The 1153433-nt window shown below is 41.2% G+C and overlaps 5 protein-coding genes and 2 long non-coding RNA genes across 8 annotated transcripts in view; 5 read left to right on the forward strand and 2 right to left on the reverse strand.

Moving 5' to 3' along the window:
* Window positions 1-34179, forward strand: part of apool (apolipoprotein O-like) — a 65394-nt gene extending 31215 nt beyond the window's left edge. The window contains exons 10-13 of the mRNA XM_034181854.1: window positions 12140-12335; window positions 25290-25497; window positions 25578-25784; window positions 34011-34179. Coding sequence (XP_034037745.1) covers window positions 12140-12335; window positions 25290-25497; window positions 25578-25784; window positions 34011-34096 — 697 coding nt within the window. The 3' untranslated portion in view covers window positions 34097-34179. The remainder of the gene's footprint in view (window positions 1-12139; window positions 12336-25289; window positions 25498-25577; window positions 25785-34010) is intronic.
* A 10227-nt stretch (window positions 34180-44406) lies between these two features.
* LOC117520407 lies at window positions 44407-63228 on the forward strand. The gene is made up of 3 exons (XR_004563638.1): window positions 44407-44418; window positions 44503-44506; window positions 62775-63228. It is a non-coding gene; the product is annotated as an uncharacterized LOC117520407 (long non-coding RNA).
* A 3791-nt stretch (window positions 63229-67019) lies between these two features.
* On the forward strand, window positions 67020-69297 carry LOC117520113 (type-2 angiotensin II receptor-like). Of its 2 annotated transcripts, none has more exons than XM_034181413.1 (2): window positions 67020-67620; window positions 67880-69297. In XM_034181413.1, exon 2 carries the CDS (start codon window positions 67932-67934, stop codon window positions 69156-69158), a length of 1227 nt encoding a protein of 408 aa, XP_034037304.1. In that variant the 5' UTR covers window positions 67020-67620; window positions 67880-67931; the 3' UTR covers window positions 69159-69297. The 2 variants fall into 2 exon arrangements, with proteins under 2 accessions (XP_034037304.1, XP_034037303.1); XM_034181412.1 differs by having other exon boundaries at window positions 67021-67624.
* Window positions 69298-72163: 2866 nt separating this feature from the next.
* LOC117520114 (SH2 domain-containing protein 1A-like) lies at window positions 72164-96002 on the forward strand. Its single transcript, XM_034181414.1, has 3 exons — window positions 72164-72742; window positions 73016-73079; window positions 95116-96002. Exons 1-3 carry the CDS (start codon window positions 72606-72608, stop codon window positions 95374-95376), a joined length of 462 nt encoding a protein of 153 aa, XP_034037305.1. The 5' UTR covers window positions 72164-72605; the 3' UTR covers window positions 95377-96002.
* A 696-nt stretch (window positions 96003-96698) lies between these two features.
* tenm1 (teneurin transmembrane protein 1) lies at window positions 96699-825410 on the reverse strand. Its single transcript, XM_034181415.1, is given in 42 exon segments — window positions 96699-98199; window positions 107364-107496; window positions 108210-108920; window positions 114332-114633; window positions 114740-114951; window positions 122180-122322; window positions 133985-134229; window positions 135170-135463; window positions 138946-139190; window positions 145095-145267; window positions 146011-146324; window positions 187160-187356; window positions 199360-199447; window positions 205887-206081; window positions 208684-208767; window positions 212895-213049; window positions 277721-277953; window positions 295428-295448; window positions 302954-303206; window positions 317018-317161; window positions 368844-369129; window positions 379929-380190; window positions 380632-380751; window positions 383737-383971; window positions 395602-395748; window positions 395870-395899; window positions 396014-396199; window positions 399970-400170; window positions 414768-414840; window positions 414842-414892; window positions 414894-414947; window positions 414949-414965; window positions 421841-421909; window positions 421912-421941; window positions 439971-440178; window positions 447910-448112; window positions 479211-479384; window positions 560429-560667; window positions 597761-598004; window positions 719575-719904; window positions 726720-726985; window positions 825304-825410. Coding segments are annotated over 41 exon segments (8274 nt in total). The 5' UTR covers window positions 726937-726985; window positions 825304-825410; the 3' UTR covers window positions 96699-97443.
* Window positions 766657-769470, forward strand: LOC117520112. Its single transcript, XM_034181411.1, has one exon. The coding sequence runs from the start codon at window positions 766657-766659 to the stop codon at window positions 769468-769470; it is 2814 nt and encodes a 937-aa protein (XP_034037302.1).
* Window positions 825411-1035224: 209814 nt separating the features above from the next.
* On the reverse strand, window positions 1035225-1050407 carry LOC117520321. The gene is made up of 3 exons (XR_004563603.1): window positions 1050379-1050407; window positions 1039778-1039780; window positions 1035225-1035391 (listed from the first exon to the last, which is right to left on the reverse strand). It is a non-coding gene; the product is annotated as an uncharacterized LOC117520321 (long non-coding RNA).
* Window positions 1050408-1153433: the final 103026 nt, after the last annotated feature.

Consider the following 1153433-nt stretch of genomic DNA (forward strand, 5'->3'; position numbering starts at 1 on the left):
TATTCTGCAAGCTTTAGCTGTCGTTTTTGAACTGCTCTAACAGTCTTTTCAGTCTTCATGAATTTCATGTAGTTTAATTGTTCTGAGTTAATGCATAATTTGGTTTACAATTAAAAGGAAAATCATTCCAGGTCCTACTTCCACGTCATATTCTGTTATTTCAACACGATCATTGACGGTTCAAATGAAAGGTTGAATCTAGGATCATTTAAATATGCACTAATTTTGAGATTTGTTCTTCCAGGAGATGTTGAAAATGTATCAGTAGATGAAAATTTAATTTGATTTCTGGGGCCCCACAAAGCCCTAGACCCCGGCTCTTGGGGAGCTGCACCCCCGAGACCCCCTGTGAATTTTCCTCGGATTTTACAATTTTCATTTCACAGCCCTGTTCTTAGATTTACACTGGGTTCTGTTTTATTGCAGACAGTATGACCCCAAGATATTTCATGTTTTGTCGACTAAACTTTATTTCATGTGTTAATATACATCCATTCTTGCATTTCAGTGCTGCAACACATTCTAAAAAAAAGTTGGGACAGGAACAATGTAGTTAGTAATGATATATTTCAAAGGTGGACATGATTTGGTACAAAAGTAGTATGTAAAAAAAGGTTGAGTCTTTCAGGAGCAAAGATGACATGATGACATTTTTCCAACGACCTCAATGCATTTTCATCAATACAGCAGAAAAACCCCATTGTGCACATGATACAAAGGCATAGGTGTAGAGGAGGAGGGTACAAATATTGGAGCGGCCTGCCTGCAGTCCTGACTTGTCCCAGGAGAGATGTGTTGATGAGGTGACGACGCTGACGGGACTTTGAAGTCTATAGTTTGTGGTTCTGTGGGGATTCAGTGCCAAGTTATGTTGGAACACCCTCTCTTTGTCTGTCTGTCTGGTCTTTTGGTATAAAAAAAAGAGAATCTGCATTTATAAAGTGCTTTTCCATCTACATCAGAAGCTGCAAGCGCTTTACAGTAAATGCCTCACATTCATACACTGTCATTTTGTTTGGTGAAATATCTTGCGATAGAGGAGTCACAGTTTCAGTCAGTACTACTAGAACCAAAGTGTAACTTGTAATACGTTTGTGCTTTTGGATGAGCTTGTGTTTCAGTTCCTGTTGTTTCCCTCCAGACGGTGTTGTGAAGCCTGACCCCACTTTGATGGACCTTTGGCCAGTCCACTGCTGAAGATGAAGACTTGTACAGCACTCATAGCTGAGCTCCCAGCAGGCCACAGGAGAACTGTCATTCCCACGCTGGCGTCGTTCACACGATGGATACACAGCGGCGTGAAAAGCTGCCCCGCCTGCCAAAACATTTAGGAAGTTTTTCCACCCTCAACTTGTCCTTTTCTCATTTCTTCTGCCCACACTACCCATTTAGATTTGCTGAGAACACTCTAATTACTTTTCCACTGTCGAGACGATGCAGCGGATTCAGTACTCAGAACTGAGTGACTTTCTGTAGGACACAAAGATACGCCACACCTGCTTTACAAGTCGCTTGCTCCCAGATGGCCAACGGTCTGTTTTTTGTTGGTTTGTGATGCAGTTCCACGGGTCTGCGTGTGTAGTGCTTTTATTTATTGGAATTCAGCTCATGGTGCTGGGAAGCGGAAAGTAGCTGCACATGTGCTGCTGCTAATGAGTACAATGGTGGACGAGTGCCATTCCATCAAACTGTACTCAGTGTTTGGGACAAAATAAAGGTTCTATTTTTCATCAAGCCCTGTTTGTGTTCCTCTTGTCCTAATCATTTGTCACCAGTCGGTCCTCAGTGCGCACATCACTAGTGTCACTCTACCTGCAGATATAATACTCTGACAACTCCAGTTCCTGGACACTAGTTGCACCAATCCTGCACTTTATTAGTAACTAGTATGGACAACGTATTTCATAGTGAAATAAAAGCAAAATCTGTCTCTGATGTGTTCCAGATGTTCTGATTAGACTTGAAGAAATGCATGTACAGTACAAGCATAATAGAAGTCATGAGAATGTTTCCTGTCAGGTTTGAGCTGGAACATCAGGAATGTTACGTAACTTTGTGAAAGCTTTTGGTGCCACATGGTTTTGGTTATTTCTCTCATGTGTGTTACAGAGGGATCAGAATTTGTGTTTAACATGTGGTTTGTTTAGGGCCCCACAGAGGACCTGCAGCTCCACAGACCTTATAAAATCTGCATGTGGGGGAACCAGAGCACATGACCCCTGGGAGTGTGGAGAGAGAGTGTGTATGTGTGTGTGTGTTATATCATAGCCTACATGGACTGATCCATTTTTGTTTGTAATTCATTCATTTCAACTTATAACAGTATGAAGTGCCATAAAACTAAAGCAGGCTTTACATGGTGAAAACTGACACAATGTTAGTCTTTGAAACTTAGTTGAAACTAAAAAACATGCTTGATATTAGTGGAGCAGCTTAACTACAATTTCCATAACAGTTGTGCATTTTGTAATAAAAGCAATCAAATTTGGCACAACTATTCTAAATTAACTGTTTATTTTCAGATATGGAACCATCCTGGAGCTGATCTCTAATGAGCTACAGGGGTCAAAGAATTACACAGAGATCAAAATTTTTAAAATGCTCCAATCATGTTGAAAGCAATACCCACATTATTTGTCTGATCATAATGATTCCAAAAAGGTATAGTTTGGACTATCTATGACTGAATGTTCTGGAGTTATGAGGTAAAAACAGCAAAAATGATGACAAATGTCAGTTTCAGTTTTGTACAGGGGGTCAAACTTAAGTTGCTCTAATTTTGGATAAAAAAAAAAAAAAAGATGCAAATTATTGGTGAGCTAATAGCATTTTAAAAAGGAGTAGTTTTGCACCATCTGTCATGCTTAGTTATGTTACAGAGTAACATATGGTCACGTCATAGAATCCAATGGTAGTAAACTTGTTTGACCTTTACTTTGGAGACCAAGCATTCCAAACACAGTCAAAACTATTCCATTTTTAATCCTTTTATTTCAACCAATAATCTGATTCATAATATGTAATAATTTATAAATAATAATTATAATTTGCTTTAAGTCTCAATGTCAACACTGTACCTACTGACTTACAACCCCTGGCAATAATTATGGAATCACCGGCCTCGGAGGATGTTCATTCAGTTGTTTAATTTTATAGAAAAAACCACAGACATGACAGAAAAGCTAAAGTAATTTCAAATGGCAACTTCCTGGCTTTAAGAAACACTATAAGAAATCAGGAAAAAAAAATTGTGGCAGTCAGTAACGGTTACTTTTTTAGACCAAGCAGAGGGAAAAAATATGGACTCACTCAATTCTGAGGAATAAATTATGGAATCACCCTGTAAATTTTCATCCCCAAAAACTAACACCTGCATAAAATCAGATCTGCTCATTAGTCTGCATCTAAAAGGAGTGATCACACCTTGGAGAGCCATTCCACCAAGTGGACTGACATGAATCATGGCTCCAACACGAGAGATGTCAAGTGAAACAAAGGAGAGGATTATCAAACTCTTAAAAGGGTAATCATCACGCAATTGTTGCAAAAGATGTTGGTTGTTCACAGTCGTGTCGAAACTCTGGATCAATACAAACAACATGGGAAGGTTGTTAAAGGCAAACATACTGGTAGACCAAGGAAGACCATCAAAGCGTCCAAGACAGAAAACTTAAAGCAATATTTCTCAAAATTGAAAATGCACAACAAAACAATGAGGAACGAATGGGAGGAAACTGGAGTCAACGTCTGTGACCGAACTGTAGAAACCGCCTAAAGGAAATGGGATATTTACATACAGAAAAGCTAAATCGAAGCCATCATTAACACCTAACAGAAAAAAAAACAAGTTTACAATGGGCTAAGGAAAAGCAATCGTGGACTGTGGATGACTGGATGAAAGTCATAGTCAGTGATGAATCTAAAATCTGCATTGGGCAAGGTGATGATGCTGGAACTTTTGTTTGGTGCTGTTCCAATGAGATTTATAAAGATGGACCTGCCTGAAGAGAACATGTAAATTTCCACAGTCATTGATGATATGGGGCTGCAAAGTCAGGTAAGGCACTGGGGAGATGGCTGTCCATTACATCATCAATAAATGCACAAGTTTATGTTGAGTTTATAAGTTTATATTTATTATGATATTTTGGACACTTTTCTTATCCCATCAATTGAAAGGATGTTTGGGGATGATGAAATCATTTTTCAAGATGATAATGCATCTTGCCATAGAGCAAAAACTGTGAAAACATTCTTGCAAAAAGACACATAGCGTCAATGTCATGGCCTGCAAATAGTCCAGATCTTAATTCAATTGAAAAAACTTTGGTGGATGTTGAAGAAATTGGTCCATGACAAGGCTCCAACCTGCAAAGCTGATCTGGCAACAGCAATCAGAGAAAGTTGGAGCCAGATTGATGAAGAGTCTGTTGTCACTCATTAAGTCCATGCCTCAGAGACTGCAAGCTGTTATAAAACCAGAGGTGGTGCAACAAATACTAGTGATGTGTTGGAGCGTTCTTTTGTTTTTCATAATTCCATAATTTTTTCCTCAGAATTGAGTGATTCCATATTTTTTCTCTCTGCTTGGTCTAAAAAAGTAACCGTACTGACTGCACAATTTTTTTCCTGATTTCTTATAGTGTTTCTTAAAGCCAGAAAGTTGCCATTTGAAATGACTAGTTTTGTGTCATGTCTGTGATCTGCTTTTTTTTCTACAAAATTAAATGAATGACATCTCCGAGGCCGGTGATCCATAATTTTGCCAGGGGTTGTATTTATCCAATAGTCACTTAAGCCAGCACCTTGAGAATTAAAGACCCCTGCTGGCAGATAAGGTTCAACCAGGTCTGTACGATGTGGGGTGTATATCCCATTAGATAGTGCATGGCTTGTACAAGTCTGCATCACCCTGGATTTTATGAATGCACCACCACAAAAGTTACGTTTCCTTTCATAATTCATTATTTCAACCTCAGTTTCTGATGTCGTCTGACTTATCTGGTCTTGTAGCATGATCTTGCTCACTCATCCCAGTCCAGTGCAACCAGGTGTGCACATAACTGGTGCGCAGGTGCTAGTATGTTCTAAAAATAAATGATGTGCAGCAGAAAACACAGATGGATGTGCTTTTCTTCCAAAATCATCATCACTTTTTATCCTGAGAAGTGCTTCGCTCTGTGTTTTCTGCTGTGCGGCATCTATTTTTGTCAAGCTGCATTTGAATCACCATTAGCTATGTGCATGCCTGCATATAACTAAATATGTATTCCTTCATTGTTGTTATTATAGGGCAAACGCACTCTCGTTTGAACCCTGCATGATAATGCAGGATTTGACCACTTATGGGGACGCTGTTCCCGTTGCGCAATATATACACAGCATAACTTCACACAGAAAAAATTGGTGTACTGTATTGTTTTCATTTGCAACACTGAAGCAGTCGCAAAAAGTGCTGGGTTTTTTTGTTCCCATTGGACAAGAGAGGACGACGCAGAGGTTGTGTCAGTAATGTTAGCCTACACAGCTAACCAAAGTTGCTATGTGCTCTCACCTGCAAAACTGCCTTGATTGCGTTTGAGCTCTGGGTCATAAACAAACACATGTCCACTTTCCACTGCATCGTCACTTTTTCTTTGCATTTTAACTTTGTTTACATATAATTTGCCCAAAAACACAGAGAAGGTGCCGTGTTCTCATTGAAGGCAGGTGCAAAAGGGGTCAAATACCAACGCTATGATGTAATTTCTCTACTTCCAGGGGATCAACCATGGCCTGTTTCAATGGGTTTTTGGGCAATTACACACAAAGTGAAAATGCAAAGAAAAAGTGACGCAGTGGGAAAGCGGACATGTTGCGGTTTGTTTATGACCCTGAGCACAAAAGTCAAGAGGCGAGAGAATGACCTACTCTGGTTAGCTGTGTAGGCTAACACTTACCAGACACGACCGCTCCAATCTGCTTCATCCTCTCTTCTCCATGGGAACTGAAAGCAAAAAACACTTCTTGTGGCTGCTTCGGTGACTGCAGTCACAAAAAAACAGTATAGAGGGTTTTCATGTGACGTATTGGTCACGTCGCGCTGTGATACGCTAAGTGCATTTGGCGAACAATTGCAGATAGCTTCGATGTCGGTGTGAAGGAAGCCTCACGGACCGTGGCACTGAGAGAGATCCGCCCGCTACCAGAAATCCACTGCTCCCAGAATTTTATTTTATTTGATTCGTGCGATAAAATTATATAAGAATACATAAAATACCGCAGAGGATAACACAAGAATGCTTCCAATACGGAGCTTATTTGCATTGTGGTCCTCGAGCACCGAGCTGCTGATCCACAAGCTGCCCTTCTAGCGCCTGGTGAGAGAAATCGCTCAGGACTTCAAGACGACCTCCGTTTTCAGAGCTCCGCCGTGATGCTCTGCAGGAGGCCAGCGAGGCTGACCTGGTCGGCAGCTTCCTAGTTCACAAATACGCAGTGTGACACTGTCGGCCAGTTGTCTTACATCACACTAAATTATCTGCTACAAGATACGGATCCACGAACCAACTGCTACACATCTATCATGATAAAAAGCTTTATCTCGAGGATTTAAAGCATCGTAATAACCGGACATTCTCTCCATTTTTCTATCATGCACCAGCCTCCTTGTAATCCAGAATGGAGACGGCACCTGTCCTGCAGCAAATCGGTCACGTGATTGAAAACCCTCTATACCATTTTCCGTGTAAACGTATGCTGTGTATTTATTGCACAATGGAGCGGAGGTCCCATAAGTGGTTAATCTTGCGATATCATGCAGGATTCAAATAAGACTACGGTGCTCTATTATCACATTGGGTTGGGTATATTAGCATGAACATGAATGAATAATTTCCTTCTCAAACTATTCCATTCAGGGACCAGAACCTGTTGTAATCTGAATAATACAAGATGACAGTCCAACATTCAAAAACTGACAGAGAACAGCACCATCCTAAGGTGATGGCCTAATTATCAGGATAATTGTGATTTAAAACAGAAAACCCAGTATTGAATGTGTGAATTAACATGTACTTGAAATCTACTTCAAAATGCATATTTGTATCTTTACTATATATTCTGTTGGCTACCCCAAAATTCACCATCCCCACCAAAAAATAAAAAATAAACAAATCCCTGGAGCCGCCCATGTCAGCAAGTTGTTTTTAAGGTCTTAAAAATTGCACTGAAGCATGTATCCCCCAGAGAAAAGAAGGTTGGATTTTCAAAGGTCATTTCTTCCAAATGCATGTCAGTAACACGGTGATGTAATGTGTGTTATATTTATTTAATCTGAGCTGAAACATCAAAACTGCTGCACGACTGATATGTCTCTTGGTGAGAAAATATGCTTTCTGTGGCATCAGAGTTTCAGTTTGTCCCACTAAACATGTTTTTTTTTCCATCTAGTGGCCTAATATTATAAAATGTACTTAAAAAAAAAATGCATTCACCACACACACATCCAAGTACAGCCTCCAGGGTCCTGTCCAAGCAGGAGCCTCCACAAAAACATCCTGTACAGCGCGGCTCTTATTATGAGAACCAGTATCTGTCGTACACTGCACAGCGCTGTCAGATTTTTCTAGGTCAGCCTAGAGGAAGCAAAGCTCGTGACCCTGACCTTTTACATTGACCCTAGTGAGACTGATTTTTCCACAGAAGACTGTATGAGGGTAAATCCGGGTGGTGCATGTCTTCCCAGGGTCCAGTGAGCGAGAAAGACCCCACTGACAAATAAACAACTCACATTTATCAGCAAACACACAAACACAATAATTATACAAGCACTTCCACAGTGAGTGTAAATCATCTGCATGTTTTCTGGTGCGCATCTTCCTCTCATGATTGCGTCAAGGTCAGTGTCAGCATCCAGGACACTGTGTACAGCTTCCTCCTTTTTATTCTCAAAGATAAAATCAAGATAAAATCAGATGTTGTCTGTCAATGACAACACATCTTTTGCAGATCACTAATAAATTACCTGCATCTTATAACTTTGTGCTTTGTTTTCATCATATTCATTTATTTCTCTAATATGTAAAAACATTAGGTACTCCTGAACTGCAGTAACCATTGAGCCTATCAGTTGAGCTCACATGGTACACTACATTTGTTGATGTCATTTGATGTACATCCTTAAAATGCGAACCCATCTCTGTCACAGTTTTACAACAAAACAGAGCAACCAGAGATTTCTGACGTCCGCCAATCCTGATCTGGATTACCTCCAAAATTCAGTGGAGTCTTCTATGCCCTAATATCTATCTGTGGTGCAAATTTGGTGAGAATCCTTGAAATAGTTTTGACATAATCCTTCAAAGCTTTTATAAAGAAAAATCTGATCCAGAATCTGGATCTAGATCCAGATCACCTCCAAAATTCAGTGGAGTCTTCCATGCCCTGATATCTATCCCTAGTGCAAATTTGGTGAGAATCCTTGAATAGTTTTGATGTAATCCTTAACAACCTTTAAGTGAAACTTGATCCCAAATCCAGATCACCTCCAAATTCAGTGGAGTCTTCCATGCCCTAATATCTATCCGTGTGTGGAAATTTGGCGAGGATCCTTGAAGTAGTTTGATGTAATCCTTAAAACCTTTAAAGTGAAACTTGATCCCAAATCTGGATCACCTCCAAAATTCAGTGGAGTCTTCCATGCCCTAATATCTATCTGTGGTGCAAATATGGTGAGAATCCATGAAGTAGTTTTGACATAATCCTTCAAGCCTTTATAAAGAAAATCTTGATCCAGAATCTGGATCCAGATCACCTACAAAATTCAGTGGAGTCTTCCATGCCCTAATTTCTATCCTGGTGCAAATTTGGTGGAATCCTTGAAGTAGTTTGATGTAATCCTTACAACCTTTAAAGTGAAACTTGATTCCAAACCCTGATCACCTCCAAAATTCAGTGAAGTCTTCCATGCCCTAATATCATCCCTGGTGCAATTTGGTGGGAATCCTTGAAGTAGTTTTGATGTAATCCTTAAAAACCTTTAAAGTGAAACTTGATCCCAAACCCTGATCACCTCCAAAATTCAGTGAAGTCTTCCATGCCCTAATATCTATCCCTGGTGCAAATTTGGTGAGAATCCTTGAAGTAGTTTTGATGTAATCCTTCAAAGCTTATATAAGAGACATCTTGATCCAGAATCTGGATCCATATCAAAATCACCTCCATAATTCAGTGGAGTCTTCCATGCCCTAATATCTATCCGTGGTGTGGAAATTTGTGAGAATCCTTGAGTAGTTTTGATGTAATCTTAAAAACCTTTAAAGTGAAACTTGATCCCAAATCTGGATCACCTCCAAAATTCAGTGAAGTCTTCCATGCCCTAAATCTATCTGTGGTACAACTTTGGTGAGAATCTGTCAAATAGTTTTTGATGTAATCCTTCAAAGCCTATATAAAGAGAAATCTTGATCCAGAATCTGGATCCGGATCAAGATCCCCTCCAAAATTCAGTGGAGTCTCCATGCCTTAATATCTATCCATGTGTGGAAATTTGGTGAGAATCCTTGAAGCAGTTTTGATGTAATCCTTAAAACATTTAAAGTGAAACTTGATCCCAAATCTGGATCACCTCCAAAATTCAGTGGAGTCTTCTATGCCCTAATGTCTACCCTGGTGCAAATTTGCTGAGAATCTGTGAAGTACACTAGTGTTCAGAATAATAGTAGTGCTATGTGACTAAACATTAATCCAGGTTTTGAGTATATTTCTTATTGTTACATGGGAAACAAGGTACCAGTAGATTCAGTAGATTCTCACAAATCCCAACAAGACCAAGCATTCATGATATGCACACTTTTAAGGTTATGAAATTTGGCTATTAGTAAAAAAAAAAAAAAAAAGTAGAAAAGGGGGTCACAATAATAGTAGTGTGGTATTCAGTCAGTGAGTTCGTCAATTTTGTGGAACAAATGTGTGAATCAGGTGCCCCCTATTTAAGGATGAAGCCAGCACCTGTTGACATGCTTTTCTCTTTGAAAGCCTGAGAAAAATGGGACGTTCAAGACATTGTTCAGAAGACCAGCGTAGTTTGATTAAAAGTTGATTGGAGAGGGGAAAACATATACACAGGTGCAAAAATTATAGGCTGTTCATCTACAATGAGATCCAATGCTTTAAAATGGACAAAAAAAAAAAAAAAAACAGACACGTGGAAGAAAATGGAAAACAACTATCAAAATGGATAGAAGAAACCAGAATGGCAAAGGCTCACCCATTGATCAGCTCCAGGATGATCAAAGACAGTCTGGAGTTACCTGTAAGTGCTGTGACAGAAGACGCCTGTGTGTAGCTAATTTATTTCAAGAATCCCCCGCAAGTCCCTCTGTTAAATAAAAGACTGCAGAAGAGGTTACAGTTTGCCAAAGAACACATCAACTGGCCTAAAGAGAAATGAGGAATATTTTGTGGACTGATGAGAGTAAAATTATTCTTTTTGGGTCCAAGGGCCGCAGACAGTTTGTGAGACGACCCCCAAACTCTGAATTCAGCCACAGTTTACAGTGAAGACATTGAAGCATGGTGGTGCAACATCATGATATGGGCATGTTTCTCCTACTATGGTGTTGGGCCTATATATCGCATACCAGGTATCATGGATCAGTCTGGATATGCCAAAATACTTGAAGAGGTCATGTTGCCCCCCAAGCACACTAGTAAACGAGCAAAATCTTGGTTCCAAACCAACAAAATTAATGCCTCGCAAATGTAAATCATGAAAAACTGTGGTTATACAACTAAACACTAGTTTAATGATTCACAGGATTGCTCAAAAAGCAGTTTGAACATAATAGTTTTGAGTTTGTAGCGTCAACAGCAGATGCTACTATTATTGTGAAGACCCTTTTCTATTTTTTTACTAATAGCCCAATTTCATAGCCTTAAGAGTGTGCATATCATGAATGCTTGGTCTTGTTGGATTTGTGAGAATCTACTGAATCTATTGGTACCTTGTTTCCCATGTAACAATAAAATATATATCAAAACCTGGATTAATCTTTTTAGTCACATAGCACTACTATTATTCTGAACACTACTGTAGTTTTGACGTAATTCTTAAAAGCCTTTAAAGTGAAATTGATCCAAAATCCAAATCTGGATCACCTCCAAAATTTTATGGAGTTTCCATGGCCTAATTTGTATCTGGGGTGAGAATTTAGTGGGAATCCGTGAAGTTTTGACTTCCTGCTAATTAATCCTTCAGAGCCTATATACAATGAATTTATCCAGAATCTGGATCCGGATCACCTCCAAATTTAATGGAGTTTTTCATGGCCTAATATCTATTTGTCGTGAAACATTTTGTCAAATTTGTGCAGTAGTTTTGACGTAATCTTGCTCAAAGTCAGACAGACAAATAAATAAGTAAATGTCAATGATTTTATTACATCCTTGGCGGATGTAAATTATGTTCTGATTGTACATAAAGTATAAAAGTATTCACTTGAGTGATGCTTTTCTGGTATTTTGTGACATATGCAGCAATGATTGCTGGGAAATATGTTGGTGTTTATCTAGAGTTAAGTCTCTATTTGATCATGTGACAGGAATGTGTCTAACTCCTGTGTTTGGGGAGGTCTCACAGACCTGGGGCGAGTCCAGTCTCCAAAGTGGTTGTGCTTTGTTAAGAATAACAAAGTGTTGTATGGACTCGAATCACAATCTGGCATCAGTATTTTCTCAAGACAGTTTGGAAAAAACAAAACACAACCAACATTACTGTCAGTGACAAGGACATTGTTGACATCACACACCATTTTCAAGATGAACTTTTAATGACGACTTGTGGTTGAAGAAGACTTAACACCAGAGCCGATTTGGTGCTGAAAAACCAAAGGTTGTGGGAGCTACTATAGTTTCAAGAATTACACTTTCAGCCATAATCTGTTCGTCAAAGGGTAAGTGATAATAATCCTGCTTCCGCTGCCACTGTTTTTGTGCATGTCAGCATTTTTTGTTGGGAGGCCAGTCATCTGTAAATTTACCAGCTCAGCAATTCGTATGCACATTTACCATAATTCTACATAATTACTGTTTTATCAAATAAACCAGAACTTGCTAAAATGCCAATGTACCATTCATTTGTTTTCTCAACCCGCTTTAGTCCTATTAAGGGCCACGAGGGAACTGGAGCCTACTTTGGTGGTCATTGGGCAAAAGGCGGAGTGCACCCTGCACAGGCTCAGTCTCTGCCAGGGCCAAGACAACTGACAAACTCATTTATGCCCATTCAGTGTTTTGGCATTTCCCATAATGCCCCTGGCGGCCACCTGCTCTTTCCAGAATGCTCCGCCGTGCCAGTAGAGGTCCGCTGTCTCACAGTGCACTGTAAACAATGGCAAAGCGAGGATGTGGATGGCGTTAATTTGGCAAGTTCATGGGTGATTATGATGATTATTGCTCTCCCAAGTTCATAGGAAGAGGTGTAGCACCTGTGATGGACTTCTGCTGTGCCCCGTGTTGTCTTATTGTCCATACTTCATGAGATGTTTACACTGTGAGTGCTGACACCAAACTCTGCTGAAACCGACCTCTCGCGTGAGTCACGAACTGTCAGACGGCGCGAGATTCACAACTGCGAAACACTGAATGGACAATTTCAGAGTTTCCAAGTCAACAAATCTGATCACCCATAGGGAAAATATGGACACATGCGGATCTGATAATAAAGTGACGTGTTTTCAGTCCATGCGAAAAACACGAGGCCTGATATCACCGTACAGACTGAGCGAGTGAGGTTAATAATTTGTTTATTATATGGCTATTATACATTTGAACATGCAAACTTACAGTATCGCCCGAATATGAAAGCTGCTTATGGCTCGTAGTCTGACCTGTTTGCTTCACCTCCATGAAGAACTTGCTAACAGATGGTCCAGTCGTTAGCTGGTAAACTTTCAATCTGTGTGGGTTTTTTTTATGCTGTTGAGATATTTATGGAGTACATTCATGTCCAACTTGCTTTTTCAAATTGCATTTTAGCTTGCTCGTTTGTAAAGAAAATATCTTTGCGGACCGATTGTCATGGAAAATGGTCTGATATGGGAAATATCAGACCAGTAATCAGCCAATCAGAGTGAACGCAGCATCGCAGCAATATAATAATATTATTTATTTGAGTTTGTACATAAAGGCACAAGACATGTACCTGTAACAGGCTGAATGAATTTTATTTTGCACTTATGTCCATAAATGCACAAATCCTTCTTCACTTTTGTTTGCATCAGTTTTCCACCCTCTATCAATTACACAATTAGTGTAAGTAAAGCAAAAGTGTGTCCATCCCAATGCGCAAAGATTTGGCTTGTCCACACGATTTAGCACTCATTACCTGGGATCTTAGTAAATCAGGCCCTTGTTCTTGCTGGGGTGGACAAACTCACACACCCACCCACGTATCTACATTTTAACTGTACAAGTCCTTTACTGCTTTTTGCAGATGATGGGGTCCTGTTGGCATCATCGACCGGTGACCTCCAACACTCACTGGATCAGTTCACAGCTGAGTGTGAAGCGGCTGGGATGAGGATCAGCATCTCTAAATCTGAGGCCATGGTTCTCAGCAGGAAACCAATGGATTGATTACTCCGGGTAGGGAATACGGCCTTGCCCCAAGTGAAGAGTTCAAGTATCTCGGAGTCTTGTTCATGAGTGAGGGGACGATGGAGCGAGAGATTGGCCGGAGAATTGGCGCAGCGGGGGTATTGCATTCGCTCTGCCATACTGTTGTGATGAAAAGGGAGCTGACCCAAAAGGCAAAGCTCTCGATCTACTGGTCAGTCTTCGTTCCTACTCTCACCTATGGTCATGAGTGTTGGGTCATGCCCGAAAGAACTAGGTCACGGGTACAAGTGGCTGAAATGGGCTTCCTCAGGAGGGTGGCTGGTGTCTCCCTTAGAGATAGGGCGAGAAGTTCGTCATCCGTGGGGAGCTTGGAGTAGAGTCACTGCTCCTTCACGTGGAAAGGAGGCAGCTGAGGTGGTTCGGGCATCTGGTAAGGATGCCTCCTGGACGCCTCCCAAGGGAGTGTTCCAGGCACGTCCATCTGGGAGGAGACCCCGGGGAAGACCCAGGACTAGTTGGAGAGATTATATCTCCAAACTGGCCTGGAAATGCCTTGGGATCCCCCAGTCAGAGGGGGTCAATGTGGCATGGGAAAGGGAAGTCCGGGGGTCCCCTGCTGGAGCTGTTGCCCCTGTGACCCGAACCCGGAAAGCGGTTGAAGATGAGATGAGATGAGATATGATGAGAAGTCCTTTACTGTTAAGCCAGTATTTCACCAAGCGGCAAATGCTGACGAATGTTACAAATTTTGGGTTTCGTCACGGTGCGTAAAAGGCTCCAAAACAGTTTGCAAACTGTTTTTTTTTTTTTGTTTTGTTTTGTTGCAAAGAATTTATTTTTCCGCAAACAGTTGCAAACATTTGCAGAACAGTTTTAAGCATTTGCAAACGTTGTAATAGTGTCGCTAAAGTTCTTTTTTGGTTTGCCAAGTAATGAACACTAGCGCCTGTTTAAGAACCTTCTTTTCTTCTTCTTTACCATCTTCTCTCCAGCAACCAGACAAACAATTCTTCCTCAAGGGCAGCAGCACATTGGGCACGTTTTGAGAAAAGAGCAGCAGTGTAATGATTTGTGTGTTTGAGTACGGCAGACATGGATCCTATGAGTACTTAACACTGCATATAATTTAAACTCACTTTTTAAAATCGTTATATTAAAAACCTGTTAGCAATCAAGTCTAAGTGCTCTGAGAGTAATCCATTTTTACACACATTGCTTAAAAGGAAACCCATCAATAGGAAACCTGTACTTGAGCTCTAAATGAACTCATACTGAATTTTTCACAGCTTAAAATTGCAGTTTCTGTTGCTGGTGATATTATATTTCTGTATGGATTATTAACCCACTGCTGGTACTTGCAGTATAAACTTGCATTAAATATTCAATGTTCAACTCTGTTGTTCATTGATGAATAATACTTTTAAAATGCTACAGCTATACAATTTAATGGTTAGCTACAACAAAATGTACAGCTATCAATCATAGCTGCTACAGTTAACAATTCCACCTTAGCTAGCTTACCACAGACTCACAATGTTGTGTCAGTATGTTGTGTTGTCATTGTGTTATGTTGCCTAATTTTGATTTTATTCTGTTGTTTGCGCTAGGGGAGGTGTGTGGATCGGGAGGTCTGGGCGGCTTTGCTTGAGCTGCTGCCCCCGCGACCCGATTCCAGATAAAGCGGAAGAAAATCAATCAATCAGTTTTATTTATATAGCGCCAAATCACAACATACAGTTGCCCCAAGGCGCTTTATATTGTAGGCAAGGCCATACAATAATTACGTAAAAACCCCAACGGTCAAAACAACCCCCTGTGAGCAAGCACTTGGCTACAGTGGGAAGGAAAAACTCCCTTTTAACAGGAAGAACCTCCAGCAGAACCAGGCTCAGGGAGGGGCAGTCTTCTGCTGGGACTGGTTGGGGCTGAGGGAGAGAACCAGGAAAAAGACATGCTGTGGAGGGGAGCAGAGATCAATCACTAATGATTAAATGCAGAGCGGTGCATACAGAGCAAAAAGAAAACACTCAGTGCATCATGGGAACCCCCCAGCAGTCTAAGTCGATAGCAGCATAACTAAGGGATGGTTCAGGTCACCTGATCCAGCCCTAACTATAAGCTTTAGTAAAAAGGAAAGTTTTAAGCCTAATCTTAAAAGTAGAGAGGGTGTCTGTCTCCCTGATCTGAATTGGGAGCTGGTTCCACAGAGAGGAGCCTGAAAGCTGAAGGCTCTGCCTCCCATTCTACTCTTACAAACCCAGGAACTACAAGTAAGCATGCAGTCTGAGAGTGAAGCGCTCTATTGGGTGATATGGTACTATGAGGTCCCTAAGATAAGATTGGACCTGATTATTCAAAACCTTATAAGTAAGAAGAAGAATTTTAAATTCTATTCTAGAATTAACAGGAAGCCAATGAAGAGGGCCAATATGGGTGAGATATGCTCTCTCCTTCTAGTCCCCGTCAGTACTCTAGCTGCAGCATTTTGAATTAACTGAAGGCTTTTCAGGGAACTTTTAGGACAACCTGATAATAATGAATTACAATAGTCCAGCCTAGAGGAAATAAATGCATGAATTAGTTTTTCAGCATCACTCTGAGACAAGACCTTTCTAATTTTAGAGATATTGCGTAAATGCAAAAAAGCAGTCCTACATATTTGTTTAATATGCTCTTTGAATGACATATCCTGATCAAAAATGACTCCAAGATTTCTCACAGTATTACTAGAGGTCAGGGTAATGCCATCCAGAGTAAGGATCTGGTTAGACACCATGTTTCTAAGATTTGTGGAGCCAAGTATAATAACTTCAGTTTTATCTGAGTTTAAAAGCAGGAAATTAGAGGTCATCCATGTCTTTATGTCTGTAAGACAATCCTGCAGTTTAGCTAATTGGTGTGTGTCCTCTGGCTTCATGGATAGATAAAGCTGGGTATCATCTGCGTAACAATGAAAATTTAAGCAATGCCGTCTAATAATACTGCCTAAGGGAAGCATGTATAAAGTGAATAAAATTGGTCCTAGCACAGAACCTTGTGGAACTCCATAATTAACCTTAGTCTGTGAAGAAGATTCCCCATTTACATGAACAAATTGTAATCTATTAGATAAATATGATTCAACCACTGAAGCGCAGTGCCTTTAATACCTATGGCATGCTCTAATCTCTGTAATAAAATTTTAGGGTCAACAGTATCAAAGCAGCACTGAGGTCTAACAGAACAAGCACAGAGATGAGTCCACTGTCTGAGGCCATAAGAAGATCATTTGTAACCTTCACTAATGCTGTTTCTGTACTATGATGAATTCTAAAACCTGACTGAAACTCTTCAAATAGACCATTCCTCTGCAGATGATCAGTTAGCTGTTTTACAACTACCCTTTCAAGAATTTTGAGAGAAAAGGAAGGTTGGAGATTGGCCTATAATTAGCTAAGATAGCTGGGTCAAGTGATGGCTTTTTAAGTAATGGTTTAATTACTGCCTCCTTAAAACATGTGGTAAATAGCCAACTAATAAAGATAGATTGATCATATTTAAGATCGAAGCATTAAATAATGGTAGGCTTCCTTGAGCAGCCTGGTAGGAATGGGGTCTAATAGACATGTTGATGGTTTGGATGAAGTAACTAATGAAAATAACTCAGACAGAACAATCTGAGAGAAAGAGTCTAACCAAATACCAGCATCACTGAAAGCAGCCAAAGATAACAATACGTCTTTGGGATGGTTATGAGTCATTTTTTCTCTAATAGTTAAAATTTTATTAGCAAAGAAAGTCATGAAGTCATTACTAGTTAAAGTTAAAGGAATACTCGGCTCAATAGAGCTCTGACTCTTTGTCAGCCTGGCTACAGTGCTGAAAAGAAACCTGGGGTTGTTCTTATTTTCTTCAATTAGTGATGAGTAGTAGATGTCCTAGCTTTACGGAGGGCTTTTTTAGAGCAACAGACTCTTTTTCCAGGCTAAGTGAAGATCTTCTAAATTAGTGAGACGCCATTTCCTCTCCAACTTACGGGTTATCTGCTTTAAGCTGCGAGTTTGTGAGTTATACCACAGAGTCAGGCACTTCTGATTTAAAGCTCTCTTTTTCAGAGGAGCTACAGCATCCAAAGTTGTCTTCAATGAGGATGTAAAACTATTGACGAGATACTCTATCTCACTTACAAAGTTTAGGTAGCTACTCTGCACTGTGTTGGTATATGGCATTAGAGAACATAAAGAAGGAATCATATCCTTAAACCTAGTTACAGCGCTTTCTGAAAGACTCCTAGTGTAATGAAACTTATTCCCCACTGCTGGGTAGTCCATCAGAGTAAATGTAAATGTTATTAAGAAATCAGACAGAAGGGAGTTTTCAGGGAATACTGTTAAGTCTTCAATTTCCATACCATAAGTCAGAACAAGATCTAAGATATGATTAAAGTGGTGGGTGGACTCATTTACATTTTGAGCAAAGCCAATTGAGTCTAATAATAGATTAAATGCAGTGTTGAGGCTGTCATTCTCAGCATCTGTGTGGATGTTAAAATCGCCCACTATAATTATCTTATCTGAGCTAAGCACTAAGTCAGACAAAAGGTCTGAAAATTCACAGAGAAACTCACAGTAACGACCAGGTGGACGATAGATAATAACAAATAAAACTGGTTTTGGGACTTCCAATTTGGATGGACAAGACTAAGTCAAGCTTTCAAATGAATTAAAGCTCTGTCTGGGTTTTTGATTAATTAATAAGCTGGAATGGAAGACTGCTACTAATCCTCCGCCTCAGCCCGTGCTACGAGCATTCTGGCAGTTAGTGTGACTCGGGGGTGTTGACTCATTTAAACTAACATATTCATCCTGTTGTAACCAGGTTTCTGTAAGGCAGAATAAATCATATGTTGATCAATTATTATATCATTTACTAACACGGACTTAGAAGAGAGAGACCTAATGTTTAATAGACCACATTTAACTGTTTTAGTCTGTGGTGCAGTTGAAGGTGCTATATTTTTTTTTCTTTTTGAATTTTTATGCTTAAATAGATTTTTGCTGGTTATTGGTGGTCTGGGAGCAGGCCCCGTCTCTCCGGGGTGGGGTAATGAGGGGATGGCAGGGGGAGAAAGCTGCAGAGAGGTGTATAAGACTACAACTCTGCTTCCTGGTCCCAACCCTGGATAGTCACGGTTTGGAGGATTTAAGAAAATTGGCCAGATTTCTAGAAATGAGAGCTGCTCCATCCAAAGTGGGATGGATGCCGTCTCTCCTAACAAGACCAGGTTTTCCCCAGAAGCTTTGCCAATTATCTATGAAGCCCACCTCATTTTTTGGACACCACTCAGACAGCCAGCAATTCAAGGAGAACATGCGGCTAAACATGTCACTCCCGGTCCGATTGGGGAGGGGCCCAGAGAAACTACTGAGTCTGACATTGTTTTTGCAAAGTTACACACCGAAAATGGATGGATGGATGGATGGATAGCTTACCACAGACTCACATTGTTGTGTCAATATGTTGTGTTGTCATTGTTTTATGTTGCCTAATTTTGATTTTATTCTGTTGTTTGCGCTACAAGCTATTCTACATGATTTTGAGAATTTTTTTAAGCAATTGGTGTGAACAAGGGCTCATATTTCAAGACTCTTGTGATATTACCAATGAAAAAAATTGATCAAAGCTAACTTTAAAGACTGGCAAACAAAACTGATGAATAATACTTTTAAAATGCTACAGCTATACAATTTAATGTTTAGCTATACAACAAAATGTACAGCTATCAATCATAGCTGCTACAGCTAACAATTCCGCCTTAGCTATCTTACCACAATCTCAATCCCATCGTCACGTCTTCCAAAGAGGAGCAGAGACTGGGGACCCAGAGTCGGACTCATCCATTACCCAGGCAGAAGTCACGGAGGTGGTTAGAAAGCTCCTTGGTGGCAAAGCTCCTGGGGTGGATGAAATCCGTCCTGAGTACCTTAAGTCTCTGGATGTTGTGGGACTGTCTTGGCTGACACGCCTCTGCAACATCGTGTGGCGATCGGGGACAGTGCGTCTGGATTGGCAGACCGGGGTGGTGGTCCCTCTGTTTAAGAAGGGGGACCGGAGGGTGTGTTCCAACTATAGGGGGATTACACTCCTCAGCCTCCCCGTAAGGTCTATTCCAGAGTACTGGAGAGGAGAATTCGACTGATGGTCGAACCTCGGATTCAGGAGGAGCAGTGTGGTTTTCGTCCTGGTCGCAGCACACTGGACCAGCTCTACACGCTCCATCGGGTGCTCGAGGGTTCATGGGAGTTCGCCCAACCAGTCCACATGTGTTTTGTGGATCTGGAGAAGGCGTTCGACCGTGTCCCTCAGGGCACCCTGTGGGGAGTGCTCCAGGAGTACGGGGTCTGGGGTCCTTTGTTAAGGGCTAACAGGTCCCTGTACGACCGCAGCAGGAGCTTGGTTCACATTGCCGGTAGTAAGTCAAACCTGTTTCCAGTGCACGTTGGCCTCCGCCAGGGCTGCCCTTTGTCACCAGTTCTGTTCATTATTTTTATGGACAGAATTTCTAGGTGCAGCCAGGGTGTAGAGGGGGTCTGGTTTGGGAACCACAGAATCTCGTCTCTGCTGTTTGTGGACGATGTGGTTCTGTTGGCTTCGTCAAATCAAGACCTTCAGCGTGCACTGGGGCGGTTTGCAGCCGAGTTTGAGGTGTCCGGGATGAAAATCAGCACCTCCAAATCCAAGGCCATGGTTCTCGACTGGAAAAAGGTGCTTTGCCCTCTTCAGGTCAGTGGAGTGTCCTTGCCTCAAGTGGAGGAGTTTAAGTATCTCGGGGTCTTGTTCACGAGTGAGGGACGGATGGAGCGTGAGATCGATAGATGGATCGGTGCAGCGTCTGCAGTGATGCGGTCGCTGTATCGGACCGTCGTGGTGAAGAGAGAGCTGAGTAGGGGGGCAAAGCTCTCGATTTACCGATTGATCTACATTCTGATCCTCACCTATGGTCATGAGATTTGGCTCATGACCGAAAGAACGAGATCGTGGGTACAAGCGGCCGAGATGGGTTTCCTCTGCAGGGTGGCTGGGCGCTCCCTTAGAGATAGGGTGAGGAGCTCGGTCACTCGGAGGAACTCGGAGTCGAGTCGCTGCTCCTCCACGTCGAAAGGAGTCAATTGAGGTGGCTCGGGCATCTTTTCCGGATGCCCCCTGGACGCCTCGCTGGAGAGGTGTTCCAGGCACGTCCCATTGGGAGGAGGCCCCGGGGAAGACCCAGGACACGCTGGAAGGATTACATCTCTCGGCTGGCTTGGGAATGCCTTGGGGTTCCCCCGGAGGAGCTGGGGGAGGTGTGTGTGGATCGGGAGGTCTGGGCGGCTTTGCTTGAGCTGCTGCCCCCGCGACCCGATTCCAGATAAAGCGGAAGAAAATGGATGGATGGATGGATGGATAGCTTACCACAGACTCACATTGTTGTGTCAATATGTTGTGTTGTAATTGTGTTATGTTGCCTCATTTTGATTTTATTCTGTTGTTTGCTCTACAAGCTATTCTACATTATTTTGAGAATTTTTTTTAAGTAATTGGTGTGAACAAGGGCTCATATTTCAAGAATCTTGTGATATTACCAATGAAAAAAATTGATCAAAGCTAACTTTAAAGACTGGCAAACAAAATTGATGAATAATACTTTTAAAATGTTACAGCTACAATTTAATGTTTAGCTATACAACAAAATGTACAGCTATCAATCATAGCTGCTACAGCTAACAATTCCGCCTTAGTTAGCTTACCACAGACTCACAATGTTGTGTCAATATGTTGTGTTGTAATTGTTATGTTGCCTAATTTTGATTTTATTCTGTTGTTTGCTCTACAAGATATTCTACATTATTTTGAGAAATTGTTTTAAGTAGCTGGTGTGAATAAGGGCTCATATTTCAAGAATCTTGTGATATTACCAATGGAAAAAAAAATTGATCAAAGCTAACTTTAAAGACTGGCAAACAGATGAATAAATCTGTATATTAGCAAAAATAAACCAATCTCACAATATTTCTTCACACATTATTATAGCATTAGTGAATTTGATGATGTTATATTGTTGCCATTTTGAGTCCATCACAGATTTTTGCTGAAGCTGAAGATTTTTAGCCAAGTATGAGTATGTGTCATAAGTAGTTTTGCAATATAAGATGTTATCAATCAATCAATCAATTTTTTTATATAGCGCCAAATCACAACAAACAGTTGCCCCAAGGCGCTTTATATTGTAAGGCAAGGCCATACAATAATTATGTAAAACCCCAACGGTCAAAACGACCCCCTGTGAGCAAGCACTTGGCTACAGTGGGAAGGAAAAACTCCCTTTTAACAGGAAGAAACCTCCAGCAGAACCAGGCTCAGGGAGGGGCAGTCTTCTGCTGGGACTGGTTGGGGCTGAGGGAGAGAACCAGGAAAAAGACATGCTGTGGAGGGAGCAGAGATCGATCACTAATGATTAAATGCAGAGTGGTGCATACAGAGCAAAAAGAGAAAGAAACAGTGCATCATGGGAACCCCCCAGCAGTCTACGTCTATAGCAGCATAACTAAGGGATGGTTCAGGGTCACCTGATCCAGCCCTAACTATAAGCTTTAGCAAAAAGGAAAGTTTTAAGCCTAATCTTAAAAGTAGAGAGGTGTCTGTCTCCCTGATCTGAATTGGGAGCTGGTTCCACAGGAGAGGAGCCTGAAAGCTGAAGGCTCTGCCTCCCATTCTACTCTTACAAACCCTAGGAACTACAAGTAAGCCTGCAGTCTGAGAGCGAAGCGCTCTATTGGGGTGATATGGTACTACGAGGTCCCTAAGATAAGATGGGACCTGATTATTCAAAACCTTATAAGTAAGAAGAAGAATTTTAAATTCTATTCTACAATTAACAGGAAGCCAATGGAGAGGCCAATATGGGTGAGATATGCTCTCTCCTTCTAGTCCCCGTCAGTACTCTAGCTGCAGCATTTTGAATTAACTGAAGGCTTTTTAGGGAACTTTTAGGACAACCTGATAATAATGAATTACAATAGTCCAGCCTAGAGGAAATAAATGCATGAATTAGTTTTTCAGCATCACTCTGAGACAAGACCTTTCTGATTTTAGAGATATTGCGTAAATGCAAAAAAGCAGTCCTACATATTTGTTTAATATGCGCTTTGAATGACATATCCTGATCAAAAATGACTCCAAGATTTCTCACAGTATTACTAGAGGTCAGGGTAATGCCATCCAGAGTAAGGATCTGGTTAGACACCATGTTTCTAAGATTTGTGGGGCCAAGTACAATACTTCAGTTTTATCTGAGTTTAAAAGCAGGAAATTAGAGGTCATCCATGTCTTTATGTCTGTAAGACAATCCTGCAGTTTAGCTAATTGGGTGTGTCCTCTGGCTTCATGGATAGATAAAGCTGGGTATCATCTGCGTAACAATGAAAATTTAAGCAATACCGTCTATTAATACTGCCTAAGGGAAGCATGTATAAAGTGAATAAACTATCATATACCTATAAATGATATGCCAATATGATTGGATAAAACACTACAGAATAAATAGCAATACACCCTTTTTGCGGATGGGTAATATTTTTCATACCACCCGAGTAATCAGCCAATCCGGACAGCGGAGCGGCGCCACGACAAAGAGACGCGGTCAGAGGAACTGTGAAATATTGGTGAGTCACTATTAATAATTTTTTACCTGTCCAACCTCGTAGGTTGATCGTTAAAATTTAATTCGTTAGTTCTTAAAGCCATCATAATTATTTATAGGAAAACCTTCTATTTTTTTCTACTAAGGTTTGAACTTTGAGTGTTTACACAGGAGAGAAAAGTGAGAAAATATTAATGCCTGTTTGAGAAAAGTGTATAAAGTGTGTAGTGAGGGGTTTTACAGCCTTAAACATCTATAATAATTGTAAAAAATAACGCTGACTACTTCGCCGATTTCGCCTATCGCGGGTTATTTTTAGAACGTAACTCCCGCGATAACCGAGGGACCACTGTATATGATAAAATTGTTATCAAGTTGTTCACCAATGAATATGGCTTTTTACACCCTTCAGAATCATTTATATCATTTATTTTTTCAGCTTTATTTATTTATCATTTATCATTTATAGGTATATGATAAAATCGTTATCAAGTTCGGCCTCAGGGTGTATGGTTTTCTTCAGGTTGTATAAAGCCATATTCATTGGTGAACAACTTGATAACTGATAATTAATTTGTGGTCCAGTGCCGGACACCATGTCTTTGTCCAAATCTGTTTTCTGTACAAAGACTTGGACAAAGTGTTGGGGATCATATAGACGAAGGGCACATGACACTTCAGTATCTCAACACCGTACTGCTCTCATTTTGTAATGCAATTATGGAAATGACGGTAACAAACACACACACACACACACACATATATATATATATATATATATATATATATATATATATATATATATATATATTTCCCTGTGGTTACTATTTATTGTGCAGTTGTTTCTTAAATGTTTGTGTGTTTCTTCACCATGTACTGTAATCTTTTCTCTGTAATTTTCAAAAGAATTTGACTGGGAGATGTCTGAGCATTTCTGAGGCTCATTAAAAACATTTCTGATAGTCCAGAAAAAAACTGAGTGAAAACATTGTTTGGGAGGTTACTATGCCCTCGAAGTTATGTTGTAACTCGCCTTATCTGCTGCCTGCACGGTCACTGCCTGACATCAAAATCCCTTTTTTCTGGACTAACAAACACAACCTTTTGCTCCGTCTTTTAGTCTCTGTCTTCTGTCCACTCAAGGAGACCATCGCACTGTTGATTTTGTAGTGTTTTAAAGCAATCTATTCTGTACTCTTTCAATGTGCATGCAAAAAAAAAAACAAAAAAAAAAAACGTGTGAAATCAGCATGCAGATCCATCTTGAATCTGCTGTGGTGACCTTCAGTGATAAAAGGGAGAAGTTGAAGGAATTTTCTTTTTAAGGCATTTTGTTTTTCAGCCTTTTGAAATGGGGAATTGATCTGAAGCATACGTTACCTCTGCCAACCTCCGCACCTGTTTGTCTGTCTGTTTGTTTGTGAACAGCCTGGAACCCACAATTTTTCATATATTGTTATGAAACTTTTACAGAGGATTTATATTGATAGGGAAGAACTGATTAAATTTTCAAGGGAGTTTTTCCTTCCCACTGTCGCCAAGTGCTTGCTCATAGGGGGTCGTTTTGACCGTTGGGGTTTTTCTGTAATTATTGTATGGCTTTTGCCTTACAGTATAAAGCGCCTTGGGGCAACTGTTTGTTGTGATTTGGTGCTATATAAATAAAACTGATTTGATTTGATATTGTACTGCCGGTTGTAGGCATGGGTATTGTACTTTTCAGAGTGCCCCTTCTAGTTTTCACATTGAAGCTTATGTTGTTATTACACTCTTATCAGCTACTCTTGAGAGTCTGCTAGCTGTATGCATTAATTTAAACAAATCAGACTGTGTGTTCCTCTCCCCTGTCAGTGGATTAAAATTTACAGAGCTCAAATATTTAAGAAAATTGGATAGTCAGTGCTTCATTCTGTGTAGAGATTATATGTGTTTGGACAAGTACTTTCAAGGTTAATTAATTTCATGCAGCCTAATTGCAGATTTTCTAAACACATAAATATCTATTTTTATTTATTTATTTTCTTATTGTTAGTCAGCAGTGCCAGTAGAGGTTTCAGTAGCTGAAGCGGCTCATTCCAGCACATTGGAAGACACACCCATCTTCCCTGAGACAGAAGTGGCACCAGCTGGGGTTCTTCCCATCTCTGATGAACTCGTCCCCTCTGTTCTTTCAGATGAGGCGTCATCTGCAACACTGACAGAGGAATCATTTGACCATCCGCTTACACAAACCACCGCAGGTATTTGTCTTTTTGTTTCACACACAGTTGTACACAAACTTCCACCTGCATGTTGCTGACTGTTGTGTCCAATCACGTGGTGAATTCTGTTGAAGCAGAGACAGATGCCCTTCATCCCCCTGAGCCATCGCCTGTCTCACCTGCAAAAGAGGAACTGTCAGCCTCAGCACAAGACTCGCAGGACGTTTCCTCTAACAGCAGGCCATCTGAGCCCACATCCAGTTTACAACCAAACACTTTACAGTGTGATGAGTCACCTGCTCCAAAACCCTCAATCCAACCAGCAGGTATCACAAATCTTCAACAAAAAACAGCATTATATCTGCTTCAGTAAAGCATGTCTGTGACTAGTCAGCTGCACCGTCCTTCCTTTAATGACAGTCTCAGCTCCAAATGTTGCCTTCTAAAACATGTGAAGCACTTAGTTTTTCACTGTATACCTCACAGTCCATATCTACCTCTTACACAGACTTTACATTCACTAAAAGACACTTTACTGAAGATTGTCTGAAGTTTGGTGAAATGAAAAATGTATCGAAAACAATCTACTTTCCAGTTACAAATTAATACCAGTTCTGAGATTATGATGTGTAGTGGAAAAGAAATAAAAAAAAACATTTTACTGTGTTAATCGTGATCGTTACTGAGTTTTTAAAATGCTTATCACAAAGCGTTCTTTTTTTTACGACATCATGCAAGTTTTATAAGTCCGCAGACACTGATCTTGTTGTGTGGGCCGCCCGAAGAGGTACTGCTGGCCAGCACCAGAGGGCGCTCTGCCTGTAGACGGGCTTCAGGCACCAGAGGGCGCAGTTTGCCGCCAGGACCCTGACAGCTGTCCATCATCTCATCTAGCCATCCATAAAAGCCTGGAGAAGACACCACACCCCTGCCGAGAAATCATCTGACGTTCTCAGGTAAACTCTCAGCCGTCTTTGTTCTGTTTCAGCTAAGCTTGTTGTTGCAACGTATTTTGCTACTAAGCTCGAGAAGCTGTACTTTGCATTCTGAGTTTGCAGACATTTCAGTACACTTGCAGCTGGTCAGGAGGAGTTGGCGTTTCCGCTCCTCAGCTGTTAAGTGAGAGTAGGATCTGCACGACTGTGACATTGTGAGAAGTGGGAGTTGGTGTTTTTCTCCCTTCATTATCAGAACTCTGCTGACTGTTTGCTGGGTGTGTGCACACACCCACCCTTGACTGTTTCTGCTCCCTGCCAGCAGTACCCATCTGACAGCTGGAGACGGTGGCCACCTGGTGACTCGGGACTTGGCGGCTCCGGTGTGTTCCAGATCCGTTGGCGGTGGAAATCGTGTGGGTCCCGACTCTTATCTGGACAGGCGTCTCCTATCCTCGAGCCTGCCCACACGACACCAACTGTACAAATGACTGTAGTATTGAATTGTATCTGTATTCGTTGTGCACATTTCACAACATTAAAAGTGTTACTCTTTATTTCCATTGACCGTTCATTTACGCCCCCTGTTGTGGGTCCGTGTCATTACACTTTCACACAACAGGATTTCTCGGCCAACTGTCATGGATCCTGAGGGGCGTCAACCATCGAGTGAACCACCAATGGAAACGCAGGAGGCACAGGGACCAGCAGGCGTACTAGGTGAGCTGCAGCAAATTCTAACCGCCTTCACTGCTCGGTTGGACTTGGTAACCGAGCAGAACGTAATCCTCAATCGGAGGATGGAGGCTCTCACCGCTCAGGTGGAAGCGCACGCACAGGGCGCTGCTGCGGCACCTCCTCCTGCTGCCCGAGTGCCAGATACAGATATTCCAGTGGCCGTTCAACGAACCCCCCGGTCCCCTGAAGCCTACATAAGTCCTCCTGAGCCGTATGGAGGCTGTGTGGAGACGTGCGCTGATTTTTTAATGGAGTGTTCGCTTGTCTTTTCACAGCGTCCGGTCATGTACGCGTCTGACGCTAGCAAGGTGGCTTATGTGGTGAATCTGCTTCGAGGAGACAGCGCCTGGGCTACGGCGCTTTGGGAGCAGAACTCACGGCTTCTTACTACCTACACTGGGTTTGTGCGGGAGTTCAAACAAGTGTTTGATCATCCTAATAGAGGCGAGACCACTTCAAACGTGCTGCTGTCGATGAGACAGGGGCATCGGAGCGCAGCCGAATATGCAGTCGACTTCCGCATCGCGGCAGCGAGGTCCGGCTGGAATAACGTTGCGCTCCACCGCCTTCGTAAGCACTGTCTCCAGTCCTGAAATAGCATTTGCTGGCGAAGGATGAGCCGCGGGATTTAGACGGGCTTATAGATCTCGTTATACGACTTGACAACCGATTAGAAGAACATCGCCGGGAGCGAGGTGAGGGGCGTGGCCGGGCACGAGCCGTCCCTCTTCCTTCCCGTTCCGACCGGATGTCGTCGTCCTCCCGCTCCACTGCTAGACCCCACCGCGAGGTGACAGCTCCCCCTGCTGACGAAGCTATGGACACGAGCAGGGCCAAAGTGAAATATGAAGACAGACAAAGGAGGCTGGCCCGTGGGGAGTGTTTTTTCTGTGGCTCGAGTGAGCACATACAGAGAAACTGCCCCAAACGGTCAAACTACAACGCCCGCCCTTAGAGACTGGGCTAAGGGTGGGCCATAACACCCACGAGGGAAAATCCCGCAAATCGGCACGAATCCCAGTTACAATCCTTAGTGGGGATTTAACCCTTCACGCCCCAGCACTGGTGGACACGGGGTCAGAGGGGAATCTGCTGGATAGCAGATGGGCAAAGGAGTTGGGCTCCCTCTAGTGGCCTTACCGTCACCATTGTCGGTGCGGGCACTAGATGGCACCCTACTTCCACTAATCAGACACAGCCAGTGACAATGGTTGTGTCTGGAAATCACAGGAGGAGATTGTGTTTTATGTAACACCTTCTACCTCCCGAGTGATTCTGGGTTTTCCATGGGTGTTAAAACACAATCCCCGGATTGATGGCCGTCTGGGGTTGTGACGCAGTGGAGCGAAACCTGCCACCGGGAGTGTTTAGGATCCTCGGTTCCACCCGGTGTGACAGCTAAAGAGGAGGTTTTAGTCCCCCCCAATCTGGCGGCGGTGCCAGCTGAGTACCATGATCTTGCTGACGTCTTCAGCAAAGATCTGGCGCTCACGTTGCCCCCACACCGTCCGTACGATTGTGCCATTGATTGATACTGGGCACTGAGTACCCATCCAGCAGGCTGTACAACCTCTCACGTCCGGAACGCGAATCAATGGAGACCTACATCCGGGACTCGTTAGCTGCCGGGTTGATCCGGAACTCCACCTCCCCGATGGGTGCTGGTTTCTTTTTTGTGGGCAAGAAGGACGGCGGACTCCGTCCATGCATTGATTACAGAGGGCTGAACGAGATCACTGTTCCAACCGATACCCGTTGCCCCTTCTGGATTCAGTATTCACGCCCCTGCATGGAGCCCAAATATTTACAAAGTTGGATCTTAGAAATGCGTATCACCTGGTTCGGATCCGGAAGGGAGACGAGTGGAAGACGGCGTTTAACACCCCGTTAGGTCATTTTGAGTACCTGGTCATGCCGTTCGGTCTCACCAATGCGCCCACGACGTTCCAAGCCTTGGTTAATGACGTCTTGCAGGACTTCCTGCATCGGTTTGTCTTCATATATCTAGACGATATACTCATCTTCTCCCCGGATCCTGAGACCCATGTCAAGCATGTACGTCAGGTCCTGCAGCGGTTGTTGGAGAACCGGCTGTTTGTGAAGGGCGAGAAGTGTGAGTTCCACCGCACTTCTTTGTCCTTCCTGGGGTTTATAATCTCCTCCAACTCCGTCGCCCCTGATCCGGCCAAGGTTTGCGGCGGGTGAGAGATTGGCCCCAACCAACAAGCCGTAGGAAGCTGGCAACAGTTCCTCGGTTTTGCAAACTTCTATCGGAGGTTCATTAAGGGCTACAGTCAGGTTGTTAGCCCCCTGACAGCCCTGACCTCCACTAAAGTCCCCTTCACCTGGTCGGATCAGTGCGAAGCCGCGTTCAAGGAGTTGAAACAGCGGTTTTCGACTGCACCAGTTCTGGTGCAGCCTAACCCCTAATCGCCAGTTTATTGTCGAAGTGGATGCCTCTGACTCAGGGATAGGAGCCGTGCTCTCCCAGAGTGGGAGTCCGATAAGGTACTCCATCCTTGTGCCTATTTTTCCCGCAGGTTGACCCCGGCTGAAAGGAACTATGACGTCGGCAATCGGGAACTTCTGGCGGGTGAAAGAGGCTCTTGAGGAGTGGAGACACCTTCTGGAGGGAGCCTCGGTTCCCTTCATGGTTTTCACGGACCATCGGAACCTGGAATACATCCGGACCGCCAAGTGTCTGAACTCCAGGAAAGTCCATTGGTCACTGTTCTTTGGTCGCTTTGACTTCCAGATCACGTATCGCCCTGGGACTAAAACCAACGGTCCGATGCACTGTCCTGGGTGCATGAAGAGGAAGTCAGGCCAGAGCTGTCGGATCCACCGGACACCATCATCCCCGAGTCCACTGTCGTCGCAACCCTCACCTGGGACGTGGAGAAGACCGTCCGGGAGGCCCTGACACGACACCCGGACCCCGAAGATGGACCTAAAGACCGGCTGTACGTCCCACCAGAGGCCAGGGCTGCGGTCTTGGACTTCTGTCACCAGTTTCGAAGCTCTCCTATCACCCAGGGGTGCGTAGAACCGTGGCAGTGGTCCGGCAGCGCTTCTGGTGGGCATCGATGGAGACCGATGTCCGGGAGTATGTCCAGGCCTGCACCACCTGTGCCAGGGGCAAGGCTGACATAAGAAGGCCCAAGGACTCCTCCAGCCGCTGCCGGTGCCTCGTCGCCCCTGGTCCCACATAGGCCTGGACTTCGTCACGGGTCTCCCTGCGTCCCAGGGTATGACGACCATCCTGATGATAGTGGACCGGTTCTCCAACGCGGCCCACTCGTGGCCCTCCCGGAAGCTCCCGACGGCCCAGGAGACTGCAGACCTCCTGGTCCACCATGTCGTGCATCTGCATGGTATCCCCACGAACGTAGTCTTGGATCGTGGTCCCCAGTTTTTTCCTCGCAAGTCTGGAGAGTTCTGTAGGGAATGGGGCCACGTGAGCCTCTTGTCCGGGTACCACCCTCAAACCAATGGACAGGCAGAGCGGACGAACAAGATCTGGAGCAAACTCTGCGGTGTGTCACCTCCACACACCACTGGAGTCAACACCTGGCCTGGATCGAGTACACCCACAACAGTCAGGTCTCGTCTGCCACCGGCCTCTCCCCCTTTGAGGCGTGTTTGGGGTACCAGCCCCCATTGTTTCCAGCCGTGGGGGGAGAGGTTGAGGTCCCCTCGGTCCAGGCCCACCTCAGGAGATACCGTCGGGTATGGCGCACTGTCTGCTCTGCCCTTCTGACTGCCCGGACGAGGGCTAAGGACCATGCAGACCGCCGGCGTTCCCCGGCCCCTGCATACCAGCCTGGGCAGGAGGTTTGGCTGTCAACTAAGGACATCCCTCTGCAGGTGGACTCCCATAAACTAAAGGACAGATACATCAGACCTTTTTCTATCATCAGAGTCCTCAGTCCAGCCGCAATGAAGCTGCGGTTGCTAGCTTCACTGCGGATCATCCAGTCTTTCACGTGTCCCGGATCAACTGTATCACACCTCCACCCTCTGCACTCCCGGACCAGCGCCTCCTCCTTCCCGGATCATCGATGGTGAGGCCTGCGTGGACGTCCGCAGGCTTCTGGACGTCCGTCGACGGGGCCGGGGTTCCAGTATCTGTGGACTGGGAGGGGTACAGACCCGAAGAACGCTCCTGGGTGAAACGGAGCTTCATTCTGGACCCGGCCCTCCTGACCGACTTCTACGCCAGACACCCCGACAAGCCTGGTCGGGCGCCTCCTGGCGCCCGTTGAGGGGGGGGTCCTGTTGTGTGGGCCCGCCCGAAGAGGAGGTACTGTGGCCAACACCAGAGGGTGCTCTGCCTGTAGACAGGCTTCAGGCACCAGAGGGCGCAGTTCGCCACCAGGAACCCTGACAGCTGTCCATCATCTCATCTAGCCATCCATAAAAGCCTGGAGAAGAACACCACACCCTGCCCGAGAAATCATCTGACGTTCTCAGGTAAACTCTCAGCCGTCTTTGTTCTGTTTCAGCTAAGCTTGTTGTTGCAACGTATTTTGCTAAGCTCGAGAAGCTGTACTTGGCATTCTGAGTTTGCAGACATTTCAGTACACTTGCAGCTGGTCAGGAGGAGTTGGCGTTTTCCGCTCCTCAGCTGTTAAGTGAGAGTAGGATCTGCAACGACTGTGACATTGTGAGACGTGGGAGGTGGTGTTTTTCCTCCCTTCATTATCAGAACTCTGCTGACTGTTTGCTGGGTGTGTGCACACACCACCCTTGACTGTTTCTGCTCCCTGCCAGCAGTGCCCGATCTGAACAGCTGGAGACGGTGGCCACCTGCTGACTCGTGACTTGGCGGCTCCGGTGTGTTCTCGATCCGTTGGCGGTGGAAATCATGTGGGTCCCGACTCTTATCTGGACAGGCATCTCCTATCCTCGAGCTTGCCCACACGACACACCAACTGTACAAATTGACTGTAGTATTGAACTGTATCTGTATTTGTTGTGCACTTTCACAACATTAAAAGTGTTACTCTTTATTTCCATTGACCGTTCATTTATGCCCCCTGTTGTGGGTCTGTGTCATTACACTTTCACACAATAGATCTGTGTGTTACAGATACATATCAGTTTCCTCGGATCGCAGAGATTCGCGGAGGAAAAATGCCACTCAAGCCTGGCTGTTACGACAGTTGTCGTAAAGCGGGACTGGTTGGTTGCTGCGGTGTACACTGTGCGGGCTCCTGTGCGAAGCTTAGCTAACGTAGCATGTGGACATGGCACACTTTTCGAACTTTCAAGTTTTTAAAAGAAGAATTTGCAGCATGTCTGTGTCACGGAGCGACGTCGCACAGAGCGAAGATGGCGAGAAAGACGGTTGTTGAAAAAGTGTGATAAGGACAAGAATCCGTGGAATTGTTGCTGGCTTCATGAACACACCTGAAAGATAAATGGGAAAAGCGAACTGGTAAGAATTTTTTTCTCTCTCTGGAAAATAAACATTGTGCTGTTCAAACAGGATTTCAGAAAGATTATGTGCCTTTTTTTCTTTTATTAATCTAGACTTTCATTGAAAAAAAAGATTGTGGCTTTGAATAAATTTAGGCTACATGAATTTACACAACAATGTAAATTAGTTTTATTAATGTAGACTTTTTTCATGGGAAAAAGACATTGTGGCTTTGAGTGGATTTACAGGAATTTATACAAGAATGTGTGGCTTTTTACTATAAGGTATGTTATTGATAGTTTACCCTGATCTTTAAAATATTCTGCAAGCTTTAGCTGTCGTTTTTGAACTGCTCTAACAGTCTTTTCAGTCTTTCATGAATTTCATGTAGTTTAATTGTTCTGAGTTAATGCATAATTTGGTTTACAATTAAAAGGAAAATCATTCCAGGTCCTACTTCCACGTCTATTCTGTTATTTCAACACGATCATTGACGGTTTCAAATGAAAGGTTGAATCTAGGATCATTTAAATATGCACTAATTTTGAGATTTGTTCTTCCAGGAGATGTTGAAAATGTATCAGTAGATGAAAATTTAATTTGATTTCTGGGGCCCCACAAAGCCCTAGACCCCGGCTCTTGGGGAGCTGCACCCCCGAGACCCCCTGTGAATTTTCCTCGGATTTTACAATTTTCATTTCACAGCCCTGTTCTTAGATTTACACTGGGTTCTGTTTTATTGCAGACAGTATGACCCCAAGATATTTCATGTTTTGTCGACTAAACTTTATTTCATGTGTTAATATACATCCATTCTTGCATTTCAGTGCTGCAACACATTCTAAAAAAAAGTTGGGACAGGAACAATGTAGTTAGTAATGATATTATTTCAAAAGGTGACATGATTTGGTACAAAAGTAGTATGTAAAAAAAGGTTGAGTCTTTCAGGAGCAAAGATGACATGATGACATTTTTCCAACGACCTCAATGCATTTTCATCAATACAGCAGAAAACCACATTGTGCACATGATACAAAGGCATAGGTGTAGAGGAGGAGGGTACAAATATTGGAGCGGCCTGCCTGCAGTCCTGACTTGTCCCCAGGAGAGATGTGTTGATGAGGTGACGACGCTGACGGGACTTTGAAGTCTATAGTTTGTGGTTCTGTGGGGATTCAGTGCCAAGTTATGTTGGAACACCCTCTCTTTGTCTGTCTGTCTGGTCTTTTGTATAAAAAAAGAGAATCTGCATTTATAAAGTGCTTTTCCATCTACATCAGAAGCTGCAAGCGCTTTACAGTAATGCCTCACATTCATACACTGTCATTTTGTTTGGTGAAATATCTTGCGATAGAGGAGTCACAGTTTCAGTCAGTACTACTAGAACCAAAGTGTAACTTGTAATACGTTTGTGCTTTTGGATGAGCTTGTGTTTCAGTTCTGTTGTTTCCCTCCAGACGGTGTTGTGAAGCCTGACCCCACTTTGATGGACTTTGGCCAGTCCACTGCTGAAGATGAAGACTTGTACAGCACTCATAGCTGAGCTCCCAGCAGGCCACAGGAGAACTGTCATTCCCACGCTGGCGTCGTTCACACGATGGATACACAGCGGCGTGAAAAGCTGCCCCGCCTGCCAAAACATTTAGGAAGTTTTTCCACCCTCAACTTGTCCTTTTCTCATTTCTTCTGCCCACACTACCCATTTAGATTTGCTGAGAACACTTCTAATTACTTTTCCACTGTCGAGACGATGCAGCGGATTCAGTACTCAGAACTGAGTGACTTTCTGTAGGACACAAAGATACGCCCACACCTGCTTTACAAGTCGCTTTGCTCCCAGATGGCCACGGTCTGTTTTTTTGTTGGTTTGTGATGCAGTTCCACGGGTCTGCGTGTGTAGTGCTTTTATTTATTGGAATTCAGCTCATGGTGCTGGGAAGCGGAAAGTAGCTGCACATGTGCTGCTGCTAATGAGTACAATGTGGACGAGTGCCATTCCATCAAAACTGTACTCAGTGTTTGGGACAAAATAAAGTTCTATTTTTCATCAAGCCCTGTTTGTGTTCCTCTTGTCCTAATCATTTGTCACCAGTCGGTCTCAGTGCGCACATCACTAGTGTCACGTCTACCTGCAGATATAATACTCTGACAACTCCAGTTCCTGGACACTTAGTTGCACCAATCTGCACTTTATTAGTAACTAGTATGACAACGTATTTCATAGTGAAATAAAAAGCAAAATCTGTCTCTGATGTGTTCCAGATGTTCTGATTAGACTTGAAGAAATGCATGTACAGTACAAGCATAAATAGAAGTCATGAGAATGTTTCCTGTCAGGTTTGAGCTGGAACATCAGGAATGTTACGTAACTTTGTGAAAGCTTTTGGTGCCACATGGTTTTGGTTATTTCTCTTCATGTGTGTTACAGAGGGATCAGAATTTGTGTTTAACATGTGGTTTGTTTAGGGCCCCACAGAGGACCTGCAGCTCCACAGACCTTATAAAATCTGCATGTGGGGGAACCAGAGCACATGACCCCTGGGAGTGTGTGAGAGAGAGTGTGTATGTGTGTGTGTGTTATATCATAGCCTACATGTGACTGATCCATTTTTGTTTGTAATTCATTCATTTCAACTTATAACAGTATGAAGTGCCATAAAACTAAAGCAGGCTTTACATGGTGAAACTGACACAATGTTAGTTCTTTGAAACTTAGTTGAAACTAAAAAACATGCTTGATATTAGTGGAGCAGCTTAACTACAATTTCCATAACAGTTGTGCATTTTGTAATAAAAGCATCAAATTTGGCACACATATTCTAAATTAACTGTTTATTTTCAGATATGGAACCATCCTGGAGCTGATCTCTAATGAGCTACAGGGGTCAAAGAATTACACAGAGATCAAAATTTTAAAATGCTCCAATCATGTTGAAAGCAATACCACATTATTTGTCTGATCATAATGATTCCAAAAAGGTATAGTTTGGACTATCTATGACTGAATGTTCTGGAGTTATGAGGTAAAAACAGCAAAAATGATGACAAATGTCAGTTTCAGTTTGTACAGGGGTCAAAACTTAAGTTGCTCTAATTTTGGTAAAAAAAAAAAAAAAGATGCAAATTATTGGTTGAGCTAATAGCATTTTAAAAAGGAGTAGTTTGCACCATCTGTCATGCTTAGTTATGTTACAGAGTAACATATGTCACGTCATAGAATCCAATGGTAGTCAAACTTGTTTGACCTTTACTTTGGAGACCAAGCATTCAAACACAGTCAAAACTATTCCATTTTTAATCCTTTTATTTCAACCAATAATCTGATTCATAATATGTAATAATTTATAAATAATAATTATAATTTGCTTTAAGTCTCAATGTCAACACTGTACCTACTGACTTACAACCCCTGGCAATAATTATGGAATCACCGGCCTCGGAGGATGTTCATTCAGTTGTTTAATTTTATAGAAAAAACCACAGACATGACAGAAAACTAAAGTAATTTCAAATGGCAACTTCCTGGCTTTAAGAAACACTATAAGAAATCAGGAAAAAAAATTGTGGCAGTCAGTAACGGTTACTTTTTTAGACCAAGCAGAGGGAAAAAAATATGGACTCACTCAATTCTGAGGAATAAATTATGGAATCACCCTGTAAATTTTCATCCCCAAAACTAACACCTGCATCAAATCAGATCTGCTCATTAGTCTGCATCTAAAAAGGAGTGATCACACCTTGGAGAGCCATTCCACCAAGTGGACTGACATGAATCATGGCTCCAACACGAGAGATGTCAAGTGAAACAAAGGAGAGGATTATCAAACTCTTAAAAGGGTAAATCATCACGCAATGTTGCAAAAGATGTTGGTTGTTCACAGTCGTGTCTAAACTCTGGATCAAATACAAACAACATGGGAAGGTTGTTAAAGGCAAACATACTGGTAGACCAAGGAAGACCATCAAAGCGTCAAGACAGAAAACTTAAAGCAATATGTCTCAAAATTGAAAATGCACAACAAAACAAATGAGGAACGAATGGGAGGAAACTGGAGTCAACGTCTGTGACCGAACTGTAAGAAACCGCCTAAAGGAAATGGGATTTACATACAGAAAAGCTAAACGAAAGCCATCATTAACACCTAAACAGAAAAAAAACAAGGTTACAATGGGCTAAGGAAAAGCAATCGTGGACTGTGGATGACTGGATGAAAGTCATATTCAGTGATGAATCTAAAATCTGCATTGGGCAAGGTGATGATGCTGGAACTTTTGTTTGGTGCTGTTCCAATGAGATTTATAAAGATGACTGCCTGAAGAGAACATGTAAATTTCCACAGTCATTGATGATATGGGGCTGCAAGTCAGGTAAAGGCACTGGGGAGATGGCTGTCATTACATCATCAATAAATGCACAAGTTTATGTTGAGTTTATAAGTTTATATTTATTATGATATTTTGGACACTTTTCTTATCCCATCAATTGAAAGGATGTTTGGGGATGATGAAATCATTTTTCAAGATGATAATGCATCTTGCCATAGAGCAAAAACTGTGAAAACATTCCTTGCAAAAAGACACATAGCGTCAATGTCATGGCCTGCAAATAGTCCAGATCTTAATTCAATTGAAAAACTTTGGTGGATGTTGAAGAAAATGGTCCATGACAAGGCTCCAACCTGCAAAGCTGATCTGGCAACAGCAATCAGAGAAAGTTGGAGCCAGATTGATGAAGAGTACTGTTTGTCACTCATTAAGTCCATGCCTCAGAGACTGCAAGCTGTTATAAAAGCCAGAGGTGGTGCAACAAAATACTAGTGATGTGTTGGAGCGTTCTTTTGTTTTTCATAATTCCATAATTTTTTCCTCAGAATTGAGTGATTCCATATTTTTTTCTCTCTGCTTGGTCTAAAAAAGTAACCGTTACTGACTGCCACAATTTTTTTTCCTGATTTCTTATAGTGTTTCTTAAAGCCAGAAAGTTGCCATTTGAAATGACTAGTTTTGTGTCATGTCTGTGATCTGCTTTTTTTCTACAAAATTAAATGAATGAACATCCTCCGAGGCCGGTGATTCCATAATTTTTGCCAGGGGTTGTATTTATCCAATAGTCACTTAAGCCAGCACCTTGAGAATTAAAGACCCCTGCTGGCAGATAAGGTTCAACCAGGTCTGTACGATGTGGGGTGTATATCCCATTAGATAGGGCATGGCTTGACAAGTCTGCATCACCCTGGATTTTATGAAGCACCACCACAAAAGTTACGTTTTCCTTTCATAATTCATTATTTTCAACCTCAGTTTCTGATGTCGTCTGACTTATCTGGTCTTGTAGCATGATCTTGCTCAGCTCATCCCAGTCCAGTGCAACCAGGTGTGCACATAACTGGTGCGCAGGTGCTAGTATGTTCTAAAAATAAATGATGTGCAGCAGAAAACACAGATGGATGTGCTTTTCTTCCAAAATCATCATCACTTTTATCCTGAGAAGTGCTTCGCTCTGTGTTTTCTGCTGTGCGGCATCTATTTTGTCAAGCTGCATTTGAATCACCATTAGCTATGTGCATGCCTGCATATAACTAAATATGTATTCCTTCATTGTTGTTATTATAGGGCAACGCACTCTCGTTTGAACCCTGCATGATAATGCAGGATTTGACCACTTATGGGGACAGCTGTTCCCGTTGCGCAATATATACACAGCATAACTTCACACAGAAAAATGGTGTACTGTATTGTTTTCATTTGCAATCACTGAAAGCAGTCGCAAAAAGTGCTGGGTTTTTTTGGTTCCCATTGGACAAGAGAGGACGACGCAGAGGTTGTGTCAGTAATTGTTAGCCTACACAGCTAACCAAAGTTGCTATGTGCTCTCACCTGCAAAACTGCCTTGATGCGTTTGAGCTCTGGGTCATAAACAACACATGTCCACTTTCCACTGCATCGTCACTTTTTCTTTGCATTTTAACTTTGTTTACATATAATTTGCCCAAAAACACAGAGAAGGTGCCGTGTTTCTCATTTGAAGGCAGGTGCAAAAGGGGTCAAATACAACGCATATGATGTAATTTCTCTACTTCCAGGGGATCAACCATGGCCTTTTCAATGGGTTTTTGGGCAAATTACACACAAAGTGAAAATGCAAAGAAAAAGTGACGCAGTGGGAAAGCGGACATGTTGCGGTTTGTTTATGACCCTGAGCACAAAAGTCAAGAGGCGAGAGAATGACCTACTCTGGTTAGCTGTGTAGGCTAACACTTACCGACACGACCGCTCCCATCTGCTTCATCCTCTCTTCTCCAATGGGAACTGAAAGCAAAAACACTTCTTGTGACTGCTTCGGTGACTGCAGTCACAAACAAAACAGTATAGAGGGTTTTCATGTGACGTATTGGTCACGTCGCCGCTGTGATACGCTACGTGCATTTGGCGAACAATTGCAGAAGCTTCGATGTCGGTGTGAAGAAGCCTCACGGCACCGTGGCACTGAGAGAGATCCGCCGCTACCAGAAATCCACTGCTCCCAGAATTTTATTTTATTTGATTCGGCGATAAAATTATATAAGAATACATAAAATACCGCAGAGGATAACACAAGAATGCTTCCAATACGGATGCTTATTTGCATTGTGGTCCTCGAGCACCGAGCTGCTGATCCACAAGCTGCCCTTCTAGCGCCTGGTGAGAGAAATCGCTCAGGACTTCAAGACGACCTCCGTTTTCAGAGCTCCGCCGTGATGCTCTGCAGGAGGCCAGCGAGGCTGACCTGGTCGGCAGCTTCCTAGTTCACAATATCGCAGTGTGACACTGTCGGCCAGTTCGTTACATCAACACTAAATTATCTGCTACAAGATACGGATCCACTGAACCAACTGCTACACATCTATCATGATAAAAAGCTTTATCTCGAGGATTTAAAGCATCGTAATAACCGGACATTCTCTCCATTTTTCTATCATGCACCAGCCTCCTTGTAATCCAGAATGGAGACGGCACCTGTCCTGCAGCAAATCGGTCACGTGATTGAAAACCCTCTATACCATTTTTCCGTGTAAACGTATGCTGTGTATTTATTGCACAATGGAGCGGAGGTCCCCATAAGTGGTTAAATCTTGCGATATCATGCAGGATTCAAATAAGACTACGGTGCTCTATTATCACATTGGGTTGGGTATATTAGCATGAACATGAATGAATAATTTCCTTCTCAAACTATTCCATTCAGGGACCAGAACCTGTTGTAATCTGAATAATACAAGATGACAGTCCAACATTCAAAAACTGACAGAGAACAGCACCATCCTAAGGTGATGGCCTAATTATCAGGATAATTGTGATTTAAAACAGAAAACCCAGTATTGAATGTGTGAATTAACATGTACTTGAAATCTACTTCAAAATGCATATTTGTATCTTTACTATATATTCTGTTGGCTACCACCAAATAATTCACTCATCCCACCAAAAAATAAAAAATAAAACAAATACCCTGGAGCCGCCCATGTCAGCAAGTTGTTTTTAAGGTCTTAAAAAATTGCACTGAAGCATGTATCCCCCAGAGAAAAGAAGGTTGGATTTTCAAAGGTCATTTCTTCCAAAGTGCATGTCAGTAACACGGTGATGTAATGTGTGTTATATTTATTTAATCTGAGCTGAAACATCAAAACTGCTGCAACGACTGATATGTTCTCTTGGTGAGAAAATATGCTTTCTGTGGCATCAGAGTTTCAGTTTGTCCTCACTAAACATGTTTTTTTTTTCCATCTAGTGGCCTAATATTATAAAATGTACTTAAAAAAAAAAATGCATTCACCACACACACATCCAAGTACAGCCTCCAGGGTCCTGTCCAAGCAGGAGCCTCCACAAAAACATCCTGTACAGCGGCGGCTCTTATTATGAGAACCAGTATCTGTCGTACACTGCACAGCGCTGTCAGATTTTTCTAGGTCAGCCTAGAGGAAGCAAAGCTCGTGACCCTGACCTTTTACATTTGACCCTAGTGAGACTGATTTTTCCACAGAAGACTGTATGAGGGTAAATCCGGGTGGTGCATGTCTTCCCAGGGTCCAGTGAGCGAGAAAGACCCCACTGACAAATAAACAACTCACATTTATCAGCAAAACACACAAACACAATAATTATACAAGCACTTCCACAGTGAGTGTAAATCATCTGCATGTTTTCTGGTGCGCATCTTCCTCTCATGATTGCGTCAAGGTCAGTGTCAGCATCCAGGACACTGTGTACAGCTTCCTCCTTTTTATTCTCAAAGATAAAATCAAGATAAAATCAGATGTTGTCTGTCAATGACAACACATCTTTTGCAGATCACTAATAAATTACCTGCATCTTATAACTTTGTGCTTTGTTTTCATCATATTCATTTATTTCTCTAATAATGTAAAAACATTAGGTACTCCTGAACTGCAGTAACCATTGAGCTCTATCAGTTGAGCTCACATGGTACACTACATTTGTTGATGTCATTTGATGTACATCCTTAAAAATGCGAACCCATCTCTGTCACAGTTTTACAACAAAACAAGAGCAACCAGAGATTTCTGACGTCCGCCAATCCTGATCTGGATTACCTCCAAAATTCAGTGGAGTCTTCTATGCCCTAATATCTATCTGTGGTGCAAATTTGGTGAGAATCCTTGAAATAGTTTTGACATAATCCTTCAAAGCTTTTATAAAGAAAAATCTTGATCCAGAATCTGGATCTAGATCCAGATCACCTCCAAAATTCAGTGGAGTCTTCCATGCCCTGATATCTATCCCTAGTGCAAATTTGGTGAGAATCCTTGAAGTAGTTTTGATGTAATCCTTAACAACCTTTAAGTGAAACTTGATCCCAAATCCAGATCACCTCCAAAATTCAGTGGAGTCTTCCATGCCCTAATATCTATCCGTGGTGTGGAAATTTGGCGAGGATCCTTGAAGTAGTTTTGATGTAATCCTTAAAAACCTTTAAAGTGAAACTTGATCCCAAATCTGGATCACCTCCAAAATTCAGTGGAGTCTTCCATGCCCTAATATCTATCTGTGGTGCAAATATGGTGAGAATCCATGAAGTAGTTTTGACATAATCCTTCAAAGCCTTTATAAAGAAAAATCTTGATCCAGAATCTGGATCCAGATCACCTACAAAATTCAGTGGAGTCTTCCATGCCCTAATTTCTATCCGTGGTGCAAATTTGGTGAGAATCCTTGAAGTAGTTTTGATGTAATCCTTAACAACCTTTAAAGTGAAACTTGATTCCAAACCCTGATCACCTCCAAAATTCAGTGAAGTCTTCCATGCCCTAATATCTATCCCTGGTGCAAATTTGGTGGGAATCCTTGAAGTAGTTTTGATGTAATCCTTAAAAACCTTTAAAGTGAAACTTGATCCCAAACCCTGATCACCTCCAAAATTCAGTGAAGTCTTCCATGCCCTAATATCTATCCCTGGTGCAAATTTGGTGAGAATCCTTGAAGTAGTTTTGATGTAATCCTTCAAAGCTTATATAAAGAGACATCTTGATCCAGAATCTGGATCCATATCAAAATCACCTCCATAATTCAGTGGAGTCTTCCATGCCCTAATATCTATCCGTGGTGTGGAAATTTGGTGAGAATCCTTGAAGTAGTTTTGATGTAATCTTAAAAACCTTTAAAGTGAAACTTGATCCCAAATCTGGATCACCTCCAAAATTCAGTGAAGTCTTCCATGCCCTAATATCTATCTGTGGTACAACTTTGGTGAGAATCTGTCAAATAGTTTTGATGTAATCCTTCAAAGCCTATATAAAGAGAAATCTTGATCCAGAATCTGGATCCGGATCAAGATCCCCTCCAAAATTCAGTGGAGTCTTCCATGCCTTAATATCTATCCATGGTGTGGAAATTTGGTGAGAATCCTTGAAGCAGTTTTGATGTAATCCTTAAAAACATTTAAAGTGAAACTTGATCCCAAATCTGGATCACCTCCAAAATTCAGTGGAGTCTTCTATGCCCTAATGTCTACCCGTGGTGCAAATTTGCTGAGAATCTGTGAAGTACACTAGTGTTCAGAATAATAGTAGTGCTATGTGACTAAAACATTAATCCAGGTTTTGAGTATATTTCTTATTGTTACATGGGAAACAAGGTACCAGTAGATTCAGTAGATTCTCACAAATCCAACAAGACCAAGCATTCATGATATGCACACTTTTAAGGTTATGAAATTTGGCTATTAGTAAAAAAAAAAAAAAAAAAAAAGTAGAAAAGGGGGTGGTCACAATAATAGTAGTGTGGTATTCAGTCAGTGAGTTCGTCAATTTTGTGGAACAAATGTGTGAATCAGGTGCCCCCTATTTAAGGATGAAGCCAGCACCTGTTGAACATGCTTTTCTCTTTGAAAGCCTGAGAAAAATGGGACGTTCAAGACATTGTTCAGAAGACCAGCGTAGTTTGATTAAAAAGTTGATTGGAGAGGGGAAAACATATACACAGGTGCAAAAAATTATAGGCTGTTCATCTACAATGAGATCCAATGCTTTAAAATGGACAAAAAAAAAAAAAAAAAAAACAGACACGTGGAAGAAAATGGAAAACAACTATCAAAATGGATAGAAGAAAACCAGAATGGCAAAGGCTCACCCATTGATCAGCTCCAGGATGATCAAAGACAGTCTGGAGTTACCTGTAAGTGCTGTGACAGAAGACGCCTGTGTGTAGCTAATTTATTTGCAAGAATCCCCCGCAAAGTCCCTCTGTTAAATAAAAGACGTGCAGAAGAGGTTACAGTTTGCCAAAGAACACATCAACTGGCCTAAAGAGAAATGGAGGAATATTTTGTGGACTGATGAGAGTAAAATTATTCTTTTTGGGTCCAAGGGCCGCAGACAGTTTGTGAGACGACCCCCAAACTCTGAATTCAAGCCACAGTTTACAGTGAAGACATTGAAGCATGGTGGTGCAAGCATCATGATATGGGCATGTTTCTCCTACTATGGTGTTGGGCCTATATATCGCATACCAGGTATCATGGATCAGTCTGGATATGCCAAAATACTTGAAGAGGTCATGTTGCCCCCAAGCACACTAGTAAACGAGCAAAATCTTGGTTCCAAACCAACAAAATTAATGCCTCGCAAATGTGAAATCATGAAAAACTGTGGTTATACAACTAAACACTAGTTTAATGATTCACAGGATTGCTCAAAAAGCAGTTTGAACATAATAGTTTTGAGTTTGTAGCGTCAACAGCAGATGCTACTATTATTGTGAAGACCCTTTTCTATTTTTTTTACTAATAGCCCAATTTCATAGCCTTAAGAGTGTGCATATCATGAATGCTTGGTCTTGTTGGATTTGTGAGAATCTACTGAATCTATTGGTACCTTGTTTCCCATGTAACAATAAGAAATATACTCAAAACCTGGATTAATCTTTTTAGTCACATAGCACTACTATTATTCTGAACACTACTGTAGTTTTGACGTAATTCTTAAAAGCCTTTAAAGTGAAACTTGATCCAAAATCCAAATCTGGATCACCTCCAAAATTTTATGGAGTTTTCCATGGCCTAATTTGTATCTGTGGTGAGAATTTAGTGGGAATCCGTGAAGTTTTGACTTCCTGCTAATTAATCCTTCAGAGCCTATATACAATGAAATTTGATCCAGAATCTGGATCCGGATCACCTCCAAAATTTAATGGAGTTTTTCATGGCCTAATATCTATTTGTCGTGAAACATTTTGTCAAAATTTGTGCAGTAGTTTTGACGTAATCTTGCTCAAAGTCAGACAGACAAATAAATAAGTAAATGTCAATGATTTTATTACATCCTTGGCGGATGTAAATTATGTTCTGATTGTACATAAAGTATAAAAGTATTCACTTGAGTGATGCTTTTCTGGTATTTTGTGACATATGCAGCAATGATTGCTGGGAAATATGTTGGTGTTTATCTAGAGTTAAGTCTCTATTTGATCATGTGACAGGAATTGTGTCTAACTCCTGTGTTTGGGGAGGTCTCACAGACCTGGGGCGAGTCCAGTCTCCAAAGTGGTTGTGCTTTGTTAAGAATAACAAAGTGTTGTATGGACTCGAATCACAATCTGGCATCAGTATTTTCTCAAGACAGTTTGGAAAAAACAAAACACAACCAACATTACTGTCAGTGACAAGGACATTGTTGACATCACACACCATTTTCAAGATGAACTTTTAATGACGACTTGTGGTTGAAGAAGACTTAACACCAGAGCTCGATTTGGTGCTGAAAAACCAAAGGTTGTGGGAGCTACTATAGTTTCAAGAATTACACTTTCAGCCATAATCTGTTCGTCAAAGGGTAAGTGATAATAAATCCTGCTTCCGCTGCCACTGTTTTTGTGCATGTCAGCATTTTTTGTTGGGAGGGCCAGTCAGTCTGTAAATTTACCAGCTCAGCAATTCGTATGCACATTTACCATAATTCTACATAATTACTGTTTTATCAAATAAACCAGAACTTGCTAAAGATGCCAATGTACCATTCATTTGTTTTCTCAACCCGCTTTAGTCCTATTAAGGGCCACGAGGGAACTGGAGCCTACTTTGGTGGTCATTGGGCAAAAGGCGGAGTGCACCCTGCACAGGCTCAGTCTCTGCCAGGGCCAAGACAACTGACAAACTCATTTATGCCCATTCAGTGTTTTGGCATTTCCCATAATGCCCCTGGCGGCCACCTGCTCTTTCCAGAATGCTCCGCCGTGCCAGTAGAGGTCCGCTGTCTCACAGTGCACTGTAAACAATGGCAAAGCGAGGATGTGGATGGCGTTAATTTGGCAAGTTCATGGGTGATTATGATGATTATATGCTCTCCCAAGTTCATAGGAAGAGGTGTAGCACCTGTGATGGACTTCTGCTGTGCCCCGATGTTGTCTTATTGTCCATACTTCATGAGATGTTTACACTGTGAGTGCTGACACCAGAACTCTGCTGAAACCGACCTCTCGCGTGAGTCACGAACTGTCAGACGGCGCGAGATTCACAACTGCGAAACACTGAATGGACAATTTCAGAGTTTCCAAGTCAACAAATCTGATCACCCATAGGGAAAATATGGACACATGCGGATCTGATAATAAAGGATGACGTGTTGTCAGTCCATGCGAAAAACACGGAGGCCTGATATCACCGTACAGACTGAGCGAGTGAGGTTAATAATTTGTTTATTATATGGCTATTATACATTTGAACATGCAAACTTACAGTATCGCCCGAATATGAAAGCTGCTTATGGCTCGTAGTCTGACCTGTTTGCTTCACCTCCATGAAGAACTTGCTAACAGATGGTCCAGTCGTTAGCTGGTAAACTTTCAATCTGTGTGGGTTTTTTTTTATGCTGTTGAGATATTTATGGAGTACATTCATGTCCAACTTGCTTTTTCAAATTGCATTTTTAGCTTGCTCGTTTGTAAAGAAAATATCTTTGCGGACCGATTGTCATGGAAAATGGTCTGATATGGGAAAATATCAGACCAGTAATCAGCCAATCAGAGTGAACGCAGCATCGCAGCAATATAATAATATTATTTATTTGAGTTTGTACATAAAGAGGCACAAGACATGTACCTGTAACAGGCTGAATGAATTTTATTTTGCACTTATGTCCATAAATGCACAAAATCCTTCTTCACTTTTGTTTGCATCAGTTTTCCACCCTCTATCAATTACACAATTAGTGTAAGTAAAGCAAAAGTGTGTCCATCCCAATGCGCAAAGATTTGGCTTGTCCACACGATTTAGCACTCATTACCTGGGATCTTAGTAAATCAGGCCCTTGTTCTTGCTGGGGTGGACAAACTCACACACCCACCCACGTATCTACATTTTAACTGTACAAGTCCTTTACTGCTTTTTGCAGATGATGGGGTCCTGTTGGCATCATCGACCGGTGACCTCCAACACTCACTGGATCAGTTCACAGCTGAGTGTGAAGCGGCTGGGATGAGGATCAGCATCTCTAAATCTGAGGCCATGGTTCTCAGCAGGAAACCAATGGATTGATTACTCCGGGTAGGGAATACGGCCTTGCCCCAAGTGAAGGAGTTCAAGTATCTCGGAGTCTTGTTCATGAGTGAGGGGACGATGGAGCGAGAGATTGGCCGGAGAATTGGCGCAGCGGGGGGTATTGCATTCGCTCTGCCATACTGTTGTGATGAAAAGGGAGCTGACCCAAAAGGCAAAGCTCTCGATCTACTGGTCAGTCTTCGTTCCTACTCTCACCTATGGTCATGAGTGTTGGGTCATGCCCGAAAGAACTAGGTCACGGGTACAAGTGGCTGAAATGGGCTTCCTCAGGAGGGTGGCTGGTGTCTCCCTTAGAGATAGGGCGAGAAGTTCGTCATCCGTGGGGAGCTTGGAGTAGAGTCACTGCTCCTTCACGTGGAAAGGAGGCAGCTGAGGTGGTTCGGGCATCTGGTAAGGATGCCTCCTGGACGCCTCCCAAGGGAGGTGTTCCAGGCACGTCCATCTGGGAGGAGACCCCGGGGAAGACCCAGGACTAGTTGGAGAGATTATATCTCCAAACTGGCCTGGAAATGCCTTGGGATCCCCCAGTCAGAGGGGGTCAATGTGGCATGGGAAAGGGAAGTCCGGGGTCCCCTGCTGGAGCTGTTGCCCCTGTGACCCGAACCCGGAAAAGCGGTTGAAGATGAGATGAGATGAGATGAGATGAGAAGTCCTTTACTGTTAAGCCAGTATTTCACCAAGCGGCAAATGCTGACGAATGTTACAAATTTTGGGTTTCGTCACGGTGCGTAAAAGGCTCCAAAACAGTTTGCAAACTGTTTTTTTTTTTTGTTTTGTTTTGTTGCAAAGAATTTATTTTTCCGCAAACAGTTGCAAACATTTGCAGAACAGTTTTAAGCATTTGCAAACGTTGTAATAGTGTCGCTAAAGTTCTTTTTTGGTTTGCCAAGTAATGAACACTAGCGCCTGTTTAAGAACCTTCTTTTTCTTCTTCTTTACCATCTTCTCTCCAGCAACCAGACAAAACAATTCTTCCTCAAGGGCAGCAGCACATTGGGCACGTTTTGAGAAAAGAGCAGCAGTGTAATGATTTGTGTGTTTGAGTACGGCAGACATGGATCCTATGAGTACTTAACACTGCATATAATTTAAACTCACTTTTTAAAATCGTTATATTAAAAACCTGTTAGCAATCAAGTCTAAGTGCTCTGAGAGTAATCCATTTTTACACACATTGCTTAAAAGGAAACCCATCAATAGGAAACCTGTACTTGAGCTCTAAATGAACTCATACTGAATTTTTCACAGCTTAAAATTGCAGTTTCTGTTGCTGGTGATATTATATTTCTGTATGGATTATTAACCCACTGCTGGTACTTGCAGTATAAACTTGCATTAAATATTCAATGTTCAACTCTGTTGTTCATTGATGAATAATACTTTTAAAATGCTACAGCTATACAATTTAATGGTTAGCTACAACAAAATGTACAGCTATCAATCATAGCTGCTACAGTTAACAATTCCACCTTAGCTAGCTTACCACAGACTCACAATGTTGTGTCAGTATGTTGTGTTGTCATTGTGTTATGTTGCCTAATTTTGATTTTATTCTGTTGTTTGCGCTAGGGGAGGTGTGTGTGGATCGGGAGGTCTGGGCGGCTTTGCTTGAGCTGCTGCCCCCGCGACCCGATTCCAGATAAAGCGGAAGAAAATCAATCAATCAGTTTTATTTATATAGCGCCAAATCACAACATACAGTTGCCCCAAGGCGCTTTATATTGTAAGGCAAGGCCATACAATAATTACGTAAAAACCCCAACGGTCAAAACAACCCCCTGTGAGCAAGCACTTGGCGACAGTGGGAAGGAAAAACTCCCTTTTAACAGGAAGAAACCTCCAGCAGAACCAGGCTCAGGGAGGGGCAGTCTTCTGCTGGGACTGGTTGGGGCTGAGGGAGAGAACCAGGAAAAAGACATGCTGTGGAGGGGAGCAGAGATCAATCACTAATGATTAAATGCAGAGCGGTGCATACAGAGCAAAAAGAGAAACACTCAGTGCATCATGGGAACCCCCCAGCAGTCTAAGTCGATAGCAGCATAACTAAGGGATGGTTCAGGGTCACCTGATCCAGCCCTAACTATAAGCTTTAGTAAAAAGGAAAGTTTTAAGCCTAATCTTAAAAGTAGAGAGGGTGTCTGTCTCCCTGATCTGAATTGGGAGCTGGTTCCACAGGAGAGGAGCCTGAAAGCTGAAGGCTCTGCCTCCCATTCTACTCTTACAAACCCCAGGAACTACAAGTAAGCATGCAGTCTGAGAGTGAAGCGCTCTATTGGGGTGATATGGTACTATGAGGTCCCTAAGATAAGATTGGACCTGATTATTCAAAACCTTATAAGTAAGAAGAAGAATTTTAAATTCTATTCTAGAATTAACAGGAAGCCAATGAAGAGAGGCCAATATGGGTGAGATATGCTCTCTCCTTCTAGTCCCCGTCAGTACTCTAGCTGCAGCATTTTGAATTAACTGAAGGCTTTTCAGGGAACTTTTAGGACAACCTGATAATAATGAATTACAATAGTCCAGCCTAGAGGAAATAAATGCATGAATTAGTTTTTCAGCATCACTCTGAGACAAGACCTTTCTAATTTTAGAGATATTGCGTAAATGCAAAAAAGCAGTCCTACATATTTGTTTAATATGCTCTTTGAATGACATATCCTGATCAAAAATGACTCCAAGATTTCTCACAGTATTACTAGAGGTCAGGGTAATGCCATCCAGAGTAAGGATCTGGTTAGACACCATGTTTCTAAGATTTGTGGAGCCAAGTATAATAACTTCAGTTTTATCTGAGTTTAAAAGCAGGAAATTAGAGGTCATCCATGTCTTTATGTCTGTAAGACAATCCTGCAGTTTAGCTAATTGGTGTGTGTCCTCTGGCTTCATGGATAGATAAAGCTGGGTATCATCTGCGTAACAATGAAAATTTAAGCAATGCCGTCTAATAATACTGCCTAAGGGAAGCATGTATAAAGTGAATAAAATTGGTCCTAGCACAGAACCTTGTGGAACTCCATAATTAACCTTAGTCTGTGAAGAAGATTCCCCATTTACATGAACAAATTGTAATCTATTAGATAAATATGATTCAAACCACTGAAGCGCAGTGCCTTTAATACCTATGGCATGCTCTAATCTCTGTAATAAAATTTTAGGGTCAACAGTATCAAAGGCAGCACTGAGGTCTAACAGAACAAGCACAGAGATGAGTCCACTGTCTGAGGCCATAAGAAGATCATTTGTAACCTTCACTAATGCTGTTTCTGTACTATGATGAATTCTAAAACCTGACTGAAACTCTTCAAATAGACCATTCCTCTGCAGATGATCAGTTAGCTGTTTTACAACTACCCTTTCAAGAATTTTTGAGAGAAAAGGAAGGTTGGAGATTGGCCTATAATTAGCTAAGATAGCTGGGTCAAGTGATGGCTTTTTAAGTAATGGTTTAATTACTGCCTCCTTAAAAGCATGTGGTAAATAGCCAACTAATAAAGATAGATTGATCATATTTAAGATCGAAGCATTAAATAATGGTAGGGCTTCCTTGAGCAGCCTGGTAGGAATGGGGTCTAATAGACATGTTGATGGTTTGGATGAAGTAACTAATGAAAATAACTCAGACAGAACAATCTGAGAGAAAGAGTCTAACCAAATACCAGCATCACTGAAAGCAGCCAAAGATAACAATACGTCTTTGGGATGGTTATGAGTCATTTTTTCTCTAATAGTTAAAATTTTATTAGCAAAGAAAGTCATGAAGTCATTACTAGTTAAAGTTAAAGGAATACTCGGCTCAATAGAGCTCTGACTCTTTGTCAGCCTGGCTACAGTGCTGAAAAGAAACCTGGGGTTGTTCTTATTTTCTTCAATTAGTGATGAGTAGTAAGATGTCCTAGCTTTACGGAGGGCTTTTTTATAGAGCAACAGACTCTTTTTCCAGGCTAAGTGAAGATCTTCTAAATTAGTGAGACGCCATTTCCTCTCCAACTTACGGGTTATCTGCTTTAAGCTGCGAGTTTGTGAGTTATACCACAGAGTCAGGCACTTCTGATTTAAAGCTCTCTTTTTCAGAGGAGCTACAGCATCCAAAGTTGTCTTCAATGAGGATGTAAAACTATTGACGAGATACTCTATCTCACTTACAAAGTTTAGGTAGCTACTCTGCACTGTGTTGGTATATGGCATTAGAGAACATAAAGAAGGAATCATATCCTTAAACCTAGTTACAGCGCTTTCTGAAAGACTCCTAGTGTAATGAAACTTATTCCCCACTGCTGGGTAGTCCATCAGAGTAAATGTAAATGTTATTAAGAAATGATCAGACAGAAGGGAGTTTTCAGGGAATACTGTTAAGTCTTCAATTTCCATACCATAAGTCAGAACAAGATCTAAGATATGATTAAAGTGGTGGGTGGACTCATTTACATTTTGAGCAAAGCCAATTGAGTCTAATAATAGATTAAATGCAGTGTTGAGGCTGTCATTCTCAGCATCTGTGTGGATGTTAAAATCGCCCACTATAATTATCTTATCTGAGCTAAGCACTAAGTCAGACAAAAGGTCTGAAAATTCACAGAGAAACTCACAGTAACGACCAGGTGGACGATAGATAATAACAAATAAAACTGGTTTTTGGGACTTCCAATTTGGATGGACAAGACTAAGAGTCAAGCTTTCAAATGAATTAAAGCTCTGTCTGGGTTTTTGATTAATTAATAAGCTGGAATGGAAGACTGCTACTAATCCTCCGCCTCAGCCCGTGCTACGAGCATTCTGGCAGTTAGTGTGACTCGGGGGTGTTGACTCATTTAAACTAACATATTCATCCTGTTGTAACCAGGTTTCTGTAAGGCAGAATAAATCAATATGTTGATCAATTATTATATCATTTACTAACACGGACTTAGAAGAGAGAGACCTAATGTTTAATAGACCACATTTAACTGTTTTAGTCTGTGGTGCAGTTGAAGGTGCTATATTTTTTTTTCTTTTTGAATTTTTATGCTTAAATAGATTTTTGCTGGTTATTGGTGGTCTGGGAGCAGGCACCGTCTCTACGGGGATGGGGTAATGAGGGGATGGCAGGGGGAGAGAAGCTGCAGAGAGGTGTATAAGACTACAACTCTGCTTCCTGGTCCCAACCCTGGATAGTCACGGTTTGGAGGATTTAAGAAAATTGGCCAGATTTCTAGAAATGAGAGCTGCTCCATCCAAAGTGGGATGGATGCCGTCTCTCCTAACAAGACCAGGTTTTCCCCAGAAGCTTTGCCAATTATCTATGAAGCCCACCTCATTTTTTGGACACCACTCAGACAGCCAGCAATTCAAGGAGAACATGCGGCTAAACATGTCACTCCCGGTCCGATTGGGGAGGGGCCCAGAGAAAACTACTGAGTCTGACATTGTTTTTGCAAAGTTACACACCGAAAATGGATGGATGGATGGATGGATAGCTTACCACAGACTCACATTGTTGTGTCAATATGTTGTGTTGTCATTGTTTTATGTTGCCTAATTTTGATTTTATTCTGTTGTTTGCGCTACAAGCTATTCTACATGATTTTGAGAATTTTTTTAAGCAATTGGTGTGAACAAGGGCTCATATTTCAAGACTCTTGTGATATTACCAATGAAAAAAAATTGATCAAAGCTAACTTTAAAGACTGGCAAACAAAACTGATGAATAATACTTTTAAAATGCTACAGCTATACAATTTAATGTTTAGCTATACAACAAAATGTACAGCTATCAATCATAGCTGCTACAGCTAACAATTCCGCCTTAGCTAGCTTACCACAATCTCAATCCCATCGTCACATCTTCCGAAGAGGAGGCAGAGACTGGGGACCCAGAGTCGGACTCATCCATTACCCAGGCAGAAGTCACGGAGGTGGTTAGAAAGCTCCTTGGTGGCAAAGCTCCTGGGGTGGATGAAATCCGTCCTGAGTACCTTAAGTCTCTGGATGTTGTGGGACTGTCTTGGCTGACACGCCTCTGCAACATCGTGTGGCGATCGGGGACAGTGCGTCTGGATTGGCAGACCGGGGTGGTGGTCCCTCTGTTTAAGAAGGGGGACCGGAGGGTGTGTTCCAACTATAGGGGGATTACACTCCTCAGCCTCCCCGGTAAGGTCTATTCCAGAGTACTGGAGAGGAGAATTCGACTGATGGTCGAACCTCGGATTCAGGAGGAGCAGTGTGGTTTTCGTCCTGGTCGCAGCACACTGGACCAGCTCTACACGCTCCATCGGGTGCTCGAGGGTTCATGGGAGTTCGCCCAACCAGTCCACATGTGTTTTGTGGATCTGGAGAAGGCGTTCGACCGTGTCCCTCAGGGCACCCTGTGGGGAGTGCTCCAGGAGTACGGGGTCTGGGGTCCTTTGTTAAGGGCTAACAGGTCCCTGTACGACCGCAGCAGGAGCTTGGTTCACATTGCCGGTAGTAAGTCAAACCTGTTTCCAGTGCACGTTGGCCTCCGCCAGGGCTGCCCTTTGTCACCAGTTCTGTTCATTATTTTTATGGACAGAATTTCTAGGTGCAGCCAGGGTGTAGAGGGGGTCTGGTTTGGGAACCACAGAATCTCGTCTCTGCTGTTTGTGGACGATGTGGTTCTGTTGGCTTCGTCAAATCAAGACCTTCAGCGTGCACTGGGGCGGTTTGCAGCCGAGTTTGAGGTGTCCGGGATGAAAATCAGCACCTCCAAATCCAAGGCCATGGTTCTCGACTGGAAAAAGGTGCTTTGCCCTCTTCAGGTCAGTGGAGTGTCCTTGCCTCAAGTGGAGGAGTTTAAGTATCTCGGGGTCTTGTTCACGAGTGAGGGACGGATGGAGCGTGAGATCGATAGATGGATCGGTGCAGCGTCTGCAGTGATGCGGTCGCTGTATCGGACCGTCGTGGTGAAGAGAGAGCTGAGTAGGGGGGCAAAGCTCTCGATTTACCGATTGATCTACATTCTGATCCTCACCTATGGTCATGAGATTTGGCTCATGACCGAAAGAACGAGATCGTGGGTACAAGCGGCCGAGATGGGTTTCCTCTGCAGGGTGGCTGGGCGCTCCCTTAGAGATAGGGTGAGGAGCTCGGTCACTCGGGAGGAACTCGGAGTCGAGTCGCTGCTCCTCCACGTCGAAAGGAGTCAATTGAGGTGGCTCGGGCATCTTTTCCGGATGCCCCCTGGACGCCTCGCTGGAGAGGTGTTCCAGGCACGTCCCATTGGGAGGAGGCCCCGGGGAAGACCCAGGACACGCTGGAAGGATTACATCTCTCGGCTGGCTTGGGAATGCCTTGGGGTTCCCCCGGAGGAGCTGGGGGAGGTGTGTGTGGATCGGGAGGTCTGGGCGGCTTTGCTTGAGCTGCTGCCCCCGCGACCCGATTCCAGATAAAGCGGAAGAAAATGGATGGATGGATGGATGGATAGCTTACCACAGACTCACATTGTTGTGTCAATATGTTGTGTTGTAATTGTGTTATGTTGCCTCATTTTGATTTTATTCTGTTGTTTGCTCTACAAGCTATTCTACATTATTTTGAGAATTTTTTTTAAGTAATTGGTGTGAACAAGGGCTCATATTTCAAGAATCTTGTGATATTACCAATGAAAAAAATTGATCAAAGCTAACTTTAAAGACTGGCAAACAAATTGATGAATAATACTTTTAAAATGTTACAGCTACAATTTAATGTTTAGCTATACAACAAAATGTACAGCTATCAATCATAGCTGCTACAGCTAACAATTCCGCCTTAGTTAGCTTACCACAGACTCACAATGTTGTGTCAATATGTTGTGTTGTAATTGTTATGTTGCCTAATTTTGATTTTATTCTGTTGTTTGCTCTACAAGATATTCTACATTATTTTGAGAAATTGTTTTAAGTAGCTGGTGTGAATAAGGGCTCATATTTCAAGAATCTTGTGATATTACCAATGGAAAAAAAAATTGATCAAAGCTAACTTTAAAGACTGGCAAACAGATGATATAAATCTGTATATTAGCAAAAATAAACCAATCTCACAATATTTCTTCACACATTATTATAGCATTAGTGAATTTGATGATGTTATATTGTTGCCATTTTGAGTCCATCACAGATTTTTGCTGAAGCTGAAGATTTTTAGCCAAGTATGAGTATGTGTCATAAGTAGTTTTGCAATATAAGATGTTATCAATCAATCAATCAATTTTTTTATATAGCGCCAAATCACAACAAACAGTTGCCCCAAGGCGCTTTATATTGTAAGGCAAGGCCATACAATAATTATGTAAAACCCCAACGGTCAAAACGACCCCCTGTGAGCAAGCACTTGGCTACAGTGGGAAGGAAAAACTCCCTTTTAACAGGAAGAAACCTCCAGCAGAACCAGGCTCAGGGAGGGGCAGTCTTCTGCTGGGACTGGTTGGGGCTGAGGGAGAGAACCAGGAAAAAGACATGCTGTGGAGGGGAGCAGAGATCGATCACTAATGATTAAATGCAGAGTGGTGCATACAGAGCAAAAAGAGAAAGAAACAGTGCATCATGGGAACCCCCCAGCAGTCTACGTCTATAGCAGCATAACTAAGGGATGGTTCAGGGTCACCTGATCCAGCCCTAACTATAAGCTTTAGCAAAAAGGAAAGTTTTAAGCCTAATCTTAAAAGTAGAGAGGGTGTCTGTCTCCCTGATCTGAATTGGGAGCTGGTTCCACAGGAGAGGAGCCTGAAAGCTGAAGGCTCTGCCTCCCATTCTACTCTTACAAACCCTAGGAACTACAAGTAAGCCTGCAGTCTGAGAGCGAAGCGCTCTATTGGGGTGATATGGTACTACGAGGTCCCTAAGATAAGATGGGACCTGATTATTCAAAACCTTATAAGTAAGAAGAAGAATTTTAAATTCTATTCTACAATTAACAGGAAGCCAATGAAGAGAGGCCAATATGGGTGAGATATGCTCTCTCCTTCTAGTCCCCGTCAGTACTCTAGCTGCAGCATTTTGAATTAACTGAAGGCTTTTTAGGGAACTTTTAGGACAACCTGATAATAATGAATTACAATAGTCCAGCCTAGAGGAAATAAATGCATGAATTAGTTTTTCAGCATCACTCTGAGACAAGACCTTTCTGATTTTAGAGATATTGCGTAAATGCAAAAAAGCAGTCCTACATATTTGTTTAATATGCGCTTTGAATGACATATCCTGATCAAAAATGACTCCAAGATTTCTCACAGTATTACTAGAGGTCAGGGTAATGCCATCCAGAGTAAGGATCTGGTTAGACACCATGTTTCTAAGATTTGTGGGGCCAAGTACAATAACTTCAGTTTTATCTGAGTTTAAAAGCAGGAAATTAGAGGTCATCCATGTCTTTATGTCTGTAAGACAATCCTGCAGTTTAGCTAATTGGTGTGTGTCCTCTGGCTTCATGGATAGATAAAGCTGGGTATCATCTGCGTAACAATGAAAATTTAAGCAATACCGTCTATTAATACTGCCTAAGGGAAGCATGTATAAAGTGAATAAACTATCATATACCTATAAATGATATGCCAATATGATTGGATAAAACACTACAGAATAAATAGCAATACACCCTTTTTGCGGATGGGTAATATTTTTCATACCACCCGAGTAATCAGCCAATCCGGACAGCGGAGCGGCGCCACGACAAAGAGACGCGGTCAGAGGAACTGTGAAATATTGGTGAGTCACTATTAATAATTTTTTACCTGTCCAACCTCGTAGGTTGATCGTTAAAATTTAATTCGTTAGTTCTTAAAGCCATCATAATTATTTATAGGAAAACCTTCTAATTTTTTTCTACTAAGGTTTGAACTTTGAGTGTTTACACAGGAGAGAAAAGTGAGAAAATATTAATGCCTGTTTGAGAAAAGTGTATAAAGTGTGTAGTGAGGGGTTTTACAGCCTTAAAACATCTATAATAATTGTAAAAAATAACGCTGACTACTTCGCCGATTTCGCCTATCGCGGGTTATTTTTAGAACGTAACTCCCGCGATAACCGAGGGACCACTGTATATGATAAAATTGTTATCAAGTTGTTCACCAATGAATATGGCTTTTTACACCCTTCAGAATCATTTATATCATTTATTTTTTCAGCTTTATTTATTTATCATTTATCATTTATAGGTATATGATAAAATCGTTATCAAGTTCGGCCTCAGGGTGTATGGTTTTCTTCAGGTTGTATAAAGCCATATTCATTGGTGAACAACTTGATAACTGATAATATTAATTTGTGGTCCAGTGCCGGACACCATGTCTTTGTCCAAATCTGTTTTCTGTACAAAGACTTGGACAAAGTGTTGGGGATCATATAGACGAAGGGCACATGACACTTCAGTATCTCAACACCGTACTGCTCTCATTTTGTAATGCAATTATGGAAATGACGGTAACAAACACACACACACACACACACATATATATATATATATATATATATATATATATATATATATATATATATATATATTTCCCTGTGGTTACTATTTATTGTGCAGTTGTTTCTTAAATGTTTGTGTGTTTCTTCACCATGTACTGTAATCTTTTCTCTGTAATTTTCAAAAGAATTTGACTGGGAGATGTCTGAGCATTTCTGAGGCTCATTAAAAACATTTCTGATAGTCCAGAAAAAAACTGAGTGAAAACATTGTTTGGGAGGTTACTATGCCCTCGAAGTTATGTTGTAACTCGCCTTATCTGCTGCCTGCACGGTCACTGCCTGACATCAAAATCCCTTTTTTCTGGACTAACAAACACAACCTTTTGCTCCATCTTTTAGTCTCTGTCTTCTGTCCACTCAAGGAGACCATCGCACTGTTGATTTTGTAGTGTTTTAAAGCAATCTATTCTGTACTCGTTCAATGTGCATGCAAAAAAAAAAACAAAAAAAAAAAACGTGTGAAATCAGCATGCAGATCCATCTTGAATCTGCTGTGGTGACCTTCAGTGATAAAAGGGAGAAGTTGAAGGAATTTTCTTTTTAAGGCATTTTGTTTTTCAGCCTTTTGAAATGGGGAATTGATCTGAAGCATACGTTACCTCTGCCAACCTCCGCACCTGTTTGTCTGTCTGTTTGTTTGTGAACAGCCTGGAACCCACAATTTTTCATATATTGTTATGAAACTTTTACAGAGGATTTATATATTGATAGGGAAGAACTGATTAAATTTTCAAGGTCATAGGTCAAAGCTCAAAGTCAGGGAAAATATTGGAATAATTCCTATCCTTTAACACTGAATGAATTTTCAAAAATTCATAACTGTCAAAAAAGATCAAATTTCTTTCATATGTGAGAGAGTTATGTAGGATGGTATCCTTTATCAAACTGACAAAGTATGATCTGGATCTCATCTGGATTACAGATTTTGTGGCCATTTAAATTTAACTTTGAAAACCCCATTTAATAAATATTTTACATTATATCTTAATTAAACAAGCCCCAGTCACTCTCATATTTGAAGGTGAGGTACAGACTGGCACTCACTATCGCCTGACAAAGTTTGAGCCCAATCTGATTCAGATTGTGGATTTTGTGTACATTTGAATTTAATATTGAAAAGCCCATTTAATGCAATATGTAATGCAATATGTATATGTCGCAGACATGAACGCGCAAAGCTCTTCAGCATCTCACCATGTCATTTAGGTCCTTTAGACTTTTTTTTTTTTTTTTTTTTTTAGTAAATGCTTCAGGGGAGCATTAGCATGGCTAAAACCTTTCAGTTTGGGGGGGCTCTGTCTCCCCAGACCTCCCGCCTTTTAAAGCATTTTACTTTTTTGCCTTTCAGCTTGTGGGGGAGTTCCACCCCACAGACCCCCCCTAAATTACAGCCTTTTTAACCCCCTGCCACTTTAAGCATTTTTTAAATGTAGATGTAAATTAATATTCAAACTTTTCAGCTAGCTGACAGTAGGGCTGTACAATATGGTCAAATTATCGTATCTCAATATTGTCATATCAATATCAATGATCTTCAAACTCAAACTGAAAGCAAATCTCTAAAACTTGATAAATACCTGTAAATAATAATCCGTTTTATTGCCAGGTTTCTTCAGACAAGTCAGGGGATGGAAACATGAACATTTCCAAGTCACTGACTATGTCTTGGATTTTATTTACATCAATTATGAAGAAATACAAAAGTTTCTTTCACCAAAACATCAAATTTTGGCTTGCATCTCAGATGTACTTTCTGGCAAATTGTAGCTGAACTATCAGGTCTTCTTTTCAAGAAAATCCTCCTCTTCATCAGGAAGCTGGATTTTATATTTGTAATTAATTTATATCAAGTTGTAGAGATTTGCTTTCAGTTTGAGTTTAAGGAAGATAACTTTAGACTGATTTATCTAAAGTTGTGTCACTGGTGTGTCACTCAGACAGAAAAATTAAGAGGTTATTTAAAAATAAGTCCTTCAGAGAACAAAATTAATTAAGAGGTTACACGGGTTTTATACAGACCAGAGAAGTATATTACCTGTATTTCTATCAGCCTGAGCATCAGCTTATATCTCATGAATCACCAGCTGCCTTGCTCATTTAAAAATCACTAGAAAAACATGTTTATACAAGGCAACCTGAACTAAAAGAGAAATGCTGCTTTTAACAACCTGGATCTCATTTCTGGCATAAAATACGGTTGTTTACTCACAATATAACTTTGGTGTTATTTGGAGTCCGTGGTTCAAACAACGTGTTCAGTTCAAATCTGGAGCAAACATTTTTCTTCTTCTACTAAGGTGGATTAGAACTTTTTTGTGGTACACAGCACCAACTACTGTACTGGAGGGGCCTTGCAGTCAATATGTGTCACTGATTTCAAAAGGCAGCTCTTTTTGTTTTTTCTTTTTTGCATGTTGCATGTCATGTCTGTCATCTGTGTCCAATTAGATTTCAGGGGACTCCAATGCAACCCTGGCCTCTGCTCTAGCTCCACCCATGCCAGGAAGTGTTCAACATTTAGCATTTCCTGTTTCACTGTGGACTCAAAATTTGGCACTTCCTGTTTCAGTATGAACTTGCCATTGTATACCGGGCACATTCCATGAGCTCTCGTCTGTCAACCCAGGAAGTGTTGATGTAGGAAGTGTTCACATTTGACATTTCCTGTTTCACTGTGGACTCAAAATTTGGCACTTCCTGCTTGGGACTCAGTGTACCATGATAGAGCTTCGCACCGCTGCACGTCGCCTCACTCGTACTATATTTTACATTATATCTCAATGAAATGTGCTCCAATAACTCTCATATATTCACAAGATTTCTCAATTCTGGATATGCCAGGACACCTCAAGGTAAACTTGATCATTCAGTCACATCTAGATCATCCCTGGGGGCTTTGGAACTTGTGTTAATATTACTTTTAGTTGGTGATATTGAAATAAATCCTGGACTGGTTCTGAGCACAGACCGGGTTGGACTACAGCTAGCAGGCCCAACCCCTGAGCTAACCAGGCTACAATTACAGCTACCCTGGTTTCTATCTCAGCTGCCTGGGTTACAGCTTCAGCTAATTAGGCCTCCACCATCTGGGCTACAGTTAGCCAGGCCTCCACCACCTGGGCTACAGCTAACCGACCCACCACCATCTGGGCTACAAATAACCGGGCTAAACGGATTACAGCTAACCGGGCCTCTACTACCTGGGCTACAGCTAACCAGGCCTCTACCACCTGGGATACAGCTAACCGGGCCTTCACCACCCGGGATACAGCTAACCGGGCCTTCACCACCCGGGCTACAGCTAACCGGGCCTCCACCACCTGGGCTACAGCAAACCGGGCATCTACCATCTGGGATACAGCTAACTGGGCCTCTACCACCTGGGCTACAGCTAACCGGTCCTCCACCACCTGGGTTACAGCTAATCGGGCCTCTACCACCTGGGCTACAGCAAACCGGGCCTCTACTACCTGAGCTACAGCAAACCGGGCCTCTACCACCTGGGCTACAGCTAATCGGGCCTCCACCATCTGAGCTACAGCTATTCAGTCCTCCACCACCTGGGCTACAGCAAACCGGGCCTCTACCATCTGGGCTACAGCTAACTGGGCCTCTACCATCTGGGATACAGCTAACCGGTCCTCCACCACCTGGGTTACAGCTAATCGGGCCTCTACCACCTGGGCTACAGCAAACCAGGCCTCTACTACCTGAGCTACAGCAAACCGGGCCTCTACCACCTGGGCTACAGCTAACCGGGCCTCTACTACCTGAGCTACAGCAAACCGGGCCTCTACCACCTGGACTACAGCTAACCGGGCCTCTACTACCTGAGCTACAGCAAACCGGGCCTCTACCACCTGGACTACAGCTAACCGGGCCTCTACTACCTGAGCTACAGCTAATTAGGCCTCCACCATCTGGGCTACAGTTAGCCAGGCCTCCAACACCTGGGCTACAGCTAACCGACCCACCACCATCTGGGCTACAACTAACCGGGCTAAACGGATTACAGCTAACCGGGCCTCTACTACCTGGGCTACAGCTAACCAGGCCTCTACCACCTGGGATACAGCTAACCGGGCCTTCACCACCCGGGCTACAGCTAACTGGGCCTTCACCACCTGGGCTACAGCAAACCGGGCATCTACCATCTGGGATACAGCTAACCGGGCCTCTACCACCTGGGATACAGCTAACCGGTCCTCCACCACCTGGGCTACAGCTAATCGGGCCTCTACCATCTGGGCTACAGCTAATTGGGCCTCTACCATCTGGGATACAGCTAACCGGTCCTCCACGAGCTGGGTTACAGCTAATCGGGCCTCTACCACCTGGGCTACAGCAAACCAGGCCTCTACTACCTGAGCTACAGCAAACCGGGCCTCTACCACCTGGGCTACAGCTAATCGGGCCTCCACCATCTGAGCTACAGCTATTCAGTCCTCCACCACCTGGGCTACAGCAAACCGGGCCTCTACCATCTGGGCTACAGCTAACTGGGCCTCTACCATCTGGGATACAGCTAACCGGTCCTCCACCACCTGGGTTACAGCTAACCGGGCCTCTACTACCTGAGCTACAGCTAACCGGGCCTTTACCATCTGGGATACAGCTAACCGGGCCTTCACCACCTGGGCTACAGCTAACCGGGCCTTTACCATCTGGGATACAGCTAACCGGGCCTTCACCACCTGGGCTACAGCTAACCGGGCCTTCACCTTCCGGGCTACAGCTAACCAGGCCTCCACCACCACAAAAAAAGGAGAGAAATCCTCTTTTCAAAAAACATTGGACATCTAAGATTTTCCATACACTTAATCAGGCAAAAACAGTCTTGGATCCGCGAGCTAAACCAAAAGGCTTGTTAGGTGGACACTTGAATATATGGAGTATGAGTATATGGAGAATATATGGAGCTCTGCAACTCCAACACTGACTTTCTGGGACTTTCTGAAACCTGGTTATCACACAACTCTCCAGATTCAGTGGTAACTATGCCAGAGTATAATGTTTATAGGAATGACAGGGCACATGGGAGGGGTGGAGGTGTTGTTCTCTATGTTAAAAGCACACTAAAATGTAGACGGATAAACTTGCCAGAAGAAATCCAGCTCGAATATGTTGGTGTAAAAATTTCACTCTCACCTGCAATGTCTTTCATTGTAATTTGCTTGTATCGTAAACCATCTGCTAAATTGGATTTTTATAACAACTTAAAACTTCTTCTTAATCATTGTGATTTAAATAAAGCAATTATAATTATTGGAGATTTTAATGTAAACTGGAATGATAAGAAAGCTGAAAGAACCTGAAACAAGTTGTTGAACATTTTAATTTTAAACAGTTAATAGAACAACCTACTCGAATAACTTCACACTCCAAAACTTTGATAGAGTTGCTTTTTGTAAATAAACCTGGAAGAATTATCAAAACATTTAATTACGTGACTGGGTTGTCTGACCATAATGCCATCTTCTTCTCAAGAAAACTTACAAAAAAAAAAACGTTTTGATGATTCATATAGGCCAAATGCAAACGTCTTACCTAAAACAATAATTCCCAAAAAATTACTACCAAATCTTGTGGCAGCTCTGCAAAGTTGTGATTGGAACGAAATCACTCAAAGTAAAGATGTTGAAAATAGCAGCTGCCTATTTCACAAAAAAATTAAGGAAGTAATGTTACATTTTACCAAAAGGGGAAGCCACAACAAAAGAAAGAGAAATTTATTACCATGGATAAATGATGAATGTAAGAAATGGATGAGAGACAGAGATGAGCAACTAAAAAAATATATCAAATCCTGTCTCATCACAGACAGGAATAAATTTACCTCACTAAGAAATAAGGTTACTTAAATTATGCTAAAGGTTAAAGCAACTTTTTTCATGAATATCATTTCTGAAGCAAATGGAAATTCCAAAAAGATCTGGCAAAAAATAAATAAATTAACGGGGAAGGATAAAAAAGCAAAACAAGAAATTGAGCTAAAAATGAACAATATTGCTGTGACTGGTCCAGATCTATTGACAAATGAATTTAATAATTATTTCCTCAATTCTGTGAGGGAAATAAGTGAATTATTTCCATCTCCTGATCTCAAACCAAGGTCCATTGATCTCACACAGCCTGTTTTTAATTTATGTGAAATAACAGGGCTGGAAGTGTCCAAAATTATTGGTTCACTAAAAAATTCGAAAGCTAAAGACATTCATGGACGAGACACTCATCTCCTAAAATTATGCAAAGAGTCCCTTATTGCACCAATAACACACATGGTTAATTTATCACTTAAACAGAGAGTTGTCCCATCGTCCTGGAAACTGGCCACAGTCACCCCAATCTTTAAATCTAGTGACAGTTCCAATATATCCAATTATCAACCAATCTGTATACTTCCAGCCATTTCCAAGGTTGTCGAGAGATGGGTAGCAAATATTATAAATGAACATTTAAATTATAGTCCCTTTAATCTACATGCTATGCAATTTGGGTTCAGAGCAAACCACTCCACTGAATCAGCAAACAGCTTCTTTATAGAAAAGGTAAAAAGTAAATTGGATATATATCCTTGTGTTGGTGCAGTGTTCCTTGACCTTAAAAAGGCTTTCGACACTGTTAACCATGAAATTCTTCTAACAAAATTAACAGACTTCAATTTTTCGCCAGGGGCAATTCAGTGGCTTAAATCATATTTATCCTCAAGAAAACAATGTACAAATTGACAGTGTAAAATCATTGGTCCTGGATGTCTCTGTTGGTGTGCCGCAAGGATCAATACTTGGTCCTCTGTTATTCTCCCTGTACATAAATCATCTTCCCAAAATATGTAATAACTTGAATTTCCAAATGTATGCAGATGATACTGTAAAGGAGCGTTAAAGAGGCAGCTTCTATTCTGACCTCAGCCATGGAGCAAGTAAATGACTGGCTTTTTAAATCATGTTTGCTTCTCAATTCCAAAAACAAACAAACAAACAAACAAAAAAAACAGTCTGTTTGATGTTCTCAAAGCAATCAAAAGAAATAAAAAGTTCCAGAGTATTCTTGAGAGGAGAAGAATTACAACTTGTCACAGAATTCAAGTACCTTGGCGTGATACTTGATTCCGCTTTGTCCTTCAAAAATCATATTAAAAAACTTGCCAATACTGTCAAATTTAACCTTAAAAATTTTAAACAAATCAGGTCTTTTCTAACACTTGGTGCTGCCAGAATGTTTCTCCATTCAATGATTTTATCTCATATTGAATATTGCATCACAAGTTGGTCTCTCAACACAGTTACCAATTTGAAATTAACTGAATCACTGTACAAAAAATCTCTTAAAGTTTTTGACTGAAAACCTAATTCTTTTCATGTATGTAATATTTTAAACAAGTACAATCTTTTCAATTTTGAAAATTTTATAAATTTTAAGTATGTATGCTTCATTTATAGAGCGCTACATGGACTAGCCCCACCTCCAGTGTCTACCTTGTTTAAACCTAAGATTTCAAGTGGCCTGAGAACCATGGCCTCCTCCAGAGGAGACTGTGAGGTCCCCACAGGAGAACAACTTTTGGACAGAACACTGTCTCTTTGAGGGCCACTAACATCTGGAACAGTCTTCCTCTGCACATACGGGAGAGCCCTACATTGATCAGGTTTAGAGCTCAGCTCAAACTATGGCTGAAAACAAAACAGTCACGTGACCACTAGACTTTTAACATTCCCTTGTGTTGCTTATTTTGTATATTATATTTTCATTCTTATGTATTTGCCTGCCTAGGGACTACGGATGAAAACTAGCTTTGTAGCTATAATCCGGCATATTTACATTTGTTTTTATACTGATGTTCAATAATGTGCATTGTCCCTATTCAAATAAATAAATAAATAAAATAAATATTTGAAAGTGAGGTGCAGACTGGCACACACTACCACCTGGCAGAGTTTGATCCAGATCTGATCTGGATTATGGATTTTGTGGACATTTGAATTTGATATAGAAAAGCCCTTTTGGTGTACATTTTGCAATATATCTCAGTGAAAAGTGCCTCAATCACTGTCATTTTTCTGTTATGGATTCACCAACACCACCAAAATTGGACAGAGGTTCCAATTTTATGCCTGTTTGTCTGTCTTCCAGTTATCAGTTGGAAACCAAGTGCCAAAAAGCAATGAAAATTGTGGATAGCGAAGATAACCAATGCTCTGTGAAAACAATCTGTAAAACATTTCAAAATGTCAAAAAGCTCAACCCCCCCCCCCCCCCCAACAACACCATAACAAACTTTGATTCAAGTGCATAAACTAAATACATACTAGTCCAGACATTTGATCAAATCTAATTTAGCTTATAAAAAGCCACATCTAACAGGATTATGGCCTTGTATTTTTTCTCCAAGGTAAAATATTTGTAGAACCGGAAACTAGTGTTGGGGAGGTTTGCACTCTGCAAGTGAGGTGCTCTACTTCCATTTAGTTTCAGACATTTTCAAGCATTAAATCATTCTCTGAATCAATGGTTTAATTTAGCTAGTAATTTCGTCAGTAAATAATTATGTAACCAATTGTTCTGTTTAGTGTTTCATCCAATTTGAAGCAATAAAACATTTTCTTAAGCAATTATTTCACTTAGTTTCAAACATTTTCAAACAATAAATCATCCTCTGAAGCAACTGTTTAGCTAGTAATTCAGTCGGTAAATCATTGTCAACCATTTGTTTCATTTAGTGTTTCAACCATTTTGAAGCAAGGCTGCTTTTTAATAAGCAATTATTTAATTTTCAAACAATAAATTATTCTCTGAAGCAAATGTTTCACATAGTGTTTCAAGTATTTTGAAACACTGAATCATTTTTTGAAGCCTATGCTTCATCTTGTTTTATGGAAAAAATTTAACCATTTTCATAGTAATTGTTTCACTTACAGTTTAAAGTGTTTCAGGAGGAGACTCAATATCTGAATGGAATAATTATAGTTGCTTGTTCAATCATTCTGAAACAGTCAATCTTTGTCTAAACCAGTTGGTTAATAGTGAGCTGTTTTATGAAGCAATCGGTTCATTTCATTTAAAGTTTATTTCTGTCATCAGTATGTGTATTTTGGGACACAACATTCACCCCAAACTACCTAAAGACAGAGAAAGAGTGCTGATGTTGAATTTCCTGGTCAAAGTAACACTGCACAGAGTTTTTCCATGTCACTGAAAAAAAAGAAAAAACAAACAAAAAAAGTGAAGCATCTGGGCAGATGAGTGAATTGATCACCTGCTGGTCAAAGAGTGACTTCAGGTGAAGACAAGTGAAAGTGACACAGTGTGATTACTCTGAATGTGACAGAGATAAACTCATACGTGTTGAACTTTTTACAGTTTTTTTCCCCCTCCACGTCGGAGAGGCAGAGTTCTGTTTTTTTGGGGTTTTTTTTCTGGCATCTTGTATTTTTTTGGTAATGTACTATGACACTGGCAAGCTTCTCTTCTTGGGTTATTTCTGGCTTCAGTGATTGTGAGAACGACCGTGCACTCCTCAGTTAGCACCCCGCATTACGAAGCCTGCTTCAGCGACACGTTCCACAGACTCGAGCCTTCAGCATGCGTTGTGTTTGTGTCGTGTTCATCCGTCAGCTTTCCCACACCTCTTAGGAACCGTCACGTCCTGACAGACGCTCGATGGAGCATCAGCACACAATGCACACACACACACACACACACACACACACACACACACACACACACACACACACACACACACACACACACACACACACACACACCCATGATCAAAGGAGCTGTGATGTAATCGTCGCACGCGCCCCTTCATTAAGTTTCACCAGAGGCTTTAATGAAAAAAACCACTGGAGGGAATCTCCGCTCTCTTCCTTTTTTCCCTTCTCTCTCGTTCTCCTGTCATCTTCACATTCACTCCTTGCAGAATCTGCTTGTGCTCCTTTTTATTCACCCCCATCCCCCACCCGCTCTACTTCCGGTAAAACCGAATAAATATTTCCCATGGCTTATCTGACCGCTGGCAGAAAGAATATGACACTAATTAGTGCTCAGCCTGCACGGCTGGGGGGTCAGAAGGCCCCGGCGGGGACAGTTAAAGGCTTGAAGTCTGACACCTCAAACACACCGCTGTCTGGCTCATTATGGTCAGGTAGGACATGTGCTGGCGTGCAGTCACACTGACTCTGCAGCACACCATTTGATTTCCATCTATATTTAAAAAAGAGACAGAATAAGAAACTGGGAAGCAGTCCAGCCTCCCTCCCTCCATCTACTTCTCTCTTTTTATTTATTTATTTTTTGCAGGCTGAGTGGTGTCTGTGTACAGTCCGGCCCTACTGCAGTGATGACGGTGTGACGTGCAACTGCCCTGTTGTGCAATCACCCTGAGACTCTCGGGGGGCCTATAAGACCTCGAACCACATCTGGATTCTCAGTGATTCTGCTCTGTGTTTGTGGCATGAAACGCTCCTCAGCCGTTCTCCTGCAGGGGTGGAGGAGCAGCTATCAGGACATGGGCTTTGACCAAAAGCAGCACTGAAAGCAGCTCATTGGACTGGACGCCAGATTATCGTAGGTACGAGCATGTCAAATGAAAAAAACTAATCGTGTCCGACTCTTTGTTTTAGTAATTGTTGATTCTGTGAAGCTAAATTCCAGTTGTTACTGTTCATGACAGTAACAGTGTTTTTCTTTTTTGCCATCTGACATGTGAATGTTGTTTCAGTTAATACTGTTGATGTTTCGGAGGATTACCACGTCTAATAGAAAACTTTTCCTTCATCCATAAGAGACAACTTGGTTTTGATTTCTGTTTTTCTTTCTTTCCCAGCTCAAAGGAGGAATTTCAGTTTGTGTGAGGCAACAGTGAATCCACTTTCATAATGCCGACCCCGAACGATCTCGTCAGCTTTTCCTCAACATACTTCCCTACAGAGGTTCCTGGCTATCTCAATACCTCCCTCTTGGCTCCCAACTGTACAGACTGGCCTACGTTACCCATGACCACCCTCATTCCCTCTGTTTTCAGCATCATCAGCGCGTTTGGCACTGTGGCCAACGCCCTGGCTGTGTGCGTGCTGTCCCACGGCGGTGCTTCCAGGAGAACTGTGGCCAACACTTTCATGCTCAACTTGTGTGTGTCAGACCTTCTCTTCCTGTTGTCCCTCCCACTGTGGGCGGCCTACTATGCCCAGAGCTACAACTGGACCTTCGGTCGGCTGGCCTGCAAAATCTGCGGTGCCCTCCTCAGCCTTAATCTCTACGCATCGATTTTCTTCATTACATGTATGAGCATGGATCGCTACCTGGCCATCGTGCATCCGCTGCGCTCGCAAAGTGCTCGATACCCAAGACGCGCCTGGTTTGCGTGCATCCTGGTGTGGGTTCTGGCATGTGTGAGCACAGCGCCCACACTGGCGGTGAGGGATACGCACCATGTGAAGGAGCTGAATGTGAAGGCCTGTGTGCTCCTCTACCCTCATCACCAGTGGTTTCTGGCTCTGGCCTGGATGAAGATTATTCTGGCCTTCCTACTGCCGCTAATTGTTATCAGTTCATGCTACTGCGCGATTGGGAGACATTTACTGGGAGGAATGAGGGGTATACGACAGCCCTCAAACTCGCTCTCTCAGGAGCGCTGCAATAAATCACAGAGGACTCCCACCCCTTATTTGAACCCCACCTCCAGTGGGGGCCAACCCCTAGATGGCAGGGGGCTGGAGAGGGTGCTGTGGACCGTAGCAGCTGTGGTGCTGGCCTTCTTCATCTGCTGGTTCCCTTTCCACTGCGTGACCCTGTTGCGTGTGCTAAGGGGTGAAGGCTGGGTGGGCGGCTGCTGGGTGGACTGGACCATCAACACCCTCACCCCTCTCACCCTCTGTTTGGGCTTCTCCAACTCAGCCATAAACCCTGTCCTCTACTGTTTCTTAGGGAGGCACTTCCGTGGCCATCTCGGCGGCCTTTGTAAGCATCTATGTGCGTGTCTGGAGTCCCGCAGGGAGGAAAACAGTCAGAAGAGGGGCTCCTTCAGCACCAGGCTGAGTTCCTTCTCCCGCAAACTCAGCGACTTGAAAGACCTGGCGATCGTGGAGCCCTCGGGTCTTACCTAATAGGAGGTGATCTCTTCTCCTGGATGGTGTCAACATCAAATAACTGAGCACGAGATGCAGAAAATAACCAGAGAACTTCTTTTCCTGCTACATGGTGGGCAAAATATTACTTATATGCTCATGTAACTGACTTTTTGTGTGTGTGTGTGTGTGTGTGTATATATATTCTGTCAAGTCAAAACATTTCTGCAATGTCTATTTGCCTGAAGACATACCATTTCTTTATTTCATTAAAGATACCCTGAAAAATTGGAGGTTGTTCACCTAATTTGAACTAATTTTCATTTCCTCATCATTTTTACCTTCCTTTTCTTAATTTTCTAATTAAGCAGCCATACACAGCTCTGGGCTCTAGTAACATTGGGATGTTGACTACGAAAGTAAAGCAGCACCACATAGGCGGCTCTAGCATAGGGCATGATGGGGTTCACCCCCCTGCTCCACCACCACCACCACCACCACATTTTTTTTATATCACCAGCAGAATATCTTCCTCTCAGCCTCAGTTTCTCCCATTCCATGACTCATCAGGTCTTGCAGTGCCCCCAGTTTGCACATACAATTTTTGTACTGCACTGGGATCATCTAAGCAACTTCACACCACTCATATAAATCCACGTCTTCCTTTTTTTCATTATCCCACTTACTTTGGTAAGTTAACATCATTAAAAAGGATAATTTCCATGTCAAATGATTCCAATCAGGAACCAGAACCTGGTGATATTTGAGTAACAGAATGATGACGACAGTCCAACATTCAAACGGAGAGAGGAAGAGTAGCACCACCTAAAGGATCAGGGCCTCTGTCCTGATCTGATCCTGTTTGCTGTGTCGTTCTTTCAAATTGTTATTATGAAAACTATGGAGCTAAATCAAGGCCAAAAGTTTTGTAATCTGAAAATAAAAAAAGATTGAAAAAATAAATTTTGAAACTGAAAATTAAAGTTTTGTAATCTGAAAATAAAAAAATTGAAAAAATACATTTTGAAACTGAAAATTCAACGTTTGTTCTTGAATTTTATAATCATTTAAAAAGTATTATCAAAATAAAAATAAATGTAAGATATATATTTTTCAGTTTAAATACATTTTTGATTCAGCTCTGTAATTTTTTTGATCAAATAATTTATTTTCATTCATATTTCTTTTTTTCACCTTCAGATCTTTTTTTTTACTTTCAGATCTGATTATTAGATTTGATTATCTATCAAAGTACCCACGTTTCCTGAAAGCAACATCATGTGAGGACTGATTGCTCTCCTGTCACTCACAATTCCATGCCCCGCTCAATTGAAGCCATGCCCTCCCATGCCACAATGGGGCTTGAAGTTTGAAACTTAAAAAATAAGATCTGAAAGTGACAAAAAGATCTGAAGGTGAAAAAATAAATATGAATGAAAATAAATTATTTGATCAAAAAGAAAAAAATAGAATTACAGAGCTGAATCAAAAATTTATTTAAACTGAAAAATACCTCGTATATATCTTACACTTATTTTTATTTTTTTAATAATACTTTTAAATTATTATAAAATTCAAGAACAAACATTGAATTTTCAGTTTCAAAATTTATTTTTTCAATCTTTTTTATTTTCAGATTACAAAACTTTTGGCCTTGATTTAGCTCCACAGAAAACATTCCACAAATTTATGTTTGAGTCCCGTTACAAGCATAATTATTATTAGTTTCTATTTTTCATTCTAACAGTTGTGTATTATACGTCTGAGGTAACAACATATACACACACCAGAGGCACTTCTGTTGCCTCACTATCAATTAATCACCCCCCCCCCCGTGCCCCTCAGATGTAGCTGTGGAGCCGCCGCTGCCAGCAGACTGAGCACTGTGTTGTTTTTGTGTGTCTGAACATTCCGTCTCCCACCTGCCTCACACGGATTCCGTACATAACGCAATCACAATCTCATGTTTATGTACCGATGATGCATTCCAGTCCAATACCTTTGTGAGTAATCCACTAATCAATCATGTATCTGTGCCTGCTATTCATGTACATTATAGATCCATGAGAATGCGTATTTAGCCCTGCCTCTCTGCCAGTCAAGTACCTCTCATATTTTAGCTCCACCCTACTGTAGCTTTACTATACGGGATGATGAGGACTTGTTGTTAAAATAGAAATGGGTTCAGTTGCCAACAATTGCAGCATTATTGCAATGCCTTTATGAACATTTTGCCTTGTGAACCAATGCAACTTGAACATTTTGTTCCAGTTATTGCAACAGCTCCACATGCAGCTGTTCATCTATCCATCACTGCACCGAGCTTAAGAGAAGAAAAACTTCCCCTTCTTAGTTGCAGCAAACCTTTTCACATTTTTTTTCTTTTTCCTGCAAGTTGTGCCACTGGATGGTGCTGCAGCGCTGCACGTGAGCACCTGATTTATCACTGGCTGCTTGTGGCAAACAAAACCCCAACATCCCAATGCTCATGATCTTTCCAAGCTGGGTCGGGGTGGGTGGGGGTTGTGTGTCTTTGACAGACTGATGACTCATGCAGGTTACACTTATGAACGTATAAAAACAGAAATATCTCCACAAATCTAGCTTTCATAAGCATAGTCGGCTGGGATATGAAGCGAAAGCGTGCAGGCCGGCACCATGTGGGCCACACGTGGGCCACACGTGGTCATCTGCCAAGATGGGCAGCACATCTGCACGGGAAGCACGGAAACACACCCAAAAGCTAAAATAATAAATATCTCAGCCTGACAGATGAGCTTACTGTAAAGCGCCAGATGCCGTGCTGTCAGCTGAGCGTGCCACTTCTCAAAACAAGCCAAGATTTTAATAACCACGTCTTTAAATTGACACAACAGAACTTTTGGATAGGAAAGACTGCAGGAGGAATTTCTGCTGCAGATCTGCATTCATTAAATGATTTTTCTTAATTTTTTTGCTCTTGCTTCCCTGATGTGCATTTAGCAGCAGATACAGTACGTCAGTGACGGGTGCGTGTGACAAATATTTTGAAGATTGAATAGTGGATGGAGTTACAGAAGTGCTGCTGATGGAAAGAGTTCAGACACCAACGTGCAGCCTCCGGATGACTGGGCTGGAAATATCTTCAGTCCCTGCAAACGCAAAACACGCTGTGGATATAATCAGATTTTTTTGAAGTAATTTCCTGTTGAAACAAAAATACAATAATTTCCTGAGAGAGATATGAACCTGCCTTCCCCTGTTTATTTGTGAGCGTGTGTGAAGAAGGAGTTAACGCAAGCAGCTATCAGTCAGAAGGAGGAAGCAGAAAAAGCACAAAGCTCTTCAGCTCCTGACAGATATTATGAAACAGCGAGTGCCAACATCAGGCAGGTGTTCCCGGTGACAGCGCAGACGAAAGGCTCGCCTGCAGGAAGAAGGTGGAAGGTGAGAAAGCACGCCGGCACCTGGGAGCAGATCTGGGAGAGGGGCCTCAGGATCAGTGTGATGGAAAACCTGGCAGTCTACCATGGACCCATTGGCAAGGAGGAGGGAGAGAGGCGGCTGGGCCAGGACAGTCGGGACGGCTGCTACCTCATCCGCAACAGTGACTCGTTTCCCGGCGTGTACTGTCTGTGTGTGCTGTGAGTACCAACCGCCGTCCGGATCCGGCCTCCGCTGGGATCTCAGGGCCCGCTATGCTTTAACTAAATTAATATTATTGATCTTGAAAAATGTAAACGATGTGCAGCCACCACGACGAATTCAGTGATTAACTGAGGCCAAAAAACAAAAAAATCCATCTTACTGTGCGGCGTTATTAACAGGATCGCTGATGTTGACACAAGAAGCAAAATGCTGTGTTTCATTCAGCTCCAGGGTGAAGTCAGGGTCAAAGGTGCTCTCTGTGTTTGCAGGTGCAATGGATTAGTTTACACGTACAGACTACACAGGGACAGCGGTGGCTCTTGGGCAGCAGAGGTAAGACACCTTTTTTGGCCTTTTCTTCTACACAAACACTTTCATGTACGAGGATCGAGCTCCAAAAGTGTCACAGCAGATCCAAATCACTTCACGTACAGTAGTTTGATGCTTCTTCGTTGCTAAAATCAGGAGAAATGCTGTCAAGTCCAAAAGTATTGTGACATCAAAACCATTTTTGTCAATTTTTTTTTCCCATTTGTATCCACAATTCCTTCATTTTCAACAAGTCATTGGACAAACGAAATGTGAGGATGAGTTTGAATAGAAATCAGATTAGATTAGATTAGACAGAACTTTATTGATCCCTTGGGAAGACTTCCTCAGGGAAACTGAGGTTCCAGCAGCATTGTATAGCAGCACACAGGGTAAGACGCACACAGAGTATCAAAAGCGAAAAAAGAAAAACTGTTTGCAAATTTAAATATAAATACACAATATAAATAACAGATATAGTGATCAATACTGGTTACTGGCTACTACTGTTCCTCTCATTCTCATTCCCGACCTCTGTCTTCCTGTTACTCCTCCTCCCCCTGAGTGATAGAGGTGAGCGGATAATAATAATAATTTATAATAATAATTATTAATTTATATAGCGCCAAATCACGACTAATCGCCTCAAGGTGCTTCACAAACATCATTTAAAAGCAGAATAAAATGAAATAAGATTAAAACACAATAAAAAAAATAACCATAAAAAGGTAAAAGAAGTAAAAGAAATACAAGAAATAAAAAGACACAATCATATAAAATACTAATGATAAAACAGGGAGAAAAAAATGTGTCTTCAGCCTGGCTTTAAAAGTCTCCACAGAGTCCGACTGTTGTATCTGCGCAGGCGATCATTCCACAGAGCTGGGGCGCGGATCGATCCTAATATTGATAATATCGATACCAACGCTGGTACTGATATTGAACGATCCTCGTGTAAAAATATCAATACTCAAGCTTTTTTCTCTCCCGCACGCACTGACTGCTGCACACTCAGATTCATCAAAGTCTACTCTCTGTCTGTAAGATCAGCGCTGCGCTGTGTCACACAACATGGAGCAGCGCTTCCTTGTATTGTGGTTTGTCAGCCCTCTACCTCAGGAGATTTTGCTTTAAGTTGTGCTGAGTGATATTTTTTTAAACAAAAATATTGTGGTAATAAAGTATTTAGTTGTCATGTACAATGTTTGGCGAAAACATTGTACGTTGGATCCTTTGGATCTATGAAATTTAAATATGAAAAAGTATCGGTATCGGTATCGATATCGGCGATACTGGGTCTGTATTTACTTGGTATCGGATCAATACCAAAATTCACGGTATTGCCCACCTCTACTGACTGAGGAGTTGTACGTATAGTCTTTGGACAAGTGGGGGGGGATACAAGTTTGTAAATAAGTCTTGGGCTTCGTTTACAGAAATTTTTAATGAATAGAAACAGTTTGCTACTACATGATTAATCTGTCTGGGACAGACATTTCTCAAACATTGAGTGACCGTGTAAAAAGAAGATTGGTGAGGGAGCCACCAATACACCCATCACAACTCTGCAGAAGTTGTAGACTACTGTGACTCTGCACGATTTATAGAACTTCTCTGTTCCACAGAACCAAGATTTAATCTGATTATAGCTGCATACCAAGTTTAATGATTGACGTAAATGAAGCCCAAGACATATTTAGTGACTCTGAAATATTCATGTTTCCATCCCCTGACATATAGAAAGAAAACTGTCTGCAATGATGACATATTAAAAATAAAGCTTATCTTTATTTTGTCCAATTACTTATGAATTCTGAAAATGGAAGCACTGTGTGTAAAAATGGTTGTAATTCTTTAATTGTTCATGCAATATTTTTGTTAAATCCCCAAGCAAATACGATACCATTTCAATGCCATTGCAGTGATGCACATAGATAAAATTACACAAAAGGGAGGAAAAAACCTCTTAACAACTAAGAAATGTAATAAAAATGCTGTGAGTTGGATCCAAACTCAGATCCAGCTGATCCCGAGGGCAAAACCTCAGGGAGGATCTTTGGTGAAATATTTGAATCAATCTCAGACATCTAAGTGAAGACAGCAGTCCAACGTAGAGTCATTTTTCAGTGGTAAATGGTAAATTTGTGCCACCTGTGAACTCGAGGAAGACTAAGCCGACATTTTGCATAAACTTTTTAAGTGAGTCCTTTCATGAAGAACAAAAGCCAATATCTTGAAGGTGACCCAGTTGAGGTGTACTGCTTGTGGCTGAGGGGTTAGAGCTCAAACCAAGTATTGTGAGCTGTGGTTTGCACAGTAAGCTGTGCTGCACATCTCATCCTGTTTTTATTTCTGTCTAGTAAAGGCACAAATCTAACTTAAAAATCATTTTAGAAAAATAAAACTGTCTGTCCCTTACCAAAAAGTAGTATATGCAAGTATGTTTCAAGTATACGAGGTCTATTAGATAAGAAACTGACACTTTAATTTTTTTTTTTAACTATATGGATTTGAATGACGTGCGAACTGAGGTTCCAGCAGCATTGTATAGCAGCACACAGGGTAAGACGCACACAGAGTATCAAAAGCGAAAAAAGAAAAACTGTTTGCAAATTTAAATATAAATACACAATATAAATAACAGATATAGTGATCAATACTGGTTACTGGCTACTACTGTTCCTCTCATTCTCATTCCCGACCTCTGTCTTCCTGTTACTCCTCCTCCCCCTGAGTGATAGAGGTGAGCGGATAATAATAATAATTTATAATAATAATTATTAATTTATATAGCGCCAAATCACGACTAATCGCCTCAAGGTGCTTCACAAACATCATTTAAAAGCAGAATAAAATGAAATAAGATTAAAACACAATAAAAAAAATAACCATAAAAAGGTAAAAGAAGTAAAAGAAATAAAAGAAATAAAAAGACACAATCATATAAAATACTAATGATAAAACAGGGAGAAAAAAATGTGTCTTCAGCCTGGCTTTAAAAGTCTCCACAGAGTCCGACTGTTGTATCTGCGCAGGCGATCATTCCACAGAGCTGGGGCGCGGATCGATCCTAATATTGATAATATCGATACCAACGCTGGTACTGATATTGAACGATCCTCGTGTAAAAATATCAATACTCAAGCTTTTTTCTCTCCCGCACGCACTGACTGCTGCACACTCAGATTCATCAAAGTCTACTCTCTGTCTGTAAGATCAGCGCTGCGCTGTGTCACACAACATGGAGCAGCGCTTCCTTGTATTGTGGTTTGTCAGCCCTCTATCTCAGGAGATTTTGCTTTAAGTTGTGCTGAGTGATATTTTTTTAAACAAAAATATTGTGGTAATAAAGTATTTAGTTGTCATGTACAATGTTTGGCGAAAACATTGTACGTTGGATCCTTTGGATCTATGAAATTTAAATATGAAAAAGTATCGGTATCGGTATCGATATCGGCGATACTGGGTCTGTATTTACTTGGTATCGGATCAATACCAAAATTCACGGTATTGCCCACCTCTACTGACTGAGGAGTTGTACGTATAGTCTTTGGACAAGTGGGGGGGGATACAAGTTTGTAAATAAGTCTTGGGCTTCGTTTACAGAAATTTTTAATGAATAGAAACAGTTTGCTACTACATGATTAATCTGTCTGGGACAGACATTTCTCAAACATTGAGTGACCGTGTAAAAAGAAGATTGGTGAGGGAGCCACCAATACACCCATCACAACTCTGCAGAAGTTGTAGACTACTGTGACTCTGCACAATTTATAGAACTTCTCTGTTCCACAGAACCAAGATTTAATCTGATTATAGCTGCATACCAAGTTTAATGATTGACGTAAATGAAGCCCAAGACATATTTAGTGACTCTGAAATATTCATGTTTCCATCCCCTGACATATAGAAAGAAAACTGTCTGCAATGATGACATATTAAAAATAAAGCTTATCTTTATTTTGTCCAATTACTTATGAATTCTGAAAATGGAAGCACTGTGTGTAAAAATGGTTGTAATTCTTTAATTGTTCATGCAATATTTTTGTTAAATCCCCAAGCAAATACGATACCATTTCAATGCCATTGCAGTGATGCACATAGATAAAATTACACAAAAGGGAGGAAAAAACCTCTTAACAACTAAGAAATGTAATAAAAATGCTGTGAGTTGGATCCAAACTCAGATCCAGCTGATCCCGAGGGCAAAACCTCAGGGAGGATCTTTGGTGAAATATTTGAATCAATCTCAGACATCTAAGTGAAGACAGCAGTCCAACGTAGTCATTTTTCAGTGGTAAATGGTAAATTTGTGCCACCTGTGAACTCGAGGAAGACTAAGCCGACATTTTGCATAAACTTTTTAAGTGAGTCCTTTCATGAAGAACAAAAGCCAATATCTTGAAGGTGACCCAGTTGAGGTGTACTGCTTGTGGCTGAGGGGTTGGAGCTCAAACCAAGTATTGTGAGCTGTGGTTTGCACAGTAAGCTGTGCTGCACATCTCATCCTGTTTTTATTTCTGTCTAGTAAAGGCACAAATCTAACTTAAAAATCATTTCAGAAAAATAAAACTGTCTGTCCCTTACCAAAAAGTAGTATATGCAAGTATGTTTCAAGTATACGAGGTCTATTAGATAAGAAACTGACACTTTAATTTTTTTTTTTAACTATATGGATTTGAATGACGTGCGATTACACCAATCATGGTGCAATCCTCGTGCGCATGCGTGAGTTTTTTCACGCGTGTCGGTGACATCATTTCCCTGTGGGCAGGCCTTGAGTGAGATGTGGTCCCGCCCTCTCGGCTGAATTCCTTTGTTTCACATGCTGCTCGAGACGGCGCGCGTTGCTTTATAAAATTTTTCTGTACCTGTGAGGAATATCCGAGTGGACACTATTCGAGAAATTAAGATGGTTTTCAGTGAAAAGTTTAACAGCTGATGAGAGATTATGGGGTGTTTCTGTCGGTGTAAGGACTTCCCACGGAGCGGGACGTCGCGCAGCGCTTCCAGGCGCCGTCGTCGGCCTGTTTCGACCTGAAAACATCCTAATTTAAGGCTTAATTCACCCAGGACGTCGTGAGAGAACAGAAAAGATTCAGAAGAGGCCGGCATGAGGACTTTAGGCGGACATTCCACTGTTTAAGGACATTTTTTAATGAAAGACGTGTGCGCAAATTCGCCAAGTCGTCACGGAAATGATCTGTGTGCGCTGCGACAGGAAAAACTCCTCCGTGTTGAAAACCATTTGTAAAATTCAGGCGGCTTTTGATGGCTTTCAACAAGTGAGTAACTGAGAAATTGTTTAACAGCTTGGGCATGTTCCAACTTGCCCGTTAAGGTTTCCAACTGAGGTGTATTTCCTGTTGCGACCCCCCGCGGTCGGGTCCGGCCTGACATGTGACTCTGCCCGCATGTTCTTTCATTACAAAATGTCTGTTAACAATGGAATGTCCGAATAAACTCCTCATGCCGACTTCTTCTGAAAGTTCTCTGTTCTCTGACAACTTACTGGGTCAACAGAGCCTGAAATGTGAAAGTTTTCAACTTGAAACAGCGAGACACTGCCGCTTCGAAGCACAGATCGCCGTCAGGCTTTGTGGGCCGTCCTTACGGCGACACTATCAGACCAAAATCTCTCATCAGCCGTTAAAATTTTTACCAAAAACCAGCTGAATTTATCGAATGGTGTCCACTCAGTTGTGCCTTACAGTTTTGAAAAAATTTTGATCAAACAAAGCAGCAGTCTCTGAGCCATTCCTAAACAATGAAAAAATCGACGAGAGGGTGGGCAACTCCTCACTCAAAGACTGCCCACAGGCGAATGACGTAACCAACAGGCGTGAAAAAACTCTCACATGCCCACGAGGGTTCAAGCATGTCTGATGTATTGCTTTACAATTCAAACTTTTAACATCAAATTGAAAGTAAAATCATCATGACGTCACTGTGAGCTTTTCCACGGTGCTTTAATTGATTTGTATCAGCACGTGTTTCATGGTGATAAGTCAGCCACATGGGGTGTGCAGCCAGTACATTCTGAGTGCCGGTCCCAAGCTCGGATAAATGAGGAGGGTTGCGTCAGGAAGGGCATCCGGCATAAAACAAGCCAACCCAACTATGCAGACTCAGAATCGAATTCCCATACCGGATCGGACACGGCCCGGGTTAACAACGTCCGCCACCGGTGCTATTGCCCAACAGGGTGCCGGTGGAAATTGGGCTACTGCTGGGCGACGACGACGAAGAAGAGGAGGAAAACGTTGCCACGAACAGCGGGAGAAGAAGAAAACTAGAAGGGTGGAAATGAGAGTGGGTACTTTGAATGTTGGTAGTATGACTGGTAAAGGGAGAGAGCTGGCTGATATGATGGAGAGGAGAAAGGTAGACATATTGTGTGTGCAAGAGACCAAGTGGAAGGGAAGTAAGAGCAGGAGCATCGGCGGTTGGTACAAGTTGTTGTACCATGGTGAGGACAGGAAGAGAAATGGTGTTGGGGTCATTTTAAAGGAAGAGTATGTTAAAAGTGTGTTGGAGGTTAAGTGAGTGTCTGACAGGGTGATGAGTGTGAAGTTGGAAATTGAAGGGGTGATGATGAATATCATCAGTGCATATGCCCCACAGGTAGGTTGTGAGATGAAGCAGAAAGAAGATTTCTGGAGTGTGTTAGATGAGGTGGTGGAGAGTGTGCCCAAGCATGAAAGAGTGGTGATAGGAGCAGACTTCAATGGGCATGTTGGTGAAGGGAACAGAGGTGATGAGGAAGTAATGGGTAGATATGGTATCAAAGATAGGAATGGGGAAGGACAGATGGTAGTTGATTTTGCAAAAAGGATGGAAATGGCTGTGGTGAATACCTACTTTAAGAAAAGGGAGGAGCACAGGGTAACATATAAGAGTGGAGGAAGGTGCACACAGGTGGACTACATTCTTTATAGGAGATGCAAGCTAAAAGAAATCACAGACTGTAAGGTGGTAGCAGGAGAGAGTGTCACTAGACAGCACAGGATGGTTGTTTGTAGGATGACTTTAGAGGTAAAGAAGAAGAAGAGAGTGAGAGCTCAACAAAGGATCAGATGGTGGAAGCTGAAGGAGGAAGACTGTTGTGTGAAATTTAGCGAGCAGGTGAGAGAAGCACTAGTTGGAGGGGAAGCAATTTTGGACAACTGGAAGAGTACTGCAGATGTGGTGAGGGAGACAGCTAGGGCAGTACTGGGTATGACATCTGGACAGTGGAAGGAAGACAAGGAGACTTGGTGGTGGAATGAAGAGGTCCAGGAAAGCATAAGGAGAAAGAGGTTGGCGAAAAAGTTTTGGGATAGTCGGAGAGATGAAGAAAGTAGACAGGAGTACAAGGAGATGCGGCGTAAGGCGAGAAGAGAAGTGGCAAAAGCAAAGGAAAAGGCATATTGCGAGCTGTACAAGAAGTTGAATAGTAAGGAAGGAGAAAAGGACTTGTACCGATTGGCCAGACAAAGGGACAGAGCTGGAAAGGATGTGCAGCAGGTTAGGGTGGTAAAAGATGCACATGGTAATGTGCTGACAAGTGAGGAGTGTGTGCTGAGAAGGTGGAGGGAATATTTCGAAGAGTTGATGAATAAAGAAAATGAGCGAGAGAAAAGGCTGGATGATGTGGTGAGAGTAAATCAGGAAGTAAAAGAGATTAGCAAGGAAGAAGTGAGGGCTGCTATGAAGAGGATGAAGGCATTCCAATGGAGGCATGGAAATGTCTAGGAGAGATGGCCGTAGAGTTTCTAACCAGATTGTTTAATAAAATCTTGGAAAGTGAGAGGATGCCTGAGGAGTGGAGACGAAGTGTGCTGGTTCCTATTTTCAAGAACAAGGGTGATGTGCAGAGCTACAGTAACTACAGAGGCATAAAGCTGATCAGTCACAGCATGAAGTTATGGGAAAGAGTAGTAGAAGCTAGGCTTAGAAAACAGGTGAAGATCTGTGAGCAGCAATATGGTTTCATGCCGAGAAAGAGCACTACAGATGCAATGTTTGCTCTGAGAATACTGTTGGAAAAGTACAGAGAAGGACAGAAAGAGTTACATTGTGTGTTTGTGGACCTAGAAAAAGCTTATGATAGGGTGCCAAGAGAAGAGTTGTGGCATTGTATGAGGAAGTCTGGAGTGGCAGAGAAGTATGTTAGGGTAGTGCAGGACATGTACAAGAATAGTGTGAAAGCGGTGAGATGCACAGTCGGAATGACAGACTCATTCAAGGTGGAGGTGGGATTACACCAAGGATCAGCTCTGAGTCCTTTCTTGTTTGCAGTGGTGATGGACAGGTTGACAGATGAGATCAGACAGGCGTCCCCATGGACTATGATGTTTGCAGATGACATTGTGATCTGTAGTGAGAGTAGAGAGCAAGTTGAGTCTAGTCTGGAGAAGTGGAGATATGCTTTGGAGAGAAGGGGAATGAAAGTCAGTAGAAGCAAGACTGAGTACATGTGTGTGAATGAGAGGGAGCCCAGTGGAATAGTGCAGTTACAAGGAGTAGAAGTGGTGAAAGTAGATGAGTTTAAATATTTGGGGTCAACTGTTCAAAGTAATGGAGAGTGTGGTAGAGAGGTGAAGAAGAGAGTGCAGGCAGGGTGGATTGGCTGGAGAAAGGTGGCAGGAGTGATTTGTGACCGAAGAATATCAGCAAGGGTGAAGGGGAAAGTTTACAAAACAGTAGTGAGACCAGCTATGTTGTATGGTTTAGAGACAGTGGCACTAACAAAAAGACAGGAGGCAGAGCTGGAGGTGGCAGAGCTGAAGATGTTGAGATTCTCTTTGGGAGTGACAAGAATGGACATGATTAGGAATGAACATATCAGAGGGACAGCTCAGGTGGGACGGTTTGGAGACAAAGTCAGAGAGGCAAGATTGAGATTTGCAGAGGAGGGACCCAGGGTATATAGGGAGAAGGATGCTGAGGATGGAGCCACCAGGCAGGAGGAGAAGAGGGAGACCAAAGAGGAGATTCATGGATGTGCTGAGAGAGGACATGCAGGTGGTTGGTGTGACAGAGGAAGATACAGAGGACAGGATGAGATGGAAACGATTGATCTGCTGTGGCGACCCCTAACGGGAACAGCCAAAAGACAAAGAAGAAGAAGACAACGTGTTTCATGGTGATGATCCTGTACCACTATTTAGCATGCTAACATCTCTGTCAGATGTAAATCACCTCAGAGGTGTTATCTGGTTACAAAATGGTGTTTCAAGATTTAGAAGTGCTTATTTCTCTCTAATGTTTACAAAATCACATAGAAAAGAGCCAAAGAAATGATATTGAATTATTTAGTTTGACTAGCCAACCAACGTACATCACGCTGCTGTCAACATTGCCTTCAGAAATCCTGGGGCAGAATATTATCTTTAACTATCCTGGTTCACCTAATACTTTTAAAATAAAATAGTAAATAAAAATCTAAATTTAAAAAAAAGAAGAAAAAAAATCCTGGGGCTGGAGACCTGAAGGGAGGAATGTTGGGTGCTACTGCTAAAATGGGTAACAGCTACATTGTGTACTGATATAACATTATAAAAACACTTTTCTAGAGTGGACAATTGTAGTGCTTGAAAAATGACATTATTATACCCACCTTTCATTATTGGCCTGCCTTTGATGAATCAATATAGAGGATGAGCATCCATGTAATGGCAACCTCCAGGGAACACCCTAGTAAATGATAGTAATAATCATTATTGATCAACTTGTCTCAAAATACTCATAAATGACCAGTGTTGGCACAATTACTTTGAAAAAGTAATCCAATTACTGATTAATCCTTGAAAAACTTACTTATAACTTTACTGATTACTCAATTTTAAAAGTACCTAAGTTAGATTACTAGTTACAGTGGGGCCAAAAATTATTTAGTCAGCCCCTGATTGTGCAAGTTCTCCTACTTAGGAAGATGAGAGAGGTCTGTAATTTTCATCATAGGTACACTTCAACTATGAGAGACAAAATGAAAAAGAAAAAAAAAAATCCAGGAAATCACATTGTAGAATTTTTAAATAATTTATTTGTAAATTATGGTGGAAAACAAGTATTTGGTCACCCACATCAAGCAGGATTTCTGGCTCTCACAGACCTGTAACGTCTTCTTTAAGAAGCTCTTCTGTCCTCCATCTGTCACCTGTATTAATGGCATCTGTTGGAACTCATCTGTATAAAAGACACCTGTCCACAGCCTCAAACAGTCAGACTCCAAACGCAACCATGGCCAAGACCAAAGAGCTGTCGAAGGACACCAAGAAGAAAGTTGTGGACCTGCACCAGGCTGGGAAGAGTGAATCTACAATAGTCAAGCAGGTTGTGTGAATAAATCAACTGTGGGAGCAATTGTAAGAAAATGGAAGACATACAAGATCATTGATAATCTCCCTCAATCTGGGGCTCCATGCAAGATCTCATCCCGTGGAGTCAAAATGATCATGAGAATGGTGAACAAAAATCCCAGAACTACATGGAGGGACCTGATGAATAACCTACAGAGAGCTGGGACCAAAGTAATAAAGGCTACACACGATGCAGAGAGGGACTCAAATCCTGCAGTGCCAGGCGTGTCCCCCTGCTTAAGCCAGTACATGTCCAGGCCCATCTGAAGTTTGCCAGAGAGCATATGGATGATCCAGAAGAGGATTGGGAGAATATCATGTGGTCAGATGAAATCAAAACAGAACTTTTTAGTAAAAACTCAACTAGTCGTGTTTGGAGGAAGAAGAATGCTGAGTTGCATTCTTCTTCTTCCAAACACGACTAGAGTTGCATTCCAAGAACACCATATCTACTGTGAAGCATGGGGGTGGAAACATCAAGCTTTGGGGTTGTTTTTCTTCAAAGGGGACAGGACTACTGATCCGTGTTAAGGGAAGAATGAATGGGGCCATGTATCATGAGATTTAAACCAAAACGTCCTTCCATCACTGAGGGCATTGAAAATGCAATTTGGCTGGGTCTTCCAGCATGACAGTGATCCCAAACACACCACTCAGGCAACAAAGGAGTGGCTCCATAAAAAGCATTTCAAGGTCCTGGAGTGGCCAAGCCAGTCTCCAGACCTCAACCCCATAGAAAATTTGTTGAGGGAGTTGAAAGTCCATGTTGCCCAGCAACAGCCCCAAAACATCTGAGATCTGCATGGAGGAATGGGCCAAAATACCAGCTACAGTGTGTGCAAACCTGGTGAAGACTTACAGGAAACATTTGACCTCTGTCACTGCCAACAAAGATTATGTTACAAAGTATTGAGCTGAACTTTTGATATTGACCAAATACTTATTTTTTCACCATAATTTACAAATAAATTCTTTAAAAATTCTACAATGTGATTTCTAGGATGTTTTTTTTTTCCATTTTGTCTCTCATAGTTGAAGTGTACCTATGATGAACATTACAGACCTCTCTCATCTTTCTAAGTAGGAGAACTTGCACAATCATGGACTGACTAAATACTTTTTTTACCCCAAACCTGAAACCTAGAGAAATATCTTGAGAAAAACATCAAACTCAAGATGACATCACAGAATTAAACCTGATAAGGAAATAAGCTTCCAGCAAGAATCAAACCCACCTGGCTTAATTTAGAATCAAGAACATTCGCTATGTTCATGCATCACCATGCATGAACATAGCGAATGTTCATACATCCATCCCCTGACTCATCTGAAGAAGACTGGATGTAAAAGTGAGGGTTTATATACATTATACTAAAGGGTGCACTTCCTTAGGCACACCATCATTTTGATTTTTATTTCTTTTAATTCATAATGAAGATGTTACCTTTCACTGTGATTTTAAAAGGCATTGTTTTAGAAATTTTTATTTAAACAGCCTGAATTTTTTTTGTTTTTTGATGTCCGAAAAAATTTCAAACATGTAAAAGCTGAAGATGTTGGCAAACCTTCAAGCAGCATTGTAGATACAAGCAGATACTAAAGGATTATTAACCAAGCATGAGGTCTGTACGGGAAAATATCATACCAAGGTCATGATGGTACGGCCCGAGTGCAGATCTGTACAAAAAAGGCAGAGGTCTGATATTCCCTTAAAGATCGAGCAATCGAGGTTAATAATTTGTTTATTATATGGTTGTGTTTTCATCTTGTTGGTCTTCATTTTGCATGTCCACTTTGAGTTCATTTGCTGTTAATTCACTGCAATAAATGGTCCTTTTCTTTGCACATAATTTATTTTTTATTCTCTTTATGTTGTGTTTTATTTTGTGCCATGCAAATTGTAAACAAAAGTTGCAAATCTGATGACCAATTGTCATAGTAACTGATATTAGTATCAGACCAGAAATCAGCAAATCAGAGAGCGCGTACCATCGTAGCCATATAATAATCAATATTATTGACTTAGACTGGGATTGCGGCAACAACAACAACAACAAAAACTTGATTGGGACATGGCTACAGCAAACCTGTTTTGCTGTACTGTACATGTCCGGGCTTGTTGCAGGGAATACTCTCATCATCACATGAATGTTGGAAATTAGGAGCAGGTGTGGTTTAAGTTACATGTATCTTGGAATTAGTTTGTTAGTCTATTTCTTTCATTTCCAAACCCTAGGACACTGCTTGTCTTAAACAGACGGATGGACACAACGAAGAATTGGAGGCCACAAGTAAAACAATTCTACAATACAAATTATAGTCAAAAGATGATACGATATTTTCTGCCTGTAATTCAGGTCATACTGTCAAATAAACCTAAATGATGGCATACGCTTGCAAATAAATGACACAATCACGCAGCTACGAGCTGGCGTTTTGTCCTGCACATGTACTGTACATGCACAGATGGTGCATGTTCATTCTGAAGGTTATTTCAGTTAAAAACAACAACAAAAAAGCTTCACCACACTCTTTATGTAATCGCAAGCAATGTTTTTGTGCCTCTACACCGTCGGGAAATGAGAGCAAAAAGCACACCCTGAGATAACATCTGCAGAATTTAAGACGAGCACACTGCAGCATCAACGTGCACACTCCAAAGATGGGAAATGTAAAATTACATTTGACAGCATTTCTGATGGGACATGTAATTGAGCGCTGAGGCTTGAGACGTATAGAGATGTTTGAAGGCTATATGTCTCCTCCTGACAACACCGCGAGATGCTGTTGTAAGTACATTTCACCCTCGCTTGCGCTTCCTGACAGCATCAATCCAGCAGACAGAAAGAAGGACGGGAATTACACGAATTTCATGACACGCTCAATAACTGTTTACATTATTCATGTGCAAAATAAATCACTTTAATGAAACATTCGGAGGAGGCGAGGTAACACTTGTGGCCGCAGAATGAAACACCCAGAGTGCTTTGCTGTGGGAAGCGCCCCCTACAATTTGATTAAATGGCTCTGAAAATGCATTCAGAGCCTTTATTTGAAAAATAAGATTTTCACCATTTCTTACAGATAGCATGGAAAATAATGTGTTTTTTAGAGGACACCAGCTACCCTAACTCCTTACTTGACAAAATGATAATACTGTTACACGTTCACTGTGTTTGAGATATTAGATAATAAACTCGCAGCAATGTGTCAAAGTGGAAAACAGATGTGTTATTAATCAGATCCACAGAAATGATGCAAAGCTCTCTGAGAAATTCTTTCAGGGAAAGGGAGGGCGTAAGTCGATTTCTTTAAATGAGCAATGACTGCTGGGAAACAGACACAAAAACGCTTTTCTGTGGAACATGATGAATTCAAAACACCATATTGTGATTAATTGAAACCACAGGTCTTTTCTAAAAATGATGCTTTTACTCAGTCACATGGGACACTTTAAGCTTCTCAGATGTCACAGAAATCCTAAAATAAATGTTTCTTGTTGATTAATCAAATGTAAAAAAAAAAAAAAAAAAAAAGCCCAGGGGAGTGAATTGTTATTATGTCCAACCTGATTTTTCTTAATTTAGCTTTCAACCCCCACTGTGAGTTTACATCTGTTGTGTGTCTTATCACCACAGTTACATATTAAATAATCTTTTCTTTCTTCTGCCTTTAATGCAGTGGTGGGCACATTTCAGCTGATCAGCTAACAACAGGAAATAATAAAAGCTAGCTTCTTTGTTAGTGATATACAGTAGTGTTCAGAATAATAGTAGTGCTATGTGACTAAAAAGATTAATCCAGGTTTTGAGTATATTTCTTATTGTTACATGGGAAACAAGGTACCAGTAGATTCAGTAGATTCTCACAAATCCAACAAGACCAAGCATTCATGATATGCACACTCTTAAGGCTATGAAATTGGGCTATTAGTAAAAAAAAAAAAGTAGAAAAGGGGGTGTTCACAATAATAGTAGTGTGGCATTCAGTCAGTGAGTTCATCAATTTTGTGGAACAAACAGGTGTGAATCAGGTGTCCCCTATTTAAGGATGAAGCCAGCACCTGTTGAACATGCTTTTGTCTTTGAAAGCCTGAGGAAAATGGGATGTTCAACACATTGTTCAGAAGAACAGCGTAGTTTGATTAAAAAGTTGATTGGAGAGGGGAAAACATATACACAGGTGCAAAAAATTATAGGCTCTTCATCTACAATGATCTCCAATGCTTTAAAATGGACAAAAAAACCAGAGACGTGTGGAAGAAAACGGAAAACAACCATCAAAATGGATAGAAGAATAACCAGAATGGCAAAGGCTCACCCATTGATCAGCTCCAGGATGATCAAAGATAGTCTGGAGTTACCTGTAAGTGCTGTGACAGTTAGAAGACGCCTGTGTGAAGCTAATTTATTTACAAGAATCCCCCGCAAAGTCCCTCTGTTAAATAAAAGACGTGCAGAAGAGGTTACAATTTGCCAAAGAACACATCAACTGGCCTAAAGAGAAATGGAGGAATATTTTGTGGACTGATGAGAGTAAAATTGTTCTTTTTGGGTCCAAGGGCCGCAGACAGTTTGTGAGACGACCCCAAACTCTGAATTCAAGCCACAGTTCACAGTGAAGACAGTGAAGCATGGTGGTGCAAGAATCATGATATGGGCATGTTTCTCCTACTATGGTGTTGGGCCTATATATTGCATACCAGGTATCATGGATCAGTTTGGATATGTCAAAATACTTGAAGAGGTCATGTTGCCTTATGCTGAAGAGGACATGCCCTTGAAATGGGTGTTTCAACAAGACAATGACCCCAAGCACACTAGTAAACCAGCAAAATCTTGGTTCCAAACCAACAAAATGAATGCCTCACAGATGTGAAGAAATCATGAAAAACTGTGGTTATGTAATGGAGGCCAGCAGGTGTCGCTGTGCAGATGTAGTTAGTAAACCTCACTCCCAACAGCTCAAAAGGATTCTCTGGTCACAAGGCCAGAGCCCTGGGTTTTAGCCTTCTGGTTAGAGAGTCCGACTCCCATGATGGAGCTCATGAGTTCGCGTCCCGAGGGAAGCGAATGGGTGGAGTTATAACAACACAATGCAGAGTGCAACCGCTACAGTTATACAACTAAATACTAGTTTAGTGATTCACAGGATTGCTAAAAAAGCAGTTTGAACATAATAGTTTTGAGTTTGTAACATCAACAGCAGATGCTACTATTATTGTGAACACCCCCTTTTCTACTTTTTTTTTACTAATAGCCCAATTTCATAGCCTTAAGAGTGTGCATATCATGAATGCTTGGTCTTGTTGGATTTGTGAGAATCTACTGAATCTACTGGTACCTTGTTTCCCATGTAACAATAAGAAATATACTCAAAACCTGGATTCATCTTTTTAGTCACATAGCACTACTATTATTCTGAACACTACTGTAGCTTCTCAGCTAAGTTTGAAAACCATTACATACCAGTTAGCTTCCACTAAATTTAGTTCTGCTAGCGTTTAAGTGCGTTATCATTGTTTTAAATAAAGTTTAACATTAAAAATGTTTGTAAATCCTAAAATCATACAGTTGTTGCTGTTGGAGCTTATACACTAATCCAGTAAGCAAAATCAACACATCATCTCCAGGAGATGACGGAGTTGGAGGTCAAACCAGAATAAATGCATTAATTAAACTATTAAAATATACTGTGAATAAACTGTATGTTGAATGGAAACTACCATCTATATTATGATAACCAAGAGGCCTTTGTATGTGCACGTATATGTGTATGGCTTTGATCACGGCAAAACTGGGGAGAGCTAACATTTGCCGTTTGGTATGTTTATGTATTTTGGGTCATGTATGAATGCTGCGAAAATGGAAAATTGATAGGACAAATACTTTTTGAGAAATTAGTGATTTTAGCTAACCAGTAAACAATGGACATTGTGCTGAAGTGCACCATGCGAGTTCAGGGTTTTGGGGGTTTAAATATTGTTATTATACAGTGGGGTAAAAAGTATTTAGTCAGTCCCTGATTGTGCAAGTTCTCCTACTAGAAAGATGAGAGAGGTCTGTAATTTTCATCATAGGTACATTTCAACTGAGAGACAAAATGAGAAAAAAAAAAGTTTTAGTTTAGTTTTAATTTAGTTTTATTAAGTTTTAGAGATTTGCTTTCAGTTTGAGTTTGAGGAAGACAATTTTAGAAATTTTAATTCTTTATTTTTTGTATTTCTTGTATTTAAAATGGAATAAACAAATTAAAATGTGTGAAATTCCAAGTGTTCCAGTACTTTTGGAGGGCACAGTATCCTAACCTTATGATGAGTGTGGTATTATTACTGTTTTGTTTAAGAATGTTTAATTTTCACTGTTGCTGCACTTTGTGTGAAATCATAGTCATATCATATATCATATTGATATGAAAATTCAGTAAGGTATATCTTCTATTATACATTACAAATCTAAGGTGGAACTCGACTAGTGTTTACTAAGGTACACCTAAATATCATATCTTCAAAAAGAGAGAGAAAGTAGAGCCACTTCGGTGCCTGGTCTTGAGAACCAGGGATGTTAGGTGGAAAAGCTTTTTATCCCATGGAAACTCTCCCTACTCACCTAAGTGACTCAAGAATCTGGACAGCATGTAGAAAAGTGACATTTACATGACAATTTATATAACAATAAAGAGATACGATAATTTGGCCATATTGTACAGTGCTGCTAGTCAACTAGCTGAAAACTTTGAATATTAATTTACATCTGTATTAAAAAAAATGCTGAAAGTTGCAGGGGGTTAAGAGGGCTGTAATTGGGGGGTTCAGCTAAAAAGCAAAACAAGAAAAATACTTAAAAAGGTGGGGATATGGGGGTGCAGAGCCCAACAAGAAGATGAAAGGCAAAATAAGGAAAATGCTTAAAAAGGCGGGGGGTCTGTGGGGGCAAAGCCCCCCAGAAGCTAAAGGGTTTTATTCATGCTCATGCTCCCAAGAACCATTTTACTGAAAAAGTCTGAAGGACCTAAAGGACAGTTAGATGGTGAGGAGCTTTTCCAAGTATGTGAGAGGCAAATAAAGAAAAATGCTTAAAAAGATGGTAATGCTTAAAAAGGTGCTAATGCCCCCCCTGAAGCATTTACTCAAAATAAAGTCTGAGGAACCTAAATGACATGGTGAAATGCTGATGAGCTTCACTCATTCATGTCTGCGACATATGCATATTAATAATAATAGTGTGTAAATGATAACAAGAACCTAAACAATTTATACATTAAGACAGTAAATTAACATTCAAAAATTACATAATTAACAGGAAATAAAAGGGTTGAGTTCTTCTTTAAAAAAAACTGTTGAGGTCGGGGGCGGAGTTAGCCTATTTTTAGGGGTCCTCAAGCACACCTAAATATATTTTAAGCACCCCTAAAAATATATATATATATCAGGGTTCTAGCTAGCGCAAACTTGTGTTACGGCTCGTTACGCTATAATTTTGGACCGTTATGATTTTCAATACAGCGTCTGCAATCAACTGTTTCTGCAGCGCGACTCCACTTTGAAGCGTGAATCGAAGCAATGCTTCGATTCAGTGGCTCGTGGCTCTTTGATTCGCTGCTCTTCAGAAGTGGTAAGTCAGTTTCTTAACCCCTCTGAAAGCCATTAAAATATCATGAGTCACTTTTGTGTGGATTAAAGTCACTAACAGGGATGCTTGTCTTGCAGTTGAGAAACGAGAATCATCCTCCGTTCTGTTGTCACAGCTTTAAATGATGTGCGGCTCTCTACCAAGACAGAGTCCGCTAAGTCTAAAATCGCCTCTGGTCGAGGTCTAAGGTTCTAAAAACATTCTGGAATCACACAACATTCCAACTCATTATAGAAACAAACTGGCTCCCTGTTAATTCCAGAATAGAATTTAAAATTCTTCTTCTTACTTATAATGTTTTGAATAATCAGGTCCCATCTTATCTTAGGGACCTCATAGTACCATATCACCCCAATAGAGTGCAGGCTTACTTGTAGTTCCTAGGGTTTGTAAGAGTAGAATGGGAGGCAGAGCCTTCAGCTTTCAGGCTCCTCTCCTGTGGAACCAGCTCCCAATTCAGATCAGGGAGACAGACACCCTCTCTACTTTTAAGATTAGGCTTAAAACTTTCTTTTTTGAAAAAGCTTATAGTTAGGGCTGGATCAGGTGACCCTGAACCATCCCTTAGTTATGCTGCTATAGACTTAGACTGCTGGGGGGTTCCCATGATGCACTGAGTGTTTCTTTCTCTTTTTGCTCTGTATGCACCACTCTGCATTTAATCATTAGTGATTGATCTCTGCTCTCTTCCACAGCATGTCTTTTTCCTGATTCTCTCCCCTCAGCCCCAACCAGTCCCAGCAGAAGACTGCCCCTCCCTAAGTCTGGTTCTGCTGGAGGTTTCTTCCTGTTAAAAGGGAGTTTTTCCTTCCCACTGTCGCCAAGTGCTTGCTCATATGGGGTTGTCTGACCGTTGGGCTTTTTCCTTAATTATTGTATGGCTTTTGCCTTACAATATAAAGCGTCTTGGGGCGACTGTTTGCTGTGATTTGGCACTACATAAATAAAATTGATTTGATTTGATTTGATAATTTATTACTACTCTTGAAAAATGTCACCTACATATTTTATAAACACTACCCAATCTGCCAACCCATGGATCCCCATGGGCAACACGCTAGTTTCATTTGTCCATTAAATTTTTTATGTAAGTCTTGATCATCATCTAATCTTGCAACTCATTCTCACACCCAGCTCATCGCATTTTGACATAAAATCCTTGTCGTGACTGAATGTCAATATGTGACAAGTTGGGGACCCCCTTCAAGCCATTTAGTGATGCACGGGGATAAGCTAACTCTAACCTTAACCATAACCCATACGTAGATTAGTGCTCCCTATTGTGTCAATGTTTGATGTGGGAGGAAAATAAATAGTTTTGTATGTTATCAGAGAGAAATTTTGTTATTGTATGTTAACATGCTACCCCACACCTCACTAAATAACATCACATGTTGATGCTAAGTGTACTGACCAAGTAAAAATATGTGACAAGTTGGGAGAAGGAATGTGGGGGATATTGCAGGGCTGTGAAATGAAAATAGCAAAATCCAAGGAAAATTTGCAGGAGGTCTGGGGGGCATAGGCCCCTAGGAGCCGGGGTCTTGGGCCCCGTGGGGCCACAGAAACCAAATTCATTTTTTATCTAATGAGGTTTTCAGCATCTCCTGGAAGAAAAAATCTCAAAAGAACTGCATATTTAAATGATCCTATATTCAACCTTTCATTTAAACTGTCAATGATAATGTTGAAATAACAGAATATAACATGAAAGTAGAACCTGGAATGATTTTCCTTTTAACTGTAAACCAAATTATGCATTAACTCAGAACAATTAAACTACATGAAATAAATGAAGACTGAAAAGACTGTTAAAACATTTCAAAAACCACAGCTAAAGCTTGTTGAATATTTTGAAAATCATGGTAAAATATCAATACATACCTTAAGGTAAAAAAAAAGCCACATATTCTTGTGTAAATTCCTGTTAATCCACTCAAAACCACAGTGTCTTTTTCCCATGAAAATGTCTACATTCATAAAAACTCATGTATGTACATAAGTATTCACACCCTTTGCTCAATACTTTGTTGATGCAGTCTATTCAAGTCTACTTGAATATGATGCCACACAGTTGGAGCACCTGTCTTATGCAGTTTTGTCCATTCCTCTTTGCAGCATCTCTCAACTCCATCAGGTTGGATGGGGAGCATCGGTGCACAGCCATTGTCAGATCTTTCTAGAGATGTTCAATCAGATTCAGGTCTGGGCTCTGGCTAGACCATTCAAGGACATTCACAGAGTTGTCCTGAAGGCACTCCTTTGAAATCTTGGCTGTGTGCTTAGGGTCATTGTCCTGCTGAAAGATGAACAATCACACCAGTCTGAGGTCAAGAGCACTCTGGAGCAGGTTTTCATCCAGGATGTCTCTGTACATTGCTGCAGTCATCTTTCCCTCAATCCTGACTAGTCTCCCAGTTCCTGCTGCGGAAAAACATCCCCATAGAATGAGGCTGCCACCACCATGCTTCACTGTAGGGATGGTGCCTAGTTTTCTCCAAATATGATGCTTGGCATTCACACCAAAGAGTTCAAACTTTGTCTCATCAGACCAGAGAATTTTGTTTCTCAGGGTCTGAGAGTCCTTCAGGTGCCTTTAAGGCAAATTCCAGGTGGGCTGCCATGTGCTCAGTTTAGCTGGGCGTCCAGCTCTAGGAAAAGTCCTGGTGGATCTGAACTTCTTCCATTTACAGATGATGGAGGGCACTGTGCTCACTGAGACCTTCAAAGCACTTCTGTACCCTTTCTCAGATTTGTGCCTCAAGACAATCCTGTCTTGGATGTCTACGGACAATTCCTTTGACTTCATGCTTGGTTTGTACTCTGACATGCACTGTCAACTATGGGACCTTATATGTAGAGTGAGGTGCGCCTTTCCAAATCATGTCCAATCAACTGAATTAATCCCAGGTGAACTCCAATTAAATTGTAGAAACATCTCAAGAATGATCAGTGGAAGCAGGAGGCACCTGTGATTTCTTAGTTTTTTATTGTAAATAAATTTGCTAAAATCTCCAAAAAACCTTTTCCCATTGTCATTATGGGGTATTGTGTGTAGAATTTTCAGGAATAAAAAAAGAATTTCATCCATTTGGGAATAATGCTGTAACATAACAAAATGTGGGAAAACCGCAGCAATGTGAGTACTTTCTGGATGCACTGTAACACATGTTTATGTCTGTTTATTCTGGATTTTAGAGCCCTCCCTTTTACGGCATAATTTGTCGCCCCTTCGTGCACCCCCTCCTGGCACAAATGGTCGCATATGCAGGCCTCTGAAATCTACTCCAGCACATGTCCAGGGGTGACAAAATGTGCCGTCAACATCAACACATATTGTCGCCCCCAGTCAGAATACTGAAAATACATCGCTGTGGAACTTTGTAATCCGATATCAGGCTAACTTGATTTTCAGATAGTGTGTACAGTTTAACACTTCAGAAAATTTATTAATGTTATTAGTTGCATTTTTGATGTAAAATTTCATGACAGGTTGGGTGGGGTAGAGTGGGGGAATATTTTGTGTTAGGTTTAATTACATCATGGCAACACAATTCTTATTCGTCACTGGGTTTTACTTTCCTGACAAAGGGTGACAGTTCGTGTCGTGAATGCTTGCATAAATTGTCACCCCAGAAATTGTAGGGGCAGGAGTGACATTTTATGCCGAGGGGTGACAACTTTGTACAATTTGGAACGGGTGCATGAATTGTCGCCAGCGACAATTTATGTTTGTATCATAAATGTCAGTAGTGATCAGTGGATTCAGCTAGCGGTTTATGAGTTTGGCGTTATCACAGCAAACTTTTCAGCTACCAGATTAGCAGTAACTGAATTTAACTTTTTGGTTAGTTGTGCCCACCAATGCATAAAAGAAAACTCGCCCTGAAATATATTAGATTCCCACTTCTGCTGTTTACACAGTGCATCATTCATGTTCCTCTCTGCCGTCTGTATCTTTATGAAGTGAACTTGTGACAGATGATTTTAAACGCCGCCCCGTGTTGTCCTCTTCATTTCCTCCACGGGGCTGTGATGCAGAGATGATGGAGGTGCTTGAATTTTGCTCTCTCTCTGTTTTTCCAGACCATTCCCGGTGTGCAAAAGCGATATTTCCGACAAATGAAGAACTTGATAGCAGCTTTCCAGAAGCCTGGACAAGGAATCGCCATGCCTCTGCTCTACCCTGTCACCGCACAGAGACGTGCACAAACGCATATGGAAGTGCAGATGCCCAGTAACAGCCTGTCACAGACACACAGCAGCCTGAACCCTTTGCCCCAGCTGCACACCCCTCAGGCACGTCGATACGGGAACAGAAACGAGGCGCCGCAAGCATTTGATTAGGGATGAACTGGATCAGAACAAACTGTTCCTGCCTTTCCATTCTAAATGTTTTTTTTTTTTAATTTTCCTCCCTCAGCTGCCTTTTGTTACATTTTCCAGAACCACATCCTTTATTCTTCTTTAATTGTGAGTGACCCGTAAATGTGAAATAAAACAGGCTGAAACATTAACATCCATTACTGCTTACGTAAGCTGACAGTAAACACTGCGCTCCCATTTTTTCTTTAACAAAATTCACCTACGCAAGCGGCAAAAAGAAATAAATGATACGCGTTGAGATAAACTTTTTAAATGAGGTCGCAGCCGTGCACGCCATTCTCCATCTGACATATAATGTGGAACAAAAAATTCAATTTGACATAGTGAAGTGCTGATTTCCATGGTGAGAATGCTGACAGAGAGAGAGAGAGAAATCTGTCATTCATCTGATTGACATTACTGACTGCACATAAAAATAGTGAGAGGAAAAAGCGAGAGAGCATCTATTCAGCCTAGACAATTCTTCAGTGCGGCGGTCTCCTAGCAACCGGCCTCTCCATCTTTTCACCACAGAGATGAGGTTGGACAGTATCTAGCGGAGCATATGGTTTAGGAGGGATGGCGCGTCACAGACATTCTGCAGAGTGCTAGTCGGGAACCTATATCACCTGCTCGCAGTACGAACATATGCATTGTGTGTCTCTGTCATCCACAGCCCAGCAGAGAAACACAAACAATTAATGGTGGGCAGATGGCAGCGTGACGGTGGGAGGGAGGCGAGTGGGGGGGTGAGGCAGACGGATGAGGGAGTGGATTAGTGGTAGCAAGATTAAAAAAACTAACTTCTTAACTTTCTTTTTAACTTTTTTTGGGGGGTGGGGGAGAGCATTGGAAGTGGATCACAGTCCGCAGTCTGATTGGCGTTTCCTAATGAGTGGAGACAAGCTGTAGAGAACGGCACAGCCAACTCCAGGTCGTGGCCCTTCTGCACTCACCACCCACTCGCTGAGCCTCAGCTGTCGTGTTTCTTTTTCGCTTCCTCCTTTTTCCTTCCTGTGCCTTCCACCCCCCCCACCTCTCCGAACCCTTCCTCTTCTGACAGACGCAGGTTTGGCGTTGCGGTGCATATCTCGGTTTGAGCCGTAATGATGGGTGATAATGACAGCGTGCTTTTGAAACTTACAAACTCCCTGCAACAAGAACAAAGAGCGGAACAACATGTGCTGTGGGAAGAAGCTGCCTTCGCCGCCGCCGCCGTGACAGAGACGGAAACGCGGGAAGAGAAAACAAGCGCTGCGCAGACACAATTAACAACAATGCTAAAGAAATCCCAGCATGCAGTCTGTTAATTCACACATAACTTTAATCAGCATTGTAACCCAATAAAGTCAGACTTTTCAGCGAGAATATTTACTATAGCCATGTATAATCTTTGCAAAAAATGTAACTTGTTTCTCTATTGATTAACAGTACTGACACTTACTTATGAACAACAGAATTTCCAGTTGAGCACATTTTTCAGTGTGAAAGCACTGGCTATGTACATTCTTGATTTCAGTGTACACACGCATACAAACTACTTGGAGCACACCAGAGGCGGAAAACCGAGATTTCCTTCTCTAAAGGGGAGAGTCAGAGTCGACAAGGCCTCTCTTACACAATATGTAAACGATAGTATATCCGAGGTAAACCATGTATCAACTCAAATGGCAACCAGAGAGCTCTTGATTTGTCGTGACGGGGATTGTTCAGTGGAACTTCCACAGTTCAGCGATGAACGGTGTTGAAACAGCGAATGACAGTCAGTCGGTGAGTCGGGTGTCGGTCTGGATACAAAAAGCAAAGCCACAGCCAAACCACACTGCTTGTGCCACACTGTTAGAAACTGGAAAAAACTGGACGAGAATAATAAAATACCATCATTTTGTCACAATTAAAGGCATTTGGAATTTTTTTTTCCGCTCAATTTCTCTTCTTGTTCTTCATTGTCGTCTTCTTTTTCATACAGTGTAGAAACAGTAGAAGAAATCCGAGTAGAGTAGAAACAGGCAGTCTTTGGTGGGGTGGGGGGCCACTCCTGTGTCGCTGTTACCTGCCCCCCACCTCGCTCAGTGTCATAAAGTGGATGTTGGAGGAGCAGTCGGACAGCTCCGCCTGCTGCTCTATAGGCAGGGAGTAGTAGCCGTCGTAACCCTGAACACGTCCTCCGGACAACAGCTGCTGCTTCTCCGCCTCGCTCCACGCCCTGCTCCCACCATCTCCTTCCTCCACCCTCTTCTTCTCCTTCTCCCAAGCACCATCCACCGCTCTCTTCCGTGCCTCCTCTCTTACCCTCGCTCGCTCCTCCTCCTCGCTCCCACCGTAGCGCACACACAGACACAGTGCCCCCTGCTGGAGGGTGATGTCTGCAAATCGTCGAGTCCTGCCATTAACATTGGCGCTCATCTGAGACACGCTCACGTTGACCCCGCCCTCAAGGACGCGCCCCCCGACTCCCAACCCCAAAGTGAGGTCTTCCTCGATTGGCCGGGACTGGAGGAAGTGGTGGGTGTCGCACCCTTGCACGGTGAAGCTAAGACCACTCAGGTGGACGGCGCTGTTTAAAATGGCTGCCAGGCGTCGGCTATCCTCACTGGCCACACCGATGACTTCAGCACTGACGCAGCCATGGGAGATGGCAAATCGAATGCTGGGACCAAGGAGAGATGGTCGGGAGCCAAAGGGAGGAGGCCGCGCTGCTCTGTGGCAAGTCGAGCCTACGGGCTGTGACACCAGAGGTAACCTATCCAGAGAGATGAAACTCCTCAGCTGGCGGCGCAGCTCACACTGGATTCCCAAAACCACCTACAAAAAGCAAAACTGAGATTAATCATAGATGTTTGATGGACTGGCTTTAAGTGATTAAGATTTGCATGTTTTTTTGTCTGTCTAATACCGAACATTGAGTGAGGCAACAGGGCACCATCATTTTGAATGGTCACATGATGTGATCTAAAATAGCGTGGGGGAAGAACTGATTTGGTCACTACCGGTTTGTTTCCACATCAGATCAGTCACCACCGTGACAAAACGTGGCTGTATTTGTGTTCTACCATAGAGATAGATTGTGTATTTAGGAGTGGTATTGACTCTTGAATTCCAGTTTTAAGTAATTATTTTTTTAATTTAGTTCTATTTTTGTTGTTGGGGCCTTAGTGTGGTCTTCAACTATTCAGAGAGCTTAGATAATATTGCCCGGGGAGCAATATAAAACCAAATTAGCAGTAGCAGGACTGAATCACGTCCATACCAACTCAAAGCCGGACGATGGAAAAATGATCCTACACAATGGCCAGATGTTCAGTATCCTGATATTTATTCCTACCTCATAGACACACCAGGTATTTGTGAAAGCAGTTTGTATTTTGTATCATTTATACCCAGGCATTTTCCCCCTGGCATTAAAAAAAGTGGCTAAAATGTAAAAGACAAAAAAACCTCCCATGTAATTAAACTGTCCACTACTTAAACAATCCACTCAGCTCGATTATTGTCATGTCACCTAAGCACACTGCTAAGACCTTACAGACGGAGTGCCCGGATGTGCGACCGCGTCAACAGACCAAAAACGCATCTTGGATTTCAAAGTAAGTTGTGCATAGTGCCGATAATTGGCCACTTAGCACGCCATTCAGATTTCTGTCGGCATGTTGTCTGTGACCACATCAAAGTTGATCGAGAATCTGTGATTATCTTTAAATCTGAGGCAGAATATTCACGTAAGAGTGAAAATAACATACAAAGTTAGGCATATGTTATTCTAGGCCATATTTCCTGCCAATTTATTTCTCTGAATGTAATTGCGATCTCCACTGTCCCCACCCATTTCAATCAATATTTTGTTGAAATTCACATCAACCTACGTCGATGTTCGGTCCAGTGCTTTGCCTTAATTATATTAGTTAACTTAGCAGAACTGCTCAAATAATAAGAATAATCATGTTTTTTTTAGTGCATGTACAATATCACATGAACCTAAATAATATTAAAGATAACCGTTTGCTGGTCTGGCTTGAATGCATTCACTTTTGGAGTAGATCAGTGAAAAAGAAACCAACCCAGAAAACAACTCAAAAGTTTTTAAAAGTGATTCAGTCTGTTTTTTGTTTTTTGTTTTTGGTAAAATGATAAAAATGACACAGAACTGCATTTCACATAGTGGGACAGATGCAGGTGGTGCAGGAAGTGGACGCTTCTCCGGTATGACAGAGTGTGATTGGTTTGTATCACAGGGTATGTGCATGAACTGCCTTTAAAAAAAAAAAAAAGTTTTATTTTTGGCTCTGCAGCCACTGAGCTATGGAAGAGGTTGCACAGACTGCATCTAGCAAACTATTCAAAGCAGGTTGCCATTTAGTTTTATCTGTACTAAAGATTTCTGGGGAGAATCCTGCAATGGTTTGCTGCTTGATGGATGTCAGTAGCTTCAGGTCATCTCTCCAGGCCTATCAGCTGTGGGAATACCTTAGAAAATGTGTTGTTCGAGTTATATTTATGTCAACATTGACCTTTTTCTGGCCTGCTCCAACAACAACAACAACAACAACAACCACAAAAAAACAGAAAAGAAAGAAAGCAGGAGGCATACATACAATGCAGCAGATAACAGAATATATGCAGAGGAATCCTTCAAATCCAGTTACAAGCACCAAAGTTTGACTGTGTATACATTTTGGTACATATTTTAGAAAAATAACATTGGCCATTTGAATTTTCAATAGGGGGCAAGTAGGGGTCAATTGAAGAACTGCATAGGGGTCCAAAAAAATGTTCCAATCATATTGAAAGCAATACCACATTATTTGCCTGATCATAAAGATTCCAAAAAGGTATAGTTTGTACTATCTGTGACTGAATGTTCTGGAGTTATCGGGTAAAAACAGCAAAAATGGTGACAAAGGTCAGTTTCAGTTTGTACAGGGGTTAAAAGTTAAAGTTGCTCCATTTATGGTAAAACATGATGCAAATTATTGGTTGAGTTTGTAGGATTTTAAAAAGGAATAGTTTGCATCATGTGTCATGTTTAGTTATCATGTTACGGGGTAACATTGTGTGGGCCGCTGAAGAGGAGGTACTGCTGGCCCACCACCACCAGATGGCGCCCCGCTTGGAGTGCGGGCTCCAAGCACGAGAGGGCGTCAGACCTACTGGGAGTGACAGCTGTCACACATCATCAACACCAGCTGTCACTCATCAACCTCATCCTCCATAAAAGCCGGACTGCCATTCCACCTCCCTGCCGAGAAATCAGCTACCGTTCCAGGTAACCTTCTCTGCGGTGATTATTGTAACTAAGCATTGTTCTGTGTGCAGCCGTATACCTGTGGACTAAGTCTGAAGGCTGGATTGGCGGACAGTGAGAGGACGACGGTCTTCGTCTCTCACTCCATCCAGGAAGGAGACCAACAGGAGCTGCACGGGTGAGGAATTAAGCTGTACATGATTGCTGGGTGTGTATACACACACCCACCATTAACTGTTTCTGTTTTCTGCCAGCAGTACCGGGTCTGACTGCTGAAGACAGTGGCCACCTGGGGCACAGGGCTTGGCGGCTCCGGTGTTCTTCAGATCCGTTGGTGGTGGGGGCTGTGTGGGATCCGGCTCTTCTCTCGCCAGACATCTTCTATCTTCGAGCCTGCCCACACATCACCTTGTGTATAATTGACAATCCGCATTATTGTTATTGTCTGTATTTCGTTGTGCGATTCAATCAATCAATCAATCAATTTTTTTTATATAGCGCCAAATCACAACAAACAGTTGCCCCAAGGCGCTTTATATTGTAAGGCAAGGCCATACAATAATTATGTAAAACCCCAACGGTCAAAACGACCCCCTGTGAGCAAGCACTTGGCTACAGTGGGAAGGAAAAACTCCCTTTTAACAGGAAGAAACCTCCAGCAGAACCAAGCTCAGGGAGGGGCAGTCTTCTGCTGGGACTGGTTGGGGCTGAGGGAGAGAACCAGGAAAAAGACATGCTGTGGAGGGGAGCAGAGATCGATCACTAATGATTAAATGCAGAGTGGTGCATACAGAGCAAAAAGAGAAAGAAACAGTGCATCATGGGAACCCCCCAGCAGTCTACGTCTATAGCAGCATAACTAAGGGATGGTTCAGGGTCACCTGATCCAGCCCTAACTATAAGCTTTAGCAAAAAGGAAAGTTTTAAGCCTAATCTTAAAAGTAGAGAGGGTGTCTGTCTCCCTGATCTGAATTGGGAGCTGGTTCCACAGGAGAGGAGCCTGAAAGCTGAAGGCTCTGCCTCCCATTCTACTCTTACAAACCCTAGGAACTACAAGTAAGCCTGCAGTCTGAGAGCGAAGCGCTCTATTGGGGTGATATGGTACTACGAGGTCCCTAAGATAAGATGGGACCTGATTATTCAAAACCTTATAAGTAAGAAGAAGAATTTTAAATTCTATTCTACAATTAACAGGAAGCCAATGAAGAGAGGCCAATATGGGTGAGATATGCTCTCTCCTTCTAGTCCCCGTCAGTACTCTAGCTGCAGCATTTTGAATTAACTGAAGGCTTTTTTAGGGAACTTTTAGGACAACCTGATAATAATGAATTACAATAGTCCAGCCTAGAGGAAATAAATGCATGAATTAGTTTTTCAGCATCACTCTGAGACAAGACCTTTCTGATTTTAGAGATATTGCGTAAATGCAAAAAAGCAGTCCTACATATTTGTTTAATATGCGCTTTGAATGACATATCCTGATCAAAAAAGACTCCAAGATTTCTCACAGTATTACTAGAGGTCAGGGTAATGCCATCCAGAGTAAGGATCTGGTTAGACACCATGTTTCTAAGATTTGTGGGGCCAAGTACAATAACTTCAGTTTTATCTGAGTTTAAAAGCAGGAAATTAGAGGTCATCCATGTCTTTATGTCTGTAAGACAATCCTGCAGTTTAGCTAATTGGTGTGTGTCCTCTGGCTTCATGGATAGATAAAGCTGGGTATCATCTGTGTAACAATGAAAATTTAAGCAATACCGTCTAATAATACTGCCTAAGGGAAGCATGTATAAAGTGAATAAAATTGGTCCTAGCACAGAACCTTGTGGAACTCCATAATTAACTTTAGTCTGTGAAGAAGATTCCCCATTTACATGTACAAATTGTAATCTATTAGACAAATATGATTCAAACCACCGCAGCGCAGTGCCTTTAATACCTATGGCATGCTCTAATCTCTGTAATAAAATTTTATGGTCAACAGTATCAAAAGCAGCACTGAGGTCTAACAGAACAAGCACAGAGATGAGTCCACTGTCCGAGGCCATAAGAAGATCATTTGTAACCTTCACTAATGCTGTTTCTGTACTATGATGAATTCTAAAACCTGACTGAAACTCTTCAAATAGACCATTCATCTGCAGATGATCAGTTAGCTGTTTTACAACTACCCTTTCAAGAATTTTTGAGAGAAAAGGAAGGTTGGAGATTGGCCTATAATTAGCTAAGATAGCTGGGTCAAGTGATGGCTTTTTAAGTAATGGTTTAATTACTGCCACCTTAAAAGCCTGTGGTACATAGCCAACTAACAAAGATAGATTGATCATATTTAAGATCGAAGCATTAAATAATGGTAGGGCTTCCTTGAGCAGCCTGGTAGGAATGGGGTCTAATAAACATGTTGATGGTTTGGATGAAGTAACTAATGAAAATAACTCAGACAGAACAATCGGAGAGAAAGAGTCTAACCAAATACCGGCATCACTGAAAGCAGCCAAAGATAACGATATGTCTTTGGGATGGTTATGAGTAATTTTTTCTCTAATAGTTAAAATTTTGTTAGCAAAGAAAGATTCACAACATTAAATTGTTACTTTTGGCTTATCCATTGTCCGTTCATTAACGCCCCCTGTTGTGGGTCCGTGTCACGACACCTTCCCAACATAACATATGTCACATGTCACTGAATCCAATGGACGTTGACATTGTTTGACCTTTACTTTGGAGATCAAACATTCAACACAGTCCGAACTATTCCATTTGTTAATCCTATTAGTTCAACCACTAATTTGCACCACGTTTCACCAAAACTGGAGCAACTTTAACTTTTGACCCCTGTACAAACTTAAACTGACCTTTGTCACCATTCTTGCTGTTTTTACCCCATAACTCCAGAACATTCAGTCACAGATAGTCCAAACTATACCTTTTGGAATCACTGTCATCAGATACATAATGTGGTATCACTTTCATTATGATTGGAACATTTTTTAATTTTGACCCTGTGCATTTCTTCAATTGACCCCTACTTGGCCCCCTATTGAAAATTCAAATGGCTAAAGTTATTTTTATACAATATGTACCAAAAGGTAGACAGTCAAATTTTGGTGCTTGTAACTGGATTTGAACGATTCTTACAGTTATCTGCTGAACTAATACTTATACTAATACTTAAAATACACAAAAACTAATACACCAAAAAACTGTACATATCCCATGTATTCATTAGCCCAGAAATTCATGTAATTATTGTCATTCCAACCCAAACCCCAATGTACATTTCTAAATGTTATATGTGAAATGTGTATTGAGCATGTACTGGGAAATTTTTTGGACTATGCACAAAATAATGTGCTTTATGTACTTTTCACTGGATATTGTAGGTTTGAATACATTCATTTGTGCATTTCTCAGTGAGCATACAAAATTCTGTGCACTTTCTTAGTGGGGAGAAATCATTCGTATCATGTAGATTTTACAGAACTGGTTAAGAAAATATTTTTGCTTTCTTCCATCACACACAGGCGGCACAGTGGATTAGTGGTTAGCACTGCTGCCTGTGAGAAGGTTCCAGATTCGCCTCCCACCTGGTCCTTTATGTGTGGAGTTTGCATGTCCTCCCTGTGTTTGTGTGGTTTCTCTCCAGATGCTCTGGTTTCCTCGCACTTCCAAAGACATGCAGGTTAGGTTGAACTCTGAAATGGACAGTCTGTCTATATGTGGCCCTGCAGTAGACTGCTGGCCTGCCCAGGTTGTAGCCCACCTCTGTCTAAATCCCTGTGACCCTTAAGTGGAATAAGCAGATTCAGAAAATGGATGACTGAATGGACATCATGCCCCTGTGTGAGGTGTGAGTGACATTATCACATAATCTGCCCTATACTCGTAAAACAGCCCTCATGAGATACAAGAAAAAAAAAAATAGGGCTGATAAATCAATTTCCTAACAATTTTACTGCCCCGGAAACTGTCAATAAAATCAGGGCGATACAAAAAAAGACATTGAAAATACCAGGTTTTGTATCTCCCCGCTTTTCATCCAATCAGGAGCCACCATTTCTCAGCCCCATCAATGACACACCCCCATTTTGTGTTACCCTGGTTGCAAGTGCAGGATCCTGATACAGGATCCAGATCATTTCATTCAACCAAGATGTCTGATCAACTAGAGTCTCATACTGAAGTTGTGAGACGTCAAGAACTTCGTGAAGAGGACACTCATGACTTTATAGAGAGACACAAGAACACCACTAGGAAAATGAAGAGTGATGTGAACTTGCTCACTGAATGGCTGAGTGGAACCAAGAAGGAGAAGAGAGGGCTCCTTGTTCTTTCTCCGGTGGAACTTGACAAATGGAGTTGATGATAATTATATGTTCTTGTTCGTTATTTTTGTTGTAATATGTGATAATGTAATAAATATCTTACTACATGTCGTCCTTCGGACTTGGGCTCATACAGATATGAGGGGCATGATACAGGATGTGATACATAAACAGACATGTCATAAGGTACACATACGCGACACGTCAACATGGTATCAAAAAAACAGTTGGACCACTTTGTCTTTTCAAATGACAAGAAACAGCTCCTAAAGCAACAGGTTATTTATTAAAGACCATCCATCCATTTTCTATACATTCTTCCTTGAATTAAGGGTAATAGGGGTTTGGAGCTGATCCCAGCAGTCATAGGGCGTGAGGCGGGGCACACCCTGGACAGGAACCCCAGTCTGTCGCAGGGCTGATTAAAGACCAGAAAAAGTTTTCTGATTTTAAATCATATTCATTGAATTAAAAAAAGAAACTCTATTAAATGATTTAATTCAGTAGTCTTATTATTCCTGTTGCAGTCTGCCTGATGCTACACTGGAAGTCCAGTTCTTTAGACGAGTGGTTCCCAACCATTTTTCTTTAGAGTTGCTACTTGTACTGAAGAAAGGCTGAGGAACATCTCCATTGCTCACCACAGCCTTTATGCAGTCCCTCCAACAAAAATAATAAAGTCATTCTTTCCATCTTATTATGGAGATTTTATTATTGAGGGGGTTGACATGTTTTTTCTCCTTTTTCTGTGTTTCATCCAACTCAACAAAATATAAACGCAACACTTTTGGTTTTGCTCCCATTTTGTATGAGATGAACTCAAAGATCTAAAACTTTTTCCACATACACAATATCACCATTTCTCTCAAATATTGTTCACAAACCAGTCTAAATCTGTGATAGTGAGCACTTCTCCTTTGCTGAGATAATTCATCCCACCTCACAGGTGTGCCATATCAAGATGCTGATTAGACACCATGATTAGTGCACAGGTGTGCCTTAGACTGCCCACAATAAAAGGCCACTCTGAAAGGTGCAGTTTTATCACACAGCACAATGCCACAGATGTCGCAAGATTTGAGGGAGCGTGCAGTTGGCATGCTGACAGCAGGATGTCAACAGAGCTGTTGCTCGTGTATTGAATGTTCATGTCTCTACCATAAGCCGTCTCCAAAGTCGTTTCAGAGAATTTGGCAGTACATCCAACCAACCTCACAACCACAGACCACGTGTAACCACACCAGCCCAGGACCTCCACATCCAGCATGTTCACCTCCAAGATTGTCTGAGACCAGCCACTCGGACAGCTGCTGAAACAATCGGTTTGCATAACCAAAGAATATCTGCACAAACTGTCAGAAACCGTCTCAGGGAAGCTCATCTGCATGCTCGTCGTCCTCATCGGGGTCTCGACCTGACTCCAGTTCGTCAAATGCTCACATTTGCTGGCGTTTGGCACACTGGAGAGGTGTTCTCTTCACGGATGATGCGAAGGAGATGTGTTGCACTACATGAGGCAAATGGTGGTCACACCAGATACTGACTGGTATCCCCCCAATAAAACAAAACTGCACCTTTCAGAGTGGCCTTTTATTGTGGGCAGTCTAAGGCACACCTGTGCACTAATCATGGTGTCTAATCAGCATCTTGGTATGGCACACCTGTGAGGTGGGATGGATTATCTCAGCAAAGGAGAAGTGCTCACTATCACAGATTTCAACTGGTTCGTGAACAATATTTGAGGGAAATGGTGATATTGTGTATGTGGAAAAAGTTTTAGATCTTTGAGTTCATCTCATACAAAATGGGAGCAAAACCAAAAGTGTTGCGTTTATATTTTTGTTGAGTATAGTATTAACTGTAAAGTAAGCATGACTTATGTTTTTATTTAATAGGTGTGACAGGATTTTCTATATATTAGCAATATGATTATCAAATATTTATGTCTTTACTTTGATTGTTAATGCCTTTACTTTGATGTACTCTCTTTGATCTTGTCTTTGATTTTGTTCTCTAATTTCATATATACATATATGCATGTGTGAGAGTTCATGTACCATTATTCTTGTCAGATGTCAGAGTTGAAATCTGTAAAAGAGCAACTCAGTTAGCACAAAAGAATGATCACGCAAGAGACTGAATTTCATTTCCTGAAATTCAGTCTCTTGCGTGATCATTCTTTTGTGCTAACTGAGTTGCTCTTTTACAGATTTCAACCCTGACAGGTGAATTTTTAATTTTGAGAACCACACCGCAGACAAACCCCCGGTACAGGGCTTTGGACTAAACTTAAAAAAACAAATCTGAATACTGGATTTTTGATGCTAATTCTATTTCTCATGACCATATGGTGCGCTGGTGGTGTGCTGGTTTGTGGACGTGCGCGTGAGAACAGGGCTCACTTTGCTGGAGTCCCAAGTCCTGTGTCTTGGTCGGGTCTTCATCAGTTTCGTATGTTTTGTTCCATACTGGCACCTCAGGTTCGGAAAGCCAGGGACACGTTATGAAGCTGGAAGCCCGAACAGCTGCAGCCAACTACGATGTCTGTGCCAAACACATAAAACCCAATCAGGTCCAGACACACAGCAACGGAAAAGAACGTGCACACAGACGCAAAGGCAGAACTTAAGAATATGATGTGTATCCTGTGAAGTAAACAAAAAGTCATAAGGTCAGTGTAATAACATCTCTAGGAAATCACAACATATGAGGATAATAAGTAGCAGAGATGGTTCGGTGTCTGTTTGCCCAACAAAAAAACAAAAAGAAAAAAAAAGAAAATGAACAAAAAAACAACCCTTCTGCAACAAACGTGACGGGCCAAATAAATGTTCCATTAACTGAAGGACACCCACATACATCCTCCGACTTTTTCTGTTCCATCTCCTTCCTGTGGTTTTCTTTCGTTCTTTCTTTTTCGTCTCATGGGGAAACAGAATGTTCTTGACAGAATGCAGGAGCAAATATAACATTTTGTTCAAAAAAGAGAAAAATAACATGATGATCAGAGAGGCGGCTGCCTTTTGTATTTCCAGAACACTCTGACTCTCACATCTTTGACACATAGCTCACCTGTGGTTAGCTTTGTGACCCTCACACGCTTTCGTTATGGCAGATGTTTACTATGTAGGCGTGTGTGTGGGGGCGTAGGTGCCACTGTGTGAAATATCTGCCTGCAGCTGCTGTGTGATGGCGGTAACGCAGCGACTTGCATGTGTGCGACTGAATGCTAAAAGTGAATGTGAAGCTCACCAGTGGTAAACTGTGTCACTTCCTCCACTTTGCCAACAGGGCAGTTGTTCTTGAAGGCATACAAGTTGAACGGCTTTGGCTCCTTACTGAGCTCCCCCCACAGCTCGTGATTGGGCGAAGTCCATCTGCCGGCTAGTGTGTCATAGTCTCGCCTGCCCAAATGCACCAATCGTGTGAAAGGATCATACAAGCCTCCATGGAAGCCGATGATGAGCTGAAAGTCGGGGTTGGTGTCCTGGTACACTTCTCCATAGGGGGTGTAGAGGATTTCTTTGACCAGCCGGCCTTTGTTAGAGAAAACTGCCCTTGGACTCCCGACGCTGTCACAGGCTACGTAATACTCCTCACCACTGCTCAGTTCCATGGCGATGAGATGGCCCTGCAGGTCGTAGTACAGGGAGGTGATCAGGTTGCTGCTGTGGTTGTATAGGTGGCTGACCCTAGTAGGGTGTGACAGGTCAGCGTAAAAGAACTGCAACTGGTCGCCCTGACTGCTCTTGGTGGCCACGCGGCGGCCCAATCCATCATAGCGGTACCACACAGTGCGCTCAGAGACTCGGTTGAAGACGCGGGTCAGCAAGCCATTGGAGTTGTAGTCAAACAGGTCGTTTGCTCGCTGGCGGAGGAAGCCATCATCGTCAACGCTGTACTGTAACTCACCGAGCCGTGTGATGCGGTCTCTCTGGTCATAACGCAGAGGAGTCAATCTGGAGTTAACACACACACACACACACACACACACAACCAACACAGGTTTCAAAAATAAGCCCTAAAATTAATTTGTGAAACTCAAGGTGAAAATAAGCTTGCTATGAAAGCATAATTACAGACACGTTAGACACAGGGTGTCATTTTTACTATGATCGACCACCATCCAAAGTGTAAAAAACAGGATGAAAAGGCCTTAACCTGCCTCCTAACAGGCTGGCTTATAAAGTGCAGACCTGGCAAACCCACCCTGAAAACAAAAAGAAGCTGCGCATCCGTCGTAACCGCAACACTGTTTGCTTCGGCTTCAAATTTTTACCTCAATGGGAGCATGATCGAACAGGTTCAAGCCGCAGTCACTATGAACACCCTTTTTATAGATGTTGAACATTGATTGACGCTGTTTAAGACTACGAATACAAGGAGTTACCATGTACTATCAATGATTTTGGGTACTGGGAAGAAATTTTTAAACAGTTCAAAAACTGGTACCTGATTTCAAATCTTGTGCCGATGATGACCGTAGCTACTATACATGCCAAAGTTGTTCAAGACGGATAAGGATGGGTCAGGAAGTACTCAACAAAAATATAAACGCAACACTTTTGGTTTTTGATCCATTTTGTATGAGATGAACTCAAAGATCTAAACTTTTCCACATACACAATATCACCAGTTTCTCCTCAAATATGTTCACAAACCAGACTAAATCTGTGATAGTGAGCACTTCTCCTTTGCTGAGATAATCCATCCCACCTCACAGGTGTGCCATATCAAGATGCTGATTAGACACCATGATTAGTGCACAGGTGTGCCTTAGACTGCCCACAATAAAAGGCCACTCTGAAAGAGCAGTTTTATCACACAGCACAATGCCACAGATCTGTCGCAAGATTTGAGGGAGCGGCAAGTGCAATGCTGCACAGCAGGAATGTCAACCAGAGCTGTTTGTCGTGTATTGAATGTTCATTTCTCTACCATAAGCCGTCTCCAAAGGCGTTCAGAGAATTTGCAGTACATCCAACACAGCCTCACAACCGCAAGATCCCGTTGTAACCACACAGCCCAGGACCTCCACATCCAGCTAGTTCACCTCCAAGATGTCTGAGACTAGCCACTAGGACAGCTGCTGAAACACCGGTTTGCATAACCAAGAATTTCTGCACAAACTGTCAGAAACACCGTCTCAAGGAAGCTCATCTGCATGCTCGTCGTCTCATCGGAAGTCTCGACCTTATCCAGTTCGTTGTTGCAACTTCGCCAACCATTGAAGAGGAGTGGATCAACATTCCACAGGCCACAATTGACAACCTGATCAACTCTATGCGAAGGAGATGTGTTGCACTGCATGAGGCAAATGGTGGTCACACCAGATACTGACTGGTATCCCCCCAATAAACAAAACTGCACCCTTTCAGAGTGGCCTTTTATTGTGGACAGTCTAAGGCACACCTGTGCACTAATCAGTGTGTCTAATCAGCAGCTTGATATGGCACACCTGTGAGGTGGGATGGATTATCTCAGCAAAGGAGAAGTGCTCACTATCACAGATTTAGACTGGTTTGTGAACAATATTTGAGGGAAATGGTGATATTGTGTATGTGGAAAAAGTTTTAGATCTTTGAGTTCATCTCATACAAAATGGGAGCAAAACCAAAAGTGTTGCGTTTATATTTTTGTTGAGTATATAATGCTTCAAACATGCCCGATTTGTTATTTGGACTAAATGGAAAGGGGTGATGCTCTGTTGAATAGCCCTGTAACACGAAAACTTAGAATAACAATGCTACAATGCAATAGTTTCATAATTTAATGTTTACACAAAATGGTAAACATCATCTGCATATATACGAGGTCTGTCCAAAAAGTATTGCACCGTTTTAATTTTTTGCAAAAACCATATGGATTGAATCACGTGTGATTGCATCAGCCAAGCTTGAACCTTCATGCGCATGCGTGAGTTTTTTGCACGCCTGACGGTTGCATCATTCGTCTGTGAGCAGGCTTTGTGGAGCAGTGGTCCACCCCTCTCGTCAGATTTTTATTGCGAAATAAATGTTTGAATGATTTGGAGCTTTGCTGCATCAAATTTTTCAGAAACTGTGAGAGACCTCCAGCTGGACACCATTCAGAAAATTTAGATGGCTTTCAGCGACAATTTTATGCAGATTACACAGATTAAGGAGTGCTCCAGCCAGTTTAAAGACCGCCCCACAGTGTCTGAGAGCGCGGCACGCTCGAGCGCCGATCGACAAGCTCAAACCCTGCTCAACAACCAGATCATTTCAACGTGCAAGGCTTGTTGATTCCGGGACGTTGTCTAACTTTCACAAAAAAGGCAGAAGGCGTGGACATCAGCACTTTTCGGCACATTCTACTGTTACAGGATTTTTTTTCATGGAAAGAGAAGCGGAGGATTGCACCACCATGCCGCTCATGGCGCGGGACAAAACCACCTCCGTGTTGGTCTCACAGGACGGCTTTCAGGTGGCTTTCAGACGGCTTCCGGTTGCTTTTCAGTCGTGTGAGCATTCGAGAAATTGTGCAAGACAACATGTCCTGTGAGGCTTCATCACGGCGGTGCTTTGCGCCATGCAGCTCTGCCGCGACGCGTGGAGTTCCTCCGCTCCTCTTTCCATGAACCAAAAAAACTCCGTGTAACAATGGAATGTGCCGTTCATTTCTAAACTGGATGCTGTCTTGATTCAGTATGTCGTCTGACTAGCACAGGAATTGCAGAAGACGTGGACATCAGCACTTTTTCGGCACATTGAGACAGACGTGCGAAAGCTTTTGATGTCACAAGGAGATATGGTAAAAAATGAGGTAAAAAAAATTCATAATGTGAAACAAATAAAAAGAGGATAAAAAATTTAAGGGCAAATTCAGATTATCATTAAAATCTGCACAATGTTCTTCATTGAATCTCTTCACATTATTTCATTGTAATTCATAAACTCCTTTATTACATTAAGTATTCAAACAAACACACATGAGCCTATCTCTACACAAATCTATCAGCTGGCAGAGGTACAAATAAGCTAATTTCTGTGACTGCTTGTGAAACGTCTCAGTCATTGTGGCAGGTGATATACTAGTATCACAAGCAAGTGGACTTCATGTTAGTCTCCAGTAACTTCAAGATATAATTTCTGCTGGCGTTGCAATGCCAAGAGATACCTTCCACGATGGAGACATCGGAGTTGGCATAACGTATAGGACAAATGGCAAGCTATTCAACTTGTAGAGGCTGCAGGTGAAAACCAAAGTCAAGGAGCATACCATCTATGACTTCCTCTTTCCATCAGGTTTTGCTTTTAATGTCTGCACTCAGTGTGGACTTGTTCTCCCTCAGTCTTACACTAAGTACAATGAACACTGAGGTTATGCACCAACCATCCCCTGGAGCCCCATACATAGAGCCATCCATCATCATCAAAGGCCAGAAGCTTGCAGAGAACTTCATCCATCTGGGTATCACCACCATTGATGAGGAAGTCTCATACAGCATAGCCATGGACAGCTCAGCTTTTGGCAGATGAATGCAGAGGGACCATCTTGCAGACAAAGCACAAGGTGTACCGTGCAGTTGTTTTCCCATCACTACTGTATGCGACATGGACAGTGTTTAAAGGAGCTGAACTCCTTCCACATGAGGTGGCTTCAAAATGTGATGCATGTGCCTGACACAGAAGTGCTATGGTCAGCAGAGATGGAGATCATCCATGCTATGCTTACACAGTCACGTGTGCCTTATGTCCGTATGTATAGCGAGCTAACTGAAAGCAAACAGTCATGAGGAAGTCAACGCAAATGATATAAGGACTCCCCAAAAGCCACCCTAAAGTGCGGCAGCATTTGTGTTGAATCCTGGGAAGACAGCACAAACCGCTCTTCCAGGTGTTCAGCACTGACCAGCGGGGTTTCAGCCTTGGAAATAAGGTAAGTAATGGAGGCAGAGGACAAGCGCCAACCACAGATAAGCAGAGCATCCACCACTCTTCAACCCAGCTCTCAACCAGCATTCTCTTGACCACAGCGTGAGGATTGGTCTAATCAGCCACATTCGCATGCACAACCCAAATAAGTGATTTAGGGATTTCTGGTCGTCTTTGCTGCAAAAGATGAGCATCATCACGGAATGATCTGAACAATACATTTTTGAACCATGTGTGTTCTTGGTGTCCTTGTTTTTTTTAGTCTTGAAATTGGAGATAATTTCAATGAGCCTCTTCTCAGTAATCCAGTTGTCCCCCTCTATTAAGGCCACCTGCACTGCAGACTAAAAGTGGCCACATCAGAGGGGTGGCTGTTGTTGAGGTGGAGACAAAACCCAGCATATGTACAGTACTTTATAACATATTGCTGCAAGCATGAAGTTTGAGAAAAACATCACAGATTTTTTGACTAGTCAAAGACAAACCATTTCTTCATCACAGCACAAGAACTGTATCCTTTAAAATCACAAGAATGATGTAAAATCAAAACAAGATCAGTCCACAAAACTTCTCTGGCAACATCTAATGCCTTGGAAATGTCATGCATTACCATCACGACATGATGTGAGAGTTTCTCCCTGTCGTGCATCTTCAGCGTTTGTATGAATGTTGTTGATCTGCATTGTACCACCACCGAGATCAACTGCTAACTTTCGGGAACCTTCTCCTCTCTCTATTCAAAATGAATGACTTTCACCTTTTCCTGTAATGTTAAAGCTTTCTTTTCGAGATGCGGAGGTTTAGCCAACAGCAGTCATTTTTCTTGTTCTTAGTTTACTGGAGTAATCTCGCAAGTTGTGTTGGTGGGAGAGTTTTGACACGACTTCTGTTGGAAAACCCGGTTGGGGATTACCACAGAATGGCCACTGTTGAGGGGATTTCATCCTTTTGAGTGGGCTGCTGACTGCGTTTAAGGGGTGGCCTCCTTTGAGAGGTGAAATCAATAAAAAGATAGTTGTTGTAGTAGAAATGTTGGGCCATATATGGAGGGGTGGCCTCGTCATGTGAGAGGGTCACTAATTGACGGGGACCACTGTACTGCATACTGTATTCTGGAACATCAAACCGAGCCTGTGCAAACCTGCTCATTTACTATAAAAAAGAAAACAAAAACCACAAATGTTTAATCTAAAAAGACCCTTGCGGCTGTTGTTAATGTGTTTAGTGTAAAGTTAGCACTCAGTGTAAACTTCCATCTACAGGTGGCTGATTCTCAGCTCACAAGATAAAATGACAAAGACCGGGTTGTGTGTGTAGAGAACACTGTACCTTGTGACAAAATCAAATGCACCCATTGCAGTAGAAATTAATTATTAGACATAATACCAAAAGCATGATTTTTTTTTCAATTCAACACCTGGTGTCTTAGATGATGTTCTGTTTCATGAGCTTTGCTTAAAAGTGGCACTAACCTTGCACTGGTGCCATGGCTGAGCAGGTTAATGTTCCCGTTGAGATCATAGCTGTAGCGCCACTGCGGTCGTTCATTAACTAAGGTACTTTGCAGCTGGCTGTCAGCGTCATATTCATACGTGTAACGGGTCACATTGCTGTCAACGCCCACCCTGATGTCACAAGTGGTTGTACGCCCGGCTGCGTCATACTGGATAGTCATCCAGTAGGCGATGGATTTCAGGATCTCATATTGGACTTCCACCACCTGGCCATATGAATTAAACACCTTGGTGTGCTTCATCAGGTGAGTGGTGATCACCTAGACAACCACAGAAAAAATGGTTTGCCAATTACAGACACTCTCTAAAAAGGTCATGCAAGATGAAATATCATAGATGACAATTCAGAACAAGTGTTCTGCCAACCTGGTTGAGATCGTAGAAGATTACGCTGAACTTGCCAAACTGCTCCACTCGTCCTGATACATCAACGTAGCGGTAGAGATCAATGGGCAGAGGGGTCTCGTTGATGACCGCCTGCATGCTAGTCACTCTGAAATTGTTGTAGCTATAGTCAAACCTGGCATTGACTAATCCCTCCTCACTAAAGCGGAAGATCTGCCGACTTGTCAGGGGGCCTATGCAGAGCAATCATTGAGAGAGAGAGACAGAAAAAATTGCACATATGAATCTCACAGTTGGCCATCGTGATATCCATATAAGCCTGCCTAATCATTCAATCATAGGACTAATTCAACATCATTAATGTGGACACATGTGGGGCGCAATTCATTCAATCTTAACTATCCCCACAATGCTATGGCATTTCCAGTGGTGACCTTTAATATGGAGAGATAATGAAATCTAAAGACAATAGCCATGATGGGCCATGTGCTCCTTAATGTCAGAACATCAACTTTAACAACACCATTCATCAGCTCTGCTGCTCGCTATGACTGCTCACCCACCATTTGAAAAAAAAAAGCCTCCTAATGAAATACCATTACACTGCAATTCGAGATTACTCTGATTGCACTTAAAATGACGAAGTGTCTCACTTTGCAGACTGCAGAGAGCCGAGTCAGCATTTCACATGATATTTTTATTTTTGGTGGAATGTTGATTCTAAATGAGTTCTAATGGGAAAATGGCAGAAGCAGTGAGAGTGAGGTGGAGGCTTTTCTGCAGCCCCGGGGAACTCGCAATCTGTTCGTCTCGCTTCTCTTGCTGTCACTTTCCCAAGCTGTCATCTTTCTTCTGCTTTCCTATTCCTCCTCGTCTTCGTCTACCGCTCTATCCCTGTCTCTCTCTTTTCTTTTGTCCCAACTCTTCCTCATCTCCTCTCAAGGGACAATTACCGCTATCGCTGCTCTCGCCAAGGCTCTGTTTGTTCTGCTGGAATGAGATCAGTTAAAGGAAGGTGAGAGTCTATTCAAAGTGAGTGCAAAGCCATAAAAACACACAGACACACACACGTTGGCACATATAAACTGTATATATGTACACACACAGCTGTGCTTCACAGATTGCTGACACCTGGTCATTGGTGCGCCAGTCACAGAGCCGCGTGAAGTGAACCACAAGCTGAGACGAGAACACGCTGATCGACCGATCAAATTAACAACGGCTGTATCTCAAACTATCTGCTGCCACAGCTAAAACTGCCTGTTGATGGCCACGCACTTAGCAATTTGTCATTTTAACAAATTTTCATGTCGGAAATGGAAAAACTAGGGCTTTAATTGATAGCTCCAGGTCAGATTGTGTGATTTCCTGGCCTACACTGAAAAAGAATTGAAACCATGAGCACAGATTGGAGCCCACATGTATGAGGGTTGGTTGGAAAGTTCATAATGATGGCACCCTTGTGGGTGTGAAAGCATGTGTGGGCTCCTTTTTCAACATTTTCTAACAAGTGTGTGGCCTCTATGAGGTGCCCACATGTCTTCCGACAGCTCTACTTTGTTGGGATCCCTACTGGGATCCAAAACTTTCATCTTAATGGACAAAATTTCTTCCATTATTTGATCACAGCCAAATGTTTTTTATTCTGTGTTTGAAACAGATGGAAGTCAGATGGTGCCAAATCAGGAGAGTATGGTGGGTGGTTAACCAGTTCTGTAGATGACACACTTACTCACAGAATCCATGGCCATGACAGCACTTGTGAGCTACAGAAATTTCTTGATGAAACAAAATGCTCTTCATCAACTTTCCTGGATGGGTGGTCTTGATAGTCTCCCGCAGCTGCCTCTGGAAGCTACCATATTGTCAGTCCGCAAACCAAATGTCCTTTACATCCCTGAAAATTGAGGCTGTCAAGTTTCAGTGGACAAAACAACCCAGGACTTCTTGAGAGGTGGTGAGAATTTATTGCCCTTGCAATGAATTGGCTCACATTGATCGACCGAGCAATCATCCTGGGCAAAAAAAAGGTTAACGTGGCTTTGCTTCAAAACATTCCAAGATCTGTCTTGACATCATACTGTAAGTCAGGTATCAGAAGACATGACTAGAGTGCCTTTATTAGAGAGAGCGGCGACATGACCATCTTGGGGCACAAATAGCATTGGCTGTTAATGTGTTCAGCTACAGTGGGATAAAAAAGTATTTAGTCAGCCCTTGATTGTGCAAGTTCTCCTACTTAGAAAGATGAGAGAGGTCTGTAATTTTCAACATAGGTACACTTCAATTATGAGAGACAAAATGAGAAAAAAAAAATGCAGAAAATCACATTGTAGGATTTTTTAAAGAATTGATTTCTAAATTACGGTGGAAAATAAGTATTTGGTCACCCACAAACAAGCAAGATTTCTGGCTCTCACAGACCTGTAACAACTTCTTTAAGAAGCTCTTCTGTCCTCCACCTGTTAGCTGTATTAATGGCACCTGCTGGAACTTGTTATCTGTATAAAAGACACCTGTCCACAGCCTCAAACAGTCAGACTCCAAACTCAACCATGGCTAAGACCAAAGAGCTGTTGAAGGACACCAAGAAGAAAACTGCAGATGTGCACCAGGCTGGGAAGAGTGAGTCTACAATAATCAAGCAGGCTGGTGTGAATAAATCAACTATGGGAGCAATTGTAAGAAAATGGAAGACAAACAAGACCATTGATAATCCTCCTTGATCTGGGGCTCCACGCAAGATGTCATCCTGTGGGGTCAAAATGATCATGAGAATGGTGAAAATATCCCAGAACTACACGGAGGGACCTGATGAATGACCTGCAGACAGCTGGGACCAAAGTAACAAAGGCTACACACTACGCAGAGAGGGACTCAAATCCTGCAGTGCCAGGTGTGTCCCCCTGCTTAAGCCAGTACTTGTCCAGGCCTGTCTGAAGTTTGCCAGAGAGCATATGGATGATCCAGAAGAGGATTGTGAGAATATCATGTGGTCAGATGAAACCAAAATAGAACATTTTGTTAAAAACTCAACTTGTTGTGTTTGGAGGAAGAAGAATGCTGAGTTGCATTCCAAGAACACCATTGTGAAGCATGGGGGTGGAAACATCATGCTTTGGGGCTGTTTTTCTGCAAAAGGGACAGGATGACTGATCCGTGTTAAGAGAAGGATGAACATGGCCATGTATCATGAGATTTTAAGCCAAAACCTCCTTCCATCAGTGAGAGCATTGAAGATGCAATGTGGCTGGGTCTTCTAGCATGACAATGATCCCAAACACACTGCTTAGGCAACAAAGGAGTGGCTCTGTAAAAAGGATTTCAAGGTCCTGGAGTGGCCTAGCCAGTCTACAGACCTCAACCCCATAGAAAATTTGTTGAGGGAGTTGAAAGGCTGTGTTGCCCAGCGACAGCCCCAAAACATCACTGCTCTAGAGGACAACTGCATGGAGGAATGGGCCAAAATACCTGCTACATACCTATACCTATGTTGAAAATTACAGACCTCTCTCATCTTTCTAAGTAGGAGAACTTGCACAATCACGGACTGACTAAATACTTTTTACCCCCCTTGTATTTTATTTATTAATTCACTGACAATGTTGGGTTGTCACAGCAAGGGCTTCAAGATGTACAGATTCCCTTCAGATCCGAAGGGAAGAAAAATTTGGGAAAATAAAGTCAGCCTTTTGGGATGGACGTGACTTCATCATGAAAGCTTTGCGAGGTAGGTAAATTTATTGTTCAGTCCCATGTACAGTAAAAGTCAACTAAACTGTCGTCGTATAAACCAGATATTCACAGTCACCGGACAAAAAATATCCCAAAGTTTTTGTATTGTTTTCCATGTAATAAACACTGTATACAACGGATTTTGTGCAGTGGATTTTTCGCTCACATCAGTTAAAATGTCCCGTCCGATTGCAAAAAGGTACAAATTAAAGTTCAGCTCTGACACTTGCCAATTTGTGGAAACTGGGAGAGGAATCATTTCTGTGATTAAAAGTCCCACCATTTACTTTTTTCAAATGGTGCTCAGACTTGGACCTGCAGTCTGATGTGCACCTGTTAAATCAAACACAAATGGCCATCATATTATATAGCGCACACACTGATAAATGGATCAGAAAAGTTCACATCAAAGTTACAGCACAAAGTCGGTAAAAGAGGAAAATGTGCAGCTTATCTTTGATTTGGAGGTGATGATTGTAGAAAGAAAAGCTTGTTGAGGGTCAAATTAGTCCAGAATAAAGCATAATCCAGCGACAGAAAACTTTAAAACTGTCACGCACGTCATTGCATGGCACGGAATTAAAGAGCAGCAGCTGCATAAATCAGGCTTTAAATTAATGAAATAAATCATCGTAAATTTTAAACTTATGTAAATTTGATATCTTAACTATATTTTATATTTACTTTAATAGCACCTGTACCTGGATGTGTTGCTGTATGTGGTTAAATGATTTTAAAAAATGTTGCAAACATAAAAGGTCCATTCAGTAGTTCAGCGCAGTTAGACCCAAAATGGCGCCATGTTCTGAGTTGACGCCACTCTTCAATCAAGGCACTCTAGACATGACATTCCAACCCAGTCTCACAGTAGTTTGTACATTAATCTATAAGTTTGTGATGGGGGTATAAAAATGGGGCATTTTTCGAAATGGGGGCACAAATTCATTTGGTGATGGGGCAAAAAATGTGGAGTGAAGGGGGGGGTCTGGGGGAGTCATGGCTAACATTTGGGGAGGGTACACACTTATGCTATGTTTATGGTTAGAGTTAGGAGCACGAAAAGATTATAAACAGCAAAATAAAAAAAAGTGTCACGAAAAGCGGGCGCTTTTTGTGACCATGAAAAAAATGTGAGACCGGGCTGGACAACCACTAAGCAGAGTCTTTTGATATTTCAAGTTCTATGTGAAAAGTATTGTCAACTATCTCATGGGAGATTCTTGCATCTTTGTGACTGACAGAAAGATTGCATTTCTATAGCACTTTTCCATCTAGGAGATGCTCAAAGTGCTTTACAATAATGTCTCACAATTACTTCACCATCCAAGGCTGATACCCATTTTTACAGCTGGGTGGCATGAGACAATGCGGATTAAGTGTCTTGTTCCAGGACACGGACAGGTAGCATGAGCAGGATTTGAACTCTACGTCTCTAGGTCTGCATATTGGCAGATCAGCTCCTTATCCACTGAGCTACCTGCTCAACAATCTTTTGCCAAATGTCCATCACCATGTGGTGAACAGAATCAGTGGCCATCTAGGCCTTCTGTCATCTTCAAAGCTAACAGTGTAGACCATATCAGAATAAAATTCTCTTGTTCTGCAGGTATGTAATGATACCGCAATCCCACCATCAACATTCAGCATCTTTCACAAAACATCAAATATGACTGTGCATGGGGCCGGGGAAGTGATGATCAAAAGAGTTTAACCCTCTGGGGTCCGAGGGCATTTTTTGGACAGTTCACTCGCCTGGCATAAATGTTTTATTATTGCTGTTAACAGCTCTCCCTGCATCCCAAAATCAAGTTTTATGTCTCTTTTTTCAGGACAACCTGTACTTTCAAAAAATATATGCTATAGTTGTTATAGCAAATATAGTTTGAGGCAGAGCCTTCAGCTTTCAGGCTCCTCTCCTGTGGAACCAGCTCCCAATTCAGATCAGGGAGACAGATACCCTCTCTACTTTTAAGATTAGGCTTAAAACTTTCCTTTTCGCTAAGGCTTATAGTTAGGGCTGGATCGGGTGACCCTGGACCATCCCTTGGTTATGTTGCTTTAGACGTAGACTGTGGGGGGGGTTCCCATGATGCGCTGTTTCTTTCTCTTTTTGCTCCGTATGCATCACTCTGCATTTAATCATTAGTGATCGATCTCTTTTTCCTGGTTCTTTCCCTCAGCCCCAACCAGTCTCAGCAGAAGACTGCCCCTCCCTGAGCCTGGTTCTGCTGGAGGTTTCTTCCTGTTAAAAGGGAGTTTTTCCTTCCCACTGTGGCCAAGTGCTTGCTCATAGGGGGTCGTTTTGACCGTTGGGGTTTTTCATAATTATTGTATGGCCTTGCCTTGCAATGTGGAGCGCCTTGGGGCAACTGTTTGTTGTGATTTGGCGCTATATAAGAAAAAAGTTGATTGATTGATTGATTGTGTTTTATAAGTGTAATAAAGGGTCACAATCAGAAATAAGAAAGGAAAAAGTAAAGCGGAAAATAATTTTCCACACACATTTATTCAAAACACACAGCAAACTATAATAAACTAGTAACACATCACTCCTAAAAACAATCTTTGGTATGTCACGTGAGGTGAATCTGCCATACAATTGAATTTTGGAAAACCATGTGACGGTGAGCCAATTCCGAAAAGACACTCACATTGCTCACGTCATCACACAGCTTCTATGAGGAGTACAAAGATGGTGGACAGTGGCTCGAACGTCCGCGGAGTTAACTTTTCAGCAAAAAATGTATGTTTCTATCTCATATCATTAAAAAGTTATTTAGAATTTAGTAAAGCTTGATCTCATCCATCGTATACGACGGCGTCGGCCCCAGAGGGTTAATATACAATTAATGAATAATGTTTATGAGTGCAATGGTAAGAACATCTGCGTGAGTTGAAAGATGGAACATTCCATTCAATGAGGCTCCACCACTGTGCAAATGGAAAGCATTCATTATTTGTTTTTATGACACCTAAATAGAAATATGTCATTTGTGATAGTTTACTGGCAATAGGAACTTGCATCAGTTGTTTTGTGAAAGCACTTTTTTAGGAAATAATGGAGTCACTCAGTAGAATGAAATGCATTGGACAAAAATGCACGATAAATAGATCCAAAATATAAGGTAATCTGATGCTGGTCATACAGTGGGAAAAGTAATGACGTGATATACAATGCACCAATCAAATGAAAAGGATAGATTTTAGGTGTCATATATAAATAATTATATGCTAAGATTAACATCTCTGGAATCACGACGTCATAATCAACCTAGTCACTTTTCAGTTGACAATTGTAAATGTCTTATATACACGCAAGGCTCTTTACTTACTTTCTCACATTCATACTTTGACTTGTCTACTTTGATCAGGCAGCCTGGGTGGGAAGGTGTTGACGCTGATACAGGGTTTCGGAGCTCCAGGTGGTGGTCTCATATTTATAAATGTGGTAGACCACAGTGTCTTCATTCCATACTTGCTCAAACAGTTTCACACTTCTAACGGTGTCTGCCTCAGTCTCAGATGAAATAACACTACTGCTGATTCAAAACCAGACCAAGAAATCAGGCTCAACATACTGCATGATTGTGCAGTCCTGTCACACTACACATGCTCTTAAGGAGATTTCATGCTCCAATATAGCCTTTATAATAACCCATTTAAAAAGAGTCAGTGCACAAAGTGAACACTTTACATGTGTGACTGTTACCTCTCTTGCTTAGGTACCTGTCTGCCTGTATCGTATGGAGTTTATGAAGCCGTTATGGGTGAGATGAATGGTCTTGACTGTGCCAGAGGCCTCGTCGTAAGTGAAGGTCACCAGTGTGGAGTCATAAACCACCTCAGAGAGCCTTGCTGTTGGTGTGTACCTTGAAATAAAACAGCAAAATGACACAACACAATTCACAGGTGAGAAGATCATTAACTACGTAACTTAGGTCAGAAGTGCATGCTTAAATTGCTTAAATGTACACTGTAAAACCTTAGTTACAGTTACACACATACACACACACACACACACACACACACACGCGCTCATCTTCAACCGCTTAGTCCAATTAAGGGTTGAGGGGGGCTGGAGCCTATCCTAGCAGTCATAGAGCGCGAGGCGGGGTACACCCTGGACAGGACGCCAGGCTGTCACAGGGCCACATAATGACAAACAAGCACATTCACACCTGCACACACACCTACGGACAATTTAAAGTTTCCAGAGTAGGTGATACAATATGTAGTTTTTTTTTTTTTACTATTTAAGACTAAAATTAAACAACAGTTTGAAATGTATCCTTTCTTGGTGTGCAGTTACTGAAGAGATAAATATTTATCTATTGAACTACGTGCCACTAAACACCAGAAACGTCCGGGCAAGTCCCAACATTGGAGAAGAAGGAGGAAGTGACATCAGCACGAGAACCATTTACTTAACAGTCTCATTAATTTATAGATTTTTACAGGCTACTGACAGCCCCGTTTCCACAGAGTGGTTCGGGTCGGTGCTGCACAGTGTTTTCGGTGTTAGAACAGTTAATTCTCGCCAGCAGAATCCTTTTAATTGGCAGGTGGAACACTTATATTGAGGAACGTGCGTGGACGGTGTCGCGCGGCATCTCCACTCCACACGGAGGCAAACTGAGTATTTTCACATTATTTTATTTTATTTTATTGTTTTGTGGATCATGGGATAATTTCATCCAGTGCAGACTGAGACATTATGAGCAGATGACTTGCGGAGCAAAGAGGCCTGCGGTGGAGGAAGAGGATCCGTTCATAGCAGAGACTCAACACATCAGCCGCAATTAACAGATTACACCTGTACCGGCGCTGTAACCTGGCACAAAACCGCCGGTGAACACTTTAAAACCAACAACAACTACAAAAAAAACCCCAAAACGCATTATTTTCTTTTTGTCTGAGTCCAGTATATATACAGGGTAAACATACGTTTACATACACCTTGTCCCAAAATTTTCAATCTTGATTTTTTACAGCTTACACTCTATTAAATGATATGTGTTCAGTCAGTTTACATGTTAACTTTATTTCCATATAAAGATACTTAAGAATAATATTTACAAGATGGATTTTTTTCAGTTTTTATTCACACCAGATTTTCAGTGAGTCAAAGGTTTTTGTACATCAAGATGAATGCCTCTTTAAGCATCATGGAGAAGTCCAGATTATGGGAGAAAATTATGGAATTACTTTTAAAAGCTTGTGAATGAATACAGTAACTGGCATAATTATGGGTTAATTTAGGGAGGGGCGTTATTTCCAAAAAATTGGAAATCTATAAATGTTTGCATGGAATATGGAAATATACACAGAATAAACCATAGCAGGATAAATTTTGGGTCATTTGATTCCAAAAACCCATATGGACAGAGCCAGTGATGATATCAGGTTCAAAAATCTCCAAAAATATCGACGAAAATGTCATATCTTGAGAACCGCTGCACCTAGAGACTTGAAATTTGGCTACAAATGTTGCTTGACCCCAAGTTTATATTCAACTTCTATAGTAACATTAAGCCTATCTGGTGTTTTTAAGAGTAATTGACAAGAAACCTAATTTCAGTACATATCAATCAATCAATCAATCAATTTTTTTATATAGCGCCAAATCACAACAAACAGTTGCCCCAAGGCGCTTTATATTGTAAGGCAAGGCCATACAATAATTATGTAAAACCCCAACGGTCAAACGACCCCCTGTGAGCAAGCACTTGGCTACAGTGGGAAGGAAAAACTCCCTTTTAACAGGAAGAAACCTCCAGCAGAACCAGGCTCAGGGAGGGGCAGTCTTCTGTTACAATTGATCGTAACATATGTTACGATCAATTGTAATAAACAAAATCTATGTAGTTTTATTTCAAGAACATCAGTTGAGTATAATCATCACATGTAAAGAATGACATGGCCACAATGAACTAATTATAAGCAACAGAGTGGTTTTCTATGCACATACACTAACAGCACATATACGACACATGCCTTACTTGAAATTTTCAAACGCTCCGTTCATATGGGTTTTTGGAACCAAATGACCCAAAATTTAACCTGCTATGGTTTATTCTGTGTATATTTCCATATTCCATGCAAACATTTATAGATTTCCAAAATTTTTGAAATAACACCCCTCCCTAGTTAATTGTGACACCTTTGTATTTATCAGCCTACCTGTGGAGCTGCACTCAAATCTCATTGCAATGCAAATTACAATAACAATAAAGGCGATTCTGATTCTGAAACAGTGCCTTTGAGAGAACAAATCCTGTCTGATTGATGAGATCCGTAGGACCAGTGCTTATCAGATCAGGGAGACAGACACCCTCTCTACTTTTAAGATTAGGCTTAAAACTTTCCTTTTGCTAAAGCTTATAGTTAGGGCTGGATCAGGTGACCCTGAACCATCCCTTAGTTATGTTGCTATAGACGTAGACTGCTGGGGGGTTCCCATGATGCACTGTTTCTTTCTCTTTTTGCTCTGTATGCACCACTCTGCATTTAATCATTAGTGATCGATCTCTGCTCCCCTCCACAGCATGTCTTTTTCCTGGTTCTCTCCCTCAGCCCCAACCAGTCCCAGCAGAAGACTGCCCCTCCCTGAGCCTGGTTCTGCTGGAGGTTTCTTCCTGTTAAAAGGGAGTTTTTCCTTCCCACTATAGCCAAGTGCTTGCTCACAGGGGGTCGTTTTGACCGTTGGGGTTTTACATAATTATTGTATGGCCTTGCCTTACAATATAAAGCGCCTTGGGGCAACTGTTTGTTGTGATTTGGCGCTATATAAAAAAATTGATTGATTGATTGATTATCTCATCTTGGGCTTTTGTATAAAGGTGGGAGTCTACATCTCTCTCTGGATGGAACATTAGTCCATTACAGGTTACACCCTAGTTGAGGTCGGTGCCCATTTACACCTGAGTGGACTTGGACAATGAAGTGTCTTATCCAAGGACACAGACAGACACGTAGGTAGCTTGAAATGGAAACATGTGGACCTAAACCTCAGTAGTTCAACTCCTGTCTCACAGAGCCATCTGCTCTGGTTATAAGAACACTTGTAAAAAATAAAGAATTAAAACAAGGCATCCAGAGGAAAAATTCAGAATCTCCAAAACACTAGTCTATAAATTTTAAGAAGTTGTCTGCTTCAGAAATATAATCAGATATTTACGATGGATTTTGGCATGCTGAATTCAAATATGACAATAAAAATGACTGGTTGGCTACTGTTTCTAAGATATTTAAGTTTTTACATTTTAAGTCAACATAATTATATTGTGTTGACAGTAGAGTTTTCATGATAAATCGTATACGTAAGTCTTTTCATGTTTCTCTGACTGTTCATATAATAATATTTCACCTGTTTTTTGGTAACACTTTAAAAATCATCAAAAGGTAACCCTTAGTAGCATAGTCGTAAGATATCTTAAAACTAGAGACAATCAACCATTTCAAACATCATTTTCATTCTCAGTGGCCCAAAATGAGTAAAGTTTGACATTTATTTCAGAAGCATTTTGACTGTAGACCAGTAATCCTCTTCTGCACCATCTGTAAAGGATCCATGGCACAACTAGAGACTGTTCAGTCTAATATACAAATATACTTGAGACTGCACAGACTTGATATCATTGAGGAAAGAGCACCAAAATTCAAGCACAAATTAACAATCTTTTAGGTCCACCAGAGCCTCAGGATCACAAGTGAGGAACTAACAAAGGAGTTAGAGGCATCAGCTAGAAATGTGACATGGTCCACCTTAAAGACAGCATCATCACCATAACCTGGACGGCTGTGGGCCAAGGAGGAAGCCATTAAATCAAAATGGATTTAACGAAAAAAGACTCGACCTCTGTCCTGATGATCAGTGGTAAGGGTTGGTTTAGAATAGAATGGGGTGGGAGTGGTTACAATGAAATTACGTAGTTGGTGTGTGTGTGTGTGTGTGTGTGAGACAGAGACAGACAGCGCGCGAGAGAGAGAAAGAATGGTCATTTTGTTGTTGGATAAACCTCGTTACACCACAGAAACACTGTCTGCTGTGCATCATCCCAGCAATGACGGCCTCATTAAACTAGAAGACACACAGCATACGTCTGCCAAGGCCACATATTGCTTAAAATGTCTTCTGGATCCTGCATCTAAATATGTTTGTGATTAACTTCAAAATAAAACCCATCATTTTCGAGAACATTATCCATCTGCTCCACAAATTCCATCTATATCCTCTCACAACCTTTTGAGTTAATGTTGGTATGTGTCAAACATTCTTCTAGATCTCAGTTCCAGAATATATTTTGGATCACCTCCAAAATGGAATCACTTATTTCCCAGAACATTATCTATTGGCTCATCAAATTTCATTAAAATCCATTCATTTTGCATTTCCTGCTAACAGACAAACAGAAAAATGCCAACAGAGCTAATTACAATTTGCAGTTGGAGTTCAGAAATACTCGTGATTATCGTGCGTCATCGTGCATCATCATATTACCATATGAATATAAACATCTGGTGTGGGAAGAGATATCACCAAAGATAGAAAATAAGAGTTACGAGAATCACTCAGAAAGTTTTCCTCGACCATATGCTCTCTGTCATTCTGTCTGTCTGTCTGACTGACTTGTTCAGGTTACATATTCAATTATGAAAGTGATAACATTAAAATGCAGCCATGTTGTTGCACTTCACTCAGGTGCAGGGTTGGCATGCTGGGTCTGTGGTGGGTCTGTGGTGTGATGAGTTTGAGCCACCTTCCAAAGGGATACAAAGTGGTTACATGATGGAATATATATATATATCAGAATCAGAATCGCCTTTATTGTCATTGTAATTTGCATTACAACGAGATTTGAGTGCAACTCAAAAAAGGTGCTTTACATGGTGCGACTAATTTTTGGCCAAATAAAGGATAGTGAAATTTAACAGTAAATTATTCAGAGTATATGTACAACTAATATAAACATAAGGTAAAATAAAACAATATAAAATGAAATGTGGACCAAGTAAAATGTAAAACGAGAAATTATATGCAACTGTGGATATATATATATATATATATATATATATATATATATATATATATATATATATATATATATATATATATATATATATATATAAACAAACAAACAAACAAACTACATACCATTTCCAAGTTCATTTCTTCTAAATTTTTGGATTTGATCTTACAGAATTATAGCATTTTGTTTTGTTTTTTTTCCTCCCTTACACAAATGTATGACTTTATTATCTTGGAGAATATCTGAGTTTTGTTTTTTCGTGAAAAAAAACAAACAAAACTATTCAATTATTTTTCAATTCAGTTTAAAAATGCAAAGCTTTGAAATGTTGTGTTTGAAAGTTTTTAGGCCAAGACATATGTAAATGTAAACTGTACCATAAGATTCTACTTCACAAAAAAGTAAATAAATAAATAACAAAATAATGATAATAAATAAAATGATTAAACTAAATAATCAATCACATAAATAAATGAAGAAATTTACAGCTTTCACTCAGCCCTTATAAGACTGAGAGTGTGGTGGAGCAGGTTGTTCACAAACCAGAAGGTCACTGGATCAATACCTGATTGGCTCAATTGAAACTGCGATAATTTTAAAATTATTAGAACATTATGCTGTTATGCTGACTGAAGTTGATTTAATCATGCTTACTTAGTTACTTACTTGCAAAATACATTTTGATGATAGTAGAGTTATTTGACTGAACAACACTTGAACACTTTGATCAATGAGCTCAAAGTGTAACTCATCAGGTTTCACAGTGTATCTTTGAACTTTGGAAGGTAAACATGAATCAGACTGAGATCAGGCTGACAAAGAGTCAGAGCTCTATTGAGATGAGTATTCCATTAACTTTAACTAGTAATGACTTCATGACTTTCTTTGCTAACAAAATTTTAACTATTAGAGAAAAAATTACTCATAACCATCCCAAAGACGTATCGTTATCTTTGGCTGCTTTCAGTGATGCCGGTATTTGGTTAGACTCTTTCTCTCCGATTGTTCTGTCTGAGTTATTTTCATTAGTTACTTCCTCCAAACCATCAACATGTTTATTAGACCCCATTCCTACCAGGCTGCCCAAGGAAGCCCTACCATTAATTAATGCTTCGATCTTAAATATGATCAATCTATCTTTATTAGTTGGCTATGTACCACAGGCTTTTAAGGTGGCAGTAATTAAACCATTACTTAAAAAGCCATCACTTGACCCAGCTATCTTAGCTAATTATAGGCCAATCTCCAACCTTCCTTTTCTCTCAAAACTTCTTGAAAGGGTAGTTGTAAAACAGCTAACTGATCATCTGTAGAGGAATGGTCTATTTGAAGACTTTCAGTCAGGTTTTAGAATTCATCATAGTACAGAAACAGCATTAGTGAAGGTTACAAATGATCTTCTTATGGCCTCAGACAGTGGACTCATCTCTGTGCTTGTTCTGTTAGACCTCAGTGCTGCTTTTGATACTGTTGACCATAAAATTTTATTACAGAGATTAGAGCATGCCATAGGTATTAAAGGCACTGCGCTGCGGTGGTTTGAATCATATTTGTCTAATAGATTACAATTTGTTCATGTAAATGGGGAATCTTCTTCACAGACTAAAGTTAATTATGGAGTTCCACAAGGTTCTGTGCTAGGACCAATTTTATTCACTTTATACATGCTTCCCTTAGGCAGTATTATTAGACGGTATTGCTTAAATTTTCATTGTTACGCAGATGATACCCAGCTTTGTCTATCCATGAAGCCAGAGGACACACACCAATTAGCTAAACTGCAGGATTGTCTTACAGACATAAAGACATGGATGACCTCTAATTTCCTGCTTTTAAACTCAGATAAAACTGAAGTTATTGTACTTGGCCCCACAAATCTTATAAACATGGTGTCTAACCAGATCCTTACTCTGGATGGCATTACCCTGACCTCTAGTAATACTGTGAGAAATCTTGGAGTCATTTTTGATCAGGATATGTCATTCAAAGCGCATATTAAACAAATATGTAGGACTGCTTTTTTGCATTTACGCAATATCTCTAAAATCAGAAAGGTCTTGTCTCAGAGTGATGCTGAAAAACTAATTCATGCATTTGTTTCCTCTAGGCTGGACTATTGTAATTCATTATTATCAGGTTGTCCTAAAAGTTCCCTAAAAAGCCTTCAGTTAATTCAAAATGCTGCAGCTAGAGTACTGACGGGGACTAGAAGGAGAGAGCATATCTCACCCATATTGGCCTCTCTTCATTGGCTTCCTGTTAATTCTAGAATAGAATTTAAAATTCTTCTTCTTACTTATAAGGTTTTGAATAATCAGGTCCCATCTTATCTTAGGGACCTCGTAGTACCATATCACCCCAATAGAGCGCTTCGCTCTCAGACTGCAGGCTTACTTGTAGTTCCTAGGGTTTGTAAGAGTAGAATGGGAGGCAGAGCCTTCAGCTTTCAGGCTCCTCTCCTGTGGAACCAGCTCCCAATTCAGATCAGGGAGACAGACACCCTCTCTACTTTTAAGATTAGGCTTAAAACTTTCCTTTTTGCTAAAGCTTATAGTTAGGGCTGGATCAGGTGACCCTGAACCATCCCTTAGTTATGCTGCTATAGACGTAGGCTGCTGGGGGGTTCCCATGATGCATTGTTTCTTTCTCTTTTTGCTCTGTATGCACCACTCTGCATTTAATCATTAGTGATCGATCTCTGCTCCCCTCCACAGCATGTCTTTTTCCTGGTTCTCTCCCTCAGCCCCAACCAGTCCAGCAGAAGACTGCCCCTCCCTGAGCCTGGTTCTGCTGGAGGTTTCTTCCTGTTAAAAGGGAGTTTTTCCTTCCCACTGTAGCCAAGTGCTTGCTCACAGGGGGTCGTTTTGACCGTTGGGGTTTTACATAATTATTGTATGGCCTTGCCTTACAATATAAAGCGCCTTGGGGCAACTGTTTGTTGTGATTTGGCGCTATATAACAAAATTGATTGATTGATTGATTGATTGATTGATCTTTTCAGCAATAAAGTATCAGAATATCATGCTGTCTGGAGCAGCACTTATAAAACTTTTCAAATCAGAAAATAAGACAATTTTTCACAATATCTGAGCCAGTAAATTAAAAAGTGTTAAATAGCAGAACACAGCCCAAATCTTTCATCAAAATCAAACCATGTGATCACACATATTTTGACCTTTAATCAGTCTCTCAGTCAGTCTAATCAGAGTGTTTTTTGAGGACAGCTGGGTGTTTAATGTTCGTACTGCGAGTGTTGGAGTTGACTTTTCAGGATGAACAACTTCATCAAGCAATCATGTTTTGTTTATACAGTTGTGGATGTAGGTTTGCACACACTTTGGCTAAAAACTTTCAAACTAGATTTTTCTGACTGCAAACATTCCATTTATTTTAAACCCTCAGGGGTTCAGAAACATAAAAAGACATTGATATGGAGTCTTCGACAAGTCCAGGGAATAGATGGAATTATTTGTAAAAAAGCTTCTGAATGACTATTTGACATAATTCATCATTTTAATTGGCATAACTGGGAGACCTTTGGCTGTATGTAAATAAGATCAATTTAAAGAATTCAGGATTCTGGAGCAACTGTATAATCTATTATACAGCCATATAAGAAGCTTGGAACCACATAGACCTTTGTTGAAAAACCTCAGGATCATAAAAAAATAAAATAAATAATAATAATGAAGGGGCTGAAGACATCAGATAAAAACGTGGTATCATTCTTTCCTATCATTCTATTGGTATCATTCTATCAAACTTTCCTTTTTGCTAAAGCTTATAGTTAGGGCTGGATCAGGTGACCCTGAACCATCTCTTAGTTATGCTGCTATAGACGTAGACTGCTGGGTGGTTCCCATGATGCATTGTTTCTTTCTCTTTTTGCTCTGTATGCACCACTCTGCATTTAATCATTAGTGATTGATCTCTGCTCCCCTCCACAGCATGTCTTTTTCCTGGTTCTCTCCCTCAGCCCCAACCAGTCCCAGCAGAAGACTGCCCCTCCCTGAGCCTGGTTCTGCTGGAGGTTTCTTCCTGTTAAAAGGGAGTTTTTCCTTCCCACTGTAGCCAAGTGCTTGCTCACAGGGGGTCGTTTTGACCGTTGGGGTTTTACATAATTATTGTATGGCCTTGCCTTACAATATAAAGCGCCTTGGGGCAACTGTTTGTTGTGATTTGGCGCTATATAAAAAATTGATTGATTGATTGATTGATTGATTCTCTTTTAAGAGTGCACTCCAGCACTGACCGAAAGGCTATATACAAAAGGCCAGAAGAAGCCACTAATCTACAACTGACATTAAACCAAGGGTTGGCCTTTGTTTTGGTGATCAACTGCAAATATTTGTATATTTTATATATTTTTTATTTATTGTCTTGAATTAAGAGTAACAGGTTTAGTCTGGCTTTTTAGCAGAAGGGGATCTCTTATAAAAGCTGCCAAAGTCATATTTCTACGGGATGCCTCCAACTCCTTCATCAGTTCCTTCGTTCAGATCCTGACATTCTGCTGGACCTTTATAACAAAGCTATGTTAATTTAGTCCATGGGCCAAGCAGGTTTTCGGTACCACTTAAGGGGAAAAAAAATGACACTTAGAATCCAGCCTCAGTGTATCATGGCCTACACAAAAATGTATGATAGCCATCCCAGGGTGGTAGCTGTAGCCAGGTAGGGGTCAATGAAGAATTACACAGAGGTCAAACTTTAAAAATGCTCCAATCATGTTGAAAACGATATCACATTACTTGTCTGATCATAACAATTGCAAAAAGGTATAGTTGGATTATCTATGATGGAATGTTCTGGAGTTATGGGGTAAAAACTGCAAAAATAGTGAGGTCAGTTTCAGTTTGTACAGGGTTCAAATATTAAAGTTGCTCCAATTTCAGTAAAGAAATTATGCAAATTATTGTTTGGGTTAATAGGGTTCTAAAAAGGAATAGTTTGCACCATCTGTCATGCTTAGTTATCATGTTACAGGGTAACATATGTCACATGTCATAGAATTCAATGGATGTTGACCTTGTTTGACCTTTACTTTGGAGACAAAGCATTCAACACAATCAAAACTATTCCATTTATTGATCCTTTTATTTCAACCAATAATTTGCATAATTTTTTGCTGAAATTGGAGCAACTTTAACTTTTGACCCCTGTACAAACTGAAATTGACCTTTGACACTATTTTTGCTGTTTTTATCCCATTCCGTCATAGACAGCCCAAACTAACCCTTTTTGGAATTGTTATGATCAGACAAATAATGTGATAGAGTTTTCAACATGATTGGAGGATTTTTAAAGTTTGACCTCTGTGTAATTCTTCATTGACCCCTACCTGGCTACAGCTACCACCCTGGGATGGCTATCATACATTTTTGTGTAGGCCATGATACACTGAGGCTGGATTCTAAGTGTTGTTTTTTTCCCCTTAAGTGCTACCAATTTGGTCAAAATTCATGACTGGCTCATGGACTAATTCCCAAAGGTGTGTGGTCACACACTTCTGATATTTCTACACTTGCTTCAACAAGAGCAATCCGAGATTACTGACGTCCGCCAAGGATTGACGAGGACTCAAAATAACAGATATATGATTCACATTGTGACCCGGACATTACCTGGATCAGGATTCCACAACACAACGCAATAATTGCATACTGATCCAGAATGATCCGACTGATAAAGATGTTGCAATATGTGTAATTCACAAGCTGAAACAAAATAGTGTCTTCCTGATCTCTGTTTTACATCGTGATGTTGTATCCGTGAAGTAGTTTTGATGTAATCCTGAAAAGTCTACAAAGTGAAATCCAAATCCTGATCCAAATCCAGATCTGGATCCAGATCACCTCCAAAATTTAATGGAGTCTTCCAAGGCTGAACACCAATGTGTGGTGAAAATCTGTGAAGTAGTTTTGATGTAATCCTCAAAATCTGACAAAGTGGAGCGTACAAATCGAAATCCTGATCCAGATTTTGGATCTGGATCACCTCCAAAATTCAGAGGAGTCCTCCATGCCTTAATATCTATCTGTGGTGCAAATTTGGTGAGAATCTGTGAACTAGTTTGGATGGAATCCAAAAAAGTGTCTATAAAGTGAAATCTTGATCGAGAATTTGGATCCGGATCTTCTCCAAAATTCGGGGGGGGGGGGGGGGGGGGGGGTAGAGATAAAGTGAAATCTTGATCCTGCTAACAGACAGACAAATAAACACAATGAGTATTTTATTACATCCTTGGTGGATGTAATAAATCTTTTCAAGATGGCTCCTGAAGTGGAGCCTGACTTTTACAGATCCAAAACTGTGTTCCTGAAGCTTTATCTTAATTCGATTTCATTTCTGACTGCAAAACGCAAAATTGTGCAATTGGGGAAAGTCCAAAGTCTGTGTAAATCTGTGTCTACAACTGTATCCACCTTGTGTGAAGCCTGGATGCACAACAATTCTGCCATGCCTATCGGTTTCCCCCAGAATTGCTGGAATTGTGTCCCACCTGTAAATCACAGTGCGCCCTGTTCCCAAATACTGAGTCCTCAGGAGTCGCCCGTCCAGGGTGTAGTCCTGGAGGAAGGAGGCCTGACTGTCAGGGGGCGTGTGCATGTTCCTGTAGTAACCAACAGACAGGAGCGACTGCAGGACATGTTTCACCATACTGGGCATCGTCACGGCAACCAAGCGATCTGTTTGGTCGTAATCAAACACATAACGGCGCTGGCTGTGCAGAAGCAGCATGATGGACTGAAAGAACACACACACACACAACAAAATTACAACACTGTGGGATTCATACTCTCTTGTATTTTGTATGTAATTGCATATTTGTATGGCGAAAACAACATGCCAAAAAGGCCTGCTAATTTCTAATTTTACTTCTGCATGCATTCGGTATTATTTATTTTTTACTTCAGGACAGTTTATTCTTTCAACTGGTGAAAGACAAGTCGGTCTGGGTTTTTTATTCGACAGAAATAAATGAGGTTAAAAAAGTGAATTAGTCCTTAAGACAATGATGTGGATAAATACTGTTCTATTTAGCTGTAAGGTGTTATATTAATGTTTTAATAAATCATGTGGCATAAGTCATTTCTCAGCAGTTCATTTGCACTCTAATTTTGCATTCGACCAAAAACTCGCACAAAATATATTTCTGGCTTAATATGATTTGATTAAATATTTCAATTAATTCGAAGAATGAAAATGATAGCTTTTGGTACCATTTTTTGGGGGGTGGGGAATACACTTAAAGGGAAACACTGGGTTTTGACAGTTTATTAGACACCATATATTTACATTCATTCCAACTCTTTTGCAGATTGTGTCACTGTGTTTTTCATTGCAACTGTAGGAAACAGAGACAAGCACTTGTTTGTGTTAATTTCACAATTTTGTGAAAATCAAGTGAATCTCGTTATCTTCTTTGATTAAAATCATATTTGGAGATAATATTTGCTTCATACAAAATAATAATTAGAATTATAATTACAAAATGACTAGAGAGCATTGTATGTTTATTATTTGTTAAGTAAAGCCCCTTTTATGTCTCCTCTTAGTGTCTGATGTGGTTTCAACTCAGTTCAATAACCTTCAGGCAGACAAAGGAAGAGCTTCTGCCGACAGCACAGAAGAGTGAAGTCATCAAACAAACTGTCTCTCACGTCGCCTCCAGCACGCGTCTCACCCTGTCTGTGTATGTGTAGCTCCAGATCTTTCCATTGACCCACGCTCGAGATACCACCCGCTCGCTCTCGTACTCCAGCCGCTCAGACCACTCCCCTCGGTGGATGGCTGACAGCAGACCTCCACCTGAATAGCTGATGTTCACCTCAGTGTATTTGCTGCTAGGTGACCAGACCACGGGGCGGCCCAGTGAGTCATACTGGATGTGCAGGGTGAACTTTCTGTGGTCATCGTAGATCTTTCCGACTCTGGTGCTCTGATCAAACTCTATGGAGAGCAAGTTCCTGTTGTGTGCCTGAAAACAATCAAGTAAAATATAAATGTTAGCTGAAGCGAGAACACAGCAAGAACAAAGCAGCTTTTAGCTGTGATTCCAATAAACAATAAGAAGAGTATCTCATCAAACGCCTTGTCTTCATTTTTTAAACAAATAAATAAATACTTTAAACTTTCATGGGCCTTTTTTGTGTCCTGACAAAAGGTTCATATTTTCTGTTATACAAGGTCTATTAGAAAAGTATCCGACCTTATTATTTTTTTCAAAAACCATATGGATTTGAATCACGTGTGATTACATCAGACATGCTTGAACCCTCGTGGGCATGCGAGAGTTTTTTCACGCCTGTCGGTTACGTCATTCGCCTATGGGCAGTCTTTGAGTGAGGAGTCGCCCACCCTCTCGTCGATTTTTTCATTGTTTAGGAATGGCTCAGAGACTGCTGTTTTGTTTGATCAAAATTTTTTCAAAACTGTAAGGCACAACTGAGTGGACACCATTCGATAAATTCAGCTGGTTTTCGGTAAAAATTTTAACGGCTGATGAGAGATTTTGGTCTGGTAGTGTCGCCGTAAGGACGGCCCATGGCGCCTGACGGCGATCCGCGCTTCGAGGCGGCAGCGTCTCGCCGTTTCAAGTTGAAAACTTCCACATTTCAGGCTCTGTTGATCCAGGAAGTCGTCAGAGAACAGAGAACTTTCAGAAGAAGTCGGCATGAGGAGTTTATTCGGACATTCCATTGTTAACGGACATTTTGTAATGAAAGAACGTGCGGGCAGAGTCGCATGTCGGGCCGGACCCGACCGCAGGGGGTCGCGACAGGAAAAACACCTTCGTTGGAAACCTTAACGGGCAAGTTGGATCATGCCCAAGCTGTTAAACAATTTCTCAGTTACTCACTTGTTGAAAGCCATCAAAAGCCGCCTGAATTTTACAAATGGTTTTCAACACGGAGGTGTTTTTCCTGTCGCGCCGCACACAGATTTGCCGAGTTGTCACGGAAACGACTCGGCGAATTTGCGCGCACGTCTTTCATTAAAAAATGTCCTTAAACAGTGGAATGTCCGCATAAAGTCCTCATGCCGGCCTCTTCTGAATCTTCTCTGTTCTCTCACGACGTCCTGGGTGAATTAAGCCTTAAATTAGGATGTTTTCAGCTCGAAACAGGCCAGCGACGGCGCCTGGAAGCGCTGCGCGACGTCCCGCTCCATGGGAAGTCCTTACAGTGACAGAAACACCCCATAATCTCTCATCAGCCGTTAAACTTTTCACCGAAAACCAGCTGAATTTCTCGAATAGTGTCCACTCAGATATTCCTCACAGGTCCGGAAAAAATTTTGATAAAGCAACTCGCGCCGTCTCGAGCAGCGTGTGAAACAAAGGAATTCAGCCGAGAGGGCTGGACCACATCTCACTCAAGGCCTGCCCGCAGGGAAATGGCGTCACCGACACGCGTGAAAAAACTCACGCATGCGCACGAGGGTTCAAGCATGACTGGTGTAATCGCACATCATTCAAATCCATATAGTTAAAAAAAAAGTATCGGTTTCTTATCTAATAGACCTCGTATGTTGTGTGAAAACGAGTTGTAGTGACATTCCCCATTATTTAATATAAAATTAATAGGAGGTGGAAAATATATATACTATATATATATATATATGTGTGTGTGTGTGTGTGTGTGTGTGTGTGTGTGCGTGTGTGTGTGCGTGTATGTGTGTGTAGAGAGAGAGAGAGAGGGAGGAAAAATAAGTATTTTTGGTAGATATATTTCTGAATGTGCTATTGACATGAAATTTTTACAGGATGATGGTAATAACCGAATGTTGGTAATATCCCAAGTAATTCATAGACACAAAGGGATCAAACCATAGATGTACATAAATTTTGTTATGTGTAATAATGTGAAATGCCATATAGAGAAAGTATTGAAAACCTAAAGAAAGGGAGGTGCAAAAAGACATGAAAAGCCAAGACACCGGCTGAAATCTATCAGTAATTAAAAAGTAGTCCTGCCCCATATCAGTGCAAATTGATATTAGCTGGTTCTGTCTGAAATGATGGCCTATATAAGGAGTCTCATTCCCAAGGTGTCACACACCAAACATCTCATGGGTATAAGCAAAGAGCTCTCTAATGATATTTGCAACTTTATTGTTAAAATATTGATAGCATTGGTTACAGAAGGATTTCTAAACTTAATAATCTGGAAGTAGAAAGAACATATCTATGCACCTATCTTTGCATATCTATGTCTATGCATATCTATGTACCTATCGGTGCATAGATAAGTGCTTGTGCACTTGCAATTTAAAGATCAGGGCCACTGGCCGTGTCTATGACAAAGGCGTTGGTTGTGAACTCGTTCTGTGTGTTTATACTATGGTTCATGGTCAACGCACTTTGCAGTGATGCCTCACATTCATTCATTCACACGCACACTCACACAGTGACATCAGGGTGCTGCCATGCAAGGCTCTCGACTGCATACCGAGAACAACCTGGAGATTAGTGAAAATTTTCCAACTAGATGGGGATTTGAAATTAGGATTCTCTGCATTCAGAAAACTGACGCATTGGATGAACTCAATTCAATTATGAGCAGGACTTCCATCTAATATATATATGCAACCTCAACTCAAATAAAGCACATCCATGTAAGATAACTTAATTTAATTTATTAGATGGAAATCCAACCCAATGAGCCAGTTTTTTGAGTGAAGCCCACCACTTGGATATCACCTCCCTAGTGGTAAATAGGTCCTCTATGTTACTGTTATTGTGCATTTCACACCAAACTTTCTCACCACCTTTCACGAAGAGTTGTTCATTAATTTTTGAAGAACTCTGAAAACAAACCACCCCAAAAAAATACACAAAAAACATGACCTCCGTGGCAGATGTGGAAATCAATTAAAACATGTCCACGGACATGCAGACAATAATATATATGACGCCATGTTTCAGATCAGCTGACAATTCATTGGTTTTGATAAATTAATTATGATATTTAGTGGAAACCAGGCCTGTACAATAATCACAAATTCCTTGAGGTTGCCAATTAATTAGCGCACATCAGATAATATGTTCTTTGTTTCTGCGTCGTAGTTTCTCACCCATGGAAAAAGTGAGGAGGTGTTGCAGTTAGTATGTATTTTGTGGAAAGTACAACTAACAGGCTCCGAGTCATTTGACCTATTATCTCAACCCGAGTGACGCCAATCACCTTAAATATCAAACGATCAGCACTTCCACTGATCTGCAGTTTCACGCTTTGAAGGTTAAAAACACAAACGCAAAATCCGTTCAGCTGTTTTGTACACAGTGGCATTTATGATGGCATGCTGAAAGGTCAAGTTGTGCAACTTTTCGTGTAATGCACTGTGTGCACAGCAAAGCTGTGCTTAAGTGTCTAAATCTGGTCGGCTCTTGTGTTACTGATTTCCACAACGTGTTGAGTGTTTGAAGTGGTTTCCAGCCGTGCTGCACGGCAGATTTACCCTGAGCCGTCGCTCGTACGTGCTGTAGTTTGTCTTGCTTTGCTCTTTTCTTTGCCGCCACTCGATCAGGCTGGGGGCGTGGTCTCCCGGCAAGCTGATGTTGCAACGACTGGCCGTGGGGCTGACTCCTCCCCCGACGGCTCCTGGGACGAGGAGCTCGGTGCTGAGCGACAGCTCCATGCCGCTGGCCAGTGTGACGACGAACGACCCGTCTGTGCTCACTCTGTAGGAACTTTGAGCGTGATCTGGGGCATCGACACAAACACACACACACACACACACACACACACACACACACACACACACACACACACACACACACACACACACACACACACACACACACACACACACACACACACACACACACACACCAAGTAACAAAACAAACATGCAAAAACTTTCACAAGTATGTGACCATACGTACAGACGAGGATGTAACAGCGCGTTGGCAGAAAAGTGTGGAAACATCTCTTACCACTTCAGAAAGAAAGGAACCTTGAGAAACTTGAATGTGATAGAATAACTAGCTGCGGATGTGTGTTTTGTTTAAATTAACTGCTATTTTGCTGTGTGTCTGTTTTTTAAAATTCTCCAACAGCACGCATGGTGGCATTTTATCTTTATAAAACTGTAATCTGTTGAGAAACAGAAAAAGAAGTTGAGACAAATGAGCAGCAAACTTTGAGGGTTTTTGGGGTGGGGGTGCTCAGCGTGCAAAGAAGGTTGTTCACACATTTGCAAAAGTTTCTCAGAAACTGTGCTTTCATTTTTGGAAAGCTCTCAGTCAGACAATCACCTATAACAGCTGCAGTCAAGCAGCTATAGTTTCTTAGATATGAGTAAAATTTCAGCAAATTTGAGTAGACTTTAATACGAGCATGTGTATTATTGCCTTGTGTTGTCTGTCATGTCTTGAAAAAGACAAAATTAACGGCCAAGTTGCCAAAATAATCATAAAATAAAATATTTGGATCATAAAATTTTACACTGCCAATAAACAGGATTCCCCGAGCCGCTATAAAAGCCCATTCAGTACATGAAGTAAAGGCGGGTGCACGGGGTCATTATGGCTCTTCCCTGGCCGCTCTGTCACTGCGTGCAAGTGTGTTTGTGTGTGTTAGGACAGTTTTTCTCTTCCTGCAGTCCTGTCACTGTGACAAGTGCGAGCAAGCAATTAGAGGGATGACACGAGGAGAAAATACTCCCACGAGCAGCTTCTCTGCTCCACTCTAATTTTCTTCTTTTCATCTCTGGCCACTTTTCCATGATCCCCTCGCTGCCGTTTGAACAGTTCACAAAACCACTCCCATCTGTCCAAAATGAGTCCTTGTTAAAGGGGTCATAGTGTATCTATCTTTCATTGTTATCTATGCACGGGGTTCATGCTAATCATTTCCCAAAGCCCCTATGAGTGTGCATTACAAAAACAAATCTCTCACTGAAGGCAAAATACAGATCGGAAGCAGCTTGTTTTACACATCTGTGACATATGTAACAGAAGAAGATAACTGGGCTCTGTGAGGTGCACCCAGTAATTTGGTCTAGTTCCACATGCCTGGTTATTGTTCCACATGCTCATAGGTTGTGCAGGAGAGTGACGGGCAGATATATGTTCTTATAAGGGAGAGAGGCGTGGCCAACTGTGCCTTCCTAGCTTTCCCCCTTAGATATGCACAAGTACATTTATGTAACAGAGCCATCACTCTACCACTTCCTTGAGTAAGCCTGGCTTGTTTGTCTGCTTGTTTTTTCGTTAGTCATTCTTTTCGCAGTCCTTGTTGGCATCTCCGTTGTTGTTGCAAACACTGTTTTTGTTGATATGGTTCACTGTCATAGTTATTGTCACTATCACTGTTCAACATCTGTTTTCAGGAAACGGTTCATCGGAGATCTAATCAAAAGTTATTTTGTGCATAATCCTATAAATATCTGGCAACATGATCGATCAACAGGTGCACCTGTGCAGTCTACAGTGCAGAACCTAGGGTTAGAGTTCAGGTTGAGGTTAGAGTAAAATTAGGGATAGAATAACAATAACAACAAGATAATTATCTATATTCTTTCACTCATTTTCTATACCTACTTATTCTAGTTTAGGGTCATAGGGGCTGGATCCTATCCCAATGGTCAATGGGTGAGAGTTTTACTATACCCTGGGTAGGCATCCAGGGTATATTCATCGCAGGGTGAAATATGTAGTTTGTTAGGTTTTTCCACAACAACTTGCAGCACATGGTTCACATGACCACAGCCTGTCAGCTGACGATTGCATGAATTACACGCAAATTATTCTGTATTGCAATTTGTATTTTAACTGCAAACAATGAATGAGAACAGCCTGTGCTGTTTAACAGCGCTGTCACCTCTTTTAATCCATAGGAACTGGGCAGGAAAAGCAAATCACTGCTACAACATTAAAAATTGTATCTATTCTTTATGGTAAGAGCCAGCTGTGATGCTTAGTAGAGTGATATAAACAGACAAGAGGTTTAACACAACAACATCAACAACAATTTTTTTTAACCTTATGGAACTAAACTGACTTGAATTGCAGACCTCAAATTTTGTGTACGTAACAACGGATTTCTGAGTATGTACGACGTCTATTAGAAAAGAAACCGATCGTTTTAGTTTTTAAAAAAACTATATGGATTTGATTCATATGTTTTTACGTCAGCCAAGCTTGAACCTTCGTGCGCATGCGTGAGTTTTTCCACGCCTGTCGGTGACATCATTCGCCTGTGAGCACGCCTTGTGGGAGGAGTGGTCCAGCCCCCTCGTCTGAATTCCTTTGTCTGAGAAGTTGCTGAGAGACTGGCGCTGTGCTTCATCAACATTTTTTCTAAAACTGTGAGGCACATCCGAGTGGACACCATTTGACAAATTAAGCTGGTTTTTGGTGAAAATTTTAACGGCTGATGAGAGATTTTGGATTGTTTCTATCGCTGTAAGGACTTCCCACGGAGCGGGACGTCGCGCAGCGCTCCGAGGCGACGTCGTCATCCTGTTTCAAGCTGAAAACCTCCAAATTTAAGCCTCTGTTGACCCAGGACGTCGTGAGAGAACAGAGAACTTTCAGAAGAGGTCGGAATCAGCAGTTTATCCGGACATTCCAGGATATTAAGTCTAAATAACTACAGTGTGAAGTGTGGATGTCGGCATGCTGTCCTTGTGTGGAAATAAATTAAAAAACATATTACTTCAGCTGACCGCTGCACCAGCACACCGCAATACTGGTAAATATGGTGCCATGCAGGAAATCACCCCACGGGATGCCCCCGCATTTGTCAGTTATTACAACACTTTTTTTCATCGTAATTAAAGACTTTTTCTTTGTCTACATCAGTCTAATTTCTCTGTGTTTTAAATATGTTTATTTCCTTGTTGATTTTAGGCATTTTACGCTCATGTTGTAAGACAGTGATGGTAGCGCAGTGGTAAATTTCTGTCTGTTAATCAGAGCTTTTGTAAATTGCAGGTTTGAATCTCGCAGGAGGCATGTATTTTTTATTTTTTGTTTCACCTATAGCAATGCGTGATGTGGTTCCACACATTCCAGCTGTTTGTTTCTTTTTTCTTTTTCTCCACATCAGAGGCATGATGTGGTTCGACACATACAAGCTGGTTTTTAATTTTTCCACAGCAGCTGCATGATTTCAATTTATTTTCATTTATATAGTGCCAAATCACAACAGAGTTGCCTCAAAGCGCTTCACACAGGTAAGGTCTAACCTTACCTGTGCGATGTGTTGCAATACGTTCTAGCTGCTCGCACTGTGTTTATGTACGTGCACGAGCATGCACGAAACCGTCGCTGGTGTGTCGTGCATGAATGTGAGAATGTGCGTCCCTCACGACAGCAGTTGGAATGTTTTGTGGTTTCCCATTTCGTGTTTGGTTTGCAGATTTTCTTCCAGTTTCTACATCTTTTGTGTTATGTGTGCAGGGGCCCTAAGGTTTGCTTTTAAAATAATAGTTGAATTTGATATGATAGGATATGATGATTGAATAAGCAGTGTGCAGCTATGGATTGTTGCTATTTTATGGCTGAATAGGAGGTCTGTGATAAAGGTCTGTGCAGCGGCACAGGAAAAACACCTCTGTGTTGATAACCATTTGTAAAAACCAGGCAGCTTTTGATGGCTTTCAGTTGAGTGAGTATCTGAGAAATTGTTTAACAGCTGGACATGTTCCAACTTGTCCTTAAGGCTTCCAACGGAGGTGTTTTTCCTGTGGCGGCGTGGGGCGCTGGCTGCGTCCCGACGCACGGACCCGTCCGCACTTTCTTTCATTACAAAATCTCCTTTAACAGTGGAATGTCCGGAAAAACTGCTGATCCCGACCTCTTCTGAAAGTTCTCTGTTCTCTCACGACGTCCTGGGTCAACAGAGGCTTAAATTTGGAAGCTTTCAGCTCGTAACAGGCAGACAGCGGAGGCTCAGGGCACGTCGTGATGTCCCGCTCCGTGGGCAGTCCTTAAAGCGACAGCAACAGTCCATAATCTCTCATCAGCCGTTAAAATTTTCACAGAAAACCAGCTGAATTTCTCGAATGGTGTCCACTTCGATGTACCTCACAGTTTTTGAAAAAATTTTGATCAAGCAAAGCGTCAGTCTCTCAGGAAGTTCTCAGACAAAGAGATTCCGATGGGAGGGGTGGACCACTCCTCACTCAAAGCCAGCCCACAGGCGAATGACGTAACTGACAGGCGTGAAAAAACTCTCGCATGCCCATGAGGGTTCAAGCTTGTCTGATGTAATCGCATGTGATTCAAATCCATATAGTTTTTGAAAAAAATAAAAAGGTCTGATACTTTTCTAACAGACCTCGTATGTTTGAGTATCCAAGATTGGTGAGATGTGAATGTTAACAGTAGATACTGTACGTGTCAAAGGTAAATTTCCTTCTGGACAACAAAATTTATCTTATAATAAAAATAAGTTGTATATTTTTGTATATTTTTTAATTTTTATTTATTTTATTTTTTTGTGCATTTCCTTGTCGGAATCATAATGTCATATTGGTTCTTTGTGTAATTGTGAAAAGGGAGAAGCATCTTTTCTTCTTCCTCTTCTGTTGTCGGTCCTCATGATTTATACACTGAACAGATTTTTAATTGAATACAATGAAAGAATGAATGAATGATATTTATTATGAATAAAGGAAAAAAATCCACACAAAAAATATGTCAAGTAAGAAACAATGTTTGAAAAGGAGTAGGAAGAAGTAAACACTTAAACTCCTACCTCCTTCTCACTATTCATATGTTTCAATTCAGTTCAATTTATTTTATTTTTATAACTCCAAATCTAACCTTACCAACCCCTAAAGCAAGCACACAGGCAACAGTGGTAAGGAAAAACTCCCTCTGATGATATTGAGGAAGAAACCTCAAGCAGACCAGACTCAGAGGGGTGACCCACTGCTTAGGTCATTCTAAAGGTTACAAGGTTTTTACAAATTGTACAAGAGTTTCTTTACAAACAGAAGAAATATCATCAAATACATAATAATTCCTAATAAATGAAATAAATTTAATCAAGAAGACAAAATATAAAAGCACTGTCTGCACCTGTCGTGGCCAGCTTGTTCTCAAAAGTGTAGATCTGAAATCTGCGTATTTGAGATACGGTTTGTTGTGGAAATGCCACACGGCTGAGAAAATATTACAGTCCAACGACAATCAAATGAGAGCAACCGGACTGATAAAACAGTCAGATCAGATTATTTATTAAAACAGTTCAATCAGTTTAATTTTCGTCAGTGCTGTTAAATTTTATTGCTAAATTTCCGTGAGCATAAAAAAGAAAAATATACCCAATACAAATCTTTTGAAAAGAGACAAAGAAAAATGCAGGTCAGAGTGGGTGACCTGAGCAGAATAACAGCGACGTTATTGCAGTTTGTTGTTCATAAATGTTTAAACATGACTATAACTGAGCCGTCTGCTCTCTTTAGAAGGCTGAGCACAGTATGGTGTCTGGTTAAGACCCCTATAGATGAGTCATAAACGGCTTGCAGGCAGAACAGAGGAATATTTGTGGTAAACGAGATGGCGAGTTGATGCACAGAGAAGCAGTGACAGTGGTTTCTGTTTGTCATCCAGCAACTGTTGTGGCATCATATTCGTACCCATGATGCGTTACCTTGTCTAAAAGTGTAGATGGTGTCACTGGCAGACAGGTTGGTGCTGGTCACAAAGTTCTCTCTGTTGGACGCCTCAACCTCCACTCGAGACCAGCGCTCTAGGTTGCCGTGGAAACCACTTACCTCCCCAGTGGGGAGTGTGATGTTGGTCATGCGGCCCTCGCTGTTGTACCTTTAGAGTACAGGCGGAGACGATGATGCGTGAGTGCAAGCTCACACGTGCAGCCGACTGTCATGCTCATATATCAGCAGGTGGCCACAGCCACACACACACACACACACACACACACACACACACACACACACACACACACACACACACACACACACACACACACACACACACACACACACACACACATGCATGGGCTCTGGCACACACAGACACACACATGCATGGGCTCTGGCACACACACACACACACATGCATGGGCTCTGGCACACACACACACACACACACACACATGCATGCACTTGCACACACACTATCATTCCACTTTCTTCTCATACAACAACCAGTGGCACATAGCAAGTGTCAACAGTGATTTATAGGCATAATTATCCAGCTGCGGAATTTGAGACAGACTGTTCTGGCAGTGATGAATAATTCAGACAGATGTGTTTATGTGTGAGTACTACATGTGACACTAAACACACTTGTGATCATATAACTACAGAAATGTCCTTTGGCTGATCAGTCTTTTCTGCAAGGACTAAATAAAAGTTTCTCTCCTTTTCAACAGTGATGATGAAGACAGCAGTCACCACCAGATGGCGCTGCTATTTCATACTGCCAAGCTAAACTCTGTGTTACATGAGCAGAAGCTCTCCTGCATCCCTGTGACCTAGCATGGAAAAAATAAAAGATGCAGCAATGAGCAAAGAAACAGACACAAACGCACACAAATAACTTACTCATAGACAGTTGTCCAACTGTTCTCATCAGTTTTGGTTGCTAGGAGACCTGTGTTGCCATGGTAAGTGACGTGGGCGATGTCATGGCCTTGGGCTGACACTTTCCGCAGTGTACCGCTGTTGCTAAGAGACAGCCAGTACACCTGCCCGCCAGGTAGTGCCAGCCACAGGGGCACTCCGTGAGCGTCTCTCCTCACCTGGACCCCGTGGCCGTCTCGACCCATCACCCCTGAGAGTTGGCCGTCTGTGCCGTAAGAGAAGTTGTAGAGGAAGTGTCCTGTGATCAGGTGCTTGGTGTACAAGTGCGAGCCATTCTGTCACAGAACAGAAGATGGAAACAGTGCAATCATGCAGATATTATTCATTCCTGTATACATGATCAGTTGCTGCAAGCATTAATTATATCTTGATAATGTTATGTAATGTTCACCACTCTGTTGGTCTGAAATACTGTTTTAGTTCCTCCAATAGTTCGCTTTTTATCCTGAAATTTCACTTTAAAACAAGAAAGTGGAGAGTTGTGTATTTTTCAGACTATGATGCACCTTTTGCTTTAACTTGTCTGGCTGGTCCTATGACTGATATTTCAATACAAAATATTATCATCCATGGCCACAAGATGGCGGAACTTAAATTGTAGCAACTCAGCTAAATTGTTTTGAATGAGGAGGAGGAGGAGGGACTCAGTCTGCGAAAACAAACCCCTACTTCGACTTGATTTGTTTGCAGCTGCAACTGAGAAGGATGGCAAGGCTAAGGTAAGGACAACTGTATAATCTGCCATTTTAAAAAGTTTAATTTATATTTAGTAAGGTAAACTTGCAAACGTTTAACTTTAGCTTGCATCTGAGCACTTCCAGTGACATTTTTGTCTCTTCAGTGGGTACGAGGCGTTTTACTCCAAGTTATTGTTGTCTCATATAACATCATGAATTAGTCTGTTGGCTGCTGCTTGCAAATATGGTGTTTACATTACAAATAAATAACATAAATTAAAGTCATTTTTGTCTGAAGTTAAAAGATGACCCCAAAAATATCTAAATTGTAAACAGGCACAGTTCTCCTTTATCAATGGTGCACTTGCATTTCCATGCACAGGTAATTGCCAAGGAGATGAATATAAATGTTTTTTACTGCCACGCCTTCTTGTTGCATGAAGCAGTAGCACCATGTTTCAAAGATAAATATCCCTTATAGACTGATGCAACTTATGTATGTTTTTTCCTTTTCGTGATGCCTTTTTGATGACTTAGTGGTTAGTACTGTTGCATCACAGCAGTTTGCATGTTCTCCGTTTGTGACTCTAAAATTGACTGGAGGTGTCAGTGAGAGTGTGAATGTTTGTCTATATGTGTCGGCCCTGTGATAGATGATAGACTGGCAGGCTGATCAGGGTGCAGCCCACCCCTCGCCCAGTGACCACTGACACAGCCTAAAGTAGAATAAGCAGGTTCAGATAATTGATCAAATCAAATCAAATCAATTTTATTTATATAGCGCCAAATCACAACAAACAGTTGCCAGAAGGCGCTTTATATTGTAAGGCAAGGCCATACAATAATTACGGAAAAACCCCAACGGTCAAAACGACCCCCTATGAGCAAGCACTTGGCAACAGTGGGAAGGAAAAACTCCCTTTTAACAGGAAGAAACCTCCAGCAGAACCAGGCTCAGGGAGGGGCAGTCTTCTGCTGGGACTGGTTGGGGCTGAGGGAGGGAATCAGGAAAAAGACATGCTGTGGAGGGGAGCAGAGATCAATCACTAATGATTAAATGCAGAGTGGTGCATACAGAGCAAAAAGAGAAAGAAACACACAGTGCATCATGGGAACCACCCGGCAGTCTAAGTCTATAGCAGCATAACCAAGGGATGGTTCAGGGTCACCTGATCCAGCCCTAACTATAAGCTTTAGCAAAAAGGAAAGTTTTAAGCCTAATCTTAAAAGTAGAGAGGGTGTCTGTCTCCCTGATCTGAACTGGGAGCTGGTTCCACAGGAGAGGAGCCTGAAAGCTGAAGGCTCTGCCTCCCATTCTACTCTTAAAAACCCTAGGAACTACAGGTAAGCCTGCAGTCTGAGAGCGAAGCGCTCTATTGGGGTGATATGGTACTATGAGGTCCCTAAGATAAGATGGGACCTGATTATTCAAAACCTTATAAGTAAGAAGAAGAATTTTAAATTCTATTCTAGAATTAACAGGAAGCCAATGAAGAGAGGCCAATATGGGTGAGATATGCTCTCTCCTTCTAGTCCCTGTCAGTACACTAGCTGCAGCATTTTGAATTAACTGAAGGCTTTTCAGGGAACTTTTAGGACAACCTGATAATAATGAATTACAATAGTCCAGCCTAGAGGAAATAAATGCATGAATTAGTTTTTCAGCATCACTCTGAGACAAGACCTTTCTAATTTTAGAGATATTGCGCAAATGCAAAAAAGCAGTGCTACATATTTGTTTAATATACGCATTGCATGACATATCCTGATCAAAAATGACTCCAAGATTTCTCACAGTATTACTAGAGGTCAGGGTAATGCCATCCAGAGTAGGGATCTGATTAGACACCATGTTTCTAAGATTTGTGGGGCCAAGTACAATAACTTCAGTTTTATCTGAGTTTAAGAGCAGGAAATTAGAGGTCATCCATGTCTTTATGTCTGTAAGACAATCCTGCAGTTTAGCTAATTGGTGTGTGTCCTCTGGCTTCATGGATAGATAAAGCTGGGTATCATCTGCGTAACAATGAAAATTTAAGCAATGCTGTCTAATAATACTGCCTAAGGGAAGCATGTATAAAGTGAATAAAATTTGTCCTAGCACAGAACCTTGTGGAACTCCATAATTAACCTTACTCTGTGAAGAAGATTCCCCATTTACATGAACAAATTGTAATCTATTAGATAAATATACTATTAGATAAATATGATTCAAACCACTGCAGCGCAGTGCCTTTAATACCTATAGCATGCTCTAATCTCTGTAATGAAATTTTATGGTCAACAGTATCAAAAGCAGCACTAAGGTCTAACAGAACAAGTACAGAGATGAGTCCACTGTCTGAGGCCATAAGAAGATCATTTGTAACCTTCACTAATGCTGTTTCTGTACTATGATGAATTCTAAACCCTGACTGAAACTCTTCAAATAGACCATTCCTCTGCAGATGATCAGTTAGCTGTTTTACAACTACCCTTTCAAGAATTTTTGAGATAAAAGGAAGGTTGGAGATTGGCCTATAATTAGCTAAGATAGCTGGGTCAAGTGATGGCTTTTTAAGTAATGGTTTAATTACTGCCACCTTAAAAGCCTGTGGTACATAGCCAACTAATAAAGATAGATTGATCATATTTAAGACCGAAGCATTAATTAATGGTAGGGCTTCCTTGAGCAGCCTGGTAAGAATGGGGTCTAATAGACATCTTGATGGTTTGGATGAAGTAACTAATGGAAGTAACTCAGACAGAACAATCGGAGAGAAAGAGTCTAACCAAATACCGGCATCACTGAAAGCAGCCAAAGAGAACGATATGTCTTTGGGATGGTTATGAGTCATTTTTTCTCTAATAGTTAAAATTTTATTAGCAAAGAAAGTCATGAAGTCATTACTAGTTAAAGTTAAAGGAATACTCGGCTCAATAGAGCTCTGACTCTTTGTCAGCCTGGCTACAGTGCTGAAAAGAAACCTGGGGTTGTTCTTATTTTCTTCAATTAGTGATGAGTAGTAAGATGTCCTAGCTTTACGGAGGGCTTTTTTTTTTATAGAGTAACAGACTCTTTTTCCAGGCTAAGTGAAGATCTTCTAAATTAGTGAGACGCCATTTCCTCTCCAATTTACGGGTTATCTGCTTTAATCTGCGAGTTTGTGAGTTATCCCACGGAGTCAGGCACTTCTGATTTAAGGTTCTCTTTTTCAGAGGAGCTACAGCATCCAAAGTTGTCCTCAAAGAGGATATAAAACTATTGATGAGATAATCTATCTCACTCACAGAGGTTAGGTAGCTACTCTGCCCTGTGTTGGTATATGGCATTGGAGAACATAAAGAAGGAATCATATGGTTAAACCTAGTTACAGTGCATTCTGAAAGACTTCTACTGTAATGAAACTTATTCCCCACTGCTGGGTAGTCCATCAGAGTAAATGTAAATGTTATTAAGAAATTATCAGACAGAAGGGAGTTTTCAGGGAATACTGTTAAGTCTTCAATTTCCATACCATAAGTCAGAACAAGATCTAAGGTATGATTAAAGTGGTGGGTGGACTCATTTACATTTTGAGCAAAGTCAATTGAGTCTAACAAGAGATTCAATGCAGTGTTGAGGCTGTCATTCTCAGCATCTGTGTGGATGTTAAAATCGCCCACTATAATGATCTTATCTGAGCTAAGCACTAAGTCAGACAAAAGGTCCGAAAATTCACAGAGAAACTCACAGTAACGACCAGGTGGACGATAGACAATAACAAATAAAACTGGTTTTTGGGACTTCCAATTTGGATGGACAAGACTAAGAGTCAAGCTTTCAAATGAATTAAAGCTCTGTCTGGGTTTTTGATTAATTAATAAGCTGGAGTGGAAGATTGCTGCTAATCCTCCGCCTCGGCCCGTGCTACGAGCGTTCTGACAGTTAGTGTGACTCAAGGGTGTTGACTCATTTAAACTAACATATTCATCCTGCTGTAACCAGGTTTCTGTAAGGCAGAATAAATCAATATGTTGATCAATTATTATATCATTTACTAACAGGGACTTAGAAGAGAGAGATCTAATGTTTAATAGACCACATTTAACTGTTTTAGTCTGTGGTGCAGTTGAAGGTGCTATATTATTTTTTTCTTTTTGAATTTTTATGCTTAAATAGATTTTTGCTGGTTATTGGTGGTCTGGGAGCAGGCACCGTCTCTACGGGTATGGGGTAATGAGGGAATGGCAGGGGGAGAGAAGCTGCAGAGAGGTGTGTAAGACTACAACTCTGCTAATCAACTCTGCTGCAAACTTGACTATCTAGAGGAAGTAAAATTCGTAACAAGGTTTCCGTAGGTGAACCTGCGGAAGGATCATTGATGTGGATGCATCACCCATCCAGTAATTGATGGATGGGTGATGCATTTTTTGACAACTGTGAGTAATTTCAATTCAATTTCAATTTATTTTCATTTATATAGTGCCAAATCGCAACAAAGTTGCCTCAGGGTGCTTCACACAAGTAAGGTCTAACCTTACCAACCCCCAGAGTAAGCACGGAGGTGACAGTGGTAAGGAAAAACTCCCTCTGATGCATTGAGGAAGAAACCTCAAGCAGACCAGACTCAAAGGGGTGACCCTCTGCTTGCACCAGCTTTTGCTGGTGCACAGGACAGGAGGGTTGCAGAAACAGACACCACACCCATCTCTGGATGGAGCCACAACTCAAACAGAGAGAAAAAAAAAACAGAATCAGACATCAGAAAGACAACAAATACAGTACAATTTGTCAGCATTAAGCAACATTGAAAACAGAAGAAATGCTAAGGTGATCGCCGGCCACTAACCTTAAGCTTCACTAAAAGACCCAGAATTTAGATAAAGTTCAGGCTGCGGCCTCAACTTTATAATACTAATAAAATTAATTTCAGTTTCAATTCAATTTATTATATCTCACCCATATTGGCCTCTCTTCATTGGCTTCCTGTTAATTCTAGAATAGAACTTAAAATTCTTCTTCTTACTTATAAGGTTTTGAATAATCAGGTCCCATCTTATCTTAGGGACCTCGTAGTACCCAATAGAGCGCTAGGCTCTCAGACTGCAGGCTTACTTGTAGTTCCTAGGGTTTGTAAGAGTAGAATGGGAGGCAGAGCCTTCAGCTTTCAGGCTCCTCTCCTGTGGAACCAGCTCCCAATTCAGATCAGGGAGACAGACACCCTCTCTACTTTTAAGATTAGGCTTAAAACTTTCCTTTTTGCTAAAGCTTATAGTTAGGGCTGGATCAGGTGACCCTGAACCATCCCTTAGTTATGCTGCTATAGACGTAGACTGCTGGGGGGTTCCCATGATGCACTGTTTCTTTCTCTTTTTGCTCTGTATGCACCACTCTGCATTTAATCATTAGTGATTGATCTCTGCTCCCCTCCACAGCATGTCTTTTTCCTGGTTCTCTCCCTCAGCCCCAACCAGTCCCAGCAGAAGACTGCCCCTCCCTGAGCCTGGTTCTGCTGGAGGTTTCTTCCTGTTAAAAGGGAGTTTTTCCTTCCCACTGTAGCCAAGTGCTTGCTCACAGGGGGTCGTTTTGACCATTGGGGTTTTACATAATTATTGTATGGCCTTGCCTTACAATATAAAGCGCCTTGGGGCAACTGTTTGTTGTGATTTGGCGCTATATAAAAAAATTGATTGATTGATTGATTGAATTTATTCAATTTATAACACACCAATTCATGACAGCATCCTGTCAAGGCGCGTCACACAAAACAGTTCTAAAAACAATGTAAAATAAAATTAAAAGGTCAAGAAGCACAATTAAAAGTTCAGAAAAGCATGATAAAAAGTAAAAACTAGCACAATGTTCTAACCATAGGACTGAATAAAAAGATATGTCTTTAGTATGTTCTTAAAAGTCTGAATTTAAAAGAGTAAAAAGCATAGTACCATACTATATCAGTATGTTAGCCATATGAAAGGGAAAATAAGTGCTTCTTAAGTCTGGACTTGAAAGTCTTGACAGAATCTGTCTGTTTTATTGATGCAGGGAGATCATTCCACAGAACAGGGGCACGATAAGAGAAAGCTCTGTGACCTGCGGACTTTTTATTCACCCTAGGGACACAAAGTGGTCCTGCACTCTGAGAAAGTACGGGCTGGTATGTACACTCTTAACCCAGATTTTGTTTTAACTTAAATTTCTGAGTTATCATTAATTATTCTTTCGTGTTTTGTAAAAAAGCATTCTCATTACTAAACTAAATTAGTTGATTGCACTATTCAACTGAAATTTTCGGTGCAATGATCATGTTAAGCAGAGTTAACTTTTTGTCTTAAGTTTCTGTAAGGGAGGGCAGGGGTCCATTTTAAATTCTACCTAGCAACCATGTCAAGTGTGAAGACTCCAGTCATCCTGCTGCTTCTGCTCATGGCTTGCTGTGCTCAAATTCAAAACCTGTGGATTTTGAGAGCAACACATAACTTTCTGCTCAAAAGACAATTCATTGAAAATAGCTTAGTGTTTAAGTGCTGCTGCTTCTTTTTTTTCTCTCCACTATACGCAGTGTACACTTGGCTGTGGGTTTTGAAAGAAACACTGACTTAAAGAAAATGGAATTTAGGCTTCAAGTTAGTTATTTGTTGATAACTTTCTGGAAATTAGTTTCGCCCAAAGAGTGGTCCAGTGAGAACACGTTAGCTAAACTGAAGTTACTTTTTGGCAATATAACTCATCATTTGGTGTGCTATTACTAAATCAAACACATTTCAACTGTTGCTTTTTTTTAACATGCACTTAACTTTTTTGTTTAGGTTTAGTTAATGTATTAAATACTTTTTAAACAAAATTGTAGAACTTAAAATCTGTTCATTTATATTATGTGTCACTTTGTTGCCTTTTTTTAGTAAACATTTGTCACATTTTTTACAGTACAGTTTTAATGCATTTTTTCCTGTTTTTACTTTTCCTTCGTAATATTTTTTTAAATAAAAGTCTTTGGAACATTTAAATGTATTGTAGCAATTGCCGGGCCGGTTGCTAAGACTGTGAACTGTTATGCTGCAGTGCATCATGGGAGTACAGGGTTTTGAGAGTTTTAAGTGTTGTTAATGTGTTTCATGTTAGTTTAACAGTGTGGTTAGTGTTACTGATTTATTGTGTTCAATAGTTCAGTTGAGTTAGTCAAGTTTAGTTAAGTGTCTGTTGCCACCATAAGTGAAAAGTGTATTGCGTTTGATGCTTTCCACCATTTTCTGTGTTGTTGGGGTTGCAAATAAAACGGCACCTCCTTGCGGCAGAGTGCAGAAAAGCTCAGAGCGTCTTGTTCTTCCACACCACTCGCCACAGTATTCTTTAATTCCTTTCCTTCCATACACATTTGTTGAAACAATGCATTATAATCTCAAAATAAAGATGGAGTAGTTAATTAAATTACAAGAGAAGACATTACTTATATTAAGAAATTGTTTTAACTATTGATTAATAATGTTTATTATGTTATTTGTTATATGTTTACGTATGTTTAACTTAAAATAGTTATTTATACACCAATGAGAAACCATTTATGTGAACTAATGATTTTGAGTAGCAACTACTACTGTGATTTGTTAATACAACTTAACCTGATTAGTTTTAGCTTGTGTAAAAACTAAAGCGGTTTAAGGCAACGGGTTTCCACGCAATTTTCTAGTAAACTCAACTAATTCAGGTTAAGAGTGTAGGGTTTAATTAGATCAGCTAAGTAGGGAGGTGTCAGACTGTGAACAATTTCATAGGCTAGTAGCAGAACTTTAAAATCTGATTTCACAGGGACAGGAAGCCAGTGAAGAGATGCCAAAATGGGTGTAATGTGGCCAAACTTTCTGCTTCGTGTCAAAAGTCTGGCAGCAGCATTTTGAACCAGTTGGAGACCCCTAATGCTGGACTGCGGTAAACCAGAAAACAGAACATTGCAGTAGTCCAATGCAGAAGAAACAAACGTGTGAATCAGAGTCTCAGCATCAACCATAGACAGGATGGGATGCAGTTTAACTATATTTCGCAGGTGGAAGAAAGCAGTCCTCGTAATATCTCTTATGTGGAGGCCAAAGTTCCTCACTTTGTCAGTCTGATATATGACACACGAGCCTAGGCTAAGTGTTAACTGGTCAAATTGATGCAGAATAATACTCTGGTGTGACATGAGGTCTGGAAAATAAGTTATTGTATCCGTTGAGTTGTTAAAAGGCTTTTTTAAAAATAAAACATGCGTAGGAAGTGCTGACTTTTAATCAAAATGCTTAATTCACTAACACATATTCAAGAACTGGTAAATAGTAATTAGTGCCTGAGAAAGAAGATTCGTCTTTCCAAGAGAAGCTCAGCATAGCAAAGTGTTGAGAGTAGTGTGAATACAGTCAAGTCCTCGAGTGCAATCCCAAATCACAAAATGTTGGGACCGTATGGAAATTAAAAAAAAAAAGAAAAATTATTTTTACATTTACTTTGACTTCTATTTCATTATTGTATGAGACCAAGATATTTCATATTCATGTGGTCAACTTCAATTCATTAATATACAAGGGGCGACTGAGACGTTTTGAGCCTGACCCAGACAAAGTAGGGCATGGTTCTCCATCTTTTGCATTCTGAGAAACCAACATTTCTCAACATTTTACCCAGTGAATCAAAACTTCTCACATTTGCGAAAAATGTTGGTATCTCAGAATGCAAAAGATACTTTTTCTGGGTCAGGCATAGAGCTTCTTAGTTGCCCCTCATACATCATTGCTGCATTTAAGGCTTGTCACACATGACAAAAAATTTGGGACAATAAAGCATTTACCACTTTGTAATGCTGGCATTCCTTCTCACAGCGCTTAAAAGGTGGCATTGAGGATGTCAAGCAATGAAGTTTGTCAGGTGTTATTTTGTCCCATTCTTCTTTTCATCTTGCATTTTTCATTTCACAAATCTGCACACAGTCTCTATTGGGGACAGGTCAGGACTGCAGGCAGGCCAGTCCAGTACACGTACCTTTACATCCACAGCCATGCCTTTGTCATGTCTTCAGGATATGGTTTTGTATTGTCTTGCTGAAAAATACATGGATGTCCCTGGAAAATTTGTCATCATGAAGCCACTATATGTCACTCCAAAATCTCAATGTACTTTTTTAATGCTGCCAACACAGAAGTGTACGCAAATTACCTTTGTTAAAGGGCAGTGACACAAACCCAATTTCATGGCAGACCCTGGGCTTTTGGACTTGTTGGTAACAGTCTGAATGGTCTTTTTCATCTTTTGTCTGGACCACACAGCATCCAGTTCTTCCAACAAAATAAGAAATAAAAACACCAGGAATAGTGATTTCCCCCCATGTGATGGTCCAGCCCAAATGTGGTTGAGCCCAGAGAAGTCAATGCCGCTTCTGTACTCAACTTATTTTTTGCACAGGAAAGTTTTAAGTGGCATTTGTGAATGTAACTCAGTATTTTAGTGCTTGACAAAGGCTTTCCAAAATTATCACGCGCCCGTGTGGTTATATCAGCTGTTGATGAATGACAGTTCATCATGATGCAGTGCTGTCTGGGGGAGATCATGAGTGTACAGTTTACCTTTTACACACTGGAATTCCTCCAGAATCCTTGAATCATTTAATGATATTATGCACAGCAGAGGGAGAAAAATGCAAATGCATTCCCATCTTTGAGGAGCATTGTTTTTTAACTTTTCAAGACTTTTTTCATGCATTTGTTGACAAAATGGAGATTATTTGCCTATCTTTTCTTCTCAAAAACTCAAAAGCCTTTCAAGGCACTGCTTTTGTACCAAATACTGATTACAATCACCTGTTGACATCAGCTGTTTGAAAGATCATCATTATTTAATTTTTAAGTTTATTATTATTATTATTATTATTATTATTATTTAAAAGTTCAACATTATCAGTAGGCCTAAAATGCACCCATCCCAACTTTTTTGAAGGTACTGCAGGCCTGAAATGCTGGAGTGGATTTAGATTAACAAATGAAATTAAGTTGACCACACAAAGAATTAAATATTTGGTTTCATACAGTCTGCAATGAAATAAAGTCTAAGTAAATTTAAAAATCCCTGTGTATTTCACTTTCACTTAAAGAGGTTTAGATTTAATTCCTGTGACAAGTCCAGAAATGTAGGTTCATCCCACAGCTCCAGTTCTGCTAAGGGCCCTGTCCCACTGGGGAGAGGATTAATTGCGCATGAATCGAGTACACAAATTACGGCTGTTCGTTGTCGTCCGCAACAAAAATGGCCAAAAATGACAAATGTCCCAGTATGAATTACGGATATATTAATAATGTATAGCGAACATATGATGAACATTCACGGTTATATAACGCATGTAGTGAGGAAACTGATCTGACACATTGAGATTATCACGGCAGTATTACGGGTGTATTATGAATGCATCACGCACGTGTTGCGCGTGCACCGCATCTGCATTGTGGTCATAAAAGAAGCGCACTCAGGTCGTCAGCATCACTATTCACACCAACAATACAGTCCAGCATTTGCTGGACTTGGACAAGTTGATCACAGAGTTAATGTTCATTTTGTCATGTGAGGGTTAACTGTTCATGAGTTTGGGAAGCGGGAGGGGGGAAGCCGCTCAGGGTGTGAGACGGTGTTTTTTTTTTTTTTTGAGAGTGTCACAGAAAACAGACTTCAGCGTGAGTTGTGGCTAAACAGCAACTCTTCCTTTTGTTGGTGTTAAATAAAAGTCCTGGATTGCAGCAGCTACGTCTTTGTGGATCTACACAGCTGGACCGGCACTGACTGGCAGGTATGTCGCTTTCTGCCACATATAGTACTTTGGGTTTACGTGACGTGTTTGTTATGCATTCACAGATAGTCAGCAAATCAGCTGCAAAGCAGATGTAATAAAAACGCTTTATTCGTGGCCAATCTGTATGCATTCACTACAACATATTTTTGTTTGTGATGTGGACATGATGGGCACGATATATATCTGTTTTACACACTGTTCCAGTCTGCTGTCAAGCCGCAAATCCCTGTCAGTTCCGGATATCAGCGGTTAAAGGCAGATATACAGCGCATAGAGTGAGTATGTATTGTGTATGAATTGAGTATGTATGGAGTATGTAAGGTGGATGTTATCCGCATCCAGATTTTTGAGCAGCTCAAAAATCTTGGCTGCGGACATGCGTGCCTCTGTGGATGATCACGGACGTGTTTGGATGACGGCAGACTCATACAGGCATATTACATGGATATTGCGGATGTTTGGCGAATATGGGCCAATTTTGTGCGCAATCCATACGCAAATCCTCCTAAACGCCAGTGGGACAGGGCCCTAAACAAAAGTGGCCCACTAGGCAACTCGCATTCCATGAGCCGCCTAGTGGCATTAAGTAAATAAAGATGAAAATGAGATATAAACCTCCAATTCATGATTTTTTTTTTTTTTTTTTTACAATAAATGTGTTACACTTTCTGAAAAAAAAAATGAGAGAACCTAACTCAGCATTACAGTGTTTGTTTGAGCAACTGGTTTGAAATCAAAGTGACATGTCAGATTTGGACAAATTAAAAAGGCTGTTCAAATTAACTTACAATATTAGGTAATGGCTAGGGTTAGGGGAAGGGGTAAGATTAGAAATAGTAAAATTTAAAAAGTGCATTGCAGAAATATGACTCATTTTGTGATGGAAGCATGGAGACATGGTTGAACAAACCAGAAGGCTGAACGTCATTCCTGCATGTTGAAGTGTCCTTGAGTAAATAACACTAAACCTGATAAAAATGCACAGGTTCATGCAAGAAACAGGCTAAAAGAATTTCTAACAGGATCAAAAATTATTTGCACTCAACTTATATTTCAAGTTCATTCACCTTGAAATTGTACTTTGATCTGAGTCACAAATTTCATTCATTTTTTGATGCATATCTGTCTGGATAATGGTACCAGTAAACTAACAGCTCATCCAAGACTACCTTATCCTCAGCCAAGCCAGTTGAAAAATATAATTCCCCTTGTGTGTCAAGATCTTCCCCCAAGGCCTGGATATACCTGGAAGATCTCCCTAGAGAGAATCCAATCCAATCCACTTTATTTATATAGCACATTTAACAACAAAAATGTTCCAAAGTGCTGCACATACAATAGAATCACGATAGACAAAACCCCAGTAGCCAAAAATTAAAAATATGAAAATTAACAATAGAATAGAATAAGCACCAAGCACAATAGAAGAACAATAGAAGAGCACCAAGCATCTTCATCAGATGTCCGAATCACTTCAACTGGCTTCTTTCGATCCAAAGGAGCAGCAGCACTACTCCCAGTCCTTCCTGGGCATTTGAACTTCTGACTTTGTCCCTTAGATTAAGCCAGATACCCCACAGAGGAACCTCATTTCTACAGCTTCTAACTACGACCTTATTATTTCGGTCATTACCCACAGTTCATCATCATAGGTGCGAATAGTAGTGTAAATGGACTGGAAAGTCGAGAACCTCTCCTTATGGCTCAGCTCTTTCTTCGCCACGATGGTCCCGTACAGTGTCTGCAGGGCCTCAGACATGGCATGTATCCTTCTGTCGATCTCAAGCCCCATCTTACCTCATCTTGTAAACAACATCCTGAGATACAATAATTCCTCCATTTGAGGCAATAAATCTTGACACAGAGGTGACAATCCACCCTTTCCAACAGAGGATCATACAGAAAAAGGAACTGCTATCTCAATGAGAAAAATGTAACAATTGTTACTGATGTAACAATTTGCATAGATTTTTTAAAAGTAATTTTAACTTAGTTATTTCAACTTTCAACTGAGTTAATGCCACAAAACATCTCGAGTTATGTTGAAATAGCGCAGTTCAAAAGTTCATCACTCATCCATCTCATTCATTCACACATGGATACAGATCTGGTTTATTTTAAGCCAACATTTAAGTTTGGATGAGGAGCAGGGGTGGTGGCCAAGTGGTTAATGTGCTTGGTTTCAGTTCAGAAGGTTCTGGGTTCAAATCCCACCCCTGCCACATTTCTCCATGTAATGTGGAGTTGTGTCAGGAAGGGCATCCAGCATAAAACTTTTTCAACATGCAGATCCACTTTGGATTTGCTGTGGCGACCCCGAGTGCAAACAAGGGAGCAGCCGAAGGGACTTACTTTATTTAAGTTTGGATGAGAACAATTTAAAGTCGCTGATGGACTTAATTTCTGTGGGCAATGAGTTCCAGAGTTTACAGGCTTTATAAGAAAAGGCCGACTGTCCAAATGATGTTCTACACTTGGGGATTGTGCAGTTGTGGTTTAAGCTGCCTCATGTTATCCTACTGCTGCTTGGTCTCTGCACAACTGTATTGAGTGATTCTGGAACCAAATTATGGTAACATTTGAAAAATAATTTAAGAAAGCACAAATTACTGAAACTATCAAAACTTAATAATAATAATAATAATAATAATAATAATAATAATAATAACTTAATGTCTGATCATTTTAAAACAATTTCGGTTTCTTTGTATTGTTTTCGATATCTTCTTTATGTGTCCATCAAATTTTAGTTATGAATTAAGAACTAAACCTAAATATTTAATTTCATTTACCCATTGCATTTTGTCATTTTGCAAAAGTATTTGAAAATTCTGTTCTAAATTTTGTGATTTAATGGAAGAGCACATGGCAACTATTTTAGTGAGAACCAATTCATTTTTGAAAAGCGACAGACTAACCTTAGCCATGAATGCAAATAAAACTCTGCTCTGGTGTCTGTGCGGGAGCATAAAAGACAACATCGTCTGCATAAAGTTGACACCGGACACCACAACAAATCAAAGGCAGATCATTTATAAAGAGACCAAACAGCGGTGATCCCAGTATGGAGCCCTGGGGTATGCCCATTGAGATGTTTATGAGAGATGACTTTTCCTAGGCCACTTTCACACACTGTTCCCGATCCTGAAGAAATGAGACAAACCACCACACTGCCTCAGGGGAGATGTTAAATAAGGGCATTTTGGCTAAAAGGAGCCTCAATTGTGTTAAAACTCAAAAGAGTTTTTTTTTTCCAGAAATTTCAAAAAAAAAAAAATAATAATAATAATAATAACCTTTTTTCATGTTGCGATTTTGAGGTGTTGTGAGTAGAATTTTGAGGGGGAAAAAAAAACAATTTTCTTCATTCTGCACTGTTCAAGTCCACCCAAGTATGAACAGGTCCCAGGCTGGGGATGTAACTTGCAATAGACTGGTGTTTTTTTTCCAGGGGGAGTCATAGACTCTAATTCACTTCTTGCTATGGTATCCCAGGAATAGCACCTTCACCCATGTGACTGAGGGACTGTGTAGGACTTAATTCTTCTTCTGTTGTAATATCTTCAAGTGAGTGAATAAAGTCAAAACATGTGCAATTGCTTGCCTTACATACTTTACTTCATGTAGACACCCAATCAGTCAACAACATGTTTGAATGACAGGACTCATTTTGTACCTGGCTGAAGAGATAGAGCTCCTGATCCAGTGGGGAGCTGATCTCCATTAGTCCTGCTGGGCTGGGCTGAGGCTTATTGGGACAGACAGCTCTGATCCGGATGTTTCCAAGATCAGCAATGTACAGGGTTCCATTGGGGGCCACAGCCAAAGAGGAGGGAGCCTTAAGGCGAGCGTCACGGGCATAGCCTCCATCACCTGAAGTGAAATCAGTTGACAAAATTACAGCGTTGTAGTCAGCAGTTGCAGAGATGCAGAGAAATCCAAATGACTGTTTAAGGGAATTTAACATGTGCAGAATGCCCATGGTGCCGCTTTAGTGGTTATCATTTTGGTTCAGGTCTCAGAGAAGTCGGGATACTGTAGCTTATCAGGCATGGTTGGTGACTGAATGCATTCATGTGTCTGTGGTAGCACAGCTGGACAACAACTGGGTGAAGGCCTTTAGATGCTGTCAGCAGTGGGCCCAAGGCCCCTGATTGGCCTGTGCAGGCAGCAGGGTGGCAGTTTATCGCTTGACAGCATGTGCATTATGTACACGTGCATATTGCAATGTGTGTGTGTGTACATGTCTGTTTCTATTTGTGGGTGCGCGCTCACGTGTGCACGTTCAAAGACGCTGTGAGTGTTTATGATGGAGGGATGGAAACGGAAAGCCTCTGAAGAGAGTAATCATCTGTTAACAGCAAGACATGATTGAAAATATGCAAAGTGCATCCCACGAAATAGGAATGGTTACAGCCCATTGGCTTGTGGCATGGGAGAGACACTTCCATCCATTTGGAATGGAAAAGAGGCCAATTTTATGGAGCAGAATTAAATGATAAAATCACATCCTCTGACACTTACAATAAAAGAATGGCTTAACTGTCAAAGGAACATCTGCTTATTTGTTTGGTCCTTTCCCTCTTCTTTTTCTTCCATTTCAGGTGTCCTTCCATGATACAAAAACCAGTTACAACATCCAGTGAGTACAAGAGAGCCTTTTCTCTCACCAGCTGTAAACTGAATGGATTACAAATGTTTCATATGTGCTTATTCCCACTCAAACTTAGGGCCCGGTCCCACTGGGGAGAGGATAATTGTGCATGAATTGAGTACACAAAGTACGGCGTTCGTTGTCGTCCACAACAAAAATGGACAAAAATGACAAATGTCCCAGTATGAATTACGGATATATTAATAATGTATAGTGAATATATGATGAACAATCACGGTAATATAATGCATGTAGTGAGGAAACTGATCCGACGCATTGTGATTATCACGGCAGTATTACGGGTGTATTATGAATGCATCGCGCACATGTTGCGCATGCACGGCATCTGCATTGCGGTCATAAAAGAAGCGCACTCGGGTCGTCAGCATCACTATTCACACCAACAATACAGGCTCTGGAGCAACTGCTGGACTTGGACAAGTTGATTGGAGTAAACAAGCAGTAAACAGGGTGAGTGGTGACATCAGCGGATCGCATCAGCGTGCAGCTCGTCTGAACGATTATAACAAGACATTAAATTTGTTGTAAACATAGATAAATAAATACTGTAACAGCTGCAGACAAGAAGGAAAAAACACGCAACTGTTTTATCAAGCCTTGACAATGTAAAAAAGTCAAATAATTACCTTTTTAGACGGCTCAAAATGCTTTCTGCAGCTTGTTAGCCGTTCGCTCACTCGTGTACATGCGCGCAAATGGCCCAGCTGCAGCTTCCTCTGTGATTCAGGAGGTGATTAGAGCCATTTTCAACAGCCAGTTTGCAGAATAAAATGATTAATCCGCCACAAAATAATTATTTTATATAGGCAGCATCCAGCGCAGAGCGTGTGGCAGCCGGTAGAACAAAGACTGGCGTCCAGCTGTGAACACAGTGCATCTGATTTGCGTCCGCCGCAAATCAGATGCAAAGCAGACGTAATAAAAACACTTTATTCGTGGCTAATCTGTATGCAGTTGCTACAACTTCTTTTCGTTCGTGATGTGGACATGATGGGCATGCAAAGTATTCGTTTACACACTGTCCCAGTCCGCTGCCAAACCGCAAATCACTATCAGTTGCGGATATCAGTAGATGACGGCGAATATATAGCGCATAGATTGAGTATGTATTGAATATGTATGGAGTATGTAAGGCGGATGTCATCTGCAGCCAAAATTTTGTGCAGCTCAAAAATCCTGGTAACGGAAAAACATGCCTCTGCGGATAACTGCGGACGTGTGCGGGTGTCGGCTGACTCATACAAGCATGTTTCACGCATACTGCGGATGTTAAGCGAATATGAGCCAATTTTGTGCGCAATCCATACACAAATCCTCCTAAACACCAGTGGGACCGGGCCCTTAGATGGAGGATTTACGTTTTTATAATGTTTATATTTTGTACAGATAAGGAGAAGTGTTTGCATGAATACAAACACACCCACCACTCATACAAACACATATTTTGCCTTTTACATGGGTCACTCCGTTATTATTATTTGAATGCAAATGATACCCTCATGGCACTGTGTTTGTTTCACTGCAAAAGCAATGCCAGTGAGCTAACATCTACAGTTTACTGGTGGTGTTTTCTGCTTTAATTTCAGTAGAAAGGTTAACAGCATTTACTCAAGCGGGAATATCAAGACTTCTGACAAACTGCACAGTCTCATTTGAGACCAGGCGCTAAAGGGGTAAAATATCACGCATGTGACGTAATATCTGTACTTCCGGGGACAGAAACACAGCACTTTCTCTGAGTTTTTGGGCAAATTACATGCAAACAAAGTTAAAATGCAAAGAAAAAGTGACGATGTGGTGGGAAAGTGGACGTGTGTTGCAGTTTGTTTATAACGTGTCGAAGCAGTTGTGCAGGGGAGAGAACGTAGCTACTCTGGTTAGCTGTGTAAGCTAACACTTACTGACACGACCTCTCACATTTGCCTCATCTTCCCTTCTCTGCTGGGAACCGAAAAAAACCCACTTTTCTTTACTGCTTTGGTGATTGCAGCCAAAAACCAAAACAGTGCACCATTTTCCCGTGTGAAGTTATGTTGTGTATATACTGCGCAACCGGAGTGGCTGTCCTCATAAGTGGTCAAATCCCACATCATCGTGCAGGGTTCAAACGAGACTGCACTGCCCTATTAAACTGAAATATGTTTTAAAACATGGTTTTGTTCTATGTTTGAAATAACCCAAATTAGGAATCTAACATAATATGATCAGATATATTCTCAAATGTAAGTACTTTTCAATCTTATACACACTCAAAAGTTTTCAGATAACTTCAATACCATAGATTTGGCAGAGTAAAATTAACTCTGCAGTGAATACTTATGGCCCCACTTCAAATAGTACTAAATTAACACCATCATAGGTTTAAACCAACTCTATCATAGCAGAAATTAACCAGGCAGTGGATATTCAAATTGACTGACACTATATTGATCCTGTCTCTTAATTAACTCATCAGTGTTAGGAAATAGTGTAGGGGAAAAGCAAATTTTCACATAGGAAGCTGATGTTAGTTTATCTGGGGACCTGGGAGCTGTGGGCATTACTCATTTCGAAACACGAGACTTGCTTCTTCATATGAGATAACGTACTCTACAGCATTTGACAAAGTTGATTAATGACTGAGAAAGCTGAAGAGTGAGAAAAAGTGAGCCAGAGAGAGGAAGAGGATGATGGGGAGACAGTGAGTGAGTGCTGTGTAGCAACTCTTGCATTATTGAAGTGGCTCCATGTGTTGTTTAAGACTCGCACTATCATCCAAATCTTTGGCTACTGCCACACCTCTTTACTTTCTTTGCTTTTTTGTTCATGATCCATCCACAAACTTGTGCACTCTGTCCTTTAGCGCATTCATGATCAGCACCCACATGATCCCTTAAGTCAATAAAGCACATGCAGACAAGACAAGATATTTGGGGTCTATTTGGCTGTGTTTTCCTATCGGTGTCGCAGACTGAACAGTCCCCCTAAAAATCAGTACACTCTGCCTTCATTGCACGCATGCGTCATTAGCTGCGGTTCACTGCTGATCACCTCAATTTTGCTTCGAACTGCACTTCAGTGATCATCTGTCTCAGTGATATACACTCAACAAAAATATAAATGCAACACTTTTGGTTTTGCTCCCATTTTGTATGAGATGAACTCAAAGATCTAAAACTTTTTCCACATACACAATATCACCATTTCCCTCAAATATTGTTCACAAACCAGTCTAAATCTGTGATAGTGAGCACTTCTCCTTTGCTGAGATAATCCATCCCACCTCACAGGTGTGCCATATCAAGATGCTGATTAGACACCATGATTAGTGCACAGGTGTGCCTTAGACTGTACACAATAAAAGGCCACTCTGAAAGGTGCAGTTTTGTTTTATTGGGGGGGATACCAGTCAGTATCTGGTGTGACCACCATTTGCCTCATGCAGTGCAACATGTTGGTCCACTCCTCTTCAATGGCTGTGCGAAGTTGCTGGATATTGGCAGGAACTGGTACACGCTGTCGTATACGCCGGTCCAGAGCATCCCAAACATGCTCAATGGGTGACATGTCCAGTGAGTATGCCGGCCATGCAAGAACCGGGACATTTTCAGCTTCCAAGAATTTTTGTACAGATCCTTGCAACATGGGGCCATGCATTATCCTGCTGCAACATGAGGTGATGTTCTTGGATGTATGGCACAACAATGGACCTCAGGATCTCGTCACGGTATCTCTGTGCATTCAAAATTCCATCAATAAATGCACTTGTGTTCTTCGTCCATAACAGACGCCTGCCCATACAATAACCCCACCGCCACCATGGGCCACTCGATCCACAACATTGACATCAGAAAACCGCTCACCCACACGACGCCACACACGCTGTCTGCCATCTGCCCTGAACAGTGTGAACCGGGATTCATCCGTGAAGAGAACACCTCTCCAATGTGCCAAACGCCAGCGAATGTGAGCATTTGCCCACTCAAGTCGGTTACGACGACGAACTGGAGTCAGGTCGAGACCCCGATGAGGACGACGAGCATGCAGATGAGCTTCCCTGAGACGGTTTCTGACAGTTTGTGCAGAAATTCTTTGGTTATGCAAACCGATTGTTTCAGCAGCTGTCCGAGTGGCTGGTCTCAGACGATCTTGGAGGTGAACATGCTGGATGTGGAGGTCCTGGGCTGGTATGGTTACACATGATCTGCGGTTGTGAGGCTGGTTGGATGTACTGCCAAATTCTCTGAAACGCCTTTGGAGATGGCTTATGGTAGAGAAATTAACATTCAATACACGAGTAACAGCTCTGGTTGACATTCCTGCTGTCAGCATGCCAATTGCACGCTCCCTCAAATCTTGCGACATCTGTGGCATTATGCTGTGTGATAAAACTGCACCTTTCAGAGTGGCCTTTTATTGTGGGCAGTCTAAGGCACACCTGTGCACTAATCATGGTGTCTAATCAGCATCTTGATATGGCACACCTGTGAGGTGAGATGGATTATCTCAGCAAAGGAGAAGTGCTCACTACTTCACTACTGTACTTAAGTACGTTTTGGGAGACTTTGTACTTTACTTGAGTTTTTTAAATTCAGTTTAAATTCATTTTTAAATTCAGCTTACTTTCACTTTTACTTCACTACATTTCCAACCGTAATTGCATAATTCTACTCTGATACATTTTCTATGTGCCATATGCCATTACTCATTACAAAAAAAAAAACACACACACACACACGAAAAAAGTCGTGTTTTCACCCAGAGACAATTAGTGACTGCTCCAGACAGCAATTAGTGACTTTAACTCAGCCACATGGGGTGTGCAGCCAGTACATTCTGAGTGCCGGTCCCAAGCCCGGATAAATGAGGAGGGTTGCGTCAGGAAGGGCATCCGGCGTAAATCAAGCCAACCCAACTATGCAGACTCAGAATCGAATTCCCATACCGGATCGGTCACGGCCCGGGTTAACAACGTCCACCACCTGTGCTATTGCCCAACAGGGTCCCGATGGAAATTGGGCTACTGCTGGGCGAAGACGACGAAGAAGAGGAGGAAAACGCTGCCATGAACAGCGGGAGAAGAAGAAAACTAGAAGGGTGGAAATGAGAGTGGGGTATTTGAATGTTGGTAGTATGACTGGTAAAGGGAGAGAGCTGGCTGATATGATGGAGAGGAGAAAGGTAGACATATTGTGTGTGCAAGAGACCAAGTGGAAGGGAAGTAAGAGCAGGAGCATCGGCGGTGGGTACAAGTTGTTGTACCATGGTGAGGACAGGAAGAGAAATGGTGTTGGGGTCATTTTAAAGGAAGAGTATGTTAAAAGTGTGTTGGAGGTTAAGCGAGTGTCTGACAGGGTGATGAGTGTGAAGTTGGAAATTGAAGGGGTGATGATGAATATCATCAGTGCATATGCCCCACAGGTAGGTTGTGAGATGAAGGAGAAAGAAGATTTCTGGAGTGTGTTAGATGAGGTGGTGGAGAGTGTGCCCAAACATGATAGAGTGGTGATAGGAGCAGACTTCAATGGGCATGTTGGTGAAGGGAACAGAGGTGATGAGGAAGTAATGGGTAGATATGGTATCAAGGATAGGAATGGGGAAGGACAGATGGTAGTTGATTTTGCAAAAAGGATGGAAATGGCTGTGGTGAATACCTACTTTAAGAAAAGGGAGGAGCACAGGGTAACATATAAGAGTGGAGGAAGGTGCACACAGGTGGACTACATTCTTTATAGGAGATGCAAGCTAAAAGAAATCACAGACTGTAAGGTGGTAGCAGGAGAGAGTGTCACTAGACAGCATAGGATGGTTGTTTGTAGGATGACTTTAGAGGTAAAGAAGAAGAAGAGAGTGAGAGCTCAACAAAGGATCAGATGGTGGAAGCTGAAGGAGGAAGATTGTTGTGTGAAATTTAGCGAGCAGGTGAGAGAAGCACTAGTTGGGGGGGAAGCAGTTTTGGACAACTGGAAAAGTACTGAAGATGTGGTGAGGGTAGGGCAGTACTGGGTATGACATCTGGACAGTGGAAGGAAGACAAGGAGACTTGGTGGTGGAATGAAGAGGTCCAGGAAAGCATAAGGAGAAAGAGGTTGGCAAAAAAGTTTTGGGATAGTCGGAGAGATGAAGAAAGTAGACAGGAGTACAAGGAGATGCGGCGTAAGGCGAGAAGAGAAGTGGCAAAAGCAAAGGAAAAGGCATATTGCAAGCTGTACAAGAAGATGAATAGTAAGGAAGGAGAAAAGGACTTGTACCGATTGGCCGGACAAAGGGACAGAGCTGGAAAGGATGTGCAGCAGGTTAGGGTGGTAAAAGATGCACATGGTAATGTGCTGACAAGTGAGGAGTGTGTGCTGAGAAGGTGGAGGGAATATTTTGAAGAGTTGATGAATAAAGAAAATGAGTGAGAGAAAAGGCTGGATGATGTGGTGAGAGTAAATCAGGAAGTAAAAGAGATTAGCAAGGAAGAAGTGAGGGCTGCTATGAAGAGGATGAAGAGTGGAAAGGCAGTTGATCCAGATGACATTCCAATGGAGGCATGGAAATGTCTAGGAGAGATGGCAGTAGAGTTTCTAACCAGATTGTTTAATAAAATCTTGGAAAGTGAGAGGATGCCTGAGGAGTGGAGACAAAGTGTGCTGGTTCCTATTTTCAAGAACAAGGGTGATGTGCAGAGCTGCAGTAACTACAGAGGCATAAAGCTGATCAGCCACAGCATGAAGTTATGGGAAAGAGTAGTAGAAGCTAGGCTTAGAAAACAGGTGAAGATCTGTGAGCAGCAATTTGGTTTCATGCCAAGAAAGAGCACTACAGATGCAATGTTTGCTCTGTGAATACTGTTGGAAAAGTACAGAGAAGGACAGAAAGAGTTACATTGTGTGTTTGTGGACTTAGAAAAAGCTTATGATAGGGTGCCAAGAGAAGAGTTGTGGCATTGTATGAGGAAGTCTGGAGTGGCAGAGAAGTATGTTAGCGTAGTGCAGGACATGTACAAGAATAGTGTGACAGCGGTGAGATGCGCAGTCGGAATGACAGACTCATTCAAGGTGGAGGTGGGATTACACCAAGGATCAGCTCTGAGTCCTTTCTTGTTTGCCGTGGTGATGGACAGGTTGACAGATGAGATCAGACAGGAGTCCCCATGGACTATGATGACATTGTGATCTGTAGTGAGAGTAGAGAGCAAGTTGAGTCTAGTCTGGAGAAGTGGAGATATGCTTTGGAGAGAAGGGGAATGAAAGTCAGTAGAAGCAAAACTGAGTACATGTGTGTGAATGAGAGGGAGCCCAGTGGAATAGTGCAGTTACAAGGAGTAGAAGTGGTGAAAGTAGATGAGTTTAAATATTTGGGGTCAACTGTTCAAAGTAATGGAGAGTGTGGTAGAGAGGTGAAGAAGAGAGTGCAGGCAGGGTGGAGTGGGTGGAGAAAGGTGGCAGGAGTGATTTGTGACCGAAGAATATCAGCAAGAGTGAAGGGGAAAGTTTACAAAACAGTAGTGAGACCAGCTATGTTGTATGGTTTAGAGACAGTGGCACTAACAAAAAGACAGGAGGCAGAGCTGGAGGTGGCAGAGCTGAAGATGTTGAGATTCTCTTTGGGAGTGACAAGAATGGACAAGATTAGGAATGAACATATCAGAGGGACAGCTCAGGTGGGACAGTTTGGAGACAAAGTCAGAGAGGCAAGATTGAGATGGTTTGGACATGTGCAGAGGAGGGACCCAGAGTATATAGGGAGAAGCATGCTGAGGATGGAGCCACCAGGCAGGAGGAGAAGAGGGAGACCAAAGAGGAGGTTCATGGATGTGCTGAGACAGGACATGCAGGTGGTTGGTGTGACAGAGGAAGATACAGAGGACAGGGTGAGATGGAAACGATTGATCTGCTGTGGTGACCCCTAACGGGAACAGCCGAAAGACAAAGAAGAAGAAGAAGAAGACAATTAGTGACTGCAACGAAGTCAGGCCGATTTGTCATGACCAGTGATGCCGGTAACGCGTTACTTAGTAACGCGTTACTTAGTAACGCGTTACTCTAATCTGACCACTTTTTTTTAGTAACGAGTAATCTAACGCATTAATCTTTCCAATCAGTAATCAGATTAAGTTACTTCTCCATGTCACTGTGCGTTACTATTATTTTTCATTGTGGGTCGATAGCAGCATTAAACTTGGTCTATGGGCAGGAGGTCGGGGTTCGACTGAACTGCCCACTTTCAGTGAGCTGTGAGCTTATCATCCGCGGTTTTTTGCAGCTGCTCGACTCATCGTCACCTCTTAAAGCGCGGTGATCAGCACAGCTGCACTGAGCTTTACAAAGACATTTTTATACTTTTTTTCCTCCTTTATTTAGAGCTGAGCTGAGCTGCTCCGTATCTGCACGTTAAAACAGCTGATCCTCCGCGAACGCGTCAACACTACACTATTTCCACTCAATGCACCTAAACTCTCTTTCTGAGGACCACATGATGTGAAAAACAACAATAAAACTTTCTTACCTGTAAATCTGGTCACGTTTTCTGCATAAATAAAGTGTTATCCATTCTTGTGCTCAACCCAAGCAGGGGCGAATCCAGATGGAATGGGGCGTGGGGGAGGGATTGGCCCCCCTCACAACACCCCTAGATTAACGGTCCAGTTTTGAAGCCTTTTTTTACTACACTACTAATACTACTTAAAATAATATTAATTTCGACAAGTAAAATATTTAGAGAGAATTTAAATGTTAGAAAAATGCTAGAATGAATTTAATAGTTACATTTATAAACAATGTAGGTTCGAAATTGCAAGTTTTACTGTTACAGTGCTGTCAACAGTTAAATATGAGGTCAAGAAAGAGGTCTTTATTTTACTTTTTATAAAACAAGTATTTATTTTCATTGAAGTCAAGAAAGGGTGACTATAAAGTAACTTTTGGCAAAACAGGTATCATTGTCATGTTGAGGTGGCAGAGGGTTGTTGTCGGCAGCTGGGAAAAGTAACTAAAAAAGTAACTAGTAATCTAACTTAGTTACTTTTACAATTGAGTAATCAGTAAAGTAACTAAGTTACTTTTTCAAGGAGTAATCAGTAATCAGTAATTGGATTACTTTTCAAAGTAACTGGCAACACTGGTCATGAGGCATGTCTGATAGGCTTTTTTGCAGTTGCGCACTTGGGGGATATTTTTGTCAGGAAAATGATCATTTCTCTGCATTGATTACAGACCTACAGTGGGTCTGTAATCAACTTTTCTGCAGTGCGGCTTTGCTTTGAACCTTGAACCAACTGAAACAGTGATTCACAGATCGAAGCAGTGATTCACAGATCGAAGCAGTGCTTCAATCTACGATTTGTGGATTCATTGTTAATTTCGCTTTATCCTAATTTTTTTCCCACTAAAACCCTGAAGAGCATACGAGGGTAGGCTGAAAAGTTCTAAGGCTCCTCATGAAGGAGTAATGCATTAACTGCATTATAGTGAGCCTTAGAACTTTTCAGCCTACCCTTGTATGTCTGTGAGTAATATTTAATATTTTATGTTAAACCGACCTGTTATGGTCTTCTGAAACAGTTGATAGATGTTTTATAACTTAAAAATGGGACCGATGCTAATGCGTTAGCATGTCTATGGCGTTTTCAGTGTTAAAGTTAGCATTAAGCTGTTCGCATCAGCACGTTTGTGTTGATTTGTTTTCTGTATAATGGCTCAGCGTTCGTTGTCATAAAAGAGTCAAATTGTAATTTTTAAAATGTATTTTTATTCATATATTAATAATAGCAACAACAATAATAGTCTACATAATAGGCAATAATAGTTAATAATAATAAGCTAATAATGTTACAATACAATTTTAGAGAAAGAGACAAAAAGAACATAATGAAACAAAACACAACAGAAAAGATAAAACCATGTAACAATGAAAATAAATAAATATATAGAAATAAATAACTGTTTCCTGTGAACACTAGTGAGTAGCCTACTCTCGTTTAGGTTTTGAAACCTTGTTTCTGAAGTGTTTTTGTGTGATGTGCACAATTTTCAGTATTTTGACTAATACTACCAGTCATTTACAAGCCTAGATAAACTTTTATAAAAAAAAAGTCCGTTTTTGATTATTAACATTTACTTGTACTTTTACTTTCAACACTTGAGTACATTTAGTTGTACATTACTTGTCATACTTAAATACAATAAATACTAGATACTTTAAGACTTTTACTTGAGTAGCATTTCAATTAGTGACTTGAACTTCTACCAAAGTCATTTTTTAATGGGTATCTGTACTTTTACTTAAGTGTGAATTTCCGGTACTTTATACAACACTGGGAAGAAGCGATCAGAGCGCCGCGGCTACACGAGCTGCTAGCTGATGTGTTCACTGCGCATTGGCCATTTCAAAGCGTCACCAAGTATCGCCTCGTTTCTGCTTAAAACTCACTTTAGAATAATTTAAGAGGTTTTACCTTGTCATCTGATGGTTAATAATCCCATTAATGCATTTGATTGCTTTGGGTGAAGAGACTCTGTCTCAGAGATATAAAATGCGCAGTGGAGGCAGGGCGGACCAATTGTTTTCAGGGGCAGACTGTTAGTTTCTGTGACACTGGGTCTCAGGTCATCAGGCCCATGCGAAACCCTGAAAACCTCTTGTTCAAACCCAACTTGAGACTTTTGTGAGTGGAATTCCACAATGCCCCACAACAATTATGCGTTTAAATCTGAACACTGCTAACATACTCTCTCAAGTGTTAAAAATACACTTTCTTGTCATATAGTAACACTTTCTGTGTTAGGAAGTTAACCCGGTTAAAAATTTTATTTTAGTAACATCAAAAGTGTTACTTCAACTCAGAATCAGTGTGAATATATAGTAAGTTCCTTCAGCTTCTTCCTTTTTTCTCTCTGGGTCACTACAGCAGAGTTGAGATCTGCATTGTAATTTGGCACAAGTTTTACACCAGATGCCCTCCCTGACACAACTTCATATTGCATAGAGAATGAGCAGGGGTGGTCTGAAACAGTGAACTCAAAACAAGCACACTAACCCTTGGCTACTACGCCTAGATTCAGTGTGAGTTATATAAATTCAGAAATGGTGTTTGTATTAAAATAATGTGGCTTATTTTTTATTTTTTTAACACTGGGGACTTTATCATTTAAAAGCATGATCTAATACTGTTTTGGTATTCAGTACTCACTCTCATGGATACTTGTGTTTTGGTTGGGTGGACTGATAACTCACCAGAGAAGCAGTCACAGTTGGGGTCTATCTTACAGTCACAGTCCGTAGGGGCTCAGAGATTATGGATATCTCCCATTGGTCGACACCTGTGGAGCATTGAAAAACGAACATGTCACACACAACTACAAAGGCACTCTAAAGTGGCAACAACAGTGTTTGAGGTACCTAAAAATGTACTACAACACTTGCACACAGATTTGACAAAGGATCTCCTACACAACTATTTTCAGGAGTCAAAGATGAAGAGAAACTATACATTGAAAAATATGAAATTCAGTAAGGTATATCTTATATATTATATTCCAATTCTAAGGTGGAACTATGCTAGTATATAAAGGTATATCTAATATCTAAAAAAGAAGAGTAAAATAGGAGAGTAGAAAAGATTACGTAGAGCTACGTAAGTGTCTGGTCTTGAGAACCCGGATGGCTTTTTTATCCCATGGGAACTCTCCCTACCCACCCAAGCGGCTCAAGAAAAAGGTATATATAATATAATAAATAATAAGACCTAAGAAGGATACGACATCACAGGAGAAGATTGTAGTATAGGTAATTGTAGTATAGGTAATTTAGTATGTAGACTAGTAGTAAAATTAAATATAGTTAGTAGGCTATGCTATAAATCTGGTATTATATATATGACATTGAATTCTGGCAGTCTTTACTTGTATACATGTAGACTGTCTAATGATTCATGTTGCCTCCCATATTGGCGAGAGGTAGGGGTCATCCTGGTATTTTGGACATGAACACGGCTCTTGCAAATAGCAGCTGTGAATTATGCTGATTTCATGGTGTGTTTTCAATGCCAACACATTTACTCTTACATGCTGTACAATTTTGGAGATTCCTCATGGCCACAGTTTCTGGCACTGATAACTCCGCTTTGCACAAGCTTCACAAAGAACTGGAAGATGTACTCTTCACCTTTCTAATGAGAACTCCCACAGCAAATGCAGGAATATTTAGTTTGTACCAAAAGCAGGTAAAGATGTGACAGCAGTAACAAGTGGTTACTTAGGGAGACACTGATAAGGAGTATCACTTGGATTGTGAAGATATGTCAGTTATGACAGTGTGGCCATGTGGCACACTTATCCATCACCGAGATATCTCAGTGTTGAGGACTCAAGCCACTGCAGAAGTCCAAGGGGATACACGTTTTACCTGACTGCAGCAAATAAATTGTTGCTTCTGAGAGGTGGAACTCCCCATCTCTCACAATCACTGTTAGATCATAACCTAGTTGCCAGATTGTAGTAGGTTCTGCCCTGCTCTCTAGTGTTCCAAGTTGCTATGTTTTTCATCCTACATCACATACAGTAGTGTTCAGAATAATAGTAGTGCTATGTGACTAAAAAGATGAATCCAGGTTTTGAGTATATTTGTTATTGTTACATGGGAAACAAGGTACCAGTAGATTCTCACAAATCCAACAAGACCAAGCATTCATGTTATGCACACTCTTAAGGCTATGAAATTGGGCTATTAGTAAAAAAAGTAGAAAAGGGGGTGTTCACAATAATAGTAGCATCTGCTGTTGACGCTACAAACTCAAAACTATTATATTCAAACTGCTTTTTTAGCAATCCTGTGAATCATTAAACTAGTATTTAGTTGTATAACCACAGTTTTTCATGATTTCTTCACATTTGTGAGGCATTCATTTTGTTGGTTTGGAACCAAGATTTTGCTCGTTTAGTGTGTTTGGGGTCATTGTCTTGTTGAAACACCCATTTCAAGGGCATGTCCTCTTCAGCATAAGGCAACATGACCTCTTCAAGTATTTTGACATATCCAAACTGATCCATGATACCTGGTATGATTATAGGCCCAACACCATAGTAGGAGAAACATGCCCATATCATGATGCTTGCACCACCATGCTTCACTGTCTTCACTGTGAACTGTGGCTTGAATTCAGAGTTTGGGGTCGTCTCACAAACTGTGGCCCTTGGACCCAAAAAGAACAATTTTACTCTCATCAGTCCACAAAATATTCCTCCATTTCTCTTTAGGCCAGTTGATGTGTTCTTTGACAAATTGTAACCTCTTCTGCACATGTCTTTTATTTAACAGAGGGACTTTGCGGGGGATTCTTGTAAATAAATTAGCTTCACACAGGCGTCTTCTAACTGTCACAGCACTTACAGGTAACTCCAGACTGTCTTTGATCATCCTGGAGCTGATCAATGGCTGAGCCTTTGCCATTCTGGTTATTCTTCTATCCATTTTGATGGTTGTTTTCTGTTTTCTTCCACGCGTCTCTGTTTTTTTTTTTTTGTCCATTTTAAAGCATTGGATCTCATTGTAGATGAACAGCCTATAATTTTTTGCATCTGCATATAAGTTTTCCCCTCTCCAATCAACTTTTTAATCAAACTACACTGTTCTTCTGAACAATGTCTTGAACGTTCCATTTTCCTCAGGCTTTCAAGGAGAAAAGCATGTTCAACAGGTGCTGGCTTCATCCTTAAATAGGGGACACCTGATTCACACCTGTTTGTTCCACAAAATTGATGAACTCACTGACTGAATGCTACACTACTATTATTGTGAACACCCCTTTTCTACTTTTTTTTACTAATAGCCCAATTTCATAGCCTTAAGAGTGTGCATATCATGAATGCTTGGTCTTGTTGGATTTGTGAGAATCTACTGAATCTACCAGTACCTTGTTTCCCATGTAACAAGAAGAAATATACTCAAAACCTGGATTAATCTTTTTAGTCACATAGCACTACTATTATTCTGAACACTACTGTAATACTACTTTCCTGCCATTCTGGACTCCTGCCTATCATCTTCCATTTGGACTCAGTGGTATGAGAATCTCTGGTTACTGAACTCTGACCATCGTTTGGATAACTTTGCTGCTCCCCCCCCAGATAGACTGGAGATGTTTTTAGACTGATTGCCGTGTGCCTAATCACATCCTGTATTTCATCATTTTTAGTTAATTTAGTTATTTTTTTCCTGCTTTTTGTTGTTGTTCTCCGCATCGGGCTCCTTGCCTAGATTTATTACAGCAAGGACTATATAGTGACATTCCACCTTTGTCTTGTTGTTTTTCCAGTCTGCCAGCTGGCTGTTTTATGGACATGACCTGCTTTTTATATGATTGTGCAGGCCATCACAGCTCATATTGATGTTGCTTTTTGGGAATGATGTTTGATTAGCAAAATCTAGTTGCATATACTGTGCTAGACTGACGAGATGTTGCTATTTTCCATTCAGAATGCTTTGTTTCAAAGTAAATACTCACTGAGACCACATTGCTGTAGCTGTTGTGAAATGACATTTCATGCGTCCCCTCACAAATTGAACTTACTTATTCCTGCATCAGATTATACCCATATCAACCTGTCAGGCTTCTGAATATGTTGATTATGTGTTAGAGGCAAGTGCTCTTTGCTGACGGTATCCTCCATAAATGACACTGCCGTCATACTATGTAGCAGGATGATATTTAGTCCTTCGTGTGATCCCCAATGAGAAACAAAAAAAAACACACAGATCTAGCAATCCTAAATAACAATAAATAACTCATATGACATTGATGTTTCCATCCAACATGGCTGCCCACTCTCTATCACAGATGCATTAGAGGCAGTTTATTTTCTATCAGCACTTGAACTCAGCACAGTGCTGCTGACCACAGAGGGACTATTGATTCAGCCGGGCAGTATTTTTGTTCTGCTGGTGCCCATGCTGTGAGGTCATGACAGCATGCTGCTATCTAATGAAAGAGGCAGAGATACTTTTTCTAAACATATGTAAATGGGAATATGACTTTACAGATGCATTCCCTTTCAGTTACTTTTCAAAGATGAAGAAGTAGATACTGAACAATTTCTTGCTGTACAGCATGAGACTGGGATTTGTGACCACAGTGAGAGATGTGGCACCAAAATGTGACACAGCATCACTGCCACACGTCCAAAGGAATGGACAGAGTCAATTGCAACCTTAATGCTTTTTACTGGTTGTCATTGTTACAAGAGATTAAAAATAATGAAATGCTAAAATACCCTCAGCCGTATGAGCATTGTGTTCTTTATAATTTGCAGTTGTTTAATTAATTATTAAGATCCTATTGCCTTACGTACAATTTGCACATGTTCAAGAAAGCCCCTCTATCAATCAACAATCAATCAATCAATCATCAATCAATCAATCAATCAATCAATCAATCAATCAATCAATCAATCTAATCAATCAATCAATCAAAACATTTACAGCTTAATATTTGTAGATCACCCTCTGTGCATTTTCAGGTATTGAGACAAATTTGACACCATTGTAAGTTTGCTTTGAGTTAGTGGAAGTTAGCGTGCATGCTAATGTCTGCAAAAATGTCTTGTACACTGTAAAAAAGGAACTGCTGTCTCAACGAGAAACATTTATGCAACAATTTGCATAGATTTTTTTAAAGTTATTGCAACTTAGTTGCTTCAACTTTCATCTGAGTTAATGCCACACGACTTCTCTAGGTATCTTTAGTTACGTTGAAATAACTTAAAAAAATTATGCAAATTGTTACATTAAATGACTCCCGAGGTGTTATCAGGTTACAAAAACAGCGTTTTCAGTTTTAGAAGTGTTTATTTCTTGCTAGCTTTACATAATATATGACAACAAGGTTATATTTACACACATTGAAGCTAACTACTAGCCTGTGATGTCACCATGATAGCATCCACAAAATGTCTTGTTAATAAGTTCAGAGGTGTTATTAGGTTCCAAAAAGAGCGTTTTTCAGTTTTAGAAGTGTTTATTTCTTGCTAGCTTTTAAATATATGAGAAAAATGTATAAACACACAAAACAAAGTAATTTTGGAGAGACCAGCCAAAGACATTATGGTGCAGCTCTACTCTTATTGGCTGTCACACCCGGCACTCAAAAACAAACCTGAACAGATTGAAACAGAATGTGACATTTTATCCTTTTAAAATAGGTCAAGGTTACCCATCTTTGAACCTGTCTAAAGGACCGGTCCCACTGGGGAGAGGATTAATTGCGCATGAATTGAGTATAAAAATTACGGGTGTTCGTTGTCCTCCGCAACAAAATTGGCCAAAAATGACAAATGTCCCAGTATGAATTACGGGATATTAATAATGTATAGCGAATATAACGAACAATCATGGTTATATAATGCATGTAGTGAGGAAACAGATCGGGTGCATTATGATTATCACGGCTGTATTACAGATGTATTGTAGATGCATCGCGCACATGTTGCGCATGCATGGCATCTGCATTGCGGTCATAAAAGAAGCACATTCGGGCCTTTCAGCATCACTCTTCACAACACCACAGCCTCTGGAGCAATTGCTGGACTCGGACAAGTTGACTGGTGTGTAATGATCATAGAGTTGATGTTCATATTCTCATGCAATGGTTAACTTTTTATGAGTTCGGGGAGCGGGAGGGGGACGCCGCTCGGGGTTGTGATACTGTGTTTTTTTTTTTTTTAAAGAGCGAAAAGAGAGAGTTCAGCGTGAGTTGCAGCTGTAGCAGCAACTCTTCTTTTTGTTGGTGTTAAATAAAACTCCTGAAAGTGAACCGAGGTCCACGGCTGACTTCTCTGCAGCTGGGGATTTACAGTATGTTGTTGGATGGCAGCAGCTATTACGTCTTGGGGATCAATACCAACACCTGTACGTCTCCACAGCCGGACTGGCACTGACTGGCAGGTATGTCAAGTTCTGCCACATATAGTACTTTGGGTTTACGTGACGTGTTTGTTATGCATTCGCAGATTGTCCGCAAATCAGATACAAAGCAGACATAATACAAACGCTTTATCAGTGGCCAATCTGTATGCATTCGCTACAACTTATTTTAGTTTATGATGTGGGCATGATAGGCACGCTATATATCCTTTTGACACACTGTCCCAGTCTGCTGCCAAGCTGCAAATCCCCGTCAGTTGCGGACATCAGCGGATAACGGCGGATATACAGCCCATAGCTTCAGTATGTATTGATTATGTATTGAGTATGTAAGGAGGATGTCATCCGCAACCAAAATTTTGTGCAGCTCAAAAATCTCGGCACGGAAAAACGTGCCTCTGCGGATAATTGCGGACATGTGTGGATGTCGGCCGACTCATACAAGCATGTTTCACGGATATTGCAGATGTTTAGCAAATGTGAGCCAATTTTGTGCGTAATCCATACGCAACTCTTCCTAAACGCCAGTGGGACCGGCCATAAGGTCTGTGTACCAAGTATGTTCCCTGTGAATTTGAAGAACCTGGCAGTAATAGGACTGGACTTATGCTGAGCACAGACAAATGGACAGTTGGACAGATGGACGGACGTACTAAAAGCCTTCGCAATACCCAATGGCCATATTTGATGGCCTTGAATAAAAATGAGTGCTTTAGGATCACCCAATGATAACAATATGATCACTGACAGGCCTACAAAGCCCAGTCACCAAATTACAAGATTCAAACAAAGTTGAAAATATCTTTGAACAACAGTTAGTGAAACTGAGACCTGTTGGATGCGGTTGATGCGGCGCTCATCAGTTTCGGCAATGTACAGTGTACCAAGGTAAGACACAGCGATGGCTTTGGCAGCCTCCAGGGTGGCACGAATTGCAGCCCGGCTCACCAAGTGGTGGTCAATGCCTGGAACCTGGCAGTGGATGTCAGAGCGTCTTGTTCTTCCACACCACTCGCCACAGTATTCTTTAATTCCTTCCCTTCCATACACATTTGTTGAAACAATGCATTATAATCTCAAAATAAAGATGGAGTAGTTAATTAAATTACAAAGAAGACATTACTTATATTAAGAAATTGTTTTAACTATTGATTAATAATGTTTATTATGTTATTTGTTATATGTTTACGTATGTTTAACTTAAAATAGTTATTTTATACACCAATGAGAAACCATTTATGTGAACTAATGATTTTGAGTAGCAACTACTACTGTGATTTGTTAATACAACTTAACCTGATTAGTTTTAGCTTGTGTAAAAACTAAAGCGGTTTAAGGCAACGGGTTTCCACGCAATTTTCTAGTAAACTCAACTAATTCAGGTTAAGAGTGTAGGGTTTAATTAGATCAGCTAAGTAGGAGGTGTCAGACTGTGAACAATTTCATAGGCTAGTAGCAGAACTTTAAAATCTGATTTCACAGGGACAGGAAGCCAGTGAAGAGATGCCAAAATGGGTGTAATGTGGCCAAACTTTCTGCTTCGTGTCAAAAGTCTGGCAGCAGCATTTTGAACCAGTTGGAGACCCCTAATGCTGGACTGCGGTAAACCAGAAAACAGAACATTGCAGTAGTCCAATGCAAGAAACAAACGTGTGAATCAGAGTCTCAGCATCAACCATAGACAGGATGGTGCAGTTTAACTATATTTCGCAGGTGGAAGAAAGCAGTCCTCGTAATATCTCTTATGTGGAGGCCAAAGTTCCTCACTTTGTCAGTCTGATATATGACACACGAGCCTAGGCTAAGTGTTAACTGGTCAAATTGATGCAGAATAATACTCTGGTGTGACATGAGGTCTGGAAAATAAGTTATTGTATCCGTTGAGTTGTTAAAAGGCTTTTTTAAAAATAAAACATGCGTAGGAAGTGCTGACTTTTAATCAAATGCTTAATTCACTAACACATATTCAAGAACTGGTAAATAGTAATTAGTGCCTGAGAAAGAAGATTCGTCTTTCCAAGAGAAGCTCAGCATAGCAAAGTGTTGAGAGTGTGAATACAGTCAAGTCCTCGAGTGCAATCCCAAATCACAAAATGTTGGGACCGTATGGAAATTAAAAAAAAAGAAAAATTATTTTTACATTTACTTTGACTTCTATTTCATTATTGTATGAGACCAAGATATTTCATATTCATGTGGTCAACTTCAATTCATTAATATACAAGGGGCGACTGAGACGTTTTGAGCCTGACCCAGACAAAGTAGGGCATGGTTCTCCATCTTTTGCATTCTGAGAAACCAACATTTCTCAACATTTTACCCAGTGAATCAAAACTTCTCACATTTGCGAAAATGTTGGTATCTCAGAATGCAAAAGATACTTTTTCTGGGTCAGGCATAGAGCTTCTTAGTTGCCCCTCATACATCATTGCTGCATTTAAGGCTTGTCACACATGACAAAAAATTTGGGACAATAAAGCATTTACCACTTTGTAATGCTGGCATTCCTTCTCACAGCGCTTAAAAGGTGGCATTGAGGATGTCAAGCAATGAAGTTTGTCAGGTGTTATTTGTCCCATTCTTCTTTCATCTTGCATTTTTCATTTCACAAATCTGCACACAGTCTCTATTGGGGACAGGTCAGGACTGCAGGCAGGCCAGTCCAGTACACGTACCTTTACATCCACAGCCATGCCTTTGTCATGTCTTCAGGATATGGTTTTGTATTGTCTTGCTGAAAAATACATGGATGTCCCTGGAAAATTTGTCATCATGAAGCCACTATATGTCACTCCAAAATCTCAATGTACTTTTTAATGCTGCCAACACAGAAGTGTACGCAAATTACCTTTGTTAAAGGGCAGTGACACAAACCCAATTTCATGGCAGACCCTGGGCTTTTGGACTTGTTGGTAACAGTCTGAATGGTCTTTTTCATCTTTTGTCTGGACCACACAGCATCCAGTTCTTCCAACAAAATAAGAATAAAAACACCAGGAATAGTGATTTCCCCCCATGTGATGGTCCAGCCCAAATGTGGTTGAGCCCAGAGAAGTCAATGCCGCTTCTGTACTCAACTTATTTTTTGCACAGGAAAGTTTTAAGTGGCATTTGTGAATGTAACTCAGTATTTTAGTGCTTGACAAAGGCTTTCCAAAATTATCACGCGCCCGTGTGGTTATATCAGCTGTTGATGAATGACAGTTCATCATGATGCAGTGCTGTCTGGGGGAGATCATGAGTGTACAGTTTACCTTTTACACACTGGAATTCCTCCAGAATCCTTGAATCATTTAATGATATTATGCACAGCAGAGGGAGAAAAATGCAAATGCATTCCCATCTTTGAGGAGCATTGTTTTTTAACTTTTCAAGACTTTTTTCATGCATTTGTTGACAAAATGGAGATTATTTGCCTATCTTTTCTTCTCAAAAACTCAAAAGCCTTTCAAGGCACTGCTTTTGTACCAAATACTGATTACAATCACCTGTTGACATCAGCTGTTTGAAAGATCATCATTATTTAATTTTTAAGTTTATTATATTATATTATTATTATTATTTAAAAGTTCAACATTATCAGTAGGCCTAAAATGCACCCATCCCAACTTTTTTGAAGGTACTGCAGGCCTGAAATGCTGGAGTGGATTTAGATTAACAAATGAAATTAAGTTGACCACACAAAGAATTAAATATTTGGTTTATACAGTCTGCAATGAAATAAAGTCTAAGTAAATTTAAAAATCCCTGTGTATTTCACTTTCACTTAAAGAGGTTTAGATTTAATTCCTGTGACAAGTCCAGAAATGTAGGTTCATCCCACGCTCCATTCTGCTAAGGGCCCTGTCCCACTGGGGAGAGGATTAATTGCGCATGAATCGAGTACACAAATTACGGCTGTTCGTTGTCGTCCGCAACAAAAATGGCCAAAAATGACAATGTCCCAGTATGAATTACGGATATATTAATAATGTATAGCGAACATATGATGAACATTCACGGTTATATAACGCATGTAGTGAGGAAACTGATCTGACACATTGAGATTATCACGGCAGTATTACGGGTGTATTATGAATGCATCACGCACGTGTTGCGCGTGCACCGCATCTGCATTGTGGTCATAAAAGAAGCGCACTCAGGTCGTCAGCATCACTATTCACACCAACAATACAGTCCAGCATTTGCTGGACTTGGACAAGTTGATCACAGAGTTAATGTTCATTTTGTCATGTGAGGGTTAACTGTTCATGAGTTTGGGAAGCGGGAGGGGGGAAGCCGCTCAGGGTGTGAGACGGTGTTTTTTTTTTTTTTTGAGAGTGTCACAGAAAACAGACTTCAGCGTGAGTTGTGGCTAAACAGCAACTCTTCCTTTTGTTGTGTTAAATAAAAGTCCTGGATTGCAGCAGCTACGTCTTTGTGGATCTACACAGCTGGACCGGCACTGACTGGCAGGTATGTCGCTTTCTGCCACATATAGTACTTTGGGTTTACGTGACGTGTTTGTTATGCATTCACAGATAGTCAGCAAATCAGCTGCAAAGCAGATGTAATAAAAACGCTTTATTCGTGGCCAATCTGTATGCATTCACTACAACATATTTTTGTTTGTGATGTGGACATGATGGGCACGATATATATCTGTTTTACACACTGTTCCAGTCTGCTGTCAAGCCGCAAATCCCTGTCAGTTCCGGATATCAGCGGTTAAAGGCAGATATACAGCGCATAGAGTGAGTATGTATTGTGTATGAATTGAGTATGTATGGAGTATGTAAGGTGGATGTTATCCGCATCCAGATTTTTGAGCAGCTCAAAATCTTGGCTGCGGACATGCGTGCCTCTGTGGATGATCACGGACGTGTTTGGATGACGGCAGACTCATACAGGCATATTACATGGATATTGCGGATGTTTGGCGAATATGGGCCAATTTTGTGCGCAATCCATACGCAAATCCTCCTAAACGCCAGTGGGACAGGGCCCTAAACAAAAGTGGCCCACTAGGCAACTCGCATTCCATGAGCCGCCTAGTGGCATTAAGTAATAAAGATGAAAATGAGATATAAACCTCCAATTCATGATTTTTTTTTTTTTTTTTTTACAATAAATGTGTTACACTTTCTGAAAAAAAAAATGAGAGAACCTAACTCAGCATTACAGTGTTTGTTTGAGCAACTGGTTTGAAATCAAAGTGACATGTCAGATTTGGACAAATTAAAAAGGCTGTTCAAATTAACTTACAATATTAGGTAATGGCTAGGGTTAGGGGAAGGGGTAAGATTAGAAATAGTAAAATTTAAAAAGTGCATTGCAGAAATATGACTCATTTTGTGATGGAAGCATGGAGACATGGTTGAACAAACCAGAAGGCTGAACGTCATTCCTGCATGTTGAAGTGTCCTTGAGTAAATAACACTAAACCTGATAAAAATGCACAGGTTCATGCAAGAAACAGGCTAAAAATTTCTAACAGGATCAAAAATTATTTGCACTCAACTTATATTTCAAGTTCATTCACCTTGAAATTGTACTTTGATCTGAGTCACAAATTTCATTCATTTTTTGATGCATATCTGTCTGGATAATGGTACCAGTAAACTAACAGCTCATCCAAGACTACCTTATCCTCAGCCAAGCCAGTTGAAATAATTCCCCTTGTGTGTCAAGATCTTCCCCCAAGGCCTGGATATACCTGGAAGATCTCCTAGAGAGAATCCAATCCAATCCACTTTATTTATATAGCACATTTAACAACAAAAATGTTCCAAAGTGCTGCACATACAATAGAATCACGATAGACAAAACCCCAGTAGCCAAAAATTAAAATATGAAAATTAACAATAGAATAGAATAAGCACCAAGCACAATAGAAGAACAATAGAAGAGCACCAAGCATCTTCATCAGATGTCCGAATCACTTCAACTGGCTTCTTTCGATCCAAAGGAGCAGCAGCACTACTCCCAGTCCTTCCTGGGCATTTGAACTTCTGACTTTGTCCCTTAGATTAAGCCAGATACCCCACAGAGGAACCTCATTTCTACAGCTTCTAACTACGACCTTATTATTTCGGTCATTACCCACAGTTCATCATCATAGGTGCGAATAGTAGTGTAAATGGACTGGAAAGTCGAGAACCTCTCCTTATGGCTCAGCTCTTTCTTCGCCACGATGGTCCCGTACAGTGTCTGCAGGGCCTCAGACATGGCATGTATCCTTCTGTCGATCTCAAGCCCCATCTTACCTCATCTTGTAAACAATCCTGAGATACAATAATTCCTCCATTGAGGCAATAAATCTTGACACAGAGGTGACAATCCACCCTTTCCAACAGAGGATCATACAGAAAAAGGAACTGCTATCTCAATGAGAAAAATGTAACAATTGTTACTGATGTAACAATTTGCATAGATTTTTAAAAGTAATTTTAACTTAGTTATTTCAACTTTCAACTGAGTTAATGCCACAAAACATCTCGAGTTATGTTGAAATAGCGCAGTTCAAAAGTTCATCACTCATCCATCTCATTCATTCACACATGGATACAGATCTGGTTTATTTTAAGCCAACATTTAAGTTTGGATGAGGAGCAGGGGTGGTGGCCAAGTGGTTAATGTGCTTGGTTTCAGTTCAGAAGGTTCTGGGTTCAAATCCCACCCCTGCCACATTTCTCCATGTAATGTGGAGTTGTGTCAGGAAGGGCATCCAGCATAAAACTTTTTCAACATGCAGATCCACTTTGGATTTGCTGTGGCGACCCCGAGTGCAAACAAGGGAGCAGCCGAAGGGACTTACTTTATTTAAGTTTGGATGAGAACAATTTAAAGTCGCTGATGGACTTAATTTCTGTGGGCAATGAGTTCCAGAGTTTACAGGCTTTATAAGAAAAGGCCGACTGTCCAAATGATGTTCTACACTTGGGGATTGTGCAGTTGTGGTTTAAGCTGCCTCATGTTATCCTACTGCTGCTTGGTCTCTGCACAACTGTATTGAGTGATTCTGGAACCAAATTATGGTAACATTTGAAAAATATTTAAGAAAGCACAAATTACTGAAACTATCAAAACTTAATAATAATAATAATAATAATAATAATATAATAATAATAACTTAATGTCTGATCATTTTAAAACAATTTCGGTTTCTTTGTATTGTTTTCGATATCTTCTTTATGTGTCCATCAAATTTTAGTTATGAATTAAGAACTAAACCTAAATATTAATTTCATTTACCCATTGCATTTTGTCATTTTGCAAAAGTATTTGAAAATTCTGTTCTAAATTTTGTGATTTAATGGAAGAGCACATGGCAACTATTTTAGTGAGAACCAATTCATTTTTGAAAAGCGACAGACTAACCTTAGCCATGAATGCAAATAAAACTCTGCTCTGGTGTCTGTGCGGGAGCATAAAAGACAACATCGTCTGCATAAAGTTGACACCGGACACCACAAAAATCAAAGGCAGATCATTTATAAAGAGACCAAACAGCGGTGATCCCAGTATGGAGCCCTGGGGTATGCCCATTGAGATGTTATGAGAGATGACTTTTCCTAGGCCACTTTCACACTGTTCCCGATCCTGAAGAAATGAGACAAACCACCACACTGCCCTGGGAGATGTTAAATAAGGGCATTTTGGCTAAAAGGAGCCTCAATTGTGTTAAAACTCAAAAGAGTTTTTTTTTTCCAGAAATTTCAAAAAAAAAAAATAATATAATAATAATAACCTTTTTTCATGTTGCGATTTTGAGGTGTTGTGAGTAGAATTTTGAGGGGGAAAAAAAACAATTTTCTTCATTCTGCACTGTTCAAGTCCACCCAAGTATGAACAGGTCCCAGGCTGGGGATGTAACTTGCAATAGACTGGTTGTTTTTTTCCAGGGGGAGTCATAGACTCTAATTCACTTCTTGCTATGGTATCCCAGGAATAGCACCTTCACCCATGTGACTGAGGGACTGTGTAGGACTTAATTCTTCTTCTGTTGTAATATCTTCAAGTGAGTGAATAAAGTCAAAACATGTGCAATTGCTTGCCTTACATACTTTACTTCATGTAGACACCCAATCAGTCAACAACATGTTTGAATGACAGGACTCATTTTGTACCTGGCTGAAGAGATAGAGCTCCTGATCCAGTGGGGAGCTGATCTCCATTAGTCCTGCTGGGCTGGGCTGAGGCTTATTGGGACAGACAGCTCTGATCCGGATGTTTCCAAGATCAGCAATGTACAGGGTTCCATTGGGGGCCACAGCCAAAGAGGAGGGAGCCTTAAGGCGAGCGTCACGGGCATAGCCTCCATCACCTGAAGTGAAATCAGTTGACAAAATTACAGCGTTGTAGTCAGCAGTTGCAGAGATGCAGAGAAATCCAAATGACTGTTTAAGGGAATTTAACATGTGCAGAATGCCCATGGTGCCGCTTTAGTGGTTATCATTTGGTTCAGGTCTCAGAGAAGTCGGGATACTGTAGCTTATCAGGCATGGTTGGTGACTGAATGCATTCATGTGTCTGTGGTAGCACAGCTGGACAACAACTGGGTGAAGGCCTTTAGATGCTGTCAGCAGTGGGCCCAAGGCCCCTGATTGGCCTGTGCAGGCAGCAGGGTGGCAGTTTATCGCTTGACAGCATGTGCATTATGTACACGTGCATATTGCAATGTGTGTGTGTGTACATGTCTGTTTCTATTTGTGGGTGCGCGCTCACGTGTGCACGTTCAAAGACGCTGTGAGTGTTTATGATGGAGGGATGGAAACGGAAAGCCTCTGAAGAGAGTAATCATCTGTTAACAGCAAGACATGATTGAAAATATGCAAAGTGCATCCCACGAAATAGGAATGGTTACAGCCCATTGGCTTGTGGCATGGGAGAGACACTTCCATCCATTTGGAATGGAAAAGAGGCCAATTTTATGGAGCAGAATTAAATGATAAAATCACATCCTCTGACACTTACAATAAAAGAATGGCTTAACTGTCAAAGGAACATCTGCTTATTTGTTTGGTCCTTTCCCTCTTCTTTTTCTTCCATTTCAGGTGTCCTTCCATGATACAAAAACCAGTTACAACATCCAGTGAGTACAAGAGAGCCTTTTCTCTCACCAGCTGTAAACTGAATGGATTACAAATGTTTCATATGTGCTTATTCCCACTCAAACTTAGGGCCCGGTCCACTGGGGAGAGGATAATTGTGCATGAATTGAGTACACAAAGTACGGCGTTCGTTGTCGTCCACAACAAAATGGACAAAAATGACAAATGTCCCAGTATGAATTACGGATATAAATAATGTATAGTGAATATATGATGAACAATCACGGTAATATAATGCATGTAGTGAGGAAACTGATCCGACGCATTGTGATTATCACGGCAGTATTACGGGTGTATTATGAATGCATCGCGCACATGTTGCGCATGCACGGCATCTGCATTGCGGTCATAAAAGAAGCGCACTCGGGTCGTCAGCATCACTATTCACACCAACAATACAGGCTCTGGAGCAACTGCTGGACTTGGACAAGTTGATTGGAGTAAACAAGCAGTAAACAGGGTGAGTGGTGACATCAGCGGATCGCATCAGCGTGCAGCTCGTCTGAACGATTATAACAAGACATTAAATTTGTTGTAAACATAGATAAATAAATACTGTAACAGCTGCAGACAAGAAGGAAAAAACACGCAACTGTTTTATCAAGCCTTGACAATGTAAAAAAGTCAAATAATTACCTTTTTAGACGGCTCAAAATGCTTTCTGCAGCTTGTTAGCCGTTCGCTCACTCGTGTACATGCGCGCAAATGGCCCAGCTGCAGCTTCCTCTGTGATTCAGGAGGTGATTAGAGCCATTTTCAACAGCCAGTTTGCAGAATAAAATGATTAATCCGCCACAAAATAATTATTTTATATAGGCAGCATCCAGCGCAGAGCGTGTGGCAGCCGGTAGAACAAAGACTGGCGTCCAGCTGTGAACACAGTGCATCTGATTTGCGTCCGCCGCAAATCAGATGCAAAGCAGACGTAATAAAAACACTTTATTCGTGGCTAATCTGTATGCAGTTGCTACAACTTCTTTTCGTTCGTGATGTGGACATGATGGGCATGCAAAGTATTCGTTTTACACACTGTCCCAGTCCGCTGCCAAACCGCAAATCACTATCAGTTGCGGATATCAGTAGATGACGGCGAATATATAGCGCATAGATTGAGTATGTATTGAATATGTATGGAGTATGTAAGGCGGATGTCATCTGCAGCCAAAATTTTGTGCAGCTCAAAAATCCTGGTAACGGAAAAACATGCCTCTGCGGATAACTGCGGACGTGTGCGGGTGTCGGCTGACTCATACAAGCATGTTTCACGCATACTGCGGATGTTAAGCGAATATGAGCCAATTTTGTGCGCAATCCATACACAAATCCTCCTAAACACCAGTGGGACCGGGCCCTTAGATGGAGGATTTACGTTTTTATAATGTTTATATTTTGTACAGATAAGGAGAAGTGTTTGCATGAATACAACACACCCACCACTCATACAAACACATATTTTGCCTTTTACATGGGTCACTCCGTTATTATTATTTGAATGCAAATGATACCCTCATGGCACTGTGTTTGTTTCACTGCAAAAGCAATGCCAGTGAGCTAACATCTACAGTTTACTGGTGGTGTTTTCTGCTTTAATTTCAGTAGAAAGGTTAACAGCATTTACTCAAGCGGGAATATCAAGCCTTCTGACAAACTGCACAGTCTCATTTGAGACCGGCGCTAAAGGGGTAAAATATCACGCATGTGACGTAATATCTGTACTTCCGGGGACAGAAACACAGCACTTTCTCTGAGTTTTTGGGCAAATTACATGCAAACAAAGTTAAAATGCAAAGAAAAAGTGACGATGTGGGTGGAAAGTGGACGTGTGTTGCAGTGTTTATAACGTGTCGAAGCAGTTGTGCAGGGGAGAGAACGTAGCTACTCGGTTAGCTGTGTAAGCTAACACTTACTGACACGACCTCTCACATTTGCCTCATCTTCCCTTCTCTGCTGGGAACCGAAAAAAACCCCCATTTCTTTACTGCTTTGGTGATTGCAGCCAAAAACCAAAACAGTGCACCATTTTCCCGTGTGAAGTTATGTTGTGTATATACTGCGCAACCGGAGTGGCTGTCCTCATAAGTGGTCAAATCCCACATCATCGTGCAGGGTTCAAACGAGACTGCACTGCCCTATTAAACTGAAATATGTTTTAAAACATGGTTTTGTTCTATGTTTGAAATAACCCAAATTAGGAATCTAACATAATATGATCAGATATATTCTCAAATGTAAGTACTTTTCAATCTTATACACACTCAAAAGTTTTCAGATAACTTCAATACCATAGATTTGGCAGAGTAAAATTAACTCTGCAGTGAATACTTATGGCCCCACTTCAAATAGTACTAATTAACACCATCATAGGTTTAAACCAACTCTCATAGCAGAATTAACCAGGCAGTGGATATTCAAATTGACTGACACTATATTGATCCTGTCTCTTAATTAACTCATCAGTGTTAGGAAATAGTGTAGGGGAAAAGCAAATTTTCACATAGGAAGCTGATGTTAGTTTATCTGGGGACCTGGGAGCTGTGGGCATTACTCATTTCGAAACACGAGACTTGCTTCTTCATATGAGATAACGTACTCTACAGCATTTGACAAAGTTGATTAATGACTGAGAAAGCTGAAGAGTGAGAAAAAGTGACCAGAGAGAGGAAGAGGATGATGGGGAGACAGTGAGTGAGTGCTGTGTAGGCAACTCTTGCATTATTGAAGGTGGCTCCATGTGTTGTTTAAGACTCGCACTATCATCCAAATCTTTGGCTACTGCCACACACTCTTTACTTTCTTTGCTTTTTTGTTCATGATCCATCCACAAACTTGTGCACTCTGTCCTTTAGCGCATTCATGATCAGCACCCACATGATCCCTTAAGTCAATAAAGCACATGCAGACAAGACAAGATATTTTGGGTCTATTTGGCTGTGTTGTTCCTATCGGTGTCGCAGACTGAACAGTCCCCCTAAAATCAGTACACTCTGCCTTCATTGCACGCATGCGTCATTAGCTGCGGTTCACTGCTGATCACCTCAATTTTGCTTCGAACTGCACTTCAGTGATCATCTGTCTCAGTGATATACACTCAACAAAAATATAATGCAACACTTTTGGTTTTGCTCCCATTTTGTATGAGATGAACTCAAAGATCTAAAACTTTTTCCACATACACAATACACCATTTCCCTCAAATATTGTTCACAAACCAGTCTAAATCTGTGATAGTGAGCACTTCTCCTTTGCTGAGATAATCCATCCCACCTCACAGGTGTGCCATATCAAGATGCTGATTAGACACCATGATTAGTGCACAGGTGTGCCTTAGACTGTACACAATAAAAGGCCACTCTGAAAGGTGCAGTTTTGTTTTATTGGGGGGATAACCAGTCAGTATCTGGTGTGACCACCATTTGCCTCATGCAGTGCAACATGTTGGTCCACTCTCTTCAATGGCTGTGCGAAGTTGCTGGATATTGGCAGGAACTGGTACACGCTGTCGTATACGCCGGTCCAGAGCATCCCAAACATGCTCAATGGGTGACATGTCCAGTGAGTATGCCGGCCATGCAAGAACCGGACATTTTCAGCTTCCAAGAATTTTTGTACAGATCCTTGCACATGGGGCCATGCATTATCCTGCTGCAACATGAGGTGATGTTCTTGGATGTATGGCACAACAATGGACCTCAGGATCTCGTCACGGTATCTCTGTGCATTCAAAATTCCATCAATAAAATGCACTTGTGTTCTTCGTCCATAACAGACGCCTGCCCATACAATAACCCCACCGCCACCATGGGCCACTCGATCCACAACATTGACATCAGAAAACCGCTCACCCACACGACGCCACACACGCTGTCTGCCATCTGCCCTGAACAGTGTGAACCGGGATTCATCCGTGAAGAGAACACCTCTCCAATGTGCCAAACGCCAGCGAATGTGAGCATTTGCCCACTCAAGTCGGTTTACGACGACGAACTGGAGTCAGGTCGAGACCCCGATGAGGACGACGAGCATGCAGATGAGCTTCCCTGAGACGGTTTCTGACAGTTTGTGCAGAAATTCTTTGGTTATGCAAACCGATTGTTTCAGCAGCTGTCCGAGTGGCTGGTCTCAGACGATCTTGGAGGTGAACATGCTGGATGTGGAGGTCCTGGGCTGGTATGGTTACACATGATCTGCGGTTGTGAGGCTGGTTGGATGTACTGCCAAATTCTCTGAAACGCCTTTGGAGATGGCTTATGGTAGAGAAATTAACATTCAATACACGAGTAACAGCTCTGGTTGACATCCTGCTGTCAGCATGCCAATTGCACGCTCCCTCAATCTTGCGACATCTGTGGCATTATGCTGTGTGATAAAACTGCACCTTTCAGAGTGGCCTTTTATTGTGGGCAGTCTAAGGCACACCTGTGCACTAATCATGGTGTCTAATCAGCATCTTGATATGGCACACCTGTGAGGTGAGATGGATTATCTCAGCAAGGAGAAGTGCTCACTACTTCACTACTGTACTTAAGTACGTTTTGGGAGACTTTGTACTTTACTTGAGTTTTTTAAATTCAGTTTAAATTCATTTTTAAATTCAGCTTACTTTCACTTTTACTTCACTACATTTCCACCGTAATTGCATAATTCTACTCTGATACATTTTCTATGTGCCATATGCCATTACTCATTACAAAAAAAAAAACACACACACACACACGAAAAAAAGTCGTGTTTTCACCCAGAGACAATTAGTGACTGCTCCAGACAGCAATTAGTGACTTTAACTCAGCCACATGGGGTGTGCAAGCCAGTACATTCTGAGTGCCGGTCCCAAGCCCGGATAAATAGGAGGGTTGCGTCGGAAGGGCATCCGGCGTAAATCAAGCCAACCCAACTATGCAGACTCAGAATCGAATTCCCATACCGGATCGGTCACGGCCCGGGTTAACAACGTCCACCACCTGTGCTATTTGCCAACAGGGTCCCGATGGAAATTGGGCTACTGCTGGGCGAAGACGACGAAGAAGAGGAGGAAAACGCTGCCATGAACAGCGGGAGAAGAAGAAAACTAGAAGGGTGGAAATGAGAGTGGGGTATTTGAATGTTGGTAGTATGACTGGTAAAGGGAGAGAGCTGGCTGATGATGGAGAGGAGAAAGGTAGACATATTGTGTGTGCAAGAGACCAAGTGGAAGGGAAGTAAGAGCCGGAGCATCGGCGGTGGGTACAAGTTGTTGTACCATGGTGAGGACAGGAAGAGAAATGGTGTTGGGGTCATTTTAAAGGAAGAGTATGTTAAAAGTGTGTTGGAGGTTAAGCGAGTGTCTGACAGGGTGATGAGTGTGAAGTTGGAAATTGAAGGGGGTGATGATGAATATCATCAGTGCATATGCCCCACAGGTAGGTTGTGAGATTGAAGGAGAAAGAAGATTTCTGGAGTGTGTTAGATGAGGTGGTGGAGAGTGTGCCCAAACATGATAGATGTGGTGATAGGAGCAGACTTCAATGGGCATGTTGGTGAAGGGAACAGAGGTGATGAGGAAGTAATGGGTAGATATGGTATCAAGGATAGGAATGGGGAAGGACAGATGGTAGTTGATTTTGCAAAAAGGATGGAAATGGCTGTGGTGAATACCTACTTTAAGAAAAGGGAGGAGCACAGGGTAACATATACGAGTGGAGGAAGGTGCACACAGGTGGACTACATTCTTTATAGGAGATGCAAGCTAAAAGAAATCACAGACTGTAAGGTGGTAGCAGGAGAGAGTGTCACTAGACAGCATAGGATGGTGTTTGTAGGATGACTTTAGAGGTAAAGAAGAGAAGAGAGTGAGAGCTCAACAAAGGATCAGATGGTGGAAGCTGAAGGAGGAAGATTGTTGTGTGAAATTTAGCGAGCAGGTGAGAGAAGCACTAGTTGGGGGGGAAGCAGTTTTGGACAACTGGAAAGTACTGAAGATGTGGTGAGGGTAGGGCAGTACTGGGTATGACATCTGGACAGTGGAAGGAAGACAAGGAGACTTGGTGGTGGAATGAAGAGGTCCAGGAAAGCATAAGGAGAAAGAGGTTGGCAAAAAAGTTTTGGGATAGTCGGAGAGATGAAGAAAGTAGACAGGAGTACAAGGAGATGCGGCGTAAGGCGAGAAGAGAAGTGGCAAAAGCAAAGGAAAAGGCATATTGCAAGCTGTACAAGAAGATGAATAGTAAGGAAGGAGGAAAAGGACTTGTACCGATTGGCCGGACAAAGGGGACAGAGCTGGAAAGGATGTGCAGCAGGTTAGGGTGGTAAAAGATGCACATGGTAATGTGCTGACAAGTGAGGAGTGTGTGCTGAGAAGGTGGAGGGAATATTTTGAAGAGTTGATGAATAAAGAAAATGAGTGAGAGAAAAGGCTGGATGATGTGGTGAGAGTAAATCAGGAAGTAAAAGAGATTAGCAAGGAAGAAGTGAGGGCTGCTATGAAGAGGATGAAGAGTGGAAAGGCAGTTGATCCAGATGACATTCCAATGGAGGCATGGAAATGTCTAGGAGAGATGGCAGTAGAGTTTCTAACCAGATTGTTTAATAAAATCTTGGAAAGTGAGAGGATGCCTGAGGAGTGGAGACAAAGTGTGCTGGTTCCTATTTTCAAGAACAAGGGTGATGTGCAGAGCTGCAGTAACTACAGAGGCATAAAGCTGATCAGCCACAGCATGAAGTTATGGGAAAGAGTAGTAGAAGCTAGGCTTAGAAAACAGGTGAAGATCTGTGAGCAGCAATTTGGTTTCATGCCAAGAAAGAGCACTACAGATGCAATGTTTGCTCTGTGAATACTGTTGGAAAAGTACAGAGAAGGACAGAAAGAGTTACATTGTGTGTTTGTGGACTTAGAAAAAGCTTATGATAGGGTGCCAAGAGAAGAGTTGTGGCATTGTATGAGGAAGTCTGGAGTGGCAGAGAAGTATGTTAGCGTAGTGCAGGACATGTACAAGAATAGTGTGACAGCGGTGAGATGCGCAGTCGGAATGACAGACTCATTCAAGGTGGAGGTGGGATTACACCAAGGATCAGCTCTGAGTCCTTTCTTGTTTGCCGTGGTGATGGACAGGTTGACAGATGAGATCAGACAGGAGTCCCCATGGACTATGATGACATTGTGATCTGTAGTGAGAGTAGAGAGCAAGTTGAGTCTAGTCTGGAGAAGTGGAGATATGCTTTGGAGAGAAGGGGAATGAAAGTCAGTAGAAGCAAAACTGAGTACATGTGTGTGAATGAGAGGGAGCCCAGTGGAATAGTGCAGTTACAAGGAGTAGAAGTGGTGAAAGTAGATGAGTTTAAATATTTGGGGTCAACTGTTCAAAGTAATGGAGAGTGTGGTAGAGAGGTGAAGAAGAGAGTGCAGGCAGGGTGGAGTGGGTGGAGAAAGGTGGCAGGAGTGATTTGTGACCGAAGAATATCAGCAAGAGTGAAGGGGAAAGTTTACAAAACAGTAGTGAGACCAGCTATGTTGTATGGTTTAGAGACAGTGGCACTAACAAAAAGACAGGAGGCAGAGCTGGAGGTGGCAGAGCTGAAGATGTTGAGATTCTCTTGGGAGTGACAAGAATGGACAAGATTAGGAATGAACATATCAGAGGGACAGCTCAGGTGGGACAGTTTGGAGACAAAGTCAGAGAGGCAAGATTGAGATGGTTTGGACATGTGCAGAGGAGGGACCCAGAGTATATAGGGAGAAGCATGCTGAGGATGGAGCCACCAGGCAGGAGGAGAAGAGGGAGACCAAAGAGGAGGTTCATGGATGTGCTGAGACAGGACATGCAGGTGGTTGGTGTGACAGAGGAAGATACAGAGGACAGGGTGAGATGGAAACGATTGATCTGCTGTGGTGACCCCTAACGGGAACAGCCGAAAGACAAAGAAGAAGAAGAAGAAGACAATTAGTGACTGCAACGAAGTCAGGCCGATTTGTCATGACCAGTGATGCCGGTAACGCGTTACTTAGTAACGCGTTACTTAGTAACGCGTTACTCTAATCTGACCACTTTTTTTTAGTAACGAGTAATCTAACGCATTAATCTTTCCAAATCAGTAATCAGATTAAAGTTACTTCTCCATGTCACTGTGCGTTACTATTATTTTTCATTGTGGGTCGATAGCAGCATTAAACTTGGTCTATGGGCAGGAGGTCGGGGTTCGACTGAACTGCCCACTTTCAGTGAGCTGTGAGCTTATCATCCGCGGTTTTTTGCAGCTGCTCGACTCATCGTCACCTCTTAAAGCGCGGTGATCAGCACAGCTGCACTGAGCTTACAAAGACATTTTTATACTTTTTTTCCTCCTTTATTTAGAGCTGAGCTGAGCTGCTCCGTATCTGCACGTTAAAACAGCTGATCCTCCGCGACGCGTCAACAACTAACACTATTTTCCACTCAAATGCACCTAAACTCTCTTTCTGAGGACCACATGATGTGAAAACACAATAAAACTTTCTTACCTGTAAATCTGGTCACGTTTTCTGCATAAATAAATGTTATCCATTCTTTGTGCTCAAACGCCAAAGCAGGGGCGAATCCAGATGGAATGGGGGCGTGGGGGAGGGATGTGCCCCCCTCACAACACCCCTAGATTAACGGTCCAGTTTTGAAGCCTTTTTTTACTACAACTACTAATACTACTTAAAATAATATTAATTTCGACAAGTAAAATATTTAGAGAGAATTTAAATGTTAGAAAAATGCTAGAATGAATTTAATAGTTACATTTATAAACAATGTAGGTTCGAAATTGCAAGTTTTACTGTTACAGTGCTGTCAACAGTTAAATATGAGGTCAAGAAAGAGGTCTTTATTTTACTTTTTATAAACAAGTATTTATTTTCATTGAAGTCAAGAAAGGGTGACTATAAAGTAACTTTTGGCAAAACAGGTATCATTGTCATGTTGAGGTGGCAGAGGGTTGTTGTCGGCAGCTGGGAAAAGTAACTAAAAAAGTAACTAGTAATCTAACTTAGTTACTTTTACAATTGAGTAATCAGTAAAGTAACTAAGTTACTTTTTCAAGGAGTAATCAGTAATCAGTAATTGGATTACTTTTCAAAGTAACTGGCAACACTGGTCATGAGGCATGTCTGATAGGCTTTTTTGCAGTTGCGCACTTGGGGGATATTTTTGTCAGGAAAATGATCATTTCTCTGCATTGATTACAGACCTACAGTGGGTCTGTAATCAACTTTTCTGCAGTGCGGCTTTGCTTTGAACCTTGAACCAACTGAAACAGTGATTCACAGATCGAAGCAGTGATTCACAGATCGAAGCAGTGCTTCAATCTACGATTTGTGGATTCATTGTTTAATTTCGCTTTATCCTAATTTTTTTTCCCACTAAAACCCTGAAGAGCATACGAGGGTAGGCTGAAAAGTTCTAAGGCTCCTCATGAAGGAGTAATGCATTAACTGCATTATAGTGAGCCTTAGAACTTTTCAGCCTACCCTTGTATGTCTGTGAGTAATATTTAATATTTTTATGTTAAACCGACCTGTTATGGTCTTCTGAAACAGTTGATAGATGTATTTTATAACTTAAAAATGGGACCGATGCTAATGCGTTAGCATGTCTATGGCGTTTTCAGTGTTAAAGTTAGCATTAAGCTGTTCGCATCAGCACGTTTGTGTTGATTTGTTTTCTGTATAATGGCTCAGCGTTCGTTGTCATAAAAGAGTCAAATTGTAATTTTTAAAATGTATTTTTATTCATATATTAATAATAGCAACAACAATAATAGTCTACATAATAGGCAATAATAGTTAATAATAATAAGCTAATAATGTTACAATACAATTTTAGAGAAAGAGACAAAAAGAACATAATGAAACAAAACACAACAGAAAAGATAAAACCATGTAACAATGAAAATAAATAAATATATATAGAAATAAATAACTGTTTCCTGTGAACACCTAGTGAGTAGCCTACTCTCGTTTAGGTTTTGAAACCTTGTTTCTGAAGTGTTTTTGTGTGATGTGCACAATTTTCAGTATTTTGACTAATACTACCAGTCATTTACAAGCCTAGATAAACTTTTATAAAAAAAAAGTCCGTTTTTGATTATTAACATTTACTTGTACTTTTACTTTCAACACTTGAGTACATTTAGTTGTACATTACTTGTCATACTTAAATACAATAAATACTAGATACTTTAAGACTTTTACTTGAGTAGCATTTCAATTAGTGACTTGAACTTCTACCAAAGTCATTTTTTAATGGGTATCTGTACTTTTACTTAAGTGTGAATTTCCGGTACTTTATACAACACTGGGAAGAAGCGATCAGAGCGCCGCGGCTACACGAGCTGCTAGCTGATGTGTTCACTGCGCGTTGGCCATTTCAAAGCGTCACCAAGTATCGCCTCGTTTCTGCTTAAAACTCACTTTAGAATAATTTAAGAGGTTTTACCTTGTCATCTGATGGTTAATAATCCCATTAATGCATTTGATTGCTTTGGGTGAAGAGACTCTGTCTCAGAGATATAAAATGCGCAGTGGAGGCAGGGCGGACCAATTGTTTTCAGGGGCAGACTGTTAGTTTCTGTGACACTGGGTCTCAGGTCATCAGGCCCATGCGAAACCCTGAAAACCTCTTGTTCAAACCCAACTTGAGACTTTTGTGAGTGGAATTCCACAATGCCCCACAACAATTATGCGTTTAAATCTGAACACTGCTAACATACTCTCTCAAGTGTTAAAAATACACTTTCTTGTCATATAGTAACACTTTCTGTGTTAGGAAGTTAACCCGGTTAAAAATTTTATATTTTAGTAACATCAAAAGTGTTACTTCAACTCAGAATCAGTGTGAATTATATAGTAAGTTCCTTCAGCTTCTTCCTTTTTTCTCTCTGGGTCACTACAGCAGAGTTGAGATGGATCTGCATTGTAATTTGGCACAAGTTTTACACCAGATGCCCTCCCTGACACAACTTCATATTGCATAGAGAATGAGCAGGGGTGGTCTGAAACAGTGAACTCAAAACAAGCACACTAACCCTTGGCTACTACGCCTAGATTCAGTGTGAGTTATATAAATTCAGAAATGGTGTTTGTATTAAAATAATGTGGCTTATTTTTTTATTTTTTTAACACTGGGGACTTTATCATTTAAAAGCATGATCTAATACTGTTTTGGTATTCAGTACTACTCTCATGGATACTTGTGTTTTGGTTGGGTGGACTGATAACTCACCAGAGAAGCAGTCACAGTTGGGGTCTATCTTACAGTCACAGTCCGTAGGGGCTCCAGAGATTATGGATATCTCCCCATTGGTCGACACCTGTGGAGCATTGAAAAACGAACATGTCACACACAACTACAAAGCACTCTAAAGTGGCAACAACAGTGTTTGAGGTACCTAAAAATGTACTACAACACTTGCACACAGATTTGACAAAGGATCTCCTACACAACTATTTTCAGGAAGTCAAAGATGAAGAGAAACTATACATTGAAAAATATGAAATTCAGTAAGGTATATCTTATATATTATATTCCAATTCTAAGGTGGAACTATGCTAGTATATAAAGGTATATCTAAATATCTAAAAAAGAAGAGTAAAATAGGAGAGTAGAAAAGAGTACAGTAGAGCTACGTAAGTGTCTGGTCTTGAGAACCACGGATGGCTTTTTTATCCCATGGGAACTCTCCCTACCCACCCAAGCGGCTCAAGAAAAAGGTATATATAATATAATAAATAATAAGACATAAGAAGGATAAGACATCACAGGAGAAGATTGTAGTATAGGTAATTGTAGTATAGGTAATTTAGTATGTAGACTAGTAGTAAAATTAAATATAGTTAGTAGGCTATGCTATAAATCTGGTATTATATATATGACATTGAATTCTGGCAGTCTTTACTTGTATACATGTAGACTGTCTAATGATTCATGTTGCCTCCCATATTGGCGAGAGGTAGGGGTCATCCTGGTATTTTGGACATGAACACCGGCTCTTGCAAATAGCAGCTGTGAATTATGCTGATTTCATGGTGTGTTTTCAATGCCAACACATTTACTCTTACATGCTGTACAATTTTGGAGATTCCTCATGGCCACAGTTTCTGGCACTGATAACTCCGCTTTGCACAAGCTTCACAAAGAACTGGAAGATGTACTCTTCACCTTTCTAATGAGAACTCCCACAGCAAATGCAGGAATATTTAGTTTTGTACCAAAAGCAGGTAAAGATGTGACAGCAGTAACAAGTGGTTACTTAGGGAGACACTGATAAGGAGTATCACTTGGATTGTGAAGATATGTCAGTTATGACAGTGTGGCCATGTGGCACACTTATCCATCACCGAGATATCTCAGTGTTGAGGACTCAAGCCACTGCAGAAGTCCAAGGGGATACACGTTTTACCTGACTGCAGCAAATAAATTGTTGCTTCTGAGAGGTGGAACTCCCCATCTCTCACAATCACTGTTAGATCATAACCTAGTTGCCAGATTGTAGTAGGTTCTGCCCTGCTCTCTAGTGTTCCAAGTTGCTATGTTTTTCATCCTACATCACATACAGTAGTGTTCAGAATAATAGTAGTGCTATGTGACTAAAAAGATGAATCCAGGTTTTGAGTATATTTGTTATTGTTACATGGGAAACAAGGTACCAGTAGATTCTCACAAATCCAACAAGACCAAGCATTCATGTTATGCACACTCTTAAGGCTATGAAATTGGGCTATTAGTAAAAAAAAGTAGAAAAGGGGGTGTTCACAATAATAGTAGCATCTGCTGTTGACGCTACAAACTCAAAACTATTATATTCAAACTGCTTTTTTAGCAATCCTGTGAATCATTAAACTAGCATTTAGTTGTATAACCACAGTTTTTCATGATTTCTTCACATTTGTGAGGCATTCATTTTGTTGGTTTGGAACCAAGATTTTGCTCGTTTAGTGTGTTTGGGGTCATTGTCTTGTTGAAACACCCATTTCAAGGGCATGTCCTCTTCAGCATAAGGCAACATGACCTCTTCAAGTATTTTGACATATCCAAACTGATCCATGATACCTGGTATGTGATATATAGGCCCAACACCATAGTAGGAGAAACATGCCCATATCATGATGCTTGCACCACCATGCTTCACTGTCTTCACTGTGAACTGTGGCTTGAATTCAGAGTTTGGGGTCGTCTCACAAACTGTGGCCCTTGGACCCAAAAAGAACAATTTTACTCTCATCAGTCCACAAAATATTCCTCCATTTCTCTTTAGGCCAGTTGATGTGTTCTTTGACAAATTGTAACCTCTTCTGCACATGTCTTTTATTTAACAGAGGGACTTTGCGGGGGATTCTTGTAAATAAATTAGCTTCACACAGGCGTCTTCTAACTGTCACAGCACTTACAGGTAACTCCAGACTGTCTTTGATCATCCTGGAGCTGATCAATGGCTGAGCCTTTGCCATTCTGGTTATTCTTCTATCCATTTTGATGGTTGTTTTCTGTTTTCTTCCACGCGTCTCTGTTTTTTTTTTTTTTTGTCCATTTTAAAGCATTGGATCTCATTGTAGATGAACAGCCTATAATTTTTTGCATCTGCATATAAGTTTTCCCCTCTCCAATCAACTTTTTAATCAAACTACACTGTTCTTCTGAACAATGTCTTGAACGTTCCATTTTCCTCAGGCTTTCAAGGAGAAAAGCATGTTCAACAGGTGCTGGCTTCATCCTTAAATAGGGGACACCTGATTCACACCTGTTTGTTCCACAAAATTGATGAACTCACTGACTGAATGCTACACTACTATTATTGTGAACACCCCTTTTCTACTTTTTTTTACTAATAGCCCAATTTCATAGCCTTAAGAGTGTGCATATTATGAATGCTTGGTCTTGTTGGATTTGTGAGAATCTACTGAATCTACCGGTACCTTGTTTCCCATGTAACAAGAAGAAATATACTCAAAACCTGGATTAATCTTTTTAGTCACATAGCACTACTATTATTCTGAACACTACTGTAATACTACTTTCCTGCCATTCTGGACTCCTGCCTATCATCTTCCATTTGGACTCAGTGGTATGAGAATCTCTGGTTACTGAACTCTGACCATCGTTTGGATAACTTTGCTGCTCCCCCCCCAGATAGACTGGAGATGTTTTTAGACTGATTGCCGTGTGCCTAATCACATCCTGTATTTCATCATTTTTAGTTAATTTAGTTATTTTTTTCCTGCTTTTTGTTGTTGTTCTCCGCATCGGGCTCCTTGCCTAGATTTATTACAGCAAGGACTATATAGTGACATTCCACCTTTGTCTTGTTGTTTTTCCAGTCTGCCAGCTGGCTGTTTTTATGGACATGACCTGCTTTTTATATGATTGTGCAGGCCATCACAGCTCATATTGATGTTGCTTTTTGGGAATGATTGTTTGATTAGCAAAATCTAGTTGCATATACTGTGCTAGACTGACGAGAGATGTTGCTATTTTCCATTCAGAATGCTTTGTTTCAAAGTAAATACTCACTGAGACCACATTGCTGTAGCTGTTGTGAAATGACATTTCATGCGTCCCCTCACAAATTGAACTTACTTATTCCTGCATCAGATTATACCCATATCAACCTGTCAGGCTTCTGAATATGTTGATTATGTGTTAGAGGCAAGTGCTCTTTGCTGACGGTATCCTCCATAAATGACACTGCCGTCATACTATGTAGCAGGATGATATTTAGTCCTTCGTGTGATCCCCAATGAGAAACAAAAAAAAACACACAGATCTAGCAATCCTAAACATATAACAATAAATAACTCATATGACATTGATGTTTCCATCCAACATGGCTGCCCACTCTCTATCACAGATGCATTAGAGGCAGTTTATTTTCTATCAGCACTTGAACTCAGCACAGTGCTGCTGACCACAGAGGGACTATTGATTCAGCCGGGCAGTATTTTTGTTCTGCTGGTGCCCATGCTGTGAGGTCATGACAGCATGCTGCTATCTAATGAAAGAGGCAGAGATACTTTTTCTAAACATATGTAAATGGGAATATGACTTTACAGATGCATTCCCTTTCAGTTACTTTTCAAAGATGAAGAAGTAGATACTGAACAATTTCTTGCTGTACAGCATGAGACTGGGATTTGTGACCACAGTGAGAGATGTGGCACCAAAATGTGACACAGCATCACTGCCACACGTCCAAAGGAATGGACAGAGTCAATTGCAACCTTAATGCTTTTTACTGGTTGTCATTGTTACAAGAGATTAAAAAATAATGAAATGCTAAAATACCCTCAGCCGTATGAGCATTGTGTTCTTTATAATTTGCAGTTGTTTAATTAATTATTAAGATCCTATTGCCTTACGTACAATTTGCACATGTTCAAGAAAGCCCCTCTATCAATCAATCAATCAATCAATCAATCAATCAATCAATCAATCAATCAATCAATCAATCAATCAATCAGAAACATTTACAGCTTAATATTTGTAGATCACCCTCTGTGCATTTTCAGGTATTGAGACAAATTTGACACCATTGTAAGTTTGCTTTGAGTTAGTGGAAGTTAGCGTGCATGCTAATGTCTGCAAAAATGTCTTGTACACTGTAAAAAAGGAACTGCTGTCTCAACGAGAAACATTTATGCAACAATTTGCATAGATTTTTTTAAAGTTATTGCAACTTAGTTGCTTCAACTTTCATCTGAGTTAATGCCACACGACTTCTCTAGGTATCTTTAGTTACGTTGAAATAACTTAAAAAAATTATGCAAATTGTTACATTAAATGACTCCCGAGGTGTTATCAGGTTACAAAAACAGCGTTTTCAGTTTTAGAAGTGTTTATTTCTTGCTAGCTTTTACATAATATATGACAACAAGGTTATATTTACACACATTGAAGCTAACTACTAGCCTGTGATGTCACCATGATAGCATCCACAAAATGTCTTGTTAATAAGTTCAGAGGTGTTATTAGGTTCCAAAAAGAGCGTTTTTCAGTTTTAGAAGTGTTTATTTCTTGCTAGCTTTTACATAATATATGAGAAAAATGTATATAAACACACAAAACAAAGTAATTTTGGAGAGACCAGCCAAAGACATTATGGTGCAGCTCTACTCTTATTGGCTGTCACACCCGGCACTCAAAAACAAACCTGAACAGATTGAAACAGAATGTGACATTTTATCCTTTTAAAATAGGTCAAGGTTACCCATCTTTGAACCTGTCTAAAGGACCGGTCCCACTGGGGAGAGGATTAATTGCGCATGAATTGAGTATAAAAATTACGGGTGTTCGTTGTCCTCCGCAACAAAATTGGCCAAAAATGACAAATGTCCCAGTATGAATTACGGATATATTAATAATGTATAGCGAATATATAACGAACAATCATGGTTATATAATGCATGTAGTGAGGAAACAGATCGGGTGCATTATGATTATCACGGCTGTATTACAGATGTATTGTAGATGCATCGCGCACATGTTGCGCATGCATGGCATCTGCATTGCGGTCATAAAAGAAGCACATTCGGGCCTTTCAGCATCACTCTTCACACCAACACCACAGCCTCTGGAGCAATTGCTGGACTCGGACAAGTTGACTGGTGTTGTAATGATCATAGAGTTGATGTTCATATTCTCATGCAATGGTTAACTTTTTATGAGTTCGGGGAGCGGGAGGGGGACGCCGCTCGGGGTTGTGATACTGTGTTTTTTTTTTTTTAAAGAGCGAAAAGAGAGAGTTCAGCGTGAGTTGCAGCTGTAGCAGCAACTCTTCTTTTTGTTGGTGTTAAATAAAACTCCTGAAAGTGAACCGAGGTCCACGGCTGACTTCTCTGCAGCTGGGGATTTACAGTATGTTGTTGGATGGCAGCAGCTATTACGTCTTTGGGGATCAATACCAACACCTGTACGTCTCCACAGCCGGACTGGCACTGACTGGCAGGTATGTCAAGTTCTGCCACATATAGTACTTTGGGTTTACGTGACGTGTTTGTTATGCATTCGCAGATTGTCCGCAAATCAGATACAAAGCAGACATAATACAAACGCTTTATCAGTGGCCAATCTGTATGCATTCGCTACAACTTATTTTAGTTTATGATGTGGGCATGATAGGCACGCTATATATCCTTTTGACACACTGTCCCAGTCTGCTGCCAAGCTGCAAATCCCCGTCAGTTGCGGACATCAGCGGATAACGGCGGATATACAGCCCATAGCTTCAGTATGTATTGATTATGTATTGAGTATGTAAGGAGGATGTCATCCGCAACCAAAATTTTGTGCAGCTCAAAAATCTCGGCACGGAAAAAACGTGCCTCTGCGGATAATTGCGGACATGTGTGGATGTCGGCCGACTCATACAAGCATGTTTCACGGATATTGCAGATGTTTAGCAAATGTGAGCCAATTTTGTGCGTAATCCATACGCAACTCTTCCTAAACGCCAGTGGGACCGGCCATAAGGTCTGTGTACCAAGTATGTTCCCTGTGAATTTGAAGAACCTGGCAGTAATAGGACTGGACTTATGCTGAGCACAGACAAATGGACAGTTAGACAGATGGACGGACGTACTAAAAGCCTTCGCAATACCCAATGGCCATATTTGATGGCCTTGAATAAAAATGAGTGCTTTAGGATCACCCAATGATAACAATATGATCACTGACAGGCCTACAAAGCCCAGTCACCAAATTACAAGATTCAAACAAAGTTGAAAATATCTTTGAACAACAGTTAGTGAAACTGAGACCTGTTGGATGCGGTTGATGCGGCGCTCATCAGTTTCGGCAATGTACAGTGTACCAAGGTAAGACACAGCGATGGCTTTGGCAGCCTCCAGGGTGGCACGAATTGCAGCCCGGCTCACCAAGTGGTGGTCAATGCCTGGAACCTGGCAGTGGATGGGACGTCCTGCCACGATACGCACCTGAAGACTTTCTGATACCTGTGTGGATATGAAGCAACAAAGTGAAACTTGCAGAAATAAATTGTTAAAGGTGTGAAAAATATATATATTTTTTTCTGTTTTTGGATGTTGCACTAGCACCACATTTTAGTATTTAAAAAGGTTCGCTTTTTGGCCACTCATCCCTAACTTTCCTTCCTCCCCCTCCCAACCCCGGCACTGAGCAGACAGCAGGGCATTTGGAGCTTTTTACCAGGTGGAATACAGTTAATCAAGAAACTGTTCACATTGCTTCACTATTCCCACATTTTATGTTACAACCCTCCTCCAAAATGGAGCAAGTTTATTTTTCTCTCAAAATAAGTTTTTTTTTTTTTTGCAAAGCTATTAAAAATAAAACCTAATAAGTCCCTCGTACATAAGTATTCACACCCTTTGCTCAGTACTTTGTTGATGCACCTTTGGCAGCAATTACAGCCTCAAGTCTTCTAGAATATGATGCCACAAGCTTGGTGCACCTATCTTTGGACAGTTTTGTCCATTCCTCTTTGCAGCACCTCTTAAGTTCCATCAGGTTGGATGGGGGCGTCGGTGCACAGCCATTTTCAGATCTCTTCAGAGATGTTCAATCAGATTCAGGTCTGGGCTCTGGCTGGGCCACTCAAGGACATTAACACAATTATCCTAAAGTCACTCCTTTGATATCTTGGCTGTGTGTTTAGGGTCGTTGTCCTGCTGAAAGATGAACTGTTGCCCCAGTCTGAGGTCAAGAGCGCTCTGGAACAGGTTTTCATCCAGGATGTCTCTGTACATTGTTGCAATCATTTCTGTGTAGGCTCTCAGTTGTCCAGGTGGTTTTCATAGTAGAGAAGCTTGAATCTTCGACTGGACTGGGTTGCTTGACGCGAGGACGTTTCGCTCCAAATCGCAGACGCTTCCTCAGCTAAAATTCTTGCTCTGGTGGTCTGACTTCTGTCTTGACTCTTGTAGAGAAGAATAATAAAGAAGTCACAAAAGCTGGAGTTTTAAACCTAACCAGACCCCTCCTACCGAGAGGCAGACTGCTATAGGCTGGTGACTAAACAATAGCTCTAATTAGCACCTATTGTGCTCTAGTTAGCACCCTCCTAATGACAGGGCAGCTGTCCCTCTCCTGATGGCTCCCTTGACGACTCTGCTGATGACGTGAATGACTCATTACCATGAACAAAAGACTGAAACTGCTTTGACCTGAGTACCCCATTGTAAACAGGGGATAAAGCGTGTCTCAGACCCCCTCCCTGGTTAAGGCTGGGTTTCAAACATTTCACAAAGAATGCCTCCTTGGCCCCTCTCTCAAACCATTTCTTCTCTCTGGCTAATATTTTAACTTCCTTGTCCTCAAATGTGTGGTTAGTGTCTTTAAGGTGGAGATGAACTGCAGATTGAGATCCACTGGCACCCTCTCTACGGTGCTGGTATAGCCTTTTGTGTAAAGGTTGCTTAGTCTCACCTATGTAGTGTTCGTTACAGTTTTCCTGACATCTGATAGAATACACTACATTGCTCTGTTTGTAACTAGGGATCCTGTCCTTAGCGTGAACTAATTTCTATCTCAAGGTGTTAACCGGTTTAAAGTAAACTGGGATTTTGTGCTGTCTGAAGATCCTCTGTAGTTTTTCCCCTACTCCTGCTAAATAAGGGAGAGACACTCCTCTTCTTCTTGTCTCCGTCTCCTGTCTATCTGGTCTCTTTGTTCTCTGGGATTTCTGCACTTTGTCCAGGGACCATCGTGGGTACCCACATACTGTGAGGGCTTTCCGGACAAGTTGTTGTTCTTTAGCCCTTCCCTCTGCAGTTGTGGGCACCTGTAGGGCTCTGTGTTGAAGCGTCCTGATCACCCCGAGCTTGTGTTCTGTGTTATGAGAAATTATAGGCGTTCGGCTGATAATGAGTACTTTGAAAAGGGCTTATATCAGCCGATAATATCGGCCGGCTGATATATCAGTCGGGCTCTACTTTTAAGTCACACTGTGCAAAAACATCCCAGTGTTCCAGTGCATTAGACTTCAGGTTTATAAAAACAGGTTATATTGCTGGATAAGAGCCCAATGCATTCCACAAACATAACAAGGAGATGACAAAAATCAGTGAATCATGAATTAACAAATGCAATTTTCTTCAAACCAGTGCTAAGATTGTCTAAGATTTTTGCACAGCACAATGAGAGGTATTAATGAAAGGGGCTAAGCCGCTGACTGAAACACAGCATGCTTTATCTTTGTTTATGTAACCTTGTAGCCTCCTAATGATGCATTAAGCTTTTTTTAAAGACGCACAGCAGCGCAAGCAATTTGTGATTTATGGTCGACAGTGTTTTGGAACATGACCGCAATAATAGTGACACTTGTGGCTGTAACTGCTTCTGCACAACCTGTTATTTTCTAACAAGGAAACTGTTCTCCTTTCTGTTAAGTTACCACACTCACTTCATCTAAATGGTCCTAAAATGACAGCACTGCAATTTACATGAAATATTTGATGACTCTAGTGCACAAAGCATCAAAGACTCCCAAAAAGTACGGCACAGAAATCAGGATAAAATGTACCTACTGATGGCTTACATGCACCTCACATGTCAGGACTGTTTCTGTTTCGCTACCTGGAGGACGATGTTGTTGTCGAGGATGTAGAGGGAGTTGTCCAGTGGGTTGATGGCCAGATCTGTTGGCCACTCCAGACGCACCTGTGGAGAATACAAACACACAGCAACGAGTAAGTGCACATTTTCTTTTAGAATTAGAAGTGAGTAAGAACACAAGGAAGACTGAGTGGTGATCACCCACAGGACTCAGATTCAGGTGACGTCTCCCTAATAACATAGCATTAGGCCTCCAGACCCTCCCTGTCTATGCATAGGAGCAGACAGGGGGCAGGGACACTTCCCGGTGTTTACTCAGGACTCACACCAGCGCTGTTCCAAATGTCAGCCGATAACGGTGATCACTGCCTTCTCAAGTAGCACGCCCGCCCTGCGAAAGCCGCAAGGGGTCGAACACGGACAAACCTCCACCGGCGTACAGCCACCCACACGACTGTCTCACGCATACACACACACACACACAAAAAAAAGCCCTCAAACTGTGAGCCGACGTGTCTGCTGCTGAGACGAGGCAATGCGGCCGAGGGATCGGCGAGGTGATTGATGACACCGAGGATGGATTGGTAAATAAATGGATCATGTTAAATTGCCACTGACATTTCCAATTATAGGCTCTGTCAAATCAGTGAGAAGAGGGTTCAGTGCGAAATCCCATTTTTAAAAGGTGGAGAGATTCATCACGTAGGACTCACACTGCCCTCAGCTAAAGAGGACACGCTTCAAGTCTCTCCTGCGCGCGATATGCAGCGAAAGGAGGAGAGATCACTTCTGGAAGTTAAGTGGCGCTGCACGCAGAGTCGACTCTGCCGAAGAAAACAAAGCAAACTCCCCGCCAGGATGCCTGTCCAACCAGAGCTACAGACATTTCCATCGATACTGCAGCCACACTGAGGTCACGGCAGATTATAAGAACAAACGGAGGATAAAGAGGACTGGATGATCAGAAAGGCTGCAGAGGCTGATGACAAATAAACAAGAGAATTTTGTGGTAACGCGGGTCTCTTAAAAGAAACATCAGAAAGCATCTGTGAAGTCACCTGGGCTGTTTTATACACACACACATACACGCACACACCTATGTGTGGGCAGAGAGCCATCTATAGAGCCAGCGGTTCATCTATAATTCATCTTCTCTTCTAATAGGCCTGATATAAGTCAGCAGTATGATCTGAAGGCTGACTGATCAAATCTGTGCAGAAACTCTTTGGTCTGTGCGCTCTGACTCTCACATGCACACACAGCACCTTCAAGTGCAGCTTCTGCATAAAATGTCAACATAGACTAACTGTTAGACAACAATGACAATAAATGCGCTGTCATTAAAATAGAGCTGAAACAACTAATCGAGTTAATCGATTAAAATGGATTATTAAAATAGTTGTCAACTAATTTAGTCATCGATTTGTTGCTAAATAACTTTGTTTTACCGCAAATGTTTCGTTTCTTCCATATAATCAACCGAGCTTTGCTTTGAATCTTGAACCAATGAACCAGTGGAGTGCTTCGAGCTGCTGCTTCATTGGTTTCATTTTTTTTTATTTCGTTTTATCTTAATTTTTCCCCATTAAAACCCTAAAGAGCATATGTCTGTGAGGAATATTTACCTTTTTTTATGTTAAACTGACCTGTTATGGTCTTCTGAAACAGTTGATAGATGTATTTTATGCTAACGGCGATGCTAATGCGTTAGCATGTCTATGGCATTTTCAGTGTTAAAGTTAGCATTAAGCTGCTGGCATTTCAGCATGTTTGTACATTTGTTTTCTGTATAATAATTAATGGCTCAGTGTTTGTTATATTGTTTGTAATATTTTTAATGTATTTTTATTTATATATTAATAATAATAGCAACAATAATAATGGTAATAATAACTAATAATGCTACAATACAATTTTAGAGAAAGAGACATGAGTCAAATGTGTCATTGTGAAATAACCACATAGTTTACAAGTTATACAGAGAATGTTGAACATATAATGAGTCAGGCTACAGTTTTTGATTTAGGTTTTATGGTTAACTGGTTATTCTAATTGCTCATTTGCAGCAACAAAAATACTTCTTTTTTTCACCATATATTTTATAACATTTATATGTTTCAATGTTGTTTTATGGCAACTCAGCACTTTGATAAAGCAATGTCATTTGAAATAATTATTTTTGTTCTTTATTATAAACTGTTTTATTCTTTATTATTTTATATTTCAACAGCCAAGGGACATTTGATGATTTGTTGATTTTCAAGTATTTTAAGATTTCAAATAATGTTCTGTTGTTAAATAAAGTGATGGAAGGAGAGAAAAATTGTTTCCCTGGCACATTTTAAAAAAATTCCCCGCTAATCCGATTAATCGTGTAGAAACCCCATCAGATTCATTGATGATCCAAATAATTTTGTTGCAACCCTACATTAAAATATAAATAACATGGATGTAAATGATAAAAAATATAAATATTACCAAAATATATAAAAACACCACCAAGGATCAGCATCTTCATCGAAATATAATCAACTGTCCTATGACCCCAGACCTACCTGGTCACCAAATTTATTTATCTGTTCATGCAAACCACCAAACAAACAAATGCCCAAGCAAGGCCAAAAATGCCACCTCCTTGGCAGAGGGAATTAATCAACAATGCACAAAAGCAGCAGCACGCTGTCTTCCATCCGGTGTACAGAAGCACACGGCACACAAGTATCATTACTAGTTTCCCCCGACACATTTGTCATTTTTCAAATCCAGTGGTCATGTTCCTTAATAGCAAGTCTATGTACATTCATCTGCACACCCAAAGGCATGATGGTGTCATAAATTACATGTATTTGGACACAGCGCACAACTATCATGAGGAAGCACAATTAATCAATGCAACCCTGCTCTACCAATGAGCAGAAAGAATTTTCAGCTTTTTTATACAATGCAATATTTAGATGTACCTTACATAGGGGATTGCTGAAGCATGTGCACTCTGTTTGTGCACACAGGTCGGTACATTGGCAATCACCTTGTAGCTAAGGCTCAAATAGAGTGATAAATTGCAAATTGAATAAATAAATAACATTGACACTAATAAAAACCCTTTGCTTAAAATGTATAAAAATCTTAAGGTGTAGCCACCCTGTGACATATTGAGTAATCTAGTAGTAACGGATTGAAATTTGTCCCGTGGCATAAATATCCTTATCCAGTGGATTTGGAGAGAAGCTGCAGAGAGGTGTGTAAGACTAATTATATATATATATATATATATATATATATATATATATATATATATATATATATATATATATATATATATATATATATATATATATATATATAAATTTTAAGAAATTACCAAAAATATCATTAAAGGTTTTCTTCATGTGTGTCATCATGGGGTATTGTGTGTAGGATTTTGCACAAAAAAGAAGAATTTCATCCATTTTCAAATATAGCTGCAACATTAAAAAAGACTGGCACTGTATTTTGTGCACAGAAGTGTTTCCTAATCAGAAAACCTCCTCCTTCTGAATTTTTCATCATCATAACAATGCACCAGTATTTGGTGTACCTGTTTCTTAAAAACAATGACAAGCGATGCTCTGATTTATTTAATGTTATATCTGTCTATTTTAATTACTAAATATAGCCCTTTGTGCACTGTGCTTTACTTTGTGTTTCGATTACACATTTTGTAAATAACAAGATAGAGTTGGAGAGGCAACCAAAGACTGTGCACTATAGATCATCAAGCTAGAGCCTACATTCTTATAACAAGGCCCTCAGCTTTTGTGTGTTTGACAGCAGTTTATTCAGTAAGGTTTCACCTTTTGCAAAACTAGTTGAAATGACTAGTTTAATCAAGAGGCAGAACCTGCTAGTTATTGGTGCTGACTGAGACCCAAGTGTGGATTCTCGTCAGTTACTGCTTCCAGGAATGTTATGTGATTCGTGATGTTTGTATGTATTTTTGCTGCACACGTCAAACACACACCAACAGATATGATTGGGATTTGATGGAGAGGTAAGCATTCGGATCAAGGAAGAGCTGATCAGATTTTTGTGCAGATCTGCATAAGGAAATGAGTCTTGTGCAGTGACATATTCCCTTGCTGATGGGTGAGTGGTGTTCTTGTCTCTCTCTTCAGTGCTCATAGAGAGTGCGGGCTGTTTTTGGGCACTCTACCTTTCTGCCATTCACTTCCTCTCCTGCATTATCTCCTTACCTGGCTGATGTCCATGCGTGCGTCACAGCTCAGCGGCTGCGTCGACATGAGACCGTTGGAGCCAATCACAGTGGAAAGCACACCCCTCTCATTAATCTTCTGAATGGTGGTGCCATCCACAAAATAGACAACACCTCTTTTATCCACTGCAATACCTGGATGGGAGAGAGGGAGAGGGAGAATGAGCTTTGGAGATGACAGAGCGCGAGGGAGTGGGGGGTGCGGAGGGAACACAAAGGAGAAAACATGAATGAGAAAAGCAGAAAGAGAGAGAGAGAGAGAGAGAGAGAGAGAGAGAGAGAGAGAGAGAGAGAGAGAGAGAGAGAGAGGACTGAGTAAGAGAGTGAAGTAAAGCGGTGAGAGGAGAGGACTTCGCAGAGCCATCCAACCCGGTTAGACATTCAGCTCAGCAAGCGGCTGTCTTATCAAAGGCACTGCACCACAGAAATGTAATTATAGTTCCATTCCAGAGCCCACTAAAGGGATTAGAACAATGCAAGTGGAGGAAGAAGTTATTTGTCACATTAGGTGTGAGCAGGGTGCCGCATTGAACTTTTGACATTTGACGCTTCAAAATGTGATTTATAAAAGTGCATCCACGAGCATGCACGGCTGCACACGTGTGTGTGTGTCCCTCAGTGACAACGTGTGCATGCGTATGTTTGCTTGCATTTGTGAATATTTGGAACGTCACGTGTTGTCTCCCAAAGGCCATGTGTTTGAGCTGCATTTGCAGTGAAAACACTGCAGTGGAGAGCAGAGAGCGACAGAAAGGTAAGTCCAAGTATTAAAGATCAGGTCAGACTATGAATCATCTGTTATGGATGAGGCGCGACCTTCATCCCTCTCTCATCTCCATGCAGAGAGGTGACACTGCGCTTATTACAGTCCTCCTTTGACTCAACTTTGCCGCCATAACACTCCGCCTCCACCCTCACCTCTCATAACGCATGCCTCCAATTCTCCCTGATTGCTTTCACTTAGCAGCTGCGACAATAAGCCATATTTCAGTATTCTCACCTGCCACCCCTGATGCATGTGGCTGACTGCTGTGCAATATAAAAATGCATGCCGCTGATGGTTTAGCATCAAGTCACATCAGGTTTATGTATATACCCCTTTATCACAAGCAAACCTCAATGGGCTCAATAGGGATAAAACCTACTTATGTCCAACTAAGCAACAATCAATCACAGAACAAAGCAATACAGTTTGCAAGAGAAGGAAGCAAACTGGGCTGTGATACGATGATATACACTTTGAGACAATAGAGGTTTGTCAATCATTGATTTTCCTACACAGTGCACAGTGAGGTCATTGTCCTTCTTTTGCTGAAGGGAAACAAAGCAGCCTGCAGCAGTTTGCTGATTTGCCTTCATTTCCACAACCAAGCTGTCTGCCTCTTATGTATGTTACATGGCAATTACAAGCTATTACACTCACTTCAACTCTGTGTCATAGACTGAGAAGCATTTCAGCTCCGACTCTTCTGTCTGCCTGCTAGCTTTAACGTTTATGCTGCTGTACGTCTACGTGAATATGTCTGTGCATACAAAGAGTATGGCGCAAAAAGTGAGTCACCATGCAAGAGGCAGACTAATGAGGGAAGCTCCCAAAACACCCATGACAACTCTGGATGAGTAACAGGCTTCTGTGTCTGGAGAAACTGTGCATGGTCTGTTCTATCACCAGTTTAACAGCTTCACTGTGGAGTGGAACAGAAAAGGATTTTCAGACAAGAAAACAAGTCACATCTAGGCCTGAAATTTAACATTTTCTTCTTAAGGGAATCATTTTTATGTGATCTTGGACCAGTGGTTTGGGGTGCAGGTCTCACAACCTGAAGCATCAGGACTCTGAAGACCTAGATCTTCATCTTCTACGTAAGGGATTGATATTGCCATCTCTACCCCGTGGTCTCTCGAGTCTATTCCCAGATTATTCTTGACCACATAGACCGAATTACCAAAGAATTTAAAGTAAGAACTGAGATAAACGAGACAGACACAACATAAACGTGCAAACACTGCAGAGAAACACCCAGACTAGGATCCAACATGTAACCTTCGTGTTTGCAAATGTAAAGTTATGCTACCTGTGAAAAAATGATATTTTTCTCTTCTATCTAATAGCGTACTTCTTCTTTTGTGTTTTTAATTTCTCTCCTTGTCTGTTAGTGAGTTTGCCTTCATTTCCTTTGATGATACTGAAGGCACTTGTGATATTTCCCCTTTTTAACAGGCATTAATTATTGCCATTAAAAAGTTAAAAGATGAAGAAAAAAACACACCAAATGCTGATTACTTATTAATATTCAGGGTTTTGCACAGTCCTTTTGGGATGCAACTGGCACATATAATACTGCACAGAGAATATTTGCAGTACAATAATACTGTACCTTTGAAAAAGTAAGTTACAATCTCCTCTGGAAGTACAGCAAGCAATGATAGAGAGCTGAATATATTTGACTTTAAATAAGTACAAACTCTAAATGGTGATTATTTTGGAACACCACTATAACTAAAGCTGTTTACAGCATAGTAATCTAAATACTCAACATTCATTAAGAGCACAATGTCATCCAAAAAAATATGGAACATTTTAGAAAAAAAAAAAAAAAAACTTGATGCTCAGTGGCATTTTTGGAATTGACAATATGTTTACCCTGAAAGTAAAATTAGCAGCACAAAGTGTCCTTCACAGGTCAGGTTTGAGAGCATGATGTGTTGGTAGGTCCTGATTGGCAACCATCCAGGCAGACAATCAGTTTATTCCCACCCCTTGAGAGTAGCATCTATCGACTGCAACCAGCTGATAAGTGGGCGAACCCTTGATATTCCAGTGTTGGACCGTAAGATGGATTATGCACAGAGAAGAATGCCGTACTGCCACAATGCTGAAGCTGATGTTTCCTATCAGTGCAAGTGGTATCCCTCATATGTGTTTAATGCAAAGTCAAAGGACACCTATTACATTCGACATGTAATGATTGCCTTAAGCCAATGGTTACTGTGAAGGCTCTCAGTTGTCCAGGTGGTTTCCATAGTAGAGAAACTTGAATCTTCGACTGGACTGGGTTGCTTGACGCGAGGATGTTTCGCTTCTAATCGCAGAAGCTTCCTCACCTAAAATTCTTGCTCTGGTAATCTGATTTCTGTCTGGACTCTTGTAGAGAAGAAATGGTTAGTCCCAAGTGTCACAGCCATTCATTAAAGGCCCTGTCTTCTACCCGGGTACAGTAGTAGTGCACCGGCATAAAGTGGAAGCAGATAATGATTGTTTACAATGCTGTCAAGCATGGCTGGGACACCCATTATCCCTTGGTCAATTAGCTACAAGAAACAGAGGCAAAACAATCCTCTATCCTCATGCCCTATGACTGATGAGATAGGCTCCAGGCCCCTGTGACCCTTAATTTAAGTAAGCAGGTATGGAAAATGGATGGATGAATATTCTCTTGACTACTATGGTTGCCAAGTAACCATAAAAGATTTTTAATTTCAATTTATTTTCATTTATATAGCGCCAAATCACAACAGAGTTGCCTCAAGGTGGTTCACACAAAAAATAAATAGATAAAGAGAATAGATTAAAGCATTAAATTATTGGTTGCCCAGTAACCATAAAGAATAAAAGTGAAAGTTATTTTTGTCTAAGATTTCTAACAATATTGATTAAAGCTGAATTCTATAATAGATCTATAGATCTGCTCAGTAACCATAAAGAATTAAAGTGAAAGTTCATTTTTGTCTAAGATTAAAGCACATAAGTGACATAAAATCATTAATGTACAGAAGTGACATCAAATCATAAAAGCGCAGAAGTGACATCAAATCATTAAGTGACTTCAAATCATTTTATATACAATCAGGATGATTGTGTATAAAAGGAGCATCCTCAAAAGGCTCAGCTGTTCACAAGCAAAGATGGAGCACGGATCACCACTTTGTGAACAACTGCATGAAAAAATAGTCCAACAGTTTAAGAACAATGTTTCTCAATGTTCAATTGCAAGGAATTTAGGGATTCCATCATCTACAGTCCATAATGTAATCAGAAAATTCAGAGAATCTGGAGAACTTTCTACATGTAAGCAGTAAGGCTGAAAACCAACACTGAATGCCCGTGACCTTTGATCTGTCAGGCGCACTGCATTAAAAACTGACATCATTGTGTAAAGCACAAAATAGCACAAAATAAGCACAAAATATGACCACGGAGACCCCGGACTGTTGAACAACTGAAGTTGTACATCAAGAAAGAATTCCACCTACAAAGCTTCAACAATTAGTGTCCTCAGTTCCCAAACACTTATTGAGTGTTGTTAGAAGGAAAGGTGATGTAACACAGTGGTAAACATACCAGTGTCCCAACTTTTTTGAAACGTGTTGCAGGCATCCATTTCAAAATGAGCAAATATTTGCACAAAAACAATAAAGTTTATCAGTTTGAACATTAAATATCTTGCCTTTGTGGTGTATTCAATTGAATATAGGTTGAAGAGGATTTGCAAATCATTGTATTCTGTTTTTATTTACATTTTACACGATGTCCCAACCTCACTGGAATTGGGGTTGTACCATAGATAGTCAAGAAAGGACCTGAGACTGGAAATACCAAGACTCTAAACACATGGACCCTTGTTTTCCTGTAAAGAAATCACCTTCACCAAACAGCCCTAGGTACTTCATGACTCCATAGGCTCTTTCCAGGTATCTCTCAATCTCAAATGCCAAGCTCTCAAAGGTTTGAATGTCAGGGCTGGATAAGTGACAAGTCTGTATAGAATTGACATTTTCACCATAAACAGAAAGACCCTGAGCCTCCTCCTCCTCCTCCTCCTCCTCCTCCTCCTCCTCCTCCTCCTCCCCTTCAGTCACAGCATTCTATACTCCCTTGGTTTTTGCTGTTCTGTCAGTGTTCCTCCCTTCAAACTCTCTCATAATGGATCATGTGTAGATGCACCTTTGCTCAATTTCCAGGCCTTGGATAAAATCAGTCCTGCTCTTTTCCCCAGGCAGCGCAGAGGTCTCATCCTCCTTGACATACAATAGCTATCCTCCCTTACATGTGCACACACACACACACACACACACACACACACACACACACACACACACACACACGTTTATATATATATATATATATATATATATATATATATATATATATATATATATATATATGCATAAAAACACAGTTTGCTGCCTCTGCAACCAGATTCACAAGTGTCCTCAAACTGAGCAACCCTGGCCTGACCCCATGAGTCATAAATCGAGCAGGTAGAGAGGAGGTGGTGATAGGAGGTGGGCAGGGGAGGTGCCAGGGTCAGTGTATTTCCTCCGAAGGCCAGAAGGTGAACTGCGGAGCTCTCCCTCCTGGACCCTTCATCATTCCCCTGACACAGACAGATTACAGCACCCACACTCCCGCACCCTCCCTTCCACCTTTCCTATCCTCTTCCTGCAGCATCCTCCCTTGCTCCCTCCTCTCTCCATTGCTCCTCTTGTTTTTTTATTTTTTCTTTGCTGTTGTGGTTTTTCTGCTCGCTGACATCTGTCTCACAGGTGCTAATCAAATCCATGACTGTTGACCCACAATAATGTTTGGCCATTTTCCCCACCGTTCTCTACATTATTCTCTTTCTTTCTCTTGGCCTTGCCAGTTCTCTTACTGTCACCCGATGTTACTCAGGAGGGACACTTCGACCCACAGCACAGTCTGAGTATGCTCAGATTTGAAATTCAGCACCCTATCTACAGTGTGGCATCCTCAGATTCATCCTTTCTTACTTTCCTTTCACTTTTCCATTCCTTCCGCCTCCAACTACCCTGAACATGTCCCTGATCTTAACGCTCATAAATCCTGAACAAGGACATGATGAGGCAGCGAGGACTCTCTCCCTCTCTCTCTCTCCAATACAGATTTCTGTTCTCTTTCTCTCTCTCAGAATATTATTCTCCCCCCTCCACCCCCAACCTTTCATCCCATTTTGTTCCAGACTCCCATCCTGGATTTCTTCTATTGCATGACTTGTGTACAGACAAATTAAACTGAAGGACAAACTCAATTCAAAACTAATTCAGTTAAAGTGTGAATAAAAAAATAACGTATATAATAAAAACTGAAAGGAAAAAAAACAGCATAACATAGTGTTACCCAAACTGTAAAAGTATTTTTGTTTAAACCAAAAAAATTTGCTTCCTGGGCTATTTTAAAATGTTTAGCTGACTATACATAAAAAGATATGTTGCGGTAACCTTAACAAACTGAAAAAAAGAAACAACTTAAAAAGTTGGTTCAATTGGTAACACCTGAATGAATTAAGTTGTATGAACTCAAGTTAGTAAGTTAGATCGAATCTAACTTACAAACTTAAGTTCAAACAAACGTAAGTTCAAACAAACGTTAGTTCAAACAAACTTAAGTTCAAACAAATGTAAGTTCATACAAATGTAAGTTCAAACAAACTTAAGTTCAAACAAATCTAAGTTCAATCAAATGTAAGTTCATACAAATGTAAGTTCAAACAAACTTAAGTTCAAACAAATTTAAGTTCAAACAACTTAGTTCAACTATTCTTTTTTTCAGTGCAGCTATTTAACCAACACGGTATCATGTCTTTTTGCATCATCGTCACCACAAATGATGGATCTGTAAATTCATGCTGAGTGTTATGTATCCCATGAAAAATGCTCCACAGCAATAAATAAATAAATAAACAACACCAACAGCAATCAACAAGCCCACAGTATGAAAAATAAAAGTTGCAAAGGTGACTCAAAATTAGACGTCTTCCACCTTGGATTCTAAGCATGCTTTGTTGGCTCTACAGCAAGCCTACTAGTCTGATTCGATTAGCAAAAACAAGCATAATTCAGCGCTACTGTGGGTAGACTTAAAACCCCAATTCCAGTGAAGTTGGGACGTTGTGTAAAATGTAGATAAAAACAAAATACAATGATTTGCAAATCCTCTTCAACCCATATTCAACTGAATACACCACAAAGACAAGATATTTAACATTCAAACTGATAGACTTTTTGTTTTGTGCAAATATTTGCTCATTTTGAAATGGACAACACATTTAAAAAAAGTTGGGACAGTGGCAACAAAAGACTGGAAACGGTGATGAATGCTCAAAGAACACCTAACTGGGAACAGGTGAGTGTCATGATTGGGTATAAAAGGAGCATCCCCAAAAGGCTCAGCCATTCACAAGCAAAGATGGGGCAAGGATCACCACTTTGTGAACAACTGCGTGAAAAAAAGTCCAGCAGTTTAAGAACAATGTTTCTCAATGTTCAATTGCAAGGAATTTAGGAATTCCATCATCTACAGTCCATAATATAATCAGAAGATTCAGAGAATCTGGAGAGCTTTCTACACCTAAGTGGCAAGGCCAAAAACCAACACTGAATGCCAGTGACCTTTGATCCCTCAGGCGGCACTGCATTAAAAACCGACATCATTGTGTAAAGGATCTTACCGCATGGGCTCAGGAACACTTCACAAAACCATTGTCAGTTAACACAGTTCGTCACTACATCTACAAGTGCAAGTTAAAACTCTACCATGCAAAGTGAAAGCCATTCATCAACAACATCCAGAAACACCGCCACCTTCTCTGGGCCCGAGCAACCTAGTCTCATGGCAAGTCGTGATTCAGCAGCACGAAATATACATTAATCTATTGGTTTGTGATATTGTGACGAAAAGCGCCTCATTTTCTTCACGGCAGCACGAATTCATTCTAATTCATTCCGTGATGGCTGCATGAAATTAAAAGTGAAGTGGGTGGTGGTGGTTATAGTTAGGGTGGGGGAGGAGTAGGATTAGGTTATGGTTAAGGTTAGGGTCAGGGGTAGGAGTAGGGTTACGAATAGTGAGTTAAAAAAAACCCGTCATGAAAATTTGACTCATTTCGTCATGGGAGCACGAAAAAAAAAACATGAAACTGGGCTGTCCCAAGCTCATTTGAAATGGACAGATGCAAAGTGGAAAGGTGTGCTGTGGTCTGAAGAGTCCACATTTGAAATTGTTTTTGGAAATCATGGACGTTGTGTCCTCTAGACAAAAGAGGAAAAAGACCATCCAGATTGATACCAGCGCTAAGTTCAAAAGCCAGCATCTGTGATGGTATGGGGGTGTGTTAGTGCCCATGGCATGGACAACTTACACATCTGTGATGGCACCATCAATGCTGAAAGGTACATCCAGGTTTTGAAGCAACACATGCTGCCATCCAAGCAACGTATTTTAAAAGAGTGCAGTCCCAACTACACTGTTTAAGGACCTGTGGGGTACACTTGGGCCCAACTTGGGCCCACTATGTTGACATTTATTAACCTGTCACTAAGTTTGGGTTTGATTCTGAGAAGCTTTGAATCTGCAGTGATTAAAAAAACCTAAACTACATCCAGATTCACTGAAAAACTACAGATCAAAATCAAATCTACCCTTTTGCATGAAAATTCTTGAAAAAGCAACTTATGGGATATCTAGCTGAAAATAGCCTCTTTCAGTCACTGCATTTCGTGTATAGAAAGCACCACTCCATGGAGACAGCACTTACTAAAGTGGTGAATGATGTTCTGCTTGCAGTGGACTGGGATACCACCAGATTGCTGCTATTGTTAGACCGCAGTGCTGAGTTTGAAACCCACTCAATCATTGTATATTTTTTGCATATGCTTGAAAAAATTTTTGGGATTCATGACAATGTTCTTGCATGGGTGACAGTCACTCTCAGTGTGTCTTGTATAATGTTACTTCAGATCTTGTTCCAGTAGAATATAGGGTACCGCAGAGGTCTGTATTAGGCCCTCAGCCATTCTCTCTGTATATAGCACCTCTTAGTCAGATATTGGGGCATTTTGGAATTACGTTTCACTGCTATGCCAACAATACTCTGTTGTACAGGCCAATAACTGCAAATACTAGGACTTTACAAGACTGCCTGGCTTTCAGCATAAAACTGAACGTGTAGCAACTTCTAACTTTAAACTCTGGCAAGACCGAAATGATGGTCATTGGTCCTGCAAGTCACAGGCATAATATTGACCAGCTAACATTCACCTTGGACTCCTGTATCATTCATCACAGTCATTAAGTGAAAAATCTTGGGGTGTCCTTTGATCCCACATTGTCTTTCGAGCTACACATTAGACAAGTAACTAAGAATGCTTTCTTTCACCTCCGTAATATTGCAACAATTCAACCTGTTCTGTCTGTGGCTGATACAGAGACACTGATTTATGCCATTATTACCTTCATGGACTAGCGCTGACCTATATGGCTGCTGTAATTAAACCTTGCATACCGGCCTGTGCTCTGCATTCTCAGGAGGCAGCATTACTGTGTAAAAAGAAGACAGCAGGCCACAGTGTTTTCTCTTAACGTGCACCTGTTCAATGAAACAATCTGCCTACTGAGAAAAAAACTCTGGAGACATTCAAATCCAGATTAAAGATACATCTGTTTTCTTTTCTATATGAATAAGATATTAGTGTGGAACTGAATTAATATTAATGGAGCAGGACTCAGCCTTATCATATCTAAATTCAGGGCTTGTTAGTGAAGCAAAGGGCTAACTGTCAACAACCACATTGGCATCCTGTCTGAGATTCTATGGTTTTACTGCTGAGAAGTACTCGTCTGAGAGTTGTTAGTTCTGGCTGACTGATTCTGTTCTCTCTTTCTCTGTTTGAGGTGTGACTGTTGGGACACCTTTTGTGAATGGTTGCATGAATAGAAGCTCCTGAGGAAGATTTTTAGATGTCAACTACTGAAGGACTATAACATGACTATAACCTAAGGACAATAACTTACCTGTTCTTGTTTTGCATGTCTGAAAATTCTTTGTCGTACTTTGTTTATTTTATTTTGCTATTGTTAATATGTTGTAAGCAGTTGGTCACCCCTCAATCTGGTCTGCTTGAGGTTTGTTCATTAAGTAGTAGCACCATAGTAGGAGAAACATGCCCATATCATGATGCTTGCACCACCATGCTTCACTGTCTTCACTGTGAACTGTGGCTTGAATTCAGAGTTTGGGGGTCATCTCACAAACTGTCTGCTGCTCCTGGACCCCAAAAGAACAATTTTACTCTCATCAGTCCACAAAAAATTCCTCCATTTCTCTTTTGGCCAGTTGATGTGTTCTTTGGCAAATTGTAACCTCTTCTGCACATGTCTTTTATTTAACAGAGGGACTTTGTGGGGATTGTTGCAAATAAAGTAGTAGTTTCACACAGGTGTCTTCTAACTGTCACAGCACTTACAGGTTACTCCAGACTGTCTTTGATCATTCTGGAGCTGATCAATGGGTGAGCCTTTGCCATTCTGGTTATTCTTCTATCCATTTTGATGGTTGTTTTCCATTTTCTTCCACACGTCTCTGTTTTTTTGTCCATTTTAAAGCATTGGAGATCATTGTAGATGAACAACCTATAATTTTTGGCACCTGTGTATAGGTTTTCCCCTCTCCAATCAACTTTTTCATCAAACTACGCTGTTCTTCTGAACAATGTCTTGAACGTCCCATTTTCCTCAGGCTTTTAAAGAGAAACGGATGTTCAACAGGTGCTGGCTTCATCCTTAAATAGGGGACACCTGATTCACACCTGTTTGTTCAACAAAATTGATGAACTCACTGACTGAATGCCACACTACTATTATTGTGAACACCCCCTTTTCTACTTTTTTTTACTAATAGCCCAATTTCATAGCCTTAAGAGTGTGCATATCATGAATGCTTGGTCTTGTTGGATTTGTGAGAATCTACTGAATCTACTGGTACCTTGTTTCCCATGTAACAATAAGAAATATACTCAAAACCTGGATTAATCTTTTTAGTCACATAGCACTACTATTATTCTGAACACTACTGTATGTGTGTGACATTTTTGTTGTGCAGTGTTTTGAGAATATGATGGATGGAAAAAGTACATTAGAAACACGGTCCATTTACCGTTTTAGACCCCACAGAAATGACCCCTCTCTCTATCTCAGTAACCACTGAGGCTGTAGAGCAGAGTTTGGGTTTTATCCCCCCCACCCCCACCCGTCAGGCTCACCAAGTTTCTATTACCAAAATAAATAAATAAAATCCCAGAAGGTGACAGGAAATTCTTGTTTTGACCTTTCACCCAAATAAAATGTCCCCCTCATTGCATTCGAATAAGAGTTCAGCAATTCAGTATATTGATTTTTTTGTTCTTTTTTCTTCCATGCAGAGGAGGGACTCTCCAGAGAATTTAGCAGCCACAGTTGAATACCTATCTTTCATCTTATGGTAACATAATGCAGGAGAGAAATCGTTTCGTGTGTTGACAATAATTTAAGACCAGAATCAAACCTATGCAAACAGGCCGGTTTGCAGGTTGACTCGCCACGTCAGCCGTCCACATTTGAGAGAATTTTTGTCCTTCATTCGTCCCTTCCTTTGTGCTTTCTTCCACCCTGACACTCGCATTGCGATCTGCCTGCATTATGTTCACACAAGCAGCTGCTAAATAGCTGACAATCTATCATCATGAATACGCAGAACTGAGCTGACTTCATCCATCCTCACATAAACACAGCAATGAAAAATGATCACTATTATTGTTTGGCGTTGGGAAAAGGGGGTTTAAGCAAATTTATGTGTTACTTAAGAATATTTTGCGGTGTTTATGGAAAAGGCTAAAGATTACTTCTCATTCTCCTTGTCAGGGGCTGGATTTTCTGTCGAAGTGAGTGAAGCTGTTCGCTACGGTGAGACAATTTACAGCCCCTCTGTATGTCCGATGGATACTCACAGGACATCAAAAGATTTAGCGTTTCTCCCTGGATGGACCTGGCACTCTGATACCATGTATAAAAGCTGGCAGACAGGCCAGTGGGGAAATAATTGAGATAAATCTCAACACCTTAAGGGAGACGGACATTTGGCTAAAGTTGGGACTGGGTTTTTATCATCAAAGGAAAGTGGATTAGTCGGAGTTGCATTGACCTTGGATAGGCAGAGGGAGGAGAGATGAGAGGAGTCAAGGAGAGGATGATACAGCGAAGTCTTTTTTTTTCACGATTATCTCAGATTTTGGCGCAAAGTGCAGCTAAAGAGGAAAAGCCAGAAAAGCATCAAACGAGATTGGAAAGGAGCGAATGAGAGGTGGTGATGAGACAAAGAGACATGATGAGGAATTGCTTCAATTAAGCACTACATGCCAGTCAGTCTTAATCAAAGAATGTCTTTGTTCTCCGTCCTTGTCAAAAAATATCAGTCACAACAGCCCGCTGTGGCGTTGCAAGACAATACAACCTGATTAACGCCTCGGAGTAGAGAGGGGCGTTTGAGAGCATCGCTGTTGATTACAGCCACTCTGCAGAGAAGCAGGGATTGAAGTGGACAGTCAGCGAGAGGTGAGCGAAGATGGAAGGTGAGAAATAAAACCAGGCGAGAATCGCGTGAGCTTTCCTACTGAGCAGCAAAAGTAGAAAGCCCTGCTGGAACAGCAGCATCAGGATGTGGTGTGTTTGTGTGTTCGTGCATGCAAGTGTGTGATGCACACTGAGCGCTTTTTGCCAGCAACTGAGCCACAAGAGTGCAGGAAGTCATTCTTCAGAATGTTCTGTATGTTTTCCTTCTATGTTCTCTTTTAAACCAACAGTAAAATCAGAAAAACAAACAGAACAAAAAATGTATAGGCGAAAGCACTGGGAATTGTAAAGACATATGAAAAAAAAAAACAAGGAGTACTTCGGGCACAATGAAAAACAACTTTTGGTCAGTAAGTTCACAATATTTGATTATTCAAAAAGCCACTCTGCACTGAATGTGGTTGTTGAGTTTATGGCATGAGAGAGGTTTTATTTTCAATATGCACTGTAACTAATGTCTGCAGTTTGTGGTATTTTCCATAGTGGGGGATCGAATCCTCGTTGCTTCTGTTTGTGTGAGGCACACACACCCTGTGGATGACAGTGAATCTGCATCTGGGTCTGTAGGTGGTCCCCAGCCTGCAGGAGTCTGACACAACTGGTGGTGTGAATAGCACTCCAGCCACGATAAAAACATCCACCCAGCTTGAAACCAGATGAGCGTGGAGGCTGGTGTGGTGCCAAAGTGTCGCCCCGTAGAGATGCAGCAGCACATACCACAGTGGATGGTCCTTGAACCGGATCTGACCTGTGCTGGTGGTGATTTGGTTGCTATATCAGAAAATAGCCCAGACAATCACATCCCAGCCCAAATTTGAACAGAGCAGTCAGAAGGTTGGTGGGTGAAGTTCAGGGACTGGTTCATTTCTATCTTTTTCAGTGATTTGGCAGGAGAAGCTGAGCATTCACACATTTTTTAATTGTTTGGTGAAAAATGAAAAAAAAGAACAAAAAGAACAATTATTATGCCCTGAAAGCAGCCAATCTGCTCTGTGTCAGCCTGATCCCATCAGGTCTCAGAAGCTAAGAAGTGCGGGACCTGGTTAGTACTTGGATGGGAGACCTCTTTGGAACACCAGCGGATGTGTGTGTTTCTCCAGGTAAAACTGGAGTTGCGTCAGGAAGGGCATCCGGCGTAAAACTTGTGCCAGCTACCAATGCGGATCTGGCTGTATCCATTGTGGCAACCTCAAACACGAAATGGGAGCATGCGAATGGACAGCATTATGCCCTGAAGGCAGCATTTGAGAAGCTGAGTGAGGAGTCAAAGGCCCCATTCAGACTGGGGTTGGCAATCCAACTCAAACTGGATTCAATCAGGATTGCTTTCTAGCCGGATAGTGTTCAGACCTGTTTTTCAAATCCAGCTTATCCTACACAAGCATCCAAACAATGATGTGTCTGGAGGTGAGAGTGTGGGGGGTGGGTGTGGATCAGGACATGGGAGCGCAGGAGTGTGTGACCAACCCAATCTCACGGATTGTCGCAGGGCGAAATAAACAATCTATTGGTTTGTCATATTGTCATGAAAAGTGTAAACGTTTCGTCATGGGAGCACAAATTTATTCTAATTCCTTCCGTGATGGGTGTACGTAATTAAAAGTGCATCATGGGGGGGGGGGGGTTATGATTAGGGTTGGTGGAAGAAGCAGGGTTAGGTTATGGTTAAGGTTAACCCTCTGGGGTCCGAGGGCATTTTTTGGATAGTTCACTCGCCTGGCATAAATGTTTTTCCCTGCATCCCACAATCAAGTTTTATGTCTCTTTTTTTGCAGGACAACTTGTGCTTTCAGAATATATATGTTTTTGTTGTTTTATATAAGTGTAATAAAGGTTTACAATCAAAAATAGGCAAGGAAAAAATAAAGCAAAAAAAAATTTTCCACACACATTTATTCAAATCACACAGCAAACTATAATAACTGTTTTGACACTTTATAAATGTAATTTGAGGTCTTGTGTGAAAGACTGCACAACAAAAAGGTTCAAACAATAAACACAAATGCACATTTTGAACAATATATATAAAGTGGTCTATGCATTTTGTTGTTCATTGATATGGTAAACAGTGCTTTACGCAGAGAAAGCAACAGAGTTATCCAGTAACATTCACATGCAAACTAGTGGAGCAATCCTGATAGTTACACACTCTTTGTTTGAGCATGTGAGATTGTCATCAGAGGCTCTCTGTCTGCTCCTGCTTTCACTGATCACTGTGCGTAATGGCGCAGGGCACACTGAGTATGTACTAATAGTATGTACTCATTGGAGCACCCAGGGGGCTATTCAAACGGGCCAACTAGTAACATATCACTCCTGAAAACGATCTTTGGCTTTTCACATGAGGTAAATCTGGCCTACGATTGCATTTTTGGAAAACCATGTGACGGTGAACCAATTCCGATTGGACACTCACATTGCGCACGTCATTACACAGCTTCTATGAGGAGTACAAATATGGCCGATGGCTGGCTCGAAAGTCCACAGAGTTAACTTTTCAACAACAAAAAAAAAAAATGCAAGTTTCTATCTCATATCATTCAAATGTTATTTATAATTTAGTAAAGCTTGGTCTTAGCTGTTGTATATGACGGCATCTGCCCCAGAGGGTTAAGGTTGGGGGTAGGAGTAGGGTTAGTAATAGTGAGTTAAAAAAAAAAAAAACGTGACTGAGCTGCGGACCACATAAGAAGGTGCCACAGAGAAACAAGGTTGTTTGCTGTCCTCACCATTGCTGCCACACTGAACGATGAGGGCCAAAGTGTCTGGGTTTGGGCTTTAAATGGCTTTGTAGGCTCTGAATCTGTGAGAGGTTAAAAGTGCTGAATTTGCAGAAAGATTAATTTATCTCTGCAGTGATGTTCATATTTCTGGGTCCTCAGGCTTTGAGGTGAAGTAACGCCTGGGAAGAGTTTATGGAGTCATGGTTTTCCTGGACAGAGGTGTTTGACAATGACAATATCTTTGCAGGAAAACAAGGATCCAAATCTTCATGGTCAAGGGTGTTTCCTGTCTAACTGTATGGTTGTTATGTACAGTTGTGTTCAGAATAATAGCAGTGTGTTTAAATAAGAGTCATCAGGTGATGACATATTCCCCCAGTCCCCACAAACCAGTAAATCAGTAATACAAAGTGTTGGGGGATCACCCAAGTACACACTTATGCAAAATATGAATGAAATTGGTCAACTGGTTCTTGAGATATCACGCTAACAAACAAAAATGGACACATGGATGGAAAGACGGACATGCTGATTTTTATACCACCTATATTTTATACCGGAGGATAAAAAGTGAGTAAAGCTCAAAATCCTTAAAATAGCTTTTATATCCATACACTCAAATGCTTTGGGAACTCTGCACCTTCTCCTCCATATCAAACCAGGAAGAAAAACCAGCCTGTGAGTGGAACCTGTAAATTGTATATGTTTTCTAATCATTATTTCTGAACAAAATATGCATATGTGGATGTCCCCAGAAAACACAGCTTCCCCTGCACAAAATTTTCTGAAATTAAAAATATCTGAGAGGACATCATTATTTTCCGAAGGCAACTTCTGGGGGATTTAAAAATTTTAACATCCTTTTCTGTATTTCTGTATGTATGACTGAATGCTTGGTGTCTCCATCAGCTGTTGTTTGGTCATGCATGTGGAGCCTATTTTGAGCCATGAATCAACAGATAACCACACCGAATCTGATGGTCATGATTCTGAAGAGGCCTTCTCACAAGATTCATGGAGCAGGTATTTAAAACTTCATTTCTTATTACTGGTTCGTGGTAACATTTTACCATTTGTTTACCATACAAATAGAATCACTGGTATTGTTTTGTAGACTCCAGCAGTTTTCATAGTGTGTTCCTTTTGAATTATGAGATGTCTGTAAAGACTTTTTACCTTTTGGCCACTGTGTGAAAGAAACTTTTCAAATGTTTGATGGCTGCTGTTTTTCTACTGTTACTGTGGTTTTATAGAGCTACTGTTGTATTGCTCCATCAATTCAATAACAGAACTGCCAAGACTGATGTGCTCCATATTGCACTGTGCTGTGATGGTCAGAAACAGTTTCAAGAGTGGAAGCAAAAAGAACACAAAGAGGAGAAATAAATGCTGGTGCACAAACACGTAAACAAAACAATAGTAATTCTGGCATGGTTTTACACATGGAAATAGAGACCTGGAAGCGGCATGCCACACGGCGGCCATTACTAAGGGTGGACAGAGCACCTTGAGCCAGTTAAGGCACCTGTTAAACAGAAGCGAAACGAGAGGAAAAAAGGCAGCCAGTGCTTCACCATCAACTGCACCAACTACAAAAATAAATTCTCCAATACTAAAATGAACTGTACAAGAGCCTTAATGTAATTATGTAAAACAAATGTCTATTTTAAAGTCGTTATGTCGCAATTTAATATCGATATACTGAGACTATAACTCAACGCCATAAGTTCTTTTCATTAAGCTGCGTTCACATGCATACAGATACGGAAACAAAAATGTTTAAATATATTTATGTCTATATACTTGTAGTTGTTGTTTAATATGATATGTACATGGTGGTCACAGGTGGCATTTAAATTTGAACAGTGTGGTTGGAGGGGATGGAGGAGGTACTTTTTACCCTGACTGAGGGTAAAAAGTCATAAATTCTGAATGGCTTTAAATCTACTTGGAATAAAATGTTAGTAAAAATCACATATATGTTGTTGTCATTAAAAGACTAGCAATAATATTACAGTGTAAAGGTAAATGAGCACAATGGCAAGACATACTTCAGATTTATATATTTTAATACATAAGGATTGTTTATCCAGGCATGTATGGGTTCGTTAGAGCTTTTAATCAGCATGAATACAACTTACAACGCTTCATTTATAAAAATCCATCGCAAATTATGATGACAGGAAAAAAACACAGTAAATTCCCCAAACACAGTAAAATCCCCAAATTTCCACACTTTACATAAAACATTTTTTTTTCTACCCAGTGCATGTATGGGTTCATTAGAAAGAGCAGTTAAAGGGCTTTAAAACAAGCATACTTTTATTAAAATCTGTTAATAAATAGCGACAATAGACCAAAAAAGCAGCACAGTGTTGTGTGTTGGGGGGGGGGGGGGGGGGTTGGCTGGACAAGGTTGGGTTGTTTTGTGTTTATTTTCCTTCCCAGGTGATTTGGGGCTGTTCTCTGAGGAAAATGTGCTGCAGAAGAGTCTCTCTCCTCTGTTACGATGATTGGCTGCACCTGTTGCATTCTCGTGCGGCTCTCTATCAGGACAATCCATGACACCAGTGATGTTCACATGCAGATCTGAGGACTTCCAGCTGGTACCAATGTAGTGATGAAGAACTACATTTAAACCAGCAGTGAGTTGGATAAGATTGCCGGAGAATACGACCTTATGACGACCGTGTGGGGACGCTGAGGGCCATTTCAGAGTCTGACATCGCGCCTGTGAAGGAGGACGAGGGTGAGAGGCAAACGTTGTCAGCACACGACAGAGAGTACAGTCTGGGAAAGTCACCTGGGGGGAGGGGTGTTGGCGGAACTCCTGAGTCCTGAACGTTCGGACTCCGACTGTTGAGACGCTGAGAGAGCGCGCCGCCTTTTCACCTCACCAGAACTTGAATTATTTAGTATTTCATGTATAGCACAAAGGGAGAAAAATAAATGTGTTTTCTTTTTGGAACTGCTTCTGATTATTTCATGCTGGGTTCAGTCAGATACTGGACCGCTCCTCACTCCGCGTCTTATCCATAACAGAATTCTCTGGCCAAACCAATATGGACCCAGCGGCAGAAGCAGTTCCATTTCAGGAGAAAGTCCAGAAGCACCTGGAGATGATTTGGGAGCAATAAATCATCACTGCTAGAATCCTTTGATGAATTTTCCCATGAACTTCGTTTGGTTTTTGATCATCCGATGAAAACAAATATCATGGTTCAACGATTGCTGAACCTCCGACAGGGGCGACGAAGCGCAGCTGATTATTCTGTGGATTTTCGAGTCTTTTCCGCTCAGTCTGGTTGGAATGCTGCTGCTTTGAGGGGGGTGTTTGTAGACGGGTTGAATGACTCCCTGAAAGATGAGCTAGCCGTCCGTGATGAACCGAAGGATTTAGATGAGTTAATATCCTTGGTTATTTGTCTAGACGATCGGATTAGGGAGCGTGGACGAGAGAGAGGGCGAGTGTCCGAGCGGGGTGTTTTGTCTCGGGGTTTTCCCCGACCTAAGTCCGGACCACCTCTTCTTCGTTCCTCTGAGACTCCTCCGACGGGACCTCTAGCTCCTCTAGTGGACGAGCCAATGCAACTTGGAAGGGTCAGAACAGCCATATTGCCCCAGTCAAACAAGCGTCAGGAGACAGCATCATAACATGGCTCCAGGTGTTTTATGGACATTTTTGTGGGATATAAATGGGAGTTTTTGTAAACCAGGTTTTGTGTATAGCACTTGAGGTAGTTCTGGTGGGGTGAACAGGCTGGCTGGTCGGAGTTCGTTTGGACTCAGGTAAGCGTGTGTTTTTTTTAATATTGTTTATAGTTATTTAATTTTTGTTGGCGGAATGGGTCGTTTTATTTTGTTGGTTTTTATTTCCCTGTCCCCTAACCCCAGCCTCACTCACTTCTGGCCGTTCGTCTTTGGTGTTGTGGGGTGGTGCAGGTTGGTTGCTGGGCTTTCCCATGAGGACCTCTGCACCTGGGGGGGGGGGGGGGGGGGGGGGGCAGGGCTCTTTTCTTAGATTTAGTTGTTTCCCGGTTCCTCTCCAGCCTCAGCGTGCCTCTGACCATTCGCCATTGGCATTGCTGAGGTGTCGGGCAGTGGGGATATACTCCAGTCGGAGCGGTGGGGCCGATCATTGCCGTACGCCTTTTCCGCTGCCCACCCCTCCCGGTAGGCTGGAGTATAGTTGGGGGGTCAACACCGGCTGTCTTGCCGATTTTCCCCTGCCCTTGGGGGTGGAGCTGGGCTGCGTTTTTCCTATTGGCTTCTCTGGCTTAGTAGTCCTGTGCCGATTGCCACGACGTGTTTCCTGACAGACCTGGAGGGTCTTTCGGGGTGCTGGGGAGGTCAATGGAGCTTTCTGTAGTTTTTGTTTGCTCCTGGGGTGGTTTTTGGAAATCCCTGGGGGTTTGGGGTTTTTGTTTCCTCCTGTTTCCCCCCGGGGTATGATGGGACGGTCCTCTGGGGGGGAGGTTGACTGTTGGGCTGGGGTGGGGTTCCTGGGTTGTGGGGGTGTCTCCTGGGTTTTGATGGGACGGTCCTCTGGGGGACGTTAAGGCTCCCGTGTATGCCTGGAGATTCCTGGATGGCTCCTGCCGTGGTCTTTGCTCCTGGGGTTGACGATGAGGTCCCCTGGGGGAAGTCGGGCTCCACATGTTAGGGGAGGGCGTTGTTTGTTTTTTCTCTGACCTGTGTTCTAATGTGTTGGGGGGTTTTGTTGGGGTTTTTGGGTTTGTGTGTTTTTTTGTTCCTCCCCAGGGTTTGATGGGACGGTTCTCTGGGGGGGTGTTGGGTTGGGTATTGTGTTTTTCTTTTGTCTTTACCCCGGTGTGCTTCCCTGGGGTATGTTTGTGGTACTCTCTGGGGGGGATGCTGGGGGCCTTTTTTTTGTGTTTTGTTTTTGTGTTTAGGGTTGTTTCGGGATGTTTTTTTTTTTGTTTTGTTTTGATGCCGGCCAGCCTTTCTATCGCATCTCCTCGCTCTGCTGCCTGCTGTGATCTCTGCCCTCCTCCTGCTTTGGCCTTTGATGGGTGGGGTTGTTTTTGGGTCTGGTCTGTGCGGTCCTCGGGAGGCTTCCCGTTGACGGGGGGGTACTGTTGTGTGTTGGGGGGGGTTTGGCTGGACAAGGTTGGGTTGTTTTGTGTTTATTTTCCTTCCCAGGTGATTTGGGGCTGTTCTATGAGGAAAATGTGCTGCAGAAGAGTCTCTCTCCTCTGTTACGATGATTGGCTGCACCTGATGCATTGTCGTGCGGCTCTCTATCAGGACAATCCACGACACCAGTGATGTTCACGTGCAGATCTGAGGACTTCCAGCTGGTACCAATGTAGTGATGAAGAACTACATTTAAACCAGCAGTGAGTTGGATAAGATTGCCGGAGAATACGACCTTGTGACGACCGTGTGGGGACGCTGAGGGCTGTTTCAGAGTCTGACATCGCGCCTGTGAAGGAGGACGAGGGTGAGAGGCAAACGTTGTCAGCACACGACAGAGAGTACAGTCTGGGAAAGTCACCTGGGGGGGGTGTTGGCGGAACTCCTGAGTCCTGAACGTTCGGACTCCGACTGTTGAGACGCTGAGAGAGCGCGCCGCCTTTTCACCTCACCAGAACTTGAATTATTTAGTATTTCATGTATAGCACAAAGGGAGAAAAATAAATGTGTTTTCTTTTTGGAACTGCTTCTGATTATTTCATGCTGGGTTCAGTCAGATACTGGACCGCTCCTCACTCCGCGTCTTATCCATAACAGAATTCTCCGGCCAAACCAATATGGACCCAGCGGCAGAAGCAGTTCCATTTCAGGAGAAAGTCCAGAAGCACATGGAGATGATTTGGGAGCAATAAATCATCACTGCTAGAATCCTTTGATGAATTTTCCCGTGAACTTCGTTTGGTTTTTGATCATCCGATGAAAACAAATATCGTGGTTCAACGATTGCTTATTGATGATGTAATGACAGCCATCTCCCCAGTGCCTTTACCTGACATGCAGCCCCATATCATCAATGACTGTGAAAATTTACATGTTCTCTTCAGGCAGTCATCTTTATAAATCCCATTGGAACGGCACCAAACAAAAGTCACCATCACCTTGCCCAATGCAGATTCGAGATTCATCACTGAATATGACTTTCATCCAGTCATCCACAGCCCACAATTGCTTTTCCTTAGCCCATTGTAACCTTGTTTTTTTCTGTTTAGGTGTTAATGATGGCTTTCGTTTAGCTTTTCTGTATGTAAATCCCATTTCCTTTAGGTGGTTTCTTACAGTTCGGTCACAGACGTTGACTCCAGTTTCCTCCCATTCGTTCCTCATTTGTTTTGTTGTGCATTTTCGATTTTTGAGACATATTGCTTTAAGTTTTCTGTCTTGACGCTTTGATGTCTTCCTTGGTCTACCAGTATGTTTGCCTTTAACAACCTTCCCATGCTGTTTGTATTTGGTCCAGAGTTTAGACACAGCTGACTGTGAACAACCGACATCTTTTGCAACATTGCATGATAATTTACCCTCTTTTAAGAGTTTGATAATCCTCTCCTTTGTTTCAATTGATATCTCTCGTGTTGGAGCCATGATTCATGTCAGTCCACTTGGTACAACAGCTCTCCAAGGTGTGATCACTCCTTTTTAGTTGCAGACTAACGAGCAGATCTGATTTGATGCAGGTGTTAGTTTTGGGGATGAAAATTTACAGGGTGATTCCATAATTTATTCCTCAGAATTGAGTGAGTCCATATTTTTTCCCTCTGCTTGGTCTAAAAAAGTAACCGTTACTGACTGCCACAATTATTTTTCCTGATTTCTTATTGTGTTTCTTAAAGCCAGAAAGTTGCCATTTGAAATGACTTTAGTTTTGTGTCATGTCTGTGATCTGCTTTGAATGAACATCCTCCGAGGCCGGTGATTCCATAATTTTTGCCAGGGGTTGTACTTGTTTTATAAAAAGTAAAATAAAGACCTCTTTCTTGACCTCATATTTAACTGTTGACAGCACTGTAACAGTAAAACTTGCAATTTCTAACCTACATTGTTTATAAATGTAACTATTAAATTCTTTCTAACATTTTTCTAACATTTAAATTCTCTCTAAACATTTTACTTTTATTTTTACTTACTATTATTATTATTTTAAGTAGTATTAGTAGTTGTAGTAAAAAAACGCCTTCAAAATTGGACCTTTAATCTAGGGGTGTTGTGGGGGGGGAGCACATCCCTGCCCCACGCCTCCATTCCATCTGGATTCGCCCCTGCTTTGGCGTTTGAGCACAAAGAATGGATAACATTTATTTATGCAGGAAACATGACCAGATTTACAGGTAAGAAAGTTTTATTGCATTTTCACATCATGTGGTCCTCAGAATTAGAGTTTAGGTGCATTTGAGTGGAAAATAGTGTTAGTTGTTGACGCGTTGCGGAGGATCAGCTGTTTTTAGCGCGCAGATATGGAGCGGCTCGGAGAAAAAAAAAGCATAAAAATGTCTTTGTAAAGCTCAGTGCAGGTGTGGTGTTGTCACCGCGCTTTAAGAGGTGAGGACGAGTTGTAGCTGCTGCAAAAAACCAAGGATGAAAAGCTCGCAGCCCGCTTAAAGTGGGTAGTTCAGTCAAACCCTGACCTCCTGCCCACGGACCAAGTTTAATGCTGCTATCGACCCACAATGCAAAAATAATAGTAACGCACAGTGACTTGGAGAAGTAACTTTAATCTGATTACTGATTTGGAAAGATTAACGCGTTAGATTACCCGTTACTAAAAAAGTGGTCAGATTAGTAGTAGTAGTAGTAATGCGTTACTAAGTTACCGGCATCACTGTATATATATTTACATTAATTATTAAGATCCTATTGTCTTATTTACAACTTCTATATGTTCAATCAAGCCCCTCAATTTTGTCATGTCATAATTTCACAAGGGCCACAATGGAAATAAGCATTTATGCTTTATTGTGTTATCCATGTATCATTGATATATTCACTTCTGTATGTTTATACTGATACTGCAGAATACATTCACCATCAGTTTGTGGCTTTTTACAACAGTGTTGTCCAGTTTGTGGCTTTTTCCCCTATGGGCACATTTTTTGTGCCATTTCCGGATTGTGATTTTTTTGTGCCATTTCCGGATTGTTTTGTGCCACTTCTGGTTTGTGCCTTCGTGTACCATAGGAGCGAGTTTCGTGCTGCTGCACGGCGCTTCACTCGTATTATTCTACCACACTGGTGAGTGCCCTGTTGGTGGAGTGGGTGTGCAGGATGGATGTGTAGAGCACACTGTTATAGCCATCCTGTAGGTACACTGTGATGGCAAGCAGATGGCGAGCTTGTGGCTGTAGCCACAGGTGGATGCTGGGATGGAGATGGAGGACATAAATATCGAAACCAGCAGTGCATCAGTGCAACCAGAAAAAGCTTTTAGCCAGTAATAGAGATCAAATTATGCATTCTAGATATCACATTATATGTCACAGTCATTGTAATATGTATAATGTTACATGTATAATGTTACATTTTTCATTTTTCTGAAGGAAGCAGCACAATGCAAGCGTAGAACTTCCATTCACACCTGTAAGTACTGATGCACCCACACAACATGACGTGCACAGTAGGTGACTTGGGCATAACACAAACACATTGCTTGACAAGGAAGCCCTTCAATCTGCCATTCGATAGCTCCAGACTCACTGTTTGCTAATGATATGGTCTGACATATTGTTGCAGCATCTAAATGTGCTGGCTGTATCCGATTATGGCTTATGGCACTTCTGCAGAAAGTAACCATGTGTGACTGACAAGTAAATATAGACAGATGGTCAGTTTCACCTGCACAACTTGGCCCTGTGCAAAGCTCAAACCAGAAATAAAGTCAACTATTTCAGCGAGGAAAAGCCTGGAGAATTCCACTAACTGCTTTGGTCCAACTGCAACTGAACTGCGTGCTGCTCCGCACACTGGCTGTATGGCTTACTGTTGTCTTTCATCATGTCTCCTTCAGAATACACAGTGCCGTTTGTGAACGTCGGCTTCTGAGCACAAGCCAGTGTGTGCATCACGATCAGAGATACCTTATTAAACACTGAGCTGTGACGTGCACGTCAATGATCTGAGTGCACAAATGACACAAGGCTTTTCATTTTCCCCAGTTGAACACTTAACATCAATCGATACACTGTAGAACCACAAAAGAGGATGGGCATCTATTTATGGTTGATCTTTGGTTAGCAGAAATAATTCATGTGCCAAGTAATTAATTATTCATTAATACCCCACAGAACCAACACTGGCTTAGTAATTAAGTATGAATCAGAAACTGTGGCTCATCTAATTATCAACCCTTATACATTTGTTCACATATTAACCTATATTCATTAATTATTGATGTAGCCACCGTTTTTAAGAAATTGGTTGTTCTCACCTATACAAGGACAGTGAGATGAGGAAAAACAAACTTTTCAGAAGAATAGGAGGACATTTTGAAATAGTTGTATGCTAATTTCTGTCTGACTGTACGACTTGGCAGTAATAGCCTTGTTTGATAGCAGGGAGAGATCCGAAGCCATCACAGAGGAAGCAGACAAACTCATTTAAAAAAGCAATTGAAATGCTTTGGGCTAGAAAGCTCCATGAAAGTCTGAGGGGTTTGAATTGGTGCAGAGCGTCTGCAGATTATGTCGCACTGTTTAGAACATCAAACAAACACAAGGAGGCCCATCAACAGAGGCTCTTCGCCAAACATGCTGTCAGAAGGCTGTGCAATGGCATCGACAGGAAATAAGATCAGATGGTAACAAATAAATGTTTTCATGGCTTCAATAGTGGAAAAGTGGCACAAAACTCAATGGAGTGCAAAGATGTACGTGCAGCTCATTCTTTGCAACGTGTGACGCATCTCGCTCTGAGCCAGAGGCATCTCCAACACAATCTTTGTAGTTATTTGGCTTTGACGGGAATTGCAGAGTTTCTGAAATAGCTGTGTGACAGGTCATGTCTTGTAAGCATGTGCTGGTGCCGCCTGTCACTGTAACCACCACGCTACGGAACCCTTGGGTCCTGGATGGCAACTCAGGCGGACAACTGGTGCACCTCCATCACTTGAAAGTACACTGTGATAAATTTTCATTTTAATTTATAGCACCCATCAGTGGAAAGTACACCCTACTGGCACCTAGAGTTGCCAGTAGGGTGTACTTTCCAGTGATGGACTATTCTACAGTGTGTATACTGTAACATACAATAGTTTATTACTGTAAAAAGATTATGGTACTGTCCCACTGTTATACAACAGTTACCAGTTGTGGTTACCAGACTAATTCTGTGAAAAAGAAAAAGAAAACAAAAAACAATTTCACAAGATTTAATTGCTTTTTTCCACATTTTTCTTGAGGTTTGGGGTCCATGTGTTGTTGTTGCCAGTAAGGTACTGAAAATCAAAATGGAAATTTGTTACAGTGTTTCCATCTACATATCTACTGCAGTCAGGTAAAAAGTGGGTGTTGCTTTTAGTCAGGTGATCAAATGATGAAATAAGGGCTATTTCAGCTTTTCACTTGGTAGTCAAAGTGCACAATGGCCAATGGTCTCAAAAACAAAATAATGATTTTGAAAAAGGCTTCTTTTCTTGAAAAAATTGTAATAATCATTTTTTTTTCCTCCTCTGAAATGTAATGGATGCCTATCAACCTACTGGAAATAAGCCCAGAATGATCTGGTAGGAGTATAAATTATATCTAATTGATCAATAGAAAGAAATGAGTAAAGCTTTGGTCAAATTGATGGTGAAAAAATTTCCTTTTCAAATTTGTTGTTAGGAAAAACCACATTTTTATTATGACAATCCTGTGTGGGTGAATCTGACACATAAATAACCACATGGCTTATAGCTTTTCACGGAATAATGATATATCCATACAGTGATGTAGCCAATGAGAAATTTAAGGAACTACTCCCCCATATCCTCCCCTAGAAAAACAGATTACTTGTGGTGGAACATGGCTGCTAAAAGGAATGGCAAGTAAAGAATACAGGTGTCTTTTTTGGTGTTTATTTCATATGACTTGTTAAACTGGGAGCATTTGTACAGTTAACTGGATGAGTACTACACTATTTCAATCTATTCTCATTTATATAGTGCCAAATCACAACAAGGTTGCCTCAAGGTGCTTCACACAAGTAAGGTCTAACCTTACCAACCCCCAGAGCAACAGTGGTAAGGAAAAACTCCCACTGAGGAAAAAACCTCAAGCAGACCAGACTCAAAGGGGTGACCCTCTGCTTGGGCCATGCTACAGACACAAATTACAAAAGAATTCATAAAATGAACATATAAGAAATGTTGCCGGTGCACAGGACAGTTTATGGAACAGATACCACACCCGTGTTTCGATGGAGCTGCACCTCAAACAGAGAGAGAGAGAGAGAAAAAACGGATTAAGCATCAGAAAGACAAATACAGTGTAATTTTCCAGCATTAAGCAACAAGAAAAACAGAAGAAATACTAAGGTGATCGCCAGCCACTAGCCCGAAGCTTCACTAAAAGACCCAGAATTTAGATATATTGGAGGCCGTGGCCCGCTCCATTTTAAGTCTGGACTTGGAAGTCTCTACAGAATCTGACTGTTTTATTGATGCAGGGAGATCATTCCACAGAACAGGTGCACAATAAGAGAAAGCTCTGTGACCCGCAGACTTTTTAATTACCGTAGGGACACAAAGTAGTCCTGCACCTTGAGAATGCAAAACCCATACTACCGTTGTACTACCATTCCTTTCTGAGTGACCCAGGGATCCAGTACACAACTTAAGATGCTGACAACAGGTCCTAAAAGATCATTAGATATCATCCATCCATTTTCTTCCACTTTATCCGGAATCGGGTCGCGGGGGCAGCAGCTCAAGCAAAGCCGCCCAGACCTCCCGATCCACACACACCTCCCCCAGCTCCTCCGGGGGAACCCCAAGGCGTTCCCAAGCCAGCCGAGAGATGTAATCCTTCCAGCGTGTCCTGGGTCTTCCCCGGGGCCTCCTCCCAATGGGACATGCCCGGAACACCTCTCCAGCGAGGCATCCAGGGGGCATCCAGAAAAGATGCCCGAGGCACCTCAACTGACTCCTTTCGACGTGGAGGAGCAGTGGCTCGACTCCAAGCTCCTCCCGAGTGACCAAGCTCCTCACCCTATCTCTAAGGGAACGCCCAGCCACCCTGCGGAGGAAACTCATCTCATGACCAGTGAAAGATCAAGGACCGAGACGTCGCCCAGTATGGCGGAGCCGGGGTCCCACCCTGGAGCCAGGCCTGGGGTTGGGGCTCGCGCGCGAGTGCCTGGTGGTCGGGCCTTAGCCCATGGGGCCCGGCCGGGCTCAGCCCGAAGGAGCAACGTGGGCCCGCCCTCCTGTGGGTTCACCGCCTGCAGAGGAGGCCATGGGGGTCGGGTGCAGAGAGGATTGGGTGGTGATCAAGGGCGGGTGGCCCGGCGGCCCAGTCCATGCTCACAGCCCCTGGCTATTGGGACGTGGAATGTCACCTCGTTGGGGGGCAAGGAGCCTGAGCTTGTGCGGGAGGTTGAGAGATACCGACTAGAGATAGTTGGGCTCACCTCCATGCACAGCATGGGCTCTGGTACCCAACTCATTAGATATCAGCTTAAGATATTTCAAAGGGTTTTAGGTGTACACGTTTGTTTTGGGGTATACAACGGCACTCTCTTCTGTGATTGGCCACCTGACTACTTGGCCGTATGCTGGAGTCCTCAGCCCTGAGGTACGTTCATGTCGGATCACCACGGTCAAAAATGTTGTTGACATTCCCTTCATCAGTAGGGTAAAACTAACCTGTCTCATGATGGTCTAACCCCAGCTCACATTCCCTATTAGTGGGTGAACAATCCAACGCTTGATGAATTCTGCTTCACAATGATAGGAAGAGTCGACATTGAAGGATCAAAAAGTGACGTCGCTGTGAAAGCTTCCACAAGCCAGTTATCCTTGTGGTAACTTTTCTGACACCTCCTGCTTAAAACCCAAAACGTCAGAAGGATCATGCAAGTGGTGCAATGCAAGTGGTTCTCCTCATCTGACTTTCCCCAAGAAACCAATTATATGACACAAAGTCATTGCAAAGGTCTAATGGATCTTCCAAAGAGACCTCGTACCAATGACATCCGGCATCCACAATCAGACAGTAGAACAGGCCGCACTTCTCCTTCTCCTGCAATGGTATTGGCATCGCCAAACACCTCTGTCCATCACCCTCATGACTCCATAAGCAGCTCATGTTGCGTGACAGCTTGAGCAAAATGGCTGGATGGAGGTGGGGTCGCTGGACTTTATGCTTCTTCGCTTGTCCTCTACGAGAGCCGCAGGTGATAATGGCAGACAGGTGCAAACATTTACTGCCTCTATTTTCCCGTCTTGGTAACAACAGCAGAAAACATCTCCCCCTCTGCTGACATAGACGCACCTTTAATTGCACCACAAAGCCAAACTCTGTTGGTTACCATCACCCTTCGCATTCATTTTCTGTCAGGGCATTTCAGGAATAAAGGTAGAAACAACCTGCATGGGCACAAGTACGCTATTCCTCCCCTCTTCATCCCCCGTGTTCCCCAACTCTGAATAAGACCGTGACTCTGTGCTGGGCATTTACCTAGAGTAAATACAATTTATTCCTCCTCAGTGACGAGGCTCCAGTCCTCCTGTCAGCTTGCCAGGCTCCCAGTGGAGGCTGACAGGCTTGCTGCCAGCAGCAGCTAGCTTGACCAGTTAAAGGGACACACGTCACATTTCCCATGATCACGCTGACGTTGTCAACCTGGCATACCTTTAACAAGGCACCTATAACAAACTCTCTGTCCCTTCACTGAGAGAAGCAGAGTTGGACCACGGCCTAGAGGCTGTCAATCAAAAGCAAGCATGCACAGACATGGTGACTCACACAAACGTAGCACATTTAATGCACAGGCTCAGCCTTTGGCCTTGAGCCTGCATCTCTTATTGACTCGGGGTTTCATTACACACACAGTGAGCTTCAGTAATCTCTCTGCAGCTATCCTACACACTCTGACTACAAACAAGGTAGCTGTCAGTCTGCATAGTGTTCTAGCTAATACATCACTTGAATAGAAGGCAGTTTACACTTACAGCCTTGTTTTAAGTCTGCATAAATTTGCCTTTACTGTATTTTCTTTGGTCCTTGGCAATGGCAGTGTAGACAGTGTCTTGCCAGAATATCTATTCGTCCCGGCCTGACCTCTTGTGATGAGGACACAGACAAAAGCACCTCTTTCAGATGCATATGTCTGTGGCAGACCGAAGAAATGACTGCTAGGTTACTGTAAAAATTGGAACATTGAGTTCTGTCTCTGTAATGCAGGAACACATTCTGATGTCAAAGCAATGCCAGAGATAAAAGTGCTTCTTTATTGTTTTCACCTTCACCACAGGCAAAAGGAAATGTTCTTTATTTTCACACACGGCTGAAAAATTACAGGTGTGCAGTGTCTTTCTAATCTTTAGCCTAATAATGATCCAAAATTCTCAGGAGAGATGAAAAAGAACAAGATGGAAAAGATACATAAATTTGTACAAAATAAGGTGTACTTTAGTACAGAAAGGAATTGAAACTCCCAAATGACACTAATGTATGGGTTGAAAATTGAAAATGTGGCCTCAATTTGAGGATATCAGCATTGAAATTCCACAGAGAACAAAAGTGAAAGGGTACCAGATTATTAAAAAAACATGATAAACACAATAAAAATCCATATATTAACTGCAACAATTAAATCAGAGAACATACACAGCCCCATTTTAGTGGCGGTGCAAAGATCAGTGCAAGCAGCTCTGCTCCTATTTGTTGTTCTTGGCATTAGCATTTGCTTTTTGTGTATGATTTTTCATGCTGGCACAGAACAGAAGGCACAATTGTGGCAGAAGAACTGTGAATATGTGAGACTTTCATCCAAATGACTAAACGCAAAGCAAGTTGCTGTTTTTTTCAAGGACACTGGGTCTTAAAGAACATCTTGTACAGTCACTCACCTCATCGAGCAATAATTCCATTAATCAGATACAAAGTAAAAGGTGAAAATGTGCAATAATTACAGAATGTTTCTGAAAAATACAATAATTTTAATCAAAACAGATCAGTTGACAGTGTCTTCAGTCATGCACTAATCTGTGAAGTGTTATGGCTGATTCATAGAATAGCTCCTTGTGCCACCTGGCGATATCTGTTTTGTGACTGAAAAATTTGGAAGACCAGAGCAGGTTGTTGGTGGATAAGTGGCTGGCCTGCCAAAATGGAGACCTGGGTTTGAATCTTGCTTGTGTTGACTGATTGTGTCCTTGGGCATATCACTTAATCTGTATTGTGATAGTCCACTCAGTGGTTAAAAAAAATGACTGGCCTTGGCTGGAAATAACCTGTGATGGAAGTGAAGCCGTGGACTCTCATCCACTTCATGCCATGGAAACTTGTCCCGGGCCTCATGGCTTAAAAGGACTTAAATACTTTAAACTTTAACCCTCTGGGGTCCGAGGGCATTTATTAGACAGTTCACTCACCTCGCATAAATGTTTTATTATTGCTGTTAACAGCTCTCCCTGCATCTCACAATCAAGTTTTATGTCTCTTTTTTTCAGGACAACATGTGCTTTTAGAATATATATGTTTTTGTTGTGTTTTATAAGTGTAATAAAGGTTTACAATCAAAAATATGCAAGGAAAAAATAAAGCGAAAAATAATTTTCCACACACATTTATTCAAAACACACAGCAAACTATAATAAACAACTGTTATGGCACTTTATAAAGGTAATTTGAGGTCTTGTGTGAAAGTCTGTACAACAAAAAGGTTCAAACAATAAACACATATGCACATTTTGAACAATATATACAAAATGGTCTATGCGTTTTGTTGTCCACTGATATGGTAAACAGTGCTTTACACAGAGAAAGCAACAGAGTTATCCAGTAACATTCACATGCAAACTAGTGGAGCAATCCTGATAGTTACACACTCTTTGTTTGAGCATGTGAGATTGTCATCAGAGGCTCTCTGTCTGCTCCTGCTTTCAATGATCGCTGTGCATAATGGTGCAGGGCACACTGAGTATGTACTAATAGTATGTACTCATTGGAGCACCCAGGGGGCTATTCAAACGGGCCAACTAGTAACACATCACTCCTGAAAACAATCTTTGGCTTTTCACGTGAGGTAAATCTAGCCTACGATTGGATTTTGGAAAACCATGTGACGGTGAACCAATTCCGATTGAACACTCACATTGCGCACATCATCACACAGCTTCTGTGAGGAGTACAAAGATGGCCAATGGCTGGCTTGAAAGTCCGCAGAGTTAACCTTTCAGGGAAAAAAAAGTAAGTTTCTATCTCATATCATTCAAAAGTTATTTCTAATTTAGTAAAGCTTGGTCTTAGCCATCGTATACAACGACGTCGGCCCCAGAGAGTTAAAGGAGGGGTAACAGGAAGACAGAGGACGGGAAGGAGAGGAACAGCAGTAGCCATAAACCAGTAGCAAACAGTATTTCTGGCATTTATATTTGTGTATTTATATTTGCAAATTGTTTTTTACTATCACTTTTGATACTCTGTGTGTTTCTTGCCCTGTGTGCTGCTATACAATGCTGCTGGAACCTCAATTTCCCTGAGGGAGTCTTCCCAAGGAATTAATAAAGTTCAATCTAATCTAATGTAGCCTAATCTAATCTTAACCTTTTTAGAAAATTGGAAAGATTACAGTCAAATATTTGCTCATATGACCATCCATTTAAGGTATTTTCTCAGCCAAAAGGGTGATGATTTCATTTCCATTTGTATGTTGTCAGTTAGTTAATTTATAGTTATAGTACAGTTAATTAACAGGTGGAGAGGTAGGCCTTGGGTCAATTACATTTTTTGATTTTCTGATTACATTTTGTTCCAAAATCAATTGATGGACTTCACCTTTGAACATTTGTATTTGAGCTTTCATTTCTGATTACCCTTATCTGATAATTTTGATCTTTGATTCTGATCAAGGGGAAGAGCCCATCTTTGATCCTTAATGTTTGATACTGACTCATCTGAACCCCATCTTTCATTCTTGATCACTGACCATTGATCCTGATCACTCATCTTTGATCCTGACAGCATTAATCATGAATACAGGATCAAAGTAAAATGGTAATCAGGATCTATTGTATGTTCACCAATAAGGATCACAGATGAGGGAGTGTATCTTGGTCCTCATTGCTTTGATCCTGATTACTGATTCAAAGCAAGAAAGACAGATAGACAGCAATGATAAATACATGGCCTCCTTTTCAAATCTCAAAGATTAGCAATCGGAATAAAAGATGACTGATCAGGATCAAGGGATAATTGTTTTTTTCTAAACCAGAGTAAAATAAATTGAAGGATTTGAATCTGTGCGTCTCCACTGTTTAACACACATTTAATAAAAGGAGGACAGAAAGAGATGATAAACTGAACTGAGGATGACAAAGCAAGAATAAACAATGAATGGTTTGAGTCTGAATTAATTGAAAGTGAGCCAAAACACATCATTTCTTTTGGAAGTTGTAGCTAATGAGCTGACTTGTGAGCTGGCAGAGAATAAATAATATGGAAATGTCAATGAAGAGTTGAATGAACAAATCATTTAGAAGATGTTTTGCATCACTAGGGTCAGTTCATTATGCACACAGGCCACTTTCATAGTGTGTAAATAATACCAGGCTTCACAAATAACTGCACACAGTTAGTATAAAAAAACCCAACATGTTGAACACGCTCCATAATGTAATCCTGTGCATACCACCCAATTTTTCCACATAAAAACATATTATTACTCCAGAAGTTATAACAAATGTTAATATTATTTTACCGTTTTTTTATTGTAGCTTTAGAGTTACTAATATCAATCAATCAATCAATCAATCAATTTTTTATATAGCGCCAAATCACAACAACCAGTTGCCCCAAGGCGCTTTATATTGTAAGGCAAGGCCATACAATAATTATGTAAAACCCCAACGGTCAAAACGACCCCCTGTGAGCAAGCACTTGGCTACAGTGGGAAGGAAAAACTCCCTTTTAACAGGAAGAAACCTCCAGCAGAACCAGGCTCAGGGAGGGGCAGTCTTCTGCTGGGACTGGTTGGGACAAAGACATGCTGTGGGGGGGAGCAGAGATCGATCACTAATGATTAAATGCAGAGTGGTGCATACAGAGCAAAAAGAGAAAGAAACAGTGCATCATGGGAACCCCCCAGCAGTCTACGTCTATAGCAGCATAACTAAGGGATGGTTCAGGGTCACCTGATCCAGCCCTAACTATAAGCTTTAGCAAAAAGGAAAGTTTTAAGCCTAATCTTAAAAGTAGAGAGGGTGTCTGTCTCCCTGATCTGAATTGGGAGCTGGTTCCACAGGAGAGGAGCCTGAAAGCTGAAGGCTCTGCCTCCCATTCTACTCTTACAAACCCTAGGAACTACAAGTAAGCCTGCAGTCTGAGAGCGAAGCGCTCTATTGGGGTGATATGGTACTACGAGGTCCCTAAGATAAGATGGGACCTGCGGTATTGTATCACTTCCTGTTCCGGAGCACAGCGGTGTTTTTCTGTATCTGTTAGCTGTTTAATCTGCGCAGTTAGATTGATCTAGTTATCTAGATTACGATTTGTTTCCCAGTGTAATCTTTACGTGCCTTAACTAAAGCACTCCTTCTGCTGAATCACCTCTAAATTATTTACACATTATTCACTTTGCGTGTTTTTAGGAATCCGCTAGCTTAGCGTAGCTACTAGCTCTTAGCCGATTTAGCATGGCGGCTTCTCCTGTCTCTCCCGCACTTTTCTGCTCTGGGTGTGAAATGTTTAGTTATTCCTTGGCCTCCTTTAGCAGTAACGGTACTTGTAATAAGTGTAGCTTATTCATAGCTTTGGAGGCCAGGCTGGGCGACTTGGAGACTCGGCTCTGCACCGTGGAAAATTCTACAGCTAGCCAGGCCCCTGTAGTCGGTGCAGACCAAGGTAGCTTAGCCGCCGTTAGTTACCCCCTGGCAGCCGGGAAAGCAGGCCAACTGGGTGACTGTGAGGAGGAAGCGCAGCCCTAAACAGAAGCCACGTGTACACCGCCAACCCGTTCACATTTCTAACCGTTTTTCCCCACTCGACGACACACCCGCCGAGGATCAAACTCTGGTTATTGCCGACTCTGTTTTGAGAAATGTGAAGTTAGCGACACCAGCAACCATAGTCAATTGTCTTCCAGGGGCCAGAGCAGGCGACATTGAAGGAAATTTGAAACTGCTGGCTAAGGCTAAGCGTAAATTTGGTAAGATTGTAATTCACGTCGGCAGTAATGACACCCGGTTACGCCAATCGGAGGTCACTAAAATTAACATTAAATCGGTGTGTAACTTTGCAAAAACAATGTCGGACTATGTAGTTTTCTCTGGGCCCCTCCCCAATCGGACCGGGAGTGACATGTTTAGCCGCATGTTCTCCTTGAATTGCTGGCTGTCTGAGTGGTGTCCAAAAAATGAGGTGGGCTTCATAGATAATTGGCAAAGCTTCTGGGGAAAACCTGGTCTTGTTAGGAGAGACGGCATCCATCCCACTTTGGATGGAGCAGCTCTCATTTCTAGAAATCTGGCCAATTTTCTTAAATCCTCCAAACCGTGACTATCCAGGGTTGGGACCAGGAAGCAGAGTTGTAGTCTTACACACCTCTCTGTAGCTTCTCTCCCCTGCCATCCCCTCATTACCCCATCCCCGTAGAGACGGTGTCTGCTCCCAGACCACCAATAACCAGCAAAAATCTACTTAAGCATAAAAATTAAAAAAGAAAAAATAATATAGCACCTTCAACTGCACCACAGACTAAAACAGTTAAATGTGGTCTATTAAACATTAGGTCTCTCTCTTCTAAGCCCCTGTTGGTAAATGATATAATAATTGATCAACATATTGATTTATTCTGCCTTACAGAAACCTGGTTACAGCAGGATGAATATGTTAGTTTAAATGAGTCAACACCCCCGAGTCACACTAACTGTCAGAATGCTCGTAGCACGGGCCGGGGCGGAGGATTGGCAGCAATCTTCCATTCCAGCTTATTAATTAATCAAAAACCCAGACAAAGCTTTAATTCATTTGAAAGCTTGACTCTTAGTCTTGTCCATCCAAATTGGAAGTCCCAAAAACCAGTTTTATTTGTTATTGTCTATCGTCCACCTGGTCGTTACTGTGAGTTTCTCTGTGAATTTTCAGACCTTTTGTGTGACTTAGTGCTTAGCTCAGATAAGATAATTATAGTGGGCGATTTTAACATCCACACAGATGCTGAGAATGACAGCCTCAACACTGCATTTAATCTATTATTAGACTCTATTGGCTTTGCTCAAAAAGTAAATGAGTCCACCCACCACTTTAATCATATCTTAGATCTTGTTCTGACTTATGGTATGGAAATAGAAGACTTAACAGTATTCCCTGAAAACTCCCTTCTGTTTGATCATTTCTTAATAACATTTACATTTACTCTGATGGACTACCCAGCAGTGGGGAATAAGTTTCATTACACTAGAAGTCTTTCAGAAAGCGCTATAACTAGGTTTAAGGATATGATTCCTTCTTTATGTTCTCTAATGCCATATACCAACACAGTGCAGAGTAGCTACCTAAACTCTGTAAGTGAGATAGAGTATCTCGTCAATAGTTTTACATCCTCATTGAAGACAACTTTGGATGCTGTAGCTCCTCTGAAAAAGAGAGCTTTAAATCAGAAGTGCCTGACTCCGTGGTATAACTCACAAACTCGTAGCTTAAAGCAGATAACCCGTAAGTTGGAGAGGAAATGGCGTCTCACTAATTTAGAAGATCTTCACTTAGCCTGGAAAAAGAGTTTGTTGCTCTATAAAAAAGCCCTCCATAAAACTAGGACATCTTTCTACTCATCACTAATTGAAGAAAATAAGAACAACCCCAGGTTTCTTTTCAGCACTGTAGCCAGGCTGACAAAGAGTCAGAGCTCTATTGAGCTGAGTATTCCATTAACTTTAACTGGTAATGACTTCATGACTTTCTTTGCTAACAAAATTTTAACTATTAGACAAAAAATTACTCATAACCATCCCAAAGACGTATCGTTATCTTTGGCTGCTTTCAGTGATGCCGGTATTTGGTTAGACTCTTTCTCTCCGATTGTTCTGTCTGAGTTATTTTCATTAGTTACTTCCTCCAAACCATCAACATGTCTATTAGACCCGATTCCTACCAGGCTGCTCAAGGAAGCCCTACCATTAATTAATGCTTCGATCTTAAATATGATCAATCTATCTTTGTTAGTTGGCTATGTACCACAGGCTTTTAAGGTGGCAGTAATTAAACCATTACTTAAAAAGCCATCACTTGACCCAGCTATCTTAGCTAATTATACGCCAATCTCCAACCTTCCTTTTCTCTCAAAAATTCTTGAAAGGGTAGTTGTAAAACAGCTAACTGATCATCTGCAGAGGAATGGTCTATTTGAAGAGTTTCAGTCAGGTTTTAGAATTCATCATAGTACAGAAACAGCATTAGTGAAGGTTACAAATGATTTTCTTATGGCCTCGGACAGTGGACTCATCTCTGTGCTTGTTCTGTTAGACCTCAGTGCTGCTTTTGATACTGTTGACCATAAAATTTTATTACAGAGATTAGAGCATGCCATAGGTATTAAAGGCACTGTGCTGCGGTGGTTTGAATCATATTTGTCTAATAGATTACAATTTGTTCATGTAAATGGGGAATCTTCTTCACAGACTAAAGTTAATTATGGAGTTCCACAAGGTTCTGTGCTAGGACCAATTTTATTCACTTTATACATGCTTCCCTTAGGCAGTATTATTAGACGGTATTGCTTAAATTTTCATTGTTACGCAGATGATACCCAGTTTTATCTATCCATGAAGCCAGAGGACACACACCAATTAGCTAAACTGTAGGATTGTCTTACAGACATAAAGACATGGATGACCTCTAATTTCCTGCTTTTAAACTCAGATAAAACTGAAGTTATTGTACTTGGCCCCACAAATCTTAGAAACATGGTGTCTAACCAGATCCTTACTCTGGATGGCATTACCCTGACCTCTAGTAATACGGTGAGAAAAACTAATATGTAATACTGATTGTATATATATATATATATATATATATATATATATATATATATATATATATATATATATATACACGAGGTCTGTTAGAAAAGTATCGGACCTTCTTATTTTTTTCAAAAACCATATGGATTTGAATCACGTGTGATTGCATCAGCCAAGCTTGAACCTTCGTGCGCATGCGTGAGTTTTTTCACGCCTGTCGGTTGCGTCATTCGCCTGTGAGCAGGCTTTGTGTGAGCACTGGTCCACCCTCTCGTCGTTTTTTTTTATTGCAAATAAATGTCTGAACGATTTGGAGCTTTGCTGCATCAAGTTTTTCCAGAAACTGTGAGGGACCTCCAGGTGGACACCATTCGGAAAACTAATATGGCTTTCAGGGATGATTTTATGGGGATTATTATGGGGGATTATACAGATTAAGGAGTGATCCAGACGGTTTAAAGACCACCCACAGCTGATGAGAGCGCGCTGCGCACCGAGTGCCGATCGACAGGCTCAAACCCCGCTGAAACAACCAGATGATTTTCAACGTGAAGGCTTTGTTGATCCGGGACATCGTCTGACTTTCACAAAAAGGCAGAAGGGATGGACCTCAGCACTTTTTCGGCACATTCCACTGTTACAGGAGTTTTTTCATGGAAAGAAAAGCGGACGGATGCGCCACCGTGCCGTTCATGGCGCGGCACAAAACCACCTCCGTGTTGGTCTCACAGTACAGCTTTGAGATGGCTTTCAGATGGCTGTCGGTGGGTTTTCAGTCATGTGATTATCCGAAAAATTGATGCGCCTGGACATGCCAGAACATGTCCTGTGAGGCTTCATCACAGCGTTGCTTTGCATCATGCGGCTCCACCGCGACGCACAGGCGCCCAGCTCTCCACAATTTCTCTTATACTCACTCGACTGGTAAGCCACTGAAAGCCGAGATAGGCATGTCCCAACTTGTCCTCTGACACTCCAAAACGGAGGTGTTCTTTGTCTCGCTCCATCAGCGAATCCGTCGTGATGCGCGAAGCCTCCGTGCGGCTTTCCATGACAAAATCTCTTGTTAAAAGTGAAATCTGCCGGAAAATGGCTGATGTCCAGCTCTTGTGATAACCAGAGAAATTGCACACGATGGTCCCAGATCCATACAGCCATCCGTTTAGAAATGAAATAGTCGTTTCAGCCTGTCGATCGCGGCTCAGAGTGCGGCGCGCCGTGTGCCACTGTGGGCCATCCTTAAAGCGGTAGTAACACTCCTTAATCTCTGTGAAGCCCATAAAATTTTCACCGAAAGCCAAATGAATTTTCCAAATGGTTTCCAGCTGCCTGTCTCTAACAGTTTCTGAAAATTCTGATGGAACAAAGCCCAAATCATTCCGCCATTTCCTCGCAATGAAAAAAAAAGAGGGGTGGACCAGTGCTCACTCAAAGCCTGCGCACAGGTGAATCACGCAACCAACAGGCGTGAAAAAACTCACGCATGCGCACGAAGGTTCAAGCTTGGCTGACGTAAAAACATATGAATCAAATCCATATATTTTTTGCATAAAATAAAAAGGTCGGATAGTTTTCTCACAGACCTTGTATATATATATATATAAACAAGTCCTATAGCATCCCTGAGGCCCAACAGACTATGACTCTCCCCTTGGATGGGATGTCAGTCCACTTCAGGTTTATTTCCCAGACATGGTCAGTACTCATTTTCCACTGGGTCCACTGGGACAATGCAGAGGATGCATGTTGTCCGAGGACACAGACAGGCAGCCTGAAGCAAACACCTGGAATCAAATCTTGTTCTATACATCGGTAGTTCAACTCCAAACCATAGAACCACCTAGTCTGCAAAGATGTAACCAATCATTTTAAAGCCAACCATCTGTATTTGACAGCTGCAGATCTGTCATGCAGTGCATTCCTGTCATGGCACTCTGCACCATCCAGGCACCATCTTGTTCCATGTCATCCTTGATGATCATCTCTCCATTTGGTATTTTCAGTTAGTAGGTATTCAGATACATTACACAAATGACTGTGAGGATAATGTTTATTCTCTAGAAGCTGGATTTGTATTCCATTTCATAAATCCTACTTGTGCAAACAGCCGGTGAATCTTTAGTGCACAAATTTTAGGGCCCCTTCACACAAGCACGCATGAAGCAGGAATCGTATGCAAAACGTGTAAAATCATAGCTGCTTCCAACGCCTTGTACACCTGTTGCTGCAACTATTTGTGCACACCAGCAGCTGACAGACAGAGTGTGCGCTGTGAGAGCCCATCGAACCCTCTGGTGGTAGGTGTCAGCCAAATTCCAGGTGACACACATGAACATCTAACACCGCTCATTTGACACTTAGACAATGTGTGGCCATTTGTGCTATCATCACGAAAACAGTCAGCAGATGATCACGACTGTGGAGCTGAAAAAGCCACACGCATGTGGTGTATGTGTCTTGCATGTGTGTCGCGCCCTCCCCCCGGCTCTCCCCAACACATCTGGCGTTCCGGGGGGGGGAACGCATGACAGACAGACAGATGGACGGACGCAAAGCCTTCGCAATACCCGATGGCCATATTTGATGGCCTTGGGTAAAAACTGGCCATGAGGGTGCACATACTATTTGCAAAACCTGTCTTGGTTATGTGTCAAAATACAAAAGGGCACAACAGTTTCTTGTAGTAGTTTTAAAATTCGTAATGTCAGACATGATCACATCGTACAGCACGGACTGTTTGGCTGTGACAAGGCTGGCAGCAAATATGCAAACAGAATGTGGGCTGTAACTCCACAATTCTCTTTTTCCAATTATGCAGAAATTGCTCACTGGATGGACAAGTCTTCATTGTACCTGTGTGCATTGTGCTTTCCCTGATGCTCCTTTTTTGGCCCTCCAGATTTGCCGTTGGCAGCTATATTCTTAGCATTAGCATTAACTTTCAGGCAAAACTTCTTATCGCTGCTCACTCATGCAGGTCTGCTACACAAATGACTGCAATCTTCTCATTGTTATTGACGTGGCAGCGAGAAAACAAGCTGTGGTAGAAATGGCAGGACCCAATGGTGCCTCTCAGTTTCCATTATCATTGAATATGCTGCTGTTTGCCTTGCTGCGTGATTAATTCATATGTGTATCATTAATGCAGGAATGTCCAGGGGCAAAGACAAAAGCTCGGTCAATGTGAAATGAAACACAGAAGTAGCCTTTTAAAAAATGCACACACCCACACACCAACCAAATCTTGGAGCTAAAAAACACAGTGCAACTTATCAGGGTGCCCTTGTTTTGCGAAGCGGCGCTCTGTTTAAACCAACAGCAACAATGATAGTTGACCCTCAGTGCAGGATAGGTAGCCACAGGGCCAGTTTAATATGCAGATGAGGTAAGGGATGGCTGCACGCTGCAGGATTTAGATGCAAACAGTTCCCTCTCTTTCTTTTTCACACATACACACAGTGGTCTGCTTTGCTTTGTTTTCGCTCATGTTTTATCCACTCTCCTCCTCTCCCTTCCATTCTCAAGTTTTCTCAAGTAATTTTGCGTTATTTTTTTACTTTCTGTTGCACCCACTCTCTTGCCCCAAATCTACCCTCCCTGTATTTCCTCTATTAATTTAATCCACTCCCTCTCACTTTCCCCAATTTGTGAGGTGCAAACAATCTGCACTAAATGCTCAGGGAGCCAGCACAAGAACAACAGAATAGTCATTCCCAAGTAATAATAAGACTGAGCAGCTGGAGTGGAAGCTAACACAGCCCTGTGAGATTGTATAACATCACTGCGTTATGCAGATGATACTGTACATCATGTGAAATAAGGTCATAGACTTCCCATGATCCATGGCTGCCGTGGCTGTCGCCGAGCCAAACTCATAGTTATTGTGCTCACAAATGAAAATGGGGACTCACTTATTTTAACATATTTGTTTGTATTTACATACTTTAATTGGCTGCTCTTGAACTGTCAGGAGATCTCACTAGCAGATGTGGTTGCAGAGCAGAGACGAGCCATTTAGCCGGTACGGCTGAGTATTGCTAAATATTGCAAGCCTGGAGAGTAGTGTTTGTCACTGACATTTACATTTGTGCACTTTTTTGCGTTTCCCAAGAGTCGGTGTTCCTGTCGTAGTGGTGGGCTGTGCATCTGACTCGTCTGACAGCCTCTTCCAGGAGTGGTGGGTTGAGCCACATTTAATAATCATAGCACAATAGTACATGATGTTTTCTCCATAGAAATGGCAAGTTCCAGTGCTTTCATTTTTGCATTAGTGATGAAAAACATGGCTGTTGAATTCTCCTCCACATATACAGTATACAGGTATTTTAGGAAATGTAGCATTTTCTCTCTCTCTCTCTCTCTCTATATATATATATATATATATATATATATATTTGGCCTTTGCCAAAGCAAACTTTTTCAAACTCCTTCAAGATTTTCAATGACATGGAAAGAAACAACATTTTGTATTTTTTCTTCACGCTTCTGACTGGCCAACATGGTTATATGATCAGCGTTATATCGCCACCTGTTGCTTTGGCATGCTCTTGACAATGCTTTACAATGGATTTTGTGTTTTTATGGAGACAGAGATTTTTTTTTTTTTTTTAAACAGTGGTTGTGTGAGTGAAATTCATTCATTTATTTTTTGTTAAACAAAAACTGAAAAATCCCCATTTTTCCAAAATACCAGTGTACGTAGAGATTTAGCCTCAGCATCCAAAACTTTCCAAAGAGCCTCTTAAATTATGGAGGGGTGTTATCTCAAAAAATTTGGAAATCTATAAATGTTTGCATGGCATATGGAAATATACATGGAATAAACCATAGCAGGATAGATTTATAAATAAACTTATAAATTTATAAATCTTCTTCTTTGTCTTTCGGCTGTTCCCGTTAGGGGTCGCCACAGCAGATCAATCGTTTCCATCTCACCCTTTCCTCTGTATCTTCCTCTGTCACACCAACCACCTGCATGTCCTCTCTCAGCACATCCATGAACCTCCTCTTTGGTCTCCCTCTTCTCCTCCTGCCTGGCGGTTCCATCCTCAGCATCCTTCTTCCTATATACACTGGGTCCCTCCTCTGCACATGTCCAAACCATCTCAATCTCACCTCTCTGACTTTGTCTCCAAACTGTCCCACCTGAGCTGTCCCTCTGATATGTTCATTCCTAATCTTGTCCATTCTTGTCACTCCCAAAGAGAATCTCAACATCTTCAGCTCTGCCACCTCTAGCTCTGCCTCCTGTCTTTTTGTTAGTGCCACTGTCTCTAAACCATACAACATAGCTGGTCTCACTACTGTTTTGTAAACTTTCCCCTTCACTCTTGCTGATATTCTTCAGTCACAAATCACTCCTGCCACCTTTCTCCACCCACTCCACCCTGCCTGCACTCTCTTCTTCACCTCTCTACCACACTATCCATTACTTTGAACAGTTGACCCCAAATATTTAAACTCATCTACTTTCACCACTTCTACTCCTTGTAACTGCACTATTCCACTGGGCTCCCTCTCATTCACACACATAGTCCATGGGGACTCCTGTCTGATCTCAACCGTCAACCTGTCCATCACCACTGCACACAAGAAAGGACTCAGAGCTGATCCTTGGTGTAATCCCACCTCCACCTTGAATGAGTCTGTCATTCCGACTGCGCATCTCACCGCTGTCACACTATTCTTGTACATGTCCTGCACTATCCTAACATACTTCTCTGCCACTCCAGACTTCCTCATACAATGCCACAACTCTTCTCTTGGCACCCTATCATAAGCTTTTTCTAAGTCCACAAACACACAATGTAACTCTTTCTGTCCTTCTCTGTACTTTTCCAACAGTATTCTCAGAGCAAACATTGCATCTGTAGTGCTCTTTCTTGGCATGAAACCATATTGCTGCTCACAGATCTTCACCTGTTTTCTAAGCCTAGCTTCTACTACTCTTTCCCATAACTTCATGCTGTGGCTGATCAGCTTTATGCCTCTGTAGTTACTGCAGCTCTGCATATCACCCTTGTTCTTGAAAATAGGAACCAGCACACTTCGTCTCCACTCCTCAGGCATGCTCTCACTTTCCAAGATTTTATTAAACAATCTGGTTGGAAACTCTACTGCCATCTCTCCTAGACATTTCCATGCCTCCACTGGAATGTCATCTGGACCGACTGCCTTTCCACTCTTCATAGCAGCCCTCACTTCTTCCTTGCTAATCTCTTTTACTTCCTGATTTACTCTCACCACATCATCCAGCCTTTTCTCTCGCTCATTTTCTTTATTCATCAACTCTGCAAAATATTCCCTCCACCTTCTCAGCACACACTCCTCACTTGTCAGCACATTACCATGTGCATCTTTTACCACCCTAACCTGCTGCACATCCTTTCCAGCTCTGTCCCTTTGTCTGGCCAATCGGTACAAGTCCTTTTCTCCTTCCTTACTATTCAACTTCTTGTACAGCTCGCAATATGCCTTTTCCTTTGCTTTTGCCACTTCTCTTTTCACCTTACGCCACTTCTCCTTGTACTCCTGTCTACTTTCTTCATCTCTCCGACTATCCCAAAACTTTTTCGCCAACCTCTTTCTCCTTATGCTTTCCTGGACCTCTTCATTCCACCACCAAGTCTCCTTGTCTTCCTTCCACTGTCCAGATGTCATACCCAGTACTGTCCTAGCTGTCTCCCTCACCACATCTACAGTACTTTTCCAGTTGTCCACAATTGCTTCCCCTCCAACCAGTGCTTCTCTCACCTGCTCGCTAAATTTCACACAACAGTCTTGCTCCTTCAGCTTCCACCATCTGATCCTTTGTTGAGCTGCTACCACCTTACAGTCTGTGATTTCTTTTAGCTTGCATCTCCTATAAAGAATGTAGTCCACCTGTGTGCACCTTCCTCCACTCTTATATGTTACCCTGTGCTCCTCCCTTTTCTTAAAGTAGGTATTCACCACAGCCATTTCCATCCTTTTTGCAAAATCAACTACCATCTGTCCTTCCCCATTCCTATCCTTGATACCATAGCTATCCATTACTTCCTCATCACCTCTGTTCCCTTCACCAACATGCCCATTGAAGTCTGCTCCTATCACCACTCTTTCATGCTTGGGCACACTCTCCACCACCTCATCTAACACACTCCAGAAATCTTCTTTCTCCTTCATCTCACAACCAACCTGTGGGGCATATGCACTGATGATATTCATCATCACCCCTTCAATTTCCAACTTCACACTCATCACCCTGTCAGACACTTGCTTAACCTCCAACACACTTTTACCATACTCTTCCTTTAAAATGACCCCCAACACCATTTCTCTTCCTGTCCTCACCATGGTACAACAACTTGTACCCACCGCCGATGCTCCTGCTCTTACTTCCCTTCCACTTGGTCTCTTGCACACACAATATGTCTACCTTTCTCCTCTCCATCATATCAGCCAGCTCTCTCCCTTTACCAGTCATACTACTAACATTCAAAGTCCCCACTCTCATTTCCACCCTTCTAGTTTTCTTCTTCTCCCGCTGTTCGTGGCAACGTTTTCCTCCTCTTCTTCGTCATCTTTGCCCAGCAGTAGCCCAATTTCTACCGGCACCCTGTTGGGCAATAGCACCCATGGCGGACGTTGTTAACCCGGGCCGCGACCGATCCGGTATGGGAATTCGATTTAAATTTATGATTTCAGGTTCAAAAATCGGCAAAAATATCGTCGAAAATGTCATATCTTGAGAACTGCTGCACCTAGCGACTTGAAATTTGGCTCCAAATGTTGCTTGACCCCAAGTTTATATTCAACTTCTATAGTAACAATAAGCCTATCTGGTGTTTTTTAAGAGTAACTGACAAAAAAAAAAAAAAAAAAACTAATTTCAGTACATATGTTACAATCATTTGTAACAAACAAAATCTATGTACATAGTTTTTATTTCAGGAACATCAGTTGAGTATAATCATCACATGTAAAGAATGACATGGCCACAGTGAACTAATTATAAGCAACAGAGTGGTTTTCTACATCAACAGCACATATATGACACACGCGTTACTTGAAATTTTCAAATGCTCCGTCCATGTGGGTTTTTGGAACGAAATGACCCAAAATTTATCCTGCTATGGTTTATTCCGTGTATATTTCAATATTCCATGCAAACATTTATAGATTTACAAATTTTTTGAAATAACACCCCTCCCTACTTAAATCTGTTTCTGGGTGCCAGAATATTGAAGCCATAATTCTTACTATTCTGTTTCTTCTTTCTGTATACTTGCCTCCTTCGTGACATGAAGATTCTTATGAAGTGTTGGTCATTTTGGTGCATATATACAGTACAGACACACACACACACACACACACACACACACACACACACACACACACACACACACACACACACACCACACACACACACACACACACACACACACACACACACATATATATATCCTTTAATATTCCCATGAGGGGGAAATGTATGATGTTACAGCAGCACAGGGACAGTCACAGAACGACCTTGTAAGTATGCAAAATAAGGTAAAGGAAAAATAATACCAAAATACAGAAGTCAGGTTCTGTGCGGAATAACATTATATACAGTAGAATAGAGTACGCTATATATACACAGAAAATAATGTTTTGTAATATTGCACAAGTGTTCAAGTGATGATGTAAATGACTGTACAAGTATTATTTCACAGAATGTGTATTACTGTTGCAAATGGCTGAAAAAATGTTACTAGAACAATATTAATGATTTGAGTGATTTGATTGGTTTACTGAGAACAGTGCTGGTTGTGGAGTCTGACAGCAGCAGGAAGGAAGGACCTGTGGTATCACTCCTTCGCTCACTTTGAGTGGAGCAGCCTGTCACTGAAGGAGCTTTCCAGTGGAGTCAGGGTGTCACTCGTGAGGTGGGAGGCGTTCTCCAGCAGGGAAGACAGCTTAGCCATCATCCTCCTCTCTCCCACGTCCTGCACTGAGTCCAGGGGACTTCACAGGAAAGAGCTGACCTTCCTAATCACTTTGCCAAGTTTCCTCCTCTTGTGAGTCTGCTGCTCCACCAGACCACATGCCATTATATATATATATATAGTTTTGGTCCAATAATTTTTAGAACGCTAACATTTTTGCAGATGTAGCTTTTTGTAGTAGATGCACAGTTCTATCCTCTACAAACAGAGAAGAGCTGGTTCTAAATGAATCTGCTCTATCCTGAAGGCAAAGGAGAACTGATCATAGAAAAGAAAAAACTAATTTCTTTTGACCCCATACTAATACGCTGGCAATAGCATCCAAGTCATCCAGAGGCATAGAGTTTTAACTTAACCAAACTAATTTTGGACAAGTTATTTAAATTAACGTCACATCTGAACTTTTATAAAGTGAAAATATCAGATATATGTTTTAGTTTTAAAGTATTGGACTAATTTTAAAGGTTTTAGTGTGGACATGGTGTGTGCACAGTGCATTCTAGGTAAAAGTTCACGACAGTAGAAATGCATTTGAGATGCTCTGATCAGGCTCCATACGGACAACAGCATTAAACTCTTTGTATATTGTGCCTAAAACTCTCATGAATATATTCTCTGGGTTTATAGACACTGTTATTGTGTTTGTTTTATGTAAAAATGCCAGAAGAAGCCCAGGTTGCTCCTTCAAAAGCCGAAGTCTGTTAAATTGCGATTCAGGCCGTGTGATATAACCGGTATCAAAATGCATAGAACACTGTCATCTACTGGCGACCAGTTATATCACAGTGTTTTCTACAGCAATATTTTAAAATTATCTGTAGGTTTCTAAAACCTGAGATAAAAAAATCATAGATCTGACAGGTTTAGTTGTACAGTTTGTGGTGTCAGCCACACAGAAAAAAACAACACACACAAACAGATTTCACACATGAACATTCCCAGGTCAAACACCTCACTTTCTGATTGGCTGCATGTCACATTTAGCTCCTCATGTACTTCTTAACACACCACACATGGCCGGAATATTTGATAAGATTATAGTTAGCATCATCACGATTGTCGGGGCCTCCTTAAGATTGTCGGAAGGGGAAGATCAGGTCCGATATCAGCCTAATTATCTTGCTGTGTGAACCAGGTTTGATGTTATGATGCCTCACGGAGCGACTGATTGATCTGTTATAACACCGCACCAAGCCGCTAGCCGATTGGATGTTATGTCGCCTCACGGAGTGACTGATTGATCTGTTATAACATGCACTGTCGCTAACTGATCAGATGTTATGATGCCTCACAGAGCGACTGACTGATGAGTTATGACACCGCAACAAACATGTTTTCACTATTATTTGATTTCTTTGTGCAACTGACATCACTATTCAAGCATTCAAACGGTGATTCCTATCGCCACACAACTCCAGCAACCACACACGAGAAAGTTTTTTGCCAGTTCTTGTTATTGAAAGAAACCTTGTCTCCCTAACCGGATAGAGTTGTGATGTCATCACGTGTGCGCTTAGGCGCTGTCTAGCGGGATCTTGAAAATTTCTTTCTTTTTTATACAATGAGAAAATGACATATTTTACAAAAGCACATTTATTTGTAAACACCAACACGTTACATTGATTCACCTGTGTTGGTTTTTACACAGAATGAATGAATCAGCCAATCAGTATGAGCGGAGGCTCAGTTTACCCATAATCCCTTTGGTGTGTTAATGTTCAAATCTTCAGAATTAGTGCATTATTTTAAAATTAATAGATATGTGTTATATATCACTTTGTACATTTTAAGAGTTTACATTAATGTAGTTATTCTATCCGGAATAACTTTATTTATTAAGCAAAACGCTTTCCTACGGCAGGGGGCAGAGTTCACAATGATCTCCGTTGGTTCTATTGGAAGCTTTCGCGGTGTTTAAACTCAAAATCAGCTTCTTTGCTGAGAGCATTGGGAGGCAAAATTGAAAGTTATCAGTTATTTATAGCTTCCGATAAATTTTTAGACAGTTTATCGTTTTATCGTTAAAAAAGATAACTTTTCAGTTCGCTGATTACCAGTTATCGAAGCTAACTTTTTGGTTACCTGTGCCCAGCTCTTAAACACTTAAACGGTGTAGTTTCTGGACAGTGGTTGCTTGAATGCATTCACATTAGTTACTTCAACAACATCCAGAGTGAGCTATTCTATTCACTGAGGTTTTGTCGGTTATGTTGCCAGATTATATGTAGGCAACCTCATATCCAACCATGCAACCATGTTTGACTTGACTAGTGATCTATTCCCTGTCATAACTGAACTTTGTATCTTACTTCATATGTACAGTTTAATCCACTGAAACGGTGCAAAAAACAAAACAAAACAATATGGTTGCAGTTCTGTATTGATGGCATTGTTAATGGTACAAAAATATACACATGACCATTTGCTAAGGCTCATGGGTAATTTGACATCAGTTACATTCAGTCAGTGTAGTTTGCGATGCGGCATGTTCAGGAAATGTGAAATGCATTGATTAGAGCTAAACAGTAAGGAGTGTTTGAGGGTACCTCTACTCATATAAGACTAAAGGCACCTTGACACGAATTTGATTCCCGCACTGTCACACTAACTGGCCTACCAGTGAATAAACATGCCGTAAACTGTTGGAAACTGTGCGTGAAGTGTGTTTGGCTGCGTGCCAGTTTGCAAAGAAAATTTTGAAATGTTTAAAACTAATTTCGTGAACTATTCATGAACATTGGGCAACCTATTTGAAAACACTGCGTGTCACTGTGTGTCAATGTGTGCAGGGCATCAGAACAATTATGATGAGATGTTATATCTATAATAAACATAATTTAACAGATACATGATCTAACTCATGAGAAGGAAGGAAAAAGCAACTGTTATACCAATCCACTACAATATATATTATAAATAAGCACGTACTTCTGAGACAATATTCCAAATGCGCTCTCCGCCGCACAACGTGCACAAGACAACCTGCAGCTGGAGATAATTTCTCAGTGATTCTGGGAGCAATAAGAGAATGGTTTCATCAGCCAAGTTCTGAAAACAAATGTGTCATCGGCTATGAAATGATTATTTATATAACGTGGCATCAAGTAGGACAAGCGTGGTGTCAAGAGCGGGGCAAAGCGAGACGCATTGGCACAATAAATTGCGCGGCAGTGTGGGGATCAAATTTGTGCAGGTGTCAAAGGGCCTTAAGAGAGTGGAAGGCAGTTTGCTGAGTTCATGTTTGGAGTGCACTGTGGGCTCAGCTGCAGATGAAATGCAGATGAAACAAACTGCAACGGTTTCTATGCACAGATATGCATTCGCTTAAGCTACTTATAAGTCAACCAGCAGCCAGCACAGATACTGTGCATTAAGCGTGGCTCTCCTGGCCTAAGGTTGGTGGCTGACCAGCGATTGCTTCGCGAGGCGCATTTACCCCTGGCTGTGTCTTTTTAACTCCCTGTCTGTTCAAAATGCTAATAACCATGACCGCTTTAAACCCCACCGCTTCATGTGGTGCCCCGGCCGCGCTATCTCAGCTCCGAAGGCATGGCTCGCGGCAGCGGGGCTGAGTGAGATGGGGACAAATGTGTCACGTCCATCTGTGTTGGGGAAAGAGAGACATGGAGGAAGGGAGATGGAACAGAAGAGGAGCGAAAAGAAGAGAAAGACAAGTGAGAGCAAGTGGGAGCAAAGCGGTGGCAGCGTGTCGGTTTCTGATAAGAGCATTAGTCTGCCCCCTGTGGGTCACAATAAGAGACAGACACTGCGCACTAACATGTACACGCGCATACATGTAGATGCCTCACTGTGGGTGACAGATTTCCTGTCTGGTATGAGTAAACATGTAACTGATAGGACCTGTGTGGAGCAAACTGGAACAGCTGACATCACAGGAGTCAGTTCCAAATTCACCTGCATGACACACGCGCACGTGTACAGCAATTATTCATAAAATGAGACAGTTTCACTGCACGGTGTTAACACCGTGCATGCCAAGGCTGTTTGGGCTTGCAGGACAAATGGCTCTTTCATGCCAGACATGGAATGTATCTGAAATAGAGGAAGGTCTCATTTACAGAGCTAAATGACTGCAGAAGTGCACGTTGAGCCAATTCTAAACAAAGCCCCCGATGTCATATTCATAAGTCAATTAATTTCCTTTTTTATTTATTTTATTTTTTTGAAGGACACAAGATAATCCTCGCAGCTTGTACAATATAGAGATCGGGCGAGGGTGTCGTGCTTAAAAATGTGGCGACATTGTTAGATAAATTGCAATTATGGATTAGTCTTCAGCAACTGTTTACTGTGTTGTAGCACCATTACGAGTCACGGCACAGCAGGATTACTGCAGTTCTGTCAACAATAGGGCACAGGGATGATACAGATGGATGGATGGGCGGAAAAGAGAAATAGTGAGGGTGAAAAAAAAAGAAGGAAGGCGCTAATTTGGAGTGAAGAGTTTACGAGAGGACAGAGGAAAAAGATCAATGGCGGAGAGAATTAGAGAGCTGCAACATCAAAAGCGAAATGGATAGATATGTCTCTGTGAAGTCTACCACTCATTACCATTGGTTTGGGCGTGGGGGCAGAGGGGGTGGTGGGCTGTGGCAGATGGATGACAGGGAACCCGGGGGGCTCCAGGCACAAATCTCCAGTGCCATTATAAAGGCTGGTTAGAGCCGCGGCACAATGGTCACAGAAGAGTCTGTGAAGTGCAGTGAGTCAAACAGTGGAAAATGTCCCAGTCTGGGGACAGAATATTCAATAACTTCATAAAGGCATTGATACACCATGTTCTGAAGTATAACGCACACATAGCGTATAAAAGCCAGGGCCATCATCGTGTCAAAGTCTACAAAGAATTTTAAATTTAAAAAAATCTTTTCATCATTCTGTTTTTTTGTTCACTCCCTGTCTCTGTCAAAATTTCTGAAGTTACAGGTTAACGTGGGGAAAAAAGTGCCGCTATCAAATTTAAAGCCCTTTTAATTTAGTGTCATGTAGATTTCAGAATTCTCTCTGGCAGAATGTATGACTGTGGGCGGAGTCTGAGTGACACACCTGTGGACATACATACCTGTAGTGTGATATGGGGACAAAAAGGAGTTCAAGTGTGTAAGTGTGCCTGGTGAAATTAACCAAATATTTCAGATCAGTACTGCTCGACCGTTTTTGTATTCTGTATCCACACAGCGTGCCAAGCCAACCTGAAGTACACTGCCAGTCAAAGGATCGGACGCACTTTCCCATTCAGTTTAATGAGAAAATGCATGATGTCACTGCAATACGTGAAGCAAAATTATGTTGGTGAAATCCTTTTCCATAACAACACAGACACACGGCACAATACCACAGATTTTCTGCAGATGAGCATGTCTGCAGAAAAGTGGACAAGCACTAACAAAAAAATTACTCAATTTCAGGATGAACCACAGATACAGTCTGCTCTGAAAGTTCTGGGTCCTTCTGTATGTTGTTTAACAGCAAATAAAACACCAAACAAAAGCTGACATGCATAGTCCAAGAGTTGAGAGACAGGTTAGCCCAGGGGTGGACAATCATGTGCCATGAAGGGCCAAGACAGTGCAGGTTTCCCTTTCTACTAATCACCTCAGTAGGTGATTTCCTTGATGTTCAGTGGAGAAGCTCATCAGCAAATTCACCTACTGAGGTGATTGGTTGCAAGGAAAACCTGCACTGTCTTGGCCCTCATTGCCCACCCCTGGGTTAGCCTGTGCCAATACTTGTGATAACTTCATATTTTGATCTCAAACCCAAATGCCTTCAAAGTATACTGAAAACAAACAAACTGGCCTTTTTATTCTGATATTATTGGAAAGAACTATGCGTTCATGGTCTGCAAAAAGGTGCAAGCCACCCAAAATTAGCTACGTTAAAGGGTGATGGACTGAAATAATGACTGCACATGCATCTAGCAGGTGTTTGAGAGGGAAACCCAAAAACAAAGACAAAAGTGGATAAATGAACTGCATTTCTGTTGAGCTTTTCCATCAAGTGCAGATGTTCAAATCGCGTTACAGTGATGCTTCACATTCACCCACCAATGCAAAGGCCCCCAAGTGGAATACGGAGATTAAGAAACTTGGTCAAGCGAACCTTTGTGAGTGTTTGATGGGCAAACTGAACTGAGAATCCTTTTGATTACGAGCACAACTCTCACCTCCAGGCCTCCACCTCCCACTGCCAACTTAAAACTGCCAATTTACTGGGAGCCCTGATTTATACAAATTCACCAGTTTTCTATTTATATAATAGATGTCTCAGTGCCTTTATTTTTCCAAGTAAGCCAAGTCAAGGCAATTCGAAGATGACTCAAGTGAATCGTTAAAGCCCATTTTCATTTATTTTTATGACAGTAATAAAAAATATAGCCTAGCACATAAATGTCACAAAAACAATATAAACAAACCTGTTATGCAATGTTTGCTGCAAACCTCGTGTCTGTTGTCATGTTGTTAGTTGTGTACAGTATCAAGCTCAATAATGCTGCATTTAGCAGAGCAATCCATGACTGGAAAGGTGGAAAAAAAGAAAACTTATTCTACTCTATGTGACCTGCAGTAAACATCATCTGCAATTTTAGGTATGATTAAAGTCTGAAACTATGGACCATGTCAGAGCATATGTGGCTGCTGGTAATGGCAGAAAAGCATTAACTCTGCAGATCTCCCAGCAAAGTTCATTACTATGGAGACCAACATTCCCAGGTGACCCTGATCATTAATGTAGACAACAAAATGAACTCCACTCCAAAATAAGCAGTTGTCATAGCAACATAACATTTTATCTTCATTAGAGTGTGTACCCTATTACTGTATACTTACTTGTGTATGCCTACTTATGCAATGAGAAAATAAACAGTACAAAAGAAAATAAGACAGAGAAAATGTTCATATGTATACACATATATAGTACACATTACTAGTACTGGGTTGGACCTCTGGTTCTCTTCAGAACTGCCTGAACTGCCATAATTTCCATGACAAATATATTCAGCAAGGTCAAGAAAACTTCCCTCAGAGAATGTGTTCCACATTGACATTACATTATCTTGCAGTAGCCACATCATTACATCACCACCACCTCACAGGTCTGGGTGTGGCATGACGCAGGTCGTAATAGGACACACTATGCAGACTCACAGGCAGAGGTAAGGAGGTAAAAGGCTTTATCAAAAATAACAATCAATGGTACGGAACACAGAGAGCAGTCAGCGGGGCAGTCAGAGCTGTACAGAGAGTCGAGAGGCAGGCTCGTAGTTGAACAAACAAGCATGCATCGGGTACATGGCATGGCGGAGATCGAGGAAACAAGCAAGGTCAAAAAACGAGGCAAAAAATGGACAGAAAACAAGGATGCGAGGATGTGAAACAAGTTCAACAAACTGGCAGGGGACAGAGAGAAAGTGAGGGCTTAAATACCAGGAGAGTAATCAGGTGTGATGTGAAGCAGGTGTGATGAACATTCTAGAAGGGGTGTGACCAGACAAGACAGGGAAGACAGGTGGGTGTGACAGATGAAACAACTGAGTGCAAGTGACCCCACCCACAACCAGAGACAAAAGGAACTGAATACCACAGAAAATAAAAAGGTATAACTAAGACAGAACTCACCACGTGGCTAAAGTATAAGGGAAAAAAATGATTAATGACTACAGTGAAAGGTTGAGTCCAAACACAATGAAAAAATTAAAAGCAAAGACTAAACTAGAACTCACAGGTGGCAAAAATGGAATTAACAGATAATACAACATATGAAAAACAAACATAAGTGATGAAGTGGTAAAAAGGCAAATAATTCGAAAATAAATGATGATAAGCAAACAAAACCAGAGGTTATAGAATAGTGCAATAAATATCAAACAGAACTTAATCTGATAAGAAACACTAGAAGATAAATAATAACCAAAACCTGTGACTAAAACATAAAACAATAAATGTGACAAACAGAACAAAACTACGACTAAAGCAACTAAAGGGACCAAGAGTGAAAGCAAAACATTAAACAGTAAAGTAAAACTATAAATGTGGCAAGCAAATGATACACAGAGAGTAAATGAAGAAAAATTAGAACCGAAGCATGACCATGAAAACTTTACGTGACATGACAAAACACAGAAGGCTCAGAGCATGGAAGAGGAACAGGGTCCAGAACAATACCAACGGGCCCTAAAGGGCCAGATTATGACACCACCAGCCTCAATTGCTGATACAAAGCAGGATGGATTGATGATTTGTATTGTTTTTGCCCATTGCAGACCCTACCAAATGTTGCAGGACAAATCACGACTCATCAGACGAAGCTAAATCTTTTCAATATTTCAATGCCTAGTTTTGGTGTGTCCATTGTCACCTCAGGTCCTATTCTTAGCCAACAAGAATGCAAGCTGGTATGGTCTTCAAGGTTTGATGTGTTGGGTGCTCAGAGAAGGTCTTATATGTAACTCAGTTGTAATACATGGCAACTGTATGTATGAGTGCCTTTCCATCAATGCCAAACATTTGTTGACAACATTTGTGAACAAACTGGAGATTCTCAGCCCATCTGTGCTACTCAATGACTAAGCCTTTTGTGGATATTGCTTTTGCTCCAAATCATGATTACCATCACCTGCTGGCATCTCCAGTTTGAAATAACATCATTATTTAATTGTTTTTTATGCCATTACTCATCCTACACTGCCCCTGTTCCAACTTTTTTTTAATGTATTGCAGAGTGGAAGTATATTGACAAATGAAATGAAGTTGACCATACAAAACAAGAAATACAGTACGAGGGGTCACTGAAAAATTTTGAGCCCAACCAACAAGAAACCAAAACTGAATCAATGTAATGTTTTATTTTCCAACTTAATCCCCATGTAAGTCCACACACTTTTTCCCCAGTGTTTCCATTGTCATAGAAGGTCCTGTCCTGGAGCTCAAGGAAGTCATCCACTGCAGGTGACTTTGTTTCTTATCCTTCGTTATCAGTATTGTAAAGAGTTGTAGCAAGATGCCTTATCATATTTAGAAACAGATGGAAGTTCAAAGGAGTAAAATCAGGGGATGAGGTGGGTGCAGAACAAATTCAAAGCCACATTCATAAATGGCAGCCATTGCGATGACAGGTGTGTGGACTGAAGCATTGTCTTGGTGAAACAGAACACCTTGTCAGAGCATTCCTACAGCTGTTGCAAAAGGGAAGCATAAGAGGCCCCACTGATGGTCTGTCCCTTCTGGAGATAGTCCACCATTATGATGCCCTCAGCATCCCAGGCGACAGAGACCATGACCTTTCCAGCAGATGAGAAAACTTTGGCTTTCTTTGGTGGGGCAGAACTCACATGTTTCCATTGCCTCGGCGATTGCTTGGACTCTGGTTCAAAGTGATGGACCCAGGGCATGTTCATGGTCACGAACTATCACTTGAAGTTATCCGGATCTGCTGCATAAAACCAAAGATTCTTCCTGGACATCTGGAACCTTGTGCATTTCTGACCTGCGTGAGAAGCCTTGGGACCCATTTTACTGAAGGTTTTGTCATTCCCAGTTCTTCCATCATAATTGCATGAACTCTCTCGTGGGAAATGCCTACAATACTGGCTATGTGACGCTCACTTACTCTTCTGTCAGCAAGGTCCGTATCATGGACATTCTGGATCATATCAGTCAAGGTCACAGTTCTGCACCTTCCTGATCTTGTTCCATTTTTTATGCTTGTTCTGCCCCTCTTGAATTCGGCTGATCAGTGTTTAATTCTAGGATAAGATGGTGTATCCTCCCCTAATGTCATTACCATGTCCTCATGGATCTCCTGCGGAGACATTCCCTTTTTTGTGAGATACTGACACGCTGCCTACCAGCTTTGTCCATTTTGCCAATCTGACACCACCCCTACTCGCTTCACTGAAATATTGTGTATGCAACACTGCACCCAGTGAGTCAAAATTTCACACATTTTAAGAGAAATAAATGCTGGTTTCTCAGAATGCAAAAAAATGGACAACCACACTACTTTTTCTAGGTCAGGCTCAAAACCTTTCAGTTACCCCTCATATCTTGGGTTCATACTGTCTGCAGAAATAAAAGCAAATGTAAGAAAGCCAGAGCCAAAAATCAAAAATGACAAAGTGCATACAGTTTGTATAACATAGTACATCGACTACATGTGGACACGAGAGTCGATACTTCCTGTGAGGTAGAAATAAACCAGAGCAGTGGCACGTTACTGGCTTCCCTTTATGTGGATCTATACAAAATTCAATGATAAATATTTCATGTATAGCATAAGCTCATGGGTGATGGATGGAACTTCAGTCTTTGAATTTTTGAGTAATCCTGCCAACAGTCCAAATAAAGCGACACAAATCCAAATAATCCTAATGTTTCAGTTTTATGCATTTTGAATTCACTACAGCTGTTCAATTAAGACAAATCCTTTTATTTTCTGACCTGTCTGCAAAGCTGTCTTTTTCATGTGACTTTCAAGATGTGTGTAATTGTAGAACAACTATACTTTGCACATAAAACAACCTATATAGTGTAATGCAGAACTGATTGACTTATTCAAATTTGATGGGACCCAGTTATTTAATCAATACGACACAAGAAAGTAAATTAATGAATGCAGAAGTGAGACATATAATGTGAAGGCTGTATGTCTCATTTGTAAGGAGAAATATAAAAATATAAATAATACAGTCTTAGAATTTCAGTAAAAACACTGGATACTTTTTTCCCCTTTTTTCCCAATTTACAGGACAGTGTCTCCAGTGTAATTTAGGTGGTCGCACTGAATCTTACAGAAGGTGAGTATGATCATTCCTCACACTCACACACATCTATTCCAGCAGTCATAGAATGTGAGGCAGGGTGCACCCTGGACAGGACGCCAGTCTGTCACAGGTCCACATGTAGACAAACAAACACATTCACACCCGCACACATGCCTATGGACAATTTACAGTTTTTCCCACTGCTAAAACACATTTCTTGAAAACTCCACCCATTTCTCAAAACCTTAAACATAAATCAAAAAATTCAAACTACATTCACAAAACCCCAGACTCTTCTATCAAAATCAAACTATCACCTCAAAATTAGTCATCCTGTGATCAAAAACCAAACACAGCAAGCAAAAATAAATTCACCAAAGTGCATCCGTTAGGGCCCCTTCACACAGTGCAAATACATACAGCTCAGGGTGACTCACAACGGTGGTCGTATCTCCTCCTCTCTCCTCTATCTCTGCTCCAACTTCAAAGTCCCTACTTCACCAGGCTGTGAATTCTTCAAACTATATTGGATTAACCATGGAATTGATCAGCTGGTCTCTCAACGCTATTGACACCATTTTTTTCCACAAGAAGATCACGGCCGGGGGACCCTGCATGCCCAGATGGAACTTACCCTGCGGGCTATGTTCTTGACACCTGGGAGACGTGGCGTGTCGCATGCTTTGCGCCATTCTCTGTGGAGGACATCCAGGATTTATTCATATTTGGTTTCATAGTAGGAGGGCTGGTACTTATTGGCTTATGTGCTGCCCTGACCTATTGGCAAATTGGCAAGATGGCTGCCGCTTGTCCGTCATGATTAATGAGTTGGGCAAGGCAATGCATTCTCAGACTGCGTTAACCCTTGAACTCAGACGCAAGCTGGATAACATCTCGGAGCAAATGTACACCTTGCAGGAGAAGGTGAAGATTTCAGAGGCCGGGGAATTTTCAGAATTTGGGATCTGGTTTGTTCATGTGAAGCTGAAAAGGTGTGTTTCACTGCTCAACCACAAACACGGCAGGCTTATCAGTCTTTGAAGGACAAAATGCCCATTGTTTTCCTCCAGAAGAATCTCTACGGACTTGGGGAATATTGGCTGCCTCCTGATCTCTCTAATTCCAGTACAAGGACAGTAACTGACTCACACATGGACAAAGACTGAAGCATGCTCCACTTCCCCCACCTCCTTTCCTGCCCCCATCGCACATCCCATCCCGGCTACCGTTCAAGCCACTCCTTCTCCCCTCTGGGGGTGCGCGGTTTTAGCTGCGGCAGGTCCCCGCTCGCCACCCCCAAAGCTGATGGTGGCACGACTCACATTTGCTGCAGCCTTCACCCACTTTGCCTCAATTCGAATGACAGACTGCTTCAAGTTTAGAGCACATAAACAATGTCAAGTGTATATGTGTTGTCTTTAATTTTGATGTGTGCCATTATTACGGTAAACAAGTAATAATTCTGGATTAATTGCTGTACTTTGAGGTAATTGGAGTGTAAATGTAAACTCACTGTTGTTGCATTTGTAATGACAATGATAATAAATCTCATTTCATTCCATTCCATTCCATGAGTGCACCACGAAACATCGCGCCGACGGGCAGGCGTGCATGATGCCGGTGCAATGGTTCGTGCATGCTTGCACTGTGTCTTTCAACCGCTGGTGTGCGCAAATAATTGCAGCAACAGGTGTACAAGGCAGCTACGATTTTACACGTTTTGCACACGATTCCTGCTTCATGCACACATTATGTGCAAATCAACCAAGTTTCCACTATGTGTGAAGGGGCCCTTAGGCACTACATTAAAAAAAAAAACTTAGGACACAACAACCAGGGCGTGTCAGTATCTGGAAATGTTGAGTGGAAATGTATTTAGCAAAAAATGATCATAGTCAATGCAATGTCTAGATTCAGTAATGTCAAAACAAAAAATAATAAAATGAAACAAAAAGCACATCAAGTACATCACTCCACAAAGTCACCGAGATTCATTCTCCAACATCATGTCTTTGTGCGTGGTCTGGCCAGAGGACTTCATCCACATTACAGGCAATATTTTCCCTTGCCAGGCAAAGGGGTAAAAACCTCTCTGGTGTGCCGAATCCAGCAATGACAAGACTCCAGTCATATCATCACAGGTTCCACTGCCTCCAATAAAGTTGCCCTGATTTAGGGCTGTCAGTCACAGACCTTCCACTGCCACGCAGAGAAAAACTCCTCTTCTGGATTCAGAAAGGGGCTGTAGAGAGTTTTCAAAACTGAGTGACTGTGCAGGAAAACCACCAAGACACCCGGACAACCCAGAAGAAGTTATGTGGCTGTGACTGGAGAAATTGTTTGTCATCCTCGTTCCCTTCCTCTTCCCCACCTCTCACAAGAACTCTTCCTCCTCTGTCTCTCTGGATGTTTCTGTCCAAGGTAGATGGACACACGTGTGCCACCTGTGTCCTCTTTTATCCTGCCCAATTTGTCTGATCACATCATTAGAAACAAGTTGTTGTATGTAAAAGCTGACAGCTGTGTTGGAGTCGTGTTCACATTCATACATGTCAACCCCTTTGAGGGTCCACCTGTATAACCAAGTGATAAAATCCATAAAATCAACACAAAATCCTTATAACCTCCTAAATCGCACCAAAATCAGTTTTATTACAGTACACACAACCGCATAGCGGTATCACATAACTGGGGTTTTGTACATATATTAATAACTAACACCAGGGGTCTCCATGGGCTCTTTTATGGTGGAAGTCCTCCACAGTTAAATCCTCTTGCTCTACAGTAAAATTGCTTGCTGTCAATAAAATCAATGTCTACAAGTACATTGTAGGTATTTTGTACAAACTCAATATATTTCCTGTGAATATAGTGTCACACAGCTGTTCTATTTTTACAGAAACAAGAACCACAGAGTAACAGATCACTGCTCCTAACAATCTTTGGCCCTACCATCTGAGACTGCTCTGCCCTACGATTGGATATTGGAAAACCATGTGATGGTGAACCAATTCCGACTGGACGCTCACATTGCGCACGTCATCACACAGCTTCTATGAGGAGTACAAAGATGGTGGATGGCTTGCCGAAAGTCCACAGTAAAAAAATAAATTTACAACAGAAAACCCTGAATATTCGTAAGACTTTATTTGTACGTCCGCATACAAATAAAGACTAGGTGAACACTGCTAAGGTTTTGCCAAAAGGGTTGCGTGATTCAAGAAAGGAATTCAGGCTACTATGAATGTGGTTCAGGAAATGGAGTTTAGTGTTTTAGCATTTCAGAAGAACTGCAAAGTTTCCAATTCACCTAACCTGCATGTCTTTAGATGTGGGAGGACGCTGGAGATGATCATTCCTGAAAATGTTAATTCTTGAGAATTAGACATGATGTGCTCCTGGGGGGTTGTCTGCACTTACAGTCAGTGTCTCAGCTCACAAAAGCTACTGCAATGGAAAAAAGAAAATACAAAATAAAAAAATGTCTTCACCTCTGCTGTGAGTAACGATGCTTTACTGCTGACAAAAGTCAACACCAGTAAGACTTGTACAAGCCAGCAGCAGGGCTAACGAAAAGAAATAATCTAGAATAACAACAACCAGGAAACTCAGAACACACGTCTTGAAATTCTAAAGCACATTGTTGCAATCCATGAGAAAGAATATAACAACATACAATTCAAACTGACACTGCAGGATCGTTGTTTGCAGCATATCAAGCCATTTGTACTATTCTAAATATTTATTCATTTCACATCACAAAATAATTTTTGTAGCAATTTATTCATCAAGCAAAACAACACTTGAAGCTGATTCAACTGAGAAGTGTATCTGTGTGATTCCGTGTTGACATGAATTTGGTTTGTTTCTTAACCATAATTGAATAATAATTTTACTGATAAATATTTCCATCAGGAAAAATATGCCTCATATTAGTTCTTACTTCTTTTAGAACTTCATCAAAAAAAAAAAAAAAAAAAACACACCATATGCCACTGGCACCAAAAAACATCATTGATGTTTTTTTTGTTGTTTTTTTTTGTCTACTTACAAGTCCAAAAGGGACTTGTCTTGGTTCACTCACAACAGACCTTTTTTCTTCTCAGTCTCACATTATCCTTTCATCTTGAGGATGTTAAAACATGGTGCTTTTCCAGCAGTTTTTTCTTTCAGATCCAAGATAAGCAGATCAGCAACATTGAAGCAAGCACTAATGACTGTCTGTTTGAAATAGTTACTTTAGGAGACTGAATTTTTTTTACAGTGGTTTGGAAAACTTTGTGGTTCCTTAGGGAATTAGGAAACTTTTCATAATATTGACAATCAATAATTAAATGAATTGATCAATCAGTTATAAAGAAATGATTTTTTATTCATTTTTTAAATATACATCTTTTAGGGCTCCTCGAATTGCACATGAAGTGCGCATGAAGCAGGAATCATATGCAATAAGTGTAAAATCATAGCTGCCTCTAACACCTTGTACACCTGTTGCTACAACTATTTGCACACACCAGTGGCTGAAAGACAGAGTGTGTGCTGTGAAAGCCCATCGAACACTCTTGTGGCAGGTGTCGGCCAAATTCCAGGTGACATGCACGAGCACCTTAACACCGCTTGTTTTGGACTTAGAAAATGTGTGGCCATTTGCACTATTAGCATGACAACAGTCAGCAGACAATCACTATCGAGCTGGATGCGAAATTTGTCTAAGTGCCCCACGAGTGTGGCTTTGCAAACAGACACAGTGACACATTGATGTGCGCTGAACTGACAAGGGATGTGGCCGCCCACAGGAGCTGCTGTGGACATCTGTGGTCCATCATGGCTGGGGAACACGTACTGTGTTAGGATGTACATGAACTAACAACTGTCCACTCTGACGCGTGTGTCTGCTTGCTCTCATCACATGGACATACATAAAAACATATAGCGCTGTTGCAATGGGCTGCAGCAAGCACGCATACACCACACACATTGACAGGCTACCCCAGGTGATCCAGACTGTGAGATCATAACATGCAGCGGGCGATCTGAATGTCACGTCACTCACATGAGCTCTGTTACACATGACACAGAGTCTGTTCTGTGGCGCGCCGTCCACCCAGACATTAGTGTCGAGCAGGACATGCCGCCAGCACATGTGGACATGATAAGAGCACCCTGCTTCTCATTCATGTCATTTCATGACTACATCTGTGACCATGAGTCATCTACAGAGGAACCGACGGATCATACATGTTTTGTCCACTTGATTAGAGGGATTCAATAAAATGCAGTGTTTTTATATGGTGTGTGGTTATATCTATTTATTTTTTAAATAGATCCATGTCCTTGATATCAGGCATTCTCCTGCACCTTTCACAGGACAGTGAAGGTAGCTCAGTGGTAAGGTTTCTGACTGGCAATCACAGCTTTTGGAAAGTGCAAGTTCGAATCCCATGGGTGGCATGATTTTTTTTTTTTTTTAATTTCTCGGCAGTTGCACAATGTGGTTACACATCGTGCAGCTGCTCGCACTGTGTTCCCGCATGCACAAAACTGTTGCAGCATGTATTTTTTATTTTTATTTATTATTCTTCACAGCAGCTGCATGATGTGCAACAAGTCAGACTTTGTTGTACAATATTAAAGTACTGTGTATTTATGCAAGTCTTATTTTTTTTTTTAGTTTTTCCTGTTTTACTTACCTCAAATTTTCACTTTCAGTTAAAGGACACATTTTTAAAAATTTGTATAAAGACTCTGGGCAGCACGGTGGCTTAGTGGTTAGCATTGTTGCCTCACAGTGAGAAGGTCATGGGTTCAATTCAAGCCTGTGGCCTTTCTGTGTGGAGTTTGTATGTTCTCCCCGTGTTTGTGTGGGTTTCCTCTGGGTGCTCCAGTTTCCTCCCACAGCCAAAGACATGCGGGTTAGGTGGAATCTTTATTTTGTCCGTAGGTGTGCGAGTGGGTGTGAATGTGTTTGTTTGTCTGTTTTTGGCCCTGTGACAGACTGTCATCCTGTCCTGGGTGTACCCTGCCTCACGCTCTATGACTGCTGGGAATGGCTAAAGCCCCCCACGACCCTTAATTGGACTAAGTGGTTGAAGATGAGTATGAGTGTATAAAGGCTCTCTTTTTTTGCAATAAATATATGCAATTGGTCTGCTCTGTGTAAGCCTGATCCCGTTGGATCTCAGAAGCTAAGCAGAGTGGGATCTGGTTAGTACTTGGATGGGAGACCTCTTTGGAACACCAGCGGCTGTGTGTGTTTCTCCAGGTAAAACTGGAGTTGTGCCAGGAAGGGCATCCAGCGTAAAACCTGTGCCAATTACCAATGTGGATCTGGCTGTATCCGCTGTGGCGACCCCAACAAAACCGGGAGCAGCCGAATGAGCAACAACAACCCATAGGTATCTACACCACTGTACGCAATGATGCATTGAATAAAAATGATATATTAAATAAATGTGATTACAATACATAGAATTATATAAAAAAGCTACTGTTACTTCTCACAGTATTTATGATCATGATTTATTGATTGATTGATTTATTTGTAGGCATTAGCATTTACTGCCTAATTTGTCATGACCAGAGCTTCAAAAAGGACACTAGTAAGTGAACAAACCATGAAGCAGATCAGCTGTTTTTGGAAATTCATATTCAGAAAATTAGAAGATCACTGGAATGGATGACAGAATAAATACTATAGGGCTAGATAGCTTTGAAAGAAATCGACAGAATAATCTATATATTTATCGTAACATAACTAAAAAATAAAGGTCAGCAAATGTAGATGATTAAAGAAAAATATGTGTTGCCTGGTTAAAGCTTAGATTTTACAAATGCTGTCAACAAGGTCAGGACGTAGGCATGAACAGCATGAATTCATCAAGGTATCGTAGCTGATGTCACCAATAAGAAGGATGTGACGGTGGATTTTCTCAACACACAGTAGGGTTCTTGAACCAATTAATTGTTTGAATGTCAAAGCATATCTAAATATTCATGAGTTTGCATTCAAAGTGCTATTTTCCAACATTTATGTGAGGAGAATAACTTCAAACAGATGTCTCTTTTTCATCAAAATAGGGGAAAAATACTGTAACTCAAGAAATGACATCCAGGAATTAATAATACACATAATTCATAATGTGAGGAGTCAGTCTGATAAGCAAGAAAATGACTGGACTTAATTTTTCAGCAGGTTTCTGATAGCAGAAACATAAAGAAAAACAATAAGATGCAGGAGGAAATTATTCATATTGGTGAATGCTCTATAACCAGCTTGGATTGATGGATACTTTTACAAATCTATGAGGAAATTTGTCAAATGTGTGCACACAATGTCATGGGGAAAAACTCACATAATGAATCCACACAGTTTAAAGCTTTTCACACAGACACTTTGTGCAGAGTGATGCTCAAAACACATATGGCCTCACAGATTAGATCCAGAAATAAGGATATGGCTTTGTGTGAAATCAAAAAGCATTTTCACAAGAAAACATTCATAATGGATCGGAACATGCTGCGCTTTGATGAATAAGAAATTAGAAATGAAACAAATTTTCAGTGCATGCAATTTTTGGTCACTTCTTAAAAGCAAATGCACTGGTGATGAGCTTCAAAGTACTTCTCAATACATGCTGTACCTAACATACTGATCTGTGGGAGCTAATCTTACATCTCTGAAGATTAGCCTGAAGCGATGATAAAAATAATTCATGATGTTATTGGCACTGTTGCATGTGTGACTAATTGACTGAGACTGTGAGTTCTCTGTGTTTTCCTACCTCTGGGGTTATTGAGTGCAGCCTCTGTGGCCTTCCTGCCCTCTCCACAGTGGTTCTGGTCAAAAGGCAGGCACTGCTCCCCCGTCCCAGCCACAACCTCAAGGTTGCGTGAAGGATCTTTTGGCTGACCGAGATTTCTCACTCGGTACACTCTGCGGCTGCTGGTGTCAGACACATAAAGTACTTCCCCCATTGGGTCCATGGCCAAGTAGTACTTATGGGCAGGGCTCGTGCTGGTAAAAAACATGAACAAAGTAAATGTAGTCAAAAGATGGAAGAGTTTTCAATAATTAGGTTTAGATTTTTTTTCTCTTTCTCACAAATACCAGTTACAAAAGAATGAGTAGAATGCATAGCCAACTTTATTGCTTAGCAAAAGCAACTGTTAAAATGAGAAATACCAGAACAAATGCCCATCAGTTTAAGTGAAGGTAAATATTGAAGAAAAAAAAAAATTCCGTTAAGCAATCTAATGTAAGTGAAAGTGATGCCAAGAGCAACGTTCCACAGCAAAAAGTAAAATTACAATGCAAAGAGCAAAGTTACAGTGCAAAGTGTAAGGATACAGAGTAGAGAGAAAAGTTACAGAATAAAGAGGAAATATAAACAGTAAAGAGTACACTGTTTGTTATGTGGGCCGCTGAAGAGGAGGTACTGCTGGCCCACCACCACCAGAGGGCGCCCTGCTTGGAGTGCGGGCTCCAAGCACGAGAGGGCGCCAGACCCAGAAGAAGTGACAGCTGTCATTCATCCTCTGCACCAGCTGTCACTCGTTCATCATCATCATCATCACCACCATAAAAGCCGGACTGCAACTCCACCTCCTCGCCGAGAAATCGCAACTACTGAAGAGGTAATTTCTCTGCTGACTGACACTTTGTGTGTAATAACCTGAACTTCTGTTGCAGCCGTTTTCCTGGAGCGTTGCCTTGTCTGGGGAATTGGCGTTTGGTGTGACAGCGATGGCTTCGCCTCACAGCCCAACCCAGATAAGTGGTTAACCAGGAGCTGCATGAGTGTGTGATTGGAGGTGGAGGTGCTCCCTCCTAACTGTGTATGGACTGTGGATTACTGAGTGTGCGGACTCACACTCATTCATCTTATCTCTGCTTTCTGCCAGCAGTACCAGGGTCGACAGCCGAAGAAAGAGGCCACCTGGGGACTCGGGACTTGGCGGCTCCGGTGTTCTTCAGACCGTTGGTGGTGGAAGCCGTATGGGACGCGGCTTCTCTCTCGTCGGGGGTCTTCTATCTTCGAGCCTGCCCACACGTCACCTGGTGTCAATTGACTGTGCAGATTTCTGTGAATTTAGTTGTGTATTATCACAACATTAAATTGTTGTGAAAGTGTAGGAACACAGACCCACAACAGGGGGCGCAAATGAACGGACAATGGAGGAAGTCAAATAACAACACTTTACTGTTGTGAATAAGCACAACAAACACAACAGATTACAATAATAGACAAAGAAGTCAATTCACAAAATGTGTCACGTGGGCAGGCTCGAAGATAAGAGACGTCTGTCCAAAGCAGAACCGGAACCACACGATTTCCTCCGCCACCGAACCCCGGGAATACTGGAGCCGCCAAGTCCCGAACTCCCAGGTGGCCACTGCCTCCGCGTGTCGGATCTGGTACTGCTGGCGAGGAACAAAAACAGTTAAATGTGGGTGCGTTTGCACCCAGCAACACGTATGGCGGGAAAACCACCTCCACCTCTCGTCGGAAGAAATGTCTGCTATTCAACGCACAAAAGTAACAAAGTGTTAATGTCAAAAAGACAACACAGTCGGCTGAGTACTGTACCTCCTAGGTAGAGCGATATCTCGGCAAAGAGGTGGCGATGTCGTCTTGCTGATATACCACTGCTGATCAGATGATTGGTGACAGCTGTCGTAGGTGATAAGTGACAGCTGTCACCCCGGCTGCTCCTGTGAGGCGGCAGCGCCCTCTGGTGCCTGGAGCCCGCACTCCAGGCAGGGCGCCCTCTGGTGGTGGTGGGCCAGCAGTACCTCCTACTTTTTGGCTTATTCATTGTCCGTTCATTTGCGCCCCCTGTTGTGGGTCCGTGCTACGACACCTTCCCAACAGGATTTCTCGGCCATCGTCATGGATTCTGAGGGGCGTCAACCCGAGCTTGAACGGCCAATGGAAGAGCCAGGAGCGCAGGCGTCAGCGGGAGGCGTGTTGAGTGAGCTGCAGCAAATCTTAACCGCCTTCACAGCTCTGCTGGATTTAGTGGCCGAGCAGAATGTTCTCCTTAACCGGAGGGTGGAGGCTCTCACCGCCAGGGTGGAAGCGCGCGATCAGGGCGCTGCTGCAGCCACTCCTCTGGCTGGTCCTGGGCCTGTAACAGACGTTCCACTGGTCGTTCAACGACCCCCCCCCACCATCCCCTGAAGCATACATAAGCCCTCCGGAACCGTACGGAGGCTGTGTTGAGACGTGCGCAGATTTCCTCATGCAGTGTTCGCTCGTCTTTTCACAGCGTCCTGTCATGTACAAGTCAGACGCCAGCCGGGTGGCTTATGTTATTAGTCTGCTTCGAGGAGAGGCACGCGCCTGGGCTACGGCGCTTTGGGAGCAGAATTCACGGCTCCTAACGTCTTATGCTGAGTTTATACGGGAGTTCAAACAAGTTTTGACCATCCCAACAGAGGCGAGACCGCTTCGAGCGTGCTGCTGTCAATGAGACAGGGGCGCCGCAGCGCAGCCGAGTATGCAGTCGACTTCCGCGCCGCCTTCGTAAATGGACTGTCTCTGGTCCTGAAGGAGCACCTGCTGGCTAAGGAGGAACCGCGGGATTTTGACGGGCTTGTCGATTTGGTTATACGCTTAGACAACCGTTTGAATGAGCATTGTCGGGAGCAGGCCGGGGGGCGTGACCGGGCACGAGCCGTCCCTCCCCCTTCCGGTTCCGAAAGGGTGACGTCGTCCCCACGCTTCACTGCCAGAGAGCTCCGTGTGGCTATACACATGCACACCACATGTGTGCTACGATCCTTTGTGGGGATTTAACCCTTCACACCCCAGCACTGGTAGACACGGGGTCGGAAGGGAATCTGCTGGATAGCAGATGGGCAAAGGAAGTAGGGCTCCCCCTGGTGGCTCTGCCGGCACCATTGCAGGTGCGAGCACTAGATGGCACCCTGCTTCCATTAATCACACATCAGACACAGCCAGTGACCTTGGTTGTGTCTGGAAATCACAGGGAGGAGATAGTGTTCCATGTAACACCTTCTACCTCCCGAGTGATTTTGGGATTTCCATGGATGGTGAAGCACAATCCCCGGATAGATTGGCCGTCCGGGGTTGTGACGCAGTGGAGCGAAACCTGCCACCGGGAGTGTTTAGGATCCTCGGTTCCTCCCGGCACGACGGCTAATGAGGAGGTTAAAGTCCCCCCCAATCTATCGGCGGTGCCAAAGGAGTACCACGATCTTGCTGACGTTTTCAGCAAAGATCTGGCGCTCACTCTTCCCCCGCACCGACCGTATGATTGTGCCATCGATTTGGTCCCGGGCGCTGAGTACCCGTCCAGTAGGTTGTACAACCTCTCACGTCCGGAAGGCGAATCAATGGAGACCTACATCCGGGACTCTTTAGCTGCGGGGCTGATCGAGAACTCCACCTCCCCGATGGGTGCTGGTTTCTTTTTTGTGGGCAAAAAGGACGGCGAACTCCGTCCATGCATTGATTACAGAGGGCTGAACGAGATCACGGTTCGCAACCGATACCCGTTACCTCTGTTGGATTCAGTGTTCACGCCCCTGCATGGAGCCCAAATTTTCACTAAATTGGATCTTAGAAATGCGTATCACCTGGTTCGGATCCGGAAGGGAGACGAATGGAAGACGGCATTTAACACCCCATTAGGTCACTTTGAGTACCTGGTCATGCCGTTCGGCCTCACTAATGCCCCCGCGACGTTCCAAGCTTTGGTAAATGACGTCTTGCGGAACTTCCTGCATCGGTTCGTCTTCGTATATCTGGACGATATACTCATCTTTTCCCCGGACCCTGAGACCTATGTCCGGCATGTACATCAGGTCCTACAGCGGTTGTTGGAGAACTGGCTGTTTGTGAAGGGCGAGAAGTGCCACCGCACTTCTTTGTCCTTCCTGGGGTTCATCATCTCCTCCAACTCCGTCGCCCCTGATCCGGCCAAGGTTGCGGCGGTGAGAGATTGGCCCCAACCAACAAGCCGCAGGAAATTGCAGCAGTTCCTCGGCTTTGCAAATTTCTACAGGAGGTTCATTAAAGGTTACAGTCAGGTAGTTAGCCCCCTGACTGCCCTGACCTCCACCAAGGTCCCCTTCGCCTGGTCGGATCGGTGCGAAGCCGCGTTCCAGGAGTTGAAACGGCAGTTCTCGACTGCACCAGTTCTTGTGCAGCCTGATCCTGATCGCCAGTACATAGTGGAAGTGGACGCCTCTGACTCAGGGATAGGAGCCGTGCTGTCCCAGAGCGTGGAGGCTGATAAGGTTTTCCATCCTTGTGCCTATTTTTCCCACAGGTTGACCCCAGCTGAACGGAACTATGACGTCGGCAATCGGGAGCTCCTCGTGGTGAAGGAGGCTCTTGAAGAGTGGAGACACCTGCTGGAGGGGGCATTGTTGCCTTTCACGGTTTTCACGGACCATCGGAACCTGGAGTACATCCGGACCGCCAAGCGGCTGAACCCCAGGCAAGCCCGCTGGTCTCTGTTCTTCGGGCGCTTTGACTTCCGGATCACGTACCGCCCCGGGACCAAGAACCAAAAATCAGATGCATTGTCCCGGGTGCACGGAGAAGAAGCCAAAGCGGGGCTGTCGAACCCCACCGAGACCATCATCCCCGAGTCCACTGTCGTGGCCTCCCTCACCTGGGACGTGGAGAAGACCGTCCGGGAGGCCCTGGCAAGGAGCCCGGACCCGGGGACCGGCCCCAAGAACAGACTGTACGTCCCACCAGAGGCAAGAGCTGCCGTATTGGACTTCTGTCACGGGTCCAAGCTGTCCTGTCATCCCGGAGTGCGTAGGACCGTGGCAGTAGTCCAGCAGCGCTTCTGGTGGGCGTCCCTGGAAACCGACATCCGGGACTACGTCCAGGCCTGTACCATCTGCGCCAGGGGCAAGGCAGACCATCAGAGGACTTCGGGACTCCTCCAACCCCTGCCGGTGCCTCATCGCCCCTGGTCTCACATCGGCCTGGACTTCATCACGGGCCTCCCGCCGTCCCAGGGCAACACCGTAATTCTCACGATAGTGGACCGGTTCTCCAAGGCGGCCCACTTCGTGGCCCTCCCGAAGCTCCCGACGGCCCAGGAGACGGCAGACCTCCTGGTCCACCACGTCATGCGGCTGCATGGGATACCATCGGACATTGTTTCAGATCGTGGTCCCCAGTTCTCTTCGCAGGTGTGGAAGAGTTTCTGTAAGGAGCTGGGGGCCACCGTGAGTCTCTCGTCCGGGTACCACCCCCGGACAAACGGCCAGGCAAAGCGGGCTAACCAGGAGCTGGAGCAGGCCCTTCGCTGCGTCACCTCCGCGCACCCGGCGGCCTGGAGTCACCATCTGGCCTGGATCGAGTATGCCCATAACAGCCAAGTTTCGTCTGCTATCGGCCTCTCCCCTTTTGAGGCATGTTTGGGGTACCAGCCCCCATTGTTCCCGCTGGTGGAGGGAGAGGTCGGTGTGCCCTCGGTCCAGGCCCACCTCAGGAGGTGCCGCCGGGTGTGGCGGACCACCCGCTCTGCCCTGTTAAAGGCCCGGACGAGGGCCAAGGCCCATGCGGACCGCCGGCGTTCCCCGGCCCCCACATACCAGCCCGGGCAGGAGGTGTGGCTCTCGACCAAGGACATCCCTCTGTGTGTCGACTCCCCGAAACTGAAAGACAGGTTCATTGGTCCATTCCGTGTTCTCAAGATCATCAACCCAGCAGTACCTCCTCTTCAGCGGCCCACATAACAGGACCCCCCCCCCTCAATAATAATAATAAAAGGGGATGCAATACAGAACCCTGGGGTTAAATAACCCTGGATAAATAAAAAATAAATACCACTCCTGTGATTCGAACCTGCAATTTATAAAAGCTCTGATTACCAGACGGGAACTTTACCACTGCACTACAATCATTGTCTTATAACAGCAGCATAAAATGCCTAATATCAACAAGGAGATAAACAGATTTTTTTTTTAAAAGAGAAAAAAAGCACCGTAATAACTGACAAAGTTTGTTACAATGTATTTTTGGTGATACGTGACTGTGCGTATTTGTGGCGCTGTTAGCTCGTCATAGTCCTGCAATGTGCATGTTCTGCTGGACATGCATGTTGGGCCAGACACGCGTGACATTCAGATCACCAGCTGTGTGATCTGACGGGCCATTTCACATGGAGCAGCCTGCTGAGGTGCGCTGTGTGTGGCCGCTGCACCCCAGCTGTGTGCGCTCAGACGTGGCTGTCTGGACCCCATGTAATCATGTCTGTAAATACATATCAGCATGTCATGTGTGCTCTCTCCCTGCATGCCGTATGTGTGTGGAGGGAGGGGTGGGGGGGCGCACCACATGTGCACATGTGCGATACACATGCACACCACATGTGTGTTGCTTTTTGCGACGCCACACCCGTGGGGGTACTTAGACAAAATTCACATCCAGCTCAAAAGTGATCATCTGCTCACTATTTTCATGCTAACAGCTGTTTTTCAGCCGCTGGTGTGCATGAATGGTTGTAGCAATAGCTGTACGAGGTGTCTGAGGCGGCTCTGATTTTGCACGAGTGGCATTTAACTCCTCCTTCATGCATCATTCTGCTGCAATCACGTTATGTGTGAAGGGGCCCTAAATTATAGCTACCATAGGTCACTCTATACAGCCTCTAAAGGAATACACCATTCCAACATGCTGTCAATTAATATGAAAGGGATATATTTTATGTAGCAGCATACCCTTGAATCATCCACAAATCTAATAAATATAGTATGCTTATGTACATACTAATGATAAAACCTTCTCACCCTACCTTCTGAACTTTATTAAAGTGAGTCAAAGCTTGCAAACATACTTTCCAGACTTGATATGCGGTCATGATGCATCCTGACTTCCAAGTTCTGAGTTGGAAATGCAGTACATGACAGAGACATGCTCTTGGAACACAAAAAGTCAAGCAGTTGCTTTTGAGCAGGACAATCAATGTCAGCTGGGGATGGTCAAAGGTTTTTCTGTTATTTTAACTCCAAAATACACTCTCTAAGTCTCTGCATCTGCACACAGCAGCAATGCAAGTGGGAGTGTATTTGGTCTAGGACTGCCACGACTAGTCAACGAGTCACAACTACGTTGACTATTGAAACCGTCAACAACTAATTTAGCAGTCGACGAGTCATTTGCTTTGATACTTGAACCAGTGAAGCAGTGCTTCGATGGATCTTTGCTTTGCTCCTCTTCAGAAGTGGCAACTCCACTTCCTATCCCCTCTCAAAGCCATTAAAATATGTCAATCGTGAGTCACTTTTGTGCAAATTAAAGTGATTAACTGAGACTCCTGTCTTGTTGAGAGAAAGAAACAAGAAATGTCCTCCGTTCCGTTGCTCCAAATGCTGTGCCGCTGAGTCAAGTTAGAAAGATAGAGTCCGCTCGGAATTAATAACGTCAAAGCAAATCGCCATTTAAATCAAATGACACCTCTTTCCAAACGTTCACTGAAAAAAATTATACTTTGGATCAACTTAAAAAAAATGATGTACAGTGGGGCAAAAAAGTATTTAGTCAGTCCCTGATTGTGCAAGTTCTCCTACTTAGAAAGATGAGAGAGGTCTGTAATTTTCAACATAGGTACACTTCAACTATGAGAGACAAAATGAGAAAAAAAAAATCCAGGAAATCACATTGTAGGATTTTTAAAGAATTTATTTGTAAATTATGGCATAAATTATCATCTTTCTAAGTAGGAGAACTTGCACAATCAGGGGCTGACTAAATACTCTTTTACCCCACTGTGATTTGTTACAGCTAATTTTGTTTTCATTTTTCACAATGTATATTTATGATTTGGTAAAGTGATTCCAGCAAATTTAAACTGATAACCACAATTTTCCATTAGAGCAATGTAAATAAGTACTTTGAATGAAGTGCACTGATGTTTCACTTTTTTCAGTGTTGTAATACAAGCAATAAACTGCAATCGATCAAAATGTATTTTTTTCCTCCCAAAATGAGACGTCCTGGCTGACGTGCAGCAAACCTGCAGACTACAGCAGCCAGCTGAGCTTAGAGGTATGGAGTGACATCCATGCCTTTAATGTCTGAAAGGAAATGCTTTTGACAAAAACTACAGATTTTTTTCTACCTATGTCCAGAGATCAAGGGTCCAGTGACCAATTTCATATTTATTTACTTTAAGACTTAATAAAATGTTGTTGGCATAAAAAACCTGTAAAGCCTACTTGTAGCACACAGAAAATTCACATGATCCGCATGATCCGACTAGTCGACTAATCCCAAAAATAATCGTTGACTAGTCGACTATTAAAATAGTCGTTTGTGGCAGCTCTAATTTGGTCGGATGGCTCCTTCCATCTATGTGTGAACAAAATAACTCAAAGCATATAGAAGGACGCATTGATTTGATAGCGAGAGAGAGAGAGAGAGAGAGAGAGAGAGAGAGAGAGAGAGAGAGAGAGAGAGAGAGAGAGAAAGAGGAATCAGTTCAAAGTCAAGTTAAAATCTTATGTAAGGGTATTCTGAGGAAGCTGTGAAAAGATACACATCTGGTTACTATTAAACAATAATGTGAAATCATATATCAAATTTCGTAAATTGGTAAGCTAACCTTTGACACTGGTTGAACATGAAAGGTCAAACTCATTTTGAATGGCTGTTTGGAGGAACCAGTTGTGAACAACAACAAAAATTATTCTTATTCTTCTTATTATTATTACTTGTATTAAGAAGGTCTGGGGTGGTGGCCAAGTGGTTAAAGCGCTTGGTTTCAGTGCAGAAGGTCCCGGGTTCAAATCCCACTCCTGCCACATTTCTCCATGTAATGTGGAGTTGCGTCAGGAAGGGCATCCGGTGTAAAACCTGTGCCAATTCAACATGCAGATCCACCTTGGATTTGCTGTGGCAACCCCAAGTGCAAACAAGGGAGCAGCTGAAGGGACTTTTTTTTTTATTAAGAAGGTCTGGGTTGGGTTTCCTCTCTTCCACTCCGGTTTCCTCCCACCACCAAAAACATACACATTGGGGTGTGCTGCTTTCTCTGTCCTTGACCACAGCAGATTCTCTACATCTGGAGTTGGTCCTTGGGTGCAGGACTGTGCCCACTACTCCTCATGATTGGATTGTAGCTCACTCTAATTATGATGGGTTAAATGCAGAGGACACACCATCCAACTCAGCTTCACGTTGAATGGCACATTCCAATTTTCGATGGTACGTTCCAACTTTCAGCAAATTAAAATATTCTTTCCATTGCACAAATTAAAAACATTCATTGTGTGTTTTATATGACACCTTCATAGATCCACGCCATTTGATATTTTACTTAAAATCAGAAAGGTGTTTCTTCTACAAGAAAGTGAAAGAAAGAAAGTGAAAAACTCAGTCCACCCTTCAGGGGACTCACAGGCACACCCCTGAGTTCAGTGAGTGTAAAATCAAACAGCTGCTTTCCTCAATCCACCAAAAAGCTGTGACAAGAACTTGTCTAATTCTTTATCTGACAGCGCTTCAACAGCTGCTGAAGATATCCCATTGAACACTGTGGCGACTTGATTGAGCTTCCTCGTATCAATGAAGTATTGTTACAAAAAGCTAATGGACGCATTCAAAAGAGTGAAACATATGGCACAAATAATACACGGCCAAGAGAACCAAAATCTAAGACATATGACGTCATAAATACAGTGGGACAAAAATAGATGCCTCATGACATACAACCCACCAATCAAATGAAAAGGATCAATTTAGATGGCACATAAAGCAACATTAAAAATGCATAAAATACAAATCTACAATACTGAGGCATAGTTACTAATATGAAATTTTAGATCATCTTTCTCAAAGTTACATGACCTTATCTATATCTATATCTATATCTATATCTATCTATATATATATATATATATATATATATATATATATATATATATATATATATATATATATATATATATATATATATATCAAGGTCATAGCTGTTTAACTCAAACAGTTTGAAGCCAATATGGATTAAACACGGCATTAAGATATAAGTGGGTCAGCTTTGGACAGAACTGGTGGGATGTTAAGTCCATAAAGAACCACATTACTGCATCACAGAATCTTAAAAAATGTGGTGTTGAACATGTAGGTTTAACTATACTTTATACACTAATTACCATTTTTGTTTATCGTGTTAGCTTGCTGGGTACGGTTGGCTTATTCACGGCTAATTTAGCTCTTCTACTATAACTAGCTTATTTTATTTACAATTTTATTTTACATGGTGTAGGTTTTTAATGATTTATCAGTTTATGTGTTCTTTTAAAGATATCAACATATAGTACCTAAGTTCTTAGGTTTCCATTTGATAACATAATGATTATATTTGTTATTTTCCTATAGTGTGCTAGTAGGCTCCACAGCCTGTCTAGTGGATTTTTATTTTGTTTTAGCACTGTTGTCGTGCGTTACCTGTGCTGCTCCACAGCCTGTCTAGTGGATTTTTATTTTTATTTTATTTTTTAGCACTGTTGTTGTGCGTTACCTGTGCTGCTCCACAGCCTGTCCAGTGGATTTTTATTTTTATTTTATTTTTTAGCACTGTTGTTGTGCGTTACCTGTGCTGCTCCACAGCCTGTCTAGTGGATTTTTATTTTATTTTAGCACTGTTGTCGTGCGTTACCTGTGCTGCTCCACAGCCTGTCTAGTTGATTTTTATTTTATTTTAGCACTGTTGTTGTGCGTTACCTGTGCTGCTCCACAGCCTGTCTAGTGGATTTTTATTTTATTTTAGCACTGTTGTCGTGCGTTACCTGTGCTGCTCCACAGCCTGTCTAGTGGATTTTTATTTTGTTTTAGCACTGTTGTCGTGCGTTGCCTGTGCTGCTCCACAGCCTGTCCAGTGGATTTTTATTTTTATTTTATTTTTTAGCACTGTTGTTGTGCGTTACCTGTGCTGCTCCACAGCCTGTCTAGTGTCGGATTCCCTGTTTGGGAATCCGCTAGCTTAGCATAGCTACTAGCTCTTAGCCGTTTTAGCATGGCGGCTTCTCCTGTCTCTCCTGCACTTTTCTGCTCTGGGTGTGAAATGTTTAGTTATTCCTCGGCCTCTTTTAGCAGTAACGGTACTTGTAATAAGTGCAGCTTATTCGTAGCTTTGGAGGCCAGGCTGGGCGAATTGGAGGCTCGGCTCCGCACCGTGGAAAATTCTACAGCTAACCAGGCCCCTGTAGTCGGTGCGGACCAAGGTAGCTTAGCCGCCGTTAGTTCCCCCCTGGCAGACCCCGTGCAGTCGGGAAGGCAGGCTGACTGGGTGACTGTGAGGAGGAAGCGTAGCCCTAAACAGAAGCCCCGTGTACACCGTCATCCCGTTCACATCTCTAACCGTTTTTCCCCACTCGACGATACACTCGCCGAGGATCAAACTCTGGTTATTGGCGACTCTGTTTTGAGAAATGTGAAGTTAGCGACACCAGCAACCATTGTCAATTGTCTTCCGGGGGCCAGAGCAGGCGACATCGAAGGACATTTGAAATTGCTGGCTAAGGCTAAGCGTAAATTTGGTAAAATTGTAATTCACGTCGGCAGTAATGACACTCGGTTACGCCAATCGGAGGTCACTAAAATTAACATTGAATCGGTGTGTAACTTTGCAAAAACAATGTCGGACTCTGTTGTTTTCTCTGGGCCCCTCCCCAATCAGACCGGGAGTGACATGTTTAGCCGCATGTTCTCCTTGAATTGCTGGCTGTCTGAGTGGTGTCCAAAAAATGAGGTGGGCTTCATTGATAATTGGCAAAGCTTCTGGGGAAAACCTGGTCTTGTTAGGAGAGACGGCATCCATCCCACTTTAGAGGGAGCAGCTCTCATTTCTAGAAATCTGGCCAATTTTTTGGGATCCTCCAAACTGTGACTGTCTAGCGTTGGGACCAGGAGGCAGAGCTGTGGTCTTATACACCTCTCTGCAGCTTCTCTCCCCCTGCCATCCCCTCGTTGCCCCATCCCCATAGAGACGGTGCCTGCTCCCAGACCACCAATAACTAGCAAAAATCTATTTAAGCATAAAAATTCAAAAAGAAAAAATAATATAGCACCTTCAATTGCACCACAGACTAAAACAGTTAAATGTGGTCTATTAAACATTAGGTCTCTTTCTTCTAAGTCCCTGTTGGTAAATGATATAATAATTGATCAACGTATTGATTTATTCTGCCTAACAGAAACTTGGTTACAGCAGGATGAATATGTTAGTTTAAATGAGTCAACACCCCCGAGTCACACTAACTGTCAGAATGCTCGTAGCACGGGCCGGGGCGGAGGATTAGCAGCAATCTTCCATTCCAGCTTATTAATTAATCAAAAACCTAGACAGAGCTTTAATTCATTTGAAAGCTTGTATCTTAGTCTTGTCCATCCAAATTGGAAGTCCCAAAAACCAGTTTTATTTGTTATTATCTATCGTCCACCTGGTCGTTACTGTGAGTTTCTCTGTGAATTTTCAGACCTTTTGTCTGACTTAGTGCTTAGCTCAGATAAGATAATTATAGTGGGCGACTTTAACATCCACACAGATGCTGAGAATGACAGCCTCAACACTGCATTTAATCTATTATTAGACTCTATCGGCTTTGCTCAAAAAGTAAATGAGTCCACCCACCACTTTAATCATATTTTAGATCTTGTTCTGACTTATGGTATGGAAATAGAAGACTTAACAGTATTCCCTGAAAACTCCCTTTTGTCTGATCATTTTTTAATAACATTTACATTTACCCTGATGGACTACCCTGCAGTGGGGAATAAGTTTCATTACACTAGAAGTCTTTCAGAAAGCGCTGTAACTAGGTTTAAGGATATGATTCCTTCTTTATGTTCTCTAATGTCATATACCAACACAGAGCAGAGTAGCTACCTAAACTCTGTAAGGGAGTTAGAGTATCTTGTCAATAGTTTTACATCCTCATTGAAGACAACTTTGGATGCTGTAGCTCCTCTGAAAAAGAGAGCTTTAAATCAGAAGTGTCTGACTCCGTGGTATAACTCACAAACTCGTAGCTTAAAGCAGATAACCCGTAAGTTGGAGAGGAAATGGCGTCTCACTAATTTAGAAGATCTTCACTTAGCCTGGAAAAAGAGTTTGTTGCTCTATAAGAAAGCCCTTCGTGAAGCTAGGACATCTTTCTACTCATCACTAATTGAAGAAAATAAGAACAACCCCAGGTTTCTTTTCAGCACTGTAGCCAGGCTGACAAAGAGTCAGAGCTCTATTGAGCTGAGTATTCCATTAACTTTAACTAGTAATGACTTCATGACTTTCTTTGCTAACAAAATTTTGACTATTAGAGAAAAAATTACTCATAACCATCCCAAAGATGTATCGTTATCTTTGGCTGCTTTCAGTGATGCCGGTATTTGGTTAGACTCTTTCTCTCCGATTGTTCTGTCTGAGTTATTTTCATTAGTTACTTCATCCAAACCATCAACATGCTTATTAGACCCCATTCCTGCCAGGCTGCTCAAGGAAGTCCTACCATTATTTAATGCTTCAATCTTAAATATGATCAATCTATCTTTGTTAGTTGGTTATGTACCACAGGCCTTTAAGGTGGCAGTAATTAAACCATTACTTAAAAAGCCATCACTTGACCCAGCTATCTTAGCTAATTATAGGCCAATCTCCAACCTTCCTTTTCTCTCAAAGATTCTTGAGAGGGTAGTTGTAAAACAGCTAACTGATCACCTGCAGAGGAATGGTCTATTTGAAGAGTTTCAGTCAGGTTTTAGAATTCATCATAGTACAGAAACAGCATTAGTGAAGGTTACAAATGATCTTCTTATGGCTTCGGACAGTGGACTTATCTCTGTGCTTGTTCTGTTGGACCTCAGTGCTGCTTTTGATACTGTTGACCATAAAATTTTATTACAGAGATTAGAGCATGTCATAGGTATTAAAGGCATTGCGCTGCGGTGGTTTGAATCATATTTGTCTAATAGATTACAGTTTGTTCATGTAAATGGGGAATCTTCTTCACAGACTAAAGTTAATTATGGAGTTCCACAAGGTTCTGTGCTAGGACCAATTTTATTCACTTTATACATGCTTCCCTTGGGCAGTATTATTAGACGGTATTGCTTAAATTTTCATTGTTACGCAGATGATACCCAGCTTTATCTATCCATGAAGCCAGAGGATACTCACCAATTAGCTAAACTGCAGGATTGTCTTACAGACATAAAGACATGGATGACCTCTAATTTCCTGCTTTTAAACTCAGATAAAACTGAAGTTATTGTACTTGGCCCCACAAATCTTAGAAGCATGGTGTCTAACCAGATCGTTACTCTGGATGGCATTTCCCTGATCTCTGGTAATACTGTGAGAAATCTTGGAGTTATTTTTGATCAGGATATGTCATTCAAAGCGCATATTAAACAAATATGTAGGACTGCCTTTTTGCATTTACGCAATATCTCTAAAATCAGAAAGGTCTTGTCTCAGAGTGATGCTGAAAAACTAATTCATGCATTTGTTTCCTCTAGGCTGGACTATTGTAATTCATTATTATCAGGTTGTCCTAAAAGTTCCCTAAAAAGCCTTCAGTTGGTTCAGAATGCTGCAGCTAGAGTACTGACGGGGACTAGCAGGAGAGAGCATATCTCACCCGTGTTGGCCTCCCTTCATTGGCTTCCTGTTAATGCTAGAATAGAATTTAAAATTCTTCTTCTTACTTATAAGGTTTTGAATAATCAGGTCCCATCTTATCTTAGGGACCTCATAGTACCATATTACCCCATTAGAGCGCTTCGCTCTCAGACTGCGGGCTTACTTGTAGTTCCTAGGGTTTGTAAGAGTAGAATGGGAGGCAGAGCCTTCAGCTTTCAGGCTCCTCTCCTGTGGAACCAGCTCCCAATTCAGATCAGGGAGACAGATACCCTCTCTACTTTTAAGATTAGGCTTAAAACTTTCCTTTTCGCTAAGGCTTATAGTTAGGGCTGGATCGGGTGACCCTGGACCATCCCTTGGTTATGTTGCTTTAGACGTAGACTGTGTTTCATAATTATTGTATGGCCTTGCCTTGCAATGTGGAGCGCCTTGGGGCAACTGTTTGTTGTGATTTGGCGCTATACAAGAAAAAAGTTGATTGAGTTGATTGATAGTAGAGTTACGTACTTTAGATAGATACCAATACACTCCTATGTTCTGTTTCTATAATAAAATACCAGATTTATAGCTTAGCCTACTAACTATATTTAATTTTACTAATAGTCTATATACTAAATTACCTATACTGCAATCTTCTGCTGTGATGTCTTATCTTTCTTATGTCTTATTATTTATTATACTATATATACTTTTTTCTTGAGCCACTTGGGTGGGTAGGGAGAGTTCCCATGGGATAAAAAAGCTTTTCAACCTACCATCCCTGGTTCTCAAGACCAGGCACCTAAGTGGCTCTACTCTACTCTTTTCTACTCTCCTATTTTACTCTTCCCTTTTAGATATTTAGATATACCTTTATATACTAGCATAGTTCCACCTTAGAATTGTAATATAATATATAAGATATACCTTACTGAATTTTCATGTACTCTAAACCCAAATGCACAAAACCATTCTACTTACTTAAATTTTTCAAGACTGCGTAACTTAAAATATTTTAGTAAGTAGAATGTTTTCTTTTAATACTTTGAGTTTACGCTGCTTAATCTATTGAATTATTTTGTGCATTCGGGTTGACAGTGTAAAATGTAGGTATTGTGCTCTTTGAGTGTCTCCTCTTGTTAGTCTCATTCTTTCTATGCAAGGAAAAATTGCACAATGACACCCTAAAAAACCACCAAAACACAACAGCCTTTTCACTATAACGGCACATTTGTGCCAATTTACAAGCCTAAAAAATTCATATAATTTTTGTTTGCTCTGAAAGGTTTATTTACGGCGTGAAACTGTTCGAAAATGAACTGTCCACGGGAAACAAACCAGAACAAATAACACTGCAACGTATGCGAGGATGCTGTCAGTCATCTAGTCCATTAAGTGCATAACTGTTTACAGAGGGAGTTTACTGTGCACTGAACGGCACATGCATAATTTAAACACGATCCTAAGAGAGCTATTCTTCGAGAGCGAGTGTGCCACCGCTCCTCGCAACTTATTGTACGACGCTACCTCCACCGGCGCAGCCTGCTGCATATAACTGATTATAAATCAACTCACCTGCCTTTTTTTTTTTAGAAATTAGATACTCACAGCTCAGAAGGTATTTTCCAGTGGACGAAAAATGAGCAACAACAATACCCACAACAGAAACACCATCCACTCCAGCCTCCCTGCTGTGCTCCTCACATAACAAAACAATGATCAGAGATGATAGACATCGTGATCTAGCTGTTCCTGGCTGTCTCTCTAAATCGACTGTCTGGGCCCTCAGATGGTTTCATGGAGGACTTTCTCGTCTCTTTGCTTTACTCCTCTCTGAAACTCTTGAAGAGAAAGAATAGACAATGATTTTACAGTGAGTACATCCCATATTGTCTACCCTGGGAGAGTACCTTGTTTTGAAGCCTGTTGGCTGATAGGGCACTTTGCTCGGAAGACTACGGAGTGAAAAGCTTTGAAAGGTGAATGTGGATGAATAATTAATGTATTTGACTTGGGAGAACAATAGTATAGAATAAAAGAGAAACGCTAACATGCCGCTAACAGTAAAACGCTGCTGTGGAGAAAAAGGTGGAAGCAGGAAATAAAGGAGAATGCTCTGGGGCGAGGACAGAGCATCGCTTCAGAGGCAGCTTCGTGCATCACAGGCACATTCTTGTTTCCACACTTGTGCATAACATTGTGTATATATGTATGAACTCGCTCGTAGTACAACCACCAACATGCAGCCTGGGTATCCTTTTTAGTTGTTGTTGTTGTTTTTGCATGGTGGGAAGTAGAAATGTGGCATCTTGAAAGATCCTCACTTTCCGAATTGGATTAACCCCCTCTCTCCCTTTCCGTCTCTCACAAACACCCGCAAGCACACAATGTGCTTGATGCAACTCCTGATAGGGACACACACACACACACACACACACACACAGCTCGTACATGGACACACCACCTATAACATCTGTCTAATCTCCTGTCGAACACGGTGAGCTCGGGGCCAGGGATGACGCCAAGGCCAGACTGGGCCCCGGGCTTTTAACGCAGCTCGGCAATAGATGGATCTGCAGTACACACCGAACAAACAAATCCTTAAAAACACATAATCTGTGACACTTTGGCTGCTTACCCATTTAAAAATTCACTGCTACCTACTGAAAAAGAAAAAAAAATCAGGATTTGATATGGCTGCAGGCAGCGTGTGGTAGGTTTGACAGGGGGGTGGGGGGGTCAATCAAATTTGCAGTAAACAAAACAAATTAAGGTGCTGTGAAAAGCATTTTTATCATGCCACCACTTTTCTTTTGACACTTTGCTTGGTGTGTTTTTTGCAGATATATGAAAGAGGTGTTAATTGTGTGTTCTCACCTGTGTCTGGTGTCCCGGTTCCTGATAACATGCCACGAAGTAGCGTTTAAAGAGGAGAAGAGAAAACAGAAACAATCATTGAAGATGCCAACATGAGCTGCGTGCGTTTTCATAGGCTACAATACATCAATTTTCCACTCATAAAGCTGGATTACGGTTGATTTAGACTGCTGTATTGTTTCCCATTAAATATTAACCTAAACAGGAACCTCTTTAGCTTTTCTTCCCAGAGGGTAGATGAGTATCAAATGAAGGCTCGCTGAAACCTCGATCTGAACCAGAAATATTAGTCAGAGAAACAATAATAACGGAGAATGAGAGAGTAAAGTTACATAAGGAGAACGTTTTACATATTTTGTATATATATATATATATCTTCGTTCAGCTCTTCTTACATCCTAAAGAGGCAGATTAGAGTGAGTGATGTTTGAGCGGTGCACACACTGGATTTTTTGTGAAGACAAACTTCTGTCGAGATCATACAGATTGCATATTAACCAGACTAACCCACATCAGCCAAGATCATTTTCTTTTAATTGTGCTGAAGTCAATCCAAAGATTAAAATCCCTGCTGCCACACGTTTACTGTTGTTGTGCAAATGAAATGGTCTGAGGAAATCAATTAAGTTTAGAAAACTCAAACAAACAATTAACTAATTCCACTTGATGTATCCAAAATTAAAGGTTTGAAGTAAATAGACTGCATATATATATATAGCACTTTTCCATCTGCATCAGACGCTCAAAGTGCTTTACACATCAATGCCTCACATTCACCCTGATGTCAGGCTGCTGCCATACAAGGCGCCCGCTACACACCAGGAGCAACTAGGGGATTAAGGACCTTGCTAAAGGGCCCTTAGTGGTTTTCCAGTCAGGTTGGGATTTGAACCAAGGATGCTCTCTTTTTAAGTTTTTTTTAAACTGGCATTTTAGTGTCAGTTTATTTTAATTCAATTCAATTCAATTCAATTTTATTTATATAGCGCCAAATCACAACAAACAGTTGCCCCAAGGCGCTTTATATTGTAAGGCAAGGCCATACAATAATTACGTAAAAACCCCAAAGGTCAAAACGACCCCCTGTGAGCAAGCACTTGGCGACAGTGGGAAGGAAAAACTCCCTTTTAACAGGAAGAAACCTCCAGCAGAACCAGGCTCAGGGAGGGGCAGTCTTCTGCTGGGACTGGTTGGGGCTGAGGGAGAGAACCAGGAAAAAGACATGCTGTGGAGGGGAGCAGAGATCAATCACTAATGATTAAATGCAGAGTGGTGCATACAGAGCAAAAAGAGAAAGAAACACTCAGTGCATTATGGGAACCCCCCAGCAGTCTAAGTCTATAGCAGCATAACTAAGGGATGGTTCAGGGTCACCTGATCCAGCCCTAACTATAAGTTTTAGCAAAAAGGAAAGTTTTAAGCCTAATTTTAAAAGTAGAGAGGGTGTCTGTCTCCCTGATCTGAATTGGGAGCTGGTTCCACAGGAGAGGAGCCTGAAAGCTGAAGGCTCTGCCTCCCATTCTACTCTTACAAACCCTAGGAACTACAAGTAAGCCTGCAGTCTGAGAGCGAAGCGCTCTATTGGGGTGATATGGTACTATGAGGTCCCTAAGATAAGAAGGGACCTGATTATTCAAAACCTTATAAGTAAGAAGAAGAATTTTAAATTCTATTCTAGAATTAACAGGAAGCCAATGAAGAGAGGCCAATATGGGTGAGATATGCTCTCTCCTTCTAGTCCCCGTCAGTACTCTAGCTGCAGCATTTTGAATTAACTGAAGGCTTTTCAGGGAACTTTTAGGACAACCTGATAATAATGAATTACAATAGTCCAGCCTAGAGGAAATAAATGCATGAATTAGTTTTTCAGCATCACTCTGAGACAAGACCTTTCTAATTTTAGAGATATTGCGTAAATGCAAAAAAGCAGTCTTACATATTTGTTTAATATGCGCTTTGAATGACATATCCTGATCAAAAATGACTCCAAGATTTCTCACAGTATTACTAGAGGTCAGGGTAATGCCATCCAGAGTAAGGATCTGGTTAGACACCATGTTTCTAAGATTTGTGGGGCCAAGTACAATAACTTCAGTTTTATCTGAGTTTAAAAGCAGGAAATTAGAGGTCATCCATGTCTTTATGTCTGTAAGACAATCCTGCAGTTTAGCTAATTGGTGTGTGTCCTCTGGCTTCATGGATAGATAAAGCTGGGTATCATCTGCGTAACAATGAAAATTTATTTTATTGTTCTATATTTCTATGTGTTGTTTTTATTGTCTATTTATATCGTGTGAAGCACTTTGTGACCTTGGTCTGTGAAAAGTGCTATATAAATAAAGCTTACTTACTTTCTTACTCTTGTCTCAAGCCCACCGCTTAACCACTAGACCATCACCTCCCCTGAAGTATTCATAATATTTCTGCAACTCACTTGAAATGTAGTAATAATAATAATAATAATAATAATAATAATAATAATAATAATAATAATAATAATAATAATAATAATAATAATAACAAGATAGCCCTTATTGTCATTGTATACATATACATACATACAATGAAATTTTCCCTCTGCATTTAACCCATCCTAATTACAGTTAGACACAATCCAACCACTCGGAGCAGAGGGCAGCCACAGTCCGGCACCTCGGGGACCAACTTTAGATGTAGAGATGCTGCCTTGGTCAGGGGCAGAGAAAGCAGCAGGACCTAAATATGTATGTTTCATGCAATCAAAAATGAAGAAACAAACAAAAACATTTGTGTATTATCCACACAGGATCTTATTTTTTTACCTAATGTGCTCATCTCATGAAGACATCAGCTAGGCTCTTGTCTAATGAAGAGCCCGCTCCCATGTCATGAACACATCAGCTGGCATGGCATGTCCAGCACACAGTGATCTGCTGGTGACCGCGTTGCAAATGTAATGTGTTTTAATTATTACAATGTGGGGAAATCCTGCATTTACACGTGCCTCATGGTGGTGTCCAGCATTGCAGTGCGCTGACGCGGCGGTCAGCTGACAGGCACTGCATGTCCACAGCAAAGCGTATGAGCAAAGTGATCACATATGAATGAGTTCATGCCTTTACCCTTATGTGTTTTATTTCATTTCCACTCTTTCTGTCTGTCATGTAAACTACAATTAACATGGTGGAAGTGACATCAGCCTGCCCGGCCGGCTCATTAGTTTCACACAGTGCGCGCTCAGACGCTGGCCGGTCCTCATGTGATCGTGTCTGTACGTAATTATCAGCATGTCCTGAGGGCATGTGCACCCACCCACACATGTGCATTGCATGTTCACCAGCTGAGTTGCAGTGCACAGCGGTCAGCTGTTCCAGCAGCGCACTGCGCTGGACAGTGACCGGGCTCCGGGACCCTCAGCCACAGCTGACAATGTTGGATTCATGGTGTGCGTGTGTGTATGTGTGTTTTGGGGGAGGGGGGACACACACTCCACAAGCCACTAGTGTTGCACTCAGACAATTTTCACAGACAACTTGAATACGGTCATTTGCACTCCAACCTCATGCCAATAATGTGAATAGCCCCGCCTTTTATAAGAGGCCAGGAAGATGTGTTGGATGTTCATGTGTGGCACCTGGAATTTGGCCAGCACCTGCCGAGAGAGAGTCAAAAGGACACTCGCTGCCTTTTGGCCGCTGGTGTGCGCGAAAGGTTGTGGCAACAGCTGTACGAGGTGTTTGAGGTGGCTCCAATTTTTCACGAGTGGCATGTGATTCCTCCTTTGTGCACAATTGGCTTCAGTCGTGTTACAGTGCTGTGAAAAAGTGTTTGCCCCCTTGACCCTTTACATGTTAGATTTTTATTAGGACATCAAAAAACAAAACAAAAATTCAGGCCTTGTATATTAGAATTTCCAAAATCCTGCTCTTTAAACTCACGGGGAAAGTAAATCTCTACAGTTTGATATAAATTAATTAAAAATCTAAAAGCCAAAATGATGGTGTGAGTAAGTAAGTGCCCCCCTTTAGTATAGCACATGTAAACCATCAGTTTAATATACAGTTTTCTTCGCAGAAAATCCTAACCAAGATTTAATTGTTTATTGTATATTTAACAATGAAAAAAACATTGAGATTATTTATCTCTTTTTCAAGGGTAACTTGGCCAAGATAGATAATAAAATACCTTTAACCAGTGACAGATACCAAGAGATTCATTCATTATGGTACTTAAAAGGGTCTGCTGAAAAGGTTCCGCTTCCAATACTATTATTTTAATAACAAGTAAGATATTGAAGTGAAACTAACACAAGAACAGTTTTTGCCTGCAGTTCCAGGCTTACAAGAATCACAGTTGATGTAACACATGCTCAGTAGTTGGTAAAATACCCTTGGCCGCACAAGCATGCAATCAATCAAAGAGTGCGTAGAATGTGACCTTTTGACCCCTTAGAATAAGCCAAAGTTAGCCATTTATGAACTTGTCCAAGGTTTGTGTCCCAAGAATGCTCTCTTTGAATTTGAAGACCCTGGCAGTAATAGAACTGGAGTTATGTTGAGTGTGTAGAAAGAGTGTGACCTTTTGACCCCTTAGAATAGGTCAAGGTTGCCCATGTTTGAACTTGTCCAAGGTCTGTGTCCCAAGAATGCTCCTTGTGAATTTGGTGACCCTGGCAGTAATAGGACTGGACTTATCTTGATCACAGATGGACGGACAGAGTCTTCACAATAACCAATGGCCATATTTGGCCTCGGGTCACATTCATCGACAAATGTGTTGTCTATGGCAACCCATGTGTGGATGCAACCCAGTCTCATGATATTTTGTGATGGCATCACGAAAAGTATCGAATCTATGGTTTGTGATACCATCATGAAAAGTGCCTTATTTTTGTGACAGGAGCACTACTTCATTTCGTTAAGGGAGTATGCAATGCGGGGTGACATGGCGGGCGGGGTGGGGGTGGGGGGGTCTGGGGGAGTTATGGTTAGAGTTAGGGGGAAGAGGTAGGGTTAGAAGTAGTAAAATAAAAAAAACAGCGTCATGAAAATGTGACTCATGTCATGACGGGGGCACAAAAAAAAGCATGACAGTCAGGAGGTGGTGAAGGAGTTTGAAGGGCAAAAATCCAGTCACGGTGAGTCTACATGGCGAGAACTGCAAATACACCCCATAATGTCCACCGAAGCATATCATCAAGTGTGGGTGTGATGGCACAGTCCTCACGGAATTTTTAGAACACAGTAACACTGTCAACTGATATGTGGACTGTTTGCAAAAAGCTGTGGAAAATGTAATTCTTCAGCATGGCAATGCTCGTCCACATACAAGTCAAGAAATAAAGGATACATTGGAGCCAAATCTTACCACACCCGTCATACAGTCCAGATCTCATCCCCCAGACTCTTCATTTTCCTTGAGCTGAACACTAATGATGCAGAGGTGCAAACAGCAGTGCATTGCTGGTGCAGAGAGAAGACACTTGAGTTCTTCACTGATGGGATTAAAAAAACTCCTCCGGGGTTGGAGTAAGTGTGTGGCAAGGGAAGGTGACTACATGGAAAGGTAATGACACTGCCTGATAGAGGACATTCCAAGCTTTAAGCAGATATGTGATTCATGTATTGATCTTGCTTGTGATTGAAATAATCACGTAGGAGGCAGAATTTTTCAGCTGACCTTCGTATAAGAACATTAAAATCAGGCAGAGAGACCAGGGGCCTCATGTACCAAGCTTGCGTATGCACAAAAATGTGGTGTAAGGCCATCTCCATGCAAATATTCAGGTGTATCAAAAGTGAAATGACCGTGGAAATGTGTAGTGCACCACGCCAAGTTCATGGCTGGTGTACACACGTTTCTACAGCTATCGTGCCACCTCCGACACACATAGAGGTGACGCAGGGAGTCATTAATAGTGTGAAAAGAAGACGTCATCAGAGTGATGTGCACATCAGAGACACACTTAGGAACAATTAACGCAACCACGTGTTTGCAATTCTATGGGTGGATATAAAAGCATGTGCAAAGTGATGTGTAAAATGGCACTAAAATGGCTGCATTAGTGATGGTAGAGGACCTTGCAAATGGTGCAATCTGACATGAGCGAGCATTCAGGGAACACGAGGAATTACTTGCAAATGACAATAATTGGCTCATAAGCCAATTTTGTTTACCAAGGCCACTGTTGCTGGAGTTGTGCACAGAACTGCGGTGGCACTAGAATGCATACAGCAAGGAGCCAGGGGTTGTCTGTGCCCACGCAGGTGCTGACCATGCTGGGTTTCCAGGCAACAGGGGCATTCCAGTGGGAGCTGGCGGATCAGTCAGGAGTGTGCCAGTCAACCTTGAGCCGAGCCATTCCAGCTGTGTGGAATGCAATCATCCGATTGTCATTCAGGTACATCACATTACAACATTAAAGCGCAATTTGCAGAGAGAGCCGGTTTCCCTAATGTAATAGGAGCTATTGACTGCACACATATTGCTATAAAGGTGCCATCACATGACAAATTTGTTTTGTTACTAGGAAACAATTTCTTTCCATCAGTGTTCAAATCATGTGATGCATTGGGTTGGGTTGGGAACAAGCTAGAGGCTGGCACAGTGCACGATGGGTGGTTGCTTAGTGAGTAAATAATTTATTTGTTTAACTGTTCTGAATGAGAACCAGCTCGGGCACAATTGGGCATGTGTGCATTCAAATATGTATTTTGTTATTATTATTGATGGGTTTTTTCTTGATAGTGAAACATGAGGTCCAGAGCATCTTAACAGGCCCTCGACTGTCTCCCTGTGTTCAGTATTTGTCAATGAACGCATTTGTAAAGTTTTGAATGTCATACACTGTCTCTGAGCCCACAGCATTTATGACCTCATACACACTCCCACTAACTTTTTTCCGTTTCATATTTATCCCATTTGACAGGCTAGCAAATATACTATCCCTGCTTGTCTCCACTTCTTTACATTCATCTGTAGCTCACACTTGATATAATTTCTTTTCTGTGTTCATGTTGACTGATCTGATGGAGTGGGGAATCCCAGCTCCCAGGGCCTAGTTAAATGAATTTGCATATTTAAATAGGGTGTGGAAAGGGAGGAGTTTGGTACGTCTGCATGTGTGCTCAATTCCACGTTGATTGGGATGTACAAACAGAACGTGCTTGAATCCTTGCATATGCACACTTTGATACATCTAGATATTTCTGTATGTACAACAGTTTCTGGGTTTTAGCGTACACCATGTTTCAGTAGAAAATCCATGCAAATCTTTGTACATGAGTCCCCAGATCTCCTAATTTCAAGTCTTTTTGACTTCCAAGTGAAGTTCTGTCCATACACTTGAAAGAGACAATAAGACCAAATCTTGATGTGATAAGTGCAGTCAGAACTCTGACCAATCAGTGTGCAAATATATGATGGAAATAACCCAGAATGGTTTTATAACAGCTCCCAGTGCCTGAGAGTATGAACGGTACAAAGGGCTTTACAATTCCTAACTGATCAGCTCTGTCCTACCAACACAAGAATATAACCAGTCTCACTTGAGCTCCAGGATGGTTCTGGTGTATCCATCAGGATGAACTCTGCGGACAAAGTTGAAGTCCCCCACGTAGAGGGAAGCATCAGGGCCGCTGGCTAGTGCCACAGGGGCAAACAGCATCATGTCTCGTGCGGCACCGCTGCAGCTTGGGCCGCAGGGGACACTCCGGTAGAAACCGTTCCCCATCACAGTGGTGATAACTGAGGGCTGCTGGGAAAGGAAGACATTCTCCCCGTTTCCCTTGTGAAGAATACCTGAAGGCAGACAAACACAAAGAAATACCATGTTAAAGCGTTACTGTTCCTATTTGTCTCAAATATAAAGTTAGCCAGTCAACAACTTCAGCAAATGTTTTCAGAAAAAAAACAACCACACACAAAAAGTCTCTTTTATTCACTGTGACATTATTATTATTATCTCAAATAAGAAAACGTATTTCTATACAGTGAACTGCAGAGCATGCCACTCTATTCTATCCTATACTATCTGTGCATCTAAGAATGAGGGCAAGTGTAGCGGCTGACCTACAAGACACAAACTCTTATTTGTCAAACTCAGCACACCATAGAAAAAGAAACGAATAAACATCAATCAAGCCTGCTGTGTGTATGTGACACTAATGAACTGCATGGGCATGGTGTTCAATTAATGTCAAAAGACAAAGCGCACATTTAGATGAAATCAGCACGCATGGGAGGTGTAAAATGTGTATCTGCTGGAAAAGAGACAAACCCTGTGAGGGCACTGTCTTCTCAAATAACAGTTGTTTTTCTGCTGGTGTCTAGTTTGGTTCATCAGGACAAAGCAAGAATGACTGTTAAAAGTAAACCATCCAGTGAGCAAAGATATGAGCCACAGGTTTTATAAGCCTTGTGCACAAAATGCCACAAGTCACATGTTGTCTTTCACCCAAGAATTTTGACAAAACTGCAATGTTTCCAAATCAACACACTAATTAGCATATCCATATATGCCATTATATCTATGTCAATGTAATGGTGGGCAGACGGCACACCTCAACAACATTAAAAGATGGGCCGACACCAGACATGGTTTTAACCTCCGTGTTAAAACATCTACATCCTAGAGCTGAAACCATTAGTTTGCATGCAATGATGGACAAACCCAACACAAGTTACATCAGAGTCTTATCAAATTGTTTTTATGTTTGCTGCAGTAATCTATCCATATTACCCTGAATGGCATATGTATTACTTGTTCTTATGAATTCTATAGATAAACACATAAATGTCATCTACAGAACCATGCTAATGTCATTCTACTTTTTGAGCAATTCGACTGTAATTAATGGAGGACTCAGTAATCATTTTTCTATTTCTTTTGAAAGTATTAAATTTAAAGTGCAATATTCTTTCATGGTGCATTTTTAGTTTTTAAGTGCTAAGATCATTTTAAGTGCAATACTCACTGTAATACAACTCAGCAAAACCTTTTCCCTCATATTTTCAGCAATAATATAGGTTTATATAAATATATATATAATATATATATATAGCGCAAAGCAACGCCGTGATGAAGCCTCACAGGACATGTTCTGGCATGTCCAGGCTCATCCACAATTTCTCAGTTAGTCACACGACTGAAAACCCACCGACAGCCGTCTGAAAGCCATCTCAAAGCCGTCCTGTGAGACCAACACGGAGGTGGTTTTGTGCTGCGCCATGAACGGCACGGTGGCGCATCTGTCCGCTTTTCTTTCCATGAGAAAAACTCCTGTAACAGTGGAATGTGCCGAAAAAGTGCTGATGTCCACGTCTCATGCCATTTTTGTGTAAGTCAGATGACGTCCCGGATCAACAAAGCCTTCACGTTGGAAATGATCTGGTTGATTCAGCCTGTCGATCGGCGCTCGGAGCGCAGCGCGCTCTCAGCAGCTGTGGGCGGTCTTTAAACCGGCTGGAGCACTCCTTAATCTGTGTAATCCCCATAAAATCGTCCCTGAAAGCCAACAGAATTTTCCGAATGGTGTCGACCTGGAGGTCTCTCCCAGTTTCTGGAAAAAATTTATGCAGCAAAGCTCCAAATCGTTCAGACATTTATTAGCTATAAAAATCAGACGAGAGGGGTGGACCACTGCTCACACAAAGCCTGCTCACAGGCGAATGACGCAACCAACAGGCGTGAAAAAACTCACGCATGAGCACGAAGGTTCAAGCTTGGCTGATGCAATCACACATGATTCAAATCCATATGGTTTTGGAAAAAAATAAAAAGGTCCGATACTTTTCTAACAGACCTCGTATACGAGGTCTGTTAGGTAATAAACCGACCCTTTTATTTATTTTTTTAACTATATGGATTTGAATGACGTGCGATTACACCAATCATGCTTGAACCCTCGTGCGCATGCGTGAATTTTTTCACGCGTGTTGGTGATGTCATTTCCCTGTGGGCAGGCGTTGAGTGAGATGTGGTCCCACCCTCTCGGCTGAATTCCTTTGTTTCACACGCTGCTCGAGACGGCGCAAGTTGCTTTATCAAAATTTTTTCTGGACCTGTGAGGAATATCCGAGTGGACACTATTCGACAAATTAAGCTGGTTTTCGGTGAAAAGTTTAATGGCTGATGCGAGATTATGGGGTGTTTCTGTCACTGTAAGGACTTCCCACGGAGCAGGACATCGTGCGGCGCTTCCAGGCGCCGTCGTCGGCCTGTTTCGACCTGAAAACATCCTAATTTAAGGCTTAATTCACCCAGGATGTCGTGAGAGAACAGAGAAGATTCAGAAGAGGCTGGCATGAGGACTTTATGCGGACATTCACAAATATTTTTCCACATTGAAAGACATATGCATAACTATCAGAGGAAGACAGGAAGTGAGCTCAGCAACAAGTTACTACAATAAGAAAATGTTTATTTTGTAATGAAAGAACCAATAAATGAATAAATTAATAACCCAAACATTATTAAGTGGTTTCAATAAAATTGTTTCAATTCCATAATAATAATAATAATAATAATAATAATAATAATAATAATAATAATAATAATAATTCTGGTTTATTTTATTTCTTTGAACTGATTCAAAGCCATGATTCACAAAAATGGGACAGTGGCAGACAGCCAATAGTGTGACATAATTATGTCTAAAGTTATGTGTAATTATGTCTAATAATTATGTCTAACATATGTGAGGATAAAATGTCAAACAAGTCCATGGTCATAAGCAAAAACAGAATGGTGCCTTCAATTGGTGTGGTGCCTGATTTCACAGAGGTGTATCCTCTTTCAGTTTTTATTGACATAGTAACATTACTAAGTTTGCCCATTGTGCTATGCAAAACTATTGATTGGATTTGTTTGTCCATATGACAGGATCCCTTGAAGGGAATATTGATTTTAACTATGACTCCCCCACACCACCTACTGGATATAGTTAATGTTTAAATCATCAGTTTGGCAACAGAATTTCAACATACTCATTCCGGTCCAGTGTACTTGTAGGTGCCCCGCTATGCACAAAGATGTTTTTACAACAGCTATATCTCGTTTACACCACTACACAGGATGTAAATTTGAAACACAATGTGTGAACTTTTTTCATTGTTCTTGACAGCAATGATGGATTAACAAAATAAGGTGAGTTACCCATATACACAACCCCAGTTCCAATGAAGTTGGGACGTTGTGTAAAATGTAAATAAAACCAGAATACAATGATTTGTAAATCCTCTTCAACCTATATTTAATTGAATACACCACAAAGACAAGATATTTAATGTTCAAATTGTTAAACTTTGTTTTTGTGCAAATATTTGCTCATTTTGAAATGGATGCTTGCAACACATTTCAAAAAAGCTGGGACAGTGGTATGTTTACCACTGTGTTACATCACCTTTCCGTCTGACAACACTCAATAATCAATCAATCAATCAATTTTTTTATATAGCGCCAAATCACAACAAACAGTTGCCCCAAGGCGCTTTATATTGTAAGGCAAGGCCATACAATAATTATGTAAAACCCCAACGGTCAAAACGACCCCCTGTGAGCAAGCACTTGGCTACAGTGGGAAGGAAAAACTCCCTTTTAACAGGAAGAAACCTCCAGCAGAACCAGGCTCAGGGAGGGGCAGTCTTCTGCTGGGACTGGTTGGGGCTGAGGGAGAGAACCAGGAAAAAGACATGCTGTGGAGGGGAGCAGAGATCGATCACTAATGATTAAATGCAGAGTGGTGCATACAGAGCAAAAAGAGAAAGAAACAGTGCATCATGGGAACCCCCCAGCAGTCTACGTCTATAGCAGCATAACTAAGGGATGGTTCAGGGTCACCTGATCCAGCCCTAACTATAAGCTTTAGCAAAAAGGAAAGTTTTAAGCCTAATCTTAAAAGTAGAGAGGGTGTCTGTCTCCCTGATCTGAATTGGGAGCTGGTTCCACAGGAGAGGAGCCTGAAAGCTGAAGGCTCTGCCTCCCATTCTACTCTTACAAACCCTAGGAACTACAAGTAAGCCTGCAGTCTGAGAGCGAAGCGCTCTATTGGGGTGATATGGTACTACGAGGTCCCTAAGATAAGATGGGACCTGATTATTCAAAACCTTATAAGTAAGAAGAAGAATTTTAAATTCTATTCTAGAATTAACAGGAAGCCAATGAAGAGAGGCCAATATGGGTGAGATATGCTCTCTCCTTCTAGTCCCCGTCAGTACTCTAGCTGCAGCATTTTGAATTAACTGAAGGCTTTTTAGGGAACTTTTAGGACAACCTGATAATAATGAATTACAATAGTCCAGCCTAGAGGAAATAAATGCATGAATTAGTTTTTCAGCATCACTCTGAGACAAGACCTTTCTGATTTTAGAGATATTGCGTAAATGCAAAAAAGCAGTCCTACATATTTGTTTAATATGCGCTTTGAATGACATATCCTGATCAAAAATGACTCCAAGATTTCTCACAGTATTACTAGAGGTCAGGGTAATGCCATCCAGAGTAAGGATCTGGTTAGACACCATGTTTCTAAGATTTGTGGGGCCAAGTACAATAACTTCAGTTTTATCTGAGTTTAAAAGCAGGAAATTAGAGGTCATCCATGTCTTTATGTCTGTAAGACAATCCTGCAGTTTAGCTAATTGGTGTGTGTCCTCTGGCTTCATGGATAGATAAAGCTGGGTATCATCTGCGTAACAATGAAAATTTAAGCAATACCGTCTAATAATACTGCCTAAGGGAAGCATGTATAAAGTGAATAAAATTGGTCCTAGCACAGAACCTTGTGGAACTCCATAATTAACTTTAGTCTGTGAAGAAGATTCCCCATTTACATGAACAAATTGTAATCTATTAGACAAATATGATTCAAACCACCGCAGCGCAGTGCCTTTAATACCTATGGCATGCTCTAATCTCTGTAATAAAATTTTATGGTCAACAGTATCAAAAGCAGCACTGAGGTCTAACAGAACAAGCACAGAGATGAGTCCACTGTCCGAGGCCATAAGAAGATCATTTGTAACCTTCACTAATGCTGTTTCTGTACTATGATGAATTCTAAAACCTGACTGAAACTCTTCAAATAGACCATTCCTCTGCAGATGATCAGTTAGCTGTTTTACAACTACCCTTTCAAGAATTTTTGAGAGAAAAGGAAGGTTGGAGATTGGCCTATAATTAGCTAAGATAGCTGGGTCAAGTGATGGCTTTTTAAGTAATGGTTTAATTACTGCCACCTTAAAAGCTTGTGGTACATAGCCAACTAACAAAGATAGATTGATCATATTTAAGATCGAAGCATTAAGTAATGGTAGGGCTTCCTTGAGCAGCCTGGTAGGAATGGGGTCTAATAAACATGTTGATGGTTTGGATGAAGTAACTAATGAGAATAACTCAGACAGAACAATCGGAGAGAAAGAGTCTAACCAAATACCGGCATCACTGAAAGCAGCCAAAGATAACGATACGTCTTTGGGATGGTTATGAGTAATTTTTTCTCTAATAGTTAAAATTTTGTTAGCAAAGAAAGTCATGAAGTCATTACTAGTTAAAGTTAATGGAATACTCAGCTCAATAGAGCTCTGACTCTTTGTCAGCCTGGCTACAGTGCTGAAAAGAAACCTGGGGTTGTTCTTATTTTCTTCAATTAGTGATGAGTAGAAAGATGTCCTAGCTTTACGGAGGGCTTTTTTATAGAGCAACAGACTCTTTTTCCAGGCTAAATGAAGATCTTCTAAATTAGTGAGACGCCATTTCCTCTCCAACTTACGGGTTATCTGCTTTAAGCTACGAGTTTGTGAGTTATACCACGGAGTCAGACACTTCTGATTTAAAGCTCTCTTTTTCAGAGGAGCTACAGCATCCAAAGTTGTCTTCAATGAGGATGTAAAACTATTGACGAGATACTCTATCTCCCTTACAGAGTTTAGGTAGCTACTCTGCACTGTGTTGGTATATGGCATTAGAGAACATAAAGAAGGAATCATATCCTTAAACCTAGTTACAGCGCTTTCTGAAAGACTTCTAGTGTAATGAAACTTATTCCCCACTGCTGGGTAGTCCATCAGAGTAAATGTAAATGTTATTAAGAAATGATCAGACAGAAGGGAGTTTTCAGGGAATACTGTTAAGTCTTCTATTTCCATACCATAAGTCAGAACAAGATCTAAGATATGATTAAAGTGGTGGGTGGACTCATTTACTTTTTGAGCAAAGCCAATAGAGTCTAATAATAGATTAAATGCAGTGTTGAGGCTGTCATTCTCAGCATCTGTGTGGATGTTAAAATCGCCCACTATAATTATCTTATCTGAGCTAAGCACTAAGTCAGACAAAAGGTCTGAAAATTCACAGAGAAACTCACAGTAACGACCAGGTGGACGATAGATAATAACAAATAAAACTGGTTTTTGGGACTTCCAATTTGGATGGACATGACTAAGAGACAAGCTTTCAAATGAATTAAAGCTCTGTCTGGGTTTTGGATTAATTAATAAGCTGGAATGGAAGATTGCTGCTAATCCTCCACCCCGGCCCGTGCTACGAGCATTCTGACAGTTAGTGTGACTCGGGGGTGTTGACTCATTTAAACTAACATATTCATCCTGCTGTAACCAGGTTTCTGTTAGGCAGAATAAATCAATATGTTGATCAATTATTATATCATTTACCAACACGGACTTAGAAGAGAGAGACCTAATGTTTAATAGACCACATTTAACTGTTTTAGTCTGTGGTGCAGTTGAAGGTGCTATATTATTTTTTCTTTTTGAATTTTTATGCTTAAATAGATTTTTGCTGGTTATTGGTAGTCTGGGAGCAGGCACCGTCTCTACGGGGATGGGGTAATGAGGGGATGGCAGGAGGAGAGAAGCTGCAGAGCGGTGTGTAAGACTACAACTCTGCTTCCTGGTCCCAACCCTGGATAGTCATGGTTTGGAGGATTTAAGAAAATTGGCCAGATTTCTAGAAATGAGAGCTGCTCCATCCAAAGTGGGATGGATGCCATCTCTCCTAACAAGACCAGGTTTTCCCCAGAAGCTTTGCCAATTATCTATGAAGCCCATCTCATTTTTTGGACACCACTCAGACAGCCAGCAATTCAAGGAGAACATGCGGCTAAACATGTCACTCCCGGTCCGATTGGGGAGGGGTCCAGAGAAAGCATTTTGGGAACATGAGGACATTAATTGTTGAAGCTTTGTAGGTGAAATTCCCATTCTTGCTTGATGTATGACTTCAGTTCAACAATGCGCCACAATTTCAATGGGCAACAGGTCTGGACTGCAGGCAGGCCAGTCTAGTACCCGTACTCTTTTACTATGAAGCCACGCTGTTGTAACACGTGCAGAATGTGGCTTGGCATTGTCTTGCTGAAATAAGCAGGGACATCCCTGAAAAAGACGTTGCTTGGATGGCAGCATGTGTTGCTCCAAAACCTGGATGTACCTTTCAGCATCGATGGTGTCATCACAGATGTGTAAGTTGCCCATGCCATGGGCACTAACACACCCCCATACCATCACAGATGCGGGCTTTTGAACTATGCACTGGTAACAATCTGGATGGTCTTTTTCCTCTTTTGTCCGGAGGACATGATGTCCATGATTTCCAAAAACAATTTGAAATGTGGACTCATCAGACCACAGCACACTTTTCCACTTTATGTCTGTCCATTTCAAATGAGCTCGGGCCCAGAGAAGGCGCTGGTGTTTCTGGATGTTGTTGATGTTTGGCTTTCACTTTGCATGGTAGAGTTTTAACTTGCACTTGTAGATGTAGCGACGGACTGTGTTAACTGACAATGGTTTTCTGAAGTGTCCCTGAGCCTACGCGGTAAGATCCTTTACACAATGATCAATCAATCAATCAATCAATTTTTTTTTTATATAGCGCCAAATCACAACAAACAGTTGCCCCAAGGCGCTTTATATTGTAAGGCAAGGCCATACAATAATTATGTAAAACCCCAACGGTCAAAACGACCCCCTGTGAGCAAGCACTTGGCTACAGTAGGAAGGAAAAACTCCCTTTTAACAGGAAGAAACCTCCAGCAGAACCAGGCTCAGGGAGGGGCATTCTTCTGCTGGGACTGGTTGGGGCTGAGGGAGAGAACCAGGAAAAAGACATGCTGTGGAGGGGAGCAGAGATCGATCACTAATGATTAAATGCAGAGTGGTGCATACAGAGCAAAAAGAGAAAGAAACAGTGCATCATGGGAACCCCCCAGCAGTCTACATCTATAGCAGCATAAGGGATGGTTCAGGGTCAGCTGATCCAGCCCTAACTATAAGCTTTAGCAAAAAGGAAAGTTTTAAGCCTAATCTTAAAAGTAGAGAGGGTGTCTGTCTCCCTGATCTGAATTGGGAGCTGGTTCCACAGGAGAGGAGCCTGAAAGCTGAAGGCTCTGCCTCCCATTCTACTCTTACAAACCCTAGGAACTACAAGTAAGCCTGCAGTCTGAGAGCGAAGCGCTCTATTGGGGTGATATGGTACTACGAGGTCCCTAAGATAAGATGGGACCTGATTATTCAAAACCTTATAAGTAAGAAGAAGAATTTTAAATTCTATTCTAGAATTAACAGGAAGCCAATGAAGAGAGGCCAATATGGGTGAGATATGCTCTCTCCTTCTAGTCCCCGTTAGTACTCTAGCTGCAGCATTTTGAATTAACTGAAGGCTTTTTAGGGAACTTTTAGGACAACCTGATAATAATGAATTACAATAGTCCAGCCTAGAGGAAATAAATGCATGAATTAGTTTTTCAGCATCACTCTGAGACAAGACCTTTCTAATTTTAGAGATATTGCGTAAATGCAAAAAAGCAGTCCTACATATTTGTTTAATATGCGCTTTGAATGACATATCCTGATCAAAAATGACTCCAAGATTTCTCACAGTATTACTAGAGGTCAGGGTAATGCCATCCAGAGTAAGGATCTGGTTAGACACCATGTTTCTAAGATTTGTGGGGCCAAGTACAATAACTTCAGTTTTATCTGAGTTTAAAAGCAGGAAATTAGAGGTCATCCATGTCTTGATGTCTGTAAGACAATCCTGCAGTTTAGCTAATTGGTGTGTGTCCTCTGGCTTCATGGATAGATAAAGCTGGGTATCATCTGCGTAACAATGAAAATTTAAGCAATACCGTCTAATAATACTGCCTAAGGGAAGCATGTATAAGGTGAATAAAATTGGTCCTAGCACAGAACCTTGTGGAACTCCATAATTAACTTTAGTCTGTGAAGAAGATTCCCCATTTACATGAACAAATTGTAATCTATTAGACAAATATGATTCAAATGATGCAGGTTTTTAATCCAGTGCCACCTGAGGGATCAAAGATCACGGGCATTCAATGTTGGTTTTCAGCCTTGCTGCTTACATGTAGAAGCAAGTAGTTGCTGCACCACTCTGCATTTAATCATTAGTGATCGATCTCTGCTCCCCTCCACAGCATGTCTTTTTCCTGGTTCTCTCCCTCAGCCCCAACCAGTCCCAGCAGAAGACTGCCCCTCCCTGAGCCTGGTTCTGCTGGAGGTTTCTTCCTGTTAAAAGGGAGTTTTTCCTTCCCACTGTAGCCAAGTGCTTGCTCACAGGGGGTCGTTTTGACCGTTGGGGTTTTACATAATTATTGTATGGCCTTGCCTTACAATATAAAGCGCCTTGGGGCAACTGTTTGTTGTGATTTGGCGCTATATAAAAAAATTGATTGATTGAATTGATTGATTGATTGTTGTATGGCTTTTGCCTTACAATATAAAGCGCCTTGGGGCAACTGTTTGTTGTAATTTGGCGCTATATAAATAAAATTGATTTGATTTGCTTTCGAAATTTCTCCAGATTCTCTGAATTTTCTGATTATATTATGGACTGTAGATGACGGAATCCCTAAATTCCTTGCAACTGAACATTGAGAAACACTGTTCTTAAACTGTTGGACTATTTTTTCATGCAGCTGTTCACAAAGTGGTGATCCTCGCCCCATCTTTGCTTGTAAATGATTGAGCCTTTTGGGGATGCTCCTTTTATTCCCAAAATGAGTGTCCTCAGTTTCCAAACACTTATTGAGTGTTAGAAGGACAGGTGATGTAACACAGTGGTAAACATACCACTGTCCCAGCTTTTTTGAAATGTGTTGCAGGCATCCATTTCAAAATGAGCAAATATTTGCACAAAAACAATAATGTTTATCAGTTTTAACATTAAATATCTTGTCTTTGTGGTGTATTAAATTGAATATAAGTTGAAGATGATTTGCAAATCATTGTATTCTGTTTTTATTTACATTTTACACAATGTGCCAACTTCACTGGAATTGGGGTTGCACACTGAACAAAATTATTAATGCAACACTTTTGTTTTTGCTCCCATTTTTCATGAGCTGAACTCAAAGATCTAAAACATGTTCTATATACACAAAAGACCTATTGCTGACTGGTTTTCTGACCCAGACAGGCCCCCGCCCCACCAATAAAGTAAAACTGAACATTTCAGAGTGGCCTTTCATTGTGGCCAGCCTAAGACACACCTGTGCAATAATCATGCTGTCTGTGAGGTGGGGGATGGATTATCTAGGCAAAGGAGAAGTACGCATTAACACAGATTTAGAGAGATTTGTGAACAATATTTGAGAGAAATAAGTCTTTTGTGAATATAGAAAATGTTTTGGATCTTTGAGTTCAACTCATGAAAAATGAGAGCAAATGCAAAATTGTTGCTTTTATATTTTTGTTCAGTGTATTTAATGCACCACTTGTCTGTCTGATCATAAAATTCCAATGTCGTTTGCGCCCATAGTGGTTGGAGGCTCACTGTTATGCACAAAGGAATTTACGCTGGTTTTAGGGTGTTGTGATGGCATTATTATGGTGTCTTCAAGGTCCTACATGAGCACTCATTTCTGAGTTCTGTTACTTGTACAGTGTATCCAGAAAGTATTCACAGTGCTTCACCTTTTCCACATTTTGATATGTTACAGGCTTATTCCAAAATGGAGTAAATAATTTTTTTCCCCTCAAAATTCTACTCACAACACCCCATAATTACAACATGAAAAAACTATTTTCTTTCTTCTTTTTTTTTGCACATTTATTAAAATTAAAAACAGTAAGAAATTACACTCAACAAAAATATAAACGCAACACTTTTGGTTTTGCTCCCATTTTGTATGAGATGAACTCAAAGATCTAAAACTTTTTCCACATACACAATATCACCATTTCCCTCAAATATTGTTCACAAACCAGTCTAAATCTGTGATAGTGAGCACTTCTCCTTTGCTGAGATAATCCATCCCACCTCACAAGTGTGACATATCAAGATGCTGATTAGACACCATGAGTAGTGCACTTGTGTGCCTTAGACTGCCCACAATAAAAGGCCACTCTGAAAGGTGCAGTTTTATCACACAGCACAATGCCACAGATGTCGCAAGATTTGAGGGAGCGTGCAATTGGCATGCTGACAGCAGGAATGTCAACCAGAGCTGTTGCTCGTGTATTGAATGTTCATTTCTCTACCATAAGCCGTCTCCAAAGGCGTTTCAGAGAATTTGGCAGTACATCCAACCAGCCTCACAACCGTTGACCACGTGTAACCACACCAGCCCAGGACCTCCACATCCAGCATGTTCACCTCCAAGATCATCTGAGATCAGCCACTCGGACAGCTGCTGAAACAATCGGTTTGCATAACCAAAGAATTTCTGCACAAACTGTCAGAAACCGTCTCAGGGAAGCTCATCTGCATGCTCATCGTCCTCATCGGGGTCTCGACTTGACTCCAGTTCGTCGTCGTAACCAACTTGAGTGGGCAAATGCTCACATTTGCTGGCATTTGGCACGTTGGAGAGGTGTTCTCTTCACGGATGATGCGAAGGAGATGAGTTGCACTGCATGAGGCAAATGGTGGTCACACCAGATACTGACTGGTATCCCCCCCAATAAAACAAAACTGCACCTTTCAGAGTGGCCTTTTATTGTGGGCAGTCTAAGGCACACCTGTGCACTAATCATGGTGTCTAATCAGCATCTTGATATGGCACACCTGTGAGGTGGGATGGATTATCTCAGCAAAGGAGAAGTGCTCACTATCACAGATTTAGACTGGTTTGTGAACAATATTTGAGGGAAATGGTGATATTGTGTATGTGGAAAAAGTTTTAGATCTTTGAGTTCATCTCATACAAAATGGGAGCAAAACCAAAAGTGTTGCGTTTATATTTTTGTTGAGTATATATGTACATAAGTATTCTCAATACTTTGCTGATGCACCTTTTGAATTGGATTCAGGTCTGGGCTCTGGCTGGGCCACTCAAGGACACGCACCGAGTTGTCCTGAAGCCACTCCTTTGGTATCTTGGCTGTGGGCTAAGGGTTATTGTCCTGCTGAAATATGAACCAATGCCCCATGCTGAGGTCAATCCTGACTAGTCTCCCAGTTCCTGCTACTGAAAAACATTCTCACAGCATGATGCTGCGATCACCATGCTTCACTGGAGAGATGGTGCCTGGTTTCATGCAAACATGATGCCTGGCATTCACACCAAAGAGTTCAATCTTTGTCTCATCAGACCAGAGAATTTTGTTTCTCATGGTCTGGTCCTTCTGGTGCCTTTTGAAAAACTCCAGGCGGGCTGCCATGTGTCTTTTACTATGGTGTGGCTTCTGTCTGGCCATTCTACAATACAGGCCTGATTGGTGGATTGCTGTGCTTCTGGAAGGTTCTCCTCTCTCCACAGAGGAATGCTGGAGCTCTGACAGAGCAACCATTGTGTTCTTTGTCACCTTTCCAAGGCCCTTCTCCCCCAATTGCTCAGTTTAGATGGGCAGGTAGCTCTAGGAAGAGTCCTGGTGGATCTGAACTTCTTCCATTTAAAGATGATTGAGGCCACTGTGCTCATTGGGACCTTCAGCACAGTAGAAATCTTTCTGTACCCTTCCCCAGATTTGTGGGGAAGGGTACAGACAATTCCTTTGACTTCATGCTTGGTTTGTGCGCTGACTGTCAACTGTGGGACCTTATATGTAGACAGGTGTGTGTCTTTCCAAATCATGTTCAATCAACTGAATTTACCCCAAGTGGACTCCAAGCTATAGAAACATCTCAAGGATGATCAGTGGAAACAGGATGCACCTGAGCTCAATTTTGAGCTTCATGGCAAAGGCTGTGAATACTTATGTGCATGTGATTTCTTAGTTTTTTGTTTTTTTTTTAACAAATTTGCCAAAAAAAACCAAACAAACAACAACAACAACAAAAAACCTTTTCTTACATTTCCACTATGTGCTACATTGTGTACATTTTTGTGGAGTAATGTATGTTGCAGCCTTATTTGTGGAATAAGGCTGCAACATAAAGAAATATGGAAAACGTACAGTGCTGTCAATACTTTCTGGATGCACTGTATCTACACTGTGTTCCGTTTCACGCACACCCTAGGGCCTCTAAACTTTCCCAAGGACCTCGACCTTTCAACAGGTCTGGCTACATCGAAAAACAAAAGGGCAAATGTAACTGTAAAACTGAGGGAGGAGATATGGAACAAGCCAACATCCATTGGCATATATAGTATATCTACATATATGCATGATCTTGTATTTGTACGCACCACTCCGTATGTTGAGGGCATGATGTTTGTCCACAGACCATCCTCCCAGGTTGGATGGCACCAGTTCAAAGCCGTGCATCAGAGCGGTTCTCCTCTCCCACTGGATAACACCGGGACACGGCTCATATTCGTAGCCCACCGATACTGAAACACATACACATAACCGGGTTCGACGTTAATTAGAAAGTCAGAGCTGTAACCCTGCTGTGTCTAACGCACAAACAGTAGTATACAGACAGGAGCATACACACAAACATGGCACACATTGTGAGTCTCTCTTAAAACTATATTGTGTTGAGCAGTACGACAGATGAAAGCCCTGTAGGGAGACCTCATCAGTGAGTGCATCTGAGAGACATCAGTGAGAAGTGGAGGCATAATCAGGAGGAGCCCGTCTTCATGGAAGAGCCTAGAATTAGCTGCTTGACCTCTTACTTGTAATGATACACTGAGCGGCATCTCTCAACAACTAACAGCTATCAGTAGAGTTTCTGTTTTTTGTGTTTTGTTTTGTTTTTACTTGGCAGGTGACAAATCTGTAGCTCTTGGAACTCTACAAACACCACGCACGAGATTCAAACATGATCCCAGTCATGATGCAGACTTCATGAGCAACATGCTCTGATTCCAAGGAGTCATGGAAGGGTACTTTTTTCCAATAGTGATAGAAAAGGGTTGTGACAAAGCACCATAGTTTTATGAAGTGGAAACGAAAATGTGAGCGCAATAGAATTAATCCACATGCTCGCTGAGAGGCCTGTGGTAGTGTGTATATATATATTTAAAAATGTCAAACATAACAAACCATTTTTATAACTTAGAATGCAAATCTAAATTGTAAATTTCAAAAACATATGTATAAATGTAGCAAACAGTTTTATACAACTCTTTACATTAAAATGTAGGAAATGCTTCAGGCATTTTTTTGTACAACTATTTACAAAACAATAAGATGCCACACAAATTAATTGTGCCACTCAAAAAACAATTCATGTTCAACACAAAACAGAGTGGACACAAGTCTGACCCATAGGGGGCATGTCATTCCTCCTGTTGTCCACCTGGAGGCAGTGTTGGCACTTTAGTCTTTGATTTTGACTAGAGGATTACATTTTTCGGGAATTCCCGTGGGTCACATGATTCCTGCGGGATTCCCGCGGGATGGGAGTCAAAATTTTATCAATCCCGTGATTGGGATGGGAGGGGAATAAAAATGAACGGGAGCGGGCAGGAGCGGGAATGCCAAAAATAGATGCTGATTTTCATCTATTCAAAACAACCAAAACGCGTTCACACCGGGTGCGATCAGATGCTACAAATTCGCGGGGGTCGCGTGGCGACAGACGCACCTCCTTTGCCCGGTGTGTCGCTCTGCTTTTGCTGTGAAAATTCACCCCAGTGCGTCATCGAATAGGAGGAGCTTCCATTCCACTTGCCGGCTCCGGTTGTCAGTCAAGTTAACATGACGGACCTTGATCACACGGAGCGAGTTGTTGTGGAAAGCTCCCAATACAGAGAGTATCATTATTTGCTGCAGGAGCTGTGTCTGGATGACGGCTGCTTTCACCGGTCCTTCCACCTCTGCAGGACCCAGTTTGAGGGCCTCCTGTCCCGTTCACGTGCGCACATGTAAACAATTAAAAAAAAGAAACTCTGCTGCCTGCTGTGGTACTGCAGCTGGCTCTTCCCCCCAAAACTCTGTCATAATCGTGTTTAGAAACCAGTCACCATTTGTTTTATTATACATCTGTGTAGTTAATTAATAAAATATTCTCCACAGACGATTCGCTCGCGCGCGCACGTAAAAGCAAAAATAAAAACTCCGCTGCTTGCTGCTCCTCGCCCTTTCCCAAAAAACTCTGTCATATTGTGTTTAGAAACCAGTCACCATTTGTTTTATTATACATCTGTGTAGTTAATTAATAAAATATTCTCCACAGACGATTCGCTCGCGTGCGCACGTAAAAGCAAAAACAAAAACTCCGCTGCTTGCTGCTCTTGCTCTTTCCCAAAAAACTCTGTCATAATTGTGTTTAGAAACCAGTCACCATTTGTTTTATTATACATCTGAGTAGTTAATTAATAAAATATTCTCCACAGACGATTCGCTCGCACGCAAAAAAATAATAATAAAAAAAACTCAGCTGCTTGCTGATCCTCGCTCTTTCCCAAAAAACTCTGTCATAATTGTGTTTAGAAACCAGTCACCATTTGTTTTATTATACATCTGTGTAGTTAATAAGTAAAATAATCTCCATGGATGATTCACTTGCGCACGCACGTAAAATAAAAATAAAAAGAAACTCCGCACCCGCTGCTGGTGCTGCTGCTCACTCCACAAACTCTGTCATAATTGTGAAATAAAGGACAAAAGAGACATAAGTCCTGCTCACAGGCTGCTACCAGATACAGGACATGTTCACATCTTCAGTCAAACTCCAGACATCTCCACGTCACTACATATTCAGTCCCTGATTGATAATCACGGCGCGAGACATACGGGAGTGGGATGGGAGTGGGACTGATTGTGAGTGGGAGCGGGATGGGATTGGGAGTCATCTTTACAGGAGTGGGACGGGATGGGATTTATTTTCTGGGAGCGGGATGGGACGGGAGTGAAAATCCACTCCCATGTCATGCTCTAATTTTGACCAGAATCTCCTCAGCAAACAACCCATGTGGGTTGGTGATTTTGATTGGTTTAGGTTGCGCATTTTTCCACTAATAATAAAGGGGAAGTGTTGTCCCCCACCCCCCCGCAACTGCACCAAGGGAGAGCCGACAAGAATTGAAAGTCCCATTTGCTGCGCTTTTCTGAAGAAATGTGCAACAAACAGCAAATGACCATAAGATTCAAGATAAAGCATTGCATTTAAACAATTCATCATATTTCAAGTTATACTAGGACTATAAACATAATTTAAAAACTATTACATAATTTGAAATCTGCACTTTCATTACACATTCAACCCTAGACTCAGACTGTGGCGGATTGGATGTTACATCCACTTAATTTAGTCATGTGACTATGACACAGAGACACGTCAAGATGACTGCAGAGGGTTAAAATATAAAACACCAAATACTTACAAAACAACAAAGTTAATTTCAAATAAATTCAACCAGCAACACGGTGGATTAGCGGTTAGCACTGTTGCCTCACAGCAAGAAGGTCATGGGATCAATTCCCACTTGCGGCCTATCTGTGTGAAGTTTGCGTGTTCTCCCTGTGTCTGTGTTGGTTCTCCCTATGTGCTCCGGCTTCCTCCCACATCCAAAGACATGCAGGTTAGGTGACCTGGAAACTTTAACATTGTCCATTGGTGTCTGCAGGTATGAATATGTTTGTATGTCTATATGTGGGCCAGAGTGTCACGCTCTATGACTTCTGGTAGAGACTCTAGCCCAGGGGTGGGCAATCATGTGCCATGAAGGGCCGAGACACTGCAGATTTTCCTTACAACCAATCACCTCAGCAGGTGATTTCATTAATGATCACTTGTCTCAGCAGGTGATTTCATTGACGATCAGGTGTTTATGTTCAGGGGAGAAGCTCATCAGCAATCCACCTGCTGAGGTGATTGGTTGCAAGGAAAACCTGCTGTTGTGTGGGCCGCCAGAAGAGGAGGTACTGCTGGCCCACCACCAGAGGGCGCCCTGCCTGAAGTGCGGGCTTCAGGCACGAGAGGGCGCTGCCGCCACGGACACAGCCGGGAGTGACAGCTGTTACTCATTACTTCCTGACAGCTGTCACTCATTCTTCATCATCTCACTCCATAAAACCCAGACGTCATCTCCACCTCATCGCCGAGATATCATACTTCATTGGAGGTAATATCCTCAGCCATTTGTGTTTTCTATATCTGTATATTGTGAGTGTTTGCAGGAGTACCGGTCCCTCTTTCTGTGGAGGCTGAGTGAGTGCAGGACGGCACTCTTTTCCCCTGAGGAATCACTGCGGTACTCTGCAACATATTGAGTGAGAGGTGGAGGTGGCATTCCCACCGTTGTTGTTACTGGGTGTACACACACCCACACTTGACTGTCTTTATTCTCGCCAGCAGTACCAGATCCGACAGTCGGGGACGGTGATCACCTGGGAATTCGGGACTTGGCAGCTCCAGTATTCACCAGGTTCTGTGGCAGCGGAAATCGTGTGGTTCCGGCTCTTCTCAGGACAGACGTCTTTTATCCTCGAGCCTGCCCACACGTCACCTTTGTGATTTGACTGTAATTATATTCTGAGATTGTCTGTATATTCGTTGTGCACATTTCACAACATTAAATTGTTACTTTTTGGCTCATCTATTGGCCGTTCATTTGTGCCCCCTGTTGTGGGTCCGTGTCACTACACTTTCACAACAGGATATCTCGGCCAGCATCATGGACTCCGAGGGGTGTCACCCGGCTGTTGAACGACCAATGGGAGAGCAGGGAGCGCAGGCGTCTGCAGGAGGCGTGATTGGTGAGCTACAGCACATTCTCACCACCTTTACGGCTCGGTTGGATCAAATGACCGAGCAAAACATCCTCCTGAACCGCTTCAACAATGCTGCTGTCAATGTGACAGGGGCGCCGATGTGCAGCCGAATTTGCAGTCGACTTCCGCATCGCGGCTGCGAGGTCCGGCTGGAATGACGTTGCGCTCCGCGCCACCTTCATAAACGGACTGTCGTTAGTCCTGAAGGAGCATTTGGTTGCTAAGGAGGAACCACGGGATTTAGACGGGCTTATCGATCTCGTTATATGGTTAGACAATCGGTTGGAGGAATGCCGTTGGGAGCGAGGCGAAGGGCGTGGCCTGATACACGCCGCCCCTCTCCCTTCCGGTTTCGAAAAGGGGCCGCCCTCCCCACGCTCCACAGCCGCAGCGCTCTGTGGGGCAACAGCTCCCCCTGCTGACGTTGTTAGGGAAACGCACAGGGCCAAAATGAGCAGGCTGATCCGCGGGGAGTGTTTTCTCTGCAGCTCAAAAGAGCACACACAGAAAAACTGCCCCAAACGGCCACAACAACAACTGCCCTCAGAGACTGGGCTAAGGGGGGGTCAAAACATTCACGTGAGACACACACAGATTGCCACACGACTCCCAGTTACAATCCTGAGCGGGGATTTAACCCTTCAAGCCCCAGCACTGGTGGACACGGGGTCAGAAGGGAATTTGCTAGACAGCAGATGGGCAGGGGAGGTAGGGCTTCCTTCGCCATTGCAGGTTCGGGCACTAGATGGCACCCTCCTCCCTTTAATCACACACAAGACACAACCAGTAACTCTGGTGGTGTCTGGAAACCATCGGGAGGAGATTGAGTTTTTTGTAACTCCTTCTACCTCCCGCGTGATTTTGGGCTTCCCATGGATGTTGAAGCACAATCCCCGGATTGATTGGCCGTCTGGGGTGGTGGTTCAGTGGAGCGAAACCTGCCATCGGGTGTGTTTAGGATCCTCAGTTCCTCCCGGTTTACAGGCTAAGGAGGAGGTCAAAGTCCCTCCCAATCTGACGGCAGTGCCGGTTGAGTACCACGATCTTGCTGACGTCTTCAGCAAGGATCTGGCCCTCACCCTTCCCCCGCACCGTCCGTACGATTGTGCCATTGATTTGATTCCAGGCGCTGAGTTCCCGTCCAGCAGGCTGTACAACCTCTCACGACCTGAGCGTGAATCAATGGAGACCTACATCCGGGACTCATTAGCTGCTGGGCTGATCCGGAACTCCACCTCCCCGATGGGGGCAGGTTTCTTTTTTGTGGGCAAGAAAGATGGCGGACTCCGTCCATGCATTGATTACAGGGGGCTGAATGAGATTACGGTTCGCAATCGATACCCGTTGCCATTGTTGGATTCCGTGTTCACCCCCCTGCATGGAGCCAAAATCTTTACTAAGCTGGATCTTAGAAATGCGTATCACCTGGTTCGGATCCGGAAGGGAGACGAATGGAAGACGGCATTTAACACCCCGTTAGGTCACTTTGAGTACCTGGTCATGCCGTTCGGCCTCACCAACGCCCCCGCGACGTTCCAAGCCTTGGTTAACGACGTCTTGCGGGACTTCCTGCACCAATTCGTCTTCGTATATCTGGACGATATTCTCATCTTTTCTCCGGATCCTGAGACCCATGTCCAGCATGTAAGTCATGTCCTGCAGCGGTTGTTAGAGAACTGACTGTTTGTGAAGGGCGAGAAGTGCGAGTTTCACCGCACGTCTTTGTCCTTCCTGGGGTTTATCATCTCCTCTAACTCCGTCGCCCCTGATCCGGCCAAGGTTGCGGCGGTGAGAGATTGGCCCCAACCAACAAGCCGTAGGAAGCTGCAACAGTTCCTCGGCTTCGCTAATTTCTATAGGAGGTTCATTAAGGGCTACAGTCAGGTCGTTAGCCCCCTGACAGCCCTGACCTCTCCAAAAGTCCCCTTCACCTGGTCGGATCGGTGCGAAGCCACGTTCAAGGAGTTGAAACGACGGTTCTCTACTGCGCCAGTTTTGGTGCAGCCCGACCCTAGCCGCCAGTTCGTTGTTGAAGTGGACGCCTCTGACTCAGGGATAGGAGCTGTGCTGTCCCAGAGCGGACAGACCGATAAGGTTCTTCACCCGTGTGCCTACTTTTCACGCAGGTTGACCCCGGCTGAACGGAACTATGACGTCGGCAATCGAGAACTCCTTGTGGTGAAAGAGGCTCTTGAGGAGTGGAGACACCTGTTGGAGGGAGCGTCTGTGCCGTTCACGGTTTTCACTGACCATCGGAACCTGGAGTATATCAGGACCGCCAAGCGGCTGAACCCCAGGCAAGCCCGCTGGTCACTGTTCTTCGGGCATTTTGACTTCCAGATCACCTATCGCCCCGGGACCAAGAACCAGAGGTTGGATGCCTTGTCCCGGGTACACGAAGAGGAGGTCAAAACTGCACTGTCGGATCCACCGGAGCCTATCCTGCCGGAGTCCACTATCGTGGCCACCCTCACCTGGGACGTGGAGAAGATCATCCGGGAGGCCCTGGCACGGAGCCCGGACCCAGGAACAGGTCCGAAGAACCGTTTATACGTCCCACCAGAGGCCAGAGCTGCAGTCTTGGACTTCTGTCACGGCTCCTGTCATCCAGGGGTGCGAAGGACTGTGGCAGTTGTCCGGCAGCGCTTCTGGTGGGCGTCTATGGAGGCCGACGTCCGGGAGTATATCCAGGCCTGCACCACCTGTGCCAGGGGCAAGGCAGACCATAAAAGGTCCCAAGGACTTCTCCAGCCGTTGCCGGTGCCTCATCGCCCCTGGTCCCACATCGGCCTGGATTTTGTCACGGGCCTCCCGCCGTCCCAGGGCAACACCACCATCTTCACGATAGTGGACCGATTCTCCAAGGCGGCCCACTTCGTGGCCCTCCTGAAGCTCCCAACAGCCCAGGAGACAGCAGACCTCCTGGTCCACCACGTTGTCCGTCTGCATGGGATACCCACCGACATCGTCTCTGACCGTGGTCCCCAGTTCTCCTCACACGTCTGGAGGAGCTTCTGCAGGGAACTGGGGGCCACTGTGAGCCTCTCGTCCGGGTACCATCCACAGACGAACGGACAGGCAGAGCGGGCCAACCAGGAACTGGAACAGACCCTCTGCTGCGTAACATCCGCGCACCCGACGGCCTGGAGTAACCATCTGGCCTGGATCGAGTATGCGCATAACAGCCAGGTGTCTTCTGCCACCGGCCTCTCCCCATTTGAGGTGTGTTTGGCGTACCAGCTCCCATTATTTCCGGTGGTGGAGGGAGAGGTCGGTGTGCCCTCGGTCCGGGCCCATCTTCGGAGGTGCCGTCGGGTGTGGCGCACCGCCCGTTCTGCCTTGTTGAAAGGCCGGACGAGGGCCAAGACCCATGCAGACCGCCGGCGGTCCCCGGCCCCTGCATACCAGCCCGGGCAGGAGGTGTGGTTGTCAACGAAGGACATCCCCCTGCAAGTACAGTCTCCTAAATTGATGGACAGGTTCATCGGCCCCTTTCGTATCCTCAAAGTCCTCAGCCCTGCTGCAGTGAAGCTCCAGCTCCCAGCTTCACTGCGGATCCACCCGGTCTTCCATCTTTCCAGGATCAAACCTCACCACACCTCACCCTCTGTGCTCCCAGTCCGGCGCCGCCTCCTGCCCGGATCATTGACGGGGAGCCGGCTTGGACAGTGCGCCGGCTCCTGGACGTCCGTCGAATGGGCCAGGGGTTCCAATATCTGGTGGACTGGGAAGGGTATGGACCCGAAGAACGCTCCTGGGTGAAGAGGAGCTTCATCCTGGATCCGGCCCTCCTGGCCGACTTCTACCGCCGACACCCTGATAAACCTGGTCGGGCGCCAGGAGGCGCCCGTTGAGGGGGGGGTCCTGTTGTGTGGGCCGCCAGAAGAGGAGGTACTGCTGGCCCACCACCAGAGGGCGCCCTGCCTGAAGTGCGGGCTTCAGGCACGAGAGGGCGCTGCCGCCACGGACACAGCCGGGAGTGACAGCTGTTACTCATTACTTCCTGACAGCTGTCACTCATTCTTCATCATCTCACTCCATAAAACCCAGACGTCATCTCCACCTCATGGCCGAGATATCATACTTCATTGGAGGTAATATCCTCAGCCATTTGTGTTTTCTATATCTGTATATTGTGAGTGTTTGCAGGAGTACCGGTCCCTCTTTCTGTGGAGGCTGAGTGAGTGCAGGACGGCACTCTTTTCCCCTGAGGAATCACTGCGGTACTCTGCAACATATTGAGTGAGAGGTGGAGGTGGCATTCCCACCGTTGTTGTTACTGGGTGTACACACACCCACACTTGACTGTCTTTATTCTCGCCAGCAGTACCAGATTCGACAGTCGGGGACGGTGATCACCTGGGAATTCGGGACTTGGCGGCTCCAGTATTCACCAGGTTCTGTGGCGGCGGAAATCGTGTGGTTCTGGCTCTTCTCAGGACAGACGTCTTCTATCCTCGAGCCTGCCCACACGTCACCTTGTGATTTGACTGTAATTATATTCTGAGATTGTCTGTATATTCGTTGTGCACATTTCACAACATTAAATTGTTACTTTTTGGCTCATCTATTGGCCGTTCATTTGCGCCCCCTGTTGTGGGTCCGTGTCACTACACTTTCACAACACCTGCAGTGTGTCGGCCCTCGCTGCCCACCCCTGCTCTAGCCCCTCTGTGACCCTTGATTGGAGTAAGTGGGTATAGAAAATCGACGGATGGATAATTTAAACCAAACTATTGTCAGCAATACAAATAAAATGCTTTAAGGATATTGAACATTCGTAGACTTTCTAATATTCATATGAATATGAATATTTAACAAACTCTACAGCACACAGACATTTTTTCCCTTTGGAACACAAAGTAAGCCTGCATCCTGAGACCACACAGCACAAGACAGTACATAACGCTCCAAACATTTTCTTTGATAAGAGGGTTCACAAACATTTAGAGCCTTATAGCTCAATAATAAACCTTTAAAATCTGCTCTCACATTCACAGGAAGCCAGTGAAGGAAGGCTAGAACAAGTGTGATGTGAGTAAATTTTGTTGTGCTGTCAAAGGTTTAGCATCCATATTTTGATTCAAGTTAAGATATGTCATACAAGGGAAACCAGAAAATAATACATTGACATAGCCAGGACACAGTCTGGAGGACGCAAAATGTGAATCAGTGTTTCAGCATTTGTCGTAGACTGAAAGGTTCTACTCATTACAGTGTTACACAAATGAAAATGGGCACTCTGAGCCACCAACCTAATACTATTCAGGTCAACGGACAATGTTGGGTTAAAACTCTTGGCAAGACCTTTATCCTTTTCAATACATTGACTCACACTGTCATCCAGTAAATACAAAGTAAGTACATCTAAATTGAGCTGCTGTCCAATAGCACCAATAACAAACATCTGAGTTTTCTTTGCAATGGCAAAGAGACATTGCAAATATAAGCTGGCATATGCATCTGCAGGACATCATCATAATAGTGAAAGTTAAGCACATGGCTCCAAATAATCTGACCAAGATAATCATAACAGTGGACCTACAGCAGAACCTTGAGGTACCATGTACTACATTGTTGAAAGTTTGGAATTCATGCTGTTGTAATGAACATACAACAATCAACCCGACAAAATATTACTTGATCAGAAATGGCAAAAATAATTTTCAGTTCTCTCCATCAAAATGTGGTGATCCATGCCCGTATATAGAGGGGGTTCAGGGGGTTCAATCGAACCCCCCCGCCCGAGAATTCTGCTGATTTTTTTCTGATCTGGATATCAACGTTATGTATTTTCTTTTCATTGATAATAAGCAACAAGCACTAACTATTACACAGCTATTATCACACACCCTTAAGATTCAATTTCCTCTGCCAGAGTAATCCCTTAAGTGATGAAAGGGGAAACTGCTAGATAAACTTTTCCCATGGGGGTTGAGAATTTTTGCTCCCTGGTCCCTATCCTCCTCTGATATCAAACAGATTAGTAGGCTTGTAAATACCCATGTAGACACACAATTACACTTGTCTGGTTTGTAAAAACATGTTTGTATGTATAAGCTGAGAAATAAAGGGAGCTTCTCCTTCCTGTTGCAAATACTGTAAAGGTGCAAATATTCGCGTGGGATTTATTATGCGAATTTCGCGAGTTAAACAAGGTCGCCAAATTAAATATAGCTATTTTAATACATAATGTACATATACGTACATATTCATAATGTAAACGCGAATATTAATACCGCTAAATACGAGGTCTGTTAGGAAACTATCCAACTTTTTTTTTTTTGCAAAAACTATACGGATTATGAATCATGTGTGCTTGCATCAGCCAAGCTTGAACCTTCGTGTGCATGCATGACGGTGCGTCATTCGCAACCGACAGGCAGGTATAAAGTTTGCATTAATGTTATCTTGGTTTTTCCTGGGTGGTTCTTATGGCAACTGATCCAATCCCAAGCAAGGACTATTTGTATATAAAAATGTATTTCCTAAAATGATACATTTTGGGTTTCAAATGAAATTTATGCAGCTTTTTACCCCTTGAAATCCTCAAAAAGCTTCTGCTTCGGGGGGCTTCGCCCCCCTGAGCCCCCCCCTCCAAGGAAGTACTCCAAGGAAGGCTTGGGTATTTTGATTTTATATCATCTATATTGTTGGTGATAAAATTCACAAAATAATTAGATGAAAATTTTCAACTGTTTACAGACTGATGTCAGTACATTTTACCACAGCATCAAACACACATCTATGATTATGCCAATAATTATTATCATTGTTAATTTAGAATAGCAAGAATGAAGCAGGTCTTTCTTGAAAATGAGACTCTGTGCCTCAATGAGACTACCTGTATGAATAATGGATAAATAAAAATAAGATATTGTGGTAGCAGACAGAGAATGTTTATATGCAGCCAAGGAGTTACGCCATCCATGATAAGATGCCTACAGCCTTTGATGAAGCCACACATGCTCTAATCTGCTAAATTTACATTGAAGAACTCAAGAATTATCAGTAAGACAGGGCATTTGCTTTCACAGGCAATGCCATCTAATCTTCACGGGTGTTACTGAGTACAATGGACTATGCAGTATTGAATTAAAATTATCAGTAATTATATCCAACCCCAGCACAAAGTGACCCAAGAACCTCTGGTAATCTGGCATTAAATTCTGTTAAGGTTGTAGGTTCAAGAAATCGTGGTAATGAGACTAAATTTTCATCATTACTTGAACAGGAAGGTGATATTCTGAATTAAAAAGGGGGGATCAGAAAGAACAGATAGCAAAGAAAACACTGTAAAAGTGAAAAAATCTATACCACAGGCCAAAATCAAGTTGAGAGAGTTTCCATGACTGAGCCCAATCTGCTTTAAAGATGCCTTTTTTGTCTCTATTGCAATAGATTTTCAGTGATAATTCAGCAAAAGTAATCCTTTCCTCTTGTTTGCCTAAGCATCTGCTGCAGTGAGGCCACAGCAACTCTCTGAAAAATTGAGAAATTCTCAATTTAAGATCCATGTCACACAAAGCAATAATGTGCAGGAATCATGGAGAATCAGCGGGAATGGGGAAAAAAAACAAACAAACCTCGAGGTGCAGTTGGGATGAACAGACAGCCATGTAGGACTGCCAGACGACCATGTGGAATGAGGGCAGATCCAGTCTGGAATGAGTCATACTCATCCGCACAACCGCAGCCCAAACATTGCCGGACAACAATAGGGAGACACAGACTGCTGTCAGACTGCACCAGAAACATAAATAAAGTGCCCAGACTGGCGGATGGATGAGCCCGAGTGCTGTCACTCACTCACTCACTCACTCACTCACTCACTCACTCACTCACTCACTCACTCACTCACTCACTCACTCACTCACTCACTCACTCACTCACTCACTCACTCACCCACCGATTCTCTCTTCCACTCTCTCCCATGCGTGCACTGAACTCTGAGCAGGACATAGCGGCGGCAGAATGGACATGCGTCTTCCACATATGACAGACTGTCAGCACCGTGGTCACGGACACAGCAAGGCACGGTGATGTGTTGAGCACACTGAGTGCACAGGACAGCTGTGCCTGGGGTAACTGGTTGGATCACCAGCATGCTCCTAAACAGTGCCTGAAATGGTATATTTTCATGTCATGATGGATGTGGCTTTTTTGAGGTGGTGGCCTCAGCAAATGGCGCAGCTGGGGAGAGAAGGGCTTCCCTGGCCATTGTCCATCCTGCACTGTGAAATACATCTCAGGCTGCACAGGAGGTGAGTTTGCATGTATATTTATGGTGTCATGGGCTGGCAAAACAGTTCCATCGTCATTCCTCTGATGAAGTTAGATGGTAAATATGTCATAATCTGTGTATTATGAGGGTGACATCCTGATCAGCGGTGTTGTGGGCGTTGCGCTGAGCCTCTGACACACACAATAACGCATGGACTGGAACACATTTCTAAATATTTTCCCAATAATTACATTATGGAAAGACTAATGACTCAAGAGATTACAGCCAATGTATTGGCTGTAATAATGAATGAATGAATGAATGAAAACTGTTTATTTCGAACATTTGATACAACAACAATTACAAGATAGATCAGTAAAGACAACAACAAAAAAGTTCCTACTGTGTACCCAACATGTCCGAAAAGGGGTAGGGTGAAGCATCAGCTTATTTATCCCTACCCCTTCTTCCCCACAACCAGTAATACCCTTTGCCACATATACACATAGATTCCTACACACCTAAACCGATATCAATATATATATATATACATATATATACACATACACATACATATATACATACACACATCAACATACATACACATATACATACACATATATACACATATACATATATACACATATATATACACAAACATAAATATACACCTACACATACCTACTTACATACAAAATACTATATATTTACAAGCCGAAGCAAAAAACAAAAACACCCTAACCCTCATTACCCTTCCTCCTCCCTTATCAGGTATTGATAACATTTTTATTATTTACAAAAATTGCAGGCAGTTTTGGTTTGGCAGTACCTATTGCACAGGTGACCTTTGAGTAACATAGCTGAAAATATTTTAATGCTTCATGTAATTTATTCACAGTGTATCATTGCATCAACCACTGCTCTGCATCAATTTTGCCCACAGAAAATGTGACTGTAAAGTTTGTTTAATTTCCTGACTGGAGCTCCAGACGCCACCATGTTTACCTGATAAAGCAGGTCACATACTCTCAGATTCAAATACCACTTTTACCTCTACGCACCAAAGCTGAAATTCAATATCACAGTACAAACAACATTTTTTTTCCTAGGGTTTGGAAAAGCCTAGGCATGTACCATGTAACACAATAACTCAAACCCAATAAATGCTATCATAAGTCACCAAATTAAACTGACTTGATGTTTGTTAGATATGAAATGCCAACTCAATGGAAAAAATGTATTTTGTTCAGCTTATGTAATTATATGAGTACAACATACCTGCCTGTCTCCAGCTGCAGGGAATAATCTTATCATCACATCTATGATAGAAATTACAGTAGGAGCAGGTGTTAGTGAGGTTACATGTAGCTTGAAATCTGTAAACCCTCAGCCTTGTGGTCACCAAGGCAAACATTTTGAGTAATAAATATCGTGTTGCATAACCACATAAATTTAAACAGTCACAGTGCACATTCTGATTAGTGTATCTTGTCTGCTCTTCTCCCATCATCTATCACAGCGTAATTTTATTTTATTTTACATTTACATACATACATAATACTCAACACTCAATTCGACCTTCTGTAGCTATATAGTTCATTGGCTTATGATCATTATCTTTTCAAATTGTTGTTCTTCAATTTGCAGTAGCTTCACAAAGCAGATTTTGAATATATAAACACATACATACTTGATAATAAAGCTGAGTCTGATTCTAAATATTAATACACATACGAGGTCTGTCAATAAAGTATAGGTCCTTTTTATTTTTTTCAAAAACTATATGGATTTCATTCATATGTTTTTATTTCAGACATGCTTGAACACTCGTGCGCATGCGTGAGTTTTTCCACGCCTGTCGGTGACGTCATTTGCCTGTGAGCACTCCTTGTGGGAGGAGTCGTCCAGCCCCTCGTTGGAATTCCTTTGTCTGAGAAGTTGCTGAGAGACTGGCGCTTTGTTTGATCAAAATTTTTTCTAAACCTGTGAGACACATCGAAGTGGACACGGTTCGAAAAATTAAGCTTGTTTTCGGTGAAAATTTTAACGGCTGATGAGAGATTTTGAGGTGATACTGTCGCTTTAAGGACTTCCCACGGTGCGAGACGTCGCGCAGCACTCTCAGGCGCCGTCGTCAGCCTGTTTCAAGCTGAAAACCTCCACATTTCAGGCTCTATTGATCCAGGACGTCGTGAGAGAACAGAGAAGTTTCAGAAGAAGTCAGTTTCAGCATTTTATCCGGATATTCCACTGTTAAAGGAGATTTTTTTAATGAAAGACGTGCGGGCGGATTGCAGCGTCGGCTCGCAGCTGCTGCGACGCTCCGCCACAGGAAAAACACCTCCGTTGGAAGCCTTAAGGACAAGTTGGAACATGTCCAGCTGTTAAACAATTTCTCATATACTCACTCCACTGAAAGCCATCAAAAGCCGCCTGGATTTTACAAATGGTTATCAACACGGAGGTGTTTTTCCTGTGCCGCCGCACCGTACATACACATCAGTCTGTCAAATACAGTTGTATGTAAAAGTTTGGGCACCCCTGATGATTTCCATGATTTTCCTTTATAAATCATTGGTTGTCTGGATCAGCAATTTAAGTTAAATATATCATAGCAGACAAACACAGTGATATTTGAGAAGTGAAATGAAGTTTATAGTATTTACAGAAAGTGTGAAATAATTCTTTAAACAAAATTAGGCAGGTGCATAAATTTGGGCACCCTTGTCATTTCATTGATTTGAATACATTTAGCACAAATTATTGGAACACAAAATTGGTTTGGTAAGCTCATTGACCCTTGACCTCTTTACACAAGTGAATCCAATCATGAGAAAGGGTATTTAAGGTGCCCATTTGCAAATGTTTCTCCTCTTTGCATCTCTTCTAATGAGTGGCAACATGGAAGCCTCTAAACAACTCTCAAATGACCTGAAAACAAAGATTGTTCAACATAATGGTTTAGGGGAAGGATACAAAAAGCTATCTCAGAGATTTCAGCTGTCAGTTTCCACTGTGAGGAAATTTTCACAGAACATTGGTTATCTTTGCTATGCATAATTTTTCATCACTTTTTGGTACTTGGTTTCTAAATGATAATTGGAAAATAGACAAACAGGCATAAAACTGGAACCTCCATTCAATTTTGGTGGTGTAGGTAAATCCATAACAGAAAAATGGGCGTGATTGAGGCACTATTTATTGAGATATAAAGCAAAATATACACCAAATGTTAAATTCAAATGTCCACAAAATGTTCATTTCAAATTTCCACAAAATCCACAATTCGGATCAGATCTGGATCGAACTTTATCAGGTGATAGTGAGTGCCAGTCTGCACCTCACTTTCAAATATGAGAGTAATTGGGGCATGTAAAGGAGTTTTCAATGTTAAATTTGAATGGCCAAAAAAATCAGTAATCTGGATCAGATCTGGCTCAAACTTCATCAGTCAATAAAGGATACCATCCTACATAACGCTCAAATATGAAAGAATTTTGATCTTTTTGGACAGAGTTATGAATTTTTGAAAATATGTTCAATGTTAAAGACAGGGATTTTTCCAATTTTCCAAGGTTTTCCTGACTTTGCCCTTGAATCAGTTCTTGCCTATGAGGATATTAATCTTCAGTAAAAATTTAATAATGACATATTAAAAATTGTGGGATCAGAACAGAAAAACAACCTCCTCCATATTGGTTGGCAGAGGAAATAAGAACTCAGTAAATCCTCTCTTTGACTAACCAACTCCTTTGAAAGACATACTGCACTTTTGAAGATGCTTTAGATACTGTATCATGCACATTTTGGTATGCAATGCAAGATCTTTATCCTATTATTACAGTATCAGCAGTGACAGTTAGTACGCTTATAAATGACATAACACTCCTCAAATAAAGTCTGATATAAGAGAAGATAAAGGTAAGGTGATGACAGTTTGACAAGAAAAGCATCCAGTGAAAAAGGCACCCACATTTGTGACCTGATGGGCAGCTGAAGTTAAACTGTCAAGTCAGACTAAAGATCCAGAGATACAGTGGAATACACAAGTGAAAACACTGAGAAATATCTCTTAAACACAACGAGAAACTTACGAGGTGCATCTGAAGATACCTAAATCTACCAATCAATGGGCATGATCAATAGAGTGATTGGAGACGAAAAATAATGGGTAAATAGAGAGAGCGGGAGACAAACAAGCTATATAATGTTGTAGTAAACTTGAGGTTGAGGTACTTTTTTAAACATCAGTCAAAGGATTCTGTTTTTGTTTGTTTGATTGCTTGGATTTAAATGTATGCAACTCTAAAAGGTTTATGATTCTAAAAGACAAGCTATAATATTAGGTGGCCCATACCAGCTATTACAAAAGAGATATTGGCATTTTCCACAAAAGAAAAAAAAGAAAAGAAAAGAAAAGAAAAACATCCCATTGACAGTGGTGATTCATCCTTTAAAAAAAAAAAAAAATGATTTTGGTTTCGAAGAAACATGCTGTTTCTTTTTTCTCTGGTTCAAACAGAAAGAATCTGCTGCCCATCACATAGATTTAGGAATTAACCTCACCACAAAGTTACATTATTTCCATAGAACCTCACATGACCACGGACAGGGAGACAGACATAATCCCCAATGATACAAGAGCGTCTGTGATGAATGGATCTGACCACACAACCTTAAGGGCCCCTTGACACATAGCACGAATAAGTAGGAATCAGGGTAGATCACGGCGAAATAGCCCGAGTAAGCGAACCCCGAAAACATCGAGCTGACATCAGGAGGGACACACAGTCGAGCAGGCGTGAACGATCCTGATGCGACAGTTTTGTACACATGCACAAACACAGTGTGAGCAGCTGGAGCGTGTGGAAACACATTGTGCTGCTGATGTGGAGAAAAAAAACAGCTGGAACATGTGGAACCACATCATGCTGCTGATGAGGAGGAAAAAGAAACAGCTGGAACATGTGGAACCACATCACGCTGCTGATGAGGAGGAACAAAAAAACAGCTGGAATGTGTGGAACCACATCATGCTGCTGATGTGGAGAAAAAAAAACAGCTGGAATGTGTGGAACCACATCATGCTGCTGATGAGGAGGGAAAAAAAACAGCTGGAACGTGTGGAACCACATCACGCTGCTGATGAGGAGGAACAAAAAACAGCTAGAACGTGTGGAACCACATAGTGCTGCTGATGAGGAGGAAAAAAAAAAAAACAGCTGGAACGTGTGGAACCACATAGTGCTGCTGATGAGGAGGAAAAAAAAACAGCTGGAACATGTGGAACCACATAGTGCTGCTGATGAGGAGGAAAAAAAAACAGCTGGAACGTGTGGAACCACATCACGCTGCTGATGAGGAGGGAAAAAAAACAGCTGGAACGTGTGGAACCACATCACGCTGCTGATGAGGAGGAAAAAAAAACAGCTGGAACGTGTGGAACCACATCACGCTGCTGATGAGGAGGAAAAAAAAACAGCTGGAACGTGTGGAACCACATCATGCTGCTGATGAAGAGGAAAAAAAACAGCTGGAACGTGTGGAACCACATCATGCTGCTGATGAGGAGGAAAAAAAAAAACAGCTGGAACGTGTGGAACCACATAGTGCTGCTGATGAGGAGGAAAAAAAAACAGCTGGAACGTGTGGAACCACATCACGCTGCTGATGAGGAGGAAAAAAAACAGCTGGAATGTGTGGAACCACATCACGCTGCTGATGTGGAGGAAAAAAAACAGCTGGAAAGTGTGGAACCACATCATGCTGCTGATGAGGAGGAAAAAAAAACAGCTGGAACGTGTGGAACCACATCGTGCTGCTGATGTGGAGAAAAAAAAAACAGCTGGAATGTGTGGACCACATCATGCTGCTGATGAGGAGGAAAAAAAACAGCTGGAACGTGTGGAACCACATTGTGCTGCTGATGAGGAGGAAAAAAAACAACAGCTGGAATGTGTGGAACCACATTGTGCTGCTGATGAGGAGGAAAAAAAAAACAACTGGAACGTGTGGAACCACATCACGCTGCTGATGAGGAGGAAAAAAAACAGCTGGAACGTGTGGAACCACATCACGATGCTGATGTGGAGGAAAAAGAAACAGCTGGAACGTGTGGAACCACATCATGCTGCCGATGAGGAGGAAAAAATAACAGCTGGAACGTGTGGAACCACATCATGCTGCTGATGTGGAGAAAAAAAAACAGCTGGAATGTGTGGAACCACATCATGCTGCTGATGTGGAGAAAAAAAAAACAGCTGGAATGTGTGGAACCACATCACGCTGCTGATGAGGAGGAAAAAAACAGCTGGAACGTGTGGAACCACATCATGCTGCTGATGTGGAGAAAAAAAAACAGCTGGAACGTGTGGAACCACATCATGCTGCTGATGTGGAGAAAAAAAAAACAGCTGGAATGTGTGGAACCACATCACACTGCTGATGAGGAGGAAAAAAACAGCTGGAACGTGTGGAACCACATCATGCTGCTGATGTGGAGAAAAAAAAACAGCTGGAACGTGTGGAACCACATCACGCTGCTGATGAGCAGGAAAAAAAACAGCTGGAACGTGTGGAACCACATCACACTGCTGATGAGCAGGAAAAAAAAACAGCTGGAATGTGTGGAACCACATCACACTGCTGATGAGGAGGAAAAAAACAGCTGGAACGTGTGGAACCACATCATGCTGCTGATGAGCAGGAAAAAAAACAGCTGGAACGTGTGGAACCACATCACGCTGCTGATGAGCAGGAAAAAAAACAGCTGGAATGTGTGGAACCACATCACACTGCTGATGAGGAGGAAAAAAACAGCTGGAACGTGTGGAACCACATCACGCTGCTGATGAGCAGGAAAAAAAAACAGCTGGAACGTGTGGAACCACATCACGCTGCTGATGAGCAGGAAAAAAAACAGCTGGAATGTGTGGAACCACATCACACTGCTGATGAGGAGGAAAAAAAACAGCTGGAACGTGTGGAACCACATCATGCTGCTGATGTGGAGAAAAAAAAACAGCTGGAACGTGTGGAACCACATCACGCTGCTGATGTGGAGAAAAAAAAACAGCTGGAACGTGTGGAACCACATCATGCTGCTGATGTGGAGAAAAAAAAACAGCTGGAATGTGTGGAACCACATCATGCTGCTGATGAGGAGGGAAAAAAAACAGGTGGAACGTGTGGAACCACATCGTGCTGCTGATGTGGAGAAAAAAAACAGCTGGAATGTGTGGAACCACATCATGCTGCAGATGAGGAGGAAAAAAAAAACAGCTGGAACGTGTGGAACCACATCGTGCTGCTGATGTGGAGAAAAAAAAAACAGCTGGAACGTGTGGAACCACATCACGCTGCTGATGAGGAGGAAAAAAAACAGCTGGAATGTGTGGAACCACATCATGCTGCTGATGAGGAGGGAAAAAAAACAGCTGGGACGTGTGGAACCACATCGTGCTGCTGATGTGGAGAAAAAAAAACAGCTGGAATGTGTGGAACCACATCACGCTGCTGTTGTGGAGAAAAAAAAACAGCTGGAACGTGTTGAACCACATTGTGCTGCTGATGAGGAGGAAAAAAAAAACAGCTGGAACGTGTGGAACCACATAGTGCTGCTGATGAGGAGAAAAAAAAACAGCTGGAATGTATGGAACTACATCACGCTGCTGATGAGGAGGAAAAAAAAAAACAGCTGGAACGTGTGGAACCACATCGTGCTGCTGATGAGGAGAAAAAAAAACAGCTGGAATGTATGGAACCACATCACGCTGCTGATGAGGAGGAACAAAAAAAAAAAAACAGCTGGAACGTGTGGAACCACATCGCGCTGCTGATATGGAGAAAAAAAAAACCTAGATAGAGCGTGTGGAACCCCATCACGCTGCTGATGTGGAGAAAAAAAAACAGCTGGAACATGTGGAACCACATAGTGCTGCTGATGAGGAGAAAAAAAAAACAGCTGGAATGTATGGAACCACATCACGCTGCTGATGAGGAGGAAAAAAAAAACAGCTGGAACGTGTGGAACCACATCGTGCTGCTGATGAGGAGAAAAAAAAACAGCTGGAATGTATGGAACCACATCACGCTGCTGATGAGGAGGAACAAAAAAAAAAAAAACAGCTGGAACGTGTGGAACCACATCGCGCTGCTGATATGGAGAAAAAAAAACCTAGATAGAGCGTGTGGAACCCCATCACGCTGCTGATGAGGAGGAAAAAAAAACAGCTGGAACGTGTGGAACCACATAGTGCTGCTGATGAGGAGGAAAAAAAAACAGCTGGAACGTGTGGAACCACATAGTGCTGCTGATGAGGAGGAAAAAAAAAACAGCTGGAACGTGTGGAACCACATAGTGCTGCTGATGAGGAGGAAAAAAAAAAACAGCTGGAACGTGTGGAACCACATCATGCTGCTGATGAGGAGGAAAAAAAAACAGCTGGAACGTGTGTAACCACATCACGCTGCTGATGAGGAGGAAAAAAAAACAGCTGGAACGTGTGGAACCACATCATGCTGCTGATGAGGAGGAAAAAAAAACAGCTGGAACGTGTGGAACCACATCATGCTGCTGATGAGGAGGAAAAAAAAACAGCTGGAACGTGTGGAACCATATCACGCTGCTTATGTGGAGAAAAAAAACAGCTGGAATGTATGGAACCACATCACGCTGCTGATGAGGAGGAACAAAAAAAAAACAGCTGGAACGTGTGGAACCACATCGCACTGCTGATATGGAGAAAAAAAAAAACCTAGATAGAGCGTGTGGATCCCCATCACGCTGCTGATGTGGAGAAAAAAAAAACAGCTGGAACATGTGGAACCACATCGCACTGCTGATGTGAAGAAAAAAGAAAACAGCTGGAACATGTGGAACCACATCACGCTGCTGATGTGGAGATTCAAAATGAAAACCTACCCCATATAAAACACCACAATTTCCAATATTTAATCTCTCTTATTAAGCGGACAATGCAAGCATGATCCCTCTGTGCCTCTGTACATGGCCCATGGTCACAGACGTACAGTCATGAAATGACATGAATGAAGCAGTGCACTCTCATTATGTCTTATTATGTCCTGCGGGTATATAAATAATTACTATAATCACCGAACACTGATAGATTAGATATTGTATAATTAGTGAAAATCACTGGGTTGATATAAATAATCAATAAATGGGGACCCAATACAGAACCCTGCAGTTAAATAACCCTGGTTAAATAAAAATATATATGCCACTCGTGGGATTTGAACCTCCAATTTATTAAAGTGCTGATTAACAGATGGAAACTTTACCACTGCGCTACAATCACTGTCTTATAACAGGACCATAAAATGCCTAATATCGACAAGGAGATAAACGTATCTTTAAAAAAAAAAAATTAGACAATGTACAGAAGTGGAAGTGTTCATTGTCTTTAATTTATAAAAGTGGCATAATAACTGACAAAATGGCATTTTTATGGCGTCTCTTTGGTGATACGTGACTGAAAATGGCGTATTTGTCGCACTGATGACTTGCGCTGCTCACAGGACACGCCTGTCTGGCCAAACACAGGGCTGAGCCGTCATTTGCAGCTGTCAGGTAGTGTCTGGCCGCGAACAGCTGATAGGCGGCTTGCCATGCCACGTGGGCTCAGACGTGGCCAGCCGGTCCCCATCTGTACATACATATCCACATGTCATGCAAGTGTGCCCCAAATCCATTTGGGGAGCATGTCCAAGCACCCATTACAATTTAAGTGGCAGGAAATACCAATACAAAACAGGAGTTGGGTGAAAAGGGTTTGGATATACTACATTCATTTGGTATGGCCATGTTGTACTCTGAACATAATATTAACCAACTGGGGTAGCACCTGTCCATAACATTAAAGCGGAGTACATTACATTGCATTTTCTATCACGAATATTGTTGTATTTTGTAATCTCACGTCAAAGATGCTGTGGCTAAATTTGCACATCCATGAGGAGCAATTGCTTTGAACGTATTTGCATTTAACATATTCTCATGATGTTTTTCACATGACATGATCACAAAAGTTAAGCACAAAATTTTGTGCATGTTCCTATGAATTTCCACACACATGTAAAATGCACATTTCAATGTGTTTCTGTCAGAGCCCAGACAAAAATAAGAATTAAGGTGATTCAAGATTAAAATTATGAATCATTTTCCATACTATGAAAACGTGTGGAACCACATTGTGCTGCTGATGAGGAGGAAAAAAAACAGCTGGAACGTGTGGAACCACATTGTGCTGCTGATGAGGAGGAAAAAAAACAGCTGGAACGTGTGGAACCACATCACGCTGCTGATGAGGAGGAAAAAAAACAGCTGAAACGTGTGGAACCACACTGTGCTGCTGATGTGGAGAAAAAAAAACCCAGCTGGAACGTGTGGAACCACATTGTGCTGCTGATGTGGAGAAAAAAAACCCAGCTGGAACGTGTGGAACCACATCACGCTGCTGATGAGGAGGAACAAAAAAAACAGCTGGAACGTGTGGAACCATATCACGCTGCTGATGTGGAGAAAAAAAAAACTGCTGGAATGTGTGGAACCACATCGCACTGCTGATGTGGAGAAAAAAACCCTAGATAGAGCGTGTGGAACCACATCGAGCTGCTGATGTGGAGAAAAAAAAACAGCTGGAACATGTGGAACCACAACACGCTGCTGATGAGGAGGAAAAAAAAAACAGCTGGAACGTGTGGAACCACACTGTGCTGCTGATGTGGAGGAAAAAAAACAGCTGGAACGTGTGGAACCACATTGTGCTGCTGATGAGGAGGAAAAAAAAACAGCTGGAACGTGTGGAACCACATCATGCTGCTGATGAGGAGGAAAAAAACCCAGCTGGAACGTGTGGAACCACACTGTGCTGCTGATGTGGAGAAAAAAAAAAAAACAGCTGTAACGTGTGGAACCACATTGTGCTGCTGATGTGGAGAAAAAAAACAAACAGCTGGAACGTGTGGAACCACATCACGCTGCTGATGAGGAGGAAAAAAAACAGCTGGAACGTGTGGAACCACATCGCACTGCTGATGTGGAGAAAAAAAACCTAGATAGAGCGTGTGGAACCACATCATGCTGCTGATGAGGAGGAAAAAAACAGCTGGAACGTGTGGAACCATATCACGCTGCTGATGAGGAGGAAAAAAACAGCTGGAAGGTGTGGAACCATATCACGCTGCTGATGTAGAGAAAAAAAAAAACAGCTGGAACGTGTGGAACCACATCATGCTGCTGATGAGGAGAAAAAAAAACAGCTGGAACGTGTGGAACCATATCACGCTGCTGATGTGGAGAAAAAAACCAGCTGGAACGTGTGGAACCACATCGCACTGCTGATGTGGAGAAAAAATAACCTAGATAGAGAGTGTGGAACCACATCATGCTGCTGATGTGGAGAAAAAAAAAACAGCTGGAATGTGTGGAACCACATCGTGCTGCTGATGTGAAGAAAAAAAAAACAGCTGGAACATGTGGAACCACATCACGCTGCTGATGTGGAGAAAAAAAAACAGCTGGAATGTGTGGAACCACATCGCACTGCTGATGTGGAGAAAAAAAAAACCTAGATAGAGCGTGTGGAACCACATCGCGCTGCTGATGTGGAGAAAAAAAAAACAGCTGGAACATGTGGAACCACATCGCACTGCTGATATGGAGAAAAAAAAACCTAGATAGAGCGTGTCGAACCACATCGCACTGCTGATGTGAAGAAAAAAAAAACAGCTGGAACATGTGGAACCACATCATGCTGCTGATGTGAAGAAAAAAAAAAAACCCAGATAGAGCATGTGGAACCACATCGCGCTGCTGATGTGGAGATTTAAAATGAAAACCAACACCATATAAAACACCACAATTTCCAATATTTAATCTCTCTTATTAAGCGGACAATGCAAGCATGATGTGGTGATGATGATCGCACTGCTGATGTGAAGAAAAAAAAAACAGCTGGAACATGTGGAACCACATCGCATTGCTGATGTGGAGAAAAAAAAAACCTAGATAGAGCGTGTGGAACCACATCGCGCTGCTGATGTGGAGAAAAAAAAAACCCCTAGATAGAGCGTGTGGAACCACATCACACTGCTGATGTGGAGAAAAAAAAAACAACTGGAACATGTGGAACCACATCGCACTGCTGATGTGGAGAAAAAAAAAACCTAGATAGAGCATGTGGAACCACATCGCGCTGCTGATGAGGAGGAAAAAAAAAAACAGCTGGAACATGTGGAACCATATCACGCTGCTGATGTGGAGAAAAAAAAATCAGCTGGAACGTGTGGAACCACATCACGCTGCTGATGTGGAGAAAAAAAAAACAGCTGGAATGTGTGAAACCACATCGCACTGCTCATGTGGAGAAAAAAAACCTAGATAGAGCGTGTGGAACCACATCGCGCTGCTGATGTGGAGAAAAAAAAACAGCTGGAACATGTGGAACCACATTACGCTGCTGATGTGGAGATTCAAAATGAAAACCTACACCATATAAAACACCACAATTTCCAATATTTAATCTCTCTTATTAAGCGGACAATGCAAGCATAATCCCTCTGTGCCTCTGTACATGGCCCATGGTCACAGACGTACAGTCATGAAATGACATGAATGAAGCAGTGCACTCTCATTATGTCTTATTATGTCCAGCGGGTATATAAATAATTACTATAATCACCGGACACTGATAGATTAGATATTGTATAATTAGTGAAAATCACTGGGTTGATATAAATAATCAATCAATCACGTATTTGCATTTAACATATTCTCATGATGTTTTTCACATGACATGATCACAAACGTTAAGCACAAAATTTTGTGCATGTTCCTATGAATTTCCACACACATGTAAAATGCACATTTCAATGTGTTTCTGTCAGAGCACAGACAAAAATAAGAATTAAGGCGATTCAAGATTAAAATTATGAATCATTTTCCATACTATGAAAATCTCAGGCACATTTGTTTGTACCTGTACATATGTCAATAATGTTGTGGGCTTCCTTTGTCTGCATCCCTTTCCTGTTTGTTTTTAACCTTGTGTGTAGTTTGTTAGTTTTCCCCCACATGGCACACTCTGAGCTGAGGAACACCTGGCTGCTTATCATTGACACACACCTGACATTCATGAGCGGTTCATCAGCAGCGGGTTACTTAAACCCAGGCTTTCAGCTCATTCACTGCCAGATTCTTGCATTGCATCCTGATTGTGAAGCTTCCATGACTTTTACCTCGTCTTTCCTGCTGCTTCCATGCGCTCTGACATCTGTCTGCAGCTCGTTCCAAGGTAACCTGGCCAACTCTAATTTCCGTATTAGAGCTCGTTGATGTTTTTGGTGTTTCCAGACACTCCCCTGTGCAGCTTCCTTGTCGCACACATTCCTGGCTCCCACGCCACATTCTGCATGATGTCACTTTGGAACTCTTCGGCTCTCAGCTACAGAGCGCGTAGTTCTGCCACGCTTCAGTTAAGTTCCTTCATGTTCTGTGAGACCTGTGAGATCCCGTTCTCACCCTGCCCCTGTTTGTGACTGTGCATGACTAAGAACTGTTTCCAAGAACTGGCTCCTTGAACTATTCCAAGAACTAATGCCAAGAACTATTTCCAAGAACTGTTTTCTCAGAACTGTATGAACTCTGATATTGAGTCGTTTCTAAAGTCTAAAGTCAAGTCCTGCTTAATTGGAACTACGCCACAAGACATGGAGCACCTGACCTTTGACCTCTGAAGAGATTCATGAACTGTGAACAATTCCTAAACAATACACCTTATTTCCTAGACTGTGAACCTTATTTCCAGAACTGTGAACATTCCTGTTTTAAGCCTTCAGTGAACTGTCTGTTGCTAAAGGCTTCAGTGTTACGAGTGCAATCACTCACCTCCTCTCTCCTCCGTTCTCCTAGTTCCTGTTCTCGGCTCTGTGCGTCCCACCTGAGCCTGGCTCCAGCAGCATATACTCCAGGATTTCATTTCCTGTACAAGACTGGCTCGGGAACCTGCAGCTTCCTAATTTCCAACTCTACAAGCGGGCTGACTCTCCACTCTGCAGGCACCCCCAGTGCAGCATTATTATTTATCCAGTTATTGTAAATAAATATCTTTTCGTTCACAGCCAGTTCTGTTCCTTGCTTCCAGCATTTGATTTCATCGTCTGTACCAGTCCGGTCCCGTCCAGACCTCTAACCACAACAATAAATCTGTAAATATTGCACTAGTTGTTTGTCTTATGTCCAGTTGAAGACAGATGTTTAATAAATCATGTCCAGAACATGGATTAATATTGATCATAACATGATCAACTGCCCCTTTTTGAGGTACTTTATTAAATTAAATATTGTTCTAACTTATATCTGCTACTTTGGGTACACCCTGGACAGGATGCCACTTATTGCAGGGCCACTTATAGACAGACAAACACATACACACACACCTACGATCAATGTAGAATTACCAATACATCCAACCTGCATGTCTTTGGAAGTGCAAGGAAGTCAGAGCACCCGGATGGAACCCACGCAGAACATAGGGAGAACATGCAAACTCCACACTAAAAGAATCAGGTAGGACACAATCCCATGATGTTCTTACAGTGAGGCAACAGTGCTAAACACTAACCCACAGTGCCGCACCATTCCATAAACAGAGACTGCAAAATAATAAATTCAGGTTCAATCACAAATTGAATCCAAAACCTAGAGTAGCTTCCAGTGATGTTTTTAACTGATTTGCTTGTCTCGAACAGTGATGTTCTGTGGAAAAAACACTGCCAAAGTCTCTAACATCCACACCTTTTTTCTGAAGACAGTGGGCCAACACATCACCTTGATGAGACTCGGCTCCGCACCGTGGAAAATTCTACAGCTAGCCAGGCCCCTGTAGTCGGTGCGGACCAAGGTAGCTTACCCGCCGTTAGTTACCCCCTGGCAGATCCCGAGCAGCCGGGAAAGCAGGCTGACTGGGTGACTGTGAGGAGGAAGCGTAGCCCTAAACAGAAGCCCCGTGTACACCGCCAACCCGTTCACATCTCTAACCATTTTTCCCCACTCGACGACACACCCGCCGAGGATCAAACTCTGGTTATTGGCGACTCTGTTTTGCGAAATGTGAAGTTAGCAACACCAGCAACCATAGTCAATTGTCTTCCGGGGGCCAGAGCAGGCGACATTGAAGGAAATTTGAAACTGCTGGCTAAGACTAAGCGTAAATTTGGTAAGATTGTAATTCACGTTGGCAGTAATGACACCCGGTTACGCCAATCGGAGGTCACTAAAATTAACATTAAATCGGTGTGTAACTTTGCAAAAACAATGTCGGACTCTGTAGTTTTCTCTGGGCCCCTCCCCAATCAGACCGGGAGTGACATGTTTAGCGGCATGTTCTCCTTGAATTGCTGGCTGTCTGAGTGGTGTCCAAAAAATGAGGTGGGCTTCATAGATAATTGGCAAAGCTTCTGGGGAAAACCTGGTCTTGTTAGGAGAGACGGCATCCATCCCACTTTGGATGGAGCAGCTCTCATTTCTAGAAATCTGGCCAATTTTCTTAAATCCTCCAAACCGTGACTATCCAGGGTTGGGACCAGGAAGCAGAGTTGTAGTCTTACACACCTCTCTGCAGCTTCTCTCCCCCTGCCATCCCCTCATTACCCCATCCCCGTAGAGACGGTGCCTGCTCCCAGACTACCAATAACCAGCAAAAATCTATTTAAGCATAAAAATTCAAAAAGAAAAAATAATATAGCACCTTCAACTGCACCACAGAGTAAACAGTTAAATGTGGTCTATTAAACATTAGGTCTCTCTCTTCTAAGTCCCTGTTGGTAAATGATATAATAATTGATCAACATATTGATTTATTCTGCCTTACAGAAACCTGGTTACAGCAGGATGAATATGTTAGTTTAAATGAGTCAACACCCCCCGAGTCACACTAACTGTCAGAATGCTCGTAGCACGGGCCGGGGTGGAGGATTAGCAGCAATCTTCCATTCCAGCTTATTAATTAATCAAAAACCCAGACAGAGCTTTAATTCATTGAAAGCTTGACTCTTAGTCTTGTCCATCCAAATTGGAAGTCCCAAAAAACAGTTTTATTTGTTATTATCTATCGTCCACCTGGTCGTTACTGTGAGTTTCTCTGTGAATTTTCAGACCTTTTGTCTGACTTAGTGCTTAGCTCAGATAAGATAATTATAGTGGGAGATTTTAACATCCACACAGATGCTGAGAATGACAGCCTCAACAATGCATTTAATCTATTATTAGACTCTATTGGCTTTGCTCAAAAAGTAAATGAGTCCACCCACCACTTTAATCATATCTTAGATCTTGTTCTGACTTATGGTATGGAAATAGAAATCTTAACAGTATTCCCTGAAAACTCCCTTCTGTCTGATCATTTCTTAATAACATTTACATTTACTCTGATGGACTACCCAGCAGTGGGGAATAAGTTTCATTACACTAGAAGTCTTTCAGAAAGCGCTGTAACTAGGTTTAAGGATATGATTCCTTGTTTATGTTCTCTAATGCGATATACCAACACAGTGCAGAGTAGCTACCTAAACTCTGTAAGTGAGACAGAGTATCTCGTCAATAGTTTTACATCCTCATTGAAGACAACTTTGGATGCTGTAGCTCCTCTAAAAAAGAGAGCTTTAAATCAGAAGTGCCTGACTCCGTGGTATAACTCACAAACTCGTAGCTTAAAGCAGATAACCCGTAAGTTGGAGAGGAAATGGCGTCTCACTAATTTAGAAGATCTTCACTTAGCCTGGAAAAAGAGTCTGTTGCTCTATAAAAAGCCCTCCGTAAAGCTAGGACATCTTTCTACTCATCACTAATTGAAGAAAATAAGAACAACCCCAGGTTTCTTTTCAGCACTGTAGCCAGGCTGACAAAGAGTCAGAGCTCTATTGAGCTGAGTATTCCATTAACTTTAACTAGTAATGACTTCATGACTTTCTTTGCTAACAAAATTTTAACTATTAGAGAAAAAATTACTCATAACCATCCCAACGACGTATCGTTATCTTTGGCTGCTTTCAGTGATGCCGGTATTTGGTTAGACTCTTTCTCTCCGATTGTTCTGTCTGAGTTATTTTCATTAGTTACTTCATCCAAACCATCAACATGTTTATTAGACCCCATTCCTACCAGGCTGCTCAAGGAAGCCCTACCATTATTTAATGCTTCAATCTTAAATATGATCAATCTATCTTTGTTAGTTGGCTATGTACCACAGGCTTTTAAGGTGGCATTAATTAAACCATTACTTAAAAAGCCATCACTTGACCCAGCTATCTTAGCTAATTATAGGCCAATCTCCAACCTTCCTTTTCTCTCAAAAATTCTTGAAAGGGTAGTTGTAAAACAGCTAACTGATCATCTGTAGAGGAATGGTCTATTTGAAGAGTTTCAGTCAGGTTTTAGAATTCATCATAGTACAGAAACAGCATTAGTGAAGGTTACAAATGATCTTCTTATGGCCTCGGACAGTGGACTCATCTCTGTGCTTGTTCTGTTAGACCTCAGTGCTGCTTTTGATACTGTTGACCATAAAATTTTATTACAGAGATTAGAGCATGCCATAGGTATTAAAGGCACTGCGCTGCGGTGGTTTGAATCATATTTGTCTAATAGATTACAATTTGTTCATGTAAATGGGGAATCTTCTTCACAGACTAAAGTTAATTATGGAGTTCCACAAGGTTCTGTGCTAGGACCAATTTTATTCACTTTATACATGCTTCCCTTAGGCAGTATTATTAGACGGTATTGCTTAAATTTTCATTGTTACGCATATGATACCCAGCTTTATCTATCCATGAAGCCAGAGGACACACACCAATTAGCTAAACTGCAGGATTGTCTTACAGACATAAAGACATGGATGACCTCTAATTTCCTGCTTTTAAACTCAGATAAAACTGAAGTTATTGTACTTGGCCCCACAAATCTTAGAAACATGGTGTCTAACCAGATCCTTACTCTGGATAGCATTACCCTGACCTCTAGTAACACTGTGAGAAATCTTGGAGTCATTTTTGATCAGGATATGTCATTCAAAGCGCATATTAAACAAATACGTAGGACTGCTTTTTTGCATTTACGCAATATCTCTAAAATCAGAAAGGTCTTGTCTCAGAGTGATGCTGAAAAACTAATTCATGCATTTATTTCCTCTAGGCTGGACTATTGTAATTCATTATTATCAGGTTGTCCTAAAAGTTCCCTAAAAAGCCTTCAGTTAATTCAAAATGCTGCAGCTAGAGTACTGACGGGGACTAGAAGGAGAGAGCATATCTCACCCATATTGGCCTCTCTTCATTGGCTTCCTGTTAATTCTAGAATAGAATTTAAAATTCTTCTTCTTACTTATAAGGTTTTGAATAATCAGGTCCCATCTTATCTTAGGGACCTCGTAGTACCATATCACCCCAATAGAGCGCTTCGCTCTCAGACTGCAGGCTTACTTGTAGTTCCTAGGGTTTGTAAGAGTAGAATGGGAGGCAGAGCCTTCAGCTTTCAGGCTCCTCTCCTGTGGAACCAGCTCCCAATTCGGATCAGGGAGACAGACACCCTCTCTACTTTTAAGATTAGGCTTAAAACTTTCCTTTTTGCTAAAGCTTATAGTTAGGGCTGGATCAGGTGACCCTGAACCATCCCTTAGCTATGCTGCTATAGACATAGACTGCTGGGGGGTTCCCATGATGCACTGTTTCTTTCTCTTTTTGCTCTGTATGCACCACTCTGCATTTAATCATTAGTGATCGATCTCTGCTCCCCTCCACAGCATGTCTTTTTCCTGGTTCTCTCCCTCAGCCCCAACCAGTCCCAGCAGAAGACTGCCCCTCCCTGAGCCTGGTTCTGCTGGAGGTTTCTTCCTGTTAAAAGGGAGTTTTTCCTTCCCACTGTAGCCAAGTGCTTGCTCACAGGGGGTCGTTTTGACCGTTGGGGTTTTACATAATTATTGTATGGCCTTGCCTTACAATATAAAGCGCCTTGGGGCAACTGTTTGTTGTGATTTGGCGCTATATAAAAAAATTGATTGATTGATTGATTGATTTCACAGAGGAAGTGGGCCTCATATGAATTCATTGCTATGGTGCCCAAGTGGTTAGTGTGCTTACTTCCAGATCTGAAGAGTCTTGGTTCAAGACCACCCACAACCACTCTTCATGTGATGTGGAGATGCATCAGGAAGGGCATCTGACATAAAACATGTGCCAAATTAACATGCAGATCCATATTGGCTCTGCTATGGTGACCCCGAGTGGGAAACTGGAGAAGCTTGGAGATTCATGACAACTGAAGATTAGATGCACCACAGCTGTTGATTCAGCATGCTTCAATAAATATGTATATATTCACTCTGAACCCCACACAGGTGTGAACATATGCTGCTAAAATTATAACTTCATTTGGCCCAGTGCTTTGCATTGTAAAGCATCAATCATTTTTCTGAAATTATAGACACAGCAGTACAGTTCTGTCATAATGATGGTAAAAAGCTCATTTTCACTTAGGCCTCTTGCAGAGATAAATAATCAAATATCAATCAGCAATCAGCACACAACGAGGTACAATCTTGTCACTTGCACAGACATTCTCTTATTCAATCAATGGAATATATTTCATTCTTTATTTTTATACCTGTTGACAAATTCAGGAGCAGACAACAGTCCATAAAGAGTAATAAGTGTGGTTATTTTCTACTAAAAAAATCTATAAAAATGCTGTTTGTCAAATGTCCGTGAACACATTTTCCATATATATGCAAACCAACATCTCACAATATTAGTTGCATAACCTTGGTCATAAAATTACATACTTGTACAACTGCAAGACATACTGAGATAATATTTATAACCACAAATCAGAAAATGTTGGGATGTATGGAAAATGACAAAAAAAAAAACTGCAGTGATTCAAACATTTTCTTTGATTTTTATTTTACTGCACACTGTATGTATTTCTTGTCTTGTGCTGTAAAGTTCAGTTAATTTGTTAATATACATCCATTCAGCATTTATGGTTGACAACAGATTTTTAAAAAAGGAATGAGGGAAAAATAATTCAAATAATGATGTTATTCAAACAGGTGATACCACGCTTGTAAAAAGAATTTGTTTCAAAACCAGTATCCGCAAATGGTCCACAAAAGTCTTTGTGGAGCAAAGATGTAAAATGCATGATATCATAAAATGATTCAAGGAATCTGAAGGAATTTCAATGTGTAAAGGGCAATGGTGCCAGCCTAAGCTGAATACTTGCTATCTCAGATCCCTCACATGGCACTGTATCAAGAAAGGCCATTCATGAATAGCTGATATAACTACATCGACAAGGGATTATTTTGATAATTCTTTCCCAAGCACTACAATACATATAGAGTAGAATTCACAAATGCCATGTTGACAGATGAAGTTTCAATCAAAAATAATTTATTCAATAAAAAAACAGCTCTCCGCTGGCACCAACGCCAGCAGCACAACCACACCTCAAACTTTACTATGCAAAAAAAAAAAAACAAACAAACAAACGAAAAAAAAAGATATAGAGGGGGAATTTTCTTTTTTTTAAAGGAACCCCAACTATAAATACATGTTTATTCTATATGACTTGTTGTGATATTAGTAACATTACTATGGGACAAAATTTGCAAAAATAATGTCACGTTTTATGATATTTTAAGAAACTTTATTTCTACGTAGGTTGCCATTGTTGTTTGTAACGCAATGCATTCTGGGTAGTGATGTCAAACGGAGGCAGAGCTTCTCGTGTGTACATTACAACTAGCGTCGATTAGCAATGAGCTCCTCTGTTCACCCTTTTCAGTTCGAACCAGAGCGTGATCTGCAGTGTGAGGAAGAGAACTTTGAAAATACTGTCAGAAATGAAGGTCAGCGCTCTGATCAAGCAAGAGTTGGCCATTGTAGGTGGTGTCTGTGTGGGGGCTGCTTGCCGATGCTGACACAGAAAGAGAGCGTCTGCTGCTCTTTCGCGTGTTTTAGTCCTATTTTCACTAGCTACTCGTGAATGATATTTCTTCTTGTGGGGAAATATGACGGGCACTGCATCTGGTTTAAGACGACGTTTGTATCCAGAAACACCAACAAGCTCCCTCATTAGCTGAGGTCGATGAAAAGCCTCAAATGCATCCGCGTTGAAGTGACGTGAGCACAGCCGCGGGTCTTTCGGCAACTGCACTCTTCCACAAGCATCCTCCCACTTTTTCCTTAACTTTCTTTCTTTTGGAAAGCAATGAAGGCTTACCTCGCTTTCTTTGTTGCCCTTAGACTGAAAATTGCATCCAAAAGCCGCGCAATGTGGCATTTTATCTTGGTAGAAGAAATAGCTTTAACACTGTTTTCGCTTACATGAAAGATTTCAGAAACCTTTCCACGTCATCACCCCCAGAATGCATTGCACAGGCAAAAACATGGCGGCCGCGTTGTATTTCAATACGTGATAAATAAACGCTATTTTATATCATTCAAGACTTGTTTATGCACTTCTAACTATATATTATACTAGCAGACGTTAGTGTTTCAATTTTTTGACAAATTTGATGTTATAGTCGGGGTTCCCTTTAAAGAAACCTGAAAGTTCAGCTACAATTTGCCAGAAGGTACATCTGAGATGCAAGCCTAGAGTTGATCTGTTTTGGTGAAAGAATATTCTTCTCTGCTCCCTGTTAAAAGGGAGTTTTTCCTTCCCACTGTCGCCAAGTGCTTGCTCACAGGGGGTCGTTTTGACCGTTGGGGTTTTTACGTAATTATTGTATGGCCTTGCCTTACAATATAAAGCGCCTTGGGGCAACTGTTTGTTGTGATTTGGCGCTATATAAATAAAATTGATTGATTGATTGCTCTACTCCACTATGAAGCTAAGCGTTAACTAACATGAACCACAACAACATTTAAACCCAAAAACCACAAGCCACCATGGTGCACTGCAACACAATGTCCGTTGTTCACTAATGTTAGCTAATATTGCTAATTTCTCCAAATACATTAGTCCTATCAACTTTCTGTTTTGCGGCGTTCATCCTTGACCCAAAATATGTTAACATACCAAACGTCAAATGCAATCTTTCTTCAGTTTCTCCATGATCAAAGCCATACACACGCGTGCACACACGCCCGCACACTTGGCTATTATAATACAGCTTCCATCCCCATGTCCTTCTGCCCCATCCTCAAAATATGCCAATAGTTGCCATAAATACATTGTTTTCAAAGAGAACATTTTCTGACCTTAAAAAAAAAAACAAATAAATAAATAAAAATCTACAATAAAACTGACTATATTTCAAGAACAAGGATCCACCAGGACACAATGGGCACAGCAATCTCAAAGGGAATGCACCAGTGTTTTGAGAAGTGCTTCACAACCGAATATTACGGTAGCTATATTACAAGCAACGACACAGAGCACACACATACGCTCACACAAACAATCCACATGTACACAGTACATGAATGCACACTCAATATCTCACAGGTGAAAGCTTTCATTCCCCTCTGCTGAAGCCTGAGGCAATGTGTTCACCCCAGAAAACAGCACAATCTCCCTTTCTCCTGCTTTCTGGAGATATGAGGAAGCATGCGTGTATGCATGCACATCATAGTGTGCGTTTGTGCGTGTCTCTGTGTGCATGTGTCGTTGTGCCAGCAAAGACTGAGGAACTATAGAGAGGAGCGGTTCAGGGGAGAACATAGGTAGCGAAAAGACAACAAGGGAGGGCAGATGAAGACAGGAGAGAGGTAACAGGGGAGATCAGAGAGAAAGAAGAAAATAACAAGCACGGAAGGGAAGAAAAGCAAGTTCAAGGGAGGACTGCTGCACCGAAAATGCAGCGAGGGGATGGAAAGATAGGAGGTGAGGAAAGAGGGTCTAAAGGTCACGGGGGCTTTGCTTTAGCAGAGAAGGGTAAATAAAAGAACAGGATCATTTGAGTTTCGAAAAGGTGAAAGATCAGGAGAGGAGTGAGGCAGTAGTACAGCTCTGAAAGATAAGGAGTGGAGAGGATGGATCAGGAGGAGAGCAGTGATGCAGGCGAGAGGACAAAGCCTGAGATATTGCAGTGCTTATGAAAGACACTGAGCCTGTTTGTTTACAGCCTGCCACAGCAAAACAGATAATGGAAACGTAACGGCCATTTCAGAGATCAAAGGCTTAAACTGAGCCAGTTTGCTATTATGAACCACAAAAGCAATGACATTAAAATCACACATATCTTCTCTGATACAGATAAGTGATGGCAGGAGAGGGAGCATGAGATCATGGGCCCCGTTCATGAAAATGTTCCATGCAGACATTTGTACTTGTAGGGGAAGCCGGGGCACAGCGGCTCAGAAATGTTGTTTTTATGCATAGGTTTAGGTCATTCTATTGTGGATTTAATACAGAAAGTTATTGTTTATAAGGGTGTGTTATTTATGTCTCTCCAAGTGTAATTTACAGGTGTTTAAAATTGATTTAAAAATGATTCACGGGGGAAACAGTGAATCAATGTAGAATATAATGAAAAAACACATGATTAGAAAGATTTCTTCAAAATTATTACATATATGCTGATGCATATACAAACTATAATGCTGCTTTCACATCGTGCACGCCACAAATTCGCGTCTGTCATGTGGCGATGGACGCGCCACCATCTCCCGGAGTGTCGCTGTGCTTTCGCTGTGAAAATTTGCCCCGGTGCGTCATCAAATAGGAGGAGCTTCCATTCCGCTCGCCAGCTCCAGTTGTCAGTCAAGTTAACATGATGGACCTTGATCACATGGAGCGAGTTGTTATGGAAAGCTGACAAACGTCATGAGACGTTCCCAATTCGGGGAGTTTCATTATTTGCTGCAGGAGTTGTGTCTGGATGACGGCCGCTTTCAGCGGTCCTTCGCCTCTGCAGGACCCAGTTTGAGGACCTCCTGTCCCGTTCACGCACGCACATGTAAACAATTAAAAAAAAAAAAAACTCTGCTCCCCCTGCTGCGGGGCTGCTGCTCGCTCCAAAAACTGTGTCATAATTGTGTTTAGAAACCAGTCACCATTTGCTTTATTATACATCTGTGTAGTTAATAAATAAAATAATCTTCGGACGATTCGCTCGCTCGTGCACGTGAAAAAGAAAAAACTCCGCTCCCCCGGCTGCGGGGCTGCAGCTCGCTCTTCCCCCAAAAACTCTGTCATAATTGTGAAATAAAGGACAAAAGGGACATAAGTCCTGCTCACAGGCTGGTTACCAGATACAGGACATATTCACATCCAACTCAGTCAAACTCCAGACATCTCCACGTCACTACATATTCAGTCCCTGATTGGTCATCGTGGCGTGACAAGACGAAAAAGTTAAAATTTTTCAACTTGGGGAGGAGGGCAAGGCGACGTGACGCAACGCAATATGGCGCCACAAACACGCCAATTGCTCAAAATCACTTCACTCGCGTCACTTCGTTCGTATCCATCGAGTCGCGCTGCGTGGCTTGACGCCACAATGCGTCCTTCCATAGGGATTACATGGCAACCTGTCGCTCGCATTGCACCCGGTGTGAATGCGGCATAATCCAGCAAACCAGCTATGTAATGTGTGAGTGTCTTATATAGTGATATAAGTCCTTTATAAACTATTATAAATACAACTGTCATAATTTCTGTTCAAACATGAAAACAGTTGTTTATATACACAAATTATAGAAATAATTCATGGAAAAATAAATGTATACGCTTCAACAAGTAATATTTGTCATCCACTTGATACTGGGGCTTAGTAAATCACATTCTTGACTGATTCACTGGGCCCCGATTCACTGTGGCCCAGGTGCATGTGACACACATGAGTCATGTTATCAAATAGCTGATAGTCTGGAGAAGACATAACACATGCTCATCAGTTGGACAGGGCAGACTTCTAACTAATAACAATTTTTTGGGGCCACCTTTCCTCTGTTGTGAGAAATATATACAAAGACACTGACATAAGGAGGTTGAAAATATGGCATAACTGCTGCAAATATATATGTAGCTTTGCAGATATAGCGAATGATTCACTGTGCCCCATGATTCACAGTGCCATGGTTTCCCCTACTTCATTGTGCAATACCATGAAAAAGTACTTGCCTTCTTCTTGATTTCTTCTAGTTTTTTGTGCATCTTATATTACACCAATTCACATATTTAAACTAGAAGCACTCGGAGAGTGCAACCCTCCGCCAAGGCCATGGGGTCACTGACGCCATAACATCTACACGCCGTGGAATCATTGAACCTAAAAAAGTCTAACAATGATATTTTCTCAGTAGTAAAAAAAAAGTTTCATCTGCTGTGACTGGATAGCATGTATCCTTACCGCTTGGCATCACAGTTTATTGCAACTTGCACCTTTCCCAGAAGCTACTGTCATCTGAGCACTGATATTGATATTGCATGTGCTTATAGACAAAAACAAATAAGAGACAAAATTCAATTTATTATTCAACTAAACTGCAAATATATGATTTTTTTTTTTAACATTTATGAAACACTTCTCTAAACAAGGCCATAGGGTCACTGATCCTAAAGAGATTCCCTCCTTGGCACAGTGATCTATTCAACAATTCAGTGTTATAACCAAAACTATGATACATACACTTTTCTTTCCTGTATATCTGACATCCTTGACCATGAAAACATACCACTAGAACTTGGAATCACTTTTATGTCTTTATTAGTTCAAAAGTTATTGTATAAAAATGATTTTTCAGTAATGGCGGTTTTCTTCTGGATCTAGCTCCATAACATTTGAAGCTACATCAAATCTGATGACACCTTACTGAATCAGTACAGATTCAGCTACAATTTGGTGTTAGTTGTGCATCTCTAGCTTCATTTGTCACCTCACACTGACACATTTTCTATTTTCCCTATGTTTTTGCATATTCTGGATCAACAGATCCGGAATCCGGATCCGATCATCACCAAATGTTGTTGTTTGATAGAACATTTGACTATGTTACACCCTAATTTGTTTCAAGCCTTTCTGCCTTGTTTTTGTGGAGTTACAAACTAGAATGTTAAAATTCCCCCTATCCAGCAATGTGAAGAATCCTTTAAAAAAATTCCTGGATCCGGATCGTGATCCAGATCACCACTAAAATTTAATCACTTGTTCCTCTTGTCATTTCAAACCACTCCACAAAATTTCATCAAAATCCGTTCAAAGCTTTTTGAGTTATCCTGCTGACAAACAGACAAACAAACAAACTCGACCGAAAACATAACCTCCTTGGCGGAGGTAACAAAAGTGCACATAAAACAACAGCAGCCTGGATAAACACAAAGTATACTTTTTGAAAAATGTGGTCTTATCTTCAGCCTGACGGTTCAGTGCAGGTTTTTCATACTGCTTCCTCCAAACCACATTTTGATCTGTGGGTTAAAATGAGGTAGGGCACGTAGCTGATCCATCACCATTGCATCTTCGACGAGCAAAAACCTTGTCTAAACTCCAGTGCTGTCTTGTAGTGTATGAACCAGAACACTCAAATGTGCCTTACATAAGTGGATTCACAACACATGCACACACTGTTTGCCTGTTCATTACTTAATATCAGGATGCTGCATTTTGTGTTTGTGTGTGTGTGTGTGTGTGTGTGTGTGTGTGTGTGTGGTGTGTGTGTGTGTGTGTGTGTGTGTGTGTGTGTGTGTGTGTGTGTGTGTGTGTGTGTGTGTGTGTGTGTGTGTGTGTGTGTGTGGGAAAAAGGAGAAGAAATCATTTCATGACTGAACTGTCTCTCCCTTCTTCACTATCTCTCTCTTTGCCATGCACTCACACACAAATCTATACATTCAGGCTACATACAATAAATAATGTGACAATATGGAGCCATGTCAGTCTTGTGGTAATATTTCCTCACCACTTCAAAAGTAATATCCACTCAGACATGCCCTAAATAGATTTACTTCTACTGTGCAGCTCTTTGTTGAATCCTGTGTCACGATAACATCCATAATGTTCACTATGAAAGCACAAAATGTTATCCAGTACCAACTGTGTCTAAGCACAAATGATTTTCAACATGTCCAAAACACTCCTCACTCAATTCCATTCGTCGTGCAGTCTCCAATTACATGCCACCATGGTAGAAAACAGAGATCTGTTGATCTGGCCGGGAAGCAGCACACAACACATTGCACTGAACGCTTGGCACACCCGACGGTCATAGAGTGTGTGCGCACAGCGTAGTGGTGGGCACATCTAACCAAAAAGTTAGCGCTGATAACAGTTAATCCGCTTACCTTTATAAACCTAAACCTAACCTTTATAAAGCTAAACCGATAAACCACTAAAAAAATTAGCAGAAGTTACAACTAAAAGCTAAACCGAGAACTTTTAGTATTGATTCCAGTACACTGGCAGCTACTGATACTACTGAATAAATTAAAAGGCAATCACAAACAACAGCAAGCCAGTGCTTCTGCCTAAGATCAGCCTTCTCTCAGCAAAAGAAACCTGGTAACCAGAAAGGAGAAATAAAAGGGGGGAAGAGGAAAAAAAAAAGATAATTTCACAGCCATACAGTGTTGCAGACATGTCACAGGAGACATATACAGCAAGGCAGTTTTGACTTATGGTTAAAATTTTAAACAAACTAATTCTGGACAAGTTATTGAAATTAACATCACCTCTGTTGATTTTACAAAGTGAAAACATCCTATATGTTTTAGTTTTAAAGTAATGCATGAATTCTGAAGGTTTGATGTTAAATTGACACGCGCCGAAATGACCTGCTCTCATCAACCCCCCCATCAAAATGCAGAGAACACTACCATCTACTGAATGGGAGTGTAAATAGACCAACTGTAATTTGTGTGTGACGTTTGAAGTGCCGCAAAATTTCACAGTTCGCATTGAGACTGAGGCTGCAATTTAACGGCTGCACTGCACACGAACAGCATTAACGTCATCCCAACGTAAAACTCTTTGTATATTGTGCCTAAAACTCTCATGAATATATGATCTGGGTTCATAGACGTTATGGTGTTTGTTTTATGTAAACCTGCTAAAAGCTCGGTTGTTTCACCATTATTTACAGTGGGCGGGGAATTGCTGTGCGCTGTGATCGCGACATGTTCATGTCTTTCTATCTGGAGAAAACTGGTTTGCTCTTTAGCATCCTGCTTATTGTCCTTTTGTCCTTATTGTGCTTATTGTCTTTATTGTTTTCTCTGTTCTTTAAAGTGTCTTTTAGCACTGTGTAAAGCGCTGTACGATATAATGCATTATTATTAGAATTATAATAAGGTGCTGAGAGCTGCAAAGAGCTCTGTGTACAGTCCTCTGTCAGGGCTTTTAGCTGGAAAACTTTCACAGGCAAGTTTGTACATATGTAAATAAGGTTTGGGGCACGACGTCATGCTCTTGTGTTAATTTGACAATTTACATTTACATTACATTTTATCCTCTGCTTTGTACAGCCTTGGAACTCTCTCTCTCTGATCTGATATGAAGCATGTTGATATGCTATGTGATTTATATATATTATTGTTTTCTGATATATATAACATTTTTATATAAATGTATGACATATTGATACTCTATATATGATTTATATATATTTTAAATGTTATCTGATATATAACTTTTATCTATACCAGATATATATGACTGATATTGATACTCTATATATAATTCGTATATATGATGTACGAGGTCTATTAGAAAAGTATCCGACATTATTATTTTTTTCAAAAACCATATGGATTTGAATCACGTGTGATTACATCAGACATGCTTGAACCCTCGTGGGCATGCGAGAGTTTTTTCACGCCTGTCGGTTACGTCATTCACCTGTGGGCAGTCTTTGAGTGAGGAGTCGTCCACCCGCTCGTCGATTTTTTCATTGTTTAGGAATGGCTCAGAGACTGCTGCTTTGTTTGATCAAAATTTTTTCAAAACTGTAAGGCACAACTGAGTGGATACCATTCGATAAATTCTGCTGGTTTTCGGTAAAAATTTTAACGGCTGATGAGAGATTTTGGTCTGGTAGTGTCGCCGTAAGGACGGCCCACGGCACATAACGGCGATCTGCGCTTCGAAGCGGCAGCGTCTCGCCGTTTCAAGTTGAAAATTTCCACATTTCAGGCTCTGTTGACCCAGTAAGTCGTCAGAGAACAGAGAACTTTCAGAAGAAGTCGGCAAGAGGAGTTTATTCGGACATTCCATTGTTAACGGCAATTTTGTAATGAAAGAACGTGCGGGCAGAATCGCATGTCGGGCCGGACCTGACCGCGGGGGGTCGCGACAGGAAAAACACCTCCGTTGGAAACCTTAACGGGCAAGTTGGAATATGCCCAAGCTGTTAAACAATTTCTCAGTTACTCACTTGTTGAAAGCCATCAAAAGCCGCCTGAATTTTACAAATGGTTTTCAACACGGAGGTGTTTTTCCTGTCACGGCGCACACAGATTTGCCGAGTCGTCACGGAAACAACTCGGCGAATTTGCGCGCACGTCTTTCATTACAAAATGTCCTTAAACAGTGGAATGTCCGCATAAAGTCCTCATGCCGGCCTCTTCTGAATCTTCTCTGTTCTCTCACGACGTCCTGGGTGAATTAAGCCTTAAATTAGGATGTTTTCAGGTCGAAACAGGCCGACGACGGCACCTGGAAGCGCTGCACGACGTCCTGCTCCGTGGGAAGTCCTTACAGCGACAGAAACACCCCATAATCTCTCATCAGCCGTTAAACTTTTCACCGAAAACCAGCTTAATTTCTCGAATAGTGTCCACTCGGATATTCCTCACAGGTCCAGAAAAAATTTTGATAAAGCAACGAGCGCCGTCTCGAGCAGCATGTGAAACAAACGAATTCAGCCGGGAGGGCGGGACCACATCTCACTCAAGGCCTGCCCACAGGGAAATGACGTCTACCGACACGCGTGAAAAACTCACACATGCGCACAAGGGTTCAAGCATGATTGGTGTAATCGCACGTCATTCAATCAATCAATTTTATTTATATAGCGCCAAATCACAACAAACAGTTGCCCCATGACGCTTTATATTGTAAGGCAAGGCCATACAATAATTATGTAAAAACTCCAACGGTCAAAACGACCCCCTGTGAGCAAGCACTTGGTGACAGTGGGAAGGAAAAACTCCCTTTTAACAGGAAGAAACCTCCAGCTGAACCAGGCTCAGGGAGGGGAGGTCTTCTGCTGGGACTGGTTGGGGCTGAGGGAGAGAACCAGGAAAAAGACATGCTGTGGAGGGGAGCAGAGATCAATCACTAATGATTAAATGCAGAGTGGTGCATACAGAGCAAAAAGAGAAAGAAACAGTGCATCATGGGAACCCCCCAGCAGTCTAAGTCTATAGCAGCATAACTAAGGGATGGTTCAGGGTCACCTGATCCAGCCCTAACTATAAGCTTTAGCAAAAAGGAAAGTTTTAAGCCTAATCTTAAAAGTAGAGAGGGTGTCTGTCTCCCTGATCTGAATTGGGAGCTGGTTCCACAGCAGAGGAGCCTGAAAGCTGAAGGCTCTGCCTCCCATTCTACTCTTACAAACCCTAGGAACTACAAGTAAGCCTGCAGTCTGAGAGCGAAGCGCTCTATTGGGGTGATATGGTACTATGAGGTCCCTAAGATAAGATGGGACCTGATTATTCAAAACCTTATAAGTAAAAAGAAAAATTTTAAATTCTGTTCTAGAATTAATAGGAAGCCAATGAAGAGAGGCCAATATGGGTGAGATATGCTCTCTCCTTCTAGTCCCGTTAGTACTCTAGCTGCAGCATTTTGAATTAACTGAAGGCTTTTCAGGGAACTTTTAGGACAACCTGATAATAATGAATTACAATAGTCCAGCCTACAGGAAATAAATGCATGAATTAGTTTTTCAGCATCACTCTGAGACAAGACCTTTCTAATTTTAGAGATATTGCGCAAATGCAACAAAGCAGTCCTACATATTTGTTTAATATGCGCATTGAATGACATATCCTGATCAAAAATGACTCCAAGATTTCTCACAGTATTACTAGAGGTCAGGGTAATGCCATCCAGAGTAAGGATCTGGTTAGACACCATGTTTCTAAGATTTGTGGGGCCAAGTACAATAACTTCAGTTTTATCTGAGTTTAAAAGCAGGAAATTAGAGGTCATCCATGTCTTTATGTCTGTAAGACAATCCTGCAGTTTAGCTAATTGGTGTGTGTCCTCTGGCTTCATGGATAGATAAAGCTGGGTATCATCTGCGTAACAATGAAAATTTAAGCAATGCCATCTAATAATACTGCCTAAGGGAAGCATGTATAAAGTGAATAAAATTGGTCCTAGCACAGAACCTTGTGGAACTCCCTAATTAACCTTAGTCTGTGAAGAAGATTCCTCATTTACATGAACAAATTGTAATCTATTAGATAAATGTGATTCAAACCACCGCAGCGCAGTGCCTTTAATACCTATGGCATGCTCTAATCTCTGTAATAAAATTTTATGGTCAACAGTATCAAAAGCAGCACTGAGGTCTAACAGAACAAGCACAGAGATGAGTCCACATTCAAATATAAACGCAACACTTTTGGTTTTGCTCCCATTTTGTATGAGATGAACTCAAAGATCTAAAACCTTTTCCACATATACAATATCACCATTTCTCTCAAATATTGTTCACAAACCAGTCTAAATCTGTGATAGTGAGCACTTCTCCTTTGCTGAGATAATCCATCCCACCTCACAGGTGTGCCATATCAAGATGCTGATTAGACACCATGATTAGTGCACAAGTGTGCCTTAGACTGCCCACAATAAAAGGCCACTCTGAAAGATGCAGTTTTATCACACAGCACAATGCCACAGATGTCGCAAGATTTGAGGGAGCGTGCAATTGGCATGCTGACAGCAGGAATGTCAACCAGAGCTGTTGCTCGTGTATTGAATGTTCATTTCTCTACCATAAGCCGTCTCCAAAGGCGTTTCAGAGAATTTGGCACTACATCCAACCAGCCTCACAACCGCAGACCACGTGTAACCACACCAGCCCAGGACCTCCACATCCAGCATGTTCACCTCCAAGATCGTCTGAGACCAGCCACTCGGACAGCTGCTGAAACAATCGGTTTGCATAACCAAAGAATGTCTGCACAAACTGTCAGAAACCGTCTCAGGGAAGCTCATCTGCATGCTCGTCGTCCTCATCGGGGTCTCGACCTGACTCCAGTTCGTCGTCGTAACCGATTTGAGTGGGCAAATGCTCACATTCGCTGCCATTTGGCACGTTGGCGAGGTGTTCTCTTCACGGATGATGCGAAGGAGATGTGTTGCACTGCATGAGGCAAATGGTGGTCACACCAGATACTGACTGGTATCCCCCCCAATAAAACAAAACTGCACCTTTCAGAGTGGCCTTTTATTGTGGGCAGTCTAAGGCACACCTGTGCACTAATCATGGTGTCTAATCAGCATCTTGGTATGGCACACCTGTGAGGTGGGATGGATTATCTCAGCAAAGGAGAAGTGCTCACTATCACAGATTTAGACTGGTTTGTGAACAATATTTGAGGGAAATGGTGATATTGTGTATGTGGAAAAAGGTTTAGATCTTTGAGCTCATCTCATACAAAATGGGAGCAAAACCAAAAGTGTTGCGTTTATATTTTTGTTGAGTATAGTTAAAAAAAAAAGGGGGTCGGTTTATTATCTAATAGACCTCGTATAACGTTTATCTATTATATATGAATGATATGGACACTCTATATATGATATAATTTATCTCTGATATATTGTTTATTATTGATATTATTGTTGATCCTCTCTCTCTCTCTCTCTTTCTCTCTCTCTCTCTCTCTCTATATATAATATTGATACTCTGATTTATATATATTTTCATTTTCTCTGATATATAACATATCTATTGTTATGTTTTATATACAAACATTTGTTAGTCAGCATTTTATTTATATATAAATATTTATATATATATATAGCCTAATCATATAACGTCTCTTCAAATTACTAAAATAGTTGTCTTTGCTGCCACTACCTGTTTCTCTATCACATATTAGTGTGTGTCGTGTGTGTGTGTGTGTGTGTGTGTGTACTGTATGTACAACCCCAATTCCAATGAAGTTGGGACGTTGTGTAAAATGTAAATAAAAACAGAATACAATGATTTGCAAATTCTCTTCAACCTATATTCAATTGATTACATCACAAAGACATGATATTTAATGTTCAAACTGATAAACTTAATTGTTTTTGTGCAAATATTTGCTCATTTTGAAACGGATGCCTGCAACATGTTTCAAAAAAGTTGGGACAGTGGTATGTTTACCACTGTGTTACATCACCTTTCCTTCTGACAACACTCAATAAGCGTTTGGGAACTGAGGACACTAACTATTGAAGCTTTGTAGGTGGAATTCTTTTCCATTCTTGCTTGATGTAAGACTTCAGGTGTTCAACAGTCTGGGGTCTCTGTTGTCATATTTTGCACTTCTTAATGTGCCATACATTTTCAATGGGTGACAGGTCTGGACTGCAGACAGGCCAGTCTAATACCCGCACTCTTACTATGAAGCCACGCTGTTGTAACACGTGCAGAATGTGGCTTGGCATTGTCTTGCTGAAATAAGCAGGGACATCCCTGAAAAAGACGTTGCTTGGATGGCAGCATGTGTTGTTCCAAAAGCTGGATGTACCTTTCAGCATTGATGGTGTCATCACAGATGTGTAAGTTGCCCATGCCATGGGCACTAACACACCCCCATACCATCACCGATGCTGGCTTTTGAACTTTGCACTGGTAACACTCTGGATGGTCTTTTTCCTCTTTGTCCGGAGGACACAACGTCCATGATTTCCAAAAACAATTTGAAATGTGGACTAATCAGACCACAGCACACTTTTCCACTTTGCATCTGTCCATTTCAAATGAGCTCAGGCCCAGAGAAGGCGGCGGTGTTTCTGGATGTCGTTGATGTACGAGGTCTGTTAGAAAACTATCCGACCTTTTTATTTTTTTAAAAAACTATATGGATTTGAATCATGTGCGCTTGCAGAAGGCGGCGGCATTTCTGGATGTTGTTGATGTATGGCTTTCGCTTTGCATGGTAGCGTTTTAACTTGCACTTGTAGATGTAGCAACGAACTGTGTTAATTGACAATGGTGTTCTGAAGTGTTCCTGAGCCCACGCGGTAAGATCCTTTACCCAATGATGCTGGTTTTTAATGCAGTGCCACCTGAGGGATCGAAGGTCACTGGCATTCAATGTTGGTTTTCGGCCTTGTCGCTTACGTGTAGAAAGTTCTCCATATTCTCTATGGACTGTAGATGATGGAATCCCTAAATTCCTTGCAATTGAACGTTGAGAAACATTGTTCTTAAACTGTTGGACTATTTTTTCACACAGTTGTTCACAAAGTGGTGATCCTCACCCCATCTTTGCTTGTGAACAGCTGAGCCTTTTGGGGATGCACCTTTTATACCCAATCATGACACTCACCTGTTTCCAATTAACCTGCTCACCTGTGGAATGTTCCAAACAGGTGTTCTTTGAGCATTCATCAACTTTCCCAGTCTTTTGTTGCCCCATCCCAGCTTTTTTGAAATGTGTTGCAGGCATCCTTTTCAAAATGAGCAAATATTTGCACAAAAACAATAAAGTTTATCAGTTTGAACATTAAATATCTTGTCTATATGGTGTAGTCAATTGAATATAGGTTGAAGCAGATTTGCAAATCATTGTATTCTGTTTTTATTTACATTTCACACAACGTCCCAACTTTACTGGAATTGGGGTTGTACATCCATATATGAAATGGTCGAATATTTTGCCACCGTTACCCTGATATTATATGGTCTGAAATCTCACACGATTAACCAATCAGATATGTGGAAAACTGTAATTGGATTAGAATTCTCATCATTACACCACCAACAGCAGCCTGAGTTGTTGATTCCTTTTCTTGAAGGATGTCAGCTTCATTCTTTTCCTGCATACAATGCGGACTTGTTGCTACAGCTTTAGTCCTATCTTCTGATGAGAAATCAGCAATTTTTTTTTACCTCTTTCGTAATGTTTATTCTACCTGCTCCAGGTGCTTTGTGGCAGCACTTTTTCCACTACAGGCTAGGGATACGCACATTCTCCCTTATGACATATTGGTATGTGTTTCAACCTCCAAGCAGGCAGCCTGTGACATGATGGTTCTATAGAACCCATGTGACCTTGCTGGGACTCTCTGTGAATTTTTTTGCAGAAAGCTGTTTAGTTCCCTGCCAGTGAAATGCGTTCAGTGGTGTTGCTTTCGATTCAGTATTAATGAAGGCTTCTTCATCCCCTGCAGAGGGTGGATGACATTCTCAACCTCATCTCACACTTTCAGAGAGGCACAAGCCTGACATATGGTCTCTTTCTCTCGTTGCTGGGCAAACTGACAGCAGCAACAGTTGTTATCCATCTGGGGCTTCTCTCATGGTGTTCCCTGCATGTCTGGATCAACAGTTTGGGGCTCAAACCCTGGAGACATTAGAGCAGGAAGGTAAAGTTCTCCTGCCAGTGGGACATATCTAGTCATATCTTTCCAGCAGTGTTCCCTTGGGTTTACTTCCATCCTGTTGGGATGCCTCCATCACATTCACGTAATGTGTACGCACAGTGGGCCTCGTATCAACGTTGCGTACGGCGATATTTGAGCGTATATGGGGTGTACGCCAAAACGGCTGCGCTACTTGGCATTTATCAATGTGGTCGTTGGCGTACGCTGCGCTGAAAATACACACCAGGTCGAGAGGTGGCGTAAATTATACACCAAAATGAACCAGCGCTGGAATCCACATAAAAATGAAGATGATCAACATGATAAACAGTGCCATTATACAAATCAATGCATATGTTACATAAATAACACTTTCCGGATTATACTACATAATAATCAGTACAAATCCCGCCTTTGCGGGATTGTTATGGAGCACGATCTGTGGTCACAGCGCTGACTGCAAAGAAAGCGCTGCTCGCCTTTTTCTCCAGACTTCGAACCTGGAGCCAGAGCAGCGCTGAGCTTAACTTCATGTGGTGTGATCGTTTTAGACTATGAAATTGATAATAACAACTGTAGTTTCGTCATTCCCTTAATTCGCCCGTGCTGAAACCAGGTTTTGTCATCTCCATTTGGTTGTCACAATAAAATAAATACAGAAATACATTTAAAAAATAAAGAAATCTGACAGATTAGGCGTGTCTTATTAATTGAGCGAGCAAATATCCACATGTCAAGAATTATTGACATGTGAAAAGAGAATACAGTGGTCCCTCGGTATAACGCCGTTCACCTGTCGTGACCTCGGAGTCTCACGGAGTATTTAGTCCAATTTTGCATGCCTTTTTTTTTTACAGTGTTCTGTGTTCTGCGTATCTGTTTATAAGAATCTTGTTGCCCAGAAGAGAAAAGAGTGCCAACAACTACTCATAACTGTGTTTGTCACATGGACACAAACACCTGCTGCAGCGAGATGTGAGTGGAAAAGGCGCGGCGTCAGGACGCAGAGGCCCGATCTGTGAAATACTGGTGAGTCACTATTAATAATTTCTTATGTGTCCAACCTCGTTCGTTGATCATTAAAATTAATTTGTTAGTTCTAAATGCCATCATAATTATTTATAGGAAAACCTTCTATTTTTATTTCTCAAACAAATGTTTGGACCTGAAAACAGTTTGGTATTATTTTCCTACTAAGGTTTGAACTTTGAGAGTGTTTACACACGAGAGAAAAGTGAGAAAATGTTCATGCCTGATTGAGAAAGTGTATAAACTGTGTAGTGAGGGGTTTTACAGCTTTGAAATGTCTATAATAATTGTAAAAAATAACGCTGACTACGTCTCGGTTTCGCGTATTACGGGCTAGTTTTTAGAACGCAAATCCAGCGGTTAATGAGGGACCACTGTAACACTTTATTGATTATATACTACAAAACAATTGATACAACAGCCGCTTTTGACGCTCTATTGGCACGCTTCGTGATTGGTGGAGTTCTTTTTCATTGCTGTCTCCCGGCTTCCATGTCATAAAATGAGGGTGTGTCTGAAGCGGAGTTTGAATATTTATGGGCGTGTTTATTATAATTACAATCTTTTCCACCCGCCGCATTTATCAAGATCACGTCAGGTGTACGCCAGAAATGGGCAGGTGCGCACTGCTTGATACATGTCACGGCGACTTTGGTGTATTTCAAGTTTACGCCATAAATTTACGCCACAAGTGCGCAACATTGATACATGAGGCCCAGTGCACTTAGCCCTTATACAGTTTCTTCCTATCATCTAAGGCAAATATGCTGTCATTCAGTTGGGCTACAGTTCAACAGTTTATCATGTGAAGTACCTGGGGGAGTACCAAGTCCAATCTGTCCTTGTGGGAGACTCAGAGGCTCCTTCAGTGGATCTTGACTTGCCTTGCAAATCTCTGATCAATGCATTTGCCATGTGTGCTGAACAAGGCTGTAGACATGCTTTCCTGCCAAAAATCGTCTCCGGGTGAGTGAAGACTGAAACCAGTTGTGCTTCTGATAATCTGGGAGAAGTACTGCTGACCTATTTGCTTCAGAGTCACTGACACACTGTCCCCTGTTGCTCACTCTTATGGAACCAACCAGTCCTTTGGGGCAGTATGCACAGGCACATCTCTGGCCAGTCCACCTTCTGTATGCCTTCCCTCTACTCCTGCTGCTCTTGCTGACACTTTACAAGACCGACAGATGCAACCACACAGTGATACTGGCTGTGAGATCTCCTGTCACAGTTGAGAAAGGCATGGACCACATTTGGCATCCTCATCCAAAGTGCCTTCACCTACATGTTTGGCCCTGAAGGGCTACGCCCACTGCTGAGTTCATGCTATCATGATTTGTCTCCAGTTGGTTGGAGAAGCAACATGTGAATCCAGAGCATATCTCTTTGACTCTGCTGTGTCAATATTTGCAAATGGTGGAAGCCCAGCAGCTCTTGGTCCCTACTACTAATATATGTACTTTATTATTGTATGTGACTGCAGTTTCAGCCCCACATGTGGTCAGTCAAACTGTAGGGTCCGACCCTCTAGTGGGCCATTTTCTGAAAGGTGCATTCCGGGTACGGCACTCACACATTGTACTGATGCCTTTTCAGGAGTTGCCTGTTGTCCTTGAAGCTTAAAGCATCCCATCATCTGAACACTTGAAGCAAACTGACTTCAGATGGCTGTCTGGTAAGACTGCTTTTCTCTAACTGCTGCATAGTGAGTTGGTGAACTGCATTTCCTTTCCATTGTCAGGGACTGTCTGTGCTGTAATTCCTATGGGTCTGTGGTTACCAAAAGGCATATCCCCCATTTCCTTTCTCAGATTATTTGAACTTTTCATGTCAACCATCATATCAGGTTGACAGAGTTAATGTGACCACCCCTCATCCTGTGAAATGAAACTGATTGTGCATAATCTCAGGGAGGATGGTTTGTGTTCAGTATGGCCCTTGGTCCTACTGGTGCTGGTGCTTATCCCCAGATACTGTAGCGTGAAGCCGATTTAAGTCTACAACTCCCCTTGGACAGACGTACATATACTACAATTAAATTTTGTGAAAAGGTGTCACATTTTTGAGAGGTGGAAGCAAATCTGAAGAGATTCATTGTTTATTATCTTCTGACACTCCCCCACTAAGCAATCAAAGCACACGACTGTCAGAAGCAGAAAGTTAGAAAGCTGCAAGATTTGTCAGATGTACCACCCTCTGTTTGGTTGTGGAAATCAGAGCTTTGGAGTATAACTGACACACAAACACACACACATACACTGTAGGGCAACATCATGTGCTAAAATGCATTGGTGAATTACTGGCATAAAAAGTTTTGAAGTTAGGACTGACACACCAACTATTTTTAGGACTTTCTCTGCCAGCTGGGAGTTACTGCATGTCCTCTCCCTGGTTAGGAGCCCCCTCTCTCTCCTTCCTTCCTTTCCTGTAACACTCTCCACTACACTCTCAAATAATGGCTAAAAAAAAGGTCTCCTAAATATAGCCACATGGAAAGAACATAAGCAAAATTTCTTTTGTATTTTGAATTCAACATACCAGTTGCATGAGTGAGTCCCCAGACTTCCTGACCATAAACGTCAGTTTTATTCCAGACCAGCCTGTGGACCAGGCCAGGGCCAGCTGGATACCAACGCTGGTACAGCCTTCCTTGGACTGAAGCATGGACATGCACCTTGGACAGACCGCCCAGTGGGGAGACAGGAGATGATGGGGATGGAGGCGTAAGAAGGATTCGGAGCAGAGAGAGATAGCCGGCAGCACGGGTGCTCAAGTAGTTCAGCTTCACAAATGCTCCAGGGATTGCAACGTCTTCCTGTACCGCCTAGGGAAGAGTAGATGAAGAGCAATGTGAGGAATACAGGAGACAGATAGTGGAGAAATGAGAAATGAAAGTGAATAATGTAAGAAAGAAAGGTGCTGTTACTGCGGATAATGAGCTAACTTAATAAGTGCAGCTGGCAGGTTCACAAGGAAACAGTTCTCAAAGAAAAAACTCAGAAAGTACAGTACATCACGTTCCCCAGATAGTACACCCAACACATGACAGACATGTTGCAATAATAATCATTAAATTTAATAGTTTTGTGCCTTGAAAGCAAATCTGCTTCTAAGATTTAGGTTGAATTTCCACAGCAACAGGAATTAGAACTAAGTAGAGATCTGTCAGCAAACTCACAAAATGATACCACCTGCTCTGCCATAACCCGTCCTTGCATGTAAAATATTACATGCAAATGTTACATCCACATTTTTTTTCTTGCATGGACTTTGATAACTGATTTAAAGCAATTTCAGGGTGATGAATCAGAATCTGAGTTCAGATTTCCTCTATCACATCACGTTTAGTTAGGTTCTACTTCCAAATAAGTACATTACCCAAGGCATTTGCTTTTAAAAGCAGACAACAGGTTGATTCTTATGTATTTTGACCTGCTGAGTAAAAAAAAAAAAATGCTGGTGGCATGCTGTATCTTTACTCTTTCACCTTCTAATTTGCATAAAACAAAATGGCCCCCGGTTTTTCACATTTTCCCAAAGTTTGCTTGTTTTTCAAGAAAGGTAATGCAAACTCTTAAGCCTAGTTTACACATAGATGGTTTTGTCGGCGGGCAGTACGTAGACCGAAGTTCGCGGTAGTTCCGGCTGTTTTCGCGGTGGAAAGGGGCGGAGCATTTCGCCGGCGTTTTGGCCGCCGTACTATCCGCAAATACGCAGATAAAACGCCGCTAAATCCGCCGAATAAAGCGGCGTTTTGACGCCGTAGCATCCGGCACACGTCAGGCAACAGGGGTTAATACCCAGTTCTATCCTTTACAATCGCAGGTTAAGATGCGCGTAGGAATGGCGGTGTTCTGCTGCCGCCGATAATGCCCTGTGTACCGCTGGATTTATCCAGGCAAATCCTGAGTTACTCCAGGAACTTTTGCATATAGGCACCGCCCCCAGAGTATAATAGGCTGAAGCCTCTGTCACTGCAGGGGGAGGGAGATCATACTCAGCCTTTTCTTCTCCTTCCTTTTACCCTCCTCACCGTGTTGCTCCGTCTCCACCACAGGGCTACCCTCTGCTTCTGAACCAGACCTCTTGGTAAGTCCTTGCCGCTGCCAATTTTCTTTTAGGAGGCATACTGGAGCTTCTCTGCAAAAATATCTGGAGCTGGCCGCAAATGAGAGGCCTGCATGCAGCGCGCTAGCGTTTTTATATTGATCGCCACCTATCGGCCGTTTGGAACGCCGTTAACCGGGAGGTGGCGTTTAGAACGGTGTACTGTCCGCTAGCGCCACCGTTTTGTCTGCGTCTGTCGCCGGTTAAAACGCCCTTGAGGACGCCGATGTGGGCTCTATCGCCGTTTTACATGCCGTTGATTAGGGATACAACGCCGGCCGCCAATTACGGCGGTGTAAACTGCAGCACTACAGGAAGGGGCAGGATGAAACGGCGATTAAAAAGTATCAAATGCCATTGTTCGCGTTGTCTCCGTCATCACGCGAATTCTCCGAGAGTGCTCCTGGAATTATTTGACATGTTGAATAATTTTTTTGACGATTCCTGGTAAAGCTGGAACTAAGCCACGCCCCCTAGTGCCAGCATTAACAACAGCGTGTGATCCTTAAGACGGCCAAAAACTCTTCCAGGACGCTTCCGGGAGCTCTTATCGTCGATGTGTAAACGGGGCTTTATCTTTATGTTATTTGAACTGCTGAGTTCATAGTTTCTTGATCAATCTATCTTTGTTAGTTGGCTATGTACCACAGGCTTTTAAGGTGGCAGTAATTAAACCATTACTTAAAAAGCCATCACTTGACCCAGCTATCTTAGCTAATTATAGGCCAATCTCCAACCTTCCTTTTTCTCTCAAAAATTCTTGAAAGGGTAGTTGTAAAACAGCTAACTGATCATCTGCAGAGGAATGGTCTATTTGAAGAATTTCAGTCAGGTTTTAGAATTCATCATAGTACAGAAACAGCATTAGTGAAGGTTACAAATGATCTTCTTATGGCCTCAGACAGTGGACTCATCTCTGTGCTTGTTCTGTTAGACCTCAGTGCTGCTTTTGATACTGTTGACCATAAAATTTTATTACAGAGATTAGAGAGATTAGACATTTATCTAATAGATTACAATTTGTTCATGTAAATGGGGAATCTTCTTCACAGACTAAGGTTAATTATGGAGTTCCACAAGGTTCTGTGCTAGGACCAATTTTATTCACTTTATACATGCTTCCCGTAGGCAGTATTATTAGACGGTATTGCTTAAATTTTCATTGTTACGCAGATGATACCCAGCTTTATCTATCCATGAAGCCAGAGGACACACACCAATTAGCTAAACTGAAGGATTGTCTTACAGACATAAAGACATGGATGACCTCTAATTTCCTGCTTTTAAACTCAGATAAAACTGAAGTTATTGTACTTGGCCCCACAAATCTTAGAAACATGGTGTCTAACCAGATCCTTACTCTGGATGGCATTACCCTGACCTCTAGTAATACTGTGAGAAATCTTGGAGTCATTTTTGATCAGGATATGTCATTCAAAGCGCATATTAAACAAATATGTAGGACTGCTTTTTTGCATTTACACAATATCTCTAAAATTAGAAAGGTCTTGTCTCAGAGTGATGCTGAAAAACTAATTCATGCATTTATTTCCTCTAGGCTGGACTATTGTAATTCATTATTATCAGGTTGTCCTAAAAGTTCCCTGAAAAGCCTTCAGTTAATTCAAAATGCTGCAGCTAGAGTACTAACGGGGACTAGAAGGAGAGAGCATATCTCACCCATATTGGCCTCTCTTCATTGGCTTCCTGTTAATTCTAGAATAGAATTTAAAATTCTTCTTCTTACTTATAAGGTTTTGAATAATCAGGTCCCATCTTATCTTAGGGACCTCGTAGTACCATATCACCCCAATAGAGCGCTTCGCTCTCAGACTGCAGGCTTACTTGTAGTTCCTAGGGTTTGTAAGAGTAGAATGGGAGGCAGAGCCTTCAGCTTTCAGGCTCCTCTCCTGTGGAACCAGCTCCCAATTCGGATCAGGGAGACAGACACCCTCTCTACTTTTAAGATTAGGCTTAAAACTTTCCTTTTTGCTAAAGCTTATAGTTAGGGCTGGATCGGGTGACCCTGAACCATCCCTTAGTTATGCTGCTATAGACGTAGACTGCTGGGGGGTTCCCATGATGCACTGTTTCTTTCTCTTTTTGCTCTGTATGCACCACTCTGCATTTAATCATTAGTGATTGATCTCTGCTCCCCTCCACAGCATGTCTTTTTCCTGGTTCTCTCCCTCAGCCCCAACCAGTCCCAGCAGAAGACTGCCCCTCCCTGAGCCTGGTTCTGCTGGAGGTTTCTTCCTGTTAAAAGGGAGTTTTTCCTTCCCACTGTAGCCAAGTGCTTGCTCACAGGGGGTCGTTTTGACCGTTGGGGTTTTATGTAATTATTGTATGGCCTTGCCTTACAATATAAAGCACCTTGGGGCAACTGTTTGTTGTGATTTGGTGCTATATAAAAATTTGATTAATTGATTGATTGATTTCTTATTTCTTATTTTCTCTCCTTCATCCCTAATATGCATGAAACAACGTGGCGCCTGCTGTTTTCATACTTTGCAAAAGCTTGTTCAACAAAAGAAACTGACAACAAAACCAGTTTTCCCCATGCCTTTGCAGCACAATCAGGCCTACAAATGCATGTATTTGTCAGTCTTACTTATACTGGCCTGTTGAAAAAATGTCTCGTGTGGATTTAAAAATCACAATATCATTATATTCATTCCTTGACTGCATATGAATGACGTGTGTTTTTTCATCACAAATGCTGAACAATATAATGATAATACTATGAGAAAACCTATTAGTGCAACATATAACAGAATATTTGCAGAGGAATCCTTCAAATCCAGTTACAAGCACCAAAGTTTGACTGTGTATACATTTTGGTACATATTTTAGAAAAATAACGTTAGCCATTTGAATTTTCAATAGGGGGCCAAGTAGGGGTCAATTGAAGAACTGTATAGGGGTAAAAAAAAATGTTCCAATCATATTGAAAGCTATACCACATTATGTGTCTGATCACAAAGATTCCAAAAAGGTATAGTTTGGACTATATGTGACTGAATGTTCTGGAGTTATTGAGTTAATCATTGTCATCAGATACATAGTGTGGTATCACTTTGAATATGATTGGAACATTTTTTAATTTTGACCCTGTGCAATTCTTCAATTGACCCCTACTTTGCCCCTATTGAAAATTCAAATGGCTGAAGTTATTTTGGTGCTTGTAACCAGATTTGAACGATTCTTACAGTTATCTGCTGTACTATATATACAGTGGGGCAAAAAAGTATTTAGTCAGTCCCTGATTGTGCAAGTTCTGCTACTAAGAAAGATCAGAGAGGTTTGTAATTTTCATCATAGATACACTTCAACTGTGAGAGACAAAATGAGAAAAAAATACAGGAAATCACATTGTAGGGTTTTTAAAAATAATTAATTTGTAAATTCTGGTGGAAAATAAGTATCTGGTCAATAATAAAAGTTTACTTTGTAACATAATCTTTGTTGGCAATGACAGAGGTCAAACGTTTCCTGTAAGTCTTCACCACGTTTGCACACAACGTAACTAGTATTTTGGCCCATTCCGCCATGCAGATCTCCTCTAGAGCAGTGATGTTTTGGGGCTGTTACTGGGCAACATGGACTTTCAACTCCCTCAACAAATTTTCTATGGGGTTGAGGTCTGGAGACTGGCTTGGCCACTCCAGGACCTTGAAATGCTTTTTACGGAGCCACTCCTTCATTGCCCGAGCAGTGTGTTTGGGATCATTGTCATGCTGGAAGACCCAGCTACGTTGCATCTTTAACGCTCTCAGTGAAGGAAGGAGGTTTTGGCTTAAAATCTCACGATACATGGCCCAGTTCATTCTTCCCTTAACACAGATCAGCCGTCCTGTCCCCTTTGCAGAAACACAGCCCCAAACCATGATGTTTCCACCTCCATGCTTCACAGTAGATATGGTGTTCTTGGAATGCAACTCAGCATTCTTCTTCCTCCAAACATGACTAGTTGAGTTTTTACCAAAATGTTCTATTTTGGTTTCATCTGACGACATGATATTCACCCAATCCTCTTCTGGATCATCCATATGCTCTCTGGCAAACTTCAGACAGGCCTGGACATGTGCTGGCTTAAGCAGGGGGACACTCCTGGCACTAGTAGTGTGTAGCCTTTGTTACTTTGGTCCCAGCTCTCTGCAGGTCATTCATCAGGACCCTCTGTGTAGTTCTGTAGTTTGTTCACCATTCTCGTGATCATTTTGACCCCACAGGATGAGATCTTGCGTGGAGGCCCAGATCGAGGGAGATTACCAATGGTCTTATATGTCTTCCATTTTCTTACAATTTCTCCCACAGTTCATTTATTCACACCAACCTGCCAGACTATTGTAGATTCACTCTTTCCAGCCTGGTGCAGGTCCACAATTTTCTTCTTGATGTCCTTCGACAGCTCTTTGGTCTTGGCCATGGTTGAGTTTGGAGTCTGACTGTTTGAGGCTGTGGCTAGGTGTCTTTTATACAGATAACGAGTTCCAACAGATGCCATTAATACAGGTAACAGGTGGAGGACAGAAGAGCTGGTTAAAGAAGAAGTTACACGTGTGTGAGAGCCAGAAATCTTGCTTGTTTGTTACTGACCAAATACTTATTTTCCACCATGGTTTACAATTAAATTCTTTAAAAATCCTACAATGTGATTTCCTGGATTTTTTTCCTCATTTTGTCTCTCATAGTTGAAATAGTTGAAGTGTACCTGTGTTGAAAATTACAGACCTCTGTCATCTTTCTAAGTAGGAGAACATGCACAATCAGGGGCTGACTAAATACTTTTTTACCCCACTGTAATTTTCTCAGTACAGCACAGATAACATATAGAGCTTCAACACCAGAGGGCTACCACCTTTGACACCAGAGGGCACGCCTCACTGACCAGTGGCCAGGCACATGGTGCCACAGTGACTAAACAGCAGCAAAGTGCATTATATTTGTGGAGTTCATCCTTTCACACTCATGTCAAGGAGACTCTGAGATACTTTGTTCATCTATATCTGTGCATGTTCATGTTCTCGTGTGTTGGTTTGTGCGGACAAGTTCCAATCTTGTGGCATTGGTTTTGTAGTATAATATATTATACTTAGTAGCATTAGATTAGATTTGTGCTGCCTCTTTATCTGCTGATTCTCTTTATATACACTGTGCCAGTTAGGTTGCCAGTGTCCCTTGTCACTAGAATGATAGTTAATATAGTTGAATATCTGTGTTCTCTTCCATTTAGGTTTAGTTGTGTTCATCACTTCAATTGTGGACGCAATGTTTCTGCGTAGGCTCTCGGTTGTCCAGGTGGTTTCCATAGTAGAGAAGCTTGAATCTTCGACTGGACTGTGTTGCTTGAAGTGAGGACGTTTCGCTTCAAATCGCAGAAGCTTCCTCAGCTAAAATTCTTTCTTTGGTAGTCTGACTTCTGTCTTGACTCTTGTAGAAAAGAATAAACAGAAGCCACAAAAGCTGGAGTTTTAAACCTAACCAGACCCCTCCTACCGAGATGCAGACTGCTATAGGGTAGTGACTAAACAATAGCTCTAATTGGCACCTATTGTGCTCTAGTTAGCACCTTCCTAATGACAGGGCAGCTGTCCCTCCTAATGATGGGACGCACATCTCTCCTGATGGCTCCCTTGATGACTCTCCTGATGACGTGAATGACTCATTACCATGAACAAAAGACCGAACCTGCTTTGACCTGATTACCCCATTGTAAACAGGGGACAAAGTGTGTCTCAGACCCCCTCCCCGGTTAAGGCTGGGTTTCAACTGTTTCACATAGAATGCCTCCTTGACCCCTCTTTCAAACCATTTCTTCTCTCTGGCTAAGATTTTAACTTCCTTGTCTTCAAACGTGTGCTTAGTGTCTTTAAGGTGGAGATGAACTTCAGACTGAGGTCCACTGGCGCCCTCTCAAAAAAACACTGTTGACTATTCTGTTGACTGTTCTCAATACTTATTTAGTTAACAATCTTTGTTGTTTTGACTTGAAAAATGGAGGACTTAGACAGGATGAAACAAGATTCTTCAGTGGATGGTGATGTCTGCATCATTTGTCAGGATTGCACTAAAGACAATCTTGTTCGGGGTAGTGACAAAGGAAGGGCTACTTTACAGGATAGTGCAAGAGTCCGTCACAAGCTCAAAGAACAAACTCACAACTGAGAGGATATTCAGTTCTGATAAGACGCCTCTAAAATGACATAGATCCTGTTACAGTTGGTTCACCAACAAGACAAATATTAGGAGACTAGAGAAAAGGTCAATGTCTCAAGACACCGAGGAACCCATTGCAGGTCCCTCCAATGTTCATGTTAGACTGTTTTATGTATCAGGTAGTTTAATGTTCATGTTAGGAACATATCTTTTATTAAGGAACATATCTATTATTTAAATAATCACACTATTACTAGATAGATAGCATTAGAACCAGTTTACCCACATTTGGCCTTTAGAGACATGCATATTTATCCAAGAAACATGTTTTATTTCAAACTATCATTCTTTTTTACTTCATTTTGCTCATTTGTTTGCCTTGGTCAAATTAAAGATGACTTACTTTTTTACCGGTAGCAATGCAAGGCAGTCATTAAATTAATTAATTATTTTGCTAATTATGGGGTGAAGGAGTAGGGATACAGCTTTCCAAAAATGTTTAAATTCAGAAGGTCAAATTACATACAAATATAAATTGTATTTTCTCATCCAAAGTAAATAGCACCACACTTCTGACAAATTTGATGAAGCAGGCAGCCATTTTGTTTTATGCAAATTAGAGGGGAGGAGTAAAGATACAGTGTGCAACAACAATAATTGAACTCAGCATGTTAAAATACATAGAAATGGAAGTTTTATTTTCTCTTCTAATGCAAACACAAGTAGACTTTTGAAAAGCTTCATGAAATGAGCGTCCATTTTGTGTTATGCAAATTAAGGGTAAACGGGTAAAGATACAGCTTGTCAACAGCAATATTTGAATTCAGCAGGTCAGAATACATAGAAAAGGATGTTTAGTTTGCTTTTATAGTACATATACAACCAAAATTGTGGAAATTTTGATGAAATGGGTGGCTATTTTGCTTCATGCAAATTAAGGGGGGAATGGGTAAAGATACAGCATGCCAACAGTAATTTTTGAACTCGGCAGGTCAAAATGCATAGAAATCTGTCTTCTGTCTTTGATTTAATTTTAATTTATTTATTTAGAAATTCCATACAAGGTCCTTCCCTAAAACAACACAAATAGCAACAAGATAAAATAAAAATAAATAAAAATATATAAAAATAATAAAAACACATCAAACAGCAATAACAACAACAAAATAAGCAGCAAATAAAATACATAGTTACACAAATTGGCTGGACTGACTTTCTGCTTTTAACAGAAAATGCCTTGAGCACTTTATACAAGCTTCTTTTCTAAAAATGGAACCTTACTGCTCATGAGTTTGATGCCACTAATCATGCGCAAAAGCAACTTCAAAAGCATAAATTTTAAACCAGGTTCACAAAATGTGAACAAGAGCTGTAATATTGTTTACGACGCCAAAGAGGTGTGACAGACTGCAGAAATATGACTACGAAAAATATGTTTTCATATCTCAAAAATGTGATGTGATTGACAAAACCTAACACCAGATTTGGATTCAGCAACCCCAAGTTACCCAAAATCCGTTGAGAAACTTCATGCAAGAAAAACCGTGTTGACCAGTGTTATTTATGGCAGTAAATATTTGTCCCATTCAGGTTGTATGTTTTGACAAGATTTTGCTTGCATAGTGGGCATCATGTTTTATATGTTTTAACTCAGCTACTCAGACTCTTCCACCATTTATTCCACTGACCATCCATGTCTATCTATCTATCTATCTATCTATCTATCTATCTATCTATCTATCTATCTATCTATCTATCTATCTATCTATCTATCTATCTATCTATCTATCTATCTATCTATCTATCTATCTATCTATCTATCTATCTATCTATCTGTGTCTCTTGAGAGGGGGTAGCTTAGCAGTTAGCACTGTTGCCTCACTTCAAGAAGGTCCCAGGTTCACTGGTCCTTTCTGTGAGGAGTTTGCATGTTCTCCTCGCATTTGTGTGGGTTCCCTCTCTCACGTCCAAAGACATGTAGGTTATGTGAATTGGTGACTCCAAATTGACAGCAAGTGTAAGTGAGAGAGTGAATGAGTTTTCGATTTGTGTTGACCCTGTGATAGACTGGCACCTCTCACCTAATGGATAGACAGACAGAGTGATTCCTGTTCCTCACCAAATTGCTGTTTGTTAAGGGCATTATTGTTCAGCACTGAAGCCTTGTTGATTCTCATAATGGATAAACTATATGTCAAACATGAACCAAAGAAACTGGAACCATGGCCAGTGGAAAACCACAAGTTCCCTTATGGCATAGGTGTCAAACTGATTCCTGAAAGGCCAATAGGGTGTAAATTTTCTTTGTAACCACCAACTCCACCAGGTGATTTCACTCATTAACATCACTTTGAACAGATGGAATGAGTTCATCAATGAACCCTCTGCACCCTCTTGGAACAATGGAATCAGTTTGACACCTGTGCTTTAGGGTAAATGGTAAATAGACTGCATTTAAAAGCGTTTTACACACATTCACCCGAATGTGAGGGTGTTGCCATACAAGGTACTCACTACACATCGGGAGCAACTAGGATATTAAGGACCTTGCCCAAGGGCCCTTAGTAATTTTCCAATCAGGCTGGGATTTGAACCAAGGATCCTCTGGTCTCGAGCCCAACACTTTAGCTACTAGACCATCACCTCCCCAGGGTACAAAAAGTATTGTATTATGCAATGGAATGCAACAGAAAGGGACCTTTACTGGTCTATGATTTTTTTTCCCCTTAAAACAGAAATCATTGTTTTGTGATTAAGATTTGACCTAAATTATCTGTGCAGAATTATCTATGAAACATTTTCATCCAAATCCTAAAGCCTCGGTCTCATTCAATCAATCAATCAATTTTATTTATATAGCGCCAAATCACAACAAACAGTTGCCCCAAGGCGCTTTGTATTGTAAGGCAAGGCCATACAATAATTACGCAAAAACCCCAATGGTCAAAACGACCCCCTGTGAGCAAGCACTTGGCGACAGTGGGAAGGAAAAACTCCCTTTTAACAGGAAGAAACCTCCAGCAGAACCAGGCTCAGGGAGGGGCAGTCTTCTGCTGGTTTTAAGCCTAATCTTAAAAGTAGAGAAGGTGTCTGTCTCCCTGATCCAAATTGGGAGCTGGTTCCACAGGAGAGGAGCCTGAAAGCTGAAGGCTCTGCCTCCCATTCTACTCTTACAAACCCTGGTGGGGAAGACTACTGATGGCACATATATTTGAATTTTGTTGGTTTCATATTTGCATGATGCAAATCGAGACTAGTTTTGATTTGTTGCTTCAGCTTGATTTCATTCTGACTCACGAAACAGGAATTTGTTACATTCATCTTTGTTTTCTGAATTTGCAGCAAAGCCGGTATTACCTGTAGCTCAGGTACGGCCGTCCCCTTGTCTGGACATGTACCAGTGTATCTTGGAAGGGGGTAGGGCAGAACCACCGGGTAGGGACTCAGAACACTCCTGAGATCACATTTCAAAGGCTCTGCTTCCTCCCTGGACATGATCACCTGGTCCAGAACAACAAAATTGTTGTTCGGTGTCCAGAAGGTGCGTGTCTGTGGTAGGAATGGGGGCCGCTGGAACATCAAGGTCATTGACATCGCTCCCAAGGTCACCAGGTCAAAACTAACGATTCAGAAAGAACAGTGTGAGATGTGTCAAGTGAAATACATGTGATTTGTAGGGGTGTAATGATATATTGTGAATTGTGATAATCCTATCTCGAAGCCTGCATCGATAATTTTTTTTGACGTGAGAATCATGAAAAGACAGCTACTGCTGGAAAGAAATAATGCACTCTTGCAGAACAACCATAAATGATTTATAAAATATACAAATAGGAAACAGATAACATCAGGGATTTCAATATGAAGTTCAGAATCATTTGTTTTTTTTTAAAGTAAACAATCACCTCAGATAGCTTTCTACAGAATTATGGTGTGAACAGTGATGGAATTATGTATTGTAATACGTATCGAAATACAACACGTGTATCGTGATATGTATTGTATCGTGGTGCTATTGCATTATCACTTGCACATTTTGTGTGTGTGTGTCTGTGTATACCTTCCATCCTGTCTGCTGATGGTGTAACCATATTCAGGATGTTGTGGGAAAGTGATGTTCACTCCAACCAGAGGAGATCCGTCCTGTAGAGCAACGCTGCCTCGAATCACTGCCACACGACTGGAGAACAAGGAGCAAAAGCAGACAAATCAAGAGACAGGGGGTAAAAAAGAAAACCCCAGAAGACACACAAAGCAAAGGACAGATGACAGGCTGTACAATGATGAACAACACAATTGTTTGAAAAGCTCCAAACAACCTTGTAGGTGAAGAAAAAAAAAATCTGCATTTTATTTTCCTCACTCAGTACAATTCCCTCTTCAGCAAGCAGAAATCTGCAGCAGACTGCCAGGACACAAAAACCATAAATATAAGTTCACCCAGAGTGGTACCTTTCAACACCCTGTCAAATAAAAACAAAAGTTCCCCTTTGTGTTTGTATTACTGTGACAGTGGTACCTGCAGCTAAAAACATTGTTTTTCTTTAAATAGCTCTTGAAATATGCATTTAGATTTTTCAGGTAAAGTGTAAAATGCGCTGTGTAACTGCCTCAGTCTGGAATAATCGCTGAACTGTTAAGATGAAGACAGATTCGGAGAGATGCAAGCACAAATGCGGAGCGTTTGATGGATCCTGTTTGTTCACCCGCCGTACGGATAAATGAAGGATGGCGAGTTTTTGCCACTCGACTGCATGGCCCCGTTTGTTACTCCTGCCCTGAAGGCTGCAGTCAAGTTCCCCTTTGAAAAAAAAACGGTCAGATAATTAATTTATTTGTTTATTCTACAACTGAATGAAGTGTGTGTGTGTGTGTGTGTGTGTGTGTGTGGGTGGTGGTGGTGGTGGTGGGGGGTAGACACACACTTTGCAATTATTTTTCAGGTAGACTTCACTACCTGCTTCCCAATCCCAACTTTTTAGGTCATTGCAATGCTGCAGTGATGGATGTCCCTCTTAGCTGGCAGTGAGAGGCCACTGAAATATTTATGGTGACACCTATAACCGGTGTAACACAGTGACACGTTAAGCACCAATCCGTAACACAAAAAAATACTGGTGCACACCTTCACACAAAAACCTCACGTACATCCTCGCTGGCATTAATAATGAACGATGGGCCATTTTTAAACACATTAACACAGAAGTATTTAGGTTACCAGCTAATAATTAGGTGCGGGTGTAGACACACAACGCACATTCAGTCAGGTCAAAGTTCAAAGTTCTTTATTAGTCGTCTCCTTTTGGAGAAATTTAGTTTGGTGCATGAGGGGGCTCACCTGCACAGACAATAAAAACAGGACCAGCCTTTACACAGTAAAAGCTACAAAAATAAATATCACCAACAATAAAATAACATAAATAACCAAAAATAACCTTAACAATCACTGTAATCAACCCACTATATACTACTAAAACCACACAGCCATTTACCACTTGCCATACAACTGAAAAATGTGCAAAATTTATCCTATGACATAAGTACAATTTAAGCTTGTTCATTAATGAAATCCATAAGTATTTTAACAGGGATGCAGTTTCTGTCATTTTGCATTTTTTCACCACCAAAAGGGAGTTCAAACAACACAATCAACATGTGCTTATGCAAATGTAGACAAACTTTATCCATTTTCAGAGGTCGTAAATAATTGGGCAGTGTTAAATGGACTGCATTCCTACAGCACTCTTCCATCTGATACAGATGTTCAAAACAGTTATTAATGTCTGACATTCACTCACACACTGATGTCAGGGTGCTGCCACCCAACTCACTCAGCTATACAATGTGAGTGACGTGTGGATTCGGAATGTTACTCAAGTACACCTTAGTGAGTTTCCTGTCTCAACTGGACTGAGGAAGCATTGGTCACAAGCACGCTGCTCCAACCTCAAGGCCATCTCCACTCCAAATTAAGTATTGTGATTAATGAGAACACGAATCGTCTGTTTTAGAGCCAGTTTTCTTTAGAGAAGTCAGGAAATGCATACATGAACGTTTCCAAGTCACAGGAGTTAATTTACATCAGTCGTGAAGAAATACAAGCAGTATGGTACTGTAATCTGGGGGAGTAGGTAGTTTTCAAGACCTGAGTGACAATGCAAAAAGATTAGTGAGGGAAGCCACCAAGAAGCTTGAGGCTTCTTCCTATAATTAAATAGTAATACCAGAAAAAAGCCTTAGAGAGCCCCCCCCCCCCCCCCCCCCCCCCCCCCGTCTCCAGTGTGTTTGCAGTGGGTAATATTTAAATCTTACTTATGTGTAGCACCTTGGGGTGATTTATTGTGGAAATGTGATTTGGAGCTATATAAATCAATTTAATTAAAAACTGAACTGACTTTGAAGGAGTTATAGGCTATTTTGTTTCTGATTAGTGAAACTGTGCACAGTACAAACTGTCATGTGGAGATTTTCCAAAAAAAAGGAGATGTGAAATTTCAGCCAATGTTTACCAGAAGGCATGAGGGAAAACTGAGACTTGGTTTGATAACTGGTTGGTTTTTGCTTTGGTATGAACATCCTTGTTTGTTCCACTTCACCACAAAGCTGTGAAACTAGGCCAAAGCTGCATAATACACAGTTTCCCAAAACACAGCTGCAGAAACCTACAACTCCTTCAGTTGTCAAGGGTGTCTTGGTAGCTTCCCTCACGAGTCTCCTTCTCGTGAGGGAAGCTAACTGAGTCAGACTACTCCAAAAAGATTTACCACACAGTTTTGTGTTTCTTACACATTGATAAGTGAAGTCAAGTGAAGTCAGTGACTTTGAAATGTTCATGTATCCATCCTCTTACTTATGCAAAGAAAACTGGCTGTAAAAATGATAATAAACCTTATATTTAGTTTGTCCAATTCCTTATAAGCTCTGAAAATGAAAGGAATATGTATAAATTGGCTGTAATTCCAAAATGGTTAAGGTGATGTACTTGATTAACTCCATTAATTACAGATAAAAGTGACACTACAAGCACATCTTGGTTGTTTTATTTAAACTCCATTGTGGTGGTGTACAGAGGAAGTTCACAAAAAAGTGTGTCGCTGTCCAAATACTTAAGGACCTCACTGTACAGACATTCACACACAGACTCGGAAAATAACCAAGCACCCACCTGGTATCAAAAGGCACGTCTCCAGGGAGAGTGTGTGTGGCTGCCTTGCCGATGAGGAAGCGTATGCGGCGGTAAAAGCTGTGGGTGTGCGAGCTGGATGATGAGGGGAGCGCGGTGGGAGGCGGCAGGTTCTGCTGCAGTAAAGCCAAGGGATCAGCCGAACCATGGCACAACGGGTCCGAGCCACAGCTCAGCTGCTCGCAGCAGTCTGGGTCCACGCAGTCCACCAGGCCGTCTGCAACTCACAGAAATGACAAATGTACGAAATAAAACAAGCCGTTCACGCACCAACAGTGGCGTGTGAGGAAGTGGTTGTTTAGAGGGTGGTTAAATTTACACAGTTAATTTAGGCAAACCATTAACATCTTTATTATGCATAGCTAATAAAGGGTTTAATAGATTTAAGTGACTAAGATGCTGAGAGCACATTTATATTCCTCAAGGCCTGCAGTGGAAAGATAAGAAGAAGACCCTTTTAAAAATCGTACAACTACCAAGAAACATTGGCTGTGTGGGTCGGTGAGAGTAAGTGCACATTTACAATCATTATCACAAGTATCAATCAAAGAGAATTTGTTAGGGGACATCAGCGTACAATTACAGCATCTATCTCCATAAATCTCCGGATGAATCTCTGTGTGAATGTGATCCATAAAGGTCCAGTGTAAACAATGAGCCGCAGATATAAACCAAGATGGTAGGTAACAGGAGCAGGGCTGGCATTTGTGTTTCCTATTTCCAGCCTGTTTCTAAAAAGCCAGGTAAGAGTGTTGACATTTAAATGCATCTGACCACAGTGCAAAGAGCCGAAGGCCAACAATATTCTATTATAACCCCGTAGTACGAGCGCAGCGCATCATGATGGCTGATTTCCATCCGATTCACAGGAACTTGAAAGTGCACTGTTAAGTGAATTCCCAATAATGTGCTCACGACGGGAACACACATACCTACAGACGTGGGTATTGACATATGACGCATGATCAAAAAAGGTGCTCTGTATATTATATTAACATATTAAATTATATTTTTCATGTGTATGCGTGCGTGTGTGTGTGTGCGCACTCACACAAGTGAACAGTGTTTCATGATGAAAGAACAATACTATATATATACAGGGTTGGGTAGGATTACTTTGAAAGAATACATGTGGATTACATCTATGTATGCACATACGTTTGGATTACTTTAATCTTAGTTTTGGATTACATTTCAAAGTAATCCTACCCAACCTTGTGTGTGTATATATATATATATATATATATATATATATATATATATATATATATATATATATATATATATATATATATATATATATATATATATATATATATATATATATATATATATATATATATATATATATATATATACGCCCCAGGCAGAATAACTGAAAACCTCTTCCAAATGTTTCTTTATTCTCTGATCATGTGAGTGCAACATTTCATCTTTGATCTCAGCCTGCCTTCAGAGCCAGCAAGATGGGCGAGAGAGATGTCTGTGAGAGCCTTTGCTAAATCTGCCAATTAAGGGAGGTGGATGAATTATGTTAGAAAATTACATTATTTGAAAAGCTATGTGGTGAGACTGCAGAACAAAAAGATCATCAAATTCTTTTGTGAGTGGTTCGTTCATGAGCATAAACAACTATAATGCGGTGGGACTCACAGAACTCAGTATTAGACTGTACTGTGATGACTTTTACACAGTCGGGTCCATAAGTACTTGGACAGTGACAAAAAATGTTGCTTTTGTTTGTGTACACCAGCACAGCGGACCTGAAAAGAAACAATCAAGATGTGTTTATACTGCAGACTTTAACAGGGTTATTCCACAGGGCACTGTTCTACTGTGATTACAAACGGTCCAAAAAAGTGGAAAAATGGGATGAAATGGTTTAATATTTCATGTATACAGGCCAGCTCTGATTTCCAGCAACTTAATGAGGATTCTGCAACATCTCAAGTTGTCCAACAGAGCAGTGTGGTGACCGGACTCAGACGCTTTGTGAAAGCCAACATAGCCTGCAAAAAAGTAAAGATTCCCTGTCTCCATGTTTGAATATTTTTAGTGAGCTAAAAATTGCATGACAGTAGTTTCGAACTATGTGCCATTACAGACAGAGATTTTACAGGCATTCACTGCATCTTCAGACTGCAGCTCAAGAAGGCTGAAATCATGCTCAGGTTTCAACCATGCTGAGAAGGATGGAGGCCTACTTTCTTGAAATGGAGAGGGGGTGATTGTTTACCTGTGTTTGCCATCCACAAGCTAAGATGGTTCCAAGGTGTGGTAGATGCTCCCATGACCCGACCTGACCTATACAAGCTGATTTTATTAACTGAACTTCCACCTCTCTACACCGAAAAAAGAACCAACTAAGAAAAGCGTTACAATTGGTAGAACCTGAAATAATTAAGTTGTTTGAACTCAGGTTTGGAAGGAGTAGATCTTGAGTTGATCTAACCTACAAACTTAAGTTCAAACAATTTAATTCATTCAGGTTTGAACTTAAGTTGTTTGAACTTAAGTTTGTAAATTAGAGTAGATCTTGAGTTGATCTAACTTACAAACTTAAGTTCAAACAATTTAAATCATTCAGGCTTGAACTTAAGCTGTTTGTAAGTTAGGGTAGAGTTGATCTAACTTACAAACTTATGTTGAAACAATTTAATTCATTCAGGTTTGAACTTAAGTTGTTTGACCTTAAGTTTGTAAGTTAGAGTAGAGTTGATCTAACTTACAAACTTAAGATAAAACAATTTAATTCAGTCAGGCTTGAACTTAAGTTGTTTGAACTTAAGTTTGTAAGTTAGAGTAGATCTTGAGTTGACCTAACTTACACACTTAAGTTCAAACAATTTAATTCATTCAGCCTTGAACTTAAGCTGTTTGTAAGTTAGAGTAGAGTTGATCTAACTTACAAACTTATGTTCAATTTAATTCATTCAGGTTTGAACTTAAATTGTTTGAACTTAAGTTTGTAAGTTAGAGTAGATCTTGAGTTGATCTAATTTACAAACTTAAGTTCAATTTAATTCATTCAGGTTTGAACTTAAGTTGTTTGAACTTACATTTGTAAGTTAGAGTAGATCTTGAGTTGACCTAACTTACAAACTTAAGTTCAAACAATTTAATTCTTTTAGGTTTGAACTTAAGCTGTTTGAACTTAAGTTTGTAAGTTAGAGTAGATCTTGAGTTGACCTAACTTACAAACTTAAGTTCAAACAATTTAATTCATTCAGGCATGAACTTAAGCTGTTTGTAAGAGTTGATCTAACTTACAAACTTATCAATCAATCAATCAATCAACGTTTTTCTTATATAGCGCCAAATCACAACAAACAGTTGCCCCAAGGCGCTCCACATTGCAAGGCAAGGCCATACAATAATTATGAAAAACCCCAACGGTCAAAACGACCCCCTATGAGCAAGCACTTGGCCACAGTGGGAAGGAAAAACTCCCTTTTAACAGGAAGAAACCTCCAGCAGAACCAGGCTCAGGGAGGGGCAGTCTTCTGCTGAGACTGGTTGGGGCTGAGGGAAAGAACCAGGAAAAAGAGATCGATCACTAATGATTAAATGCAGAGTGATGCATACGGAGCAAAAAGAGAAAGAAACAGTGCATCATGGGAACCCCCCCACAGTCTACGTCTAAAGCAACATAACCAAGGGATGGTCCAGGGTCACCCGATCCAGCCCTAACTATAAGCCTTAGCGAAAAGGAAAGTTTTAAGCCTAATCTTAAAAGTAGAGAGGGTATCTGTCTCCCTGATCTGAATTGGGAGCTGGTTCCACAGGAGAGGAGCCTGAAAGCTGAAGGCTCTGCCTCCCATTCTACTCTTACAAACCCTAGGAACTACAAGTAAGCCCGCAGTCTGAGAGCGAAGCGCTCTAATGGGGTAATATGGTACTACGAGGTCCCTAAGATAAGATGGGACCTGATTATTCAAAACCTTATAAGTAAGAAGAATAATTTTAAATTCTATTCTAGCATTAACAGGAAGCCAATGAAGGGAGGCCAACACGGGTGAGATATACTCTCTCCTGCTAGTCCCCGTCAGTACTCTAGCTGCAGCATTCTGAACCAACTGAAGGCTTTTTAGGGAACTTTTAGGACAACCTGATAATAATGAATTACAATAGTCCAGCCTAGAGGAAATAAATGCATGAATTAGTTTTTCAGCATCACTCTGAGACAAGACCTTTCTGATTTTAGAGATATTGCGTAAATGCAAAAAGGCAGTCCTACATATTTGTTTAATATGCGCTTTGAATGACATATCCTGATCAAAAATAACTCCAAGATTTCTCACAGTATTACTAGAGATCAGGGAAATGCCATCCAGAGTAACGATCTGGTTAGACACCATGCTTCTAAGATTTGTGGGGCCAAGTACAATAACTTCAGTTTTATCTGAGTTTAAAAGCAGGAAATTAGAGGTCATCCATGTCTTTATGTCTGTAAGACAATCCTGCAGTTTAGCTAATTGGTGTGTATCCTCTGGCTTCATGGATAGATAAAGCTGGGTATCATCTGCGTAACAATGAAAATTTAAGCAATACCGTCTAATAATACTGCCGAAGGGAAGCATGTATAAAGTGAATAAAATTGGTCCTAGCACAGAACCTTGTGGAACTCCATAATTAACTTTAGTCTGTGAAGAAGATTCCCCATTTACATGAACAAACTGTAATCTATTAGACAAATATGATTCAAACCACCGCAGCGCAATGCCTTTAATACCTATGACATGCTCTAATCTCTGTAATAAAATTTTATGGTCAACAGTATCAAAAGCAGCACTGAGGTCCAACAGAACAAGCACAGAGATAAGTCCACTGTCCGAAGCCATAAGAAGATCATTTGTAACCTTCACTAATGCTGTTTCTGTACTATGATGAATTCTAAAACCTGACTGAAACTCTTCAAATAGACCATTCCTCTGCAGGTGATCAGTTAGCTGTTTTACAACTACCCTCTCAAGAATCTTTGAGAGAAAAGGAAGGTTGGAGATTGGCCTATAATTAGCTAAGATAGCTGGGTCAAGTGATGGCTTTTTAAGTAATGGTTTAATTACTGCCACCTTAAAGGCCTGTGGTACATAACCAACTAACAAAGATAGATTGATCATATTTAAGATTGAAGCATTAAATAATGGTAGGACTTCCTTGAGCAGCCTGGCAGGAATGGGGTCTAATAAGCATGTTGATGGTTTGGATGAAGTAACTAATGAAAATAACTCAGACAGAACAATCGGAGAGAAAGAGTCTAACCAAATACCAGCATCACTGAAAGCAGCCAAAGATAACGATACATCTTTGGGATGGTTATGAGTAATTTTTTCTCTAATAGTCAAAATTTTGTTAGCAAAGAAAGTCATGAAGTCATTACTAGTTAAAGTTAATGGAATACTCAGCTCAATAGAGCTCTGACTCTTTGTCAGCCTGGCTACAGTGCTGAAAAGAAACCTGGGGTTGTTCTTATTTTCTTCAATTAGTGATGAGTAGAAAGATGTCCTAGCTTCACGAAGGGCTTTCTTATAGAGCAACAAACTCTTTTTCCAGGCTAAGTGAAGATCTTCTAAATTAGTGAGACGCCATTTCCTCTCCAACTTACGGGTTATCTGCTTTAAGCTACGAGTTGTGAGTTATACCACGGAGTCAGACACTTCTGATTTAAAGCTCTCTTTTTCAGAGGAGCTACAGCATCCAAAGTTGTCTTCAATGAGGATGTAAAACTATTGACAAGATACTCTAACTCCCTTACAGAGTTTAGGTAGCTACTCTGCTCTGTGTTGGTATATGACATTAGAGAACATAAAGAAGGAATCATATCCTTAAACCTAGTTACAGCGCTTTCTGAAAGACTTCTAGTGTAATGAAACTTATTCCCCACTGCAGGGTAGTCCATCAGGGTAAATGTAAATGTTATTAAAAAATGATCAGACAAAAGGGAGTTTTCAGGGAATACTGTTAAGTCTTCTATTTCCATACCATAAGTCAGAACAAGATCTAAAATATGATTAAAGTGGTGGGTGGACTCATTTACTTTTTGAGCAAAGCCGACAGAGTCTAATAATAGATTAAATGCAGTGTTGAGGCTGTCATTCTCAGCATCTGTGTGGATGTTAAAATCGCCCACTATAATTATCTTATCTGAGCTAAGCACTAAGTCAGACAAAAGGTCTGAAAATTCACAGAGAAACTCACAGTAACGACCAGGTGGACGATAGATAATAACAAATAAAACTGTTTTTTGGGACTTCCAATTTGGATGGACAAGACTAAGAGACAAGCTTTCAAATGAATTAAAGCTCTGTCTAGGTTTTTGATTAATTAATAAGCTGGAATGGAAGATTGCTGCTAATCCTCCGCCCCGGCCCGTGCTACGAGCATTCTGACAGTTAGTGTGACTCGGGGGTGTTGACTCATTTAAACTAACATATTCATCCTGCTGTAACCAAGTTTCTGTTAGGCAGAATAAATCAATACGTTGATCAATTATTATATCATTTACCAACAGGGACTTAGAAGAAAGAGACCTAATGTTTAATAGACCACATTTAACTGTTTTAGTCTGTGGTGCAATTGAAGGTGCTATATTATTTTTCTTTTTGAATTTTTATGCTTAAATAGATTTTTGCTAGTTATTGGTGGTCTGGGAGCAGGCACCGTCTCTACGGGGATGGGGTAATAAGGGGATGGCAGGGGGGAGAGAAGCTGCAGAGAGGTGTATAAGACCACAGCTCTGCCTCCTGGTCCCAACGCTAGACAGTCACAGTTTGGAGGATCCCAAAAATTGGCCAGATTTCTAGAAATGAGAGCTGCTCCCTCTAAAGTGGGATGGATGCCGTCTCTCCTAACAAGACCAGGTTTTCCCCAGAAGCTTTGCCAATTATCAATGAAGCCCACCTCAATTTTTGGACACCACTCAGACAGCCAGCAATTCAAGGAGAACATGCGGCTAAACATGTCACTCCCGGTCTGATTGGGGAGGGGCCCAGAGAAAACAACAGAGTCCGACATTGTTTTTGCAAAGTTACACACCGATTCAATGTTAATTTTAGTGACCTCCGATTGGCGTAACCGAGTGTCATTACTGCCGACGTGAATTACAATCTTACCAAATTTACGCTTAGCCTTAGCCAGCAATTTCAAATGTCCTTCGATGTTGCCTGCTCTGGCCCCCGGAAGACAATTGACAATGGTTGCTGGTGTCGCTAACTTCACATTTCTCAAAACAGAGTCGCCAATAACCAGAGTTTGATCCTCGGCGAGTGTATCGTCGAGTGGGGAAAAACGGTTAGAGATGTGAACGGGTTGACGGTGTACACGGGGCTTCTGTTTAGGGCTACGCTTCCTCCTCACAGTCACCCAGTCAGCCTGCCTTCCCGACTGCACGGGGTCTGCCAGGGGGGAACTAACGGCGGCTAAGCTACCTTGGTCCGCACCGACTACAGGGGCCTGGCTAGCTGTAGAATTTTCCACGGTGCGGAGCCGAGCCTCCAATTTGCCCAGCCTGGCCTCCAAAGCTACGAATAAGCTGCACTTATTACAAGTACCGTTACTGCTAAAAGAGGCCGAGGAATAACTAAACATTTCACACCCAGAGCAGAAAAGTACGGGAGAGACAGGAGAAGCCGCCATGCTAAAACGGCTAAGAGCTAGTAGCTACGCTAAGCTAGCGGATTCCCAAACAGGGAATCCGACACTAGACAGGCTGTGGAGCAGCACAGGTAACGCACGACAACAGTGCTAAAATAAAATAAAAATCCACTAGACAGGCTGTGGAGCAGCACAGGTAACGCACAACAACAGTGCTAAAAAATAAAATAAAATAAAAATAAAAATCCACTGGACAGGCTGTGGAGCAGCACAGGCAACGCACGACAACAGTGCTAAAAAAAAATAAAATCAAAATCAAAATCCACTGGACAGGCTGTGGAGCAGCACAGGTAACGCACAACAACAGTGCTAAAAAAAATAAAATCAAAATAAAAATCCACTGGACAGGCTGTGGAGCAGCACAGGCAACGCACGACAACAGTGCTAAAAAAAAATAAAATAAAAATCAAAATCCACTGGACAGGCTGTGGAGCAGCACAGGTAACGCACGACAACAGTGCTAAAATAAAATAAAAATCCACTAGACAGGCTGTGGAGCAGCACAGGTAACGCACGACAACAGTGCTAAAAAAAAATAAAATAAAAATAAAAATCCACTGGACAGGCTGTGGAGCAGCACAGATAACACACGACAACAGTGGTAAAAAATAAAATAAAAATCCACTAGACAGGCTGTGGAGCAGCACAGGTAACACACGACAACAGTGCTAAAAAAAATAAAATCAAAATCAAAATCCACTGGACAGGCTGTGGAGCAGCACAGGTAAAAATCCACTGAACAGGCTGTGGAGCAGCACAGGTAACACACGACAACAGTGCTAAAAAATAAAATAAAAATCCACTGGACAGGCTGTGGAGCAGCACAGGTAACACACGACAACAGTGCCAAAAAACAAAACAAAAATCCACTGAACAGGCTGTGGAGCAGCACAGGTAACACATGACAACAGTGCTAAAAAATAAAATAAAAATCCACTGAACAGGCTGTGGAGCAGCACAGGTAACGCACGACAACAGTGCTAAAAAATAAAATAAAAATCCACTGAACAGGCTGTGGAGCAGCACAGGTAACGCACGACAACAGTGCTAAAAAATAAAATAAAAATCCACTGGACAGGCTGTGGAGCAGCACAGGCAACGCACGACAACAGTGCTAAAAAATAAAATAAAAATCCACTAGGCAGGCTGTGGAGCAGCACAGGTAACGCACGACAACAGTGCTAAAAAATAAAATAAAAATCCACTGGACAGGCTGTGGAGCAGCACAGGCAACGCACGACAACAGTGCTAAAAAATAAAATAAAAATCCACTAGGCAGGCTGTGGAGCAGCACAGGTAACGCACGACAACAGTGCTAAAAATAAAATAAAATCCACTGGACAGGCTGTGGAGCAGCACAGGTAACGCACGACAACAGTGCTAAAAAATAAAATAAAAATCCACTAGGCAGGCTGTGGAGCAGCACAGGTAACACACGACAACAGCGTTAAAATAAAATAAAAATCCACTAGACAGGCTGTGGAGCAGCACAGGTAACACACGACAACAGTGCTAAAAAATAAAATAAAAATCCACTGAACAGGCTGTGGAGCAGCACAGGTAACACATGACAACAGTGCTAAAAAATAAAATAAAAATCCACTGAACAGGCTGTGGAGCAGCACAGGTAACACACGACAACAGTGCTAAAAAATAAAATAAAAATCCACTAGGCAGGCTGTGGAGCAGCACAGGTAACGCACGACAACAGCGTTAAAATAAAATAAAAATCCACTAGACAGGCTGTGGAGCAGCACAGGTAACACACGACAACAGTGCTAAAAAATAAAATAAAATCCACTGAACAGGCTGTGGAGCAGCACAGGTAACACATGACAACAGTGCTAAAAAATAAAATAAAAATCCACTGAACAGGCTGTGGAGCAGCACAGGTAACACACGACAACAGTGCTAAAAAATAAAATAAAAATCCACTAGGCAGGCTGTGGAGCAGCACAGGTAACGCACGACAACAGCGTTAAAATAAAATAAAAATCCACTAGACAGGCTGTGGAGCAGCACAGGTAACACACGACAACAGTGCTAAAAAATAAAATAAAAATCCACTGAACAGGCTGTGGAGCAGCACAGGTAACACACGACAACAGTGCTAAAAAATAAAATAAAAATCCACTAGGCAGGCTGTGGAGCAGCACAGGTAACGCACAACAACAGTGCTAAAAAATAAAATAAAAATAAAAACGAAAGCATTAGCAAGCTAGTTAGCTTGCTAATGCTGATGAAGGTTAGCTGATAAAAGTGCTCCGTCGCGATGCTTCGACCGTTAGAGGTCTTCTTTAGGCGTTGGAGCACGGTGAAAAAGTAAAAAAAAGTAAAAAAGTCTTGAAAAAGACTGTTAATTCAAAGAACTCAAACAGCTCAGTTCAAACAGCTAACAGATACAGCAGAACACCGCTGTGCTCCGGAACAGGAAGTCAAGACCTGATCAGCTGACAGCCACCATTCGTACTTATGTTCAAACAATTTAATTCATTCAGGTTTTGCCAATTGTAATGCTTAAAAGTTGGTTCAACTATTCTCTTTTTTCAGTGTACAACGTGATCTTAATCATCAAAACTAGTCAGAAGCATGTGCATTGTTCAGTTATAATAAAACCCTCTATCTTCTCAGATTTTAACTTCAGGCTTGAGTAGATTTGTGCCAAATTTCCAGACTCGATCCCTTTATATCTGGCTGAGCCCCAAACATTTAATCTTCTTTACTTATTCCAGTTTCGTCTCACAACCTCACAAAAACTGCTTCACGAGTAAAACACATTATCAAATCCTTTTCAAGCCCTTTATTTAGCTCTGTCCCATAATGTTTGTCCTCCAGAGCAGGCCAACCTTTTCATCATTTGTGGAAACATTTTCATTAGTTTTATCAGTAATCCTGCATAGAAGCAAGCCAACAAAAACAAACACAACCACCTTGGTGGCGATAATGAGCAGAGGTTTGGGCCAAGTGAATTAGTGGTTGACAGCGGTCACCCACAATGTGCAAATTCATACGCAGTGTAGCAGTCATTTATTCTTATACAATGGAGATAAAAGCCGCATAAATAACAAAATATAATTAAAAGGAGAGCACATAGTCCATGAGTGCAACACAGAAACACACCAGCCCATTCGTACATTGTTGGTGTGTGCACTTCCTTGATTTGGTCCCTGTTCTCTATAATCAAGACATTTCCTGTTGAATGGCACTGATTTGATAATCCAGAGTGAAGACCTGTAATTCATGTGTTTTCAGCCGTAGTCTCTGTTTTCCTGGAGTGTCGGCTCAGTCAGCCATGCTGCACTGGGGAAACAAAGTGTAAAAGAAAAGGTTCCATCTTTCAGAAACCTGAAAAGAAGGCTAGTGAACATTTGAGGTTTGAGATTTTCCTGTTTGCACTGTTTCAAATGGCTTAAAAAAATCCCCACAGGAAATAAGGAAAAAGGTGCACTTTCTCCCAACAAAACACCTTGACACCTTGTTTGCAATGATGGATTGCAGCACTGTCTTAACAGGCACGTCTATAATGGATATTTGGAGTTTACAAGTGAATGGGTGCAGCTCAGATCGATACAATGTTGCACGGCGGTGCATTCTTAAAGCACATAAACGTTCCATACATTGGCCTCGATTACATTAAAATGGCAAGAGAATTATTTTAATGAGCTAATCCTCTGCAACATTTCTTTTCACCTGAGGATACAGAATAAAAAAACGCAGCTTACAATAGGAGTCTGAGTGACAGACGCCTCTCACCTGTCACCAAACACCTCTGACAGCCACTGAAAAAGAAATCTATTCTGCATGGTATTCTGTATTTAGATTTGTGAAAATTTCTCTGAGTGCCTTTTATCTCAGTAGGTGGTATTCATATTAGACATTTAGCTGTGATAAGAAGAAAACAGACTTATACACTTTCAAACTCACACACACACACACACACACACACACACACATACACACACACACACACACGCAATTACATATTCAATATAATAATGGCCAGCAGTACTCTACGGGATTCTCAGCAGGACTGGGACAGCACAGAGAGATCAAGGGATAGAACAGAGAGGCAGATTTTTGGGTGGGAGGACCGGGGAGATGAGTAAAAGGAAGGAAAGGACGGTCTGCCAGAACGACAAAAATGAAAGAGGTAAAAAAAGAGATAGAAAATGATAGATGATCTGAGAATGTCACCTCCGTCATTGTCTGTTCCATCACTGCAGTCAGTTTCCATGACAACGCTGCATCCAGGCCCACTCCATCCAGCCTGGCAGACGCAGCGCCAGCCGCTCTGCTCCAGGGTACAGCGCCCGTGCCCACTGCACAACCCCGGGCAGCCATCTAAAAAATGTGACACCACGTGCGCACAAACAAACATTTCTGTGACACCTGTCATAACACTGGAGCAGATAAAAGGTAATTCATGCACAAAGTTTTAAAAACAAAGCAAAGTTAGATTTACCTTTAACAACTACGTCCAAATCATGTGTGACTGCAGAAAAAAAAGATAAAAACTATGAGAGAATGCAAGAGACATCGGTGCAGTGACACATTTTCTCATCGTACAAATCAAAACATCTCAGGTACTAATTAAACGCTCCCACACCGATATTGCAGTGTTCTCCTTCCCAACCCGGCTGGCAGATGCAGGTTCCGTCGTGGCACTGTCCGTGTTCTTCACAGCGAGGATGGCATGCTCTCTGGTCGCACGCCGCGCCGATCCAGCCCTCCTCGCATTGGCACTGGCCCTCTGAGCAAACGCCATGGCTGCCACATGGCACCGGGCACAGCTCTTTAGAGCAGGCGGGCGGAGATCGGCGTGAGAAACACACAGAGGAGGTGTTGAGAGTAAGACGGGCAAATGGAGAACAGATGGAAGAGTTGGGTATTGGAAGGAGAGAAAGATGAAAGAGACACAAGGGACAGGGTGAGAGGAAAAAAGTGAAAATTCAGAATTGGTGGTGAGCCATCAGATATAGGTGAGAAGGAGAAAAACAGGCGATAACCTCAGAGACAAAAAAAAGTCTACTTTCTCACAAAACAGTCTTCCCACTTCTAATAGCTCTGCTCCCTGGAGGAGAAGAAGAGTGAATAGACTCATAATAAGAACCAAATGATTCATATTTGCACCGCATATTTAAACTACAGGGACTCTGCTTCAGTGCTATTATTTTCTAACATTTTGATCAGATTTAGTGAGTTTGTTAATACCCTATCGCTTTTTTCTTCATCTCTCAATCTTTGTCTCTGCCAGACTTTCTTTTTGTACCCTCCGTCTGTCTCGCAGCATCCCTTTAAAATTCCTTCCTCCTCTTTTTTCTCCATTTCCTTTTCTCTGCTCTCCTCACCATCTCACTCTGCAGAAGCAAACCCTCATCCATCAGTAAAGAAAGCAAAGTGCTGCAGGCACACAAAGACTACTTATCCAGCTGCACTGAAAAGTTATTTCAATTTAAATATACATAGCATGGAGAGGGAGGGGGAAAAAGTGGATTAAAGTTGGAGAGTATTTCAGCTCTCTATTAGAATTACATTAGCTTAGCCATGCTTCAACAAGACCAGGATGTAGAACTGCTGGCTCCTTTTGATTAAAGGCCCGACAGGTAGCGAGACACCGCTCATATTTCTGATATTCAGCTCCGTTCTGTCATTATCACGGGCTTCATCACGATAATAAGGCATGCGTGCACCCGAGAGTGAGACTTAATGCCAAATGCCTACAAATCATCTCCGCATGTAAAGCGGATACTTCCCTACACCAGTGATAAGTCAGCGTGATGGAAACAGAGGAAACTCAGGTCGAAAGTGGCAATTTTCCTCTCATCCAGCTTACACAGCAAAGACAAGGACATTTCTCTCACTGAGCGTTGCAGAATGCAGCATTCTATATTTTGCACACTACAGTTACAATGTAAACACCTTATTCCTACAAATGGTAATTCTTTGCATGGCAAGCTCATGATCAATGCAGAATCAATCTGTGGTTAACAAGAAGAAAAACAAGTAAACCCTATACGGGCCCTGAGGTACAGTGGCCAAGAGAGGCCACAACACTTCCAAGTTACAACAACACTAACAAATGCAGAAGAAAAAAAAAAATCCCCTGCATCTTCTATTCTTCTATATACTAAGAGACAACTGTATGTGTGTATATGTCCCTCTTCTGTCCAAACGGCACCTCGGAATTGAGCCAAACCTCACACACATATACTTTTATATACCGGGAGTGACAGACTATTGAGCACTTTAGTAGTAGTAGTAGTAGTTAAGGGGAGACACACTTTTGTGCTACAGAATTGTGCAAAATTTGGCACACGTATACTCTGACATATGGGGAGTGGCATGGGCTATTGAGTGCTTTAGCAGTAATAGTAGTGGTAGTAGTACTAGTAGTAGTAGTAGTTAAGGGGAGAGACTTCTGTGCTGCAACATCATCAGCAAATGTGCTAAAAGCTTGGTGTCATACTTTTCTGTTCTCTTTGAACACGTAACAGTAGCAGTAGTAGAAGCAGGACTCGTCTCGTATCGTGTACGTTCCCAGGTCTGCTGGGTGCTACCCTACCATTTTGAGGGGGGAGCAGCACATTAGTATTTTAGATTTTCCTCGATCCGTGTAAGAGCTTTTGCAGTTTCTCTTAGTTTGGTTGTATCTTCTTCAAAGATATCCTCAGTTGTTACTTTTGGGTACGCTTGCCTATTTATTTGCTGGCATTCTTCTAGTATATGTTTTTGGGTTTCCTCCTCAGCATTGCAGAACCTACAGGATACATTGGCATATTTATTCCTATAGTTGCATTTTACTGCCAGCATTCTTGTTCTTGCCATCATGATGCTATGTGCTTCCATCCTGTTTAGTTTGTCCAGGTAGGGTTTCCTTTTTCTTATTTCCAACGTTTTTACATTTTCAATGTAATGTTTTACCTTTGATTTGATCTCTCCTTGTTCTTTGATATTTTTCATTAGCTGTTCACCTATTTTCCTTTTTATATCTCCTTTGCTTGTTTGATCCATTATTTGCAGTTTTTCCCTAATCTTGTTGACTTCCCTTTTCCATGGTTTACTGTTGTTGTTGATTATGCTTTTCATTAGGTCTGATCCTACTGTATTTATCCTTTTTTGGAGGTTGACCTTGTTTTTTTTATTATATGGTCTATATCCCAGGAGTAGTGCTAGTACTAGTTCTAGTTCTAGTTCTAGTAGTAGTAGTAGTAGTAGTATTAATAGTAGTAGTAGTAGTGGCTGTCTCATCTTGAGGCAGCTTTAGTCAATCAATTAAACACAATATTTATGTTTTAATGGCATCTGCAGGAGGCCTTGCATATGTGCATATATGAGCTTTCCAGAAGGACTGAAGTTGTTCAAATCAAGGAATATTTGTAGATCACCCTCTGTCCATTTGCAGGTATTGATGAGACAAATTTAACTCCATAGAAAGGTAGCTTTGAGTTAGAAGTTACTGTGCATGTCCATGAATTGTCTTGTAAATCAGGTGTCATTAGGTTCCAAAAACAGTTTTAGTCTTGTTTATTTCTTACTAGCTTTTACATAATATATGAGAAAGGTGTTATTTCTAGCCAAAAATGAAGCAAAGTTAGCAGCTAATGAACCCAGAAAGTGGCGTCATCACAATAATGTCTGTGAAATGTTTGTAAATCCTTCTAGAGGTGTTATCGGATTACAAAAAACAGGGTTTTCAGTTTTAGAAGTGTTTATTTCTTGATATATTTTACATAATATATGAGAAAGGTGTTATTTCTAGCCAAAAATGAAGCAAAGTTAGCAGCTAGTGAAAGTGAACTTTGCTGTATAAATGAAAATAAATTGAAATTTAATGGCCTAGGGTAATACAAGTACGCGTTGGATTACAAGCTTCCAGATGCCATTGTATTTATGGAAATATTAACCTACACTTTAAGTGTGTGTGTGTGTGTGTGTGTGTGTGTGTGTGTGTGTGTGTGTGTGTGTGTGCATGCCTGCGCGCGTGCGTGTATTTTTTGCTACAAAGAAGTGTTTTAGAGTGAAACATGAAAAAGCTCACAGTAACTAATATGTTTGGGAGGTAAACTGGTTCACACTAAAAGCTTTTACTGTAAATGTCAAATGGAATGCTTCCCAGAGAAGTGATCTCTGAAAAGCCTCGCAGCAAAGCAGGAATAGAAATCTATATATTTTTTTCCCTGTCTGTCATTTTTCCTGATTTAACTGAAGGAAACAGATATATGTGTGCATGCGTGTCCGTGTGTGTGCGTATATACGTGCTACAGTATAAAACCAAAGTGTGTGCTGGAGCGAGTGAGTCTCGAGAGCGCTGCCGTCTCAGAGAGTCATGAGGGGAAATCTCATTTTCGACCAGCATGAAGAGAGTGGGGGAGCAACCCAACAACACTTAAGCACACACGGACTCATTTCTCAGAGTGGCTCCAATCCATATTTCTCTCTCATGTCTGTCAAATCCCCGGAAAATGGTATCTGGCAAGACCACGCGTGTTACAAGAACACTGGCAAATCCGGTGATGTGCAGCCACAATTTTCTGTGTTTCAACAGTAATCCTCAGGTCTCACCGGTGTAGCAGTCTGGTCCGGTCCAGTTGGGCTGGCAGGCGCAGGTGTCTGAATCAGGGAGATAGGTGCCATGTCCTGAACACTGTTCCTGACACGCTGGCAGTGGGTCGTCACAGCTCACTCCTGCCCAGCCCGCAGAGCACACGCACTCCCCTCGCACACACACTCCGTGCCCACCGCACTGAGGGTCCACGCAGTCCACTGCAGGGAGAGACCAAAAAAACAAAAAAACAAAAGAGGAGCAAGTCAGAGGTGACGGGAGAAAGGGAGAGGGTGGGTGGGGGGTAGGGGGGGTTCTCATTATAATCATCAGTTCACCGAGTATGAAAGCAGTGTTCTTTGCATCCCATCCAGGAGTTAACCACCCCAGCTACAATCCCTGTATCAGTTCCACAACATTACACTTCATAGGACACTTAGAACTGAGGCTTTGATAAGGGCTGAAATGGGTTGGTGTGTGTGTGTGTGTGTGTGTGTGTGTGTGTGTGTGTCGGGGTGGTCTGCGCTACGCTGCGTTAGTGTGTGTAATTACAGCTTCGAGCACACAGCCCAGTGCAGTTCAGCTCAGCTTAGCTCAGCTCAGCTCCACTGCTCAAGGTCAAACACCGGATTGTGCCTCTACAGGCCAACAGACTGTGGACGGCAGCACTGCAGCCTGCAGGACAGCTGTGCCATCAGGATATGATCAAGTGGAACATCACAGCTGTAGTAAATTTCACTCGTTTGTTTGTTTTGCCTAATTTATTGGGTGATTTTACAGTGGACAGGGTGCATATGGAGGATGTGACAATGTTCCAAGGCCGCCATCTTGTACATTTGTTCATTAGGATAGCTGTCAAATTTATTCACATGACTTCAAATGTTTCTGACTTAATTATTAAACTTCAAAGTCAAATATTGTATCTGAATTATTTATGTCATATTACTTTGGAGATTTATGTGCTGATACTTTCTTTCTTTCTTTACTGGCTTTTAAGCAGGGAAATAACTCATTAAGATTAACAATAATGCAATGCTAAAATACCCTATATATATATACACTCAACAAAAATATAAACGCAATACTTTTGGTTTTGCTCCCATTTTGTATGAGATGAACTCAAAGATCTAAAACTTTTTCCACATACACAATATCACCATTTCCCTCAAATATTGTTCACAAACCAGTTTAAATCTGTGATAGTGAGCACTTCTCCTTTGCAGAGATAATCCATCCCACCTCACAGGTGTGCCATATCAAGATGCTGATTAGACACCATGATTAGTGCACAGGTGTGCCTTAGACTGCCCACAATAAAAGGCCACTCTGAAAGGTGCAGTTTTATCACACAGCACAATGCCACAGATGCTGCAAGATTTGAGGGAGCGTGCAATTGGCATGCTGACAGCAGGAATGTCAACCAGAGCTGTTGCTCGTGTATTGAATGTTCATTTCTCTACCATAAGACGTCTCCAAAGGCGTTTCAGAGAATTTGGCAGTACATCCAACCAGCCTCACAACCGCAGACCACGTGTAACCACACCAGCCCAGGACCTCCACATCCAGCATGTTCACCTCCAAGATTGTCTGAGACCAGCCACTCGGACAGCTGCTGAACCAATCGGTTTGCATAACCAAAGAATTTCTGCACAAACTGTCAGAAACCGTCTCAGGGAAGCTCATCTGCATGCTCGTCGTCCTCATCGGGGTCTCGACCTGACTCCAGTTCGTCATCGTAACCAACTTGAGTGGGCAAATGCTCACATTCGCTGGCGTTTGGCACGTTGGAGAGGTGTTCTCTTCATGGATGAATCCCGGTTCACACTGTCCAGGGCAGATGGCAGACAGCGTGTGTGGCGTCGTGTGGGCGAGCAGTTTTCTGGTGTCAATGTTGTGGATCGAGTGGCCCATGGTGGCGGTGGGGTTATGGTATGGGTAGGCATCTGTTATGGATGAAGAACACAGGTGCATTTTATTGATGGCATTTTGAATGCACAGAGATACCGTGACGAGATCCTGAGGCCCATTGTCTCATTGCCCACATCCAAGAACATCACCTCATGTTGCAGCAGGATAATGCACGGCCCCATGTTGCAAGGATCTGTACACAATTCTTGGAAGCTGAAAATGTCCCAGTTCTTGCATGGCCGGCATACTCACCAGACATGTCACCCATTGAGCATGTTTGGGATGCTCTGGACCGGCGTATATGACAGCGTGTACCAGTTCCTGCCAATATCCAGCAACTTTGCACAGCCATTGAAGAGGAATGGACCAACATTCCACAGGCCACAATTGACAACCTGATCAACTCTATGCGAAGGAGATGTGTTGCACTGCATGAGGCAAATGGTGGTCAAACCAGATACTGACTGGTATCCCCCCCCAATAAAACAAAACTGCACCTTTCAAAGTGGCCTTTTATTGTGGACAGTCTAAGGCACACCTGTGCACTAATCATGGTGTCTAATCAGCATCTTGATATGGCACACCTGTGAGGTGGGATAGATTATCTCAGCAAAGGAGAAGTGCTCACTATCACAGATTTAGACTGGTTTGTGAACAATATCTGAGGGAAATGGTAATATTGTGTATGTGGAAAAAGTTTTAGATCTTTGAGTTCATCTCATACAAAATGGGAGCAAAACCAAAAGTGTTGCGTTTATATTTTTGTTGAGTGTATATATATATATATATATATATATATATATATATATATATATATATATATATAAAATTACATATTTATTATTTACATTAATAATTAAGATCCTACTGTCTTGCGTACAATGTACTGTCTTACGTTGTACATGTTCATGTTCAATAAAGCCCCTCTATCAATCAATCAATCATAAACAATATTTTATTTACATTTTAACACCTTCTGCAGGGGGGCATGCATGAGCTTTTCACAAGAGCAGAAGTTAGGGCTCTCACATAGTGTGAATAAAGTACATCTTAGAGCGACTTATGGCGAAACAGCTTGAATTATCGAACCACGAAACATCACGCTGATGGGCAGTCGTGCACGATGCCGCTGCAATGGTTTTGTGCATGTGGGAACACAGCAGCTTTTCACAGCAGCTGCGCGATGTACACATCGCGCAGCTGCTGAAAAAAAAAAATTCATGCCACCCACGGGACTCGAACCTCGCGCCTTCCAAAAGCTCTGATTGCCAGTCAGAAACTTTACCACTGAGCTACAATCACTGTCCTGTGAAAGCTGCAGGAACATGCCCAATATGAGGAAGGAGATGGACATATTTAAAATGAAATAAACCCACACACCATATAAAAACAAGCAGGCGATACAAATATGATCCATCTGTTCCTCTGTAGATGACCCATGGTCACAGACATACAGTCATGAAGGGGCCGTTAAATAACGCTGGTTAAATAAAAAGAAAAAATGCCACAGGATTCAAACCCACACACTGTGATTACCAGATGGAAGCTTTACCACTGCACTACCATCACTGTCTTGTAAGAGGAGTGTGAAATGAGTAAAATCAACAAGCAGATAAACGTATGTTCTAAAAAAAAATGCTGTGATAACTGACAACTGTCCTGGTCATGCGGCACGCCGCTCACAGCCCGACACGTCTCCTCCCATTGCAAAAGCGATATATGTTTTTATGTATTTCCACACAAGAACACACACGCATGTGTCCATCAAAACATGGGACATGTGCTGCAGCTGTGATGTCCAGAACCTGAGATGTCCCAACAGCTGTGGGGCAGCCTGCCATGCCCCCTGTCCTGTCAGCGCACTGACCAAGATGTCACTCCACGATCAGATGAGAGATGCCTCACCTGCCGGGGGTAGTGGGGGGAGCACGTGAAACACATGCACAAGTGTTGTGGGGGGAGCTGACACTCTGGCATGCCACATGTACACTCAGCAACTTCACAGTCAGTCACTCAGACAAATTTCACGTCCATCTCGACAGTGATTGTCTGCAGGCTGTTTTCATGATGATAATACGAATAGCCACACATTTTCTAAGTGCCATGAGAGCAGCGTTAGAAGTTTGTGCGTGTCAGCTGGAATTTGGCTGACACCTGACGCGAGGGGGTTCAATGGGCTGACACAGCATACACTATGTCTTTCAGCCGCTGGTGTGTGCAAATAGTTGTAGCAACATGTGTACGAGGTGTTGCAAGCAGCTATGAAATTACACGTTTTGCACATGATTCCTGCTTCATGTGCACTTTTTGCTCAAATCGACCAAAGTCGCACTATGTGTGAAGGGGCCCTTAACTTTGAGTTAGCAGAAGTTTGCAAGCACACTGACAACCGTGAAATGTCTTGCAAATCACTCCAGAGGTGTTATCAGGTTAACCCTCTGGGGCCGACGGCGTCGTATACAACGGCTAAGACCAAGCTTTACTAAATTATAAATAACGTTTTAATGATATGAGATAGAAACTTACTTTTTTTTTGCTGAAAAGTTAACTCCGCTGACTTTCGAGCCAGCCATCGGCCATCTTTGTACTCCTCATAGAAGCTGTGTGATGACGTGCGCAATGTGAGTGTCCAATCGGAATTGGTTCACCATCACATGGTTTTCCAAAATCCAATCGTAGGGCAGATTTACCTCACGTGAAAAGCCAAAGATCGTTTTCAGGAGTGATGTGTTACTAGTTGGCCTGTTTAAATAGCCCCCTGGGTGCTCCAATGAGTACATACTATTAGTACATACTCAGTGTGCCCTGCACCATTACAAACAGTGATCAGTGAAAGCAGGAGCAGACAGAGAGCCTCTGATGACAATCTCAGGTGCTCTAACAAAGAGTGTGTAACTATCAGGATTGCTCCACTAGTTTGCATGTGAATGTTACTGGATAACTCTGTTGCTTTCTCTGCATAAAGTACTGTTTACCACATCAATGGACAACAAAACGCATAGACCATATTGTATATATTGTTCAAAATGTGCATTTGTGTTTATTGTTTGAAACTTTTTGTTGTGCAGTCTTTCACACAAGACCTCAAATTACCTTTCTAAAGTGTCAAAACAGTTGTTTATTATAGTTTGCTGTGTTTTGAATAATTGTGTGTGGAAAATTATTTTTCGCTTTATTTTTTCCTTGCCTATTTTTGATTGTAAACCTTTATTACACTTATAAAACACAACAAAAACATATATATTCTGAAAGCACAGGTTGTCCTGAAAAAAAGAGACATAAAACTTGATTGTGGGATGCAGGGAGAGCTGTTAACAGCAATAATAAAACATTTATGCCAGGCAAGTGAACTGTCCAAAAAATGCCCTCGGACCCCAGAGGGTTAAAAAACAGCATTAGAAGTGTTTATTTCTTGCTAGCATTTACATAATATATGACTAAGAGGTTATATTTACACACAAACAAATGGAATTTGCAGCTAGGTAAACCAGCCACTGATGTCACAGTGCAGTACTCTGACTGGCTGTCACCCCTGCCCCTCAAAAAGAAAAAGGTCAAGGTTAGCCATCTTTAAACTTGCCCAAGGTCTGTGTCCCAAGAATGTTCATTGTGAATTTGAAGACTCTGGCAGTAATAGGAGTGACTTATGCTGAGCACAGACAGACGGACAGATGGACAGACAAACGGATGGATGGATGCAAAGTCTTTGCATTAACTGATGGCCATATTTGATGGTTTCGGGTAAAAATTTATTTTTCAAGAGTGTTTTGGCCAAAATGAACAGTATACAACCATTCCATTCCAAACACACACAAATATATACAGTGTACATTAATAGATTGCCTTCATTGTTTGACATTCCAGTTGTTTGCACCCTGGACTCAGCTGTCAAAATTGTGTCTTTCCACAGTAAAAGTATTGAAGTTCACTTATTTTGGCAGTGATTTTTATGTCCCTGGGTCCTTTGTCTTTGAGATCAAGACATACCTATCAAAAGCTTATGATTCAAGATGTTCCTGGACTGTAGTGTTTGATGATACCAATATCTTTGGAGGACAATGGTGGCATAAGTCCTTAGGTGACCAAAAGTGAGAAATTTAATACTTGGTCTTCTTTGAGGATCCTTGGGTGTGATGGAATGACTTTGCGTCAAATAAATGATTACTTATGGAGACTCAGATGAGGCAAACTGCTTGCCATGACATTTTGGCCCTGTGGTGTGCCTTTCAGACCATGATCCAGAAGGCTGGTTCCTCAGTGCTGAGGACCATAGTAGCTGGAAAATATCAAGAAGATGCACACATATCGCCTGGCTGTGACTTACAGACACTTTCAGGAAGTGAGATTGGACCACATGTGTGCATGGGTAGTTACAATCCAGGAGTCTGTGTTGTTCCGTTGTTTGGTGCATGAGGTGACTTGCAGCACAAGCATATGCCACCACACCTGACAGGACCTGATGCACAACTTGTTTCAATGCTACACGGTGATAAAGTTGCTGAGGGATGGATTAGTGAAGAGGGACTTCAAACAGACTTTTATTTTCTTAAGTGGTTCTCAAACTGTAGGATGTGAGCTTAACTGAGATCAACAAAAATGTCTGAGTGGATAACCTCATTTCAGTTTTTTATATTGGCTTTTTTTTTTTGCTTTTAATGTCATATTACATGTTTTTGAGATATCCAACAATAAGCAGGTCAGGTATCAATATTTTTTGTATCAAACATAGATGTACAGTAGTGTTCAGAATAATAGTAGTGCTATGTGACTAAAAAGATTAATCCAGGTTTTGAGTATATTTCTTATTGTTACATGGGAAACAAGATACCAGTAGATTCACTAGATTCTCACAAATCCAACAAGACCAAGCATTCATGATATGCACACTCTTAAGGCTATGAAATTGGGCTATTAGTAAAAAAAAAAGTAGAAAAGGGGGTGTTCACAATAATAGTAGTGTGGCATTCAGTCAGTCAGTGAGTTAATCAATTTTGTGGAACAAACAGGTGTGAATCAGGTGTCCCCTATCTAAGGATGAAGCCAGCACCTGTTGAACATCCTTTTCTCTTTGAAAGCCTGAGGAAAATGGGACGTTCAAGACATTTTTCAGAAGAACAGCGTAGTTTGATTAAAAAGTTGATTGGAGAGGGGAAAACTTATACGCAGGTGCAAAAAATTATAGGCTGTTCATCTACAATGATCTCGAATGCTTTAAAATGGACAAAAAAAACAGAGACGCGTGGAAGAAAATGGAAAACAACCATCAAAATGGATAGAAGAATAACCAGAATGGCAAAGGCTCAGCCATTGATCAGCTCCAGGATGATCAAAGACAGTCTGGAGTTACCTGCAAGTGCTGTGATAGTTAGAAGACGCCTGTGTGAAGCTAATTTATTTGCAAGAATCCCCCACAAAGTCCCTCTGTTAAGTAAAAGACATGTGCAGAAGAGATTAAAATTTGCCAAAGAACACATCAACTGGCCTAAACTACCCACATTCCTGACACTCTTAGTTGTCTCCCTGCTCCAATATACTCAAAACCTGGATTAATCTTTTTAGTCACATAGCACTACTATTATTCTGAACACTACTGTACATCAGTAAACCAAAAAAGGAAATGACATTCTGAGTATCAAAAATTACCCAGGGGGAATCCCACTTGTCCCAATGATTCATAAAGTATTGCATTAGCGTCATGGTGTCTTCCCTTCTACTGGTTTGGTTTTTACTCTTTATCCAAATGTTACTGAAGATTAATCTTGATGAAATTTGATTTCAGGGGTTAGCTAGTAAGGTAGGTATTTTAAAAGTGTAAATAAGATATTTAGACTCATTGGTCACTAAAACCGAGGAGCTACCAATGAAAAATAATCCAGAGAGTCCTGGCCAGAGGCAACAAATTGAACAGGGGTCCAGTAAATAATAAACGCAGTAATTTATGCTGAGCTTCCAGCTTTGTGCCAGTTTTTCCTGCTGCTTAAACAGCAAACTGCACTCAAGACACAGTCCAAATGGACTTGGGTTCTGTCTGCAACTTTGTTTTGCATCTGTCATCAAATTAGTGCTCAAGCGCACTGTAGGTAGTGACACTTACATTCAAATGTCAGAAAGTGTAATAAAAATGAGCTGCATTTCTGGATGGTGGGAGCAAAGCAGAGAGGATGCCACACAAATATGAGACCATCCAAACTCCATACAGAAAGAAATCAGACAATCAGACAGTGCTGGAATCAAACCCTGAACATTCATGCTGTGAGACGAGAGTGGTCATGGCTATTCCACCAGAAAGAAAGTTTAGAGCCCATTATGTGACTACACAGGCACAAAAGTGGCTCTCCTGTACCTGAGTGTGTTGTCTGTGGGTTGTTTTGCAGGTAACTGTTCACAAATGGTGAACAGTCGAACTTTAGAGAACCTGATGAACTCTTCCTCTCCTCCAGTTTAAAATGGAAAAGGCTTTAGCATGCAACAGGTAAATACAATAAGCAGGTGTACAGTGAGGCCCATAAGTATTTGAACATTGACAAAATATTTGTAATTTCCCCTCTATACACCATTGCAATGGAGCTGAAAGGATGTGCTCAAGTGTAAATGTTCAGTTAGAATTCAAGGGGTTAAACAAAAATACTGTATTAACCATTTTGGAAATAGGGCCATGTGCATAGTTCTTGGATTTTCACAGGCCATTTGATTTCAGTATTTTTGTGCAAAAAAAGAGAATCTAGACTTGGTCTCCCATGGGCATTCTGAGAAACTGTAGTTGAAATTTTACATCTTATTTTTAAGACTATCCTTGTCTGTTCCAAACCATGAATGTGTACAACTGTTTATGCTACAGAGAAATGTTGCACTCTGCACACTTTCTGTAATTAGAGCCACAGCTTCAGTGGCTGTAATTATACCTTCAGAAGTGTCTGGGTGTTTTGGTCTGTTCCCTCAATAGTCTTGTTGTACTGTCACTCAGTGTTGGAGAAATGCCGCCCCCAGACAGAATTTCCATACGGTACCATACTGTTTATCTTCAGGATTATATAAATGAAGACCTGTGCCGCGTTCACACTAGACGCCACGCGATGCCACAAATTCATCATTTGCTACAGGAGCTGTGTAAAGACCATATGTACTGTACTTGTGCTCATCTATGCACCCATGGTTGTACTGGTTCTGAAAAAGTGAAACTGCAAAAAGCAAGTGTGTGCTTGTACACAAACTATTAGAGCTCATAACGCTCCATTCCACTCAAAAAAAGAGAAAAATAATAATAATAATCCATCATCATCATCATCATCTTTTGGTCAAGCTTGCTTTTGATTCACCAGACTCTGTCTTTTCATTCATCCAGATCAACTATCACAACAGTGAGCTCTTTGGGAAGGCAACCAATGTCATCCAGAAGTTGGTCTAAAAAGATATGTGCAGGGTGACCATCAGAGGTGAAACAAAGCCTGAGCTGCCATTTGCCCTACTGAGGTTTCAAATCCTGCAAAATCGCACAAAATTTACAGAGTTTGCTGCTCTGCGAGATGTCAGTATAACATTGAGAAATGCACTGAGACAGTCTGATAAGTGCAATTTAATGCACTTTAATCTCAGGTTGTTCCTCTGTTACTTTCATTAGGAACTGCTGTGAGCCGCGATCACTGCCTGTTCATGTCATTCTGGGGGAAAGTGAAGTTTGCTCTTTAACATCCTGCTTATTGTCCTTTACAACACTGTGCTGTTTGTTCCAGAGTAATATATATAACATGTCTGAAATTTGGTTTGCGTTTATGATGTTCCACACAGGTTAAACGTAGCAGACTCAGATTATTTGGAGTAGTTGTTTTAGCAAGTTTTCAGGGTCTCATGCAGCAGTCTCTTATAAATGTTATGAAAGACATAAAAAATTACATTTTGGTAGTATAATGTTCATGTGCATTTGCTGTCATGTGGTTTCTCTATGTTGTTTAGACTGCAGCGACCTCTGCGGTGCGCATGGGATTATGGGATATCTCAATAAGGGGAATAAAGTGAGGTTGCTGGATAGTTCTTTTTTGCTGCACCAACGGTGAGTAGAAAACTGCAAACCCCTCTCCCAGATGGTGATGGTTAACGGCGGTATAATATTGTATAGCTCCCTATTTGTGAGGCAGTCCCTTCAGGTGACATTTAAAGCCACTCTCAACATGAGTGTAAAAGCACCCGTTCAGTAAGGACTGCATCTTTGCAGTCAGTGTCCAACTGGTTGATCTATAGACCAGGATGGACAAAGCGGTTGTATGAAAAAAGTTGCGTTTCAGGATCGGGGGACAGATTGGATTTCCAGGCCTTGTTGAGGTTGTTAAGGGCTCCCCAGGCCTTACTGAGGTGAAGCTCAACATCTCTCCTCATGGAGTTAATGTTACTGCAGAGATACATGAACTCTATGGCCTCTTTGATCTTGTTGTTATCTTGAGACTTGATGGTGTGTTTTGTACTCAAGACCAAGAACTTGTTTTTTCGGATGTTCACATGTAGCCCTGTTTTTCTTGCAGCCTTGTCCACAAAGTATATACGCGCAGTAACACTGGCTATGTCATCAGCAAAGATAACAAGGTCATTATGTGTGATTTTGTTGAGCTGGATAGCAGTGACTCCTCATGCTTTTCATGGTGAATCTGAGTTTATTTTGTTTGTCCTCTAGTTTATACAAATAACAAATAGGTGGAGGACAACTGTGTCACCCTGCTGGACCACTGCAAATGTGTAGAAGAACTCTGTCTCTCCATCATTGTTCTCACAGATTGCGTAGACAGTTTCCCTAGTCCTTAGGCAAAGAAATATCTTCAATTTTATCAGAGTGCATAGTGTCAAAGGCTTTTCCAAAGTCTACAAACAGTAGAACCAGTAGTACTTTTTAAACCTTTATTCCCTTGATGATGTGTCTAACTAAAAATTTGGCCAGCTGTCAATCTGCTTTCATGAAAAATGTTTTAATTGTGACGGTGTAGATGTTCGATCACAGGACAAACTCAGTTAAGAAGGAGAAAATTGTGTATTTTTGCTGTAATTGCAGTGGGTGTAATGCCTCTGTAACTTGTTGAAATGCCAAGATCTCCTCTCTGAGGAAAATGCATCCTTGGGTCAATCTGTCAATAGAATTTCCAGAGTAGACCATACGAAAGACTTCTTCATTAAAGGTCTTGGTCTTTCAGTCTTCAGCTAAGTAACAGCTTGGGACTCCGACGAAGGCGGTCACATCTCCTCCACTCTCCCTTATCTCTGCTCTCTGCTTTAACCTTCAAGTCCCTACTTCACCAGACTGTGAATTCCTCAAATTATATTGGATACTGGATCTATTGGACTACTATTGGATTAACCATGGAATTGATCAGCTGGTCTCTAAACGCTATTGACACCATCTTTTCTACATGAAGGTCAGGACCGGGGGATCCTACCTGCCTAGATGGAACGTATCCTGCGGGATATGTACTCGACTTCTGAGAGTCGTGGTGTGTTGCATGCTCTGCGCCTTTCTCTGTTGAGGACGTCGAGAATTTATTCATATTTGGTCTTATGGTAGCAGGGCTGGTACTTTCTGGCTTATGTGCTGCCCTGATCTACTGGAAATTGGCAAGATGGCGACATTAAAAACCATAGCCCCTCGCTTGTCCATCAGGATTAACGAGGTGGGCAAGGCAGTGCATTCTCAGACTGCGATGACTCTTGAACTCAGACACAAATTGGATGACATCTTGGAACAGATGCGTGTCTTGCAGATGAAGATGAAGATTTCGGAGGCCGGGGAATATTCTTACTTCATAATTGGAAATATTCTTAATTCATATTGGAAATATTCTTAATTCATAATTGGGATTTGGTTGTTCAAGTGAAGCTGTAAAAAGTGTTTTTCACTGCTCAAACCACAACACGGCAGGCTTATCAAACCTGAAGGACAAATTGCCCGACTGTTTTCCTCCAGAGGAATGTCTTTGGCCTGGTGAACATTTGGCTGTTTCTTATCTCAACCCACAAAGACAATAAACTGTTTCACAGGACTGAAGCATGCTCCATTCCCTCTCCTACCCCCATCACACACCCCCCACTCTGGCTTCTGCTCACGTCATCCCTTCCTTTCTGAGGGGGCGGTGTGGTTTTAGATGCAGCAGATCCCCGTTCTTCCCCACAAGCTGACAGTGGCACAACTCAAGGTTGCTGTGTGACCTTCACCCACTTGCCTCAATTCGGATAACGGACTTCTTCAAATTTAGTGCACATAAACAATGTCAAATGTGTATGTGCTCTTTAATTCTGATGTGTGCCATTATTACGGGAAACATGTAATAATTGTGGACTAATTGCTGTCTGAGGTAACTGAAGTGTAAACATAATTTCTCCACTGTGAGATCAATAAAGTATATCTCATCTCATCTCATGTTGTCTAGGATGTGAGTTTTCTACTGAGAATTTGTTGAGGAATTTGAATTGAAAAGAAAAAAAAGTTAAATGAAACAAATGCAATATTAACGGAAAAACATTATTTACTTTGGTTTGAATTATATTTCAATGTTGGTTTACCTTCTGCCTGGGATCCCTTGGTGGGAGCATTGACATGGGACTGGCTGGAGATCGGGTGGACTGAGACAGGGGATGGGGTGTTGCAGAAACAAAGCATTCAAATGCTACACATCAGGGATCTGTAAATAATCTGCTGTGCACTTTGATACTCAAAGGGTCAATCCATTTTTTTTGCCAGAAAACCTCTCACTTATGTCACCTACTGACTCTACCATCTAAATAGCAATAAGCCAGGTTCTAGCACACATGATTATTAAAGGCAATGAGAGACGGCAACCACATTTGGTTTAATTCATGTTGTGACCAAAATACAGCCATTATAATTAAGTGTATAAACACAAGCCCTTTGAGTCCTGTGTCCAAATTCTGTGCTCTGTGACACACCACACAAACAGCAAAGTGGAGTTGGACACACCAGAAATGCAAGTGCATTAGCTCATGCACTACAGATAAAGCTGAAAATGGAAAGAACCCAAGGTGTTCTTATACACTCAACAAAAATATAAATGCAACACTTTTGGTTTTGCTCCCATTTTGTATGAGATGAACTCAAAGATCTAAAACTTTTTCCACATACACAATATAACCATTTCCCTCAAATATTGTTCACAAACCAGTCTAAATCTGTGATAGTGAGCACTTCTCCTTTGCTGAGATAATCCATCTCACCTCACAGATGTGCCATATCAAGATGCTGATTAGACACCATGATTAGTGCACAGGTGTGCCTTAGACTGCCCACAATAAAAGGCCACTCTGAAAGGTGCAGTTTTATCACACAGCATAATGCCACAGATGTCGCAAGATTTGAGGGAGCGTGCAATTGGCATGCTGACAGCAGGAATGTCAACCAGAGCTGTTGCTCGTGTATTGAATGTTCATTTCTCTACCATAAGCCGTCTCCAAAGGCATTTCAGAGAATTTGGCAGTACATCCACCAGCCTCACAACCGCAGATCATGTGTAACCACACCAGCCCAGGACCTCCACATCCAGGCATGTTCACCTCCAAGATCATCTGAGACCAGCACTCGGACAGCTGCTGAAACAATCGTTTGCATAACCAAAGAATTTCTGCACAAACTGTCAGAAAACCGTCTCAGGGAAGCTCATCTGCTGCATGCTCGTCGTCCTCATCGGGGTCTCGACCTGACTCCAGTTCGTCGTCGTAACCGACTTGAGTGGGCAAATGCTCACATTTGCTGGCGTTTGGCACGTTGGAGAGGTGTTCTCTTCACGGATGAATCCCGGTTCACACTGTTCAGGGCAGATGGCAGACAGCGTGTGTGGCGTCGTGTGGGTGAGCGGTTTTGTGATGTCAGTGTTGTGGATCGAGTGGCCCATGGTGGCGGTGGGGTTATTGTATGGGCAGGCATCTGTTATGGACGAAGAACACAGGTGCATTTTATTGATGGCATTTTGAATGCACAGAGATACCGTGACGAGATCCTGAGGCCCATTGTTGTGCCATACATCCAAGAACATCACCTCATGTTGCAGCAGGATAATGCACGCCCCATGTTGCAAGGATCTGTACACAATTCTTGTGAAGCTGAAAATGTCCCGGGTCTTGCATGGCCGGCATACTCACCGGACATGTCACCCATTGAGCATGTTTGGGATGCTCTGGACCGGCGTATATGACAGCGTGTACCAGTTCCTGCCAATATCCAGCAACTTCGCACAGCCATTGAAGAGGAGTGGACCAACATGTTGCACTGCATAGGCAAATGGTGGTCACACCAGATACGGACTGGTATCCCCCCCAATAACACAAAACTGCACCTTTCAGAGGGGCCTTTATTGTGTACAGTCTAAGGCACACCTGTGCACTAATCATGGTGTCTAATCAGCATCTTGATATGGCACAGCTGTGAGGTGGGATGGATTATCTCAGCAAAGGAGAAGTGCTCACTATCACAGATTTAGACTGGTTTTGAACAATATTTGAGGGAAATGGTGATATTGTGTATGTGGAAAAAACTTTTAGATCTTGAGTTCATCTCATACAAAATGGGAGCAAAACCAAAAGTGTTGTTGTTTATATTTTTGTTGAGGTGTACTTAAATCTTAAACCTAACTTAAAAATTAATCTAACATTCGTGAGTCCTATTTCATTATCAGTTATCAATTTCTGGACTGATGTGCCTTTTGAATGTGTTGGTCATTCTACAGCATCTTTGCTGCTTATCCAAAACTCGAGATTTTTTTCTGTTGAAATGTGTTTTCCCTGCAGCATTTGGTATCAGAAGCCTGTTTCCTTAATAATCCAGCTTTCATTCTTTTGTGTGTTGACCTGACGGGGCCACTGTGTATTTCGTTGGGAATAACGCCGCATGCAAAGCGTGTACCTCTTGTGTCTAAAAACATCTTACCTTGCTCACAGTTAACCCCTTTGTAGGCCGGACTGCATATGCAGATTCCTGAATGCAGGGAGCCGTGGTTGGAGGCAGGTGGGGGTCGATACACTGCCTTCTTCCACATTGCACTCCGCCCCCTTGCCAGCCCGCCAGGCACACACATCTTCCTTTCTCATCACGCCGTTACCCGCTGCTCCAATACGGGGCACGAATCTGCACAGGCCAAACACAGATTACAGCCACGTATCAGACGGTACGCACACAGTGCTGCAGTATATTAACGGAGAGACTGCAGTAACCTGCTGTTGAGTGGGCTACGCTCTCTTATCTCAGCGAGTGAGCGGATTCAGCAAATCCTCAAGCAGCTTCTGTCTCTCTCTCTCTCTCGTTCTCTCACACACACTCGCACAAACATGCACGTATGCACACACTCCAGCTTATCCTTCATGCTGTTTCAATTTACTCAAGCACTACCTGAGCCCGGCCACCACGGCAACACAAGAATTGTGTAAAATCCCCCCCGACGTCACCTCACTCACTCTGAACAGGCCATGAAAACAATTGTGAAAACGGAAGATTAGGAGAGAGAGCATTAGCGGTTTATAGAATGAGGGTGGAAAGCGGAGCGATCTCCATGTGGAGATGGAGAGCCGCGTGGCTAACCTAATGACAGCTACGTAGAATATAGTCAGCGCGTGTCCGATGACGTTGACAGGCCCACCACTCCGCAGCCCACACTGCAGCTGGAAGACACCTCAGATGGATTAACAAGACGTTCCAAACAATCTCCCTGGGATAATGTAGAACGAGGCCCTGTGAGATCATGCATGCGGACGTGTGTTACATGTTTTGCTCGATCTAACTGCACTGCACAGTAATAAATTCACGCTTTACTTTTCACAACTCCTGCCAAAACTTGCTGTCTTAACTTTTCACAGTGAGGAATATTACAGCACAAGCAAATGAGCGTGAGAGATGAGAGGAACAAATGAATAAATGATGAGCGTAAATAAATCACAGGGTGTGTGTGATACCACACCACCTATTTTGATACAAGAAGACAGCTACAAGTATGGTTACAATCACTTTCCAAACACAGAGGGAGAGAGAGAGAGACAGCGAGAGAGAGAGACAGAGAGACAGAGCAAAACGGACGGTGAGAAAATCAAGGCAGAAAAAGGGAGATGGAAAAAGACAAAAGGAGTTTAAAGGGAAATCCCCGTTATCAGATGTAAATGAGAGGCACATCCTCCATCTGCTGGGGGCAGATTTCTGTCTTCTAGAACTTTGTGGTGCCATGAGGTAAGAATAAAAAGTTAAAAGACAATCTCATGAAAAAGTACATTGAGATTTTAAAGCAACATATGCTGCCTTCAAAAGGTCATCTTTCCATGCATTTTTCAACAAGACAATGCAAAACCATATTCTGTACACATGCATGGCTGCAAAAGAAGCATGTACGGGTAATGGCCCGGCCTGTCTGCAGTCCTGAACGCTCAAGCCTGTAAAGAAAGTATAAGGAGCTGACCTACCAATATGTAGACCTGGGTTCGAATCCTGTTTATGGTACTTGTCTGTGTCCTTGGAATAAACACTTAATCTACACTGTCTCTGCACCCACCTTTAAAAATGAGTACTGGCCTTGGCTGGGGAAGCAAAAATGTGAGGCATTTCTTTGTCTTTTTCTAATTTTGCCTTTCCCAAATCAAGATTGTGTGAACAACTTTGAAAAAAAATGCCACAACAGCAACCCCCTACTTTCACACTTGGCCTGTGTAGAGTTGCATTGTGCGGCATATCTCGTGCGCAGGAATGACTGCATATGTTGCGCGCAGGGGGGAAGCTTGGCTCGTCTCTTCTTCTTCTGTGGTTTTGAAGTTTCACTGCCAGCAAAGTTCAGCAGAGTCCAGCAGGATGAGTAAAATCTAACAATGCAGGTATATACTGATTAAAAAACCTAGAAGGACTTTTCGCCAGACTGGAGCAGAGTAGCGTACAACTGCAGAGGCACGGCATACAGCAGTGCAGTGTTGCGTAGACATGCATACAGTAGCGCGGTGTTGCACAGCACACTACATTCGGTGCGCTACCCCAAAAGTCCGTGAAAAAATTAAACGTCTTTTTTTGCGGCCATTTCGTGGACCCTTTTGCTTCCCTCCCTGTATAAGTTCGACGTAGTCGGTACGCCCCATTATGCAACTCTTTGTTGGCCCGGTGTGAAAGGAGCTTAAGATGTGTTTACTGAAGCATGGGACAAAATAATACCTGAAATGGTTTCAACACAGAACATCTTGTTTATTCTGTCTGCAATTAAAAAGGTCAAAAATAAATGTAAGGATTGTTATTATTCTTTTTAATTTATTTTATTTATTTATTGATTTATTGCTTTTTTCTTATCATCACATCTTTTTATGCAAAGCTTCACATGGTGTGCTACCACTACTTGAAGTTTCACTGAACTTAGAAGGTTAATATAATGTAATCAAATCAAATCAATTTTATTTATATAGCGCCAAATCACAACAAACAGTTGCCCCAAGGCGTTTTATATTGTAAGGCAAAAGCCATACAATGATTACAGAAAAAACCCCAACGGTCAAATGACCCCCTGTGAGCAAGCACTTGGCGACAGTGGGAAGGAAAAACTCCCTTTTAACAGGAAGAAACCTCCAGCAGAACCAGGCTCAGGGAGGGGCAGTCTTCTGCTGGGACTGGTTGGGGCTGAGGGGAGAGAATCAGGAAAAAGACATGCTGTGGAAGAGAGCAGAGATCAATCACTAATGATTAAATGCAGAGTGGTGCATACAGAGCAAAAACAGAAATAATGGAATGTAATGGAAAATATCAATTGTCTCTCCCTTTTTATGTTGAGAAACACATTTTTTCCCGTAACCCTCTGGGGCCAACGCCATCGTATACGACGGCTAAGACCAAACTTTACTAAATTATAAATAACTTTTTAATGATATGAGATAGAAACTTACTTTTTTTGGCTGAAAAGTTAAGTCCGCGGACTTTCGAGCCAGCCATCGGCCATCTTTGTACTCCTCATAGAAGCTGTGTGATGACGTGTGCAATGTGAGTGTCCAATCGGAATTGGTTCACCATCACATGGTTTTCCAAAATCCAATCGTAGGGCAGATTTACCTCACGTGAAAAGCCAAAGATCGTTTTCAGGAGTGATGTGTTACTAGTTAGCTCATTTGAATAGCCCCCTGGGTGCTCCAATGATACATACTATTAGTACATACTCAGGTGCCCTGCACCAGTACGCACAGCGATCAGTAAGAGCACAAGGAGCAGACGGAGAGCCTCTGATGACAATCTCACATGTTCAAACAAAGAGTGTGTAACTATCAGGATTGCTCCACTAGTTTGCATGTGAATGTTACTGGATAACTCTGTTGCTTTCTCTGCATAAAGCACTGTTTACCATATCAGTGGACAACAAAACACATAGACCATTTTGTATATATTGTTCAAATGGCATTTGTGTTTGTGTTTGTACAGTCTTTCACACAAGACCTCAAATTACCTTTATAAAGTGTCAAAACCAGTTATTTATTATAGTTTGCTGTGTGTTTTGAATAAATGTGTGTGGAAAATTATTTTTCACTTTATTTTTTCCCTTGTCTATTTTTGATTGTAAATCTTTATTACACTTATAAAACACAACAAAAACATATATATTCTGAAAGCACAGGTTGTCCTGAAAAAAAGAGACATAAAACTTGATTGTGGGATGCAGGGAGAGCTGTTAACAGCAATAATAAAACATTTATGCCAGGCAAGTGAACTGTCCAAAAAATGCCCTCGGACGCCAGAGGGTTAATACACATCTTCATACTGTATGGTGTGCTCCTACTGTGTGAAGTTTTATTGAAATGCACTTGACTGTTTAGGAGGAATTGTGCTTACAAGAATCACAGACCGAAAGATATACTCTACATATCTACCCCCAAACAAAAAATTTGGGGGGTGAGAGGTGCATAAATACTGTAAACTAATAGGAGTACTTTTAAAATTAATTTCTTATCCACTAGAACAAAAGGAACCATAGCACATGACCCACAATGTTCTGCCGTCAGCTTATCTGACGGCATCTGATCTGTGGCATGCAGGTTAGATGATTTGGTGACTCCAAACTGATTGTAGGTGTGAATGTGTTTGTATATTCTGGCCCTGTGACAAACTGGCAGCCTGTTCAAGGGACCAACCCACCTCTCTCCCAATGACTGCTGGAATAGGCCCCAGCCTTTCCAAGACCCTTAACAGGATTAACTAGGTTCAGAAAATAATAGACAATGCAGAATTTGCAATGAGTTAGAAAGTATGCTGAGTAAATGTGAATTACATGAATGTACTTATATATTCATTGTGTCAAAGCTATACAGCTATGTGCAGAGTGTGATAAGGTATGAAGTAAGCGATTGTGAGGAGTTGCATCAGCGCCCCATCGCTCTCATATTGCAAGCAAGAGCCTTTAGCCACATAGCAAGCTAACATCCATGTCAGGTGTCCAATGTTCAACAACCTAGTCTCCATGAGAAAGAGCACAGGCAGCCATAGGATTTGCATAACAGGAGGCCTTGAGTAACCTCAGGAACCACGACCAGTCACAACATGGACATGGGCACCAAAAAAACCCATATGCAGGTGCACACCAAGCTGATGAGCAAAAGACAAGGACCAAACCACACAAAAACAATGAGCCAATGCCTAACCTAAGACCACCCAAGACAGCAAGACTAGGTAACACCTCCAACCGCCACCATACTGCTGAGGCTGAAGCTATAGCACAAGCAATAAAGGAGGGGGGCATAAACCAGCTGCTGGTCACTGGCATGCGCCCATGACATTGAAACTACTGGCCAGCTGGATAGCGACCCTTACCGCTCTGAAAGGGCACATGGCACCACCCCCATTTCACCAACCAACTCCTACCCCAACTAACCTCAGTCCAGCACCTTTGGCCACCCCCTGGGAACCACCAGACAACACCAGATGCATCAAACAGCATCCTATTAAGAGACACATCCACAGAGTGAATCCCTGCCCAGGGGAATCAGTGACCACACTTGGAGACCCACAGACTTGAGACCAGAGACTCTGAATTGAACTATGGACACCTGCTTCCACCTGAATGAGTGCCTCATAATTACACCACACCCCTACATGTGTGGTTGTTACATATCATTATGCTGAGTATTTTTAGCCATATTCCCCATGAACCAAGAATTCCCCATGGATATGTTGGTGTGTGAGTGTTAATTTTCAAATGTACATGGCATTTGTGCCAAAAGATGTAGCAATTAAAACTGTGGTGCATGTGGGGGTACAGGCCCACCTGATATGGGACAGTTGGAAGATGTCATGTCCCAATCACCCCACACTCCCACGCATATTATGCTGGATGTAATAATGTTGAATGATTTCACCTATGGATCGTCACATATGGGGGTGAACACAGCTAGTAGACTGCACGCCCTCTCGTATACCCCACCCCCATACCCACAAACCAAGGGTTTTTCCATGGTTCCCAAGTGTTGGTGTATAAGTATAATGTTTCAATATTCACTGACTCCGGGGAGGGCGTCCCCCGTTCACACCTCCGCCAAGCTGACGATGGCGGCATGACCACATGTTGCTGTGCCCCCCCCCCCCCCCACACTCACTGGAGTGTGGATGCAATTTCATTGTTGTTGCACTCATGTAATGACAATGACAATAAATCAAATCTCAATCTCTCAAATATCCACTGGGTTTGTGTCTATTCATGATGTATGGTGGGAATTTATATTTGGAATTGTGAGGCCAGGCAACACAGAACCTCCCACATGCCCTATTTTTCACATAATTCAACATATTGTGATTTACAGAGCAAGAGCACCACCTCCACTGAGTCATACCATTTGGACATCGAAAACAAATGTGTGTCACACTGCAATGTTCCTTTTGCACCAGTAGAAAAAGCACCTCGCCCCTGCCATATTTCTCCATGCAATGTGGAGTTGCATCAGGAAGGGCATCCGGCATAAAACCTGTGCCAATTCAACATACAGATCCACCTCGGATTTGCTGTGGCGACCCTGAGTGAAAACAAGGGAGCAGCTGAAGGGACTTACTATTTTATTCACAGATTTAAAGATGTTGGTTTGTTTCCATCAATAATGACTGCAAACAAATGCTGAGGTCTGTGAGTTACAATAAGTAAATTAAATATGCAAATGTGAAGATTTAAAAAAAAGTCATTAGCTCTTGTGATGCTACGGAAGCGTATTGCATTCACTGGATAAAAATAATTTTGACCACTGATCTCGTAATTACGAGAAAAGATCTCATTACGAGAAAAGATCTCATAATTACGAGATCAGGATCTCCCATTGTTATTGTTTAATTTCCCTTATTTTAATTATTTCTTGACTACTGGGGTTTTATCTATCGTGATTCTATTGTATGTGCAGCACTTTGGAACATTTTGTTGTTAAATGTGCTATATAAATAAAGTGGATTGGATTGGGATCTTTTCTCGTAATTACAAGATATTTTCTCATAATTATGAGATCAGGATCTCGTAATTACGAGATCAGTGGTCAATTTTTTTTTAATCCAGTGAATGCAATACGCTTCCGTATGATGCAGCCCAGTCTCACATTTTTTTTTTGTTTGTTTTTCATGCTCCCGTGATGAAATGAGTCAAATTTTCATGACTGGTTTTTTTTTTTTAACTCACTACTCACTATGCCTAACTCTACTCCTACCCCGATCCCGAATGTTACTCTTTCCCCCCACCCTAATCATAACCACCCCCCCCGCTTTACTTTAATTTCGTGCAGCCATCATGGAATGAATTAGAATGAATTTGTTCTGCTGTCACGAAAATTAGGCGTTTTTCGTCACAATATCATGAAGCAATAGATTAATATATATTTTGTGTTGCTTGAATCACGACTTGCCGTGAGACCGGTTGTGTGATGAGGCCAAACTACTACAAGGGAAAAAAGAAGAAAAAAAAGGAAAAAGAAGGCGGAATGTCGCTTTAACTGGAGGAAAATATGGGAAGCTTGTAATTAACAGATTATTCTGACCTTTGGCGCAGTCGGGTCCCAAGAATCCAGCGAAGCAGTGACAATGACCGGCCACGCACTCTCCGTTCCATTACAGTCTGTTGAGCAACCGTCCATTGAATCTACACCAACACACACAAACAGCATTCATAAATCCCACATAGAGGAAGCAAACAAAACACAGGTTGAAAAGCATTTCACATGAAACTCCACAAGCCGACATAGCTGTGTATTGAATGAGAGATCTGATAAGCAATGGATGGCTCCCCAGGCACAGAGGCTATATAGATTAGTCTGATCCAGCTGCTATCACTCTCTGGGAATGGCCAAGCACTCACTTTCACTCAGTAGCACTAAGCACATTATACTGCATTACAGGTTGGAAACACGCTGTGCACAAATTTACAAACATCAAGCCTTAATCAACAAACTGTTTACAAGGGCGCAGTTTGGAACGAGACTGAGCAACATAAAATCTGACACTATGAGTGCACAATGTTAGCAGCGATTGCCTAATGCTCGGTCACTACAGCTGCAACATGCTCGGTGTGGCGGCGGTTGGTGTTCTTACGAGCGGTTTGTTTCATCTGACTGCACCTATTTCATCATATCCATGTGTAAGCTCAATGCATTTCATCATCAGTCTTCAATTAGCCGCCTTTCTTTTTGTCCTTCTTCTCTTCCATTGATATGTCCATCATGTCAGATCTCATTCGCCCAGGAAGAGGCGGCACGGCAACAATAGATGAAGTGGCAGAGCACTTTGACTCTTTTAGAACATTATATAAGCCCGCTCAGCTCTGTCAGCTCTACTTGAGATGGAATATTCTGCTGTGAAAGAACCGAGAACCTGGCAGGATCTGAAGTACGCCAATTTGTGCCCGGTGAGCTCTTTCAAAGCCAGATAGAGTAATTAAAATAGGTGTCAAGGACACCATCCTTTAACTGACCCCGTGCCGTTCTGTTCAGCTCTTATGAACAGGGATCGACTCGAGAGCAGAACCGCCGCAGTCCCCTGGCGTGCTCTGCTCAGGGAGTGCGGATGACAAATCCTTCAGCGGCATGACTCGTGCACACACGCATTTACAAACATATGCATGCAACGTTATTATTTGACACCTGCCTTGAGGCACGCGTGACACATGTTAATGAGACAGGCCCTGCCAGTAGCTGGGAGCACGCCGTTATCCTCCACGGCAGCACATCACTGCAAAAACCAAAGTCATTTTCACCTCCGCCACCTGTCATTGTCACAGTGATGGAAAGAAGGAATGGAAATCATCTTTCTACCACGCAGTCATGAAAACCTTTCCCCATGTGCACTTCATCCTCTGTCTGGCGAATAATGAAAACATACACAAATTCTAAGATTGAATCTGGCAACTGACACAAGCAATGAACAAAAGCTCATCTGCAAGGTCACAGAGTGACATTTAATCCACAGGAGACGAGTTATCCCTTAGAAGCTGGAGGGGCTTTAAGGGCCATGGTTATAACAGTGATATAAGCTCCATATCTTTCAGGTCAATGACTGAGCTATAAAAATCTCAAGGCAATTAACAGGTAATGCATGTAGAGCCATGTCTTTATTTGTTACAGCATACTCTGTGTGTGTGTCTGTGTGTGTGTGTGCATGTACACACAGGTGCATGCACATGTGTGTGTGTGTGCTCCATTCACTTGATACGTTCCACTGACTAAAGCCTTTCCAGTTAGAAATCACTCAAGCCATAAGTTATTGCAGTTAAATGGTATTATAAAATGAGTGCTTCCAGCCAACTGATCTGATTGGTCAAATAAGCATTCCAATTGTACTTTATGGGCCTGTAAAGTTCCAACCATGCTTTATGACCCTTGGGCTTTATGAAATTACATAAAAATGAAATGGGCACTCGGCTAACTGCAGGAGATGCACAACATCTTATTTTGTTTCTATTCTTTTGTTGAGTTTTTATTTATTTATTTATTTTTTTGTTGTTTCTAGTTTGTTGCCCATTGTAAAAAAGGTGTTGACATGTATAGTAAATGTGTGAAATTGATAACCCTGCAGGAAACAACATGCTCTGACTGGCTACAGGTTGGTGAAGGTGGTGAAATGGAAGAAATCATTAAGATGGATCTTTTGCTTTGGGATGCACATAAATGTCAATAAACTGTGGTGGCACAAAGTCTCGCTCTGCATGCGATGATAGATTTTTTGATTGTTTGTATGAAGCAGACATTGTATACAAATTGGTGGACCCCCGTAGATGTCGCCTCTTTCATTGTGTTTCAAAGTTTGATTTGAGTCTAGCTGTTGAAATCAGAGGCTGCCTTCCCGTTACACTTCGACAACGTTTAAAGAGCACGGAGCTGTGCAAACATCAGGCATATTAAAAGCATTTTAAAACATTGAAAAGATTCTAAATCTGTAGTATTTACAAATAATATACATGAGTTGAATGAGTGACAAGTTTTGACTGATAAAGCAAACCATTTATTTCAGCTGGCCTCCTGGGATTTTGTTGTATTTAGTCAGGTGTTACTATTTTATTCTTACTAGCATGTTGCCTGTGGGGATCCATGGGCTCTAGCTTGGGTAATGTTTATAAAGTTTAGAAATGCAGCTGACATTTTTCAAAGGTGATAATAAAATAAGCAAAGCTTGTATAATGAGTTGGAATGGTGTGTGAGTCTAGAATATCTTTAGAACGTTAGACCTGAACAGTTTTTAGAAGAGGAACTCCAACCATTAATTTCCTGTTAATTGTGTAATTTTCAAGATTAATTTACTGTCTTAATGTATTTATAAATTGTTTAGGGTCTCGTATCATATACACAGTATTACTATGATTATGATGATTACTTTTTAACTTCTATTTTGTCATTTGATTTTTAAATGGACCACAATGGAAATAGTAAGTGTTTTCACTTTCTTGTGTCATCCATGTATTTTTAATGTATCTACAATTATATTACGTACTTACAATGAACTCACTAAATAAAATCATGCAACGCACGCTTTTAATATAAAGACGACTTACCGCCCCCTGCTGGAATGGCATGTGAATTGTTCAATGTTGTTAGCTAATATACGTAGCATCTCCAAAAATATTTGTCCTATCAATGCTCCATTTTGGAAGCATTCATCCTTGATCCAAAATACATAAGCATACCAAAAAGCAATGTCAGCTCGAACTTTTATATATATGTACACACACACCACACACACACACAGCTTTTTGTCTTTCTGCATTCTGCTGCACGCAGGTGCTTCTAATTTTAGACACAAACAGAGCATGGCAGAAGACATCACATGGACCTATAGTTTTCACTCATGGGTACAGTAACACAAAATGGTAAAAGCACCATGAGACTTAACTAAAGTAAACCAACTGAACTACAAAAACATAAATCAATAACACTAACACACCTGTTAAAATAACATGAACCACAGTAACAACATTTAAAACCCAAAACCTCAAACTCCCATGGTGCATTGCAGCACAACATCCATTGTTAACTGGCTAGCAAAAATTGGTAATTTCTCCAAAAAGTATTGGTCCTATCAACTTTCCGTTTTTGCAGCGTTTATCCTTGACCAAAAATATATAAGCATACCAAATGCACGCAGGCACACACGCACTCACACAAAGGTCATTTGGCTATTATAAATAGATTAAATGATCATCAGTAACTGTCTTTGTGATGTCTAACATGAACAGTAGACCAACAACTAATACAGTAAATACTTGAACAAATTAAAATGAGGTTAACTTGATAACTGCTTAATTTCTTTAATGAACTATATGTCAGATATCACTTTTGATTATTTCTTATTTAAATATAAATGCTTGGATATAACCCCCCCCCCCCCCCACACACACACACACACCCTCCCTAATCCCTCTGAAGAGAATATTTTTATCAAAATTGTAGGGTGCCTAAAACTTTGCAAGGAACTCTATACAATATAGAAAATGTGATTCAGTGTAGTATTGAGCAACTAACACTGAACAATAATTATAGCAAACACGGATGATAAGTACATATCACTTTTGAAGTGCGTAGTATAGAGTACAAATGGAATTCCACAGTTTCAATTTTTCTTTTCTGATTTTTCTATTTTCTGTCCATCTGTGGCTCTATAGTCTGGAGAAAATCAAACTGGAAGTATCCAAATATTCCTGTTCTGACAAACATCAAATGTGAAGTTTTTTCCTTTTTTTAAATTTTCAATCCAGTCTCATGTATATTTTGTTTTGTTTTTTTGTTTTGTTTTTTTGATACTGTCACAAAATGTGTCACATGTTTGTGAAACAGTCAAATTTCAGTCACTATTATTAACACTTATTGTAACCCTAATCATTACCGTAACGCTAACCATAATGCCACCCTTCCATCCAAAATTTTGTGATACCATCATAAAATTATTTTATGATACATCACAAAAAAGTTACATGTTTTGTGATGGTATCAGAAACTAATACATTAAATCACTTTTTGTGATGCCATCACGAACTTGCTGAGATCAGGTTGTAAGCACCATACATATTTATAAAGTCACAAAACTCAGTTGCAGAAATAGTCGTACAGACACACCCACACCCAAGCACACAAAACAAAATTTAACCCCTTAATGCCTGAATTTATATAGCTGTATATAAAGAAAATGTTGTGTGTGTGTTTTTGCCTTTAAGTAGATGGTAAATAATGTTGAGATTATTCATTTCACTTTTGCACAAAAACCTGATAGTAATATTGGGTATTCTGGTAATGACTTTATGTTATAATGTTATAATAATAATGATGGTATGTTGCAAATTTGCAACAACAGGCATCCAGGTCAATTTGGTAAGTTGCATGTTTGAGTCAGAGATTGTAGCATATATGCAACGATGGGCATTAAGGGGTTAATTTTGTTTTAGATGATCGGTGTTATTGTGTGGCAGCATGGTTGCCAAGCAGTTACTGTGCTTGTTTCCAAAGCAGAAGGTTCCCAGTTCAAGGCCACCCCTACCCCATTCTCCATGTAATGTGGAGTTGGGTCAGGAAGGGCATCCGGCTAAATTTTATTGCTGTGGTGACCCCAAGTGAAAAAGGGAGGAAGCCAAAAGAACTTACCGTAGATGTTATTGTGTGGTGCAGGACAACATTGAATAAAATGGTTTGTAAAATACCTGACCTAATAGAAGTAAGCGTTCATAAAGTGCATACCAACAAAATGTGTACTTTGCAAGTGTCTAACTCAACAAGCACGGAAATATTTAAATTAAAATACAAAATAATAATGCAACATATTGTGTTAAAAGATATGAACAGAGGCCAAAATAAGAGGCTCACGAGTTCACACATTTGCAGTGGTTTTTACCGAATTATGCAAGAAAAATTTGCAGACAAACTCACTAACTCATTAATGCTGTCCATGCTCTGCTAATTACAGGGAATATATTTTTTTTTATATATATATAAAATGCACTGGACTACCTAAAATAAATTGTGTAGTTTTATCAGCTAAAACAAATTGTGTATATTTAAAGGAGAAGATGTGGTCACATAGTTAACATATTGATATTTTTCAGTTATTGTGTTTAGAAGTATGGGACATGAATTTGCCTTAAACCTTTGCACAGTACTCTATATGAACACAGGTACTGACATTTCTCCATTGAACTCAGCAGCAGCACAGAGTAAACTATAACAGAATGCTACGTGTGAATGGATAACAGCTGGACATAATGTCTTCTGACTGATACAGGTCAGTTGTCAGATGACCAGATTCAGGTGGCTTTGACTGCTTTGCTGTAATGTCTCTCTTTTCATTATCTACCAAAATACCACCATAGAAATGACTATCGTGAATGTTCGTGTCAGTGTTTTCTGCCACATCTAATCACATACCTCATTACTCTTCTTTACACATTTTTACACAAGACACCTTCTGTCCCTGTTCCTGTGAATACAGGGATATTGTGTAAATAAGCTTCATTCCTGATATGTTGTCATGGCCTATCCTCATATTTACCTTAATTGTCTCACTTGATATTGGATTTTTTTTTTCAGATTTTAAAATAAGGGCCTTTTTGCTGTTCTCATATTTAAAGGTACAGAAAGGTACACATTACTTGCACTGAAATCTTGTTGTTATAAAGTATCTTATTTCTCTTATATATTGCAAAAATCATAGGTAATTCTATTGCTGGTACAGTATTTATTTAGTGGGACTCTTTGGCAAATATAGTGAGTTTGCCCTGTAAAAGCACATAGTGCATACTGGATACAAGGTTCAAGTTCGTTCCCCAGACAGAACGTGGAACTTGGTATTTCTGACTTACAGGTCAGAAAAATACATCTGATAAGCTATGACTCATTTGGTAACCAAGTAAAAACAAAACTGTAACTAACAGTATTGCCACCTGACAGAGCAGAAGTGTGAGTGTTGTCTTATTTATATCTAGCAGATATCCAGCAAAACCTTTTTGTGAAATTTGTCCAGATTTTATCTGGCATTCTTCTCAATAGGTTCTCTGGTGACCTGCAATTTATTACGTAGCTGTGTTGGTCACAATTTTTCTGTTTCCTTTTTACGTTGTCTTTTTTGTAGACTTTCAGACACAAGTGAACATCTACTGCATTTCTTCAGTTCCATCATTTGAACACTAGTAATACTGTATATAGCTGTAATATTAAACCATTGATATGGTGAATCCTTTATTTGAATACTAATGAACAATATTAACATGATGTCAAAGAAACTCCCCTTTTTAACTTAAATAGTCAAAAATTGAGAGGGACTCCACCTTTAAACTCTATACTTTGTGGTATGGTGTTACTGACCAGCCCAGCCTTAGGTTTTTTTTTCGTTGTCACGAAATGATTCAAATTTTCGTGACAGGGTTTTTTTTTTTTAACTCACGATTACTATCCCTACTCCTACTCCCAACCCTAAACTTAACCATAACCTAACCCTATTCCTTCCCCTAGCCCTAACCATAACCACCCCGACGCCCCGCTGCACTTTTAATTATGTGCAGCCATCACGGAATGAATTAGAATGAATTTGGTGCTGCCATGACGAAAATTTTGCACTTTTCGTGACATACGATGAACAATAGATGAATGTATATTTTGTGCTACTGATCATGGCAACTGGACTGGTTGTACTGACTCAAATGATCAAACTTCCTAACAGACATCTGTGATTTCTCTTCTTTCCATAAAGAGCTACTTTATAGCACACCACAGCATTTCATTTATTAGAATTTATTATACTCCAGCTTACCAGCCTTGATTTTCAGCTTATAAAACAATGCTGTCTGTATATAACCCTTACTAATGGTGTAAATGGCCCCTGAAATGAACAAATGTTGTCAACAAATGTTTTGACAGTTTCCAAATAAAATCTGTATTTAGCTGTTGCATGCTGTCACTCATTATATAAAGGATTCTGTCAATACGACTCATGAAACACTGATATTGTGCTCCAAATCTACTGAGAACACCTAATGCAGTTATCATGATTATTTACTGAAGATGATAATTATGCATTACATCCCAGGATCTGTGTAGAAATCTCTAATCAGTGCCCTATACATAAAGTGTTTCCGATATTTTCTGAGATACTTCATGCTTGGCAACTGACATGCTCCCTATCTCCTGAATTAAATTTCAAAGTATGTCCACGCCACTGTGCAGCTTGTTTTTCAATATATTTTTAGTTGTTTCAACATGGTATCCTCTTAAGGATGTCTGGACAAAGTGGGAGTGAAGAAACTGCCCTGGTAATTATCCTCTTGTCTACAGTCAACTATGTAGTCTTGCATTATTCACATCCTTCCATTTGCACAAATATCCATGTGTGTCATAGCAATGAGCTGCAGTTAGCAAGGCCTGTCATTACCACAGGAAATGTCCTCCCCTTCTGAACGGCTGCCTTCTGCCATGCCAAGCTCACTCATAACAGGAAAATTCCCTTCAAATATCAATGAATTTCAGACAAGTCCTTATATTTTCCAGATGAGATATGAAAAAAAAAAAGAGAAGAAGAGAAGTCCTGAGAATACTTCACAATAATTCTACAGGTGACCTCAATAGGTCAGCTGTTAGAATGGGACAAAACCCCCATTGGGGTTTATATACCTGGGACTCTCCACCTTTTGGTTTTTAGAACTGAAGAAGCCTTTGAGATGAGAAGTAAAATGTCTTCAAAAAACTTAAGGAAGTCCAGTTGCCCTATTCAAGTTCCAGAGACGACTACGACCTGGATTACTGAGAACCTGCACTCACTTTCACAATATACTCGGGGGAAAAAGGCCATTGTGTACAGTAGAATTTCCAACCCACTCTAACGCCACTCTAAGTTCATGATGGCATCATGAAAAGTGATTTAACCTCTTAATTTGTGAAACCGTCACAAAATGTAGTCGATTTTCATGATGGTATCACAAAATTTAGGGTGACATGGGGGAGGGGGCATTTGGGGTTATGGTTAGGGTTAAATTAGTCAGTGATGGGTGACGCCATAACGAAAATATATTCAATTACATGATGGTATCACAAAAAACAACCAAACAAACAACAAAAAACAACATGAGACTGGGTTTGGATTTTTTTAGGTAATTTATTTACACATGCACAATTTAACATGGATGCATGTTTGGGAACTGTGGAGCAGGTGCCAGTGTCTTCACTGCCACCTGTTGGACAGTTCACAAATGGGCATCCATGTTAAATTGACTGGAAACAATGCTCCCAAATACAGGCGTTGCAAACAGTTGTAAACTTTGCAAAACAGATTTTCAGATTTTACTGTTTGTTGTCACTAATTTGCTGTATCTATGAAAGCCTTTAGTACTTGCAGATTCTGTGCATTCTTTTAACTCTGGTTTTACTTTTACATTCTGTTATAATTTTGGCTGATATCAATCAATCAATCAATCAATCAATTTTTTTATATAGCGCCAAATCACAACAAAAACAGTTGCCCCAAGGCGCTTATATTGTAAGGCAAGGCCATACAATAATTATGTAAAACCCCAACGGTCAAAAAGACCCCCTGTGAGCAAGCACTTGGCTACAGTGGGAAGGAAAAACTCCCTTTTAACAGGAAGAAACCTCCCGCAGAACCAGGCTCAGGGAGGGGCAGTCTTCTGCTGGGACTGGTTGGGGCTGAGGAGAGAACCAGGAAAAAGATGATATATGACATTGTAGTCAGCATCATGGTTCTCCCCTTGGTTCACTTGTTAGCTGATGCTCAGATGAAGCATGCGCCACATCTCTCTGGTGGTAGACATGTGTATGGGATATTATACAGACACCAAAGTTACTTTTACAGTTGACATGGTGCATCTGTTGACATTATCCTTATGTCCTCTTTTAATTTGGTGGGTTACACATTGATAGCATTTCAACTAAATTCTTTTATACAGCGCCAAATCACAACCAAAGTTGCCCGCAAGGCGTTGCATTGTCATGCTTGGCCCCGGCTCAGGGTTTAGGTCCTGATTTTGGCACTATGTCCTTTATGGTTTTATAGTTTTTGTTTTCATTTGTTTATTCTTTCTCTTGTAAATCTCAGTGTGGTTCTGTTTAATGCTTTGCTTTGCTTTCTAGGTAGTCACTGGTTCCATTCTTTATCTTATTTTGTTTCGCATTTATTTATTCTATAGTATGTTCCATTTGTTGTTTATTGCATTATTCAGTTGTCACCTGTTTTGTTTTTTTGTTCATTCCATAGTTTGTTCTGGCATTTTTATTGGACCAGTTCCATTCCAGTTTTACTTTTAAGCAGTAGTTTCCTGGTTTTCCTCTTGTTATGGTAGTTCTTAGTTTTTCCCTTTTGGTTTGCTCACATTCATTTTTTGCACACGTCATGTTTCTCAGTTATTTTTCTGTCACTCTCTTCTCTTGTTTTGCACTACTTTGTTTTGCCCTCTCGCACTCTCTTGCCTTTCTTTTCTCTTCTTTGGTCACTTCACCACACCTCTTTCCTGAACTTTCCACACACCTGCTTCACATCAACCTGATTAGTTTGCTCCTCTTTAAAACCCTCACAGTTCCACAGCTCACTGCGTGATTGTTGACCTTGTTCACTTTCTCGTCTCTTGTTCTTGTCCAGTTTACTTTTGTGTGTTTTGACCTTGCTTTTGTGCTCCAACCTCCGCCTTGCCGTATCCTGAACTCTGCCTATATTTTGACTCTGCCATTGTTTTGCCTGCTATATACCTCAACGCCGTGTGAATGAACCCTGCCTGGTTTATGGACCACGTCCCAGCCTGTACCATGTCTGATACCTCTGCTTCCATGTCTGACTACCTGTGTACCGAACCCAATGCCTGGTTTCAAGATAAGCCTATTATTCATCTAAACCAAACCATGCCTGTGAGTCTGCATTGGTCTCCTACTGCTTCCGGTTTTCAGCCCACCACGAGCCCTGACATACATAAGGGTAAGGTCTAACCTTACCAACCCTCCTAAGCAAGTGCATAGGTGACAATGGTAAGGAAAAACTCTCTCTGCCTTTTTTGAGGAAGAAACCTGAAGCAGACCAGACTCAGAGCAGTGACCCACTGATTAGGCCATTCTAACATTATCAGAGAGTGTAAAACAAAGAGCAAATAAATAAAGTGCAGATAAAAACAGTATGCAGAACACAATCCAGAACAGATCTGATTCCAAACAGTCCCAATTTTAAGTCAGTATGACGTATTGACCATTGTTTATGAGTTATTGCTAACTCAAGCCTGTTGTGATGCACTAACTCAGCTGTTCACACACTTATCTACATTTCTGTGGTAAAAGCCATGTACAGCAGAAATGTAGATGTACAGTGTTACTAGTGCAAAAAGACCCCTGTCTGTACTGTACCATCAGTAGTGAGACAAACACACAACCTTCCTTTTCTCTTCCATCATGAAAAAAAACATACCTATGTGTCTCAGCCAATATTTGGCAAGTAGAGTAACAAACACAGCTTTGTTATTTTGCTGAGTTCCAGCTGGTTAAACATCTGGTCTGACATCTGCAGCGCTACATTTAAAAAAGAAAAGAATCCATGCTAACAGCTTGGTTAAAACAGGACTGAAACTGTGCAAAAGTTGTTATATTATCGTGAAACTGTCAGAAAGACAGTCAAACAGCAGTTAAAAGGTTGAAGAGTGCACAGGACGCTTCTTCGAACTATCTAACTGATATCTGATAATCACAAGCCTCATTATTTCACTGGCCAGTGTGCAGTGACTATAGTAGGCAGTTATTTTTGTGTTTTTGTCTTCGAGGCTTGTGTTGAAGTTCAGACACATTATTTCTGCTGTGGATACATGTGTTGGTAGGGTTGCAGAAACCAGCAGCTGAGGGCCCTTTGATGGAGAGGAAAGGTTTAGTGACCTTGACCTTGCGGATGATGCTGTAATGTTTGTGGACTCAATGGATACCCTGATTGCAGCACTTGAGAAACTGAGCGAGGAGCCAAAGTGTCTGAGTTTGTGATTGTCCTTGATCAAGACTAAGATCCAGGCTTTCAATCAGCTCTGGACTCGGCCATCAGAAGTGCATCTGTATGTGATGAAAGTGTCAAACCTGTAGAGACATTCACTTATCTTAACAGTGATGCTCATATCTCTCATCTCATGTCCATGAGATCAAAAAACACCTATATGGAGTCAAGAAGTCGCTTGATGGAGGTGTTTGGTGATGGCCATTCCTTTGTTTTAGGGGTGGATATGGTGACATACATGCTCTCAGACCTGAACTGACCAGAATCAAAACTGAAATAAACCGACGTTCATTTCAATTTAATTTATTTATATGGTGCCAAATTATAAATCACACCAGGGCACTATACACCAGCATGGGGTTTGTCTTACCTACCCCATGAGAAAGCACATGGGCTTCAGCGATAAGGAAAAACGTCCTCAGAGGAGTTTTCATTTGGCTTTGACCACACTGACAATTAAAACAAAATCACAATCCAGAACTGTCAGAACATGGAGTTATTGTATATAGAAGTGTTGCAGATAATCAACCTTATATAGTCCAGTGTTCATAATGACAGATGGGCAAAGGATATCCAGGACGTGATGACCGGAGTCCTGACCGTACAGACAGCGCCAGGAAAGCCAAAGCAGTGAGTTCATCGATGCCAGATCTGTCACTGAATTACAACATTCTGCAATTCTTCAGGTCTTTAGTAGAGAAGCTTGAATCTTCACTTCACTTTACTTGACTTCACTTTATTTGTGTCCCCCATGGGGCAATTAGTTTTGCAGCTTGAGAATACATTAAAAGCACATGACACACAGAACACATATCAGTACCATGGTGCAGCATCACAAACAATTACACAGTCCAAACATTAAAAAATACAGTCCATTAAAATGCTTCCACAGTTTTAACTCCTTCCTTGGCCTGTGTTCAGAACAGTAATGGCTGCAGGAACAAAAGAGAACTTAAATCTGTTACCCTTCACAGAGGGAAACCTGAGCCGTGAGCCAGAAGGTAAATATTGAAAGTCACTAAAAAGAGGATGAGCAGAGTTCGACAGTATACTCAATGCTTTCCTCTTCACTTGTCTGTAGTATAGGTCAGACAACGTACTCTGTGGTACTCCCAGTACCTTTCCACAGGCCTTCACTATTTTAACCAGTGAATTTTTAGCCTTAAAACTGAGATTCCCATACCAGCACAACATAGAAAAGGTTAAAACAGACTCGATACAAGATTTGCAAAAAAGAATCATAATAGTCTTATCCACTTGAAAATAAGACAATTTACAAAGACAGAACAGATATTGTTGACCCTTTTTACACAACATGTCAGTATTAACATTAAAATTTAGCTTGTGGTCAATTATAGTCCCCAGATACTTATAAGTTTCCACAGACTCCACCTGCTGGCCCTTAATGAAGGTAGCCTGAGCTGGTGTGAGCTGTCGTCTGAAGTCCACAGACATATCTTTTGTTTTAGCCACGTTTAGTTGTAAATATGACTCATCACACCACTTTACAAAATCTTCCACCACCGGGCCATGGTTATTCTCATGATTTTGTACGATACTAACAATGACAGTATTGTCTGCAAATTTCAAAATAAAACGATTTTCGTGACGGCTTTGACAATCATTAGTGTACAATATGTACAGAAGTGGTGAAAGGACACAGCCCTGAGGAGATCCTGTTGAGGACAAAAGGGTGTCTGACATGCACCCATTTACTCTGACTCTCTGTGATTGGTCTGTTAAAAAAAAAAAAAAATCGACTGGACTGGGTTGCTTGACGCGAGGACGTTTCGTTTCAAATCATAGAAGCTTCCTCAGCTAAAATTCTTGCTCTGGTAGTCTGACTTCTGTCTGACTCTTGTCGAGAAGAATAAACAGAAGCCACAAAAGCTGGAGTTTTAAACCTAACCAGACGCCTCCTACCGAGAGGCAGACTGCTATTGGCTAGTGACTAAACAATTGCTTTAATTAGCACCTATCGTGCTCTAGTTAGCACCCTCCTAATGACAGGGTAGCTGTTCGTCCTAACGATGGGACTGACGCCTCTCCTGATGGCGTGAATGACTCATTACCATGAACAAAAGACTGAAACTGCTTTGATCTGAGTACCCCATTGTAAACAGGGGACAAAGCATGTCTCAGACCCCCTCCCTGGTTAAGGCTGGGTTTCAGCTGTTTCACATAGAATGCCTCCTTCACCCCTCTCTCAAACCATTTCTTCTCTCTGGCTAAGATTTTAACTTCCTTGTCCTCAAATGTGTGGTTAGTGTCTTTAAGGTGGAGATGAACTGCAGACTGAGGTCCACTGGCACCCTCTCTGCGGTGCTGGTATAGCCTTTTGTGTAACGGTTGCTTAGTCTCACCTATGTAGTGTTCGTTACAGTTTTCCTGACATCTGATAGAATACACTACATTGCTCTGTTTGTAACTAGGGATCCTGTCCTTTGGGTGAACTAATTTCTGCCTCAAGGTATTAAGAGGTTTAAAGTAAACTGGGATTTTGTGCTGTCTGAAGATCCTCTGTAGTTTTTCCCCTACTCCTGCTAAATAAGAGAGAGACAATAAGGGAGAGTCTTTGTCCCCTGTTTACAATGGGGTACTCAGGTCAAAGCAGTTTCAGTCTTTTGTTCATGGTAATGAGTAATTAGCATTGTCAGGAGAGTTGTCAGGAGAGGCATCAGTCCCATCGTTAGGAGGGACAGCTGCCCTGTCATTATGAGGGCACTAGAGCACAACAGGTGCTAATTACAGTAATTGTTAGTCACTAGCCCATAGCAGTCTGCCTCTCAGTAGGAGGGGTCTGGTTAGGTTTAAAACTCCAGCTTTTGCTGGCTTCTGTTATTTTTCTCTACAAGAGTCAAGACAAAAGTCAGACTACCAGAGCAAGAATTTTAGCTGAGGAAGCTTCTGCGATTAGAAACGTCCTCGCGTCAAGCAACCCCAGTCCAGTTGAAGATTGAAGCTTCTCTACTATTATGTGATATCCTAAATTAATACCTAACATTATAGCCCAATAACTATCATAGTTTGCCCACAGTCAGCTTCTTGTTTTGAATTTAGCCAATAAAACAGTTTGAGTCAAAGCTTTGAAGCACCCATTAAGATTCCAAGATGCTGATCTTTGTTTCAGATCACAAAAGTGCACAGATGATTATTTCATCGATTTGAGAAGGAAAGAGCAATCTTCTCATGTCTGACTCACGTGAACAAAGCACAGGGCTGTAGCACAAGTGCAGGCTAAATGCATGTAAGCGCAGTTTAAATGCACCTCTAATACTGGGCTACTGAATAGGATTTGGAAACTTCATGCACCAGACAGAAAAACTTAAAAGAAGGTGCCTTTATGCACCAAATCCTAATATAGGCTAAACATTCTCTAGACTGTTTATTACATTGTCTTTAAAGACATGCAGGTTAGGTGAATTGGAAACTTTATAATTGCCCAAGGGGTCTTGATCTCAGTGGGACTAACCTTAAATGGACTGCAATTATATAGCGCTTTTCCATCTGCATCAGACGCTCATGGTGCTTTAACCTTGTTAAATAAATATAATAATAATAATAATAATAATAATCTCATCTCATCTTCAACTGCTTTTCCGGGTTCGGGTCACGGGGGCAGCAGCCCCAGACTTCCCTTTCCCATGCCACATTGACCACCTCTGACTGGGGAATCCTGAGGGGTTCCCAGGTCAGAGTGAAGATATAATCTCTCCACCTAGTCCTGGGTCTTCCCCAGGGTCTCCTCCCAGATGGATGATCACAGTGCATCGTTGGCCATTACAAATCTGCCAATTTTCGACTATGAATCGGGAATTCTCATGCTTGTTTTTACTGAGGGATTGGAAGCAATGGAATTGCATAAAGACTTTTTCTTCGGGGATGTGCAGTATGTGGTTCTGAATGAAGCAGTGATCAATGTGGCACCTTTCCTGATCTCATAATTATGAGATCTTTTCTCATAATTACGAGGTGTCCTTTTTTTTTCTCCAGTGAATGCAGTGCACTTCCTTAAGTAGTCAACATTCTACACATATCATTTCTATGTTACATTTCCACTTTAACCAGATCATTTCATGAACCAATCAAGTCATTCACAATTATTTTAGTAAAAATCACATAAAGCACATTGTGTTTATCAATGTTATTATGCATTATCTATACAGGAAATTTGTACAAATTGTATTCATGGTAGCCTGCGAGTTAAAAAAAAATGTGGTTGGCGGGTGACTGACAGGCTCGCCCGTCAAGGGTGGTCTCCACTGACTCTGAGGGCAGGCAAGGCACCCACCCATGTTGGTGGGTATGCTGGCAACCCAACCACAAAGTTAGATTTCCTCTAACAAACCAAAATTTAATTAAATTAAATGAAAACACTGAAATTAAGTGTTGGAATATATTTCTGCATATTGTCACTGACAGGGACTTGCATACTCTGACTTTCAGCAAACCATACTTATTTTTTATTTACTAATTATGTTGTAGTATATTTTTCTGCCTCAATAATTTAAGGGGGCAGCACCCTTTGCACCCTCTAGTGACCATCCACCCCTGCCATGCATACAGGTCTGTGTCACCAAGTGCAAATGTGACAATGCATGCTTTGGTGTGTGTGTATGTGTGTGTGTTTGCTTATTTATTTGTGCACTTGTGTGTGCCTTTGAGTTTTTTCTATGACATAAAATAACACACTGCCATATGTGTCACTGTTGGCAATATTTCCAGCGTGGTCAATCTTATCTCACACATCTTGAACGATTTCACCAACACAAGCATTTCTGTACAATCCTGCAGTAATACATTTTCTTATTGTATTATTGTGGCATGTGTAACTGGATTAATTTGTATCCATCCTCAGCACGTTGGACTTCTTTGCAAAAATGGAGCACAAGTGTGCTACCTAGAGCTGTGCATCTCTCCTTTATAAAACAATGCAATACATATCTAGACACATGGACTATGATATGATTCAGGAATTACACTTTTTTTATATTATTGACCAATTCATGTCAATGCAGTTTGTTTCAGTGAAATATGTTGCAATCCAATCCAGTTCTTTGTTTAGTGTAGACATCTATTATCCATGATGGTATAGAACAATCTATAAGTGGCATTGATTACCTTCAAATATACATTTCATGAAAATCAGAGCCATTTTTCAGGTTTTGACCAGTGTATGCAGTACACTGATGCTGCCTCTGCTCTCCTTTTTTGTTTACCACCGGGGGCACCACTGCATACAACAGCACCAAATGCAGCATAAATGAAGCCCAGAAGAAGAAGCCAACTGTTAAGTAGCACTGCATGAATTGCATCATAATTTTCCTGTTCTGAACCATATGTAGTATGAACAAATTGTGAAATCTGTCCTTATAATTAATAATTACCATTATTAATAACAAACTTGCAATTTTTTGGTATACAAATTGCACTGGAGTATAAATCACAGGGTCTCCAAAACTCAACAAATGTGATTTCTAATCTGAAAAACACAATATCAGCAAAACAAGCTCAACTCAACCAATTCATAATGCTAAACTTGATCCACCGACCTGTTCATAACCCATGTTGATTAATTCAGGGGACCATGTATGGATGTAGCTGCATCTATTACTTTGGAATTGATGGTTGATTCTCTCTGGGTTTGACGCCATATTATACAACGGCTAAGACCAAGCTTTACTAAATTATAAATAACTTTTTAATGATATGAGATAGAAACTTACTTTTTTTGCTGAAAAGTTAACTCTGCGGACCTTCGAGCCAGCCATCGGCCATCTTTGTACTCCTCATAGAAGCTGTGTGATGACGTGCGCAATGTGAGTGTCCAATCGGAATTGGTTCACCGTCACATGGTTTTCCAAAATCCAATCGTAGGGCAGATTTACCTTACGTGAAAAGCCAAAGATCGTTTTCAGGAGTGATATGTTACTAGTTGGCCCGTTTGAATAGCCCCCTTGGAGCTCCAATGAGTACATACTATTAGTACATACTCAGTGTGCCCTGTGCCATTACGCACAGCGATCAGTGAAAGCAGGAGCAGACAGAGAGCCTCTGATGACAATCTCACATGTGTAAACAAAGAGTGTGTAACTATCAGGATTGCTCCACTAGTTTGCATTTGAATGTTACTGGATAACTCTTTTGCTTTCTCTGCATAAAGGACTGTTTACCATATCAATGGACAACAAAACGCATAGACCATTTTGTATATCTTGTTCAAAATGTGCATTTGTGTTTATTGTTTGAAGCTTTTGTTGTACAGTCTTTCTCACAAGACCTCAAATTACCTTTATAAAGTGTCAAAACAGTTGTTTATTATAGTTTGCTGTGTGTTTTGAATAAATGTGTGTGGAAAAATATTTCTCGCTTTATTTTTCCTTGCCTATTTTTGATTGTAAACCTTTATTATACTTATAAACACAACAAAAACATATATATTCTGAAAGCACAGGTTGTTCTGAAAAAAAAAGAGACATTAAACTTGATTGTGGGATGCAGGGAGAGCTGTTAACAGCAATAATAAAACATTTATGCCAGGCGAGTGAACTGTCCAAAAAATGCCCTCGGACTCCAGAGGGTTAATTGTTATGCCCATGGTATTTACACTAAAACATATTTAGGAAACAACTACCATTTGAGCAATTTCAGGAGTAACTCTGTAATAAACATCCTCACCTATGGGAGTGCTGTGGAGTAACACCTGCTCCAGGTTGCGACCATCGTTGTAGAGAGCCAGGTGCCATGTGCCAGGGTCCATGTACTCAATGAATCCTGTTTCCTGGAGGCTGTTCAGCAGCAGACCTCTGGGAGTTTTACTCATGGAAACAGGCTCAGTCAATGATCTGGGCAGCGCCTTCCCATCCAGCAGTTTCACAAAGTCAAACTGAAAAGCCAACAGAGGATAGTAATCCAATCAGGCAAAAAGCAATATCAGCCAGTTGGAATAAGCAAACGGAAAGTCACAAAAACTTGCGTTAATCCGATGGAAATTTGCAAGCAAAAGCATGTGCAGTGGTGTGTGGCTGTTGTTCGGGGAAGCTTTGTGAAACAAACTATCGAATGTAATGGAGAGCTGCTTGCACTCACGAAAATGAAGAATAGCTTTCGACGTGGATATCAAATATGAAGAGTAAAACAGTGACTCAAGAAAGCAAGGAAAACCATCATCCATGGCAGCTCAGTCCTCCACCAAGCATGTTCCACACTAGTCGGTGCAACAGCTTGACGTGGCGCTAATGGCACGGGCTGGTTTTACCACTCAGGTTTTCAAATGGAACAGACTATTATTTCATCTGTCTAAACCTTTCTGTGCAGCTTTTGTTGCCGTCTTTAACTTGCAACACGACCAGCCTCCACTCTCCCGCTCCCCTCAGCTACATCCTCCAGCCTCCTTGAACTAGCAGCACTCGTTGAGTCTTATTCCCCCTGAGGGCTGAGTGTCACACAAGTGTCAAAAACAGCTAATTAGACCTCTTCATGCAGGCGAGAGGGGGAGCGCACCAATGTTAAAAAGCAGATGACTCAGTCTGTGTTGTATTTTTGTCTGTATATGTGCCTTGTGGAAGGCACAAAGATGTTCTACATTGTGTATCAGGTACATGTGTGTGTAGATTATTACTACAGGTGAGGGAAATCAGCACGCTGGCCCACCTGGGTGAGTACTAGCATCGGAATGATTTAATGACATTTAATGTGAGATCTGTTAAATGGCAGAGGTGATGATACCAAGGGAAGTGCAATGTTAATATCCACATGAAGAGATTATAAAGAGTGTTGCAGTATTGCATAACAATCTACGATTCTGGGATATCTGCATCGATATGATGTGCCCTGATTGGTCATATATTACTTAGACTGATGTACAGTCTTTCCTTCAGCTGATTAAAACTTATTTTACATTCAATATGGTATTGTATAAATAGGTATCGTCGTGTAGTTATCATAACTGACCATTTAACATCTTCTTCTTTCAGCCACTGCAGATCTCTGTCCTCTGCATCTTCTGTCACACAAAACACCTGCATGTCCTCTCTCAAGACATCCATATAGCTCATCTTTGACCTTCCTATGCTCCTGTCTTGTGGCTCCATACTCAGCATCTCTCTGCCAGTATACCCTGGGTCCCTCCAAAAGAACCATTTGTCTGACCTCATTATTTCTACAGTTTTTAAAAATAATTTCTTGTAGATTTTTTTTTTTCATTTTTCTCAGGGTCACCACAGTAGATCCTGCATAGTTCTGTATATTGGCTTGGGTGAATGGGGCATGGGTGTGTGTACGTTCGCTGAGTGCTGATAAATATTTGAACAAGAGCAATCAGAGATTTATGACGTCCACCAATCCGGATCCAGATCATCTCCAAAATTTAGCGAAGTCTTCCATGCCCTAATATGTATCTGTGATGCATATTTGGTGAGAATCCATGAAGTAGTTTTGACGTAATCCTTCAAAGCCTATATAAAGTGAAATCTAAATCCAGAATCCGTATTTGGATCACCTCCAGAATTAAGTGGGGTCTTCCATGGGTGAATATCTATCTGTGGTGCAAATTTGATAAGAATCTGTGAAGTTATGAAGCTAGGACCTCGTTATGAAGCTGTGAAGCTAGGACCAATTTTATTCACTTTATACATGCTTCCCTTAGGCAGTACTATTAGAAAGCATTGCTTCAATTTTCATTGTTACGCAGATGATACCCAGCTTTATCTATCCATGAAGCCAGAGGACACACACCAATTAGTTAAACTGCTGTCTTACAGACATAAAGACATGGATGACCTCTAATTTCCTGCTTTTAAATTCAGATAAAACTGAAGTTATTGTACTTGGCCCCACAAATCTTAGAAACATGGTGTCTAACCAAATCCTTACTCTGGATGGCATTACCCTGACCTCTAGTAATACTGTGAGAAATTTTGGAGTCATTTTTGATCAGGATATGTCATTCAATGCACATATTAAGCAAATATGTAGTAGGACTGCTTTTTTACATTTGCGCAGTATCTCTAAAATTAGAAAGGTCTTGTCTCAGAGTGATGCTGAAAAACTAATTCATGCATTTATTTCCTCTAGGCTGGACTATTGTATTTCATTATTATCAGGTTGTCCTAAAAGTTCCCTGAAAAGCCTTCAGTTAATTCAAAATGCTGCAGCTAGAGTACTAATGGGGACTAGAAGGAGAGAGCATATTTCACCCATATTGGCCTCTCTTCATTGGCTTCCTGTTAATTCTAGAATAGAATTTAAAATTCTTCTTCTTACTTATAAGGTTTTGAATAATCAGGTCCCATCTTATCTTAGGGAACTCATAGTACCATATCACCCCAATAGAGCGCTTTGCTCTCAGACTGCAGGCTTACTTGTAGTTCCTAGGGTTTGTAAGAGTAGATTGGGAGGCAGAGCCTTCAGCTTTCAGGCTCCTCTCCTGTGGAACCAGCTCCCAATTCGGATCAGGGAGACAGACACCCTCTCTACTTTTAAGATTAGGCTTAAAACTTTCCTTTTTGAAAAAGCTTATAGTTAGGGCTGGATCAGGTGCCCCTGAACCATCCCTTAGTTATGCTGCTACTGACTTAGACTGCTGGGGGGTTCCCATGATGCACTGAGTGTTTCTTTCTCTTTTTGCTCCGTATGCACCACTCTGCATTTAATCATTAGTGATTGATCTCTGCTGTCTTCCACAGTATGTCTTTTTCCTGATTCTCTCTCTCCCCTCAGCCCCAACCAGTCCCAGCAGAAGACTGCCCCTCCCTGAGCCTGGTTCTGCTGGAGGTTTCTTCCTGTTAAAAGGGAGTTTTTCCTTCCCACTGTCACCAAGTGCTTGCTCACAGGGGGTCATTTTGACCGTTGGGGTTTTTCTGTAATTATTGTATGGCTTTTGCCTTGCAATATAAAGTGCCTTGGGGCAACTGTTTGTTGTGATTTGGCGCTATATAAATAAAATTGATTTGATTTGAGTTGATTTGATTTTTGATGTAATCTTTTAAAGCCTATATTAAGTGAAATTTGATCAAAAATCTGGATCCAATTCACCTCTAAAATTTAATGGAATCTTCAATGGGCTAATATCTATCTGTGGTGCAAAAAAAATCTGTGTTGTAGTTTTGACATAGTCTTACTAACAGACAGACAGACAAATAAAGAAAGAAAGAAAGAAACATTGATGATTTTATTACATCCTCCGCGGATGTAATTACAAAACTTGCACAGAGACACCTTGGAAAATATACCAACATATTACATGAGAAGAAATTAGCATTTGTGGGGAAGAGCACAAACCTGACACCACTGATTTTCTTCTGTTTTACTCCCATTTTCAGCAATATGCTTTCAGTGTGTTCAGTATTTGTTGAACGCTAAAGTCACATTAAGGACTAACAACACAAATTTTTCTCTATTGAAATTTTTCCACGATTATGCAGTGTTGCAACTGCAAGGTAAAACAACTTAATAAAACTGGGTAGAAGCATGAAACACAGAGGACACTATTTGCTTGCAAACAAGTTGAACTACTCCAAACCAGCTATACGCTAAACTAGCATGGACAGTCATTGTAGTAACTGGACCACAGGATCCTGCAAGCAACACAAAAAATATACAATTAAATGAGGTGAGTGCATTTCTGCTGTCCAGCATCTTCCCACAACTGATTAACAATTCAACCCAAATTATGTTTTTGGGTGAGTTTATACTTCAGTAAGACAAAAATTTAAAAAACACACAACACATTATGAGGTAGTGTAGAATTTTGGACATTGCATTATAGTTCTTCCAGTTACACACCAAGTTCAAAGAAGGTATTAAACCCCATCCTCACTTTTCATCCTGGAAGTTCGTGGTTTAAAACCTTTTTCATACTTTTGAAAACCTTAAGAAGGTCAACGACAGAGTCCATAATTAACTGGGACATTCCGTCACTGGGCTCAAGATGTTCAATAGTTTCTTTTTTCTGTTGTGGAATTTGACCTTCTTTGGAAATCCCTTGAATTTCTGTGGAGCCCGTAACATTGGTGGATATGTTTTGACAATACCCCAAGTCTTTCTGGAAGCCATAGCTATAATACAGGAATGCCACAGTTGTTTTTGCACACATTCCTTGACAGAAATGGAGATGTAACTGACAGACAATGCTAAGACACAGGGAGGCACAGGCATCACGCTTTGTGCTTGTGTGGGGGAGTGAGGTCCAATCAGGGTGCACCTGTGGCCAGTTTTCCCTGTCTTGGGAAATTCACATCCAGTCTCCAATTTGAAAAATAAATAAATAAACAAATAAAATTAACAATCAAAATGATCCCCACTGCAGATAATCGGTGGCATTTCCTGTCTACACAGCACACATTATTACTGTCCCAAATATAAACTAGTAGAGTAATTTTAGTCAAGCAAAATTATCTAATACTAATAAAAAATTTTGGGCAACAGGTGTGAATCAAACTTTTCATTGGAAAATTTGGCATTTCAGTGACTGAATGTGTCTGCATGTGCACACGCACAATTTTATTACTCTAAAAATACATGGAAAAAAAAAACACATTTGGGGTTAAAACTGTTTCATTTACGGCTTTAAATGTGATATTACATAGAAAAGCAAATTTTTTTTAGAACTGAAAACATCTATATCCTCCTGGTCTCAGGTGAAAGAACTGATGGGGTGTCACAGTTCTGATTTTGGCCCAGTAGATCTCATATTTCATTCCCATTGGGCAGATTCTATCTGCATCTAATGTATTTGCCTGTCGGAGGGCCCAGGCAAAGCATCAGCCCACCCCCTTATTTGACGAAGGTTGGTTAAATGCCAACCTGAAATTAAATAAATTACATGAAATATATTTAATGAATGAGAAAAGGACAAAAAGTGGACATAATGAGGTGAGTTATTTATGATCTATATCTATAAGCTGGTAGGACAAATATTTTTGGAGAAATTAGCAATTTTATCTAACCAATAAATAATGGATGATGCACTGCAGTACACCATGGGAGTTTGGGGTTTTGAGGTTTTAAATGTTATTGTGGTTTATGTTAGTGTTACTGATTTATTGTGGTTTGTAGCTCAATTGGTTTTGTCAGTTTAAATACGTCTAATGTTGCTATTACCATGAGTGACTTAAGTTTCATGTTGGTACGATGAGTGAAATGTTTAGTGGTTTTAATGTCTTCAGCCACTGCATTGTCTGTCAAATTAAAACCCCTTGCTTACAGCAGCTGTGTGTGCATGCGTGTGTGCGTGCTGCTCATTACTTTCTGGTCTCACGCCATTCCAGCAGGGGGTGGTAAAAGCGTGAGTGTGGTGAGTGATTTTTTTCTTTAGTAAGTTCAATGTAATGAAATCAATTAGTTCAATGTAATAGTGTAATTGTAAATATGCTAAAAATACATGGATGACACAAGAAAGTGAAAACACTTATTTCCATTGTTGTCAATTTAAAAATCAAGTGAAAAAATAGAAGTAGAACTAAAATAATAATGGTGTATATTTGTATAAGAAGAACCTAAGCAATAATAATGTATATGATAACAAGAAGCTAAACAATTTCTAAATGCATTAAGGCAGTAAATTAACATTAAAAAATTACATAATTAACAAGAAATAAAAGAGTTGAGTTCTTCTTCTAAAAATTAAGGTCTAAGGTTCTACAAACTCAAACTCATGGACTCACACCATTATACAAACTTTGATTAATTTATTACCATCCTTACCATATGTCAGCTACCTATTTTGTAAATATTACCCAATCTAGAGCCTGTGGACACATGAATCAATTTTTAATTTGTGATGACATTAGACATTTTATTGAAATTGCCATTCTGATGTACATGATATTGGCCATGGTCATACATCAATCTACCTCCTCATCAGGCAGAATTTCATGTGGAGAGCCCTGAGACTTCTGATGGGAGAACGTGGTATACAGAGATGTTGTAGTATTTACACATATTTGGAAATGCATGTGAAAATGTTGTAAATGTCACTCCAAATATCAATTGACTATCACTAAAACTTTTCCAAAACATTGTGCTCACCTTCACAGTCAGTGGTGGGCACAGCTGTGACTGGGCCATAAGCTAAATGTTAGCTTCAAAACTGCTAAACTGGTAAAATGACAAAACATGAAGCTGAAGCTACTGATAACTGCAGACCGCTAAATTTTATTATAAGAATTTAGCTTTGGCTGTTTTTTCTTGGACCCAAAACCTTGAAAATCAGACCTACAAGGCTGAATTTTCAACAAGTTTTAGTGTAAATATCAAACAGCTCAACAAGTTTTAGTGTAAATATCAAACAGCTCAACAAGTTTTAGTGTAAATATCAAACAGCTCAACAAGTTTTAGTGTAAATATCAAACAGCTTTTGTCAAACAGCTTTTGTCTGCCGAGATCAGATGATTATCAAGATGTACATAATTAAATGACAAAGTTAAATTAAAGTATTTGCTTTACAGAAATAAATACTACAAATAAAAATAAACTATTAAAATCATTTTATTAATCTAATATGATGATGCATTACTCCAGCTTGAAGTCCTGCTCCTCCATCTCCTCCAGGTGATGCTCATTGCTTTTGCACATTGTGTTAACTTTTCTTTTTGTAAACTCTCTTGCAAAATCAAACATATGTGATATTCACATGAACAGTCATTTTTGGCTGTTAAACTTTCTTCCAAAATTGTAAGCTGACTTATAGTTTAGCAAAACTAAAATTAGTGGAAGCTAGTTGACTGCTAATTGTTTGCAACGTTAGCTGAAAAACTAATCATGTCACGTAAAAGTTAGCTTTGATAATTAGCTGTTTGTTAATTAGCTGAACTGTGCCCGTCACTGTCAATGGGTTGCCACGGAGACACATCACTTCCGCCAAAGTGGTGAATCCAAAGGCAAGAATTTGCACTTCCGCGACTGGCTGCCCAATGAAAACAAGCTCAGGCTGTATTGATTGTCTATTGAAATCAGCTGGTTTTGTTTTGTCTCTAAATTGCTTATTTCAGCCAGCTGACGGCTCTCACTGCCTGGAACGGTGAGATTTATACACCAAGCTGAGCTGAAATGAACCACTGTACATTAAATTGACTTTATTGACGAGTCTGACCCCTTTTGAAAAGTGACCAAATTACATGTATTTGTATTGCGTTCCGCAATGTTTTCATCGGCCCAAAACGACCACCAGAGGGCACTTGGGTAAAGTCCGCGGCAATCCATAATCACCATAAATGTGACACTTATCCATGAATCACAATTAACCATAAATGTGACACTTAATAAATTCCCCAAACACCTTCATAGAGAGGCTCACGTATCATGGTGTAATATTGAGGAAATATCAAGTGTCACTTGATGGTCAGTTTGTGAATGTGCTGCTGGTTTGATATTTTCAGTCTCGGATAAGTTCAAAAATATATGGCAACAATTTACAGACTATGTAAAACTAAACTTTGAACTTTATCATGTGAAACTGCCATACTGAAAACCACTGTTGACGTTAGTGTGGGAACACACTGGGGAGTATTGCAATATATGACAATATAAAGATATTAATAGACCAAAAAAAAAGAAAACCTGTTTTTAATATGCTTTTCATATCATTCACTCCTACTACAAGAGGATCTATATTTACCTGAGTGTGTGTAGGAGGTATGTTCCTTCGTCCGTAGACTCCCAGCAGTGCGTTATGTGAGAGAGACAGGTTGAACTTGATGTAAGTAGGGTGATGCACAGTCATATGAAACCGCCAAAACAGTCCCGGGGGGATGGCCTGGCTCTGCTGGGTTCCAACATCTACCTCTCCACGGTCGATGGCTCGTCCTCGCACCCACTTTTCTGCAGATAGAAAAAAAAAAAAAAACATAGGCGATATTGTTCAGACACATTTGCAGATTTATCAAAATGGACACAGAGTTCTATCCACTATCAATAGGAGCAATTAGTAACCAACCTGATTCCCTCCAACTACGAACATAAATCCCTGACTTACTAATGAAGCACGTGTGAATAGAAATCAAGAATGACTGAGCACTGCTGAAAATCCAGCTTTTCAGATAACCGGCTCTGGCAGTCCTTTGGATAGGTTCTGCATAAAGATGAACTGCTTTAGAAAGGAATTGTTTTGTCTGAGAGATGTCTACTGGGGCTTTGTCCCATGCTATATTAGCATCTTCGAACAAGAAGGAAAGATAGCGTGAGCGTGTTTGTGAGTAGAAAAGAGGCAGATGAGAGAAAGCGAGGAAGGCCTTGGTGCGTGCACACACATTCACAAACATCGTCACAGCACATAGATAGTGTCTTGACTGAGAGCCTGTCTTTGTGTGTGAAGAGAATGGTTCCTTCCAACAGTCCCCTGGCCATCAGCTTGTCTGCTCTCCATAGCCGTTATCAACCGCTAGGCCTGAGTCTTTTGTGATGGGAAGAGGGTGACGCTCTCCAGTCGCCTTTGTGCAGGCCTTTATGGAGAGATATATCTCTTCTTCTAAACTAAGATGGAGGAAATGCAGTGACAGAGAGTGGCCGGCCGATCGTTACGGTCACAAAGGCAGAGGAACAGTGAGGGGCAGATTCATAGATGGGGACGCCTGCTCTCAATCTATAATGCCTGCAGCTTTACCACTCCATTATGGCGACACTATGTGCGCTCAGATGCTAGCTGGCATATATCACATGTGGTGTCACACAGTTAGAGAGGTGATGAGTGGATGCCCATGAGGTTCTCTGCGTATATCTGAGGATTGTCACTGTTGAGCTACTTTCATGCACGTACTGCTGTACTGAATTTGTCGAGACATTACCTTGTGCAGCTATATGCAAGAATGCTGGAATCACACTAAATGGACTTCAATCTACCATCGCCATAGCATAAACGCTGTGTAATGTCCAACTGAGCTCATGTGAGAAGCACAGGTCAATCTATAATAATAATAATCTAATAATTTATTAATTTATATAGCGCCAAATTACGAGTAATCGCCTCAAGGCGCTTCACAACATTTAAAAGCAGAATAAAATGAAATAAGATTAAAACACAATAAAAAAAAAATTAACCATAAAAGGTAAAAGAAATAAAAGAAATAAAACAAATAAAAAAAGACACACAATCACATAAAATACTAATTATAAAACAGGGAGAACAAATGTGTTTTCAGACTGGCTTTAAAAGTCTCCACAGAGTCCGACTGTCGTATCAGCACAGGCAGATCATTCCACAGAGCTGGGGTGCGGTGATAAAAAGCTCTGTAACCTGCTGACTTTTTCTTCACCCTCGGGACACACAATAGTCCTGCACCCTGTGAGCGCAGAGCCCTAGCCGGCACATAGGACTCAACCAGGCTGGCCAGATAGGAGGGTGCCAGTCCATGAACAATTTTATAGGCCAATAGTAATACTTTAAAATCCGATCTCAGAGAGACCGGAAGCCAATGAAGGGATGCCAGAACCGGCGTAATATGGTCAAACCTTCTGCTTCGTGTCAGAAGTCTGGCAGCAGCATTTTGAACCAGTTGAAGACCCCTGATGCTGGACTGTGGTAAACCAGAAAACAAAGCATTACTATAGTCCAATCTAGAAGAAACAAAAGCATGAATCAGAGCCTCAGCATCAGCCATAGACAGGATGGGACGAATCTTTGCTATATTTCTTAGATGAAAGAAAGCAGTCCTTGTAATGTCCCTAATGTGGAGGTCAAAGGACAACGTAGGATCAAAAATTACCCCAAGGTTCCTCACTTTGTCAGTATGATGTATAACACATGAACCTAGGCTAAGCGCTAGCTGATCAAATTGATGCCGATGTCTTGCTGGACCAAGAACCATCATTTCAGTCTTATCAGAGTTCAAAAGTATAAAGTTGTTAGACATTCAACTTCTCACTGCTGCGAGACAGTCCTGTAAAGATTTGATGTGGACAGGATTTCCAGCAGCTATCTGCATATATAACTGAGTGTCATCAGCATAGCAATGAAAAGCAACCCCCAAACGCCACAAAATGTTCCCAAGAGGTGCCATATACAGGGAAAAAAAGCAGGGGACCCAGAACGGATCCCTGCGGAACCCTGAACTTCATGCCCCTAAAATCAGAGGTGGGATCAGTGGGAACGACCAGACAGATAAGATGTCAACCACGCAAGAGCAGTTCAGTAATCCCAAAACAGTTTTCCAGCCTATCAAGTAGAATATGATGATCAACGGTGTCAAACGCAGCACTGAGATCCAGTAACACCAATACTGTAGTAGTATCGGAGTCCATTGCTCGCAGAAGATCATTAACTACTTTAATAAGTGCTGTTTCTGTGGAGTGATGTTTTCTAAAAGCAGACTGCAGTGGCTCAAAAAGATCATTCTCAGTAAGATATTCCACAAGCTGCCGTGAAACCATCTTTTCCAGAATTTTAGAGCAGAATGATAGATTTGAAATCGGCCTATTATTTTTCAATACACCAGGATCAAGATTAGATTAGATTCTTGAGTAGTCTTGCCACCCAGCCATCCAGCCACCCAATCTCTGGAGGATTCCCAGGCAGTGGGTAGGCAAATTCATTCCATTTCCAAGACCAGGCACCTAAGTGGCTCTACTCTACTCTTTTTCTACTCTCTTATTTTACTCTTCCTTTTTAGATATTTAGATATACCTTTGTATACTGGAAAAGTTCCACCTTAGAATTGAAAATCATATATACGATATACCTTACTGAATTTTCATGTTGTGAAAAAAGAACACCAAACATCCAAGAGTGAAGAAGGGCCATTTATGTCAAGATGCCAATGGAAGTAACTGTTTGCACTAAAGCACTCAGTGGAAATGGCCAGTGTTATCTCAGTAGGCAGATTATTCCACAGAAAAAGTGCATTGTTAGAGTTATTTTGTGATGGTATCATGAAATTTGGGGTGACACGGGAGGGTGGATTGGCTAGGGTTAGGTTTAGGGTTATGGTTAGGTTTTAAAATAGTTAACTAAACTTGAAAGCATCATGAAAATGTGAGGCATTTTGCAACGGTATCACAAAAAATAAATAAATAAATAAAATAAACATGAGGCTGGGCTGATATTTTTATACATTGATAAGTCAAGTCAAGCGTGGGAGCATGCACTGGTGCACTGGTGTCTGGATGGCAACCACCCAGACAGACAACTGATCATCATGATAGTGATTTTGCCAATGGGGTGGCATTTTTTAGGTCTTTATCAGTGACATGTATGCTTAGGGGCAGTTTCTTTTATGTGGACCAGGTCTTGTTGTGGTTCTCCACAACTGCAGCTGTTTGTAGGCCCCATCTCACCATGTTTTTCCCCATTTTACATACTCCAGTGCATGCCCTGTTTAGTGTGCACCACTGTCTCCTGTTTAGTTTATTTGTTTAAAGATACTGTACTGTGTTACATTAAGAACTGTGTAGATACAGTCACAGTGTAGAAACGCATCTGGGTCTACTGGGGGAGCACGAGGTGAGGCACATGCTGAAGGGTGTCAACTATGCAAAGCAACGGGCCCCGGCGTCATCTGAAAGACTGTGCAGACCAGCTTGCTGGGATTTGCACCAAAATTTTCAACTGGTCCCTGACACAGTCCACTGTCTTGTCATGCCTGAAGACCTCCACCATAGTCGCCCTACCCAAGAAATCCCCCATAACCAGCCTCAATTACTATCGGCCTATTGCACTCACACCGGTGGTGACAAAGCATTTTGAGAAGCTTGTTAGAAGTCACATCATGTCATTCCTAACCCCCACTTCAGACCCACACCAAGTCAACAGAGGATGCTGTGACTGCTGCCCTCAACGCCACGCTGACCCACCTGGAGCAATAGGGTAACTACGTCTGTCTTCTCCTCATGGATTATAGCTCCATGGCCTCGTGGGGAAACTGCTGAACCTCAGTCTACCTCATTCCATGTCTTTGGATTAAGGACTTTCTGTCAGATTGCTCACAGAGAGTCAGGATTGGCCCCCACATACCCACAGCTCTCAGCACTGGTTCCCCTCAAGGCTGCATGCTGAGCCCACTGCTCTTCACCATCTACACCTCTGATTACAACCCTATCCACACCAGCAACACCTTCAGTAAGTGAAAAATAGCATAATAACCCTGTATCATTAAAAGTACAAACAGACTGAAATACAGTTTCTACCCAACTGCTGTTAGAGCTATGAATGCCACTGCAATCAAATAGACCAGACCTTTCAAGTCTGTGTGTGGTTTACTCAGGTTTGTATTTGCACTGAAAGATGTACCTTACCTTTCATTGTACTTGTTACAGTGACAACAAAGAATCTATATCTATATTCCTTTTGCTACTTTTTCTTTGGGGCCTTTTATTGTAGTGACTGAACTGAGACAGCGGATCCATCCCCAACTCTCAAAAGCAACCATCTATCTGCTGCAGCCAGATGAAACTTGGGCATGTCCTTGGCCTTCTTTAGTCACTAGGGGAATCAACACTGACCTTATATGAACAGCCAATAAGACACTGTGGTCCAGCTTTCTTCTCTAGGGTAGAACTCCATCAACAATGTACACAACAGGGAGAATTTCTGCAATATTTTGCAAGTGGAGAAAGACATTCCTTGTAATCTGTAATTACAACTGATGTTACAGTTCTGTGTCTGCTGTCTGCTGCTACACTAGCACCCTATGATTTGATGCTATGCTGGATCCTATTAACCCCCCCCCCCAAAAAAAAAAAAAAACATTTAACATAATCTGACACTGTGTCTAATGTTGTTGGTAATGGAGTCCCCTTTACAAGAGTACAGTGTTTCATCCTGTCCATGTATATAAGTCGAGGAGGCCATCAAGCCAGCTGAGCTATTGGCTGGGTACCAGAGGGAAGAAATTAGGTAAAACACAAACACAGTATGTGTTGGCCAGCTGGGAAGTCCAGATCGACAGATCTCCACAGCTGCTTCTGTTGACGGCCACACCTCCTATCAGTTTAGCGCACACACCAAAGCCACACTCATGGGGCACTTAGACAAATTTCACTGCCAGCACGACAGTTATTGTCTGCTGACTGTTCGTTCATGATTATAGCGTGAATGGCCACACATTTTCTAAGTGCTAAACGAGCGGTGTTAGATGTTTGTGTGTGTCAGCTGGAATTTGGCTGACACCTGCCGCGAGAGGGATTGGTGGGCTCTCACAGCTCACACTCTGTCTTTCAGCCACTGGTGTGTGCAAATAGTGGTAGCAACAGGTGTACGAGGCATTAGAGGCAGCAATGATTTTACATGTATTGCATACGATTCCTGATTCATGCACACTTTATGCGCAATTCAACCAAATCCGCAGTATGTGTGACAGAGCCCTTAATGATTAACATAAATGAAGTCTAAGACACATTCAGTAACTTAGAAATGTTTATCTATTCACTCCCTAACTATACTAAATATTTCCTGACATATTTAGGGCCCCTTCACACATAACACAAAAGACGCAGAAACCGGAAGAAAATCTGTGAACCAAACACGAAATGGGGAACCACAAACCATCTACCTGCTGTCGTCTACCATCTACCTGCTGCGGTCACACAGGCGTGTATAACACATTGGCGATGGTTTCATGCACGCTCGTGAACACAGTGTGAGCAGCTGGAACGACTTGCACCACATCACACCGCTGATGTGGAGAAAAATACAATGAAAACCAGCTGTATAATTAGTTAAAATCACTGGGTTGATGTAAATAATAAATAACGGGGATGCAATACAGAAACTTGTGGTTAAATAACCCTGTTTAACCCTGTTAAACAAAATAAATGCCATTTGCGGGATTCGAACCTGCAATTTACAAAAGCTCAGATTACCAGATGGGAACTATACCACTGCGCAAAAAATCAGTGTAAAATGCCTAAAATCAACAAGGATATAAACATATTTTTTAAAAGAAAAAAAGCGCTGTAATAACTAACAAAACAACATTTGTTATGGTGGATTTTTTGTGATATGTGACTGAAAGTGGTGTATTTGTGGCACAGTTGGCTCATGGGGGCACATACACAAATTTCACATCCAGCTGAAAAGTGATTGTCTGCTCACTATTTTTGTGCTAACAGCGTTAATGGACAGACATTTTCTAAGTGTCAAGCGAGCAGTGTTGGATGTTCATGTGTGTCACCTAGAATTTGGCCAACATCTGCTGCAAGAGGGATCGAATGGGCTCTCACAGGGCACTCTCTGTCTTTCAGCCACTGTTGTGCACAAATAATTGTAGTGAGAGGTGTACGAGGCATTGGAGGCAGCTCCGATTTTTCACAAATGGCATGCAATTCCTCCTTCATCCACTAGTTGGCTTCAATCATTTTATGTGTGAACGGAAAATGGAGGGACTGCACATGAACTGACTGTGATTCCTAGAATACTAATGTGATATTTTTATTTCATCCTTTTAAAGTCTACACAACAAGAACCTTTTGATTGTTTCACATCCACTCCACTGCATTACACAAGGGTAAAATTGCAAAAACTGTCACACTGTTGAAATACTTATGTATCTACGTGTCTGTAAGCCAAGGGAAGTTAAACTGGAGAGTAGAGAAAAAGACAGAAAACAGCAAACAGATATGAAACAGAATTGTAAGCCTGAATTAAATGCGCTCTGCACAAAAAATACAATAAAATAAAATAAAAAAAATTACATCTTATCTTCTGTGACTGCATTTTGGTCACAGAAGATAAGAAAAACAAGAAGAGTGTGGTGTAAGACCACTGAAGCACTCAGACACAGACAGCTGCATATACTGTCTGACATGCAGCAGGTCAAATGCAGTTTAAAAAAGGAAAAAGTGTCAAAGTCACACACACACACACACACACACACACACACACACACACACACACACACACACACACACACACACACACACACACACACACACACACACACACACACCCCACTCCTAGCCTTAAGGTATTTGTGACTGATTCCGGGATAACATTTGTTGTTGCTTTCAGACATTGTGTCCTCCACTATTAGGCAGCAGGCCATGTGAGCTTATTGTGTTTGTACGTGATCCCATAATTGGTTTTAGAAATAAAATTCATGATAAATTTGTCAAATATTATTAAAAATGCATAAATACCTTGTTCTCCTCATGATTTTGGCCCAATTTTCAAAAAATTAATAAATTCTGATTTCATAAAAAAATATATATATAGATATCCCTCTGAAACACCATTGCCTGCATTTTGAGGGCCAAATTTTGTTAAGTAAAGCCATAGTTTTCTTTTTAATCTTTATTACAGCCTTACTTTAAAGACAAAATAAACAAGGCATTAGGCCAGAATATGAAAGAGTGTAGAAATCTGTGTCACTGCATAGGAGCATCAGAAGTGCTGATTTATACACAGCAGTTTACTATAGAAAATCCTTACAGATGTTTGTTTTTTTTGGGGTTTTTTTTACTTCAAGATTAATTTCTAATTACTCTACACTTTGAAGTAAAACAAAACAAAACAAAACAAAACACCAAAGAACGTCCTTTATAAGACCATAAAGCAAAAGCTTCAGTGGGGTCAAAGTGTAAGCAGTCCCCGAACCCCCGGCTTCTTAAGGTGATTTTTCCATCCCACTATGCTGAGAAAAAATCCTGCTGAGAACCCTGGCCTATAGTATGGACTGTATTGTGAATATAATAATTTACAATAGATTTTTGTTGTTGTTGTTGTGAATGTTACATGTTATAAATCTTATACATACCGATGCATGTCACTGACATGACATTGTGAATGTACAGTGGCTTGCAAAAGTATTTGGCCCCTTGGTATTTCATGCATTTTAATTTATTTATGCCATTTCAAATACAAAATGTAAATCAGGTTTCTCAATATAAAAATTTGGAAAATTATGTTCTTTAAACTCAAACCGAAAGCAAATCTCTCCAACTTGATATAAATTAATTAAAAATTTAAAAGCCAAGATGATGGTTGCATAAGTAATGAACGCTTGATATAATACCTGTAAATAATCAGTTTTATTGCCAGTTTTCTCCAGACAAGTCAGGGAATGGATACATGAACATTTACAAGTCACTGAATATGTGTTAGACTTTATTTACTGCAATTACTGCAATTTACTGCTTTATTTACTGCAATACAAACAGCATGGCACTCTATGGTAAATTTGCATAGAGTAGACAGTTCTCAAAACCTGAGTGAGTCTGCAAGAAAGAAGAGTGAGGAAATACACCAAGACACCCAGACAACCCAGAAGAAGTTACAGGCTGCTGTGGCTGTGACTGAAAAAAACGTGCATAGTGCAAGTTTTGTATTTTGCATCACCACTTATACAGCTTGAAGTGGTATGGAGGAGGATTTTCTTAAAAAAAAAAAGACCTGAAAGTTCAGCTACAATTTGCCAGGAAGTACGAGTACATCTGAGATGCAAGCAAGATTTAATGTTTAAGCGATCAAAGTGCAAGCCAGAGAATACCGATGACGAATGCTGTGCTAATCTTGGTCTTCGATGTACAGACCTATGCCAATGCAAAACCTGTGACAATGTGGAACCTACTATTCGATGCAGATGAAGATGCAAATAATACAACTGATTATTCTGATGAGGAGGAGAGGAAGATTTTGATGAAGAGGGCAGTAAATAATGGATTACGCTTAATTGCGCCTTGCACAATGTTTACATATTCAGTTGATGAATCTAAGAAGAGCTACAAGTACATTGTATTATATTAGCATTTATGTTCAAACAGCTTTTTTAGCAATCCTGTGAATCACTAAACTAGTATTTAGTTGTATAACCACAGTTTTTCATGATTTCTTCACATCTGTGAGGCATTAATTTTGTTGGTTTGGAACCAAGATTTTGCTGGTTTACAGGTGTGCTTGGGGTCATTGTCTTGTTGAAACATCAATTTCAAGGGCATGTCCTCTTCAGCATAAGGCAACATGACCTCTTCAAGTATTTCGACATATCCAAACTGTTCCATGATACCTGGTATGCGATATATATCCCCAACACCATAGTAGGAGAAACATGCCCATATCATGATGCTTGCACCACCATGCCAAAATCAACATGCAAATCCACCTCAGATCTGCTGTGCCGACCCCGAGTGCAAAAACAAGAGACCAGCCAAACTGACTTACAAGTGGGCATCATGTTTGTCTTGCAGTTACTGGCTTTAGTTGTTAAGTCATGTGAAGGCATGCACATCTCTGAGATATTACATAGGTTACACACAAAGTCAGTTTTTTGACTGATCTGCTGCATCAAAGTTCAACATATTTTAATTAGTTTGTATTCATTGTATTGCCTTTTAAGCTGGAGATGTGCAAGATGATAGCATTTGTTGGTTTTTGAGTTACTGCTTACACAAGCTGGCTAGGGTAGACTATTTGATACACATATATATTACATAGTATCATAATCAAAGAAAAACATGATATTTTGTGCATATTCCTATGAATTTCTATGTGCAAAGCAGGTCTCACATTTTAGTGTTTGTGTCTTGGATTTAGCATTCAAAAACGTGTTAGGATTAGGTTTAAGGTTAGAATACCAATAATAAATAGAAAATATAAAATTAATTTGCATTTTTTTTCCACTCAGATGAGCTGCCATTTTGTTGCCAGTGAACAGGTGGATATATCTGAATTCATCTGAAAAAAGTTAGAAAATGTACAGAGTATTGAGTACTACAGTATGTTATCATACATTTTATAACTTTTTGTCTGTGACTTCTTGCTGTACTGGTGCAAGTGTGATGGAGGCCAGCAGGAGTCACTGTGGATGTGGTCCCATGGCAGAGATCATGAGTTCATGTCCTGAGGGTAACGAGTGGGAGGAGTCAAGCACACAACACAATGTGAGGAGTATGGGCCACTACATTGGTGCCGTGACCCGGATGGGAGTGAGGTTTAAGGCGGTGAGTGTGACAGAGGTAAGCAGGGGTCACTGTGCATGTGGTAGTCAATAGGCCTCACTCCCCTGACAGCCAAAGGATACTCTGGCCAATCAGGCCAGAGCCCAGGTCTTGGCAGACTGGTCGGTGCGTCTACCTCCCATGCCGGAGATCAGGAGTTTGCATCCTGAAGGGAGCGAGTGAGAAGAGTCAAACACTCAACACAGATGAGAGATGAATACAAGCTGCTACACAAAGAATATTAACAATTTAAATTATTTGAGGACCATTAGAATAAATGTAAAATTATTAAAATTATTATATTATTTACCAATATGTAGTGCAAGTAGCTGAATGGGATAAGGAGTTGGACTTCCATCATCATCATCTGGCAGCCACAGCCGAGAAATAGCACACAAGTGAACACCAGCAATCACAGTCACCCATGCCTACTCCCACATCTCTACACAGATACTGGTGTCCTGACTGACCAGGTCTGAGAATATCAATTTCCTGTTCTTTGGTGGTTTCTACAGTATTAGGTCAAAGACAAGCTCATTTCTTGACCAGGTGAGCTACATATATGAAGACCTGAATTCTATTCCAAGGCATGCAACCTGTCTGTCTTGTACAAAATCCTTCACCTGTGCAGGTTGGTTGGGGAAGTAACCTGAGTTAAACTGGTGTTCCAAGTGAGGGGAATTTGGGGATAGGTTGGGGCTCAGGGCTGATACAGGACTTACAAATCAACTACTAACACATTGCATGTGGGGATCCACGGGCTGTAGATTGGGTAGTGTTTCTAAAATATATAGCTGACATTTTTCAAGGGTGGTAATAAATTATGTAAAGTTTCTATAATGATTTGGAATAGTGTGTGAGTCCAGAATGTAAGCATCATTTATCATCATTGTTCACTGTTGTTATGTAATATCCATACTTCTTCCAGACATTAGTCCTATCAACATTACGTTTTGGTGGCAATCATCCTTTACCTAAAATACATATGCACACCAAGCAGCAAATGTCAGCTCTTCCCACTTTGTCCCTGTTCGAAGGTACACGTAGGTGTGTGAGGCCACTTAGCTTTTAATATATAGATGATTTACTGCCCCCTGCTGGAATGGTGTGTGAGTCCAGAATGTAATTATCACTGTTGTCACCTAATATCCCTAATTTCTATAAAAATATTTGTACTATCACCTTTCCTTTTTCGTGTTGTTTATCCTTGATCCAAAATACATAAGCATACCAAACAGCAAATGTCAGCTCTCCCCAGTTTCTCCGTGATTGAAGCCATACAGTACACACGCACACAGACACACACATGCACATATACACACACAGAGGTGACTTGGCTTTTAAGAAATTGATATATGTTTGAGTTGTAGCAACTGATTAGGTTTCACAGTAACTAAAACACATTTTAGTGCCTGCTCTTGCACCCTGTCAAATATCATTCTAATAAATGCTCAATCGTATTTAATCATCCTGCAGCTTCGATTGTTCATCTGAAATAATTGAAACCGATTGGAAAATTAGATGAATTGCTTTGAACTGTGCTTAGAGCAGGATTATTGAAAGCAGAACAATGCAAAGATATGAAAGGGATCAGGCAGATGAGCATAAAAATACAGTACTCCCCATATTTTTAATGCTAATCCTCGGTCTCATGCCTCAGCATGAAAAAAAATAAAGTCCAGCAGAGAGATGCATGTCCCAAGGAAAGCAGCCTTTTATTCAGCACGAGATGAATAGAACATGAATGGGGCAGGGCAGGTGGCAGAACACTGGCAGGCGATCAGACTGACTGGCAGGCTTGCGGGCAGATGAGCAGGCAGGTCCTTCTGATGCTAATTACTCAGTGGTGCCTCTGAGTGTGACGCAACATGAGAAGAGAAAACGTTTCTCAAGTCAGCCGCAAGGAAGCACGGTAGGGGTAGGAGACATGGGCGAGGCTAAGATGGAGAAAGAAGGAAGGAAAAGAATGCCACGTGCAAAAGTTACAGCTGCTGATGCAACCGAAGAAAAACCCTTCTCCCCCGTCACGGTAGGGAAATATATTGCCGCTACAGTGCAAAGACGAAGGATTGTGGCATTCTGGGAGTCCAGCGGTAAGCAGTCACATAGCGCTGTGGCTCCCGCAGGCTTCCCCAGCTGCTCCATGGCACTGCATATCACAACAAATCTGAAAACATGCTTTGATAAAAGTCTTTCAAAACACCAAATCTCTACATGTTCCTACACGGCAGGTGAAAAGAACATGATGTTAAACAAGCCAACGTGACCCGAGAGCTAAGATTTCTTCAGACCTTGCCATCGTGTGGGTTGATTACTGGAAAGGAAGCTTGAAATTTGTGCTTACTGTTGGCTGTGTGGTATAAAAATAAATGACGGAGTATAATGCCTTTGCTTTCCGTCATTAGCTGGCAGCAGAAGCAAGTTGCATGTGGAAAAAAAGTCCAGTATTAGCATTTGAATAAAATGTTGAGCTTCTTTAAAAAGGTGATGAAAGTTTTGTGTAGCTTATTCATGTCTGCCATCAAGCGCAACGTGCCCTTGATACAAAATGATAGACACTTAATGGGCAGATCCGCTTGGAACAACCGACATGCAGTTAAAAAATAATGATGCTGCCTCAGCCAATTAGAGTAGCACTGCAGTTAGGAGTATCTGGAACACAACTGGTGCCCTGCCACTGTACAAACATGATATGTACGTATTGACTTAAGATGAAAAGTCTCTCTGCTGCCTGATGTTGTGCTAAAACCCAGAATCCTCAGAATTCCGCCATCTGTCCTTTTCTCAAAGTGTCCCTGTACTTGTCCAGTGTTTATGTATGTGTTTCCAGCAGGTGAAGAAGATGAGTTAGATAAGAACTCGGAACCCAAGGTCTAATTAATTTACTTGCCTGTGGGTTATTCAGGTAAAACAATTACACCTGCAATCTATTTTCGAAGGAACTAAACTGTCTTTACAATTAATGTTACTATCGCTCAGATTCTAATGAGGCAGAGAACAGACTAAATGTGTGGCCGGGATCTCGGTGATGGGACATATCTACAGGGACTGGAAATATGGAGTGCACGCTGGCCAGATGTGTATGTGCGAGTCAGTATACTGGTGTGTTATTCTCATGCACATTGATGCAGACAACATTAATAGTGTTCCAAATGGAAAAGAGATTGAGTTTGCCGCAGGATGAATAAAAATATCACAATGGGCAAGGTCTCTATAATTACTTGGATTCAATTAAGGGCCTTCTGAGCAGGTGGCTTAATAAGCTTCAGCCTGCTCTCTCCACTGTGCAGACTAATGAGTGTCAAGTCAGAGTCAGGAGAAGATAATGCTCTTGGCCTTAGGGCCTTTCATTACTCTGTCATACTCACCTTCTACCATCAGATTTCAAGCTACGTCTTTGACAGCCAAACCTCTGTTCATAAACTCATTCACTCTATGACACGCTAAGTGCCATTACATGGTCAAACATAGCATATGTCTTGTAGAAACTGACAAATGTGGTACTTGTGTTTTTTGTTGTCCTATCTGCTAATCTCGCCTCTACTTAAAGTAGTATACATAAATGAAGTACAAAGACATAGACATGAAGGGTTTTTTTGCGCACTGGGCCAGTGTAGTGTGTAAGCTTTCAAGTGTTCTTTGTAAAACCTTTGCACCTTCATGTTGAATTCTAAGAATACATTTGTTTAGGCAATCAAACAACACAGTTGTTAAAGCCTGCTGCTGTTGTTACCTTGGGCTTTTCATAAAAGGCACACTGGTTGGGTGTTATAACGCATTCAAAGTAGCCAGATTCCACCAGGACTGCACATTTTCTATAATTTACCAAATAAAAGCTAGAACCACAGGAAAACTGGGTACTTGTCCCAGATAATACAACATATTTGCATCAGAGAGGTGAACTATTGTTATTTAAATGTTAAGCTCTACACATGATCATAACATTAACGGCCCCGTCACACATAACACGATTGAAGCTGACTAGTGCACAAAGGAGGAATTGCATACCAGTCGTGAAAAATCGGAGCTGCCTCGAACACCTCGTACACCTGTTGCTACAACTATTCACACACACCGGCAGCTGAACGACAGTGTGTGTCCTGTGAGAGCTCATTCAATCCCTCTCATGGATCCCCCACACGAACATCCAACACTTTGAAATTTTGACACTTTAAAAATGTGTGAGTGACCATTTGCACTATTAGCACAACAATAGTAAGCAGACGATCACTTTCAAGCTGGATGTGGAATTTGTCTATGTGCTCCCACAACTGTGGAGTTGCCAAGCAACACACATGATGTGCCAGAGTGTCGGCTCCCCCCTCAACAAATGTGCCGTGCGTGTATATCGTGCGTGTGTTGTCCTCCCCTGCCCCCCCCCCGCAACACGTGGGTGCACACTTGCATGGCATGCTGATATTTATGTACAGATGGGGAGTGGCCAGCCAGAGGGCACACAGGACAGTGAGCTGCTTTTCAGCTGATTGCTGGCCAGAGGCTCACTGACAGCTGAAAACTTATAGACAGGAGTTTGATTCCAAGCCTGTCTGCCTGAGGCTACCATCTGTGTTGTTGGATAACACACTTCATCTATGCTGACACAGTCCACCCAGTATTCTTAGCTGACCCTAGCTGAGAAAGACACCTGCAGTCGACTATCATTCTACCCAGAAAGCGTCATAGTCTCTCGTTGGCTTCATGTTCCAGGAGTAAGAGTTAAGTCCCAGCCTGATGGGCCACAGTTGGCCCAGAATGGGTTTAGTCTCTGCACCTGAACATTTTAGACCACCACAGGTTCCAATGTGAAACTTACGAGGACACCTGACTTCTGTACTGAGCCAACTGGGCTAGTTAAGCCCACACTGGCCCAAAACCAATTTTGTCATGTCATCGGGCCAGTGTTATTGTTAACCATGCCTCTATGCTACTTTATGGATTCATCAATTAATTCAAGTCCAGACATTTTTGTTTTATGGTGCTACTCTCTAAGATGTTGTAATCATGTGTGTGTATGAAAGTACACGATTCAAAAGCCAGTGTGTTCATTTTAAACAAAGTGGGGTATCACTTTGCTTTCGTCTTACTCAGTGATTTAAAACACAAGTTTTTTTAATTTTCCACCTCAAGGATTGGCACAGCCACCTAGCAGTATAGCTCTACATAGATCCCTTGCATATTTAAAGCAAAAAAAAAAAGCTAGATCAAGCTACATCAGCCCAAAATAACAGTCACTCTAGTTGGAAAGGGGTCTGATCTTGTTCTGTTCCTGCTCTTCCTATAGTAGGGAGGGGTGTTATTTCAAATTTTTTTGAAATCTATAAAGTTTTGCATGGAATATGGAAATATACATGGAATAAACCATAACAGTATAATTTTTGGGTCATTTAGTTCCAAAACCCATATGGACGGAGCGTTTGAAAATTTCAAGTAACGCGTGTGTCGTATATGTACTGTTGACGTAGAAAACGACTCTGTTGCTTATAATTAGTTCATTGTGGCCATGTCATTCTTTACATGTGATGATTATACTCAACTGATGTTCCTGAAATAAAAACTACATAGATTTTGTTTGTTACAACTGATTGTAACATATGTACTGAAATTAGGTTTTTTGTCAATTACTCTTAAAAAAAACACCAGAAAGGCTTAATGTTACTATAGAAGTTGAATATAATCTTGGAGTCAAGCAACATTTGGAGCCAAATTTTAAGTCTCTAGGTGCAGCGTTTCTCAAGATATGACATTTTCGTCAATATTTTTAGCGATTGTTGAACCCGATATCTTCACTGGCTCCGTCCATATAGGTTTTTGGAACCAAATGACCCAAAATTTATCCCGCTATGGTTTATTCCATGTATATTTTCATACTCCATGCAAACATTTATAGATTTCCAAATTTTTTGAAATAACACCCCTCCCTACCTATAGACATATTTTAAACAGACTTTAGTAACTGGAGAGGCCATGCTGTCAGGGATGGTCATGTGTCCATCACAGAAGTACATGTTTGTGTACATAAACCTGAGAGGGAAGAAAGGTGTGCCATTAACAAAGGAACTGGATGACAGCACATATCTGGGAAATAACACATGGAACACACTGCCACAGTTATACACTGAGCATCACATGTGATCACTCATGTGACAGGCAGTTAATCCATGTTGTCAAATGTTGTACGGAAAATCATCTTGTTGTGTGACTATCATTTTCAAAATGCTACTTGTGGTGACACTCTTTTCTGTCCTTCAGTGTATTCACATTCACAAGCTGATGTGGATGCACCACTGTCACTGTTGGACTAAACATCAGAGAATATGTAAATTGTCAGTGTCATGATCTGAATGTCCTTTTGAATGTGTGTATGCGAGATGAAGAAGAGATACAGTGGAAAAACTGATTGTGATCAGGTTGTAGATGTGTAAATAAATGAGTATCTTCCTCATATCAATCATTCATCATCGAGTTAATTCAGAGTCAGAATTAATATTATGTCTGACAGTCTGTTGCTGCTTCTTTTAATATCCACTGCTTGTTAACGAATGCCACATTATGCAGCGCTGTCTGTTTCTCTGCATTTAAATTCAGGTGCATTTAGCTTCCAGCTATATTTGCCGACATCCTAATACCCAGTTTCCTTTCGGATTGGGTGTTTATTATTTTTTATTAATTTATGCATGTCCAGGCTTGGCAGCTAGAGGAGTTCCAATTTGGTTTGGTTCCAGATTCTGGACCTGGAACACATCTACAATACATTTGCGCCCATTGCACATTTTTAATCCATGCCTCAGGGGTAGTACTTTTTGCTAACTTGGGACTAATGCCTCATTTTCATATACTTGTGTGTACGCGTCTTTGACAATCATTTTCACATTCATTTCTAAGATGTCTGATGTATGTACAAACATCCTTCTTTGATTTTTTTCCTACTTTCTGGAATTTGTCTGAAGTATGTTGGAAATTGAACTTTTCAGAGTATTTCATGAGACTGGTGGCAGCTCCTTCATTTCAGTTGTTTGACTTTTGATAGTGAAATAGCGTAACTGTATGTTTGTATGAAATCCTAACGGATCATCTAAGAGGTTTCTGCTGCAATATTCACACTGAGTGCAATTCTCAGAATTAATGTTGTATGCTAACGGCATTAACACTTTTAGCCGCTGTTGGTAGGTTCATCTGTTAGGTACAGTTTTATTGAGAAAATAAGGAGCTCACAACTTTTGTCCCCTCTCAAGCAAATTCTTATGAGAACCACTGCACTGTCACCATGATTTCATAATATCTGAAGGTTAGCCTGTTAGCTTAGGCAGTTGGGCTCTAAGACACGGGCATTTTAAGGTGTCTGTTGTCGCACACTGAGCCACCTACACACCACCCCTTTACACATTAATGAGTTCATTGTGTCACTGCTATCAACATAGTGACACCCAGACCGTGGCCAGAACAGAACAGTTGACATGAAGCCCAAGTCTAGGCCATGGTCTTAGATCATTGGTGCGAGCAGCTGGAGTATGTGTAACCACATCGTGCAGCTGTTGTGAAAAATAAAGAAAAATACAAGCCACCCACGGGATTCGAACCTGCAATGTACAAAAGCTCTGGTTGCCAGCCAGAAACTTTACCACTGCACTACCATCGCTGTCCTATAAAAGGTGTGGATAAATGGCTGAAATCAAGGTGTGGAAAAATGGCTGAAATCAACAAGGACATAAATGTATTTTTTAAAAAAAGAGAAAAAAGCATTGTGATAACTGACCAAACGCATTTGTTACGACGTATTTTTGATACGTGACTGAAAGTGGCATATTTGTCGCACTGTTGGCTTGTCATATATCCTGCAGTGCGCTGCTCACAGGACACACGTGTCTTGTCAGACAGACATGTCATTCAGATCGCCTGCTGTGTGTCCACATGAACTGACAGTCCATTTCAGCTGGGACAGCCTGTCAATGTGTGTGCTCTCCAGCCCGTCGCAAAAGCGATATATATTTTTATGTATTTCCACGTGAGGACAGCAAGCACACACACACACATGCACGCGTGTCTGTCAAAACACATTACCTATTCTGCAGCTGTGATGTCCAGGACAAGAGTTGTCAACAGCCACTGCTGTTGGCAGGCAGCCATACCCCTGACCAGTCAGCGGACAGACCAATGTGTCATTCTGTGATCAGATGAGAGGCGCCTCAACTGTGTGGGGAAGGGGAGCAGGTGAGAGCGGGAGGGAGTGTGCAAAACACATGCACATGTGCTGTAATGGAACTGACACTCTGGCACGCCACATGTGTACTCAGCAACTCCACAGTCATGAGGGCACTTGAACAAATTTCACCAGCAGCTCGAAAGTGATCGTCTGCTGACTGTTTTTGTGCTAACAGCGCAAATGGACACACATTTTCTAAGTGCCAAGCGTGAAGTGTTAGATGCTTGTGTGTATCACCTGGAATCTGGCCAGCGCCTGCCGTGAGAGGGACCGACTTGGCTCTCACAGCGCACACTGTCTTTCAGCCGCTGGTGTGCGCAGATAATTGTAGCAACAGGTGGACAAGGTGTTGGAGGAAGCTCCGATTTTATATGTATTGCATATGATTCCTGCTTCATGTGCAATTCGACCACATTCGTACTATGTGTGAAGGAGCCCTTACGTTTACTGTTGGTGTTCACTGCATATATTTCACACAACTGGTTGATGCAAAACAGACAAAATTAGCCTCTGGTAGCTGCTCTGGTTTCTGTAAAAATAAGTAATTTCTTTGCGATGAACATGAGGATGTATTGCATATATTACAGAGATTATAGAAATGGTATTTGGAAGCAAGATGTAATAGGGTTTAATATTTAGAACCAAATGGCAATATTTAGACACAACATGTAAGAAAACAAGACTGTTTTAGTTGCCATGGTGCCAAAATTACTTTTCACCAACACAGCACACAGCCATTAATGACAGCAGGTGTGTGTGTGTGTGTGTGTGTGTGTGTGTGTGTGTGTGTGTGTGTGTGTGTGTGTGTGTGTGTGTGTGTGTGTGTGTGTGTGTGTCTGGAATCATATTTAAGCCAACATACTGGAGTGAAAGTGAAGTGGGCCATTGTGGAGGATTTGCTGTTAACCTGAATTCCACTCTTATAAAGACAATGACTTTTCACCTCTTTAAATCCTCTCTGAGATCATTCATTTTAACTGTTAACATAGAGGGTCTGTCTGTCAACAGAAAAGAAAAAATGTATAAATGAGAACAAGTAAATAATTTATTCAGATGCACGACACAGATTCTAAGTGATTTATAAGTAATGATTAGAGAAGAACAGGACAAACCAGAGCTAAAACTAGGTTAGACTAATGCATTTGTATTACTGCGCTCCACAACTGGGTGCTTCTGAGATCCCGCCAGTGGGTTGAAATCAAGGTAAAAGAAAAATGTTATTGACTCCTATTTGGGGCAACATATCCTCCAGCTACACTTCTGCCGTGCTTAATGGTGTTCTGGCTTGACAGGTGATTCAAGCAGATATTGTCCTCTGCAAATATCCATCCTTATTTTCTGAATGTGATTATTCCAGTTAAGGGTGCTGGAGCCTATGCCAGTAGTCAGTGGGCGAGAGGTGGGATACACCCTGGACAGGCCACCAGTCATCACAGGGGCCCCCGCAAGTATCAATCAATTTCAATCATTCAATTTTTTTTTTATATAGCGCCAAATCACAACAAACAGTTGCCCCAAGGCGCTTTATATTGTAAGGCAAGGCCATACAATAATTATGTAAAACCCCAACGGTCAAAACGACCCCCTGTGAGCAAGCACTTGGCTACAGTGGGAAGGAAAAACTCCATTTTAACAGGAAGAAACCTCCAGCAGAACCAGGCTCAGGGAGGGGCAGTCTTCTGCTAGGACTGGTTGGGGCTGAGGGAGAGAACCAGGAAAAAGACATGCTGTGGAGGGGAGCAGAGATCGATCACTAATGATTAAATGCAGAGTGGTGCATACAGAGCAAAAAGAGAAAGAAACAGTGCATCATGGGAACCCCCCAGCAGTCTACGTCTATAGCAGCATAACTAAGGGATGGTTCAGGGTCACCTGATCCAGCCCTAACTATAAGCTTTAGCAAAAAGGAAAGTTTTAAACCTAATCTTAAAAGTAGAGAGGGTGTCTGTCTCCCTGATCTGAATTGGGAGCTGGTTCCACAGGAGAGGAGCCTGAAAGCTGAAGGCTCTGCCTCCCATTCTACTCTTACAAACCCTAGGAACTACAAGTAAGCCTGCAGTCTGAGAGTATGACACGCATGATCCCAAAAAAGTACTTCTGATACTTCATTCATGTTTGCAATATGTAGCAGATCATAAATGAGATGTTCTGTTGTTTTAAATGAGATGATGATGAAAAATTCCAACAATGGAAGATGTGAGAGCAGCAGCCACACACTGTGGCTGTATGTGCCCTTGAAATTGAAAATTTTCAACTGGTTGTTCTTGTGCTAGTGACAAGGAAAAACTGGATTCTGGACTATCCCAATATGTTATTGATGAGTACCAGACTCAAACATATCAGCTGGAAAATGTCCTTTCCTTTAGGGATTTGGCTTTATTCCTTTCCAGAATGCAGTGAGGGAGCAGCAGGGCATCACTACGTAGAGAAGCATTTGCCACAACTTCGTCTAAGAAATCAGTCATTTTCTACTTCCTTCATTAGTGGAGTGGAAATATTACAACAGACTAATTACACAAACACCAATTTAGTGCCGCAATTTCCGGAGCAAGTCACACATTTTTTCTCTATGTGGAACTCACTTTTTAACACATTTAAACGTTTCCCTGGGGGCGAGTTTAACGACAGACAGGAACTCAGTAGCACATGTGCACACCACAGCGTGGTTGTTTCTGAACATAAGAACTATCAATTTCTTAAAATAAGCAAAATGGACAAAAAAGTGGGATGGCCAACACAATGGATGTTATGTGACACAGTTTAGATGGGAGAAATTGCCAGATGGGCATGGATAGAGACATGTGCATACAGTGGATATTTGCAGGAAGCCCTCAACCTGTGGTGTGTAACAAAATTACTTTTAAATTACAAAAATAATCAAGATGGAAAAATAAACAAATGTTGGACAGCATGCAGATGGACAACAGTAGATTTTGCAGAAAGTCCTCAGCTTGTGTGCACCCAAAGGACTTTTAAATTCCAAAAAAATCCAAGGCAGACAAATAAACGTGCACTGGCCAACATGTTGACTGTTATTTGATGCAGTTAAGACAAAAGGAATCTCGTCAGATGGGCAAAGATGGACATGTGAACAGTGGATGTTTTCATAACGCCGATAAGGTTGTGGTATGCACAAAAATGATTTTTATTCCAAAAATAAGTAAGAAGGACAAAAAAGTGCATTGAACAACATAGTGGATGTTAGTTGACTTAAGTGAACATGGATTGCTTTTGAAAACACTACAATAAAATTGTGAGTACATTTGATTTTTTTTTTTTATTTGTGCTTTAATTTGGGATTTTTGTGCTTTATTGTAGTATACTTCTATGATTGACATTTATTCTTTTATTGCTGGAGTTTGTTTTGTTTAGTGTGTTGATTCCCGGGAAAGTCCTTTATAAATCATTTCTAATTTTATTATCATTAATAACAAGTGCACAATTTTTCGGCATATACTGTATACAAGCCGCAACGGAGTATACTTCACAGGACTTCCCAAATTAGTAAAAAAAACAACCTATGACATATTCAGTACATACCTGTATTCAGGATATCATTGTTATAGTGAAAAAGTGTTTGCTTGTGTTCTGATTTAGAATGACGATAACATTTAGTGACGTAACACCAGTGGTGGGCACAGTTCCACTAATCTGTTAACTGCTAATTAGTGAAGCTAATATTTTTATTAGCTAATTAGCTTTTCAGCTAACTTTGAAAACCATCAGCAGACCAATTAGCTTCCGCTAAATGTAGTTTTGATAACTTTCAGTCTGCTGACATTTTTTTTTTTTGCTGGCATAGAGATAAAACTGAACGGTCAGAAACATCTGTAAAACCTAAAGTCCTACATGCTAATATCTGTTGTGTGCTTTGCAATAAACAGACCACTGTGAGAACACAGTCCTCCCCCAGTAAAAGTGGACAGACCAGCTGCTATTGCAAAGAAGAAAGAAGAAAAAAAAAATCATTTACTTTTAACATGCCAATATTCACAGAGTGGGCAGGAGTCATGAACTGCAAAGCACCTTTCACTCATGGTTTCATTTACAGTCAACTAATTTCAGACAGTTTAGCGAAAATAACGGCAGCTCTGTCCTTTTTACAAAGTGAAAATATCAGCTATATGTTTTAGTTTTAAAGTAATGCTCAAAGTCTGAAGGTTTGATGTTAAACAGACACATGTGCCGAAAGGCTAATATTTTCACTTTAAGTTGCCGTTAATTTCGATAACTTGTCCTGAATTAGTTTGTTTATAATTTTAACCATAAGTCAAAACTGCCTTGCTGTGCATGACTCCTGTTACATGTCTTTTTTTTTTTTGCTCCCCTTCCTTTCTCTCTGGTCACCAGATCTCTTTGCTGAGAGAAGGCTGACATTAAATAGAAGCGCTGGCTCGCTGTTGTTTGTGATTGCCTGTGAATTTATTCAGAAGTATCAGTAGCTGCAGTGTACTGGAGTCGATACTAAAAGTTATTGGTTTAATTTTTAGGGATTTATCAGTCTACCTTTATAAAAGGTAACTTTTCAGTTAGTGGATTAACTGTTATGGAAGATAACCTTTGGTTAGCAGTGCCCACTTCTGTCTAACACTATACATCTTCCACATTGCATAAATTGGCTCACTGCACAGTCCAAGTGTTATTGGTTGTTCCCACCCAATGCAGTTGAGGTTTCCATCCCTCGTGCACAGTGGTCAGTCAACAGTCTCCAGGAATAGGAATGGATGAAATGTTTATACATTGTAAAGCTGTTTCATAATGCACACAAATTGTTTGTTTAATAAATTTACCATCCAATATTTGTTCTCGTGAGAATTGTATTTATTATTTTTACATCCTTGGCTCTTTTTTCCCGATAATCTCATTAATGTAACAATTACTGAACTCAAGAATGTGATTTATGCTATGGCACTCTAATTGTACAAGTGCCATTGATTCTCACTGTAGTTTCAGCTGAAATAAATAAATAAATAAAATTGTGAATCTTCAACTACAGGCCAAGTAAATTTCTGGCTCTATATCAGATTGTCATTGTCTTTCTTTGACCCGCACATAAACCAACGACTGCAACATATGTTCTGTTAAATTCATAAGTTTCAATTAATCTTAACCCAGCTGACTAGAATCACATTTTAGCTGTTATTGTTGAAGTGCTGCATGGTATATCATGTCACCTCACTCATCAATGATGAAATTTGTGTGTAAAATGTGTTTTTCACAACTGATTTTTATTGGTTAATTTCTGCACCTGTATAGCCTGAACAGATGTTGATGTGTCTGTCCTTGTCTATATATTCTACAGGGGTTTTGACAAAGTATTTATACACATTCATGGCAGGAATTGCTGGATATGTTCTCATATGTCTCGTCTCATATTGATGTGCATGATGGGCCTGTCATCACTATCAATAATAGGCCATCAATAAGTAGTGATACCCTGTCCATAGGTATACAAATTAAGCAATGACCTTTAACATGCATCTGAAACCTTAGATTCTTCTTGTGCTGCTGCCTCTGTGGACCTCAGCTTAAATCAAGGCATTTAGTATTTTATGTTATCGCCACCCCGTTTAACCCATTTTGACCACACCGTGGCAAACTGTGCCTTTGATGGCAAAGCCGAAGACATCAATCATTGACTCTCAAATGTCAAGAGTGAGTACTACAAGGCTTTCTGCCTTTGATATAATGTGTCATCTGTGGCGTAAATACTGACTGTAGTTGGAAATGGCATGTTTAAATTCTCCAGATAAGTTGGAATGAGATGTTTTGAATTCAGACTGGGCAACACACAGACATGATGCTGCTGGGTTTCTTAACTTCAGGCCTTTGCATGGGGCTGGGGGGGAGTCACTAAATAATCTATAACCTCTCAGCGTGTGCACGTCTGTGCATGGGTTACATCCTGAGACTGTATCCCAGTGTGAAAAAATCAATAAGACCAGCCAGTCAGCACGGGCACGTGTGCCCATACGCACACATGAGTAGCAAACCCACACGGTCAAACAGGCACACGTACACATCATGATACACACGTTGTCTCTGCTATGACACCCTCCCTTACCACCAGTCCGTTCTCGCCCGCACGCAGCCTGGAAAATTGATGCGCTCTTTAAGAGCCCTCCTCTCTGTCTGTGTTACACTCTATCCATCTACACACCACTTCCAACCCCAAGTTGAGAAAACCGAGAGCGAAAACAGCTCAGCACCAACTCTCGCATCATGCCGCGCTTCATACACCCAAGGCTTGGATGGTGTTCCGCAAGCTCCACGTTTCATCATCTTCACATAATAATGAGGCACTACTGTGTGTCACTTTGTCTCATTTCATATCGTTAATGTAGCCACTGGTCCACGATGAGTTAAATATTATTCTCAAACTCCAGCGTACTTCATTAAAGCAAGAAAGCCAACAATGACACTTCTTTGGGCATTTATGTTTTCATCAGTTCCAGAGGAACATCTGTGTGTGTGGGCACGTCTATGCACACACGCATATCAGATACTGAAACACACAGCGGGAAAAATAACCCGAATCCACGCACGCTTACGCGTGCACATCCGCCTGAGGTTAATTATCATGGGGTGAGAGGCAATTAATGTAGCACAAATTAGAGAGCCTTTTATGTGTGGAGGACTAAGAAGGGCTTCTGGTGGTCTCTGGGAAATGCAGGAGAGATCACATTTAGAGCATAAAACATAGCACAGGATGCTGAACAAGACAGTAATCCGGACGTAAGATGACACAACACATCAATTAGCATCTTGCGCTTTGCCATCACAGCTGTCTCGGTGAGGTAGATTAGAATTCCGATGCTTCAAATCCATTTTCGGCATACAGCCAACAAATCAAACAGAGCCGAGATTTATAGCGTTGAAGCTGACATGTTAAAAAAACAACACTAAAAATACATGAACAGAAATACAAGATGATTACTACCTTAGGTCGTTACGCTAACCGCGTTTCATCTCTACGCGCAGTGTCACCAATTTATATCAAAACAAGCAGAAACTGCTAACTTTCCTGTTCTGCTTTTTCTACTGTCTTTATTCTCTTGTCATTGTGCTGTGACTTATGTTTTGTGGCAGTGCAGCAAGATTACAATAATTTGTTTATTTCATTAATTAAATCTAGCTAATTACTGTTTTTTGTGCATCACTTTTCCATAAATGTTGGCTCGCTCATTTTGGGGGTAATATCTTTCGAGCAGATAGCAATCCATCAATTATTCTGCCCTCCTCTCACCACTCCCTCTCTCTTCTCTCCCCACCAACTCGTTCTTTTATCTTGGCCGTTCCCCGCAGCATTCTCTTGCCGTCGTTCGCCGTGTAATCTCGGGGATTGTGTAGTCTCTTGATGTGAGAGGTGATGGCTACAGCAGGATGAGCGTGATAATCTGTCATGCTGGATTACAGCCTAATCTCTAATCTCTCTGGTCCAACCTCTGCCCGCGGACCACCTCTTCGGTGCCAGTTTTATTAATCTGTGGCGCCGCATCCATGGCTTAGCTCAGCCCATTTTGATTTCCCGGCTTTTATCGAGCACATAAAGCAATAGAAGTTGAAACAATAGACGGTTATGACGCAGCACTCGGAAGTGAATTCCATGACCCCTGTGCACTCTGTTGCAGGATTTAACTGATGATGAGAGTTTTAATCCTCAGAATGTGAGGATTCATCAAGAAGAGTTGCTTTAGGGGTGTCCCAGGTTGCCCAAATTGCAATGCGTTGCAGTTTGCCTCATACTTTCTCTCTATAAGTGCTGAACATGAGCTCCAACAGCATCCAACATAATATCCATCAGAAACAGTCTGAGCGTGAAGGTTGCTGTGTCCTGCCTGACTCCATGACCTGGAACACTCACAATTAATGTCCTATATCACAGGGTTACATTGGTGTTAGTAATTTCTCTGGCTAGTTGAGAGACGGCTGAGTGCAGAAAGGCGATTCCAGTCACGTACTGGCTAAGAGGGAACATGATTAACCAATTACTTGGCCTGCCTAATAAATGAGTAATCAGTTCAAGGCTGATCTGTGGACTGATGTCTCTCTGTCATATTAGAACATTCATTGTGCTGAGTGTTATGTGTGCCAGCCAGGGTCCTAATGCAATAGGAACTTATTGGAATTCATGCCAATGGATATACAGTAAGCCTGAGCATGTTCCTCTCATAATGTTAAAATGTTCCTATTTACATTTCAGAGATTTTCATGGTGTTACTGCTGATTTAATAATTGTGGATCTTTTAAAGTCCCATAACAGGTTCGTAATAAAAAGTGAATACACTGAAAAAAGAGAATGTTTGAGCCAACTTAAAAAAAAGTGTTACAATTTGTAAAAACCTGAATGAATTAAATTGTTTAAACTTAACTTTGAAAGTTAAATCAACTCTACTCAACTTAATTCATTCAGGTTTTTACAAATTGTAACACTTTTTTAAATTGGTTCAAACATCCACCCTTTTCAGGTTTCAAATCCCGCAAAACTTCAAAGAGTTCGCCGCGCTGCGAGATCTCAGTAACAAGAACTGCACTGAGACGCTCTGATCACGCTGCACTTTAACCACTGCACACGGACAACACCATTAACATCATAACATAAAACTATTTTTATATTGTGCCTAAAACTCTCATGAATATATTCTCTGGGTTTATAGACATTGTTATTGCGTTTGTTTTATGTAAACATGTGAGAATCACAGTCTGTCTCTCCGTTATTTTTAATGGGAGCTGCTGTGAGCTACAATCGCTTCCTGATCATGTCATTCTGGGGGAAAGTCAAGTTTGGTCTTTAACGTCTTGATTATTGTTCTTTACAACACTGTTTGTCCTCTTTGTTCCAGACTAATATATATATAATATGTCTGAAATTCGGTTTGCATTTATTAAATTCCACGCAGATTAAACGTAGCAAACACGGATTATTTGTTATAATCGTTTTAGCAAATTTTCAGGGTATCATGCATGCAGTCTCTTATTGATGTGAAGCATCAAAAAAACACATTTTTGTAGTATAATATTCATTTAGTACAATTGTCATCCTGTGGATTCTCTATGTTGTTTTGACTGCAATGACTCTCTGGCGCGCAAGGGATTATGGGATACATGAAAACCCCAAATTCTCTTTTTTCAGTGTATAATTACTGGATTTCTATTTCAAATAGCAGATGCAGACATGTGCATAAGAAGAGAAATGAGACAATAACAGAATGAGGATGAAGTCATTCTACTAAACACAAATTAGATTGTGGTTTTGTCTTTAAATTTTCAGAGAAATCAAACATTGGTGTAAAATGCAGCGGGTTACCTTTATTCAATGTTGACCATGTCATTTCAAGCCAGTCAGAAGAGTACAGAAGAAAAGAAGAAGAAATAAGTCCAATATAAGCTCTGAGGCCCATTGGTGCTGGTGCTTATCCACGGATACTGTAGCGTGAAGCGAATGAGAGTGGATTGCTCCCCCTGGATGAAACTCCAAGGCCAGTCCCATTTACAACCAGGACGAGTGAGACAATGCAAATTAAATATCTTGTCCAAGGACAAAGACAGGTAGCATGACCAGCAATCAAACTCGTCTACATATTAGGCACATCATAAATTCCCATGGAAACATCCAGTGTGGCTGGAATTGTAGCAAATAACTGTGCTGACATAGGATTCTATTATCTGTAATCGATGCATAATTGGGTCTCCAGGGACAAGAAAAGACTCCTCTGTGTATAATGTTTCAGACAGACCTCACCTGATGGGAAGGATGATAAGCCATCATCATCAGAGACAGGATAATATTACACGAGTAACCGGTGGATTAGTTCAGCATTTTTTCTCCTCATTATGAGCCATTTACCATCAGGTGCAGATGATTTTGGAGAGTGTATTTTTGTACATTTGCCTCTGCAGACCACCATAACTGAGTTGAAATAAAAAAAAAAAATCGATGTGCTGTTGCGTACATTTTCAACATGAATTCAAAATGTCGCATTCCCCATTTTGGAATTATGGAGAATGTTATCCTTATGCCCTTCTCTACAGCCATCCTGAGCACTGTGTGTGGAAGCGTGTCATCATTTCAGCCATGCCGGTGGTGCTCAACATGCTGCTTTGTAGTCATGTGCAAATCCTTGCGCCTGCAAAAACCATGCCAGTGCCGCACACTTTCACATGTGTGTTGTGTGCCATGTCAGTGACTTTTGCTCGGTATACGAGCAACGGTATATGGTATTGCTCGTATGTGTGGACTGCTTAAGATTTCACCACCACTCAGGACGGCATTCAGGCGACAGTCGGCTGTTATGCGCACACATGTCAGGAAGACCAATTCAGTGACATTCCACATGGGAAAGTTATAAACTTTTTGCCTGTTTTTGTGCAATTTTGTGCCGCTGCTTCCTCTCCACCAGTTGTGCGTCAATAAGGTACTAGCCTAACTCAGTTTTGGAGAACTATCTGCTCCAGACAGATTTACCATACACAACCACACTGCCTTTATTTCTTGACAATGGATATAAATGAAGTCCACTGGATCCATGTTCATGATTACACTATGTAACAAATTTTTATTTTTGTTTTGTTCCTGGGTACACAGTGTGTTTTCCTAACCTGTTATGCCTTAAATAAATAGAAAATAGCTGTTATTCCACAGAAACTTTGCTTCTGTGATCAGGACAATGATATTTTGAAATTTGTCTGTTTTCAAGAATATTCTCGATTCGCCTTCACTACTACTGAGTAGTCTTCTAGAATATTCTTTAACTGCTAGAACAGTCCAGAATTATCTAGAAATGTCAAGAAACTTTCTAGAACGTTAAAAAAAAAACAAAATCAAAGTTTGTGCTGAATGTAGTCATTTTTCCATAGACTTTAGACATAAGCAGTTGAAATATAACACTTAGAAGCCAGGAACAAAAATTGTGTTACATAGTGTTACTATTTATAACAATTAAAATTTAATTTTAATTTGATTTTAAAGATTAGTTGTACTGAAAGTAGTCGTGATATTTAGTTTTTCCAAAAACGTTTGGTCTCTGAAGCACACACACACACACACACACACACACACACACACACACACACACACACACACACACACACACACACACACACACACACACACACACACCAATCAGTGCAGGAGGCTGTAGCTGCTGTCAAATTGTCCGTTTCGCAGAGTTACATATATTGTCGGGAGCACTCCTCCCTTTTCAACTTTGAACACACCACCCTTCAACAGACAGGCTGTCTGAAGTAGAATGCAGTGACCTTTACAGCAGTGGTCTGCAAATTGGGGAGGGGGGGGGGCAAAGGGGTGCACGGCCATTGCTGGGAAACGCACACAACTGGGATCAAGTTTGTTTGGATCTCTGATTCACTGTTCATATTCTGAGATCCTTGTTTTTGTTTTCATTTATTTTAACTTTTATTCCAATTTTTATTTTTTGTTTGTGTATATCAAACCCGCAGTGTGTGAAATAGCAAAATAAAGCATGCAGAAGATGTATTCATAAATACCAACTTTACAAGTTGAAAACACAACCCAATCTACCCCAACCCCCCAACAAAGATTTTACACAAAATGCATTGTGAAACTGAGAGTATATATTTTTTTCCCTAATTTTTTTTCTTTCTTTTTTTTCAATAACTAATGATGGGAAAAAAGAAGTAAGCCACTTCTAATTTTTATTATGACACATTTCGACTGGTACACAAAAAGTAAATCAAATCAACTTTGTAAATTTATATAACGCCAATTCATGATGAAATCGTCTCAAGGCGCTTCACACAACATAATAAAAACAGAAAAAACTGAATTAAAAATTTTAAAACACAATAAAAAGATAAAACCATAAAAGAACAAGGAAAACAAACGAGTCTTTAAACGTGATTTAAAAGTCTCCACAGTATCCGACTGCCGTACGTGTTCTGGGAGATTGTTTCACAGAGCTGGAGCATGGTAGGAGAAAGCTCTGTGACCAACAGACTTTTTATTCACCCTGGGAACACATAGAAGTCCTGCACCCTGAGAACGCAGGGCCCAAGCCGGTACATAAGGGCTTATCAGGTCAGCCAGATAGGGAGGTGCAAGTCCATGAACAATTTTATAAACTAATAACAGTATTTTAAAATCTTATCTTGCAGTGACTGGGAGCCAGTGCAGGGACGCCAAAACGGGCGTAATGTGATCAAACTTTACTGAAAGTACTGTCGTTCAATATTCCTAAACTTGAGCACAGACATGCAGTGCTCAAAAAAATTAAGGGAACACAGTGTTGTCCTTATTATTTTGAGCAGTATATTTGTCAATCAATCAATCAATCAATTTTTTTATATAGCGCCAAATCACAACAAACAGTTGCCCCAAGGCGCTTTATATTGTAAGGCAAGGCCATACAATAATTATGTAAAACCCCAACGGTCAAAATGACCCCCTGTGAGCAAGCACTTGGCTACAGTGGGAAGGAAAAACTCCCTTTTAACAGGAAGAAACCTCCAGCAGAACCAGGATCAGGGAGGGGCAGTCCTCTGCTGGGACTGGTTGTGGCTGAGGGAGAGAACCAGGAAAAAGACATGCTGTGGAGGGGAGCAGAGATCGATCACTAATGATTAAATGCAGAGTGGTGCATACAAAGCAAAAAGAGAAAGAAACAGTGCATCATGGGAACATATGTATTGTCCAAAACATATGCAGATTTCTCACCAATTTAATGAGGCCTGTGGGCTTTTCTGCAAACTCAAGAGCCAAAACAGTTTCAGAACAGACATTTAACATGGTTTTACATTTGCTCTGTTGTTATTGAGGGATAAAACATATGAGAAGTTAGTGTTCTAAACATTATGGTGCACCGTGTGCATCAGTTTACCTCTGTCACCAGCGTGTGTGCTCTCAGGGTTGAGTGTATCCAACAGGTGGATGGAGCTGGTCGGCCCAGTCTTACCGCCGTCCTCCTGCTGATGGTCCACTGAGCTCAAGCCGTTCTCATACAGCTGGCTGTCGCTGTGCTGCAGGTGCCAGGTCAGACCTAACAGGTGGACCGCTACACGTACACACACATACAGTGACAGCAAAGTGAGATCATTAGAACAGACAGAAGGAATGGCTATTCAATGTTGTCGTCTTTTTAATTTTTTTTTTACTCAATTATTGCTGTTCTGCAAATAACACCCACGCATACAGGGAAAAAAAAAATCTGGTGCCCACACTCACATGTGCATGCACACATGAACACTGAGCATGGCAAAAGGTGTGCAATTAAGTCAGATCTTCAGAACGAGAGCCCAAGGCTGATGTTAAAGCACTAACACACCCTTTTATGCATGACTAATGATGCTTTGAAAACTACTGCCGATTCACAATCCATATGGGCTTTTAAACAACAAAGGCTATGGAAGGATGCCGGATTCCCCCTCCCCCTCATAAAACTGTTTACTAGGACAACATTCCAACATGCTGTTAAATAAAAACAGCTAACAGCTGCCTATTAAGAAAATTAATTAGTGTCTTGCAAGGCTGTCAATAAAATGTGCAGTGAAACATTCACCTCAGTCTGACCAATCAGTGGGTTACGTTCATGTCGGATTGCACACAAACATCGCTTTAGCTTTCCAGTTAAAAAGAATCCAAAAGGTAATGTCCCTTTGGTGACAGGGAGAACAAAGAAAAATAAATAAATCATTGCACTTTTTCCTCTCCCCCCCATGACGCATTCAGCACATCAAACAAAAGCAGAGACTCAAATCACAAAGTTCCATAGGCGGCGACAGCACTCAGAATATGCTGCATGCACATCAAGGTAACAAACTTCTAACGGCTTCAAACATCTTCGCTGTCTGCTGATTCTCAACATCAGTTAAAAAAAGCACTTGACACAAACTTGCTGCTAAGACACAGAGGCAAAAAAAAGTATCCAAACAGCATGACCAACTCAATCGCACAAGTACAGCACACTCCCACATGTGCATAACTTTACGCATGAGTTCCCGCTCACGTGCCAGATCGCTCACCCACACGTGATCCCGAGCTGATGAGGAATACCTAATTAAAACTCTGGATAGTTCCAAGTCATTTGCTGTCACTTTCTGTAGAATTAGCACAGGAAAAAAAAAAAAAGAAAAACATTTTTTTTTTTTTCTTTTTAAATTACAGCAAATCTGTGATGAGCTCTGAGAGTTGAAGGCAATTTAGTCCCATGAATCCAGCCTGAAAACTATAGGGATCAGCAAATCATCTGTTTCCACATGCCGACTTCTCCTGTGCACTAGTCGCTTTTGGCTTAACTATCTGCTCATGCACAATATGAGCTCTTCAAAGCAGAACACTGACGATTACCAGGGCCATAAGGGAGACGTCATGCATCATTTAGTTCAGACTAATTGAACTGTCAGTCTGTGACGAGACCAGACATGGACACACATTTTTCACATCACTGTAAGTTACTCATCTTTTAAATATCTGCACAACCCTCACTCTGACTGCAGTTTCCACATTTTCCATTTTACAAGATATATTTTCAATTTCCAAGATGCCATGTGAGGGATTTTGTCATGAACACACTGCTGTGAAATTAGTTGTGATTACTAATTCTGATGCAGGAAAATAAATAAATTAATGAAAATAAAAATCTGTTTTGTGCAATCGATTTCATGGATTGATTTTTGCACAAAATTATACGATGGCAATAGTATAAAACTGGTAATTTCATACCAAAAGGTGTTGGTAATTTTATACCATTCCTATTGTGTTGGAAAGACGCACTGATGATTATTACAACTCGGAGCATTAAGTCGACTACTAACGACATGATGATACAATGCAGCTCGGAAGTGTATTAAACAGCAGAACATAGTTGGACGAGGCCAAGCTTACATTTTGTTTGTGTGTGTGTGTGTGTGTGTGGTAACGTCACAAAATGCAGAACATTTTCGTGAGGCTATCAAATTTCACTTTTTTTTTTAACCCTAACCCTCTGCCCTGTGTCACCCCACATTTTGAGATACTATTAATTTTTTGATACCGTCATGAAAATGTTCATGATACTGTCACAAATTAACAGATAAAATTACTTTTTATGATGCCACCACAAACTTGCCGTGAGATCGGGTAGAGTTGGACATGTATAGCCGCTCTGTGAAGGATAAGCAGGAAGTGTAGTACAGAGCTCCGTTGTGAGAGAGGAATTAAAAAAAAAATCACTAAGTGCACAAAAGATGCACATATTTTCCATGTTTTGTTTGTTCCTCTGCTCGATAAGTGTCATTGTGCCAAGTTGACAAGTGTGTTCAGAAACGTCAGCTACAAAGTGACACCCTCCGTGACAGACATTATTATTGAGTGTTGATGTGGATAATAACTAACACCAAAATGTATTTTTGTTTGTTCAGAGGGAAAGGTGAACATTCCCTTGTAAAATGAGACAATACTTTTTTTAGATACATGGGCTACGATACGAGTCATTTGTGATATTTTTTTTATTGTGGAGGGATTCAATTCAACGAAGTTTGAATTAGTGCAACATTATTCAATATGGTAATTCTTTGTGAAATAAAGACATACAGTACATTTTCCATCACGAATGAATATTTAATGAAAATGGAGGGACCTTCCTCAGGTTTTTGTCAGTGTGTTGTAGCACAGTGGCACTGCCTGTGGTCGACTTTGTTCACCAGTGGGGGGCAGCACCACAACAGCAACAGAAACTGCAGCATAGAAGAAGCCCAGAAGAAAACAGCATTGTATTACTTTCCCATTGGGAACCAATATGATGGTATTAAACTGTAAACCAAATCTGAAGCTCACACAGGTACATTTAGGGAATAACCCCCTTGTGTCTGATGATTTGTGGACGTTCATTTTGGTTATAGCATCGTAAATTGAGTTTCACCGGCGACGCGTTAGCGGAGCCAGTAAAGCAGATATTTGTAACCGTAATCCAGCATGAATGTCCACAAATTATCAGACACAAGGGGGTTATTCCCATTCTAATCCAAATCCGTCGTTTGCATGGTTTATTTTTCTGAAGGTAATTCGGTCATCGAGGCTTACCGTCGAGGCAGCGTCACTCTAACAGCGGTCAGGGCAAGGAGTAATCTATCAAATGTGAAAATCCAACAAATCCATCAAATGTGAAACAGTACAATACTTTCATATTGTATCTTAAATTCACTCATTTTGGCATCGTCGTCGGTACGTGACTTTCTCTCGCTCTCAGCTAACAGCGACATCTGCGTAGCAGCGCGCGGCCGGTCAGGGTGCAGAGTAATACATTAAAGGTGAAACGGTTGAATATTTTGCGACCTTACACTCGATATTATACGGTCTGAAATCTCACACAATTAACCAATTAGATTTGTGGAAACAATATCATTGGATTGGAATTATCGGTTATACCGCCTGCTAATATTGATTTTCACTTTACCTCTCAAAGTTACATACATGTTCATGCGACCAGAATCAACACTGGCTGCAGAACCAGTGCTCAAACTGTTGCATTGAGGTCTCATCTCAGCAAGACGCACCTTCGTGACACAGGTGCTTCATCTGTATGATCCTGCCACGTGTGTTCTTATCACATCAGTATGTTGTGAGTGGCTGGCTTTAGAGCAAATCCAGCAGTGATTTCCTTTAAATTACAGTCTATTATAAACAGTCTTGTGCTGGAATTAAACATGAAGTATAGCACTGCGCCTAAAAATGAAGTTTTATATGCACCCTCACTGTTTGTACCGCATTATATTCTGCAGTGGAGTGGAACAATCCATCACTGTTTCATAAATTAGTCTGTAAGAGTGCTCAGTGAGGAATGACAAGTTCTTCCCAAACTGGTGCATTTAGTATTTTGACCATTCAGCCTCTCATCGTCATTCTCTCCTCACTTCCTCTCATCTGAATTACTTTTCTTTCCCCTGTTGTTCATCTATGTGCTCCCCACCCCCACAACACCCACTCACCAAGTGTGAGCCACTCCACTAGTGACTCCACGCCGACAGTCCTCAGTAGCTCTAGTATGTTCTCCTCTTCAACACTGCGTCTCTTGCTTCAAAGCTCCTCAGAAGCTTCTTTTCCTGCTCCTGCTAATCAGCCGCTCTCGAGCTCTTCTTTTACGACTGTTGACCTTTAGCTAGAACACTTAGCGGCTTGAGTCACAACCAAACACACACTGAAGTGGGACAGGATAAGGACCTGGGAATCTGATGAGGAGATGATGGTGGTGTCACTGACTGGATGTATTTGTGTGCACTCATCGTTCAGAGGAGCATTTGTCCTTAAAGAGGCATTAAACCGTGTGAGGATATTTTTGTAGATTTTTACGATGATCAAGTTATTTCTTGACAATTAGTTACGAGGGTAGATCGAAAAGTTCTCGGCCTGACCTAGAAGGCAGGGCAGCATCTCCAAATCTATGATGCAGTTGTAAACTATTATGCCTTGTATGGTTATGCACTAACATTCATGCGTCTGTCTTTATTTATTTTTAGGTGAGGCTCTTTGAAAGTCTTCAGATCTAGTGAAGATCCAAAAATGGACACAAAAGAAGCTTGTGTGGTGATGAAATATCTGCATAAAAAGGGCATGACACCCAAGGCAATCCATGATGACATGGATTGCCATTGCCATTGAGTTGGATGATGTCATTAAGGCTGTAGAGTCCTACCTAAAGGACCAAAATTAAGCCTTCTACCATGAAGGCATCTGAATGTTGGAGCACCGCTGGACAAAGTGCATTGAGGTGAAGGGGGACTATGTTGAAAAATAACCAGGAACTAGGAGTATCCTGACAACCCTTCTTGGTGAGGACAAGAACTTTTCGATCTACCCTCGTAAACAGCATAGGACAATGGTAGGATGAGGTTTTAATTATCCCATTTAACAGGATCAAATTTTGCAACCGGAATGAATTCACTGTCTGTCTGGGTGGTTGCCATCCAGGACTGGTGGGTGAGTGGTGTCTTTGATGCAGTGAAGCGCAGCACAAGCCCATACTCTCAGACCTGACTTGACTTGAAATTATACAACTTATAGATTCAACAATATAATGGAAACATTCTTCAGACATTTTGGTTCCTGTTGATATGACAGCATTACCATGACACACACCATCACCAGCCTCAACTGACTGATACAAGGTAGGCTAGTAAATTCTGAATCTGCCATCTGACACAGATTGAGTTCAGTCTTGAGTCTCCCATCTGCCTTTTTTAATTTATTTTTTTAATATAACCTTTATTTAACCAGGTTCATCCCATTGAGTTTGAGACCTCTTTTGCAAGGGAGACCTGGACAATTATAAACTTTCAATTCACTTAACCTGTATCTCTTTCAATGTGGGAGGAAACAGATGCTGTGAATACTTATTTACATATGATTTCTCAGTTTTTGTATTTTTAATAAATTTGCAAAAATCTAAAAAAACAAACAAACACTGTCTTTCACATTGTCATTATTGGGGATTGTGTGTAGAATTTTGAGGAAAAAAAAGAAATTCTTCAATTTGTGCAAGAAGGCTGTAACATAACAAAATGGGGAAGAAGCGAAGCGCTGTGAATACTTTCCAGATCCACTGTATGATATGGTTGGCACTAGAAAGAATGAATGTATCAGTCTGAACTTTAAAAGTGTGTGGCCTTTGGGTTTTTTAAGATTTAAGTCTATAAAATAATTTTTTTTCGCACCACTATAATTTTATATATTAGTCTTTAAATAGGATATTCATAATATGACATTGCCAATATGATGTAAATTTGTATTGTCTGGAAGAAATAAGATTATAAGGAAAACATTCAAACAGACAGCCCATACAGTCTATGATAACAAACCAGAGCATGGGTCATTGATCATGTGGGGACTTCACCTGACATGTGCGAGGGATGCTGGGAAGCACACTGTGACAACCAAGTAGAGAGGCACAGTGATTACTTGAACAAAACAATCCAATATGGCAGCAAATGCTCCGAAACATCTTAATAAGGATACTACAGTCTGTTAATATGGACAGCATTTGGTTGCCAGTTTACAAAAAAAATCAATCTGGTGCATCCAATTCCAGCATTACTTGCTTTATCTGATTAGCATCTTTATTGTAATTAATCAAATGCCAGCCAACAGCCCCTTCACACATAGTGCAAGTTTGGTCTATTTGCGCACAAAGTGCACATGAATCGTGTGCAAAATATGTAAAATTGCAGCTGCCTCATACACCTGTTGCTACAACTATTTGCACACACCAGCAGCTGAAAGACAGAGTGTGCACTGTGCAAGCCCATCGAACCCTCTAGCTGCAGGTGTCGGCCAAATTCCAGCTGACACACATGAACATCTAACATCACTCACATGGCACTTAGAAAATGTGTGGCCATTCACACTGTTAACATGACAACAGTCAGCAGACAACCACTGTCATGCTGGCCGTGAAATTTGTCTAAGTGCCCCACGAGTGTGGCTTTGGGATGTGCGCTGATCTGACAGGAGGTGTGGCCATCAACAGAAGTGGCTGTGGAGCTCTATCATTCTGGACATCCCAGCTGGACAACACGTACTGTGTTTGGACAGACATGGACTAACAACTGCCCACTGTGACTTAAGTGTGTCTGCTTGCTGTCATCACATGGACATAAATAAAAACATATATCACTGTGGGGATGGGCTGCAGCGTGCATGCATGCGCTCACTGCAGCCCATTGACAGGCTGACCCCAGGTTCAAATGGACGGTCAGATCATAACACACAGCGGGTGATCTGAATATCACGTCACATACGTGAACTCTGTTCCACATGATGCGGTGTCAGTCCTGCAGTGTGCCGGCTGGACAAGCGCCAGCAGATGTGGACATGATGAGACGAGTGAACTGCTTCTCATTCATGCCATTTCATGACTGTATGTCTGTGACCGTGGGTCATCTACAGAGGAACAGACAGATCATATTTGTATTGCCCGCTTGATAAATGTCATGTTTTTATATGGTGTGTGGTTTTATTTTTTTCAAATACGACCATGTCTTTCCTGATATCAAGCAGTTTGCTGCTCCTCTCACAGGCCAGCGATAGTAGCTTAGTGGAAATGTTTCTGACTGGCAACCACAGTTTTTGGAAAGTGTCGGTTTGAATCCCGTGGGTGACATGTATTTTTTTATTTGCTCACACTGTTCCCGTGTATACGAAACCATTGCAACATGTATTTTTTTTTTTTTTTTTTTTTACTTATTTTTTGTGCAGCTTCTGGCATTGTGTTCCCACGTGCATGAACCTTCACACCGGCATTGTGCACGCCTGCTTGTCAGCGCTATGTTTTGTGGTGTGCTCAAACGAGCTCTACCGCTGTGAGCCGCCCTGAGTTGTACGTATTCACAATATGTGTGAAGGGGCTCTAAGGGAGGTTCACCCATGTGCCTTCAGCAGGAGCACTGCGGTGCATTTGGAAAAAAAAAATCAAAGGTTGACCTATTGACGTTTACATGAAATATGCACAAATACTGACTAATTAGAAAGTCAGAAATGAGTTTGTTTTCGAAATTTAACATTGCACTCAACACCTTACACTTTGACACTGACGGGTCACCATTTTTAATAAAAACCTCAGCTTTTCAGGTCATGTTTTTCTGACAGTATTTCTGCAGTTTCATTGAACAAAATGTTGAAACACTGAACTTATTATTGGCTTACACAGCTGTAGTTCTGTATAACTGTATTTTTTGAGACATGTACAGATCATCTCAAAGTTTTTTTTTATTGAGGATTTATTTCATTCATTTAAAAGAAAAACAGAAAAGCAAAATTAACAAAACATTACAAACCATTGAACGAAAAGGAGCAGTTTGGAAGAACAAGTCTTATATAGTTTTGAGGAAACCAATTTTGTGAAACCATTTATGTTTAGCAAATACTTTGAGAACAGAAGTCATTTTAACAAAGTAAAATGTTGTTTCTACAGCATGTGTTTCTTACACTTTTAGCAACACCTTTGAGGTCAGATCATGTTGTTCCTCATTAGGTTGGAGAGCACTTTAGGTTCAAGTCAATGGCACAAAGACACAGTGACATACAAGTTGTAGTCAGGAACCCCTTTTCTTTTTCCTCAATTTGCAATCAGCCTGCTTTACCACATGAGCTAAGATTGAAGATGAAGATGAAGAGTACAGCTTATTTGTATAAACTACACTGAACAAAAATATAAATGCACACTTTTGTTGTTACTCCCATTTTTCTTGACCTGAACTAAAAGATCTAAAACAATTTCTATATACACAAAAGACCTAGTTTACGCAAATATTGTCACAAATCTGTCTAAATCTCTGTTAGTGAGCACTTCTCCTTTGCTGAGATCCAAACTACCTCACAGGTGCGGCATAACAAGATCCTGATTAGACAGCATGATTATTGCATAGGTGTGCCTTAGGCTGGCCGCAATAAAAGGCCACTCTGAGCTTTGTTCTGATTTTGGTGTCATACAAATAAAGCAAATTGAAATTGAATTGGAATTAAAAATTATGTTATTTGGACACATTCTGATCATGTGCAACCAATAAGCATAGTGAGATGAGAAAAAAAAAATCCACTTAAATTCCTGCTGTTTATGATGCAGAAAATAATGTTTGCTTGTGATGACCTTTGAATTGAGCCAAGTGTGAAGAGGCTTCAGGAGGGCACAGTGAAATAAAAAATATGCACAAACATGTTAGTGTGCAAAAAAAGTAAAATCAATGGAACTTTAAGAAAACATTTCGCTGTTGAAAACAGTTGAAATCTTGCTGCTTTTGAATATCGAACTTCCAGATTGTGAAGCATTTTGTTCCTGTTTGAGTGTAGCGAGAAAATGTACACACTCGCACGCACAGCATGTAGACAGTTACGACAGCAGCATGTGCGCAGCGTGATCCTTCACTCTCTGTTTCTGCACTCCATCTCTCTCTCTGCATCCATCTTTCTTTCTCTCTTGAAAACACATACGACTGTCACACACTATAAAGACTTACCCAGTGAATCCAGTCATTATACAAGACCAACTGCAAGCACAGCGGCGACAGCGAGCAGCAGTGCAGCGAGCTAACAGGCCGAGGCCCTGGCGCACATGAATCATTGATCAGTGTGACAGTGAGATGACTGCCAGAGGTAATAGGACGAAACTGCGATGAGGGGGTTCTGCACTGTAGCCTCACTGTCGGCAACCCCGCTGAGATGTGCGAGGAGGAAGTAGCAGTCTGAAGAGAACAGTGCCAGTATGTGATGGGGGGTGGAGATACAGACACTTCAGTGGAAACAAAAGTAGAAATACGTCATGCAGACTTAACAGGTTCACCTTAACGAAGTCAGATCATACAACTTCTCAACAAAGTACGAGGGGCGATTGAGAAGTTTTGAGCCTGACCCTTCTATTATCAGATACCAGGTGTCTTCCAAACATATAATAAAGAAAATAAACCTGGTCTATGCTTACATTGTACTATACATTCCCAGCCAGAACATGTTTATATCATCACAGCATGACTTTTGTTTTGAGAAATAGCATGGTCCCACACAGGGATTCCAGGTCTCTCTAACAAAACCAGCCAAATAGCCAATCAAAACTGGCCCAACAGCCCAACTCAATAGTGATGCAGCTTAGCTAAAATTTCATTTGTGATAAAAGCATGGCACACATATTCTAAATTAACTAATGTTTATTTTCAGATATGGAGACATCCTGGAGCTGACCTCTAATGAGCTACAGGGGTCAATGAAGGATTACACAGGGTTCAAAATTTAAAAATGCTCCAATCATATCGAAAACTATACCACATTATTTGTCTGACCATAATGATTCCAAAAAGGTATAGTTTGGACTATCTATGACTGAATTCCGTGGAGTTATAGGGTAAAAACAGCAAAAAATAGTGACAAAGGTCAGTTTCAGTTTGTACAGGGGTCAAAAGTTAAAGTTGCTACAATTTTGGTAAAACAAATGATGCAAATTATTGGTTGAGTTAATAGCATTTAAAAAAGAAATAGTTTGCGCCATCTGTCATGCTTAGTTATCATGTTACGTGGTAACATATGTAATACGTCATAGAATCCAATGGACATCGACCTTGTTTGACCTTTACTTTGGAGACCGAGCAGTCAACACAGTCAAAACTGTTCCATTTATTAATCCTTTAATTTCAACCAATATTTTGCACCACTTTTTACCAAAAGGAGCAACTTTAACTTTTGACCCCGTACAAAGTGAAACTGACCTTTGTCACCATTTTTGCCATTTTTACCTCGTAACTCCAGAACATTCAGTCACAGATAGTCCAAACTATACCTTTTTGGAATCCTTATAAGCAGACAAATAATGCGGTATAGTTTTCAACATGATTGGAGCATTTTTATATTCTGACCCCTGTGTAACTCTTTATTGATCCCTGTAGCTCATTAGAGGTCAGCTCCAGGATGTCTCCATATCTGAAATATGGAGACATATTTCAGATACATAATTATTGTATGGCCTTGCCTTACAATATAAAGCGCCTTGGGGCAACTGTTTGTTGTGATTTGGCGCTATATAAAAAAATTGATTGATTGATTGTAGCTCATTAGAGGTCAGCTCCAGGATGTCTCCTTATCTGAAAATAGACATTAATTAATTTAGAATATGTGTGCCAAATTCCATGCTTTTATCACACAATGAATAATTGTTTTGCTATGCCGCTGCACTACAAAACCAGGTCAATACCAGAACGAAAAAAAAAGTTGAATGTACTCATAGGCAGCAGTATAATTCAAAGTAGATCAATTCTGTGGAAAACTGAACCTGGCAACACGGCTTCCACACCAAAATAGTGTAATTTCAAAAATTGCTGAGTTTGTAGCTTGACGGGCTCTTACATCCTGAATTTGATAAATTATGCTGTAGAGGATTGATCAATCAATGATGCTGCATGCATGACCAGATTGTTGAGGAGGCAGCAAATGATAAGGACATAGTCTGTGGTTTTGCTCACCAACAAAGATGCATATTCAATTATGCGAGAAACCAGCCGTTTTTTTAACCCAAGTCTTTTTAAATGCATTATTAGTTGTAATTGTTAAATTGGATGGTCACGTTAGTGATGTGATGTTCAAAATCTGTGCTCCGGTACAGTTCACAACAACACTACATGTGTACTACATCAGAGTCCAACTGGACCGTGCCCCACACCACCTCTGCAATTTGGCCTGCAACACTTCCAAAAAAAGTTGCGATGCTGAAGCATTTATCACTTTGCCATGTTGCCATTCTTTCTCATGACACTTAAAAACATTTCAGCTTTGAGGACATCAAGCAGTGAAATGTTTCAGGCCTTATTTTGTCCCATTCTTCCTGCAAACACATTTTTAGGTGTGCAGCAGTACAGGGTCTTCATTTTCTTTTTAGTTTAAAAACTCTTCACACATTCTCTATTAAGAAGAGGTCAGGACTGTCAGTAGGCCAGTTCAGTACACATAACCGAATACTCTGCAGTCACACCTTTGTAATGTATGAAGAATGTGGTTTTAAATTATCTTGTTGTAACATGAATTGATGTCCCTGGGAAAGATGTTGCCTTTAAGACAGCATATGCTGCACTTAAATCTCAATGTACTTTTCTGCATTAATGGTGCCATTATAGAAGCATAAATTACCTTTGCCAAGGGAACTAACACACTGGCTTACCATGACAGACCTTGGCTTTTGGACTGGTTGCTGGAAATACTTTGGATGTTCCTTGTTGTCTTTGTTCTGGGCACAGCACACTGTGTCCATTTGTTCCAAAAAAAACAATGTGTACAACTGGATCATCTGACTTACAAGACATGTTTCCACTGTATGGTGCTCCAACACAGATACATCCCCTCTGAACATGGTTAACATAAGGGTTCTTTATTGCACAGTAAAGTTTTAAGGGGCAATTATGAATGAAACTTTGAATTGTAGTCCTTGACAAAAGTTTCCCAAAGTAATACCACACCCGTGCTTATATCAGCTATTGATGAATGATGGTTCTTGATGCAGTGTTGTCTGAGTGATTGGAGATCATAGGTTTTCAGTTTGAGCTTGTGCCCTTGCCCTGTTATGCACTTAAATGCACTGGTTTCACCAAACCCTACACACAGTGTAGTTTAAATAAAACAAAACAAAAAGTCAGGTCTGGGATCATGCACTGATGCATAGGACACTGAATCACTACACTATGGATGTCCAGTTGACAAACACCCCGGCAGACAGGTGGTCCACCCACTATCTCCTGCAAGTAGTAATGTGTCTGCTGAATCCAGGTGATATATATATACAGTAGTGTTCAGAATAATAGTAGTGCTATGTGACTAAAAAGATTAATCCAGGTTTTGAGTATATTTCTTATTATTACATGGGAAACAAGGTACCAGTAGATTCAGCAGATTCTCACAAATCCAACAAGACCAAACATTCATGATATGTACACTCTTAAGGCTATGAATTTGGGCTATTAGTAAAAAAAAAAAGTAGAAAAGGGGGTGTTCACAATAATAGTAGTGTGGCATTCAGTCAGTGAGTTCATTAATTTTGTGGAACAAACAGGTGTGAATCAGGTGTCCCCTATGTAAGGATAAGCCAGCACCTGTTGAACATGCTTTTCTCTTTGAAAGCCTGAGGAGAATGGGACGTCCAAGACATTGTTCAGAAGAACAGCGTAGTTTGATTAAAAAGTTGATTGGAGAGGGGAAAACTTATACGCAGGTGCAAAAAATTATAGACTGTTCATCTACAATGATCTCCAATGCTTTAAAATGGACAAAAAAACAAAACAAAACAGAGACACGTGGAAGAAAACGGAAAACAACCATCAAAATGGATAGAAGAATAACCAGAATGGCAAAGGCTCACCCATTGATCAGCCCCAGGATGATCAAAGACAGTCTGGAGTTACCTGTAAGTGCTGTGACAGTTAGAAGACGCCTGTGTGTGTAATATTAATATTAATATTATAATTTTAATATTATATTTATGTAGGAGGTGTCATGTACTGTGTTTTGTCTGGTTTACTGCCATGGTTAGTTTAGGTCTTCATTTCATTTCTGTTCTGTTTGGGTTTTGTTTTTATTGTTTGCTTAGTTTAGATTTTGAATTGTGTTGTCTATGTGATTTCTCCGGTTGGGTGTTTCCTGCTTGGGCTTTATCATCCCTATTTCTCTTGTCTGTCTCTCTTGGACCTTGGTGGGGGGTGTTACACACTGTTTTGGTCACACCCTGTTCTGGATCTTTCCACATGTTTCCAATCTGCAGCTCATTACTAGGTATATTTAAGCTTCACTGGTTGCACTGGTTATTCGCTTGATCGTTGCACCTTGTGCCTTCCCTTCTAGCTCTGTTTCATTGTGTTTTCAAGTCCTGTTGCCACGTTGTGTTTTGACCACCTGCCTGTCTATACCGACCACCCCTTTTGCCTGATGATTTTGATCTGTTTGCTTCTGTTGGACTGCCTCTCTGTGTACCAGACCCCACTGATTTATTCAGTAAATGCCTCTTTGAACAAGAGCTACTGTGTCGAGTCCCGCATTTGTCTCCAGCCTTCTCTCTTCGACAAATCTGATAGGAGGTGATGGTCTAGTGATTAAGCGTTGGGCTTGAGACCAGAGGATCCTCAGTTCAAATCCCAGCCTGACCGGAAAATCACTAAGGGTCTTTCGGCAAGGTCTTTAATCCCCTACTTGCTCCCGGTGTGTATTGAGTAGCTTGTATGGTGGCACCCTTACAACGGGGTGAATATTGAGGCATTATTGTAAAGCGCTTTGAGCGTCTGATGCAGATGGAAAAGCGCTATATAAATGCAGTCCATAAATTCCTGCAGATTCCTTGAATCATTTAATGATTTTTTTTTTTCTTTTTTGCACTGTCGAGGCAGACATATCCCTTGCAGTCTTTCTTTGAGAAACATTGTTTTTGGAAATTTCAGTAATTTTTTTCATGCATTTGCTAACAAATTTATCCTTTGCAATCTTTGGTCCTCAAAGATGCAGCTTTTCATAGGTATCACAATGACTTGGTAACATTACAGATTTGAAATAAATCATAATTAATTAATTAATTGATGAAGTTTTTCAACCACATTACAAGCCCTAATTTGCCCTGTCCAAACTTTTTTGGGAATGTGCTGCATGCCTAAAATTCATGAATGGTTGGATATTAACAAACGAAACAAAACATGAAAAGTGAAACAGTTAAACAGACGACATGGAAAATGTTAGAATCACTGTGTTTTTTTTTTTTTGTATTTTCCAGATTGTACCAATGTTTTCAGATTTAGGGATGTAGACCAGGTTTTTGTTCCAAATATGTGATTCAGGCTGTGTGTTTGTGTCCTTCAGCTGTATTGTCTCAGTCCGCTCAGCTGTAAATGGGTACTGGCCTCGTCCAGGGAAGTGACCTGCGCTGAACTGTCCTGATCAGGGGAGTCATAGACTCTCATCTATTTCATGCTACAGTATCCAGGGATAAGCATCAGCCAGATGGGCCTCAGGGCCTCTATAGGACTTAGTTAATCTATATCAATTGCCATTGCAATAGTATTAGTTTCTAAACAAGAACTTTGTGTGCATTGTGTGAGATAACTTGCAGTCCAAATTCCAATTCACCAAATTACAAATGACCTTCATAGGAGTAAAAAAAAACAAAAAAAAAACTCTTGCCTTGCTGCCGAAGACAAGAAAAGTGTCTTGGCATTTCTGGTTTGGGACAATCCACTAAGGTGAGTGATGACAACCTATTTCACTGAAACTTCCTGCAATCGGTCCAGACGTTGGAGTGTTCTACAAGAAATGTTTTTGCACTGTAGAAGTGGACCATGGCACAATTTGATCTGACCCAAATTTGCCTCTTTGCTGTGGCAAAAATCTTCAGTCTGGCCCAGGCTGTACTTCATAGCAGCTTTCACACCTCTCAGAATTTGGTGCTCCAGTATTTCCTCTGAGTGAATGTAGTAATAGTATTATTAAAGTTATATGTTATCACTGTCAGCAGTGTGCCATGGTTACTGAGGTAGCATGCTAGTCATATTTTGTTATACCCAAGCCAGCCATTATGAAAACCACCATCCAGTCCACAAAAACATTATTTTTAATTAAACACACAAAAGAAAATCAAACTCTTAAGCCTCGTTCACACATAGACGGTAAGAGCTCCCGGAAGCGTCCCGGAAGAGTTTTTGGCCGTCTTAAGGATCAAACACCGTTGTTAACGCCGGCACTAGGGGGCGTGGCTTAGTTCCGGCTTTACCGGGAATCGTCGAAAAAATTATTCAACATGTCAAATAATTGTGGGAGCTCTCCCGGAGAATTCGCGTGACGACAGAGACAACGGCGTTTGCTACTTTTTAACACAAAACAGCACTGTTAAAACAAGGAAGAAAACTGAAAGGGACAAACGTATTCATCAATGAACATCTCACCAAACGGAATGCCGATATCGCCAGGAAAGCACGCTTCTTGAAGAAACAGGGAAAAATCCAGCACACATGGACTTCAAACTGTAAAATATTCATCAAACTGAACGGATCACCAGAACAAGCAAAAGTCATGGCAATAAGGAACATCGAGGAGCTGGACAAATATGAACAATAGTGTTTCTTAAAGCGAGGATCTGGACAAATATGACCAATAAGGTATGAGGACACAAACACATCACAACACCATGACACAGACCAGAGGAACCTATTCATCTACTACCTATTCATCTACATCTGGAGACAAGAAGGATATAACTCAAAGGATTGCTGATCATGGAAAAGTAGAACTGAGAACATTTAAATACACAGACCACAATGTACTGGACTTGGAGCACGATATAGACCCGGACAATAATTTCTTCTCAAATATCAATGACAGTTGTTGCTATTATACAGATGAACAGTTTAATCGGATCATTAGAACGGATAACAAATTATCAATAATCCATTTCAACAGCAGAAGTCTATATGCAAACTTTAACAACATTAAAGAATATTTAAGTCAGTTTAAAAAAATATTTAACATAATTGCTATATCAGAAACATGGATCAATGAAGATAAAGGAATGGATTTTGAACTGGATGGATATGAATTTAATTGTGTAAACAGAAAAAATAAGAGTGGAGGAGGAGTGGCTGTGTATGTGGATAAGAACATGGATTATAAAATAGTAGACAATATGACAACTGTGGTTGATAACTTATTAGAATGTATAACTATTGAAATATGTGAAGAAAAAAGCAAAAATGTATTAGTCAGCTGTATATATAGAGCACCAAGATCTAGTATTGAAACATTCACTGACTGTATGGGAAAAATGTTCTCAAAAACTAATAAAAAAACTGTGTTCATTTGTGGTGACTTAAATATTGATCTGCTCAATCCAAATAAGCATAAAATAACAGATGAATTTATCAGTATAATGTACAGTATGAGTTTATATCCAAAAATCACCAGGCCAAGCAGAATTACATCCCATAGTTCTACCTTAATTGATAATATATTCAGCAATGATATTGAGAATAACACTGTGAGTGGATTATTAATCAATGACATTAGTGATCATCTACCAGTTTTCATCGTTTATAATAGAAACCATCGGCGGAATCAGCCAGAGGAGAAAATAAAATACAGGCGAGTGCGGACAGAGGAAAACATGAACACACTAAAGAAGGATTTACAGGAGCAAAACTGGGAAAAGGTATACAGTGAAAGTGATGTTGATAGTGCATATGAAACTTTTTTACAAATATTTACATCATTATATGATAAAAATTGTCCAATTAAACAAGACTACAGAAAACAAAAAATCCAAGCTCGACCATGGATGACGAAAGGGTTACGAAATACATGTAATAAGAAAAATACACTGTATAGAGAATTCATAAAACTAAAGACTAAAGAGGCAGAAAATAGATATAAGAAATACAAAAATAGATTAACTAATATTATACGGGTATGTAGGAAGGAATATTATAGTAACATATTATATAATAACAAAAACAATATTAAAGGAATATGGGATATATTAAATAGCATTATCAAAAATGGTAATAAAAAACAGTTACCCTCAGTATTTCATTGATAATAATGTCAAGAAGGAAAATAAGGATGAGGTAGTCAACGGTTTTAATAATTTTTTTGTAAATATTGGACCAAGCTTGGCAGAAAAAATTCCCGATTCCCAATCTGAGGATTGGGATAATAATCTTATAGAAAGAAATCCCTGTTCAATGTTCCTCACAGCAGTGGATGGAAATGAAATTATAGACATTGTAAATAATTGTAAATATAAAACATCTACCGATTTAAATGAAATTGATATGGTGGTGGTAAAACAGGTCATTGAATGGATTGTAGAACCATTAACATACATCTGTAACTTATCATTTCAAACCGGTAAATTTCCCAATCAAATGAAAATAGCTAAGGTTGTGCCACTGTATAAGACTGGGGATAGACACCACTTCACAAATTATAGACCTGTTTCTTTGCTTCCACAATTTTCCAAATTATTAGAAAAGTTATTCAATAATAGATTAGACAAATTCATAAATAAACATAAATTACTTACTGATAGTCAATATGGATTCAGAGCACATAGTTCAACATCACTTGCATTAATAGAATCAGTTGAGGAGATTACAAACGCCATAGACCACAAATTACATTCAGTTGGAATATTTATAGACCTTAAAAAGGCTTTTGATACAATTAATCATGACATATTAATCAATAAACTTGAACAGTATGGGATTAGGGGGTTGGTGTTGCACTGGGTGAGAAGCTACTTAAGTAACAGAAAACAGTTTGTGAAGTTGGGGGAATATACATCATCATGCTTGGACAATGCTTGTGGCGTCCCACAGGGGTCAGTATTGGGTCCAAAACTGTTTCTAATTTATATAAATGATATTGTCAATGTTTCCAAAATATTAAAATTAGTATTATTTGCAGATGACACAAGCATTTTTTGTTCAGGGGGGGATTTGCAGGAGTTACTGAGGAGGATCAGTATAGAAATGGGAAAATTGAAAATATGGTTTGACAGAAACAAATTATCATTAAACTTAAGTAAAACAAAATACATGTTATTTGGCTATTGTAATACAGACATACAGGTTCAGTTACAAGTCGAGGGGGTAGATATTGAAAGGGTACATGAAAATAAGTTTCTGGGGGTGATAATAGATGATAAGATAAACTGGAAGACTCATATAAAACATATACAAAGTAAACTGTCAAGAAGCATTTCAGTTCTAAACAAAGCGAAACACATTCTGGACCACAACTCACTCCGCATTCTTTACTGCTCACTGGTTTTACCATATTTACAGTACTGTGCAGAGGTATGGGGTAATACTTATAAAGGTACAACACAATCACTATCAGTAATGCAGAAAAGAGCTATAAGAATTATTCATAATACTGGCTATAGAGATCATACAAATCCACTATTTTTACAATCCAAATTCTTAAAATTCACAGTCTTGGTTCATTTTCAAACAGTACAAATTGTGTATAAAGCAATAAACAATTTACTTCCAGCAAATATTAAAAATATGTTTTTTAACAGATCAGGGGATTACAGTCTGAGGGGGAAATTTAATTTAAAGCATCAGTGGGCACGAACAACATTAAAAGGTTTCTGTATTTCTGTCTGTGGGGTGAGGATGTGGAACAGATTGGGAGTGGGGCTCAAGCAATGTCCAAGCATGAACCAGTTCAAACAGCGGTACAAAAATATGTTTTTTTCTGGGTATAGGGAGGAGGAAGGGTAATGAGGGTTAGGGTGTTTTTGTTTTTTGCTTCGGCTTGTAAATATATGGTATTTTGTATGTAAGTAGGTATGTGTAGGTGTATATTTATGTTTGTGTATATATATGTGTATATATGTATATGTGTATATATGTGTATGTATATGTGTATGTATGTTGATGTGTGTATGTATATATATATATGTGTATGTGTATGTATATGTATATATATATATATATATTGATATCGGTTTAGGTGTGTAGGAATCTATGTGTATATGTGGCAAAGGGTATTACTGGTTGTGGGGAAGAAGGGGTAGGGATAAATAAGCTGATGCTTCACCCTACCCCTTTTCGGACATGTTGGGTACACAGTAGGAACTTTTTTGTTGTTGTCTTTACTGATCTATCTTGTAATTGTTGTTGTATCAAATGTTCGAAATAAACAGTTTTCATTCATTCATTCATTCATTCATTCATTCATTCATCGCCGTTTCATCCTGCCCCTTCCTGTAGTGCCGCAGTTTACACCGCCGTAATTGGCGGCCGGTGTTGTATCCCTAATCAACGGCGTGTAAAACGGCGATAGAGCCCACATCGGCGTCCTCAAGGGCATTTTAACCGGCAACAGAGGCAGACAAAACGGCGGCGCTAGCAGACAGTACGCCCTTCTAGATGCTACCTCCCGGTTAACGGCGTTCCAAACGGCCGATAGGCGGCGGTCAGTATAAAAACGCTAGCGCGCTGCATGCAGGCCTCTCACTCGCGGCCAGCTCCAGATATTTTTTCAGAGAAGCTCCAGTATGCCTCCTAAAAGAAAATTGGCAGCAGCAAGGACTTACCAAGAGGTCTGGTTCAGAAGCAGAGGGGAGCCCTGTGGTGGAGGGGGTAAGGAAGGAGAAGAAAAGGCTGATGATGATCCCCCTCCCCCTGAAGTGACAGAGGCATGTATTCCTGCTGCTTCAGCCTATTATACTATGGGGGCGGTGCCTATATGCAAAAGTTCCTGGAGTAACGCAGGATTTGCCTGGATAAAACCAGCGGTACACAGGGCATTATCAGTGGCAGCAGAACACCGCCGTTCTCACGCGTGTCTTAACCTGCGATTGTAAAGGATAGAAATGGGTATTAACCCCCGTTGCCTGACGTGTGCCGGATGCTACGGCGTCAAAACGCTGCTTTATTCGGCGGATTTAGCGGTGTATTATCCGCGTATTTGCGGCTAGTACAGCGGTCAAAACGCCGGCGAAATGCTCCACCCCTTTCCACTGCGAAAACAGCCGGAACTACCGCAAACTTTGGTCTATGTACTACCCGTCGACAAAACCGTCTATGTGTAAACGGGGCTTTAGTCTTAGCATGTTTGGGAACTTGAATATGGGGGCATCATTTGTCCTACCCAAGTTATGCTGGCGTTGCCCACACACTACCCATTTTGGGGTTGACTGAGAGTTAGGGGGAAGATGGCGACATTTCAAACCGCCCCAAATAAGCTTTATATCCACTATCCAGAAAACCTATGGGTGTCATCAGGGAGGATTTGTCTAGTGCAGTGGTTCTCAAACTGGTACACCACCTAACCTACATGGGTTAGCCCCTTCAAGCTCCTCTCAGTACTTGATTGGGCACAACTGAATGAGCAAATTAACTTGTGCCAGTGCAGGGAGAGAAATGTATATGTGAGGGTTAGAGTCTATGATTCCACCATTTAATAACAGACAACATCTGCACCACGTTGTTGGAGCAATTGCTTTCTGCTGCAAACTCATGGGCACAAAGATCAGATGTCCTTTTTGTAGTTGCCCAGCCATGCTCTGCTTTGTGCCAAGTGTCAGAACATGTCTAGCATGTGGACTCCGTATTTTGGAAATCGGAGGTGTTTGATGAAAACCGGTGTGCAAAGATGTCTGCATGAAAAAAAATGGCACAGTGAACCACAAAATTCTCTCCCCGATTCTTTCCAAAGAGCCAGATATCAGTGAGTTGGCAGATGTAGAGATAACACTTCAACTTGCTGCTGCATTCATTGTAGTAGCTGCTTTCAGGTGTACGTGTTTTTCCATATTAGATGAAAAGGATAGTGGGCTGCAGCGATGATTAGATTTGGTATGAGGAGTGGGAGAGAACATTGTGTGTATGTGCATTTCTTCTTAATGCCCGTTTTACGGGATGTTCAGATCTGGATGTTTTTAAGCATAGGATACAATAGGTCAGATTGACTGTGAATATACTACCGTATCGATAACAATTATGGTCGAGGTAGCGCTGCAGTCAGTTAAAAATGATTTATCAATACTCGCGCACAAGAGGATGCTCCCCAAGCCTGTCTGCCAAGTTCTTTTCTCTCATTGGCATGCTTACTGCCAACTATATCCCATTTGACAATGAACTACAAGTGGCTTTGTCCAGCAGCAAACGCTTTGAAGAACATCAGTCATTCCATTTAATGTGTAGTTTAGCATGTACAGTGAAGGCAACAGCTCATCTCTGTTCTGCATGGCTGTGTCAGCCTCAAGCTAAGCCATGGCTTCTGAAGGATGCAGAAAGAACGGCGGTGAGGAAGAGGGCAGGGATGGAGAAAAGATGGAAGAAAGAGAGAAAGAGAGAGAGAGCCAAATGGGGAAAAGAAGTGTGAAGGAGAGTGAAGGAGAGGGACTTCAGAGCCAGTAAAACAAATGTGTAAGTCAGTGTTAGAGTTGAGACTGAGCGCCCGGGGGCCCGCCTGCCCTCCTGCCTTCTCGGCTGTCGGCCCTTGCTCCACTCTGACAGACAAGAGGCACTAAAGTGTTTTTCCTATTCCCCTCCACCAAGCCCCTGAAAGGTGCTAATGCCACTGTCGTGACTGTTTAAAAGCATACACGTGCTGGATGTGAGCAAGCGAGCAGCGGAGCAGAGTCGCAACCTCCCCGAGTGACACGAAGCTCAGGACTCATCGGTGTGACCTTGCTACTCTGGAATAGGAAGGATAAAAGGAGGAAACAAGGGGGGATAAAGGAATTGCAGAGGTGGCGACACACGCCTCTGTCTAGAATGATGAGATTTTCTGTGTATCCTGGTGTTTGTTTACCAGTAAACCCGCTGTCACTGTCATCTAGTTAGTCACGGTGGCAACAGTACACCAAGTCTGACTGATCACAGCTTTCTGCTTCAAGTGTTTTTTTTTCTTCCTGTTTTTTTCTCATTTCCTATCACACCCCCTCGCTCTTTCTGTCAGCGTCCCCCACGCTTTCTGTCGATCTCCCACTTGCTGTCGTCCTGATCTGGCTCTTTTCTAAAAGCAGTGTCATGTTACAACAGACAGAAGAGTGTTGAATGAGCAGCGGATCGGCGCCATGTTCTATTCCCCCTCCGGCACCTACCATCCAAACACCGACTCACGACTGGTGTTCACAGTCACCTACTGCTTTGTGTGTTTGTGCTTGCGTGGGTATTTTACCGCATTTGTGTGTGCAAGACCATCATCGAGAAAATGCAAAATAGAAAAAAGAAAGCAAAAGACAACATGTGAATGTGAGCTACTGAAGATACTGCAAACTCTCTGACCTTCTAGAGATATTTTACCAAAGGGCTCGCTTGCAATTCAAAGCTTTCTGACCAGAATCTGTCTTGCCATTTAATGCAGTTTCACCAAAGGCTTATGTAGCTGTTAGCGAGGTTTTAGCAAAGGCCAGCGGGTTTCTTAGAGCTGCATCAGTCGACCAAAATGCGGGGCTGAAAACAAAGAGAAACTGGACCAATCAATACGGACCCCAATGAGGCATGAAGCAGCTGGTTGAAAGGAGGCGGAGGTGAGGAACGCACAAACACACCAATGCACAAAACCCCTAACAAGTACAAAGTCATGCACACATGCTCTGTGCACACGCTCGTACCCACACGGTTACTCACATGCGCGTATAAAGCTCATTGTTTTCACCATTACACCTTTTTTTTTCCCTCCCCCTGTTTTTTGGCAAAAGCTTCAAACGCATTTCCACTCGGATTTTTTTTTTTTTTTTTCCTGTTCTGCTGAAGGCTGCTGCTACAAAATGACACTGATCACTACAAATTATACAAACCATTTTCCATGGAAGAGAGAAGCATGACTAATGCTTCTGGATAATTGTTTGTGAAGGTTAAGTTAGAGCAAAATTATTAATGAGCTTCAGATTACTTGCCAGAGTCCATTCAAGTATTTTTTTTTTTTTTTTTGAAACAATAATTGTTAAACTGCAAAACAATGAAAGTGGGTTTCCCCACAAACCCACATTTCTGGTGTGCCTCAGATACATTGTACCACTCTTAAGATTATATCTGATGTGCACAAGATATTTGGCGCACATGAGATTCTATCTAGTGTGAGAAATTGCCAGCGGCACTTCAGGGACCAGTCAGTCATGCTGTCTCAAACACAATCTTCACACTTCAAATAGTACTTTTGAAACTGTAATTCATAGGCATTTGTGTTATGAACAATTTATCACTATATTTGTACTTTGAAAATGGCATAATTATAACAATAATAAAGTACACAGTGAATGGGGCCTGTGAGAGACAAAGAGAGAGTGTTAAACAGATTTACTTCAGCGGAGAAATGAACCATTATTTTCTGACCACTTTAGAGCCGTTCCTTTCTAAAAATCAAATCACTGTCACAAATCCACACAACCCCACAGGAATGATTTTGTAGCCAAAGAAGACCTTTTCCTTCTCTTTGTCTCTAGTAGGGCCCACAGCCCAGGTTTAGGCCACACTCCCTTTGGTTTGGCTTGTCAGAGAAATTGACAAATTCACAGGAAATTATGAAATTACAGTTGAGCAGATTAAAGAGTACTGCATTTATCAACTGCATTTCAGATTTACAATGTCAGTTTTTGATAAGATAATATGTATATGTTGCGGACATGAACGAGCGAAGCTCTTCAGCATCTCACCATGTCATTTCTGGTTTGCGGCTTCGTCTACCATCGGTTTGTGGCTTTTTACGGCTTTTTACAACAATGTTGTCCAGTTTGTGGCTTTTCCCCCACTAGACTGATTTCTTTGTGTCATTTCCGGTTTGTGCCTCGTCTACCATACAGCGTATAATTAATTTAACTGAGTGTTTGACAGTGGTCCATGCTCTTCAAAAACTTTATAAACACAATTCTTTCACAAAGGTTTTATTTCTGTAACACTGTGTGAATAACAGAACTTAGGAGGAGTCCATGCTCTTCAAAAACTTTAAAAACATAAACCATTGTCAAAGGTTTTATCAAATTCTTTAGCCTGAGATCTTGTTTTTTGGCTTGGCCATGACACTTGATTTACTACAACTTGCCATGCTGTGACTTGAAATTACATGTGTAATTGCATGATCACTGTAATAATATCAGTACTTATGTAGCTTTTGTGACTTCTCTAGAACAAGTACTACCAAGTCAGGAGCATTATATATCATAAACTTGAATGTTGTGTTCAATGCTGGGTTCATCAAAACTAATCATGAATATATAGTATATATTGCAGTTTTCTTTTTTGCATGGGGTGTTTTTTTTTTTTTTTTTTTGTCATGGTACACCCACACCCACTTCCTATATGAAATATCTCCCAAATTACACAATGCAAAATCTCTGAAGTGGATGTAAGCATATTTGGAAAAAAATATATTTTCTACCATTACACCTCCTGCTACTTCAAAGTCAATCATTTTGGCATGTTTGCAATAAACATATATGTTATTTTGAAGTTACATGTGACATGAAATGAGTTTGCTATTTTCTTTTATTCTCAAAGCATAAGTCTGGTGGCCACCACGGTCATCTCTGCTTGTTGTTATAACAGATGCATAAATGTATGAAATTACTTTAATCATCATGCAAACCAGTGTGAGCTGCATTTCGTTGTAACCCCCCACCCCCACCCCCATGACAATAAAGACTATTCTGTTCTACTCTTCTGTAAAAAATGTGACACAAATAAAATGTATGGCTATTTTTAGACTAAATGACACTGCACTGTAATTTGATTTAAATGGCAAATAGACTGCATTTCTATAGAGCTTTTACATCTGACACAGAAACTCAAAATGCTTTATAGTAATGCCTCACATTCACCCACCCACACACACAAAATATTACATTTATTTATATAGCACCAAATCACAACATACATCACCCCAAGCTTACCCTTCACAAGGGTAAGGTCAAAGCTTGCCGACCCCCCTGTGCAAGCACATAGGTAACAATGGTAAGGAAAAAGTCCCTTGGGCATTTGTTGAGGAAGAAACCTCAAACAGGCCAGACCTAGAAGGGTGACCAACTGCCAACTGCTTAACTGCAAAAACCAAATAAACAAAGAAAAATGAATAATTGTGTAACAATAATAATAATATCACTATTATTATTGTGAATGTTTGAATTGAATCCATATGTTTTTGGCATATCAGTCACACTGGAAAATAACGTGACTTATACTCCTTATGACTCATGACTTATAATTAATATGTTATTTAATATTATTATTATTATTATTATTTTTTTAACACTAACCAGAACCTCAGTGCATGTTTCTGAATGTTAAATGTGAAATGAGGAATACACACTAAATATCAGGTTTAACACTTTGAATGTGATATACAAGTGGAGGAGGTGGTGGCCAAGTGGTTAATGCACTTTATTTCAGTGCAGAAGCTTTACAATTGAAACCACACCCCACCCATTTCTCCATGTAATGTGGAGCTACATCAGGAAGGGCAACCAGCGTGATTTGTGCCAAATCAACACGCAGATCCACCTTGGATCTGCTGTGGTGACCCAGAGTGAAAGTAAGGGAGCAGCCAAAGGGACTTACTTATGGAACAAGTCATTAGAATATATGGCTCGGAAACATAATGTGTATGTAGATATACATTATGAAATGCTACAGAGCTATACTAAAAAAATGGATTAAATGTTGAGAAAAAGGCAAATAGTTGGGTTTGGAGTGAGAGGAATCATAAATCCAACAACAGTAAAACTCACCTAAACCATCATCATTTAAACTTGATACTCGCACTCACTGGACAAAAGCAAAAGTCCTAATGTTTTTATATGGTTTTCCATGTAAAAAAACACTGCATATACCAGATTATGTATAAGGGATTTTCACTCACACTGGACAAAACTCCCATGCCGTCGCAATGTATTTCCATTAAAAACCCCTTGCATGTACAGACAGAGCAGTCTGAATGTGCCCAGTCGCAACAGATGTAAGAAATGAAGTTCAGCACTGACACTCGCTGGGTACTATATTTCCTTGATTAAAAACTTGGGCGCTTATTTTTTCAAACCATGCTCAGACCCGGTGCCTAAATGAGGCAGGCCTTTATTCAAGACCAGCGATTACTGACAAAATGCTGCTTGCTGCCTGCACTATAATATGGTGTTAAGTTTCAAACCAAAGACAACTGCTTTAGATCAGAGCCCTCTGCATGGCTGTGAACAATCTCCGTAGCCTGATGTGTACTTTCTTTAGGGCCCCTTCACACATAGTACGAATGTGGTCAAACTGCACATGAATTGTGCATGAAGCAGGAATCGTATGCAATATGTGTATAATCGTAGCTGCCTCCAACACCTCGTACAACTGTTGCTGCAACTATTTGCACACACCAGTGGCTGAAAGACAGAATGTGCCCTGTGAGAGCCTATTCGAACCCTCTCACGGCAGGTGTCAGCCAAATTCCAGGTGACACACATGCACATCTAACACTGCTCACTTGGCACTTAGAAAATGTGTGGTCATTCGCACTGTTAGCACAAAAACAGTCAGCAGATGATCACTGTCAAGCTGGATGTGAAATCTGTCAAAGTGCCCCCACGAGTGTGGTGTGAAAGCAACACACATGGTGCATGTGTCTCGCATGTGTGTGCCTTTGTTACATAAAATGCTTATATGTTTGTACAGATCTGATCACATGGGGTCGGACAGCCAGGTCTGATCACACACAGCACAGGGAGGGGCCTGACCACATAACACAGAAACACATTGGTCTGGGCGTCGAATGGACAGGGAGGTGTGTCTGCTCACAGCTGGAGAACTCCTACTGTGTTTAGAAGGACATGAACTTACAATATTCTTCCGTGAGGCATGTCTGTCTGCCTGCTGTCCTCACGTGGAAATTCATAAACGCATATATTGCTTTTGGGACAGGCTGGAGAGTGTACACATTGACAGGCTGTTTCAGCTGGAATAGACCGTCAGTTCATGTGGACACGCAGCAAGCCATCTGAATGTCATGTCTGTCTGTGGACACATTCTCCTCCTCTTCTTCTTCTTCACCCAGCAGTAGCTCAATTTCCACCAGCTCCCTGTTGGGCAACGGCACTGGTGGCAGAAGTTGTTAACCCGGGCCTCGACAGATCTGGTATGAAAATTGGATTCTTAGTCTGCATGGTTGGGTTGGCTTATTTTATGCCAGATGCCCTTCCCTGATGCAACCCTCCCCATTTATCAGGGCTTGGGACCAGCACTCAGAATGTACTGGCTGCACACCTCATGTGGCTGAGTTTGTTTGGAGGCTAATGATGGTATAAAGATGTGGAGCTTGATGAGGGACAAACTGATCCAGAAAAAGCCACTGTTCATGTGGCAAATTGCATTGAGATGCCCACCAGCGGAGAACTTAATAGGGTCACATGCACGTCAATGTCATTCCATGGCCACGGAGTTACAAAGTTGTAGAAGCATAAATTAGGTTTTAGGATTTTAAGGTACCACTCCATAGTGGACTTAGAAAAAAGACTGACTCAACCAAATGTATTCCATTTAATGCGCACAGTGCCCGGCGCTTATTTAAGGCAGGTGTATATTTTTTCAGACGTTTTAACCAGGCCAGTAAATGAGGCAGATCCCTATTCAAGGTCAGGTGTTCAATCAAGGAAATGCATAAGCCTAATTGATGCTGGGGATTCCCTGTAGATCATTCGGTGCCTCCTAACTGTAACTAATCCGTTACATACATATGTATAATGGATTATGTCCATTTTATACATTTACCAGATTTTGTCCATTTTATACATATAGCAGATTTCTATTATAATTGACAAAATTCGCTGGTCCATCTGAATTCATTATATGCAAGTTTTACTGTACTGCCTTCACTTGTGGTACACAAAAATTAAGGACTCAACAACAACAACAACAACAGGTGAATGAGCATTTCATAGGAAAAATATGATAGTTGCACAAAGCTTGGCCTCCACATTAAAAATATTACTGGGACTGCTTTCTTCCACATGCAAAATATAGCAAAGATTTGTCCCATCCTGTCTATGGCTGATGCTGAGACCCTGATCCATGCATTTATCTCTTCTAGATTGGACTACTGCAATGTTCTATTTTCTGGTTTACCACAGTCTAGCATTAGGGGTCTCCAATTGGTTCAAAATGCTGCAGCCAGACCTTTGACATGAAGCAGAAATTACAACTACATTACACCCATTTTGGCATCCCTTCACTGGCTTCTTGTCCCAGTGACATCAGATTTTAAGGTTCTGCTACTAACCTATAAAATTATTCATGGACTGGCACCTCCCTACCTAGCTGAACTAATTAAACCTTATGTACCGGCCCGGGCTTTACGTTCTCAGGGTGCAGGACTACTTTGTGTCCCTAAGGTGAATAAGAAGTCTGCGGGTCACAGAGCTTTCTCTTATCGTGCCCCTGTTCTGTGGAATGATCTCCCTGCGTCAATAAAACAGTCAGATTGTTATATGGCTGGGGGGGCCTGGCTGCCTTTTTGTTTCTGTCCTTTGTTTCTCCTTCCAGGTGGCTTGCATTTGGGACTGAGTGGCTGTGTTGCTGAGGTTATCAGGACCTCACCCTGATCACCTGCGGCTCGTCAGGACTCACAGCTGAGGTGCATCTATATGGATTGGAACATGGTGGCATTTAAGACTGGAGTATACAGTGTGTATTTGCCAGAGACTCGACCTTGTGACCAGACGGGTGAGATCGTCGTCTCGAGAGCCATCTCATCATCAGTGGATGCAGAGAACGTCCAGGGTTTGATGCACGGTCTGTGAAAGAGGAGGGGGTGAGGTCTCACACTCGTCAGCACACTTCCTGAAGTATGTTAGATTTTGTGACTAACATTTATACAGTCAGTAAATGTGGTGTCCCTCACACCTTTTTATATTGAGCTGTATGTTAGTCATGTATCGGCTTCCACTGCAGTGGAGTTTTGTGAACTGGATGTTCCATGCCTGCAGGTTGGGAAGCTGATTAGTAATCAAGCCAGGAAGTGTTTGCTGTTTGTACACCTTTAAGTGTTCTCTCTGTGTGTAGAGTGTGGACTCACATAATGGTTCCTTCTATCACAGACTCGGTTTGTTGCGGCCACCTGGGGGGTGTCGGCGGGGTCCTTGGGTCCGAACAGCTTCTGGCTCCGGACCGTTAGCGCTGCTGGGAGCGCACCACGCCAGACCGCACTTTCTTTTGTTGTTTTTGTATCACTGTTATGTATTAAATTCAGTTAGCCTTTGTACCGTGCTCTGCTTATTTCATACTGGGTCCTTCAAATGCTGGTCGGTTCTCCGAGCTGCGTCCGACACATAACACAGATTCTGTGGAGATTTTCAAGTCCAGACTTAAGACACACTTATGTTCCCTTTCATATGGCTAGCATACTGGTACAGTTTTGTTTTACGCTTTTTACTCTTTTAATTCATTTATTAGTAATTGGAGTGGGTCACGGCCTCAACTTTACCTAAATTCTGGGTCTTTTAGTGAAGTTTAGGGCTAGCAGCCGGCGATCACCTTCGTATTTCTCTGTTTTTCTTGTTGTTTAATGCTGACAAATTATACAGTACTTTATGTCTTTCTGATGCCTGATTCTGTTTTTCTCTGTTAAAGGTGCAGCTCCATCCAGAGATGGGAGTTGTATTTGTGTTGGCGATCCTCCTGTCCTGTGCGCCAACAGCATTTCTTGTATATTTGTCTGTGAATTGTTCTGTGAATTGTTCTGTAATTTATGTTTGTAACATGGCCCAACAGAGGGTCACCCCTTTGAGTCTGGTCTGCTTGAGGTTTCTTCCTCAGAGGGAGTTTTTCCTTACCACTGTTGCTCTAGGGGTTGGTAAGGTTAGACCTTACCTGTGTGAAGTGCTTTGAGGCAACTCTGTTGTGATTTGGCGCTATATAAATGAAAATAAATTGAAATTGAAAAATTTAAAAAGCTGAAAGATGAGCAATGTCACCAAAAACTGTGGACAACCATTCAAAAGTGTAATTCAGTTGTGCAATATGCTGGGAAACTGTACATGCACAGATGAGGGTGTGCTGGATTTGAAAGCTGATGCTGACAACAAAATGAAATAAAAAAACTCGGAAATCTCACCAAACATAAACAACAATTATGTTAAGGACACTGCACAAGTAAAAATACAACCAATATCTTGCCTGAATTTGAAACTAGTCTGACCTGCTCGAGTGGAGTGTTTTCACATATTAAAATGGCTAGCTCAATTTATTATTTTAGAAAGCATTTTATCCTGTCTGTCATGCTTATGTATTTGAAAAAGCACTGACTGTAAATGCAAAAATGGTCACTTTCACTTTTACATTTTATTTTTGTTTTCTGTCTGACTGGACTCTATAATCAGCCAAAAATACATTTCCCAAAAAGCTGATTCCAAGTTTCAAAAGTAGACTTGTCTACATTGGTGTACTCGGTCAGCAGTGGTGAATAGGTGCAAGTTTGCCTGCTGTCCTCTTTGACAAAGGTGCACAATGAAGACATCACTGCTGAGCTCAGGCAAACAAGCAAACCACCTGTTCAAAAACTTTCCTGAGGGAGAAGGTGCCATTTCATTAGGCGCGAGCCGACTCAGCACCACCTTCATCCCCGCAGCCATCATTAGACTCAGCTGACCCTTTGACTCTACCTCTGTACACAATATCTGGCCTCCTGCCCACCACCTGCTACCAGAACAGACTGTAATCCCCAGTCCTCTGATTGTTCTGTCCACCGTGGTTATTAGTGTGATACAGTATCGTCCTGACTTCACTATAAACCACACATCATTACAAAGCATAATATTTAGAAGCAGTGTATTTTATTTATTGTCAGTTGTCGGCCCATCTAAACCTGAGCTTGAGAAACCAATATTACTAAGTGTCCGAGTGTTTTAAAGCATTTTAAACCCTACAATCATCTGAACCTCCAGCTTTGCGGTGCAACAACGTGCAATTTATGCAGCCTGATTGCATACCGGGAACCATTCAGACAGAACAAAGGTGAGCAGAAGGGATGTTTTTGAGCACTTTTTTGATGTTGACTTGTACTGGTCCTTTTTTCCAGGAATGCTTTAATTTCCAAATGTGTTTGATCAAAGTCTTTATACTTTCAATATGTATGAAGATAACCCATACAAGGACATTTCCACCCCTTTTTTTGACACTTTTTGTTCAAGCACATTGCATAAAAAACTCGAATGGAAACAGCAGGAAAAAAAAATAGAAGTGCCCAGAGAGCACATACCTCAGCCAAGACAAGTACCCCAGATTCCACAAAGACAAATCTGAGGGGGAAGGAAAATATGGGTATCTTCTCATGCTGTACTTCTCTTGGCATAACAAGAACACTAATCTGGAAGCTGGCTTCCACACTTATATTGGGTGAATGTGAGATAACACATTGGGTGAGTGTATGGCAATGAATTGCATAAAGTACCTCAAAGTGATACTTGAATGAAAGTCACCGTACCTTACCATAAAAGTATTTTGGTAAAAGTTAAATTCTCCTGTAAAAATATTACTTGAGTAAAAGTCTTAAAGTATCTGACATTACTGTACTTAAGTATCACAAATAAATTTGTTTAAGTAAAAGTATTGAGTAAAAGTAAAATCCAAAACGAGTGGAGAGTGAACCTACCACACGAAAAGAAAGTCAATGTGGTGCTGGATAAACCAGGAGGGGGTCTCAACCCCTAGAAAAGGCTGGCTCCACCTCTGGCAGAGCAGTTGGTGCTGATGATGGGATGAGTGAGCAACAGGTGGATGTATATAGCTGTAAATAAAGTTGCTGTTCTTTTTCTGAAGATGCAGTCTTTTTCCTGGAAGACCCACACACACTTTTCTGTTAAACACAACAGCCAGGCACTTGTGAAACAGACAGTCATTTAAAGCTACACAGTTTTGATAAATTTAAGGATAAATAAAAAACAAACAAATAAACAAACAATGCAAGCATCACCACCACCAACCACTGCAAAGCAACCAAACGCAGCACTCGTTGCACTCTTTATGCAGCGCTTCTCCATGAAAATTTCTAATAAAATAAATGAAATGAAACAGTTTTGTCGGTACTGAAGTTTTCCTCTTAAGTGTGTGTTAACTTTGATTGTGTGCTTGTTAACTCCGATCATGCACTACACTCCAGTGTATGTGCATCTAGTGCGCAGATGGCCCGCTTTCACCCTTCACAGTCTTCCTCTTCCTCAGCAAGGCACAGATTCAACCTGTCATCTTTTATTTATTTGTCTTTTAAACTTGTTTTATCACGGCACTTGATGCTGCAGGGTGAAAGGTGTACCCCTGTAGTCCGGCTGGAGAGGACTGTATCTCTTCCTTGCTGTACTGATGCGATCCAGCTTTCTTTCACCTCTGCAAATAAGCATTGCCCAATCAAATTTCTTCTAGTTTTTTATTGTAGTAATGAGTAATGAAGATGGTTAAGGCACATGTATCGGAGTAAAGTATATATTTTACTGAGGAAATGTCGTGGAATAAAAGTGAAAGTCACCAGAAATGTAAATCATGAAGTAAAGTACAGTGACGTCAAAATTCTACTTAAGTACAGTAGCAAAGTATTTCTACATTGTTACATTACAATACTGCTAGAAACCTGCAAGCCTACAATATACACCGTACAATAAAACTTAATCATTTTGTGGTGTTTACTCCATCAGAAATAAATATTATGTTTGCATGCTCACACAACATGTGAAAAATAGAGTTGCAGGTTTGTAGCCCAGTTTGCTCTTAAATTCATCCAATAAAAGTTTGGTATAAAACTGAATATTGTTGAACCCTGTGTTTGGAAAGACTGTGGGCAATGTTCCAGTGACTGCAGGGAAAGTACTGCTGACAACTGGGTACAACTTCAAGCCAGGATCCTTTTGGCGGCATCTACAACCAACAGGCCAGTTGAGCTTGGACAGTGACTGGGGTGGTATCTTTCAAGCTTAAGTAGATTTGTTTCCATTGGCTATGTCCCTCGTCCACTTAGTGGGGGCTGCAAAGAAAACCTGCACCCTCTTGGCCCTTTCTGGAATACTTTGGACACCATTGGCATAGAGGAACATCTGTGCTAAAGCACCAGACTCCAAGTCAGGAACACACCATACCTGATTGAGAACAGCAGAATGAAGGCGCTGTGGGAATTGAAGTTCCAGACACCACCAGAGGGAGTTTTTCCTCACCACTGGTGCCTGTGTGCTTGCTCAAGGGGGGTTGGTAAGTGAAAGGGGCATAAGATCTAATGCCCCTTTCACATTGGCGTATTCGTAGAGCTGCTCATTGCGGCTTTGTGTTTCATTTAAATACGCTCAAAATATGCATGTCCGCAGCCTTTTTTAGTGTCCGTTTCATACTTGCAGCTGCGTGTGTTCGCTTTTTAATGTGTGCACACAGTCGCGTGTACCATGCCGCTATTAAACCAGTTCAGTGCTATTTTCTGCCTCTGTGGAAGTGCGCTCTGTTCTCAACTGCATTTGTGGTGGTGAGAGAGAGCGCTTTTATTTTAAAGTCACAGTGACAGGTCTGATCAGACACAGAGAGAGAGAGAGAGAGAGAGAGAGTGTGAGGGAGAGTGCTTTTATTTTAAAGTCACAAGTCTGATCAGACAGAGAGAGAGTGAGGGAGAGTGAGGGAGAGTGCGAGCGAGAGAGAGCACTTTTATGAAACGACAACAGTCAGCTTTGCGACACGGTGAACAGTCCTCATATAACGAGTCCAGTATGATAAGTGAAGCAATGATCTTGCAGTATTTATAGCTCCAGAAGAACAATGGAGCCCAGCGGGAGGTGTGAAATGGCGTACAGTACGCTATTGCAGCATGGGCGGGCTCACAGTAGCGGACAGTAGCACGGCGCTGCGTGTGCTCGCGTGAAGGCTCCATGCTGTGCTGTACGCAGAAGAAAATTAAAAATGTTTAATTTCTTCCGTCCTACGCACGTAGCCCTCAACATACTGCTGCATATTGAGAAAAAACTCCATGTAAAGTGGGCGGAGAGCTGCTCATTGCAGCGTAGATGATACGCTGCAATGAGCAGCTCTACGAACACGCCATTGTGAAAGGGGCTTTACTCATGTCAAGTGCTTTTGCGACAGCATTGTTGTAATTTATGTTATGCGATAAAAATTAAATGAATTGAATTTGAATGAGAAGAGAGAGACCAGACACTAAAAGTAGAGCTGGAAAAGAATTTGGGAGGTAAAGGCCACAGTAGTCTCCTTGGTAATAACAGCGCTTATCGCTGTGAGCCCCAAAGTGAGAGAATGGCTCCAGCAGATTCCAGAAAAAAAAAGGGGGGTCTCTGTCCTGAAGAACGCAGTTGTAGGAACAAGTAAGATTCCTCTTCAGGGCTCTCTAACTCCAAGGGCTTACAGAGAGAAAACCTTGAAGGTGGACACACAGCACTATCACCACCACCACTCCACAAAACAGAGGATGGAAAGAAATGTTTTATGTTTGAAGGCATGTAGCCTGGTTACCAAGGCCACCACCACTTGTTCATATCGAGTTTGAAGAAATAATGTATTTCATTTTGATACCTACTTAGTGAATCACTGCATATGCAAGGCTTGGTGTAGTCAGACAGGTTGGAGAACAAACATACATACATATACTCTATATAACAGCAAACTGAAGTGTCCTCAGCTCAAGACAGGTAAAACCTTCCTTTAGAGGGACCACATTTTGACACCTACACATCATAGAATTAAGTTCAATTCAATTCTTTGTTATATTTAATAAGAGATGGAATTGTTACATATACTGAAGTACAGACATCCACCGTCCCTGACTCTAAGTAGTCCCTGTGCCCTGAAAGTTTTTGTCAAAGATACTTGGAGTTTTAGAAACACAGTGGTTGTGATGATAATTACGGTCAGTCTATGATAACGTCTTACCACACTGTCTGCAGAGGAACTAGTTTAATCTTTTGCACTGACATATGGTAAATCATAACCCACCATGTTTGGTGGTAAATGTATCTGTTCTTTTTACACAAAGACTTTCTGTACATTGGTTGAACTTGTTGGGAAATGGTGTTTAGTAGACTGCTTTACAAAATCTTTAAATGTTATTGATGCTTTTATTGAGTGCAGTACAGCAACTGTGTAGTGGATGATTACAGTGGACATTAACAAGAGTGTGAATGTAGAGGGACTTTGCAAATGGAGTGTCTGAAAACCTTAGTACTTCTCTGAAATTATCAAAAGATCAATTTAGATGTATTCTGAAAATGGCTTACTGTAGTCCAAGATTTGGCGCTATATAAGAAAAAAGTTGATTGATTGATTGATATATATATATGTGTGTGTGTGTGTGTGTGTGTGTGTGTGTGTGTTTGTATTTTATGTGTATGTTCCCAAACTAATTATACCAATTATAGAGAAGATGTGCATGTTTTTTTTGTTTATACTTTCTAAAAAGGAAGGCTTTGGAAGGTGCACAACCAGAAATTGCAAAGTGTTATGTTGCTCTACACCTGGCCATGTCAGTAGATTTCAGTAATAATAATAACAGTCATAATAATAATGGTAAACCTCCAATACCCAATGATGGTGGATTCCACTAGACATGCTATTTATGCTTTAGTGACTCAAAACAGGTTGAAAGAACTACAAAGAGCATCAAAAGTAAAGCAGAAGTTAGCCTCAGCTTCTATATGGAGATAAACTTAATATTTAATTTCATGTAAGGTTAAATTTTACATATGATGAATCAAATGCTGTGACTCACTAACTGTGTAGTGTTGCTTTTGTCTAGTTAGGTGGCTGTTTTTGAAAATGTGAAGTATTAGTATAATGTGGTGGTCATGAACACACAAAACAATGAAGCTTATTATTTATTAATTTTTTTTTGCCTGTGTAAATGTTCTTGGTTTTGCACGGCCAATTGCTATTCAAAGAAATTAGAATAGACCAATACGTGACATGCATCAGTCAACATCATGGAAGACATGCATCACAATCACACCCAGCCTTATTATTTCTAATGATCTGAATATTCATAGTAATAATATAGTGATTTTTATGCTCTCCTGCGAGACATGAGGAGAACCTCTGGCCTTTACTTATTTATTCATCCATTAACTTATTTATTTACTTACATGTACTTATTCTCCAGGAACTATATGATTGGAATACTACATCTCCTGACCATTCAAATTCATGGTAATTGTGACTTTAGGTGCTTCACCGCACTGGAAACCTTTGGCACGTTCTTTCATTTTTTTTTTTCTTTACTGCTCTGCAATTGCACATTTGGAATAATGTACTTCATGGCTAATTGATTTCATGGAAATTGTGAATTTCTGCATTTGCATGATTCTGTAATGGAACTTGCGTATTGCACTGGCAATTGCAAAAAAATAAATAAATAAATAAATGCGGAGATGCAGACATTTGTACATTTCTGCAAAACAATGCTCCATGCACAGATCTGTGCAAATATGCCAGACTTGACACTGGATGTAATACTTGAGATAATGATAACAGTGACGAAGATTCTGATGAAGACAGCAGAGATGGTAAAATGTAATAACTGATCACCATTTTATTGCTTATTTAATAATAAAATCCATAAATACTTATGACTGTATGTTTTAAAAGTCAATTGCATGCTTTGTGTGTTGTTTTTTATTTATTTATTTATTTTTATAACATATACTTGATGGATGTTGACTTTTTGGTCCAGCGGTTCTCACTAACACTCAGAATTTATGTTTGTGAATAAAAAAATGTTGTTTGATGCACCATAGACTTTAATTTGCCAACTTTTTCACACCCACCCCAGATGTAGGTCATGGTCTCAAAAATCCAAAGGGATATTGATTACACGGCCCATGGTCTATAAATCTTGTTGTTGTCGGTCACGTTGCTTCAGCAAAGAGAATAGGGCACCAAGATCCGATACGCCGATGCATTTTAGATAACAGCCACTGGCGGCGCTGCTGTCGTCTTGGACTGCTGATGATAAGATCAACATTCACGACAGTGTAATTTAACAAACTTTTTTGTCTTGATGGATCATTATTGGGGTTCATTTTTATCACTAACAGAATACTGAAGACACAATGGAAGTCACGGTGAATGCTGGGACTGTTGTGACTAATAAAGTAATTACAGAAAACACTTTCAGCTCATCAAATAAGAGATTTATTTTATGCTTGTTGACAGCTGAGCAACGCACTTGGAGCAAACAGAGAGGGACTTCTTTAAAAACGCTGGGTTTATTCACACGCAATTCCATGATAAGGAATAAAGTACTTCCAGTTTTCATCAAGCTGTGATTTTTAATGTGACGAGAAACAACGGCAACAGGTCAGATTGAAAAACATCATTTACGCTGTTTGCTAGCAAGAGGTCAGATAAAAAAAAAAAAAAAAAAAAAAAACTTTGACTATTTTGTGTACTACCAACTTCATTTTTATTCAGTTAAAAAATAAAATACAATACAGGATCAAACAGCAATTCTTCCTGTTTGCTGGCCGGGGATATGTTTAGAATGGCCATAAAGACATTAACAGCATCATGTTCAGACAGAAAAATGATCTGCATTTCATAAAACTTGCACTCTAATGACCAATGCGAACCAACGCAAATGCAAAGTAAAGCGGAATATTCCAATGTCAGCTTTGATTTCTGAGGAAGAGCCACAAAACTGTCACTACATCAAAACATCATTTTATGGATGTGAACAGTTTGCATGAACAGTTTGGTTGACTGTGGCGTTGGGGGCTCACTACATGTTATGAACATGTTAAAGCTACTCGTATTAATGTAATTATTTTACTTATTCAACAAGTCAAAGTATGAGGAGGGAAAAACAAAAATGTTCACTTCTACAAGAGTTGTGGTGATCTTGGCTTGTTTCATCAGCCAACATCATGTGGTCTAACCACAGACTGTGTGGGTTTGACGGGTTTAAAACAGTCCAACATGGCGGCGGCAGCCATGGGGGCACCCTGCTCAGAGTGCCGCTCTCATTGGACCGACAACTCTGCTATTTTAGCATTGTGGGATTGCTCACGCCCACAGATTGAGCTCGCCGGACTACTTTCGCGAAACTGCTCAGTGTGCCGCTCTCGTTGGAGTGCCAACACACAGAATGTGTCTCTTCCCAGATAGATCTCTTTCAGTGTAGCTTCTTGTTCTGACTTTAACATGATGTTAACACCCAAGTCTTTCATCGCCAACCGTAAATGGGCATCAAAACATTCCAATTGTATCTTTCTGAACTCCTCCGCATTAAACTCTATCATGTCAATGTTTACAAAGCTCATAAACTTTTGTTTCTTAAATATTTATTATGGCCACTCTTAAAACTTCAGTTCTCTTTATAATTTTATTACTGGTAAATTTTAGAATTGATTTAGATGAGATATACTCATTACCTCACAGGAATATATCACAATTATTTGGGAACTACTTTTTGCGCAGGAAATCATCATGCACATCAGCTGCAGGCGCGTACTAACACAGAATCCCCAGAAACTGTGGAAAGTTGTTCGGCCATAACGAGAGCGTCCACTTTTAGCTTGTCATAAGCTAAGTGGTGCTCGTGAGAGTGTGCCATGAGGGAATCTGTTGCTATGGGGTGTTTTATTAAGTGTCACCTCTTAGGCAATAGGATAAAAAAATTGTTCTTTGCATTCCATTCCAGTAAAGTTGGTCTAAATGATCTTTACAAAATAATTTACCGGAGTACATTTCACAGAGATCAACTCAAAAAGTCTACAAAGCAGCAAGATATAAACCCGAGAAAGTTTATAAGTTTTTCAATGAGAAGCGGAACCCCACGTGACCCGTCTGAACCAATTACTGCTTAGGTTTCACATCTAGCGTGTAAACAACATGGTGTCCATGGCTGCGACTTGTGGCTATCCCTCGTTGCCGAGGATGATGGTCTCCTAGTTGTTGGCATGGACTCTTACGTGACCTAGGAGTCCCAGTTGCGTAGCGCACTGCCTCCTGCAGGTTGGACAGGTGGTAGTTGGTGGGAGTTTCTGCCTGTTGGAGTCTTGAAGTTGGTCTTTTCTTCTTCTTCTTTTCTTCTTTGTGTAGGAGATCATTGCCTCTTCAAATGTCCGGGCCGGGAGTGACATGTTTAGCCGCATGTTCTCCTTGAATTGCTGGCTGTCTGAGTGGTGTCCAAAAAATGAGGTGGGCTTCATAGATAATTGGCAAAGCTTCTGGGGAAAACCTGGTCTTGTTAGGAGAGAGGGCATCCATCCCACTTTGGATGGAGCAGCTCTCATTTCTAGAAATCTGGCCAATTTTATTAAACCCTCCAAATCGTGACTATCCAGGGTTGGGACCAGGAAGCAGAGTTGTAGTCTTACACACCTCTCTGCAGCTTCTCTCCCCCTGCCATCCCCCCAATACCCCATCCCCGTAGAGATGGTGCCTGCTCCCAGACCACCAACAACCAGTAAAAATCTATTTAAGCATAAAAATTCAAAAAGAAAAAATAATATAGCACCTTCAACTGCACCACAGACTAAAACAGTTAAATGTAGTTTATTAAACATTAGGTCTCTCTCTTCTAAGTCCCTGTTAGTAAATGATATAATAATTGATCAACATATTGATTTATTCTGCCTTACAGAAACCTGGTTACAGCAGGATGAATATGTTAGTTTAAATGAGTCAACACCCCCCAGTCACACTAACTGTCAGAATGCTCGTAGCACAGGCCGAGGGGGAGGATTAGCAGCAATCTTCCACTCCAGCTTATTAATTAATCAAAACCCCAGACAGAGCTTTAATTTATTTGAAAGCTTGACTCTTAGTCTTGTCCATCCAAATTGGAAGTCCCAAAAACCAGTTTTATTTGTTGTTATCTATCGTCCACCTGGTCATTACTGTGAGTTTCTCTGTGAATTTTCAGACCTTTTGTCTGACTTAGTGCTTAGCTCAGATAAGATAATTATAGTGGGCGATTTTAACATCCACATAGATGCTGAGAACGACAGCCTCAACACTGCATTTAATGTATTATTAGACTCAATTGGCTTCGCTCAAAATGTAAATGAGTCCACTCACCACTTTAACCATACTTTAGATCTTGTTCTGACTTATGGTATGGAAATTGAAGACCTAACAGTATTCCCTGAAAACCCCCTAATGGACTACCCAGCAGTGGGGAATAAGTTTCATTACAGTAGAAGTCTTTCAGAAAGTGCTGTAACTAGGTTTAAGGATATGATTTCTTCTTTGTTATGTTCTGCAGTGCCATATACCAACACAGTGCAGAGTAGCTACCTAAACTCTGTGAGTGAGATAGATTATCTCGTCAATAGTTTTACATCCTCATTGAGCACAACTTTGGATGCTGTAGCTCCTCTGAAAAAGAGAGCCTTAAATCAGAAGTGCCTGACTCCGTGGTATAACTCACAAACTCACAGCTTAAAGCAAATAACCCGTAAGTTGGAGAGGAAATGGTGTCTCACTAATTTAGAAGATCTTCACTTAGCCTGGAAAAAGAGTCTGTTGCTCTATAAAAAAGCCCTCCGTAAAGCTAGGACATCTTACTACTCATCACTAATTGAAGAAAATAAGAACAACCCCAGGTTTCTTTTCAGCACTGTAGCCAGGCTGACAAAGAGTCAGAGCTCTATTGAGCCGAGTATTCCTTTAACTTTAACTAGTAATGACTTCATGACTATCTTTGCTAATAAAATCTCACCTATTAGAGAAAAAATTACTCATAACCATCCCAAAGACATATTGTTATCTTTGGCTGATTTCAGTAATGCTGGTATTTGGTTAGACTCTTTCTCTCCGATTGTTCTGTCTAAGTTATTTTCATTAGTTACTTCCTCCAAACCATCAACATGTCTATTAGACCCCATTCCTACCAGGCTGCTCAAGGAAGCCCTACCATTAATTAATGCTTTGATCTTAAATACGATCAATCTATCTTTATTAGTTGGCTATGTACCACAGGCTTTTAAGGTGGCAGTAATTAAACCATTACTTAAAAAGCCATCACTTGACAGAGCTATCTTAGCTAATTATAGGCCAATCTCCAACCTTCCTTTTCTCTCAAAAATTCTTGAAAGGGTAGTTGTAAAACAGCTAACTGATCATCTGCAGAGGAATGGTCTATTTGAAGAGTTTCAGTCAGGTTTTAGAATTCATCATAGTACCGAAAAAGCATTATTGAAGGTTACAAATGATCTTCATATGGCCTCAGACAGTGGACTCATCTCTGTGCTTGTCCTGTTAGACCTCAGTGCTGTTTTTGATACTGTTGACCATAAAATTTTATTACAGAGATTAGAGCATGCCATAGGTATTAAAGGCACTGCACTGCGGTGGTTTGAATCATATTTATCTAATAGATTACAGTTTGTTCATGTAAATGGGGAATCTTCTTCACAGACTAAGGTTAATTATGGAGTTCCACAAGGTTCTGTGCTAGGACCAATTTTATTCACTTTATACATGCTTCCCTTAGGCAGTATTATTAGAAAGCATTGCTTCAATTGTCATTGTTACGCAGATGATACCCAGCTTTATCTATCCATGAAGCCAGAGGACACACACCAATTAGTTAAATTGCAGGAATGTCTTACAGACATAAAGACATGGATGACCTCTAATTTCCTGCTTTTAAATTCAGATAAAACTGAAGTTATTGTACTTGGCCCCACAAATCTTAGAAACATGGTGTCTAACCAGATCCTTACGCTGGATGGCATTACCCTGACCTCTAGTAATACTGTGGAAATCTTGGAGTCATTTTTGAACAGGATATGTCCTTCAGTGTGCATATTAAGCAAATATGTAGGACTGCTTTTTTGCATTTGCGCAATATCTCTAAAATTAGAAAGGTCTTGTCTCAGAGTGATGCTGAAAAACTAATTCATGCATTTATTTCCTCTAGGCTGGACTATTGTAATTCATTATTATCAGGTTGTTCTAAAAGTTCCATGAAAAGCCTTCAGTTAATTCAAAATGCTGCAGCTAGAGTACTGACGGGGACTAGAAGGAGAGAGCATATTTCACCTATACTGGCCTCTCTTCATTGGCTTCCTGTTAATTCTAGAATAGAATTTAAAATTCTTATTGTTACTTATAAGGTTTTGAATAATCAGGTCCCATCTTATCTTAGGGACCTCATAGTACCATATCACCCCAATAGAGCGCTTCGCTCTCAGACTGCAGGCTTACTTGTAGTTCCCAGGGTTTGTAAGAGTAGAATGGAAGGCAGAGCCTTCAGCTTTCAGGCTCCTCTCCTGTGGAACCAGCTCCCAATTCAGATCAGGGAGACAGACACCCTCTCTACTTTTAAGATTAGGCTTAAAACTTTCCTTTTTGCTAAAGCTTATAGTTAGGGCTGGATCAGGTGACCCTGAACCATCCCTTAGTTATGCTGCTATAGACTTAGACTGCTGGGGGGTTCCCATGATGCACTGAGTGTTTCTTTCTCTTTTTGCTCTGTATGCACCACTCTGCATTTAATCATTAGTGATTGATCTCTGCTCTCTTCCACAGCATTCTTTTTCCTGATTCTCTCCCCTCAGCCCCAACCAGTCCCAGCAGAAGACTGCCCCTCCCTGAGCCTGGTTCTGCTGGAGGTTTCTTCCTGTTAAAAGGGAGTTTTTCCTTCCCACTGTCGCCAAGTGCTTGCTCACAGGGGGTCGTTTTGACCATTGGGGTTTTTCTGTAATTATTATATGGCTTTTGCCTTACAATATAAAGCGCCTTGGGGCAACTGTTTGTTGTGATTTGGCACTATATAAATAAAATTGATTTGATTTGTTTTTGATTTGATTTGATTTGATTTGATTTAAATGCCTGAGTGCCAAGGTGAATGGTAGATCTCCATTTTGGCTGATCTTTGGCTGCAGTTTCCCAGGTGTTCCAGTTGATGTTGCAATTCTTCAGGTTTAGTTTGAGCAGATCTTTGTATCGCTTCTGCTGTCCTCCCCTGGTTTGGTGGCCCAGTTCCAGTTCGGGGTTAGGGTTAGGGTTAGACTTGTTTCGGCAGCCAGTTCTCATTCATCCGGACTACGTGGCTTGTCCAGCGAAGTTGGCTTTTGATGACAAGAGATTCAATGCTAGACAGTTTGGCATCTTCAAGGAAGCTAACGTTTGTTCTGTAGTCCTCCCAGGTGATGTGGAGGGTGCCTCTCAGGCAGCGTTGGTGGAAGCATTCCAGTGCTTTGATGTGGCGATGGTAGATGGTCCATGTTTCCGAGCCATACAGAAGAGTTGGGATAACAGCTGGGATGACAGATGTGGTTCGCTGGCTAGAGAAGGGGAAATTAAATGCTTTTTCCACCTTGAATCTGTAAATAATGAGAAATCCAACCCATTGGCAGCAGTGACGTGGATTAAGGTTGTCGATTGCTGTAAATCCTGGCAAGATGGAGGGAAGTCCTTCCATGTTGTTGTTGCGGAACACCCCGATTTCAGGTTTCATCCGATGTGTTATGGCCGATTCACCAACGTAAATTTGATCACGAGGTACATTCTGAGAAAATTTTGTAGTGTTTTAGGGCTCATTGTTGACGGAGTACTTGAAGGGCCCTGTTTACCTGTTAAACCACCTACCACCCACCTCATTTTGGCTTGTCAGTATCTCACAAATAAAAAGTAAAATTTCCCATTGATGGGATATACAGGCATAGAAGGGGTTAAAGGGTTCTTCCTTTACATGTACATGGATGCTTGTGGTCACTGCACAGAGCAGAGAACATATGTACATGTACATTTAGTATGTTTTAAACTGAATACATTTGTACCCAGTAATTAAATGTGATCGTCCTCACTCCGCAGGCTAAAAAAATGTGTATCATTGAATACAGCCAAAGATAAAGATGCTGCTCCATTGAACGAACCACCAGCCAAAAAACGCTTTTCTCAAGAAGTAGCAGTACCAGCCTGGTTCAGAAGTCCACTATTTTGCAGCAACCTGTATCATATGCAATAAAGTGGACAAGTGGATAACCACCGGTGCATTTGTTAGAGTTCATGAATTACACAACACAAAAACAAACTTGATTTTTTTTCAGTTTTTAGTGAAAAAATTATTGTTATGTAAAGGAAGTTTGGATTTCACATTTTTAACAGGAAGCTGTAAGTGTTTACAATCAAAATAATTAATTTTGTGTGTCTAGAACTCAGTGCAGAAACAGTGCGAAAGTAAACATTTTACAAGTCGAAAATATGTGAAAAGTAATCAATTTTAAAGTGCAGAACCAAACAAACAAAGTGCAAAACAATATACACTCAACAAAAATATAAACGCAACACTTTTGGTTTTGCTCCCATTTTGTATGAGATGAACTCAAAGATCTAAAACTTTTTCCACATACACAATATAACCATTTCCCTCAAATATTGTTCACAAACCAGTCTAAATCTGTGATAGTGAGCACTTCTCCTTTGCTGAGATAATCCATCACACCTCACAGGTGTGCCATATCAAGATGCTGATTAGACACCATGATTAGTGCACAGGTGTGCCTTAGACTGCCCACAATAAAAGGCCACTCTGAAAGGTGCAGTTTTGTTTTATTGGGGGGGGGGGATACCAGTCAGTATCTGGTGTGACCACCATTTGCCTCATGCAGTGCAACATGTTGGTCCACTCCTCTTCAATGGCTGTGCGAAGTTGCTGGATATTGGCAGGAACTGGTACACGCTGTCGTATACGCCAGTCCAGAGCATCCCAAACATGCTCAATGGGTGACATGTCCGGTGAGTATGCCGGCCATGCAAGAACTGGGACATTTTCAGCTTCCAAGAATTGTGTACAGGTCCTTGCAACATGGGGCCGTGCATTATCCTGCTGCAACATGAGGTGATGTTCTTGGATGTATGGCACAACAATGGGCCTCAGGATCTCGTCACGGTATCTCTGTGCATTCAAAATGCCATCAATAAAATGCACCTGTGTTCTTCGTCCATAACAGACGCCTGCCCATACCATAACCCCACCGCCACCATGGGCCACTCGATCCACAACATTGACATCAGAAAACCGCTCACCCACACGACACCACACACGCTGTCTGCCGTCTGCCCTGGACAGTGTGAACCCGGATTCATCCGTGAAGAGAACACCTCTCCAGCGTGCCAAATGCCAGCGAATGTGAGCATTTGCCCACTCAAGTCGGTTACGACGACGAACTGGAGTCAGGTCGAGACCCCGATGAGGACGACGAGCATGCAGATGAGCTTCCCTGAGATGGTTTCTGACAGTTTGTGCAGAAATTCTTTGGTTATGCCAACCGATTGTTTCAGCAGCTGTCTGAGTGGCTGGTCTCAGACGATCTTGGAGGTGAACATGCTGGATGTGGAGGTCCTGGGCTGGTGTGGTTTCACGTGGTCTGCGGTTGTGAGGCTGGTTGGATGTACTGCCAAATTCTCTGAAACGCCTTTGGAGACGGCTTACGGTAGAGAAATGAACATTCAATACACTAGCAACAGCTCTGGTTGACATTCCTGCTGTCAGCATGCCAATTGCACGCTCCCTCAAATCTTGCGACATCTGTGGCATTGTGCTGTGTGATAAAACTGCACCTTTCAGAGTGGCCTTTTATTGTGGGCAGTCTAAGGCACACCTGTGCACTAATCATGGTGTCTAATCAGCATCTTGATATGGCACACCTATGAGGTGGGATGGATTATCTCAGCAAAGGAGAAGTGCTCACTATCACAGATTTAGACTGGTTTGTGAACAATATTTGAGGGAAATGGTGATATTGTGTATGTGGAAAAAGTTTTAGATCTTTGAGTTCATCGCATACAAAATGGGAGCAAAACCAAAGTTGTGTTTATATTTTTGTTGAGTGTATAAATATATCAATTATTATCTGTATTATTAAAATGTGCAATAAATCACTCATTTAGTGCAAAATTATACAATATGAATAAAACAATAAAGTGTCAAACTATATACAAATATATAACCAAGAATCAAAATTAGATCTAAACTACATCAGTCAGTGTGGTGCTGTTTGTAACAGTTTCTGTCTGGCTGAAGACAGAGGCCAATTTTACAAAGTTTGCACATCCAGCAGGTTGACCTCTTGCAAACCTTGCAAGAACTCTGCCCCTTTGTGGATTGCTGGCAAGTTGGGTTTCCACTGCTTGTTGGCACCGGGCAGTGGCTTGTGGCTGATGGAGCCATCACACCCACACAAACACGCACACACACTTTCACAAATGACACTAACACCATATCTTTTCCTCAAAAGTTTCTACATTTATGTTTGCTGTCTGTCTCTGTACTTTTCTGTCACTTGTGCGCTCTTTTTCATACTTTTCCCTCGTTTCAAAAGTCACCGAACGCACTTTACCGTAATATATGCAACATATAGCATACTGTTGGAAAGCACGGGTTCTTGGCTTGCTGTCAGTGTTGAAATTTTTCAGACTGAGGGCTTACATGAGAACTTACGGTAATGAGAATCAGCGGTGCACTAGTGTGAAACTTCCGTATTTTTCCTCTTCATTATGATGTCACAGGCTTATGTTTACCGTAATACACCATATATCATTGGAAAGCCCTTGGTGTTAGCTTAACAATGCACTTTGAATCATTCAGATTGGACAAACTATGGCGGAGTTACGGTAAAAAAAATACGCATAGGGGAAATATGGCGTGGGCGCCATTGCCGTAGATACAGGGTTAATATCAGATATTTTTGAAGCTCGTGTAAAATCAAAACACTCTGCAAGCTTTTATTTCTAACTTCTGCAAATAGTGCCAAGAAAACTTTTCACATGCAACAAATTGACATGATATGTCATTAATGTTTGTATGCTCGTACATGAATGAACATAAAAGGAACAAATATTTAGCATTTTGCCAATTTCTCAACATTATGACTTTTTTTTTTTTTTGTATTTTTCCAAGGATTCTGACATTGAAAGCTATCCTTTTTTTAGTTTGCAGGTTTTTCTAAACTCAAAGCAAATGATTGTTCTTCCACAGCATAAGAGGGCATGTTGACTGTCTTTTTGAGGTGATTCAGTTGTGCTGGTGAGCTCCATCTAATCATTATTGTTGTCATCACAATTAATTTAATTCCCTTTTGGAAGATCACTTTGTAAGGAATAATGGAAGCTGGCAGGGCAGGAACAGATGGACAACATGCATGGAGGCAACTTATTTTAAATTATGTGCTCTACATCTGCCCTATAGACAAGAAAAGCACGGAAAGCTTGATTATTACTATTATTATTGGTTTAGGTGCTTGCTATAACAGCAGAAAAGGAAAACAGGAATTTAGAAATGAATGTGAACTGGAATAAAATGCATGGCATATAATATATTTGTGTGTGTGTGTGTGTGGGGGGGGGGGGTTATTACTGTATCAACATGTAAAAAGTTGATTTTTTTTAAAATGAAAAGTTACGTGGTAAGCTACAGTCTACACAAGTAAACTTGCATGAAAAAAAAACATTAAATGGATCAACAAAATTCTCTTGCTTGTTTGAGTGGAACATATACATGTAATTATTATATTTGTTATAATGAATAATGAATGAATATGTATATAATTATATTGATTCAATAATGAATGAATGAATGAACTGTTACACTATTATGGCCAGCACATGTGAGCCTGTGTTGAATCCCAACAATGCAGGATCCAATCTGTCTCTGCTGATGCTCTCAATACAAGTTGGAGAGGTAAGGAAACTGAAAGGCAGGTTAATAATACACATCAATGTGCATGAATTGGCACATCTAATATAATACAAGTGAAGCACTGCGCAGCAGCGCAAAGCTCGCTCATGGTACACTGTGGCCCAAACAGGAAGTGTCAAATTTTGAATCCACAGTGAAACAGGAAATGTCAAATATCAAACACTTCCTGGATCAACACTTCCTGGATTGACAGATGAGATCCCATGGAATCTCATGGGATCTCAGTGTCAAGTTCACACTGAAACAGGAAATGCCAAATGTTGAACACTTCTTGGAATGGGTGGAGCTAGAGCGGAGGCTGGGGTTGGACTGGACTCCCCTGAAATCTGATTGGACACAGATGATTGACATGTCAAGGTACCACACGTGTGGTTGAAAAGAGCTGCATTTTGAAATCAGTGAGCCACATCGACTGCTAGGTTCCTCCTGTCCAGCAGTTGGTGCTGTGTACCACAAAAGTTCTAATCCACCTTAGTAGAAGAATAAACATGTTTGCCTCAGATTTGAACTGAACACGTTGTTTGAACCGTGGATTTCTAATGACACCAAACTTATATTGGTGAGTAAACAACCATATTTTATGCAGAAATGAGGTCCAGGTGATTAAAAGAAGCATTTCTCCTTTAATTCGCGTTGCGTTATATACACATCTTTAAGCTAACAGACAACACCTGATTCAGACTCTGTGGGCTTATTAGTGCAGCAGATAACTGAAACAATCCTTCAAATGGTGATACGAGCATCAAATTCAGCACAAATACAGTTTATACACTACACTTTAAAAAAAACGACTGGCCATGTGAATTTTCAATAGACAGCCAGGTAGGCATCAGTTGAAGAATGACACAGGGGTTGACATTTAAAAATGCTCCAATCAAATTGAAAACTACACCACATTACTTGTCTGATCATAAAGATTCCAAAAAGGTATAGTTTGGACTATCTATGACTGAATGTTATGGCGTTATGGGGTCAAAACAGCAAGAATAGTGACAAAGGTAAATTTCAGTTTGTACAGGGGTCAAACATTTTTGGTAATTTTGGTAAAAAGTGCTGTAAATTACTGGTTGAGATAATATGATCAATAAATGGAATAGTTTTGACAGTGCTGAATGCTTGGTCTCGGAAGTAAAGGTCAAACAAGGTCAATGTCCACTGGATTCTATGACATGTGACATATATTACCCTGTAACATGAACTAAGCATGACACATGATGCAAACTGTTACTTTTTAAAACCAGATTAATCTGAGATCTAAGATTTTATGCTTTAGCCACAGAAACCTTTGTATTTCTTCATAATTGATGTAAATAAAGTCCAAGACATAATCAGTGACTTGGAAATGTTCATGTTTCCAACCCCTGACTTGTGCTAACCCTAACCCTAACCCTAACCCTGTCTAACTGTAATTAGGAATGGGATAAAGACAAAGGACAAATTTGATTGTAACGGTCCTTTTTATTTTTTTCAAAAACGATATGGATTTCATTCATATGTTTTAACGTCAGACATGCTTGAACCCTTGTGCGCATGCGTGGTTTTTCCACGCCTGTCGGTTACATCATTCGCCTGTGAGCACGCCTTGGGAAGGAGTGGTCCCGCCCCCGCGTCGGATTTTCATTGTCTGGAAATGGCGGAAAGGACTTTTTTCCATCAAACTTGTCCTCTGACACGCCGAAACGGAGGTGTTCCTTTGTCTCGCTTCCAAAGCGAATCAGTCTTTACGCGCGAAGCCTCAGCGCGGCTTTCCATGACAAAATCTCTTGTTAAAAGTGAAATCTGCCGGAAAATGGCTGATGTCCAGCTCTTGTGATAACCAGAGAAAGAGCACACGACGGTCTCGTATCCACAGAGCCATCCTTTTAGAAATGATCCGGTGGTTTGTGCCATGTCGTCGCAGCTCAGAGCACGGCTTGCCGAGCGTCCTTAAAGGGGTCCTTAAAGCTGTAGTAACAGTCCTTATTCTCTGTGAAGCCCGTAAAATTTTCACCGAAAGCCAGATAAATTTTTTGAATGGTTTCCAGATGCCAGTCTCTAACAGCTTCTGAAAAAATTCTGATGGAAAAAAGTCCTTTTCATTCCGCCATTTCCAGACAATGAAAATCCGACGAGGGGGCAGGACCACTCCTTTCCAAGGCGTGCTCACAGGCGAATGATGTATCCGACAGGCGCACGAGGGTTCAAGCTTGTCTGACGTAAAAACATATGAATGAAATCCATATGGTTTTTGAAAAAAATAAAAAGGACCGTTACTTTGACAGACCTCGTATGTATGCATATGTACAATAACAATAAAGGCTATTTTATTATTATTATTATTGCTTTTAATGTCTTCCGCCACCGTCTTTGTTTCTCAAAATAAAAGCACCTGCTTACAGCAGCTGTGCATGCATGCATGCGTGCAATTTTGATCATGCAGAAACTATGGAAAGCTGACATTTGCCATTTGGTGTGCTTATGTATTTTGGGGCAAGGATGAACAGCTCTAAAATGGAATGTTGATAGCACTAATATTTTCAGATAAGCTAAATACGTCCATTGTTCAGCTAACAACACTGAACAATGGGTGTTGATCATTAAATTCTGGACTCACATGCCAATCCAGGGGGCAAGAAATCATCTTTATATTAAAAGTGTGAGTGCCTGTGTGTGTGATTATATTTAGTAAGTTCAATTAAGTACAAAATTTTGTAAATATGTTAAAAACACATGGATGACACAAGAATGTGTGGTCCATTTAAAAAATCAAATGACAAAATAGAAGTAAAAATAAAATAATAATAAATAAATAAATGTAATAATAAATGTTATTATTAAGCAAATTGTCCACTCCAGGACTTTGAAATGCTTCTTACGGAGCCCCTCCTTAGTTGCCCTGGCTGTGTGTTTGGGGTCATTGTCATGCTGGAAGACCCAGCCATGACCCATCTTCAATGCTCTTACTGAGGGAAGGAGGTTGTTTGCCAAAATCTCGCAATACATGACCCCATCCATCCTCCCTTCAATACGGTGCAGTCGTCCTGTCCCCTTTGCAGAAGAGCACCCCCAGAGTATGATGTTTCCACCCCCATGCTTCACAGTTGGGATGGTTTTCTTGGGGTTGTTCTCATCCTCTAAACATGGTAAGTGGAGTTGATTCCCAAACGCTCTATTCTGGTCTCATCTGACCAAACGACCTTCTCCAATCACTGGTGAACTTCAAATGGGCCTGTACATGTGCTGGCTTGAGCAAGGGGACCTTGCTGCCCTGCAGGATTTTAAACAATGACAGCATCATGTGTTACTAATGTAATCTTTGTGACTGTGGTCCCAGCTCTCTTCAGGTCATTGACCAGGTCCTCCTGTGTAGTTCTGAGCTTTCTCAGAATCATCCTTACCCCACAAAGTGAGATCTTGCATGGAATCCCAGACTGAGGGAGAATAACAGTCATCTTGTGTTTCTTCCACTTTCTAATAAATAATCATAACAGTTGTTGTCTTCTACCAAGCAGCTTGCCTGTTGTCCTGTAGTCCATCCCAGCCTTGTGCAGGTCTACAGTTTTGTCCCTGGTGTCCTTAGACAGCTCTTTGGTCTTGGCTATGGTGGACAGGTTGGAGTGTGGTTGATTGAGTGTGTGAACAGGTGTCTTTTATACAGGTAACAAGTTTAAACAGGTGCAATTAATACAGGTAAAGAGTGCAGAATAAGAGGGCTTCTTAAAGAAAAATTAACATGTCTGTGTGAGCCAGAATTGTTGCTGGTTGGTAGGTGGTCAAATACTTATTTGCAGCAGTAACATACAAATAAATTACTTTAAAAAAAATTACACATTGTGATTTCCGGATTTTTTTGTTGTTGTTGTTTTTTAGATTATGTCTCTCACAGTGGACATGCACCTAAGAGGAAAATTTCAGACCCCTCCTTGATTTCTAAGTGGGAGAACTTGCAAAATTGCAGGGTGTTCAAATACTTATTTTCCTCACTGTATTTTTAATGTATTTACAATTATATGCACTTGCACTCACTTTTAATATAAAATAATTTACTGGCCCCTGCTGAAAAGGTGTGTGAATTGAAAATGTAATTAGGAACATTAGCTATTATTCATAGCTTCTCCAAAACTATTAGTCCTATCAGCATTCTGTTTTGGCTGTGTTCATCGTTGACCCAAAATACGTAAGCACACCAAACAGCAAATGTCAGCTGTGCTCTGTTTGTCCATGATCGAATTTGCATGCACGCACAGCTGGTTGTCTTTACCGCATGCAGGTGCTTCTAATTTGAGACACAAACAGGGCGGAGATCAAACACAATACATATTTCACTCATGGTGTCAGCAACATGAGTCTGAACTCACTCATGGCAATGGCAACCTAAAGTGACTAAACCAACTGAATAGCAAAATCACAATGAATCAATAACACTCACAACAATATCAAACTAACAGGAACCATAATAACATTTAAAAATCCCTATAACCCCAAACACCCGTAGTGCATTGCAGCACAACATCCATTGTATAATGGTGAGCTAAAATTGCTAATTTCTCAAAAAATATTTGTCCTATCAACTTTCTGTTTTCTCAGCATTCATCCTTAACCCAAAATACATAAGCATACCAAATGGCAAATGTCAGCTTGCCCCAGTTTTTGCATGATCAAAGCCATACATACACAAATACGCAAACACACACATGCGTACACAAAGACGCCACTTGGCTATGATAATATAGAATAATAATAATAATAAAACTGATAATAATAGTGTGTATATGATAACAAGAACCCAAACAATGTATAAATACATTAAGACAGTCAATTAACATTTAAAAAAACATAATGAACAGGAAATAAAAGGATTGAGTTCTTCTTCAAAAAAACTGTTGAGGTCTAAATTTCTGAAAACATTCTGGACTCACACGCCATTCCAACTCATTATAGAAAGTTTGCACAATTTTATTACCACCCTTGAAAAGTATCAGCTACCTATTTTATAAACACTACCCAATCTAGAGCCTGTAGATCCCCACAGGCAAGTCTATATATTATAATAGCCAAGTGGCCTCGGTGTGTGCTAATTATTATTATTATTATTATTATTATTATTATTATTATTATTATTATTATTATTATTATTATTATTATTATTATTATTATTATTATAACATTTTGCTTAAAGACAATGTTTTTTGTTATATGAATGCCAAATGGACCTTTCAGGCCAACTGTAAAGAATAGATAGGAAGTAAAATTTTTCAAAAGCAGTTTGAATCCAACACATTATTTTAGTTTGTACTGTTTTTGTTTTTTTTTGCCTTCTGATTCACTGATTATCTTACTTGTAGCAATCAATAGAGAAAAAAAGCTAACCTTCCATTAGATTCATGTATTATTAATTCATTGTTCACTTCAGTGTGTACTTCTCACACTTAAATTCTTTTTAATTTCTGGACAAGAAAGAAAGTCCCTTTAAACAGTTATGTGTTAACCAAAGCAATTTCAGACAAACTAATTTCAGTTTATTCAATATTATGTGTCAGTCAAAGACTTTTTCAATGTTTTGACATCTTGAGAGTGGTAAGAAAATCAAACAGATTGATGACTGTAATCACTCTTTACAGGTGATGATCAATGAAAGGGTTTGCAATCAAAGTCAGCATCCATTAGAACCACTTTGTTGGGCTAGTGTCGGTATAGCAACACTCACAGCATGCACACAACAGCAGACATAACAGATCACTGAGTGACAAATGGTTATGTTTCCCAGTGGGTGGAGTCTGTACCATTGCACTCACACAATTGGACTCTCACTGAAAATTTCCCAAAAGGATTATGGCATTTAATGTTTTGATCACAAAAATGGTTGTGTTTTCACCCATGTGTGTGTTAGGAGAATTGCCCTTAAGGTTATAGACTGATTTCATCAAGCTAAGTGAGAAAGTTCACTGTAAAATAAATAAACAAATAAAAATATTTTTTAAAAATCTGTAATGTTTCAGATTTTTACTCTTTACAGATCTTCTGTTGTTGTAAAAAAAGCATAAAACACAATTAAATTACAAAATTACAATTACAAATTACAAAACAGTGCAAAGTCAAATATAATGTAAAACAACAACAACAACAACAACAACAAAAAACACTGGATAAACAAGGACAGGTATTTTCCACCTTTATACAGTTGATTTTATGGCACCACAGTTGCTCTAACAAGTAACGTGCAGGGCTGTCGCCTGTACACACCAAGCATCTGCTTTTATTTGTAAATGAGGGGTAGTTAAATAATAAGAGTATATTTAGTGAGCAGCAAAGTCTGCACCAGGCTCGGAGCAGATGTTTACGTGTATGTGGCAACCCTTCACAAGGGCAGACCACACGATGGTTTCCCAGGAGTGTATGTGGAATCCAGTCAGCTAGGTTCACTTTTAAAGTCAGTTAATCAGTATTGTTATGGTGATACTCAATACCTATATTGATCAAAAATTAATCACATCATTTCTTACATATCAACATGTTGCATGGTAACTGATAAGATGCTGGTATTCTTAGTTTTGGAATTATTACCAACTAACAAAGTTGAAGGAGGATATGTTTTCACCTGTTTGTTTGTCTGTCTGTGAACAGCCCGGAGCCCACAAATTTTCAAATACCATTATAAAATTTTTACTCAAGATTCAAATGCTGATAAACAAGAACTGATTCAATTTTTAAGGTCATAGATCAAAGGACAAAGTCATGAAAAGTCTTGGACGATTGGAAAAATCCCCATCTTTAACATTGAATGACTTTGTAAAATTCATAACTCTGTCAAAAAAAGAGCAAATCTCTTTCATATTTCAGAGCACTATGTAGCTTGGTATCCTGACAAAGTGTGATCCAGATCTGATCTAGATTACAAATTTTGTGGCCATTTAAATTTAACATTGAAAACCCCATTTAATGTATATTTTATATTATATCTTAATCAAACATGCCCCAGTCACTCTCACATTTGGGACTGTGGTGCAGACTGGCACTCACTATCGCCTGACAAATCTGATCAACATATGAATTGTTAGTAACAATTTCATAATGATGTATGAAAAATTATGGGCTCCAGGCTGTTCACCAACAAACAAACAGGGGTGAAAATATAATTTCATTGTTGGAGATAATTATATATATTTTATATAAAAATAAAATTGATCAGAGTCTGGAAATTAAGTCCTACAAGATTTTAATCAAGTATTGCAAGACTGAAACTTTTGAACCTTCACGCTACATTTGTCAAGGAGTCTTTTTTATTATTCTTATTAGTTTGTCTGACTTTTTGCAGGCTTCCTCATGAGATTTTGAGCCAATCACTGTACAACTTTTCAAAAGATTAGCTTTATCACTTTGGTGTTTATTAAGATCAAGAATTTCTCTTTGGCCTATTTGCTTTCTTCTTAAAAAAAAAAAAAAATAGATGGGGCACTTCCATGACTTGGCACAGTTATGCAGTGAGTTTACCAGTGCCACAACTTAAGTTCTAAGTCATGAACCTTCTCGGTCAAGCTTGAGGTCTGTTGTCTCAGAATAAATCTCAGTCTAATTAGTCTAATTAGCTGTCCATTATTTTGGTGCCTTATTGATTTCTGACCAAAGCCTCAGGTACATGACGTGCGCAGGCAGTACATTCTGAGTGCCAGTCTCAAGCCTAGATAAATGAGGAGCGTTGCACCAGGAAGGACATCCGGTGTAAAACAAGCCACAGTTAAAGATGCAGAGTACAAATGGAATTTCTATACTGTATCGGTCGAGGTCCGGGGAAACAACAACCGCCACTGGTACCATTGCCCAACAGGGTGCCAGTGGAAATTGAGCTACTGCTGGGGCAAAGACGAAGAAGAGGAGGAAAATATGTCCACAGCGGGAGAAGAGGAAAACTAGAAGGGTGGAAATGAGAGTCGGGGCTTTGATTGTTGGCAGTATGCCTCGTAAAGGTAGAGAGCTGGCTGATATAATGGAGAGGAGAACCCCGGAATCAACTTCAGATGTCGAGACTCTGCCTTAGTCAGGGGCAAAGAAAGAAGAGAGAAAAAAGCATACCATAAATAAGCAATTTTTTTCTTTCTTTTTTTCTTTTTTTTTTTTGATTGGTAGACAAAACCAGAGTGCCCAGCGTAAACCCACACAGACATGGGGAGAACATGCAAACTCCACACAGAAAGGACAGGAATTGATCCCATGACCTTCTTCCTGTGAGGCATTAGTGCTAACCACAAAACCATGGTGCCACCATAAAATTCAGTGAGCAGCTGAGAGAGACAACTGGAAAAGTACTGCAGATGTGGTGAGGGAGACAGCTAGGAAGGTACTGGGTGTGACATCTGGACAGTGGAAGGGAGACAATGAGACTTAGTAGTGAAACAAAGATGTCCAGGAAAAAATAAGGAGAAAGAGGTTGACAAAAAAGAATTGGGAGAGTCAGAGAGATGAAGAAAGTAGACAAGAGTACAAGGAGATGCTCCATAAGGCAAAAAGAGAAGCAGCAAAAGCTACAGAAAAGGCGTATAGTGAGCTGTACAAGAAGTTGAACCGTAAGGAAGGAGAAAAGGACTTGTACCGAATGGCCAGACAAAGAGACAGAGCTGGAAAGGATGTGCAGCAGGTTAGAGTGGTAAAAGATGCAGATGGTAATGTGCTGAGAAGCGAGCAAAGTATGTTGAGAAGGTGAAGGGAATATTTTCTGGAGTTGATGAATGAAGAAAATGAGAGAGACAAAAGGCTGGATGATGTGGAGAAAGTAAATCAGGAATTACAAGAGATTAGTAAGGATGAAGTGAGGGCAGATATGAAGAGGATGAAGAGTGGAAAGACAATTGGTCTAGATGACATTCCAGTGGAGGCATGGGAATGTCTTGGAGAGATGGCAGTGGCATTTCTCACCAGATTGTTTAATAAAATCTTGGAAAGTGAGAGAATGCCTGGGGAGTGGAGACAAAGTGTGTTGGTTCCTATTTTTTAAGAACAAGGGTGATGTGCAGAGTTACAGTAACTACAGAGGCATAAAGTTGATCAACCACAGCATGAAGTTATAGGAAAGAGACGTAGAAGCTAGGCTTAGAAAATAGGTGAAGATCTGTAAGCAGGAATATGGTTTCATGCTGAGAAAAAGCACTACATTTGCAATGTTTGCTCTGAGAATACTGATGGAGGAGCATAGAGAAGGCCAGAAGTTACACTGTGTGTTTGTGGATCTAGAGAAAGCTTATGACAGGGTGCCAAGAGAAGAGTTATGACATTGTATGAGGAACTATGAAGTGGCAGAGAAGTATGTGAGCGTACTGCAGGACATGTACAAGGATAGTGTGACAGTGGTGAAATGTGCAGTAGGAATGACAGACTCGTTCAAGGTGGAGGTAGGATCATACCAATGATCAGCTCTGAGTTCTTTCTTGTTTGGAGTGGTGATGGACAGGTTGACAGATGAGATCAAACAGGAGTCTCCATGGACTATAATGTTTGCAGATGACATTGTGAAATGTAGTGTGAGTAGAGAGCAAGTTGACTCTGGCCTGGAAAGGTGGAGATATGCTCTGGAGAGGAATGAAAGTCAGTAGGAGCAAGACTGAGTACATGTGTGTGAATGAGAGGGAGCCCAGGTGAATAGTGTGGCTACAAGGAAAAAAGTGGTGAAAGTAGATGAGTTTAAATACTTGTAGTCAGCTGTCCAAAGTAATGAAGCGTATGGTAGAGAGGTGAAGAAGAGAGTGCAGACAGGACACAGTGGGTGCAGAAAGGTGGAAGGAGTGATTTGTTATTGAAGAGTATCTACAAGAGTGAAGGGGAAGGTTTACAAGACAGTAGTGAGCATGGCTTGGGGCCCCTTCACACATAGTACAAATAAGTACAACTCAGGGCGACTCACGGCGGAACATCTCATATGAGTGAACCACAAAAACATCGAGCCGACAGGCAGGCATGGATGATCCCGGTGTGATAAAATAAAAACCAGCTGTATAATTAGTGAATATTATTATTAGTTGATATACAGTGGGGAAAATAAGTATTTGATCCACTGTCAATTTTGCATGTTTTCCCACCTACAAAGAATGGAGAGGTCTGTAATTTTTATCATAGGTACACTTCAACTGTGAGAGACAGAATCTAAAAAAAATCCAGAAGATCACATTGTATGATTTTTAAATAATTAATTTGCTTTTAATTACATGGAATAAGTATTTGATCCCCTACCAAACAGCAAAAATTCTGGTTCTCACAGACCTGTTAATTTTTCTTTAAGAAGCCCTCTTATTCTGCACTCTTTACCTGTATTAATTGCACCTGTTTAAACTTGTTACCTGTATAAAAGACACCTGTTCACACACTCAATCAATCACACTCCAACCTGTCCACCACAGCCAAGACCAAAGAGCTGTCTAAGGACACCAGGGACAAAACTGTAGACCTGCACAAGGCTGGGATGGACTACAGGACAACAGGCAAGCAGCTTGGTGAGAAGACAAAAACTGTTATGATTATTTATTAGAAAGTGGAAGAAACACAAAATGACTGTCAACCTCCCTCAGTCTGGGATTCCATGCAAGATCTCACTTTGTGGGGCAAGGATGATTCTGAGAAAGCTCAGAACTACACAGGAGGACCTGGTCAATGACCTGAAGACAGCTGTTACATTAGTTACACATGATGCTGTCATGGATTAAAATCCTGCAGGGCAGCAAGGTCCCCCTGCTCAAGACAGCACATGTCCAGGCCCGTTTGAAATTCACCAGTGACCATCTGGATGATCCAGAGGTGGCATGGGAGAAGGTCATGTGGTTAGATGAGACCAAAATAGAGCTTTTTAGAATCAACTCCACTTGCCGTGTTTAGAGGATGAGAACAACCCCAAGAAAACCGTCCCAACCGTGAAGCATGGTGGTGGAAACATCATACTCTGGGGGTGCTCTTCTGCAAAAGGGACAGGATAACTGCACCATATTGAAGGGAGAATGGATGGGGTCATGTATTGCGAGATTTTGGCAAACAACCTCCTTCCCTCAGTAAGAGCATTGAAGATGGGTCGTGGCTGGGTATTCCAGCATGACAATGACCCCAAACACACAGCCAGGGCAACTAAGGAGGGGCTCCATAAGAAGCATTTCAAGGTGCCTGAATGGCCTAGCCAGTCTCCAGACCTGAACTCAATAGAAAATCTTTGGAGGGATCTGAAACTACAAACCTGAAAGATCTGGAGAAGATCTGTATGGAGGAGTGGACCAAAATCCCTGTTGCAGTGCGTGAAAACGTGGTCAAGAACTACAGGAAACATCTGACCTCTGTAATGGCAGACAAATGTTTCTGTACCAATTGTTAAGGTCTGTTTTTTAGGAGATCAAATACTTATTTCCTACAATAAAATGCTAATTCATTATTTAAAAATCATACAATGTGATTTTTTTCGATTCTGTCTCACATCCCCCCACTGTAAATAACACATAATACATACGTAAAAGGGGATGCAATACAGAACCCCAAGGTTAAATAACCCTGGTTAAAAAATGTCACTCATGGGATTCAAACCGGTAAGCTCTGATTACCAGACTGACACTTTACCACTGCACTACCATTGCTGGCCTGTAATCAGTGCAGAAAAATGCCCAAAATCAAGAAAGACATGGATGTGGTGCACTGTGTGTGGCCGCTACAGCCCAGCGCAAAGGCAAAAGATGTTTAAGATATTTCCACGTGAGGACAGCAGGCAGAGACACATGCCTCATGGAGGAATGTTGTAAGTTCATGTGCGTCCAAACACAGAACGTGTTCTCAAGCTGGGACGTCCAGGAGCAGAGATCTTTACAGACGCGGCTGTGAGCAGACCAACCCCCCCCCCATCCATTTAGTGCCCAGACCAACGTGTCACTCTGTTATGTGGTCATTCATTTTTGTTATTTGTAATGTAATTGCGTATGTAGGTATTGTCGTAATTATTTATATACCTGCCCTGGTGATGGTTTCTGTGTTTGTAATGTGTGCTCTGAGCTGTCATCCAGCTGTCAGTGTGCTGTGATCATCTGACATGCACCTCCCTGTGCTGTGTGTGATCAGACCTCGCTGTTTGGCCCCCATGTGATCAGATCAATACAAACATATAAGCATTTTATGTGACACACGTGAGCACGTGCGAGACACGTGCACCACGTGTGTAGCTTTTTTGCAACTCCACAGTCATGGGGAACTTAGACAAATTTCACATCCAGCTCGACAGTGATTGTCTGCTGACTGTTTTCATGATGATAGTGTGAATGGCCATTATCTAAGTGCCAAATGAGCGGTGTTAGATGTTCGTGTGTGTCAGCTGGAATTTGGCCGACACCTGCCACAAGAGGGTTCAATGGGCTCTCACAGCACACAGTCTGTCTTTCAGCCACTGGCGTGTGCAAATAGTTGTAGCAACATGTGTACGAGGCGTTGGAAGCAGCTACGATTTTACATGTTTTGCATACGATTCATGCTTCATGTGCACTTCATATGCAGTTCAACCACATTCGCACTGTGTGTGAAGGGGCCCTTAGAGACAGTGACACTGACACAAAGACAGGAGGCAGAGCTGAAGATGTTGTGATTCTCTTTGGGAATGAAGAGAATGGACAGGATTAGGAATGAACATATCAGAGGGCCAGCTCAGATGGGATGGTTTGGAGACAAAGCTAGAGAGGTGAGATTGAGATGGTTTGGACATGTGCAGAGGAGGGACCCAGGGTATATAGGGAAAAGGATGCTGAGGATGGAGCCACCAGGCAGGAGGAGAAGATGAAGGCCAAAGAGGAGGTCTATGGATGTGCTGAGGAAGGACATGCAGGTGGTTGGTGTGACAGAGGAAGATACAGGACAGGGTGAGATGGAAATAAATGATCTGCTGTGGCGTCCCCTAACGGGAACAGGTGAAAGAAGGAAATGATGAAGCTTGATTTCTGACCAATAACAAAAGTGGTCAAAACAATGAATGTCTTTTTATTGTATCATTCTCAGATTTTACAGCACATTAGTATGTGGAAAATGTATGAATTAGACATTCTTGTTAAATGAGCTACTGTTTCAGGCTAATTGTAATGAAATATGCACAAGACACTTTTTATTTCCCAGTAGTAATTTTTCTAATTCTTAGCTGTCAACAAAAAGAATAACTCGCGCACTTAATTGATGATTTGCTGAAATCATTTCCTTGCTATGAGACAGAACAGACCAGTTCGGACATTTGGAGGGCAAATTCCACTCAAGAGGGAAGAGCCACAAATTACTGCGTTCTCACTACCAATCACACAGTGTGATATTTTGGCATGAGTCTGCACATAGACAGACATGGGGACGGCATCATTCTTTGTTTTAGAGCGCTCAAACGTACCGAGTTTGACCCTGCACATTGACGGCTAAATTCTTCTCAAAGCACATGCTTCCAACTGCCATCAAATGGCGTTAAGTGGATTTTGTATAAGAAAAACAGTAAAAGTAATGAACTTAAAGCCACTAATGAGTCATTTGGGTCTTGATGGAACCACCAGGTCCCCTGCAGCACCTCATACTGCACAACAGAACTATAAAGATGATTAGGAGATCGAAGCTGGAAGTATTTCTCTGCGTGTCTACATGTATCCGTGTGCGTGCACGAGAAGGAAATGTGATTTGGATGGGATTATTTGATTTCACGGAGCCGCTGACTTGTTCATTATCACTTGCATCAGAAGCTTCTCCCTGTTGCCATAGAGATGATAATCTTTCATAAATGACACATCTCGCCTTTTCCTCATATTTGATTCAACAGTTGAGAATTGTATCTGTTTAAAACAGCACAGCATTCATTAACACATGGGGGGGGGGGGGGGGGGGGAGTGTAATTTCCTTTTGGGCAGCATAAAACAGCAGTAGTAGTAGTAGATGGTGGGTTGATAGGTTTACGGAGGCAGAAATTAAAATGAGGTTGAAAATACAAAAGGATTTATTGGTAACGTCAGAAGCAATATTCTTCAAGATTACAGATGCAATCTTAATCTGTCCTCTATCTCTCTTTACAAGCCCCGTTTGCACTCATAATGCTCGCTTTTCATATCTGATGGCCGTGTTGCGCTTAATAACATGTTACGACTGCGCTGCGGGAGGGAGGGAGGGATACAGTGGGAGATAAACAAATTAACAAAGCTCTTCACAGCCCCTGTAACACCAGGAGGTATAGGAGGAGAGGAAGGAAGGTAGTAAAGAAGCATAGGAGCACTGACTTAGCTAATCGCAACGGGGGGGGGGGGGGCACACAGTGCTCAGCATTATCTCTGCAATCATGCATCGTGCTGTTGTTGTGCTAATTGGAAACCTTAACTTGAGATGCAATATTATCGCTTCCTTATTTCTCAGGTTGTTTTTTGTCTCCCAAATTGATAAACAAATTATATCTATAACTTGCAGAGAGCTATGAGCCATAAGGATCAATAATAATGAAGGTCAAGTATTAAGATGTGCTGCAAACTGATAGAAACAGTGGATTTGTTAAGTCATCAATCAATCAATCAATCAATTTTATTTATATAGCGCCAAATCACAACAAACAGTTGCCCCAAGGCGCTTTATATTGTAAGGCAAGGCCATACAATAATTACGTAAAAACCCCAACGGTCAAAACGACCCCCTGTGAGCAAGCACTTGGCGACAGTGGGAAGGAAAAACTCCCTTTTAACAGGAAGAAACCTCCAGCAGAACCAGGCTCAGGGAGGGGCAGTCTTCTGCTGGGACTGGTTGGGGCTGAGGGAGAGAACCAGGAAAAAGACATGCTGTAGAGGGGAGCAGAGATCAATCACTAATGATTAAATGCAGAGTGGTGCATACAGAGCAAAAAGAGAAAGAAACACTCAGTGCATCATGGGAACCCCCCAGCAGTCTAAGTCTATAGCAGCATAACTAAGGGATGGTTCAGGGTCACCTGATCCAGCCCTAACTATAAGCTTTAGCAAAAGTCATCAAATCTGTTTATTTAATTATTAAAGATGAAGTGAAACTAGTTTTCAGCATCAGTTGCAGGGACCTTGCCCTTGCATCACTGTTCATGCTGAGCCATTACACAGCTTGCGAGATGATTTAATAGCTCGCATAAATGCTGTAAAGTTTGATGGAGTTTCATAAGAAAAGACAAATAATTCCGCCAAATTTAAGTGCTGCATTGAGATGATTTTCACCAAGGGGAGCGGCACGGCGACGGGGGGGGGGGATCTTCAACACGTCAAAATCTTTGGCTGCAGCTTGGCACGAGTGTAAAGAAATATGTCATGTTTTCAAACATCTGACACATTGCACTCACCAGTACACACGCACACACACTCAACATTTGCTTTTTGTATGACAGAATGGAGGCAGAAGGCAAAATATATACTTGGATGTTCTTACAGAGTGCTGAGATTAAAAGTCGATCAACTGATCACTTTGATGCAATTACTGAAATAAGTGTTGAAAAATATGTTCATTTTATCAAAGTAGAAATACACTCATCTGTGCACACGCCTCCACCAAGGCTCAACATTTCAAATAGTGAAACTGTATGAACCACATAGAGACCTGTCTAAATTACTGACCAGTGGAAGTAAAGCTGCCTAAATAAATAAAACATGGCTTTGTCATGCCCAAGGAACTGCCCATTGAATGTTTTAGTTTAGTACAGTGCATTGCAAAAGTATTCACCTCATTGGGATTTTATGTGTGTTTAATTGCTTTATGACATAAAATCAACATATCATAAAGTCACTACTCAATAATAACAATAATACTTTTTACCAGCCATTCATAAACCTGATACGCAATTTGAAATCTGAAAATCTGCTGCCGACCAAAAGAAGCTTTAATCACAGTTTTGGTTGATGATGATGAAGTATTTCCGTGTCTGTATCTATCTATAGATAGATAGATTTTGCTGAAATTTACCAAATTAGCCAGTTTGCAGCTGTGTAGCGTCATTTTCCTCTGCACCATTATTTTTGTGTGATATCTCAAGAAGCAAAGTCATCTTGTCATAGAACCACCTCTCTAACCTTAAGGCCCCTTCACACATAACATGAAGTTGGGTGACAGAAGCAGAAACCATCTGAAAAAGAGCAAAAAAAAAAAAAAAACATATTGGCGAACAGTGAAAAATTCCACCTGATGTCGCGATGGACACATGGTCGGACAGGCGTGAATGAACCCAAGGCATACGCACGTGCACGAACAGTGCAAGGACATACATCGCGCTCAGACAGCAGCAGCGAATACATGCTGGACATATTATTTAAGCTGTATAGAAATCAACTGAAATGTGTAAAGCACAAAATAATGTGAGTGCACCGAATATCATAAAAACAATAAATGTACTGTTTAAATGTAAGAGAATCATGTTACTGGCCTTGACTCTGTTCTCACTGTAAAAAAATAAAATAAATAAATAAAACACACACACACACACACACACACACACACACACACAAAACACAACTGCACTGTTTAATATTTAATTCCTGTTAAAAGGAGCGGGTAATACATGATGTATCATCCTCCTCGATGTAAATGTGGAATCACTGAACTGACATGAATTACTTTTTCATCCTTTCATTATTTACATGAATGACCTGATACGCTCACACAAGAGCCAGCTCTGCGAGACCCTCTGGCCAGCACGCACTGAAGCGCTGCTGACCGCGTTGGAAAGGTGATCTGTGGTTTTATTTATTACAATGTGAGAAGAGCCCACCGATGCAGGCGCCTCACGGTGGCGTCTCGTTAGATGATATTTTGCATGGCACTGTATGTGTTTCTCAGCTTTGCTTTGCGTTCATGCCGCAGCCAGCTGCAAGGATGTGAAACGACGCACACTGCAGCGCTGGTTTTGGCCGGTGGTCAGCCTCCTTCTTGCATGATTTTGAATATCATCCAGCGCATGACGTGATCACATGTCAATCACGGGCCTTTGACAAATACATAACTGTAGTGCGTGTGTGCACGTGTGACCATGTCAATCAATACATGATTGACACGTAACATGCCCACCTTCCCATTCCAGCAACATGCTCACATAGATGGGCTCATGGCTCCAGCCTGTGGGTCAATTGATCTGGGCATGCTGATTTTTCTGTGATGCTGTCAGTCAGGCTGTTACATGACAGACGGACCATGGACATTGCCAGCCCGTGTCATGTGACGTGGCTATCCGGTCGGCTGGTGTAAAATGTAAATAAAAACAGAATACAATGATTTGCAAATCCTCTTCAACCTATATTCAATTGCATACACCACAAAGACAAGATATCTAATGTTCTAACTTATAAACTTTATTGATTTTGTGCAAATAATTGCTCATTTTGAAATGGATGCCTGCAACACATTTCAAAGAAGCTGGGACAGTGGTATGTTTACCACTGTGTTACATCACCTTTCCTTCTAACAACACTCAATAAGCATTTGGAAACTGAGGACACTAACTGTTGAAGCTTTGTAGGTGGAATTCTTTCCCATTCTTGCTTGATGTATGACTTCAGCTGATCAACAGTCCGGGGTTTCCGTTGTCGTATTTTGCGCTTCATAATGCACCACACATTTTCAATCAACGACAGGTCTGGACTGGAGGCAGGCCAGTCTAGCAACCGCACTCTTTTACTACAAAGCCACACAGTTGTAACACGTGCAGAATGTGGCTTGGGATTGTCTTGCTGAAATAAGTAGGGACATCCCTGAAAAAGATGTTGCTTGGATGGCAGCATGTGTTGCTCCAAAACCTGGATGTACCTTTCAGCATTGAAGGTGCCATCACAGATGTGTAAGTTGCCCATGCCATGGGCACTAGCACACCCCATACCAACAATCTGGATGGTCTTTTTCCTCTTTTGTCCGGAGGACACGACATCCATGATTTCCAAAAACAATTTGAAATGTGGACTCATCAGACCACAGCACACTTTTCCACTTTGCATCTGTCCTTTTCAAATGAGCTTGTGCCCAGAGAAGGTGGCGGCGTTTCTGGATGTTGTTGATGTATGGCTTTCGCTTTGCATGGTTGAGTTTTAACTTGCACTTGTAGATGTAGCGACGAACTGTGTTAACTGACAATGGTTTTCTGAAGTGCTCCTGAGCCCACACGGTAAGATCCTTTACACAATGATGTTGGTTTTTAATGTAGTGCCACCTGAGGGCTCAAAGGTCACGGGCATTCAATGTTGGTTTTCGGCCTTGCTGCTTATGTGTAAACTATATCACTTTCACAGCAGAGCTTAAACAGTGGCTAGGGAACAACCAAACCTGCTAGCACTAATATTATTGTGTAGAAGTGGTTATCCTGATATAAAATGATAGATATGAAGGATAGGAAGGTCATTATATATATATATATATATATATATATATATATATATATATTTTTTTTTTTTTTAAAGATAAGGACTTGTCTATAATTGCAATCATTGTTGAAATGTGTATTTTATATTGTACATGTGTGAAAGTTGGAGAGGTTGTGGGAGTGGGTGTGTCTGACAGTGTCTGTGACTGTATGTGTGGTATTGTTTGATTGAGTATTTTTTTTTCTTCACAGTATTTTATTATGTAATGGGGACTGCAGATGGAAACTAGCTATTTAGCTATAATCTGGTACAGATCATCTTTGTTTTATGAGCTTAATGTCTCTGTACATTGTCCCTTTTCAAATAAAGGCTAAGATAAGATAAGATAAGATAAGAAAGTTCTCCAGATTCTCTGAATCTTCTGATTTGATATTATGGACTGTAGATGATGTAATCCCTAAATTCCTTGCAACTGAACATTAAGAAAAATTATTCTTAAACTACTGGACTATTTTTTGACGCAGTTGTTCACAAAGTGGTGATCCTCGCCCCATCTTTGCTTATGAATGGCTGAGCATGTTGGGGATGCTCTTGTTATACCTAATCCTGATGCTCACCTGTTTCCAATTAGGTGTTCTTTGAGCATTCATCAACTTTTTTCTTTTCTTGCCCCATCCCAACTTTTTTGAAATGTGTTGCAGTCATCCATTTCAAAATGAGCCAATATTTGTACAAAAACAAAAAAGTCTATCAGTTTGAACATTAAATATCTTGTCTTTGTGGTGTATTCAACTGAATATAGGTTGAAGAGGATTGTCACATCATTCTACTCTGTTTTTATTTACATTTTACACAACATCCCATCTTAATTGGAATTGGGGTTGTACTTCCATGTCCTTCCTGATATGAGGCAGATTCCCGCAGCTTTCAAAGAACAGCTCCGTAGCTCAGTGGTGAAGTCTCTGACTGGCAGTCAGAGCTTTTGGATGGTGTGAGTTCATGTCCAGTGGGCCGTATGTTTTTTTGTGGGTTTTTTTCCACATACGCGGCACGATGTGGTCCCACAGGTACCGGCTGGTTTTATTTTTTTTATATTCCACATAAGCGGTGCAATGTTGTCCCACAGGTACTGGCTGTTTTTTTTATATATATTTCCTCCACATAAGTGGTGCAGCTGGCACTGTGTTCCTGTCTGAAAGACACCGGTGTGTGCACGAACTCTTGCACTGGGTTCGTGCACGCCTGCCGTCAGCGCGATGTTTCATGGTGTGCTAATGTCAAACTGTTTCATACTCTTTCGCTGTTTTTGTCCAAACACCATCCAAACTTTGCACTATATGTGAAGGGGCCATTATGAAATACACTGATCTTGACGTGCAGCGCAGCCAGCCGCAAGTCCAAAGCTCAGGGCTATGGACTTGAATTTGTGTCATTAATACTTGAAAGGCAATGCTTTTGATAAAAACTACAGATTTTGTTTATTTCTATTTATGTCCAGAGATCTAGGGTCCACCATGTACAGATTTATTTATGTCCAGAGAGCTAGGATCCAGTCACCATGTACAGATTTTATGTTCAGAGATCAAGGATCCAGTGACCAATTTCATATTTATTTACTTTAAGACTCAATGAAATGATGTTGACATAGAAAACCCATGAAGCCTACTTCTAGCAAACAGAAAATTCACAGGAGGTATTGATGAGGGAATCGATAAAGAATTGGATCGATAAGCGGAATTGATAATGGCATCAATATCAATAAAGTCTTATCAATACCCATCCCCAGCCATAACCCAACCCACATGACTATAGGTGAGAGAAGGAACTAAGATTGACCAGTAGATCAAGTGCTTCACCTTTTGGATCAGGTCCCTTTTCATCACAACAGTACGGTAGAGCACATGAAACACCATCCCTTTAGCTGTTCCCTTGTTTTCATTAGGGGTCACTGCAACAGATCCAAGGTAGATCTGCATGTTAATTTGTCACAAGTTTTACACTGGATGCCCTTCCTGACACAACTTCACATTACTTGGAGAAATGTGGCAGGGGTGGGGTTTGAACTGGGAACCTTCTGCACTGAAACCAAGCATACAACCACTTGATCACCACCCCTGCAGGGTATAAATTAAATAAATATATGAGGCTCAACATAATAGAGTGCATAACTGCACCCCCTTCAATGTAACACATCTAAAATATCACAAATTTTTAGCCAGTTTAATTTTGACACATCAGGTAATAGGGAATACAAGAATATTTTCAAGTCACTGAATATCTCTTGGAGTTCAATTTAATCAAGCATTGTCAATTTACTACAGAGGCAGTATGGCACTGTTTGGTAAATCTGTCTAAAATGGGCTGAACTAAAAATATAGTTAACATGCAAAAAGGAAGCAAATGAGGAATGGCACTGAGGCATGCATGAAAACGTGGAAGGAATTGGAGTCTTAATCTCACATGTTCCTTTTGTTAACTGTACTTTGCCTATCTATTCAAGACAAAAAAAAAATTATAGACTGAAATGAAAACTGTCAGAAACTGATGTTATCATGGCAATGACAAATGCAACAGAATTCAATCACTACTCATATTTCAGTAACCACTGAAGCTGGTGAGCAGATCTTTGGCTGAGAGTCCTCAGCAAGGCCATATTTCTATTTCGGCCATATTTCTATTTCAGCCAATTCATCATGTTGTTTCATGAAAATGAATGAAAATTCTTATATTGAGCATTATTCCAATGACATGACACCTGTACTTCAGTAACAGGTCAGCAAAATTGTTCCACTAAAGAGAGAAACTTAACCCTGCAGAAAGAAGTGAAATATCTGTCTTTTATTTTGTGGTGATGGAATTGCAATGGAGACATTTTTTTTTATTAATTTTTAAATTATGATTTTCAGAAAAAAAAAAATCCACAAAAAGAACCAAGAAAAACATTTGAGGTTTGTGACATTGTGGTATTTGCAATGTAAGAATAATGTGCCTAATACGAGGTCTGTGAGAAAAGTATCTGACCATTATATTTTTTTCAAAAACTATATGGATTTGAATCATGTGCGCTTGCATCAGACAAGCTTGAACCTTTGTGCGCATGCGTGAGTTTTTTCACGCCTGTCGGTTGCGTCATTCGCCTGTTGGCAGGCTTTGAGTGAGCGCTGGTCCACCCCCCTCGTCAGATTTTTATTGTCAGTGAAATGGCTGAGAGGCTGCCGCTTTACTCCATGAATTTTTTTTCAGAAACTGTTAGAGACAGCCAGTTGGAAACCATTCGAAAGATTCAGATGGATTTCGGTAAAGATTCTGTCGGTATCACACGGATTAAGGACCATTAAAACTGGATTAAAAATGGCCCACGGCGGCGGAGGGCGCACCGCGCCCGAGCGGCCATCGACAGGCTGGAACGAGCAGAGCACTTCCAAATTTAAGGCTCTGTTGATGCAGGACGTCGTGTGACTAGCAGAGAAGTTTCAGAAGAGGTCGGGATCAGCACTTTATTGGCACATTCCACTGTTAAAGGAGATTTTGTAATGAAAGACATGCAGACGGATTCGCGCGTTGGGACGCAGCCGCTCACAGCCGCTGGACAAACAACACCTCCATGTTGGAAGTCTCACAGGACAAGTTGGAACATGCCCAGCTGTTAAACAATTTCTCGGATACTCACTCGACTGAAAAGCCATCAAAAGCCGTCTGAATCTTCTGAATGGTTTCCAACACGGAGGTGTTTTTTTTGTTGCGCGCAGTGAGCGGCTCAGTGCCGATGCGCAAAATCCTCCGCACGTCTTTCATTACAAAATCTCCTGTAACAGTGGAATGTGCCACAAAAGTGCTATGTCCAGCTCTCTTGCCATTTCTGTGGTAGTCACACGATGTCCCGGCTCAACACAGCGTTCAGTTTAGAGATGATCTGGTCATTCCAGCCTGTTGATGGCCGCTCGGTGCACCACGCACCCTCCGCCGCTGTGGGCCATCTTTAAAAATGTTTTAACACTCCTTAATTCAAAGGATTCAAAGGATTTAAAAGAATTTTATTGTCATATGCACAAAAGAACATGTTCCCTGCACAATGAAATGTGTCTACTGCATTTAACCCATCCTAATTGCCAGTTAGGAGCAGAAGTCACCATTAGGTGCCCGGGGACCAGCTCCAGATGTACATCCCCGCCTTGGTCAACAGCAGGGCTGAGCAAACCAAGACTGACCCATAACAAATGACACACACATAACACACAACACACATAGGCCGGCCCGGTACATAAACACATATAAAAAGCACACACGAGGGAAGAAAGAGAAAAAAACCCTCATAGCCGCTGCGTTACACAGCAGCAATGAGGAAAAAAAACCCATCAGCACAGAAAAACAATAATCACACAGACAAACAAAGACGCAGGACGATAACCAAGATTTGAAGGTCCAGTTTATCAGAACACTCTGGAGGCAGCCTATTAGGCGCCGTCAACGGCCTTGTCCGACAATCCTGGAAGGGGGAGGGGCTCAGCCCTGAGCAGTCCACTGTCCACAATCAACGTCAGAGCTGGAGAAGCTGAGGGGAGGGGGATGACCAGGGAGCGAGGCTTAAGTGTTGATCTTCTTGAGGAGGTTTTTTATCACAGTGGCTTTGAAGTATAGCTGTCTTTGGGGAAGCCAAATGAATATCCAGATTAGCAGACACCTGAAAGATTCCACAGTTCTGAGAACAGCGTGGCTCTCAATACATCTGAATGTAGGATGTGGTCTTTACTGACGGTGAAAGCGGGTTTCCAGAGCTGCAATCCTGCCCGAGATGTTTTCCAGCGTGCAGTTAACACCCACCGACTGCGCAGCCACTGCCTTCCCAATCGAATCAATCTTTTAGTGCAGCCTGGACGGCCCAATTAATGCTGCTTCCACTTTCTTAATTTTCCGGTAAACCTGCGCCTTACCCGCTCCACACAGCAGAAAGCCGGTCACCACCAAGCCAGATATATACACATCTTCAACGTCCTCCACAGAAAGCGTGTAAAGGCACATGACCTGCCATCTCCTCCACGAGTCCATCACGTAACCCATCACATGCGTCCCGGCAGGACGGTCGGGTCCTCCGCCCCCGAATGTCTTGTGGAAAAAATAGTGTCAATTGCATTCAGAGACCACTTTAACAGATCCATTTTTGTCGTTTTCCAGAAGAGCAAAGCTGCAGCCTCACAGACAACACGCCACAGAAGCAGGAAAGATAAGGAGGGAGGGAGAAGAGAAAAATGCATCCGTCTCGGGCCGAGTGCAAGCTGGCAAAAAAAACAAATCCGTGTGACACCGACAGAATCTTCACCGAAATCCATCTGAATCTTTCGAATGGTTTCCAACTGGCTGTCTCTAACAGTTTCTGAAAAAAATAAATTCATGGAGCAAAGCGACAGCCTCTCAGCCATTTCACTGACAATAAAAATCCGATGAGGGGGTGGACCAGTGCTCACTCAAAGCCTGCCCACAGGCGATTGACACAACTGACAGGCGTGAAAAAACTCATGCATGCGCACGAAGGTTCAGCTTGTCTGATGCAAGTGCACATGATTCAAATCCATATAGTTTTTGAAAAAATAAAAAGGTTGGATAGTTTTCTCACAGACCTCGTAGTTAGAAATTTTTTGAAATAAATAAATAAAATGCTTGCCCATGACTCTGTGCTACACTAAAACTGAATGATATAGAGCATCCATAAAAACAGGCACACTGGAAAAATACACATCTCTCATTTTAAAAAAACCTTTAACTTTGAATTTATTTAAAAAAATCCCACACACACTACCACTACCACAAAACAAATACAACAACAAACAAAAACCCTAGTTGTCCAACATACATATGGTTTCTACATTTTGTGGAACAATTGTGCAAATATGTGCAGAAAAGAAAAATAAGTAAGAGCCAAAACTACGAATTCTGCTATTTGAAGAAGAATCTGACTGCAAAAACTGGAAATGTGTAATTTTGTTATTATTATTATTCAGTTTTTATATAACAATTACAGTTTTAAAACAGAATGCCGAGACGAGGGTTAAGTGATCTAGTGAATAAATACAGCAAATATCAACACGCCATGACTCAGTGTGAGTGATGAAGTGCAATCCTTCAAGGTAAAATTATTTCCAATCCTGTCACTAGTTGTTAATCAATTCCTTAAAATGACTGAATCATTATGTAATGAGAGAACCTAATCAGCCGCTAGCCTGCATCTCAACCTCTCCCCCTAGACAAAGACATTTAGTCCATCACCTCCTTAATCTTGCATTTGAATATCTGTGATTTACAGGGTAACATACTATCTGTGTTTCCATCCCATACATCTTGTTGCCGTGGTAGTGTCAACATGGAGATCAATCATTGCTGAGCATGAACAGATCATGACACCAGTTAAAAGGTGATGCTGTCTCTGAGTCATCACTCACCCTGCTCGTTAATGCACTAATTACAGGGGCCGGGACATTAATGGAATAGTGTGGTGCAGCACAGGGATTAATCTTCATGGATTTGAGTCTGTGTGTGTGTGTGTGTGTGTGTGTGTGTGTGTGTGTGTGTGTGTGTGTGTGTGTGTGTGTGTGTGTGTGTGTGTGTGTGTGTGTGTGTGTGTGTGATTAATGTGAACCCCTGTCTGCTCTGCTATGACCTTGAGCTTCACCACAAGAGGGAAATGAACTTGATGGGTGGAGGTTCGTGACAGAAGCACATAGGGGCGGAGGGGCGGGGGATGAGGTGCAGAGGTGGAGGGTTGGGCCAAGGTGGAGAAACGGCGCCATCGGATGAGATCGATGAATAAATTTGTTATTTGACTTTGACAAACTGCAGATGAACTTCAAGGTTGCAGAAGAATCCCACAAACTTCCAGTAATCTGCTGTGACCTTGTGCCCTGTGATGCAGACATCGCAATTAGGTTTCCCTGCAACCTTTACATCTTTAGCTTGTCGAGTTGATCTTTTAAAAAACTTGAAAGTGATTGATATTGGACTATAAAAAGTGAGACCTGTTTTTATTGTTTTCATGTGTTACAGTACAATTAATTTATCGCATGTTACGTATTTGTTTATAAGAATACTGCATGCAGAGACAAACAAAAATCTATGTCTTAGGCACCGATGCATGCACTGCCCAAATCACAAAGCAGGTACATAGCCACTTGCGTCTGAAAGGATTGCAAATCAGAGATGTGATGCTGAGTGCAAGTTTGTGATATGAAATTAAGCCGTCACGCTATGGTACCAAAAGATTTGAGAGAAATACCCAGTGTAACAATGACAACACAGCATATTCTTTACAGCAAACTACTTTGTGCACACCAGATAATAAGATAACCAGATAATAACTTGTACATACAAAAATGTAGAGATGCTGAAGTCATCAGGTCTAAACTACAATAACAAGGAGAGACTAAAAATGCATTTAAAATTATAGTGATTTTGAAGCCTTGACAAAAGTAGGAGTAATCATAAGATGAGTTTATGTGGTTCTGAAATACAGACGTGCTATATAAATTATTTATACCATAATTCTCTTTGGCCCAAACCTGTATTTTAATGATTACAGTTTGAACACTGACCAGCTGCCCTTCATATGTTGCTACAAGAATGGTAAATGGACTGCATTTAAATAGCGCTTTTCCATCTGCATCAGATGCTCAAAGCACTTTATAATTATGCCTCACATTCACCCCAATGTCCGGGTGCTGCCATACAAGGTCACTACACACCGGGAGCAATAGGAGATTAAAGGCCTTGCTCAAGGGCCCTTAGTCATTTTCCAGTCAGGCGGGGACATGATCTTCTGGACTCAAGCCCAACACCTTAACCACTAGACCACCACCTCCCCCCATGACTTTATGTGTGACATATTCAAGTATGACTCTGACAAATTGCTTTTTTAATCAAAAATGTATATGTGGTGCAATTAATTTACACAAATTAAACACAAAGATACACACACATATATAATCTATTTTCTATATACTTTTAAAATATATTCTATTTTCATATATTGTAGACTCATTACATATAAACTAAAGTGTTTCCAGTATTTTTTCAATTTTGATAATTTCATTTCATTTATTTATTTATTTCATTCATTTAAAAGAAAAAAACAGAAAAGCAGAAATAAAGCATCTCCATTACCAGAATGAAAAGGAGCAGAGAGAAGAACAAGTCTTATATTTTCTGCCCCTTTTTACAATACAATCTTTCAATATCCAGCGTCATTTTTCAACATTATTTAACAGATTGTATTTCTTTAACTTGTGACATACCACTGACTTATTTCATAATTATGACCATTATTAAATAGATTACATCTCTGACAGGTTACATTTTTAAACTTAAAACATTTTATACATTATTAACAAATTACATTTTTTTTAACTTCCTTACAGCCCACTAACTTATTTTATAGTTTCATACTTACTTAATACATCTAGTTTAATACGTTTTTTAAATAATTTAAGCGACCTTAATTCTTTAATTTCTTTGTTGAGATTGTTCCATAATTTTACACCATTTACTGCAATACTCCATTCTTTTACTCTGGTTCTGTATCTTGGTTTTCTAAAGACTTCTATTCCTTTCAGTTTATAACTACTTACTCTTTTCTCAAACATATTTTGAATGTTTGTTGGTAAAGTATTTTTATTTGCTTGGTACATTGTTTGTAATATTTTCAAATCGACCAAATCACAAAATTTAAGTACCCTGTACTTAATGAACAATGGATTAGATGGATATCTAAAACCACTGTTGCTAATCACCCTTAAAGCCCTTTTCTGCAGAATAAACAAAGGTTGTATATAAGTTGTATATGTTGATCCCCAGATTTCTACACAATAAGTTAAATATGGGAAAATCAATGAATTGTACAATGTTAATAAACCATAACTATTTAATGAATATTTTACTTTATGCAAAACAGCAATGGCTTTCACTATTTTTCCTTTTATGTAATTTATGTGTGACTTCCATGTAAGATCTTCATCAATTATGACTCCTAAAAATTTCATTTCTTTTACCCTTTGTATATCCATTCCATCTATTTGTAATGACACGTTATTTTTTTTTGCTCTGTCATTAAACAATATGAAATTTGTCTTATTAATATTTAGTGACAGTCTGTTTATATCAAACCAATGCTTAACCTTTTCCAATTCTGTTTTTATCACTTGTGCTACTTCCTGTATATCTGATCCAGAGTAAAACAGCGTTGTATCATCAGCAAATAAAATGCTACCAAGCACATTAGATACATTCACAAAATCATTGATATACAAAATAAACAGTTTGGGTCCAAGTACTGATCCTTGTGGTACTCCATAAGCAATATTACACAATTCTGATTTGATATTATTTATCTGAACAAACTGTTTTCTGTTTTCTAAGTAGCTTTTTACCCACTGATGTGCAATACCTCTTATTCCATATTGTTGTAACTTGTGAAGCAATCATGAGTGGTCTATAACATCAAAAGCTTTTTTCAAGTCAATAAAAATACTTACAAAATAATCCTTATTTTCTATTGTTGTTGATATTTTCTCTATTAATTCCATAATTGCCATAGCTGTCGAATGTTTTGTTCTGAATCCATACTGAGCATTATTTAAAATATGATGTTTCTCAGTGAATTTATCCAACCTTGTCACAAAAACTTTTTCCATAATTTTAGAAAACTGTGGAAGCAATGATACTGGCCTGTAATTAGAGAATTTATGTTTGTCTCCATTTTTATATAATGGGACTACCTTGGCAATTTTCATTTCATCTGGAAAAATCCCTGTTGACAGAGACAGATTGCAAATATAAGTAAATGGTTCAATAACAGTTTCTATTATACTTTTTACAGTCATCATGTCTAAATCTTCATGGTCAGTTGATCTTTTGCTTACACAGTTTTTTACAATATTTCTTATTTCATCTTTTTCCACATTGTCCAGGCAAATACTATTGACCGTATTTACAAGTGTATGTAATGTATCTTCTACTATTGGTTTATTTCCCACCAGACTTGATCCTACATTTGAAAAATAATCATTAAACCCATTTGCCACTTCTTTTATGTCAAATATCTCTTTATTTTCTTTGACAAAGTAATTTGGAAAAGTTGCTTTCGCTCCATCACTTTCAATCACACTTTTTATAATTCCCCATGTTGCCCTCATATTATCTTTATTCTTATTTAATTGTTCACTATAATAATCTTTTTTTTGTTTCCTAATTATTGTCAATAGTTTATTTTTATATTTTTTGTATCTGTGTTCTGTTTCGTTTGCATTTTTAAAAAGCACCTGTATAAATAGTTTTTCTTTGCACAAGCATTTTTTATTCCCTTTGTCAGCCATGGTTTATTTACTCTTTTCTTACTAATTTCTATTAATTTACAGTTTTTATTATATGATTTCATCAATATTTTCATAAATGAGTTATATGCTACATTAACATCACTGACATAAACTTCTTCCCAATTTTGATTTTTAAGATCATATTTTAATGCCTCTAAGGCTTTTACTGACTTGTCTCTTTTAAAGTTTATAACAGTTTTTTTCTTGTACCTATTTTTATATTTAAATATTGAAAAGACTGGTAAATGATCACTAACATCTGTCATCAAGATCCCATTCCTGATAATTTCATCTGTTCTATTTGTAAATATATTGTCGATTACCGTTGCACTTTGCGATGTGATTCTGGTTGGTTTTGTTATCAAGTGGAATAACCCCAAACTATACATTGAATTCACAAAATCACTTATTCTTTGGCAACTGGAGCTCTCTATGTTAATGTTAAAGTCTCCACATATAAAAAGCGTTTTGTTTTTAATTTGATGGAATAACTCTATTATTCTATCTGTAAATTTCACAACACAAGTGTCTGGTGCTCTGTATACACAACTGATTAAAATATTTTTAGATGTTTCATGTACAAGTTCCACTGTTACAATTTCTATGATGTCATCCACAGTTGTCATTTCTTCTACAATTGTACATATCAGATCTGCCTTTATGTACAGAGCAACACCACCGCCCCTTTTATCTCTTCTGTTCACAAAATACAGCTCATATCCCTCTATTTGAACATCAGTCATGAGATCATCATTAAGCCAAGATTCAGTGATTGCAACAATATTAAATTTATTTTTAAACTGATTTAAATAATCTTTTATTTGCGACATTTTACAATACAAGCTTCAACTGTTTATATGTAAGAGTGACAGGGTATCTTCTGCAATTTTTTCACTATTTAGCTGTTCTACCGTATAATACTCGCAACCAATCGTTTTTAAGTCAAATATACTTTCATCAATATTAGTGTCTATGTCATATATTTTATCATCTGTTTCCATGTTTGATCAGATTTTTTTTTTTTGTTGGTCCAATTACCAACAGACGTCATATTTGATTGTCTATTCAGGTCTGTATTTTGTAAGGTCCTCCATGTTTTTGATTTGTATACCATTTGTTCCTTCTTTTACTCTAATCCACACCCTACAATTCCAGACCCATGTAGCAACAATGTGCTTCTGTTTTTTTAATAGTCTTGCTTTCCTAGCAATATCTGCATTTTTTTTTTGTTAAATTAAATTAAATTACCACCTACAACTAAAATATGAACAAAACAAAACACAAAACAACTTATCTTATCTTATTTGCATATTTCATAAGTTCTATGAAAAACAAAACTGAGTGTCAAAATGTTGATGAAGAATGAATTTGGTATTTGGTTGGGGCTCCTTTTGCAAAGAATATTGCATCAGTGAGGTGTGGCATGGAGGTGATCAATATGTGCCACTGCTGAATTTGTTATACAAGTACAGTATGCTTTGACAGCAGTGTTTTGCTCGTGTATTATTTTGTCTGGTGTCTATCATCTTCCTCTTGACATTCATTACCTTGTAGATTTTCTAGGGGGTTCAGGTCAGTAGAGTTGTCTGGCCAGTCAAGTACAGTAATACCATACAAAGTCTTCTGAAAAGAAGATCTTGTACCATGACCCAGTTCTTTTCTCCTGAGCCTAGGTAAGACACCCCTGACATTGTCTCTGGTTCATGAGTGGCTTGACACACTTGTAGCTAATTTCCCAGACAGATCTCTGAGGTAGCTCTTGATGCAGTGACTCCAGCCTCGGACCATTTTGTGTTCAACTCCATCAAGTTCTTGAATCAGCTTTGCTTCACAATCTTCTCAAGACTGCGGTCATCGCTGTTGCTTATGCATCTTTTCCTACCGCAGTTTATTCTTCTACAGAACACTGGCTGGTTTGAGGAAACATTTGTTGCTGTAACTCAGAAGGTCCTGATCATCTGTGGGTTTTTAACATTGATTTGCTTGACATATCCATCCATCCATCCATTTTCTTCCGCTTTATCTGGAGTCGGGTCGCGGGGGCAGCAGCTCAAGCAAAGCCGCCCAGACCTCCCGATCCACACACACCTCCCCCAGCTCCTCCGGGGGAACCCGAAGGTGTTCCCAAGCCAGCCAAGAGATGTAGTCCCTCCAGAGTGTCCTGGGTCTTCCCCGGGGCCTCCTCCCAATGGGACGTGCCCGGAACACCTCTCCAGCGAGGCGTCCAGGGGGCATCCGGAAAAGATGCCCGAGCCACCTCAACTGACTCCTTTCAATGTGGAGGAGCAGCGGCTCGACTCCGAGCTCCTCCCGAGTGACCGAGCTCCTCACCCTATCTCTAAGGGAGTGCCCAGCCACCCTGCGGAGGAAACTCATCTCAGCCGCTTGTACTCGCGATCTCGTTCTTTCGGTCTTTTTGCTTGACAGTGTATCATAATTTACTAAAGATTGTATAAATACAGTGTAGAGTAGCCTTTACACCAAAATCACCAGACCCATTAGGATCACATCACACAGTGCCACATTAATAGATAATATATTTACAAACCTCAAAGATAGCAACACAATAAGTGGATTATTGATCAATGATATCAGTGATCATTTACCTGTTTTTGTTGTATATGACAGGATAGCATACAGAGGAATAAAATAGTGAGAACAGATTCAAACAGGAACTGCTCAACCAAAACTGGAACTCAATGTTTAGGGAAAACAATATTGATAAAGCCTATGAAATGTTCCTAAACACTTTTAAATCATCATATGATAGACACTGTGTGAACATGGATACTCTTGCCCTCCTTTAAGACAACTCCCAGAATGCCTGGATGACAGTCTCTTCCAGGAATGGTTCATGAGGACATTTGTGGCATCGGTGAAAAAGCACCTATGCAACCATGGAGTGGAAAAGAAGGCCATTCTTCACCTAGACAACTGTCCTGCTCATCCACCAGCTGAAACCCTGGTTTTGAGATGTGGAAAGGTTAAAGTGATGTACCAACCAAAGAATATCACAAGTAACATCCAGCCCACGGACCAAGGAGTCACCAGCACCCTGCCACAGCTCTACAGAAAGAAACTCATCAAAGCCATGGTGTCAGTTGTCTCGGGGATCCAGACCTTTCTGCAAGAGATGACTTTGAAGGAGGTCATCCATAAGGTGGACGTTGCCTGGAACTCCATTCGCATGGACTCTATGAAGAAATGTTGGCCCAAGGCCCTTGAAGATCCTGTCAGTAGTGAAGATTCAGTTCCATTGAGCCAGCTCATCCACCAGCCATCCACCAGCAGCAAACTATTCACCAACCAGCCTGCAGATGATGATGAAGGTGATGCTGACTTCATGGGCTTCATGTAGGAAGACCTCCAGACATCCATCATTTAGCAACCTCTTGCTGTGATGCAGGACCAGCTGCATTCATCTGTGAAAGAGCTCCTCCAGACCTGGGCCACCGTAGATGAAGATGCCAATGTAACTGACGAAGCCCTCATTGCATCAACAGCCCGAGGAGGAAGAAAACAATCCCAAACCCACTCCAGATGAAGAAATCATAAAGAAGATACAGGTGCAAGTTCAACTTCATAACTTGAAGAGAGAACTGGAGGAACGTCTGTTACAACCTAAGTTCTACACTTTCTTCAAGAACTAATCTGCGCTTCAAACTATTCAAACTATTGTAATATGGCAAAGTAAGCTGATTTTAAGGGTTTTTTTGGTCAACGTTATTAATTTGCCGTTTCAGATAAGTTGCGGTGCGATTTTGTAGACACCGACTGACACAAGTTAATGAGGCTCACCTGTACTTGTTTTTTAAGTTTAAAAAAAAATAAAACTAACAAACTGAAGCCTATTCACTCACTGCATTGAAGACGGTACAAGCCTTGGTTTTTCCAAAGCTTCTGAGTAACAAAGAGCAAGGAGAACACCTCAGGATTAGCAAGCATACAAACAAAACCAAATGCAGCAGATAATTATGGCATAAACGAACAAAACTGAACTGCATAACAGAAATAGAAAATATCTTTTAAAAAGGGGAGAAAAATACTCATAAGGGGGGGACGTAAGGGGAGGTGAGGGTCTAGTCTTCAAGGTCTAGTGGTTAAAGCGTTGAGCTTGAGGCCAGAGGATCCTCGGTTCAAATCCCAGCCTGTCCGGAATATCACTAATCCACTAGTTGCTCCCGGTGTGTAGTGTGTGCTTTGCGTGGCAGCAGCCTCACAGTGGGGTGAATGCGAGGCTGCTGTAAAGCCTCACATGTAAAGTGCTTTGAGCGTCTGATGCAGATGGAAAAACACTATATAAATGCAGTCCATTTACTCATAAGAAGTTGAATGGGTATGAGAAATAATACACTTGTTAGTACTGTGTGTGTGTATTCATCATGGCATAATTAGCATTTCTGTTTGCTTTAGTCCACGACAGCTTATTTACAATTTAAAATATCCTACAGAGGGTCACATTTGGAATACATTACCTGCTGTGTTTAAAGCCAACTCCCTCTGAGAACGAGTGTAAAATTTCCACCCGTCTTGCTTTGATCCCTTCTTTCAATCTCCTGTTCTTTTTCTTTTTGTTTTTCTATTTTATTAGCCTTTGATGACTTTTGCATTCTGAATGTGTTAAGTTCCCTGATACAGATTGCTTCAGCATTTTATTGATTCTTTCCTGAATTAATTAGGCAGTTTCTTGACATGCTTTCCAATTTCCGAGCTCCCTGAGAGGTCTGTTATGAAAATGTTTTGATGCGTAGGGGTTTTATGTTTTATATATATAATGAAACTTGTTGTACAGCTGTTGGCTTGTGCGCAGTGACTGGACTCACCGATGACATATGTGAGCAGCAGAGCCAGTGTCAAGGTGAGCAGTGATGCTGACAAAGCTGTGCACTTCCAGTTGCAGCAGCGGTGAGGCTTGTTGAAGGTGAACAGTGGTCTGGTCACACTGCTGCGAGGGAGGGGTCGGGGTGGAGGAGAATACACCGTCCCAGAGGTCAGGGGGTAACCCTGCCCCGCCCCTGACAGCAGAGCTGATGAACCAGAGCCCTGCTTGAACAAGAAGTGTCTGTGGGAGAAACACAAATAACAAGTTTCATTACAACCTACAATCCTCATCGTAAAAGCAGTGGTAGCCTGGATGGCCACCAGACCTAATCTTTGAAAATGAAAGAAGGTAAAAACAAGCTCAGTTGAACCTGCATACAACTTTAAAACTACACGTATGTTGAGAGAGAGAGAGAGAGAGAGAGAGAGAGAGAGAGAGAGAGAGAGAGAGAGAAGGAAGAAGTGCCAGCTACATTCATACAAAATCATTTGTGCAGGGTTCTGTGGTTGTTTTATAATATAACAGCTGCAAGATGGTGTCACATCCAGCTGCCTTGGTGTTTTGGTGCACACTATTTAATTTGTTTTTGTGTCTTACTTTTGTGATTTGCAACGGTTCCCGGTGTTGCAGACCAAATGTTCCCCCCTAAAAAATCGGTCCCCCCTCCCTTCACTGCGCATGCGACTTCGGACTACAGCAACACGTCTGAGATGGACTCTCTACACCCAAAGTGGTCAAATGAATTAATGGGATTATTAACTACCAGACGACAAGGCAAAACTTCTTAAATTGGCGAGTCGTAACTGACGCTCTGAAATGGCGTTGCAGCAGCTGCTGTGTGCTCTGATCAGTCTGCGTCTTTTATTATGAAATAATGCTGAATTTATGTGGAAATGATTGTTGTACAAAAGCTTCAAATATCTGTCACTGAGATAGATGATGACTGAAGTGTAGCTTTAAGCAAAAACAAGGTGATAATTAGTGATTTCCTGGTGAAGCTCAGAAATGACTTTGCTGAGGTCTGAAATGACGCATGCGCAGTGAAGGCAGAGTGGACCGATTTTTAGGGAGGACTGTTCAGTCTGCGATACCGGATCTCTTTCACCCATGTAGAGCTCACAAACATCAGGGGAGCAATGCCAGCAGATTTGTTTCCTGTTTCTCTCAAGCCTTCAGTGGTTTTATTGGGCATCTTGGCCAAAGGTGCCCTCTCCCTGGCACAGAGTTGTGTGGCCATGTTATTGGAATGTACCCACTGCCAAATAATTTGAAATAGAATTTTTTTTTTTTTTTTTTTTTAAGTTAGTGTATTTCTGTGTGAAAAAATATCTGAAAGACCTTATTCATTGTCATGGGTCACATTTTGATCTCTACGTTATTTTGTTTCTGGTATTATGCTCTGCATATTATTATTATTATTATTATTATTATTATTATTATTATTATTATTCATGTTATCTGTATAATTTCCCCCCATTTGACTGTCTTTGGTGCTTTTACTTTGATGTCTCTTCCAAGCTCCATTCACTTCCTGTTTCTGGCGTTCTTGGTTCATGTGTCTCCACACTTTCACATGAAATTCTTCAGTTGCCTTTATAGCCTCTGTTAAAGTGTTCCTTCATCACCCCATTATCCAGGTTCATTCCTGCTTTATCACATTCTGATTCCCAGCACTTCCAGTGTTTTGCCTTTCTGTTGCAGACCTTTGCCTTTCCAACTTCAATTTCAGTTAAATTCAGTTTATTAATATAGTGCCAAATCACACCATAGGCCACCCAATGTAACTGCTATCTGCTGTCCAAGCTATCTGCTAATTAGTGCTAACAATGCTAATATACCAATTAAACAATACTAAAATTTGACTCAGAAATACAGAGGCATATTTATTTGCTGGTCAATTGCTACAATTAAGTGCACATTACGTACATTAAAAGTGCATTTGTAATACAATTCTCAGAAAGGAAAAACATAGCCAAATTCACAGCAGCCAGTAACTATTGCTAACAACCTTTGCTTGCGGCGCTCTAAATCTGCCATTACACTGCACACTTCTAAGCCTGGAATTGTCAGCTTTTTATATCATAAAGGGCATGAATAAGCTGTCCCATTTCAAAGGTGGCTTGTTCATCGTCCAAACATTCACAGCCTTCTTTCCCCCTCAAATTAAGAATAAATCTGGTGGATACTTCAAGGCCCAAACAATCCCAAGAGTCAGTGCAAAACGGTTGGCACAAAAAAAAAAAAAAACTTTTAGGCTCCTTATGTACAATAGTAAATAAGTAATATTTGTAAATAAAGCATGAATGAGTAATACAAATTTTGCTAAACTATGGGTTCCACCCACTATGCTGACTTGATGCAAGTAGCTGTCAAGGTTACTATGATGTAGGGGCAGGAAATGCAATGATGCAATAGCCAAAATGCTCTGTAGGCTAGACCGTCTCATTTCAGAAGGGTTTGTTACGACTTCCGCTTTGTCTGAAGGAAGGAAGGTTGAAGAGTTTCATGGGACACTCTATTTGAAGACTGCAGACCCAGAATTGGAACACAGCCTATATATATATATGGTTTAAAATAGCTTACTGTGATATGTTATATAAAAATTTACCCACGTACTGGCATCATGAATGAAAAAAAAAAAAATCATTTTTTGGACGTACTGTAAACATGATTATTTCTGCTGTAAAGTTGGATAGTCTAACATGAGCATCTATGGGAGTGAATCACTTTTGGAGCTGGTTTCATGTGGCTAGTCAAGGGACTTCAAAATTTGGCACGTGTTGGCTTTGTTTTTCATCACAGAAGGATGCCCCTTGGTTTTAATTCGGACTGTCAAGCAATTAAAAACGAAATTAATCACATGCATATTTTTTTGAAAGAGGCACATTGAGTGTAAATATGTGTTGTGCTGAGAAATTCAAAAGCAGTGAGGAAAAAAAAAACTTCACAAAATAGCATGATTATTACATCACTACAAAGTGTCTTTTAATATAATTTTATCACCTCAGTTAAGGTGATGTTTGCATGTCATATTATTTTTCTATGATACTGGAACAGAGTGGTAATCCTGGGCCACTGAGTAGGTGGGATGGCCAGGATAATATCTGTGGAAACCATTACAGAACTGTCAGACTTGAGAAATGTTGACCGCAAAGCATCAAATCCTAAAACATAGACACAAAGTCATTTTGAATTACTGTGCAACCAGAAAGTATTCACTGTGCTTTACTTTTTAGACATTTTATGTTACAGCTTTATTCCAAAATGAAGTAAATTCATTTTTTGCCTCAAAATTCTACACGCAACACCCCAAAGTAACAAAGTAAAAAAGTAAAAAAGTTTTTTTTTTTAATTTTTGAAATTTATTACAAATGAAAAACAAAGAAATCACATGTACAATACATAGGTATTCATACCCTTTGCACAATACTTTATTGATGCACCTTTAGCAGCAATAAGAGGTTCAAGTCTTTTTGAATATGATACCAAAAGCTTGGTGCACCTATCTTTGGACAGTTTTGTCCATTCCTCTTTGCAGCACCTCGCAAGCTCCATCAGGTTGGATGGGGAGCATTGGTGCATGGCCATTTTTAGATCTCTCCAGAGATGTTCAATCAGATTCAGGTCTGGCTCTGGCTGGGCCACTCAAGGACATTCACAGAGTTGTCCTGTAGCCACTCCTTTGATGTCTTTTCTGTGTGCTTAGGGTCATTGTCCTACTGAAAGATGAACCGTTGCACCAGACTGAGGTTAAGAGCGCTCTGGAGCAGGTTTTCATCCAGGATGTCTCTGTACATTGCTGCATTTATCAATCACTCAATCCTGACTAGTCTCCCAGTTCCTGCTGCTGAAAAACATCCCCATAGCATGATGTTGCCACCACCATGCTTCACTGTATGGATGGTGCCTGGTTTCCTCCAAAACATAACGTCTGGCATCAAGGGCGTAGGTTTGGTCTCAGCTTTGGTAGGGACAATACCACCCCCCCCCCCCCCCCTGCCCACCACCACCACCCCCTAACCCACTCATACCATTAGACGCACAAGTACAGCATAATACATAACATATGACGACATAATGCTGAATAATTTAACACTTTATTTACATTATTAAGTGTGTAGGCAGACAAACAAATAGCTTAAATAACAAAATTGCACCCAAAATCACGAATCTATTCTATAGGCCTACACCTGAGAGAACAAGACAACAAAAAAAATACTTGTGGAGCTAACAAAAAAAAAAATGTTTTTGCAACCAAGCTGTATAATCTATTCTCTTCATCAATAATGCAGTTGTAGGTATCTGGCAACCTAATTTGCCAACAAAAAAAAAAGGGCTTTACAATGATATATATGGTGTATTACGGTAAACGTAAGCCTGTGATGTCATAACGCAGAGGAAAAACATGGAAGTTTCACACTAGTGCGCCGCTGATTCTCATTACCGTAAATTCTCATGTAAGCCCTCGCTGAAAAATTTCAACACTGACAGCAAGCCAAGAACCCGTGCTTTCCAACAGTATGCTATATGTTGCATATATTACGGTAAAGTGCGTTTGGTGACTTTTGAAACGAGGGAAAAGTATGAAAAAGAGCGCAAAAGTGACAGAAAAGTACAGACAGCAAACATAAATGTAGTAATTTTTGAGGAAAAGGCAGGGTGTTAGTGTCATTTGTGAAGGTGTGCATGCGTGTTTGTGTGGGTGTGCAGTTTATTTTAAGTGTGGCGCACAGCATTGTTCGCAACCCCTCCCCCCGCCCTTCTTGTTTTTCTGCACCAGAGCAGTGTTGCCAGATATGAAATATGAAACTATCGTACCAAAACCTCAAAATTATCGTATTTTAGGAGAAATTATCGTACACAAACAAAACGCATGCAACGTAGCTATTTTAGCGTTTTTTTTTTTAATTTACAAAGAATTTTATGTCACATTTTTAAACAGTAATTATAGTAATGGGGAAACTATGGCACAAAAAGAACGCAAATGCACAAGCAAATGCACTACCAGACTAGAAAGATTTTTTTTTCTGTGAAGGGACACAAACATGTGTTAATTACCAGACTAGAAAGAGTCGAATTCAACCTCGAGGTCGCTGTCGTCATCCGATGCCACTTGTGCAGATTTTGTTGAACACAGAAAAAAATGTTGACACCTCCATAAGGAACTTTAACTTTTTTTTATTCTTCTTGTATATCTCTTTGCTCTTGTGTTTTGTTCGTTTGTTATTGCATTTGTTGAAATAAAGTTTCGAAAAAAAAAAAAAAGATGTTGGTTGGGGAATCTTCCTGTCACGGCACAGATTGGATGGAACTCATTACTTTGTATGGAGAGGGGGCGGGCTTTCAAATGACTGTCCCGGTCGCCCAAAGCCAGCATTTGATGCCGCCTGAGTGCAACACCTGCAAAATGATTCTTGGGTGTCAGAGAGAGATGCGTGTTTGGGCAACCAACTGAAATTATCGTACATATTGGATTTTTTTCCATTATTGATCGTACATGTATTGATCGTACATCGTACAGAGGGCAAAACTATCGTACAAATACGATAATTATCGCACATCTGGCAACACTGCACCGGAGCCACCCATCCTCTGCGCTCTGGGACCTCCCACTTTACAAATTAAGCACTGCCTGCCACGAGATGCGCTTTGTTTACGTCCATGTGAGAAGAACGTGAGCTAATGAAATTGCAACATGGGTAACCCTGTCACTCTGGCACGTCGAAAACACAAAACGTGACGACTAAAATTATAGTATCGAGTTCGCAAAACAATAGTGAATGATTTTGTTATATAAAAAAAATTCTAAATATTGGTAGGGACTATTTTGCCATCCCAAAATATTGGTTGTGACTTGTCCCTATGGTCCATATGCAAACCTACGCCCCTGTCTGGCATTCACGCCAAAGAGTTCAATCTTTGTCTCATCAGACCAGAAAATTTTGTGTCTCATAGTCTGAGAGTCCTTCAGATGCCTTTTGGCAAATTCCAGGCGGGCTGCAAGGTGACTTTTACTAAGGAGTGGCTTCCATGTGGTTACTCTACCATACAGACCTGACTGGTGGATTGCTGGAGCTCTGACAGAGTGACAATTGCATTCTTGGTCACCTCCCTAAGTCCCTTCTCCCCCGATCGCTCAGTTTAGACAGATGGCCAGCTCTAGGAAGAATCCTGGTGGATCTGATCTTATTCCATCTACAGATGATGGAGTCCGCTGTGCTCATTGGGACCTTCAAAGCAGCAGAATTGTTTCTGTACCCTTCCCCAGATTTGTGCCTTGAGACAATCCTGTCTAGGAGTTCTACAGACAATACCCTTGACTTCATCCTTGGTTTCTGCTCTGACATGCAGTAAAAACAATAATGTCATTCATTTTGGAATAAGGCTGTAACAAAACAAAATGGGGAAAAAGTGAAGCTCTCTGAATACTTTCCGGATGCACTGTATACGATCTAATGAAATAATTAGCTCAATTGATCAAGGCCAATTTCACTCAATTCAATCTGCTCTTTGAAAGTTAAAACCTGCATGAAAAACACCCTGAATCACACAGTTTTATAAATTTTAGAGGTCCATGGCTGTGTTTAATTAATGATTGTGAAATTTGCTAAAGGTCTGGTAATTTACACACACACACACACACACTTTAGACAGTCCTATGACAGTTGTTAAAGCAAGTTGCTTTTATTAGAAAATTTATTTAAAGGTGTTTGACATGTGCAGCGGAGCAACGGTGCAAATGAACAGAGCTCTTTAACCCATCAAATTTGCTACAACCTAACGGTCCTGTCTCACTGGGCTGCAACAGCATGCAAACAGCAAAAGAGAGAAGTGGCCAAGGGAGTCCAGCAGCTGCGGCTCATGGTCAGCAGGCTGGACACACCTGTCAGCAGCAGCTAGGATTATCTTTTTTCCAAAATTAGGACCACAATAGCAATAAGTCTCATGCTGGCGGCTGTGAGCCGTGTGCATGGATGGTCTGCCTGCACACACAGCGGCGGGCTTCAGCACAGCAGTGGAGTGATACTTGGCATTCCTGAGAACTGAGGAGGACATCTGTCCATAGGAGGACCTCATGCGTGATCTGTGCATGATGGTGCCAGCCAGGAGCTCTCCCACTGCATGCTACACATTTCATCCTGTGGGCTTTGTTATCATTATTTTTTATTTATTTTATTTAATGTTATTATAATTTACAGGGCTATTTGTTACTGTGCACAGTCTGTGGAATTTCCATAGCATCTATTTACATAATAGCAGGATAATACTAACTGAACACTGTGCGCAAATGTGTCATTTCAGTCAACAGTGGTGTTAAGGCACCTTGACACTTGCACGCATTTTACCCCCACACTGCCGCACAGTTCGTCTTGCCAATGCGACCTGCTGTGTTTTGCTGGATACTGCACTTGTGCCGCTGGTAGATGCGTTATATAAAATAATTATTTCACAGCGGATGAATCATTAGCTCTCTGAGTTTGGCTGCAGCATTTTTCTCTCTCTGTCTTGTACGTGGAGAACGCATTTGGAATCATCTCAAAGGTACTTATTTGTAATATTTATATTGTAATGGCTTGGTAAAACAGTTGCATTGGACAATGGCACATGAGATTGGCCGGAGAATCGATGCAGCAGGGACACTATTGCATTCACTGTACCATATGGTTGTGACAAAAAGGGAGCTGAGCCAAAAGGCGAAGCTCTCAATCTACTGGTCTATCTACATTCCTACTCTCACCTATAGTCATGAGGACTGGGTCATGATCGAAAGAACTACATTGCAGGTACAACGGCCGAAACGGGTTTCCTCAGGAGGGTGGCTGGTGTCTCCCTGAGACATAAGGTGAGAACCTTGGTCATCAGTGAGGAGCTCAGAGTAGAGCCACTGCTCGACTGCATTGAAATGAGCCAGTTAAGATGGTTCAGGCATCTGATAAGGATGCCCCATGGGTGCTTCCCTTGAAAGGTGTTCCAGGCATGTCCAGCTGAGAGGTGATATCTGGGATGACCCAGGATTAGGTGGAGAGATTATATCGCCACAGTGGCCTTGGAATGCCTCATTATGCCCCATTCAGAGGCGCTTAATGTGGCCCAGGAAGGGGAAGTTTGTGGTCCCCTGTTGGAGCTGTTGCCCCCATTACCTGATCCCGGATAAACAGTTGAAGATCAGTGTGAAATGAGTTTTGATGAGTTATAGGATGTCTAATAAATTAATCTATGTGCTATTTTTGGAAGAGAATTTAGTCGCCTGTGTCCGGGAAAGGCTGCTGGTCCTGATGGCCTCAGAGTGCTTACGGGATGTACTATCCAGTTGTGTGGAACTGTCTGGCACATCTTTCACTTAAGCCTGAGCCAGATGATTGTTCCTGAGTGGTGGAAAACCTCATGTCTGGTCCCTGTGCCCAAGAAGAAGAACCCCAACACACTTAGTGACTACAGACCTGTGGACCTAACATCACATGTTATGAAATCACTGGAGAGGCTCATCCTGAGGCACTTTTACACAGTTGTGGAACCATCGCTGGACCCTCTGCAGTTCACATACCAGCTTAACAGGGGAGTGGAGGATGCCATCATCTTCATGCTGCACAGAGCTTACTCTCACTCAGAGCAGGCAGGCAACACTGTGAGAGTCATGTTCTTTGACTTCTCCAAAGCGTTCAGCACCATCTGGCCTGACGTTGCTCAGCAATATGCTATGTGACATGAAGGTGGAGACTCCACTGGTGGACTGGATTACCAACTACGTACCTAACAGGCCATCCACAGTATGTGAGGCTTTGGAATATAATATTACATCTGTCACCATTAAGAGCAGCATGGGGCACCACAGGGGATGGTCCTGTCTCCCTTCCATTTCACACTCTACCTCTCAGACTTCAGGTTCTGGTCACAGTCCTGCCACCTGCAGAAGTTTTTGGATGACTCTGTCATTGTGGGCTGCACTGGCGGAGACCAGGAGGCTGAGTACAGGAGTATGGTGGACAGGTTTGTGGATTGGTGTGGAATCAACCACCTGGATCTCAACATATATAAGACAAAGGAGCTGGTGGTGGACTTCAGAAGATGGAAGACCCATCCAAACCCAGTTATCATCATCAGAACTGAGGTGGACATTGTGGACTATTACAAGTGCCTGGGTGTCCACATAGATAACAAACTAGACTGGACAGTAAACACAGATGGTGTGTATAAGAAAGGCCAGAGCCAACTGTACATCCCCAGGAGGCTCAGATCTTTCAATGTCTGCAAAAATATGTTGCAGATGTTTTATCACTCGGTGGTGTCCATCTTCTATGCTGTAGTGTGTTGGGGTAGCAGGGTGAAGGCAGCTGACATGAAAAGACTCAACTAGCTCATTAGAAAAGTTGGCTCTGTACTGGGGGTTGAGCTGGAGTCTGTGGCGGAGGTGTCAGATAGGAGGATGTTGAGGAATCTGCTTAGCATCCGGAACAACACCTTCCACCCTCTGCATGCCACACTGATGTCCTGTCAGAGCATCTTCAGCCATAGACTGAAACCACTGAGGTGCACCACAGAATGCCACAGGAGGTCTTTCCTACTTGTGGCAATTAGACTGTTCAATTATTTATTCATCCTGCAGAAGGGGGAGGAGTTATACAGAGTTATTCAGAGTTATTAAGTTACTCAGAGTTATGTGAATATTGTCGAACATCATATGCAAATGTCTAAAAGAAATACATAATACATAATTGAACAGAGTTATTCAGAGTAATTCAGCTACTCAGAGTTATGTGCAATGTTGTTGAATATCTCGTGCAAATGTCTTTATAAAATCATTGTTCACTGTTTTGGCCAAACCGGTCATGATTCAGGAGCACGAAATATACATTAATCTATTGGTTTGTGATATTGTGACGAAAAGTGCCTCATTTTTGTCACAGCAGCACAAAGTCGTTGTAATTCATTCCGTGATGGCTGCATGAAATTAAAAGTAAAGCGGGAGGGGGTGGTCCGGGGTGGTTATGGTTAGGGTTGGGGGAAGGAGTAGGATTAGGTTATGGTTAAGGTTAGGGTTGGGGGTAGGAGTAGGATTAGTAATAGCGAGTTTAAAAAAAAAGTCACAAAAATTTGACTCATTTTGTGATGGGAGCATGAAAAAAAAGGGCGACTGGGTTGGTTTTGGCACTGTGGCAAATAATTTCCTTTGAGATGAAGTTGACATTCTTATTATTCTTATTCACATTTTGACAGCGATAGTTTTAATATGATTAATGTTGCACAAAAGTGAAAGTGTCCTTTAAGAGCAGGATTCCTGGACAACTGCATCATATCACCTCATCCTTTGTGTCTGTATAAAGCAAATCAGTGTACAGCTGGAAACAGCCATAATGGAGGATGCTGCTTTGCCAATTAGTTGACACAGCACAGGCATAATCTATTCTCAGGTATCTGGTATCTTTCTTCTAATTCTGCTTATGCAAATTTACACTCAGTGGAATTTATTCTCACTCTGAAGTGCAACTGACAAACTCATTTAAAAGGCCTCTAAGGTAGGAGAAAAGAAAAGAGTCCTCTCTTGCTATTTTCTAAATGATGTACATGGTGTGCCTCACGATGTAGATATCACATACAGGACAGTTTCTTCCACGATGCCACTTCACTGAAGTTCTGGCTCCCTTGTACATCGCTTGTAATAAAAAACAGTATATAATCCAGTTAAAGCCATAAACTCCAGGATTTTCACAAAATCTGAACATTTGTCACATGATGACAAACCACATATTATTGGGAACACCTTGGGGTTCCCCCAGAGGAGCTGGGGGAGGTGTGTGTGGATCGGCAGGTCTGGGCAGCTTTGCTTGAGCTGCTGCCCCCGCAACCCGACTCCGGATAAAGCGGAAGAAAATGGACGGATGGATGGATGGACTCTGCACTCGATTTGAGCCACATTTTATTCTATCCATCATCAGAAGGTGTCACTGCAGCACTGGAAATGACAAAACCGTCATGGGAGTTGGTCACGTGTATTTCGAGAAATGGTTACGATGTGATGAAGCAGCTTAGTTACAAATTTCTCTGCTGGCTAACTATAGGAATTAAATTGCCAAATTTGCCAAAATGTAAGATTTCCCCCTGTCAGAAAATATATCTTAAATAATACAGGTTTATTTTATAATGACAGTCTACACCTCTATATAGCATACAGGTGCATGTAAAAGAATATCATGAAAAGATTCAATACATATAAACTAAAATATTTCAAGTTTTTTTTTTATCTATTGATGTATTTTTTATTATTTTGATAATTATGGTCAACAGCTCCAAAAAAAACACAAAAAAACAAACAAACAACAACAACAAAAACAGAAATCTCATACAGTAATATTAGAGCATTTCATTTCCAATTTGAGAAACTCATTATTTATGATGTGAATATCTCAGTCTGAATCATTACACACAACCACAATCACGGGGAAGACTGCTGACTCAGCACCAACAGATACCCTCCACAAGAAGCGTAAGCCACAAAAGGTAAAAACTGAAAGTGCTGGCTGTTCACAGAGTGCTACATCATAGCAAATTCATTGAAAGGTGACTGCAAAGGAAGACAGTGCTAGGAAAAGATGTACTGTACAAGCAACAGGGATGTCAGCAGCCTTGAGAAAATGAGCATGACTGTTGAAGATTATCTTGAAATATCAGCATATATTCATAGTGTGTTTTGTGTGATACTGTGCAAAAGGTTAAGCACTACATTTTGTGTATATTCGTACGAATTCACATGTGCACGTGCAATGCAATTTTAGCTTTAACCATCTGGAATCGACTGACGCGCCTCCGCGTCAAAAGTCACATGACCCAATTAAGCAGATGTAGCCCACAATCTGCTCCACTCTGAGTGTTTGTTTGAATGCATGTTGAACATGTGGAATTCGACCTGCACACCACTTTTTAAATTTTGTTAATAGGCCAAGTATAACTTGAATTATGATAATATATGATATGATATGATAATTTACATGAGTTTTTTAGGGGGGATAATATTCTCATATTTGCTGCACATTCTGCAGACACCCACAGCAAAAACAACTCACTTCCTCATTCATTCATGGAGGAGACAGAGGGCTGGAAAGAAATATGACTCCCTCATCTTCAGCAGGAGAAAGGGCTGTTTGCTATTGGTGGAAAACTCAGGAGCTAACCAATCACAATCACCAACCCCATATGGGTTTGATGACAACCCACAGACCCAACATGGCTTTGTGTGTGTTTATGTTTGTGTGCTCATTTTGCAAACGGGACTTTTCTTCTGTCTCTGTCTGTCTGCAACAGTAAACAAGTAAAAATAAATAAATAAATAAAAAATACAAATTTTTCTTTATCACTGGTGTAAAATATATTATCTAATAAACAATGATTCCCAATCCACATAATTTGGCTGCTACAAAAACAAGGAATTATGGAAAAGTACACATGGACATCGAGGTGGAATATCTGCACAAATTTTGGGGGCTTCTGATGTGCATTGGATAGGAGTTTTTTTTCTGAGTGACACAAAAATAATTTGTGTGGCATCTTATTGCATGTAAATAGCCACAAAAAATGCCTGAAACATTTCCAGAATTGTAATGTGTATTGTTGTATATAACTTTGTTTATGCTACATTTTTACATTTATTTTTGAAATTTACAATTTATGTTTGCATTCTAAGTTATAAAAAAGGTTTGTTAAACATATTTCCGGTTTTCACAGTAAACAAAAAAAAAAAAAAACCCTTTAATTTTTTTTTCTAATTCAAATTTTAGGTTTTGGGGTGAATTTAGGGTCACTCTTTTTATGCACTATGTCACAATCAAATAAAAACTGTAAAGTCACCCAGGTGAGGTTGTGCTGAAAAAAAATGACACCATAATTAACCTTAAAAAGTTTTTAAGGTCAGTTATGAAGGTAAAACCAAAAGTAGTCATAAATGCCACAAAATAACCAAGACTCCAGGGGATAAACAGTTGAGAAAGGTGCACTTGCATTTTGGATAAGGTTACGGTTACAGCTAGGTTTAGGGTTTGAATATCCATAACAATAAGGAAAGGTCTTACCACTGTTTAATTTTGCTTGGATTATGCTTTTATGTGGTATCAATAATATCATTACTGCCTCATAGAGGAATATAAGGAGTATACACATGAAATCCACCCCAAAATGCATACAAATATGTATGAATTTTTAGGCACAATTGTTCAAATACATTTTTCATAAATGGTTGGAAATGTGGCATGGTATTACTAGCAGCACTACTGTCTCACAGCAAGGAAGATCTCAGGTTCAAAGTTACCGCAAGATGTTGCCGGCACTACTATTTAATGTTCAGTCCCTCCTTAAGTTGACATTTGCTGTTGTGCACAGAGTACATTTTGGGAAGATGTGATTCTTCTTTAGCTTTTTTCGGTGTGATTACAAGTTTTAACAGCAGTCCAGTCACTCTGCCAAACCTGAATACCCCTATTTGTCCACCTGAACCCCACAAACCTTCAAACATGAGGAGGGGGAGACGCCCGATTAAAACAGGGTGAAATATGGCACAACATTATTCAATATGAGACACTGAGGATGGAATATGTGCCTTCCCTACAACATCCTGAATTAGTGCCTTGGTGGTTGGTAGTCCACTGTGTGTGTTTCACAAAAATAGTGGTGTGACTTCTGGGGAGAAACTGGCACAACCAGACTGGTGCTGCATGGGGTAATTAGATGAGGTTATCAAGCCGAGCCTGGTATTTCAGTACTTAGCAAGAGGATATTCTATTTTCTATTAAAATATTATTTAAATTTTGGATACTTTGCTTTAATACCTTGGGTAAAATTTCCTTGTTTTCATTGTCTTTGCATTCATTAATAAATGGAAAACAAAGTTATATTTGTCTCCCTTTTTATATGATCCAAGAAAATTACCAAAAAATGTGAGTTTTGTGGTCCATTGCAGCCCGTGGCCCCACTATCTCCTCAAGGAGACCTTGTTCTTCTTTTCACCACAAGATAGTGCTTTAATATATTGGCTGAATATTTTAGATCTTTGTCATACTGCAAAATGTGTTCGGGACCAATCACATCTCTGCCTGATGGGAGTGTGTGATGAATAAGTCTCTGCCTGTTCTCAGCAATGAGGAGACCACTAATTCTGAAAAAAAAAAATCTCCAATCACATTTCCAGACATAATGCCCCTAAACTGAAAAATCCTGCACCACATTTCACTGTTGCCTGCAGACTCTCATCCTGTACCATTCCCCAGTTCTTCAGTGAACAAACTGCCTTCTGTTCCAGCCAAAAATTTTAAATTTTGAATCATCGGTCCAAAGTGCTTGCTGCTATTTTTCCGTACCCCAGTTTCACATCCAGCTCAGTTGCAATCTTATTTGGAAGCTTAACACAAAAGAAAATCAATTTTGCAAAATGAATTCAGCAAAAGAAACATGATTTTTTTTAATTGTGTACTTCTGCATGATTCATGGATTCTTCTTCTTCATTTCTTTTTCTTTTTTCTTTTTTTTTACTGAATACATTTTGCATAATTAGTTTATTCTTTATTCAAGCCCCCCAGCAAGATTAAAATGCAGTTGAATTTGAAAGTCTTTTGGCCATATTTTACTGCTACATTTGAACACACCAGGAGCAAATATTTCCCAATCTTCTATTTAAAAAAAAGGAAAAGGAAAAGTGTCTTAAAGTCACCAATCCATTTATATGACCTGGAAAACAGTTGTTGCTAATGCATAATGTACAGTACACGATTAGCGTACATACTTGGTTCAAACATCAAAAATGAAAGAAAGATTAAAAAAAGGATTCACCAACCATGTGATGAGCAATATTTTTTGCTGAATATGGTGAGAACACATTAATATGTACTGTAACAGCAGAAAGTGGTGTTATGGTGCAAGTCGTTAGTGTGCTTGCTTCCAAAGACCACCCATGCCCACTCTCCATCTACATACATCTGGAGTTACGTGAGGAAGGGCATCCAGCATAAAACCTGTGGCATGTTGGACCCGATGTCATGACCCCATGCAATAAGGGAGAATCCAAAAAACAACAACAAACAAACAAACAAAAAAATCCTACGTTTGGTTGCATTTGTGAGTTTTTAAATTAAGTAGCTTTTTAAACATACTGGCAATGTGTCATCCAAGATTAATTTATATAGCTAAAATCATGGAAGTAGTTCACAAAAAAGCCTTAGCACATGGAATCCACTGGCATTTTACATTAGACTGCACAATAAATTATCCCATATGAGAACTGCATAAAACATAGGCATTTTTCACTTTCATTTAGTGCAGCATTATCTCTTGAACAATGGAACGAGTTCTACCCACACCCACAAACTGCTAAGCCATTCACATTCATTACACCACAGACGGTATATACAGTAAGCCAGAGAATGTGAAATTGAGCTCTGATCCATAGCGGCGCCTTCATCAGAAGAAGCCCTAACTTGAAAAGGCGGTTCTCAAGTGCAAAGTTATGAGCAGCTACTGTATTGCAGATTAGGCGCAATATGAAAGAGAATGTAAAAGCTGAGGTAGGCAAGGATCAATGACTTACCTGTCCCGCTTTAGGCTCATCAAAGTGACTACTTAGGTTATGTGGCTGTATTAGTTAAATGAAGATGTGGTTCATTTTCATCATGAAAATGAACACGATAGATGTTTGATGATGATAGGGCACTGATAAAGTTGAAGGGAAATTAATCTTAGCTAGCATTTAATCTGTATTGTGTTTTGGAAAATGGAGGCTGAGGGTTAGATGAGGAAGCAGAAAAACTGAGCTAGGAAACTATGTATTTTATAGAAGTGGGTTTTGGCAGATTGGGTGCAATTCCCACAGCACCTTGCTCCAGCCAGATTGACTTCTATCAAGAAATGAACTGAAAGTGCTGATGTGGGGAAACAAATAATGGCTATGTCTGACATAAACAAAGAAAAATAGGAAATAGGACACTGCACATGATTTTTTTCCTTGTCTGCAGCATGTATGCTCTCTCTCTCTCCATATATATATATATATATATATATATATATATATATATATATATATATATATATATATATATATATATATATATATATATATATATATATATATATATATATATATATATACACAAGTATGTGTGTGTGTGTGTGTGTGTGTGTGTGTGTGTGTGTGTGTGTGTAAGACAGCAATGATTGTCTCCAGGTTTCCAGGTTTAATAGCAGCTGTGAGTGCAGTGGGTCAGAGAAGATATGCAGTTTGCCATAATGTTATTCTTTGCATGCAGCAGAGAGTGTAAGGTCACAAGCTGCTGCTATGACCATGAACTGTGAACAGACCTCTGAGGACATGTTACTGAAGTAGGTGCGAGGCAGCAGACTGACACTGTCACTTTAGATCAGACACCTGCCCCATGTCCGTTTGCCCTCATACACCATAAAACACATCCATCTCAAGACATTTTGTCTCATATTGAGCCTTGAAGCTTCATTTTACTGATAAAGAAAAACAATGATGTTTTTCTCCTTCTTATATAAATGATTGTACATATTTTTCAGTTTCAGAAATAAAGCTGATCATATAGCATTTCAAGAAAATGGGTTTAAAAGTATACTGGAACAAGGCGAACTGGAATATTATTTCTCACAAAGAGCAATAATTGGACTGCTTTATTGTGTCCTCCAAAGAGACTTTGTTTTTCTCACTCATATCTCTTTGATAGTTTATTGGATTGCTGGTAGGTTTATTAAATACAACCCCAAATCAGAAAAAAAACAGTGCAGTGATTCTTACATTTGCTTTTACTTTTATTTATTTTTGTTACATCACATCTTTTTTGTGGGCAGCTGCAAATGTCAGTCTGGCTCGAAGGTGTTGATTTTCAAGCAGGGGCTTCTTTCTTGATTGGCACCCCCTGAGTCCATGGTGACGTAAACCCTGCTTCACTGTGGACAGTGGCATGGATGTTCCAGCAGTTTCCGGTTCATGGGAGGCCTGAGCCTTGGTGGTTCTTGGGTTGTTCCAGAACATTGTAGCCAATTTCCTCTCATCTGAGGGTGACAGTCTGGGTCTTCTTTCAGACTTTGGCAAAGTGGTGATGCATCCAGCTACTTATGTACAATTGTTTGAACTGATGAGCTTGGAATCTGTAGTTTTTTAGAAATGGCTCAAAGAAACCTTCCCATGTTGTTTAAATCTCCTTCTTAGACCTGCCTGAGTGTTTGTCAGTCCAGTGAGTGCCCTCAAACACATCCTTTCCATGATGGCAAAGAGAAGCTAGCAGTTGTGCAGGGGAGTTGACCAAGCAGTTTACATTTGTTTCCAATGTGGAAGGTTCCTGGTTCAAATCCCACCCCTGCCCATTGTCCAGTATGGAGTTGAATCAGGAAGGGCATCCGGCCTAAAACCTGTGCCAAATCAATGTGCAGATCCACCTTGGATTGACCCAAGTGAAAACAAGGGAGATGCTGAAGGAACTCAGAAAGAGAAGCTACCAGTTGTAGTCAACCATGATCACTAATGAGGAGTTAATAGGCATTGACCTTATCACGTTAAAATACATTGTTGAACCTTCAGAAACCTTCACAGATTTAAATGAATTTATGTAAATAATTGAGCCGGTGCCACATCGAGATGCGCATCTCTCTCTACATCAAACCTGAACATCTCACCCTTCGAGTTGAGCTACCTCTCTTTACCACAAAACTGTGCATGAGCATCTTCCCGTCGAGTTGAGCTCCCCGTCATCTATGAGTTCCCCCACCGAACAAAACCCACGTAAGTTTTGTCTTTACATAAAAATACAGTAATAAGTGTCTTTTCAATTTTAAAAAGTAAAGATTTGCATGTACATACTGTCTTTAAAGCAGATCATAGTTGTTAGGGCCCTGTCCCACTGGCGTTTAGGAAGATTTGCGGATGGAATGTGCACAAAAGTGGCCCACATCCGCCAAACAACCGCAACAAACGTGTAACATTCCTGTATGAGTCGGCCGCCATCCGAACACGTCCGTGATCATCCGCAGAGGCACGCATGTCCGCAGCCAGGATTTTTGAGCGGCTCAAAAATCCTGCTGCGGATGAGATCCGCATCACTGCCTGAACACATACTGAAGACATACACAGGACATACAGAACCAACGTGCTGCATATCCCCTGTCATCCGCTGATATCCGCAACCAACGGGTTGGCGCGGCTTGGCGGTGGACCGGGACAGCGTGCAAAACAGATATGACGCGTGCCCAACACGGCCACATCATGGTCGCAAATGGTATGTCGCGCATGCAGACAGAGTGGGCACGGATGGCGCGAGTTCATCATGGCCGCTGTGCTCCTCATGGGGGCACATCCGCAGTCGCCTTCGCTTCTGTTCCCTGTTATATCCACTTTTCTTCCTCATGTATTCGCTGATCCACCCCGGGGCATTTGTCATTTCTGCCCACCTTTGTTGTGGACGCTCAGCTTTTGTCTCCTTATTTCATGCGCAAATCCTCCTAAACGCCAGTGGGACAGGGCCCTTAGATGACAAGGGAGCTCAACTCGATGGGGGAGCTCAACTCGACACACATAACTGTTGATTTACGCTATGGGGAGCTCAACTCAGTGGGGGAGTTCATCAAGACAGATCACCGGTATGCACAGTTTTGACCCTGTGTGGAAGACAGAAGATCCAACAAAAATTCAAACTTTTTCACCCAATGATTGTTTTGTTTTTTTAAGTCATTAATGATGTATGCTGTACAATCATTCCACCTTAGCAAAAGAACAGCTCAAAGACATTAATAACAGCCCAAAATTACTATGACATTCATGGTCACGATGATGAGAAATTAGAAATGAAATTTGAAATTTAAAAACAAACTATTTTGATATCAATTTGTCCTTTGAGTTAGTATAATGGGAAGTAATAATTAAGACTACCTAGGTGGCACACAACAAGTTCAAATTTGCAGTAAATTATGAAGAGTATTGAAATGTATCACAATATGTATCATATTACAATACAGTCATATCTTGGCCTATGTATTGTGATGCATATTTTATCCAGAGGTCCTTACCAATGCTAAGCCCAGGTTTTTCATAAATTGTGCCGTAATGTACATAGTCAATTGTCCAAGATACGAGGTCTATTAGACAATAAACCGACCCTTTTATTTTATTTTTTTTAACTATATGGATTTGAATGACGTGCAATTACACCAATCATGGTTGAACCCTCGTGCGCATGCGTGAGTTTTTTCACGCGTGTCGGTGACGTCATTTCCCTGTGGGCAGGCCTTGAGTGAGATGTGGTCCCGCCCTCTCGGCTGAATTCCTTTGTTTCACACGCTGCTCGAGACGGTGCGTGTTGCTTTATCAAAATTTTTTCTGGACCTGTGAGGAATATCCGAGTGGACACTATTTGAGAAATTAAGCTGGTTTTCGGTGAAAAGTTTAATGGCTGATGAGAGATTATGGGGTGTTTCTGTCGGTGTAAGGACTTCCCACAGAGCAGGACGTCCTGCAGCGCTTCCAGGCGCCGTCCCCGGCCTGTTTCGACCTGAAAACATCCTAATTTAAGGCTTAATTCACCCAGGATGTCGTGAGAGACCAGAGAAGATTCAGAAGAGGCTGGCATGAGGACTTTATGCAGACATTCCACTGTTTAAGGACATTTTTTAATGAAAGACGTGCGCGCAAATTCGCCGAGTCGTTTCCGTGACGACTCGGCGAAACTGTGTGCGCTGCGACAGGAAAAACACCTCCGTGTTGAAAACCATTTGTAAAATTCAGGCGGTTTTTGATGGCTTTCAACAAGTGAGTAACTGAGAAATTGTTTAACAGCTTGGGTATGTTCCAACTTGCCCGTTAAGGTTTCCAACAGAGGTGTTTTTCCTGTCCGCACGTTCTTTCATTACAAAATGTCCGTTAACAATGGAATGTCCGAATAAACTCCTCATGCCGACTTCTTCTGAAAGTTCTCTGTTCTCTGACGACTTCCTGGGTCAACAGAGCCTGAAATGTGGAAGATTTCAATTTGAAACGGCGAGACGCTGCCGCCTCGAAGCGTAGATCGCCATAAGGCGCCGTGGGCCGTCCTTACGGCGACACTACCAGACCAAAATCTCTCATCAGCCGTTAAAATTTTTACCGAAAACCAGCTGAATTTATCGAATGGTGTCCACTCAGTTGTGCCTTACAGCTTTGAAAAAATTTTGATCAAACAAAGCAGCAGTCTCTGAGCCATTCCTAAACAATGAAAAAATCGACGAGAGGGTGGGCGACTCCTCACTCAAAGACTGCCCACAGGCGAATGACGTAACCGATTGGCGTGAAAAAACTCTCGCATGCCCACGAGGGTTCAAGCATGTCTGATGTAATCACACGTGATTCAAAGCCATATGGTTTTTGAAAAAAATAATAAGGTCGGATACTTTTCTAATAGACCTCGTACAATGGGCATCAACATTTTCCCGTAGTCACACAATTTGGTCAGGAGCATTAATGTCACACGTTTGTCGAGTCCATTTGTTCTGTGCTGTGGCTGCTTTGCTTACCGCTCAAAACAATGAGTGATAAATAGCTGCCTTTGGTGGGATGACAATGAGGAGTCAAGCTGTAACAGTTAAAGCCAACACTGGGAGATCTACACAAGATTTGTACAGTAATAATGTTGAGAGGGAAGAGATGTGAACAATTATATTGATTATTGAGGCAGTGTGTCAGTGAGTGATGCATGTGCGACTGCTACATCACCACTGTATATCATCCAGTGTCTCATCATGAGCTTTTGTTATCACAGATTGTCCACATGTGTAAAACCATGTTGATGTGTAGAGTTCACTCTGCAGGAGGACCACTAAGGTGGAGGGACTGTTCAAACCACAGTGAAAACTTAAATATTCAAATATCCACTTACAGCTACAACAAACAGCTGGAATACAGGTTGTGCCACTACATTTTTGTTGCCTGCCAGATTCAAGAAAGCTCACAGGAAAACACACTTTCTTTCCGGCGGTTACATTTACTGCGTTCCTGCATGCAGTGAGGTATAAGTGCCACCTCGCTCCACAGAGAAGTGTTTTCCCTCAACTTCTGGTAAGAATGTCATTTGTAACTCCTCAGAAGAGCCTAATTCTCTTCAGACCTTATGCATATGTGACGTCTTGCATCTTGATCTAACGACATGATCACCACATCATGGGTAATATGTATGCACCATTTTGGAATTAAAAAAGTTGAAATTTGCAATTTGCCAGAACTGAGTTGAACCCAAAACATTTATACATTTCTTGTATTGGACATTTTCATCAGTTCCTTGATTACGGCCCCTTCACACATAATACGAATAAGTAAAATCAGGGCGAATCACAGCGGAACAGCTCGTATGAGCGAACCACGAAAGCATCGAGCCGACAGGCAGGCGTGAAAGACCCTGCTTCTTCATAAAACATCTCCAGTTCAGTCAGATTTTTTTGGTTTCCGTGCATGGACAACCTGCTTAAAATCACACCACAGATTTTCAATAATATTCAGGTCTGGGGACTGAGATGGCCATTCCAGAATGTTGCACTTGTTCCTCTGCATGAGGGTGATTCTTAGACTATGGGCACATATTCTGTCCTTTGATCATATTGTATGAAAAACAGAAAAAAGGGGAAATTTCACACTTTTATAGTTATCCTTACAATGAAAGTGTTAAGAAATTTGTTCTAGTAGTCTATGATGACTTTTTCACCTTTTTTCAGCATCATTATATGCAAATACTGGCATTTTGTGCTTGTCCCACACCCAGACTTTTAATCTTCAATGATAAAAATGAATGGTAAAGAAACATTTTTTCTAATGTTTTAAAATATCTCTGAATAAAATATCAGTAAAATAATCAAAACATAATTGGGGTATTCAATGTCATACAACTGTTGTGATTTATTTTAAACAAAATGTAGTTGTCCCACACTATTGCCGTAATTTCCACCACAACACTGTAATGTCCCTAAACAGTTTGTATGAAAGATTGTTTGGGTAATTTCTATGGAGATAAACAGTGACATCAGAGCACATGTATATAGCGCCAAATCACAATAAACAGTTGCCCCAAGGCACTTTATATTGTAAGGCAATGGTGTGGTGGAAATTACATTTACAAGGCCAATAGTGCCTGTAGTTAAAGAATCACCCATGAATGCCTTAGTCGAATTTGAGCAGTGTTTAGGGTGGGTCGTTATCTTGTTGAATGATCCAGCCCCGGTGCAGCTTCAACTTCATGACTGGTTCATGAACATTATTCTCAAGAATCTGCTGATATTGACTGGAATCCATGTGATGCTCAACTTTAACAAGATTCCCAGTACCTCAACTGGCCACAAAGCCACATAGCATGATGGAACCACCTCCAAATTTTATTGTAGGTAGCAAGTGTTTTGCTTGGAATTCTGTGTTCTTTTTCAGCCATGCATACTGCCCCTTGTTACAGTGGGGAAAATAAATATTTGACCCCCTGTCAGTTTTACAGGTTTTCCCACCTACAAAGAATGGAGAGGCCTGTAATTTTTATCGTAGGCACATTTTAACTGTGAGAGAATCTAAAAACAAAATTACATAAAATTACATTGTATGATTTTTAAATAATTAATTTGCATTTTATTACATTAAATAAGTATTTGACCCCTAGAAAAACAGAGCTTAACAATTGGTACAGAAACATTGGTCTGCCATTACAGAGGTCAGATGTTTCCTGTAGTTCTTGTCCAAGTTTTCACACACTGAAACAGGGATTTTGGTCCACTCCTCCATACAGATCTTCTCCAAATCTTTCAGGTTTGGGGTTTCAGCTCCCTCCAAAGATTTTCTATTGAGTTCAGGTCTGGAGACTGGCCAGGCCACTCCAGGACCTTGAAATGCTTCTTACGGAGCCCCTCCTTGGTTGCCCTGGCTGTGTGTTTGGGGTCATTGTCATGCTGGAAGACCCAGCCATGATGGTTTTCTTGGGGCAGTTCTCATCCTCTAAACATGGTAAGTGGAGTTGATTCCAAAAAGCTCTATTTTGGTCTCATCTGACCACATGACCTTCTCCCATGCCTCCTCTGGATCATCCAGATGGTCACTGATTAACTTGAAACGGGCCTGGACATGTGCTGGCTTGAGCAGGGGGACCTTGCTGCCCTGCAGGATTTTAAACCATAACAGCATCATGTGTTACAAATGTAATCTTTGTGACTGTGGTCCCAGCTCTCTTCAGGTCATTGACCAGGTCCTCCTGTGTAGTTCTGAGCTTTGTCAGAATCATCCTTACCCCACAAAATGAGATCTTGCATGGAATCCCAGACCGAAGGAGACTGACAGTCATCTTGTGTTTCTTCCACTTGCTAATAAATAATCATAACAGTTGTTGTCTTCTATCAAGCTGCTTGCCTGTTGTCCTGTAGTCAATCCCAGTCTTGTGCAGGTCTACAGTTTTGTCCCTGGTGTCCTTAGACAGCTCTTTGGTCTTGGCTATGGTGGACAGGTTGGAGTGTGATTGATTGAGTGTGTGAACAGGTGTCTTTTATAGAGGTAACAAGTTCAAACAGGTGCAATTAATACAGGTAAAGAGTGCAGAATAAGAGGGCTTCTTGAAGAAAAATTAACAGGTCTGTGAGAGCCAGAATTCTTGCTGGTTGGTAGGGGGTCAAATACTTATTTAAGGCAATAAAATGCAAATTAATTATTTAAAAATCATACAATGTGATTTTCTGGATTTTTTTTTAGATTCTCTTTCTCACAGTTGAAGTGTACCTACGATAAAAATTACAGACCTCTTCATTCTTTGTACGTGGGAAAACCTGCAAAACTGACAGGGTGTAAAATACTTATTTTCCCCACTGTATGTCCGAATAACTCAATTTTAGTTTCATCAGTCCATAGCACCTTATTCCAAAATGACGCTGGCTTGTCCACATGTGCTTTAGCATACCTGAAGCGACTCTGTTTGTGGTGTGTACGCAGAAAGGCTTCATTTGCATTATAGTGATAGAGACACTAACTGCAGTAAGATCATGTTGTAGGTCTTCGGAGCGGGTCTGTGGGTTGACTATGACTGTTCTCACCATCCTTCACTTCAGCTAATCTCAGATTTTTCTTGGCCTGCCACTTTTGGCCTTAACTAGTACTGTGCCTGTGGTCTTCCATTTCCTCACTATGTTCCTTAAGCCCCTTTCACACCGGGGCTGCTCCCAGTTGCTTGCTGTTGTGTCATGACGATGCCAGAATGTCTGTGTTGTGTCTCTGCCCCCTGCACGCAGCAGGGGGCAGAGAGGAGGTGAGAAGCAGCCTGCAGGATCTCTGCACAGAGAAATCAGAGTGCACAGTTTGGCTGCAGGCAGACTGTGAATGAACTGTCCGTAAGCACATGTGGAGATGTCTGGAGTTATATTTGATGGATTTTTTTTATGGATTTTGTTTATACACATTTCTGAGAGAAGAAGCTGCAGCTGCTTCACAGTGCCTCTCTTCACCAGACAGCTCCACACAGAGAAAGAGCTGCAGCTGCAATCAGCATTTTTTTTCTGTGTGGTTTTTTGAGCGTGTAGTTTTACTGGATTGTGTACATGGTATAAAAGCAATCCTGCGTGATTTATACTGTGGGAACAATGGAACACAGCAATAATCATAAATTGGTGTTGGGTAACGTTGTTTTGTGAGTGTGTGGCTTCCAGTCATGCTGAGTACTGTCCTGTTGCTCTGACTTGCGCTGAAACCACTTAATTCTGCGTCGACATGTTTAATTTTTGTTTGCGCCCTTCGCACTGTTGTGGTGCCGAGCTGCATCGTCTCGGCACTAGGTTGCTTCCATGCGGCGTCATCATAACGACGTATGACGCAACTGGGAGCAGCCCCGGTGTGAAAGGGAATTTACAGTGAAAAGTGACAGATGAAATCTCTGAGATAGCTTTTTGTATCCTTCCCTGAAACCAGGATGTTGAACAATCTTTGTTTTCAGGTCATTTGAGAGTTGTTTGGAGGCTTCCATGTTGCCACTCATTAGAAGAGATGCAAAGAGGGGAAACATTTGCAAACGGCCACCTTAAATATTCTTTCTCATGATTCGATTCACCTGTGTAAGGAGGTCAAGGGTCAATAAGCTTACCAAACCAATTTTGTGTTCCAATAATTAGTGCTAAATGTATTCAAATCAATAAGATGACAAGTGTGCCCAAATTTATGCACCTGCCTAATTTTGTTTAAAGAATTATTGCACACTTTCTGTAAATACTAGGAACTTCATTTCATTTCTCAAATATCAGTGTGTTTGTCTGCTCTATGATATTTTTAACTGAAATTTCTGATCCAGACAACCAACGATTTATAAAGGAAAACATGAAAGTTATCAGGGGTGCCCAAACTTTTGCATACAACTGTATGTGTGAAGGGGCCCAAATTAATGATGGGTATTAGGAATGGATTATTCCTTTAAACTGGTATTCGGGGAGAAAAAAGAAATGTGTAAACACAATTCCTGGCCTGGAATAGATATCCCTAAGTTGTGGTGCAGACCCAAAGCAGGGTAGGTTCAGGAAAATGAAAGAAAATAAAGAAATATTTAAAAAAAATAGGCATATCACACTTTCATTTTTGATAGCTATTCCTTCAAAATGTAGTCCTGGTAGATTTCACAGTGTATATACGTGGGCTGTCAATAAAGTAACGGTCCTTTTTATTTTTTTCAAAAACTATATGGATTTCATTCATATGTTTTTATGTCAGACATGCTTGAACCCTCGTGCGCATGCGTGAGTTTTTCCACGCCTGTCGGTGACGTCATTCGCCTGTGAGCACGCCTTGTGGGAGGAGTCGTCCAGCCCCTCGTCGGAATTCCTTTGTCTGAGAAGTTGCTGAGAGACTGGCGCTTTGTTTGATCAAAATTTTTTCTAAACCTGTGAGACACATCGAAGTGGACACGGTTCGAAAAATTAAGCTGGTTTTCAGTGAAAATTTTAATGGCTGATGAGAGATTTTGAGGTGATTCTGTCGCTTTAAGGACTTCCCACGGTGCGAGACGTCACGCTGCGCTCTCAGCCGCTGTCGTCAGCCTGTTCAAGCTGAAAACCTCCACATTTCAGGTTCTATTGATCCAGGACGTCGTGAGAAAACAGAGAAGTTTCAGAAGAAGTCGGTTTCAGCATTTTATCCGGATATTCCACTGTTAAAGGAGATTTTTTTAATGAAAGACGTGCGGACGGGTCCGCGCGTCGGGAGGCAGCCGCCGCGACGCTCCGCCACAGGAAAAACACCTCTGTTGAAAGCCTTAAGGACAAGTTGGAACATGTCCTGCCTGTTAAACAATTTCTCATATACTCACTCCACTGAAAGCCATCAAAAGCCGCCTGGATTTTACAAATGGTTATCAACACGGAGGTGTTTTTCCTGTGCCGGCTGCGTCCCGACGCGCGGATCCGCATGTCTTTCATTAAAAAAATCTCCTTTAACAGTGGAATATCCGGATAAAATGCTGAAACCGACTTCTTCTGAAACTTCTCTCTTCTCTCACGACGTCCTGGATCAATAGAGCCTGAAATGTGGAGGTTTTCAGCTTGAACAGGCTGACGACGGCGGCTGAGAGTGCTGCGCGATGTCTCGCACCGTGGGAAGTCCTTAAAGCGACAGTATCACCTCAAAATCTCTCATCAGCCGTTAAAATTTTCACTGAAAACCAGCTTAATTTTTCGAACCGTGTCCACTTCGATGTGTCTCACAGGTTTAGAAAAAAGTTTGATCAAACAAAGCGCCAGTCTCTCAGCAACTTCTCAGACAAAGGAATTCCGACGAGGGGCTGGACGACTCCTCCCACAAGGAGTGCTCACAGGCGAATGACGTCACAGACAGGCGTGGAAAAACTCACGCATGCGCACGAGGGTTCAAGCATGTCTGACGTAAAAACATATGAATGAAATCCATATAGTTTTTGAAAAAAATAAAAAGGACCGTTACTTTATTGACAGCCCTCGTATACAATTTGCTAGTTCAATTGCAAACTGTTGCTCATTGACTAGACTTCTTCTAGGACATTTGAGCAGGGTCCATTTCAAATGATTTTTCCAAAAGTTGAAAGAGAATAGCCAGGTGTCATGCTCGTAGGCAAGTTGCATAACACTCTGTTCCAGTGTGTCCACAATTTCAAGGTAGTTGAATTATTACAACACAGACAGCATGAATAACTACATACCAGCCTACAATAGCTATGACACGCTTCCATTCAGTTACTGTGAATGCTGCACAAACTTGAGAATGTCACAACAACCTAATCGGTCTGCAGGAAGCTACTGTGTGAAACATCATGATTTTGTTGACGCAGAAGAACATTTTATATAGCCTTTATAAAATTCAACAATTAATAACAACCAAGCTCCTCAGTGTTCTAATTGACTGTATGAGAGAAATTCCTTTTTCCACAATTACAACAGTTCAAGGGGCAACTTGGATAGATAATTTGCCTGACAAAGAAAGTACATCCTGAATACTGGACAGACAGTGGATAGCAAGAGAACACTGGTGGTTTCAGGAAACTCACAAATGGGTGGAATCCAAGAGATCCACTAATACTTTGTTCAAAGGCCTACAAAGATTAAAAAAAAAAAATACCACCATGTTTGTGCAAGAGTGGGAGCAGAACAATGAATAAAATGCACAGACTCCATGGCAATGACCTGTGAGATATGTGAGGGGTGATTGAGAGTTTTTGGGCTTGACCCAGAAAAAGTACAGCATGATTCTCCTTATTTTGCATTCTGAGAAACTAACATCTCACAACATTGCACCCAGTGAGTCAAAACTTTACATGCTCTCGAGAAATGTTAGTTTCTCAGAAGGCAAAAGATGGAGAACCATGCCCTACTTTTTTCAGGCTCAAAACCTCTCAGTCGCCCCTCATACATTTGTGAATATACATTTTCATACACACTGGCTTAAAGCTTTCACACTCACAACTGCTCATATCCCATTTTATCCAGTAATATATGTTGAGTCAATTAGAATGTGACTTTATTTCCATCTCAAGGTATTTAAAAATAAAAGTGAATAAAAACTGAAATGAATGTAACTGTCAGATTTTCAGTGGGTCACCATTTTCAATACACCAAAATGAAAGCATCTTTAAACAGTATAGAAGTTTCTAGAAGATTTTAGAAATTGGTGGAATTGCTTGTAAATGCTTCTGGATGACAAACTCTAATGGCCCCTTCAAAAACTTTTTTGGCGAACGCCGACAGATTCCACCTGCTGCCAGGAGGTACACACGGTCTGAAATGATGCCGTGGCAATTCTTTTGTGCACACCCATGTGCACGTGCACAAACACAGCGTGAGGACGTACACTGCGTTCAGACAGCAGCAGCAGTAATTACATGCTCAGAATATTATTTATGCTGTGCAGAAATCAATGGAAATGTGTAAAGCACAAAACAGAACATCATAAGAACAATGAATGTACTGTGTAAATGTATGATAATGTTACTGGTCACAATTCTGTTCTCACTGTAAAAACAAAAAAGACACTGAAACTGGAACTGTAACTGAAAGCCATTGATTAGTCTGAAAAACCATTTTTTCCCAATAATGCAAAAACAAACAGAGCTACATGGATGATCTCAAGCGCATATGGATAAACAAACACATTACCATCTGCTGATCTACATGTTGAGTCATGATGACAGCACCAAATGACATCATGTGACATGAAGAGCCTGATTCACTAAGATCCCAGATAACGAGTATTAAATTGCATGGACAGTCCAAAGTTTTGTACGTTGGAGTGGAGAATGTGATAAACTAAGAATATTTGCTCGCATGACAGCAGGCCCTAACGTGACGTAACCAGTAGTACAAATGAGGATTTTGCATGTGTTAATGACTTGAGTGTTTGCCCTAATGCACACATTAAGACAAACACACACATACAGTAGTGTTCAGAATAATAGTAGTGCTATGTGACTAAAAAGATTAATCCAGGTTTTGAGTATATTCCTTTTTGTCACATGGGAAACAAGGTACCAATAGATTCAGTAGATTCTCACAAATGCAGCAAGACCAAGCATTCATGATATGCACACTCTTAAGACTATGAAATTGGGCTATTAGTAAAAAAAAGTAGAAAAGGGGGTGTAGCATTCAGTCAGTGAGTTCGTCAATTTTGTGGAACAAACAGGTGTGAATCAGGTGTCCCCTATTTAAGGATGAAGCCAGCACCTGTTGAACATGCTTTTCTCTTTGAAAGCCTGAGGAAAATGGGACGTTCAAGACATTATTCAGAAGAACAGCGTAGTTTGATTAAAAAGTTGATTGGAGAGGGGAAAACATATACGCAGGTGCAAAAAATTATAGGCTGTTCATCTACAATGATCTCCAATGCTTTAAAATGGACAAAAAACCAGAGACGGGTGGAAGAAAACAGAAAACAACCATCAAAATGGATAGAAGAATAACCAGAATGGCAAAGGCTCACCCACTGATCAGCTCCAGGGTGATCAAAGACAGTCTAGAGTTACCTGTAAGTGCTGTGACAGTTAGAAGACGCCTGTGTGAAGCTAATTTATTTACAAGAATCCCCCACAAAGTCCCTCTGTTAAATAAAAAACATGTGCATAAGAGGTTGCAATTTGCCAAAGAACACATCAACTGGCCTAAAGAGAAATGGAGGAATATTTTGTGGATTGATGAGAGTAAAACTGTTCTTTTTGGGTCCAAGGGCCGCAGACAGATTGTGAGACGACCCCCAAACTCTGAATTCAAGCCACAGTTCACAGTGAAGACAGTGAAGCATGGTGGTGCAAGCATCATGATATGGGCATGTTTCTCCTACTATGGTGTTGGGCCTATATATCACATACCAGGTATCATGGATCAGTTTGGATATGTCAAAATACTTGAAGAGGTCATGTTGCCTTATGCTGAAGGAGGCACATGCCCTTGAAATGGGTGTTTCAACAAGACAATGACCCCAAGCACACTAGTAAACAAGCAAAATCTTGGTTCCAAACCAACAAAATTAATGCCTCACAGATGTGAAGAAATCATGAAAAACTGTGGTTATACAACTAAATACTAGTTTAATGATTCACAGGATTGCTAAAAAAGCAGTTTGAATATAATAGGTTTGAGTTTGTAGCGTCAACAGCAGATGTTACTATTATTGTGAACACCCCCTTTTCTACTTTTTTTTTTACTAATAGCCCAATTTCATAGCCTTAAGAGTGTGCATATCATGAATGCTTGGTCTTGTTGGATTTGTGAGAATCTACTGAATCTACTGGTACCTTGTTTCCCATGTAACAATAAGAAATATACTCAAAACCTGGATTAATCTTTATAGTCACATAAACACTACTATTATTCTGAACACTACTGTATTAAGTGAAAATGTATTTTATCAAATCAAAAATGAATGTGCTTTGAAAATGATTTGTCACATGAAGTGTGCAAAGCCCAAATTCAGCACAGCTCATGATCTTCAAATGTGCATTTCCATGATGGGATGCATTGTACTCTGGTGTTAATATATTCTCTTCACTTTCACAGAGGACATGACCTAGAATGAGAATCATTTATGGATGCTTTATGTCGAGGTGTCCTGACCATGCAGTGTGGTGCTGACTGCTGTCAGCTCTTGTGCGTGTTTGCACCCAGAGACTGCATTGAACAGACGTGCACAAGCCTTTCTACTTAAATTTCTTTTACATAGTAAGACATGATAAATGTCACATTTAATTTTATTTAGGCAGTGGATGATTTGTTGTGTTTAAATAAACAGACCACTATAAATTAATATTTAATTGTAATGTTTTCTGTGTTTCAGAAGATTATAGAGTGAAAATAAGGAAATTTAGACCCAAACAGTTCAAGGGTAATCCCTTTGAATCAGATGTATGCATGTCTGCATTGATCATGCAACACTGTGCAAGTTAACACCAATGATTCAAATGCACATAATTACAGATGTAATTTCTGGAATTGCTTTTAACCTTCATAAATCATATTGCGTGTGCAGAACCCACCAATTTGTACATTTAACATACACAATTTTGCTCACTCAGGTGGACACAACTCATATTAGTGCAGCAGCTAAGCGAATATTTAGCGCAAAATCATGCAAATGGGGATACAAGCACCAAAGTTGGCACAAATACTCCTTAGACATTACTCGCTGGAAAAAACCAACTGGCCACTTGAATTTTCAATAGGCGGCCAGGTAGGGTTCAATTGAAGAATTACACAGGGGTCAAAATTATAAATGCTCAAATCATTTTGAAAACTACACCACATTATTTGTCTGATCGTAAAGATTCCAAAAAGGTATAGTTTGGACTGTCTATGACTGAATGTTCTGGAGTTATGGGGTAAAAACAGCAAAAATGGTGACAAAGGTCAGTTTCAGTTTGTACAGGGGTTAAAAGTTAAAGTTGCTCCAATTTTGGTAAAACATGATGCAAATTATTAATTGAGTTAACAGGGTTTTAAAAAGGAATAGTTTGGACCATGTATCGTGCTTAGTTATCATGTTACGGGGTAACATATGTCACATGTCATAGAATCCAATGGACGTTGACCTTGTTGGACCTTTACTTTGGAGACCAAACATTCAACACAATCAAAACTATTCCATTTATCAATCCTATTAGCTCAACTAATAATTTGCATCACTTTTTACCAAAGGTGAACAGACATGTAGTTCTACCCTCTACAAACAGAGGAGAGCTGCTTCTAGGAAAAAACGCTCTATCCTCTGCACGCATGCACACGGTCAATATCACCCAAGTCATCTAGAGACATACATTTTTAACTTATGGTTCAAATTATAACCAAATTTATTTCGGACAAGTTATTTAAATTAATGTCACTTCTGAAGTTTTATAAAGTGAAAATATCAGATATATGTTTTAGTTTTAAAATAATGCGCTAATTTTTAAGATGTTAGTGTCGGCATGCTGTGCCCAGCAGTGCATTATGGGTAGGATAGGGTAATCTCAGTATGGTAATCTCAGTACATTCATGACAGGAGAATGCATTTGAGACACTCTGATCAGGACAACAGCATTAAACTCTAGTGCCTAAAACTCTCGTGAATATATTCTCTGGGTTTAAAGATGTTGTTTTTGTGTTTGTTTTTATTAAATTCCACGCATCTTAAACGTTGCAAGTAGCAACACAGATTATCTGGAATTTTGTTTTGGGAAGTATTCAGGGTCTCTACTGCCATCTACTGGCCAGTAGTATTCATGGCAGTGCTCAGACTGAAGCTGGGAAGACACTCTGTACCACAGAACCGCACGCTGTAAAAGTTCAGATCGCCTGACTTATGTTCTCACACACATTGTAGGTTCAAAAACCACACGTCGAACTCGTGTTTCCAGAAGCAAAACATAAACAGAATTTTTTTTCCAAACTTAATTTACAAAAACTCTCAATGGGAGACATCAATGTTTAAAAAAAATACATTACAAGACAGGTCTGTGGTGTTTGCACAGGCACAAGAATATCAAACAGGTTTGATTTTTATCTGACCATACGATCGGCGATCAGGAGGTGGTCATGAGATGTTAAACGCAGCTCGTTACTCCATGTATACTAAACGATGCAGGATGCGCGATTAACCTGAAACTTGGTGTGATCCAAAAAATTCTCACACGAATGAAAAATCAGCTGACAAAGGGCCAAAACTCACACTGGCACCAGTAGTTGGCCGTGTTCTATTTGACACCAGTTATATCAAATGGTTATCTAATTACAACTTGGCTTTTTTTTTTTTTTTTGAAAATGCCTTTTTTTAGAAATCAAAAATGGCATATTTTACAAAAGCACATTTATCTGTAAACAGCAACACACGACACACCTCACATTAACGTGTTGGTTTACATAGAATTAATCAACCAATCAGTGTAGCAGAGGCACATTTTACCCAGAATGCCATCTGTCTGTGTTTGTTATAAAACTTCAGAATTAGTGCATTAATCAACATTAAAAGATATTATGTTATATGTTATATTATGTTATATAGAGGTTATAGCTTAACTTTGCACAAATGACAGAATTGACATTAATGGAGTTATTCTATCAGTATTCATTTTATTTATACACCAAACCATAACTCAGCACTGCTTTATTTTCCAAGATCTCTGCCTAACGGCAGTGCTGTAATTAAGTAGAGTTTAGCTTTTTGGCTCCTCTCAGTTGCGTCTGTGCTGGAAGCCATGTAGTAAACTAGAGCTGCCAGCAGGGGGCAGGATGCTGAAAGACAAAAGTGTTGATTCATTATCTGGGTCTGTTGTTGCTTTTGATGCTTCCAAAAGCGATCGCGGTGAATAAACTCAAAATCAGCTTGTTAGTAGTTGCAACTATACCGGAGACAATACTGGAATTTATCGGTTATCTGTAAATTCTGACACATTTTTGGGTGGTTTATCATTTTGTATTTATTGAAGGTAACTTTTCAGTTATCTGATTATCTGTTATGGAAGTTAATTTTTTGGTTATCTGTGCCCACCACTGCAAGTATGTTTATAAATGAGTCCACACTAACTTCACTTCTGTTGATTGTGATTTGTTGTGATCAAGAACACACTAGTTTTGTTTGCAGTATTTGCCAACACAATTATTATGAGATCCCTAGGGCTGAGACTATGAATTATGAATACTTGTTCAGGCTTGTCTTTCCTCACATCGTATCTCATTTCACCATATCCGTCATCTTTAATGTGTCTTTGTTTGCTATGTGTGCATCACTTGTTATCTTTCTCTCTAGGTATGGCTGTTTTTAGCATATGAGACATCAGTTCACCAGTGCCCCTGTCCTCTGCTGTCCTCCAACCATCCATCCATTGGACAGTCAAGGCTGTGAAACAGACAAGGGGATACAGTAGGCTGCACAAAGCCTAACCCCAGCTAGGGGGGGTCAATGCTTCTTCAACCCTGAAAGGCCACAGACAATCTTACAACAAACAGATTTACAGCCATGCATGGACACATAGCAATGTGAAAAGCTGCCAACGCAAAATGTGTGCATGAAATGCTGCAAAAAAGGACACAGGTAGCATTTCTACATTTTTCAGGTCAGTACACATACTGAGTCTACCCTGGTGTTTTTAATGCTCTGCTGAAAGGAGATGAGCAACCCATTCATGGATCTACCTCCAGAAATTGCATTTGTCAACGTGTGCTGAAGCCCATTCTTTTTGTGTGGTGTATTTAAAAATGCGCCGCTATTCTCCCTGCTGCCTTTGATCTTCTCAGACAATATCCAGGGGCAACGCCCACGAAACTCCAAATTCATATCAGAGGCCAGATTTCCCCAGAGACAGGAAGAAAATGAGAGTTCCCTTTCTCCGTGAGGTCGGCATCTACGGCCCAAGGGCTGGTTCCACCTGGATGTGTGCAAGTGACTGTGTGTGGGCGGAGGCATATGTGCACAGCGTACGGGGATGTGTGCGTGCAAACCAAGACATTTTGGTGTGTAGTTGCGTGTGCACAGTGTGTGATCGAAGTTGTCTCACTTCAGACTGATAAGAGGAAGGAGAAAAGTGACGGCAGCGGTCAGTTGAAAGTGTAACGCTCTATATTTCATACACCTTTTTAACACGTGCGATGAGGGACGTAGTCAGATATATTGAATGTCCATATTGAACAGGTTCTGGTCTCTACAGAAACAAAAACGGATACTGCAGATGAAAAAGAAATCCATGAGCACTTCAAACAACCTTAACCAGTTCTGACGTAACATCAATACATTTCAGTCCGGATTCATCGAGGAAAACACAAAGTATACTTGACAACATGTGATATGACACTTTGTAATGAGGTCATTGCGCTTCCTCTGATACCACTGATGGGAGGCTACGAGTTTGGAAGTTAACTGATAGCTGTTTGATCACATGTGATTGAGCTGATTGCAATATGAAGCCATTAGATCAATAAGGCAGAGTATTAGAGTATAAAGAGGAGAGGAGGGTGCGTGAATATTAAATCCTACTTAAAACTGTGAAACAGTGAAGTCTCTTTTTTTGCCTCAGAAGAAAAGCTCGATAAAGTCAAGCCAATAATATCTGAGTTATATTATGAAGCAGCCCCATTCTATTGACTGTGAATATGATTATGTTTTATGGCACAGAAATAATATTGCAGTATCAATTGAACCTTATTTTACTATAAATTCTTAAATGCAACCACATATTGCAAGAAGTCTCCTCTTGATATAATGAGCCACTGCAGAATTGGTGTTTTATAATCACATCATTCTTTGGTTTAAGTTGGCTAAATATTGTTTAAGCAATCAAAAATAAAGAAAATAATGTGCATTTTGTTTATGGTGGAATTCCATTCACAGCACATGCAGATAACTGATTAAATTCGGGTAACTCTCAACGATACCAGCATCCGGTCAGTGATTAATACAAATTATCACTGAATCTAATTTTATTCTTCCGTGCATTTAAACAAGGTAAGATCTAATTATGGCCTAATGCATAAGTTATTAAAACATCTTCTTCCAGCATGGCAGGCTGCCAATCTGATTTCAGCGAGTGTTCTCATTAAACACGCCAACTTATTCCATTGCACCTTGCTGCTTCTTTTTGAAAATCAGTCTCACAAATGAGGAGCTCTTAAATAATTCTCTGATCAATCATCACTCATGTGCCAAGAAAATGCTTAATTCTCTTTGATGCACCAAATTTCCAACAGCTAATCTCGAAGCCTTTAGACATTTTTTAGAGGGTACAAGTGCAGGTGGAATCACAATGTGTTCCTGAAAACAGAAGCGGTGGATTTCTTCTACAGGCTCACTTTTCTTTTTACTTTGGAGGAACTTGGAGTTCTTTTTTTTTTTTTTTAACACCCACTGAAGGGGATGAGAGAATGAAAAGAATCCAAAAAACCCGCAGAGGTTCATTATGACTTTGATGGTGTGCAAAGTCCTGTAATCAAACCCCAGAGTCCAGATTGGTGTTCCAGTTAGTGTTCTCTGCATGTGCAAAACACATCCAACTGAACAAATCCTTTAGCACAATGTTCATTCTTAATCATTCCACTCTATTTTTTTCCACCGTATAATATGTGAAAGTCTGCCAACTCAGATGCCTGATGAAAGAATTCTCTTTAATCTAATGATCCTCATTTGTGAGATTAAAGAATTTTCTTTAATCAAGTGGCATGTTGAAGTGGGGTGGCTTGACTTGAGGGTGTTTTCATATCTGGAGGTTTGGAATGAATGCCTCCTCTATGTTCTAACTTCTTAAAATCATCATAGCTCTATTTTTGCACTTGTTTTAACATATCACACAGGCACACTGTCTGTTTGGCATCCGTTTAAGAAGTGAAAGAGGTGCAGAGCTTATGGCTTGCCCCGCACGCTTATGTCATACGTCCGGTTTGAATGCAGCACCTCTAATGCCAATTTATTTTTAGCGAATGTGTTTAGTGCGATAATTGTTAATAAGAAATGTAAATTTTGAAAATAACTGCAAAAATTTGTTTCTGAGAGCGGCAATAGCCCCAGTCCAGTCTCCTGCTTCTTTTTTGTGATAGTGTTATGAAATACATCATATTTTGTGATGGAGTCAAGTTTAGTTCACTATCTTTAACCCTGCCCCTAACCCCAACCCTAACCATGACCTTCACGCACCCCCCCCCCCCCCCCCCCCCCCAGGCATCACCCCAGATTTTGTGGTACCATCACAAAATAATTCCTAATAGAGCTAATAGTTGAAATTACTTTTCTTGATACCATCACGAAATTGCGTGTGATTGCGTTGAACAGTCTATAGTCCAAGCAGATCTACAATACCACTTAAGTGGACTAAACACTTAAGTGGACTAAACAACAGCCTCACTGTACCATGGCCTACACAAAAATGCAACAAAAGACAAAGTCTGGCTTTGAGCATGGATTTCAAGATAAATAGATCATGGACATTACAAAGGATTGATGCTCAAATTGGTTAAAGAGTGATATTTCAGCAACAAACTTTGTAAAATGGGCCTGAACATCTCCCGTGTCCGTGTGAAAAAGCCCAGATTTGCAGACACAACATGGTGGAATTTGCAACAGTGTGATTTTCTCTCATCTTGAGACGTGAGTCTTTCTTCTTCTTTAACATCTAAATGGAACTTGCTGCTGAATTGTGACCTGCTGTTGTTTCTGCTCGTTTATGAATTTCTTTTTTCATAAAGCATTTCTTCTGTCTTGGATTTTAATCAATAAATTATTGCTGACATCATTTTGTGGCATAAATGTCGATTTTAAAATATCTGATGTTGCGCATCCTTATATTGCACACTACAAGCAACAATTAAACGGGGCTTTTTCTTTGATTTAATGTTGAAAGTTGTGTTTTCTTACCTGGTTTCTAGGGGAATGTTGCTGTTGAGCACCCAGCTGTTGTGAAGCTGTGCCGGGTCTGTGCTTGTGCTGCTCTCTGCCCCCTGGCTGCTCTGGCTGGCCTGGCACCGAGTAGGCATGGTCTTCCTCTGCAGACTGACTTGAGTGTAGGGCGCAGGTCGTGCACAGGTGCAGGCGTGGGGTGGCGGAGGCGGCGGGGGCAATGGGCGGAAAGTGAACTGACCACCTGGACTGCTGGGTAGCTCTGTTCAGAAAAGCAGAGAGAAGGAGGGAGGGCCCAGGGAGAAATAAAAGTGAGTTTATTAGCAGTGCAGCGCCATATATTACATAAAAAGGTGGCGTGTTAGTTGACAGTTTATTGTTATTACACTGATTGAGGTACATAAATCAGTTTGAAAACTGTCCCTGTCCAGCACCTTTCCTTCCTACCTGCTTTGATATGTTTCCAGCCTCCCTATAAATAGACTGTTGGCTGGCTGCAACGTTGAGCAGTCTTTAAAGAGCTAACAGCTCTGGCTTAATCTGCACCCGCCAGCCCAAACTAGCCATGTGATGTTTATTATGAGATCTGTAACTTGGCGGAATGAGCTGGCCAGCTGTAACTCCCTCACACCGGTAACCTCAGGGTCTGGCTGGAGCGCTTTCAATGCATCATTTTTAATTTTCATTCTCTACACAGTAACTCTCACCCACTCACTCTCACTTCATTTCACTCTCGCTTTTGACCGTCTTTGAAAAGTGAGTGTTGGCTAATTATCATTTCGAATGCATGTGTGTGTCTGCAGACAAAAGCGGGTGTGCACATGTTTGAATGTATACTCAACAAAAATATAAGCGCAACACTTTTGGTTTTGCTCCCATTTTGTATGAGATAAACTCAAAGATCTAAAACTTTTTCCACATACACAATATCACCATTTCCCTCAAATATTGTTCACAAACCAGTCTAAATCTGTGATAGTGAGCACTTCTCCTTTGGTGAGATAATCCATCCCACCTCACAGGTGTGCCATACCAAGATGCTGATTAGACACCATGATTAGTGCACAGGTGTGCCTTAGACTGACCATAATAAAAGGCCACTCTGAAAGGTGCAGTTTTGTTTTATTGGGGGGGGATACCAGTCAGTATCTGGTGTGACCACCATTTGCCTCATGCAGTGCAACGCATCTCCTTCGCATCATCCGTGAAGAGAACATCTCTCCAACGTGCCAAACACCAGCGAATGTGAGCATTTGCCCACTCAAGTCAGTTACGATGACGAACTGGAGTCAGGTCGAGACCCCGATGAGGACGACGAGCATGCAGATGAGCTTCCCTGAGACGGTTTCTGACAGTTTGTGCAGAAATTCTTTGGTTATGCAAACCGATTGTTCCAGCAGCTGTCCGAGTGGCTGGTCTCAGACGATCTTGGAGGTGAACATGCTGGATGTGGAGGTCCTGGGCTGGTGTGGTTACACGTGGTCTGCGGTTGTGAGGCTGGTTGGATGTACTGCCAAATTCTCTGAAACGACTTTGGAGACGGCTTATGATAGAGACATGAACATCCAATACACGAGCAACAGCTCTGGTTGACATTCCTGCTGTCAGCATGCCAATTGCACGCTCCCTCAAATCTTGCGACATCTGTGGCATTGTGCTGTGTGATAAAACTGCACCTTTCAGAGTGGCCTTTTATTGTGGACAGTCTAAGGCACACCTGTGCACTAATCATGGTGTCTAATCAGCATCTTGGTATGGCACACCTGTGAGGTGGGATGGATTATCTTAGCAAAGGAGAAGTGCTCACTATCACAGATTTAGACTGGTTTGTGAACAATATTTGAGAGAAATGGTGATATTGTGTATGTGGAAAAAGCTTTAGATCTTTGAGTCCATCTCATACAAAATGGGAGCAAAACCAAAAGTGTTGCGTTTATATTTTTGTTGAGTTTGTGAGTGAAAGCCAAATGTCCCGGGACATTACCCGTGCTCAGGTGCAAAACTTTGCCATATGGTTCCAGCATGGATCATGAACACTGCAAAACCTTAGTCCCCAAAGGACTGATTCTGCTCAGTTGTATTGACAATTAATGTAACATTAGTCTCAAACTTGTTGCAGAGTTCAGGATCTGATAACACTGGCTCACAATGATATTTGCTGCCAAAATGTCAGCAGTAATTTAACCCTTGAAAATGTCGTCCGTCTGGGAGATAGCCATATTCAAGTGCAAGTATAACACAGACAACCCAGGGACAACAGATTTTATGATTCTTGCCAGATGAACATTGAGAAGCATGAAGAATTAAATAACATTTCAGTTGTTTGCTGTTGATTCTACACACAGAAAACAGAAGAAGAAAAAAAAAAACTGCACCACTGAAATCTGTATTTTAACAACCATTCGGATCAGTTCTTGTGAAATGAAAACTGGGAAATTAAGAATAAATAAATGATTTTTTTATGGCACATTTTTTATTTCCTGTCGATTCTGTATTTTTAAAAAATGTGCACATTACTGAAATCTGCATTTTAGCAACCATTCAGATCTCATAGTTCTTGTTAAACCAATACTGGAAAATTAATAATAAATAAATAAAAGATCATTTAAAACAAGTTTTTATTTCCTAATGATTCAGCATCCACCCAAAAATAAATAATAATAATAATAATAATAATAATAATTATAAAACAGCTTGTTGCTGGATTCAGATCTCATGGTTCTAATCATGTGAATACTGGGAAATTAAAAACAAATGTAAAAAAATATGTTTTATAACAAGTTTTTATTTCCTAATGATTCTGCAGCCACCAAATAAATAAATAAATAAATAAATAAATAAAAACAAAAATAAATAAAATAACATAAATCACCTTCTTACTGGAATCTGTGGTTCAGCAACCATTCAGATCTTGTGGTTCTCATGAAATAAACACTGGGAAATTAAAAATTAAAAAAAAACATCTTTGACAAGTTTTTATTTCCTCCCAATTCTGCAACCACAAACAATAAATAAATTAATTAAGTTAAACAATTAAAAGTTAAACAGCTTGACATTGGAATCTGTGTTTCAACAACCATTCAGTTCTTATGGTTCTTGCCAAATGAAAACTGTAAAAATCTATCAATAAATAAATAAATAGTATGTATGAGTGTTTATTTCTTATAGATTCTGAATATACTAAAAAGTAAATAGTAAGTAAGTTCCTTCGGCTGCTCCCTTGTTCTTCACTTGGGGTCACCACAGCAAATCCACTGTGGATCTGCATGTTGAATTGGCACAATTTTTACACTGGATGCCCTTCCTGATGCAACTCCACATTACATGGAGAAATGTGGCAGGGGTGGGATTTGAACCAGGAACCTTCCACACCAAAACAAAGTGCATTAACCACTTGGCCACCACCCCTGCATTATACTAAAAAGTAAATAAATACATTTAATAAAATCAGCTTCTTACTGGAATCTGTAATAATCATTGTGTATAAAACTGTCAACACATTTTCCAAATAATGGTTGGGAGTAATAATGGTTTTATAGCCAGTGTGCTACCTCTGTGAATGTGCACAGCATTCCACATAAAAAAAGATGTTTTGATAACTTCACACTAAATTACTGCAAAACAAATATGCCATATACACCAGTGAGTGTGATGAGTGCATCAGTTTTATAGCTTTTGAGTGTGAAAAATATGCATTCAGAAGATACATAGTATTTTGTAGCATTATTACAGAAATGCAACCGCTCTGTGAATGTATATGTATGAACATTTCCTCTGTCATACCATCTGTCCAGCTCAAATAGCACTTTGAATATTTCTACCACAGCACCCATTACAACATTTTATTCACATTCCCGTGTGCGAGTGTGTGTCTTCAGTGGAATTTGAATAGTATCGTATGAATGCTTGGATTTTTTTTTCAAAATTGCTTGCATTTAAAAAAAAAAAATCTTTTCAAAGCATTTTTTGTTCATTGATCTTGTTACAAAGCCAAGTTGTATCTAGCGCATTTTCAAACTTTGAAATAAAACATTTACTTCAATTTTCCAGACATAATAAAAGGACCTGATCTTTGCTGTCAATGTGCCATTTCTCACATCGCATTATTTAATTCACAGTTTTACGAGGTTCAAAGGGGATGAGACTTCATCCTCCCTCTTTTTGTGTTTTATGCAGCCTAATATTTTTCAGCAGCACTGCGTTCTGCGGATGCTGTTAAGCACAAAGTCACTGATGTGGATAAGCACAGATGTGTTATCGTGTACTTTAATACAGCCTGCACGCTCTGTTATAGGCCGATTTAAACAGCTAATCAGGTTGTGCTAAAACAGATTCTATATGAGGCCTTGTAAAATGACAGGAAATGTATTTGTGTCATCACCTGGAGGTTCTGTTTAGTCTAAACTAATGGACGTGGAAGATGGAAGTTATTTTTGTCTGAGCAACCTCTGAGTATTAAAAGTGACGCGCTTTGGGAAAACTGACAGAATATTTTGAGAGCGCGACTGCATTGTGTGTCATTCAAATGCACCGGGAGCATTAAAGTGGTACTTGTTTTTTTATCAGTCTATCTGATTCATCAGTAAGTGCCAGTCCTTTGAGTCTCACCACAATCCTTCACTCCTATTTCTTTTCTTCCAGATTATGCAGGCAGATGTTTTTTTTTATTATTATTATTTTAGGATTTGTTACAAAAACAAATAGCGAGCAACGCATTTGCAGAGAGTGGTTGTGTTAAAAGCTACTTGAATTAACACATCAGATTGACCTCAAACAGACTGACCTCAAACTGGGAGGTGATGGTCTAGTGGTTAAGGCGCTGGGCTTGAGTCCAGAAGATCCTCTGTTCAAATCCCTGCCTGACTGGAAAATCACTAAGGGCCCTTGGGCAAGGTCTTTAATCCCCTATTGCTCCCGGTGTGTAGTGAGCGCTTTGTATGGCAGCACCGTGACATTGGGGTGAATGTGAGGCATAATTGTAAAGTGCTTTTAACGTCTGATGCAGATGGAAAAGCGCTATATAAATGCAGTCCATTTACCATTTATCTGCTAGACACGCCCACATTGACTATGAAAACATAACATCTGTCTAGATTTGTTGTTGAAACTAAAAAGCAAATAAAAAAAAAATTAATTTAATTTTTTTAAAGACATGATACTGTATCTCAGTCCACATTATCTGGACTAATGTGCTGAACAAGTTCTCCATGGCCATTTAAAAGCCACATGATGGATGTTCCTCTCGCTGGATGATAGTGAATCACTCAGACAGCCTCTAGAAAGTTGTAAAGTCTGTATCATTTTGCGGTGAATTTGCCCTGGCAGATTGTGTTAGTGATAATCTAAGACATGGGACTTGACTCTGACTCACATTTGTTTAAACTATCACTGGGGGAGTATTTATATATGACATATTTTCCACTTCAATATTCTCTGGACAGCAAGCGACACTTGTCAAGGAATGGCAGTAAACTGTCCAGCAGGACCGAAACTGACAGCTCTTGAAGAAAAAACACTTTGCTGTACTGAAAGCATATATATATATATATATATATATATATATATATATATATATATATATATATATATATATATATATATATATATATATATATATATATATATACATATTTATATATATATATATATATATATATATATATATACTAGCTGGGGTACCCGGCATTGCCCAGGTTAACCTGTTTAAGATATAATCTACAAAATATTCCAAAGTTTATATTTTGTCATAATTGTAGATATCTTATGAGTATATATGTAGTCCGAATAGGCAAAGGTTTGAACTAAAAACCCAAAATAGGTGGAATCCCCAAACCAAGAGAGAAAACTGGATTTTGCTGCATGCAAGAAACAACGATGTTCTTCAGACTTTATATTGTAGATCAAGTATGCTCATAATCATTAGAATTATCAGAATTGATGTTATGACCTTTATAATTGTTGATACATTGCAAATCTAGTTTATAAGAATGCTACAAAAATAAAATGGCTTTTAAGCAAATGTTAATTTTGGATTTGAGCTGTTGAATATATATTTAAATGTAGCTTTTACTGACCAATAGTTCTGAAGAGCCTCTTGGTAGACAATGTTCCTTGTCCTTCTGTCAGGAAAGTGGATATACAGCTGATTGGGGTTACCAACTCTGGAGCATCTGACTAACTAACTGTGGAAGATTGCAGGTTCTGCCATATTCAGGCCAGCCATATTATCAGCAAAAGTAGTGGTTTCTTTTTGCACACTTTGAGGCATTCCATCTTTAAATGGTGTAAATGTTGTCCTGGATATTTCTTAAAGTTATGCATTAGTTGGTATATTTAGAGAACAAACAATCTTTTCAATTGTAAAAAAAAGAGGTTTGACCACTAACAACAGTTTGAGCCATGAAACATCAACATACCAAAACTATTAGATCAACCCCAAAACTAGTGCACTATTATAATAGGACAGCAGGTTGTGAAGAGTTGATAAATAACAAAATTTAATTTATGATATTTACATCAAAATGAGCAGCCTATATACAACGCACCATTGGAGAACACAGGCTCTATGCCCGCTTACTGGCTGATTGAAAGGGTGCTGCCCCATCAGCAGTTAGAACTACATCACTTTTTCAAATGATCTGCAGAGTGCCATTGTGATACAGAAAACATGCATTTGCCTGATACATTATGATCAACGCTAGGCAAGTGATACACATCATGTACACTCGACACCTTTATATTTACAAAATGTGCAAATGTTTAGAAATACATGTACAAATTGCAAGAAAAGACAAAGCTTGATATTTTATCCACTAAACTTTTAAAGTTTAATTTACAGCCTTCCAGTAAACTTTTAAAGTTTAATTTACAGCCTGTGGTTGAAAACTCTCTGCTAAGAGTGAAAACCTTCATTCCAAGAAGGAATAGGCTATATTCTGATAAGTATTATATCATAGTGATTGTGTATAGGTTTTATCAAAATTCATGTGGATTGAACCCCCCCCACCCCTTCTCAGCCACCAATGCCTGGCATGGGGAGAACTATCAAAATTCATGTGGACTGATGAAAAAATTGATGAAAATAGTACCAGGTTGTAGCCGATGTCATGGTGGTTCAGAATATGTAACTTTGGGGAGTTCACCTTTTGTAGTTTTAGAGCCTATTCCGGACAGACAGAAAGACAAAACTGTATGTATCAGATTATTGTTAATATTGTTGTCTTAATATAAATTTTTTTGTTTGAAAACAGTACCAGGTTGTAGCCCATGTCATGGTGGTTCAGAATATGTAACTTTGGGGAGTTCACCTTTTGTAGTTTTACAGCCTATTCCGGACAGACAGAAAGACAAAAGTAGCCATTTATGTGTGTATATATATATATATATATATATATATATATATATATATATATATATATATATATAAAACACACATAAGAAAGACTTTTTTTGTAACTGTGCAACAATGGGAGGACTTTGTAGTGGCAATAAACACATAAAATCTGACTGATTGACAGTCATCTTGTGTGAGTTCCATTTTCTAATAGTTGCGCCAACAGGTGTCTTCTACCAAGCTGCTTGCCCATTGTCCTGTAGCCCATCCCAGCCTTGTGCAGGGCTACAATCTTGTCCCTGGTGCCTTTAGACAGCTCTTTAGTCTTGGCCATGGTGGACAGGTTGGAGTGTGATTGATTGAGTGTGTGGACAGGTGTCTTTTATACAGGTAACGAGTTCAAATAGGTGGCATTAATACAGGTAAAGAGTGCAGAATAGGAGGGCTTCTTAAAGACAAACTAACAGGTCTGTGAGAGTCAGAATTCTTGCTGGTTGGTAGGTAATCAAATACTGATAATGACAGTTTACGTGTACCTATGATAAAAATTACAGACCTCTCCATACAGTGGATTAAATACTTATTTGCCTCACTGTATACGTAAAAGCATGGTGAAAGTACATTGCTGGCATGTCCAACTTCGCTTTGCTATTTACATGTCACAAAATCTGAGCATAAAGTAAAGTGCAGGGCGCAAAGGATTTCTATTTAGTCTCTTGAATATTCTTTGGTGTGTTTTGGTCTGAATATAAATCACACCAGATTGTGATATATATATATTTTTATTCCTAAAAGCTCTGTGCTTGACATTGCTATTTAGATGGTGGACATAAAAAGCCACAAAATCTTGGAAGTGTTGGACCTTGACATTTGACACATGAGGATTTAAACAATAATGGGACAAGTGTACTAATAATATGTATAGCACATGTCCATGCATTTACAGTAACAACGGAAACTAGAGAAGCCCTCAGAGAGAGTATACGTCTGCCAAAGCCCAAGAATCCAGATCATGTAACACATTACAAAAGCAGTAATGAAAGTGAATTTGCATCTGCCTCAAAACTGAAACAGCACTTCCTTGTTCCAGGTGTCAAAGGCACGCCTCTACATCAAATTTGATTGAAATGTTTTCATTGTTTTTTGGTAAACTAACTGGTAAACCAACTAACTAATAAATAAAGTGATTACCTTGTCCATATAGCTTCTTTTTCTGAGCACCAGATTATTTTTTTCCCCATCAATCGTGCCAAATGAGCTTGTCCATAAGCCATTGGTATTGTCATAACCAATCAAATAGGGGTCAATTTGTCACCATGACAACTGATAAAAAAAATGGAGGAGAAGCCTGTTTTGACTATCTTTGTCTACTACTGTATGACATGTCACACAAAACCAAATACAGAAAGAAGGTAATGTTTGAGAGCAGAATGAACAGACTGTAAATGTTGCTTGTGAGCATTTTATCACATAAGCTTGTTGTTAGGATAATAATAATAATAATAATAATAATAATAATAATAATAATAATAATAATAATAATAATAATAATAATAATAATAATAATAATCTACCTGGTAAGTCTTAAACTCTTAAATACTTACATTTCAATATAAATATGTTGTTTTTGAAAACATAACGCTAGGTAGTGCTAATATTCATTAATGTTTGGTCTGTCAGTCATTGCTTAGTTTATAAAATTATAGGAAATAAAAAAAACAAGGTGGCATCATTAATTGCCTTGTGTTTGTCCGACCAGCCATATTTAAATTAAAGATGTGTACAGGAAAAAGAACAAAAATGAAAACCAAAAAACAAACAAACCCAACAACAACATATATTTTAGACCAAAAACAAAACCACATTTTTGTTAGATGTTTTTGGAACAGAACTGTTGATTTGATATCATGATAACTGGTTAATTATGTTGTTTTTCTTTCTTTTATTACAAAATGAAATATTGTTTTCTGACACTAACTTCTTTTAAAGTTCACTTCCTGTTCTTCTCTGAATGTAGTGCATGCCTTTAAATGGTGAAGAGGAATTTACAAGTAGGAGACTATTAAAGTAACATGTGCTGTGGTCTCCCTGTTTCCAACCAGTGGAGGTCAACTGTGCTGTGCACCTTATAAATATTGGTCTTAGACTTCCACTTCATCAATATTTCATGGACAGGATAACAAAGAGAAATAATAAATAATCAATAATGCTGCTACAAGGGGTAATTGAGAGACCCAGAAAAAGTAGGGTGTGGTTGTTAATCTTTAGTGTTCTGAGAAATCAACATTTCTCAACATTGCACCCAGTGGGTAAAAATTTCACACATTCTCAAGAAATGTTGGTTTCTCAGAATGCAAAAGATAGAGAAACATGCCCTACTATTTATGGGTCAGGCTCAAAACTACTCAGTCGCCCCTCACAGTTCCAGTTATTCTTAACAGTGTGCCCAGCATAGCTTAGTTTATTGACTGTGATTAGTGATAAGTGATTGCATTAATGATATAAGAATAATTAGCGTGTTGCCCATGGGGATCCATGGGCTCTAGATTGGTTAGTGTTCATAAAAAAGGTAGCTGACATTTTTAAAGGGTGGTAATAAGTTATGCAAAGTTTCTATAATGAGTTGGAATGGCATGTTAGTCCAGAATGTTTTAAAACCTTAGACCTCAGTTTGTAGAAGAAGAACTTAACCCTTTTATTTCCTGTTAATTACATAATTTTTGAATGTTAATTTGGTGTCTTACTGTATTTGTAAATTGTTTAGGTTCTTGTTGTCATATGCAAACTGTTATTATCTCATCTCATCTCATCTTCAACTGCTTATCTAGGACCGGGTCATGGGGACTATTATTACTATTATTGTTATCAATATTATTATTTCATATTATTATTACTTTTATTTTGTCATTTTATTTTTAAATGCACCACAATAGAAATAAGTGTTTTCACTGTGTCATCCATGTATTTTAATGTATTTACAATTATACCAAATAATTACATGGACATTACTAAACAAAATCATGCACACACACTTTTAAAGGCCACTTCACACATAGTGCGACATTTGTTTGAATACGGTGAAACAGTTTGAAAAGGAATCATTGCGACGACAGGCAGGCGCACACGATTCCAGTGCAACAACTGCATGCGAAGGTGTCTTTTGAGCAGGAACACAGTGTGATGGTCACTACATCGCGCTGCTGATGTGGAATAAGTAAAAAATAAAAACCAGCTGGTACCTGTGGAACCACATTGCGCCACTTATGTGGATTAAATAAAAGATAAAAAACAGCTGGTACCTGTGGAACCACATTGCACCGCTGATGTGGATTAAATAAAAAAATAAAAAACAGCTGGTACCTGTGGAACCATATCACGCCATTTATGTGGATTAAATAAAACATTAAAACCAGCTGGTACCTGTGGAACCACATTGCACCGCTGATGTGGATTAAATAAAAAATAAAAACCAGCTGGTACCTGTGGAACCACATTGCGTCACTGACGTGGATTAGAAAAAAAAAAAAAAAAATATATATATATATATATATATATATGTATATATATATATAATATATATATATACATATATATATATATGTATATATATATATATATATCAAACTGCAAATGTCCCAAGTTTGTCTGTAATCGAAGTTATACATACAAACATAGACACGCACACAGAGCTATTTGTCATTTCTCCATTCTGCCAGAAGCAGGTGCCTTTATTTTTATACACCCACAAACAGAGACAGTAGTGGAAGACATCAAATGCAACAAACCTCCCACTCAGGGTAACGGCAACATGACACTTAAATAAACTGACTAAACTAATTGAACTACAAAAATACAATAAGTCAGCAACACTAGCAACACTGTTAAACTAACACCAGCCACAATAACATTTAAAACCCCAAAACCCCCAAACTCCCATGGTGCATTGCAGTACAACATGCATTGTACCACTGTTGTTCCACTTTTGTTACCTAATATTGCTAATTTCTGCAAAAGTATTTGTTCTATCAACTTTCCATTTTCACAACATTCATCCTTGACCCAAAATACATAAGCATACCAAACGGCAAATGTCAACTCTCCCCAGTTTCTCCGCAATCAACGCCATACACATGTACATGCACACGCACACACACACACACACACACACACACACACACACACACACACACACACACACACACACACACACACACACACACACACACACACACAGAGGCCACTTGGCTATTATAATATGTATAATTATAGGAATGTACTGTATAGTGTTGGCCTTGAGGCCCATTGGTTTTGGCGCATATTCCCAAATACTATAGTAGGATGCAAATGAGAGTCTATATGACTTCCCTGAGACAGGACGCCAGTCCATCACTTGTCACATTACTTGCGAAGGCTGGTACCCATTTTTAGTGGGGTTGACTGGAACAATATAGATGACTTTTTTTTTTTTTTTGAAAGCCACAGACATTTAGTCTGATGAAGAACATACCCAAGTTTACATATTTGTAATTCAACTCCTATCCCCCTGGGCTACATGCTCCATAATATACTATAGATTAAATACAGCCTATATCACAAGACATATTTATAATTTCTGACACATAAACAATGTTATGTCACATAGTTATTCATGGAACACTTTTAACCCATATTCCATGTGGTTCTGTCTGATTTGTGATAATACTAGGTAAAACTGAAAACCAGAAACTTTAAGATACAGATTACATTCAGAACTGATAGGAAACAACAACAACAAAAACAAGTCTGGTAAGAAGCCTTGAGTGAAAGCATTACATGTTGAGTGGCATGGGGCAAAACCAGAGACATGGGGACACTGTTTTTCATGCTTGAGGAGTTATGAAGCAATGTCCGTTGAAATTATAATCACATTAACTCATAGTGAAACTCAGATCAAAACAAGTTTGGACTGTTTTTGCTTAAATAATTAATCAATTATTCATATTTTTTGAGCAATTAATGGAATAACTGCTTCAGTGCCTGTGCCAAGTACAGTCGGCACAACAACACTCACTGCATTTGTGGTTGCTGACGTGAGGAAAATGGAATGAGTTTAAAGCGGACAGCAGGAGATGAGAAAGGATGGTGAGACAGAGGACCAGGAGAGAATGTAATCTTTGTGAGTAGGGTGACATAAAGGCCTGAGCTGCCAGATGGTGTTTTAGAAGGCTTAGCTAAGGCAGCTTTGGGTCGCTATTTCCAAAGATGCACAAACTCACTGAATTCCACATCTTCCACAAATGCTCAAATGGCAAACAATTCCTGTCAGTCTTTGTGTGTGCGTATGTGTGTGTGAAGCCCGTAAGCCACAAGGCTGTGTTAAATAGTAGATGCAACCTAAATAGACCTGGCAATGTAGGGCAAGGGTCCTGTAATGTGTGTCAGGCTGGCCAGGCATTCTAAAACATCATATCAAGTCTGTGGGGAGTTTGTAGAAGCCATGGGAGGGGCCATTACAGCTGCAGACGACCGTCGTGACAGTGTAAAATAGCCTTTGCCCCGGGGATCCTCTGAGATTTTGCCCTTCAGAAAAGACACTTTTGGAAAGTGGTTATGTTGCTTTAGACGTAGACTGTGGGGGGTTCCCATGATGCACTGTTTCTTTCTTTTTTTGCTCCGTATGCATCACTCTGCATTTAATCATTAGTGATCAATCTCTGCCCCCCTTCTCGGCATGTCTTTTTCCTGGTTCTTTCCCTCAGCCCCAACCAGTCTCAGCAGAAGACTGCCCCTCCCTGAGCCTGGTTCTGCTGGAGGTTTCTTCCTGTTAAAAGGGAGTTTTTCCTTCCCACTGTGGCCAAGTGCTTGCTCATAGGGGGTCGTTTTGACCGTTGGGGTTTTTCATGGTTATTGTATGGCCTTGCCTTGCAATATGGAGCGCCTTGGGGCAACTGTTTGTTGTGATTTGGCGCTATATAAGAAAAAAGTTGATTGATTGATTGAAAGTCGCTAATGAGATATTTTCCTGAAACCCTCTGCTTTTGGTTACATAAATGAGATACAAGGGATGCATTTTACAGCCGGTGGAAGACAGATCGGGGAAAGGGGGGGGATGCTGGAGGGAATGTAACAGGTAGCCATGTATTAAAAAATGCATTCCGGTGGTTGAGCTGGACCTAAAAATGCACAAACATTTAGGATTCAGGATGGTTTAGCTATTTAAAGTGAAGCCACAGTAATGCTGGGAAAGGAAAGCTAAATGATCGTCTGCATAATGAGATACACAAGCTGTCATAACAGTACAATTCTCCTGGAAGACACCAAGTGTGCAAAACAATATTCTTCAGGAACAGTCGTCATGCTCATTAAAATGTTTTACTTTCGGTCCCAATGTGCCTGCCAGATGTTCATCACTATTTTTACAAGGTATATTTAGAATTGAGCTGAGAAAATTTCAAGATCAAGATGGTACAGTATGAATCTGAAAACAAAAACCCATTGAGATATAAAACAGTAGCAATAATGGACAATAATGTGCTGCAAATATAACATATCACCTCTGTTACAAGAAGAGGGTGCGACTATTGCTCTGCAGCAGAATTTAAAACCACGAGCTTCAATAATATTAAAACCTAATATTTAGCAGGGCTTCCTACTTTCGCTTCTACTCAGTACTTTCTCTCCGCTCCTTCCTCTTTCTCTCATTTCATTACGGAGCCTTGCACTATAGCGCCAAGTTAATTTTACTTATTACAGGAAAGCTGTATAAAAATCTATAAAGCCTGACCTCAACAATATCAAACCTGGCTGTCGAACGGAAGGAACGTGATTGTTTTATTGCAAACATTTAACACTATTGTTGAACCAAACCCAGCTACACCACATCATCCTTCCCCTCTCTAAAAATAAAGGCCTAATAATTTCCCCCAGGATAGCTTTTCATCTGTCTTGCTTCTTAATTGACTTGCATTAAATTGCCATAAACTTTATTCCACTGCTGTGCTTTGATGAAATAAATAATTAACCCTATAAAAAGGTCACGCAACTGAAATTAGAACAAAACTGTTTTTTTTTGTTTCTTTTTTTTTGTTCTTCTTCTTTTATCATGTAATGAGATGAGATCCAGCCCTAGCCGACCATCTGACTTTCTATAATAATTCCTCTGTCTTAACAGATTTCCTGAGTGGAGATAAAATCCAACTGATTATAAATTAGACGTCCAAATGTGACTTCTTTCATTGATCTGATGTTGATGAATGTGGTACAAATGAGGGTAATATTGCAATAATGACAACAGTGACTTTAATATTAAAGGAATATTGATGAAGATGGTGATGTGACTGATAATAGTTGTGGTGGAGGTGACGGAAGTAACAAAGATAAGGAGGCTAAACAGTGGTAATAACAGTGGTGACAACAGAGAAGAAATCAACAGCGGTGGAGACTGAAACACTGATAATTACATTGATGACAGCCGGTTCTGAGACAGCAATTAAAATAAAAACAGCCATTGATTCATCTCTAAAGATACGGGCATAAACGGCAGGATTTCCATTTAACAAAGTGACACAATCACGCTGTCCAATTAAGGCAAGAAAATACAAATGAAGAAACTGAGGGCTGTAAGAGCTTTTTCCCTCTCAAACAGAACCCAGTCGATTTTCATATGGAGCTTGATAATTAGCAGCCATGCATCATCTGGCTTCTTCATACCCGAGAACACGCTCAGTACATGCGCGTCTTTGTGCGTTTGTGTGTATATCATTGTGCATATTTTCATAATTGCTTATTTGTATCGCCCACCATCCTCAAAAACAACTCCAGAGCATTACCACAATCATGTTTAGGCTGCAGGTGATTCTCAAAGTAGCATTTCCCTGGAGAGGGCATGAAACCTCCTGAGACTGATTCCTCAGCTTTGCAACGAGAGGCGCACGATCACTCAAATCCTTCACTGCAGGGCCCCCGCGCTCAAATTACATTTTGCAGTAGAGCAAGCGCCTTTCATCCTGTGCTGTTTAAATGATCTGCTTAAAACTGGTAATTAATCAGCCAATGTTTTGCAAACACGAGCTGAACTATCCAGCCAAACTGCATAAATATGCACATGAGAGTCTGAGAGAGCTTGGATCATGCACTGAAGGTGCCATATGAGTTAATAGCCTTGGTGGATATTTGCATGGCCATGAAGAGGGCGTGACACAGTGTTTGAGACTGAGGAGGTGAAACGCCACTTTTGCCATTACAGTGATTGGTGTGCAAGTTCATCTTTTACAAGGCTCATGATTCTCTCTCCTTCATCCCCTCTCCCTCTCTGTCTTTCTTCACTATATGAGCAAAAGCCTCATCTCCCTCAACCCCAAAACAATCAGAACAAGCCCACACCATGTACGGAGGGCTTTCTTTTGCACGGATATGCATACACAATATTACCTCTGCCTCAGACACTAAAACACGGGAAGGTGCCTGGGCTTGACAGCAAACAAACCACCAGGAAGAGTTTCCTGGCAGGCTAAAGGGAGAGCTGTATCAAAGATAGAGGAATGCACCACCATCAGCCGATTTTTTCAGCAAGAGGGGGAGACAGACGAGGCTATTCGCAGTGTTGTAGCAGACCTGATCTGGTGGTAATTAGAACGGGCTCTGAGGAGAGACAGGCAGTGAAATGAATGCAAATGAATTTACTGGCTCCAGTGATGGGCTTCACAACCACACTCTTCTGCATATAGCATGCCTGTACGGTATGCATGAAGCTCACCGACGTGAGCAGCGCTTCGGAGGAAAATGCACAGTGACGTGACTGTAGGCACCCATAGTAAGGAAATAAAACCTGCAGGCCTATAACCAGCATGTAGCACACTGTGTATGAAAAATCACACGCGTACAACACACCAACACACTCGGATAATCCCTGCAAATGCCACTGGGCTGCTTGTGAAAAGAAAAAAAAAAGGGGGGGCTTGTACTAAACGAACATCCACAGCATGTCCCACAGCGTAATAAACAAACCCATCTTAATTGGTGTCGATTTGGAACGAAGTGATGATTCATCATGCACAAGTCCCCAGTAGACTATTGGAAAGCCAATCATTTCTAATCCATATGACCTTGACAGAGGGCCAGAGTTAGCCTGAGAGGCAAAGTCAAGGCACCGTAACTGACTTTACAACTCGTTGGCGTTGTAATCCTACAAAGTCAGATCACTTCCCTGATTACTCCAGCAGCAAACCTTTATGAAGCACTCAATTCTCCACAGCAGTCATAAATCAGAGGACCATAAGCTCTCTGTCTTGATGATGGCACACGAGAGACACTATTTCCATCCCACGCTGCTTGAGTAAATAGCTCCCTTTCCCATTACGTCTAGAAGCATAACTCTTGACTTAAAGAAATGCAATGGCACTACCTCAAGTCACCTCCAGATGCCCGGAGGTTCGACACGTAAACTTTCATCAGCGATTCTGTGACTCTTCTCAAGGAGAACCAGGTCATGTGTGAAAGGGTTCTGCTCTTTACTACCTAGTGCTGTAAATGAGACTAATTAAGACATTTCCCCATCTTAACTAGGCATCAGGGGCCAACTAGAGACATATTACAGGATAGATTATTCATGTAATTTCCCCATTGAGATTACAGTATGTAAAGCCAAGCATTCAGAAAGACAAGTGTGTGACAGGCGCAAGAGGGCTGGACTGTGTGAATGTGGGAAGACAGGAGGACGAGCAGAAAGCTAATTGGTATTCTGACTGGTCGGTACACAAGATTATGGAGAGAAATAGAGATTTAAAGAGGGTGCAAAGACAGAGAAAGGGAGAGAGAGATGTGTTTTCAGCACCACCTGCAGACTCGACTGGCAGCCACCTCGCGGTCAATGAGGTGCGTGCAGCCACCGCCCTGGGTCGGCATTAACACCGACCAATGACAGGCTGGCACTTGCCCTCTATTGCAACAAGGCTTTTCTGTTCCACTCCACCGACTGCACCTATCACACCAGTCACAGCACGCACATGCTTTGTGTTCTCTCTCCCTCTCTCTCTATTTAAATCAAATGCACACAAGGAGAACCTTAACAAATGTGGTAACAGATGCCCCACATCAGGCTGCAGTTGCCCTCTGCTCCCTCCGAGCCTCAGGAGAGATGGAGGAATCGAGTTAACACAGATAAGACATGGGCAGTCCTCTTCTGTCTCAACACTCACCTGTGGCACACACACACACACACACACACACATTTCAGACTCATTTCTTCATGTCCACAACGCTGTAGAGAATCAGAAAATTTGAAGGATTCAGATGCAAAACCAAGTCTCTCCTATAAGTTCTACATTGGCCCTGAAGTCAGTTGGTGCCCGTGTTCATATCTGGATTCCTTAATAGCATCAAGTTGATGAGAATCTACAACTTCTCGTTGACAGGATGCCAGTGTAATATAGACTACTTACCCAGTCAACGTCGGTACCTGTTTTACTGCTGGGTGGACAGAGACAATGTAGAATAAGTGTCCAAGGACACAGACAGGTAGCATGAGTGAGATGCAAACCCAGGTCTACATATTAGCAGACCAGGTCCTGATCCACTCAGCTATCTGCTCTACACCAGTATCTCCAAAATGACAAATTTTTAGTTGAGGTCAGCATGAGGCCCATTCTACAGAAAGTGGTCCTGGATCTAAAAATTTAAAGTGCTTCCTTTGTCTATGAAATAATTTTTGGGGGATGCCAGATATCTAATTCATCCAGAAAAACCCATCTGGAGCATGTAGGACAGTGTTCAGTGGTATTTTCTGCTGGTGAAATTGACTTACACAATTTCATGATACTTATCAGAAAATTCAACAGCACATTATGTCATCTAAATACAATTTAGTTCATGAAAATCCTCTCATATTTACATTTTCTCTGGCAGAAATACATATAAACTAGAAAAATGCATTTTCTAAAGCCTCATGGACTTCATATTGTGACAAGACAAGCATGAAGTAATACACAATGGCAGCATAACACACGCAACATGATACATTCATTTTTTTCGTTAGGATTCCAGAAATTTATATCAGGTTCTCCACATTTAGGATTTGAAGTAAGAACATGCTCACAGATGTAATTTCAGGACCATGCAGTTGAAAACCTTGTTATTTTGTGAGTATTACATAACGGAAACTTGTAACACACCTAATGTTGTGTTGCACTGAATGTTACATGTGTTACATATAGGTGCTGCTAGACTAGCACCCCATAAAAGCCATACCAAAACTTTTTTTTTTTCATTCTCTACATTGGAGTATTATCAAATCTTTTCTGAGTAAGGAAAGAAATTCATCTCTACAGCAGAAAAAAACCCTTCATTGGGTGAATACAATGTTCAGTGCTTAATTTCTAGATTTACTTCATACAAAGTTTTCTCATCATTGTCAACACCAACCATGCCAACTGGTACTGGCGGATCACTCTTACTCGGCATATTTTCAGGCCTGTGATCAATGGCATCTACTTGCACTGGCTAAAGACCATTTGCCCTTCCTTTCAGGTTTCATCACCAATACCATAGTGTCATCACCTATGATGTGAATTACCCCACCAGGGAAGGTGCACCCATCAAACCTTACAAGAACCCAGTCACCAACTTTCAAACCACTCTTTTTGTGGACAGCGTGTGGGTATAATACAGAAACCAATGGTTCATTGTCCATGTCTATGTGAAACAAGTTGCATATTGAACGAACTGTACACCTAATAGCATGAAATTTGCTGATATCAGGGGCATCCAGAAAAAAAAGCTGACAAAAGTAAGTTCTGTTAGATAACAGAACACATTCTCATTATTTCATTGGACACCAAATTGAAAAGATGATCAAATGAATAAGTATTGAAGACGGGATGAGATTGGTAAAATATTTCTTATTAACCTGTTGTCATGGCCCAGCCCTTTACGGCCTTCTGTCATAATTATGATCTCGAATACATGTTCATGCATTGAGTCTTCTGTCTTGTCATGCTCAGGTTATCAATGATTTTGTTTCCATTCATCTTTGTATTTGTTCATTCATGGTCACTTAATCACATCAGTCTTTGTTTGATTCTGTTCATCACATTTTTGTAACATGTTTTAGTCACAGGTTTTGGTTATTATTTGCCTTCAAGAGTTTTCTCATCTGATTATGTTCCATTTGTTATTTATTGCTTATCAGTTAATTCCTTTTATTTATTGCACTATTTTGTAGTCACTGGGTTTTGTCATTCTGTTCGTTGTTTAGTCTTAGTTTATGCTGTCACCTCTCTGTTGGTTATTGCATTCACTTTTATACACTCAACAAAAATATAAACGCAACACTTTTGGTTTTGCTCCCATTTTGTATGAGATGAACTCAAAGATCTAAAACTTTTTCCACATACACAATATCACCATTTCCCTCAAATATTGTTCACAAACCAGTCTAAATCTGTGATAGTGAGCACTTCTCCTTTGCTGAGATAATCCATCCCACCTCACAGGTGTGTCATATCAAGATGCTGATTAGACACCATGATTAGTGCACAGGTGTGCCTTAGACTGAGATGGATTATCTCAGCAAAGGAGAAGTGCTCACTATCACAGATTTATACTGGTTTGTGAACAATATTTGAGGGAAATGGTGATATTGTGTATGTGGAAAAAGTTTTAGATCTTTGAGTTCATCTCATACAAAATGGGAGCAAAACCAAAAGTGTTGCATTTATATTTTTGTTGAGTGTATTTTAATCCGTCTCACTCCAGTTCTAGTTTTTATTATGATCATTGATCTCCTTGTTTTCTGCCATTTACATAGTTCTGTCATGTCTGGTTAATATATTATTCTGTTTTAGCTTTGTTCATAGTTCGCTGTTTCCTTCATGCCCTTCCATATCACTGCACCAGCCATTGTGTCTTTGTCTCACACTTTGTTTCTGTGTGCTTTGTATTTTTATTCACTCCCGCTCTTGCACTTGCTCACGTGTCTTTGTTTTTTGTCTTTGTCGCATTGCACAGCTGCTCGCACTGTGTTCCCGATGTCATTTTGGAACTGTTGCAGCGGCATCGTGCATGCCTGCCCGTTGGCTCAACATTTTCGTGGTTCGCTCATATGAGCTGTTCCGCTGTGATTTGTACTTATTCGTACTATATGTGAAGGGGCCCTCAATGTTGTTTTGATTGTAGTGCCGCTCTGGTGTGCAAGGGGTTATGGGATACATCAATATAAGAAAAATGGAATTACACGGGTTTGCATTTGAACCCATCATTTGTTGCATCTGCATGGTACCCACCGTATGTGCTGACCCTTCTGTCCAAGACATCTCAAACCCTCTGCTCTGTGGGTTCCAGCGTTTATATATTTACTTCTTGTGGGGAAATGATTTCCATGCATGCAGGCTGCTGTTCCATCTACTCAGTTATTAAACTCAAGAAGCTGTTCTGAAAGCTGAAGAGGAAAAGACTTTCAGTGACCCTCTTGTACTTGAGCAGCAAACAATGCTTTTGCCCAATGCCCGAATACTTCCACTGAGCAGCTGGAACTCATAACACAGTATGCGGCTGTTTCTTTCATGTAACAAAAAAAAAAACAAAAAACACAAAAAGTAAGAATGGTCAGTCTGTGACATTTAAAGAATACAATATCTGTGTATTGTAAGCAGTTTGTGTCAACAGGGTCAGCAGCATATCAAATTAAATAAACATCATAGAAAAGGAATGCAAAAAAACAAACAAACAAAAAACCCCACAAATACCACAAGCAAGCAAATAAACAAAAAGGGTAGGTTGCACTTATAATGTCTCCTCCTTATCCTGGAAATCGCCTGGTTTCCTGAGTTACGTGATTAAAGGTCTGTCATGGTACAAAAACTGAACCCTTTGGATGATAAGACAGAGTGTCAGCAGCCGTTTTGCTATTGATACAGCGAATCTGGTCCAATTCTGAAAATATATCAACAGATTACATGGCACACAAATTCCTAACTCTGCAAATGTGTCAAGAATATGCCGACGTGTCACTCTGTCATATGCAAATGAGGGATGGAGCTTTGCATAGCAATATCAAAACTATAAGACAGGTCAATACTCAATTACACTACACCCTGCTAAGTGTGCACTTAAAAATAGGCTGACAGACGGATGTTTAGACAGTATTACTTTAAAACATTTTATGACTGTTCACTGGCCACTTGCACACACTCTTCCAGACACTTATAGCTATTAGCGGCCATTAACATTCATATACGTATTATTTTCAGACCGTTGTCGTGGCAAGCCTCTTCTGCAGCAGCAAGTGGATAAAAATCCATCGAGGAGATGATGTCTATTTTGCTGTATCGTGTGCAAGTCTGTACACAACACAAACACATGCATTTGCTCACATACTGTAGCTCCCACGCATTACAGCAAAAACTGTGATCCAGTACAGTCACCGACACGAACACAGGCAACTGCCATCAGCCATAAAGGAAACATTTGCAAATACCAACGATCCACAGTAGGAAGAGACATAAAAACAGCCTCATGTGTACGTCAACCCACAGTTTTTATAACTCCAGCAGTTAAATGTGACAGCAGTGCCCTTCATTGCACCAATACCTTTTTCTATCTACAACTGTGACTAAAAGGGCCACTAACCCCCAGCACGGTATGGGGAAAAGAGGCAGAACAACCAGAAAAGACTATCTGTGACAGTTTTTAAAAGCATCAGTTGCGCCAAGGCTAGAAAAACTTAAAATGAGAAAGATAATATTCTGCTTTAACTATGACCGAGGAGACAGTGGGGGGCTGAGAAGGGACCCCCAGTCTTAATGTAGTTTGCAATTGTAAGTGTTGGTCTTTAATAAAAGCCCAGAGTATTTGGTCAGGCTAATAGAGTGGGCTCTCTAAATCCTGCCTGCAATGCATTATTCAACAGCGATTAGCTATCGCCTCATCGGGGAGGCTTTATGAGTCTGATCATCGGCTGGGACCCAGGCGACGCACACCAAAGGTGTGTGAGGAGGACTGAAAGTGGGAGGGAGAGTGATAGAGAGAGAATGGGTGCAAATATAGGTAAAAAGAGAAGGCTAACGATGATTCAGAGGCAAAGAAAGTGCAAAGCTGATGAAAGATCTGTGTGTTGTGGCATAGGTGAGGGCCTGTGAAATGGAAATGACTACAGGAAGATTAAAAAAAGACTGGAAGAAAGCCAGAGGTCACACAGTCGACGTATAAAAATGGTAAGCGGCTGACGCAGGAAAATGACTAGAAGACTAAACAATGGAGAGGTCTGGGAATTGGTGGAGAGAGGCTGGAAATTGAAAGAGAGATGCCAGCTGGTACTGGCATTTTTCTTTCAGCCTGGAACATAAATGTCAGATACGTCCTCCTACTCCCCCTCTCAACCTTTTCTTCTTTCAGTTCCCCTCACCTCATGATCGACATCCCCCCACTCCTTCCACTCCACCTCTTTCGGCCCATCTCAATCTGCCCACCTCTTCTTTACCTCTTGCTGTCTCCCCAGAGCAGTGTCAGTAGTAATTTTGCTTTGAGTCGAGAGAAGGCCAAGGAACACATGGCTATGCAAGCTGCTCATCTATCATGGTATCATTCACCAACAGGAATGGCGCCAAGACTAAGATGTCTGTGTGCTTCCGTATGCATGGGTGTGGGCGCATGAATGTGCACTTGAGTGCATTGACATGTCTGGGTAATGGGTGTTTAGCAGGCCTGCCAGACTTGTCCCAGCCACCGCTCTCCCAGACTACCAGGTTCTCCTGACCCTCTGCCGCATCCCAAGGACACACTCCTGTCTCTAATTAACACACACACACACACACACATAGACACACCCTGCCGGTCTGCAGCTTAAAATAACCTTAAAAGGAAGAAGCAAAGCAATCGTTCCCTGCACTCAACACCTCTTCAAAATCCACTCAGTGTTTTCTCACCAGGCTGCTCCCAGACAGCACGGCCTCAGTCTGCGAAACATTCACAGCAACAAACAGCAACTTCAAATGCAACACTCGTTTACAGAAACAGAAGCCAAAGGTCCTGTGTTCATTAATGCATGGTCGTCGCACAACAAAAGTGCTGCTGTGCCGTCGCTCTGTAACTGACAATAATTGTTCAGAGGAACAGTCAACATCCATCAAACGTTTTGTGTAAAGCTGCCACAGCGTCTGTGATGTAACAGTCAGCCACCGCAGAAGGTCAATAATAAATGTCCAATGCATACAGCATTACTGAGCAGTGCTAAAGTTTCAAATCGTTCCCGAGGGATAGGCGTTAAAAAAATAAACAATCATGAGATCAATAATGAACAAATGCCAAATTGATTTCTCAAAAAAAAAAGAAAAAGAAAAAAATCCCAAATTGGGATATGTGCCACAGATTATGTGTCGCACTGAAGTATTCATCACATTAGACATTAATCACAAAGAGGAAAAAAAAAACATGTAATTTACAGCAGTCTATATGTTACATTTATTTTTGAGATGTGTTGTTATTACTTCATGCAGCAAAAAGGAAAACGAATTAAATCTGCTGAGTGCTGACAAACATAGCATTAGCAAGCAGGAGGTAAGTAAGCCCCTTCGTTTGCTTCCTTGTTTTTTTCTTCCTCAGTCTGGGTTGCGACAGCAGATCCATCTGCGTGTTGATATGGCACAGGTTTTATGCCTTTCTCACGCAACTCCACATAAAATGGAGAAATGTGGCAGTGGTAGGGTTTGATCCGGGAACCTTCCGCACTGAAAACAAGTGCAATAACCACTTGGACACCACCCCTGCCCACTAGCAAGCAGGAGGTAATGAGTTAATGTATGTTATGGTAAGAGGCACATAGAAGTCAAGACTAAACTGCTTTTTGTCTCAACTAAACTGTTCTGGATGTCCCACATTGTCCAAATAAGTGGCATGCCAAGTAGGACGAAGGTAGGTTATTTCATCTCTTTATTCAACAGTGTGGTATTTCAGTTGAGAACAGGCATTATTAATTCCAGTCTCTCTCTAAAGCCCAGCATGTCCTTCTCAGTCATAATTATCTTCTTGGTTGGCATCCAGATTAATGGTGCAGTCACAGTATTACTTTCAGATCAGTATAGAGGTACAGCTTGTCAGCATGTAGATGGTGCGTCTTATGGCCAAAGATGATAATAAGGTTTTTTCAAATATGTCACTTCAAAATATAACAAGAAGACATACTTGTGCACTGAGCATCCCTGTTGGTAATTTGTGAAATAGCATAAGTGTTAGCTTGATTACTTTGCTCGAAAATTTAAGTGATAGTCACTCACATGTCTTTGTCATCTGATACAGTATTCCTAAATAAAAGCAACCAGTTGAGATGCTGACTTAACCATATTACTAAATTGAGTAAAATATTGGCAGTTGCATGTTCAAAAATTAAAACAGGAAGGTTCATAATTTACATCAAAAACTTTGATTTTTTTAATGCATTTTGTCCCAAAATGCATAGAACACTGCCACCTACTCGATGGGAGTGTAAATAGCAACCAACTGTCATATGGTCACTATCCACAGTGCTGTATCACACTTAAATAGAATTTTCAGTTTTAGAAATGCTTTTTTTTTTACAAAAAAAAAAAAAATACATATTTACAAATACAGATTTATTTGTGAAAACCAACACACACGTTACAGTAACCTGTGTCTTTTTTTTTTTTTTTTTTTTTTTTTTTCTTACAACCAACCAAGCAGTGATGAGGAGGCTGAATTTACCATAATGTCTTTTATCATCTGTGAGTTTTAATGCTCAAACTTTCAGAATTAGTGCATTACTTTAAAACGAAAAGATATTTGTGATATTTTCACTTTGTAAAAATGACAGAGTTAACGTTAATATCAATAACCATCCAGAATTAGTTTGGTTTTTAAATCAAACCATAAGTCAAGCCTGCTTTTCTGTTTACGCCTTTGGCCCACATGAGCAGCACTGTATGCTGTGAATGTAAACAATGTCCCCCCCCCTTTGTAGCAGCCAGGCAGCCGGGTCCCTTCTGCTGGAGTAGGGTTGAGCTCAGCTCCTCACAGCTGCCTGACTGCTGCATAACCAACAGGCAGGAACTAACATGTGATTTTAGGGTTTACAAACATTTTGACCATTTGGCTTTACTTACTATGCCAGCAAAAAAATTTAGTGGACTAAAAGTTAGGAAAACTAATTTAGTAGAAACTAATTGGTCCGCTGATGACGGTTCAACACCAATGTGAGATATGTGCTGCTGTATGGCTCGGAGACCTGGAGACTGACCAAAGGGCTGCATGGAGCACAAGCTGGTCTTCATCAACACATGTCTGCGGCAGATCCTTTGCATCAGATGGCCTGACAGAATTGCAAATGAAGAACTTGGTGCAGGAACCAAGCAGAGACCAGTTGGGGACATCAATGCAGACATGAAGTGGAAGTGGATCGGACACACTCTAATGCCGAGTCCCAAACAACAGCATGTGCAAGTGGTGGACTGGAACCCACAAGGGAAAAGAAAGACGATGGCCAGTGACAACTTAGTACTGGACCCTGGACAGTGAACCAAAGACCATCAAACTGTCCTGGGAGACGCAAAGCAGGCCAGCCCAACATGCTGGAGATCTGCAGTGGAGTCCCTTTGTTCCAGTTGGAACCCAGAGGATTAGCGAACGAATTGGTCATCTCATGGTTTTTAAAGATAGGTGAAAGCTAATCTGCTAACACAAAAGTTAGCTTCACTAATTAGCGTTAGCAGATTAGCAGAACTGTGCCCACCACTGCCTGCATGATCCTTCACTGACCTACCCTGACCATAGCTACCACTCTGGATGATAACAACAGTTTGAGTTGGTCATTGTACAATGAGACTGGATTGTAAGGACCTGATTTAAAAAGGTTTGCATGTGCAAAACACAATAGCTCCTGCAAAAAAGTGCATGGTGTTGGGCAGTATGTCCTTACAGCCATGTTCTTGGTCTAATTTCATATCTCCTCTGGAAGACTGTGAGGCATGCTGCTGGAAGGCCATAATACATACTGTTCTTTGCTTAACATGCTACACTGACAAATCACAGTTTTACTTTTAGACATACCTTTCAGATAACACGAGCAGTCGCCAAACATCAATATCAAACTCAAAAACATTTTCACCCAATCACATAGCTCCACTGATCCACCCAGCAGGGAAGGCCTACCCACTTGGAGGTTGGCCAAGTGCAGGCTTAAAATGCAGGGGAGCCCAGAGGTCATGGTTCTTGTTAAGAGTGGTGCATGTGACGTTTGTTTTCAAGATCCCAGAGCTGTAATGGTGACTCTTTCTTGTTCAATGTTGGCATCTCCTTAATACAGCATTTGGTTTTCTAAGTCAGTCTCCTGTCAATATTTGACTCTTACATTCATCACCACATAAAATCGCAGGCAGAAATTCCACAACAGGCTCTTACAGAAGAGATGATGTGATTTTAAACGATTTGTCCCATTTCCATGTGGTTAAATAGCGGTGGTTGTCTGTGCATAATAAGATTTATTAAAGAATCAGTTTTTTACTTACTTTTTTGTACTGTAAATGCTAAGTGGACTCCATTTCTATAGCACATGTCCATGTGATGCAGATGCTCACAGCATTTTACAGTGATGTCTCAATTCACCCACACTCACTCTCTCTCTCCTCTCTCTCTCTCCTCTCTCTCTCTCTCTCTCTCTCTCTCTCTCTCCCTCCTCCTCTCTCTCTCACACACACACAATGATGTCAGTGTATTGCCAAGCAATGCGCTCAGCTGTACACTAGGAGGATCTTGGATATCAAGGACCTTGATTTTCCTGTCCGATGGAGAATATTCTTTATTTAATTTTACTGTACTGCAAATGGACTGCAGTTTTATAGCACTTTGCCTGCTGATACAGAAGCTCAAAGCACTTCACAATCATCACACACACGCTGATGTCAGTGTGCTGCCATGCAAGGAGTTCAACTTCACACAAGGAGCAACTTGGGGATTGAGGACCATGGCCAAGGGACTGCATTGATTTTCCTCTCTAACTGGTCACAAGCCTGTCTCTCTAACCTCTAGACCCTAAACTCACCCTGCCAAGGCCAATATTGGCCCACATTCCCAACGTGGAATATTGTGGACTGCAGCTTTCCAACGGGCAAAATAGTACATATTGTCCATTTAACATGTTTCCAATCATGAATATACAGTTTGAGGTGTGTCCCCCAAGTGTGCAAAAGTGTGGGCGCTAGGTGAAGTTTGCACATGCAAAATGAGTTATCAAATTCAAGGATTGAAAGTGTGTCTGTAATTTACCACGTTTGAAACCTTAGCGCAAACTTACCCAGTGTTACACGATCAATAATGAGACGCAAAATTCTAATTCAAAGGTGATCTTCATAAGCTCTTTGTGTATGAATATGTTTATTTCCACTCAATAATTTTCTTTAACACAGAAAATACTATGATATACATTAATTTACAGTGGCTTGTTTTTAATGCAACAAAATCCACTGCCTAAATAAAATTAAATCTGACATTTACCATGTCTTTCTACATAACACCCTGTTTGTTGTGATTTGGCGCTATATAAATAAAATTGATTTGATTTTATTTGATTTGATAACAGAAATTTAGGTGCTGTGCACATCTGTAAAGTGCAACTCGTGTGCAACAACACACAGAGTTGACAGCAGTCAGCACCCCAATCTATGGTCAGGAATTCATGCAGTCACCTCCACATAAAATATAGAGAAATCATTTTCATTTTATATCACATCTCCTATGATTATATGTCAGTGAAGAGCATATATTAACACCTGAGTGAAATAGTTCCCTATTGTGGCAGTGCACATATGAAGATGATTACCTTAAACTGACAGATTAAGGCGAGCAGTGCTGAATGTGGACTTGTGCCAAACACTGCACACCACCTGTGACAAACCATTTTGAAGGCACATTCATTTTGGATTCAGTAAGTGTTCAATAAATCACATTTAGAGTAAAAATGTGTCTGTTTGTGTTATGTTGTGCAAGGCTGCAAGTAGCTGATTGACTTTTATGTTGCGCTTACGGTCGTTAAGACACACAAAATTCTCATTTACCTCCTGCTGTCTAGGTCAGGTTACCACCCACAGTCATGTGCACAATTACTCTGAGTAAATCACATGCAAAATGTTCAGTAAACCAATGCACAATGGGATCACAGTAAATCAGGACCTAGTGATGTTTAGTCACCTTTGGTGATAGTAATTCAGCCAAAAGTGGCTGTGCACGGCCTGTCAGCCAACTCTTCATTCCTGTTGTGAACAAAGTCAGTTCTTCTATTTGTATTTGCAAATGCAGAGGTTTGCTGAGCCACTCTGCTTCATGTTACATTGCATTTTGTTTGGTTTTACCACACAGCATCTATCATTTCTATTGTGTTAGAAAATATACATATTTTTAATTTAAGAAATGAAAAATGCTCACATTGTTAGGTTCTGTATGTTGGTCCACTTAAGAAAAGCAACTTCTGTGGACTTCACATGTGACACCCAGCAGTGAGCCAGCCTCTTTCTTCACTAACACATTCATTTAGCATGTTTAGTTCCTCCTAAAGCACATGAGAAATCCTGATGGAGGAATTCCAGGGAGGCGATGGCATCCTGTCACTGTGGGTTACCACTGCAGCATGATTTAATGGAATTGTCTGTCAGTAAGTCCAACAACAGACCGTCATCCAACCAGCAGCGACGGTGTCCACGCGAGCACACAATAAAAAACTCGGTGGACACGGACTGTCAGAAATCTATCTCACTCTCTTTCAGGCATTGACTAAATCAAAAAGCAAAAGCACATATGTCTAAAAAGGATCTGGCAAGTGCTTAGGTGGAGATGAGCACACATATACACACACACACACATACACACACACACACACACACACACAAAAAACAGCGCATTCAGAGAAATCACTGGTTAGAAAAACACACATCGCGAGCAGCCCCCCCACGAAGAGCGGAGATGAATGCCAGGCATACACGTGCTGCATCAAGCAGCACAGGTGTTATCACAACGCTTTGCTGGAAATCCTGCCAAACAAAATGCTTCTCTTATCTGCACAACAAGTAGTGTGGAAATCAACCCAAACAAATATAATGATAGTTTCACAAAGTATCTTGCACATTAGGTAGAAAAGTGTAGGTCTCAAATCTAAAGGTCATTTCATGCACCGATGCATTAGAAGCTGGTGCAAGCTGCTTTTCAACCATATCCAGGGTGATTTCTTATTTTTGCTCTCCTTGGGAATGACGTATAGAGCAATCACACCACTCAGGCATCGAGTACAAAAGCCTTTACTATATTGTATATTTCCATTGTCATCTCAAAGAGCCAGACAGGAGAGTTCTGATTAGTATCAAAGCCTCTGATTGACCCACTCCACAATCAGCACTGCTCTTTTTAGGGTGTAACAGAAACTGTATGTAACAGAGCCACATAATCAGGATTTTATAGTATATACTATATACAGTTGTATAGAAAGGTCTGGGCACCCCTGATGATTTCCATGATTTTCCTTTATAAATCATTGGTTGATTGTTTGTATCAGCAATTTCAGTTAAATATATCATATAGCAGACAAACACAGGCAGGTGCATAAATTTGGGCACCCCAACAGAAAAAAACACATCAATATTTAGTAGATCCTCCTTCTACAGAAATAGCCTCTAAACACTTCCTATAGCTTCCAATGAGAGTCTGGATTCCGACTGAAGGTATTTTGGACCATTCTTCTTTACAAAACATCTCCAGTTCAGTCAGGTTTGCTGGTTTCCGAGCATGGACAGCCCGTTTAAAATAACACCACAGATTTTCAATAATATTAAGGTCTGGGGACTGAGATGGCCATTCCAGAACATTGTACTTGTTACTCTGCATGAATGCCTTAGTAGATTTTGAGCAGTGTTTAGGGTCGTTGTCTTGTTGAAAGATCCAGCCCCGGTGCAGCTTCAACTTTGTCACTGATTCATGAACATTGTTCTCAAGAATCTGCGGATATTGACTGGAATTCATGCGACCTTCACTTTTAACAAGATTCCCAGTACCTGCACTGGCCACACAGCCCCACAGCATGATGGAACCACCTCCACATTTTACAGTAGGTAGCAAGTGCTTTTCTTAGAAATCCTGTGTTCTTTTTTCAGCCATGCATACTGCCTCTTGCTATGTCCAAATAACTCAATTTTAGTTTCATCAGTCCACAGCACCTTATTCCAAAATTTAGCTTGTCCAAATGTGCTTTACCATACCTCAAGTGACTCAAAGGCTTCCTCTGCATTACTCTCCAATACAGCATCTTCTTGTGCAAAGTGCGTTGTATAGTTGAACGATGCACAGAGACACTATCTGCAGCAAGATCATGTTGTAGGTCTTTGGAGCACGTCTGTGGGTTGACTATGACTGTTCTCACCATCCTTCACTTCAGCTTATCTGAGATTTTTCTTGGCCTGCCACTTCGGGCCTTAACTAGTACTGTGTCTGCAGTCTTCCATTTCCTCACTATGTTCCTCACAATGGAAAGTGACAGCTGAAATCTCTGAGATTGTTGGAGCTGAACTCCAACAATCTCAGACTCAAAAACACAGCCTCAATGACAAATCTAACCACAATCTCAGACTCAAAAACACAACCCATCATCTGTCATTATTTTCAGTTCTATTGGGTGGGAGTGTCTCCAAGTGTTCCTGAGGTGTGTAGGCGTGTCCTGTCATTGTCATTCATGTTTGATTACTGTTTTTGCTGTGGTTCTTATTTGCTCAGGTGCACACACCCTAAGTATTCTTTTCCATGTTGGTATTTCCCTTATGTCAGCTGTTTTATTAGTCATTATTTTTTCAGTTACCCTTTTATAGTCTGTTATGGGTTTGTCACCTGCTTTGATGTAATTGTCAGTCCCTCCATTATCCACCTGCTTCCCGTGCGCACAGTTTATTCTTTAGTCCACATCTGTTGTTATAGGTTATGTCACATTTAATCACCTTATGGTGACTTTATGTTTTGCGGTTTTTGTCACTTACAGCTTTTATTTCTAGGTTTTATTTTTTGTTTGCTGGTTAGCATATTTTAATGTCTGGCTTACATTTTTGTTGTCCACGTTATTATGTTTATGAGGATGACTATTTAGTCCTGCACCGGTCATTATTCTGAACAGTTTGTCTCCCTGTGTTATGTTCTTCACGTGCCTCTTCAGTTCCACCCCTTCGTTGTGGTACAGCTGCGGCCACTTTATGCGCTGATATTTAATCACGTCCTGGTGGCTTTGGCTTTTGCCGGTTCATTGTGTAAGTCTTTGCTGGTCTCTGCACTTCAAATCTGTGAGTACTTTACTATTCCTGTATTATCCTGTTCCCTGCATCTTTTTCCTGTTTGTTTGCATTTTTGATGGTGCCTGATGCTCAGGACGTGTGGGCTTCTGTTTTTTGTACTGTATTGTGGATTATCATATTTGACACTTATGTAAATAAAACACAGAGTTCCTCACATACTCCTTGCATTTGGCTGCCTATATTTTGGGCTATCTCTGACTATCTCTGACTAAAGTAAACATAACAGAGATAGCTTTTTTGTATCCTTCATCTAAACCATGATGTTGAACAATCTTTGTTTCAGGTTATTTGAAAGTTGTTTAGAGGCTCCCATGTTGCCACTCAATACAAGAGATGCAAAGAGGGGAAACATTTGCAAATGGCCACCTTAAATACCCTTTCTCATGATTGAAATCACTTGTGTGAGGAGGTCAATGGTCAATGAGCTTACCAAACCAATTTTGTGCTCCAATAACTGCTAATATGTGCTAAATGTATTCAAATCAATGAAATGACAACAGTGTCCAAGTTTATGCACCTGCCCAATATTGTTTAAATAATTATTGCACACTTTCTGTAAATACTAGAAACTTCATTTCACTTCTGAAATATCAGTGGGTTCATCTGCTATATGACATATTTAACTGAAGAATCTGATCCAGACAACCAATGATTTATAAAGGAATATGATGAAAATAATCAGGGGTGCCCATAATGCAAGGAATGCTCATAATGCAAGGAATTCATTTAAATGATATTGATTCAATGTTTTACCACTGTCACATCACCTGAAAAATGATACAAATTGAATGGAACACCACTCACCACAATATGAAAGGTTTTTTTTTCCCAAGACCTCATTGGACTCCCAGCCACCTTGGTTCCACTCACACTCAGCTCAGTCAGCACAGGATGGCACAGGGAGAATGCGGTGCTCACGTCCTCAACTCCTGATGTTTGTAGCAGTTATCTTCATGCTTGGACCCTAATGTCTATCCAGCCTGTGCAAGCCTATTGCAATCAGTGACAAGTGGTCTTTTTGGGAGTGCTTAATCAATAAAATAGCCATATAAATATACAGTACAGCAGTATAAATAGGGAATACAATTGCAAGTATTAATCTTAATCATTCATCTGTATCATCAGGAATTAATCATCGTGGGTTGTGGCCTGAGTTGGTCAGATAGTCCACAATGTGCAAAGAGAGTGAAAGTGACAGGCCATGGGTTAAAAAAAGGTGAGGGAGGTGGTGTTAGACATAGTATAACATGACCTTATGGAATGTGCGTGTTTGTGTTTGTGTGTGTGTGTGTGTGTGTGTGGGGGGGGGGGGTGTAATCGGGTAAGCAGGGTTATTGTGTTATAAAATAAACTGTTTCTGAGCCTGCAGGTGTGGGACGTGATTCTCCTGTAACATCTCCTTGATGGGAGGCGGGAGAGCAGTCCATGACTGGGGTGTGTGTGGTCCTTGATGATATTGTGTGCATATCACAAACACCATGAGTGGTAAAGGTCAGAAATGGCAGAGAGTGGCATAACAATGATCTTCTGAGCAATTTTCACCACTCCCTATAGGGCTTTCCTATCAGCCATGGTGCATATCCCATACGACACTGTATTTTGCTAAAATACTGTCACCGGTGCAACGGTAGAAGTTGTGGAGAATCTGCAGAGAGAGGCCAAATTTCTTTAATTTCCTTAGGAAGGAGAGACATTGTTGGTCCTTCTTGACCAAAGTGGAGGTGTTAAGTGACCAGAAGAGGTCTTCAGAGATGTGGACACACAGGAATTTGAAGCTGGTGACTCGCTCCTCTTCAGATGTGAGTGGGTTGTGGTTGCCTGCCTTTGTTTTCCAGGAATTGACAATGAGTTCTTTGGTTTTGGTGGTGTGAGTGGGTGGTTGTTGCTTGCACACCATGCTGCCAGTTGCCAGACTTTCTCTCTGATTCTTGTTGTTACTAATCAGGCCAAGCACTGTGGTGTAATCTGCAAACTTGATGATGGAGTTAGTGTTGTGCATGGGGATGCATGAAGAGGGTGTATAGCAGTGGACTGAGTACACAACCTTAGAATCAGTATAGTGGAGGAAACATTGTTTAGCTTAACATACTGGGGTCTGTTGATCAAAAAGTACAGTATCCAGTTTCAGAGGCATGTGTTGATGCCAAGCCTGTGTGAACTGTTGACCAGGACAGATGTTGCAATTGTGTTAAAAGCAGAGTTGAAGTCAATGAAAAGCATCCCAGCATAACAGCTGTCCAGATTAGTGAAGGTGAAGTGAAGGGCTGTGGATATAGCATTCTTAGTCAATCTGTTGGTGTGGTAGGCATGGTGGTGGAGGTTAAAGCCACCTTGACACTTGCACAAATTTGATCCCCGCAGTGGCACACAATTCGTCATGCCAATGTGTATCATTAGATAGTACACTTGCAAAGCCACATTGACACTTGTGCAAATTTGTTCCCCGTACTGGCATGTAGTCTTGCATGTCAATGAGTGAACTCACCATAAACTGCGTAAACTGTGTGAGGCCCCATGACACACAGTGACACGCATTGTTTACAAATAGGTTGGGCAATGTTCATGACTAGTTCATGCTAGTGTGACAGAAATTTTCAACATTTCAAAATTTTCTTTGCCCACTGGCATGCAGCCTCACACAGTTTGCGTGCAGTTTATGCAGTTTACGACAAGTTTGCTCATGACATGGTGGGCTACAATCAGCCTCTCAAGGCACTTGGTGAGGACTAGAGTAAGTGTTACCACTCGATAGTCATTCTGCCATTCTGGGTTGGACAGTGTGGGCATCGGGACGATGGTGGTAGCCTTCAGGTACACGGGAACACCAGCCTGGGCTGATGACATGTCAGTGAAGACTCCAGACAGCTGCTCAGTGCATGTTCTCAGCACCCGCCCAGGGATGCCATCCGGACAAGTTGCCTTCTTCACATTCACCCTTCTCAACACAGCTTGCACAACAGAGGTGGCAAATCTGAGGGGGCTGGTCATCAGGGGGGTGATGATTCTGACAGGAGTTGCGTCATCATCAAGGTCAAAGCGGCATAGTAGTTGTTGAGCTCACTGGCAAAGGAGTTAGTGGCAGTTGGGGGGCTTGAGTTCCCTCTTTTGTAGTCAGTGATGGCCTGTATCCCTTGCCACATGTGTGGGCCGGAGAATACATTTATTCAAGCAGGTTTCGTTGATGAGGATAATGGTATAGTCCATAATCCCCATGTGAGAAGTAATCCAAATTTCATCCAGTTTGCTCGCCAGTGACCGAACATTGGCAACGAAGATGCTAGGTAGAGGTAGCTTGTGTAAGGTTAGCCTCAGCGTCATCCATAGCCCGCCCCTCTTCGCCTGCTTCTGTTTACAGTCTAAACGCTGCCTCCAGGCTCTCTTGCCTGGGAGAGCTGGTATGTTAGGCTCTGTCATCGTGGCTGTCTCCAGTGGCAGTTGAAGATTTCCTAAGACATTACTCGTATATAGTGCACAGACAATCCAGACGTTCTTGTCTACTATACAACATGTTTCCAAGATTGTACTGAGAGAAAAGTGCTGCCACTAATAAACAAAGACTTACGAGTTCACAAAAACTGGGAAAACTTAGCGCCTCACTCTGTACTCACAGTGGCATCTTGATATTCCCAAAAGGAGTACCTGTTTCAGTGTCAACAAAGAAATACATGGTACTATGCAGAAGATCACAAGAGAGGAATGGTACACAAAGAGTTTAACCTTAGGACATTGAATTGATGCTGCACTGTGGCATTAATTAAAAACTTTACAGGCAGTGTATCATCCAGTACAATAATCAGTGCTACAGCTGAATGCACTGGAAGCTTGAGAATGATCAGCAACTTCCCCTCACATTCACCTCATGAAAAATTTAAATAAATGAGGGGAAAAGCTATAGGTAGATAGATAGATAGATATACTCAACAAAAATATAAACGCAACACTTTTGGTTTTGCTCCCATTTTGTATGAGATGAACTCAAAGATCTAAAACTTTTTCCACATACACAATATCACCATTTCCCTCAAATATTGTTCACAAACCAGTCGAAATCTGTGATAGTGAGCACTTGTCCTTTGCTGAGATAATCCATCCCACCTCACAGGTGTGCCATACCAAGATGCTGATTAGACACCATGATTAGTGCACAGGTGTGCCTTAGACTGCCCACAATAAAAGGCCACTCTGAAAGGTGCAGTTTTGTTTTATTGGGGGGGGATACCAGTCAGTATCTGGTGTGACCACCATTTGCCTCATGCAGTGCAACACATCTCCTTCGCATCATCCGTGAAGAGAACACCTCTCCAACGTGCCAAACGCCAGCGAATGTGAGCATTTGCCCACTCAAGTCGGTTACAACGACGAACTGGAGTCAGGTCGAGACCCCGATGAGGACGACGAGCATGCAGATGAGCTTCCCTGAGACGGTTTCTGACAGTTTGTGCAGAAATTCTTTGGTTATGCAAACCGATTGTTCCAGCAGCTGTCCGAGTGGCTGGTCTCAGACGATCTTGGAGGTGAACATGCTGGATGTGGAGGTCCTGGGCTGGTGTGGTTGCACGTGGTCTGCAGTTGTGAGGCTGGTTGGATGTACTGCCAAATTCTCTGAAACGCCTTTGGAGATGGCTTATGGTAGAGAAATAAACATTCAATACACGAGCAACAGCTCTGGTTGACATTCCTGCTGTCAGCATGCCAATTGCACACTCCCTCAAATCTTGCGACATCTGTGGCATTGTGCTGTATGATAAAACTGCACCTTTCAGAGTGGCCTTTTATTGTGGGCAGTCTAAGGCACACCTGTGCACTAATCATGGTGTCTAATCAGCATCTTGGTATGGCACACCTGTGAGGTGGGATGGATTATCTCAGCAAAGGAGAAGTGCTCACTATCACAGATTTAGACTGGTTTGTGAACAATATTTGAGGGAAATGGTGATATTGGGTATGTGGAAAAAGTTTTAGATCTTTGAGTTCATCTCATACAAAATGGGAGCAAAACCAAACGTGTTGCGTTTATATTTTTGTTGAGTATAGATAGATAGATAGATAGATAGATAGATAGATAGATAGATAGATAGATAGATAGATAGATAGATAGATAGATAGATAGATAGATAGATAGATAGATAGATAGATAGATAGATAGATAGATAGATAGATAGATAGATAGATGCATGTATGTATATTGGGGTGCCACAGTACACATAAGTCACAGTTAGATACACTCTAAAAAGGAACTGCTTTCTTAAGGAGAAAAATTGTAACAATTTGCGCAGACTTTTTTAAAGTTATTTCAACTTATTTATTTCAACTTTCAACTGAGTTAATGCCACAAGACGTGTCTTGTTAAGTTGAAATAACTTTAACTAAATTGAAATAACCTATGCAAATTGTGGCATTGCTTTTTCTCTTTGAGACAGCGGTTCATTTTTTAGAGTGTATATAGAGACGTTACGAGTTTGGTAAAATAGCTTCAATCAGTCTGACAGTGCTGAAGCGCCTGACAGCAGCTCCCTGCTGTTCACAAAGTGTAAATGTACTGTAAATGTTCTTTTTTCATGAAATGCTTTTTACTATTTTAATTCATTTTTTTAGGAAACAGAGTGTGCCGCGGCCTCAACTTTATCTAAATTCTGGGTCTTTTAGTGAAGCTTAGGGCTAGTGGCCGGCGATCACCTTAGTATTTCTTGTTTTTCTTGTTGCTTAATGCTGACAAATTATACTGTATTTGTTGTCCTTCTGATGCCTGATTCTGTTTTTCTCTCTGTTTGACATGCGACTCCATTCAGAGATGGGTGTGGTGTCCATTTCTGTAACCCTCCCATCCTGTGCATTTCCTGTATATTCGTTTTGTGAATTGTTTTGTACATTGTGTTGGTAGCATGGCCCCTCTTTGAGTCTGGTCTGCTTGAGGTTTCTTCCTCAAATCATCAGAGGGACTTTTTCCTAACCACTGTCGCCTGTATACTTGATTTGAGAGTTGGTATGGTTAGACCTTACTTGTGTGAAGCGCCTTGAGGCAGCTTTGCTGTGATTTGGTGCTATATAAATGAAAATAAATAAATTGAAAATTCCTGTCGTTGTATTTTAAGTGTTAATATGTTGTTCAATTTTAAATTCAAATTAGCCTTTGCAATAAAAGAGCCTTTATTTATGTGTTGTGGCACCAAGTCATCGGCACTGTTCCTCTAGCACTGATATCAGAAAAAAACTCAAATGACACCCAACCCTAGTTCCAAGATAATAGTATTTATTCATTTTGAGTTGATGCTTACACAAGCTGGAAAAGGACCAACTCACTCACCCATCTAAATTTTGCTGGAGAAGTGATACACTGTTACCAGAGCACAGAATAACCTATCCAGCATATTTGTATTAATTTGAAATGTTTATGGGACACTAAATATGCTAAAATCTTCTGCACAATACCATGTACCACTCTGTTGAGATGAAGCGGAATGATTTTCTTATGCACTCTTCCTTCCTTCAGATATTGCACGTGGCATCACCCTCCTTTTGTCTGGACAATTCACTCTGGCCTTGAAAATAGGCTGCTTCTTTAAAGATACCTCTCTCTGTGGCTAAATTTGATTAGCAGCAGAGGACATTGTAGCTCTCTCCGCAGCTAATACATTTAGTATGGATTGTCTGAGGGGTAAGGATACAGCTAGCAGAGAGATCAATATTCTAAGTCAGAGACTGTCTGGAGAAGAGGACCCATGCTGAGAGATGGTTAACTGTTGTAAAGCAGCAAATACTGTCTGGAAGCACCAAATGCCAGGAAACCCACAATATTGAACACTTGTTCAAAAGGTACTGCTTAATGCTCAAGCCGGGCAACGGGTTATGCTGAGTGCCTGCATCACGCGGGGGCTTGTTAAGGATTTGCTGTGGATATCTCTGCAGAAAGAGATTATATAAGGCAAATCTAGATGATTCCATATAGTCCGTAGTGCACCACTTGCTACCAGAGCCCCATCAGGCCTTGCCTCCATAGAGCTGATGTCAAAGTGGTGCTCTAAATAGAGAATAGGGTGTCCTTTGAGATACAGAGGGGGAAAAAGGACCCAGATTTAAGTGGCTTCATTTGCATGCGTGAATCCCTTGCTTAAGCCCATTTGTATCGCACACACGATCAGCCGCAGACACAAACGGACATACGTGCAGCCTCACACAAATTCCAAAGCACACTATTACACACAGACACATTTTTCCTCTTATTCCTAGAGTCGGAGGACATTAGCACTGCATCTATTTCTGGTGACCCATTAAGGCCGTAAAACATTAAAGATCCACACAGAGTGATTCCGACTGTTAGAGTGACCCATTACTTCTTCTTCGTTTCTCCTGGTACGTGTTAGAAAAAACTGACATGAAGTTTGTGACAAAAAACATGTATTTGGTGCCATTCCTGATTCGGCTGAGTGGGATGGTGCACCGGCCAAACGAGTGGGGTGGGAGGAAACGGGCTTGTAAAGCGTTAGGTGGAGGGAGACACAGTTGCTCGCCCACCAAATGGGTCCATTTCCCTGAAATGTGAAGCCTGCACTTTCCTGACATGCTATAATAAATCTATCAATTGTATGCATGTGCATGTGTGTGGACGTGAAATGTGTGTGTGAGGCATGAAGAGGAAATTGGTGGCATCTAAACGGGAAATGTCCTCTTCCCATCTTCTCAATAGATGTGACAGTCACAGTAATAGCCAACGGCTTAGTATGCCTTAACGCAAGGTGGCGTGCCTTATAATGGAAATACACTGTACCAGCAAGGCACATACACACGCTCACACAGGCACACATGCATGTACACACAAAGCCTAATGTGGGATGAGTAGACAATCTTGTCTGCCCCCATCTTAAATCCAAATATAAATATATCATTTGCTGTCCAGTGCGGACTAAATCCATGAAAGCAGCAATGCTAGGCTTCTTTAATGTGAAACGACAGGCTTCTAGGCAGCTCTCAGAAGCCAAACAAGCCTGAAGAGTGTCTATTTCAGGATGAGGGCTGCAAAACACCAGTAAAACACAAGCTTTATACATGCAGTTCATTATAATGTATACAATTCCAAATTTCCTGTAATATCGTCAGTGTTACGCTGAAGCTTTTTTGTCTCCTGTGAAGCAACTGCTTGTTGGTTAAAGGTGTCATTTTGCTTCTTTGCATCAAAAGGAGCCAACTGAGGTGATTCAGGCATCTGGTGAGGATGTCCCCTGGTCATCTCCCTTGAGAGGTTTCCAGGCAGGTAGATACACATAAAGCTCATCCATGAAGATAAAAGATTGCCCACAGATTGTCCGTGAACTCAAGATCCATAAACCTTTCCTTGCCAAGAAAAGCACCAAAGTCACTGGCTTCCAAAATCTTGCCCAGCACGCAGTCCATGCAAGCACTGAACAATGTAGAAGCCAGAAAACATCCCTGAAGAATGCCCGTCTTCCCTGGGAAAAACTCAGAGCCTCTGCCTCCAACCCTCACATCATTCACAGTTTGTGTATAACTTAGCTATGATGTCCACCAACATCTTAGGGATTCCACAAATTCTCACCATGTCCCAGAGAGCAAATTTGCAAAAATGAACAGAAATGAACAGAAATGAACTTTCTGTGTGGAGTTTGCATGTTTTTCCATGTCCATGTCGGGTTCTTTTGGGCACTCGTTTCCTCCAACCATCAAAACAGGAGTTCCGTCTTCCACCATAACTCCATTTGGATGAGGTGCAGGTGTGGAGGAAAAAAATGCTTTGATTCCACTCTCATCAAGTCATGAAACCACAAATGGTGAACACCTTATGAAAGATTGCCCAAAAAACTTCTTTGTCCACTCTCAGGGCTTTCACAGCCCACTTTCTGATCTCCCTGTACAGCCTAGAATTTCTATCAAGCCATGCACTAAGACCTCCTCTGAATGATATTTAGAGTGCCATCAGATCTGAAACATCTCCTTCTATGGACACCATTGACTCCGATAGAATCCATAGTAACTTTCAAGGTATGGTTGTGAAAGAGCTCACACAATCTATCAACAGCCGTGTCCATGTCTCCTTTGCACCCTGTACCTTATTTTGCACTTGGATTTAATGCTGTACAAATAGGAAAGTAGAGAAGCTTGAATCTTCGACTGGACTGGGTTGCTTGACGTGAGGACATTTCGCTTCAAATCGCAGAAGCTTCCTCAGCTAAAATTCTTGCTCTGGCAGTCTGACTTCCGTCTTGACTCTTGTAGAGAAGAATAAAACAGAAGCCAACAAAAGCTGGAGTTTTTAACCTAACCAGACCCCTCCTACCGAGAGGCCGACTGCTACAGGCTAGTGACTAAACAATAGCTCTAATTATCACCTATTGTGCTCTAGTTAGCACCCTCCTAATGACAGGGCAGCTGTCCCTCCTAATGATGGGACGGAAGTCTCTCCTGATGGCTCCCTTGACGACTCTCTCCTGATGACGTGAATGACTCATTACCATGAACAAAAGACTGAAACTGCTTTGACCTGAGTACCCCATTGTAAACAGGGGACAAAACGTGTCTGAGACCCCCTCCCTGGTTAAGGCTGGGTTTCAACTGTTTTACAAAGAATGCTTCCTTGACACCTCTCTCAAATGGTGGTAGGAGGGGTCTGGTTAGGTTAAAAACTCCAGCTTTTGTTGGCTTCTGTTTTATTCTTCTCTACAAGAGTCAAGACAGAAGTCAGACTACCAGAGCAAGAATTTTAGCTGAGGAAGCTTCTGCGATTTGAAGCGAAACGTCCTCACGTCAAGCAACCCAGTCCAGTCGAAGATTCAAGCTTCTCTACTATGGAAACCACCTGGACAACTGACAGCCTACACAGATACAAATAGGAAAGTGGAGTTGGACATGTCCCAAATGCACTTGAACTATGTAATTTAGTCTGGGCCCTATGGATAATCTAAATACAGTATGTATGTCCTTTCTGTGACTATATGGGTCTCCTCAAGCACATTGATTTCCCTCTGATCATTAAAACATATACATACCCATTAGGTTAATCTCCCACAAGTGAAAGACTGCCACTCCAGTCATGTTTAAAATACTCACCCTGTTCCAAACTAGACACTGGGATTGTACTTAGATTTATGGATTGAAGAGTAATGATCATCTTTCCTGTAGGCTTAGTACCCACCTGCTGTGGTACCTGTTAAGACTTTCAGCACAAGCATGTACAGTGTGGTTTGTCTTTAATTTTTAGAATGTTCAGACTTTTCATGTTCATTATGAAAGAATTATCATCTATCTGGGCAGATTACTTACTGCTTTGGATTGCCTTATCAATAATATTCCTGTAAATGAGGTTTCTGAATGTGGTTGTGCAATCCTGATCCGTCAATACACCACAACACCCCTGACCTGTGGGCAAAACCAAGCTACTCTTCCATTCCGCTTCCTTTAAACATTGATTTTATGGCAACTCCCCTCATATATAATATGTCAAAACCAGAGATATGGGGACACTGTTTTTCATGCTTGAGGAGTTATGAAGCAATGTCCGTTGAAATTATAATCACATTAACTCATAGTTAAGAAACTCAGATCAAAACAAGTTTGGACTGTTTTTGCTTAAATAATTAATCAATTATTCATATTTTTTGAGCAATTAATGGAATAACTGCTTCAGTGCCTGTGCCAAGTACAGTCGGCACAACAACACTCACTGCATTTGTGGTTGCTGACGTGAGGAAAATGGAATGAGTTTAAAGCGGACAGCAGGAGATGAGAAAGGATGGTGAGACAGAGGACCAGGAGAGAATGTAATCTTTGTGAGTAGGGTGACATAAAGGCCTGAGCTGCCAGATGGTGTTTTAGAAGGCTTAGCTAAGGCAGCTTTGGGTCGCTATTTCCAAAGATGCACAAACTCACTGAATTCCACATCTTCCACAAATGCTCAAATGGCAAACAATTCCTGTCAGTCTTTGTGTGTGCGTATGTGTGTGTGAAGCCCGTAAGCCACAAGGCTGTGTTAAATAGTAGATGCAACCTAAATAGACCTGGCAATGTAGGGCAAGGGTCCTGTAATGTGTGTCAGGCTGGCCAGGCATTCTAAAACATCATATCAAGTCTGTGGGGAGTTTGTAGAAGCCATGGGAGGGGCCATTACAGCTGCAGACGACCGTCGTGACAGTGTAAAATAGCCTTTGCCCCGGGGATCCTCTGAGATTTTGCCCTTCAGAAAAGACACTTTTGGAAAGTGGTTATGTTGCTTTAGACGTAGACTGTGGGGGGTTCCCATGATGCACTGTTTCTTTCTTTTTTTGCTCCGTATGCATCACTCTGCATTTAATCATTAGTGATCAATCTCTGCCCCCCTTCTCGGCATGTCTTTTTCCTGGTTCTTTCCCTCAGCCCCAACCAGTCTCAGCAGAAGACTGCCCCTCCCTGAGCCTGGTTCTGCTGGAGGTTTCTTCCTGTTAAAAGGGAGTTTTTCCTTCCCACTGTGGCCAAGTGCTTGCTCATAGGGGGTCGTTTTGACCGTTGGGGTTTTTCATGGTTATTGTATGGCCTTGCCTTGCAATATGGAGCGCCTTGGGGCAACTGTTTGTTGTGATTTGGCGCTATATAAGAAAAAAGTTGATTGATTGATTGAAAGTCGCTAATGAGATATTTTCCTGAAACCCTCTGCTTTTGGTTACATAAATGAGATACAAGGGATGCATTTTACAGCCGGTGGAAGACAGATTGGGGAAAGGGGGGGGGATGCTGGAGGGAATGTAACAGGTAGCCATGTATTAAAAAATGCATTCCGGTGGTTGAGCTGGACCTAAAAATGCACAAACATTTAGGATTCAGGATGGTTTAGCTATTTAAAGTGAAGCCACAGTAATGCTGGGAAAGGAAAGCTAAATGATCGTCTGCATAATGAGATACACAAGCTGTCATAACAGTACAATTCTCCTGGAAGACACCAAGTGTGCAAAACAATATTCTTCAGGAACAGTCGTCATGCTCATTAAAATGTTTTACTTTCGGTCCCAATGTGCCTGCCAGATGTTCATCACTATTTTTACAAGGTATATTTAGAATTGAGCTGAGAAAATTTCAAGATCAAGATGGTACAGTATGAATCTGAAAACAAAACCCCATTGAGATATAAAACAGTAGCAATAATGGACAATAATGTGCTGCAAATATAACATATCACCTCTGTTACAAGAAGAGGGTGCGACTATTGCTCTGCAGCAGAATTTAAAACCACGAGCTTCAATAATATTAAAACCTAATATTTAGCAGGGCTTCCTACTTTCGCTTCTACTCAGTACTTTCTCTCCGCTCCTTCCTCTTTCTCTCATTTCATTACGGAGCCTTGCACTATAGCGCCAAGTTAATTTTACTTATTACAGGAAAGCTGTATAAAAATCTATAAAGCCTGACCTCAACAATATCAAACCTGGCTGTCGAACGGAAGGAACGTGATTGTTTTATTGCAAACATTTAACACTATTGTTGAACCAAACCCAGCTACACCACATCATCCTTCCCCTCTCTAAAAATAAAGGCCTAATAATTTCCCCCAGGATAGCTTTTCATCTGTCTTGCTTCTTAATTGACTTGCATTAAATTGCCATAAACTTTATTCCACTGCTGTGCTTTGATGAAATAAATAATTAACCCTATAAAAAGGTCACGCAACTGAAATTAGAACAAAACTGTTTTTTTTTTGTTTCTTTTTTTTTGTTCTTCTTCTTTTATCATGTAATGAGATGAGATCCAGCCCTAGCCGACCATCTGACTTTCTATAATAATTCCTCTGTCTTAACAGATTTCCTGAGTGGAGATAAAATCCAACTGATTATAAATTAGACGTCCAAATGTGACTTCTTTCATTGATCTGATGTTGATGAATGTGGTACAAATGAGGGTAATATTGCAATAATGACAACAGTGACTTTAATATTAAAGGAATATTGATGAAGATGGTGATGTGACTGATAATAGTTGTGGTGGAGGTGACGGAAGTAACAAAGATAAGGAGGCTAAACAGTGGTAATAACAGTGGTGACAACAGAGAAGAAATCAACAGCGGTGGAGACTGAAACACTGATAATTACATTGATGACAGCCGGTTCTGAGACAGCAATTAAAATAAAAACAGCCATTGATTCATCTCTAAAGATACGGGCATAAACGGCAGGATTTCCATTTAACAAAGTGACACAATCACGCTGTCCAATTAAGGCAAGAAAATACAAATGAAAAACTGAGGGCTGTAAGAGCTTTTTCCCTCTCAAACAGAACCCAGTCGATTTTCATATGGAGCTTGATAATTAGCAGCCATGCATCATCTGGCTTCTTCATACCCGAGAACACGCTCAGTACATGCGCGTCTTTGTGCGTTTGTGTGTATATCATTGTGCATATTTTCATAATTGCTTATTTGTATCGCCCACCATCCTCAAAAACAACTCCAGAGCATTACCACAATCATGTTTAGGCTGCAGGTGATTCTCAAAGTAGCATTTCCCTGGAGAGGGCATGAAACCTCCTGAGACTGATTCCTCAGCTTTGCAACGAGAGGCGCACGATCACTCAAATCCTTCACTGCAGGGCCCCCGCGCTCAAATTACATTTTGCAGTAGAGCAAGCGCCTTTCATCCTGTGCTGTTTAAATGATCTGCTTAAAACTGGTAATTAATCAGCCAATGTTTTGCAAACACGAGCTGAACTATCCAGCCAAACTGCATAAATATGCACATGAGAGTCTGAGAGAGCTTGGATCATGCACTGAAGGTGCCATATGAGTTAATAGCCTTGGTGGATATTTGCATGGCCATGAAGAGGGCGTGACACAGGTTTGAGACTGAGGAGGTGAAACGCCACTTTTGCCATTACAGTGATTGGTGTGCAAGTTCATCTTTTACAAGGCTCATGATTCTCTCTCCTTCATCCCCTCTCCCTCTCTGTCTTTCTTCACTATATGAGCAAAAGCCTCATCTCCCTCAACCCCAAAACAATCAGAACAAGCCCACACCATGTACGGAGGGCTTTCTTTTGCACGGATATGCATACACAATATTACCTCTGCCTCAGACACTAAAACACGGGAAGGTGCTGGGCTTGACAGCAAACAAACCACCAGGAAGAGTTTCCTGGCAGGCTAAAGGGAGAGCTGTATCAAAGATAGAGGAATGCACCACCATCAGCCGATTTTTTCAGCAAGAGGGGGAGACAGACGAGGCTATTCGCAGTGTTGTAGCAGACCTGATCTGGTGGTAATTAGAACGGGCTCTGAGGAGAGACAGGCAGTGAAATGAATGCAAATGAATTTACTGGCTCCAGTGATGGGCTTCACAACCACACTCTTCTGCATATAGCATGCCTGTACGGTATGCATGAAGCTCACCGACGTGAGCAGCGCTTCGGAGGAAAATGCACAGTGACGTGACTGTAGGCACCCATAGTGAGGAAATAAAACCTGCAGGCCTATAACCAGCATGTAGCACACTGTGTATGAAAAATCACACGCGTACAACACACCAACACACTCGGATAATCCCTGCAAATGCCACTGGGCTGCTTGTGAAAAGAAAAAAAAAAGGGGGGCTTGTACTAAACGAACATCCACAGCATGTCCCACAGCGTAATAAACAAACCCATCTTAATTGGTGTCGATTTGGAACGAAGTGATGATTCATCATGCACAAGTCCCCAGTAGACTATTGGAAAGCCAATCATTTCTAATCCATATGACCTTGACAGAGGGCCAGAGTTAGCCTGAGAGGCAAAGTCAAGGCACCGTAACTGACTTTACAACTCGTTGGCATTGTAATCCTACAAAGTCAGATCACTTCCCTGATTACTCCAGCAGCAAACCTTTATGAAGCACTCAATTCTCCACAGCAGTCATAAATCAGAGGACCATAAGCTCTCTGTCTTAATGATGGCACACGAGAGACACTATTTCCATCCCACGCTGCTTGAGTAAATAGCTCCCTTTCCCATTACGTCTAGAAGCATAACTCTTGACTTAAAGAAATGCAATGGCACTACCTCAAGTCACCTCCAGATGCCCGGAGGTTCGACACGTAAACTTTCATCAGCGATTCTGTGACTCTTCTCAAGGAGAACCAGGTCATGTGTGAAAGGGTTCTGCTCTTTACTACCTAGTGCTGTAAATGAGACTAATTAAGACATTTCCCCATCTTAACTAGGCATCAGGGGCCAACTAGAGACATATTACAGGATAGATTATTCATGTAATTTCCCCATTGAGATTACAGTATGTAAAGCCAAGCATTCAGAAAGACAAGTGTGTGACAGGCGCAAGAGGGCTGGACTGTGTGAATGTGGGAAGACAGGAGGACGAGCAGAAAGCTAATTGGTATTCTGACTGGTCGGTACACAAGATTATGGAGAGAAATAGAGATTTAAAGAGGGTGCAAAGACAAGAGAGAAGGGAGAGAGAGATGTGTTTTCAGCACCACCTGCAGACTCGACTGGCAGCCACCTCGCGGTCAATGAGGTGCGTGCAGCCACCGCCCTGGGTCGGCATTAACACGACCAAGACAGGCTGGCACTTGCCCTCTATTGCAACAAGGCTTTTCTGTTCCACTCCACCGACTGCACCTATCACCCAGTCACAGCACGCACATGCTTTGTGTTCTCTCTCCCTCTCTCTCTATTTAAATCAAATGCACACAAGGAGAACCTTAACAAATGTGGTAACAGATGCCCCACATCAGGCTGCAGTTGCCCTCTGCTCCCTCCGAGCCTCAGGAGAGATGGAGGAATCGAGTTAACACAGATAAGACATGGGCAGTCCTCTTCTGTCTCAACACTCACCTGTGGCACACACACACACACACACACACACACATTTCAGACTCATTTCTTCATGTCCACAACGCTGTAGAGAATCAGAAAATTTGAAGGATTCAGATGCAAAACCAAGTCTCTCCTATAAGTTCTACATTGGCCCTGAAGTCAGTTGGTGCCCGTGTTCATATCTGGATTCCTTAATAGCATCAAGTTGATGAGAATCTACAACTTCTCGTTGACAGGATGCCAGTGTAATATAGACTACTTACCCAGTCAACGTCGGTACCTGTTTTACTGCTGGGTGGACAGAGACAATGTAGAATAAGTGTCCAAGGACACAGACAGGTAGCATGAGTGAGATGCAAACCCAGGTCTACATATTAGCAGACCAGGTCCTGATCCACTCAGCTATCTGCTCTACACCAGTATCTCCAAAATGACAAATTTTTAGTTGAGGTCAGCATGAGGCCCATTCTACAGAAAGTGGTCCTGGATCTAAAAATTTAAAGTGCTTCCTTTGTCTATGAAATAATTTTTGGGGGATGCCAGATATCTAATTCATCCAGAAAAACCCATCTGGAGCATGTAGGACAGTGTTCAGTGGTATTTTCTGCTGGTGAAATTGACTTACACAATTTCATGATACTTATCAGAAAATTCAACAGCACATTATGTCATCTAAATACAATTTAGTTCATGAAAATCCTCTCATATTTACATTTTCTCTGGCAGAAATACATATAAACTAGAAAAATGCATTTTCTAAAGCCTCATGGACTTCATATTGTGACAAGACAAGCATGAAGTAATACACAATGGCAGCATAACACACGCAACATGATACATTCATTTTTTTCGTTAGGATTCCAGAAATTTATATCAGGTTCTCCACATTTAGATTTGAAGTAAGAACATGCTCACAGATGTAATTTCAGGACCATGCAGTTGAAAACCTTGTTATTTTGTGAGTATTACATAACGGAAACTTGTAACACACCTAATGTTGTGTTGCACTGAATGTTACATGTGTTACATATAGGTGCTGCTAGACTAGCACCCCATAAAAGCCATACCAAAACTTTTTTTTTTCATTCTCTACATTGGAGTATTATCAAATCTTTTCTGAGTAAGGAAAGAAATTCATCTCTACAGCAGAAAAAAACCCTTCATTGGGTGAATACAATGTTCAGTGCTTAATTTCTAGATTTACTTCATACAAAGTTTTCTCATCATTGTCAACACCAACCATGCCAACTGGTACTGGCGGATCACTCTTACTCGGCATATTTTCAGGCCTGTGATCAATGGCATCTACTTGCACTGGCTAAAGACCATTTGCCCTTCCTTTCAGGTTTCATCACCAATACCATAGTGTCATCACCTATGATGTGAATTACCCCACCAGGGAAGGTGCACCCATCAAACCTTACAAGAACCCAGTCACCAACTTTCAAACCACTCTTTTTGGGACAGCGTGTGGGTATAATACAGAAACCAATGGTTCATTGTCCATGTCTATGTGAAACAAGTTGCATATTGAACGAACTGTACACCTAATAGCATGAAATTTGCTGATATCAGGGGCATCCAGAAAAAAAAGCTGACAAAAGTAAGTTCTGTTAGATAACAGAACACATTCTCATTATTTCATTGGACACCAAATTGAAAAGATGATCAAATGAATAAGTATTGAAGACGGGATGAGATTGGTAAAATATTTCTTATTAACCTGTTGTCATGGCCCAGCCCTTTACGGCCTTCTGTCATAATTATGATCTCGAATACATGTTCATGCATTGAGTCTTCTGTCTTGTCATGCTCAGGTTATCAATGATTTTGTTTCCATTCATCTTTGTATTTGTTCATTCATGGTCACTTAATCACATCAGTCTTTGTTTGATTCTGTTCATCACTTTTTGTAACATGTTTTAGTCACAGGTTTTGGTTATTATTTGCCTTCAAGAGTTTTCTCATCTGATTATGTTCCATTTGTTATTTATTGCTTATCAGTTAATTCCTTTTATTTATTGCACTATTTTGTAGTCACTGGGTTTTGTCATTCTGTTCGTTGTTTAGTCTTAGTTTATGCTGTCACCTCTCTGTTGGTTATTGCATTCACTTTTATACACTCAACAAAAATATAAACGCAACACTTTTGGTTTTGCTCCCATTTTGTATGAGATGAACTCAAAGATCTAAAACTTTTTCCACATACACAATATCACCATTTCCCTCAAATATTGTTCACAAACCAGTCTAAATCTGTGATAGTGAGCACTTCTCCTTTGCTGAGATAATCCATCCCACCTCACAGGTGTGTCATATCAAGATGCTGATTAGACACCATGATTAGTGCACAGGTGTGCCTTAGACTGAGATGGATTATCTCAGCAAAGGAGAAGTGCTCACTATCACAGATTTATACTGGTTTGTGAACAATATTTGAGGGAAATGGTGATATTGTGTATGTGGAAAAAGTTTTAGATCTTTGAGTTCATCTCATACAAAATGGGAGCAAAACCAAAAGTGTTGCATTTATATTTTTGTTGAGTGTATTTTAATCCGTCTCACTCCAGTTCTAGTTTTTATTATGATCATTGATCTCCTTGTTTTCTGCCATTTACATAGTTCTGTCAGGTCTGGTTAATATATTATTCTGTTTTAGCTTTGTTCATAGTTCGCTGTTTCCTTCATGCCCTTCCATATCACTGCACCAGCCATTGTGTCTTTGTCTCACACTTTGTTTCTGTGTGCTTTGTATTTTTATTCACTCCCGCTCTTGCACTTGCTCACGTGTCTTTGTTTTTTGTCTTTGTCGCATTGCACAGCTGCTCGCACTGTGTTCCCGATGTCATTTTGGAACTGTTGCAGCGGCATCGTGCATGCCTGCCCGTTGGCTCAACATTTTCGTGGTTCGCTCATATGAGCTGTTCCGCTGTGATTTGTACTATTCGTACTATATGTGAAGGGGCCCTCAATGTTGTTTGATTGTAGTGCCGCTCTGGTGTGCAAGGGGTTATGGGATACATCAATATAAGAAAATGGAATTACACGGTTTGCATTTGAACCCATCATTTTGTTGCATCTGCATGGTACCCACCGTATGTGCTGACCCTTCTGTCCAAGACATCTCAAACCCTCTGCTCTGTGGTTCCAGCGTTTATATATTTACTTCTTGTGGGGAAATGATTTCCATGCATGCAGGCTGCTGTTCCATCTACTCAGTTATTAAACTCAAGAAGCTGTTCTGAAAGCTGAAGAGGAAAAGACTTTCAGTGACCCTCTTGTACTTGAGCAGCAAACAATGCTTTTGCCCAATGCCCGAATACTTCCACTGAGCAGCTGGAACTCATAACACAGTATGCGGCTGTTTCTTTCATGTAACAAAAAAAAAAACAAAAAAACACAAAAAGTAAGAATGGTCAGTCTGTGACATTTAAAGAATACAATATCTGTGTATTGTAAGCAGTTTGTGTCAACAGGGTCAGCAGCATATCAAATTAAATAAACATCATAGAAAAGGAATGCAAAAAAACAAACAAACAAAAACCCCACAAATACCACAAGCAAGCAAATAAACAAAAAGGGTAGGTTGCACTATAATGTCTCCTCCTTATCCTGGAAATCGCCTGGTTTCCTGAGTTACGTGATTAAAGGTCTGTCATGGTACAAAAACTGAACCCTTTGGATGATAAGACAGAGTGGTCAGCAGCCGTTTGCTATTGATACAGCGAATCTGTCCAATTCTGAAATATATCAACAGATTACATGGCACACAAATTCCTAACTCTGCAAATGTGTCAAGAATATGCGACGTGTCACTCTGTCATATGCAAATGAGGGATGGAGCTTTGCATAGCAATATCAAAACTATAAGACAGGTCAATACTCAATTACACTACACCCTGCTAGTGTGCACTTAAAAATAGGCTGACAGACGGATGTTTAGACAGTATTACTTTAAAACATTTTATGACTGTTCACTGGCCACTTGCACACACTCTTCCAGACACTTATAGCTATTAGCGGCCATTAACATTCATATACGTATTATTTTCAGACCGTTGTCGTGGCAAGCCTCTTCTGCAGCAGCAAGTGGATAAAAATCCATCGAGGAGATGATGTCTATTTTGCTGTATCGTGTGCAAGTCTGTACACAACACAAACACATGCATTTGCTCACATACTGTAGCTCCCACGCATTACAGCAAAAACTGTGATCCAGTACAGTCACCGACACGAACACAGGCAACTGCCATCAGCCATAAAGGAAACATTTGCAAATACCAACGATCCACAGTAGGAAGAGACATAAAACAGCCTCATGTGTACGTCAACCCACAGTTTTTATAACTCCAGCAGTTAAATGTGACAGCAGTGCCCTTCATGCACCAATACCTTTTTCTATCTACAACTGTGACTAAAAGGGCCACTAACCCCCAGCACGGTATGGGGAAAAAGAGGCAGAACAACCAGAAAAGACTATCTGTTGACAGTTTTTAAAAGCATCAGTTGCGCCAAGGCTAGAAAAACTTAAAATGAGAAGATAATATTCTGCTTTAACTATGACCGAGGAGACAGTGGGGGGCTGAGAAGGGACCCCAGTCTTAATGTAGTTTGCAATTGTAAGTGTTGGTCTTTAATAAAAGCCCAGAGTATTGGTCAGGCTAATAGAGTGGGCTCTCTAAATCCTGCCTGCAATGCATTATTCAACAGCGATTAGCTATCGCCTCATCGGGGAGGCTTTATGAGTCTGATCATCGGCTGGGACCCAGGCGACGCACACCAAAGGTGTGTGAGGAGGACTGAAAGTGGGAGGGAGAGTGATAGAGAGAGAATGGGTGCAAATATAGGTAAAAAGAGAAGGCTAAACGATGATTCAAGAGGCAAAGAAAGTGCAAAGCTGATGAAAGATCTGTGTGTTGTGGCATAGGTGAGGGCCTGTGAAATGGAAATGACTACAGGAAGATTAAAAAAAGACTGGAAGAAAGCCAGAGGTCACACAGTCGACGTATAAAATGGTAAGCGGCTGACGCAGGAAAATGACTAGAAGACTAAACAATGGAGAGGTCTGGGAATTGGTGGAGAGAGGCTGGAAATTGAAAGAGAGATGCCAGCTGGTACTGGCATTTTTCTTTCAGCCTGGAACATAAATGTCAGATACGTCCTCCTACTCCCCTCTCAACCTTTTCTTCTTTCAGTTCCCCTCACCTCATGATCGACATCCCCCCACTCCTTCCACTCCACCTCTTTCGGCCCATCTCAATCTGCCCACCTCTTCTTTACCTCTTGCTGTCTCCCAGAGCAGTGTCAGTAGTAATTTTGCTTTGAGTCGAGAGAAGGCCAAGGAACACATGGCTATGCAAGCTGCTCATCTATCATGGTATCATTCACCAACAGGAATGGCGCCAAGACTAAGATGTCTGTGTGCTTCCGTATGCATGGGTGTGGGCGCATGAATGTGCACTTGAGTGCATTGACATGTCTGGGTAATGGGTGTTTAGCAGGCCTGCCAGACTTGTCCCAGCCACCGCTCTCCCAGACCACCAGGTTCTCCTGACCCTCTGCCGCATCCCAAGGACACACTCCTGTCTCTAATTAACACACACACACACACACACACATAGACACACCCTGCCGGTCTGCAGCTTAAAATAACCTTAAAAGGAAGAAGCAAAGCAATCGTTCCCTGCACTCAACACCTCTTCAAAATCCACTCAGTGTTTTCTCACCAGGCTGCTCCCAGACAGCACGGCCTCAGTCTGCGAAACATTCACAGCAACAAACAGCAACTTCAAATGCAACACTCGTTTACAGAAACAGAAGCCAAAGGTCCTGTGTTCATTAATGCATGGTCGTCGCACAACAAAAGTGCTGCTGTGCCGTCGCTCTGTAACTGACAATAATTGTTCAGAGGAACAGTCAACATCCATCAAACGTTTTGTGTAAAGCTGCCACAGCGTCTGTGATGTAACAGTCAGCCACCGCAGAAGGTCAATAATAAATGTCCAATGCATACAGCATTACTGAGCAGTGCTAAAGTTTCAAATCGTTCCCGAGGGATAGGCGTTAAAAAAATAAACAATCATGAGATCAATAATGAACAAATGCCAAATTGATTTCTCAAAAAAAAAAGAAAAAGAAAAAAAATCCCAAATTGGGATATGTGCCACAGATTATGTGTCGCACTGAAGTATTCATCACATTAGACATTAATCACAAAGAGGAAAAAAAAACCATGTAATTTACAGCAGTCTATATGTTACATTTATTTTTGAGATGTGTTGTTATTACTTCATGCAGCAAAAAGCAAAACGAATTAAATCTGCTGAGTGCTGACAAACAGCATTAGCAAGCAGGAGGTAAGTAAGCCCCTTCGTTTGCTTCCTTGTTTTTTTCTTCCTCAGTCTGGGTTGCGACAGCAGATCCATCTGCGTGTTGATATGGCACAGGTTTTATGCCTTTCTCACGCAACTCCACATAAAATGGAGAAATGTGGCAGTGGTAGGGTTTGATCCGGGAACCTTCCGCACTGAAAACAAGTGCAATAACCACTTGGACACCACCCCTGCCCACTAGCAAGCAGGAGGTAATGAGTTAATGTATGTTATGGTAAGAGGCACATAGAAGTCAAGACTAAACTGCTTTTTGTCTCAACTAAACTGTTCTGGATGTCCCACATTGTCCAAATAAGTGGCATGCCAAGTAGGACGAAGGTAGGTTATTTCATCTCTTTATTCAACAGTGTGGTATTTCAGTTTGAGAACATGCATTATTAATTCCAGTCTCTCTCTAAAGCCCAGCATGTCCTTCTCAGTCATAATTATCTTCTTGGTTGGCATCCAGATTAATGGTGCAGTCACAGTATTACTTTCAGATCAGTATAGAGGTACAGCTTGTCAAGCATGTAGATGGTGCTGTCTTATGGCCAAAGATGATAATAAGGTTTTTTCAAATATGTCACTTCAAAATATAACAAGAAGACATACTTGTGCACTGAGCATCCCCTGTTGGTAATTTGTGAAATAGCATAAGTGTTAGCTTGATTACTTTGCTCGAAAATTTAAGTGATAGTCACTCACATGTCTTTGTCATCTGATACAGTATTCCTAAATAAAAGCAACCAGTTGAGATGCTGACTTAACCATATTACTAAATTGAGTAAAATATTGGCAGTTGCATGTTCAAAAATTAAAACAGGAAGGTTCATAATTTACATCAAAAACTTTGATTTTTTTTAATGCATTTTGTCCCAAAATGCATAGAACACTGCCACCTACTCGATGGGAGTGTAAATAGCAACCAACTGTCATATGGTCACTATCCACAGTGCTGTATCACACTTAAATAGAATTTTCAGTTTTAGAAATGCTTTTTTTTTTACAAAAGAAAAAAAAATACATATTTACAAATACAGATTTATTTGTGAAAACCAACACACACGTTACAGTAACCTGTGTCTTTTTTTTTTTTTTTTTTTTTTTTTTTTTTTTACAACCAACCAAGCAGTGATGAGGAGGCTGAATTTACCATAATGTCTTTTATCATCTGTGAGTTTTAATGCTCAAACTTTCAGAATTAGTGCATTACTTTAAAACGAAAAGATATTTGTGATATTTTCACTTTGTAAAAATGACAGAGTTAACGTTAATATCAATAAACCATCCAGAATTAGTTTGGTTTTTAAATCAAACCATAAGTCAAGCCTGCTTTTCTGTTTACGCCTTTGGCCCACATGAGCAGCACTGTATGCTGTGAATGTAAACAATGCCCCCCCCCTTTGTAGCAGCCAGGCAGCCGGGTCCCTTCTGCTGGAGTAGGGTTGAGCTCAGCTCCTCACAGCTGCCTGACTGCTGCATAACACAACAGGCAGGAACTAACATGTGATTTTAGGGTTTACAAACATTTTTGACCATTTGGCTTTACTTACTATGCCAGCAAAAAATTTTAGTGGACTAAAAGTTAGGAAAACTAAATTTAGTAGAAACTAATTGGTCCGCTGATGACTGTTCAACACCAATGTGAGATATGTGCTGCTGTATGGCTCGGAGACCTGGAGACTGACCAAAGGGCTGCATGGAGCACAAGCTGGTCTTCATCAACACATGTCTGCGGCAGATCCTTTGCATCAGATGGCCTGACAGAATTGCAAATGAAGAACTTGGTGCAGAACCAAGCAGAGACCAGTTGGGGACATCATGCAGACATGAAAGTGGAAGTGGATCGGACACACTCTATGCCGAGTCCCAAACAACATCATGTGGCAAGTGTTGGACTGGAACCCACAGGGGAAAAGAAAGACGATGGCCAGTGACAACTTAGTACTGGACCCTGGACAGTGAACCAAAGACCATCAAACTGTCCTGGGGAGACGCAAAGCAGGCAGCCCAACATGCTGGAGATCTGCAGTGGAGGCCCTTTGTTCCAGTTGGAACCCAGAGGATTAGCGAACGAATTGGTCATCTCATGGTTTTTAAAGATAGGTGAAAAGCTAATCTGCTAACAAAAAAGTTAGCTTCACTAATTAGCGGTTAGCAGATTAGCAGAACTGTGCCCACCACTGCCTGCATGATCCTTCACTGACCTACCCTGACCATAGCTACCACTCTGGGATGATAATCAAACAGTTTTGAGTTGGTCATTGTACAATGAGACTGGATTGTAAGGACCTGATTTAAAAAAGGTTTGCATGTGCAAAACACAATAGCTCCTGCAAAAAAGTGCATGGTGTTGGGCAGTATGTCTTACAGCCATGTTCTTGGTCTAATTTCATATCTCCTCTGGAAGACTGTGAGGCATGCTGCTGGAAGGCCATAATACATACTGTTCTTTGCTTAACATGCTACACTGACAAATCACAGTTTTACTTTTAGACATACCTTTCAGATAACACGAGCAGTCGCCAAACATCAATATCAAACTCAAAAACATTTTCACCCAATCACATAGCTCCACTGATCCACCCAGCAGGGAAGGCCTACCCACTTGGAGGTTGGCCAAGTGCAGGCTTAAAATGCAGGGGAGCCCAGAGGTCATGGTTCTTGTTAAGAGTGGTGCATGTGACGTTTGTTTTCAAGATCCCAGAGCTGTAATGGTGACTCTTTCTTGTTCAATGTTGGCATCTCCTTAATACAGCATTTGGTTTTCTAAGTCAGTCTCCTGTCAATATTTGACTCTTACATTCATCACCACATAAAATCGCAGGCAGAAATTCCACAACAGGCTCTTACAGAAGATGATGTGATTTTAAACGATTTGTCCCATTTCCATGTGGTTAAATAGCGGTGGTTGTCTGTGCATAATAAGATTTATTAAAGAATCAGTTTTTTACTTACTTTTTTGTACTGTAAATGCTAAGTGGACTCCATTTCTATAGCACATGTCCATGTGATGCAGATGCTCACAGCATTTTACAGTGATGTCTCAATTCACCCACACTCCTCTCTCTCTCTCTCTCTCTCTTCTCTCTCTTCTCTCTCTCTCTCTCTCTCTCTCCCCTCTCTCTCTCACACACACCACAATGATGTCAGTGTATTGCCAAGCAATGCGCTCAGCTGTACTAGGAGGATCTTGGATATCAAGGACCTTGATTTTCCTGTCCGATGGAGAATATTCTTTATTTAATTTTACTGTACTGCAAATGGACTGCAGTTTTATAGCACTTTGCCTGCTGATACAGAAGCTCAAAGCACTTCACAATCATCACACACACGCTGATGTCAGTGTGCTGCCATGCAAGGAGTTCAACTTCACACAAGGAGCAACTTGGGGATTGAGGACCATGGCCAAGGGACTGCATTGATTTTCCTCTCTAACTGGTCACAAGCCTGTCTCTCTAACCTCTAGACCCTAAACTCACCCTGCCAAGGCCAATATTGGCCCACATTCCCAACGTGGAATATTGTGGACTGCAGCTTTCCAACGGGCAAAATAGTACATATTGTCCATTTAACATGTTTCCAATCATGAATATACAGTTTGAGGTGTGTCCCCCCAAGTGTGCAAAAGTGTGGGCGCTAGGTGAAGTTTGCACATGCAAAATGAGTTATCAAATTCAAGGATTGAAAGTGTGTCTGTAATTTACCACGTTTGAAACCTTAGCGCAAACTTACCCAGTGTTACACGATCAATAATGAGACGCAAAATTCTAATTCAAAGGTGATCTTCATAAGCTCTTTGTGTATGAATATGTTTATTTCCACTCAATAATTTTCTTTAACACAGAAAATACTATGATATACATTAATTTACAGTGGCTTGTTTTTAATGCAACAAAACATCCACTGCCTAAATAAAATTAAATCTGACATTTACCATGTCTTTCTACATAACACCCTGTTTGTTGTGATTTGGCGCTATATAAATAAAATTGATTTGATTTTATTTGATTTGATAACAGAAATTTAGGTGCTGTGCACATCTGTAAAGTGCAACTCGTGTGCAACAACACACGAGAGTTGACAGCAGTCAGCACCCCAATCTATGGTCAGGAATTCATGCAGTCACCTCCACATAAAATATAGAGAAATCATTTTCATTTTATATCACATCTCCTATGATTATATGTCAGTGAAGAGCATATATTAACACCTGAGTGAAATAGTTCCCTATTGTGGCAGTGCACATATGAAGATGATTACCTTAAACTGACAGATTAAGGCGAGCAGTGCTGAATGTGGACTTGTGCCAAACACTGCACACCACCTGTGACAAACCATTTTGAAGGCACATTCATTTTGGATTCAGTAAGTGTTCAATAAATCACATTTAGAGTAAAAATGTGTCTGTTTGTGTTATGTTGTGCAAGGCTGCAAGTAGCTGATTGACTTTTATGTTGCGCTTACGGTCGTTAAGACACACAAATTCTCATTTACCTCCTGCTGTCTAGGTCAGGTTACCACCCACAGTCATGTGCACAATTACTCTGAGTAAATCACATGCAAAATGTTCAGTAAACCAATGCACAATGGGATCACAGTAAATCAGGACCTAGTGATGTTTAGTCACCTTTGGTGATAGTAATTCAGCCAAAAGTGGCTGTGCACGGCCTGTCAGCCAACTCTTCATTCCTGTTGTGAACAAAGTCAGTTCTTCTATTTGTATTTGCAAATGCAGAGGTTTGCTGAGCCACTCTGCTTCATGTTACATTGCATTTTGTTTGGTTTTACCACACAGCATCTATCATTTCTATTGTGTTAGAAAATATACATATTTTTAATTTAAGAAATGAAAAATGCTCACATTGTTAGGTTCTGTATGTTGGTCCACTTAAGAAAAGCAACTTCTGTGGACTTCACATGTGACACCCAGCAGTGAGCCAGCCTCTTTCTTCACTAACACATTCATTTAGCATGTTTAGTTCCTCCTAAAGCACATGAGAAATCCTGATGGAGGAATTCCAGGGAGGCGATGGCATCCTGTCACTGTGGGTTACCACTGCAGCATGATTTAATGGAATTGTCTGTCAGTAAGTCCAACAACAGACCGTCATCCAACCAGCAGCGACGGTGTCCACGCGAGCACACAATAAAAAACTCGGTGGACACGACTGTCAGAAATCTATCTCACTCTCTTTCAGCATTGACTAAATCAAAAAGCAAAGCACATATGTCTAAAAAGGATCTGGCAATGCTTAGGTGGAGATGAGCACACATATACACACACCACACACATACACACACACACACACACACACACACAAAAAACAGCGCATTCAGAGAAATCACTGGTTAGAAAAACACACATCGCGAGCAGCCCCCCCACGAAGAGCGGAGATGAGAATGCCAGGCATACACGGCTGCATCAAGCAGCACAGTTGTATCACAACGCTTTGCTGGAAATCCTGCCAAACAAAATGCTTCTCTTATCTCTGCACAACAAGTAGTGTGGAATCAACCCAAACAAATATAATGAATAGTTTCACAAAGTATCTTGCACATTAGGTAGAAAAGTGTAGGTCCTCAAATCTAAAGGGTCATTTCATGCACCGATTGCATTAGAAGCTGGGGCAAGCTGCTTTTCAACCATATCCAGGGTGATTTCTTATTTTTGCTCTCCTTGGGAATGACGTATAGAGCAATCACACCACTCAGGCATCGAGTACAAAAGCCTTTACTATATTGTATATTTCCATTGTCATCTCAAAGAGCCAGACAGGAGAGTTCTGATTAGTATCAAGCCTCTGATTGACCCACTCACAATCAGCACGGCTCTTTTAGGGTGTAACAGAAACTGTATGTAACAGAGCCACATAATCAGGATTTTATATAGTATAACTATATACAGTTGTATAGAAAGGTCTGGGCACCCCTGATGATTTCCATGATTTTCCTTTATAAATCATGGTTGATTGTTTGTATCAGCAATTTCAGTTAAATATATCATATAGCAGACAAACACAGGCAGGTGCATAAATTGGGCACCCCAACAGAAAAAAACACATCAATATTAGTAGATCCTCCTTCTACAGAATAGCCTCTAAACACTTCCTATAGCTTCCAATGAGAGTCTGGATTCCGACTGAAGGTATTTTGGACCATTCTTCTTTACAAAACATCTCCAGTTCAGTCAGGTTTGCTGGTTTCCGAGCATGGACAGCCCGTTTAAAATAACACCACAGATTTTCAATAATATAAGGTCTGGGACTGAGATGGCCATTCCAGAACATTGTACTTGTTACTCTGCATGAATGCCTTAGTAGATTTTGAGCAGTGTTTAGGGTCGTTGTCTTGTTGAAAGATCCAGCCCCGGTGCAGCTTCACTTTGTCACTGATTCATGAACATTGTTCTCAAGGAATCTGCGGATATTGACTGGAATTCATGCGACCTTCACTTTTAACAAGATTCCCAGTACCTGCACTGGCCACACAGCCCCACAGCATGATGGAACCACCTCCACATTTTACAGTAGGTAGCAAGTGCTTTCTTAGAAATCCTGGTGTTCTTTTTCAGCCATGCATACTTGCCTCTTGCTATGTCCAAATAACTCAATTTTAGTTTCATCAGTCCACAGCACCTTATTCCAAAATTTAGCTTGTCCAAATGTGCTTTACCATACCTCAAGTGACTCAAAGGGCTCCTCTGCATTACTCTCCAATACAGCATCTTCTTGTGCAAAGTGCGTTGTATAGTTGAACGATGCACAGAGACACTATCTGCAGCAAGATCATGTTGTAGGTCTTTGGAGCACGTCTGTGGGTTGACTATGACTGTTCTCACCATCCTTCACTTCAGCTTATCTGAGATTTTTCTTGGCCTGCCACTTCGGGCCTTAACTAGTACTGTGTCTGCAGTCTTCCATTTCCTCACTATGTTCCTCACAATGGAAAGTGACAGCTGAAATCTCTGAGATTGTTGGAGCTGAACTCCAACAATCTCAGACTCAAAAACACAGCCTCAATGACAAATCTAACCACAATCTCAGACTCAAAAACACAACCCATCATCTGTCATTATTTTCAGTTCTATTGGTGGGAGTGTCTCCAAGTGTTCCTGAGGTGTGTAGGCGTGTCCTGTCATTGTCATTCATTTTGATTACTGTTTTTGCTGTGGTTCTTATTTGCTCAGGTGCCCACACCCTAAGTATTCTTTTCCATGTTGGTATTTCCCTTATGTCAGCTGTTTTATTAGTCATTAGTTTTTTCAGTTACCCTTTTATAGTCTGTTATGGGTTGTCACCTGCTTGATGTAATTGTCAGTCCCTCCATTATCCACCTGCTTCCCGTGCGCACAGTTTATTCTTTAGTCCACATCTGTTGTTATAGGTTATGTCACATTTAATCACCTTATGGTGACTTTATGTTTTGCGGTTTTTGTCACTTACAGCTTTTATTTCTAGGTTTTATTTTTTGTTTGCTGGTTAGCATATTTTAATGTCTGGCTTACATTTTTGTTGTCCACGTTATTATGTTTATGAGGATGACTATTAGTCCTTCACCGGTCATTATTCTGAACAGTTTGTCTCCCTGTGTTATGTTCTTCACGTGCCTCTTCAGTTCCACCCCTTCGTTGTGGTACAGCTGCGGCCACTTTATGCGCTGATATTTAATCACGTCCTGGTGGCTTTGGCTTTTGGCCGGTTCATTGTGTAAGTCTTTGCTGGTCTCTGCACTTCAAATCTGTGAGTACTTTACTATTCCTGTATTATCCTGTTCCCTGCATCTTTTTTCCTGTTGTTTGCATTTTGATGGTGCCTGATGCTCAGGACGTGTGGCTTCTGTTTTTTGTACTGTATTGTGGATTATCATATTTGACACTTATGTAAATAAAACACAGAGTTCCTCACATACTCCTTGCATTTGGCTGCCTATATTTTGGGCTATCTCTGACTATCTCTGACTAAAGTAAACATAACAGAGATAGCTTTTTTGTATCCTTCATCTAAACCATGATGTGGAACAATCTTTGTTTCAGGTTATTTGAAAGTTGTTTAGAGGCTCCCATGTTGCCACTCAATACAAGAGATGCAAAGAGGGGAAACATTTGCAAATGGCCACCTTAAATACCCTTTCTCATGATTGAAATCACTTGTGTGAGGAGGTCAATGGTCAATGAGCTTACCAAACCAATTTTGTGCTCCAATAACTGCTAATATGTGCTAAATGTATTCAAATCAATGAAATGACAACAGTGTCCAAGTTTATGCACCTGCCCAATATTGTTTAAATAATTATTGCACACTTTCTGTAAATACTAGAAACTTCATTTCACTTCTGAAATATCAGTGGGTTCATCTGCTATATGACATATTTAACTGAAGAATCTGATCCAGACAACCAATGATTTATAAAGGAATATGATGAAAATAATCAGGGGTGCCCATAATGCAAGGAATGCTCATAATGCAAGGAATTCATTTAAATGATATTGATTCAATGTTTTACCACTGTCACATCACCTGAAAAATGATACAAATTGAATGGAACACCACTCACCACAATATGAAAGGTTTTTTTTTTCCCAAGACCTCATTGGACTCCCAGCCACCTTGGTTCCACTCACACTCAGCTCAGTCAGCACAGGATGGCACAGGGAGAATGCGGTGCTCACGTCCTCAACTCCTGATGTTTGTAGCAGTTATCTTCATGCTTGGACCCTAATGTCTATCCAGCCTGTGCAAGCCTATTGCAATCAGTGACAAGTGGTCTTTTTGGGAGTGCTTAATCATATAAAAATAGCCATATAAATATACAGTACAGCAGTATAAATAGGGAATACAATTGCAAGTATTAATCTTAATCATTCATCTGTATCATCAGGAATTAATCATCGTGGGTTGTGGCCTGAGTTGGTCAGATAGTCCACAATGTGCAAAGAGAGTGAAAGTGACAGGCCATGGGTTAAAAAAAGGTGAGGGAGGTGGTGTTAGACACAGTATAACATGACCTTATGGAATGTGCGTGTTTGTGTTTGTGTGTGTGTGTGTGTGTGTGTGTGTGGGGGGGGGGGGTGTAATCGGGTAAGCAGGGTTATTGTGTTATAAAATAAACTGTTTCTGAGCCTGCAGGTGTGGGACGTGATTCTCCTGTAACATCTCCTTGATGGGAGGCGGGAGAGCAGTCCATGACTGGGGTGTGTGTGGTCCTTGATGATATTGTGTGCATATCACAAACACCATGAGTGGTAAAGGTCAGAAATGGCAGAGAGTGGCATAACAATGATCTTCTGAGCAATTTTCACCACTCCCTATAGGGCTTTCCTATCAGCCATGGTGCATATCCCATACGACACTGTATTTTGCTAAAATACTGTCACCGGTGCAACGGTAGAAGTTGTGGAGAATCTGCAGAGAGAGGCCAAATTTCTTTAATTTCCTTAGGAAGGAGAGACATTGTTGGTCCTTCTTGACCAAAGTGGAGGTGTTAAGTGACCAGAAGAGGTCTTCAGAGATGTGGACACACAGGAATTTGAAGCTGGTGACTCGCTCCTCTTCAGATGTGAGTGGGTGTGTGGTTGCCTGCCTTTGTTTTCCAGGAATTGACAATGAGTTCTTTGGTTTTGGTGGTGTTGAGTGGGTGGTTGTTGCTTGCACACCATGCTGCCAGTTGCCAGACTTTCTCTCTGATTCTTGTTGTTACTAATCAGGCCAAGCACTGTGGTGTAATCTGCAAACTTGATGATGGAGTTAGTGTTGTGCATGGGGATGCATGAAGAGGGTGTATAGCAGTGGACTGAGTACACAACCTTAGAATCAGTATAGTGGAGGAAACATTGTTTAGCTTAACATACTGGGGTCTGTTGATCAAAAAGTACAGTATCCAGTTTCAGAGGCATGTGTTGATGCCAAGCCTGTGTGAACTGTTGACCAGGACAGATGTTGCAATTGTGTTAAAAGCAGAGTTGAAGTCAATGAAAAGCATCCCAGCATAACAGCTGTCCAGATTAGTGAAGGTGAAGTGAAGGGCTGTGGATATAGCATTCTTAGTCAATCTGTTGGTGTGGTAGGCATGGTGGTGGAGGTTAAAGCCACCTTGACACTTGCACAAATTTGATCCCCGCAGTGGCACACAATTCGTCATGCCAATGTGTATCATTAGATAGTACACTTGCAAAGCCACATTGACACTTGTGCAAATTTGTTCCCCGTACTGGCATGTAGTCTTGCATGTCAATGAGTGAACTCACCATAAACTGCGTAAACTGTGTGAGGCCCCATGACACACAGTGACACGCATTGTTTACAAATAGGTTGGGCAATGTTCATGACTAGTTCATGCTAGTGTGACAGAAATTTCAACATTTCAAAATTTTCTTTGCCCACTGGCATGCAGCCTCACACAGTTTGCGTGCAGTTTATGCAGTTTACGACAAGTTTGCTCATGACATGGTGGGCTACAATCAGCCTCTCAAGGCACTTGGTGAGGACTAGAGTAAGTGTTACCACTCGATAGTCATTCTGCCATTCTGGGTTGGACAGTGTGGGCATCGGGACGATGGTGGTAGCCTTCAGGTACACGGGAACACCAGCCTGGGCTGATGACATGTCAGTGAAGACTCCAGACAGCTGCTCAGTGCATGTTCTCAGCACCCGCCCAGGGATGCCATCCGGACAAGTTGCCTTCTTCACATTCACCCTTCTCAACACAGCTTGCACAACAGAGGTGGCAAATCTGAGGGGGCTGGTCATCAGGGGGGTGATGATTCTGACAGGAGTTGCGTCATCATCAAGGTCAAAGCGGCATAGTAGTTGTTGAGCTCACTGGCAAAGGAGTTAGTGGCAGTTGGGGGGCTTGAGTTCCCTCTTTTGTAGTCAGTGATGGCCTGTATCCCCTTGCCACATGTGTGGGCCGGAGAATACATTTATTCAAGCAGGTTTCGTTGATGAGGATAATGGTATAGTCCATAATCCCCATGTGAGAAGTAATCCAAATTTCATCCAGTTTGCTCGCCAGTGACCGAACATTGGCAACGAAGATGCTAGGTAGAGGTAGCTTGTGTAAGGTTAGCCTCAGCGTCATCCATAGCCCGCCCCTCTTCGCCTGCTTCTGTTTACAGTCTAAACGCTGCCTCCAGGCTCTCTTGCCTGGGAGAGCTGGTATGTTAGGCTCTGTCATCGTGGCTGTCTCCAGTGGCAGTTGAAGATTTCCTAAGACATTACTCGTATATAGTGCACAGACAATCCAGACGTTCTTGTCTACTATACAACATGTTTCCAAGATTGTACTGAGAGAAAAGTGCTGCCACTAATAAACAAAGACTTACGAGTTCACAAAAACTGGGAAAACTTAGCGCCTCACTCTGTACTCACAGTGGCATCTTGATATTCCCAAAAGGAGTACCTGTTTCAGTGTCAACAAAGAAATACATGGTACTATGCAGAAGATCACAAGAGAGGAATGGTACACAAAGAGTTTAACCTTAGGACATTGAATTGATGCTGCACTGTGGCATTAATTAAAAACTTTACAGGCAGTGTATCATCCAGTACAATAATCAGTGCTACAGCTGAATGCACTGGAAGCTTGAGAATGATCAGCAACTTCCCCTCACATTCACCTCATGAAAAATTTAAATAAATGAGGGGAAAAGCTATAGGTAGATAGATAGATAGATATACTCAACAAAAATATAACGCAACACTTTTGGTTTTGCTCCCATTTTGTATGAGATGAACTCAAAGATCTAAAACTTTTTCCACATACACAATATCACCATTTCCCTCAAATATTGTTCACAAACCAGTCGAAATCTGTGATAGTGAGCACTTGTCCTTTGCTGAGATAATCCATCCCACCTCACAGGTGTGCCATACCAAGATGCTGATTAGACACCATGATTAGTGCACAGGTGTGCCTTAGACTGCCCACAATAAAAGGCCACTCTGAAAGGTGCAGTTTTGTTTTATTGGGGGGGGATACCAGTCAGTATCTGGTGTGACCACCATTTGCTCATGCAGTGCAACACATCTCCTTCGCATCATCCGTGAAGAGAACACCTCTCCAACGTGCCAAACCGCCAGCGAATGTGAGCATTTGCCCACTCAAGTCGGTTACAACGACGAACTGGAGTCAGGTCGAGACCCCGATGAGGACGACGAGCATGCAGATGAGCTTCCCTGAGACGGTTTCTGACAGTTTGTGCAGAAATTCTTTGGTTATGCAAAACCCGATTGTTCCAGCAGCTGTCCGAGTGGCTGGTCTCAGACGATCTTGGAGGGAACATGCTGGATGTGGAGGTCCTGGGCTGGTGTGGTTGCACGTGGTCTGCAGTTGTGAGGCTGGTGGATGTACTGCCAATTCTCTGAAACGCCTTTGGAGATGGCTTATGGTAGAGAAATAACATTCAATACACGAGCAACAGCTCTGGTTGACATTCCTGCTGTCAGCATGCCAATTGCACACTCCCTCAAATCTTGCGACATCTGTGGCATGTGCTGTATGATAAAACTGCACCTTTCAGAGTGGCCTTTTATTGTGGGCAGTCTAAGGCACACCTGTGCACTAATCATGGTGTCTAATCAGCATCTTGGTATGGCACACCTGTGAGGTGGGATGGATTATCTCAGCAAAGGAGAAGTGCTCACTATCACAGATTTAGACTGGTTTGTGAACAATATTTGAGGGAAATGGTGATATTGGGTATGTGGAAAAAGTTTTAGATCTTTGAGTTCATCTCATACAAAATGGGAGCAAAACCAAACGTGTTGCGTTTATATTTTTGTTGAGTATAGATAGATAGATAGATAGATAGATAGATAGATAGATAGATAGATAGATAGATAGATAGATAGATAGATAGATAGATAGATAGATAGATAGATAGATAGATAGATAGATAGATAGATAGATAGATAGATAGATAGATAGATAGATGCATGTATGTATATTGGGGTGCCACAGTACACATAAGTCACAGTTAGATACACTCTAAAAAGGAACTGCTTTCTTAAGGAGAAAAATTGTAACAATTTGCGCAGACTTTTTTAAAGTTATTTCAACTTATTTATTTCAACTTTCAACTGAGTTAATGCCACAAGACGTGTCTTGTTAAGTTGAAATAACTTTAACTAAATTGAAATAACCTATGCAAATTGTGGCATTGCTTTTCTCTTTGAGACAGCGGTTCATTTTTTAGAGTGTATATAGAGACGTTACGAGTTTGGTAAAATAGCTTCAATCAGTCTGACAGTGCTGAAGCGCCTAACAGCAGCTCCCTGCTGTTCACAAAGTGTAAATGTACTGTAAATGTTCTTTTTTCATGAAATGCTTTTTTACTATTTTAATTCATTTTTTTAGGAAACAGAGTGTGCCGCGGCCTCAACTTTATCTAAATTCTGGGTCTTTTAGTGAAGCTTAGGGCTAGTGGCCGGCGATCACCTTAGTATTTCTTGTTTTTCTTGTTGCTTATGCTGACAAATTATACTGTATTTGTTGTCCTTCTGATGCCTGATTCTGTTTTTCTCTCTGTTTGACATGCGACTCCATTCAGAGATGGGTGTGGTGTCCATTTCTGTAACCCTCCCATCCTGTGCATTTCCTGTATATTCGTTTTGTGAATTGTTTTGTACATTGTGTTGGTAGCATGGCCCCTCTTTGAGTCTGGTCCTGCTTGAGGTTTCTTCCTCAAATCATCAGAGGACTTTTTCCTAACCACTGTCGCCTGTATACTTGATTTGAGAGTTGGTATGGTTAGACCTTACTTGTGTGAAGCGCCTTGAGGCAGCTTTGCTGTGATTTGGTGCTATATAAATGAAAATAAATAAATTGAAAATTCCTGTCGTTGTATTTTAAGTGTTAATATGTTGTTCAATTTTAAATTCAAATTAGCCTTTGCAATAAAAGAGCCTTTATTTATGTGTTGTGGCACCAAGTCATCGGCACTGTTCCTCTAGCACTGATATCAGAAAAAAACTCAAATGACACCCAACCCTAGTTCCAAGATAATAGTATTTATTCATTTTGAGTTGATGCTTACACAAGCTGGAAAAGGACCAACTCACTCACCCATCTAATTTTGCTGAGAAGTGATACACTGTTACCAGAGCACAGAATAACCTATCCAGCATATTTGTATTAATTTGAAATGTTTATGGGACACTAAATATGCTAAAATCTCTGCACAATACCATGTACCACTCTGTTGAGATGAAGCGGAATGATTTCTTATGCACTCTTCCTTCCTTCAGATATTGCACGTGGCATCACCCTCCTTTTGTCTGGACAATTCACTCTGGCCTTGAAAATAGGCTGCTTCTTTAAAGATACCTCTCTCTGTGGCTAAATTTGATTAGCAGCAGAGGACATTGTAGCTCTCTCCGCAGCTAATACATTTAGTATGGATTGTCTGAGGGGTAAGGATACAGCTAGCAGAGAGATCAATATTCTAAGTCAGAGACTGTCTGGAGAAGAGGACCCATGCTGAGAGATGGTTAACTGTTGTAAAGCAGCAAATACTGTCTGGAAGCACCAAATGCCAGGAAACCCACAATATTGAACACTTGTTCAAAAGGTACTGCTTAATGCTCAAGCCGGGCAACGGGTTATGCTGAGTGCCTGCATCACGCGGGGGCTTGTTAAGGATTTGCTGTGGATATCTCTGCAGAAAGAGATTTATATAAGGCAAATCTAGATGATTCCATATAGTCCGTAGTGCACCACTTGCTACCAGAGCCCCATCAGGCCTTGCCTCCATAGAAGCTGATGTCAAAGTGGTGCTCTAAATAGAGAATAGGGTGTCCTTTGAGATACAGAGGGGGAAAAAGGACCCAGATTTAAGTGGCTTCATTTGCATGCGTGAATCCCTTGCTTAAGCCCATTTGTATCGCACACACGATCAGCCGCAGACACAAACGGACATACGTGCAGCCTCACACAAATTCCAAAGCACACTATTACACACAGACACATTTTTCCTCTTATTCCTAGAGTCGGAGGACATTAGCACTGCATCTATTTCTGGTGACCCATTAAGGCCGTAAAACATTAAAGATCCACACAGAGTGATTCCGACTGTTTAGAGTGACCCATTACTTCTTCTTCGTTTCTCCTGGTACGTGTTAGAAAAAACTGACATGAAGTTTGTGACAAAAAACATGTATTTGGTGCCATTCCTGATTCGGCTGAGTGGGATGGTGCACCGGCCAAACGAGTGGGGTGGGAGGAACGGGCTTGTAAAGCGTTAGGTGGAGGGAGACACAGTTGCTCGCCCACCAAATGGGTCCATTTCCCTGAAATGTGAAGCCTGCACTTTCCTGACATGCTATAATAAATCTATCAATTGTATGCATGTGCATGTGTGTGGACGTGAAATGTGTGTGTGAGGCATGAGAGGAAATTGTGGCATCTAAACGGGAAATGTCCTCTTCCCATCTTCTCAATAGATGTGACAGTCACAGTAATAGCCAACGGCTTAGTATGCCTTAACGCAAGGTGGCGTGCCTTATAATGGAAATACACTGTACCAGCAAGGCACATACACACGCTCACACAGGCACACATGCATGTACACACAAAGCCTAATGTGGGATGAGTAGACAATCTTGTCTGCCCCCATCTTAAATCCAAATATAAATATATCATTTGCTGTCCAGTGCGGACTAAATCCATGAAAGCAGCAATGCTAGGCTTCTTTAATGTGAACGACAGGCTTCTAGGCAGCTCTCAGAAGCCAAACAAGCCTGAAGAGTGTCTATTTCAGGATGAGGGCTGCAAAACACCAGTAAAACACAAGCTTTATACATGCAGTTCATTATAATGTATACAATTCCAAATTTCCTGTAATATCGTCAGTGTTACGCTGAGCTTTTTTGTCTCCTGTGAAGCAACTGCTTGTTGGTTAAAGGTGTCATTTTGCTTCTTTGCATCAAAAGGAGCCAACTGAGGTGATTCAGGCATCTGGTGAGGATGTCCCCTGGTCATCTCCCTTGAGAGGTTTCCAGGCAGGTAGATACACATAAAGCTCGTCCATGAAGATAAAAGATTGCCCACAGATTGTCCGTGAACTCAAGATCCATAAACCTTTCCTTGCCAAGAAAAGCACCAAAGTCACTGGCTTCCAAAATCTGCCCAGCACGCAGTCCATGCAAGCACTGAACCATGTAGAAGCCAGAAAACATCCCTGAAGAATGCCCGTCTTCCCTGGGAAAAACTCAGAGCCTCTGCCTCCAACCCTCACATCATTCACAGTTTGTGTATAACTTAGCTATGATGTCCCCAACATCTTAGGGATTCCACAAATTCTCACCATGTCCCAGAGAGCAAATTTGCAAAATGAACAGAAATGAACGAATGAACTTTCTGTGTGGAGTTTGCATGTTTTTCCATGTCCATGTCGGGTTCTTTTGGGCACTCGTTTCCTCCAACCATCAAAACAGGAGTTCCGTCTTCCACCATAACTCCATTTGGATGAGGTGCAGGTGTGGAGGAAAAAAATGCTTTGATTCCACTCTCATCAAGTCATGAAACCACAAATGTGAACACCTTATGAAAGATTGCCCAAAAAACTTCTTTGTCCACTCTCAGGGCTTTCACAGCCCACTTTTCTGATCTCCCTGTACAGCCTAGAATTTCTATCAAGCCATGCACTAAGACCTCCTCTGAATGATATTTAGAGTGCCATCAGATCTGAAACATCTCCTTCTATGGACACCATTGACTCCGATAGAATCCATAGTAACTTTCAAGGTATGGTTGTGAAAGAGCTCACACAATCTATCAACAGCCGTGTCCATGTCTCCTTTGCACCCTGTACCTTATTTTGCACTTGGATTTAATGCTGTACAAATAGGAAAGTAGAGAAGCTTGAATCTTCGACTGGACTGGGTTGCTTGACGTGAGGACATTTCGCTTCAAATCGCAGAAGCTTCCTCAGCTAAAATTCTTGCTCTGGCAGTCTGACTTCCGTCTTGACTCTTGTAGAGAAGAATAAAACAGAAGCCAACAAAAGCTGGAGTTTTTAACCTAACCAGACCCCTCCTACCGAGAGGCCGACTGCTACAGGCTAGTGACCTAAACAATAGCTCTAATTATCACCTATTGTGCTCTAGTTAGCACCCTCCTAATGACAGGGCAGCTGTCCCTCCTAATGATGGGACGGAAGTCTCTCCTGATGGCTCCCTTGACGACTCTCTCCTGATGACGTGAATGACTCATTACCATGAACAAAAGACTGAAACTGCTTTGACCTGAGTACCCCATTGTAAACAGGGGACAAAACGTGTCTGAGACCCCCTCCCTGGTTAAGGCTGGGTTTCAACTGTTTTACAAAGAATGCTTCCTGACACCTCTCTCAAATGGTGGTAGGAGGGGTCTGGTTAGGTTAAAAACTCCAGCTTTTGTTGGCTTCTGTTTATTCTTCTCTACAAGAGTCAAGACAGAAGTCAGACTACCAGAGCAAGAATTTTAGCTGAGGAAGCTTCTGCGATTTGAAGCGAAACGTCCTCACGTCAAGCAACCCAGTCCAGTCGAAGATTCAAGCTTCTCTACTATGGAAACCACCTGGACAACTGACAGCCTACACAGATACAAATAGGAAAGTGGAGTTGGACATGTCCCAAATGCACTTGAACTATGTAATTTAGTCTGGGCCCTATGGATAATCTAAATACAGTATGTATGTCCTTTCTGTGACTATATGGGTCTCCTCAAGCACATTGATTTCCCTCTGATCATTAAAACATATACATACCCATTAGGTTAATCTCCCACAAGTGAAAGACTGCCACTCCAGTCATGTTTAAAATACTCACCCTGTTCCAAACTAGACACTGGGATTGTACTTAGATTTATGGATTGAAGAGTAATGATCATCTTTCCTGTAGGCTTAGTACCCACCTGCTGTGGTACCTGTTAAGACTTTCAGCACAAGCATGTACAGTGTGGTTTGTCTTTAATTTTTTAGAATGTTCAGACTTTTCATGTTCATTATGAAAGAATTATCATCTATCTGGGCAGATTACTTACTGCTTTGGATTGCCTTATCAATAATATTCCTGTAAATGAGGTTTCTGAATGTGGTTGTGCAATCCTGATCCGTCAATACACCACAACACACCCCTGACCTGTGGGCAAAACCAAGCTACTCTTCCATTCCGCTTCCTTTAAACATTGATTTTATGGCAACTCCCACTCATATATAATATGTCAATTGAGGAGTTGCCAAACAGGGATATAATTTCAGCACAGATCAGGAGTTTGGAACGGAGAAGAAAACAGACGAGTCTCAACAAAAGCTAAAATGGAGAATCAGAAGAAAATGTTATTGTTCTTTTGATCACAAAGTACAGTGTGTAAGTGTGAAGGGTGTTACATCATGGATATGTGAGATGTGAGGTACTATTCTCGGGTGAAACTGTGTGTGTGTGTGTGTGTGTGTGTGTGTGTGTGTGTGTGTGTGTGTGTGTTTGTATATTAGTGAGAAAAGTCGGTATCTAGGTCTCTGTGATGAATCTGTTTCAGTAGCGAGCAAGGTGCTGGGAGCAGCATGCCGTCTGTTAATTCTAATTCACCACGGGTGGTTGGAGTCTGTGGCTGGCGATACCGGGGGTGTGGAGAAACAGAGTGAGAGAGTAGATTTTGACTTGACAAATGAACAAATTGTATGAGTAGGACGATCCCTAATGTCAACCCTTAGCAAAACAAAATTTGAAATATAACTACAACTGCATGGCCTTTGACATGTTTTCCTAATGGCTAGACCTCTGGCCAGTAAATAAAAGCTTCAGAACTGCAAAGGACAGATGGAAATGTGTGAAAGAAGAAGAAAAATAAGCCAGTTGAAAATGGTAGCATGTGAAGCCACATTGTAAATGGTAAATGGACTGCATTTATATAGCGCTTTTCCATCTGCATCAGATACTCAAAGCGCTTTACAGTAATGCCTCACATTCACTACGATGTGAGGGTGCTGCCATACAAGATGCTCACTACACACTGGGAGCTACTAGGGGATTACGGACCTTGCCCAAGACAAAATCCTAATAAAAACAATGAAAACGAAGGACCTTTCCCAAGGGCCCTTAGTGATTTTCTGGTCAGGTTGGGATTTGAGCCGAGGACCCTCTGGTCTCAAGCCCAACGCTTAACCACTAGACCATCACCTCCCCTGTGTGTATAAGTCAAATTAGCTGGTGCACATTGTTTGTTTGGCTCATCGTTTTTTTAAAATATCTGATTGCAGCACAACCACACATTTATTTCTTTATTGATTACAGTTCATGGTACATTCACACAATCGCAACCTTCATTAATGATAATCTACCCCACAGAAAGTTGGCTCTGATAGCCGTGCAATGAGCATTAGTCCATAAATGTATAGAGTTCTCTTTTCTGTCTTTTTTTTCTCTGCCTCTGGCTAAACATTACTAGTGATTGCGCATCATCATGTATTCATTCCACTAATGTAGTACACAAATGCAGATATGCATTTGATGCATTACCCACCTCACCCATTGCCCCCCCCCAACTACTGTTTCTATACTCCCCCAACTCAGACACCAATAAAAACACATTCATGGAAGAATATTCCTCAAGGAGCCTCGGTATTGCATGTTTTTCCATTTCTGTTGGCCACACCTACTTCCTCTTCCCTCAGTCAGCTGTGTTCAGTGGAAAACCCCTTAAATTTAGTTGTATGAAGATGAGAGTTGAGAAAAGCAGTTCGTGTTGTAAAGCGGTGCACCCATCTCAAAGACCACACCATGACCAAAGAAGTAACATCACCCTGATTTATGCAGAGAAGGAGAATGGCCTTTGCACAAGACTCAACTCCTGTTACCCAAGAGCTCTGAGGGTTCTGACTCTAGTCTCTAAATTGGTCTTCCAAAATCCAAAATTAGTTACACAGACATAATGAGCCTAAATCATGTAGAGGCTATGCCCCGGTTTGCATCATTTGTAATTCAAATCAACCACCAGAATATGATATTAAGTCTCGAAAATGGATCACTGAAAGTCTTCAACTCGTCCTTTGCCAGTGACACGGGAATAATGACAAATAGAAGTATTGTAATCGGCTGTACAAAACTTGGATATTTTCAAGGAAACTGACAGAGTGCATCTTTGTAACAACACTTATATTTCCTGGAGATTTCATCCACATCTTGAGACATAAACTCTCACTGTTGTACACCTGGATGTTCATGTAGCAGACCGTTTTGGTCCAAACATGGCTCTAAACATGGCTTGGAAGTTGTGTCTGTGCTTCTGGTATGGACATATTTAATGTTTATCCTCAATAGCCTCCTCCAGTTGACCTCACATGAAACGAAATGCTATAACATAATATACTATGGACATCACAGACTGATTTTACTTGTTTTCTCAACTTCAACATGACTTGTTTGTTTCCATAGATGCTGCTCTCGTCTGGGATTACATTTTATCACATTACCTGCTACACCCGAACCGATATATCAGTTGGATGATAATATCTGCCAATATGAGCCTTTCACAAACATATCAGTATCATTGATTTAGCTGAGATGAAAGCTTTTATTTTACCAAATATACAATGCAGAAAAACACTGTGGCTTTTGGAAATGTGATCATTACATTGTTTGTACAGCAGAGGATGCTACATCTGCATTGTTTACAATGCAGTCAAGCATGGCTGGTACCCTCATCATCCTTGGTCACATTAGTTACAAAAAAAAAAACAGCTGCTATTCATTTTCAATTAGAGCAATGGAGAAGGCAGAATAAAATAGACAAGAAGTCTGTTTTATGCAAATGCTAAGTGATGTGACACAATGACTGCAAGTCTGAGTGAGGCAGCATGATGTAAGTTGACTGGTTGTTGGTTATATTTACAGCTATTTATTGTAAAGTTTATGTTTATACTGTAAAACATCAAGCCTCAAATACATTTCTTTATGATCAAATCAAAATCTAATTTATTAATTTAGCGCCAAATCATGACAAGTCACCTGAAGGCACTTCACAGACATTTAAAGGCAGAATAAAATGAAATAAAGATTAAAAACACAATAAAAAATTTAAAACATAAATAAGTAAAAGGAATAAAATAAGTACAAGGAATAAAACAAGACACAAGCGTATCATAAGGGTTTGGTAATGTAATGTTTGAATAATTGCCATTATTTATGTATATATCAGCAGATATATATATCGGTATCATAAATATGTTACTCCACAACATCAGTATTGTATCGGCCCCAAAAAGCCCATATCGGTTGGGCAGTAGCAACAGCAGCCATCAAGGTCCACGGTCAAAACCAAGTGCAGACATACAGAACAATTAATATTTTAACAATCAATCTGACAGGACACACCTGGGTCACAAGAATGTCATGTCAGTTACATATTCCAGTACCTTTGCTCATTTGAGAATTGGGTGAACTCAAAAAAGCTGTTTAACCCTCTCTGGGGCCGACACCGTCGTATACGATGGCTAAGACCAAGCTTTACTAAATTATGAATAACTTTTTAATGACATGAGATAGAAACTTACTATTTTTATTTTTGCTGAAAAGTTAACTCTGTGGACTTTCGAGCCAGCATCGGCCATCTTTGTACTCCTCACAGAAGCTGTGTGATGACGTGTGCAATGTGAGTGTCCAGTCGGAATTGGTTCACTGTCACATGGTTTTCCAAAATCCAATCGTAGGGCAGATTTACCTCACGTGAAAAGACAAAGATTGTTTTTAGGAGTGATATGTTACTAGCTGGCCTGCTTGAATAGCCCCCTGGGTGCTCCAATGAGTACATACTATTAGTACATACTCAGTGTGCCCTGCACATTATGCACAGCAATCAGTGAAAGCAGGAGCAAATGGAGAGCCTCTGATGACAATCTCACATGATCAAACAAAAAGTGTGTAACTATCAGGATTGCTCCACTAGTTTGCATGTGAATGTTACTGGATAACTCTGTTGCTTTCTCTACGTAAAACACTGTTTACCACATCAATGGACAACAAAACGCATAGAGCATTTTGTACATATTGTTCAAAATGTGCATTTGTGTTTATTGTTTAAACCTTTTTGTTGTACAGTCTTTCACACAAGACCTCAAATTACCTTTATAAAGTGTCAAAACAGTTGTTTATTATAGTTTGCTGTGTGTTTTGAATAAATGTGTGTGGAAAATTATTTTTTGCTTTATTGTTTTCCTTGCCTATTTTTGACTGTAAACCTTTATTACACTTATAAAACACAACAAAAACATATATATTCTGAAAGCACAGGTTGTCCTGAAAAAAGAGACATAAAACTTGATTGTGGGATGCAGGGAGAGCTGTTAACAGCAATAATAAAACATTTATACCAGGCGAGTTAACTGTCCAAAATATGCTCTTGGACCCCAGAGGGTTAACACATCCAGATGCATTCATTCATTCATTTTCAATACCCGCTTAACCTCATCATCAATAGCCATGCTTTGATTTCAAACCCAAATGTTTTCAGCACTGTTAAAAAAAATAGTTGAGAATACTTCAAATTTGCAGGCAACAGTCTGCACTAACACTTTTATGTTGTGCCGATGATGAACTATATACTATAACATATATTTCATCATCGGCATATTTCATATTTCATAACAGTGAGTGTACAGCAAAAACAATATTGGCTTTGTTGTTCCAATACTTTTGCGGGGACTGCACATGTAATGGGTTACATACAAAGGTAATAAAAAAGTTGAAAAAATGATTTTTCAATGTATCTAATGGTTTTCCATACGAGTCTCCTGCAGGTGCTGTGAGGCAACTGTGGTTGGAAGCTGACTAGTTCAGTCTGGTATGTACGTGTATATATAACACAATATTTATCTAAAGTAGCTGTGTCTATGTCTGCAGGCTTGCAAAGCAGTAAGAAAAGATACTGCTGCATCACCCACATCACATAAATCAGCTTTGAAGGCATAATGGTGAGGATTTGACTGAGGACAGCCAGGGGCAAGGGCAGATATGAGATATTGCTCTCATTCACTTTACCTCCCTCTGTTTCCTCCTCTCTCTCCTGACCGATCTCTGGTGCTGACCCAAAAAGTCTAGCGAGAAGAAGTGCATCCACCTATTGTCAGCAGCACACCCCATTATCTTTCTCTCCCTCTCTCTCTCTCTCTCTCTCTCTCTCTCTCTCTCTCTCTGCCCTACGAGGAGCTCGGCTTTTGCTTTCCCAAGGTGATCATCTTTCAGCACATTTCACAGGCCAGGTTCATTTGTGCCTGTTTCAAAATCGTAGAGGGATCTTCTGCTCTAATTCAAGACACTCATTCCCCATATTCCAACATAGAGAGAAAAACAATAGATGAATGCAGCATGAATATAGCTGCTCAAGGGATGGAAGGAGCGATGATCTCAAGAATTGGCAAAGTATATCTACTTGGCAACAAAAAATTCACAGTTCTGTGGTGAGGTTATAATGCAGCTTGCGATCACGGGGATCCACGGGCGAAACAGCTTGTGAGTCACTGTTACTTTCTTTCCTGCATTATTTTGCATGCTTATAATTGATTTTTTTTTTCTTCCTGAAGTTACTGAATTGAACCTAAATCAAATGTAGTTTTATGGCTACAACATTGTTCAAAATGCTCCACATAATAATGATCAAAACATAGAATAACAATTAAACGAAATGCAATATAAACCAGTGAATCTCAAAATTATGCTTTTCACCCTGTTTTGCATATCATAAACATTCATGCTCCATCTTATGTAACAAAATAAATAAATAAAAAAACATTAATTAAACAAGTGTATTATATGGTAAAATAAATTTAAAAATAAACAATCATGTCCAGAGGGGCCAGAGGTGGGATGAAAATGACCCCTCTTATAACTATATATACAAGATACAGTAAATCCAAGATGGCTGCCATCATGAAAATACGAGGTCTGTCAATAAAGTATAGGTCCTTTTTATTTTTTTCAAAAACTATATGGATTTCATTCATATGTTTTTACGTCAGACATGCTTGAACCCTCGTGTGCATGCGTGAGTTTTTCCACGCCTGTCGGTGACGTCATTCGCCTGTGAGCACTCCTTGTGGGAGGAGTCGTCCAGCCCCTCGTCGGAATTCCTTTGTCTGAGAAGTTGCTGAGAGACTGGCGCTTTGTTTGATCAAAATTTTTTCTAAACCTGTGAGACACATCGAAGTGGACACGGTTCGAAAAATTAAGCTGGTTTTCAGTGAAAATTTCAACGGCTGATGAGAGATTTTGAGGTGATACTGTCGCTTTAAGGACTTCCCACGGAGCGAGACGTCGCGCAGCGCTCTCAGGCGCCGTCGTCAGCCTGTTTCAACCTGAAAACCTCCACATTTCAGGCTCTATTGATCCAGGACGTCGTGAGAGAACAGAGAAGTTTCAGAAGAAGTCGGTTTCAGCATTTTATCCGGATATTCCACTGTTAAAGGAGATTTTTTTAATGAAAGACGTGCGGACAGGTCCGCGCATCGGGACGCAGCCGGCACGATGCGGCGGCACAGGAAAAACACCTCCGTGTTGATAACCATTTGTTAAAATCCAGGCGGCTTTTGATGGCTTTCAGTGGAGTGAGTATATGAGAAATTGTTTAACAGCTGGACATGTTCCAACTTGTCCTTAAGGCTTCCAACGGAGGTGTTTTTCCTGTGGCGGAGCGTCGCAGCGGCTGCGAGCCGATGCTGCAATCCGCCCGCACGTCTTTCATTTAAAAAAATCTCCTTTAACAGTGGAATATCCGGATAAAATGCTGTAAAAAGAGTTTAAAAGAGATACCAACCCTTTTATTCAAAATTGCACATCACTGGCTCAATTCAAGGTCATTTTCAAGGTCAAAGTCAACAAATTGTGAAGTGTAAAACTGCAGACTGCCCTGTGGCCACACAGTCTTTAACCACATCATATTTATACCACATCAGATTACTGAGATTTCATGAGTGAATATTATTAGCCTGACTCCCCAGTCCTCCAGCTCCCTTGATGCATTGCTTGAGAACCAAGTAATTTTAAGTCATTATCTCAACATAATATCATCAAACTCAGTCAGCAATAGCTGCTTTTCTTTTCCTTCTCTGTCATAAATGTCCATCCATTGGCCTTCATGTATAAAGCAAAATCTCTCCAGCATGAATTCATTTCAACTCAGCATCAAATATCTAATGTTACAAAGACTGTTTGCAATCAGTTATTGAATATGATCCCTTTTGAAACAAATGACGCAAGCAAATCAATCTTCAAAATCTACAAAGAGATTTTTTTTCTCTCAGAGCACATTAAAATTTAATTTAAAATATACAATTGCAGATATAAGTTTACATAAGCTTCTGCATGATTAGCTGGTGTAACTCACGGGCCTTCCTGTGTGATATATATACGAGGTCTATTAGAAAAGTATCCGACCTTATTATTTTTTTCAAAACCCATATGGATTTGAATCACGTGTGATTACATCAGACATGCTTGAACCCTCCTGGGCATGCGAGAGTTTTTTCACGCCAATCGGTTACGTCATTCGCCTGTGGGCAGTCTTTGAGTGAGGAGTGGCCCACCCTCTCGTCGATTTTTTCATTGTTTAGGAATGGCTCAGAGACTGCTGCTTTGTTTGATCAAATTTTTTTCAAAACTGTAAGGCACAACTGAGTGGACACCATTTGATAAATTCAGCTGGTTTTCGGTAAAAATTTTAACGGCTGATGAGAGATTTTGGTCTGGTAGTGTCGCTTTAAGGACGGCCCATGGCGCCTGACGGCGATCTGTGCTTCGAAGCGGCAGCGTCTCGCTGTTTCAAGTTGAAAACTTCCACATTTCAGGCTCTGTTGACCCAGTAAGTCGTCAGAGAACTTTCAGAAGAAGTCAGCATGAGGAGTTTATTCGGACATTCCATTGTTAACGGACATTTTGTAATGAAAGAACGTGCGGGCAGAGTCGCATGTCGGGCAACAGGAAAAACACCTCCGTTGGAAATCTTAACGGACAAGTTGGAACATGCCCAAGCTGTTAAACAATTTCTCAGTTACTCACTTGTTGAAAGTCATGAAAAGCCGCCTGAATTTTACAAATGGTTTTCAACACGGAGGTGTTTTTCCTGTCGCGGAGCACACAGATTTGTCGAGTCGTCACGGAAACGACTCTGCGAATTTGCGCGCACGTCTTTCATTAAAAAATGTCCTTAAACAGTGGAATGTCCGCATAAAGTCCTCATGCCGGCCTCTTCTGAATCTTCTCTGTTCTCTCACGACGTCCTGGGTGAATTAAGCCTTAAATTAGGATGTTTTCAGCTCGAAACAGGCCGACGACGGCGCCTGGAAGCGCTGCAGGACGTCCCGCTCCGTGGGAAGTCCTTACAGCGACAGAAACACCCCATAATCTCTCATCAGCCGTTAAACATTTCACCGAAAACCAGCTTAATTTCTCGAATAGTATCCACTTGGATATTCCTCACAGGTCCAGAAAAAATTTTGATAAAGCAACGCGCGCCGTCTCGAGCAACATGTGAAACAAAGGAATTCAGCCGAGATGGTGGGACCACATCTCACTCAAGGCCTGCCCACAGGGAAATGACGTCACCGACATGCGTGAAAAAACTCACGCATGCGCACGAGGGTTCAAGCATGATTGGTGCAATCGCATGTCATTCAAATCAATATAGTTAAAAAAAAAATAAAAGGGTCGATTTATTATCTAAGAGACCTCGTATATATATATATATATATATATATATATATATATAAGGCATGTGAATCTCATCACAGATGATGATTTGATATACACTTCCTGGTTTGTTTGATTGTGTACATCTCATCTGACATTGCTTCAAATATTAAAATGACATTTAACATATCAGTCAGCTGAGGAAATCACCACATATAGCTGAAGCACCGTAATATCAAACACCTATCGCATGTGAAAAGCCACTGACCACATCACTTTAGTACCTGGATGTGTTATTTTCAGCAACAACAACCACAAGAATCAAGCACTTTGATAACTCAAGACAAGATCATTGTTGCCACTGTGCTTGTGGGGTGGATAAGGTCAGGATGGTAAAAGCACCTTCACACTTGCACACATTTAGCTGCACTGCCGCACAATTCATCTTGCCAATACGACCCGCTTTGTTCTGCTGGATGTCACGCTTTGTGCTGTTGGATGCTGCATTATATTAAATAGTTATTTCATAGTGGATTAATTATTTGCTCTCAAACCCCGTCATACAGTGGGGCAAAAAAGTAGTTTAATCAGCCCCTGATTGTGCAAGTTCTCCTACTTAGAAAGATGACAGAGGTCTGTAATTTTCATCATAGGTACACTTCGACTATGAGAGACAAAATGAGAAAAAAAAAAATCCAGAAAATCACATCGTAGGATTTTAAATAATTTATTTGTAAATTATGGTGGAAAATAAGTATTTGGTCACCCCAAAACAAGCAAGCTTTCTGGCTCTCACAGACCTGTAACTTCTCCTTTGAGAAGCTCTTCTGTCCTCCACCTGTTACCTGTATTAATGGAATCTGTTGGAACTTGTTATCTGTATAAAAGACACCTGTCCACAGCCTCAAACAGTCAGACTCCCAACTCAACCATGGCCAAGACCAAAGAGCTGTCGAAGGACACCAGGAAGAAAATTATAGATGTGCTCCAGGCTGGGAAGAGTGAATCTACAATAGTCAAGCAGGTTGGTGTGAATAAATCAACTGTGGGAGCAATTGTTAGAAAATGGAAGACATACAAGACCACTGATAATCTCCCTCAATCTGGGGCTCCATGCAAGATCTCATCCCATGGGGTCAAAATGATCCCATGATGATGATGATGAGAACGGTGAACAAAACTCCCAGAACTACACTGAGGGACCTGATGAATGACCTGCAGAGAGCTGGGACCAAAGTAACAAAGGCTACACACTACACAGAGAGGGACTCAAATCCTGCAGTGTCAGGTGTGTCCCCCTGCTTAAGCCAGTACATGTCCAGGCCCATCTGAAGTTTGCCAGAGAGCATATGGATGATGCAGAAGAAGATTGGGAGAACATCATGTGGTCAGATGAAACCAAAATAGAACATTTTTGTAAAAACTCAACTCGTCGTGTTTGGAGGAAGAAGAATTCTGAGTTGCATTCCAAGAACACCATATCTACTGTGAAGCATGGGGGTGGAAACATCATGCTTTGGGGCTGTTTTTCTGCAAAGGGGACAGGACGACTGATCTGTGTTAAGGGAAGAATGAAGGGGGCCATGTATCATGAGATTTTATGCCAAAACCTCCTTCCATCAGTGAGAGCATTGAAGATGCAACATAGCTGGGTCTTCCAGCATGACAATGATCCCAAACACACCACTCAGGCAACAAAGGAGTGGCTCTGTAAAAAGCATTTCAAGGTCCTGGAGTGGCCTAGCCAGTCTACAGACCTCAACCCCATAGAAAATTTGTTGAGGGAGTTGAAAGTCCATGTTGCACTTGGGGCCGCCGGCCAATTTTGACTGTGTCAACTTCCACAGATAGCTGTCAGAACATTTTGGAACTGAAATCCGACACTTTTCTGATGTGCGCCGATTCATAAGTCCAATGCCACCCTGCGTTATTCCGGCTATGTGTAACGGGGGTACCAGAATTTGGTTGATGAAACCACCTCTAATTGCACAGAGGAATTTTCAACAGCTGCAGCTTTTCTCGTGCACTTAATGATGTTGAGAATGCATTTGGAATTGTCTCAAAGGTAATTATTTATAATATTTAGTGTTGTGTGTTGGGGGGGTGTGGCTGGACATTTTGGTGTTCTTTTCTTTTCTTTGCTCTCCAGGTGGTATGCAAACTGATTATTGTCTGTGGAGAAGGTGCTGGCAGAAGAGTCCTTCACCCTCATCAACGTTATGTGCAGCACCTGTGGATGGTGCTCACGTGCAACCTTAAAGACTTTCAGCTGAAGCAGATAATGAGATGGCGTTCTGCATTTAAGCCATGTGTGATTCAAGCAGAATTGCCGGGAACTCGACCTTGTGATGTTCATTTGTGAGACGCTGAGGACCGCGCATGGGTTTGACACATCGTGCCTGTGAAGGAAGAAGGGTGAGGGACACATGCTGTCAGCACACATCAGAGGTGATTAATTGTTTGACTAATTGTTGATAGTAACTTGGTATTTTGTTACGCAGTATATTTGAATTGTGATGAGAATTGTGCAGCTCGCTTCTCACTGCCGTGGCGTGCGGACAACTGATCCTCCACCTGTTGTGAGAAGCTGCTCATTTACATAAAGCTTAAATACAGGCCTGAATGTGTTGCTGATAGTGTGTGCCTTTTGAAGGATATTGCTTGTAACTGCTGACTTACCTCACCTCTTCTATCCTTCGCAGAGAGTCGGTTTGTCGTGTCCATCTGGGGGGTGTTTGGCGGTAAAAGTGAGTCCAGAAGCGCCGGGCCTCGATCCTTTTGGGCGCTGGAGAGCGTGCCAGCCTTCACTCCACCAGACTGACACTGTTTTAGTTAGTACACGTTGTTATGCACCAAAGGGTGGAAGAAATAAATTGTTTTGTTATTGGAACCGCTTTCTGGTTATTTTAGCGCTGGGTTCCGTCAGACGCAGGTCCGCTCCTCAACCCGCGTCGACACATAACATTTAGATTGCAATGGCTTGGACATTTATGACAGAGTTGGAAAGGAGAACGATGAACTGCAGCAGCAGCCAGTTTTTTTTTTTTTCTTTACATGTCCATGTGGGAACGAATCGTCTGTGAAGATAATTTTATTAACTACACAGATGTATAATAAAACAAATGGTGACTAGTTTATAACACAATTATGACAGAGTTGGAGAGGAGAGCGAGAAACTGCAGCAGCAGTCAGTTTTTTTCTTTGTTCACACGTGCGAACGTGGCAGGAGGCCCTCAAACTGCGTCCTAGAGAGGCAGAAGTACTGCTGAAAGTGGCTGTCATCCAGACACAGGTCCTGCAGCAAATGATGAATTTGTGGCGCCCGGTATGAACACGGCTCAAGCAGAGCAACATTCATTCCTTTATTATAGATTGTACATCTTATCATAATCGTTTAGTTGAGCGCACTGACACACAGTGTTTTTGAATAGACTGCACAATGTTCACATGTAGTTCAGTAAATGAATGCATGCCAGATATTTTGAACATTTCAAAAATTTCTTTGTACACTTGCACAGGGCCGCACACAGTTTATAAGTGAGGGGATCAAATTTATGCAGATGTCAAGGTATCTTAAGTCACGTGTAGTGCCTTAAAGTAACTTATCTCATGAATTTGTGCAATGTAATAAAATTAATTAAATTTAATGTATTTTTCATTAGTTGCTGAAATTTGCTTGACTCTCCTTTGCTGAGTTTTTGTGAGCATAATCCATTTGTTTAAGCTCCTGTTCAAGCATCTCTAAGATATGGTACTTAGTATTTTGACTAATGCTGCATTCACACCGGGCACAACGCAAGCGACGGAGGTGAGAGGTTGCCATGTAATCCCTATGGAAGGACGCGTTGTGGCACCACAAAAGTCCAAGCCATGCACATGTGACGCGATGGACGTGAATAAAGTGACGTGAATAAAGCGATTTTGAGTGACTGGCACGTTTGCGGCGCGATATCGCATTGCATAGCGTCGCATCGCCCTCTTCCCCAAGTTGAAAAACCTGAACTTTGTCGTCTTTTCGCGCCACGATGACCAATCAGGGACTGGATATGTAGTGACGTGGAGATGTCTGGAGTTTATACTTGATGTGGACATGTCCTGTCTCTGGCAGTCAGCCTGTGAGCAGGACTTATGTCCCTTTTGTCCTTTATTTATTTAACACAATTATGACAGAGATGGAAAGGAGAACGATGAACTGCAGCAGCAGCCAGTTTTTTTTTTCTTTACATGTCCATGTGGGAACGAATCGTCTGTGAAGATAATTTTATTAACTACACAGATGTATAATAAAACAAATGGTGACTGGTTTATAACACAATTATGACAGAGTTGGAGAGGAGAGCGAGAAACTGCAGCAGCAGTCAGTTTTTTTCTTTGTTCACACGTGCAAACGTGGCAGGAGGCCCTCAAACTGGGTCCTAGAGAGGCAGAAGTACCGCTGAAAGTGGCTGTCATCCAGACGCAGGTCCTGCAGCAAATGATGAATTTGTGGCGCCCGGTGTGAACACGGCTCAAGCAGAGCGACACACTGGGCGATGGTGACGCATCCATCGCCAGGCGAGGGATGCAAATTTGTGGCGTCGTGTGGCGTCCAGTGTGAACGCGGCATAAGCCATGCAAAAACTACGATTTTGTTCCTTTTTGATCCATTTATGAACACAGTTGATGTTAGTGTGATGCTTCAAAGTTTTTCCTTACCAGTGTCACCTGTGTGCTTGCTCTAGAGGTTAGTAAGGTTAGACTTAACTTGTGTGACGTGTCTTGAGGCAGCTTTGTTGTGATTCGGTGCTATATAAACTAAATAAATTAAATTGAATTCACACTGTGCATAAGCTTCAACTCCTGGAATAATAAACAGACCTTCTTCTAAACAAATTTCTCATTGAATTCAGAATTTATATTTTCATAATTTCCACATCATCACACTACCACATCAAGCTTGTTCATATAATGTTGATTTTCTGGAAATGTGAAGTTGACCTATCAATTCCTCTTCTGACTACTCACTCCCTATATCACATTCTCCTAAACAGTTAAATCAAGGTGCATTCTAGAAAAAAACTTGAACAAGACTAACTGGTCTTCTGGATAGCAGTTTTTAACTTACCAGTCCTGCACAGATGCCATTTTTGCCTTTCTGTTTTCTTGGAGTGGTGATCAGTGACCTTTATTGATGTGGCAGAGGTCTGCACTCCGTGGATGTTGCCCATGGCTCTTTTTTCAATCTTTGCATGAGTTGTCACTTTGTTCTTGAAGGAATTTTGTAAGGTCAAGCTACTTCTCTGGAGGATCACTATGGCAGCGTTTTACATTTAGCTAAATTTACTCTGTGACTCTTTGTGGTTCCAATGACTTAGAAATACCTAAGCTTGTGTAGTATTTCTCCCGCTTTGCCGCTTTGGAAGATATTGCTGTCGTATTGTTCCTGGACTTCTGTGCTGGACATCACAGATGTCTTATTTGGCCACAAAGACATTCATAAGTATATTTATTACCAGACCACCCTTGATCAAAGGTCAAAGGTGGATGATCTAGTAACTGTGTTATCAGAACTGTGACACGAGTAGAAATTTAAATGATATTTCATTGGGGTTCTTCCATTTTGCTCAGGGTTGTCACCACTAGAGGTTCAGTTTGTGATCCATATGTTGATTTGGATTTTCTAATGCAACCACAGATGTGCAAGGAATATGCATGGCTGGCCTTGAACCAGGGATATTGTGGGATGCAAGTGTCCCAAACTGCATTATTAGCTGTCTGTAATTCACTCCAGGGCCCAGTTTAATAAAGCAACTAGAAGCACTCGGAGAGCGCAAACCTCTGCCAAGGCCATAGGGTCACTGACATCACATGGAATACCCTTTGGCAAAGAGACTTATTCCACGTCGTTTCACGCATCTGCTGTCATGTTTCAGATTCAGTGCTTAACCCTCTGCGGTCGAGAGCATTTTTTGGACAGTTCACTCGCCTGGCATAAATGTTTTATTATTGTTGTTAACAGCTCTCCCTGCATCCCACAATCAAATGTTATGTCTCTTTTTTTTTCAGGACAACCTGTACTTTCAAAATATATATGCTATAGTTGTGTTTTATAAGTGTAATAAAGGTTTACAATCAGAAATAAGAAAGGAAAAAGTAAAGCGGTAACATAATTTTCCTCACACATTTATTCAAAACACACAGCAAACTATAATAAACTAGTAACACGTCACTCCTAAAAACAATCTTTGGTGTGTCACATGAGGTGAATCTGCCCTACGATTGGATTTTGGAAAATCATGTGACGGTGAACCAATTCCGATTGGACACTCACATTGCTCACATCATCACACAGCTTCTATAAGGAGTACAAAGATGGTGGACGGTGGCTCGAAAGTCGGCAGAGTTAACTTTTCTGCAAAAACAGGTAAGTTTCTATCTCTTATCATTAAAAATATATTTATAATTTAGTAAAGCTTGGTCTCAGCTGTCGTATACGACGGCATCGGCCCCAGAGGGTTTAACCCTTAGATCTTCAGCAAATGTATTTATAAAGAGAAACTGCATGAACTACACGTTTTTTATTTTATTTTCTAATAAGTTTATTCAATAAGGAGAAACAAGTGCTAAATTATTGTTGTGTCGTAACTTAATTTTTGTTCAGCCTTTGTGACCCATCTTCATGAAGTTAGATGCAAAAATGTTGAAATTGGCCCTATCCTGCACTGATAAAGGATCCTTAAAAAAATTACTGGATCTGGATCGTGTTCCGGATCATTACCAAAATTTAATGACTTCTAAGTTAGGCCAAGATACACCCCTGGTAAAAATTTCATTGAAATCCTTTGAGGATTTTTTGAGTAATCTTACTAACAAACCAACCAACCAACCAACAAACAAACGGACGCGACCGAAAACATAACCTCCTTGGCGGAGGTAATTAAATCTTTCAGTGTACTAAACTTAGTTGACTACAGTTAGTCGGCCAACATTATCTGTCCAATCACCATTTCACATCGACGGTTAAACTTGTAGATTAGTCGTCTTACCTTAGTCGATAATTTTCACTGGCATAACAGCTTCACTCGTGCCATTCCAAGAAAGGGCTCCAATGTGCGACTGTTTGGTTTACTTCCAGGTCGTCTTGAATTATGTGGCCTTTGTTTCATTAACTGGCTTTATTAACATTTATAGACCTATGAGGCCATTATTATAGCAAAAGTATTTGCAAATGTTTATTTGGATCTGTGTGTATTTATATGTTTCGATTAGTGCGTGTAACCAGAGCCACAAATGTGTAAAAAAATATGTGTGTATTGAATGTGTTCTTACACGTGAATTTTAATACACTCCTGCTGTGCAAGATCTGCAAATGCGTGCAGTGATTTATATGTGTGTGGAGACTTGTGTGTCCTGTCGTGGCTGTACAGCTTCACACCACCAGGGGGCGCAAGCATCTTTTTGAGGCCTTTTTTCTATGTTTAAGATTGGAGCTCACTGTAAATTCATAACTGATTGAGTGCACAGTGTTACACAAGAACCGTCATTCATTAATTTTCTCAACCCACTTATTGAAATTAAGAGTCAAAGGGGAGCTGGAGCCTATTTCATTGGGCAAGAAGCAGGGTACACTCTGGAAAGGCCACCAAGCCTGTTGCAGTGCTGACACAGATAAACAAAATTATTCCACCTTGGGCCAATTTATTGCTTCCAGTTCACCTAAACTGCATGTCTTTGGAGGTGGGTTGAAGCCAATGCACCAGGATGAAACCCACACAAACACGGGAAGAACATACAAGGTCCACACCAAAAGGACAAGGGCAAATTCAAACCCACAACCTTCACCCTGTGAAGAAAGACTGCTAACCACTAAGCCATCACAGTATCTGCAAGCATGAAAATGGGCAGAATTACTCCTTAGATATTATTCTTTCTGAAGATACTCATTTGCCACTCAATTTTTTTAATGGCAGCCATTTTCCCAGATGGCTGCCAGGTTTGGGATATAAATTCTTCTTTCTGTGATAAATATGCACACACCTACTCAATGCTGATGATCCCAGCATTGAATCACACTTGTGTATTCTGTACATTGCAAATGTGGAACTACAGAAGCCATTTTCAAACTGAAATTACATTACTTCAGCATGCCAAGCATGCAGCCTCCCAAGCGGGCTCAGCATACAGAGGCCTTTGCTGGCATTGGTCATAAGGTCATTTTTGTGTGGGTGGTTTGGGTTTCACATGTTCTACAGTTGACACTAGAGCAGTTGGGTCTGTGGGATAGGTGTTGGGCTACCAATCTGTACACCTAAGTTTGATTCCTGGTAAGGATACCTGTCTGAGTGCTTGGACAAGACTGACCTTGGGTACTAGCATTGGCTGAGGAAGTTGCATGTGGCATCTCATTCATATGGAGTCGTAGGGTTCCGTCATGATACCTGGAGATACGTATGGGCCTGATGGCCTTCAGCACCAGTGTAGGACTTACTTCTTCATAATAAAAAAAAAATATTTTTGTACACCACAGTCATCAAAATTGTTCCATGCGGTGGGATACTGTGCAATTTAAAACAAAACAAAACAAAACAAAAACAGAATGGTGACCATTTTGTCACGTTTTCTGCCAGTTTGAAAATTTGAGTGGTTTATGGGCTTTTTTCAAAAGAATCATGTGTAAGGAGTATTTTAGAAAAACAAATTTAAGTGCCTGTACCACCATTTGAAAGATTACTTCAGTTGCCTGCTGTGGTATTGTCGCAATCCACCCAGCTGTAAATTGATACTAGCCTTGGCTGGGGAAGTAACCTGGTGAGTTGTAGTCTCTTATTTGTTTCGCACTATCATAACTGGGGATAAGTACTGGCATGATGGGCCTCAGGGCCAGTAATGGACTTATTATGACTACTCCTAATATACTCTGACATGTTCTTCTCACTTGTTTAGCTACATCATATCACCTTTTATTCAAGTTGTCAGCATAGCAACCCCCCCCCCCCACACACACACTCCATAATACCTTTTGCAGCGTCGTTAACAATTACTTGCATGTGAATGTATTTTGCAAAGCTGTCCTTTTTTGAGCATTTTCTGCACTGTGCCAAATGTTGTGGTTCTGGAGTTGTACTATATGACTGGAAGCATTTCAGAACATACCGTATACAGTAAAGCAGTTTTCGAGACAATCAATTAGAATGTTGAACCTCTGATGCACCTGGGTATTTCTGTGGAGATGAATGAATGAATGAATGAATGGATTTATTTATTCGGCGTGTAGGCCAGAAGCAAAGCTTAATGGTAAATAGTTTGCAGGATTGAATTGTTGTCTGTCTAAATGTGTCCATTCTGACACAGACTGGTAATCTGTCCACGGTGTACCCTAAATGTCACTCAGTGTCTAACATGTCTGCATCCCACAACAGGTTAAGGAGTCAATAAGTGGATGACTACTTTTCAAATAATCAATCGATGAACTCCATTTCTCCCAACTGCTTTGCACTACCTCCTCACTGACTTAAAATTGATCCCATTTTTGTTTTTTGTTTTTTTTTTTTTTTTTTTTGCCTTGCTTATTAATCATTATTGTTTGATTGCTCTGGTCCTTGCAATCAGGATCAATCATATAGTGTTAATCTACTTTCTGTACATCTGCTCAGAGTGTCTCCTAATGTGAACATTAATGCAAAGATCTACATGCATGAAGTGTTTGTGCATCTCTTCAGTGTTTTGTACTTGTATAAAACTGCCCACAGCCTGCTCTGAATATTATCCACCTTCGCCACATTCACGCATCGGTGGCTGTTGATCTGAATCAGCTTGTAAGTGCACATTGAAAAAAAAAAACATCTGTTTGGAATGAAACACACAAGCAGAGCGACAAAAGCACTGTGAGCATATTCACTAACTTCCAAGCACACACAGCCCCCACCCACCACACCCACACTCGCACAAACACTATCTGGAAATGGCATTGAGCATCTGTTTGGACAGCAGCAGCACATTCAGTTTTTGTGAAACACTGGCAAGAGTCCTGCATTGGCCATGAGAAGCTCTTACACTGCAGCAAAGTGACCGGGTGACCAAGCAGCTGTGCAATTGTCTGCTCGTTACATCCGTACACATGCACACATGCACTGTGAAATGTGGACACTGCAATGCAAATCGTGTCTTAGCTCCTCCCCATCGCTCTCTTTTCCCAAGTCACCCATAAAATGCTCATGCTGTTAGTGGCATTCTCAAGCATTTTAAGAAGCTGTTTATTTAACAGCATGATTATCTATCTTGTGTCAGGGTGATCTACCTATTAAATGACCGGGTTTGCTATTAACGCCCTCTCCTCAGGCATAGGTGACAGCTGTTCGAAAAACATAAAAAAGCCTACCATATTTCAGCGCAAATCTATTGTGAAGATTATTTTGCTCCCCCCCCACCCAAAAAAAAGAACACACAATAGAGGAAAGTGTGGGGGAGTAGTTGGGTGCAAATGTTGAATAGCTTTTGGCTTGTGAGTAGGTCAAATGCATAGAGTGTATGTGACTGGATGGGGTGGGAATTGACGCCTTTGCTGACATTGGCAATAAGGTCATTTTTGTCGGGGTAGCTTGGATTGCACATGTTCTGCAGTTGAGTTGCTTCTTTGGTATCAAGCCTGGCATTGCCTCTGTTTGCCATTGGTCTGGTGGTCCCTGCACACCTATGGAACACAGGTGTGTCCCTGGTCTTCCCTGTGCCCCCTCACGTATCCATGCAGTATGCTTCCCCAATAGAAGAGGGGCTCAGACTTTACTTGACATGGACTTATTCAACACATCATGTCCCTTGCCTGCAGTTTGGATGCAGTGAATCTTGAGAGGATACTCAGTTGTTTCACCTTTAATATGAATTAAACAAATATTAAAGGATTATTAACCAAGCGAGAGGTCTGTGCGGGGAAATATCAGACCAAGGTGTTTAGTACGGACAGAGCATCGTGAGGTCCGTGAGAAAAACACAGAGATCTGATATCCCCATACAGACCAAGAAAGCAAGGTTAATAATTTGTTTATTATTATTATTTATTATTATTATTAAAGCGCCTTGGGGCAACTGTTTGTTGTGATTTGGCGCTATATAAAAAAATTGATTGATTGATTATATGACTATTATATATAAACACGCAAACTTACAGTATCACCCAAATAAGAAAGCTGCTGCTGACGGTGTTGGGCTGGTAGTCAGACCCGCTTGCGCTTAACACATGGTCTGGTCATTAGCTGGTAAGCTTTCAATCTGTGTTTTTTGCGATGCTGTTTAAATATCTATGGAGTACGTTCATGTCGGACTTGATTTTTCTAATCGTGTTTTTAGCTTCCTGCTGGGGAACAAAAACACGCGTTCTGGACTGATTGTCATGGTAACCAGTCCAATATTGGAAAATATCCAAGTAGTAATTATCCAATCAGAGTGCGTGTAGCATGGCAGCCATATAATAAAAATGGTTTTGTGTACTAAGGTCCTCAACACTGTGGCATCTGCATGCTTAATCAGGCCTAGAGAAATGTGCCACATGGCCAAAATGTCATATCTGACGTTCCATCACAATGCAAGTATTACTCCACCTCTTAGTCTCAGCAGCCATATATTTAACACAAAGCCCGCGTCAAATATCAGTATTTCTGCACATCAAAAGGAAATCTCTACATTTGATATTAAGACAGTTTTGGCAGTCTATGGTCCTGTCTCAACATGGCAATACTGCAACCAGTGGTGGCCACAGCTAACCAAAAAGTTAGCTTCGATAACCATTAATCAGATAACTGAAAAGTTATCTTTTATGACGATAACCAATTCAATTCAATTTCAATTTATTTCCTTTATATAGCGCAAAATCACAACAGAGTTGCCTCAAGGCGCTTCACACAGGTAAGGTCTAACCTTACCAACCCCCAGAGCAACAGTGGTAAGGAAAAACTCCCTGAGGAAGAAACCTCAAGCAGACCAGACTCAAAGGGGTGACCCTCTGCTTGGGCCAAGCAGAGGGTCCGATAAACTGGGACCAATAAACTGCTAAAAAATGTATCTTTATTACAGATAACTGATAACTCTTAGTACTAATTCGGCCGCGGCCACATCAGATTAAACTGTCGGCTTCTGATAAACCAGTTTCACTTTAAGCGCTGCAGGGGCTGCTGGGTAAATTTAAGGATCACAAACACACAAGAACGCACAAAAAATGAATGAATAAAAAAATAAAACCCAAACACTGTCATCATCTTTCAAAAGCAGTAAAACACAATATTAGAAGTCACAGTTTATCGGTATTAGATACTCCATCGTTTACGGACTAAAAACCTGCTGCTTTCAACCCTGCAGCTTAAACAACCGAAATATGTCCATTAATGCATTTATTGGCAAAGTAAAATACACATAGCAAATATAAATTCTTACCTGTTAGTTTCAGTGGGATTCATCTGAAAAAATAATTGTCCTGAGATTATCCAAAATGGTCTAAATGGTGAAGAAGCATCCCAGTCTGTACATAGCTGTGCCATGAGAGCTCCTCTCTCCCACCAAGTCTTGGCGATACCATCAGCCACAAAGAAATAAAATAAAATTATGTTAAAATGAGTCTATTTGTTTTTGTGTCGGACGATAACACTTCTTCTTCTTCTTTCGGATCCAATGGCGGATGGCGCCAGCTTAAGGTGCATTTACCGCCACCTACCAGGCTGGTGAGTGATCGCTGAGATTTTACAAAACCTTAACTCCTGGCAGCCATAGTCATTTGTTTAGATGTGATGAAGCAATCCAGTGTCCTTCAGATATTTAAATAATTCTTTTTGCACGATGTGTGATGGGTTTTGCAGCAGATTTCCAAGGGGCAAGGAACACTGTAACGTCCATAGTGAACTTGAACTACACTACCCACAATGCTCCCTGCGTCGACCGGTCAATCATGTTTTGCGCTGACGTCGTCAGGCTGCCATAAATAAACACACAGAAGGTGGACTAAAATGTTTGATTTTAGGGTTTACAAACCTTTTTGACTGTTAAACTTTGCTCACTTTACCAGCAAAAAAAAAATTTATCGGAAGATAATTGATTCGATGATGGTTTTAAAACTTATCTGAAAAGCTAATCCGCAAAAACATTGGCTTCAATAATTATCTGCTGTCGGATTAGCTGAACTGTGCCCACCACTGACTGCAACACTGTCCAACCATTCATTCAAAAACCAAAGACTCCAAATAAATCCTGCATGCACAGATCATGGAGGGCCTTGGGATAATTCAATGTATTGTAAATATGAAAGTGATGTCTTACGCCAATCTGTCATGTCTCATCTTAACAAATGTATCTCTTCTGGGAGCGTCAGTTTAACATTTATCACGTGAATACATCACATCAATGTCACTTCACAAATGCATCACACTTGTATTACTGACAGCTCTGTGAAGCCAAGTTGTGTGAGTTGGTGTGTGGGTGCACCTGCATGGATGTGAGGAGTGTGAGATAGAAAACAAGAAATAATGGCAGAAACAGGGGAAAATAAATGGGTAAAGCAGAGAGTTAAGCCTGAAAGGCCTGGAGGAGTTTTCAGTTATTTACATATGCAGATTCTGGTCACCCCAGATCCCTGCCCTCATCAAGAGAAACCAATTAAAACTCTCTTCATTTAATGTTTACCTTAATTAACTGTAACAATTAATGGCTTTCCAAAGTCCTATTGTGGCTTTTTCAATTAAAAGCAACCAGTGCCAAAGGTTACTATCCAGTCCTATAAATCACACAAACAATTCTCCAGTGAACACAAGAGGTTCATCCCAGGACAATGTGGATGACTGAAATGCTCTATATATTGTTTTGTCTTTTTTTTTATTTGTAATGTAAGGCATCAGTGGGCTTGTGCATACCCAGCATGCTCTGCACACTGAGATATATGGTTATATTATGAATTTTGAATATTTATGTCAGCAATACATGCAGAGAGCTTTGAGAAACCGTACATATTTTATTTGTTTTTAATTATATATGGCTTAATTTTCTGATTTCTAACAGTCTAGCAGAAATATTACACTGATCAAGAATGTTTTGGCTCAGATCTCTGGCTACATTGTTCTCCCTCTTCTCCTGCCTGGTGTCTCCATCCTCAGGACCTTTCTCCCTATACATTTGTCAAAAGCCAGGAAAAGTGTTTTTTTGTTTTTTTTTGGCGAGGGGGGAGGGGTCCTTCTTCATGCCTGTGTACCTCCCGGCAGCCAACCTCTTCTTGATATTTTGAATTCTTTTTTTTTTTTTCTGTACACTGCGTTAAAGGTGAATGCTCTGTCGTGTGTCACCAAGGCCACCAGGTATCTTTAAGCCCAGCAGTACAGTGTCTCCTTCTGCTGGAGCATCACCGCCAATCTCATGACAGCCTGACCCATCGTGGTGTGTGTTAGTTCAACTGTCCAGGTACATACATCAGCTACTCAGCAAAGTCACCTGTGTTAGGTGCACAGGTAGAAGCAATACATGGTACCACTTTTACCTCCTGAAGAAGGAGTTTTCCACCTCTGCTGCAGGCAGGTATCTCAGATTTTTGTGTGTATGTGTGTGTGCAAGGTGTTAAACATAGTCTAGCACTGCTTGTAATAGGCTGATGCATCTTCACATATCTCCAGGCAAGGAGATGCTTGCTTAATATCTCAACTCAGTTTTCTGTGTGCAATGTTAAAACTGCTTGTCATGTTGCATCCCACTGTGGCTGCTGGGTCTCTCTAAGCTGATTGGTCGGACATACTGCTGGAGCCTGCAAATCTGACCCCCCTCAGTTTAACCTACAAAAGGTGCATCTCGCTTATTTTCTGAACAAATTGATACATATTTACTTGATAGCGGGGACTTAATGTGTGTGACAGGTTGGGAGCACGGCATCGCGATCGTGGCTCCGTACCGTGATGCTGGTCAGCTGTCCGCGATGAATGAAGGACTCAATGGCTAACACCTTGATGGACTAAAAACTATCTCAACTGGCTCTGCTGCCCTGAAGCGATTAACTTGACAAGCAGGTATGAACTGATTAAGTGCAAAAGTCTTGACACAGATACTGCGCACCTGCATACACACACATCAGCTATCCAACAGACAATGGGCAGCAGATTGTTGGGTAAAACCCAATGGACCATTAGTTGTCCGTAGCTGCCAGGGCTTAGAGCTGATAATGACAGGCGGTGTACACACCCTGGAGGTCTGACAGGCTCAGGGCACCGTGCCACGTAACAACAGCCTTTACTACTGGCACTGAGACTGTAATGGCTGCCTGGAACGCTGGCACTGATGCAGCTACGGCAGCAGGAGTACAGCTGCGAGTGAGCAGCCATTACTATACACAAGTTAACTAAAATGGCAGCCAGTTTTAATGGCAGGGAAACGACTACGCTGTCATTCCGTTCGCTGGCATGCTCCTGGCAAATGCATTCAAATCCCTCTGTAGACTCGGCCGACAATTTTGATTATCAACGTAACAATGAACCTGTGAGCTGGTTATTTGTTCAGTCAAGCTTTTTATTTTTATTTATTTTTTTTTTAGTCCACTAACAGGCAGGTACCGTTCAGTCAACCTGATGAAGTTATTATAAAGAAGACAAAGGTTCTGGTTGACTTACTTTTTACCCTTTGTAACTGTTAAAGTAGTACTGAAAACAATAAATTCACAGTCCTCTTTTCAAGGACTTTCACACAAAACAGGAAAAAAATAAATAAAAGATGGGAAATTTCATCTCAAAAAACCACATGTTAATTTTGTCATCCCCTCCAGCTGTGTTCAGCAGTTATATTTTATCTTTTCTCTCGCGACCATCAACAAATACGTGACTGATGCACATCGAGAAATGAGAACACAAATCTACAGGAGCAGGTGTGGGCATCCGACTGTGTGTCTGTGTGTGTGTGTGTGTGCGTGCGTGCGTGGCTCTGTCCATGCACGCGCCTTTGCCCCCCCCCCCCCCCCCCCGTGTCACTTTATGCAGCACACTCTGATTTCACTAATCTCTCGATACACTCTCAAAGCTATTGTTCTTTTCTGCTTTAAGCTTATTCATGCGCCACTCACATTCTCTCCTCTCATTTTTATTCTCCAACAGTGCCGGAAGCTAAAAAGCAGTTTCAAACCGTGTTTATTTTTTAAAAAAGAAATAAAAGGCCTACCCCTCACCTTTTTTTTTTTTTTTTTTTGTTTGTTTGTGCAGATGATCAAATTGCACAGGATTGGACCACTTATTAAAACGGCAAGCGGCGTCTCGACACTGGTGTTTCCATCACACAATTCATGTACAAGCTGACAGTGAATGGCGAGAGACGAAAGCTATGGCTGATGTTCTGATTTGATGACTGTTGCCATGGAGCCGGGATGAGAGTGAGGAGGGGCCTAAGCCTTCACAAAGAAGACAGAAAAGCATTATTCTCATATACACACACACACACATATGCACAACCTAATCCCACATCAACCTTGAGAACACTCCAGCAGGTCTTCCTTTGGACCACTGAGCTGCAAAGGTCCATCATTAGGACAGTACGGGGAGGTTCAACATTCTGACAGCTTGTCAAACACAGAAGCCTCCATGGCTAATGATGTGATGAGGCTGCCGTTAAAAAAGGAGAAATTTGCACAACTGCGCTCTTGTTCCAATAAAACACCTGGTGGATTCACGGTAGCTTTTCAACCTCTTCCAGACGTCTGAACGATTGGTTCAATAAAACGGTTTCTAGCTCCAGTGGACGTGTTTATAGCATTTCCTCTGGCCAAGCATGGCACAGGGGTTAAGTTGATCATCTCTCACTCTGGTAAAATAGCCAGGGGAGTCTGTGTACCACTAGATCAACTCTACAACTTAAAGACCCTAAACGTTACAGCTCAGATGATCGATATGGCACTGAGCAATGTTCTTTACGAGCTAATAGACAAATCCATTCCCGCAAAAGCCCCTGGGCCTTGGGAAGGCAAGAAGGGAGTTAGAGTACACGGCTGTTTGGCTGATGTTGCCACTTAAGACTTCCGCTTGCACACATACACGGCAGAGATGTTTCGGAAGACACCAGAACACAGCGTTGTGTGTGTGAGTGTTTGAGCGTGTGCACACGCGTGTGGTTTTATTGGCACATCTGTGGATGTCTCTATCTCCGAGGGCACTGTACTTTCCTGATTCCACTGAGGTTATCGCAGCTGCAGAGCTGCCAAAAGGAGATTTGTGTCTTCCAGCATGAGAGGGAGAGGAAAAAAATAAAAAACACACATAAATCCCATTTCATTCACAAAGCTTAAGTGCTCTTATCTGACTTTTTGGATGGTGAAAGCTTATTCGAAACAGTTATAATTCACTTACTATCTCATTAAAAGTTGGGATTGCATAATAAGTGTCAGAATTGCATCATGAAGAGAAATTATGAAAACCAGATTCCCATCTGAAACCGAAGTCCTTTTAACACCTGTTGCTGTTTCACTGACTTCTATCACTTTATCTGAACAAACAAAGCTATCGTGCATACAAAATGATTGCCAACTGACGTCAAAACTGGTAACTGAAGCCAAACCTCACCTTAATTTGTCGATGTCGGTTCTCTAATATCCTGTGCCCTATCAAGCAGCCCTGCAAGCTTTTCTGTCTGACTATCTTCACGGTGCCTTCGCTTTGTCTTTCTTCATGCCGTATGCTTACTCATTAAGCTGTAATGTCAGTTTTTCACTCCATTCTTCAAACTCTTTGTCTCAGTGCCCTTGCTAACCTTCTGCAACACTGATTTGAACACAACTTTTGCCAAACTTGACTGCAAAACTTGGTAGATCATTAAAAAAAAATAATGGACCATTTTTATAAAGGATATTAGGCCCCTGCATGACATTGCGCAGTCCCCTAGGCTCTGGACCAACCTAGTTTTCAGCAGGGAAGTTACACTTGTATGCTAAGGTAACATTCATGCTTGTCTTATTTCAAGACAAGGGCAATAATAATAATAATAATACACTACAAAAAATATGCCTGTGTTGAATATATATGTTAGCAGAGTTTATTTGAAGGTCTTGAAACAGCCATCTATTTTGGGGTAATATGCCCCATTTGGTTTGGTAGTATTCTAAAGTCTGTGCACACCTATTCGAGCTAGTATTTGCTTTGCTTATTCCCATAACTGGTAAGTAGTTTAAGAATAAGATCCCACTTCCATTCTACCATAGTAACTTTGAATAAACACATGAATCCTTTAATAAAACATTAAATATAATGCAATGCATACCCGCAGCCGTATGTGCATTGTGTTGTTTATAATTTGCAGTTGTTCAATTATTCATTACGATCCTATTGTCTTACATACAATTTGCACATGTTCAAATCAAATCATCATTTGTTCATGTTGTACAAATCAAGGGATATTTGTAGATCACTCTCTGTGCATTTGCAGTTATTAATGAGACAAATTTAACTCCATAAGAAGTTAGCGAAAGTTAGTGTGCAAGGTAAGTCCTGCAAAATGTCTTGTAAATGACTCCAGAGGTGTTACCAGGATACAAAAACAGCATTTTCAGTTTTAGATGTTTATTTCTTGCTAGCTTTTACATAATATATGAGAAACATGGGATAAAAAAGCTTTTCAACCTACCATCCCTAGTTCTCAAGACCAGCCACCTAAGTGGCTCTACTCTACTCTATTCTACTCTTCTATTCTACTTGTCTTTTTATAGATATTTAGATATACCTTAGTATACACTAGTAGAGTTGTACCTTAGAATTGGAATGTATTATAGAAGACATACCTTATTGAATTTTCATGTATATAAACACACACAACAAAGCAGTTTTGAAAAGACCAGTGACTGACATCATGAACCAGGTCTACTGGCTGTCACTCACGTCACTCAAAAACAAAATGGATGAGATTGAAAGAGAACATGACTTTTTTACCTCTTAAAATACCTCGTAAAATACATCAAGGTTAGCCACTGAACATGTCCAAGGTCTATGTTCCAAGAATGTTCCCTGTGAATTTCAAAGTCTGGCAGTAATGGGAGTGGAGTTATGCTGCACAGTCAGATGGAGGGATGGACGGATGGACAGACAAAAAGCCTTTGCAATACCCAATGGCCATATTTGATGGCCTGTTGTAAAAATGCAATATGAAACAATTTAATGTCAGCAATAAGTAAATAAGTCATATAGAGGCCCTGAGTTCCAGTGCTTATCACCAGATACCACAGCATTAAGTGGAAGAGAGAGTGTATACTGCAAAAACTCCAAATAAATTTGTCTAAATTCTAGTAAAAGTATCTAAATATAAATACCAAATGCAAAATAAATTAACAAATAAAATTTCAGGATATTGTAAGAAATTCTGTTAAGTGAAAGAGTCTTGGTTTGCATGATATCTGAGACTAAACAAGCGTTTATGACATGCCATAAGCTTTTTAAGCAGCTTTGTTATTTGAGATATACGAGGTCTGTTAGAAAAGTATCGGAACTTTTTATTTTTTGCAATAACCTTATGGATTTGAATCACGTGTGATTGCATCAGCCAAGCTTGAACCTTCGTGCGCATGCATGAGTTTTTTCCCGCCTGTCAGTTGCATCATTTCCTTGTAAGCAGCCTTTGTGTGAGGTCAGGTGCTGTGCACTCCACGGATTTTTATTGCGAGGAAAATGGCCGAATGCTTGGAGCAACGCTATTCTGCCAGAAACCTGGCGATAGCCAGGTGGAAACGATTTGGAAAATTCAGACGGCTTTCGGAGATGAAGCTATGAGCATCACACAGACTAAGGAGTGGTACAACTGGTTTAAAGACGGACACACAACCGTGGAGAGTGTGCCGCGCTCCGGTCGGCCTTCAATATGCCGAAAAGACGAGATAATTTCCAAAGTGCACGTTGTGGTTATGCAGGACCGTTGTGTGACTGTCCGAGAAATTGCGGAAGAGGTGGACATTAGTACTTTTTCGGCACATTCCATCGTGACAGAAGATTTGGGCATGAAACAAGTGGCGGTGAAATTTGTGCCAAACTTGCTGACGGCGGAGCAAAAGCAACTTCGTGTTGAAGTCTCACAGGACATGCTGGACTCCATACAAAGTGATCCCAGCTTTATGGACACCATACACCCGGGTGTACGGGTACGACCCGGAAACCAAATTCCAGTCATCATAATGGAAGCATTCCACGTCGCCACGACCGAAGAAGGTGCGCCAGGTGCGCAGCAACATCAAGGTCATACTGACTGTTTTTTTTTACTCACGTGGTGTGGTACACCACGAGTACGCACCACAGGGTCAAACAATAATGAAGGAGTATTACAGGGATGTCCTCCGTCATCTACGTGATGGTGTGCAACGCAAGAGACCAGAGCTGTGGGTCACAGGAAATTGGCGCATCCATCACAACAATGCTCCAGCTCATTCCTCTCACTTAATTCAGACTTTTTTGACAAAAAAAACCAGACTCCGGTGGTTCAACAGGCACCTTACTCTCCTGACCTGGCCCCTTGTGACTTCTGGTTGCTCCCAAAACTTAAAAGACCATTAAAAGGAACGCTGCACTCCATTCCAAAAGAGGCTTTTTTGGAATGCTTCCAACAGTGGGGACACCGCTGGGAGAAGTGTGTGGAGTCCCAAGGAGACTACTTCGAGGGTGATTAGGTTTCCAATGCTCCAGGTAAGCCAGTTTTTTTTCCCAGCCAAAGGTCCGATACTTTTCTAACAGACCTTGTATTACTTCCCAAACCAACTAAAATATAGCTTTAAATGAGTTTTGTTGACTATGTTCAAGCACTTACTTCAAGAAATATGATGGGAATTTTCACATTTTAAAGATGGCATTTATTTGTTAAACTATTTAAGTACCTTGTTTTCATGTCACATCTTTATACCTGAGAGAAATTTTGCTTAAGTGAATATGATATATATTAAGTGTAAATAAACATTTTGATGAGAAATTGCATAAAAGTATTTGTTAAGGGCCCATTCACACATAGTACAAACAAGTAGGAATTGGGGCGAAACAGCCTGAATGAGTGAACCCCGAAAATATCGAGCCGACATCGGGAGGGATACATGGTTGGGCAGACGTGACCGATCCTGCCGCAACGATTTCGTGCATGCTCATGCGCGTGCGAGCAGCTCAGCATCGCTGCACTGGTGCTGTGGAGATAAAAAAAAAAACAGCTGGAATGTGTGGAACCACATTGCGCCACTGCAGTGGAGATAAAAAAATCAAACTACACAGCATAATAAACACTGCAATGTCCAATATTTAATCCCTCTTATCAAGCGGACAATATAAGTATGATCGCTCTGTGCCTCTGTATATGACCCATGGTCACAGACGTACAGTCATGAAATGACATGAATGAAGGAGTGCACGCTCATTATGTCTTATTATGTCCAGGGGATTCAAATCTGCAATTTACAAAAGCTCTGACTACCAGATGGAAAGTTTACCACTGTACTACAATCACTGTCTTACAGCAGGAGTGTAAAATGCTTAAAATCAACAAGGAAATAAACATATATTTAAAAAAAAAGAAATTAGGCGATGTATAGAAGAGGAATTTTTCGTCATCCTTAATTATGATGAAAAAAGTGGCATAATAACTTACAAAACAATGTTTGTTACAACATATTTTTGGTGATACATGACTGAAGTGGCGTATTTGTCGCACTGTTGGCTTGTCAAAGTCCTGCGGTGTGCAAGTCACAGGACATGCCTGTCAGGCCGGGCGAGTGTCTGGCCGGATTAAGTGTGACATTCAGATTGCCTGCTGCATATTCACATGATCTGACGGTCCGTTTCACATGGTGCAGCCTGCCGAGGTGCTCAGTGTGCGGCCACTGCAGCCTGGCGCAAAGGCGAATGATGTTTTATGGATTTCCATGTGAGGACAGCAGGCAGAGACATGGAGGACAGCTGTAAGGTCATGTGCTTCAAAACACCATACATGTTCCCCAGCTAGAACGTCCAGGACTAAAGATCTCAACAGCTGCTGCTGTTTGGGGCCATGCCCCCTGTCCTTTCAGTGCCCACACCAAAGTGTCACGCTGTATGAGCCTGACAACAAAGTATCTCGTATTTCTGTGTTATGTATTCATTCATTTTAGTTATTTGTTATGTAATTGTGTATGTCGTCATTGTAGTAATTATTTATATACCTGTCCTGGCGGTGGTCTCTGTGTTTGTAATGTCGCATGTCGTGTGCACTGAACCATCATTTCCAGCTGTCGCTGTGCTGTGATCAGCTGAGCTGCGCGCCGCCATGCTGTGTGCTCTCAGACGTGGCTGTCCATCCCCCATATGATCATGTCTGTACAAACATATCTGCATTTCCTGCAAATGTGCTCCACCCCGCCTGCCCGCACACCACGTGTTGTGGGGGGGAGCATGAAACACATGCACATCGCATGTGTTGGGGGAAGCGGGGAGGTGCAACACATGAGTACACGTACGATACACATGCACGTCACGTGTTGCTTTTTGCAATGGCACACTCGTGGGGGCACTTAGACAAACTTCCATGCTAGCTCAAAAAAGAACACCTGCTCACTATTTTCGTGCTGACAGTGCAAATGGCACCAAATTTTCTAAGTATCCAGCAAGCGGTGTTGGATATTCGTGTGTGTCACCTGGAATTTGGGCGACACCTGCCACGAGAGGGATCGAATGGGCTCTCACAGGGCACTCTCTGTCTTTCAGCCGCTGGTGTGCCCGAATAGTGTACGAGTTAGAGGCGGCTCAGATTTTTCACGAATGGCACGCAGTTCCTCCTTCATGCGCTAGTCGGCTTAAATCGTGTTATGTGCGAAGGGGCCCTAAGTGATGGTCCTCTAGACCATCACTTATCACCTTGTGTATAAGTAGCACACAACCGAATAACTGGTGTATTGTTTTAACAGTAGCAGAATTAGTTGCAGTAATACAGTTCATTTTCTCATCTGTCCTTACGTGGCTTTTTTGTTTAATATTTCCTGACTGGTGGCAGATGGTAGATGCAGTAAAATATGGGACTGCTTTACCAAACACCCATCAGGTACTGTGACATGCAACACTTGCAGAACCCCTGCGAGCAATGGATCTGGGAATGTTAAATATAAAAATAGTATCAACCTGTGGGCACACCTGAAAGCAAAGCATAAAGAATTATATGATAAAATAAAAAAGTTACACAGCCTTCAATCACAAAGCTGCCTCTAAAAGGCCCAGTTCAATTTCTGTCCATGTCAGGAAAACAAGTTTAATTTCAAACTGCAATAGGTTATATATGTAATCTTGGGGAGTGCTCATTCTACACAAAAAAAAAACTACACAAAAGAGATCCTAGGGCAAATCTCTGTTTATATTGTGTGTTTCTGGGTGTAAAATAGTATTTGCTTCAATATATCAGTATGTCAGAGTTTTGAATCATCAAATATCAAAATCAGTATCGGTCTTTCAAACCCTGTTTCAGTAGGGTTCCAGCCTGGGGCGATGAACCTGAAGTGTCTTGTCCAGTACATGTAGTGCAACTGGGAATTTAGCCCAGGCCTACATAATGTTAGACCAACTACTTTCCTATCTTTGGAACAGTATTATTTGTTAAAATTTAAAAACACCTTGTATTCAAGGAAAAAGAATCTTCAAATAGAATAAGCAAAAATTCAGTTAAGATATTTCTTGGCACAAGATGCGAAGATGTGATACTTAAGGGTTTCAAGTGAAAATGGATTTTGAAATTAGGCAAAAAAAAAAAAAAAACCTAATTTAGTTGTATATTTTATTATTATTGGGAAGTATTGGATATTTTGTAAATAACACAGCAGCTAAAAAAATCTTACGTCAAAAAAAGCTTGTTTCACCTAAGATATACCTCAAAACAAAATGTTTTAAATACATCTAAAAGCTAGTCCTCACGTTCCAGTGAAATGCTACATGATAACCAAATGTGTCATATTGAACGTAATTATTATATCAAGTAAAAATGTTTTGACTAGAAATTAAACACTTGGCAGGTTTTTTTAGTTTTGGCTGTGAGGTTAGTCATAAAATCTTGGAGAATCTTAAAATGCTTTTCTTTTTAGATTAGAAAAGTGTGTGCTGTTAGAACAAAATGTGACGTGACTGTGCTCAAGTGCTGATGCTCTGGATCAGTATCAGTGCCAAAACCAACTTTATTAAGCGGATCGTGCCACTGTCCTCATAAACCCACTGTTTCAGCAACCTAATTACAAGCATAATAGCGATTTCCTCTTAAAACATTGATTAAATTATTATTTGCTTTACGAACCCCTCCTTTTTTAGAGAGTTACTGAGGTTTTATAGTGACATTAACAAAGAAAAGTAATAAAACTACTTCATCAGTTAGTATGCACATTAAGTTCAAACTCAGTTTTTTAAATGGCTATTCCTGAATAAATGAATAAACCCAAGTTTAACAGAAATGAAGGGCCTTGGATTTTTGTTGACCATACTTTAAAATCCCATTATCCTTTGGTAGATCACATGACTTTTAAGCAATGTGCAGTTTACATTCTACAGCTTGGGACTCCGACGAGGGCAGTCGCATCTCCTCCATTCTCCCTTATCTCTGCTCTCTGCTTTAACCTTCAAGTCCCTACTTCACCAGACTGTGAATTTGTCAAATTATATTGGATACTGGTTCTATTAGACTACTATTGGATTAACCATGGAATTGATCAGCTGGTCTCTGAACACTATTGACACCATCTTTTCTACAAGAAGGTCAGGACCGGGGATCCTACCTGCCCAGATGGAATGCATCCTGCGGGCTATGTTCTCGACTCCTGGGGTTCTTGCCGTATTGTATGCTTTGCGCCTTTCTCCGTTGAGGACGTCGAGGATTTATTAATATTTGGTCTTATGGTAGCAGGGCTGTTACTTTCTGGCTTATGTGCTGCCCTGATCTATCGGAAAATTGGCAAGACGGTGGCATCAAGAACCATGGCCCCTCGCTTGTCCATCATGATTAACGAGGTGGGAAAGGCATTGCATTCTCAGACTGCGATGACTCTTGAACTCAGACGCAAATTGGATGACATCTTGGAGCAGATGTGTGCCTTGCAGATGAAGTTGAAGATTTCGGAGGCCAGGGAATATTCTGAATTCATAATTGGGAATATTCTTATTTCATAATTGGGATTTGGTTGTTCAAGTGGAACTGTAAAAAGTTCTCACTGCTCAAACCACAACACGGCAGGCTTATCAAGCCTGAAAGACAAATTGCCCGACTGTTTTCCTCCAGAAAAATGTCTTCAGGCCTTGGTGATTATTTGGCTCCTTTCTTATCTCAACCCACAAAGACAATAAACTGTTTTTCATAGGACTGAAGCATGCTCCACTCCCTCTCCCCACCCCCCTCCTACCCCCATTACACACCCCTCACTCCGGCTTCTGCTCACGTCACCCCCCTTCCCTTCTGCAGGGGTGGCACGGTTTTAGCTGCTGCTGGTCCCCCCCCCCCCCCCCCCCCCCCCCAAAAGCTGATGGTGGCACAACTCAGGGTTGCTGCGCGACCTTCACCCACTTGCCTCAATTCAGATAACGGACTTCTTCAAATTTAGTGCACATAAACAATGTCAAATGTGTATGTGCTGTCTTTAATTCTGATGTGTGCCATTATTATGGGAAACAAGTAATAACTATGGACTAATTGCTGTCTGAGGTAACTGGAGTGTAAACATAATTTCTCCACAGTGAGATCAATAAAGTATATCTCATCTCTTTATCTTTTTTATTGTCCAATAGTCTGCTTATCACTGTGAAAAGCAGCATTTGAAGATAATGCAAAACAAAACTATCACTTTTTGCAATTTGTCTGTCTGTCTGTGCCTCTGCGTGGTCAGATGGGTGGATATAGACATCCAAAATGTTTTTCAGGATTGCTGCATACATAAGATTTGATTCCTAACGTGGACACTCTAAATGTTCTAGGCAATTTGAAAACCCATTTTCTTCCAACCATTATCTGCCAGGTACAGTGGAAATGGAACACTCAGACCTCTTTAGTGTATTAATTTAGGCCTGTGATCAGACAGTCACAAGGAAGTTGTAAAGTTAAAAAAAATAATAAAGTCCTGTGGCCAATCAGTTTCATGTGCTTACTCAGGCTAGGGTAATTACATCGACATTTACATTTTATCACAGAAAGTTAACTACCATGAGTGATGGAAACTTTCATTTGACTGCTGTTTGCAGTTGCCTTAGAACTGTTTTTCTTTTGAGGACAAAGTATGAACAGTGTGCTGATGTAAAACTGGTAGGCTCTCTGCTACATGAGCCAATGTGTCAATCCCAAAAGCCAAGAAAGAAGATAAGCTCAAAAGATAGGCAGTACACTTCAGCAAATCCACAGCCGATTAAACTAATGAAAAAGTGGTCAATTAATTAGCATCTCATTATAAGGCAGTGTTGTAACCCAGATAATACAGCTGAAGTAGTTGTTTTATTATTATTTCATATTGCTGTACTTCAGAACACTATCGCTAAATCCCTCTAAGTGTCTCTCTCTTCACCCCCTCTCCCTCTCCACACAAAAGTACCTTTATCACTCACCGTTAAAGCTCCATCCATCCATCTATATGCAGCCAGCTAGCCAGGGCCAAGACAAGACATCTTATGTAAATTATGTATTATGTAAAATGCTAAGAGATGTGACATGGCAAAAAGCCAAACTGAGTGAACGCAGCATGACATACGTTGGTTGATTGCTTGAACAAAACAAGACCAATCAGAGATTTCTGACATCTGGATCACCCCCAAAATGCAATGGAGTCTTCCATGCACTAATATCTATCTGTAATCCTTCAAAGCCTATATAAAATGAAATGTTGATCCAGAATCCTGATCCAGACGCAGATCACCTCCAAAATTCAGTGGAGTCTTCCATGCCCTAATATCTGTCTGTGGTGCAAATTTGGTGAGAATCCATGAAGTAGATTTGACGTAATCCTTCAAAGCTTATATAAAGGGAAATTTTGATCCAGAATCTGGATCCAGATCACCTCCAAAATTTAATGGAGTCTTCCATGGCCTAATATGTATCAGTGCTGAAATTTTTTCAAACTCTGCAGTAGATCTGATGCAATCCTCCTAATAGTAATCCTTCAAAATCTATATAAAGTGGATCACCTCCAACATTTAATGGAGTCTTCCTTGGTCTAATATCAATCCCTAATATCGATCTGTGGTGAAAATTTTGATTTTGTCAAAATCTGTGCAGTAGTTTTGACGTAATCTTGCTAACAGACAGACAAATAAATAAATAAACACCAATGCTTTTATTACATCCTTGGCGGATGTAATAATTGAAGATGGCAGAATACTCTACGCCACAACTGTAGTTCTGCATAAATCTAGTAAGTTTGCCTTTTTTTGCTCTTACATTTTGCAAAGGTTACCAAGAAAAAAAAACAAACAAACAAAAAACTTCTAAATCCAAAATCGTTGCTTTTGTAATTAGATAATACCTCTGAGGTGATTTGCAAGATATCTTACAGGGATGTTAGTATGCTAACTAGTGATACAGGTGCATCACGTGGAATGCATTTGACTGAAACAAATCAATCCAACTTTGATTCTGTTAAGGATGGACGAAAAGCTCATGCACTGAAAAAAGAGAATATTTGAACCAACTTAAAAAAAGTGTTACAATTTGTAAAAAACCTGAATGAATTAAGTAGTTGAACTTAAGTTTGTAAGTTAGAGTTGATTTAACTTTCAAACTTAAGTTTAAACAACTTAATTGTAAGTTAGAGTTGATTTAACTTTCAAACTTAAGTTCAAACAACTTAATTCAATAACTTAATTGTAACAGTTTTTTTAAGTTGGTTCAAACATTCTCTTTTTTCAGTGTTCTGACAGCATGGGGTTTTCCCCAAAACCTTATGATATATCAATAAACACTTTGCGCGACAATGCCAACTAACCAAGTGCTGGCCACACCACAGGAACGCCCATCAAGTGACACATGCCAACTGCTCGTCACTCTCAATTATTGCCAATCTGACTGCCGGGTCTTGCAATATTGTGTTGTGCCATGCTGTTAAAATAAAAACACAGGCCCTTATCTGGATGATTTTGCATTTATCATGGAAATCATGCTTGTTTATGTTGGGGGTTATTGTTTATTTGTTTGCTTGTTCAGCAGGGAAAACAAAATTTAGGCTTCAAACAGTTCATGTCTAGGGTGACCAGATCTTATTTTGTCTTATTTTCCAGTGGATCCACAGGAAAATAAGCCAGACTAACAAAATAAGCCTGGCTTATTTGGAATTCCTGTTTTATGGAACAGACCCCTGGTTGCCCTATGTTAGACTTGGTGAAATAAAGACAACTTACACAAATTAAAGAAAAAAAGATTAGTCGAGAAACAACAAATGCCTCCTATTTATAGGGCATGATAGGTCACTGAATGGTTAGATGAGCATGAAAAATGATGTGAATTAGATTTTCTGGCCTTCACAGTCAAAAAATCTCACCCCAGTTAAACAGCTATGAAAACACTTTTGATGGCCATGTGAGACAGCGCTCTCCACCACCAGCATCAATTCACCAAATGTCAGAATACCTTTTGAAAGAATTCCATCTGATCCCTCCAGGAGAGCTCCAGAGACTTGTAGAAACAAAGCCAACTGCACTGAAACTGTTCTTGCGGGCCACGGCAGCCTAGCACTGTGTGATGGTGCTTCCTTTCATTTGTCACTGAAGGCCATATCTGGACTCTCAGTTTCTGTGAAATGTGCCCAATAAACCATTCAACTCTTTGTGTGGCACACCAGCATGGTCTGTGAACTACCACAAATGTCCCTTCTCCAAAGGAAGAAGGGGATGTGGACAGCAGCATTTCCTTTTGATTAAAAATAACAAGCACAGAAACAGGATGTATCTTCGAGACCTGAAAATTGGCTTCTTTCAGATGTTTCACATTCAGCGTCGCTGTATTATTTTTGGCTACAAATATTAATTTTTACTTTTAATGACACGTGTTGACCTCATTATACTGTGGTGACCAAAAAGGTTGATCTTTACAAATATGTGCTGTCTGGAATATTTTCATTTAGCTAAAGAGCATAAAACACACAGTCAACGATGTGCAAACAAGATAGAAGAAATAGAGACTGACATCATGATCAGGCAACAGGACAAAACTATATTAAAAATTATTAAACTATATTAATCTTATGAGTTACTCAAGTGCCAACCTGTGGTGCTGAAACAAAAAAATCAACCAATGCATCAAAATATGCATTTCCTTGAGTGACCAATTTTTATATGCCACACCCTTTTAACCTATTTTATTTCATAAAGCTCAGAATAATTCGGGGTGTGGTCACTTTGAGTGACAGCTGGTGTACCAAGCCCAGATAGGCACGAGCAGTGGCTGCTGGCTCGGCTCATTTGAGATTAAATAAACTGCTGTGCAGCTAATTTTACTAACAGACCATCTAAGATGTGTCTACCTCCCACCCTCTTTCGTATTTTCTTTGTCCTTCTCCTGAAACATGTATTTAGAAATGCAACAGAGACTATCTACCAAAGGATCAGATTAGATGGGAAGCTCTTCAGTCTGTCTCTTTCAAAGATAAAATAGAGATCTGATAAACTGTGATTAGAGAGTTGTTGTTTGTTGATGATGCAGGAATTGTGACCCATGCCCAGCAAGATCTCCAATCCCTGATGAACCATTTTTCAAAGGCTTGTGATGATTTTCATCTCACAATCAGACTGAAGAGGACTAATGTCCTGGGAAAGACACAGCAGCATCACCATGGATTACCATCATCAACTAAGAACTAGCTACCCATAAGGTCATCTACATTGGTTCTACTGTCACCGATAAATCATTAGAGCCAGGAGGATTGGTAAAGCAGCTACAACTCTATCAGACCTCACCACTAGAGTGTAGGAAAATGCCTAATTGACCATCGAAACCAAAATGGCAGTATACAACACCTGAGTTGTTAGCATACTGTTGTATAGGAGCAATACATTCGCCCTATTGATGTATCCCATAATCCCTTGCGTGCCAGAGAGTCGCTGCAGTCAAATAACATATAGAGAATCCACATGATGACAATTGTAAATGAATATTATATGACAAAAATTGATTTTTTTTTATGCTTTTTGTCATGTTAATAAGAGACTGCTGCATGATACCCTGAAAACTTGCTAAAACAATTATAACAGTTTTTTTTTTTTTTTTGCCTCCTTGCTCTCGGCCGAGACGGTCGCATTTTTCTCTTCTCCCTCCTCCTTATCTTTCCTGCTTCTGTGGCGTGTTGTCTGTGAGGCTGCCAGCTTTGCTCTTCTGGAAACAGCAAAAATGGATATGTTAAAGTGGTCTCTGAATGCAATTGACACTATTTTTTCTACAAGACATTCTGGAGCGGAGGACCCGACCTGTCCTGCCGGGACACATGTGATGGGTTACATGATGGACAGTTGGAGGAAATGGCAGGTCATGTGCCTTTACACGCTGTCTGTGGAGGACGTCGAAGATGTGTATATATTTGGCATGGTGGTGACCGGGTTCATGCTGTGTGGAGCGGGCATAGCGCTGGTTTACCGGGAAAATTAAGAAAGTGGAAGCGGCAATAATTGGCCCGTCCAGGCTGCCCCACATGATTGATTCGATTGGAAGGGCAGTGTCAGCTCAGTCGGCGGGTGTTAACCGCGCACTGGAAACCATCTCTGGTAGGATCGCTGCACTGGAAAACCGCATTGATCGTCAGTAATGACCACATGTCCTCTCCTAATTCAGCTGTATTGGAAGCCACTCTGTCTCAGACTATGGAATCTTTCAGGCATCTGCTAATATGGATTTTCATTCGGCTTCCCAAACACAGCTGCACTTCAAGGCCGCTGTGATAAAAACCTCCTGGAGAAGAACAACGCTCATACCTCAACCCCCCCTGGTCTCCCCCCACCCTCAGCTTCTCCAGCTCTGATGTTGACTGTGGACAGTGGACTGTTCAGGGCTGGGCCCTTCCTCCCTCCAGAACGGACGAGCAAGGCCGTTGATGGTGCCTAAAGGCGACCTCCGGGTGTTCTGTCTGATAACTGGACTCTTACAAATCTCGGTCGTCGTCTCTCATCCTGTTGTTGTGTGTGATCATTGTTCATTGTGCTGATGGGTTTTTTCCTGCATTGCTGCTGCATGATTCAGTGCAGCAGCAATGAAGGGTTTTTTTCCCCAAGTCTTACTTTGTGTGTGCTTTTTATATGTGTTCATGTACCGGGCCGGCTTATGTGTGCTGTTTGTGTGTCGTTTGTCGTCATGAGGCCGGTCATGGTTTGCTCAGCCCTGCTGTTGACCTAAGGCAGGACATACATCTGGTGCTGGTCCCCAGCCTAAAGGTGACTTCTGCTCCTAACTGGCAATTAGGATGGGTTAAATGCAGTAAACACATTTCATTGTGCAGGGAACATGTTCCTTTGTGCATATGACAATAAAATTCTTTCGAATCCTTTTGAATCCTTTGAATAACAAATAATCTGTGTCTGCTACGTTTAATCTGCGTGGAATTTAATAAACGCAAACTGAATTTCAGATATATTATATATATTAGTCTGGAACAAAGAGGACAAACAGTGTTGTAAAGGACAATATTCAAGACGTTAAAGAGCAAACTTCACTTTCCCCCAGAATGACATGATCAGGAAGCGAGCGTAGCTCACAGCAGCTCCCATTGAAAATAACGGAGAGACAGACTGTGATTCTCACATGTTTACATAACACAAATGCAATAACAACATCTATAAACCCAGAGAATATATTCATGAGAGTTTTAGGCACAATGTAAAAATAGTTTTATGTTGCAATGTTAATGGTGTTGTCCGTGTGCAGCGGTTAAAGTGCAGCAAGATCAGAGCATCTCAGTGCAGTTCTCAATGTTACTAAGATCTCGCAGTGCGGTGACCTCTCCGAGGGTTTGCGGGATATGAAACATCAATAGGGCGAATGGACTGGGTATGCCAGGCGGGAAAGGGGACTTAACAAATTCCACCTTAGATGTGTCCGCCGTATTCTGTGCATATCCTAGCAGGGCAAAGCGACCAATACTGAAGTGTTGTCTTGTGCTGGTCTCCCAAGCATGTTTAGTCTTCTCAGACTTTGCACTCTTCGTTGTCTACGTCACATCTGCCACATGAAGGACTGTGGTATTCCCAAGGACACCCTCTACAGAGAACTGGCTTCTGGGCACAGAAACGATGGCTGCCCACAGCTGTGATTTAAGGATGTCTGCAAAAGAGACTTCAAAGTTGTTGATATTGACACGCGCATGTGGGAAGCCTACGCCTCGGACTGCAGGAAGTGGGGAAGCACTTTGAAGCAGCACCTCAGGACAGGTGAAGAGAAACTGAGGTCCGTCACAGCACTTGAAAGTGCACGCAGGAAAGAGTGCAAACAACCAAGAAAGAGCAGATACTAGACAAAAATGTAGCTTTTGCAGAAGGGACTGTCATTCCCTTATAGACTTTTTCAGCCACAACCGCCGATACATTACATAGGATTTAATCCCCACAGCCAAGCAACATGTTGCAAGTACTATTGCCTAAGTACATAAAAATATGTGTTAATCAAACATCCAAACCATGGTTACATACCCTTAGGTTTCTTGGTAACTTCAAGATAGATTGGTATGTTCATCCTACCCATCTCTCTTGCCCATATTCCCCCTTCATGGGTTGGCTGGGAGTCAGTCAAGTAACATTTCTGTCATTCCTAATCTCACTTCCTTTACATCTCTTAATTACAACGTAACATATGTGTCCCCTCATGCAGGTTTCTTAATTAATCTCTCGACTTATATCTGTGCCACAGCACAGTTGCGTGCAGAGGATATGATACACTTAATTTCAGAAACCATATGTGAAATGTGGAATTGAGCTAATATAATTGTACTCCCTGATGAAACTGCAAGAAAATGTCAAATTGTTTTTCTTAAATGTAACTGGCTCCATGTGGGGAAAAAAGCAATACAGTCCCTCATCTTCTCTTCCTACAACATCAGAAATCATTCTGAGACTGACATTTTTCAACACTACAGCAGTACATGTGTGTATTCACCTGCACGTATGTGCACGTGTCAGGAGCAAACTGAACTACACTCTGGATTCTGTTTGATGCCAGTCTCTCTCTCTTGTTCTGAAGTTGACATATCATCAGTCCAGGTTGCCGATGTGCGTCCCTGCGGTTGGCAGTGGGTCGACTGGGTATGTATAATGCCTTTAGGGAGGTGTCACAGTTGGATATGCCCCCTTCCAACTGCCAAACACATGCAATTGCACATCAAAGATAATATAGACAGGGGCACAGTTACTCACAAAATATCTCTCTTTCTTCTTCACTCCTTAATCTGCCGCCGCCTGTCACTCACGCAAATCGCACAGATCCACGTGTGTAGGCACACACACAAGCACACACGGAGTAAATTGACTTGTCAGCTTCAATCAGACCAGGAACAAAAGGATTCCTGCCAGTTTGAAGCTGACATCATTAATGAGTTTGAGGGGGTGGTGGGCGTGGGGGGTGGGGTTAGATCTCTGAAGACAAAGCGAGCGCAAGGTCGGCCCGACTTAAAATGCACTTTCATTCTGGCAGGGACGCTCACTTTTTGATTCCAGACCCTTTGTGCCAACTTATTTTTTTATGGGTGAGGAGTTCTAACTTTCATTATCACCAGGAACAGAGGGGCGTGTGACACTTTGTTGTGCTGATGGAGAAAAATGTGACATCCATAATGCATTTCCTATTAGAGGATGCCATGCATGGACACACCTGGCCACGTGTCAGACAGAGAGAGAGATGGACAGGAAGGAGAAGGAGAATAAATGGGGGTGCTCAGGGGGGAGATGGAGAAAAAAAAGCTTGCTACGTAAAGGATCCCAATGCAAGAGAAAAGTGTGAGTGAAAGAAGGAAGATATTCTGCAGGAAAAAGAAGAAAGATGGTATCTAGGTTGAAGGAGCCATGTGTGACATATGAAAGCCACACATAAACCTTCTCTCCTTGTGCACTGTAGCAGTAAAGCCGAATGCTTTGAACATTCAAATCCCTTCCGTTTGCAGCTCTGACTTCATCCGTCCTAATTTGCTTTTCTGTTTCCTCTCCTGTGTGCCCATCTGCCTCTCCTTTTTAACCACATTCATTCTGACCCTGGATAAAGATGGAGTCCCTCATCTCAAATGGTAATAACTTTGGTCCATATGCACGCAGCCGTCACGAATTGATTACTGCGTAATGCCACAAGCGCTTTCTCTCACCCGTTCTCTCGCTCCCCTCTTCCATGGCGCCGTTCTGCATGAGGCCAATTCTGCTGCTATTAAACAGGATCTGGTTGCTGTTTATTAACACCCTCGGGTACATCTCCAAACATAAACAACAGCACCCCAGCCCCTTTCCATGACCTTTCTTTCCCCAGCGTTACTTCCTCCTCTTTGTCAAACACTCAGCCTTCTCCTTCACCTCTTTTACCCTCATCTACTCATTCGCTTTTATTCACATTCTAATTATACCATTACATTACCATTTCTATTCTCATTAGCATTTTTTTGCTCCAACTCTCTCTTATTCTTCCCCTCTCTAATTCACTTTTTGCTTCGCTCGCTCTCTCTCCCTCTCTTTCTTTTCTCTGCCACTCTGAATACATTTCACCTTTTTTGAGCCACATAAACAGACAGTGCCCTTGGGGATGGGTTGGAGAGGTCTGACTTTGTTTGTGTGCACCTCTAACTAACTCTCCATCTGCGGGGAGCCCAGCCAAGCCCAGCAGTACAAGACAGATAGCTGGCACCATCCCAGACTCTTCTCCAGTCAGCCCCATATCTTCGCTCCTGCCTCTTGACTTTTCCTTCCTTCCAGGCTTCAGTCATCATGCAGAGGGAGCTAAGCTGCCCTCGGCAGCCAGGATGGTAGTGTGGATGTTCAACCCCTACACTTCTATGTTTTTTGAGCCTCAAACCAAAATCTGCCTCCATGTCCAATGGATATCCCAACCCTCCCAACCTGCATAGTGGGACTTATCACGGCTGTCAACACCAGGATCAACTTGTTTCACTAAATACATAACCAGTAGCAGATTTCTGACAATTTCTTTCATTAAAGAGACTTCAAAGGGAGGGAAAATTTTAATAATGGTACTACATTAATAACCAATGAGTGATCTATTTGACCCTGAGATAAACCCCGGTAAATGCTGGATTTCTTTACATTCCTCCTTGAGTAAAGTAAGTCCCTTCGGCTGCTCCCTTGTTTGCAGTCGGGGTCGCTACAGCAAATCTGAGGTGGATCTGCATGTTGAATTTGCCCATGTTTTAGGCCAGTGTCCCGACGAGATGACCTACCTGTCAAGAGGGAATCCACCGCGAAATTGCACACATGCGCAGTTTTCTCTACCCCGGACTTTAACACCTCCATCCGTTGAGTTTACCTACCTCTCTTTACCGCGCAACTGCGCATGCGCATCTCCCCGTCATCTAAAGATAATATTCTGCTTTAAAGACAGCGTGTGTGCATGCAAGTCTTTGCTTTTTTAAAATGAAAAGACACATTACTGTATTTTTAAGTAAAGAATGGGTTTTCTACTTTTCTTTGGTGGGTGAACGCAACTTGACAGATGAGGTGCACATGTGCAGTTGCGCAGTAGAGCTCATCTCAAAGGGACACAGTCACCGGTTGAGATGAGCTCCACTGCCGAAGAAAACAATTTCAATTCAGTTCAATTTAATCAGCTTATAAAGTGCCAAATCACAACAAAAGCTGTCTCAAGGCGCCTCACACAAAACAGTTCAACATAAAAATTAAAATAAATAAATAAAAAAATAAAAAAAATTCAAGTACATAATTAAAAACAGAAGTAAAAGAATAAAACAGATAAAAAAAAAAAAACTTCATAAAAAAGAGAAAAAAATAGGTTTTAAGTCTTGACTTAAAAATGTCCACACACTCCGACTGCCTCGCAGGAATATCGTTCCATAGAGCAGGTGCACGATTAAAAAAAAGCTCTTTGACCCGCTGACTTCTTCTTCACCCTGGGAACACAGAGAAGTCCCGCATCCTGCGACCGCAAAGCCCGGGCCGGGAGATAGGGTTCCACCAGATCTCACCAGATAAGACGGCGCCAATCCACGAAGAACCTTATAAGTCAATAATAAAACCTTAAAATCTGCTCTCACAGAGACAGGGAGCCAGTGAAAGACGCCAAAATGGGTGTGATATGTTCAGACCTTCTGCTTCGTGTCAAAAGTCTGGCAGCAGCATTCTGAACCAGCTGAAGACCCCTAATGCTGGACTGCGGTAACCCTGAAAATAGAACATTACAATAATCTAATCTAGAAGAAACAAAAGCATGAATCAGGGTCTTAGCATCAGCCATAGACAGGATGGGATGGATCCTCACTATATTTCGCAGATGGAAGAAAACCCACGTACGTTTTGTCTTTACATAAAAATACAGTAATAACTGTCTTTTCGATTTCAACAAAGTAAAGACTTGCATGTACACGCTGTCTTTAAAGCAGAATATTGGCATTAGATGACGGAGAACTCAAATTGACCCACATAACTGTCGATTTGCACTACGGGGATTTCAATTTGATAGAGCACCTCATTTCAACAAAACACCAGATGCCCTTCCTGACACAAATCCACTTTACATGGAGAAATGTAGCAGAGGTGGGGTTTGAACCAGGAACCTTCCACACTAAAACCAACCACACTAACCACTTGGCCACCACTCATGCACATTCCTCCTTGCAAAACAAGCAATATAGATGCTGTTGCATTTACAGTCCTTGGACTGACTGTAGTCTGTAACCCTACAATGCCTGACCCAAGAAATGTATGTATCAAAAATGATATGTTCGCCATTATAGAGTTAAATATGAAATTGATAAACAGTGCAATCTGAGTTCATTCACCTGTTTTAACATGTTTTACACCCAAATCAACTGAACAATGTGAAGCATTTGTTTCAAATCTTTTGAAGATCTATTAACTGGATTTAGTACAGCTCCTACCTTTAGATGTGGAATATTCAAAACAAGTTTTAAATAATATGGAGCAGTGTTTCAAATTACACATTACAATAGCTGTGAAATATTTTGGCACTATCCCCAGTCATACATTCTATCTGTTCTTTAACTCCAGTGTAAGTATCTGTGATGCAACCCCAAATCAGAAAAAGCTGAGACAGTATGATATACACCTCCCCGTCCCCCGTTGAATTTATTTATTTATTGTTTTTGATAATATACATTCAATCCTGCATTTAAGGTCTTCAACACATTCTAAAAAAGTTGGGACTTCAAGGAATGCAGAGCTTTGTAATGTTGGCTTTCATTCTCATTTAATTAAATGATGTTTTGTCCCATCCTTCCTGCAAACAACAGTACAGGGTCGTTGTAACTTTTTTGTTTGACATGGTACCATCTTCTTTCACAGCCATGCCTTTGTGATGTATGAAGAATGTGGTTTTACATTGAAAAATGCATGTCCCTGGAAGAGATGTCATCTTTGAAGGCAGCATATGCCACTGTAAAATCTCACTGGACTTTTCTACATTAATGCTGCTATCACAGGCATGTAGCTATCCTTACTAAAAATAACAGAGACAAGCCATGAATGACAGACCCTGGGTTTTGGAGATCTTGCTGATGACAGTCTGGATGGTCTGATTTTTCCTTGGTCTCAAGCATACGGTTTCCATTTTATTTGCTCATTTGCACATTTTTATTTTCAATTTTTTTATTGTTAAATATTTAGTGTTTTTCATACATGCTTGTATGGAGAGATTACAGTTCAAACGTGAGGCAAATTCCTTGCATTCTTTTTTAAGGTACTTGGTGAATAAAGGCTATTTTGATTCTGATTCTGATTTGTGTGACTAAAACACACATTTCAACTGTGTGATGGGCCTATGCAGGTGCCTCTGAGCCTACAGAAGTCAAAGCTACTTCTGGACAAGGTTAATTTAAGGCTTCCTATTTGCACAGTAAAGTTTTAAGTGTAAACTGTGAATGTAACTCCATATTGTAGTACTTGACTAAGGAGTCCCAAAGTGTCCCCTTGCCATGTGTTTATATCAGGTATTGATGAATGACAGTTCATGATGCAGTGCTGTCTGAGAGATCAAATCCAAATGACCCCCTGTGAGCAAGCACTTGGCGACAGTGGGAAGGAAAAACTCCCTTTTAACAGGAAGAAACCTCCAGCAGAACCAGGCTCAGGGAGGGGCAGTCTTCTGCTGGGACTGGTTGGGGCTGAGGGAGAGAACCAGGAAAAAGACATGCAGTGGAGGGGAGCAGAGATCAATCACTAATGATTAAATGCAGAGTGGTGCATACAGAGCAAAAAGAGAAAGAAACACTCAGTGCATCATGGGAACCCCCCAGCAGTCTAAGTCTATAGCAGCAAAACTAAGGGATGGTTCAGGGTCACCTGATCCAGCCTAACTATAAGCTTTAGCAAAAAGGAAAGTTTTAAGCCTAATCTTAAAAGTAGAGAGGGTGTCTGTCTCCCTGATCTGAATTGGGAGCTGGTTCCACAGGAGAGGAGCCTGAAAGCTGAAGGCTCTGCCTCCCGTTCTACTCTTAAAAACCCTAGGAACTACAAGTAAGCCTGCAGTCTGACAGCAAAGCGCTCTATTGGGGTGATATGGTACTATGAGGTCCCTAAGATAAGATGGGACCTGATAAGTAAAAAGAAGAATTTTAAATTCTATTCTAGAATTAACAGGAAGCCAATGAAGAGAGGCCAATATGGGCATCTATAGATCAGAGATCATGGGTCTTTAGCTTACGCTCTTGCACTCTACACACTGAAATTCCTCAAGACTCCTTGAATCATTAATGATATTATGCACTCTGGAGGGAGAAATATGTAAATCCCTTTCAATCATTCTTTGAGGAACTTGATTTGCATGATTGCAGTCATTTACTCATGCATTTGCTGATAAACTGGAGAGTCTCTGCACATCTTTGTTCATCAAAGACACTTTTGTACCAAATCACGATAACAAACACCTGTTAATATCACCCATTTGTAGTAATGTCATTATTGATTGATTGATTGATTGATTGATTGATTGATTGATTGATTGATTCCAACCTCATTACAAGCTCTAAACTGGCCCTGTCCCCGTTTTTTTTTTTTTTTTTTTTTTGGAATGTGATGCAGGCTTGAAATGTAAAAAAAGTGAATGTATCAAAGTAACTTTAAGAATGACTGCCTTTTTTATTTTCCATACCATCCCAACTTTTTCTATTTTGGGAATGTCTTAACTAATCGGCTATTTCCCTGTGGCAGCAAACACAGTTTGACAGTAAACCAAAAAGCTCTCAAACCTGTGTGTTTTGCTTTCAGTGTAGAATACAAGACAACATTTTAGCAGGTGATGAAAAGGAAAATAATTTTGTTCTCATTGAACGACTTTATGCTTTTCAGTGTGACTCAAAACTGGAAATTATATCTGAATGGCAGTCACACTAAACACAACCAAAAATGGTGTTTTTCCATCTGTAAAGGCTGCTTCAGTGAACATTTTTCACCGTTTCTGAAAGAAAATGTTATAGTTTTTGCCCCAGACACACTGCTTTGATGTTAATATTCAGTTCTGACCAGATTTTGTTTTGCAAAGGTTTTAGGCACCCGAGTATTTTCTAAAAAAGAAACTCTAAATTGACATTGCTCCTCAAACAAAAAAAGCCAATGCAAGATATTTTGGTATATCACTCTCAAAATTATGAATCTCAAAGACAAGACACAGAGAATACATTACCACAACATGTCTGACACAGCCATGCCTTTGTGATGTGTGCAGAATGTGGTTTTGCATTGCCTCATTGAAAAATTCATGGATTTCCCTGGAAAAGATGTAGCCTTTGAAGGCAGCATATGTCGCTCTAAAATTTCAATGTACTTTTATGCATTAATGCTGCCATCACAGAAGTGTCAGCTACTTTTGCCAGAAAGCATGGACATAACCCCATACCTTGACAGATGCCGGCTTTTGGACATCTTGATGATAACAGTCTGGATGGTCCTTTTTGTCCTTGATCTGAAGCACACAGTGTCCATTTCTTTTAAACAAATATCTGGAATACTGATTCATCTGAGCACAATACACATTTCAACTGTGTGATGGGCCAACCCAGATGCCCCTGAGCCTAGAGAAATCAAAGCCACTTCTGGACAAGGTTAACTTAAAGCTTCTATTTTTGTACAGTAAAGTTTTAAGTACAAACTGTGAATGTAACTCCATATTGTAGTAGTGCTTGACAAAGGAGTCCCAAATTAATCCCTTGTTCATGTGCTTATATCAGGTATTGATGAATGACAGTTCATGATGCAATGCTGTCTGAGAGATCACAGATCATAGGTCTTCAGCTTGCACTTTTGTTCTATATGCAATAAAATTCCTCACAATTCCTTGAATCATTTTTGATATTATGCACTGCAGAGGTAGAAATATATAATTCCCTTCCAATCTTTCTTTGGGGAACTTATTTTTCAACATTTCAGTAATTTACTCATGCATTTGTTGACAAACTAGAGAGTCTCTGCCCATCTTTGCTCATCAAAGACTCTTGGCTTTTGTACCAAATCATGATTACAATCACCCATTCATGATAATGCCACTATTAATTAATTAATGTATTTGTAACCTCATTACAAGCTGTAAGTTGTCCTTGTAAAGAATGTGTTTCTGGCTTGAAATTCAGGAATGGCTGTATACTAACAAATTAATTTGACCACATAACACGAAGTATCTTGGGTTCTTACAGTCTGCAATGAAACAGAAATCAAAGTGAATGTTCAAATAACTGTTTTTTTTCCCATACTATTCCAACTCTTTCTGTTTTGGGATTGTATTAACTCCACCTTTCATATTTTGTAGTGCGACTGATTTGCTAGTGCCGGCTAACAAATCTTGAGAACCCTCATTTTTGTGAAATGGCAGATCACACATATTAGTAATGACACGACAAGGCCAGAGAGCAGGAATTCCCATTGACCAAGAAGCAGAATGTAAAATTGGAAATAGATGAAAATTGGAAATAGTGATGACATAATGCAATCTGCAACCTCACCACTGGATGGCACTACATCCTACACTCTACAGCTTTACACTTGCAGAGTTGAGTCAGCACCAATATGATCATCTCTGAGAAACATCTGCTGCACTTTTACATCAAGAGTGTTAAAATAAAACAATGAGTTTTCAAATATTTGATATCTAGCATTTTAACACTTTAGTTTAATGTGTGTGTCATGACATATGGTGAAATGACACACAAATGCAGCAACACCCTGCCTTCAGTTCATGGAAATGAACCATCAAAGCTGTGCTACATTATCTGCCACAAGGCGCACTGGCTATTTCACACACTCTTACAGATAATTCTCCTTGGACAGTAGAAGAGAGGAATTTGACTCACCATTGTCAGGCTCAGACTTCCTGTCATGCTCAGTATCGGTGAGAGAGAGGGCGGAGTTAGCACGGCTTGTGAGGCAGGAGCTCTGCTCAGACTTGAGGCCGCGCATCCACATATTCTGCAGGCCGTGAGCAGGGGAGGGGTCCGCCTCTGGCTCTGTGTCCACATCTGAGCCCACAGTCAGGGAGTAGCCACGGCCATGCACGTGGGCAGCCGGTCCAGAGCACAATGCTTCCTCCTCCTCCTCCTGATGCTGTTGCTGCTGCTGTTGCTGCTGTTGGTGGATGTGATAGTCTGGACTTCTCAGCTGTCCAGCCTTGCAGAATTCCAAATCTGGAGGTGGGCAAAGGAGGAGATATGCAGATTTATATTAAGTAAATAAACAATCATGCATGGATAGATTCTCTAATACTGGCATCTGTTCTATTTGCATCAGCAACTAAGCTGTGCAGGTGTTTGTTAGAGATGTGAATTTACAAGCTAAACACCAAGCAGCTCCCAGATTATGTCAAGAGACAGGGTGTTATTTGTGCAAGCATTTATTAAAGGTTTTGCAGCAGAATTCCATCTGAAAATGCCATGCTGGATCGCTCTTAACCACACATATGCAGCGAAGCTACATATATCCTGCTCAGACGGTCTGATGTGTATTATTGAGCTTGAGATGTATTGAACTGCTGCTCAAACAGAGCCCTGATCTCATCTTTATTCTCCTTGGTGGGGTGAAGAGATCAGATAAAGATCAAACCTTATTAATATTGATTCAGACTGAGGTAAAAATTGAGCCTCATATGCTTTCAAGAATTCAAACGCCCTCCAATCCCAAGCATCAGCCTGCTATCTCAGGACATCAGATATACTGCGTTAGTCCTCTGGTTACACTTGAATTCAATTCCATTCAATTGAGCTTGACTTTTTTTTCCCCATACAGGCAGTTGATTAAATTTTCTTTGCCACCTGTGTTCTCTCTTTAAAATCTATAAGTGGAAGTGATGGAACTGATGTAATTTTAAAGAATCAAGGCAGATACCGGAGGATATACAGGTGTAGGTCGGAACCGTATACAATATAAGGATGTCAACTCCCGAGGATTTAAGAAAGAAAAGAGTTTGTCTCCTCGCTTAGCCTGGTAAATACATGTGCTATGTCAGGTCCTATGAAGACAAGCCCCAGTGTTTCAGCACAGACCTCAGTCCTGTTGACCACTTCATTGACCACCAATGTGTCCCGCTGTGCCAACTTGATGGGGTCAAGACCAACTGTGGTTCACTCACTGTTCTGGAATTAAACTGCCATATGATTGGTCACCACCACCAGCCACTGCTTAGCTCAAATTGGCTGCAAGAGGGCAATTCTGGAGCAAATAGGCTATTTCCCTGTGGCAGCAAACACAGATCGACAGTAAACCGAAAAGCTCTCAAACCCATGTGTTTTGAATTTAATTTAAAATACAACACAGCATTTTAGCAGATGACAAAAGGAGAAATAATTTTGTTTTTGTTGAAAGACTTTACGCTTTCCAGCTTGACTCACAACTGGCAATCATTTCTGAATGCCAATCACACTGAAGACAACCAAAAATGGACTTTTTCCATCTGTTTTCACTTAACTTTTGTTAGTATTTCTGCAAGAAAATATAATATTTGCCCCAGACACACTGCTTTGATGTTTTTATGCAAGTTATGAGCAGATTTTGTTTTCGCAAAAAGTTTTAGGGACCCTAGTACAAGGTCTGTTAGAAATGTATCGGACCTTTTTATTTTTTTCAAAAACCTGATGGATTTGAATCACGTGTGCTTGCATGAGCCAACCTTGAACCTTCGTGCACATGCGTGAACTTTTTCACGCCTGTCGATTGCATCATTTCCTGGTAAGCAGCCTTTGTGTGAGGTGTGTGTCAAGCACTCGGCATTTTTTCATTCCAAGGAAAAAGGTGGCTTTCTGTGATGATCCTATGGGCATCACACAGATTAAGGAGCGGTACAACCGGTTTAAAGACGTCTGCACAATGGTGGAGAGCGAGCCACGCTCCGGTCGGCTATCAACATGCTGAAATGACCAGATCATTTCCAAAGTGAACACTATGGTGATGCGGGACCGTCGTGTGACTGTCCGAGAAATTGCGGAAGAGGTGGACATCAGCACTTTTTCGGTACATTCCACTGTGAAAGAAGATTTTGCCATGAAAAGAGTGGCGGCAAAATTCTTTCCTGAAGCTTCTGACGGCAGAGTAAAAGAGCCTTCGTGTTGAAGTCTCACAGGACATGCTGTGACATGCCCACCTCTTCCACAATTTCTCGGATAGTCACACGACTGAAAAGTCACTGAAAGCCATCTGAATCATCCGAATGGTTTCCACCTGGCTGGCGCCCAGTTTCTGGCAAAATTTGATGCGGCGCTGCTCCAGTCGTTCCGTCTTTTTCCTTGGAATGAAAAAACGCCAAGCGCACGACACACACCTCACACAAAGGCTGCTTACTAGAAAATAATGCAATCACAGGTGTGGAAAAGTTCACGCATGCGCACAAAGGTTCAAGGTTGGCTCATGCAAGCACACGTGATTCAAATCCATCAGGTTTTTGAAAAAAATAAAAAGGTCCGATACTTTTCTAAAAGACCTCGTATTTTGAAAAAAACAGGAAATCTAAATTGATTTGCTCCTCCATCAAAAACATTTTTTAAATATGTATATCACTCACAAAATTATGACTCTCAAAGACAAGACACTCAGAGAATGTAGTACCTCAACATGTCTGACACTGCGTCATGCAAATTAATGCTTTTAATTTGCATGAAATATTTAATTTTATATATTATTCCGTGTCCTCTTTACATGTGACTGATCTGCCTAAAATTGAACCATTTTATCCTTGACAAATAAACAACCCTTCCACCGGGTTTAATCCATACTGGCCCCCAAACCATTTGAATTAAACAATAATGGCCTTGGCTTTAACCTTTTGTGGTCACCTAAGGTCAAAGGTCTTCTGACCAATAGAAATGTGATATATGTAATACAACCCCTGGCAAAAATTATGGAATCACCGGCCTCAGAGGATGTTCATTCAGTTGTTTAATTTTGTAGAAAAAAAGCAGATCACAGACATGACACAAAACTAAAGTCATTTCAAATGGCAACTTTCTGGCTTTAAGAAACACTATAAGAAATCAAGAAAAAAAGATTGTGGCAGTCAGTAACGGTTACTTTTTTAGACCAAGCAGAGGAAAAAAAATATGGAATCACTCAATTCTGAGGAAAAAATTATGGAATCACCCTGTAAATTTTCATCCCCCAAATTAACACCTGCATCAAATCAGATCTGCTCATTGACATTGACCCTATGCCATGACAATGACCCTATGTGTCTTTTTGCAAGGAATGTTTTTGCAGTTTTTGCTCTATGGCAAGATGCATTAACATCTTGAAAAATGATTTCATCATCCCCAAACATCCTTTCAATTGTCCAAAATATCAACATAAACTTGTGCATTTATTGATGATGTAATGACAGCCATCTCCCCAGTGCCTTTACCTGACATGCAGCCCCATATCATCAATGATTGTGGAAATTTACATGTTCTCTTCAGGCAGTCATCTTTATAAATATCATTGGAAAGGCACCAAACAAAAGTTCCAGCATCATCACCTTGCCCAATGCAGATTCGAGATTCATCACTGAATATGACTTTCATCCAGTCATCCACAGTCCACAATTGCTTTTCCTTAGCCCATTGTAATCTTGTTTTTTTCTGTTTAGGTGTTAATGATGCCTTTCGTTTAGCTTTTCTGTATGTAAATCCCATTTCCTTTAGGCGGTTTCTTACAGTTTGGTCACAGACGTTGACTCCAGTTTCCTCCCATTCGTTCCTCATTTGTTTTGTTGTGCATTTTCAATTTTTGAGACATATTGCTTTAAGTTTTCTGTCTTGACGCTTTGATGTCTTCCTTGGTCTACCTGTATGTTTGCCTTTAACAACCTTCCCATGTTGTTTGTATTTGGTCCAGAGTTTAGACACAGTTGACTGTGAACAACCAACATCTTTTGCAACATTGCGTGATGATTTACTCTCTTTTAAGAGTTTGATAATCCTCTCCTTTGTTTCAATTGACATCTCTCGTGTTGGAGCCATGATTCATGTCACTCCACTTGGTGCAACAGCTCTCCAAGGTGTGTTCACTCCTTTTTAGATGCAGACTAACGAGCAGATCTGGTATGATGCAGGTGTTAGTTTTGGGGATGAAAATTTACAGGGTGATTCCATAATTTTTTCCTCAGAACTGAGTGATTCCATATTTTTTTTCCTCTGCTTGGTCTAAAAAAGTAACCATTACTGACTGCCACAATCTTTTTTTCTTGATTTCTTATAGTGTTTCTTAAAGCCAGAAAGTTGCCATTTGAAATGACTTTAGTTTTGTGTCATGTCTGTGATCTGCTTTTTTTCTACAAAATTAAACAACTGAATGAACATCCTCCGAGGCCAGTGATTCCATAATTTTTGCCAGGGGTTGTATTAGTGTTTAATAGTAACAATCATTGTATCTGTAATCAGTCCCTCAGAATAGGTATTCTAAATATCTCCGATATATAATATTGGGCCTCGCCCTGTGACCTTGACTTTTAAATACTTTTCTCCAAATCAAATCACTTTGTCCCTAGCTACACCTCAGTTATTCCATCAAGTCTGGCTGAAACTGGATCAAAACTCTTTCAGTTATTTTCTTCATATGTACATGGACATATGGGCACATTAGGGTCTAAAACAATGCCTCCCCACATACACTGTGGTCTTACTGTTTCTGTCTGTTTATCTATCATTTTTTATTATTATTCATTTTCTCAACCTTGTTAGTCCTGTTAAGTGTCAATGGGGACTGTAGCCTATCCCAGTGGTCACTACGTGAACAATGGGGTACATCTTGACCAGGCCAGCAGTGTTTCTTACACATTTTCTTATGAATTGCACGGGGCATCTCAACGACATTATGCAGTCTTATCACTAACAACAATTATGTACTTTTAAAGGTACTTTTAAACATCAGACAACAGCTTTTCATTATTTTAAAAAGTTTGAGGCGTATTCAATGTGCTTTAAAATCTTTCCATCATTCAGTATATGAAAAGCCAAACACCCCTAAATTCTCTTACATGCATTTCAAAGTGGATAATTTCACATAATATTATTACTTTAGGCATTCACTGACAAAAGGTTCCAACAAAGGGTTCAAAGAAAATACATAAATTCTTAAAGAAATGATCATTGAATTATACATATGCTGAACATGGATCTCCTATTATAGGTGATTTATTTAAATTGCCTCCATGAAATGACTGTGGGCCATGGCAGAACAGCGTAAAACTGAAGATATTCTAATAGTATGCAGAGCTCTAAAAAAAGGAACAGAATAAAGGATGGGAGGACAGGACAAGATGTGGAGGATAAGGGTAAAAAAGAATATGTGAGGAACAGGGGGTGAGGTATTAAGAAGTGAAATGGCTGATTTTTGTCAGAACACCATAATCCATTAAAAACGTCACTGGAGGCAATGTCCCCCCTTAACAGTTGGTTACTTAGGTAGGGTATACTATATATAACTCTGCTGCCCAAAGACGAGCAGATGTGCCTTTCAGAACAGGCTGCCATTGACATTTCTAAGGCTGCTTTGGGGGTCTTGTGCACCTCACCATATGACACTGATGTTGGGGGATGCTGTTTGTTGCAAAAAACAGAAAGGTTGAGCAATTGTTGAAAAACCCAAGTGGTCCTTGACGTGACAATGTTCCAGAAAACCTCAACACAACATGATGATGATTAATGGCTATTGACAGTTCATGTAGTTATACAATGTGACAAAATCCGTAGCAGCTGGCATTCAAAGCTCAAAACCCCAAGAGAGGTTTGTGTACCTGTTACGAATGGCTAATAGTCTCGTTAGCATGGTGGGTAGGTTTGGCGGATAGTAGAACATGACAGTGCACCGAGTATTGATCACCCTACACAACAGCATGCCCCTGATGAGGTACAACTTCTATCTTAACACCACACATGACCTGCATAAAGGCCATCCATCACGGCACACGCCGGCCCATTTCTCCTCCTGTCACCAGCAGGGGAGAATTTTCCAGTGTGTATGTGTCAAAGTGTGTCTGTATGTCTGCCGACATGACTGTATCTCCGAGTGTGAATGTAATGAAGGGAGGTGTTCCACCCCAGGTGAGGCCAGAGAGGCTTGGGGTTGACCTAGTTTAGCTGTGGGAGAGAAATATCACCTCTGCTGAGAAGAGGTAATTGGCTGCCTCCAACTGTCCTTCTAGCTCATTGTAGACTGTAATAGGGAATTCACACAGGGCCTTTTAAGGACCTCTCTGAGTGAATGTGAGTGGATGTGTGTGTGTCTATATGTGTTTTTGTGTGCCTTTACACATTTGTGTCAAACTTCCTGGCCAGTTGTGCATGGATATACAGGTTCACTTTTAAGCCCCGTTCCCACATGCACAAGTTTGGCCAAGACTGTAAATGAACACACGTCACAGTTGTCATGGTCAATCTTCACCGTGTCCAACCAACTTCTCCAGCAAGACTTCTCAAAAACAACTCCAGTACCTTATTATAATGTAGAAGGCAATTTGTCAATTTATCCAAGAACCATCATGAATTATGAAGCCTCTATCGTGGTACAATCCTGTCTAAAAATGTTTAGTATTGCCTTCAAGATGGAGGCAACCTGCAGGATGACAGCAAGAGGATTTATACATGTTCAATGACAGTTAACAAGTTTTAAACACTTCTAAAACTATCATTGTGGCATCTTATACCTTCAGGACTTCAAGAGTGTTCAGTTCTCACCAAGAACTGCCATGATTTATTGGTTCTGGTGTGCAATCCAGGATGTAAGGTGGTTCTGTGGTGTTGTGGATGCAGCGAAGACCAGCACCCATGCATGCTCCCAGACCTGACTTGATTTATAGTGTCATGGTCAAAAATCATATGTCTGGAAACACGCCTTCATCAAGAGTGTCTCAGACTCACCAAGACTACCCTGAGGATCTGTCATGATAAGCTAGCTGTGGTGTTGTGGTCAAAAGTGGTGACAGTGGGAATGGGACTATAATGAAGCACAGGCTGTATGCCTGCACCCTGTGTCACACCTGGCTGGGGTTGGCTGTAGTTACTCTGCCTCTCCCGATGTGAACCAAGAGTGAGACGCAGCTCGTGTGTGTAGTCAGGCAGGGTTTCACGTGAGGTGTAAGAGCGGTGGTGGGCGCGGCCATCCTCGCTTTCATCAGATGAGCTGGTGTAGGACATCTCCATTTCATGGCGCCCCTTAGACAATGGTTGGTAGGGTTTACTGTCCATCTCCTCCATGGCTTGCAGGCCTCCACTTAGTCACTCAGCGCAGCCACGGCACACAGCACTGGAGGTGGGCAAGGTGAGAGATATGGAGGGGAAATTCCGAGGAGAGAGGGAGTGAAGGCAGGAGGAAAGGACAGCAGGGAGGAAGAAAGATGGGCCAGTGCAGGAAAATGAAAGGAAACAGGGGAATGAAAAGTAAGAATAGAGGAGAAAAATAGCAGAAGAAGTCCGTTATTGAACTCAGAGGAACAATATTGCAACATCTGCTCATTCCAATTACAGCAGACATTCATAAACAGTATTTGGCTCCTTTCATATTTCACACCAAAGGTTTGTCTCAAATCAATACGTTCAGAAGGGACTGCGATGGTGACCATTATGTCGAGATGTGTTTGAAAAGAAATCAGATAGCATCAAGCACATCTACGTTCCCTTAGTTGCGGTTTCTTTTTTTTCTCTCTCTCTCAAGCTTTATCACTCTTGCAGACAGCTGCAGATAAATCAACAAATCTGCAATCGAGCCCCGTGTCTGTCATTGTCATTTAACACCGCGACTCAACACATGCTAAAGTGATGATGAAACACCATTAAACTATCCCTCCCAAACTGATTCATGATAAATCGGCTCTTTCAGCTCGGTTCTGCTGAGATTCTCTTGTTCCGTTTTCAAACACTTCAAAATCTACCTCTGATAACGTCCGGCGCAGTATGCTTTTTTTTCAAACCATAACTAATGATTGATTGGGACAAAGACTAGAGCACAGAAGGAGTGATTAGAAAATACTTCATTCATATTAGGTGGCTTTCACTGTGCTCAGCCTGAGGCCTTTCCAGCCTATTTCCTGCAGATATAAAGCTTCTAAATGGAGCTTGAGAGGGTCATTGCTCATAGAGACAAAGTGCTATGGTATTGACCTCTTCAGGGAGTCCTGTAGTCCATATATCAAAGCCATTAGAGCGTGCCTGCTCAATACCTCAGAGATCTGCAGCACAGGGTGATCACCACGAGTCTGACACAACTTTACAGCTGACCTTTCTACCACTGCCGTAACGCTTTTATTCCACCTGAAAGAGTCCTTCTCCTGGCCTCAAATTCACCCTTGTCATTCTCACATGCATGCACACATGTGCACCGGTTTGTATGCACACACTCACCCAGAATCAGACCACCTGCTGACCCCTGACAGAAGACAAAATGGGCCATGCCTTCTGCACATTCATCGCGTGCACTGCGTCACCCACCCTGCAGACATTTTCATAGCCCAGATGATCTGTGAAGGCTGTCTCCATCAATCCGTCTTCTCTCAACACAGCAACACTAGATCTTTTAATAGGACTACATTTTGTTTTGCAGCATAGGGTACAGTAAGCACATACACACACAACTCTTGTGGTTCCCTGCAATCATGACGATGTTCATTTTGATTGGCAGGAGTTATTGCGTTGAATCAAAGCCTGCTATTATCTCAGCTGCCCTGTCAGAAAGGGATTGACTAGTGTCACCTTCTCTCTGGTACAGCAAGGAGTGAGTGTACGTTACCCTGTGAGCTCTGAGCTTGCCGCAGGCACTGACTGCTGTCTGCTACTACAGAGGCTCTCCGTCCCGTTTTATGTCTGTCATACCCTTACACGCAAGAATGAAGGCTTAAACGTGCGCGTACGGCCGTATCCTCCTTTTCCACTGTGATGTGTACACACGCGCTGATGTGCACATACATGCAAATTGGTGCATATGCAAGCACGGCTGCACACTCGATCTAGTGATTACTGTACTTAGTCTATGCAATCTGTAAATTAATGTATGCACACTTTAAACACAGTCTGGCCTCTTCAAGGACACACCCCTTGTTTCGTTAATCCCTTTCCTATCTTTTCTCCATCTTTCTCCTTCCTCCAATCCACTTTTACCATCCATCTCCCCTCTGCTAGGCCACCTGTGCTCTCTCCTCCTCTTCCTTCATTCTAATCGCTGCTCTTTCTCCCCTACCTTTGCATGCTTTCCACCCTTTAACTTGCCGTTAAGGCTCCTGCATTTAGAGAAGTAAGCCTGCTGGCAGGGGTTATTCTGACTAATTCTAGCCCACAGTGGGGTGCCCATTAGGGGGTTTGATTCTTGGTTTTGATGTGAAAACCTGGAGGTTGTTTCCTAGAGCCAAGCTCATTTCAAACAAGACACCCATGCATTCTGTAGAACGAGTCAGCATGTGCCACCTGAGCACACCGCATGCCCAGATTTGGAATTGAGAAATAACCACCTTGGAGCTGAGGAAACACCATATCCTCGATACGAGCCACTATTCACAGAAAGGAGGCCTAGAAAAGTACAAGGATGTTAGAAAAATTACCATAATATTCAAGTAAATTTTTAATACTGAAATGTTCGAAACCTTCAGTATACGTTTTGCATAATGTCGCTCATCAGTTTTTAATGTGTCACTGTACAGCAGGGTGTAGAACATTAATGATTTGCTAACTAGTCTTATTATAAATTTTACCTACATGCCAACCGAGAGAAGAGAGTGGAAGTTATGTCACTGTCCTGATGTCCAGTAGGGAGATTTTGATAAAATTTTATGGAGAGCTGGTTCTTGGCTGAAGGAACAGTTCATTAAATTTGGGTAGTGATCTGGATGATCTGTCGTTTTCTCTGTAAGTTTTACTTGTGTCTCTTCATTTAACTTCTGCTGGAGAAAGATCTGACAAAAAAACAAAAAAACAAAAAACATTTTGACTGGCTGAATGAGCTCTGGCAATTAAAAAAAAAAAATGGTACTTCTGACTAAATTTTATTTGTTTGTTTGTAATTTGTTATACCTCAATTTTTTTTTTCTATAACCGCTTAATCAAATTAACAGTTACAAGAGAACTGGAGTCTATCGCAGCAGTCATTGGGATAAGAGTACACCCTGAATAAGACACCACATATACACAGAAAAAATGGTAAATGGACTGCATTTATATAGCACTTTTCCATCTGCATCAGATGCTCAAAGTGCTTTACAATTATGCCTCACATTCACCTATTCACGCTCACACTTACACACCGATGTCAGGGTGCCGCCATGCAAGGTATTCACTACACACCGGGAGCAACTTGGGGATTAAGAACCTTGCTGAAGGGCCCTTAGTGATTTTCTGGACAGGCTGGGTTTTGAACTGAGGATCCTCTGGCCTCAAGCCCAGCACTTAACGACTAGACCATTACCTCCCCACAAACTCACCTACAGTCAAATTAAACTGTCCAAATGACCTAATAGGCATGTCTTTTGAAGTGGGAGGAAGCAGGAGCACCCAAAGGGAATTCACCTGAACACGGGGAGAACATCCAAACTCCACACAGAAAAAAAAAAAAAACAAGGCAGAAAGCAATCCCAGGACTGTTTTTGTTGTGAGGCAACAGTGCTAACCACTAAGCCACTGTGCCACCCTATTTATATTTAATTTAATGACAACTAAATCCAATACAACACAAAGGACCATGAATTCCCATTGTTAAAGAACCAAGAATGGGAAATAAAATCATCATGTAATCTGCTAAAGGCGGGCTTACACTGTGCAAGTTTTGGCCCTTTTTCAGCCGATTCTTCACTTGTGCGAGAATGTTTTGGATCGTGCCGAGTTTCAGCTTAATCGTGCGTCCTGCGTCGTGCAGTCTACATGGAGTAACGAGCTGCGTTTAACATCTCACGACCACCTCCCGATCGGGAATCATATGGTCGGTGAAAATCAAACCTGTTTGATATTTTGGTCGGCCGTCGTGACTCGTGAGGGTTCCACGCCATTGAAGCAGCGCTACAAGCGTCTATGCACTGATTACTTTGCGCACTGTCCATGAGCAAACACCGGAGAGAGCAAACAGTGATCTCATGTAAAGTTTTGTGTTTTTTTTTTTATTGCAAAAAAATCGCAATAACCTAATATCATATTAAAGTACATGCCTATCAGCGCGCACAGTGAGTGGAATCAGGTGGGGGAGACTGAACGTATATGCGCACACACACAGCAGACAACAACAGGATTTACGACAGATGAGGGAGTAAGTTGCTACACTTTGCACAGCTGTAAGACTCCGTATGAAATATAGTTTATTTATACAACAGTGTAAGTACCAACACCTGTTATGAATGTTTATGTTTTCTTTTTTTACTGTCCTCTGGTGAATCATGTTGCTGTCTGCGCGCGCGTGCACATATACATTCAGTCTCCCCACCTGATTTCACTCACTGTGCGCGGTGATATGCATGAAAAAATATATTTTTTTAAAGAAAAATAAGCTTCCGACATGTGGTTTTTGAACATACAATGTGAGCAGTCAGATCGCATCAGAGCATCAGGCCGTACAGTGTGAGAACCAGGCCTGGCACCAGGAAAAAAATATTAAGGGGGCCATGAGTTTATCACAGAAAAAAAAGTGTCCAAAAAAAAGTGCGCACCGGAGGGTACGTGCCTCTGAGCGTGCGTAATGAATTGGGTGCACTCCTGGAAAGCTCGTGTATTTAGGCTACACCGTTGTAAGAGACTGACTAAGAGTAAAGAGTGATGACAGTATTTTTTAAATTATTATTTGAACGTATAGACCCTCGGTCAAGTGATCTCCTGCATACCACAAAACCAAACCAACTGATCTGAGAAACGACATGAGACAGTAGATTAACTCCACATACAGCCCTCCATCACAAGCGCAAACACAGCGCAATTGGTCATGACAGTCACACAACGGGTCAAAGATAAACCTTTCATGTAGATATACAGTGGTCCCTCGTTTATCGCGGGAGTTACGTTCTAAAAATAGCCCGCAATAGGCGAAATCCGCGAAGTAGTCAGCGTTATTTTTTTACAATTATTATAGACATTTTAAGGCTGTAAAACCCCTCACTACACAATTTATACACTTTTCTCAGACAGGCATTAACATTTTCTCACTTTTCTCTTGTGTGTAAACACTCTCAAAGTTCAAACCTTAGTAGAAAAATAAGACCAACCTGTTTTCAGGCCCAAACATTTGTTTGAGAAATAAAAATAGAACGTTTCCCTATAAATAATTATGATGGCTTTTAGAACTAACAAATTTAATTTTACCGATCAACCTACGGGGTTGGACACGTAAGAAATTATTAATAGTGACTGACCAGTATTTCACAGTTCCTCTGATCGCGCCTATTTGTCCTGGCGCCACATCACTGTCGCGCCTTTTTCCACTCACACCTCGCTGCAGGTGTCTTTTTCCAAGTGAAGAACACAGTTATGGGTAGTTGTTGGCGCTCTTTTTTCTTCTGGGCGAGAAGATTCTTATAAACAGACACGCAGAACACAATGCGCGTACTCTCCCTTCACGGTGCCACAACAGGTGTCCCGTCATCTCAACAGAACACCAGCATGCTTGATGAGGATGCAGAGCACAATGCGCTGTAAAAAAAAAAAAAAAAAGCATGCAAAATTGGACTAAAAAAAAATCAGCGAAACTGCAAGGCGCTATATTTTCCAGTATTTCTTTTTCTTTCTTTTTTATTTTTATTTTTGATAACTCTCATATCCGAGGGGGCGAGGTTGATGACGCCCCCTCGTGGCGCCGGGTCCGGTGAGAACATGAATCGTGTGCTCTGAACTTTTAACCCCTGGGGTTTTGTCGCACAGTTTGAGCTGGAGCCAAGTACAACGATTGAAAATATCGTACAGTGTCTGCCCAGCCTAAGTCACCACTAGATGACACTAAATCCTAAATACTGTAGCTTTAACTAAAAGGTCACAGTTTGTGACTACAGGATTTTGACACACTCTTCACTGGCTGTGGTTCAGATGCCTCTTATAATGCATAACCAAAACAAAAAAAGGCATTTGCCAACTTTGTTGGTTGCCTGTAACAGCCTGCACACTGTAGACTTTCCAGAGCAGCTGTCCTCTACAGCACAGCCAGAGACGACCCTTTAAAGTTTTGCGAATGCAGTGGCTGCTGGGAATTTCAATGATCAAGGCACATAAACAAATGGTGGCAACATATGAAACAGCTTGCAAGTGGAAACGAGAGACTTCAACAGTCGATCAGGGTTTGGCTGTTTGAGGTGGAGTTGATGAGCTGAGAACCCTTGTTTATGGGCCACAGGTTTTCAATGTACTGTAGCAACAAAAGTATCAGCTAAGGAGGGAGCTCAAACAACAGCACAGCAATACTGAAACTTTCTGTCAATGGAAAGGCATTAAAATGTATTTCTCTATGAGTACCTATGAGTCGAGTACATATTTTCTTACTTATTACTTATTTTCATACTTTTTGAATGAGAGCAGTAGATTTTGACATTTTGATATGCTAGTATTTGTGAAAATTTAATGGGCAGACTTTCCTGCCAATATCATAAAATACAACTGGCCATACAGCAAAGATAATTAGTGAGATTTGTGCCGACTATCCACGTACACCATTATATTATTCTTACTGGGTAACCACATTAATATCGAATAAACACCGTAAAAGACTGTTTACTTACTTTTTGTGCACCTGAAAGTCAGAAAGTCCTGAAGCTGTCATGAATTAACGACATGTATTTCCTCACACATTGGTAGTTGAAATAAATACTTGGAGAGTGATTTAGCAGGTGTAATAATGAAAAATGTGGAGCACATCACAGGGCACTGAAACAGCAGTTTATGTGGCTTGAACAACAGTTTTGAAAGCCAAGAGAAAACTCGCATCTACTGGGGTTTGTACTCAGAATCAGTTTCACAGTTGACAACATAGTCATTGAACACCAACAAATTACCAGCTCCCAACACAAACAAACAAAACGTTTTATCTACTGTGGACAGATTCTCCAAAAAGTATCTTCCTGTTTGTATTTCTTAATGACTGACATAAATGAAGTTCAAGACGTATTTATTGACTTGGAAATGTTTGTGTATTTATCTTTTGACTTGTGTACAAAAAACTGGCTGTAAAAGTGATAATTTGTAAATATTTAGGTTGTCCAACACTCACAGAAATATTTAACCCTAACTTTTAAGATGTATGTAATTTTATTACATGACAAATTTCCATTTACGTTTTTTTGGATAATTTTAATACAACCCTACCAAATAAACCTTACATGATGCATATTCATTACTGTAATAAATCCTATTTATTTGAAATGCATAATCCTCAGCTTTATGTATTTAGTATTAATAAAATATAATTACTCTAAATCAATAATAATGACAGTATTTATTTAAAATACATAAAGTATATTGTTTGAATTGCATAATAATGATGTTACCTATACAAGATAAATGGCATAGGTAACATCATTATTATGCATTTCAAACAATATACTTTATGTATTTTAAATGAATAGTCATTATTATTTATTTAGAGTAATTATATTTTATTAATACTAAATACATAAATCTGAGGATTATGCATTTCAAATAAATAGGATTTATTACAGTAATGAATATGCATGATGTAAGGTTTATTTGGTAGGTTTGTATTAAAATTACCTAAAAAAGTAAATGGGAATTTGTCATGTAATAAAATTACATAAATCTTAAAAGTTAGGGTTAAATATTTCTGTGAGTAAAGTACTTCAAAATGGAGGACCTATGTAGATAAATAATTACAATTCCAAAATGGTTAATGGATAATTGATGAATTTGTTGACTTGAAGCTAAAAGTCTTCTGTACAAACATGTTTTAAATGTTTCACTTCAACTCCACTGTGGGGGTGTACAGAGGTATAATGAAAAAAAAATGTGTCACTGGCAAAATGGACCTGTCAGCAAATGAGACGTTACATGTTTCATCTGCTTGCAGACATGAAATGTTTATACAGTGATTTGTTGACAAGTCATGCAGTGAACCCAGTCATTCTTCCGACATTAAAAACTGTTCCACTAGGTGTGCCACGTGCCTTTTCTCCCCATAGCGGGAGCCCCAGTAACACGGTAGCATGTTTCTCACCTGCACGAGGTCAGGGTTCGGGGGACTTTCCTCCTACAGGCACACAGCTGAACACACCGGTGGGTTCTTGTGGTCCTCTGGTGACTGCCTGCTCATGTTTAGCGTCACATTTTATGCAGCGGACAATGTTCCCTGCTTGTTCAATGCAGCCCCCAAACACCGCTCAAGCTTTGGCTACAAATAACCCGTACTAACGAGTATCTGTGATTAAAACAAAACGAAAAAAGAAATCCAGCAAAATCCAACAACACAATGAATTTTAAGATAAATCCTGCTATAATTTATTTGTTAACATTTAGTCTCCTTCTTTATTACTGAATGGTGAGCAGTAATATACATAAAGGTGTAGTACCGCCCAGGCCCAGCCCAGCCTATCGGGAGTATAGTCAATTGCTAAGGACGGGGTCAATCCGGGGGGTCGCCACAAATGATTTATACTAAAACTAGTTAGTACTATTTAGTATAAAATAAATATAAGCCCATATTGATTTAACTGCATAGCAAAGCCTATTAAGTAATAATGGTGATAATAGTTCCCTCGTCGTCCCCTCCCCTCCCCCAAAGTGTCTGATAAGTACTTCTTAAAAAAAAATGGCCCAAACTGTCTGATGGGTTGTGAATAATTACGTGAATAACAAGTCAACAGTCAAAACAACCCAAACTGTCTGGTGCCCAGGAGAGCATAAAAGAAAAGAAGAGGAGGAAAAATGGGACCAAGACAGGGGCACCCTCCTACTCAGCCCAGGCTCCCCGGGGGATGCCTAGGGTTTCCTTACTGGAGGCCTTATGCCACAGTGTCTCTGACACTCCAGTGCAGATTAGTCATTGCAGCTGAGTTATTCACCTGCCCCCTCAATGACATTTGTTATTTTTGTTTATGGTGAATTCTGGGGGGACATATGTGGTGGATTCAACATGTAATAGACATTGTGGGCATAATTCATGGGTTGTCATTTGTGGTTCGAGTGCTCTGTGTTGTGCATTTCAGGATGCGCTAATGTGCATGCGGTTCAGAGCTACAGAGACGTGGCCTCTCTGATGTTTTCGCACTGGGACTGCTGTGTTTTTGACTGCCCACGGTGCTGAGCTGGATTTGAAGTCAATGAGTTTTCGAACCTGTGAGACAAAATAAATGACACGCCATTACGTTGTTGAGGTGGGAATTTCTTTCACCAAAACATCAAATCTATGCTCGCATCTCAGATGTACCTTCTGGCAAATTGTAGCTGAACTTTCAGGTCTTCTTTTTAAGAAAATCCTCCTCTATAGTACTTCATCATGAAGCTGTTTCGCTGGTGATCCAAAATGCAAAACATGCACAATGCACAATTTCTCCAGTCACAGCCTATAAGCCTATAACTTCGTCTGGGTTGTCTTGGTGGCTTTCCTCACTCTTCTCCTTCTTGCACAGTCACAATCACAGTTTTTGAGAACTGCCCACTCCACACAGATTTACCATAGAGTGCCATACTGTTTGTATTTCTTCATAATTTAGGTAAATAAAGATCAAGACATATTCAGAAATGTTCATGGATCCATCATCTAACCTGTCTGAAGAAATCTGTCAATAAAACTAATTATTTACAGGTATTACACAAAAGTGATCCATTACTTGGCTTTTATATTTGTAACTTATTTATATCAACTTGTAGAGATTTGAACAAATTAAAATGTGTGAAATAAAAAGTGTTCCAGTATTTTTGGGGGGCACTGTATACAGTCTATAGCCGTAACAACAGTAATTACTTTTACTTGCTGTTCTCAAAGGCTGAATAAATCATGACTCCATATATTTAAAATGAAAAATAACTCAGCTTCCATGAATGTATCCATTAATTTCACACATTGTGAGGTGAAGTTAATGTAGCATAGCCCTAACAAAAGGCCTAGTGATTGACAGCATCTCCATACTTTTAGCAACAACTTTCAGATCTGTAAATTAATTGGCTTCAGAGGATAAGTACAGTTGAATATACTGTATTAAGGACTACTTTGTTTTAATAATACTGCTTTCATGATAAACCAAATAAAAGCAACTTGAAGTATCAGTAAAGACAGCTGAAAAATCCAATCGCTATGTTTGCACATTTAATAGAATCAAAATATACTCAACAAAAATATAAACGCAACACTTTTTGTTTTGCTCCCATTTTGTATGAGATGAACTCAAAGATCTAAAACTTTTTCCACATACACAATATCACCATTTCCCTCAAATATTGTTCACAAACCAGTCGAAATCTGTGATAGTGAGCACTTCTCCTTTGCTGAGATAATCCATCCCACCTCACAGGTGTGCCATACTAAGATGCTGATTAGACACCATGATTAGGGCACAGGTGTGCCTTAGACTGCCCACAATAAAGGGCCACTCTGAAAGGTGCAGTTTTGTTTTATTGGGGGGGATACCAGTCAGTATCTGGTGTGACCACCATTTGCCTCATGCAGTGCAACACATCTCCTTCGTTGGAGAACAGCTCTCCAACGTGCCAAATGCCATCGAATGTGAGCATTTGCCCACTCAAGTCGGTTACGACGACGAACTGGAGTCAGGTCGAGTCCCCGATGAGGACGACGAGCATGCAGATGAGCTTCCCTGAGACGGTTTCTGACAGTTTGTGCAGAATTTCTTTGGTTATGCAAACCGATTGTTTCAGCAGCTGTCCGAGTGGCTGGTCTCAGACGATCTTGGAGGTGAACATGCTGGATGTGGAGGTCCTGGGCTGGTGTGGGTACACGTGGTCTGCGGTTGTGAGGCTGGTTGGATGTACTGCCAAATTCTCTGAAACGCCTTTGGAGACGGCTTATGGTAGAGAAATGAACATTCAATACAAGAGCAACAGCTCTGGTTGACATTCCTGCTGTCAGCATGCCAATTGCACGCTCCCTCAAATCTTGCAACATCTGTGGCATTGTGCTGTGTGATAAAACTGCACCTTTCAGAGTGGCCTTTTATTGTGGGCAGTCTAAGGCACACCTGTGCACTAATCATGGTGTCTAATCAGCATCTTGGTATGGCACACCTGTGAGGTGGGATGGATTATCTCAGCAAAGGAGAAGTGCTCACTATCACAGATTTCGACTGGTTTGTGAACAATATTTGAGGGAAATGGTGATATTGTGTATGTGGAAAAAGTTTTAGATCTTTGAGTTCATCTCATACAAAATGGGAGCAAAACCAAAAGTGTTGCGTTTATATTTTTGTTGAGTGCTTTATGCAGTAACAGTAAGTGCAGTTTCATTTTTTTTTAAGTAATTCCAATCTATAATTTATTACAAAGTAATGTACTCTTCACTGCTCGATTTCAAATTAATACAATGTGACAACGAGTGAACCACGTCACATCACAGTGCTTTAAATCTTCCATTCCTTCTTTTTTCTCTCCTTTGTTCCCTCTTATTACACCCACAATGGATAGATAGATAGATAGATAGATAGATAGATAGATAGATAGATAGATAGATAGATAGATAGATAGATAGATAGATAGATAGATAGATAGATAGATAGATAGATAGATAGATAGATAGATAGATAGATAGATAGATAGATAGATAGATAGATACATAGATATAAGGACAAATAGATAGATAGATAGATAGATAGATAGATAGATAGATAGATAGATAGATAGATAGATAGATAGATAGATAGATAGATAGATAGATAGATAGATAGATAGATAGACAGATAGACAGATACATAGATATAAGGACAAATAGATAGATAGATAGATAGATAGATAGATAGATAGATAGATAGATAGATAGATAGATAGATAGAAGGACAGATCGATAGGACAAATAGACAGAAGGACAAATAGACAGAAGGACAAATAGACATAGATAGATAGATAGATAGATAGATAGATAGATAGATAGATAGATAGATAGATAGATAGATAGATAGATAGATAGATAGATAGATAGATAGATAGATAGATAGATAGATAGATAGACAGATAGACAGAAGGACAGATCGATAGGACAAATAGACAGAAGGACAAATAGACATAGATAGATAGATAGATAGATAGATAGATAGATAGATAGATAGATAGATAGATAGATAGATAGATAGATAGATAGATAGATAGATAGATAGATAGATAGATAGATAGATAGAAGGACAAATAGATAGATAGATAGATATAGATAGATAGATAGATAGATAGATAGATAGATAGATAGATAGATAGATAGATAGATAGATAGATAGATAGATAGATAGATAGATAGATAGATAGATAGATAGATAGATAGATAGATAGATAGATAGATAGATTCAGATATTTGTCATTTAAAATTGTGTGATTCAGCCTTACTCTCTTACAGTATTTGACTCGGACCTGCAGTGGCTCCAGTTACCATTGCGCCCACTAATTACTGTCTAGAATTCACAGAGATCAGAGGACCAAATTCAAGCGAGTCATGTAATGCAAGCTGTATTGGAGTTTATTAATGTCATTACTGACTTTGCTTTGTTATGGCCGCATGATTAAAACTGGATCACAACTTCGTCAATGAGCTTGGCCCAGAAAATGTGAAAGGCATTTCACCAGAGTGTGGGAGGCCTTTGTTATTCTGTCATTCCCCCTGCAAATTTTAGATATTTTCCACATTTTCAGGGATCCAGATTGTTGGAGTTATTCTGTAGATACACTGTTTCATTTTATCATGCATGTTTTGTGTTCTCTGCTCTGGTAGAACGTAGTTCTCTCTGCTCTGATAAAGTGTATTGTACTGATGTGATGGGTGAAGGTTACTTAAGATATGTGACATGACGTGTTTCTGCAAGTTGTGGTATCTCTGTGTGCACGCTAAGCTCTTTTTAGGACATGTGAAGATGACTCATGCAGGACGCAGCCGAAGCTGAGCAGTAAGATAAAGAATAGAGAATTGAATGTTCCAACCACAGTGTGATTGTGATACATCAGTCCTTTTGTCAGAAGAAGTGTGATTAATCGTTAGATGTCTTAAACACATCTTAACCGAGCCCAAGATTAAAAAGGTTCTGAACATCCTGAATGTATTGTGCAATCAGCAGTTCTGCGGCAACAGCTCACGCGCTATCACTCTTCCCCTCAGGAGCTGTACCGCCCATGTATGTAGGGAAGTCCTAAATAAAAAGAGCGGGAGCGCAGGCCAGACTTTAGTGTAGCTTTGGTGTACAGCCTGACTGTACTCCTCGCGAGGTTAAATTGGATTCTATCTCTCACTTGTTTTATTGCCTGGTTGTCTCTTCCTCTTATCAAAGGTACAGTATTCTAAACCCGACAAAGACTGGGGGGCTTGTCCGGGATCCCAACAGACCTGACGGATCCAGCGAGCGTGATCGACACCAGAGAAATCCTTGGCCAAGGTAACTCAGACCCTTTGACGGGACTGGCTCAATCCGTTGGCTGGGATCTGAAAGGTTGACGGGATCACCGAGAGGGAAAGAGACCGACGGAGTGTGAGTATAGAATTTGATTCTGATAAAATTGTTGTTGTGAATGGTGGCAGTAGGCTGCGTAAAATAGAAATGTTGAAATAGTGAAATAGTGACAGAAAGTCACGGTTAAACAGGGAAATAAGTGCACAGTGAAAAGGCAGTTAAACCTCGCAGGGATGGTGGAGTCCCCTAATGCAGGACATTAGTTAAATTCCACGGGAGGGCGAGCTCCCCTGACCTAAGAATACGCGTACGGTTATTAAAAGTGTTTCTATGTATTTGTGTAAATAAAATAACTGTGTGTGAGTGTAATAAAAGTGACTGAATGAGAGTGTGGAGTCACTTCGACTCCCCTCTATGAAAATCTCACAGGAAAGTAAGTAGTAAGTTTTGAGAAGAAGCAAAGGCAAGGCCTTCCCGTGCCCTCCGGGGTGGCGAAAGGGAACGCACTTCTCAGAATAGTTGATTACTACCCTGTGATTGTAACAACACCAGTGGATTAGGACCCTGTAGGGGCAAAACCATCACTGGTCTAAAACGTTCTGAAAACACAAAATGGGAAAATCTAACAGTAAAAATGAGAGACCTAAGTCCTGGGACGATCTAAAAACAAAAGATTGGATATACATGAATAAAATTGATCCAAATTCAACAAAACACTTAGATAAGTGGATAAAAGATCATGGATTTGATGGACGCCTGCAGAAAGAGTCATTAACTAAACTAAAGAACAGTATTGAGAAAAAGTGTGGAACAAGTGAGAAAAAGAAAGAAAAAGAGGGTCAAGGTGAAATTTTAGCATGGGAAAGAGAAGTTGAGAAACGAAAGAAGGGCCTTAGAGAAGCAAAGGAAAGACAGAAAGAAACAGTAAATGATAAGAAGGAGCAGGGGAACGTGATGTTTCACAGACAAGAAGATAATGAGACAGGGCCTGCGGCTCCAAAAGTAGAAATGGTAGTAAAATTGGATACTACAAAACACAGTCAGCCAGAAGCTGAAATAAAGGAGAATAAACTCTATCCAGATTTACCGCAGGGACAATCCCCATCATATGTAGACCCTACACAACACGTCATGAGAACACGATCCAAAACACTAAAAGATGAAGAAAATCAACCTGGACCATCAGCCCCACCGGCTGATCAGGAACCAGGTGGATCAGGAGTCTATCCAATGATTCATGTGGCAAATCCACATACGTCAGGACCAAGAACTATTCTTGTGTACCGAACTTGGACACAAGCAGACGTTAAGGCAGCTGTGGAAGGTGTAACTCCCCCACGAGAAGATGTAGCCCAGTACATTATTGACATAACCGCTTTGGTTAAATCCTACAATCTTAGAGGGGATGAAGTTCAACAAGTCATAATGGCAACTGTGACAAAGGATTGGGCTGATGTAAAAGGAGATTGGGATCCTGCAAAGGCAGACCACACTCCATTAGCCCATGATAGTCAGGAATTGGAAGATCGATTGGCCGCACTACTGCTGAGAATTAAGCAGAAATACCAGCAGAAGTCAAATTACACAGAAATAAATCGCACAAAACAGAAAGATGATGAACCATTCGAAGACTATTGACATCGAATGGAAAAAGTTTTTAAAGTGCACAGTGGTCTTCTACCACTGAAAAATGATAGCGTGTATGAACAACAATTGAAAAATGCACTCCATGCCAACTCCAGATCAGATATCCGAGCATGGGTAGACAAACACATGATAACGCTCCCAACAGCTGGGTTACAAGAGTATGTAGACCACGCCATACACGCAGAAAGAAATCTGAAAACAAAAAAGGCAGCCCCAAAAAGGAAACAGGTGACTACCTTCTATTCTGATGAGTCTGAATGGCAGGAAGGCCAAGTCTTTTTTCAAGGCAGAAAATTCGGACCACCTCGTGGGCGGGGCCGTTTTAGAGGCCCACCCCGAGGACGTTTTCAATCAAACCCACAGAGGCAATGGAAGCAGGGAGTAGTGTTGACCATTGCGATAATCCTCAACAGACAGCATGATCATATTTATTGAATCCAGAGGATGAGCAGAGGTTGGTGGAAGTTCCACCTACCCTCTGGTCCCAAGGACCCTCTGATGTAGGGCTAGTAAAAGGAGCCCTACCAGTGCAAATTAGACCAAAAACGGAATATCGCCCATGTGTCCGGCAGTACCCTTTGAGACCTGATGCGACGGAAGGGATCCGACCAGTAATACAAGATCTATTGAAGGCAGGAGTCTTGATCCCCTGCCCCGATTCACCATGTAACACACCTATCTTTCCGGTAAAAAAGGCTCCTCCCTCCGTAGGTTGGAGAATGGTGCAAGACCTACAAGCTGTCAACAATGATGTTGTTCAAAGAGCTCCTTGTGTCCCGGATCCGTACATGTTGTTAAATTCGTTGCGACCAGATGCTAAAGTATTTACTGTCGTTGATATTAGTAATGTTTTCTTTTCTGTCCCGGTTGATCCAGACAGCCAGTTCTGGTTCGCTTTCACATACGCAGGACAAAGGTATACATACACACGATTGCCACAAGGATATGCTGAAAGCCCAACCATTTATTCGCAAGTAATGTCAGCTAGTATGGCCAAATTTGTACCACCAGGTGATAGCCAGATTTTCTTGTACGTAGACGACATTCTGATAGCCTCTCATGACAAAGATACCTGCATCACAGACACTTTGGCCACCTTACATCACCTAGCCAGGGAAGGACATAAGGTCAGCAAGAACAAATTACAGTTGTGGTCCCCGACAGTAAAGTATTTGGGACATGAATTGAGTGCACAAGGACGCACTTTTGTTCAAGACAGGAAGACGGCTATTCTCCAGGCACCCAAGCCATTGACAAAAAAGCAGATGATGTCCTTTTTAGGCATCACTGGCTACTGCCGTAGCTGGATTCCAGATTATGCACAAATTATGTCTCCTCTCTTGAAATTAATGTATGACGAAAGTACATCCATGTCAACAGCATTGAAGTGGACCCCACAGGCGGAAGCGGCATTTGTGCAAATCAAACAAAGTCTGGTGTCTAGCTCGGCTCTAGCCCTACCAAATTATGACAAACCATTTGTTCAAACTGTCGATTGCAAAGGTCATTTTATGACTTCTGTATTGACGCAGCAATATGGAGAAAGGCTTCGCCCGGTTGCCTACTATTCTTCCAAATTAGACAGTGTTGCTTGTGCACTTCCTCCGTGCGTACGTGCAGTAATAGCAGCTCTCTATGGCTATAGAGAGTTCTGCCGGAGTTGTGCTTTTCCATTCATTAATACTAAAAGTACCCCATGCAGTGTCAGCATTGCTGCTACAAACAAATATGACATTTCTGTCTCCAGCACGTCATCTTTCTTGTATGGCTACGCTCCTATCTCAACCCATTTGACTATTGAATGCTGCACAACATTAAATCCTGCCACACTCTTGCCCATCCCAGTGGATGGAGAACCACATGACTGTGTGGAGGAAGCCCAACGAGTATCTAAATGTAGACCCGATTTAAAAGATACATCTCTTTCAGAGGGCACAGTGGTATTTGTGGACGGCTCCTCAAAGAAAAATCATCTAGGAGAAACGATGACTGGGTACGCGGTAGTGACACATGATAGTGTCCTACAAGCTGTCAAGCTACCTGCTAACATGTCGGCACAAGCGGCCGAACTGGTAGCTCTCACCGTAGCCTGCCAAATTTTCAGAGATCAATCTGTCACAATCTATACTGATAGCCAATACGCATTTTCCACGGTGCATGTGTTCGCTCAACAGTGGAAAAATCGTGGAATGGTCACTTCAACAGGGAAGCCTGTCACACATGCCACTCTGCTCACCAAATTATTAGAAGCAGTCCAGCTACCCAGTCAATTGGCTATTTGTAAATGTGCAGCGCATACAAAAGTGATTGATCTTATTTCCCAAGGTAATGCGTTCGCTGATGAATCTGCAAAAGCTGCTGCTGAAGGCCATCTTCATGTGGTTGCTGATCCTAACACACTTACAATTGATAAAGCAACTGAAGTAACACCTGATCTCTTGGTAGAAATGCAAAATCAAAGCCCGGACAGTGAGAGGAAATTATGGGAAAAACATGGAGCCGTCAAAAACAAGGACGGTCTCTACATGTGACCCCTTAACAAACCTGTGTTGCCCAAAAATTTGTATAAATGGGCAGCTATTTCAAGCCATGGTGTTTCCCATGTCTCGACAGGGGGGATGATTAAACAAATCGAAACAGTGTATACAACATTTGGATTTAATAATTTTTCAAAACAATTTTGTAAAGCATGCATGATATTCAATTCAATCAATTCAATCAATTTTTTTATATAGCGCCAAATCACAACAAATAGTTGCCCCAAGGCGCTTTATATTGTAAGGCAAGGCCATACAATAATTATGTAAAACCCCAACGGTCAAAACGACCACCTGTGAGCAAGCACTTGGCTACAGTGGGAAGGAAAAACTCCCTTTTAACAGGAAGAAACCTCCAGCAGAACCAGGCTCAGGGATGTACGCCTGCAATATGTGCAAAACACAACGTAAAAGGGAATTTGAGACCTCTACGAGGAAAGTTCCCTGAACCACAATATCCATTTCAGACCATACACATGGATTATATTCAATTGAACAAAAGTGAAGGGAAAGAATTTTGTTTGGTCATTATTGATGCATTTTCAAAATGGGTCGAGATCTTCCCCACAAAACATGCAGATGCATTAACAGTGGCAAAAGCACTGTGCAAAGACATAGTACCTAGGTATGGTATACCAGAAAAAATATATAGTGACAATGGACCGCATTTTGTAAACCAAGTTGTGAGAAACATTGGACAACTGTTTTGCATAAACCTAAAAAACCACTGTGCATATCACCCGCAAAGCGCAGGACTAGTGGAAAGAATGAATGGGACAATTAAAAATAGGCTAAAGAAGGCAATGGAAGAAACAAACAGACTATGGACACAGTGCGTGGACTTAGTAAAAATGTATATAAACATCACAAGTACAGCAGGATTAACACCATATGAGACCCTTTTTGGCCGACCGTACAGATTACCTCAGTTCAGAAATCCATGGGAAATACCAAAAGAAGCAAACCTAGCTGATTATATGAGAACGATGCTGGAAAAGCAAAAGGACAGGACCTCAAACATTGATGATCCCATCTCTCCACAGGACGACCCTAAAGTGGTACCTGGAGACCGGGTACTGATAAGAAGCATCAAGAGGAAACACTGGCACTCACCTAAGTGGGAAGGTCCATTCCAAGTACTGCTCACTACACCCACAGCCTTAAAAACAGGAGAAAGACAAACGTGGATACATTTAACACATTGTAAGAAAGTGATCTCTGTAAACCCAGTGTAAGTACGGAAAGTGAGCAAGTCTGATAATAGTGTATGGCTCTGCTGTTAAGATCCAGGGCAGATACGAAAATCAGCAGAAGAAATTACAAGCCACTGACCAGAAACTTAGGACACTGACTTTAGGGAGATCCTGACTATGTCGCGCCATACACCATTATGGATGAAAACAGCATTGTGCTGCTGGGCATTAGTGTTAGGAGCCATAACAGTCACTATATGGGGAATGCACGTGTGGACACCATTAATGAAAAAGGGAATTGACTTTGGGGAAGTAGAGAACATCACAACCAGAACAGACGAAACTACAAGTGGAAATTCAATCCGCCGCGTTAAACGATGTGTGGTTACCTCAAAGGGAGTAACCTGCTACAATCATGGGAGGCAGATACTATGCGGACTAAATCCTTGTGAAGACCAGGAAACATCCTACCAATGGTTTTATGCCTGTTACACCACGCCCAGGATCTATTATGTTGTACAGATACCCTTTTTGGCCCTCAGACAAGATAGCTGGATTGGTGATCCTGGACAATGGCTGGCTTATGATTTCTACATGACTACGGGTTTTCCCCGTGCCAGTCATTGGTGGGGAAATACCTTTCTGACGAATGGCTACCCGTCCGTCTGGCCACAAAATTCCTATGGGTGGACAGACGAAGCGTATAGTTGGAAAAATATCATATCAAACCTAACAGTCAGCGGCCGAACCAAAACAGTAACATTCACAATAAACTCGTTAAAATTCCCGATAAGCAGACCAATCGAACGGATATGTCACACGTTTGCACTGTGTGCATACAAAGCGGGGTATGATCCTTGCTGGAAGATTGTGCTATGCCCAAAGACACCAAATACAAATGCCTCAAGAGACACCACGAATCAAACAATACTGGGTGACCTTCTCCCCGGACCGGGGTCTGTAAGAGCCAAGCAGGCCCGCTTGCATAAAGGGCCTCTGTCAGCAGATGATTGGTTTTTGGTAACTACGGGAATTAGCGGACAAAATAACAATTGGCTCCTGATGGCGGACCAAGCACAAAACAGGATTGCGTAGTATGTATGGGGCCCCGACCAATTTTACAGGTGATTCCAGCAGCGATATCGGACGACTACCTATTGGTGGTAATGAAAAATACAACAATACACCGAAACCACAATTGTTCAGTATGGGACCACATTTACCCCATTGCGGCTGCGGTAAAAAACAAACCAATATTCTCAGAAAAGGTAGCTTTGGGAAATTTCTCCTGTATCAAACTGCCCAGAACAGGGAAACCACTGGGAAATCTGAACGAGACTAAGTGGTGTAGTCGAATAATACAGATAAACGGTTCATTTGTACCAGTCAGCCGAAGTGACGTGTGGTGGTGGTGTGGAGATAATAGAATTTTTGACAGATTGCCTAGGAATGTGTCAGGCTACTGTGCTTTAGTGTCCCTACTCCTCCCAGTAAAAGCCATTCCCATTTTAGCCAAGGACTTGCTGACGCACCTAAAGTCTGTGGTGCCTGAAAATTGGCATAGAGTAAAAAGAGATTGGAAAGGAGTGGGAGATCCAACATATATTGACGCAATAGGAGTCCCCAGAGGAGTGCCTGATGAGTACAAACCGGCTGATCAGATAGCAGCTGGATTTGAATGCTCCATCTGTTGGTGGTGCTCAATTAATAAGAACGTAGACAGAATAAACTACATCCACTACAATGTGCAGAAATTGGGAAATTGGACAGAGGAAGGTTTGTAAGGCAAGGCCATACAATAATTACGTAAAAACCCCAACGGACAAAACGACCCCCTGTGAGCAAGCACTTGGCGACAGTGGGAAGGAAAAACTCCCTTTTAACAGGAAGAAACCTCCAGCAGAACCAGGCTCAGGGAGGGGCAGTCTTCTGCTGGGACTGGTTGGGGCTGAGGGAGAGAAACAGGAAAAAGACATGCTGTGGAGGGGAGCAGAGATCAATCACTAATGATTAAATGCAGAGTGGTGCATACAGAGCAAAAAGAGAAAGAAACACTCAGTGCATCATGGGAACCACCCAGCAGTCTAAGTCTGTAGCAGCATAACTAAGGGATGGTTCAGGGTCACCTGATCCAGCCCTAACTATAAGCTTTAGCAAAAAGGAAAGTTTTAAGCCTAATCTTAAAAGTAGAGAGGGTGTCTGTCTCCCTGATCTGAATTGGGAGCTGGTTCCACAGGAGAGGAGCCTGAAAGCTGAAGGCTCTGCCTCCCATTCTGCTCTTACAAACATTAGGAACTACAGGTAAGCCTGCAGTCTGAGAGCGAAGCGCTCTATTGGGGTGATATGGTACTATGAGGTCCCTAAGATAAGATGGGACCTGATTATTCAAAACCTTATAAGTAAGAAGAAGAATTTTAAATTCTATTCTAGAATTAACAGGAAGCCAATGAAGAGAGGCCAATATGGGTGAGATATGCTCTCTCCTTCTAGTCCCCGTTAGTACTCTAGCTGCAGCATTTTGAATTAACTGAAGGCTTTTCAGGGAACTTTTAGGACAACCTGATAATAATGAATTACAATAGTCCAGCCTAGAGGAAATAAATGCATGAATTAGTTTTTCAGCATCACTCTGAGACAAGACCTTTCTAATTTTAGAGATATTGCGTAAATGCAAAAAAGCAGTCCTACATATTTGTTTAATATGCGCTTTGAATGACATATCCTGATCAAAAATGACTTCAAGATTTCTCACAGTATTACTAGAGGTCAGGGTAATGCCATCCAGAGTAAGGATCTGGTTAGACACCATGTTTCTAAGATTTGTGGGGCCAAGTACAATACCTTTAGTTTTATCTGAGTATAAAAGCAGGAAATTAGAGGTCATCCATGTCTTTATGTCTGTAAGACAATCCTGCAGTTTAGCTAATTGGTGTGTGTCCTCTGGCTTCATGGATAGATAAAGCTGGGTATCATCTGCGTAACAATGAAAATTTAAGCAATGCCGTCTAATAATACTGCCTAAGGGAAGCATGTATAAAGTAAATAAAATTGGTCCTAGCACAGAACCTTGTGGAACTCCATAATTAACCTTAGTCTGTGAAGAAGATTCCCCATTTACATGAACAAATTGTAATCTATTAGATAAATATGATTCAAACCACCGCAGCGCAGTGCCTTTAATACCTATGGCATGCTCTAATCTCTGTAATAAAATTTTATGGTCAACAGTATCAAAAGCAGCACTGAGGTCTAACAGAACAAGCACAGAGATGAGTCCACTGTCTGAGGCCATAAGAAGATCATTTGTAACCTTCACTAATGCTGTTTCTGTACTATGATGAATTCTAAAACCTGACTGAAACTCTTCAAATAGACCATTCCTCTGCAGATGATCAGTTAGCTGTTTTACAACTACCCTTTCAAGAATTTTTGAGAGAAAAGGAAGGTTGGAGATTGACCTATAATTAGCTAAGATAGCTGGGTCAAGTGATGGCTTTTAAAGTAATGGTTTAATTACTGCCACCTTAAAAGCCTGTGGTACATAGCCAACTAATAAAGATAGATTGATCATATTTATGATCGAAGCATTAAATAATGGTAGGGCTTCCTTGAGCAACCTGGTAGGATTGGGGACTAATAGACATGTTGATGGTTTGGATGAAGTAACTAATGAAAATAACTCAGACAGAACAATCTGAGAGAAAGAGAATACCGGCATCACTGAAAGCAGCCAAAGATAACGATACATGTTTGGGATGGTTATGAGTAATTTTTTCTCTAATAGTTAAAATTTTATTAGCAAAGAAAGTCATGAAGTCATTACTAGTTAAAGTTAAAGGAATACTCAGCTCAATAGAGCTCTGACTCTTTGTCAGCCTGGCTACAGTGCTGAAAAGAAACCTGGGGTTGTTCTTATTTTCTTCAATTAGTGATGAGTAGTAAGATGTCCTAGCTTTACGGAGGGCTTTTTTATAGAGCAACAGACTCTTTTTCCAGGCTAAGTGAAGATCTTCTAAATTAGTGAGACGCCATTTCCTCTCCAACTTACGGGATATCTGCTTTAAGCTGCGAGTTTGTGAGTTATACCACGGAGTCAGGCACTTCTGATTTAAAGCTCTCTTTTTCAGAGGAGCTACAGCATCCAAAGTTGTCTTCAATGAGGATGTAAAACTATTGACGAGATACTCTATCTCAGTTACAGAGTTTAGGTAGCTACTCTGCACTGTGTTGGTATATGGCATTAGAGAACATAAAGAAGAAATCATATCCTTAAACCTAGTTACAGCGCTTTCTGAAAGACTTCTAGTGTAATGAAACTTATTCCCCACTGCTGGGTAGTCCATCAGAGTAAATGTAAATGTTATTAAGAAATGATCAGACAGAAGGGAGTTTTCAGGGAATACTGTTAAGTCTTCAATTTCCATACCATAAGTCAGAACAAGATCTAAGATATGATTAAAGTGGTGGGTGGACTCATTTACATTTTGAGCAAAGCCAATTGAGTCTAATAATAGATTAAATGCAGTGTTGAGGCTGTCATTCTCAGCATGCGTGACCTCCGATTGGCATAACCGGGTGTCATTACTGCCGACGTGAATTACAATCTTACCAAATTTACGCTTAGCCTTAGCCAGCAGTTTCAAATTTCCTTCAATGTCGCCTGCTCTGGCCCCCGGAAGACAATTGACTATGGTTGCTGGTGTCGCTAACTTCACATTTCTCAAAACAGAGTCACCAATAACCAGAGTTTGATCCTCGGCGGGTGTGTCGTCGAGTGGGGAAAAACGGTTAGAAATGTGAATGGGTTGGCGGTGTACACGGGGCTTCTGTTTAGAACTACACTTCCTCCTCACAGTCACCCAGTCGGCCTGCTTTCCCGGCTGCTCAGGATCTGCCAGAAGGAAACTAACGGTGGCTAAGCTACCTTGGTCCGCACCGACTACAGGGGCCTGGCTAGCTGTAGAATTTTCCATGGTGCGGAGCGGAGTCTCCAATTCGCCCAGCCTGGCCTCCAAAGCTACGAATAAGCTACACTTATTACAAGTACCATTACTGTTAAAGGAGGCCGAGGAATAACTAAACATTTCACACCCAGAGCAGAAAAGTGATACAATACCACAGTGAGAGCCAACCACCAGTAGAGGCAAGCAAGAGATCACTGCCCAAATATTTCTACACGTTCTTACGTTGGCTCAGACATCATGAAGATATGCACTTGATGACACTGCAGACTGTTTTGAAAGGTTCTGACAATGTCAAACATGGCAACGGTCAAAAATGTCATGAAAATGTTCCCACAACAAAAGCGTAGCCATTGGTGTAGATGAAGGTGGTCTTTGCAGCCTTTAAATGCTTCGAAACATTTGACATACAAAACTTGTCAAAATGTTCTGCCATCGTTAGTCGTCTTTTTCATGTCTTTTATCACACGATTACCATGATTTCAGGACATACTGCAACATTTTGTCCGTATACAGTGCTTAATTTGTAAAGTGGGAGGTCCCGGAGCGCAGAGGATGGGTGGCTCCGGTGCAGAAAAAAAAAAAGAAGGGGGGGGGGGGAGTTTGCGAACAACGCTGTGCGCCACACCGAAAATAAACTGGTCATTAATAACACCAGTCACACCGAATCTGGATAGAGTACAAATTCCTGTTTAATGATGTACAGTGGTCCCTCGTTTTTCACAGGAGTTACATTCTCCGCGTTCACACCGGGCGCGACGCGAGCGACTGCAGCCACAGGTTGCCATGTAATGCCTATGTAAGGACGCGTTTTGGCGCCAAACCGCACAGCGCGACACGAGTGAAGCGATTTTGAGCGTTTTGCGCGTTTGTGGCATGATATTGCGTCGCGTCACGTCGTGTTGCCCTTCTCCCCAAGTTGAAAAATCTGAACTTTTTCGTCTCATCGCGCCGCGATGACCAATCAGGGACTGAATATGTAGTGACGTGGAGATGTCTGGAGTTTGACTGAAGATGTGAACATGTCCTGTCTCTGGTAGCAGCCTGTGAGCAGGACTTATGTCTCTTTTGTCCTTTATTTCACAATCATGACAGTTTTTGGAGCGAGCAGCAGCACCACAGCAGGGGGAGCAGAGTTTCTTTTTCTTTTTTTTTTTTTTTTTTTACGTGCGTACGCGAGGGAATCATCCATGGAGATTATTTTACTTATTAACTACACAGATGTATAATAAAGCAAATGGTGACTGGTTTCTAAAGACAATTATGACAAGAGTTTTTTGGGGGGAAAGAGCGAGGAGCAGCCCCACAGCAAGCAGTGGAGTTTCGTTCTTTCTTTTTTTTTCTTTACGCACGTGCGAGCAAGCGAATTGTCTTTGTGGAGAATATTTTATTAATTAACTACACAGATGTATAATAAAAGAAATGGTGACTGGTTTCTAAACACAATTATGACAGAGTTTTTTGGGGGAGGAGTGAGCTGCAGCAAGCAGTGGAGTTTCTTTTTTTTTATTGTTTACATATGCGCGCATGAACGGGACAGTTGGTCCTCAAGTTGACAGACACACACAGAACACAATGCGCGGCTCTCCCTTCACTCACTGCCTCCGGGGGTACGGATGCGGGACCCGCAAAGAATCCAAGTCCTCTCTCGGTGGCCACGGAGCTCTGCGGCTACGGTCAACATCCGGATCAAAACAAAGAGTGTAGCCTCTGGACCTGTTGCCAGATTTGGCACAATTCTGCACAGCAGACAGGAGGGCGGCAGTGTGATTGGCAGTGAGAGCAATAAAATGGTTGAAAATCTGAGTAAAGCCCCTTTCACACCGGGCTTGCATACAGTTGCGTTGTGATGCGTTTGGAGTACACTGGCAAATTGCACAGCTTTGGCATAGTCTCTGTACATGATTGCATGTGTGATTTGCATCGCCAGTTATGCAAAGAAGAATAAAAAAAAAATAAGACTTGAAAGTTCAGCTACAATTTGCCAGGAGGCACATCAGAGATGCAAGCCTAGATTAGATCTGTTTTGGAAGAAAATTCTTCTCTGCTTTACTTCACCATGAAGCTTTGAGTAGTGATGCAAAATTCAAAACTTGCACGATACACAATTTCTTCAATGACAGCCACAGAAGCCTAGATCTTCTTCAGAGTCATCTGTGTGTCTTGGTGGCTTTCCTCACTCTTCTTCTTGTATGGTTACTCAGTTTTTGAGAACTATCAGTTCCGTATAGATTTACCATAGTGTGATACTATTTGTATTTCTACATAATTAATGTAAATAAAAACCAAGACATATTCAGTGTCTTGGAAATGTTGATGTATCCATCCCCTGACTGGTCAGAAGAAGACTGGATGTAAACGTGATGGTTTGTATGTTATAAAGGGGGGCTTAAATATTCACAGCATCATTTTGGCTTTTAGATTTTTTTATCTTTTAATTCATGTTGTAGAGATTACTTTTCACTGTGCTTTTAAGGGGCAGAATTTTAGAAATTTTAATATAAATAGCCTGAATTTTTGTTTTGTTTTTTGACATCCTAAAAAAATTCAAACATGTAAAAGCTCAGGTCCTGATGAGGGTGCGCAGGCACGAGCACATCACCCCCATTCTTCACTCCCTCCACTGGCTCCCCATTCACTGCAGTACTCAATACAAAGTCCTCCTGCACAGTCATCACTGTCTCCACGGTGTGGCCCCCACTTACCTCACTGAACTGCTCACACCACACACTTCCACTAGGACCCGGTCAGGCCAACAGCACTGTCTAGCTGTGCCCAGGACACGGCTCAAGACCATGGGTGACAGGGCCTTCTCAGTGGCTGCTCCCTGTCTATGGAACGCCCTCCCAGACCACCTCAGGGCTCCACAGACCATGGATGCTTTTAAAAAAGGACTCAAAACCTACCTTTTCACTCTGGCCTTTAGCTAAATAACTGTTGCTGTTTTATCGTTCTTATTTTGATTTTATTGTTACTGTTTTATTGCTTTTACATTGATTTATAGTCTTCTGTGTTCTTCTGTTTTATACTGTAGCACTTTGGGATTTGGTGTCAAATGTAAAGTGCATTACAAATAAAATGTATTATTATTATTATTATTATTAGCTCAAGGGGGCACTAACTTTATCACAGCACTGTATACTGGACAAATACTGAATGACGTCACCCACCCTATAGAGATATGGAAGGGCTGTTTTTGAAGCTGAAAAAAGATTTAAAAAAAAAACTGCTCTGGGTATTGCCAAGTTGGCAACACTTACATCACAACTAGCCCCCCCCCCCCAATACATCTGTCATGGAAAGGGAAACTGGTTCTTGTACCAGGCTGTAAACATTTATTTCTGCTGTAATATTGGACATTTTAACATGAAATTCTATGGCAATCTGCTCATTTTTGAAGCCAGTCAAACGCCCAATAAAGGAACTGCAATGTTTTCTTTTTCTTCTTCCAGCTGTAGCTGATTTGAGGTGGCTCAAACCTGCCATTTCTGCCTGACCTGAACAACAACCTGTTTTTGTTGAAAATTTTAAAGCAAAGTTTGAAATCACATTGTGTAGTTGACCCAACAGGTTATATTTTACAGCGTAACATGGACGTAACAATCACAACACAGCAGCAGTTGTGTCTCATGTGACCCTCACCCACTTGGTCCCCTCTGATCCATCCGTTTTCTCAAACATTTCATCCATCCAACCACTGGGCTGATTTTGCAAATCTGCTTAGACAAGTGCCAGAGACTTACAGTATATACGCGGCTGCTTTTAAGCAGGATTTACGCCTCAAAGTCATTTTCCAGAGGGGTGGCATCCCTCGGATGTCCAACAGCAATAACACAAACAGTACAGCAGAGATGTAGTGTAAAAGCAAGGACCACGAGGACAAGTCATAACTAATTGACATAGTCAAATCTCAAATGAATGGGCTAATATCGCAGAAGCAGAAAGAAAAAGCATTCGGAGTGAAGAACGAGAGAGGCAGGGAGAGGATTGGGGCCAGGCACAAGTAGGGAAATTATGTTTCACATTGCTAAATAAACAAGCAGGATGGGGGAGACTGGAGAGACATCCAACAATATTATCTTCCAAGATTACTGAAGCAATATATTTCCAGGATTACAAATACATTTCCATCATGCAGAGAAGGTCTTATTTTCATAACAGGCTGCAGACCCGTGTGAGTGGGGAGCTACTTTCTTTGTTAGCTCTGCCCTTTACACATTTCCAAAAGGTTGTTTGCGTTGAGACATGATAATCTCCCTCATGAAATAGACCTCACATTCCACACGCGAATAATGATTTCAAGTCTTTTGATCGCCGTGTGAATATTCATGCTAAACAATAAACTGTCATCGCTGCAGATGTTCGGATGTGAAGTCACAACAATTGTCTTGTTTGCCAGGTTCTCATTTTGTCTACCCTTATGAGGGCTTAATCATCAGAAGGAATATGCACCGTCTGTAGCTGCAAATGCAGATCCAGGCTATAGGTCCTATGGGAGTAAACAATGAGCTGTTAGAGAGATGTTTCTCCTGCAGGGTACGGATGTGTATGTATGTAGGTATGCTTGTGTGTGGACGAGGGTGAAGCTTTAAAAGCACTTCCATTCATTAATGCTTCCACGGGTCCACAGGCTTATGACACCACCACCTCAGACGAGAGGCTCTGAAGGACCTTGCTATACCGCAACCGCACTGAAGGCTACAAAACAATACACCGCCCACTAGGAGCCATCTATCCCTGGTGTGAACAGTGACAAATGCATACACATCTTGGGTAAAGAGACTGATGATAGATAAGGAGAAATAGAGAAATTTACAGTGAATATGAGGGAGGTGAAAGATAGAGAGCTTGAAAAGAGAGACACGGCCCAATAGAGGGTTTTAATTAGTGGATAAGGCCCAGCTATCTGTGGGTAGCAGTACTCTTGTCACGTAGTTGTGCTTTCATAGCTGACCAAGCCTGAAATCTCTTGCTGCTGATGCTGAGTTTACCAGCAGAACACATTAAGTGTAAATACTGAATCATCTCACATACAGTATTTAGGACATAAAATACAAGGGGCCCGTTCCTATATTTGGTTCAAAGCAGTGCACAGACCAGAGCAAGTGTCACATAGTTTCCAGCTGATGCAGTTCTCATTTACACCACATCCAGTGCCCCATGTTCTTTAAAAGTGCTATGATTTTGTTTTGGTTCCCCCCCCCCCCCCCCCCACTAGGTGTCATATTTGCACCACACTTCAGGACATAAACAAAGGTTCCCTGCTCGTCACTCCTTCTCACCCCCCCCCACCCCCCCCATATTCTTCCCCTCATTTGATTGGCAGATTGTATATCAAATAACAATGGTTATTTGTTCCACTGCATAGCAAAATAGTCCATTGTTATCATCTTTCATGTACAGTGGGGAAAATAGGTATTTGAGCCACTGTCGATTTTGCAAATTTTTCCACCTACAAAGAATGGAGAGGTCTGTATTTTTTTTATCGTAGGTACACTTAAACTGTGAGAGACAGAATCTAAAAAAATTAATAAATAAATAAAAAATCCAGAAAATCACATTGTATGATTTTTTTTTAATAATTAATTTTCATTTTATTGCATGAAATAAGTATTTGTTCAACTACCAACCAGCAAGAATTCTGACTCTCACAGACCTGTTAGTTGTTCTTTAAGAAGCCCTCCTCCTAGAAATCCCAGAACTACATTGGGTAGGTGTGTACGATCCTACTGCGAAGGTGTCGTGCACGCTCATTCATGCACAAACACAGTGCGAGCAACTGCAGCATGTGTAACCACATGCTGCTATGGAATAAAATAAAAAAATAAAAAAAAGCTGGTACCTGTGGAACCACATCATGCCACAGCTGTGGAATAAATAAAAAATAAAACTGAGCTACTGTCGCTGGCCTGTAAACACTGCGTGTGAAAATGCCTGAAATCAACAAAGAGATGGACGTATTTAAAAAAAATAAAACAACACACCATAAAAAACACCTTCTTTTCAAGTGTCTGTTCCTCTGTAGATGACACATGGTCACAGACGTACAGTCAAGAAATGACATTAATGAAGCAGTGCAATCTTATGTCCACATCTACAGCTGCTCGTGTCCATGTGGAACAGAGCTCACGTGGGGCAGCCGGTCAATGTGAGCGCTGTGGGTGGACACGCCCCATGTCAGTTCAGTGCACACACCAGCACACCTAGTGTCCTAGTGTGCATAGTGCAAATGGTTACATATTTTCTAAGTGCCACACAAGCGGTGTTAGATGTTTGTGTGTGTCAGGTGGACTTTGGCCGACACCTGCAGCGAGAGGGTTCAATGGGCTTGCACAGCACACACTCTCGCAAATCATTGTAGCAACAGGTGTATGGGGCATTCAAGCCAGCTACAAATTAAAGGTGATAGAGGTTGAATGGGGCATTAATCCTTGTTCTGTGATGTGATATGTAGCCCAAAAAAATTGGTTGGGTCTGTAATGGCTCAGAACCTTCCTAAAAGGCTCTCTGAAACAGCTATGTTACTCTGCTGGGTTTAGAATGCCTTGTTTGCCTTTAATGGCGTTGTTTCGGAGCTAATTTGGCAACCTCATTATGAAATGCAAGTAGGTGGCGCTGATCGGTTGCCGTTGTTTGATTGGCTTCCCTTGCTCTCACTGAAAAGAAAGCATTATTTATTTATTTTCATTGCTTTTATATTTTCTGTTGTGTTTCTATTCTAGGCTGTACTGATTGCTGGGGTTGATTTTGTCACAGAGTCGGAACTGACCCTCTACTGAGTATTAAATGCAGACTGAAGCCAGCTCGAAATCGTGCAAGGTTTGTGAAACAGTCCTCCGTGAAATGCGCAGAGCAAAGAAATAGTCGGCGGTTGTATGTACTGAGGATGCGGTTAAAAATGAATAAAAGCCAGTGATCGCGTACAATGCTTTCCGTGGGAAGATCGTAGTCCGCTAAAACAGCCTGGGAAAGCACACTTGTAGCTCGCCATTGCTTCTCTTCGAGTGTTACGAATGGGTGGGCACAACCTTATGAATAATTAATTTCGAAGGGGTGTGTGTGAAAGGGGGTGGGTGTGTGTGTGTGTGTGTGTGTGGGGGCTATTGGTGAAAAAGTGACGTAAGTTTTCTCTCAAAAACGGATTGGCCTGTTTTCTAAAATACTTGAAACAGAGGTTCTGAAACTTGCTGGCACTTCGTGTGTATTCCCCACAGCGGGGAGACTCTGAACTAACACCAAAAACCTGAAAAAGATGATTTTGATTCTCTATCCCCTTTAAATGTTTTGCATACGATTCCTGCTTCGTGCGCACTTCGACCAAATTCTCACTATGTGTGAAGGGGCCCTTAGTGCAAACAAGTATCTGGCAATATAAACAGTACTGTCACAAATACTGCAAATAGTATGGAAACAGCGTACACTGAGGTAGTAGTGTCAAAAAAGTCGAGGACATTTCCAAAATGTTAAAATGTTTGAGGGGGAATGGAGGCCACAGCTTGGGGAAAGATCCTGTTTGTTTCAAGTTGTTTATGTATGTCTGTCTTACTCTGTCCTATTTGCTCGACACGAGAAACAAACAGGCCATGTCCAAGGTGGGTCAGATCTTTAAATACTACATATACAGCTGCTCTTCCTTTCCAGATGGCTGGCATACATGGTGTCCAAGTTATGATTTACTAAGTTATGGCTTAAGAGGAATTATGGTATTGAAAGCAGAGCTAAAGCCCACAAACAGTGTCCAAATATATATGTGCTTGGGTATTCCAAATGTAAGTGTTTTGTAAAGAGCAAGTGAGACCACAGCATCTGTAGATTTGTTCACACTGCAGGTGCTGGTTTCGGTCCCCAGGGATGTTGGACATAATGTGGCTAAGTGTAAGCCTCTCAAATGACGTCATGACAACAAGTTGGACAACCAGGTGAGAGTCACTGAGCTTATTAAATGCCAAGATTTTAGGTGCCACAAATGGGTATCTCCCCGTAATAAACAATCCAATGTGTTTCTAGGTACATGGGCCACAACACGATTCAGTACTGATACTTATCATTATGGAATAATTTGATTTAATGCAGTTTAATATGATTCTTTCTTTAAAGCAGGAATTCATTTCTATATTAAATTACAATAAGCTAAAGTTTCCGTTACTTACCTTCAAATAACAACATCACACACGCTCATCTTCAACTGCTTAGTCCAATTAAGGGTTGCAGGGGGCTGGAGCCTATCCCAGCAAACATAGAGTGCAAGGCAGGGTACGTACTGGACAGGGCTGGCCACATACATACAAACAAACAGTCACACCCGCACGCACACCTACGGACAACTTTAAAGTTCCCAATTCACCTAACCTGCATCTTTGGATGTGGGAGGAAGCCGGAGCACCTGGAAAGAACCCATGTAAACACAGCAAGAACACGCAAAGTCCCAGTGTTGTATAAAGTACAGGAAAATCACACTTAAGTAAAAGTACAGATACCCATTAAAAAATGACTTTGGTAGAAGTTCAAGTAACCGATTGAAATGCTACTCAAGTAAAAGTCTTAAAGTATTTAGTACTTATTGTACTTAAGTATGACAAGTAATGTACAACTAAATGTACTCAAGTATTGAAGTAAGTATTCAAGTAAATGTTAATAATCAAAAATGGACTGATTGTTTTATATATATATATATATATATATATATATATATATATATATATATATATATATATAAAAGTTTATCTAGGCTTGTAAATGACTGGTAGTATTAGTCAAAATACTGAAAATTGTGCACATCACACAAAAACAATTCAGAAACAAGGTTTCAAAACCTAAACAAGAGTAGGCTACTCACTAGGCGTTCACAGGAAACAGTTATTTATTTCTATATGTATTTATTTATTTTCATTGTTACATGGTTTTATCTTTTCTGTTGTGTTTTGTTTCATTAGGTTCTTTTTGTCTCTTTCTCTAAAATGATATTGTAACATTATTAGTCTATTATTATTAACTATTATTGTCTATTATGTAGACTATTATTGTTGTTGCTATAATATATGAATAAAAATTAATAAAAAAAATACAATTTGACTCTTTTACGACAACGAACACAAATCAACACAAACGTGCTGATGCAAACAGCTTAATGCTACCTTTAACACTGAAAATGCCATAGACATGCTAACGCGTTAGCATCGGTCCCCTTTTTAAGTTATAAAATACATCTATCAACTGTTTCAGAAGACCATAACAGGTCGGTTTAACATAAAAATATTAAATATTACTCAGACATATGCTCTTCAGGGTTTTAGCGGGAAAAAAAATTAGGGTAAAGCGAAATAAAATCCATGAACCTGTGAATCACTGCTTCGATTGGTTCAAGGTTCAAAGCAAAGCCGTGCTGCAGAAAAGTTGATTACAGACCCGCTGCAGGTCTGTAATCAATGGAGAGAAATTATCATTTTCCTGACAAACACCTCCCAAGTGCACAACTGCAAAAAAGCCTATCGGACATTCCTCATGACAAATTGGCCTGACTTTGTTGCAGTCACTAGTAATCAGTGGTGTCTCCGGGTGAAAACACGACTTTTTTCGTGTGTGTGCGCGCGCATGTGTGTGTGTTTTTTTTTTTTTGGTAACGAGTAACGGCATGGAGAATAGAAAATGTATCGGAATAGAAGTATGCAATTAAGGTCGGAAATGTAGTGAAGTAAAAGTGAAAGTAAGCTGAATTAAAAAAACTCAAGTAAAGTACAAAGTATCCCAAAACGTACTTAAGTACAGTAGTGAAGTATTTTTACTTCGTTACTATACAACACTGCAAACTCCACACAGAAAGGCTACAGGTAGGAATCAAACCCGTGACCTTCTCGCTGTGAGGCAACAGTGCTAACCACTAAGCCATGTGCTGCCTCCTCCATAGGCCTACTTCAGGTTTTAAAGCACCTGTCACACTATGATGGATCAAGGAAACATCGGAGCAGCTGATATGAATTTTGGATATCTGTTTGTGTTCATTTTTTGTCCTGCAAAAGTCATTTTCCCATTCACTAAATGCGTTCCTTATCAGCTGTTGTCCACCAAGTCCATCAGAAAGTTTTGTGCAGACCTTTGAGCAGACATCAGACGGAAAGCTTTCCCTGTAGCTCGAAGTGACTGTTTTGTCCTGTACTTGTTTTATACTTTATAATATTCATGTGTTTATATTCTGTGGCAGTCAGATGCTTCAGACTGGGATTCTGATTGGCTAAAGGTTCCTAGGCGGGGTCTGAATTCAACACGAGGGGAGAGAAGACATTTCCCGATGTGGCAGTATGCGGTGTGACAGTTAATTTGGCCAAGATCTGAGTTAACTGAAGAGAAAGAAAGCAGGGCTGCATGCTTTTTTTTTTTTTATCTGGACATAACAGTACACCTGATGTGAGTTTCTTTCGGAAAAGGCACCTCAGAGAAAAAAAGGGTTGGTTGCTGTACTGTTGCAGCTGCACTGCATGCCAGCACAGTGAGATGCAGTGGACGAACATATTGAGGAAGTCTGTCGCGATCCCTGAGCAAGCCGGACTCTAGCCATATTCATGTTCATACCTAACTCAGTATCTCACCCAAGTCCTCGTATAGGCAGTGCCTATGCAATGCCTTGGTTACTCCAATGCCTTTCTAATGGGTCTCCCAGCTTGCATGGTGGGGCCTTTACAGATCAGATTCAAGTCACTACTGGATCTGCACCCATCTAGTTAAATGCATTCATAAAGGCTTATGCTGCACATTGACTGCTGCACTTCTCCAAGGGGTGCCATCTGGCACTGCGATCCCCACAACACAATGAAAGCTAGACTATTCTTAATTGTGGTCACCCAATGGTGGAACGAGCTACCAAATACTATAAGAGCAGGGGTGTCATCTGCCTTCAAGAAGCTCCTGAAACCCCAGGTTTTCCAAAAGCATCTTCTCTCCTAACATTTCTAACATACCTAACTTGCATTTACTACATCCATTATCTTCTCAAAATTCAGTCTCTGTGATCATCTTACATTTTCGGCCCAATGTGAAAATAAACATGCTGAAGTCTTTACATTGTAAAGATAGTATTTATAGTTATGGTGAAGTGCCCCTCAGACTACAGCGTGATTGTAATCTACTTGATTGTAAATTGCTTTGGATTAAAGCTTCAGCAAAATTAATGTAATGTATTGGTGAATTGTTACACTCCTACTGTAGTACAGGGATTATTTTTGATGGATTATAGAATGGAAGGAAGCCTGTTGTAGAGAGATGTTAAATATCTTGGTTAATACCCTTGTTAACTGGTCTGCGCATAGTTTTAGTGTGTAACCTGGTCCCACATCTGGACTAGTAGTCATTCTGATGTATATGTATATGTCCAAAGTTGATCTCAGCTTGTGTTAGTGCAGAACAAACACGTTAGGTGACAGGTGTCACAATAAATTTGATAGTTTTCTTATATGGTATGTCAAAACAGGCAGTAAATAAATAAAATAAATATGTATTGAAGGCATCAGCAAGACTGTAGACACTAGTTAGGAACATAATGGGACAATTATGAGGAATGCACATACAGTTTTATCTTCAATGTGCTCTTCACTGTGCTCTATGTATTTGTGTTTAACATCCTTGATGCCTCTTCTTTAGCTCTCTTGGGCATCCCGTTAGACCTATTTATCTGCATGCTGTGTCTCGTATACCTTAATAGAGAATGTACACTTTTGGTCATCCATGGCTCCTGATTAGGAAACACCTCAATGGACTTTCATGTTTCACCACATATTTGCTTAAAGTAGAACCACTGACGTGAAATCTTTTACTTCCGCACCATGTATTTAACCTGACCATATGTTCAAATCATTTTTATCCAAGATGGAGCTTGCAATTTCCATGTCTGTGTTAGTATTAGCCTCTGAAGGCACATATACAGTGATAACCGAAACAGCTTTGAGTTTTCTCAGTCGGAAAAATGGTTTGCACTTTAGCACCAGCATCTCTATGTTGAGAGAACAGCATCTATCGAAAAAAGCATCTATCGGTAATGTCAGTAGCTGTGCACCAAATGTGTTTAACAAAAATACACACTCTGCCTCTTTTGGTCTTATTAGACTTAAAAATCAGATGAGACTGCATGCACACAGACTTTCAGCCACAGATGGACATGAACGTATATTCAGTACCCTTCTGCCCACATACATTTATAACACTCATACTCACTGTCAAACAGCACTCTTGCACACCCACGCTGCAGAGAAACAGAAACGACCAGTGAAGACTGAACTGCTGTATAAAGCTTTCAATTTGTCTGTACCGCAGTGTTGTTACCATTGAACCTCCGAAGCACGACCTTCATCACTCTTCACACTCATGTATGAACAAAGAAAATCATATACAGCACTGTGCAAAATCCGTAGCCATCATTCAAAAAGAAATGACAAAGCAAAGACAGTGTGCAAATAATGAAAAGTTTCTATATATCAAATAGTTGATGATCAAGAGTGATAAACATTAAAGACTGATAGATATTCACTGATTATTATCCTGTATGGGATGTCAGTAGAATCATGCTCTGAACTGAAATTATATAAACCTAGTTTATTAGTATGTAAAAGCTAGCGAGAAATAAACACTTGTAAAACTGAAAACACTGTTTTTGTAACCTAATAACAGCTCTGGAGTCATTTGCAAGACATTTTGTGGACATTAGCATGGTGACATCACAGGCTGGTAACTAGCTGCAAAACCCTCTTTCATTTGTGTGTAAATATAAACTCTTTACCATATAGTATATAAAAGCTCACAAGAAATAAACACTTTAAAACTGAAAACACTGTTTTTGTAACCTGATAACAGGATTCATTTACAAGATATTTTGCAGTGTTAGCATGAACGCTAACTTCCACTAACTCAAAGCTAACTTTGCATGGAGTTAAATTTGTGTCATTAATGCATGCAAAAGCACAGAGGGTGATCAGCAATTATTCCTCGATTTCCACAACTTTTGCTCTTGTCAAAAGCTCATGTACGAGGTCTATTAGACAATAAACCGACCCTTTTATTTTTTTTTAACTATATGGATTTGAATGACGTGCGATTCCACCAATCATGCTTGAACCCTCGTGTGCATGCGTGAGTTTTTTCACACGTGTCGGTGACGTCATTTCCCTGTGGGCAGGCCTTGAGTGAGATGTGGTCCCGCCCTCTCGGCTGAATTCCTTTGTTTCACATGCTGCTCCAGACGGCACGCGTTGCTTTATCAAAATTTTTTCTGGACCTGTGAGGAATATCCGAGTGGATACTATTCGAGAAATTAAGCTGGTTTTCGGTGAAAAGTTTAACGGCTGATGAGAGATTATGGGGTGTTTCTGTCGGTGTAAGGACTTCCCACAGAGCGGGACGTCCTGCAGTGCTTCCAGGCGCCGTCGTCGGCCTGTTTCGACCTGAAAACATCCTAATTTAAGGCTTAATTCACCCAGGACGTCGTGAGAGAACAGAGAAGATTCAGAAGAGGCCGGCATGAGGACTTTATGCGGACATTCCACTGTTTAAGGACATTTTTTAATGAAAGACGTGCGAGCAGATTCGCCGAGTCGTTTCCGTGACGACTCGGCAAATCTGTGTGTGCCGCGACAGGAAAAACACCTCCGTGTTGAAAACCATTTGTAAAATTCAGGCGGCTTTTGATGGCTTTCAACAAGTGAGTAACTGAGAAATTGTTTAACAGCTTGGGCATGTTCCAACTTGCCCGTTAAGGTTTCCAACGGAGGTGTTTTTCCTGTCGCAACCCCCCGCGGTCGGGTCCGGCCCGACATGCGACTCTGCCCGCACGTTCTTTCATTACAAAATGTCCGTTAACAATGGAATGTCCGAATAAACTCCTCATGCCGAATTCTTCTGAAAGTTCTCTGTTCTCTGACGACTTCCTGGGTCAACAGAGCCTGAAATGTGGAAGTTTTCAACTTGAAACGGCGAGACGCTGCCGCCTCAAAGCGCAGATCGCCGTCAGGCGCCGTGGGCCGTCCTTAAAGCGACACTACCAGACTAAAATCTCTCATCATCCATTAAAATTTTTACCGAAAACCAGCTGAATTTATCAAATGGTGTCCACTCAGTTGTGCCTTACAGTTTTGAAAAAATTTTGATCAAACAAAGCAGCAGTCTCTGAGCCATTCCTAAACAATGAAAAAATCAATGAGAGGGTGGACGACTCCTCACTCAAAGACTGCCCACAGACGAATGACGTAACCGACAAGCGTGAAAAAACTCTCGCATGCCCACGAGGGTTCAAGCATGTCTGATGTAATCACACGTGATTCAAATCCATATGGTTTTTGAAAAAAATAATAAGGTCGGATACTTTTCTAATAGACCTCGTACATACACATGCAAGGTGTTCTGCAGATGCCATTAAAACATAAATATTGTTTTTGATTGATTGAGGAACTTTAGCGAACATGTACAAATTGTACGCAAGACAATAGGATCTTAATAATTAATGAAACAACTTCAAATTAAAAAGAACACAATGCTCATACAGCTGAGGGTAATTTAGCATTGCATGATATTTAAAAAAAAATTAACATGTTGAAATGTGAAATTTTATGTTTTACCATGAGAATAAAAAAGATTTAAAACCTGCAACCACATCTACACATAAATGTTCGGGTGCTTAAGAGTTAACATTACTGTGGCTGGTGTTCACACTACTGGCTGGAGTGACCTGAAATATGATTCGATATTTGCTATTTTTCTGTTATTTTGTTCTTTTTTTGTTTTGTCATTTATGCTGTTCATACTCGTATAGTTTGTGAGCGATGTGATTGATGTGCTGTTTTAATATGTTGGGTAGCACAATACCCATTCTACTCTGTGTAGTCTGTGTGTGTGTGTACACATACAGACTACACACACACAGACACACACACACACACACACACATATATATATATATATATATATATATATATATATATATATATATATATACACATACAGGGTTGGGAGGGTTACTTTAAAAATGTATTCCGATACAGTTACTAGTTACCTGTTGAAAGATGTAGTCAGTAACATAATCCAAGTACCATAATATTAAAGTAATGTAATTTGATTACTTTCAATTACTTCTGGATTACTCCAATATCAAATATGCTAATACAGACAAAAGAAACTAAATATAAATAGTCTTGCCCACATAGTACAGTTTATTAAGCAAAAATAAAACTGTTTCTTTTACATGGCATGCTCTGTTTTACTTCACATTATGAATTAAGAGCACCACAATATTGTTTTAAACACACCCAGTGTTCACCTGCTAAATTTTCAACAAAAAATGCCAAACAAATGAAGGATAATGAAAACTCAGGTGTGTGCAGATGAATTTGTAATTAAAAGTGGCAGAACAATATACAAAACAAACAAACAAAAAAAAATTCTGTTACTTGTTAAGTAAACATAAAATAATCTTACTTTAGTCTTTCACATAGCATTTGCACGATGGTTAACATATCAGTCCACTTATTGAACTTTCAAAATAAGAACAACAGCATAATGAAAACCATTAAATAAATATTGTCAGTAAGGAGGCGTGGTTGCCATTTTTATTCCAGGCAAGTTAGTGATTTGTGAGCATAGAAGTTCAAGAAACAGGTGGAATAAGGGACAAGGGAGACAATATTTCCTTCCATAAGTAAGTGGTTTTGGTTCTTCTTGTCACTTTGTCCGTGATATTTGGATGATAAACAGCTGTATGTCTCTTGCTGTGTCACCCGATGACACGGACCATTAACTCTTCACTTATGTCTAGTTGATATTTTCCACTGCTAGACCAATGTCTAGTTAAAATACTTTTCGTTAGTGATTAAAATTATTTGACAAGACTGGGGATTTGTTTTTTATTTGCACCTTAAAATAATGAGATTATAATGACCCGCGCTGTGCCACTCACAGTCACACCCACACATAGAGATGTGCACACACACACCACTGACTTCATCAATGAAACTCGGTCAATAAAGGATAATTGTGTAAAAATATTATATATATATATATATATATATATATATATATATATATATGGCGGTTATCAAAAGCCACTTCCTACACAATGAGCCGAAGGGCCACCCGGATACATCATCTGCGCCAGGAGCTTCGTACCCTCAAGAAGCAGTACAAGGCTGCAACTGAGGAGGAGGAGCAAACCTTAGCGGAACTGAAAAACATCCTGCGCAAGAAGCTGATGACTCTTTGCAGAGCAGAATGGCACCGGAGACGGGGGAGGGAGAGGGCAAGGAAGCGAGCGGCTTTCATCACCAACCCCTTTGGCCTTACCAAACAACTGCTAGGGGACAAGCGCAGTGGCTGGCTTGAGTGCTCTATAGAGCAAGTAAACCGCTTCCTCCAGGACACTGTGAGCAACCCTCTGAGAGACCTGGAACTGGAGCCCAACAAAGCTCTCATCAGCCCAGATCCCCCAACAACAGAGTTCAACCTGAAGGAGCCAAGCCTGAAGGAGGTTGAGGAGGTTGTCAAGGTGGCCCGCTCTGCGTCAGCACCAGGCCCCAGTGGAATTCCTTATCTGGTCTACAAGCGCTGCCCAGAGCTTCTACGGCACCTGTGGAGGATCCTGAAGGTGATTTGGAGAAGGGAAAAAGTGGCCAACCAGTGGAGGCATGCTGAGGGAGTTTGGATCCCCAAAGAGGAGAACTTACAAGACAACAGTCAGTTTCGATCCATCTCATTGCTGAGCGTGGAAGGGAAGGTGTTTTTTAGCATCAACTCACGAAGACTGACTGAGTTCCTCCTCAAGAACAGCTATATTGACCCATCAGTTCAGAAAGGAGGGATCTCTGCTCCTGGCTGCTTGGAACACACTGGGGTCATCACGCAACTCATCAGAGAGGCCCATGAGAACAAAGGCGACCTAGCTGTGTTGTGGTTGGACCTGGCCAATGCCTACGGGTCCATACCACACAAGCTGGTTGAGATTGCTCTCCACCTCCACCATGTTCCCAGTAAGATCAAGGACCTCATCCTGGATTATTATAATAACTTCAGGATGAGAGTTACTTCTGGGTCAGAGACATCGGACTGGCATCGCATTGGGAAAGGGATAATTACAGGCTGCACCATCTCTGTTGTCCTCTTCTCCCTAGCCATGAACATGGTGGTCAAGTCGGCTGAGGTGGAATGCAGAGGGCCCCTGACCAAGTCAGGTGTACGACAGCCCCCCATCAGAGCCTATATGGATGACCTCACCGTAACAACCATGTCGGTCCCGGGGTGCAGGTGGATCCTGCAAGGGCTCGAAAAGCTCATCACCTGGGCAAGGATGAGCTTCAAGCCCTCCAAATCACGATCCATGGTGCTGAAGAAGGGGAAGGTGAGTGACAAGTTCCGCTTTTCCATCTCAGGAACTGTCATCCCAACCATCACGGCGCAACCCGTGAAGAGTTTGGGGAAACTCTTCGACTCCACCCTGAAGAACTCAGCAGCCATCCAGAAGGCCAGCTTAGAACTTGGAACCTGGCTCACCAAGGTAGACAAGTCTGGCCTGCCTGGTAAGTTTAAAGCCTGGATCTACCAGCATTCAATCCTGCCCCGCATCCTGTGGCCCCTGTTGATTTATGCAGTCCCAATAACAGCAGTTGAGTCCCTAGAGAGGAAGATCAGTGGCTTTCTTCGAAAGTGGCTGGGACTTCCTCGCAGCCTTACCAGTGCTGCCCTGTACGGAACGAGTAACATCCTGCAGCTTCCTCTCAGTGGTCTCACAGAAGAGTTCATGGTGGCACGCACCAGAGAAGTTCTACAGTACAGGGACTCAAAGGACTGCAAAGTGTCAGCAGCTGGCATCGAGGTGTGGACAGGAAGGAAGTGGAAGGCATGGGAAGCAGTGGAGCTGGCAGAGTCACGCCTAAGACAGAAGGCATTGGTAGGCACTGTGGCAACAGGCAGAGCAGGCTTGGGTTACTTCCCAAAGATCCTCATCAGCCAGGCCCATGGGAAGGAAAGGCACCACCTGATCCAGGAGGAAGTCAGAGCAGGTGTGGAGGAAGAGCGGGTGAGCAGGGCAGTAGGACTACGGCAACAGGGAGCATGGACAAGGTGGGAGAGCGCACTACAGCGCAGAATCACCTGGACAAACATCTTGCAGCCAGATTTTCAGTGGGTCCGCTTCCTGGTGCAAGCTGTCTACGATGCTCTGCCAAGTCCAGCGAACCTCCATGTGTGGGGGAAAAGTGAGACACCTTCCTGCCCACTGTGCTCTGGTAGAGGCTCTTTAGAACACCTCCTCAGTGGCTGCCCAAAGGCTCTGGCAGATGGTCGCTATCGCTGGCGCCATGACCAGGTGCTTAAGGCAGTCGCTGAGAGCGTAGCCTCAGCCATCAGCTCCAGCAAGAACCATCATGCTCCAAAGAAGGCAATCTCCTTTGTTAAAGCTGGAGAAAAACCCAGAGCAAATCAACATGCGACATCAGGACTACTCCACACAGCAGCTGACTGGCAGTTGCAGGTTGACCTGGGTAGGCAGCTGAGGTTCCCCCAGCACATCGCAACAACATTCCTTCGCCCAGATATGATCATGACCTCTCAGTCTTGGAAACAGCTGATCATACTGGAGTTGACAGTGCCCTGGGAAGAAAACATCGAGTACGCCAATGAGAGGAAGAGGGCTAAGTACCAGGAACTGGTGGAGGAGTGCAGGGAGGGAGGCTGGAAGACAGTCTACGAGCCCATAGAGGTAGGCTGCAGGGGATTTGCAGGGCGGTCTCTGTGCAAGGTCCTCAGCCGCCTGGGCATCGTAGGAATGGCAAAGAGGGCCATCAAGTCCGCAAGCGAAGCCGCCGAAAACGCCACCAGGTGGCTTTGGGTGAAGAGGGCAGATCCGTGGGCTGCTACTGGGATGCAAGTCGGGGCTTGATCACCCCCGGCTGGGTCGTCTGGGTGACGGTGTATGATGTTGCAAGACTTGAAACACCCGATGACCCCAGGATACATCACTGATGATGCGTCCCAGTGCATCCATGAGGTGTATTTTGAATATATATATATATATATATATATATATATATATATATATATATATATATATATGTATATATATATATATACATATATATATATAAATGTATTGTAATGGTTTTAGGAGCCTCAGCTCAGCAGCTTGAACAGCGCAGATCTGTGTCACTTTCAACACTAATATTTGGGAATGTGTGTGTGTGTCAGAGTAAGTTTAATACTTTCCTGACATCATTTAATGTCATTTAATTTTACTGGCTCGATATCCAGGTCAAAATGACATTTTAACACATATTTTGCGAGCATTTTTCTGAGTGTGTTCAGTCGCGAATCTCCATTGAAAATGTATTAACATCCGGGTACTTCAGCAATATTTTGCTGGTTAGGAGACGTCATGTCGCTGTCCATGAAGGGATGTTTTCGTTTCCAAGAAAAAAATATATTATATACAGATAATATCATAAAATGCATTAAAATTGTAATCCTGCGAACTAATCCCCATTTTTACTAAATATACCTGTAATCTGAATACGACTTTTTTTCTGTAACTGTAGCGGAATACAGTTACCTTTTTTTATCCTAATTACGTAACACTGTTACATGTATTCCGTTACTCCCCAAGCCTGTGTGTGTGTATATATATATATATATATATATATATATATATATTGTGAAACAGGAACAGCACTGTTGTGGTGGCAGCAGACCAAGCAGCTCATGCCACACTTCCCTATCCTCGGCCAAGTGCTGGAACTCCCTGGGGGCTCCTGAGGTGTTTGCAAGCCAACTGGGGAATATAATCCCTCTAGCATGTCTTGGGTCTTCGCCGGGGCCTCCTCCCAGTTGGCCATGCCTGAAGACCTCCCTTGGGAGACTAGCAGGGGACATCATCACCAGATGCCCAAACCACCTCACCTGACTCCTTTCAATACAAAGAAGCAGCGGCTCTACTCTGAGACACTCCTAGTCAAGCTTCTCACCCTGTGCAGGAGTGTGAGCCCAGATACCAGACAGAGGAATTTCATTTCTGCTGCTTGTATCTATAACCTTGTTGTTTTTTTTGTTTTGTTTTGTTTGTTTTGGTCATTACCCAAAGTTCATGACCATAGGTGAGGATAGCAGCGTAAATCGACTGCTAAATTGAGACCACCTCCTTCTGGCTCAACTCCGTTACCACGACGGTCTGGTACAGTGTCCATAAAACATCAGGCGTTGCTGCAATCCGCTGATCAATCTCACACTCCAGTTATCCCCACTCCTCAACAAGAGACCGAGATACTTAAACGCCTCCACTTGGGGCAGTAGCGCAAGTTAACTGAAGAAAAACACAGCAGGGCTGTCACTCACACACACACACACACACACACACACACACACACACACACACACACACACACACACACACACACACACACACACACACACACACACACACACACACACATATTAATATGCAGGGGTAGGGGTAGCAGTACCCTAGTATCACAGTCATCACCAGTGAGATTGTGTACCACAATGTGTCTTGCACAATACCGTCAGCACCATGATCATACAGAAAACACATTGGGCTTAGTTTAATTTACTTATTTATTTATTCTTACACCAAGGAAACAGCCAAAATAATGAAAAAAAATGCCAAATATCCTTTCATTTTGAGATGAGTAAATATTTTGGCACAGATCTAATCACTACAGTCTGCATGACATCCCTAACCCCCACGCCCCACCCACCCCTCATCGTCTGGTAAGTCAAACACCTTGTGAAACACTTTTCTCGTAGCATAACTCATTATCAATGAATTTTTGCAACAGCAGATAATAGTCTTTTGTAGGCCACATTTCCCGCACCCCTACTGGTCGGGGCACTGGGCTCTTCCCTCTTCTATTTCCACTACTGAGGGAATCCTAATTAGTTTGTTTCATCTGCTTTGTGCTGTGCTTAAATTCAGCAGGTTGTCTCATCTAATGTCGTAGTGAAGGTGGAAAAGGTAGGATGCATGGCTCCAGGCTGTTGCCAGAGGCTCACACTGTTCTCGGGCCGCGCAGGGGCAGAGACCCAGGCACCTTCTCAGGTGGCTGTCCCTACCACGGAGACCTCCACTGTTTAACCACGACATCAACCAAGGTAGGTGATGCACGGACGAAGGACACAGTATCGACAACACACTGGGAGTCCATCAGCAGCCGAACCCCACACATGCATGCATGGCTTATGTACACCCTTTTGGAGAGAGGACAGAAAGGGAAGGACAGCAAGGCTGGTCCAGGGTCACGCAGTGCAGGCCAACGGGGCAGGCCATCCATATGACCACGCATCTGTGGTTATATAAGAATCAAGGAAATGGCTAAACAAAATCAGTGAACTTTTTACACTGCTGACTCATTGATTAACACTGCCACAGACCTTTTAAACATATAAAATGTAAAAACCTTTTAATTCATTATGTTTTTCACTTAGATTTGAACTTTGAAGGAACAGCACTTTGTCAATTTTCAATAAAATGTGTTGTTTACTTAAAACGTACAAGAACAAGCAGGAGTGAACCATGGATTATGTTTCAGTCAATCGTGGACCCTAAAAAAATCTTGTCTCTTCTGTAACTGTTCTGTGTGTTGAACATTTCAAGTTTCAGAACCCCAGGGGGAAGTGGACATTTCTTACATTGAAGATTGTTGTTGGCATTGGACCAATATTCAAACTTTTAAAATATTCTAAGTTCTATTTTATTATTTGTGAGGCCCTTTGAATAACACACACACACACACACACATATATATATATATATATATATATATATATATATATATATATATATATGTATATATATATATATATATATATATATATATATATATATATATATATAAGCGGTGTAACGATACACAAAAATCAAGGTTCGGTACGTACCTCGGTTTTGAGGTCACAGTTGGGTTCATTTTTGGTACAGTGTGGGAATAAAATGCAAAGCCTAAATTTGCTTGTTGTTTAAACCAACAATTTATTGTAACATTATACAAACAGGAAAATAAAATAATTGCAAAGTGTATGAAATATTATACAAAAAACATTTAACAAAACCTTTCCGCAAGTAAAGGCACAACAGTTCCAGCTTGAAGCCCTGTTCATTTTATTCAGCCTTCATATTTTTTGCCAGAAAAATTAACTTGTCCAAAAGTGTCACACTCTACAAGGGATTTTTTAAGAGAATTAATGTTAAAGAATCCCTTTACTTTTGTACAGTTTATTTTATTTTCTATCGCTTTGTGTTTGTTAATTTTTTAATTAACAAACTGTGCGCCCACCACAGGAAAACACCTCCGTTGGAAGCCTTAAGGACAAGTTGGAACATGCCCTGCTGTTAAACAATTTCTCAGATACTCACTCAACTGAAAGCCACCAAAAGCCGCCTGGATTTTACAAATAGTTATCAACATGGAGGTGTTTTTCCTGTGGCGGGCGTGCCGTGCCAGCTGCGAGCCGACGCACCAATCCGTCCGCACGTCTTTCATTAAAAAAATCTCCTTTAACAGTGGAATGTCCTGATAAACTGCTGATTCCGACCTCTTCTGAAAGTTCTCTGTTCTCTCACGACGTCCTGGGTCAACAGAGGCTTAAATTTGGAGGTATTCAGCTTGAAACAGGATGACGACGTCGCCTCGGAACGCTGCGCGACGTCCCGCTCCATGGGAAATCCTTACAGCGATAGAAACAATCCAAAATCTCTCATCAGCCGTTAAAATTTTCACCGAGAACCAGCTGAATTTCTCGAATGGCTCGGATGAGCCTCACAGTAATTGAAAAAATTCTGATCAAGCACAGCGCCAGTCTCTCAGCAACTTCTCAGACAATGAAAATCCGACGAGGGCGTTGGACCACTCTTTCCACAAGGCGTGCTCACAGGCGAAGGTTCAAGCTTGGCTGATGTAATCACACGTGATTCAAATCCATGTAGTATTTTTTTAAATAAAACTGTCGGTTTCTTTTCTCGCAGACCTCGTGTGTGTGTATATATATATATATATATATATATATATATATATATATATATATATATATATATATATATATATATATATATATATATATATATATATATATACACCATGAATCCTTTGAATTTCCAATTGAATTTCCTTTTGAATTTAGAACAAAAATTCAAATTTTTCATCCTGTATTGAATTATTTAATGTAACATATCAATAAAAACTGTAAAAGCCCCAAGTGTCCACCACTGATGTAATAAAACCAGCAGCATTTATTTATTTGTCTGTCTGTCTGTTATCAGGATTACGTCAAAACTACTGCACGGATTTTGACCATTTTTCACTACAAATAGATATTAGGCCATGGAAGACTCTGAAATTTTGGAGGCAATCCAGATCCGGATCTGGATTCAGGATCATGATTTCACTTTATATAGGCTTTGAAAGATTACATAAAAAAACTACTTCATGGATTCTCACAAAATTTGCACCACAGACAGATATTAGGGCATGGAAGACTCCACTGACTTTTGGAGGTGATCTGGATCTGGATGGGTGGACATCAGAAATTTTGGAATGCTCGTGAAAATTCAGTAAGGGATGTCTTCTATAATACATTCCAATTCTAAGGTAGAACTCTATTAGTGTATACTAAGGAAGTGATTTTCAACCTTTTTTGAGCCGCAGCACCCTTTTATATTTACAAAATCCCGCGGCACACCACCAACCAAAATAATATAATTCTATTACCTCTGGTTTTGCGCAAAACCCAATTATCGCAATAGAAAATCAATACAGAAAACACAGCATTTCGAAAATCCTCAAGCATTTTGTGCTCTGATCTCAAGTGTTTTTTTTTTTTAGACGTGTCAACACTTTTATTCACAATAATCTGCCACTCTAATATTCACGGAGCGCAGAGGCTGCCTTCAGCGAACCCAGTTGTGAGCGAGAAGGCCCAAGTCTGACCACGGTGACATCAATGGAGGTCAGGCCGCCTTCCCCGCACACCTCCACAGCCAAAGCGGCTTCTCCTTCCCAGAGGAGCCATGTTCCGTGAGCAGCTGAGATTCACGCTGTAGTCAGCAAACCCGTAACCATGGAGACGCACAACGCTATGTGCACAAGTATGTACAAAACCACCATGTACGTATGTAAACTTACGCAAGTCAATTTGACTTTATCGACACTTCAAAAATATGGCTTTAATTATGCAAAATTCTGTAATGGAGAAATTGTAGCTCTTCACCCAGTTTTGTTTTGGTTTGAGACCACATTCATTTCACTGTGTGGGATCAGCATCGTGGTCCCTGCATCCAGTCGTCTCCTGCGGTCGGCTGCTCTCTGGAGGGTGCAGCACCTGTCCACTTCACCTGTCGGGAGCAGCCACTGCGCTGGAGAGGCCCATAGACCCCCTGGGACTGTCACTCGGGAGCGGCTGTAACCAGCTCGCCCGGACCAAGACCCGTAATCTGGGCCTCCCGAACCATCACCCGTGTGTAAATGTTAAATTCATTTGCTATGACCCGCTAAGGCTAAGAGGCAGTAATTTTTGTCTGTTATTGTTACATAAAAGGCCTGTTCTGGTGTAAATTGTGGTTCTTAATTGTAAGTATTTTAACAAATATTAAATCTTGTGAAACGCTTCCCAGATACTTCCTTTGTTGTATTTCGTTTGGTATACATTTGTTAAGTATTATTTCACCCTGTGGGACAATTTTTATTTAATGATTTTTATTGTTTTTATATTAAATACAATTTTAGTTTAACAATTTTCCACCTTGTTTTTTGTTACGCAGAAAAGTTATAACAGTCAGTAGCTATGGATACAGAGATCACACAAATCCAATATTTTCCCAGTTACATTTATTTAAATTTGATCAATTTATAGAACGCAATATCTTGAGTGATTTATAAACACACAAAATTATTCTTCCAAACAGCATTGAAAAACTATTTGAAAAGCGATACAAATTAAATTTAATTGAAATAAAAAATAACACTGACTCAGAACATCAGTAATGGAAAGATGTATTTCATTTATGAACCCTGGAACACTGTTTCATTTAATTGTGAGAAACCTTAAAATAACTGTATTTCATTGTTATTTTTATTGTTAAATGAGAACTATTTTTGATTCACTTTGAATGTTTAAAACTGGAAAAAAATGCAACACATTACATATAATAGTTAATCATTTCTAAATGCATTTTGACTCAGTGTGAAACCTGGGCCTGTTTGGATGGATACAAAATGGATAACCTGGCAGGAATGGTAGACAGACACACCCGAAGCTCTTGCTCCAAAGCTCTCAGTCTCTCTCTGTTTTTAGTTTTTGTGGCAGTCAAGATTGAGAAGCTCAGCTCACACAGATATGTGGTTGAAAACTGAAGCAATATCACAATAGCTTTGTTGGCCAGAATGGGGAACTCCTTGGCAACAGATATCCAAAATCTGTCCAACGGCAGATCAGCAAAGCTGAGCTTTAAACCACGATCTTGTTTCAGTGTAATGAGTTCTTCTTGCTCCTGTAAAGTCATGTCCTTTCCCGGGAGGGATGCCGAGCTGTACGGATCCCTAACCCAGTCCAGACATTCTGTGGAGTCTGCGAGTCTGAGAAATAAAATGACAGCTTCTCCTCAAGGGTTTTTAAATGTGTGCCAATCACCTTGCGCATTGCCGCAGTGTTGCCATGATGACATTTTTCTGTGAGGGGGAACATCTCAAGGTTGCCACAGTTCATATGCTGTTTCCAGAGCTGCACTTTTACACGAAATCCATTCATTTTATCTGTGCTGGTGAGCAAGTTTTCATTGCGGCCCTGCATACGAGTGTTCAGCTCATTCAGCTGATGAAATATATCAGCAAGGTATGCTACCTTTGCCCACCACTCATCACTTTCAATCAGCTTTGAGAAATCGGACCTCTCGTGTGTCAGAAAAACCTTGAACTCCTCTCGTAGCTCATACACGCGGGCCAGCACTTTGCCACGCGACAGCCAGCGGACCTCCGTGTGGAGCAATAACACTTTGTGTTCCGCTCCCATCTCCTCACACAAAGACGCGAATAGGCAACATTTCAGAGGCCGCGTCTTCACAAAGTTTACTAAGCGCACCACATCGTCCAACACAGTGCCAAGATCTACTGGCAAGGTCTTTGCAACCAGAGCCTCGCGGTGCAACAAACAGTGTGTTACAATAACATTTGGGTTTATTTCTTTGACTCTACGTCTCCATCTGCGTCTGAATTTTGTCCAGGATCCCGATTGGCATTTGTATTTTCTCTTTTCAAAAATTTCTCCATCACTGTCACTTGCTCGTATTACTGTACTGCCACTGTCATGTGTCACGCAGCACTAACTCGACTGTCTATTATACTATAGTACAGCGCTTTGCTACCATCTACTGGAATAAAAGAGCATTACATCATTTGCCACACTATTACAGCAAAATGGTGATATTTGATAATTGCCCACGGCACCCCTGACGATCGATCGCGGCACCCCGGTTGAGAATCACTGTACTAAGGTATATCTAAAAAAGAAGAGTAGAATAGAGTAGAGTAGAACCCCTTAGGTCTTGAGAACCAGAGATGGTAGTTTAGACACATTATTATAAACTCTGCCTATTTTGCTCAATATTTTTGATTTGTCCTGACTTTTTTTTTTTTTTTAAGTTTCCAGGCCACACTACCTCAAAATCATGTCGTTACTTTTGCCAAAATATTTTTAAATTTAGATTTTTTTTACTCCTGTGTATTGTGTTTTTGTTTTTTTGCCCAATGATATGCAGCGAATCAATTCTCATTTGATACAACTCCAGAGAGAAGCTGAATATGTAAGCATGTCTGTTTTTTAATTGCTCAGGCTCTTTATACTTCAGGCTTTTAAGATTGCATTAGCACCACGGTAATCATTGGGATGATTACAGCTTGTTTGGTGGAACAACTTGTTCACATTATTTAAGAAAGGCTTGTTGGACCCATTTGTAGCTTCATGTCAAAGCGTCCCTAACCTGTCCAGACAAACGATGAAGTTCTGCTTCATGTTGGGGCACAATGCCCTCATAAGTCTCAGTTCAATGTGACATGCAGAGGAGGAATATTGAAGTGTTCACACTTGCATAGATAGCTTATATGTATGTACAGATCTGATCACATGGGGGCTGGACAGCCAGGTCTGATTGCACACAGCACGGGGAGGGGCCTGTCACCTGATCGCAGCACACTGACAGCTGGATGACAGCTCAGTGCACACATTACAAACACAGAAACCACTGCCAGGAGTTATATAAATAATTACGACAATACCTACATATGCAATTACATAACAAATAATGAAAATGAATGACCACATAACACAGAGAGTGACATGTTGGTCTGGGCGCTGAACGGACTGTAAAGATCTGTGCTCCTGGATGACCCAGCTTGAGAACATGTTCCATGTTTGGAAGGACATGAACTTACAACATTCCTCCATTGGGTGCATGTCTCTGCCTGCTGTCCTCATGTGGATATATATAAAACATCTTTTGCCTTTTCGCTGGGCTGCAGTGGCCGGACACAGCGCACCTCATCCATGTCTTTCTTGATTTCAGCCATTTTTCCACACTGATTACAGGCTAGCGATGGTAGTGCAGTGGTAAAGTTGTCTGGTAATCAGAGCTTATGGATTCGAATCCCGTGAGTGACTTTTTTTTAACCACGCGGTTCTGTATTGCACCCCCTTGTATGTATTATTTATATCAACCCAGTGATATTCACTAATTATACAGCTGTTTTTTATTTTATTGTTCTCCACATCCGTGGTGTGATGTGGTGCAGCTGCTCGCATTGTGTTCCTGTTTGAAAGACGTCACACCGGGATCATGCATGCCTGCCCACTGGTACGATGTTTTCGTGGTTTGCTTATATGAGCTGTTTCGCCGTGAGTCACCGTGAGTTGTACTTATTCATACGATGTGTGAAGGCGCCCTTACAATTGCAATTTGATTTGCGATATCATTTTTGAAAGTCAAGCTTCAGTTCAATGTTCACTAATTACATGAAAAACATGATGGAGCATTGCCACTTAAGACAACAATGAAACATTGTATTTAATCACTTATGATTGGAGAACATGACTGTCTGTCTGTCACACAGTTGTTCATAATTCAAAAGGGTGGTATGAGCTAATGGCTCCTCAGTGTCTAAAATAAAAGGCCATTTCTTATATATGATGGGCCCTTCACAAATATGAATGTGCCTTTGCAAAGAGGAATTAAATAAAATAAATGATTAATTTTTATTTTTAATTTTCGTTATTTGTTGTACGAGTCACAACATGAGGCAAAATCAGTTAAAGTTAGTTACAATGCCCATTTCATATTTTGCTATTTTATATTTCACATCATTTGATGTTGTGTATAGCCCATAAATAATGTTTGAAAGGTTAAAAACATATTAATCTTGCATGGACACAGCATTTGCTCCTGTCTTCAAAACTAAAGGGCCTTTTACACCGGATGCTTTGGAAGTATCAGAGGCATCACAAATCAGTCAAAAAAGCATTATTTTCAATGAGACGCATTGCTTTTTAGGGGCGTCAGAAGCGTTGCGTCAGAAGCCGAGCTAAACTGACGCTTCTGACGGGAGCGTGCATTGTTGACAGGCTGACGCGGTCAAAGTTCAACCCAATCCAATGCGAAGCTATGTCACAGTTCAGAGCGGCGAAAGTTGGATTGAGTTGAACTTTGACCGCGTCAGCCTGTCAACAATGCACACTCCCGTCAGAAGCGTTGCGTCAAAAGCCGAGCTAAACTGACGTTTCTGACGGGAGCATGCATTGTTGACAGACTGACGTGGTCAAAGTACAACCCAATCCAACTTTTGCCGCTCTGAACTGTGACATAGCTTCGCATTGTCAAATAGGAATGACGTGTTGGGCCAAAACATACAAGACTAGTGGCAGAAACCACTTATCTCTACAAAACAGATTAGTGCAGAAACAACTGATCAATGCAGTGTGTGTAGTGAGAGCCTTGTATGGCAGCACCCTGACATCGGGGTGAATGTGAAGCATAATTGTAAAGTGCTTTGAGCATCTGATGCAGATGGAAAAGAGCTATATAAATGCAGTCCATTTACCATTTACAAAACAGAAATGTGTCACAGGACTGCTCAATTATTGAGAAGTTTTCTGAAGAAAAATCTTTGCAATTTTATTTTTTTTTTTTTACCTCAAAATTTCTGATTACTGGAAAAAAAAGTTTAGAACACTTGTAATTCAAACACCAAACAAATATATAAATAATTAAGTAAAAGGTTCTTTACAAACCTTTCTTCATCTGTAAATTAAAACCACCAGCATAGATAATTTCTTGTTTAACATAAGGAACCTTTGACATTTATTTTTAGACAAAATAGCATGGAAATTTGTACATTTTTTTTAAGTCTGGTAGATTATTCATATCTCATTTCAACCAGAAAAACAAACACTATAAATAAATTCAAATGTTTATAATAAATGCAACAGGAGATGATTTAAGAATGGCTGCAGTGTGATTGTAAGGTAGGAGTTCTGTGACATAAACCTCATGATGATTTTTTTTTTTTAATTGAGTCATTTCAACTTGTAATTACCTCAAAATATGTGATTGCCTTTAATGTTGTGATCAGGACAGAGTCATTTCTAAAATATGAATTTGACTAGTGATTGTGAATGTTTTAAAATTGTGCACAATAAGGGGAGATGCAAATGTCTTTTGAATTAATTTTGATTTCATGGACATTGAATGAATGAATGAATGAATGAATGAATGAAAATGAATGAATGAATGAATGAATGAAAACTGTTTATTTCGAACATTTGATACAACAACAATTACAAGATAGATCAGTAAAGACAACAACAAAAAAGTTCCTACTGTGTACCCAACATGTCCGAAAAGGGGTAGGGTGAAGCATCAGCTTATTTATCCCTACCCCTTCTTCCCCACAACCAGTATACCCTTTGCCACATATACACATAAATTCCTACACACCTAAACCGATATCAATATATATATATATATACATATATATACACATACACATACATATACACATCAACATACATACACATATACATACACATATATACACATATACATATATACACATATATATACACAAACATAAATATACACCTACATCACCTACTTACATACAAAATACTATATATTTACAAGCCGAAGCAAAAAACAAAAACACCCTAACCCTCATTACCCTTCCTCCTCCCTATACCCAGAAAAAAACATATTTTTGTACCGCTGTTTGAACTGGTTCATGCTTGGACATTGCTTGAGCCCCACTCCCAATCTGTTCCACATCCTCACCCCACAGACAGAAATACAGAAACCTTTTAATGTTGTTCGTGCCCACTGATGCTTTAAATTAAATTTCCCCCTCAGACTGTAATCCCTGATCTGTTAAAAAACATATTTTTAATATTTGCTGGAAGTAAATTGTTTATTGCTTTATACACAATTTGTACTGTTTGAAAATGAACCAAGTCTGTGAATTTTAAGAATTTGGATTGTAAAAATAGTGGATTTGTATGATCTCTATAGCCAGTATTATGAATAATTCTTATAGCTCTTTTCTGCATTACTGATAGTGATTGTGTTTGTACCTTTATAAGTATTACCCCATACCTCTGCACAGTACTGTAAATATGGTAAAACCAGTGAGCAGTAAAGAATGCGGAGTGAGTTGTGGTCCAGAATATGTTTCGCTATTGTTTAGAAACTGAAATGCTTCTTGACAGTTACTTTGTATATGTTTTATATGAGTCTTCCAGTTTATCTTATCATCTATTATCACCCCCAGAAACTTATTTCATGTACCCTTTCAATATCTACCCCCTCGACTTGTAACTGAACCTGTATGTCTGTATTACAATAGCCAAATAACATGTATTTTGTTTACTTAAGTTTAATGATACTTATTTCTGTCAAACCATATTTTCAATTTGCCCATTTCTATACTGATCCTCCTCAGTAACTCCTGCAAATCCCCCCCTGAACAAAAAATGCTTGTGTCCATCTGCAATAATACTAATTTTAATATTTTGGAAACATTGACAATATCATTTATATAATTAGAAACAGTTTTGGACCCAATACTGACCCCTGTGGGACGCCACAAGCATTGTCCAAGCTGATGATGTATATTCCCCCAACTTCACAAACTGTTTTCTGTTACTTAAGTAGCTTCTCACCCAGTGCAACCACCAACCCCCTAATCCCATACTGTTCAAGTTTATTGATTAATATGTCCATGATTAATTGTATCAAAGCCTTTTAAGGTCTATAATATTCCAACTGAATGTAATTTGTGGTCTATGGCATTTGTAATCTACCTCAACTGATTCTATTAATGCAAGTGATGTTGAACTATGTGCTCTGAATCCATATTGACTATCAGTAAGTAATTTATGTTTATTTATGAATTTGTCTAAATCTATTATTGAATAACTTTTCTAATAATTTGGAAAATTGTGGAAGCAAAGAAACAAGGTCTATAATTTGTGAAGTGGTGTCTATCCCCAGTCTTATACAGTGGCACAACCTTAGCTATTTTCATTTGATTGGGAAATTTCCGGTTTGAATGATAAGTTACAGATGTATGTTAATGGTTCTACAATCATCTCAATGACCTGTTTTACCACCACCATATCAATTTCATTTAAATCGGTAGATGTTTTATATTTCCAATTATTCACAATGTCTATAATTCTTTTCCATCCACTGCTGTGAGGAACATTGAACAGGGATTTCTTTCTATGAGATTATTATCCCCAATCCTCAGGTTGGGAATCGGGAATTTTTTCTGCCAAGCTTGGTCCAATATTTACAAAAAAATTATTAAAACCGTTGACTACCTCATCCTTATTTTCCTTCTTGACATTATTATCAATGAAATACTGAGGGTAACTCTGTTTTTTATTACCATTTTGATAATGCTATTTAATATATCCCATATTCCTTTAATATTGTTTTTGTTATTATATAATATGTTACTATAATATTCCTTCCTACATACCCGTATAATATTAGTTAATCTATTTTTGTATTTCTTATATCTATTTTCTGCCTCTTTAGTCTTTAGTTTTATGAATTCTCTATACAGTGTATTTTTCTTATTACATGCATTTCGTAACCCTTTCGACCATCCATGGTCGAGCTTGGATTTTTTGTTTTCTGTAGTCTTGTTTAATTGGACAATTTTTATCATATAATGATGTAAATATTTGTAAAAAAGTTTCATATGCACTATCAACATCACTTTCACTGTATACCTTTTCCCAGTTTTGCTTCTGTAAATCCTTCTTTAGTGTGTTCATGTTTTCCTCTGTCCGCACTCGCCTGTATTTTATTTTCTCCTCTGGCTGATTCCGCCGATGGTTTCTATTATAAACGATGAAAACTGGTAGATGATCACTAATGTCATTGATTAATAATCCACTCACAGTGTTATTCTCAATATCATTGCTGAATATATTATCAATTAAGGTAGCACTATGGGATGTAATTCTGCTTGGCCTGGTGATTTTTGGATATAAACTCATACTGTACATTATACTGATAAATTCATCTGTTATTTTATGCTTATTTGGATTGAGCAGATCGATATTTAAGTCACCACAAATGAACACAGTTTTTTGATTAGTTTTTGAGAACATTTTTCCCATACAGTCAGTGAATGTTTCAATACTAGATCTTGGTGCTCTATATATACAGCTGACTAATACATTTTTGCTTTTTTCTTCACATATTTCAATAGTTATACATTCTAATAAGTTATCAATCACAGTTGTCATATTGTCTACTATTTTATAATCCATGTTCTTATCCACATACACAGCCACTCCTCCTCCACTCTTATTTTTTCTGTTTACACAATTAAATTCATATCCATCCAGTTCAAAATCCATTCCTTTATCTTCATTGATCCATGTTTCTGATATAGCAATTATGTTAAATATTTTTTAAACTGACTTAAATATTCTTTAATGTTGTTAAAGTTTGCATATAGACTTCTGCTGTTGAAATGGATTATTGATAATTTGCTATCCGTTTTAATGATCCGATTAAACTGTTCATCTGTATAATAGCAACAACTGTCATTGATATTTGAGAAGAAATTATTGTCTGGGTCTATATCGTGCTCCAAGTCCAGTACATTGTGGTCTGTGTATTTAAATGTTCTCAGTTCTACTTTTCCATGATCAGCAATCCTTTGAGTTATATCCTTCTTGTCTCCAGATGTAGATGAATAGGTAGTAGATGAATAGGTTCCTCTGGTCTGTGTCATGGTGTTGTGATGTGTTTGTGTCCTCATACCTTATTGGTCATATCTGTCCAGATCCTCGCTTTAAGAAACACTATTGTTCATATTTGTCCAGCTCCTCGATGTTCCTTATTGCCATGACTTTTGCTTGTTCTGGTGATCCGTTCAGTTTGATGAATATTTTACAGTTTGAAGTCCATGTGTGCTGGATTTTTCCCTGTTTCTTCAAGAAGCGTGCTTTCCTGGCGATGTCGGCATTCCGTTTGGTGAGATGTTCATTGATGAATACGTTTGTCCCTTTCAGTTTTCTTCCTTGTTTTAACAGTGCTGTTTTGTGTTTTCTGTTGATGAATCTCATGATGACGGTTCGTTTATCACCGTCATTTCTCCGGGCAGAGGGTGGCACGCTTCAATGTTATTTAAATCCATTTCTATACCTTTAGATAGGAGGAAATCAGCAACCTGTTTTTCCACAGAGCTGACCTCCTGTTCACTGGGCTCCCCTCCGCTCTCATCTGTTACCGCCCGTGCGTAGGACCGTGGTTTGATATGAAGACCTGTGATGATGACGTTGTTAATTCTGGTGTACTGCTCCAATTCAGCCACTCTATTTTCCAGCTGCACCAGATGCCGGTCTTTCTCGGCATTCTGGAGCCGTAATGCCTTCACCTCCTCCACCAGATCCATGATTGATTTCTGTTGCTGCTTCACAACAGAAATCTCCTCTGATAAAAAGTCCAGAGATTTTTAATATCGTCACCGTTCCTCCGCTGTCAGAACCTTCTTAGGCCCCATGGTCGGCTTATTGAGCAGCTTGTCGATCGCCGATGTTAACAGCCTGCGTTGTTTGTCACCGGGATGGATCTACACTGCGCTGGTGCCGCGCGGCCTCGGTGTTTCCGCGCTGATGGATCCGCGGTGGCTGCACGAGGCCTCGGGGAAGCGGCACTCGTGACGCGCGGCTCTAATGACGCAGCGCGCGGCCTCAGTGAATTCACCACGTTGGGCCTCGGACGTTGTTGCTGTCCAGTCGCTGGGCTAAGTTGCCGGTTGAGGTGGTATTCCCACTGTCCGGGTTGGCAAACACCGGCGTGGCAGATGGCAACTACAAACACCACCTCTGAAAACTCAGGTACAAACTTTTTGCAGCTCGCTCTGACGACACGCAGCTCTGACTGACTGTGACTGACATTTTTAATGACCCATTCATTTATTGTTAAAATATAAAATGAAACAGCTTTTTTAAAAAATAATAAAATAGCTGCTCTTTAAAGAGCCTTTTATTTAGAAGCAGGTGATGTTATGCTGGATTATCGGGACCAGATGAAGGTCTCTTCTGCATCTTTGACCTCTGGTATTGTCGAAGACACTTTTCTCCTATTTTGATGAGCAAGAAGAGAAATGTTTTCTTCCGACTGGATTTCATGGTGTTCAGCTCATCAATGGAAGTTTTTCAAGTGCATCTGTATTTAGGTTGTCTGTGCAGAAAATGGTCCTGAAATAAAAATGTCCCAAATAAAAAATAAAAAAATAAAAAAAAATAAAAAAAAATATATATATATATATATATATATATATATATATATATATATAGGAAAAATGCCCAAAAAAGAAAACTTAAAGCTTTTAGGTCTCAGAAAAAAAGCTGTAGCTGTATTTGGTAAAAATAAAAAAATAAAAAAAAAGACTGAACCATTTACAAATTAAAGTGTTCACTCAGATCAACTTGTGCTGAAAGGCAAAGCTAATGCTAGCCGATCATTAAACCAGCAGTGCAGTAAATGTCACATTTTATTTTTATATTATTCTCACCTCGATAAAGCTGCAGACCTAAGCTCCATTAGTCAAAGTGGGAGTTTGCATATATCCAAAAGTGGGAAAATTTCAGACTGAGTGGGTCTGCTCCATCACCCTGGCTGCCTGCCTCGCTCTGCCCAGGGATGATGCCTGAACCCCGGCTTCTCCGTGCACATTGGCCCGCCGTTTCGATCGATATCCCACCAAGTCGTCAGTCCTCCCTCTGTTGGCATCACTCCGAAAAGTAGCTGAAAAAAAAAAGCTTCTCCCAGCAGGGTGATGGGAGAATGGTTCTTTTGATGTTTTTTAAAGCTTTGTTGTGGTTCAGCCGATGCAAATTCAAAGATGGCAACCGCTCAACTTTTTTTTGGGTTGTGGAAATAGCCAGAGTGTGACGTAACAATCTCTGTACCCCTTGCTGCTTCCAAAGCGAAGCATCTGACATCACGCGTTGAGGCGTTAAAGTGTTGGTAGTCATTTCCTGAAGCTTATAAAGCACCCGGTGAAAGGCCCACCAGCACCAACCGCCAACACACATTAGCTTTAATCTGATGACACTTCTAACATGTGACAGTGTAAATGTAAACTTTCTTTTTCATCAAACTATTTTAAATAGGGTTATGTTTCATGCATTGGATGAAGTGGTTTCAGCTGAGGAAGTGATTTTTATTTACATCCATTGAATGCCATTCCAGACAGCCTCCAATATTCTGTCAACATTAAATTAGTTTGACTTTTGCACAAACAGCGGCATCTCCTGTACATCACTGAACAGATTTAAAATCATCATAGGAAGCATCACCATTTGGCAAACATCCTTTTTGTGTGAAATCTTAGTAATTCATATAAAAAAAACCCTGCTGTAATTGATCACATTGTTCTGCTGATGGCTGTATGTTCAGACTAAATGGGGCCATCATTTCACAAATATAGAGAGGTATGCACAGTGATCTCCATTATCTCGAAATGGAAGAAGTTTGGATCCACTACGACTCTTGCTAGAGCTGGCTGCACGTCTACACTGAGTGGTCGGGGGAGGCAGGCCTTAGTCAGGAAGGTGACCAAGAACCTGATGGTTACTCTGTCTGTCAGCATTCCTCTGTGGAGAAAGGAGAACCTTCCAGAAGGACAACCATCTCTGCAGCAATCCACCAATCAGGCCTGTATGGTAGAGTGGCCAGATGGAATCCACTCCTTTGTAAAAGGCACATGGCAGCCTGCCTGGAGTTTGCCAAAAGGCACCTGAAGGACCTTAGACCATGAGAACAAAATTCTCTGGTCTGATGAGACAAAGATTGAACTATTTGGCGTGAATGCCAGGCACCATGTTTGGAGGAAACCAGACACCCACCAAAGAAGAATGTAGCAAATGTACAGAGACATCCTGGATCAATACCTGCTACAGAGTGCTCCTGACCTCAGACTGGGATGACGGTTCAACTTTCAGCAGGACAATGACCCAAAGCACACAGCCAAAATATCAAAGGAGTGGCTTCAGGACAACTCTGTGAATGTCCTTGAGTGACCCAGCCAGAGCCCAGACCTGAATCTGATTAAACATTTCTATTGAGATGTGAAAATGGCTGTGTACTGATGCTCCCCATCCAACCTGATGTAGCTTGAGAGGTGCTGCAAAGAGGAATGGGCAAAACTGTCCAAAATAGGTGTGCTAAGCTTCCTAAACTCATATTCAAGAAAACTTGAGGCTCTAATTGCTGCCAAGGTGCAGCAACAAATTTTTAAGTAAAGGATGAGAATGCTTATGTACATGTGATTTCTTAGTTATTGTTCTTAATAAATTTGCAAAAAAATAAAAAATCATGTTGTCATTATGGGGTGTTGTGAGTAGAATTTTGAGGGGGAAAATGAATTTACTCCGTTTTGGAATAAGACTGTAACATAATAAAATGTGGAAAACGTGAAGCGCTGTGAATACTTTACGGCTGCACCATACATATATATGTAGACAGGTGTGTGTCTTTCTAGTTCATGTCCAGTCAACTGAATTTACCCCCAGTGGACTCCAGTTAAGCTGCAGAAACATCTCAAGGATGATCAGTGGAAACAGGATGCACCTGAGCTCAATTCTGAGCTTCATTGCAAAGGCTGGGAATACTTGTGTACATGTGATTTGTTGTTTTTTTTTTATTATTTTTTATAAATTTGCAAAAATCTCAAAAAACATTTTTTCACATTTTTATTATAGGGGATTGAATGTAGAATTTTGAGGAAAAAAAATGAATTTCATCCATGTTGGAATAAGGCTGTAACAGCATAAATGTGGAAAAAGTGAAGTGATGTGAATACTTTCCGGACATACAGTGTCTTCTTCACCTTGATTATGTCATCACCCAGCTTCTGTTAAATATGTGCGAAAACCCAGAAAAACAATTGCAGCCTTTGCTGCTTGCTCATCGCATTAGTTTAAACCATGATTCTGCATAAAATTCAATAAATCATTCAGCTGTACAACCTAGCATTAATAAGTGCTAGCGAAGCAGTGTTATACCGTGGTCAGTGAGAATTCCATGTCTAACTGGCGTGCATTATTTTCAGGTATACGCACACGTAGTTCGGCGAATTAAGTCACTGTAATATCACTCCGCTCTGTCGTTACCATAGCAACGTGCAAATTCAGTTGGTGCAGATCAGCTGTGTTTTGACAGGTGAATGACAGAAACGCGATAAAACATGGATTTCCAAGTGAATTTTAATATTTTTGGCCAAAATAAAACGTTTCAGGAATGGGAAGAGGAGGAGAGCAAACGAGAAGAACAACAAACGCAACAGCATAAAGATTTAACATCGGACGAACTGGACAAAATTGAAGACGGGAAAGAAGAAGAGAACACAAAAAAAGTTAACTTAAATATTTGCGTGTTAGCTCACTGTGTGGGACCATGGTATAAGCGGATTAAACAACTCAAAAACGTGCATTATACGGTTTGAATGCACTTCACTTCGTGCACTTAGACTCCGCGTCGTGCATTCAAACCATATAATGCACGGCTTTGAGTTGTTTAATCCTTACTTAACTTATAGCACTAACTCACACTGATTAATAGTCATTCAAACAGAACCTCCACATGGTTATGTAGGTTTTTAAAGAACATAAGCATGTTTTCTTTTTTTAATGTGAAAATTACTTCAGACTGTTAAGTATTTTTTAATGTTAGTTTGCTGTTGCCAGCTTGCTGGCTATAGCTCCCCGAAGAATATATGTGGCACTGAATTAACTTGAGAAAGTGTGTTGTGTGAGGGCTTCAGAACTAGCATTGTATTATGTCATACATGTGCTGTGGAATTTTGTTGTAATGCTGTGTTCACACCGGGCACGACATGAGTGACAGCAGCGACAGGTTGCCATGTAATCCCTATGGAATGATGCGTTTTGGCGCCAAGCCATGCAGCGCAACACGATGGACGCGAATGAAGTGACATGAGTGAAGCGATTTTGAGCAATTGGTGTGTTTGTGGCGCGATATTCCGTCACACTACGTCGCATTGCCCTCCTCCCCAAGTTGAAAAATCTGAACTTTTTCATCTCGTCGCGCTGCAATGACCAATCAGGGACTAAATATGTAGTGACGTGGAGATGTCTGGAGTCTGACTGAAGATGTGAACATGTCCTGTCTCTGGTATCAGCCTGTGAGCAGGACTTATGTCTCTTTTGTCCTTTATTTCACAATTACGACAGAGTTTTTGGAGTGAGCAGCAGCACCACAGCAGTGGGAGTGGAGTTTCTTTTTATTCTTAATTTACGTGCGCGCGCGAGCGAATTGTCCATGGAGATTATTTTACTTATTAACTACACAGATGTATAATAAAACAAATGGTGACTGGTTTCTAAACACAATTATGACAGAGTTTTTGGAGCGAGCAGCAGAACCACAGAAGGGGGAGCGGAGTTTCTTTTTTTTTTTTTCCTTACGTGCACACGCGAGCAAATCGTCTGTGGAGTATATTTTATTAATTAACTACACAGATGTATAATAAAACAAATGGTGACTGGTTTCTAAACACAATTATGACAGAGTTTTTGGGGTAAGAACGAGCAGCAGCCCCACAGCAGGCAGCAGAGTTTCTTTTTTTTTTAAATTGTTTACATGTGCGCGCATGAACGGGACAGGAGGTCCTCAAACTGGGTCCCGCAGAGGCGGAAGGACCGCTGAAAGCAGCCATCATCCAGATGCAGCTCCTGCAGCAAATAGTGATACTCCCTGAATTGGGAACGTCTCATGACGTTTGTTAGTTTTCCACAGCAACTCGCTCCGTGTGATCAAGGTCTGTCATGTTAACTCGACTGACAACCGGAGCCGGCGAGTGGAATGGAAGCTCCTCCTATTTGATGACTTACTGGGGCGAATTTTCACAGCAAAAGCAGAGCAACACACCGGGCGATGGTGGCACGTCCGTCGCCACGCGACCCCGCTAATTTGTAGCATCTGATCGCGCCATTGTGAACGCGGCATTAGACTATCTACCTCAAAGTTTCATGCAATTATTATGTGATATTACATTATATTCTCCATTAAAACAAGCAAAACTAAACTAAACTAAAAAAAAAACCCTACCAATGGTGTAGTTCTTCTCACTTATCTTTGCCGCAGCTATATGAATGAGGTAATCCAAAAGTATTGCAAAGTAATCGGGTTACTTTAATACTCTGACACAGATTTGGATACCCACTACTTTTCTTTAAGCATGTATTCAGCAATGGCATCAGAAAATGCCAAAATGTGTAAAGATGTCGCGTCCATAAAGATCAAGGTGAGCTCTGAGAGTATGCACTGGTGCTGCTCGTCGCTGCATTCACCCCACAAATGAACCACCTTGTGTTGTGGATGGCAACCATCCAAGCAGGTAACTTGTCTATTCCCAGCTCCCAAACATAGCCATCTATCTGTCACAACAAGGTGACATTTGGGCATTCCCTTGGCCTTTTACAGTTGCTGGAGTCCTCAACAATGAGGCATCTGTCTGCTGGATCATGGTCAGAGAAATATAGCACATGGTCACAATGTAAAATATGACTTTCTCTCACAATGCAAGTGGCATATCTTATCTGTCTCCCTGAGTAACCGTTCATTTGACATGAAGTAATTTAAACTAACACCCAAAAATCCTCCAAAGCGCCCTTATACCAAAGATATCCCCTCATTGACTTGGGTCACTGGTTAGTGTTCAAGTCTCACAATAAGACAGGAAGGATCAAGATCCTAAAGACTTGAACCTATATAATCTTGCTAAGTGGCCACCCCAAAACACCTCTGTCCAGCAACCTCATGACGAGAAATAAAAATCTGCATACACCTCACGATTCCACTGTGATTGAGATGGCTGTGATTTAACTATAAAATGATTAATGATGCATATTGATGCATTTTTTTTTTTTTTTAATTCTGCAGGCTTTGCTTCCTTCAGTATCATGGTTGCCACCAACTTATTATTGACAAGCTCTCTGACAAAGTCAGCAGCAGAGGGGTAGGTTGGGTGAGATGTGTGCTTACTTGCATACAGCCAACTGATGCAGAGCTTGGTGAAGGTGTAACTGGAAGGCATCTTCAGTAGATGGAAGGCAACGCATATCTCCTTTGACATTGCCAAAGAGATGGGCTTGCAATGCATCCAAATTACCAATGAAGTCTCTTCTCTCATACAGGAACACCATGTATTGCCTAGCCGCTGTAACAACATCTTCTTGAACACCCAGGGTCATCGTATCTGCACAGGGACAGAAGGTCTTCCAGGTGATTAGTGGCAGGTTTGTAGGCACACTTTGTTTCTTCTTCTGTACAGTTGCTCACTGTGTCACATCCAATCAGCATATAGGTGGTGAAGAGCATGGATGAAAGATCTGCAGCTTCAAAATCATACCGCACCAACAGGGCATGAGCAGGTACATAGATATCCATCTTCTTTACCCACAGCTCCTGCAGGCCATGTGTGGCATAGTGTATGCACATCATGATCATGCGGTCGCCACCATGGCAGCTCATTTGTAGTGCAGATATTGTAATGAGTATGCACTGTGGGCAAACATCTTGGTATCTGCCTCCTCATGCTTCTCCCACGATAGTGCGACCAGGATTACACAAGATTCCTCCATCAATAAGTGTGCATCCAGCAGGAAGTGACTTGAATTCAGCCACCCATGTTTCTCCCATGTAGTTCAAGACATTTGCTTTCTTCAGTGGATTGTGAATAAAGTCTTACCATTCAGGTACTGCAAGAGTATCACGGGACTCGTTCCTCACCTTTCTGATTTTCAGCTTGGGAGACATCATTTTGATTGTGAACAACGTGGATGCAGAAACAGTTTCCTGGCATACCAGCAAGGAACTGCTTCTGGTACTTTACTTACAGGTCTGCTCTTTGTCTGCTCTGAAACTGCTGTCAGAATTGGAAGCTCTCATAAGTACATGTCTGTCCATGGCTAGTGGCTGCTGACTGATGCCAGTGAAGAATTGTGTCTTGGCATTATGGCTGTAGGTTTTCTATCCAGTCTTTCCAGACACCTACCACAAATGGTTTATTTATTAATGATTTATTTATTTATTTTACTGTTGAATTACTTAAATGTTTGGACATTCACAGAGTTGTCCTGAAGCCACTCCTTTGATATCTTGGCTGTGTATTTATGGTCATTGCCCTGCTGAAAAATGAACTGTCACCCCAGTCTGAGGTCAAGAGCACTCTGGAGCAGGTTTTCATCCAGGATGTCTCTGTACATTGCTGCATTCATCTTTCCCTCAATCCTGACTAGTCTCCCAGTTCCTGCTGCAGAAAAAAACATCTCGACAGCATGATGCATGCCACCACCATGCTTCACTGTAGGGATGGTGCCTGGCTTCATCCAAGCATGAAGCCTGGCATTCATGCCAAAGAGTTCAATCGTTGTCTCCTCAGTCCTGAGAATTTTGTTTGTCATCATCTGAGAGTCCTTCACAGTGCCTTTTGGAAAATTACAAGCGGGCTGCCATGTGCCTTTTACTCAGGAGTGGCTTCCGTCTGGCCACTCTACCATACAGGCCTGATTGGTGGATTGTTGCAGAGAAGACTGTCCTTCTAGAAGCTTCTCCACAGAGGAAAGCTTGACCACTGGGTTTTTGGTCACATCCCTGACTAAGGCTCTTCTCCCCTGGTTGCTCTGTTTAGATGAGTGGCCAGCTCTCGGAAGATCCTGGTGGATCAGAACTTCTTCCATTTACAGATGATGGAGGCCACTGTGCTCATTGGGACCTTCAAAGCAGTAGAAATGTTTCTGTACCCTTCCCCAGATTTGCGCCTCAAGACAATCCTGTCTCAGAGGTCGACAAATAATTCCTTTGACTTCATGCTTGGTTTGTGCACTGATGTGAACGCTCAGTTGTGGGACCTTATATGTAGACAGGTATGTGTCTTTTCAAATCATGTCCAATCAACTGAATTTACTCCAGGTGGACTCCAGTTAAGCTGCAGAAACATCCCAAGTATGATCAGTGGAAACAGGATGCACCTGAGCTCAATTTTGAGCTTCCCAGCAAAGGCTCAGAATACCTATGTACATGTGATATCTTAGTTTTTGTAATTCAAAAAAAAATTGGAAAAAAAATCACAAAAACAAACTTTTTCATGTGGTCATTAAGAGGTAATGTGTGTAGAATTCTGAGGAAATAAAATTCATCCATTTTGGAATAAGGTTGTAAGATAATGTGGGAAAAAGTGTTGTGAATACTTTCTTTTGCATTGTATTTCTTAATGACTGAATCAAATGACGTCCAAGACATATTCATGGAGTTGGAAATGTCCCTGTTTCCATTCCCTGATTTGTCTAAACAAATCTGGCTTAAAAGATAACATTTGCATTAAAAAAATAACACTTGCATTTAGTTTGTTCAGTGACTTATGGGGTCTGAAAATGTAGGGACTGTGTATACAAATGGCTGTAATCCTGGAACTGTCAGTGGTATGGAAATTTTTGTTAAGCCCATTAAATTACCACTAAAAATGTACACAAATCTTGATTGCTTCATTTAACCCTCATTGTGGTGATGCACAGTGGAAAAAATATAAAAATGATGACGCTGTCCAAATATGTATGTACTTACTCTATGCTTGTTTATCCCACTGCAGAATTTCCTTTCTTTCCAGATTACTACATAGCTCTTTTATATCTCCCGCTCATCAGTCCTAAAGCCTTTTGGTGATGCAGCTGAAGACTTAAGTGCAAACAAAAACATTGCTAACAAGCACATGCAATGGCGCATGTGTCAAAATAACTTGCAGGACGAACATGTACACCACCCAAAACCACATAATCAATATTTCTGACAATGCAAAGCCTTATTCAACACATTTACCAATCGTCCTCTCTTGCAAAATAAATACTGTGTCCCCCTAGCAGGACTACAAAGACTGTTCACACTAACTTGCTTTGCAAATAAAGCTTTATATCAAGACTGACAACCTCCTAAGCTCTCTGCATCAGTCACTGCTTGGTAAAAAGTCTCTTTCAATAATGCATCTGACGCTAAACCTCTGACACCCAAAGCAAAGCAAAGTGGCAGCATTGCAGACACAGAATGAATTGATAAATCAATGCCATTGATTCCACAAACTGGATTTTTGATTCGTGATTTAGAAAGTATTTCCTCCACACCACATTTATGAAGTTGTTGATAACAGAGAAATGAGTCTTTGGCCAGCAGAAGATGAATAGCACTGCTGATTGATTTCTGAATGGTAAATGTCCTAATCATCCAGGGGCATGGTGCACAGTGACACCTGTCGGCCAAATCCCACAGAAGGACTCCAGGAGTGATTTCTTTTTTGTTTTTTTTGTTTGTTTGTTAGTTTTTTTTGTGATGGTTCCAGACTAGACTTATGGAGATTAAACGAAATGAATCGGTATCTAGATACAAACATGCCCGATGCGAGTGTATTAGTTCAGTGTCCATCGATTCAATTGATGGGTGAAATCGTGATGCATCGTTTGCTGCGTGGTTGCATTGATTTTTTCCAAATGCACCATCACTGCTCCGTGTTTTGTTTTGAACATAGACGGAAGCCAGAAAGCACATTTCTACCACAACGAGAACAGCTGCAAACAGTTGGAAGAGATTTTTGACGCAAGTAAAATGTTTAAATCAGGTGATACTTTGGCTTTTTAAAAAAGGAGGGGAAACTTGACAAGGCATAGGTCGTTTGTAAAGAATGCTGTGCTGCTAAACGGTATCGACACAGGCGCAGATTGTAAACTGAGCTACGGCAAAACTGGTAAGAAAGTATCTCAAATTACTTTTGCCAAGGTGGTACTCTGTCAATGAATAGCTCACTTTGTCATTCATTGGGAGTGCTGTTGTCTTAGGATTTACTGTACTCTTTAAGGTCTTAAGTGTGATGAAAGTGGTTGCAAACCATTACTGTTCCTTAATGTTGAATCTGGTAAATTTTCTGCTTATAAGGAGTAAAACAAATCCTCTACGTCTAGTAGAATCAGAAGAAGAATACCATAGTACCATACTCAATTGCAGCTCCTTATTTTCTATTTAATTTTTTCGAATAATTTCTTTGCATCATGTTGAATCGCATTGTATCACTCCAAATTGCATCATATGTGACGAATTGAATCACCATCAAATAAATATCAAATCGCATCGATCAGGAACAGGACTGAATTGTATCACATCGTATCGTCAGTATCATCATGTATTGCTGTACAATAGTGTTCAGAATAATAGTAGTGCTATGTGACTAAAAAGATTAATCCAGGTTTTGAGTATATTTCTTATTGTTACATGGGAAACAAGTTACCAGTAGATTCAGTAGATTCTCACAAATCCAACAAGACTAAGCATTCATGATATGCACACTCTTAAGGCTATGAAATTGGGCTATTAGTAAAAAAAAGTAGAAAAGGGGGTGTTCACAATAATAGTAGCATCTGCTGTTGACACTACAAACTCAAAACTATTATGTTCAAACTGCTTTTTTAGCAATCCTGTGAATCACTAAACTAGTATTTAGTTGTATAACCACAGTTTGTCATGATTTCTTCACATCTGTGAGGCATTCATTTTGTTGGTTTGGAACCAAGATTTTGCTCGTTCACTGGTGTACTTGGGGTCACTGTCTTGTTGAAACACCCATTTCAAGGGCATGTCCTCTTCAGCATAAGGCAACCTGACCTCTTCAAGTATTTTGACATATCCAAACTGATCCATGATACCTGGTATGCGATATATAGATCCAACACCATAGTAGGAGAAACATGCCCATATCACGATGTTTGCACCACCATGCTTCACTGTCTTCACTGCGAAAAATGGCTTGAATTCAGAGTTTGGGGGTCGTCTCACAATCTGTCTGCGGCCCTTGGACCCAAAAAGAACAATTTTACTCTCATCAGTCCACAAAATATTCCTCCATTTCTCTTTAGGCCAGTTGATGTGTTCTTTGGCAAATTGTAACCTCTTCTGCACGTCTTTTATTTAACAGATGGACTTTGTGGGGGATTCTTGCAAATAAATTAGCTTCACACAGGCGTCTTCTGTCACAGCACTTACAGGTAACTCCAGACTGTCTTTGATCATCCTGGAGCTGATCAGTGGGTGAGCCTTTGCCATTCTGGTTATGCTTCTATCCATTTTGATGGTTGTTTTCCATTTTTTTTCCATGCGTCTCTGGTTTTTTTGTCCATTTTAAAGCATTGGAGATCATTGTAGATGAACAGCCTATAAGTTTTTGCACCTGCATATAAGTTTTTCCCTCGCCAATCAACTTTTTAATCAAACTACGCTGTTCTTCTGAACAATGTCTTGAACGTCCCATTTTCCTCAGGCTTTCAAAGAGAAAAGCATGTTCAACAGGTGCTGGCTTCATCCTTAAATAGGGGACACCTGATTCACACCTGTTTGTTCCACAAAATTAATGAACTCACTGACTGAATGCCACACTACTATTATTGTGAACACCCCCTTTTCTACTTTTTTTTTTCCTAATAGCCCAATTTCATAACCTTAAGAGTGTGCATATCATGAATGCTTGGTCTTGTTGGATTTGTGAGAATCTACTGAATCTACCGGTACCTTGTTTCCCATGTAACAATAAGAAATATACTCAAAACCTGGATTAATGTTTTTAGTCACATAGCACTACTATTATTCTGAACACTACTGTATGTATCGCATCGCCGGTAGTGTATTGAGATGTGTATCAAATCGTTATCAGTGATGAGATTCACATCAAATCAAATCAAAATCAAATCATTTTTATTTATATAGCGCCAAATCACAACAAACAGTTGCCCCAAGGCGCTTTATATTGTAAGGCAAGGCCATACAATAATTACGGAAAAACCCCAACAGTCAAAACGACCCCCTGTGAGCAAGCACTTGGCGACAGTGGGGAAGGAAAAACTCCCTTTTAACAGGAAGAAACCTCCAGCAGAACCAGGCTCAGGGAGGGGCAGTCTTCTGCTGGGACTGGTTGGGGCTGAGGGAGAGAACCAGGAAAAAGACATGCTGTAGAGGGGAGCAGAGATCAATCACTAATGATTAAATGCAGAGTGGTGCATACAGAGCAAAAAGAGAAAGAAACACTCAGTGCACATCTATTCCAGACCTATATGAGCTGTCTGTGCAGCTCCTTGAATCTGTTCTAAATGCTCACCTCCTTTGTTGATTCTCCAGGCTGTTTCACGGTCTTAAGAGACAGACAGCATTCAATCTCTTTACACCAAAAAATACTTTTTGATAATAGAGCGGAGCTGCTCACAAGGCCATGAGACTCAGTCAGGAACAATCTGTTGTCCTGATGTCATGAGGTGATGAGATGGAGATGTGTGGGAGCTGAATGTGTTTCATTGCAGCTGAATGTGTTTCACTGCAGGCCAGGGGAATTGCAGACAGTTTAGTTAACCATACTCTTTTATTTCACAGACAATATTCAATCATCAGTATATATTCACAGTTGATGATATTTGTTGGAAACCTTAAGGAGGTGTTCAGGGCAGAAGCTTTGCCAATGTTTGTGTGAGATATTGTGTATTGTTCACAAACTATTACATATATTTAAGGAACAAAAACCAAAAACTTTATATGTTTTAATGTTTTTCTTAATAATGTTGAGGGTTTTTTTTTCATTCTTTTCTTCCAAATTAGCCATCATATTGTAGATTACATTACATTAGGTAGAACTTTACTTTACTACCTTGGGAAGACTCCCTCAGGGAAATGAAGGTTCCAGCAGCATTGTACAGCAGCATACAGGGTAAAAAGCACACAGAGTATCAAAAGTGAAAGTAAAAGTAAAAAAAAAAAAAAAATGCGTATATAAATAAAAAATACCCAAATATAAATACCAGACATACTGATCAGTACTGGTTTACTGGCTATGACTGTTTATATATATATATATATATTACAAATTTTCTTAGATATGAACTTAGTCAGTGTTTTATGGGCAAGCTGACAAAGACGTAATGTAAATAGACAACTAACTTCAGTTCAGCTAAACTGTGGCTGTGTTCCAATTCAGCAACTGCAAGCAGCTATTCCACAGACCACCATTCCTTCCTGTCTAATACTAAAAAACAAATTGGGTAAGATTTTAAAGCATCATATTAACTCCTTTATCCATTTTTGTCAATCTTGAACAAAGTTGGTGTACATTACGGTCACTTTATAGGCCTCTACTGGTGGTTGGCTCTCACTGCGGTATTGTATCACTTCCTGTTCCGGAGCACAGCGGTGTTTTTCTGTATCTGTTAGCTGTTTAATCTGCGCAGTTAGATTGATCTAGTTAACTAGATAACGATTTGTTTCACAGTGTAATCTTCACATGCCTTAACTAAAGCACTCCCTCTGCTGAATCACCTCTAAATTATTTACACATTATTCACTTTGTGTGTTTTTAGGAATCCGCTAGCTTAGCGCAGCTACTAGCTCTTAGCCGGTTTATCATGGCGGTTTCTCCTGTCTCTCCCGCACTTTTCTGCTCTGGGTGTGAAATGTTTAGTTATTCCTCAGCCTTCTTTAGCAGTAATGGTACTTGTAATAAGTGTAGCTTATTCGTAGCTTTGGAGGCCAGGCTGGGCGAATTGGAGACTCGGCTCCGCACCTTGGAAAATCCTACAGCTAGCCAGGCCCCTGTAGTCGGTGCGGACCAAGGTAGCTTAGCCGCCGTTAGTTTTGATTTATTCTGCCTTACAGAAACCTGGTTACAGCAGGATGAATATGTTAGTTTAAATGAGTCAACACCCCCGAGTCACACTAACTGCCAGAACGCTCGTAGCACGGGCCGAGGCGAAGGATTAGCAGCAATCTTCCACTCCAGCTTATTAATTAATCAAAACCCAGACAGAGCTTTAATTCATTTGAAAGCTTGACTCTTAGTCTTGTTCATCCAAATTGGAAGTCCCAAAAAACAGTTTTATTTGTTGTTATCTATCGTCCACCTGGTCGTTACTGTGAGTTTCTCTGTGAATTTTCGGACCTTTTGTCTGACTTAGTGCTTAGCTCAGATAAGATATTTATAGTGGGTGATTTTAACATCCACACAGATGCTGAGAATGACAGTCTTAACACTGCATTTAATCTATTGTTAGACTCGATTGGCTTTGCTCAAAATGTAAATGAGTCCACCCACCACTTTAATCATTCCTTAGATCTTGTTCTGACTTATGGTATAGAAATTAAAGACTTAACAGTATTCCCTGAAAAAACCCTTCTGTCTGATCATTTCTTAATAACATTTACATTTACTCTGATGGACTACCCAGCAGTGGGGAATAAGTTTAATTACAGTAGAAGTCTTTCAGAAAGCGCTTTAACTAGGTTTAAGGATATGATTCCTTCTTTATGTTCTCCAATGCCATATACCAACACAGGGCAGAGTAGCTACCTAAACTCTGTGAGTGAGATAGATTATCTCGTCAATAGTTTTACATCCTCATTGAGGACAACTTTGGATGCTGTAGCTCCTCTGAAAAAGAGAGCCTTAAATCAGAACTGCCTGACTCTGTGGTATAACTCACAAACTCACAGCTTAAAGCAGATAACCCGTAAGTTGTAGAGGAAATGGCGTCTCACTAATTTAGAAGATCTTCACTTAGCCTGGAAAAAGAGTCTGTTACTCTATAAAAAAGCCCTCCGTAAAGCTAGGACATCTTACTACTCATCACTTATTGAAGAAAATAAGAACAACTCCAGGTTTCTTTTCAGCACTGTAGCCAGGCTGACAAAGAGTCAGAGCTCTATTGAGCCGAGTATTCCTTTAACGGAATAGTAATGACTTCATGACATTCTTTGCTAATACAATTTTAACTATTAGAGAAAAAATTACTCATAACCATCCCAAAGACATATCCTTATCTTTGGCTGCTTTCAGTAATGCTGGTATTTGGTTAGACTCTTTCTCTCCGATTGTTCTGTCTGATTTATTTTCATTAGTTACTTCCTCCAAACCATCAACATGTCTATTAGACCCCATTCCTACAAGGCTGCTCCAGGAAGCCCTACCATTAATTAATGCTTCGATCTTAAATATGATCAATCTATCTTTATTAGTTGGCTATGTACCACAGGCTTTTAAGGTGGCAGTAATTAAACCATTACTTACAAAGCCATCACTTGATCCAGCTATCTTAGCTAATTATAGGCCAATCTCCAACCTTCCTTTTCTCTCAAAAATTCTTGAAAGGGTAGTTGTAAAACAGCTAACTGATCATCTGCAGAGGAATGGTCTATTTGAAGAGTTTCAGTCAGGTTTTAGAATTCATCATAGTACAGAAACAGCATTAGTGAAGGTTACAAATGATCTTCTTTTGGCCTCAGACAGTGGACTCATCTCTGTGCTTGTCCTGTTAGACCTCAGTGCTGCTTTTGATACTGTTGACCATAAAACTAAAGTTATTGTACTTGGCCCCACAAATCTTAGTCCTCAATGTGCATATTAAGCAAATATCTAGGACTGCTTTTTTGCATTTGCGAAATATCTCTAAAATTAGAATGGTCTTGTCTCAGAGTGATGCTGAAAAACTAATTCATGCATTTATTTCCTCTAGGCTGGACTATTGTAATTCCTTATTATCAGGTTGTCCTAAAAGTTCCCTGAAAAGCCTTCAGTTAATTCAAAATGCTGCAGCTAGAGTACTGACGGGGACTAGAAGGAGAGAGCATATTTCACCCATATTGGCCTCTCTTCATTGGCTTCCCGTTAATTCTAGAATAGAATTTAAAATTCTTCTTCTTACTTATAAGGTTTTGAATAATCAGGTCCCATCTTATCTTAGGGACCTCATAGTACCATATCACCCCAATAGAGCACTTTGCTCTCAGACTGCAGGCTTACTTGTAGTTCCTAGGGTTTATAAGAGTAGAATGGGAGGCAGAGCCTTCAGCTTTCAGGCTCCTCTCCTGTGGAACCAGCTCCCAATTCAGATCAGGGAGACAGACACCCTCTCTACTTTTAAGATTAGGCTTAAAACTTACCTTTTTGCTAAAGCTTATAGTTAGGGCTGGATCAGGTGACCCTGAACCATCCCTTAGTTATGCTGCTATAGACTTAGACTGCCGTTGGTTTCCCATGATGCACTGAGTGTTTTTCTCTTTTTGCTCTGTATACACCACTCTGCATTTAATCATTAGTGATTGATCTCTGCTCCCCTCCACAGCATGTCTTTTTCCTGGTTCTCTCCCTCAGCCCCAACCAGTCCCAGCAGAAGACTGCCCCTCCCTGACCCTGGTTCTGCTGGAGGTTTCTTCCTATTAAAAGGGAGTTTTTCCTTCCCACTGTCGCCAAGTGCTTGCTCACAGGGGGTCGTTTTGATCATTGGGGTTTTTCCGTAATTATTGTATGGCTTTGCCTTACAATATAAAGCACCTTGGGGCAACTGTTTGTTGTGATTTGGCGCTATATAAATAAAATTGATTTGATTTGATCATCGACACCAGATTTGAAATCAGGATCCCATTTTTCAACTGTACAAAAAATTTAATTCCTATTCTCAAAATCATTGATAATACGTGGTAACTTCGGGGTATGCATAGTCTTAATGGCTTCAGTCATGTTTGAAGCTCTTGAAACTTGTTTGATCGAGTCCAGCTGAGGGTGCAGCTCCTTTCTTTCGTTTTTGGACAGGTTGCCAGGTCTGTACTTTATAAGAAAGCCAGTTGCTAGGTTTCTAGGCAGTTGCCGTTTCACCCCATTTTTGCACTTTTTTGGATTGTGGGGAATTGTAGTAAAATGGCGTCCTGTGGAATAGCCCTGTAGGGCTGTAATTGTCAGCTGTTTACATTAGAAATCGCATGCGTAGGCTGTCCCATTTCATTGGCTACTTGTGAAGTGGCCGATGTGTGCCGCCATCTTTCCCCCAAAATGATCGCTACAACAGGTGGATCCTACAAGGCCCAAACAATCACATGAGTCATTACGCAATTTTTTTTCCAAGACAAAATGGTTGGTACATTAAAAAAATAAAAATAAATAAATAAATAAGACTTTGGAGCTCCATAGGTACAATTGTAAATAACTAATATTTATAACTAAAGTATAAATAAGTACTGAAAAATTATGATTAAACTATGGGGTATGCCCACTATGCTGGCATGGCGTATGCAGCTGTCAAGCTTGCCAGGCAACAGGGGGTAGGAGTGGGGAAGTGAAATGATGCAACAGCAAGATGGTCCATGTGCTAGGCTGTCTCATTTCAGAACAGTTTGTTTCCAGCCTCCTTTGTGTCTGAAGGGCTAACGTCTGGAGAGTTTCTTGGGACACCATCCTTAGAGGGGTGAGTTAATTAATAAAAAAAAAAACATGTTTGAAGGCTTTCAGAGGAAACAGCACTTTTCTGCATGATCTTACAGTGCATCTAGAAAGTATTTTCAGTGTGTTATTTTTTCCACATTTTTTATGGTGCAGGCTTATTCCAAACTAGATGAAAGTCATTTTCCTCAAAATTCTACACACAATACCCCATAATGACTGTGGCTTTTTTTTTTTTAGATTTTTGCAAATTTATTAAAATTTAAAAAACAAATAAATCACATGCACATAAGTATTCACAGCCTTTGCCATGAAGCTCCTAATTGAACTCAGGTACATCCTGTTTCCACTGATCTCCCTTGAGATGTTTTTACAGCTTAACAGGAGTCCACCTGGGGAAAATTCACTTGATTGGACATGATTTGGAAAGACACACATCTGTCTACATATAAGGTCCCACAGTTGACAGTGCAAGGGTATAGAAACATTTCTGCTGTTTTGATGGTCCCACTGAGCACAGTGGCCTGCATCATTCATAAACAAAAGACGTTTGGATACACCTAGATTCTTCCAAGAGCTGGCCGTCCATCTAAACTGAGCAATCAGGGGAGAAGAGCTCCAGCATTCCCCTGTGGAGTGAGGAGAACTCTCCAGAAGGACAACTATCTCTGCACCAATCCACCAATCAGGCATGTATGGTAGAGTGGCCAGACAGAAGCCACTCTACCATACACAAAAACCTGCTCCAGAGTGCTCTTAGCCTCAGACTGGGGTGACGGTTCATCTTTCAGCAGGACAATGACCCGAGGTACACAGCCAAGATATCAAAGGAGTGGCTTCAGGGCAACTCTGTGAATGTCCTTGAGTGGTCCAGCCAGAGCCCAGACCTGAATCTGATTGAACATCTCTGGAGAGATCTAAAAATGTCTGTGCACCGATGCTTCCCATCCAACCTGATGGAGCTTGAGAGGTGCTGCAAAGAAGAATGGACCAAACTACCCAAAGATAGGTGCACCAAGCTTGTGGCATCACACTCAAGAAGACTAGAAACTGTACTTGCTACCAAAGATGCAACAACAAAGTATTGAACAAAGGGTGTGAATACTTATGTACATGTGATTTCTTAGGTTTTAAGTTTGTTTCTTTTTTTAAGTAGAATATTGAGGGGGGGGGGGGGGGAATAAAAAACAAATTTACTCCATTTTGGAATAAGGCTGTAATATAAAATGTGGAAAAAGTGAAGCACTGTGAATACTTTCTGGATGCTCTGCGCAAGTTGTTTGACCTTGGTTTTTTTTCTCCCCCACTTGTATTTCTGTCTTTTCATTTTGAAATTTGTTAGGCAAATCATGGGCTGTTACTGAACAATTTGCATTTCTCATTTTGCCGCCTGTCAGATGAACTATTGTGCGTTCTGAGCACATTAAAGAGAACAAAATGTGAATTGCGATTGTGTGCAGATCAGGTCAAAATGACAGGATGTGCATGTTCACACATATCAGCAAGATTTTACTTAAAAAGCAGCTGCCCTGTTTTTCTTAAAGTGAACATTTACTTTATTTTTTTTGCCCTGCATTTTGCCTGGTGATTGTGCACAAAGTATGTACATCTGGAGTTAGAGGTCAGTTTGCTCAAGAATGCTGGACAGACCTCCCAGAATTGATTGGTAAATCAAGACTCTTTTTTTTTTTAATTAGACCTTAGCCACAAAACAACTGCTGAACAACATATTGAACAATATTGAACTGTATTGTAGAATATAAAGAAAAACAATGGCCTCCAGGAGAGATGCATCAAGCACTGTTTTGGAGCTATTCATCTTTTCCATGAGTTAATAATTTATGATCATCTCGAAAGTAGGGCTATGAATATTACTGATGATACACAAGAGGCTATTTACCAGTCAGCAGGAAATAAATGAACTCGTTTAGTGGGACGACGTACAGTATACCATCACTATGTTTTATGTTGCTCAATAAATCCCTCCATTGACAAGCAACAACTCACAGATGCAGCTTATTCATTTTCAAATGTCTGGCTTGAGGTTCAAATGTCGGTGTATAATAGAGTTTTGCGGTTTCATTGTGTTTTAAAATTCAGCAGCTGCATGGTTGACTCACTCACTTATGTCAAAATATGTTCTATTTGCCAGCAGTGGAATATTAAATCATTACTTTTCTGGCGGCTGATCATGTTTTTCCTGAATACTCGAAACATCTTATTTTGACCAAATCCTCCTCTGATCATTTCCATGGATCGATTGTATAACACACTTGAATTAAAGCCAAACAGCGCTGCACATCTTGTCAGTAAAAGCCCGCCAACACAGACACTCTTTGTCCTTTGTGTCAACAAAAAAGGAAAAAATCAACACAAATATAATGGATTTTTTTTTTTATGAGTTTGACACCAACAACACAATGTGCACTTTGTAGTGAAGGACAATTTGTGCTGTAATAAATTGGAGAAGAAACAAAAATTGATTTTTCTTCTTCTAAAGTTGCTCACTGACTTGATTAATAAAATTCCACAGTAAGAATGTGTCCCTGTAGGTGTGTATCGGCTTTGCCCGCATGTAAGAGAGATAGTGAGTGTGTGTGGTGGTGTATGTGTGTATTATTGGTCTGTTTTTATCACTGTTTTTATCATGATTTTATTGTTTTTAGAGGTTCAACAGCCATAAGGGTGAACAGTCTCTATGCTCAGAGTATAACCTCTGGCCAGTGTTAATTAGAATACAATGTGTCATCAAGTGGACAACAGTGTTTTTGTTTTTTGTTCCCCCCAAGTGTTGGAAAAAGTTTAATTTCATTTCATTTGTGACAGTTATGAACATGAGCGATATATGTTTGCTTGTTTTTTTTTGTTTTTTTTTATAGACTATAGCTTAAATTCACCTTTTCTCTTTTTTTATTTCTAGATTTTGTTTTTTTCATTTATTTATTTATTTTGTTCATTGTTACATAGTTGTTGGTCTCCCAAGTGGTCTCCCAACCAAGAACTAATCAGGACTTTCCATTCTAAAAACTGAGGTGTACACAAAGCAGGATGGCTGCTCGCTGTTACTTATTGGTGATCCTACAACCTTGAATGAGAAAAGGTTAGGATGATATGGAAAATGCAAATTTTTAAAGCAAGCAAAGCAACAAACTTTGAACAAAAAACAGGGATCCTCACATCTCCTTTGACTGCACACAGGATGAACCCAAGATATTTCTTATTTATGTGGTCAGCTTCATTTAATTTCTTAATATACATTATAAGGATTAAATTATCACTTTTACAGCCATTTTTCTTGAGACAAGTCAGTGAATGGACACATGAGCATTTCCAAGTCAATGAATATGTTTTGGACTTAATTTACATCAATCATGATGAAATACAAATGGTACTGTATGGTAAATCTGTGTCAAGTTGGCACTTTGCAAAAATTGAGTGACCATGCTGGAGGGAGACAAACGAGGGAAGCCAACAAGACACCCGGACAACTCTGAAGGAGTGATAGGCTTGTGGTTGATGCTGGAAAAACTGCAAGAGCAACTTCTGTCTGTTGCACCACCAGCTTGATGATGAAGTGGTATAAAGGAAGATTTTTAAAAGAAACATACACATTTCAACTACATTTTGCCAGAACACACACATAGGTACATAGGAAACCTGAGCCTAGATATGATCTGTTTTCCTGTTTAACATCCTCTACTCAACTTCAACATGAAGCTGTGAATGTGGATGCACCAAGCAAATGTTGCACCATTCCCAGTTTCTCCACTCACTCATAGAAGATTCTAATTCGTTCAGAGCAGTCTGGGTGTCTTGGTGGCTTTCCCCATCATCTCCTTCCAGCATTGGTCACTCATTATTGAGAACAGTCTACTTGACACAGATTAACCATGCATACCATACTGTTGGTATTTTGGATGATTGATGTAAATTAAGTCCAAGATGTATTCAGTGACTTGGAAATATTCATGTATCCGTCCCTTGACTTGTCCAGCAAGAAAGCTGGCTGTAAATGTGATGATTTAATCCTTATTTTAGGGAATTAAAATAAAAATATTTAAGGATTAAATCTGTCAAAACTTTTTTTGTGAACCTTTTACAGGCCCCAAATGCAGGAATGAATGGATATAAATGAAACAGAAGCACTCGGAGAGCACAAACCTCTGCCAAGGCCACAGGGTCACGGACATCACAATGGAATACCCTTTGGCAAAGAGACTTATTCCATATCATTTCACACATCTACCATCATGTTTCAGATTCAGTGGTTAAACCTTTAGATCTTCAGCAAATGTTATTTATATATATTTTTTTTATTATTTGTATAAGTTTATTCAATGAGGAGAAAACAATGCTAAATTATTGTTGTGTCATAACTTAATTTTTGTTCAGCCTTTGTGACCCGTCTTCATGAAGATAGATGCAAAAATGTTGAAATTGGCCCTATCCTGCAATGGTAAAGAATCCTTAAAAAAATTAGTGGATCCGGAACGTGTTCCCGATCATTACCAAAATGTAATGACTTCTAAATCTGAAATCTGTTGAGGATTTTTTGAGTAATCCTGCTAACCAACCAACCAACCAACCAACAAACAGACGCGACCGAAAACATAACCTCCTTGGCGGAGGTAATGGACGTTAACGCATAGAACATGAATATCTTGGTTCCATACTGTCTGCAATCAACAAGGTAAAGTAAATGTACGGATCACTGCTTTTTTTTGGTGGCGGGGGGGGGGGGGGGGGGGGGGGGCATTTTCCACTTCATCTCAGTTTTTTTTCTGATTTGGGATTGCAGTTCATTCATTTGTCTTGCATTGTTTCAAAATCAAAAGTTTAGCACAGCATGTCTTTCATGGTGGCGCATAGTGGATTTAATGTTTAGCACAACTGCCTCACAACTCTTGACTGGTGGAAGCAGATGGAGAAAATTAATGAATGTCTTCATGTTTCAAAATGGTTCCAAAATTGTTTTTATCTTTGCCATTACTAACTAATAAAATATGAAGGAAATGTTTTAGTATCATCCCCAGCACACACTGACTACGTTACATGCAGCCAATAACCCTTTCATAACCGGAATATTAGCAATAACCCGGTTGCGCACGGCCATGTAAACACCTGCAAAAACCCGAATATGCTCTTTCTGGTTTCTAAAAAACCCGAATATGACCCCTGGGTTACACCTTTTCTAACCTGAATATGAGGTTATATAAACGCGCATCAGAATATCCCCATAGAAAGGAACATTATTTTAAGTTCTGCGCATGTCCTATCCGCAAGGAATCTTGGTCTTTGAGTACGGCAACTACTTGTATGCGGCGTGCGCAACCCACTGGACACACAGAAGCAGAGGTAAACAAGTGTGGCGAAATCCAGACGTGGCAGCACAGCGCCACACTTTTGAAGCGAGGAGGAAACGAATACTTCATTAGTATTGTGAAGACATGAATATATTCATGTCTTTACATTATAAGTCTTTTATTGATGGTAGAAAGAGGAAGAAGAAACAGAAATGACACATATTTGCATCATGACGTTCTCCGTGTGTCTGGACGTTGTTCGTGATTACTGTTTAGATGGGGATATTCCAAATGATACCAGTGACCATGTATACAGGAGTCACCTCTGTCTGCTTAAGCATGTAAATTGGTTATTCCTAATGATTCAGAAAACCGGAATATTGACCTTAACCCGAATATTAACGGCATGTAAACATAGTCATTGTATCCATCTTTCATTCTGGTTGTACTTTCCTTTCCTGCTGTATAGTTTGTCCCTGTATTTGACCCGGCAGCGTGTTACTTTATGCTGTTGCTAGCTTGTTAGCTAACGCTCACATCAAGGCGGTTGCTAGCTGATGCTCAAGTCAGACAGTTGCCAGTGGGTAGAGCGCACAGATGAGCACACAGTATGCTCAGGAGGTGGCAGACAAACTGTGTGTAAATTGAGTCACAGCTGTTCATAATGTTCCATAATCCAGTCAGCATCCACAACCCATCCGGCTGACACAATCTATGGGATATTACACGGGCAAACAAGGGTGCATTTGGGATTGAAATGGTGCATCAAAGGTTACCACCAAACTAATCCTTTCAACCTCATTATGTGTGTTTTTAACTCTCAGGAGTTGATGGTCTCACCGACAAGTCCACCTCAATTGTTTTTGTTGTTGTTGTTCTGTTTTTTAATGTTTATGGTAGGGAGGGGTGTTATTTAAAAAAAAAAATTGGAAATCTATAAATGTTTGCATGGATATGGAAATATACACAGAATAAACCATAGCAGGATAAATTTTGGGGTCATTTGGTTCCAAAAACGCATATGGACGGAGCCAGTGAAGATATCGGGTTCAAAAATCGCCAAAATATCAACGAAAATGTCGTATCTTGAGAACTGCTGCACCTAGAGACTTGAAATTTGGCTCCAAATGTTGCTTGTCCCCAAGTTTATATTCAACTTCTATAGTAACAAGTAAGCCTATCTGGTGCTTTTTTAAGAGTAACTGACAAAGTCTAATTTCAGTACATATGTTAACGATCAATTGTAACAAACAAATCTACCACAATGAACTAATTATAAGCAACAGAGTGGTTTTCTATGTCAACAGCACATATACGACACACGTGTTACTTGAAATTTTCAAACGCTCCGTCCATATGGGTTTTTGAAACCAAATGACCCAAAATTTGTCCTGCTATGGTTTATTCCGTGTATATTCCATATTCCATTCAAAAATTGTAGATTTCCATTTTTTTTTTAATAAACCCCTCCCTATTTATGGACCCCTGAGGGTTTAATTCTGATCAGCTCAAGATGATAGCATTTACTGATTTTTACCCTGCGTTACATTACCTGCCAGCAACAGAGGCTAAGCGAAGACCTGCCATTCATTTTCAGTCAGAGTGAGTCAGCAGGCAGAGCGAAAACAGATGCTAAGTCTAATTTTATGCAAATACTAACCAATGCAACACAAGGCTGTCAATTCAAGGGAAAAGGCCAGCATGATGTCAGATGGATGCTCACTCAAACAAAATATTCAAGATGCTCTGCTTTATATTTCTGTATACATCAACTATGTTTGAGATTGTTTTTCCTCATACATTTTGTAAAGGTGGCAAGAAATAAACACTTCTAAATCTTAAAAACACTGCTTTTGTAACAAGATAAGATCCCTGAAGTGATTTACAAGACATCTTACAGGGAGCATTCTAACTCGCAATATGGAATGTCACTGTGAAGATGTTGGACTGAAACAAATCAAGTCAACTTTGTTTCCGTTAAGCACCCAAGCATGCAGGGAAAACCCATAGTAACAGTGTCAGGTTTTTCTGTCTTTTAAAACCTATCATAAAACATTGTGCACATTAACGCCAAGTATCCACAGGAGAGTTCATCAAGCGACAAACTCCACCTGCTTGTCACCATCATTTGTAGACAAGCTATCTAGAATGTGTGAATACACGCATTCAACTACATTTTTTCTGTTCAAGCCCAACTTGTTACCCAGAGATCAGACTAAATGACTTCCCATGGATTATTTGCACTGGCAGCAAAAATGACATTGGCCTGTTTGAAAACATCTGTCAGAAATGAGCCACAAATGTCAATTATCCTCAAAGACCAAACAGTAGTTTTCTTTGTGAAAATGCCACAATAATTAACTCAACACACTGGAAACGATGCAAGGCCTGGATAGTAAAAATGTGGATGGGTGGCTGACTTTCTGGGGTCCCCAGTATTCAGGTACCTGTGTACTGGGTCATGCATCCTCACCACATGATCATAGTGCTGTAGCTGGCATTCCCTTCCAATGTAATGAACGCTATTCATCTGAGTCTCCCTAAGTAAATGATCATTTGACACCTAGTCAATCCAGTTGTACACAACGATTCTCTGAAGAGACTGATTTAAAAACACATTCGCTCATCACCTTAGGTCACTGGTTGCAGTCCAAGTGTCACAATCATACAGTATGACAGAAACAACCAGAATTCTGAAGACTTGAATCTTTGTTTCAAAGACATCAGCACTAACAAAGATATCTGTCCAGTGACCTCATGATGCCATAGCCTCTTCTCAGACAACTCTTAACTTCATAGGCCAAGCTAAGTCAGTCTTTCAACAAGTTTGACACTTTCACAACCGACAAGTACGCATCTAATGGCCAGTTTCAGGAAGTCACTGAAGCCAGAAAACATTGTCTTGACTTGAGGACAGTCACAATCACAACATTTGGAGTTCGTCTTTCAGTTTAACAAGTGCTAGAATCAGGTCATTCACTTTTTCTCCAAACATCACAGCATCACTTACAAAGTCACAGTCTATGAAAACCTTTTCACAACTGACAAACACACTCTTGGTTGCTCATCTCCACAGCCTTAACAGCTGTACGTGCAAACATCGGACAGGGTAGAAACAACTATAGTCACTTGGAAGATGTCAGTTACTCTCCTCCCACTCCACATAGCATTCACAGTACCCGTGTATAGGCACTTAAGTTGTCCAGCAACGTATTGGAGGTCCCACAAATTCTCAGTATGTCTCACAGATTAGCCCAGTCAACCAAATCAAGCATTTTAAGTCAACCAACATAACCTGCATATAGTACTACCAAAGTTCCCGGTTGTATTCAGTGAGTACTTGGGATGACTTCTTCAGCATGAACACTAGACTGCTCTGTTCACTGAGCAGCAAGCAGCTGGCACTGAATCCAACTGAGAATGGAGCCTTATTGTAGCTCCTTATGCAATCACCCTTTCCTTTCCAGAGAGGGACAACAAAGTCCTTTCTTTTAGTCAGCTAGAATTATACCTGATTCCAAATGGAAGCAAATATTGCTTGCAACACCATGAGGCCAGAATTTCCACCTGGAGAAGCCCCAATACCACAGATTCATGAAGCTTTAACCACCATCTGCTCTTCTAGTGGATCAGCCCACTAGAACCTTGTATTTTGTAGAGTCTTCAAAAAAGGAGGGAAAATACAAACTAGCAATCAAAATGTATACAATACCAAATGTGAGGTGGAAAGACCCCACCCACATAGCACAGGCGGTGTGTCAAGTGACAAAGGATTTGAATCTGGGCCTAGGAGACATTGTGTGTCTCCCCATCTCTCATCTTATAATTTACTATATGTCTGTCGAATAAATAGTGAAAAATATTTCTTTATTTATTTTTGTGGAGATTTCAAACCAAGAGGAAAAACTCCAGTGCTGAAACCCTAAGCTATTGTTAAAATGCCAAAACCTGCAGTTCCTTGAATGGCTGCTTGATGCTTGCTCCAAAAGCAAGTCAATCCACAATGAATCCAATGTTCAAATGTCCAACTTTACAATAGAAATGCACCTGTGCTGCCTTGTGCAGCCTACACTGTAAATACTTGTGCACTTTTTCTGTCCTTATTGTCGAAATGTCTTGTCCTGTCATCACCAAGGGAAGGTGAGAAACGAAATTTTGATTCTTTGTATGTCTAGTACATGTGAAGAATTGACAATAAAGCCGACTTTGACTTTGGACAAACAAAAAAGGTCTCTATATCCAGTTTCCCTGTTCATGACAACTTTACAGGGGTTGGAAGCAATCTTCCATTCCAGCTTATTAATTAATCAAAACCTAGACAGAGCTTTAATTCATTTGAAAGCTTGTCTCTTAGTCTTGTCCATCCAAATTGGAAGTCCCAAAAACCAGTTTTATTTGTTATTATCTATCGTCCACCTGGTTGTTACTGTGAGTTTCTCTGTGAATTTTCAGCCTTTTGTCTGACTTAGTGCTTAGCTCAGATAAGATAATTATAGTGGGCGATTTTACATCCACACAGATGCTGAGAATGACAGCCTCAACACTGCATTTAATCTATTATTAGACTCTATCGGCTTTGCTCAAAAAGTAAATGAGTCCCCCACCACTTTAATCATATTTAGATCTTGTTCTGACTTATGGTATGGAAATAGAAGACTTACAGTATTCCCTGAAAACTCCCTTCTGTCTGATCATTTTTTAATAACATTACATTTACCCTGATGGACTACCCTGCAGTGGGGAATAAGTTTCATTACATTACACTAGAAGTCTTCAGAAAGCGCTGTAAGCTAGGTTTAAGGATATGATTCCTTCTTTATGTTCTCTAATGTCATCTACCAAACACAGAGCAGAGTAGCTACCTAAACTCTGTAAGGGAGTTAGAGTATCTCGTCAATAGTTTTACATCCTCATTGAAGACAACTTTGGATGCTGTAGCTCCTCGTGAAAAAGAGAGCTTTAAATCAGAAGTGTCTGACTCCATGGTATAACTCACAAACTCGTAGCTTAAAGCAGATAACCCGTAAGTTGGAGAGGAAATGGCGTCTCACTAATTTAGAAGATCTTCACTTAGCCTGGAAAAAGAGTTGTTGCTCATAAAAGAAAGCCCTCCGTGAAGCTAGGACATCTTTCTACTCATCACTAATTGAAGAAAATAAGAACAACCCCAGGTTTCTTTTCAGCACTGTAGCCAGGCTGACAAAGAGTCAGAGCTCTATTGAGCTGAGTATTCCATTACCTTTAACTAGTAATGACTTCATGACTTTCTTTGCTAACAAAATTTTGACTATTAGAGAAAAAATTACTCATAACCATCCCAAAGATGTATCGTTATCTTTGGCTGCTTTCAGTGATGCCGGTATTTGGTTAGACTCTTCTCTCCGATTGTTCTGTCTGAGTTATTTTCATTAGTTACTTCATCCAAACCATCAACATGCTTATTAGACCCCATTCCTGCCAGGCTGCTCAAGGAACTCCTACCATTATTTAATGCTTCAATCTTAAATATGATCAATCGATCTTGTTAGTTGGTTATGTACCACAGGCCTTTAAGGTGGCAGTATTAAACCATTACTTAAAAAGCCATCACTTGACCCAGCTATCTTAGCTAATTATAGGCCAATCTCCAACCTTCCTTTTCTCTCTAAGATCTTGAGAGGTAGTTGTAAAACAGCTACTGATCACCTGCAGAGGAATGGTCTATTTGAAGAGTTTCAGTCAGTTTTAGAATTCATCATAGTACAGAAACAGCATTAGTGAAGGTTACAAATGATCTTCTTATGGCTTCGGACAGTGGACTTATCTCTGTGCTTGTTCTGTTGGACCTCAGTGCTGCTTTTGATACTGGTTGACCATAAAATTTTATTACAGAGATTAGAGCATGTCATAGGTATTAAAGGCACTGCGCTGCGGTGGTTTGAATCATATTTGTCTAATAGATTACAGTTTGTTCATGTAAATGGGGAATCTTCTTCACAGACTAAAGTTAATTATGGAGTTCCACAAGGTTCTGTGCTAGGACCAATTTATCACTTTATACATGCTTCCCTTGGGCAGTATTATTAGACGGTATTGCTTAAATTTCATTGTTACGCAGATGATACCCAGCTTTATCTGTCCATGAAGCCAGAGGATACACACCAATTAGCTAAACTGGCAGGATTGTCTTACAGACATAAGACATGGATGACCTCTAATTTCCTGCTTTTAAACTCAGATAAAACTGAAGTTATTGTACTTGGCCCCACAAATCTTAGAAGCATGGTGTCTAAACAGATCGTTACTCTGGATGGCATTTCCCTGATCTCTAGTAATACTGTGAGAAATCTTGGAGTTATTTTTGATCAGGATATGTCATTCAAAGCGCATATTAAACAAATATGTAGGACTGCCTTTTTGCATTTACGCAATATCTCTAAATCAGAAAGGTCTTGTCTCAGAGTGATGCTGAAAAACTAATTCATGCATTTATTTCCTCTAGGCTGGACTATTGTAATTCATTATTATCAGGTTGTCCTAAAAGTTCCCTAAAAGCCTTCAGTTGGTTCAGAATGCTGCAGCTAGAGTACTGACGGGGACTAGCAGGAGAGAGCATATCTCACCCGTGTTGGCCTCTCTTCATTGGCTTCCTGTTAATTCTAGAATAGAATTTAAAATTCTTCTTACTTATAGGTTTTGAATAATCAGGTCCCATCTTATCTTAGGGACCTCGTAGTACCATATTACCCCATTAGAGCGCTTCGCTCTCAGACTGCGGGCTTACTTGTAGTTCCTAGGGTTTGTAAGAGTAGAATGGGAGGCAGAGCCTTCAGCTTTCAGGCTCCTCTCCTGTGGAACCAGCTCCCAATTCAGATCAGGGAAACAGATACCCTCTCTACTTTTAAGATTAGGCTTAAAACTTTCCTTTTCGCTAAGGCTTATAGTTAGGGCTGGATCGGGTGACCCTGGACCATCCCTTGGTTATGTTGCTTTAGACGTAGACTGTGGGGGGGTTCCCATGATGCACTGTTTCTTTCTCTTTTTGCTCCGTATGCATCACTCTGCATTTAATCATTAGTGATCGATCTCTGCCCCCCTTCTCGGCATGTCTTTTTCCTGGTTCTTTCCCTCAGCCCAAACCAGTCTCAGCAGAAGACTGCCCCTCCCTGAGCCTGGTTCTGCTGGAGGTTTCTTCCTGTTAAAAGGGAGTTTTTCCTTCCCACTGTGGCCAAGTGCTTGCTCATAGGGGGTCGTTTTGACCGTTGGGGTTTTTCATAATTATTGTATGGCCTTGCCTTGCAATATGGAGCGCCTTGGGGCAACTGTTTGTTGTGATTTGGCGCTATATAAGAAAAAAGGTGATTGATTGATTTATATATATATATATATATATATATATATATAAAACTCATCAGTTAAGCTACTTTAAGCCATATATTTAGGAATTAATTCAGGGTTTGTTTGCATTAGGTGACAGTCCAGTGCTTTTGTTAGAAATACTGTAGCTGAAACATTATGACTTGGTGTGTGGTTAATTATACCACAGTATAAGTAATTAAAAAAGTTGGTGCTTCAGTATTTCAGCTGAATTAAGTTTTAGTATTACAACCCCAATTCCAATGAAGTTGGGACGTTGTGGAAAATGTAAATAAAATCAGAATACGATCTGAAAATCCTTTTCAACCTATATTCAATTGAATACACCACAAAGACAAGATATTTAATGTTCATACTGATAAACTTTATTCTTTTGTGCAAATATTTGCTCATTTTGAAATAAATATGTGCAACACGTTTCAAAAAAGTTGGGACGAGGCTACAAAAGACTGGAAAAGTTGATGAATGCTGAAAGAACACCTAATTGAAAACAGGTGAGTGTCATGATTGGGTATAAAAGGAGCTTCCCCAAAAGGCTCAGCCGTTCACAAGCAAAGATGGGGTGAGGATCACCACTTTCAATCAATCAATCAATCAATTTTTTTATATAGCGCCAAATCACAACAAACAGTTGCCCCAAGGTGCTTTATATTGTAAGGCAAGGCCACACAATAATTATGTAAAACCCCAATGGTCAAAATGACCCCCTGTGAGCAAGCACTTGGCTACAGTGGGAAGGAAAAACTCCCTTTTAACAGGAAGAAACCTCCAGCAGAACCAGGCTCAGGGAGGGGCAGTCCTCTGCTGGGACTGGTTGGGGCTGAGGGAGAGAACCAGGAAAAAGACATGCTGTGGAGGGGAGCAGAGATCGATCACTAATGATTAAATGCAGAGTGGTGCATACAGAGCAAAAAGAGAAAGAAACAGTGCATCATGGGAACCCCCCAGCAGTCTACGTCTATAGCAGCATAACTAAGGGATGGTTCAGGGTCACCTGATCCAGCCCTAACTATAAGCTTTAGCAAAAAGGAAAGTTTTAAGCTTAATCTTAAAAGTAAACAACTTTGTAAACAACTGTGTGAAAAAATACTCCACCAGTTTAAGAACAATGTTTCTCAATGTTCAATTGCAAGGAATTTAGTGATTCCATCATCTACAGTCCATAATATAATCAGAAAATTCAAAGAATCTGGAGAACTTTCTACATGTAAGCAGCAAGACCAAAAACCAACATTGAATGCCTGTGACCTTCGACCCCTCAGGCAGCACTGCATTAAAAACCGACATCATTGTGTAAAGTATCTTACCGCGTGGCTTCAGGAACACTTCAGAAAACCATTGTCAGTTAACACAGTTCATCGCTACATCTGCAAGTGCAAGTTAAAACTCTACCGTGCAAAGCAAAAGCCATACATCAACAACATCCAGAAATGCCGCCGTCTTCTCTGGGCCCGAGCTCATTTGAAATTGACAGACGCAAAGTGGAAAAGTGTGTTGTGGTCTGATGAGTCCACATTTCACATTGTTTTTTGGAAATCATGGACGTTGTGTCCTCCAGACAAAAGAGGAAGAAGACCATCCAGATTGTTACCAGCGCAAAGTTCAAACGCCAGCATCTGAGATGGTATGGGAGTGTGTTAGTGTCCATGGCATGGGCATCTGTGATGGCACCATCAATAATGAAAGGTACATCCAGGTTTTGGAGCAACACATGCTGCCATCCAAGCAACGTCTTTTTCAGGGACGTCCCTGCTTATTTCAGCAAGACAATGCCAAGCCACATTCTGCATCTGTTACAACAGCGTGGCTTTGTATTAAAAGAGTGGGGGTACTAGACTGGCCTGCCTGCAGTCCAAACCTGTTGCCCATTGAAAATGTGTGGCGCATTATGAAGAGCAAAATACAACAATGGAGAACCCGGACTGTTGAACAACTGAACTCATACAGCAAGCAAGAATGGGAAAGAATTCCACCTAGAAAGCTTCAACAGTTAGTGCCCTCAGTTCCCAAACGCTTACTGAGTGTTGTTAGAAGGAAAGGTGATGTAACACAGTGATAAACATACCACTGTCCCAACTTTTTTTGAAACATGTTGCAGGCATCCATTTCAAAATGAGAAAATATTTGCACAAAAACAATAGAGTTTATCAGTTTGAACATTAAATATCTTGTCTTTGTGGTGTATTCAATTGAATATAGGTTGAAGAGGATTTGCAAATCATTGTATTCTGTTTTTATTTACATTTTACACAACGTCCCAAATTCATTGGAATTGGGGTTGCATTTAATTTATATGTTAGCACTGCTAGCACTGATTAGCAGGTATCACTAGCTTAGCAGCTACACTGATGGGGCCATAGTTGTTGAGGCAATATGACTTTCATCAAAATACCCCCACTGAAGCCACTCAATGAAGGAACCACTGCCCAGCCTGCAAAAATATGCATTAATTACTTGAACCCAAGTTGACAAGCCTGTTAGCACTTGGTAACTTTGAAATAAATGACGTGTCCAGCTGTTATTTATCCAAGCTAGGTCGTGCCCATGCTTCAACCTTTTACGCATTTATGGGTTGACCAACAGTTTGGCACTGCCAAAGCGGTGACATCCATAACCAACTCACTTGAACTTCAAACCTGCTCTTCAGAAAACCTACAGGCAATGTCACAAAACCTTTGTCCATTACAATGTATGTTAAAAACAGAGAAAAATGAAGAACAAATCTCAAAATCTGACCAGCTGTAACCAGTCAAATGTCTTTTTTTTTTTTTTTAGAAGTGGTAAATGGCCTAAAATAACAAAACAATGAATGAAGAATCATACGGTTAACTATTTTCTGTTGATCTGTGATTTTTGGCTTCATCCTTTAAGCTGTAGTGTTGACATATGGCACAAGATGTGCACACAGTGAACACCTGCAGAATATAACATGTTTGAAATAAATATGACCTTTGCAAAGTGTAGAACATTCACAGTAATATGCCGTCTACTTCAACAACAACACAATCTAAGCCCTCAAAATTGACTCTACACTTTAATCATCGTTCTCGCAAGGTGTTTGCTATCAGCAGTCCTCTTCACACACATGTGCACATGCTCCTCTTGACAAATTAAGCTGATATTTTTAAGAGAGGTAGAGTGGGCTTGACCATTAAGCCTCTCGTGGCTCTGTTCCTTCTATCTTCTGACTAGATTTGAAGGAGGAGGAGAGCGGAGGAGTCTGAAAGGAGGCTGTGATTCCATTTTCACAACACAAATCTCACATAACACTCTGCTCCTTATTTTACTGAACGTGCGTAGTTCCTAGACTTGTGCCCACAGCCCAGTGGAAGAAGACTAGAGACAATGGAGTACTGGAGTGCCAGCTGAGTGATCGCCAAGCACTTTAAAGAAGGATGCCTTGGGCGTGTGTGTGTGTGTGTGTGTGTGTGTGAGTTAATATGTGTTGTACATTTGTGTTATTGGAATGAAGGAGGAATTTATTTCTGATCCTATTTTGTCCTGTGATTTTTCCATTTTGTCTTTTTTTTTTTTTTTTTGTCTCAACAATGAAAGATCATGTATTTTGATATACAGTAGTCTCCAGGAAGGGAGACTATTTTTTCACCAAAGGCTTGCTAATGGAAAATATTTTCTAATGACTATGGAGAGTACAAAATGTGAGCCTTGCACATAACTAATATTGTGGTTATTGATTAATCCCTGGAGTATTATTTTGTGTGTGGATGACCATAAATGGCTGGAAAAGGTGGTCAAAATGCCCATTATATCTGGTTATCTGTTTAATGACTGGTACAAATCCCTCAGATATTCCAATTACGCCTACATAAGCCAAAGAAAATGAGCCAGACTTTACATTTCTGAAGCTAAGAACAAAATGTTGACCTTTTTTGTTTTCTTTTTTTTTTTTATAAATGCCACTTCAAATAACATTTATTAAATGAGAGCTATGTAATAACAATAGGTCTGAAATCATTAAGCATTTTCATTGTTGAATCTCTTGGTTTGTCCAGAATTTCAGAGAAAAAAACTGTAAAAAAAAAAAAAGAAAAGATTTTCCTTCTATTCTATTGTTTTAAAATCTATTAGTTTAACTTAAAAATAGTGTTTGGACTGACTTAACATTTTAATTTGACTGAAAATAGAACATTTTAAGTAACTTTTACAATAATTCCGCCATTGCAACACAGTATCATGTCTTTTAACGTCAAAGCCACAGCTAATTGTTATATGGATTTGAACTGAGAAACACATATTTCAGACAAAGTGCACCATAGTGTGATAAATAAACCAGATCATGCATTGTCTATTTCACAAGCTGTCTTTCATCCTATCCTGAACCACCCATAGCTTTGACTTGTGGGCTGTTGTTGTGAGACAAGTGGAACCAGCACACCATTGTGTCCTTAATGACAGCAAAGACAAGTTTACAAGTAAGTGTATGTCAAGTCACACATCGTCGAGAAAAAGTGGACGAATGAGCCGGCACTTCTCCCATCACCAAAAAGCCTGCGACTCCAGAGCACATAAAAGAATGAAACAAAACCAAAATGAACAAAAGAAAAATGTAGTGAACAGCGACCTTGATGCTTTTGAACAAAATCCAAACGAAACATTCATGATGACATGACTTGACAGCAGGTATCAGACCGAGTGTCAGCCTGTGATCATTTCTGCAGCCACCCTGTGCTCTTCACAACACCAACGTATGCGTGTGCACACACCCACAGACAGCTGGAACATGCGTAAGTAGTTAAAGTAGTTGATAAAACATTCTTGCCGCTATTGTTTAAACTGATGATTCTTTGTGCTATTTATTTGTTCCCCTGTTAACAGACAATAACGATTATTGCTCCCATCTGAAAGGAGGATTTAATAATTACAAAAGAGAATAGTTTATCTGACTTGATGGAAATCACACTGTCCAACTCACAAACACACATGTGTGTGTACTTTCATGATTATAATTACTATTACACAGTAAAATGAACAGTGTAAAACTAACACTGACAGTGTTAAATTAACACTGCCAATTTTAATGTGTATTATTATTATTCTATATTATAATAGCCAAGTGGCATCATGGTGGAACAGTGGTTAACACTGTTACCTCACAGCAAGAAGGTCATGGGTTCGATTCACACCTGTGGCCTTCCAAAGACATGCAGGTTAAGTGGAATGGAATCTTTATATTGTCCATAGATGTGCGTGTGAGTGTGACTGTGTTTGTTTGTCTGTATGTGGCCCTGTGACAGACTAGCATCCTGTCCAGGGTGTATCCCGCCTCACGCTCTATGACAGCTGGGTTAGGCTCCAGCCCCCTATGACCCTTAATTAGAGTAAGCGGTTGAAGATGAGTGAGTGATAACAGCCAAGTGGCCTCTATGTGTGTGCATGCATGCATTGGTATGTGTGTGTATATGGCTTCAATCATGGAGAAACTGGGGAGAGCTGACATTTGTGTTTGGTATGCTTATGTAGTTTGGGTCAAGGATGAATGCTGCAAAAGCGGAAAAGTTGATAGGACTAATTTTAGGAGAAATTGGCAATATTATCTAACAACCATGAACAATGGACATTTTGCTGCAATGCACCATGGGGGTTCAGGGTTTTGTAGGTTTAAATGTTATTGTGATTCATGTTAGTTTAACAGTGTTTTTAGTATTACTGATCTATTGTATTCTTGTAGCTCAAATGGTTTAGTCAGTTTAGTTAAGTGCCATGTTGCCATAACCATGAGTGAGAATTGTTGTGCATGTGATGTCTTCCACCACGGTCTCTGTTTATGGGTGTGTTAAAATAAAAGCACCTGCTTGCTGCAGAATGAGGAAAGACAAAAAGCTCTGGGTGCATGCATGTGTATGCCTAACTTCAATAACAGACAAATTATGAAGAGATCACATTTGCCACTTGGTATGCCCATGCATTTTGGGTCAAGGATGAATGCCCCCAAAACAGAATGTTGATAAGACTAATATTTTTGGAGAAACTATGGCTAATAGCTAACAACACTGAACAATGGACATTGACAATTACATTCTGGACTCAGAATGCATTCCAGCTGGGGGAGGTAAATCATCTATATATTAAAAGTGTGTTTGCATGTGTGCATGTGTGTGTCCATGCGTAACTTTATTTAGTAAGTTTGATGTCAGTTTATAATGTAATTGTAAATACATTAAAAATACATGGACAGCACAAGAAAGTGAAAACTTATTTCCACTGTGGTCTATTTAAAATCAAATAGAATTAATATAATAATAATAATAATAATAATAATAATAATAATAATGTGTATATGATAACAAGAATCTAAATAATTTATAACTACCTTAAGACAGTAAATTAACATTAAATTATGTAATTACCAGGGAATAATAAGGTTTCAGTTCTTCTCCTAAAAACTGTTGAGGTCTAAGGTTCTAAAAACATTCTGGACTCACACGCCATTCCAATTCATTATACAAACATTGCATAATTTATAACCACCCTTGAAAAATGGCAGCTACCTATTTTATGAACACTTCCCAGTCTAGAGCCCGTGGATCCCCACAGCCAACGCACTGGATTCCACCTAATAAATATATGTAGTCCCAACTAAATTAAATTACATTATCTTGCATGCATGTGTTTTATTTGAGTTGGAGCTACATATATTTATTAGTTGGAAATCCTGCACAGAAGTGAATTGAGTTCACCCAAAGAACCATTTTTTGGAGTGTAATAAATATATGTAGTCCCAACTAAATTAAAATAATTAAATTATCTTCCACAGATGTGCTTTTTTGAGTTGTGACTAAATATATTCATGGATGGAAAGTCTGCACAAAATTAAACTGAGTTCATCCAATGAGTCATTTTTTGAGTGTATATTATTATTCCATCCATCCATTTTCTTCCGCTTTATCCGGAGTCGGGTCGTGGGGGCAGCAGCTCAAGCAAAGCCGCCCAGACCTCCCGATCCACACACACCTCCCCAGCTGCTCCAGGGGAACCCCAAGGCGTTCCCAAGCCTTGGGGTATATAAATATAATATATTATTATAATTATCATTGCTATCATGCCTGTGAATCAGTTTCATTTTTATTTAGTTGCACTTTATACCCCCCCCCATCTCCCCCCAATGTCACCCTTGACCTCCCTGCATGGCACCTGTGCACCCTCAGAGGAGCGCATCCCACAGTTTGAGAACCGGGGTGAAACTTTTAAATGAGCTCTCTTGATTGCAGTCCAAAAGCACAAAGACATTCCTTTTCCATGAATAAAAAATTCAGAGAACACACTGTCACACTTGAGAAGACCAACTGAAATTTCACTTTTTTTCCCCCATTAATACTGGCTTAAAATAGTCAACCAATATTTTTCTTGTGACCAAATGATGGTTTGACTAATCACTCCAGCATTAAAGAATCATAGCAAAGCCGTCATTATCATGAGCCATCTCATAATCCCCAAATATACCTTTGGTATTAAATGTAAACACAAGCACTAACCTTACACTAGCAGTGAGATTTTACAGGCTCATTTGGCGAAATTATATTGCTGTTGTATTTCACCCCTTTTATTGCGTCGCTGGTAATTTTCTTGCTGCAGAGGCCGACCACGGCTGAAAGAACGGAGGAAAGGCTAATTAGCACTGCAGGATTTGTTAAACAATTCCTCTTGAGAATGGAGCAGCATTGCAACAAGAAGGTAAATATTTGAAGTTCCACAATGGAGGAATTTTCCTCATGTGTGTTTGTGTGCACAAATACAGTGGACCAGCAGAGTGATTACTGTTGAGACTTTTTTTTTGGTTTACCTTTTTAAAATAAGGTGACCAACTGCAGATTATGCCTTAGCACCTAAATTTAAGGCCATATGTTGGACACTTTAAGAGAGAATGAGAGACATGGAGACTAAGAGAGAGAGGGAGAGAGGTGGATTAAAAAAAACACTCTCACTGGGCCTCATACTGCCTGAGAGCGTAAACTCTGACTGCAGCATTAATCGTTCTACTCAATATTATAAACAACCTCCGATGCATTTGACATTGTCCCCCCACTAATTCACGACCCCAATTTTATTATGAAGGGAATTTAATTCCGTAGCAAACGTGTGGGTCACGGGCAAATGCGCGAGCCACTTGACAGGAGAAAGCAGCATTACACTGCCAGGGGCTACTGCATTCCTGGAATGAAAATTCATAAATAATGCAAGGCTGGATAACAAAAAGAACTCCCCCGCTGTCTCGCGCAGCACTGCGCTATCCAAAAGCCGTACAACATGGCTCAAAACTCAGAAAAACACCACTGATTAGACACAACTGAAGAGTTTGGTTAGTGGATTGGATGCACGGGACAAGGGGACATGCTGACAGCCACAGCAAAAAAAAAAAAAACACCAGTATCCTAACAATCGGCACTCCGGGCTGACATTGTGTCAGGAAGACTCGCTGGTGAAATAATGATAGGAATCTGAGCCAAGGAGTTTTTTAGAATTTTCCAAATTGCCATATGCGCCAGGCGCTTAACAAGTCTGAAAATTAAACAGTGAGTGTGCTGCAGCTGAAAAAAGATAATTACTGGAGCAGCAAAACAATGAGTTGCTGCCGATGGGTTAGGGTGAGCTGGGGAAAAGTTAAGCATCAAAAATTCAGAATATGTGGCTGATTGATTAGTCGTATGTGTTTCTGGTGGAACGGGGGAAAACTGCGAGTGACATGCGCTACATAATTGGTAGGGTGACATTTTAATGCAAGCAATTATGACAACATTGCCTTAATGCACCCTCCATTTAAAACACCCAAATGTTCATCACTGCTATTCATCACCTGTGCCTCTGGTGATCCCCCATCTCAACCCTCCCCCACGAGCAACCCCAGCTGTTGCAGTCTGCACATCTGCATGGCTGTAGAAGTTAATGCAAACCTATACAGTCACCACCTGTTAAGACATCCACATCTTTACGGCGCACATCTGAGCATGTGCAAGGACGTGCAAAGAGCGCAGTGCATGCAATGTAACCTGTGTGCACTATTAATCACAAAGAGGAAAAAAAAAACAGCCCATCACTTTTATTATCATTATCTATAACCTGGAAGCAGAGGATCAATTAAGGATGCTCCCATCATTCAGAGTGGTGGTACACAGAAGCAAGAGGAACTTCACAATTTGCAAATATTGGTATTATTTTTTTATTATTATTTTTTGTGTAGATTAAAATGTGGACAAATTGCAAGGATGTCTGACAAGGAAAAAAGATTATACAAAAATAGATGCATGGCTGGGAGTGGTGCTGTCTGACATATTGACAAATTGTGCCTTGTGATTGCAATGCATTTGCATTTTGCAAATAAAAAGTCCTTTTGCTCTCCAGTCACTGGAGCAGCAAAGCTCAAACCACTTTGAGAATTTCTTGTGAAATGAGCAATATAAGATTATTAATCAGAGTATTGGAAATATCCTTTCAGTCTGCCACCATAATTTATATTCTGCTGCAAAGTGAGAGGACTCCAATTTAAATCTATCTATCGGAGCATATCCATCTTAATGCCTCCAATAATTACGATTAATAATTACGATTTATATATATATATATATATATATATATATATATATATATATATATATATATATATATATATATATATATATATATAAATGCATTTTTATAGCCATTCACAACGCATACAAGAAATAAGCACCATCCAGTCACGCACTGAGTCACAGCTTTTGGAGCTGATGCGCCTGTTGGATGTGGATGTGGGATCCCGTTCGGGGCCCAGTGGGCTGCGTCCCTGCTGGTGGACAGACTGCACGCGTCACAGAGATCTATCTCCCTCCCGCTGGCTCCATTAGACTACCTGATTTCTGCTGGAACGAGTCAGGATTGAAGCACAAACATTAACAACTCCAGGCTGCTGCACAAGGGGAAAAAAAGCGCTGCACCTGCACGACCATCCGAACAGACGCTTTTATGCACAAAAGTCTGCGTGCGCTGATAACCGCACCGTGCACTCTCCTTCACCCCCCCCCCCCCCCCCACACACACACACATACACAGCCGCTTTCCCTCTATCCCGCGCTCACGCATCCACGCGCGTGCACGGGCCATTGCGCCGCACAACTGATAACAGCCGTTTCCACGCGAAACTCAGGGTTGTGTGTGCGCACAAACATGCAACATTAAAACCCCGCCATGCCGACGCAGCCCCGCTGGAAGAAGGCCCGCACAGCGCACAGCGCACAGCGCACAGCTCACCTTCCCGACGCAAAGCCATTCCTTCAGTGAGAATCCACGCTGGAAGAACGCCGGAGAGTATGCAGTTCCCCCTCTCCGACGCACGCACACTCTCTGTCTGTCTCTTTCTCGTGCGTTATGTGTGTGTGGAAGAAACCGGGACCCGAAAGCTCGTCGTTAAGCGCGCGGATGAGACTCCTCTGTGCCGCCGCGCTCCTGCCGCTCCTCCGGGAGGCGGTGGTGCTGATGTTGCTGATGCAAGACGAGACGGGGATCGAGGCTCGGTGCGGACGCGCGGGCTGACGGATCGTCCTTGCAGCGTGCGCGCTGACAGGGAGCCCCGGCGCCGTGCGTTTAGCCGCAGTTGAGCCCGAAGAGGCTGACGGGTGATGCTGTTGCTGGTTGAGGCTCGGTGCCGCTATAACAGCATCCCTGGATCATACCACCGCACCGATGGGGAGGGGGTGTGGCAGCCTCGCTGCCACGCACACGAGCGCGCACGAGCTCCGTGTCGTCAGGAGGTCGTCTGGATGGGTTTGGTGATGCCGTGTGGCCGCACTGTCGTCCCGGGCCGGAATGCTGCTGATTCAGTAACATCCGTGCGCTGAATGCTGACCGTTTTCTGTGGTCAGCTTTCAGGGCCATCACGCACGACCAAACAAGCTTCTGACACGCTGTCAAATATCAAATTTAACCAAATTCTCTCACTTCCAACCCTTGACAAGTATTCACTGTACATTTTTTTCAAGTGCACAACAGAGTCTTTAAGTGTCTCAAAAATAGATTTTAATCCTGGTTGCCAAAAATACACAAAAGAAAAATGTTCTCAATGTATTGCAGTCAAGTAAATAACCTTTTACACTGTGCACCAGATTTAGACTTTAGTCTTGTTTACATTACCACTCAAAAGCAGATTATCCAGAATGTAGCTTGTTTTTGTGTTTCTTTTTGTTTGTTTGTTTTTGGCAGTCCCTACACCGAAAAACCACAAGGGATCCGATTTTTTCAAAGCGGATTCAAACCACATACGGAGATGTTTTGAAATGCGATTAAAATCATTCACTCATCTTCAACTGCTTACTCCAGTTAAGGGTCACGGGGGGTTGGAGTCTATCCCAGCAGTGGACAGGGCCACATAGACAAACAAATACAATGACACCTGCATGCACACGTACGGACAATTTGAAGTATCCAGTCCACCTAACCTGTATGTCTTTGGATGTGGGAGGAAGCAGGAGCACCCAGAGAGAACCCACACAAACACGGGGAGAACACGCAAACTCCACACAGAAAGAAGACAGGAGAGAATCAGTGCTATCAACATGGTGCTCCACTCAGCCCTGACACACATAGAGAGGCCCAACAGTTATGAGCAGATGCTTTTTGTGGACTTCAGCTCCGCATTTAACGCGGTTATTCCCCAGAAACTGGTGGAAAAACTGGATATTCTGGGCCTGGGCTCCTCACTGTGCTCATGGATTTTGGACTTTCTCACTGATAGACCGCAACATGTGACAATAGGACACCACACCTCCTCCATCCTTACTTTGAACACAGGAACCCCACAAGGTTGCGTGTTCACTTGGGACTGCGCTCCCATCTACTCTTCTAATTCCATTATCACATTTGCAGATGATACTACAGTAGTGGGACGCATCTCGAATAATGATGAGACAGCATACATCTGGCTAAGTGGTGTGAAGGCAACAATCTGGTCTTCAACACCTCAAAGACGAAGGAGGTAATTAATGACTTTAGGAGATCAAAGGGAGGAATACATCTCCCCCTTTACATTCACAAGGAAGTTGTGGAACGTGTGGAGAAGGTGAAGTTCCTTGGCGTCAGTGTTTCTAACCGGCTGTCATGGACCACCAACACCTCAAACCTGATCAAAAAATCTCAAAAGAGACTCTTCTTCCTCATGAAGCTGAAGAAGGCCCATTTACCCCAGGGACTGATGCTCAACTTTTATCAGAGTACCATCAAGAGCATCCTCACGAACTGCATCACGGTGTGGTTCATGAGCTGTACAGCGCCCAGCATAGAGTGTGAAGGCAGCCCAGCACATTATTAGGATGGAGCTTCCTCACCTTGACTCTATGCTAGCAGACTGAGGAAGAAGGCTAGAGACATTGCAATGGACACAACACACCCTGGGAACTCCTTGTTCGAACCGCTACCCTCTGGGAAGCAGTTCAGAGCAATAAAGGCCAGCACAAATCGTCTGAGAGACAGCTTTTACCCCAGAGCCGTGGCCTCCATTACACCCCATCCCCCTGGTCGGACATGAAACACACACAGCTTACAAACTGTGGGTGGAACTATACGGACTAAGATTTAAGTTATACGCTATACTTACTGTCCTCACCTGGAATTCTGCACAGTGAACAGCTGCTTTAGATATTCACACCAAGCATTGTGCATACCTTTTTTTATCATATCTTGTATAATTTATATTTTAATATTTTAATATTTTTATAAGGATGAGTTAAGGGAAATTTCATTATACATTATATAATGACAATAAAGTGATTCTGATAACCTCATTGCTGTGAGGCAACAGTGCTAAGCCACCGTGCTGCCCGATTCAAATCACATTTTTTTCAAATTTGTTTCAATCTGAATGTCTCAGTCATTCAAACAAGATTTAAAAATGTCCTCTGTGTCACTCAGTGCGACATGAACAACAATGACGGAGTTCTGGAAGTTGATTTAAGGCACCTGTGGAGTTGGAATAAGTGGAAAAATAGAGCATAACTGCAGTCTCCTCTATACGCATCTGTCACTTCATTGCAATGTCAAGAAAGTTTGCACCGCGGCTACATATAACCATTTTGAACAGAAAAGCAGAGTTTGCTGTCGTCCTTGTATTTCCTGGGCACAACCCGTTACCATAGCAAAGACTATATCAATGTGGACACACAGATCAGACAGCCCAGTCTGACACTTTTTGTCGTGCTCCTGTCATTTTCTTTTTATGATTTACTATTTCCCCTTCTCCTAACCCACCCCCCACCTTGCATCACCGCACATTTCGTGCTCCATCACAAAAATGTGGAGCTTTTCGTGACCACATCACAAACCAATAGATTAATGTACTTTTCGTGATGTCATCACAAAATGCAGTGAGATATTGGATCACATGTGGTTACTTATGAGAACAATCGATCAGGGAGATCTGATTTGAATCAAATTTGCTAAAAGTCTGATTTGAACTGGCAGTGTACGCAAGGCCTTGTTGTCCTTCCTCCAGTAACTATCTATCTATCCTATCTAGTAATCAGCGACAAATGTGGTGACTTGTATTACACACAAACCAGTCCATTTATAAATAGCTACTTGAACATAATAAAATAAAATAACAACAAAAAATACATATTCATAAATAAGAACATTTCTGCTACATAGTCAAATCAAATCAAATCAATTTTATTTATATAGCGCCAAATCACAACAAACAGCTGCCCCAAGGCGCTTTATATTGTAAGGCAAGGCCATACAATAATTACGGAAAAACCCCAACGGTCAAAACGACCCCCTGTGAGCAAGCACTTGGCGACAGTGGGAAGGAAAAACTCCCTTTTAACAGGAAGAAACCTCCAGCAGAACCAGGCTCAGGGAGGGGCAGTCTTCTGCTGGGACTGGTTGGGGCTGAGGGAGAGAACCAGGAAAAAGACATGCTGTGGATGAGAGCAGAGATCAAATGCAGAGTGGTGCATACAGAGCAAAAAGAGAAAGAAACACTCAGTGCATCATGGGAACCCCCCAGCAGTCTAAGTCTATAGCAGCATAACTAAGGGATGGTTCAGGGTCACCTGATCCAGCCCTAACTATAAGCTTTACCAAAAAGGAAAGTTTTAAGCCTAATCTTAAAAGTAGAGAGGGTGTCTGTCTCCCTGATCCGAATTGGGAGCTGGTTCCACAGGAGAGGAGCCTGAAAGCTGAAGGCTCTGCCTCCCATTCTACTCTTACAAACCCTAGGAACTACAAGTAAGCATGTAGTCTGAGAGCGAAGCGCTCTATTGGGGTGATATGGTACTATGAGGTCCCTAAGATAAGATGGGACCTGATTATTCAAAACCTTATAAGTAAGAAGAACAATTTTAAATTCTATTCTAGAATTAGAGTTAACAGGAAGCCAATGAAGAGAGGCCAATATGGGTGAGATATGCTCTCTCCTTCTAGCTGCAGCATTTTGAATTAACTGAAGGCTTTTCAGGGAACTTTTAGGACAACCTGATAATAATGAATTACAATAGTCCAGCCTACAGGAAATAAATCAAGATTTCTGTGTAGGCTCTCAGTTGTCCAGGTGGTTTCCATAGTAGAGAAGCTTGAATCTTCGACTGGACTGGGTTGCTTGACGCGAGGACGTTTCGCTTCAAATCGCAGAAGCTTCCTCAGCTAAAATTCTTGCTCTGGTGGTCTGACTTCTGTCTTGACTCTTGTAGAGAAGAAGTTCTCTACTACCCTTTCAAGAATTTTTGAGAGAAAAGGAAGGTTGAAGATTGGCCTATAATTAGCTAAGATAGCTGGGTCAAGTGATGGCTTTTTAAGTAATGGTTTAATTACTGCCACCTTAAACGCGTGTGGTACATAGCCAACTAATAAAGATAGATTGATCATATTTAAGATTGAAGCATTAATTAATGGTAGGGCTTTCTTGAGTAGCCTGGTAGGAATGGGGTCTAATAGACATGTTGATGGTTTGGAGGAAGTAACTAATGAAAATAACTCAGACAGAACAATCGGAGAGAAAGCGTCTAACCAAATACCGGCATCACTGAAAGCAGCCAAAGATAATGATATGTCTTTGGGATGGTCCTCACCAGTCTTAAATAATCCAACCCTCAGGAAAGCAGGATGCCATTCAGCTGACTACCACATGCACATTAGACGACATTACATCATCAGGTAATCTAGCTACTTTTAGCGACATATCAGAGAGCCACTGGTGCCAACTTCTGGTGAGAATTTTTCAAAGTAACTATGTATGTAGCCATGATACAAAATTCTATTCAAATGTAGCATAGTTATGTGGGTGATTCTTTAAGTACGGGCACTATTGGCCTTGTAAATGTAATTTCCACCACACCATTGCCTTACAATATAAAGCGCCTTGGGGCAACTGTTTGTTGTGATTTGGCGCTATATAGATGTGCTCTGATGTCACTGTTTATCTCCATAGAAACTACCCAAACAATCTTTCATACAAACTGTTTAGGGACATTACAGTGTTGTGGTGGAAATCACGGCAATAGTGTGGGACAACTACATTTTGTTTAAAAAAAATCACAACAGTTGTATGACGTTGAATACCCCAATTATGTTTTGATTATTTGACTGATATTTTATCAGAGATATTTTAAAACATTAGAAAAAAAACGTTTCTTTACCATTCATTTTTATCATTGAAGATCAAAAGTCTGGGTGTGGGACAAGCACAAAACGGCAATATTTGCATATAATGATGCTGAAAAAAAGTGAAAAAGTCATCATAGACTACTAGAACAAATTTCTTAACACACTTTCATTGTAAAGATAACTATAAAAGTGTGAAATTTCCCCTTTTTTCTGTTTTTCATACAATATGATCAAAGGACATAATAAGTGCCCATAGTCTAAGAATCACCCATGTAAGGGGTTATGGTTTGAGTTGGATTATTATGAGTAAAGTTACAGGTTCAGTTTAGGGTTAAGATTAGGTTTTAGATTAAGTTTAGGGTTTCTCTGCCAACATGTTACTGATTTCACGCTATTTTAGCGGGATGAAGGTCCCGGGTCCTGATTGAAAAGACTTTCCTGCTAGCTTGGCTAGGGGGGAATTCCCCTTTGGCTGACCTGGTAGAGGAATGGTCTTTAGTGCGAACCGTCCAGGTTCGATCCCACCGCCGTCCCGGTCACGAAGGTCCTACGGTCACACTATGATGCACTGGATCATATGAGGTGGTGTAAGTGGAAGGGAGTCATCTTTCTAAATCAACCAGCCCTAGATTCTAATCCCAGTCACGCTAAAGACTATTTTGTTATCCTACTTCAAGTATTATGTGACTGCAGCAAAGTTCAAAACATAGGTAATTACAGATTTTTGGAGCCACAGAACATGTTGAAGATCATCACTTCATAAAGTAATTTAAGTCCTACATACAGGTAGAAAACAAGCAAAGGTGCATACCGTCAATCATGTGACCTAGACTGATCAATCAGATGGCCAACATATGAATAGAATTTTGTATTATTAATATAGCTACATATGGATACCCACTGCTGATTTTATTTATTTCTTTATTTATTTTTTGTAACACTGCAGCAGAGGTGTACTAAAGTTCAAAGCTGCTGAACTGTGTCCACATGGTATGCTGACCTTTGTACGTGCAGCCAGCGAGTGTGGAACAGGATGGTGACTGCTCACAATGGAGGAGAAGCTAACGCTCATAATATGTAATGACATTTACAGAATTATGCAACACAAAAGTACCTTAAAGTTGAAAAGAAGTGCAGCCAGTGCAGTCAACCTAGTGACATGGCTCATGCAAACAAGATTTTGCATTAGTTCCCATAAAAAGATAAACATTGCATAGCACTACAACAGTTTCAGGTTGGTGTGGAGATGTGCAGAGCAACGCGGTGCACATTGTCCTGCACTGCAGCAATCTGAAGACACATGCATGTACTCCCAAAAAACAAATAAGATATTGAGACCTCGAAGAAACAACCTGGTTATGTGCTTTTTGCTTTAAATGGAAAGAACTTTGTTCACCTTCTATGTCCCTCCAACAGACTGAGAGGGCTTGTTGCACAGAGTGACTGAGTGGGCGTGTCTTACAGAGTCAACAGGACAGGTTGGACTGTATGGATACAAAAATGGCGCATTCGGAAAGTATTCACAGCGCTTCACTTTTTCCACATTTTGTTATGTTACCGCCTTATTCCAAAATGGAGTACATTCATTTTTCCCCTAAAAAAAACCAAAACAAAAACGCTCCGTTGGATGGGGAGCGTTGGTGCACAGCCATTTTCAGATCTCTCCAGAGATGTTCAATCAGATTCACGTCTGAGCTCTGGCTGGGCCACTCAAGGACATTCACAGAGTTGTCCTGAAGCCACTCCTTTGATATCTTGGCTGTGTGTTTAGGGTCATTGTCCTGCTAAAAGATGAGCCATCTCCCCAGGCTGAGGTCAAGAGAGCTCTGGAGCAGGTTTTCATCCAGGATGTTGCTGTACATTGCTGCATTTATCTTTCTCCCAGTTCCCGCTGCAGAAAAAAACATCCCCACAGCATGAATCTGCCACTACCATAATTCACTGTAGGGATGGTGCCTGGTTTCCTCCAAACATGATGCCTGACATTCACACCAATGAGTTCAATGTTTGTCTCATCAGATCAGAGAATTTTGCTTCTCATGGTCTTCAAGTGACTTTTGGCAAACTCCAGGCAGGCTGCCATGTGCCTTTTACTAAGGAATTGGGCAGCACAGTCTCGTTTGAGGGTGGGTGCTAAAGGGTTAAAATATAACGCATTGCAATAATCCTACAACCGGGGACAGCAAGACGGCATTTTCTCTGAGTTTTTGGGCAAATTACATGGCAAACAAAGTAAAATGCAAAGTGACAATGTGGTGGAAAGTGGACATGTGTTGCGCTTTGTTTATGACCCGGTGCTCAAATGTGTTGAGGTGGTTGTGCAGGTGAGAGAATGTAGCTACTCTGGTTACCTGTGTAGGCTAACACCTACTGACAAGAATTCTCCCACTGGCCTCGTCTTCAATTTTCCACTGGGAAATGAAAATACTGTCATTTTTGTGACTGCTTCAGTGACTGCAGCCAAAAACAAAAGAGTACACCATTTTTCCGTTGTGTTTGTAATGGGCAACAGAAGGCTGTCCACAGAAGTGGTCAAATCTCTCAATATCACACATGGGTTCAAATGAGACTGTACTGCACGATGGTTTCTGATTGGTCACTCTACCACACAGGCCTGATTGGTGGATTGCTGCAGAGATTGTTGTCCTCCTGGAAAGTTCTCCTCTCTCCACAGAGAAATGCTAAAACTCTGACAGAGTGACCATCGGGTTCTTGGTCACCTCCCTGGCTGAGGCCCTTCTCCCACGATCACTCATTTTTGACAGGAGGAAGAGTTCTAGGAAGAGTCCTCGTGGATCCAAACCTCTTCCATTTACAGATGATGGAGGCCACTGTGCTCATTGGGACCTTCAAAACAGCAGAAATGTTTACGTACCCTTCCCCAGATTTGCCTTGAGACAATCCTGTCTCTGAGGTCTACCTACAATTCCTTTGATTTCATGCTTAGGTTTGTGCTCTGACATTCACTGTCAACTGTGGGACCTTATATGTAGACAGGTGTGTGTCTTTCCAAATCATGTCAATCAACTGAATTTACCCCAGGTGGACTCCAGTTAAGCTGTAGAAACATCTCAAGGATGACCAGTGGAAATAGGATGCAGCTGAGCTCAATTTTTGAGCTTCATGGCAAAGACTGTGAAATCTTATGTACATGTTATTTCTTAGTTTTTTTTATTATTATTATTATTATTAATTTGCAAAAAAAAATCCTTTTTCACATTGTCATTATGGGGGATTGTGGGTAGAATTTTGAGGAAGAAATGAATGCCATCCATTTTGGAATAAGGCTGTAATATAAAATGTGGAAAACGTGAAGTGTTGTGAATACTTTACATATACATTCTGACCAAATTAATTTTGAACAAACACCTAAACCTACGAGGTTGGACACGTAAGAAATTATTATTAGTGACTCTGTTGTGTGGGCCGCTGAAGAGGAGGTACCGCTGGCCCACCACCACCAGATGGCGCCCTGCTTGGAGTGCGGGCTTCAAGCACGAGAGGGCGCCGGAGCCACTGGGAGTGACAGCTGTCACTCTTCATCAGCACCAGCAGTCATTCAGCCAACTCATCACCATCTCCATAAAGGCCGGACTGCGACTCCACCTCCTCGCCGAGAAATCAGCTACCATCCAGGTAATTTTCTCTGCTGACTCAAAACATTGAGTAATAATCTGAACTTCTTTGCAGCCGTTTTCCTGTGGTGTGTCCTTATCTGTGGGATTGGCGTTTGGTGTGATCAGCGACGGCTTCGCTTCACACCCCAACCAGATAAGTGGTTAGACAGGAGCTGCACGAGTGTGTGATTGGAGGTGGAGGTTCTCCCTCCTAATTGTGTACAGACTGTGGGATTACTGAGTGTGCGACCTCACACTCATCAGGACTGTCTCTGTTCTCTGCCAGCAGTACCGGGTCTGACTGCTGAAGACAGTGGCCACCTGGGGCGCAGGGCTTGGCGGCTCCGGTGTTCTTCAGCTCCGTTGGCAGTGGAAGCTGTGTGGGATCCGGCTCTTCTCATGCCAGGCGTCTTCTATCGTCGAGCCTGCCCACACGTCACCTGGTGTATGATTGACAGTCACCATATTGTTACTGTCTGTACGTCGTTGTACAATTCACAACATTAAATTGTTACTTTTGGCTTATCCATTGTCTGTTCATTAACGCCCCCTGTTGTGGGTCCGTGTCACGACACTTTCACAACAGACTCACCAGTATTTCACAGTTCCTCTGACTGCGCCTCTTCGTCGTGGTGCCGCTCCGCTGTCCGGATTGGCTGATTACTCGGGTGGTATGAAAATTATTACCCGTCTGCAAAAAGGGTGTATTGCTATTTATTCTTTAGTGTTTTATCCAATCATATTGGCATATCATTTATAGGTATATGATAATGTGTACTATGGATTTCTTGCTCTACTTACTATTGTATAGTGATTATATGGTGATTTATACAGATATGCAATAAATCCTTCACAATCACAGACACCCTGTATGTTCTGCACACCATAGGCGTAGGAGGTGGGGTCTATTTGGGGGGGGCACCAAATTTGCCCAAATTTCAGAAAACCCCATGACTCTTTAAATTACCATATATTTCTATACCCATATTTATATTTATATTGGTGACCAAGTAGCGGGTTGATTGCTTACATTTATTGCAAAAATAAGTCTGACAACATTTTAGATCATTCTATTCTGTATTCAGAGTCTACATGCATACACATAAATTGCCATGAGTGTGTCTAAAACAGACCTCCTTCAAGACCAACACATGAAAGTACTTGTTACAAAATTGTTCACAACTTAGTATCAACACTTGTCAAGAGATGTATAATGGGAATAACATATCCAGAAAGGCAAACCTAATCAAGTACAATATTAAATGAAAACATGCCTGACAGTTATCATATACAGCTGTATAAGAGAACACTCAAAAGCTACCTCAGGTGACTACTTCTGCAAAGGGTATCAAAATAGTGTAAGACAACGTTAAATTGTAATCAGTCAGAAAAACAACTTGTTCCTCCTTCCCCTCTCTCTACCAAACACATCAACAATACTGTTGATGTCCACTTTGTTGGTGTGGCTTCTTTCAATAGACAGAAGTCTATATAAAAAAAAAATTGATTGATTGATTGAAGTCCTAATGATGAGAGACGATCCTGACCCATAGTAGACCCAAGGTAGCTTTTCAGTCTTCTTAAACATGAAAATGACCTCTCTGCTGAGCACAATGTACAGTGGGGAAAATAAGTATTTGACCCCCTGTAAGTTTTGCAGGTTTTCCCAACTACAAAGAATGGAGAGGTCTGTAATTTTTATCGTAGGTACACTTCAACTGTGAGAGACAGAATCTAAAAAAAAATCCAGTAAATCACATTGTACGATTTTTAAATAATTAATTTGCATTTTGTTGCATCAAATCAATTTCAAATCAATTTTATTTATATAGCGCCAAATCACAGCAAACAGTTGCCCCAAGGCGCTTTATATTGTAAGGCAAGGCCATACAATAATTACAGAAAAACCCCAACGGTTAAAACAACCCCTATGAGCAAGCACTTGGCGACAGTGGGAAGGAAAAACTCCCTTTTAACAGGAAGAAACCTCCAGCAGAACCAGGCTCAAGGAGGGGCAGTCTTCTGCTGGGACTGGTTGGGGCTGAGGGGAGAGAATCAGGAAAAAGACATGTTGTGGAAGAGAGCAGAGATCAATCACCAATGATTAAAAGCAGAGTGGTGCATACAGAGCAAAAATAGGTGAATAAAAAGAAACACTGGGTGCATCATGGGAAACCCCCCAGCAGTCTAAGTCTATAGCAGCATAACTAAGGGATGGTTCAGGGTCACCTGATCCAGTCCTAACTATAAGCTTTTTCAAAAAGGAAAGTTTTAAGCTTAATCTTAAAAGTAGAGAGGGTGTCTGTGTCCCTAATCCGAATTGGGAGCTGGTTCCACAGGAGAGGAGCCTGAAAGCTGAACGCTCTGCCTCCCATTCTACTCTTACAAACCCTGGGAACTACAAGTAAGCCTGCAGTCTGAGAGAGAAGCGCTCTATTGGGGTGATATGGTACTATGAGGTCCCTAAGATAAGATGGGACCTGATTATTCAAAACCTTTTAAGTAAGAAGAAGAATTTTAAATTCTATTCTGGAATTAACAGGGAGCCAATGAAGAGAGGCCAATATGGGTGAAATATGCTCTCTCCTTCTAGTCCCTGTCAGCACTCTAGCTGCAGCATTTTGAATTAACTGAAGGCTTTTCACAGACATTTTAGGACAACCTGATAATAATGAATTACAGTAGTCCAGCCTAGAAGAAATAAATGCATGAATTAGCTTTTCAGCATCACTCTGAGACAAGACCTTTCTAATTTTAGAGATATTGCGCAAATGCAAAAAAGCAGTCCTACATATTTGCTTAATATGCGCATTGAAGGACATATCCTGATCAAAAATGACTCCAAGATTTCTCACAGTATTACTGGAGGTCAGGGTAATGCCATCCAGAGTAAGGATCTGGTTAGACACCATGTTTCTAAGATTTGTGGGGCCAAGTACAATAACTTCAGTTTTACCTGAATTTAAAAGCAGGAAATTAGAGGTCATCCATGTCTTTATGTCTGAAAGATATTCCTGCAGTTTAACTAATTGGTGTGTATCCTCTGGCTTCATGGATAGATAAAGCTGGGTATCATCTGCGTAACAATGAAAATTTAAGCAATGCTTTCTAATAATACTGCCTAAGGGAAGCATGTATAAAGTGAATAAAATTGGTCCTAGCACAGAACCTTGTGGAACTCCATAATTAACCTTAGTCTGTGAAGAAGACTCCCCATTTACATGAACAAATTGTAATCTATTAGATAAATATGTTTCAAACCATCGTAGCGCAGTGCCTTTAATACCTATGGCATGCTCTAATCTCTGTAATAAAATTTTATGGTCAACAGTATCAAAAGCTGCACTGAGGTCTAACAGGACAAGCACAGAGATGAGTCCACTGTCTGAGGCCAAAAGAAGATCATTTGTAACCTTCAGTAATGCTGTTTCTGTACTATGATGAATTCTGAAACCTGACTGAAACTCTTCAAATAGACCATTCCTCTGCAGATGATCAGTTAGCTGTTTTACAACTACCCTTTCAAGATTTTTTGAGAGAAAAGGAAGGTTGGAGATTGGCCTATAATTAGTTAAGATAGCTGGGTCAAGTGATGGCTTTTTAAGTAATGGTTTAATTACTGCCACCTTAAAAGCCTGTGGTACATAGCCAACTAATAAAGATAGATTGATCATATTTAAGATCAAAGCATTAACTAATGGTAGGGCTTCCTTCAGCAGCCTGGTAGGAATGGGGTCTAATAAACATGTTGATGGTTTGGATGAAGTAACTAATGAAAATAACTCAGACAGAACAATCGGAGAGAAAGAGTCTAGCCAAATACCAGCATTACTGAAGGCAGCCGAACATAAAGATATGTCTTTGGGATGGTTATGAATAATTTTTTCTCTAATAGTTAAAATTTTATTTGCAAAGAAAGTCATGAAGTCATTACTAGTTAAAGTTAAAGGAATACTCGGCTCAATAGAGCTCTGACTCTTTGTCAGACTGGCTACAGTGCTGAAAAGAAACCTGGGGTTGTTCTTATTTTCTTCAATTAGTGATGAATAGTAAGATGTCCTAGCTTTACGGAGGGCTTTTTTTTATAGAGCAACAGACTCTTTTTCCAGGCTAAATGAAGATCTTCTAAATTAGTGAGACGCCATTTCCTCTCCAGCTTACGGGTTATCTGCTTTAAGCTGCGAGTTTGTGGGTTATACCACGGAGTCAAGCATTTCTGATGTAAGGCTCTCTTTTTCAGAAGAGCTACAGCATCCAAAGTTGTGCTCAATGAGGATCTAAAGCTATTGACGAGATAATCTATCTCGCTCGCAGAGTTTAGGTAGCTACTCTGCACTGTGTTGGTATATGGCATTGGAGAATATAACAAAGAAGGAATCATATCCTTAAACCTATTTACAGCGCTTTCAGAAATACTTCTATTGTAATGAAACTTATTCCCCACTGCTGGGTAGTCCATTAAAGTAAATGTAAATGTTATTAAGAAATGATCAGACAACAGGGGGTTTTCAGGGAATACTGTTAAGTCTTCAATTTCTATGCCATATGTCAAAACAAGATCTAAAGTGCAGTTAAAATGGTGGGTGGGCTCATTTACATTTTGAGCGAAGTGAACTGAATCTAATAATAGATTAAATGCAGTGTTGAGGCTGTCATTCTCAGCATCTATGTGGATGTTAAAATCACCCACTATAATTATCTTATCTGAGCTAAGCACTAAGTCAGACAAATGGTCTGAAAATTCACAGAGAAAGTCACAGTAACGACCAGGTGGATGATAGATAATAACAAATAAAACTGGTTTTTGAGACTTCCAATTTGGATGGACAAGACTAAGAGTCCAGCTTTCAAATGAATTAAAGCTCTGTCTGGGTCTTTGATTAATTAATAAGCTGGAGTGGAAGATTGCTGCTAATCCTCCTCCTCGACCTGTGCTTCGAGCATTCTGACAGTTAGTGTGACTCGGGGGTGTTGACTCATTTAAAGTAACATATTCATCCTGCTGTAACCAGGTCTCTGTCAGGCAGAATAAATCAATATGTTGATCAATTATTATATCATTTACTAACAGGGACTTAGAGAGACCTAATGTTTAATAAACCACATTTAACTGTTTTAGTCTGTGGTGCAGTTGAAGGTGCTATATTATTTTTTTCTTTTTGAATTTTTATGCTTAAATAGATTTTTACTGGTTATTGGTGGTCTAGGAGCAGGCACCGTCTCTACAGGGATGGGGTATTGGGGGATGGCAGGGGGGGAGAAGCTGCAGAGAGGTGTGTAAGACTAATGCATAAAATAAGTATGTGATCCCCTAGAAAAACAGAGCTTAACAATTGGTACAGAAACATTTGTCTGCCATTACAGAGGTCAGATGTTTCCTGTAGTTCTTGACCAAGTTTTCACACACTGCAACAGGGATTTTGGTCCACTCTCCATACAGATCTTCTCCAAATCTTTCAGGTTTGGAGTTTCATCTCCCTCCAAAGATTTTCTATTGAGTTCACGTCTGGAGACTGGCCAGGCCACTCCAGGACCTTGAAATGCTTCTTACGGAGCCCCGCCTTAGTTGGCCTGGCTGTGTGTTTGGAGTCATTGTCAATGCTCTTACTGAGGGAAGGAGGTTGTTTGCCAAAATCTTGCAATACATGACCCCATCCATCCTCCATTCAATACGATGCAGTCGTCCTGTCCCCTTTGCAGAAGAGCACCCACAGAGTATGATGTTTCCACCCCCCAAGCTTCATGGTTCAGATGGTTTTCTTGGGGTTCTCATCCTCTAAACATGGTAAGTGGAGCTGACTCCAAAACGCTCTATTCTGGTGTCATCTGACCAGCAAGGTCTCCCTGCTCAAGCCAGCACATGTCCAGGGCCGTTTGAAGTTCACCAGTGACCATCTGGATGATCCAAAGGAGGCATGGGAGAAGGTCATGTGGTCAGATGAGACCAGAATTGAGCTTTTTGTAATCAGCTCCACTTACCATGTTTAGAGGATGAGAACAACCCCAAGAAAACCATCCCAACCGTGAAGCATGGGGGTGGCAACATCATACTCTGGGGTGGGAGGAAGCTGAAACTACAAACCTGAAAGATTTGGCGAAGATCTGTATGGAGGATTGGACCAAAATCCCTGCTGCAGTGTGTGCAATCCTGGTGAAAAACTACAGGAAATGTTTTACCTCTGTAATTGCAAACAAAGGCTACTGTACCAAATATTAACATTGATTTTCACAGGTGTTGAAATACTTATTTGCAGCAGTAACATACAAATAAATTATTAAAAAAATCATACATTGTAATTTTCAGATTTTTTTTTTTTACATTATGTCTCTCACAGTGGACATGCACCTAAGATGCGAATTTCAGAGCCCTCCATGATTTCTAAGTGGGAGAACTTGCAAAATCGCAGGACGTTCAAATACTTATTTTCCTCACTGTATAACCTCTTTGGTTGGTCCACAGGTGGCCTTTAGTTCTCTTACTGTCCACCAGAAGGCAGCACTGCTTGGGCTTTGGAGTGGAAGGAGTGGGCTTTATGCTGGTATTTACAACCCTAGACCCTGGCACTAGACCCTATAGAGTTGAAGACATCTGTTCTACTTCTACACTGATGATGGTCATCACACTTTTGAGTAAAATTTCATCATCAGTTTTTTTTTTTCTTGGGTTTTGGAATATTTTTTAGACATAAACATATTTTCCTTAACATGGCCCATGCCCAAATTTCCCAGACCATTTGCCCGAATTTGAGCATTTTGCCCCGAGTCTGGGGGGTGGGGGGTGGGGGGGGATGCCTATGCTGCACACTGAGATATAAGGTAATTGAATGATTTTCCATAGTTAACTCATGATTAATTAATTTAATCCTGATTAATTGTGCATATTTCATCTGCTCTAAAAGTACCTTAAAGGGACATTTTTCAAGTTATTTATACTCTTATCAACATGGGAATGGAAAAATAGGTTACATGTTATGATTTTAATTATTTCAAGCAGACCATCTTCCACAATGTTATTTGTCGTGCAAGCTGTGGCCACCTATTCAGCAATCAGTTCTGAAAGTCTGTTGTTTGCAGAGTTGCCTAAGCATCTCCATTGCTAACTAGCCAGTGTGGTCTCCCTTTGACGACAGGGATGAGGGCTCTCTGCAGCAACTGTGTACTTGGCCAGCAAGTGGTATTTGAGAGTTGACATACGCCAGGAGGCAACTTGATTCACATGAACACTGAATGCAAAAAAACTTTGATGTTATTGAGAGAACCACCTGGGAGGGCTTTGAAGACGAACTTGCTATTCAAAAAACCCTTTTCCTTGTTTATTTGTAGAGATGTCCAGATCAGGGTTTGTAATGTAATGTTGAAGATATGTCTCATCCAAGACAGTCCCTCCACACCCAGTTGCAAACAGATATTTCTATTTTCTTTGATATTACACTTGCACACAGCAGGATGCAAGCACATTAAAGCCAATCTGCTATATGTGTATATTGTGTGCAGGTAACTTTAACAGCTCTGTCATACATATAAAAAACACTTCCAATCCAAGCTTCTTCTTAAGGTTTGTATTCATTATTGTATTATTTTGTAATTCAGTGAACCCAGTAAAATCAAACATGCCCAAAATCACTCTCATATTTGAAAGTGAGGTGCAGACTGACACTCACTATCGCCTGACAAAGTTTGATCCTGATCGGATCTGGATTGTGGATTTTGTGGACATTTGAATATAACATTGAAAAGCCCATTTGGTGCACATTTTGCATTATATCGCAATCAAAAGTGCCTCAAACACTCTCCTTTTCCTGTTATGGATTTACCTACACCACCAAAATTGGATGGAGGTTCCAATTTTATGTCTGTTTGTCTGTCTTCCGGTTCTCAGTCGGAAACCAAGTGCCAAAAACCAATGACAAATTGTGCATAGCAGAGATAACAAATGTTCTGTGAAAATTATCTGAAAAAGAATTCAGAAAATGAAAAAGCTGAAAAAACCCCGACAACATCACAAAATAACTCTGATTCAAGTCTGTAAACTAAATACACACGTACTCCTGACATTTGATCACATGTAATTTAGCTTATGAAAAGTGACTTTAAACAGGAATTTGATCTTGAAAATGTTTTCCAAGGTAAAATTTTGTGGAATTAGAAAATAGTGTTGGCGGAGGTTTGGCTCTTTGAGCGCGGTTCTCTTGTTTTCTTTTGTGGAAATCATCGGTCATATCACACTTGCTGTTCATCAGAAACAGACATGGTGTGTATTTGAAGTGATGTGTGGTTTTCAACTTTCACTGTGGCAGGTCTGAGTCTGTGACTACTTCATGCTTATGAAACAGAGTGAGACTGCTGGGCACTGTTGAAAGTGCTGACAGCAGGCTGATCGCAAAGCAGACACAAGGCACACTCATTCATTTGGTGACTCGGATTTAATGAATCCAAATTTGATGAATCAAAAAATGCTTTGATCAGGCAGTTCTGCTCAAAGAGGTTTGTTTTTGGTTGTCATCCACATCATTACTGCTTCTGCATGGCTTCCCAATGTCCCAAACTATAGTACAAAACACAAAACATGTACACATTAATTGTCTGTCCAAAAAAACAAAACTTGTAGCATTAAAAGAAATTTGCGTTAACACGTTGTCATCATGGTAAATGGACTGCATTTATATAGCGCTTTTCCATCTGCATCAGACGCTCAAAGTGCTTTACAATAATGCCTCACATTCACCCCGATGTCAGCGTGAGGCCACACAAGGCGCTCACTACACACTGGGAGCAACTAGGGGATTAAGGACCGTGCCCAAGTTCCCTTAGTGATTTTCTGGTCAGGCTGGGATTTGAACCAAGAATCCTCTGGTCTCAAGCCCAACAGCTTAACCACAAGACCATCACCTCCCCCATCATGTTGACTTTGGCAGATATCACATTATAATATGAATTACTTATGCTTATTGTTAGCAATCCATGCAGTGACCTTGGAAGGACCTCGAGTAAAGCATTTTATTATTACGTATTTATTAAACATAGCAATGACTTGATTAATGTGACTTCATCATGAAACCACTTGTACCAATCAATCACAAATATTTTCTATATCTTCTATAAGTTCCTTGGCTCATACATCACCTTTCCACCAGGTTTCTATAAAACCAGACTGGTAGGTTTAATGTCTTCATGCAGACTGACAGAGATACAAGAAAAATAGTCAATACATTGAAAACATAATATCCTTGGTAGAGATAATGCATCTTGGAAAGTTTTGGGTCACGGCATCACATTCAAAAAATGTTAATATACAGAAGGCATGCTTTAATTTCACCTCCATTTAGTTGTTTTGTACCACGCTTGTTCAAATTCCATTGTGTTGTAACTGTTCTCTGAAGCAAGTGCAACACAATCCATAAGTGACAATTGTAGATGAAATGATGGCCCTGAATGTATGGAACCGACATGTACAGGCGACACCATACATATAAATAGGATATATCCTATTCATATGAATAGGATACATATGAAATTTGACACAAATTTATTGCTGCACTGCAAGTGTTTGAAAGCACCTGCAGATCATTTAAGATTTGCTTTTTCTTTGCTAAATGAGTCTCCTAATGACTGTGACCTATATATGTGATGCATTGGTGAGGGTATATGCAGTGAGTCAGTCACTGCTACAAACAACTTGTGAATGACAGAGGTTCTAATGATGCAGTTTATTATTTCCCAAAAGCACAGCACGCATGGGGCTACAAACAACCATTTTGACAGCTGCCTCCATCTATCTGCCTTTCAGCCTGTCGCTCTACATCCCCAACACAACACAGCAGTATACATCTTTTATTTCTCTTTCCTTCAGTCTCATCACTCGTTCTCTCTAAATGGAAGCTGCAGTCCAGCAGTTTTGGGCAGACAATGAAATGATCAAAGGGAGCAAACTGAGAAAAAAGGTACTTCATTTTCAGTCTGATTTAATTGAGTCTGACTTTGAGATTACGGTACCTACAGAAAGTTTTCACACACTTGGAAGTTGTAAATCACAATCAAAGTTCACAATCTAATTTTATTTTTGGTCAAACACAAAGCCAGAATATATTTAAAACTTGTTGTAGTTTTTGCTGTACGAGATTTCTTATTTTTTATGTTACATGATGTCAGTTGTTTGATGTTCACATATGGCCTATTTCTGCGTATTTGATTTTGCTGTGATTTCCTTCAGCTTCTCTCTTTTTACTCAGGTTTACCACAGCAGATCTGCATGTTGATTTGCCACAGGTTCTGTGACCAATGCCCTTCCTGAGACAACAACACATTACTTGGAGAATGAACACAGGTGAACCAAGAGCCTTCACTTTTGGAAGTGAATGCATTAACTGCTTGTTCACTGTGCACCACTTGATTTGGCATTACTACAAGTACTGTATATTATCCAAATAATGAATGTTTATGAGTTCAATGGTACAAATACTTCATGAGGTTCCATCTTTCACCTCATGAAATATTTGTTCCATTGAAAGAAGGAAAAAAAAAAACATTCATTATGATTGAATGATTTTCAATCAATGATTTTCTGTGTGCAATGGATTCGGACACCACAATGGTTTTAGTGCTCTTGGATCTTAGTGCTGCATTTGATACTGTGGATCATCGTGTTTTACTTGATAGGCTAGAAAATTACTTTGGGATTACTGGGAGCATTCTTGCTTGACTGACGTCATACTTGTCCAGTCATTCTTATTGTTTTGTGTATAATAACACTACATCTGGTCTTGGTAAAATGAAATTTGGGGTTCCACAGGGGTCTGTGTTAGGCCCCTTGCTTTTCTCACTTTATATCGCGCCAATTGGGCATATTCTGCGGCATTACAGGATTGCCTTTCAGTGTTATGCTGATGATACTCAGTTGTACATGCTGATAACTGCTGGTAATCTTGCCCATATAAAAGCCTTGGGAGACTGCCTTATATCTGTGAGAAGTTGGTTGTCTAGTAATTTCCTACTCTTGAATTCTGATAAGACTGAAATAATGGTTCTTGGTCCAGCCAGACATCGGCATCATTTTGACCAGTTGGCGCTTAATTTTGGTTCGTGTGTTGTGCATCATACGGACAAAGTGAGGAATCTTGGAGTACTTTTTGATCCTACATTGTCTTTTGGTCCCCACATTACAGACATTACAAGGACTGCCTTCTTTCATCTGTGAAATGTGGCAAGGATTCGTCCCATCCTGTCTATGGCTGATGCTGAGACTTTGATACATGCGTTTATTTCTTCCAGATTGGATTATTGTAATGTTTAATTTTCTGGCCTGCTGCAGTCTAGCATTCGAGGACTTCAATTGGTACAGAATGCTGCTGCCAGACTTTTGACACAAAGTAGAAGGTTTGACCACATTACTCCCATTCTTGCATCCCTTCATTGGCTACCGGTTTCTGTCAGATCGGATTTTAAAGTTTTATTGTTGGTTTATAAAATTGTTCATGGACTGGCACCTTCCTACCTGGCGGACTTGGTTAAGCCCTACGTACCTGCGAGGACCTTGCTTTCGCAGGGCTTCTGTGTGTTCCGAGGATGAACAAGAAGTCTGTGGGGTATAGAGCCTTCTCCTACCGTGGTCCAACTCTTTGGAACGATCTACCTGCTATTATTCGGCAGTCTGACACGGTGGAGACTTTTAAATCAAGACTGAAGACCCACTTTTTTAGACTGTCTTATCATTAATTTAATTTGTTTGTGTTTGCTTTGTAATTTCCTTTTATTCTTCTATGTTTTATTTTTTATTGTGCTTTTCTTGCTTTTAATTTTGATTTTAGATTAATTTGTGTTGTGAATTGTGTGAAGCGCCTTTGTCGTGAGTTGGCGCTATAATTTAATAAATTGAAAATAAATTAAATTGAAATTGATTATTTGTTTTATATAATGGCTAAAACAGATCCTTGTCATTTGATATTTTATTACTTTATAAACAACAGAAAAGGGACTTACATTTTGGTGTGCATCCCTCTGTGCTTTGACATCAACAGTCCAACACAAATTTGCATGCTAAATACAACGCAACACAAATGGGACGAATCATCCACGTCACGTGACATACAAAGCACCAATCAAATGACAAGGCTTCACTCAGTCATTATATAATATGTGCTTGATGTTTGGCTGTCTCTATGGATGCTGTATGTTTACTTTGTAGTCCAGTACATATAGGGCTACAGTTTCCTTGTTGCCTAGTCACCAGGGCTATGAGTAGAGGGGACTGTGAAGTGTCTGTGTGAAAAATAGCTTTTGCACAAAATGTTCTGTCCATCAAAGGCAGTGCCCAATGGAACGCTTTGCCAACTACAGTGAGAGAGGCTCCAAGCTTTAAAGCTTTCAAAAGTCGCTTAAAGGAGTGGCTCAAATCAAATAAAAAATGTGAGCATTATGAACTCAGTTGTAGAAACTAAGAAGAACTGTAGGGAATGTGTAATGCACTACAGCACTTTATACACTCAACAACAATATAAATGCAACACTTTTGGTTTTGCTCCCATTTTGTATGAGATGAACTCAAAGATCTAAAACTTTTTCCACATACACAATATCACCATTTCCCTCAAATATTGTTCACAAACCAGTCTAAATCTGTGATAGTGAGCACTTCTCCTTTGCTGAGATAATCCATCCCACCTCACAGGTGTGCCATACCAAGATGCTGATTAGACACCATGATTAGTGCACAGGTGTGCCTTAGACTGCCCACAATAAAAGGCCACTCTGAAAGGTGCAGTTTTATCACACAGCACAATGCCACAGATGTTGCAAGATTTGAGGGAGCGTGCAATTGGCATGCTGACAGCAGGAATGTCAACCAGAGCTGTTGCTCGTGTATCGAATGTTCATTTCTCTACCATAAGCCGTCTCCAAAGGCGTTTCAGAGAATTTGGCAGTACATCCAACCAGCCTCACAACCGCAGACCACGTGTAACCACACCAGCCCAGGACCTCCACATCCAGCATGTTAACCTCCAAGATCGTCTGAGACCAGCCACTCGGACAGCTGCTGAAACAATCGGTTTGCATAACCAAAGAATTTCTGCACAAACTGTCAGAAACCGTCTCAGGGAAGCTCATCTGCATGCTCGTCGTCCTCATCGGGGTCTCGACCTGACTCCAGTTCGTCGTCGTAACCGACTTGAGTGGGCAAATGCTCACATTCGCTGGTGTTTGGCACATTGGAGAGGTGTTCTCTTCACGGATGAATCCCGGTTCACACTGTCCAGGGCAGACGGCAGACAGCGTGTGTGGTGTCGTGTGGGTGAGCGGTTTTCTGATGTCAATGTTGTGGATCGAGTGGCCCATGGTGGCGGTGGGGTTATGGTATGGGCAGGTGTCTGTTATGGATGAAGAACACAGGTGCATTTTATTGATGGCATTTTGAATGCACAGAGATACCGTGACGAGATCCTGAGGCCGATTGTTGTGCCATACATCCAAGAACATCACCTCATGTTGCAGCAGGATAATGCACAGCCCCATGTTGCAAGGATCTGTACACAATTCTTGGAAGCTGAAAATGTCCCAGTTCTTGCATGGCCGGCATACTCACTGGACATGTCACCCATTGAGCATGTTTGGGATGCTCTGGACCGGCGTATACGACAGTGTGTACCAGTTCCTGCCAATATCCAGCAACTTCGCACAGCCATTGAAGAGGAGTGGACCAACATTCCACAGGCCACAATTGACAACCTGATCAACTCTATGCGAAGGAGATGTGTTGCACTGCATGAGGCAAATGGTGGTCACACCAGATACTGACTGGTATCCCCCCCCCCAATAAAACAAAACTGCACCTTTCAGAGTGGCCTTTTATTGTGGGCAGTCTAAGGCACACCTGTGCACTAATCATGGTGTCTAATCAGCATCTTGGTATGGCACACCTGTGAGGTGGGATGGATTATCTCAGCAAAGGAGAAGTGCTCACTATCACAGATTTAGACTGGTTTGTGAACAATATTTGAGGGAAATGGTGATATTGTGTATGTGGAAAAAGTTTTAGATCTTTGAGTTCATCTCATACAAAATGGGAGCAAAACCAAAAGTGTTGCATTTATATTTTTGTTGAGTGTAAGTTATTGTTCTTAAATGTATGAAATTAGACTTGCAATTTTAATTAACTTATTCCAATTGAATTGTACATGTAGTTTTTTTGTTTGTTTGTTTGTTTGTTTTTTAACTGTGTGTCCTCCTTTGACTGAATTTGTGTAAGATAACCTTCATGCTCAGATCATGTCAGTGTCCTTTTGTTTCCTGTCTTTTGTCTAGTCGGTGTCTTCTTGTAGTAGTTGGTGACCCCTATGTAATGTAGTCTGTTGTATTGTAAGCTCCTGTGATGTTTGTGTGTTTTTACTGTAAACTGTTTAATTCTTATAGTTTGTCAGGGACTACAGATGGAAATTAGCCCATGGCTAGAATCTGACATATTTACACTTTATGTGTTCATTAATGTGTGTTGTTCCTTTTAAATAAATAAATGAAATGAAATAGCTGCAGAGGTGCAGGTGCTTTGTCTTTAGGTTCATCAAGTTATGTTCTCTCAGATTTTTATATTGCTGCACTGATTTGTTGTATGTTTCTGCCTGAATGAGTCACATCTAATAATAATAATAATAATAATAATAATAATAAAAAACTTTAAATGATCAGGAAAATCAAGCAGAACAATGTGAGGCAGTCAAAAATGCAAAGCCAGTGGAAAAAAAAAGAAAACCTTCACTCATGAAAAAAGACCTGGATAAATATTTTATTGCTTAAAAATAACCTGTCCAACCAGTGAACTTTGCACAAATGTCACTTTATGAACACATTGATCATGACTCACTGCTGCACTGCGAAGTGTGTGTGTATATATATATATATATATATATATATATATATATATATATATATATATATATATATATATATATATATATCTCATCTGACCACATGACCTTCTCCCATGCCTCCTCTGGATCATCCAGATGGTCACTGGTGAACTTTAAATTTGCCTGGACATGTGCTGGCTTGAGCTGGGGGACCTTGCTGCCCTGCAGGATTTTAAACCATGACAGCATCATGTGTTACACGTAATCTTTGTGACTGTGGTGCCAGGTCTCTTCAGTTCATTGACCAGGTCCTCCTGTGTAGTTCTGAGCTTTCTCAGAATCATCCTTACCCCACAAAGTGAGATCTTGCATGGAATCCCAGACCAAGGGAGACTGACAGTCATCTTGTGTTTCTTCCACTTTCTAATAAATAATCATAACAGTTGTCTTCTACCAAGCTACTTGCCTGTTGTCCTGTAGTCAATCCCAGCCTTGTGCAGGTCTACAGTTTTGTCCCTGGTGTCCTTAGACAGCTCTTTGGTCTTGGCTATGGTGGACAGGTTGAAGTGTGATTGATTGTGTGTGGACAGGTGTCTTTTATACAGGTAACAAGTTCAAACAGGTGCAATTAATACAGGTAAAGAGTGCAGAATAAGAGGGCTTCTTAAAGAAAAAATAACAGGTCTGTGAGAGCTAGAATTCTTGCTGGTTGGTAGGTGTTGAAATGCTTTTTTGCAGCAGTAACATACAAATAAATTATTAAAAAAAATCGTACATTGTGATTTCCAGGTTTTTTTTTTTTTTTTTTTTTAGATTATGTCTCTCACAGTGGACATGCACCTAAGATGAAAATTTCAGACCCCTCCATGATTTCTAAGTGGGCGAACTTGCAAAATCGCAGGGTGTTCAAATACTTATTTTCCTCATTGTATATATATATATATATATATATATATATATATATATATATATATATATATATATATATACACACACATTGGATTAATCATGGAATTGATCAGCTGGTCTCTGAACGCTATTGACACCATTTTAGTTTTTTTTACAAGAAGATCAGGGCCGGGGGACCCTGCGTGCCCGGATGGAACTTACCCTGCGGGCTATGTTCTCGACGCCTGGGAGACTTGGCGGATCGCATGCTTTCCACCTTTCTCTGTGGAGGACATCGAGGATTTATTAATATTTGAATTCATAGTCGGAGGATACTTATTGCTTACTTACTGGTACTTACTGGCTTATGTGCTGCCCTGACCTACTGGAAGATTGGCAAGACGGCTGTCGCCAAATCCACGACCCTTCACTTGCCCATCATGAATTAATGAATGGGGCAAGGCGATGCATTCTCAGTCTGCGTTAACCCTTGAACTCAGACGCAAATTGGACAATATCTCGGCGCAAATGCATGCCTTGCAGGAGAAGATTTCAGAGGCTGGGGAATTTTTCATAATTGGGTTTTGGTTTGTTCATGTGAACCTAGAAAAGTGTTTTACACTGCTAAACCCCAAACACGGCGGTCTTATCAGCCTGTCAAGGATAACATGCCCATTGTTTATCCTCCAGAAGAACTTCTATGGCCTGAGGAAGATTGGCTGCCTCCTTATCTTTCTTACTCCAGTACACAAGGACAGACAGACTCACACATGGACAAAAGACTGAAGCATGCTCCATTTTTCCCTTTTTCCTCACCTCCTGTCCCCCCATCATACACCCGATCCCGGCCACAGCTCATGCCACCCCTTTTCCCTCTGAGGGCTACACAGTTTTAGCTGTGGCAGGTCCCCGTTCCCCCCAAGCTGGCAGCGGCGCGACTCCAGTTGCGGCTACCACACACTCACATCGCCTCAGTTTGGATAACGGACTGTTTCAAGTTTAGTGCACATAAACAATGTCAAATGTATATGTGTTGTCTTAATTCTGATGTGTGCCATTATTACGGTAAACAAGTAATACTTGTGGATTAATTGTTGTTTTGTCTGTGGAAATGTGAGTGTGGACGTAATCTCGTTGTTGTTGCACTTGTAATGACAATGACAATAAATATCATCCATCCATCCATCCATCCATATATATATATATATATATATATATATATATAAAATCACTTTAGTTAAGTTTGGTTTTCTGTCTGATGTTGCAATTTTTGATTTGGATATCAGGTATGATTCTGAAAAACAGTGGTGAACTTCGACCACTGAGTAGAGCAGAGGCAGGTCTTTTAATCTGATCTAAAATCACAGCATTTGGATGGATTTCTTTTTTGTTACATATGTCACCGATGTCTTAAATATGCTGTGTCAGGCCAATACTGATGCTTAAATCAGGAGAATGTCTGTGAAAACACTCATAGAATTATGGAACTTTGTAGATGCTGGACATTTTATATCAAACACATGAAAAGAGACAAGACAGATGAAAAGTGATTTTGTAATTTATTACCCCTTTAATAATTACCTCATTTGTTCAAGACCAGTTTAATCTGCTTTTTGAACATTAAAATCTGCGTTAAAAACAACATGAATCAAACATTTTACTGTTTTTATGCAGTTTTAGAGGTCTGGGTCTGTGTGTAATTAACAGCTGTTTAGGCTTAACAAGCATTTCAGCACCAAAATCTACCAAAAATCCACCACTTAACACACACATGCAAAAACACATTATCTATGATATAATTCATGACAGTTACAAAATTTTAAACAAATACTTCACATGTGTTTGACTTATGTGTGCAAGAGGAAAAGTGAACCTTTCAGAAAACCCGAACAGTTGACCTGAATTCAGTGGATGCACTCAAATCATTGATTTCCAAAACAATGATATTTGGTGTTATTTTTCTTTGGAGCTATTTTAAAATAATCTATTTCTGGCCTGGTACTGAGGTTTACAAAACTACCATGGACAGAATGATGACATTGAGAAATTAGGTAACTTGGATAATTAATTAATCTAAATTAACAATTTATTTTGACAGCTATAGCTATCTTGATTGGTTAGTAGGTGGCTACAACTCTTGACAGCTATGAGCTCCTCAACAAGCTCCATGCTGTATGCCTGTGTCTCGTCCATTAATTTTCTACAATGGAACATCTTAGTTGGCCTCATCTCTTACTTGTTGGTGTGAGAAATGTTAGCTGTGGTGTGTGATTGCGTGATCTCGCTGTAATATGGGTCTCACAGCCAATGCATGAGACTTGACACCCCTGATGGCTTCTTCTTCTGGGCTTCTTTTCTGATGTACTTTCTGCTACTGTATGCAGTCCTGCCCCCAGTGGTGAACAAAAGGTGAGCAGAAGCAGCACCAACATATTGCACATACACATTAAACCCAAAGAAGATCCTTCTTCTTTCCTTAGGGCCCCTTTACACATAGTATGACTAAGTACAACTCAGAGCAACGCACAGCAGAACAGCTCGTATGACCAAACCACGACTACATCTACAATGCTGATACGACGGTTCATGCACGTGGGAACACAGTGTGAGCAGCTGTGCGATGTGGTTACACAGCAGCTGCTGTGAAAATAAAAATTAAAAAAAATCCATGCCACCCACAGGATTTGAACCTGCACTTTCCAAAAGCTCTGATTACCAGTCAGGAACTTTACCACTGAGCTACCATCACTGTCCTTTAAAAGGTGTGGGAAAATGCCTGATATCAGGAAGAACACGGATGTATTTAAAAAAAATAAGACCACATTTTATTGAATCCCTCTTGTCAAGCGGGCAATACAAGTATGATCCATTTGTTCTTCTGTTGATGACCAATGGTCACAGATGTACAGTCATGAAATGACATGAATGAGAAGCAGAGCACTCTTATGTCCACATTTACTGGTCTGGCATGTCCAGCTGGCCCCGTGCGCATGTCCTGCCCAACACACGTGTCTTGTTGACGGTGCGTCGCAGGACAAACACCGCGTCATGTGGAACAGAGCTCACGTGGGTGATGTGACATTCAGATTGTCTGCTGCGTGTTATGATCTGACGGTCCATTTCACCTGGGGTAGCATGTCAATGTTCGCAGTGTGTGCACCCTCGCTGCAACCCATTGCAACAGCGATATATGTTGTTATGTATGTCCATGTGATGACAGCAAGCAGACACACACACGTCACAATGGACAGTTGTTAGTTCATGTCCATCCAAGCATGGTATGTGTTCCCCAGCCATGACGTCCAGATCCACAGATCTCCACAGCTGCTCCTGTGGGTGGCCACACCCCCTGTCAGTTCAGTGCACACACCAACATGCCACTGTGTCTGTTTGCAAAGCCACACTGGTGGGGCACTTTGACATATTTCACATCCAGCTCGACAGTGATTGTCTGCTGACTGTTGTTGTGTTAATAGTGCAAATAGTGCCATGCCAGCGGTGTTAGATGTTCGTGCGTGTCACCTGGAATTTGGCCGACACCTGCCGCGAGACGGTTCAATGGGATCTCACAGCACATACTTTGTCTTTCGGCCGCTGGTGTGCACAAATAGTTGTAACAACAGGTGTACGAGGTGTTAGAGACAGCTATGATTTTACATGTATTGCATACGATTCTTGCTTCAGGCACACTTCATAGATGCTTCATAGATAATTGGCAAAGCTTCTGGGGAAAACCTGGTCTTGTTAGGAGAGACGGCATCCATCCCACTTTGGATGGAGCAGCTCTCATTTCTAGAAATCTGGCCAATTTTCTTAAATCCTCCAAACCGTGACTATCCAGGGTTGGGACCAGGAAGCAGAGTTGTAGTCTTACACACCTCTCTGCAGCTTCTCTCCCCCTGCCATCCCCTCATTACCCCATCCCCATAGAGACGGTGCCTGCTCCCAGACTACCAATAACCAGCAAAAATCTATTTAAGCATAAAAATTCAAAAAGAAAAAATAATATAGCACCTTCAACTGCACCACAGACTAAAACAGTTAAATGTGGTCTATTAAACATTAGGTCTCTCTCTTCTAAGTCCCTGTTGGTAAATGATATAATAATTGATCAACATATTGATTTATTCTGCCTAACAGAAACCTGGTTACAGCAGGATGAATATGTTAGTTTAAATGAGTCAACACCCCCGAGTCACACTAACTGTCAGAATGCTCGTAACACGGGCCGGGGCAGAGGATTAGCAGCAATCTTCCATTCCAGCTTATTAATTAATCAAAAACCCAGACAGAGCTTTAATTCATTTGAAAGCTTGTCTCTTAGTCTTGTCCATCCAAATTGGAAGTCCCAAAAACCAGTTTTATTTGTTATTATCTATTGTCCACCTGGTCGTTACTGTGAGTTTCTCTGTGAATTTTCAGACCTTTTGTCTGACTTAGTGCTTAGCTCAGATAAGATAATTATAGTGGGCGATTTTAACATCCACACAGATGCTGAGAATGACAGTCTCAACACTGCATTTAATCTATTATTAGACTCTATTGGCTTTGCTCAAAAAGTAAATGAGTCCACCCACCACTTTAATCATATCTTAGATCTTGTTCTGACTTATGGTATGGAAATAGAAGACTTAACAGTATTCCCTGAAAACTCCCTTCTGTCTGATCATTTCTTAATAGCATTTACATTTACTCTGATGGACTACCCAGCAGTGGGGAATAAGTTTCATTACACTAGAAGTCTTTCAGAAAGCGCTGTAACTAGGTTTAAGGATATGATTCCTTCTTTATGTTCTCTAATGCCATATACCAACACAGTGCAGAGTAGCTACCTAAACTCTGTAAGGGAGATAGAGTATCTCGTCAATAGTTTTACATCCTCATTGAAGACAACTTTGGATGCTGTAGCTCCTCTGAAAAAGAGAGCTTTAAATCAGAAGTGTCTGACTCCGTGGTATAACTCACAAACTCGTAGCTTAAAGCAGATAACCCGTAAGTTGGAGAGGAAATGGCGTCTCACTAATTTAGAAGATCTTCACTTAGCCTGGAAAAAGAGTCTGTTGCTCTATAAAAAAGCCCTCCGTAAAGCTAGGACATCTGTCTACTCATCACTAACCCAGGTTTCTTTTCAGCACTGTAGCCAGGCTGACAAAGAGTCAGAGCTCTATTGAGCTGAGTATTCCATTAACTTTAACTAGTAATGACTTCATGACTTTCTTTGCTAACAAAATTTTAACTATTAGAGAAAAAATTACTCATAACCATCCCAAAGACGTATCGTTATCTTTGGCTGCTTTCAGTGATGCCGGTATTTGGTTAGACTCTTTCTTTCCGATTGTTCTGTCTGAGTTATTTTCATTAGTTACTTCATCCAAACCATCAACATGTTTATTAGACCCCATTCCTACCAGGCTGCTCAAGGAAGCCCTACCATTATTTAATGCTTCGATCTTAAATATGATCAATCTATCTTTGTTAGTTGGCTATGTACCACAGGCTTTTAAGGTGGCAGTAATTAAACCATTACTTAAAAAGCCATCACTTGACCCAGCTATCTTAGCTAATTATAGGCCAATCTCCAACCTTCCTTTTCTCTCAAAAATTCTTGAAAGGGTAGTTGTAAAACAGCTAACTGATCATCTGCAGAGGAATGGTCTATTTGAAGAGTTTCAGTCAGGTTTTAGAATTCATCATAGTACAGAAACAGCATTAGTGAAGGTTACAAATGATCTTCTTATGGCCTCGGACAGTGGACTCATCTCTGTGCTTGTTCTGTTAGACCTCAGTGCTGCTTTTGATACTGTTGACCATAAAATTTTATTACAGAGATTAGAGCATGCCATAGGTATTAAAGGCACTGCGCTGCGGTGGTTTGAATCATATTTGTCTAATAGATTACAATTTGTTCATGTAAATGGGGAATCTTCTTCACAGACTAAAGTTAATTATGGAGTTCCACAAGGTTCTGTGCTAGGACCAATTTTATTCACTTTATACATGCTTCCCTTAGGCAGTATTATTAGACGGTATTGCTTAAATTTTCATTGTTACGCAGATGATACCCAGCTTTATCTATCCATGAAGCCAGAGGACACACACCAATTAGCTAAACTGCAGGATTGTCTTACAGACATAAAGACATGGATGACCTCTAATTTCCTGCTTTTAAACTCAGATAAAACTGAAGTTATTGTACTTGGCCCCACAAATCTTAGAAACATGGTGTCTAACCAGATCCTTACTCTGGATGGCATTACCCTGACCTCTAGTAATACTGTGAGAAATCTTGGAGTCATTTTTGATCAGGATATGTCATTCAAAGCGCATATTAAACAAATATGTAGGACTGCTTTTTTGCATTTACGCAATATCTCTAAAATCAGGAAGGTCTTGTCTCAGAGTGATGCTGAAAAACTAATTCATGCATTTATTTCCTCTAGGCTGGACTATTGTAATTCATTATTATCAGGTTGTCCTAAAAGTTCCCTAAAAAGCCTTCAGTTAATTAAAAATGCTGCAGCTAGAGTACTGACGGGGACTAGAAGGAGAGAGCATATCTCACCCATATTGGCCTCTCTTCATTGGCTTCCTGAATAAGAATAGAATTTAAAATTCTTCTTCTTACTTATAAGGTTTTGAATAATCAGGTCCCATCTTATCTTAGGGACCTCGTAGTACCATATCACCCCAATAGAGCGCTTCGGATGGATGCTGGATATGTTTAAAAACAAGATATTATCCCATTAGCAAAAACTGCTGTACAGTAGTTTTTACTAATGGGACAATAGAGCGCTTCGCTCTCAGACTGCAGGCTTACTTGTAGTTCCTAGGGTTTGTAAGAGTAGAATGGGAGGCAGAGCCTTCAGCTTTCAGGCTCCTCTCCTGTGGAACCAGCTCCCAATTCAGATCAGGGAGACAGACACCCTCTCTACTTTTAAGATTAGGCTTAAAACTTTCCTTTTTGCTAAAGCTTATAGTTAGGGCTGGATCAGGTGACCCTGAACCATCCCTTAGTTATGCTGCTATAGATGTAGACTGCTGGGGGGTTCCCATGATGCACTGTTTCTTTCTCTTTTTGCTCTGTATGCACCACTCTGCATTTCATCATTAGTGATCGATCTCTGCTCCACCCACAGCATGTCTTTTTCCTGGTTCTCTCCCTCAGCCCCAACCAGTCCCAGCAGAAGACTGCCCCTCCCTGAGCCTGGTTCTGCTGGAGGTTTCTTCCTGTTAAAAGGGAGTTTTTCCTTCCCACTGTAGCCAAGTGCTTGCTCACAGGGGGTCGTTTTGACCGTTGGGGTTTTACATAATTATTGTATGGCCTTGCCTTACAATATAAAGCGACTTGGGGCAACTGTTTGTTGTGATTTGGCGCTATATAAAAAAATTGATTGATTGATTGATTCATGTGCAATTTGACCAAAGCGCTTTACAATTATGCCTCACATTCACCCCAATGTCAGGGTGCTGCCATACAAGGCGTTCACTACACACCGGGAGCAATAGGGGATTAAAGGCCTTGCCCAAGGGCCCTTGGTGATTTTCCAGTCAGGTGGGGATTTGAACCCATGATCTTCTGGACTCAAGCCCAACACCTTAACCACTAGACCATCACCTCCCCAAATTAGACCAAATTCACACTATGTGTGAAGGGGCCCTTAAGTATGTACGAGGTCTATTAGAAAAGTATCCGACCTTATTATTTTTTTCAAAAACCATATGGATTTGAATCACGTGTGATTACATCAGACATGCTTGAACCCTCGTGGGCATGCAAGAGTTTTTTCACGCCTGTCGGTTACGTCATTCGCCTGTGGGCAGTCTTTGAGTGAGGAGTCGTCCACCCGCTCGTCGATTTTTTTCATTGTTTAGGAATGGCTCAGAGACTGTTGCTTTGTTTGATAAAAATTTTTTCAAAACTGTAAGGCACAACTGAGTGGACACCATTCAATAAATTCAGCTGGTTTTCGGTAAAAATTTTAACGGCTGATGAGAGATTTTGGTCTGGTAGTGTCGCTTTAAGGACGGTCCACGGCGCCTGACGGCGATCTGCGCTTCGAGGCGGCAGCGTCTCGCCGTTTCAAGTTGAAAACTTCCACATTTCAGGCTCTGTTGATGCAGTAAGTCGTCAGAGAACAGAGAACTTTCAGAAGAAGTCGACATGAGGAGTTTATTCGGACATTCCATTGTTAACGGTCATTTTGTAATGAAAGAACGTGCGGGCAGAGTCGCATGTCGGGCTGGACCCGACCGCGGGGGGTCGCGGCAGGAAAAACACCTCCGTTGGAAATCTTAACGGGCAAGTTGGAACATGCCCAAGCTGTTAAACAATTTCTCAGTTACTCACTTGTTGAAAGCCATTAAAAGCCGCCTGAATTCTACAAATGGTTTTCAACACGGAGGTGTTTTTCCTGTCGCGGCGCACACAGATTTGCCGAGTCGTCACGGAAACGACTCGGCGAATTTGCGCGTACGTCTTTCATTAAAAAAATGTCCTTAAACAGTGGAATGTCCGCATAAATTCCTCATGCCGGCCTCTTCTGAATCTTCTCTGTTCTCTCACGATGTCCTGGGTGAATTAAGCCTTAAATTAGGATGTTTTCAGCTCGAAACAGGCCGACGACAGCGCCTGGAAGCGCTGCAGGACGTCCCGCTCCGTGGGAAGTCCTTACACCGACAGAAACACCCCATAATCTCTCATCAGCCGTTAAACTTTTCACAGAAAACCAGCTTAATTTCTCGAATAGTGTCCACTCGGATATTCCTCACAGGTCCAGAAAACATTTTGATAAAGCAACGCGCGCCGTCTCGAGCAGCGTGTGAAACAAAGGAATTCAGCCGAGAGGGCGGGACCACATCTCACTCAAGGCCTGCCCACAGGGAAATGACGTCACCGACACGCGTGAAAAAACTCACGCATGCGCACGAGGGTTCAAGCATGATTGGTGTAATCGCATGTCATTCAAATCCATATAGTTAAAAAAAAAAATAAAAGGGTCGGTTTATTATCTAAGAGACCTCGTATTTGAAGAAACCATATTTGCCCATCGGATGGCCGAGGACTAAGTATCAGCCCACCCCCTTTTTTGAAGAAAGTTGGATAAACGCCCACCTGAAATTAAATTAAATTACATGATATACATTTAATGAATGAAAGAAGGACAAAACCTGAACACAATCAGGTGAGTTACTTGTGATATATTTTTTTATTTGTGATGAAATTTGACATTTTATTGAAATTGGCATTCCAATGTACATGATACTGGCCATGCTCGTGCATTGGTCCACCCTCTCTTCAGGCAGAATTTTGTGTGGAGAGCCCTGGGCCCTCTGATGGTAGAAGAGGGTAAGTGATGCCACTTTTGGATTATTCTAATAATATTTTTAAAAAAGAGAGCATATTATTCAAACCACATCAACTGAATTGTTCAACAATAAGAAGGATATTTCTTGAATTGTATTGTAGCCCATGTATCTAGGTACACATCATATCGCTCTATAAGGCACAGCTAGAGCTGTACACGTGCTTCTCCATGTCAAGCTACAGTTATATCTGGAAGGACATACAGTATAAAACTTGTGCCAAATCCCTTTGCAGATCTTTCCTCCATCCACGGTGGCAACCCCAAGCATCTAGGGGCTTTCAAGTTATCTTACGTGATTTTGTTTTTTACTTGATATATTTATAATATTTCATGGACAGAAGTCCACTATTATGGACCATATAATAACGAGTCAACCAGGATTTTGTTATGTAGAACCCATCTTGAGAGTTTCTTTTAGTTGAGCAGAGTGAATTAGTAGAGAAACTACAACAACACAATGAAAGCCATTGAAGTAATTGTGATTGTAATGTCCTGTTTTCAGGGTTACCACAATTAGGGGGTCATCAGCAGGTTCAGAACGCTGCTGCCAGACGTTTGACACGAAGCAGAAGGTTTGAACATATTACACCCATTCTGGCATCTTTGCACTGGCTTTCTGTCTCTGTAAGAGCAGATTTTAAGGTCTTGTTATTAACCTATAAAGTTGTTCATGGACTGGCGCCTTTTTATTTAGCCAATTTGGTGAAACCCTACGTGCCAGCCCAGGTTTCATGGTCGTAGAATGCGGGACTATTGTGTGTTCCCACGGTGAAGAAGTCAGCGGGTCAAGGAGCTTTTTCTTATAGCGCACCCGCTCTGTGGAACAGTCTCCCTGTGACCGTGAGGCAGTCCATAGTAAGTCCCTTCGGCTGCTCCCTTGTTTGCACTTGGGGTCGCCATAGCAAATCCAAGGTGGATCTGCATGTTGAATTGGCACAGGTTTTATGTCGGATGCCCTTCCTGTCGCAACTCCACATTACATGGAGAAATGTGGCAGGGGTGGGATTTGAACCCGGAACCTTCTGCACTGAAACCAAGTGCATTAACCACTTGGCCACCACCAGGCAGTCAGAGTCCATGCACATTTTAAGTCAAGACTTAAAACATATTTTTATTCTCTTTCTTATGAATAGTTTTTATTTTTTTTATTCTTCTACTTGTGTTTTTAATTATGTATTTAATTTTTTTATTTACTCACTTATTTTAAATTTTATTTTGAACTGTTCTGTGTGAGGCGTCTTGAGGCAACTTTTGTTGTGATTTGGTGCATTATAAGCTGATTAAATTGAATTGAAATTGAAGGGTCAATGCATATCATGGACATGGACATTATATTGCTTTGTACAGTATTGTTGAGTGCAATAGTCATTTCAAGATTTAGGAAGAGAGAGAGTTGTAAGATAAATCTCTTTCTAAATTTGTGATTTCACATGGTATTTTGAATTTGACTTCCTGGTTCAAACAACACGAAACACGATCATAACAATGGCTGAGCCAGGAACTTTGGTACTCTTACAACATTGGTCTCTGGTGCCCCAGAAGAAAGTGTTAAACTCTTTTGTTTTGTTGATGTTTATCCTGATGGAATATTCAGTGGTACTGTGTGTCCTGACAAAGAAGTTATATCGTAATTGTGAGAAAGATTGTCTTTTCTTTGATTCACCTGATGGGACAGTGGATGCAGAGAATATCTACATTCAGAGCTGAGAACCTGTTGCAGCCTTCAACTGCCTTCACAGTCGTTGGATTACAAGCCATCACCTCCTCCACCTGAGCCGCCATTGAGGACATAATATTTCGTCAGAGCAGCTACAGGGCACACAAGGTCCCCACTGTATTTTACTCCAACAGGCAATCCCCAACTTGATCCGTTACCAAGGTGTCATGACGTGGAAGAGGGTTGGTATTTTGACACCCACAGAAGTCACATAAAGTGGAACAAAAATGTATGAATTAAAGAGCTACATTCAGTTTTCTGTTCTCATATATACTCAACAAAAATATAAACGCAACACTTTTGGTTTTGCTCCCATTTTGTATGAGATGAACTCAAAGATCTAAAACTTTTTTCACATACACAATATCACCATTTCCCTCAAATATTGTTCACAAACCAGTCTAAATCTGTGATAGTGAGCACTTCTCCTTTGCTGAGATAATCCATCCCACCTCACAGGTGTGCCATATCAAGATGCTGATTAGACACCATGATTAGTGCACAGGTGTGCCTTAGACTGCCCACAATAAAAGGCCACTCTGAAAGGTGCAGTTTTGGTTTATTGGGGGGTGGGATACCAGTCAGTATCTGGTGTGACCACCATTTGCCTCATGCAGTGCAACACATCTCCTTCGCGTAGAGTTGATCAGGTTGTCAATTGTGGCCTGTGGAATGTTGGTCCACTCCTCTTCAATGGCTGTGCGAAGTTGCTGGATATTGGCAGGAACTGGTACACGCTGTCATATACGCCGGTCCAGAGCATCCCAAACATGCTCAATGGGTGACATGTCCGGTGAGTATGCCGGCCATGCAAGAACTGGGACATTTTCAGCTTCCAGGAATTGTGTACAGATCCTTGCAACATGGGGCCGTGCATTATCCTGCTGCAACATGTGATGTTCTTGGATGTTGGCACAACAATGGGCCTCAGAATGTCGTCACGGTATCTCTGTGCATTCAAAATGCCATCAATAAAATGCACCTGTGTTCTTCGTCCATAACAGACGCCTGCCCATACCATAACCCCATCGCCACCATGGGCCACTCGATCCACAACATTGACATCAGAAAACCGCTCACACACACAACGCCACACACGCTGTCTGCCATCTGCCCTGGACAGTGTGAACCGGGATTCATCCGTGAAGAGAACACCTCTCCAACGTGCCAAACGCCAGCGAATGTGAGCATCTGCCCACTCAAGTCGGTTACGACGACGAACTGGAGTCAGGTCGAGACCCCAATGAGGACGACAAACATGCAGATGAGCTTCCCTGAGACGGTTTCTGACAGTTTGTGCAGAAATTCTTTGGTTATGCAAACCGATTGTTTCAGCAGTTGTCCGAGTGGCTGGTCTCAGACGATCTTGGAGGTGAACATGCTGGATGTGGAGGTCCTGAGCTGGTGTGGTTACACGTGGTCTGCGGTTGTGAGGCTGGTTGGATGTACTGCCAAATTCTCTAAAACGCCTTTGGAGATGGCTTATGGTAGAGAAATGAACATTCAATACACGAGCAACAGCTCTGGTTGACATTCCTGCTGTCAGCATGCCAATTGCACGCTCCCTCAAATCTTGCGACATCTGTGGCATTGTGCTGTGTGATAAAACTGCACCTTTCAGAGTGGCCTTTTATTGTGGGCAGTCTAAGGCACACCTGTGCACTAATCATGGTGTCTAATCAGCATCTTGATATGGCACACCTGTGAGGTGGGATGGATTATCTCAGCAAAGGAGAAGTGCTCACTATCACAGATTTAGACTGGTTTGTGAACAATATTTGAGGGAAATGGTGATATTCAGTACATCTGAATTATTACTATGCACATTATTCATTTTACTAACATGCCACATAGTGCTCATATCTACAGCTTTCTGTTACACTCATCTATAAACTAAGAGACAACAGTACGTGTGTGTATCCATCCCTCCCCTGTCCAAATGGCACCTTGGAATTGAGCCAAACTTGTAACACATAAACTCACCGCCCACTTTATTAAATACACCTGTTTAATTGCTTGTTAACACAAATAGTTAATCGGCCAGTCATATTGCAGTAACTCAATGCATTTAGGCATCTGGACATATTGAAGATGACTTTCTGAAGTTCAAACTGAGCATCAGGATGGGGAAGAAAGGGGATTTAAGTGACTTTGAATGTGGCATAGTTATTGGCACCAGAAGGACTGGTGTGAGTATTTCAGAAACTGCTGATCTACTGGGATTTTCGCACACAACCTTCTCTAGGGTTTACAAAGAATGGTCCGAAAAAGAAAAGATATCCAGTGACCGACAGCTGTGTGGATGAAAATGCCTTGTTGATGTCAGAGGTCAGAGGAGAATGGGCAGACTGGTATGATGGGTGACTGAGCGACAATATGGACCAACATCTCTGAGGACTGATTCCAACACCTTGTTGAATTTATCAATCAATCAATCAATTTTTTTTTTATATAGCGCCAAATCACAACAAACAGTTGCCCCAAGGCACCTTATATTGTAAGGCAAGGCCATACAATAATTATGTAAAACCCCAACGGTCAAAACGACCCCCTGTGAGCAAGCACTTGGCTACAGTGGGAAGGAAAAACTCCCTTTTAACAGGAAGAAACCTCCAGCAGAACCAGGCTCAGGGAGGGGCAGTCTTCTGCTGGGACTGGTTGGGGCTGAGGGAGAGAACCAGGAAAAAGACATGCTGTGGAGGGGAGCAGAGATCAATCACTAATGATTAAATGCAGAGTGGTGCATACAGAGCAAAAAGAGAAAGAAACAGTGCATCATGGGAACCCCCCAGCAGTCTACATCTATAGCAGCATAACTAAGGGATGGTTCAGGGTCACCTGATCCAGCCCTAACTATAAGCTTTAGCAAAAAGGAAAGTTTTAAGCCTAATCTTAAAAGTAGAGAGGGTGTCTGTCTCCCTGATCTGAATTGGGAGCTGGTTCCACAGGAGAGGAGCCTGAAAGCTGAAGGCTCTGCCTCCCATTCTACTCTTACAAACCCTAGGAACTACAAGTAAGCCTGCAGTCTGAGAGCGAAGCGCTCTATTGGGGTGATATGGTACTACGAGGTCCCTAAGATAAGATGGGACCTGATTATTCAAAACCTTATAAGTAAGAAGAAGAATTTTAAATTCTATTCTAGAATTAACAGGAAGCCAATGAAGAGAGGCCAATATGGGTGAGATATGCTCTCTCCTTCTAGTCCCCGTTAGTACTCTAGCTGCAGCATTTTGAATTAACTGAAGGCTTTTTAGGGAACTTTTAGGACAACCTGATAATAATGAATTACAATAGTCCAGCCTAGAGGAAATAAATGCATGAATTAGTTTTTCAGCATCACTCTGAGACAAGACCTTTATCATTTTAGAGATATTGCGTAAATGCAAAAAAGCAGTCCTACATATTTGTTTAATATGCGCTTTGAATGACATATCCTGATCAAAAATGACTCCAAGATTTCTCACAGTATTACTAGAGGTCAGGGTAATGCCATCCAGAGTAAGGATCTGGTTAGACACCATGTTTCTAAGATTTGTGGGGCCAAGTACAATAACTTCAGTTTTATCTGAGTTTAAAAGCAGGAAATTAGAGGTCATCCATGTCTTTATGTCTGTAAGACAATCCTGCAGTTTAGCTAATTGGTGTGTGTCCTCTGGCTTCATGGATAGATAAAGCTGGGTATCATCTGCGTAACAATGAAAATTTAAGCAATACCGTCTAATAATACTGCCTAAGGGAAGCATGTATAAAGTGAATAAAATTGGTCCTAGCACAGAACCTTGTGGAACTCCATAATTAACTTTAGTCTGTGAAGAAGATTCCCCATTTACATGAACAAATTGTAATCTATTAGACAAATATGATTCAAACCACCGCAGCGCAGTGCCTTTAATACCTATGGCATGCTCTAATCTCTGTAATAAAATTTTATGGTCAACAGTATCAAAAGCAGCACTGAGGTCTAACAGAACAAGCACAGAGATGAGTCCACTGTCCGAGGCCATAAGAAGATCATTTGTAACCTTCACTAATGCTGTTTCTGTACTATGATGAATTCTAAAACCTGACTGAAACTCTTCAAATAGACCATTCCTCTGCAGATGATCAGTTAGCTGTTTTACAACTACCCTTTCAAGAATGTTTGAGAGAAAAGGAAGGTTGGAGATTGGCCTATAATTAGCTAAGATAGCTGGGTCAAGTGATGGCTTTTTAAGTAATGGTTTAATTACTGCCACCTTAAAAGCCTGTGGTACATAGCCAACTAACAAAGATAGATTGATCATATTTTTCATTTCATAATTTATGCCATGAACAATTAAGGCAGTTCTGAAGGCAAAATGGGGTCCAACCCAGGACTAGCAAGGTTTACCGACTAAAGTGGCCGGTGAGTGTATACTTTGACATACGGGGGCTGACATAGGTTATTGATCATAGTAGTAGTGATCACAGTAAGGGGAGAGACACTTTGTGCTACATCATCATTGGCGGAAAGTGTGCTAAAACGTTGGTGTCATACTTTTCTATTCACCTCTTTTTCCTTTAAACTTTTTACCTCTTCATTTTTGCAAGGAACCGTAGCATAGTAGTAATTAGAGGTGGGCGATACCGGGAATTTTGGTATTGATCCGATACCAAGTAAATACAGGCCCAGAAACGCCGATATCAATACCAATACTTTTTCGAAGCACACTCGGGCCTTTCGGCATCACTATTCACACCAACACCTCAGCCTCTGGAGCAATGGCTGGACTTGGACACGTTGATTGGTATGTTGTTGGATGGCAGCAACTATCACACTACATCTTTGGGGATCCATAACTACATCTGTACATCTCCACAGCTGGACTGGCAATGACTGGCAGGTATGTCGATTTCTGTTTGTTATGCATTCACAAATTGCCCGCAAATCAGATGCAAAGCAGACGTAATACAAATGCTTTATTCGTGGCCAATCTGTATGCATTCACCACACCTTGTTTTAGTTTGTGATGTGGACGAGATAGGCACGCTATATATCCATTTTACACACTGTCCCAGTCCACTGCCAAGCCGCAATTCCCCGCCAGTTGCAGATATCAGTGGATAACTGTGGATATACAGCGCATAGATTGAGTATATATTGCGTATGTAAGGCAGCTGTCATCTGCAACCAAAATTGTGTGCAGGTCAAAAATCCTGGCAACGGGAAAACGTGCCTCTGCAGATACTTGCGGATGTCAGCCGACTCATACAAGCATGTTTCACAAATATTGCGGATGTTTAGCGAATATGAACCAATTTTGTGCACAATTCATACACAAATCTTCCTAAACGCCAGTGGGACCGCTTTCATCAGCTCCAGACTTGATTATTGTAATGTTGTTTATGCTGGTGTTAACCAGTCGTCTCTTGCACACCACCAACTTGTCAAAATGTTGCTGCTCGTGTTTTAACAAACACTTCCAGATGTGAGTATATTAGGAATTAGGCCTGTACTGTACTCACTCGACTGGCTTCTAGTTCATTTTAGAATTGATTTTAAGATATTAATGTTTGTTTCTCCCCCTCAAACTGCCACCTTATCGTGGTGGGGGAGTTTGCATACCTGGATGATCCTAGGAGCTATATTGTCGGTGGCTTTGTGCCCCTGGTAGGGTCTCCTAAGGCAAATAGGTCCTAGGTGACGGGTCAGACTAAGGGTAGTTCAGAAGCTCCCATGAACAGTACAAAATCAAGGACTGAGATGTCACCCGGTATGGCGGAGCCGGGGCCCCACCTTGGAGCCAGGCCTGGGGTTGGTGCTCGCGCACGAGCGCCTGGCGGTCGGGCCTTATCCCAAGGGGTCCGACTGGGCTCAGCCTGAAAGAGCAATGTGGGCCCGCCGTGTGGCAGTGCAGAGTACCCAACCTTCTTGGAGTCCCTGGGAGGGGTACTAGATAGTGCTCTGACTGGGGACTCCATTGTTCTCCTGGGGGATTTTAATGCTCACGTGGGTGGCGACAATGAGACCTGGAGGGGTGATCGGGAAGTACGACCTCCCCGATCTGAACCCGACTGGTATTCAGTTGTTGGACTTCTGTGCTAGTCACAGTTTGTCCATCACAAACACCATGTTCAAGCACAAGAGTGTCCATAAGTGCACATGGCACCAGGACACCCTGAGCCGGAGGTCGATAATCGACTTTGTAGTTGTATCATCTGACCTTCAGCCACGTGTCTCGGACACTCGGGTGAAGAGAGGGGCTGAGCTGTCGACCGATCAACACCTGGTGGTGAGATGGATCCACTGGGATGGGAGGAAGCCAGTCAGACCTGGATTGCCCAAACATATCATGAGGGTCTGCTGGGAATGACTGGCAGAACCCTGTGTCACCGAGGTCTTCAACTCCCACCTCTGGAAGAGCTTCTCCCAGATCCTGGCGGAGGTTGGAGACATGGAGTCAGAGTGGACCATGTTCTCCAACTCCATTGTCGATGTGGCTGCTCGTAACTGTGGTCGCAAGGTCTCCGGTGCCTGTCGCGGCAGCAATCCCCAAACCCGGTGGTGGACGCCGGAAGTAAGGGATGCCGTCAAGCTGAAGAAGGAGTCCTACTTGTCTTTGTTGGTAAGTGGGACCCCAGAGGCAGCTGACAGGTACCAGCAGGCCAAGTGTGCTGCAGCCTGTGTGGTCTCAGAGGCAAAAACACGTTTCTGGGAGGAGTTCGGGGAGGCCATGGAGGAGGACTATCGGTCGGCCTCGAAGAAATTCTGGCAAACCGTCCAAAGCCTCAGGAGGCAGAAGCAGCTCTCCACCGGCACTGTCTACGGTACAGGTGGGGAGCTGTTAACCCTGACTGGGGATGTTGTTGGGCGGTGGAAGGAATACTTCAAGGATCTCCTCAATCCCATCGTCAAGTCTTCCGAAGAAGAAGCAGAGACTGGGGACTGAGAGGCAGACTTATCCATCACCCAGGTTGAAGTCACCGAGGTGGTCAGAAAGCGTCTCAGTGGCAAGGCTCCTGGGGTGGATGAAATCCATCCTGAGTACCTTATGTCTCTTGGTGTTGTGGGACTGTCTTCATTGACATGCCTCTGCAACATCGCGTGGTGGTCAGGGACAGTGTCTCTGGATTGGCAGACTGGGGTGGTGGTCCCTCTGTTTAAGAAGGAGGACCGGAGGGTGTGTTCTAACTATAGGGGGATCACACTCCTCAGCCTCCCCGGTAGTGTCTATTCCAGAGTACTGGAGATGAGAATTTGACTGATAGTCGAACCTTGGATTCAGGAGGAGCAGTGTGGTTTTTGTCGTGCTCGCGGCACACTGGACCAGCTCTACACCCTCCATCGGGTGCTCGAGGGTTCATAGGAGTTCACCCAACCAGTCCACATGTGCTATGTGGATCTGGAGAAGGCATTCGACTGTGTCCCTCGGGGCACCCTGTGACCTTCAGCATGCACTGGGGTGGTTTGCAGCTGAGTGTGAAGCGTCCTTGATGAAACTCAGCACCTCCAAACCCAAGGCCATGGTTCTCAACTGGAAAAAGGTGCCTTGCCCTCTTCAGGCCAGTGGAGAGTCCTTGCCTCAAGTGGAGGAATTTAAGTATCTCAGGGTCTGGTTCACAAGCGAGGGATGGATGGAGCATGACAGATGGATTGGTGCAGTGTCTGCAGTGATGCAGTCGCTGTATCAGACCGTCGTGGTGAGAGAGCTGAGCAGGGGGGCAAAGCTCTTGATTTACCGATTGATCTATGTTCTGGCCCTCACCTATGGTCATGACATTTGGCTCATGACCGAAAGAATGAGATCGTGAGTACAAGCGGCCGAGATGAGTTTCCTCCGCAGGGTGGCTGGGTGCTCCCTTAGAGATAGGGTCAGGAGCTCGGTCACTTGGGAGGAGCTCGGAGTCAAGCCGCTGCTCCTCCATGTCGAAAGGAGCCAGCTGAGGTGACTCGGGCATCTTTTCCAGATGCCCCCTGGACACCTCGCTGGAGAGGTGTTCTGGGCACGTCCCATTGGGAAGAGGCCCCGGGGAAGACCCAGGACACACTGGAGGGACTACGTCTCTCTGCTGGCTTGGGAATGCCTCAGGGTTCCCCTGGAGGAGCTGGGAGAGGTGTGTGGGGATCGGGAGGTCTGGGCGGCTTTGTTTGAGCTGCTGCCCCCGCGACCCAACTCCGGATAAAGCGGAAGAAAATGGATGGATTGATGGATGTTTGGTAATGGTGGTAATGAACCAGTCTACTGTTGGAAGTGTTCAGTTTGAGACATATGTAGCTGAACTTATCACAACTCAAACAAAGTCAGTGGCACAGCCTATCAAAAAGAGCAAGCTGCCACTATTCTCTGCAAACTACCCCAAAACAGAAGAGACAAGTTGCTGCGCTGAAGGATAACTGTGCATTGTTCTCCAGGCTGTACATAGCCTGTCACTCTAGAGAGGGCAACCTTAAAGAGTTCTTCAAGTTTGAGAATCAGCCTTGGCTACCATCACTGCCAAAGTCTGGAGAGATCAGAACTGGCAAGAAATCTGACTTCTTATCTCCACTGGAGGCTCTCTGTAACTCTGACCATGAAGTACCCAAGGTTACCTCAGTTGTGCTCAATGATGCTGTGACAGTGCATTCTCTTCCTCCAGTTGCTTCAAAGACCTTCTCTGACTATGTCTCACAAATCTTTCTTCCCCACATCCAAAACATCTTGAAGAATGCTGACAGATTGTACATTGTTTGATGGTTGCAATGAACTAAGTCTAAAGAGATTCACTAGAGAGAAGAGAGGCAGTGGTGTTCGCAGAAGAGTAGCTCTCTCCACCCAGATCCAAGGTAACTGGCAGAGCTTTCTCAGCCACAATGAGAACAAAACTGAGCTATTCTCTCTACTTGCTGAACATGCAGCAGGTATTAAGAATCTCAGTAAACAAATCTTTTGCACCATGAAGACACAAGCAGTGAGCAATGCAGCAGTCAAGGAAAAGACCCAGTTGGATCCCTGCACTCAGGAGGATGCAGATTCACGAGTCATGCTGCATTTCAAAGACGCCGCCAACCAGGGCCATGAATGCATTTTGATCAGAACGGCAGACACTGTTCTACTTATTCTGGCTGTGGCAAAGTTTCACAAGTTCAATGTCTCTGTGCTATGGATATCATTTGGGACTGGGAAGTTTCAGCCGTATATTGTCACATTCATGCTGGCATCTTCAATGCCAGTATCCAAGGCCCAGGTTTTGCTTTTCTTCTGCTGTGATGTGACATCTTTTTTTTTTTTTTTTTGCTGGAAGAGGCAAGAAGAGTGCATGGGACACATAGCAGGCATTCCCATCGAAGCTTTTCTGTCTTTGTCACTTGCCCAGTGTCAGTGAACAGATGAATCATTAGCCCTCATTGAGAGATTTGATGTGCTATGGTACAACCACACAAGTGAACTCTCCGGTGTGAATGAAGCAAGGCAACACATGTTCTCCAGAAAATCCAAATCTCTTGATAGTATTTCTCCAACACAAGTTGCACTGAAACAGCACAATCTCAGAGCATCCTACCAAGGAGGACATGTGTGGGTCAGTCCCAGGAGAATGATCCCTAGCTGGCAGGTCCCTCACTCTTTGGCTGGAAATGGGATGAAGGCTCTTCCCTATGGCTGCCAAAATGGACCACCCTTCAACAGGCGCATGAGATGTGCTACGAATTGATACACTGCAATTGTATGAAATCTTGCAGAGGCCTGTGCAAATGCAAGAAGGCCCAACTCAGCTGTATCAGACGTTCAAAGCGCTTTACAAATAATGCCTCACATTCACCCTGATGTGGGGGTGCTGCCATACAAGCTGTACACTACATACTGGGAGCAATGAATCTTTTAATTTACTGTAAAGCACTTTGGACACTGTCTGGCTGCTGTAAAGGGCTTTACAAATAAATGTTGATTGATTGATTGATTAAATGATAGAATCTAGTATTGTCATTAATTACTCCACCAGGTGATTTCACAGCAATCGGGATGAGAAGATGGGATGAGTTCATCAATTAAATCACCTGGTGGAGTTGGTAACAAAGAAACCTGCACCCTCTTTGCCCGTTTTTGGAGTCAGGTTGACACCTATGTAGCTGGGAACTACAGGGCATAGAAAAAATGTAAGCACACCAGTTTGATCAGCACATCAATTGCATGGTGTTGGGCAGGGGCAGTGGTCAAGTGGTTAAGCATGCTTGTTTTCAGTGCAGAAGGTTACTGGTTCAAAATCCACCCCTGCCCATTTGACACATAATTGTACCAGACATAAAAAGTGCCAATTCAACATACACATCCACCTTGGATATGCTGTGTTGACCCCAAGTGAAAAAAAAAAAAAAATGGAGCAGCCGAAGGGACTTACTGGGCTATAAATAAACTACAGCACTCCAAGAGGAATAGTTCTTAAAATTTTGTAACCCACTATTTTTTTTTCACCCTGTATTTTCTGTTTTTTGTATTTAACCAAAACAAGAATTATTATTATTATTTTTTTATGGCCTACAGCTAAAATAAATAAATAGCAAATGTGGCCATTAAGTCTGGTCTGCTTGAGGTTTCTTCCTCAGAGGTAGTTTTTCCTTACCACTGTCGTCTGTGTGCTTGCTCAGGGGGTTGATAAGGTTAGAACTTACTTGTGTGAAGTGTCTTGAGGCAACTTGTGATTTGGCACTATATAAATGAAATAAATTGAAATTGAATTAAACTGAAATTGAATAAAAATCCCATGAATTCCTGTCTGTTTCAGTCCCAGATTTTTTTGTAACACCATCACAAAATGTGTCACATTTTCAGTGACTATGTTTAAACCAATCACCTGACCCCCACTCCTAATCACTTGTAATTTTGTGATACCATCACAAAAAAAAAAAAAAAAAAAAAATGCATTAAGTCACTTTTGTGATGCCTTCACAAACTTGGCATGAGACAGACAGACAGACAGATAGATAGATAGATAGACAGATAGACACAGACAGACAGATAGACAGACAGATCGCTAAATAGATAGACAGATAGATAAGACTGATAGGCAGGCAGACTTTTTCTCCATATTGTACCAGTGTCTTTTGCATGTGGGCGGACGGTTGTCAAAGAAAGAGTTTTTCAAACAATGGTTGGATGTAATGGAGTGTGATGAAGAGTCCACGTAGTTGTGGAGTTTCAGAGAATGCAGCCCTCACAGGAGAACAGTGTGTTTCCTTTGCCTGCAGACTCCTAATGGCAGACACATTACACCTCCAGCAGCTGGGTAAATGCACTTTTAAAAGAGCAGCTCGTCTTCTACCTAACACATCTCGCAGAGACATCTCCTTGACAACCAGCTGAGATTTGAAATGTCACAGTGTTTTACCATGATTCATTTTTGCCATTATGTTTTATAGAAGAGAAATAATAGATGTGGAGAAGGTAAGAGGACCAGCTTAGCTATAAGAGACTTGTCCAGAAGGGTTCACTTATAATGTTAGAAGACAAATAAAATGGAAAGTAACACCTGAGATCAGCTATGAAATAAGGAAATAAATTTAAAAAAAAATCTCAAAAACAGGTAACATGCAGTTATGGGATATCACATCAAAATCAAATCAATTTTATTTATATAGCGCCAAATCACAACAAACAGTACCCCCAAGGCACTTTATATTGTAAGGCAAGGCCATACAGTAAGTACGTAAAAACCCCAACGGTCAAAACGACCCCCTGTGAGTAAGCGCTTGGCGACAGTGGGAAGGAAAAACTCCCTTTTAACAGGAAGAAACCTCCAGCAGAACCAGGCTCAGGGAGGGGCAGTCTTCTGCTGGGACTGGTTGGGGCTGAGGGAGAGAACCAGGAAAAAGACATGCTGTGGAGGGGAGCAGAGATCAGAGATCAATCACTAATGATTAAATGCAGAGTGGTGCATACAGAGCAAAAAGAGAAAGGGAACCCCCCAGCAGTCTAAGTCTATAGCAGCATAACTAAGGGATGGTTCAGGGTCACCTGATCCAGCCCTAACTATAAGCTTTAGCAAAAAGGAAAGTTTTAAGCCTAATCTTAAAAGTAGAGAGGGTGTCTGTCTCCCTGATCTGAATTGGGAGCTGGTTCCACAGGAGAGGAGCCTGGATATTTGCTGAGATGACATTTTACATGACTCATTCTAATACCACAGACACAATAGGCCCTGTTTTCCACCATACTGTCGACTGTATTTGTAATAGGTTGAAAATGTTATATATAGAGTTTGGATAATGAAACAAACCCCCTTTATTTATAAATTTTTTTATTATTATTTTTTTTAGTAAAGAACTACTCCAAGGGCCCGGTCACACAGCACTCAACGATCACTGGATAAAGAATAAAAAGTCACAAATTGTCGAGAAAAGGTGGACGAAAGATCCTGCACCTTTCCCAGCACCGAAAAGCCTGCGAATCAAGAGCAAAGAAAGAAACAAAACCAAAACTAATGAAAGATAAAGTAAGTGACCGTCTACCTCGATGCTTTAAATAAAATCAAAACATTCACGATCATGTGACTGAAAGTGGGTATAAATCGTCCAGCCTTGTCCTCATGTCTGCAGTACTAGCAGGTGTGGGATTATGTTTGTCTTGACAACAGGTGAGAGATTTTGTTTGTCTTCACAACAACATGTCTGCACATGCAGGCCAGCCACAAACAGCTGGAACATGCACAAATAGTTAAAGTAGTTGATAAAATGTTCTGAACGCTATTGCTTCTGTATGGAATTGTTACTTTTTCATCCCAAACATGGATGATTCATTAGCAATACAAGGATGTTTCATTCAGCTCATCGAAGCTTTAGTTATTCATTTGTTTAGATATCGTCAACCTTCGTTCAACACATGGGACTTGAGGGGTTGAACAAAGTTGGACAAAAGTCAAACGACACGCTAACGTTACAAAAACTAAGCAAATGATAAGAAATTGTCAAGATAGAAAGCAAAACGAAGTATGAAAGAATTGAGGCTGTCATCGGTATTCGTTCAAATTTTTCAACAGTTAAAATATTCTGATGAAACGCCAGCTGTAGGAACGACCATGGATGAAGGTTTAACGATGCGTCTGAGAGTCAACGAAAGTCCAGATTTCTTGTTTCATTTGGCCTTCATTGTCCTTCATTAGTGCCATGTGGCTGGGGCTTAACAAGTGACTTGAACACATCGTGGATTTTCTCCACCAAAGGAAATGAAATGGCTTGATTAAGACGTTAAACCAACGCGTTTCATTGATTCACAGCCAGTGCAACATACAGTAGATCCACAGTGCTTCTTAGCCTGTATATCACATGTTGCCGGCCCAGATACCCTTAGGTCTGATGCCGGTTACATTTTGGGGCTTGTCCAGGATGATCTAGCATCACGGCCTCATGAAGTGAGTGCAGAGATGGTGTGAAACTCCTGTCCAAAGGCTGTATTCCAGTACGTCATCCAGAGAGCTGAGGCCACCTGTGAAACATCACCATGTCCACTGTCACTCCACGGTGAATGCTGCTCTACAAGATCCAAAAGAGACCTTCTGATTTGAGTACAAGTCACCTAATGACAGTTGCAAGTTCAGTCGGTGATGGCGGTGTAATCCGTAGTGTTTATGACCAGACTGAACCAGAGCTGTATGACCTGATTGTTGACTACCTAAGAAGGGATAAGTTGAGAACCTTGGAGGATGAAGGCATGGCCCAACTCCTTCTCCTTGATGACATGCTGAGTGACCTGCTTACCACCGATGCCAAAGTCAAAGCCAGCCAGGCCTTAGCCCTTAGAATAGGAGTTGTGACAACCAATCAAAAGGAATATTCCACTCCACCTTCTCCTGACAACAACCGTTCAGACCAACCTCCAGCAACATCAGCCACAGACATACTCCTCCACTGAGCATGAACAGTGACATTCACACTCTGCCACCCTCACTGCCTGACCGAGATGTGCGCCCAGCTGCAGAGAACAGGGATACTCACTCACTTCCATCACCTGCAAGAAGGAGCAGCAGTATGCCACCCAGGTGTCTCGCATCAACAGCATCAGTCAAGTCACTCACAGCAGGTACCGGGGATGCTCCCCTCGGAAGAGTGAGTCAGTCATCCAGTGTTGGAGACCAGGTATTGGGGTTGAATGATATTGCAGCTCTGCTACCACGCAGAGAGTTTAAGTTACATGGTGGACAAATCACTGATGTTTCTTCTGATATGATGTACAATAACCTTTGTAAATAAATCGATGCTTCAACTCAATTCAGCTCAACTTAAACTTTATTTAAAGAGTACATTTAAAACAACCAAGTGCAGTTCACATTAAAACAGGATCATCAATAAAATGCAGCAATTACAATAAACAGTGCTAAAATACATAACACAGTGCTATAAACATAATTGAACCAATTAGTTAAAATGTAATTAATATTTAAATTCAAATATAATTTTGCCAGAAGCCCACTTAAACTTGATTAAAAGCCAGAGAGAAGAGGTGAGTCTTTAGGGAAGATTTAAAAACCTCGACCGATCCCGCAGAGCAAATGTCCCAGGGCAGGTTGTTCCAGAGCCTAGGGGCCACAAAGGCTCTGTCACCTTTAGTTTTTAGCCTTATTTTTGGTGTGACAGTAGCAGTTGATTCACATATCTCAGTGCTCTGGCAGGGGCATAGACATGAAGGAGCTCAGACAAGTACTGTGGGGCTAGGCCATTAAGAGCTTTAAAAGAAATAATAAAATTTTAAAATCTATTCTAAAAGCAACCGGGAGCCAGTACAGTGAAGCTAAGACAGGGGATATGTGGTCACGCTTGCATTTGCTAGTAAGTAGATAAGCAGCAGCATTTTGTACCAGCTGCAGGTGGTGTAGGAGTGACTGGTCCAGGGCAAAATACAGTGAGATACAGTAATCCAGTCTTGTGTTAATAAAAGCATGGATTATAGTCTCGAGATCTTTGCATGACAGGTACCCTTTTCAAATTTCAGCTTGTCATCAAATATTACACCAAGATTTCTCACTTATGACTGAATGTTTGGTGTTAAGAGGGCCTAGAAAGCCAGCAAGAAAATCAAATGGGCCATTTCCAAACATTATCATTTCAGTCTTGTTTTCATTTAGATAAAAAAAAAAAAAAAATTGCGGTCAACCAAGACAACATAATTTAGACAATCAAGCAATGACTGTATGGAGTCATTGGATTTTGAAGTTAAAGGCAGATAAGGCATCACCATAACAATGAAAAGAAAGATTATATTTTCTAAAAATTGACCCCAATAGCAAAACATATACAGCAGGAAAAGAATCGGCCCAAGGATGGAGCCTTGGCAGACCCCAGTGATGTGACTGACATGAATCATGGCTCCAACATGAGAGATGTCAATTGAAACAAAGGAGAGGATTATCAAACTCTTAAAAGAGGGTAAATCATCACGCAATGTTGCAAAAGATGTTGGTTGTTCACAGTCAGCTGTGTCTAAACTCTGGACCAAATACAAACAACATGGTAAGGTTGTTAAAGGCAAACATACTGGTAGACCAAGGAAGACATCAAAGCGTCAAGACAGAAAACTTAAAGCAATATGTCTCAAAAATCGAAAATGCACAACAAAACAAATGAGAAACGAATGAGAGGAAACTGGAGTCAACGTCTGTGACCGATCTGTAAGAAACCGCCTAAAGGAAATGGGATTTACATACAGAAAAGCTAAACAAAAGCCATCATTAACACCTAAACATAAAAAAAAAACAAGGTTACAATGGGCTAAGGAAAAGCAATCGTGGACTGTGGATGACTGGATGAAAGTCATATTCAGTGATGAATCTCGAATCTACATTGGGCAAGGTGATGATGCTGGAACTTTTGTTTGGTGCCGTTCCAATGAGATTTATAAAGATGACTGCCTGAAGAGAGCATGTAAATTTCCACAGTCATTGATGATATGGGGCTGCATGTCAGGTAAAGGCACTGGGGAGATGGCTGTCATTACATCATCAATAAATGCACAAGTCTATGCTGATATTTTGGACACTTTTCTGATGTTTGGGGATGATGAAATCAATGATGATAATGATAATAATGATAATGATAATGCATCTTGCCATAGAGCAAAAACTGTGAAACATTCCTTGCAAAAAGACACATAGGGTCAATGTCAATCAGCAGATGTGATTTGATGCAGGTGTTAGTTTTGGGGATGAAAATTTACAGGGTGATTCCATAATTTATTCCTTAGAATTGAGTGAGTCCATATTTTTTTCCTTTGCTTGGTCTAAAAAAGTAACTGTTACTGACTGCCACAATCTTTTTTTTCTTGATTTCTTATAGTATTTCTTAAAGCCAGAAAGTTGCCATTTGAAATGACTTTAGTTTTGTGTCATGTCTGTGATCTGCTTTTTTCTACAAAATTAAACAATAGAATGAACATCCTCCGAGGCCGGTGATTCCATAATTTTTGCCAGGGGTTGTATAATTTGCCAGCATTAAACAACAAGAAAAGCAGGAAATACTAAGGTGATCACCGGCCACCAGCTTCACTAAAAGACCCAGAATTTAGGTAAAGTTGGGGCCGAGGAACGCACCGTTGCCTAAAATGAATTTAAAGAGTAAAAAGCGTAAAACCATACTATGCCAGTATGCTAGCCATATGAAAGGGAAAATAAGTGCGTCTTAAGTCTGGACTTGAAAGTCTCCACAGAATCTGACTGTTTTATTGATGCAAGGAGATCACTCCACAGATTAGAGAAAGCTCTATGACCCGCAGACTTCTTATTTGCGCCCTGAGAATGCAAAGCCCGGGCCGGTACGTATTGTTTAATTAGGTCAGTGAAGTAGGGATGTGCCAGTCCATGAACAATTTTATATACTAGTAGCAGAACCTTAAAATCTGATCTCACTGGGACAGGAAGCCAGTGAAGAGATGCCAAAATGGGTGTAATGTGGTCAAACTTTCTGCTTCCTGTCAAAAGTCTGGCTACAGTATTTTGAACCAATCGGAGAACTGGACTGTGGTAAACCAGAAAATAGAACATTGCAGTTGTCCAATCTAGAAGAGATAAACGCATGGATCAGGGTCTCAGCATCAGCCATAGACAGGATGGGAGGAATCTTCGTTAGATTTCACAGATGGAAGAAAGCAGTCCTCATAATATTTCTAATGTTGAGGTCAAAGGACAATGTAGGATCAAAAATTACACCAAGGTTCCTCACTTTGTCAGTGTGATGTATGACACACCAGCCTAGGCTAAGGGTTAACTGTTCAAATTGATGCCGATGTGTCACTGGACCAGGGACCATTATTTCAGTCTTATCAGAGTTTAAAGTAGGAAGTTTCTTGACATCTACCTTCTCACTGATGCAAGGCAATCTTCTTAGGATTTTAGGTGAATGAGATTACCAGCAGTTATCGGCATGTATAACCGAGTATCATCAACATAGCAATGAAAGGTCATCCCAAAATGCCACAATATGTGCCCAAGGGGTGATATATAAAGGGAGAAAAGCAGAGGGCCTAAGACAGACCCCTGTGGAACCCCAAATTTCATGTCACTAAGGTTAGAGGTAGTGTTAATCGGCGCAGCGGAGGTGGTATTGCATTCGCTCTACCATACTGTTGTGATGTAAAGGGAGTTGACCCAAAAGGCAAAGCTCTCGATCTACTGGTCAATCAACATTCCTAGTCTTACCTATGGTCATGAGTGTTGGGTCATGACCAAAAGAACTAGATCACGGGTACAAGCAACCGAAATGGGCTTCCTCAGGAGGGTGGCTGGTGTCTCCCTTAGAGACAGGGTGAGAAGTTCGGTCATCCGTGGGGAGCTCAGAGTAGAGTCACTGCTCCTTCACGTTGAAAGGAGCCAGATGAGGTGATTCGGCCATCTGGTAAGAATGCCTCCTGGATGCCTCCCAAGGGAGGTGTTCCAGGCATGTTCATCTGGGAGAAGACCCCGGGGAAGACCCAGGACTAGGTGGAGAGATTATATCTCCACACTGGCCTGGGAACGCCTCGGGATCCCCCAGTCAGAGGTGGTCAATGTGGCACGGGAAAGGGAAGTCTGGGGTGCCCTGCTGGAGCTGTTGCCCCCGCGACCTGAACCCAGAAAAGTGGATGAAGATGAGTGATGAACCATAGTATCATACTACAGCAGTATGCTAGCCATACGAAAGGGAAAATAAGTAAGTTTTAAGTCTGGACTTGAAAGTCTCTACAGAATTTGACTGTTTTATTGATGCATGGAGGTCATTCCACAAGGCAGGTGCATGATAAGAGAAAGCTCTGTGACCCGCAGACTTTTTATTCACTCTAGAGACACAAAGTAGTCCTGCACCTTGAGAATGCAGAGCCCGGGCTGGTACATAGGGTTAGGGAGGCTAGGTAGGGAGGTGCCAGTCCGTGAACAATTTTATAGATTAGTAGCAGAACCTTAAAATCTGATCTCACAGGGACAGGAAGCCAGTGAAGGGATGCCAAAATGGGTGTCATGTGGTCAGACTTTCTGCTTCCTTTCAAATGTCTGGCAGCAGCATTTGAACCAATTGAAGACCCCTAATGCTGGACTGCAGTAAACAAGAAAACAGAACATTGCAGTAGTCCAATCCAGAAGAAACAAATGCATGAATCAGGGTCTCAGGTCAGCCATGTGGTGCATTTCTCTGAGCATGATCGAGCATGCAGTTTCCTCAGTATTGAGGATGTCAGCAGCTGGAGAAAGCCAAGGGGGTCGCCCATGTTTCACCTGGCTACAGCAGTTACTTTTGAGAGATGAGGTGGTCCAGCTGTTTGCATGGGTGGTTTCCATCTAGGACCCAAGGTTGCATAGTATGGTGGATGTAGTGGTGCCACACCTGACCTGACCTGTAATATAATACAGTTTAGACCACCATCGTTAGATGTGAATATGAACTGCACTCCTTTGATATAATCTCCCTGAAAAATAAATAGGAGCTCTCCTTCTCCGTAACCATATTTCCTGTTCCAATTATTCCTGCCCCATTTGGACAACATAAAGGCACATTTGAGAACAGGGAGGAATGAGACGCACAAGGGTGGATTTAGAGTTTGTGCTCCGTAAAAGCGATGTGAGTATTAAGACTGGAGAGAAACCCGTGAATGCTAAAACGGCGTCTTAGTGAGAACGGCTTTGATGAGAAGCTGTCCATGTACCTTTTTTCATCAGTTTCAACAGCCTGTGCTTATTCTGTTTGACTCGTGCTTCAAAACCTGAAAAGCTGTGACATATAACATGGACAGAGCCGCTTTTATTTCACAGTGATGCCACATTTTACATCATGTCACGAGGCAACATAACGGATCATAGCTTTAATGCCGGTTCAAGCCTCTGCAGTAATATTGGATTTTATTCATCCTGCACTACTTCACTTCACAGCTGGAGGCATGAGTGTTATTTAGCCTTTTACATGCAAACTGCAAAGCCAACACAGTTTTTCTCCTCGTGCCTGTGTGCTCCTTGTAGGCTGTGATCGATCGTCCGCTGATCAATCCCTCCACTATAGCTTCGTATAGAACGCTAGATGTTTGTTGCGAGCTGTGACCTGAAAGTAACAATTATCCTCTCAATACTTTGGTGCAATCCATTTGCTGATTTTCTTGTTATTATTTCCTCCCTTGCCTCCTTCTGCACTGCCCATATTTTCCCATTTCTCCTCTTTTTTAATTCTTTTCAGCTCCTCTCCTCTTTCGCTCACTTTCTCGATCCCCCCTCTCCAGGGTGACGTCGCTGAAGGGGTTTCTCTCGCACTGTAATGAGAGCTCTTGGATCAGCGCTGTCAACAACGCGGCACTAAAGATGCAGTATTACTCTGCCCTTGCGATGGATGTCTGATCTCCAGGGGTGTTAATCATTAAGAATTTTTGTTTTGTTTTATTTTACAGAAGAGTGTTGGAAATGTGCTGCTTGAAATCTCTCTGTTCACTGTCAGATTCCAACCAGTTAGCGGTGGAGCAGTTGAGACAACCAACCATTTATTGAAATATATATATACGAGGTCTATTAGAAAAGTATCCGACCTTATTATTTTTTCAAAAACCATATGGATTTGAATCACGTGTGATTACATCAGACATGCTTGAACCCTCGTGGGCATGCGAGAGTTTTTTCACGCCTGTCGGTTACGTCATTCGCCTGTGGGCAGTCTTTGAGTGAGGAGTCGTCCACCCGCTCGTCGATTTTTTTCATTGTTTAGGAATGGCTCAGAGACTGTTGCTTTGTTTGATAAAAAATTTTTCAAAACTGTAAGGCACAACTGAGTGGACACCATTCAATAAATTCAGCTGGTTTTCGGAGATTTTGGTCTGGTAGTGTCACTTTAAGGACGGCCCACGGCGCCTGACGGCGATCTGCGCTTCGAGGCGGCAGCGTCTCGCCGTTTCAAGTTGAAAACTTCCACATTTCAGGCTCTGTTGACGCAGTAAGTCGTCAGAGAACAGAGAACTTTCAGAAGAAGTCGGCATGAGGAGTTTATTCAGACATTCCATTGTTAACGGTCATTTTGTAATGAAAGAACATGCGGGCAGAGTCGCATGTCGGGCTGGACCCGACCGCGGGGGGTCGCGGCAGGAAAAACACCTCCGTTGGAAATCTTAACGGGCAAGTTGGAACATGCCCAAGCTGTTAAACAATTTCTCAGTTACTCACTTGTTGAAAGCCATTAAAAGCCGCCTGAATTCTACAAATGGTTTTCAACACGGAGGTGTTTTTCCTGTTGCGGCACACACAGATTTGCCGAGTCGTCACGGAAACGACTTGGCGAATTTGCGCATACGTCTTTCATTAAAAAAATGTCCTTAAACAGTGGAATGTCCGCATAAATTCCTCATGCCGGCCTCTTCTGAATCTTCTCTGTTCTCTCACGATGTCCTGGGTGAATTAAGCCTTAAATTAGGATGTTTTAAGCTCGAAACAGGCCGACGACAGCGCCTGGAAGCGCTGCAGGACGTCCCGCTCCGTGGGAAGTCCTTACACCGACAGAAACACCCCATAATCTCTCATCAGCCGTTAAACTTTTCACAGAAAACCAGCTTAATTTCTCGAATAGTGTCCACTCGGATATTTCTCACAGGTCCAGAAAAAATTTTGATAAAGCAACGCGTGCCGTCTCGAGCAGCGTGTGAAACAAAGGAATTCAGCCGAGAGGGCGGGACCACATCTCACTCAAGGCCTGCCCACAGGGAAATGACGTCACCGACACGCGTGAAAAAACTCACGCATGCGCACGAGGGTTCAAGCATGATTGGTGTAATCGCATGTCATTCAAATCCATATAGTTAAAAAAAAAATAAAAGGGTCGGTTTATTATCTAAGAGACCTCGTATATATATATATATATATATATATATATATATTTTTTTTTTTTTTTCTTTCTTCTTCTTTTTAATGACAGTGTTGACCTTTATGTTGCAAATGCACCAGAACCATGATTTCATATTCAGCGATGTGGAAATGTTTGTGCACCCTTTAGCTTTTACAAGTTAAAATTTTTTTTATGACATCCCAAAAAAAAAAATGCAGGTGTTTTATATTAATACTTCTAAAATGATGCCCTTTAAACTCACACTGAAAAGAAATTTTAGATAATGAATTAAAAGAAATTAAAATATAAATGCCAAATGATGGCGTGAATAAGAAAGTGTATCTTTTATTAGGACTGAACATTTTTTTTCCCCATGTAAACCATCATTTTTACATTCAGTTTTCTTCAGACAAGTCAGGGGATGGATACATGAACATTTCCAAGACACTGATTACGTATGTCTTGGAATTTGCATCAGCCTGCAAGAAACACAAACTGTACAGTAAATCTGTCTGGAGGAGACAGTTCTCAAAAACTAAGTGATCATGCAAGGAGAGGAGTAAGGAAAGCCACCAAGACACCCAGACGACCCTGAAGATCTTCTTAAACAGAACTGAAAGTTCAGCTACAGTTTACCAGAAGGCACATAAGAAATGCAAGCCTAGATTTGGTTAGTTTTGTTGTATGAACACCCATCTCTGCTCAACTCCACTATGAAGTTATGAGTGGTGAAGGAAAATGCAAAAGTTGCACTGTGCACAATTTCTTCAGTCGCAGGCACAGAAGCCTATAACTTCTTCAAAGCTGTCTTGTCATCTTAGTGGCTTTTGTCAGGAGTCATCTTCTTGCACAGTCACTCATTTTTTGGGAACTGCTGCCTCCAGGCAAATTTACCGTACAGTACCATACAGTTTGTATTTCTTAATAACTGAAGTAAATGAGTCCAAGACATAATCAGTGTCTTTGAAATGTTCATGTATCCATCCCCTGACTTGTCTGAAGAACACTGGATGTAAAAGTGATGGTTTGCATGTGTTATACTAAAAGATTAACTTACTTTGTCACATCATCATTTTAGCTGTTAGATTTTTATTTCTGTTATTCCTGATGGAGAGTTTACTGTACTTTTCATTGTGTCTTTAAAGGCCACAATTTTAGAAATTTTAATATAAAAGCCTATTTTTTGATGTCATTAAAAATTCAAACATGTAAAAGCTCAAAGGTGCACCAATGTTTTCACATACTGTAGATTCCAGTTTTCATTTCCACTAAGCCAACCAAATTACAAATTTCCAAAGACTTCGACTTGAAAACTTCCACTATTTTGATGTTTAATTTTACAGCCAAAACATACAAACATTAAAACTCATGTTGTAATGTAAAGCTTTACCCATTTTAGTGGGAAACATTTTACATTATTATTATTATTATTAGTTATTATAAAATGCAAACTTATGGTTTAAAATGTTTCGTGTTTTAATATGAAACTTTTCAAGTTATTATTTAAAGATTATTTTTATGATTTAATACGAGATAAAACTTATATAACCTGAAAGCTTTCATGTGTTGACAGGAAACCTTTCACATGATAAGTTATTTTCACATTATTTCAAGATACAAACTAATCATGTCTTTTTATGATACAAACCTGCGTTATTATGAGTTGCAAATCATTATTATCATTATTATTATCATTTCACAAATAACAGATTGTTTAATGTTATTATGTGAAGCCAATGTATGTTAGTACAAGGTAAAAGTTACATCGTTACAATGTGCAACTTTTCACAATATAACAATATATTTTCATGTTATTATGAGATACAAGTTCATAATGTGATTGCAAGATACAAATTTACATTATAATGTGAAACATCTCTCATTTTTTTCATGAAAGCTTCATGTTATCACAAGATTGTTTCATATTATTCCAGGCGGGAAGTGACCTCATGACCTTCTTGCTGCAAGGCAACAATGCGAACCACTAAGGCACCGTGCTGCCTACGATGCAAATTTATCATTTTATTATGAGCTGCAAACTTGTAAGGTGAAACATTTCACATTTTGATATGAAGCTTTTCATGTTTTAATGAGATCTTTTCACGTTATTTGAGCCAACACCTTATGTTATTAGGAGATACAAATCTTATTTTGACATCAAACTGCATGTTTTAATAGGAAACTTTTCAAGTTATAATGAAAACTTTTTATATCATTTGACAGACAAACATTACATTATTACATGATTCTGACTTATCTCACAAGAGAGAGAGAGAGATCTAAAACATTTCACAATATAAATAGATCTATTGATGTTATTATGAGACAGAAGCCATCACATTATTATGATATACAAAATTACATTATTAAAAGATAACCTATGTTATTCTGAGACAAACGTTAATGATATCTTGGAGCTGTTGATCTTTTGAAGCAAAAGCTGTCATGTTGATATCTGCATGTTATTACAAGATACAAACTCATCACATTATAATGCAAGATACAAGATCACTTTAAGATACAAACCTATCATATTATAATGTGAAACTTTTCATATTGGGGTATAAAAGTTTTCATGTTATCAATCAATCAATTCAATCAATTTTATTTATATAGCGCCAAATCACAACAAACAGTTTATTGTAAGGCAAGGCCATACAATAATTACGTAAAAACCCCAACGGTCAAAACGACCCCCTGTGAGCAAGCACTTGGCGACAGTGGGAAGGAAAAACTCCCTTTTAACAGGAAGAAACCTCCAGCAGAACCAGGCTCAGGGAGGGGCAGTCTTCTGCTGGGACTGGTTGGAGCTGAGGGGAGAGAACCAGGAAAAAGACATGCTGTGGAGGGGAGCAGAGATCAATCACTAATGATTAAATGCAGAGTGGTGCATACAGAGCAAAAAGAGAAACAAAGAAAGAAACATTCAGTGCATCATGGGAACCCCCCAGCAGTCTAAGTCTATAGCAGCATAACTAAGGGATGGTTCAGGGTCACCTATAACAAGACTTTTTTTTTTTTTACATTATGATATCTTTTCACCTTATTTGCCATGGACCTTTTTGTCTTTTAATGTGAAACCTTTCACGTTAGAATGAAATATTTTCACGTTATTTGAAATATAAACCTATATCGTTATGACATGGAACTTTCCACCTTTTAATGTGAAACATTTTACATTATAATGAGGTCTTTTCAGGTAATCTGAGCCACAAACTTATCACATTATTACGAGATTTGGGCTTAACTCACTATACTGTCATGATTTAATGTGAAATCTTATATATTTTATTGTGATAATCAGTATTATATCCTAATGGAACATGTTTGTATGTCATAATAAATCAAAAAGATGCCGTTATGACATGAAACATTTTGTGTCAGTGTGTGAAAAGCTTCACATTATAACTTGATACTGTTCAGCATGTTCTTTTTTTTGTTTGTTTTTTTTTAACTAGCGTGGCATCACTACTCTTCTGTAGGATTTAGCACTTTTGAATCCAGTTAAGTGTTGTGAAAGTTCTCAAATGGTAGAATAATCTGTCCTAAAAAACAAATAAACACCTTTTGACAGCAGTTTCAAAGGCTGTCTGTTTTAAACCTGTCTTCAATTTCCCATGCGAAAAAGGAAAAGAAAGTAAAGAGAAGTATCTCTGCCGGATTAATCAACATCACTAAGAGCTTCAATATTCATATGAAGTGAAGTAGTTTCAAAGTGTTGACTGATGAAACAGCAATATAACCTCACATACCTTCTTGGCACATTCTCCTTCAAGCCTTTCGCTAATAATTAGTCATATCCCTGAAAGGGCATGACATTAATAAATTCCACATTAAATTCGCAAGTATAAACTGAGGCAGATCTGAAGGAAAGCGATATTTTAACCAGCACTGCTGTGACATTCAATAACTACTGAAGAAAAGGCAGCGATTGTTCTATAAAGGAGAAACCAAAAGCAGGCACAAAGTATGATATGAGAAAATATTGATTTCTAAGTCATATCATTACAGTATGCATGAAGTAAAGACAACACTAAGCACGTCTCAGTCACCATGAGCAATACAGTCATAGATTTTTTTTTTTTTTCTGATTTGAAACAACACACAAAAATACAAACATACACTTGCTGCACACTGTTGCAGGGCTACGTATGTCGCGGGCATGAATGAGCGAAGCTCGTCAGCATCTCACCATGTCATTTAGGACCTTCAGACTTTATTTTGAGTAAATGCTTCAGGGGAGCATTAGCATGGCAAAAAAAACCTTTCAGCTTCTGAAAGACCCCCCGTGTTTTTAAGCATTTTTCTTTATTTGCCTCTCACATACTTGGAAAAGCATTTTCCTTATTTTGCCTTTCAGCTTCTGGAGGGGCTCTGCCCTCCATACTCTCCACCTTTTTAAGCATTTTTCTTTTTTTGCTTTTCAGATGAACCCCCTCATTACAGCCCTCTTAATCCCCACCACTTTAAGCATTTTTTAAATGTAGATATAAATTAATATTCAAAGTGTTCAGCTAGTTGACAGTAGCGCTGTACAATATAGCCAAATTATTGTATCGCAATATTGTCATATAAATTGTCATGTAAATGTCACTTATATACATGCTGTCCATATTCTTGAGCCGCTTAGGTGGGTAGGGAGAGTTCCCATGGCATAAAAAAGCTTTTCAACCTACCATCCCTGGTTCTCAAGACCAGGCACCTAAGTGGCTCTACCCTCTCTCTCTGTTTTTGAAGATATTTAGGTGTACCTTAGTAAACACTAGTAGAGTTCCACCTTAGATTTGTAATGTATAACAAAGATATACCTTACTGAATTTTCATATCAATATGATATACGATGTGACTATGATTTGACACAAAGTGCAGCAACAGTGAAAATTAAACATTCTTAAAGAAAACAGTAATAATACCACACTCATTTTGCACTCATCATAAGGTTAGGATACTGTGCCCTCCAAAAGTATTGGAAGACTTGGAATTTCACACATTTTAATTTGTTTATACCATTTTAAATACAAAAAATACAAAAAAAAATAGTTAAAATTTATAAAATTATCTTTCTCATACTCAAACTGAAAGCAAATCGCTAAAACATGATAAAACCTGTAAATAATAATCAGTTTTGCTGCCAGTTTTCTTTAGACAAGTCGGGGAATGGAAACATGAGCATTTCCAAGTCACTGAATATGTCTTGGACTTTATCTACATCAATTACGAAGAAATACAAAAGTTTCTTTCACCAAAGGAACAAATCTAGGCTTTCATCTCAAATGTACTTTCTGTCAAATTGTAGCTGAACTTTCAGGTCTTCTTTTTAATAAAATCCTCCTCTACACCACTTCAGGAAGCTGGATTTTATATTTTTAATTAATTTATATCAAGTTGTAGAGATTTGTTTTCAGTTTGAGTTAAGGAAGATAATTTTAGAAAAAAAAATGTATTTGAAATGGAATAAACAAATTAAAACGTGTGAAATACCAAGTGTTCCAATACTTCTGAGGGCAACTGAGAAACACTGAGGAGCAACATCTTACATCTCATATATAGTGCAGCAGATAAGATAATTTTTATAGTGGAATCCTGCAAATGGTGATACAAACATCAAATTTAGCATAAATAATCCATAGACATGAACTCTTGAAAAAAACTGATTGGTCACTTGAATTTTCAGTAGGCAGCCACGTAGGGGTCAACTGAAGAATTACACAGGGGTCTAAATCAGGGGTGGGCAACTTGTTCCAGAAAGGGACAAGGTGTGGGTTTTCTTTGCAGCCACTGACTCCACCAGGTGATTTCACTGATTAATATCACTTTGCGCAGATGGAATCAGTTAATCAGTGAAATCACCTGGTGGAATCAGTGGCTGCAAAGAAAACCTGCACCCTCTTGGCCATTTCTGGAACAAGATGCCCACCCATGGTCTAAATTAAAAGATGCTCCAATCATATAGAAAACTACACCACATTATTTGCCTGATCATAAAGATTCCAAAAAAGGTATAGTTTGGACAATCTGTGACTAAATGTTATGGAGACAAGAAAGGTGACAAAGTTCAGTTTCAGTTTGTACAGGGTTCAAAAGTTAAAGTTGCTCCATTAATTTTGCTCCAGCTATATTTGTGCTGAATTTGGTGCTTGTATCACCATTTGAAGGATTGTTTCAGTTATCAGTGGCACTAATAAGCCAACAACAATAAGTCAGCCGAATTAAAGGAGAAATGCTGCTTTTAACAACCTGGACCTCATTTCTGGCATAAAATACGGTCATTTACTCACCAATATAAGTTTGGTGTGATTAGAAGTTCGTAGTTCAAATGACGTATTCAGTTTAAATCTGGAGCAAACATTTTTTCTTCTTCTAAGGTGGATTAGAACTTTTAATGGTACACAGCACAAACTACTGGACAGGAGGAACCTAGCAGTCAATGTGAATCACTGATTTCAAAATGCAGCTCTTTAAACCAGACGTGTGGTGCCGTGACATGTCAATCATTTGTGTCCAAGCAGATTTCAGGAGAGTCCAGTGAAACCCCAGCCTCCACTCTAGCTCCACCCATGCCAGGAAGTGTTTGACATTTGAACATTTCCTGTTTCACTCTGAGTGAGAATTCTGCACTTCCTGTTTGAGTGTGAGCTTGCCACTGAGTTCCCACGAGATTCCATGGGATCTCATCTGTCAATCTAGGAAGTGTTTAACATTTGAACATTTCCTGTTTTACTGTGGATTTGAAAATTGGCACTTCCTGTTTAGGACGCCCTGTACCATGAGTGAGCTTCACGCTGCTGCGCGACGCTTCGCTCATATAAAATTTATAATTTGAAAAAGTAAAATGAGACTGGAGTACCAGTGAAGCAGGGAGGTTTGGTTTGACAAAGAAGCACACAAATGCTTACAACACCACTTAGTCCGAGCAACCTCGAGGACGGAATGAACTGCAGAATCTGTTTTATCCAGAGGTGGGACAAAGTCACTGTCAAGTCATTCTCAAGTCATCAATCTGCAAGTCCCAAGTCAAGTCAATTGGTGGTCATTATGACTTGTGACTTGACTTGGGACTTGCTGATTCATGACTTGAGAGTGACTTGATGGTAACTTCATCCCACTGCTGGTTTTTGTCCTTTTGATATTAAGCTTACTCAATTCTAAACAGATATGATGTTTTTTAAGAACTCCTCATACTAACATGCTTGTACAAATACAGTGAAATGATGTTATATAGCGATATAATCTAGAATTCATTATATTTTCAGTATAGTTCCTATTGTCTGACACCACAATGTTGCAAATAGCAAGTGTGCATGCCTCCAAAGCAAAATAGCCAGCGTTCAAAGCTGCTTGAGCCCCATAGAGCTGGAGCTGTGTTAGAAAAATCAATCAATCATGTACTTATAAAGCGCTTCATAGCAGCCAGACTGTGTCCAAAGTGTTTTACAGTAAAATCAAAGATTCACAAGAATAAAACACACATACAATAAAGTTAAAATGACACATAAAAACAAACCATCAGAGCACCACTAGGTATTGAAAGCTTTGATTTAAAAAGTGCTAGCTCAGGAATAGTGCATAAATCAAGAGGTAGCTTGTTGTTCCACAGCCTGGGACAGCTACAGCAACGCACGATCACCCCAGAGTTTTATATTTTGACCTCGGAACATCTAAGTAAAGCTGACCACACGCCCGTAATTTCCTACTTTAAGTGTGGAGAGTTAAAATTTCATACAGGTCAGAGTGTGTGAGGCCATTAATAGCCTTAAAAACAAACATTAAAATCATAAAATCAATTCTAAAATGAACTAGAAGACAGTGGAGTGAGTATAATACAGGCCTAATATGCTCATGTCTAGAAGCATTCGTTAAAAGACGAGCAGCAACATTCTGCACCAGCTGGAGGCGTGCAAGAGAAGACTGGTTACACAATCGGGCACGTTTAATAATGTTTTTGCTTGTTCAATGGCAACACAAAGTGGTTTACTCTGAGGTCTTTCTGCCCCGTACAGTAACGTTAACTGGCTCGTTAGCTTCTGCTAATCTAATCTCCATATTTGTGTTATAAATAAATAATGCACCCATTAAATTCTTTGATACAGCTAAAAAAAATAGAACTTCAGTTGTAATTTTTAAGAATTCTCCTTTAACTAAAATAATTCAACTAATAAAATGATTTCATTAAAGCTACAACGTGTTGGATTTAGGGGTGTTTATAGTATACAGTGAGGAAAATAAGTATTTGAATACCCTGTGATTTTACAAGTTCTCCCACTTAGAAATTATGGAGGGGTCTGAAATTTTCATCTTAGGTGCATGTCCACTGTGGGAGACATAATCTAAAAAAAAAAAAATCCGGAAATCACAATGTATGATTTTTTTTAATAATTTATTTGTATGTTACTGCTGCAAATAAGTATTTCAACACCTGTGAAAATCAATGTTAATATTTGGTACAGTAGCCTTTGTTTGCAATTACAGAGGTCAAACGTTCCCTGTAGTTTTTCACCAGGTTTGCACACACGCAGCAGGGATTTTGTCCACTCCTCCATACAGCTCTTCTCCAGATCAGCCAGGTTACTGGGCTGTCACTGAGAAGATTGGTTTTAGGTCTGGAGACTGGCTCGGCCACTCCAGAACCTTGATATGCTTCTTACGGAGCAACTCCATGGTTATCCTTGGAAGACCCATCCGTGACACATCTTCAGTGCTCTAACTGAGGGAAGGAGATTGTTCCCCAAAATCTCCACAATACATGGCCCCGGTCATCCTCTCCTTAATACAGGTGCAGTCATCTTGTCCCATGTGCAGAAAAACACCCCAAAACATGATGCTTCCACCCCCATGCTTCACAGTAGGGACGTTGTCTTGGGATGGTACTCAGCATTCTTCTTCCTCCAAACACGGTGAGTGGAATTAAGACCAAAAAGTTCTATTTTATTCTCATCTGACCACATAACTTTCTTCCATGATGGATCATCCAGATGGTCATGGGCAACGATTTTTTAACCCATGACGTCTTAGTGTATTACCCACAGTAACCTTGGAAACAGTGGTGCCAGCTCTCTTCAGGTCACTGACCAGCTCCTCCCGTGCAGTTCTGGGCTGATTCCTCACCTTTCTTAGGGTCATTGATACGCCACGAGGTGGGATCTTGCATGGAGCCCCAGTCTGAGGGAGATTGACAGTCATGTTTAGCTTCTTCCATTTCTCTAATAATTGCTCCAACAGTTGATCTTTTTTCACCAAGCTGCTGGCAATTGCCCCGTAGCCTTTCCAGCCTTGTGGAGGTCTACAATTTTGTCCTCTGCTGTCTTTGGACAACTCTTTGGTCTTAGCCATGTTAGTAGTGGAGTCTTACTGATTGTGTGGGGTGGACAGGTGTCTTTATGCAGTTAACGACCTCAAATAGGTGCTTCTAATTTGGAATAATGAGTGGAGTGGAGGTGGACATTTTACAGGCGGACTAACAGGTCTTTGAGGGCCAGAATTTCTGCTGATTGGCAGGTGTTCGAATACTTATTTGCAGCAGTAACATGCAAATAAAGTACTTTTAAAAATCCTACATTGTGATTTCCAGATGTTTTTTTTTTTTTTTTGATCATGTCTCCTCACAGTGGACATGCCACTAAGATGAAATTTTAGACCCCTCCATGATTTCTAAGTGGGAGAACTTGCAAAATCACAGGTGTTCAAATATTTATTTTCCCTCACTGTATATGAATACAGAACTCAAACACAGGTTCATTAGTGTATGAATTACAAGCAACAAACATGCTCATCTTTACATGCATAGGAACCATCTCCATGTGACACTTCTAATGACAATTTTCACTTGACTTGTGATAGCTGATTAGTCCATGATGGCGTTGCATTTCAGTTAATTAAGTTATTTATTTATTTATTTATTTGTCTTGAGTGAAGTTAACCCCTCCAACAACTAAAAATGGAGTCTTTGTTTGAAAAATGTTGAACTTCCCCTTTAAGGGAACGTCAACTCAAGCTGCTTGAATTCATTAAGTTGTATCTTCTATTATACATTCCAAATCTAAGGTTAGAACTCTACTAGTGTAAACTAAAGTATATCTAAATATCTTAAAAAAAAAAAAAAAAAAGATAGAGCCACTCTTGAGGACCAGGAATGGTGTTTGGGATTGCATGATGTTTACAGTGTAATCTGAAATCAAAGGTTGTGAAAACATTTTTTTTATTTTATTTATTTATTTATTGACTTCTTTGGACCCCTAAAATCTAAAGGGTACTCCCATCAGGATCAAAGTGTGAACAAATGTTTTGGGGCCTTTTGTATTTAGGCTTGTATTCTGCTGAGTGCTTTCCCCAGTCGGTGCAAAAAGCCCTCAGATACCGCGCTCCACCTTAAAGCGCGGGTGCTTCTCCTCTACTCCTTTTATCACTGCACACTTCTTGCTCTCACGACTATGCTTACCTGTGACAGGAGCGCTTTTCAAACACACCTCATTGCATTTCAAACGCCGGTGACTCCCACTCTTGTTTCCAAGACGCCCACACGGACATACACGCACACAGCTGTCAGCTGCCAAAATACTGTATATCCTTTGGCCTTCTCCACCACCCCTTCTTTAACCAACTCCTCCGCAGCCTTGACTTGTTGAGAAAATAATATTTATGCATGCCACAGCAGCCCACACACACATTCAGCCTATGAAAGACATACCGATCCCAGTTTGCTGCCAGCATTTATGTTTGTGCTGTGCGTGACAGAGTAAGTGTTTGCATTTGTTTGTGTTTTATACGCCAAATGAAGACACACTTCAATGATATTCTTATATTGTTGCATACAGCACATAACTAGTCAACCTATATACAGTGATAGGATCAATTCGAGAGAAAGAAAAGAAAAGAAAAAACAGAATGCTAACGTATTATGTGGCAGCGTGCCAATAAGGAAGCAGCACTGCCTTCACCAAATGGACAGATTTGAAGCTTGTCATCCATGGAGGCAGCACAAGAAAATCAACATTCTGCAGTTTTGAAACCATAGTAATTCATTATTATCAGGTTGTCCTAAAAGTTCCCTAAAAAGCCTTCAGTTGGCTCAGAATGCTGCAGCTAGAGTACTGACGGGGACTAGCAGGAGAGAGCATATCTCACCCGTGTTGGCCTCTCTTCATTGGCTTCCTGTTAATTCTAGAATAGAATTTAAAATTCTTCTTCTTACTTATAAGGTTTTGAATAATCAGGTCCCATCTTATCTTAGGGACCTCGTAGTACCATATTACCCCATTAGAGCGCTTCGCTCTCAGACTGCGGGCTTACTTGTAGTTCCTAGGGTTTGTAAGAGTAGAATGGGAGGCAGAGCCTTCAGCTTTCAGGCTCCTCTCCTGTGGAACCAGCTCCCAATTCAGATCAGGGAGACAGATACCCTCTCTACTTTTAAGATTAGGCTTAAAACTTTCCTTTTCGCTAAGGCTTATAGTTAGGGCTGGATCGGGTGACCCTGGACCATCCCTTGGTTATGTTGCTTTAGACGTAGACTGTGGGGGGGTTCCCATGATGCACTGTTTCTTTCTCTTTTTGCTCCGTATGCATCACTCTGCATTTAATCATTAGTGATCGATCTCTGCCCCCTTCTCGGCATGTCTTTTTCCTGGTTCTTTCCCTCAGCCCCAACCAGTCTCAGCAGAAGACTGTCCCTCCCTGAGCCTGGTTCTGCTGGAGGTTTCTTCCTGTTAAAAGGGAGTTTTTCCTTCCCACTGTGGCCAAGTGCTTGCTCATAGGGGGTCGTTTTGACCGTTGGGGTTTTTCATAATTATTGTATGGCCTTGCCTTGCAATATGGAGCACCTTGGGGCAACTGTTTGTTGTGATTTGGCGCTATATAAGAAAAAAGTTGATTGATTGATTGATTGATAGACTGTATATACACAAGACAAACACTCTGTGAAATCACTCAAAAATATTACTGAAGAGTGGTTTTGAAGCTCAAACAGGCTGGCTCTACATGATGCCATCATGACCATGCTTAACTGTCGAGTAAATGAGTACAAAGGTGGAGCTTAGGCAAGACTGGCATGGCGTGGGCAGGACGAATGAAGCCTGAACATGAACACAAGAACTAAAAGGCAAACAGGTTAACTTTAGTTCAGTTGTTTGATCAACATATTTTTGTAGACTAGGTGGTGGCTTGAGCACAGGTACTAAAATATATGACCAAAATATTACTTTAATAACCATTACTCTACATTAATGGAACTAATAATACCACCAAGCTAAGATCTACAACACTGATGCAACTGACCACAGTATGTGTTTCCTGTCTGAAGTCAACACTGCTTCTTGACAATGTGGCATTTGTGAATGAAAATCTGTATTGTAGTGCTTGACAAAGGTTTCCCAAATGAATCCCTTGACCATGTGGTTATATCAGCTATTGATGATTGACAGCTCTTTAATGCAGTACTGTCTGAGGGATCAGAGATCGCAGCTGATTGGAAAGCATGTTAACTGTTTGAAATAACATCATTATTTTCTTTGTATGTTTGTTTATTTATTTGTCATTTCTTGCCCTGCACTGCACCTCTCCTGACCTTTTTGGAATTTGTTTCAGGCCTGAAAAGCAGGCATGGATGCATATTAACAAATTAAATGAAGTTGACAACACAAAACGTGAAATATCTTGGGTTCCTACTCTGTGCAGTGAAACAGAAGTCAAATTAAACATAAGAATTAAGAGGTTTTTTTTCCATACCCTCCCAACTTTGTATGTGTGTGTGTGTGTGTGTGGGGGGGGGGGGGGGGGGGGGGGGGGGGGGGTATTGAGAAAATATTATATTGAGAAAATTGAAAAAAAATAATATTGAGAAAATGTTAAAAAAGCACAAACAGTTGACTTGACCAAGTCAATTCCCCAGACCTGAATCTGTCTCACATCAGTCACTCAAAGTTCCCTTAATTATGCATATCATTATGGCATAAAATTGTTTAAACTGATTCATTTAAACAAAATCATTTCCCATCCTGTTGTAATGAATGAGGAAACTAGGTGTAGATACTAAAACCTTTGTTTTTATATACCAGGCTTCAGACATGTTTATTTCTACTATAAGGTGGAACAATTTACTATCTGTGGTGATTCACACACATTTGAAGTGAGCCTCAAGTGGTCATTCAGGGAACTGCAAGATTTGATGCTCCATTGGATTCATTTTCATCATTAGAAGCTATCACTTGATTGAAACCAACTCAACCAGTTTGTTAAAGTGTTTTCTGTTGAACAATTTGACTTTATTCTGTAGGTGAGCCCGTGTGCTGCCATAGAAATGCTGTATACTTTTGCGTGTTAAGATCATTTTAACCAAGTAAAAGCTGATGAAAAATAGCTTTTGTCAAGTGAGTATTTGAGCTTTTGTTTTTCATTTATTTTATTTTGTTCCAAAGAATATTAAGAAAGTTGACTTCTCCTGATAAACAAAAGCAATGGAGATGGAATGCTAATGTAGGAGTGAAAGTAGTAAAAATATTATTTCATTTTTCCCCTATTTATTTTCAAAGTTTTGCTATAGACCTGGATATAAATAAACTAATGTTGAACATGTTCTGCTCCAAATACCATGCATCTGGAAAATATTCACAACGCTGCACTTTTTCCACATTTTGTTATGTTGAGGCTGTAATTGGTGCCAAAGTTGCATCAACAAAGTATTGAGCAAAGGGTGTGAATATTTATGTACATGTGATTTCTTATTTTTTTTATTTTTAATATATTTGCAAGAAAAAAAAAACTTTTTTCATGTCATTATGGGGTGTTGTGAGCAGAATTCTGAGGGAAAAACTGAATTTCATCCATTTTGGAATAAGGCTGTAACATTAGGCTGTGAATACCTTCTGGATGCACTCTATGTAAGACTGACAAAAATTTTGCATTGACAGAAAGAATGTTAGGCATTACATTGTTATAACACACAGAATGCTGTTAAACCTCTATTGTGCATAGCACACGGTTAATGACTCCAGCTCAAAGATGTCCAAGAACATTCTGTCCATAAATTATCTATTCAAGGACAGAAAACACTAAAAATACATTTAATAAAATGTGTAAGTTAAGCATGATAACAAATTATTTTCATGATTTTGCAGAACTAAATTTATGTCCTGTTGGTTAGCATTGGTTTGCATTGTTCAGGAACACTTCCAACCCCCTCGAGCGATGACGGATGGATCCACACGGTAACGCATTTGTGATACATATGTGGTATAGTGAGTCAGCCCTCTCATTCTTCTGTCATTCTCTTGGGATGAATATACATTAGCTAAATATTCTACAAAATATAGGGTTGTGAAAGGTTGTAATAGTGTAGTTTTCGCAAAAGCAACCTGTTCTCCTGAGAATTAATCACAGCAAAAGGAACACACTGAAGTCTGCTTCATACCTGAGCATTTGTCAGAGCCAGAGAGGACAGAGTACAATAAATTTGCATGTGTTTGAAGTGGTATTATTAATTCATGCCATTGAGACTTTGCATCAGGGGGATACTGGGTAAAATACAAAATAATGTGGGGAAACGTCCCAGCAAACACAGCGACTGTTTGATCTTCTTGTTCTGCTTTCTTGTGCTTGTTATGACCGTGGAAACTATGCTGTTGTCCCAGCGTCTTTATGTTTGCCTGTCCCATAGTGATTGACTCCTTTGGGAACAACAGGCCGGTTAGCGTGGCTCTATCTTATTTAATCAGCATGTGTTGATCTAATTGACGAGCTATTATCGCTGGCCACCATCGACTGCTGTTCAGCTTCTCAAATAGCCAAAGCGAAAGGTCAAACACTGATAATGAGTAGACACAAAGAGCTATTGCTAATGGAAATGAATGTGAAATTTGAATGTGGAATTAGGATGGAGTCAACAAGCAAGCAAGAAATGCAACACTTGCCATCTGGCAATTTATTGTACATTCTACTTGCCTTTTTTCTCTTTGTTGTTTTATTTTATTTTTGCTCTGAGCAGGAATGTCTGGATATGGTGCAAGAGAGCACATGTGATGATATGAAGTGATCTGATCACACACCTTTCCAATAAGCTACATAAGGTGAATTAAAGATATACTGGATATTGCAGCCAAAAGATGCCACAGACAGTGAGGTGATGTGTCTCTAACCCTCAAGCAATAAAGCTATTTCAGCAACTAAAATGATCGAGTGGGATCATTAACCCTCTGTAGTCCGAGGGCATTTTTGGACAGTTCACTTGCATGGCATAAATGTTTTATTATTGCTGTTAAAAGCTCACCCTCCATCCCATAATCAAGTGGTATGTCTCTTTTTCTTCAGGACAACCTGTGCTTTCAGAATATATGCTATAGTGGTATTTTATAGTGTAATAATGGTTTACAATAAGAAATAAGAAAGGAAAAAATAAAGCGGAAAATAATTTTCACACACATTTATTCAAAACACACAGCAAATTATAATAAACCACTATTTTGACACTTTATAAAGGTAGCTTGGGGTCTGTACAAGAGAATGTACAAAATAAAGGTTCTAACAATAAACACAAATGCACATTTTGAACAATATATACAAAATGGTCTATGCATTTTGTTGGTCTTCATCTCAAAGCAATTTCTGTCTGCTATTACACAAAGGTCACATCACAAACTTTTTCCATGAAGTTGACTGTTGTTTTGGAGTGTTTTACTGCACTGAAAACAAACTTTTACACTTACAGAGGGCCTTTCACACTTTGAGGGGTGGGCCCCTCCCCCCTCATTCCATTCACATGCATAATTGGTGCTTTACGCTGGAGCGAGAGAGCTTGCCACAGGCTTATTCAATAACATTCACAGGCCAAGTAGTGAAGCATCCCTGCTAAACTCTTTGTTTCAGCACGTGAGATTGTATGAGGCCCTCTTGCTCTGATCACTTCCATTCATATGCGTAATGATACAGGGCGCGTTGGAGCCAGCAACCAGAGGGCTATTCAAATGGCATTCACGGGCAAACTAGTAAACATCGCTCACCAACAGTATGTACTCATTGGAGCACCCAGGGGGCTATTCGAATGGGCCAACTAGTAACATATCATTCCTGAAAACGATGTTTGGCTTTTCACGTTACATAGCCTGTCACTCTAGAGAGGGCAACCTTAAAGAGTTCTTCAAGTTTGAGAATCAGCCTTGGCTACCATCACTGCCAAAGTCTGGAGAGATCAGAACTGGCAAGAAATCTGACTTCTTATCTCCACTGGAGGCTCTCTGTAACTCTGACCATGAAGTACCCAAGGTTACCTCAGTTGTGCTCAATGATGCTGTGACAGTGCATTCTCTTCCTCCAGTTGCTTCAAAGACCTTCTCTGACTATGTCTCACAAATCTTTCTTCCCCACATCCAAAACATCTTGAAGAATGCTGACAGATTGTACATTGTTTGATGGTTGCAATGAACTAAGTCTAAAGAGATTCACTAGAGAGAAGAGAGGCAGTGGTGTTCGCAGAAGAGTAGCTCTCTCCACCCAGATCCAAGGTAACTGGCAGAGCTTTCTCAGCCACAATGAGAACAAAACTGAGCTATTCTCTCTACTTGCTGAAATGCAGCAGGTATTAAGAATCTCAGTAAACAAATCTTTTGCACCATGAAGACAAGCAGTGAGCAATGCAGCAGTCAAGGAAAAGACCCAGTTGGATCCCTGCACTCAGGAGGATGCAGATTCACGAGTCATGCTGCATTTCAAAGACGCCGCCAACCAGGGCCATGAATGCATTTTGATCAGAACGGCAGACACTGTTCTACTTATTCTGGCTGTGGCAAAGTTTCACAAGTTCAATGTCTCTGTGCTATGGATATCATTTGGGACTGGGAAGTTTCAGCCGTATATTGTCACATTCATGCTGGCATCTTCAATGCCAGTATCCAAGGCCCAGGTTTTGCTTTTCTTCTGCTGTGATGTGACATCTTTTTTTTTTTTTTTTTGCTGGAAGAGGCAAGAAGAGTGCATGGGACACATAGCAGGCATTCCCATCGAAGCTTTTCTGTCTTTGTCACTTGCCCAGTGTCAGTGAACAGATGAATCATTAGCCCTCATTGAGAGATTTGATGTGCTATGGTACAACCACACAAGTGAACTCTCCGGTGTGAATGAAGCAAGGCAACACATGTTCTCCAGAAAATCCAAATCTCTGATAGTATTTCTCCAACACAAGTTGCACTGAAACAGCACAATCTCAGAGCATCCTACCAAGGAGGACATGTGTGGGTCAGTCCCAGGAGAATGATCCCTAGCTGGCAGGTCCCTCACTCTTTGGCTGGAAATGGGATGAAGGCTCTTCCCTATGGCTGCCAAAATGGACCACCCTTCAACAGGCGCATGAGATGTGCTACGAATTGATACACTGCAATTGTATGAAATCTTGCAGAGGCCTGTGCAAATGCAAGAAGGCCCAACTCAGCTGTATCAGACGTTCAAAGCGCTTTACAAATAATGCCTCACATTCACCCTGATGTGGGGGTGCTGCCATACAAGCTGTACACTACATACTGGGAGCAATGAATCTTTTAATTTACTGTAAAGCACTTTGGACACTGTCTGGCTGCTGTAAAGGGCTTTACAAATAAATGTTGATTGATTGATTGATTAAATGATAGAATCTAGTATTGTCTAATTACTCCACCAGGTGATTTCACAGCAATCGGGATGAGAAGATGGGATGAGTTCATCAATTAAATCACCTGGTGGAGTTGGTAACAAAGAAACCTGCACCCTCTTTGCCCGTTTTTGGAGTCAGGTTGACACCTATGTAGCTGGGAACTACAGGGCATAGAAAAAATGTAAGCACACCAGTTTGATCAGCACATCAATTGCATGGTGTTGGGCAGGGGCAGTGGTCAAGTGGTTAAGCATGCTTGTTTTCAGTGCAGAAGGTTACTGGTTCAAAATCCACCCTGCCCATTTGACACATAATTGTACCAGACATAAAAAGTGCCAATTCAACATACACATCCACCTTGGATATGCTGTGTTGACCCCAAGTGAAAAAAAAAAAAAATGGAGCAGCCGAAGGGACTTACTGGGCTATAAATAAACTACAGCACTCCAAGAGGAATAGTTCTTAAAATTTTGTAACCCACTATTTTTTTTCACCCTGTATTTCTGTTTTTTGTATTTAACCAAAACAAGAATTATTATTTTTTTTTTATGGCCTACAGCTAAAATAAATAAATAGCAAATGTGGCCATTAAGTCTGGTCTGCTTGAGGTTTCTTCCTCAGAGGTAGTTTTTCCTTACCACTGTCGTCTGTGTGCTTGCTCAGGGGGTTGATAAGGTTAGAACTTACTTGTGTGAAGTGTCTTGAGGCAACTTGTGATTTGGCACTATATAAATGAAATAAATTGAAATTGAATTAAACTGAAATTGAATAAAAATCCCATGAATTCCTGTCTGTTTCAGTCCCAGATTTTTTTGTAACACCATCACAAAATGTGTCACATTTTCAGTGACTATGTTTAAACCAATCACCTGACCCCCACTCCTAATCACTTGTAATTTTGTGATACCATCACAAAAAAAAAAAAAAAAAAAAATGCATTAAGTCACTTTTGTGATGCCTTCACAAACTTGGCATGAGACAGACAGACAGACAGATAGATAGATAGATAGACAGATAGACACAGACAGACAGATAGACAGACAGATCGCTAAATAGATAGACAGATAGATAAGACTGATAGGCAGGCAGACTTTTTCTCCATATTGTACCAGTGTCTTTTGCATGTGGGCGGACGGTTGTCAAAGAAAGAGTTTTTCAAACAATGGTTGGATGTAATGGAGTGTGATGAAGAGTCCACGTAGTTGTGGAGTTTCAGAGAATGCAGCCCTCACAGGAGAACAGTGTGTTTCCTTTGCCTGCAGACTCCTAATGGCAGACACATTACACCTCCAGCAGCTGGGTAAATGCACTTTTAAAAGAGCAGCTCGTCTTCTACCTAACACATCTCGCAGAGACATCTCCTTGACAACCAGCTGAGATTTGAAATGTCACAGTGTTTTACCATGATTCATTTTTGCCATTATGTTTTATAGAAGAGAAATAATAGATGTGGAGAAGGTAAGAGGACCAGCTTAGCTATAAGAGACTTGTCCAGAAGGGTTCACTTATAATGTTAGAAGACAAATAAAATGGAAAGTAACACCTGAGATCAGCTATGAAATAAGGAAATAAATTTAAAAAAAAATCTCAAAAACAGGTAACATGCAGTTATGGGATATCACATCAAAATCAAATCAATTTTATTTATATAGCGCCAAATCACAACAAACAGTACCCCCAAGGCACTTTATATTGTAAGGCAAGGCCATACAGTAATTACGTAAAAACCCCAACGGTCAAAACGACCCCCTGTGAGCAAGCGCTTGGCGACAGTGGGAAGGAAAAACTCCCTTTTAACAGGAAGAAACCTCCAGCAGAACCAGGCTCAGGGAGGGGCAGTCTTCTGCTGGGACTGGTTGGGGCTGAGGGAGAGAACCAGGAAAAAGACATGCTGTGGAGGGGAGCAGAGATCAGAGATCAATCACTAATGATTAAATGCAGAGTGGTGCATACAGAGCAAAAAGAGAAAGGGAACCCCCCAGCAGTCTAAGTCTATAGCAGCATAACTAAGGGATGGTTCAGGGTCACCTGATCCAGCCCTAACTATAAGCTTTAGCAAAAAGGAAAGTTTTAAGCCTAATCTTAAAAGTAGAGAGGGTGTCTCTCCCTGATCTGAATTGGGAGCTGGTTCCACAGGAGAGGAGCCTGGATATTTGCTGAGATGACATTTTACATGACTCATTCTAATACCACAGACACAATAGGCCCTGTTTTCCACCATACTGTCGACTGTATTTGTAATAGGTTGAAAATGATATATAGAGTTTGGATAATGAAACAAACCCCCTTTATTTATAAATTTTTTTATTATTATTTTTTTAGTAAAGAACTACTCCAAGGGCCCGGTCACACAGCACTCAACGATCACTGGATAAAGAATAAAAAGTCACAAATTGTCGAGAAAAGGTGGACGAAAGATCCTGCACCTTTCCCAGCACCGAAAAGCCTGCGAATCAAGAGCAAAGAAAGAAACAAAACCAAAACTAATGAAAGATAAAGTAAGTGACCGTCTACCTCGATGCTTTAAATAAAATCAAAACATTCACGATCATGTGACTGAAAGTGGGTATAAATCGTCCAGCCTTGTCCTCATGTCTGCAGTACTAGCAGGTGTGGGATTATGTTTGTCTTGACAACAGGTGAGAGATTTTGTTTGTCTTCACAACAACATGTCTGCACATGCAGGCCAGCCACAAACAGCTGGAACATGCACAAATAGTTAAAGTAGTTGATAAAATGTTCTGAACGCTATTGCTTCTGTATGGAATTGTTACTTTTTCATCCCAAACATGGATGATTCATTAGCAATACAAGGATGTTTCATTCAGCTCATCGAAGCTTTAGTTATTCATTTGTTTAGATATCGTCAACCTTCGTTCAACACATGGGACTTGAGGGGTTGAACAAAGTTGGACAAAAGTCAAACGACACGCTAACGTTACAAAAACTAAGCAAATGATAAGAAATTGTCAAGATAGAAAGCAAAACGAAGTATGAAAGAATTGAGGCTGTCATCGGTATTCGTTCAAATTTTTCAACAGTTAAAATATTCTGATGAAACGCCAGCTGTAGGAACGACCATGGATGAAGGTTTAACGATGCGTCTGAGAGTCAACGAAAGTCCAGATTTCTTGTTTCATTTGGCCTTCATTGTCCTTCATTAGTGCCATGTGGCTGGGGCTTAACAAGTGACTTGAACACATCGTGGATTTTCTCCACCAAAGGAAATGAAATGGCTTGATTAAGACGTTAAACCAACGCGTTTCATTGATTCACAGCCAGTGCAACATACAGTAGATCCACAGTGCTTCTTAGCCTGTATATCACATGTTGCCGGCCCAGATACCCTTAGGTCTGATGCCGGTTACATTTGGGGCTTGTCCAGGATGATCTAGCATCACGGCCTCATGAAGTGAGTGCAGAGATGGTGTGAAACTCCTGTCCAAAGGCTGTATTCCAGTACGTCATCCAGAGAGCTGAGGCCACCTGTGAAACATCACCATGTCCACTGTCACTCCACGGTGAATGCTGCTCTACAAGATCCAAAAGAGACCTTCTGATTTGAGTACAAGTCACCTAATGACAGTTGCAAGTTCAGTCGGTGATGGCGGTGTAATCCGTAGTGTTTATGACCAGACTGAACCAGAGCTGTATGACCTGATTGTTGACTACCTAAGAAGGGATAAGTTGAGAACCTTGGAGGATGAAGGCATGGCCCACTCCTTCTCCTTGATGACATGCTGAGTGACCTGCTTACCACCGATGCCAAAGTCAAAGCCAGCCAGGCCTTAGCCCTTAGAATAGGAGTTGTGACAACCAATCAAAAGGAATATTCCACTCCACCTTCTCCTGACAACAACCGTTCAGACCAACCTCCAGCAACATCAGCCACAGACATACTCCTCCACTGAGCATGAACAGTGACATTCACACTCTGCCACCCTCACTGCCTGACCGAGATGTGCGCCCAGCTGCAGAGAACAGGGATACTCACTCACTTCCATCACCTGCAAGAAGGAGCAGCAGTATGCCACCCAGGTGTCTCGCATCAACAGCATCAGTCAAGTCACTCACAGCAGGTACCGGGGATGCTCCCCTCGGAAGAGTGAGTCAGTCATCCAGTGTTGGAGACCAGGTATTGGGGTTGAATGATATTGCAGCTCTGCTACCACGCAGAGAGTTTAAGTTACATGGTGGACAAATCACTGATGTTTCTTCTGATATGATGTACAATAACCTTTGTAAATAAATCGATGCTTCAACTCAATTCAGCTCAACTTAAACTTTATTTAAAGAGTACATTTAAAACAACCAAGTGCAGTTCACATTAAAACAGGATCATCAATAAAATGCAGCAATTACAATAAACAGTGCTAAAATACATAACACAGTGCTATAAACATAATTGAACCAATTAGTTAAAATGTAATTAATATTTAAATTCAAATATAATTTTGCCAGAAGCCCACTTAAACTTGATTAAAAGCCAGAGAGAAGAGGTGAGTCTTTAGGGAAGATTTAAAAACCTCGACCGATCCCGCAGAGCAAATGTCCCAGGGCAGGTTGTTCCAGAGCCTAGGGGCCACAAAGGCTCTGTCACCTTTAGTTTTTAGCCTATTTTTGGTGTGACAGTAGCAGTTGATTCACATATCTCAGTGCTCTGGCAGGGGCATAGACATGAAGGAGCTCAGACAAGTACTGTGGGGCTAGGCCATTAAGAGCTTTAAAAGAAATAATAAAATTTTAAAATCTATTCTAAAAGCAACCGGGAGCCAGTACAGTGAAGCTAAGACAGGGGATATGTGGTCACGCTTGCATTTGCTAGTAAGTAGATAAGCAGCAGCATTTTGTACCAGCTGCAGGTGGTGTAGGAGTGACTGGTCCAGGGCAAAATACAGTGAGATACAGTAATCCAGTCTTGTGTTAATAAAAGCATGGATTATAGTCTCGAGATCTTTGCATGACAGGTACCCTTTTCAAATTTCAGCTTGTCATCAAATATTACACCAAGATTTCTCACTTTGATGAATGTTGGTGTTAAGAGGGCCTAGAAAGCCAGCAAGAAAATCAAATGGGCCATTTCCAAACATTATCATTTCAGTCTTGTTTTCATTTAGATAAAAAAAAAAAAAAAATTGCGGTCAACCAAGACAACATAATTAGACAATCAAGCAATGACTGTATGGAGTCATTGGATTTTGAAGTTAAAGGCAGATAAGGCATCACCATAACAATGAAAAGAAAGATTATATTTTCTAAAAATTGACCCCAATAGCAAAACATATACAGCAGGAAAAGAATCGGCCCAAGGATGGAGCCTTGGCAGACCCCAGTGATGTGACTGACATGAATCATGGCTCCAACATGAGAGATGTCAATTGAAACAAAGGAGAGGATTATCAAACTCTTAAAAGAGGGTAAATCATCACGCAATGTTGCAAAAGATGTTGGTTGTTCACAGTCAGCTGTGTCTAAACTCTGGACCAAATACAAACAACATGGTAAGGTTGTTAAAGGCAAACATACTGGTAGACCAAGGAAGACATCAAAGCGTCAAGACAGAAAACTTAAAGCAATATGTCTCAAAAATCGAAAATGCACAACAAAACAAATGAGAAACGAATGAGAGGAAACTGGAGTCAACGTCTGTGACCGATCTGTAAAACCGCCTAAAGGAAATGGGATTTACATACAGAAAAGCTAAACAAAAGCCATCATTAACACCTAAACATAAAAAAAAAACAAGGTTACAATGGGCTAAGGAAAAGCAATCGTGGACTGTGGATGACTGGATGAAAGTCATATTCAGTGATGAATCTCGAATCTACATTGGGCAAGGTGATGATGCTGGAACTTTTGTTTGGTGCCGTTCCAATGAGATTTATAAAGATGACTGCCTGAAGAGAGCATGTAAATTTCCACAGTCATTGATGATATGGGGCTGCATGTCAGGTAAAGGCACTGGGGAGATGGCTGTCATTACATCATCAATAAATGCACAAGTCTATGCTGATATTTTGGACACTTTTCTGATGTTTGGGGATGATGAAATCAATGATGATAATGATTAATGATAATGATAATGCATCTTGCCATAGAGCAAAAACTGTGAAACATTCCTTGCAAAAAGACACATAGGGTCAATGTCAATCAGCAGATGTGATTTGATGCAGGTGTTAGTTTGGGGATGAAAATTTACAGGGTGATTCCATAATTTATTCCTTAGAATTGAGTGAGTCCATATTTTTTTCCTTTGCTTGGTCTAAAAAAGTAACTGTTACTGACTGCCACAATCTTTTTTTTCTTGATTTCTTATAGTATTTCTTAAAGCCAGAAAGTTGCCATTTGAAATGACTTTAGTTTTGTGTCATGTCTGTGATCTGCTTTTTCTACAAAATTAAACAATAGAATGAACATCCTCCGAGGCCGGTGATTCCATAATTTTTGCCAGGGGTTGTATAATTTGCCAGCATTAAACAACAAGAAAAGCAGGAAATACTAAGGTGATCACCGGCCACCAGCTTCACTAAAAGACCCAGAATTTAGGTAAAGTTGGGGCGCGAGGAACGCACCGTTGCCTAAAATGAATTTAAAGAGTAAAAAGCGTAAAACCATACTATGCCAGTATGCTAGCCATATGAAAGGGAAAATAAGTGCGTCTTAAGTCTGGACTTGAAAGTCTCCACAGAATCTGACTGTTTTATTGATGCAAGGAGATCACTCCACAGATTAGAGAAAGCTCTATGACCCGCAGACTTCTTATTTGCGCCCTGAGAATGCAAAGCCCGGGCCGGTACGTATTGTTTAATTAGGTCAGTGAAGTAGGGATGTGCCAGTCCATGAACAATTTTATATACTAGTAGCAGAACCTTAAAATCTGATCTCACTGGGACAGGAAGCCAGTGAAGAGATGCCAAAATGGGTGTAATGTGGTCAAACTTTCTGCTTCCTGTCAAAAGTCTGGCTACAGTATTTTGAACCAATCGGAGAACTGGACTGTGGTAAACCAGAAAATAGAACATTGCAGTTGTCCAATCTAGAAGAGATAAACGCATGGATCAGGGTCTCAGCATCAGCCATAGACAGGATGGGAGGAATCTTCGTTAGATTTCACAGATGGAAGAAAGCAGTCCTCATAATATTTCTAATGTTGAGGTCAAAGGACAATGTAGGATCAAAAATTACACCAAGGTTCCTCACTTTGTCAGTGTGATGTATGACACACCAGCCTAGGCTAAGGGTTAACTGTTCAAATTGATGCCGATGTGTCACTGGACCAGGGACCATTATTTCAGTCTTATCAGAGTTTAAAAGTAGGAAGTTTCTTGACATCTACCTTCTCACTGATGCAAGGCAATCTTCTTAGGATTTTAGGTGAATGAGATTACCAGCAGTTATCGGCATGTATAACCGAGTATCATCAACATAGCAATGAAAGGTCATCCCAAAATGCCACAATATGTGCCCAAGGGGTGATATATAAAGGGAGAAAAGCAGAGGGCCTAAGACAGACCCTGTGGAACCCCAAATTTCATGTCACTAAGGTTAGAGGTAGTGTTAATCGGCGCAGCGGAGGTGGTATTGCATTCGCTCTACCATACTGTTGTGATGTAAAGGGAGTTGACCCAAAAGGCAAAGCTCTCGATCTACTGGTCAATCAACATTCCTAGTCTTACCTATGGTCATGAGTGTTGGGTCATGACCAAAAGAACTAGATCACGGGTACAAGCAACCGAAATGGGCTTCCTCAGGAGGGTGGCTGGTGTCTCCCTTAGAGACAGGGTGAGAAGTTCGGTCATCCGTGGGGAGCTCAGAGTAGAGTCACTGCTCCTTCACGTTGAAAGGAGCCAGATGAGGTGATTCGGCCATCTGGTAAGAATGCCTCCTGGATGCCTCCCAAGGGAGGTGTTCCAGGCATGTTCATCTGGGAGAAGACCCGGGGAAGACCCAGGACTAGGTGGAGAGATTATATCTCCACACTGGCCTGGGAACGCCTCGGGATCCCCAGTCAGAGGTGGTCAATGTGGCACGGGAAAGGGAAGTCTGGGGTGCCCTGCTGGAGCTGTTGCCCCCGCGACCTGAACCCAGAAAAGTGGATGAAGATGAGTGATGAACCATAGTATCATACTACAGCAGTATGCTAGCCATACGAAAGGGAAAATAAGTAAGTTTTAAGTCTGGACTTGAAAGTCTCTACAGAATTTGACTGTTTTATTGATGCATGGAGGTCATTCCACAAGGCAGGTGCATGATAAGAGAAAGCTCTGTGACCCGCAGACTTTTTATTCACTCTAGAGACACAAAGTAGTCCTGCACCTTGAGAATGCAGAGCCCGGGCTGGTACATAGGGTTAGGGAGGCTAGGTAGGGAGGTGCCAGTCCGTGAACAATTTTATAGATTAGTAGCAGAACCTTAAAATTGATCTCACAGGGACAGGAAGCCAGTGAAGGGATGCCAAAATGGGTGTCATGTGGTCAGACTTTCTGCTTCCTTTCAAATGTCTGGCAGCAGCATTTGAACCAATTGAAGACCCCTAATGCTGGACTGCAGTAAACAAGAAAACAGAACATTGCAGTAGTCCAATCCAGAAGAAACAAATGCATGAATCAGGGTCTCAGGTCAGCCATGTGGCATTGCTTTCTCTGAGCATGATCGAGCATGCAGTTTCCTCAGTATTGAGGATGTCAGCAGCTGGAGAAAGCCAAGGGGGTCGCCCATGTTTCACCTGGCTACAGCAGTTACTTTTGAGAGATGAGGTGGTCCAGCTGTTTGCATGGGTGGTTTCCATCTAGGACCCAAGGTTGCATAGTATGGTGGATGTAGTGGTGCCACACCTGACCTGACCTGTAATATAATACAGTTTAGACCACCATCGTTAGATGTGAATATGAACTGCACTCCTTTGATATAATCTCCCTGAAAAATAAATAGGAGCTCTCCTTCTCCGTAACCATATTTCCTGTTCCAATTATTCCTGCCCCATTTGGACAACATAAAGGCACATTTGAGAACAGGGAGGAATGAGACGCACAAGGGTGGATTTAGAGTTTGTGCTCCGTAAAAGCGATGTGAGTATTAAGACTGGAGAGAAACCCGTGAATGCTAAAACGGCGTCTTAGTGAGAACGGCTTTGATGAGAAGCTGTCCATGTACCTTTTTCATCAGTTTCAACAGCCTGTGCTTATTCTGTTTGACTCGTGCTTCAAAACCTGAAAAGCTGTGACATATAACATGGACAGAGCCGCTTTTATTTCACAGTGATGCCACATTTTACATCATGTCACGAGGCAACATAACGGATCATAGCTTTAATGCCGGTTCAAGCCTCTGCAGTAATATTGGATTTTATTCATCCTGCACTACTTCACTTCACAGCTGGAGGCATGAGTGTTATTTAGCCTTTTACATGCAAACTGCAAAGCCAACACAGTTTTTCTCCTCGTGCCTGTGTGCTCCTTGTAGGCTGTGATCGATCGTCCGCTGATCAATCCCCCCACTATAGCTTCGTATAGAACGCTAGATGTTTGTTGCGAGCTGTGACCTGAAAGTAACAATTATCCTCTCAATACTTTGGTGCAATCCATTTGCTGATTTTCTTGTTATTATTTCCTCCCTTGCCTCCTTCTGCACTGCCCATATTTTCCCATTTCTCCTCTTTTTTAATTCTTTTCAGCTCCTCTCCTCTTTCGCTCACTTTCTCGATCCCCCCTCTCCAGGGTGACGTCGCTGAAGGGGTTTCTCTCGCACTGTCATGAGAGCTCTTGGATCAGCGCTGTCAACAAGCGGCACTAAAGAGCAGTATTACTCTGCCCTTGCGATGGATGTCTGATCTCCAGGGGGGTTAATCATTAAGAATTTTTGTTTGTTTTATTTTACAGAAGAGTGTTGGAAATTGCTGCTTGAAATCTCTCTGTTCACTGTCAGATTCCAACCAGTTAGCGGTGGCAGCAGTTGAGACAACCAACCATTTATTGAAATATATATATACGAGGTCTATTAGAAAAGTATCCGACCTTATTATTTTTTCAAAAACCATATGGATTGAATCACGTGGTGATTACATAAGACATGCTTGAACCCTCGTGGGCATGCGAGAGTTTTTTCACGCCTGTCGGTTACGTCATTCGCCTGTGGGCAGTTCCCTTTGAGTGAGAGTCGTCCACCCGCTCGTCGATTTTTTTCATTGTTTAGGAATGGCTCAGAGACTGTTGCTTTGTTTGATAAAAAATTTTCAAAACTGTAAGGCACAACTGAGTGGACACCATTCAATAAATTCAGCTGGTTTTTCGGAGATTTTGGTCTGGTAGTGTCACTTTAAGGACGGCCCACGGCGCCTGACGGCGATCTGCGCTTCGAAGGCGGCAGCGTCTCGCCGTTTCAAGTTGAAAACTTCCACATTTCAGGCTCTGTTGACGCAGTAAGTCGTCAGAGAACAGAGAACTTCAGAAGAAGTCGCATGAGGAGTTTATTCAGACATTCCATGTTAACGGTCATTTTGTAATGAAAGAACATGCGGGCAGAGTCGCATGTCGGGCTGGACCCGACCGCGGGGGGTCGCGGCAGGAAAAACACCTCCGTTGGAAATCTTAACGGGCAAGTTGGAACATGCCCAAGCTGTTAAACAATTTCTCAGTTACTAACTTGTTGAAAGCCATTAAAAGCCGCCTGAATTCTACAAATGGTTTTTCAACACGGAGGTGTTTTTCCTGTTGCGGCACACACAGATTTGCCGAGTCGTCACGGAAACGACTCTTGGCGAATTTGCGCATACGTCTTTCATTAAAAAAATGTCCTTAAACAGTGGAATGTCCGCATAAATTCCTCATGCCGGCCTCTTCTGAATCTTCTCTGTCTCTCACGATGTCCTGGGTGAATTAAGCCTTAAATTAGGATGTTTTCAGCTCGAAACAGGCCGACGACAGCGCCTGGAAGCGCTGCAGGACGTCCCGCTCGTGGGAAGTCCTTACAACGACAGAAACACCCCATAATCTCTCATCAGCCGTTAAACTTTTCACAGAAAACCAGCTTAATTTCTCGAATAGTGTCCACTCGGATATTTCTCACAGGTCCAGAAAAAATTTTGATAAAGCAACGCGTGCCGTCTCGAGCAGCGTGTGAAACAAAGGAATTCAGCCGAGGAGGGCGGGACCACATCTCACTCAAGGCCTGCCCACAGGGAAATGACGTCACCGACACGCGTGAAAAAACTCACGCATGCGCACGAGGGTTCAAGCTATGATTGGTGTAATCGCATGTCATTCAAATCCATTATAGTTAAAAAAAAATAAAAGGGTCGGTTTATTATCTAAGAGACCTCGTATATATATATATATATATATATATATATATATATTTTTTTTTTTTTTTCTTTCTTCTTCTTTTTAATGACAGTGTTGACCTTTATGTTGCAAATGCACCAGAACCATGATTTCATATCAGCGATGTGGAAATGTTTGTGCACCCTTTAGCTTTACAAGTTAAATTTTTTTTATGACATCCCAAAAAAACAATGCAGGTGTTTTATATTAATACTTCTAAATGATGCCCTTTAAACTCCCACTGAAAAGAAATTAGATAATGAATTAAAAGAAATTAAAATATAAATGCCAAATGATGGCGTGAATAAGAAAGTGTATCTTTTATTAGGATCTGAACATTTTTTTTTCCCCATGTAAACCATCATTTTACATTCAGTTTCTTCAGACAAGTCAGGGGATGGATACATGAACATTTCCAAGACACTGATTACGTATGTCTTGGAATTTGCATCAGCCTGCAAGAAACACAAACTGTACAGTAAATCTGTCTGGAGGAGACAGTTCTCAAAAACTAAGTGATCATGCAAGGAGAGGAGTAAGGAAAGCCACCAAGACACCCAGACGACCCTGAAGATCTTCTTAAACAGAACTGAAAGTTCAGCTACAGTTTACCAGAAGGCACATAAGAAATGCAAGCTAGATTTGGTTAGTTTTGTTGTATGAACACCCATCTCTGCTCAACTCCACTATGAAGTTATGAGTGGTGAAGGAAAATGCAAAAGTTGCACTGTGCACAATTTCTTCAGTCGCAGGCACAGAAGCCTATAACTTCTTCACAGCTGTCTTGTCATCTTAGTGGCTTTTGTCAGGAGTCATCTTCTTGCACAGTCACTCATTTTTTGGGAACTGCTGCCTCCAGGCAATTTACCGTACAGTACCATACAGTTTGTATTTCTTAATAACTGAAGTAAATGAGTCCAAGACATAATCAGTGTCTTTGAAATGTTCATGTATCCATCCCCTGACTTGTCTGAAGAACACTGGATGTAAAAGTGATGGTTTGCATGTGTTATACTAAAAGATTAACTTACTTTGTCACATCATCATTTTAGCTGTTAGATTTTTATTTCTGTTATTCCTGATGGAGAGTTTACTGTACTTTTCATTGTGTCTTTAAAGGCCACAATTTTAGAAATTTTAATATAAAAGCCTATTTTTTGATGTCATTAAAAATTCAAACATGTAAAAGCTCAAAGGTGCACCAATGTTTTCACATACTGTAGATTCCAGTTTTCATTTCCACTAAGCCAACCAAATTACAAATTTCCAAAGACTTCGACTTGAAACTTCCACTATTTTGATGTTTAATTTTACAGCCAAAACATACAAACATTAAAACTCATGTTGTAATGTAAAGCTTTACCATTTTAGTGGGAAACATTTTACATTATTATTATTATTATTAGTTATTATAAAATGCAAACTTATGGTTTAAAATGTTTCGTGTTTTAATATGAAACTTTTCAAGTTATTATTTAAAGATTATTTTTATGATTTAATACGAGATAAAACTTATATAACCTGAAAGCTTTCATGTGTTGACAGGAAACCTTTCACATGATAAGTTATTTTCACATTATTTCAAGATACAAACTAATCATGTCTTTTTATGATACAAACCTGCGTTATTATGAGTTGCAAATCATTATTATCATTATTATTATCATTTCACAAATAACAGATTGTTTAATGTTATTATGTGAAGCCAATGTATGTTAGTACAAGGTAAAAGTTACATCGTTACAATGTGCAACTTTTCACAATATAACAATATATTTTCATGTTATTATGAGATACAAGTTCATAATGTGATTGCAAGATACAAATTACATTATAATGTGAAACATCTCTCATTTTTTTCATGAAAGCTTCATGTTATCACAAGATTGTTTCATATTATTCCAGGCGGGAAGTGACCTCATGACCTTCTTGCTGCAAGGCAACAATGCGAACCACTAAGGCACCGTGCTGCCTACGATGCAAATTTATCATTTTATTATGAGCTGCAAACTTGTAAGGTGAAACATTTCACATTTTGATATGAAGCTTTTCATGTTTTAATGAGATCTTTTCACGTTATTTGAGCCAACACCTTATGTTATTAGGAGATACAAATCTTATTTTGACATCAAACTGCATGTTTTAATAGGAAACTTTTCAAGTTATAATGAAAACTTTTTATATCATTTGACAGACAAACATTACATTATTACATGATTCTGACTTATCTCACAAGAGAGAGAGAGAGATCTAAAACATTTCACAATATAAATAGATCTATTGATGTTATATGAGACAGAAGCCATCACATTATTATGATATACAAAATTACATTATTAAAAGATAACCTATGTTATTCTGAGACAAACGTTAATGATATCTTGGAGCTGTTGATCTTTTGAAGCAAAAGCTGTCATGTTGATATCTGCATGTTATTACAAGATACAAACTCATCACATTATAATGCAAGATACAAGATCACTTTAAGATACAACCTATCATATTATAATGTGAAACTTTTCATATTGGGGTATAAAAGTTTTCATGTTATCAATCAATCAATTCAATCAATTTTATTATATAGCGCCAAATCACAACAAACAGTTTATTGTAAGGCAAGGCCATACAATAATTACGTAAAAACCCCAACGGTCAAAACGACCCCCTGTGAGCAAGCACTTGGCGACAGTGGGAAGGAAAAACTCCCTTTTAACAGGAAGAAACCTCCAGCAGAACCAGGCTCAGGGAGGGGCAGTCTTCTGCTGGGACTGGTTGGAGCTGAGGGGAGAGAACCAGGAAAAAGACATGCTGTGGAGGGGAGCAGAGATCAATCACTAATGATTAAATGCAGAGTGGTGCATACAGAGCAAAAAGAGAAACAAAGAAAGAAACATTCAGTGCATCATGGGAACCCCCCAGCAGTCTAAGTCTATAGCAGCATAACTAAGGGATGGTTCAGGGTCACCTATAACAAGACTTTTTTTTTTTTACATTATGATATCTTTTCACCTTATTTGCCATGGACCTTTTTGTCTTTTAATGTGAAACCTTTCACGTTAGAATGAAATATTTTCACGTTATTTGAAATATAAACCTATATCGTTATGACATGGAACTTTCCACCTTTTAATGTGAAACATTTTACATTATAATGAGGTCTTTTCAGGTAATCTGAGCCACAAACTTATCACATTATTACGAGATTTGGGCTTAACTCACTATACTGTCATGATTTAATGTGAAATCTTATATATTTTATTGTGATAATCAGTATTATATCCTAATGGAACATGTTTGTATGTCATAATAAATCAAAAAGATGCCGTTATGACATGAAACATTTTGTGTCAGTGTGTGAAAGCTTCACATTATAACTTGATACTGTTCAGCATGTTCTTTTTTTTGTTTGTTTTTTTTTAACTAGCGTGGCATCACTACTCTTCTGTAGGATTTAGCACTTTTGAATCCAGTTAAGTGTTGTGAAAGTTCTCAAATGGTAGAATAATCTGTCCTAAAAAACAAATAAACACCTTTTGACAGCAGTTTCAAAGGCTGTCTGTTTTAAACCTGTCTTCAATTTCCCATGCGAAAAAGGAAAAGAAAGTAAGAGAAGTATCTCTGCCGGATTAATCAACATCACTAAGAGCTTCAATATTCATATGAAGTGAAGTAGTTTCAAAGTGTTGACTGATGAAACAGCAATATAACCTCACATACCTTCTTGGCACATTCTCCTTCAAGCCTTTCGCTAATAATTAGTCATATCCCTGAAAGGGCATGACATTAATAATTCCACATTAATTCGCAAGTATAACTGAGGCAGATCTGAAGGAAAGCGATATTTTAACCAGCACTGCTGTGACATTCAATAACTACTGAAGAAAAGGCAGCGATTGTTCTATAAAGGAGAAACCAAAAGCAGGCACAAAGTATGATATGAGAAAATATTGATTTCTAAGTCATATCATACAGTATGCATGAAGTAAAGACAACACTAAGCACGTCTCAGTCACCATGAGCAATACAGTCATAGATTTTTTTTTTTTTTTCTGATTTGAAACAACACACAAAAATACAAACATACACTTGCTGCACACTGTTGCAGGGCTACGTATGTCGCGGGCATGAATGAGCGAAGCTCGTCAGCATCTCACCATGTCATTTAGGACCTTCAGACTTTATTTGAGTAAATGCTTCAGGGGAGCATTAGCATGGCAAAAAAAACCTTTCAGCTTCTGAAAGACCCCCCGTGTTTTTAAGCATTTTTCTTTATTTGCCTCTCACATACTTGGAAAAGCATTTTCCTTATTTGCCTTTCAGCTTCTGGAGGGGCTCTGCCCTCCATACTCTCCACCTTTTTAAGCATTTTTCTTTTTTTGCTTTTCAGATGAACCCCCTCATTACAGCCCTCTTAATCCCCACCACTTTAAGCATTTTTTAAATGTAGATATAAATTAATATTCAAAGTGTTCAGCTAGTTGACAGTAGCGCTGTACAATATAGCCAAATTATTGTATCGCAATATTGTCATATAAATTGTCATGTAAATGTCACTTATATACATGCTGTCCATATTCTTGAGCCGCTTAGGTGGGTAGGGAGAGTTCCCATGGCATAAAAAGCTTTTCAACCTACCATCCCTGGTTCTCAAGACCAGGCACCTAAGTGGCTCTACCCTCTCTCTCTGTTTTTGAAGATATTTAGGTGTACCTTAGTAAACACTAGTAGAGTTCCACCTTAGATTTGTAATGTATAACAAAAGATATACCTTACTGAATTTTCATATCAATATGATATACGATGTGACTATGATTTGACACAAAGTGCAGCAACAGTGAAAATTAAACATTCTTAAAGAAAACAGTAATAATACCACACTCATTTTGCACTCATCATAAGGTTAGGATACTGTGCCCTCCAAAAGTATTGGAAGACTTGGAATTTCACACATTTTAATTTGTTTATACCATTTTAAATACAAAAAATACAAAAAAAAAATAGTTAAAATTTATAAAATTATCTTTCTCATACTCAAACTGAAAGCAAATCGCTAAAACATGATAAAACCTGTAAATAATAATCAGTTTTGCTGCCAGTTTTCTTTAGACAAGTCGGGGAATGGAAACATGAGCATTTCCAAGTCACTGAATATGTCTTGGACTTTATCTACATCAATTACGAAGAAATACAAAAGTTTCTTTCACCAAAGGAACAAATCTAGGCTTTCATCTCAAATGTACTTTCTGTCAAATTGTAGCTGAACTTTCAGGTCTTCTTTTTAATAAAATCCTCCTCTACACCACTTCAGGAAGCTGGATTTATATTTTTAATTAATTTATATCAAGTTGTAGAGATTGTTTTCAGTTTGAGTTAAGGAAGATAATTTTAGAAAAAAAAATGTATTTGAAATGGAATAAACAAATTAAAACGTAGTGAAATACCAAGTGTTCCAATACTTCTGAGGGCAACTGAGAAACACTGAGGAGCAACATCTTACATCTCATATATAGTGCAGCAGATAAGATAATTTTTATAGTGGAATCCTGCAAATGGTGATACAAACATCAAATTTAGCATAAATAATCCATAGACATGAACTCTTGAAAAAACTGATTGGTCACTTGAATTTTCAGTAGGCAGCCACGTAGGGGTCAACTGAAGAATTACACAGGGGTCTAAATCAGGGGTGGGCAACTTGTTCCAGAAAGGGACAAGGTGTGGGTTTTCTTTGCAGCCACTGACTCCACCAGGTGATTTCACTGATTAATATCACTTTGCGCAGATGGAATCAGTTAATCAGTGAAATCACCTGGTGGAATCAGTGGCTGCAAAGAAAACCTGCACCCTCTTGGCCATTTCTGGAACAAGATGCCCACCCATGGTCTAAATTAAAAGATGCTCCAATCATATAGAAAACTACACCACATTATTTGCCTGATCATAAAGATTCCAAAAAAGGTATAGTTTGGACAATCTGTGACTAAATGTTATGGAGACAAGAAAGGTGACAAAGTTCAGTTTCAGTTTGTACAGGGTTCAAAAGTTAAAGTTGCTCCATTAATTTTGCTCCAGCTATATTTGTGCTGAATTTGGTGCTTGTATCACCATTTGAAGGATTGTTTCAGTTATCAGTGGCACTAATAAGCCAACAACAATAAGTCAGCCGAATTAAAGGAGAAATGCTGCTTTTAACAACCTGGACCTCATTTCTGGCATAAAATACGGTCATTTACTCACCAATATAAGTTTGGTGTGATTAGAAGTTCGTAGTTCAAATGACGTATTCAGTTTAAATCTGGAGCAAACATTTTTTCTTCTTCTAAGGTGGATTAGAACTTTTAATGGTACACAGCACAAACTACTGGACAGGAGGAACCTAGCAGTCAATGTGAATCACTGATTTCAAAATGCAGCTCTTTAAACCAGACGTGTGGTGCCGTGACATGTCAATCATTTGTGTCCAAGCAGATTTCAGGAGAGTCCAGTGAAACCCCAGCCTCCACTCTAGCTCCACCCATGCCAGGAAGTGTTTGACATTTGAACATTTCCTGTTTCACTCTGAGTGAGAATTCTGCACTTCCTGTTTGAGTGTGAGCTTGCCACTGAGTTCCCACGAGATTCCATGGGATCTCATCTGTCAATCTAGGAAGTGTTTAACATTTGAACATTTCCTGTTTTACTGTGGATTTGAAAATTGGCACTTCCTGTTTAGGACGCCCTGTACCATGAGTGAGCTTCACGCTGCTGCGCGACGCTTCGCTCATATAAAATTTATAATTTGAAAAAGTAAAATGAGACTGGAGTACCAGTGAAGCAGGGAGGTTTGGTTTGACAAAGAAGCACACAAAATGCTTACAACACCACTTAGTCCGAGCAACCTCGAGGACGGAATGAACTGCAGAATCTGTTTTATCCAGAGGTGGGACAAAGTCACTGTCAAGTCATTCTCAAGTCATCAATCTGCAAGTCCCAAGTCAAGTCAATTGGTGGTCATTATGACTTGTGACTTGACTTGGGACTTGCTGATTCATGACTTGAGAGTGACTTGATGGTAACTTCATCCCACTGCTGGTTTTTGTCCTTTTGATATTAAGCTTACTCAATTCTAAACAGATATGATGTTTTTTAAGAACTCCTCATACTAACATGCTTTGTACAAATACAGTGAAATGATGTTTATATAGCGATATAATCTAGAATTCATTATATTTTCAGTATAGTTCCTATTGTCTGACACCACAATGTTGCAAATAGCAAGTGTGCATGCCTCCAAAGCAAAATAGCCAGCGTTCAAAGCTGCTTGAGCCCCATAGAGCTGGAGCTGTGTTAGAAAAATCAATCAATCATGTACTTATAAAGCGCTTCATAGCAGCCAGACTGTGTCCAAAGTGTTTTACAGTAAAATCAAAGATTCACAAGAATAAAACACACATACAATAAAGTTAAAATGACACATAAAAACAAACCATCAGAGCACCACTAGGTATTGAAAGCTTTGATTTAAAAAGTGCTAGCTCAGGAATAGTGCATAAATCAAGAGGTAGCTTGTTGTTCCACAGCCTGGGGACAGCTACAGCAACGCACGATCACCCCAGAGTTTATATTTTGACCTCGGAACATCTAAGTAAAGCTGACCACACGCCCGTAATTTCCTACTTTAAGTGTGGAGAGTTAAAATTTCATACAGGTCAGAGTGTGTGAGGCCATTAATAGCCTTAAAAACAAACATTAAAATCATAAAATCAATTCTAAAATGAACTAGAAGACAGTGGAGTGAGTATAATACAGGCCTAATATGCTCATGTCTAGAAGCATTCGTTAAAAGACGAGCAGCAACATTCTGCACCAGCTGGAGGCGTGCAAGAGAAGACTGGTTACACAATCGGGCACGTTTAATAATGTTTTTGCTTGTTCAATGGCAACACAAAGTGGTTTACTCTGAGGTCTTTCTGCCCCGTACAGTAACGTTAACTGGCTCGTTAGCTTCTGCTAATCTAATCTCCATATTTGTGTTATAAATAAATAATGCACCCATTAAATTCTTTGATACAGCTAAAAAAAAATAGAACTTCAGTTGTAATTTTTAAGAATTCTCCTTTAACTAAAATAATTCAACTAATAAAATGATTTCATTAAAGCTACAACGTGTTGGATTTAGGGGTGTTTATTAGTATACAGTGAGGAAAATAAGTATTTGAATACCCTGTGATTTTACAAGTTCTCCCACTTAGAAATTATGGAGGGGTCTGAAATTTTCATCTTAGGTGCATGTCCACTGTGGGAGACATAATCTAAAAAAAAAAAAAAATCCGGAAATCACAATGTATGATTTTTTTAATAATTTATTTGTATGTTACTGCTGCAAATAAGTATTTCAGCACCTGTGAAAATCAATGTTAATATTTGGTACAGTAGCCTTTGTTTGCAATTACAGAGGTCAAACGTTTCCTGTAGTTTTTCACCAGGTTTGCACACACTGCAGCAGGGATTTTGGTCCACTCCTCCATACAGCTCTTCTCCAGATCAGCCAGGTTACTGGGCTGTCACTGAGAAGATTGGTTTTAGGTCTGGAGACTGGCTCGGCCACTCCAGAACCTTGATATGCTTCTTACGGAGCAACTCCATGGTTATCCTTGGAAGACCCATCCGTGACACATCTTCAGTGCTCTAACTGAGGGAAGGAGATTGTTCCCCAAAATCTCACAATACATGGCCCCGGTCATCCTCTCCTTAATACAGTGCAGTCATCTTGTCCCATGTGCAGAAAAACACCCCAAAACATGATGCTTCCACCCCCATGCTTCACAGTAGGGACGGTGTCTTTGGGATGGTACTCAGCATTCTTCTTCCTCCAAACACGGTGAGTGGAATTAAGACCAAAAAGTTCTATTTTATTCTCATCTGACCACATAACTTTCTTCCATGATGGATCATCCAGATGGTCATGGGCAACGATTTTAACCCATGACGTCTTAGTGTATTACCCACAGTAACCTTGGAAACAGTGGTGCCAGCTCTCTTCAGGTCACTGACCAGCTCCTCCCGTGCAGTTCTGGGCTGATTCCTCACCTTTCTTAGGGTCATTGATACGCCACGAGGTGGGATCTTGCATGGAGCCCCAGTCTGAGGGAGATTGACAGTCATGTTTAGCTTCTTCCATTTTCTAATAATTGCTCCAACAGTTGATCTTTTTTCACCAAGCTGCTTGGCAATTGCCCCGTAGCCCTTTCCAGCCTTGTGGAGGTCTACAATTTTGTCTCTGCTGTCTTTGGACAACTCTTTGGTCTTAGCCATGTTAGTAGTTGGAGTCTTACTGATTGTGTGGGGTGGACAGGTGTCTTTATGCAGTTAACGACCTCAAATAGGTGCTTCTAATTTGGAATAATGAGTGGAGTGGAGGTGGACATTTTACAGGCGGACTAACAGGTCTTTGAGGGCCAGAATTTCTGCTGATTGGCAGGTGTTCGAATACTTATTTGCAGCAGTAACATGCAAATAAAGTATTTTAAAAATCCTACATTGTGATTTCCAGATGTTTTTTTTTTTTTTGATCATGTCTCTCACAGTGGACATGCACCTAAGATGAAAATTTTAGACCCCTCCATGATTTCTAAGTGGGAGAACTTGCAAAATCACAGGGTGTTCAAATATTTATTTTCCTCACTGTATATGAATACAGAACTCAAACACAGGTTCATTAGTGTATGAATTACAAGCAACAAACATGCTCATATTTACATGCATAGGAACCATCTCCATGTGACACTTCTAATGACATTTTCACTTGACTTGTGATAGCTGATTAGTCCATGATGGCGTTTGCATTTCAGTTAATTAAGTTATTTATTTATTTATTTATTTTGTCTTGAGTGAAGTTAACCCTCCAACAACTAAAAATGGAGTCTTTGTTTGAAAAATGTTGAACTTCCCCTTTAAGGGAACGTCAACTCAAGCTGCTTGAATTCATTAAGTTGTATCTTCTATTATACATTCCAAATCTAAGGTAGAACTCTACTAGTGTAAACTAAAGTATATCTAAATATCTTAAAAAAAAAAAAAAAAAAGATTAGAGCCACTCTTGAGGACCAGGAATGGTGTTTGGGATTGCATGATGTTTTACAGTGTAATCTGAAATCAAAGGTTGTGAAAACATTTTTTTTATTTTATTTATTTATTTATTGACTTCTTTGGACCCCTAAAATCTAAAGGGTACTCCCATCAGGATCAAAGTGTGAACAAATGTTTTGGGGCCTTTTGTATTTAGGCTTGTATTCTGCTGAGTGCTTTCCCCAGTCGGTGCAAAAAGCCCTCAGATACCGCGCTCCACCTTAAAGCGCGGGTGCTTCTCCTCTACTCCTTTTATCACTGCACACTTCTTGCTCTCACGACTATGCTTACCTGTGACAGGAGCGCTTTTCAAACACACCTCATTGCATTTCAAACGCCGGTGACTCCCACTCTTGTTTCCAAGACGCCCACACGGACATACACGCACACAGCTGTCAGCTGCCAAAATACTGTATATCCTTTGGCCTTCTCCACCACCCCTTCTTTAACCAACTCCTCCGCAGCCTTGACTTGTTGAGAAAATAATATTTTATGCATGCCACAGCAGCCCACACACACACATTCAGCCTATGAAAGACATACCGATCCCAGTTTGCTGCCAGCATTTATGTTTGTGCTGTGCGTGACAGAGTAAGTGTTTGCATTTGTTTGTGTTTTATACGCCAAATGAAGACACACTTCAATGATATTCTTATATTGTTGCATACAGCACATAACTAGTCAACCTATATACAGTGATAGGATCAATTCGAGAGAAAGAAAAGAAAAGAAAAAACAGAATGCTAACGTATTATGTGGCAGCGTGCCAATAAGGAAGCAGCACTGCCTTCACCAAATGGACAGATTTGAAGCTTGTCATCCATGGAGGCAGCACAAGAAAATCAACATTCTGCAGTTTTGAAACCATAGTAATTCATTATTATCAGGTTGTCCTAAAAGTTCCCTAAAAAGCCTTCAGTTGGCTCAGAATGCTGCAGCTAGAGTACTGACGGGGACTAGCAGGAGAGAGCATATCTCACCCGTGTTGGCCTCTCTTCATTGGCTTCCTGTTAATTCTAGAATAGAATTTAAAATTCTTCTTCTTACTTATAAGGTTTTGAATAATCAGGTCCCATCTTATCTTAGGGACCTCGTAGTACCATATTACCCCATTAGAGCGCTTCGCTCTCAGACTGCGGGCTTACTTGTAGTTCCTAGGGTTTGTAAGAGTAGAATGGGAGGCAGAGCCTTCAGCTTTCAGGCTCCTCTCCTGTGGAACCAGCTCCCAATTCAGATCAGGGAGACAGATACCCTCTCTACTTTTAAGATTAGGCTTAAAACTTTCCTTTTCGCTAAGGCTTATAGTTAGGGCTGGATCGGGTGACCCTGGACCATCCCTTGGTTATGTTGCTTTAGACGTAGACTGTGGGGGGGTTCCCATGATGCACTGTTTCTTTCTCTTTTTGCTCCGTATGCATCACTCTGCATTTAATCATTAGTGATCGATCTCTGCCCCCCTTCTCGGCATGTCTTTTTCCTGGTTCTTTCCCTCAGCCCCAACCAGTCTCAGCAGAAGACTGTCCCTCCCTGAGCCTGGTTCTGCTGGAGGTTTCTTCCTGTTAAAAGGGAGTTTTTCCTTCCCACTGTGGCCAAGTGCTTGCTCATAGGGGGTCGTTTTGACCGTTGGGGTTTTTCATAATTATTGTATGGCCTTGCCTTGCAATATGGAGCACCTTGGGGCAACTGTTTGTTGTGATTTGGCGCTATATAAGAAAAAAGTTGATTGATTGATTGATTGATAGACTGTATATACACAAGACAAACACTCTGTGAAATCACTCAAAAATATTACTGAAGAGTGGTTTTGAAGCTCAAACAGGCTGGCTCTACATGATGCCATCATGACCATGCTTAACTGTCGAGTAAATGAGTACAAAGGTGGAGCTTAGGCAAGACTGGCATGGCGTGGGCAGGACGAATGAAGCCTGAACATGAACACAAGAACTAAAAGGCAAACAGGTTAACTTTAGTTCAGTTGTTTGATCAACATATATTTTTGTAGACTAGGTGGTGGCTTGAGCACAGGTACTAAAATATATGACCAAAATATTACTTTAATAACCATTACTCTACATTAATGGAACTAATAATACCACCAAGCTAAGATCTACAACACTGATGCAACTGACCACAGTATGTGTTTCCTGTCTGAAGTCAACACTGCTTCTTGACAATGTGGCATTTGTGAATGAAAATCTGTATTGTAGTGCTTGACAAAGGTTTCCCAAATGAATCCCTTGACCATGTGGTTATATCAGCTATTGATGATTGACAGCTCTTTAATGCAGTACTGTCTGAGGGATCAGAGATCGCAGCTGATTGGAAAGCATGTTAACTGTTTGAAATAACATCATTATTTTCTTTGTATGTTTGTTTATTTATTTGTCATTTCTTGCCCTGCACTGCACCTCTCCTGACCTTTTTGGAATTTGTTTCAGGCCTGAAAAGCAGGCATGGATGCATATTAACAAATTAAATGAAGTTGACAACACAAAACGTGAAATATCTTGGGTTCCTACTCTGTGCAGTGAAACAGAAGTCAAATTAAACATAAGAATTAAGAGGTTTTTTTTTCCATACCCTCCCAACTTTTGTATGTGTGTGTGTGTGTGTGTGGGGGGGGGGGGGGGGGGGGGGGGGGGGGGGGGGTATTGAGAAAATATTATATTGAGAAAATTGAAAAAAAATAATATTGAGAAAATGTTAAAAAGCACAAACAGTTGACTTGACCAAGTCAATTCCCCAGACCTGAATCTGTCTCACATCAGTCACTCAAAGTTCCCTTAATTATGCATATCATTATGGCATAAAATTGTTTAAACTGATTCATTTAAACAAAATCATTTCCCATCCTGTTGTAATGAATGAGGAAACTAGGTGTAGATACTAAAACCTTTGTTTTTATATACCAGGCTTCAGACATGTTTATTTCTACTATAAGGTGGAACAATTTACTATCTGTGGTGATTCACACACATTTGAAGTGAGCCTCAAGTGGTCATTCAGGGAACTGCAAGATTTGATGCTCCATTGGATTCATTTTCATCATTAGAAGCTATCACTTGATTGAAACCAACTCAACCAGTTTGTTAAAGTGTTTTCTGTTGAACAATTTGACTTATTCTGTAGGTGAGCCCGTGTGCTGCCATAGAAATGCTGTATACTTTTGCGTGTTAAGATCATTTTAACCAAGTAAAAGCTGATGAAAAATAGCTTTTGTCAAGTGAGTATTTGAGCTTTTGTTTTTCATTTATTTTATTTTGTTCCAAAGAATATTAAGAAAGTTGACTTCTCCTGATAAACAAAAGCAATGGAGATGGAATGCTAATGTAGGAGTGAAAGTAGTAAAAATATTATTTCATTTTTTCCCCTATTTATTTTCAAAGTTTTGCTATAGACCTGGATATAAATAAACTAATGTTGAACATGTTCTGCTCCAAATACCATGCATCTGGAAAATATTCACAACGCTGCACTTTTTCCACATTTTGTTATGTTGAGGCTGTAATTGGTGCCAAAGTTGCATCAACAAAGTATTGAGCAAAGGGTGTGAATATTTATGTACATGTGATTTCTTATTTTTTTTATTTTTAATATATTTGCAAGAAAAAAAAAACTTTTTTCATGTCATTATGGGGTGTTGTGAGCAGAATTCTGAGGGAAAAACTGAATTTCATCCATTTTGGAATAAGGCTGTAACATTAGGCTGTGAATACCTTCTGGATGCACTCTATGTAAGACTGACAAAAATTTTGCATTGACAGAAAGAATGTTAGGCATTACATTGTTATAACACACAGAATGCTGTTAAACCTCTATTGTGCATAGCACACGGTTAATGACTCCAGCTCAAAGATGTCCAAGAACATTCTGTCCATAAATTATCTATTCAAGGACAGAAAACACTAAAAATACATTTAATAAAATGTGTAAGTTAAGCATGATAACAAATTTATTTTCATGATTTTGCAGAACTAAATTTATGTCCTGTTGGTTAGCATTGGTTTGCATTGTTCAGGAACACTTCCAACCCCCTCGAGCGATGACGGATGGATCCACACGGTAACGCATTTGTGATACATATGTGGTATAGTGAGTCAGCCCTCTCATTCTTCTGTCATTCTCTTTGGGATGAATATACATTAGCTAAATATTCTACAAAATATAGGGTTGTGAAAGGTTGTAATAGTGTAGTTTTCGCAAAAGCAACCTGTTCTCCTGAGAATTAATCACAGCAAAAGGAACACACTGAAGTCTGCTTCATACCTGAGCATTTGTCAGAGCCAGAGAGGACAGAGTACAATAAATTTGCATGTGTTTGAAGTGGTATTATTAATTCATGCCATTGAGACTTTGCATCAGGGGGATACTGGGTAAAATACAAAATAATGTGGGGAAACGTCCCAGCAAACACAGCGACTGTTTGATCTTCTTGTTCTGCTTTCTTGTGCTTGTTATGACCGTGGAAACTATGCTGTTGTCCCAGCGTCTTTATGTTTGCCTGTCCCATAGTGATTGACTCCTTTGGGAACAACAGGCCGGTTAGCGTGGCTCTATCTTATTTAATCAGCATGTGTTGATCTAATTGACGAGCTATTATCGCTGGCCACCCATCGACTGCTGTTCAGCTTCTCAAATAGCCAAAGCGAAAGGTCAAACACTGATAATGAGTAGACACAAAGAGCTATTGCTAATTGGAAATGAATGTGAAATTTGAATGTGGAATTAGGATGGAGTCAACAAGCAAGCAAGAAATGCAACACTTGCCATCTGGCAATTTATTGTACATTCTACTTGCCTTTTTTCTCTTTGTTGTTTTATTTTATTTTTGTCTCTGAGCAGGAATGTCTGGATATGGTGCAAGAGAGCACATGTGATGATATGAAGTGATCTGATCACACACCTTTCCAATAAGCTACATAAGGTGAATTAAAGATATACTGGATATTGCAGCCAAAAGATGCCACAGACAGTGAGGTGATGTGTCTCTAACCCTCAAGCAATAAAGCTATTTCAGCAACTAAAATGATCGAGTGGGATCATTAACCCTCTGTAGTCCGAGGGCATTTTTTGGACAGTTCACTTGCATGGCATAAATGTTTTATTATTGCTGTTAAAAGCTCACCCTCCATCCCATAATCAAGTGGTATGTCTCTTTTTCTTCAGGACAACCTGTTCTTTCAGAATATATATGCTATAGTGGTATTTTATAAGTGTAATAATGGTTTACAATAAGAAATAAGAAAGGAAAAAATAAAGCGGAAAATAATTTTCACACACATTTATTCAAAACACACAGCAAATTATAATAAACCACTATTTTGACACTTTATAAAGGTAGCTTGGGGTCTTGTACAAGAGAATGTACAAAATAAAGGTTCTAACAATAAACACAAATGCACATTTTGAACAATATATACAAAATGGTCTATGCATTTTGTTGGTCTTCATCTCAAAGCAATTTCTGTCTGCTATTACACAAAGGTCACATCACAAACTTTTTCCATGAAGTTGACTGTTGTTTTGGAGTGTTTTACTGCACTGAAAACAAACTTTTACACTTACAGAGGGCCTTTCACACTTTGAGGGGTGGGCCCCTCCCCCCTCATTCCATTCACATGCATAATTGGTGCTTTACGCTGGAGCGAGAGAGCTTGCCACAGGCTTATTCAATAACATTCACAGGCCAAGTAGTGAAGCATCCCTGCTAAATACTCTTTGTTTCAGCACGTGAGATTGTATGAGGCCCTCTTGCTCTGATCACTTCCATTCATATGCGTAATGATACAGGGCGCGTTGGAGCCAGCAACCAGAGGGCTATTCAAATGGCATTCACGGGCAAACTAGTAACACATCGCTCACCAACAGTATGTACTCATTGGAGCACCCAGGGGGCTATTCGAATGGGCCAACTAGTAACATATCATTCCTGAAAACGATGTTTGGCTTTTCACGTGAGGTAAATCTGCCCTACGATTGGATATTGGAAAACCATGTGACAGTGAACCAATTCCGATTGGACACTCACATTGCGCACGTCATCACACAGCTTCTCTGAGGACTACAAACATGGTGGATGGCTGAAACGAAAGTCCAAGGAGTGTACTTTTCAGCAAAAAAAGTACGTTTCTATCTAATATCATAAAAAACGGTGTATCATTTAATAAAACTTTATTAAATAAACTGTATTCAGCTGTCGTATACCACAGCGCCGACCCCTTAATAACCCTATATTTTATACTTTTTTAATGGCTCTATTTGTGTTTCTTATAAATATACCATTTCCTTTATCAATGGCAATCTTTAAATATGCCTTGCAGTGCAGTGGGACCCAGAATTTGTATGATAAAATTGAACCTTGTAATGTTTAAAAATGGCAACACACATCTGTGAGTGTCTGTGTGAAAAGCTGCAAAATAGCAGGTGGATCACTGACTTCCTGCCCAACAGGAGGCAGCATGTGAAGCTGGTGGGGGCATGTCTCCAACACATGGTCCATCAGCACTGGTTTCTCCCATGGCTGGGTTTTTTTTTCCCCTCTACTCCATGTATACCAACAGTTGCACCTCTAGCCATGAGTCTGTAAAGCTTCTGAAGTTCTCGGACAACACAATCCTCATTGGACTCATCTCTGATTAGGATGAGTCTGCCTACAAATGGGAGAATGACCACCTGGTGTCCTGGTGCAAACAGAACAATTTGGAGGTCAATGCCCTCAAGACAGTGGAGATGGTTATTGACTTCAGGAAGAACCCAAGTCCCGGCCAACCCATCACCCTGTGTGACTCCCCAGTTACCATTGTAGAATCCTTCCGCTACCTGGGGATCACCATCACCCAGGACCTCAAGTGGGAGCTGAACATCACCTCTCTCACCAAGAGAGCGCAACAGAGGATGTATTTTCTGCAGCAGCTAAGGAATTTCAGCCTGCCAAAAACAATAATGGTGAACTTCTACAAAGCCATCATTGAGTCCATCATCTCCTCCTCCATCACCGTCTGATATGCTGCTGCCGCTGCTAAGGACAAGAGCAGACTGCAGTGTATCATCCACGCAGCACAGAAGGTGATCGACTGCAATCTGCCTTGCACCTCCACGGATCTGAGGCGAACAAGGAAGATAGTGGCCAATCCCTCTCACCCAGGACACAAACTTTTTGTCACCCTCCCCCTGGCAGACAGCTGAGGTCCATGAGGACTAAAACCTCAAGACACAATAAAAAGCTTCTTTCTGTCCATAGCTAGACTTATAAATAATGCCAGAGACCCTCACTTACCCTGCCCCTCCCCACTCCCATAAAGTACAGACTGAAAGGTACTGTACATCTGCCTGCCTGCACAGCTCCATTCCACCATATTTATTTGAAAGTAAACATATTGTCCATTTGGCTCCTTTACTTGTTACAGAAATATGTTTTTTTTTATTTAACTAGTAATGACTTCATGACTTTCTTTGCTAATAAAATTTTAACTATTAGAGAAAAAATTACTCATAACCATCCCAAAGGCGTATTGTTATCTTTGGCTGCTTTCAGTGATGCCGGTATTTGGTTAGACTCTTTCTCTCCGATTGTTCTGTCTGAGTTATTTTCATTAGTTACTTCATCCAAACCATCAACATGTTTATTAGACCCCATTCCTACCAGGCTGCTCAAGGAAGCCCTACCATTATTTAATGCTTCGATCTTAAATATGATCAATTTATCTTTATTAGTTGGCTATGTACCACAGGCTTTTAAGGTGGCAGTAATTAAACCATTACTTAAAAAGCCATCACTTGACCCAGCTATCTTAGCTAATTATAGGCCAATCTCCAACCTTCCTTTTCTCTCAAAAATTCTTGAAAGGGTAGTTGTAAAACAGCTAATTGATCATCTGCAGAGGAATGGTCTATTTGAAGAGTTTCAGTCAGGTTTTAGAATTCATCATAGTACAGAAACAGCATTAGTGAAGGTTACAAATTATTTTCTTATGGCCTCAGACAGTGGACTCATCTCTGTGCTTGTTCTGTTAGACCTCAGTGCTGCTTTTGATACTGTTGACAATAAAATTTTATTACAGAGATTAAAGCATGCCATAGGTATTAAAGGCACTGCGCTGCGGTGGTTTGAATCATATTTATCTAATAGATTACAATTTGTTCATGTAAATGGGGAATCTTCTTCACAGACCTAGGTTAATTATGGAGTTCCACAAGGTTCTGTGCTAGGACCAATTTTATTCACTTTATACATGCTTCCCTTAGGCAGTATTATTAGACGGCATTGCTTAAATTTTCATTGTTACGCAGATGATACCCAGCTTTATCTGTCCATGAAGCCAGAGGACACACACCAATTAGCTAAAATGCAGGATTGTCTTACAGACATAAAGACATGGATGACCTCTAATTTCCTGTGTTTAAACTCAGATAAAACTGAAGTTATTGTACTTGGCCCCACAAATCTTAGAAACATGGTGTCTAACCAGATCCTTACTCTGGATGGCATTACCCTGACCTCTAGTAATACTGTGAGAAATCTTGGAGTCATTTTTGATCAGGATATGTCATTCAATGTGCATATTAAACAAATATGTAGGACTGCTTTTTTGCATTTACGCAATATCTCTAAAATTAGAAAGGTCTTGTTTCAGAGTGATGCTGAAAAACTAATTCATGCATTTATTTCTTCTAGGCTGGACTGTTGTAATTCATTATTATCAGGTTGTCCTAAAAGTTCCCTAAAAAGCCTTCAGTTAATTCAAAATGCTGCAGCTAGAGTACTAACGGGGACTAGAAGGAGAGAGCATATCTCACCCATATTGGCCTCTCTTCATTGGCTTCCTGTTAATTCTAGAATAGAATTTAAAATTCTTCTTCTTACTTATAAGGTTTTGAATAATCAGGTCCCATCTTATCTTAGGGACCTCATAGTACCATATCACCCCAATAGAGCACTTCGCTCTCAGACTGCAGGCTTACTTGTAGTTCCTAGGGTTTGTAAGAGTAGAATGGGAGGCAGAGCCTTCAGCTTTCAGGCTCCTCTCCTGTGGAACCAGCTCCCAATTCAGATCAGGGAGACAGACACCCTCTCTACTTTTAAGATTAGGCTTAAAACTTTCCTTTTTGCTAAAGCTTATAGTTAGGACTGGATCAGGTGACCCTGAACCATCCCTTAGTTATGCTGCTATAGACTTAGACTGCTGGGGGGTTCCCATGATGCACTGAGTGTTTCTTTCTCTTTTTGCTCTGTATGCACCACTCTGCATTTAATCATTAGTGATTGATCTCTGCTCCCCTCCACAGCATGTCTTTTTCCTGGTTCTCTCCCCTCAGCCCCAACCAGTCCCAGCAGAAGACTGCCCCTCCCTGAGCCTGGTTCTGCTGGAGGTTTCTTCCTGTTAAAAGGGAGTTTTTCCTTCCCACTGTCGCCAAGTGCTTGCTCACAGGGGGTCGTTTTGACCATTGGGGTTTTTACGTAATTATTGTATGGCCTTGCCTTACAATATAAAGCGCCTTGGGGCAACTGTTTGTTGTGATTTGGCGCTATATAAATAAAATTGATTGATTGATTGATTGATTGTTGTTGTTGTTGTTTTTCTTTTCTTTTTTTCTTTTTCCTTTTCTTTTATTGTTGTTTATGCACCAATGACACCAGATCAAAGTCCTTGTATGTGAGAACTTACCCTGGTAATAAATTTGATTCTGATTCTGATATGATCAACTTTACAACACGGAGTCTAAAAACTACAAAGACACTCCAATGACCTGCAATTCATGGAGGGAAATTCCATGTACTGCAATTTTGGTTTGGAGGTTGATGATTGTATAAAGAAGTGGAGCTTGTTGATGGACAAAATTGGTCCAGAAAAAGCCACTGTTCCTGCGGTAAATTGCATTAATATGCCAACCAACACGACAGACAACTTTAAAAGGGTCACACGCACACAGATGTCATTGTATGGCCATAGAGTTACAGAGTTGCAGAAGCACAAATCAGGCTTTAGGATTTTAAGGTACCACTCTGCAGCAGACTTAGAAAAAAGAGTGACTCCACTAAATCTTTTTAATGTAATGGTGCTTAATTAAAGCACGCATTTTTTTTTCAGACGAAGTTTTGAGCCGGTCATTAAATGAGGCAGGCCGATATTCAAGGTTAGGCATTTAATCAAGGAAATACATACACCTAATTGGTTCTGAGGATTCCCCGTAGATCATTTGGCACCTCCTGACTGTACCTAATCCATAAAATACATATAATGGATTTTGTCCCTTTTATAGATATACCTGATTTTGTCTGTTTTATAAAACAGACAAAATCCGCTGGTCCACCTGAATCTATTATATGCAAGTTTTACTGTACTTACGTTTAATAATAATAACAATAATAATAATGAACTATGAATATGATTCTGTAAAAAAAATATTGAAATAAAGATTTGTTCCAGCAAGATAGATGAAGCAAAAATGTGTGAATGTTTTGGTTACAGAAACATGTCGAGGCGGTTGTGCAGGTGAGAGAAAACAGCTACTCTGACTAGTTGTGTAGGCTAACACTTACTGACACGATCTTTCCCATTTTCCTTGTTGTCCCTTCTCCACTGGGAACTGAAAAAAACAACACTTTTCACAGCTGCTTCGGTGATTGCAGCTGACAACAAAACAGTACACCATTTTCCCATTAGAATTGATGCTGTTTGTGAGAAGAGACTAATGGAGGTGGTGGTGGATAGCGAGTATGCGTTTAAGTTTACCAAGCCGGGCTGAATAGTTTGTACTAAAACTCCCATACTCCGCCTGAGGATTCTCTGCATTGTTCATGCTGGCTGTCCCCATATGTAGTAAAATCATGCGATATCACTTAGGGGTTCAAATGACACTGTGCTTCCCTAGTCATTCCTATATCAGGTACCTTCAGTCACTATTAATATTTTGCTAATAACCAGACCTGCTACTATATATCCCCACGAAAAGAACTATGACGGAAAATCAGCTGTGACATTTCAGTCATATGTTATATAACATATGCCATATGACTATGACATATGTTATATGACATAGTCATAATCATTTAATCATAGTTATATGACATATGACTATGACATATGTTATATGAGATAGTCATAGTCATTTAGTCATAGTCATATGACATATGACTATGACATATGTTATATGAGATAGTCATAATCATTTAATCATAGTCATATGACATATGACTGTGACATATGTTATATGACATAGTCATAGTCATTTAGTCATAGTCATATGACATATGACTGTGACATATGTTATATGACATAGTCATAATCATTTAATCATAGTCATATGACATATGACTGTGACATATGTTATATGACATAGTCATAGTCATTTAATCATAGTCATATGACATATGACTATGACATATGTTATATGACATAGTCATAGTCATTTAGTCATAGTCATATGACATATGAATATGACATATGTTATATGACATAGTCATAATCATTTAGTCATAGTCATATGACATATGACTATGACATATGTTATATGACATAGTCATAATCATTTAGTCATAGTCATATGACATATGACTATGACATATGTTATATGACATAGTCATAGTCATTTAGTCATAGTCATGGGCATTATGCAGCATATGGTGTGTCCATAAAGTATTCACAGTGCTTCACACTTACCACATTTTATGTTACAGCATTATGCCAAAATGGATGAAATTAATTTTTCCTCAAAATTCTACACACTCCATAACGAAAATGTGAAAAGGTTTTTTAGATTTTTGCAAACAAAACAAAAGGATTGAGGGAAAGATGAATACACCAATGTACAGAGACATCCTGGATGAAAACCTGCTCCAGAGCGACAGTTCTTCTTTCAGCGGGAAAATGACCCTAAGCACACAGCCAAGATATCAAAGGAGTGGCTTCAGGACAACTCTGACTGGCACAGCCAGAGCCCAGACCAGAATCTGATTGAACATCTCTGGAGAGATCTGAAAAAGGATGTGCACCCACGCTCTCCATCCAACCTGATGGAGCTTGAGAGGTGCTGCAAAGAGGAATGGGCAAAACTGTCCAAAGATAGGTGCACCAAGCTTGTGGCATCATATTCAAGACGATTTGAGGCTGTAATTGCTGATAAAGGTGCATCAACAAAGTATTAAGGAAAGTCTGTGAATACTTAAAGTATGTACATGTGATTTTTTTTTTAATTGAAAAAAAAAACTTTTTTCACATTGTCATTATGGGGTGTGATGCATAGAATTTTGAATTTCGAATAAGGTTGTAACATATTTAAATGTCGAAAAAGTGAAGTGTTGTGAATACGTTTTGGATGCACTGTACGTAAAGTGTTGAGGACCTCAACAACTGGGAAAGACCAAAAGGACAGTCAGATATCACTTGTCTGCCAAGGGAAGATATCTCCTTTTTTGGATGAGGTGTAGATTGGCACTTGTCTGCACTTGAGGTTGATATCAGGACCCCAGGTGGTTCCAAAGTGTGATAGATTAGGCAACATGTGGCACCAGTGGATGCTCTCAGACCAGACCTGACTTTAAAAGAAAAGAAACAAAACAGCTGCTGTTTGCCACCAATCACAGACTTAACTGGGCTGCTATCAGAGGCCCTGGAGTCACATGGGACCTTATTATGGTTCTGATTTAAAGGAAGAGCAGGAAATCTGTTAGGCACATTACAGGAAAACAAACTCAACCTTGCAGCAAACACACATCAGGATGTTGTTCTCTTGACACACGCTTACAATTATGTCCCTCCAAACAGGGTGAAATTGTTAGCCATTAATTCTAACACGAGCCCTGACTGACTGATCTACCCAAAAGAGGACAAGCTCACCTGCAATAATGTCCCTGAAGACTCCGACAGAGGTCCGACAGAGATGCTTCTCCAGAACGGCACGTTTGTCTTTTTATCCAGCTACCTTTTTGGTGAAACAACATAGATTTGGTTGAGGTTGACCACAGGTGTGCCAGGTTGTAATGAAATGAAGTAACCCTAAATCTGCATCTGATCACCACTGATGACATGTCATGTGTAAGGACAATGTTGCATTTTCTGAGAAAGACTGAAATCACTTCATTTATTAATTTATAAATTATGGAATCATGAAAAACAAAAGAACGCTCCAACACATCACTAGTATTTTGTTGCACCACCTCTGGCTTTTATAACAGCTTGCAGTCTCTGAGGCATGAACTTAATGACTGACAAACAGTACTCTTCATCAATCTGGCTCCAACTTTCTCTGATTGCTGTTGCCAGATCAGCTTTGCAGGTGGAGCCTTGTCATGGACCATTTTCTTCAACTTCCACCAAAGATTTTCAATTGGATTAAGATCCAGACTATTTGCAGGCCATGACATTGACCCTATGTGTCTTTTTGCAAGGAATGTTTTCACAGTTTTTGCTCTATGGCAAGAGGCATTATCATCTTGAAAAATGATTTCATCATCCCCAAACATCCTTTCAATTGATGGGATAAGAAAAGTGTCCAAAATATCAACGTAAACTTGTGCATTTATTGATGATGTAATGATAGCCATCTCCCCAGTGCCTTTACCTGACATGCAGCCCCATATTATCAATGACTGTGGAAATTTAAATGTTCTCTTCAGGCAGTCATCTTTATGAATCTCATTGGAACGGCACCAAACAAAAGTTCCAGCATCATGACCTTGCCCAATGCAGATTCGAGATTCATCACTGAATATGACTTTCATCCAGTCATCCACAGTCCACGATTGCTTTTCCTTAGCCCATTGTAACCTTTTTTACTTCTGTTTAGGTGTTAATGATGGCTTTCGTTTAGCTTTTCTGTATGTAAATCCCATTTCCTTTAGGAGGTTTCTTACAGTTCGGTCACAGATGTTGACTCCAGTTTCCTCCCATTCGTTCCTCATTTGTTTTGTTGTGCATTTTCAATTTTTGAGACATATTGCTTTAAGTTTTCTGTCTTGACGCTTTGATGTCTTCCTTGGTCTACCAGTATGTTTGCCTTTAACACCCTTCCCATGTTGTTTGTATTTGGTCCAGAGTTTAGACACAGCTGACTGTGAACAACCAACATCTTTTGCAACATTGCGTGATGATTTAGCCTCTTTTAAGAGTTTGATAATCCTCTCCTTTGTTTCAATTGACATCTCTCGTGTTGGAGCCATGATTCATGTCAGTCCACTTGGTGCAACAGCTCTCCAAGGTGTGATCACTCCTTTTTAGATGCAGACTAACGAGCAGATCTGATTTGATGCAGGTTTTAGTTTTGGGACTGAAAATTTACAGGGTGATTCCATAATTTATTCCTCAGAATTGAGTGAGTCCATATTTTTTTCCTCTGCTTGGTCTAAAAAAGTAACCGTTACTGACTGCCACAATCTTTTTTTCTTGATTTCTTATAGTGTTTCTTAAAGCCAGAAAGTTGCCATTTGAAATTACTTTTGTTTTGTGTCATGTCTGTCATCTGCTTTTTTCTACAAAATTAAACAACTGAATGAACATCCTCCGAGGCCAGTGATTCCATAATTATTGCCAGGGGTTATAAAAAATACATTAAATGGGACGCAATACAGAACCCCACAGTTAAATAACCCTGGTTTAAAACACTCACAGGATTTGAACCCACACACTCTGATTACCACACAGAAACTTTACCACTGCACCACAATCACTCTCTCATAATAGGAGCATGAAATGGTTAAAATCAACAAGCAGATAAATGCACTGCAGATAAAATCAACAAGCAGATAAAAAGCATTGTGATAACTGACCAAACAGCGTTTGGTACAGCGTATTTCTGCTGATATGTGACTGAAAGTGGTGTATTTGTCATACTGTTGGCCTGTCATATGTTCCTGCAGCGTTCCACTCACTGTCCTATCAGACAGACATGATGTTTAGATCGCCTGCTGCATGTCCACATGAACTGGCGGTCTGCTCCAGCTGGAACAGCCAGTCAATGTGCGCACTCTCCAGCCCATAGCAGAAGCAATATATGTTTTTATGTATTTCAATGTGAGGACACCAAGCGCGCACATGTGCGTGTCTGTCAAAACACTGTCCGTGTTCTGCAGCTCTGATGTCCAGGACCAGAGCTGTCAACAGCTTCCACGCACCTGTCTGTTCACTGCATACCACTGATCTGAATATAACACTGGATAGCTCATTGGCCCACACACTCCGCACAAACCGCTAAAGCAAACTGGCGGCCATCTTACCACTCACAAGTTATGCGGACCCCACATAGACAGCTTATTAGAACATGGAGTTCATGGAGAATATATATATATATATGTAGTGAGGTAAATAAGTACTTGAACACTCTGCGGTTTTGCAAGTTCACCCACTTAGAAATCATGGAGGGGTCTGAAATTTTCATTTTAGGTGTATGTCCACTGTGAGAGACATAATCAAAAAAAAAAAAAAAATCCGTAAATCACAATGTATGATTTTTTAAATAATTTATTTGTATGTTACTGCTGCAAATAAGTATTTGAACACCTGTGAAAATCAATGTTAATACTTGGTACAGTAGCCTTTGTTTGCAGTTACAGAGGTCAAATGTTTCCTGTAGTTTTTCACCAGGTTTGCACAGATTGCAGCAGGGATTTTGGTCCACTACTCCATACAGATCTTCTCTAGATCTTTCAGGTTTGGAGTTTCAGCTCCCTCCAAAGATTTTCTATTGAGTTCAGGTCTGGATACTTATTTTCCTCACTTTTGTGTATATATATATATATATATATATATATATATATATATATATATATATATATATATATATATATATATATATATATATATATATACTCAACAAAAATATAAACGCAACACTTTTGGTTTTGCTCCCATTTGTATGAGATGAACTCACAGATCTAAAACTTTTTCCACATACACAATATCACCATTTCCCTCAAATATTGTTCACAAATCAGTCGAAATCTGTGATAGTGAGCAGTTCTCCTTTGCTGAGATAATCCATCCCACCTCACAGGTGTGCCATACCAAGATGCTGATTAGACACCATGAATAGTGCACAGGTGTGCCTTAGACTGCCCACAATAAAAGGCCACTCTGAAAGGTGCAGTTTTGTTTTATTGGGGGGGGGGGGGAGATACCAGTCAGTATCTGGTGTGACCACCATTTGCCTCATGCAGTGCAACACATCTCCTTCGCATCATCCGTGAAGAGAACACCTCTCCAACGTGCCAAATGCCAGCGAATGTGAGCATTTGCCCACTCAAGTCGGTTACGACGACCAACTGGAGTCAGGTCGAGACCCCGATGAGGACGACGAGCATGCAGATGAGCTTCTTTGAGATGGTTTCTGACAGTTTGTGCAGAAATTCTTTGGTTATGCAAACCGATTGTTTCAGCAGCTGTCCGAGTGGCTGGTCTCAGACGATCTTGGAGGTGAACATGCTGGATGTGGAGGTCCTGGGCTGGTGTGGTTACACGTGGTCTGCGGTTGTGAGGCTGGTTGGATGTACTGCCAAATTCTCTGAAACACCTTTGGAGACGGCTTATGGTAGAGAAATGAACATTCAATACACGAGCAACAGCTCTGGTTGACATTCCTGCTGTCAGCATGCCAATTGCACGCTCCCTCAAATCTTGCGACATCTGTGGCATTGTGCTGTGTGATAAAACTGCACCTTTCAGAGTGGCAAAGGAGCAAAGGAGAAGTGCTCACTATCACAGATTTAGACTGATTTGTGAACAATATTTGAGGGAAATGGTGATATTGTGTATGTGGAAAAAGTTTTAGATCTTTGAGTTCATCTCATACAAAATGGGACCAAAACCAAACATGTTGCATTTATATTTTTGTTGAGGATAGATAGATAGATAGATAGATAGATAGATAGATAGATAGATAGATAGATAGATAGATAGATAGATAGATAGATAGATAGATAGATAGATAGATAGATAGATAGATAGATAGATAGATAGATAGATAGATAGATAGATAGATAGATAGATAGATAGATAGATACCATATCATGAACAAAAATACAAAAGTGGATGGATAATAAAAGTCATGATGATAATATAGCAATAGTGGATTTTCTTTTATAGCTGCAGTGAAAGAATAAAACCAGCTACAGGACAGTTGGTTTTCCTTTGCAATGTTAATATTTATTACACAAAGCTCTGTGATCTTCAGCCTAATATTAGTAATAAAGCTCGTAGCAACAACACCTAAAGCTCCAAAACTATGCAGAAGTAGACCTAATAAATGTCTTAAAATAGTTTGTCCAACACAAAACACATGTGGCTACACACAAGCTATTTATTATTATTATTATTGTTATTATTATTATTATTATTATTATTATTATTATCATCTATGCCTATCTGCTGGAATAAGGGATAGATGTCTTCAAATTATTGTTTATTACTTTCCATTTCAATTGTACTCACAGGTGAAATGTCTGTCCACAGCCTTTGAACTGGCAATTTGTGCAGTTTATAGCTGCACATGAAGGCAAAATCACAAAGACTAAAGTTACGTGTGCCTCATTAAAGATCAATAGAAAAGAGCGATCAGGAGCAGAACATCAGAGTGGTAATATGGCGGCCGCTTTGCTTAAGTATCCAGTATTATATAGAGATCAGTAGCACAGACAAAAGTGTCATTCTGTGATCAGATGAGAGGTGCCTCACCTGCAGAAGGGTGCGCGAACCACACGCATGCACGTGTTGGGGGGTGGGGAGTGTGCGACACACGCACACGTGTTGTGGTGGGAGCCAACACTCTGGCATGTCACATGTGCACTAGGCAACTCCACACTCGTGGGGTGCTTTGACAGATTTCACAACCAGCTCGACAGTGATTGTCTGCTGACTGTTTTCGTGATGATACCACGAATAACTACACATTTTCTAAGTGCCAAACAAACGGTGTTAGATGTTTATGTGTGTCAGCTGGAATTTGGCTGACACCTGCCGCGAGAGGGTTTGATGGGCTTGCACAGCGAACAGTCTGTCTTTCAGCCACTGGTGTGCGCAAAAAGATTGTAGCAACAGATGTACACGGTGTTCAAGCAGCTACAAATTTACACGTTTTGCATACGATTCCTGCTTCATGTGCACTTCATGTGCACTTCGACCAAATTTGCACTATGTGTGAAGGGGCCCTTACAGTTATCTGCTCCACTAATACTATGTGTAAGACTCCAACTCCCCTTGCCATCACACGCGTGTGAGGTAGCTATGTCCGTGGGTAGACTGTCTATATGCTGGTACAGTTATTTCTCCTTGGAGGAGAGAAGCGGGTGGTGCAGTGACAAATATACTGGTGGCATATTATCAGCAGTAGCACAAACACAGGCTGGCAGTATTCAAGCTGTTCAAAGGGCTCTTTATTTGTGCATGTGTGTGACTATGCGTTTGAATCACGGGAAGAGAAACACAGAAGGACACTACCAAGTAGGGCGGTTCCCCTTCGGGGGGGAAGGGTAATTACATGAGAGTGCAGGGATGATAAAAAAGAAAGAGACAGAACTGTATTACAGGTCACTTGGGTTGTGTCCTTCAGGCGTCCTGAAAACCATTACTATATATGTGGTGGTAACTATTGATTTAAATTAGTTTTACAATAAATGTTGCACTCTACAATTTCTGTCATTGTTCATGTTTGTCTCTGCTGTACACTATGTGTAACTGCACTTGTTGGATATTACATAAAATAACTTCTACCAAGCTCAAACTGCATGAAACCAAGCATCTACCTTACTGAAGTGTCCTTGTGAAATGTACTTAATCCCCACCTGTTCTGTGGTCGCTGTTGTGATTCTAAGCTGGACCCTTTAGAAGGGTGTAAGTAAAGTGTTAAGTTATAGTTGGAGAATCAGTTTCACAAAAAAACAGTGCCACTTTAATTTTTTGCTATCCATGGTGCTGAAATTCTCCAACAAATTTGGTGTGGTGTTGTTTTCAAATAGCAGGGGGTTGTTGGGGTTAAACTCTGGGAATTTTTGTAATTCTTTTTATTTGACTTGGTATTTATATGTTAAATTTAAAGCTTTCATCAAATTGACAAAATGTACTTTGTGTTGAAATCTTTATTTTTATAAAATAACTTTAATTTGTGATATGTCAAAAAACTCACCTAATTTTATTGCTGGCAAGATATTTTGGGGGGGATTCTCTGTCAAATATAATGAGCTTGCTCCATGAAACTTGAAGATGGCACCAGGAAGGAAGCATTTCTGCAAAATTCAAAGTGCATGATGTACTTTGTAGAAAAAAATCACTTGGAATTTCTGACTTAGAACTGGGAAAAATAAATCTAATAAGACTACAGAAAAAAGGTATGTGTGTGTGTGTGTGTGTGTATGATATCTAGGTATAATGTAGGAAGCAGAAAGTTTGACCACATTACACCCATTTTGGCATCTCTTTACTGGCTTCCTGTCCCTGTGAGATCAGATTTTAAGGTTCTGCTACTAGCCTATAAAATTGTTCATTGACTGGCACCTCCCTACTTAGCTAACCTAATTAAACCCTATGTACCGGCCCGGGCTCTGCGTTCTCACGGTGCAGGACTACTTTGTGTCCCTAGGGTGAATAAAAAGTCTGCGGGTCACACAGCTTTCTCTTATCGTGCTTCTGTTCTGTGGAATGATCTCCCTGCATCAACAAAACAGTCAGATTTTGTGGAGACATTCAAGTCCAGACTTACGACGAACTTAGTTTTCCTTTCGTATGGCTAGCATACTGGCATAGTATGTTGCTATGTTTTTACTTTTTCCAAATCATTTTATTAGGAAAAGGAGCGGGCCGCTGCTCGCACTGTTCCCGTGTGTGCAAACCGTCGCAGCAGCATAGTGCATGCCTGCACATTGGCGCAATGTTTTGTGTTTCACTTACACGAGCTGTTCCGCCGTGAGTTGCCCTGAGTTGTACTTATTTGTACTATGTGTGAAGGGGCCCATAAAGTTGTTCAGTGTTTGGCTGAACAACTGAGCTGCAGTCCTCATCCAAACAGTTCAGAACATTACAAATTCGCACATGGACTAAATATAAAGTTTTAATCTTACCTGTTTGTTTCAGTTGGATTCATCATGACAGCCTATACAAAATTATCCAAATAAAATGTCCTGATTTTGGAAAAAGACTTCTTAAAATAGTTCATTGTGGCTGAAGAAATGTAGCATTTTTAAAGATTCCCTCTGTGTTTTGTGTGTTTCTCACCCTGAACCAGAGAACACCGGCATTTTATTCCACAAGAAAATTAACTTATTTTAAAAGTTGAAAGAGTCACGGCGCCTCATTTATTCACATAAGCATTTATCACAGGCATTGGATGACTCTTCCTGTGATGAAAATAAATCCCATGATCCACCAAGACAAAAATAAAATAAAATAAAATTTTAAATATGTTAAATTACTCTGTTTGGTGTCCGTGTGGAGGGGCTGAGTATATGCATTCTTGATGATGTGCTCATCAATATTTATGTGCACCACCTGCCAAACAATGCCATCGGTGAAAACGCAAACCAAGCCAGACTGAACTGTTCTGACACTTATCATACTGTGCAGTACTGACTCGAACCACTCGGTGGAAAAAGGGCTGTCACCATATGCTGGCCAAATCTTCATGGTGTGACAGCTGTTGTGTGGGCTGCTGAAGAGGAGGTACTGCTGGTCCACCACCAGAGGGCGCCCTGCCTGAAGTGCGGGCTTCAGGCACGAGGGGGCGCAACCGCCTCGCAGGAGCAACCGGGAGTAACAGCTGTCACTCATCATCATCACCAGCTGTCACTCATCACCACCATCTCCACAAAAGCCGGGCAGCAACTCCACCTCGCTGCCGAGATATTGTCTTACCTTCAGGTAATACTCTCAGCTGTGTTTGGTCCCCAACACACGTGATTCTCTTCTGAACTGTTTGCAGGTGTCCTGATTCTCGCTACTTGAAGCTGGAGGCTGGGTTCGCGGATGGTGGAGGAGTTTCACTCCTCACTCCAAACTCCGATAAGTAGTGAATCAGACTCTGCATAAACTGTGTTCTTGTTTTGGAGGTGGAGGTGTTTTTCCCACCAGAAAAAGGAGAGACTGTTGCTGACTGTTGTACTGGGTGTGTACACACACACCCACCATTAACTGTTTCTGCCTCCTGCCAGCAGTACCAGTTCTGACAGCTAGAGACGGTGGCCACCTGGGGACTCAGGACTTGGTGGCTCCGGTGTGCTTCAGATCCGTTGGCAGTGGAAATCGTGTAGGGCCCGGCTCTTCTCTGGACTATCCTCGAGCCTGTCCACATGTCACCTTTATATATATTGACTGAATTCAAAATCTGTGATTGTCTGTATTTCGTTGTGCGCATTCACAACATTAAATTGTTATCTATTTGGCTCAACCATTGTCCGTTCATTTACACCCCCTGTTGTGGGTCCGTGTCACTACACTTTCCCAACAGGATATCTCGGCCAGCGTCATGGATTCTGAGGGGTGTCATCCACCGCTTGAACAACCAATGGAACAGCAGGGTGCACAGGCACCAGTAGGAGGCGTGTTAGGTGAGTTGCAGCAAATCTTAACCGCCTTCACTGCTCAGTTGGACTAAGTGACCGAGCAGAGCGCAATACTCAACCGCAGGATGGAGGCTGTCACTGCACAGGTGGAAGTGCCCACACGGGGCGTGGCTGCAGCACCTCCTCCTGCTGACTTGGTGCCGAATACAGATATTCCAGTGGTCGTTCAACGAACCCCCCCACCGTCCCCTGAAGCATACATAAGCCCCCCGGAACCGTATGGAGGATGTGTAAAGACGTGCGCAGACTTCTTAATGCAGTGTTCACTCGTCTTTGCACAACATCCCGTCATGTACGTGTCGGACTCCAGCCAGGTGGTTTATGTTGTTAATTTGCTTCGAGGAGAGGCACGCTCCTGGCCTACAGCGCTCTGGGAGCAGAACTCACAGCTTCTATCAGCATATACTGAGTTTGTGAGGGAGTTCAGACTAGTGTTCGATCACTCAAACAGAGGCGAAACCGCTTCGAGTGTGCTGCTGTCTATAAGACAGGGGCGTCGGAGTGCGGCCGAGTATGCAGTCGCCTTCCGCATCGCGGCAGTGAGGGCTGGCTGGAATACTGTTGCACTCCGCACCGCCTTTGTAAACAGACTGTCTCTGGTCCTTAAGGAGCACCTGGTGGCTAAGGACGAGCCGCGGGATTTAGACAGGCTTATCGACCTGGTAGTATGGTTAGACAACCGATTAGCGGAACGTCGACGGGAGCGAGACGAAGGGTGTGGTCAGGCACGAGCCGTCCCTCTTCCTTCCAGGTCCGAAAGGGAGCCGTCTTCCCCACGCTCCACAGCCAGAAGGCTCCATGTGGCAACAGCTCCCCCTGCTGACGTTGTTAGGGAAACGAGCAGGGCCAAAATAAGATCAGATGACAGATTGAGGAAGCTGGCTCGTGGGGAGTGTTTTCTCTGCAGCTCAAAGGAGCACACACAGAAAAACTGCCCCAAATGGTCAAGACAACACTCGCCCTTAGAGACTGGGCTCAGGGTGGGTCACAACACGCACGTAGGGAGTGCACGTAAATCAACACGAATCCCAGTCACGATCCTGTGTGGAGATTTAACCCTTCATGCCCCAGCACTTGTGGACACGGTGTCGGAAGGGAATCTGTTGGATAGCAGATGGGCAAAGGAAGTATGGCTCCCTCTAGTGGCCCTTCCTTCATCATTGAAGGTATGGGCGCTAGATGGCACCCTTCTCCCTTTAATTACACACAAGACACAGCCAGTAACTCTGGTTGTGTCTGGAAATCATCGGGAGGAGATTGAGTTCTATGTAACTCCTTCTACCTCCCGCATTATTTTGGGATTCCCATGGATGGAAAAACACAATCCCCGGATTGATTGGCCGTCTGGGGGTGTGGCTCAGTGGAGAAAAACCTGCCACCGGGAGTGTTTAGGATCCTCGGTTCCTCTCGGTTTGACTGCTAACGAGGAGGTTAAAGTACCCCCCAATCTGACGGCAGTGCCTGAGGAGTACCACGATCTTGCTGACATCTTCAGCAAAGATCTGGCACTCACTCTTCCCCCACACCGTCCGTACGATTGTGCCATTGATTTGATCCCGGGCATTGAGTACCCGTCCAGCAGGTTGTACAACCAATCACGTCCTGAGCGTGAATCAATGGAGACCTACATCCCGGACTCGTTAGCTGCCGGGCTGATCCGGAACTCCACCTCCCCGATGGGTGCTGGTTTCTTTTTTGTGGGCAAGAAAGATGGCGGACTCCGTCCATGCATTGATTACAGAGGGCTGAACGAGATTATGGTTCGCAACCGATACCTATTGCCCCTGTTGGATTCAGTGTTCACGCCCCTGCATGGAGCCAAAATCTTTTCCAAACTTGATCTCAGAAATGCGTACCACCTGGTTTGGATCCGGAAGGGAGACGAATGGAAGACGGCATTGGAGAACCGGTTGTTTGTGAAGGGCGAGAAGTGCGAGTTCCACCGCACTTCTTTGTCCTTCCTGGGGTTTATAATCTCCTCCAACTCCGTCGCCCCTGATCCGGCCAACGTTGCGGCGGTGAGAGATTGGCCCCAACCGACAAGCCGTAGGAAGCTGCAACAGTTCCTCGGCTTTGCAAATTTCTACAGGAGGTTCATTAAGGGCGACAGTCAGGTGGTTAGTCCACTGACAGCCCTGACCTCCCCAAAAGTCCCCTTCACCTGGTCGGATCGGTGCAAAGCCGCTTTTAGGGAGTTGAAACGCCGGTTCTCGAATGCAACAGTTCTGGTGCAATCCGATCCTAGCCGCCAGTTCGTCGCTGAAGTGGATGCCTCTGACTCAGGGATAGGAGCCATGCTGTCCCAGAGCAGGGAGTCCGATAAGGTCCTCCACCCTTGTGCCTATTTTTCCCGCAGGTTGACCCCGGCAGAACGGAACTATGACGTGGGCAATCGGGAACTCCTTGCTGTGAAAGTGGCCCTTGAGGAGTGGAGACACCTGTTGGAGGGACCTGCGGTGCCATTCACGGTTTTCACAGACCATCGGAACCTGGAGTACATCCAGACCACCAAGCATCTGAACCCCAGGCAAGCCCGCTGGTCACTGTTCTTCGGGCGTTTTGATCACCTACCGCCCCGTGACCAAGAACCAGAGATCCAACGCCTTGTCCCGGGAACATGAAGAGGAAGTCAAAACGGAGCTGTCAGATCCTCCGGAACCAATCATCCCGAGTCCACTATCATGGCCACCCTCACCTGGGACGTGGAGAAGACCGTCCGGGAGGCCCTGGCACGGAGCCCGGACCCGGGGACCAGCCCGAAGAACTGACTGTATGTCCCACCAGAGGCCAGAGCTGCAGTCCTGGACTTCTGTCACGGTTCCAAGCTCTGGGTGTGAAGAACCATGGCAGTGGTCCGGCAGCGCTTCTGGTGGGCGTCCATGGAGGCCGACGTCTGGGAATATGTCCAAGCCTGTACCATCTGTGCCAGGGGCAAGGCGGTCCACAAGAAGACTTAAGGACTCCTCCAGCCGCTTCCGGTGCCTCATCGCCCCTGGTCACACATCGGCCTGGACTTTGTTACGGGCCTCCCGCCGTCCCAGGGCATGATGACCATCCTCACGGTAGTGGACCGATTCTCCAAGGTGGCCCACTTTGTGGCCCTCCCGAAGCTCCCAACAGCCTAGGAGACTGCAGACCTCCTGGTCCACCACATTGTACGTCTGCATGGGATACCAACTGACATTGTCTCGGATCGTGGTCCTCAGTTCTCCTCTCAAGTCTGGAGGAGTTTCTGCAGGGAACTGGGGGCCACTGTGAGCCTCTCATCCGGGTATCATCCACAGATGAATGGACAGGCAGAGCGGGTGAACCAGGAACATGAACACGCCCTCCGCTGTGTGACCTCCACTCACCCGGCGGCCTGGAGTGACCATCTGGCCTGGATCGAGTACGCTCATAACAGCCAAGTGTCCTCTGCCACCGGCCTCTCCCCATTTGAGGTGTGTTTGGTGTACCAGCCCCCATTGTTCCCAGTGGTGGAGGGAGAGGTCGGTGCCCCCTCGCCGCATTCCCTGGCCCCTGCATACCAGCCTGGGCAGGAGGTATGGCTTTCCACCAAGGACATCCCCTTACAGGTGGAATCACCAAAACTGAAAGACCGCTACATCGGACCGTTCAGAATCCTCAAGATCCTCAGTCCTGCCGCAGTGAAGCTACAACTCCCAGCTTCATTGCGGATCCACCCGGTCTTCCATGTGTTACGCATCAAACCTCACCACATTTCACCCCTCTGCACCCCTGGACCGGTGCCGCCTCCTGCCCGGATCATCGACGGGGAGCCTGCCTGGACTGTTCGCAGGCTCCTGGACGTCCATCGTAAGGGCCGGGGATTCCAGTATTTGGTGGACTGGGAGGGGTATGGACCCGAAGAACGCTCCTGGGTGAAGAGGAGCTTCATCTTGGACCCGGCCCTCCTGGCCGACTTCTACAACCTTCACCCTGACAAGCCGGGTCAGGCACCAGGAGGCGCCTGTTGAGGGGGGGGATCCTGTTGTGTGGGCCGCTGAAGAGGAGGTACTGCTGGTCCACCACCAGAGGATGCCCTGCCTGAAGTGCGGGCTTCAGGCACGAGGGGGCGCAACCGCCTTGCAGGAGCAACCGGGAGTGACATCTGTCACTCATCATCATCACCAACGGTCACTCATCACCACCATCTCCACAAAAGCCGGGCAGCAACTCCACCTCGCTGCCGAGATATCGTCTTACCTTCAGGTAATACTCTCAGCCATGTTTGGTCCCCAACGCACATGATTCTCTTCTGAACTGTTTGCAGGTGTCCTGATTCTCGCTACTTGAAGCTGGAGGCTGGGTTCGCGGATGGTGGAGGAGTGACGCCTTTCAATCCTCACTCCGAACTTCGATAAGTAGTGACTCAGACTCTGCATAAACTGTGTTCTTGTTTTGGAGGTGGAGGTGTTTTTCCCTCCAGAAAACGGAGAGACTGTTGCTGACTGTTGTACTGGGTGTGTACACACACACCCACCATTAACTGTTTCTGCCTCCTGCCAGCAGTACCAGGTCTGACAGCTGGAGACGGTGGCCACCTGGGGACTCAGGACTTGGCGGCTCCGGTGTGCTTCAGATCCGTTGGCAGTGGAAATCATGTGGAGCCCGGCTCTTCTCTGGACAGACGTCTTCTTTCCTCAAGCCTGCCCACACGTCACCTTTATATATATTGACTGAATTCAAAATCTGTGATTGTCTGTATTTCGTTGTGCACATACACAACATGAAATTGTTATCTTTTTGACTCAACCATTGCCCGTTCATTTACGCCCCCTGTTGTGGGTCCGTGTCACTACACTTTCCCAACAACAGCTGCATAACTTGTTAGATGTACCCCCACATATGTCAGCATTTTTAATACGGTGCGTATACGCTGGCTAAATTGTCAATGTGTGACAGGGCTGTAAAAGGCATGTGGCAGCCCGCCTAGAGCACCTGAAAGAATCTCAGACCATGACAAAATAGAGTACCGCCCTCGTAGAGCACAAACCTCCATCAACGCTAGTTTCCAATTTCACAAAGTTTTACCTTGGAAAAAAAATTCAAGGTCAAATTCCTGTTAGAAGTGGCTTTTCATAAACTAAATTAGATTTGATCAAATGTCAGGCGTATGTATTTAGTTCATGCACTTGACGCAAACTTTTTTCAACAATTCAGTTTCTGAATTCTTTTTCAGATACTTTTCAGAGAATATAGGTTATCTTTGTAATGTACAATTTGTTATTGCTTTTTGGCAGTTGGTTTCCAACTGATAACTGGAAGATAAATTTTTCCAAATTTCCAAAAACCTTTCCTGACTTTGACCTTTGATCTTGCAAACTGAATCAGTTCTTGCCTAACAGAATATGAATCTTCAGAAAAAAATTCATAATGATATATGAAAAATTTTGGGCTCCAGGCTGTTCGCAAACAAACAAACAAAAAACAGGGGCAAAAATATAACCTTCTCCAATGTCAATGGTGGAGGTAAGAAAATTCTCTGCTCTGATTACACAAAGATTGAACTCTTTGGCATGAATTGCAGACATCATGTTTGGAGGAAACATCACCATCCCTACAGTGAAGCATGGTGGTGGCAGTATCATGCTGTGAGGAAGTTTTTCAGAGGCAGGAACTGGGCCACTAGTCAGGATTGAGGGAAAGATGAATGCATCAATGTACAGAGACATCCTGGATGAAAACCTGCTCCAGAGCACTCTTGACCTCAGACTGGGGCGACGGTTCATCTTTCAGCAGAACAATGACCCTCAGCACACAGCCAAGATATCAAAGGAGTGGCTTCAGGACAACTCTGAGTGGCCCAGCCAGAGCCCAGACCTGAATCTGATTGAACATCTGGAGAGATATGTAAATGGTTGTGCACCGATGCTTCCCATCCAACCTGATGGTGCTTGAGAGGTGCTGCAAAGAGGAATGGGCAAATCTGCCCAAAGATAGGTTCACCAAGCTTGTGGCATCATATTCAAGAAGACTTGAGGTTGTAATTACTGCCAAAGGGGCATTGAGCAAAGGGTGTGAATCCTTATGAACATGTGATTTCTTAGTTTTTATAGTTAATGAGCTTGCAAAAAAAAATCCAATAAGCCTTTGCATGTTGTCATTATGGGGTGTTGTTCATAGAATTTTGAGGGGGGGGGGAATTTTGGAAGAAAGCTGAATTGTCCAACACACAATTATTTTCCCTTTTTCCCTTTTTTTTTTGCACTTTAAATATCCTTATGTTAAGTAAAAGTTCCAGTACACCCACTTCCGGTGAACTAAGGTGTTCTACAGTGTTCTACAGTCTGTGTTCTTAATTCTACATACAGAAAGAAAACTGTGGCTTTTTTCACCGCATCAAGAGGCAGTTTTGTTGGAGCAACTTGCACACTGGAAAATTCAGTAGTTATTTCAGAGATGTGGGGATGAACTTCTTGTCTGCCTGGGTTTTTGCCATCCAGGACCCAAGGTAGCTTCCTGGTGTGGTGGATGTGGTGAAGGGCAGCAGCAGCACATATTTACTCCTGGACATTACTTGACTATGGAACAAAATTACAGCAGTGACAAAGAAAATTCTTTTTATCACTTCAATTGCAAAATATTAAAAGGAATTACTGCTTAAGTCATTCGTTCATTTAGATATTGTCAAGTGCATCAGTATTAACTTGCTGCTACTCATTTGTGACAAGAATGATAAGTCAGATTTATTTAATTTCTAATATACCTCATTTGAATAACAAGAAAATTTAGTTTCATTTAATTTCTTTTCATTTTGACCCCTGTGCAATTCTTCAATTGACCCCTACCTGACTGTTTGTTTGTTGTCCATTCGGCTGCTCCCATTTTGTGGTTGGGGTCGCCACAGCAGACACAGCCAGATCCGCATTGGTATTTGGCACAAGTTTTACACTGGATGCCCTTCCTGACACAACTCCAGTTTTACCCAGAGAAAAACACACAGCCGCTGGTGTGCTAAAGAGGTCTCGCATCCAAGTACTAACCAGGTCCCGAACTGCTTAGCTTCTGAGATCTGACAGGATCAGGATTACACAGAGCAGATCGGCTGCTGACCCCTACCTGACTGTAAATTCAAGTGGACACCCTGCCTTTTCAAAAGCTTAATGTCTAAGGTGTATTTGTGCCAAATTGGGTGCTTGCATCACCATTCAAAGCATTTTTTCAGTTATCTGCTGCACTAATAGTCAATATGGTAAAATTCTGTGAGGCTTGAAGTGTCTGACATTTGGCAATCTAAGTATGTGGACTGTCAGTGGGAGCAAATAAGCAACTTGCATGTGAATGTGGTTGCACCAAATGGGCTTTGAAAGTGGCACTAGAAAAAAAAAAAAACATGCTGTGATTTAGGATTTATGCATCCTTAAACTAACCTGCCATTAAATGGAACATAAATGTCGCCCCTCATGGCTGAAGCAGGTCTATCAGGAATTGCATGACTGTGTGAAAGACTATTAACCTGCAACGGCAGCTGCCAAAAGAATGAAATAGAATGAATATAGAATTAACTTTATTTGAATTTAATTGATAACAATGAGCATAACTGTATATTTGTATTTGAGAATGTGGTGATTCTGAATTTTGGGGCCAGTGTTGTTGTATAAATCTGCAGCCATGGTTTTGTTTGTGTGTTTTTTTTGTTTTTTTTAAATAACATAACAGATGATATTTCAAATTAAATTCCTCGGTGTAGTGATGAGTCAACAGATGTTGATTTTTGTTCCATTACTGTCTGATTTTTGAGAGTATTTCTTTCCAGTATCTTTCAAAGGTTGTAATGGTATAAAAAGTAAAACCTGTTCTCTGAACACTTGCACTTGACTCTTGCTTGCCTCTACTGGTGGTTGGCTCTCACTGCGGTATTGTATCACTTCCTGTTCCGGAGCACAGCGGTGTTTTTCTGTATCTGTTAGCTGTTTAATCTGTGCAGTTAGATTGATCTAGTTATCTAGATTACGATTTGTTTCCCAGTGTAATCTTTACGTGCCTTAACTAAAGCACTCCTTCTGCTGAATCACCTCTAAATTATTTACACATTATTCACTTTGCGTGTTTTTAGGAATCCGCTAGCTTAGCGTAGCTACTAGCTCTTAGCCGATTTAGCATGGCGGCTTCTCCTGTCTCTCCCGCACTTTTCTGCTCTGGGTGTGAAATGTTTAGTTATTCCTCGGCCTCCTTTAGCAGTAACGGTACTTGTAATAAGTGTAGCTTATTCGTAGCTTTGGAGGCCAGGCTGGGAGAATTGGAGACTCGGCTCCGCACCGTGGAAAATTCTACAGCTAGCCAGGCCCCTGTAGTCGGTGCGGACCAAGGTAGCTTAGACGCCGTTAGTTACCCCCTGGCAGATCCCGAGCAGCCGGGAAAGCAGGCCGACTGGGTGACTGTGAGGAGGAAGCGTAGTTCTAAACAGAAGCCCCGTGTACACCGCCAACCCGTTCACATCTCTAACCGTTTTTCCCCACTCGGCGACACACCCGCCGAGGATCAAACTCTGGTTATTGGCGACTCTGTTTTGCGAAATGTGAAGTTAGCGACACCAGCAACCATAGTCAATTGTCTTCCGGGGGCCAGAGCAGGCGACATTGAAGGAAATTTGAAACTGCTGGCTAAGGCTAAGCGTAAATTTGGTAAGATTGTAATTCACGTCGGCAGTAATGACACCCGGTTACGCCAATCGGAGGTCACTAAAATTAACATTAAATCGGTGTGTAACTTTGCAAAACAATGTCGGACTCTGTAGTTTTCTCTGGGCCCCTCCCCAGTCAGACCGGGAGTGACATGTTTAGCCGCATGTTCTCCTTGAATTGCTGGCTGTCTGAGTGGTGTCCAAAAAATGAGGTGGGCTTCATAGATAATTGGCAAAGCTTCTGGGGAAAACCTGGTCTTGTTAGGAGAGACGGCATCCATCCCACTTTGGATGGAGCAGCTCTCATTTCTAGAAATCTGGCCAATTTTCTTAAATCCTCCAAACCGTGACTATCCAGGGTTGGGACCAGGAAGCAGAGTTGTAGTCTTACACACCTCTCTGCAGCTTCTCTCCCCCTGCCATCCCCTCATTACCCCATCCCCGTAGAGACGGTGCCTGCTCCCAGACTACCAATAACCAGCAAAAATCTATTTAAGCATAAAAATTCAAAAAGAAAAATAATATAGCACCTTCAACTGCACCACAGACTAAAACAGTTAAATGTGGTCTATTAAACATTAGGTCTCTCTCTTCTAAGTCCCTGTTGGTAAATGATATAATAATTGATCAACATATTGATTTATTCTGCCTTACAGAAACCTGGTTACAGCAGGATGAATATGTTAGTTTAAATGAGTCAACACCCCTGAGTCACACTAACTGTCAGAATGCTCGTAGCATGGGCCGGGGCGGAGGATTAGCAGCAATCTTCCATTCCAGCTTATTAATTAATCAAAAACCCAGACAGAGCTTTAATTCATTTGAAGCTTGACTCTTAGTCTTGTCCATCCAAATTGGAAGTCCCAAAAACCAGTTTTATTTGTTATTGTCTATCGTCCACCTGGTCGTTACTGTGAGTTTCTCTGTGAATTTTCAGACCTTTTGTCTGACTTAGTGCTTAGCTCAGATAAGATAATTATAGTGGGCGATTTTAACATCCACACAGATGCTGAGAATGACAGCCTCAACACTGCATTTAATCTATTATTAGACTCTATTGGCTTTGCTCAAAAAGTAAATGAGTCCACCCACCACTTTAATCATATCATAGATCTTGTTCTGACTTATGGTATGGAAATAGAAGACTTAACAGTATTCCCTGAAAACTCCCTTCTGTCTGATCATTTCTTAATAACATTTACATTTACTCTGATGGACTACCCAGCAGTGGGGAATAAGTTTCATTACACTAGAAGTCTTTCAGAAAGCGCTGTAACTAGGTTTAAGGATATGATTCCTTCTTTATGTTCTCTAATGCCATATACCAACACAGTGCAGAGTAGCTACCTAAACTCTGTAAGTGAGATAGAGTATCTCATCAATAGTTTTACATCCTCATTGAAGACAACTTTGGATGCTGTAGCTCCTCTAAAAAAGAGAGCTTTAAATCAGAAGTGCCTGACTCCGTGGTATAACTCACAAACTCGTAGCTTAAAGCAGATAACCCATAAGTTGGAGAGGAAATGGCGTCTCACTAATTTAGAAGATCTTCACTTAGCCTGGAAAAAGAGTCTGTTGCTCTATAAAAAAGCCCTCCGTAAAGCTAGGACATCTTTCTACTCATCACTAATTGAAGAAAATAAGAACAACCCCAGGTTTCTTTTCAGCACTGTAGCCAGGCTGACAAAGTGTCAGAGCTCTATTGAGCTCAGTATTCCATTAACTATAACTAGTAATGACTTCATGACTTTCTTTGCTAACAAAAATTTAACTATTAGAGAAAAAATTACTCATAACCATCCCAAAGACGTATCGTTATCTTTGGCTGCTTTCAGTGATGCCGGTATTTGGTTAGACTCTTTCTCTCCGATTGTTCTGTCTGAGTTATTTTCATTAGTTACTTCATCCAAACCATCAACATGTTTATTAGACCCCATTCCTACCAGGCTGCTCAAGGAAGCCCTACCATTATTTAATGCTTCGATCTTAAATATGATCAATCTATCTTTGTTAGTTGGCTATGTACCACAGGCTTTTAAGGTGGCAGTAATTAAACCATTACTTAAAAAGCCATCACTTGACCCAGCTATCTTAGCTAATTATAGGCCAATCTCCAACCTTCCTTTTCTCTCAAAAATTCTTGAAAGGGTAGTTGTAAAACAGCTAACTGATCATCTGCAGAGGAATGGTCTATTTGAAGAGTTTCAGTCAGGTTTTAGAATTCATCATAGTACAGAAACAGCATTAGTGAAGGTTACAAATGATCTTCTTATGGCCTCGGACAGTGGACTCATCTCTGTGCTTGTTCTGTTAGACCTCAGTGCTGCTTTTGATACTGTTGACCATAAAAATTTATTACAGAGATTAGAGCATGCCATAGGTATTAAAGGCACTGCGCTGCGGTGGTTTGAATCATATTTGTCTAATAGATTACAATTTGTTCATGTAAATGGGGAATCTTCTTCACAGACTAAAGTTAATTATGGAGTTCCACAAGGTTCTGTGCTAGGACCAATTTTATTCACTTTATACATGCTTCCCTTAGGCAGTATTATTAGACGGTATTGCTTAAATTTTAATTGTTACGCAGATGATACCCAGCTTTATCTATCCATGAAGCCAGAGGACACACACCAATTAGCTAAACTGCAGGATTGTCTTACAGACATAAAGACATGGATGACCTCTAATTTCCTGCTTTTAAACTCAGATAAAACTGAAGTTATTGTACTTGGCCCCACAAATCTTAGAAACATGGTGTCTAACCAGATCCTTACTCTGGATGGCATTACCCTGACCTCTAGTAATACTGTGAGAAATCTTGGAGTCATTTTTGATCAGGATATGTCATTCAAAGCGCAAATATGTAGGATTGCTTTTTTGCATTTACGCAATATCTCTAAATCAGAAAGGTCTTGTCTCAGAGTGATGCTGAAAAACTAATTCATGCATTTATTTCCTCTAGGCTGGACTATTGTAATTCATTATTATCAGGTTGTCCTAAAAGTTCCCTAAAAAGCCTTCAGTTAATTCAAAATGCTGCAGCTAGAGTACTGACGGGGACTAGAAGGAGAGAGCATATCTCACCCATATTGGCCTCTCTTCATTTGCTTCCTGTTAATTCTAGAATATAATTTAAAATTCTTCTTCTTACTTATAAGGTTTTGAATAATCAGGTCCCATCTTATCTTAGGGACCTCGTAGTACCATATCACCCCAATAGAGTGCTTCGCTCTCAGACTGCAGGCTTACTTGTAGTTCCTAGGGTTTGTAAGAGTAGAATGGGAGGCAGAGCCTTCAGCTTTCAGGCTCCTCTACTGTGGAACCAGCTCCCATTCAGATCAGGGAGACAGACAACCCTCTCTATTTTTAAGATTAGGCTTAAAACTTTCCTTTTGCTAAAGCTTATAGTTAGGGCTGGATCAGGTGACCCTGAACCATCCCTTAGTTATGCTGCTATAGACGTAGACTGCTGGGGGGTTCCCATGATGCACTGTTTCTTTCTCTTTTTGCTCTGTATGCACCACTCTGCATTTAATCATTAGTGATTGATCTCTGCTCCCCTCCACAGCATGTCTTTTTCCTGGTTCTCTCCCTCAGCCCCAACCAGTCCCAGCAGAAGACTGCCCCTCCCTGAGCCTGGTTCTGCTGGAGGTTTCTTCCTGTTAAAAGGGAGTTTTTCCTTCCCACTGTAGCCAAGTGCTTGCTCACAGGGGGTCGTTTTGACCGTTGGGGTTTTACATAATTATTGTATGGCCTTGCCTTACAATATAAAGCGCCTTGGGGCAACTGTTTGTTGTGATTTGGCGCTATATAAAAAAATTGATTGATTGATTGATTGATTGAATCCTTTGACATCTTGGATTTTGAAAGAATTCTGGCGAGTCTCGGAAGCAAGTGTTCTTCATACTGTGAACTTATTGCTCACTGGTATGTTTCCAGTTTTAAAGCTGGTGTCCTGCAGTCTCTCCTTTAGAAACCTGACCTTGATCCTCTGGTCTAAGAAAATTACAAATGTTTCTAACCTTGTGTTTGCATCAAAATGTTTTCGAACATAGATTCAAACCACCTTCTGAAGTATCTGTCAGAAAGTCATTTGCCATTCAGGGTACGGCACTCCACTGACACCGCACTCACTAAAGTGGTGAGCAATAAATGAGACTGCATTTATGTGCGGCTCTGATCACAGAGAACCTGGGAAGAGGTGACATTTGCCAATTGGTATCCTTATGTATTTTGGGTGAAGGATGAACGCTGTCAAAACGGAAAGTTGATAGATCTAATATTTTTGGATAAATTAGTGACATTAGCTAACAACAGTGAACAATTGACATTGTGATGCAATGCACCATGGGAGATCAGGTTTGGGTTTGTAAATGTTATTATTGTGGCTCATGTTAGTTTAACAGTGTTGTTAGTGTTATTAATTTATATAAAAGAAGGTGTGCAAGTCTATCCAATTTTGCAAGAGTGTGACCATGACCACTTAGAGAGGTCGTGTGATGTCGCGCTAGCTATTTATACATGATGTGATAACAGTGTGGTTGGAACTTTGAAGCAGTTAGCACTACTAGCTGTTAGCAATGTCTGTGCTTACTGGCTTACAGGAGTGCCGGAAAGCTGAGCGGAAATGGCACCAGTCAAAGTTTCAGTCATTATGAAAGAAGAAATGCTATGTGTGTTCAACCAAACGTTGCGTGGAACAAGGGACGTGGATCATTACAAAGTGCAGCAATCATTCCAGAGTCCTGTTTGCCACAGTAAATAGACTGACAAACCCTCCAGTCACACTGCCCTTGCAACTAATTTCCACATCTATGTGCAATGAGTTTTCAATATTTTTTAATGACAAAGTTCAAGGCATTAAAAATGCTATACAACCCCTGGCAAAAATTATGGAATCACCCTGTAAATTTTCATCCCCCCAAATTAACACCTGCATCAAATCAGATCTGCTCATTGACATTGACCCTATGTGTCTTTTTGCAAGGAATGTTTTTGCAGTTTTTGCTCTATGGCAAGATGCATTATCATCTTGAAAAATGATTTCATCATCCCCAAACATCCTTTCAATTGTCCAAAATATCAACATAAACTAGGCATTTATTGATGATGTAATGTAATTTATTGATGATGTAATGACAGCCATCTCCCCAGTGCCTTTACCTTCCCATGTTGTTTGTATTTGGTCCAGAGTTTAGACACAGCTGACTGTGAACAGCCATCATCTTTTGCAACATTGCGTGATGATTTACTCTCTTTTAAGAGTTTGATAATCCTCTCCTTTGTTTCAATTGACTCTCGTGTTGGAGCCATGATTCATGTCAGTCCACTTGGTGCAACAGCTCTCCAAGGTGTGATCACTCCTTTTTAGATGCAGACTAACAAGCAGATCTGATATGATGCAGGTGTTAGTTTTGGGGATGAAAATTTACAGGGTGATTCCATAATTTTTTCCTCAGAATTGAGTGATTCCATATTTTTTTCCTCTGCTTGGTCTAAAAAAGTAACCGTTGCTGACTGCCACAATCTTTTTTTCTTGATTTCTTATAGTGTTTCTTAAAGCCAGAAAGTTGCCATTTGAAATGACTTTAGTTTTGTGTCATGTCTATGATCTGCTTTTTTTCTACAAAATTAAACAACTGAATGAACATCCTCTGAGGCCGGTGATTCCATAATTTTTGCCAGGGGTTGTAATTCCCACAGCACAAAAGAACACCCAGCAGCCAGTTAAACATCTAGAGCTGACATATTTCACACCTGTCACTGAAAATAAAATTGAAGAGGTCATCTCCAGTCTGAGTTCATGTACATAAATGGAATGGACTGCATTTATATAGCACTTTTCCATCTGCATCAGATGGTCAAAGCGCTTTACAATTATGCCTCACATTCACCCCAATGTCAGGGTGCTGCCATACAAGGCGCTCACTACACAACCGGAGCAATAGGGGATTAAAGGCCTTGCCCAAGGGCCCTTAGTGATTTTCCAGTCAAGCGGGGATTTGAACCCATGATCTTCTGGACTCAAGCCCAACACCCTAACCACTAGACCATCACCTCCCCCATGTTCTCTAGATGAGCCACCCACAAGATTTCTGAAGTCTGTGTTGAGCAGTTTGTTACCACAACTTGCTCACTTAGTAAATATTTCACTACAGACTGGTACTTTTCCAAAAGATCTGAAAACTGCCGTTGTTAAACCTCTTCTAAAAAAGAGCAGTCTCGATGCTGCAATTTTAAACAACTACTGACCCATCTCAAATCTGCCATTCTTGGGTAAAGTCCTGGAGAAAGTAGTCTGCCAACAACTTATTAATTTTCGTCATCAAAACAATGTCTTTTATACTTTCCAGTCAGGTTTCTACCTCATCACAGCACCGAGACAGCTTTAATTAAGGTCACAAATGATATCTGCCTGAACACCGATGCAGGCAAAGCCTCAGTCCTAGTTTTGTTGGACCTGACCGCTGCTTTTGACACAGTGGACCATGTGATCTTACTACAGAAGTTAGAAAACTGGGTGGGAATCTCAGGCATTGATCTACGCTGGTTTAAGTCCTACGTGAAAGACAGGACATACTTTGTTGAAATTGGTAACTATGTCTCAGATAAAATAGCTGTGACCTGTGGAGTTCCCCAGGGATCTATTTTTGGACCCCTTCTGTTCAATCTATATATGCTTCCATTGGGTCAGCTAATATGCAGCAACAATGTGTCCTACCACAATTATGCAGATGACACTCAGATTTACGTGTCACTGATGGCAGGTGAACATGGGCCTGTAGATTCACGCTGTAGCTGCATTGAACAGATAAGTGTGTGGATGCAAAACAACTTTCTCCAGCTAAACTCAGACAAAACTGAGATCATTGTTTTTGGTCCACAGAAAGTAAAGGAAGGTGTTATCAGCCACCTTGAGTCTCTGTCTCTAAAACCTAAATAGCAGGTCAGAAATCTAGGAGTAATCATGGACTCAGACCTGAATCTAAACACCCATATTAAATCAATAACATCAACAGCCTTTTGCCATCTGAAAAACATTGCTAAGATTAGAAATATAGTGTCTAAACCAGATTTAGAGAGATTAATTTGCATGTTTGTTTCCAGTAGATTAGATTACTGTAATGGCTTACCCACTGGTCTCTCTAAACGAGCTGTACGGCAGTTGCAGTACATTCAGAATGCTGCTGCTCGAATCCTGACTAGAACCAGGAAATACGACCACATTAGCCCAGTGCTCAGGTCTTTGCACTGGCTTCCTGTTGCTCAGAGAATAGATTCCAAAACAGCTCTGCTTGTTTACAAATCTTTTCATGGTCTAGCCCCAAAGTACATCTGTGGCCTGTTAGAACCATATGAACCGTCTCGGGCAATGAGAACGTTAGGAAGTGGTCTCCTGTTGGTTCCCAGAGTGAGGACTAAACACAGAGAGGCTGTGTTCCAGTTTTATGCAGCTAAAATCTGGTACAAACTTCCAGAAATGGGTAGACAGGCCTCAACTTTGACAGTGTTCAAATCTAGGCTGAAAACAGTTTGTTTACCTGTGCATATGATGATTGAAAGTATTTTATTAGCTTTTTTCCTTTTAATGTAATTTTTAATGATTTTTTTTAGATTTTATGAATTGATTATATCTGATTGTAAATTCATGTAATTGTAAAGCACTTTGAATTTCAATGTGTATGAATTGTGCTCTATAAATAAACTTGCCTTGCCATGCTTATTGACTGTGGCTGCACAAATGAAAGAATCAAAGACACAAAGGTCATGATTGCAATCAGATGTCTAATGCCATCATGTGGAACTTTGAAATATCAAAGCATATGAAGCTCTGTAAAGCCAGACGCAGTGTTGGACAGCAGGACAATATTCTTCGTGACTGCTGTCTGCTGATTATGGAGAAATAAAATCAGCAGGATGCGGTAGAGTAGCAAGATATGTATATATTATTTTTTACTTGGTTTCCCCAGTCTGGTTTACAGTTACTGGATTCATTTTCACACTGGCTGTGCCAGTTACAGCATAGTTAGAATAACACAAATTATAATAACACATTACCTACGGTGGCCTGGATGTGACTATGTGTCGAAGGGAGACTTGTTTCGACATTTCTGTAGGGGTACTGTTGCAGCTGAGGTCCAATTTGTTGGGTCATCTGAGTCCTATGTTGTTAAACATGTTGTTTTCTGTGTATGTAGCACCTCTACATAAACATATACATAACTATGAGATTGATTTTTATTGCTCTGCAGAGACTTACATTTGTCTATACCTGGTCTACCATTGCAACTCATCAGACTAGAAAAGGTTAAAGATTTAATCCATATTGGCATTTTAAAAATTGTTATAACAGCTTTTGGGGGTGGTGCTGCAGTGGTGAAGGGGTACATTTATCTTGAATCCTGCCGCTGCAAGAAGGCAGGTGTGGCGTGAAACCTTGGTGTCAAATGGGGACCAACTGCTGGTGGTGAGGTGGAGGTTACGTTTCTGTTTGGCAATTGTGAACAGAAGTGACATTTAACAATACCAAGTTGATTAGGGCCCGGTCCCACTGGGGAGAGGATTAATTGCGCATGAATTGAGTACACAAAGTATGGGCATTCGTTGTCGTCCGCAACAAAAATGGTCAAATATGACAACTCAAAGTTCTTGTTTGACACGGTCGCAACACTTATTCATGGACAACCACCTGTAAGTCACTTTCCTTTTAAAGCACAAGATTTCTTGGATTACTTCAAGAAGAAAATAGATGGCATGAGGTTAAACATATCCCAGAATACCTTAATCCAGCCACTACACTCTGCTATTGAGGTGGGTGCCATTACTGAGGTTTTAACTAGATTTACAGAATTTGATAGTATCTCACTAGGTGTGCTGACAAAACTCATAATGTCTACAAAAAGCACAACATGGTTATTTGATCCCATACCAACAAAACTGTTCAAGGACCTTTGGCCCACTCTTGGGCCAACAAAATTTTAAATTAAAATGAATAATTATTAATCTCATTAACCTCTGGATCTGTTCCTAAATGTTTCAAATCTGCAGTGATTAAACCATTAATTAATTAATTCTGGAAAAGGTGGTTTCGCAGCAGCTTGTGCAAAACCATCTTACTGAGAATAATCTTTGTCAATCACTGCAGTCCACTTATAAAAATATCATTCCACAGACAGCTCTCACTAAAGTAGTGAATTATCTTCTGCTTGCAATGGATTCAGACATCACTACAGTTCTGGTGCTCTTACATCTTAGTGCTGCGTTTGATACTATGGATCACCATATTCTACTCGATAGGCTGGTGAATCATTTTAGGATTAATGGGAATGCCCTTGCATGGTTGACATCATGCCTGACCAGTTGTTCTCACTGTTTTTTGTTCAATAACACTGCCTCTAACATTAGTGATATGAAATTTGGGGTTCCACAGGGGTCTGTCTTAGGCACCCTGCTTTTCTCCCTTTATATAGCTTTCATTGCTATATTAATGATACTCAGATATACATGCCGATAACTGCTGGTAATCTCATTCACATAAAATCCTTAGAAGATTGCCTTGCATCAGTGAGAAGTTGGATGTCTAGAAACTTCCTACTTTTAAACTCTGATAAGACTGAAATGATGGTTCTTGGTCCAGTGAGACATCGGCATCAATTTGACCAGTTAACACTTAGCCTAGGCTCATGTGTAATACATCACACTGACAAAGTGAGGAACCTTGGTGTTATTTTTGATCCTACATTGTCCTTTGACCTCCACATTACAAATATTACAAGGACTGCTTTCTTCCATCTGCAAAATATAGCGAAGATTCGTCCCATCCTGTCGTTGGCTGATGCTGAGACCCTGATCCATGCGTTTATCTCTTCTTGACATGAAGCAGAAAGTTTAAACACATTACACCCATTTTGGCATCTCTTCACTGGCTTCCTGTCCCTGTGAGATCAGACTTTATGGTTCTGTTACTAACCTATAAAATAATCATGGACTAGCCCCTCTCTACTTAGATGACTGACTTAAACCCAGCGTTCCGTCCCAGGCTCTGCGTTCTCATTATGCAGGACTATTTTATGTCCCTTGGGTAAATAAAAAATCTGTGGGTCACAGAGTTTTTTCTTATTGTGCACCTGTTTTGTAGAATGATATCCCTGCATCAATAAAACAGTCAGATTCTGTGGAGACTTTCAAGTCTAGACTTAAGAAGCACTTATTTTCCCTTTCGTATTGGCTAGCATACTGGCATAGTATGGTTACTATGCTTTGTACCCTTTTAAATTCATTTTAAGATTAAACAGAGCTGGTCGCGGCCTCAACTTTATCTAAAGTCTGGGTATTTTAGTGAAACTTAGGGCTAGTGGCTGGCGATCACCTTGTTATGCTTTCTGTTTTTCTTGTTGCTACATGAAGATAAATTATAGTGTATTTATTGTCTTTCTGCCACCTGATTCGGCTTTTTTCTCTCTGTTTAAGGTGCGGCTCCATCTAGCGATGGGAGTGTTTGTTTTTCTTATGCAGGCCTCCCATCTTGTGCACCTGCATGGACTCCCAAAATCTCCTAAAATTTCCTGTATTGGCTATTGTCAATAACATGACCCAAGCAGAGGGTCACCCCTTTGATTCTGGTCTGCTTGAGGTTTCTTCCTCAAATCATCAGAGGGAGTTTTTCCTTACCACTGTCACGTGTGTGCTTGCTCTAGGGTTGGTAAGTTTAGACCTTGTTTGTATGAAGCACCTTAAGGCAACTTTGTTGTGATTTGGTGCTATATAAATGAAAATAAATTGAAATTGATATTACCATGTACATTTCCTATTGGTTGTAAGTTGATAACTAAGATGATGACCAGCTGCTTCCTATTAGACATATGGCTGTTAATGATTCAGTGAATCTTGATGAAAGCTTTGAAAACTGATAGTTCCTTCTAGAACTTGTACTATGCTATATTTCTCACAGGAAATAAGTGTGGGCCTGTCAAGTTGGAGGTCTGTTTGGCAGCAGTGAGAGGTTGGACATCATCCAACTTCCTGTTGCTAAAATCTTATAAGATTGAATTTATGGTTATAGGACCTGTAAGGCTGAGGCACCTATTTGATTTTGGGGTCCATAGACTGTGAAACTTCACTGCTTCGCTATCAGCAGCACAGACCACATGCTTTGAACAAAGACTAGTAAAACTGCTCACCTCTTCGTGAGCAGCAGGGGGGAGCAAGAATGAGAGATGGTGAGAGAAAGAGAGAGAATAAGTGAAAGAGGGAAAGACATCTGGTAGGATACTAGGGTTGTTAAATAACTGATACTTAGATGCTAATCAATACTAAAAATTATTATCCGATTAGATACACATTTCCAACAGTATCGATAACAACAGTGCCCACTCTGACTGCACTCCTTTTGGTTCAAACCAGCTCTTCGTAGCACCTGACGATACAGTCAGCCAGCTGCAATGGAAAGTTGCCATTGGTCATAAAAATGAAAGCTGGCCAAATGGGGGAAAATGTCACAGAGCAGTGTTAGATATGACAGGATTGCACTGTATACCGTTTAAAAAGTGTCATTTTGTGCCAGAGTTGTGGCTTGCAAATCCACTAATAGCTTCATGCTAATGTTGCGTTCAGGACAACTCAGAAATCGGCATTCATTTGAAGAACTCAGAAAACAACATAGACTAGAATAGAATAGAATAACTTTTATTTGCCAAGTGTCCACAAGAACACAAGGAATTTGACTTTGGTTTGAGTTGCACTCTCTCTGTATGGGCATGTATAAATATACACCAAACACTTGTCATATGGAGATTAATCAATAAGAATCGGTATCTACGTGGGCTGTCAATAAAGTAACGGTCCTTTTTATTTTTTTCAAAAACTATATGGATTTCATTCATATGTTTTTACCTCAGACATGCTTGAACCCTCGTGCGCATGCGTGAGTTTTTCCACACCTGTCGGTGACGTCATTCACCTGTGAGCACTCCTTGTGGGAGGAGTCGTCCAGCCCCTCGTCGGAATTCCTTTGTCTGAGAAGTTGCTGAGAGACTGGCGCTTTGTTTGATCAAAATTTTTTCTAAACCTGTGAGACACATCGAAGTGGACATGGTTCGAAAAAGTAAGCTGGTTTTCAGTGAATATTTTAACGGCTGATGAGAGATTTTGAGGTGATTCTGTCGCTTTAAGGACTTCGCACGGTGCGAGACGTCGCGCAGCACTCTCAGGCGCCGTCATCAGCCTGTTTCAAGCTTAAAACCTCCACATTTCAGGCTCTATTGATCCAGGACGTCGTGAGAGAACAGAGAAGTTTCAGAAGAAGTCGGTTTCAGCATTTTATCCGGATATTCCACTGTTAAAGGAGATTTTTTTAATGAAAGACGTGCGGACGGGTCCGCGCGTCGGGACGCAGCCGCCGCGACGCTCCGCCACAGGAAAAACACCTCTGTTGGAAGCCTTAAGGACAAGTTGGAACATGTCCTGCCTGTTAAACAATTTCTCATATACTCACTCCACTGAAAGCCATCAAAAGCCGCCTGGATTTACAAATGGTTATCAACACGGAGGTGTTTTTCCTGTGCCGCCGCACCGCGTTGGCTGCGTCCCGACGCGTGGACCCGTCCGCACGTCTTTCATTAAAAAAATCTCCTTTAACAGTGGAATATCCGGATAAAATGCTGAAACCGACTTCTTCTGAAACTTCTCTGTTCTCTCACGACGTCCTGGATCAATAGAGCCGAAATGTGGAGGTTTTCAGCTTGAAACAGGCTGACGACGGCGCCTGAGAGCGCTGCAGGACGTCTCGCTCCATGGGAAGTCCTTAAAGCGACAGTATCACCTCAAAATCTCTCATCAGCCGTTAAAATTTTCACTGAAAACCAGCTTAATTTTTCGAACCGTGTCCACTTCGATGTGTCTCACAGGTTTAGAAAAAATTTTGATCAAACAAAGCGCCAGTCTCTCAGCAACTTCTCAGACAAAGGAATTCCGACGAGGGGCTGGACGACTCCTCCCACAAGGAGTGCTCACAGGCGAATGACGTCACCGACAGGCGTGGAAAAACTCACGCATGCGCACGAGGGTTCAAGCATGTCTGACGTAAAAACATATGAATGAAATCCATATAGTTCTTGAAAAAAATAAAAAGGACCGTTACTTTATTGACAGCCCACGTAGATACAAACGTGTACACTGCGAGTGCATCGATTCATTCAGTGTGCATCGATTCAATTGACGAGTGAGATCACGATGGATTGGTTGCTGTCTGTTTGCATCATTTTTTTTCTGATGCACATTGAATGTACCACAGACAGAAGCTAGAAAGCACATTTCTACCACAACAAAAATGATGGCATCAATAGCCTTTTTGCTTAACAATTCCCTTATCAGTTCTTGACACCGGAGTGGCCATTGTTTTTGAGGGTATTTATCAGGAAATGATCATTTCTATACATTGATTGCAGACTGCAGTGGTGCTGCTTGAAGCTTGAAGCAACAAAGCAGCGCTTCGACCCGCTGTTCACTGGTTCTCTGCTTCACTTTCACTAGCAGGTCTGCAGTGTCTTCATTAACCCCTCTCAAAGTCATTTAAAGATGTCAATTGTGAGTCAGCTTTGTCTGAATTAAAGTCACGAACTGGGATTCTTGTCTTGTTGAGAATGGTCCTCCTCCACACTGGAGTTTTACGCGAAGGTTCTCTGGTGTGAGCACCAGCCGTTGTGAGGAGCTCAGCCTGAAGTTGCCCATCGAGTAAAGGAAATAATAATAATAATAATAATAATAATATCCTCTGTTTTGTGGGACTAAGTGCACAGCTCCAAAGAGCTGCGCAGGTTTTGGTTTGAATTAATAACATCAGAGCGAATCCCGATTTTAAATCAAATGACACCTTTTTCCAACCCTTATAATACAAGCAAACTATAACTGACCACCTCCTTCCCTCCCCCCCCCCCCCCCCCAAAAAATGAGGCGTCCTCTGTTTCTTATGAATTACATCCTGACTTGCAGTGCAGCCAGTTGTAAGAGCTCAGCTCAGGCGAACTATGGAGTTACATTTGTGTCAATAATATCTGAAAGGAAATGCTTTTGCCAAAAACTACATATTTTTTTTATTTCTATTTGTGTCTAGAGTTCAAGGATCCACCATGTACAGATTTTATTTATATCCAGAGATCAAGGATGCAGTGACCATGTACAGATTTTACTGATTTTTATTTATGTCCAGAAATCAAGGATCCAGTGACCAATTTCATATTTATTTACTTTAACACTCAATAAAATGTTGTTGACATAGAAAACCTGCAAAGCCTACTTTTAGTACACAGAAAATTCAGAAGCGGTATTGATAAGCGAATTGATAAAGAATCATATCGATAAGCGGAATCAATAATGGCATTGATATCGATAAAATCAATACCCATCATTAATCGCATTGCACAAAATCGCATTGTGAGGAATTGAATCGCCATCAAATACATATCAAATCACATCAAATTGGGAACAGGGGTGAATCGTATCGCATCGTATCGTCAGTATCATCATGTATCATCATATGTATCGTATCGCTGATAGTGTATTGAGGTGTGTTTCAAATCATTGTCAGTGATGAGATTCACATGCCTACTAACACTGAATAATTCAAAATGTGCAGGTAAAATAAAATATACAATAAGAAAAACATCTGTGAAGCAGACAAACAGATTGAAGTTGTACAACTCCAATTCCAATGAAGGTGGAATGTTATGTAAAATGTAAATAAAAGCAATACAATGGTTTGAAAATCCTCTTCAACCTATATTCAATTGAATACACCACAAAGACAAGATATTTAATGTTCAAACTGATAAACTTTATTGTTTTTGTGTAAATATTTGCTCATTTTTGAAATGGATGCCTGCAACACATTTCAATAAAGCTGGGACAGGAGCAACAAAAGACTGGGAAAGATAATGAATGCTCAAAGAACACCTGTTTGGTACATTCCACAGGTGAACAGGTTAATTGGAAACAGGTGAGTGTCATGATTGAGTATAAAAGGAGCATCCCCAAAAGGCTCAGCCGTTCACAAGCAAAGATGGGGCAAGGATCACCACTTTGTGAACAACTGTGTGAAAAAAATAGTCCAACTGTTTCAGAACAATGTTTCTCAATGTTCAATTGCAAGGAATTTAGGGATTCCATCATCTACAGTCCATAATATAATCAGAAAATTCTGAGAATCTGGAGAACTTTCTACACGTAGGTGGCAAGGCCAAAAACCAACATTGAATGCCTGTGACCTTTGATTCCTCAGACGGCACTGCATTAAAAACTAACATCATTGTGTAAAGCAGGGGTGGGCAACTTGTTTCCAGAAAGGGCCAAGAGGCTGCAGGTTTTCTTTGCTGCCACTGACTCCACCAGGTGATTTTACTAATTAACTGATTCCATCTGCTCAAAGTGATATTAATCAGTAAATCACCTGGTGGTGGCCCTTTGGGAACAAGTTGCCCACCCTGGTGTAAGGATCTTATCGCGTGGGCTCAGGAACACTTCAGAAAACCACTGACAGTTAACACAGTTCATCACAACATCAAGTTCAAGTTAAAACTCTACCATGCAAAGCAAAAGCCATACATCAACAACATCTAGAAATGCCACCACCTTCTGTGGGCCCGAGCTCATTTGAAATGGACAGTCGCAAAGTGGAAAAGTGTGCTGTGGTCTGATGAGTCCACATTTCAGATTGTTTTTGGAAATCATGGATGGACAAAAGAGGAAAAAGACAATCCAAACTGTTACCAGCGCAAAGTTCAAACGCCAGCATCTGAGATGGTATGGGGGTGTGTTAGTGTCCATGGCATGAGCACTTTACACATATGTGATGGTACCATCAATGCTGAAAGGTACATTCAGATTTTGGAGCAACACATGCTGCCATCCAAGCAACGTCTTTTTCAGGGATGTCCCTGCTTATTTCAGCATGACAATGCCAAGCCACATTCTGCACGTGTTACAGCAGTGTGGCTTCGTAGTAAAAGATGTGCGCGGACTAGACTGACCTGCCTGCAGTCCAGACCTGTCGCCCATTGAAAATGTGTGGCGCATTATGAAGAGCAAAATACGACAATGGAGACCCCGGACTGCTGAACAACTGAAGTCGTACATCAAGCAAGAATGGGAAAGAATTCCACCAACAAAGCTTCAACAATTAGTGTCCTCAGTTCCAAAAGGCTTATTGAGTGTTAGAAGGCAAGGTGATGTAACACAGTGGTAAACATACCACTGTCCCAGCTTTTTGAAACGTGTTGCAGGCATCCATTTAAAATGAGCAATATTTGCACAAAAACAATAAAGTTTATCAGTTTGACCATTAATATCTTGTCTTGTGGTGTATTCAGTTGAATATAGGTGAAGATGATTTGCAAATCATTGTATTCTGTTATTATTTACATTTTACACAATGTCCCAACTTCATTGGAATTGGGGTTGTAGTTCTCAAGCACCTTTGGTGGCATCTCCCATCAAGACATGGGAACGTCTAATCCATATGTGGCACAGATGTTTCTGTACATGATTCCCATCACTTGGTTGTGTCTGTCACTTGTCAGTGTATGTTGTCCCAGCTTGCATTCTGCTATTATGTGCTGGAATGTCTTTGGGGCACATATGCACAGCCCACAACTTGGGTCAGGTCGGCTGTGGTAGACTCCTGCCTCTGTGGATCTGGTGCTTGGGGTTTATTCTTCTGCTGCCATGATCAGAGCCTCTGTGCTGTCCTTTATGCCGGCCTTTTCTAGCAACTGGTAGGTCTTCTTGATGTCAGCCACTTTCTCTATCTGTCAACGGGACATCCCACACAGTAAATTTTGCAGAGTAAAATATACTCTGCCAAGATAACTTTTGGTCCCAGTCCAAATGAAGTTAAATATACTCTATCACAGTGCTAAATCAATTCTATCACAGGATAAAATCATCTCTATCATGCTGTGAATGACTCTTATTGGAGCTGAAAATGAAAAAAAAAAAAAAACTGACAAGCTGATTTCACTCTATAATAGAGTGTATTTAACTTGATTTGGACTGTGACCAAATGTTATCCTGGCAGACTATGTTTTACTCTGCAAAATGTACTGTGCATTGAGGAGCTTGGTCTTCCATGATATCTCCACCTCCTGTTGCTTATCACCATCTGTTTTCAGCTGCTTGAGACATTCTTGTAGCAGCTGATCTCGGGGGATCATCTTTCTGATGTTGTCATGGATGCTCCTTGTCTCCTCCTGGATTGTGGCTCTGATACTCAGTAATCCACGCCCTCTTTCCTTACGTTGCTCATAGAGCCTCAGGGTACTGGACTTTGGGTGGAAACCTCCATGCATTGTGACTAGTTTTTGTGACTTGACATCAATGGCATCTATCTCTTCTTGTGGCCAACTTATGATCCCAGCTGGGTACCTGATGACTGGTAGGGTGTAAGGTGGCTTGGATCTTATTCCTACCACTGACCTGGTTTCTCAGCACCTGTCTTACCTTCTGGAGGTATTTGTTGTGGCTGGCCTTCTTGCATCTTCATCATAGTTCCCATTGGCTTTTGGGATTCCCAGGTACTTGTAGCTGTTATGTATGTCCGCTATCCTGCTTTCTGGCAACTCCACCCCTCCCCAGTCTGGATCATCTTTCCCCTCCTTGCCCCCATTCGGCCACACTTATCCAATTCGAATGACATCCTGATATGTCGCTATGCATCCTAGTGAGGTAGATCGGTGAGTGAGTGTCTTGCTCACTCTTGGCATATAGCTTGATGTCATCTATGTACAGGAGTTGGCTGATGGTTACTCCACTCCTGAATCGATATCCGTAGTCGTATAAAAAAGGGAAACTAAGACATCTTTCTCTTTCCAGCTTCACCATCAACCCACCAATGCTGAGGAAATGACCTCTGAATGCCGTGGCATCAACAAACTTGTATCTCCAGAAACTCAGAGCTCATCTTGCAGCAGCCCACAGCCACAGCAGGCAGAGGCATAAATGCTACACTGAATGCTTCACTCTTTGCCAAAGAGACCAACTGAAGGTGTAAGTGCTGCTTTGTGGGCAAAAAAGGCCCACACTAACTCCAAGAAAATTTCAACCAACACAACAGTGAAAGGTTGGGGGCAGAGGTTAAAAATTTTGAATTTCATGTATTTAGCCCAAAGCTTTGGAAGCAAACAGCTGGTTTGAACTGTTAACCTTTGACTGAAGGAAGTGAATGTTAACCATTATTATCACATTAAACAACATTTAAATACAGCTAACCACCAACTTTACCATATTTAACTTGTTCACCTGTATTTGCTCTCTCTATCTTATGTTGGTTCCTCCAAGGGCACATTTTAGATTTCACAACTAAATACTTTCCTAAACTTGAGTTAGTCAAAAGATAAAAGTCTCATGGTACTCAGTAAAGAGCCATGCATATTGTAGCCTTAAACTTTTATGAAGTTGAGCAGTGCATTCTTTTTAGAGTGGAGAGAACATGTGTCAATGTGACCCTCGCACAGCTGTGAGTCATTTCACAATTTATGTATGTTGTGCTTCATCAGCGCACTGCCAATAAAATTATTAATTCTAATAAGAGGATGAGGATCAGAAAGGTGTGCCATTGTGTAGGACTGACAAAACAGCAGTCTCAGTTAGCTTGGACTTAAATGCTATGCAGATATTCTGAAAATAACCTGAACAAACCTACCTTGAAGCACATTATATTTCCATGGTTACAAAGCCAGCCTGATGTTTCTGGAACAGACAAATGTGATTTTACAGTTCACTGTAAAATAACATATCCAGATAACTAAATAAACCAGGTTTGTGGAACATCCCCCTGAACATAACGTGAACATAACCTGAAATGGCCCCCTGGGTAAGGACCAGGTCTTCTTAGGGGAGGTGATGGGCTAGTGGTTAAGCGTGGGCATCAGACCAGAGGCTGCTTGATTCAAATCCCAGCCTGACAGGAAAATCACTAAGGGCCCTTGGGCAAGGTTCTGAATCCCCAAGTTGCTCCCGGTGTGTAGTGAGCACCTTGCATGACATCACCCTGACATTGGTGTGTCTGTGTGAATGTGAGGCATAATTGTAAAGCACTTTGACCATCTGATGCAAATGGAAAAGCACTGCATAAATGCAGTCCATTTTCCATTTTACCATTAAACCCTGACTATATATATATATATATATAGTGAGGAAAATAAGTATTTGAACACCCTGCGGTTTTGCAAGTTCTCCCGCTAAGAAATCATGGAGGGGTCTGAAATTTTATCTTAGGTGCATGTCCACTGTGAGAGACATAATCTAAAAAAAAAAAAAAAAAAAAATCCGAAAATCACGATGTATGATTTTTTAATAATTTATTTGTATGTTACTGCTGCAAATAGGTATTTGAACACCTACCAACCAGCAAGAATTCTGGCTCACACAGACCTGTTAATTTTTCTTTAAGAAGCCCTCTTATTCTGCACTCTTTACCTGTATTAATTGCACCTGTTTGAACTTGTTACCTGTATAAAAGACACCTGTTCACACACTCAATCAATCACACTCCAACCTGTCCACCATAGCCAAGACCAAAGAGCTGTCTAATGACACCAGGGACAAAACTGTAGACCTGCACAAGGCTGGGATGGACTACAGGACAACAGGCAAGCAGCTTGGTAGAAGACAACAACTGTTATGATTATTTATTAGAAAGTGGAAGAAACACAAGATGACTGTCAATCTCCCTCGTCTGGGATTCCATGCAAGATCTCACTTTGTGGGGTAAGGATGATTCTGAGAAAGCTCAGAATTACACAGGAGGACCTAGTCAATGACCTGAAGAGAGCTGGGACCACAGTCACAAAGATTACATTAGTAACACACGATGCTGTCATGGTTTAAAATCCTGCAGGGCAGCAAGGTCCCCCTGCTCAAGCCAGCACATGTCCAGGTCCGTTTGAAGTTCACCAGTGACCATCTGGATGATCCAGAGGATTCATGGGAGAAGATCATGTGGTCAGATGAGACCAGAATAGAGCTTCCCAACCATGAACCATCCCAACCGTGAAGCATGGGGGTGGAAACATCATACTCTGGGGGTGCTCTTCCATAAATGGGACAGGACGACTGCACCGTATTGAAGGGAGGATGGATGGGGTCATGTACTCGTATTGTGAGATTTTGGCAAACAACCTCCTTCCCTCAAGTAAGAGCATTGAAGATGGGTCATGGCTGGGTCTTCCAGCATGACAATGACCCCAAACACACAGCCAGGGCAACTAAGGAGGGGCTCCGTAAGAAGCATTTCAAGGTCCTGGAGTGGTCTGGCCAGTCTCCAGACATGAACTCAATAGAAAATCTTTGGAGGGAGCTGAAACTCCAAACCTGAAAGATCTAGAGAAGAACTGTATGAAGGAGTGGACCAAATTCCCTGCTGCAATGTGTGCAAACCTGGTAAAAAACTACAGGAAACATTTGACTCCTGTAATTGCAAACAAAGGCTACTGTACCAAATATTACCATTGATTTTCACAGGTGTTCAAATACTTATTTGCAGCAGTAGCATACAAATAAATTATTTAAAAAAAATCATACATTGTGATTTCCAGATTTTTGTTAGATTATGTCACCTCACAGGACATGCACCTAAGATGAAAATTTCAGACCCCTCCATCATTTCTAAGTGGGAGAACTTGCAAAATTGCAGGGTGTTCAAATACTTATTTTCCTCATATATATATATATACACATACTAGCTGGGGTACCCGACGCTGCCCGGGTTAACCTGTTTTAGACATAGGCCAAATGCCATTTTAATCAAAACAATTGTCCAACATTTGTTTTTGTAATGCTGATGTCTTACAAATGTAATATTTAATGAATTCAAATGGCATGTCTGATGGGATATGTGGAATCCTTGGTATAAAGACATCTTCTTCCTTGGCCTTGCCTGTCATTACTGTGGCCTCCAGGACTCTTGGCATCAACTTCTTCATTGTCTTAATTCCATTGCAGAGCTTGGGTGGGTTGAGATTCTGCAGGAGCATGACTGGGGCACCAACTTTGAGCACCAAGCTGTGTGGTGGGAGGCCTGCTGGTGCCAGGCTGTTAAGGAATTCAACTGGGTAGTTAACCACGTCATCTGAATCGGGCACTGTGTCAATTGACATGTAGCTGGAGGCCTGTCCTTGAAGATGGGTCAGAAGCTTAACACTGATGTCATCCACTGCCAAGTTCTTTGGAACAAGAATAGCATGCTTGCTCCGCCAGTTGTTGTTCTGGTAGTTAGGATTAGGGTTAGAAAGAGTTTGGCCACCAACTCACATATATCATAAACAGTGTGACCAAAGGGAAGCTTGACCTGGTCATCCAGAGTGTCAGGTTGCCCAGTAACCATAAAAGATAAATAGATAAAGAGAATAGATTAAAGCATTAAATTATTGGTTGCCCAGTAACCATAAAGAATTAAAGTGAAAGTTCTTTTTATCTAAGATTTCCAGCAATAATGATTAAAGCAGAATTAATTAAAGTGAAAGTTCTTTTTGTCTAAGATTTCTAGCTATAATGATTAAAGAAGAATTCTGTAACCGATAAATAGATGAAGAGAATAGATTAAAGCATCAGTCCAGTAACCCCAAAGAATTAAAGTGAATGTTCTTTTTGTCTAAGATTTTGAGCAATAATGATTAAAGCTGAATTCTGTAATAGATCTATAAATTATATCTAGCAGTAATGATTAAAGCTGAATTCTGTAATAGATAAATAGATAAAGAGAATAAATTAAGGCATTAAATTATTGGTTGCCCTTAATTGTGTCTTTAGGAAGTAAAATATGTCTTATCTTTAACCTTATGTATCTTGCCAGCTTTTTCTGTCTTGTCATAAATGGTGAAAATACAAGGTTTTCAGACAGCAAATCTTCAAGCTGTACTGGTTTGTACACCAAAGGTAATTATATTTTACAGATTCAATACACTGTTATGTTGAATCAAATAACTACTTTGGTTGAATGTTTTCAGGCAGGAAGGCAAACTGAGTTGTACAGGACAGTCAGGTGCTTAAGAGTTGAGAACAGTTGAGAAACCACATGGTACAGCACTGTATGGTCTTACATAAAAGTTCAACTTTTAAAAAAATGGTACCAGTTTCTTCCCCATGTCATGAGGATTCAGAATGTATATAGTTTTTAGGGCTACACATTATAGTTTGGGTGGGGTGGAATTAGAATTGACAACTTTATACTTTTTGTACTCAGGCTTTCTTGATGACATCATCACGATGGGTGGAGGAATTGGAATTCTGACCACTTTCTAATTGTTGTACTCAGGCTTTCTTGATGACATCATCACGATTGGGGGGGGAGTGGAATTAGAACTCTGACCATTTTATACTTTTTGTATTCAGGCTTTCTTGATGACATCAATTACCCATAATAGATAAATGGGCAATTCTATTGTAATGGAATTACAACAGCAGCAAAATCTGGACATATGGCATCTAACCATGACAGATTAGCTCAGATTGTAATTCCATTACTGTACAATTGCCCAAATACATAAAGAGCTTAGATTAAAGCATTAAATTATTGGTTGCCCAGAACTTTTAAAAATGGCACCAGTTTGTTCCCCATGTCATGAGGATTCAGAATATATATAGTTTTTAGGGCTACATATTATGGTTTGGGAGGGGTAGAATTAGAATTGACCACATTATACTTTTTGTACTCATCAGGATGGGTGGGGGAATTGGAATTCTGACCACTTTCTAATTGTTGTACTCAGGCTTTCTTGATGACATCATCAGGATTGGGGGGGGGGGGGGGGGGCTGGAAGTCAAATTCTGACCACTTTATAATTTTTGTATTCAGGGTTTCTTGATGACGTCAAGTAACCATAATAGATAAATAGATAAAGAGAATAGATTAAAGCATTAAATTATTGGTTGCCCAGAACTTTAAAAAAATGGTACCAGTTTGTTCCCCATGTCATGAGGATTCAGAATATATATAGTTTTTAGGGCTACATATTATAGTTTGGGAGTTTATCCTGGAGAGACAGACAGACAGACAAAAGTAGCCCTTTATGTAGATAGATACACACACACACACACACACATATATATATATATATATATATATATATATATATATATATATATATATATATATATATATATATATATATATATATATATATATATATATATATATATATATATATATATACACTCACACACACACGCACAGACAAAACCCCAATTCCAATGAAGTTGGGACATTGAATACAATGATTTGCAAATCCTCTTCAATCTACAGTTGTTTGTAAAAGTTTGGGCACCCCTGATGATTTCCATGATTTTCATTTAGAAATCATTGGTTGTTTGGATTAGCAATTTCAATTAAATATATCATATAGCAGACAAACACAGTGATATTTGAGAAGTGAAATGAAGTTTATAGGATTTACAAAAAATGTCCAATAATTCTTTAAATAAAATTAGGCAGGTGTATAAATTTGGGCACCCCAACAGAAAATACCTCAATATTTAGTAGATCCTCCTTTTGCAGAAATAACAGCCTCGAAATGCTTCCTCTGTTTGAAGGTATTTTGGACCATTCTTTTTTTAAAAAAACATCTCAGGTTTCTTGATGTCTGAGCATGGACAGCCCACTTAAAATCACACCACAGATTTTCAATAATATTCAGGTCTGGGGACTGAAATGGCCATTCCAGAACATTGTACTTGTTCCTCTGCATAAATGCCTTACTAGATTTTGAGCAGTGTTTAGGGTCATCTTGTTGAAAGATCCAGCCCTGGTGCAATTTCAACTTTGTCACTGATTCATGAAAATTGTTCTCAAGAATCTGCTGATATTGACTGGAATCCATGTGACCCTCAACTTTAACAAGATTCCCTGTACCTGCACTGGCCACACAGCCACACAGCATGATGGAACCACCTCCAAATTTTACTGTAGGTAGCAAGCATTTTACTTCTAATGCTGTGTTCTTTTTCAGCCATGCATACCGCCACGTGTTATGTCCAATTATCTCAATTTTAGTTTCAGCCATCCACAGCACCTTATTCCAAAATGAACCTGGCTTGTCTAAATGTGTTTTAGCATACCTCAAGCGACTCTGTTTGTGGTGTGTACACAGAAAAGGCTTCCTCTGCATTACAGCATTATACAGCATCATTTTGTGCAACATGCGACGTATAGTTGAACAATGCACAGAGACACTCTCTGCAGCAAGATCATGTTGTAGGTCTTTGGAGCAGTTCTGTGGGTTGACTATGACTGTTCTCACAATACTTCATTTCAGCTTACCTGAGATTTTTCTTGGCCTGCCACTTTGGGCCTTAACTAGTACTGTGCCTGTCGTCTTCCATTTCCTTACTATGTTCCTCACAGTGGAAACTGACAGCTGAAATCTCTGAGATAGCTTTTTGTATCCTTCCCCTAAACCATGATGTTGAACAATCTTTGTTTTCAGGTCATTTGAGAGTTGTTTAGAGGCTCCCATGTCACCACTCATTAGATGAGGTGCAAATTGGAATTGGGGTTTTGTATAGATAGATAGATAGATAGATAGATAGATAGATAGATAGATAGATAGATAGATAGATAGATAGATAGATAGATAGATAGATAGATAGATAGATAGATAGATAGATAGATAGATAGATAGATATAGTGTATACAGTGCATCTGGGAAGTATTTGTAGCGCTTCAGTTTTTTCACGTTTTGTTGTTACAGCCTTATTCCAAAATGTTTTCCCTCAAAATTATACCCATAACACCCTATAATGACAACATGAAAAATGTTTTAGAAATTTTTGCAAATTAATTAAAAATAATAATAATAATAAAAAAAACTAATAATTCATGCATACGGAAGTATTCACATCCTTTGTTCAATACTTCATTTATGCACCTTTGGTAGCAATTACAGCCTCACATATTCTTGAATATGGTGCCACAAGCTTGGTGCACCTATTATTGGGCAGTTTTGCCCATTCCTCTTTCCAGCACCTCTCAAGCTCCATCAGGTTGGATGGGGAGCATCGGTGCACAGCCATTTTCATATCTCTCCAGAGATGTTCATTCGGATTCAGGTCTGGGCTCTGGCTGGGCCACTCAAGGACATTCACAGAGTTGTCATGAAGGCACTCCTTTGGTATCTTGGCTGTGTGCTGAGGGTCATTGTTCTCCTGAAAGATGAACCATTACCCCAGTCTGAGGTCAAGACCACTTTGGAGCAGGTTTTCATTGAGGATGTCTCTATAGATTGCTGCATTCATCTTTCCCTCAATCCTGACTAGTCTCCTAGTTCCTGCTACTGACAAAACATCCCCACAACATGATGCTGCCACCATCATGCTTCACTATAGGGATGGTGCCTGATTTCCTCCAAACATGATGCCTGGCTTTCGTCTCATTCGACCAGAGCCTTTTGGCAAACACCTGGTGGGTTGCCATGTGCCTTTTACTAAGGAGTGGCTTCTGTCTGGCCACTCTACAGGCCTGATTGGTGGATTGCTGCAGATATGGTTGTCCTTCTGGAAGGATTCCCTCTCTCCACAGAGGAATGCTGGAATTCTGACCATCGGGTTCTGGTGACCTCCCTGACTAAGGTCCTTCTCTCTCAATTGCTTAGTTTAGACAGGTGGGCAGTTCTAACAAAGATCCTGGTGGATCCAAACTTCTTCCATTTATGGATGATGGAGGCCAGTGTGCTCACTGGGATCTTCAAAGCACCAGAAATATTTCCGCACTCTTCCCCAGATTTGTGCCATGAGACAATCCTGTCTCGGAGGTCTACAGACAATACCTTTTTCTTCATGCTTGATTTATGCTCTGACATGCACTGTCATCTGTGGGACCTTGCATGTGGACAGGTGTGTGCATTTCCAAGTCATGTCCAATCAACTGAATTTACTGAGGTTTGTTTCCAATTTTGATAATCATGGCAAAAGCTGTGACTTATGTACATATTATTTCTTAGTTGTTTTTTTTCTGTAATAAATTTGCAAAGATCTTAAAAAACCTTTTTCCACACTGTCATTATGGGGCTTTGAGGGTAGAATTTTGAGGGAAAAAAAATCTATTTTGTAATAAAGCTGTAACCTATCAAAATGTGGAAAAAGTGCTGTGAATACTTTCAGAAGCATTGTACACACACACACACACACACACACATATATATATATATATATATATATATATATATATATATATATATATATATATATATACGAGGTCTGTTAGAAAAGTATCCGACCTTATTATTTTTTTCAAAAACCATATGGCGTTGAATCACGTGTGATTACATCAGACATGCTTGAACCCTCATGGGCATGCAAGAGTTTTTTCACATCTGTCGGTTACGTCATTCGCCTGTGGGCAGTCTTTGAGTGAGGAGTGGCCCACCCTCTCGTCGTTTTTTTCATTGTTTAGGAATGGCTCAGAGACTGCTGCTTTGTCTGATCAAAATTTTTTCAAAAACTGTAAGGCACAACTGAGTGGACACCATTCGATAAATTCAGCTGCTTTTCGGTAAAAATTTTAACGGCTGATGAGAGATTTTGGTCTGTAAGTGTTGCTTTAAGGACGGCCCACGGCGCCTGATGGCGATCTGCGCTCCAAGGCAGCATCATCTCGCTGTTTCAAGCTGAAAACTTCCACATTTCAGGCTCTGTTCACCCAGGTCGTCGTCAGAGAACAGAGAAGTTTCAGAAGAGGTCGGCATGAGGAGTTTATGCGGACATTCCACTGTTAAAGGAGATTTTGTAATGAAAGAACGTGCGGGCAGATTCACATGTTGGGCCGGACCCGACAGCGGGGGGTCGCGACAGGAAAAACACCTCCGTTGGAAACCTTAACGGACAAGTTGGAACATGCCCAGCTGTTAAACAATTTCTCAGATACTCACCTGTTGAAAGCCATCAAAAGCCGCCTGAATTTTACAAATGGTTTTCAACACGGAGGTGTTTTTCCTGTCGCGGCGCAGACGGATTTGCGGCGTCATCACGGAACCGACTCGGTGAATTTGCGCGTACGTTCTATCATTACAAAATCTCCTTTAACAGTGGAATGTCCGCATAAACTCCTCATGCCGACTTCTTCTGAAACTTCTCTGTTCTCTGACGACGACCTGGGTGAACAGAGCCTGAAATGTGGAAGTTTTCTGCTTGAAACAGCCAGACGGATGCCACCTCTGACCGCGCCGCGCCGATTCGCTTTGTGAGCTGTCCTTAAAGCGAAAGAAACTCCACAATCTCTCATCAGCCGTTAAACTTTTCACCGAGAACCAGCTGAATTTCTCGAATAGTGTCCACTCGGATATCCCTCACAGGTCCTGAAAAAATTTTGATAACGCAATGCGCGCTGTCTCCAGCAGCGTCTCAGACAAAGGATTTCAGCCGAGAGGGCTGGACCAGTGCTCACTCAAAGTCTGCCGACAGGCGAATGACGTCACCAACACGCGTGAAAAAACTCACGCATGCGCACGAGGGTTCAAGCATGTCTGGTGTAATCGCACATGATTCAAAACCATATAGTTTTTTTTTTTTTATAAAACTGCCAGTTAGTTTTCTAATAGACCTCGTATATATATATATATATATATATATATATGAGTAGAAGAGTGGAAGTGAGTGGAAGTAAATCATTCATTTAAAAGTTTAAATAGGCTTATGTAAATAATGAAATTGACAGTGAGATGAATGTGTGAAACTACCATTATATTGGATTATATTGGGTATGGTTAAGGTTGGCTCCTCACATTAAAATTGCTGCTGAATTACATTTACTGTTGTATGTAAAATATGATTAAACTAAGGCACAGCCACAAGTCTTTTAAGCCATAATCTTACCTGTTTGAAGTTTATTGTTATATTTTATTTTCAACTGCTTCCATGTCCTTTTTACAGACAATAGGATTGCACCTACATTAAATAAACTGAAAGATCATTGTACCAGTTTTAACCTGTGATATTACACTTGTGATTTATAATTAAACGAGTATAAATTATTCAAACAAATCCATTGACTTGAGCAGCAATTCTCACGCACTTTGTGGCTCTGCTGCAGCTGTAAGTGTTGTGTGGACCATTTTTTTGGTTTTCTTTTTGTTTGTGGTTGCCATGTTGAATCCCAGTATCAGTTCTCCGTTCGCACTCCCTTTTGTGCACATGCTTAACTCAGAATGATCTTACTCTGAGTTGATTAACCTACGTCAAATCAGCTGTTATGGAACCAAAAACCAGAGTTTCCACTTCAGGGTAATTCAGATTTCAGAGATACTCTCTGATTTTGTTGAACCTCCTTTCTGAAACAGGTCCCTGGACATTCTGACATTGACTGTAGGTTTGTGTGAGAGTGTGAATGAAGAATGTGTATCGACAGGCCCTGCGATAGACTGTCAGCCAGTCCAGGGTGTACCCAGCCTTTTGCCTAATGATTGTTGAGATAGCCTCGAGACTCCCATGACCCTTGACTGGAATAAGCAAATTCAGAAAATGAATGAATAAATGAATGTACTGGTAGTTATTCATGTACAATACCCTGAAAAAAGTAAACATGACTGAAATATGTACATTTTTGAACATGATTAGACGGTGTCTGACTGTGAAAATTTTCTTTGGCATCGCACTTTGAAACCTAAGAAAATTCTCTTATTTGTACACATTCTGATAATGTGCAAATGGTGTACATATTTAAATCATGTAACACCAATCATTTTTTTCAGTGTATACTGTTTTGCATACTGTATTTACATTTTTAAACTCAATTTTTCTGCAACTGCATAATTGAAAAATCAGTTTTCACATGGCTGTTTTAATTCATGGATACAGCACTTTGTAAGGCTTCACTTTCAAGGGCACTGGTGACCCATATTGTTAGGTGTACTGTTGGCTTAAGTACGTACATTGAAATGTATATTTCTAAAATATAATTTTCTGTTATTTCATGAATGCAGTAGAACTCTGTTTTCATGGTATGCTTCTACTTGGTAATACATTTTAAGAATTGTATTGAGTTTGAATTGCAAAGATCTGATAAACATGCAATGCTTTCAGTGACAATGGGCAAGCTGATGTTGATGAAAGTAGCCAGAATTGTGGAGTGAACTGTCACAGAAAGTTAATGAATTCAATGTGGTTGGAACCTCACATTTTGTGAAGATAAAGGCCACAGTGGTCCCGGGTCTCTGTCCCGAAGAATGCAGTCCTAGGAATTAATAATTAAATAATAAAAATAAACAAAAGTAACAAATAATTAAACAATATTCTAATTTGCAATACTCAACCACATGGGGTGTGCAGCCAGTACATTCTGAGTGCACTAACCCTAACCCCAAGCCTGGATAAATGAGGAGGGTAGAAGGGGGCAGGAAGTTAACAGGGTCTGAGGGCCTTTTTTTGGCATTTCACTTACCTGGCATAAATGTTTTATTATTGCTGTTAAAAGCTCACACTGCATCCCACAATCAAGTAGCATGTCTCCTTTTTTTTCAGGACAACCTGTACTTTCAGAATATATATGCTATAGTGGTGTTCTTATAAGTGTAATAAAGGTTTCCCATCAGAAATAAGGAAAAAATAAAGTGGGAAATAATGTTCACACACATTTATTCAAAACACACAGCAAACTATAATAAACAACTATTTTGACACTTTATAAAGGTAGTTTGGGCTCTTATACAAAAGAATGTACATAATAAACATTCTAACAATAAACACAAATGCATATTTTGAACAATATATACAAAATAGTCTATGTGTTTTGTTGGTCTTCATGCCACATCTCAAAGCAATTTCTGTCTGCTATTACACAAAGGGCCACATCACAAACTTTACACTTCCATGGAGTTGACTGTTCTTTTTGGAGTGTGTTCCTGCACTGAAAACAACCTCTCCTCACACTTTGAGGCACCCTCCCCCTCCTTCCTTTCATATGCGTAAACAATGCTTTACGCATCAATTGTTGGAGCGAGAGAGGCTTATTCAACAACATTCACGGACTAAGTAGTAAAGCATCTCTTCTACTGACACTCTTAGGTGCACCACATGAGATTGTATGAGGCCCTCTTACTCTTATCACTTCCATTCATATGCGTAAATGGTGTTTTACGCATTGGAGTGAGAGAGGCTTATTCAAACAACATTCACAGGCAAAGTAGTAAAACATCTCTTCTACTGACACTCTTTGGTGCACCACGTGAGATTGCTCTGCCCTACGAGTGGATATTGGAAAACTATGTGATCGTGAACCAATTCCTGATTGGACACTCACATTGCGCACATCATCACACAGCTTCTCTGAGGACTACAAGCATGGCAGAGGGTTCATTCAAAAGTCCATGGAGTGTACTTTTCTGCTAAAAAAGTAAGTTTCTATCTAATATCATTAAAAAGTTATGTATCATTAAATAAAACTTGTATTCCACACTCTGACTGCCAGTCCCATGCCTGGACAAATGAGTAGGGCTGTGTCTGGAAGGGCATTTCTCTCAGAGCCTGGTTTTAAGTCTGTTTTACCGGTGTCATGTGTTAGTTTCTCCACTAGATGGCACCCTCAGTTTTGTTTCACACCTGGATCAGATGATTGACAGACTATTTAAACCCTGACTTTCTGTTCATGTATTGCCAGATACTTGTGTGCCTTGTTTGTCTGTTGCCTTACTTGCCTCGTTTTGCCTTGCCAGCTTCTAGAGCCACCTTCGAAGATCCAGGCAGTCTCCAAGAGGATCAAACCTGAATGCCGCCCTGTGACCTTGACTGCATCTTCCAGCTGTGCACTTAAGATGCTGAAGCATCCCGCAGCAAAAGTTCCAGACTATTCTTGTATGGCGCCCAAGCAGAACTGGAACCTGGCTCTGACTACCTGCACAGTAATATCACTTTGGAACTCAATGTGGCAGAGCGCGTCTCAAGTACATGCCAGTTAAGTTCCTCCTCGTTTCATTGACATCCCATTCTCACTCGTGCCTGTTTCTGACTGTGCTATGATAAAGAACTGTTCCAAGAACTCTTCCTAAGAACCGCATGAATTCTGATATCAATCAGTTGAGAACCCAGCTGTATCAAGTCCTGCTTAATTGGAACTGCATTACAACATGCAGCACTTAACCTCTGACCTTTGGATACAACTTATGAACTATGAAAAATTCCTGAACAGTGAACTTTATTTCTTAAGAAGAGAACTTTTTTCCCTGACCTCTGCAACAATCTGTGTTAAACCTTTTATGAACTGTGACTATTTTGAGGCTCCAGCATTACGAGTGCATTCACTCACCCTGTGTGTCTTTAATCCCCATAGTTCCTGGTCTCCGAGGCAAGTATTTCACCTGGTGAAACCTTAGTTGATATTATGCTTCAAGACTGGCTCAGGATCCTACAGCTCCCTCATTTCACCATCAGGAGACGGGCCATCTCTCCACAGTGCAGACACCCCAGTTCAGCACTTTTACTTTATTTGTTATAACTATATATATTTTCCTTTATACTCTTCTCCATATCCAGCTCTCTGCATTTGGGTCCATTGACTGCCGAGAAACAGCACAGCAGATGCAATGTTTGCTCTAAGAATATTGATGGAGAAGTATAGAGAAGGCCAGAAGGAGTTACACTGTGTGTTTGTGGATTTAGAGAAAGCTTATAACAGGGTACCAAGAGAAGAGTTAGAGAGGCATAGTATGAGGAAGTCTGGAGCAGCAGAAAAGTATGTGAGGGTAGTGCAGGACATGTACAAGGACATTGTGAGAGTGGTGAGAGGCACAGTAGGAATGACAGAATAATTCCAGGTGGAGCTGGGATTACACCATGGGCCAGCTTTGAGTCCTTGTTTGCAATGGTGATGGATAGATTGACAGATGAGATCAGATAGGATTCTCCATGGACTATGATGTTTGCAGGTGACGTGATCTGTAGTGAGAGTGGAGAGCAGGTTGAGTCAAGCCTGGAAATGTGCAGATGCGCTCTGGAGAGCAGGGGAATGAAAGTCAGTAGGAACAAGACAGAGCGCATGTGTGTGAATGAGATGGAGCCCAGTGAAAGAGTGTGGTTACAAGGAGCAGACGTCATGAAAGGTGATGACTTTAAATACTTGGGGTCAACTGTCCAAAGTAATGGAGAGTGTGGTAGAGAGGTGAAAAAGAGAGTGCATGCAGGGTGGAGTGGGTGGAGAAAGGTGACAGGAGTGATTTGTGACCAAAGAATATCTGCAAGAGTGAAGATGAAAGTTTACAAGACAGTGGTGAGACCAGCTATGTTGTTCAGCTTAGAGACAGTAGCGCTAACAAAAAGACAGGAAGCAGAGCTGGAAGTTGCAGAGCTGTAGATGCTGTAATTGTCTTTGGGAGTGATGAGGATGGACAGGATTAGGAATTAACATATCAGAGGGACAGCTCAGGTGGGACGGTTTGGAGACAAAGTCAGAGAGGTGAGATTGAGATGGTTTGGACATGTGCAGAGGAGAGACCCAGGGTATATAGGGAGAAGGATGCTGAGGATGGAGTCACCAGGCAGGAGGTGAAGAGGGAGGACAAAGAGGAGGTTTATGGGTGTAGTGAAGGAGGACATGCAGGTGGTTGTTGTGACAGAGGAAGATACAGAGGACAGGGTGAGATGGGAGCAGTCGAAAGAAGAAGACAAATATTATAATTTACAAGAATAAAGCTGCAAGTTTGTTGTTGTGATTACATGAGAAATCATGCTGCACAATTTTGCAGATATTAATGCTTAAAAAATAACCATGTGATCTATTGCAGGAGAAAAGTGAGAGCATTTTGTCAGCTTCTGTGTATCAGGTGCAATAACATGTATCAACACAACACAACACAAAGGACATTGACAAATTCAAACCAGTGACAGGATTTCTCACTGGCATATTCTAATGTGTATCGATGCAGAAGTGCACACATAGTTCCTCCCACACAGCTGAGCTAAACACAAAGGCAAGACAAAATGGTAATCACAACAACAAAAAGCACAGTAAACACCAAGCCTCAGCTGTCACAGTAAAGCCATTCATTTCCATAACCCGCTTACTCTAGTGTCACGGCAATTCTGGGGCCTATCCATTGGGTATTCATGGTCACTGGATGAGAGGCTGAGTACACCCTGGACAAGTGGCCAGTCTACTGAAGGGTCAGCACACATAGACATATTCACACTCCCACTCAGGTTGAAGGGGAAAATTGATTCTTAGATGCATCATGATGCAGACGTGAATGATTCTGAATTGATTCACAAATAGCAATATCTGATTTTTACCCAAGGCCAAAATATGGGCATTGGATATTGCGAAGACTTTGTGTCCATCTGTCCGTCCATTCATCTGTCTGTTTGTCTGTCTGACTTTGCTCAGCATATGTCTACTCCTTTTACTGCTAGGGTATTCAAATTCACAGGGAACATTCTTGGGACACAGACCTTGGACAGGTTCAAATATGGCTAACCTTGATCTATTTTAAGTGGTCAAAGTTGACATTCTTTCTCCATACTGCTTCATTTATTACATCCATTCTCTCTGTTGTCACAACATTACATTTGCAGGGTGTAATCTAAGATAATGAACTTGCAGGACATTGAAGTAGCTGACCTTGGCCTAATTTTGGGGTCAAAAGGTCACATTTTATGTTGGGGTCCACCAGGGCAGTATATTAGTGGTACTGTATGAGTTGACCAAGTGGAACTATATGTTGCGTTTCCTATTTTTATGCTCATACGGCCGCGGGCACTTTAGGATTGCATTCTATATTTATAATAGTTATGAACATGGGTGTTGGTCACCATTAATGACCCCCTTTCACATTTTTTAGGTAAACCGTTCTACCTTTATTTGTTTGTTTGTTTGTTTGTTTTTAAATACAAGGAATGTGTCTTTGTGTATGTACATTTGCAAACTCAAAATTTAAAAAACAAAACACTTACACAAAGGAGCAACTGTTGTGTTGTTCAGTTGGTTTGATGTTATTTACATGCTGTATAGTGGACGACATAACAACATGAACCATGCTACCGACACCATTAACAATATGAATATACAGGAAATTTTCAGTAAAACTGGGGTCCTGTGCTGGTGCACAGGATGGGAGGCTTGCAGAAGAAGACACCCACTCCCATCTCTGGATGGAGCCGCACCTCAAATAGAAAGAAATAACAGAATCAGGCAACAGAAAGAAAACAAATACAGTAAAATTTGTCAGCATTAAGCAACAAGAAGAACTACTAAGGTGATCACCGGCCACTAGCCCTAAGGTTCATGAAAAGACCCAGACTTTAGATAAAGTCTGGACCACTCGCTTTACTATTAGAATGAATTTAAAAGGGTAAAAAGCATAGTAACATACTATGCCAGTATGCTAGCCATATGAAAGGGAAAATAAGTGCGTCTTAAGTCTGGACTTGAAAATCTCTACAGAATGTGACTGTTTTATTGATACAGGGAGATCATTCCACAAAGCAGGTGCACAATAGGAGAAAGCTCTGTGACCCACAGACTTTTTATTCACCCTAGGGACACAAAGTAGTCCTGCACCCTAAGAATGCAGAGCCCGGGCTGGTACGTAAGGTTTAAGTAGGTCAGCTAAGTAAGGAGGTGCTAGTCCATGAATAATTTTATAGGTTAGTAAAGAGAACCTTAAAATCTGATCTCACAGGGACAGGAAGCCAGTGAAGAGGTGCGAAAATGGGTGTAATATGGTCAAACTTTCTGCTTCCTGTCAAAGGTCTGGCAGCAGCATTTTGAACCAATTGGAGACCCCTAATGCTGGACTGCAGTAAACCAGAAAATAGAACATTGCAGTAGTCCAATCTAGAATAAACAAATACATGAATCAAGGTCTCAGCATCAGCCATTGACAGGATGGGATGGATCTTCGCTATATTTCGCAGGTTGAAGAAAGCAGTCCTCGTAATATCTCTAATGTGGAGGTCAAAGGACAACGTGGGATCAAAAATCACCCCAAGGTTTCTCACTTTGTCAGTGTGATGTATGACACACGAGCATAGGCTAAGCGTTAGCTGGTCAAATTGATGCCAATGTCTCACTGGACCCAGAACCATCAATTCAGTCTTGTCAGAGTTTAAAAGTAGGAAATTGCTAGACACTGACTCAAGGCAATCTTCTAAGGATTTTATATGGATGAGAGTACCAACAGTTATCGGCATGTATAACTGAGTATCATCAACATAGCAATGAAAGGTCATCCCAAAATGCTGCAATATGTGCCCAAGGGGTGATATATAAAGGGAGAACAACCAGAGGGCCTAAGACAGGCCACTGTGGAATCCCAAATTCCATGTCACTAAGTTTAGAGGTAATATTATTTTACAAAACACAGTGAGAACAACTGGTCAGATATGATATCAACCATGCAAGAGCATTTCCAGTAATCCTAAAATGATTCCCCAGACTATCGAGTAGAATATGATGATCCATGGTATCAAACACAGCACTAAGATCTAACAGCACCAGAATCGTAGTGGTGTCCGAATCCACTGCAAACAAAAGATCATTTACCACTTTAGTGAGCGCTGTCTCTGTGGAATGACATTTTCTAAAAGCAGACTGCAGTGGTTCAAAAAGATTATTCTAAGTAAGGTGGTCCACGAGCTGCTGTGAAACCACTTCTTCCAAAATTTTAAAGTAAAATGATGGATTTTATATCAGCCTATAGCTTGTCAATGTACTAGGGTCAAGATTAGATTTCTTAAGTAATGGTTTAATCACTGCAGATTTGAAACATCTGGGAACAGATCCAGAGGTTAATGAAAGATGAATCATTTCCAGCACAGTTGACCCAAGAGTGGGCCACAAGTCCTTCAACAGTTTTGTTGGTGTAGGATCAAATAAGCAGGTGTGCTTTTTGTAGACATTACGAGTTTTGTCAGCACACCTAGTGAGATACTATCGAATTCTGTAAATCTCAGTAATACCTCAGTGATGGCACCTACATCAACAGCAGGGTGTAGTGGCTGGGTAAATACATGCTGGGGTACGTTTAGCCTAATGTTATTTATTTTCTTCTTGAAGTAATCCAAGAAATCTTGTGCTGTAAAAGGAGAGTGACTTACAGGTGGCTGTCCATGAATAGGCGTTGGCACAGTGTCGAACAAGAACTTTGAGTTATGCTTTTTTTTTGCTGATCAAATCAGAGTAATTGGCCTGCTTTGTAGCCAATAGTGCATGCTTATTGTCTATGATAGCATCACACCATGCAAGGTTTAATACTTCTAATTTTGAACTACATTATTTTCATTCTAGACCTCTAGTCTTATGCTTGTGATCATGCAAGTAATCACTGAACCAAGGTGAATCATGTCAAGTGTAGTTTTGAGTGCTGAGTTTAAACTGTCCACAAGATTGTCTACTGATTGGGTATTTTCCAAATATGAAGCTAAGATATCTGGCAGTCTCGCTTCGAGATCAGTTGTGGCTGAGGAGTTGATGTGTCGCCATAATGATAAATAAGATTGTTGTTCCACTAAACACGGCAGCAAAACTGTAAACCTAATAAGTGAGTGATCAGCGACCGCTGATGCAGCGGTCACTGATCACTCACTTATTAGGTTTACATCATGCCTCAGCTGATGCAAGAAGCATGATGTCAATATTTGTGACAGCAATACCATGTGCGAGAACTAAATCCAGGGTATTTTCAGTAATGTGTGTCGAATCCTGAATGCATTGCTGGAATCCTAATACAACCATAATTTCCATAAATCAGAAGGCTTATTTATATAAATGATGAAGTCACCAATAATCAGAATATCTGCACTAGTTGACAAGTTAGAGATGAACTCACCAAATTCATCTTAGAATTATAGGCCAGGAGGCCTATACACAGTGACAAAATAATGTGGCTGATTTTTATTCTTCTGACCTTGGCAATATGTAGCATCGTGGACAGAGCAGAGTATCAGATGTTCCAATGAATTATATTCGTGACCCCAACAGCTAATAGACTAAACCTAGATTTATAAATAAGAGCAACACCCCCGCTTTGCATTGCATCATGAGGGACTTGACTAAATGTGTACGCCACTGGGCAGGCCTCATTTAAGGGGAGGACAGCTGTAGGTTTAAGCCAGGTTTCAATTAACCCAGTCATATCTAAGTGATGATCCATAATTAGATTGTTAATCAGCAATGATTTTGAGGACAGTGATCTTATGTTAATTAGACCCAGACTAAGGACCTCAGTGGGGTTGACACTTGGACTGCTTGGATTTAGGGGTGGTTCCAGAGTCGCATATATAAGATGCCTTGAAGTAGGTTTAGGTTTGAGACATTCCATGCGGGTTGTAGGTAGCAGACACAAAATATTTGATATTGCTGGATCAGTCAGCTGGCCATTGTCAATTTCAACATCATCCAATGTAGCAATAGGTATTAAGTTTGCAAAGCATATCCCTCTATGATTTTTATGGACACGTCTCCGGAAACAGGCAACAGGCAAATTTCCATCCCTGTCGCATAAACTGCACTATCACCATAGTGGATTTTCTGCACTAATTTCCCCACTAAGCTAATGGATACCACATCCACATTTGCAGTGGTGGGCACACTTCCGATAATCCGATATCAGATAATTATCAAAGATAATGTTTTCATTATCAGATTATCTTTTTAGATAACTTTGGATCAATTATCTTCCGATTAATTTTTGTCCAATAACTTTTAAACCGATAAACAAAGTAAACAAAGCTGAACAGCGACAAGCATTTTTAAAATTTAAAATCAGTTCAGCACCCACCTGTTTAAAGTTTTGTAACAGACGCACAGTTATAATGTTTGTATGAAAATCATCTCAATCCTTTGCAGACAAAGGAGAAACAGTTTTAGAAAGTGAAAATATCAGATATATGTTTTAGTTTTAAAGTAATGTGCTACTTTTTAAGGTTTTGTGAGCACATGCTCTGCCCCGCAGTGCATTATGGGTACAATGATGTAATCTTAGTACATCACGACAGGACAAATGCATTTCAGACACTCTGTTCAGGCTCCATGGACAACAGCATTAAACTCTAGTGCCTAAAACTCTCTTGAATATATTCTCTGCGTTGATAGACATTGGTTTTATATTTGCGTTTGTTAAATTCCACGCATTTTAAATGTAGCAGACAGGGATTAGCTGGAATTTTATTCTCAAGGCCTCTACTGCCATCTACTGGCCAGTAGTGTTCATGGCAGTATTCGCCCTAAGTACTAAGCGTCTGGGAACCAGTAGATGGCAGTGTTTTATTTATTTCGACCCCGGTTATATCAGATGATTGTCAAATCAACCTTTTGGCTTTGCAAATGGCTCTTTTTTTTTTTTACAAATGAAGTTTAAAAACAAAACAAAACAACAGCAAAATAATAATAATAATAACATTACAAGCCAGCTCTGCAGTGTTTGCACAGGCACAGTGCAAGCGTTTGGATGCTTGTCGCTTTCAGCAGCAGGAAACCTTCACGACGGCCAACCACAATAATATCAAACAGATTTGATTCTCATTCGACCATACGATCGGCGATCAGGAGGTGGTCGTCAGATGTTGACCGCAGCTTGATACTCCATGTACACTACACGATGCAGGACGCATGATTAACCTGAAACTCAGTCCAAAAAATTCCTGCATGAAAAATCATCTTGCAGAGTGTAAAGCACATTTTACAACATCATAAAATGTGCACACATTCTCTCCACATGCAAAACATTTTGCGATGACACTTTCACGGCTCTGTAAAAATGCCTGTTTTTACAAATAAAAAAATGGAATATTTTACAAAAGCACATTTATCTTTAAGCACCAACACACGACAGACGTCACATTAACGTATTAGTTTACATAATGAATGACTGAACCAATCAGTGTTTAGCAGAGGCACTTTTACCCAGAATCCTTTGCGATCTGTCTGTTTGCTACAAAACCTCAGAATTAGTGCATTATTCAACAATAAAAGATATATGTTATATTTTAACTTTGTACAAATGACAGAATTGACATTAATGGAGTTATTCTATCGGTATTAATGTTCTTTATAAATCAAAACCATAACTCAGCATGACTTTATTTTTCAAGACCTCCGCCTGACAGGAGCATTGTAATTGATGGCTTTATGGTTGCTCTCGGGCTGTCGCTGTGCTGTGAGGTTCCAGCAGGGGCAGAATGTTGAAAGACAAAAGTGTGGTCTCATTGTTTGGGTCTGTTGTTACTTTTAATATTATATGAAGCTATTAAATTTGTTTTACTAGTAGTTGTAAATGTGCCAAAAATAATATTGGAATTAATCTGTTATTGGTTATCTGTAACTTCCGATACATTTTTGAGTGGTTTATTGTTTTATCTTTATCGAAGATAACTTTTCAGTTATCTGATTATCTGTTATCGAAGTTAATTTTTTGGTTATTTGTGCCCACCACTGCACATTTGTCATAAGTCTTGCAGGGTCTCTATTCACTTGCTCTGTGGCCTCCTGTAAGGTCCTAATGTTACCCTCCCTGTAGAGCTCTATCTATGTTTGCAGACAAGATGGCGGCGCCTTCCCCAGTAAGGTGAAGGTCATCCGACATCAGCAAGTCACAGTGGCCCCAAAACGAAGGCCAGTTATCAGTTAAACTAAAGGCTTGCTGTCTACAAAATTGTGCCAACCATCTATTTAACAATGTTAGCCTGCTAAATGCCTCATCATTACCCCGGGATGGGAGGGGACCAGAGGCTATTAATTGCAAGGTCACAAGTCCTCTCTATGTCCATTTTTGTGACCTCAGTGTGCTTCATTCGGACATCATTGGCACTGACGTGAATAACATTAATAACAAATAACAAATAACATTAATAATAAATTATTAATAATAATAATGTGGCTGTATCTAGTCCCTACTTGGTGCAGTCAGGAGAATTTCCACAGCCTCTGTTAACATAATAGCAAGATAATAGCAAGCTAATACAGCTGAGTACTTTGTTCGCAAACATAATAATAATAATAATAATAATAATAATAATAATAATAATAATAATAATACATTTTATTTATAATGCACCTTTCATTCATAAAAATCTGAAAGTGCTACAGGAAAAAAAAATAAAACCAAGGATAAACAAGAGATTAAAACTAGAAAATCTTAAGATAAAAACAGTCAGCAAAATAGAATAAAACAAACAAACAAACAAACAAAAAATAAATAAATAAATAAAACTGAATAAAAATACTAAGGTGCAACAGTTCAAATTATGGAGACCTGTGATAGGCCTGTCTAAAGACCTGTCTCTTAAGGCTTTATAAAAAAGCTTCAGCAGTTTGTGGAGCTCTCTGATGGTCAGGGTGGTCATGTCATTTCAGCTGAGAGTGGTGAGACATATATAAGACTGCCGCACAGCATTCACGCACAAATGAGCAGATCCTTACATCTCCAAAATCTGCACTTAACATTCGCAAGAGTGCTGTGGCATTCGAATGACACTCATGATATGTATGCAGACATCTTTGCTGAGAGTCTGTGTGATATTCAGAGCTGACATTTGTCTGACATTCTACAAACATGCGCTAACATGTCGTTAGCAACAATTAAGTGACATACCAACTACAATTTGTCACTATGTTTGGTTGCAAATTTGCATCTCCAACTACTCTCCAACAGTCGAAGCCCAGTGACCCTAAGACTGGTTAATAAGCAACCTCAAGTGGCTCAGAAGTGTTGGTCTCTACTGGTTAGACTTTAGTATGTCATGTAGCCCGTATTGCTTCTCCCTCTTTTGTTTTCTCACCCTCTGCTACCTGCATTATTTTGCTGGTGGGACAATGGCAGCTCCTGACATATTTCTCAGGGGGGAGTAATTGCTGCAATGATGGCTAAGGTGACCCATTCAGTAATTAATATGCTTGGTAACTAGACAATCTGTAACATCATATTGTGCAAATTAGTCATTTAGCAAACTTGCCATTATCTTGTCTCCTTCTGTAACAATACCATCAGCAACCACCAGATCAGGGGCGTAGCACCAAATTCTGGGCCCTAGGTACTAGCCATATTGAAGCTCCCCCCACCCCCCACTGTTATGTTCTTTTTTATTACCTAAACACCAAATTTCTAATGCGGAGTCAAACTAGGTCTAAATCATGTATACCTTAGATCACACCTGGGAGTCAGAACCATATTTAAAGCTGGGGGAGCAATATTGAGTTGGGAGGTCTGGGGGGACCAAATTGCAGCATTTTCTACAAAAATGGTGCAATTTTGTGCATTCCTGTGCATTTAAACAGACATATACCCCAATGTTAACTTGACTACAAATTAAGGTTAGGGTTAATGATAAAGATAAACTTTACTGATCTCACAGAGGAGAAATTCACATGTTACGTCAGCTCTTAAAAACACACACAGGATGGGTGCAAGTAGAGGAAAATGTTCATCAAACAGTGTGTGCAAGGATAAGCAATAATAATACTTGTAACAGTACAAGACATAAGAAATGAGGTAGAAATAGAATATGTATGTATATATACATATAATGTTAATGTTGGGATATAAAATCTATAGTCAAAGCAAAATATCAAATTTAACACAATTTTCCAAAAGAAGTAATTAAATAAAAGTAAGTATAATTTATGGCTTAACAGTGTGTAATTCCCTTTGTGAAGGAAAAAAAAATACACAATACAATATTCTATAATCAAAACATTAAAGAACAGATTACCCATCTCATAGTCAATGTCATTCAGCAAACTCGGTCCATATTAATAATAAACAATCTTTAAGAATATTAGTTCCTTAACCTACAAGTTGTAGGTTAAGGAATTACTGTACTGTCTTATGAGGTAATATACAATAATGTCATAATGAAAAATGACATATTTTATAACCCTGTATTTGAAAAGAGAAGGTAATTCCTGTTATTTCTTAACAATATTAGACTGAATAAATCAATGCAATATATTTTTTTTTGTTAAAAAATAAGGAAAAAGGTTAATTCATATTATATACTCTCTACATACGTACATACCATAATAGCCCTATTCTTATTCTGTATAAACATTTATTAGGTAATCCTAATATTAGCTCAACAAAAACACAAATACACAAAACTGGAAAAGCATGTTGTAAAGGTTACTAAAAGTGGCTCCATAAGCTCAACTTCACTGACATCCTCATTGTTGCTTGGACAAAATGAGAGACCGGCACCTGCTGCTTTGTCTGAAACTAAAGGCCATGGGGTTCATGATGTTAATATTACATTCTGATAATACATTTTTTATTGTAAAAAGTTTAACATATTTGTGTGTGTGCATGTGTTTTTGTAGGCAGGTGCATGTACAACTGGACTGTGGTCATATTATATCCCACAGAAGATAGGCAGGCAAATGCATGTTTTTTCTGTCATTCTAAGAAAACAGACTTTTCCAAATCTGTGCATATATAATGTAAGGGACAGCGCTAAATGCACACAGTTATTGTTAGCATTTGTGTAATTAATTTGCCAAAAATGCGCTACTAACCAGTGGCAAGTCAGGGGAGATTGGGTCAAGACATTTGATTTTTTTGCAGCAGAAGCAAGCTGTCCTGCTCCGTGTCCCCCTCCCTCCCTTTCTCCCTCCCGCACAGACTGTGTGTCCAGTGGAGAGATCAGCAGAGCGGTTGCTGCTTCTTGATATTCATTCAGATTATGTTTTAGTTATTTTGCCACCAAAACCGGCATGGGTTTATCATGTCTTTCCCTTTTAAACTTTGAAGTATACAGTGAGGAAAATAAGTATTTGAACACCCTGCGATTTTGCAAGTTCTCCCACTTAGAAATTATGGGGGCGTCTGAAATTCTCATCTTAGGTGCATGTCCACTGTGAGAGACATAATCTAAAAAAAAAAAAAAATCTGGAAATCACAATGTATGTATTTAAATAATTTATTTGTATGTTACTGCTGCAAATAAGTATTTGACCCCCAACCAACCAGCAAGAATTCTGGCTCACACTCTTCTTCTTTGTCTTTCGGCTGTTCCCGTTAGGGGTCGCCACAGCAGATCAATCGTTTCCATCTCACCCTGTCCTCTGTATCTTCCTCTGTCACACCAACCACCTGCATGTCCTCTCTCAGCAAATCCATGAACCTCCTCTTTGGTCTCCCTCTTCTCCTCCTGCCTGGTGGATCCATCCTCAGCATCCTTCTCCCTATATATCCTGGGTCCCTCCTCTGCACATGTCCAAACCATCTCAATCTTGCCTCTCTGACTTTGTCTCCAAACAGTCCCACCTGAGCTGTCCCTCTGATATGTTCATTCCTAATCTTGTCCATTCTTGTCACTCCCAAAAAGAATCTCAACATCTTCAGCTCTGCCACCTCCAGCTCCGCCTCCTGTCTTTTTGTTAGTGCAACCGTCTCTAAACCATACAACATAGCTAGTCTAACTACTGTTTTGTAAACTTTCCCCTTCACTCTTGCTGATATTCTTCGGTCACAAATCACTCCTGCCACCTTTCTCCACCCACTCCACCCTGCCTGCACTCTCTTCTTCACCTCTCTACCACACTCTCCATTACTTTGAACATTTGACCCCAAATATTTAAACTCATCTACTTTCACCACTTCTACTCCTTGTAACTGCACTATTCCACTGGGCTCCCTCTCATTCACACACATGTACTCAGTCTTGCTTCTACTGACTTTCATTCTCCTTCTCTCCAAAGCATATCTCCACTTCTCCAGACTAGACTCAACTTGCTCTCTACTCTCACTACAGATCACAATGTCATCTGCAAACATCATAGTCCATGGGGACTCCTGTCTGATCTCATCCATCAACCTGTCCATCACCACTACAAACAAGAAAGGACTCAGAGCTGATCCTTGCTGTAATCCCACCTCCACCTTGAATGAGTCTGTCATTCCGACTGCGCATCTCATTGCTGTCACACTATTCTTGTACATGTCCTGCACTAGCCTAACATACTTCTCTGCCACTCCAAATGTCCTCATACAATACCACAACTCTTCTCTTGGCACCCTATCATAAGCTTTTTCTAAGTCCACAAACACACAATGTAACTCTTTCTGTCCTTCTCTGTACTTTTCCAACAGTATTCTCAGAGCAAACATTGCATCTGTAGTGCTCTTTCTCGGCATGAAACCATATTGCTGCTCACAGATCTTCACCTGTTTTCTAAGCCTAGCTTCTACTACTCTTTCCCATAACTTCATGCTGTGGCTGATCAGCTTTATGCCTCTGTAGTTACTGCAGCTCTGCACATCACCCTTGTTCTTGAAAATAGGAACCAGCACACTTTGTCTCCACTCCTCAGGCATCCTCTCACTTTCCAAGATTATATTAAACAATCTGGTTAGAAACTCTACTGCCATCTCTCCTAGACATTTCCATGCCTCCACTGGAATGTCATCTGGACCAACTACCTTTCCACTCTTCATCCTCTTCATAGCAGTCCTCACTTCTTCCTTGCTAATCTCTTGTACTTCCTGATTTACTCTCACCACATCATCCAGCCTTTTCTCTCGCTCATTTTCTTTATTCATCAGCTCTTCAAATATTCCCTCCACCTTCTCAGCACACACTCCTCACTTGTCAGCACATTACCATGTGCATCTTTTACCACCCTAACCTGCTGCACATCCTTTCCAGCTCTGTCCCTTTGTCTGGCCAATCAGTACAAGTTCTTTTCTCCTTCCTTACTATTCAACTTCTTGTACAGCTCGCAATATGCCTTTTCCTTTGCTTTTGCCACTTCTCTTTTTGCCTTACGCCACATCTCCTTGTACTCCTGTCTACTTTCTTCATCTCTCCGACTATCCCAAAACTTTTTTGCCAACCTCTTTCTCCTTATGCTTTCCTGGACCTCTTCATTCCACCACCAAGTCTCCTTGTCTTCCTTCCACTGTCCAGATGTCATACCCAGTACTGCCCTAGCTGTCTCCCTCACCACATCTGCAGTACTTTTCCAGTTGTCCAAAATTGCTTCCCCTCCAACCAGTGCTTCTCTCACCTGCTCGCTAAATTTCACACAACAGTCTTCCTCCTTCAGCTTCCACCATCTGATCCTTTGTTGAGCTCTCACTCTCTTCTTCTTCTTTACCTCTAAAGTCATCCTAAAAACAACCATCCTATACTGTCTAGTGACACTCTCTCCTGCTACCACCTTACAGTCGGTGATTTCTTTTAGCTTACATCTCCTATAAAGAATGTAGTCCACCTGTGTGCACCTTCCTCCACTCTTATATGTTACCCTGTGCTCCTCCCTTTTCTTAAAGTAGGTATTCACCACAGCCATTTCCATCCTTTTTGCAAAATCAACTACCATCTGTCCTTCCCCATTCCTATCCTTGATACCATATCTACCCATTACTTCCTCATCACCTCTGTTCCCTTCACCAACATGCCCATTGAAGTCTGCTCCTATCACCATTCTTTCATGCTTGGGCACACTCTCCACCACCTCATCTAACACACTCCAGAAATCTTCTTTCTCCTTCATCTCACAACCTACCTGTGGGGCATATGCACTGATGATATTCATCATCACCCCTTCAATTTCCAACTTCACACTCATCACCCTGTCAGACACTCGCTTAACCTCCAACACACTTTTAACATACTCTTCCTTTAAAATGACCCCAACACCATTTCTCTTCCTGTCCTCACCATGGTACAACAACTTGTACCCACCGCCGATGCTCCTGCTCTTACTTCCCTTCCACTTGGTCTCTTGCACACACAATATGTCTACCTTTCTCCTCTCCATCATATCAGCCAGCTCTCTCCCTTTACCAGTCATACTACCAACATTCAAAGTCCCCACTCTCATTTCCACCCTTCTAGTTTTCTTCTCCCGCTGTTCGTGGCAACGTTTTCCTCCTCTTCTTTGTCGTCTTCGCCCAGCAGTAGCCGAATTTCCACCGACACCCTGTTGGGCAATAGCACCGGTGGCGGACGTTGTTAACCGAGGCCGCGACCGATCCGGTATGGGAATTCGATTCTGAGTCTGCATAGTTGGGTTGGCTTGTTTTACGCCAGATGCCCTTCCTGACGCAACCCTCCTCATTTATCCAGGCTTGGGACCAGCACTCAGAATGTTCTGCCTGCACACCCCATGTGGCTGAGTTAACCTGAAACTCGGCGTGATCCAAAAGCGCACATCCGTGTCGAGGCATCGGTGGAGGAGGTTCATCCAGGTGGAGGCATCGGTGGAGGCGGTTCATCCAGGCGGATGCATCGGTGGAGGCGGTTCATCCAGGCGGAGGCATCGGTGGAGGCGGTTCATCCAGGCGGAGGCATCGGTGGAGGCGGTTCATCCAGGCCCGAGGCGTCGGCTACATCTGAGGCTAACAGCGGCTACGTCCGAGGCTAGCAGCGGCTACATCCGAGGCTAGCAGCGGCTACATCCGTGGCTGGCGGCGGAGGCATCGGTGGAGGCGGTTCATCCAGGCCGAGGCATCGGTGGCGGCGATACATCCAGGCCCGAGGCGTCGGCTACATCCGAGGCTAACAGCGGCTACATCCGAGGCTAGCAGCGGAGGCATCGGTGGAGGCAGTTCATTCAGGCCCGAGGCATCGGTGGCGGCGATACATCCAGGCCCGAGGCGTCGGCTACATCCGAGGCTAACAGCGGCTACATCCGGGGCTGGCGGCGGCTACGACTGTGGCTGGGGTGGCTGTGAATGAGGTTAGCAACGGGGAGGGTTGGGGTGCGGCTACCGGACCTGTGGTGGTGGAGGCTACTGGTGAGAATTGTTTTTGTAATCAATAGTGGCCATACTGAGCCACGACAGTCGGCATGGCACCACCCAGGAAAACAGATAAACTCGAGGAAGATATAGAGGAGATAAAGACCTCATTAAACCATATATCAAAAGACATGTCTAATCTAGATAAACTGATGGTGGAAATTAAAGAACTCCAAAATCTGGTTAAAGAGAAGGACAAGATCATTAAGAAACTTGAGCAACGTGTAGATGAACTTGAACAATTTACTAGAAAAGATGACGTTATAATATCTGGACTAGAAACAAGGCATCGGACATATGCAAGGGTGGTGGATTCTGGTGTAGCCAGTGGGGAGGATGCACCACCTGAAGAAAGACAATCATTGGAACAAGTTACAAACTTTTTATATCAAAAAGGTGTTGTCATCCATCAAGACACAATATCAGACTGTTATACTATTCCAACTAAAGATAGAAAAAATAAACTATCTAACATTGTTATACGATTTACAAGCAGAAAATATAAAAATGAGTTATTAAGACAGGCAAAGAACTTGAAAGGAACGAGTGTCTATATAAATGAGCATCTAACAAAAAAAAAATGCAGATATTGCTAGGGAAGCAAGACTACTAAGAAAACAGAAACATATTGTTGCTACATGGGTCTGGAATTGTAGGGTGTGGATTAGAGTGAAAGAAGGAACAAACGGTATACAAATCAAAAACATGGAGGACCTTACGAAATACAGACCTGAATAGACAATCAAATATAACATCTGTTGGTAATTGGACCAACAAAAAATCAGATCAAACATGGAAACAGAGGATAAAATATATGACATAGACACTAATATTGATGAAAGTATATTTGACTTAAAAACGATTGGTTGTGAGTATTATACAGTAGAACAGCTGAATAGTGAAAAAATTGCAGAAGATACCCTGTCACTCATACATATAAACAGTCAAAGCTTGTATTGTAAAATGTCACAAATAAAAGATTATTTAAATCAGTTTAAAAATAGATTTAGTATTGTTGCAATCACTGAATCTTGGCTTAAAGATGATCTCATGGATGAAGTTCAAATGGAGGGATATGAGCTGTATTTTGTAAACAGAAGATATAAAAAAGGCGGTGGTATTGCTCTGTATACAAAAACAGATCTGATGTGTACAATTGTTGAAGAAATGACAATTATGAATGATGTCATAGAAATTGTAACAGTGGAACTTGTACATGAAACATCTAAGAATATTTTAATCAGTTGTGTATACAGAGCACCAGATTCTTGTGTTGTGAAATTTACAGATAAAATAATTGAATTATTCCATCAAATTAAAAACAAAACGCTTTTTATGTGTGGGGACTTTAATATTAACATAGAAAGCTCCAGCTGCCAAAGATTAAGTGATTTTGTGAATTCAATGTATAGTTTGGGGTTATTCCCCTTGATAACAAAACCAACCAGAATTACATCGCAAAGTGCAACGGTAATTGATAATATATTTACAAACAGAACAGATGAAATTATCAAGAATGGGATCTTCATGACAGATATTAGCGACCATTTACCAATTTTTTCAATATTTAAATATAAAAATAGGTACAACAAAAAAACTGATATAAACTTTAAAAGAGATAAGTCAGTAAAAGCCTTAGAGGCATTAAAATATGACCTTAAAAATCAAAACTGGGAAGAAGTTTATGTCAGTGATGTTAATGTAGCATATAACTCATTTATGAAAATATTGATGAAATCATACAATAAAATTGTAAATTAATTGAAATTAGTAAGAAAAGAGTAAATAAACCATGGCTGACAAAGGGAATAAAAAATGCTTGTGCAAAGAAAAACTATTTATACAGGTGCTTTTTAAAATTGCAAACAAAGGAATCAGAACATAAATACAAAAAATATAAAAATAAACTATTAACAATAATTAGGAAACAAAAAAAAAGATTATTACAGTGAAAAACTAAATAAGAGTAAAGATAATATGAGGGTAACATGGGGAATTATAAAAAGTGTGATTGATAGTGATGGAACGAAAGAAACTATTCCAAATTACTTTGTTAAGGAAAATAAAGAGATATATGATATAAAAGAAGTTGCAAATGGGTTTAATGATTATTTTTCAAATGTAGGGTCAAGTCTGGTGGGAAATAAACCAATAATAGAAGATAAATTATGTACATTGGTAAATACGGTCAATAGTATTTTCCTGGACAATGTGGAAAAAGATGAAATAAGAAATATTGTAAAAAACTGTGTAAGCAAAAGATCAACTGACCATGAAGATTTAGACATGATGACTGTAAAAAGTATAATAGAAATTGTTACTGAACCATTTACTTATATTTGTAATCTGTCTCTGTCAACTGGGGTTTTCCAGATGAAATGAAAATTGCTAAGGTAGTCCCATTATATAAAAATGGAGACAAACATAATTTTTCTAATTACAGGCCAGTATCATTGCTTCCACAGTTTTCTAAAATTATGGAAAAAGTTTTTGTAACAAGATTGGATAAATTTATTGAGAAACATCATATTTTAAATAATGCTCAGTATGGATTCAGAACAAAACATTCGACAGCTATGGCAATTATGGAACTAATAGAGAAAATATCAACAACAATAGATAATAAGGATTATTTTGTAAGTATTTTTATTGACCTGAAAAAGGCTTTTGATGTTATAGACCACTCAAGATTGCTCCACAAGTTACAACAATATGGAATAAGAGGTGTTGCACATCAGTGGGTAAAAAGCTACTTAGAAAATAGAAAACAGTTTGTTCAGATAAATAATACCAAATCAGAATTGTGTAACATTATTTATGGAGTACCACAAGGATCGGTACTTGGACCCAAACTGTTTATTTTGTATATCAATGATTTTGTGAATGTATCCAATGTGCTTGGCAGCATTTTATTTGCTGATGATACAACGCCGTTTTACTCTGGATCAGATATACAGGAAGTAGCACAAGTGATAAATACAGAGTTGGAAAAAGTTAAACATTGGTTTGATATAAACAGATTGTCACTAAATATTAATAAGACAAATTTCATATTGTTTAATGATAGAGCGAAAAAAAATAATGTGTCATTACAAATAGATGGAATGGATATACAAAGGGTAAAAGAAATGAAATTTTTAGGAGTCATGATTGATGAAGATCTTACATGGAAGTCACACATAAATTACATAAAAGGAAAAATAGCGAAAACCATTGCTGTTTTGCATAAAGTAAAATATTCATTAAATAGTTATGGTTTATTAACATTGTACAATTCATTGATTGTCCCATATTTAACTTACTGTGTAGAAATCTGGGGATCAACATATACAACCTATATACAACCTTTATTTATTTTGCAGAAAAGAGCTTTAAAAGTGATTAGTAACAGTGGTTTTAGAGATCCATCTAATCCATTGTTTATTAAGTATAGGGTACTTAAATTTCATGATTTAGTCGATTTGAAAATATTACAAACGATGTACCAAGTTAATAAAAATACTTTACCAACAAACATTCAAAATATGTTTGAAAAAAGAGTAAGTAGTTATAAATTGAAAGGAATAGAAGTCTTTAAAAAACCAAGATTTAGAACCAAAGTAAAGGAAAGGAGTATTGCAGTAAATGGTGTCAAATTATGGAACAATCTTAATAAAGAAATTAAAGAATTATGGTCGCTTAAATTATTTAAAAAACATATTAAATTAGATGTATTAAGTAAGTATGAAACTATGAAGTAAGTCAGTGGGCTGCAAGAAAGTCAAAAAAAAAAAAAGTAAACTGTTAATAATGTTTGGAGTGTCTTAAGTTTAAATGTAACCTGTCAGTGATGTAATCTATTAATTAATGGTCATAATTATGAAATGGGTCAGTGGTATGTGACAAGTTAAAGAAATGCAATCTGTTAAATAATGTTGACTATGATGCTGTATATTGAAAGATTGTATTGTTAAAAGGAGCAGAAATCATAAGACTTGTTCTTCTTTCTGCTCCTTTTCATTCTGGTATTGTGGTGCTTTTGTTTTTTGCTTTTCTGTTTTTCTTTTAAATGAATGAAATAAATAAAAAAAAAAAAAAAAAAAAGAATTCTGGCTCACACAGACCTGTTAATTTTTCTTTAAGAAGCCCTCTTATTCTGCACTCTTTACCTGTATTAATTGCACCTGTTTGAACTTGTTACCTGTATAAAAGACACCTGTTCACACACTCAATCAATCACACTCCAATCTGTCCACCATAGCCAAGACCAAAGAGCTGTCTAAGGACACCAGGGACAAAACTGTAGACCTGCACAAGGCTGGGATGGACTACAGGACAACAGGCAAGCAGCTTGGTAGAAGACAACAACTGTTATGATTATTTATTAGAAAGTGGAAGAAACATAAGATGACTGTCAATCTCCCTTGATCTGGGATTCCATGCAAGATCTCACTTTGTGGGGTAAGGATGATTCTGAGAGGACCTGGTCAATGACATGAAGAGAGCTGGGACCACAGTCACAAAGATAATATTAGTAACACATGATGCTGTTATGGTTTAAAATTCTGCAGGGTAGCAAGGTCCCCCTGCTCAAGCCAGCACATGTCCAGGATCATTTATAGTTCACCAGTGACCATCTGGATGATCCAGAGGAGGCATGGGAGAAGGTCATGTGGTCAGATGAGACCAAAATAGAGCTTTTTGGAATCAACTCCACTTACCGTGTTTAGAGGATGAGAACAACCCCAAGAAAACCATCCCGAGATTTTGGCAAACAACCTCCTTCCCTCAGTAAGAGCATTGAAGATGGGTCATGGGTGGGTCTTCAAGCATGACAATGACCCCAAACACACAGCCAGGGCAACTAAGGAGGGGCTCCGTAAGAAGCATTCCAAGGTCCTGGAGTGGCCTGGCCAGTGTCCAGACCTGAACTCAATAGAAAATCTTTGGAGGGAGCTGAAACTCCAAACCTGAAAGATTTGGAGATCTGTTGGGAAAGGGTCGTAACACGGACCCGCAACAGGGGGCGCAAATGAACGGACAATGGATAAGACAAAGAGTAACAATTTAATGTTGTGAATCGCACAACTAAATACAGATACAGATAATGCCAATTGTACACAAGGTGACGTGCGGGCAGGCTCGAAGATAGGAGACCTCTGGCGATCGGAGAGCCGGGACCCACACAGCTTCCACCACCAACGGCCTGAAGAACACCGGAGCTGCCAAGTCCTGAGTCCCCAGGTGGTCACCGTCTTCGGTTGCAGACCCTGGTACTGCTGGCAGAAGATGACAAAACAGTTATGGTGAGTGTGTATCCACACACCCAGTAATCCTTGGAACTAGTTCCTTTGGGAGGGAGAACCTCCACCTCCAGATACGTTATCACTCGTGCAGCTCCTGTTTGTCTTCCTTCTGGATGGAGTGAGAGATGAAGACCGTCGTCCTCTCACTATCCACTAATCCAGTCTTCCACAGACTTCACAGGTACGCGGCTGCACACAGATCACAGTTTAGATACACTGAATAACAACAGCAGAGAAGAATTACCTTCGACGGTAGTTGATTTCTCGGCGAGGAGGTGGAGTAATGATCCGGCTTTTGTAGAGGTGGTGGTGATTGGTGACAGCTGGTGTAAACGAGTGACAGCTGTCACTCTCTGTCTCGGCGCCCTCTCATGCTTGAAGCCCGCACTCCAAGCAGGGCGCCGACTGGTGGTGGTGGGCCAGCAGTACCTCCTCTTCAGCGGCCCACACAACAGGACCCCCCCCTCAACGGGCGCCTCCTGGCGCCCGACCAGGCTTGTCTGGGTGTCGGCGGTAGAAATCGGCCAGGAGGGCCGGGTCCAGGATGAAGCTCCTCTTCACCCAGGAGCGTTCTTCGGATCCGTACCCCTCCCAGTCCACCAGATATTGAAAACCCCGGCCCTTCCGACGGATGTCCAGGAGCCGACGAACAGTCCATGTCGATGATATGGGCAGGAGGTGGTACGGGTCCAGGAGTGCAGAGTGGTGAGGTGTGGTATGGTTTTATCCTTGAGACATGAAACACTGGGTGAATCCGGCCGGACTGAGGATCTTGAGTATTGAGAATGGTCCGATGAACCGGTCTTTGAGCTTTTGTGATTCAACCTGCAGTGGGATGTCCTTGGTTGATAACCACACCTCCTGCCCAGGCTGGTATGCAGGGGCCGGGGAACGCCGGCGATCTGCATGGGCCTTAGCCCTCGTCCGGGCCTGCAACAGGGCAGAACGGGCGGTCCGCCACACCCGGCGGCACCTTCGCAGGTGGGCCTGGACCGAGGTGACCCCGACCTCTCCCTCCACAGGTGGAAACAATGGGGGCTGATACCCCAAACATGCCTCGAAAGGGGAGAGGCCGGTAGCAGATGAGACCTGGCTATTGTGGGCGTACTCGATCCAGGCCAGATGGTCACTCCAAGCCGCCGGATGCGCGGAGGTTACGCAGCGGAGAGCCTGTTCCAATTCCTGGTTCGCCCGCTCTGCCTGACCGTTCGTCTGTGGGTGATGCCCGGACGAGAGACTCACGGTGGCCCCCAGTTCCTTACAAAAACTCCTCCAGACCTGCGAGGAGAACTGGGGACCACGATCCGAAATGATGTCCGATGGTATCCCATGCAGTCGCACGACGTGGTGGACCAGGAGGTCTGCTGTCTCCTGGGCCACCTTGGAGAACCAGTCCACTATCGTGAGGATGACGGTGTTACCCTGGGACGGCGGGAGGCCCGTGACGAAGTCCAGGCCGATGTGAGACCAGGGGCGATGAGGCACAGGCAGGGGCTGGAGGAGGCCCCTGATCTTGTGATGATCTGCCTTGCCCCTAGCACAGGTGGTGCAGGCCTGGACATAGTCCCGGACATCGGCTTCCAGTGACGCCCACCAGAAGCGCTGCTGGACTACTGCCAGGTCCTACGCACTCCGGGATGACAGGAGAGCTTGGATCCGTGGCAGAAGTCCAAGACGGCAGCCCTGGCTTCTGGTGGGACGTAAAGTCTGTTCTTAGGACCATTCCCCGGGTCCGGGTTCCTGGTCAGGGCCTCCCGGACGGTCTTCTCCACGTCCCATGTGAGGGTGGCCACGACAGTGGACTCGGGAACGATGGTGTCGATGGGGTCTGACAACTCGGCCTTGGCTTCCTCTTCGTGCACCCGGGACAGTGCGTCAGATCGTTGGTTTTTAGTCCCGGGACGGTAGGTGATCCGGAAGTCAAAGCGTCCAAAGAACAGGGACCAGCGGGCTTGCCTGGGGTTCAGCCACTTGGCGGTCCGGATGTACTCCAGGTTCCGATGGTCCGTGAAAACCGTGAAAGGCACCGTAGCTCCCTCCAACAGGTGTCTCCACTCTTCAAGAGCCTCCTTAACCGCGAGGAGTTCCCGATTGCCCACGTCATAGTTGCGTTCTGCGGGGGTCAACCTGCGGGAAAAGTAGGCACATGGATGGAGAACCTTGTTGGACTCCCCGCTCTGGGACAGAATGGCTCCTATCCCTGAGTCAGAGGCGTCCACCTCCACTGAACTGGCGAGTAGGATCAGGCTGCACCAGAACTGGTGCAGACGAAAACCGGCGTTTCAACTCCCTAAACGCGGCTTCGCACCGATCCGACCAAGTGAAGGGGACTTTAGTGGAGGTCAGGGCAGTCAGGGGGCTAACAACCTGACTGTAACCTTTAATGAACCTCCGATAGAAATTTGCAAAGCCGAGGAACTGTTGCAGCTTCCTACGGCTTGTTGGTTGGGGCCAATCTCTCACCGCCGCAACCTTGGCCGGATCCGGGGCGACTGAGTTGGAGGAGATGATGAACCCCAGGAGGGACAAAGAAGTGCAGTGGAACTCACATTTCTCGCCCTTCACAAACAACCGGTTTTCTAGTAACCGCTGCAGGACCTGACGTACATGCTGGACATGAGACTCAGGGTCCGGAGAAAAGATGAGTATGTCATCCAGATATACAAAGACAAACCGGTGCAGGACGTCCCACAAGACGTCATTAACCAATGCTTGGAACGTCGCGGGGGCATTAGTGAGGCCGAACGGCATGACCAGGTACTCAAAATGACCTAACGGGGTGTTAAATGCTGTCTTCCATTCGTCTCCCTTCCGGATCCGAACCAGGTGGTACGCATTCCTAAGATCAAGTTTGGTGAACATTTTGGCTCCATGCAGGGGCGTGAACACCGAATCCAATAGGGGCAACGGGTATCCATTGCGAACCGTAATCTCGTTCAGCCCTCTGTAGTCAATGCATGGACGGAGTCCGCCGTCTTTTTTACCCACAAAAAAGAAACCCACACCCATCGGGGAGGTGGAGTTCCGAATCAACCCGGCGGCTAAGGAGTCCCGGATGTAGGTCTCCATCGATTCGCGTTCCGGACGTGAGAGGTTGTACAATCTACTGGACGGGTACTCAGCGCCCGGAATCAAATCGATGGCACAATCGTACGGTCGGTGCGGGGGAAGAGTGAGTGCCAGATCTTTGCTGAAGACGTCAGCAAGATCGTGGTACACCTCGGGCACCGCCGTCACATTGGGGGGGACTTTGACCTCCTCTTTAGCTGTAATTCCGGGTGGAACCGAGGATCCAAGACACTCCCGGTGGCAGGTTTCGCTCCACTGCGTCACCACCCCAGACGACCAATCAATCCGGGGATTGTGCTTCGCCATCCATGGAAATCCCAGAATCACTCGGGAGGTAGAAGGTGTTACATAAAACACAATCTCCTCCCTGTGATTCCCAGACACAACCAAGGTTACTGGCTGTGTCTGATGTGTAATTAACGGGAGTAGAGTGCCATCTAGTGCTCGTACCTTCAATGGTGAAGGCAGGGCCACCAGAGGAAGCCCTACTGCCCTGGCCCATCTGCTGTCCAGCAGATTCCCTTCTGACCCCGTGTCTACCAGTGCTGGGGCGTGAAGGGTTAAATCCCCACTCAGGATTGTTACTGGGATTCGTGCTGATTTATGGGTTTTCCCTGTGTAAATATTATGGCCCACCCTTAACCCAGTTCCTAAGGATGGGTGTTGGAGTTTGATCGTTTGGGGCAGTCTTTTAACATGTGCTCACAAGAGCCACAGAAAAAACACTCCCCGCGGGCCAGCCTCCTTTGTCTGATATTTGATTTTAATTTGGCCCTGCTCGTGTCCATAGTTTCGTCAGCAGGGGGAGCTGTTGCCACACGGAGCCCTCTGGCAGTGGAACGTAGGGAAGACGACACCCTTTCGGACCCGGAGGAAAGAGGGACGGCTTGTGCCCGACCACGCCCCCCCGGCATTCAACCGGTTGTCTAAACGTATAACCAAACTGACAAGCCCATCAAAGTCTTGCGGTTCGTCCTTAGCCAGTAAATGCTCCTTCAGTACTGGAGACAGTCCGCTTATGAAGGCGGCGCGGAGCGCAACATTATTCCAGCCGGACCTCGCAGCCGTGATGCGGAAGTCGACTGCATAATCAGCTGCGCTTCGGCGCCCCTGTCTCATTGACAGCAGCACGCTCGAGGCGGTCTCGCCTCTGTTGGGATGATCAAACACCTGTTTGAATTCCCATACAAACCCAGCGTATGACGTCAGGAGCCACGAATTCTGTTCCCAAAGCGCCGTAGCCCAAGCGCGTGCCTCACCTCGAAGCAAATTAATCACATAAGCCACCCAGCTGGCATCTGATGCGTACATAACTGGACGCTGTGCAAAAACGAGTGAACACTGCATTAAGAAGTCTGCGCACGTTTCGACACAACCTCCGTACGGTTCTGGAGGGCTTATGTAAGCTTCAGGGGACGGTGGGGGGGTTTGTTGAACGGCCAGTGGAACGTCTGTCTGTGGCCCAGAGCCAGCAGGAGGAGTCACTGCAGCAGCGCTCGAGTCGCGCGCTTCCACTCTGGCGGTGAGAGCCTCCACCCTCCGATTGAGGACTGCATTCTGCTCGGTTACCAGATTTAACTGAGCGGTGAAAGCGGTAAGGATTTGCTGCAGATCACTTACCACGCCTCCTGCTGACGCCTGCGCTCCTTGTTCTCCCATTGGCTGTTCAAGCTGTGGTTGACGACCCTCGGGATCCATGACGAATGGCCGAGAAATCCTGTTGGGAAAGGGTCGTAACACGGACCCGCAACAGGGGGCGCAAATGAACGGACAATGGATAAGACAAAGAGTAACAATTTAATGTTGTGAATCGCACAACTAAATACAGATACAGATAATGCCAATTGTACACAAGGTGACGTGCGGGCAGGCTCGAAGATAGGAGACCTCTGGCGATCGGAGAGCCGGGACCCACACAGCTTCCACCACCAACGGCCTGAAGAACACTGGAGCCGCCAAGTCCTGAGTCCCCAGGTGGTCACCGTCTTCGGTTGCAGACCCTGGTACTGCTGGCAGAAGATGACAAAACAGTTATGGTGAGTGTGTATCCACACACCCAGTAATCCTTGGAACTAGTTCCTTTGGGAGGGAGAACCTCCACCTCCAGATACGTTATCACTCGTGCAGCTCCTGTTTGTCTTCCTTCTGGATGGAGTGAGAGACGAAGACCGTCGTCCTCTCACTATCCGCTAATCCAGTCTTCCACAGACTTCACAGGTACGCGGCTGCACACAGATCACAGTTTAGATACACTGAATAACAACAGCAGAGAAGAATTACCTTCGACGGTAGTTGATTTCTCGGCGAGGAGGTGGAGTAATGATCCGGCTTCTGTAGAGGTGGTGGTGATTGGTGACAGCTGGTGTAAACGAGTGACAGCTGTCACTCTCTGTCTCGGCGCCCTCTCATGCTTGAAGCCTGCACTCCAAGCAGGGCGCCGACTGGTGGTGGTGGGCCAGCAGTACCTCCTCTTCAGTGGCCCACACAACAAGATCTGTATGGAGGAGTGGACCAAAATCCCTGTTGCAGTGTGTGAAAACTTGGTCAAGAACTACAGGAAACATTTGACCTCTGTAATTGCAAACAAAGGCTACTGTACCAAATATTAACATTGATTTTCACAGGTGTTCAAATACTTATTTGCAGCAGTAACATACAAATAAATTATCATATTTATCTAATAGATTACAATTTGTTCATGTAAATGGGGAATCTTCTTCACAGACTAAGGTTAATTATGGAGTTCCACAACGTTCTGTGCTAGGACCAATTTTATTCACTTTATACATGCTTCCCTTAGGCAGTATTATTAGACGGCATTGCTTAAATTTTCATTGTTACGCAGATGATACCCAGCTTTATCTATCCATGAAGCCAGAGGACACACACCAATTAGCTAAACTGCAGGATTGTCTTACAGACATAAAGACATAAATGACCTCTAATTTCCTGCTTTTAAACTCAGATAAAACTGAAGTTATTGTACTTGGCCCCACAAATCTTAGAAACATGGTGTCTAACCAGATCTGTTGTGAAAGTGTAGGAACACGGACCCACAACAGGGGGCGCAAATGAACGGACAATGGAGGAAGTCAAATAACAACGCTTTACTGTTGTGAATAAGCACAACAAACACGGCAGATCACAATAGTAAGCAATGAAGTCAATTCACAAAAATGTGTCACGTGGGCAGGCTCGAAGATAAGAGACGTCCGTCCAAAGCAGAACCGGAACCACACGATTTCCTCCGCCACCGAACCCCGGGAATACTGGAGCCGCCAAGTCCCGAACTCCCAGGTGGCCACTGCCTCCGCTTGTCGGATCTGGTACTGCTGGTGAGGAACAAAAAACAGTTAGATGTGGATGCGTTTGCACCCAGCAACACGTATGGTGGGAAAAACCACCTCCACCTCTCATCAGAAACTGGTAAGTGCAGGAGTGTGAGTACTTATCAAAGAGGTAGGGAAAAAGTCCAACACAGTCTCCAGCTGTAAATACTCACTGTCTGCTATTAAACACACAAAGCAACAAAGTATTATTGTCGGGAAGACAACACAATCGGCTGAGCACTTTACCTCCTAGGTAGAGCGATATCTCGGCAACGAGGTGGAGATGTCGTCTTGCTGATATACTACTGAAGATCAGATGATTGGTGACAGCTGTCGTAGGTGATAAGTGACAGCTGTCACCCCGGCTGCTCCTGTGAGGCGGCAGCGCCCTCTTGTGCCTGGAGCCCGCACTCCAGGCAGGGTGTTCTCTGGTGGTGGTGGGCCAGCAGTACCTCCTCTTCAGTGGCCCACACAACAAGATCCTTACTCTGGATGGCATTACCCTGACCTCTAGTAATACTGTGAGAAATCTTGGAGTCATTTTTGATCAGGATATGTCATTCAAAGCGCATATTAAACAATTATGTAGGACTGCTTTTTTGCATTTACGCAATATCTCTAAAATTAGAAAGGTCTTGTCTCAGAGTGATGCTGAAAAACTAATTCATGCATTTATTTCCTCTAGGCTGGACTATTGTAATTCATTATTATCAGGTTGTCCTAAAAGTTCCCTGAAAAGCCTTCAGTTAATTCAAAATGCTGCAGCTACAGTACTAACGGGGACTAGAAGGAGAGAGCATATCTCACCCATATTGGCCTCTCTTCATTGGCTTCCTGTTAATTCTAGAATAGAATTTAAAATTCTTCTTCTTACTTATAAGGTTTTGAATAATCAGGTCCCATCTTATCTTAGGGACCTCATAGTACCATATCACCCCAATAGAGCGCTTCGCTCTCAGACTGCAGGCTTACTTGTAGTTCCTAGGGTTTGTAAGAGTAGAATGGGAGGCAGAGCCTTCAGCTTTCAGGCTCCTCTCCTGTGGAACCAGCTCCCAATTCAGATCAGGGAGACATACACCCTCTCTACTTTTAAGATTAGGCTTAAAACTTTCCTTCTTGCTAAAGCTTATAGTTAGGGCTGGATCAGGTGACCCTGAACCATCCCTTAGTTATGCTGCTATAGACTTAGACTGCTGAGTGTTTCTTTCTTTCTTTCTCTTTTTGCTCTGTATGCACCACTCTGCATTTAATCATTAGTGATTGATCTCTGCTCCCCTCCACAGCATGTCTTTTTCCTGGTTCTCTCCCTCAGCCCCAACCAGTCCCAGCAGAAGACTGCCCCTCCCTGAGCCTGGTTCTGCTGGAGGTTTCTTCCTGTTAAAAGGGAGTTTTTCCTTCCCACTGTCGCCAAGTGCTTGCTCACAGGGGGTCGTTTTGACCGTTGGGGTTTTTACGTAATTATTGTATGGCCTTGCCTTACAATATAAAGCTCCTTGAGGCAACTGTTTGTTGTGATTTGGCGCTATATAAATAAAATTGATTGATTGATTGATTGAAAGTGCACAGTCCATGGTATTAATTTTTATAACAACAATATTACATAACATCACATTACATTATATTACATTCATTTAGCTGACACTTCTATCCAAAGGAACCAACAAGTGAGGAATTGCAATGAAGCTTGAGTTCGAAGGGAGACTCCAGCAGAACCCTAATTACTATCACTACAGAAACTTCAGCATACACATAAAAATCACCAAGCAAAAACCTCCACCAATGAAGTTAGAGGAGGTTATGTTCTCACCTGTTAGTCTGTTTGTGAACAGCCTGGTGCCCACAATTTTTCATATATACCGTTATATACCGGCAGTGCATACATACCTGCAGTCTGAGAGCGAAGCGCTCTATTGGGGTGATATGGTACTATGAGGTCCCTAAGATAAGATGGGACCTGATTATTCAAAACCTTATAAGTAAGAAGAATAATTTTAAATTCTATTCTAGAATTAACAGGAAGCCAATGAAGAGAGGCCAATATGGGTGAGATATGCTCTCTCCTTCTAGTCCCCGTTAGTACTCTAGCTGCAGCATTTTGAATTAACTGAAGGCTTTTCAGGGAACTTTTAGGACAACCTGATAATAATGAATTACAATAGTCCAGCCTAGAGGAAATAAATGCATAAATTAGTTTTTCAGCATCACTCTGAGACAAGACCTTTCTAATTTTAGAGATATTGCGTAAATGCAAAAAAGCAGTCCTACATATTTGTTTAATATGCGCATTGAATGACATATCCTGATCAAAAATGACTCCAAGATTTCTCACAGTATTACTAGAGGTCAGGGTAATGCCATCCAGAGTAAGGATCTGGTTAGACACCATGTTTCTAAGATTTGTGGGGCCAAGTACAATAATTTCAGTTTTATCTGAGTTTAAAAGCAGGAAATTAGAGGTCATCCATGTCTTTATGTATGTAAGACAATCCTGCAGTTTAGCTAATTGGTGTGTGTCCTCTGGCTTCATGGATAGATAAAGCTGGGTATCATCTGCGTAACAATGAAAATTTAAGCAATGCCGTCTAATAATACTGCCTAAGGGAAGCATGTATAAAGTGAATAAAATTGGTCCTAGCACAGAACCTTGTGGAACTCTGTGAAGCTTGTGTTAGTCTGTGAAGAAGATTCCCCATTTACATGAACAAATTGTAATCTATTAGATAAATATGATTCAAACCAATGCAGCGCAGTGCCTTTAATACCTATGGCATGCTCTAATCTCTGTAATAAAATTTTATGGTCAACAGTATCAAAAGCAGCACTGAGGTCTAACAGAACAAGCACAGAGATGAGTCCACTGTCTGAGGCCATAAGAAGATCATTTGTAACCTTCACTAATGCTGTTTCTGTACTATGATGAATTCTAAAACCTGACTGAAACTCTTCAAATAGACCATTCCTCTGCAGATGATCAGTTAGCTGTTTTACAACTACCCTTTCAAGAATTTTTGAGAGAAAAGGAAGGTTGGAGATTGGCCTATAATTAGCTACGATAGCTGGGTCAGGTGATGGCTTTTTAAGTAATGGTTTAATTACTGCCACCTTAAAATCCTGTCGTACATAGCCAACTAATAAAGATAGATTGATCATATTTAAGATCGAAGCATTAAATAATGGTAGGGCTTCCTTGAGCAGCCTGGTAGGAATGGGGTCTAATAGACATGTTGATGGTTTGGAGGAAGTAACTAATGAAAATAACTCAGACAGAACATCGGAGAGAAAGAGTCTAACCAAATACCGGCATCACTGAAAGCAGCCAAAGATAATGATATGTCTTTGGAATGGTTATGAGTAATTTTTTCTCTAATAGTTAAAATTTTATTAGCAAAGAACGTCATGAAGTCATTACTAGTTAAAGTTAAAGGAATACTCGGCTCAATATCAATCAATCAATCAATCAATCAATTTTTTTTATATAGCGCCAAATCACAACAAACAGTTGCCCCAAGGCGCTTTATATTGTAAGGCAAGGACATACAATAATTATGTAAAACCCCAACGGTCAAAACGACCCCCTGTGAGCAAGCACTTGGCTACAGTGGGAAGGAAAAACTCCCTTTTAACAGGAAGAAACCTCCAGCAGAACCAGGCTCAGGGAGGGGCAGTCTTCTGCTGGGACTGGTTGGGGCTGAGGGAGAGAACCAGGAAAAAGACATGCTGTGGAGGGGAGCAGAGATCGATCACTAATGATTAAATGCAGAGTGGTGCATACAGAGCAAAAAGAGAAAGAAACAGTGCATCATGGGAACCCCCCAGCAGTCTACGTCTATAGCAGCATAACTAAGGGATGGTTCAGGGTCACCTGATCCAGCCCTAACTATAAGCTTTAGCAAAAAGGAAAGTTTTAAGCCTAATCTTAAAAGTAGAGAAGGTGTCTGTCTCCCTGATCTGAATTGGGAGCTGGTTCCACAGGAGAGGAGCCTGAAAGCTGAAGGCTCTGCCTCCCATTCTACTCTTACAAACCCTAGGAACTACAAGTAAGCCTGCAGTCTGAGAGCGAAGCGCTCTATTGGGGTGATATGGTACTACGAGGTCCCTAAGATAAGATGGGACCTGATTATTCAAAACCTTATAAGTAAGAAGAAGAATTTTAAATTCTATTCTAGAATTAACAGGAAGCCAATGAAGAGAGGCCAATATGGGTGAGATATGCTCTCTCCTTCTAGTCCCCGTCAGTACTCTAGCTGCAGCATTTTGAATTAACTGAAGGCTTTTTAGGGAACTTTTAGGACAACCTGATAATAAATAGAGCTCTGACTCTTTGTCAGCCTGGCTACAGTGCTGAAAAGAAACCTGGGGTTGTTCTTATTTTCTTCAATTAGTAATGAGTAGTAAGATGTCCTAGCTTTACGGAGGGCTTTTTTATAGAGCAACAGACTCTTTTTCCAGGCTAAGTGAAGATCTTCTAAATTAGTGAGACGCCATTTCCTCTCCAACTTACGGGTTATCTGCTTTAAGCTGCGAGTTTGTGAGTTATACCACGGAGTTAGGCACTTCTGATTTAAAGCTCTCTTTTTCAGAGGAGCTACAGCATCCAAAGTTGACTTCAATGAGGATGTAAAACTATTGACGAGATACTCTATGTCACTTACAGAGTTTAGGTAGCTACTCTGCACTGTGTTGGTATATGGCATTAGAGAACATAAAGAAGGAATCATATCCTTAAACCTAGTTACAGCGCTTTCTGAAAGACTTCTAGTGTAATGAAACTTATTCCCCACTGCTGGGTAGTCCATCAGAGTAAATGTAAATGTTATTAAGAAATGATCAGACAGAAGGGAGTTTTCAGGGAATACTGTTAAGTCTTCAATTTCCATACCATAAGTCAGAACAAGATCTAAGATATGATTAAAGTGGTGGGTGGACTCATTTACATTTTGAGCAAAGCCAATTGAGTCTAATAATAGATTAAATGCAGTGTTGAGGCTGTCATTCTCAGCATCTGTGTGGATGTTAAAATCGCCCACTATAATTATCTTATCTGAGCTAAGCACTAAGTCAGACAAAAGGTCTGAAAATTCACAGAGAAACTCACAGTAACGACCAGGTTGTTGTGTGTTGGGGGGGCGTGGCTGGCTGTGTTGGTGTTCTTTTCTTTTCTTTGCTCTCCAGGTGGCATGAGGGCTGATTTGTCTGTGGAGAAAGTGCTGGCTGAAGAGTCCTCACCCTTATTAGCGTCATGTGGAACACCTGTGGCAGGGGCTCACGTGCGGCCTTGAAGACTTGCAGCTGGAGCAGATAATTGGATGGCGTTCTGCATATAAGTCATGTGTGATTTGAGCAGAACTGCCGGGAACTCGACCTTGTGACGTTCGTTTGTGAGACGCTGTGGACCGCGCCTGGGTTTGACATATTGAGCCCGTGAAGCAGGGAAGGGTGAGGACACATGCTGTCAGCACACGCTAAAGGTAATTAAGTGATTAAGTAATTGTTGATAGTATCTTGGTGTTTTGTTACACAGTAAACTGAGACTGTGAAGAGAATTGTGCAGCTTGCTTCTCACTGCGGTGGCGTGCAGGATAAGTGATCCTCCACTTGTTGTGAGAGGCTGCTCATTTGCATAAAGTTAAAAAGAAACATTGACCTAAGTGTGTTGCTGATAGTGTGTGTTATGCGAAAGATAGAGTTGTATCTGCTGACTCACCTCACCTTCTCTTTGCTCCACAGAGAATCGGTTCGTCGTGTCCACCTGGGGTGTGTTTGTCGGTGGTAGTGAGTCCAGGAGCGCCGGGCTTTAATCCTTGCGGGCGCTGGTGAACGTGCCACTTATCACTCCACCAGAGGGACGCTTTTTATGTTTTACATTTGTAAGCACAGGTGAAAAAATAAATTGTTTCTGTTGGGAACCGCCTTCTGGTTATTTTTACCGCTGGGTTCTGTCAGACACAGGTCCGCTCCTCAACCCGCGTCGACACATAACACAGGTGGACAATAGATAATAACAAATAAAACTGTTTTTTGGGACTTCCAATTTGGATGGACAAGACTAATATGGTAAATGGATTGCAATGCAAGGCACTCAATTATAGTACAAGCTGGGTGCAACATGGGGATTAAGGACCTTGCTCAAGGGCACCTTACATAGTAATGGCAGTGAAACATCTGCTGTTCTTTCACTTTCTTTATCCACATTTTCCAGTCTAATCAGGGGATTAAATTTATGACCCTCTCTGACGTACAGGCCACCACTACCCTGTGTATATAACATGATGTAATGTACAATTTTAAGATTTAGTACTTTGAGTGGTCAAATATATAAATGTCATAATTTTTTTGTATCTTTTATTAATTTTATTGTCCAGCTTTTCCACAATGAAAAGGATGTCAGTAATGCACTTTAACTTCTCCATCACAATACATTTAAAAAAAATCTGTATGCGCAAAGTGAAGCTGCAGCCTGCAAGACTGTAGTTCCAGCTCAGTTCATTCAGATTTATTAGCCCTTTAAAACCAGAATGGCCCATAGCTTGACCCAGAGCCATGGTGGCAACGACCACACCATTCTATAATCATTATTTCTCAACGCAACAACTCCAGGTTACTGCAGGAAACAGACTGCAGTTCCACAACACTAAAAATCACTTTGATCATCCGGACCAGGACTTATATGACGATCAAGGATTTGCAGATGACATCATCAGTTTGTGCATTCTTGGTGTTACTGCATCAGTTTGAGTCATTATGAATAAAACAAAATGTCAACACTGTCAGCACATTGTCAAGGCTTAGATCGTGAAGACTGGGCTCGCTATGATGCAAAGATTGCTGTTGTCAGGCAAGATCCTTATGCTTCGCTGCACATTCTAAAATGTTGACTTTGAAAAGGTTGGGAAACAGATTGCCTCACTTTAGCTAAGTAAATTTAGAAGTAAAACCCACATTGATTTACCCAAACACACTTACCTTGGGTTTTACTTTTATACTTAGGGAATGTGAAACACTTTCATCTCCCAGCTGTTGAACCAACATCATACCTACACAGCTTTAACATCAAACCCCACAATAAGATATGCCAAGATTTTATGAACATAAGTTACAACATTAATGTCAGGATTCTGAACTCTCTTCTCACACACTGATTCAATCGGTTCTGTTCAATTGTTAGTTCTGGTTCAGGCCACTCATTTTGTGCATCCCCTTTCCGAACGTCTCACAAATTTTTGCCTGACTGAGACATGAACAGCCCTATCGTGGCAGTTATGGGGACATGGGTGGACTGAGACAACACACAGACATATGCAGAAAGTAACACTTGCATTGAGAGAGGGTTTTCCGAAAATGCCAGAACGCTCCTGAGATACTGACTCGTTGGACAATCTGATCCCATATCAGAAAAAAATAATGATTTTATTCTATTGGTACACACTAGGCAACCATTTATGCATTTTTATGCTGCATTGTAATGTATATTAACTAGCCTGCTGTATATAAAATGAAAGGGATGACAATTGTTAGAGGAACACATGAAATTATTTTAAATAAAATGGAAATATTAACCATGTTAAAAATTATTTTTGACCATGATAGACATTGATGTAATTTGCCATTTTAGACTTTTTTTTAGAAAATTTTAATTTTTATACTTTTTTTCTTAAAGATTTTCTTAAGATCTATATTATCCAAAAAATATCCAATCTCTCAAACCCATGGTATTTGTAGCCAAGTTTAAACAAAACCTTGTAGCAAGTTGCATGAATTATTAAGCCTGCTAGGGCTGAAAAACATGTGTTTGACAGCTGAGTCCTCTTTCCATCTTCAAAAGTGCTGCACAATTTTCCATTGTGAGATAATAGGGAATTCATAATTAAGACTTGCTTTTTGGCTCCAGAACTTCACCCCATCATGTTGAGTGTACCTTACAGTGTTCTCCAGGTACTTCAAACAACAATCCACGAGCATTTACTTTTAATGCACTATAATTTTAACACAAGAATACAAAACCAATGTCTATTTTGCCTTTTTTTTTTTGTTGTCATGTTCTTGTTTAATTTAGACAGCAGTATTTCTCTTTCACGTTGTACAAGTTGTGGGCAAAGAGATGTCTCATAGCCACAGAACACAGAGGCCTGTGTTTTCACAATAACAACTTAACAAGTTTTGCAGAAACTCAACTACAACAAAGATCAAATGTGTTTCCGGGTCATCGAGTATGCACAATTTAGGCCATTTGTACAGCAAGCACTTGACATACAACTTTAGTTTAGGACTTTTTTCATCAAAGGCTGTCCAGTAGGGGACCTTAAAATGGCTCATAGCACAACTATTTTTTTAGTCTGATGCCAAATTTAAACACTCATCTAGTGAGTCTCAGACTATGACTTGGCTAGTGGTGGGCACAGTTACGCTAATCCACTCACCGCTAATTATCGAAGGTAATGTTTTCATTATCGGATTAGTTTTTCAGATAACATTGAAAACCATCATCAGATCAATTATCTTCCAATAAGTTTTGGTCCGATAATTTTCCGCTAACATTTTTGCAGACATAGCTTTTTGTAGTAGATGCGCAGTTCTATTCTCTACAAACACAGAAGAGCTGGTTCTAGAAGAAACCACTCTATCTTCTGCAGGCAAAGGAGACCTGGTCATAGGTCTTTGACCCCATACTAATATGCTGGCAATATTACTTAAGTCATCCAGAGGCATATGGGTTTAACTTATGCTTAAAATTTTAACCAAACTAATTTCGGACAAGTTATTTAAATTAACGTCACATCTGAAGTTTTATAAAGTGAAAATATCAGATATATGTTTTAGTTTTAAAGTATTGGACTAATTTTAAAGGTTTTAGTGTGGACATGGTGTGTGCACAGTGCATTCTGGGTAAAAGTTCAAGACAGGAGAAATGCATTTGAGATGCTCTGATCAGGCTCCACACAGACAACAGCGTTAAACTTTTTGTATATTGTGCCTAAAACTCTCGTGAATATATTCCCTTGGTTTATAGACATTGTCATTGTATTTGTTTTATGTAAAAATGCTAGAAGAAGCCCAGGTTGCTCCTCCAAAAGCTGAAAGCATTGCCCCAACAATGCAAAATTCATTGTTGGGGCATCCTTAATCGGCCTAATTATCTTGCCACGTGAACCAGGCTTGATGTTATGATGCCTCACGGAGCGACTAATTGATCTGATATAACACCGCACCGAGCCGCTAACCGATCAGATGTTATGACGCCTCACGGAGTGACTGATTGATGCGTTATGACCGCACCAAACATGTTTTCACTATTATTTGATTTCTTTGTGCAACTGACATGGTTATTCAAGCATTCAAATGGCAATTCCTTTCACCACACAACTCTAGCAACCACACACGAGAAAGTTTTTTGCCAGTTCTTGTTATTGAAAAAAACCTTGTCTTCCTAACCGGATAGAGTTGTGATGTCACCACATGTGCGCTTAGGCGCTGTCTAGCGGGATCTTGAAAATTCCTTTCTTTTTTTATATAAATGAGAAAAATGACATATTTTACAAAAGCAAATTTGTAAACACCAACACATGTTACATTGATTCACTTGTGTTGGTTTTTACATAGAATGAATGAATCAACCAATCACTATGAGCGGAGGCTTAGTTTACCCATAATCCCTTTGGTGTGTTAATGTTCAAATCTTCAGAATTAGTGCATTATTTTAAAATTAACAGATATGTGTTATATATCACTTTGTACATTTTAAGAGTTTACATTAATGTAGTTATTCTATCCAGAATAATTTTATTTTTAAAGCAAAACCATAATTCAAACCTGCTTTCCATTTCAAGACCTCTGCCTCATCACTGGACTACTGTATCCTGTCAGGGTAAATGATGCTTCCTTACAGCAGGGGGCAGAGCGCACAAAGCAGAAGTGCTGGCTCATTGGCTGTTTGGGTTTGTCATCGCAGTTGGTTCTATTAGCGTTGGTGGTGTTTAAACTCAAAATCAGTTTCTTAGTAGCTGAGAGCGTTGGGAGGCAAAATTGAAAGTTATCCGTTATCTGTAGCTTCCGATAAGTTTTCAGATGGTTTAGCGTTAATAACAATAACTTTTCAGTTGGCTGATTACCAGTTATTAAAGCTAACCTTTTGGTTAGCTGTGCCCACCGCTGGACTTACCCCAAGACGTTTTAGTACAGCTTTATAAAATTGGGCATTGGAGTCCAAGAACTTCGGTCCCTTTGTCTGCGAGGAATGTTTTACTGACCTTAGGTTGATTAGACAAAGCTGTGATCTTTACATTATCAATCTATACTCTGATTGCAGTACGTGAGAAATTAAAGTGATTGTCCTGGATCAAGGACAAAAAAAAAAAAAACACCTCAGAAGAACTTTAAGGCTCATGAGGTCAATGGCCAGAAGTGTTTGACAATACTCATACCTTTGAATGAGTACATTCTTTATCCCTATGCCCATCAAGATAGGGCTTATCTCCAGTTTCCTGCAGCGTGAAGCAGACAAGAGTCCACAGCTCCCTCTATATGCAATGCTGGTACATGTCAGGTTACTTCCCAGTCAAGCCTGGTACCAAATTTCAACTGGCTGGACTGATGCAATGTAGATTAAGTGCCTTGGTCAAGCCCACAAAGAAGTAGCAAGAGTGGGATTCAAAACCAGGTCACCATCCACCTGCCCTGCAAGAGAATGAAGGTCCAAGTATTTGTGGTCATGGAACTTACTGCCTTACTGTATGATTGTGAGACTTGGATGCTTACCAGTGACCTAAGGTGACAACTCAGTGGTACTAGGTTTCTTTGGAGGATATTTGGGTAACACTGGCATGACTTTGTATTAAACCATTACTCAGGGATACTCAGATGAAATGTACCATTTTTAATCTGACGGAATGTTAGCTACATCAATTTAGCAATGTGGCAAGATAGTCTGGACATAATCCAGCACGCAGGTGCCACACTACTGAGGACTCCAACAACTGGAAAATGTCCAAGGAAATGCCCCACCAGATACTTGGTTACTTTCAGGAGGTCAGTAGTAGTTGTCTGCCTGGTTGGTTTAATTCCAGGACCCAGGACAGTTCCATAGTGTAGTGGATGCTGGGATGCAGAGTCCCAGTGCATGGTCTCAGACATGACATGACCTGGGTAACCAGACTTCATCTCTCACATCACTCCTACATGTCTTCTGTCTTGCACATCCAAGTATTTTAAAGCTGCACAAAGCATGAAGAAACAAAAGGGCAAATATTTGTTTATTAGCACATTCAGCAGCGCTGCACCACATAACGCGGTCCATGTCTGCGACTGTCCATGAGGACATTAAGTTAGCTAGAAATCTACTGTGTTGAAAATCAGATTTGCAGATTTGTGTTTGGCTGTTATTGTCACCGTCAGGCAGTGATAATACAGTCCCACCACCAATTTATGCAAATGCACTTTAAAAATAACAATTTCACTGTCTGCAGGCAACAATTTCCACCAGCCTTATAAGTAGAGAAACAATATTCTGACTGGTAAATTCAGAGAATTGGAACACCGTCATGAACTTGAAATACAGCAAACAAACTTTACTTTTTCAGGTATTTTTTAAAAAGAATTTTACTTCTTCAGAATTGTGTTGTGCAGTAGTTTTGGGGCTTTTCACCTCTAAGACCTCATCTGTCTGATACCAGAAACATTGCAGCCTGTTGTCAAGTTTGATGGGAACAAGAAATGAAGGTGAATGTCTTTGATATTTGAATTGTGTCCGCACGGTGAGTCGTGGACGCGGAAAGTAGCTTTGTTTCCCGACAATGCAGATTTGAATGTTGTGTGTCAGCAACTCAACCATCAGGCAAATGTGAAAACATCAATGATGTCGAGGGATGACGTCCCATCTGTGATGGAGCCGCTGTTGCGAGGTGTGAAACGCTCTTCCATTAACATGTTGACACGCAGGCTGTGATCGGAGGCCTGTAGCTGTGCAGGCTGATGCACACATGCTGCACATGCTTCAACGTCACACTCAAACTCATTCCATTAACATGCTGACACGCAGGCTGTGATCAGAGGCCTGTAGCTGTGCAGGCTGATGCACACATGCTGCACATGCTTCAACGTCACACTCAAACTCATCACTCATCTTCAACCGCTTTTCCAGGTTCGGGTCATGGGGGCAACAGCTCTTAAATTATTTAACAGTGAGAGATTTTCTGCATGATGCGTAATCGGCGAGTTAATTAAGACTATGACATTATTAAAACTGAGTCTGTCTGTGTCTGTTTTTATTAATTCACCATCTGACCTTTCCTCAGGATTCATGCTAACACCAATTAGTGTACCGCATCATGAAATCATTATGTGGCAAATGACAAGACACTGAATTCGAGGATAGTTGGACAGACATGTTGCCAGTGATGGAGGTTTGTAAGGAGACAGCGTTCCTGCTCCCCGCAAACCCACACTGTAAATGACAGAGACAAACTTAACCAAATGTGCAATCTGTAGAGAAATGTTAAACTCACAAAATGTTAAGATGTTCTTTGTACATTACTTTTCAGAAACTTTGCACCTTTAAATCAGAGAAATGTGACATTTACATAAACACACACACACACACACACACACACACACACACACACACACACACACACACACACACACACACACACACACACACACACACACACACACACACACCAAGTCAGTTAAAAAACCAATTTACCATATTTACAGCTCAGCTGAAAGAGCTAACAGCTGTAATATTAAGGTGAATAAATTATTCATTCATTAAAAAAAGTCACACTGGCCTCCAGCTATAAACTTATGAACCAGTGAGACTCAAAGGGCAGTGATGACAAACAATGCTGCTGGGATCCTACTCTCTAGTCAATGCATTGACTTTGCCTTTGGCCAAAAAATCATGAAATTGCAGTTTGTTATCAGGTGTCAGGAAGCTAGAACGTTTCGACAGCTTATCCTACCTGCAAATATGTGACTATTTTTTAAGTCTGTTTACGATTGTTCAAATCCAGAAAGGTGTTCATTTTTTTTAAAGGTACCCATTAATTTCCCACTATGTGTATTTTTTGTTACCCATCATTTCATTTTGGCTTAATATAAAAGTTTCAAAGTGTGGTGGCCAAGTGGTTATTGCACTTGGTTTCAGTGCAGAAGGTTCAGGGTTCAAATCCCACCACTGCCACCTTTCTCCATGTAATGTGGAGTTGCGTCAGGAAGGGCACCCAGCGTAAAACCTATGCCAATTGAACATGCAGATCTATCCTGGATTTGCTGTGCCGAACCCGAGTGCAAACAAGGAAGCAGCCGACAGGATTTACCTATAAAAGTTTCAACGTGATACCTGCTACGGCTGGACTCAAACTGAATGGAAAGAAACAAATTGTCAGGTGTGGTGATCAGCTCCCTGGGATGCCACCTGGAAACACACAGAAGGAAAGGCAGGACCAAACAGGAACCAAGGCAGCACACACTGGTCTTATCTGTGAATGAGAGCAGCAGCTAGGACGTCTTTGATTGTGTGGATGCTGGGCATTACATATTTCATTCTGCATGAAATCATTCTACAAGTGGGTGAGTGCCATGTTCACAGTTTTCTTCCTGTTGTATTTTTTTCCACATCATTGGAGAAAAAGGCTTTGTTATTATTTATTTATTTTTATTTTATTGTTATTTATGGGGCTGTTCCTTACTGGATACAATCGGCGGAATATCCACAGCATAGATTCATATGGATTATAGCAGGCTAATAGCAGGTTAATATCAGCTGAGCACTTGTCATGAGATACCAACTGCAAATTTGTCACTCATTCGTGTGTTTGGTTGCTAAATCACATTTCCAACTGCTCTCCAACAGTCGCATCAGTGAGATACTAGCCTTAGTGTCTCTCATTCAACTGTTTTACATATTGTAATGTACAGACAGACTGTGTCAGATCATTAAAGGGTGCAGTCAGCTGATTGGTGAGTTGTTGCTGAACATAGAATCCCTGCACACCAAACAGTTACAGTGGATAGCCAGCTGCATCACAAGTGATGACTCCACCCTCTGGCTAAATACCTCCAGCTCCTATCATTGGTCATAGGTTCAAAGTCCGAAGGTGTGGGACAAAATGTTACAGGAGCAGCTTTACTCCAGCTGTGATTGTCCACTTCAACAAATCTTAAGCCTGGTTCACACAGCAAGATAATAAGCCAATATCAGATCAGATCTTCCCCTTCCTACAATCTTAAGGACGCCCCGACAGTCGTGATGACGCTAAAGATAATCTTATCAGATTTTCCTGCCATGTGTGATGTGTTAAGAGCGCAGCCTTCTGAATGTGACATGCAGCCAATCAGAAAGCGAGGTGATGGACGTACGGAGCAGAAAATAAAATCAAAATGGCTGTTCTGACTTACCAGAAAGTCTGGTGGTCACACTGTCTCCACTCCTTTAAAGAACACCTTTTCTTTTTCTTTTTGTATTGTTTTTTTTCCCCTCTCTTTTAAATAGTCCACAAACTATCTCCGTTTACTCTGAAGTCACATTTAATCTCGAGAGATTCTGCAAGATTTCCTGTCTGACCTGGGAATGTTCGTGTGTGGTGTGTTGTGTTTACTGTGCGGCTGAACACCACACACTGTACACCTAAACCTGTTAGAGCTATGATTTTATTATCTCCACGTGTGTGGTCTCTCTGGTTTTGGAAGCCAACAGATATTTTTAAAATCCCGCAGTGTGAACCAGGCATTAGAGCCCCTTTACACATAACGCGATTGAGGCCGACTAGCGCATGAAGGAGGAATTGCATGCCATTTGTGAAAAATCGGAGCCACCTGAAACGCCTCGTACACCTGTCACTACTACTATTCACACACACAAGCAGCCCAAAGACAGCGAATGCTCATTCGAGCCCCCTCTCGACAGGTGATGGCCAAATTCGAGGTGTCACACACGAACATCTAACATCGCACACTGCACACTTAGAAAAGGCAGGGCTATTCGTGCACCTGGTATGACAGTAGACACCAGGCGATCACATCCGACCTGTCTGTGAAAATTGTAAAAGTGTAACAAGAGTATGGTGTCACGTATCAACACACATGGGTGTAACTGTGCCGACCCCTCACACACACACGCACACACAAATGGCGTGTGGAGTGTGTCATTGTCGTCCGCGCCTCCCAACACATATGACTTGTGGAGTGTGTCATCTATCCTCCCCTCAGCACCACCACCAACACACACACACACCATGAATCCAACATTGTCAGCTGTGGCTGAAGGTCTCGGAGTACAGTCGCTTTGCTGTGGACATACAGTGCCTGTCAGCTGACCACAGACTGTCAGCTGGATGTGACTGTGCACGCAAGGTGTCAAATTAAAATCACAGACATCAGACAGATGCAGGACAAACACATAATAATACATACATTAAATTAAAATCACAGAACAAAGGAACAGAGAGTAATCCTTTCATTTCTGTGACCTGCCTGTGACAGAGGTAGGCATGTCCCGCTGTGACGTGCAGCTGTTCAGATATTTGTGTTCGCAAGTCATAGCTTGGGAACAACTGTACTGGCTTGTAGGATATTAAATCGTATAACTACAGAGTGAAGCGCAAACGGTGGCATGCTGTCCTCGCGAGGAAATAAATTAAAACGCATATTGCTTCAGCTGACCCCTGAAGCAATATGAATATCGTGCCATGTAGGAAATCACCCCACGGGACGCCCCACGAGGCCTGTGTCACTGCGGGATTTCCCCACATTGTAATAATTAAAACTCATATCACATTTGCAGCTGATTACTGCGTGCTGGGCACGCCATGCCAGCTGTATGTGTTCAAGACATGAGAGCCGGCCGGCTCGAGCGCATCAGGTAATTCATGTAAAACATGAAAGAGAGAACAGTAATCCACGTCATTTCATTACTTCCTGGTGTACGTCCAGGCGGAGGCTAAATCCACTCTATTAAGTATAATAAATTGCGGTGTTTTATTAATTTTTCCCTCCGCTGCTCCCACGTGCTTGCACTGTGTTTGTGCACGTGAACACGACTGTGCACAAAACCGTTGCCGCAGTATTATGCACGCCTGTCCGACCGTGCATCACGACAGCTGGTGGAATATTTCGTGGCTCCCCATTTCGTTGTTGAGTTGTTTTGTTATGAGTTTCTGTTATTGTTGATTTGTGTGCCAAATAAATTAATTCATTCATTCATACTGTATATCGCACCCCTTGGGCACATATGGCAGCATTTTGGGATTACCGAACATCGATATGATGATGAGACTCAGTTGTACCTTGTGTCAGTGAAAAGCCGGATGTCCAACAATTTCTTACTTTTAAACTCGGACAAGACCGAAATAATGGTTCTTGGTCCAGTGAGACATTAGCATCAGTTTGACCAGTTAACGTTTAACCTAGACTTGTGTGTCATACATCACACTGACAAAGTGAGGAAACATGGGGTAATTTTTGATCCCACGTTGTCCTTTGACCTCCACATTAGAGATATTACGAGGACTGCTTTCTTCTACCTGTGAAATATACCGAAGATTCGTCCCATCCTGTCTATGGCTGATGCAGAGACCCTGAATCATGCATTTGTCTCTTGTACATTGGACTGCTGCAATGTTCTATTGTGTGGTTTACCACAGCCTAGCATTAGGGTTGTCCAGTTGGTTCAAAATGCTGCTGCCAGACTCTTGACAGGAAACATAAAGTTCAATCACATTACACCAATTTTGGCATCTCTTCACTTGCTTCCTGTCTCTGTGAGGTTGGATTTTAAGGTTCTGTTATTAACCTATAAAATTCTTCACGGAAGAGCACTTCCCTACTTAGCTGACCTAATTTTACTCTGTGTACCAGCCCAGGCTCTGTGTTCTCAGGGCACAGGAACTGCGCTTTGTGTTTCAAGGATGAATTAAAGTCTGCTGGCCACAGAGCTTTCTCTTATTGTGCACCTGTTTTGTGGAATGATCTCCCTACGGATATAAAACTCAGATTCTGTAAAGACGTTCAACTCCAGACTTAAGACATATTTATTCCCCCTATCATATGACTAGCATACTGGCATAGTATGTAACTATGCTTCCTATCTTTTGAAATTCATGTTAGTAGTAATTCTGGGTTCATTCTGGGTCTGTTAGTGAACCTTAGGGCTGGTGACGGTGATCACCTTAGTATTTTCTCTGCTTTCTTGTTGACTTACTGCTGATGAATTATACCTTAGGTATGTTTTTTCCAGTCGACTGATTCTGCTCTTTTTCTCTGTTCGAGGTGAGGATGGCATCATGTTGGATTGGTGGCTGTGAACCACAAGATGCTGGACTGACTGCAGGATACCATGCCAAGATGATGCAGGAGATGTTTTTGAAATCCTGTTTTGTGTTTCTAAAGCTTTGTTAAACTTGGTAAAAACCTTAGAATGGCCTAAGCAGCAGCTCACCCCTCTGAGTCTGGTCTGCGTGAGGTTTCTTCTTCAGTATCATCAGAGGGAGATTTTCCTTTCCACTGTCCACTGTGCTTGCTCCAGGGGTTGGTAAGAAGTGCCTTTAGGCAGCTTTGTTGTGATTTGGTGCTATATAAAATGAAATTAATTGAACAAAAAAATGAAAATTGAAACTATTTCTCGGAGCAAGGTAATGGTTTCAGAATGAAATGTTGACAGACATATTTCTGGGAAAACAAAGCCACTGTATTTCATCTATATTTAAGACAGAGAAAGAGATTGACACCTTTAAACTCAAGCAAAACTGAAAATCATTGTGGTTAAAGGGAACATTTAGATTTTTTTTTCAACCTGGGCTTGTAGAACTTGTGGGGTTCATCTTTTCACTCAGGACAAAAATGAGAATTAGAATGCAAACACCATGATGAGCTAACCAGCAATATAATACAACTGCATGGGCAAGCTAAAAACACCAAGAATAAGCCACTTTTTGTTGCTACTGGACGCTTGAAAACATTATTATAAGTGTCTGGTAGCACGAAGCAGATCCCTGAGGAGGTAGTTCTGGAAGACCAACACCCTCATCTCTAATAGAGTTGTAATCACTTAGTGGACATCAGTGCTACTATACAGAAATGAGGCCAAGATCAGCATTAACTGTGTAATCAGCCTTTTTAAAAAGCGTGCACGTTTACCTCCATACAGATTTTCTCCAGACAGCTGCTTCACCCTTGACAGTGTTAGAATTCTAAATTAATCCTGCATCTATGACATTTATTTTTGCCCTAAGTGCAAAGATCAACCCCACAACTTCTTAAAACAGAGCTCAGGTTGAAAATTTTCAAACTTCGACTTCAAGGAAAAAACATATTGATAGACTCAACAACACACTGAATTTTATTTTGCTGGTTTATAGCACCTTACTGTATTGTACTGTACTGCATCCCTAATCACCTGGCACTTTATCTGTGCCTGACCATACACACATGAGATTAGTTAATGCACAGTTTACATCCAGATGTTTACATACAAGAGCATGGGCATGAATTTCATGGTAATTTGGGGCTTTTACTGATGTCCTTTCAATTTCAATTTATCTCATTTAAAAAGCCAAATCACAACAAAGCTGCCTCAAGGCGCTTCACACAAGTAAGGTCTAACCTTACCAACCCCTAGAGCAAGCACACAGGTGACAGTGGTAAGGAAAAACTCCATCTGAGGAAGAAACCTCAAGCAGACTGTGTTCAAAGGGGTGACCCTCTGCTTGGGCCATACTATCGACACAGTCGACAATACAAATATACGTGATTTTTTTTCCTGAACTATTCTTTTGTCAGGGTGATAAATGACTTGGGCAGCATGGTGGCTTAGTGGTTTGCATGATTGCCTCACAGCAAGAAGGTCATGGAATCAATTCCCACCTGTGGCCTTTCTGTGTGTAGTTTGCATGTTCTCCCTGTGTTTGTGTGGGTTTCCTACAGGTGCTCCAGTTTCCTCCCACATTTAAAAACATGCAGGTTAGGTGAATTGGAAACTTTATAATTCCCAGGTCTCCCTTGCAAAAGAGGTCTTGATCTTAATGGGACTAACCTGGTTAAATAAAGGTTAGGTTGCCTACTCCGGGTAGGGAATGCACTCTTGCCCCAAGTGAAGGAGTTCAAGTAAATAAGTAAGTAAAGTTTATTTGTATAGCACCTTTCAAGATAAAATCACAAAGTGCTGTACAAGAATTTAAGAACACAGAAATAAAAATACAGAAACTAAAAACTGCAATAACATAAAACTAGTTAAAAGCAAGTCTGTACAAATGGGTCTTGAGCTTCTCCTTAAAAGTTCCAACAGAGTCCACAGAATGTGACAAATGTGACAAATGTGACAAAGTTTTTATTCGGCACACAAAATATTCAAATAGAAAAAAAATGAACAATTCCACAAACAAACACAGACAAAACTAGTGAGTCCGAAAGGGTGTGGGCTGAAGCAAAGCTTATTAGCGCCCACCCCTGCTCGTACAAGTCCAACAATTCTTATCAGTCATATTTACATAAATACAAATTCACTACTACATGTCGACACACAGACATACACATCAATATACTATTCACTTATAATTATATTTATATAGTGTTGGGAAAGTGTAGGAACACGGACCCACAACAGGGGGCGCAAATGAACGGACAATGGAGTAAGCCAAAATAACAACGCTTTACTGTTGTGAATGTGCACAACGAATACAACCAATTACAGAAATGGACAACAGTCAATTCACAAAAGTGTCGTGTGGGCAGGCTCAAAGATAGGAGACGCCTCTCCAAGGTAAGACCGGAACCACACGGCTTCCTCCGCCACAGGTCCCCGGGAATACTGGAGCCGCCAAGTCCCGAACTCCCAGGTGGCCACTGCCTCCGCGTGTCGGACCTGGTACTGCTGGCGAGGAACAAAGAACAGTTAGATGGGGGCGCGTTTGCACCCAGAACTCCGAACGGCAGGAAAGGTACCTCCACCTCTCGTTGGAACAGTAATCCAATAAACTAGCTCAGTCAAACAATATGTACTCTGTTTGCTTCGATATGTTACCTCTCCGGTAGAAACGATATCTCGGCGATGAGGTGGAGATGCCGTCCTGCTGATATACCCCACTGATGATTGCCGTCAGCTGTCTCAGGTGATGGGTGACAGCTGTTACCGAGGCTGCTCCTGTGGGGCGGCGGCGCCCTCTGGTGCCTGGAGCCCGCACTTCAGGCAGGGCTCCCTCTGGTGGTGGTGGGCCAGCAGTACCTCCTCTTCAGCGGCCCACACAACAGGACCCCCCCCTCAACGGGCGCCTCCTGGCCGGGTGGCGACGGTAGAAGTCGGCCAGGAGGGCCGGGTCCAGGATGAAGCTCTTCTTCACCCAGGAGCGTTCTTCGGGACCATACCCCTCCCAGTCCACCAGATATTGAAAGCCCCGGCCCATCCGTCGGACGTCCAACAACCGGCGCACTGTCCAAGCCGGCTCGCCATCGATGATCCGGGCAGGAGGTGGTGCCGGACCGGGTGTACAGAGGGGCGAGGTGTGATGGGGCTTGAGCTTCGACACATGAAATACTGGATGGATCCGCAGTGAGGCTGGAAGCTGAAGCCTCACTGCGGCGGGATTGATGACCTTGAGGATTTTAAACGGTCCTATGTACCTGTCCTGTAGTTTTGGGGAGGCCACTTGTAGCGGGATGTCCTTTGTGGACAACCACACTTCCTGCCCGGGGCGATACGCAGGGGCCGGGGTCCGCCGCCGGTCTGCATGGGTCTTCGCCCTCATCCGGGCCTTCAACAAAGCAGAACGGGCGGCACGCCACACCCGACGGCACTTCCGCAGGTGGGCCTGGACCGAGGGCACACCGACCTCTCCCTCAACCACCGGGAACAACGGGGGCTGATACCCCAAACACACCTCAAAGGGGGAGAGGCCGGTGGCTGATGACACTTGACTGTTGTGGGCGTACTCGATCCAGGCCAGATGAGTACTCCAGGCCGCCGGGTGCGCGGCTGTCACACAACGCAGTGTTTGCTCCATCTCTTGATTGGCCCGCTCTGCTTGCCCGTTGGTCTGGGGGTGATACCCGGACGAGAGACTGACCGTGGCCCCCAGTTCCCGGTAAAAGCTCCTCCAGACATGCAAGGAGAACTGGGGACCGCGATCGGAGACGATGTCTGATGGTATCCCATGCAGGCGGACGACATGGTGGACCAGGAGGTCCGCTGTCTCCTGGGCCGTTGGGAGCTTCGGGAGGGCCACGAAGTGGGCCGCCTTGGAGAATCAGTCCACTATCGTGAGGATCACGGTGTTTCCCTGGGACGGCGGGAGGCCCGTGACAAAATCCAGGCCGATGTGGGACCAGGGGCGATGAGGCACGGGCAGCGGCTGTAGCAGTCCCGGAGCCTTGCGATGGTCGGCCTTGCCCCTTGCGCAGGTGGTACAGGCCTGGATATAGTCCCGGACGTCGGCCTCCAGGGACGCCCACCAGAAGCGCTGCCGGACAACTGCCACGGTTCTTCGCACCCCTGGATGACAGGAGAGCTTAGAGCCGTGACAGAAGTCCAGGACTGCAGCCCTTGCCTCTGGTGGGACATAAAGTCTGTTCTTTGGTCCAGTCCCGGGGTCCAGGCTTCGTGCCAGGGCCTCCCGGACGGTTCTCTCTACGTCCCAGGTGAGGGTGGCCACGATAGTGGACTCCGGGATGATGGGTTCCGGTGGATCCGACAACTCCGCTTTGACCTCGTCTTTGTGTACCCGGGACAAGGCATCCGATTTCTGGTTCTTGGTCCCGGGCCGGTAGGTGATGCGGAAGTCAAAACGGCCGAAGAACAGTGACCAGCGGGCTTGCCTGGGATTCAGCCGCTTGGCGGTCCTGATATATTCCAGGTTCCGGTGGTCAGTGAAAACCGTGAATGGCACGGACGTTCCCTCCAACAGGTGTCTCCACTCTTCAAGAGCCTCTTTCACCGCAAGGAGTTCTCGGTTGCCGACGTCATAGTTCCGTTCAGCCGGGGTCAACCTGCGGGAAAAATAGGCACACGGATGAAGGACCTTATCGGTCTTCCCACTCTGGGACAGCACAGCTCCTATCCCTGAGTCCGAGGCGTCCACTTCAACCACTAACTGGCGACTAGGATCGGGCTGCACCAGAACGGGAGCAGACGAGAAGCGCCGTTTCAACTCCTTGAACGCGGCCTCGCAACGATCCGACCAGGTGAAGGGGACTTTTGGTGAGGTCAGGGCTGTCAGGGGGCTAACAACCTGACTGTAGCCCTTAATGAACCTCCTGTAGAAATTCGCAAAGCCGAGGAACTGTTGCAGCTTCCTACGGCTTGTGGGTTGGGGCCAGTCTCTCACCGCTGCAACCTTGGCTGGATCAGGAGCGATGGAGTTGGGGGAGATGATGAACCCCAGGAAGGACAAAGAGGTGCGGTGAAACTCACACTTCTCGCCCTTAACAAACAGCCGGTTCTCCAATAACCGCTGCAGGACCTGACGTACATGTCGGACATGGGTCTCAGGATCCGGAGAAAAGATGAGTATGTTGTCTAAATATATGAAGACGAATCGGTGCAGGAAGTCCCGCAAGACATCATTAACCAATGCTTGGAACGTCGCGGGAGCATTTGTAAGACCGAACGGCATGACCAGGTACTCAAAATGACCTAACGGGGTGTTAAATGCCGTCTTCCACTCGTCTCCCTTCCGGATCCGAACCAGGTGATACGTATTCCTAAGATCAAGCTTGGTGAATATCTTGGCTCCATGCAGGGGCGTGAACACCGAATCCAACAAGGGTAAGGGGTATCGGTTACGAACCGTGATTTCGTTCAGCCCCCTGTAATCGATGCATGGACGTAATCCGCCATCCTTTTTCCCCACAAAAAAGAAACCCGCACCCATCGGGGAGGTGGAATTCCGGATCAACCCGGCAGCCAGAGAGTCCCGGATGTAGGTCTCCATTGATTCGCGTTCAGGTCGTGAGAGGTTGTACAGCCTGCTGGACGGGAACTCAACGCCTGGAACCAAATCAATGGCACAATCATACGGGCGGTGCGGGGGAAGGTTGAGTGCCAGATCCTTGCTGAACACCTCTGCAAGGTCATGGTACTGCACCGGCACCGTCCCTAGATTGGGCGGGGCTCTGACCTCCTCCCTGGCCTGGGAACCGGGAGGAACCAAGGAACCTAAACATACCCGATGGCAGGTCTCGCTCCACTGAACCACTACCCCGGACGGCCAATCGATCCGGGGATTGTGTTTCAACATCCAGGGAAAACCTAAAATCACACGGGAGGTGGCCGGAGTCACAAAAAACTCGATCTTCTCCCGGTGATTCCCCGACACCACCAGAGTTACTGGTGGTGTCTTGTGAGTGATTGGAGGGAGTAGGGAGCCATCTAGCGCCCGTACCTGCACAGGCGAGGTAAGCGCCACCAGAGGGAACCCTATCTCCCTGGCCCATTTGCTGTCAAGCAAATTCCCTTCTGAGCCCGTGTCCACCAGTGCTGGGGCCTTCAGGGTTAAATCCTCATAAAGGATTGTAACTGGGAGTCGTGTGGCGATGTGGGTGTGTCCCACGTGAACGTCTCGGCCCCCCCCAGCCCAGTGTCTAGGGGCGGGCGTTGGTGTTTAACCGCTCGGGGCAGTCTCTTACCTGATGCTCAATCGAGCCACAAACAAAACACGCTCCGCGGGCCAGCCTCCTTTGTGTGACCGGTGCCCTAAATGTTGCCCTACTCGTGTCCATAGCTTCGTCAGCAGGGGGAGCTGTGATTGCACGGAGCGCAGGGGCCGTGGAGCGTGGGGAGGGCGGAACGCGGTCGGAACCGGAAGGGAGAGGGACGACGCGTGCCTGGCCACGCCCTTCGTCTCGTTCCCGACGGCGCTCATTTAACCGATTGTCTAATCGTATGACAAGATCGATAAGCCCATCTAAATCCCGCGGTTCGTCCTTAGCCACCAGGTGCTCCTTGAGGACCAACGACAGTCCATTTACGAAGGCGGCGCGGAGGGCAGTGCTATTCCAGCCGGACCTCGCAGCCGCGATGCGGAAGTCGACTGCATAGGCAGCTGCGCTCCGGCGCCCCTGTCTCATTGACAGCAGCACGGCTGAAGCGGTCTCTCCTCTATTAGGGTGATCGAACACCGTTCTGAGCTCCCTCACAAACCCATCATATGTCAGAAGGAGCCGTGAACTTTGCTCCCAGAGCGCTGTAGCCCAAGCGCGTGCCTCACCACGAAGCAGATTTATCACATAAGCTACTTTGCTAGCGTCGGTCGCGTACATGACGGGACGCTGTGCGAAGACGAGCGAACACTGCATAAGGAAATCCGCGCACGTCTCCACACAGCCTCCGTACGGCTCTGGGGGGCTTATGTATGCTTCAGGGGAAGGTGGGAGGGGTCGTTGGACAACCAGTGGAACGTCGCTGTCACGCACAGGGTCTACGGGAGGGAGAGCCGCAGCGGCGCCCGGAGGGCGCGCTTCCACCTGCGCGGCGAGAGCCTCCACCCTGCGGTTCAGGAGGGCGTTCTGCTCGGCCATCAAGTCCAACCGAGTCGTGAAAGCGGTGAGGATCCGCTGCAACTCACCGATTACCCCTCCTGCGGACGCCTGTGCGCCTTGTTCTTCCATTGGCCGTTCAACAGCCGGTTGACGCCCCTCGGGATCCATGACGATTGGCCGAGATATCCTGTTGGGAAAGTGTAGGAACACGGACCCACAACAGGGGGCGCAAATGAACGGACAATGGAGTAAGCCAAAATAACAACGCTTTACTGTTGTGAATGTGCACAACGAATACAACCAATTACAGAAATGGACAACAGTCAATTCACAAAAGTGTCGTGTGGGCAGGCTCGAAGATAGGAGACGCCTCTCCAAGGTAAGACCGGAACCACACGGCTTCCTCCGCCACAGGTCCCCGGGAATACTGGAGCCGCCAAGTCCCGAACTCCCAGGTGGCCACTGCCTCCGCGTGTCGGACCTGGTACTGCTGGCGAGGAACAAAGAACAGTTAGATGGGGGCGCGTTTGCACCCAGAACTCCGAACGGCAGGAAAGGTACCTCCACCTCTCGTTGGAACAGTAATCCAATAAACTAGCTCAGTCAAACAATATGTACTCTGTTTGCTTCAATATGTTACCTCTCCGGTAGAAACGATATCTCGGCGATGAGGTGGAGATGCCGTCCTGCTGATATACCCCACTGATGATTGCCGTCAGCTGTCTCAGGTGATGGGTGACAGCTGTTACCGAGGCTGCTCCTGTGGGGCGGTGGCGCCCTCTGGTGCCTGGAGCCCGCACTTCAGGCAGGGCTCCCTCTGGTGGTGGTGGGCCAGCAGTACCTCCTCTTCAGCGGCCCACACAACAATATAGTACCAGATCACAAGAAAGTCGAATCAAGGCACCTCACGCCAGCAAGGACCAACCCCACCAACCCCCAGAGCGAGCACTAGGCAACTGTGGTGAGGAAAAACTCCCTATAAGGAAGAAACCTCAAGCAGACCAGGCCCCCGGGGGTGACCCTCCGCTTGGGCCGTGCCATATATACCTATATACATACTTATATACTTTACAAACATAAATATATACATACATACATATACACAGTCACTTATATCAATCAATCAATCAATCAATTTTTTTTATATACATATACATATACACCTACCCATATCTATATATCTACATACGCATATACATACCCACACATTCAAATATACAATGAGTCCCACTTATAAATTGAACATTCCTTATAAATCAAATTATATTTGCTTCTTTATGATACTTAGACATGATGTTCTTTTTGAGTAGTTTCTTAAATCTTACTAAGGTACTACTCATTCTAACCTCTGTTGAACATTTGTTCCATTTCCTCACCCCAACCACAGACACACAAAAACCCTTTACATTTGTTCTTACTGGTGGTTTCATAAAAATTGCACAACCTCTTAAACTATATCTGGATTCCCTCAATCGGAACAGACTCTGGACATGTGTCGGTAAGGCTTGGTTTTTCGCTCGAAATAAAGTTTGAATTGTAATGTAATCGACCAAATCTATGAATTTTAATAAATTTAAAGACACAAATAAAGAATGAGTTGGTTCACGATATTGTTTATTGCAGATGATTCGTATGGCTCGTTTTTGCAAAAGGAATATTGGATTGGTATTTGATTTGTAAGTGTTTCCCCATGACTCAACACAATATGTCATATATGGTACCATCAGAGAATGATATAAAGTAAGTAACCCTTCTTGTGGCAGTATGTCTTTGGCTTTATACAGAATGGCTATAGTTTTTGACAATTTTGATTTCACATAATTTATATGTGGTTTCCAGCTAAGTTTATTATCAATTATAACACCTAAAAATTTATTCTCTGTTACTAACTCAATTTCCTTATTGTTTATAGTTAAATTTTTACATTTGGGTGCCAGTTTATTTCCAAATATAATACATTTAGTTTTCCCAAGGTTGAGTGACAACTTATTAGCGTCAAACCAAACCTTAAATTTTTCCAGTTCTTTCTCCACTATGTCCAGAAGCTGTTCAAGATTTTCACCGCTACAGAACACAGTTGTATCATCCGCAAAAAGGACACATCTCAGTGAACTCGACACCCAACTTATATCATTTATATAGATTATAAACAACAAAGGACCCAGCACTGAGCCCTGCGGCACCCCACATGACATCCCTGAGTTCAGAATTTGTATTATTGAACTGAACATACTGAAATCTGCCTTGTAAATAACTAGCTATCCATTCATATGCCAGACCTCTGATTCCATATTTCTGCAGTTTAATTAATAGTATTCCATGGTTAATTGTGTCAAACGCTTTCTGTAAATAAAAAAAAAAACACCTATTGTGTATTGTTTATTGTCAATTGCAGTTGCTATACTTTCCACAAAGTCCATCAAAGCATGTGATGTAGTTCGAGACCTTCTGAATCCATATTGTTCTTCACAAATGATGTTATGCTTCAGTAAATAATCATTTAATCTTTTAGCAAATATTTTTTCCAAAATTTTGGAAAATTGTGGCAGGAGTGATATAGGTCTATAATTAGAAAATGTGTGTTTGTCACCAGTTTTAAACAGAGGAATTACTTTGGCTATTTTCATTTGAGAAGGAAATTTACCAGTACTTAGTGACATATTGCAAATATAATTGAACGGTTTTACTATACAATCAATAACTTTTTTTAATAAAGCCATATCCAAATTATTAAAATCAGTCGATTTCTTACTTTTTGAACCATGAACCAGATCAAGTATTTCCCTTTCATGAGCACCACCAATGAACATTGAAACAGATTTGTTAAACGTTGAATTATTTACCCAGAAGTTATTAGTTGATGAGTCAATTTTACTGGCAAGATTTTTACCCACATTAACGAAGTATTCATTAAAGTGTTCAGCAATAGACTCGTCGTTATCAATCGTGATGTAGTTGTTACTCTGAAAAAATGAAGGATAATCTCTAGTTACTCTATTCTTTTTTACTATTTCATTTAATATGTTCCATGTGTTTTTGATGTTATTTCTATTTTTGACAAGTAACTCATTATAATATATATTTTTACTGAGTCTCATGATATTGATTAACTTATTCTTATATGTTTTATACTTACTTTCAGCTTCCTTAGTTCGTAGTTTTATGAATTGTTTATATAGTACGTTTTTCTTTTTACATGCCCTCTGAAGTCCCTTAGTTATCCATGGTTTGTTGCTATATTGATTTCTATATATTTTGTCAACAAATGGACAGTGTTTATTATACAAACTGGAAAAAAATGGAGATGAAAGCATCATATGTCCTCAACATCATCAACAAAAACATCTGACCAATTCTGACTTGATAAATCCTCCCTTAAATTATCAATTGTTTCAGGTGTTACTTTTCTACTCATGAATTTGATATTGCTTCGATACTTACAACAACCCTCCAATGCAAAGACTGAGAAAACTGGCAAGTGATCACTAATCTTACTGACCAGTAGTCCCCCACTAAGATTACCGGATATAACGTTAGTTAAAATATTGTCAATGAGAGTTGTTGAGTCCATAGTTATTCTGCTAGGATGAATGATGGTTGGAAACAGTCCTAAACAATACAAGGTGTTTATAAATGAAGTGATTTGTGGATGATTGTGAGGGTTTAAAAAATCCATATTGAAATCTCCACAGACAAATAAATGCTTATTTCTGTTGATTTTGTTGTACATTCCTAAGATAATGTCTTCAAAGGTGTCAATATTTGTCCCAGGAGCTCTGTAAATACAACTAACAACTATGTTTTTGGAGTTTATAGATGTCATTTCTATGGTAACACATTCCATGATGTTGTCCACTGAAAATGACATGTTGTTAATGAGTTTACAGTTATAATCTGACCTTACAAACAATGCAACGCCTCTGCCCCTTCTCGTCTGCCTATTAACCAGGAACAATTCATAACCATCAAGATATACCAGATCTTTATTATCCTCATTTAACCATGTTTCTGAAATTGCAATAACTGAAAAACGTTTTTTGGATGTTTTCAAACAATCATTAATAGTGGACAGATTACGAGAAAGGCTTCTGCTGTTGAAATGTATAATTGAAAAATCTTCATCATTGATTTTATAATTTTTGAATTGTTCTTCTGTAAAATATTTGCACTGTCTCACAATATTCTCACTGAAAAAGGTATCAGGATCATTTTCAGATTCAAAGGGGTGGTTAGCAGAGTTATTATAATTAAATGTATCTAGACAGAGCTCCTGAACAGAAATAAATGGATCATTATCCTTAGTCATTATGTCTCTCTTGTCTCCGGGTGTAGATGATGTGGATGAGTGGGTTGCTCCAGTCTGCATCATGGTGCTGTGATGTGTTTGAGTCCTCATACCTATTGTTCATATTTGTCCAGCTCCTCGATGTTCCTTATTGCCATGACTTTTGCTTGTTCTGGTGATCCGTTCAGTTTGATGAATATTTTACAGTTTGAAGTCCATGTGTGCTGGATTTTTCCCTGTTTCTTTAAGAAGCGTACTTTCCTGGCGATGTCGGCATTCCGTTTGGTGAGATGTTCATTGATGAATACGTTTGTCCCTTTCAGTTTTCTTCCTTGTTTTAACAGTGCTGTTTTGTGTTTTCTGTTGATGAATCTCATGATGACGGTTCGTTTATCACCGTCATTTCTCCGGGGCAGAGGGTGGCACGCTTCAATGTTATTTAAATCCATTTCTATACCTTTAGATAGGAGGAAATCAGCAACCTGTTTTTCCACAGAGCTGACCTCCTGTTCACTGGGCTCCCCTCCGCTCTCATCTGTTACCGCCCGTGCGTAGGACCGTGGTTTGATGTGAAGACCTGTGATGATGACGTCGTTGATTCTGGTGTACTGCTCCAATTCAGCCACTCTATTTTCCAGCTGCACCAGGTGCCGGTCTTTCTCAGCGTTCTGGAGCCGTAATGCATTCACCTCCTCCACCAGATCCATGATTGATTTCTGTTGCTGCTTCACAACAGAAATCTCCTCTGACAGAAAGTCCAGAGATTTTTTAATATCATCACCTTCCTCCGCTGTCAGAACCTTCTTAGGCCCCATGGTCGGCTTATGGGCAGCTTGACGATCGCCAATGTTAACAGCCTGCGTTGTTTGTCACCGGGATGGATCTGCACTGCGCTGGTGCCGCGCGGCCTCGGTGTTTCCGCGTTGATGGATCCGCGGTGGCTGCACGAGGCCTCGGGGAAGCGGCACTCGTGACGCGCGGCTTTAATGACGCAGCGCGCGGCCTCTGTGAATTCACCACCTCGGACATTGTTGCCGTCCAGTCGCGGGACTAAGTTGCCGGTTGAGGTGGTATTCCCACTGTCCGGGTTGGCAAACACCGGCGTGGCAGATGGCAACTACAAACACCACCTCTGAAAACTCAGGTACAAACTTTTTGCAGCTCGCTCTGACGACATGCAGCTCTCTAGTGACGAGAGAGTGCAATAAAATGAAATGTAGGTGTAGTGGCAGTGCATTCCACAGTTTGGGTGCCACGACCTCAAATGCAACCATCAGGTTCTGGTCCAAGCCCCTCAGAGACCTGCTTGTGCAAGAGTTCACTGATGTAAAGTGGAATTTGACCATGCAGAGCTCTAAAAGTCATCACCAATATTTTAAAAGCAAAGGATAGTCGCCCAACCGTTGGGCAGATAAGTCATACACTGAACATTACACGCACAACCGTTGGGCAGATAAATCTGATGTCTTACCTTATTCACCCAACCGTGATCATGTATTTGACTACATTTTTTTACACCACTTTTTAAGGCTCTATTGTGGCGTATGTTTGACACATTTAACGGCGCCGTCTTTAATTACTGCGAAAACACCGCATTGAATGAAAGCAGCCAAACTTCATAAGTATTTTGAACGGAAGCCTGTTAACAATGACGAAACAGTTTTTATGAACAAAATGTTGCTTGTTGCCTGTCATATGGTGTTAGTTTGACACAGTTCCCTGGGTGTGATGAGCCAAACAGAACCGCATTAGATCACAGCCCCTCCACGTGCTGCGAACCCTCCTGCAGCCGGCGAGAAAATATCTCCCTTTTTTCCCTCCCGCATTGAAACTGGAACTGAACTTACAAGCGCGCTCACTGGTCGGTTGTGGTTGGGTGTATATGCTCGCGTATTTACTATATTGAACCAACGGTTGGACGAATAGCCACTCCGTATTTTAAACTGTAGTCTGAACTGAATTCGGTCCAGAGAAGACTTACTGAGGCTAGGGAACAGCGAATTACAGTGATCAAGACGTGAATAAATACAGATATGAATGATCTGTTCAAGCTCAGCTTGACACACAATGTTTCTAACGTGGGCAATGTTCTGTAAATAAAAGAAGCAAGACTGCACAAGATGGGTAATGTGTGCATCAAATTTGAGAGCCTGGTCAGAGCCTGGACTGCTGAGTGAACAAAAGAGGATAGAGAGCCAAGGTTCTTAATCACTGAGGGAACAAACACCTCAGGGGCATAGTTTTTACTGTACTAAGTGACAAATAATTAGCAACCATCCAGTTTTTTTGTGACATTAATACAGTTTTGAAGAACAGATACCCTAGAAACATTTTGTGGAGAAAAGATGTACAGCTGTATGTCATCTGCATAACAATGATATGATACATCATTAAAGGAACTCAAAATATATCCAAGTGGGAGCAAGTACAATGCAAATAAAATAGGTCCCAGAACGGAACCTTGGGGCACACCATAGGACAGAATGACAGAAGAGGATGTATATTTAGCTGCAGCAACTTAAAACCTTCTATTAGAGAGATAGGATAAAAACCAATCTAGGGTTGGCCCAGACATGCCCACCCATTTCCTTAATCTTTCAATTAAAACACCATGATCAACAGTGTCAAACAGACAGATCCAAATGTACAAGTACCGAATATTCATCTGCATCTCTGCGCATTAAAATGTCATTTGAAACTCTAAGAAGAGCTGTTTCAGTAGAATGCAAGTGACAGTACCCAGATTGAAATTTGTCAAGAATATTGTCTTCAGCTAAAACATCATTAAGCTGTTTGGCCATCACTTTTTCTAAAATTGTAGTGATAAAACGCAACTTTGAAATAGGTCTAAAATTCTGAGGAAGAGAAGGGTCAAGATTAGGCATTTTTAAAAGAGGGTGAATAACAGCCTGTTTAAAATACTGAGGGACACAGAGAGAAATCAATGATCTGTTAATTATTGATAAAACACACAGGCCAGTGGTGAGAATAACCTCATTCAGAAATAAAATGGGGATGATAACAAGTGGGCAGGTGGAGGGTTTCATTCTCTCAACCAGAATAATGAGCTCTTTCATTGATATTGGTGTGAAACTGTCCAGTACTGATGCCCGGGTAAGACATGGGACAGGAGAAAGAAGAGAGGGGTTGATGTTTGCCCTGATATCATGGATTTTATTGATAAAAACCGACAAAAAGTTATCACAGTCTTCGTTAGACTGCATGACAGCAGCAGGAGATGTCTCTGATTGTGTCAAATAAAAATTTTGGATTCCGTCAGCTGTTAAAAATTAATTTAGAAACATAGGCAGCCCTGACATCTTTCACCATATTGTTAAACAAAATTAAAACCTCCTTTAAATGAAGGAGGTGGACCTGGAGCTTTGTGGATTTCCACAAACACTCCACTTTTTGACAGATTCTCTTAAAACTGTGAATACTGTCATTCGTCCAAGGGGAGGAGTTACTCAGAGGGGCGTGTCTGGTTTTAAAAGGAGCAACTCTGTCTAAAATAGACAGGCAATGATGATTAAAAGAATTAACTATAATATTTACATCATCTGAAATTAAGATATCATCAAGGTTAAAAGCAGCAGAAAATGAAGCGGCAGAAAGAGGATTAAAAACATGAGAGCAAATCACATGTGGAGCAGACAGATAATCCAGGTTAAGAGAGAAATGAAAATGAACACACACATGATCAAAAATAAAAATGTCCTCACAATAAATAGAGTCAATATTTAGGCCAAGAGTAAAAACAAGATCCAAAACATGTCCTTTGTTATGTGTGGGAGCAGAGACATGCTGGATCAGATTCAGAGATTCCATCAGACTGATAAATGTACCTTGGGGTCTTGTTCACGAGTGAGGGAACAATGGAGCGTGAGATTGGGTGCAGAATCTGCGCAGCAGGGATGGTATTGCATTTGCTCTACCGTATTGTTATGATGAAAAGGGACTGAGCCAAAAGACAAAGCTGTCGATCTACTGGTCAATCTTCATTCCTACTCTCACCTATGGTCATGAGGGTTGGGTCATGACTGAAAGAACTACATTGCAGGTACAAGCAGCCAAAATGGGCCTCCTCAGGAGGGTGGCTGGTGTCTCTCTTGGACATAGGGTGAGAAGCTTGGTCATCCGTGGGGAGCTCGGAGAGCCGCTGCTCCTTCACACTGAAAAGAGCCAGCTGAGGTAGTTTGTGTATCTGGTAAGGATGCCCCATGGGTGATTCCCTAGGGAGGTGTTCCAGGCACATCCATCTAGGAAGAGACCCCAGGGAAGACCCAGGACTAGGTGGAGAGACTATATCTCCACACTGGCCTGGGAACACCTCCACCTCCACTCCCCTAATGGAGCCGTTAACCTGCGACCCGATCCCGGATAAGCGGCTAAGGATGAGTGAGTGATAAAACACTCTGCCTGTTCTGAACTCCCCCTCTAGCTGCCACCTTATCGTGGTGGGGGAGTTTGCGTACCCAGATGATCCTAGGAGCTATGTTGTCGGGGGCTTTGTGCTCCCTGTAGGGTCTCCCAAGGCAAACAGGTCCTAGGTGACGGGTCACACTAAGGGCAGTTCAGAACCTCCATGACCAGTAAAAGATCAAGGACCGAGACGTCGCAAGTATGGCAGAGCCGGGGTCCCACCCTGGAGCCAGGCCTGGGGTTGGGGCTCGCGTGCGAGCGCCTGGTGGTTGGGCCTTAGCCCATGGGGCCCAGCTGGGCTCAGCCCGAAAGAGTGACGTGGGCCCGCCCTCCTGTGGGTTCACCACCTACAGAGGGGGCCATGGGGGTCGGGTGCAGAGAGGATTGGGTGGCGGTTGAGGGTGGGTGGCCCGGCGGCCCAGTCCATGCTCACAGCCCGTCTGTTGCTCCTTCCCCCCTCACTAGGGGGGAAGGAGCCTGAGCTTGTGCGGGAGGTTGAGAGATACCGACTAGAGATAGTCGGGCTCACCTCCACGCACAGCATGGGCTCTGGTACCCAACTCCTGGAGAGGGGCTGGACGCTTCATTTTTCTGGTGTCGCCCACGGGGAGAGGTGGAGAGCTGGGGTCACATTGCTTATTGCTCCCCAGCTCAGTCGCCAAGTGTTGGAGTTCACTCCGGTGAATGAGAGGGTCGCATCCCTACGCCTTCGGGTCAGGGACAGGTCTCTCACCGTTGTCTCAGCCTACGGGCCGAGCAGCAGTGCAGAGTACCTGATCTTCCTGGAGTCCCTGGGAGGGGTACTAGATAGCGCTCTGACTGGGTACTCCATTGTTCACCTGAGGGATTTCAATGCCCACGTGGGCGGCAACAGTGAGACCTGGAGGGGGGTGATCGGGAAGCACGGCCTCCCCGATCTGAACTCAAGTAGTGTTCAGTTGTTGGACTTCTGTGCTCGTCACAGTTTGTCCATCACGAACACCATGTTCGAGCACAAGGGTGTCCATAAGTGCACGTGGCACCAGGACGCCCTGAGCCGGAGGTTGATGATCGACTTTGTATCATCTGACATTCGGCCACGTGTCTCGGACACTCGAGTGAAGAGAGGGGCAGAGCTGTCGACTGATCAACACATGGTGGTGAGTTGGATCCACTGGGAGGGTAGGAAGCTGGTCAGACCTGGCAGGCCCAAACGTATCGTGAGGGTCTGCTGGGAACGACTGGCAGAACCCTCTGTCAGCGAGGTCTTCAACTCCCACCTCCGGGAGAGCTTCTCCCAGATCCTGGGGGAGGTTGGAGACATGGAGTCCGAGTGGACCATGTTCTCCACCTCCATTGTCGATGCGGCTGCTCGTAGCTGTGGTCACAAGGTCTCTGGTGCCTGTCGCGGCGGCAATCCCCGAACGCGGTGGTGGACACCAGAAATAAGGGATGCCGTCAAGCTGAAGAAGGAGTCCTACTTATCTTTGTGGGTAGGTGGGACCCCAGAGGCAGCTGACAGGTACCGACAGGCCAAGTCGCAGAGGCAAAAACTCGGGTCTGGGAGGAGTTCGGGGAGGCTATGGAGGAGGACTATCGGTCGGCCTCGAAGAGATTCTGGCAAACCGTTCAATGCCTCAGGAGGCGGAAGCAGCTCTCCACCAGCACTGTTTACGGTGCAGGTGGGGAGCTGTTGACCCTGACTGGGGATGTTGTTGGGCGGTGGAAGGAGTACTTCGAGTATCTTCTCAATCCCGTCGTCATGTCTTCCGAAGAGGAAGCAGAGACTGGGGACTCAGAGGCGAACTCATCCATTATCCAGGCCGAAGTCACCGAGGTGGTTAGAAAGCTCCTCGGTTTCAAGGCTCCTGGGGTGGATGAAATCCGTCCTGAGTACCTTAAGTCTCTGGATGTTGTGGGGCTGTCTTGGCTGACACGCCTCTGCAACATCGCGTGGCGATCGGGGACAGTGCCTCTGGATTTGCAGACCGGGGTGGTGGTCCCTCTATTTAAGAAGGGGGACCGGAGGGTGTGTTCCAAATATAGGGGGATCACACTCCTCAGCCTCCCCGTTAAAGTCTATTCCAGAGTACTGGAGAGGAGAATTCGACCGATGGTCGAACCTCAGATTCAGGAGGAGCAGTGTGGTTTTCATCCTGGTCATGGCACACTGGACCAGCTCTACACGCTCCATCGGGTCAAACCTGTTTCCAGTGCACGTTGGGCTCCACCAGGGCTGCCATTTGTCACCGATTCTGTTCATTATTTTTATGGACAGAATTTCTAGGCGCAGCCAGGGTGTAGAGGGGTTCTGGTTTGGGAACCACAGAATCTCGTCTCTGCTGTTTGCGGACGATGTGGTTCTGTTGGCTTCATCAAATCAGGACCTTTAGCGTGCACTGGGGCAGTTTGCAGCCGACTGTGAAGCATCCGGGATGAAAATCAGCACCTCCAAATCCGAGGCCATGGTTCTCGACCGGAAAAAGGTGCTTTGCCCTCTTCAGGTCCGTGGAGTGTCCTTGCCTCAAGTGGAGGAGTTTAAGTATCTCGGGGTCTTGTTCACAAGTGAGGGACGGATGGAGCGTGAGATCGATAGACGGATCGGTGCAGCGTCTGCAGTGATGCGGTCGCTGTATTGGACCGTCGTGGTGAAGAGAGAGCTGAGTAGTTACCGATCGATCTACGTTCCGATCCTCACCTATGGTCATGAGATTTGCCTCATGACCGAAAGAACGAGGTCGCGAGTACAAGCGGCCGAGATGGGTTTCCTCTGTAGGGTAGCTGGGCGCTCCCTTAGAGATAGGGTGAGGAGCTTGGTCACTCGGGAGGAGCTAGGAGTCGAGCCGCTGCTCCTCCAGTTGAGGTGGCTCGGGCATCTTTTCAGGATGCCCCCTGGACGCCTCGCTGGAGAGGTGTTCCGGGCACATCCCACTGGGAGGAGGCCCCGAGAAAGTCCCAGGACATGCTGGAGGGACTACATCTCTCGGCTGGCTTGGGAACGCCTTGGGGTTCCCCCGGAGGAGCTGGGGGAGGTGTGTGTGGATCGGGAGGTCTGGGCGGCTTTGCTTGAGCTGCTGCCCCTGCGACCCGACTCCGGATAAAGTGGAAGAAAATGGATGGATGGATGTTCTGAACTATATGAAACATAGATATCAGCATGATGGGCCACATTAGCCTTTATATTTATGATCATATATTTATTTAGTTTTTATTATGTCCAGATAAACTGCTGATCCTGACCTCTTCTGAAACTTCTCTACTTGCTCAAGACGTCCTGGGTCAACAGAGGCTTAAATTTGGAAGTTTTCAGCTGAAAACAGGCTGAAATGCTGTGGGCTGTCCTTAAAGCGATAGTAACACTCCTTAATCTCTCATCAGCCGTTAAAATTTTCACCGAAAACCATCTGAATTTCTCGAATGGTGTCCACTTGGATGTGCCTTACAGTTTCTGAAAAAATTTTGATCAAGCATAGCGCCAGTCTCTCAGGAAGTTCTCAGACAAATGAATGGGTGGACCAGTGATCACTCAAAACCTGCCCACAGGCGAATGACGCAACCGACAGGCATGAAAAAACCACACATGCGCACGAGGGTTCAAGCTTGTCTGACGCAATCACACGTGATTCAAATCCATATAGTTTTTGAAAAAAAACAATAAGGTCAGATACTTTTCTAATAGACCTCGTATATATATATATATATATATATATATATATATTGCAGCATCGGATTGCAGCGTCGGCTCGCAGCCGCTGCGACGCTCCATCACAGGAAAAACACCTCCGTTGGAAGCCTTAAGGACAAGTTGGAACATGTCCAGCTGTTAAACAATTTCTCATATACTCACTCCACTGAAAGCCATCAAAAGCCGCCTGGATTTTACAAATGGTTATCAACACGGAGGTGTTTTTCCTGTGCCGCCGCACCACACTGGCTGCGTCCCGACGCGCGAACCCGTCCACACGTCTTTCATTAAAAAAATCTCCTTTAACAGTGGAATATCCGGATAAAATGCTGAAACCGACTTCTTCTGAAACTTCTCTGTTCTCTCACGACGTCCTGGATCAATAGAGCCTGAAATGTGGAGGTTTTCAGCTTGAAGCAGGCTGACGACGGCGCCTGAGAGCGCTGCGCGACGTCTCGCACCGTGGGAAGTCCTTAAAGCGACAGTATCACCTCAAAATCTCTCATCAGCCGTTAAAAGTTTCACCGAAAACCAGCTTAATTTTTTGAACCATGTCCACTTCGATGTGTCTCAAAGGTTTAGAAAAAATTTTGATCAAACAAAGCGCCAGTCTCTCAGCAACTTCTCAGACAAAGGAATTCCGACGAGCGGCTGGACGACTCCTCCCACAAGGAGTGCTCACAGGCGAATGACATCACCGACAGGCGTGGAAAAACTCACGCATGCGCACGAGTGTTCAAGCATGTCTGACGTAAAAACATATGAATGAAATCCATATAGTTTTTCAAAAAAAAATAAAAAGGACCTATACTTTATTGACAGACCTCGTATATATACATATATATATATATATATATATGTATATATATATATATATATTTTTATTTTTTTTCTCGTATGATGAGTCACAGACTGATCTGGAGAAACAGATTCTGGTTAGATCCAACCCTAGCATGGTAAAACCCTTCAATGATTTTTCACTTTAGATTTGACATTTTTATCATCATTTAACATGTTTTGTCAAAGTTTAATGAGTTTAAGCACTCTTGCATATATAAGGAATGTGTTTAAAAAGAAAAAAAAGACATTTCAGCTGCAGTTTGGTAGAAAGTTCAATCAAGCCTCCATTTCATCTGTTTCAGAAGACCCCTCTTTCTCAGAATTAAAAAAATTCAACATTTTATTATACGTATGAAACCTACCCTTTAAAATCAGTGTCAAGTGTGTAAGGGCCACCAGGGACGTTTCGCCTCTATGCCAGTAAACAGCCATTGCTACTACAGAAGATCCATGTGTGCCACACAGTATGCCACATGGCTTGTAATCTTGAATTAAAATTTAATTTCTGCGTGTTGGAGCTCTGCTTATATTATAGCACTTTGCTAGGACCAAGCTAACATGCATGCTAACATCACAAGTGTGAAAGATAGTGTGTAAATGGTAAAAGTGTGGCTTCACTTTAGAAAAGAAAATATTGACAAAGCAAAGTGTAACTGTTAATTTAATTAACTTCAAGTCAGGTTGCACATCAGATGTGTCCAAGCAGTTAAAGCAGCACGTTGCTGTTCTGAATGGGCTCCCACTTATTAGCACCTTGCCAGCGACAGCTAGCTGCATCACACTGTTCTTGTTGTTCAAAAAGGGACAGCTGACTACAGAAAAACTGTCACAGTGCAATATTGCCTTTGAGGAGATGACACTTTGTTGAAGTAAGCAAATGCACTTTCCAGCCAACTGCTTCACCAAAACCTTCATTACTTGAAACAGCTCACAAGACATGACTGACATTTACTGATTACAGAGTAGGATTCGCCGAGGTCTGAACACAGCTGTGGGTAGAATCCGTCGAGCTTGAGCAGTGCGACGTCACACTTCGTCACTATATCTACACTATATCTAGATTAAATCACTTTTCGTGATGCCATAATAAACTTGGCATGAGATCAGGTTGGAATGCCGCCACAGTGGAGAGGATGTTGTGGGCACATACAGTGGCTTGTACAAGTATTCAGCCCCTTGGTATTTCATGCATTTTAATTTGTTTATGGCATTTTAAATACAAAAAGCAAATCAGGCTTCTCAGTATAAAAATTTCTAAAATTATCTTCCTTAGACTCAAAGTGAAAGTAAATCTCTACAACTTGACATAAATTAATAAAAAATATAAAATCCAAGGCGATGGGTTGCATAAGTAATCAGCCTGTTTGGTATAATACCTGTAAATAATCAGTTTAATTGTTGGTTTTCTTCAGACAAGTCAGGGGATGGATACATGAACATTTCCAAGTCACTGAATATGTCGAATTTTATTTACATCACTTATGAAGAAATACAAACAATATGGCACTCTATGGTAAATCTGTGTGGAGTGGACAGTTCTCAAAAACTGACTGTGCAAGAAGGAGAAGAGTGAGGAAAGCCACCAAGACACCCAGACAACCCAGAAGAAGTTACAGGCTTCTGTGGCTGTGATTGGAGAAATTGTGCATAGTGCATGTTTTGCATTTTGTATCCCCAATTACACAGCTTCAGGATGAATTGGTACAGAGGAGGGTTTTGCAAAAAAGAAGACCTGAACGTTCAGCAGTTTGCCAGAAGGTACATCTGAGATGCAAGTCTAGATTTAATGTTTTGGTGAAAGAAAACCCTCCTCTGTACTGGAGATACAAAATGCAAACATGCACTATGCACAATTTCTCCAATCACAGTCACAGAAACCTATAACTTCTTCTGGGTTGTCTGGGTGTCTTGGTGGCTTTCCTCACTCTTCTTCTTCTTGCACAGTCATTCAGTTTTTGAGAACTGTCTACTCCACACAGATTTACCATAGAGTGCCATATTGTTTGTATTTCTTCATAACTGATGTAAATAAAGTCCAAGACATATTCTGTGACTTGGAAATGTTCATGTATCCATCCCCTGACTTGTCTGAAGAAAACTGGCAATTAAACTGATTATTTACAGGTATTATACCAAAGGGGCTGATTACTTATGCAACCCATCATCTTGGCTCTCAAAAGTGCTTTCAGAAGATTTATTTTTTATCTGTTTTATTCTTTTACTTCTGTTTTATTTATGTATTTCAATTTTTTTTATTCATTTTTAATTATTTATTAAATTTTATGTTGAATTGTTTTATGTAAGGCGTCTTGAGACGGCTTTTGCTGTGATTTGGCGCATTATAAGCTAATTCAAATTAATTTTCATATGGAAAAACCTACTTTTAGACAATAAGAAAATCATCTACAGCTCAGTGGAGCAACATGACCTTCCCTAGCAAGCTGACAATTACACACTGTGAGATTCCTACAGATGCCTGGTTTACCAAGAACACATGCATCTTTAGCACTGTAATTGTAGACAAAGTTAGTTTAGACAAAGTGCTTCCAGATTATCACCTATATGTGACTTTATCTATAATCTGGTTGTCAGTGTGATGATGGTCAGCAAACTCAAGAGGTCTGGATTTCATGTGAAATGGAGACCCTGACATCCTGATTACAAATTTTTATAAATTGCTAAAGACACATCAGTTGATTGTAAATTTGTTACATGCATTCACTTACCTTCTTATCTGTCAGAAAATGCTAAAATAATTAGGATCTGGCGCTTTAGACCCATGCCAGCGAGGAGAATGTACTGAAAGTTGGAACTTCATGTTACTTATATATATATATATATATATATATACTTTGAAAGAATACATGTATGTATGTATTCTTGTATGTATGTATGTATGTACATACATTTGGATTACTTGTAATCTGATTACTTTTGGATTACATTTCAAAGTAATCCTACCCAACCTTGTATATATATATATATATATATATATATATATATATATATATATATATATATATATATATATATATATATATATATATATATATAACCCGGACACATTCTCTTTCATGAATCACACATGTCCAGATCACATACCCGTACTGTCATGCCCAGATCCAAACGCACATACATCTACGCTGTTATGTCCACATCCTCATGCATGCACCACCACACTGTCATGTCCAGATCCACACACACACACACACACACTCTCACTTCCAGACACATCCCTTTTGGCTTGAGCCACACTGAGTTTGGACATGTGTGGGATAAGAGATTTGAAAAACACTATCCAGCTAAATGTTATCCAGATACAAAGCAACCCAGTGCCACAGACCAAATGGTCCCCCCCTAAAAATTGGTCCGCCCTGCTTCCACTGCGCATGCGGCATTTGGGGCCACAACAGCTCCTCTGAGACGGATTCTCTTCACCCAAAGCAATCAAAGGGAATAATGCGATTCTTAACCACCAGATGCAGTCCAGTCTCATGTTTTTTTTTTCATGCTCCCATCACAAAATGAGTCAAATTTTCATGACGAGGTTTTTTTTTTAAACTCACTATTACTAACCCTACTCCTTCCCCCAACCCTAACCATAACCACCCCGACCCCCCCACTTCACTTTTAATTTTGTGCAGCCATCACGGAATGTATTAGAATTAATTTGTGCTGCTGTGATGAAAATGAGGCACTTTTCGTGACAATATCACAAACCAATAGATTAATGTATATTTTGTGCTGCTGAATCATGACATGCCGTGAGAGTGGGTTGTCAGATGACAAGGTAAAACCTCTTAAATCATTCTAAAGTCAGCTTTAAACAGAAATGAGGCCATTTTAAGCAGAAATGAGGTGATAATCGGTGACACTTTTGAATGACGGAGGAACAGTGAACGCATCAGGAGCAGCTTGTCATGGCTGCTGCACTCTGATCGCTTCATCCATCTATTATTATGAATGAATTAATGCTGAATTTATGTGGAAATGATTGTTGCACAAAAGCATCAGATATCTGTCGCTGAGATAGATGATGACTGAAGTGCAGTTTGAAGCAGAAACGAGGCGATAATCGGTGATGTACTGCCAACACTCCGAAATGACACATGCTCAGTGATAGGCAGGGCAGACCAATTTTTAGGGGGGACGGTTCGGTCTGCGACACCGGATTAAGTCCAGCTCAAGCCAATCTGCTGGCCCTCGTCTAAACAGGACCTCAGGAGTTCCATGTCGAAAACTGGCTCCTCATTCATTGGTCCATTCCCTGTTTCTAAAGTTCTTAACCCCTCTTTCTTTTGTCTGGAACTGCCCTGTTCCTCTTAAAAAACATCTGTTACGTGTTGCTCTCTGTCACCTTCTGATGCTCTTACCACTGGTCAAAGAATGCAATCAGCATGACCTTGATCTTTGAGACTGAAATGAGTTCCTTCTTGGGTCTGGTTGAACTTGGGGTCTTCCACTGCAGGCTCTGTCTGTTGGTTTCTGGGTGGTACTGGAAGACCCAAGTCTTGTTTCCTGTGATGACCCGGCCAAAGGATCTTCCTCAATTTTCTCCAGCAAGCCTCAACTCACATTGATATGGTGCTCCTTCTGGTTGTCTGACAAAAGTTTGGGCACCATGTTGCCGCCTACCTTCCACGTCTCCAGCTCCTGCACCAAGATGATCCACACTGACTCCCTGTTCAGACTGAGCTCCTCCACTATCATCTGCACCATCAGGCTGTGATCACTCCACACCAGCTGCTTCACTCTGTTAATGTTTTCTTCATCATGGAAGACCATAATGACTTGGGGTCATCCTCCACCTCCTTATGGCCACTTTTGAAGTGTTGGTACCACTTGTAGACTCATGCCGGAACATCTACTCCATATCTACTCCATATGCCTCTTGGAGAAGGTTGAGACTCTTGGTTGGGCCCTTGCCCAACTTAAGCAGGAATTTCAAATTGATTCTTTAGTTTATGTTTCATGTCCGTGTCAAAATGTAACAGCAGTGTGCTACACAAAAGCCTGAAAAAGAACCACAGACCTAGAGAAGTGAATAATATTATTTCAGAATACTGGTAAGATGCCGCGCAACACAGATATAAGTGGTTAATTGGCACTGAGTCATCAGCATGGCTGCCACTGTCTCGTTTCTTTATCATCACAGCACGTATTCCCCCCAATGCCGCTTCGTCGCATTTACACTTGTGTCTTCATGCCTTCATGTCATTGCAATCCAATCTCCAAAAAAATGCATTTTAATGCCAGTTGTAAATGGGTCCATTATGTTATGCTATCCTATCCTACACCCAGCTGCAACTGTTATAAGTGTTACAAGTTCTAAAGCTGTCAGACTTGTCTTGTGCCTTCTGTTCTGTACAAGCCCCCCTCCAGTGCTTAAATGTGATGCCATTGCACAAGTGCCAAATAAATGATCAAATCACATCAAATCAAATCAAATCAAATCTTGCAGGTCATTGAGGAGGGGAGGGTTGGAGACAATCTGAGCATTCACTGGGCAAAAGGCAGGGTACATCTTGGATAGACTGCCAGACTTTCAGAGGGCCTACACGTATCGACAAATAAACACATTCACAGCCACAGTCAACTTAAAGACACTATTTCACCTAATCCATATGTTTTTGGAAGTGGAATGTAGGCAGAGCACATCCATGTAAACAGTGGGAGAACATGCAGACTCCACAAAGAAAGGACCAGACTGGGTTCCAACCCGGGACCTTCTTGCTATGAGGCAACAGTGCTAACCACGAAGGCACCGTGCTTCACAGCATCAGACCAACTCTTCAGAAATACCTGAGTATGGACATTTGAGATGACTTGTGTTGTGATTTTATGCTGTCAAGAAAAATCGACTTGAATTTAGCTATTGACTTAGGTTGGACATCATGTTCATGGCTACTTTACTTACATTTGTGACAATTTCAAAAGCATTTGTGCAGCATTGAGCTCTTAAACCCCTGCATGCATCAGTGCAGACACAGAAGGTTATGTGCACAATAGCAAAAAAAAAAAAAAAAAGTCAAAAGTGTCGCTGTGTTGATGCCTTGGGATGAGTCTGAGGTTGAAAGCATGAGTCACTATGGCTAATATAGTTCTTTTGAAGTATACTGGCCACTCTTTCTAGCTCCCATCGGAGCCAGTGGAGCTTCATGAGAGAGACTGGTTGCCATAATGATTACTACTCTGAAGCTCGGTGATGAAAAGCTGGAAGATATTGTTCTTGTTGTTTTCTGGAACAATTTAACTGTTCCGTTAACTCTAAACAACACTGCTCACTATTTGCACATTATACAGCCACCAAACCAGATTTTTTAACAATTTACACTGAAATCACCACAATCAATCTCAAACGATGAAAATAAATAAAAATGAAAGAAAAAACAGGTACGAGCACAGGCACATAGATGTGAGGCATGATTGCAATCATAATTGCACCCTTCTCTACAGGTGGGAAGGAAATGTGTGCATGAAGTTGTGAAGTAAAATAAAAATGCCTAATCAGGGTGTATTAAATTCAATCATACCAACTGTTGCAATAGGGTTGTAGAAAAAGACCCATTTCAAAATAAATTGTATGCTGCACATTTTTGACTAGATGGAGGATATGAATAATAATAAACAGGACTGCAGGAAGACACTGGACAAGAAAAAGTGAAGACTGAGGTAAACCTTTGCTCAATACTTAGTTGATGCACCTTTGGCGGCAATTACAGCCTCAGGTTTTCTTGAATATGATACCACAAGTTTGGTGCAGCTATCTTTAGGTGGTTTGGCCAATTTCTCTTTGCAGCACCTCTCAAGCTCCATCAGGTTGGATGGGGAGCGTCAGTGCACAACCACTTTCAGATGTCTCCAGAGATATTCAATGGGATTCTGGTCTGGGCTCTGGCTGGGCCACTCAAGGACATTCACAGAGTTGCCCTGAAGCCAGTCCTTTGATATCTTGTATGTATATCTGTGTGCTTAGGGTCAAAGGGCCTCATTCACCAAAATCCTCTTAAGAATCATCTTATATTCCTTCTTATGATGTCCCTAAGGGACATATAGTACGATTAAGTACAAATCAGGGTGAATCACAGTGAAACAGCTCATATGACTGAACCACAAAAACATCCAGCCGACCTCGGGAGGGACATGTGGTCGGGCAGGTATGAATGATCCCAGAAGCATGAGCGTGTGATTGTGCGAGCAGCTGTAACCACATCGCACAGCTGCTGTGAAAAAAAATACATGCCACCCATGGGATTCGAACCTGCAACTTACAAAAGCTCTGATTGCCACCCAGAAACTTTACCACTGTCCTATAAATGGTGTGGAAAAATGCCTGAAATCAACAAGGAGATAGATGTATTTAAAAAAAAAAATACAACCACACACCATATAAAAAACAGCATTTTATTGAATCCCTCTTTTCGAGCGAACAATACAAGTATTAACCGTCTGTTCCTCTGTAGATGACCCATGGTCACAGACGTACAGCCATGTAATAACATAAATGATGCAGTGCACTCTTATCATGTCCACATCTGCTGACCCAGTGTGTCCAGCCAGTCCCGCACTTCCTGTGAACGGTGTGACGCAGGACAGACACAGCGTCATGTGGAGCAGAGCTCACATGGGTGATGTGACATTTATATCACCCGCTGCGTGTTGTGATCTGACAGTCTGTTTCACCTGGGGCAGCTGGTTACTGTGCGTGCCGTGCACTCACTCGCTGCGGCCTGTTGCAACAGAGATGTATGTTTTTATGTCCATGTGAGGACAGCAAGCAGACACACGCGTGTCACAGTGGACAGCTGTTAGGTCATGTCCATCCAAAGACGGTACATGTCCTCCAGCCATGACGGCCAGAACCAGAGATCTCAACAGCTGCAGCTGTTGGCAGACATGCCTGCTGTCAGTTCAGCGCCCACACCAACGTGTCACTCTGTTTTTGTGTTATGTGATCATTTCTTTTTAGTTATTTGTTATGTAATCATGTATATAGGTACTGTTGTACTCATTAATAGCCTGTCCTGGCTGTGGTCTCGGTGCTTTTAATGTGACATGCCACATGCACAGAGCTGTCATTCATTTCCAGCTAGGGCTGCTTGATTATCGAAAAAATCAGTATCACGGTTATTTAGGTAAATACTGAAATCAAGATTATTCAAACGACTATTATTTTTTTTTTTTTGTTACACAATGCATTTATTCAGCATTTCTCTCACTCTAAAAAAAAAAGAGTTAGACGTGTCACAGGACTGCTCATTTATGAAGAAGTTTTCTGAAGAAAAATCCTTGGAAATGTTTTTTGCTGTTGTTTGTTTACCTCAGAATTTCTGATTACTGTTTAAAAAAGTTTAGAACACTTGTAATTAAAATAGCTAAATAAATCAATAAATGGTTCTTTAGAAACCTTTCATCTGTAAATTAAAACCACCTGTTATTTCAGATTAGATAATTTCTTGTTTAACATAAGGAACCTCTGACATTTATTTTTAGACAAAATAACATTGAAATTTGTCCATTTTTTTAAGTCTGGTAGATTATTTATATCTCATTTCAACCAGAAAAACAGACACTGTACATAAATACAAATGTTTATTATAAATGCAGCAGGAAATAATTTAACAATGACTGCAGTATGACTGTAAAGTAGGATTTCTGTGACATAAACCTTATGAATCATGATGAATTTTTTTAATGGTCATTTCAACTTGTAATTTCGCCAAAATATGTAATTGCCTTTAATGTTGTTATCAGGACAGAGTCATTTCTAAAATATGAATTTGAGCACAATGGGCCTCATGTATCAACGTGCGTACGGCGATATTTGAGCGTATATGGGGTGTACGCCAAAACGGCTGCGCCACATGGCATTTATCATTGTGGTTGTTGGCGTACGCTGCGCTGAAAATATACACCAGATCGAGAGGTCGTGTAAATTATACGCCAAAATGAACCAGCGTTGGAATCCACATAAAAATGAAAATGATCGGCCTGATAAACAGTGCTATTATACAAATCAATGCATATGTTACATAAATAACACTTTCCTGATTATACTACATAATAATCAATACAAATCCCGCTTTTGCGGGATTGCTGGTCTATCGAGCACGATCCGTGGCCACAGCACTGACTGCAAAGAAAGCGCTGCGCGCCTTTTTCTCCAGAGCCTGGAGCCAGAGCAGCGCTGAGCTTAACTTTATGTGGTGTGATCGTTTTAGACAATAAAATTGATAATTACAACTGTAGTGTTGTCATTCCCTCCGCCCGTGCTGCAATCAGGTTGTGTCGTCTCCATTCGTTTGTCACAATAAAATAAATAAAGAAATACATCTTAAGAATAAAGAAATCTGAAAAATTAAATCAAATCAAATCAATTTCATTTATATAGCGCCAAATCACAACAAACAGTTGCCCCAAGGCGCTTCATATTGCAAGGCAAAGCCATACAATAATTACAGAAAAACCCCAACTGTCAAAACGACCCCCTGTGAGCAAGCACTTGGCGAGAGTGGGAAGGAAAAACTCCCTTTTAACAGGAAGAAACCTCCAGCAGAACCAGGCTCAGGGAGGGGCAGTCCTCTGCTGGGACTGGTTGGGGCTGAGGGAGAGAACCAGGAAAAAGACATGCTGTGGAGGGGAGCAGAGATCAATCACTAATGATTAAATGCAGAGTGGTGCATACAGAGCAAAAAGAGAAAGAAACACTCAGTGCATCATGGGAACCCCCCAGCAGTCTAAGTCTATAGCAGCATAACTAAGGGATGGTTCAGGGTCACCTGATCCAGCCCTAACTATAAGCTTTAGCTAAAAGGAAAGTTTTAAGCCTAATCTTAAAACTAGAGAGGGTGTCTGTCTCCCTGATCTGAATTGGGAGCTGGTTCCACAGGAGAGGAGCCTGAAAGCTGAAGGCTCTGCCTCCCATTCTACTCTTACAAACCCTAGGAACTATAAGTAAGCCTGCAGTCTGAGAGCGAAGCGCTCTATTGGGGTGATATGGTACTATGAAGTCCCTAAGATAAGATGGGACCTGATTATTCAAAACCTTACAAGTAAAAAGAATAATTTTAAACTTTATTCTAGAATTAACAGGAAGCCAATGAAGAGAGGCCAATATGGGTGAGATATGCTCTCTCCTTCTAGTCCCCGTTAGTACTCTAGCTGCAGCATTTTGAATTAACTGAAGGCTTTTCAGGGAACTTTTAGGACAACCTGATAATAATGAATTACAATAGTCCAGCCAGGAAATAAATACATGAATTAGTTTTTCAGCATCACTCTGAGACAAGACCTTTCTAATTTTAGAGATATTGCGCAAATGCAAAAAAGCAGTCCTACATATTTGTTTAATATGCGCATTGACAATCCTGCAGTTTAGCTAATTGGTGTGTGTCCTCTGGCTTCATGGCTAGATAAAGCTGAGTATCATCTGCATAACAATGAAAATTTAAGCAATGCTGTCTAACAATACTGCCTAAGGGAAGCATGTATAAAGTGAATAAAATTGGTCCTAGCACAGAACCTTGTGCTCCATAATTAACCTTAGTCTGTGAAGAAGATTCCCCATTTACATGAACAAATTGTAATCTATTAGATAAATATGATTCAAACCACCGCAGCGCAGTGCCTTTAATACCTATGGCATGCTCTAATCTCTGTAATAAAATTTTATGGTCAACAGTATCAAAAGCAGCACTGAGGTCTAACAGAACAAGCACAGAGATGAATCCACTGTCCGAGGCCATAAGAAGATCATTTGTAACCTTCACTAATGCTGTTTCTGTACTATGATGAATTCTAAAACCTGACTGAAACTCTTCAAATAGACCATTCCTCTGCAGATGATCAGTTAGCTGTTTTACAACTACCCTTTCAAGAATTTTTGAGAGAAAAGGAAGGTTGGAGATTGGCCTATAATTAGCCAAGACAGCTGGGTCAAGTGATGGCTTTTTAAGTAATGGTTTAATTACTGCCACCTTAAAAGCCTGTGGTATATAGCCAACTAATAAAGACAGATTGATCATATTTAAGATGGAAGCATTAATTAATGGTAGGGCTTCCTTGAGCAGCCTGGTAGGAATGGGGTCTAATAGACATGTTGATGGTTTGGAGGAAGTAACTAATGAAAATAACTCAGACAGAACATTCGGGGAGAAAGAGTCTAACCAAATACCGGCATCACTGAAAGCAGCCAAAGAGAACGATATGTCTTTGGGATGGTTATGAGTAATTTTTTCTCTAATAGTTAAAATTTTATTAGCAAAGAAAGTCATGAAGTCATTACTAGTTAAAGTTAAAGGAATACTCGGCTCAATAGAGCTCTGACTCTTTGTCAGCCTGGCTACAGTGCTGAAAAGAAACCTGGGGTTGTTTCTTCAATTAGTGATGAGTAGTAAGATATCCTAGCTTTACGGAGGGCTTTTTTTATAGAGCAACAGACTCTTTTTCCAGGCTAAGTGAAGATCTTCTAAATTAGTGTGACGCCATTTCCTCTCTAACTTGCTGGTTATCTGCTTTAAGCTGCGAGTTTGTGAGTTATACCTCTCACAAACTCAGGCACTTCTGATTTAAGGCTCTCTTTTTCAGAGGAGCTACAGCATCCAAAGTTGTCCTCAATGAGGATATAAAACTATTGACGAGATACTCTATCTCACTCACAGAGTTTAGGTAGCTACTCTGCCCTGTGTTGGTATATGGCATTGGAGAACATAAAGAAGGAATCATATCCTTAAACCTAGTTACAGCGCTTTCTGAAAGACTTCTACTGTAATGAAACTTATTCCCCACTACTGGGTAGTCCATCAGAGTAAATGTAAATGTTATTAAGAAATGATCAGACAGAAGGGGGTTTTCAGGGAATACTGTTAAGTCTTCAATTTCCATACCATAAGTCAGAACAAGATCTAAGGTATGATTAAAGTGGTGGGTGGACTCATTTACATTTTGAGCAAAGCCAATCGAGTCTAACAGTAGATTAAATGCAGTGTTGAGGCTGTCATTCTCAGCATCTGTGTGGATGTTAAAATCACCCACTATAATTATCTTATCTGAGCTAAGCACTAAGTCAGACAAAAGGGCCGAAAATTCACAGAGAAACTCACAGTAACGACCAGGAGGACGATAGTTAACAACAAATAAAACTGGTTTTTGGGCCTTCCAATTTGGATGGACAAGGCTAAGAGTCAAGCTTTCAAATGAATTAAAGCTCTGTCTGGGTTTTTGATTAATTAATAAGCTGGAGTGGAAGATTGCTGCTAATCCTCCGCCTCGGCCCGTGCTACGAGCATTCTGGCAGTTAGTGTGACTCGGGGGTGTTGACTCATTTAAACTAACATATTCATCCTGCTGTAACCAGGTTTCTGTAAGGCAGAATAAATCAATATGTTGATCCATTATTATATCATTTACTAACAGGGACTTAGAAGAGAGAGATCTAATGTTTAATAGACCACATTTAACTGTTTTAGTCTGTGGTGCAGTTGAAGGTGCTATATTATTTTTTCTTTTTGAATTTTTATGCTTAAATAGATTTTTACTGGTTGTTGGTGGTCTGGGAGCATGCACCGTCTCTACGGGGATGGGGTAATGAGGGGATGGCAGGGGGAGAGAAGCTACAGAGAGGTGTGTAAGACTACAACTCTGCTTCCTGGTCCCAACCCTGGATAGTCACGGTTTGGAGGATTTAAGAAAATTGGCCAGATTTCTAGAAATGAGAGCTGCTCCATCCAAAGTGGGATGGATGCCGTCTCTCCTAACAAGACCAGGTTTTCCCCAGAAGCTTTGCCAATTATCTATGAAGCCTACCTCAGTTTTTGGACACCACTCAGACAGCCAGCAATTCAAGGAGAACATGCGGCTAAACATGTCACTCCCGGTCCGATTGGGGAGGGGCCCAGAGAAAACTACAGAGTCCGACATTGTTTTTGCAAAGTTACACAACCGATTCAATATTAATTTTAGTGACCTCCGATTGGCGTAACCGGGTGTCATTACTGCCGACGTGAATTGCAATCTTACCAAATTTACGCTTAGCCTTAGCCAGCAGTTTCAAATTTCCTTCAATGTCGCCTGCTCTGGCCCCCGGAAGACAATTGACTATGGTTGCTGGTGTCGCTAACTTCACATTTCTCAAAACAGAGTCGACAATAACCACAGTTTGATCCTCAGCGGGTGTGTCGCCGAGTGGGGAAAAACGGTTCGAGATGTGAACGGGTTGGCGGTGTACACGGGGCTTCTGTTTAGAACTACGCTTCCTCCTCACAGTCACCCAGTCGGCCTGCTTTCCCGGCTGCTCGGGATCTGCCGGAAGGGAACTAACGACGGCTAAGCTACCTTGGTCCACACCGACTACAGGGGCCTGGCTAGCTGTAGGATTTTCCAAGGTGCAGAGCCGAGTCTCCAATTCGCCCAGCCTGGCCTCCAAAGCTACGAATAAGCTACACTTATTACAAGTACCATTACTGCTAAAGGAGGCCGAGGAATAACTAAACATTTCACACCCAGAGCAGAAAAGTGTGGGAGAGACAGGAGAAGCCGCCATGCTAAACCGGCTAAGAGCTAGTAGCTGCGCTAAGCTAGTGAATTCCTAAAAACAGGCAAAGTGAATAATGTGTAAATAATTTAGAGGTGATTCAGCAGAGGAAGTGCTTTAGTTAAGGCACATGAAGATTACACTGTGAAACAAATCGTTATCTAGTTAACTAGATCAATCTAACTGCGCAGATTAAACAGCTAACAAATACAGCAAAACACCACTGTGCTCCGGAACAGGAAGTGATACAATACCGCAGTGAGAGCCAACCACCAGTGATTCAAGCCAATTTAGGCGTGTCTTATTAATTGAGCGAGCAAATATCCACATGTCAAGAATTATTGACATGTGAAAAGAAAATACAGTGGTCCCTCGCTATAACGCAGTTCACCTTTCGCAGCCTCGTCGTTTTGAGAAGTTTTTAGTCCAATTTTGCTTGCCTTTTTACAGTGTTCTGTGTTCTGCGTGTCTGTTTATAAGAATCTTCTCGCCCAGAAGAAAAAAGAGTGGCAACAACTACTCATAACTGTGTTTGTCACTCGGAAACAGACACCTGCAGCCAGGTGTGAGTGGAAAAAGGCGCGGCGTCAGGACGCAGAGGCGCGATCTGTGAAATACTGGTCAGTCACTATTAATAATTTCTTATGTGTCCAACCTCGTAGGTTGATCGTTAAAATTAAATTCATTAGTTCTAAAAGTCATCATAATTATTTATAGGAAAACGTTCTATTTTTATTTATCAAACAAATGTTTGGGCCTGAAAACAGTTTGGTCTTATTTTTCTACTAAGGTTTGAACTTTGAGAGTGTTTACACACGAGAGAAAAGTGAGAAAATGTTAATGCCTGATTGAGAAAGTGTATAAAGTGGTTTTACAGCTTTAAAACGTCTATAATAATTGTAAAAAAATAATGCTGACTACGTCGCGGTTTCGCGTATTACGGACTATTTTTAGATTGTAACTTCCGTGATAAACGAGGGACCACTGTAACACTTTTTTGATTATACTACAAAACACTTAATATGACGGCCGCTTCTGACGCTCTATTGGCACGCGTCATGATTGGTGGAGTTCTTTTTCTTTGCCGTCTTCCTGGCTTCCATTTCATAAAATGAGGGTGTGTCTGAAGTGGAGTCTGAATATTTATGGGCATGTTTATTATAATTACGATTGTTTTCACCCGCCGCATTTATCAAGGTCGCGTCAGGCGTATGCTGGAAATGGGCAGGTGCGCACTGCTTGATACATGTCATGGCAACTTTGGTGTACTTCAAATTTACACCGTGAATTTACGCCACAAGTGCGCAACTTTGATACATGAGGCCCAATAAGTGGAGAACTTCTACTTGTGCAAATGTCTTTGGACGTTGATTCGTGGACATTTTTAATGATCCGTTCATTTATTGATAAAATATAAAATGAAACAGCTTTTTTAAAAATAATAAAATAGTTGCTATTGAAAGAGCCTTTTATTTAGAAGCAGGTGATGTTATGCTGGATTCTCGGGACCAGATGAAGGTCTCTTCTGCAGCTTTGAACTCTGGTGGTTTTGCTGAAAAACACTTTTGTCCTATTTTGAAGAGCAGAGATGTTTTCTTTCGACTGGACTTCGTGGTGTTCAGCTCATCAATGGAAGTTTGGTTGTCTGCACACCAAATGTTCCTGATTAGGACAAATAAAAATATTTCTTTAAATATAAAGCAACACTAAACAGTTAATATATAAAAAAGGAAAAAAGAACTGGGAAAAACGATGGAAAAAAACGCCCAAAAAAAATAAGTTATTTAAAGTTAAGCTTTTGTGGTGTCTGAAAAAAGCTGTAGCTTCATTTGGTAAAAATAAAAAAGACTGAACCATTTACAAATTAAAGCGTTCACTCAGATCAACTGTGCTAAAAGGCTAAGCTAATGTTAGCCGATCATTAAACCTTCAGAGCAGTTCAGGAAACATCACGTTTTATTTTTACATTATTCTCACCTCAATAAAGCTGCAGAACTAAGCTCCATTGGGCAAACTGGGACTTCGCATATATCCAAAAAGTGGGAGATTTCAGACTGAGTGGGTTTGTTCCATCACCCCGGCTGCCTGCCTCGCTCTGCCCAGGAATGATGCCTGAAGGCCGGCTTCTCCGTGCGGGTCGGCCCTCTGTCGCGGTTCAATCGATATCCCACCAAGTCATCAGTCCTCCCTCGGTCGGCATCACTCCGAAAAGTAGCTGAAAAAAGCTTCTCCCAGCAGGGTGATGGGACAATCGTTCTACTGCTGTTTTTTAAAGCTTTTTTGTGGTTCAGGCGATGCAAATTCAAGAAGGCGATCTCTGAACTTTTTTCAGGTTGTGGAAACAGCCAGAGTGTGACGTAGCCGCAATCTCTGCCCCCTTGCCGCTTCCGAAGTGACGCATCTGACGTCATGCGTCTTGGGACACGTTGATGGATTGGCCTGATGAAAGGCCCTTAAATCATTTCACTCAATTATACGAGTTTGGAGATCATTTGATACAAATATCGATATCGCGATCGAAATTCGGTTAATTGCACAGCCCTATTTCCAGCTGTCAATGGGTCTCTGGTCAGCAGCTGGGAGGCGGCTCGCTGTGCTGTGTGAGCTCTGATGTGGCTGTCCGCTCCCCATCTGTACATCCATATCAGCAGTTCATACAAGTGTGCCGCCCGGCATGCCACATGTGTTGCAGATGGGGGGGGGGGAGCAACACATGCACGATTCACACACTCGGCATGTGTTGTAGGGGGAGCCGACACTCTGGCACGCCACAGGTACATTGCTGTTTTGCGACGCCACACTTGTGGGGGCATTAAGACAAATTTTACAGCCAGCTTGAAAGTGATTGTCTGCTCACTGTTTTCGTGCTAACAGCATGAATGGCCACACATTTTCTAAGTGCCAAGCAAGCGGTGTTAGATGTTGATGCGTGTCACCTGGAATGTGGACTACACTTCCCACGAGAGGGATCGAATGGGCTCTCACAGGGCACAGTCTGTCTTTCAGCCGCTGGTGTGCACAAATAGTTGTAGCAACAGGTGTATGAGGCATTGGAGGCAGCTCCGATTTTACACATATTGCCTATGATTGCTGCTTCATGTGCAATTCAGCCACATTCGTACGATGTGTGAAGGGGCCCTAAGAAGGTTGTTAAGAAAACTCTACGTCAGATTCATCAATGTGTTCATAAACAGCACAATTGTTCACAGCTGTGTTCTTAAGTTGATGAATCCCATCTCCTCGTAAACTGAAAGAGCGTGTCTGGTGAGCCTAATTAACATATGATTAGCATAAGTAACAGCCCATCAATGCCCATACAAGGGCATGGAACTGTATGGCTGTGGCCAGATGCAGATTTCATAAAGATGAAACAAAATGCAGAAACCAAACAGAAAATGAATCTCAGCACAGAGGGCAAAGAGAAAAAAAAGAACTGTGGCAGCTTAGAAATCTGCAAAAGTGAAATGGTTCAATTTAAAACCCAACACAAAAAAACATTTCAAAATCCCGATGGGAGATGCAACGGACTGAAAGGAGAACAGCAGAAGCCCAAAAGCTGTCCTTGTTGAACCACCACATTGGAGCCATCATCAAAGAGAAGGCACTCTCAGGTAGGCTATGGGAAAAAAATCAAAATCATTTTGTATTTATCTTCCCTACTTTGTGAGAGTATCATCGACTGAGTGTCTGGACACAGACCTGACCCTCGAAGCAATGCTTCCATCCCCTCTCTGTGCGGCTGCTACTCCACTTGACTAATGTTAAAGTGTTTGTACCCTGCAAAAACTGAAGTTCAACAGCTGCCTTGAAAATATGGGTTCATTCAACTGAATATCAGTTAACACACCTTAAAGATAAGGTTCATCTGAACTCACAATTAGTGAAGACAATGTATAGCTTTACAGTAAGTTCCGATTTTGAAAACATACAGTAGCGTTCAGAATAATAGTAGTGCTATGTGACTAAAAAGATTAATCCAGGTTTTGAGTATATTTCTTATTGTTACATGGGAAACAAGGTACCAGTAGATTCAGTAGATTCTCACAAATCCAACAAGACCAAGCATTCATGATATGCACATTCTTAAGGCTATGAAATTGGGCTATTAGTAAAAAAAGTAGAAAAAGGGGTGTTCACAATAATAGTAGTGTGGCATTCAGTCAGTGAGTTCGTCAATTTTGTGGAACAAACAGGTGTGAATCAGGTGTCCCCTATTTAAGGATGAAGCCAGCACCTGTTGAACATGCTTTTCTCTTTGAAAGCCTGAGGAAAATGGGACGTTCAAGACATTGTTCAGAAGAACAGCGTAGTTTGATTAAAAAGTTGATTGGAGAGGGGAAAACTTATACGCAGGTGCAAAAAATTATAGGCTGTTCATCTACAATGATCTCCAATGTTTTAAAATGGACAAAAAAAAAAAACAGAGACGCGTGGAAGAAAACAGAAAACAACCATCAAAATGGATAGAAGAATAACCAGAATGGCAAACGCTCACCCATTGATCAGCTCCAGGGTGATCAAAGACAGTCTGAAGTTACCTGTAAGTGCTGTGACAGTTAGAAGACGCTTGTGTGAAGCTAATTTATTTGCAAGAATCCCCCGCAAAGTCCCTCTGTTAAATAAAAGATGTGCAGAAGAGGTTACAATTTGCCAAAGAACACATCAACTGGCCTAAAGAGAAATGGATGAATATTTTGTGGACTGATGAGAGTAAAATTATTCTTTTTGGGTCCAAGGGCCGCAGACAGTTTGTGAGACGACCCCCAAACTCTGAAGTCAAGCCACAGTTCACAGTGAAGACAGTGAAGCATGGTGGTGCAAGCATCATGATATGGGCATGTTTCTCCTACTATGGTGTTGGGCCTATATATCGCATACCAGGTATCATGGATCAGTTTGGATATGTCAAAATACTTGAAGAGGTCATGTTGCCTTATGCTGAAGAGGACATGCCCTTGAAATGAGTGTTTCAACAAGACAATGACCCCAAGCACACTAGTAAATGGGCAAAATCTTGGTTCCAAGCCAACAAAATTAATGCCTCGCAGATGTGAAGAAATCATGAAAAACTGGTTATACAACTAAATACTAGTTTAGTGATTCACAGGATTGCTAAAAAAGCAGTTTGAACATAATAGTTTTGAGTTTGTAGCATCAACAGCAGATGCTACTATTATTGTGAATACCCCCTTTTCTACTTTTTTTTTTACTAATAGCCCAATTTCATAGCCTTAAGAGTGTGCATATCATGAATGCTTGGTCTTGTTGGATTTGTGAGAATCTACTGAATCTACTGGTACCTTGTTTCCCATGTAACAATAAGAAATATACTCAAAACCTGGATTCATCTTTTTAGTCACATAGCACTACTATTATTCTGAACACTAATGTATAAACTCCAATAGCCTAAACTTGCCATTACAAGTGGGGCAAATGACAAGACATAAATTCAGTGTACATTTAATGTATTTTAATATAAAAAGTACTCTGTAAATTACCAATATCAAGGACATATCACTGCAATATCGTATTTTAATGACCTTCACATAAGCAAACCACGCAACCAATGTAACATGTCGGCACTGGAATGTACATAAGAGTACTCCTGATTGTTCATAAGATTTATCCTGGTCAGAAAAACATTCATGAATGCAACAATCATTGGAAAAAACTCCATAAGCAGGACTTTGGCACAAATTTGTTCTTAAGAATGGTTCATGAATGAAGCCCATTGTCCTGCTGAAAGATGAACCGTCGGCCCAGTCTGAGGTCAAGAGCACTCTGGAGCAGGTTTTGGCATTCACACCAAAGAGTTCAATCTTTGTCTCATCAGACCAGAGAATTTTGTTTCTCATTGTCTGAGAGTCTTCAGGGGCCTTTTTGGCAAAATCCAGGTGGGCTGCCATGCACCTTTTACTAAGGAGTGCCTTCCATCTGGCCACTCTACCATACGGGCTTGACTGGTGGATTGCTACAGAGATGGTTGTCCTTCTGGAAGGTTCTCCTCTCTCCACAGAGGAATGCTGGAGCTCTGAGAGTGACATTCGGGTTCTTGGTCACCTCCTTGACTAAGGCTCTTCTCTCCCATTCACTCAATTTAGGCAGGCAGCCAGCTCTAGGAAGAGCTCTGGTGAATCTGACGTCTTCCATTTGTGGATGATGGAGGCCACTGTGCTCATGGGACCTGCAATTAAATGTCGACAGATGTGTGCCTTTCCAAATCATGTTCAATCAACTGAATTTGCAAAAATCTAAAAAAAAAAAAAATCATATTGTCATTAGAGGATGTTGTGTGTAGAATTTTGAGGAAAAAAAAATCATTGAATCAATTTAGCAATAAGGTTGTAACATAAAAAAAATGTGGAAAAAGTGAAGCTCTGTGAATACTAACATTACAAAAAGCTTTATTTTCTCTTGAATTTTAATTACAACTTTGTTCAAATCCAAGTTAAAGAGCACTTGGCCTTTGTCAAGATAATCTATCCACCTGGTGGATGGGTATTCTTGGCAGAGAGAGAGAGAGAGTGACTAAAGATCTGCTGTGATGATATGATTATACCTTTCAGAATGCTTTTGCAGCATGGGGCACCAGAGGTCCCTGAACCCCAGAGACTGCTTTGCCAGGAACCAAAGGCATATCTGCAGGCAGCTACACCACACAGCAGTATGTGTGTGGAAGTGTTGTACATCATTGTGAGTTCTGTAACACTGGGTACAGAAACATATGAACGCTGAGTTCCCCAGCGGAGCTCCACTTTCTCTTCTACAAAGTTCCAACATATTGCATTACAGTGCTGGGAATATGAAGCAGCACAGTGACTGCTGGAGGTTTCCACTGTGACTCAAACACCGTTGGATGTGCTGGACTTGTGCAGAAGGCATTCTTTGTTTCAGCTCTGATGTTATCTCTATCACTCTGACAACACTACAGACATTATTCACTGGAATGGAATAATGTGATTTGTCCATAATGAGAAGGGGTGTTTTAGCATCACACTTAGAGGTGTGATTACTGACATCTCATGAGTCCTGATGTAGCAGAACTAATTTGTACATACAAATGTGTGTCTTTAAGAAAAGAAACAATGCACTCACTTCAGGCTAATTAATAATCAAACAAACCAACGGGCAGTGAAACAGACAGATGATATGTTGAGTACAACAATGCATAGTTTCTTATGATTATCCTGCAACACCATTAACATAGCCAGGAGCTACGCGGGAATCGTTTCATCTGCACATATTTGCTTTTAATTTGTCTAAGCATTCACACCAGGTGTCAGATCCACAAAGCTGTCTATCACAGAAAAATGCACACCAAAATAAGAAAAAAAAGAAAAAGAAAAAGCATTTGTTGCGAACAAGAAAGTCAGGTTCAGCAAAGAAGAAACTCATTTGATTTCGAGTAACATTTGTTAAAAATCAAGGATACAGGTCAACATCAACATTGTGACCCAGTGTTCATTATCTCCACTCACAAAGTTATGTAGGATGGTACCCTTTATTTTGTGGACATTTAAATTTAACATTGAAAACCCCATTTAATGTTTATTTTACATTATATGTTTATCAAATGTGCCAATCACTCTCTCACATTTGAAAGTGACATGCAGACTGGCACTCAGTATCGCTTTACAAAGTTTGATCCAGATCTGATCTGGATTGTGGATTTTGTAGACATTTGAATTCAATATTGAAACACCCATTTGATGTACATTTTGCATTATATCTTTAACAAACATGCCCCAATCACTCTCATCTTTGAAGGAGAGGTGCAAACTGGCACTCACTATCGCTTTACAAACTTTGATCCTGATCTGTTCCGGATTGTGGATTTTGTGGACATTTGAATTTAATATTGAAATGCCCATTTGATGTACATTTTGCATTATATCTCAGTCAAAAGTGCCTCATTCACTCTCATTTTTCTGTTATGGATTTACCTACACCACCAAAATTGGATGGAGGTTCTAATTTTAAGCCTGTTTGTCTGTCTTCCAGTTATAAGTCAGAACCCAAGTGCCGAAAAGCAATGACAAATTGTGCATAGCAGAGATAACCAATGTTCTGTGGAAATTATCTGAAAAAGAATTCAGAAACCAAAAAAGTAAAAAACAGACAACACCACAAAAAAACTGTCCTCTGTATTTTCCTCTGTCACACCAACCACCTGCATGTCCTCTCTCAGCACATCCATGAACCTCCTCTTTGGTCTCCCTCTTCTCCTCCTGCCTGGTGGCTCCATCCTCAGCATGCTTCTCCCTATATACCCTGGGTCCCTCCTCTGCACATGTCCAAACCATCTCAATCTCGCCTCTCTGACTTTGTCTCCAAACCGTCCCACCTGAGCTGTCCCTCTGATATGTTCATTCCTAATCTTGTCCATTCTTGTCACTCCCAAAGAGAATCTCAACATCTTCAGCTCTGCCACCTCTAGCTCTGCCTCCTGTCTTTTTGTTAGTGCCACCGTCTCTAAACCATAAAACATAGCTGGTCTCACTACTGTTTTGTAAACTTTCCCCTTCACTCTTGCTGATATTCTTCGGTCACAAATCACTCCTGCCACCTTTCTCCACCCACTCCACCCTGCCTGCACTCTCTTCTTCACCTCTCTACCACACTCTCCATTACTTTGAACAGGTGACCCCAAATATTTAAACTCATCTACTTTCACCACTTCTACTCCTTGTAACTGCACTATTCCACTGGGCTCCCTCTCATTCACACACATGTACTCAGTCTTGCTTCTACTGACTTTCATTCCCCTTCTCTCCAAAGCATATCTCCACTTCTCCAGACTAGTCTCAACTTGCTCTCTACTCTCACTACAGATCACAATGTCATCTGCAAACATCATAGTCCATGGGGACTCCTGTCTGATCTTGTCTGTCAACCTGTCCATCACCACTGCAAACAAGAAAGGACTCAGAGCTGATCCTTGGTGTAATCCCACCTCCACCTTGAATGAGTCTGTCATTCCGACTGCACATCTCACCGCTGTCACACTATTCTTGTACATGTCCTGCACTACCCTAACGTACTTCTCTGCCACTCCAGACTTCCTCATACAATGCCACAACTCTTCTCTTGGCACCCTATCATAAGCTTTTACTAAGTCCACAAACACACAATGTAACTCTTTCTGTCCTTCTCTGTACTTTTCCAACAGTATTCTCAGAGCAAACATTGCATCTGTAGTGCTCTTTCTCGGTATGAAACCATATTGCTGCTCACACATCTTCACCTGTTTTCTAAGCCTAGCTTCTACTACTCTTTCCCATAACTTCATGCTGTGGCTGATCAGCTTTATGCCTCTGTAGTTACTGCAGCTCTGCACGTCACCCTTGTTCTTGAAAATAGGAACCAGCACACTTTGTCTCCACTCCTCAGGCATCCTCTCACTTTCCAACATTTTATTAAACAATCTGGTTAGAAACTCTACTGCCATCTCTCCTAGACATTTCCATGCCTCCATTGGAATGTCATCTGGACCAACTACCTTTCCACTCTTCATCCTCTTCATAGCAGCCCTCACTTCTTCCTTGCTAATCTCTTTTACTTCCTGATTTACTCGCACCACATCATCCAGCCTTTTCTCTCGCTCATTTTCTTTATTCATCAACTCTACAAAATATTCCCTCCACCTTCTCAGCACACACTCCTCACTTGTCAGCACATTACCATGTGCATCTTTTACCACCCTAACCTGCTGCACATCCTTTCCAGCTCTGTCCCTTTGTCTGGCCAATCGGTACAAGTCCTTTTCTCCTTCCTTACTATTCTCGCCTTACGCCGCATCTCCTTGTACTCCTGTCTACTTTCTTCATCTCTCCGACTATCCCAAAACTTTTTCGCCAACCTCTTTCTCCTTAGGCTTTCCTGGACCTCTTCATTCCACCACCAAGTCTCCTTGTCTTCCTTCCACTGTCCAGATGTCATACCCAGTACTGCCCTAGCTGTCTCCCTCACCACATCTGCAGTACTTTTCCAGTTGTCCAAAATTGCTTCCCCTCCAACTAGTGCTTCTCTCACCTGCTTGCTAAATTTCACACAACAGTCTTCCTCCTTCAGCTTCCACCATCTGATCCTTTGTTGAGCTCTCACTCTCTTCTTCTTCTTTACCTCTAAAGTCATCCTACAAACAACCATCCTATGCTGTCTAGTGACCCTCTCTCCTGCTACCACCTTACAGTCTGTGATTTCTTTTAGCTTGCATATCCTATAAAGAATGTAGTCCACCTGTGTGCACCTTTCTCCACTCTTATATGTTACCCTGTGCTCCTCCCTTTTCTTAAAGTAGGTATTCACCACAGCCATTTCCATCCTTTTTGCAAAATCAACTACCATCTGTCCTTCCCCATTCCTATCCTTGATACCATATCTACCCATTACTTCCTCATCACCTCTGTTCCCTTCACCAACATGCCCATTGAAGTCTGCTCCTATCACCACTCTTTCATGCTTGGGCACACTCTCCACCACCTCATCTAACACACTCCAGAAATCTTCTTTCTCCTTCATGTCACAACCTACCTGTGGGGCATATGCACTGATGATATTCATCATCACCCCTTCAATTTCCAACTTCACACTCATCACCCTTTTAACATACTCTTCCTTTAAAATGACCCCAACACCATTTCTCTTCCTGTCTTCACCATGGTACAACAACTTGTACCCACTGCCGATGCTCCTGCTCTTACTTCCCTTCCACTTGGTCTCTTGCACACACAATATGTCTACCTTTCTCCTCTCCATCATATCAGCCAGCTCTCTCCCTTTACCAGTCATACTACCAACATTCAAAGTCCCCACTCTCATTGCACCCTTCTAGTTTTATTCTTCTCCCGCTTTTCGTGGCAACGTTTTCCTCCTCTTCTTCGTTGTCTTTGCCCAGCAGTAGCCCAATTTCCACCAGCACCCTGTTGTGCAATAGCACCGGTGGCGGACGTTGTTAACCCGGGCCGCGACCAATCCGGTATGGGAATTCGATTCTGAGTCTGCATAGTTGGGTTGGCTTGTTTTACGCCGGATGCCCTTCCTGACGCAACCCTCCTCATTTATCCGGGCTTGGGACCAGCACTCAGAATGTACTGGCTGCACACCCCATGTGGCTGAGTTCATGGAATAAAATAAATGCAAACCGAATTTCAGAGATCTTATATATATTACTCTGGAACAAACTGGACAAACAGTGCTGTTAAGAACAATAAGCAGGGCGTTAAACAGCAAACTTCACTTTCCCCAAGAATGACATGAGCAGGAAGTGACTGCACCTCACACCTCACACCTCGCAATTCCCATTGAAAATAACAGAGGAACAACCTGAGCTTCTGGCATGTTTACATAAAACAAAGACAATAACATCTAAAAACCCAGGTAATGTATTCACCAGAGTTTTGGGTACAATATACAAAGAGTTTTATGTTGCCATGTTAATGCTGTTGTCTGTGTGGAGCTTTATCAGAGGTCTCATTGCATTTCTTAGTGTTACTGACCTCTCGCAGCACGGCGACCACCTCAAAGTTTTGCGAAATTTTGCAGGATTTGAAATCTCAATAGGGCGTATTGAGCAGACAAAGCTGCCAGGAAAGCATAAGATATGGTGCCTACAGTTTGTCCTCTACCCTCGACTGGCATGGCCGCTGACAATGTACGAAGTCGGCTCGTCGAGAGTTGAGATGATTGAGAGAACAGGTAACACCTACAGTGGCTTGGGCTACCTTGCGCAATCAACATGTCATCCCTGTACAGGCAGAAAGGCACGCTACAGTTGCCCCTCACATCCATCGTGGAGAGGCAGGAAAGGTCAGGACAGTGATGATGCCTAGGGAGTCAAGGGACCAAGAAATCAGTGGCAAGCCACCGGATGTCAGGACAGCAAGAGGAGGAGGCAACTGACAAGATCATCTCTTTGGTGGAGCAAGGAGACTTTGTCGGCCCAGCAGAGACTGACAAGTTGGGACTAAGCAACGGCGACTTCAGACCTTTCAGGAAAATGTCTCAACAGGACAGGAGAACAGCTGCAGCAGAGCAGGTGTGAAGATGGAGGCTGACAGGTGAGAGGTTCATCTCATCCAGTGTGCCCAGCAAGGACAGGTGACCGGGTGGGAAGAGCATGGAGTTGAAAGAAAGACTGGATGGAGCGAGATCTGGGAGTGGAATACATCAAGACCAAGCTTTCTTCTCCGGTCCACCTATGATGTTCTGCCTTCACCAGTGAACCTAGTCAGATGGAAGGGCCAGGAAGATGACAAGTGTAGGTGCAGCAAATAAGGAACCATGAAGCATATCCTCTCAAATGCCACCTTGCTCTGGACAGATACACCTGGAGAAACAATCAGGTGCTCAAAGTGTTCACCAAGGTGGCGTAGGAGCAGATGGAAGAGAGGAAATACTACTCTCACCTATGGTCATGAGGGTTGGGTCATGAGCGAAAGAACTAGGTCGAGTGTACAAGCTGCCGAAATGGGTTTCCTCAAAAGGGGGCTGGTGTCTCCCTTAGAACTAAGGTGAGTAGCTAGGCCATTAGAGCTGCTGCCTCTTCACATTGAAAGGAGCCAGCTGAGGTGATTCGGGAATCTGGTAAGGATGCCCCCTGGTTGCCTCCCTAGGGAAGTGTTCCAGGCGCGTCCATCTGGGAGAAAACCCCAGGGAAGACCCAGGACTAGGTGGTGAGATTATATCTCCACACTGGCCAGGGAATGCCTCGGTTAGTTAGTTAGTTAGTTAGTTAGTTTATTAAGGTCCCCATTAGCCACTGAAAATCAGTAGCTATTCTTCCTGGGGTCCTTTAAAATTCATTACATTCATTTTTCAATACATCAATCAACTCAACTTCAATCAACTTTTTTCTTATATAGCGCCAAATCACAACAAACAGTTGCCCCAAGGCGCTCCATATTGTAAGGCAAGGCCATACAATAATTATGAAAAACCCCAACGGTCAAAACGACCCCCTATGAGCAAGCACTTGGCAACAGTGGGAAGGAAAAACTCCCTTTTAACAGGAAGAAACCTCCAGCAGAACCAGGCTCAGGGAGGGGCAGTCTTCTGCTGAGACTGGTTGGGGCTGAGGGAAAAAAACAGGAAAAAGACATGCCGTGAAGGGGGGCAGAGATCGATCACTAATGATTAAATACAGAGTGATGCATACGGAGCAAAAAGAGAAAGAAACAGTGCATCATGGGAACCCCCCCACAATCTACGTCTAAAGCAGCATAACCAAGGGATGGTCCAGGGTCACCCGATCCAGCCCTAACTATAAGCCTTAGCGAAAAGGAAAGTTTTAAGCCTAATCTTAAAAGTAGAGAGGGTATCTGTCTCCCTGATCTGAATTGGGAGCTGGTTCCACAGGAGAGGAGCCTGAAAGCTGAAGGCTCTGCCTCCCATTCTACTCTTACAAACCCTAGGAACTACAAGTAAGCCCGCAGTCTGAGAGCGAAGCGCTCTAATGGGGTAATATGGTACTACGAGGTCCCTAAGATAAGATGGGACCTGATTATTCAAAACCTTATAAGTAAGAAGAAGAATTTTTAATTCTATTCTAGAATTAACAGGAAGCCAATGAAGAGAGGCCAATATGGGTGAGATATGCTCTCTCCTGCTAGTCCCCGTTAGTACTCTAGCTGCAGCATTCTGAACCAACTGAAGGCTTTTTAGGGAACTTTTAGGACAACCTGATAATAATGAATTACAATAGTCCAGCCTAGAGGAAATAAATGCATGAATTAGTTTTTCAGCATCACTCTGAGACAAGACCTTTCTGATTTTAGAGATATTGCGTAAATGCAAAAAGGCAGTCCTACATATTTGTTTAATATGCGCTTTGAATGACATATCCTGATCAAAAATGACTCCAAGATTTCTCACAGTATTACTAGAGATCAGGGAAATGCCATCCAGAGTAACGATCTGGTTAGACACCATGCTTCTAAGATTTGTGGGGCCAAGTACAATAACTTCAGTTTTATCTGAGTTTAAAAGCAGGAAATTAGAGGTCATCCATGTCTTTATGTCTGTAAGACAATCCTGTAGTTTAGCTAATTGGTGTGTATCCTCTGGCTTCATGGATAGATAAAGCTGGGTATCATCTGCGTAACAATGAAAATTTAAGCAATACCGTCTAATAATACTGCCTAAGGGAAGCATGTATAAAGTGAATAAAATTGGTCCTAGCACAGAACCTTGTGGAACTCCATAATTAACTTTAGTCTGTGAAGAAGATTCCCCATTTACATGAACAAACTGTAATCTATTAGACAAATATGATTCAAACCACCGCAGCGCAGTGCCTTTAATACCTATGACATGCTCTAATCTCTGTAATTAAATTTTATGGTCAACAGTATCAAAAGCAGCACTGACGTCCAACAGAACAAGCACAGAGATAAGTCCACTGTCCGAAGCCATAAGAAGATCATTTGTAACCTTCACTAATGCTGTTTCTGTACTATGATGAATTCTAAAACCTGACTGAAACTCTTCAAATAGACCATTCCTCTGCAGGTGATCAGTTAACTGTTTTACAACTACCCTTTCAAGAATCTTTGAGAGAAAAGGAAGGTTGGAAATTGGCCTATAATTAGCTAAGATAGCTGGGTCAAGTGATGGCTTTTTAAGTAATGGTTTAATTACTGCCACCTTAAAGGCCTGTGGTACATAACCAACTAACAAAGATAGATTGATCATATTTAAGATTGAAGCATTAAATAATGGTAGGACTTCCTTGAGCAGCCTGGCAGGAATGGGGTCCAATAAACATGCCGATGGTTTGGACGAAGCAACCAATACATACACATACACACACGCACACACACACACACACACTCCTTAAGTATGAAAGCCCATTGTTAACTCTAAACTCATGAATTTCCACTTCCATTAAAATCAAATCTGAAATCTGAATAACGTAACGTGCAAGAAAAAGTACAGCTCATTTGAAAAATGTACAAAAAAAAAAAAAAAAAAAAAAAAAAAAATATATATATATATATATATATATATATATATATATATATTTAGATCATTGTGTTGGTAGAAAAAGTTTTAACTTCTTCTGAAACAACTTTTTGTTTGTTTCTGATACCAAAAAAGTAGGCACTGCATTCCAGGCAACCATGGCACGATAAACAACAGTGCATTGCATTTGACCCGTTCTACACACACGGAGCAAACCTCTTGTGTTGCTGCTTTGACGAGTTACATGATTATGAACATCAGAGAAAAATAACAATTTACTAAAAATAATTTCTGGACTTTTGGTTATAATAACATTTCTAATGAATGTTAACAAAATGTTACCATTAGCCAGGCCAGTTCACTGTGCATTGATGTTACACTGGTTCTATATGGACAACTCAACACAATTCGTGCCGCTTTGTTCTGGGCAACTTGTAACCTGTGCAAATTATTTTCAGTTGTATTTGACCAAACCACAGAAGCATAATCCATCTGGGAGAGCACTAATGATTGAACTAACTGTCTGGTTAAATGCTGTGGAATACATTTTCTGCAGTGTCTGATCATACGCATACTGCGACCCATTTTCTGCAACATCTAATTTATTTGACTGGTCCATGATAATTTAAAGTCTACTATTACACCTAATAATTTTGTTTCTTCTATCTGTTCAATTTTAATTTCCTTTAACTTTAAATGCAATTTTTGTTTATTTATTTTTAACATATATTGTGATCCAAGTAACATACATTTAGTTTTCTCTGCATTAATTATTAGCTTATTATTTTGAATTCACTGTGCCACTACTGCCAACTCGTCATTTAACATGTTACTGAGTTGTTCTACAGTCGGTGCAGATGCATACAATGTTGTGTCATCTGCATATATCGCCATAGTTGCATGTTTTAGTACAAATGAAAAATCATTGGTGAATATAGAAAATAACAGGGGTCCCAGACAACTGCCCTGGCAAATGCCTCTGTATCCCCCAGTCTGAGGTGGTCAATATGACACGGGAAAGGGAAGTATGGTGTCCTCTGCTGGAGCTGTTGCCCTCGCGACCCCATCTTGGATAAGCGGTTGAAGATGAGTGAGTGAGTGATACACTAGTGCATTCAAGTCAGATCAATGCATATATGTGTGTGTTATATCTTTCAAATCAGATTAGGACACAGTAGTCAAAATACTAGTGCATCAATTAGGTTGCATTGCTGACAGAGAAGGTCTCAGCTGATCAATCAATGATCAGGTTTAGAAATTACTGACTCTTTCATTGCCTTCTCACAATTAATAAAGGGTGGTGGTAGAATAAGAGCATGCACTCTTTAAAATCCTAAGTTGCAACTGCTTCAAAAACCATAGCAGCAAACAGGGAAGCTAGAATCCACAGAACAAGGAAGAAGAGATTATTCCACTAAAATTATCCAAAAAAATGTTTTCATAGCAATCAGTGTTTTTGTTTGTTTGTTGGCTTGTTTTTGTTATCTTTATTCATTTTATTTTTTATTCAGTTCCGTGTTGACAAAGAAAGAGCTGTGATCAGTCAGATATATTGCCAGAGATGGCTCTGTGTTAATCATATCATAATTAAAGTATGTTAACATTTTAAATTCATGTTGTTATGAAATCTAAAATCAAATAAAGGAGAATCAGTGTATGTTAAAAAACTCTAGTAGTGTTACTGTGTTAGCTGACATTATTCTGATGCCAAAACAATACATGATAATCTGTTCCAAAATGCAAATTATTGTTTTATAATTTGATTTGAATTCCTGTTTTTTTTCTCTTGTGGTGCTGAGTTCATCCCTTAAACTTGAGGCAGTCATAAGCCTGGCAAATTGATTGATAATTGATTGGGTCTTTCTGAGAATGTTAGCGGTTCCAAGGAGGACACTCTCCTGAAGTTCTTCTATTCTGATGTTCCAGAGTATCTTGTTGATGTATTTTTCAATCCCCTTCTTTTCAACCCCAGCACACCAATGACCACTAGTATTGTTGTTTTCATGCCCTATAGTCTCTCTGTTTATGTTTCAAGGATTTTATACTTAGAAAGTTTTCCTCTTGTTTTCAAAGAGGTGTTTCATTCTATGGGGACAGACATGTTGATGGACAGACAGGTTCTCACTTCTTGTGTTTCATTATTATATCTGCTCTTTTAGCCTTGATCACAGTTTTGGATTTGCATGTCCCAGAATATAGTGGCAGCTATGTTTTCAGGAACTGTCGACAGCTCGTGTTTGTAATATTTGTCATCTACTTTGATATCATACTTCTTGCAGATTGTCCAGTGGAGGTATGCCACTGCCTTTCTGTTCCTTTGTACATACTCTGTTTTGGCAAGTTCCGGGTATCCTGAGACAAAGTGGTCAACTGTCTCTTTATGCAAATTCTGCACATTGGGTTGGTGCCGTCTTTCAGAACCTAAATTCAGTAGTACATTTTTTGTGATGCATTGATCTTGGACTGCAAGAATGAATCCTTAAGTTTCTGACCTAAGGCCAGCTGTTATTCACCATTTGTGGGTTTGGTCTTAGTTTACGCCTTTGCTGTTCTTTTTAGGTACTGTCCATGTAGAGGCTTTTCTTCCCACTTGGTCTGGAGTTGTTCTCAGACTTGATGTTTGGCCTTCATTTTTATTCTCCCATAAAAACTGGTAGTTGGCTCATTTTTTGTTATTTCAGTCTCTGGTTACTTGAGTTCTCTCCTGAATTTTGCAGCTCCATAGTGTACTGACAGGCATTTTCTTGCTTTTATTGTGGTCTATGGCTATAGGATCTTTAGTGGACAGGCATGTTTCAAGACCAAATGTGATTATTTGTGGTGGTCTTAATTTGGACAAGGCTCCTTCCACCTGCTATTCTTGGGAAACAGAGCCTGCCCACGTCTGCTTTTGGGTGTTGCATTTTTTTTTTCCATTGCCAAGAGCTTTCTTGTTTATTATTAATATTATTACTGATGATGTTATCGACATGAGTGCCAAGATGAAAAGATTCTGTCAGAATGGTGCTGTGCTTTGGACAAAGACTGCACAATAAACCAGCACACCTAAACCTCCACCATAATTGAGAAACATGCAATGTAAACACAATGTAAAACCTGACTAAAAAAACTAAAGTAAACATTTTTAACTGAGTATAGCCTCACATAATTCAACTACAATGACTTCAATCATTGTTTGAGTAGAAAAATTGACTGCTTGATGAGGCCACAGCTGTGTGGGCTGAGCAAAGATTATTTCAATGAAGTGCTGGAAGTCCTCTTTTCTAGCCGCAAAAACATCTACATACTTAAGGACGTTTTTTAACTAGTGCTGCTAATGTGGATCAAGTATGCAGCTGCTGCAGTGCCTTAAGCTGGTGACTCTTCAATTCTTTTCAGTGAGCTATAAGTGCTGCTCCTCCAGCCTTGATCATCTTGGCTCAACAGCTAGAAAATGCTGCTTCTCCAGTTCCACCACTAGGGTGCTGCTCCTGCAGCTACCATCACAATTTACCTTTACTAAACACTTTTACTGATTACTTTTTCATCACTGATTTTACTTTTTGGATCCCACGTTCATTATTCTCTTGCTGTCTATTAGCTCCTCCAAAGAAATAATAATTTAGCTCCTTGTTTATGTTTTTCTTCAATTTAGTTCCATATTTATGCTTTTCATCTGGATCATTTCAAAAGTTGTTGGTTGTTTTCCAGAGCACATGGTGGGATGATCACTCTTTAACAATAAGAATTTTATTTTAGTGTATGGAACCCAGATTTCGTAGCAGATTAGCATTTTTCAACATGTGAAAAATCGGAGCCTCCTCAAACGCCTTGCACAGCTGTCGCTACAACCATTCGCGCACACCAGTGCCTGAAAGACAGTGCCCTGCGCGTAATCATTCGACCCCCTTCTCAGCAGGTGTTGGCCAAATTCCAGGTATCGCACACGAACATCCAACACCTCTCACTGGGCACTTAGAAAAGAAGGGGCTATTCGCGCTTCTGGTACGATAGTGGACAGCAGGCGACCACATTCAAGTTGTCTGTGAAATTTGTCTAAGTGCAACATGAGTGTGGCATCACCTAGCAGCACACATGGGTGTGACTGTGCCGAACACCCCCCGCCCACACACACACACACACACCATGGATCCAACATTGTTAGCAGTGGCTGAGGGTCCCAGAGTCCGGTCGCTGTCCACCACAGTGCGCCGCTGAGACTGCTGACCGCTGTGTACTGCAGCTCAGCTGGTGAACATGCAATGCACATATGTGGGCGGGTGCTCACGCCCTCATCATATGCTAATAATTACGTACCGACATGATCACATGAGGTCCGGCCAGCGTCTGAGCGCACAGCACGGTGTGAAGCTGACCGAGCTGGCTGATGTCACTTCCACCACATAAATTGCAGTTTACATAACAGACAGAGGAAGTGGAGATTAAATAAAACTAATAAGGGTAAAGGCGTGAACTCATTAATTTGTGAAAGCTTTGGTCATACACTATGCTGTGGACATGCAGCGCCTTTCAGCTGACCACCGACTGTCAGCTGGACGTGACCGTGCATGCAAGGTCTTGCATTACAAAAACAGACATCAGACAGATGCAGGGCACAAATAATAATACATACAGAGTGGTGGGCACAGTTCAGCTAATCCGAAAGATAATTATTAAAGTTAATGTTTTTGCTAGTGGATTAGCTTTTCAGATAAGTTTTAAAACCATCATCGGACCAATTATCTTCCGATAAATTCAGTCCCGATAACTTTCAGTATGATAAGATTTTTTTTTTTTTTTTTTTGCCGGTAAAGTGAGCAAAACGTAATGGTCAAAAATGTTTGTAAACCCTAACATCAAAATTTTAGTCCATCTGTTGCGTGTTTTATTATTATTATTATTATTATTATTATTATTATTATTATTATTATTATTATAAAGCTAGGACATCTTTCTACTCATCACTAATTGAAGAAAATAAGAACAACCCCAGGTTTCTTTTCAGCACTGTAGCCAGGCTGACAAAGAGTCAGAGCTCTATTGAGCTGAGTATTCCATTAACTTTAACTAGTAATGACTTCATGACTTTCTTTGCTAACAAAATTTTAACTATTAGAGAAAAAATTACTCATAACCATCCCAAAGACGTATCGTTATCTTTGGCTGCTTTCAGTGATGCCGGTATTTGGTTAGACTCTTTCTCTCCGATTGTTCTGTCTGAGTTATTTTCATTAGTTACTTCATCCAAACCATCAACATGTTTATTAGACCCCATTCCTACCAGGCTGCTCAAGGAAGCCCTACCATTATTTAATGCTTCGATCTTAAATATGATCAATCTATCTTTGTTAGTTGGCTATGTACCACAGGCTTTTAAGGTGGCAGTAATTAAACCATTACTTAAAAAGCCATCACTTGACCCAGCTATCTTAGCTAATTATAGGCCAATCTCCAACCTTCCTTTTCTCTCAAAAATTCTTGAAAGGGTAGTTGTAAAACAGCTAACTGATCATCTGCAGAGGAATGGTCTATTTGAAGAGTTTCAGTCAGGTTTTAGAATTCATCATAGTACAGAAACAGCATTAGTGAAGGTTACAAATGATCTTCTTATGGCCTCGGACAGTGGACACATCTCTGTGCTTGTTCTGTTAGACCTCAGTGCTGCTTTTGATACTGTTGACCATAAAATTTTATTACAGAGATTAGAGCATGCCATAGGTATTAAAGGCACTGCGCTGCGGTGGTTTGAATCATATTTGTCTAATAGATTACAATTTGTTCATGTAAATGGGGAATCTTCTTCACAGACTAAAGTTAATTATGGAGTTCCACAAGGTTCTGTGCTAGGACCAATTTTATTCACTTTATACATGCTTTCCTTAGGTAGTATTATTAGACGGTATTGCTTAAATTTTCATTGTTACGCAGATGATACCCAGCTTTATCTATCCATGAAGCCAGAGGACACACACCAATTAGCTAAACTGCAGGATTGTCTTACAGACATAAAGACATGGATGACCTCTAATTTCCTGCTTTTAAACTCAGATAAAACTGAAGTTATTGTACTTGGCCCCACAATCTTAGAAACATGGTGTCTAACCAGATCCTTACTCTGGATGGCATTACCCTGACCTCTAGTAATACTGTGAGAAATCTTGGAGTCATTTTTGATCAGGATATGTCATTCAAAGCGCATATTAAACAAATATGTAGGACTGCTTTTTTGCATTTACGCAATATCTCTAAAATCAGAAAGGTCTTGTCTCAGAGTGATGCTGAAAAACCAATTCATGCATTTATTTCCTCTAGGCTGGACTATTGTAATTCATTATTATCAGGTTGTCCTAAACGTTCCCTAAAAAGCCTTCAGTTAATTCAAAATGCTGCAGCTAGAGTACTAACGGGGACTAGAAGGAGAGAGCATATCTCACCCATATTGGCCTCTCTTCATTGGCTTCCTGTTAATTCTAGAATAGAATTTAAAATTCTTCTTCTTACTTATAAGGTTTTGAATAATCAGGTCCCATCTTATCTTAGGGACCTCGTAGTACCATATCACCCAATAGAGCGCTTCGCTCTCAGACTGCAGGCTTACTTGTAGTTCCTAGGGTTTGTAAGAGTAGAATGGGAGGCAGAGCCTTCAGCTTTCAGGCTCCTCCCAGCTCCCAATTCAGATCAGGGAGACAGACACCCTCTCTACTTTTAAGATTAGGCTTAAAACTTTCCTTTTTGCTAAAGCTTATAGTTAGGGCTGGATCAGGTGACCCTGAACCATCCCTTAGTTATGCTGCTATAGACTTAGACTGCTGGGGGGTTCCCATGATGCACTGAGTGTTTCTTTCTCTTTTTGCTTTGTATGCACCACTCTGCATTTAATCATTAGTGATCGATCTCTGCTCCCCTCCACAGCATGTCTTTTTCCTGGTTCTCTCTCTCAGCCCCAACCAGTCCCAGCAGAAGACTGCCCCTCCCTGAGCCTGGTTCTGCTGGAGGTTTCTTCCTGTTAAAAGGGAGTTTTTCCTTCCCACTGTCGCCAAGTGCTTGCTCACAGGGGGTCGTTTTGACCATTGGGGTTTTACATAATTATTGTATGGCCTTGCCTTACAATATAAAGCGCCTTGGGGCAACTGTTTGTTGTGATTTGGCGCTATATAAAAAAATTGATTGAATTGATTGAATTATGCAAATAAACATTTACAACAAATATGGCAAAAAAGTTAGTTCTCCAGTTTGACATAGTACCAGAACAGGCTATTTCAAAACAAAGAAGTAAAATGGGAAAATAAGAAAAATAAAACACAAATAGAGTGAAATCAAATTATCAACTAGTGGTGTTCATAAAGGTTCAGTTCGTTAATCACTTGATATAGTTCTACAGCTTGTTTTCTATACATAAATTTTACAGATAAGAAGTGGCAGAGGTCTTTTTGGAATGTGAAGAAGGATGGCTTTGTTTTCAAAAAACGACATTTGTGAATGAAAAATTTACCCAGAATAATTATTACATTAATGACATTTTCAAGTTTTCTTTTCTTTTTTTAGAGTTCCAAAGATAATGTCATTTTTAGAAAATTCATGTAAGTTTGGAACTTTGGGGAAAAGCCATCTATTGCATGTTTATTTATGGCACACTGGCTGTCACTTGTTGATGATGTCATAAGCGCAAAACGTGATTGGCCGGTCGACGTAGGGAGCATTGTGTGTAGTGTAGTTCAGGTTCACTTTGGACATTACAGTGTTGTCCCTTGGGAATCTGCTGAAAAAAAACAATCACACATCATGCAAAATGAATTATTTAAATATCTAAAGGACACTGGATTACTTCATCGCATCGACACAAATCACTATGGCTGCCAGGAGTTAAGATTTTGTTAAATCTCAGCGATCACTCAACCGCCTGGTAGGTGGTGGTAAATGTACCTTAAGCTGGTGCCGTCCACCAATGGATCCAAAAGAAGAAGAAGAAGAAGAAGAAGTGTTATCATCTGCTCGACGCAAAAACAATTTTAACATAATTTTATTTTATTTCTTTGTGGTTGATGGTATCGCCAAGACTCAGTGGGAGAGAGGAGCTCTCAAGGCGTAGCTGTGTACAGACTGGGATGTTTCTTCACCGTTTAGACCATTTTGGATAATCTCAGGAAGATTATTTTTTCGATGAATCCCACTGAAACTAACAGGTAAGAATTCATATTTACTACGTGTATTTTACTCTGCCAATCAATGCATTAATGGACAATTTTCGGTTGTTTAAGCCGCAGGGTTGAAAGCATGTGAAAAAAGCAGCAGCTTTATAGTTCATAAATGATGGTTTATCTAATACCGAGATAAACTGTGACTTCTAATACTGTGTTTTACTGCTTTGAAAGATGATCACAGTGTTTGGGGTTTTATTTTTTTATTCATTCATTTTTCGTGCGTTCTTGTGTGTTTGTGATCCTTGAATTTACCCAGCAGCCCCTGCTGCGCTTAAAGTGAAACTGGTTTATCACAAGCCAACAGTTTAATCGGATGTGGCCAGTACTAATAGTTATGGGTTATCGGTTATCTGTAATAAAAATAAATTTTTTTAGCAGTTTATCAGTTTATCGTCATAAAAGATAACTTTTCACTTATCTGATTAATGGTTATCGAAGCTACCTTTTTACTTAGCTGTGCCCACCACTGTACATACATAAGATGAAACTCACAGAACAAAGGAACAAAGAGTGCGCCTGTTTTTCAGTGAGCTGACGAGGTCTGCAGACAAAGGTGGGTAAGTGTCCCGCCTACAACGCTGAGCTGTTCAAGTATCTGTGCTCGCAACTCACACCTGGGGAACACCTTTACTGCCTATGACCTGACATAACTTTGCTGTGACGCGTAAACATTGGCATGCTGTCCTCAGGTGCAAATAAATTAAAGCACATATCCCTTCAGCTGACCGCTGTGTCAGCACACCACAATGCTGGTGAATATCATGCCATGCTGAAAGTGACACACGCGAGGCGTGTCTCACTGCAGGATTTCCCCCATTGTAATAATTAAAACACATATCACATTTGCAGCATGGTCACCAGTGGATCACTGGACACGCCATTGCCGGCTGATGCATTTATGACACATATGGTCCCCCTCTGGCCAGAGTAGGATCATATGTACACTGACAGTGTAATTTAACACAGTCAGTGTTAGTTTTACACTGGTGACTTTACTGTGTATAACAAGAATTAAGTATTATATGTAGCGCCATGGACTTGATTCGCCCTAATAAAAGTACATTAATGCTGTCTCAACACAAAAACCTGAGTTTGCAATTGATGAGACAGACTGTGCTTTCCACTCTCAGTTGAGAAATTCCTAAGTCATCTGGAGATCTTCAGATAAGCCTGGAGACATCCCCTGATGGTCCACCACTGCTTCGCAGAGAGGAAAACAAAGCTGTAATTTAAAGTTCTTCAAAGGGAAGCCCTCGGCTTTTATTGGTTAAACTCTGGTCATTATGAATTACATGACATTATAATTGCTTCACGTCAGAATCTGAGCTTCTCCAGGCCAGGAGAACCCAAACTTTATGATCAAACTAAGGCAGGAACCTCTCAAGACTGCAAAAAGTCCTCCACGACATGATGGGGCCATAAATCTTTGAGTCTCCATGACCAACTACTTTCTTTGTTTAAAGCAAAGGAAAAGACCTTTCTTTTAAAATAGAAGAATCACATCAGTACTCTTTGATTCACATGTATAAAAACTTCTGAGGGTGTTTGTATTGATTATTCAAGCAAATGCTGTGCATGTATTCCATTTTATTGACATGTGTCCTTTTTAACTGATGTGTGTTTAAGTGATCTTTTTGCAGTGTCAACATGTTGATGAAATATTCTGTTTTAACCAAATGGAGTGTTTAAGTGTCTATTAATAATGGGTGTCCATTTGAGTGTCCATTTGATGATGTAAGTCCCCTTTAAGAAGTTAGGACAGAGCCTCGCTTGGCCCTGCTGTCCTTTTCTTCTGCCCGCTTTTGCCTCCTTCTTTCTCTGCTAAACGCTTAAATTTTCTTTTTGGGCCAAGGCCTCATTGCTAAGCTAAGCTAAGCTACCACATGGCATTCATTCATTCTTTGCTTTTTGACAAACTTAAAGTTTTAACCTGACGCTAAGCGAATGTCCGAGCTGAGCTTTTCAAATTAAGAGCGAATTTACAGAAAAGGCGACTTTTTCTTTTTCATTATAATTTGCAACCAGTGCTTACTTTGTAAAGTGGGTCTCCCAGAGCGCAGAGGATGGGTGGCTCCGGTGCAGGAAAAAAAAAGAAGGGCGGGGGGGGCTTGTGAACAATGCTGTGCGTCACACTTAAAATAAACTGCACACCCACACAAACACGCACACACCTTCACAAATGACACTAACACCCTGCCTTTTCCTCAAAAATGACTACATCTATGTTTGCTGTCTGTCTCTGTACTTTTCTGCCACTTTTGCGCTCTTTTTCATACTTTTCCCTCATTTCAAAAGTCACTGAACGCACTTTACCATAATATATATGCAACATATAGCATACTGTTGGAGAGCACGGGTTCTTGGCTTGCTGTCAGTGTTGAAATTTTTCAGATTGAGGGCTTACATTAGAACTTACGGTAATGAGAATCAGCAGTGCACTAGTGTGAAACCTCCGTGATTTTGCTCTGCGTTATGACATCACAGGCTATGTTTACCGTAATACACCATATATCATTGGAAAGCCCTTGGCGTTAGCTTTACAATGCCCTTTGAATCATTCAGATTGGACAAACTATGGCGGAGTTACGGTAAAAAAAAATACGCATATGGAAAATATGGCATGGGCACCATCGGCGTAGATAAAGGGATAAATAGCTGGTGGAGCCAACGTCAGAGGTTCCAGAGCGAGCTCTGGCTTGCTCCCCCTCAAATTAAGCCCTGTTTGCAACGCTCTTAAAGTTTTACTTTTTCTAAATTCACAGACTTTAATTTGGCTCCAACAATTTTTAAAGCTACCAGACACCATTTTCAACAAACACCTTCTATCTCTGGGTTCCTGCAAGCTGACAACGGACCTGATTTCAAACCAGCATTGAACTGTTGGCAAAGCCAGCTGACCCAAGCCCTGGGATCATTCGGGGACACCTCTGAGTTAACCCCTCTGACCCAGCTGAACTCACGCTGCCCAGAGCAGAAATATCGACAACGGATGGATGGAACCAACCCTCCAACAGCAGCTAATTGACCCAGTCCAGGCTCCATGAAAGAGGTTTGTTGTCAATGGATACAGGTCGCTCTCTTTTTTAACATATTCATGCTTGTGTAATATTTTTCTTCATAATTGGCTTCAAAATTCATCACTAATTTCCAATCAGATTTACTTAAAGTTTTAAGCTTTATCTCTATTTCTTTCAACGTCTCATGAGTGAGTAAGAAAATTGTTTCCTTGAATGAACCTATTTTCAATCACTGTCCAGAAAATGCCAGTAAAATGTTCATTTCTTGTATAAATTGTAAATATTTTCTGCTGTGGTGTTATATGCAGACGCGGGTTGAGGAGCGGACCAACGTCTGACCGAACCCAGCGCTAAATAACCAGAAAGCGGTTCCAAAAACAAAACAAATTTATTTTCCCTTCTGTGCAATAATTGTGTAGAACATAAATGTGCGGTTTGTCTGGCGAGGTGAAGGACGTCGCGCTCTCCAGCGCCCAAAAGGATCAAAGCTCGGCGCTTCTGGACCCAGAATCACCGCCGAACACCCCCCAGGTGGATACGACAAACTGACTCTGTGAAGGATGGAAAAGGTGAGGTAAGTCAACAGCTACAACAAATATCCTTCAAAGGCACACACTATCAGCAACACATTCAGGTCTGAAATTAAGCTTTATGTAAATGAGCAGCTTCTCACAACAGGTGGAGGATCATCATTCCTTACGCCACGGCAGTGAGAAGCGAGCTGCACAATTCTCATCAATTTTCAAATATACTGCGTAACAAAATACCAAATTACTGTTAACACTTATTCAGACAACCTTCACCTCTGATGTGTGCTGACAGCATGTGTCCCTCACCCGTCCTCCTTCACAGGCACGATGTGTCAAACCCAGGCGCGGTCCTCAGCGTCTCACAAACGAACGTCACAAGGTCGAGTTCCCGGCCATTCTGCTTGAATCACTCATGGCTTAAATGCAGAACGCCATCTCATTATCTGCTTCAGCTGAAAGTCTTTAAGTTTGCACATGAGCATCATCCACAGGTGCTGCAAGTCATTAGGCCTGCACGTGAACATCCTCCACAAGTGCAGCCAATAATGCTGATGAGGGTGAAGGACTCTTCTGCCAGCACCTTCTTCACAGAAAAAAACAGTTTGCATACCACCTGGAGAGCAAAGAAAAGAAAACAACACCAAAATATCCAGCCAAACCCCCCAACACACAACATGTGGCTTATTTTGTGCTCAGAAGGAAACTCTTGGTCAACCGTATCGTGAGAATTCATGACTTTCAGATCAGAGATTGATTAAATTAAATCGAGACTGATTAATTCATTTGAGACTGATAAATTAATGAAAATTTAAATTTTAAGTGCTATAAATTAAATGTTTAATTTATAGCACTTGTGCTATAAATAAGTGGTGACCCAAGAATTAAGTAAATCATAAGTATTAAACCCTAAATGAATTATTTTGGTGACCTGTTATATTGGGACTAGTCCAATCTAATTCAATTTGGGAGTTTAATTACTTATTCACTATAAATTGCTACATCTAATGGCTCCCCGTTGCCGAGGCCTGAATATCTGTAAAGCAAAGTGTCTCCAATAAATAAATAAAAATGTTACATACACTCAACAAAAATATAAATGCAACACTTTTGGTTTTGCTCCCATTTTGTATGAGATGAACTCAAAGATCTAAAACTTATTCCACATACACAATATCACCATTTCCCTCAAATATTGTTCACAAACCAGTCTAAATCTGTGATAGTGAGCACTTCTTTGCTGAGATAATCCATCCCACCTCACAGGTGTGCCATATCAAGATGCTGATTAGACACCATGATTAGTGCACAGGTGTGCCTTAGACTGCCCACAATAAAAGGACACTCTGAAAGGTGCAGTTTTGTTTTATTTGGGGGGGGGGGGGGGGGGTACCAGTCAGTATCTGGTGTGACCACCATTTGCCTCATGCAGTGCAACACATCTCCTTCGCATAGAGTTGAACAGAACACCTCTCCAACGTGCCAAACGCCAGCGAATGTGAGCATTAGCCCACTCAAGTCGGTTACGACGACGAACTGGAGTCAGGTTGAGACCCGGATGAGGACGACGAGCATGCAGATGAGCTTCCCTGAGATGGTTTCTGACAATTTGTGCAGAAATTCTTTGGTTATGCAAACCGATTGATCCAGCAGCTGTCCGAGTGGCTGGTCTCAGACGATCTTGGAGGTGAATATGCTGGATGTGGAGGTCCGGGGCTGGTGTGGATACACGTGGTCTGCGGTTGTGAGGCTGGTTGGATGTACTGCCAAATTCTCTGAAACGTCTTTGGAGACGGCTTATGGTAGAGACATGAACATTCAATACACGAGCAACAGCTCTGGTTGACATTCCTGCTGTCAGTATGCCAATTGCACGCTCCCTCAAATCTTGTGACATCTGTGGCATTGTGCTGTGTGATAAAACTGCACCTTTCAGAGTGGCCTTTTATTGTGGGCAGTCTAAGGCACACCTGTGCACTAATCATGGTGTCTTATCAGCATCTTGATATGGCACACCTGTGAGGTGGGATGGATTATCTCAGCAAAGGAGAAGTGCTCACTATCACAGATTTAGACTAGTTTGTGAACAATATTTGAGGGAAATGGTGATATTGTGTATGTGGAAAAAGTTTTAGATCTTTGAGTTCATCTCATACAAAATGGGAGCAAAACCAAAAGTGTTGCGTTTATATTTTTGTTGAGTATATTATTGGTGCTCAAGTGTGGAGGCATAAAGATTTAAAATAAAACACTACATATAAATTGTGGTGTTTTTTAATATTTTGCGCCGCTGCTGTGTGCGCGACTTTCCACGTGCTTGCACTGTGTTCATGCACACGAACAAGAGCATGCACGAAACCATCATCATTGGTTTTCAGAAGATACCAGGCTTGCAACAAATGATTTTTTTTTTTTCACACTGCAAAAAAGGGCTGTCTAAAACCAAGATAAAAAACACTAAATTTGAGGGAAATTATGTTGCTGCATGTACAGATAATTTCACTTGACAAGATTTCTTGAATTAAGGTTGTTAAATCTAGAAAGAAGCATTCAAACACTTAAAATAAGAAACTATCTAACACATCTAATGTTTTTGTTGTTTTTTTTTATCTTGGTATACTGCAGATTATTTCATTCTTACCAACATCTTGTTTTTTTAAATCAAATCAAATCAAATCAATTTTATTTATATACCGCGAAAATCACAACAAACAGATGCCCCAAGGCGCTTTATATTGTAAGGCAAGGCCATACAATAATTACGTAAAAACCCCAACGGTCAAAACGACCCCCTGTGAGCAAGCACTTGGCGACAGTGGGAAGGAAAAACTCCCTTTTAACAGGAAGAAACCTCCAGCAGAACCAGGCTCAGGGAGGGGCAGTCCTCTGCTGGGACTGGTTGGGGCTGAGGGAGAGAACCAGGAAAAAGACATGCTGTGGAGGGGAGCAGAGATCAGTCACTAATGATTAAATGCAGAGTGGTGCATACAGAGCAAAAAGAGAAAGAAACACTCAGTGCATCATGGGAACCCCCCAGCAGTCTAACTCTATAGCAGCATAACTAAGGGATGGTTCAGGGTCACCTGATCCAGCCCTAACTATAAGTTTTAGCAAAAAGGAAAGTTTTAAGCCTAATCTTAAAAGTAGAGAGGGTGTCTGTCTTCCTGATCTGAATTGGGAGCTGGTTCCACAGGAGAAGAGCCTGAAAGCTGAAGGCTCTGCCTCCCATTCTACTCTTACAAACCCTAGGAACTACAAGTAAGCCTGCAGTCTGAGAGTGAAGAGCTCTATTTGGGTGATATGGTACTATGAGGTCCCTAAGATAAGATGGGACCTGATTATTCAAAACCTTATAAGTAAGAAGAAGAATTTTAAATTATATTCTAGAATTAGCAGGACGCCAATGAAGAGAGGCCAATATGGGTGAGATATGCTCTCACCTTCTAGTCCCTGTTAGTACTCTAGCTGCAGCATTTTGAATTAACTGAAGGCTTTTCAGGGAACTTTTAGGGACAACCTGATAATAATGAATTACAATAGTCCAGCCTAGAGGAAATAAATGCATGGAATTAGTTTTTCAGCATCACTCTGAGACAAGACCTTTCTAATTTTAGAGATATTGCGTAAATGCAAAAAAGCAGTCCTACATATTTGTTTAATATGCGCATTGAATGACATATCCTGATCAAAAATGACCAACATTTCTCACAGTATTACTAGACATCAAGGTAATGCCATACAGAGTAAGGATCTGGTTAGACACCATGTTTCTAAGATTTGTGGGGCCAAGTACAATAACTTCAGTTTTATCTGAGTTTAAAAGCAGGAAATTAGAGGTCATCCATGTCTTTATGTCTGTAAGACAATCCTGCAGTTTAGCTAATTGGTGTGTGTCCTCTGGCTTCATGGATAGATAAAGCTGGGTATCATCTGCGTAACAATGAAAATTTAAGCAATGCTGTCTAATAATACTGCCTAAGGGAAGCATGTATAAAGTGAATAAAATTGGTCCTAGCACAGAACCTTGTGGAACTCCATAATTAACCTTAGTCTGTGAAGAAGATTCCCCATTTACATGAACAAATTATAATCTATTAGATAAATATGATTCATACCACCGCAGCGCAGTGCCTTTAATACCTATGGCATGCTCTAATCTCTGTAATAAAATTTTATGGTCAACAGTATCAAAAGCAGCACTGAGGTCTAACAGAACAAGCACAGAGATGAGTCCACTGTCTGAGGCCATAAGAAGATCATTTGTAACCTTCACTAATGTTGTTTCTGTACTATGATGAATTCTAAAACCTGACTGAAACTCTTCAACTAGACCATTCCTCTGCAGATGATCAGTTAGCTGTTTTACAACTACCCTTTCAAGAATTTTTGAGAGAAAAGGAAGGTTGGAGATTGGCCTATAATTAGCTAAGATAGCTGGGTCAAGTGATGGCTTTTTAAGAAATGGTTTAATTACTGCCACCTTAAAAGTCTGTGGTACATAGCCAACTAATAAAGATAGATTGATCATATTTAAGATTGAAGCATTAAATAATGGTAGGGCTTCCTTGAGCAGCCTGGTAGGAATGGGATCTAATAGACATGTTGATGGTTTGGATGAAGTAACTAATGAAAATAACTCAGACAGAACAATCGGAGAGAAAGAGTCTAACCAAATACTGGCATCACTGAAAGCAGCTAAAGATAACGATACGTCTTTGGGATGGTATGAGTAATTTTTTTCTCTAATAGTTAAAATTTTATTAGCAAAGAAAGTCATGAAGTCATTACTAGTTAAAGTTAAAGGAATACTCGGCTCAATAGAGCTCTGACTCTGTCAGCCTGGCTACAGTGCTGAAAAGAAACCTGGGGTTGTTCTTATTTTCTTCAATTAGTGATGAGTAGTAAGATGTCCTAGGGGTTGTTTTTATTTTCTTCAATTAGTGATGAGTAGTAAGATGTCCTAGCTTTACGGAGGGCTTTTTTATAGAGCAACAGACTCTTTTTCCAGGCTAAGTGAAGATCTTCTAAATTAGTGAGACGCCATTTCCTCTCCAACTTACGGGTTATCTGCTTTAAGCTGCGAGTTTGTGAGTTATACCACAGAGCCAGGCACTTCTGATTTAAAGCTCTCTTTTTCAGAGGAGCTACAGCATCCAAAGTTGTCTTCAATGAGGATGTAAAACTGTTGACGAGATACTCTATCTCACTTACAGAGTTTAGGTAGCTACTCTGCACTGTGTTGGTATATGGCATTAGAGAACATAAAGAAGGAATCATATCCTTAAACCTAGTTACAGTGCTTTCTGAAAGACTTCTAGTGTAATGAAACCTATTTCCCACTGCTGGGTAGTCCATCAGAGTAAATGTAAATGTTATTAAGAAATGATCAGACAGAAGGGAGTTTTCAGGGAATACTGTTAAGTCTTCAATTTCCATACCATAAGTCAGAACAAGATCTAAGATATGATTAAAGTGGTGGGTGGACTCATTAACATTTAGAGCAAAGCCAATTGAGTCTAATAATAGATTAAATGCAGTGTTTGAGGCTGTCATTCTCAGCATCTGTGTGGATGTTAAAATCACCCACTATAATTATCTTATCTGAGCTAAGCAATAAGTCAGACAAAAGGTCTGAAAATTCACAGAGAAACTCACAGTAACGACCAGGTGGACGATAGATAACAACAAATAAAACTGTTTTTTTGGGACTTCTAATTTGGCATGGACAAGACTAAGAGTCAAGCTTTCAAATGAATTAAAGCTCTGTCTGGGTTTTGATCATTAAGAAGCTGGAATGGAAGATTGCTGCTAATCCTCCACCTCGGCCCGTGCTACGAGTGGTCTGGCAGTTAGTGTGACTCGGGGGTGTTGACTCATTTAAACTAACATATTCATCCTGCTGTAACCAGGTTTCTGTAAGGCAGAATAAATGTCAGGAAAGGTGACTTTAAGCTTGCTTTCAGCTTGCTTTCATCTTGGAATATAATACGTGCCATGGAATTAATATACATGCTGTTGGATTAAATTGCACAGTGTTTGGTACCTTCCAGGAGTAAGTGAGGTCATGTCGGACTTTTCCATTGTAAATGGGGAGGCCCACAGAATGAACTCGGTGGTAAAGACGATGGAATATATCTAAGAATGATTCTAACATGACAAGTATGATCAAATTAAGTATTAATGTGTTAAAATTAAGAATTGATTAGAAAATGTATTTTACGAATAAGTGAAATGAATGATTATATGGGTTGTTTTTCATAAAGAGTGTAGAGTCAGAGAAAAAGAGGAAGTGAAGAAGATGTCGCAAGCAGGGCAAGAAAGGCTGATGTTAAACAACTGATCAAATGATTAAGATGTTGGTAAAATATGAAATGAATAATAAGGAATGAAAATGTTTGTATATGATCATATGAATTGTTTTTATGTGAAAGAGAGTTGTAATGAAATGATTGAATATGATTGATGTGATTCTAAAGAAATGATTTAAAAGAATGAATTCTTAGAAAAGCTGAAGTGTTAACAGAAAAGAGGAACTTGAGAAATAAGTTACTGGTAGGGGCTGCGGAGATTTCCAGTAAAGCGGAAGGAGAAGGGAGGAGGTTTTGAGTTAACAGCGTCCCCATGGTAACCAAGATCATCTGAGGACAACAAGAGTCAAGCACATATATAAACTGAGAAACACCAGAAAACGGGATTATTCTTCCAGGGAGAGGTGCTGTTGAAACTACTCCCCTGCTACGAGGAAATCACAAGACTTGACCATCTTGTGAGCATCAATTGGAATCGTGGAGTGAGAGGATTTGAGCCATAAAAGATCATTTGAGAGATTTCAACTCCCACTCAGGCCGTCCAGTCACGGAGTAGCAGAACAACGGAGAGTAACCACTGGCCTTAAGTCTGAGTGGGGAATGTTCAACGATTTCTCTCTCAAGGAACATCACCGCATACCAGAATGGATTAGATCAACTTTTGGTTGATTGAAGACGGAATAAATTCTTATGTGGATTAACTTCCTGAAGGATTACGACATCACACAAGGATCGTGGTCAGCTAACGACTAATAGCTGATGAAGAGGAAATCAAGTTCATCGAGCTGGGGACCCTAACCTCAAAAACCTCCTTCCCTCACTCCTAGAAAAAATTGTTAAGAAGTCAATCCAGCCCCATTCAAAGAAAGATCAGTCAGAATTATTGAATTAAAAACAAAAATCTCTGCCAATCATTATTCTAATTATACTTGAATTACTGTTGTGAAATTATCACCATATAATCTATGTTGATTGTGTTATTGGCACTTGCAAAACCTGCAATAAATTTCCAAGCATGCAGTTAAAGTGTTAAGGCTCGGACATTGGATTATTGATGCTTCTTAAGGTGTAAAAGTTAAAGTTTATTGGGTGTACAACATCAAAAAGGCTCTAAATGGTTAGTCTGTTTTTTTAATGAAAATAACACATCCTGGGGACTCGCTGTACGAGTCACTAAATTCAAAATCTAGCAACATTCCAAGAGCCCTGATCCATAAGAGGAGAGCTGCCATTAACGGGCGTGGCCGTTTCGTATCCTGGTTCCTGAGAAGGCTATTCGACCGGGGTGCGAGATCAGCTTCAGCGGGGTGGATGTCCGGATGGAGGCAGTGAGCAGCTAGACAAATCTCCTCGCCACCAGCTTGAACAGCCTTTGTGCAGCCCTGCCGGGTAATACCCGTGGAGACATGAAGGTCGGACCCCAGAGACGGAGAGCTGGTTTTGTACACAAACACACTCATCGGAGGGTGAGCATGTGCCGTGTATCTAAAAAGCGGGATCTGACATAAATCAATATGTTGATCCATTATTATATCATTTACTAACAGGGACTTAGAAGAGAGAGACCTAATGTTTAATAGACCACATTTAACTGTTTTAGTCTGTGGTGCAGTTGAAGGTGCTATATTATTTTTTCTTTTTGAATTTTTATGCTTAAATAGATTTTTGCTGGTTATTGGTGGTCTGGGAGCAGGCACCGTCTCTACGGGGATGGGGTAATGAGGGGATGGCAGTTGGAGAGAAGCTGCAGAGAGGTGTGTAAGACTACAACTGTGCTTCCTGGTCCCAACCCTGGATAGTCACGGTTTGGAGGATTTAAGAAAATTGGCCAGATTTCTAGAAATGAGAGCTGCTCCATCCAAAGTGGGATGGATGCTGTCTCTCCTAACAAGACCAGGTTTTCCCCAGAAGCTTTGCCAATTATCTATAAAGCCCACCTCATTTTTTGGACACCACTCAGACAGCCAGCAATTCAAGGAGAACATGCGGCTAAACATGTCACTCCCGTCCGATTGGGGGGGGGGCCCAAAGAAAACTACAGAGTCCGACATTGTTTTTGCAAAGTTACACACTGATTCAATGTTAATTTTAGTGACCTCCGATTGGCGTAACCGGGTGTCATTACTGCCGACGTGAATTACAATCTTACCAAATTTACGCTTAGCCTAGCCAGCAGTTTCAAATTTCCTTCAATGTCGCCTGCTCTGGCCCCCGGAAGACAATTGACTATGGTTGCTGGTGTCGCTAACTTCACATTTCTCAAAACAGAGTCGCCAATAACCAGAGTTTGATCCTCGGCGGGTGTGTCGTCGAGTGGGGAAAAACGGTTAGAAATGTGAACGGGTTGGCGGTGTACACGGGGCTTCTGTTTAGAACTACGCTTCCTTCTCACAGTCACCCAGTCAGCCTGCTTTCCCCGGCTGCTCGGGATCTGCCTGAGGGAGACTAACGGCGGCTAAGCTACCTTGGTCCGCACCGACTACAGGGGCCTGGCTAGCTGTAGAATTTTCCATGGTGCGAAGCCGAGTCTCCAGTTCGCCCAGCCTGGCCTCCAAAGCTACGAAAAAGCTACACTTATTACAAGTACCATTACTGCTAAAGGAGGCCGAGGAATAACTAAACATTTCACACCCAGAGCAGAAAAGTGCAGGAGAGACAGGAGAAGCCGCCATGCTAAATTGGCTAAGAGCTAGTAGCTTCGCTAAGCTAGCGGATTCCTAAAAACACACAAAGTGAATAATGTTTAAATAATTTAGAGGTGATTCAGCAGAGGGAGTGCTTTAGTTAAGGCACGTGAAGATTACACTGTGCAACAAATCGTTATCTAGTTAACTAGATCAATCTAACTGCGCAGATTAAACAGCTAACAGATACAGCAAAACACCGCTGTGCTCCGGAACAGGAAGTGATACAATACCCCAGTGAGAGCCAACCACCAGTAGAGACACTGCTTTTTTGCAGTGCATATTCAGTTAAACCATTGATTATTTTCTTCACTAATAGATGTGTTGTTAGTTCCATATAATCGCAGAAAATGGTGAAAAATGTTGGTAAATCTTTTCCAGAGCCCAATATGATGCCTTCAGTGTATTGTTTTGTCCACAGCCCAAAGATATTCAATTTACCACCAGATAGGAGTGAAGAAACTTAAAATAAACCAGAAAAGAAAACTCATATTTAAGAAGCTGAAATCAGAAAATCTTGATTTGTGTTTTAAATTTATTTCAATTTAATTTCAATTTATTTTCATTTATATAGAGCCAAATCACAACAGAGTTGCCTCAAGGCGCTTCACACAGGTAAGGTCTAACCTTGCCAACCCCCAGAGCAACAGTGGTAAGGAAAAACTCCCTCTGATGAAGAAACCTCAAGCAGACCAGACTCAAAGGGGTGACGCTCTGCTTGTGCCATGCTACAAACATTAATTACAGAAATAATTCACAGAACAATTCACGGACGAATATAAAAGAATTGCTGTTGATGCACAGGACAGGAGGATCGCCAACACAAACACAACCCCATCTCTGGATGGAGCTGCACCTTAAACAAAAAAAAAACAGAATCAGGCATCAGAAAGACAAAAAAATACTGTATAATTTTCCAGCATTAATAAATAAGAAAACAGAAGAAATACTAAAGGTGCATTTACACATAACCAAGACGCGTTACGAATGTCATTTTTCTGTCATTCGTGACACATTCCTGACATTCTTAATGTGACTTAACACATCTCAATATGTTTCTTAATAGTGCGTGTTGGTGCGTGATATTCTTGATATTCGTGGAGCATGTTTTTGCCTGTCAAAAAATCTTCCACGAATGTCACACACCACCCTCATTTCGTCTCACGTTGTGGAGGTCGCAACTGAGCGTATTGATCCATCTTGATGAGTATTGATCCTTAATAGAATGTGACAACGTTTGTAGTGGTTCCTGTGATGGTTCTTGGAGCCCAAACTGTCACGCGTTTTTACGAAGTGACACGGGAAACTGTCAAGTTTGACATGACTTGTAACACGTCGTCACATTTCACTGCGCGCCACAACGAATCAGTTTTCTGTCACGTGCGCACAATTAAACTCGGCTCCAAGTGTAGTTCCACAGTTCCTGCTGAAGCTCCTCAGGATGCTCCTGCAGGTGTTCCACCTGCTATTGTAACCGATGAGCAGGAGAACGAGTCTGAGCAACCAGAGGAGTGAAAGGAGACTCACGTGTAGCCAGACATCTCTGCACCTCCTCCAGTCCGGCGGAGGAAGAAACGCACGCACAATAAACCCTGCTGCACCGCATTCAGTTTGATTGCTGACACCAAGTTGGCTAAAAGTCTAATTTCAATGCTCTTCAGTGCGCTCATGCAGGTGTTCCACCTGCCGCATGTGCCTGATGCCGCATGAAGCCACACATCTGGCTCTGTCTGTCTCCTCCTCCTCCTCTCTGCGCCACTCCATGGCACAGAGCCAAACTACGCATGCAGTCACAAAGTTCTTCTGAAAAACTGGAGCGATCTGAATTCGGTTGGATGAATATGGGTGTGTGTGTGTGGAGACAATTCACCTCATTCACAACGTGACAGAACTTAAGGATGCGCTCTTACGCACAATAGCGTGCAACAACATGGAACACTATTCTTGATCGTGCGAAATGTTTCCTGATAATTCTCCAGCAACACGTGCCATTAATCGTAACGTGTGGTAACAGGTTGCAGCAGTTCCTGAGGACACCTGATGCCTCTGCCCCGAATCATCACATTCGTGATCAGCGGCCAACAATGTGTACTTTGTTGCATTCGTGACTTGTCATCGTTATGTGTAAACACAGCATAAGGTGATCGCCGGCCGCTAGCCCTAAGCTTCACTAAAAGACCCAGAATCTAGGTGAAGTTGAGACCGCGGCCCGCTCCAATTACTAATAACATGAATTAAAAGAGTAAAAAGCATAAAACAAAACTGTACCAGTATGCTAGCCATAGTATGAAAGGGAAAATAAGTGCGTCCTAAGTCTGGACTTGAAAGTCTTCACTGAATCTAATAGTTTTATTGACGCAGGGAGGCCATTCCACAGAACAGGGGCACGATAAGAGAAGCTCTGTGACCCACAGACTTCTTATTCACCCTAGGGACACAAAGTAGTCCTGCACCCTGAGAACGTAAAGCCCGGGCCGGTACGTAAGGTTTAATTAGGTCAGATAGGTAGGGAGGTGCCAGACCATGAATATTGGACTGGCACTGGACTTGAGGCATTTTATTCATAAATACTGAATAAAATGCCTCAAAATGATCCATCACTTGTCAACTAATTCAATAGTCAATTAATACTCGATTACTCATAATCAATTAATATTTGCAGCTTTATGTGCAACCAGTATGGCAGGTGGGCAGGGGAAGCATCATTTTGTCAGGTTGACAGAAGTCTAGTTTCTCCTAAAATTCCTATTTTGTCTGTTGACTTGAATGAAATTTTATTTATTTATTGTTTATTTGATGAGGACAATGCACATTAATCAACACTTTGTACATTTTCATGCCTTAGTGTAAATATGCCAGATTTAGCTAAAAGCTACTTTCCATCTGTAGTCCTCAGACACACAACAACAAACAATTACAATAAATAAATTAAAACAAAACATGAGATTATGTACAATACATGTCACTGTGTTGACAGGTTTGATTGTTTCTGAGCCATTCTTTAAGCTCATTTTTAAAAGCACTCAGGGAGGGACTGTCTCGTATCCTTGTTAGAAGGCTGTTCCAGTTTGTACAACCCTTCACAGAGATGGTGTTTTGTCTTGTGGCAGTTCGTCTGCACTAAGATAAATGACCCCTTCACATGGTTTCAGGCCTGGAACAACATTCAAATGATGACAAAATGTAAAGACTCCTTAAATATCTATCTTTCCAGTTAAGGTGATGTAATGTGGATGGAAAATGGTTTGTATGTTGGAAAAAATTTGAGACCAAAGTTCTGACTACACAGCAGCCCATAAAAAACCTGCCTGAGGGAGCTACTTGTGAAGCAGTTGGTTTCGCCTTTACATTATTAGACAGAGCACAAAAAGCTGAAAGTTCTAACCTGCAGCAACCGCACAAGGAATTCAGTGTGATTTTGCGGTGCCAGAATGTGCAGGTGTAATGATGGAAGTCGTTTTTTTTTTTTTCTCGCTTTTTCTGTTACACCTAAAGAGACAAAATTAAGGCAGCGCATTGTTGTCACAGTATAAGCCAACAATTAGCAGGCATACTTGTTGTCCCCAGTGTCCACTGTGCTAATAGTCTTGGGCAGCTTCCAGTATTCCATTACTGAATAATTGGACAGCATAGTGGGACATCACTGGACCCTTTGCTCTTGCCAAGGGAGGTGAAAGCCTTATTGATCCTGCGTCTGAATCTCTGATCAATCATTCCAAATCAGCCCCCGGGGGGATGTGGGAGGGAAAACAGGTGACAAAAGACATCTCTATGACTACATATATATTAGTCACAGCAGGGAAAACGTGGGCGCCGCATCACAAGCAGCAATTTGGTCAAACGGACAGTCAAGCAAATATGATGTTACATTCAAGAGTGTGTGCGCGCGGTTTGGTCAGTGGCTCTCCAGGTGACATCGGTGGCAGAGGAGTCTGCTGTGGTTTCCTGTAATTGAGTTAAATAAATGATTGCGTTTCTAGTGGCAGTCACACGGCCTTCAGCTTTATGCCTGGCTAGAGCCACAGACGATTTAATTAATTTTTAATTAGGAGGGAAAATTGCAGGCCTATTCCACGGGGACCTTGAAGACATCTGTGCATTTGAGATAACATTCTTAAGTACCCTAAGCTAACCAGCAGTGGGAGCTTTGGGGGCAGTGTCACACATATAGTCCGGGGCCACACAAGGTTTGGGGTTGGGGGGGTTAGAAGATTTTAACTGACGTATTGATTGTTAGTGTGAATGTCACCAATTCAGAGTGAGTTCATGAAGATCTGCTCCGTCCATCAGTCATACAGATCCATGTCACTGTCACGCGCAGATTTAATTGAGTGATTGATGTAACGTTCACCACAGTCTCTCTCGGACCACACATGCACGCCCTCCCTGATGAATATGTAGTGCCGTCCTATTTTGCTTCTTGCCATGTAATCCCTCATGCACTTACCCTTTGTGTGCCGCGGCCGGGCGTGATGTATGGCAGTCGTGGTCTGTAAGAATGTACCAGGCGGGGGCGAATGTTCAACAGCCTGTTGGAAGATGTTTTACAGCCCTGGCAAGCAGTGTGTTGTCACAACGTGTTCAATATCACAACGCATCAAAATTTACTGCATCCTTCCAGCACTTTCCATTCATTGTACTTTATCGCCATGGTGACACACATTGATCTTGGCAAATAATACTTTTTATTATTGAACATTACACCACACTCTGTAATCAGATTTATTTCCTGTCCAGTGTGTGTGTGTGTGTTTGTGTTTGTGCGTGCGTGTGTGTGTGTGTGTGTGCAGGCACATGAACGCGTATCAGAGCAGATATGAAGAAGAGGATTCTGCCCCGTGCTTGACATGATGATATGCATCGAAGAACACTATCTGTGAAAAAGATGCTATCTATATTCGTAATGTTTGAAAAAAAAAATACCTGACCTCTTGATGTTACAGAGTGGGATGGTCTTACAGAAATTCGGACACTAAGACCTACGAGAGCAAGCACAGATGGTGAGCAGACACCTCCTCTGAATCGTTTCACATTAACATGGCAACCATAGAATTGTATTTGTGATTATTAGATCTCATTGGATCAGGATTATTTCATAGAAATTGGTAGGCGCTGGTCAATTTGCAATGTGGTTGATCCATGTGGACACCCAGTTGTGTATATGTACATGTTGAGCGATATGGCAAAAATGCAAATAGGGGAGAACATATAAACTCCACATAGAAAGGTCCAGGGTGGGAAGTGATCCCACGCTTGCTGTGAGGCAACAGTGCTAACAACTTAGCCACCGTGCTGCCCTTATTGTGAACAACAGTTACATTATAAAGGTGGCAAGCAGTGTCCTCTAGTGTCCATGTAAAAAACACTGCTCCCTATTGACTACTTCATTTCGTATGTTATGTTCTGTTTCTACGTTCTGTTTTAATCCTAACCCCTAAATATAATTTTATGTGATTGCTGAAATGATCGATCCGTCATTTAAAGTGATTTGTCAGTCAGTGCGATATAGGTACTGAGGCCCCTTGGTGCTCATGTTTCTCTCCAGATTTCATAGTGTGAAGTGGATGAGAATCTATCCCATTTTTAAGTAATAAAATACATCTATCGACTGTTTTAGAAGACCATAACAGGTCGGTTTAACATTAAAAAAGGTAAATATTACTCAGACATATGCTCTTTAGGATTTTAGTGGGGGAAAATTAAGATAAAGTGTAATAAAACAAAGTACCAATGAAGCAGCAGATCGAAGCACTGCTTCACTGGTTCAAGGTTCAAAGCAAAGCCGCGCTGCAGAAACGGTTTATTATACAGACCCGCTGCAGGGTCTGTAATCAATGTAGAGAAATGATCATTTTCCTGACAAACACCTCCAAAAACATTGGCCACTCTGAAGGACCGATAAGGGAATTGTTAGGCAAAAAGGCTATTGATGTCGATGGATTGAATCATTTCTTAAGGATACGCGAAAAGAACTGGTTCGCAACCGTAACAGCACCACGCTTTATTTATGTTTTTTTTTTGTTTTTTTTTTATAAAACTCACATTAAAGACTTACGATTATCTTAGTTAAACACCTAAATACATACTTTGGTTGAACTCACCTCCATAACAACGCAATGTTGCAAACAAGTTGCTGCAAACGCTTGTTTTGACAATGAAATCTAGGCCTCCCCAGCAAGAACGTGATTACATGCGAGATTTGACACCGTAAAGGCATCAATATAAAGGCAGGCGAGCTTCTTATTCAGTGAGCTACCTGCTATACGACTGTTGGATCCACAACTGCATAAAAGTGTCCATGACTATTGGGAATTACTACATAGACTCTAAATTTAATCTATTCTTAAACTGAGATGGTCTTCACCCCAAAATGACCCCACAAGTCATTTGTGCAAGCATCTTATTGTGATCTATAGTAACATCTTAAAACTTAGAAAACAGTGTCCACTAGTGGTCATGTAAAAAGTGCTCCATAGCACAAAATATGAAATCAAGTGATTTCATGCCTATTTCACACTTTCTTTGGACTACGTCATTTTGTGTCTTGCTCACCTTCAATTTTAAATCCTAACCCCAAACGTTAATGTTACGATACGATACAGTACGATATGCTTTATTGTCCCCAAGGGGAAATTTGTCTTGGACTTCAAGTGCTCTGCAAACATTTCTGTCTCAAAAAATCAATAAATACAACAACAAACAATATACTGCTTGCATGCCTATGGAAAATTCATCAGCATATTGCACATTTCCCATGATATAATATACCCGTTTATGCCCAGATTTTTTTAATAAGTGAAAAAAGTTGCATAGTACCTTTGAGATTTTTTTATTGTGAGTAGAAAATGACAGTGATACACTTTGGCAACAATTGTTGCTAGTGGGGCAAAATGGGTTAATGTTATGTGATTGCCAAGTTAGCTGACGACTGATCTCATTGGGAATATGGTAACACAGATGCTTATGGGTTAGCACTGTTGCCTCACAGCAAGAAGGTCGTGGGATTACTTCCCACCTGGTGCTTTCTGTGTGGCGCTTGAATGTCCTCCCCATCTTTATGTGGGCTTCCTCCCACTTCGAAAGGCATGGAATTTAGATGAATTAGTCACTCTAAATTAACCATAGGTGTGCATGCATGTGTGAAAGTGTTTACCTGTCTATATGTATCCCTGCCATAGAGTGGAGTCCTGTCCAGGGTGTACCCTGCCTCACACCCCATGACTGCTGGGACAGCCCCCTCCCAAACCTTGATTGGATTAAGCGTGTGTAGAAAATGACTGAATGTCCTCTTGGTTTTCTCCAACTCCTGGGGTCTTCAACACTGAGGCACCTAGATGTCAATTCAGGCACAGAGAAATGTGGCACATGGCCAAAATGTCACACCTGATTCTCCCTCACAATGCAAGTGATACTTTTTGTCTGTCTCCTTAAGTAACTGCTCGTTTGATGTTCAGTCATTCTACTGGGACCCAAGGATCCTATGAAGAGACCGGGTACCACAGACATCTGATCATTGCTGTAGATCAGTGGTTAGTTCCCACATCTCACACCCATGTAGTAAGACAGGATGTACATAGACCCTAAAGACTTGGACCTCCTGAAAAATATCGCATCACCAAACACCTCTGTCCAGTGACTCCCCAAGCTGTTACGAGGCATCTCTTGATCTCAAAGCTCAAGGACCAAGAGACATAAGGGCCATTGCCAAGATAAGTAAAAATGTCTACAAGTTCAACATTTTCACTGCAGGAAGTCAAAGATAGCCTGGACGTAAATCTTGATGCAGTACAAATGTAAACACAGACACACTGACTCCTCACTTAGGTTCTCACAGGCTGCAATTAGGGTATCCATTGATTCTGCAAAGATCACAGTATCATCCGTGAAGTCGAGGTCAGTAATCCTTTCCTTGCAAACAATGGCAACAAAGCTGGTGATTTTCAAATAAGCAAATATCATCTCAAAAAATGTTACATGTATGTGACAAAACCTATGTATCTTTCTTCTGCTTACCAGTAAAATTGCACTGCTGTAGCATCTGAAGTAGGAATCATGTGTGCAACATATGAAGAAACATCCTGTATGGATGTATGGACTGGAGAAGCTTTTGGATTTTAATGAATGTGCTAAAACTAAGTTCTGCAAAGCAACAACTTAATGTTCCATCAAGAACCAAACCCACACTGTCTGACTCAGAGGACAAAACACTGCAGAATTACTGGGTTGATTGATGAGATTGCTGCCTTAAGTGGGTGGAAACGAGAGGTGTGATGTTGCTGCTGCGGTGTCAAACTGTGTTTGGCTGCTTTTGGTTGGCAGTCACATCCTGTGGAAAGTTGTCATGTCCTGGTAAGGTCTGCTGTAGGAATCTCTCAGAAACATGAGAGATAGCAACATGTTTGTTCAACAAGCTTTGAAAGGAACAGTAAAATAAGCCAGTGTACTGGGGAATGCATATATTATATTGATTTTTACATAGTGATCCTTTCAATATGTATTGAGAATTCTTAATAGCTTTTTATGCCCAGAAAGAACTCCTAGGAGCTTTTACAGTGTGTTCAATTTTCTACTTCACTTGTCTTGTGTATTGTTCATAGGCCAGACTGTTTTGAAATGTAATGAATAAATATCGAGGGCAGGGTTCACATTAAATACGAGTTTGCATCACCTTGACATACCACAGCATGAAGCCTCAGCCACAGTGTGAAGTTATGGGAAAGAGCAGAGAAAAGTGGGTGTGCGAGCAGCTATATAGTTTCATGCTGAGAAAGAGAACCGCAGATGTGATGATTGCTCTTGGTGCTTAAGGAGAAATATAAGGAAGGCCAGGAATTGTACTGTGTGCTTGTGAACGTCCAAGAAAGATTGCAATTGACTGGCAAGCGAAGAGTTGTTCCATTCCATGAGGATGTATGTGAGGGTGGTGCAGGATTTGTATGAGGACAGTGTAACATCAGTAAGATGTGCAACAGAATGTTGAAGAGCAGGAACAGTCATGTAGGAGACACATCATCAGACAAGAACACTGCGTTGACCAAACTGAATAAAGTTCCAGACAGTAAAGAAAGAACTTAAATACTGTGTAGGAGATGCACAAACTGAAGACAAGTGAGCGAATTACGTGAATGACCTGCAGCTGTGCTGAAAGAACAAGTTAGAAGCTGCGTTTGTATGAAAGATTACAGTCTGAATGGAATCCAGTCAGAAAGGAATACAGTGACTTGCAAAAGTATTCAGCCCCTTGGTATTTCACACATTTTAATTTGTTTATGGCATTTTAAATATGAAAAGTATTTAAAATGCCTATGGAGATTTTCTTTCACCAAACATTAATTTAGGCTTGCATCCCAGATGTACCTTCTGGTAAATTGTAGCCTGAACTTTCCGGTATTCTTTTTAATAAAACCCTCCTCTATACCACTTCATCCTGAAGCTGTATAACTGGGATACAAAATGCAAAACGTGCACTATGCACAATTTCTCCAATCACAAGCCACAGAAGCCTATAACTTCTTCTGGGTTGTCTGCGTGTCTTGGTGGCTTTCCACACTCTTCTTGCACAGTCACTGTTTTTGAGAACATGTCTCCTCATACAGATTACCATAGAGTGCCATACAGTTTGTATTTCTTCATAAGTGATGTAAATAAAGTTCATTCATAATCAGTAACTTGGAAATGTTCATGTATCCATCCCCTGACTTGTCTGAAGAAAAACTGGCAATTAAACTGATATTTACAGGTATTATAACAAAGGGGCTGATTACTTATGCAACCCAACATCTTGGATTTTACATTTTTAAGTAATTTATATCAACTTGTAGAGATATACTTTCAGTTTGAGTCTAAGGAAGATATTTAGAAATGTTTATATTGAGAAGCCTGATTTACTTTTTGTATTTGAAATGCCATCAACAAATTAAAATGTGTGGAATAGCAAAGGGATGAATACTTTTGCAATCCACTGTAAAACTGATGAGTGAAGGTTTTTTTTTTTTTTTTTTTACATCGCTGTCGTAACAATGATCACATTGGTCACATTTACATAACCAGAATACAAACCCCCTGGCAAAAATTATGGAATCATCGGCCCTCGGAGGATGTTCATTCAATTGTTTATTTTGTAGAAAAAAAGCAGATCACAGACATGACACAAACTAAAGTCATTTCAAATGGCAACTTTCTGGCTTTAAGAAACACTATAAGAAATCAAGAAAACAAATTGTGGCAGTCAGTTACGGTTACTTTTTTAGATGAAGCAGAGGGAAAAAAAATATGGAATCACTCAATTCTGAGAAAAAATTATGGCATCACCCTGTAAATTTTCATCCCCAAAACTAACACCTGCATCAAATCAGATCTGCTCATTAGTCTGCATCTAAAAAGGAGTGATCACACCTTGGAGAGCTGTTGCACCAAGTGGACTGACATGAATCATAGCTCCAACACGTGAGATGTCAATTGAAACAAAGGAGAGGATTATCAAACTCTTAAAAGAGGGTAAAACATCATGCAATGTTGCAAAAGATGTTGGTTGTTCACAGTCAGCTGTGTCTAAACTCTGGACCAAATACAAACAACATGGGAAGGTTGTTAAAGGCAAACATACTGGTAGACCAAGGAAGACATCAAAGCGTCAAGACAGAAAACTTAAAGCAATATGTCTCAAAAATCGAAAATGCACAACAAACAAATGAGGAACGAATGGGAGGAAACTGGAGTCAACGTCTGTGACCGAACTGTAAGAAACCTCCTAAAGGAAAGGGGATTTACATACAGAAAAGCTAAACGAAAGCCATCATAACACCTAAACAGAAAAAAAAAAACAAGGTTACAATGGGCTAAGGAAAAGCAATCGTGGACTGTGACTGGATGAAAGTCATATTCAGTGATGAATCCCGAATCTGCATTGGGCAAGGTGATGATGCTGGAACTTTTGTTTGTGCCGTTCCAATGAGATTTATAAAGATGGACTGCCTGAAGAGAACATGTAAATTTCCACAATCATTGATGATATGGGCTGCATGTCAGGTAAAGGCACTGGGGAGATAGCTGTCATTACATCATCAATAAATGCACAAGTTTACATTGATATTTTGGACACTTTTCTTATCCCATCAATTGAAAGGATGTTTGGGGATGATGAAATCATTTTTCAAGATGATAATGCATCTTGCCATAGATGCAAAAAACGGTGAAAACATTCCTTGCAAAAAGACACATAGGGTCGATGTCATGGCCTGCAAATAGTCCGGATCTTAATCCAACTGAAAATCTTTGGTGGAAGTGAAGAAAATGGTCCATGACAAGGCTCCAACCTGCAAAGCTGATTGGCAACAGCAATCAGAGAAAGTGGAGCCCGATTGATGAAGAGAAACTGTTGTTCACTCATAAGTCATGCCTCAGAGACTGCAAAGCTGTTATAAAAGCCAGAGGTGGTGCAACAAAGTACTAGTGATGTGTTGGAGCGTTCTTTTGTTTTTCATGATTCCATAATTTTTTCCTCAGAATTGAGTGATTCCATATTTTTTTCCCTCTGCTTGGTCTAAAACAAAGTAACCATTACTGACGCCACAATTTGTTTTTCCTGATTTCTTATAGTTGTTTCTTAAAGCCAGAAAGTTGCCATTTGAAATTACTTTAGTTTGGTCATGTCTGTGATCTGCTTTTTTTCTACAAAATTAAACCACTGAATGAACATTAGGGTTATGACAAATCTCAATTTATTAGCCTGGGGTTATAATGATGAACTTTACCTAAAACTCACAAAAATGACTTTGGTTTTGCCAGACCTTGAAAAAACTCCCGCAGCTAAGGACAGTTTCCTATTTCACATTAAAACACACTAGTGGCTCATACACTCTTATTATAACATGTCAGTTTTACATACAATACGCATGAGGGAATACATGAAAATGAGTACATATAGCATTTGTTCGTGTTTTTAATAGTGTTTCAGATTTGGTATTAGTGTTAATAAATTTGCTGCTAAGATATTTGTCTGTTTGTGCAAGTAGAACAAACCTCCTCCATCAACCTTACAGCTCTCAGTACTATGAGTAGAAGAAGCATTCACAGCTTTGGGACACTTAAGTTTGGATATTGATGACAGCAGGTCTTCATAATCTGTTTCTGAATAGTGTTGGTTAGAAAACCAGGCCCGCGACCATGTAGTTGCAATGAAATCACAAGTTACCCTCAGCTGTTCTCGCCACTTTGCAAGAAGGAAAAATGCAATAAGTGCTAAAATTCCTCGTGAGTTCCACCTGGTACTGAAGTGATGGCAACTTGTGCCATTTGATGTGAGGCCATTTTTCCTCCATTTTGTAAAAACTTGTATGCTTCACAAAGCTTCAAAAAGGAAATTTAAAATCATGTGTCCAGCCAAGGTTCTCATATTCTGGTATCACTTCTGTGCCCATGTGTGCATTTTGCAAATCATCATACTGTTCCAAAATCTCACCAATGAACTCGTAGTTAATGTTAGGTGACCGTGACCGTATAGAAAAAAAGAAGTCCACACATGTCGCAGAACAAGATCAAGAATGTGGTGTTGGCAGCCGATGTATTGAGGTTCATCTAATCCTTGTGTCGGCATGTTCTCTGAAGCCTGGCTACACACAATTTTTGTGACCAGTATTGACTGCTGTTGTGTCAGAGATGATCATCTGAATAGTGTTCCATGGCATTGTACTCATCAAGCAGGTCCTATCTTGGTATATAGATGTCCTGCAGTGGTTCTACTGTCACAAGCCAAAATGCCAAGTTGTAATGTTCTTCTGTCATTTTTCAAGTACACAACTTGGTACTCCTTATTGTCAATCTTCTTACCATCAAAATGCAAACAAAATTTCTCTTCAGAGATCAGTTCCATGAGGCGGTACTTAACTTGTTCTTCATCTCTGATTGTTCGATGCCAGACAACAGACTGTGATGGTGTTGGGACACTAACTCCATCTTCAGCCAGACTTTGAAGCACCCTGTGATGCTTTTCTGGTTGACAGAGTGTTTTAGACACCAGTTTGGCAGCAGACTTTGTTGAGTGGCATGTTCGTTTATCTATAAATGGACTGCATTTATATAGTGCTTTTCCATCTGCATCAGACGCTCAAAGCACTTTACAATTATGCCTCACATTCACCCCAATGTCAGGGTGCTGCCATACAAGGCGCTCACTACACACCAGGAGCAATAGGGGATTAAAGGCCTTGCCCAAGGGCCCTTAGTGATTTCCCAGTCAGGTGGGGATTTGAAACCATGATCTTCTGGACTCAAACCCAACACCTTAACCACTAGACCATCACCTCCCCCATCATCTATTTTACCTTTATTTTTTTTATTTCTTTTAATTATTGTTTAATAATATATTTTAGCAATATTTATTTGTATATATTTTCTTGTTATTGCTTGATACTTGTTAATTATTTTCTTGTTATTGTTAAATAGTATTGTGTAAACTCATGTATTTTTAAAAGTGATGTGGTGCTAGGTGCGGGAGGTTTTTTCATGATCCAATGAAATAAACGTCAAAAAAGTGATCTATGGGTAAAAGTTCATCAAATGCAACATCAGGAAAATGAAAGTTTTGAAAATTTTTGTAGTCATAAACCCTAATGAACATCCTCCCGAGGCCGATGATTCCATAATTTTTGCCAGGGGTTGTAATCAAATAGCTGTTAGTAATCAGATAACTGTAGTAATCTGATAACTCACATTGACATGCACTCTAGTAATTGATAATTGGGAAAAAACCAGGTTTACATGCTTTCAGTTCATTAGTTGGATTTCTTTGGAAGTGGAGAAAGAAGAAAGGGCAGCTCCTGAAGAAAAATCATAGACTGAAAAAAGTGCGCTGTCTCTGTCTGTCTGTCTCTCTCTCTCTGTCAGTGAGGAGGTTCATGAAGTTGATGGTCCTCACACCCCAAATATGATGTTACATTTTTTGTCTCTTTTAATGTTTGGTCTATAAACCACATGAATCACCAAGGAATTTGCTCTTTAGAATCCTGAAACAACACGCAGGGGCCATTCAGGACGTTTTGGGCGACCTGTCCATTTGGGCACGCATCAGACTATCTGAACTTTGTGTTCTGATGAAGGCCGCTACAAGACCTAACAAGGCAGCAGCGCATCCTGCTATACAGCTGGAAATGTGAGTGACAGCTACTTTTACACATGCACATATAAAAAATAATGAAATAAATCAGATTAATGGTATGCATGTACCGAAGAAATTGGAGTATTGGGGAGAAATCCAGCTGTGTTAATCCATATTTCTCATAATCAGATGACTATTATCAGATAAAGCATATCGGATTTTGTCATTTACATGACCACTTAATCAGATAATGGCCAATAATCAAATAGCAACTGGATTTTTATGTGCATGTAAACGGGACTAATTCAAATGTTTATTTATGTTACGCAAAAACAATCAAATTGCATTTTTTTTGCATGCGGACAAACAGTTGTTGTTGGCATTTTGCCTGTTTTAATCCTCACAGTACACCATCCCCCTTGATGAGCATGCACAGAAAGTTTAGCCTATGTAGTACAATTTGGTTGGGCTTTTACATGGCTGATATCCCTAAACGGATTGCATTTCCCTCACCAATCTGATCAATTTCTAATCATACAGGACCTTTTCATTCTGGTAGCAACCATGGTCACTGCCACATGTAGTCAATATGTAAATATCATGACAATGAAGGTGGCATCAGACTGTTATGGTGTAAGGTTTGGTCTGTGGATGAGTAGCTTGACTGCAGCATCTTGTGCATGACTGGCAGTCAGAGAATTAAAGGAGACAAATGATCAAACAACAGTGGGTGTTATGATTAATAAGTTCTAAATTCTAGAATTGTTTTAGAGGTAGAAATGTGTCTCCACTTCAGAGCTGCAATTTATTAGAGTTACATTTTGTTAATTTAAAGGACAACTTCACATTTTACAACCTAAAGCTGGGCCCTCATTCTAAATATTTGATACCCAATTGAGTATGTTTTGGTGCAATAAATAAATAATTCAGTACCCAATCAGGGCAAATTGCGGCCAAACATCTGCAGTGGGGGGCCTGGAATTAGTGAATTAGTCATTGGTGGTGTGATCCAAAATGAATGCGTCTACAACTATACATCAGTAACTCAGCAAATTGGTCTATCATTTTTTTGGATCTGATACTATCGATGAGCACCAGTTGTGAATCCTGCGCTGTCTCGCTGCTCGTGACTTACGCGAGAGGTTGGTTTTAGCAGAGTTTGGGTGTTGCAGACCGAATGGTACGCCCCTAAAAATCGGTCCGCCTGCCTTCACTGTACATGCGTCATTTCGGACCACAGCAGCTAGTCCGAGTCTGTCTGTGATCAAAGGGAATAATGGGATTATTAACCATCAGATGACAAGGTACAAACTCTTTAATCATTCTAACAGTCAGTTTTAAGCATAAACAAAGTCAAGTCAAAGTCAACTTTATTGTCAAATATGCTATACATGCTCAACATACAGCCCAGATGAAATTTCAGTCCTCTCAGTATAGAGTATAGAATTAAAAACTACTATTAAGCTAAGTAAAAACTTACCTTAACTACTACTGATTTACAAACAAAAATATATATAAAACAGTACAAACCATATAAGTATAACGGTATGATGCTGTAGTGCAATGGCAGTTGTACTAATGTAAACAGTATAACATTAAATACAAAAAGTGCAATGGCAGTATGGTAAGTAACTAGTATAACAGTATAATACAATAGTGCAATGGGTATACAGTGGTCCCTCGTTTATCACGGGGAGTTATGTTCTAAAATAACCCACATAAGCGAAATCCGCAAAGTAGTCAGCGCTATTTTTTGCCAATTATTATAGATGTTTTAAGGCTGTAAAACCCCTCACTACACACTTTATACACTTTTCTAAAACAGGCATTAACATTTTCTCACTTTTCTCTCCTGTGTAAACACTCTCTTTTTTCTTCTGGGCGAGAAGATTACAACAGACACACGCAGAACACAATGAGCGTGCTCTCCCTTTGCTCACTGCCTCCGGAGGTGCGGATGCGGGACCCGCAAAGAATCCAAGTCCTCTTGTGGTAGCCACGGAGCTCTGCAGCTACGGTCAACATCCGCATCAAAACAGCAAGCATAGTCTCTGGACCTGTTGCTAGATTTGGCGCAGCTCCGCACAGCAGACAGGAGGGCGGTGTGAGTGCCGACCGGTGCCGCAACCGGCCTGCCTGATAAGGACGCAGAACACAATGCGCTGTTAAAAAAAAGCATGCAAAATTGCACTAAGAAAAATCTGTGAAACTGCGAGGCCGCGAAAGGTGAACCGCGTTATAGCGAGGGAACACTGTATACTAATGTACCAGTATAGGCAGTCCTGATGTGGAACGCAATAGTGCAATGGGGAGGACAAAGTGACGTGTGCAGTCCTGAGGTTGGTGTTGGGTGAGTTCGTGGGTGGGCAGAGTCAGTGGGTGGGGGTCACGGGGGGGCCAGTGGGAGCACAGCAGGGAGGGAGTTGACCATCCTGACTGCCTGGTGGAAGAAACTGTCTTTGAGGCCTGCTGGTTTTGGCCCGGAGACTCTCTAGTCTTCTCCCCCACGCAGCAGGCTGAAAAGACTGCGAGTTGGGTAGGTGGGGTCACCTGTGATCCTGGTGGCTTTGCAGGTGAGGCGGGTGTGGTAGATGTCCAGCAGAGAGGGGGAGAGGGACACCGATGATCTTCCCAGCTGCTTTCACAGTGCGCTGCGGGGTCTTGCAGCAGGATACGGTGCAGGCACCGTACCACAGAGTGATGCTGCTGGTCAGGATGCTCTCAATGGTCCCCTTGTAGAAGGAGTACATGATGGGGGTCGGGGCTCTTGCTTTTCCTCAGTTTCCGTAGAAAGCAGAGTCGATGTTGGGGCTTTCCTGGCCGAAGATGTGGTGTTGATGTCCAGGACAGGTCTCGGGAGATGTGTATACACAGGAAAGTTTGTGCTGCTCACACCGCTCCACTTCAGCACCATTGATGGTTAGTGGAGCGTGCTGAGTGGGCTCTCTTCCTGAAGTCCACGACAATCTCCTTCATCTTCTCCATATTCAGGTGGAGATTGTTGTCCGTGCACCACATGGCCAGGTGGCTCACTTCACTCCTGTAGCTTGTCTCATCGTGTTGTTGATGAGGACCCACCACACCAGTCTGCGAACTTGATGAAGAGGTTGGGCTGGTGTAGGTGTGCAGTACGTGGGTCAGCAGAATGAAGAGGAGGGGCTCAGCACACATCCCTGGGGGGCTCCTGTGTTTCAGCGTGATGGTGCTGGAGGTGTTGCTGTCCGGCCCGAACTGCCTGTGTTCTCCTTGTCAGAAAGTCCAGCAGCCAGTTGCACAGGGAGGTGTTGAGTCCCAGCTGGACTAGTTTGAGGATCCGTTGCTCCAGGTCTCCAGGTGAGTGAGGGCTAAGTGGAGGGCATCGTCAGTCGAGCGTTGGACCGATATGCAAACTGGTAGAGGTCCAGTGCAGGGGGAGGGGAGGGCAGATTTGATGTGGTCCATGACTAGCCGCTCGAAGCTCTTCATAATGATGGGAGTGAGTGCAACGGGTGGTAGTCATTGTAGCAGGAGGGAGACGACTTCTTCGGGGCCGGGATGATGGTGGTGGCTTTGAGGCATTGTCTCAGCAAGAGTTGAAGATGAAACAAGGCTGTTTTAAGCAGAAACAAGCAAAAGTCAGTGAGGCTTTGAAATGACCGATGCACAGTGAACGCATCAGATAGCAGCTCGTGTAGCCACAGCACTCTGATCACTTCATCTCTCTTTTATGATGAAATAATGCTGAATTTATGTGGAAATGATATTGTACAAAAGCGTCAGATATCTGTCGCTGAGATACGCTGAGACTGAGTGCAGGTTTAAGCAAAACAAGGTGATAACCCATGAACCGCGCTAATGACACATGCGCAGTGAAGGGCAGGGGCAGACCAATTTTTAGGGCCGACTGTTCAGTCGGTGACACCAGTTCAGGGCACAGTGTGAACACACTTTGTGAAGTATGGAAGACAAGACAACATTTTTGTTTTTATACAAGTTATGAGCCATGATGCTTATTGCAGAGGTCCGGGTGGCCACTGTTGTTGTGTAATAATTTGTCTTTATAATTGTGAATCCCACTCCTTTATTCACATTGTTTTCCCACAACTGGATGGAGATGAATGTTCAGCCAATGGAATGATACACTTAATGCTGAGCAGTTTTGGGTACAGCATTGTGCTGAAAGATACTTCAGTGTATATGCCATCAAAATATATCAACATTAAAACTCCCATATTGTATTGGTTTAATTCACTTCTGTCAATATCCCGTTGTGTCCAATTAGACCGTGGAGAGATTCAAGAATATTGCAGGTTCTACAAATTGCCTTTGCACCACCAGCCAAAATCTGACTGATCTGACTGTGACTGCCGAAAACAATCAAGGGAAAATTTGGGCAGAAATATGCACAATAGCGCAGGGGTTACTACTAACAGGTGCCAGCTGTTTTACGAGGTCTGTTAGAAAAGTATCCGACCTTTTATTTTTTGTAAAAACCTGATGGATTTGAATCACGTGTGCTTGCATGAGGCCAACCTTGAACCTTCGTGCGCGTGCGTGAGTTTTTTCACGCCTGTCGATTGCGTCATTTGCTTGCAAGCAGCCTTTGTGTGAGGATGGGTGGAGTCTCTCGTCAATTTTTTCTTTGCAAGGAAATGGCGGAACGACTGAAGCAGCGCGACCTGCATCAAATTTTGCCAGAAACTGGGCGACAGCCAGGTGGAAACCATTCGGATTATTCAGACGGCTTTCGGTGATGATCTTATGGGCATCACACAGATTAAGGAGCGGTTACAACCTGTTTAAAGACAGCCGCACAACGGTGGAGAGCGAGCCATGCTCCGGGCAGCCATTAACATGCTGAAATGACCGGATCATTTCCAAAGTGAACTCTGTGGTGATGTGGGGACCATCATGTGATTATCCGAGAAATTATGGAGAGGTGGACATCAGCACTTTTCGGCACATTCCACTGTGACAGAAGATTTTGCCATGAAAAGAGTTGCAGCGAAATCATCGGCACGAAGCTGATGGTGGAGCAAAAGCGCCTCTGTGTTGAAGCCTCACAGGACATGTTGTAACATGCCCAGCTCTTCCACCATTCAGAAGATTCAGAAGGCTTTCAGTGGCTTTTCAGTCGTGTGACTATCCGAGAAATTGTTGGATGAGGTGAGCATGTCACAACATGTCCTGTGAGGCTTCAACATGGGGTGCTTTTGCTCCGTCAGCTTCGTGCCAAAGCCATCATCATGAATTTCGCTGCAACTCTTTTTATGTGTTTTTATACTGTGAGTGCATCACCTAAATGAGAAATATATACAGTGGTCCCTCGCTATAACGCAGTTCACCTTTCGCGGCCTCGCAGTTTCGCAGATTTTTTTTAGTGCAATTTTGCATCCTTCTTCTTCTTTTTTTTTTTTTTTTTTTTTACAGTGCATTGTGTTCTGCGTCCTTATCAGGCAGGCGGTTGCAGCACTGGTCCGGCATCACCGCGATTGCTCTCATTGCCTCCAATGCGCTTACTGAGTCTGCGGGCTCAGTAAATGCCGCAGCAGGCCACTCACAACGCCCCCCTGACTGCTGTGTGGAGCTGCGCCAACTGTGGCAACAGGTCCAGAGACTACGTTCGCTGTTTTGATGTGGAGCGCTCCGCTAGCCCGCAAGGATAGACTTCTGCGGAAAAATCCACAGCCTCCGCTGCATGGTCTCGGTAACTGCAGCTGTAGAGCTCCGTGGCCAGTGGACTTGGATCCTTGCGGGTCCCGCATCCGTACCCCCGGAGGCAGTGAGCAAAGGGAGAGCACGCGCATTGTGTTCTGCATGTGTCTGTTTATAATCTTCTCACCCAGAAGAAAAAAAAAAGAGTGTTTACACAGGAGAGAAAAGTGCAAAATGTTAATGCCTGTTTTAGAAAAGTGTATAAAGTGTGTAGTGACGGTTTTTACAGCCTTAAAACATCTATAATAATTGCTAAAACTAACGCTGACTACTTACGCGGCTTTCGCGTATTGTGGGTTATTTTTAGAACGTAACTCCCCGTGATAAACGAGGGATCTGTACACAGATCAACTGTAAAATTGTAAGCACCTCCCTATTATTATGTATTTTCCACTTTTGCCAACCTCTGAAGTTGTTCTGTGGTATCTGGCATCAAGACATTAACACAGATCCTTTAAAGCTTGTAAAGAGTGAGGTAGGGCCTCTGTGGATCTGACTTGTTTGTCCAGCACATCCCACCTGGACCTGCCTATGGTTCACCAGTTTACGGACCAGGAACATCCCAAGAAGGAAGCTACTGTTGTGGAGATTCTCTGGCCCAGTCATTTAGCCATCACAATTTGACACTTGTCAAAGACACGCAAATCTTGATGTATCTCTATTTCTCCTGCTTTCAACAGATCAACTTCGAGGACAAAAGTTAACTTGTTGCCTAATATAGCCCACCGACAGACAAGGTGTCATTGCATGACCTAGCAGGTGTTTAACTGATGACCTCTTCTCATCTTAACGTCCTGATTATCACCTGCGGAGGTAATCATATTGAGGTAACACCTGCACCATCTTGTCCCATTCATGCCCATCCATTGTCTATTTTTTTCTGGATGTTGGCCATCACTTTAAAAGAGATTACATATTTTTTCCACTAAAAATACACGTCAACATTTGTGAAATATGCCCATTTCCACTGCGGAAATCATTCTTTAACAATACGCTGTTGTGGTGACATTTTGTTGTAAGAGCTGATGACAGAGGATGGAAGATGGAATTACCTAATTAGGCTGCTGTCCAGGAGGCTGCGTGTGTGTGATAAAACACCTAGTCTCTGGGCATTTAATCTAGGCTATGTCCATCTACTTTGCCTTCACCCTCTGTACTCACGGCCGATGCACTGTTGCAGCTTTGCCTTTGTGAGAATCACAGTTACTCTTCTCAAGGGCACACCATTGAACCCTGCACATGACAGAATGAGTGAAGTGTCACTGTACATGAGGACATGTGTTTGGATGACTGGAATGTATGCATTTTGTGAGTGGAACATAAGATACAATTGACAGGTAGAGATTCCATTGCTTGGTAATTATTTTTTTGCACAATTTATTTGTTTGCGAGTTGACAGACTTGTAAATTGAATGTGTCTGTTATCGATCACAACATATCAATGAGAGGCAGAAAGAGACACACAAAAAGGCACAACAAACACTGTGTTTAGAGTTGAATGTGTCAGATGACAGGCAGAGGAAAAGAATGAGTGTTCTGATGAGACAACAAGAGACTCTTGAAACATGTTATTTGTTAGCCTGCCTAGAAGTAACCTTTTGTTTCTCAGTAGGAGGAGGAAAACCAGAAAGAGGTAATTGTGAACATCCCACGCTGTGTCAGCATGAACTAGTTAAACAAAAATACTGGACCCTGCTGCTTCAAAGCCAGTCCTGGACTTTCATAATTAGTGGCCTCAGTTATATACTGTATGTATATATATATATATAGATATATATATATATTATATATATATATATATATATATATATCTATATATATATATCAAAATTTTGTCAAAAACTGAGAGGTACATCAAAGTGGACACATTCGAGAAATTCAGCTGATTTTCTGTGAAAATTTTAACGGCTGATGAGAGATTATGGCCTGTTGCTGTCACTTTAAGGACTGCCCACGGAGCGGGACATCGCGACACGCCCTGAGCCGCCGCTGTCTGCCTGTTTCGAGCTGAAAGCTTCCAATTTAAGCATCTGTTGACCCAGGGCGTCGTGAGAGAACAGAGAACTTTCAGAAGAGGTCGGGTTCAGCAGTTTATCCGGACATTCCACTGTTAAAGGAGATTTTGTAATGAAGAAAGGCGGACGGGTCCGCACGTCGGGACGCAGGCCAGCCACGCACGCCGCCCACAGGGAAAAACACCTCCGTTGGAAGCCATTAAGGACAAGTTGGAACATGTCCAGCTGTTAAACAATTTCTCAGATACGTCACTCACTGAAAGACTCAAAAGCCGCCTGGTTTTTACAAATGGTTATCACACGGAGGTGTTTTTCCTGTGCCGGCCGCACCGCGCCGGCTGTGTCACGACGGAGGGTGGACCACTCCTCACTCAAAGCCAGCCCACAGGCGAATGACGTAACCGACAGGCGTGAAAAAACGCACGCATGCGCACGAGGTTTCAAGGTTGTCTGATGCAATCGCCGTGATTTCAAATCCATATAGTTTTTGACAAAAATAAAAAGTACATTAGTTTTTATCACAGAACCTTGTGTGTGTTTGTGTACAAGGTCTGTCCATAAAGTATAGGTCCTTTTTATTTTTTTCAAAAACTATATGGATTTCATTCATATGTTTTTACGTCAGACTGCCTTGAACCCTCGTGCGCATGCGTGAGTTTTTCCACGCCTGTCGGTGACGTCATTCGCCTGTGAGCACTCCTTGTGGGAGGAGTCGTCCAGCCCGTCGTCGGAATTCCTTTGGTCTGAGAAGTTGCTGAAGACTGGCGCTTTGTTTGATCAAAATTTTTTCTAACCTGTGAGACACATCGAAGTGGACACGGTTCGAAAAATTAAGCTGGTTTTCAGTGAAAATTTTAATGGCTGATGAGAGATCTTGAGGGTGATACCTGTCGCTTTAAGGACTTCCCACGGTGCGAGACGTTGCGCAGCGGTCCCAGGCGCCGTCATCAGCCTGTTTAAGCTGAAAACCTCCACATTTCAGGCTCTATTGATCCAGGACGTCATGAGAGAACAGAGACGTTTCAGAAGAAGTCCAGTTCAGCATTTTATCCGGATATTCCACTGTTAAAGGAGATTTTTTAATGAAAGACGTGCGTATGAGAAATTGTTTAACAGCTGGACATGTTCCAACTTGTCCTTAAGGCTTCCAACAGAGGTGTTTTTCCTGTGGCGGAGCATCGCGGCGGCTGCGAGCCGACGCTGCAATCCGCCCGCACATCTTTCATTAAAAAAAAATCTCCTTTAACAGTGGAATATCCGGATAAAAATGCTGAAACCAACTTCTTCTGAAACTTCTCTGTTCTCTCACGACGTCCTGGAACAATAGAGCCTGAAATGTGGAGGTTTTCAGCTTGAAACAGGCTGACGACGGCGCCTGAGAGTGCTGCACGACGTCTCGCACCGTGGGAAGTCCTTAAAGCGACAGTATCACCTCAAAATCTCTCATCAGCCGTTAAAATTTTACTGAAAACCAGCTTAATTTTTCGAACTGTGTCCACTCGATGTGTCTCACAGGTTTAGAAAAATTTTGATCAAACAAAGCGCCAGTCTCTCAGCAACTTCTCAGACAAAGGAATTCCAACGAGGGGCTGGACGACTCCTCCCACAAGGAGTGCTCACAGGTGAATGACGTCACCGACAGGCGTGGAAAAACTCACGCATGCGCACGAGGGTTCAAGCATGTCTGACGTAAAAACATATGAATGAAATCCATATAGTTTTTGAAAAAAATTAAAAGGACCTATACTTTATGGACAGACCTTGTATATATATATATATATATATATATATATATATATATATATATATATATATATATATATATATATATATAATTTTTATTTATTTTGACACACATGGTTGAATAAAAAAAGAAATACAATATTACAAACACAAATCAAAAACATACAGCTAAACAGAAAACAAAATACACATTACAGAAACTAACCAAAATCAAACCCATGTGACCGAAAGGGGGTGGGTAGAAGCATAACTTATCAAGACCCACCCCTGTTCCACGAATTCAATAAATACACTCACTACTAGTTAGATTCATTGATACACCCAGACACACACACATATATACGTATATATACACACACACATGTATGGCATATATATATATATATATATATAGATATATATAATTTTTATTTATTTTGACACACATGGTTGAATAAAAAAAGAAATTACAATAGTTACAAACACAAATCAAAACAATACAGATAAACAGAAACAAAATACAAACATTACAGAACTAAGCAAATCAAAACCCATGTGACCGAAAGGGGGTGGGTAGAAGCATAACTTATCAAGACCCACCCCTTGTTCCACGAATTCAGTAAATACACTCACTACTAGTTAGATTCATTGATACACCCAGACACACACACACATATACATATATATACACACATACACATGTATGCATATATATATATATATATATATATATATATATATATATATATATATATATATATATATATATATATGTATATGTACGATACATATGCCATCACATACACCTCCCAGTCCATGTTACAGGACATACCCACATATACCTAAGCATACATACTTGCTCGGTCTGTACTGACAACACGTCGGTCTGCTATTTTCCTGTACAGACCTCGCGGCCAGTAATAATCCTTTATTATAACATTTGGTAATATTAGGGCTTCAGATTATTGCTTCAGCGGAGGAGTTTATGTTCTCACACAAGGCTTACCTTGGTTGTTTATTATTAGATTAAGCAGATCCTCCCACACTTCCCTACCATTAGCCAAGTCCTTTAGTTTATCTTGGGGAATCCTGAGGTGTTCATGAACCATCTGAGAAATATAATCCATCCAGCATATCCTGGGTTTTCCCCTCCCAGCTGGACATGCATGGAAGGCCTCCCAAGGAAGAAGAACAGGGACATACTCCCAAATGCCTGAACCACCTCAGCTGGATCCTTTAAGTGCAAAGGAGCAGTAGCTCAACTCCGAGACCTTGCTGGATATCCAAGCCTATCATCCTGTCCCTATACAACACATTATTGTTGTTGTTGTAGTTATTATCAATGTTGTAGCACCCAGCCCATTTAGCTTTTAGGTATGAAGAATAAAGGGGTGTTGAAGTACAATGGGTGGGACCCTAGGTACATTTAATTATGGTTAACTGTACTAACCTGTATAACTGTGACAAATTATCTCCTTTTTAAACTTAACCATGAATTCAAATAAATGTTGGTGCCTCTACTTAGTAGGAAAATGTGCATTATTTTAAAACCAACTAAGAATTTTAAACCAAATTTCACACTATTTATTACCTTTTACTCTCTATTTCAGCTTTAAACACAGTCTGTACCATAACTAAAATGATGAGGTGCACACAAAGTACTTTAAATTTTAATAATGTAGTTATCAATTTAAAAAAAAGAATAAATAAACTCTGAAATTAAAGTTTCGGTGTGTTCAGTATTTTCCAACAATGGTTAACATTTCTTTTTCTTATTAGAACTTTCTTTGAGTGTAACTTCATTAAACCAAAAAGTTCAGTTATCAAAATCGTCCAAAGTTTGACAGTATAGACAGTATATATATTTTTTAACAGTATAGAAACGTGACTCAATGAGGTAAAAGTTACCATCACTATTAGCACAAGCTAGTGCATGCTTGCACTTGCATGCTAGCTAGCAAGCTAACATACTAACAATTATATACAGTAAAACTTGCATATAATGGATTCTGGTGGACCAGCAAATTTTTGTCCATTATAATCAAAATCCGTTATATGTATAAAACGGACAAAATCCATTATTTGTATGTACCATATTAGTTACATTCAGGAGGCGCTGAACTATCTATGGGGAATCCCCAGCACCAATGAGGCTTACGGATTTCCTTGATTAAACGCCTGACCTTGAATAGGGACCTGCCTCGTTTAATGGCTGGGTTGAAATTTTGCCTGAAAAAAATAAATACCTGCCTTAAATAAGCACTCAGCATTATGTGCATTTAAAGGATTACATTTGGATGGGTCACCCTTTTTTATAAGTTTTGTTGCGGAGTGGTACCTTGAAGTCCTACATCCTGATGTATGCTTCTATAACCCTGTAAATCTGTGGACCATGTAATGATGTCTATGTGTATGTGACCCTTTTGAAGTTCTCCGTCACATTGGTGGGTGTCTTAATGTAATTTGCTGCAGGACCAGTGGCTTTTTCTGGATCAATTTGTCCCTCAATAAGCTTCAATTCTTCATACAATTATCATCCTCCAAACCAATGGTATGTGCAATTTCCCTCCTTAAATTGCGGGTCATTTGAATGTCTTTTCCTTCTCTGTGTTATGGACTTTTCTGCCAAACATATTCATCCATGATCCAAATGTAATTGGCGTGCACACTGCAAAAAACATTAAAATATGAGGGGAGAGGAAGGAGTGAAACTGGAAAAGTGACAAATCACAGCCTTGCAGTCTCTGACGTTTAGCAGGTTCGCAGGATCGTAGCCATGCAGAGGGCTCTGATCTAAAGCAGTTTGGTTCGTCACACCCAGGATATGTGTGAAACTTAACATCACATTACAGTGCAGGCAGCAAGCAGCATTTTGGTTAATAATTGCCAGCCTTGAATTTTGCCCTGCCTCGTTTAGGCACCGGGTGTGAGTATGGTTTGAAAAAAAATAAATGCACGGGCTTTTAATGAAGGAAATACAGTACCCACTTTCCTCAAATCGGTGAGTGTCATTGCTGAACTTCATTTCATACCTCTGTTACTGGGCACATCCAGACTGCTCTGTCTGGCAAATGCGAGGGTTTTTTTTTTTATGAAAATGCATTGCGATTGGACAGAACGTTTTGTCTGATGTGAGAGAAAATCTGTTCTACAAAATCCAGTATATACGGTCTTTATTATGAGGAAAACAATACAAAAGCATTTGGACTTTTGCTTTTGTCCGGTGAGTGCAAATATCCGGTTTATATGATGGCGGTTAAGGTGAGTTTTACTGTGCACATCACTCATCTTTACCAATACACATTTCCTCATTCACCTTCTGCAACCTCAGAACTTTCTCTTTACTACTCAGTAAACTCTGCATTCACCAGGTAATGAACAAACTCCTCCAGCAGCTCTGAACTAGAGGTGGCTGGATCGATCCTAATATCAATAATATTGATACCAACGCTGGTATTGATATTGAAAGTCCTCGTGTAAAAAGATCGATACTTAAGCTTTTTTCTCGTCCCGCACGCACTGACTGCTGCGCACTGCAGATTCATCAAAGTCTACTCTGTCTGTAAGAGCAGCACTTGCACTGTGTCACACAACACGGAGCAGCGCACCCTTGTATTGTGGTTTTGTCAGCCTCTACCTCAGGGGATTTTGTTTTAAGTTGTGTTGAGTGATATTTTTTAAACAAAAATGTTGATTGTGATAATAAAGTATTTTGTTGTCACGTACAATGTTTGGTGAAATTCTATTCTAGGGTCTTTTGGATCCTTTTGATCTATGAGCTTAAATATGAAAAAGTATCTATCGGAGATACTGGGCCTGTATTACTTGGTATCAGATCAATACCAAAATTCCCGGTATCGTCCACCTCTGCTCTGAAGTAGAAAAGGGGGTGTTCCACAATAATAGTAGCATCTGCTGTTGACGCTACAAACTCAAAACTATTATGTTCAAACTGCTTTTTTTAGCAAATCCTGTGAATCACTAAACTAGTATTTAGTTGTATAACCACAGTTTTTCATGATTTCTTCACATCTGTGAGGCATTAATTTTGTTGGTTTGGAACCAAGATTTTGCTCATTTACTAGTGGCTTGGGTCATTGTCTTGTTGAAACACCCATTTCAAGGGCATGTCCTCTTCAGCATAAGGCAACATGACCTCTTCAAGTATTCTGACATAATCCAAACTGATCCATGATACCTGGTATGCGATATATAGGCCCAACACCATAGTAGGAGAAACATGCCCATATCATGATGCTTGCACCACCATGCTTTACTGTCTTCACTGTGAACTGTGGCTTGAATTCAGAGTTTGGGGGTCCATCTCACAAACTGTCTGCAGTGACCCAAAAAGAACAATTTTACTCTCATCAGTCCACAAAATATTCCTCCATTTCTCTTTAGGCCAGTTGATGTGTTCTTTGGCAAATTGTAACCTCTTCTGCACATGTCTTTTTATTAACAGAGGGACCTTGCGGGGGATTCTTGCAAATAAATTAGCTTCACACAGGCGTCTTCTGTCACAGCACTTACAGGTAACTCCATGACTGTCTTTGATCATCCTGGAGCTGATCACTGGGTGAGCCTTTGCCATTCTGGTTATTCTTCTATCCATTTTGATGGTTGTTTTCTGTTTTCTTCCACGCGTCTCTGGTTTTTTTTGTCCATTTTAAAGCATTGGAGATCATTGTAGATGAACAGCCTATAATTGTTTGCACCTGCGTATAAGTTTACCCTCTCTAATAAACTTTTTAATCAAAACTACGCTGTTCTTCTGAACAATGTCTTGAACGTCCCATTTTCCTCAGGCTTTCCAAAGAAAGCACATTCAACAGTGCTGGCTTCATCCTTAAATAGGGGACACCTGATTCACACCTGTTGTTCCACAAAATTGACGAACTCACTGACTGAATGCCACACTACTATTATTGTGAACACCCCCTTTTCTACTTTTTTTTTACTAATAGCCCAATTTCATAGCCTTAAGAGTGTGGCATATCATGAATGCTTGGTCTTGTTGGATTTTGTGAGAATGTACTGGAATCTACTGGTACCTTGTTTCCCATGTAACAATAAGAAATATACTCAAAACCTGGATTAATCTTTTTAGTCACATAGCATTACTATTATTCTGAACACTACTGTATAAATGCAATTTTTAGAGCAGCTACACCATTATATTATTAGTGTATTAAGAAGAATAATGATTTGTGACTAATAATAGAATAATAACTGAAGAACCATGAGGTACTTGTGGCGTAAGACTAACCTGTGCTCCTCAGCAAGTGGAAAATGTAGTGCTACCTTACTTTTACAGTTATCTATAAATAAATACAAAAGGTCAAAGTCATTACCAAACACAGACAGCAGTTTATGTGATCCAAACATAAATCAGGGCGAGAAAACTGACATTACTCCATCAGCATTGTCAAATTTTCCTTTTTTTTCACTGTCACCTGTCTAAAGTACATGGTTTGCTTAAATTAAATGATTGTATGATGATTGTGAGATTACTGAATTGTTCCTCTATGTTGCATTCACATGTTGACTGTTGAAAAAACGGCACACTGGTTGTTATAGCAGAATTACTGTTGTCTGCAGGGACGGGCACTAGGAGATAACCTGAGATGCTTTTCTGTGTTCGTGGTCCAGGCAATAATTGCTTTAGTGAAAGACACAAGAGAGATTTCCATTTTGCACACCACTATATTAAAACAGGAAGCTCTGATATCTGCTTAAAAAGTCAAGCAGAGACCAAAGCCCAAGAGACCAGAGAGTCAAACCAGGTCACTCTCTGTACCTTTGTCATTGTTAAAGACAAAACAGCCACGCTGTCCTTGTTATCATGGCAAGCAGTAAAAGTTGGAAATTTTTCACTTTTGATGGTATGTACCATTGCAGTGTGCAGGTGATGCCAGAGGCAGTGGAAGTTTCCTTGCTCCTGTTATTAAAAACAAAGGGACATCCAGTTTATGGTCTGTCACTTATAGCAAACATGTAAATGGAGTAATTCTGTCATTTTTATGAATGAGATGTTCTGAGAAGTCTTCCCCATTAGTAACTACAATGTTTATTTTTCAAGCAATATTAAATTGCTTGCATAATTCAATCACAATATTACCAGGATATTCGTTTTGTTTTTAACAAAGATATTATCTATTTCAGTGTTATACAACAAGAAACGTTCTTGTTTTCATTGCCCTGAGTCATGCCACAAATAACTCCAACACTTGCTGCTTAATATTGATGTTGACTGTAAAAATCATCACACTAGATTTAATATTTCCTTTAGTGTGTGGCTCAGACCTACTACAGTTGCCTCATAACTTCCACTTGAGGGCAAATGCTTTTCAATTTTTTTTTCAAATGCTTCACAATTTTTATTTTTTTTATTTTTTATTTTTTTCTGAAAGCTAAGTGTATATAGTTATAGTTCATATCAGCATGAGAGCAATCATGTTGACTTGATCAAAAAAAAAATAATTTAAGCATAAAAATTCAAAAAGAAAAAATAATATAGCACCTTCAACTGCACCACAGACTAAAACAGTTAAATGTGGTCTATTAAAGATTAGGTCTCTCTCTTCTAAGTCCCTGTTGGTAAATGATATAATAATTGATCAACATATTGATTTATTCTGCCTTACAGAAACCTGGTTACAGCAGGATGAATATGTTAGTTTAAATGAGTCAACACCCCCGAGTCACACTAACTGTCAGAATGCTTGTAGCACGGGCCGAGGAGGAGGATTAGCAGCAATCTTCCATTCCAGCTTATTAATTAATCAAAAACCCAGACAGAGCTTTAATTCATTTGAAAGCTTGACTCTTAGTCTTGTCCATCCAAATTGGAAGTCCCAAAAAACCAGTTTATTTGTTATTATCTATCGTCCACCTGGTCGTTACTGTGAGTTTCTCTGTGAATTTTCAGACCTTTTGTCTGACTTAGTGCTTAGCTCAGATAAGATAATTATAGTGGGCGATTTTAACATCCACACAGATGCTGAGAATGACAGCCTCAACACTGCATTAATCTATTATTAGACTCTATTGGCTTTGCTCAAAAAGTAAATGAGTCCACCCACCACTTTAATCATATCTTAGATCTTGTTCTGACTTATGGTATGGAAATAGAAGACTTAACAGTATTCCCTGAAAACTCCCTTCTGTCTGATCATTTCTTAATAACATTTACATTTACTCTGATGGACTACCCAGCAGTGGGGAATAAGTTTCATTACACTAGAAGTCTTTCAGAAAGCGCTGTAACTAGGTTTAAGGATATGATTCCTTCTTTATGTTCTCTAATGCCATATAGCAACACAGTGCAGAGTAGCTACCTAAACTCTGTAAGTGAGATAGAGTATCTCGTCAATAGTTTTACATCCTCATTGAAGACAACTTTGGATGCTGTAGCTCCTCTAAAAAAGAGAGCTTTAAATCAGAAGTGCCTGACTCCGTGGTATAACTCACAAACTCATAGCTTAAAGCAGATAACCCGTAAGTTGGAGAGGAAATGGCGTCACACTAATTTAGAAGATCTTCACTTAGCCTGGAAAAAGAGTCTGTTGCTCTATAAAAAAGCCCTCTGTAAAGCTAGGACATCTTTCTACTCATCACTAATTGAAGAAAATAAGAACAACCCCAGGTTTCTTTTCAGCACTGTAGCCAGGCTGGCAAAGAGTCAGAGCTCTACTGAGCTGAGTATTCCTTAACTTTAACTAGTAATGACTTCATGACTTTCTTTGCTAACAAAATTTTAACTATTAGAGAAAAAATTACTCATAACCATCCCAAAGACATATCGTTATCTTTGGCTGCTTTCAGTGATGCCGGTATTTGGTTAGACTCTTTCTCTCCGATTGTTCTGTCTGAGTTATTTTCATTAGTTACTTCATCCAAACCATCAACATGTTTATTAGACCCCATTCCTACCAGGCTGCTCAAGGAAGCCCTACCATTATTTAATGCTTCAATCTTAAATATGATCAGTCTATCTTTGTTAGTTGGCTATGTACCACAGGCTTTTAAGGTGGCAGTAATTAAACCATTACTTAAAAAGCCATCACTTGACCCAGCTATCTTAGCTAATTATAGGCCAATTTCCAACCTTCCTTTTCTCTCAAAAATTCTTGAAAGGGTAGTTGTAAAACAGCTAACTGATCATCTGCAGAGGAATGGTCTATTTGAAGAGTTTCAGTCAGGTTTTAGAATTCATCATAGTACAGAAACAGCATTAGTGAAGGTTACAAATGATCTTCTTATGGCCTCGGACAGTGGACTCATCTCTGTGCTTGTTCTGTTAGACCTCAGTGCTGCTTTTGATACTGTTGACCATAAAATTTTATTACAGAGATTAGAGCATGCCATAGATATTAAAGGCACTGCGCTGCGGTGGTTTGAATCATATTTGTCTAATAGATTAGAATTTGTTCATGTAAATGGGGAATCTTCTTCACAGACTAAAGTTAATTATGGAGTTCCACAAGGTTCTGTGCTAGGACCAATTTTATTCACTTTATACATGCTTCCCTTAGGCAGTATTATTAGACGGTATTGCTTAAATTTTCATTGTTACGCAGATGATACCCAGCTTTATCTATCCATGAAGCCAGAGGCCACACACCAATTAGCTAAACTGCAGGATTGTCTTACAGACATAAAGACATGGATGACCTCTAATTTCCTGCTTTTAAACTCAGATAAAACTGAAGTTATTGTACTTGGCCCCACAAATCTTAGAAACATGGTGTCTAACCAGATCCTTACTCTGGATGGCATTACCCTGACCTCTAGTAATACTGTGAGAAATCTTGGAGTCATTTTTGATCAGGATATGTCATTCAAAGCGCATATTAAACAAATATGTAGGACTGCTTTTTTGCATTTACGCAATATCTCTAAAATCAGAAAGGTCTTGTCTCAGAGTGATGCTGAACAACTAATTCATGCATTTATTTCCTCTAGGCTGGACTATGTAATTCATTATTATCAGGTTGTCCTAAAAGTTCCCTAAAAGCCTTCAGTTAATCAAAATGCTGCAGCTAGAGTACTGACGGGGACTAGAAGGAGAGAAACATATCTCACCCATATTGGCCTCTCTTCATTGGCTTCCTGTTAATTCTAGAATAGAATTTAAAATTCTTCTTCTTACTTATAAGGTTTTGAATAATCAGGTCCCATCTTATCTTAGGGACCTCGTAGTACCATATCACCCCAATAGAGCGCTTCGCTCTCAGACTGCAGGCTTACTTGTAGTTCCTAGGGTTTGTAAGAGTAGAATGGGAGGCAGAGCCTTCAGCTTTCAGGCTCCTCTCCTGTGGAACCAGCTCCCAATTCAGATCAGGGAGACAGACACCCTCTCCTTTTAAGATTAGGCTTAAAACTTTCCTTTTTGCTAAAGCTTATAGTTAGGGCTGGATCAGGTGACCCTGAACCATCCCTTAGTTATGCTGCTATAGATGTAGACTGCTGGGGGGTTCCATGATGCACTGTTTCTTTTTCTTTTTGCTCTGTATGCACCACTCTGCATTTAATCATAGTGATCGATCTCTGCTCCCCTCCACAGCATGTCTTTTTCCTGGTTCTCTCCCTCAGCCCCAACCAGTCCCAGCAGAAGACTGCCCCTCCCTGAGCCTGGTTCTGCTAGAGGTTTCTTCCTGTTAAAAGGGAGTTTTTCCTTCCCACTGTAGCCAAGTGCTTGCTCACAGGGGGTCGTTTTGACCATTGGGGTTTTACAGAATTATTGTATGGCCTTGCCTTACAATATAAAGTGCCTTGGGGCAACTGTTTGTTGTGATTTGGCGCTATATAAAAAAATTGATTGATTGGATTGATTGATCCCCAGCCAACCAAAGATTTATGTTTTTGGCTTTAAGCACAAATACATTTTGAACATAATACTAAATATAATTCAAATCACATACTAAATATCATATTTGCTGTTTAATTTTAACAAACAAACAAACAAACAAACAAAAAAATACAAAATCCAATGTGGCCACCAATATCCAAGATGGCAGCTAAAAATATACCAAAAGTATCCTTCTAATATTTTCTCAATAAGATTACTTTTATTGTCTTAAATATCATGTTTGGTGAGTGCTTGTAATTTTTGTATTAAAAATGCAAATCACACAGGTGAGATGACAAAAAATGTATTTTGATCATTTCAACATTTGAGGAAATATTTTTGTTCTACTCTGGAAATATTTTAAATTAAAAAAACAATTCTTCTATTTCAATCAGAGTTTTAGAGTTGTGTTTCAACCCTTCAAATTGAATATAGGTTATATGTAAGATCATGATTTGACTTATTTAAAACAAATCTCATTTAACTACACAATTTTTACATGTTTGAACATAAACCATGGCATTGTTGTGTTTTGCAGATAGTTTGGTACTTCAGAAAAATTGGATGAACCACAGGTGAGATGAGATTAACTCAACTTGGGAGTTTCATGATGTGGTGGTGGCTATGACAACTCCCACATGCTGTAGTATTTGATTCCTTTCCTTGAACAAGAGCTGTGACAATTCCCAAGTTTTGCATGAAAGTGATCAAATTTATTTATGTTGACAATGATTTGCAAATCCTCTTCAACCTATATTCAATTGAATACACCACAAAGACAAGCTATATTTAATGTTCAAACTGATAAACTTTTGGTTTTGTGCAAATATTTGCTCATTTTGAAATCGATGCCTCAACACATTTTAAAAAAGCTGGGACAGTGGTATGTTTACCACTGTGTTACATCACCTTTCCTTCAAACAACACTCGATAAGTGTTTGGGAACTGAGGACACTAATTGTGAGTGTCACGATTGGATATAAAAGGAGCTTCCTGAAAAGTCTCAGCCATTCACAAGCAAAGCTCAGGCGAGGATCACGACTTTTTGAACGACTGTGTGAAAAAATAGTCCAACAGTTTAAGAACAATGTTTCTCAATGTTCAGTTGCAAGGAATTTAGGGATTCCATCATCTACATTTCATAATATAATCATAAGATTCAGAGAATCTGGAGAACTTTCTACACGTAAGCGACAAGGCCCAAAACCAGCATTGAATGCCCGTGACCTTCGATCCCTCAGGCGGCACTGCATTAAAAACCGACATCATTATGTAAAGTATCTTTCCACATGGGCTCAGGAACACTTCAGAAAACCCTTGTCAATTAACACAGTTCATCGCTACATCTACAAGTGCAAGTTAAAACTCTACCATGCAAAGTGAAAGCCAAACATCAACAACATCCAGAAACGCCGCCGCCTTCTCTGGGCCGGAGCTCATTTGAAATGGACAGTCGCAAAGTGGAAAAGTGTGCTGTGGTCTGATGAGTCCACATTTCACATTGTTTTTGGAAATCATGGACGTTGTGTCCTCTGGACAAAAGAGGAAAAGACCATCCAGATTGTTACCAGCGCAAAGTTCAAAAGCCAGCATCTGTGATGGTATGGGGGTGTGTTAGTGCCCATGGCATGGGCAACTTACACATCAATGATGAAAGGTACATCCAGGTTTTGGAGCAACACATGCTGCCATCCAAGCAACGTCTTTTTCAGGGACGTCCCTGCTTATTTCAGCAAGACAATGCCAAGCTACATTCTGCACGTGTTACAACAGTGTGGCTTTGTAGTATAAGAGTGTGGGTACTAGACTGGCCTGCCTGCAGTCCAGACCTGTCGCCCATTGAAAAAGTGTCGAGCATTATGAAGCGCAAAGTATGACAACGGAGACCCTGGACTGTTGGACAACTAGTCGTACATCAAGCAAGAATGGGAAAGAATTCCACCTACAAAGCTTCAACAATTAGTATCCTCAGTTCCCAAACGCTTATTGAGTGTTGTTAGAAGGAAAGGTGATGTAACACAGTGGTAAACATACCACTGTCCCAGCTTTTTGAAACGTGTTGAGGCATCCATTTCAAAATGAGCAAATATTTGCACAAAACCAATAAAGTTTATCAGTTTGAACATTAAATATCTTGTCTTTGTGGCGTATTCAATTGAATATAGGTTGAAGAGGATTTTCAAATCATTGTATTCTGTTTTTATTTACATTTTATACAACGTCCCAACTTCACTGGAACTGGGGTTGTACCTTCCCACTGTCGCCAAGTGCTTGCTCACAGGGGATCGTTTTGACCGTTGGGGTTTTTCCGTAATTATTGTATGGCCTTGCCTTACAATATAAGGCGCCTTGGGGCAACTGTTTGTTGTGATTTGGCGCTATATAAATAAAATTGATTTGATTTGATCTTTCATTCTGTGGTCGATCATAGAATTACAGGTAATTCTACTGATAGCAAAGAATTCATTTTGTGGGGATTCCACTGGAAGGGTAGAATGGTGGCTTAGTGGTTAGCACTGTTCCCTCACAGCGGGACAGTCATGAGTTCAATTCCCACCTGTCTGCAAGAAATAGAGCCTTCTCCTATCATGTCCCGGTCCTGTGGAATAATCTCCCTGTGTTAGTGAGGCAGTCGGACTCTGAGACTTTTAAGTCGTGACTGAAGACGGATTGATTTTCTATTTTATATGATTGACATATTGTTTGCTATGCTTTTTATTCTTTTCATTTTGTATCTCTTTTAACTTTTTTATTATACTTTGAATCTTTTAAACATGTTTGGTGATCTCTTCATTTAATTTGTTTTGGTTTTTCATTGCTGAGGTGTTTTCTGTGAAGCACCTTGAGGCAATGCTGTCGTGATTTGGTGCTCTATAAGTTCAATAAACTGAATTGAATTGAATTCTGGCCTTTCTCTGTGGAGTTTGCATGTTCTGTCCGTGTTTGCGCGAGTTCTCTCTGGGTGCTCCGGCTTCCTCCCACATCTTTGGGCGTCACAGTAGGTGTGGTTTGCTCTCACATGTCTAATGCTACTGGCTGTCACCAACAGGGGAAGATCGCCCTGTTTCTGAAACTTGCACATATGATGGAAGTGAAACTTAACTCTTATATTTCTCAGAAACCTCCAAACAAATAACATGGACAAATACTTGATAACTAACATAGAATAAGGAATTAGCACAGATATTATCTAACACCATGTAAAAAATGTTGCACTTGTAGCTGAGGTCAATATTGACAACTGACACAGAAGACATATGTGAGTGTTGTCTTACCTGTCCACGATATTCAGCAAAATGTTTGTGCAGCTCAGTCTCACACTTTATTTCATGATACCGTCACAAAATGCATCATATTTTCCTGACATGGACACGTTTAGTTCACTTTTTTTTATTCTACCCCTAACCCTAACTAGAACCCTAACCATAACAATAGCCCCCACACCAACTCCCCCTGCATCACTCCAAATTTTGTGATACATCACCAGTTACTTTTGTGATACCGTCACGAAAATGTGACATATTTCGTTACTACTACTAGGCTAAATCACTTTTCATCATGCGATCATAAACTGGTGTGACATCTGTTCAAAATAGGTCAATATTTTATCCTGAGTTCTTCCCAGATGGATCTCTGGTCACGTATGTTTACGATCTGTGGCTGTTGATGTCTTTCTGTTCAATTTTATGTCCTGTTTTTGGCACTTTCATTCACAAATGAATGTCCCCCGCAATTTTCAGCTCTGTGATGGTGGTGACGCTGAACAAGTTTGTCATTTGAGGGTCAGAAACCCCCCAGAACATCTATGACACTGTCAAATAAAAGAAAGTGTGTTGTGACATCTTGTCATTCATTGCTTTTAATGCACATGGGTCAGAATTATGAATTGTTTCCAGAAATTGAATTTTCTTGAAATAAATTGAAAAAAATATAAAATTTTAATTTAACCAGGTTAGTCCCATTCAGATCAAGACCTGGACAATTATTAAGTTTCAAGTTCCCCTTCACCTAACCTGCATGTCTTTAAATGTGGGAGGAATCCAGAACAAACCCATGAAGAACATACAAACTCCACACAGAAAGGCCACTGGTGGGAGTCAAACCCATGACCTTCTTGCTATGAGGCAACAATGTTAACCACCACGCCACCGCACTGCCCATTTCATAGTAGTCTGGATTTTCCAGAGAACTTCAACATTTTTTTTTTCAAAATTCTTCCAAAATTCCATTTAGCTCCAATGTTTAAAAGTGAAAAGAAAAGTTCCAGATGGTGCTCACTGAAATCACAAATATGAAGCCATTGTCATGGTTAAATACCACCGAAGGGAAGCAGTTTGGCTTAAATGACCCGTTAAACCAAACACTAGTCCTACCTTATTTGGATGAAATTGCCATTGCATGTGCATTGCAGGTATTTTAATGATTCCATCTCCCACAGTGCTGAATTTGTGCAGACAAATTCCCCCAGTCCTCTGTCCTGTTCAAAATGCACAACACCGTGCAGCATCAGATCAACTTTTCATGTGTTTATTTCCTGACGTCACTCATGCTAGTTCCGCTCATACTGACCACATTAACACTTGGAGGTGGAAGCTAAAGTGAGTCCTGTTATGCTCGTCAGCCAGCTGCCACCGCTGTTACTCTGTCTCAGTGGTGCCGGGCTTTAATAGATGATAATCACAGCAGGATGTAGGAGTGAAGGCCAACACAATTTTAATAGCTTCAGATGGATGTGTCTGTTTGTGTAGCAAGAAGTCTCAGCGACATCAGCACCTACTCAGTCTGACTCTTAGGTGACCTTCTCCACAGATGCGGGAAAATGCCATGTCAATTAGGCCAATCACATGCTCTGTTTTTGTCACGGATGGACAGGAGATGTGCTCAGAATCTTTGACAGAAGGATGTCAACAAGTGAAACTGCTCAATTACAACCATTTTTCTGTGGAATGGAAATTCATCAAAAAAATTTAAACATGCTGAAATATAGATTGTTAAACTATTTCCATTTCAATTCCCACTTTAAACTCTCTCTTTCTTTCTGTCTGTCCATTGTCAAATTGATTTCAGCCTGTTTGGACAAAGTAGGACAGTACTGAATTGAAAACTCATATTGCTGTATATAATGTACTTTTTGCCACATTAAATGTCACCTTTAACACTGAGTGTACAAAAATGATTTACAACCCTTGGCAAAAATTATGGAATCACCGGCCTCGGAGGATGTTCATTCAGTTGTTTAATTTTGTAGAAAAAAAGCAGATGACAGACATGACACAAAACTAAAGTCATTTCAAATGGCAACTTTCTGGCTTTAAGAAACACTATAAGAAATCAGGAAAAATAATTGTGGCAGTCAGTAATGGTTATTTCTTTTAGACCAAGCAGAGGGAAAAAAATATGGACTCACTCAATTCTGAGGAATAAATTATGGAATCACCCTGTAAATTTTCATCCCCAAAACTAACACCTGCATCAAATCAGATCTGCTCGTTAGTCTGCATCTAAAAAGGAGTGATCACACCTTGGAGAGCTGTTGCACCAAGTGGACTGACATGAATCATGGCTCCAACATGAGAGATGTCAGTTGAAACAAAGGAGAGGATTATCAAACTCTTAAAAGAGGGTAAATCATCACGCAATGTTGCAAAAGATGTTGGTTGTTCACAGTCAGCTGTGTCTAAACTCTGGACCAAATACAAACAACATGGGAAGGTTGTTAAAGGCAAACATACTGGTAGGCCAAGGAAGACATCAAAGCATCAAGACAGAAAACTTAAAGCAATATGTCTCAAAAATTGAAAATGCACAACAAAACAAATGAGGAAGGAATGGGAGGAAACTGGAGTCAACGTCTGTGACTGATCTGTAAGAAACTGCCTAAAGGAAATGGGATTTACATACAGAAAAGCTAAACAAAAGCCATTATTAACACCTAAACAGAAAAAAAAACAAGGTTACAATGGGCTAAGGAAAAGGAATCGTGGACTGTGGATGACTGGATGAAAGTCATATTCAGCGATGAATCTCGAATCTGCATTGGGCAAGGTGATGATGCTGGAACTTTTGTTTGGTGCCGTTCCAATGAGATTTATAAAGATGACTGCCTGAAGAGAACATGTAAATTTCCACAGTCATTGATGATATGGGGCTGCATGTCAGGTAAAGACACTGGGGAGATGGCTGTCATTACATCATCAATAAATGCACAAGTTTACGTTGATATTTTGGACAATTGAAAGGATGTTTGGGGATGATGAAATCATTTTTCAAGATGATAATGCATCTTGCCATAGAGCAAAAACTGCGAAAACATTCCTTGCAAAAAGACAGATAGGGTCAATGTCATGGCACAGGGTCAATGTCAACGAGCAGATCTGATTTGATGCAGGTGTTAATTTGGGGGATGAAAATTTACATGGTGATTCCATAATTTTTTCCTCAGAATTGAGTGATTCCATATTTTTTTCCTCTGCTTGGTCTAAAAAAGTAACCGTTACTGACTGCCACAATCTTTTTTTCTTGATTTCTTATAGTGTTTCTTAAAGCCAGAAAGTTGCCATTTGAAATTTCTTTAGTTTTGTGTCATGTCTGTGATCTGCTTTTTTTTTCTACAAAATTAAACAACTGAATGAACATTCTCCGAGGCCGGTGATTCCATAATTTTTGCCAGGGGTTGTACATTTACACAGAAATTCAGTGTCTTATAATACTTTTTCTGTAGGTCAAAAGGCATGGGTAACATCTGAAATTCTCCCCATTTTCATATGTTTGCCCTCGCAAAATACATCACTGTAAAGCTGAGTAAGTGGGCAAGTAAGTAAGTAAGTGGGATTTTCTCAAGAAAATCAATGTAACTTATTACCCTATTCCCATTTTTTTTAAGAGTAGATACTGAAAAATAAGTTATGACTAAAAAAATTTGAATTTAGTCTTACATGGTATGCAGGGCATCCAGAAAATACTCACAGCACTTCACTTTTTCCCACATTTTTTATATGTAATAAATTTGCAAAACCTAAAAAAAAAAAAAAAAAAAACTTTTTTCATATTGTCATTATGGGATATTGTGTGTAGACTTTTGAGGGGGAATTTAATACATTTTGGAATAAGGCTGCAACATAAAATGTGGGAAAAGTGAAGCATGGTGAATACTTTCCTGATGTACTGTATTTCTTGGTTTCAGTTAAACTAAAAATACTGATAAAATCAGTTCAAACTTTTTCATTTGTTTCAGCTTACATGATTACAGATAATTTAAAGGATCCAAATCCACAAACCATCAAGGTTGCTTCAACACAGAATTGACTGTTTTTAATGCAGTTAGGACTGGAGCACATTGGGGGTTTTGTCCTTTTCAAAGACACTTGCCCACAGAGGAGCACTCAGGGATTGATCCAACAATTTTCTACTTTCAGAACAACATGCTCGATCATTTGCACTTTTGTCCCAGAGGAGAGTACTTTCCTTACTTGAATCTGTTTTATCTGCCCAGTTTTTATCCTTCGTGTTGTGAATGCAGCAAAGCGCAGCACCCGTGCATGCTTTCAGCCAGGACTAGAATACAGCTTTAATTTTTGAGACTGTTGTGGTCATTTAAGTAATTATAATCACTCAAGATTATTTTGCAAAACATCACAGCCAGCCACAGTAACCTACTGTGCTTATCACAGTAAGCATGTGAGTGCTGTACAGAATGGGGCAGAATCTCTGAATTTTTCTCCAGTGAAAACTAGAGTTCATCAGGGCTATGTTCTGACTGCTACAGTGTTTGGTTCTGGCATAGACTGGGTCCTAGGCAGACTTGTGGAAATGAGTTGCTTAGGTGCCTTTGTTGAAAAGGTTTGCTGACTTTGACTTCACTAAAGAAGCTGTGATCTTTGCAGAATCAGTAGATACCTGACTGCAATGACTGAGGTGCTGAACAAGGAATCAGAGCATCTGGGTACGTAATTGTCCTGGATCCAGGCTATGAATGACTTCCTGGACTCAGCCATCAGCAGTGTGTCTGTATCTGACAGAAATGCTGAATTTGTGCAGACATTCATGTTGTCTCTGCAGCAATATTCATGTCTCTGGGGTTGAGAGATACCTGGGAAGAGCTTATGGAGTCATGAGGTTGCTGAACAGATGTATTTGGCAATTCTGATACTTTTGCAGGAGAACAAAGGCCCAAGTCTTTGTGGCGTTGATACTTTCTGTCTTATGGCATGGTTGTGAGGCTTGGATGCTAACCAGTGCCCAAGGGTGTAAATTGCATATCTTCAGAGGATCCTTGGTACTGCTGGAATGATTTTATGTCAAATAAATGCTTATACCCCGTCACACATACGCCGATTGAGGTTGAATGGCGTCAGAATGACACATCCGGCCATAATCGGGAAATATTGGGGTGCGGTCAGAAGATCAACACACGGAAGTCTCTGAGCAGTCTACATATTAGTCCCATTTGCTCGGCTGTCCCGACTGCATTCCACATGTTCAAAACACTCTTGGTGCCATTGAGATGGAACGCACATCTGACGGTGGTCTATATGCAGTTTTTGCGTCATCTGATATTGTGACAGCATCAACATAGCATCTGAAATGATCTGATCATGATTTTGATCGAGCTCTGACATGGATCGGTCACAGTAAGGCCTGCAGCATGTTGTGCCAAGTATGTCCACCTCCAGTGGACCCTGGCCAGGGAGGGCAAAGGAAAAGTTGATCTGTAGTAACATGTATGTGGCACACATTCATCATATACAGTGGGTGTGAACAGAGTGTAATCAAACTGAAAGTACAGTGTGCCGCTGCACCTCTCCGTGGTCTCATGCGCATAATGTGTCATCACACGCGTCAGAGCTGAATGGATCTCATCACTGTAATAAACATATTATTACTTGAGCACCATCTAAATTCTGTAGGAGGTGTGATGTGGAATTGTATGGCCAGGCAATGACAACAATATTAAACATGAAACTCACCTCCAGCACGGAACCAGGACAGCACACATGTGTGCACATGCTCCCCGCACACATGTGAGGTCAGCAGTACTGGCAAGGAGAGGATGAGTGCAGATGTGATTGCATAACTGAGTGAGTGACTGCACTGATTCTGGCTTTGACACATATGGCGTGAGTTCGGTCAATTGGTTGTACTCTGGTGTCCAGTATCCCAGGGACTGTGCAAAGGGAGGAACACAGCATTGCCATCCAGATCTTTGGACATTGCGCCTTTTATGGCCATCTTATAGCAGTCTGTTTCATCTACCTTTTGTCTACATATGCTTTGGATGCCATTGTGCAGGTGTGGACGTGGTAGTCTGGCTGTGTTCTGACACTGCTGACCACACCTCTTTCACTCCTGACTGTATCCGATAATGAGAATATTTGCCGTTTCAGCCTGATTCTTGCACATTCTTGCTTAGGAAGACTCAGATGAAGAGTATCACTTACATTGTGAGGGAGCGTCAGCTTTGACATTTTGGCCATGTGGCATATTTCTCTAGGCCCACAGGTTCCTCAGTGTTGAGGATCCCAGTGGCAAGAAAAGGGGGCCAAGGGGGTCACCGTGTTTTACTTCTCTGTAGCAGATGGCTACTTTCAAGAAGTGGGGATTGGCCAGTTGTCTGCTTTGGATGGTTGCCAACCAGGACCCAAAGTGGTTCCATGATATGCTGGATATGGCAACAGCACATCCTCCCTGATCTGATTTTCCACAAAAAAAAAAATTTAATCGATGAAGTCAACTGCATTTTTTAACTTATATGTTAGTGAATTCAATTATTATCTCTACTTAAATATCCTTAGGGAATCTAATATGACAAAACATTTGTGAAATTTCAGCATATTCATATTTAAAGTGACATGGTAGTTCTATTCAATTTCAAGTTATTTTCATTTATATATGCGCCAAATCATAACAGAGTTGCCTCAAGGTGCTTCACACAAGTAAGGTCTAACCTTACCAAACCCCAGAGCAACAGTGGGAAGGAAAAACTCCCTCTGAGGAAGAAACCTCAAGCAGACAAGAATCAAAGGGGTGACCCTCTGCTTGGGCCATGCTATAGACACAAATTACAGAACAATTCACAAAACAAATATACAAGAAATGCTGTTGGTGTGCAGGACAGGGAGGGTTTCAGCACAAATACCACACCCATCTCTGGATGGAGCCGCACCTTAAACAGAGAGAAAAAAAAACAGAATCAGGCATCAGAAAGACAAAAAATACTGTATAATTTGTCAGCATGAAACAACAAGAAAAACAGGAAATACTAAGGTGATCGCCGGCCACTAGCCCTAAGCTTTACTAAAAGACCCAGAATTTAGGTCAAGTTGAGGCCGCGGCATGGCATTATGGTATGGATACAATATGGGTATGATCTGGAGTCAGGGGCACCACCAGTTATTTTTGGCCCCATGAAAAGAAATCTTACTGGGCCAGCCCCCCATATTACTTTATCAGTATTATAATCATATTCAGGCCTCTCTGGGCCCCTGTCATCCGTGGGCCCCTAGAATCCTTCTCCTTATTCTCCCCTTTTCGGCACCCCTGTTTGGGGTTAATATGGCTGAAGGTTGTGTTGCACCTTGGCAGTGGAATGCTGAGTGCCCCCCCCCCCCCCCCCCCCCCCCGTTTTAATGGTTGTGCTTGCATAGAGAGAATGAGAACGTAATAAGAATGATGGTGTCCTTATATTATAAGTTTTCCTGGACCGCTGCCTGAGGCAAAATTAGTCTCCACATGTGTCACCTGCCTGGGGTGTTCAGCCAGACACTTTTATTTAAATCATTCAGGTATCTTGTGGTGGCACATCTAATTTTAGTTTTAATCACTGAGCTGATGTATCTATGTTGTTAAATCTGAGTCCTCACATACCTGTTAAGTCGGGTCGTTAATCAAATGTTAATCATTCCCATATCCATTTTCTGCTTGGCATGAAAAAGATCCCACATATACTTAGATTTTCACCCGAGCACATGCCGGCACTCCTCTCCTCTGTCTCGACCTAAACATGAAATCACACACAGACCAGCACCTTCACAGAATAAATAAATTAAAGCTTTGAACGCTCTTGTACCTAACAAGTGAAAATTGTGACCTTGTAATCCTACAGCATATGAAATAAGGCGGGTCGTTATTTCGTTAATGCAGAGCCCTTCAAGCACTTTAGTTCCTGCCTTAACATTTAACCATTCTTTATTGCCTGCTGACTAGGCTTAAGACAGCAAGGTCAATTACCAAAGGTTCCCTTCAGAACGTACTTTACCGAGCTCATCATTTTGCATAAAGTCTTCAAACGTAACCACAGCGACCCTTGTAAAACACCACACTGAGCGATTAAAGAAAATGTCTTTTGTTTTGATACACTACTGTTTGTGATTTTAGCCTGGGGTGGGGAATAAAATGAGGAGGGAGAGCACTATTAAAAAAAAGTAGTTTAACATCTTACCATATTAAAATATTCAACATTCAGCCTTGTACAGAGGGTCAGTACATGAAAAATGTTATAGAGCACATTATTTAAGGCTTTTGGGGAAAGAAGAGGAGTCTCCCTCGGGCTGCGTTTGGAGGATAATATGAGGTGTGTCTGCAATTTGCAATGCAGTTTAAGTCAAAAGAGGAGATTGTAAACAGCAAATGCGCATGAAATTATTTGTGTTCAGCCGCCTTAATAGCATCATGCAACACAGCACTAATCCCCCCCTACACACACACCCCCCCACTGTCTGTGTCTGCTGCAGAGCTCACAAATCTTTGCATGTGCACACAAAATTACATACATTTGGATCATAAATTTGAAACCTTACAGTAATCACAGCGGCCATGCATGAAGTGCATGAAGCCCCCTGCTGACAGAACCTTAATCAAAGGTCATAGAGAAGGCAAAAAAGAAAAAAAAAAAAAGAAGTACAGCTGTAATCGTTACACGCCTAATTTAGTAGAACATTGGATAAGCTTTGGGCTGTTGTTTCTCCCATTGATTTATGTCATCGCTGCCCTATTGGCTTTCATAAGACTATCCACTGAGCAGCTCACCTCTATTGTTTGCTGCATTGGATGGGGCTATTACATCACATACAATAAATGAAATGTACCAGCCCTATGTGATGGGAACTGTTGGCGCTTCAGACCTACTGCAGATGTTTGCCTCACAGGAAACTGAATTGCTGAAAACTCCGTGTCACAAAGACTGTAATGTAATGCTTTTGAAGACGAGCAATATTGGAGGAATTTGTCATCTATCGTGCTCTGATGGCTGCATTGGACTTCACCCCAGAGGCACGAATGTGAAAAGCAGGCATGGCTGATGTATTTGTGCTGCCATTTGCAGATGCCCTTGCACACTGGAACGTAATTAACCGGACATTTATAGTCCTGTGTGAGACCCGGTGACAAAAATGCGGAGATGATCAGCTTCTCGAGACTGAAAAGGAAATTACTCTAAAGCCATTTTATTTAAATGCCACTTTATGAAAAGGAAGACTTTCATATGTATCTCTGCCCTCATTCAAATACATAGCATTCTCAGCTCTCTGCAGCTTAATGGGCTTTTAAGTAAAGGCAGCATAGTGAAGAAAAAAAATGACATACAGTCCTTGATGTTTGATTCTTATTTTCCTGAAATGCATCAAGAATGCGCCTATGCTTTCCTTGTGAGAAAGCTGTGCACTGTTTTGCACATTTTTCTTGTAAAATAACAAGGTTAAAATTAAATGCATGACTAATGACACCAGTAAAAGACGGAGGTGAGGATGAGCGATGCAGAATATTGACTAAGATGCGACTTCTGGAATAAAAATGCTGCACTATTGATCGATCTACTATTTAAGTTTCCCTTCAAACTTAATGGTTCCTACCTTGACGCTAAAAGGGTGACGACTTGGAAATAGATGGAAATCCACTCAGGCTGCGGTCTGCTTGGTGGAAGCACTATTGAATCCATCAACTCAAAAGACAAAGAGGCTCTTTGACACCGCTAAACATAACACTCTCATGTTCAACATCATATTGACAAACATCGCGGCAGTCAGGCCGAGCGGCCCCTGACTTCCACCGGCGCTCTTCTGAGCGTGTTTGATGAAGGCGCCGTGTTAGCTCAGCCGCTTGGGAAGCACTGGATGCTATCCCACCTGCGAGGCGGTAAAGCCTTTCTGCAGTCTCCTACCGTACCGTGTAGCACAAACAAATATTCTCTTCAAAAACCTTAACATGAATTGTAAGGTAACGACACGTCGTACCTACAGAACTAAGTCTCTGACCCGGTAGTTTGCCTCAGGGTGTGTGCAGGTTCAGTCATTGTCAATCATTTCATATTATGCACTTCAGAGCACAGAGGACGGTCTGTGTGTCTGCAGAGCCACACAGCCTCCTGCCTCGACACAGCAAGACCAGACAAAAACAACAAACATTCAGTCTAAATCACAGACTCCTCTGAATATAATTACTATTCTCTGGGTAATTCCCCAAACCCTTTTTCCCCACTGTGCCTTCACACGCTTAGATGTGCTCATTTGAATAGGAAGAAAAATCACACTCTTTTAATATATGATGTGTTTTCTGCCTTGCACATTATTATGAAGCCCTTACAGAATGCTTGCAGGAATAAAAACGTCATTGAACATAAAGCTCTAACACAGCATCTCGGCTGCAGACACTGACTATGCTAATGAAAGCTCCATGCAGCCTCATAATGAGCCGTGGTGAGAGGTCGTTTTTCTTGGCTATTTTCACGATGAAGTATTGCTTGAAGTGGGAAAAGTGTGTTGAGGTCTGAGGTGTGCTTCTTCAGAGGGCTTCAAGGGGAAAAAAAACATGCAGAGATGTCATTCATGTGATTTTAAAGGTCTTGGTGTGTATCTCCTGCAGGATGTTTACCTTCACCAAAAAGGTTGTTTTGACTTGCGCCTGTTGGGTGATTTATTGGCAGGATTACTCAACAAGTTTTCAGCCAGTCTCCAAGACGTGGAGGAATGAAGAGTACTGTCAAGAGGAAGAACCCAGTCTTGGCTAATGGGGAAAAAGAAAGAAAAAAGCCTCTCTATCACACCTGGGCTTTTTATCACCCGCGGGGTGTATACGGCCCTTCGGTTGACTCGGACCAGCCCACAAATATCTGGAAATTAGAGAATAAAATATTTAGAATTCTAGCAAGTTAGCATTGCAGGTGACTGTCGTCCACCTCCCAAGCCCTTTGTGGCTGCATGTGCGTGTCCTCCAGAGTATAGAAGAGACTGGCACAGAGAGATCGCCCCAAGCCACACAGCCTGGCACTGTGCCATCGCACAATGCACGCCACACAGCCACACACCCTGGCATGGCGCCATCGCGAAATGCATGCCACACAGTCTGGCATGGTGCCATCGCGTAATAGCAGAGCCTGGCATGGAGCAATCGCCCCAAGCCACACAGCCTGATACTGCGCCATCGCGTAATGTACGCCACATAGCCTGGATACCGTGATCCATGGGGAACTGTCTGTGGGGACAACGACAGAGATGGTGGATGGAGCCATGGATCCAGCGCCAGAGACACTTTGGTTTTATTCCCACTTTCAGTCCCATGATCATGAATGTTTCATTTTCTCACTCATGCGCTCTTGGTGCACAGGCTTTTCAGTGATGGGAAAGGTGCAGGATCATTTGTGACATTTTCTCCTTCGTTCTGCTGTTGTCGTGTGCCGTGTGACCGGGCCTTTTTGACTGAACTAAAAGTGCATTGCTTTTATTTTGAAGCCTGCTTTTTAATTTGTTCTTGGAAATGATTAATCCAATCAATGTGTACCGTTCTTCAAAAATGTCCGCTCATGCCAAAAAGAGAGAGGTGGATGCTGAATGCAGAATTTTTAATAAAATATGGACTCCTAAGTAGTGTTGGCAAAGTAACTTTGGAAAGTTACTTCATTAGTTACGTACAGTTATATTTTACAGTTACTTTATACAGTTACTTCATTAACAGCTGCAGACAACTTGTCGGCAGCCGCTGAATGTAATTAATAAACTAACTCATAATCTAATTTGGTTATTTTTAAGATTTAGTACTCAGAAAAGTAACTATTAGTTACTTTGCTGGTGAGTTACTCCACTGATTGCTCAATCTTAAGAGTAACCAAGTTAGATTACTAGTTACCTTATTAGTTGCAAGTTTTCAGCAGATTCTAATAAAGTAATTGCATAAAGCTGCTAGTAGAGAAGCTTGAATCTTCTACTAGACTGGGTTGCTTGATGCGAGGACGTTTCACTTCAAATCGCAGAAGCTTCCTCAGCTAAAATTCTTGCTCTGGTAGTCTGGGAGTTCTGCGATTTGAAGCGAAATGACCTCGCATCAAGCAACCCAGTCCAGTCGAAGATTCAAGCTTCTCTACTATGGAAACCATGTGGACAACTGAGGGCCTACACAGAAACATAAAGCTGGTAATGAAGTAACTGCATAAAGTAACTGTATAAAGTAACTAAAAAGTAACTTGTCAAAATTACTTTCACAACACTGCTCCTAAGTATTTATTTACTGTCTAAGTCAGAGGTAAAGCTGTATCTGCACTGAAAAAAATGCTACTTTGGATCAACTTAAAAAATTGATGTAATTTGTTACAGCTATTTTTTTTTTAGTTTCTCACAATGAATATTTATGATTTTGTCAAGTGATTCCAGCAGATTTAAACTGGAAACCACAATTTTCCATTAGACCGATGTAAATAAGTACTTTGAATGAAGTGCACTGTTTCACTTTTTTCAGTGTGGTTTACAATGACAATTGATGTGATGTCTTTCGAAAGCTAAGACGCTCCTTGTTCCAACAGTAAGTTTCAGTTTCAACAGTATATTAAACTCAAAATGTGTTTTGGGGTCAATATGACTGAAAATGGTCACAGATGTAATGAGTCAGAAATGGTTCACATTTTGTTCACTACTGTCTTGGAAGATTTGATTGAATAAATTACATTTTTGTGAGGTAACCTCTTTTTGTCATTGCCTAATCAGAACATCTAACAGTTTGTCAGAACAATGCTATTTACTGCTTTTTATATAGGAATAATTATTGTGCAGACTTGAGTTTAGCCTTTTAGCCTGGCCCTGCTTCTCCTTTGGCCCTTTGTAAAAAAAAATAATTGCCCACCACTGCTCTATACAGTTAAGCACGCCACTATGGGGTACTGCAAACTGCAACATATGCAATTTCAACTTATCAAAAGCACTGGAATGTTTTACCGTAGTTTTCCTTGACTATGTAGAAATTTATGGTCAATATATTTTGGCTAAGTGTTCAACCAAATGTACAGGCAGGTTTCATAAGTATTTGGGCAGTGATTTGTAATTTTGCTTCTGTACTCCACCACGCTGGAGTTCAAATGAAAGCATCAAGATGTCTTTGTCATGCAGACATGACTTTAATTCGTTTAAGATTAATGTTGCATTAGATTAGATTAGATAGAACTTTATTAATCTGTTGGGAAGACTCCCTCAGGGAAATTGAGGTTCCAGCAGCACTGTACAGCAGCAAGAAGCACACAGAGTATCAAAAGTGAAAGTAAAAAAAAAAAAAAAAAATTGCAAATATAAATAACTGAAATACTACTCGCTACTGGCTTACTGGCTACTACTGTTCCTCTCATTCCATTCCTGTCTTCCCGTTACTCCTCCTCCCCCTGAGTGAGGAGTTGTACAGTCTAATGGTCTGAGGAACATCAGAGGTTTTCAGTCTGTTGGTCCTGCACTTGGGAAGGAGCAGTGTGTGGCTGAAGAAGCTCCTCTGGTTGCTGATGACGGTGTACAGATGGTGACTGGCATCGTTCATAATGTCCAGCAGTTTGTCCAGTGTTCTCTGCCACTGTCACCAGAGACTCCAGCTTCGTGCCACCCACAGAGCCAGTCTGCACTGAGCACAGAGTGAAAAACAACACAAACTAAACTGTGTCGCTGCCTTTATTTTTCTCTGGACTGTTCTGACGGTACGTCCTGTTCACACCGTGTGCACGTGTCGGTGACAGTTATACTGAAATTATGAGATTAAATAAATTGGTCAAAATTCTTTAAAATGAGAATATATGAATGAACAGAATAAAAATCACACACACGTGTGATTAAAAAAAATGATGTGGAGAAAGTCTGCAGTGATGTTCAGAAGCAGAAATCACATAAATCAGCTGAGAACTCTGAACTTTAACAGGCTGTTATTTTACAAAGATATTTATTTTGGATGACTTAATGTAGTTGTTTTATGTTCAAGCACAAAACGTGACTGAGGAGGAGAATTAAAGAGGAAATAAACTCTAGTCAGCATAAAAATACAAGCTGCTGATTTTTATTTTTCAAAATTATTAGTTATTATAAGTTACTGCTTATTATTTTCAAAAATCACGAGTCAAATCAGTCTGCACTGTTCAGTTTTTCCTGCACGTTTGTGTATTTTTTCCTTCTTTATAAGTTTGGTTTTTGTGTTTGTTCTACTAAAAAGTTTAAAATAAAATGTTAACACTTTTCCTTATAGCAGTTCTTTAATTTCAGAAATGGAACAGAAACAACCACAAATAAAAAAGTAGGAACTGTATGTAAAATGAAGATAACAAAAATGTTGTTATATTCCCAGTTTCTCCACTCACACCCACAGAAGCCAAACATTCTTCCAAAGTTGTGTCTTGGTGGCTTCCTTCACTTGTCTTCTTCCAGCATGGACATTTAGTTTTTGAGAACTGCCTACCTGACACAGATTTACCATAAAGAATGATTGATGTAAAGTCTAAGAAATATTCAATCAGTTAGAAATGTTCATGTATTCATCCTCTGACATTTCCCAAGAAAACTGGCTGTAAATATTAACTAATTCTTCCATTAACAATTAACTGCCCTATCCCAACCTTTTTTCTTGGAAAATGCTGCAGGCCTCAAATGTAGGAATGGATATGTATTAACAAAAAAATAAAATAAAATAAAATAAAAATAAAGCTGACCTCACAAAACATGAAATATGTTGGTTTCATAAACTCTGTAGTTACAGAAATAGAAGACAAAGTAAATGTCAGGATCATTACATGTCCATCACCACCACATTTTGAAAAACTATAAGACCACAGGCCATGCATTATGTATGTTTTGTGTTTTTTAGTGAAGTTTTTTTATTTTATTTTTTAAATTTGGATTAAGGCAATAAGTGCCTCCCTGTATTACCACAGATGAACTGTTTCTGTTGCCACATCTTCTGAAATAAAACTGCAGAGCACTAAAGCCTAAAAACTAAAAGAAGGAAAAATGGGAGCAGTACAGGAGCAGGAGTCATTCTGAATGGGAGCGGGAGTCATTTTACCAGGAGTGGGACAGGACAGGAATTTATTTATTTATTTATTTATTTATTGTAATCTGGCCTGGAATTGGGATGGGACAGGAATTTTTCTGTGGGAGTGGGAGGGGACAGGAGTGAAAATCTACTCCCGTGTCACCCTCTAGTTTGTAGCATCTTCTTGCGAGATGCTGTGGCGGGAAACATTAGATAACCAACATTGCATCGATTAACACGCCTTTTGAAGAATATATTGAACAGAATGTCTTTTCTAAAACCTCCGAAACCAGTCCAGATACCAGGGAAAACACCAGTCAAATGTAAAGCATCAACCCCTGCAAGTGTAGAAGCTTCAAAGAAGAGGTATGAAGAGAAAGGAAGAGAGAGGAAGTTTGTGAGTAGCTGGACACAAGATCTGTGGCTGGGGCACAAGGAAGAGGACAACACAATATACTGCCATGTCTGTCAGGACTTTCCTTCAATTGCGGACCAGTAAACCATTTTTAAATGTTGAAATAAAAGAATTTGATCTGCTTTATAAAATTCATACTGGCAAATGATCATGCATTGAACAGTGATGAATTCAGAAAACACACAGGAGAGAAGCAGATGCATATTGGCATTTACCAATTATTTAAATTTCTTCCCCAATTATGAACAATCACAGGAGAGAAACATTATGAGCTATGTCTTGGTTAATTGATTAAAAGGCTAGAGGCTATGCATGCAATATGTAATAAAATGTATTTTTTTGGAAATTGAATTTTACCACCCACACAGGAGAGTGACAGTATTAACTTTTTCATGAAGTGATATGTCACAGCAAAGTAGATGTGATAAATATTTAACCTGAATCTCAGTCCCAGAAAATGTTGAAATGTAATGATTTTTCTATTTCAACTGCAATTATTATGTTGGAATGTTAAAGTTACAGTACTTACAAACAAAAGAAGTATGACGGGTTTTTATTAAGTGATTAAGTCAGAGCAAACTACATGTGATACATATTTAATTTGAATCACAGTCACGGGTTAACTGGACAACTAGCTTTTCCTATAGGACAAGTAAACTGCCAGGGTTACTTGTCCTATGGACAAGTACACTAAAAAGCTTAATGTCAATGCCTTTGAGAAATGCTAATCTTTGTCTTTTTGTTCTCCTACATTTCACTGGTCCTTGACACAATTTACACAAAACCTGTGCATAAAGGTTAAGCCTAGAGCAGTCTTTAAAAGGTTTGTTTTGGCAAAGGTCAAGGTGATTGAGGTCACATGTCAAAAATTTAAGTTTTTTTTTCTCCATTTTGCACCACACACAGTCAAATTTGTCAGGTCAGTCATTGGGGTCAAGGTCATCTCTCTATGTCTGTTTACTGGTGAAGTACTCCCAGATCCTTTTGGTGATCCACCAAAATTGGTATATCAGTGAAGGCTGACCCCAAAATTAATTTTGGCAAAGGGTCAATGTTCAGTAATTTTATTTTCAACCAAATTCTGACCAAATGTGGCACACATTTAGGTGGATTCCAGAATTCTGGCAAGGTCAACCAGAGGTCAGTCATGTGAGCGAAATTCAAAGTCACTGGGGTTAAATGTAAAATTGTATTAACCCTGGCTACCTTTATACTGTTTTCTTTATGTAAGTCAGTGGATGGATACAAGAACATTTCCAAGTCAGTGAATATATTTTGGACATCACTTACATCACTCATTATAATAGTATACAAATAATGAATATTTATGAGTTCAATGGTATGAATATTTCATGACGTGAAAGCTGGAACATACCATTCAATGAGGCGAAGCTGCGTTGAATGGTATGTTCCAGCTTTCACCAAATTAAATATTAGTTCCATTAAAAGAATGTAAAAACATTCATTATTTGTTTTATATAATGGCTAAAATAGATCCTTGTCATTTAATATTTTATTAATTTCTAAACAACAGAAAAGAAACTTATATTTGGCGTTTCACTGCTGCTTAAGTCCAAATTGTAACATGTAGTCCAGTGATGCTGTGCACTGACTTAGGACTTCCATAAAAAAGACATTGTGTAGTTCCTCAGTGCAGCCAAAAATCACATCAGCGTTTCATATGAACAGGTCTTCATGCATCCAGATCGCTTACAGGGAGGTGTATTGTGTGTCTGTGTGTGTGTGTTACAAGAATTAGCAGCATCAGTTACCTCAATCAAATCATCGTGTCATTGTCCCCACACACAACCAGGTCAGTCGACTGTGTACGTCCTCAGTGCAGCAAAAAAAAAAAATCATGTCAGAAATTAGTCCAGCTTTTCATTCTTTCTTCCTGCTAAAAGCCTCCAGACAGCACAGTGGATTTGTTTTGCATGTGCATGCACACACGTGCTTGTGCGTGCATGCGTACATGCGCATGCATGAGGGCATGTGCGTATACATGTGCGTGCGCGAGCACGTGTGTGTGTGCGTGTGAGTGTGTGCGCAGAGTGTAATGGTACCAAACGTACAGAACCAAATTTGCACTCTAAATGCAATGTAACACAAATGGGATGAATGAATCCATGTCATGTGACATACAAAGCACCAATCAAATGACAAGGCCACTCAGCTGTTATATAATGCAATATAGTTGTATTATATATTTTGTAATTGTTTTCCTTTCAGCTGGTCGGGGTTGCCACAGCAGATACAGGCAAACCTACATTGGCATTTGGCACATGTTTAACACTGGATAACCTTCCCGATGCAACGTAAGAAAAAATATAGTACTGTACGGTAAATCTGTCTGGAATAGGTGGTTTTCAAAACTGAGTAACCATGCAAGAAGGAGAATAATGAAGAAAGTCAGCAAGATACCCATGAGAACTATGAAGGATTTACAAGCTTTTGTGGGTGTGAATGAAGAAACTGGGGAGAGAACAGTTTTTGTCTGTTGCAGACAGCTTCATGGTGGAATGGAACAGAGATTTTCTTATAAAGAAGGTGTAGAATTTCACCTACAGTTTGTCAGAAGGCACATAGGAAAATCAAGTCTAGATGTGATGTGATTTTTGGATGAAATTTCTTCTCTGTGCCACTCCACCATGAAGCTGAGTGGTGATGCAACAGACAAAAAGCTGCACTTTCTCCATTTGTGAGTTTGAAGAATTTGGTTGAGATGTCTGTAAAGTTACATCCACAATATCCACATTTAAGGTCCAAGGTTTAAGGTTCCTTTCTTGCCATTTGTCCTCAGGACCAGTGGCATTATGTGCTAAAGAAATAGATTACTATCTATAGAACAGAATAGAATATGAAACAGTATTTATATTTAACCTTTTGGCCTATTATTATTATTATTGTTGTTGTTGTTGTTGTTACCTCCGCCAAGGAGGTTATGTTTTCGGTCGAGTTTGTTTGTTTGTCTGTCTGTTTGTCAGCAGGATAACTCAAAAAGTTTTGAACAGATTTTGATGAAATTTTGTGGAGTGGTTGGAAATGACAATTTAGTGGTGATCCGGATCACGATCCGGATCCAGGAATTTTTTAAAGGATTCTTCACCATTGTGGGATAGGGGGAATTTTGACATTCTAGTTTCTAACTCCACAAAAACAATGCAGAAAGGCTTGAAAAAAATTAGGGTGTAACATAGTCAAATGTTCTATCAAACAACAAAGTTTGGTGATGATCGGATCCGGATTCCGGATCTGGTGATCCAGAATATGCAAAAATATAGGGAAAATAGAAAATGTGTCAGTGTGAGGTGACAAATGAAGCTAGAGATGCACAACTAACACCAAATTAGCTGAATCTGTACTGATTCAGTAAGGTGTCGTCAGATTTGATGTAGCTTCAAATGTTAAGGAGCTAGATCCAGAAGAAAACTGCCATTACCGAAAAATCCTTTTTATACAATAACTTTTGAACTAATAAAGGCATAAAAGTGATTCCAAGTTCTAGTGGTATGTTTTCATGGTCAAGGATGTCAAATATACAGGAAAGAAAAGTGTATGTATCATAGTTTTGTTTGTAATACTGACTTGTTGAATAGATCACTGTGCCAAGGAGGGAATCTCTTTAGGGTCAGTGACCCTATGGCCTTGAGCAGCACATGCAACACTTAAAAAATAGTTCTATTTCAGAATTTACTGTTATTTATTTAGAGAAGTGTTTCATAAATGTTAAAAAATTCATATATTTGCAGTTTAGTTGAATAATAAATTGAATTTTGTCTCTTATTTGTTTTTGTCTATAAGCACATGCAATATCAATATCAGTGCTCAGATGACAGTAGCTTCTGGGAAAGGTGCAAGTTGCAATAAACTGTGATGCCAAGCGCTAAGAATACATGCTATCCAGTCACAGCAGATGAAACATTTTTTACTAGCAACCATCATTGTTAGACTTTTTTAGGTTCAATGATTCCACGGCGTGTAGATGTTATGGCATCAGTGACCCCATGGCCTTGGCAGAGGTTTGCACTCTCCGAGTGCTTCTAGTTATTGTCTTTGCCTGTACTTCACCATCTATCAAGTTTCATGAAAATCATTCAACTTTTTTCATCAATACTGATGACAAAAACAAACCAACAAACATGGGAGGAAATGTAAAATTTATTCAAGATTGCATTGATCATTCCACTTGTAGACATTAAAAACACACCAGCATCCAAGCTCATCTGTTTCATTTTTTTCTTTTTGATTCACTAATTATTTCACTAAAATGGTTTATGGACTCACTAAATGCATTTTGCTCCCCAATGATCTGTTTATATGCATAACTATGTGACAAAAAATAAAGTTTACAGACCGAATGAACAGTTTTAATTAAACAATACTCAGGGCCCCATCACACTTTGCACGAATGAAGCCGAATCGGCCTGAATGGGCAAAAAAGCCTAAATTCGAGATGCAGCTGAGAGGGACAAATATTTGGCCAACTGTGCATGAAGGCTGTGCGAATACCCAGAATGTGGGCCGAAGCCACCTCTACTGATTTGTGCATATTCTGAGTGCAGCAGCTCTCTCTCTCTCTCTCTCTCTCTCTCTCTCTCTCTCTCTCTCTCTCTCTCTCTCT

This window comes from Thalassophryne amazonica, chromosome 11 (genome assembly GCF_902500255.1).
Source record: "Thalassophryne amazonica chromosome 11, fThaAma1.1, whole genome shotgun sequence".
In the NCBI taxonomy this organism is placed as follows: domain Eukaryota; kingdom Metazoa; phylum Chordata; class Actinopteri; order Batrachoidiformes; family Batrachoididae; genus Thalassophryne; species Thalassophryne amazonica.

What these genes read in the sequence shown, in the direction of transcription:
- LOC117520113 (XM_034181413.1), top strand. Translation starts at nt 67,932, where the DNA reads ATGCCGACCCCGAACGATCTCGTCAGCTTTTCCTCAACATACTTCCCT.
- LOC117520114 (XM_034181414.1), top strand. Translation starts at nt 72,606, where the DNA reads ATGGAAAACCTGGCAGTCTACCATGGACCCATTGGCAAGGAGGAGGGA. An exon ending in GTGTACTGTCTGTGTGTGCT is followed by an intron (nt 72,743 to 73,015) that starts GTGAGTACCAAC and finishes CTGTGTTTGCAG; the next exon opens with GTGCAATGGATTAGTTTACA. An exon ending in GTGGCTCTTGGGCAGCAGAG is followed by an intron (nt 73,080 to 95,115) that starts GTAAGACACCTT and finishes CTGTTTTTCCAG; the next exon opens with ACCATTCCCGGTGTGCAAAA.
- LOC117520112 (XM_034181411.1), top strand. Translation starts at nt 766,657, where the DNA reads ATGAGCCGAAGGGCCACCCGGATACATCATCTGCGCCAGGAGCTTCGT.